The following is a 930,573-nucleotide window of genomic DNA, read 5'->3' on the forward strand; positions in this document are numbered from 1 at the left end:
AAAAAAATCTTACTAACAGCAAAAAAAAAAGGGGGGGGGGGAATAAAGTAAATATTTTGTAATATATGTAAATGGAGTATAACCTTTAAAAATTGTATAAAAAAAAAAAGAATCTGCCTGCCAATGTGGGGGACTGGTGTTCGATCCCTGGTCCAGGAAGTTCCCACGTGCCGTGGAGCAACTAAGCCCATGCGCCACAACTACTGAAGCCCACGCACCTAGAGCCCGTGCTCTGCAACAAGAGAAGCCACCACAATGAGAAGCCCGTGCACCGCAACGAAGAGTAGCCCCCACTTGAAGCAACTAGAGAAAGCTCATGCACAGCATCGAAGACCCAACACAACCAAAAATAAATAAATAATTGATTAATTTAAAAGACTCGGAGCACACCATTGTAAAGCAATTATATTCCAATAAAGATGTTAAAAAAAAAAGACTGGAAGACAAAACCAAAATTAGCTTAAGCAGCAATAGTTGGTTAAGATAAATGATGGAAATATCAGAAAGTACCTCAAATTTGGTTTCTTTAAATTATGATCTAAGGGAGTTCACACTGATTGTGCATCAAAAAAGACCCTTTTTTAAAAAAATCATAAAGTTTGTTTTAAAATATAGCTATCTGGGCCTCTACTTCAAAAGATTCTGAATTAGAATTGGCTGGGGGCTGGGCAAAGTTATTTTTAACAAGCTCCACTGGTGATTTTGATGTACTGCCAGGTTTAGGAACCTCTGCTATAGATCATATATTGATGTTTATATATAATAAAAAGGATATCCTATTGTATTAAAGTGACATTCATTTTGTTTTTTATCCCTAAATAAAAAACCTTTCTGAATTCTATCTTTATCTGAAAGATAGCCTAGCTTTTAAAAATCGTGTACTCATAATTACAGTATTAACAGCATAGTACCTATATTTCCTACTGGGAAATATGGCTTTTTCATAAGTACTATTTTTTAAAACCTAACTCTATATTAAAAGGATAGAAAATGCCACTGCTATACATAAAGCAAATAATGGATTCCTTGTTTCCATAATAAACGTTCAAGAGAGTTTGTTCCCAATGGAAACTCATTGTTACTGACTAAAAATCCTCTTGGGGAGGAAAAAGGTACCTTCATATATAGTCTACATTGAGCATGCAAATTGTTGAGAAACAGACACAAAAGGATTTGCATTTAATCAAATCTAAAGCAAGTCATTTCAGAAGCATCACTACTGTGTACAGAATCCTTTCCCATCAGGATCAGGCTGACCTTTCCAGGAGGATCAAGCAAAATACACCATTCACCAGAAGTCCTACATTGCCATTAAGAAGGAAATTCACCAGAACCATCCAGAATGGAAAGTGGTGAGTCAATATCAACTATTTAAAACTTTTTTAAAACTTTAATAATCCTAATGTTTATTTTTAACATCACAAATGCATAACATAAAGCAAAGGACAAGAATAAATATCCCTAACTCCAGCTAGAACATATAGAGTAAAAGTATAAAAACACAGACCAGAGACCAACAGCTTTGAACTCTTGGTAACATTTTCATAATTCTGTTGCATTTAATTACTAATTGTTGGATTTATTTTGCTGTTTCAAGTTCATGGAGGTACGTTTTCTGAAAGATCAATTCCATTGAACATTATTTTTATAAAATGAGAACTTGGATATTAAAGCATTCTTTTCCAGTGTAGCCAAATTTTATGTTAAAGGTAACAACTTCTAGTAAACCCTCAATTATAAAGAAAGTGCAGGAGAAGAATCCACATTTATATAGAAATTGAAATATCTTTTATTCATGCATCTTGCTTTTAAGATTAAGGATGAAGGACTTTCCACATACACACGGTAAGGAAGGGCTGTTATTTCATGAATTCAAACTATATATAGATCTTTCTCAGTGTGTTCACTGAGGATACAAATGTTAGTGTCAACATAGAGTAAACCCCTTTCAGGAACAAATTTTAGATTCAAAAGTTAGCATTTTTAATGTTAATAAGTGATGACAGAAGAAATATTCTTTAAACACTTTGTAAAGTAGCCTGAAAGAAAAGTAAATATTTTTTAAAACACCACAGCTCCTCAAAGATAAAAAGAGCCATAAGAGCATCTATCTTCTGCAGTATGGAACTAGTTATTGACAGAAGTGCTAACTTTTTGGATCCAGCTCTGAGGCTTAAAAAGTGAAAGAGGGGGCTGGCTATTGGGAGGGGCTTGTGGATGACTATGGTATGGGCAAACCAAACTGCGAGAAAATCCTCACGTGTTAACTAGTTTAGCCCCACTTCTTTAAAAGTTTCAGTCTTTATTTCCAGCATAAAATTTCCTAAGTAGTATATATTCATATATTGAACATTTCAAGATTAATTGCTGAACTCGTCTTTCCTTGTGTTCTCCTAGAGGCTTCGCATAATAAAACTAGTAATATCATCTCCCCAGATCAAAAGTGGAACCACAAATGCTGAGCATCTAGTGGGCATAGATCAAGCACTATACTCCTACGTGGGGATCTGCCTCCTCTTGGGGAGAGGGTTCTCAGCCTCAGCAAGACAGGCTGAGCTGGGTTGGTGGGGTAAGGAGAGGGGTACCTACAGCCTCAAGGCTGGCACCTGAGCCAGGCGGTGGGCCAAAGCACTGTATTGCCACTGGCCTGTCCAGGACCTCATTCTTGGCACTTCCCTGGTGGGCAGAGAAATGGAACAAACGTGGATGCTGTTCACCAATAATCCAGGATGTTTATTCTGCTCTTTCTTAAGTGAGAGTGTGCCTGTATTTCATACCATGAGGGACCGTAATTCAGAGAGACATCAGCTATTATCTTAATTTTACCATTGTCTAATGACGTAACTCAAAATATGAAATGTTTTCTAAAGTTATGGGATTTTTTTTTGTTTTACTCTTTTTTTGTTGTTTTGAACTGTCTCTTTATTCCCTTACCTTATGTAACAAGAACCTGCTCAGAGACTCTAAAGAATTTAAAAGCAAGAAAATGTACTACAGAGACTGTCATGAAAAGTAGTAAAATAAGGTACTTCAAATGTCATAAATATATCTGATATTCCATAACTAAAAACAGTTGAGGAATCGCCTACATTTTAAATAGCCAATTTCAGAATGTATGAGTTTGATTTGATGGAGAAAAGATGTAATTTTCAGAAATAACATTAAGGCAACAGCATCATTAAATCTACTGTGGGCCAAATTCTTCTTCAAAGTGAACAGGAATGTGGAGAGGGCATGACTGAGACAGTTTGCTGTGTGTACACAGGCATGATATGACAGCATGAATTTTTTTTCCCAAATTCGAAAGGATAAATGGACTCTTATTAATAAATTTGCTTGTGCTTTCTCTCTGGAAACACATGTCTTTGTTTTCTCAACAAGTGATCTGAATGCAAGTTTGTATCTAGGGTATTTGAATAAAAACTCTTAAGCATCTCCTCGTTTATGCAGGTGTGGATTCTTTAAGTAGACAGTGCACAAGGGGAAATACATTTGGAAGTAGGAATACTAGCAACATTTTTAAACTCTAAATATCACTCCTCTTTAAAAAAGGAGGATAGGGTCGGTTAAGGAACTTTCAGAATTCCCAAAAATAGGAAGAATAATCCAGGTAATAGTTTAAAGAATTTTTACTAGGTTCCATCTCTTAGTTAAAATGTATTTTAATCCACCTTATATGCTGTGTAAAATACATTTGCTTTTTTGTATCTACTTCAGAGCCTGGTTTATCTCCATTGTCCCTGTTTTCTTACCACCCATGCTGAAGCCCCAGAGAAAGGGTTTCTTCCCCACCTCTTATGAAACTGCTCTCTCCCACATTCTAAAGATCTCCGGTTTTCCAAACCCTATGGTATTTCTATGTCTTCATTTTCCTCAAATTTTCTAAGGCACTTTCTTTACCCCACAAGTATTTACTGAGCACCTACCAAGTGCCGGATACTTGACACCACCCCTTTCTCCCTGCCTAATGTCTACAAGGCCTTTCCCCCTCCACCATTATTCCTCTTTCTCTACACTCCCTCTTTCCTTCATTTCCCTGTTGCTACCACTCTGCTGTGTCACATACCTACATCTCTGCCCCCTCCTCCCCACTTCTGCCCTGACCTTCCCTGGCCCATTTCTTTCCCTCGGCATCAGAACTATAGCCTTTTCCCAAGGTTTCTACTCCTTTCTGCTACAAAATCTTCCTTGGAGAACTTTATTTCCATAGCTCTAGTTATCATAGTTTTATAGATGTTTCTTAGATGTACAGTTCTAACCCTGGTCAAAGTTCTCGTCTATCTATAGGATGATTTCACTTGATTAAGCCACCACAACCTCAAAGTCAGCATATTCAAAACTGAACTCTTCTTTCCACATGAAAACCAACCCTCTTCCTTGCCTCCTTGATTTCTCTTCTTAATCACGGTAGTCTTTTTTATTGTGTGTGTGTGTTTGTGTTCTTTTGAAAGAGACATTTAAAATTCCTTAAATCTGCCCTTCCCTTGTCATTTCCAATGTTTCTGGTTAGCTTCCCACTGTTTTATCATTTTCCATCCTCTCTACTTCCTCAACCTCAACCCATCCTAAGATGTGCCCTCAGATTAATCTTCCAAAAAAAATTCCAAATCTTCTTAAATAAGAAAAGTCATAATATAGCCCTGGTCAAAAATATTAGTGGTTTCCATCACCTACAACATAAAGTATAAATTTTTACAGCCTGGTTTTCAAGATCTTCAGCATTTCCATTATTCTCAACCAAAAAAATGGATACTTTCAGCAAATATTTACTGAAGGCCTACTAAGTGCCAGGCACTGCTCTAGACATTGGCACTTAAGATGTTTCAGTGAGTAAAAACAAGCAAAGATTCCTACCCTCATGGAACTTACATTCTAGCAAGGAAGAAACAGGCAATAAACAATAAACTTAATAAATAAGGAAATTATATAGGACATTATAACATGACAAGTACTACATAGAAAGAAAAAGTAGAATAGGGTAAAGAGGAATAGAGATGTTTTATGGGAAGGTGTAACTTTAAATATGTTCTCATTGAGAAAATTATTTTTGAGCCAAATTTTGAAGGAGACAAGGGCATTTAGTCATGTGGATAACTGGAGGAAGAATATTCCAGATAGAGTGGACAGCCAATGCAAAGTCCTAAGGCAGAAGTGGTGTGGTTGATGCATTTCAGAGACTGGCTGGAGTACAATAGAATGTTATGAGATGAGATCAGAGGTGTCGTGGAACAAGGTTATGTAAGACCATTGTAAGGACTTTGGCTTTTACCCTGAGTTAAATGGGGAGCCATTGTATGGGATTGAGAAGAGGAGTGAGGCAATTGGACTTTCTTTTCGAAAGAATCACCTTGACTGCTGTGTTGAGATACACTGGGGATGGGGGAAGAGTGGAAGCAAAGAGATCAGTTGGAAGGCTACGGCAGTATCTACATGAGAGATGACAGTCGATTTTACCTGGATATCAGCAGTGGAGCTGGAGAAAAGTCAGCAGATTCTGGCTCTATTTTACAGGTGGCACCATCAGCAACTCCTAGAGGATGGGTTGTGAAATATGAGAGAAAAGAGAGGAACTAAGAATGACTTTATAGCTTTGGGGCTGGGCAACCAGAAGGATGGAGTTGCCATCGACGAATAGGAAGGTTTCGGAAAAGCAAATATAGAGGGAAGGACAGAGTTCAGATTTGGACATGTGGAGTTTGAAATGTCTACTAGACATCGAAGTGAAGATGGACATCCAAGTCTAAAGTCCAGGGCAGGTCTGGTCTAGGGATATCCATCTGAACTTCATCTATATATTGATGACATTTAAATCCATTAACTCCAATTACCCTCATTCCTTTCCCTTCCTACACATGCCTTGCTCTTTCTGACCTCTGCTTTTGCTCATGCCATGCCTAATGTCTACAAGGCCTTTCTCCCTCCTTCTAACCTATCCACATCTGTCTGAATCCAGACTAAATCCCATCCCTTTCCACAAAATTTTCATCAACAAACCAAAGTATACTCTTCCCCCTCCCTTAATCCTTCACATGTGAATGTCTTATTTCTCTCACTAAAAGATGTTTTTAAGGTCACCTGTTATATGTTCTGTAACTTATTTTGCATCCCCTGTGGCATATAGCCCCACATTTTGCACTAGAGGCAGTGCCAACTGGTACATAAGACTGATTGTTTTATGGCAAAACTTCAGAAGTTTTGATCTGCTTATTTGCCATCTCATGAACTTTATCCATTAGTCACCATGTGGTTATTTGTGAAACTTATTTAGAATAGGTATATTTCCTCTAGGCTTTTTGGCACACACATAAAGCATAAATGAATAATTCAGATTGAAACCACCAATTAAAAAGCGCTTTGGAAAAAGTGAAACCAAGACTGTCTGCAAACACACAAAGGATCAACCTTTGGGACTGGGCAACTGGACCTCTTCAACGTCCACCCCAATCTCCTTCTCAGACCTAAGTCCACACCCACCATCAATCAGCCAGCTAGGAAGGCCTAGGTTAGAGTTGGCCCTCACTTCCACAGGAAACTTATAAAGTCCCTACTCTTATGTATATCTTTGGTTCTCAAACTTCAGAGAACATCAGAATCACCTAAAGGACTTGTTAAAACACAATTGCTGGGCCCACCCCTAAAGTTTCTGATTCAATACGTCTGGAGCAGGACCTGAAAATCTGCATTTTTAACACATTCCTGGCTGATGCTAGTGTTCTTGGCCCAAGATTCACCCTCTGAGGATCACTGGTGTCTATTCTCACTTGGACTTTTCTGTCTGGTTTTGACTCCTGCCTTGTTCTGAGCTTTAGTGCCTGAGTCTCTCTCCTACTCCAGGCTGCTGGAAAGGGCACTAGAGATGTCTTAGTCACTGACCATACCACCGGGCCACCACCCCTCCCCTGCCCTTCTTTATTCCGGGCTCAAAGGTTGAGAGCCAACTTGTGTCCTTGCCCCCAATTTCTCTCTCCCTCTTCAAGATCTCCTTTCATCATTTTCTCCCTCTTCCCTAAATCTTCAGTCCCTCCCTCTTCCTGTTCAAATATCCTCAAATATCTCCTATCCACGAATTCATTAAATATATATAAAAACATAAGCAAACCTCTCCTTGTCCCTATAATTGTCTCCAATGATCATCCAATCTCTTGCTTCCCTTCCTCATTCAAACTTCAAGAAGAAATAGTCTCCTTCCCTGTCTCCACCTCTGCCCTTGACATTATCACCTGGCTTCTAGATAATGCTTCCAAAATTGCTCTTGCTAAGACAACACCAACCACTGAATTGAAAGCAATGGATGCTTTGTTGTCCTTATCTTCCTGAACAATTCTGCTGTATCTCACTCTTTTTCCTTCTTTCTTGAAACCCCTTCCCTTGAATTCTGTGATGCCTCATTCCCCTGTTTTTCTCTGGTTCTTCTCCAACCATTTCTTCTTCATTAGGGTTTTCTCCTTCTCCTCAGACAACCCTTCAAATGTGGATGTTCCCCAGGCTTCTGTCTTTAACCATCTAGTCCAGAGCTTCCCAACCAGTGTGTCAGGAATCAACATTGTAGGAGTTCCCAGGATATTGATCTCAGCTGTTGAGAATAGCCTGGTCTATTTATCCCAATATGCCAGATGCATAAGTTTTCCATGAGTGCCATTGTTATGACTCTACCTTTCAAACATTCCAAGAGCGTTCATTCTTTTTCCTGGTTTCCTTACGATAAACATTATGATGGCTCTGAAACTTATATACCCAGGCCAATCCCATGGTGGAAGCCTGAGAATCAGCCTTGAATCTACCCTCTCCTTTCCCTCCTACGTCTAAATAATTTCCAAATCTGTCCTCTCCTTGCCTTCCTATCAACCACAACTCAGACCCCACTATCTCTTGCCTGAATTATCCTAGAATCCTCCTGACTGTTCTCCCTATGGCTTTGTGATTCTTAAATCTAAATCCACCCTCATACAGCTGCTAGAAAAGTCTGTCTAAAATGTAAATCTAACCACACTGCTACCATGCTTGGAAACCTCCAATGGGTCACTGCACACAGGATGAAGTCCAAACTCCTTCGCCTACAAAAAACTTCATGACTGCACCCTGATCATTTCCTTTCCCCAGGCTGTTTCTCCCTCCTTCTGTTCTTACCTTCAGGACTTTATCCATGCTGCTCTCTATACCTGGAATGTTCTTACCCATTTACCATCATACACACTGCTTACCTCTGCTATCACATTGCCTTCCCTAACTCCTTCCCCACCCTCAAGAGAAATTGACACGTTCTGTGTTTTTCTGAGTATTCTATTCAGGCATACTTTTTGTTGTACTTTGCACATTTGCATTATAATTATTTTTAAATATTTCTCTCCTTCCACTAGATGCCATGTTCTTTTGTATTCCCAGCTCTGAAACAATGCCTGACACATAAAAAATTCTCAATAAATTATCGATGAATAAATGTAGCCTCAGGCTTTTCCCAAAAACTAAGGCATCACACACAATTCTAAGAGCAACACTTAGATTCCTTTGGAACAAATATTAAGACCATTTAGCTTTAAATTTGAGGCTGATTTGAAAGAGATACTTAAGCCTCTTTAATTAAAAGATATATAGACAAAATCCTGTCAAAATAAGACCCAAAGGATCAGTCAATAATTTTGTTGTGCTGAAATCAGGTTGCATGTGGCTTTATTTGAATTGAATAATAAATTGTCTTGGAACCTAGTTTTTTTTTCCTCTCCTTCATTTTGTACAGGAATTTTGTATTTAACTTGGTACTTTTCACAACATTTTCATATGCATATCTTATATAACTCTGCAGTCAGTTTCAGAGAAATTATTATACCCATTTTACAGATGAAGAAAACAGGGTTGAGAAATTGTGATTTTTCCCAAGTCAGTGGCTAATACTTAAAAGATGGAATAGTGTTCCTTTCACTTAGCTTGGATCAGTTTCTGTCAAGGACCAGGAGATAGGACCAAATGACCTGTGTTGAAGCCACTTCAAATTCAAGTCTATCATTCTAATGAGAAAATAGCATCACAATATTAGCCCTGGACAAGTTAACCTACTTATAGTATCCACATTTGATTGTTACTATTCCATTTGCTTAAGTCCCAGGAGACTACAGCAAACGAGTATATCAAGGCGTGAGAGTGAAGCACACAGTCAAAGATCTGCTGGCAGAAAAACGATCTAAGCAGACAAGTAACTCAAGATTTAATGTAAGTCTCAGTTGAATACATTCTGAAGTCTTTGGGGGTTTAAGTACTATTAAGGTTAATGATCTCCCCTCTCCCTTTATCTTCTCACCAATCTCTCACCTCTTGAGTCTGATATTCTCCACAGAAAAGCCCCCCTTTAACTGGCACACACTATTTAATTAATCTATAAGCATGTATTCCAAGAGCTCTGTGAACTTATTGGCTGGCGACTTCAGCTAGTGGATATGAAATGATGATGAGTCCTGACTTTTTCATTTCTGCCAGTCATGAACTACCAAAGGCTCAGTTGGTGGGAATAATGCTGACTTTCATCCACATGTTATTCTAAATCTGATAGAGACAATTTCTAAACATCTTCTCTGTAACATGCAAAATCAGATTTAAAAATCTTAGTAGGAGTTGTCTTAAGTCTAAAATCTCTATCTGACATCCTTGTCTTTATAAATAGCTCTGCTCTATACCTAAAATGTTTAAGTAGTTACACCCAAATCTCCAATAATGATTCCTGAATGGAAATAGCAGTTGGCTATCAAGTTGTGTATATAATTACTCACCTGCATTGCTGGGGGCAAGACACGAGAGCAGATGACCAGGAAAAAAGGAGGTGACTACATACAGCACTGAGCACAGGGGCTGGTACACAGTGGGAACTGCTTCATCCAGTGTGTTCTGCCCAGAACGTCAGCACCATATTCAACACTGCTCCAAAGTCAAACTTCTGGGACTTGTTTCAAATGAACCAACTCCAGATTCAATTTCCTCCCATCCAAGAGCATCCTTTATTTGCACATTTTTTTGGCTTCCTTTCTTTCACACCACCCCCTCTCTTCTAGTTCAACAAATGGAGTTTAGTTGATAAAGAGAAATCTGAATAATTGGCTCCTTGTCTGCTCCTAGTGCCGTGTTTCACCTCATCCTTCTTCAGAATCATCTGGAATATGAGTTAAAAACATACATAAAAATCTAGTCTCTTGAGAGAAAGAGAGAGAGGAAAAAAGAAAGAGACAGAGAATTCAGTCTACTCTAAGTGAACCATAGCAGCATGGATGTAACGTGGATTGCTTGGCCACTACTATAGGTAGAATTGTGAAACTTGCAAAAGTTCCAGGCATACTGTCAGTTGGGAAGACAAGAGACGCAATGAGGATAACTCCACAGTCAAGGAACAGAGTCTATCTGCCCCATGTGAGGCTATAATTCCCTCCTCGGCAACATCATCCATACACACATACAGTGATAGGGTACTGTGCCAGATGGAATTATATAACAAGACAAAGAGGCACCTATCCAAATGGTGGATGGAAATATTTTTTTTATTTAAAAATTACCTAACATGATTTCTTACTTAAGCTCTGTGACTATTGAAGAGTGTCTTTTCTCTATTTTTTGATGCTTTTACTTTTTAAAAGATATAACACTATAAACATAATTAACAATAAGTCATATTATTTGATTTAATTTTAAAATGCAAATTCCTGGTCCCTGTTCCATGTCTACTAACATAGAGTTATTGGTCTGGGGCCAGGGAATGGTCATTCTTAACAAGCTCCTTGGGTGATTTCTTTGCACATCATAATATGAGAACTTTACCACACAGCAAAGAGCAACTGTCAAAACCCCACACATAACCAAGATTCTTATCTCTACCCAGATTAGAAATTGCTGAGCTATTGCTACTGGCCCAGTGACACTGCAAATGTTATACAAAAGTGGGTACAGGAAACATGTGATACATGGTCTGTGCCATTAAACAACACATAACCTAGTGGAAAGGAAAACACTTATACATTTAAAAAATACGAGACCATATAACCAAGCACTACACTGAATGCTGAAGATAAAAGACCAGGCAGCATAGCCATGTGTTATGAAGATTGGAATACTATTTACATAAGCACAGTTTAAAGTGCACTTCCTGTGTGTTATCTCATTCGATAGACATACTACTCCTATGAGATTGATGTTGACATCGTTCTCCAACTTACAGATGAAAAAGTTGAGAACAAAAGAAGGGAAGGGATTGTTTACAAGTTGCAGTTAGCAAGTGGCAGGTCTTCTGACTGCCAATTCCATATCGCTTCTAAAGGGAAAAATCAATGTGGACTGGAGTAGAATCATTTCTGATTCATGCTGTCTTCATCTGTTTGGGCTGTCATCACAAAATACCACAGACAGGGTGGTTTATAAACAGCATACATTTATTTCTCACAGTTCTGGGGGCTTGATATCCAAGTTCAGGTTGCCAACATGGTCAGGTTCTTGTGAAGGCCCTTTTCTGGGTTGCAGAATTCTCACTGTATCCTCACATGATGGGAGGGCATACGGAGCTCTCTAGAGCCCTTTTCTAAAGGCACCAATCCCATTCATGAGTGTTCCACCTTCATGACCCAATTGCCTCCCAAAGGCCCCACCTCCTAATACAATCACATGGGGCCTTAGGATTTCAACGTCATTTTGGGGAGGACACAAACATTCAGACCACAGCACATGCAAACAAAGGAAATGAAGGCATAAGAAAATATCATCATATAGAAAGGACTGGAAAGGTGCGAACCGGCCCTAACTATGGTTGTTCTTCTCAGGCATCAGGTACACAGGCAGTATGAACTCATCCCTAACTTCCTGTTCTCACATATTATTCAGTGTCTCACTGCTAGTATCTTACTCTCACCCTCATTTCAAAGACCTTTTAAATTTGGGTAATTAAATGCATATAGTCCCATTACATGGCTATTTGGACTTTGGGTATCTCTATGAATTGATTTTACTGTCTACTTCTTTCATCTCAACTACTATTCTAGAAAATCCCAGGAAAGACATCATATTAATTAATCACTGACTCTCAAGGACTTTTTCTGTCCCTGTGGCAAACACATCTCAATGAACAGGAATCAGGGAGAATCACATTACTGGCAGCACTTACAGGGCTCTAATGGCATGAGGGATACTGACACTCCCTACCCTTTTTCATCCCAGTTCACTAGGTGACAATGAGTCTGATATCTTGGGTAAGTTTAGATTGGAAAGCCATCCTTAGATGTGTTCAAAATTTGCTACTGATAACATGGGTAATAACCAGTCAAAGGATAACTTGAGGAGATTGAAGGCCCTACCACACTGTTTTACCATAGATATTGCCCTAAACCAAAAACTGGACCCCCAAAGATGCTACATCAAATCCTTGAAACATGTGAATGTCGACTTAAATGGCAAAATATGTGATTAAGTTAAGGATCTTAGATGGATCTTCCACTTACCCTGGAAGAGGTGATCCTTAAATGCAATCCCATGTACTCTTTTTTTTTTTAATGTGGAAGAATTGTGGGTTTTTTGTTTTTATGGGGTTTTTTTTAACATCCTTATTGGAGTATAATTGCTCTACCATGGTGTGTTAGTTTCTGCTTTATAACAAAGTGAATCAGCTATACATATACATATATCCCCATATCTCCTCCCTCTCGCGTCTCCCTCCCACCCTCCCTATCCCACCCCTCTAGATGGTCACGAAGCATCAAGCTGATCTCCCTGTGCTATGCGGCTGATTCTCACTAGCAATCTATTATATATTTGGTAGTGTATATATGTGTTAGCATACAGTATTTGTTTTTCTCTTTCTGACTCACTTCACTCTGTATGACAGACTCTAGATCCATCTACCTCACTACAAATAACTCAATTTTGTTTCTTTTTATGGCTGAGTAATATTCCATTGTATATATGTGCCACATTTATAAGAGGGAGTTTTGAGAGACACGCAAAACAGGAAGAGGCCACGTGACCAGGGAGGCAGATATCACCTATCAAGGAAGGCAGGCAGGCAGGCAGCCACCAAAGCTGGAAGAGGCAGAGTGGACTCTCCCCTCGAGGCCCCTGGGGAGAGAAAGAATAACTTTTGGTCTTTTTAAGCCACCCAGGTTGTGGTAGTTTTTTCCAGCAGCTGTGTATTTTCATACTAACTGTGTATTTCATAATACACAGTTATTATGAAAACTACATCTCCCAGATAAGTACTCTCTAGGAAGTGTCTATCTGATGTCCAGATGGCTGCTCTGTTCTTTATGACAGCACTTGAATAAGTTTACATGGGTTATGTTGACTCATCTTTACCACAATTTCTCTCATGAACATCTGTTTTCGATACCATGAAGTGTTTTTCACATTTTTGCAGTAGGAACCGAAGGGGAAAAAAATCCCTTGCATCAAAAGAAACTTTCACCAAATACTGGACTTAAAACCACTGTGTGCATTTTACCATAATCCTGTGGTTTCACAACTATTATCGTGGATATCTTTTAAAATAATCGTTTCCTCTTTCTTTTTCAAATTTTTCTGGGTTATTCTTTACTATACTATCGACCAGATCATTAAAAATACGAGCCACTCACCAACATCTGGTACCAAAAGATATGTATTTAGACTTTTGATGTAAGTTTATGTTACATTGTTTTCAGTTACATTATTTCAATGACATTCCATAAAAACCTATCATTGAAAATTTTAAATAATATCACAAAATTCAGTGAGCTCTCAGTTATCTATAGTAAAATTAAAAATAAGAATAGGCAGTAAGCCTAATAGCCACAATTTTTCATATTGTTTTGAAATTCAATGAACAATTTGCAGGCTATTGAACTTTCTAATCAAATTTTTCCCAAGCTATCATAAACATTCATTTAAAATCATTGAATATAAAACAACTGCATGAGGGAAAAAATTCTAAACTTGCTAAGTAGGAAATAGAGCTCAGTAACCCAAATTTGGAGTTAAAATTGAGTAGTGGAATGGGGGAGTTCATTGCAATATGGGGGGAATTAAGAATGGGCTTAGCAATCAGGGTCTGATATTTAATCGATTTTACTGGTTTATGGACACCCTCATAGCTATTCTGCTCTGCTCATTCATCAAAATGCTATAGTGAGGAACAATAAGGAAATAGATATGAAAGTGATTTTAAGTTAATATCCTACATAAATATGAGGAAAAACAAGTGACGATTTCTGGTTGTTCTTGGAAGATCTGAACTGATGGAAATGTTGAGGAGCAATATCCCAAGTGGGAAATATATTTGGATCATATGAGCCTTGAATTATACATAATATACATACACAGACCAAAATCTAACTATTTCCACTTGGCATGATTATTTTTATACTAACCTTAAAGCCATACTGTCAGCTAGGTGTCTTGGTTAATCTTTCCTTATTATTTTTGGAAGTAAAACATTGTAAGCACAGAAAGAAGCATGACAATAGTACATACTGATGGAAAAAACTGGAAGAACAGAAGGTGAATGGAAGCCATAGAGTGCGTTTATGGCATCCATTATATGAAAGTGTTTGATCTTCCTTGAGAGGTCGGTGAACTCTGACTGTAGAACAGATGCGCATTGTCCAGCTCCATCTGTAACAACTGTCTGTCTTTCCATCAGGACTGCTAGTTAGAGATTTGTTTTGTTCTATATCCAGCTGCTGTTTTGTGGCACCAATCACATGCGCATCTCAGTTACCACTGAGTGTAAACATGATGTCCTTATCTGTGATTTGCATTTGGAGTTCTCGTTAAGTATTAAAAAATGAAAATAGGCAATTGGAAACTGTATATTACAGCATCTCAAAGTTTCTTTGATTTCCCTGAAACTTTTTTTTTTTTTTTTTTTTTTTTTTGTGGTACGTGGCCCTCTCACTGTTGTGGCCTCTCCCATTGCGGAGCACAGGCTCCGGATGCACAGGCTCAGCGGCCATGGCTCACGGGCCCAGCCGCTCCGCGGTATGTGGGATCTTCCCGGACCGGGGCACGAACCCGTGTCCCCTGCATCAGCAGGCGGATTCTCAACCACTGCGCCACCAGGGAAGCCCTCCCTGAAACTTTGGTAAACACATCGGAGACTTCTCTTCTGCACCAAAAGGGAAATTGCTGCCTCCTCAGTCTGTATGAACCCCTCCTTCTGGTTATTAGTGGTCTCTGGCAATTCCTTTCTCCTCTCTGGGCCTCAGGGTCCTTGTCAATAAAAGTAGATTTTGATTCCTCTCTTTTCAGTATTCAATTTTAATACTCAAACCTTTAAAAGTTTATCCCATCCCCTTATCTTCTTTATTATTCATATTTCAAATGTTCACATCTCACTGTTTATGATTTGAAGTAGATCTGAATCTCTGAGAACTAGCTCATATTCAAGCTGCAGCTTCCTTGAGCTGAAGTTTCAGATCACTCTGTCATCTGGGAAGCTTCAGCACTTGGGCTCACAGAATTTTCTCATCTAAGGCACAGGCAGCATAGCATGATTAAGAGTATGGGCTCTGGATCAAGATGACCTGAATGCACTACCCAGCTCTGCCATTTGTCAACTGTATGATAATTGTAAAGGTACTTTAATCTTGGTGTCAGAGGAAGATAATAATACGTGCCTTGCAAGGTTAGATTTAATATGTCAAGAGCTTTGCACATGGTATGTGTTCAATCAAAGCTAGTGCTATTAAATACTGCAGTGAAGGAACATTAGAATTCAAGTGATGTAAGAAATTCACTGAGCTGAAGAAATGTACAGTCCAGCTGTGGGAGAAAGAACTATACATGAAATAAGTGATTAAAAATTGAAAGATGGCTTTGGTTTCCAAGTGCCAAACGCATAATAGTGACCATCAGTGAATAAGATGGAGGTTGAAAAGGGGGAGAGCAAGGCGTGGACAGGGTAGATGGAAGAAGACTTCTTGGAGGAGGGTGAGCCTTGAGCTAAGTTTGGAAGGAAGACGATAACTCAGATGAGCAATGAGGAGGCGTAGAGTCCAAACAGAACACGAGGAGGGGGTGACGGTCCAGAGGGAGAGGAGAGACTCTGTCTGTGATGTGCAGTAGGTAGACCCACTTGCTCTATAAGGTGGAGAAGTGAAGAGAAAGTCAGGAGGCCTAGCCTGGTACATGACCTTTCAAAAGTTAGTTCTAGTCTTGCCTGCTGAGGTCTCCCAGACACTCCCCTCCATGCCCAGAGCCTCCGGCATATTTATCTGCTAAAATACTTATTACATTGCACGATAATTGCTTGTTTTATTAAATCTCTCCCCCAACTGGCTAATGTCTTGCTATTCCCGTTTTTTTTCCTTTTGGAGCCTCCAGCCCGGAGAAACAGCAGTGGGGTAGAACTGTTAAGTGTTTGTGTTTTGGAGTCTGACAGACTGAGGACCTGACTCTATTGTGTGAAGGTGATCAAAGTTTTCTGGACTTCTGTTTCATTCTATGTAAATGGAGAAAGTGATCCCCACCACAGACATGTCATGAAAGTTAAATTAGATAAGGTATAAAAAGCCCCTGGTACGGCTGGTACATGGCACATTGTAAGTGCTCAGCAAATGGCAGTTTTTATGGTTTTGCTAGTACCTGGAGTGTGGTAGCATTTGATAAATGTTACTTATGGTGCAAGTGTGCTGCACAAAGGCAGACACCCACAGTTAGTGGTGAGCTCCGAACAGCAGCCTTGGAAATTAGATACTTTGTCTTCATTACTACAAATTCTAATAGAGTATAAATAAATCAACCCGGAGAAAGGCCACTGGGTAACTTTTGTAGGTTCGAAAAATTGATTCACTATGAGCCAATGAAACAACAAAATAGTGGAAGTGACAGTTAGCAACCTTGTTTTTATTCTGACTCAGCAAAATACCACCCTCCTCCATTCTGCGGGTTGAGATGGCTAGAGTTGAAGCTCCAACTTGGTGCATTTCATTAAGATAGATTCAACTGCTCCCATCCTGCAGTTCTAAATCTCCAAATATGTAACCAGTCTCGGATAACAAACCAAGTATTATAGTTACCCATTGTGGATGACTGTTTTATGAAAACACCAACTTCAAACAGCAGGAAGAAGGAAATAAAAGTCTTAACATTTTGATCAGGATTTGCTCTCAATTTACTGACCTAACAAGTTACTTTTTTAAGCCTACATTTCCTCAATTACAAAGGATCATATAATCGTATGAATGGTATGGGTGGGAGGGGACCAGTACTCACTGTGTTTTTGATGTGTCCCCCTTATCCCCACTGGGTACAGCTGCTTATCTTTCTGCTTTGCTAGATTTTCTCGACCCAAAAACATGTTCTACCCCACCCACGACCTGAGGGATCTACCCAAAGCTAAGCTGTATCCCTTATTTATTCTGAAAAAGATAAATCATCTTTCCTCTAGTTTGACAAGAGTTTGCAAGGGAAATAGGCAACGGAAAAATCACATAAAGCACAAGAACAATTATGTGGAGTGCAAATATTCTACACTAATATCTGGTCAAAGATTGGCATGGGTAGGACAGTTGCAGTGACTTCTGGGCCCAAATTCCCTTCCATCACCGCAATTTTCTCTGGGGTAAATAAGAATTCTTAATGATAATAGCTATCATTTACTGCTAGGCTCTGAAATAGAAACTTTACACATATTTTCATTTATCCATTTTAAAGTAAATTTCACTTATCAACAACGAGCACAATAGCCTTAATAGGGTGACATTCATATCCATTTTTCAGATGACAAAACTAAGAATCATGTAAAAATCAATGGAGCTTAGATTTGGACCCAGGTCTTTATTTTACCCAAAGTAGTATTGTCTTCTTAAGTTTACATTTATGGCCCAAGGAAGGGCTATCTTAGGAATATCCACTTTGCTTCGGGTTCTCTGCTCAGTGCTGAGCTCACCCTTCACACTCCATACCTTCTGTTGGCCCCATCATGCTCTTGCCCCCTCTCAACCCTATGTCCTCATCCCTGTCTGTCTCTGTAGCAGTTCCGTAGACTGCTCAGATGATGCCACACCCAGCCCAGACCAGAGCCAGGACCTTCCTCTCCTTGATACCCGGACATCTGAGAAGAAACTGGACATAGAAGTTCTCAATTTCCTTCTAGAATCTATCTCTAGCTCTGTCCCAGAACCTGCTTCCAGAGTGTAGTTTCTCTCTGCCATTCCACATCACTCTGGGACCCCTGTTCTCCTGAGCTTTGCATGGCACCTAGCCCTTCCTGTAAAAGAGGAAACGATTTCCAGAGCCAGAGTCCAAGCACACCACACTGACCTCGCAGAAACCTCTCTGCTGCTCTGTTTGAGCTCTCTAGGGTCTGCCTCGGCCAACCCATTATACTCTGACCTCTTCTTCTTGCCTGAATCTTAGAGCCCTGCTCTGCCTGTTGCTGAGGTGTGATTTCTTTTCTGAAAGTTGCCGAGTTGACCTGAGAGGCTGGGATTACATGGCTTGCTCCTGGGATAGAATATAATACGTCACTTCTCCCACTTGAGGAGGAGGAGACCATCTCAGCTCCCTTCTGAAGGCTGGAAAAGATCCCCGAGCCCAGGGAAAGGCAGAGCTGACCAGCTCAATTGACTCTCTGCCGATCCACCTCTTAGGTGCTCTCTCAACTTACGTGGTGTCCAGCACTCTCTCACAGTTGCACACACTAAAGAATCATATGCATACTCTGAATAAATATAATAACCACTAAGGAAAGCGGAGGGCAGTTTCATTCCGCTCTTACCTTCTTATAAACAAACGGAAAAAGATGGAGAGAGAAGGACCACCAATAGTCTCATTTCCTGGGCAGTTTTTAGAATTCCATGCTAAAGACAGATGGAAGCCTTTACTAATATCAAAATCTCATTTTAATCAAGATGGAACCCCCAAAGCCTCCTAAAACTTGGGACAGTTTATATACTGTGCTACTTCTCTTTGTTATTCTAATGGTGGTGCTACATAACAATGAAAAGCCTCAAAGAAAGAAAGAGGCAGAATGTAAATAAGCCCACGCACTGATTATCCATGCTTTAAATTTAGGCAGTGGGCCATATATAAATTCAAAGAAGAAATCACAGCCGTTGCAGCCCTCACTGTACTCGCCAAGTGTAAAAGCAGAGCACGCGTATGTTCTGTTGACTCCATCGTCAGAGGCATCCGCAAGCTTTGAAGGCACAGGAGTGCAAATTATGTGTACTACTGCTATTACAAGAAACCCTCATGCTCTTCTATTCTTTCTAAAACTTTACCATCAAAGTTATTTTTCATCTCTTCCACGTTCAGAAAAGAACCTTTCCTACAATGTGTTCTGGATTTGCTAAGAATTGCGTGCTGGCCTGGGCACAGCAAATGGTCATCAGATGGCCCAATGTGCATCTTTCTGCTTTGCTAATGTTCTAGTTTTTGTATATATTTTTTTTATATTTTAGAAGTACGTATGCTCTTTGTGTTTATCAAATTCTTAGGAAAACTCTAATTTTTCCTTAATGAGTACATCTCGCTTGCCTACTTTTTTCTGAATTGCCAGCAGGAGGATCCATTCATTTGTAATGTTTGCACAGTTATTGATAAATGGAATCAGTGTCTACCCTGGGAGTGTCCCCCCAAACCTTTCACTCACGCAGTGTTTTGCATATTGCTTGTTCACGTTGCCAACTAACCCCCTGCCTGAGCCCTGAAAGAATTAAAAAAGAAAAAAAAAAGCATTTTCTGAGCAGGCAATGCCTTGTAAACTCCAAATGCCAATGTTTTAATACATAAGTACATATAATATCCCTGGCATTCATTTGAATGAATGTTTTATCTAAAGCTTTCAAAATGACCCATTGTCTGACTTTAATTAGCCCACAGTGCCACCTGTTTGGAGAGCTGAACCTCATTTCCAGAGCTGTCCGTGTTCCCCACCCAACCACCTGCTCCTTCACAATTGCAGAAATTTAAAAATAATAATAATAATAATAAAGGCAAACCTTCTGCAAGCACCTTATTTTTTCAGCTGTCTTATTGATTCCGTAGGGTTATTTTTTAATATCTTGAAATCTAAAACATTTCCTGATGGTGAATCTTTTCACACAGCTTGCAAAAATAATCAGATTTTGCAGTGAAACAGCCATGGCGGGTCCATCTGGCAGAACTGAAGTTCTGCAGATTCTGCTCTGGCCAAAGTGTACAGGACCATTTATTAATGTGCATCCCAGTAGCTCCTGTTGTTCTAACTTAGCTACATAAATACAAATAGCATTCCAAAGACGCACCAAGACCCAGGGGTTAAAAAAAAAAAAAAAAGTGTTTCATTTTGTAACTCAAGCAACAGAAATCACTTTCCCACAAAAGGCAGCCTGGACATAATTTTGTGCCAAGCAGGAGAGTTTTAACAGTAAAATTTCAAGAAACTGTCAGAAATCTGGAATTCTGTAAACAGTGTTACTTTCCAAAGGGCATAAAATAGTTCATATACCAGAAATGCAAGACACTTGGAATCACAGGTTTCTTTTTTTAATTTGAGATTTACAATAAAGATATAAGGCTTAAATTCTATTTTTTAAATTCTATTTTTAAATTTTTATTAACTGGTTGTTTTACAAAAGTAACACATGGTAAAATTTCAAACATAATAAAACAATAAAAAATAGAAGTCTACTGACCTTCCCTGCCTACCAATCCCCTCGTTCTACTTCCCAAGGTCACCATACTGAGTTTTATGTGCATTCTTCCAGAATTTCTCTATGACATTTTATTAGAAAGAAATTAAGCTGTTGCACCAAGTTAATGAACATAAAATCTTAGATATTTACATGTACTATTACAAAAATGCATAAAATAATGTTCTCATGGTGAATTCCTGTCCTCCAAGAGAGAATTTAAACAGACCTTTCTTAGTCTTCATTTTACTTCTATACATTTGAAGGCACTAAGCAAAGCACTTCATCCTTTCATGTCTCCATCTATGTCAATTACATAGCCCCTACTGTCACCTGAAGTGATGATATTGCAAACAAGGTGCACAAATACAGCTCTTTCTTTGTGAGATAAATCACTTATAATCTAGGCTTTATAGATGCAAGGCAAATGTTTTTAAGGATATATGCTTCAATATTCCTTCCTCACAAATTCTTATAGGCTTTAGGATTGGACCTACACAATGCCCTATTAAATTACTTACGGATGTAGAGTTTTTTCCTCTGTAAACAGGGAAGTATGAGGGAGATATTCCAGGCCCCTCTTTACACTTGGGTATCAGTGGGGAGGATGGGGATAAAGAAGAAAAGAGAGAGAGAGCCCTGGGAATTGGTACAACTGGGACAGGTGGCCAGCAGCCCTTAGGACCCGCAGGAAGAGTTTCAACTCTCGCCAGGCTCTAACACAAAGCCAAAGAGAGGTGGATGTAAATGATCCCTGCTGGCCTCTCGAAACCCCGCCCTACTGAGAGCCCCTCAGACCTGTATCACTGGATCTGTTCAGCTTCAATAGCCCATACACTCACCCCACCAACCATTTCTGACCTATCATTTTCAGACCCAGATTAAATTTCCTAGAATGCCACTTTCAGCACATCTACACTGCTAAGAACCATCTAAAGGACCACTGCCTGCTACTGGACAAAGGCCAAGCTCCTCAGCCTGGCTCAAAAAAGCTTTCTATAACCTGGTTCCTGCTCCCTCCTCTAGCTTCTCCCCAGTTTCCCTGTCTGCACACTTCCTGCACACATTTCCTTGTCTCTGACATGCTGTCCACACTTTTGAGCCTTTGCTTTGCTCCCCAAAGACAAAGCCCCTTATCCTATCTGCTTACTGATTTCTTTTCATCCTTCAAAAGGGGATTCATATATCACCTACAGTACGATACATTCAGTCATCCCTCAAGATAGCAACTCGCCTCCACCCCTACCCTCATGCTAACCCCAACCCCCTCCCCCTACCTGCACTAAATCATGGTTAGAGTAGATCTAGTAGAATCCAGCCTATGCCACTCACTAGCTTTGTGACCTTGACAAGTCCTTATACTGTCTATTAGTTTCCAGTCTGTAATCTAGAGATAATAACTTACTACAATCTATTTCATTGGTTAATGACAAGGCTTTAATGAAATAATGCATGTGAATCTCTAGAATACTGCAGAGTATATAAAGCACACAAATGTTAGTTGTCACTAAAAATGATGAAACACATATGTAAAGTGCCTGATACAGAGTCTGGCATGAAGTAGGTATTCATAAAATGCTAGTCGTCTCAACCCTTTTTTTTATTACTGCACCAATTACATATATATTTCTGCAACTCTCTTCTTTTGGAAACTGTGAGCTCCCTTAGAATCCATGCCTTATTCCTCTTTGCATTTCTGGAAATTACCACAATCCTGATACATAGTAGGCACACAATACATATTTTTAAGGTTTTTTGATCTGAACCATTTTTAATTTGAATTGAATTTGTTACAATATTGCTTCTGTTTTATGTTTTGGTTTTTTGGCCCCGAGGCATGTGGGAATCTCAGCTCCCCGACCAGGGATCGAACCTGCACCCCCTGCATTGGAAGGCAAAGTCTTAACCACTGGACGGCCAGGGAAGTCCCCACAACATATTTTTATTTAATCAATTAAGTGAAACTTCTGCTCTGGGCAAACCAACTTGCTTGTTATTCCTTGAAGAAGAGCCATGTTTTTCCATGTCTGTGCTTGGTTCACAAAATTCCTTGCACCTGAGAGCTTCCTTTCTCCTCTGCATCCTCTCATCTTTCAGTGCCAAATTAAAATCCTTAGCACATTGATTTGCCCCTTTTCTCACTTCCAGAGTATATAGAGCATGGACCATGCACCTGGAAACTAGGTACATACTGTTTTGTACCATGAGCTACTTTCTGGGTATGTCTCTATCAGTTACTTATTGCTGCATAAGAGCCCACTGAACCTTAGTCATTTATAATAATGATTTATTATTTCTCACAATACTGTGGGTTGGCTGTGTACTTCTGTGCACTCATGCAGTTGCATTCAGCTGAAGGTCCAGCCTTGTCGGAAAGTCCAGGATGGCTCCTTCCAAGTCTGGCAGTTGGTGCTAGCTGTCAGCAGAGTGCCTGGATTCGCTTCCACACACTCACTCATCCTCCAGGAAGCTAGACTAACTTTTTTTTTTTTTTAATACATTGGGGTTTTTTTTTTAATTTTTTTAAAATTTATTTTTTGGCTTTGTTGGGTCTTCGTTGCTGCGCTCAGGCTTTCTCTGGTTGCGGCGTGCGGGGGTTACTCCTCCTTGCAGTGTGCGGGCTTATTGTGGTGGCTTCCCTTGTTGTGGAGCACAGGCTCTAGGCACACAGGCACGGTAGTTGCGGCACGTGGAACCTAGAGCACGTGGACTTCGGTAGTTGTGGCTTGCGGGCTCTAGAGCGCAGGCTCAGTAGTTGTGGCACATGGGCTTAGTTGCTCCACGGCATGTGGGATCTTCCCTGACCAGGGATCGAACCTGAGTCCCCTGCATTGGCAGGCAGATTCTTAACCACTGCGCCACAAGGGAAGTCCTAGAATGACTTTTTAAGAGGAAATTGTAAGGCAGAATTTCAAGCAAGCAAAGGTGAAAGCAGCAAATCCTCTTGAAGTCTAGACTCTGAAACTCACACAGCATCACTTCTGCCACATTCTATCAATCAAAGCAAGTCACAAAACCATCCCAGATTCAAGGGGTAGAGAGATAGACTAACTTATCGATGGGAAGAGTTGCAAAGTAATTCTGGCCATATTTAATCCACCACAAATGGCTTGTGTCCCTAAGTAGATACTTATCTAAGCCCTTGTTGCATTTTTTCTAGCACCTGAAACATTCAACATTGTGCCTAGCTTATCAGAGGTGCCCAGTAAGTATCTCTGGTTTGATGGAAGGGCTAGTGCACAGAACCTACTGGTTAAAGGAGAATAAATTTGAGAGTCAGAGAGTTTAGGTTTAAATCCTCATTCTGTAATTTACTAAATAGATAATTTGGGACACATTACTTAATTTCTCTGATGATTGGTTTCCTCTTTTGTAAACTTGAGATGATAATATCTACTTTATAATAAGATAACATCCTATAAAGCATCTGGCACATGGTAGATGCTTAAAACTGTAGTTCCTATTCATTATGGAGTGTTTTTCTTATTTATGATTAAATTGCTATGTATCAGTAACTCAGATAACTGGTCCATAAATCAAAACCTCTTTCAAACTTTGCAAAACTAGTAAGATTTATTAGAACAGGTATGGTATAGTTTAGTCACTGTATAAGATTTCACACCAATCACAATGCCCCAGTTCTACTACATACTTGTCACATTAACTAAGGCATCTAATTCTCTATGCCCATTTTCTTCTGTTGGAAGAAGGTATTCAATCCTAACACAGGTGTCCATTTAAAAGCTAACAGCATTATATCTGGCATTAACTTTACATTCATTTCAAAGTAGGAGGAAAATCATATGACTTATGGTGGGTCTCAAAACAGATATTAAAAGATGGTTTTAAAATGTTCAGTATTTCAGGCTTCCCTGGTGGCGCAGTGGTTGAGAATCCGCCTGCCGATGCAGGAGACACGGGTTCGTGCCCTGGTCCGGGAAGATCCCACATGCCGCGGAGCAACTAAGCCCGTGAGCCATGGCCGCTAGGCCTGTGCGTCCGGAGCCTGTGCTCTGCAACGGGAGAGGCCACAACAGTGAGAGGCCCGCATACCGCAAAAAAATTTTTTTTTAATTTAAAAAAAAAAAAAAGTTCAGTATTTCATCAGTTCCACCTCTCTCCCAACCATAGATATGATGACAATGAAAAATTAAATATACTGTGAATTCCTTGAAGAAGGATCACAGCTATTCACAAATGGCTATGATTTTTATTTAAGCATTAATAGCAATATATTTAAGTTTAAAGAGACACTTTCAAACTATGTAATCAGAATTTTTAAAATATACAGCAGTGTGAAAAAGCTTATGCTACTTGGAGCTCTCTTCCTTAGTACCTTTCAAAATAGTCCTTCAACTAGGTTGGCATCTAAAAATATTATAGGGTCATAAAAATGACAATAAATGTACTGAACCCCTAATCTTATCACTTTACTACCGTGGTGACCTGTTGGTTCAAATTAACTCATTTTCATGGAGGGGCTTTTGGGGCAGCTGTGAGGCTGCTGTGTTAGCTACAGGAAGTTGCAGACTGGCAAATTTCATTCAAATGTAAACCTCTAAATTTGGCTACCTGGCATTGCAGGATCCTGTTGTTTGCAGTATGCAAAATATAAATTATATACCATCTCACTTGGTCAAAATTTATGGGCTTTTCGATATTAATTTCAATATTACTTCTGGAGAATTAGTATGGTGAGATGCAACTGCGTGAATATAATATATTTTTTTAAAAATAAATTTATTTATTTATTTTTGGCTGCGTTGGGTCTTCGTTGCTGTGCATGGGCTTCCTCTATTTGTGGCGAGCCGAGGCTACTCTTTGCTGCGGTGCACAAGCTTCTCATTGCGGTGGCTTCTCTTTGTTGTGGAGCACGGGCTCCAGGCGCGCGGGCGTCAGTAGTTGTGGTGCATGAGCTCAGTCGCTCCGCAGAATGTGGGATCCTCCCAGACCAGGGCTCAAACCCTTGTCCCCTGCATTGGCAGGCGGACTCCCAACCACTGCACCGCCAGGGAAGTCCCAAATATAATATCTTGAACAAGGTGAAAAGGAATGTGTTTTCCCTTCTCATGAGCAATGCTAACTAGTGAGCATGCCCTAGGCTCATGTTTTAAGCTGTTCTTTCTCAACCTATAAATCTGGGATGCCAGCTCTAAAATCTATCCAGTGAAATCCTTCCCAGTCCCAACATAAGCCCTTTAGATCTCGTCTATGTTCTGTGAGACAAACTGAAGTTGTGTGTTATTATTGTTTTTATTTTTTTTTGGGGGGGGGGGTGGTACGCGGGCCTCTCACTGCTGTGGCCTCTCCCGTTGTGGAGCACAGGCTCCGGACGCACAGGCTCAGCGGCCATGGCTCATGGGCCCAGCCGCTCCGCGGCATGTGGGATCGTCCCGGACCGGGGCACGAACCCGTGTTCCCTGCATCCGCAGGCGGATTCTCAACCACTGCGCCACCAGGGAAGCCCGATCATTGCTTTTTATATTACTTATCCATCTAAATATTTCCTAGGCCACCATAGAGAGCACAGCACTAATTACAGCTATAAATAATTAAATGGAAATGTTTTATATCATGGTGGTGAGTCATAAGAGTTTGTTAAAGCGGTCAAAATTCATCAAATTGTACGCTTAAAATTTGTGAATTTTATTATATGTAAATTATACCTTAATAAAGCTGACTTCCCCCCCAAAAATAGAATGTCCACTGAAGGACTAAAGAGTGTGCATGTGTGTATATATATATATATATATATATATATATATATATATATATACACACACACATACGCATATATATATGCAGCGTAGGTTTGTTTTTTTGTTTGTTTGTTTGTTTTTGTCTGTGTTGGGTCTTTGCTGCTGTGCGTGAGCTTTCTCTAGTTGCAGTGAGCGGGTGCTGCTCTTCATTGCGGTGCGCTGGCTTCTCATCGCAGTGGCTTCTCTTGTTGCAGAGCACAGGCTCTAGGTGCGCGGGCTTCAGTAGTTGTGCCTCGCGGGCTCTAGAGCACAGGCTCAGTAGTTGTGGCGCATGGGCTTAGTTGCTCCGCGGCATGTGGGATCTTCCTGGACCAGGGACCGAACCCATATCCCCTGAATTGGCAGGCGGATTCTTAACCACTGTGCCACCAGGGAAGTGCCACCAGGGAAGCCCCCCCCCCCCCGGGTAGTATTTACACACAGGGAAATACAAATCCCACTAGTTCTTTGTGAGCTTTTATATAATTATATGATATCTCTGCATGTCCCTAAGTCTCCTTTATATTAAATTTTTTAACTATGATGTTTTCCGACTTTTATTTTCAAGTTATGAAAGCTCTTGGAAGGCAGTATGCTGTGGTAGTTAAGAAACAGGCTCTGAAATCAGAAAGGTCCTTGTTTGATCCCACCTACCACCACTAACAACAACCCTACCTGCAGGGGAACCCGAGTTATTCTCTCTGTTTCGATTTCCTCATCAAGATGAAAATAGCATTACTTATCTTCTGGGGTGGTTGCGATAATTAAATGAGTTAGTAGATATAACACATTTGGTCATGTGCCTAATGGTGTGCTTGTGAAATTACTACAAGTGCGTGCTTATGAATTTTATTTATAATCTAAATCTCTGCCAGAAAATGTTGGCAGTCATAGAAAAATAAAAAGTTAAATATAAAAGCTGCTGTGGTTAAAACAGGACAGTATCTACTTCTAGTTTTAATACTTAAGGATTTGACTCTGTTTCAGATAGTCAACAGTCTGGAGGTGGTGAGATTGTACCCAAAACAAAATAGAATCCTGCATAAAACAAACTTTGCTAATTTGTTGGGCTGGCTGGAAGTAAGGAAAATCACCAAAGCTAGGGGGGTTGGGGCAGGGGGTGTTGGGTTGAAGGTTAGCATGGAAGGTGGGGAAAATGTTTGAGCAGAAGTAAGGACACAGAATGATGAGAAGTTGATCACACCAAAAAGGCAGATTCCCCTAAGGAAGGGTGTTCAAATTAGCCTGATACATGAAGACTGGTTCTTGAACTATTTTCGCCAAATTGGGGAGCTGAACCTGGGACAGGGAACCAGGAAGGGAGCTGCCTCCCAAGAAATATAAACATAACTCTTCTGGAGAAGCACAACCTCAAGTTAGGAACCCAGATTATCACAGGTTAAGGTCAACCAGATATGAGTTTCAATCAAAGATCACCAAATGCACAAGGAAACAAGTCACTAAGAATGACAGTCAGCATAAATAATAAAGTTAAATTCTCAGGACTTTCAGATATTAGAACTACCAAATACAAAATAAATAATAACATAATACATAATGAACACACAACAAAAGACCAAGCAAATTTTTTTTTAAATCAATGGAACTTCTAGAAATGAAAAAATATCTAATCATTGATACAAAAAAAATCAATGTTTGTGTTAAACAGTTAATTAGCTACAGTTGAAGAAGGAATTAGTGAACTGGATGTAGAGCTGAAGAAATCTATCCCAAAATATAGAACATAGAATCATGGATATAGAGGAAGTAACAAAAAATTAAGAATATATAGGGGATAAAAGTAAAAGATTTAACATACATCGACCCAGAAGGAGAGAATACAGATAATATAGGCAAGGCAATATTTAAGGAGAGGATGGTTGAAACTTTTCTGAAAGGCATGTATCCCCAGCCACAAGAAGCACACCCTATACAAGCAGAATACATTTAAAAAATCTACCCCAAGGTAAAATGAGATGGACTTGAAAAACCATAAAGACAAAGGGAGTATATTTAAGAAGTAGTCAGAAAAGAAAGAAAGATTGTTACAAAGAATAAGTTTAAGGTTAATAGCAAACTTCTCAACAGCAATCATGGAAGCCACAAGACAGTGGAGTGCTATCTTTAAAGTGCTGACAAAAAAATAACTGTAAAGTTACAATTATGAACCCCAAAATAGTATCTTTTAAGTACAGGACAAAAGAAATTATATTTTCAGATAAATAAAAAACTGAAACAGTTTACCACCAACACCACCTACAGGGAAGGAATTTTCTAAAGGGTTATTTCAGAAGAAGGAAAATGGAATGTAGAAAAAATGTTTGGAGGACAGATAAGCAAAGAAAATGATGAACATGTAAGTAAAGCTAATACATATTTACTTGATAAAGTGATGATGAAAATAATTATGAAGTCTAATTTGTGGAGGTTTAATATAAAAAGAAACAAGCTAAAATACAAGAAAATACATACTCGTGTAAATTAGGAGAGGAGCAATAAGAGTTAATGTCCTAAGGATCTTGTCTGTCAGTGGGAGGTTTAAGATACTGTTTGTAGGGACTTCCCTGGTGGCTCAGTGGTTAAGAATTCACCTGCCAATGAGTGGGACACGGGTTTGATCTGGGAAAGTCCCACATACAGCGAGCAACTAAGCCTTTGCACCACAACTACTGAGGCTGCACTCCAGAGGCCGCGAGCCACAACTACTGAGCCCGCGTGCTGCAACTACTGAAGCCTGCACGCCTAGAGCCCGTGCTCCACAAAAAAAGGAGCCACCGCAATGAGAAGCTCGTGCACTGCAATGAAGAGTAGGCCCTGCTCTCCGCAACTAGAGGAAGCCTGCACACAGCAAGGGAAACCCAATGCAGCCAAAAATAAATAAAATAAAATAAATAAATTTTTTAAAAAGACACTTTGTTGTCTTTGTTAAATACACAGGTAAAATTTTATGACTAACCATAAATAATGGAAATAGAGTGTTTACTTTCCACAGCAGGTAAAGGGCAAAACTATGCAGGAGAAACAAACAAAAGAGGCTTCTTTTCATCAAGTAATAAATAAAATCAACTAGGCTAGTAATTATGAAAGCTTTGTAGAGTCTTCAGGTATTAAAATTGGGTTGGGGTGGGGGGTACAGTGCTGGCAATTTCACAGTAATAATTAAAACTGGGCAGAAGAAGAAGAAGGGATATAAGAAGACTGTTGGTGGCATTGGTTGTGGTAGAAGCTGCAGGGGCTGTGTTGTCAAAGCCTGAGTTCTGTTCATGCCTCAAGCAGAGGCCAGGGCAGAGCCACAGCAGCTGATGAACCAGTGCATGGCTGACAGATGCCGATACTTCTGTCCATCAGGTTGGGCATGTGCACTGCGTCTCACAGAAGCCTTCCTCCTGGCCCCAGCCTTGGCCAGAGCAGTTTAAGGGAGCAGGCAGGGAGGAAAAGAGGCAGGAGAGCAACAGGACATCTCCCCAGGCAGCACCCAGGACAGCTACCGCCCTGCCACACCCTGCTTACCCAGTGAAGGAGGCTGAGGCAGAAGCCAGAGGGAATGGGCCCTGGCACAGCCCTCAGAGGAAAGACCTAGACAGACAGAGCTGGAAATCAGAGGGAAACACTGGATAACACGAGCGCTGGCAACATGGGAAAATGTGCCCAAACACAAGTGCTTCTATAGTTAATCAGTAACCCCTTTCCTTCCCATATAAGAATCACAGTACCCTGAGCTACACCCATCTCTGACCCTGCATGCCCACGAGTTCCCTTCTGCCATTTGCCATTGTTAATTTATTAGGGAGTTTGAGATTAACAGAGGCAAACTATTATATATAGGATGGATAAACAACAAGGTCCTACTGTATAGCACAGGGAACTGTATTCAATATCCTGTGATAAACCATAATGGAAAAGAATATAAGAAAACATATATGCATAAATGAATCACTTTGCTGTACAGTACAAACTTACACAGCATTGTAAATCAACTATATGTCAATAAATTAAATTTAACAAAAAAAGAAAGTGTTAACTTATTAAATAGGAAAACATGATTAGAGGAATATACCATAGATTTGAAGAGACATAAAAATGCATCTGAGTGATAATAGCTAATACTTACATCCTCCTTACTCTAAGCCAGGAACTATTCTAAGTGCTTGACACATAAAATCACATTTAATCTTCATGTGCCCAAGATCACACAGCTAACAAGAGGCAGAGCTGAGATTCAAACACACACTCTGGTTCCAGAGTCTTCACTCTCAAATACTGTGCTACTTCTGAACGGTTGGAGGACATTTTGCCTGAAGAAGATACAATTCCAGTTTGGGGCTATGGATGGAATGTTTGTACCCTACCCCCATAATTCATATGTTAAAGCCCTCTTCACTGGAAGCAACCTAAGTGTCCATCGACAGATGAATGGATAAGGAAGATGTGGCACATATATAGAATGGAATATTACTCAGCCATAAAAGGAACAAAATTGAGTTATTTGTAGTGAGGTGGATGGACCTAGAGGCTGTCATACAGAGTGAAGTAAGTCAGAAAGAGAAAAACAAATACCATATGCTAACGCATATATATGGAATCTAAAAAAAAAAAAAAAAATGCTGATCCCCAGCGCGATGGTATTTGGAGATGGGACCTCCATCTCCAAATGACATTAGGTCATGAGGGCAAAGCCCTCATGAATGGGATTGATGCCCTTATAAGAAGAGACACATGGAAAAGATGATCTCTCTTTGTGCCCCATGAAGACACAGTGAGAAGACAACCATCTGCAAGCCAGGATGAGGACCCCCAGAGAACCCGACCATACTTGCGCCCTAATCTCTAACTTCCAGCCTCCAGAACTGGGAGAAATGTTTGTTGTTTAAGCCACCACGTCTATGGTATTTGTTATAGCAGCCCAGACTGATTAAGATAGTTGAGAAATGATGGGTTATCTTCAGATATTTGAAGAGCTATGTATGGAAGAAGGGTTTAACTTATTCTGTATGGACCAAGGAGATTAGAATTAAGAACATGACTCTTTTCAGCCTACTTTATCACAGCTGGAGGTCCCCAAAGAAGAAATAGGCTTTCTCAGATGGTGCTGAGTTCTCCACCACTAGAGGCTAAATGCACCCAGGGCTGATAACATGGAGAGGATTTCAGCCTTGAGTGGTATTTGAATGAGACTCTCTGTAAAATCTCTTCTAACTCTCGAGAGTCTGTAGGATTATTAGCGTCAAGACTAAGTGTTCAAATCCGAAGAACTAGATGTTGAACAGCAACATTGTTCCTGGGCATCCTGGAGCCAGAGCTTGCATTTGTATATCTTAAGACTCTACACACCAGGATACTCTTCCTTCAGCACTCAGCTTAAGCATCACCTCCTCCAGGATATGTCCCCCATCCCATCCCTAATACAGGCCTAGGTGTCCACCTCAGCCCACCTTACTTCTACAATGCCACTTCTCACACTATACTGAATTATCTGTTTCATCATCAATCACCCCCTGTATTAGTGTCCTAGGGCTACAGTAACAAATTACCACAAATGGGATGCCTTAAAACAATAAAACTTTACCATCTCACAAATCTGGAGACTAGAAGTCCAAAATCAAGTTGTCAGGGGGCCAGGTTCCCTCAAAAGGCTTTAGGAGAGCATCCTTCTTTGCCTCTTCCTAACTTCTGGTGGTTGCTGGCAAACCTTAGTGTTCCTTAGCTTGAAGTTGTAGCTCTCAGATTTCTGTCTCTTTCTTCAGACTGCCTTCTCCCCTCTCTGTGTGTGTCTCTGCGTGTCTCTCTCCTCTTCTTATAAGGACAACAATCATATTGGATTTAGGGCCCACAATCCTCCAGGACGAACTCATTTTAATTTAACTAGTTTCATCTTCAAACCTTCTATTTCCAAATAAGTTCACATTCACAGGTTCTGGTAATTAGGACTTCAATATATCTTTTCAGGGGACATAATTCAACCAACAACATCCCTCAACCTCCTATGCTCACTAAACTGCGGGATATTTGACGCCTATTTTTATTCCACATATTTTTATTGTGTCTATGATGAATCACGCTCTGTTCCAGACACTGAGAACAAGTCACAGTCAAGGTCTCTACCCTTAGTGAAGTTTCCATTCTACATGGAGGCAGACAGCTTAAAAAGTGGCCATTCAATGATAAAACCAAATACAAACATATTTGTGTGTGCATGCATGTATGTATTTATATAAATCTTTGATATATATTTGATGAAGGATATTAACATAAACAATAAAAAAAGGATAAATTATTTCATCTAGACTGCGCTTTTTGGCAAGCTTATCAGAATCTAAAACTTTGGTTTCTCTCTGTCCCTTGTTTGTTTTCTGGTATTGTGTTCTTAACTCTCATTTGACACCCCTCTAAGCTAACCTCTCCTAAAATGTTTCTTAGTAGCAGAAAATAAAGCTCATAAAATGTATTCCTAAACTTTTTTTAAATTCAAACTTGCAACTAAAGAAGAAAACCCGTGTGCCCCCTCTGTCTTCCAGGGCAGTGTCAGTTCGGCTCAGTCTCCCTTTGGTCCGATGCCAGGTAAGTATTGCAGTTCAAGGGTCAATTCCTTCCCTTTTGAGCTAAATCAGGCGTTTAGGCTTCCATACTTTCATAGCTGCCTTACAGCACTTTCAAAATTTTTCAGCTTTAAAACATTTATTTTTAAAATGTAAAATCAGGGAAGGCAGACCTCATTCAGTCATTCCTGAATTTGGAACGCATTCTGTCCGGCATAAGCTTACTGGGCAAAAGCAATAGCAATTAAGCCCTTGATACAGTTTTAAAATGTTTAAGATTCTGGCACTGTGGTCTGATAGTTTATGCACTTGCTTCAGAACAGAAAGAGAGACACCTGAGGGCAGGTGGAATAACAATTATTTATTGGTGTTTTCTATATGCCAGGCACTTAGTTAAGCATCTTACATTCATTTTAATACATATGTCTCATTAAGTACTCCTGTTGGGATGGAATAGGAGCATTCTTAATAATAATTTGGGGCACTCTCATATGTGTGTGTATACACACGTAGACACACACACACACACACACACACACACACATATTCCTTCCAGATCCCAAACTCAGAAGGGCATACAGGCATACGGTTTCTCACTAATTTTGGTAATCTTCAGAGCTGGAAAAGGGAAAGGGATAAGATCAGGAGACGATCCCACATATCTGAATGTCTCTATGCTGTGTTTCCCAATCATATTTATTGTCGCTGGAATCTGGTTGTATCTGCTCCATTCTACAGAAGAAAATTTCTGCAGCCTCTGTTATCATCTAGAATTATTCTTCCTCTTTTTAGGGGGAAAAATGCATGCTTAAAAAGCAAAGGGTTTTTTTCTCTGTGTTTTTTTATTTGGAAATTGGAAATACAGACACGAGATCCTGGAAGCCTTTTTTTAACTTATTCTTCATTCTGTTCTCAGCCTTAACCACTACTGTGGATATAAATTCCTGGCATGAAACAAAACCTTATTTATTGATAATAACTTTCACTTGCACAGATGTTTTTTCTAGAGAATTCTGCTTACGATGAAGCCTCTAACTGCAGCCTTCAAACTCATGAGCAGATTAGAAGTTTGGGGCTATAGAATTTAAGATGAAAGTGGAGTGAGTGGAACTGTGCTTTAAGTTTCTACAGGGAATTTTGATTTCCTCTGAATGAATAAATAACTTCACATATAATTGTTGAACACAGTATTATACGACTGGGTTTACAGAGAATGTGTAGGACATAAGCTCTGCCCCCATGGAGCTTGCAGGTCAATTGGAAAGAGGGCTGTAACTCAGGTGAGAGAGTATCGAGCATAATATGAAGTGCCACAACAGGTGGCAGGGGCCAACGTGCTGTGTCTGGAGAGTCATGTACGACTGAGTCAGGATAATAAGAAGGAGGCTCTTGATGAGTCTCTCTTCTCTCCGTGTGGAAGAGTGGGCAGGATGAGCAGGGACAAAGCTCAGAAGCGGTCCACTGTGGTTGGGGAAGGTGAGAAAGACAAGCACCCGCATTGTCCTCCCAGCTCAGCCTCTTTGTGACCTGAGGGAGTAGGTCTTAGGTAATTGGATCACACCCACCACCAGCTGGAAAAAAAAAAAAAAAAATCAGTTTTACAGCCCTTGAGTCTGTGCTCCTGAACATGTTCTAAGTGATGAAGGGTTTCCTGCTACAACTGAGCTACGAGATCAGAAAGTCTTTAGCAAACACATCTCTTCTCCTCTGGGACTATTTCTCTGGCCTTATCTTAAATGAGATTCTTCTCAGTTTCAGCCTCTCCAGGTTTCCACCAAGGGGAGCTTTCTGTGCCAGGCATTCCCTTCTCACGCTTGCAGTGCCCGGGTGAGCTGAGAGACTCAACGTGGCCACAAGAGGGCAGCAAATAACACCAGACTCATCAAAGCCAGAAAACATTTTTTGTGGTCCTCTAACTTTGCTTCACAGAAGCAAAGCAAGCAGCCGTTTCTGGTGCCTAATAGGTGCAAGTCATTGACAGTGTCCAAAAAAATTAGAAGACTAGTACAGCCTGCCTCTTATTTGGGGCGGGGTTATTGTCTCACCTTATCTAGAGATGCTGAGTTTCACATAACATGCCCCAGAAGCAGCCTCTTGTAAACGGTCCTGTATCTATGGGCACAGAGCTCAGAAGCTGTGAAAAAGATACTTCATTTGATGAAATGTAAATGCCAAGGGCTTCTTATTCTATCTCCTTAAGCCCAAAGAGATAGAATAAGCACAGCACCTAGCACAGCACCTGGCACATTGAAGGTGCACAAGAAGTGAGAGACACTGAGCAGTTATTTCTCCATCTAAAGTGAATGTATCCCCAAAGGCAGAGCGAACTTTAAATGTATGAATTATTTGGGCTGGACCAGTTAAAAGAGGTAATGATGCTATATTTAATGCCTTTCGAGGCATTTATCTATTTAAATGTTAGCCTTGGCGTCAGGCCTGCATTGGAAATACCATTTCACACGTGGAGAGACCTGGCTGCAACAGAGATGCCTTGACTTCCTCCGACGAAACTTTTGCCCGTTTGTTTTCCCCTTGGCAACAGGCTCACCACTGGTGATGTCAGGTTACTATAGTGTCAGGAGATCCCTCCTGTCCGACTCCGACATCCACTACAGTAAGCAGTTCGCAAATGATGCCTGCACCCGAACTGCGGCGAAGGACTTTGCCAGCGAGTCCTCGGCAGGGCAGGGCCACCCAGCCCACCTGGACTCCGACTTCCCGGAGCTCTACGGGGACCACCGCCCCACGGCCCTGGCCCCCAACAGCGGCTCCCTGTTCAGCTCCTCACCCCTGCCACAGCTCCTGCCGCCGCCCTTCCCCAGCGAGCCCGCACACTTCGTACTGGTGAGTATGCAGAGGCTTAGTTTAGGGGGTCACTAACGTCAGGGCCCTGGCCAGCCCATGTGCTTAGCAACCAGGTCTGCTCGCCCCGGAGACCCCCGGGAGGCTGCTCTGCGCCGCCCCGGGAGATGCCAGGATCCACGCCCAGGGAGCCCTCCTCAAAGATCCGTGCCAGCCACGCGGCAGGAAGCTCTATCCAGGGATTTGGGCGGGGACGACTGATAAAGCAGGATATATATCCTTTTGGTAATACTCTACCGATTGTGCCAGATGTTTCCCCGTTATTCCTCCCGTGCATAAGGAAGGAGCACTGAAGTTACCTCGCTGACAGCCAGGGCAGGTGCATCAGGACTTCTCTCGCCCTCCCCCTCCCTGCCTCCCCTCTCCCACGATATTTCTACCCTCTAGAACCTTGTTCTCTGGCAGTCCTTCCAGAGATGAGTTCATCAAGAAGAATACTAGTACCTTTCTTTTACTGTAAAGCCCTCAACCACAAAGGCATGAATCTCTGGAGATGGGATTTTAGACAAAACAGGCTGTGGGAGAGCAGGAATTAACATTATTGAGTATCTACTACAGCCAGGAACTTTTATGTGCACGTGTTCATTTAATACTTGCAACAACTCAGGGTATAGTTATTAAAGCTCCATCTTACAGATGCAGAAAGTGAAGTACTCAGAATCAGGAAGGTAGTAAGTGGCCCAGCCATGAATCGAAGCCAAATCTTTCCAGCTCCAAGCCTATGAGGCTCTACCCCCTTGCTCACTGAGGGCAGGTAGCCTTCCTAGCCCACTCAGAAGCCCACTGTGTAGCTTAGGGTCTACTTCTTCCAGGAGTAAATGATGAAACACTGTCAAATGTTCATTTTATTATCTTTCCCCCCCTGGGGAAAGGACTCTCTCTCTCTCTCTCTACACACACACACACACACACACACACACACACACACACACACACACACACACACACACAATCTAATTCTAGAGTAAGAAAGAAACTAAAACTCTCACTGCCAATGTCAAACACCAGAGGGGAGAGCTGCCTGCTAAGGAGGCTTTGGACAGCAGAGGAAGGACACCTAGTCTGCTTTGGAAGACATGGCCAGCAGCACGCTGTGTTGGGAAGGAAATCTGCCCACGTCAGATGATCACCTAATGACTAACCCCAGCGACCTTTCCATCCTCCTCAGAGGGACTCGTGGGAGCAGACGGTGCCCGAAGGCCTCAGCCAGCCAGACCCCGTGCCGGCCGATGCCCTGCAGAGCTTGGCGCCCAGCACAGGCTGCCTCTCCCAGCTAGAGTCGGGGAGCACTGCCCAGCACAGGAGCTCGAGTTGGGGGGCCCCCCTGGCGGGGGTTCAGTCCAACTCTCTGCACACACTGGAGGATCTGTACCACATGCAGGGGTACCCAACCCCAACCCCCTACCCCTTCACCTCTTTCACGACAATGTCCAATGACCCACCAACCAAGGTGGGGCCCTTCTCCCCGGGCGAGGAGGCAGACACCTCTGTCCTCCAGGACCCTTCTCCGTGGCCCAAAGAAGATGGGAGCCTGGCATGGGGGGCATATGAGTGCCGCCGAGCTTATTGAGCATGCCAGAGGACTTCTGTGTTTTTCTTTAAGTCAGTGTCTGTGTCTGTATTCACAGACTGTTTTGGTATGGCAGCTCTTTCAGAACTGGATTTGCATGATAAGCCATCGTGCCACCCTTCGTTAATGGACGATGATGGCATTTAATTGTGATCCTCCCACTATAACCCCACTGAAACACACCACAATGTGAATTCAGTGTGTCAGGGACCATATTATAGTTAGACAGCCCGACAGTGGGGTCTCTGGGAGAATTTAGTAACCCATTATGTTCTGAATCTTTTGTTATCCTTAAAGTATCATTTTTAGCACTGATAGTTCTTTCTTAAATTACATTAAAAACTTCATGCAGATCATAAAACATACTGATTTCCCTGTCCAGTTTTTCTTAGTTATGAACTATGTGTGTTCTTCAATAAAAGAGAATGCATAGGATATAGTATAGATTAGGGTGCATAAAACAAAACTTATTTTATATCATGTGACTTTATAAAGTGTAAAGCATTATATGCATTTATCCCCTTACGGTGACTTGCAAATAACAATAACTTTCAAGTAACAAATGTGACACCACATATAAATGCTTTATTGTCCTTAAAGTGAGGTCAGGACACTATGGCTTCATAAATAACATGGTTTTAACTCTGCACTAAAGCCCAGGATGTCCAAAAATCAGGCTAATCCAAAAAACAACAAAGACCAAAGACTTTCTTTGATCAATGGTAGCCTTAATTAAGCTAGACATTGTCTCTCTGATGGAATAAACCAACAGTTATCAGAATGCATTAGCAAAATGGACATTGTATGATCAAATAAGAATGCATGCATTGTAAGGAAAACACAGAGAGCAGTCCTGGGCTGTCAGCAAGAAACAACAGACTACAGAACACCAAGAAGCAAAGGATCTTTGGAGAAGGACATGTTGTCAGGCCCTTTGACAACATGACCTTTGAAGAAAGACCTTGCTGATGGCTCACCGGTCAGAAATATATAGCTCTTACTATGTATAAATGAAGAAACTGACATTTGAAGCATCAATCTGTCTCATGTAAGTCTGACTGGTGTGGACTCCTTTGGCAATGAAATTCCCATAGTAATTCCCACCAAGCAGTGTACCTGTCTGCAGGCCAAGCCCATCATAAACACCTTGCACAAACTTTAACTTTGCAAAGTGTGAGTCAAGGCTCACAGGTCACACCCACAATCTTCCTCTTGTCTTCCTACCACCTTCCTTTCTTTATTCCCTTCACCACATTTTTCTGACCCATCGGGTCTCTCCTGATGCAGTGCTTTTTCCCTCCATCTCCTGGGGGTCCAAAGCCCCCCGATACAGTCTCCATCGCATCCTCTGTGACAGGGTTCCATGCTCTAGGTAGGAGTCTAGAAAGTCAAGTACGGATATTAATTCACATTTAGAAGTGAATAATTGATATTCCTCCTTCTCTAGGCCTTCAAGGGTATATTCTGATTGAGCAAACACACACATAATCTGTGGAGTTCTCACAGAAATACTTGAATAGGAGCCTTCTTTTACCTCACAACCTTCATCCCCCTCCTGGGACAGCATCCCTGGAGGAACAAACAAAGGAGCATTCATGGTCCATAGCTGTTGGGCTGCACTCTCCCGGGTCCCCTGCCTACTACTTCCCTCCCACCACTCCTTTTCACAACCTGATCTTTATTTTGCTCAATATTTGCTCTTCAATGGAAGGGGGCAGCTTCTACCATGGGAGAGAGCTGCCCTTCTCCAGTCTGCTGAGACTGGAGACGTTAGTCCTGGTTGCCAGCATCTTCGGTAGAGCCATCTGTCATCCAGCCTCACTCATACCTGGACAGCAGGCCCCACATCACAAGGAAGAGATCTGGCCCTCCCTATAGATGCAGGGTCTTCACAAGGAAGGGTCTCAAAGTCACTTTTCTAGATTGATTGTATTACAGTCATCTACTGCTTACCATTTGTTACTAAGTAGCACATAAAACAATAATCATAACTTTATGTGTAAGTCATAAATATGTGTTCCTATAACTTTAATTTTGGTTTAATTATAACACTAAATGTTAGGCATGCTTATTTCTCTTAGTTTGCTATTGTCTATTCACCTATTATGTTCATCTTCTCACAACCTGAGGATGCACTGGCTATCAGATAAGTAGAGCTCAGTGACCAGTGGTGTCTACATTCTTCTTAGAGCATCCAAGCCCTTTCATAGTGTTTGGAAAATTTCATTTATAAAAAAGGAGACACACACAGGCCCATACTCTGTCTAGTATCCGTTTCAGTTCTCTAGTCTAAAGGATCAAGTGGAGTGGGGAATGGTGCTAATAATTCCAAATGGTAAATGACTTTTAAGAATTCTATTTAGTTTGACACTGTTGCTATATTGCATATATTTTAATTTGGTTCTGTTTTATTGTTCTGGGAATTTACAATACTTTGTCAAAAAGTGAAACCAAGATATAAACTTATGCTAGGAAAATAAATTATATTTCCCTACCCATTTCCCATTCAAGTGCTATTTCCTACCGCATGCCAGGGACTAACTGCACCTTTATGTAATAATGCAGAATGCCAACATAAAGATTATACATATTCTCCTCTCCCTCTCCTTCTTAAACCTGCTCTTCTCAGACTCACAGCTTTCCTGGGGAAGCCAGAGAAAATTTAAATGTTCAGGTTCAAAACACCAGCTCTTTTAGGTCCCTTAAGATTTAAAGTAAGCAGAGATGGTGATGTCAAATTCAAGCAAAGAAATCTCCCCAGCGGATAATGTCCAAAAAAAGTGGAAAGCAAAATTTTCCCATGAAATAGCTAAAATATAGGCAATCACCCCATACATCGCTGAAAACACATATTATAGTATGCAGTTGAAAGTGTTTGTACTTCTCTTACAATGTTATACAAACCCCAAAGAAAGAGAGAAGAAAACCAGAGCTTTACCTCATTTATTTAATAACTGCTTTTAAATCAGCGTTATGACTTGCTACAGATCAGTTACTAATACAATATGATGGCAAGGGGAAGACTTAAGTACTAGAGTACTGCACAGAAAATTCCACAAAGAGAAAAGAATTACTAATCCCAATAGTAAAATATACATTTGCATACATACACATATACATATATATGTATATACACGTACATGTAAATGTATATAAAGGAATTACTAGTACCCCTGTGATCCATTTTTAATATGTAAATCTAAATGATACATTCACAAGAAATAAAACATCAGGTATATTTAAAGAACTGAAATAACAATTGATGTCCAAGGTTTTTAAGTCACATTACGTTACAGTCATTCTACCAACCACACATCAAAATTATACTCTTTCTTTATGTTCTATCATTAGGTTCTGTCTAAGGTATCCTCACTGTTCAAAACAATATTACACTCTTCGTCTTACACACCATATTTGATAACTACTGACTCTCGAGAGGTTAAGTGCAAAATCGTACACTCTGGCTAAAGAGGATTCTCTAACTAGACTCATCAAGGGAAGGACAGTTCTGTGTCCTCAGCACCTGGCTTAGTGTCTAGCAGGTTGTAGGTGCTCAGTAAATCTCTGTTAAATTGAGGGAAAATTATACCACAAAGATGAGTAACAACTTAGACCCCAGCACTGTGGGTGACAATTCTGATATATACAAAAGTCCTCACCATGCTTAGTATTTAACTTAGTCATACTCTTTGCAAATTATGACAGTACTGGCCATTGAGTTGTAGTGGTAATATATTTAAGACGACTGATTTCATATTTTTAAATGTCTTTAAGAAGGAAAATTACTGAACCTTTGAAGTAGCAAAGAAAAATGTTTATATGTTCATTTAGGATCTATGTAGACTATAAATATTGCTAAGAATTCTTACAAAAAAAGTTATTCAGTGTTTGGTATTATCTCTGGTGTGATGAATACACATATGATAAATAGATCAGGGATTCGAATCCCTAAAGATTAGGTTAAATAAATAATAAGAAAATCTTCTATAATTATTTGTAAATGATGACACCATGTTATATTTGATCTTTGCTATAAAAGTGTCCCCTAAGCATAATCTCTGATAAACGTGTGGGTTTGCAATATGCAATGTCATTGTCAGTATATGACAAGCCAAAAGGAAAAGAGAGAGAAAAAAAATAATTTACAAGTTCCAAAAGGAAAACAATGTGGACAAAACAAATAATACCTAAGAATTAGCTTTTCAAATTGGGACAATTGATAGCCATCCCTGCTAACCTTCTCTCTTAACCAAATATCTTGAGTGGATAATCTAAAAGTTTAAGGCTTAATAAATTAATTTAATCATAAATGAAGTATCACTTATTTCTTAATGTTGATAATATATTCACAGGCTTTTATCACAGTAATCTTTATGTTTTTGTATGTCTCAAATGTTGCATAATAAAATTGTCTTGGGAGGGTGGGAGGGAGGGAGACGCAAGAGGGAAGAGATATGGGGACATATGTATATGTATAACTGATTCACTTTGTTATAAAGCAGAAACTAGCACACCATTGTAAAGCAATTATACTCCAATAAAGATGTTTTAAAAAAGTCTTAAGTAAAAGATGAACTTTTCAAGCAGAATCTGATGGTATCTTCCTAATTTAAATGATAAACTATCAAATGTTCATTCCCCATGGAAGTCTCTTAAAGTAAAAACTTTGGATATATTTTATGGGAAGAGACTGACTTACCACAAATCATTAAATAACCTTCATCTAATAGTCTTCCTGGTCATTTTCATATGGACCAAACATTCACATTGGACCCAGGAAGTGCTTGTGTCCTCCATGTTTTTGGAACTTGATATTTCCCACAAGGTTTGGTAACAGTGTCCCACAGTGAGAATGACAAAAGAACTTTGCATTAATAAAGAGAATTTAGAGCCACAGTCAAATCTGGAGGGTTTCAAATCTGAAAGCCTTTTCATATTCATGTGTCACGTGTGTCTAATTTAATAATATCTCCTAAATATAATGTTCTGCAGTGTCATTTGCATACAAAAGCCTGCCAAAAAGTTTCAGTTAAAATATTTTGTTTCAAACTTTTTAAAAAATGTATTCTATTCCCATTATTCTGGTGCTACAGGACTTTAAGAAGGCCAAGGACCAACTAAAGGGTTTCTGAGATCCGTGGCTCAGAGATTTGAAATACTATAACATATGAAGAACTTGAGAAATTACAGATGGTGAACCTTAAAAAGAAAAGGTTTGCAGTGGGGGGGTGGAAGGGGACATGATAACCTTCTTCAGGCTTAGCCCTCGGCCTGGTCAGAGCAGATCATCAGTACACGCTTGTTGAAAGAATGAATGAATGAACAAATGAATGAGCCAAACAGACCTGTAATGAAGGAGCAGTGGTGTGGACATGGGAGAACAGGTATTCCATGTTACTCACCAAGCAGCAGATGACAGAAAGCAGGACTATCAGTCTGTATTTCTGGTGCTTGGTACCAGGCCTGGTACACAGATGGTGCTCAGCTAATATAACGCATTGGATTTTGTCTCAGCCAACGATCATTATATTTAAAGCAGTGCAACAGCGGAAGAGGCGGCCTGACACACGGGGAGCTCCTACTTCCTCGATGGGCTGGCAGCTCAGCCAAGTGGCGAAGGGAGCCTGGGCCGGACAACGACCGGCAGGGATGTTGGAAAAACACTCCAAGTCTGTCTCAGTCCCTCAAAGATCCCTTCCCACATCCAAACGTCTGGATCCTATGTTATATTTTGAAGCAAGTGAGCCTGTTAAAGCCCACAACATTTTTTTCACTCTTTCATTAAAAACCCCAAAGAGATGATCAGGACCTCAGGGCAGACACCCTGAAGGTGACCATGAACCCCGCAAGAAAGAAGAGTTTCCAGACTGAGACACACAAACTGTCATAAGCCTAATGAGCTTCCCCTCCCCTCCAGTCAGCCTCTTCTCGGGGTTCCGGTGACCCCGATGTTTACAGACCACTCTCCAGTCAGTATCTGCACTGCCCCAGCCTCCCCACACACCCCGACAGTACAGCGGACAGGACACGCTGTCCACGAGCCTAACGCTGACAAGTGGGTTTGCATGTCTCACAGGCAATATGTTCCAAAGTCAGTCACAACGCACTGGTGGGTCATTAAATTATATTAGCGACTCCAAATCAACATAGATTTTTTTTTCACGAATAGAATGAGATGGAAAAGATGGACTAGAAATTTTCAGGATATCTCTTATGCATAGGTGTACACTGTTCCATGAAAAGTTTGTTTTGTAAACATATAAATATTGTCATAGATATAGTACGTGAACATGTAAAATGAATTTCCTAGTGTGGGTTGAAGTCCGAAAAGTTTGAAAGCCTCTGCTACAAAAGATCAGGAAGACAACAATGTTAATTAAGAGTAAGGGTTTAGCATCTGATTTATCAAAGTTTGATTCCCAACCCTGCCATGTGTGTGCTCAGTAATCTTGGTCATGCTGCCTATCCCTCTGAGCCCGTTTCCTCATCTGTGACATGGGGAGGCTATACCATACAGTGCCTGACACGCAATAAACACTCAATAAAGGACAAACTCTAAAAAGTCTATGAGGAACATCCAACTCCATGGGGCCTCAGAGCTGACCCAGTTGTTCCAGGCCTCATGACACACGTGGCCCCACAAAGAGGGTTCACAGGACCCAATTGAAGAAGAACCCTCCCTCACCCCCGCAGGTATGGCGTGTGGCTCTTAAATACCTGTGCTGCGGTTCTGCAATTATAGAAACAGTGGGAACAAAATTCCTTATTGTTGAGCTAAAAGCTGGGGGCTTCTTCCTCAAATCAGGGCTCAGGCCTAAGGAAACCCAGTTTTCTGAAGTTGCTGGCTAGTAACAGCACTGGAACATCCATCCCAGCAGCAGGGGCCAACGCAGAAGCCCCCAGAACTGCTGTCCTTCTTTGGGCAGAGGCTTCTGGAGGAAGGGACAAAGAGGTCTTTGCTATCTCTACAAAGCCCGTGACTTCCAAGGAGCTCGCCTCTCACTCAGCCCTGCCTGCCTTCTCCAAAGGGCAGCCAATCATCAGCATCAATTTCAATGATGTTGCCAAGGGCGCTCAATGGCCTCCCGCCATCCCTGTCCACTTCCACATGAAAGGAGAGGTCAGGAAGGAGACTAAGCCTGAAAAAAATGAGACAGCACCCCAGAACATGGGAAAACAGACACACACAGAAAGCCAGGGAGAAAAACAGCAATGTAGGTAAGAAATAGAAAGCAATGACAAGAGAGACAAAAAGAAACTCAGAGAAAAATAAAAACAAAGGGCATAGAGGATGATTTTTTTAAAGCAAACCAAAAACTAAGTATAAAACAAAAAGGAGGACAAAAGAGAAAAGAAGTTGTGGAAGAAGCTATGAGGACAAGATACGGTCCCTAATTCTACGCTGCTTTGCTCACTGTTCCTTCGGAAAGGGCAGTGCCCACACAGAGCAGAACAGGGAGAAAGAAACAGGGGCCCTCTGAACTCTCAGTGTCCTTTGCCTCCTCATGAGTCTGGTCCTGAGGTACATCAGGGAAACTCAGGACACAGGCTCAGTGCCTCTAGAGAAAGAGGCTCCAGAAGCTGACAGATTCCAGCTGGGCTGGGGACAAACACACCCCACACCTACTGCCAGGTGCCATCTCAAGTGTTCCCAGCCCTGATTCCCTCCCCCAGAGACACAACTTCAGTTGCCAAGCAACTCTGATCCATCACAGCCCCTGGTGTCTTGTCACTCTTCGAGCCCCTTTCTTCCATTTCTGTGTGCTCCTTCCTGCATCCAACACATTCCAGGGCATTCGGATATTTTTCTGGTGGCCTAAGGGGCTCAACTCCACTTCTTGCATTTCAGAGAATTCAGAGAACAAAGAACAGAGGCCTATAACCATTGCCTGTCCTGGCAACATGGAAATGTCTTGGCTTATCTGGAAAGGTAGCCCCACCCTGCCCTCACTTGGGGGCCAGGAGAGGATGTGGCCTGGCATCCACTCCCTCTCTGGACCACTCCTGTCTTCTCAGCTTCCAAATCACACAGAAGAGGTACAGCAAGTGGTTGGAGAACCTAACCCAGCACAATCCCTGGTCATTTGTGAGGGGCTTAGGTCTGGACCAATGACGCAATTGACTTCATTTCCCTCCCACCTCTTACCCAAAGTGCAAAGGCCTGACACAAATCCATATCCTTTCAGCTAGAATGAGCAGAATCCAAGCTTATCCTTTCTCTCAACACACGCTCCTGCAGCAAAAAGGCAGGGATGGCTCTAGAGGGATAAAGAGGAGAAAAAAGGGAACTTCATAGTGAAAAAAAACACCAGCCTCAGAAACTCTCCAGAGGGTGAAGCCCCACAGGCATCCCCAGCTCTGTGGGGAGAAGCAAAGGGTCTTAACAGGCAGGCATTCTGTACTGAAACCCCAATGTCTGGGGCACAGACAAAGAGCGGAAGAAAGGGGAGGGAAGCCAGCACGTGGCCAGGCGGGGCCAGAAGGAGATGAGGCACAGAGCTGAGGCCTCTCTGCAGGCCTCCAGCCTGCAACCTGGGCCCAGAGTGACTCCTTGCCAGGCCAGACCTACTGGCTGCCATGTTCACTCCCCCAAACCTGAGATTTTTCTCTTAAAACAGAGACTGAAGAGATGGAAATCAGTCAGCCCGGCCAGCCTGGCTCAGGTGGTCATGAAGGGCAGCCTAAGTCACTCAAGGCTCCCAGAGCTGCCTTTGAGGCAGAAATACAGAGCATCTTTGAGGACTCCTGCTCTGTCCGTGCGAAGGTGGGCAAAAATGCTCAAAATACAATAAAAGCAAGGGCCAGGCCCCAAAGCGGTCTCACTCCCTGTTTCTGTGGACTCTCTGTGGGGTGCCTGTGTGCAGGATTTCTGCAGAAGATAGTCCATTTTGTTAAGCCTTTGAATATTCAAATTGAAAGTATCGCGCAATCATTGATTGTCAAATCATGGGTTTCTAGAGGTTTTAAATACTTGGCATGAGGGGGAAAAAACTCAAACCTATACCCGAAGGTATAAAACATTAATTCTGTTTTCTCCTGCTCCAGGAACCTGGGTGCAGCTGGATGCTTTGTGAAACTTTAAAAATGTTGCATCTCTGCCTCTCCCCCTGCACAGGAGCCTTCCTAGGCGCTGAGTCCCTGCAGCTGCAGCATCCAGCCACCAATCCAGCTTCTGCTGACCACGATGTCGGGTAACTCGGCTGCTTGTCCTGGGGTAGGGTCACGAGGGCAAGGGGCGTTTTGATCGGGTGTATTTCCACGGCTTTTCCTGCATGGAACAGAGAGAGGCACAAAGTTAGGGCATGCAAGTAGGAGCCGGGGATCCGGAGAGGGCACGGGCCACGCTGTGGCCGCTCCCACTCCGCGCCTGGTCCCGAGGGCAGAGGCCCACAGGCCCAGTTGGCTGCTGTGGCGTCTGCGTACCCCGGTCCACCACCGGTCCTTTCACTTGGCCATAGTTGTGACCCTGGGACTTCCCGGAGCGGACTTTGTGCTCCCAGCAGCGGCGGCGGGAGCTAGAGGCTCACGGTGAGCCCGGGACTCAAGCCGGCTGAGCCGGCCGCACAGAGCTGAGCCGTGGCGGTCCCCGTGCGGACCCCGGGCAGCACCCGCTGTCCGCGGGGACGCGGACGCGGCGAGGAAGTCGCAGGGAGACGCTGGACCGCGGAGAAGGCGCGGCGCCCAGGCCCTGCGGGCCAGGCGCGGGATTCCTTGGGTCTGGGCGACGAACACCGCGACCTCCTTTCCCGGGGAGAACCCTAGCTCCCAGGACCCGGCCCGGGGGGCTCCCAGCCGTCCTGCTGCGGTCTCCGCAGTGACCAGGCGAGGCGCTGGCGACCCGGCCCTGTCGCCGGGCGCTCCAGCTGATCGCGCGGCCCGCCCCTCCCCGCGCGGCTCTCCCGCGCTCACTCCAGCCAGGGTCGACGTCAGGGCTGGAGTCGCTCCTGGGATCCCGAGGCCACCCCCGCCCACAGACGCCCGCCCGGCCCGACCTACTCACCGCGGCTCCGCGGGGCCCGCCCGGGGCCGCGGCTGCCCCCGCTCCCGGCGCGCAGGACGCCCTCCCCGCCGACCCCTAGGGCGCGCTCGGCCTCTCCCGCGAGCCGGGCACCCAGGCCCGGCCCCGCCAGCCCCAGGGGCGGCCCCTTCCGGAGGGCGGCCTCCCGGCCGAGTGCGCGGTCCTCGGCCGCCCCGCACGCCTTCCCCATCTCGCGCTGCGCGGACTCGACTCGGCGTCTTCAGGCGCCGCGGAGAAATGCCTGCCCCAGAAAGGGAGGGGGTGGGGAGAGACGGGAAGAGGAGCGAGCGGGAGCGGATACTAAGGAGGGAGGAGGAAAAGATGGAGAGCAGGAAAGGCGAGAAAGGGGGTGAGGGAGAGAAGGCAGAAGAAAAAGACGGGGGCGGGGAGGGAGTTCTCAGGCCTGGTCCCTTTACTGTGGTCAGTCTGGCGAGTCCCTCACCGACCCAAGGACAAGGCTGGCCAAACCCACCTGCCCGCTGCTTGCCCCAGGGCTGGCTTCCAGACCAAGGGCACGTAGAGGTCAGAGGCTCCCCAGAAGCCACGTCTGCCCTGGTGGAGAAGGAAGGGACTCAGAACTTCCACTGGCGTGGGAGTGGGGTGGGCTAGGTCAGCTGCGGCGACGCCCAGCCCCTCCCCAGGTTCCCCAAACTTAGCCAAGGGGTGAGCTCCCCTAGACTGGTCTCCACATTCCTGAGCAGAAAAACCTGTGCTGTTGGCCTAGGGATAGGGCTCAGCCTGGGGCAGGTACCCCACAGATTTCCATAGGTTCTGTTTCCACTGGGGCCCTGAAACCTGCCCACGGTATCTCTTCATCCTTTCGAGTTTAAGAAATTTGAGTTTCTTTCCCATCTGTCTTTTAGCGTTCTCTTTGCATTCTCCAGACCTAGAGATCTGGCCTCAGGTGCCATAGTTTATAAAGAAGAACCCCCCACACACACCCCAGCCTGACACCCAAACTTCACACTTGACCACTGACTCAGTTGCCTTTCCCCAGAAAAACCTAAGGTGTATCAAGGTGTCCGGGTGAAGATCACAGTGAAGGAGCTGCTGCAGCAGAGGAGGGCACACCAGGCAGCCTCGAGGGGAACCGTAAGCATAAACCCTTCACTTCTTCCCAACTCGTGTTCAGCTTCCTTCAGCCCTGTGTCTGGGAAGGTATAGGAGACCACGCTAGGCCCCAGTCACCATGCCCAGGCCTGGCCTTCCTTAGCTGTTCTTATAACGTCTGTGCCATCTTCATCCCAGTTCACCACGGAAAACCACAGAGAACAGCTGGGGCGTGTTGTGGAGCTCAAGATTTTGGGGGAGCCCATCCCTCACTGATCATAGTTGAGTATAAGAGCATGTTGGTCCAATACAGGGAGAGAAGCAGCCAGCAGGTAAGTAGGTTGTTATTTTGTAGGAAGACAGTGTATGTGCCCTCACATATGCAAAGAAAATCTCTCCCAGAAGCTTCCTTTTAGGGAGCCCTTCAAGGAGAGAACCTCCGTGGAGCATTCCCCGCCACCTCATTCTTCTGGAACCCAGCCTCTGAGGTCATTGATCTGTAAATCACCAGGCACTGAAATTTCTCAGCTGAAAGGGGCCCTGTAGCCTCAGAGGAGACAGCTTAAAATATAGAACCTCCTTAAGATGTAATGAAGCCTTGAGCAGTTCCAAGTTATCGTGCGATTGATCTGGGCAGTCGTAAGGGTACCCTGCCATTTTATGTACATCCTAAAGCAGAAAGTAGTACTAAGAGTGCTCAGGGCAGCAGCAGCATCAAGTAAACTAGGTGGGGTTATCCTCCAAGAGGGGGCAATTCGTTGCTGAGAGCCCTTGATCCCACAGTTGCCTTTGGGTTGGTTTGGGTGTGAATGTCAGATATGAAGGATAGAGCCCATATTGCCAGTGGTAAGACTGGTCCTGTCTCCAGCTTATTGGCATCTGTCGCACAACAGTTTTTGTGTCCAGTGCTGTTTGTGTGCAATGCCCGACTTCATGAAACTGGCCCTTTTCGGGAAGAGGCAGATGCCGTAGGGGTGATCAACACAGGTTTTAGAACCAATGGACTGGGTTCAGACCTCAGCTCCTCCATGGCGTGAAGCCTCGAGCAAGTTATTCAGTCTCAGTTTCCTCATCTTTAAACTGGAGATAATGGGATTTTGTGAGGATTAAATGAGTCACTGCACGTAAGCACTTAGAAGAGTGCTTTCCACTTAGAAAGTGCTCGATACATGTTAACTATCATTATTATTATTTGCAAAAAGCAGCTAAAAAGTACAGCCAGCTATTCAGTAATGTTCATTCATACCCTTTGCTCAGAGTTTAGAGTTCTGGTGTGAGCTTGCTGTGATATGGCATGTACAGCACAAATTTTACATTTGCTGGATGTAAAGTCAGTACCTCCGTGTGTAGAATTTCAGCTAACACCATAAAACTTCCTTCCATTTGTACAGGGTTTTCCAGTGGTTCTTTTAAAGCACTTCTGCACACTCACTATTTCTTTTAATTCTTATGACAACCAGGGGAGGTAAGTAGATCGGGGATCTGTATGCCTCTATTACGTCTAAAGGTCAAAGCCCTACAGTCACTAATGGTAGAGCAAAAAGTGGGACTAAGATCTTCATATTCTTAATATTTAAAGAAACTTCCCATCCACTGGCTCTTAAAATTCATCTTTCTGCAGATCCAGCTGTGCTGAGCAGGAGTCTGATAGCCTCAACCATCAACCCCTTCAGTTCAGAGGTTATTATAAAATTAATAAAACCAGGAACAAGGGAACTTGAGAAATACTGCTGGTGCCAAAAAAAAAAAAAAAAAAAAAAAATCATCAAGACGTTCCTAACAAAATGTAATCTTTTGTTAAGGAGCTTTGGTACCTGGTAGAATTCTGCTCCAGCTGCAACCTGCACTGCAATTGCCCACTTGCACATGGCAATTTTATTACTCTTGGCCTCTTACAGGTTGGTTTGGCCACTGTTCCCCTGTTAGCTAGCTGCTGGAAGGAAGGCAAGGATGAAACATTTCACTTGTGTATCTGACCAGTATCTGTTCCCTGGAGCAGTCTGACTTATCTGAATTTTCTGAATTCCTCCCTGAGAAATATTCAAGCAGTACTTCTGAGCCAGTGCCTTTCAGGAACATGCAGAGCAAAGCCAGCCTTACTTTGCTTCCTGGAAGATTTTATCCACCCAGGTCCTCATAGACATAGAGGAGTAACACAGAGATGATTTAATTACGATAGCCAAATGTAAAACCTCTCACTGGGAACCATTAGAAGGATCTAGGATTCTAGGAAAGCTGTGAGGTATACTTAGTAGGCAGGGATGGCAGGTGACAGGGCATGGTGTATGCCTGCTTCTGGTTCAACAGAGATCATCTCCAATTTGTTCAGTGGTTTAAGGATACCTCTGGGAAGCCAAGGAAAGAGTTAACTTTATCAAATATATAAAGCAGGAAGAAATTTACCGTAATTTGCTATAAAGTCAGAGTGGAATCTGCAATTTGAAATTTTAAGAAAGCAATCCTGAATGGAAGTTATAGATTGAGACAAATATTAGGGTCCCAGTGCCAGGAGAAACATGTGTGTGTCAGATTTGTCAGTTTGATTAAAAAACTACTTCGGCCAGATCAATTTACAAACAGCCTTACACACATACACGCATGCACACACAACTCTTTTACCTTTAGGATAAAGAGAAACTGGAGTTAGTACTTAGCAAAAGACATAATTTACCCTTTTCTTACCATTAATTTTTTTAAACAGCCTTGATGTATTTTTATAAATTGTAGATTGTGGATTTTTGTGCTGTTTGAAATCTAAGAGAGAGGAGACTTTGTATTCTTGCAGCGAAGTAGAAAGTGAACCCATGACTAGAAAGATAATATCAAGTAGGGTATTGTAAACATACCTGAGGTAGATAACCTGGGGAGGCCTACAAACGGACCATTCCAGGGGAGGAATGGGGTTAACCAGAGCTCCACATTGAAGCTGAGAGTTTTTAAAACCCATTCCTTGCAAGTGCTTGAGCTTAAGCTGCAGCCAAATATTTGCATAAAAAACTGGTGAGGGATTCCAACTTCCTGGTTCATGACATTACAGCATGGATCGTTTTCAGAATTAACACCACCTCCTGTTTCAGCAGCGGCTGACTGTGCAGGCTCCCAGCGGCTCAGTGTACAGGAGTGAGTATACCCTGTAAACCAGGAGAGAGGCATGCTGAGCTCTGCTTCCCAGCACAGATTCTCAGAGCAAGGCTGGTCCCTTTAAACTTTAAAGCCACCACCTGAAATCTAAAAAAAAAAGAAGTCCTAAATTACTCAGTTAGTACAATTATCAATTTAACTGGAAGACACAGGCTGCTTTCCTTTGAATAGTTAAAAGGAACAGTCTCTTAAACTTCAGGTATTTAACTATCGTAGTGAAAAAAAGCAACTTTTATAGAAAATAGTAAAAAACATACCGAGAGGTGAAATATTTCCCAGCCATTAACTAGAATGTAGATAGGCTCCAGTTCACTGACTACAACTCTAAGAAAATATTTTCTATTTTAATATTTCATAGCTAGGAAGAACATGTGACTGTTCTTAGCTACCCAGGATTAAGCTGCCAGATAGTATATGAAAATTTTGAGGAAAATGATTGACTAAGTTATGGATAGTTGGGATTAAATAAATGTTAATCCTTATTTATTTTAAATTAAATAGTTTAATAGAAAGTCTATTTACTGTGTTTTCTTGCACTGTTCATTTATGTCATATAAAAATCATTTAAATTAATTTTTATCAAAATTAACAACCTGTATAATTTAAGTGGGAGATATTAGAAAAAAATCCCCAAGCAAAAATAAAAGTTGAATCCGAAGAAGATATAACATTGGTTGTATTTCACAACAGTGAGTTTTTTTCAGAAGAAAGAATCTGGCTTATCTGGCTTACCTTAAAGCAGAAGGCAACACAGTTCACGTCAAAATGTCTTAGCTTTCCCTTTAAAGAACTTTTATTTCACTTTGCTCTGTGGTCATCTTCTTGCTTTGGCAGCTGTCCGGAGGCAACAGTGTCCACCTTTCAGACCCAGTCCCACCATCTTCTGCAGGTCAGTAAAGCCGGCCTTACAACTCCCTCAAAAACTCTTCCAAAAGTCCATCTCGAAAGGCTTTCAGTACTTGATTCAGGGGTTAAGATAGGCACCACCATTTAATTGGAATCCAACCAATCAGAAGGTGAAAAAAGGCATGGTGACTCCAAATACAAGCCCAGCAAGGAAACAAGTGCAACATTTTGTCCTCATTTCTGAACTGTCTGTTCCCTGCTACCTACTCTGCCCCAAGAGCTTGTTCTTCACACTAGTTCCTGGTCGTCATCTCCAAGTAACTAAACTCGATTAAAAGATCAGAATTGTTTTCAGAAACCTGTTATCTTTTTTAGTGTACTATTAGGTGGAATACAGAACATCCCGAGGTCCTAGAATAATGCCTTTGCTCTTGTTTCGCTTAGTTTCTAGCCAACAGGGGTTTCCCTCCCCTTCTTTTCTCTCTTCCCAGAAAGCAGTTCAAACAAGTATAAGTTTTCTCAGCCCATTACGAATAACTCTATTACATAAACACTCCTACCTATGCCACTCAACGGCTCAGAGTTTAAGGAGGTCATATATAAGGAAACCAGTGCTATGGGAGCTCCCCACTGAATGTGCCACTTAACCTTAAAGGAGCCTCGAGACTTCAAAAACTCCAGTGTTCTGTCGTTCCTCTGCTGGACACACTCTAACCCTCTCTTCTTTGAGCATTTAAGGGTAATAATCAGAAATGGGGCCTATTAATACTGAAATGGAAAAAGGAGGGGTTTCAGAACTATTCTTGTTTGGTATTTAACGTATTCCATGATCATGTGTAACATGTTCACTAAGGAAACATTTTGCTTTTTGTAATATAAAATAAGCAATACTAATTTGTACTTGACATTCCTGGTTTCTCTATTTATAATATGCATTGCCATTTGTAATACTCCTCAAAATTTATGTTACTGAGTAAGTGTGAAAACTTTTGGAAAGCAATTAACCCTAGATCAAGAGAATTATTTCCCATGGCATCAGAAGCTTTCTTAAAGTCTCGAACAACGCTACCAGTTACTTCTGAGAGATGAGGTTCACTTGGACTGCAGATAGGGGCAGGGTGTTGGTGCTTTATAGTCTAAGAAAGTGGACAGGGGAAGTTTGAGCTTGACTGTGACAGCTGGACAGAAATGGGATCACCATTGTTTTCTTTTGCCCAGGCCCCATTTACAGCCAGCTTCCACGTTATTAACCAGATTCATTTCAGTGGGCTTGAACTATCTAAGGCAATTCAAAAATCCAGATTGCCTGCCTGCTTACTTTTCTCGAACTTCTTAAGCCCCCTTTCCCCCTAGAGGTAGTAAATATTCAGAATATAGAAGAGAACTCCATTGAAATCTGTAAGTGCAATTTTTAAACAAAAATCTCTCCTTTTCCTTTTTCTTCTAGGACAGTATTTTGAGCCTGAACCAATTCCTTCCACGCCCAATTATTTCCAACCCCGAGAATTTTCCAGTTGTGTTTCTTGTGAAGAAAATCCAGGTTTCCTCGACCAGATATTTGATTCCTACCTTCAGACAGAGACACACCCGGACCCTTCGCCCAATTCCATGCAAAGTACTCCACACTATTTCCCAGACAGCTTCCAGGCTGCCCCTTTCTGCTTTAACCAGAGCCTGGTAATTTATCTCTGTTCTTTACAAAACCTATTATTGTTTACTATGGGGCAGACAGTTTGTATCATCTCGTGAGAAATCATAAAAACACTATCAACAAGAAAATCATTCAGGAAACAAGCAAAGAACCATTTAAAACTCAGTGGAGGTAGAAATAGCCACACACTGAAGGGCGAAAACCTTTGGATGCACACGTAATTATGATTTCCCAAATCGGCTACACCCAAGTACTTTGGTGTGTGGCCATAAAAAGAGGTTTCCTGGCAATACTCATTTAATGTTTTCAAACTGTAAAGTTCAGAAATCTACTCATTGGAAATTACTGATTTAAACAATGGCTCTTGGATTTTTGAGTTCTAGAAATTGGAATTAAGGGTGTTTCAACACAGTACAAGCTGTCATCTGATAAGGGATTTTTTGTTTTCTTCTGGCACTGAATTGGCTCTACTAACTGTTTGTTTCGGTCTGGTACAGGCACAAGAACTCATTGGGGTCTGAGATGGTAAAAAAAATGAAGCCCTAATAGTTGAAAATGTTTGGATTGTCCGTTCTTCATGGACCTCAAACGTTTGAAAATGTGTTACCACTTAAAATGGAAATAAGGTGTCCATTGGTAGATACCAGTTGTTGAAGATGTCTTTTAGATACTCATATCGTTATTTTTAAACCTTAGAAAGTAGTTTTTTAATGTAAATGCTTTCTTCTTTTGGTTTGTCAAAAGTCCGTGTAGGTATCTGACTAAATTTTAAGGGGATAAGAAATTAACTCCACAGGATATGCACACAGGGCCCCAGTCATTCACTTCTTTTCCAGCTTCCAAGTTAGGCTTTCTCAGTAACAATTATGGACCTGCTTAAGAGGAAGCAGAAAGTACCTTTCTCCACAGGGGTCAAGGCTTTAGCTCCTGTAACAGTAGTTTCAAGTCTTCAAGTCTCCCAGACACTGGCTCATTGAGGATCTCGGTTCTACCTGTGTATGTTCACCTTGTTCTCCACGGTCAAGGGTGTGGAGAAACATCCAGGGTGCCACCTGCAGCTTATATCGTGGCACACGGCAGGATTTGACGTGCAGGTGATGAAGCACAATGGGATTTTGTGGTTTAAGAGCAAAGCATACTCTAAAGTATGCTTATAACAAAGAAAGCCAGTGAAGCAAGGCAATTTATTGTTGGGAAAGAAATAGGTAAGTATAGAATGCGGTGTCATGAAATCACGCCAGCCAGCAAATAAAATTTCTTGTGCAGACTTTGGTTGGTTTGGGTGTTTGGTTGTGCTTTTCTTTTTTTTTATTCCCCCTAATGTTCTTACTCTAAGTTAATAAATCTACTCTATTCAGTTCTTTTAATTCTGTCTAATTTATCAAGCTTTTTGTTCCTTGGTTTTCATCTCTCTAGACCCCAGGATGGCCTTCGGATTCCTCCACTCTCTCTGGTTCCTTAGACTACAGCTACTCTCCTGCTCAGCTACCTTCATATGCTCCGGAGAATTACAACTCTCCCCCTTCCCTGGACACCAGAAACTGTGGCTACCCCTCGGAAGACTACTCCTACCCTCACCTGCCCTCACACACCCAGTACAACTGCTTCTCCTCTGCCACCGCCTCTGTCTGCTGCTGTGCGTCCTGCGAGGCAGAACACTTGGACACCTTCAGAGCTTCAGAGTGTTTTTCTTACCCCAGCACAGACTATGTGAACTTCAGTCCCTCAGCAGCAGCAAGCGGTGATTTCTGTAGGAGGGAAACAAAGTGGGACATCTGCTATAGTTAATAGAAATTACATTCGTTTGGAACATGGCATGCCTACATCTATTTTTTTACCACCTCTAGATGACAACTCAAAATATGCAACCTGCTAACAAAATATCACAGGCGTAGTTTACATGTCACCATTTTCGATTTTCTGACACTAATTTAGGCATTAATATGAAATTCAGACTCAGTCATACTGCCACTCCTACATTGTATGCTTCCAGTTAAAATTGTTGTAGGGAATATTCGTTTTAGTTTCTGTGTAACGAACAAATTATAATTTTTTAACTAATAAATAATTTTCTATTATTAAAAGTTGGCTTATTTTTTTTTAATTTTCCAATACTCATTCCCCAGTTGATTTGAGTAATATCAACTAATTCTGGAAATCACTAATTACTCTTCAGTATTTAATCTCACTTGTTCATGGATTGAAAATTATTTTAATATCGCGAGGTGCCTTGGCTCCCGTGGAGATGGAGGGTAGACACAGCTATGATGGCTGAAGAGGGACAGTCAGCCTCACCGCTAGATGAGAGTGTACATCTTGGGGCAACATCAGAGAAAGACATTTATGAATCATTAGTTTCTCATATCTATCAGTAGTCAGTAGAAGGTTAATATGACCAAAAAGCACATCTTAGCTACAGCACTGTTAGCCTGTAGATAATTCTTTTTCATTTCCAAAATCCTTTTTTGTAAACTTTCAGGACAAATACTTGATCTTTCTCTGGAGAGCTACCATGCAGTTGATGTACCAAAAAGGTTAGAATTCTTTGTTACCTTCTATTTCTGAATTTTTGCTTTAGGTCTTTAAATATGCATCACTCGTGTGTACGGATTGATTTGTAGGATTGACCATGTTGTTTACAACTGAACTTCCTCTGATCTATTTGAACAAGGCCAACTGTCTTTCAAGCTGCAGAGGAGTTACTTAAGCCATCTGTGCTAGACTATACTGTTAAATCCTGTTGGCAGGGGGCGTTAAGGCACAGGACTTCATCCCTGCTGTGAGGTCTGGGGGACATTTTCCTCATCTTGAGGTTCAGCACAATGGCAGCAATACTGGTACCATTGGTACTGGCCACAGCTACCATTTTCTGAGCCCTTCCTGTGTGCCAGAATTGACTAAGGGTTTTCTCACACATTTAATTCTCTCGTTTCATCTTCGTAACAACGTTGATAGCAAATGAGGAGTCTGAGGCTCACAGAAGTTGTCACCTGCCCAATGTCACCCAGCCAATAAGTGCCTGAACTTGGGTCTGAAAAACACCAAGTGGTGCTTCCTACTCTCCACTGGTGAAAAGTTTGTCACCATTTGTGAAAGACCGTTCAGGGACCTGTGGAATCATCCTCCATTAAACCCCTGTACACACAAAGCTGTGTTCCCAGCTGACTACCAATAGTCAGAGCTCCCCAGACGGGTCGAGCTGTCCACAGGATACAAAGGTGCCAAGCACAAGAGCTGCTGGAGTCCTCCACTCTGGGGTCTGAGGGGAAGAAGGTGACAAACTGCTACCTCAGTGGGTTTCTTTTGATCAGGAGGCAGATTTGCTTTCAAATTGACAGAGTCTGATTGTCCCCTCACAGGGGACTCTGCTAAGGCTTGGGCAAACAAGACAAGTTACAACCTGCCTCATGGAATAGATATGCCAGGGGAACAGAACAATTACTGCCTTTCTGAGACACCAATAAAACTAAATTTTTGATGGTTTCGAACTAAACTGAAACTGGCCTATTGTCAACAAACGTCTGTTCACACAGCCCAAAGCCCCTGCACACCCTGCACCCCACCCCCAGCAGCTGTCCCAAAGAGACAAAGGGCAGAGAACCCATAGATGTCCGGTGGTTGGCACCAAACTCTCTCTTTCCTGGATGCCATTCTTTTTTTTTTATTGTTATTCCCCACTTCTATCCTCTGCCTTCTGAATCGGTGATCTTGCAGCTCTAACAAACAGAGAGCACTTCCTACCTCCCTGTTTCTTGTTCTTTCTTCACTTGTCCCCGAGGTTTTCCCTAAATCTGGCACGGAAAAAGAATCATTTAAAAATGTGAGACAATGGGCTTCCCTGGTGGCGCAGTGGTTGAGAGTCCGCCTGCCGCTGCAGGGGACGCGGGTTCGTGCCCCGATCCTGGAGGATCCCACATGCAGCGGAGCGGCTGGGCCCGTGAGCCATGGCCGCTGAGCCTGCGCGTCCGGAGCCTGTGCTTCGCAACGGGAGAGGCCACAACAGTGAGAGGCCCGCATATCACAAAAAAATAATAATAATAAAAAAATAAAAATGTGAGACAATGGTCCCTGGTGGCGCAGTGGTTGAGAGTCCGCCTGCCGCTGCAGGGGACGCGGGTTCGTGCCCCGATCCTGGAAGATCCCACATGCCGCGGAGCGGCTGGGCCCGTGAGCCATGGCCGCTGGGCCTGCGCGTCCGGAGCCTGTGCTCCGCAGCGGGAGAGGCCGCGACAGTGAGAGGCACTCGTACCACAAAAAAAAAAAAAAAAAAAAAATGTGAGACAAGAGCTAATATCGCTAGTGTGCATTACGATGAATATCTCCAACCTTAAAATGGTCTTTAAGACCCTTGCAGAAATTTGGGGCAACAGATCACCTGGCACATTACAAAGTCTATCACAGCCCACCCAGTCTCTTACCCACTGCAGCTCACACAACAGATCGGGAGCCCCGCAGGAGCAGTGGGACAACCTAGAAGGCTTCTCATCAACAGATGCCTGGGAAGCTGGGCAAAATACAGGTGCCCACACCTCAGTGTGAGAAAGTATGATCAGTGAGCCGGTGGTGGGGCCCAGGCATCTGCATTTTTAAATGTACCTAAGTTGATTCTGGAAAACACTTGAAAAACACTGATGTATTCAATGTCTGGATTGTTCCCTTGTAGAACCTAGAAGCATAATAATAATAGCTTACATGGACTAAGCTCTTCCTATGGGCCAGTGACGTGAGCATTATCTCATTTAATCTTCAAACAAGCACACCCGATAGATACTATTATGGTTCTCATTTTTCTCAATGATAAAACTGCTGCTTCGAGAGATGAAATAACTTGCCCGAGGTCACACAACCTATAAATCGGGATCAGAGTTCTCCAATTCAGGTTATCTGATGCCACAGTCAGAACTTCCAAGAGTCTCAGTATACTTTCCATGCATTAGACCTGGAGCCATAATCTATTTAGAGCTTGATCTTTTGCCTTAAAAGTCATCTATGTATTTGTACATGTATATCTGTAGCCAGTTCCTCATACCTCAGAGGCCTTTAATAAGATTACAAATGGAAATTTAAATGAATGAATCATTTTGTTATTCAGAACCATTAGAGAGATCAATGAAACAAAATATCAAGTGCTTACTGTGTGCACGATGGATTACATGCCTTCAAAATGCAGTCAAAAGTTTAAAAGAGGGAGTGATGTTAAAAATCTAAAACGGGGAGGATGGGCGTGGACTGATTTTCAAATTCTTGGGAAGTTTACATTGGGGTCAAGCCTTGAAGCCTGAGAGAGATAAGACGAGACAAAGTTTAAAGCAGTAAACATTTGGAAACTATTACCTCAAGCAATGGGCCAGAGCGGTGACATTTGGCAGCTTGCCTAAGACTGCAGGTGGACATCAGAGAGCAAGGCACAGATGAGGATAACTGGGATGATGGGGCCAGGGCAGGAATGAGGAGGGAAGAGGGTGCAGTGCTACTTTTTGATAGAAATTGTTTTTTAAAATCATTATTCATTCCATTGTAGATGAAGGCTACAATGAGCTCAAATCAAAGCCAATGAAAACTGTGACTATAATAGACTAAAATAAACACAGACTTACAATCGTTTCTAAATCCTCAAACCCTCTGCGATGCCTGCACAATGGTGGCAGGGCTGCTCAGGAAAATTAACCCTCAAACTGCCTCCCTTCCTCTCACAGCTAAGGGGATGGGGATGCCCTGCCTAAGAAACAAGATTTGGTCCGAGGTGGGGGGGTATCACAAAGCCCGAGTGACTAGATTTTAGTGTGGCAACAGAGAGGGGATTCGGGACTAGATGGCTCCGTGCTTTAAACGGCAGGGAGGGCTTCCCTGGTGGCGCAGTGGTTGAGAGTCCGCCTGCCGACGCAGGGGACGCGGGTTCGTGCCCTGGTCCAGGAGGATCCCACGTGCCGCGGAGCGGCTGGGCCCGTGAGCCATGGCCGCTGAGCCTGCGCATCTGGAGCCTGTGCTCCGCAGCGGGAGAGGCCACAACAGTGAGAGGCCCGCGTACCGGAAAAAAAAAAAAAAAAAAAAAAAAAAAAAAGGCAGGGAAAGTAGACCCATTTCTTCTGCTCCAATAGGCCTCTTGGGCAGGATGTAGGAGCTGAAGATGAACAAATCTGAGTGGACGCAGCTCTGCACGATAATGAAGCTTCAAACTCATTGAGGGCAGGAATCTGCATCCATTTAGAAAACAGTGTGTCTTGCTTAATATAGATAAAGAACATGCAGTTGGGTCTTGGAAAATGTGTGTGTGTGTGTGAGAGAGAGAGAGAGAGAGAGGGAGAGAGAGAGAGACATTCATTCATTGCCACCTGGGTGATCAGCAGGAAAGAAGAGATATTCACTTTTAACCTGTCAAGGATAAACCTGTCAAAGCTCACACGGGGCTGCCCTATTGAGGCCCACTTCCCTCCCTCCGTGTAATTCATAGTTGAATAAGCCAGATTTTGAGAAGAGCTCTGCTGGGGGTTACTCAAGTCCTAGGATTGCTCTGATGACCAGAAGAGATCAATTTGTCGGTAGGTGACACTTTTCCTAAAGGTGGGTAGGGGTAACAATTTCACCGTGGTTGTGAAAAGAAGGGAGTGTTCTCTGCAAAGACAGTTTGTCAGAGGGCAGAGGATCTAGCATACGAACAGGGGCACATCCTTAAGGGGGCTCCCCGTGAGAGGTTTAAGTTTGACATGGTTTTCTTTCAGATGGTGAGCACAGTCCCATTCAGTATTATGTTTGAATCCTCCCCTTCCCACATTATAGGAAAGGGCATCAATTAGTAGCAGCAATTCCAAGATCCAGCTAGAGGATGACAGTGCTTGGAAATGAAAGAGGCTAACAGACAAGGGGTAACTTTAGGACAAATAAAAGAACGCCTTTACACAATGGGTAATAAACTTTAAAAAATTACCCCTACAAGTTGAACATTTAAATAGTTTCAGGAAGGGGTTGAGATTAATTTGGTTGATAATATTTCAGGGCTGGAAAGGGACCCAGACGTCATCTACTTCAGGGGTCCTCAACCCTGGCTGCAAATTGCAATCACCAAGGAGATTTTAAAAAAACATTGCCATCCAAGCCCCAGACTAATAAATCACAATCTCTGGGGTAGAATTGGGGGATTCGGATTTTTTTAACTCTGTATTTTAAAATTACAGGAAGTTGCAAAATTAGTACTTAAAGTCCTATGTACCCTTCACAGAGCTGTCCTCACTGGTGACTGACATCTTAAATAACTACAGTACAATAGCAAAATCAGGAAGGACATTGGTACAATGCTGTTAACTAGACTACAGATCTTATGCAGTTTTCACCCTTTTCACATGCATGCATTTATGTGTCATAGATGTGTGTGTGTGTGTGTGTCTATGAAATAAGCATTCGTATGTTTTAAGAACTTCCCCAGAAGATCCTAATGCAGAGTCAGGGTTGAGAACCAGTGGGTTTGTCCAACCAACCCTCATTCCACAAGTGAGGAAACTGAGTCCAGAGGGGAAGGTGACTTGTCCGAACACACAACTGTCTTTCAGGAGGGAAGTTCTTTTACTGCACATAAAGCTGTTACAGGTCAACAATGAGCTACTGAGAAAGAGCTGACGGAGAAGGGGAGCAAGAAGTAGAAGGGAAACGTGCCTAATTGCTTAGGTCCCCTTAAGGGACAAACAGAAAATCCAACCTCTGGTAGCCGTTCAAACCTCATAAGGTTATTGAAAAACATTTTTTTAAGTTTCATAAAAAGCATAGGCCCTGGCCAACAGAAAACCTGCCCCACCTTGATTATTATTATCAGAGAGTTCTGGCCTGGAGGGATCTCAGGCCTGGCATCATGTGGACATTCTCATATCCTTCAACCTTTTCTCCGTGTGGCTCCTTTTGCTTGCTTCATGTTGCAAAGGGACTTTCAGTGGCTGGGACACACAGTCAGCCTTGTTCAGATGACCTCCTGCCATGCTCTCTCTGGGGACCCGTCTTCCCATCTCCACTGAGGCATTGAGCCAGGTGGTGGAGGCGGTCACCTACTCTCTCTGGGGCTCTGTGTCTCCGTTTTATGTGCATTTTTGGCCTGAGGAAGCCACAGGAATGTTTCCTCCTTCTGTAGTAGCCTGCTCCTCCACAGAGATGGTCCACAGTTTGATGGAACTGCTCTGTCCACCAAACACGGCACAGCGGGGGGAGGGCATGGAAAGTGGCCCCTTGTTGGTGAGATGGGTCCAGCCTGAGCACCTCCCCTGCCTGAGTAAATCTCTCTACACGCCACCCTTTACCTGAGACAGAAAAAACACAGCCAGGACATCCATCTAAACTTTAACTGGAGTCTGGCCCCAGGGCAGCACAGTGGGTTAAGGGCTTGCAGAGATGGGTGTGGCAGATGAGAACCCTGGGGCTCCTATCCCCCCCCTCCACCCTCCTGTTCCGGCACACGCCAGCTGAAGCCAGTTTGAGCTGGGTCTGAGGGGCCAGGCTTGTCCAAGCAACTTGTTCTCTGCCACAGGCTCAGCAAGCAGAGGTAGACTCAGACTGCAGGACAGTCTCCCTGTGGCTTCTTTCAAGTTCTTCTTCAAGAGTTTTAAGCACTCACTCCCAGAGCTTTTTGAATAAGAAAATGAAAAGGCTGAAGTTTTCTCTGTGTTCCCAATGTTTTGCAGGAAGGATCAAAGCTACGATGGGCTTGACTGCCCTTTCCTGAGGCTTCCTCTCCCTGCGGTGGGAATGGCTGGAGGAGGGCCCCCACCCGACCCCCTACAGACCTGGCTGATCACCTGGAGGAGGTCACCTGGGGAGGACGAAATGAGCCTCCTGATCTGGGTAGCCAAGCAGAGCCTGAGCCTCTGTGTTCCTTCCCACCCCTGCAAAGGAAGAAAGGAGCATTGGCTTCTGTCTTCCTCCTTCCTGCAGCAGGACGAGGGGAGTGGGAATCCAGCTCCACAGGCACAAAGCAATACAGCCCAGACTTATAATCTTTCGAGCCAGACAGACCTGGGTTTGATTCCTGGTTCTACCACTTATTTCCTCTGTGATATTGGACAAGAGCCTTAACCTCTCTGGGCTACAATTTAGTGACCAAAGCACACAAATCAATGGAGTAAAACCTGCTCATTCAGAAAAACTCTTCAAAATTGGTTTTGTCCTGGGAACAACTTTTTTTTTTTTTTTTGCATTGATCAAAAAGAGCTCATACAGTCAAGGGGATGCAATGCACAACATGAGAAATATAGTCAGTAACATTGTAATAACTTTGTATGGTGACAGATGGTAACTAGACTTATTGTGGTGATCATCTGTAATGTAGAGAAACATAGAATCACTATTTGTACACCTGGGACTAACAACGTTCTAGGTCAATTATACTTCAATTTAAAAAAAAGAGCTCAGGAAGTTGGGTCACATTGCATGGCCAGAGCAACCAAGACCTTTCCAAATTCTCTAAGACATTGAGACGAGGTCATCATGTCTTGGAGAGAATGGGGATTGTGAGAGCATCATCAATGTTACAGGGGTCTGAGAAGAGTCACATTCCTTCCTTTGGAAAAGACTTCCCTAACTATCTGGTTTTTCTGCTCTCTCTGCACTTTAGGAGAAAATCATGGTTTTGCTGATTTCAGCTGGTCATCCCTGCAGGTAGAGATCCCCAGTTGCTTTGTTTCTGCTAGGTCACCTACCTGCCACTATCTCATTTGGTCCCCAAAACCAGCCAATAAGGTAGGTATTGTTATCCCATTTTATAGATGAGAAAACTAAAATTCAGAAATGTTGAGTCAAATGCCAAGCCAATAAGTTAAAGGAGCATGATTCAAACCTAAATCTGTCTAATTCCATAGCCTATGACCTCCTTTCCCTAGGAAAGGCCCTAGGTGCTTCTAGAACAGAATTCTCCTGGGGTTCACACTACTGACCCACTCTTCATCCATGGACAAGTCAGCGCTATCCATCCGCAGAATGAGGGCATCTTTGACTAACAACAAAATGCTGAAATGGAAAGCTGTGGGGTAAAACATGGTACGGAACAGAAAAGGAACTAAGAGAATTTGATCAGATATCATCATGGCCTCTGCAAAGAAACTGCTCCAGTACAACTGTGTTTCAAATGATGCCATGGAACTATTGTTTTTAATGTCCTAAAGAGAAATCAAAAGGCTCCTTTAAGAAGCATCCTTGGGAAGAGCTTGGAGTTTCTGGGCTGTTCCACCTTCAAAAGACATTTATTGTGCAATTACCCTATATAAAACACTGCACCAGGCACTCTGCAGGTGGAAAGGGGACTAAGATAGCCCCTGTCGACAAAAACTCACAATATTATATGAAATTCTCTTCTATAAAATAAATCAGAAGAGATGCAAATTGAAGTACCACACCAAAAAAATGATAGAAATACGAGTAACATGTATTGACCCCAAATAGAAGTACTTAACAAGTGGTGGCTATCTTTGTTCTTTTCGCTAATAAGTGCACACAGGTGGCTAAATGCTTTTGTTGAGTGAGTTTCAAGGATCTCATCCTGTGGAGTGACTCAGAAAATCTCTAGGTGTTAGAATGAGAACAGGTGATGTTCAGTGAATGAAGTACTTGAGGTGTGCCCAGGTATTTGGATTCAGGTAAACGTCACTGTTCCACAGAAATGTTTTTAAATGGTTAGTTCTTATGAGCTAGTCATGGTAATCAGTTACATCATGATTGGTTAAATATTTTTTAAATAATAAAAAGTTGTGTTCCTTTAGAAAAATGGGTGAACTGAATTATGAATCAATTAGCTCTGTCTTCTACTCTTGAGAAAAATCCAACTGCTTAGGTAACATAGCCATAGGCCAAGGCTGTGAGCCCAACTCTCTTCATGTGCACATGGGTCACTGGGGGCTCTCGTTAGAGTGGAGACTGAGCTTGGGCAGGTCGGGTGGGTCTGAGATCCTGCATTTCTAGCAGGCTCCCAGCTGAGGCTGACACTGCTGGTCGGCTAGGACAGAACCTATGTGTTTATGGAGTTAATAAACTCTTCTAGGTATTTTCAGTGCCTTGCTCAGCCACACTCTGAGTAGTAGCAAGGGGCCAAGATGCTTATTCACATGGTGGCAGCTACACAAATTGTAGTAATGGTGTCCAGAAGTAAAGAGTATACGTTTTAGGGCTCGTCTAATGGACCCAAACGTATAAAACAGAGGCAAGCATCATAATCCTCTTGCGATGACTTATTAATCTGAGAGTTCATTATCGATTGGATATTCTCACTTCAGGACCTGAAGGCTTTCCAAACTTGACACTATACTTCCTTTTGGAGGTAGTACAATATAGGAGCTAAGAACATAAGCACCAACCAGAGTTACCCAAGGTTTGAATCTCTAGGCACATAAGTTTGTCTAAACTACTTAACCCTTCCTAAGCGTCAGCTTTTTCGTGTGTAAAATAGGCGTAAAAATAACACTTGCTTGCCTCCTAGGATTGTTTGCAGACTCAGTGAGAATGTACATAAAGCAGCTAACCGGGTGCCTGGCAGTTAGCTATTTACCTTAAGGTTTCAATTAAACCTTCCACGGAGACTTCCTGGCCCCAACTCTCATGCACTTCTGCATTTTGGTCAGTCTCTAGCCATGAAAAGCCAAGATTTCACCCTTAAAGTTGGATAATGATATATGCTTGTCTGCAGTAGTATCTTACAAGTAGAGTTGAACAAATTCATTTTTTTATTTTGTGTTATTTTTTTCAGACAGATTGGGTGAGACACTTACAGCTCAGATATTTTTTGGTTTTTCCAGCCACTAAGGATTCCTGTTGCCAGCAGAGGAATAAAGAAATGCAGAGAACAGGGAACTTTAGACTCTCCTAGTTGCTGTCCAAGACCTTTTCTGCGGCTAAAAAAGAGTCTGTGCAGTGGAGACAAGCAGCTGAGGACTGACACTGGGCTGAGGACAGGACACGCCATCCAGGGCAGAGACAAGCCACCATCGGCTACTAAATCTGCCCCAACAGAGCCACAGCCCAGGAAAGTAGCCCAGGAGAGGTTGGGGAGGGAAGATGGCCCTCCTGCCTTGGTCCCTGCAGTGGAGTCACAGGCCAGGAAGGACACAGCCTCACTGAGAACCACACTGACAAATGTTTTGACACAATCCTTGCATATGCCCGATCGGGGTACAAGTTCAGTCCGTGGTCCCTGGCCTCAGGGAGCCCACGCTTCTCTTAAGGAGGCAACATTGTCAGGGGTAGGGACCAAATCAATGCATCCAAACAAGGAAGGGGAAAGGCTGGGGAAAGAGACAAAAGAAGAAGAGGAACAGGAAAGGTTAAAAGAAGAAGGGAGAGTGCAAGAGAGTGAGAGTGAGGGGAGGAGAGGGAGAGAAGGAGAAAGCAAGGACTCTATTCCCAGCACGTCTCAAGTGCTGATTAAGAAGAAAAAGAACAAGCATGAGGGTGCTAGCACATCCACTGTGGGATGCCTCCTGACTCCTCCCAGAAAAGGGAACGACCCAGTGCATAAGCCAGGAAGAAGAGGTAGACACTCAAAGAGAGACTGATGGGTTCGCCAGCTTGTGGTACAGAGACGGGCAGAACTGGGTTACCTTGGCTTCAAGGAAGACTTTGAGGCATACTCTTGGTCCTCTATTCCCTTCACTTACAGCCTATGAAGTAAGGGGTGGGGAGGATGGGGAATTATACTCACCTAGGAGCTGGAGGGCTGAAGTTAAGAAGTCAGCCAGTTCCTGAGCCCCAGTCGCCAAACCTGCCAATCAAACCACTGCGTCTCATATAAACACTACCAAATGTAAAATAGATAGCTAGTGAGTGGGAAGCAGCCGCATAGCACAGGGAGATCAGCTCGGTGCTTTGTGACCACCTAGAGGGGTGGGATAGGGAGGGTGGGAGGGAGACGCAAGAGGGAGGAGATATGGGGATATATGTATACATATAGCTGATTCACTTTGTTATAAGGCAGAAACTAACACACCATCGTAAAGCAATTATACTCCAACAAGGATGTGAAAAAAAAACCACCACTGCGTCTCCAGCTCTCGGCCTGACTCATGCAACCATTAGCTGCCTCTTTTCTGAGGCAGCTTTTTTTCTGAGCTGCCACCTCAGCTCTCCATGTGGAGTGGGGATTGTCTCTCACTCTCCAAGCTGGGAGCTGGGAAAGTTAAGATCTAGTAGAGGTCTCAGAATCAACCGCAGCCTGATTTGCAGAAATCTGCTCCTCCTGGCCGAGTGCCATCCATCGTTCGGTTCCTCTTCCTCCCTGCTCGCCGCTCGGCTGCCACGTGCTCTTGTGGAGCAAACAGTGCTAAGGTTGCATCCACAAAAGCCACAGCTTCTCCTCCAGCCACTGTGAATTGTTCGTTTGCTGGAGGAAAATAAAATTTTTGTTTGATCCACGGGTCTGCCTCCTCTAAGGGGTCATCCTACTTTTTGAAACTCAGAAAAGAACCCCGAATTTACCAGAACGACCTTCACCCTCTCACCAGCTCTGCATTGTGTTCACCTGACTGAGACTTCAGAGCTGTAGGCTGGTCGACCAGGTTTTTGAGAGTAAAGTTGATTTCAGACTGAATTGATCAAAATCAAAACCCCAGGCCAATCTGGACTATTCTTTAGTGACTCTCCATAAAGCCAGACCTCCCCTCCCCAAAAATGTCTTTGCAGAACCACCTTGTAGTCCATTTTAGAGCTTTTTTAGCAACAGCCATCCAGAGAATTTTTACAATCCCCTGAAACAGTCAATCTACCCTATCTTCTCCATGTTGCAGACCGATGGTGCCTCATATAATTAGCCAACTTCTCATAAAATGGCAGATTTGGGGCCTGAGATTGTTCTCAGAGATACACTATGCAAACATGCAGTCGGTATCACCAGAGGATAGGAATTTTGTTTGAAAAAGCACAGTGATTAAGAAGCCAAAGGAAGAACTCAAGGTCTCAAACTGGACCACTGGCCTAGAACTTTTTCGAGAGGGTCCCGGGGAATCTAGATGAAGTTTTCAACACATGAGGCTCAAGCCTGGTGTGATACCTTGTTCTCACTCTGGGTTTCTTACACAAGTGACCTCGGGCAAGTCACTTAAGTGATCCGAGCTTGTTTGCTCAATAATAATCATCATAATGCCAACCTCACAGGCTCTTGTAAATGCCAAGTGAAAGAAAGTGTAGAGGAATGCAGCCCTCCTGACATGAGAGGGGGCTGAGAGAAGTGGAAGAACTTGCCCCAGATCACCTGAAGTTTAAACCCAAGCTTCAGTTTAAACCCAGGTGCATCTGACACATACTGTGTTCTTTCTCCACTGAGCCCCGGATATGACGGATGAGAAACGTATACATGCATTTGCACGTTATGATCACTATAGCTCCCTACTGGGTGATGCATTTGAGCTAAACTCTCCTCAAACCCAGTTCCAGCCCAACAGAGACTTTGTAGGGGCAAAGTTTTATCACAATCACACAGCCTTTCTAAGCAACCTGGTGAAGCACAGGATTTCTGCAAGCTCAAATTCCCTCACACAGTTGAGGACTGGAAGCTGGGGCTTCCCCGAGTCTGCACAAGCGAGATACTGCGGCGGCCTCACACCACTCGCTTGTATTCAGCCCCGCGCACTCCCTTCTGAGCACAATTTTGGAGCTTAGAACTCTCAGTATTCCAGAAGCAGTGATTACCATTAAAAATAATGATTATTAACTCTATGCAGCACCTAGCAAGGTAGGTCAGGGTCTTTATAATATTTGATATTCAAACTGAAACTGAGCGAAGGTATTTTTTCCCATTTCCATTTTGGGTAAAGGAAGCTGAGGCCTAGAGAGGTTAGGTGACCTGCCCCAGATCATACAACCAAGAAAGGAGGGCAGGATTCAAAGCCAGGTCCTCTTCCACCAGAACCACGCTTCTCCCAGGAGGCAGTATGTCTCATTGCCACAAAGGACAGCAGCCAAGGCAGCGCACCCCGGCACCCGCCCCCACGTCGCCAGGCCAGACTCTCAAAAATGCAAAAGTCGCAGGACAGGCAGCAATGCAAATGCACACACGGCCCAGAGTGGATCTACCCTGACAGGCAACCCAGGTGGCCACTTGGCCATGGAATGTGCGCAGCCTGATAAGAAGGTAAATGCCTGGCACCTTGTGGAGCCAAGACACGGGTCGGGTTTCACTGCTGGACTGTGGCAAGGTAGGAGCTGTATGTGGTCTCCACCTGCCAGGACTGGCTGGCACTGATGCCCACTGCCTGTCTGGCGTGACAAGCCCAGCGGTGGGTCCCAGGCAGAACTTCTAATGTCTTCCTAGCAGGGCCCAGCTCCAAGGGCCAAAGGCAGCAAATCAAGGAATAGAGCTCCCCTTCAACCTCTCCACACCCCACCCCTCTTTCCAGGTCAGCTCAAGCCCACCCTCCGTCATCCAGACTCCAATGCCAACTCCAGCCAATTCTACCTGGATGACTTCGAACAGGCTATTTCATGTGTCTGAGACTCAGTGCCCTCTGGTGAGTAAAACACGCGTGAAAATGTCCACCTCCCTCCCGGGGCTATGGTAAGGACTGAGGGTCCAGTCCTATGAAGCCAGCACATAGTAAGTACTCAGTAAATGCTGGGCACCTCCTCACTTCTCATAGCAGCCTCCCTCCCTGAATCTCAATCCCTCTTATCACTGGTCTCATTCAACTTAGCATTTTATTAGACACTGGCTTGGTTGTTCACTGGCTCATCATTTTCTATTCATGTGTAAGTTCTGTCTCTCCCGGAGCTCCTCAGAGCCAAGAAACAAGGCTAATCTTTCTCTTGTCTCCCCATGGAGCACTCAGCAGTCTGGAACCACAGTATGACCCATCAGCTGCTAATGGGTTGGAGCTCCTTACTTTGTTAATAATACATTAAACAAAGAATGAAACATTCTTTGAGGGAGTTTTTAAGTATCATGTGCTGTACTGTGTGATTTACATAATTACGTATTTCACCCTGGCAAAATGAAGCAGGTGTAGTTTTGATTTCCATTTTACAGGTACTCAAGTCGTAGGGTGGTTATTGAAGTTCCCATAGTCACAAGGACAGGAAGTGGAAAAAGTCAGGACTTGAATCCACATCTGTCCATCTCTAAAGCTCAGGCTTTATCTTTATCTTAATCCCAATTACTCACACAGGGACTGTTCTGTAGGGCCAGAGTGTCCCACAAAAAAAAGTCCATGAGGAGTTAAAGAAAAAGGAAAACTTGACAAAAAAGGACCAAAACAAGTCCTGTCCTCTATGATCCAAGATTGACCCAACTGTCATCCAAACACAGCCCCCAACGCACTCCTGCTAAACCCACACAGAGAGCGATGTGTCATATCCAAAAGCAGGGAAAAAAATTCCCTTCTTCTTAGAATTTTCTCCTTAAATGTTTTCCTCTTCAACACCACAGCCTAGAAGGATCATGGGATGGAAGAGACCCAAACAATTTCTATAAATTGAAAGAATAATCTTGCTTTTCGGTGATCAGCTTTATGGCAGGAACCAAAAAAGTGCTGGCTTTCTAGTGTTAATTCCACCTGTCACACCTCAAATTAAAGCTATTTGCATATTGGCTAGAGGGCTTTGAAATTTAGAAATTCATATGCTATAACTTGAAAGCCAAAAAAAATCAATCAAAACCAGCCAGGACTTGTTCCTGGGAGATATAACTGAAATGCACAAGAATCCACCCCAGCAGTTTGGGGCGCTTTCCCTGCAGCGAGACTGTTGCCACTGTCTGGGTTTCAGCCAAGTTTGGCCCTCCTCTCAGGAGCCCAGCCTGCCTTTGTCAGTCACTGTAAACCTAGGCTCCAAGCATGGGGCTAGTCAAAGATGCTTTGAGCCCTTCCTGATGCTTCTAGACTCAAGGAAAACAGAGCATATGGTCTGAGAAGGTGGCCTCAGGATCAACGTCTTAAGCAGATGAGGAGTGATTCCAAGCAGAGAAGAGAAAGGAGCTCCTATTCTGGGCCAAGCCCTTTGACATGTGTGAGTCCCTGTAGCTGAACCAACCAGCTCAGAGGTCAACCGAGGCTTAGAGAGGTAAATTGACTTGATCAGTGTCACAGAGTTAGTAAGTGGAGTCAGGATTTGCGCCCAGGCCTGCTGGCGCCAGAGCTCACCTCTTTGCCTTTGGTGGCGTCTCCTCGAAAGCTGACAGAGTTCTGCACAACAGCTTGCAGACATGAGCGTGAATGTCACCTGCACATACCACAGCCAGCAGTTCAATAGCTTCATCATGGGTCTCAGGTCAGATGGACCGATAACTGGGGCAGAGAGTCAGTGAGGCGGCCTCAGGGATCACCGTCTGACTGGTAAGATGGGGGGCTGGGCACATGCCAAGGCCATGGCCTGGGACAAAGGGCAGGCTCACAAAGGCCCCTGAGGCCACCTGGCCCCTCTCTCCCTGCAGGCTTCAGGGCCCTGGGCTTTACAGGCCTGCCCCAGACCCTGTTATCTCTCACCAGGCTCCTGGCTTGGCCCTGCACTGGCTTAGAGACACACAGAGGAATGCAGGTGACTGGCCCAGCCTCCCCACTGCCCCCAGCCATGCAACATAATAAGCGTGCATAAGGCACATGCGTTCCTGGCTAAAAATCCATTCCTCATGGGTGCCAACCATCTGAGTCTAATAGTAATAGAAACCAGACTATCTGTGGCCACGTGGCTCATTGTTTACAACAGAAAAGATCAGGGAGAAGGGAAGTAGCAAGTATTGAGTGTCTCCTCACTGCCAGTCACCAAGCACATAAAGTATCTCTTTTTTTTTATACATCTTCACTGGAGTATAATTGCTTTACAGTGTTGTGTTAGTTTCCGCTGTACGACAAAGTGAATCCGCTATATGTATACATATATCCCCTCCCTCTTGCGTCTCCCTCCCACCCTCCCTATCCCACCCTTCTAGGTGGTCACAAAGCACCGAGCTGATCTCCCCGTGAGATGCAGCTGCTTCCCACTAGCTATCTATTTTACATTTGGTAGTGTATATATGTCCATGCTACTCTGTCACTTCATCCCAGGTTACCCTTCCCCCTCCCCATGTCCTCAAGGCTATTCTCTACATCTGGGTCTTTATTCCTGTCCTGCCCCTAGGTTCATCAGAACCATTTTTTTTTTTTAGATTCCATATATATGTGTTAGCATGTGATATTTGTTTTTCTCTTTCTGAATTATTTCACTCTGTATGACAGACTCTAGGTCCATCCACCTCACTACAAATAACTCAATTTCATTCCTCTTTATGGCTGAGTAATTCCATTGTACATATGTGCCACATCATCTTTATCCATTCGTCTGTCGATGGACATTTAGGTTGCTTCCATGTCCTGGTTATTGAAATAGTGCTGCAATGAACACTGAGGTACATGTGTCCTTTTGAATTATGGTTTTCTCAGGGTATATGCCCAGGAGTGGGATTGCTGGATCATAGTTCTATTTTTAGTTTTTTAAGGAACCTCCATACTGTTCTCCATAGTAGCTGTATCAATTTACATTCTCACCAACAGTGCAGGAGGGTTCCCTTTTCTCCACGCCCTCTCCAGCATTTATTGTTTCTAGGTTTTTTGATGACTGATGGCCATTCTGTCTGGTGTGAGGTGATACTTCATTGTGGTTTTGATTTGAATTTCTCTAATGATTAATGTATCTCTTTTTATCCTCCCAAGAACTCAGCAAGGTAATAGGTATAGTAATAACCCCATATTACAAAGGCTGTTTACCATGGTAGTTAGGGGCTTAGGCTCTGAAAAGAAGATTGCCCGTTTCAAATTTTGGCTCCTCTTCTTACTGCTGTGTGCCCTTGGGCAAGTTACTTTACCTCTCTGTGCCTCATGTTCCATGCTCATCAGTTCTTCCCTGGTCTGCAGCCTGCTGTTCCCCATCCCTACAGATTTTGGATTTCCCAGCCTCCTTAATCATGTGAGCTAATTCCTTAAAACAAATCTCTCCAGATAGATAGATAGATAGATAGATAGATAGGTAGCTGGATAGATAGATAGATAGACAGATAGATAGATAGATAGGTAGCTGGATAGATGGATGGATGCGCATCCTATTGGTTCTGTTTCTCTGGGGAGCTCTGACTAAAACAGATAATAATAATAATGCCTGATAATACAGATAATAATAATGCTTGTGAGATTGCTGTGAGGAATAATGAGTTAAGATATGGAAAGTTCTTAGCACTTTGTCTGGCACCTGATGAGAGCACAATATGTGTCATTTTATGCTGTACAGATGAGAACACCTGATCAAATAACTTCTCCAAGAGTCGAAATCCAGGACTGTCTGACTCAAGTGGGTGGGGGAGATGAGATTGACAAGGCGCAGAGGAGAGAAAGACACCAAGCTCATGGGCAAGAAAAGCAAGCAGCCCAGGTCCATTGCTAGACTCCAGTGGGTCAGAGCCAAGTGCATCTGGGTTTGGACTCAGCCCAAGACCAAGAGGCAGAAGGGCCTTGCCCTAGGCCTCCAGGAAGAGAGCTCGGGGAAGAGTTAGGATGACCAATTTAACCAGTTTGCCTCAAATTTCTCAGTTTTACCACTCAACATCCCCCACACCTTTCTGGGGATTCCCTTACTCCTGGGAACACTGGGACAGTTGGTCACCCTAGGAACGGTGACTGCCCCTGGCAAAACAGAGATCTGGAAGCTCAGAAGCTCTCCACACTGTGTGAGACCCACAGAATCACTACCTTTGCTTTAGGACCTCTGAAGCAGTCCGCTCCGTGCGGAGCTGGTATTTGTCAATTTCACCAAGGAAGAGACTAGCCTCCTTTGCTTAAAAGCTCAGCTGCCTGCAACCTTGCGTGCTGTGGGGTGACTGTTTCCCCACTCAGAGCCAGCCAGCCCCACACCCCGCTGAGAAGAAAACTGAAGCTCGGTGCCAAAGAGACCTGCCCAGTGTTACCCAACTACTTAACCCCGGTCTTCGGGCCCCCAATCCTGTTCTTGGTCAGCCATACCCTGGGCCAGAACACTGTCCCTGTTGAATTTGGAGGGGGCAGCTCAGGCCCAGGCACAACCACACTAGAAACAAGTTTCCTTTAAGGATGGTGATGAGCCAGGTGCTGCTAGGCATGACAGTCGAAGGGCCCTGGGATGTCCGGTTTCATACAGACAAAGAGCTTCTGATGCCCAGACAGACCCATGTTCCTATGACTGGCTTCCCCCATGTCCTACCTGCTCAGGGAACAGGAGTTTCCAAGAGGCACTTGAGAAGGCAGAGCTCCCATCTGAGCTCCCAGGCTACCCAGTGAGGACAGTATGACTGTTGTCACATCCCGAGAAGGGAGTTCACGGTCCCGGGGTTGATGAGGAGACAACTGAGTCACCAAGACGGGGATGGTCACAAGCATATAGATTTTCTTCAGAAGCCCCTTCCCTCTCTGTCTGTGTTTCTCTCTTTTGCTCCATGCTTAGGCCTGTCCTCCCAGGGCAAGTCTCCAAACTTCTCCACCACCAATTCTTACCTCTGTGGTGTCCCGTTCTCTCACTGCCCTGTTCTCAGCATTCCTATCTGACAGGAAATCAGCTCTGATGAGTTCCAAGGTGCCAAGATGCTAAGGTGCTGCTCCCCCTGTAGAATTTCCCCCTTGGGTTTCAGCAGTTTAGAAGCTGGAGAAAGAGAGACTGGGCTTTGGCACCCTCCCTTTGGCACACGGAGTTGGGCATAGGGAAGGATGGAGAAGGGAGATGGAGGTTTAAAAAGCTCAAGATGGTTTAAGAGCTCTGGTTTCAGCCCCAATCTGCCATGCAAGTCTCAGATCACCATGAAGGCTTCTGAGAAGCAGGTCAGCAACACATGACCCTCTTTGCTTCCTCTCAAGCCAAGAATTGCAAATACTGGTCTCATCTACCAGGCCCGAGAGAAGATCACTCCCCAGGAGAGCTGGGCCCAGCCTGGCACTTGGGGCCAGTTATTGCTAGTGGATTTAAGCCCAGATTTGCCACCTGGACCACCACCCACTTCTACTTATAGTGAGCATTAAATTAGTTAATAACCTAATAATACATGTAAAGTGATTAGTTAGCACAATGTCTGGTACATTTGTAGCGTTCCATAAACATTAGCTTTACTTATAGATATTATTATCATCCAATTTTTACAAAGGATTTGAGACCTAAAGCGGTCCCACATTTTTCTCAGGGCTATTCATACCAAGTGAAGGTCAGAGCCAAGATGACTATGCCATGCTAGTAGGAAAATAAAACCCACCAAATAAAGCATTACTACTCTAGCATTGCCTTGTGGGCCTGAAATCCTGAATATTTGCCACACAGAACGTTAAAGAAGTTGGGGGTAAAAAGTCAAGCTATTTCAAGGGCAAAAACATCAAGAGCATTTCTTATGACCTTGTAATTTTCATAAAACGGCAGTGAATGTCCATGCTGTATGGTCTTCTACCACTTCTAGGCTGGTCTGTCAAGCTCAAGGTCATGGCTAGTGGCATATAGCTCTGCTTTTAAATTGGCTGAGCATCAATGCCTTGTCATCCAACTTTCTGCCTCCTGGGGACAGCACCTGGGTCCAGCCCAGATGTGGGTTTGCTGCCCTTAAAGATTTCCATGGAAAGACAGCCCCAAACCTCCCCTAGAGCTAGTGATAACTGTCATCAGGGCTATATATACTGTGAGTTTTTCATGTATCGTCTCAATTAATCCTCACAATAGCCCTCTGAGTTAGTGAGACTGTTGTCTCCATTTTACAGATGTGAACACTGAGTTTCAGAGAGGTTGTCAGCTTCCCAACTAGAAGGCTGTGAAGCCACAGCTCAGTCACTTGCTGCCTGTTGCCTGCGTGTGTCCTATTGCTGTTTGAACCCATTTTCTTTTGTGCCGTCCTCACTGGAGAGTATAGTACTTTCCCCCCAACATGTGTGTAACAATTGTTAAAGTTATTTATTGGTGCAGCCACTTTGGAGGATCATTTGCTGGTATCTATTAAAATTAAAAATTTGCATACTCTATCACAGCAACCCCACTTCCTCTGGCCTAGAAAAATACTTACTTACAAAAGTGTACAAGGAGCTATGTTCAAGGATCTTGGTTGAAACATTGTGATAATGGAAAGTGGATAACAACTCAAATGTTCACCAATTGCGGAATGACCAATAAAACAGAAAACTATGGTATATACACATAACATGAAATTTTAGGCAGTGATAGGAATGTACGAATCTGCTATGCTTACATGGAAAGAGAATCAAGACCTATTGTGAAAGGAAAGCAGCTTCAGAATGATGCTTATAAGCATGATTCCACGTATTTATGCACAGCTAGTGATGCTGATGTTTTCTATGCATATATTTAGATGTATGTAAATATATAGGAAAAGGTCTGAAATTATATTAGCCAAACTGAAAATAATTACCCACTGAGTGAGGGAAAGTAACAATAGGAGATTTGATCAAAGGGGATTCCAGCTCTATCTGAGCAGTTTTAAGTTTTCACAAGAATAATGTATTCATGTGTTACTTGTGCAATTATATAAATTTAATATACAGTTGTTTTAATTACTTACATTAGAAAAATGATAGCATGTGGTGGTAAAGGATGCAGTGTAGACTCAGACAGATCTGGGCTTCTACCCTGACTTGACCACTCAGTAGCTCTGCGATCTTAAATAGGTTACTTAACCCTTCTATGTCTCTTTAGCCTCAGCTATAAAATGAAGTTGATAATCACACTTAGCTCAGAAGGTGTAGTGAAGGATTAAATGAGGTAATGGATAAAGCTCTTAACCCCGTGCGTACATAGTGATCAATCATTGTAGGCAACTTTTATTGCTCCTAAAGATCTGGAGGAGCTGTGATTTATGCCTTCGAGTTGGCAGAAATCTGTTGGGAAGTAACAATACGTCATCACAACTCCAGGATTTCTATCAGGGAAACAGCATGCCCCTCCCCCACCCGCCACACAGGCACACGCAGGTTCACGCACCCCAAGGGAGAAGAAATGGGAGGGCAAGTGACATCCAAGAGGAGAGTTGGGTGGAGAGCACGGGTGGAAGCATTTGTCTGTTGAGATCAAAGCATGTTTATGGAAGTAGGGCCGGGACCCAAGACTCGGCCTCAGAGCATCTGTGGTCCTAGCCCCGACTTGGCGGACCCCGTTAGCTCTGAGGACAGGAGCTCGCCACCAAGGAGACCAAATCCCTAGAGTAAGTCATCTGGAAAGAGAAAGGTCAAATATAAGAACTTAAAGAGAGCATTTCTTCCTTCCTGTGAGGCCACCACGCGGTTGACTGCTCTCAGTGCTGTCTGAGCAGAGAAGGTGAACAGAGCAGATCGGGGCAATAAGGCGGCCTGGGAAAGTCCACTTAGGAGGACAAGGCTCTGTTCCTCCTAGCCCGGCCCAGCACAGAACCACAATGTGGCTTTGAAGAGGTAGGGGTCTGGGGTTGCTATGCAGCTCAGTTATTCATCTGAATTCCTGTGACATACTTTGGGAGAAATTCTGTAATCTTGCCCTTAAAACGTAGGAGAGACTAATACTTTCTTGGCGCTTAGCCAGCATCTGCAAACACAAGTCCTGAGTGTTGCCTTTACAGAGCCGAATCCGTGTATCCGATTAAATATTGACAATAGTTCTACCTGTTTTATCTTGATTCGGTGGAAACGCGGTCCCCGAGGAGCATGCAGGGTGGAATTTACCTCCCACAGCAAGTGCCCTAGAGTCTTTTCTGAGCCATCTCAGCAAAGAAACTGCTCCACGATACACAGAATCCGAACCCACACTCCTCGGCAAAACAAGTTTTCCGGATTGTTAAATCCTAGAATGAAAGTCTGCTTCAGCCCTCTGGGTTTGGGGGCCCGAATAGCAGGAATATCACCTGTGGGACTTAGCGCCGCGATACCCTGCATGTGCAGACACCGAGGATGGGGAGGGGTGAAGAGTGGGAACCTGAGCCCTGCTTGAGGCTGGGAACCAAATCCAGGCCCTCCGACCTGGGGTCAGCAGGGTCTGCTGGTCTGAGGGTGTCCAAGAGTCCCAGACCTAAAGAAAAGACCAGGCCGGGTTGAAGTTTGGAAGGGGCAAAGGTGATCTTCAGTCCCAGGGTGCCTAGTTCTCCTGGCCCCACCAGGCCCTTCAGACTCTTCTGGGCCAACCAGGACCCCAGCCTCTTCACTGGATCTTCCCTGGGGACTTCCTAGGTCCCTGCTGAAGACTCCTGTCCTACCCCCCACACCCCCATTAATGGGGCAAGAATAGAAAACGATAATCTCCTTGGAGATGAGGAGGAGGAGGTGAGCCCACGTGCCAGGTCTCCTTGTTCACAGAGGCCAGCAGAGTCTTCCTCACCAGGAGGGCTTCTGATGGCAGGGATCCTACAGAGGGGTAGATATTCATAAGGGCAGAGAGCTTAGGCTCTTGTAACTCCTTGGGACCGGGGCCCTGCTGGCAGGTGTGATCCAGGAGTTTCGGCTCCTCCTGGCAGAGAAGTGAATCTGATCAGAGTGCAAGGCACAGGACTCAATTTTCTGTTTGCACAGTGTCCTAAGACTCTTCTCGTGGGATATCTGATTCGGTGTCATGCCTTTCTCCCTTTCATCCCTCAACAGGCAGCAGATCATCTGAACGGATGAGGGGTTCCCCATGCGGGAGGGACCCCTGGTCACCCCCGATGGAGCTGCAGAGTTCAGTGAGAGGGGGCTACATGTCTTTAGAACACTTCCGATGGTCTTCTATTCAGGGGAGAATATCAGATCTCACAGGTTTCAGAGAGGAATCTCTGAGAGCAGGTTTTCTTCCTTATAGTCACCACAGCCACAAATCACTCAAGTTATCAGGCCCTAGGCTAAGTACTTTGCATATATTATGTTATCTCATCTAATCCTCATGGCAATCCTTTGAGGACCCATTTTATAGATGGAGAAACAAGGGCAGAGGGTTACCAAGCAACTTGCCCTTGGTCACATGACTACCAGGATTTGAAACCAGGTCTGTATAACCTCATAGGCGAAGCTCTCCGGCAGTCTCCTGAGCCCTATTGCTGATGCGATGAAATGAGGGGAGAATCACCTTCAGCATAACTCCAACCCCAGACAAAGGAAGTTCTGTCTCTACTTTGCTGTCCCTGGGGCCGGATGGGGCAGGGTGATCTGCAAGGGCTCCCAGGAATGGTCCAATCTGTCCCCCAAGCCTTGGAGGTTAATACAGCTGCAGTTCGTTTGCATTGGGATTTCAGGGCACTGCACTGTCCAGGAGATAAGTCTGCCTTATGCAAATTACTTGTGCCAGGATTCCCCAGAAATTACCAAGCCACAGGGGAATTGTCTAACTGCTTAACCCTTTCTATCCAGCTATAGAGCAAAAACAGACACTGTTGATCAATGCAAAGAGGTTTCCCAGGACGTGACAACCTGATGAGCACAGGGTGACCACCCAGGGCTGGTGTGACAGGCACACAACTTATCCCTTAGTCTTGTCCCTACAGTGGGTTTGAAGCCCAATCCTTGCCTCTCCACACATCTTGAAGGGGAAAGTGTTTCCTTCAGAGGATCCTTGGAGTTCACAGGAGGTGGAAGGATTTCTTCAGTGGGCCTTAGGAGCTCAGAATCATTTACTCTGACCAGATGGTGAGGGTTTCTCAGAGAAGGCTGGGTTTGAACTGGACATTGGAGATGAATCAACAGCAGAGAAAGGGTATGTCAAGGACACAGAGGCAGGAAGGTCCACAGCTTATTTTAGGAGCAGCAAGTGATTGAAGTAAAGTTGGCTAGGTACTTTTTTTTTAAGAAAAATCACTGTAACAAAGCTAGGTATATTTTTAAAAATCACAAGTTCATGTCTATGAGATATAAAATTCATCACGAGCAAAAACCAAATAAACAACAAGCCAAAAAAAGAAAAAAAAAAAAAAAAACACTACTGTCCAAATTCCCTAGACAGATTCCTTCTGGTGGGCATTGGAGGTTTGAAAACAAAAGGTGAGGTCAACACAAATACAAACTCATAATTGGTATTTGCATAGCTGAGCTCCTGTGTCCAGCTGGAGCAGCTCAGCCCTATAAGGACCAATAAATTGGCCACCTGGGGCCTAGACTGCCAGGTGAGAATTAGGGAGGGGCTCCTTCAGGGAAGATCAGTTTCCCTAGTGAGTGGCAGCTTGAGACATCTGCTTCTCTTGTGGCTTACATAAGAAGGAGTCATGGAATCTTAGGGCAGGCAGCCAACCAGAGATCACCTTATCCAGCCCTCTGCCTCCAGGACAAACTCTACTACATACAACACAATGAAGACGAATAGCTGATGCTCATCAAATGTGTGTTGTGACAGTGATGTTCATAGCCCAGCCCCTCCTCTGATATTCAGAGATCTGCATGAATACCTCAGTGGATCAAAAAAATCCAAATTAAGCACCAGTGTGATTTTTTTAACTCTGCAATTAGGAATATAAGGGTATTTCCTCAATATGATAAAGGTTTTACATTTTAAAAAGACCTATAACTAATATCATATATAATGGTGAAATATTGAATTGTTTCTCTCTAAGATTGAGAATAAGGCAAACAGATTGTCTCTCACCATTTCTACTCAATATTTTACCCAAGGTTCTAACCAATACAATAAAACAAGGAAAAGAAATAATTCAGATTGGAAAGAAAGAAGTAAAACCTCTGCTCAGACATGAATGCTTACATGTGAAATCATTACAAATCTACAAAAAAACAGATACTGGAGCCAATAAATAAGTTTAGCAGGTGAAGGATACAAGGTCAATCCACAAATAATAATTGTGTTGTATATACTAGTAGCAATTAGAAAATAAAATTTAAAGATACAATTTATTTCATAATAACATCAAAAATGTAAAACACTTAATAATAAATTTTTAAAATGCATAGGACTTGTACACTGAAAAAATACAAAACCTTACTGAGAAAAACTTTAAAGGTCTAAATACATGGAGAGATGTACTATGTTCATGGATTAGAAGATGCAATGTTTTAAGATGTCAATCTTCTACAAGTTGATCTACAAATTTAATGCAACCCAATCATAATCTCACCTGGTTTTTTGTAGGAATTTGTAAGCTGATTCTAAAATTTACATGGAAATGAAAAGGACCTATAATATTCAAAGCAATCTTGAAAAAAGGAAAACAAGATTGGAGGGCTTACATATTTGATTTCAAGTTTTGCTATAAAGCTACATTAGTTAAAACAGTGTGGTAGTGGTATAAGAATAGATAAAAAGTATCAAAAGATCAGAAAATAAAGTTGAGAAATAGAATCACACTTATATAGTCACTTAATTTCAACAAAAACATCAGAGAAATCCAATGGAGAAAGGAAATGCTCTTCAACAAATGGTATTAGGAAAACTGAACGTTCATGTAGGAAAAATAAAGAAACTTGTCTCCTATAAACTGAATGTTCATGTAGGAAAAAAATCGAAACTTGACTCCTATATCATACCACAGACAAAAAATGGATCTTAGGTTTCAATGTAAAGCATAAAACTACCAAGCCTCTGTGAGAAAACAGGATAATATCTTCACAACTTGGGGTTGGGGAGGGAAAGATTTCTTAGATAAGACACAGAAATAAACACCCATAAAAGAAAATAATGATAAATTGTACTGCATCAAGTTTAAAAGCTTATCTTCATCAAAAGGCACTATTAGAAAAGTGATAGGCAAGCTGCACCCTGGAGGAAAATATTCACAAAATATATACCTAACAAAGGAATTGTATTCACAGTATATCAAGAACTCCTATAAATCAGTAAAAGGAAGACAAATTAACCTATTAAAAATGGACAAAAGATTTGAACAGACATTTCACAAAGGAAGATGAATGATCAATAAATAAATGTAGAACAAATTGTCCAACATCATTAGTCATCAAAGAAATGCAAATTTAAACCAAAATGAGATAGACCAAATGTTGGCAAGGCAGTGAAGTAACAGGAACACTCATACATTTCTGGTGAGAGTGTAAAATGGTATAACCACTCTGGAAAAAGATCTAACAGTTTTCTTATAAAACTAAACATATATCTACTGTATGCTCCAGTAATTTTGTTCTTAGGTATTTACCCAAGAGAAATAAAAATGTATGTACACACACACACACACAAAGTAAACCAATTTGTACAAGAATGTTCTTAGCAACTGTATCCATAATAACTTAAAACTGGAAACAGCCCAGGTGTCAATCAATAGGAAAATGGATAAACAAACTATAGTAGATATTCTTGCAATAGAATATTACTCAGCAATAAAAAAGAACAAACTATCTATATGTGCACAATACGGATGAATATAAAAAACATTATGCAGAGCAAAAGAAGATTTACACAAGAGAGTGCACACTGTGTTATTCCATTCATGTTAATTCTACAAGAGGCAACACTGATTAATCTATGGTGAAAAGAAAAATTGGTGGTTGCCTTTAAGAAGGTAGGCATGGAGATTAACTGAGAAGGTTCATGAGGAAATTTGGGGGTTGATGGTAGTATTCTGTGTCTTGATAGAGATTTGAGTTACACAGGTGAACTAATTTAATGGTACCCTTAAGATTTATCTGTTTCACTATACACAAATTTGACCTCACAATTTAAAAACAAACACTATTCTAATATCAGTTTCTTGTATGCATCACAAAGTATCTAGGGGTGAGTGTACTGGTATCAGCAACTCACTTTGAAATCTATCTTAATACTAGACAGATTAAAGGAGAAATAGAGGATGAGTAAATGAGCTAGACAGATTTGTGGTAAAATGTTAATTGTAGAATCTTAGGAGGTGAGTATATGGATGTTCACTTTACAATTCTTTAAATTTCTGTGCATGTTTGAACACTTGCATAATAAGATGATGAGTAGAAAAAAAGTAACACTGATGTGAAAAATCAAAACTCTCTCTGGTGACCTCAGGACATAACCCTGAGGAATTCAGTCCCTGAAGATGTGCTCTCCGTTCCACATACTAGCCCATCAGCCCATCTGCGCCATGCATGGATTATCCAACACCCAGACTTCTCATAAACCCAGCTCATTCATTGCACTGAACTTTCCCGGAAAAAGAATATACGGCAAGTCATTACTACTTCAGCAAGTCCGTGTGTACATTCTAATTTTTAAAACTATGACTACTAATATGATAAAGCTTATGACAACTACATTATTTATGTAAAAAGTACTCTTATATCAGACCTAAAATTGGTGAAAAATGACAACTGTAAACAGGAAGGCAAATTATTTCTCAGCCAGGAGATTCTATTTCAGCATCAGCTATATGAAAACTGATTTGCCTTTAAATTTTGTTTATATAAAGTATCTCTATCAAAACTGTGAGCTGTTTTTAAATTTTAAAAGCTTCAGATACAGGACCTTCTAACCTTCTACTAAAGAGGTACTAACATTTATGAAAGGCTTATGAAATGTCAGACATTACAGTGGTCTCTTAAATTATATTATCATGTATATTATCCCCATTCAAACCGACTTTTGTCTGCTCCAAACTGTTCTTCCTTCCACTATGCTCCACTGCCTCAGATGAGGTAACAATGGCTTTTGATATGTGAAAGAGACCGTTATTCCATGTCAAAAGTGCCCCTAATCAAGGCTTGGACATGAAACACAGCATCAAATGCACAGCAGTCTGGGCTAGTCTCTGTAAGTTGGTGCTGAGTCACTGTGGTGAGCAGACAGGTCGGCTAGAAAACCCCTTCAGCATCACGAGGATCTCCGGTCTGCCTCCTTGTCTTCAAGTACATAGACCAGAGTCACTGTTCCCAGGGGTGAACAGGGCCAAATGCTGCAACTCTGAAAACTCTTTATCCTGACTCACTTCCCTAGACATAAAGAAAGCTCACCTCTAGAAATCCAGGTCTGCCATGGCACTGAGGCATTTTTAGTGCATCTTAGCCCCAAAGCCCTTGGACTCTTTACTGGTTTGTGCAGAAAGAATTAGGCTATTTCTTTTTAATAGATGGCTTGCAGATTTCCATTTAAAAGGGGGAATGTGAATATGTAAATCTAAGTCTTTTGCAAAAACAAAAGAAAATCCTTTTCATAATCAAGTGAAATACATATTTTGAATTATCTCTGTAAAAACTTCATATTAATCATATCCTTCCTCTGAAAGTCATTTTAACCAAATCTACACATTAAGAGACTCTAACAAATACTTTAACAGAACTGACTATTGTGTTGAAATTGACCAAAATATGAATACATTTTATTTCAGCCCTTTAAATATTCTGATTTGTGTTAAGTATGCCAGGAACCAAGAAGGCAACAAATTCTTGATTTGTAAAGTGTCCCAGCACCAAGCCTGGACATATTAGTTGGTCACTATGATACTGTGATTTATAGTAAGAAATAGATATATTTGGTCTCCATCCCTACTCTCTGCCTCAAATGAGAAACCCTAGGATCATTCCCTGTTAGAATCCCTGGTGTTCCTAGACCTAGTACTGATTTAGAACCCATTATGACAGGACTCTTCAGGCCAGAGCCAAAGTTGGTGGCTGTATGACAAAATGATTAAAAGAATGAGCCTTGGACATGGTGGGTTTGAACACCTGCAGGGCCATTTACTGACTGTGTGAAATTGGACGTGTTACTTAGCCTCTTTAAATCTGTGTCTTCCTCCCATAAATGGGAATTAAAATTGTACAGTCTTTATTTGCTTTTTGTGAAGATTAAATGAGATGGTAATAACGTTTTCATTGGTAAAGGAGGGACAGGTAAATCAACTGTGTTTAGATCTACCACTCATTTCACTCTATTGCAACCTTCTACTTGCCCCACTAACTCTGAGCTTCTTGTGGTCAGGGCCTGGAATTCCACGACAAGTACCTGGCACATAAATGCTCTTGCACCTGGTAAACAAAACAAGGGTCTCCAATCTCCTTTACCAGCAGTTGGTGACAACCTTCCTTACACTCCGGGGCCCCAAATCCTCCAGTTCTCTCAGGCCCTCTAGACATCAAGATCTTTCTCCACTGAAATGCATAGAATCTAAGACAGCAAATAAGGACATTGGTCAAGGCTTAGTTATATTCCATCACTGGAAGAAGCAGATTTCTCGGTCCTATATGGCTCATCCTTTAAGGTTTGGTTTGGTTTGAAGGTCATAAAGCCCTCTGCCCAGGGAGGCCCTTGACTTGACCACAAGCATAGGCTTATATGGGGGATTCTACCATAGCTGTTGTCCCCGTTATCTTTTCATCTGGCCCAAGCAGCTGCATATTGAATACATCAATCCATTCCTGAAGTTTAAAAGCACACAGGTGAGGCAAGGGGAGAAGATGCTAACATCCTGCTCTTTCCTTTATGTTTCATTCTTACATTTGCTTGTGGGAACTACACATATTAAAAGGAAATCCATGTGCTATCAGATAATGGGCATCTGAAATGACTTTAGCTGCTATCTCTCCAGTGAATGTATCCACTCTAGAGCCCTCCTATAGTGATTGCTAAGACCACTGGGCTTTCACCCTCTAATGAAGAGATGGTGCAGGACTATACCCCTGCCTGGCTTGGTAGGAAAACAATGCTAATTAAATAGAACAGCATCAATTCTACATGTCATGCACAAGTCGCTGAGATTTCTTTTTCAGCTTTCAGATATGACAGCTATCCCAAAACCACTGGCAGGGGAGGGTAGATGAGCAGTGGTTCTGGGCTTGGGCTGTACACCGGAATCACCTGAGAGCTTTAAAATTCCTGATGCCCAGTTCGCACTCCCAGCAATTCTGTTTTAGTTGATCTAAGTCTTGGTCTGGACACAGGGATTTTTTTTTAATTCCCCAAGAAGTTCTAATATGCAGGCTAGGCAGAGACCGCTGTTAAAGTGTCCCACCTGATGGAATTAGGTAGAAGAAGCTATCACCTTGACCTTAGGAAAAATGTGCCTTATCTTAAGATTTTCCCGAATTAGTTGACATTGTCATATCCGTACAGGTGCTGCTTTAAGATCGGGTTACATAAAGAAAACCTTCTGTGAGAACTTGATTTTAGTTTTAAGACAGTATGTAATGTGTATTTCATGCTATTACTACTCAAATGAGAAACCCCAGGATCATTCCCTGGTAGAATCACTGGTGTTTCTAGACCTAGTATTGACTTAGAACCCATTAGGACAAGGTTCTTCAGGCCAGAGCCAGCTTCCCTCATGTGGTCCCCAGGGGAGCTTTTACTGAGAATTCTAGCCAGCAAGAATCTCAGTTACAAGCTCCGACGTGGGACACATGTATCCTAGTAATCACACGAGACAAACCATTGGCGTGCCGACCAAAAAACTAATTTATAAGAAAAAAACAGAGAAAAGAAGAAATTAATATCTAGTTGCACCTAATATGTGGACTGAGGTGATCAAACTTCCCAATTTGCTCCAGACTAAAGGATTTCCTGGAACACAGGACTAAATCCAGGAAGGTCCCAGGCAAAGCAGGACAAATTGGTCACCTAACATGAACTAATGCAGTCATCCCACTTGTTATGTGTGATCCACGGTTCTGAAAGTGTCTGCAGGGACAAGTGGAAGTTATGCACGAGAGGAGGGTGGTGGTGATGCCTTTGCTCGGCTTATTCATTTCCATATCATATGGCAACCTTTGAAGTTTACAGGGCAATTACAAATGTGATTAATTTTATAGGTGCAATAGCTTTAAATGATAAAATCTTTATAATGATATGAGATTCTTCTACCACAGAGAGAATCACTGATTATCTCATGGCAAAAAAACTCCAAAGAACTTTCAAACTTAAAAATAAATCATTAGCAATAATACTAAATTTTCTGACCTTTTTTTTTTTTTTTTTTTTTTGCAGTACGCGGGCCTCTCACTGCCGTGGCCTCTCCCGTTGCGGAGCACAGGCTCCGGACGCGCAGGCCCAGCGGCCATGGCTCACGGGCCTAGCCGCTCCGCGGCGTGTGGGATCTTCCCGGACCGGGGCACCAACCCGTGTCCCCTGCATCGGCAGGCGGACTCTCAACCACTGCGCCACCAGGGAAGCCCTCTGACCTTTTTCGGTTGATAAGTTGACTGTCCAAAATATGCTACCTGCAGATTTTTTTTAAGTAATAATCACAATTTGCATTTAATCCTGCCCATCAAGGTGTAGATGACATTTTAATAGTGCTTTTAGAAAGTAAATGAATGGGGAAAACTTTAGAAAGTGAAGTCTAGTGCATGTTTAGGAATGATTCCACCATTATGTGATATTATTTCTAACAACAATGTAGGTATGTGTCACCTGTAAAACCCCTTATCTTTACACTTTTTTAAAAAGTAGAAGCAGAATTTTTTAGTTTATTTTAAATTTTCCAAATAAAGAATTTGAGTGGTTTTTACTCACTGTGTTAAAAAATAAAAAGTCAACCCCCTAACGAGTTTGCAAGACTAGCTGACATAAACTAAGATGAAATTTACTAGCCAAATTTTAAAATAAAGCCTTTGCAAAACTGATGGAAGGAATTTCTAAATGAGTTTTGTAATTTACTTAGCACAGCCAATTATATACTATTTTATTTGGATTTAAATATCTTTGTATGGTATCTTTTTCAGCTATAACATCTATTCAAGCAGAGAACTGAAATCAATTGAACTTAGACTCAGATCTTCAAATTGGTATATTACAAAGATTTTTAAAAGCAAAGGCACATTCAATAACATTTCTCCCTCTAAATATTATTTATAGTAAATGAGGTCAAAAGTACTTTTATACCGTTAATAAATAAAATAATTATTAAAATATTATCTATTTTACACTTACTTCATCTTTTAAATTTCTATTATTGTGACTGTTTTATATTGGATGTTAGATTATAGAATAGTTCAGGGATATAATTAAAAACTACTAAATATACATATATAAGAAGCTGGCCACCCTCTTCACATCATAGAGCAAGTGGTTCACCCTTCTATCACATAAGGAGGTGAGGACTGCAAAGTGCATTTTTTTTTTTTTTTTTTTTTTTTTTTTTTTTGTGGTATGTGGGCCTCACTGTTGTGGCCTCTCCTGTTGTGGAGCACAGGCTCCGGACGCGCAGGCTCAGCGGCCATGGCTCACGGGCCCAGCCGCTCCGCGGCATGTGGGATCTTCCCAGACCGGGGCACGAACCCGTGTCCCCTGCATCGGCAGGCGGATTCTCAACCACTGCGCCACCAGGGAAGCCCCAAAGTGCATTTTTTAAATAAATTTATTTATTTTTATTTTTGGCTGCATTGGGTTTCCGTTGCCGCGCGTGGGCTTTTCTCTAGCTGTGGGGAGCCGGGGCTCGCGGTGCGTGGCTTCTCATTGCGGTGGCTTCTCTTGTTGCGCAGCACCGGCTGTAGGCTCACAGGCTTCAGTAGTTGTGGCTCCCGGGCTCCAGAGCACAGGCTCAGTAGTTGTGGCGCACGGGCTTGGTTGCTCCGCGGGATGTGGGATCTTCCCGGACCAGGGCTCGAACCCTTGTCACCTGCATTGGCAGGTGGATTCTTAACCACTGCGCCACCAGGGAAGCCCCTGCAAACTGCATTTTTAAAAGATCTTCCCCTACAGTTGTACCTTAGTAAAGCTGGAGAAAAAAAAAACCTCAAATCCCTTTCTTTCCATATCTATTTTCTGGATTGTGATCTATGTGGAGAATAAACAAAAAAGACAATGGTGATGATAATCTAAACTGAGGTAAATAACTGGATGTACTTTTGTCCCCCTAAACTAGAAATAAGACACACAGCAGAAAAAAGTGGATCATTAAAAATATCACCCCTGTAAATATTACCAGTGAAGGCAATGAGCTCAGAGGTTCTCAGCAACTCAGAAAATCGCCAGGAAAAGGAGATCCCTCCAAACTGTTACTCATTCCAAGGACTGGTGTTAGAGGAGGCTGGCTGGCATCTTGAGTTTCCATTTCAGTGTGACGTCTGGTCCTAAGAGACGGCTCCCTTTGCACATAGCACTCAGCACCATGTACACGGCCCTGGGTTCTGACTGGTGGACTCTAAGAACCTGCTGTGGAAATGCCAGTGGTTGCTTATCCCTGGACACCCAGCATCATGAGCAGGTATTCACGTACCATGAATAACAGGAAGAGTAAAAGGGTTACAAAGATTTTCTTCCTCTCCTCAGATCCCTACTCTCCTGAAGACCAAGCCCCCTGGCCTCATATGTCCTGCTTGGTATAACTGGGCTGCAAGCATAGTGGGTGGGGCTGGTTTTATCTTCCCTGGCAGCCAGTCACGTTGCAAAATCAACAAGACTAGCATAAGCTCCTTCCTAGCATGGCACTGCCTGACATGGGACTGCAAGCTAAGGGGATTAATCTGATAAGAAATAAAACACTTCAGCACAGAAAAGTCTGAGCAAATCTTTATTGAAAATGTTTCCATCTTAACAGAAAAACCCAGGAAGAAACCAAGATGGATGGCTGCAACCAAGATATCCGACCTCAAGATAAGAAGAAAAAAAACACCATGTAAATCTTAGCAAATATGTCAAGTACTTTATTTCTTTGCTTGTTTTGTCAGCTTAAACTCCCTTATGGAGATTGCTTCTGCATCTTCCCAAATCCTCAAACAGTAAGTGGAAAAATCTTGCATAGTGTTTTTTATAGGAAGCCAGGGCTTTTGATCAAACAGGCCTGCGACCCCCTTCTCCCTTTCCTACTCACATCACTGCCAACAAAGATAGAAATTTGTTATCTAAAATGATATCTTAACCTTTTAAATCTGAATATTGTCTAAATGAAAACAATTCAAGATATCTGTTTGGGGATTTTAGGCAGATACCAGAAATTTGGGTCAAAATAAACCCAAAGCAGAAAAATCCAAAAAAAAAGGCAATTTTTCTCCAAAGTCTTTATTTAAAATGGCAATATATATATCAAAGGAAGGGTCACTTCCCAGAAAAGTCCATTACTTCTATGCAGAGTCCTCCAACGAATGTATCTGCCTAACAGTGACAATGGTGTCCTTAGCAGGCAGATGTGCTAGTTCCCAAAGGACATAGCCACTGTCAGGAGCTGTGCACCCCTGGTGACAACTGTGCTGAGGCCCCTGCAAATCTGATGTTTCTCCAGCAAAAAAATAAAAATAAAAATTGAAATGAAACCTAATGGTCCTTCTGGCTGAGGCCCTAGAAACCCCAGGGAAGTATGGTGCTTGGGGAGGAGGTCTTGGCTCCACAGAAGCGTGGCCCACGGAGGCTTAAGACACTAAGGAAGCACATGTGGCCACACTCAACCAGGTCTCAGTCACCCCTGGGCCTCAGTGGGTCTTGGCCTGCACATAGCCCCCAAGAGGGTCTGGACATGGAAAGATACAGTCAGACACATCCCATCATCCTGTTTACCAAAGTTCGGCTCTCCTTGCAAGCATCCTCAAGGAGAGCAGCAAAACCACCTATTAAAGCCATATTTTTCTTAAATTTATTTCCCTTCTTAATAACCAAGTAATCTAAAGAAAACCATTCCTCAGCCCTCCTGCTCGCCCCTCCCCCCACGTACACACTCCATGCCCCCATCCCTCCTTTGTCCCTCTGACCCAGCCCCTACACACTCTGATGTTCCCTTTCCCCCCCACCCTCCACCCACCACCTCGCTGAGCCCCAGGCCTTGAGACCCTGCTGTTAAAACTGTAAATCTGGCCAAAGCTGAGAACAGGAAACAAAGGAGCAACTGTGGGAACTGACAGCTCAGGGCCTCTGGCATTGGTTCTGCCCTGGGAGATGCTGGCAGGGCCGGTCTTCTCACAGGGCACCCCATCAATCTCAAAGTGACAGAGCACAGGGCATCACTGCCTGAAGATGGCTCAGCAAGGCTGCCGCTCCCATGAAGCAGTGGGCATTGGAGAGAGGGGCCTTCTCCAGGAAGGAAACGTGGCAGAAATGAAAACACTGAGCCACCGATTAGGCAACCCTTGGCATCAAATATTCTCTTTAAAATCCCTATAATTCCCTCCCAAAAGGAAACAGAAATGGAAAAAGAAATAAGAAAGGGAGAGTAAGAAAGAGAGGAAGGGAGGAAGGGAGGGAGGGAGGGAGGGAGGGAGGGAGGAAGTCTGGTTTACAATTCTAGTTTGGGGTAGAAACTGTAGTTTGTAGTTATGAAACTCCAAACAGATATGAATCTGAGGCTCAATCCCAGGCTCATTTTCAAATCCCAGTTTCAGGGGACAGGATGCTCGGGTGGGAGCCAGCCCTAAAAGCCTTCCACGGAAAGCGTGTGGTTGAGCGCGTAGGTATCGCTATCCTCTTCCTCCAAAAGCAGCTTATCGATGGTCAGGGAACTGATGGCTCTCCTGGGGTCTTCCACGTCCTGAAGGACTGGCTCCGGGATAGAGATAGGGAGCTGGACAAACTGGGGCCCCGGCAGGGCTGGGGCTGGAGGCTGGTACTGCAGGGTGGAGGTGGGCAGCGTGGACAGGGGCTGAGGCCACGGGAAATAGGTGAGAGGTGCCTGGTGCTCTGGGCCCTCCAGCTGGGGTCCCACTGTGGGTGTGGCAGCACTTCTCGTCTGTGATGGGGGAGACACTGGTTGGTTAGCAGCCCTGGGGTGTATCCACTGCCCACCCTGGTCCTCATGGGGATCTCTGTTTCCCTCACCTCAGCCCTTTCCTGCCGTCTCACTCCAGAGGTCTCCGTCTCCCCCTGCTCAAAGGCTTCCCCAAGGGAGAAGCCAGACAAACTTCCGCACCCCTTACTCTGTCACTCACTAGCTATAAGTCCTTGCTCATGCTACTTCCCCATCTGAAGCATCTGTAAAATAGATTACACGAAGGACTGACATCATAGGGCCGAGCGAATTAGAGACGCTTTTCCAGATTTCACTGAATATAAAATGCATCCCGATTTCAGAGATATTAACATATGTGGGAGGAGGGGGGAGGTGTGCATCTTAAAATCAAGGAAAACACAGCATGTTAAACAATAAGCCCGTCACGCGGCATAGCAGCTATATGCCAAAGCGGCCCCTGCTGTGCCCAGACACAGAGACTGTCCAGGCTCCACACAGCAGCTTTGGCATTTTAAGGACCCCTTGGACTCAGCTCCACTAGCCCCCCACTACCTCACCCTCCGCTGCCTCTTAGCTGGGCCCCCTGTGGCCATCCCAGGGACCTCCAAAGGTCAGGTCCATTCTCCCAGGTCCTCTGTAAACAACATCTTTCACCTACACAGCAGCCACCCTACGAATCCCAGCTTAAGCCTGCAAAGCCAGGGCCTGGATTCTTACTATCTTCCACTGCTGAGGAAGCAGGTGGGGGAGGAAGGTCTTTGCATGGAAAGATGTGTGTGTGAGAGGCCAAAACCTCCCCCTACCACACTCCCTTCTCTGTCATAGCTCCTCCAGTTGCCACTGTTTCTTGGGAGCAAACTATTAGAGTCACTCAGGGAAGAGCTTATTATAATCTCCTGGGACCATGCTGCAATGCAGATTCTGGTACAGGAGGTCTGGTGAGGCCTGGATACTGCAAGTCTAATTGGATCCCAGGTGACGCCAGTGCAGCTAGTCAGGGACCACAGTTTGAGTAGCAAGGCTTTAGGATGTTTCTCTATAGAATGATAGAGCTGGAAAGGGTCTCAGAGGACTTCCAGCCTCCCAACAAAGCCTTGTTATTTCTAGTATTTCAAAAATCCAAACAGAAATCCTACAGTTTTGAGTCATAAACCTGCGCAGGTCAACTGCGACTGCAGGTTTCTTGGCTCAGGGATAGAATTACATCAACCTGTCATCATAACAGGTCTTATCTCCTGCTGATCTGGAGTGCTGATTGGCAGCTCTAACCAGCTTTGATGAGTTAATTTACAAAATGGCAAAACAAATAAATTATTTCTTAATAAATATAGTTTGTTTGTTACACAGAACCTTTCAAAGCAAGAGGTGAGACTGATGAAAGGATAAATAATGAAAGGAACGCTTGGTCCTGAAATGGTTGGGAAACCATTGGGTCTACCACTCCCCACCCCCACCCCAAGCCTCTGATATGGAAATGAGCTGCCTGGGAGAGGTGTCGAATTAACTCTTTCCCATCCACCATCATTCAGGCCCCACAACTGGTTTGCTGAGTAGCCAGGTGGGCATGGAGTAGGAGGGCTCCTGCAGCCTGTGCCTGGAGGGAGCTTGAGGGGCAGGAGCCTCAAGGTGACACTGGACCTTGAGGTAAACAAAGAGGATTTGGGGAACCAAAGCAAGTTCCATCATCAAGGGTGGTTCTGCGGTGACTCACGAGGCCCCCGTTCTACCTCCCACAGTTTTCCTTGGACTGGAGCTGGATGTAGCTGTAACCACAGGTCTTTTCTCCTCTGAACACTTGGAGGATTCCCATTCCTTTGGTCAAACAGGCATCATTCACATAAAACTGTTTCTCTTCCTTCCTGCATTCCTGGGGGAGCAAGCACTTCCTTTCCTATCTGGCACTTGAAGACGGCCCTTGGTTAGTATTGTTGGCCAACTTGCCGATGATCATAATAACTAGCATCTATCGGGTGTTTCCCGTATGCTAGGAACTATGCTGAGCCCAGGAAGTGTTCTAAGCCCTCTACGTGCATCATGTCATTGATCCTGACATCAACCCATTTTACAGATGAGGACACTGAGACTCAGAGCATTAAGTCACCAAGCTCAGGATCACATAGCTAATGAGTGAAGGGGCAGAGATTTGAACCCAGGCAATCTGACACTAGAGGTAGAACTCAAAAAATTACCCTGCAGGTGGGTCTGACTCCATCAAAAGTATAGTTTTCTGAAGAATTGTGTCACCTGTTGCTCAGCCTAAAAATATTCTAGTAAATCCCATTATTGAGTGAATGATCACCCCCTAAATAATCTGAGTAGGAAGGAGAGGCTGGCTCTGGAGAGAGACCCCATACAAGTATCATCATTCAATAAAAATTTAGACTCATCACCGAGACTCACTGCATATGGGGCAGCAGGGGAGACTTAGGACAGAGAGGCAGGAGGACGTGCCAACCCCGAGGACCACGAAACATGGCAAAGGAGGCCATAAGCCTTTTCTATGAAAGATATTTGAAGTCACTGGGAATGAAAATAGGCCTTCCTGGAGGATGGGTGGGCTTAGATGATGGGATTATCCTGGGAGTCAACAGCAAGGAAGGTCAGGGGCCTGGAAGTCAGCCCCAGTTCTAAAAGGGTGCCCTCAGCATGGGTGGGTATAGAAAGGCCTTTGTGTGACGTACCGTGACATTGGTGATGAGCGGCTGGGAGGCGTAGGTCAGCACCGAGGAGGGTCCCACGACCGTGTAGCTGGGGCACACGGGCTGCACATACATGTCAGCTGAGTAGGGGCAGCTGACAGCCTCATGGGACACATATTCCGTATAGGGTGCCCATGGGGCCAGGGGCTGGAGGGTGGCCGGGGCGGGCTGGGAGAGCCAGCCGGCACACAGGGCCCCCTCCTCCGTCACTGTGGAAGCAGAGACCTCCATGTCAAGGCAGGAAGGACCTGTGGGAAGGAGGAAGTTACAGAGCTTCAGGTGTCACCCAGATGAGGGGCCGGGAGGAGGCCAGGGCTGTGGGGAGCTCTTACCTACTGTGGTGTAGGTCGCCAGGGGCTGATGGGGCAGCACCACCTAGAGGGGAGAAGGAAGACCGGGATCAGGGTTCAGCCATCTCCCGCTGGCCCTCTGCAGGGAGCTCACCCAGAGGGCCCCAGGGCACGAGAGTATGAGCTGGGGTGCAAGAACCTCCCTTGTTAGAACTAAGCCCCATGTCCCAACCATCACCACCTATACTTTCGAGGGATCGGTGTTCCCATTTAGCAAGAAGGCTGTGCACTGAGGGCACTGGCTTCATCAACATCCCAGGGGGAGCCCTCAACTCACATCAGGACGTGTGAGACACCTGCTGTTCAGTGGACCAAGCCAGCCGGTCCATATTCCTCATCCCACTTCAAGGCACTTCTACCTGGGCCCATTCTCTGGCAGCCACACAAGGGCAATGTGCAGCCTCCGTGCCCTCGAGGAGTATCCCGTGGAGCGGGACATACACCACCACCTGACCACCCCCAGCCCCCTACACACACACACACACACACACACACACACACACACACACACACTGGCCACAGCGGCCCCCTCACCGCGGTCGGTGCCACTGGCGGCCCGCTGCTGGCATGGCCACGTTTCCTCCGCAGCAGCTCCTTCACTGGCTCCTTCACCCGCACGCCCTGGTACGGCCGGGGTGGGGCCGGGGCTTGCTCTGGAGCTGTGGCTGTGAAGAGAGCATCACAGGTACTCGTGTCCCTTTGCAGACAGGCCGAACCCCAATGTGCACCCTCTCCTCAAGCGACTGCCTGCTCACCAAAGTTGTGCCTGAACGTGCAGGACCACACGAGACTTCCTAGGGTATTTCTCCCAGTATTATCACTCCTCCTGCCCCAAACCTTCTACGGCTCCCCTGCACCCAGAGGATTAAGGCCCGAGCACCACCGGGTGATTTCAACCCATTTTCCCAACTTCTTTGTACACTAACCACTATGGAAAGCCTGACTCCAGCCAGAAGGTCTACCTAAGACTCCTCTCCACCTCCCTTGAATGCCTCCCCTCTTCCACCTCTCTTGAATGTCTCCCCTCCTCATCTCTACTTGCAGTTTCCCATGGTCAGGATTCCCTCTCACTTTTCTCGACGTCTGGATTCTTCCTGACCCAAGACTACTACTGCAAGCCTCCTAGCTGACCAGAGAGCCCACAGAATTTGCTTCATCCTACAACCTCTTCAACACTTCCAGACAGGTTAGTATTCATCACAGGGGGCAGCAGAGGACGGCTTCAGAGCAGGGACTCGAGTCAGTTGCCTCAAAACCTGCCCCTGCCACTTTCTAGCTGTGTGATCCTGGGCGAGTTACTAAACCTCTCTGTGCCTCTTAACCTGCAGTTTCTTATCAAAGGAGTGTCGTAAGGAGTCACTGACATAGTAAATGGGAAGCATAATACATGCTAAGTATAAAATCAGGTACAGAGTAAGCATTCAATAAATTTGTAGTCTGCTATGTAATAATTAGTAATCCTTTTTGTGGTAAATTTCTTATGCCCCTAGCTAGGTTATAAACTTCTCAAGGTGAAATATTACACCTTATTTCTCTATATCATCCCAAGTAGCATGTCCATAATAAGCTCAGTAAGTTATTTGTTGATTAATCGGTTGGATGATTATTCAAAATGTGCTGCCGTTCATCTTCCCTTCACCTCTCCTGGAACTTTAGAATGGGCTGCAGTGAATGCTTCCCAGGACAAATACCCAATGGTGATCCACTGGGGCCAGAGAGTATCCAGCCTTGCCTCTGAGAGAAGGTTCCATCTGCCTTTTGCCATCAATGCCAGGAAACCAAAGCACCATGAGCTGGAACACAGGGCCCTCCCTGGCAGAAGAAGAAGTCCAAGGCAGCCATGGCTGGGCAGTGACAATCTGCCCTCCCAGATGGCCCACAGCCGGAGGCCTTGAGCCCTTGGAGGCCAGGCCTGGGTCAGCCAAGAAAGGCAAGTAGCACTGGGCCTTACAACTCACATGGGAGTCCATTATCATCCACTGATAAGGGCCCAGGGACCTGGGCTCTGAATCAAAAGCCCGGAAGCCTGGGTATCTATTAAAGCCGGATCCGCAGTGCTGCCCTAACTAAACTTTGCTCAGTAAATACCCACCTGATAAGGCCCCAAGCCTGACCAGCACCAGACCTCCATGCATGCTCCAGGCACACACATGGCCTGGCCTGGAAGCCCAGGCAGAGAAGCAGGGGGAAGAGAGAAATGTTGCCCAAGAGCCCCAGGAACACGTGAGAGTCAGAGAACCCCGCCCTCAGATGCATTTATGGGGGCTTCCTAACCTGGCCAAGTAGCAGAAGTGACCAGGGAGTGATGCAAAATACAGATACCCAGGCCCTGCTCCTGGAGTGTCTGATTCCAGGGGTCTGATGTGGACTTACGAATCTATATTTATAAAAATCCCTCAGGTGATTCTGAAGCTCTGCTGGGATTAGAACCACTGCTAATGCATCCCTGATCTCCCTCTAACATCCCAAGAGGAGATTAAACATCCTCTTTCTAACTTCCCCTGTCATAACAAGGGATCTCTACTGGTATTCGTTCATTCTTTTAAATATCAACGGGCACTAGGAACACAGCACTGAGCAAGATAGATGTGGCCACTGCCCGCACGTATCTCGCAGTCTAGTGGGACAGGCAAGCAACAAAACAGTTACAACTTGTGAAATTCAGGCTGAAGCAGGAGTGTACAGCAGAGAGAGCCAGACTGGTACCTGCACCCTGGGACCACCTGTGCACCATCATCTTTGTTTAAACAGCAGTGACAATGGACTTAAGAGCTCAAGATACCTGGGCTGTCAGTTTCTGGTGGAAGGGTGTCAGTTGATTTATTTTACATCCCTAAGCCTCAGTCTCCTCATCTGTAAAATAGGGATAATAGTTCCTGTCTCACACGGTTCTTGTGAGGATTAACTGAAATAACACACGGGAAGCTCCCAAAGCCATGTCCAGCATGCGGTCGATGTTCAACACTCGTTATTTTCCTTCCCCTTCCTCCACCCATGTTTACCTTCCTCTGGAGAGTGCAAATGTCAGAAAGCTCTTCCTCCCCCTGGACCTGCCTCATGGTGAAAAGCACCATGTTTCCTGGCATTACCTTCTAATGAAACTCACAATTCATAATCCATTTACAGCTTTCTCATCTACACAATGAGGACCGTAATGGTATATATACCCGGTAAGATAATTTGGGAATTACATGTAAATGCTTAGAATAGAGCTTACACTGAGGAAGCACTGAAAAAATGTGAACTAATATAATCATTAGTATTAGTAGTAGTATCCCTTCCCAGCAACTGAAGACAGACCCCCAGGTCCCCTGTAGAGTCCGAATGAACATTCCATTCCTTCAGCTATTTCTTAACGACATGTTTTGAATCCCTCTAACCTTCCTTCTGGCTGCTTCACTCCTCTGCAAGTTCATTTGCCACTTCCCCTTATGATGGGTGATGCCCAGGGGTGACCAGAGACCCCTGGTATGGCCTGACATGGCAGAGAACAAGGGACCCTGCCCTCCTGCACTCTGTTCACTCATTCTCAAGGGTCACCCACAACTACACCAGCTTTTGTTCACACCCGTATCACTCAACCTACACTTGTCTCCGGTTGGGTTTCCAGCTATTCTTAGGCATAAAGTGCAGCCTGAGGCCTTGTGCATTTGGAAGAAACTCAAGGGACGGGGTTATTTGGGGGTCTGAGCACGGTGATCACACTCTTAATTCAGTTGCGGGACAAGAAAGGCTCCATCACACATGCACACATCTCAGACCAGATCAAAGACAGGTATACGGCTCATGCCCCTCTGATTTGCATGTACACTTCTGGGGAAGGGCCCAGAGGACTTCCAATCCCACTCCCCCTTGAGAAGTGGACACATGGACCACTTGGCTACAAAGGGGACAGCTGGGCACTTCCAGCTTCTTGGCAAGTGAGAGCTTCCTGCCTCCTGTTGTTTTTGAATCAATGAACAAAGAGGGCTTGGGGAGGTGCTGTGAGCAGAGGTCATCACCCTCTGATGTCGGGACTTCCTTGGAACCCACAGTGTCAACAGGTGTGCCCTGGAACAACCACCATATGGAGAACAGTTTCAAAGTCCCCACCTCTTCCTATTGCAGTCATGAAACTCTTATAGCTCCCAAGGACCTCCTGACTGCCCACCCAGCAGTCCCCAGCCAGCTGCCAAGGAATCCTGTGACTGCTGCCAGGTGAGTAGGCAAGAGTGAGGGCACTTCTGATAGTGTCTTTGCAAAGTGCCCATGAAATATCAAAATCTGAAGCCTCAAGACAATTTCCACAGGACCCCAATGGCCAAGTGTATTTGCAAGGTGAAAACTTGCAGTTGGTGACTTTCACACCAACCTTTGTGAAGCAGCGATAAACACTCCTAATTCCACAGTAAACACTGGACTCCCTACTGCTGCTAGCATGAGAAATGAGCCCACAAACACAAATTTGGAAGAGGAAAAGAAGCTTGTCTGCAGTCATGATTGCTTTGCCTTGGGTCCTCTGGATCCCTGAACAAAAAAAAACTAAACTAAAATATTTAAAAGAAAAATTTAAGATTATTAAAATAATTTCTTCAAATAATAATACTAAATAAAAGAAGAGCCAAGGAAAATAAAACAGGAGATCAAAATAGTAATACACAAGCAGAGAAAGATGAAAGTCCAATTTCCCAAAGTAGAGTTGACCAGAGATTTTCATAGCACCAGTCGAATTGTAGTCCATGCAGCACGCTTTCAAAGCCTGAAGCTTTCTCACAATTTATCCCGTGGTTTGAAGGCCCTTTAAGTCCCCTGTGGGCATCCAAGTATCCAGCACTGAGAAAAATCTTTCCACCTAAACAGAAGCCTCTTGACCCTCATTGGGAATCTCCTTTTTCAGTCTGAGAAGTTCAGCCATATTACCTTTCCACCACAGCAAGTCAGTCACCAATGTTGTTTGGGGAAAAAAACAACACTCATTTACAGAAAAACCTATGAATTTGGCGCCAGGGAGGGCTTCCCTTTTCCAAAATGAGCAATGAAAAAATCTGAAGGTATAAAAAGTCAGCAGAGGCTATTTCAGTTCCCCCTGCCGCATACCCGGACATGCTTCACATCACAAAAATAAGAGTCCTGCAGCTGCTGTTCCACTGGAAAGCACAGACCATGACAGATTCAAGCCAAAGGGTCACCTGAGACAGCACTCTGGCTGCATGTGGGCCCTGAGCTTGCTTTGCACCGAGCTTCGGGAACACAGAATTCTGCAGGTTTAAATAAACATGGCCCTCGGTCCTTTGATGAGGTATAATAAACATCACCAAGGAAATATGCAAAACTGCCAGCACTTGTTTATTTAATGACCCCATGCAAACCATGTTCACACCACAGTGAGAAAGCTAGGCTAAGGAGGTAGGTCCTAGTGGAGCCAACACCCAGGCATCTCCTCAGGGCAGCTTTAAGAGAGCCCTCTTCAGGCAGGCGGTACCTAGAACAGCCTCCAATATATTCTTGAAAGAATACTCTTCTCCCAGCCATTGTCCTGTTACAGATTTCCCATGAGCCACCAGGGCCAGGCAGTGAGTTGGACACCAGTCAGGTTTGCTGCTCTAAAGTTTAGAATCTAAGGTGGGATCCATGGTAAGCCTACATTTCCATCATCAGGGAACCAGGAAGAGGAACCCTTCCCACCCATCCTGACAATCTAGCTCGTTGAAAGCACTTCCCATTTACAACTGACTAGTTGAAACTTGAGGATGCAGCCACACGAGGCCATTTTGAAAGACAAAGCTTTCCTAGCCCAGAAGGACACATAACACATTATTGATCAGTCCAAATAACCACAGTACATATGATTCACTTTTGCTGCTGAACCTTCAGTAGTATTTTAAAAAATAAAAAAGACCCACTAAGGAGAAATACAATAATACTCTCATTACTTACAGCAAAACCAAAAACAAATAATTGAACAATAGGAATTCAAGCCTAGGGCTAACAAACTTGTCCTAGCTTCGAACTGAAAACAAAGTCACAAAAGTTGCTGACACTTTTCACTTTAATGTAAACAAGCTTGCTTGTGTTCTTGACCTAAGACAGATGAGGACTCCCAGGAAAGTTTAGCTCCTTTCAGCTGAAGGATTGTTCATATCCTTAATTGAAACACTACTGCAAGTGTTCTTGGTGAAGGTCTGTCAAAGTTTTAAAATTTGTTCTTTGCATTCATGGACAATGGCTGATTTTTTTCCAAACAGGAAGAAAGAACTTGGGCTTTGGCCAAAGATTGGACTTGACATGCTACAGAAAGGCTTTCCCACCCAATTTACACTAGATTGTAGTTTACTTTTTTTTTTAATGTAGGCCAACAATGAAATCCCATATACATGTAAATTTAGGTTTTCTATTCACTAATGTTTGAACTGAGGAGGACCTTGCAGCCCGGAAATATGAAAAGTATCACTCACATATTCTAGCAATCTGCATAACAGGGAAGAGGAGAAAAAGATAGACGGACAAAAAGGGTAGCTTTAAAGGTATACAGAAGATATGGGAAAGTGGAACCTCAACTGAATTAGGATTTCATGTTGCTTGAAGGCGACTGGTCAGCCAATCAAGAGTCAGTCTTGACAACTTCATGTGTAGAGTAGGATGTCTCCATCAGGAGATCTCAAAGATGGCGGCTGAGCCCATCCTCTCTGGTCTGGTCACAGAAAGGAAGGGAACAGTAGGCATTCCCCTCCCTGTGTCCCCATTCTAAGAGGCATATCCCCATCAGCCCCCACAGAGCTCACTGATCAACCATAGGCAGGTCGCTGGGAAAGCTAAACGAGGGCCACAGTCACTTAGGACTTCCCCAGACCTGGCCAGGCCAAAAGGACCTAAAGGGAACACTTTGATAAAGAGGAGGCAGGAGAAGTGCCTAAGGTACATCTGGGGGGACTTCAGAGGGTTGTTCAGTCTTAGAACCACAGAACTCCAAAGGGGTCTAGAGGCTGAGTAATCCCTACTTAAAGGAAGCCACAGCCGGCGTGGAATGAACACCCAAGGTGATAACACTCCACCCAAATTATGTTAGGCTTAAGTAGAGAGCCCGTTTACCCACCAGGCTCCTACCTGAGTGTCCCACTCTGCAGCTCAGTATTACCTGGATTGTCCCAAAAGTTTTGGATGTCCCACCCCATGACCTTGGGTAGACTCTGCCACAGGCCTCTAGTGCCAGAGCCTTCAGACTTTTCCCTCACAGGACACTGCTGCTAAGGTGTCCCTCCCCCAGAGCCCTCAGCACCCCTCACACCACACATCCATCCTCCCTCCAACCCTCCCACAGAACGAGAGGAGCACGGAAGGCTCTTGGATACTGCTCCCTACTCCCAGAGACAGTGTCAGTGTGAGACCTCTTTTCTGTGGAGATGCGGGTATGTTGAATGCATGGCCGCCAAAGGTCTGTGTGATTCCTGGTCATGATCTTAACTCCCAGGAGCTCAGAAATCACCACGCTCACCTTTGCATGATGTTCTGTGGCTCACAGAGAATTTGACACAAATGATTTCACATGAAGACTCACCACAACTTCTGAAATAGGCAGGGGAGGTCTTCTTCTTACCCTCCTTTTCACTGATGAGGGAAGTGCTGCTCAGAGGTTTTAAGTGATTTGCCTGAGGACTGTGCTTGTAAACAGCAGGGTCCTCAACTAAACCCAGGACCTCTGATTCCAAGTGCAGTCCGCTTCTGCGTCACATCCTGCTTCCTCTCTGCCCCAGCAAATCCCATTTATTTCTCTGGGGGACACTGGAGGTGGGCCACTGAATGGTCCCCTGCTCAGTTCTAACCCTCTTCCCTCCAGGCTGGGAGTCTGGGCTCACACCACCCTAATCCAGTCTCCCTTGACTGCCAATTCCCGCAAGAGAGGGCGTCTCCCTGCCGAGGAGGGAGAGAAAAGTCCATGAGAAGCTTACCAGCAGTCTGCTCACATGAGGAGTGGCGAGAACTGAGAGACCCACACAATTCCCCGCAAAGTTTTATTTTTGGTATTTTTCGACTGAAATGACAGCGGATAGGTCCACCTGAGAAACCAGCTGCATCTGCCCGCCTTTTACAGAAACTGGGGTCACCAGAGCAGAAAGAGCTCCCGTCTCAGATACCATGTCCCAGGGTGGGGTCAACAGTAGGAGACCCCTGGTAGTGCATTCTGTGAACAGAGCGGAGGAAACCATGCCCCTGCCATCATGGAGCTTACTGTCTAGTCTAGTAGGGAATATAGATTTAATCAAATAATTACACAAGCAAACCTAGAATTACAAACGGTAACAGAGCTGCATCTGCCTCATAATTGAATTATTATGATAATAATTATTATTTGATTGAATAATAACCTAATTAGGTTTTTAATAATAAAAACCTAAATTTACATGTATATGGGATTTTTTTGTTGGCCTACATTTAAAAAAAAGTAAACTACAGTCTAGTGTAAATTGGGTGGGAAAGCCTTTCTGTAGCATGTCAAGTCCAAGCCTCACTTTATTCAGTTGGGCTTGAATGAGCAGCAAGCCAGGGGCCCCAGCCTCCAAGGGCTGTATAAAGAGAAGAGTGCATGAGGCTCGACTGTTCTGTCTCCAGTGCAGGGAGATGGCTCTGGGGTCAGGTTCAGCCCACACTGTGAATGGAAGCCTTGCCCAAGATGTAACAAAGGAGCCCCAGATGTTCAGGATCCTTCCTCAGCCTAGGGACCCTGGATAAACCCCAAAGATGTTTCACTTATCCTATCTTGGCTGATTAGCCCACTAGGGGAAGACCATTCCTAGGAATTCAGATTCCAAGATAAAGCAGCTGGCTTCAGAAGTTCTAGGCTGAGTCTCAAATCTAACTTTCTGAGATTCATAATTGCAGGGGCTTTTGAGTCAGGCTACAATTACTCGCAGTGAAGTCAGAGACCACATCCTTCTAATGGTGCATTTATTTTAATTAGGAAGGGAAGAAGCATCTAATGCAACCCTAAAATCCTTGGCATTGAAAAGTGGTGTTGTGTTGTTTGGAACCGAAGCAGATCTAGTTTGGAAAGCCTACTACTTAGCTTATCACTATGTGATCCTTGGCAAATAATTTAACTTGTGTGTGCCTCAGTTTCTCCATTTGTTAAATGAGAATAATGATCTCCATCTCATGGGGTTATCATGAGGATTGTAAGAAATTAACCAAACACGGAGCATGTAATAGGTCTTCGAGAGATGGCTGTTTCTCCTTTGTTCCCAGCCAAAAATCTGTGGTCTATCACTCATCAGAGAAGTAGCCTTGGTACAATGACCCTAACTTGCCCTCATCCTGCTGCATCCTGACACTGAATGTCTCTATCCTCAATATACCCAGGGCCTTCTTCCTCCAGCAAAGCCTGTCTGCCTTCCTTGTATTCCTGGAAGTCATCCCTCAGGTACTTGGGCCTATGTCCCCAGCAGCAGGATGGCCCTCTTTAGGAGACAGGGAGGCCAGTGATGCTGCAGAGAGACTGGTCAAAGACCTCACATGCAAACAGAGCAAGCCTGGAGAGGAGACATCAAAATCCTGGCACTGACCTGTCGTAAAGATACCGTGAGCCAAGCAGGACTTCTTTCTTCCAAAGCCACCAGAGGATTGGGTTTGTGGCAGATTTGTCTTTTTAAAGGACACCTCCAGGAAGGAGTACCTTGGAGAGTTTTGAGTGGCAGACAGAGTAAGATGTAGCCCCTCAAGGAACCTGTGTGTATCTTCAAAAGGACAGGGACGCATCCATGACTGAGGCCATAGTCATGGATACATCTGCAAAGAGCTAGAAACCTAGGAGCACATATCACATACGGGATGCAAACATGGCAGTGTATGAGGGAGGGCTCTTCAGTGGTCAAAGAGGGAAGTTTCATCAGCTATAGAGCAAGACAGACTTCTGGCTGACATATTGGGTATTGCCTCAGCTTTATCTAGAGCAACAGGGATCAAAATGGGGGAAGAAGGGACCTACACTGAGAGCACGAGACCACATCAGGGAGTGAACCAACACAGCGTTCCCACCCAAATTCTACAGAAAGGCAGCACCAGAATGAGGAGATGAAGCACAGGAGACAGATACATCTTCCCTCTTTAGACTAAGTTACAAAGCCTAAATCTAATTGCCAGTATGATCTAGAACAGGAAAAACCTGTGGCTAGGAACTGAGGACATTCAGTTGTTTGTTCCTTGATTTAAGCAATATCTAGTTTAGGATTTCCAAGACCAAAGACTCATAAAATAAATAAAATTTTCCTGAGACCCTCAGGTAGGGAACACTTCCTTGGAGGAAGGACTCTTCAGACCCAGCATCAGCTATATATTTGGGGTCAGACCCAAGTGCCCAAGACTCAAGGCTCATGGTGGCCTGGGTACAGCCTATGTGAGTAAAGCCAGCCCTAATAATTGATTCATGATGCGAGATGTAGCTGCCAGTCAAAAGGAGCTCTTTTGTTAAGTCTCTGGTTTACTAACCAATGGCCTTATGATGTGGGGGAAATCCCTTGTGAAGGACACTGAAGAAGTTAGAACAGCAAGCCTGCGAAAGACGTCACTAGGTCAATCTTTGAGGAATGTACCCCCTTCCTTATTCACAAGATACCTATGTAGACTGAAAACACAACTTTCACAGTCTCAAAGCTTCATGGAAACCAATACAACATGCTTCACAGTGACTCACTTTTCTCTAGGTCCTTACCCTGGAAGTATTTAAACCAAGGATCTGTGACCAAGTATCAGAGTTCTTGCTAAGGAGTAGAGGACTGGTCCAGGTCAGGATTGTCAGGCTGTAATCAAAAACTCTGGAATAGAGTAAAGGTGCCTATAAAGGGAATTTTTTGCAAGAAAGGGAAGGAAGCAGGGGAGTCTGGGGGTGAATGAGCAATCAGAGCTCCAAGAGCTTCCCAAAAGTGCTCCATTTTTACTTTTGTACCAGAGGTCTGCAGTAGATTTGGTTTGAATAAAGGGGGTTGTGACAAAAGTGTTTTAGACACCAGCCTAGATAGATAGAGCTGGATTTTCTTCCCAATGATAATATTTTACATCTTAAGATGCTCTTCCTTCCCCTGAATCTAAGCAAGAAGGCCGATTACCATTTATTCTTGAGGATCCACATTTGAAGCCATATATATGCTCCATGACACCTTCCCTGATTCCATTTTCCTCTCCCTCCTGCTGAAGGGATTTACTTCATTGGTTGATTTCCCTAGCTGGAAATAATTCCATTATTGGACGGATGCATGCTTGCATGGGATGATAAATGGATGGTTGATTTTCCTTCTATACCCTTCTTTCCTAAGTTGGTGTTGCTTTCATCCAGCATTAAAACTTGTTTCTATCTTCAACTCTCTTGCCTCCCTTTTTCCTTTCTCTTCTGTCTTCCCAGCATTTCTCAGTCCTGGAAGCTTATGGCAATCTTTCTACTCCTCTTCCAATTAAATTTATGATTCTTTCTAGAGAATTAAAAAGTAATTCATCTTTCTTAAGTGTAGTCAAATTCTTTTTGGTCCCAACACCTGGTCTGAGTATGACTCTGGTTTGTAATTCTTTGGCTACCTGCTCTTCCCAGAAAGTGATACTAATGAAACCATTACTCATAAAAAGAGGCAGCACATTGCTGTTTCAGTTTTCAGTATCATTTGTTCTATTTCTTGCATACTTCAAGCTAGATTACAACACCTCAAGTCCAATCTTGTGAATTTAAAAAACAAACACAAGTTTGCCAGTCAATACAAGCCTTCCACCATCCCACCTTATGAGGCTGGTAGGAAATTGTGATCCAAGTTCCAAGTTTAGTCACAGGATGGCCAACTTAACCATCCGTGTAAGCCCTGATCACTAACACCACCATGAGTTACAAGACTGGAAATATGCATCCTGCTATTTCACAAGAAAGGCAGAACTCAGAGGCCATACAAACTGTAATCTAGGCTTAGCTGCATAAACTTTGTCCTCAGAGGTAGAGTGAGCGAGAACAGGAACATAATAATAGTAACTAATAGCTATTGAGTGTTGACTTAATGCCAAGCACAGTAGTAAACACTTACCACAACCCTATGAAGAACTGCATTCCCCTTGTACATACAAGGAAATGGCAGCAAAGTGAGGCAAAGGGATTTGCCGGCTTCATACAACCAGTGAGGCATAAATCTAGGATTCAAACTCAGATCTGCCTGCCCCAGAGGCTGAGCTTTAAACCGCTGAAGGGGGAGAAAGAACAGAGCTGTCACTCTCTAATTCAAAATAATCCCCTCTACCTTGCTTTCCACACCTCACTTACACACACACACACACACACACACACGTGAAGGGAGAGCCTGAGTCTTCCAAGACTCAGGCTGAGTGCTGAGTCTGAATTAGACAGTTCAGAATGAAGGAAGTGCCGAGAAGGCAAAAGCCTTGGCTCCCAGCACAGGATGCCACACAGGGCTCCCAAGAAAACAGACAGGCTATGTTATTTGGGGGCAATTCTAGGTCCTTCCCTCCCCTTTGAACCCTCCATTTCAGCTTAAGTATCTGCAAAGAGCCGAGTGAAGGAGGTATAGCAGGAAAGCAAAAACTTCATTTCCTTCAATAAGCAAGCTGAAACACATGCACCAAAAATGTTACCAAAGTATGAACAGACATCTGCCAGCTGGTGTACTTCACGTTGTCACTGGTCCTTTATCTAACATGGAAGGCCTGTGCTTCTACCAAGAGCATCCTCCTAAGCCCTGTGAGTGAGACGGGCACCATGGTAGAGAGACAGGACAGCTTAGCAAGACAGCACTCAGGGTGAGTTACTAACCTCATCCAAGCTTCAGTTTTCTCATCTATGAAATAGAGCTTAAAACAGAATCTACCTCATGGAATTTTTATGAGGATTAAATGAGATAATACATTCAAAGTGTGGCAAAGACTGGCGGTTGCCACACCCAACAGTTGCCCTCTCCTTCCTTACTGTCAACCCCGACACTTTGTAAGGTTGGCAAGGTGCCCAGCTAAACAATTACACTATTGTCCCTTGCAGGTAGGAGTGGCCATTAGATGTCAGCAGAAGTTGTGTGTTGGTGGGGAGATGCCATGATAGAGAAGCATGATTTTTTTGCCTTTCCCTTTTCTTCTTCTTCACTGTCTGAAACACAGATGTGATGGTTGGAGCTACAGTGCAACTATGAAGCACACTTGAGGACAAAGGCCACATGCCAAGGACCTCAGACCAGAAAGACAAAAGTAACCTCAGACACTGTTGGCACGTAGAGCCTCCATACAGCCCCTGCAGACTACTATGGACTTTTCTGTGTGAGAGAAACTATACCACTGTCTTATTTATTTAAATCCTTGTATTTTCTAGTCTCTTCAATAACCACCAAATGCAATCCAAACTGATCCAACAGAACATCTAGTATACTGCATGGCACCAGAGAAGCACTCAACACCCCGTAGCTGATATTTATCCCTATGAAAAGGATTGAACATGTTCTGCTCATAGTGGTGCAGTGTCCAAAAGTATATTATAAGCCATCAGTTTCAGCCTCCAGGTCAACAGTTCTCAGCTCTACTGCACATTAGAATCACCTGGGATGCATTTGAAAATACGTATTTATTTTTTATCAGCACTCATGAAGACTCAGCAACTCGAGGTGGGAAAGGATTTCAGTCAAGTCCAGTCTCCTTGTCCTCAGCCAGGAAAACAGAAGTCCCATTTCACAGCTGGAGCACTTGAGACCCACAATGGTTAGGTGGCTTGCCTAAGGCCACACACCTAATTACCCAGAGGTTGGAAAGTAGAATCCATGTTTCCTGCCTGCAAGAGTAACACTTTGTCTTAGCATCACACAACCAGGACAAGAGGGTTTCAGAGGAAGCCTCTCCATCCCAGGCAGGCCCACTCTATCAAGCAGTTTCTCTACAAAAATGAGAAAGCCACAATGTTACTAAGTATTTCATAAAGCTGAAAAATATGTTAATGATCATAATCAATTAGCCAACACTGGTTTCTTCGGCTCAAAGTGAGAAATTGGTGGACATCTTCATTTAGTGGGAAACAAGCCACTTTAGAAAGAAGTCAGAAGGACAAAAACCTAATATCTTTACTTTGTAATGAGAAAGTGAATTAAATGTCCAGATATTTAGCTAATAAGTGTGGACAACCCTGATCCTTTTTTGTTCCTCACAACAGAACAGATTTGCAGCTTTGAATCAGAAGAGAGCTTTCAAAACCTCTGACTCATAAACTTTTGGGCAGTAGAGGGGGACAAGGTTGGTTTTTCATTTAGTTAATATAGGGAGAAGAAGTAAAGTGTCCACCTTGAAAATCATCAGCTCTTTTACCGATTAATATGCGTGCTAAGTAGATGAGTGTCACTTATTGCACCTCCCCCTGTGCATGTGAATTCGTGAATATCTTTTAGATCCTAATTGTCCTCATCAACAAGAAACACTGCATCAATAGATAAACTTGGTAAGGAGTAAACATGTTTATTAGGCTTATAAAGTAAGCAAAGGTTATAACACAGACTAGAAATATTAGAAGCAGTCCACTGACCGAAATTACTTCTTGTTGTACGTTCATCTGAATTTATGCAGGAGATAGAGTTCCAAAAATTATATGTATATTACAAGTTTTTCTTATCTTTAACTGTCCTCAAAAAGTTGGCTATTTAGTAGAAGCTTGGAGAAAGTACAGAGTTCTATGTCAATGATACTTTTGAGACCTTAATTTATCTATTTGGTGAAACTCTGCTCGGTTCAAGTTGTCTGAAAGTAAACATTCATGCCATAATAATTTGATAATAAGTATTTCCTGTTCTTAAGATGACTCCTTGAGCACTACAGCAAAGAAACACCAAGACCAAGTCTATGAGGCATCAAGGCAAGCAGTCAATTCAAAGAAAATCAGTCAAGCAGGCCTTCTGTTATCATGTAGATCTTTCTCTAACATAAATAACAATAAAAAGCAGTTGTTCAATTCATTCATTTTCTAACAAGTGGTGTTGAGTTGATTATACACAGTTCCACTGCTTTTAAGGAAGAAGTCAACCAAGTCAAATTTCGGCATTGTGTAAATCATGTAATCAGTTGACTGCAAGCTTTGTCTCCCATTGGTGCTGGCATCCTGCAAGCCCATGATACCCAGTAACTTAGGGAAATAAACATCCTAAGTACTACCCGAATCATCTTAAGCCAGAGGTTGGCAAACTTTGTCTGTAAAGGGCCAGATAGTAATGTTGTTTGCAGGCCATATGGTCTCTGTGGCACCTACTCAACTCTTCCAATGTAGCAGAAGCAGCCCTAGACAATATGTAAATGAATAGACATGGCCATGTCCCAATCAATTTTTATTTATGAAAACAGGCGGTGGGACTGATTTGGCACTCAGGCCATAGTTGGCAGACCTCTGATTTAGACCCTTGGAACTGTATGTAAGGTCCTATCATTCAAAAATATTTTGATGTGCCTTTTTAACTATGCTAATCAAAGTGTGGGAGATGATTAGAAAGGATTTGACATAGCCCTAATCACTGGAGTTGGGCCCATAAAAGGTGTCCCAGGAGGGAAGGTGCTCTCTTACCACTGTCATTAATTCTCAGGAGACATGATGACACTTTCCCCATTCTCTACTTTAGTTCTGACAAAAACCCTGTAAGGCAGGCATTAGAACCCCTGTTTTCCAGAGTTGTAAGAATGAGAAAAGGTTAAATAATTAAGCTGCAGAGCCAACTTTCAAACCCAGGCCTGTCTCACTCCATCGTGCCTGCTATTTCTACGGCACTGTTACTAGTTGGCCTTAACAAGGGCTCCTTGCTGGGGTGGATGTCAGTTCTTCACATCTACGCGGCACCTGCTGGACCAAGCGCAGAACCTGGTTGAGGGGGGGCGGGGGTTTGTGGTGGCAGTGGGTGGATCTGCAGGGAGCATGACTTCTTTGTCCAACTGGCCGGTCAAGCAAATCTCAAATTCATGGTTGTGACCTGAAGATTTCTACCCCTGTGTGCCCACAGCTCTGAGCTGATCTGAACCAAAGCCCATGTTCACATTTAGTCCACAAACAGGGGTCATGGGCCAGGTAGGGAGGAGGCAACATCTACAAAGTGAATGTTTTCTTAACCCTTTCCAGAACCCCATAGTACAGTCATTTCAGCTCAGGCCTCAAGGGTGTTTTCTGAAAAAAGAAAGTGCCTTTTCAGCGCTCTTGGTGCCTGATTTCAAATTCTGACCTTCCATCAGGTGATTCTAAGTGGGCTGACAATGCTGCCCTGTTCTTACTGGTTTTCCCACGGGGTTTAGTCACCCATGTGCCCTCAGTGCCTTAGACAAGGGCCTCACTTAGGGTAAGGGGATGGGCCCAGTGCCCAGGGCCTTTCCTAATTTCCTTTAAGGTGCCAAAGAGCAATTAAGAAGAATTTTGATTATGTGCATCTGAACAGGTAGAATCGTTCACCCCAGTTTTTCCACTGACGAATTTACAACGTGGTCTCCCTGGGGATGGAGTTTTGCTGCACCTGACTGACCTCCAGGGAGTGAGCAGGAAACATGCCTCTAGCATCCCCTTTAAAAAAAATTGTTAATCTCTTAGGTGGAGCTAAAGAAGAAAAAATGTAGTGTGTAACAAAGAGGGGGAAATATGGCAGCTCATGAGTGCAAGGAAGCAACCCATATCTCAGGCACTGAAGCAGAACCAGAGCAATCAACATCATCTCAGTGGCATCTCATCTTACTAAGGGTATCTCTGTGGAATGGGTATCATTTTTACCCCATTTTACATATAAGAAATCTGAGGATTAAAAAAAGAAGAAAGTGACTTTCTCTGAGTAGGTAGGAATAAAGGCAGAAGTCCCTCCAGGGGCTCACATAAAATCCACAGATCGAGCTCTAAGTGTCGGGGTTGGGGCATATGGACGCTCAGCAGCTCCCAGTAGGGACGTTAATGCCCACCTACCACCATTAATGAACTCCCACAGGGCTGACTGCCTTTGCCCCCGCAGGGGAGGGTCTTGCTCTATCCTGCTCCTGGGAGCGGTGACCACCACCCATACTAGAATATCCCTAGTTACCTTGGAAGGATCCCATAACTCTCAAATGCAAATTAGAATTCACTTCTTTCATTGAAGAAAAAAATTGCATCTTGCCAACATCGAACAATGATGAGACTTCACAATATGAGAAATTTTGAAATCATTCCTTCACATTACACATTAACAAGCTCAGTTGCAGAGAATTTACACAAGAAATAAAGGAAACAATGAACTGCTGATAAGTGACTGTAAGTTATGACTTAATCAATGATGGTATATTTTCAGAACTGTAAGGTCTCCATTAGAATATCTTTTGTAAAATAAATAAACACTCCCTAATGTATCTTTCTCTGTAAATCTAGTTTCTCTTGTATTAAGTTTGCCTGAGGTAGGATGTACCTGAATTCATTAAAAAGCATTTTAAAGACCTAAGCACCTTTAAAAAGACAGAGAAATTTTTTGGTACTACTTCTTTCTTGAGGAAGTACAGAACTGAGCCCCAGGAAGATTCAACTCTCATGAGGCCATTGAGTTGACTTTGTTTTTCTGAGAAAGGAATGTTGTTGATAATCTCTGTGTGATTTCAATTATTAATAACACGAGTCTCTGTTCAGTCCCACATATGGAAAATAAAGTTCACAGATGTTCCATCCAACTCCAGGGATAAACATTAAGGTTAGAGGTAAACCCGCGCCTTGCCACAAGAGGGGAAGAAGAATGACAGGAGAAAGGCAGCAAAGCAGGTGAGGTCAGGCTTGACAAGCCAAGTTTCCACATCGTCCCGATGCAGTCACAGAGATACATCGTGCCTTTGGCAGACAGCTCAGTAACTCAGCGAGAAACAGGCCCACGGAACTGAACCACAGGCTAAAGAGTAGCTGTTTTATAAAAGTAAAGCCACTCTGGTAAAGAGCTCCACGCTTTCCCCTCCAAATTGTGTTTTGTGAATCATCAGCTGCCCTTTCTTCACCACAGTGATTCATGCGGGCAGCGGAGACAGGATGAGCTGTCCCACCTTGGAACACTAGTTCGTTCCCCTCCAGCCTGGAAAATCAGCATCACCTCTGACAGGTTGGTTTCTCCACGCCGCTCCATCTCACCCACCTCGCCCCTCCTGCTCCCCTGGCTGGGGACCGGGACCCCGCCAGCGGTCCCCCCACCCCGCCTCACACCTCCCCGGCTCCCGGATGCCTGGCGAAGCCCAGGCCCTCCCTCGCTGACTCGGCTCCTACAGCCACGGCCAAACCACTTACGTTTTTGCCAGAGCATGGCCTGCGACAGGATGTTGCCTTTTCTCTTTGAAGCAGACAGTTTGGCTTCTTTAATGTGAGACCCGGGTGTGCTTGCCTCCAGTGGAGCCACCGCCTGCTCAGGGCTGTTTCCTCGGCTTTTAAAGGCCTTGAGTTCCCGCGGCGGAGGTACAGCGTCATCACATCCTCCCACCCCGGGCGCCGCCGCCGCCCCTCTTCTCCAGCGGGGCGCCCGTCACCCCACTGCGCGCGCTCTCGGGCCCACCGGCGGCCCACCCCACAATGCTCGCGGCCAGCCGGCTGGATCTGCACAACCAGCCGGCCCAGGAGGCCGTGGGCCGCTGGACGCAACCCCACGGGGTGCCAGGGTGCGCGGGGCGTGGGCAAGTGTGCGTGAGTGTGAACTCCGTGCGCGTGTGTGTCCAGCCGTGCCCCCCTCCGCGCTGCGATGGGCCCTGAGACCCCCTGCAAAGCTCTGGGTTTTCTGTGGCGCCCATTCAGGCCTCTCCACCACCGGGGTGTCGGCAGCGCTCAGTCCGCCCTGGGCCCTGCTCGACGGGAAATGCGATTCCCAGGGGACACTGGTTCTCAACACAGGAGGAAACACCTGTAGACTCTTCAAGCCTCGCTAAACAACCTCCTCGTTCTTTTAATATTGCTTTTCTGTGTATTCCATTTTGAACCACGTTAGCGGCTTCCCCTTGTCCCCCAGCTACCACCGAAATGGCCAGGCCTAATCATGCTTAAATAGGGGGAACACCGGTTCTGACGGTCCACATGCCCACGGAGAAAGAGGCCAGCTCCCTCAGCGCAGACAGAAGACTCCCGGGCTCTTTAACTGGAGCTGGGTACTCGAAGAGAACTTGCAGATGTGATGTGAAGGAGCCTCCCTCCTAGCCGGCACCACCTGTCCATATGAAGTGACTCGGCAGAAAAGTAATGGGGTTCACCCTCTGATAGTGTTTGGGGTGTTAGGCCATGGACTGCTTCCCAGTTTGCTAGCCTTCTGCCACTGGGTACCTGAAGTCCACATGCTCAGGCCCTAATGACCCCATCAGTCTGGGGTCAAGACCACCTGACTTGGGTCTGGCCGGCCGGTCTGGGGCCTTGCTGCTCTGCCCTGCACACCGCCTCAGGGCCGTCTCACACAACCTAGATCGAATCATGCCATTCTCCAGCTTAAAAAGACTTCACCTGGTCCCTTCGGCCACAGAGCTGGAGGCATAGAAGGCCGCTGGCAATCTAATCCTCATCTACCCTCCCAGGCTCATGGCCCACTTGCGCCCACCCCTGCCACTGGTCCCCAGTGCCTTCTAAGCACCGCTGTGCCCCCGTGCAGCTCCTGCCTTTGACACTGCTGTCCTCTCTCTCTCAGTTCCTGTTCTCCAGTTCCTCACCCAAAAAGCATCTCCTCATTTTTCAGGATCCTTCCAGTGGAAAATGTTCTGACTCACCAAACCTCCTCATCCAGAAAATATCCATCCCTCTTTCCTCAGGTCCTGGAGCACTTTGTCTGTTTGTTATGTGGCAGTAAATTGTTGCTTGCCTCTGTAGGCTCTGCAAGGAGGTTTCATCTTTGTCTCTCCAGTGCCAACAAAGGACCTGGAGTATATATGTCTCTCAATAAAAGTTCATTCAAATGAAGTGATGAATTTAATGAATTACTGTCTCTAATAGGTTGTTGGTTTGAAAGCAGGTCTTGAGAAGAAATGTTGTCCACATAAACCAACCAAACTCACTCAAAAAACAAAGTCTATCTCCTAGCTGAGTTATGAACCCTCAACACAAAGCCTCTGGGCTTTAGGACATGGAGGCTCCAGTCAGTGGCCTGGCAGGTAGCAGTGCTACAAGGCCTTGGGCCACACTGAAGTGTATCCACGGAAACAGGGACACATCCATCAGGCCTGGCTCCATCATAGAAGACATGGGTTCCCAACAAAGCTCTGGCACTCACTAGCTATGTCCCCTTAACCAAGTCACATAACCCTTCTGAGTCTCAGTTTCCTTGTTTATAAAATGAAGAAGCAGTTCTCTGAATGTCTCACAGGCTTCTTAGGAGGATATGTGACCTCAGTGGTCCTCTCTCACATTGCTCTGTAGTTTGGGCATCTGTCTTATTCTCTCCAAGTTCCATGAAATTAAGAACTGTTTTCTTATTCATCTTTGTGTCTCCTCACAGGGCTAGCATAATGATTTCCCTGAAGTAATAATAACAACTTATGCACCAAGCTCCATGTGGAGGCTTAACTACATTATCTCATCACCGCAGCTCTATGAGAAAACTTCTACCCATATTGTTCAGAAGAACAAACAAATGCTTAGGAAATTTAATTTGCCCAGTATCACAGGGCTACTAGGTGATAAGCTGGGTGTAAGACACAAGTTCATCTGACTAGAGCTGGAATTTTAAATAATTAACACAAATATATATTCGTTAAGTTGAAATCAGTGAAAGCCAAACGTGAACTACGTTTATTAGCAGAAATATAGGATCACTAATATTAAAACCTGGAGCAGATCAATAGAAGTTTATATCCCCAGGGATAAATCCTCTGGAAAGAGGGGAGGACAAGGACAAACCCGGAGGTGCTGTAAGAAATCAAATCTTGCACGGTGGCAGAGAAAAAAATGTCAGCACATCCACCATCATGGCCAGCTTTAAACCCTGCCACTGCTGACAACCTCAAAGCTCAGGAAGCAGAGTCCATCTCAGGGCCTCCAGCAAAGAAAGTGGATATCAAAATAGAAATCAATGACCACATATAGACAGGTATTTGGGAACCAAGATTTGATCAAAAAGGCAAATATTTGCCGGGAAGACATTTTCCATAAGTCAGAATCAAAAGTCAAACTACATGGCGTAGTTTGAAAGAGGACAAGGTGTCCATGTTTGTGCAATACCTCAAGAAGTTGAAGAAAACAAATTCTGTTAATGCCATCCAGATGTCTTGAAATACTAGTGTGTTCACATTTTTTAAAAATTGATATGCCAAAATCAAAACTCCTCAAATAATTCAGTAAAGAACTCGTAGCTTTGCAAAAATGATTCACCACAGACTGCATTTCTTCATTCAACAAATATTTACTAAGTGCTCATTATGTGCCATTGTCTACATTAGGTTATTTTTCCCTTTTCATTTGGGCTTTAATCATTCTCTTCATCCATGGCACTTTATCATCATTGGTCCATGATGGACTCATTTATTTATTTGTTAATTTATTCACTAATTCACTTTCCTCCCTATCTACCATGCCTATTCTTTTTTTCTGACTCCCCTCACCTCCACCAGATACCCACCATTCCAATCAAAGCAACTATTTTCATCTGGTTGATGTCAATCCTTTTATCTGTAGACATTTGTATCTGTTCTTACACAATGTGTATTGTTTTGCTCACATAGATTTTTAATTCACATAAGTGGTGCTGTATTATAGAGCTCATACTGTTTCTTACTTTTTAACTCAGAACTATGTTGTAAGATCCATCCCCATTGCTATGTATACATTCCATCTGTCACTCCTAATGGCTTGAAAGGATTCAGTGGAATGCAGCACTGCATCATACTTAACCAGATTGTTTCCAACCTCTCCCTCCACAAACAATGCATCAACATTCTGATATGCATCCTTTTACAGAGGCATGTGAACATTTCCTTGGAATTATATGCCCAGAAGTAGAATTACTAGGTCAAAGGATATGCATGTATTTAAGTTGACTAAATACAACCAGGACTCCCACCAGCAGTTCCATGAGGTTTTATGTATTTCCATTTCACCACCAAACTTGGTACCAGCCAGCTTTCTAATTTTTGCCGAACTAATAGATGTAGTGATATTTCATTGTGGGTTTATTTTACATTACTAATGCTAATAAATTTGAGCATCTCTTCATATGCTTCCTAACCTCCTGGTTTTCCTCTTCTCTAAAATGTGTTTCCATTTCTTCGCCAATTTCTCTACTGGGGTTGCTGTCTTTTTCTTGTTGATTACCAGGAGTTATTCGTATATTTTATATGTATAATTCTAGATATAATGAGTTTTACTCAATACAAATTTCTTCTCCTAATCTGCCATTTAACTTTATTCTTGGTGATCTTCTGATAAGAAGATCATATTAACAGCTGAGGAACAGGAATCATACTGATAGTACAATTTTCAATAGCAAAACTGTATGCAAATAGACAATGAAAAAATATTTTTAAAGTATAGAAGAAAAGACCATTGAACCTATAGCTTTAAATCCAACCAAACTGTCATTCAAATATTGTAGCATAACAAAAGTATCCATGGGCTTCCCTGGTGGCGCAGTGGTTGAGAGTCTGCCTGCCGATGCAGGGGACACGGGTTCGTGCCCCGGTCCGGGAGGATCCCACATGCCGCGGAGCGGCTGGGCCCGTGAGCCATGGCCGCTGAGCCTGCGCGTCCGGAGTCTGTGCTCCGCGACAGGAGAGGCCACAACAATGAGAGGCCCGTGTACCGCAAAAAAAAAAAAAAAAGTATCCTTAAGCATACCTGACGTGACATTAAAATTGCTCTTGGAGGAAGCAATCAGATAAAAAGGGCAACCCAGGAGGATGACACAAAAAATACAGGAGTAAAAGGTGATCAAACACCTGGATAAAGTTTATTGTAGGAATTTTATTAAGGCCGGAAAAATAAAAAAAGAAAATACATCCAGAAGAACCCAGAACAGACTAGAGCATAGAAAATCTGATACCTGCGGGTTGAACAGCCCCTAGACCATAAAGATTGTCTGTGGCCCAGAAAGTCAAAGCAATTTGTAAAGTTACATATCTGGAGAAAGATTTCTTGACATTAGAGGTGTGGTGGAACAGGAGGGAAGGACCTGGGTGATTTTAAAGGAAGGGTCGTATGTGTATATATTTTCCTTGGGACACAATCCATAGAGTTTACAAGAATTCCAAGGTTAAGAACCACTGTTTATTTTAGATAAATATTATGAGATCAAAAATTTTAATATATGAATGATAAATTAACTAAGTTCAGCTAGAACAAGAATGAGACCCTAATCCCTGTGTATAATATCACGTTCCATAGCTGCCTATACTCAATCTCCTGTGTTTCCTTTACACACTGAGTCAACTAAATCCATTTCTCATTTCTCCTGCAAATGAATATCATTTCATTCTTCCACAGAATTTGCCTCTGGTCAAGGCATCCGGGCATCACAGAGAGATTATTTAAGAGAGCCTGGTTTGAAATATGGCTGCACTGCTAGCACTGTGGCCTTGGGTAATTGTTTGAACTCTCCTAGCTTTAGTTTCCTCCTCTTCCAAATCAAAATAATAAGAAGAACAGTTGCAACGATTAAATGTAACAGCCTAGTATAGAGTCCTCTCCGTACACTAATTTTCATTGTTTCACTTTGATCAAGAGACTACATAACTGAATTCCCTTTCATGTTTTTTTCTCAAATTCATGCACACTAGGGACCCCTTCAAGTTTTCGCCAATTTGTACTTTTCCAAGAGAAGAGCAGTTCCCACAACCCCTGCCAAAGAAGTAGTGGGATTCACAGCACATCTCAGCATCCCCAGTCCCCAGGCACCATCTACAAATATGGCCAACAACTACTTGGCAGGTCCTTATCAAAGAATGTCCTTAATGGTTGAGATTTCCAGCTTTATAGTGCTTTAAATAATTAGACGTTATGACTAGGAGCAATTATAAAAGGAAATCACTTTCATTCTGATCAAATAAAGATTGCAGAGACCTATGTCAGAGTGACTTGAATGGATGCCAATGTTCAGAAGCTAGTGCTTTATTGTATGTAACAGCCTGGCCTCCGAGGCAGGCTGCAGGATGCCCAACTCTTTATGGCTATACTTGAATGCCCTCTGACGCTAGACAGATGGCCTCTAGTCATACTGACAAACTCTCTCCAACACAGGCAGCTGGCAACTGTTCATGCCCCCTTTTTGCCAATGAGAAAACCAAGGGTCAGGTTGGTATAACTATGATCTATGTCCCAAGACTGTCATAAATAATCCTGGAAGATAGTCATAAAAACCTAGTGGTTATTACCTTTGATGCCCTTGTTACCATGAGCTTTGGAAAACAGCCCTTGCAAGAGAAAAAGTCTCCAGGTTATTCTTTCCACCATGTTGTCCTTCCAATACTTACTTGGCAGTACATGCCAAATAATAGGCTTAATTAATTTCACCTCCACGTCACAAACAATACTTCCCCCCCCCCCAGTCTTGCACAGTTGATGGCCACCTTCAAGAAATATCTTCCATGATACTTCTACAAAGGCTTACTGAGCACTAACTCTGTGCTAGGAATTACACTAGATGTCAGTGATATCGAGGTGAGGAAGACATAGGCCCTGTGCTCAAGCAATTATCGCTGGTGTGAAAAACCTGCTTTTTTTAATAATGGAAAGTCCCACAATAGTTCCTAGTAAGTAGTTCCAATTACACAGAATAATTATAAGAGACACTTCCGGGCCCCACCCTCTAAAAACCTGACTCAGTAGGTCTGGAGTGGTTGGTCCATATGACTTGGTTGGTTGGTTGGTTTTTGTGAAAAAAAAAAAAAAAATTCAGGTGACATTACTTTGGGATTTAGGAAACACTAACTTAGGCAGTCAAAAGCTGGTCCTTACTTTCTTCTCAAGATTTCTTTTTCTTTCTATCTTCTTTCAACTCTTATTCATTGGAATGCCACTAGAAAGCCCTAATTAAGAAGAAGAACAAAAAGCTCCAGCTTAAGTGTAGCATGGAAGATCTCTTGTCTACTTAAGCACACAACCATCATTTCCCACACACAGGAGGGAGCTTGGCACCATGAATGCTCTGCACCCAGAGACAATCCCTTTCCTGCAGTTCCCCCCCTACAGGGAATAGTGATCAGGTGACCCTGTGACCTGGCACCCACTCTGCATGCCCATGACTCAGACTGCCCAGTCTCACTGCTTCTCTGTGTAGCATTAAAAGATCCCCCAAGTGACCAGAGCCTCCAAAACAGCAGACATCAGGGATGCTGTTGGACCCTGTTCCCCTTGAGCTAAAGGCTCAAAGGAGTAAAGTGAAGAGAGTTTGTCCAATGATTGAGATGATGCTTGTCAACCACCCTTCCTTCTGAAAATGCAACCAAGAACCTCCTCCTCTTCCTCTTTCTGAAACACCAAGCCCTCCAGTGACTCAGTATTTTCACTAAGTGTAGTTCATGATTTGTGCCCAAACACTATCAAAATAAGAATTACAATAAAGCTAAAGTCCATTTCCTTGTGAATCAAAGGTTTAGTTTACTACAAAAAGGAAAAGGTGCCAGCACATCAGGACAAGTCTATTTGCATGTGTGCCATGCTCCTGGGCTACTTTTGGTCACAGGTGGAGCTGTGGGGCAGGCAGCTGTGCTGCTTTTTTTGAACTGCCACTTCTCTAATTTGGTAGGAGAGCAACTTGAATGAATGAATGAAGACATGGAGAAGATGAAAAGGAGCTAGAAATAGAAATGGAAATGGAAAAAAAGAAAAGGCAAGAAAGGGACAAAGACAACTCAGAATTTTAGACATCTCAAGGGTCCAAAGGAAAAAATGATCTGCCTCCAAAGACAAAGCAGTTAATTCAATCAAGAAGTAACTCTAAGTGAGGCATGTGTGGGCAAACTAACAGCAGAGGGAAACTAGTGAGCGAAGCGAAGCTTGGCCTCAGCAAACCCAGTGACAAAGTCAGATACAACAATCAGTCGGTACCTGGGTATCGACGACCCCTGATCCAGGTCTTGGATCAGATTACTTAGCCAGAAAAGTATACAATGCCCAGCACACAAACTCGATAAAAGGTAGCCATTATTGTTGTTATTATTACTTTTATCAACATTGAATACGGAAGTTTTTGACTTGAGCCCAGCATTTCTACCACAGTCTGTGGGAGCAAATACAAAACAAAAACAAAAACAGGGCAAGAAATGTAACAGGATCACAATAATATGAACTGAATGGCATGAGAACTTTAAAAAAACAAAACAAAATAAATTTCAGTTAGTTAGTGTGTTCAACAAATACAAAGTCACACCATGAAAAAAAAGTGTTGGCAGTGGGGAAGAAGACAGAGATCCAACAGCTCCAGGAACCCCACATGTACCTTCCTGTTCACAAAGCCAATGATAGCCAAGATTTCTGGACTTTTCTATATACCAGGAACTGTTCTAGATACTTGGCACATATTACTTCATTTAATCCTCATAGAAATGCTTGGAAGTATTAGCCTAATTTTACAGATGAAGAAACAGAATGAGGTTAAGAAACTTGGCTAAAACATACAACTCATCAAAAGAGCCAGGGTTCCAACCTGGGCACTCTGATTCCACACCTCTTAATCACCATATGACACTACCTCCCAAGAGAGTTAAGTCCCATGTAACCAATGATTCATCTCTCCATCCCTCAATCTATTTGTCCATCCATCCATTCATCTATCTATTCATTCAGCAAATATTTGTTGACTGTCACCCTCCTATCATCCGGTCTGTATTTGGCACTGAGGATACAGCAGTGAACAAGTAAAGTAAGGTCCCTGACTTCAAAGAGCTTCCATTTTCGTGGGAGTTGGGGGGAGGTGGAAGAGAGACAGCACACATTTCTTCTCACCAGAACAAGGAAAGCAGTAGATCAGAAAGAATCTCTTCAAAAAATATCTTGAGGCCTCCAGCCTTATATTTCCACAGGGCACATTTAGAAAAACATTTCTAAAAATTCAGCTAAGGGATACAGATGAAACCATCAATGGCATTAAAACCAGATATTCTACATTCAACAAATTCCACAAACACCAACTAAGCACCAGCCACTGCCCTCACAGTGGCGAAGTAGAAACTGAGCTCAGGGAGGCCCAAGCTCAGTCAGATAAGCAGGAAGCGGGGCCAAAGCTCTGGCGAGCTTCCCACTCCACCACACTTGCCTAGAAGGATTTTACCAGGGGATGCTGAGCCCAAAATCTAACAGTCTAATACAACCTGAACATCCTTGCCTTCCTTCTTTCTCCAAAGGTTTCCAGTCCCACATGCACAGCCAAAGATGCAACTCAGAACACGTGTCTTTCTGAAACAGTGGGACCATTTTGTACCAGTGAGGTGGCCTTCACAGGAAGATGCACAAACTCAGAGCAAACATCCAGACAGATTGCTAAGCAGTCCCAGACCCACCTCAGCTCAAGCATAGATTGCCCAGTGTGTAGATGCCACCAAGCTGTGGATTGCAGAAACCTTGGAAGTCTGCCTCTTCTGGTGCAAGAAGTGTTGAATTCCTTGGGGAATCATCTCAGGTTTCTTTTTTATCCAGAAAAATTGACACAATGCCAGTTGTAGAGTATGTGCTCACTAAACTCTCATGGATTCGTTGATCACCAGTTCTTCGTTCTTTTTCAGAGGGTGAGACAACCATGTAGACAGCAGTGGCTGCACCTGAACCTGGAGAGCAAATTGCCAGCCTATCGAGCTTAACTGCAGTCCTTAAGCCCCAGCGGCTTGATTCATGCTGCTGACTGATGACCACAACAGCTCCAGTTGCCACAGCAGACCAAGCACGCTGGTGAGAGTACTGAGCCAACAAATCCATTTTCTTCCGCTCTGAATATTTTGTAGGTTTTGAATTGCAGGCAGGAAATTGAACCAGGTTTACCTGGGAAAATGTCACGTGATCCCCAAGACAGAGCAAAGTTTTGCCAAATGTTGCATAAGATTCTTACCCTTTCCTTCTTTCATCCACGGGACGCATGTTCTGTAGAACCTAGGACCTTCGCTGGCCAGGAGTCCTTACTCCTAACCATCCTGCAGGCCTATGTGTCCTGAGCAGAGTTGTGTCTGAGGCCTCTGACATTTCCAAGTATCACAAGCAGCCTGGTCCTTCATTGTGATCCACTTGGAAAGCATAGACGATAGGAAGCTATTGGAGGTTTTTAACCAAGGAGAATTAGGGTCAGAGTTATGCTCCCTTTAAATGTGGTTTTGGCAACAGTGCGGAGATATATTGGAGTTAAGAGAAAGGAAACTCTAAAAACAATAAATGCTGGAGAGGGTGTGGAGAAAAGGGAACACTCTTGCACTGTTGGTGGGAATGTAAAATGATACAGCCACTATGGAGAATAGTATGGAGGTTCCTTAAAAAACTACAAATAGAACTACCATATGACCCTGCAATCCCACTACTGGGCATATACCCTGAGAAAACCATAATTCAAAAAGAGTCATGTACCAAAATGTTCATTGCAGCTCTATTTACGATAGCCAGGACATGGAAGCAACCTAAGTGTCCATCAACAGACGAATGGATAAGGAAGATGTGGCACATATATACACTGGAATATTACTCAGCCATAAAAAGAAATGAAACTGAGTTATTTGTAATGAGGTAGATAGACCTGGAGTCTGTCATACAGAGTGAAGTAAGTCAGAAAGAGAAAAACAAATACTGTATGCTAACAGATATATATGGAATCTAAAAAAAAAAAATGTCATGAAGAGATTAGTGGTAGGATGGGAATAAAACACAGACCTACTAGAGCATGGACTTGAGGATATGGGGAGGGGGAAGGGTGGGCTGTGACGAAGTGAGAGAGTGGCAGGGACATATACACACTACCAAATGTAAATTAGATAGCTAGTGGGAAGCTGCAGCATAGCACAGGGAGTTCACCTCTGTGCTTTGTGACCACCTAGAGGGGTGGGATAGGGAGGGTGGGAGGGAGGGTGACACAAGAGGGAAGAGTTATGGGAACATATGTATAACTGATTCACTTTGTTGTAAAGGAGAAACTAACACACTATTGTAAAACAGTTATACTCAAAGATGTTTAAAAAATAAATAAATAAATAAATAAAAGCTTAAAAAAAAGAGAGAGAAAGGAGAGGTACAGAGAGAGTGTTTCTAACAATTGTTCCAGCAAGAATCAGCTAGGGTTGAACCTAGAGTGGTGACCATAGCTGACCCCAAGCCACCTGGCTGTCATTTGCTTCCATTCTGAAGGCAGTGTTTTTTGCGGTCTCAGAATCTGTCACATGGTAGGTATTTGTTGGATTAATATAAAGTAAATGAATCTGGAGTGAGCCATTCATTTTAAAGATGAGGAAACCAGTATCAGAAATGACCTGCCCATTGTCATTTAGATAGGCAAGGGCAGAGATGGGTTAGTGATTTTCACACTTTGTCATGCGTCAAAATCATGATTCTCAGAGTTTGTGATTTGGTAGGTCTGAGATAGAGCCAGAGAATTTGCATTTCTACCACGCTCCAAAGGGTGATACTGCAGCTCCTGGTCCAGGGATCACATTTGAGAACCCCTTGCCTTACCCAGTTGCCCTCTACAATACCTAGCTGTCTTTTCTAAACAAAAAAGAGGTGGGGGGGGGCCGGGCCTGGCGCTGTCACCCCTCATTACTTGGCTCTGAGCTTTGGGGAGAATAGGCATTCCAGGCTATGCAATAGTATATATATAACTTGGTGGTTGAGAATCCAGACTCACAAGCCACATACCTAGGTTTGATCCTGCCTCCACCAACTTTGGGCAGGTTACTTATCGTCTCTGAGTACATATATTATAACATTTCTATGAGGGTTAGATTAGTTATATGTAAAACATACATATAAAACACCATCCGTGGTGAAGTTGAGCCAACAGTCCGACTTTGAGAACTTGCCATGACCAGCTCTTTCTGTTGGCTCACAGGCCCTGCCTTTTCCATATATGATGTTCAGATTCATGCCAGATCCATGTCCCACCTCTAACTGCCCCCTCATTTGTACTATTTATCTCCTCTTGGGTCCACTCCTACTCCTTCACAGACCCTTGTGCCCAGCCCGATACCTGGTCTGAGAGGCAGGCCTCCTCCCTGAGTCATCGACACCAGGAATGGTGTCATCCTGTCATACAGTCACTCCCACCCACCAAGATATGGTTAGACCTGTGTTGGCCCGAGAGTCTTCACAGAGTGGGAGAGCGCCAGCATGCTCAGAGAACCATCTATTCCGCGTGTGTCAAGGAGAGCCTACGCGGTGCCCTGTCCCCGTCGGACCCTTCCCCCTTGGCAGCTGTTTCATTAGATCTTAGTGTCCCACCTGGCTCGGTACATGTTCCCCAGATGGGGAGGCCATGAGGTGACTAAGGGAGAAGGCTGAGCAACCTGAATGCGGTGGAGAATCCTGCCTGGAGTGGGCACGGGGAGGAGCCCTCAAGCACAACCACGAAATCAGGAACAAATTGGTCCTGCCGGGTGGACTGGGACGGGCTTCCCAGCAACAGCTCCCGCCATCCTCAAGGTGCCCGGGGCTCCGCTGCAATTGAGGTCAGGAGGCGTGCCAAGGGAGGCTGGCTCGGGATCCCCTGTGGCTTCCTGCCTGGACAAACACGCCTCCGCAGTCCTGGTGGACCGTCATCTCCGCAGACCCCCGGGCACACTCACACTAGTCCATTGTTCTTCTTGCTGACAGCAGCTCTCTGCCTCTTCCTCCCCATCGCTGCCCCACGACCCCAGCAGAGCCTCACCACTCTGGACACGCTGAGCCGGCCTTGGGGCTCAGCACTGCCACCCGGTGTGCACCACAGAGTCGAAGTGCTCAACAAGCACTTTCCTATTTGGGGGAAATTCTTTCAAGCAGGAACCAAAGCAGCGTATTGTGGAAAAGTCATTTAATTGACAAAGATTTTTAACTGATTTCTGTCAACAGAATCCTTTTTTTTTTTTTTTCCCAAATGAGTTATTAAGCAGATCCCCAAAGTGTAAAACAGATAAAGGAGGACCAACTCCAGTGAAAACAGGGTGGGTCCGTAGGCTGTCTCTGGGTGTCCCCACATTTCAGCTTCCCTGGCCCTCAGTCCAGGCAGCCCCACAAGCACCTGCACAGAACACACACAGCTGGAAATGCTCTGCCTCAGAACATCCCCCTTGAGCTCACCTGACAGACTTTGAGACACACTCCCTGCATCACCCCTGTCACATGGCTCAGCCTCTCATCCTGGCCCACTGGCCATGACAGACGGCTCCCAGGAGGCACCTCAGAGACACGCCTGTCTTCTCCCAGCCTGGTCCAGACCTGACTCTGCTGTTACAGGGCCCCGTTTCCGCCCCTCTGCCCTTCCACCGCCTCCCTGCCCCCTGCCCAGGATGATGGCAGGTGGCCATCCAGTGGCATTTTGCACCTGAAACTTGAGGGCAATTCAGAGCCAAATCTACCCTTCAGAACAGTTGAGCTTCCTGCACAAGGCAGACTGCCTCAGTGCTAAGGGGCAAAGCATTAGGGCTTCTGGGGGAATGAGGGGTGGGGCTTCAGAAATGAGCCCTCCTGTTACATGTAACTTCTAAACTGCCTTGGTATTAGGTAATGCTCTAAAAACCAGAGCCCTCTGACTTCTGGGCTGACAGGTCAGCTAGTGAAGGTCCACTGCGCTCCTCTGCAGCAGAGCCTAGGCCCCTCACCCACCCTTGCCAGGCCTCCTCCAAATCAACCCCAAATCCCTTTCCAGCAAGTCTGCCCACAGGCCCCCGTTCTGCTGCAGTTCCAACAGGTACAGCAGAAAAATGACCACTAATTAAGATGGCAACATTCACCACTCCCTTCTTCTTTGCCAAAAGCTAGTGTGCTTTGCTGTCATGTCTGAGGTTTGGTTGACTTTCCCTGAAAACCAGGACAACCTGAAGCCACAAACGTGGATCCAACCACAAGGATCCAACAATCATCCTACTCCCTCACCTCGAATGTCCTCGCCATATGCTTGTCCGTCTACTCACTTCCCAGGATCCTCAAAGCCTTGCCCAAGCCCTCCATCTTCCATGAAACTACTTATGATTCCAACCTCAATTGTGATCATTAATCACATACTGCCTGAATTTTCAATGGACATCGAAGTGTTTTTGTTTGTTTCCATAACTCAGTTGTTGGTTTCTTGTAGGCAAGGACCAAGCCTTCCTGGAATCCCCCATGGTGTCCAGCACCATGTTTTATATTGTGATTTGAAAACAACTAGTATTTAACTAGTGTTGGTTGTGTTACCCATGCACTGTCTAGGTCTGCCACGTGTTAGATACTTACACACTCTTTGAAGATGGCTGCCATAAACCTGCTTCAGCCAAAGAAAAAAAGGCTGAGAAAAGAATGTAAGAGCAAACACAATTTTAATCTCATAATTTCTTAGTTCATTTCAGATTTTTCCTAAGCAAACATGCATAAGTTCGGGCTGTATAATACATGTCTCCTGTCTCCCAATACCCCCTCTACCCGCCTCCAATCCACTTTCCAAAATGCAGCCAAGAGATTTATTTATCATGCAAATCTATCATCTTCTTTCACTGCTTTAAACCTCTCAGAGGCTTCCAATCGCCCTTAGGCCCTAGCCCAAATCCTTCACCTAACTTCCTAGGCCCTGGGGGATCCAAACTTGCTGCCTTTCTTTTTTTTTTTGCGGTATGCGGGCCTCTCACTGTTGTGGCCTCTCCCGTTGCGGAGCACAGGCTCCGGACGCACAGGCTCAGCGGCCATAGCTCACGGGCTTAGTTGCTCCGCGGCATGTGGGATCTTCCCGGACCAGGGCACGAACCCGTGTCTCCTGCATCGGCAGGCGGATTCTCAACCACTGCGCCACCAGGGAAACCCCTTGCTGCCTTTCTAACCTCACCTTCTATGGGGTCCGCTGTGCTTTCTAGGATTTGCATATTCAGCTTGCAGTTCTTAAAACTTCCGTACTATGCCCTCTCTCGACTCCAGGCCTTCACATGAGCTCTTCCGCTGTCTATGAATGTTCTTCTCCTCACTCTTTCCTTCCCTCCCCTGCATGACTTCACCTGGTCGATTCCTGGTAAATCTTCAGTTTTCCGATTAAGCATCACTTACCCAGAGAGTACTTACCTGGACCCCAGAACTAAGATCAGAGAAACAGCCAGTTGCTCACACAGCATCCTTCCTGTGTCTCCTCTTCATTAGCAGTCTTCCCACGCGTTTGTTTTTCCTTCTAGTCCCTGAGGCTAGGGAACGTGTCCCTCTTACTCATCCACGTATACCCAGTACCAAGAACAGTGCTGGTTGAGTAAAACTGAAACATCCTCACATTTCAGCCTATGTTCAGGACACCTTTCCCACGTATGCTTCAGGCCATGAAGACATCCTTCAGATGAGCACTTTAGGATCACTGTTTTTGAGACAGTTTACAATTAAAGAAATACTTACTGTGCAGAAGAGTTCCACAGCCTCTAATTCAGTCCACTTTAGCTTGACAAATCAAATCATTTACTTCCCCTACCACAATCTTATTCTCTGCCTCTGCCCTGTCCACCAGCCTCACTTGTGGTCTGTGGCTTGTGGAACACAAGAGGAAGGAAGGGAGCCAGTCATGGCCACCAACATAACCACCACCAATCAATACTATTACCCAGCATGTTGTTGCCCCTTTAAATAAAGCTGTCTTTCCTACTGGAAGAAAAGGTTCTAACACAGCTGATGGTCTGCAAATCTCAATGCAGCTTCAGTTGATTGATCAACAAGTAACCACAGATGGCTTTATGTGTACACAGACTAGCCCACCATTTATGGAATGTGGTTTCAGAGGGCACCCCTGGCCTCCATCCACATTTCCCCCACTCCTGATCCAAGGTCTACCAGTTAGATCTTGGTTCTCTTGCAGGAATGCAGGCCTCATTCCTGATCTGCCAAAAGAATGGAAGGCCTTGTACTGTGGAAAGAGCTGGGATGGGTCAGGGGAAGAAGGTACAGATTCCCTCAGTTGCTGAGGAGGTCAGATAGAGGGTTTACAGGAAAAGATCCCTGAGAAACAGGATACCGAGGCTCCCTCTGACCAGGTGAACAACCTCAGAAAATCCATGCCTCTGTATATATTTACACCACATCTTCTTTATCCACTCATCTGTTGATGAGCACTTAAGTTGCGTCCATGTGTTGGCTATTGCAAATAGTGCTGCTATTAACATTAGGGTGCTTGTATCTTTTCAAATTAGTATTTTTTCTTCGATATATACCCAGCAGTGGAATTTCTGGGTCATATGGTAGTTCTATTTTTAGTTTTGCGAGGAACTTCCACACTATTTTCAGCAATTTTTGTTCCCATCAGCAGTGTACTAGGGTTCCCTTTTCTCCACATTTTCGCCAGCATTTGTTATTTGTGTTATTTTTGATAATAGCCATTCTGACAGGTGTGAGGTGATATCTCATTGTGGTTTTTGTTACTCAGCCATAAAAAAGAATGAAATTATGCCATTTGCAACAATGTGGATGACCTAGAGGGTATTATGCTTAGTGAAATAAGTAAAAGGAGAAAGACAAATACTCCATGTTATCACTTATATGTGGAATCTAAAAAAATAAAACAAACAGAAACAGACAAAGATATAGAGAACAAACTACTGTTTACCAGGGGGGAAAAGAAAGAGGGAAGGGTGAGATAGGGGTAGGGGATTAAGAGACACAAACTACTATGTATTAAATAGATAAGCAACTAGGATATATTGTACAGCACAGGAAAATACAGCCACTATTTTGTAATAAGTTTAAATGGAGTATAATCTATAAAAATATTGAATCACTATGTTGTACACCTAAACTAATATAATAGTGTAAATCAACTATACTTCAATTTTAAAAAAAGAAACAGAAAAGCCATGCCTCCTTGCGAGGCCTCAATTTCCTCATCTATAAATTGAGGAGGCTGAATGAAATGATTCTTATATCACACAGGCCCAATGTTCTATGATTCCACAATTGAACTGGTATTGAGCCACTTACCCTAAAATACAATAAGCAATTGCTAAAATTGCATTAAACTGAAGACAAAGTATTTCATCTGTAGTACTGGAGTGTATTTACAAATAACAAGAACTTCAGAACTTCCAGTGAAAACATTCACTCTCTCTCTCCCTGAAAGATTGTGTAAAATGATGGACTTTCTAAACAAGGTCCCATACAAAGAGGTTCGATTATGAACTTTAACATCACTTAAAGGGGAAATAATACTATGATCCCTAAAGCCCTTAATCCTAAAGACAGGACATGTAAGTGAGGAAAACTCAAGAAGAAAGGAAGCCTTTCTCCAGGAGGTAGATTGAATACCTCTCCCTTTGAGTACAGACTAACTAGCTTCTAACATGCAGAGTATATAAAGGAGGGGAGTAACTATGGTGGAGAAACCTGGCAGACACCACTTTAATCAAGTAACCAAGGTCAACACGACCAGTGATAAGTCGTGCACCCCTGATGCGACGAGAAAGGCACTACCCCTCTGTGACATTCTTCCCCCAAAATCCATAACTCTAGTCTAATCATGAGGAAATATCAGGCAACCCAAATTCAGGCACATTCTACAAAATGCCTGAATGGTGTGTTTCAAAACTGTCCAAGTCATAAAAACAAGGTAAGCCTGAGAAATTTTTACAGATCAGAGGAGATTAAGGGGACATGATAACTAAATGCCACAGGATATCCTGGATTGGATCCTGGTACAGAAAAAAAAGACATTAATGGAAAAACTGGCAAAATGCAAATAAAGTCTATAATCTAGTTAACAGTATTATACCAATGTTCATTTCTTAGTTTTGATAAATGTACCATAGTTATATAAGATCTTAACATTAGGGGAAGCTGGGTGAAGAGCATCCAGGAATTCTCTGTACTTTATTTTAGCAACTCTTCTGTAAAGCTAAAATTATCTCAAAATAAAAAACTAAGAAAAAGACTACAAGGGATAGACAAAGTTATTAATGCTGAAAATGTGTCAACTAACAATGAATATGACATTACTCTTTGGATGTAAGACATATCTTTTTAAACATAAGATTTTAAATTTGTACATCATTAAACCTGAATGAAATGTCAAAAAACCATGGCATCACTATCTTTGTCTCCATATTCACTAAGTTACACTATAATCTGTATAATAGATGTTCTGTCTTGTTCATCACTGTATCCCCATCACCTAAGTCAGAGTAGACATTCAGAAAGAATGTGTTGAGTGAATGAATGATGTGATTCTGGGCTTTGTACACAGATAATTAGATAAACTCAACTCCTGAATTCTTGGAACATACAATCTAAGAAGATATATTTTACATTATTTTATTTATATTTTTATGTGTTATTTGTATATAAATCTGAGAAGTCTAAGACTTATATGTAAAATCTAAGAATATACATATGTAAAAAATATATACATATGTGTGTATATGTATAATCAAAGAGAGCACTATAACAATATTAAGCCAATTTGAGAAAAAGTGAAATTATGCCAGGTGGGATTTTTGCCTTATTTTGCTCACAGATGTATCCTCAGCAGTTTTGGAATAGCTTTGGCACGAGCTGACACTCAATATATATTTGTTCAATGGATGAATGGATCAAACCTCATGTACCTGCCAAGGGGATGTTTTCCAGTTCCTTTCAGTTGAGTGTGTAGAAAGAGTGGGGTTGCTGCAGAGAAACCCTCAGTCTCCCAGCCTTGAGGCAAGTTGGCATATGCTGTGTTTGTGCTCAGTGTTCCCCTGGGATGCCTTAGAGGTTCTCCCACTCTGCCTTCTATGGCCTTTCAGAATCCTCATTGTACACAAAGGTCTGACTGTTTTTATCCAAAGGCAAGAAAAGAAATACCACATCAGAAATGTCTCTGCACTCATTTCCACATGGCAATTCATGTTGACTTGGTGAAGAAATTCAACGGAACTGAACAGCTCTTTGCAGAATGGAATTTTACATGAGAGCCTCCAAGCAAAAATTGCAGAATGAGTCCCTTTACCCTCCTGAATTACCAAATAAACATCTCTCCAGGGAAGAGCTTCTCTTGTGGGGTCCTTAAGTGGTATTTACGCCCATACTCATGTGAGCTCTTAACTCTGGATACAGCACAGATAATTTCTCTACTTCAGGAACTCTCAAACTACAGCCATGGTTCCAAACATGCAACACAACTGTGTACATAGAAATCTGCCTGGGAAGCCAAGGTAATTAACTCTGTGCTTTTTTTGCTTCAGAATCTCAACCTCGAACATTTTTGTTGTTCTCTTCCAGGCACTCCCACTATGAGGGACTAAAATTGAAATGAAGCGTCTTCTCTTCACCAGGACTCTATAATTAATGGAGAAAAGGGAAATGATTTTAGTGGGCTAAGGTCTCCTTTACCTGCATTGTTTCCACTGTTATTCATGGGAAAACAGAGAGAACTCCTTGAAAGAATTTATCTCGGGCACAGACTTAACAGTTGCAAATGAGGCGATTTGAGGAGCATCCAAAAGTCCATCCAACCAAAACTAACTTCCTTTCTCTCCCACCACAGGGACTAAAATTGTCAGTATTCATTTTCAGCAAGTCACTCCCTCATCTCTGAAAATTTGAATAAAGATATTATCTGAGTGGGGTGACAAATTAAGCCATTGTCATGCAAGGAGAGGTTGATATTTATCAGATTAGCCAGACAATCATTTTTAAAAGTTCTTAAGAAAAGGGACATGGGAATGTACTGGCTAAATGATGAAGGGGATGATGTTGCTGCTGTTGCTGCTGCTGATGATGATAGAAATGACGGTAATGGTGAGGAAGAGGAGGAGGAGGAGGAGGATAGCAATGATATGGCTAGTGATGGTAATGATGGTGGGGATGATGACGGTGGTGATAGTGATTGGGCTTATTGGTAGAAGAGCTGTTAACAAAAAAAATACCATTTTTGAAAAACGTGCTATGTACCACTCACTATAATAAGCACTCTGTATTAATTATTTTATTTCGTCCTCACATTCACTTTTTTTTAATTTTTTTTTATACAACAGGTTCTCATTAGTTATCTATTTTATACATATTAGTGTATATGTCAGTCCCAATCTCCCAGTTCATCTCACCACCACCACCACCCCCCACCCCGCTCTCCCCACTTGGTGTCCATACGTTTGTACTCTACATCTATGTCTCTATTTCTGCCTTGCAAACCAGTTCATCTGTACCATTTTTCTAGGTTCCACATATATGCATTAATAGACGATATTTGTTTTTCTCTTTCTGACTTACTTCACTCTGTATGACAGTCTCTACAAATGACTGAATTTCATTCCTTTTTATGGCTGAGTAATACGCCATTGTATGTATATATGTACCATATCTTCTGTATCCATTTGTCTCTCGATGGGCATTTACATTGCTTCCATGACCTGGCTATTGTAAATAGTGCTGAAATGAATATTGGGGTGCATGTGTCTTTTGGAATTATGGTTTTCTCTGGGTATATGCACAGTAATGGGATTGCTGGGTCATATGCTAATTCTATTTTTAGTTTTTTAAGGAACCTCCATACTGTTCTCCATAGTGGCTGTATCAATTTACATTCCCACCAACAGTGCAAGAGGGTTCCCTTTTCTCCACACCCTCAATAGCATTTGTTGTTTGTAGATTTTCTGATGTTGCCCATTCTAACCCGTGTGAGGTGATACCTCATTGTAGTTCTGGTTAGCATTTCTCTAATAATTAGTGATGTTGACCAGCTTTTCATGTGCATCTTGGCCACCTGTATGTCTTCTTTGGTGAAATGTCTATTTAAGTCTTCTGCCCATTTTTGGATTGGGTTGTTTGTTTTTTTAATATTGAGCTGCATGAGCTGTTTATATATTTTGGAGACTACTCCTTTGTCCGTTGATTCATTTGCAAATATATTCTCCCATTCTGAGGGTTGTCTTTTTGTCTTGTTTATAGTTTCCTTTGCTGTGCAAAAGCCTTTAAGTTTCATTAGGTCCCATTTGTTTATTTTTGTTTTTATTTCCATTACTTTAGGAGGTAGGTCAAAAAAGATCTTTCTTGATTTATGTCAAAGGATGTTCTTCTTATGCTGTCCTCTAAGAGCTTTATAGTGTCCAGTCTTAGGACAGTCTTAGGATTTAGATCTTTAATACATTTTGAGTTTATTTTTGTGATTGGTGTTAGAGAGTGCTAATTTCATATTTTACATGTAGCGCTCCAGTTTTCCCAGCACCACTTATTGAAGAGACTGTCTTTTCTCCATTGTATATCCTTGCCTCCTTCGTCATAGATTAGTTGATCATAGGTGTGTGGGTTTATCTCTGGGCTTTCTATCCTGTTCCATTGATCTATATTTCTGTTTTTGTGCCAGTACCATATTGTCTTGATTATTGTAGCTTTGTAGTGTAGTCTGAAGTCAGGGAGCCTGATTCCTCCAGCTCTATTTATCTTTCTTAAGATTGCTTTGGCTATTCGGGGTCTTTTGTGTTTCCATACAAATTGTAAAATTTCTTGTTCTAATTCTGTGAAAAGTGCCATTGGTAATTTGATAGGGATTGCATTAAACCTGTAGATTGCTTTGGGTAGTATACTCATTTTCACAACATTGATTCTTCCAATCCAGGAGCATGGTATATCTCTCCATCTGTTTAAGTTACCTTTGATTTCTTTCATCAGTGTTTTATAGTTTTCTGAGTAAAGGTCTTTTGCCTCCTTAGGTAGGTTTATTCCTAAGTATTTTATTCTTTTTGTTGAGATGGTAAATCGGATAATTTCCCTTTCTCATCTTTCATTTTAGTGTATAGGAATGCAAGATATTTCTGTGCATTAATTTTGTATCCTGCAACCTTACCAAATTCATTGTTTAGTTCTAGTATTTCTCTGGTAGCATCTGTAGGATTTTCTATGTATAGTATCATGTCACTGGTGAACAGTGACAGTTTTACTTCTTTTCCAATTTGGATTCCTTTTATTTCTTTTTCTTCTCTGATTGCTGTGGCTAGGACTTCCAATATTATGTTGAATAACAGTGGCGAGAGTGGACATCCTTGTCTTGTGCCTCATGTTAGAAGAAATATTTTCACTTTTTCTCCATTAAGAATGACGTTTGCTGTGGGTTTGTCATATATGGCTTTTATCATGTGGAGATACATTCCCTCTATGCCCACATTCTGGAGAGTTTTTATCATAAATTGCTGTTGATAAGGCCTTTATTGTGTTGAGGTAGGTTCCCTATATGACCACTTTGTGGAGAATTTTTATCATAAATGGGTGCTGAATTTTGTCAAAAGCTTTTTCTGCATCCATTGAGATGATCATATGGTTTTTATTTTTCAGTTTGTTAATATGGTGTATCACATTGATTGATTTGTGTATACTGAAGTATCCTTGCATCCCTGGGATAAATCTAACTTGATCATGGTGTATGACCCTTTTAATGTGTTGTTGGATTTTGTTTGCTAGTATTATGTTGAAGATTTTTGCATCTATATTCATCAGTGATATTGGTCTGTAATTTTCTTTTTTTGTAGTATCTTTGTCTGGTTTTGGTATCACAGTGATGGTAGCCTCGTAGAATGAGTTTGGGAGTATTCCTTCCTCTGCAATTTTTTGGAAGAGTTTGAGAAGGATGGGTGTTAGCTCTTCTCTAAATGTTTGATAAAATTCACCTGTGAAGCCTTCTGGTCCTTGACTTTTGTATGTTGGAAGATTTTTCATCACAGTTTCAATTTCATTACTTGTGACTGGTCTGTTCATATTTTCTATTTCTTCCTGGTTCAGTCTTGGAACATTATACTTTTCTAAGAATTTGTCCATTTTGTCCATTTCTTCCAGGTTGTCCATTTTATTGGCATAGACTTGCTTGTAATAGTCTCTTATGATGCTTTGTATTTCTACGGCATCTTTTGTAACTTCTCCTTTTTCGTTTTTAATTTTTTTTTTTTTTTTTTTTTTTTGTGGTACGCAGGCCTCTCACTGCTGTGGCCTCTCCCGTTGCAGAGCACAGGCTCCGGATGCACAGGCTCAGCAGCCATGGCTCACAGGCCCAGCCGCTCTGCGGCCTGTGAGATCCTCCTGGACCAAGGCACAAACCCGTGTCCCCTGTATCGGCAGGTGGACTCTCAACCACTGTGCCACCAGGGAAGCCCTTCATTTTTAATTTTATTGATTTGAGTCCTCTCCCTCTTTTTCGTGATGTGTCTGGCTAAAGGTTTATCAGTTTTGTTTATCTTCTCAAAGAACCAGCTTTTAGTTTTATTGATCTTTGCTACTGTTTTCTTTGTTTGTATTTCATTTATTTCTGCTCTGATCTTTGATTTCTTTCTTTCTACTAAAGTTGGGTTTTGTTTGTTCTTTTTTCTCTAGTTCCTTTAGTTGTAACGTTAGATTGTTTATTTGAGATTTTTCTTATTTCTTGAGGTAGGATTGTATTGCTATAGACTTCCCTCTTAGAACTGCTTTTGCTGCATCCCATAGGTTTTGGATTGTCGTGTTTTCATTGTCTTTTGTCTCTAGGTATTTTTTGTTTTCCTCTTTGATTTCTTCAGTGATCTCTTGGCTATTTAGTAATGTATTATTTAGCCTCCATGTGTTTGTGTTTTTTACAGGTTTTTTTGCCTGTAATTTATTTCAAATCTCATACCATTGTGGTCAGAAAAAAATGATTGATATAATTTCAATTTTCTAAAATTTATTGAGGCTGGATTTGTGACCCAAGATGTGATCTATCCTGGAGAATGTTCTGTGTGCACTTGAGAAGAAAGTGTAATCTGCTGTTTTCGGATGGAATGTCCTATAAATACCATTTAAGTCCATCTGATCTATTGTGTCATTTAAAGCTTGTGTTTCCTTATTAATTTTCTGTCTGGATGATCTGTCTATTGATGTAAGTGAGGTGTTAAAGTCCCCCACTATTATTGTGTTACTGTTGATTTCCTCTTTTATAGCTGTTAGCATTTGCCTTACGTTATTGAGGTGGTCCTATGTTGGGTGCATATATATTTATAATTGTTATATCTTCTTCTTGGATTGGTCCCTTGATCATTATGTAGTGTCCTTCTTTGTCTCTTGTAATACTCTTTATTTTAAAGTCTATTTTGTCTGATATGAGTATTGCTACTCCAGCTTTCTTTTGATTTTCATTTGCATGGAATATCTTTTTCCATCCCCTCCCTTTCAGTCTGTATGTGTCCTAGGTCTGAAGTGCGTCTCTTATACACAGCATACATATGGGTCTTGTTTTTGTATCCATTCAGTGAGCCTGTATCATTTGGTTAGAGCATTTAATCCATTCTAATTTAAGGTAATTATCAATATGTATATTTCTGTTACCATTTTCTTAATTGTTTTGAGTTTCTTTATATAGGTCCTTTTCTTCTCTTGTGTTTCCCACTTAGAAAATTTCCTTTAGCATTAGTGGTAGAGCTGGTTTTGTGGTGCTGAATTCTCTTAGCTTTTGCTTGTCTGTAAAGCTTTTGATTTCTCCATCAAATCTGAATGAGATCCTTGCTGGGTAGAGTAATCTTGTTTGTAGGTTCTTCCCTTTCATCATTTTAAATATATCATGCCACTCCCTTCTGACTTGTAGAATTTCTGCTGAGAAATCTGCTGTTAACCTTATGGGAGTTCCCTTGTATGTTATTTGTCATTTTTCCCTTTTTGCTTTTAATAATTTTTCTTTGTCTTTAATTTTTACCAATTTGATTACTATATGTCTCAGCATGTTTCTCCTTGGGTTTATCCTGCCTGGGACTCTCTGCACTTCCTGGACTTGGGTGGCTATTTCCTTTCCCATGTTAGGGAAGTTTTTGACTATAATCTCTTCAAATATTCTCTCAGGTCCTTTCTCTCTCTCTCTCTCTTCTCCTTCTGGGACCACTATAATGTAAATGTTCATGCATTTAATGTTGTTGCAGAGGTCTCTTAGGCTGTCTTCATTTCTCTTCATTCTTTTTTCTTTATTCTGTTCCATGGCAGTGAATTCCAACATTCTATCTTCCACTTCACTTATCCGTTCTTCTGCCTCAGTTATTCTGCTATTGATTCCTTCTAGTGCATTTTTCTTTTCAGTTATTATATTGTTCATCACCGTTTTTTTGTTTTTTAATTCTTCTAGGTGCTTTTCTTTAATTCTTCTAGGTCTTTGTTATAGGTTTCTTGCATCTTCTTCATCTTTGCCTACATTCTTTTTTCGAGGTCCTGGATCATCTTCACTATCATTATTCTGAATTCTTTTTCTGGAAGGTTGCCTATCTCCACTTCCTTTAGTTGTTTTTCTGAGATTTTTTTCTTGTTCTTTCATCTGGTACATAGTCCTCTGCCTATTCATTTTGTCCGTCTTTATGTGAATGTGGTTTTCGTTCCACATGCTGCAGGTCTGTACTTCTTCTTGCTTCTGCTGTCTGCCCTTTGGTGGATGAGGCTATCTAAGAGGCTTGTGCAAGCTCCTGATGGGTGGGACTGGTGGTGGGTAGAGCTGGCTGTTGCTCTGGTGAGCAGAGCTCAGTAAAACTTTAATCCGCTTGTCTGCTGATGGGTGGGGCTGAGTTCCCTCTCTGTTGTTGGTTTGGCCTGAGGCAACCCAGCACTGCAGGCTACAGGCTCTTTGGTGGCGCTAATGGCAGACTCCAGGAGGCTCATGCCATGGAGTTCGTCCCAGAACTTCTGCTGCTAGCATCCCTGTCCCTGAAGTGAGCCACAGCCACCCCTCACCTCTGCAGGAGACCCTCCAACACTAGCAGGTAGGTCTGGTTCTGTCTCCTATGGGGTCACCACTCCTTCCCCTGCATCCCGATACACACACTACTTTGCGTGTGTCCTCCAAGAGCAGAGTCTCTGTTTCCCCCAGTCCTGTAGAAGTCCTGCAGTCAAATCCCACTAGCCTTCAAAATCTGATTCTCTGGGAATTCCTCCTCCCATTGCTGGTCCCCCAGGTTGGGAAACCTGACGTGGGGCTCACAACCTTTGCTCCAGTGGGTGAAATTCTGTGGTATAATTGTTCTCCAGTTTGTGAGTCACCCACCCAGCAGTTATGGGACTTGATTTTATTGTGATTGCGCTCCTCATACCATCTCACTGCGGCTTCCCCTTTGCCTTTTGATGTGGGGTATCTTTTTTGGTGAATTCCAGTGTCTTCCTGTAGATGATTGTTCAGCAGTTAGTTGTGATTCCAGTGTCCTTGCAAGAGGGAGTGAGCACACGTCCTTTTACTCCACCATCTTGAACCAATCTGCACACTCACGTTTATATATCCATTGTACAGATGAGAAAAACTAAAGCTGAAAGAGATAAAGCAACTTGCCCAAAGTCACCGAGCTTGGAGAGAAAGGGCTGAAGCCCGCCAAAGATTTCAGATGGTGCCCTGGCTGAAGCACCCTACATTTCCAGGGTTAGGAAGGAGCTTCATGTTTCCTGGGGAAGTAAGAGCACACCTTGAAAGGAGGAGAGGGAAGGGCAACTCTGACTTACCCTTTGACCTCAAGTCCCCTCTACTGATGTCACTATGACCGTTATTACAGGGGTAACAGATCTCAAATCAACTTCTCTACCATCTCTGATGGAAAAATACATAGGAAAAGGCAAAGACACATCTTGGTGAATATGGCATGAGCTGCTGGGAAAAGAATGTTCTTCTACCTGGAATTTTGTTTTCTTCCCTGGGAAGGGAGGACGGGTGTACCCATGCTGCATACAGTGTCCTACACAAACTTTTGAGAAAAAGACCAAGAGATGAATGGGACACAGTTAGCAACATGTTCCATTCATCTCCCACAGCCTTTTTTTTCAGTACCAAACGATTTCATGTTATCCCATTATTACTTAATGGTATTACCTTGTTTATTAATTAACCTATTGTTTCATCTGTTTGATCTTTCCTACTAGACTGCTAACTCTTTGTAAATGGATACCATATCCTGCTTCTTTATACAGGATATATACATGCCTGTGCTGGGCATGGTGTAGGTGCCCAGTGAATATCTGATATCTGATCTCTTGAGGAACCTCCACTCAACCAGGGTCAGCTCCTGTCTGATGGACACTGAGATGCCAGAACAATGGGAATCCAGAGAGTCTGGACAGATTATCTGTCCTACCTATAAGAACAAAGATGATCCTCGGTATTTTTCTGCAAGCATCAGGCAAGCTTTCCCAAGGTTTGGGATCTGTAGCAGACTCAAGACCTTTATCCAAGAGGCAGATTCAGCTCAGTGCCAGGAATTGCCCAAGCTCCCCTGTGCCAATGAGTTGTCCTGTACGGGGAGCAGGGAGGATTACCTGAGATGATGGATAAAGACATACTTTATAAACACTCACATTCATCTTTACTTGGTGGTTAAGAGCATAGACTTGGAGCCAGATTGCCTGCCTTTGAATGCCAGCTGTGCTACTTACCTGCTATGTGACTTTGGACAATCGATTTAACCTCTCTGTGCCTCAGTTTTTCTTCTGTAAAATGGATATAATACTACTTATCTCATAAAATTGTTGTGAGGATTAAATATACAAAAGCACTTAGAAGAGTTCCTGGCATATAGCAAGTGCTGTATATAGGTTAGGTGTTATTATTGCTATTATTTTTATTATTATTAAAACATTTTGCAGACATGAGTTATCTTTACCGCTCTTCACAATGAAGATATTTCACTGTCTCCCAACAAACTCATGAGACAGATTTTATTATCATCTTCACTTCAGAGAAAAATAAAATAAAATCAGGACACTTAAATGACTTGTTAACACTACACTCAGGTTGCCACACCATTTTGTCTTTCGATGATGGTGCAGAGAGTGGTCTTCAGATGATGGTCAGATCCTGATGGGCCTAGAGAGGGGCAGGGGCAGATGGCTCAGCAGGGCCCCGCTGGCCTGAATAGGTTTTGCTCTTGAATAGAATCCTGGGATCATCTCTCTTTATTGGCTGACTGACCCCCACATAATCAAATCCATGCTTGTGCCCCACATCTCACCTCTGCTCACTCCTCAAATACGGTCCCTAGCTGCAAAATGAACCTTTATTTTTCTTGTTCTAATTAGCTTGGTGGTCATTTTGCCCCATTATTGAAAGCCTTGCATACTGTAAGTGCTTTTCCCTGGGGGAAAAAATCTGCTGTCTGCTGCCAGGGATGAGCAGGAGGACTTCGACACCTGGGCACTGGGTGGTGGGCACCTGAGCACCAGGAAGCCAGCATCCTCCCTCCCCGGGCAGTTAGCTACTGAAGAGCTGGTGTTTTTGCTGATGGCACCTCCTTTGTACAGGCATCCAAAAACAATGCAAACCTGGAGCAAAGCACTGGGGAAGTTACAAAGATGAATCAGAAACAGGTAATGCACCCGTGAGACTTACAGACCAGGAGTGAGTGCACAGCCCACATACAGCAAACTCTAATACTGGAGCCACCTGCCACATTTCAAATGCTGCCTTTCCTCTTACTAACTTTATATCCTTAGGCAAGTTGCTTGACTCGTCTGTGCCTCAGTTTCTCATTTATAAAATTTGGATAACGATTATACCTATCTTGAGAGGATTCAGTGAATTAATACATATAAAGCTCATAGAATAATGTCTGCACATAGTAAGCATTTAATAAAAGTTGCCTATTGTCATATATTATATATTTATATATTATTAAATATACTTAGTATATACTACATAGAGTATGTAGCATATGTACTATATATAGTTATACCATATAAGTATATACTCTACATATACTATAGCGCAGTGGTCCCCAACCTTTTTGGCACCAGGGACCAGTTTCGTGGAAGACAATTTTTTCCACAGAAAAATTGTGGGGGGTTGTGGAATGGTTCAGGTGGTAATGAGAGTGGTGGGGGGATGGTTCAGGCAATAATGTGAGTGATGGGGAGCGACAGGGAGCGATGGGGAGCGACGGGGAGTGACGGGGAGTGATGGGGAGCAGCAGATGAAGCTTCGCTCTCTTGCCCACTGCTCACCCCCTGCTGTGCGGCCAGGTTCCTAACAGGCAGTGGACTGCAGCCCAGGGGTTGGAGGCACCTACTATAGAGCATATAGCCTACATATAGCATATTATTACATACACTATTCTCAAAATAAATATGTATTATTGTTACAATGTTCTGTAGTAACAGCAAGGAAAGAGTGATCATTTCTGACAAGGTATATCTGAGACAGATATAGTTATAAAATAACATAATAATGACTATTTGTTAAGAGCTCAAAATATACTACGTCCTTTATGAGTATTATCTAATATAATCCTCAGAAAATTCCATGAGTGGATAATATTTGCCACATTTTGGATGAGAACACTAATCTTCAGAGCAGATAAGTAACTTGCATAGCAGTCCGTGGCGGGGCCAGGAGTCACACCAGGGTCAGACTGCCTCCAGAGTTCAAGTTGTTAACCTTACTAAGTTATTGGCTTATTCCTCAGGACACGTGACTTTTGATGCAGGTCAGAAGGCAGGAAAAGTGTAGTGTGTGGGAATTAGGATGGAAAGGGACATGGAGGCCTCTACAGCCAGAGAACAGTGCTGGGGCAAAGGGGCTCTTTCAGCGCAAGTGAAACTTTGCTAAAAGCTCCCCACACACAAACTGCAGGTCTCACTTTTATTGAAGCTGGGCTCACATAATACTCAACCCTCCCCATCCAAAGCCTCCAAGTTCATGTTGTACACCAGATGGATGTCCCGGAAGACACATGGAAATGGACGTGCAGAGTCACTGGACCTGGGACCACACTTGATTGACAGAGTGGTAGGAGGCAAGAAGCCACCCCCACCCCCTTCTCATCTGTCTCTCCTACATCCCCTGCTGTCTTTTGTCTCTTGGTTGCTTCAATACCAATCACTGATACCAATTACCATGACCTACTCAGAGCCTGACTCACTGGCCCTGGGAAGAGAGTCTTGGAGGACAGAGGCTGCTGCAGTTCCCCAGGGAAGGTTCCCAGCAGAAGAAAGAGGAGGAGCAGGCTTACGGCTGGGAGAACCAGGAGCTTCTTTTCCTCTTTTTCAACTTATAATCTTTTTTTTTTTTTTTTTTCCGGTACGCAGGCCTCTCACTGTTGTGAGAGGAGCACAGGATCCGGATGCTCAGGTTCCGTAGTAGTGGCTCACGGGCCCAGCTGCTCCGCGGCATGTGGGATCTTCCCAGACCGAGGCACAAACCCATGTCCCCTGCATCAGCAGGCAGACTCTCAACCACTGCGCCACCAGGGAAGCCCTATAATCTTTTTAAAAATTTTTATTTATTTATTTTTTATACAGCAGGTTCTTATTAGTTTTCAATTTTATATATATTAGTGTATATATGTCAATCCCTATCTCCCAATTCATCCCACCACCCCCCACTTTCCCCCCTTAGTGTCTGTACGTTTAGAACCAGGCGCTTCTAACTCCTGGCCAGGCCAGACCTGCCTCCTCCAGAAGCCATCCTCAACATCCTCACCTCCACCATCCAGAGAGGATTTCAGACACAGGGCACGGGTACACAGTGAGGCATAGTCAAAAGAGAGCACCTCTGCTTTCATTTATTTCTGCCTGAGTCTGGTGCAAACAGAGCCTGGGCAACCTGGAGACTCTTCTCTCACCAGGACATTCAAACCCACCAGGGATGATAAAATAGAAGCTGATGAAGTCATCTTCAGGGCAACCCAAATAAGCATTACCCATGCATTCATTTACCCAAAAACGCATTTATTGAGAACATATATGTGCCAGGCACTAGGTAGATAGAGAGGTAAATGGAATCCCTACATTCTAGTGAGGGAAGTTTTCAAGTAAACAAATATGTAAGACAATGGGACTCATGCTCAGAGAGGGTGCTCTTGGAGAACAGAAGAGGGGTACCAATTAGCCAAGGGAGGGTGGATAAGGATGGGTGTCATGACCTCTGAGTTGAGTTGTGAAGGATACGTGGAAATTGGAGTTAACCAAGGGAAGAAGCAGGATAATGCCATTTCAGAAACAGGAAAAGGTGGAAATGAAGGTTTATGCAGACGTTTGTTAGCTGTAGTTACAGGAGATTGAAGGAACTGTCATTCATCAGCCAATGTTTTCTCTGAGAGTGATGGAAGAGGTGATGGAAAACAGTACGTTTTAAAAATCATCCCTTTAGGAGATGAAGGGAGCTGAAAAAGGAGTTGACTAGATACGTTAGTGAGGTTCGTGCATCTCTCCTGTGTCAGTGTCCTCTTCCTAATGCCGATGCAGTTTGGATTATGATTATTTCCTCTCTTTTGGATGGTTTTGGCATAAGAAATGCTGTATGTTATGGTAGGAAAAAAGCAGTTTCATAAAACAATCTTATGTAAATCATTTCATTTGATCAATCCCCGCCTCCTTTTACAAATGAAGAACCTGAGGTCTATGGGGGAAGGTAAGGGACTTGGGTAATGGAAATGATGGGAGGCAAACATAGATCTTCCAACTCCAGATCTTCAACTTTGCACTGTGATTCAAGAGACTTAGCTCTGGGCTTGGGCCTGCTGCTAACCTGCAGTGGGATGTTGATTAGTCACTTAACTTCTCTAAGCCTCAATTTCCCTATTTGGATATGAATCTATGAATCTCTCTGAAACCCTTGGTTAATCTCAGTTTGCCCAGAGCCCTCTTTAAGTGTCTTAGAAAAGAACTTGCACCGTCACTGCCGTTCACCCCTAAGTGTTCCTTGTTTAGGACTGATGTGATTAGAGATTCAAGAATTGTCTCGTGGCAGTCAACCCATGAGCCTTCTGATTTAGAAATGAAGCTTTGACAGGAAATATCAGAGATGGCCTTTCTTATACTTCCACAACCCCACAAGGTTTGGGAATTCCCCTAAATAAACCAATTCATTGACCTAGACACCATGTGAGAAAAGATGGGGTGTCATGAGTAGAAAAGACCAAAAATAAGCTCTACAACCAACTAATTGTGTGCCCTTGGTCAAGGCCTGTTCACATCACACAACTCATCTCGTTCATCTGTGAAATGAGGTGGTTGGAAGAGATGATCATTACAGTCCAATAAAAGTCTCTCATAAATCTGAACTCATGAAAGCAACTGCCTCCTCAATATGTCTACTTGATTTTCTAGAGACTGTTTCCAACCTAACGTGGCCCATGGACTACACTTTGAGTAGCAAGGACATAGAGTACGCAGTATGCATTAATTTGTTCATTTTTTTCTCTCCCCCAACTAAAGCTCTATGGGAGCCAGAACTTTGTTTACTTCTACCTTCCGTAGTGACTTATATCAGTGATTGGCATAGAAGAGACATAAAATAAATTTCACTGAGTGAATGAATCAGGGAAGCATGAGGGTAAGGAGAAAGCATGGAAAGAACCCCAGATAACCATCTAATAAAATCCTAGGAGCTTGAGTGGAAGCCAACAGGTTGATTTCCAGAAGCAGACAGAAATGCCATAAGCCAGAGAAGGCAACAGGATCAAATCGGTTCCGCTGAATCCAGTCCTTAGGTTTAAGAGATGAGTTGGGCCAGGTGAGAAAGGTGAGCCCAAGAGTCAGGAGCTGGAATGGACTAGAATGCTAGAGCAAGGGCAAAAGAGAAGTGAACAGGTCCAAGAAAATTGCTCCAGACATGACTGCAATGCTCAAAGCCCACTCTGTGCTGCAGAGGTTCTATGGTACATGGATGGACTGCGCTTGTTTAAAGGCACACAGCTGGGGAGGACAAATTCCATTCCATTACAACCCATCTTGGAACTACCTGATTTTAGAATATAAGAGATAGTTACTATAAACAAGTTATTTAACTTGTTCTAAATTTATTTCTTTCTAGTTTAAAAGTTGTTCCGGGCTTCTCTGGTGGTGCAGTGGTTGAGAGTCCACCTACCGATGCAGGGTACACGGGTTCGTGCCCCAGTCCGGGAAGGTCCCACATGCCGTGGAGCGGTTGGGCCCGTGAGACATGGCCGCTGAGCCTGCGCGTCCAGAGCCTGTGCTCTGCAACGGGAGAGGCCACAACAATGAAAGGCCTGTGTACCGCAAAAAAAACCACAAAGTTGTCCCATAACTCAAGTACTCCAGGATAATATCATAATTTTGTGGTCTATTGTATAACACTTTAATGTCAGCATGGTTTTTCTGATGATGCTGATGATGAGGATGGTAATGATGATGGTGGTGACAATTGTACCCATCTTGCTTTCCAAAGGATTTGAAGTACTTTATAAAATAACAACAACAATAAATAACACTCATGTGGTGCTTAACATGTGCCAAGCACTCTTCTAAGGACTCTACAGATACTACCTCATTTAATCAACCCCCAAATTTTATGAGGTAGGTACTATTATTATCCCCACTTCATAGGGGAGAAAACTGAATCCCAGGGAGGTGAAGTGACTTATCCAAGATCACTCTGCTAGCAAATGGCAACATATACAACAAAACAAGAAATAAATTATTTAAGAAACAAATCATAAAAGAAGAGAAGGATGAAGCATGGCACGTGGGAAAAAAACTAACTTTATCAGGAAACTTGGGGAGAGGACTCTGCTAAAACTCACCTTAAACTTAACTGTGAGCTTCCTAACGGTCCAGGGGAAAAGGGAAATGGGATGGGTTTTAGCCAAAGGTGACCTCTGGCAAATTGTAAGAGACCTTTGTGAGATGAAGCCAGAAACATTAAAGAGGGGTGTCTGTGTGAGCAATGCCGCTCTAGGGGGCAAAGTCTAGCAGAGAGAAGTGTAGAGTCAGAGGCCAAAGGGGTCAAAGTGCCAAGAAGGTCAGGAACAGGGGTGGGGCAAAACAGAGACTAGAATGACGAGGCAGGACGTTCTAAATACAGAGAAGGCATGAGTCAGTGTTAAGCAGTGGACACACAAGGAAATCCTGGAAATGCAGGATTCTGACCATAAAGTCCTTTAGTACCTTTGCTACTCAGTGTGATCCCTGGACCAGCAGCATCTGCGTCAATGGGGAACTTACCAGAAATGTAGAATTTCAAGCCCCACTGACTTCTACTGAATCAGAATCTGCGTTTTTAACAAGATCCCCAGGTGATGAACGCACATGCCCGTTTGAGAAGCACTGCTTTAGCATAGACTGAGGTGAATTTCCCCACAGCAAGAAACTTCAAACACACACCAGGCATTTCACGTTCATGACCCCTTTTGATCCTCATAATAATAATATAATAAAGGTATCGTTTTTGTACCCACTTTACAGATGGGGAAATTGAGAGCCACAGTCACAGCCACATGCCTAATGAGTGCAGAGCTGGGATTTGTTCCCAAACCAATTTCCTTCAAATTCAATGCATTTCTATGAATAATTTGATGGAAATCCATCCTAAGGGTCTAAGAGTAGCCTAGCCAAGACATGAACAGAGAAGTGGCTGCTGGGAGGTGTTAAAGTGTGTTGCAGTGGACAGTGGAGAAAGGCCCCTGCAGCAGGGATGGAAAGAAAGAGGGCAGATGCGAGCGGGTATGACTGATGTCAGGAGACGCGGCCAGGGCCTCTGAGAGCACGGCAAACTTGGCCCCAAATCCATTTCGGAAAACAAGTCCTTCCGACAGTGCAACAGGGGACCGTGGAGGTAGCTCCAGCCATGACCTGCTGCCACACTTGGGAGCACCCCCTCCTCCCCTCCGCCAGCGCAGCTAGCTGCAGTACTGCACCCTCCTTCTCTTCCGTTCTTCAGCAAAATGTCAGTGTGGGAGCAAAGCGAGAATGAACATGTCTTTAATTTGCCAATTAGTCATGTACCACTTGCAACCGCTCTTGTGTGTGATTTCTCTGTGTGCGTGTGTGTGTTGTATGTTATTTAACTTTTCCTTTATTTGTGATTGGTCTCCCCACCGGCTTGTCACTAAGTTCCCCGTGGGCCAAGACTGTCTTGTATTTAATTGGATTCCCCAGACCACAAGGCAGATACACAGTGTGTATTTAATACGCGTGGAGCGATGGATTGCCCCTTCTAGAGAGCAAAAGCAGCCCAGCCTCTCCCAGGTCTCTCCAGGGAGAGCCGACAGGTGGAGGTGATGGGTCCTGATTGCTAAGTGAGTCGGTGTCCCCGGACCGGCCCCTCCTCATCCGGGGCTCAGGGAACCCCTGCCGTGCCACACTCTTCACTTTCATCTCCATGGGAAACGGCAACTTCACCACACGTGGGTGTGTGGTGTAAAGACGCTAGGTGGTGTTCTCGGCTGGCAGCTGTTTTGCTGTGCTGTTTTCCTGCCCCTTTCTGAGGAGATAAGATCTGGACAGGCTTGTGGTTCTCCCCCACCGACCCTCAAAGGCAACAAGCAAGACAAGTTCCCATTTCTCAGGTGCCTCCTGAGAATCACGCCCCATTTCAATATCTGTAATGAGATCCAGGTCGCTTGAAAGCAGCAGCGAAGAAAAACGCAGCTTCCCAGAACACAGGACAAGATCAATGTCTCTGAGCTTCCCTTTCTTCTCGGAAGATCTCCAGGAAAAAAAAACTGATTTGCATAGGCTGCCAACTGGGTACCTCACAGAGGGAGCCTCAAAGCTGACGCTGCGGAGGTGCCGCCACCTTCCTGGCTCTAAGGGGTCGGGGGAGATGAGTACTTAAAAGAGAACAAATAGTGGGGGTCTTCGGGGGGCCTGGGAAGAGGCGAGCAGACTGCTCTGGAAAGACTGAAGGAGAATACAAACTCATATATCCTTGGAGAGAGAGAAACAGCTAAAAAGAATAAATGGCTATGCCCACAAACCCTTGGCTCTGGGCTGGGATTTCAGTTGCAAGGTGCCCTAAGAGAGGGACTAAGTCCTCTGGAACACAGCTGGAAGCAGAGATGGTGACCGCTGGCCTCACCCTGTGCAGAGTGCAGAACTAGCCCTGCTCAGTACAAACCCTGGGACTGGTTTGCTGATTCTCAGCGTGCTCTGCCAGCGCCACAGCAGGGAAATGTAATTGTGATCGCTCCCTCCTCCTCCAGGGGTTCTCCTTCTCCTTCATTCCACTTTAGACCCCTTGTTTTATAAGCTGACAGCTAGTAATACCAGTCACTTTGAGGCTAATGTTTCCTGAGAAGTCAGAGAGAGAGAACATAGAAGATAGCACTGTGTAGAGGACTTGAAAGGATAGAGGGTAAAAGAATTATCAGAGATTCTCCCTTAGTTTAAAAAGAATCTTGCCCTCCTAACATAGTACAGATGAACCGGTTTGCAAGGCAGAAATAGAGACACAGACGTAGAGAACAAATGTATGGACACCAAGGGGGGAAAGGGAGGGGGGTGTGATGAACTGGGGGGTTGGGATTGACATATATACACTGATAGGTATAAAATAGGTAACTAATAAGAACCTGCTGTATAAAAATAAATAAATAAAATAAAATTCAATAACTAAATAAATAAAAAGAATCTTGCCCTCCTGACCTTACATCCCAGAGGTCAGTCTGAGAAGAGAGAGAGAGATTGAGATTTCTTATGTATCTCCCAGAGTGAAGAATAGGGGTTGAGGAGGGAATGTGGCTTGTGGCCCCGTATGGCCTGGGGATGTCCTCCACAAATGGGCAGCCCAACAGCTTCCCAGAACACAACCTCACTAAACAAGAAAGAGAAGCTGGCTTCCAGAAAGGAAGTCGATCAGGTCACAGAGCTGGAAGGGGAGGATGTGGCAGTCCTGAGGGCTGGGGTGGTGGTGGGGTGATGGGGGGGCGGGGGGGCAGGTAAAGGAGGGGAGGCCCAGAGGTTAGAAATACAATGGAATCTGGCAGCTCCTTTGTTAAGTTTCAGGACATTTTTGATTCCAGGCAACCTAGGACATCTAGCTGTTAAGCGAGAAGGGCTCGGAGGGTGTGCGGAAGGGAAAGCTCGGGTGGTCCTGACGGGGTAGCCTGGCTGTGGGAATGGGGTTGGAGAGACTAAGTCTATAGGGTCTTCTGGCCCTTGGATATAAACAACCGAGTCTCCCTCTCTCTCTGACCTCTTCTTGGTTATACTTGTTTATAATATTTATATTACATAAATATTAAATATATAAATATTAAATATATAATATATTAAATATTTATACATTTATTCCCAGGTAAGGTGTCCCCCTCACTTGGGGTCCCCAGACATACATACCCCAGACTTCAAGGGACTCTGGCTTCCTGAGGTCAGGTCAGAAGAACAGATTTGAGAAGTTGTCAGTCACGCCAATGGAAAGGAATAATTTGGTGTACTTCAGATAGATCCAGATTGATTCAGATTGATTCCAGGTTGATTCTCGTTCAATATCCATGCCTCCTCCCAGCATAGCCTGGAACCCCTAGAAGGAACAGAAGGTCTCTGCCCATTTACAACTCACACTGACTCACAGACTTTGGGGTTAGAGCCCCTGGATTTGCATTCTGGCTCCACCATGTACTGTGTGACCTTGAGAAAGTCATTTGACTTCTCTGAGCCTCGTTTTCTTAAATGTAGAAAGGGGATAATAATCGTCTTGACAGGACTAAATGAGATGCTGCGATGCCTAGCACGGCACCCGAGCAGATCAAACACTCAATAAATAATACTCATCCTTATTATTTTTATTACTATTATCATTGTTTTCCCCCAGATCGGTAGCCTCACTGGGCCTGCAGTGAATTCTCTTAAAGTAGATGTTTGAGGATGCGGGTCCCCCAGCACTTCCCAAGTCCCAGCGAACCCTTGAGGATGTGGGTGTGCACACGGTGCCATATGTTAGCTTAAACTTGAGGGGCTCAGGCCCCAGCGCAGCCTCAGGATGGGCCTATATTTTAGGCAGAATTTGGTGACTCCAACGCCTCTGTCTTATGCCCCTGGATCTGGACCAGCTTTTTTACAGATTGAGAGATTAACTACAAGGACTTGTCCATATCCGATTTTATCAACTCTGGTTGAAGGATTAAAAATGATGTTAACCAGCATCTGTGACTAGGTTTTTGCCAATCACTGCTTCACATGGCTGCCTCTGCTTCTCTTCCTCTTCCTCTTCCTGTCCTCTCTTTGCTGATCTGGACTCGGCCGGGTATTCTTGTCACAAGGTCATCGCCCAGGTGAGCTCAGCTCAGCGTGAAACAAAACAGCTCAGGGAGGGGGACAGCCCTCCTCAGTCTCCTGTCCTCCCTGCAGTGGGCTCTTTCTGTTCCATCTTGCAACAGCCAGGCAGAAAGGCTTTTCATCAAAACTCCTGGAGCCCTCAGACAGGGAACAGAAGCTGCCTCTAATTCTTTGGGTGCCGGGCGGTCTGCACCCACTCCCTCAGAGCACTGTCTGTGGGTCCACCACTCGGTTTTTAAAGACGTCTGCACTGCTGGTGGGAATGTAAAATGATACAGCCACTATGGAGAACAGTATGGAGGTTCCTTAAAAAACTACAAATAGAACTACCATATGACCCAGCAATCCCACTACTGGGCATATACCCTGAGAAAACCATAATTCAAAAAGAGTCATGTACCAAAATGTTTATTGCAGCTCTATTTACGATAGCCAGGACATGGAAGCAACCTAAGTGTCCATCAACAGATGAATGGATAAGGAAGATGTGGCACATATATACAATGGAATATTACTCAGCCATAAAAAGAAATGAAACTGAGTTATTTGTAATGAGGTGGATAGACCTGGAATCTGTCATACAGAGTGAAGTAAGTCAGAAGGACAAAAACAAATACCGTATGCTAACACATATATATGGAATCTAAAAAAAAAAAAAATGTCATGAAGAGATTAGTGGTAGGAGGGAATAAAACACAGACCTACTAGAGCATGGACTTGAGGATATGGGGAGGGGGAAGGGTAAGCTGTGACGATGTGAGAGAGTGGCAGGGACATATACACACTACCAAATGTAAATTAGATAGCTAGTGGGAAGCTACAGCATAGCACAGGGAGTTCACCTCTGTACTTAGAGACCACCTAGAGGGGTGGGATAGGGATGGTGGGAGGGAGGGTGATGCAAGAGGGAAGAGTTATGGGAACATATGTATATGTATAACTGATTCACTTTGTTGTAAAGGAGAAACTAACCCACTATTGTAAAACAGTTATACTCAAATAAAGATGTTAAAAAAAAAAAAAATAAATAAATAAAGACGTCTGGGCACAGTTTGGTTTCAAAGGGCTTGGATGTTTGTTATTTTTCGAGCTTCGGCTTTAGATCCGTTTGGGTGTCCCCCAGAAGAGAGCCACGCTGATTTGGCATTCAACCATCCTATCTCCCACACCCTCCTCCCCGCTCCCAAGCATCTTGAATCCCTGCTGCACCAGCTGCCAGTTTGTGTGTCTGAGGCGTTGTCATGTTCTTGGGCCCTGGGGCGTATTTTATAAACACACGCTCAGTTTACACTGCCTGGGAACTTAGGGGCTTTCCTCTCTGTGGGAAACAGCTGTGAGGGGCTTGACCAACCTTTGCTTTGTGGAGAGTGAGACATCGCTTCTGATCATGCACGTGGGGCAGGGTGCACTGGCTGGGTTCCTGCTGTTATGCCTGAGGACTCTCCCAGAGACACCGAGATGGGAAGGATGCCATTATGCTCTCCTCCCTCCTCCCAGTTTAACTGCTCATAAGTGACTTTGCATACTACAAACCCCCGTCTCTGTTTACTCCTCATGCTGTCTGCCAGTAGCACCCTCCACCATCTCACTGCTGTGGGCTTCTGAGATCACAGAATCATAGACTCATAAAGCTGGAAGGGACTTCAAGAGGGTCATTCACCCAACACACCAGATGAGCACTTACTATATGCAAAGAACTGTGTCAGATTCCACGGGTAAAGGCAGGTGAACAAGACCAAGTTCCTACCTTCACAGAAGTAACAGACTTCCAGCTCTGCCATCACCTCCAGGAAGCCTTCCAGGACTTCCCGAGGCAGGCTCGAATTGTCTTCCTCTTTGGTCCCCTCTGCTGACCACTAGCACACACCTACCATGCTGCAGTGAAATGAGCTCCATGACTTTCTCCCCCATAGAACGTGAGCTTCCAGTGGGCAGGACCAGCCACGCTGGGTGACAGTGAGATTCTGAAGCTCATATCATAAGGTTTTCATAAAAAGGAAAAAAAAAGTTGAAATGTTTTATTTATTAGCCACCAATAACAGTGGCTATTTGGCCAACCACCAAAACAAGATGAAATTGGTGGCTGCCTGAAGAAGAAAGAACTAGAAAAGCCAGAGGGATACCACCAATCTGGAGAGCCCGTGAAGAAGCTGGTCAAAATGGGGTCATCTAATCTACTGCTCTCTTGGCCCTTCTGTAAATCTTCTCTGCTATGTCTGGAGGAGGTTTCATTTGCTTGCTAGAGCTGCCATAACAAAGTACCACAGACTGGGTGGTTTAAACAACAGAAATTTATTTTCTCATACTTCTGGAGGCTAGAAGTTGAAGATCAAGGTATCAGTAGAGTTATTTTTTTTCTGAGGGCCTCTCTCCTTCGCTTGCATGCCTTCCCTTCTTTGTCTTCACATGGTCTTTTCTCTGATCTCCTCTTCATTTTTTTCCTTTGGCCGTGCCACAAGGCTTGTGGGATCTTATTCCCGGACTGGGGATCGAACCCAGGCCCCCTGCATTGGAAACATGGAGTCCTAACCACTGGACCACCAGGGAATTCCCTCTAATCTCCTCTTCTTATAAGAGCACCAGTCATACAGGATTAGGGGTCACCTATATGACCTGATTTTACCTTAATTACCTTTTATAAAGATTCTCTCTCCAAAGTTATTTTCTGAGGTACTAGGGTTAGGACTTCAACACACGAATTAGGGTGGGAAAGGACCAGATTCAGCCCATGACAGAGGTCAACCTGGTGTTCACAGAAGTGCCAGTGAATTCATGATAAAAGCCACAGCCAGGGCTTCCCTGGTGGCGCAGTGGTTGAGAGTCCGCCTGCCGATGCAGGGGACGCGGTCCGAGAAGATCCCACATGCCGCAGAGCGGCTGGGCCCGTGAGCCATGGCCGCTGAGCCTGCACGTCCGGAGCCTGTGCTCCACAACGGGAGAGGCCACAACAGTGAGAGGCCCGTGTAACACACACACACACACACACAAAAATAAAAATAAAAAAAGCCACAGCCAATCAATCCAGGAGACAAGAAGTAGGCCTGTGACTACCTCCTCTCTTGGCTGACTTACAACCCTGCGATTCAAAGCTTCACCCAGTACAGGTGACCAAACATAACCTGATTTGGCCATCTATACCTCCTACATGAGCCCCCTTATCACTTCCCCCCAGCATTGATACTACCTGAGGCATTTCTGTGTTTGAGCCAAGGGCAAGAGAAGGTGTCGATGTGGAAAAAAATAGAGACATGTCTCCCTCAGGACTAGGATGGGAAATGACATCAATGGAGGCTATTTCTAAGGAGGCCCACTGGCTTGCTTCCCAAACTGCTAAGCAGAACATAGAAAAAGGTCTAAATTCCCTGGCTAAATGGAGGAGAGCCAAGCCACCAGCAAGCACCAGCAGTGGGCTGCTGACTGCCAGCCAAAGCCACGTGCTGCTAGACAGGAACCAACATGGAGCAAAAAGAGAGGCCTGGCAGCAGGTCGGCCTTCCCCTCAACACGGCCCTGGCTTTTGGCTTGTGCAAGGTCATGAGTCCTAAGCAGCCTCAGTTCCCAGGGTTGTTCTTCACTGTTGGGTGCCAGTTGGCTAAATGTCATATTAGAAAAGACTACAGGATGTGAGGTGCCAGATGAACTGGCTCATTGTAACCAGATTTGGCTTGGCTTGGCTACACAATGCCAAGACGGCGGTGGGGTGATGTTGCTGACTCAGCACAGGGGAGCCCAAGGACATGCAGATAAGGGAGTGGTTGGGGGTGGGGCATGCCCACTGCAGACAACTGGAGTGGCCTAGAGACACTCCGAGCTCAACCAGCAAGCTGCAGCCCAGTTGTCTAGGGACAGGAAGCTCCTAGGCAGGCTTCTCAGCTGCCCCTGATCCAGGTCTCAAGGTACAGAGTCCTGGGGAACTGTCAGAAACCAGATGCTGACTGCTCCAGGAGATATTAAAGCTTCTTCCAAAATCATCCCAAGCAGATCAGACGACCTGCACCTCAATCTCATCCTGAAATTGCATCTGAGGCAGGGTAGACCAAGCTAAGCAGCCTAGCGCTGGAGCTAGAACTCAGGGGATAAGAGCCAACAACCTTTCCTGGACCAAGAAGCACCCTGGGCTTTGCCTAAAGAAAGGCACATTCTGCACACAATGATTATAAGCCTAAGAATAGAGAGAAGAAAAAAAGGCAGTGGGCATGGTAAGGAATGGACCTTACCTTAGCAAAGATTCTCTAGGAGAGATAAAAGAGGAGGAGATGACACTAGTGACCATCTCACAAGAGCTGAGCCTCGAAAATCACAGGAGCTACATGTAGAACCACTTATCTTAGTTGTGGCTCTCCCCTTCAATGGGTAAGAACATAAAGAAGCATCCACACGATCTAAGACAGGAGTCTGTCTGCTAGAAGGTGAGAGGGATTCCATAGGCAACCTGGTGACCCCCTTTCATTCACTCATTCAGCAGATATTTGCTGAGTATCTGCTTTTTGCCAGGCACTATGCTGCGTGGTGAACAAAATTCTCATAGGCCCCACCCTCATGGAGCATAAATTCTAGCAGAGGGAAAAGAAAATAATCAATCACACAATTTAAAGTATTTATAATTGTGGAAAATGCTACCAAGGGCTTTAAGAGCATATAACAGGACCTAATCTGGGAGGTCTGGGAAGGCTTCCTTGGAAGTGACACCTAGGCTTCACTCTGAAGGATGAATGGGAATTACCTAGATAAAAGTATGGGAGAGCATGCCGGGAAATAGGAGTAACATATGCAAAGGCCTTGAGGTTGGAAAGAGCATGACAGAGTCAAAAAACTAAGAGATCCCCAGTGGCTGGGGTCCAGAGAATGATGCAAAATGGGTCTGAAGAGCATCCTTCTCCAGAAGGTATACTATGTGGGGCCTTGTAGACTTTCCAAAGAGTTTTGATGTTTATCTACAAGAAGTGGGGAGCCATAGAAGGGCTCAGGGCAGGAAGAGATGACATAATTAGGTATGCCGACCTGAGCCCTCAGCCTTCCCCTATTAGCTAATGTTGCCTAGATGCAGATGGAGAGAGTTGACCTTGAGTATGCGTCCACGGTGATCTGAAAACTCTAACCTGGACAATTCAACAGTGTTACTCTGTTTCTAGTGAACAGAGCTGGCCAACTGATTTGTAAAGATAAAGTTTAGGTTTGCACTTATGTGTGCAGAAGATCAGGATGTCAACATTGGCTCCTACCTGGGCTACACATTAAGTGGTATCTGTACTGCAGAGGGTCTAGACCGCCCAGTTTGTAGGAAAGAGAAAGTGAGGCTGGCTTGGCCAGCAGTGCTACACACTGAGGCCTATAACTGGTGGAGATGTTGGCATGTTACGGTGATTTTCGTGGTACCACTGACACCAGGCTCACCGGACTTAGCACAGAAGCAGCTAAAGTCGGATGTCAGCCTCTCTTCCTCGCTGAAACTCTATGGTTCACTGCAAATTCCATCATAAATAGGAAGGCGTTTCCTTCTCCATTCACTCAAAGGGAATTTCTAATCCCTCAGTCTGGTAGGGTCCTCCTGAGATGCTCCAAGTCAGGCAGTCTTTTTGAGGTAGGAGATAGACGGGTGCCTGGGCTGGACAGCTGGTGTTTGTCAAGTGGAGTAAAACTGAAGCTTTGTTTCCCCACACACTCCAAGGACAAAGCTAGTGGCAGAAGCTGAGCTCTGCTGGAATAAGGAGATCAGATTCCTGAGGTCAAGGAAAACTTACCTGTCTGCACATGCGCAGGAGGGCTCACTGGGGGGTCAAAAAGGGAGAGGGTGGCACCCCATAATAAGTGTGGACATACCCCCCCCCACAGGCCTCTGTGGTGGAATCCATCTTAGCAAAATTTTGGGCACGCATGTTGGGGAGGGTCCTAGGGCAGGTCAGGTATGAAAAAAGAAACAAAATAATTGGCCAAAGGTAAACAAAGACCCAGAAGGACTGTCCTATATAAGGGATTTAAATCACCTCTTTACCGTGCTCCTCCTCATTAGAGAGGACACCCATACCCTTTCTCTCCGGGTGTGTATTTCTGCCTTGCTTCTGTCTTAAATAAACGAACTGCTTCTCTGTGTGCTCTCCCACATGTTATGCTGTGTCTCTAATAATAAACTTTGTACCTGCTCTTATAGTTTTTGCCTCCTTGAGAAATGCATTTTTCAGTGGGGGTAAGAGCTAGGGGAACTTTGCTTCTAGCCTCTAGCCCCTGGTGGACTAGCGGCTAGGATTCCTGGTTTTCATCCAGGCTACCCAGGTTCAATTCCTGGGCAGGGAACTAAGATCTCTCTTCAAAGCCACTCACTGCTGTCTCTCTCACTTCTGTCTCTCCAAGATCAGTTACTCTGACCCTAAGGAAGAAGGATGCAGGGAAAGGTCCTTCTGGTCCCAGAGACCATCAGTAAGGAATCTAGCAAATCCCTCCCGGACTCTGAGCCAACTGCCCTCCCTGACTCTCCAAATTGAATCTCAATCTCAGTTGTAAGGCTCAATTTGTCTCAGAAGTCGCCAAGAAGGGTAGGGAGGTTCTGAACAAAACCACAGGGCCACACTTCTGCTGGACTTCCTCCCCACCTGCCCAGGAGAAATGGCTCCGTGCTCGGCCTCTCACACCTTCTAGGCCCGTGCTGCTCCAAAGCCTGGACCCACACCACACAGCCAGCCACAACTCACATGTATGCAGGATTGGCAACAAACCTACTGTCCTGTCCTCAGCCCCCCAGGGCCTCATCTGGCATGAAATGGAAAAGAAGTGACCCTGAGGCCTCCTGAGAGAAGGAAAATGCAAGTCCCATCTGCGACTAAGACTTTCTGCAGGAGATGGGGGTCCGTGCTGTTCACCCCACCCTCCACCACGGGAGTCCCGAACACACATGCACACACACACACACACACACACACACGCACACGCGCGTGCACACACACACACACACACACACACACACATCTGTCCCCCGAAATGCTCACATGGCCACCGCAAGCCCTGGAATAGAAGGATGTCTCCCTTTATCTTTTCTTCACCTCTTCCCCATCTGAGTGCGTGTGAAGACACTCAGCTTGAGTCTAGGAGGACTTGCTACCACTTGGATATCCTCTCATTTAGAACCTTTCTGCCTTTGGGTGCAGCAGACCAGCGAGGACCAGGGCGGATACTTCCCCGAGGGCCGATCAGGGAGCATGGACTCGAGGTGCCCACACAGGACCCACTCAGGAGCTCGGTTCCACGTTGCCCCCTCCCCCGCTGCAGCCAGTCCCTGAGGATAGCCTTGCTCAAGGGAGGGAGGGCAATCTCAGCAGGTAGGAGCCGTGGCAGCTTCCATCTTAGTGAGGCCACACCCCTCCGTCCTTTCCCCCCTAACTAAGTCTCCCCAAGTCAGGACATTCGTGCATTTTCTTTGCGTGCTGAGCATCTTTCCAACCCCTGGGCCCCTGGCACAGTGCATTTCCACTTCTTTTCCAGCTATGGCTCCTGCAGCCCTGACTCTGGACATGGTTACTCTTCAGCACACGTCTACAGAAGAGAGCCCCCACTGGCCACTCCTCTAACTCCCCCTCAGGCCCCCAGACACACCCTCACACCAGCTGCCGCAAGAGTAGGCACCACGGTGACAGAGCTCCCCCTACTGACAGCTCACGGTAGTGGCAGGCCCAGGAAGGCTTGTGGGCTCGGTCACCAGTCTGTGAAATTAGGTTCCGCCCCCTCAATCCACCGTTCATAAATGAGGGCAGCATTATCCAGGAGATCTTGAGAAGCAGAGGCCGTTATATCAGTGCCAGGGCTCCCCAGACAGCACAGAACTTCAAGCAGAACTTGAAATGGCACCCAGGACAGGGCCTTAACCCAGCACTGGGCCAGCCTGATGGGACAAGTTCCAGGGTGCTCACTGCCCCAAGCTCAAAGAATCATGTGGGGCTTTCCTGGTGGCTCAGTGCTTGAGAGTCCACCTGCCGATGCAGGGGACACAGGTTCGTGCCCCGGTCCGGGAAGATCCCACATGCCGTGGAGCCTCTGGGCCCATGAGCCGTGGCCACTGAGCCGGCGCGTCCGGAGCCTGTGCTCCGCAATGGGAGAGGCCACAACAGTGAGAGGCCTGCGTACCACACACACAAAAAAATAATAAAGTGCACTTACAAAGAATCATGTGTGCCAGGTAATTCAATTGTGTCCATGCTGACAGCCACCCAGAGAGCTGGCTTACCCTCCCCAAGGGAATCCTTAGACACTTTGCCCATCTCTTATGCCACTGGCAGCTGAACACAAGCCTACAATGTCTAAGGGACATGTTGATGTCCATGAAATGAGTAATAACATAATACACTGGGTGCTCAAAGCACCATGACATTCATTACCTCATTTAATCCTCAACAACTCCACGTCAACCCCCCCATAAAGCAGATGTCACCAGCAGCTGAGGCATGGAAAGATGAGGTAACGTGCCAGGAGGAAAGCTCAGCTCCTCCTATATTTGTCACTTTCGTGAAGAGCTGAGAACCCTAAGGAGGAGGGACTTGGTACCAGGAAGCTTCTGAGGCCTGATCTCCTCTGAGGATCCTGACAGAAGAAAAGAGGGCCAGACCTCTCCCTCCCCAGACACCGAGTTCACCGTAAGGACCCTCCTTAGCTCTTCAGAGCCTTAGAACCACCAACACTAGGAGGTTAAAGGCTTAATGGAGAAGCGAACCAGGCAAGGGGAATTAACAAAGGTGCATAGACTTGATCAGCCTCTCCTGTCCTGTCCATGACCATGAAATGCATCTTTGGAAGGATCCAGGAGAGCAGTCAGCTGGGGGAATGCTGGGGGCCCTCCTGGATAAAACTTCAGGGCATCTCCCATCTGCAGCCCTAGTTTATACAATCCAGCACCTTCAGAACTTGGCATGGGATCCACCTTGATGTCATTTTTGCTGTAAGACAACAAATGCTAATTTGTTCACATTTATTGGAGTGGATTAATCAACCCAGCAGCAGCAGCATAAATGAATGCTAATTGGCCTCATAGTCATTTGTCATCATTAGAACTGTAAGACTGTGTGATTAGTAATCAACTAGGCTTGTAGATAAGAGTAAAAGATTTACCAGTCACCTAGGTATTCATTTATTGATTCAATAAAATTTACCTAATACCTTTCAGAGGAAGACACTGTATCAGGTACAGTAAGTCCCCTACATATGAATCTTCAAGTTGCAAACTTTCAAAGATGTGAAGGTGCATTTGCATGTCTAATCACATAAGTTAGTTCATGTGTCTGGCGTACATTGTCACATGCGTGCATCCTCTATAAGTAGTTGTGCTTTTATGTACTTTATACTGTATAGAGTACAATAGTACAGTACCTTTATCTGAAGCCCAGGATGTCCAGAAGGAAGAGGGTAGAGAGAGTTGAATCCAACAAGGAACCAGAACCTGTGCCATCAACGTCAGGCGTGAGTAAAATTGCAGCTTGCCCTCCGTCTCCTGTTGCTGAAGATCGTTCAGCTCTGCCATCTCCCCCCTCCTCTCCCTCCTACAGTCAGTAACTCTTCTTTCCTGTTCACTCGATGCCAGTCCCTGTATGCCAGCTGCTGTACTGTACTACTGTACTTTTCAAGGTACTGTGTTTGTTTTTTTATGTATTATTTGTGTAAAAAGTATTATAAACCTATTACAGTACAGTACTTTATAGCCAATTGTGTTAGTTGGGTACCTAGACTAACTTTGTTGGACTTACAAACATGCTCTCGGAACGGAACTTGTTCATACATAGGAGACTTACTGTACTTCAAAGGATGAATAAAAAAGATCCCTGCCCTCAAGTAGGTCAAACCTAAGTAGAGCAAGATGTGAGAAATCCTCGAATAAAGGTAAACTATGCCAAATGCCATGGGAGGGTACAAACTGCCACGACAGTTCAGAGAGGGGTGATCATATCTCTCTGGGGAATCACAGAGGGCTTCATGAAGGAGGCAAGGTTTGGGCTGCACCTTGGAAAGTGGGTAGGAGTAGAACAGACATGGCGGGACGTGCATTCCAGGGCAAACGTGTGCAGTGGCGGAGGTGGGGGAAATGAAGGGTGTTTTTTGGAAGCAGAGAGGCTCATGGTAGGCAGCAGCAGCACGTATGTGTAGGGAAGTAGTTCACAAGCATTGCTCAGGCCCTGTGGCAGAGGCCAGGCCCTGTGCGCTGTATTTAAGCCCCATGCCAGCCATGGGGATACACGAGGGAACAACACACGTAAAGTCCCTGACCTCACAGAGCTGACAGTCCCTCCAAGGATAAGACCAAAAAGGAAGATTGGAGAACCCCAAATTCTGCCCAAGTCGCTTGGGGATTTGTGGGTTGGTACTGAAGAGTTAGTGACAATTTTTAATGCTGAAAGGATGTGATTAGAGACTTTTGGAAGACTAATCTGGCCCCAGATTATAAGGCAAATTTAAGAAGAAAGAAAAAAATTGAAAGTCCAGTTAGGAAGCTATTGCAGTAACATAGATGAGAGATTATGACCCAAACCAGGGCAATAAGTAGGAAGAAAAATAAAGGTGTGAATGGAAGAGATATTACCCAGGTAGACTGTCCCAATTTGGGAACCACCTGGATGTAGAAGGCAGGCAAGGAAAGCATTAAACTGGTCTGGGCTCTTGAGCCTGGGTAACTTAGAGAATGTTGGTGTCATGATCCAAAACCAGGGAGTCGAGAGGAGTACATCAGGACAGGAAAGGAGAGGAGGGGTTAAAGCAGGGTGTGCTCGGTGCCTGACCCACCAAGGAGGCAAGGGCTGTTCCATCTGCAGAAAGATCAGAATAACCAAGAAACCATGGAGAGGGGGGCAGCAGGCATTTGCAGCAACATGGATGGACCTAGAAATTATCAGACTAAGTGAAGTAAGTCAGAAAGAGAAAGACAATTATCATATGATATCGCTTATATGTGGAATCTAAAATATGACACAAATGAAGTTACTTACAAAATAGAAACAGACTCACAGACATAGAAAACAAATTTATGGTTACCAAAGGGGAAAGGGGGAGAGGGAGGGATAAATCAGGAGTTTGGGATTAGCAGATACAAACTACTACATATAAAATAAACAACAATGTCCTACTGCATAGCACAGGGAAGTATATTTAATATCCTGTATTAAACCATAATGGAAAAGAATATGAAAAAGAATACGTATATATATGTATAACTGAATCTTTTTATTGTACACCTGAAACTAACACAACATTGTAAATCAACTATACTTCAATTTAAAAAGAGAGAGAGTGTCAGTGGGAAAGGAAAGTAGATGAAAAAAATGGTAAAGGAGGGCTTCCCTGGTGGCGCAGTGGTTGAGAATCCGCCTGCCGATGCAGGAGACACGGGTTCGTGCCCCGGCCCGGGAAGATCCCACATGCCGCGGAGCGGCTGGGCCCGTGAGCCATGGCTGCTGAGCCTGTGCGTCCGGAGCCTGTGCTCCACAACGGCAGAGGCCACAACAGTGAGAGGCCCGCGTACCACAAAAAAAAAAAAAAATAGGTAAAGGAGGGCTAGATAGTGAGCAGTTACATCTCCTCAAGACCCTAGCACCTACTGTTCTCTCTTGATGTTTCCAAAGCTCTTTAAGAAGACACTTTCTCTTCCAAAAACCATAGCTGCTCCCCCAGGAGACCACACAATAGTAGAAATATGTGTGACAAATGAAGTGGGGATATTGAGGCAAGATTTGGGGTCTTCACCTCCAATGTCCCTCGTAGCTCTAATACTTTTTCTTGGCTTTTCCACTGACAGTTATTCTCCCTCCACACTCTAGAAACCCCGACTCCTGGTCCAGAGATCCTGACTTGTCTGTTTCCCCATTATCCCCAGAGCCCAGGCAGGCCCGAATTCCAGACAATGACCACCACTGGCATCAGAAAGACCAGATCAGAAGTCACCCTCTTGGCCAGCAATCAGGCTTTCTTACCTACTCCCCACCTCCCCTCAGTATCATACTACATCAGACACAGACAGGCCCAGGCAGGTCTGGCAGGGCAGCTCCCAGGCTGGGGTGGGAAAGTTGACATCTCCTGAGAGTTTACTCAAAACGCATGTACCCTGACAGAGCGTGTCCTCTGGGGGCATGTCACAGGAACTCAGGAGGCATGATCAGGACATTTCTCAGCCTTGCAGCAGCCAAATGCAGACACCTCCAACTTGCAATCCCACCACCAAAGTCTCAAAAACAGAATGAAAATCAATTTCTCACAAAGGAGCTGGTTTCCTTGGAGATCTAGAATTCCCTCAGTGGCAGAGTCTCTTCATAAATGGGTAAGAAAAGTCACTGCTGCCTCCAATTTTTTTTTATTGGAGCAACTGTTTTCTCTCATAATGCCATTAAACAAACCCAGCAAAGTGGAGCTACCAAATTGAAAAATAATTAATAAATGATCAGTTCTCTACTCATCTCCAGCTCTGGAGATTAGGGGAGAAATGAAATCCATTCACAAAAGGATTCTCCTCTTTTGGAGAAAGCCAGACACATTATAGACATCTCTGGGCTGTGAAATTGAGCAGGATCCTCCAGTAATGACTGAGAGAGACAGTCCGTGGCTGGAAAGGAGAACCATCACCACTTGCTCAGCATTGCCAGTAACCCAGATATGGGACCTCTGCTCACAGCTCACAGAGGGCTGCTCTTGTCTCACCCAGACAATATATGGCGAACTCCACATAAAAGGGCAGAAGAATGAAAAATTTTTTCTAATAAATATTCTTTTGCTGCTAATCCACCCTTTGTAACAGTCAGGCTTCATGGAGCTGGCAGTGAGCCCATCAGATAAAAATGCAGCTGTGACCTGAGAAATGTGAGAAGAGGAGCAGATTAATAAAGATGAAAAACATGTTTGGTAACTGTGTCTGAGGGGAGGTCCAAGGGGAGTCCTCAGGTAGGTATCCTGGAAGCTCTGGGACTCCTAAACTAATGCTACCCAGAAGTTGAGGCTACCCCACAGACATAGGGGTCAGATGTGTGGGTCCTGAAAGAAGGCAGCTAGTTTCTCTAACTTTCTGCACAGGTATTTGCTCCCAGTGCCTTCCCAAGTCAGCTTAACGGAAAATGGAAACAGTGTGACAGAGGTGTCCCACCACAAGGCACATGCTTTTGGTGCCCCACCCCCGGCATTAGGCTGAGAACACACACAGGTCTCCAGGAAGGCAGCCCAAGGCAGTAGCATGCTCCCCTCCTGCTCTCTGACAAACCCCCAGCAAGCAGCCCCATCCAAAAATGAAGCTGTAGGGAGAGGGATTTGACTAATGGCTATGTTTTCCTAACCAAGAGTTAGGACAAGTGACTCAACCAGTCATGACCATGGGTAAGATGGAACAATCAGGACAGAACACTTCTGAGCTAGGGCTGTCCTGAAAACCCTGGGTTTTGTTCTTCTAGACCAAGTGATATGACAAGAATTATTCCATAGATGGAACAGGAAGAAGATAAAGGGATAGAGGTCCATGTTTACACCTCTACATCTTTCTCCAGTTTTCCCCCCTCCATCATCATCTATGATTACATCCTACAGAAAGGTCTGCCCCAGATCAGCCTCCAGGATTTCCCCAAACCCTACCACATTGTTCCTGCTGCTTTTCCCTTCATCTCTGTTCTGCGAGCTGACCCAGACCCCACTGACCACAGAGTTTTGCAGAGGCTCAAACCAGGCATCAGCTTCTCTTTTCAGGAGGAACTGGGGACTACAGGCGTGGTTCATAGTCACCACGCAGGGACAGCAGACTAGTGAGGAGGCCTGGGGAGAAGAGTCAGGCATCGTCAGTACTGTTCATTATCCAGTTAAACTTTGGCCCATAGGCCCAGAGTCCCCGGACACAAAGCCCAATACCAGACCCTTTGTTTTGACTTTCCTCTGCCACCCAGCCATTCTCACCTATGAGGGGTTACTCCCAGCCCCGGGCAACAGCTGTCTGGAGCAATTCTGGAGGAGTGGGAGTGTGGACATTCACTCCACACCCTGGGGAGCCAGCCGGAGAGACACCAGCAGGAGACACAGGAAGACTCCCAGCGGCTAGGCTGCGATAACCAGGAAGACAGCACAAGGGTCTCGGTAGCTCAGAGGAGAGCAATCCTGTTATAGCCCACCAAGTAATTCATCAAAATTACAGTCACTGTGATAGACCACTCACTTTGTTCCAAGCACTGTTCTCAACTTTTTCCATTCGGTAATTTGTCCCAGCATCACAACCTACTTATTTTTGTGGAGGTAAATATCATGTAATGTAAAGTTCACCATTTTAACCACACTAAATTGTACAATTATGTGATTTTCAGGACATTCACAGTATTACGCAACTATCACCCTATGGGATTCCAGAACATTTTTATCACCCCCCAAAAGAAACCAGTACCTTTTAAGTCATTATTCGCAAGAAGCTGTTTCTGAGGTAGCGCCCTCTATTGACAAAGCATCACATCACAGTCACGAGAGAGAGAAAGGCTTGGGGTCCAGCCAGAGCTGCAGAGCAGGTATGGAAGGAGAACCTGTTGCTGACAGGCAATAAATGGATTACTGGCACATTACTCAAATTTTGCACATGAGGAAATAGAACTGGGAGGTTAAATAACTTGCTCCAGGTCACGCAGTAAGTGGTAAAGCCAGGTTGTCTGACTCCAAAATGAGGTAGATACTTCTGTCTGGAAGATAAAGGCTGAGAAGAAGATGCTGCATATCATCTCATGAACAACACAGTTAAGGTTCCATGAATTTGCTGAACAAATCTGAAGCTGTTAGGAAAAAGGGACATTTATAGAGCTTTGAACCAGGAAATTGAATGGAAGCACTCAAGAAGGTAGGAAACCTGTGAAATTCCTTAGCTGTGAAAGCCACGATACATCTAATGAGGCCAAGAATTTCAGCAGCAGATAATAAGCACCGGCTGAGGGAAGTATCACACGAGGCACGTGGAGAAGACAAGGAGGCAGCTCCTCCAGCTGGTAGCACTGCATTTCTCATATCTTCCCAGCTTGTGTTCTCTGCTTTAGTCCTGATACATCCCATTGTCCTTTTTTAAACTTTTTATTTTATATGGGAGTATAGTTGATTCAAAATTTTGTGCTAGTTTCAGGTGTGCAGCAAAGTGATTCAGTTATACATCTACATGTATCTATTCTTTTTCAAATTCTTTGTCCTTAAACATTCCATTGTCCTTAAACATTCCGTAATCTTTCTTGGCTCTGTGCCATTGTTGTTTGTTTTGCTTTGCTTGTTTTCCATCTACAGAGCATTCTCCTCTTCTCTTAATTTATCTGAACCCCATTCCTCCCGAATAGCACAGACCTCAATGAGCTCTTTTATCTGAATGCAGAAAGCTCATAATAACAATCGGAGTTAACACTTAAGAGGCCCTTGCTACGTAGCATGCACTTTGCTGAACGCTTTCCAGTACATGACCTCCTTTAATCCTCACCAAGGAGCCCAGATGAGGCAACCAAGACCTAGAGAGGTTGAATGACTTCCACAGAGTCCCACAAGCACCAAGTGACAGAACCAAGATTAGAATCCTGGTCTTTGTGATCCCAGAACTAACCTCTTAACCACCATATTAAAGAGCCTTTCAGCTGTGTTCTGCCATCACAATGTAGCTCCATCATTTGGAACTAATATTGTTTCCTAATTATTCCCCACACACTGGCCTTTCCTTCCTACCAGACTACAAGCTCTCCAAGGGCAGGCACCATGATACAAAGGCAGCTCAACAAAGATCTTCATATTCTGATTCGTTTCCTTCTTCTCTTCTGTTCCCCCATAATGTCTACATCAGTGACAAAATATTTCCACATCCAGAAGCAGAAATTAATGGGCTTACCTGAAGGGAGAACTAACTGATCCTTGTACCTTGAGCCAAAGAATAAAGGAGGACTATGCTTTCAGTATTGTATTGAGAGGTGAACTGAGGACAGGAAAGCACTAGGCGCGAGCTACATCTTGCTTTGTGGCTGGCCTAGAACCCCAGGTTAAATATTAATGTCAGCCTAATAATAATAACAACTCCCATCTTTAGAGCTCCTGGCACATGTCAGGTCCTGTACTAAGCATTGAATTTACAATAGCTTAATAAGTCTACACACCAAGCTTATGAGATAGGTACTGCTATTATCACTGCTTTGTAGACGAGGGAATCAAGACTCAGAGAAGATACTTTCCTAAAGATTCATAGTTGCTAAATGGTAGAGTTGGAATTTAACCTGGGGTTTTCCAGTTCCAAACCTTGAGGGAAGGGGAGGACCCCCAAAACCTATTTAGGGAACAGCACCTCTCACCTAAGTTCAAATATTCAAACTTTTCATATCATAAATATTTACTATTTCTAAACAGAGGTTAATTGATCCACATAATACATGGCCACTGTGGTCGAGAGGCTTACAATTTAGACAAGAGGACAATTTAGACAAGAAGCAAGATGCAGGACAACCACTCAGCCTAGACAACAAGGAAATGGGTTGCCTTGTGAGGGAACTGATGGGAGTAGAGAAAAGCATGGGAAGTTTAGGACAGGGATCTAATTAGATGACTTCTAAGTTTCCTTCCAAAACTATTAATAATATTCTGTGATTCTGTTCATTGGCTGACAGTCAACGGGAGATGTAAGAACTTAACTCTAGCAAAGGTCAGGGCTAAGGACACACTTTATAGCCATCAGCATGGAAGAAGTAGATGCTGTCACTAGTAGTGGCTGGAGCTCCCAATGGAGGACATGAGAGGGGTGGAAGCAGAAGCCAGAGATAAACCCTGGGAGCTGGAGGCAAAAAGTCTGTGGGAGAGGGAAGAAAAAAAAGGAGGAGAAGGAGGGGGAGGGGGAGGAGGGGAAGAAGAGGAAGAAAAAGGAGGAGGGGGAAGGGGAGAGGGAGAGGGAAGGGAGGGAAGAAGAGAAAGAAGGAGACTAACACCAGTTAATCCAAGGGCGACAGCAAGGGAGAGAATGGCTCATTGCAAATCAGGAAGCACTTGTGAGTACTTACTCTTCATGCGTTTGACATTCTATCCATTCAACAAATAATCTCTGAGTATTACTGTGTGCCAGGCATCAGTCCTGGAGCTGGAAGGCCAGTGAACACACAGGTAAAGCCTGGCTCTCAGGCACTAACACTCTTGGACGATGCTTATGAGCAAGACGTTTCATTGTGGGTGACATGAAAGAATGGAGATCATGGTCCCTACGCCCAAATCACTCAAATCTGGGCTATGGATACTAAACAAACACAAGGCGAACTAAAAAGATGTAAAGAGAATAGCAGACAGGAAGGAAACCAGCAAGTCAAAGTTTTGTCCTGCCAGGTGGAAGAGACAGGAACATGTTTGGAGGCAGGGAAGTGTGCCAACCAAATTTAATTACACACTGCTTTACACTGTTTAAAAAATTAAACACTCATTTTCCTCAGAAACTGAATCTTATTACCGCTACTTATTAAGTAATATAGCTGTCTCTCCTAGGAGTAGTTCTAGAAGTCCTGTCATCTCAGCTCGACCAAGCCAGGCAGACTTCCCAGAAGGGGAGGCAGGAAAGAGATGGTGCCCATCCTTCATAAACCAGCATTTATTGTTTGCTATGGGCCAGGGATATAACATGGTCCTAAAATGTACATCGAAGATAGAAGGGACCTTACAGATCATCCAGCCAGACTTCCTTATTTTACAAATGAAGAAACCGAGCTGTGAGAACATGAAATGATTTGTCCATGGTGAATCCGTAGCACTGGCAGACTCATATCCCAGGTTCCTAGAGATCCCTCTTCCTCCAGATGGAAAAGGACCATGTATCCAGGAAGGGGCAGGGAGGCAGGACATCTCTGAGGATTTCCCCAGCCCAATCCCAGGACGAGAGCTTTTTTTTTTTTTTTTTTAACATCTTTATTGGAATATAATAGCTTTACATTGTTGTGTTAGTTTCTGTTGTATAACAAAGTGAATCAGCTATTCATATACATAGCTCCTCCCTCTTTCGTCTCCCTCCCACCCTCCCTATCCCACCCCTCTAGGTGGTCACAAAGCACCGAGCTGATCTCCCTGTGCTATGCGGCTGCTTCCCACTAGCTATCTATTTTACACTTGGTAGTGTATATATGTCCATACCACTCTCTCACTTCGTCCCAGCTTACCTTTCCCCCTCGCCATGTTCTCGAGTCCATTCTCTACGTCTGCATCTTTATACCTGTCCTGCCCCTAGGTTCTTCATAACCGTTTTTTATTTTTTAGCTTCCATATATATGTGTTAGCATACAGAATTTGTTTTTCTCTTTCTGACTTACTTCACTCTGTATGACAGACTCTAGGTCCATCCACCTCACTACAAATAACTCAATTTCATTCCTTTTTATGGCTGAGTAATTCCATTGTACATATGTGCCATGTCTTCTTTATCCATTCATCTGTTGCTGGACACTTAGGTTGCTTCCATGTCCTGGCTATCGTAAATAGAGCTGCAATAAACATTTTGGTACATGACTCTTTTTGAATTATGGTTTTCTCAGGGTATATGCCCAGTAGTGGGATTGCAGGGTCGTATGGTAGTTCTATTTGTAGTTTTTTAAGGAACCTCCATACTGTTCTCCATAGTGGCTGTATCAATTTACATTCCCACCAGCAGTGCAAGAGGGTTCCCTTTTCTCCACACCCTCTCCAGCATTTATTGTTTGTAGATTTTTTGATAATGGCCATTCTGACTGGTGTGAGGTGATACTTCATTGTAGTTTTGATTTGCATTTTTCTAATGATTAGTGATGTTGAGCATCCTTTCATGTGTTTGTTGGCAAACTGTATATCTTCTTTGGAGAAATGTCTATTTAGCTCTTCTGCCCATTTTTGGATTGGGTTGTGTTTTTTTGACATTGAGCTGCATGAACTTCTTGTAAATTTTGGAGATTAATCCTTTGTCAGTTGCTTCATTTGCAAATATTTTCTCCTGTTCTGAGGGTTGCCAGGACGATATCTTTATCCAACCCCTCCCCTCTTGCTCTCTCTGCGTCACTCCCATTCCATCCACCAGTCCAGCTCTGGGATCTCACCTGGCAGGCCTCTACTGTTCAGACCTCTGGTTCTGGGACTCTCCAGCAAGATGAAACTCAGAGAGGCTGGTGCAGGCTTCCCCAGGGCTGCCTAGTTCTAACCAGAACTCAAGTGTAGCAGTAAAAACCCTGAAAGATCCAAACCCTGTCTGAGGTTCTCAAAGCAAATAGAGGAAAGGGCACCAGGCCACGGACAAGGGCAAAAGACGTTTTTGGTAGTTCCCCTTGCTGGAATGCACCAGCACCAACACCACCCAGGGCTGGAATGGAAACCCCAAAAATCCAGCCCCAGTCTCCACTGGGCCAAGGGGAGCTCCACGCTCTACTCTGCCCTCAAGGGCCCAGACTTGGGGTGAGGAAAATATTCAAGGGTAGTGTTGGAGAATCCAGAGCCTCCTAGGGGTAGGGGGTGACTGGAGAAGACCACCACCAGCAGGGGAGAAGCAGAAGAAAGGCTCTTGTTTTCTTGGAGGCTGTGCCCTGCCCTGGGAGAGCAGCTCCCCAGAAATGATATTTGAGGACCTGGCTTGGGGCCACAAGAGCATATAGCTCTGGGTTTTATTTCCCCTTTATAAATGGAGGCAGGGGAGGAGAGGGATTCTTTGGCTGAGTAACACCATACGCCTGGGTCCGGCCCACAGGCTTGGCCCTGGGAAGAGCAAACAAGCCGCCTGCCCTGTCCCAGCAGGTTTGTGGACACCGGCCTCCAGAGGCCACTCACTGCCCTGGGGCGTGGATGTGGGGCAGCGGAAGGGAGAGGAGCCTCCCCTCTCTTCCCAACTCTTCCAGGGATGTTGGAGAAAAATCTGTAGTCCAGTCCTCAACCCCCAGAGTAAGGCCAGGCCCAGTGTTTAATGCCACCAAAAGCCGTCAGATGTAACTTGGTATCCCACACCCACCCCATGTCATCTCAGTTCCCATTGTCCTCACTGACCCAGGTCCCTGAGCCCAGCTGCAAGCCCATGGTTTCTTCCCCATAAGCCCCTGCCCAGGCTGTGTGCTTCCCCTACTGATGGATATGTGTTTGGCACATCACAAGCCAGGAGCGAGCACCTGGGATCCAAACGGTCAGCCACAGAAGTAAAATGTTAATAACAACCAGTGTTCGTGCAGAACTCTGTAATTTGCAAAGTACTTTTTACAGACATCAGTTCTATCCTCTTAAGAGCCTTCTAAGTTAGGCATTATCGTCTCCCTATTTTACAGATACGGAGGCAGTCACTGAAGTGGCCAGGTCAGGACTTGAACCCAAGCCACCTGACTCTCCGGTTCACAGTCCATCGCTGCAAAACCGGCAGCGTGATCACTGACGTTGGCGATCCGTAGAACGGGTTATAAGTAACGCTAGCTTTGCAACACCTGGCTTTTCAAACCCGGCAGCTGGATGAATGAGAGGCTCTGACCTGGCAACCTGAGGGCTCCAGACCTCGCCTGACCCCTGCGCTCCCAGACTCCCCCGCCCAGCAGGTGCCCCCTCACCTTTCCCGACTTGCCCTCTCTGCCACACTCCTGGCCTGGCCAGCGCCCTCCTCGCGCTGTTTGTTTTGCTGAGAGTTTCCGTTGACTCGCGTGTGGGTGTTTGTTGTAATTTCTCGTACAGATGGCAGGCAGCCTGCTCTCCCCACCATCACCCCACCCCAAGGGCTATGTGGAAAGCAGACGCTGCAGGGCAGAACCAAAGCCTAGCAACTGAACAGCCCGTCTGCCGGCATCGTTTATCCAATCCAAGTCCAGACAGTATCTTTACAAAATTCCTTTTAACTCCTCCATCACTGGGGACTCTTCCAGCCTGGCTCCCATCAGACTGGAGCCCCTGACTCTTCCCCCACCCTCATAGAAACATCTGGCAAAAGGAGAGGAGGGTGTTGAACTATAGAAGGTAGAAGATTATTCTTGTCCTCAGTGCTCAGAACTCCCCTCAGCAGAAGGTCCACAGTGACCCTCACTTTTCACTGCCTCTGAGAGGCCCCCTTGATGAGACAAGTGCTCCTGTGGGACTGGAGTGCGGGAGTGCTGGAAAAGGATGGAGTTTCTCTGTTTTTAAAGCAAATGTTTCCCATTCCCAAATCTCAATATTCCCATCTGGCCCCAAGAGCTGTGCTCAACCTGGGGACTAGCACCTCTCCCTCTAGAAATGCGCCGGGTCAAGGCCAGCATACAGGTAAGGGCCCGAGGGTCCTTGCTACCCAGGCCTGAGGCTACAGCTCCAGTGGGGCATGCCTGCCACCCTCCCCTGCACTCCCACCACTGTTCAGTGACTCTGGCTAGACTCCCCAGTTTACATCCCTCAGTCTCTTTCCTGCTTCTACCGGTCTGCCCAGCTTCTCAGATAGATGACTTGGCTACCCAGCCTCCCTGGGTTTTCTTTTCAGCCCTGGTCATGTCTTGAGTGATCTCCATCCTCTACAGCTTACTGGCCAAGGCCCGTCTCACTCTACCATCATGCTCAGACCCACAGGATCCCAGCCAGGCCCAGGAGGGAAACTGATGGCTATCACTCCTGAGCCCTGCTGGACAACATTTTATGTCCACCTGGAAGTGTGGACTTGGAGATGTCCAAGCTGACTCTGTCTACAAGGACCTAGAAGCAGCCGAAGATGCTGCTAAAGGAAAAGGCAAAGGAGCATACAGGACACCCACAGAGCCATCGGTAGGTGGGACACAGAAGTCTCCGTGGCCGCCCCCTGGCAGTTCTGTAGTTCTGCAGATGCTGACACAGGGTCCCAGACTCCCAAGATTCATTCCTGGGTTAGACGACTAACTCCAGTTTATGCAGGCCAAATTCTAGAACAAAGAGAGAACTTGGGCCCTGGTGTGCAGAAGCTGCTTTGCCCAGTCGCTAGAGGCAGTGTTACCCAGTGCACGCTGCCAGCCTGTGCTCTCCTATGCTTTCCAACCTGAACCCCTTGGCTCACGCAGGCCCCATCTTTTTCCTGGCCAGGCTCCCAGACCTTCAAGGCCTGGCTCTAAGAAGCCTTCCCTGACCCATCTTAACTGAAGCCAAGCACTGTCTTGGGGCATTTCTTCCAACTCTTACCAAATTCCACCAGGTACTTCACTTAACTGGGTATACATCTTATCTGTAAACTTCTGAACAACGGAGATATCCTTTTGACCTGTTCTCACTGACCACCCACTGCTCCCCACGCCTTGCACAGAGCAGACAGTAACCATTTTCCGGATCAATAAATCCAAGATAATTACTCCAAGTCCTTCTGACTGGCCACTAAGGGATCCCGGCAAATGGGAAAAGAAAACAAGACATGTCCCCATCTCCTTGGCAACCACACGTATTACTCTAAGTTTCAAAACAGAATGCTAGGGAGTGTCCTCAGTCAGAGGGTCCCTGGATATAAGACCCTCCCCCATCCTCTCTGGACATTACCTTAAATTTCCCCTTACACTTTTCTGGTGGCCCATCTGTCCCTACACTCCTAACCCATCCAACAAAAACCTTTGGTTGACATATTAAACACTTTTTCAAAACCCCAATGTCCTGAACTCGAGGAAAAACAGGTTTCCCCTGCCTGGGGTGCAGGGTGCTGCCTGGCCAGTGCGTGCGGCTGCCCCCTTTCCCGCACATCCATGCCTGGCGGGCAGCTAAGCCTGTGTGGTCAGGACCCCAGTGAGGCCTCCTGGTGATTTGCATATAATCACACACGATTCTGGGCACAACAAAGCCACTCCACAAAGCCGAGACTTCGGCTTAAGGTTTAAGGTTTAATCTCTTTTTTTTTTTTTTTTTTTTTTGGCAGTAGGCGGGACTCTCACTGTTGTGGCTTCTCCCGTTGCGGACGGAGCACAGGCTCCGGACGCGCAGGCTCAGCGGCCATGGCTCACGGGCCCAGCCGCTCCGCGGCACGTGGGATCTTCCCAGACCGGGCCACGAACCCGTGTCCCCTGCATCGGCAGGCGGACTCTCAACCGCTGCGCCACCAGGGAAGCCCTAAGGTTTGATCTCTTAATACAAAAGTTTCTGTTTTGCTTTCAGTGAGCTCTGGGACTATTGCTAATGATGCTAAACAAATAATCGTCCTTTATCGCCGTTTGGAGGCTTTGCCCTGTGCATTGTGGCCGCACAGGCCCCAGTTGTGGTTTACAGGCCAGGCCTGCACCTGCACTGTTTGTGTGAGATTACCGGATGCCCAGCAGAACTCTTTAAAGAGAGCCAAGCACAGTGGCAGCGGCGGATGGGGCTAGGGAGGAGGTGCCAGCCAGACACCAGTGCTAGGCTTCCCTGACTCCTAGAGCCCCCTGTCCTTTCCCTCGGGAAGCACTCACCCCCACGCCCCCTCCAAAATCCAGCCTTTTCTTTACTAGTCTTCCAAGTTGGTCGTCTTTCTCCTCCAGTGTTTGGCCCCCTCACGCTTCCCCTACCAGACTCACGCAGCCCCTCCAATAATGCACTCTTTGTCCAGCCGTCTGGGAGTCACTCTGAACATCCGTTCATTTACTTCAGCGCTTTGCCCCAGGTCTCAGAGTTTGCCCCAGCAGAGAGCCTCTAGGACACTGTTTCAAAGAGATGCTTCGTACCTTTTGTCTTGGCTCCAACCCTCTGCCAGGTCATTTTGAGAATGAGCCATGATCCCCTGTCTCTTATATTGATGCAGGATTTGGAAGTCAATAATCAGACAGGTGGCCTAGATAACGGTGCTCTGGCTGTCTTGGTTATCTACTTCTGTGTAACAAACAACCCCAAAACCTAGAAGCATAAAACAACAATCGTTTTATTCTATCTCACAATGTTGTAGTTCAGAAATTTGTTCAGGGCTCAGCCGGGCAATTTTTCTGTTCCATGTGTCATCAGCAGGGGTTACTCTGTGGTGTTCAGCTGGCAAATGGGCTGGTCTGGAGGTCTTATACCCTGGTAGGTGCAACTGGAAGGTTTGGCTCATCTAGGACTGTTGACCAAAGGGCCTACATGTGGCCTCTTAAGCACAGCAGTCTCAGGATAATGGTATTTCTTATATAGCAGATCAAGGCTCCCAGAAAGGATGTTTCTAAAGAACAGAGCAGAAGCTGCAAGGCTTCTTATGACCTAGGCTCAGAACTCCCAGAATCTGACTTCTTCCACATTCTATTGGTCAAGAAGGTTCAAGATGAGGGAATTTGCAGACATCTTTAATCTATCACACCAGCTAAAAAGGTCTTCTCAAGAGCCACCAGCCCCACAACTAGTATGAGAGCAATGTCCTGGGCCCAAAGGCCGAATAGCCTAGCCTTGCAAATAAAACAGCACAGTTACCAGCCTGCATACACTACGTGCTGGTATCACTTTCCCCCAAAGACTCAAGCAAACATCCTACCCCTGGCCTAGTGCAAAGTCCCCAGCTGACCCACTGCTTGGCCTGCTTATCACCTGCCCTGGCTGCTGTCAGGACCTTCGGTTTTTCTTGGCTGCTACCAGACCTGGAGCTGCCCTTTTCAAAAGGTTTTTGTTAACAGATGGCTTGGATGGGAGATTAGGAAGTTTGATTCCTTTTTTATGGAGGCAAAGATGCTGCCATAAGATAGGGGGTTAAGGGCTTCCCTGGCGGCACAGTGGTTGAGAGTCCGCCTGCCGATGCAGGGGACATGGGTTCGTGCCCCGGTCCGGGAAGATCCCACATGCCGCGGAGCAGCTAGGCCCGTGAGCCATGGCTGCTGAGCCTGTGCATCCGGAGCCTGTGCTCCGCAACGGGAGAGGCCACAACAGTGAGAGGCCCGCATATCACAAAAAAAAAAAAAAGATAGGGGGTTAAATTTCCAGACTTCAAGTCCCATCCCGGCCCTTGCAGGATGGCCCCGGCAGCAAGTCCCTACTGAGGGAAAGAGATGTCAGTATGTCACTGCTCTAAGTCTCCCTGGGAGTCAGAGGTGAGCCTTGAGGAGGAGGGAGGCAAGGTGAATGGGGGATGGGGGCTTGGGGTAGGGCTCTATCTGCCACACCACTGAGGCCTTGAGTCATGCCAATACCAAGTAACTCCTGGTCAGACAGGCTCTGGCAGACTCATCTGGCCCAGGCCAGCTGCACTTTCCGTGGCTCCAGGCTGGTAGTGGCAGGCATCTGTCAGGGCAGTCTTTGCCCCAGGAGCAAGGGTGCAAGGTCACATAGGCCAGGGTCACACACAGTCTTTTTTATTTTTTTCATTAATATGTTTCAAATTTTACTATGAAATATCCAAGCCATACAAAAAGGAATGACTAATACACAAACAAACACCCATGCACCCACCCCCTAACTTAAGAAATAAAATGTTACCAATAGTATTGACGTGCCCTGGTCCACATGTATTTTCAAGGCTCTGGAGAGTTGGGGAGAAAAGAGGGTCTGCTCATTTCTACACAAGAAGGGAAGAAGCATTGGTGAGGAAGAGGGAAGCTAACCTAGGTGTCAGCAATTGCTGCTCCAACTAGAAAGGGGCCTCTCGTTAATAATAAGATATTATAGTATCAAGGGTATTTTATAAGAGTCTGGGAATGGACTATAAAGAAATAGAACATTCCTTCCTTCACCTCCCAGCTCAGAGACTCCCTGCATTCCACAGTCTGAATTAGTCACTGGTTCCTAAGGGAATCTTTAGAGACTGAGTTTTATGTCTCTGTGTCCATCTGTATCCCACACTTGACTAAACTCTATGACTGTGCATTATTCATTTTTAATCTCTCACAAAGTTCTTCTGCAGAGCCAGGACTCTGTTACATTCTCTGACATGAATGTGTAATTAACTCTTGGGAAACCCCCATGGTCAATGGGCAGGGAAGAGGAAACTTAACAGAAAAGGAAAGAAAAAATAGGTTGAAAAATAAGAGACCAGAGCACATTTAGTACCCAGATCTTGGTGTCTAAGGCCATTCTCCCATAAAGGAACCAGGGCTCCTTGGAGAAATGGCTGATTCTAAGACTAGGAAAAGAAATATACAAGTTGAGAAGATGAGCCTTGGGCATCTTTCAGTACCACAAAGTAAGGAAATTGCTTTAAAATAATCTAAAACCCACAATGATGGGTCCTTATCAAAGGACCCAGGAGCCAACTGAACTAGCTCCCACTGATCACCACTGGATTTTGAGAAACACAAAACAAAACAAAACTTTCAACCCAAAGTATGAAATCAATATCCATGTGTCCATACTGAAGTAAATAATTGGAAGAATAAATAAATAAGAAAGAAACAACAAATCTCCCATGCAGAAGAATTCCATATATTTTACGTAGGTAATCGACCTTCCAGGAGGGGGAGCATAGGTCTCCCCTTCTTAAGTGTGGGCTGTACATAGGGACTTCCAAGGGGTACGGTATGGAAAGGAGAAAAATAAAAAAGTAACTTTACAATGGAGAAAATCTGACAAACAACCTCAGCCAGGTGACCAAGGTCACCATCAACAGGAACATATCATGGTGATAGTACGCACCCTTGATATAAAGTGATGTAAACAGCACTTTATCTCTGTGGTCTTCCTCCCAAAAAACCATAACTCCAGTCCAATCATGAGAAGAACATCAGACAAATCCCAATGGAGGGGCATCCTGCAATATACCTGATGAGTACTCCTCAAAACTGTCAGATCATCAAAAGCAAGGAAAGTCTGAGACACTGTCACGACCAAGAGGAACCATAGGGGACATGACAACTAAATGTAATGTGGTGTTCAGGATGGCATCCTGGAACAGAAAAGGACATTAAGGAAAAACTAAGGAAATCTGAAAAAACTGTGAATGTTAGTTAATAATAATATGTTCATTTGTTTGATTATAATAAATGTACTATATTACTGTAAGATGTTTATAAATAGGGGAAACTGAGCACGAGGTATTTGGGAACTCTCCATACTATCTTTGCAATTTTTCATAAATCTAGAACTCTTTTAAAAACTCAGCATGTTCCAGGAAAAACTTAAATAGAACTGTAAAAACAGAGGGAAAAAGTAATAGCCTGAGGGGACTTCAGAATCACTGAAGTTAAGAAGTCCCCACCCTGTCAGAACCAGTGAAGAGTCAAGTAAAATCAAATATGAAAGATCTAGACCAGCTGGGGGCACTGCCAGGGTCCTTGGAGAGGGCAGTGTTGGGAGGATGGTGACTACAGAAATCAGAGGGCTGGGGGAGACAGTATCAGGACCTGGGGACAACTAATGTGACCCTCTATCAGAGAGTGTCCCTAAAGGACAGACGAAAAGACTCTTCATCAGTGAGAAGCCTCAGACTTCTCACTGAACATCACAGGCGAGTCTTCAAAACAATGCTGACAGAAAAAGTGAAAAACAGGATGAGATGGCACAACAAACTTTACATTTTTAAAGTGCATGCACATAAACAATACTCATGTTGCAAGAACACTCACAAATACATGTTAAATTTATTAGAATGATTGTCTATGGGGAGATGGAAATGAGAATAAATGGGGGAAATTAAATGAATAAAATAGGAGCGTGTTCCTGCCCAGACATGCATTGAAAACATGCAGTAAACTGAGTATAATTAACTCAGATCTCTGCACCTCAGGGATGTGTGTGAGTGTGTGTGTGTGTGCATGTGAGAGGGGGGGAGAGAGACTGACGAGAGGGAAGAAAAAAAGAGAAGGAAAGCAGAAGAGGTAATGGAATCAGGTTTTCTCCCAAACTGGAGGAAAGGCAGAAGAGAAGGTGATCATGGGAAGTGGAAGGGTGGCCATGCCAGGGAAGGAAGGCAGGTAAGCACAGCATCTAATGTGGAGTGGGTGTTTCCCTGTGGGAGGGGGGCCATATCAAAGGCAACTGTCAGCCCAGGAAGTTTGTTTTTGAAAGCCACAACATTCCCTGTCAAGTAGGATGTTCGGCTATAAGCCTTAAGGAACAACAGAAAAAAGAAATAGTGATGAGAAGAAGCTGTGGTGAAGAGAAGAGACTGGGAACTCCAAAGAAAACCTAGGGTTCCAATCATGGTCTTGTGAAAAAGCACTGATGGGAGTTTGGACACCAGCCAGTTATGTGACTCTATGGAAATCTCTTAACCTCTCTGAGCCTAGGTTTCCTCATCTTTAAATTGAAGGATTGGAACCAGTGTCTAAACTCCCTTCTCGGACTCCACAGTGAATGCCATCTGTGCGTTAACACAGGAAGGAAGGTTAGTTGCGTTTCCTGACCACGACTGGTTTCCTACCATGGTCGGTCGAATATATGGCCTACGAGGGCAGAGTCCCTTCATGTCTTGTGTTTCTTTTGTATCCCCACAGGACTGGGCCTCGGAAAGGGATTCATTACATTGCCACGTTCTGGGCCCAAAATATCGCCAATGGCTAAAGATTCTAATGCCAGGCATCCCAAAGTAGTTCTCTACAATTAGGATCAGATTTTGTATTCAAATTTTTACCTGAGGAGAAATCTGAGCTTTTTTTCCCCCTCTTTTCCAGTTTGTTATTCCTAGAAATCCAATCCAGTACCCTGGCCTCATGGGAATTTTCCATCTTGTCCTGTCCCAAGATAAGCCACTTTCCTTCTCTGGGCCTCAGTTTCCTCATTTGCAAAATAAGAGGGTTAAAGGATGTAACTCCTAGGGTCCCTTCCAGTTCTAATACTCTTCACCCACCCAAGTAATCTGATGCTAATTAGGGCCCCAGGACCCTCTCACCAGCCAAGTACAACCTTACAGCTCTCTTCACCAGGTAGAAAGTCAAGGTTGTCAAGGTTGATTTCATAGCAGGAAGGGGAATGAGAAGGGCTACTGGCTGTGACTATTATAGACACAGGATGAAGAGAGTCCAGAAGGTGACCGAATTTCCTATAAGATCTCAGAGCAGGATGAAGCTCACCTATCTTCTCACAGAGAAAAGAATGTTGACAAGATGAACCCACATTCTGCCACCTGGGAAATATGTATAATTCATATAGAAAGAACATGCTTGGGAGCAAAAATACCTGGGTTCTACCCCTGACCACACCTCCTATTAACGGGATGATCTCAGGCAAGTGATGTAACCTCTCTGAGCCTCCATTTCTTACATGATAAGATGGGTTGATTGCCATGCCTATCTCACAAGGCTGTTGGAGTATCAAAAAGGATGGTGCATGTCAAAGTTCCTTATAAAACTTTGCTACTTACCTCACTTTATCTGAGAGTTTGTTTGAAATTCAGAATCATGGGCCCCACACCAGATCACCTATAGCACTGAATCAGAATCTCCCTTTTAGGATCTCAAACACTCAATAGCAAGAAAACAAACAACGCAATTTTAAAAACGGTCAAAGGACCTGAATAGACATTTTTCCAAAGAAGACATACAAATGACCAACAGACACATGAAAAGATGCTCAACATCACTAATCATCAGGGAAATGCAAATCAAAACCACAATGAGATATCACCTCAATATCACCTCACACCTGTTGGAATAGTTGTTATCAAAAAGACAAAAGATAACAAGTGTTGGCAAGGACTTGGAGAAAAGGGAACCCTTGTGCACTGTTGGTGGGAATGTAAATTGGTACAGGCATTATGGAAAACAGTATGAAGATTCCTCAAAGAACTAAAAATAAAACTGCCATAAGATCCAGTAATCCTGTTTCTGGATATGTATCCAAAGGAAATGAAATCAACATGTTGAAGAGATAGCTACACTCCCAGTTCATTGCAGCATTATTCACAATAGCTAAGATATGGAAACCACACAAATGTCCATCAACAGATGAATGGATAAAGAACATGTGATATATGCAGGTCTTCAAACTATTTTGAGTATATTTTTGTGTATGGTGTGAGGTAGTGTTCTTTCATTGATTTACATGCAGCTGTCCAGATTTCCCAATACCACTTGCTAAAGAGACTCTCTTTTCTCCATTGTATATTCTTTGTTGTAGATTAATTGACCACAGGTGTGTGGGTTTATTTCTGGGCTCTCTATTCTGCTCCATTGATGTATATGTCTGTTTTGTGCCAATACCATACTGTTTTGGTTACTGAAGCTTTGTGGTGTTGTCTGAAGTCTGGAAGGGTTATGCCTCCAAGCTTTGTTTTTTCTCCTCAGGATTGTAGGTCCTTTGTGATTCCATATAAACTTTAGGATTATTTGTTCTAGCTCTGTGAAAGATGTCATGGGTATTTTGATAGGGATCACATTAAATCTGTAGATTGCTTTGGGTAATATGGTCATTTTAATGATATTAAGTCTTCCAATTCAAGAGCTTAAGATATCTTTCCATTTCTTTGAATCATCTTCAATTTCCTTTATCAATGTTTTATAGTTTTCAGCATATAGGTCTTTTGTCTCCTTGGTTAAGTTTATTCCTAGGGTTTTGTGGGGTTTTTTATGTGAGTTTAAATGGGATTATTAATTTACTTTCTCTTTCTGATATTTCATTGTTAGTGTAAGGAAATGTAATGGATTTCTGTATATTAACCTCATATCCTGCTACCTTGCTGAATTCATTTATTAGTTCTAATAGTTTTTCTGTTGAGTCTTTGGCTTTCTCTATATACAGTATCATGTTATCTGCAAATAGTGACATTTTTATCTCTTCCTTTCCAATCTGGATAACTTTTATTTCTTTTTCTTGTCTGATTGTTGTGGCTAGGACTTCCAATACTATGATGAATACAAATGGTGAGACCATAAAACTCCTAGAAGAGAACATAAGCAAAACATTCTCAGTCATAAATCATAGCAATATTTTCTTAGATCAATCTCCCAAGGCAAAAGAAATAAAATCAAAAATAAACAAATGGGGCCCAATCAATCTTAAAACCTTTTGCACAGCAAAGGAAATCATCAGCAAAACAAAAAAACAACCAACAGAATGGGAGAAAATAACTGCAAACAATGCAACTGACAAGGGCTTAATGTACAAAATATACAAAGAGCTCATACAACTTATACAATCTAATCAAAAAATGGGCAGAAGACCTACATAGATATTTCTCCAAAGAAGACATACAGATGGCCAATAGGCACATGAAAAGATGCTCAACATTGTTAATTATTAGAGAAGTATAAATCAAAGCATAATGAGGTATCACTTCACACTGGTCAGAATGGCCATCATCAAAATGTCTACAAATAATAAATGCTGAAGAGGGTGTGGAGAAAAGGGAACCCTCCTACACTTTTGGTGGGAATGGAAATTGGGGCAGCCAGTATGGAAAACAATATGGAGGTTCCTTTAAAAACTAAAAATAGAGCTACCATATGATCCAGCAATCCCCACTCCTGGACATATATCCAGAAACAATGAAAACTCTAATTCAAAAAGATACATGCACTCTAATGTTCATAGCAGCACTATTTATAATAGCCAAGACATGTAAACAACCTGAGTGCCAATCAACAGACAATTGGCTTAAGAAGATGTGGTATACAAATACAGTGGAACATTAGCCATAAAAAAGAATGAAATAATGCCATCTGCAGCAACATGAATGGACCTAGAGAATATCATAGTAAGTGAAGTAAGTCAGATAGAGAAAGACAAATATTATATGATATTACTTATATGTGGAATCTAAAAAATAATACAAATGAATATTTATACAAACAGAAATAGACTCATAGACATAGAAAACAAAATTATGGTTACCAAAGGGGAAAGGGAGGGGGGAGAGGCAAATTGGGAGTATGGAATTAACAGATACAAGCTACTATACATGAAATAGATAAGCAACTTTTTGGCACCAGGGACCGGTTTCGTGGAAGACAATTTTTCCACAGACTGAGGTGGGGGGGTGGTTTCGGGATGATTCAAGCACATTGATTTTTTTATGGTCTCTGGGCAGTCAAATCTCTCTGCTAATGATAATCTCTATTTGCAGCCACTCCCCAGCACTAATATTACCGCCTCAGCTCCACCTCAGGTCATCAGGCATTAGATTCTCATAAGGAGCGCACAACCTAGATCCCTTGCATGCGCAGTTCACAGTAGGATTGGAACTTCTATGAGAATCTAATGCCACCGCTGCTCTGACAGGAGCTGGAGCTCAGGTGGTAATGCAAGCAATGGGGAGCAGCTGTAAATACAGATGAAGCTTCGCTTGCCACTCACCTCCTGCTGTGCAGCCCAGTTCCTAACAGGCCACAGACTGGTACCCGTCTGTGGCCCAGGGGTTGGGGACCCCTGTCTACAGAGCTAATTCACAGCATGATGACTATAGTTAACAACACTGTACTGAATACTGGAGGCAAGCTAAGAGAGTAGATTTCAAGTGTCCTTATCACACAGGCAAAAAAAAGGTAACTAGGTCAGGAAATGACATGTTAATTAGCTTAACTGTAGTAATCATTGCACTATATATATGTGTATCGAATCATGTTGTACACCTTAATTATATATAATTTTTAATTTTTAAATATATAAATAAAAGAGAAAAATAAAATTAAAATTTTAAGTAAAAAATGATCCCCAGATGATTGGTAGGAACAGTAAAGTTTTAGGAGAATCATAAAACATTACACAGATGTTAATCTTAATTTCCACCAAGATAATTAAGGTATTGATGCTAATTTATACACACACACGTGTGTGTGGGCACACACACAGCCTCCCTTACAACTACATTTCTTCCACTTTCACCATCCCCACCTCCCAACATGCACACACACACACACACACACACACACACACACACACACACACACACACACACACACACCATTTCCTGTGAGCTCACAGTGCCACCTTCTGGAAAGACAAAGGCAAAGGCAGGAGGACTGTGCCATTCAGTGAGAACAAAGCAGATGACAGAGGGATGTGCGGGCAGGGGGGCCCTCACAGGCCTAGGGGCCCCTGGAGAGAAGTGGCTTTGCTGGAAGATGTCAACCTGCTCTGTTCAGTATGGTAACCACTAGTCACGTGGATCTACTGATCACTTGAACTATGGCCAGTCGGAATTGAGGTGTGCTGTAAGCGTAAAATGGATTTCAAAGACAGTACAAAAAATATGTATATAACATATTATTAATTTTTATATTGATTACATGTTGAAGTAATAGTTTTGACACATTAGGTTAAATCAAATATATTATTAAGATTCATTTCACTTGTTATTTTTAACTCTTGTAATGTGGCTACCAGAAAACTATAGATTACATATGTGACTCTCATTGTATTTCTGTTGCACAGCACTGATGTAAGCTATGTTGTTTCATAATACATGTTCCTAGGAATCTTCATTTCTTCCCCCTTAAATGTGTCTGTAAAGGAGCCTTTGCTTCTGCACCCCAATAACTCTTCTTCCAGCCCCAGCTCCACAAGCAACATCCAACAATCCTTTGGAGTTTGCAGCACATTCTGTTAGGTACCAGCAGCCCCAGAAGAGAGCCTGATACACAGTAAGTGCACAATAAATATCTGTGGAATGAATAATAAATAAGAGAGCAAGTAAGGTGCTCTACAGCACAGGGACACCTTGTCCTGGAGAGTAAATCGTTTTTTAGAAGCAGCGAAGTCATAAGTCATTCAGTGGAAAATTTGATGAATTATATCAAATACATACATGATTTACTATTTTCAAAACCAAGACCTGATTACAAAGCCATGCAATAAGTTCTCTTAAGGCTCTCCCAACCCAGCACTATTCAAACTTGAGATCAGAGGTCTTATTTACAAATTAGTTATGAGGACAAGCTGGGTGGCCTCAAGGTCCCTGAGCTTCAGTTCCCTATCCCTCGAAGCCACATCTCATCTTAGCACTGACTTCCATTAGCAGTTTATGGCTTTCCAAGCGCTTCCTCACGTGTTAGCTTGCTTGATTTTCACAACTGCAATGAAGAAAGCCAAATAGTGTTATTTATTACCACTTTTTTTACAAGTGATAAGTCAACTGACTATCTGATTTCCAAAGGTAATTAACAAGGCCAGGACAGGCCCTGTCTCTCCACCACATGCTATGCTTTATCCCTTGCATGTCTTGGTTATTCCAAGGGGCTCACCTACTGTTTTATAGTTTTCAGGTATTTCATGTATGCATATTCTTTAAGAGCATTTGACTGGTTGTATGAATTTGTTCAAACTTTCCACCTTTCTGACCTCAGTTTTCTCATCTGTAAATTGGGAGGATAGAACTTAATGATCGGTAAGGTCCTTTGTAATGGTAAAATCGTGTGGGTCTCTGAAACTTGGCTGAATGTGCCCGAAAGGTAGAAGCCTTATGTTTCATTTCCTTGTCATGTCTCCTGCAGGATTTTGCACATGGGGATTGCTTAAATGAGGTTGACTAGCTTTGCCTTGCAAAAGGAGGGAGATGGAATATTCCTCCATCACAGATTCCAGTTCTACACACACACACACACACACACACACACACATGCTGCTTTAGGAAGGAAAAGTGCATGGAGAGAGGAAAGAGAAGGTGGCAATATTTAAGTTGTCTGGGCCAAAACCTCCCAGAGGACCTGTATCTCAGATTTCATTTCATGAAATATTCAGTGAGTGCTTCCACAGCTCCTGCGAGTGGCAGAGGCTGGCCTTCTGGGACATTTCTCTCTACGTACCGATCCTGGGCTCAGGTCTCTCTGTGCAGCCTCCATCCTGGTGTTGCTCTGCTACTGTGTCTTTGCCTTTTGCTCCCCTCTCTCTCCACCTGTGTCCCCAGAGTTCTTTCTCAGTGTCTGTCCTCCCCCACCTCCATGTCTTCCTCTCTCCCTGACACTGTCACCCCTGCCCAGAAGGTGAAGATTCTCCCCTTTAGGAACATCCCAGGGACATGGGCCTGTGTACGTCTCTTTTGCTTTGCCCTCCAGAGCGCCACGTGCCTGAGCAGGGAGAATACTCAAGACTGTGGGGACCAGACGCCTTGTGCAGAAGAGCCAGATGGACCAGGATGCCCAGAGGGTAGTGGCTGGGGCTGCATTGGGGGCAAAGCAGTTGAGGGTAAAGTTGAGGAGTGGGGAAAGAAAAACAGCTCTGAGGGATGCTGGCTTTGGGAGACACCTGGGCTGGGTCAGGGGTCAGAAGCCCCTTAGTGGGGGAAGAGAGCAGTTGGGGTCCACCTGGGGCTCCCGGGGGAATCACCAGGGGACCCACAGACCTGGAAGCTTAGTCTCGGCCTTAATTCTTTTTTTTTTTTTTTTTTTTTTTTTTTTTGCGGTACGTGGGCCTCTCACTGTTGTGGCCTCTCCCGTTGCGGAGCCACAGGCGCAGCGGCCGTGGCTCACGGGCCCAGCCGCTCCGCGGCGTGTGGGATCTTCCCGGACCGGGGCATGAACCCGCGTCCCCCGCATCGGCAGGCGGACTCTCAACCACTGCGCCACCAGAAGCCCCTCGGCCTTAATTCTTGTTTGCCTCTCACTCCATAGGTGGGCTCTGTCCTGACTCACCGCCTGCGCCCTGTCCCCCTGGAACCTTCTTCTCTGGAGTGAGACCCCACAATGCCTCCTCCTGCCACCTCTGCCCTCAGGGATTCTTCAACTCCTGGCCTGGCCAGGATGCCTGTTTCCCCTGTGGCTTGGAGGCCACCCAGCCGGAGGAGGGCAAGGACACATGCGTATGCCCGGGACCTGGCTGAGTGTTCCAGGTATGTCCTCTGGTGGGAGGGACCCAGGGACAGGCTGCATTTCCAGGACTGTTTTGTTCTTGAGTCAAGTTCGGCTCAGGTGTAACCTGACCAGGGTTAGTTCAGGTTTCCAAGTGACTTGGGGACAGGGTTGCCAGGTAAAAGACAGAGTGCCCAGTTAAACTTGAATTTTGCATAAATTATGGATATGTTTTTAATATGTCTCAAATATTTTATTTATTTATTTATTTATTTATTTATTTATTTATTTATTTATTTATTTATTTTTGGCTGCGTCGGGTCTTCGTTGCTGCGCGCGGGCTTTCTCTAGTTATGGTGAGCCGGGACTACTCTTCGTTGTGGTGCACGGGCTTCTCATTGTGGTGGCTTCTCTTGTTGCGGAGCACGGGCTCTATGTGCACGGGCTTCACTAGTTGTGGCACATGGGCTCAGTAGTTGTGGCTCACAGGCTCTAGAGCACAGGCTCTGTAGTTGTGACTCACAGGCTTAGTTGCTCCGCGGCATGTGGCATCTTCCCAGTCAAGGGATTGAACCCGTGTCCCCTGCATTGGCAGGCAGATTCTTAACCACTGTATCACCAGGAGAGTCCCTGTCTCAAATATTGAATGGGACATACTTACACTCAGAAAGTATTCACTGTTTATCTGAAATTCAAGTTTAACTGAGCGCTCCATATTTTTATTTGCTAAATCTGACAAGTCTGCTTGGAGGAGAGGGCAGACTTAATATTGCTCTCCACCATGACCACTCCCAAAATACACCCAAGTCCAAGCCCTTCCAACTCGAACTTGTCCTATAAGCCAGCAAATATGCATCTGAATTCTTCCTTTCCTGAACTTCCCATGTCTTTTTTTTTTTTTGCGGTATGCGGGCCTCTCACTGTTGTGGCCTCTCCCGTTGCGGAGCACAGGCTCCAGACGCGCAGGCCCAGCGGCCATGGCTCACGGGCTTAGTTGCTCCGCGGCATGTGGGATCTTCCCGGACCAGGGCACGAACCCGTGTCTCCTGCATCGGCAGGCGGATTCTCAACCACTGCGCCACCAGGGAAGCCCTCCCATGTCTTTTTGACAGAAAAGATAGCACCACCTGGACCCTAAGCAGGTCAGTAACTTCGCCTCTGAGCTGACTCTTCTCTGCCCTGGTGATCCCTTACTTCCCCTCCCCTGCTCTTATCCTCTGGTCCATCTCACGCAGGGTCACAGCCAAAGGGTCCTGTGTGGTTCGCAGCAACCAAGTACTACCAGCCAACCTGAAATTGCTTTCCCTCCCCACCTAACCCGCAGCCCAGTGACGGGCAGTGCCCCTGCCTCCAGGGCTACCAAGATGTTGGAGAGCCAAGGGGCTGTATCCAACGGGAATACAAAAGCTGCAAGGATGGGGCCACCTGGAACCAAGAGGGAGTCTGTTTGACCAAGGATCAGTGGAATGACCAATGTGCCCATGAGGTAGGAGGCGCCCATATAGTGTACCTCCTGCACTCCTGGCCCTCTGCTCACCTGTTCACCTGCCCAACCTCCTAGCCACTGGAAGCTCATTCCACTAGCCCCCTTTTGGAAACATGGCGACCTGCGCTCTACACTCTATAGCTGGGGAGAATTGGGGGCAACCTCCCCCAGGGAGGTGTCCCCAAGAAGTTTGAGTCTTCATGCAGGTGTGTGCCACACCAGAGGATGCACGTGGCTATGACCCAGGCCTGGGGCTCTGTCTGTGCTGGGGACAACACTCAAGTGAGATGTGTGGTCCCCTGTGCCCAAAGAGACAGAGACACGTCCTGCAGCTCAGCTGTCTCGAGGGCATCCCGCAGATTTCCATCACCGAAGACACCGGAAGCCAGGTACGATGCCCCAGGTGCAACCCGTGCCGAGCCGGGCCCACTGCAGAGCCATAGACCCAGCCCCTGCAGCTCCTGCCTCTTTTCTAAGAGGTCAGGTGTGTGACATGTTCATGCACGGGGGTCTGCAGCCCTGCGCACTGACCCACATCCCTGGCCCAACCTCCGGTGCCAGAGAAAAGATACTACTGTTGATTGAATCTCATCCTATAAAACTTCTTGAAAAAGTCATGGTATACGTTAAAGAGGGGAAAGTGTCATGGAAATCTTCCCACATGAGCAAGGGACAATATTCAAAGTCATGACTCCAGGTTGCCCCTGCCTCTTCCAGGGCTCTCAGACCTATTCCCATGACGGCTTCCCCTCCAACCTCATCAGGACACTCAGACAGGGCTTGAGAAAGCACCTGTGCTCTTCCCACCTCCCTGCCAGGGGAGGGTGTTACTCACTGTGTCTTAAGAGAAGAGCTGACACTGGACCTCCTTGTTCCCAGGAATTTTACCTTCTGGACAGGCCTTCCTCACCACGTGCTGTGGGCCATCCCTTCCACTTGGACCAAAGGCAGAATTCTGTCCCTCTGTATGTGGTCAGCATGGATGGTAAGAGAGCTAGACAGAAGGAGGCCCCAGGGAGGCCTGTGGCTCAGGTCCACACGTGGGCAAATCTTGTCCTTACCACGGCATAAACGTGGCCCCTGTACACGGAAGCTGGGGGAGGGGGTGATGGGCAACTCCCCTCCAGAAAGGGGTCCCCAAGAAATGCATGTAAATCCTGACATCCCTCCCACAGTTTTTTAGAAAGTTGAATCCTGCCAAGTGCCAGTCGGGAATGGACAGCTTCTGCTGTATCCACACACTAGGACCAACTCTCTCCCCGGCCCTGCAGGCTCAGGGAGATGCCCATCTTGTTCTAGGGACTGGCTTCCTGGGCCTGAGCAGACCAGGCCGTGACCTACTGCGCTCCCTCCGCCTGCCCGTCAGGGATCCCGGCCTCCCAGGCCGGGATGCAGGTGAGCATTGCGGTTGACACCTGTTGCCTCTCCTCCCACTCCTCCAACCTCCCCAGATCCTGGCACGAATCCACCTGAAGAGTGTATGCCTTTCCTTATGTTCTGAATCTTGCCCAGGAAAGTCCAGGGAGGTGTATCTGAGCTCTCCTTCAACACTGAGCCTCAACTCCACGCACCTTGGGAATCTGTCGCCCCCAGAGCCCAGCATCTGAAACCCCACAGTCTGCCTCCAAACCAATGATACACTGGCCTTCCTGGTGACCCGTGAGCATTACCCCGAGTATGACCTGTGAGTGTCAGAGGGCACGGCCCTGCCACCACCGGAAATGCTCCTTGTGCCTACAGCCAAGAGACAACACGCCCCTTCCTTCCTCCACCCCACGGGCCACTTCTACAACACACAGGGGGAATTTGACTGGGGGCGCCTCCGGGCCCTGGCTGAGGAGTCCCAGCTCCAAGGCCAAAGCCCTCGCCTCTTTCTGCAGCAGTTTCAGCAGCCTGGGGTCTATGTCTTTCGCCTGAACAGCAACTGGCATCGGAAGATGGTTTGTCTGGGATGGCTTGCCTTTTTAAAGACATTATCCCACCATTTCCCCTCTCTTTAAAAAATACTGCCTCATAATCACCCCAGACAGCTCTCCAGGGAAGGAGGTGCCCAGAATGACCCTATCAGAGTCTCAGGGTCCCACAGTCCTAACAGATAATTCTGGGGATGCCAAGGTTCACTCCAAAGCAGCCCAACCTGTCATGTGTAAGGAAGGGATGCTTGTGAGGATGAAAATACAATGCGTCTCGAAGGATATAGAATGTCCAGCCATCTCTCACAGCCCTCCACTTCATCCCCCCCGCCCACCCCTCTTTCATCCTGAAGGTACATATCCCGAGCCAATCTATGCAGGCTTTTATCTACATGACCTGTGCTCGACGTTACCACTGTTCCGGGTGCACTGTCTTGGTCACACACAGGATTTAGTATCTCAACCTGTCAGTCCAGCTTCCAAGAGATTGTGTTGACCTAGTCCCATAACGTGCAGACAGTTCTCCGGATAGCTATCTGATACAGATTCATTTCCCAGGGATCCAGGTATGCGCAAAGATCTAGACTATTTGGTTAGTGTCAACAGGCCTGGTTTCCCACTCTGTCCCCTGGCCAGGCTCTGGCAGACAGTGGGACCAAGGCTGAACAGGTTTCTTTCTACCCAGTAAGTCCGCACCCTCCCGCCAGGAGGCCAGTGCTTTGGGGAAGGGCCCTGTGTCCCCACAACTCCCAGGAATCTCATCCAAACTGGCATCGCCAAGATCCCCAGGCCCCTGAAGAGGTCCGACTGGCCAGCAGTCCTGGGGGAGATTGTCCTGCTCCTGGGGCTCTGCCTGCTTCTGTTGGTGAGTAAAGCTGGACAAGTGACATCTTAACCACTGTGCCAGACCACCTCCCCAATGCCGTGGAAATGGGTCTAACAGGGCCCGTCTGCACTAGGCATTATCCTAGTTGCTAAGATGCCAAAATGACAAAGGTGCAGCCTCAGGCCTCCAGCAGTCAAAGTTTAGCAGGGAGAATATAGACAAGGAGACAAATAAATGCCAGCGAGTATTGTGGAGCTCTGGTGAGAGTGTGCCAGGGGCCCTGGCTGCACAAAGGAGGGAGATGACTGTTCTCCCTGGGTGGTAAAGACAGACCTTCCTGAGGAGGTGATCCCTGAAAGAGGCTTGAAATATGACATGAACAAAAATTCAGTCCCTGTACTGACAAAGGGGTTAGTGAGTTGAGGGTGGGAGGATAATGCACTTAGGAGGAGAGGTGGGGAGCGTTATGAGCCAAGGCACAGAGGCATGAAACACTGTTCACCTGCTCGGGGAACCAAACCTGGCCCCTGTGACTGCAGCTTCAGGTGCAAAGACAGGGATGAGGCTGGAACCAGGGGAGAGAACAAAGTGTGCATGGTCTCGTGGACCCTGCTAAGAAGTTTGGACTTTATCCTCTAGGCAGTGGGGATCCATTAAGAATTTCGAGCAAGGGAGAAAACCTGGTAAGACTTTTATGTTTACTCTAGCAATAAGGTGAAAGACAGAGATGGATTAGAAAGGAGAAAGTTACAGAGAGAGAGGCTGTTAGAATGGTCCAAAGAAGCAAAGATGAGGTGCTCCCTAACCACGCTGAGCGGGGATCCTCCTCCTCCGAGTGTCCTCAGAAAGGATGCTTCTCCCTCAGTTTCCCTTTCCTTCACATCGCCCATGATGTACCCTGTAGATTCAGCGTCACAGACTGAGCTGGGCCCGGAAGGCTGCTCCCCAGCTCACCTTCAGGAAGCATCAGCAGGGCTACAACCTGGATGCCTACATTTCCCCAAGAACCAGGATAACGTCAGTGAGGAAAGGCCGACCACACCAAGACTCTGATGTCCCCAGGGTTGAGAGAGGTCATGGTGAGTGACAGGCTTGGGTTGGAATCCCAGAAGTGCCCCCAAATCCACTGGCCAGCTCCTGCTTCCTTTGTTCATTGTTTCATTCCTCTCCACTCATTCATTCATTGCTCAGTAAATGTTTATTAAGTAGCCACTGTATGCCGGACACTGCCAGCTTCTAGGAGTACAGAGTGTAGAAGGGGACAGAGACATCTAAATACAAACTTTCGTAAAGAAATGTACAATAACCACGTACAAAGTGGCCACATTAGGTAATGACCAGTACTTCTAAAGGAGGCATTACGTGTCATGCTCAGGTGTTTTCCCTTCTATTCTTGCTACTCCAAGTATGGGCCCCAGAGAGCAGCAGTTTGTTCTTCTCAAACTTCAAGGTGATTATGAATTACCTGGGGATCTCCTGCTGCAGTAAGTCTGGAATGGGGCCCGGAATTCTGCACGTCTAACAAGTTCTTCAGCAAAGCTAATGCCGCTCATCCAAAGAGCACACTTTCAGTAGCAAGAGTGTGCGGATCTGAGGAGGAAGGTACATTGAGAATCTGTAGGGCAGCTCGTATTTACATTTCAGGGGGAGAACACTGCTTCCCATCCCCCCACAGGTGGGAGCCGGCAAGCCGAGGAGCAGGTGGACCTGGAGGGCTTTGACACAGAAAACTTCTCCAGGATCCTGCTCAGTCAGTCTCTGTCAGTGACGACCAAACTCAGCCAGACCAAGGAGGAGGTGAGTAGAGAAGCTGGGCCAGCCAGCGCATTTGTCTCTGGCAGTGTTAGCGATGGGACAGAGGGCCTAAAGAAATCCTCAGTGTATCCATAATGAACCAGAAAAAAAAAAGAATCATTCGGGGGAAGGGAAATAGAAGATTTCCGCTTAAATTTAGGGCTGATTTTATGAGCCCTCAGGCTTCAGATCACTGGTAGGGAATCTATCCAGACCACCTCTGGAGTCTCTTAAGATCCCCACTCCTGATCTGGGTAGCCCATCTGGGTGAGAAAATGCAGCCCAGTGGGTGACAGATATTGGGAGCCAAAGGAGCACCCTAGAAGTCCAAGTTTCTAAGCTGGGCCAGGGGTTCCCTGGGAGAAGGTGTCTTGCCCCGATAGCTGGGCTGGTCTTCACCGGTTTCTTCCGGTGTAAGGTCACTTTGTCCTCTGGAGTCCCTCCACAAACTGGCAGCAGAGGGCGCTGCGACCACAGCCGTGAAAGCTGCTGGGGCCTCTTGGGGCCAACTCTGCCCTCTCGCAGCTCAAACTGCTCTGCCTCAAACTTGGGAGTGAAGCCCGGTCTCTCCAGCAGCTGTGAGGTGCTGAGCATGGCATCCCGGCTTCTAGTTGCCAGCTTCCAGGGAGCCCCCAGAGGGCGCAGCAACAGGTTGGGCTCTTTTCACGCTTCCCATCTGGTTCCTGTGCCACATGCAACTCTCCCCCTTCACTGAGGCCGGGCACCGCCTCAGCACCTGTTCCATCTCCCAGGCCCCAGGTGTCTTAGCCCCACACGCTCCGCCCCTTTGCCACTGCTGCCACGCCCCCCCTCAGTGCTCTGCAGTGCCCAGGGGGCGCGGGCTGTCCAGTCCCCGAGGCGTCAGTCTCTGGCGGCTATGGACCCTGCAGGTAAGCAGGCAGGGCGGTCTCTGACCCCAGGCTGCGGAGGCAGCTGCCAGGGCCGCGGAGGAGGAGGCCAGGAGGAGGGGCACCTGGCAGGCGAGTACGCAGCAAGCCTCAGTCACCAACTGACGCTCCTTCGCCAAGACCTCCGTGCGAGGCAGGAGCACTGGGGCTCTTTCTGATCAGCGCTGATGGCAGCTCAGAGGCTGCTGAAGGCGCATTCAGGCTCCAGGCCCACGAAGTCCTCCCGGACTGGGCAGAACCCAGAAAGGTGTGTAGCTGGTGAATCAGAGTCAGGCTGAGTGAGATCTGGGGAGGAGCCGTGTGGCTTCTTGGGGTCCCGGGACGGGCCACACCGAAGTGTCCTTCTTCTATCCCTAGTTTCCCCTCCCTCTGATGGGTCCTCCCTCATCCTCCTGCAGGGAAGTCCCCCAGCTGGACGCTGTGCTGGGCCGCCTGTCACAGGCCGTGCTGCAGGAGGGCCACCGCCTGAAGGCCTGGGGCGTCCTGGGCACTGGGGCGGAGCTGCTGCGGCCAGCTTCAGACAGGGCCCCCTCCGCCCGGAAACCTGGCCCTGTTTTCAGGCGGAAGGAAGGGAGGAGGAAGGCTAAACCAAGTGGAAACCCCCAAGGTTGGGAGGGGCTTCCTGTGCAGCGTCCTGGGCGAAGGTCTGTGTTACAGAAGAGGGAGCCTCCAAAATGGGAAGAGCAGAGGAGGAAACAAAAAAACCACCACAAAGTATAGCTTTACATATAAGGTGGCACTTCCTGAGAGCAAAAGCCTGACTGGTGAATGCAAAAGGCCGGGTGAGGAAAATGCTGGACTTACCTGGAAAGGCAGAGAGGGAGAAGGATCCTGCAATATGATGATGTCAGGGTCACATCCCGAATGCAGAGTCCTGACCTGGACTCGGCACAAAAACAAGATACCCTTTCCATGGGGAGCATCTGCTACACCCCCGTAGCAGGGTGTGGATTGGGTAGGGTTCTCACCAATTCCTTCCAGTCACCAGCCGAGGGAGCCCCTAACCTGCCAGATGATGGCCTCAGACCCAGGGCTGAGCAGGAGTTTGCTCTCCTGCAGCCTCAGCAAGCCCTTCAAGTGCACGCCGAAGACATCAGTGTGAATCCTGTCACCAAGTTAATGGTCCCTGGTCCCAACTGTGTGATGCTCCCAGCCAGTGGCCATACAGGGCCCATACCCGCTGGCTACTTCATCCACCCTGACACTGGACGGGTGCTGCCCGAGGCTGGAAATCTGGGTTATGATCTGCAGGAAGCTACCCCGGTGCCCGCCACTGACTCCAGTTCTGGTGAGACTCTGACCACTACCTAGCCCCAACCCAGCACACGGCCCACTGGGGCCCTCTGGAATGAATTCCCCAGGGGCACAGCATAGGAGGCAGGGCTCTCTCCTTGGACAGAGCAGCAGAGAGGTGAATGCCTTCTCCACCCTTCCTCACGTTAACATTCTTGCCGAGGAGGCGCCATGCTGGAGAGAGCTGCCAGGTGAAGCAAAGCGGTGCTCTCTGCCCCTGCCCTGCAGGGCATGCCGACAGGTGTCAACACCTCCCTCTCTCCCTGTCCAGGTGGCGTCCGAACCTCAGAAGCTGCCATCCTCCCCTATGTGCCCTACCCAACCTGTCCCACCACGTGCTCCCCTCCAGCCACCTGCCTGCCTGTCCTGCAGTCAAGAAGGACATCACAGCTGGGGGCTCTCATGACGGACCCCATAACTGGCATCGAAGTGCCCGTGCTGGCTGTGACTCTGCACCCACAAACGAGGCAGTGGCTCACTCTTGGGGGGACGTACTGCAATCCCCTCACCAAGACCTTGGTCCCTCTGGAGTTGGGGGGCCCCATGGAAGATCCAGTCACAGGAGGCATCTCGCCAATCCTGGGAGTCGTGTTGGATGAAAACACAGGTCACCTGGCAGCCCTCGGTGCCATCCTTCTAACCCTCCTCCCTACCTGGCCGGGCTTCCCAATCCTCTCCTCTCAGCCCCCCAGATCCTCCACGTTCTGGTCCAGTCTGCAAACTCCACCCCGAGCCCGTCTTTCCACCCTTCATCCTCCCTGTCTGCCTCTTACCCCCACCTCTCCTCTCCTTCCCAGTTTCCCTCACCCTTTGCCATCTTTGGTGTCCCCCAGCGGGGAGAGAACAGAGTTGCTTCTGCAGCAAAAACATAGGGATGTTTTTCAACCAAGAAGGCCATTCCTCCTCCTGCCCCCAGCGTGTACTACACGCCCCGCCCCACCCTCTCCCTCACCCCATCCCCTGCCCTGCCCCTGCAACCTCCGCGCGCACCCTGTCACTCACTCTGTCCTGGGTCCTGGTTCTCACGTGCCTCCTCTGCCTACATCCCTTCCCCCCTGCTTCCAGGTCAGGTGCTTGCACTGGGAGGACTGCGAGACACCTCGGGGAACCTCATGCTGCCTGGTGACAGCTTTGTGGAGCCACTGAGCAGGAAGCCAGTCTGGCTCCAGGGAGCTTCCCGACACGAGAGCCAGACTGTGCCCCATACCGGAGGGTCACAGGCCCTGCTGGATGCCAATGTGCTGGTGGCCCAGAGGCGAGTGATTGCAGTGCTCCGGAGGTCCCAGGAGAGGCCAGGGCGGAGCGTACAGGGGCTTCTGGAGACTGCCATCAAGGACATGAGACAGGCACTGGCTTTGAGTCTGCACCACGTCCTGCAGCAGGCCCGGAGACTGCAGAGACAGCGGGAGACAGCAGAGAGCATGGAGGCCGGCGGCGGCAGGATAGGTACGTGTTGCCCTGGGCCAGCACGTGATTTCCCAGAGCCTGAAATCCCAGGCCCAGAATGACCCGGTGCTTCAGTGCCCCTCAGCCAGTAAACCCAGGGACAAGACGACAGTCCCACTGGCCAGGCACACATGTGACCAAAGGAAGAGAGAAGGATTTCGATGACTTCATGCCCCGAGCTTGTGAAAGGCTTGGCTTTTAAGCTCTGTCTTTTAAGCTCTTGCCAATTCCACTGGGTCTTACACTTGATGGTTGTAAAGTGTATATTCTCATGTAACTTCATAGGATCCCCAAGCACCATAACATGTTATGACACCCATTTTACATCGCAGGATCTGAAGTCAAGGGAGCTAAGAGACTTGACCACCAGGGTCCCGTAGCTAGTTAACTGCACAGCCAGGCATAAAGCCTGAGTCTCCTGGGTCCTCAGCCCTCTTGTCACTTTCATTCCTGCAGCAGCCTTTGGCTTTCCATTAGTAAACTCAGGAGATGAGCCCACCTAACTCCTCTACCACTCCACAGCACTAACTAGCACAGGAACGGCAGGGAAAGGAAGTAGGAGTGGCATCTTCCTGGAGCTTAGCTCACTCACTCTTTCTAGAACCTTCTATCCAGGGTGTGCACAAAGAAGAACCAGGGTTTGGGCTCAGAACTGACTTGAGTTTCAAGACCTGCCCCACTGTTTATTACCTCTTTGACCTTGGGCAACTTACTAAGCCTCGCTCTGCCTCTGTTATAGCTTCCTTAAAATAAGGATTAAAATAGTATATACTTGGGCTTCCCTGGTGGCGCAGTGGTTGAGAGTCCGCCTGCCGATGCAGGGGACATGGGTTTGTGCCCCAGTCCGGGAAGATCCCACGTGCCGTGGAGCGGCTGGGCCCGTGAGCCGTGGCCGCTGAGCCTGCGCGTCCGGAGCCTGTGCTCCGCGACGGGAGAGGCCACAACGGTGAGAGGCCCGCGTAGCGCAAAAAAAAAAAAAAAAATAGTATATACTTCAGAGACTTCGTTGTAGGACCAAATAAAATATAATTTATATGAAGTTCTGAGCTCAGACTCTGGCACATGTAGGCGCTCAAGAATGTTTGTCCCCTTCTTTTCCACCTTTTCAGCCTAGAAATTGTTCTCAGCTTCCCAGAAGTCTCGATGCCACTCCGTCCTTCCTTTATGGATTCAAAACGCTAAGCTGGGTCCCAAAGGAAGCAAACGCAGTCCTTGCAGGGAAGCCTCTCTGGTCAGAGATGTAGCCCTTTGAGCCTGGAAAGCCCGTCAGTGTGGCACTCAGCCCTCACCTCCTTCTCCCTGTGGCCCCTCCCCCTTGTGTTAAGGATGATGTGCTATCCGGGGACAGCGCTGTGGGTCCCGGTCCTATATGGGATGGAGATTCCAGACCCTGAGGGCTCAGGGCTCATGGTACCCATGCTGGGCATGGAGATTGATGGGAATTCCAGTGATGCCACGCCCCTGGCAGGTTCAATGGAAGATGCCAACGGCAAAGGTAGGAGGGAATTCGGAGCCTCCTTAAGCCCTGGGGGATCAGGAATGTAACTGAAAACCCTGTAAAGCTCCAGGGGGGTGCCCCCAGTCCACTCACTCATGAGCCAAAGAGTGGGGTCATTCTGACACTACCACTGCTGAGACCCAAAATAGAGGTGTTCAGTGATTCCAGAACACTGGTGCCACAGATCGCTTATGCCCTACTGAGAAAACGGGGTCCTTTCAAAGATGAGCGCTTCAGAAACTCCCCACGCACCCTCACCCTCAGGGTCTGCGGCTCCCAGGAAACCCTCTAGTCCCGCTCAGAGTCACTCGAAGGGTGAGCGGATTTCTCAGGCTCCTTTAGCTCCGTCCCAGCCGTGTTTCCTTCTTCCCATGACTGCCCCTGCCTTCTTTCCCCATCACTGGCTCCTGAAGCCGGTGGTGGGCTTGGCATCCCACAGGTCTGGTCCCAATTGCAATTGGGGCTCAAGCCGTAGACCCCTTGACTGGGGAACCCGGTCCCGTCATTGGTGCTCAAATGGACCCTTCTGCCAGGGTGGTGGTGCCTGTTGTCCAGGTGCTGGAGGCCTTACCTCGGGGAGTGAGAGACCCTGATCTGGTATGTAGGAGGCGATGACTTTATTTCTTCATTCACTCAACAGCTACATATCAGAAACCTTCTGTGTCTCAGGCACTGTGTTTGGTGCTGAATGCAGAAAGCTAGACGGGGCCCCTCAGGGCACTGGGCAGCTGTAGGTGCCAGCCGTGATCCTGGTTTACAAGGGTGTTAAGGGAGCACAGAGGGGAGGCATCTAAATCACAGGGTGAGAGTTCAAGGAAGGCTTCCCTAAAGAGGCAACACTTGGGATGAAACCTGAGGAAGGAGTCAGAGAAAGGCCTCAGGGACCAGCAAGTGCAAAGGTGGCAGGTGTGAGACCACAAAGGTCCCAGGAGAATGAGAAAGGCAGAGGGGCAAAGGCAGCAGGTGAAGCCAATGAAGAAGGCAGGAAGCGAATCATGAACAGCCTGTGTGCCTGGCTGAGGCCAAGAAATGTAACTTATCATGAAAGCCATGGGGAGCCACTGAAGGATTCTAAGTAGACATGTGATACGATCAGATACAAATAGTTTCAAGACTGTTAAATCCAGAAAATTTAGAACAATACAAAAAGAAAGTAATTACTCAAAATCCTACTACCTTTTTTAGAGTATCTAAATAAAGATGCAAGAGCTCCTCCTGCCCATTCCTCTCTACTCCATCTGCTGTCAACAACTACCCCATTTTGCTCCTCTATCCAGACTCTACTCACCTCTCCTCCAGTCTCTCCCTCCAAATGCAGCCACTATTAACAGGTTGGCACACCTCCTCCCAGACATTTTTATGCTTGAGTATGTGTATATATAATCAGCATTCTAGAAAGTTCCCTCTGGTAGCAGTGCAGAGGATGGATGGGAGCAGGGCCAGACTAGAAGATGAAGCCCTGTCAAGAGGTCATGGCAGTAATTCAGCCTTTGGCAGGTTCTCCACTGAAATGAAAATGATTTAGGGTCCTCCCGTGCATTCTCAGCCTAGTTGCAATTTCAGAAACAAAGACAGATATGTTACAAAAGATTCTTGGTAAAAGCTAAGAAATATACATTCTAGCCCCCCCACGCACAGTTTCACAGATGAGTTTGAAGAAACAATACGAGGATCTGAGAACTATTTCCTGCTGCCATGTGCCCATCTCCCCTGGCCTCCCAGGAGAAAGGTGGGCGGGGGCAGTTGACCTGGAAAGAGGGAGGGAGGGCCTGGGAGCTTGCAGAAGGTGCGTGGTGATTATTTTTCCATCTGCCATCAAGTCAGCTGGCTCACCAAGCTTAGTCACAGATGCCCAGAGCGGGGGAGGCCCATGTCTCAAAAGGCTTTGGGGTTCTTCAGCCAGACCCCAGACTGTGAGAAGGAAAAAGGGTGTGGGCCCTAACAAGCCGGACATTGCAGCTGGACAGCCTGGAGACGAAGCTGAGAGCCCGGGAGCAGTACTGGCAGCTGCAGGGATGCGAGGAGGCCCGGCTGGTGGAAGCGCCTGAGGGCCCTGAGCCGGCAGCTACTCTCCGCTCCAGGCAAAGATGTGGGGCAGCAGGTGAGGCCCAGAGGCCCCACCTCACGGCCTCACCCACCCATATGCCCAGACTGCACAGGCTCCTCTTGGAAGTGGGGAGCCCTTTCCTCTCCCCAACCACAGGAATGGAGTCCATCTCGGGGCATAAAAATCCCAGGATGTCCCAGCTCCAAGCACAAACTAAGTGTCTCCGCAGGATGCAGCGGGAGGAGGAGCTGGCCCATCCCTGAACTCCTGCCTTCCCCTCCACGACACATCCCTCACTGCTCCCAATCCCGCCCCATAGCTGAGGGCTGCTGAGGAGGCCTGCGTGGCCCTGGAGTCCTGCTGCCTGCAGGAGACCGAGAGGAGAGCCAGAGCCCTGAGCAGCCAGAGCGGCCCAGAGCGGGGCCTACTCTCTCAAGGTGGGGAAGCAGCATCCCCGGGGCCCCGATTCCCAGAGCAGAAACCTCCTGGGAGTGGAGCCACCAATCCCAGGTGCCCGGCGGCGGTCCTCCTGCCCTCTCCACGTGCTCCTCTACCTCCCAGGTTTCCAGTCGGGCCCTGGCTCTGACCTGGCATGTTCCCCTGGCTCCAATAAACCATTGTGTCTTCCTTCTCCTCCCTAACCCCAGAGGTGGCACTGCCATGTGGTCCTTTCCTCTGCCCCTTGCAGCAGACAGGGAGGAGTGGGATACAGGAGGTGCAGGTGACTCTGGGCATGCAGAAAGTCCTGCAGAGTTTAGGACAGGCAGCAGGAAAGCTCAAGCAAGCAGTTGGCCGGCTGAGGGGCCAGGAGAAGGAGATGTGGCTACAGCAGAGTAGGAATCAGAGCCACAGGTCTGGAGCCATCCCAGGAAGGTGAGGCTCAGAGGCTGACAAGGGGACCCATGTGAGATAGCACATTTGCCCACGTCATCAGATGTGGCTCTTCAGGACGATTCAAGGATGGGTGGACTCAAGGAACAGCTGGTAGTCTGGGAGGGAAGCAGGAAGAAAGAGAAAGAATCTCCATTCTACTTGGGGCATTTCATTTTGTGTGTTCTAGGTGGTTCGGCATCTCTCCAATGAGTTTCAGGAGGTGGTGAGAGAGAGACAGATCTTCCTGGATAGGGCCCTCGGTCAGTTGCAGTACCAACGGGAGCTGAGCCGCCTCCAACTCTTGCACACCCAGGTACTGACCCCCGGCCTTGGCCAAGGGGATCTGTATGTCCAACTTTTGTTGGGGGCTTCAGAGAGAAGCTCCCAAAGCAGCCACGTGGGACATGTAGGAACCAAGCACAGGACTAGGTTCTGACTATTTCATCCTAGATTGTTGCCTCAGGAACCCCTGTGTGTTTGGAGAATTACCCTGGAGACGGATTTTATGGAAAAGTCATCACTTCTCCCAGGGACCAGGCTGCTGCCTGCCCACTGTTGATCCCCTTCCTGAAGAGCCTCACTGCAGCGCTAGTGGGAGCTCAAGGCCATGGCTTAGGATTGGAGGATGGGGGGCCAGGAACGGGTAAGGCTGGTCACGGGTCCAATGTTCCCTTCTGCTGCTAATGCTGATCATGTTTTGATAAGTTCTAATACTATAATCAGAGCTTCAAGCTCCATAAGAGTTTGGCCATGGTAGCTTCTTTAGGAAGAACATAAAGAAACTCAACGTTGTCAGTTATACACTGCCGTGTAACAAACTGCTCCAAAATTTTGTGGCTTAAAGCAACAAACATTTATTATCTCACAGTTTCTGTGGGTCAAGAATCTGGGTGCAGCTTAGCTGGGAGCCTCTGGCTCAGGGTGTCATACAGGCTACAACAAGGTATCATCAGGCCAGGGCTGCCGTCATCTCAAGGTTTGACTGCAGAGTCCAAGTTCACTCTTGTGGCTATTGGCAGACCTCAAGTCCTCACTGGCTTTTGTCCAGAGACATCAGGTTCTTGCCACATGGACTTCACAGGGCAGCTCACAACACAGCAACTGGCTTCCTTCAGAGCAAGTGAGAGAGGGCCAAAAAAAGGAAACTACAGGTTTTTTTGTATCCTCATCTCACCACTTTTGCCATATTCCATTCATTAGAAGCAAATCAGTAGATCCAACCCACGCTCAAGGGGAGGGGATTACACAAGGGCATGGATACACACGGGGGATCATGGAGGCCATTGTAGAAGCCACATACCACACCTGTTGCTACGCCTAGCTCTTTTTGTCTTTGGCCACAGTCCTGTGCCCTTACTGCCAACAACTACTTTCTTCTCCTCTGCTCAGATGCAGATAAAGTTGATGTCACGTGGACCTCTCCACTCTTCTCCACCCTGAGAAAAGTAGATATCAGGTCCCAACCTCACAAGGATGGAGCTGAACGGCAAGGACAGGTGCATCACAAACCAGGTAATCTCCTTCCCCTGGGAGCTCCTGTTTAGAATTATCATGGCACACTGAAGGTATTCAATGGTGTAACCCTTAGGTCTAGGAGTATCAGAACCCTGCCTTGCCAATCATCCCTTTCTCCCCACCCATATCCTAAGATTCCCAAGGGATTTTTCCATATGAGGAATAACAAATAGAAATCAAAGTCCCACTGTAATAATAACTTGGCCAGTTCCCCCAAAGGGAATTCCTAAAGGCCCTCTATCCCCCCCACTGAACACTGAATCTAAATCTTGGGATTTTACCCCATCCACATGTTACAAGGAATTAATGGAAAAGTGGGATACACAGGGAGATAGACAGAGGAGACAGAGGAAGACGACCTTGCCCCAGAAAGAGACTCCAAATCACTTTACCAAAACCACCTCCTTGAAATTGGAAAGAGAAAGTGGCTGGCTTGAACTGAAGACTCGGGTCTGTTTCAACTCACCTACCTCCCAAGTGGGAGAAGATTAACAGGAAATGAATGTTGGCCTTTCCAGTGACCATGATGCAGGCCACTAGTAAGCACAGTTCCAAAAACATCTTTGAATTTGACTAGGGGTCAGCCAACTATTGCCCACAGGCCAACTCCACTTGCTATCTATCTTTGTATGGCCCACAAGCTTAGAATGGTTTTACATTTTTAAATGATTAGGAAAAAATGTCAAAAGAAGAATAACATTTCTATGGAGTGCTTTACAATATATCACGTGCTATTCTAAATCTTTGGTTATGTTAGCTCATTAAATCTTTATGACAATGCAGCGAAGTAAGTAGTATTAGTCATTTTATAGATAAGGAAACTGAAGCTTCTGAATAGGTCAAGTAAGCAGTGAAATATTATATTGCTATTGAGAAGTTCAGCTGGAACTCCGTCCCAGAGAGTCTCACCCTAGAGCCTGTGCTCTTAACCTGCTTCCCCATATGAAAAATTATCCAATACCGTAAAGGCAGTGCCGAAAGGGAGATGCAGGCAACATATTCTGCTGAGTTCCCAGGAGGGCAGATCACTGTATCAGAGAAGCAAGGGAAGGCTTTGTAAGGGAATAAAGCCACACTTCTACCCTGATGATAGGGAACACTCAATCTGAACCCCAATTTTGTCTCTTGGCTGGAAAACCTAAAATATTTACTTTTTGACCCTTTACAGAAAAAGTTTGACCATTCTTAATATTAATTCTGTCTCCCCTTGGGGTAAATTAAGAAGAATATGGGCAGAGAGGTGGGCCGTCCTTTGACAGTTCCCACCACTACTTCAATTTTCATTGTCTTATAATTATATTTGACTTTATAATGTTGAAAGCAATTTTGTATATATTGTCTTGTTTACACCTGGTAAACCAAATTCTGATTCTGTAAGACAGTGGAATTTTCTTTATAGATGAGAGAACTGATATTCAAAGTCATTAAGTGACTTTCCCAGGGCCTTACAGAACCTGGACCAGAACTCAGGTCCTCTGACTGCTAGCTCAGCATTCTTTCCTGAGAATTTCCTGAGTGTTTTACTGTGTGCCAGTTACTGTTCTGAGTACATTACCTTTAATGCTCCAAACAACCCTATGAAATAGAAGAAAGTCTGTCGCCATCTTTTCTGGACCCTCATTCTGTTGTTCTGGAACCTCTGTTCCTAATGACTGGAACTCAGTTGCTTTTCCATGATGACTGGCAGGACAGCCTGAGCCCCAATGTATATACAGCACTGGAGGATGGATGGATGGATACAAATACACCTTTTCCTAAGCTGAATTGTGTTGTTGTTGTTGTTGTTATTATTTTCATTAATATATCATTACTGTATGCAAAAGTCAGTGAAATCTTACTGTTTTCTCTTGATCTCTGCAGCCCCCAAAACCTCTTTGCAGGATCTCCCAAGACTTCAGATAACGCAGAAGGAAGAGCTGACAACTGTGTAATCCACAGACCTCTCTGCCAGGGAGTTTGTGGTTTACCAGCATGGCCTCTCCATCCTGCACCTCCTCATCCCACAGTTTCATGTGAGTCTGGTTCTGGTCGCTCTGTGGAGCAGTCATCCCTGGAGCCAAGCAGGTCAGGGTCACCAGGAAGGAGGCTTTGAGGTGGTAGATGTTCCCTAGAATGAAGCACTCAGAACAGGGAACTTTCTAAGTCTCCCCTTTAAGGGGACTGATAGGAGTCATTTTACCAATCAAAAGTCTAATCTCTCGGGGCTTCCCTGGTGGCGCAGTGGTTGGGAGTCCGCCTGCCGATGCAGGGGACGCGGGTTCGTGCCCTGGTCCGGGAGGATCCCACGTGCCGCGGAGCGGCTGGGCCCGTGAGCCATGGCCGCTGAGCCTGTGCGTCCGGAGCCTGTGCTCCGCAGCGGGAGAGGCCACAACAGTGAGAGGCCCGCATAACGAAAAAAAAAAAAAAAAAAAAAAAAAAAAAAAAAAGTCTAATCTCTCAAATGATAGAATAATAAGTAGAATGAATTAGGTACTTTGCACATGACAGAAAATGTTCTATTAGTTTGCATGAATTAACTCATGTAATCTTCACAAAAACCCTATGGCACTGATGCTATTTTTTTTTCTCATTTTAAAACTGGGGGGATGGGGTAGATACAGAACGGTTGGGTAAACTTATCCAAGAACACGCAACCAAAAGGGGAGAGCCAGGTTAGAATCCAGGCACCATGGCCTGACAGCCTTCATGCCTGACTGCCACTTCACCTCTGTTTAGAAAAGTAGTAAATCAATGCTTGTAGTTAGCATAAATTTCAAACACTGAGTTAAATACTCCCTCCACTTTCCAGTAGTCTATACTGAATCCACTTAGCCTGTTACAATTTAAATTGATGTCTCAATGCATTTACTTCCCTTTCTTGGCTGGTGCTATATAACTGAGCTACATGAGAATTTTTTTAGCAAAAGGGTGGGTTTTGTTTTTGTTTGTTTTTTATTCTTTTCAGGCTCCAGAAGTCACCCTGCAGATTGCTTCTTGTCTTCCTGCCATGGAAACCTCAGACAATGCCTTCCAAGGTTCCTTCTTCTATCAGGTGCTTCAAATTCCCAGTCTCAGATGCGGGGTTTGTAGAATTCTAGGGTCTAGTAAAGAGACAGAAGCAAAAAGAACAGATGTAATAGAACATTTTTCTCTCTCAAGTCCTCACATATTTTATTCCCTCTAGGTAATAAGTCATTTAGCTAAGACATAATAAATGTCCCCATGTAAGAGCTTTCCCTAATTTGTGAAATGACTATGACCTGGCTTGTGCCCAGAGAATCATAATGGCTTTGTTCCCATTAATGAATCTCTGTCCTTATCAAAGTAGGTGGTTCCAGACTGGTGTTTCCCATAAGAGTCATGGTCCCAGCTCAGGAAATCCTGCACATTCAGCATCTTTCTACAGAGAGGGATCTAAATTGTTCCTGTCCTGGTAGTTCCTCAAATATGTAGACTGGTAGTGCCTTGGTGGAACTCTCAGCTGGTGTACATCGACCTTAAACACTATAACAGTAAACAATGATTGTGAGAGGAGAACTGCTATCCAACGTTAGAGGACTAGTAAATGGCTTATACTTGACTAGTAGGTTGTTAGGGGATTTAATAAAACAAAAATTACTCATATATGATATTCTCCAGGCATTAATTCACTTGATCCTCAGGGAAATCTATGAAGTAAGCAAGAACTTAATCCTTTCTTACTGATGGGGAAACAAACTCAGGATTCATTGAGTGCTATGTGCCAGGCACTTGGCCACATGCCTTACATGCATTATCTCATTGGTAACTTACAGCACCCTAACCCCAAAGTAGGGGGTGTCGTTTCCATTTTACGAATTAGGAAATTGAGACCCAGGGAGGCCAAGTAACTTGCCGGAGATCACAGTGTGGCAAGAGTTGAAACTCAAGTCTGGGTGTATATTTGACATCAAACTTTTTAAATCACTAGTCTGTGCTGCCACCCACAGCTAATTCCAGAAACTGACCTCAGACAGTCTGATTCCAAATCATCTAAGGCTTTTCCATGCCAACTTATTGCCTCTTAAGAGAATGAACAAGGAGTTATTTCAAATCAATTAGGCAAGATAGGAGATTTGAGAACTTGATTACAATAATGGCACAAAAGACAAAGAAAGCCTGAGAGCCCTGAGAAGGCGATGCTTCTCAAACTCTGGTCCTTGGATCTCCTGTATCAACCACCTGGGGAGTTTGGCAAAAATGGAAATGGTGAGCCCACAGAACCAGAAATTCTAGGATGGGCCCCCAAAATACAATCACTCCTGGGTGATTCTTATTCACACTAAAGTTTGAGAACCACTGAGTAAAGAAACAGTAATTGGAGGACATTGATAAAAAAAAAAAACAGAGATATATGAATAATTTTTCTCTGAATTTCCAAGTTTGTTTTCTGTAAGCTAGGGGTAGCAAAAAAATTGGGAGACAGATTTATTAGGAAAATGATTTATTCAGAGAGTTGGGCTAAAATGATAATTTTTCCCTGGACCTTTGAATCTTCCCTTCAGTAAATTTCCATTAAGCCCAGGGAGTCCGTGACTTTATGAAGCCCAGGGAGTCCATGACTTCATGATTCCCAAAGGTGTTTTAGATCATATAAAACTAAAAAAGAAAAGAGGCAGTGGAAATGTTCCCCGAGGTTGACCTCTCTGTGTTTGGGTATTTTCTCCACTCAGAGTGCTGCAAACACGCTGTCAGGAGAGAGTGTTTGGCATCAGTGGGAAGTTTTGTTCTGCTGTTGATCCACTGCCTGGCCCACATCGCTGTCGATGACCTCCACCAGGACTCCAAGCCCGCCTTCCTGAGGTCATTTTACAAGGTATTTATAACATGCACAGGCGTTTTGCTTCTCTTTCTCTGTGACTCACGCCCCATTCCCCAGGACAGTAAGTGCTATGAGATTTGCAACATTTCACATCTACTTAAGTCCCACTGGTGGCCTTTGGTTCCTACTGCCTGGCCAAGAAGATTTTCCCAATCAAATTTCCTGTGGCAGCATATGACAGAATGCATGCACCACTCTAAGAATTCTGGAGAGAAGTGCTCTTCCTATGAGAACAGCATCACAGCTTTCTGTGGATGTTTCTTTGTCAACACTTGAGCCTCAGCAGAATTACAAGTGATAATAGTAACCCGTGGTGGGGGCAAGTAAAGATGATAAATCTCAAGCCCCATTTTTCTTTCAACTATTACTTTAAAGCTTTAATAGCAGTTGCCTGGAAGCTGAACTGATCTGCCCACCTCACCTTTTCCTTGACCAGGGGTTGAAGGCCTATTTCAGGGAAGCATTCTCTATCACTCTGCGAATGTCAGCAGTTTCCCAGGACAGTAAGCTTGGCCAAAGCGTAAGTGCTATTCTGCTGGGAGAGCAGCCCATCTCTGAAAGAGGAAGAGATCTTCTCTCTAAACTCATTGAAAGGAAACATGAGTCTCACTTGGAGCCAGAGTCATCAGAGGAGGTAACTGGCTTTAACTTGTGTAGCACATGGTTTTAAAATTGACTCCTTCACAGAGTAAATGCCTCAGTGTATGACTTATTCAGATATTTCTGGCCTCCCTAGGTGGTACACTGCCTTGACACTCAGTCTGCTTCTCAAACCACGTATGACAATATTTTTTAAATCCTATATTCTGCAGGGCAGACCGTGGGGACCTGGTTCATGCGGATTGCAAACACGGCTCCGCGGTTTATTCATGTCCCACTAACATATTATCAATAAGAAGCAAAATTCCATCTATAAAACTCACTGTGACTTAGAGATTAAATTCAGATGCCCAAGTGGTAGCCTATTTACCCAGGCTTACAGTGTGCTGTTTTCTGTGCAAGCTTGACAATGGTATTCTTTTTTTTTTTTTTTCCTGCGGTACGCGGGCCTCTCACTGTTATGGCCTCTCCCCGCGTTGCGGAGCACAGGCTCCGGACGCGCAGGCTCAGCGGCCATGGCCCACAGGCCCAGTGGCTCCGCGGCATGTGGGATCTTCCCGGACCGGGGCACGAACCCGTGTCCCCTGCATCGGCAGGCGGACTCTCAAACCACTGCACCACCAGGGAAGCCCAACAATGGTATTCTTAATACTTATTAAGCACTTTTCTAAGGATGGTATCTCAGCTTTTTAAGTATTAAAATATAAAATTTAAATCTATGAACTTCCACTAAAAGACCGTCTTCCACTAAAGGTCAATTCATTCTTGAGTTATAAACAAGAACATATCCTTTTTTCATAATGTATATAAGACTTCATAAATTTCAAGCCATATATATATGTATATATATATATATATATATACATATAAAATGTATGTCTCATTTGAGCCATGCAGAAATACTTCAAAATAGGTACCATACATATTTTTACTCACATTTTTTATTTAAGGGGAAATTAAGCAATTTGCCCTAAACCATACAGCTATTTGTAGTGGTGGATCTGAGACTAGATTCTAGATCACCTGACGCCTAAGGAAATATTCCATATACATCTCCCTGTAATCAAACCTCCATTAGTTACTAAGGCAGATTTATTTGTGGTTGTTGGAGGTGATGGTGATGTTGGTCAATTCTCTATCCTCACCTAACAGCAGCATTTGACAATATGATTACTTTCTCCTCCTTCATCTACCTTCTTTACTTGGCTCCCAGGACACCGGCCTCCTCTGGTTTTCCTACTGCCTCAATGACTCTTCCTTGTCAGTCTCCTTTGCTGGTCGCTCCTCGTCTCCCTGGCCTCTTAATATTGGAGGGACAGGATTCAGTCCTGTCCTCATCCCTTCTATATTCACTCCCCTCGGGGATCTCCTCCAGTGTTCCAGCTTTAAATCCCACCTATATGTCAACACCTCTCAAATTTTTATCTCCAGCCCTGACCCAACTCTCTAACTCAACTCATATATCCAACTGCTTACTAACCATCTCCACTGGGATACCTAGTAAGTATCTCAAACTCAACGTGCCCCAAACCAATCTTCTTTCCAAACCTGCTCCACTCGAAACCCTCCCCATCTCTGTTGATGGCAACTGTGTTCTTTTGATTTTTCAGGCCAAAGTCTTCTCTTCAGGCCAAACCTGTCTCTCTGTTACATACACCCCCAACAAATCCATCAGGATATTTTTCAGAAACTCTTCCTTCACAAACTCCGCCTTCACGTTTATCCATAATCTGACCACTTCTCATCACCTGTGCTGCTACCAGCCTGGGGCTAGGCATCTCTTGCCTGGGCTGCCATCAGACTTACTAACCAATCTCCCTGAGTCCAAGCTTGCCTCTCTTCAGTCTATTCTCAGCATAGTCCTCATAGTCATCCTTTGAAAATGAGATTTGGGACTGCTCAAAGTCCTGCTGTGGTCCCCATTTCACTAGGGTAAAAGCCAAAGAAGCCGAGTCCCCCTTGTGTCTCACCCCCTCACCTACTACTCTTGCCCTTATTCATTCAACTCCAGCCACACTTCCCTCCTTGCAGTTCTTCAGACACACCAGGGACACCCCCTTCTTAAGGGTTCCCCCTGCCTGCAATGTTCCTTCCTCCAAGGCAGCAGCACCCAACCAGGAGCAATTTTATCCCTGGCTGGACATTTGGCAATGTCTGGAGACACTTTTGATTGTCTGACTCAGAGGAGGTGTGTGCTACTGTTAGCTAGTGGGTAGAGGCCAGGGATGCTTCTAAACATCCTACAGTTCATTGGACAGCCCCACAAAAAAAAAAAAAATCATCTATCCCCAAGTGTCACTAGTGCTGAGGTTGAGAGACCCTGGTCTGGGCCTGACTCCCTTGCCTCCTTCATGTCTTTGTTCAAGTGTCACCTTCTTAATGGCTACCGTGACAACCCTGTCTTAATCTGCAGCCCTCTTTACCCTGTTCATCAGCTTTTCCTTACTCTGCTCTACTTTTCTTTATCCTATATCATGTCCTAATGTACTACATAATATACTTACATTTGGTTATTGCTTTTCTTCCCGCGCTAGGATGTCAGCTCCGTGAGGGCAGAGTTGTTTGCTTTGCTTTTTCTGCTATAGCCCATGTGCCACTCTAAGAACAGGCTTTCAATACATTTACTATGCTACTGAATAGATTTATATGGACCCTGATGCTGCTATGCAGTAAAACATTTCAATCTACCAGAGCTAACTAGGAGGCAGATAATAGCAAACATCACACACTTGCCACACGTCAGATGTTCTGCTGGGAGTTTTACATGCATTATCTCATTTAATCTTCTCCATGCCCGTACAGGGTAGAAGTTACTTTTATTCCTAATTACAGATGAGAAATCTTCTGAGGCTTAGAAGTATTAAAAACAACTTTTCCAAGACAGAGATAGTTGTGAAGCTGCGATGTTAGTACTCTGCCAACCACCATCTATGAAGAGGTCTCATTTTATTTTAAGAGCAGAACTGTATATAGTACACTCAGGTACTGGTTAAGAAGATTCAAGAGTACTCAAAAGAAATGAGAGCCAAGATATTAAGTATATTATCATTTATCTTCCACACCCTCTACAGTATATTAGGAAAAACAAAGATCTTCTCCTTTTTACCAACATGGAACACTTCCTGAAAAGCATGCTCGCTGCAGAGCAACAAATCCCAAGAAAACCAAGAGATTAGCTTGGGGATGAAGATAAGGTAAGATGCCCATATGATCTACAGCATTGCGACTGTACTCTGCTATATACTTTGGAACTTTTTATTGTATGTTTAGGGCCATATTTATCATTGAGCATGTCAGCAGAACAAAAGATTGGAAATTAATGGTGGTATGAACAGGTAACATCATCAGTCACTTATTAAAAACTTTACCAACAGATGGTGGATCTTAGATCTCAGAGTTATCCCTGTGCCTTCAGGCAGGTCAGGTATTAATCTCAGAGAGCAGGAACTGAGACTCAGACTTGCCCCGGTTCACCCAGCTAGGAAAGGACAAACAGCAGCTAGGTCCACTGCCTTCTCATTCAGGGTTTCTCCCACTGTACAGTAATGATACCTACTGCTGTTTTATAAAAGGTTGTTTTCAATCTTAAGCACTTAAAATGTTGTTATACTCTTAAAAACCAACAAATCTTTTGGTTCCAAGTGATTGGAATTAATATTTTGTAACGTATAATTAGCAAAGAGGAAACCCCAAGCATCCTCATTTTTCTCATGCAGAGCAGTGATCTAAACATGTTGAGGTCAAGATCAGAAACAAGCACCCTAGAGACGTAACTGAGCACTGACTCCAGCCCTGGGCCACCGTCCACTTTAAAGATATCACCAGAGTCTGGGGTGAAAACTACTTTTACAACTTTATTAAAATATAATACAACTTTTTTAAAGTGCACATATCATAAATGTACGCCTCTTGAACTAGCCAAATGAACGTTCCCAGGTAAGCATCCAGACCAAGAAATAGAATGTTACCAACTCCCCAGAAGCACCCCATGTCTCCCCTCCCAGTCACCTGAGAGTGGCCACTATCCTGACACCAATCATCATAAATTGGTTTTGCTTATTCATGAATTTTATATCAATAGAATCATAAACTATGAGTTACTTCATTGCTCAAATTTGTGAGATTTATCCATATTGTTGCAGGTAGTTGTAGCTTGTTGATTCTCTTTGTTGTAAAGTATTCCATTGTACAGATATATCACAATTTATTCACTCTCTACTGATGCACAGGTGGGTATTTTCCAGCTTAGGGTTATTACAAATAGTTGCGCACCTTTTGATGACTATACCTAGTCAGGTATTTACTTAGGACTAGAACTTCCGGGTCTGAGGACATGGATATGCTCAATGTTAGCATCTGCTATCAACCAGAGTCCTGCCAGCCGTGGATCAGAGTTCTGTTTGTTCTCCATCTTTATCAGAACTAGCATTTTCCATCTTTTTTATTTTATCCATTCTTCTGGGTGTGTGGTTTTAATTTGCATTTTCCTAATGGCCAGTGGAACTGAACATCTTTCATACATTTATACAGCATTTGACTGTCCTCTCAAGAGAGATGCCTATTCAAGGCTTTTGTCAATTTGTCATTGGATTGCCTATTTTTAATTGATTTGCAGGAATTCTTTATTCTGCAACTATTTTTCCTCATTCTGTGGATTGTCTTTTTATAGAAATAACTGCATGTTTCTTTTTCTGTTTTATTTTTAGATCTAGAAAGAAAATGGTGGCCTCATCTCAAGTCTGCATTATTAAAAGGTGTTAAATATATCAGTATAACATCCAATGGAGCGGATAAGAGAACATTCATATATAAGTCACATAAATGTATATTATAATTTGGGGTAGATACATAGCATAAAGGGCTAATTCCTGACACAAAAGAAAAACATGCTGACATTTTCACTGTGACTAAAAGATTAGACCACATATATTAATATTCATTTAAAGATATTGGCTGAACCTCTTTATAAAAATGTAAAATTTGTATATATCATCATTTATCAGGCTAACTTATCTAAAATGGTTTGTTACCAAGTCACACAAAAGGAGATGGATATATTTACAAAATTTGGCAATCTGCAATGAGAATACATAAAATATAGGTCATGTGGCATATGCAAAATTCACTTTGGAGCCCCTGATTGGAAAATTTCAAAGGGATAAGCAGTTACCTAAAACTGAAGCTTCAGGGTGGATTTGAATATTAATTAGGAGAGATACAACCATCACATGAATTCAGTGTAAGCCAAAAAAAAATTTTTAATACAAACTCCAAACCTCAGATTACAATCCAAAGTCTGCAATTCAAGCCGTTTCTCACATGGATAAACTTCTTACTGTGTTTCAAGACAGCAGAAGGGTTTTTTTTAATATATAAACTGTTATTGAGCCTCCTAAGCAATGCAAGGAAAGCAGACAAGTTAAGAATTAAAACTCTATTTTTTTTTTTTTTTTTTTTTTTTGCGGTATGCGGGCCTCTCACTGTTGTGGCCTCTCCCATTGCGGAGCACAGGCTCCGGACGCGCAGGCCTAGCGGCCATGGCTTACGGGCTTAGTTGCTCCACGGCATGTGGGATCTTCCCGGACCAGGGCACGAACCCGTGTCTCCTGCATCTGCAGGTGGATTCTCAACCACAGCGCCACCAGGGAAGCCCTAAAACTCTATTTTAATCAAACATTATATGGATGGATAATGAATAATAGCTAATCATTTAATTCAGTGACCATCTCATAGTCAACATTTTTAGTCCTGAAGGTCTTTGTCCTAATTAAAACATGTTCAGATATAGCTGAGGATTTAGCTTTAAATCCAACCAATCAAAATACTAACAGTAAATTACTTTAGAGAAAAATTAAAACACCGAGACAACATGACAAGAAGATTTACAATTAAGGTCTAACAAAGAGTTTTAAATCAAGCCCTAAGGAAGATCTGCTCAGAATCAACTCACTACATCTAACCCCTCCATTTCTCCAATCTTACACTGACATTGGGTTTTCATGTCTTTGTTGCTAGAGATTGGTCACTTAGTCATTTTAAACATTCATTCAGTTTAAATCATTAGATTAGCCATCAGGCAAAGCAAGTACAAAATCTGTCAGCCTTAAAGCTGTTTCAGGGCGGGCTTCCCTGGTGGCGCAGTGGTTGAGAGTCCGCCTGCCAATGCAAGGGATGCAGGTTCGTGCCCCGGTCCAGGAAGATCCCACATGCCGCGGAGCAGCTGGGCCCGTGAGCCATGGCCGCTGAGCCTGTGCGTCCAGAGCCTGTGCTCCGCAACGACGGGAGAGGCCACATCAGTGAGAGGCCTGCGTACCAAAAAAAAAAAAAAAAAAAAAAAGCTGCTTCATTAGTGGGAATTCCCTGGCAGTCCAGTGGTTAGGACTCTGCACTTCCACTGCCAGGGGCCTGGGTTCAACCCCTGGTTGAGGAACTAAGATCCCACAAGCCATGTAGAGCAGCCAAAAATTTTTTTTTTAATTTTTAAAAAACTGTTTCATTAGTTACTATCTCAGTTAAAATTACCTGCTGCCTTCATAGAACAGATACCAATAAAATGATAGTTGCCCTTAATACTGGGCTATGTGGCAGCTGTTCTGTCTCTTCCATGAACTGGGAATTCTTAAATAAAGCATACCTCTGAAATCATTGCATAATAACTTCATAAGATTAAAGGCTTCTCCGATACTCTGAGAAGGTAAATCTTATTTTGATATGATAAATATTGAGTGTGTACCAAGAACCTTATTTAATTATTCACATAAATTATGAAATGTATTTCCTAGAAAGCATAGTGAACATTAACTAAGCCAGACACACAAGACTATTTAGAATAGTTAGACTAAAACTCCAGATCCTCAGAGAGGTGGCAAAGAAAAAGTCGTGCAAAAACTAAAGTTACTTTTTTATATTCCTCATTCTTTGCTGAATAAGGCACCTACCAAAACATGATTCTATTAACCTCTTGGCTGAATTCTTGGGCCCTCCATTTGATTCTACTAATACACTAACTAACAGCTGCAGGCTTTTACTAAATGCATGATTTTTAATGGAAATACCATAGATTATAAGGCAAAGATCATGTTCTTCTTCCTGCTGCATTATGCGTGTTTATTGCTGAATCAAATCAATAGTAAGTTTTTAAAGTTTTGAGACTCTAGTATCTTTAAGGAATTAACTTGTGTGCATACACATATGCACAACTCACTGATCAAAAAAAAAGAATAAGAAAATCTCAATAAATACAGAAGCCATATTTTACCAACTACCAGCAATAAGACCCCTTTCCCAAAAATACAATGCTTAAAATAATTCTTCTTAAAACAATTTTTATTTCAAAAGTGGTACACAGACTTCTGCTTCCAGAAGGATGAATCAGACGTACTTTTCCCTATTCCTCCCACTGAGGACAACTAAGCCTCTGGACATTACATACAAAAACAAACGAGAAGATTTTGAAATGCATAGAGAAGAAAGTAGACCAGCTAGGGACCTCAGAACCCAGAGTAGGATATGGTGGGGAACTCCACAGAGTCCCTTTTTCCCATAATATTCCAGGCTTGTATATAAAGAAGCCAGTAACCCATAAATACCAACAAGCACAGACCAAAAAAGCCCCCCAAAAGCCTGCCCTCTCTAGCCAAAGGACTAACAAAGGGGCAGCCTAGTGAGACAGACAACTTTGAGACAATAACTGCTTTACTCTAGTCAAATATCAGAAAAAAGCTGACTCCACCCATGCTGGCAAAGGTTGAGTGAGGAATCTAGACTTTCACCCTTGCCGGGCTGCAACAAGACACCACAACCTCCTTTGGGGGTGGTGTCAGAGAAGAGAACCAAGCAGAGAACTAGGAGTTTTTACCTTTCCCTCCTCTCAGGGCAGTAACAAACCCCTCTACACCCCTGGATACCACATGGGGAATCTACCAACATATGGCAGTAATGTGCTACCTTATTACCACCACCTCCCTGCTGGAGTAGCATCAGTGGAGGCCAAGTGGTGAGTCAGAACTTTTACCATTGCCCACTGGTAATGATACCACCCTCATTAAAGCATTCATGGGTACCACATGGGGAGGTGTAATTCCCATTCCTGCCCAGCAGGTATGAGAAACACCTTCCCTGTATGTCAGTGGAGGCCAAGTGGGGAACCTGCACTTTTATCTCCCATCAGGCAGTAACAAGGCAGCATCCTCTCCCCTCCCACCCAAAGTGGGTGGAACAGTGTCAAAGGAAATCAGCTAAAACAAAGTTTAAATAAGATCCCAAGCCTTATAATATCAAAAATATACAGGTTTCAGTTAGAGAACCAGAAAGATATAAAACTGAGTGGAAAAAAAGACAATAGATGCCAACACCAAAATGACAAATATATTAGAATTATATTTCAAAGAGTTTAAAAGAACCATCATAAAAATACTTCAACAAGCAGTTATGAACATGCTTGAAACAAATGAAAAAAAAATGGAAGTCTCAGCAAGGAACTATAAAGTCATAAAAAAGAAATAGAAGAAAAAGAAGAATCAAATGAAAAATTTAGAACTGAAAAATATAAAAACCAAAATAAAAAGCTCAATGGATGGGCTCAACAGTAAAATGGAAAGAATAGAGGGAGGAAAAAGGTGAATTTTTAGATAGAACAATAGAAATTACCCAATATGAACAACAGCGAGAAAAAAAGACTGAACAGATGAATGTAGCAGTGCCTCCGGGAACTATGGTACTATAACAACAAATGATCTGGCATTCAGGTCATCAAAGTTTCAGAAGGAGAAGAGAAAGATGGCAGGCTATAAAAGTACTCAAAGAAATAATGGCTGAAACTCCTCAAATTTGGAAAGAGACATAAACCTACAGATTCAAGGAGCTGAGTGAATATGAGACAAGATAAATCCAAATAAATCCACACCAAGATGCACCATAATTAGACTTCTGAAAACTAAAAGCAGAGAAAAATTTTGAAAGCAACCAGAGAAAAATGACACCCCACCTATAGAAGGAAAACATTTTTATGACAGCAGATTTCTCATTAGAAACCACAGAAGCCAGGAAGAAGTAGCACACTTTTCTAGTGCTGAAATAAAAGAATCATCAATCCAAAATTCTATATCTGGTGGACATATTCTTTAAAAATGAAGAGAAAAATCAATACATTCACAGATGAAGAAAAACTAACCCAGACGACCCTAAAAAAAGGCTGAAGGAAATTCTCTAAAAAGAAAGGAAACAAAAGAACACACCTTGGGACAAAAGGAAGGAAGAACACAGTAAGCAAAAATAAGGATAAAAACAATATCTTTCTTTCCTTCTCCTTTGAGTTTTCTAAATTATGTTTGAAAGTTAAAGTAAAAATTACAATGCTGTCAGATGTGGCTCTAAAATCTATGTAGAGGAAATATTTAATACAATTATAAATGGAGGAGTATAATGAGAAATGAAGGTTGTTCAGGTTTCTACACTTTATTTGAACTGATAAAATAACAATGGTAGATCATGACAAGTTATGTACTTATAATGCAATACCTAAAGCAACCACTAAACACACACACACAGAAAGGCAAGACAAATGAAAAGAAGACAGAACAAATGGAAAACAAAAATTAAATAGCAGACTTAAGAACTAACATATCTATAATTATAATAATGTAAATAGTCTAAATACACCAATTAAAAGAAATTGGCAGAAAATATGACTCAATTATATGGACATCATCAACTATAACCAGGTTCACAGCAGGTTGAAAGTAAAAAGATGGGAAAAGATACACCACGCATACATTAATCAAAAGAAAGCAGGAGTGGCTACATTAATATCAGATAAAGCAATATCAGGGCAAAATAAATTACTAGAGACAGAAAGGAACATTATATAACGATAAAAATGTCAGTCTATGAAGAAGACACAGCAGTTCTAAATGTATAAAACAACAGAGTTGTACCATATGTAAAACAAAAACTGATAGAACTGAAAGGAGACATAGACAAATTGCAATTATAATTGGAGACTTCAACATCCCCTCTCAACAATTTATAAGATATCTAGACAGAAAATCAGCAAGGATATAGAAGAACTCAACACTTAATCAATAGTACTACTTAACATTAGTGGAACATTCCCCCAAACAACAGTAGAATAAATTATTTTCAAGGGCCCAATGAAGATTTATCAAGATAAACCACATCCTGGAGTATAGAACAAATCTCAACTAATTTAAAAGAATTAAAAACATACAAAGCATATTCTCTAACCAGAATATAATCAAATTAGAAACCAATAACAGAAAAATAACAGGTAAATCTCCAAATACTTAGAAACTAAATAATCTCTAAATAATCCAAGGATCAAAGAAGTTGTCTCAAGGAAAAATTTTAAAATACATTGAACTGAATGACAATGAAAAGTCAACATATAAAAGCTTGTGAGGGGCTTCCCTGGTGGCGCAGTAGTTGAGAGTCTGCCTGCCGATGCAAGGGATATGGGTTCGTGACCTGGTCCGGGAAGATCTCTCATGCTGCGGAGCGGCTGGGCCTGTGAGCCATGGCTGCTGAGCCTCCGCGTCCCAAGCAAAAAGCTTGTGGGAACAGCTGAGCAGTGTTGAGAGGGAAATTTATAGCCCTGAGTACCTATATTAGAAAAGAGGAAAAGTTTCGAATAAAAATCTAAGGTTGGGGAAATCCTTCAAGATGGTGGAGGAGTAAGACGTGGAGATCACCTTCCTCCCCACAGATACATCAAAAATGTATCTACTGGGCTTCCCTGGTGGCGCAGTGGTTGAGAATCCGCCTGCCGATGCAGGGAACACGGGTTCGTGCCCCGGTCCGGGAAGATCCTACATGCCGCGGAGCGGCTGGGCCCGTGGGCCATGGCCGCTGAGCCTGCGCGTCCGGAGCCTGTGTTCCGCAATGGGAGAGGCCACAACAGTGAGAGGCCCGTTTACCGCAAAAAAAAAAAAAAAAAAAAAAAAAAAAAAAAAAAAATGTATCTACATGTGGAACAGCTTCTACAGAACACCTACTGAACACTGGCAGAAGGCCTCAGACTTCCAGAAAGGCAAGAAAATCTCCACATAACTGGGTAGGGCAAAAGAAAAAAGAGAGACAAAGGAATAGGGACGGGACATGTACCTCTGCGAGGGAGCTGTGAAGGAGGAAAAGTTTATGCACGCTAGGAAGCCCCCTCACTGGCGGGGGCGGGGGGGCAGGGGGAGCTTCGGAGCCTCAGAGAAGACCACAGCCACAGGGGTGCGGAGGGCAAAGCAGAGAGATTCCCGCACAGAGGATCGGTGCCGACCAGCACTCACCAGCCTGAGACGCTTGTCTGCTCACCTTCTGGGGCGGGCGGGGGCTGGGAGCTGAGGCTCGGGCTTCGGTGGTCAGACCCCAGGGAGAGGACTGGGGTTGGCTGTGCGAAGACAGCCTGAGGACGCCAGTGCACCACAGCTAACCGGGAGGGGGTCCGGGAAGAAGCCTGGGCCTGCCAGAGAGGCAAGAGACCATTGTTGCAGGGTGCGCGAGGAGAGAGGTGGGCCAGGAGAGAGGTGGGCCCAACATACGAGCTTCTTGCTCCGGGCGCTCACAAATGGCAGGGCACCGCCTACACAAGCTCCAGGGGCGGGCGTAAGCCACAGCTGTTATCTTGAACACCAGAGGCAGGCAAGATGGCTATCGCTGCCACCGAGGGTCCTGTGAGCAAGTGCAGGTCCCTGCCCACACCTTCCCGGGAGCCTGTGCAGCCCAGCACTGCTGAGGGTACAACGGCAGTCTGAAGCATGCCATGCGCTCTTCTGGGGCCAGCTTCACCAGGAGAGCGCACAGTGCACCTCAGGCTGTTGCAACTTCCTGCCGCCTTCTGCTGCTGCAGGCACACCCCGCACATCCCAATTGTGACAGCTTATCCCTCCCTCTCCCTGGCCTGAGTGAGCAAGTGAGCACTAATCAGCCACTGCATTCGCCCCTCTTGCCTGGGCGGGGAACAGATGCCTGAGGGTGACCCACATGCAGAGGCAGGGCCAAAACCAAAGCTGAACTCCAGGGGCAATGGGACCAAAGAAGAGGAAGGGATCTCTCCCTGCAGCCACAGAAGCAGCAGATTACGTCCCTGCAAACGGTTGGTGAACCCTGCATCTGTGGAATATCCGAATTAACGAGTGTTCCCACAATTGAGGCTATGGACTTTGGCAGCAGCTGTGGACTTTGGGAGCAAGTACACACAGGAGTTAGGTCAGATCAGACAGTCTGAGCTGCCCACAGAGTGCCCACAGCAGGTCCAGAGACCTACTAGAAGGATTGGAGGACTTCCTAGGAAGGCAGGGATTGGCTGCGACTCACTGTGGGGGCAAGGACACTGAGAGCTGAGGCCACAGGAAAATATTATTATTATTACTATTGTTTTTTTCATTTTGTTTTGTTGTTATTCTTTTTTATTATTCTTTTACTTTTATTTTTTTATTTACTTTCTCTTTTTTATGCTTTTATTCTTTTCTTTACTTATTTTTTTATTGGAGTATGATTGCTTTACAATGTTGTGTTAGTTTCTGCTGTACAATAAAGTGAATCAACTATACGTATACCTATATCCCCTCCCTCTTGGACCTCCCTCCCACCCCACCCATCCCACCCATCTATATTGTCACAGAGCACCAAGCTCAGCTTCCTGTACTTTATAGCATGTTCCCTCAAGCTATCTATTTTATGCATGGTACTGTATATATGTCAATCCTAATCTCCCAATTGGTCCCACCCTCCCATTGGCCCCCATGTGTCCACATGTCCATTCTCTACACCTATGTCTCTATTCCTGCCCTGAAAAAAGGTTCATCTGTACGATTTTTCTAGATACCACATATATGCATTAATATACAATATTTGTTTTTTTCTCTTTCTGGCTTATTTCACCCTGTATGACACACTCCACGTCAATCCACATGTCTACAAATGACCCAATTTTGTTTCTTTTTATCACTGAGTAATATTCCATTGTATATATGCACCACATCTTCTTTATCCATTCATCTATCATTGGACATTTACATTATTTCCATTTCCTGGATATTGTAAACAGTGCTGCAATGAATATTGGGGTACATATGTCCTTATGAATTATGGTTTTCTCAGGGTATATGCCCAGTAGTGGGATTGCTGTGTCATATGGTAGTTCTATTTTTTGTTTTGTTTTTTTTTTTTTTTTTTTTTTTTTTTTTTGTTTTTTGTTTTTTTTTGTTTTTTAAGGAACCTCCATACTGCTCTCCATAGTGGCTGTATCAATTTACATTCCCACCAAGAGTGCAAGAAGGTTCCATTTTCTCCACATGCTCTGCAGCATTAATTGTTTGTAGATTTTTTGATGATGGCCATTCTGACTGGTGTGAGGTGATAACTCATTGTAGTTTTGCTTTGCATTTCTCTGATAATTAGTGATGTTGAGCATCTTTCCATGTGCCACTTGGCCACCTGTATGTCTTCTTTGGTGAAATGTCTAGTTAGGTCTTCCAAGCATTTTTTAATTGGGTTGTTTGTTTTTTTGATATTGAGCTCCATGAGCTGTTTATATATTTTACTTTATTTTTTTAACATCTTTATTGGAGTATAACTGTTTTACAATAATGTGTTAGTTTCTCCTTTACAACAAAGTGAATCAGTTATACATATACATATGTTCCCATATCTCTTCCCTCTTGTGGCACCCTCCCTCCCACCCTCCCTATCCCACCCCTCTAGGTGGTCACAAAGCACAGAGGTGATTTCCCTGTGCTATGCGGCAGCTTCCCACTAGCTATCTAATTTACATTTGGTAGTGTATATATGTCCCTGCCACTCTCTCACTTCGTCACATCTTACCCTTCCCCCTCCCCATATCCTCAAGTCCATGCTCTAGTAGGTCTGTGTTTCATTCCCGTCCTATCACTAGTCTCTTCATGACATTTTTATTCTTAGATTCCATATATATGTGTTAGCATAACAGTATTTGTTTTTCTCCTTCTGACTTACTTCACTCTGTATGACAGACTCCAGGTCTATCTACCTCATTACAAATAACTCAGTTTCATTTCATTTTATCACTGAGTAATATTCCATTGTATATATGTGCCACACCTTCTTTATCCATTCATCTGTTGATGGACACGTAGGTTGCTTCCATGTCCTGGCTATCGTAAATAGAGCTGCAATGAACATTTTGGTACATGACTCTTTTTGAATTATGGTTTTCTCAGGGTATATGCCTAGTAGTGGGATTGCAGGGTCGTACAGTAGTTCTATTGGTAGTTTTTTAAGGAACCTCCATACTGTTCTGCATAGTGGCTGTATCAATTCACATTCCCACCAGCAGTGCAAGAGTGTTCCCTTTTCTCCACACCCTCTCCAGCATTTATTGTTTCTAGATTTTTTGATGATGGCCAATCTGACCTGTGTGAGATGATATCTCATTGTAGTTTTGATTTGCATTTCTCTAATGATTAATGATGTTGAACATTCTCTCATGTGTTTTTTGGCAATCTGTATATCTTCTTTGGAGAAATGTCTATTTAGTTCTTCTGCCCATTTTTGGATTGGGTTGTTTGTTTTTTTGTTATTGAGCTGCATAAGTTGCTTATAAATTTTGGATATTAATCCTTTGTCAGTTGCTTCATTTGCAAATATTTTCTCCCATTCTGAGAGTTGTCTTTTGGTCTTGTTTATGGTATCCTTTGCTGTGCAAAAGCTTTTAAGTTTCATTAGGTCCCATTTGTTTATTTTTGTTTTTATTTCCATTTCTCTAGGAGATGGGTCAAAAAGGATCTTGCTGTGATTTATATCATAGAGTGTACTGCCTATGTTTTCCTCTAAGAGTTTGATAGTGTCTGGCCTTACATTTAGGTCTTTAACCCATTTTGAGTTTATTTTTGTGTGTGGTGTTAGGGAGTGTTCTAATTTCATACTTTTACAGGTAGCTGTCCAGTTTTTCCAGCACCACTTATTGAAGAGGCTGTCTTTTCTCCACTGTATATCCTTCCCTCCTTTATCAAAGATAAGGTGACCATATGTGTGTGAGTTTATCTCTGGGCTTTCTATACTGTTCCATTGATCTATATTTCTGTTTCTGTGCCAGTACCATACTGTCTTGATTACTGTAGCCTTGTAGTATAGTCTGAAGTCAGGGAGCATGATTCCTCCAGCTCCATTTTTTGTTCTCAAGATTGCTTTGGCTATTCGGGGTCTTTTGTGTTTCCATACTAATTGTGAAATTTTTGTTCTAGTTCTGCAAAAAATGCCAGTGATAATTTGATAGGGATTGCATTGAATCTGTAGATTACTTTGGGTAGTAGAGTCATTTTCACAATGTTGATTCTTCCAATCCAAGAACATGGTATATTTCTCCACCTATTTGTATCATCTTTAATTTCTTTCATCAGTGTCTTATAGTTTTCTGCATACAAGTCTTTTGTCTCCTTAGGTAGGTTTATTCCTAGATACTTTATTCTTTTTGTTGCGATGGTAAATGGGAGTGTTTTCTTAATTTCACTCTCAGGTTTTTCATCATTAGTGTATAAGAATGCCAGAGATTTCTGTGCATTAATTTTGTATCCTGCTACTTTACCAAATTCATTGATTAGCTCTAGTAGTTTTCTGGTAGCATCCTTAGGATTCTCTATGTATAGTATCGTGTCATCTGCAAACAGTGACAGCTTTACTTCTTCTTTTCCTATTTGGATTCCTTTTATTTCTTTTTTTTCTCTGATTGCTGTGGCTAGAACTTCCAAAACTATGTTGAATAAGAGTGGTGAGAGTGGGCAACCTTGTCTTGTTCCTGATCTTAGTGGAAATGGTTTCCATTTTTCACCATTGAGAATGATGCTGGCTGTGGGTTTGTCATATATGGCCTTTATTATGTTGAGGAAATTTCCCTCTATGCCTACTTTCTGCAGGGTTTTTATCATAAATGGGTGTTGAATTTTGTCAAAAGCTTTCTCTGCATCTATTGAGATGATCATATGGTTTTTCTCCTTCAGTTTGTTGATATGGTGAATCACATTGATTGATTTGCATATATTGAAGAATCCTTGCATTCCTGGAATAAACCCCACTTGATCATGGTGTATGATCCTTTTAATGTGCTGTTGGATTCTGTTTGCTAGTATTTTGTTGAGGATTTTTGCATGTATGTTCATCAGTGATATTGGCCTGTAGTTTTCTTTCTTTATGACGTCTTTGTCTGGTTTTGGTATCAGGGTGATGTTGGCCTCGTAGAATGAGTTTCGGAGTGTTCATCCCTCTGCTATCTTTTGGAAGATTTTGAGAAGGATAAGTGTTAGCTCTTCTCTAAATGTTTGACAGAATTCACCTGTGAAGCCATCTGGTCCTGGGTTTTTGTTTGTTGGAAGATTTTTAATCACAGTTTCAATTTCAGTGCTTGTGATTGGTCTGTTCCTATTTTCTATTTCTTTCTGGTTCAGTCTCGGCAGCTTGTGCATTTCTAAGAATTTGTCTATTTCTTCCAGGTTGTCCATTTTATTGGCATACAGTTGCTTGTAGTAATCTCTAATAATCTTTTGTATTTCTGCAGTGTCAGTTGTTACATCTTCTTTTTCATTTCTAATTCTATTGATTTGAGTCTTCTCCCTTTTTTTCTTGATGAGTCTGGCTAATGGTTTATCAATTTTATTTATCTTCTCAAAGAACCAGATTTTACTTTTATTGATCTTTGCTATTGTTTCCTTCATTTCTTTTTCATTTATTTCTGATCTGATCTTTATGATTTCTTTCCTTCTGCTAACTTTGGGGTGAGCACCAAGAGCCTTTAATGCACATGGCTCAACAAAAAAGGGAGAAAAAATAGAAAGGAAAGAAAGGAAGGAAGGAAGGAAGGAAGGAGGGAGGGAGGGAAGGAAGGAAGAAAGAAAGGGAGGGAGGAAGGAGGGAAGGAAGAAATGAAGGAAGAAAGTAAGAAAGGAAGGAAGGAGGAGAGGAAGAAAGGGAGGAAGGAAGAGAGGAAGAAAGGAAGGGAGGATGGAAGGAAGGAAGGAGGGAAGAAAGGAAGAAAAAAGGGAGAAGACAAAATAAAGTAGAATAAAATATAGTTATTAAAATAAAAAATAATTATTAAGAAGAAAAATTTCTATTAAAAAAAATGGGTCGGTCTAACCCTAGGACAAATGGTGCAAGCAAAGCTATACAGGCAAAATCTCACACAGCAGCACACACATACACACTCACAAAAAGAAAAAAGGGGAAAATAATAGTATATCTTGCTCCCAAAGTCCACCTCCTCAACTTGGGATATTTCACTGTCTATTCAGGTTTTCGACAGATGCAGGGCACTTCCGTTGACTGTGGAGCTTTAATCCGCTGCTTCTGAGGCTGCTGGGAGAGACCTCCCCCTCTCCTCTTTGTTCACACAGCTCCTGGGGTTCAGCTTTGGACTTGGCCCCGCCTCTGCGTGTAGGTTGTCCGAGGGTGCCTGCCGTTCACTCAGACAGGACAGGGTTAAAGGAGCAGCTGATTTGGGGGCTCTGGCACAGGCCGGGGGGAGGGAGGGGCACAGATGTGGGGCGAGCCCACGGCGGCAGAGGCCAGCGTGACGCTGCACCGGCCCAAGGTGCACCGCGCGTTCTCCCGGGGAAGCTGTCCCTGGATCCTGGGACCCCGGCAGTGGCAGGCTGCACGGGCTCCCGGAAGGGGCGGTGTGGAGAGTGACCGGTGCTCGCACACAGGCCTCTTGGTGGTGGCAGCAGCAACCCTAACATCCCACACCCGTCTCTACTGTCCATGCAGACAGCTGCAGCTCATGCCCGTTTCTGGAGCTCCTTTAATTGGCGCGCTTATACCCCTCTCCTCGCGCACCAGGAAGCAAAGAGGGAAGAAAAGGTCTCTTGCCTCTTCGGCAACTCCGGACTTCAACCGGACTCCCTCCCGGCTAGCCGTGGTGCACTAACCCCTTCAGGCTGTTTCCACTCTGCCAACTCCAGACCTTTCCCTGGGATCCGACTGAAGCCCGAGCCTCAGCTCCCGGCCCCCGCCCACCCCGGCCGGTGAGCAGACGAGCCTCTTGGGCTGGTGAGTGCCAGTCGGCAGCGATCCTCTGCGGGAATTTCTCCACTTTGTCCTCCGTACCCTGTTGCTGCGCTCTCCTCCGCGGCTCCGAAGATTCCCCCTCTGCCACCCGCAGTCTCCACCCGCGAAGGGGCTTCTAGTGTGTGGGAGTCTTTCCTCCTTCACAGCTCCCTCCCACTGGTGCAGGTTCCGTCCCTATTCTTTTGTCTCTGTTTATTCTTTTTTCTTTTGCCCTACCCAGGTACGTGGGGAGTTTCGTGCCTTTGGGGAGGTCTGAGGTCTTCTGCCAGCGTTCGGTGGGTGTTCTATAGGAGAAGTTCCACGTGTAGATGTATTTCTGATGTCTCTGTGAGGAGGAAGGTGATCTTCGCATCTTACTCTTCCACCATCTTCCTATGATCCCTCTGTTTATATATTTTAGAGATTAATCCTTTGTCCATTGCTTCATTTACAAATTTTCTCCCATTCTGAGGGTTGTCTTTTTATCTTGTTTATAGTTTCCTTTGCTGTGCAAAAGCCTTTGCTTCATTAGATCCCATTTGTTTATTTTTGTTTTTATTTTCATTACTCTTGGAGGTGGGTCATAAAAGATCTTGCCATGCTTGATGGCAAGAGTGTTTTTCCTGTGTTTTCCTCTAAGAGTTTTATAGTGTCCAGTCTTACATTTAGGTCTTTAATCAATTTTGAGTTTATTTTTGTGTATGGTGTTAGGGAGTGTTCTAATATCATTCTTTAACATATAGCTGTCCAGTTTTAACAACACTACTTATTTCTCCATCAAATCTGAATGAGATCCTTGCTGAGTAGAGTAATCTTGGTTGTAGGTTTTTCTCCTTCATCACTTTAAATATGTCCTGCCACTCCCTTCTGGCTTGCAGAGTTTCTGCTGAAAGATCAGCTGTTAACCTTATGGGGATTCCCTTGTGTGTTATTTGTTGTTTTTCCCTTGCTGCTTTTAATATGTTTTCTTTGTATTTAATTTTTGACAGTTTGATTAATATGTGTCATAGCGTGTTCTTCCTTGGATTTATCCTGTATGGGACTCTGTGCTTCCTGGATTTGATTAACTATTTCCTTTCCCATATTAGGGAAGTTTTCAACTATAATCTCCTCAAATATTTTCTCAGTCCTTTTCTTTTCCTCTTCTTCTTCTGGGACCCCTATAATTCTAATGTTGGTGCATTTAATGTTGTCCCAGAGGTCTCTGAGACTGTCCTCAGTTCTTTTTGTTCTTTTCTCTTTATTCTGCTCTGCAGTAGTTATTTCCACTACTTTATCTTCCAGGTCACTTATCCATTCTTCTGTCTCAGTTATTCTGCTATTGATCCCTTCTAGAGTATTTTTAGTTTCATTTATTGTGTTGTTCATCGTTGCTTGTTTCCTCTTTATTTCTTCTAAGTCCTTGTTAAATGTTTCTTGCATTTTTTCTATTCTATTTCCAAGATTTTGGATCATCTTTACTGTCATTATTCTGAATTCTTTTTCAGGTAGACTGTCTATTTCCTCTTCATTTGTTAGGTCTGGTGTGTTTTTATCTTGCTCCTTCATCTGCTGTGTGTTTTTCTGTCTTCTCATTTTGCTTATCTTACTGTGTTTGGGGTCTCCTTTTTGCAGGCTGCAGGTTCATAGTTCCCGTTGTTTTTGGTGTCTGTCGCCAGTGGCTAAAGTTGGTTCAGAGGGTTGTGTAGCCTTCCTGGTGGAGGGGACTAGTGCCTCTGTTCTGGTAGATGAGGCTAGATCTTGTCTTTCTGGTGGGCAGGTCCACATCTGGTGGTGTGTTTTGAGGTGTCTGTGGCCTTATTATGATTTTAGGCAGCCTCTCTGCTAATGGGTGGGGTTGTGTTCCTGTATTGCTAATTGTTTGGCATAGGGTGTCCAGCACTGTAGCATGCTGATCGTTGAGTGAAGCTGGGTGTTGGTGTTGAGATGGAGATCTCTGGGAGATTTTCACCCTTTGATATTACGTGGAGCTGGGAGGTCTCTTGTGGGCCAGTGTCCTGAAGTTGGCTCTCCCACCTCAGAGGCACAGCACTGACTCCTGGCTGCAGTACCGAGAGCCTTTCATCCACCTGGCTCAGAATAAAAGAGAGAAAAAGTAGAAAGAAAGAAAGAGGATAAAATAAAATAAAGTCATTAAAATAAAAAATAATTATTAAGGAAAAAAATTTTAAGTAAAAAAAAAAACAAACAAAAGGATGGACAGAACCGTAGGACAAATGGTGAAAGCAAAGCTATACAGACAAACTCTCATGCAGAAGTATACACTAAACACACTCACAAAAAGAGGAAAAGGGGAAAAAATAATATATCTTTGCTCCCAAAGTCCACCTACTCAATTTGGGACGATTCGTTGTCTATTCAGGTATTCCACAGATGCAGGGTACATCAAGTTGATTGTGGAGCTTTAATCCGCTGCTTCTGAGGCTGCTGGGAGAGATTTCCCTTTCTCTTCTTTGTTCACACAGCTCCCGGGGTTCAGCTTTGCATTTGGCCCCGCCTCTGCATGTAGGTCGCTGGAGGGCGTCTGTTCTTCGCTCAGACAGGACGGGGTTAAAGGAGCAGCTGATTCGGGGGCTCTGGCTCACTCAGGCCAGGGGGAGGAAGGGGTATGGAGGGTGGGACGAGCCTGCGGCCGCAGAGACCACCATAACATTGCACCAGGCTGAGGCGCGCCATGCATTCTCCCAGGGAAGTTGTCCCTGGATCACGGGACCCTGGCAGTGGTGGGCTGCACAGGCTCCCGGGAGGGGAGGTGTAGGTAGTGACTTGTGCTCACACACAGGCTTCCTGGTGGCGGCAGCAGCAGCCTTAGCGTCTCATGCCCATCTCTAGGGTCCACGCTGATAGCCGTGGCTTGCGCCAATCTCTGGAGCTCCTTTAAGCAGTGCTCTTAATCCCCTCTCCTTGTGCACCAGGAAACAAAGAGGGAAGAAAAGGTCTCTTGCCTCTTCGCCAGGTCCATACTTTTTTACAGACTACCTCCCGGCTAACTATGGTGCACTAGCCCCCTTCAGGCTGTGTTCATGCCGCCAACCCCAGGACTCTCCCTGAGATCCGACCAAAGCCCAAGCCTCAGCTCCCAGCCCCCGCCCGCCCCGGCAGATGAGCAGACAAGTCTCTCAGGCTGGTGAGTGCTGGTCAGCACCGGTCCTCTGTGCGGGAGTCTCTCTTCTTTGCCCTCCACACCCGTTGCTGCGCTCTCCAATGCAGCTCCGAAACTTCCCCCATCCGCCACCCACTATCTCTGCTTCCTCGTGTGTGAAAACCTTTCCTCCTTCACAGCTCCCTCCCACTGGTGCAGGTCCTGTCCCTATTCATTTGTCTCTGTTTATTCTTTTTTCTTTTGCCTTACCCAGGTACATGGGGAGTTTCTTGCCTTTTTGGAGGTCTAAGGTCTTCTGCCAGCATTCAGTGGGTGTTCTGTAGGAGTTGTTCCACGTGTAGATGTATTTCTGATGTATCTGTGGGGAGGAGGGTGATCTCCGCATCTTACTCTTCTGCCATATTCCCCTTCTCTCCTCTAACAACACCACTTATTGAAGAGGCTGTCTTTTCTCCATTGTATGTTCTCGCCTGCTTGGTCATAAATTAGGTGGCCATATGTGTGTGGGTTTATCTCTGGGCTTTGTATCCTATTCCACTGATCTATGTTTCTGTTTTTGTGCCAGTACCATACTGTCTTTTTTTTTTTTTTTTTTTTTTTTTGGCTGCTTTGAGTCTTTGTTGCTGTGCACGGGCTTTCTCTAGTTGTGGCAAGCGGAGGCTACTCTTCACTGTGGTGCACAGGCTTCTCATTGTCGTGGCTTCTCTTGTTGTGGAGCATGGGCTCTAAGCACACGGGCTTCAGTAGTTGTGGCACACAGGCTCAGTAGTTGTGGCTCATGGGCTTAGTTGGTCTGTGGCATGTGGGATCTTCCCGGACCAGGGCTCGAACCTGTGTCGCCTGCATTGGCATGCAGATTCTTAACCATTGTGTCACCAGGGAAGCCCCCATACTGTCTTGATTACTGTAGCTTTGTATTATAGTCTGAAGACAGGGAGCCTGATTCTTCCAGCTCCGTTTTTCTTTGTCAAGATTGTTTTGGCTATTTGGTGTCTTTTGTGTTTCCATACAAAAGAAAAATTGTAAAATTTCTGGTTCTAATTCTGTGAAGAATGCCATTAGTAATTTGATAGGGATTGCATTGAATCTGTAGACTGCTTTGGGTAGTGTAGTCATTTTCACAATGTTGATTCTTTCAATTCAAGTATGTGGTATATTTCTCCATTTGTTGTTTATGTCATCTTTGATTTCTTTCATCAGTGTTTTATAGTTTTCTGAGTACGGGTCTTTTGCATCCTTAGATAGGTTTATTCCTAGATATTTTATTCTTTTGTTGCTATGGTAAATGGGATCGTGTCCTTAATTTCTCCTTCTGACTTAGCTTTTTCTTGTCTGTAAAGGTTTTAAATATGGCAGTGTGTACATGTCGATCCCAAAGCGCCTAACTATCCCTTCCCCCACCCTTCCCCCCAGTAACCATAAGTTCGTTCTCTAAGTCCATGAGTCTGTTTCTGTTTTGTAAATAAGTTCATTTGTATCATTTCTTTTTAGATTCTGCATATAAGGGATATCATATGATATTTCTCTTTCTCTGTCTGACTTACTTTACTCAGTATGACAATCTCTAGGTCCATCCATGTGGCTGCAAATGACATTATTTCATTCTCTTTAATGGCTGAGTAATATTCCATTGTATATACATACCACATCTTCTTTATCCATTCCTCTGTTGATGGACATTTAGATTGTTTCCATGTCTTTGCTATCATAAACAGTGCTGCAATGAACATTGGGGTGTGTGTATCCTTTCAGACCATGTTTTCCTCCAGATATATGCCCAGGAGTGGGATTGCAGGGTCATATTTTTAGTTTTTTAAGGAACCTCCATACTGTTCTCCATAGGGGCTGTACCAATTTACATTCCCACCAACAGTGTAGGAGGGGTCCCTTCTCTCCACACTCTTTCCAGAATTTATTGTTTGAGGATTTTTTGATGATTTTTTTTACTGATGTGGGGTGATAGCTCATTGTATTTTTCATTTGCATTTCTCTAATAGTCAGTAATGGTGAACATCTTTTCATGTGCCTCTTGGCCATCTGTCTGTCTTCTTTGGAGAAATGTCTATTCATGTCTTCTGCCTATTTTTTGATTGGGTTGTTTGTTTTGATGATATTAAGCCTCATGAGCTGTTTGTAAATTTTAGAGACTAATCCCTTGTCAGTGACATCATTTGCAAATATTTTCTCCTAATCTGTGGGTTATTTTTTTGTTTTGTTTATGGTTTCCTTTGCTGTGCCAAAGCTTTTGAGTTTAATTAGGTTTCATTTGTTTCTTTTTGTTTTTATTTCCATTATTCTGGAAGATGGATCAAAAAAGATACTGCTGCAATTTATGTCAGAGAGTGTTCTGCCTATGTTTTCCCCAAAGAGTTTTATAGTGTCCGGTCTCACATTTAGGTCTTTAAACCATTTGGAGATTATTTTTGTATATGGTGTTAAAGAATGATCTAATTTCCTTTTTTACATGTAGCTGTCCAGTTTTCTGAGCACAATATGTTGAAGAGACTGTCTTCTCACCATTGTGTAGTCTTGCCTCCTTTGTCATAGATTAATTGACCATAGGTGCCTGGATTTATTTCTTTTTTTTTTTTTTTTTTTTTTTTTTTTTTTTTTTGCGGTATGCGGGCCTCTCACTGTTGTGGCCTCTCCCATTGCGGAGCACAGGCTCCGGACGCGCAGGCCCAGCGGCCATGGCTCACGGGCTTAGTTGCTCCGCGGCATGTGGGATCTTCCCGGACCAGGGCACGAACCCGTGTCTCCTGCATCGGCAGGCGGATTCTCAACCACTGCGCCACCAGGGAAGCCCTGGATTTATTTCTGAGCTTTCTATCTTGTTCCATTGATCTATATTTCTATTTTTGTGCCAGTACCATAATGTTTTGATGACTATAGCTTTGTAGTATAGTCTGAAGTTAGGAAGCCTGATTCTTCCACCTCCATTATTTTTTCTCAAGATTGCTTTGGCTATTCAGAGCCTTTTGTGTCTCCACACAACTTTTAAGATTCTTTTGTTCTAGTTCTTTGAAAAATGCCATTGGTAATTTGATAGGGATTGCATTGAATCTGTAAATTGCTTTGGGTAATATAGTCATTTTCACAATATTGATTCTTCCAATCCACGAACATGGTATATCTTTCCATCTGTTTGTGTCTTCTTCGATTGCTTTCATCAGCATCTCACAGTTTCTGGAGTACAGGTTTTTGTCTCCTTAGATATGTTTATTCCTAGGTATTTTATTTATTTTTTGATGCGATGGTAAGTGGGATTGTTTCTTGAATTTCTCTTTCTGATCTTTCATTGTTATTGTATAGGAATGCAAGAGATTTCTGTGCATTAATTTTGTATCCTGCAACTTTACCAAATTCATTGATGACCTCTAGTAGTTTTCTGATAGCATCTTTAGGATTTTCTATGTATAGTATCATGTCATCTGCAAACAGTGACAGTTCAACTTCTTTTCCAACTTGGATTCCTTTTATCTCTTTTTCTTCTCTGATTGCTGTAGCTAGGACTTCCAAAACTATGTTGAATAAAAGTGGCGAGAGTGGACATCCTTGTCTTGTTCCTGATCTTAGAGGAAATGCTTTCAGCTTTTCACCATTGAGTATTTTAGCTATAGGTTTGTTGATAAGGCCTTTATTGTGTTGAGGTAGTTTCCCTGTGTGACCACTTTGTGGAGAATTTTTATCATAAATGGGTGCTGAATTTTGTCAAAAGCTTTTTCTGTATCTATTGAGATGATCACATGGTTTTTAGTCTTCATTTGTTGATGTGGTATATCACACTGACTCATTTGCAGATATTAAAGAATACTTGCATCCCTAGGATATATCCCACTCGATCATGGTGTATGATCCTTTCAATGTATGGTTGGATTCAGATTGCTAATATTTTTTGTGTCTATGTTCATCAGTGATATTGGCTTGTATTTTGTGTGTGTGTGTGTGTGTGTGTGTGTGTGTGTGGTATCTTTGTCTGGTTTTGGCATCAGGGTGTTGGTGGCCTCAGAGAATGAGTTTGGGAGTGTTCCTTCCTCTGCAATTTTTTGGAACAGTTTCAGAAGGGTAGGTGTTAGCTCTTCTCTAAATGTTTGATAGAATTCGCCTGTGAAGCCATCAGGTCCTGGACTTTTTGTTTGTTAGGAGTTTTTTAATCACAGTTTCAATTTCAGTGTTTGTGATAAGTCTGTTTATATTTTCTGTTTCTTCCTGGTTCAGTCTCGGGAGACTGTACTTTTCTAAGAATTTGTCCATGTCTTCCAGGTTGTCCATTTTATTGGCATACAGTTGCTTATAGTCATCTCTTATGATCCTTTCTATTTCTGCAATGTCACTTGTGATTTCTCCTTTTCATTTCTAATTTTATTGATTTCCATACTCTCCCTCTTTTTTCTTGATGAGTCTGACTAAATGTTTATCAATTTTGTTTAGCTTTTCAAGGAACCAGCTTTTAGTTTCATTGATCTTTGCTATTGTTTTCTTTGTTTCTATTTCACTTATTTCTGCTCTGATCTTTATGATTTCTGTCCTACTAACGTTGGGTTTTGTTTGTTCTTCTTTCTCTAGTTCCTTTAGGGGTAAGGTTAGATTGTTTATCTGAGATTTTTCTGGTTTCTTGAGGGAGGATTGAATTGTTATAAACTTCCCTCTTAGAACTGCTTTTGCTGCGTCCCATGGGTTTTGGGTCATCGTGTTTTTATTCTCATTTGTCTCTAGGTATTTTTTTGTTTCCTCTTTGGTTTCTTCAGAGTTCTTTTGGTTACATAGTAGTGCACTGTTTAGCCTCCATGTATTTGTGTTTTTTACAGTTTTTTTCCTGTTATTGATTTTTAATCTCATATGCAGGGATCAGAAAAGAAGTTTGATACAATTTCAATTTTCTTCCATTTGGCAAGGCTTGACTTGTGACCCAAGATGTGATCTATCCTGTAGAATGTTCATGTGTACTTAGGAAGAAAGCATATTCTGCCACTTTCAGGTGGAATGTCCTATAAATATCAATAAAATCTATCTGGTCTATTGTGTCATTTAAAGCTGTGTTTTCTTATTAATTTCTGTCTGATCTGTCCATTGGTGTAAGTGAGGTTTTAAAGTCCCCCACTCTTATTGTGTTACTGTCGATTTCCCCTTTTATAGCTGTTAGCATTTGCATCATGTATTGAATTGCTCCTCTGTTAGATGCACATATATTTATAATTGTTATATCTTCTTCTTGGATTGATCCCTTCATCATTATGTAGTGTCTTTCTTCATTTCTTATAACAATCTTTAATTTAAAGTCTATTTTGTCTGATATTGAGTATTTCTACTCCAGCTTTCTTTTGATTTCCATTTGCATGGAATATCTTTTTCCATCCCTTCACTTTCAGTCTGTATGTGTCCCTAGGTATGAGGTGGGTCTCTTGTAGACAGCATATATACAGGTATTGTTTTTGAATCTACTAAGTCAGTCTGTATCTTTTGTCTGGCACATTTAATCCATTTACATTTAAGGTAATTATTGATAAGTGTATGCCTATTGCCATTTTCTTAATTATTTTGGGTTTGTTTTTGTAGGGCTTTTGTTCTTCCCTTCCTCTTTTGTTCTCTTCTCTTGTGGTTTGATGACCATCTTTAATGTTGTGTTTGGATTGCTTTTTCTTTTCATGTGTGTATCTCTTGTACTTTGGGGGTTTCCTGTTCCCATGTGGTTTTGATATAGCAGTCTATATATGTGCAAGCGTTTTTTTCATTTTGTTTTTTAAGTTGTTAGTCTCTTTCCCACCAAGAGGGGCTCCTTTAACATTTGTTGCAAAGCTGGTCTGGTGGTGCTGAATTCTCTTAGCTTTTGCTTGTGTGTAACGCTTCTGATGTCTCTGTCAAATCTGAATGAGAGCCTTGCTATGTAGAGTATTCTTGGTTGTAGGTTCTTCCCTTTCATCACTTTAAATATATTGTGCCACTCCCTTCTGTCTTGCAGGGTTTCTGCTGAGACATCAGCTGATAATCTTATGGGAGTTACTTTGTATGTTGCTTGTCATTTTTCCCTTGTTGCTTTTAACACTTTTTCTTTGTCTTTAATTTTTTTCAATTTGATTACCATATTTCTCAGTGTTTTCCTCCTTGGGTTTACCCTGTCTGGGACTCTCTTCACTTCCTGGACTTGTATATTGACTGCATTTAATCACAGCAAAAAATACATAGTTCCTTATATTTTCCCCTATACATTTGCTTCAGGGCAACATGAGAAGCTCTAAAGAATTTTGCAGGTCTGTAAAGCTCATGGATGGCTCCATCTGTGCCAAGTTCTAGAACAGTGATGGAATTGATTTCTTCTTGAGTACAATTTGGAACAATTCATTTTAATGGCTGTCTCTAGTACTATGTTGCATAGAATTGTGAGACAATATCTGCACCCAAATAAGAACATTGTGATTTATTAGCACATCCATCAAAGGGTACAGGAGTAGTAATACATGTGCCACAGATTTACCATCTGTTTTCTGGAAGAAGTTCTTTCAAGCCAACCTCACAAATTTCAAGAAGCGCTTTGTTAATAAAACCCTCTGTGCAAAAGGTCTTAGAAACCCATTCTTCTGTCACAGTCAAGTATTACATTATATTTTAGATATAGTAACTTTTATACACTTCTGTTTTATTTTTCACTCCAACAAATTTGAGATGTGAATAAAACCTATAGAGAAAATCATTAATTGAAATCCAAAGTAACATCATTATGGAATATATAAGGTAAAAACAAAAAAGACTAGACACGACTGAGAATCAAACTGGCAGTAAGAAAGCTTAAAACAATCATGGAGTTGCGCTTTCCAGCTCTTGCCACAGGCTCCCGTGTTACCGCCATCTCCGCCGCCCTGCGCTGCTTGGATCTCCGCACCTGACCATGCCCAACATCGTGCTCTTCAGTGACAGCTCACATCAGGACCTGTCCGAATGCGTGGCCGACCGGCTGGGCCTGGAGCTGGGCAAGGTGGTCACCAGGAAGTTCAGCAACTAGGAGACCAGCGTCGAGATTGGTGAAAGTGTGAGGGGAGATGTGTACATAATCCAGAGTGGCTGCGGAGAAATCAACAACAACCTGATGGAATCCTCATCATGATCAATGCCTGCAAGATCGCGTCATCCTCCAGGGTGACCACTGTGATCCCGTGCTTCCCCTACACCCACCAAGACAAAAAGGACAAGAGTGGTGCTCCGATTTCAGCAAAACTCGTGGCCAATATGCTCTCAGTCGCTGGGGCGGATCACATCATCACCATGGACCTGCATGCCTCTCAAATCCAGGGGTTCTTTGATATTCCCGTGGATAACTTGTACGCGGAGCCCGTGGTCCTGCAGTGGATTCAGGAGAACATCACCGAGTGGAGAAACTGCATCATTGTTTCACCTGACACCAGGGGCACCACAAGGGTCACGTCAATCACAGACAGGTTGAATGTGGAATTTGCTTTGATTCACAAGAAGAGGAAGAAGGCAAATGAAGTGGACCAGATGGTACTGGTGGGCGACGTGAAGGACCGCGTGGCCATCCTTGTGGATGACATGGCTGACACATGTGGCACCATCTGCCATGCTGCAGACAAGCTACTCTTGGCTGGAGCCACCAAAGTTTATGCTACCTTTACCCATGGGATATTCTCTGGTCCAGCTATTTCCAGAATAAATAATTCCGCCTTTGAGGCTGTGGTTGTGACAAACACTATTCCCCAAGAGGACAAAATGAAACACTGCTCCAAGATTCAGGTTACTGACATTTCAATGATCTTGGCTGAGGCAATTTGAAGGACCCACAACAGTGAATCTGTGTCTTACCTGTTCAGCCACGTCCCACTGTAAATACAGGATGTGAGGTGTGGAAGCAAGCCTGCTCTGGCTTAACTTGCATGCATTTGTCTGATTTATTAGCTTTAGGACTAAGCAGTTATATTAATGCAAAAGCATCAGATCTTTGTATACTACGAGGTCCACTGGTTTTCCCCCTCTTAAAGCTCTCGACCATTTATTTTCAGTTTGGTGCAGAGGGAAATGGTTATTTGATCTTTAAGTGAACAGTCTTAAATGAGAAATGTTTTTGTTATCATGATTTGTTCCGATAGGTGACCTTTTTTTCCCTTTGTTCTGTCAGTGCTTTGAGGCCACAACTTTCAAGTTTATAATTCCATTGTGGAAGTTCATAGTTTATGTATTTCAGGGTAACCAAAGGTCAGCTCAGATTAAAGCCTCTGTGTAAATATAAAATGATAATGCCTATGGACATTTGGGTGAACCCTACAGTGAATTAGGCTTTTGCTTCTACGTGAACTATAGAGAATTTATAATACTCTGAATTTTGAGTATTTGTTTTAGTGATCAGGTTTCCAATAAACCATTTTGGTTATTATGATTAAAAAATCGTGGTTTAAAAAAGAAGAAAGATATGAAAGCATTCAAATAATAGTATGACAAAGAATATTTTCCAGCATAAAGAGACTTGGTATCCCCTAAATGGACAAAGAACACATTCAAATATAATATTACAGAAGATAGCTTTAGAAAAATTAAATCTGCAGATCAGAAAGAGGCACAATGTTTCAGGAAAAGAATGATACAGAATGACTGAGACATATACTTCAAGTATAAAGAAAGAAATTTTCAGACTGTCAGGCAAAGGGAGTCACCTAAAAAAGTAAACATACATGTTTGTGTGAGTGTTGGAAAGTTGGGGAAATCAAACTGGTCTCAGGTTTCTCTATAGCAATGTACAATGTCAGAAACATTAGAGTCATGGCTATGAAGCTATAAGTGAAAGAAAACATGACCTAAGATTTTAATCCTCAGACAAGTTGTTCTTTAAATATAAAAGAATAAAGAGCCTCAAGCACAAACGAACTCATAGGATAGAACACCTATGAGCTATTTGTGAAAAGGCTGCTTAACAATAAAATCCAGATAATCAAAGGTGAATCAAGGTGTGGGAGCTTGGCATTGAGGGGCCGGGCTAGCTGGGGCCCATGGCCCTGCGTCTTCTGGCTGCGACACCAGTCCTGCACAGGCTGCGGAGCTGCAGCCACTGGGCAGTGGGCACCCGAGAAGCTGGGAGGTGAGCTGTGGCCCCCAAGCAGGTGTGGGCATTGTGTCCACAGTGAATGTTCGCGAGGCTGTGCTTGGGCCATGATCACTCAGTGAAGCTGCACCGCAACAGCGTGGCCAACTTCTTCTTGCACTGTGAGGACCAGTGCGGGCTGCAGTACTTGGTGCCTCTGCCTACGTTGCGTGCTGCCCTGTGGGAGGGCCTGCTGGATTTCAAAGCTAACCACCTCCATGGGATGGACTGGGTGCTTATCCTGAGCACCCTCTGCCCCTGATCTGTATCCAGAGTTTCTTCCAGCCATGGCTTGGTGAGACAGGGCAGACAGCAGAAGCAAGAACTACAGTCCTGCAGCCTGTGGAACAAAAACCACATTCACAGAAAGATAGACAAGATGAAAAGCCAGAGGGCTATATACCAGACGAAGGAACAAGATAAAACCCCATAAAAACAACTAAATGAAGTGGAGATAGGCAACATTCCAGAAAAAGAATTCAGAATAATGATAGCACAGATGATCCAGGACCTCGGATAAAGAATGGAGGCAAAGATGGAGAAGATGCAAGAAATGTTTAACAAAGACCTAGAATAATTAAAGAACAAACAAGCAGAGATGAACAATACAATAACTGAAATGAAAAGTATACTAGAAGGAATCAATAGCAGAATAACTGAAGCAGAAGAACGGATGAGTGACCAGGAAGACAGAATGGTGGAATTCTGTCTAATGGGGAAGAGAATAAAGAAAAAAGAAAGAAAAGAAATGAAGACAGGCTAAGAGACCTCTGGGACAACATTAAACACAACAACTTTCACATTATAGGGATCCCAGAAGGAGAAGAGAGAGAGAAAAACCAGAGAAAATATTCAAAAACTTCCCTAACACAGGAAAGGAGATAGCCACCCAAATCCAGGAAGCACAGCAAGTTCCATACAGGATAAACCCAAGGAGAAACACACCAAGACACATAGTAATCAAATTGGCAAAAACTAAAGACAAAGAAAAATTATTGAAAGCAGCAAGGGAAAAGGACAAATAACATACAAGGGAACTCCCATAAGGTTAACAGCTGATTTCTCAACAGAAATTCTACAAGTCAGAAGGGAGTGGCATGATATACTTAAAGTGACAAAAGGGAAGAAACTACAACCAAGATTACTCTACCCAGCAAGGATCTCATTCAGATTCAATGGAGAAATCAAAAGCTTTACAGACAGGCAAAAGCTAAGAGAATTCAGCACCACCAAACCAGCTCTACAACAAATGCTAAAGGAACTTCTCTAAGTGGGAAACACAAGAGAAGAAAAGGACCTACAAAAACAAACCCAAAATAATTAAGAAAATGGTCATAGGAACATACATATTGAAAATTACCTTAAACATGAATGGATTAAATGCTCCAACCAAAAGACACAGGCTTGTTGAATGGGTACAAAAACAAGACCAATATATATGCTGTCTACAAGAGACCCACCTCAGACCTAGGGACACACAAAGCCTGAAAGTGAGAGGATAGAAAAAGATATTCCATGCAAATGGATATCAAAAGAAAGCTGGAGTTGCAATACTCATATCAGATAAAATAGACTTTAAAATAAAGAATGTTACAAGAGACAAGGAAGGACACTACATAATGATCAAGGGATCAATCCATGAAGAAGATATAACAATTATAAATGTATATGCACCCAACATAGGAGCACCTCAGTACATAAGGGAACTGCTAATATCTATAAAAGAGGAAATAGACAGTAACACAATAATAGTGGGGGACTTTAACACCTCACTTACACCAATGGCCAGATCATCCAAAATGAAAATAAATAAGGAAACAGAAACTTTAAATGATATAATAAACCACATAGATTTAATTGATATTTATAGGACATTCCATCCAAAAACAGCAGATTACACTTTCTTCTCAAGTGCACATGGAATATTCCCCAGGATAGATCATATCCTGGGTCACAAATCAAGCTTCAGTAAATTTAAGAAAATTGAAATCATATCAAGTATCTTTTCTGACCACAACACTATGAGTTGAAAAAATGAATTACAGGGAAAAAAACGTGAAAAACACCAACACATGGAGGCTAAACAATATGTTACTAAATGACCAAGAGATCACTGAAGAAATCAAAGAGGAAATCAAAAAATACATAGAGAAAAATGACAATGAAAACATGATGATCCAAAACCTATGGGATGCAGCAAAAGCAGTTCTAAGAGGGAAGTTTATAGTTATACAAGCTTACCTCAAGAAACAAGAAAAATCTCAAATAAACAATCTAACCTTACACCTAAAGGAACAAGAGAAAGAAGAACAAACAAAACGCAAAGAAATTGGCAAAGGATTAATCTCCAAAATTTACAAGCAGCTCATGAGGCTCAATAACAAAAAAATAAACAACCCAATCCAAAAATGGGCAGAAGACCTTAATAGACATTTCTCCAAAGAAGATATACAGATTGGCAACAAACACATGAAAGAATGCTCAACATCATTAATCATTAGAGAAATGCAAATCAAAACTACACTGAGATATTATCTCACACCGGTCAGAATGGCCATCATCAAAAAATCTAGAAACAATAAATGCTGGAGAGGGTGTGGAGAAAAGGGAACACTCTTGCACTGCTGGTGGGAATGTAAGTTGATACAGCCATTATGGAGAACAGTATGGAGGTTCCTTTAAAAACTACAAATAGGGCTTCCCTGGTGGCGCAGTGGTTGAGAGTCCGCCTGCCGATGCAGGAGACGCGGGTTCGTGCCCTGGTCCGGGAGGATCCCACATGCCGCGGAGCACCTGGGCCCGTGAGCCATGGCCGCTAGGCCTGCGCGTCCGGAGCCTGTGCTCCGCGGTGGGAGAGGCCACGGCAGTGAGAGGCCCGCATACCAAAAAAAAAAAAAAAAAAAAAAAAAAAAAAAAAAAAAAAAAAAAAAACTACAAATAGAACTACCATACGACCCTGCAATCCCACTACTGGGCATATACCCTGAGAAAACCATAATTCAAAAAGAGTCATGTACCAAAATTTTCATTGCAGCTCTATTTACAATAGCCAGGAGATGGAAGCAACCTAAGTGTCCATCGACAGATGAATGGATAAAGAAGATGTGGCACATATATACAATGGAATATTACTCAGCCATAAAAGAAACAAAATTGAGTTATTTGTAGCGAGGTAGATGGACCTAGAGTCTGTCATACAGAGTGAAGTAAGTCAGAAAGAGAAAGACTAATACCATATGCTAACACATATATATGGAATCTAAGGAAGAAAAAAAATGTCATGAAGAACCTAGGGATAAGATGGGAATAAAGACACAGACCTACTAGAGAGTGGACTTGAGGATATGGGGAGGGGGAAGGGTAAGCTGTGGCAAAGTGAGAGAGTGGCATGGACATATATACACTACCAAATGTAAAATACATAGCTAGTGGGAGGCAGCCACATAGCACAGGGAGATCAGCTTGGTGCTTTGTGACCACCTAGAGGGGTGGGATAGGGAGGGTGGGAGGGAGGGAGATGCAAGAGGGCAGAGATATAGGAACATATGTATATGTATAACTGATTCACTTTTTTATAAAGCAGAAACTAACACAGCATTTTAAAGCAATTATACTCCAATAAAGATGTTAAAATTAAAAAAACACAAAGTTAGCAGAAGGAAATAAATCATCAAGATCAGAGCAGAAATAAATGAAATAGAAACAAATAAAACAATAGCAAAGATCAATAAAATAAAAGCTGGTTCTTTGAGAAGATAAACAAGATTGATAAACCATTAGCCAGACTCATCAGGAACAAGAGGGAGAGGACTCAAATCAATAAAATTAGAAATGAAAAAGGAGAAGTTACAACAGGCACCACAGAAACACAGAGCATCCTAAGAGACTACTACAAGCAACTCTATGCCAATAAAATGGACAACCTGGAAGAAATGGACAAACTCTTAGAAAGGTATAACCTTCCAAGACTGAACCAGGAAGAAATAGGAAATATGAACAGACCAATCACAAGTAATGAAATTGAAACTGTGATTAAAAATCTTCCAACAAACGAAAGTCCAGGACCAAATGGCTTCACAGGTGAATTCTATCAAACATTTAGAGAAGAGCTAACACCCATCTTTCTCAAACTCTTCCAAAAAATTGCAGAGGAAGGAACACTCCCAAACTCATTCTCTGAGGCCACCATAACCCTGATACCAAAACCAGACAAAGATACTACAAAAAAAGAAAATTACAGACCAGTATCACTGATGAATATACATGTAAAAATCCTCAACAAAATACTAGCAAACAGAATCCAAAAAAAATATTAAAAGGATCATACACCGTGATCAAGTGGGATTTATCCCAGGGATGCAAGGATTCTTCAATATATGCAAATCAATCAGTGTGATACACCATATTAACAAATTTAAGAATAAAAACCATATGATCATCTCAACAGATGCAGAAAAAGCTTTTGACAAATTCAACACCCATTTATGATAAAAACTCTCCACAAAGTGGGCATAGAGGGAACTACCTCAACATAATAAAGGCCATATACAACAAACCCACGGCAAACATCATTCTCAATGGTGAAAAACTGAAAGCATTTTCTCTAAGATCAGGAACAAGACAAGGATGTCCACTCTCACCACTATTATTCAACATAGTTTTGGAAATCCTAGCTACAGCAATCAGAGAGAAAAAGAAATAAAATGAATACAAATTGGAAAAGAAGTAAAATTGTCACTGTTTGCAGATGACATGATACTATACATAGAGAATCCTAAAGATGTCACCAGAAAACTACTAGAGCTAATCAATGAATTTGGTGAAGCTGAAGGATACAAAATTAATGCACAGAATTCTCTGCATTCCTATACATTAATGATGAAAAATCTGAAAGTGAAATTAAGGAAACACCCCCATTTACCATTGCAACACACAGAATAAAATACCTAGAAATAAACCTACCTAGGGAGACGAAATACCTGTATGCAGAAAACTATGACACTGATGAAAGAAATTAAAGATGATACCAACAGATGGAGAGATATGCCATGTTCTTGGATTGGAAGAATCAATATTGTGAAAATGACTATACTACCCAAAGCAATCTACAGATTCATTGCAATCCCTATCAAATTACCAAAGGCATTTTTTATAGAAGTAGAACAAAAAACCTTAAAATTTGTATGGAGACACAAAAGACACCAAATAACAAAAACAGTCTTGAGGGAAAAAAACGGAGCTGGAGGAATCAGACTCCCTGACTTCAGACTATACTACAAAGCTACAGTAATCAAGATAATATGGTACTGGCACAAAAACAGGAACATAAATCAATGGAACAAGATAGAAAGCCCAGAGATAAACCCACGCACCTATGGTCAACTAATCTATTACAAAGGAGGTGACGACATACAATGGAGAAAAGACAGTCTCTTCAATAAGTGGTGCTGGGAAAACTGGACAGCTACATGTAAAAGAATGAAATTAGAACACTACCCTAACACCATATACAAAAATAAACTCAAATGGATTCGAGATGTAAGTGTAAGAACCAGACACAATAAAACTCCTAGAGGAAAACATAGGAAGAACACTCTTTGACATAAATCAGAGCAAGATCTTTTTTGATCCACCTCCTAGAGTAATGGAAATAAAAACAAAAATAAACAAATGGGACCTAATGAAACTTCAAAGCTTTTGCACAACAAAGGACACTACAAACAAGACAAAAAGACAACCCTCAGAATAGGAGAAAATATTTTCAAATGAATCAATGGACAAAGGATTAATCTCCAAAATATATAAACAGCTCACGCAGCTCAATATTAAAGAAACAAACAACCCAATCCAAAAATGGGCAGAAGAATTAAATAGACATTTCTCCAAAGACATATAGATGGCCAAGAAGCACATGAAAAGCTGCTCAACATCACTAATTATTAGAAAAATGCAAATCAAAACTACAATGAGGTATCACCTCACACCAGTTAGAATGAGCATCATCGGAAAATCTACAAACAATAAATGCTGGAGAGGGTGTGGAAAAAAGGGAACCCTGTTGCACTGTGGGTGGGAATGTAAATTGATACAGCCACTATGGAGAACAGTATGAAGGTTCCTTAAAAAAGTAAAAATAGAATGACCATATGACCCAGCAATCCCACTACTGTGCATATACCCTGAGAAAACCATAATTCAAAAACATTCATGTACCACAATGTTCATTGCAGCTCTATTTACAATAGCAAGGACATGAAAGCAACCTAAGTGTCCATCAACGGATGAATGGATAAAGAAGATGTGGCACATATATACAATGGAACATTACTCAGCCATACAAAGAAACGAAATTGAGTCATTTGTTGAGACGTGGATGGATCTAGAGACATCATACAGAGTGAAGTAAGTCAGAAAGAGAAAAACAAATATCATAAGTTAACACATGTATGTGGAACCTAGAAAAATGGTACAGATGAACCAGTTTGCAGGGCAGAAGTTATGACACAGATGTAGAGACTAAACATGGACACCAAGTGGGGAAAGCCGCAGGAGGGTGGGGATGGTGGTGTGCTGAATTGAGCAATTGGGAATGACATGTATACACTGATGTGTATAAAATTGATGACTAATAAGAACCTGCTGTATAAAAAAATGAATAAAATTAAATTAAAAATTTTAAAAAAGAAAGGTGAATCAAAATAGATTTCATGTATAGAAAACATTGATGAGCATTCATTGAATCAGTTGAAATATAGAACTAAGAAAAAACAACTATTAAGAATAATTATTTCAGGAGAGAACTTAAGTGTTAAACCTTGACATTAAAAACGTTGCATTGGGCTTCCCTGGTGGTGCAGTGGTTGAGAGTCTGCCTCCCGATGCAGGGGACACAGGTTCGTGCCCTAGTCTGGGAAGATGGCCGCTTAGCCTGCGCGTCCGGAGCCTGTGCTCCGCAACGGGAGAGGCCACAACAGTGAGAGGCCCGCGTTCCGCAAAAAAAAAAAAAAAAAAAAAAAAAAATCCAGGTTGCATATTTGAAAGTTACCAAGAGAGTAAAAACAGTTCTCATCCCCCCCCGAAAAAAAGTAACTATTTATGCTGACAGACGTTAACTAGAGTTATTGTGGTAATCATTTCACAATGTATACAAATATCAGATCATGTTGTGCACCTGAAACTAATGTTATATGTCAATTATACCTCAATTTGTAAAGTGACATGGAAGATAAGGGGCAAAGCAAAAAATGAAGAATGCTAATTTCTGCAGCTTTCATAGTAACAAATAAGCAATACTGTATTTTATTTAAGTGTTAAAGACTGTTCTGGCCTCCTGGTGTTCCTTTTTTTAAACCATAAAAGAAATATTTAAATAATAAAATACTCTGTGGTAGAAAATCTTATGACTATTTCAACAACTTTCAGTTTCACTTTAGGTTTCTTTTTTTTTCTAAGGTCAAGCAAAATTAAATCTAAATATCTATCAAGTAGCTCCCGTAGTATGGTTTTCTTATTAAATTGTCTATATGTCAATTCTTACATTTATATGTATATAAAGGATCACTGGAAAGATGGTCACCATTTAATGTTAATAATGGTAATTTCTGGTTGGATGGGAGGGATTTTTATTTCCTTGGTACTATGCTTTTTTCTGCTTCACTTGAATTCTTCATAGTGATATATATCATCCACAAAATGTCATAATTAAGGCTATTATGAGGTTTAGAAATAAGCTAAATTTTTTAAGGGAATGATGTCTTAAAAAGTAGTTTTCAAACAAGCTCTTACTGACCTTATAAAATAGAACAGTAATGGCAGGTAATAAAGTAGAACCTGAATACTATGAGGATCACTCTTCCCTAAATGAAGGTCTACATTTTTTTTAATGGCTAATGATAAACAAGAACTTTTAAAACTTTCTTGCAACAAACTCAACTAAGAAGGTATTAAAAACACAGCACGTTTATTTAAACTGTTACTCTTCATAATGCATTGAATCTTATCACCGGTTAATATCTTCATTCTATTACCTTATTGGGTACATTCATTAGTATTATATAAAGCTTCATATAAAATTAAAGAATTAAAAGTACAGCTAAGAACACAGTCATGATCTTCATGAGAGGATTCACCATCATGCACCCTAGTCCCTAATGCAGTTATTTTTTCTGTTTCCTGGGCCTCTCGAGCTTAGTTAGACTTGTTTTCATTTCAGAGAAAATAAAGTGGCTCTGCTGAGCTCTACCCCACGAGGGCGCAGCCACTGCACTATCGGTGTGTGTTGACCCAGTGGTACCTGTCCACCCGGTGCCCGGCAGCAGGCCTGTGACCCTTAGGGATATTATGCAATGCATGATAAGCATTTCCTAGGAGGCCCATTCGGCCATCCCCCATATTCTTTTTTGGGGGGATATGGAACCAAGATTGAAAGGGCTGTTTCAAGTTTTCAACCTGGGGAGAAAAAAGAAGAAAAAAGGAGCATGATGATTTTCTGTAAACTGATAAGCCGCTTCTAAGGATTAAATATAAACCCATAACTCACAGGTTCAACCTTTCAAAAGCATAGGAAATACAAATGAATAGAAATCAAAATAGATCATTATCTTTGGAAAATTAAGTTGCATTGGAGGGTATGAAGTAAGTCATTTCATATCTTTTAACAAAATTCTTTAGTCCAACCAAGAATTTTAAAAACAAAAAATTTAAAACTTTATTCAAATTAGTATATATTCCTGTGTTCTCTCCTACCTGATTCCCACCTCGCTCAACCCCAAACTATCTAATCACAATCTCTGGGGTTGAGGTCTAGAAACACCCATCTTAAACATCTCAGATGACCAGTATAAATGTTTTGCAGACCACACTTTAAAAGGACATTGTTCTAAAAGAATGTAGCTGACTACAGATCTGATCCTTAGATTAAGAAGATCTCTCTAAGCATAAAAATAGAAATAAGGGCAAACATTTTACTACATAATTTTAAACTTTACATATAGAACTAAATATAAACTACATATATAGTTTAGAAAACTAAACAAGCTAATGGAAAAAAGTTTGCCAGTAATATGACAAGGGGTTAAAATATTTCTAACCTTTGAAAAGCCTTTAATAACACATTAGGACCTCAAATGATAAATGGGTGAAGGAGAAAAAACTCATAAGACGGTAAGCACCTACAACATTTAGGTACATGGAGTTTTTGTTTTAATGTTTAATTTAATAAAAATGATATTTTTCAATGAGAATATCCAATTTTAGGGAAAATGATAAACACTTTCACATAGAGCTGGTAAGACTACAAACAAAGACATCTTTCTAGAAGGTACTTTGTCCTGCGTTAAGAACTCATAAAATATCCATAAACAATGACCCAGTAATTACATGTCTGAGAATCAAATCTCTAGAAATAACTTAGAATTCTGACATCTCTGTAAAAATTAGCTTTTTAAATATCACAACTATGTGAAAACAACCTAGATGTCTTCCAATAATACATTAGCTAAATAAATTATAAGGGAAGTAAATGATTTAAAATGTAAAATATTTAAATTGCTTTAACGTGTCAATACATAAGTGATTAAGAAAACAAATTTACATACATACAAAGGGTCAGAGATTCTCCCTAAATCAGTGAGCATTCAGCCAAGTAGAGGGTATAAAGAGAGAGAAGGAAGAAAAAAAGAGAAAAAGTTTTGCCAGAATATTATTGATTTTAATCTTTATAATCTTTCCATATTTTCCAATTATTTGTTTCTTTGCTTGTTTACAGTAAGCATACTCTTTTTAGAATTAGAGTAGAAAAAAAATGTACAGAGAAGAAATGGAGAACACTTTACCTGATAAATACTCTTTGGATTGCTGACTTTAGGAATTATCTGAGGTTCTTTGTTACAACTTTCTTCATCAGAGGAAGTGCCAGAGGAGTAGTCTAACGTGGCTCTATTAACAGCATCACTGATTTGTTGGGATAATTCCCATTCCTCCCATCTGTCTTTGAAAGAAGCAATTGTAAATGGATGATTTTTCTCACCATACCTAAGTAGGAAAGGAAAATAAAGCATTCATTAGGGATTCAAATTCTCACAGGTTTTATCTCTAATCTTTCCTAGAAACAACTCAGTAATTTACAAGAAGAGTTATTTTTAAAAAAAGAAAACAAATTCTGAAAGCTTGGCCAAGATAGTGGAGTAGGAAGACCCTGAGCCTACCTCCTCTCATGGGCACACCAAGATTACAACTATTTAGAAAGCAACTATTGATGAGAGACTGGAATCAAGCAGAAAAGAGTTCTACAACTAAAGTTATAGAGAAGGAACCACAATGAGACCAGTAAGAGGGGTAGAGTCACGGTATAGGTCAGACCCATACCCTTGGGCGAGCAACACACAAGTGGGGGGCTAATTACAGTTGTAGAGTTTCTCCCGAAAAAGCAATGGGTCTGAGCCCCACATGGAGCTTCCCAGACCAGGGATCCTGTACCAGGAAGATGAGCACCCAGAATGCTTGGCTTTGAAGGCCAGTGGGGCTTACTTTGGGAAAGTCAGAGAGCTGTGGGAAATAGAGATGCCACTCGTAAAAGGCCCACACAAAATCTCCAGGACCCAGGGCAGAAGCAGTAATTTGAAAGGAGCCTGGGTCAGACCCAGCAGCTGATCTTGGAGACCTTCCAGAAGAGGCAGGGGGCAACTTGAGCTCATCCTGGGGACACAGACACTGGCAGCAACCATTTGGGGGAACTTGTTCTACCACTTGGACATTCGTGCTGGCAAGCGCCATTTTGAAATCCTCCCTCTAGCTTATTAGCACCAGGACCCAGACCCACCCATCAGCCCATCAGCACCAGTGCTGAGATGCCTCAGGCCAAGCAACTAGCCAGATGGGAAAACAGCCCCACCTACTAGCAGGCACACAGCCTTAAGACCGCCTGAGCCCACAGCTGCCCCAGGATGCAGCACTGTCCAACAGAGGGCCCAGGGCCTGGCCCCACACACCAGTGCACCAGGACTAGCCCCAGGACCCACAGGGCCCTTCAAGCAGAGACCCTAGGCCCCAGCTCTGCCTACCAGTGGGAAGGAATTGGCCCTAGGACGTCCTGGACCCTGCCCCCAACCACTATCAATGAGCCAGCACCAGCCTAGGGAGGAACCTCACCCACCAGTGGACACCCTCAAGGCCCCTGGGCCCTGGCTTCCCAGCCCACCCACCAGCAGCCTAACATCAGTTCCAAGATCACCTGGGCCCAGGCCCCACCTACCAACAGGCCAACACTAGCTCTGAGACACCTTGGGTCCCTCAGCCAGCCATTCGGGGATCCAGCCCCACCTACCAGCAAGCCAAAACAAGCTTTGGGACACCTCAGACCCTGTAGTCAGCTATGTCAGGGAGCTGCCCCACCCCCCAGCAGGCCTATACCAGCTAACTCTAGGACCCACAGGCCCTGCAGCCAGAAATCTCAGGACTCAGCTCTAGTGAGCCAATGAGCCAACACTAGCCCCAGCACCCTCTCAACTACAGCCCAACCCACTGGCAGGCCAACACCAGCTCCAGGACACCGTGAACCCCCTCAGCCAGCCACCTTGGGATCTAGCCCCATTCACCAATGGGTCAGCACCAACTCTGAGACACTCCAGAATGCACAACCAGTTGTATCAGGAACTGACCCCACCCACCAGCAGGCTGACACTAGAACTGGCAACCTCAGCCCCACAACCACCAAGGCCAGAACCCAGCTCTGCCCATCAGTGAGCCAGCACTAGCCCCGGGACCCCTTACCCATGGATCTGCAGCCAGTTGCCTCATAACCTAACCCCACAAGCAGCAGCTAGCAGCCTCCATACAAGGCAGGGCCTGGCAACCAACCAGATCGGGGACCAGCCCCACCTACTAGACCACCCCCAGTAGTCAGTCCACCACAACATAAGGACCCACACAGCCCACATAGGGGACACCCCTAAAGCATATAGCTCTGGTGACCGGAAGAGAGTGCACTGCTGGGATGCACAGGATGTCTCCTACAAAAGGCTACTTCTCCAAAGCCAGGAAGTGTTATCAACCAACCAGATACATACAAATAAAAACAAATTAGGCAAAATGAGGAAACAGAGGAACATGTTCCAAATGAAGGAACAGGATAAAACCCCAGAAGAAGAATTAAGTGGAGAAAGGTAATCTACCCAATAAAGAGTTGAAGGTAATGATCATAAAGATGAACAAAGAACTTGGGAGAAGAACGTAGGGAAATAGTGAGAAGTTAAACAAAGAGTTAGAAGATACAGAGAAGAACAAAGCAGAACTGGAGAATTTCACTGAAGTGAAAATACACTAGAAGGAATCAACAGTAGATTAGATGATACAGAGGAACAGATCAGTGAGCTGGAAGATGGAGTAACAGAAATCACTGAAGCTGAAACAGAAAAAAAGAATAAAAAGAAATTAGAATATTTTAAGGTATCTCTGGAACACCACCAAGCATGCTAACATTCGCATTATAGAGATCCTAGAAGGAGAAGAGAAAAAGGGTCAGAGAATATACTTGAAGACATAATAACTGAAAACTTCCCTACCTGGCAGAGGAAATAGATATCCAGGTCCAGGAAACACAGAGATCCTCAAACAGGATCAACCCAAGGAGGACCACACCAAGATACATTGTAATTAAAATGGCAAAAATTAAAGATAAAGAGAGGATATTAAAAGCAAGGGAAAAGCAACAGGTTGCATATAAGGGGGCTCCTATAAAGCTATCAGCTGACTTTTCAGCAGAAACTCTGCAGGTCAGAAGGATGTGTTGCAGTATATTTAAAGTGATGAAATGAAAAACCTATGGCCAAGAATATTCTACTTGGCAAGGCTTACCCTCAGATTTGAAAGAGAGATCAAAAGTTTTACCAATAAGCAAAAGCTAAGAGTCCAGCATCACCAAAGCAGCTTTACAAGAAATGTTCAAAGGGGCTTTGCTAAGCAAAAAAGAAAAACCACAACTAGAAAGATGAAAATTATGAAAGGAAAAAGCTCACTGGTAAAGGCAAAATATACAATAAAGGCAGTAAGATCAACCACATACAAAGCTAATAGGAAGGTTAAAAGACAAAAGTAGTAAAATTGCCTAGATCTGCAATAAGTAGTTAAGGGATACACAAAACAATTAGATGGAAAATATGATGTAAAAAACCAGTAATCATGAAGGAGGAGGAGTAAAAATTCAGGGTTGTTAAAATGCATTTGAAATTAAGAGATCAGCAAGTTAAATAATGACATATATAGATGGCTATATATAAACCTCATGGTAACCAAAAATTAAAATCCATAATAGATACACAAAAAACAGAAAGAAATTTGAACATAACACTAAAGATAGTCATCAAATAGCAAGGGAAGAGAGAAAAGAAGAAAGGAACAAAATAACTACAAAAACAACACAAAAACAATTAATAAACTGGCTGTAAGTACATACCAATCAATAATTACGTTAAATGTAACTGGAATAAATGTTCTAATCAAAAGACTTAGAGTGACTGAAGATACAAAAACAATACTCATATATATGCTGTCTACAAGAAACTCACTTCATATCTAAAGACACACATACACTGAAAGTGAGAGGACAGGAAAAGGTATACCATGTAAATAGAAATGAAAAGAAAGCCAGGGTAGCAATACTTACACCAGACAAAATAGACTCTAAACAAAGTAGACTTTAAAACAAAAGCTGTAACAAGAGACAAAGAAGGACATTACATAATGATCAAGGGATCAATCCAAGAAGAAGGTATAACAATTGTAAATATATATGCACCCAACATAGGAGCACCTAAATATGTAAAGTTAATATTAACAGAGATAAAGGGACAACTTGACAGTAACACAATAATAGTAGCGGACTTTAACTCCCCACTTATATCAATGGACAGATCATCCAGACAGAAAATCAAGAAGGAAACACTAGCCTTAAATGACACAGTAGACCAAATGGACCTAACAGATATCTACAGGGCATTCCATCCAAAAGCAGCAGAATACACATTCTTTTCAAGTGTACATGGAACATTCTCCAGGACAAATCACATGCTAGGCCACAAATCAATGCTCAGTACATTTAAGAAGACTGAAATCATATTGAGCATCTTTTCTGACCACAATGCTACAAAACTAGAAATCACTATAAGAAAACTGCAAAAAAAACCCCACCCCACAAACATGTAAAGGCTAAACAATATAAACTAAACAACCAATGGATCATTGAAGAAATCAAAGAGGAAATCAAAAAATACCTGGAGACAAATGAAAACAAAAACACAGTGATCCAAAAATCTATGGGACGCAGCAAAAGTAGTACTAAGAGGGAAGTTTATAGTGATACAAGCCTACCTTGGGAAACAAAAGTCTCAAACAACCTAACCTTACACCTAAAAAAACTAGAAGAAGACAAATAAAGTCCAAAGTTGGTAGAAGGAAAGAAATTATAAATATCAGAGCAGAAATGAAATAGACAAAAAACAAACAAAAATATAGATCAATGAAACTAAGAGGTGGTTCTTTGAACAGATAAACAAAATTGATAAAACTTTAGCCAGACTCATCAAGAGAAAAAGAGAGGGCCCAAATCAAAAAAATCAGAAATAAAAAAGAAGTTACAAACGATAAAAAGATCACAAGAGATTACTATGAATAACCATATGCAAATAAAATTGACAACCTAGAAGAAATGGACAAATTCCTAGAACTGTACAATCTCCCAAGACTGAACCAGGCTGAAATAGAAAACATGAACAGACCAATTACCAGTAATGAAATTGAATTAAAAATGGGGAAAAAAAAGAAACTCACAACAAACAAAATTCCAGGACCAGACAGCTTTACAGGTGAGTTCTAGCAAACATTTAGAGAAGAGTGAACACTTATCCTTCTCAAACTCTTCCAAAAAATTGCAGAGGAAGGATCCCTTCCAAACTCATTCTCTGAGGCCACATCACCCTGATACCAAAACCAGACAAAGATATCACAGAAAAAAATTACAGGTCAGTATCAGTGATGAACATAGATGCAAAAATCCTCAACAAAATATTAGCAAATCAAATCCAACAGTACATTAAAAGGATCATACACCATATCAAGTGAGATTTATCCCAGGAATGCAAGCATGGTTCAAGAACTGCAAATCAATGCAATACATCACATTAACTAGTTGAATAAAAGATCCTATTATCATCTCAATAGATGCACAAAAACCTTTCAACACTACTCAACATTCATTTATAATAAAAACTCTCCATAAAGTGGGTATAGAGGGAACATCTCTCAACATAACAAAGGCCATATATGGTAAGTCCACAGCTATAATCAAACTCATCATAAAAAGCTGACAGCATTTCCTCTAAGATCAGAACAAGACAAAGATACCAACTCTCACCTCTTTGATTCAACATAGTATTCAAAACTCTAGACACAGCAATCCAACAAGAAAAAGAAAAGGAATCCAAATTGGAAAGGAAGAAGGAAAACTGTCACTGTTTGCAGATGACATGATGGTATACATAGAAAATCCTAAAGACACCACCAGAAAACAATTTGGTAAAATTGCAGAATACAAAATTAGTATACAGAAATTTGTTGCATTAATCTGTTACATTTCTACACACTAACAATGAACTATCAGAAAGAAATTAAGAAAACAATCTCATTTACCATCACATCAAAAAGAATAAAATACCTAAGAATAAATCTAACTAAGGAGGTAAAAAGATCTGTACTCAGAAATTTATAAAACACTGAAGACAAAAACAGATGGAAAGACATACCATGTTCATGGATTGGAAGAATTAATATTGTTAAAATAAACATACTACCCGAGGCAATCTACAGATTCAGTGCCATCCCTATCAAAATACTAATGGCATTTTTCACAGAACTATAGCAAATAAATCTAAGATTTGTATGAAAACACAAAAGACCCCAAATAGCCAAAGCAATCTTGAGAAAGAACAGAGCTGGAGGTATCAAGCTCCCACATTTCAGCCTATACTACAAAACTCTGTTAATCAAAACTCTGTGACAGTATGATACTGGCACAAAAACAGACACATAGATCAGTGGAAGAGAATAGACAGCCCAGAAATAAACCCATGCACCTATGGTTAATCTATGACAGAGAGGCAAGAATATACAATGGGGAAAAGACAGTCTCTTCAATAAGTGGTGCTGGGACAACAGGGCAGCTACAAGTAGACAATGAAATTACAACAGTTTCTCACACATATAAACAATAAACTCAAAATGGATTAAAGACCTATATGTAAGACTGCAAACCATATAAACTCCTAGAAGAAAACATAGGCAGAACCCTGATATAAATTGTAGTAATATTTTTTTTTGGATCTGTCTCCTAAGGGAAAGAAAACAAAAACAAATCGGACCCAATTAAACTTAAAAGCTTTTGTACAGCAAAGGAAACCATCAAAAGCAAAAAGATAACCTACTGAATGGAAGAAAATATTTGCAAAGGGATTAATATCCACAATATACAACTCAACATGAAAAACAACAACAAACAAACAACCCAGTCAAAAAGTGGATAGATAGGATTGATTCAAGATGGCAAAGTAGAAGGACGTGCTCTCACTCCCTCTTGTGAGAGCACCGGAATCACAAGTAAGTGCTGAACAATCATCGACAGGAAGACACTGGAACTCACCAAAAAAGATACCCCACATCCAAAGACAAAGGAGAAGCCACACTCACATGGTAGGAGGGGTGCAATCACAATAAAATTAAATCCCATAACTGCTGGGTGGGTGACTCACAAACTGAAGAACACTTACACCACAGAAATCCACCCACTGGAGTGAAGGTTGTGAGCCTCATGTCAGGCTTCCCAACCTGGGTGTCTGGCAACAGGAGGAGGAATTCCTAGAGAATCAGATTTTGAAGGCTAGAGGGATTTGATTGCAGGACTTCGACAGGACTGGGGGAAACAGAGACTCCACTCTTGAAGGGCACACAGAAAGTGGTGTGCGCATTGGGACCCAGGAGAAGGAGCAGTGACCCCATAGGAGACTGAACCAGACCTACCTGCTAGTGTTGGAGGTTCTCCTGCAGAGGCGGGGGTGGCTGTGTCTCACCATGAGGACAAGGACACTGGCAGCAGAAGTTCTAGGAAGTACTCTTGGTGTGAGCTCTCCAGAGTCTGCCATTAGCCTCACCAAAGAGCCCAGGTAGGCTCCAGTGCTGGGGCACCTCAGGCCAAACACCCAACAGGAAGGGAACCCAGCCCCACCCATCAGCAGACAAGCAGATTAAAGTTTTACTGAGCTATGCCCACCAGAGCAACACCCAGCTCTACCCACCACCAGCCCCTCCCATGAGGAAACTTGCACAAGTGTCTTAGATAGCCTCATCCACCAGAGGGCAGACAACAGAAGCAAGAAGAATTACAGTCCTGCAGCCTGTGGAACAAAAATCACATTCACAGAAAGATAGACAAGATGAAAAGGCAGAGGGCTATGTACCAGATGAAGGAACAAGATAAAACCCCAGAAAAACAACTAAATGAAGTAGAGATAGGCAACATTCCAAAAAAGAATTCAGAATAATGATAGTGAAGATGATCCAGGACCTTGGAAAAAGAATGGAGGCAAAGATTGAGAAGATGCAAGAAATGTTTAACAAAGACCTAGAATAATTAAAGAACCACAAACAGAGAGGACCAATACAATAACTGAAAAGAAAAATACACTAGAAGGAATCAATAGCAGAATAACTGAGGCAGAAGAACGGATAAGTGACCTGGGAGACAGATGATGAAATTCACTGCTGTGGAACAAAATAAAGAAAAAGAATGAAAAGAAATGAAGACAGCCTAAGAGACCTCTGGGACAACATTAAACACAAAAACATTCACATTATAGGGATCCCAGAAGGAGAAGAGAGAGAGAAAGAAACCTAGAAAATATCTGAAAAGATTATAGTCAAAAACTTCCCTAACATGGAAGGGAAATAGCCACCCAAGTCCAGGAAGCGTAGAGAGTGCCTGCCATACAGGATAAACCCAAGGAGAAACATGCCGAGACACATAGTAATCAAACTGGCAAAAATTAAAGACAAAGGAAAAATTATTGAAAGCAGCAAGGGAAAAAGGACAAATAACATACAAGGGAACTCCCATAAGGTTAACAGCTGATTTCTCAGCAGAAACTCTACAAGCCAGAAGGGAGTGGCATGACATATTTAAAGTGATGAAAGGGAAGAACCTACAACCAAAATTACTCTACCCTTGGGGCTTCCCTGGTGGCGCAGTGGTTGAGAATCTGCCTGCCAATGCAGCAGACACAGGTTCGAGCCCTGGTCTGTGAAGATCCCACATGCCGCGGAGCAACTGGGCCCGTGAGCCACAATTACTGAGCCTGCGCGTCTGAAGCCTGTGCTCTGCAACAAGAGAGGCCGCGATAGTGAGAGGCCTGCGCACCGCGATGAAGAGTGGCCCCCACTTGCCACAACTAGAGAAAGCCCTCGCACAGAAACAGACCCAATACAGCCATAAATAAATAAATTAATTTTAAAAAAAAATTACTCTACCCAGCAAGGATCTCATTCGGATTCAATGGAGAAATCAAAAGCTTTACAGACAAGCAAAAGGAGAAATCAAAAGCTTTACAGACAAGCAAAAGCTAAGAGAATTCAGCATCACCAAACTAGCTCTACAACAAATGCTGAAGGAACTTCTCTAAGTGGGAAACATAAGAGAAGGAAAGGACCTACAAAAACAAACCCAGAACAATTAAGAAAATGGTCATAAGGACATACATATAGATAATTACCTTAAACGTGAATGGATTAAATGCTCCAACCAAAAGACACAGGCTCGATGAATGGATACAAAAACAAGACCCATATATATGCTGTCTACAAGAGACCCACCTCAGACCTAGAGACACATACAGACTGAAAGTGAGGGGATGGAAAAAGATATTCCATGTGAATGGAAATCAAAAGAAAGCTGGAGTAGCAACACTCATATCAAATAAAATAGACTTTAAAATAAAGAATGCTACAAGAGACAAGGAAGACACTACATAATGATCAAGGGATCAATCCAAGAAGAAGATATAATAATTATAAATATATATTCACCCAACATAGGAACACCTCAATACATAAGGCAACTGCTAACATCTCTAAAAGAGGAAATCAACAGTAACACAATAACAGTGGGGGACTTTAACACCTCACTTACACCAATGGACAGATCATCCAAACAGAAAATTAATAAGGAAACACAAGCTTTAAATGACACAATAGACCAGATAGATTTAATTGATATTTATAGGGCATTCCATCCAAAAACTCCAGATTACACTTTCTTCTCAAGTGTGCATGGAAAATTCTCCAGGATAGATCACATCTTGGGTCACAAATCAAGCCTCAGTAAATTTAAGAAAATTGAAATCATATCAAGCATCTTTTCTGATCACAATGCTATGAGATTATAAATCAATTACAGGGAAAAAAAGCATAAAACACACACACACAGAGGCTAAACACTATGTTACTAAGCCAAGAGGTCACTGAAGAAATCAAAGAGGAAATTTAAAAATACCTAGAGACAAATGACAATGTAAACACAATGATCCAAAACCTATGGGATGCAGCATAAGCAATTCTAAGAGGGAATTTTACAGCAATAAAATTCTACCTCAAGAAACAACAAACATCTCAAATACAGAATCTAACGTTACACCTAAAGGAAGTACAGAAAGAAGAACAAAAAATCTAATGTTAGTAGAAGGAAAGAAATCATAAATATCAGAGCAGAAAAAAAACAAAAAAAAATAAAGAAAACAATAGCAAAGATCAATAAAATAAAAGCTGGTTCTTTGAGAGATAAACAAGATAGATAAACCATTAGCCAGACTCATCAAGAAAAAGAGGGAGAGGACTCAAATCAATAAAATTAGAAATGGAAAATAAGTGACAACAGACACCACAGAAATACAAAGCATACTAAGAGACTATTACAAGCAACTCTATGCCAATAAATTGGACAACCTGTAAGAAATGGACAAATTCTTAGAAAGGTATAACCTTCCAAGACTGAACCAGGAAGAAATAGAAAATATGAGCAGACCAATCACAAGTAATGAAATTGAAACTTGATTAAAAATCTCCCAACCAACAAAAGTACACGACCAGATGGCTTTACAGGTGAATTCTATTAAACATTTAGAGAAGAGCTAACACCCATACTTCTCAAACTCTTCCAAAAATTGCAGAGGAAGGAACGCTCCCAAACTCATTCTGTGAGGCCACCATCACCCTGATACCAAAACCAGACAAAGATACTACAAAAAAAAAGAAAATTACAGACCAATATCACTGATGAATATAGATGCAAAAATCCAAAACAAAATACTAGCAAACAGAATTGAACAACACATTAAAAGGATCATACACCACGATCAAGTGGGATTTATCCCAGGGATGCAAGGATTCTTCAATATATGCAAATCAATCAATGTTATACACCATATTAACAAACTGAAGAAGAAAAACAATATGATCATCTCAATAGATGCAGAAAAAGCTTTTGACAAAATTCAACACCCATTTATGATCAAATCTCTCCAGAAAGTGGGCAGAGAGGGAACCTACCTCAACATAATAAAAGCTATATATGACAAACCCACAAACATCATTCTCAAGGGTGAAAAACTGAAAGCATTTCCTCTAAAATCAGCAACAAGACAAGGAGGTCCACTATCACCACTGTTATTCAACATAAAGTCCTAGCCACGGCAATCAGAGAAGAAAAAGAAATAAAAAGAATACACATTGGAAAAGAAGAAGTAAAACTGTCACTGTTTGCAGATGACATGATACTATACTTAGAGAATCCTAAAGATGCCACCAGAAAACTACTAGAGCTAATCAATGAATTTGGTGAAGTTGAAGGATACAAAATTAATGCACAGAAATCTCTTGCATTCCTATACACTAATGATGAAAAATCTGAAAAAGAAATTAAGGAAACACTCCCATTTACCACTGCAACAAAAAGAATAAAACACCTAGGAATAAACCTACCTAAGGAGACAAAAGACCTGTATGCAGAAAACTATGACACTGATGAAAGAAATTAAAGATGATACCAACAGATGGAGAGATATACCATGTTCTTGGATTGGAAGAATCAATATTGTGAAAATGACTATACTACCCAAAGCAATCTACAGATTCAATGCAATCCCTATCAAATTACCAATGGCGTTTTTTATAGAAGTAGAACAAAAACCCTTAAAATTTGTATGGAGACACAAAAGACCCCAAATAGCCAAAGCAGTCTTGAGGGAAAAAAACGGAGCTGGAGGAATCAGACTCCCTGACTTCAGACTACACTACAAAGTTACAATAATCAAGACAAAATGGTACTGGCACAGAAACAGAAATATAGATCAATGGAACAGGATAGAAAGCCCAGAGATAAACCCACGCACTTATGGTCAACTAATCTATGACAAAGGAGGCAAGGATATACAATGCAGAAAAGACAGTCTCTTCAATAAGTGGTGCTGGGAAAACTGGACAGCTACATGTAAAAGAATGAAGTTAGAACAGTCCCTAACACCAAACACAAAAATAAACTCAAAATGGTTTAGGGACCTAAATTTAAGATGGGATACTATAAAACTCTTAGAGGAAATCACAGCAAGATCTTTTTTGATCCACCTCCTAGAGTAATGGAAATAAAAACAAAAATAAACAAATGGGACCTAATGAAGCTTCCAAGCTTTTGCACAGCAAAGGAAACTACAAACAAGACAAAAAGACAACCCTCAGAATGGGAGAAAATATTTGCAAATGAATAAACAGACAAAGGATTAATCTCCAAAATATATAAACAGCTCATGCAGCTCAATATTAAAAAACAAACAACCCAATCTAAAAATGGGCAGAAGACCTAAATAGACATTTCTCCAAAGAAGACATACAGATGGCCAAGAAGCACATGAAAAGCTGCTCAACATCACTAATTATTAGAAAAATGCAAATCAAGACTACAATGAGGTGTCACCTCACACCAGTCAGAATAGCCATCATCAAAAAATCTACAAACAATAAATGCTGGAGAGGGTGTGGAGAAAAGGGAACCCTGTTGCACTGTGGGTGGGAATGTAAATTGATACAGCCACTATGGAGAACAATATGGAGGTTCCTTAAAAATCTAAAAATAGAATTAACATATGACCCAGCAATCCCACTGCTGGACATATACCCAGAGAAAACCATAATTCAAAAAGACACATGCACCCCAATGTTCACTGCAGCACTATTTACAATAGCCAGGACATGGAAGTAACCTAAATGCCCATCAACACATGAATGGATAAAGAAAATGTGGTACATATATACAATGGAATATTACTCAGCCAGAAAAAGGAATGAAATTGAGTCATTTGCAGAGGCGTAGATGGATCCAGAGACTGTCATACAGAGTGAAGTAAGTCAGAAAGTGAAAAACAAATATCATATATTAACGCATATATGCGGAACCTAGAAAAATGGTACAGATGAACCAGTTTGCAGGGAGAAATTGAGACACAGATGTAGAGAACACACATATGGACACCAGGGGGGGACATTGGTGTGGGGGAGTGTTGTGATGAATTGGGAGATTGGGATTGACATATATACACTAATAAGTATAAAATAGATAACAAATAAGAACCTGCTGTATAAAAAATAAATAAAATAAAATTCAAAAAAAAATGTGCAGAAGACCTGAATAGACATTTTTCCAAAGAAATGGACATACAAATGGCTAACAGGCACGTAAAGAGATGCTCAACATCTTACATTATTAAAGAAATGCAAATCAAAACAATGAGACAGGGCTTCCCTGGTGGCGCAGTGGTTGAGAATCCACCTGCCCATGCAGGAGACATGGGTTCGTGCCCTGGTCCGGGAAGATCCCACATGCCGCAGAGCGGCTGGGCCCGTGAGCCATGGCCGCTGAGCCTGCGCGTCCGCAGACTGTGCTCCGCAATGGGAGAGGCCACAACAGTGAGAGGCCCGCATACCGCAAAAAAAAAAAAAAAAAAAAACAATGAGACATCATCTTACAACTGTCAGTACGGCTATCATCAAAATGTCTACAAATACCAAATGTTGGTGAGAACATGGAGAAAATGGAACCCTTGTACACTGTTGGTGGGAATGTAAATTGGTGCAGCCACTATGGAAAACAGTATGGAGGTTCCTCAGACTAAAAGTAGGATTACCATATGATCCAGCAATATATATCCTGGGTATATATCCAGAAAAAAAGACACTCCTGGGTACATATCCAGCAAAATTGAAAAGATGCATGCACCCCAATGTTCAGGGCAGCACGATTTACAATAGCCAAGACATGGAAGCAACCCAGTGTCCATCAACAGATGAATGGATAAAGAAGATGTGGCATATATATATATATATATATATATATATATATATACACACACACAACTGAGTACTACTCAGCCCTAAAAAATAATGAAATTCTGCCATTTGCAGCAACATGGATGGACCTACAGAATATAATGCTGACTAGTGAACTAAGTCAGACAGAGAAAGTCAAATACTCTATGATATCATTTATATGTGGGATCTAAAAAATAAAATGTATGTATATAGCAAAACAGGAACAGACTCAGAAGACAGAGAACAAACTAGTGGTTACCAGCAGGGCAAAGGGAAGTGGGGAGGGGTAAGATAGGGGTAGGTACAAACTACTATGTATAAAATAAATAAGCTACAAGGCTATAGTACAGCACAAGGAATATAGCCAATGCTTTATAACAAATTTAAATGGGGTATAATCTGTAAAAACATTGAATTACTATGTTGCATACCTGAAACTAATATAATTTTGTAAATCAACTATACTTCAATTTTAAAAAAACAAATTGAAATGGCTTGACAGCAAAGCACATTGAGAGACATGACCTTCAGCTACTAATACTGTCGTGATTGGCAGGAGTCAAGGATTCTATAAAAGCTTCCTAGGAATTAACTAAGATAAAGTCAGACTACTTTCTTTCAATGCAACTGATGGACTGGATTGCTGATGGTAAATAACTCCTCTTCCCCCTTGATACTGCCTATAATACTTGGACATTATAATCTACAGTTGGTAATATGATGCAGTGATTAAAGTCAAATTTCAAATACTATGCAAAAATCTTTGTGCATCCCACTCCATCCACCCTAATTGGGAATTCTGTGTTGTCTGATATAGTTTGCATCTAGTCTTAGCCACCCTGTGCCCTCCCTGCTAATCCAGGGCTTTGGAGCATCACCTTTCACAAAGGTGCATAGAGTTGACTAAATACCCTAAGGTCTCCAAGGGTCACAGAGCACACAAACTAACTCCAATGAGACTACTCACCTACAGCACACTTCAAAGGGATCTACCCATATGGTCATCTCCTTTGGAAGTCCCAGGTGAGAAAAATCCACATTACTTTCAGCACAAGCCCTTTCTAGAATAGGATCTTTATTCTGATTATTGTTTATCCTGATACACCTTTAAAAACAAGGAAAGGGAAACAAAGATGTGGTGACAGGTACTTTAGCTGGAGAATCATGTTGTAGGCAAGAAACGCCAATACACACAGCTCCCACCTCACTCCCATCTTTCCTCAACTCCTTGGCCACCCTCCAGTTTTACAGCAAGAGTAAACTACCGACTTTTTACACAGCAACTCAGAACATGGATTCCATTACTAAGTCACACCAAAGGTTCACTGTATAACCTTCAGGGTAAACACAAGTTAGAAATTGTTTAATCCACCTCACATAAAGAGGTTTGCTCTATAGTTTTTGACTTGTACTATCATCTACCACATCTCCTTTTTTCGAGTCCAAGTTCAAACAAATAAATTTGAGCCCATAGAATTTTCATTACTTAAAGGCTGCCAACAAAATCATTGCAAGTGGTTACTGCTGACTTATTACTTCCCTTTGCCATGAATATCAACTCTCACCTGAAGGCTTGCCCTTTAGAAGGGTGATCAGAGTGCCAGTGACTTCTGTATGTTTCAAACAAGATCATCATCAACTTTTCTGCAAAGTCTTCTATCTGTTGTTTACTCAATTTATCATGTTTTTTTGCTAATCTTGTGACAAAGAAGACTGTTGTTGCTATTTCATCTCTCATGATTCAAGAAGAGTCGACGAGTAGGTCTGCAGCCATTCAAAGGAGGCAAGAAGAAATTAAACAGAAACAAGGGTCTAACTTATTATCAACATGTAATTGCCGTTTGGAAACTTTATATACCTTAAATTTAAAACAGAAGTCACTTGTTAGTCTTTAATGAACTAAAAAAAAAGCACATCAATACTATCAATCAACAAAACAGCCAAGAACACCAATTCCTCAACTAACCTTTAATGATTTTCAAGTCATTTGAATGATTTTCAAAGAAGAAAAACATCTTTTAAATACTGTAATACACTTAAACAAATGAATCACTATGCAAATTAAATGCTTTTAAAAGTCTGGACATGGGACAGTAAATTACACCAAGTACCAGTGTTGAAAACCTATTTACAGAGAGCAAAAACACTTCAGGATACAGTAGTTCCTAAAATGCAACTCTCAGGTTGCACACTTTAAGTAAAAGTTAAGGTTAATCAAATATATATTAAACTTGCCAGCAAAAGCTCTTTAGCCCAACAGAAAGTGGGCCAGAGTTAGAAGACACTCTCACCACACTTGTTTTGTCACTTTTAGGCTGCAGTTTATATAAACCTGGGCCCCCAAACCTGATAGGTGTTAGCCTTACACAGGTGTTGTCCTTTAGGATAATTGACAGCTTTTACCAGGTCCTCATCAGATTGCTCCTTGGCATATGCAGAGTGGGTTCCTTACTTAAAGTGTTTAAAGATCTTCAAACTGGATTTCTATGTTCTACTTTGCTCTTAAAGTCTTATCTTTCATGACATTGATTAAGAATCAAGCCTTCTCCTTCCATATCCTAAGAGCCTACATTCCAATATTTTTGTCTCTCATAACCATCAACATATTAAAGAAGTTTGTCTTGGATCTATTCTGAAACTAAAGACAACTCTCTGAGTAGTCATTATATTGACTACACACATTTTTCACTAAAATGCTTATTTGTAAAATAAGTGGACGAAACCTCAAAGTTTATCTAGTCTCACTCCTCTCAAAGCATAAGTCGCTGATCACCTGATTTGGACCCACTGAGCTGCTTGTTAAAAATGCAGATTCCAGGACCTTATCCACTGAATCAATACTTCCGAAGGCAGACCTGGGAATCAGTATTTAACAAGTTCCCTCTGGTGATTCTTATACTCACTAAATTTAAGAACCACTACACCTGGCATATGTCTTTAACACCCATCATAAGTGGTCATTCAGGTTCTCTGTCACTGAAAAAGAAATCATTCTCTTACAAGGAAGCCCATTTCTCTTCTAAAGAGTTCCAGATGCCAGGAGGTCCTTCCTCTCCTTGAGAAACTACATCCAACTCTTCGATTCTCTATATTTGCAGCCTAATTTTTTCCCCTCTGCAACCATACAGATTGTATCTAATCCTCCACCACGTGAAGACACTTCAAATACTAGCTATTCAGCCTCCCTTGAGACTCCTCTTTGGGGGCGGTGGCTAACTATTCTTAGCTTTTCAACAGTTCTTCCCATAAACATGTTACTCAGACATTTTGCCATGCTCAGCACTCACATCTGGATGAGTTTCAGGTGCATCAGTAATCCTCTTTCAAAGTGTAAAGCCCAGAAGCCCAATGTTCCAGGTGTGCTCTGCCATGACAGAATGGAATGGGACTGTTAACGTCCCTTGCTCTGAATACTGTATTTCTAGAACACAGCCTCAGGTGGCATTCGCCTTGGTGGTAGTGGCATCATACCTCTACTTCACGCTGAACTAGCCCTTAATCCTTTTCGATAATGCTATTGTTTTGTCACATCTTTCCTTCCTGCACAGCATAATGCTTAAGAATATGGGCTTTGAGAAGACCTGAATAGACATTTTTCCAAAGAGGGAATGCAGATGGCCAGCAGGCACATGAAAAGATACTCAGCATCACTAATCATCAAGGAAATGCAAACCAAAACCACAATGAGATATCACCTCACACCTGTCAGACTGGCTACCCTCAAAAAGAACACAGGTAACAAATGTTGGTGAGGATGTAGAGAAAAGGGAATCCTTGTACATTGTTGGTGGGAATGTAAATTGGTGCAGCCACTGTGGAAAACTGTATGGACGTTCCTCAAAAAACTAAAAATAGAACTACCATATGGCCCAGCAATTCCACTCCTTCTGGGTATACACCAAAAAATACCAAAAACTTTAATTTGAAAACATGCACCCCAGTGTTCATAGCAGCATTATTTACAATTGCCAAGATATGGAAGCAACCTACATGTCCATCAACAGATGAATGGATAAAGAAGGTGCAGCACACACACACACACACACACACACACACACACACACACACACACTGGAATACTACTCAGCCATAAAAAAGAACAAAATTTTGCCATTTGCAGCAACATGGATAGACTTGGAGGGCATTATGCTAAGTGAAACAAATCAGAGAAAGCCAAATACTGTCTGATATTACTTATATGTGGAATCTAGAAAAATACAAAAACTAGTGGATATAACAAAAAAAAAGAAGCAGACTCACAGATATAGAGAACAAACTAGTGATTTTCAGTGAGGTGGGGGAAGGGGCAATATAGGGGTGGGGGAATGGGGGGCACAAACTATTGGGTGTAAAATACAGACAATATTTTGTAACAACTGTAAATGGAAAGTAACCTTTAAAAATGTATTAAAATTTTTTTAATTTTTTAAAAATAAATTAAAATTTTTTTAAATATATGGGCTTTGGAGTCAGACAGGACTAGGTATAAATGGCAACTTTACAACTCACTATCCATGTAACCTTGGGCAACTTGCTTAACCTCTTGAACTTTCATTTGCCTGTCTGTGAAATTGGGAGGGATGATAGTGACCTCATAGGATTGTTAGCGAGCTACAATCAATAATGTTTTGTATTAAAGCACCTGGTGGAGGGTATGTAGCAGTTGTTACAGGAAGGCAGTACAGCAGAGTAGTTAACAAATCAGCTATAAGATCAAGCGTCATGGGATTGACTCCCAGTCCTCTAGCTTACTAGAAACTTGGAGAGGTTTTTCAACTGTTTTAATCTTCAAAATATCATCTGTAAAAAGGTGGGTAAGACGTGTACTTAAGGTCTTGGAATCAGACTGCCAGATTTGGATCCTAAGTGAATTTACTGGATATACTGAGTACTCAAAAGTGCCCTTCTTATTAATAAATGTAAGTTTATATTTATCATTTTATTATGTCTTTTCTAATGCTTTTGTGGATTAAATAGAGTAAAAGATAACTACATATTCAGCTGTACTTGTCATATGTCATTGTGTTAAATTTAGACCATTAGGGAATCAAGATTATTTGTGACCCTGATTTTGTCATCCACTAAATTCTCTTATCTTTTTGGCTACATGTTATCTGTAAATTTCACAAGAATATGTCCTCCTACAAGTAATAAATAAACAAGCTGAATAGTATTAAGATCAAGAAGAGTGATTTGACAGAATCCTAGGAGATCCCGCTTCAAAATGGTGTTCCTTCACTAGTCATTTTCACTTCAACCAATTAATTCTATCGTAAAATGAATTTCACTCAAAACTTCAAAATGAATGGAAAGTCAAATTAATTTTAGGGTCTACTATGCTTATATTTTACTAGCAAGACAAAAATTATGTCTAGTGACAACTACACAAAGAAAAATTTCAAGTGATTCTAGAACACATTGGAATATATTCTAGAGAAAACTATGAAGATATGTTTTTAAAATGTCATTCTGTACCATGTTTACAGTAATATTAGTATTACAATTTGAAGCTATATATATATAATATATACATATATAGAGAGAGAATAGAATAGGGTAATATACATATTTACTTCCATGTTGTCATGTACTAAGATTTTCAATGTAAGGAAAAAAGAATAAAGTACAAACTCAAAGAAATTAAGTTAAAATCCTATAATGTTAAATTTGAAATGGCAATATTAATCTGAACTTGTGATTTTTTTAACATACTAAAATATGTATTTTAGTTCTGTCTACTAAAAAGGCCTAGACTCAATAAATAATGCTAACACTCATTTTGTGGTCTCTAATTACAATTTCCCACTTAAAAAAAAATTCTTGGAGAAATGGTTGATTCCAGTTCTCATTCAGGTAATATATTAGGTTAGCCTGCAATGTATTATACCAGAAAGCTATAAAAAACCAATGGGTCGGGCTTCCCTGGTGGCGCAGTGGTTGAGAATCCGCCTGCCGATGCAGGAGACATGGGTTCGTGCCCTGGTCCGGGAAGATCCCACATGCCGCGGAGCGACTGAGCCCGTGAGCCATGGCCGCTGGGCCTGCGCGTCCGGAGCCTGTGCTCCACAACGGGAGAGGCCACAACAGTGAGAGGCCCGCATACCGCAAAAAAAAAAAAAAAAAAACCAATGGGTCATGTCAAAAGATACAAAAGCCTACATGAAAAGCTCCCATTGGCCAACAATAAGTCATTCCCCTCTTCAACGTCAATACGATCATCCCCCAACGACTGGAACTATCAGATGATTATGGCTCAAAGCTCTACCTCTCATTGGGAATTACTCTCAGAAACTACCTCATGGTATAGTTATCCCTTGCCCAATGGGTGGCCTGCAACCATTGACTGGCTAGTGTAAGGGTACAAAAGCCTGGCCCCCGTGTTCAATTTGCAACAACTCTGAAGGGCCATCCCATCTCCAGACCTCCCCATAAGATAGGCAGAGGCCTCTACTACAACCAAATCACTGGTCCACCTCTCCCTCTGCCTGATCCTATCTTTCTCACTCCCTTATGTGTGTATTTCTCAAGAAAACTCCCCAATAAACTTTCTGCATGCAACTCCCCATCTCAGAGGCTGTTCCTAAGGAGCCTAGTCTAAGACAGTTTGTAACAGGAATGTGTAAGGAAGCAGAGTCTAAAATGGGATTTGGGAAGTGGATTACTCACCTGCTGGCTGGAATAAAAACCTCATGGCTGGTGGTACTAGAATATGGATATAGATGGCTCCTGGCATGCTGGAATGCTGTGATTGTTACAAACTTCATCAGTGATGAACTGAGATGGAACACATATGAGGAGGTGCACTGGCTAGTGTAATATCTTTGATGATTAAGATGTATGAGAGAAATGGTAATATAAGGCCCACAGAAACAGGTGGGTGAGCACCTTGATGTCTAGTAATGGCACGATTTAATAAGGCTAGTTCAATTCAATTCAGTAAGTATTTAAGTGTCTACTATAAGCGCAGAACACATAAGATAAAGGTGAGACCTTAATGTCCTTTAACTTCCACAGTATCTTACTTATTTCAGCTTCCTATGATATAGTTCTCATTCCCCTCACTCAGTGGCAGGAGTTCCCAAAGTGCTGTACTTGGAATCACCTGAATATCTTTTTTAAATGCCTGGCTCCTACCTCCTGGACATTCTGATTTAATTGGGATGGAGTGCAACCTGGTCATCAGGATTTTTAAAAGATCTCCAGGTGATTCTAATGAGCAGCAAGGGTGGAATATCGTTAAGATAGATATCTCCTAGCTATCAAGGAGATTTTAATTTTATTTTACACTGTTGATTGCTTAGTAATGCCTTAAACTTAACAAAAATTGTTATGACAAATTTGCCTCATTTATTCTCATCTTTTCTAGCCTTTGCTGAGATAACTTTTCCAAAGATTTTTTGTAACTTACGTTAGCAGTGACAAAATCGAAAATCAGGACAACTACTCATATATTGCTGAAATAAAATCTGCTTCAGAACCAAAGGCAACATATGTTATTAGCACATACTCAAATTTTTCCTTTTCAAATGGTTTGTGTTTGCATTTACAACATTAAAATGGTGTTTAGTAATACTTTCACTATTTCACCTTCCCGATGACATGCCATTCTATTGCACTCTGAGTTGGTGAAACACATTAGCTGATGAGGCTTTGAACCCTTTCCTAGCATTATTTTCTGCAACAGGTCCAGGCAGGCCTTGGAAATTGTGAATAGAACAGTAGAATAACAGTGTACTTAGACTTCAGGAAAGAACAATCAAACAGAAACTATACGTCATGCAAGACTTCCTTCAGTTACTTGTTTATGATGATCTTAAACACTTTACTAAAATCACCTCCTACACATTAATGACAATTATACCTTCTGTTGTAATTAACATTTACTCAGTGTATTCAGTGACTATCTACTACATATTAGACACTGCTATGTGCTGTGGGCTTAAAAAAAATTTCAGCTTTCCTTTCAAGAGGTTTATTATGATCTAGAGAAAGAGCTCAGATATGTACACAAGACCATTTGGATACGGAGCTTGAGAAATGGGATACTCCAAAATTACTTCAATTTCAAGCATTAGTAACCAAGACAATAATGTTATCATTGAAATAACTGAGTTCAGCAGAAGAACCCATATAAAAAAACAATGGTTGGTTCAGATTGAGGTCTACTGAGTTTTTTATGGCAATTTAATATCCATATAGTAATGTCCACTGAAAGGAAACTAGAATTTAGCAGACGGTTCAGCCTGGGTGAGCCTAATCCAACTTCATATTTAAGTAGAACAGAAAATGGGTGTTGAGTTTTGAAGACAAAATAATCAGCTCTCCCACTGTTTTTAAGTAATGTCCAGAATTCCCACTATCAGACATTTATTCCCTGATTGAGACATTGTCTCTCCAGGAGGTCCTTTTGGAAAATGTCAGATGGGTTATCCATAGTAGAACAAAAGAATTGTGTTCTGGCTGGAGAGGTTTGGAAGAGCAGAGAAAGCCTGGTGGAGGCACCACAGAAAATGGGGGATACATGAGATTTCTGGTCACTCAGAATGAGGATGAAGAACAGAAGGAAACAGAGCATCACAGACATACTTTACCTTCTCATTAAGCCTGAAACAGAGATTCAAATGGTTTAAAACATGAAAATCACCAAAATGACCTTGTAGAAGTAGCAGTTTCCAGAATCACATTTCTTCACTTTAACATGAGGGAATGCAACTTGATCACTAAGGTATCTTCAAGCCTCAAGGTTCTCCAATAAAGATTTACCTTGAAAATTTGACACTACATTTGTCTTCTTAGTTTTAGCTAACCTTCAGTTATAAAATGAAACTATTTATGATAGAAGTTTTCAAATAGGCAAGATAATTTTAAAATATCATCTAAATTGAACATTAAACTGACTGGACTTTTGATGTCATAGCTTTTTGATAACTTTTGATTTCATTAGCTTCCCTTCCTTAAATTGCAAATTACATCCACCCATTCGCAAATGCACATCATTGCTAGTGAGGGGAAAAAGATAGCTGTTTTAACAAAAATCCCACTTCTGACAGAAAGTATATATTTTTTGATAACAGCAACTAAGCAGCACCATTTTATAAAGCAATGAACGAATCTAAAACCCACACATGAACTCACTCCCATTATATTCAAGACACATACAAAGGAAGTCACATTAATTGTTGAAACAAAATTGCATATGCCAAAATGTTACCTAATAAAATTCTGTAGTCATGTAATATTAATTTGAACCCAAAAGAAATTAAGTTTAGAGCTGCCTAATCTACTAAATGAAACTCATTTACTGATAAACTAAATGAATCAAAATATGATGCTTCTTTTTGATAAGGTTACCTACAAGTGTTTTATTTACCACAAGCCTTTTTCCTACTTTATTTGTATTTTCCATGTGCATTATTGAGCACACTCAATGGTTAAGTGGCATTGTCCTAGAGGGCACAAAAATGTATGTATCATGCATCAAGTTGGAAACCAAGTTAGCCCACTAAAAATAATTCAGGGTGTAAGAAAATGTATATACAACATTCTGTGCTAATATAATAAATGCGTGTTATATATACCAGCATTCTCTAATATTATAATAAAATGCTGATTTCAAAATGCAATTTGGGTATTAAATAATATTATCATACTAATGGAAGACATAAATTGTAGGGTGAATATATTAAGTGCAAAGAGAAAAGAGAAATATCAAAATGAACTAAGGTCACCAAGGAAGATTTTACCCAGGAAGTAGGATTTTAAACAAGCAGTAGATGAGCTAAGAGGGAAGGACAATATGAACCTTACTAAATGTAAGCATGATGAAATCCTTGAGATATATTCTATGTTTGTACAGGAAATAAAGATAACACATGAGAGTTATGTAATTATTAAAAACTAAAGAATATAAATTCTGCCTAGAAAAAAGACTTAAGTACCAAATGGGGAGATTAGAAACAAAAACAAGAATGAGTAGTCATAGAGTGATGCTTAAGAGAATCACACTTTAAAGTATTTTCATTCCTGTAAATGAATTAACAAGATAGTCAATTTCCTCCTTTTGGTTTCATAGAGTTCTTAAGGAGAGTAGACTTTCTTCAACTGTGTACGCAAGTCTACTTGTTGGCCATACTGAATCCCTAGAGTTGTCAAATTATCTCTATAAACCTTGAAAATCTACCTGAGGTTTTTCAGAGAGGTGACAGAGGTTAATCAGTGGTGGGAAGCAGCCAGGAAAGTTTATCTGTTTAGTAATAGCCTAGAGAAGTTCATTTCCCCTCAACTGTCTCACTGAATCAAGCCCTGAAGCAAACCTTCAGAGGAGCCAATGCGGTCATCCTCTGCCCTCTGACTAATTCCACTGACCAAACCTTACGATGCGGTGGTGCGGAGGCAGCAGTTTCCCTTGAATTCATATGTGTCTATGACCCTGTTTAAAACAGCTTGGATTCTGTGAGTCCTCTCTTCTGCTTCTCCTTGTGGACTAACCCTTCTTAAAGTTTACTTCCATCTGCCAGCCCCTAAATAGGAAATGGATGCTCTCAAAGTTGGTCCTGAGCATTCCACTTTCCTTGTTCTATTCTCTATTCAAGAAAAATACATTGCTGATAATCACCTACTCTGTCCTGAGTGAATCACAGCATGTGCTAGAGGCTCAATGAAAAATAAGAAAATGTACCTCTCTTGGAGATCTCATTTATCTTTGTAACTTCAACTATTACAACTATGACAGCTTCAGAAAACTATTAAAACTCTCCTTTCAGTTCTGGTCTCTTCCCAGAGTTCCAGCTCCAAATATCTAACTCCACCACAATGTCCTTCCATTACCTAAACACCCCTAAACCTAAATACATCATAATTCTTCTCTGACTATATTTGCCTGCCAACATCTCTACTTGTCACTGAAACCTGGAGGTTAATCTTGTTCTCTTCTTCACTCTAACCAGTCACCAGGTCCTGTGAAGTTCACTTCACAAAGTCTCTTTCATTCAGACCATATTTTCTGCATGACTCCATACCTGGGCTATTAAAATAATCTCCTAAATGGACTCTAAGCCTCCTTTGTCTCTCCCTCTTCTAACCTATGCCACTCTATTAATCTCCATAAAACAACACGTCACATGAGTCACAGCCCCTCAGACAGAAGAATGAGGTTAAAATTCCCTGGCCTAACACCTAAAGTGCTCCAGGATCTATCTCCTACTTACCGACTCTCTAATCTTATTTCCCCAGTGGGGACATATTCATTGCTCTCCTATTAGCCATGCGTATTACAATCTCCATGAATCTGCTTGTGTTTTCTCTTCATAAGTTGCTCGTGCTACCAAGAGTATCCTCTCTATCTTTTCCCTTTATCTATGTCCTACTTTTCCTTCCAGACCTGGCTGTCTCAAGCCCATAGTTTCCACATAACCTTCTCTGTGTCCCAATCCTTGGTGTTTTTCTTTTTTCTTTTTCCTAAATGTTGGCAATAATGAAGCTCACATTAGTATTCAGGAGTCTTGAAGCACCTATTAATCTAACCATATTGGTACTTAAAATAATTATATATTATATAAGTATATAAATAATATACAACTTATTATATTGTATATAGTAATAAAATTAATATACTATAACTATCTTAATTATCTATGTATAGAAATTGTCTGTCTCTTTAACTAGACCATAGATCCCTAGACTATGTTCTCTAAAGACAACAAATATGCAATAACTTTGCTTCTGCTGCTAGGTCATAACTAAGTGCTCAAGCAACTCTAATTATAAAGCTTATTTTTCAGCTTGTTTCTGATTTACAAAAAGATAAATTAATTTAACATTTTCATATGGAAAGCAACAGTATTGATTAATCAATAATTAGAAATGAAGCTAATTAAGAATCTGGTGCACGCTTACTAATGAGAGTACAATGAAATGAAATCAGAAGTATAAAATTAGAAAAATTGCTGGCAGTTCATTTTAGCTTGAAAGAAAATCTCCTCTCATAATTAAACAGATTCGTTGATTTTTAGTTCTTCAAAGGCACCAAGTTGACCTCAATCCAGTCTTGCTTCAACACATAAATTAGTTCCTATTTATAGTATCATGAATGATAAGGTAATCTGACATTTATTGATCTACATAAAAATCAAAACATGGTTTTATATTTCCTAAGAAAAAATAAACACTTAAAAAACAGGTCTAAAAAGAAGCTTCTAAACTCCAATAATTTCTCCTCAGTCTGATTCTTCACTTCTTCCTCCCTGACAAAAGCTGTGGAAGTTAGAAAATGTTCAGGGGTTATGTTTGTGTGTATTGTAAGCAGAGAATAAGTTGTCTCCATCTTTTATAATTCCCAACTCCCATCACTCTAGTTTTTTTTAGGAGTGATAAATTTAGCCAATATAAATTTGCTAAAACTAAAGCAGAACGTATTTGTTTTCTACATTCTTCTTGGTTTCCTCCTAACAACCAATCTCACCTCCTTCCCTTAGTGTACCTTCCCCATCTTCCTAATCACCAAATGCCCAGAAATTAAATACAAAGGTAAACAAGTCCCCTGAAAGGTACCTTCCTGGTGCTGTCTAAAACAAATGCAATCTTCTGTTTGGGCATTTAAAACACCACAAGCATTCTTACTTAGATTAAATCATGGGTCTCCCTGGTCTCCAGGCATGTCTAGACATGAACCATAAAGGGAATGAGATCCTTGGAGTTTCTCTAGTAACTGCAGGCCAAATCAACAGCAACCCTAAGAACAAGCATTCTTTTTTTTTTTAAACAGAACTAGGCCACACACATTTTGTCTCATTATTTTAATTTTCTAGTTGTGCTACTTACAAAATAAACTGCATTTAAAAAATCTTATTTCAGTAGGCCTCGCATATTGATGACTTTTATATAAGTTTTCTTAATTTTTTATCACCTTTGAAGATAAGTTTTAAAAATCTAAATTTCAAGGCATCTACTGCAACCATTGCCTTGGATGGCAGCAATTCAGCTCAGGTAAGACATGTAAGACGCAGCTAATAATCATAAAACATCAATCAAAAAGAGGTAGTAAATACTGTACTGGGTAAAAATGACTAACAATTTGAAAGAACAGAATTGCTTTTGTAACTATGTCCTAACCAAGACTTGTAAGTCTGCATATTGTTAATGGAATGGAGGCTATTTTGCTCCTGATTTTATTTATATGTGTATATTTAACTAGAAAATACAAAATTGGCTCTCAGTTATCTCTAGAGAGCTCAGAGGTTAACTAGCTCTGATTACAGCATGTTGCCTGATATGGCTTGGTATATTATACATGTTAAAGGCGTATGAGGGATTTACGTAATGTATTCACAACATTGTGCCTCTCCCAAAGATACAATGAATACAAATTACAGTTAGTTGTATATGACCTGCCTTTTGCAATTTAACTTTACAAGTTAATTTTTACAATTCACGTTTTCTGTACTGTACATTTTATACTTCACTTTGGTTTCTTACTCTTCTCTTTGGTGTACACAGAAGAAATGATTCGTTTAACAAACAATGGGCTGTCTTTCATATTCAAAGATAATGCTATAACTTACTCAAATTCATCCTTGAGAAGTTCTTCTGGTGTTTTAACAGTGTGAGCTTAGAATGTGTGTTGAATGATCCAGATCACCTGGGCCTATCCACGCACGTTGAGTGGCATCTATGAGATGACCTGCTGGGTTTAGGGAATCAATCTATAACTGGGGAGTTTTACTTTGTGGGCAATAATTTAGAACTAGGCTTTTGGGGTCAACAACAAGTACCCCATCCTGGGTGCATGAAGACCAAAGGGCAGTCAGGGGGCTACTTCCAATTGAGTTCTACAAAGTTCTACAAAGAATATTCTTTATTCTCTCCTGATTCATGCACTGAAGGAAACAAGGGGAAGGAGTAACTAAAGGAAAGAATTATTAGTAGACATCTCCCAGAAATCCTGACTATCCTCTTTGCCCAATCTATTCCAAATGCACACATAAACACATCTACATCATCAAGTGTGGAACTGTGAGAATAAGAAAATGTAACCGGTCACAAGAATTGTTTCTGTCCTCCACAGCCCTCACCCTGAATGTCCAAATTTAGCCTTGCTTCAAGGACCTACTCTAGTGACACCACCTCCAAGAAACTTCCCTGACCAATTACAGTCCTCCTACATGCCCCACCATGCCCCCTTTATTTCCGCCCACCTTAGTAATTTACTATATACTGTCTTGAATGGCAAATAATGTACGTTCACCTTGCGTTACCATCCAGATTGTACATAGGGAGGGTGGAATGAATGACCTTATGTCCTAACATACAGCAGGTATTTAAATAATTATGTGCTGGAAGTAGGACTCATTTTTGCCTAAAGCTGACCTACAGAGTACAAAACTGTGGCCTTGATCTCATGAGGACCAAACTCTGATCTAACTAATCAGCTGGCTGTCTCACTCTTTTACTAGAAGATCCAGATCCCACCCTATTGCATGGCCCTCCGAGAGTGTAAGGGAGAACCCAAGGGGAACACAAGGGTACAGATGGGACCTCAAAGGTTGTCCTCCTGCACATTACAGGCTACCCAGGCCAACGGCCCATTAGAAAATTCTAGCCTACAATTTGATACTCAGCAAGGTGTTTTCCCTGACGCGGATGGGTTTGAAAACTGGGAGGGCCTGTGGTACTTCTTGGAGAGGGTGGAGGGGAGGAGCTCAGGGAACTTCTCAAGACCAGTGTCTGTCTCCGGGGCCTTTTCCCCACAGGGGCCCGCCCTCCGCCCTCCGCCCTCCGCCCATTCTCGCTGCTTCCTCCCCTCCCCCATCCAGCCCCTCCCCCATCCCACCCCGTCTCGCGCCCGCCCCGCCCCTTCCACCCGCGGGGTTCCAAGGGCGGTTAACCCGCCACTGCCACGGTTACTCGGCCACTCGGAGCGGCAGGGCGCACGGGGTTGAGAGAGCCGCCTCTAGAGTTGGGCCCAGAACTGAAGAGAAGTTTTCTGGGGCTGGCCGGACCCGGGTGAGGGAGGTGGGAGCCGGCCCGAGAAAACGAAGGGGAGGTGAAGGGAAGGGAACCTGAGCGGGAGGGCCCTGGGAGGTGCGGGAGACAGCGGCAGGGAAGGCGGGGCGCAGGGATTCGGTGGCCCCGGTGAAGCCAGCTGGCTGGGCGCTCCCGGGAGTCACCTGGGCCTGGGGGGTCCGAACCTGGGGGTGCAGGTCCCCGCTGGAGCGCCGCCTGCTGGCAGTGCCAAGGGTGCGCGGCGACTTCGGCGGGGGCCAGAGCAGCCAGCGAGCCAGGCGAGAGTGCCCGGGAGGGTTCGGAGGCGTCCACCGAGGACCCGCGTCCTGGGCCTCGCGCCTAGGCACTGTCGGGCGTCTCCCCCGGTGAAATGTGGGCTCGCGGCGGGCCCGATCCCGCGGCCCGCCCGCTCGGGGATACCGCGTCGGCGCTGCGAACCATCCGGGAGCTGCAGCCCGCGGGCGCCCGGTGCTCGGTTTGTAGGCAGTGTAATTAGCTGATTGTACTCTGATGCTTACAATCACTAATTCCACTGCCATCAAAACAAGACACAGCATCACCCGCCGCCCCGCCAGGAGGAAGACGCCACCCTCGGCGGCAAACCGCCGACCCCAAGCGTTTGAGAAGAGCCCGCTGAGCTTCGAGATTTGATGCGTCAGCGTTTAGCGCTGCTGACGGAGCACGTTGTCAACATGCTAGTAACCCCTGCAGACTCCTGCGAGCTGCTGCTTCTAGATATGGTTAAACTGTTAGCAACCTCTAGGAGTAAAAGTAAGATTGTACAATACCATGTAAGCAAAGCGAAATCCGTGGTGTTGAATGGCTTTAAGACATTTAAACTGCTGGGTGGAGCCCTCTAAGTAACGCTTAATGCTGTTTGTTGTGATTCATTGTGCCTATTTTTCATTATTTAGTAGGGTATTCACCAACCCGCCAAGTAAAGTGAGCTACAACTGAAACAATGATTTGCCTGTCACAACGTATGGGGCACCAACCTGAGACGCAGTTTATGATGAAAGCCTTTTCTTTTTTCTGTGAGTCTAGTTACTAGGCAGTGTAGTTAGCTGATTGCTAATAGTACCAATCACTAACCACACGGCCAGGTAAAAAGATTTGGGAATTCATCTAAATGAGCTGCCTGTGCATATCAATGTTCTGGGGGTGGTGGGGATTTGGGGGATTGGAATTTGCTAACATTACCCATTGCCTATTTTTCAATAGGTCAGCCAAGAGAGATATCCACATTTTGGCTGCTAAATATACAACATATGTATTATATGTATATCTTTATATACAATTTTTCAATATTGCTTCAGGCTCTGAACCAAAAAATTTTCGGATATGTTGGGGAATAGGATTTTTCTACTTAGCTGACTGTCATTGTATAGATTTGTAATTTATCAATTTTTGAGCTATCTTTCTGTGAGACTGTATTAATATCTTGAAAGCATAAAGTGCCATAAGGTCACTATGGAAACCATAAGGCCATAAGGAAACTAAATTGTGGTTATTACCAATGTGTCCATTTCCTTTCCTAAATTGGTTTTCTGATGTCCATTTCAATTCCTGCCACAGTAATTACAACTTCCCTATCGCTGAAATGGTTAAATTGTTCCTAGATTAACCAGATCTCCCGGGAAAGCTATGCACATACACTTATTAATATTTTTATAAGAATTCATTAACCAAAATTTTTATAGTGTTTTTCATGAAGGGACTGGGTCCACTCATCCGATGTACTTATAACTGTTGCAGTCTAAGCAGCTTTTAGTGGGACTGATGTTACAATCTAAATCGACTTTCTTTCCATAAGATTGGTCTTAAAGGATGCAGGGGGGAAAGTGTATAAAACATTAATACAGGGGTGCCTATCAGCCCAGTTCACACCTCTAGCTTCCATAGTCTAGGTTGTTAGCTGCCTTATTGAATTCACCAACCGCTGCAGGCCCAGAACTTCCCCATAGAGGGTGCTGAGCTACAGCAGTCTGGTGTGGAAAGAGGATTGGGACGGTGGAGCTAAGGGAAGCTTTATTTAGATATAGCTGGGGGGAAAGGACGCTGGTCGCGGGGGTGAGGGGAGGTGGAGGTGGTGGGTAGGAGGCTAACTCAGAATAAAAGAGAGATGAAGTCCTCCCCCACTGGCTCCAACAGGACAAGACGCCTCAAAGTTGATGTTTTGACTCTCCTATCTCGACTCCAAGGCTTGGACTGATCCCGAAGTCTGCGATCACCGCAGAAGTGGGATTCAGGTGGCGCACAAGCGCACGCGCTAGACCCCAGCTTCTATCGAGGAAACTAAGGGCTTCCGGCCGTGGTTGTGGCCAACTTAGCGGGTTTCCGGCGGAGGCGGGGGAGGGGGCAGGGGGGGCTGGGAGAAGGGCAAGGGAGCTTGGAGAAGTATCCTGAGTTGCCATGGAAACGAGGCCCAGCAACGGTTTTAGCAGCCGAAGGGAGTCGTGTGAAACTCACCCGCAGGGATTACTGGTATTCACCGGCTCTTCGGATCGCGATGCCAACTTGGCTAAGCAGTTCTGGATCGGGGCGTCAATGTATCCCCCTAAGGAATCTCAGTTGGTGCTGTCCAGAGGTAGCAGTCAGCGTCTGCGGGTGGCGCGGCCCTCGAGGAGCAGTGCGCTTGGTGAGTAGCTGCCTCCTGTCAGCGATTTCTGCCTCCTCCCTAACCACGGGGCAGACACCAGAGCCCCTCCCAGGAGAAACTGCCGAACCTAATTCTAAAATAAGAATCTTTCATTCAGATGTCTAAAACCCTGTACAAACAGTTCTAAAATCTTCCCAGCAATCCTTCCACCCCAAAATGATCGGTAGTATCTTTGTTATATCTAAAAGTCCATCTGAAAATATCCCTTGGTTATGACATCTATTTGTCTAAACGGTATAGAATAATCTGGGAAAATGTTATATGTTGGCTGAAAAGATATGAAGGATGGTTTTTTACATAATAGAGTTCAAAAGTGAAAGCCCTAGAGAAGGTTGGAGGCAGAGTCAACATTAGGAACCAAGTTCCCTGACCTTTAAGGCCTAAGATGGGAAACTGTTATGCAATTTTTACAGGTTTAGAAAAATTAAATACCTTTTATGCTGTGGCTTTTCCAATGACACTTCTCTTTTGTATTTTTTAGAGAAGAGTTACTTCCAGCCTTTTTTCCTTGAGAATAGCAGTAAGTACCAAGTTTTATGCCTTTCAATATCCTGATTCCTTAGACTCTTAAAAAAAAATAGGTAATAAGTGTAAAGATACAACTTCTTCCTTTGGCATAACTTTCTGAATTGCATACCAAGACCCTGCCTCAGAGACCACCCCATTTATCCAGAGGAAAATGCCTAAATTCCTATAACACATTGAATAGGAATGTAGAAATTGTAATCTATGATACTGCAAGTAAGTTCTATTTAGAGACCTTTTCTTGTCTCTGGACTCAGGCTTCCCCTCTTCTAAAGAGATTAGAGGTTCCCTGCAGCCAGAGCTAATTAATTCAGTCTCCAGTTATTTATGAGTCTGGTTCATAAAGTTTCAAGACAGTACGTATTTGTGTTTACCTTCCAACTTTATGTATTACCTTTTAAACTTTAATTTTTATCAACATTATTGTAAAATCATGATAAAATTATTTCAGATTGTATTTGATTCTATTTTCTTTAGAGAGAAGAGATGTCACTGCTGAAACCCTAAAGATTCAGGAATCTGAGGAGAAAAAAATGTATCTCCAAAAGGTAGGCCAGTATTTCAGAAAGTCATCTGATTTTCATTAAAATTTCAGTATTATTTTCCAAATCATCACAATTATTCTTTTTTTAATGTATGTATATAAAAATGTTTTGCTTCTAGTATATCAGCTTGAGCAATAGGAAAACCTTTATTAGAATTTTAATTTAAAATTAAGAAATTCTATTAAACTTTGGCTATTCTCAGTCTCTGCAAAAGCCCAAGGATGTGTAAGAACAATGAAATCAGAGGGAAGTGGAGAAAGATGGATTCACACACTTTCCACCCAATAAGGCCCCAAACCATATACAGTGTTGTAAGAACAGAAATATTGTAAGAACAGGAAAAACTGAAAAGAATTGACTATCTTAATAGGTCAAAATTAAATGATCAGAGGACTGAGTCCATCATCTAGAACCATTTTGCCTAAAGGCTGCAATTAAACACATTCGTGGTGTCAAATCAACTGAACATGTCTCTTCTTGGCAACATCCCTTGTTTGCTTTTCTTTTGCAGGCACAGCCTCTAACTCAACAATTAGTACAGTGATTTATAGAAACATTTTGTTTGGTTAATGGATAAATTCCATTCCTCTAACTGTTCCTGTACTATAAAAGCAGAGAGAAGATTCATCTGGCCTAATGTCTTTAATTAGCAGATGTATTGGCAAAGTCCAAAAGACTTATCGGGAATTCTACATAAATTACAGAACAATGCATTTGAGTTTGCTGATCACATTAGTTTCCTTTGTGGACTCTTGGTGATTCCTCCAAACAAATTAAGTGATTAGAAATAGTCAGCATTTTATTCTCTCTTGAGGATATTAGATAATATATATTTATACCAGGACTTAATAGTGGGAAGGGAACCTAATTTTCAGTGAAACAAAAATCATTAAAAGTTGACTTCTTCAGCACGTTTTAATTTCATTTTTGGAAGGGATTAGAAATAAAAGATTAAAGACAAACTATTATCAACTTCTTTCATCTTTTGTCAAACAGTTAAGACAATATGATGAGTTACAAGTAGATGTTCTGCTAATGGTAGTCTTAGAACTGATTTCCTTGCCTCAGGTTCTTCTATTATTAATTACTTAATTAATCTCCAGATATCTATTGAGATCCTGCCATGTGCCAAGTACTGTACTAGATGCTGGGAATACAAAGACAAGATGTGTTCCCTGATCTCAAGGAGTTTATAATCTGGTGGAGGAGAATACCAATCAAAGGCAGGAATTATGGTACATTTTTATGATAGATGTATGCAGTTAATACTATGGGAACACAATGAAGGACATCAAAGTCAAGCTTAAGGAATCAAGAAATCTTCCCAAAGGAACTGAGTTTCAAAGAATGTATAGAGTTAACCAAACAAAGAATATCCTCCATGCTGATCTTCCTAAAACCCAAATCCCATTATGCTGCTTTCTTACTGTATTAGTCTGCTAGGGCTGCCATAACAAAATACCACAGACCAGGTGTCTTAACTAACAGAATTTTATCCTCTCACAGTTCTGGAGGCTGGAAGTCTGAGATCAAGGTGCCTCCAGAGTTGGTTTCTGATGAAGCCTCCATTCTGGGCTTCTAGATGGCCACCTTCTCACTGCGTCCTCACATGGCAGAGGGAGAAAGCTCTAGTGTCTCTTCCCCATCTTGTAAGGACACCAGTCCGATTGTATTAGGGCCCCTAATGACCTCATTTAACTTTACCTCCCTAAAGGCCTGTTTCCAAATAGAGTTACACTGAGGGTTAGGGCTTCAACATAGGAATTGCAGGAGTGGGGGTGGAAATGACACAATTCAGTCCATACACCTACTTTTGTTCTTTTTCCCCTGGCTCTCCATTTCTGCAGGATGGAGACCAGACTCTCCAGCATGGTATTCAAGTTCTTTTCCAGTCTGACTATAATCTGACTGGCTTCTACCACTCTCCTTCCTCCTTCCCCTATACCCCACCCTACCCCCAATGCAGCCTACTCTGTACAGTTGGTTCTCACCACTAGGCTTGGGCACACTGTGTATCCCTCCCCATATGTGCTACCGAAGTGATAAATGGGTAAAATATATTTTTTCTGAACCTAAACATGCACATTATACTGTGATATCTGCCAAATTGTACATTAAGTCAAGTGGGTCCTGCAAAGCAGTATAAAGAAAATTATATTATATTGAGAGTACAAGATAAGAGGCCTAACAAAGCAGCAAGCCAGCAGGATAGAAAAAGAATATTACTGAAACTGTGCCTTGCGAGTATGTAGGAGAGCTGAATCATTTTGGTATGCTACAGTTCTAGTCAAACAATGCCATGGTGAAAAAAGCAAGAGAACTGTGTAACAACTGAAGGCTCGTACAGATATCCTCAGATACTGTTGTGATGTCGTACTCATAACACCCAATTTAGTGAGTGTATACCACGTGCTATATATGTTAAACTAAGCACTGTATATGCATCAACTCATATTCTCCTTAAAATAGCCTCATGATGATTATTCCCATTTAATCAAACAAGGCTTAAATGATTTTCCAAAGTTCCCACAACTGGTAAGTGGCCGAGCCTAGTTTCAAAGCCTGTCTCCTAACGCCAAAGCCTGTGAGACTCATTGTGTTGTAATGATTGCTGGCCATGGCATTGTTCAGCTATGCTGTCAAATATTCTAAAATTCAAAACTGTGGTATGAATACAAGTGTGAGAAACAGTGACTATATGCTGTTTCTTCAACCTACAATTTACTTTTGTGTCTCTACCTAAAATGCTCTCCCCCATTTACCTTCAAGGCCCAGCTCAAATGCAACTTCTCTGTGAAGCTTTCCCAGAGGTGACTTAGAGACAACAGAATGAATAGCTCCCTTCTCTGTGCTCTCAGAGCAAGTCACGATCTGTGTTATAGGTAATTGTGTTATAGGTATGTTTCTGTCCTTCCTGCTAAATTCCAGGCACCATAGGGTTTGGAAGTCTGACTCGACCACTTAGTATATGAGTGACCTTGAGCAGCCTATTTAACCCCTGTGAGGCTCAGCTTCCTCAGGTAGAGAAGGAGGAATGATAAAAGTATCCCCCTCATCAAGTTGGTATAAGATATGTAAAGCACCGGGCCATTGTTTTCTCTCAACAAATGTTAACTCTCTTTTCCTCCATGAGGGCAGAGGTCATTTCTTATTTACTGAACTCTCGTGCTTTTCCGGCTATTGAAACTCAGTAAATATCGATATTTGTTGATTGAATAAATAAACTCATAACTGAATTAATCAGTGAACATATGCTGTATACAGTGATAACACCATTTTGGTTAGCCTTTTGTACATATACACATCTGGCAAATTTTTCTAGGCTGACAATTTTTGCAAGAACATTCCCCAAAGCTAGTCTGTTTGCAAGTCTGCTTTAGGACCAATTTAGCATATCCCCTCGCATCTCGGTTTTGCTTTTACCTCGTGGGTCTATATATGACAGGAGGAAATGTGACTCCCTGTAATCACTAAAACATAGAATCTATTTTTGGATACTGCCGTTTTTCTAAGTCTGTAGTATTCTCTCTGCATTGCTGCCACCACCATTCTAGAATTCTTACCTTAATGGCAGAACATAAATGGGGAGGTGGGAGGTTCTAGGTAACTAATAAAACATTTACAATGATCTATTCAATTTGAGAATCTTCTACATATTTTGAACATATACATTTGTATAAGTAAATGTCTGGTATAATTTTCATTATAAAAAGGGGAAAATATTTCCCATCAAGTCTCTTAAAGGTTTTTTCTTCCACTTTCTCCTTAAAATTAATGAAAATCTAAAAATTTATTTTGTCTCTCCTAAAAGTAGTTTTATAGCTTTTTCTCCCCAACTGATACTGATTTTTCCGTTGCTAAACTTTTAAAACTTTAATGTTATCCTCCATTTTGGAATATTTTCCAGGTATACCTTATAAATGCTTTTGGTTAGTGGACAAAATGCTATTAATCACAAGTACTATTTCTGCGATGGATATCCATGGCAGAAAATCAAGAACAATTTGAGTCTGTCAAGATTAAATGGCTTACTCTGTCCATAAAGGAAACCTTATAGCACTCTACTGGACCATTATTCTTCCTTTGAGAGTTCTAAAGTAGTCTGAAAACATTATAAGAAATGAATAATCAGCTAATTCTTTGAAATCATAAAACTAATTTGCTTTTTAGTTTTGCCACCTTTAAGAAAGCTCTTTAGCTGATTATCTCTTTATGAAAAGAATTATAAATAATTCATTTGCTGGGAGGAGGAAGAAAAGATCAGAGCAGTACTTTAAGGCCTGTATATAGATGACGTATTTAGAAATGTCCATCTGGAATCAGAGTTTTAACATGAGTGAATATAAACTAAAGATTTTCACAAGGAAAATATGCAATCTGCAGAACGACAATAAATATATACTCTTTATTGGGAATGGGGTTTTAATCTGTTCAGTCACACAACCTGTACAACCAATACTGACCATAGTGTAAGTCTTCCTTAAAAGTCAATTTGCTATATGGTGCTTCAGTGAACCAGAAGCAAATCATGCTATGATGAGAACATTCTTAGAAAAAGAGTCTAGGAAGTTTCACAAAGGTGTATTTTTAGACACCGAATCATGAAAGTGGAAAACTTTAACATTATCCTCCATTATCTTATACTTTCAAAGGGATCCTCAGAATTATTATACGTCAGTTTTTTTTTTTGTTTTTTTTTTGTTTTTTTTGTTTTTTTTTTTTTGCGGTATGCGGGCCTCTCACTGCTGTGGCCTCTCCCGTTGCGGAGCACAGGCTCCGGACGCGCAGGCCTAGCGGCCATGGCTCACGGGCTTAGTTGCTCCGCGGCATGTGGGATCTTCCCGGACCAGGGCACGAACCCGTGTCCCCTGCATCGGCAGGCGGATTCTCAACCACTGCGCCACCAGGGAAGCCCATATAGGTCAGTTTTGTAGAGCCCAAACCAAAGATACAATAAACTCCCTCAGTGTCATTGTCCAGGATGCTCAGATAAAAGAAAATCCTCTTTGGTGTCAAATTGCCCAGGAATGGCGTCCCAGACAAACCAAATTTTTCTCAGTCACAGTGTTATCTGGCTTTGTTTTTTTTTTTTTTTTTTTTGGTGGTACGCGGGCCTCTCACTGTTGTGGCCTCTCCCGTTGCGCGGAGCACAGGCTCTGGACGCGCAGGCTCAGCGGCCGTGGCTCACGGGCCCAGCCGCTCCGCGGCATGTGGGATCTTCCCGGACCGGGGCACGAACCCGTGGCCCCTGCATCGGCAGGCAGATTCTCAACCACTGCGCCACCAGGGAAGCCCCTGGCTTTGTTTTAATTTTGCTTTCCTGCCCTCATGTAATAATAACAAAGTTCCTTTTCCTCCATAAAATGAATACCATTAGGAAGTGGTGGATTTCTCCTTCACCAACAAAAGATACTTACTTAAATTCTTGTTGTTCCTAATTTGTCAAAGAATTCAAGAGGAAGAATCATAAAAACAGACTGTGCATTCACAGTAACAAGCAAATATTTTGGTAGTAAATGATAATTAAAAGATTGCATAAATATGAATCACTCTTTTAAATCCTCTATTGTACCACTTTGTTTTCAAACGTTATTCAATCTTGGGAAACATTTTCAGTTGACAGATGAGGTTCCCCTCTTAATCTTCTTTAGCAACATCTACAAAAAGATACTCAGGGTAAGAAATGAGATTTGAGATCAAATAGCTGAATTCATTGCCCCAGGCAGACCCAGCCCCAGAGTTGGATAGGGTCATGTCCCAAATGCATCACACCCTCTTATTTCCAAAGATCTGTATACTTTCTCTTCTGTGTACATTCACCCTAAGAACAAAATAAAAGCATTTTAAGCCCTGCAGTACAGTACAATTAGGCAAGGACCCATACTATCTATCTCCTGGTAAAACATGATTAAATGAAACTACTGAACACAGAATGAAGCAAAAAAGGATGGTGTATTTTTAAAAATAAAGGCAGAGCTATCTATTTGATTCCAGCTACAGGAAGCCTTATTGTTCAAATTTGTAAACACCTTATAAGCAGTAGGGTGAATCAAATAGAATTTATTGAAGAACTGGGTAATTCTGTGGATCAGGTAACTCAGAAAATACAACATACCTGAAATCAAATCCATAATCTGCCTTTTCCCTTTGCCTCTATCAACGGCAAGATGAAAAGATATGTAGATAAGTTATATTGGAGCCAGATAAGAAAATTTAAAATTTTCTGTATCTATATTTACTTCACCACTTAAGCACTTTCTATGCTAAGGTATTTTAGTCACAATAGGTGTGGTCAAGCATACCCTCAGAGCCTGAGGTGATACAGCCATTTGTCTATTTGGCTCCTGAGATTTTACAATTCCCCAAGCGACTGTGTTGGTTATATAGTCAATCCTCATTATTCACAATTCCATATTTGCAAATTCACTTACTAGCAACAGTTTATTTGTAACCCCAAAATCAATACCTGTAGCACTTTCATGGTCATTGGAGGACATTCACAGAGCAGAGAAAAATTTGAGTTGCCCAACACACATGTTCCTAGCTGAGGTTGAACAAGGAAATGTTCTGCCTTCTTGTTTCAGCTCATACTGTGAACAGTATCCTTTTTGCAGTTTATTAAATGCCACGTTTTTTGCTTTTTTTTTTATGATTTCACTGTTTTAAATAGCCTCCAAGTGCTGAAGTACTGTCTAGTTTTCTTAATTGCAAGAAGGTTGTGATATGACTTATGGAGAAAATACATGCATTAGATAAGCAGATATTCAGATATGAGTTATAAGTGCTGTTGGCTATGAGTTCAACGTTGATGAATCAACAAGGTATTTAAAATAAGGTGTCTATAAAGAGAAATACACATAAAACGAGGCTATATATTGATCCATTGGTGAAATGTTGTGATCAAAGACAGGCAGGAACCTAGGAGACATGGTCACCTCGGTGACATTGAGTCTACAGTTTCTTCCGCTTGGAAATGCTTTTCTCCCGTTTCTCCCTTTAGCTAATGCCTACTTGTATTTAAAAACAATTCAAAAATAGTCACATTCAAGTCTTTCCTCATCCTTATATACTCCCCAGGCTGATAACAAATGCTCCTTCTTTTGTGCTTCCCTAGTACCCTGTGTATTCCCCAGTCATAATCACTGACGTATAGTACTGTGGTGTAGTTGAGGTATTTCTCCTGCTGGCTCTAAGTTTCTTAAGGAAAAGGATCATGACTTCTTCAACTTTATAATCACAGGACCTGACAAATATCAGATGATCTCCTAACCTACCAAATAAATGCTTATGAGTGAATAAATAGATGATTTAACTTGTCTGGACCAGAATCCTGCATGATAGTCCAGTTCCTTGAGCTGAATGGCATATGAGGTACTCATTAATAGGAGGACAGTCAAAAATAGGATTCACCAAGACTCAGAGGCCTCACAGACTCAGAGGTCTCACAGACTCAGAGGTAATGTACAGACATGTAGTCACTTGTGAGAAGGATGTGCAAGCAACAGACAAGAGTGGAAATACAGCCTGTAGGCCACAGAAGAAAGTCACAGTCAATGAGCATTATCAGTTCTCTGAAGGAGGCGATACCAGGAAAAGACAATGAATGGAAATTTCAGACCATGGTGCCAAGATTCAACAGCATATAAAAGAAATCTTGACGTGGGAATCAGAATTCAGCATCAGGAGTAGAAAATAAGTCAAGGCCACTGTCCCAGAGTGTCAGGGATACTAGACAAAGAAACAAGACAAGGACTTGAACACATGGGACAAGACAATATTCTATATAGTAGAACTTTGGTACAGAGATAGGCTTGGTTTTAAAATTTAAAAAAAAAAAAGCAAATTCCTAGAAGCATGTACCTTTCCCCCAAACTCCAATCACATTCCTAAACTTTTGTGTCATTCCCTACTGCCATACCCAGAAAACTACTTTAGAGCCATCAATATATGAGACAATTCACCTAACTATAGTAATTTTTTCTTTACCAAGCCAAAAGATACTGTTCAAAATCAATTTACCAATAATTGATTCTATTGTTGAGATAAACTCTGTTAAATGACTATTCAAGGAAGAAAAAGGCATATTTTCATTTAACACTATTCGGTAATTTATTTGAAAAAACTTAGAAGTTATTTAAGATATTTTATCTAAACTTTGAAACTTTTATTTTAAAGGATAAATTTTTAGAGCACTGAATAAGTAAAAACAGAAAGAAGAGAGTTCTTAATTGTGGTTATAAAGTTTTATATATTACCTTTGCATTCTCTGGGGTTTATGGCCATAAATGTTCCCAGTAGATATAATGTAGATGTTGGAGTAGGTATAGACATTAGTCTGTATGTGTGAAGTTGAATTGGACATTGTATGGGTTTCAATGCATACAGGTGAAGGCCGTGCATGGAAGTGTAGGGTCACAAGGCCAAACTGAACTTTACAGAATGTTTGCCCAAAGCAGTTGAAAAGTTTGTAGCCTTAAAAAAAGAAGAGACGTAGGCAAGGAAAGGGCCAAAGCTGAAGAGACAATGTCAAGCTCAGGCAAGAAGAGCCAAGCAAAGACATCAACAGTAGGATATCTTGGGGATAAGACCCCAAGACAAAAGTTAGGAGAATCTGATTTGGAAAAATTGTACAAGATTCACTCAACAAATATTTATTTGAGTGAACATTAAAATTCAAATCTCAGGGCTTCCCTGGTGGCGCAGTGGTTGAGAGTCCGCCTGCCGATGCAGGGGATGCAGGTTCGTGCCCCGGTCCGGGAAGATCCCACATGCCGCGGAGCGGCTGGGCCTGTGAGCCATGGCCACTGAGCCTGTGCCTCTGGAACCTGTGCTCCTCAACAGGAGATGCCACAGCAGTGAGAGGCCCGCGTACCGCAAGAAAAAAAAAAAAAAAAAAAAAAAAAATTCAAATCTCACTTACTGCTTTTTTAAAGAAGTGCCTTTTAAAGCAGCATTAAAGCAGTTTTTCACTTTGCTGTACACCTGGCATTGTGCTGAGTACTGGAGAACAATGATGAACAACAACAAAAAACAAGCTACAAACTGTCCTTATCTGAAACTTGCAATTTAATTAAGGAGAGAGATACTTATGAAGAATTTTACATGATATTTGAGGAACATTTAACAGGGCAGTATTGATCCAATCAAAAGAGTCAGGGAGAATTTCTGCAAAGATTAAGCTGAGATTCAAAGGAAGAGTGGGCATTAATTAGGCCAGAAGGAGGGGTGGAGGGAGCATCGCGAGAGCATTCCGGAAGGTAGAAACAGCACAGCGCGTGTCCAAAGCTGAATGGCCAGTGTGGAGATGGGAAGGTTAGGCCATAGTATATAAACAATAAGAAACCATTGAAGGGTTTTAAGTTGGGGGTTGATAATATCGGATTTGTTTGAAAAAATTCAAGAAAATGAATTAAAAGTGGCTGGAGCAGAAGTGGGGAAACCAGAGTGAAGGCCATTGCAATCATCCAGATGGGAGGTGATGGTAGCTTGGATTAGGAAAAAGCAGATAGATTTAAGAGATATTCCGGAATTAAAATAAGTAGGACTTCAGTTGTGTATTGGATACGGATGGTGAGGCATAGCAAGGTACCAAAGGTAACTCATAGTTTTCTGGCTTGCACAACAGGATGGATGGTGCCATTCTCTGAAACAAGGAACGTTAAATAAAAGTCAGGTGTTGGGGGTTTAGGGGGAAGGCGGAAGGGGTTAGAAGTTCAGTTTTAGACTCATGGAGTGTGCATTTGAGATAAGCAGTGATAAGCCTATTCGAGCTGTCAAATAGGCCTGTGGGCTAAATATATGGGCTACAGAAGTATGGGCCAGAGATGAGATAGATCATCTGGATGGAGAATCCCCCACCCTCTCCTTCTTACAACCTAATGGACAGGACAGGAGAGACATACCTGAAAGATGAGGTCAGTCCCATTCACCCATTCATCATATCTGTGTAACCATCAACATGATGAAAATATTAAAGACTCAGCAGTTACTTGTTTGCTAAGGACAAGTCTTGGTAATTATCGTAGACCGAATCATCAGTAGTATATAATTCAATCATATATAGAAGTATCTTTAATATATCTACACTTTATTGAATTTAAAGGTGTAATAATTCATTTTATGCTCATATTGTTCTCAACATTAAAATTCAAATCTCACTTATTGCTCTTTTTAAAAAATAAGTGCATTTAAAGCAACATTAAAGTAGTTTTTCACTTTGCTGTACACCTGAAACTAACACAACATTGTAAATCAGCTATACTCCAATAAAAATTTTAAAAATTTAAAAACAAGCTGGGGAAATTTTAAAAATAAATAAGTAAAACAGTTTTTAAAAATCCTTTATGCTTATACTTTCATGCATTTGTTTTGTGTGACTTAAAATAAGAGCTATGCGGGACTTCCCTGGTGGTCCAGTGGTTAAGAATACACCTTCCAATGAAGGGGACACAGGTTCCATCCCTGGTCAGGGAACTAAGATCCCACATGCCACGGGGCAACTAAGCCTGTGCGCCACAACTACAGAGCCCACGCGCTGTGGAGCCCATACGCCACAACTACAGAACTCATGCCCCGCAACTACTGAGGCTGCACACTCTGGAGCCTGTGCGCCACGACTGGAGACAAGCCAGCATGCCGCAATGAAGACCCGACGCAGCTAAACATAAATAAATAAATAAATAAATAAATAAATATTTTTTAAAAGAAGAGTATTAAGAAAAATAAGAGCTATGCTCTTCAGGTAATTACTATTGGTTTTCCATTAAAATATATGTAACAGAATTAAGAAAAAATATGTAACAGAACCAAGAAAATACACATTTTTTCTTCAAAACAGATAAATTCATATTTTATCAAAACCTACATTTAAGAAAAATTGTCGAGTCCCTTTTATGTAATGACTGATATGTTTCTCTCATTTTAGTAAGCCACTATTTTTCAAATGAAAATTCTCAAGCTGGGAATTGAGCCAGGATCAGGCAATTTTCAGGAGGTATGAAAATGTGCTTAGACATGCATTTTTTTCTGCAAGTCATCATTCTTCTTCCCTCTGATTAATAATCCTCTAACATCTTCCCTCCACTCCCATAGATGACTGCCTTTAGATCTGCCTCCTAAATATCAGATTAGAGCTGGAGAAAGCCTTTTCGCTGATTAGTCAGGCTATCTTTTAAAGTACATGGTAGATCATTTGCGGGCCAACAGTTCTGTATCTTATTATTATAGTAGATATAAATTTACTATATGGAAGTTGTAGAATCTACATAGCAGATTTCAATTAATAGACACAGGGAATGGTAGTAAATTCATAGAATAAATTCACAGTTGAAGCATTTTGCTGTCAAAATCAACAGGCCAAGAGGCACATACTGCCTTTGGGAATCAAGCCCAAATGTGAGACATAGTTTTACCTTAAGCCAATAGTAATGCTAACCTTCCTCAACTGCATTTTGTAACAGAACAGGAATAGAAGCTACTGAAGATTGACTGTGTAGAATAAGAACTAAGACTCCCTTGTGATTCCATCGGGCATTTAACTTGAAATTATTGGCATAGAGATAAAAATTAAATTCTGGAGCCTCAAGAAAAACATCAGATAATGTTCTCTAATCTCTGTAAAACCACGGAACTTTGGTTCTGCTTAGGTAATATTCTAAAATTGGAATGCACTGTAATTCTCATTTTATACTTATAATCAGAAGTCATCATAAATATTTAGCATACATTAAATAAGATCTTAGAAAGTTCATCAGTTTATAGGTACCACTATAGTTTAACTATTCTTTACCCTTTAACCACTTTTTGCAAAGTGCTACATGATCCCATAAAATAAATTAACTTTGTTCAAGCAGACTTCACTCTGGATTAGCTCCCCCTGCTGTGTATTCTCCTAAAGAGGTCCTTTAGGATTCTTCTAAAACTTTTACATGTTTTAAAATCTTAAACTTATATTAAGATTTTAGATTCAGCAATGAATTTATGTAAATATTATTTTCCTTTATGTGCTTTTTTTCACATGTTTTAATGGTTGTGTCATGAGCATGTATTGCATTGATAGTCAATGCAAAGAATAAATATTTTTTAAATTTCTATTTGAGTTAATATATTTCCCCCAGTGCTTCCTAGTCTATTTCCTTCAAGTGTTTTTCCGTTTCCAACCATCTGCTCCTCTCACTAGAGAATAGTAATATTTTTGAGAACTAACTACACAGCATATATACTCTAAGTCCTTTACTCATATTCTTATTTAATCATCAGAGCAGCTTTGTCTGAGAAGCTTTATAATTACCCCTATTACCGATGAGGAAGCTGAAGCAGAAACATGTAAGTGACTTTTTCAAGGTCACACAGCTAAAATATAGTAAAGACAGTTTGAACCTGGGTCCATCTGACAATGGAGCCAATGTGCTTAACTACTGTACCACACTGGTTTCAAGAGTTTCTAGATTCTCTAGGTATCGGGATGGTTGCCAGGTAACTAAGCAAAGAGCTTATTGAATTGGAACCAGTTCAATACTCTTCTAAGATATTCTTAAGATTAAATTCAGTAATTAGTCTCCTATACTGTGGTGGTCAAGAGAAAATTTCTTTTGGTAATATAGATAGGTAATCAGAGAAATAAACACTACCATATGCTATCTTTGATGAATGTTTCAGTCAAAAATTTTTAATTATAATACAAGGAAGAAATGCATTTTTCATATGAGAACCAGGTCTTGAGAAGAAAGGACCTTTCTTTTAGAGTCTAGTGCTTATTAAGAGCTTTTTTATAACTGAAATTTAACTGAGGAAAAAGTTTATAATACACTAGAGAATTTGTAGAGGAATTTCTCCTGCATAAAGGGCAAGTAATATCTTAGATATCCCTCCTTGTTTCTCCTTTCTTCCTTCCAACTCTATTCACTAACTCACCTGTAGGTAAGAGGTTGAATCATCAAAAATCCTCCATGACTGTACACAGAAGGTGGGTAATCCATCCTTTCCTCCTTTTTCCCACTCTTTCATATTTGAAAGCATTGAAAAAAATTTTTTCTATAATAATAATAGCTACCATTTATTGCATATTACCCATGCATTGTTAAGCAATGTTTGTATTATCTCCAATTTTCACAACCTTCCTTATAGATGAGAAATCAATACTCAGAGAAGTGGTTCTTTGATTGACCCAAGGTCACAAACCTCTAACCAATGGGATAGTGAGTACATTGGAAGGAGGAAAGGAGGAACCAGGAGGAATAGTTAAGATATAACTTGCCGGGCTTCCCTGGTGGCGCAGTGGTTGAGAGTCCGCCTGCCAATGCAGGGGACGCGAGTTCGTGCCCCGGTCCGGCAGGATCCCACATGCCGCGGAGCGGCTGGGCCCAGGAGCCATGGCTGCTGAGCCTGCACGTCCGGAGCCTGTGCTCCGAAACGGGAGAGGCCACAGCAAAATTACTTGCCATTAATCACACAGCAGAATTGGGGTTCAGACCCAAATGTATTTGACTCCACTAATCTATGTTGCCACCCAAATTGTTTGACTCTGAAAAGCCAAAAATAGAAAACTCAGCAGCTTAATCCTTGAAGTGGCACTAAAATTCATTAACCTTCTATGAGATATTAAATGTATTAATGATCATATCCTAACTTACTAAAATCACTATTTATTCTGTAATTTATTTTTTCGAGAGTAGGATATAACTATAAGTAATATAACTAAAATGTATAATATAAAAAAGTATCCACCATTAAAATATTATAAATATATTATAAATATATTATGATACATAAGTCTTGGGGATATAATATACAACATTATGACTATAACAAAAAATACTGTACTGGTATATTTGAAAGTTGCTAAGAGAGTAGATCCTAAAAGTTTTCATCAAAATTTAAAAAAATTTTGTAGTTATGTAAGATGATGGATGGTAACTAAACTCAAGTACTAATCATTTCACAATATATATGTATGTCAAGTCATTACGCTGTACGCCTTGAACTTACACAGTGTTGTATGTCAGTTATATCACAACAAAAACTGAAAAAAAATTATAAGTATAAATTCTGATCCCCTTATGCTATTATTTTAAGAATTAATAAATGATTTAAATGTCTTATAAATTCCATTAATGAACACAACCGAAACACCATGGCTAGAAATGAAAATTCTTTTGTCGTTATGAAATTAACAAGTAAATTATTTTTCCCTACTAATAAGGTAAATTGTAAGAATTTTCTCTTACCACTGAATGTATCTAGTTATCCTGGCAGAGATTTCTTAGAATAGTTGGCACTGTTTTTGTTCTGATGACACAGTTGCCTACAGTAGTTTTGTTATGCATTCCCAGGAAACATGTCCAGGAAGCAGAAATCAAATCATATTTGAAAACTTTGTTTCTGGCGCATTATATTATATTACAAAACTGATTAAGTTTTGTAATATAATATAATCCATTATAATAAAAAAGCACCTGAAATCAAAAATTAAATGAATGATTTTTTTACCCTACTATTATTTAGAGTCTTATAACTAAATATTTCTTCATTTATATTAGAAGCATTATGACAATATCACTTGCCTGTGACTACCCAATAGTTACACAGAAAATAATCATATAGTTTTGTTCATAGGGGATTTTAAGAACTAAACTTACCCACTGTTTAATTTCACTTTCTAAAACTATTTTTTTGCTTAGACTAATAATGATTGTGCATTAGACAATGTAATGGGTTCATTCATATATCATGACAAATCAATTCAACAAAAATTCATTGAGTATCATTTACAAGGCACTGTTAAGCTCTAAGGAAGGATAAAAGGATGAGTAACACTCTGAAAGAGACATGGTAGCAACTATGAGATAAAGCAGGGAAAGTAAGATCAATGCTGTAATAAGGGTATAAAGTGCTGTGTAATCACAGTATGGGAGCATTTAATTCCCACTGAGTACATGTGTAATGGGAAAGTTGGAAAAGAAACTAACTGAATATCTACACTGAAAATATCCCAGGTCTTTTTCTATAGACATTATTTTATTCAATCCATAGCAAATTGACAGGTATTTTTTAATTAGCTTAGTTTCTCAGAAACAGACTCACAGAAAACAAACTTATGGTTACCAAAAGGGGAAAGGTGCGAGGGAAGGATAAATTGGGAGTTTGGGAATGACATATACACACTACTATACTTTTAAAATAGATAACCAACAAGGACCTATTTTATAGCACAGGGAACTCTGCTCAATATTCTGTAATAACCTAAATGGGAAAAGAACTTGAAAAAGAATAGATACATGTATATGTATAACTGGAAAAAAATAAGCTTAGTTTTTAAAAGACCCTGAATATTTTTCTTTCAATATCCGTGATACCTGATACCTTAAATTCAAAAAAAAGAAGAAATCTTGTCCCAAAATAAATAAAATTAAAACTCTGTAGGCTCTTAAAAGGCAAGATTAATATGACTTGAACGGAATGAAGCAAAGCCAAAGCAGCAGTGTACTCTGCTGATTACTCGTGCACCAGCACGGCTCCTCCTCCCACGTCTTGGTGGAGCGTGCCTGAGCTTTGCAGCTTCTCTTGCAGCCATCAGGACTTAAGACTCCTCCTGAGAAATTACTTAGTAATATGCAGCCTCCAGGGCTTTGCACACCCTGTTTCCTCTGCCTCGAAAGCTTTCTTCTCCATCCCATCTGTACTGTTATCTGGTGACTACGCTTTCTGGCCTAATCTTGGACATCACCTCCACTGGGATATCTTCTCTGAGTTTCCCCCACAGATACACACACACACACACACACACACACACACACACACACACACACACACACACACCTTCATCTGAATTGAGAGTCCCTCCTCGGTTCTCTTATTTCATCCTATTCTAATCCCATTGTAGTATATGTGAGGTGAGACTATTGTCTTTTTCTCCACAAGTCTGCCATCACCTGGCAGGCAAGAATGGTATTTTGTTCAGCCCCTAGCACAGTAATGTTACATCATAGGCTCTCATTACAGATTGAAATGTATCCCACCAAAACAAGAGATATGTTGAAGTCCTAACCCCCAGACCATGAAAAGTGACCTCATTTGGAGATAGAATCATTGTGGATAAAATTAGTTAAGAAGTTAATACTAGGGGCTTCCCTGGTGGCGCAGTGGTTGAGAATCTGCCTGCCGATGCAGGGGACACGGGTTCGTGCCCCGGTCTGGGAAGATCCCACATGCCGCTGAGCGGCTGGGCCCGTGAGCCATGGCCGCTGAGCCTGCGTGTCCGGAGCCTGTGCTCCGCAATGGGAGAGGCCACAACAGTGAGGCCCGCATACCACAAAAAAAAAAAAAAAAAAGAAGTTAATACTAGAGTAGGGTGGGCCCCTAATTCAATGTGACTGGTGTCCCCATAGGACAGCCACATGAACACCGGGAGACAGCAACATGCCACCGAAAGCAGAGATTAGAGCTACACAGCTGCAAGCCAAAGAAAGCCCCAGATTGCCAGCAAATGACCAGAAGCTAGGAAGAGGCAAGGAAGGATGCCCCTACAGGTTTCAGAGGGAGCATGGCCCTGCTGACACCTTGTTTTGGACTTCTAGCCTCCAGAACCATGTGACAATAAATATCTGTTGTTTGAAGCCATCTAGATTATGATACTTTGTTACTGCAGCCCTCGGAAAATAATGCAGTGCTCAATAAATTTGAATGGATGGATAGATGACAGAATTTTTACCTAGATATGACAAATCTGTGTCCATTCTCAGTTCTATGTTCCTTCTAGCCTTGGTCTTAGCAGAGCTTCTTTCATTTTATTTGGCCATTTGAACCTACAAGTTTGATTTGTCAGATTCTCAGATTTCTTTCTCCTCTTGTCCTCAAACACTCCAGATGCGATTTTCTGCCTCGCCATCTCCAATACTGAACCTAACTGTATTCTATGAAAAAAATTTTGTACCCATATTTGCCTCTTTGTATACAGTCTATATCTTGATAAATCTTTGTGCCTGAACTAAATTAGTGGGGGAGTTTTGTTTTGTTTTGTTTTTTACTCTTAAGAAAGCTAACCTGAGGATGTGCATGTCTCAATATCTTACGACAGAGGAGCAATGGAGTGTGAGATTCTGTTCTGTATGTAAGCTACTTAGAAGAGCCCTTTTCCACGGATGTACGTGGTGGCATGCTCTTTGAGCTGGCTGATTTTGTGTCTTGCTACCATTTAGTGGCAATTTAGTGTGGTGGCCAATAGCTTGGGCTTTGTTTTCAAGTAGAGCTGGTATCAAATCCAGTTCTGCCACTTAAAACCTTAAGTAAGGTATTTAACCTTAGTATTCTTCACATTCCTCATATATAAAATGGGATGATAGTGATGTCAAAATTCTGAGTTATTATAAGAAAATAATGATATAACATATCAAGTTCTTAGTATGGTTGATGTAGTAAAGTCAATAAAAGTTATTATTATATGGGCAAGAAAACTTCTCTCCATTTAGAGTCAAAATCAAATTATTTTGTAAAGCAGCATCCTCTGGAATAAAAACTGAATTGTGTTATAAATGAAAAGTATAAATCTATCATGGAAAAAGTGTTTAATTCTGCCCCAAAATACAAGAAGGAAAATGGAAAAAATCCTACCCCCCCAATGGACACATAGCTTTATTATTGAGTCAAAAGACTCATCAGCTCTTTTTTTTTTTTCTTTAAACAGGCTAAAAAGAGAGATGAGATTATCCAACTCTTAAGAAAACAAAGAGAAGAAAGGATCTCGGTGAGACTGATAGTGAGGCATTCAGATAAACCTCGGGGTGGGTTGCGGGGGTGGGGGGGGTGATGTGAACTATGGCAAATTCTGAGAGGTTTTATAGCTTTACTCCTTAAATCAAGGTGCCCATGGTCCAGAGCCTTTTATATGCTGGAGGGGGCAGGTCATAGACATCAGATAATCTGACAGTCCTTGATAAACCAAAGACATCTCCACAGTGTGCAACTCTGCTGGCACAGAAATGGTGCTCTTGTCTCTGAGCTTATTGTCACATGTCGTAAAGCCATAGGATATTAACATGGGCTACTTCATTGCTAATATTTGTTTTACAATGATTGATCTTGCTTAGATACTACAAAAACAAATGCTAAATGAAGAGGAAAAAACAATAAAAGCAATAGCACCCCATACACTTCTGGATGTACAAACACACTCTCCTGAATGAACCCCAAATGCCCTAAATCTGGACCATTTCTAACCCCACAGTCTCCAGATTTAAGAAGCTGGTCATTATAAACTCTGTGATAATTTTACCTCAGATTGTTTTCAAGTAAGTAAATTTCAGTCAGTGCAAGAACTAAACATTTTCCTTTTTAATTTTTATTTTGTTTTGTTTTAGAAAGAACTGCTTTCCCTTCCTTATAAACCAAAAGCCAAAGTACACAAAGCAAAGTAAGTTTACTTCTGTCAAAGAAGTACTTCTTTTTTTTAAAAATCAGTTTGCTCCCTACCTTCAAATCTTCTAAAAACCCACCCACTGTTTTAGAGATTTCTTGCCTTGAGAAAACTTTCTTCCCCTCATCTACATTAAAGCCTGTGCCCACTTACACGTCTGTGCAACATGCAAGTATAAACTGGCGCAAACAGGAGAGTAGATCAACCTTGAGTCTGTACACATTCTCTTCCCCTCCTTTCTCATCCTGGGTGATTGTGTTCACCTGCCATCTCTCCCCTTCAGCACTCCTATCCCCTACCCACACCTAGCCCTTCCATCAGACCTGCAGATCAGCAGGTCTTCTAGATTATCAACTCTGATACCACCAAAAGGCATACCTAAGCTTGCTAAATCTAAGTTCATGTAGCAAGGGCTCTAGCTTCACAGTGACGGGTTAATAGCCTTATCCCCGGAATAATGTTAGAGCAGCACCAGGCACATGGTCCAGAAGAGTTTAAAGGAAACCAGCTATCACTGGTTAATCACAAAAGAATCCCTAATAAAAAACGTAAATGTCTTCATTTTTGTATTCTGATTGAAACCCAATGTGGCTAACTCGACATTAATTTGACAAATATTTATTTGCATACTACATTCAGGGAAAAACAAAATGTAATAGAATTTTTATTCTTACCTCATTGGTATTGAGGCCGACTTCCTTGAATGTTATCAGATGTTATTAATGAAAAATTAATATGTCTATGCTGATATTTAAAACTTCTGAAAAAATGGAAAGATCACTTAATCACCTGGCTATATTGTCTACACAATGTTCAACAACTTAACTTCTTGCTTTTCAGCTAGATGATTTGACTTAGCTTCTAAGGGTGAAGCAAAACTAGCCCAGTCAAAAGTTCACTTATCTCATTCAAATAATGAAGATTGCTACTTGAATTGTATCAACAGATCTGTCTGGGTACCTTAGATTTCTGTGCCTATTTTTATAGGAATGATCAGAACAGTCCTGTTACTATCCATGTAGATTCACCTAAGAGTAAAATATTATTTCACAACTTGAACAGATAATTCCCTTAATGATTTAAGTGCTTACCTAATTCCTTTTGTATACCAGGTTGGCCTCCCTCCTCTGTCCTGAAGCCTTGAATTCCATTCCATTTCACTGTGACATCTTCTTCCCCTGAGCTTCTTACACAGTTACTGTCTGCACCATTCTTTTGGCAGTTAGTCATGCACTACTTTGTGGCCATATTTTATAATTATTCAACTCTTATTATCTCTTAAGTTGTCGTCTAACTTTTCACATATTTTTTACTCGTCTATGACTATATTGTAAGTTCCGTGAGAAACTGGGTCACCCAAAGTGCGTAGCACACTGCCTCCATGTAGGAATTCAGAAAATATTTGTAACCCCCCCCCAAATTTTTTTTTTTGGCCATACCAAGTGGCTTCCAGGATCTTAGTTCCCCAACAGGGATTGAACCTGGGCCCGACGGCAAAGGCGCCAAGCAAGTCCTAACCACTGGACCACCAGGGAATTCCCTGTAACAAAAAATTTTAGCTAAAAAATGTCATGTAGTTCAGCATTAGCTAATTTAGAAAGTGGTGTTTCTATACTGTACAGTAATTTGTAAACATTTTAAAATTTGTGAAATAGCTTAAACACAATTTTATTTTAATTTTGCCCTCTTTTTCCTTCCTCCATCCTTTCCTGTCTACCCAAACCTTCCCCACGTATACAGATATGCCCTTACCATCACTCCTTCGTCAGATCTTAGGATACTCCAGGTCCCCTTCTGTCAGAAAGAAAGGACTAGAAAGTGTGTACATAGTAAAGTTTCAGTGGCACTATGTTTTTTTTATCCAATATTTGCTTGTAAAAGAGGGCTGACAAGAAAGAACAATGGGTTATCCAAAGAAATCAATCACCAATGATGAAATCTCAGAAGTTTGACTCAGGTGAGCACAATATATTTAAGTTTAGGAAGTCTGCTCCCGTTCGCTTCAAGTCACACTTCACAGTGGAATGACCACTCCTCCCACACAGAAGTTTACACTTGATTGCAAAATCTAATGCATAGTCAGAATGCAAGACAGTAAATCTTTATTGGAGAAACTTTCACAAGTTTTTTTCATGCCACGCTGTGTTCACAACTACAGAGTTCTGTGTATTGGAACTGATTCATGTTACTGCCAACAGGAAAGTGATTTCAGAGTCAGATAAAGAAGACCAAGAAGAAGTCAAAGCCTTGGACTAATTTGATTGACACATGGGAGAGGATGGCTCACTTAGATCTTCACTTTTGAAACAAGCTGCTCTTACATCAGGATCATTGGAATCAGTTAAATTAGACAAAGAAATAAAAGTTGAATATGCAACACTTCTAGGAATTTTACCAGTTATTGAATACTTGTGTCTATTTTACTTAGTGAATATCACTGTATTTGGTACCACCACACAGTAATCGTCTCTCTCATCTTATACATTCACAAACTCCTATTTATCTTGTTTTCATTTGAAGGGTATTTCTAAAATTTCTATATTTTATCTATGTTATGAATATCAGATAAACAAGAAACAGGGGCTTTATGTGCTTCAACTTGTAGACCACCAGTAAAAACAATTAATAAGGAAATAGAGGTGAAAGGTCAGTCCTGAAAACTTTAAAGTCTTCTTGCAGAAAAAAAAAAAAATCCATTTCCCAAAATTTGGTTTATTCAGTTTCTGGAACATGTCTAAAGTCAGTCAGAAGTGAATTGCTTCTAGTTCTGTGACTAGCTGGCTCAACATTCCTTTGTCTTATTATTATTATTTTTTTATACAGCAGGTTCTTATTAGTCATCAATTTTATACACATCAGTGTATACATGTCAATCCCAATCGCCCAATTCAGCACACCACCACCACCACCACCCCTCCACTTTCCCTGCTTGGTGTCCATATGTTTGTTCTCTACATCTGTGTCTCAGTTTCTGCCCTGCAAACCAGTTCATCTGTACCATTTTTCTAGGTTCCACATATATGTGTTAATATACGATATTTGTTTTTCTCTTTATGACTTACTTCACTCTGTATGACAGTCTCTAGATCCATCCATGTCTCAACAAATGACGCAATTTCGTTCCTTTTTATGGCTGAGTAATATTCCATTGTATATATGTACCACATCTTCTTTATCCATTCTTCTGTCAATGGATATTTAGGTTGCTTCCATGTCCTGGCTATTTTAAATAATGCTGCAATGAACATTGGGGTGCATGTGTCTTTTTGAATTATGGTTTTCTCTGGGTATATGCCCAGTAGTGGGATTGCTAGGTCATATGGTAATTCTATTTTTAGTTTTTTAAGGAACCTCCATACTGTTCTCCATAGTGAGTGTATCAATTTACATTCCCACCAACAGTGCAAGAGGGTTCCCTTTTCTCCACACCCTCTCCAACATTTGTTGTTTGTAGATTTTCTGATGATGCCCATTCTAACTGATGTGAGGTGATACCTCATTGTAGTTTGTTTGTTTGTTCTTAATATTTATTTATTTATTTACTTTTGGCTGTGTTGGGTCTTCGTTTCTGTGCGAGGGCTTTCTCTAGTTGCGGCAAGCGGGGGCCATTCTTCCTCGCGATGCGCGGGCCTCTCACTGTCGCGGTCTCTCTTTGTTGAGGAGCACAGGCTCCAGATGTGCAGGCTCAGTAGTTGTGGCTCACGGGCCTAGTTGCTCCACGGCACGTGGGATCCCCCCAGACCAGGGCTCGAACCCACGTCCCCTGCATTGGCAGGCAGATTCTCAACCACTGCGCCACGAGGGAAGCCCCTCATTGTAGTTTTGATTTGCGTTTCTCTAATAATTAGTGATGTTGAGCAGCTTTTCATGTGCTTCTTGGCCATCTGCATGTCTTCTTCAGAGAAATGTCTATTGAGGTCTTCTGCCCATTTTTGGATTGGGTTGTTTGTTTTTTTTAATATGGAGCTGCATGAGCTGTTTATGTAGTTTGGAGATTAATCCTTTGTCCGTTGATTGGTTTGCAAATATTTTCTCCCATTCTGAGGGCTGTCTTTTTGTCTTGTTTATGGTTTCCTTTGCTGTGCAAAAGCTTTGAAGTTTCATTAGATCCCATTTGTTTATTTTTGTTTTTATTTCCATTTCTCTAGGAGGTGGGTCAAAAAGGATCTTGAGGTTCAACAACCCTTTGTCTTATACACATGGACGTGCTCCCAGTGCCAGTCTCCCTCACTTTCAAAGATCATTCCCTTTGGTATATATTGGAAAAGAGAAGGTTAAGACTTTGTCCCTTCTGTCCAACTGGCAGACCTACTCAGGGTTGTACACGCAGCCCCAGGGCTCCAGCTCTATTTAGGACCACTGTGCACTTCACTCCTGGCCTCCACCTGCACGTCCTGGACGTAACCTCCGTACTATGCAGCTCCCATTCACAGTGCCAGCAGCAGAGCCAGTGATCCACTGGTCAGAACTTAATCATTAGGGACAAACCAAACTGCAAGGGAGGCTGGGAAATAGTCTTCAATGGGGGTGGATGCAGGGACATCTGCCTAGTTAGAATTCAAGGACTCTATCACTAAAAGAAATGTTTCTGCCAGCACACTATTTGGAGAAAAAAATGTTTTGAACAGAAGGAAGGTAATCAGGCTTAGAGAAGGGAAATTTAGAAAGTTACACATTAGTAATCTCATCTCAACATTATCAAGAATAAAAGTTACCCTGTCAGGGTGATGTTTTTCACTGCCAGACAGATAGCCCTCTCTTGTGAAGACGAACATAGCAGGCTATCAAAGCCTAAACTTTCAAACCATATAGCTAATTCCCTTTGTTCTGATTCCATGCTCACTGAGAAGTCTTCTTTCGCCCAGAGGGAGAGTATGTGCTCAACAGGCCAAGGCAAACATCGGTTTACCTGATGATTCTATTTCTCAACAGGTAAATATATTAGTCTCTTAGACTGGGTTTGAGCTTGTCAAACTAAGGGTTGGACCCTGGACCAAGACAATTTTACCAAGAAAAATTCTGCGTTATGAGCCTTCTCAGCAACCAGTGTTCCCCCAGTGACACCTCTCTGCATTACCAAGTGTAATGGTCAGGTATTGCTGCAACAGTACTGAATAACAAAGTGATCTAAAACATTTATTATTGCTCACATATCTGTAGGTCAACAGAGGATTTGGCTGATCTAAGTTTGGCCAGATAGCTCCACTTCAGGCTGCAGGGGCAGGTCTGCTTCTCGCTACATGTCTGTTGACTGACAGAGGCAGCTCTGCCCCACATATCTTCTTCGGGATATACCTGGACCAGTGGGATATCTGAGCTATGTTCCTCTCAGAGAGCGGCAGAGAAGCAAGAGAACAACAAAAACACATGAGGCCATTACCAGCCTAGGCTCAGAAACTTCTGGCTCATTCTGTTGGCCAAACAAGTCACACGGTCAAACACAAGGACAAAGGATGGGGAAATATACTCTGCCCCTTTAGTAAGAAGAACTTCAAAGTCACACAGTAAAGGGTGTGGTTACAGGGTGGGGTGAAGAATTGGGGTCACTGTTGTAATCTGCATTAGGTTAACTGCATACCTTAACCAAGTCTATCTGGACCAAGGGCCAGGGTATCAGAGGGAGAACTCAGGGCACAATTTAATTATTTGGGCCAAGGTAACAGCTTCTCTAAGTTATAGCAGATGTTATAATTTTGGAAATAAATCCTTTGCAATTTACATTAAGTGCTCAGCTATCTGCACACTTACATATCTAGTTGCCTTATCAAACCTTCACAAGTCAAGGTAACTTTTATTGTTGCCAAGAGTTAATTGATTTAGGCAAAGAAACTTGCTGAAATCCACACAGACATTATGTGAAGAAAAGCAGGACTGGAAACAGAATATCTGATGCCAACTCAGGTGCTTCTTCTATTCACCATATCAGCTCTCTCTTTGGTTGTTTTGATAATCAGGAATCTTTAAAAAGAATGTATTTTGGATGTGAAATGTTCTAATTCAGACATAAAGACGGGGCTCTAAATGAACTTGCCATAGACATCAGCCCTCTTCCTGCCAATGCTGCTGCTTTCTTCAGTAGCAGAGCTTCCCAGTATTACCAGCTGATACTGAAACAGATTCCCCCAGCCTGTGATCAGTCAGGCCTGTTTGTCTAAAATTGCAATGGCTCAATCTGAGACCAAAACTCAGAAGTCAGTGGCCCAGATAGGGCTTCTGCCATGCTTCACAAGAGCATGGTACAGGGGAAAAGGCAAATCAGACCCACCTTCCAGCACTTAGTACTTTAGTTTTTGGACAGGAGGCTCACTTTATTATTTGAATGTATTTGAAAACATTTTGTTTACAACAAGAAGTAAATGTAAAACACGACTATTGTGGGAGTTTAGAAAAAGGAGCACACATTGAGGGCTGGGTTGGTGAGGAAAGCTTTTCCAAAGGAAATGAGGTCACTCTTTCCTGGGGGAAAATTGAGGGGGTCATCTCCTTTCTACCACAAGGCTGAACAATCACCTACACCCATGTGCCCTGCAAAAAGTACTATTATTTCCTTGCTGGGCTCAAGAACACCCTTTGGCTTCTGGGAAGTCCACTCTCTTCTCGCCTAGAACTCCCACTTAGCCTCCTCTGGACGCTATCCACGCTGTCCCCAGATTTGCCTGGCCAGTGGTCACCCTGCCTACTTGAGCATCCGTTCTCTTCATCCGCCATTCCTTTCTCAGGTGTAGCCCTGAGTGCCTGGACAGCGGCCTACCGACCCCTGGCAGGTCTCAGAGTTTGCCTCTCCCAACTGCAGAGCCTAGGACGCTGGGAAATTGGCTGTGCCCCTGAGGAGTGGGGGCAAGATGAGGTCCTGTTTTTAGCCACAATTCGGTGTTCATCGGATTTCGGAGAAGCCAGTCTTGGATTTCCACGTCCCCGCGCCCTGGGCAAACGCAGGATTTCCCTGGGAAGCTCGAATTGGGGTGGGGAGCTGGCTCCCCTCTGCTCGCTCCCCTCGAGCGGGCGGGGTGTCTGGCGCCGAGCGCGCTGGAGGAGGCCCTGGCGGGGGCGGGCCAGCCGGAGGGGCTGCCCTCCCCGCAGTGACGTCCCAGAGGGCGGAGGAGCGACGGACTGGCTCCGCGCCCTCCCCGCCTCCTCCGGGCGCCGGGTCCGTCGGTCCTCTGGAGATGCTGCTGCCGCCCGCCGTTGAAGTTGCGGAGCACGCCGCTGCGGGTCTTCCCGCTCCACCGCCGTAGCGCCCCGGCGTCCGAAGGCGCACCCGAGCCGGGCCATGCAGCCGGGAGCGGCGCTGCAGGCCGTGCTGCTGGCCGTGCTGCTGGCGGGGCTCCGGGACGCGACGGGTCGCCTGCTAAGCGGTGAGTGCGCGCGCGCTGGGGCGGGGGCTGCTTCCTGGGCGCTGGGCTGCGGCACCCACTGCACCCCACCTACGGCTGACCGTCCTCAGGGCCACGGTGCCTCTTCTCTGGCCCTCCGTGGAGTGGGTGGAGGGGTGGCGCCCCCGCCCCACCAGTGGACTTAGCCCTGCGGCGCCCCCTACTTCTAGAGGAGCAATCGCCCGGCTGCTGAGCCTAGCGCCTGTTCCCTGCATGTCCTGGACCGCTCGAGGTCCGTTCCCCGCCCAGGGCTGCCAGAATACCGAGAGACGTAAGCTAGATGGGGCAGCAAACTGCCCCAGTAGGCGGCCCCTCGGTCCGCTCCACTGAGAGCGGCGCAGTAGTCCCCGGCACCCCCACGCAGGGCTTGTCCTGCCCACCCAGGAGGTCTCCTGTCCCGGGAGACGGTGCGTACAGTAGGGATTCTGGATCGGCTGTGCTGTAGGAACCCCAGCCCGTTACTCCTGGTCTCTTCTTGGGGGAGAGGATGGCAGGATCCAGCGCCTGGAATAAGAGCGCTTAGAGATCGGGAAAGAAGCCTAGTTCGCGCGGGGCAAGCCCCGCCTGACTCAGGGGAATGACTCTCTCTGCTTCCTTCCTCCTGTCGTCTCACTGCAGCCTCGGACTTGGACCTCAGAGGAGGTACAGTGCTCTGGCTCCTTGCCTCTTCCATTTGTTCTGCATGTCGAGGCGGGGGCGGTGCGGGGAGTGGGGGGCGGCGGCGGAGATGTCCGTTCCCCTTTCTCAGGTTTCCTTCGCAGGCAACAGATTGGCCAAGAGGGATGGAGGAGAATGAAAACCTCCGCTCCGTTATCGGTGCTTCCGAAGCTGATTGAAGGAATCTAAAGTTGGGTTCAGGATGGGGTGGGGTACAGGGTGGCAAAATGGGAGGGTAACCGAATTCAGCTGTTTGGGTGACGGCTGCACGGGCTCTGTCCTCGGTGGCCGCCCTTCCCCTTCCTGCAAATGAGAGGAAACACTTCCTGAAGGCAGGGGGACCAGATGCACCTGGGCCTTCTTCCAGCTCTGGCTCCCCTCTGGCACTCACTGGCTGACTTGGGATGTGTGGCCAGGCTGGGCCATACAGGAAACTCGTTTAAGGTGTATGTTTTCCCTTGATAATACAACGATGGAAAAGTGGGGACTGCCAGTAAATTCAACTCCACCTTGGGGGTGCCTGGGGCTCATTTGTTTTGCCTCTGCTGCCTCATTTGGAGCCGCCTGTAAGGACTCATAAAGCTGAACTGGCCCAGTCTTCTCCCCAGGGAGCATCCTAGCCACAGCCTCTCTGGCCAGTGGTCCCTAGTTTCTCTGGAACACCTCCTTAGCGAGAATGTCCCATTTTTTGAGGCCTCCTAATTTGCTGATGGAGCTTCTCTATTCAGCAATAGGAGAAAAGTGACAGAGAAAGAGAGAAGACGCAAAACTTTTACAACTTGTTTATTGAAAATTTCTTTACAAAAGCGATGAAAGAAGAAACTGAAAATAAGAATTCACAGGAGCTTTCCAGATTATCTGTATGTGTTCTGTTCCCATTTAAGCACTGAAAATGCAGTTAACTGCCTGTGGCCTTTTGCTCTGTATTCTGGAGAATTGGGGGAATAACTAATGCTATCTGGCTCTGTGCACAGTTGCAAAACAAATTAGGAAAATGAGAACATTCTATGAGAGCTGGGACGAGCTTCCCAAACCAAAATCCTTTATTCCTCGCTCTTTGGCAGTAATTCACACCCACAGCCCACAAACTGGCTCTGCATTGCAAGGGATTCCCCTTGTTGAAATCTGGTTTTCACTGTACATCTGGATCCAGAAACACGCTGTGTGTTCCTGTGGGTTAGGAAGCGGCAAGTGTTTCTGTATTCCCGGCACCTCGCACAGTGCCAGGCTTGAGCATACATGTGATACATACTGACTTAACGGAGGAGCGATGAGGCTAATGTTTTTGGTGCAGCATGGCTTTAAGCACCCAGACACAAGCCAGGGTGGTGGGTACCGCTGAATGATTTTTTTATCCGTCCTCAGTAGAATCCCATCCATTTGTCCTTGATCGTCTTCAGCCCTTCAGGTGTCAGTCAGATGAGACATATTACAGGGGCTCCCAGTGCAACCTGAGCCTGTGGTGGCGTGGGGAGCAGAGTTCAGTGGTTATGGCTGTGACTTTGTAATTAGATCTGGGTTCTGACTCAAGTCATGCTACTGATAGCTTATATGGCCTTAGCCAGACTAATTTCTCTGAGCCTCAGTTTTCTCATCTGTAAAATGGGGCATAAACAATATCTACAACAGTGGATTACTATGAGTGTTCAATGAGATAAGGTATGTATATAAATGCAAAAGCCCTTAGCATAGTACATTACACCTAGTAAGAGTTCACTGAACCTTAGCTGTTGACTTTAGGCAAGACCAGTAGCAGAAAACCCCATAGATCTGATGCTTTTATCTTCTGCTTGTATCATAGACTGGGTGAATATTCAGTCCTGCTGTTGATACATACACAGAGGGTTCCAGGGTAGAGGAGCCCACGCCTGACTTCGGAATGCCTCTCTTACCTGAAGGAACCCCCCAAACAGAGATAACTCACTTTAAGCCACACTGTCTCCTGCGACTCCCTAATGGCATGAAAGTGTTATTTGTTTGCCTTTAAGTGAAACCATAAATCTTCATCTACCTCTTCTTTTAAAGATTAATTTTAAACGTCTGCTTTTCAATAATCTGTAATGGAACAAACAAAACATGGAGTCTAAATCACTGTGACTCCACACTGGAAGGGGTATTAATTTGCTCTGAGAGCTTAATGACACTAAAACAAACCACTGATGAGTAATCAGAATTCCTGCTGAGGGACAGCTTCATTCAGATGCCTCCAAGCATCCCTGCTCTGGTATATGTTGGGGGCACTAAAATAGGCGGGCTTCTTTTTTTTCTCTAGGTCAACCAGTCTGCCGGGGAGGAACACAGAAGCCTTGTTATGAAGTCATTTACTTCCATGATGCTTCTCGAAGACTAAACTTTGAGGAAGCCAGAGCAGCCTGCAGGAGAGATGGGGGCCAGCTAGTCAGCATCGAGTCTGAAGATGAACAGAGACTGATAGAAAAGTTCATTGAAAACCTCCTGGCTTCTGATGGTGATTTCTGGATTGGGCTTAGGAGGCGTGAAGAAAAACAAAGCAATGGCACAGCCTGCCAGGACCTTTATGCCTGGATCGATGGCAGCACAGCAACATTTAGGTAAGTGTGTGGAACTCACAGCAGCTAACTCACTTGATGTAGCTCCAAAAAGAGGCAGCCTGGATCCACGGTGCCAGTCAGTGTGGAAGAGAAGACCCAGCCAGGCAGAGCCTTGAGGGGCTCTGCAGTACTGGCAGAGCCACTGACCAAAGCAGTGGGGCGAAGGTGGTAAATCAGCCTTAACCTAGGCCCAGAGAGCTCTGTCCAGGAGGGTGGCCCAGAAGCACATCTTCAGTGGCACACAGTGCTTGAAGTCAGTTGTTAAGGCTACCTGGCCTTTTGGACTAGAACCCCAGTGAGAGATTTTTTTAAAATTTTTATTGGAGTATAGTTGATTTACGATGTTGTGTTAGTTTCAGATGTACAGCAAAGTGAATCAGTTATACATACACATGTATCCACTCTTTTTAAGATTCTTTACCCATATAGGCCATTACAAAGTATTGAGTAGAGTTCCCTGTGCTATACAGTAGGTCTTTATCAGTTATTTATTTTATATATACTGTGTGTATATGTCAATCTCAACCTCCCAGTTTATCCCTCCCCCCGCCCCCGTATACCCTGGTAGCCATACGTTTGTTTTCTACATCTGTGACTCTATTTCTGTTTTGTAAATAAGTTCATTTGTGCCCTTTTTTTAGATTCCACGTATAAGCGATATCATATGATATTTGTCTTTCTCTGTCTGACTTACTTCACTCAGTATGACAATCTCTAGGTCCATCCATGTTGCTTCAAGTGGCATTATTTTGTTCTTTTTTATGGCTGAGTAATATTCCATTGTATATATGTACCACATCTTTTATCCCTTCCTCTGTTGATGGACATTTAGGTTGCTGCCATGTCTTGGCTATTGTAAATTGTACTGCAGTGAACATTGGGGTGCATGTGTCTTTTTGAATTATGGTTTTCTCTGGTTATATGCCCAGGAGTAGGATTGCTGACCCAGTGAGAGATTGAAGGCCTGTGGGGCTGAAGGGCTCCAGACTGCAGGAAATTATGATGACAGGCAAGAAATTAGAGCCAAGTTCTAATTCTCTGGATTGACCAAGAGGGGACTTAAGGAAGCCTGCAGTTTGTAGGGCCCTTCTAAATGCACAGCACTGGACTCACTTCACACACCTGCCCCCCAGCACCATGGCATTGCCATCGTCCCTCCCTAAGAAAAGCAGTGATGTGGAAGAACGTCAAAAAATATCAAAATTAAAAGGCAGGCATAAGACTGGAAAAATGTTGTAAGAAATTTAACAGGTATGATCTTTTCACAATAAAGAGTTTCTATAAGTCAAAAAGCACTAAAAGTTTATATAAGTCAGTAAAACCCCAGAAGATAAAAGGGCAAAAAACCTGAGCAAACAGTTCACAAAATAGAAAATCTAACTGGTAAACAGTCATATGGGGAAAACTAATTTAAACTCATTTTCAATCAAGAGAATGAAGATTAGAATATATCTTTATTACCTATTCCATTCAAGACAGCATGAAGTTCACCCATTATGCTGTTCAGATCCACATCTTCATCTAAGTTCCGGGAGTCATTCCTTCAAGATTCTCGTGGGCCTCCCTCCTGGGAGAAACTTTAGAAAGGAAGCTTAGGAGGAACTACACTCCCCACCACTGCAGCTGGTCCCAGCGCCACAACTGATATTTGTTGAACCCCCTCCTCCTCTGTGCAGTCTAGATTCCCCTCACCCTCTGTTCGGGGAGCCTCAATGGCTCTCTTACCTTGTAGCAGGACCCAGACCCACATCCCTGAAGAGTGTGAGACCTAGTCAACTTGCACTGCTTACGCTGGAGTGATTTCACTTTTCTATTTACCATCAAAATTGGGCACATGAGTACCAACAGGTACCCAAGTAGATAACCTGGCTGTCAAACACATCTCTCCCTGCCTGTAACAGCCGAGATACCTTCGCCTCATGATTAGGGTCCTGCAAAGAGAATGACTCCTCTTCTTGCCTGCTGGTTCCTGGACACAAGAATCCCCAGATGTCCAACTGGCAGCCATTTGTTCATAGTTCAGTAACACTCTTGCTGTATCTTCTGGTGGAAGGATTCCCCCAGAAGATACTAGGACCTCTAAACCCACAGAGCTCAGCATTACAGAGACAGGAAACACAAATTCCCCAAGTAAGTACTACCGGTGAAGGTAAGCAGGGATACTCCTCCTTTCATAAGCTTTATGAAATGTATTTCTTAAAGAATAAGAGCTGAAAGTCAAAATTACTTCTTTATCCATGGGCTGCAGAACGGATGTTGTGGTACCAGGCATGAAAACGACACTAATCTCCTTGTACGTCTCCATCAGAGCTCTTGGGTGACCAGGTGCATTGTCAAGGAGCAGTAATATTTGGAAAGGAATCTTTTCTTCTGACAGTAAGTCTCAACAGTGGGCTTAAAATGTTCAGTAAATCATATTGTAAACAGTTGTGCAGCCATCCAGGCGTTGTTGTTACCTTTACAGAGCAAACGCAGAGTAGATTTAGCATAATTCTTAAGGGTCCTAGGATTTTTGGAATGATCAATGAGAACTGGCTTCAACTTAAAGTCACCAGCTGCATTCGTTTCTAACCCAAGAGTCATCCTGCTCTTTGAAGCTTTGAAGCCAAGCATTGATTTCTCCTCTCTAGCTACAAAAGTCCTAGATGGTATCTTCCATTATAAGGCTGTTTCGTCTACACTGAAAATCTGCTGTTTAGTTTAGCCACCTTCATGAATTATCTTAGCTAGGTCTTCTGGATAACTTGCTTCAGCTTCCACATCAGCATTTACGGCTTCACCTTGCATTTTTCTGTTATAGAGAGGCCTTTTTTCCTTAACCTCATGAACCAACCTCTGTTAGCTTCAAACTTTTCTTCTACATCCCTTGGCTCCCAGACTCCAGAATACTCTTGGATGACACAGGATGATACAAAGGTCAATGATTCAAAATGTGCACTGCATCTTGGAGGATGATGCCTCATCCTCACAAAGTATTGCCTCTAAGCTAGTGCTTCAGCTGTGTTTTCAACAAGTTCATCCATCACTCTGTCAAACTGGCAGCTTCAGGATGGGTGAATATGTGATGTGACTAGTAAATCCCCTGCCTACTCCCACATCTCCTTTGCTATAAACTAGGTTTTTTGGTCTGATGAGATCTTATTCGGAATTCTGTGCTGGTAGATCAAAGACTGTGTAAGCATTTGGATAGTGGCGCTAAGGCCTTGAGGCTAGAAAGGCAAACCCATACCCAGATTGTATGTCTATTCCTATCAACATGAATCATTTCCCCTATCAGGATGGAAGGAGTCCAATGTAGTCAACTTGCTACCAAATTCTAGGCTGGTCTCTGTTCCCAGCAGACTGGATGTTGGGCAGTAGCTAGATTAGCCTTGGTGAGTGGGAACGGCTACTGTTGAGCCCATGCATGGCCTCCATCCCTGCCACCATGGCTACCCTAGTATGTATCTATTATACCAGCACTGGGGCAGCTGATAACAGGCTGGCTGACATCAACTGGCTAAGTCATTTTGTCTCCCTAGTTGTTTAGTGCCTCTTCCATGCTAGAGGCTTTTTGGTAGGATTTAACATATGATAGATTTTCTTACTTTACACCTACTCCCATAAGTCTATTCACATCACTCTATCCAAGAGCTCCTTGTCCTCAGTCTTCCACTCTTTATCCTTTTAGACTCCTAATCAACTGGCTAAGCCCTTTGCCTTTACCCCTGAGTTTTTATATAGTCTAATCTCTAATAACTTCTCTTTCTATACTAAGTGGTTAACTAGGTATATCAGCTAAGCTCTGGCCATTGGGAGGATGTTTCCTTACCACTTGATCTTTCAGAGCTCTGAGTGGGACTGTAGTACATCTGCTGCCTATTTGGAGTTGTACCCCCATGCTTGGCTGACCTATCCATGAACCAAGCTTAGGCTGCCTTTATCAGCTAGTCGTAAGGGATTCCTTTATGCAGCTATAGGTGTAAGCCGAGGGACAGGCTCTGGTACAACAGTGGTAGGTGTCATGGCAGTCTGCTCTACCTGTTCATACAGTGCCATCTGGTCCTAACTATACCTCTTCCATCTTGTAATGAGTTGATTCCAGGCCTGCCTAATCTTTTGACTAGGTATGTCTGACAGTGTCTCTCTTACATTGAGCAAGTTGGATTGCATGTTCTCTTGGTGCTCCTTGCCAGGTAGCAAGCCAGGAGTTGCTTTGCAAAAGGTGATTTTTTTCTCTTCTATAGATGATATGGCCTTGCTGTAGAATCTTAATGGTTTGCATTGTGATTCTCTCATTGGAGCTTGTACAGATTCTATATGGCATTATTTTTCTCACCACTGATACCTCTAATAATAGGGTCTGATGGATCATATGGCCCAAGTGGGAAGTCTGCTTCCATCACAGTCTAGAACTGCTTCAGAGTCTTTTTCTGCTCTGGACCCCACTCAGAGACACCTGTCTTTCATGTCAACTGGTATATAGGCCAGAGCAGTATTCCCAGGTGTGAAATATGCCACCTCTAGAACCCAAAGAGACCTACCCCATGCTATGCTTCCTTCTTAAAATTATTTCAAGATGCTTCAAATTATTGTGAGATGAAATAATTTGACCTTTAATTTGAAAGGGGTGTTCTGGCATTCTCTAGATCACTAGACACCTACACAGTTTCATGAAGTAGCAGGCCCCTGAATCTTCATAGCATTTACCTCCAACCCTTGGAGCACTTGAGTCTTACTAAGGCCTCCAGTCCTTGCTCATCTGGTTCAATTAGCGTGATGTCAGCAATATGGTGGGCCAGTGTGATTTTTTGCAAGATATCCAGCCAGTCTCTTTTCACATCATATTATGACAGAGGGTAGGAAAATTAGTATAGTCCTGAGGAAAGACCATAAATGTATACTGATGTCCATTCCAAATAAATGCAGACTGTTTTCTGATTCTCTTTCTGATACAGGTGAAAAAGAATGTACTCACCAAATCTGTGTATTAGGTACCCAAGGACATGTTAAGCAGCTCTAGCAAAGATACCACAAATGGCAATTTGTGCAGTGGTGCAATTGAGACTTCTAGTTGGTTGAATTTGTGCTACTCCAGTGTCATCCTGCAGGATCTGCCTGGTTTTTGCAGGATCCAGACTAGTGAATTATATAGAGATATGACAGGGAATACCATCCTTGCATTCTGTAGGTCTTTAGGAGTGACACTACTTTCTGTCATCTTCGTCTGGATAAGATATTGTTTTCTATTTACTCTCTTGGAGAGAATAGGGAAGAATGCAGTTTCAGAGGCTTCCACTTGACCTTCTCCACTATTATAGCTCTTTCCCCGTAAGTTTTCAATTCATATATTTTAGGACTGGGGAATGACCACTGGATGGGTCCACTGTGAGCTGGTCCTGATCTCAGAGAGAAAGCAGTGAGTGGTCCTGAAGAGAGATCTTAGTTGTCTGCCCAGGGATGGAACCTGGGTAGCCTGGATGAAAACCAGGAATCCTAGCTGCTAGTCAACCAGGGGCTAGAGGCTAGAAGCAAAGTTCCCCTAGCTCTTACCCCCACTGGAAAATGCATTTCTCAAGGAGGCAAAAACCATAAAAGCAGGTACAAAGTTTATTATTAGAGACACAGCATAACATGTGGCAGAGCACACAGAGAAGCAGTTTGTTTATTTAAGACAGAAGCAAGGCAGAAATACACACCCGGAGAGAAGGGGTTTGGGCATCCTCTCTAATGAGGAGGAGCACGGTAAAGAGGTGATTTAAATCACTAATATAGGATAGTCCTTCTGGGTCTTTGTTTACCTTTGGCCAATTCTCTTCTTCTTTCACACCTGACCAGTCCTAAGACCCTCCCTAATATGCATGCGCAACTTTTTGCTAAGATGGATTCCACCACAGAGGCCTGTGGGGATATGTCCACACTTATTATGGGGTGGCACCCCTCCCTTTTTGACCCTCAAGGAGCCTTTCTGTGTATGTGCAGACAAAGAAGTCTTCCTTGACCTCAGGAGTGATCATCTTATCTCTTTATTCCTGCAGAGCTCAGCTTCTGCCACTAGATTTGTCCTTGGAGTGTCTGGGTGAGAACAAAGCTTCAATTTTATTCCACTTGACAAACACCAGCTGTCCGGCCCAGGGACCCATCTATCTCCTACTTCAGTCCTGGGCCAGAACGCCATTTAATACTTGGCCTCAATATGCTCCCACTCAAAAGGGTAGTTTTAATGACACTTCAAGTCTTTGGGTATCAGTGTTAACTTGCACTCTGTGCCCAGCAGTCTTTGTAATATTTGGGTATTCCTCTTTCCCCAGTGTATGGTTACTTGAGTAAATGGCCATAGGTCCCTTTGGGAGAAGAGGGGAAATTACCATGTGCACCTACTGTGGTGTTGCAGGGTCCTTCCTCCTTCTAGCAGTGAGTTCCAAGCCTGAAAGCTGGCTCAAGTCCAGAAACTAGATGCCAGGTGTAATATTCCAACCATTCCATCATCTGTGAAATAAAATAACATAAAGCCATAGGGCCAGTGGGGAGGAGAACAGACAAGCAGGAGGTCTACCAACAGGGTTGGAAAATTGCCTGGAGGTGACTAATGAGGTGCAGAGCCCAGCCCCAGTCAGGATCTCCAGCTCTCCAGACAGTGTCCAAGCAGCCTCGCAAGCTCAGCTATCATCCAGGCAAATACAACCCAGTGGATTCAGCAGAGGATTTTCCTTTCAGTGAACCACAGCACAAGACTCAAGCAGAGCCATACGAGGGTGCTACACAGAGATCTGTCTCTTAGCTGTCTCCCAAGGGGGGGCTCTGACAAGAGCTAGGCAGAGCAGCAGGGCTCATCTAAATAGCCTGAGCATCAGGGCAGATCTGGGCCCCGGAAGGAAACTGCTTAGGTGAGTAACCAGGCGAACTACAAAGCCCAGCCCTGATTCAGCACATGGGGTGGGTGCTCGCAGCATTTAAACTATCTATGGAATCTAAGGCTTTAATCTGGCACCCACATATCCAACTGGGTGGCAGCATCATTTAATTTCAAGTACCATTGGGGCTGCTAGTGCACCCCGTCCAGGAGCTAGGGAGACAAAGACAAGAAATCAGGCAGCAGAGGCTGACAGAAGGGCTCATCAGCCTAATGAAGTAGAAACAACTTAAAACCTGAAGAAGACTACTTGGGCCTCCTGCTTTTGCCCCCACCCCATCTCTTGCTTTGAAACCTCTACATGTTGTAAAGTCTTGCTCAGATGCTTGAATTTTCTATCCACTCCTCAGAGCTAGGAAGGCAGCTATGGCTGTTGAAAAGCATGGGGAGATGGAAGCAGGGTAAGCTCTGGCTGAGATAAGCCATGCCTCTCTCAATGCATCTGATTTCTAAAAAAAAAGAGAAACAAAACCCAGTTAGCCAAAAGCAAAAAAGAAATAAGATCATCCAGACTTGCCCTGCTGGCTGCTTTTTCTCATAATTCCTTTGCAGACATTATATGGTAATATATTCCTCCCTGCAAAGGCAAATGTCAGATGATTGATTGTGATGTCCGTATTAGAAAGCGTGGCTCTACTTACTGGAAGCACTTCAGCTCCTCCCTGTCTCTTAAGTTCCTGGCTCAGTGGAACTTGATAGGAAAACAAAGGCTTTGAAGTCTTGTGGTATCCTTCTCCAGTTGCCTCCACTGTTGACCCCTTTCCTACAGGAACTGGTATGTGGATGAGCCTTCGTGCGGCAGCGAGGTCTGCGTGGTCATGTACCATCAGCCATCAGCACCCGCCGGAATCGGGGGCCCCTACATGTTCCAGTGGAACGACGACCGATGCACCATGAAGAACAATTTCATCTGCAAATATTCCGCTGGTAATGAATCCTCTCCCAAGTTACACGGCTGAATTCTCAACCTCCTCTCTCATTTCATAAGCAGCTGCTGGTTCCAAGAATTTGTCACGTGGTCTCTGAGAAAGCTTGTTGCAAATGCCAGCAGTGTTAAACATTGGGAGTTCTTGTGAAGGGAGATGTAATGACACTTCCTCACTGGGGAGTAATTCTAGCACAGGAGAGGGGTATTAGATGCTAAGAGAAGGGATAAAGCAATGAAAGGGTCTAATTTATGTATGATAAGGCAAGAATTATGAGAACTTCAAGAAACAAAACGCCCTCCAAGTGAGCAATTATAGTTCTTATTCTTTCCGGATATGAGGTTGTATGCTGTAGGAGCTTGGAATACAGTAAGTCCCTACATAAGAACCTTCAAGTTGCGAACTTTCAAAGATGCAAACCTACGTTTGCATGTCCAGTCCCGTAAGTTAGTTCACGTGTCTGGTGTACATTGTCACATGCGTGCATCCTTTACAAGTGGTTGTGCTTTTGTGTACTTTACTGTACAGTACTGTGTATAGAGTATAGTAGTACAGTATCTTTATTTCAAGCCCAGGATGTCCTGAAGCAAGTGTAAAAGCGGTGGTGATGTAGCTGGTACTGTACTGTACTGTAAGATTTAAAATGTTTTCTTTATGTTTTCTGTTTGTTTTTTATGTATTATTTGTCTGAAAAGTATTATAAGCCTATTACAGTACAGTACTATGTAGCCGATTGTGTTCGTTGGGTACCTAGGCTAACGTCATTGGACTTACAAACGGAACTCGTTCGTATGTAGTGGACTTACTGTAAAGAAGAAATATGAAAGGAAGCTGGTCATTGTTCCTGCAAGTCTTCTACCAGCCACGTGACATTATTTTCTGGGGCTTTAAGGAAACAGAATATTGACCAGAGGAGGCAGATGATAAAATACACCAATTTTACTGACACTGGGCAGATAGAAGTCACTTTGATGAGCAGGCTTAAACTCCTTAGGGCACCCTCTAAATACATGCCTTGCAAATTTAATTGGCGTTTGCTTCTAAATCTGTGAAGGGTTTTGAACTGGCTACAAGCCTGTAGTCTCACTGTGCTGAGGTTTCCCAAACTCCTCCATTATGTTGGACTTCGATCTAAACGTGAAGTGATTTCTGATCTGTTATGGAAGTTTCTCACCTCCCTGAAGCCAACTGCTTGACCCAGATTCTGCATCCTTTCCTGACAGAAGTAGAATGACTTGTTACTTACATCTATTGAGGGATTAAACAATCCTGTCACTTTTAAATTGTCTGAATTTGACTGTGCTTTTGCTGCTAAAGTTGTTTTTCCTCTCTCTTCACCCCTTCGGATGAATTCTCTCCAAAGACCTGGACTTCCCCACCATACAGAGTTGTCTCAGGCAGTGAGGTTGCAAGGACTGAGGCTGGCTTAGCAGGGCACATTTTAGAGCAATTAAAACAAGGCACTTGTTACAAACTGGCTGCCCATGACTTTTGTTCCTCATATCCTATTATCTCCATGATTTAAAATGTTGTACTTCTTAAATACTTTTTGAAATGTGAGATTTTGACATTTGTTTTCATAGACTTTTATTTTTGGACTTTGAACCTAGTTAGGTTTTTTTTTTAAATCATAATCTTTATTAATTTTGCTACTGCCTGATTTAGACTGAGTCCTGGCAGGAAAAAGATGGCACACTCAAAGTGTTTAATGAGGAGAGTATAATAAAATGATATTTGCCAAGGTGTGGGCACAGAGCATGAGATGGTGAAGTACCCAGGAATTAGCTACAATGGGAAGTTGTTACTACCCCTAGGTTTCAAGGAGCAAGGGGAGGGACTCCAGAGAAAGCTTGGAGTCATGGAAGAGGAGCCACCCAACAGGAGCTGTAACCAGAGAACGCAGCTACTGTCAAACCACAGTGATGTGGGAAGGGGGCCTGGAGAATAACTACCAGGGCCCCTCTCTTCTCCTACCCTCTAATCTCCTGCTTCTGCCTCCTACTGGTTAAGTCCAATCAAGAACCAAAGGACAGGACTTCCCTGGTGGCACAGTGGTTAAGAATCCACCTGCCAATGCAGGGGACATGGGTTTGAGAAGGTCCGGGAAGGTCTTTCCTGGTCCGGGAAGATCCCACATGCTGTGGAGCAACTAAGCCAGCACGCCGCAACTACTGAGCCGGCGTGCTGCAACTACTGAGCCTGCATACCTAGAGCCCATACTCCGCAACAAGAGAAGCCACCACAGCGAGAAGCCCACGCATCGCAGTGAAGAATAGCCCCCGCTCTCCCACTCTCTGCAACTAGAGAAAGCCTGCACGCAGCAAAGACCCAACGCAGAGCCAAAGGACAAGGGAGCCGCAAGACACAGTCCATAGAGTTCAGCCTCCCAGGACACAGAGAAGGACCAAGAATAGATCCAGCAGAGAGAAGTGGGCACACGGAGAAAGACTAACACATTGCCTTTACGTGGCTCCCCTCCTCAGGATAAGTTCACACACCTCAGCACGCCGTAAAAAATTGGCTTGATCAGACCCTTGCCTGTCTCCAGCCCCAGTTCTTACCACTCTTATTCCTCCCCCATCCCATTCCCCTCTGCCCTCTGTGAAGTTCCCCAAGAGCTCTTAACTGCTGTTTCCAGTGCTTGGAACACCCTTCCCTCTTTCCCAGTCAGCTCATTCTCAGGCTTCAGGTTCAGGTTAAACATCACCTTGTCTCATCACAACCAAGTGCAGTAGGTGATCCTTGATGATAATGATGATGACAATGATGATTTTTTATAAGGGGCGTTATTAGGACAATCTGCAGACTTTGAATAAGATCTGTAGATTGGTTAATACTATATATATCAATGTTGGTTTCTTGGTTTTGATAATTGTACTATGGTTATGTTAGAGTATTGCCCCCCTCCCATCTTAAATACACACTGAAGTATTTAGGGAGTAAAGGGTAACTATGGCTGCAACTTATTCTCAGGAAAAAAGTTATGGATGTGTCTGTATGTGAATATATATATGTGCATGTGTGTGTGTGTGTGTATAGATTTAGATACAGACTTGTAGATATAAATATATAGGATATATATAAAGAGAGAGACAGAGAGAATAATTATATAAATGAAACGTGATAAAATGGTAACATTTTGGTGAAGGATACATGGGAATTCTTTGTACTAGTCTAGCAAATTTCCATAATTCTGAAATTATTTCCAAATAAGAAGTTTTTAAAAATCACTTCCTCTGGGAAGCATCCAGGGCCCCTCAAAACTAGGTTAAGTGTTCCTCTTATGAGAGTCATAACACCTCACACACACAGTACTTTAACTGCCTGTTTACAAGTTTGTCCCCTTCACTATGTGGTTGACATGAGGTCTGGAAATATACATGTTTGACCAGTTAATCCCTGCACTTGATGGGCTAGGGGAAGGTCACCAGTATGGTTGCAGCAGGATGGCACAACATCCCATTATACCAGAGGGCAAGGGACAGGTTGAAAGATAGCATCTAAAACTAGATTTGACAACATGACCACATAGAGTAGGTGGCATGCTAGCCAGATCTGATCACTTGATTCCTCCTGGGGTGTTCTAAAGGCATAGATGCATTCAGTGAAAATCAGAGACAAATCATCTGAGGCTATGTGTCACAGACCATTGCAGCAATTGATGGAAGTGCTGCATTAATTTGCCATGTTCACTGCAGTTTTGCCCAGTGGATTGAACTATGGAGGGACAAGAAAATGACTACATTGTGTAATGTCTTTGAATATATGATGTATTGCAATATATCACAAAATTAATGTGTTAATATTCTCCTGTACTTCCATATTTTATTGCCATCCTGTAGAATATAAGTTCCTTAGAGGACTGGGACTACTTTTCACTTGCTATTGTATCTCTAATACCTAGCACAGAGTTTGTCTCCTTGTGATTTTAATTTTTCATTTGAATTTTTTAAATCAGAAATCCCACTTCAGCTACTTATTAGCTGTGAGATTTGAGCAAGGTGTTTCTTTTTTTTTTGTGGTACGCGGACCTCTCACTGTCGTGGCCCCTCCTGCTGCGGAGCACAGGCTCCGGACGCGCAGGCTCAGCGGCCATGGCTCACGGGCCCAGCCGCTCCGCGGCATGTGGGGTCTTCCCGGACCGGGGCACGAACCCGTGTGCCCTGCATCGGCAGGCGGACTCTCAACCACAGCGCCACCAGGGAAGCCAGAGCAAGGTGTTTAATCTCCCTGTACCTGAGTCTCCTTGTGTGCAAATTCAGAACAGTACTTACCTCATAAGGCTATTATCAGGATAAATTGTGTTTGTTTTTAATAAAGCGTTTAGAGCATGATGCTGTTTCTATCATATAGCAGACATTTTTAATAAATAAATGGATTTGCATCATCTCTACACACACACACACACACACACACACACACACACACACACACGATTAAACGTTTCTTTTCTGAATAAAACCTCAGAATAGCTTTGACATCCTGGCCTTAGGACTGTAAATTCTAAAATTTTGACCTTATGGACCCTGACGCTATGATCCCAGAGCATCTGATCAGTGTAGAGTCACCGCCAGTACAAAAGGCTGACACACTTTCAGCCAAAAGTAAAAACATTGATGTAGGTTGTCTGTGCAGCCCGACTATCCTGAGGCTCTTAGAAATATTTTAAATGACTCGTGTTCTAGATCACCAGGCTCTACCTTGGGGCTGGCCGTGGTCTACTTAGTCCCGGGCCACTTCCACTGCTTGGAGATCAGTGTTTGTTGCTCTAAAATATCCCCAATAGGAATTGATCAGATGTCTTGGATTGCTTTACAACAGTGCAGGCCTGGGTGTAGCCGGGGAGGAGTGGGGATTATTGTTGAAACCAGATTAGCCATATGTTCCTAAGAGTTAAAGCTGCGGGATAGTACATAGGGGTTCAGTATACCGATCTTTCCACTTTTGCGTATATTTGGAAATTCTCATATTTAAAACTCTTAGTTTTAAAACTGAAAAGTTTACTTTTTAAAAAAGAAAGAAAGTGCCCAAGTAAAGCTGGGGAAAGGCTAGTCTTTGTGCAGAAGAGATTCTTTGGATTTACTAACCTGGTTTCTAGTGTCTGATAATACTAAATGATATTTGTTGGACAACTAAATAAACAAATAAATGGATGCCATGCTCTGGCCAACTTCATTCAGATGGCATGGAAATTTACTTATTACTCTCATTCTTGTTTCTTTCTGCTATAGAGAAACCAACAGCTCCTTCTACAAGGCCTGGAGGTAAGACTGTCAATTGAGATTTGAGTTAAATTGGGCTGTTTCACAGGTTTAGAAGCTTTTCATAGGTTTAGAACCACATGTTCTTTAAACCAGATTATTCAGCAGAAAGACCACTGGTGTTAACCCTGACCCTTTGGACAGGTATATGCCACACCGGACATGACCAGTAGTTCATTAATCTTGCTAGCATTGTCTTTCTCTCAAATACATGAAAAGTAATAGCTGCAAATTCAGTTTGGCACGTTACTTGTCATTACTGACAATATGAAAGGAATAATCCAATCTAAAGATCCAAGAAGCAAGTCAAACTGATAATTTATGGTCCTAGAAGTGAGTCGTTGGCCCTTCCCCTTGGCACTTCAGTACTTTATGGGCCTTGATGTCAGCTGCCTGCTGGCTGTGTCCGTACATGATTCTTGGCAGCACGTCTCACCAGAAAGATAAAGACAAGTAAACCTCTAGGTCAGCAAATTCAATTCTTTACTTCCCTGGGTTTATAAACGGCACTGGTCACAATGCTGGTGCTTTTTGGCATCCCACCCTGAAGCTGGTAGGACCTCAGAGAATATCTGGATTTTGATGCCTTTCTCCAGGTTCTTAAGTCCATGTGTCTCTCTCCAGGTATAGGAACAGAGACAGCAATAACCATACTTCCAGAAGACACAGAGAAAGAAGATGCCACAGAAACACTGAAAGAAAGCAAAGGTATGTACAGAAGTCTCCCAGAGAAAAATAGATAATAGGACACTCTTGATCATGAATTCCCCATGATTACATACCCTACTTTGTTCTTTCCCACAGCAACTTAAAAATGGAACCAGACAGAGCACTTATGACTTTGTAAAAGCTGCATTATATGTTAGATTTTGTCAGTGAAATACACAAATGGAGCTATCCTAAGACAATTGGGGCGATTAGACAAGACAGGAGGTAAAAAAAAATCTGCATGAAGACAGAGGCTTGAGAACCTCCCAGAAGTTGTTTGGAGGGAGGGGAACTAGAGAATGGGTATAGAGAAATAAGAGCAGAAAGACCCAGAGGCCATGATTAATATTTCTTTACGAGACAAATAAAGGAAACGGACGTAAAAGATAAAAGAAAATGAGTGATAAATTGGAGTGCTAATGGACTTTCAACCTCAACTCTCACCTTGAGTTTCAAGAGGGAGATCAGGGCTGGTTACTAGAATTATCATGGTGATCATTTCATAATGTATGCAAATGTCAAATCAATATAGAATACATCTGAAACATAATATTATATGTCAACTATATTTCAATTAAGACAAAAAGAGAAAGATCTGAGTTTTTGTCGCTGGGCAATTTTTTTAAAAACACTTAATTTTTCAGTTTAGTTATTTGCATAATAGAAGTAATAACATTTTTCTCACCTACCTGAGAGCATTTCTGTGTCCATAAAATGAAACAGGATATTGCAGTACTGCAATTCAGTTGTGACACTAGCCACCCCATGTTAGCATAGACCCTACAGGTTAAGGGCTCAGTCCCCAGCCAGACTGCCCTCACTTCAGATATCAGCCACAAGTTCAGGAGTCCCCAGGCCACCCACACTTCTAATCAACTGACTACAATTCCAGGGAGTGCCCATGACCCCATCATGTTCAATAATTCACTAGAACAACTTACAGAACTCAGAAAAACACCATGCCTATGACTATGTTTTATTATAAAGGATACAAATCAGGAGCAGCCAAGTGAAACACATACAGGAAGGTCTGGGAGGGTCTCGAATGGGGACTCTCTGTGTCCTCTCCCCGTGGAATCAGGATGCCTAATCACCTTCCTGGCAAATCAACGTGTTCACCAGCCGGAAGGCTCCACTGCGCTTTGGTGTGCAGAGATTTTCTTAAGGTCTCATTACGTAGCACAGTTGATTTGATAATTGGCCGTGTAATTGAACTCACCCCCTAGGCCCCACCAGCCCCCATCCTGAGACATCTCTGTCAGTATAAACTCTGATCGGGTCTGAAGGGCTCATGAATAAGGAAGTTACTCCTATTTCTGAGAAATTCCAAAGATTTAGAGCCTCCTGCCCAGGTACCAGGGACAAAGCCCAGTCAAATTCTTTATTATACAACAGATGTAATGTGTGAAAATGCTTTTTAAAAAATCCAAAGTGCTGTGCAGTGGTGGGTGGCATTTTTCTTGCTCATTGTTACTGCGGTGGTATTTAAAGTAGGTTTTGTTTTGAGGTTGTTTTTGGTGGTTGTCAGGTTTGTAGCCTCACAGAAAAACAAAGCCACAGCCTCTGGATGGTTGGGAATCTTAACCACTAGGAGTAGGAAAGGGATCAGTCTCCAGTCATTGATTCCTCCCAAAGCCCCTTGAGGGAAAATTCTCTGGTTCTAAGACTTAAGTCTTAGGAAAGGTAAGGATGGTAGATCTCTAAGTGCCCTCCACAGTCACTGCTCATGGGCCCAACCGGATCCAGTTAGCAGTCAGAAACGTCGGTAAGGCTCTACAGTCTGATTCATGTGTTACAGGTGACCTTCTCATTCCTGGCAATAACACTGAGACTTCTGGCTTGTTTCGTTTTTCCTCCCTCTGCCTGATCCCACCTTGGAAACTACTGTTTCTGTCCTTAGAGTCAAAGACATCAGCACCCCCAAGCAGCCTCATCTTTGTTAACAAAGAGGAAGAATGAGAAAAGAGATCATCTCTTTTGTCTAAAAAAATTTTTTTAATTAACAAAACTGCCCATCTTATATTTTGCAAGAGACCCAAAAATGTAAACTTCTTTTCTCTCTATTCAGATAATAGGACAGGTAGAAAAGCCTCATTTATTGAAACTGGAAGACTTTGCTGTCTGAGTAACTATATCTATTTCCTTCCAGAATGCGCTCCTTGGAATGCTGTGTGTTGATTATGCTTTGTTAAGCCTGTTTTGAAGCACACAGAAACACCACTAATGCTGATAATGTGTGCTTTTCTTTTCAGAAGCTGCCTTGAATCTTGCCTACATCCTAATCCCCAGCACCCCCCTTCTCCTCTTCCTTGTGGTCACCACAGGTGTATGTTGGGTTTGGCTCTGTAGAAGGAGGCAAGTAAAACCTTCATCATGTAAACCTTTGTGTTTTCTGAACTCTTCAAGATTTGGACTTCATTTAAAAAAAAAAAAAAAAAAAAAGCCATGGCAGCTCCAAGAGAATCACCTCTACAGATTTGAGAGTAAATTTTCTGATGGGCTCAGGGCACTCAGAAGTACTGAGCATTGTGCTTAGCTGTGATTAAGAGAGTGATCTTACATTCTTCAATGTGTGTGTGTGTGGAAGATTTTGAACGACTTGAGGGGGGAGACTCTGTTATTCATCTGTGCCTCCTCACATCACTCAGCAAAGTGCCCTCATGTATGTATGCCCTCACTCTAGGAATGCTTGTTGGGTGAGTGAAGGAATGAATAGTGAGCCCTTTGAAAATTCCAAAGCCTGGCAAACCACTGAAACTAAACCACTTAATTCAAAATGAAATAGCCAAATCCTTTTAATTGACTTTTAATTGAATTCACAAGTGTAGGTAGATTGCTGCAAAATAGCTGCACTAAGTAGCCTAAAGCACCTGTTAGTGGATCATGTGCCACCATTTTTGGGGTAACCAGAGGTCTTCTCAGCTACCTTTTTGTTCCCCATCAGCATGGTCTACATAGAAGAAGGAGAGCAAAGGTACAGTTTAAGACTTGACTCCCTTTGATGACCAGTTTCAGATAAACTAGTAAGATTCCAATGTAGACCCTGCTTCATTTAATAATAACTTCCTTATAGGATTATTAGAAGAATTAAAGCAGTTAATATATGTAGAATGAGTATATAGTAAGCACTCACAAATGTTATCTCTTCCTATGATCATTTTCATTAGTTAACTCCTTTTAACCTAAAAATAGAATTCAGTTCAAAAATTTGCAAATACATTTTCTAACTGCTTACCCTGTGGTTGGGTCTTGATTTCCCTCCCTTACGTATCTATTTAGCACCTCACCACAATGTGGGATTGTGGCTTTGAAGCTGGAGTCTGTCTCGGGGTTTTAACCATTTTTGTGCCACAGACCCCTGTAGCGGTCTGTTGAAGCCTACGGATCCCTTCCCAGAACAATATTTTTAAATGCATAAAATAAACTACACTGGATTACAAGGGAAGGAATAATGCTGTTATACAGTTTAGCAAAATATTTCCAAAAATTAATGTGAAACAGTAATACACGTGCTCCTTTATTAATGCTTCTTTATTTAGTGGTGAGTATAAGTATCATAATACTGAAGTAGAGATGAGCATAAAATATTTTAAGACATGTCAAGTAATAACTGTGATGTGATATGAAAATACCTATGATTTCTGTTGGTGAGGTGAGCAAGTCAAGATATTACTAGTGGGAATTCCCTGGCGGTCCAGTGGTTAGGACTCCGTACTTTCACTGCCGAGGGCCGGGTTCGATCCCTGGTGGGGGGAACTAAGATCCCACAAGCCAAGTGGTGCAGCCGAAAAGAAAAAAACAGAAACAAAAACAAAAAAAGCTATTACTACTCAGGTTAACTGCTCACATTCAAAACTGAAGGACAAGCTCAATTTCACTTAGAGATGGATTTTTTTTTAATGTGGTATTTTCCCGCATGCAATTCCATCCATGGACCCTCTGGAGGGTCTGGGGATCCCAGAATCATCACCTCCGTTCTGTGCTCTGGCAGCAGTGAGTGATAGATATATAACAACACTTTCCTCTTTTATTCCCACCCCACCTGAAACCTTGACCTGTAGGTTGAGGCAGGTGAGAAGTGCAGCATAGTGACTGCCCAGAACGACCCCCTCCTGCCTGCACAGGGACACAGGGATGTTCTCAGTCCCCTTGTCCGCTGAGCCCTGGTTCTCTTTACTCCTAGGAAACGGGGGCAGCCAGGCCCCAGCACGAAGGAGCAGTGCCCCACCTGGCCCGCCCCTCAGCCGGGGAACAGCCCGGACCTGGAGGTTTACAATGTCATACGAAAGCAGAGCGAAGCTGATCTAGCCGAGACCCGGCCGGACCTGAAGAACATCTCATTCCGAGCGCGCTCGGGAGAGGCCACTCCCACCACCGTGTCTTGTGACTATGACAACGTGGCCATGAACCCATCCGAAAGCGGGTTCGTGACGCTGGTGAGCGTGGAGAGTGGCTTCGTGACCAACGACGTTTATGAGCTCTCCCCAGACAGAGTGGGAAGGAGCAAGGAGGCCGAGTGGGTGGAAAATGAAATATACGGTTATTAGGATGCACAAACGAACCCTGAACTGACAAGAATGAGAAAGAAGAGAGAAGCAAAAGTCTATTTTCTATAAGGAAAACACACAGAAAGTCTGTGAATGTGCTCAGATCAGGTCCTGGGGGTGAACATGAGAGCCCCTGTTGGACCCGCAGTTCAGGCTATATCCCTTATCCCAGTCCCTCACCTGGCTGGAACTTCTGAGAAAGCACCTTGTCCAGTGTCTGGCACATAACAGAAAATAAACAATTGATTGTTACAAATGACTTTCAACGGACAGTGCATTTACTGGCGGGGGCGGGGGGAGGGAGCTGCTGTGGAGCCTGGGAAACCAGCCTCTAGGTTCTTTCTCTTGCTCTGTATAGCAGCAAACATCATCACAAAGAGACAGAAAGTACAGAATCTTTTCAAAGCCCGCCTATGCCAGCCTCGAGCTGGGCCGCGCAACAGCAATTCTTATATCTATTTTTTTCAAAGAATCAAATCCAATAAAAAGCAGGAAACAGAATGTTAGTCAGTCTGTGTCTACAGCCCTTCCTCTGCATGTGGCCTCTGGGGACCTTTTTTTCTTTTTCCTGACATCCAGACTTGGAAATATCTAACTTGGAAACGCTTTAGAAACTGAAAATGAAGTTTGAATCTAGGCTTCTCGGCTTATTTGTGTTCCCAGCCCTGTTACTGCACGTTGTTCTGTTTGTGTGTTTGTTTTACTGCAGCATCAACGTAGCATTAGTAATAATGCTAATTATTTTACCTTTTTGTTTTCGGGATCTGACTATTTCAAAAACTTATGGACTCAAATGCAGAGAAAAGTCACCTAACATCAGTCATTTACCAGACGAAGTTCTGAAGGTCATTATTTAAATCACCAACAACATCCCTCTATCAGCTTAATAATCTTATTATTCTAACCATTCCTCATATGTCTTGTTTTTGAATAGTTTGTAACTTTGCCTGACACATGGAGGCCCAATCTAGACAGAGTAAGCTCGTCTGGGTCGGAGCAGTATCAAATGTAGTGGATTCTAATCAGTGCCAATTACCTGCCTTACCGAGGCAGGGAGCATTGTGGATAACAAAAACATCATTTATGCCTGCTTCAGGGAAGTGTGTTCTGTGGCGTTAACAATATTTCAAGCAAAAAGAATGACCATATAGTCTGAAGGACTGATTCGTTGTCCAAAACACTGAAGTTCCCATTTTGCGTCAGACTTCCTGGCTCTGTGATCTGTGCCTTTACCCACCCCTGTTCCCCTACACTCTGGCCGCTGCTAGGCTGCAAGCTCCATGAAGGTAGGGATCCAATCTGCCCTGCCAGCTGTGTACCTTCTGCACCCAAGACAGTGCCTTGCGTAGAGTAAACCATCAATACTCCTTGGATGGATGAACAGTTCCTCTTTCAGAGTGATGTAAAATCACCTGCATGTTTCAGCTTAAAAGTTTGTAGGACCCGATTTTCACACTCCACCTGGATAGGGGGAGGATATTGAGTTATTTTAGTTTGAAAAGCACTCCTACTGCCTGGGAAGAAGGAAGCATTAGTAACAAGTAAACAGAAGCTAGTTAACAACTTAATTATGTCACTAAAACTTAAAATGAGGACCCATTCTTAAGGCTATAATCAGAGCTAACCCTCTGCATCTTCCTTTTCTCATTAGTGTCTTGTCTCCGCTGGGACCCACAGATCTCTTGTTCTGTGTTTGCACACAGCCAGTCTTACCCTGTATTTAAGTTATTCAGTTTCTTTTTTCCTGCTCAGATTTCTTAGCTTGAATTTAGCCAACTCCATTTCTATCTCTGATAATTACACTTCACCAGTTTAACAAGCAGTTGTTAAATGTGAAGTATTATGTTCAAACTGAACATTGAGTTTACTTGTCCTGGTATCGTTTGAAAATTTAGTTAACCTCATTCATCATTTAAAACCATAGTTTCCAGCTTTTTTTTTTTTTTTCACTGTGACACACAATAGATGAAATGAATGTATCAGATAATTCCTTGGATCTATCCATTTAAAAATAATTTCTTAAACACCTACTATGTGCCTGCCACACACTGTGCCAGATGTGATACACAGCTGGATGCCAGGCTAAAGCTTAGACAAGTGGGATTGTAGGTTATGTACATTTCCCAACATGGTAGTTATAAAGCTCTCTTTTTTTCTCCTGTTATACATTCATTCATTCAAAAAGTTTTCACGTACATACTTTGTGTCAGGAAATACGCTAAGTGCTAGGCATATAATGGTAAATAAGACAGACACAGGCTCCATCCAAGGAGCTTACATTCAAGTAGGGAATGAAGCCACATCAGAACACAAGTGAGTGAAAGAGAATTTGCTGTAATCAGTTTTTGGTGTTTTTTTTTAAAATTGTGTGCAGCTCTTTCTAGTCTCCCTCCCCTTTCCCTTCCCTTCCCTTCTTTCCTGTTCTTTAACCCTTCTGTCCTGAAGCCATTAGGTAAGTCAGAGGAAGGTAGCATCCATGTCCAGGGACATGGGTGGGGGAACTTGGTGGCTTAGATCAGAGTGTCATGACGGAGCAGGATGAGGAAGATGTCCATGCAGAGCAGAAGTCTGGTTTGGGTGTGGCCCAAGTGAGTAAGGAGGCCATCCACACAGGCCTTGGGGCAGCAGCTACGATGGGAGATGGGCTGCACAGGGGCGTTGATGAAATAAGTAAGCATGCTAAGGATAAGAAGCGCCAGGCTTCTCGCCATCAGAGAAGGGAGTTGCAGATATGAAAAAAGAGAAAACTGGAGTGGGCTCTGTGGTATTAGATTGAAATTAGAAATATCGGTGTGATCTCATGGTTTTCAATATACCTTGTATATATATATATACATATATCCTCTAGCTGGCACTCAGATTTTGGCTTCTAAATAACATTCTCCAGTAAAATAAACCAGGGTTCCTTTTTTTTTAAATTCAATACTCCAGTTCCTTCATGGTTTTGTTTTTTTATTTTGTTTGGTTTTTGTTTTCTTTGTTTTTATTCAAGGGCTCCTTTTTTAATTGAAGTATAGCTGATTTACAAAAGGGCTCCTTGAAAAAATTGCTGATTCCATGTTCAGAGTAGGGAAAATACTAGATTAGCTTGGAAAATATTTTTGTGCAGGAAAGCAAGGAAGCATCCAAGAATGATGGGTATGTGTCAGTAGATCACAGGAGCCAGCTTACAGTGGGCAGCATTGGCCAAATGTGGGATAATGTCAGCATCAAAATAAATAATTATAGTGATAGATTATAAACCATTGGATAAACAGGAAACCTTACTGATATAAAATAATAAATTAATAACCTAATAGTGGATTGCAAACTGTAGAAAGAGTTATCAGATGAAGGCCTAGGAAATAGCATGCCCAGAGATGGAAAAACAACAAAGCCAATTCTGTACACCCCCTCTTTTTTTTTTCCTTTAAAGAATAGTAGGTGGTTAGTAATTGCTAACTAACCTCAAGTTATTTTTGAATCCTGAGTTTGAACAGCAGAATGAAATAATGTCTATACTGAGTCACTGGAGCAAGGGAATCAGGAGAAACCAGTTTTTCAGAATAGAATAAGACCAGGTAGGGCTTTCCTGGTGGTCCAGTGGTTAAGACTCCATGCTTCCACTGCAGCAGGTGCAGGTTCCATCCCTGGTCAGGGAACTATGATCCCACGGGCGGTACGGCCAAAAAAAAAAGACCAGGTATAGATTTCAAACATACAAAGCTATTAAATATGTATTATCACAGAATAGACACTAAAGAGTTTTCTATCGGTATAATGAGTTACATATTTTAACTAGCAAAATTTAGAGCCCATCAAGGGCTCAAAATTTGTGCTATTCCGTTCTTATTTTTTCTCTTATGGCTTGTGTTTGGTGCAAAACAATATCAAGCAGAGTCCATACTTGTTTGGCTGAACTGTTGTAATTAGAGGAAAATGCCAGTGAACGTTTCATGTAAGGCAACTTTTGCTAGGAAGTTAGAAGCTGCTTTAATTGTTTCCACCACCAGGTGGCAGTGTCAGGGTACCATAGAAATTTTACTTACTGTACTGATATTTATTGGTTTCTGACAAGTAACTTTCTGCAACTATAAGGGAAAGGGAAGTAAAAATGATATAAGGAGAAATAAGACAGTACAATGAAGTAGTTAAAATCCTGGGTTCTAGAAGCAGAGTGTCTAGGTTCTAAATCCTGCTTCTGCCACTTACTGGCCGTGCAATCTTGAACAAACTACTAAATTACTTAAGCCTCATTTTCCTCATCTTTAAAATGAGGGTAACATTACCTACCTAAAAGTGTTGTGAGAATAAAATCACGAATATATTCAAAGCACAGACACGTGTTAATGTGTTGAATTGCGTCCGCCAAAATTCATATGTTGAAGTCCTAATCTCCAGTACATCAAACTGGGACCCTCTCTGGAGTTAGGGTCAGTGCAGACATAATTAGTTCACATGAATGAAGTTATTCAGGTGGACTCTAATCCAATATGGTCAGCGTCCTCTTAAAAAGGGAAAACTTGGACACAGACACTCACAGAGGGAGAACATCATGTGAAGATGAAGGCAGACTTGGGCTGTTGATTCTACAAGCCAAGGACCACCAGAGATGGCCAGCAACCACCAGAAGCTAGGGGAGAGGCATGGAACAGATTCTGCCTCAGAACCCTTGGAAGAAACCAACCCTACCAAAACCTTGATCTCAGACTTCCAGGCTCCAGAACTGTGAGAGAATACTTTTCTGTTGTTTAAGCCTCCCAGTCTGTGGTACTTTCTTATAGCAGCCCTGGGAAACAAACAGCACGTGAAAAGTACTAATTCATATTAGCTGTTATTAGCCCTGAACACTTTTAATATAACTGTACCAAGGCAACAAAACCATTTCTACTGTAAATTAAAGTGCATTTTCCAGCTGTCATGGATTTATATCCTACACATACACACACACACACACACACACACACACACACACAGCACCCAAATCATGACATTCTATGGAGCAAGAGAGAGCAAAACTCCCAATACAGGGAGGGATCTAAAGCCAAATACCAGCATTTGTTTCCCAAACATTGATTAAAACAAATATTTTTCAGTTGCCATAGCTTTGGGATATATTTTTGACATGCACACTGAACACAGCAAATGATATGGAAACTCTGGCCCCTTTCATCTCTGTTTGACATTAAGGAACCCAACCTCACTAGTGAGGCCAGAAAACACCAGCTTCACAACTACGGAGATAACTTTCCTTGGGTCCAGGCTGCCAACCCCAGTACCATCATTGTGATCATTTGTCATTCCTACCAGCAGCATGTTCTGTAAAATTGTACACATCTTCCAAGTAGCCTTCAGGTTTGGAAACTAGCTAAAATTAGACTAAGCCCTGTGTCTCTTCATGAAAGCAGTAACAATATCTTTAATACTGTGTGTAGTCCTTCTATATGATTTTAATTTTTTATTATGGAAATTTAAGAGCACATACAAAATTAGAGAGAAGCTGTTCACCCAGCTTCAACAATTACCAATTGTGAAAGGAGAACTCAAGACACAGAACCATTAAGAAAAGACTTTTTACTTTCACTATTTTGCAAGGGAGACGATACTTCAGAAGAACTGTGTTCTCCAAACAAAGAACATAGCAGGTATTTAGAGAAAAAATGAGAAGTTGCCAGGATTACAGTCAGATATCAATATTGCAAAAATCAGGAATAAAGTTGTTTGTATTAGGTTGTTAGCAGTTTACAAGAAGGGTTCAGGTCTTCATTCAGAGGCTAGTGTTAGGATGTTTCTGCCTTTTTTTAGTTTAGTTAAAAATGCCAGATGTTCGAAGTTTCTTTCTTTCTTTGTTTGTTGCACGGGGGTGGGTTTTGACTGTAGTACATGATGAGCTAAGTCAAGAGGGCAGCAAAACAAGTATCACTCCTGCTTGCTTGGTGAGTTCCTGTCCCTGAAGCATAGGCATATAGGTTTGTTCAGCAACTTTCTGATTCATGTCATTAACTTGGTGTGTTTTTCCTATTTGGCCAGTTTAATTTATATAGCAATCACAAAAGGTATTGATTCATATGCAAAGATTTCCTTTTTGTATGGTTTAAAAGAACTAACGTCTTGTGATGAATTAACCTCTGTCTAGAGGCTTCATAAAGCTCCTAGTCATACTTTGATCCCATCAGCATTACAGAAGTACTGTGTTTGAATCGATGTTATCCACTTGTCCTTTCTATGTCTGGGAACAAAAGGCATCCAGTTGGCCTCTACCAAGCTTTACCTGCAGTAACTGTATAACCAGGGTGCTGTTCCTTCTCTGAGATCCCCAAGTCAGCCAATGTTCCTTGTTTGTCAGAAAGTAGCATTCTTTATTAACTGTAAGGCCAAGATTCTACTAGCCATAGAACACATACAGGTACGTTTTCTGGAAGGATTTTGTAGGCATCATTTCCAAATAGTCAAGTGCAGTCCTTGTTCCTTAATAGTGAGCTTATCATACCTAATTAAATGAGATTTGTTTTTGAATGTGACATTTCTGTTACAAATTTTTATCCAATCCCAATAGAAAAAAGACAGATTTGTTCTGAACCTATGTAAACAATGACATGGTCATGAAAAAGTAAAGGGAAGCAAAATATGGCACTCTGTGTAACAATACTTGTTCTGTGTAGTTTTACAGACAAAGCCAATCCGTATGTGTTACTATTTTCCTCAGAATCATTTTTCTTAGTGATCATCTTGCAATTTATACAAGTATGAAATCATTGTTGTACATCCGAAACTAACATAATGTTATATGTCAATTATATTTCAATTTTTAAAATAAGATGTTGTAAGTTTAAAAAAATCATTTTTCTTAGGTTTTCCTCTTGATTTATTACCTTATAATCATTTTCTAAGATATTTTGGAGATTTTTTTCCCTGAACTCTGGGAGACCAATTTCAATAAGACACCATGTAAAAGTGTTTTGTTCCACCTTGTACATAGTTAGCTTGTTAAATCAAAAATTAGTGCTAAATCAGGAAGAAAGGGGTGTTCTTATCTGCCTAATAGAATATATCAATAGAATATTAGTCACAAGCAAATATTTCATCTTAATTTCCTTCCATCCTAGATAATTAATTTCTTATCTTGTAATCTTGGTATATAATTGGCCATCTACTATCACAAAATCATCTGCTTTTGAACTAAAAAAAAAAAAAAAAGGTCCTGGAAATCCTCAGTCATCATTCAGCCATGTACTTGGTGACATCGGCTTAGAGTGGAAAGCCTGTACCTGTGAATCTATTCCATTTGGTATCAATAGTAAAGAATACAGGCTTCAGGCCTTTCCTGAGGTTATGATTCTTTTAACGTTTCTTCCGGAAGACTCCATTACTGGTCTATAGTATAATAACAGGTGTGTTTAGGCAAGTGTTAAGGAAAGAAGAAACCACCTCTTGATGACAGGACTGAATGGCTTGGGTAAATGTACTATAATAACTAACAGTATCTACAAGAAGACAAGTGAGACACAATGCATAAATATTTTATAAGGGTTTAATCAGTAATTACCCTGAGAGTAGTAATAATATGGACAATTAGGGCATTGACAGATCTCCAGGGTCTTTTAGTTTATTCCATTAAGTGTGTATTTTATTGTAACTAATTGACACAGGTGTTTTTTTAAGTTAATTTTTACTGGAGTATAGTTGCTTTACAATGTTGTGTTAGTTTCTACTATACAGCAAAATGAATCAGCTATACATATACATATAGCCCCTCTTTTTCAGATTTCCTTCCCCTTAACTCACCACAGTGCGTTAAACAGAGTTCCCTGTGCTATACATCAGCAGTCTCCAACCTTTGTGGCACCAGGTACTGGTTTCGTGGAAGACAATTTTTCCACGGACCTGGTTGTGGGATGGGGTCAGGTTTGTTCAGGTGGTAAAGCGAGCAATGGGGCGCGATGGGGCGCGATGGGGCGCGATGGGGAGCGATGGGGAGCGGCAGATGAAGCTTCACTCGCTCGCCCGCTGCTCACCTCCTGCTGTGCGGCCCAGTTCCTCACAGGCCATGGACTAGTACTGGTCTGCGGACTGGGGTTTGGGGACCCCTGCTATACAGTATGTTCTCATTAGTTATCTATTTTATACATAGTATCAATCGTGTATATATGTCAATCCCAATCTCCCAATTCCTCCTACCCCTCCTTCCCCCTTGGTATCCATACATTTGTTCTCTACATCTGTGTCTCTATTTCTGCTTTGCAAATAAGATCATCTATACCATTTTTCTAGATTCCACATATATGTGTTAATATACAATATTTGTTTTTCTCTTTCTGACTTACTTCACTCTGTATGACACTCTTTAGGTCCATCCACATCTCTACAAAGGACCTGATTTCTTTCCTTTTTATGGCTGAGTAATATTCCATTGTATACATGTACCACATCTTTATCTATTCTTCTATCGATGGACGATTTACGTTGCTTCCATGTCCTGACTATTGTAAATAGTGCTGCAATGACCATCGGTGTTCATGAGACACAGGAATTTTAAAATACAAAGCTGTGAATAAATTTTGTTGACAGTTATCATGTTGGCCTTTGCACATGAGCATGAGTATGTTCTATTCATCCTGAAGACACACAATTGCTGAAACATGTTCATGTTAATATAACATAACATTACAACATATGTAATATAACATACAACATGTAGTATAACATATAACATATTTAATATAAATTTAATAACATCTTACTTGTATGCTTTGTATACAATTGACTTATGGAGGTTGATTTGCCAGCTCTTCCCACACTATGGACTTGACAAGCAGCTCTCACAATGAGACAGGCTGGGACCTGGAACCCTTTGCTACAGTGCTGCAATGCTCGCACCTGGACACACCTCTCTTCAAGCAACAAAATACAAAGAAACTGACTAAAAATAACTGCCTGCATTTGGGGCAAATTCTGGACCCAAAAGATACAAAGATACCAAAAAGCCTAATTGCCACTTTTGAAGAGCCTGCAGCAAAAACAAGGTGTCAGGAACAAAAGCACGGTACTGAGCTGCCCCCTGCACACAACACCACCAGAGGGGCGGGTAGACCACCTAAGTCACCTCTCTGGCCGGACATCTGGACACACCCCTACCCTCACCCCATATAAGGAACAAGCTTGCCCCACCTTGGGGAGCGAGCAAACAAAAGAACTGTTGTTGGTTCTCTCTTCCCCCTGTTGCAGCAGGGGCAGCAGTAAAGCCTTGCCTGAATTTCTTGTCAGGCCTCTGAGCAATTTCTATTGATTGGGGAAGGCCAGGAACCCTGGTCGGTAATAACAATACAGAGAATACCAAGGGCTCCGGATGATTTCTAGTACCCCTCCTTTTACAAAATGAGAAAGTAAATCTTTGATGCTGTCCAGCAGCTCTCTGAGAAACCTCAAAGATAGTTTGATTCTCAAAGACGTCTGAGCAGTTTTCTTATTTGAAATTTGGGACCTGAATTTGTAGAAGTCAGTATAAAAAGTTGTCGAATAGACAAGATGGGCACATAAATCACATGTGCCTCACCAAGAAACTGTTATAGTCTTGGTTATGGTGAAAATACACACCAGCAAATAACAATAAGTACTAGGAACTGTAGCCTTTTCAGAAGTAGATTTTTGTTAAAAAGTTATTAAGTTGTATGACCAAAAAACTTCACAAAATATTAACAGGCTCTCCTGTAAGTATATTTTACTGATCCCTGGAATCTCTGCTAACTGGGCATAGAATAACTTTTTGTTGTTTCTTGTTCAAAGCAGAATGAATACAAGAAGCTCAATGTTCTTGTGAAATACCTAACTTTATCTTCACCATCTGTAAACTCCCTTCACTTAATAATTTTAATATTCCATCATGGGCATATAGTTAGACATATAAAAATAAATATACAGGGACTTCCCTGGTGGCGTAGTTGTTAAGAATCTGCCTGCCAGTGCAGGGGACACGGGTTCAATCCCTGGTCTGGGAAGATTCCACATGCTGCAGAGCAACTAAGCCCATGCACCACAACTACTGAGCCCATGAGCCACAACTACTGAAGCCTGCACACCTAGAGCCCCAGCTCCGCAACAAGAGAAGCCACTGCAATGAGAAGCCCGCACACCGCAACAAAGAGTAGCCCCCTCACAGCAACTAAAGAAAGCCCACATGCAGCAATGAAGACCCAATGCAGCCAAAAATAAATTTTTAAAAATTCTTTTAAAAATAAATAAATAAATATACAGTTAAATGGCAAATATGAAGCTTTTAATTTTAACTTTAAAATCTATTGATCTTAACAGAATAATATGACATAATGTTTATCCACATTAAATTTATCGTCTTAATAAAACTGTAACATTCTCCTTGAAGAATAGATGAAATATATCCATTATCTTGTACCCACATCTACATCTCTTTCAATGACTGTACAGCCACAACTGCTATGCATATTAACTCCAACTTCAACCAAAGTTACCAACTTCTGCTCTCTCAAAGGCCCGGGGGAAACTAGGTGATGGGTAACTAAGAAGAATCTATTATACACAAGCACCTTAGCAGAAAAGCAAGGCCCAGGGAAGGTGACTTGTGCCCCACAAGCCGTATTACATACCCATTTTGCATTTTTTAAAGTGGCAAAAATGAATACATGAACTAACACAGCCCAGATTTTTGCTCTCTTAGTCAGTCTTGTTCCATCCAAAACTCCACCCACTTCCACCTCACACCAGGTTATTTTGAAGCAAATCCCAGGCATATCATTTCACCTGTAAATATTTCAGTGTGGATCTTTAAAAAATAAAGACTCTTTTTAGGCTGTAAACATGACCATAACACAATTATCAAATGCAAAAATTACCAATAATTCCTAATATCATCAAATATCCAACATCCAAATATCCATCAAATATCCAATCAGCATCCACATGTCCCCAATTATCTTGTAAATATTTTCAGCTTCTTTATTTGACTTGGGATCCAAATAAGACACATTGCAACTGAGTGATATGTCTTTTATTTTTTTTTTTTTTTTTTTTTTTTTTTTTTTTTTTTTTTTTTTTTTGTGGTACGCGGGCCTCTCACTGTTGTGGCCTCTCCCATTGCGGAGCGCAGGCTCCGGACGCACAGGCTCAGCGGCCATGGCTCACGGGCCCAGCCGCTCTGCGGCATGTGGGATCTTCCCGGACCGGGGCACGAACCCGTGTCCCCTGCATCGGCAGGCGGATTCTCAACCACTGCGCCACCAGGGAAGCCCGAGTGATATGTCTTTTAAATCAACTTTAATCTATAGGTTTCTCTGCCATGCTTTTTTTCCCCTTGCAATTCTTTTTTAAAGATAGCAGGTTGATTGTCCATAGAATTTTCCATAAACTGTTTGCTGACTGCATCCCTATGCTGTCATTTAACTTGTTCTCTATCCCTTATGTTTCCTGTAAATTGTTAGTTGCATCTAAAGATTTAATCAGATTCCAGTTCAATGTAGGTGGTTTTGGGTTTTGGTTTTACAAGATGTGTAGTAAAGAACATAATCTTGTCCCAAAGGAATCCAGCTTTTGGTTCCTGAAAGGTAATCTCTAAGCTCTTGCAATATCATCCCTGATTAAAAAATGTTTTTGTTTGCCTGGGGACCTTGGGGCACACATAATTGGCTCAACTTTAGAGGGCCTGGAGACTGAGAAGTCACATGACCAGTCAAAACTCTGCAGAGGAAGGTTCAGGTGAGTTTCCCCGATGAGCAATATTCTGGGCATATTGTCACACATCGATTCTAGGAAAGTTACAGTGTCCACAGCTCTATGAGGAGAAGACAACTGGAACATTAATATTTGGAACTTTCCTGGCCTCTGTCCTATGCACTCTTTTCCTTGATTACTTTTAATCTGTATCCTTTTGATATAATAAACCATAATGGTTAGTATAACAGCTTGCAGTGAGTTCTGTGAGTCCTTGTAGAGAATTATCAAAACTAAGGGTGCTTTTGGAAATTCCCAACTTGCAATTGATGTGAGAGGTGAGAACTGTCTTAAGGACTGCCCCCTAAACTTCCCACAAGACCACTACAGAGTGGTCAGCCATTGATGACCATGGCTTAATGTCATTAAATCTTCAGGGACTGCCAAATGGTGATGTTTTATTTCTATCACCTCTGTATTCGTTTTTCCCTCATCATATATCTAAATCATATAAAGATAGATATAGATATCTATAGCTACCTATAGATATCTGATATATATTATATAGGAATAACAGGAAAATACTTAATTATTTTTTTCATCAGTTTTCAAATCAATGAGGTAGTTCCTTGCATCTTCCATCCAAAGTGTCAATGACTTGGGTTTTTCATGTCTTCATGTCATGAATGTAAGCATAAATTCATTGAGTGATTATCATTATTGATACTCATAATCTGACCATCTTTAACCAGTCTGGGTGCTTGGAGTGCTCATTGCTCTGAGCACTGGGCCTGTTTCTAGACCTTTTCAGTGGACAGAGCTAGGAAAAATTTTTTCATACATATCACTCATTCATACTGATACTTCCAATTCAAAATTAGAACTACACGTATAATCCTTCTATTTTTGTAGAAGTTTGGAAACTCGTGGGCCCTATCAGAGCTCCTGAAAGCTATCTGATTAAAATTTTTTTTAATTTCATTAAGTTTACACTTTGGGGGGGGTTACAAAAAATAAAGGGAAAACTTTGCAGGAAAGTGTTCAAAAATATCCAAAACATTCGAATGAGAAGGAAACTTAGGGATCATCTAGCAACCAAAAAACTCTCATTTATAAATGAGGAAGGGGGGGCCTAGCAAAGTTCAATAAACTTGCGCCAAGTTTCAGAACTACTTAGTGCCCAAGGCAGAACTAGGACCAGGCCACCTAACTCCTAATATTATTGTTTCTTTTTTTCTGACTCTTATCCCTAGGGTTACCACTCTCATATTGTGGAACTGAAAGATAAAGCAGAGCGGAACTGAAAGGAACATGGAGCTCAATTAGGATTTCATAGTGCCTTGGAGGAACCGAGAACTCAGAGCACAGACCTGCACGAAGGAAGCACTACTTACCCACCTTCGGTAGAAAATATTCGTTTGGTTGTTCTTCCAAAGCATTATTAGGTTGCGCTGTGTCCTATCTCCTTCCCTTTTGCCAATAGCCAAGCAGCCTCATACTAGGTTGGCCGAGGTAGGGCCATCTCAGCAGAGTAGAAGAGTTTTAGCCAGCCCACTCAGGAACAGAATTAATGGCATGGTCTCATTAGTGCCACACACAAAAAGAATCCATCAAGCTGGCGACTTGGTGTAACGCCTCACTCCTCTTCAAATGAAGGATTTTAAAGGATTTACCGGTTTGCAAGGCAGAAATAGAGACACAGATGTAGAGAACAAACAAAAGTATGGACACCAAGGAGGGAAAGTGGTGGGGGTGGGATGAACTGGGAGATTGGGACTGACATGTATACACTAATATGTATAAAATGGAGAACTAATAAGAACCTGCTGTATTCTTAAATGAAAATAAATAAAATAAAATAACAAAAAAAAAAAAAAGAAAAGGATTTTGTCAGTCTCTCCCCAGGCATACTAATCTTGTCCAACTGTCAACTGCTTGTTATCTCTTTTGGTGCTTCTTAAACCTTTCCACTGAAGAATTGAGAGAGAAGAGTGCCAGCTGCACACAGCACAACACACACACACACACATGCACGCACGCATGCACAAACACAGGGGCACTCGTATGTGTAAATGCACAGCCCTGGGAAAGTGACCCAACACAATCTTTGGGAAATAAACATTCTCCAAAGTGCTATGTCTATCTTATTTGTTTAAGTCTCACACCTACTCTGTTTTTCATATATAAATTAAAACTTTAAAAAATAAATAAAAACTTAAAAGGGAAAATTTATATTCCAGAGGATGCAATATATTTAAGAAAGGCTTTAAGAAATCCCTCCCCCTCCTCAATCATGGCACGTCTCTTACATTCCCATTTGAAAAACCCCTACTTGAGAAACTTATATAATAAATTTTTATTGTTCTGAGGTAGATTTCATACTCTTAAAGGTAATTTAATATTTTTTTAATTTGCAATTTTCTGCTCACTCAACCAATATTTATGGAGTATCTACTATTTTTCTTGCTCTTATTTTAGTAAAATTACTAATTAAGGTGTTATATGAAGACACTCACATGATTTGTGCTTTCTTGACAATAATCATATAAAAGGAAAATGTAAGTGTACTCAAACTGTACAAAATGTTACTATATTTTCATCATAAAGGTAAACTAAATGTAAAAAAATGTAAAATTATTTTTCATATAATGTCAAAGTTATGTCTCTTCTAAAATATTCGAAAGTATCTATTAAAATTAAAGAGGAAAGCATAAATTAAAATTAACAAATGTTAACATTTTAAATTAAATAATTTAAATTTAATTTTTGAAAATTTAATTAAATGTTACTAAAAGGTTTATAAAAATAAAATGATTCTTCATTCAGAATTAACTGTCCTTCTAGTTGCCAATGCAAAGAATTGGTACCATGCTTCATAGACATTTTAATTAAACTTCATGTATACAATTTAAGAGGGATATGAATTACTTAATGTTGCAAAATATTCTTCAGCCACCATGTGCAATAGTTGTGAAATCACCCTAAATTTGTGAACACAAAAGAAGTAAGATAAGTGTACACTCAACGGTATTGGAGACCAATAATTGGGATATGGGAAAATGTAGTCATTCTTATTGAAAGATAAGCTTGAAGAATTGATTAATTTGTCTTTCCTCTTATCCAAGCACTTCCATCACCCAACGCTCCCCAGACTTTCCAGCACTGTGGGACCCTGTCTTTGCAAACAGCACGACCCACAAACCTTCCCAGCATTCCGAGGCAGCCAGCAAGAGTCGTGGGAAAACGTTTTCCTGGGGGTTAAACAGTGTTGGTTATAAAAGTGGATATTTAGGTCTATGGCGTGCTATGTAAATGCTGAATGCCCAAGTGAGGGGAGGCCTGGGTGTTCTTTAATACTCTGTGATGGGGTGGGGGAGATCTGACATGCAAGGACCTCTAAAGCCAGGGCAGGCCTCACTCGCCCCAGTCTGAGAGCCCTCAGAAGCCTCCAGTACGTAAACATAATGGAGTAGAAAGAGTAGGTGTGACGTGACCGCCCTCTACTCTGCTCCAGAGAGAATACAGAGTGAGAAGAGGACCTAGAAACAAAGAATTTACAAAGTGCTTTTGTTACTGAGTCCAAGCTCTCTCTGCTCGCTGCACAACAGGCCAATAAAGCGGCGATGAGGTGCTGAGGCAAGGAATATGACTTTATTCCGGCAGATCGAGAAGATGGCAGACTAATATCTCAAATTAACCACTTTATAAGGGTTTGGATGCCAGTTTCTTTTATAGCACAGAGAGGGGGAGGAGGTGGGGAAGTAAAGTAAAAAGGCCATAAGTTTTGCAAATATCTGCTGGGATGGCCAGCTTCGGGGAGGGGATGTGTTCATTGCTGCTGTCTTGCAGCCATCCACAGGTGGACAGGGTCTGGATGTTTCCCTGAACAAAGGCACTTTGGTTTGACATTCGGGCAGAGGGGCGGGGTTCCCTGAGGCAGGCCAGTATGTATAGACAGTATCCTTTTGGTGAACAAAAGCAACAGGAAGCAAAGGTTAAAGTAAAAGAAACAGATCCAACATGTAGTCAGATTTGGCTCTTGCTTGTTACACTTTCTCATGCATTATCTACCTACCCAGTGAGGTTAGTATATAGAGCAGATACGATTATTACTATTTTACAAATAAGGAAACTGAGGCACAAACTAAATTGACAATCGTGATTCTCCAATGGTAACCTAGCTGAGACCAGACCCCAGGGCTCCTGGCTCCCTGCCCACAGAACCTGCTGCTCCTGTCTGCTTCTTGATGCTCAGAGTTGCTTCTATATTTCTGTCAGGGATTTGTTAGTTGAAAAGAATAAAACAACCATGGTGTTTTGCCCTCTTTAGTGTTTAAGGATTTGGAGGTTCAGGGGTGGAGGAAAAGGGAAGTTATTTTAATCGATGTTTTCTGAACTTATTGAACTTCAACATCTTGGAACTAACATATACTGAAATGTTTCCCGTCAAATAGTGATTACGTGCACAACAATAAAATTACTGTATTTAGTCTTCTGGGGAGTGGTCAGCATCTTCTTTCATCCTTTTGATTTGAATTTCCTTGGGCTCCTAGATGGGGATGTTTTCCATCCTTACATGGCAATTTGAGAAGGGTAGCTAAGTAGCATAATTGATATTTATCATGTGGTATGCACTATTTGGGAGTTGGGGGCTGAACCTGACCGAAAATTAAACGTGATGTCTGCCTCAGAGGTCCTCATTTTACTCTGATGAATAGATTTGGCATGTAAACACAGGAAGGAGAAGAGAATCCTAACTTCAAGGGAAATGGGGTAGAGATACACCCAAAAAGACATCTGTCTGTGGGATTACCTAATATATTTAATTTGGATGCTGAGTTAAAGAAAGTTAATAGACTTTTAAGCTATAAAGCAAAGGCTACAAACGCTGCCTCTAAAGCTGATCTCCACACCTCCAATCTTCTTCCCCCAAAGTTTCCATACAAGTCATTGTACGGCATCTGCCCACGAACCAGGTTCTTGGTGACATTCTGTCTTCTTCACAAAAAATACATACTCCTCTCTCTTTCTCACTGTCAGTTCTGCATTCCAAAAAAAATCAGGGCACTAGAAATAAGCATCAACTTATCTTCACTCACAGGGATGGATGGATGCCTATTTAGGAAGACACTTATGACAAAATGTGGCTCACCAGTAGAGGGGGCCTGGGCTTCACATTTGGTGTGCTTTAAAGACACAAGAAACCAGAAAGAAGGGTGTCTGGGTGAGGTCACAAAGCAGAATAAATCAGGTGTAGAGCACGTTTACAACCACTCAAAAGGTTTTGTGAACATTCTCTCTATATCTATACATTCCTGCGTGGGCATATGGAAAAGGAACATTATGCAGACTGGAGGAATGAATCACTCCTGATCCAACAGTGCATGACATTTCTTACTTGAGCTCTCTTGCATACAAATTCTTATTACTCAATGATTCTTCATTTTTACACAGTTTTTCCATTATGACACACATGTGCAAATTCCTCAACTTGCCATGGCATACTTGCTTTGGCAAAACGCTTAAATGAACTCTTTGGTGAACTCTTGCTTTGGTAAAACGCTTAAATGAACTCCTTGGTGAACTCTTACCCTCAGATATCTAGAGATTGTTATCCTCAGCACAACAATTACTCTAGGTTGGTATACTAGTGATTAAAACAATCTTAATGACCAGAAGCCTAACCCAGTTGTAAGGGCTAGGCCCTAGAGTCAAACAGATGAAACTTCAAATTCTGGAATCTACCACATGCCAGCTTTGCGGACTCAAGCAAGTTATGTTAACTCAATAAGATTTGAGTCATCTGTAAAAAGGAAATCATAATACATAAAATTTCCTTTTTTTTTAAGTTGGGGTATAGTTGTTTTACAATGTTGTGTTAGTTTCTACTGTACAGCTAAGTTAAACAGAGTTCCCTGTGCATTACAGCATGTTCTCATTATTTATCTATTTTATACATATTAGTGTATATATGTTAGTCCCAGTCTACCATTTCATCCCACCACCCCCTTTCCCCGCTTGGTGTCCATATGTTTGTTCTCTACATCTGTGTCTCTTTGAGCCAATCTCTCAGAAGAGTAGGTACTGAAAAGTCTTGACTGCAGAATATGAGATGGAGTAAAAGGAAGAAAGGAAGTTTAACAGCGAGTCAGGTGAAGGAGGGGAAGAATAACTGGATATGTATTTTATGAAAATTCAAATGATTAAAGAAATGGCCATCCAATATTTACTGATTGAGCCAGCAGTTAAAGGTAGACTAGGCACTGACATGCTAATATTACAGCACATTAACTTTTTAGTTTGTGGTTTGGCACAATGGTTATTGTAGTAAAAGGCATTTTTACATTAAGTTGTATGTAAATGTACATTGAAATGCTATACATACAGATGAGCAAACAGAACACTAATGGAAAACAAAAAAATGTGAAGGACTAGGTCTTGGAATGGAAAACTTTTTCTACAGGATATGGGAAGCAAGCATCAGACATCCTGGTCTCAGCTCTCCCAGCTCCCACCTTCCTGTCCTCTCAGGACACTTAAATAAATTCTTTTTGTGGTTTAGCTTCAAAAAAAAAATCATAGTAGTAACCAAAAATAGGATTGTTGGGTGGATTCATGATAACTAATAATAAAAGCAAAACATGTGAGAGAGTTGATATTGTTCTTGGTTTTCCACTCAAGTGCACAGAGTTGGATTATCTTTGATTTGTAACACACCCTCATCACTGGTCTAAACATGGTCCTCTTTTGTTTTTATTTATATAAACTATGTACTTATATATGAATTTGCTTATTATGATTAATAATTTAAATACATGTGAACCAACCACCCAATACAAGAATTAGAACATTAACAATCATTTACACCCACCTATGGACTTCTCCCCAGTCTATTCCTCTACTTCCCCTTCCTTGAATCTTGCAGTTATTATTATAACTTGGTTTTGAAATTATAGCTTTATCACATATTTGTATTCCTAATAATTCTATTGTTCAATTTTCTTTGTTTTCAACATTATAAAAGAGCTCCAGGCTCTATAAAATCTGGGGAATTTCCTTTTTAAAAAAATTTTATTGCTCAGTTTATTCATATTTTTGCTTCTAGCTATTTATTTTGCTATATAATATGCCATTGTGTGAAATTACCACAATTTATTTATCTGTTTTCTATTGATAAGTATTTGGGTCGTTTCAGGTATTTATCTTGCTAAGAGTGCAATAAGTGCTGCTGGGAACATTCTTGTTTATGTCTCCTATTGTACATAGAGTTTTTCTTGGATATATACCTAAAAGTAGGATTGCTGAGTTAATATGGAAATGTTCAACATCAGATAACAACAAACTGTGCTAAATGGTCATACCCATTTACACTCCCAACAGTTTGTATAAAACACTGTTAACTCACATTCTTTCCAATATGTGGCATTGTCCACTTCTTAATTTTTTTGTTTGTTTGTTTGTTTTTGTTTTTTAATTTATTTATTTATTTATGTATTTTTGGCTGCATTGGGTCATCATTGCTGTGCGTGGGTTTTCTTTAGTTGTGGTCAGCAGGGGCTACTCTTCATTGTGCTGCACGGGCTTTTCATTGTGCTGGCTTCTCTTGTTGCCAAGCACAGGCTCTAGGCGCTCAGGTTTCAGTAGTTGTGTCACGTGGGCTCAGTAATTGTGGCACAGAGGTTTAGTTGCTCCGCGGCATGTGGGATCTTCCTGGACCAGGGCTTGAACCCGTGTCCCCTGCAATGGCAGGAGGATTCTTAACCCCTGCGCCACCATGGAAGTCCTCACATAAATTTTAGAATAAACTATCACATTCCATTACAATCCTACTGAAGTTTTTATTGGAATTGCATTAAGTCTATGAGCCAATATGAGGAGAATTGAAATATTTATAATATTAAAGGTTTTTTCCATTTAAGAAATAAGAAATATGTATCATAGTATTTCTCTTTATTTATTTAGGACTTCTTTAATGAATCTCAACAGTTTTAAATTTTCTCCAAGGAGGTCCTGCACATCATTTTTAAAATTTTTATTCCTATATATCTGATTTTTTTAATATATCATAAGTGATATCTTCTTTTAAATTACATTTTATGGTTATTTGTTACTGGTATATAGAAATGAACTGACTTTGCTAAATTCTCCTATTATTTCTAATAATATAATACTTTGCCCCAGGTGTCTTTGATTTTCTGAGGCTATCATGTCGTCAGCAAATAATTGGCAATTCCATTTCTTCTTTTCCAATCCTTATGCCTCTACTTTCTTTTTCTTGCCTTATTGCACTAGCTAAAACTGTCAATACAAGGTTGAATAGAAATGATGATACTGGGCACCCTTAATCATTCCCGATGTTAAATGGAATGCTACTATTGCTTCCCCATTAAGTATAATGTTTGCCATAACATAATTGTCCTTCATTAGGTTAAGCAAATTCTTAATTTGCTAAGAATTCTTAACATGAATTTATGCTCAATTTCTATGAAATATTTCTCAAAACCTTTTAAGATAATCATGTTATTTTTGTCCTTGAAGCTGTTAATGTTGTGAACTACATTTATGGATTTTCTATAAATCTATTTGCATTCTTGGGAAAACACTACACAGTATATTTTACTTTTACACTCTGTTGGACTTAGTTTGCAAATATTTTATTTAGGATTTCTACACTTAAAACCCTCAGGAAATTATCTATAATTTTCTTTTCTCATATTATCCTTGTCTTGTTTGAAGATCAAGATTATATGGCCAAGTTGGACATACCCTGGCCTGGGTCAGACAGTGGAGGTGACAGACCTCTGCTGGCCCCAGTAATGATGGCAGTGTTTCACGACAAGGTGGAGATTGAGGACTTCCAACATGACGAGGACTCGGAGAAGTACTTCTACCCTTGCCCATGTGGGGATAACTTCTGCATCACCAAGGAAGATTTGGAGAATGGGGAAGATGTGGCAACGTGCCCTAGCTGCTCTCTCATTAGATTTATGACAAAAATCAGTTTACATGTGGAGAGACAGTCCCAGCCCCTTCCACCAATGAAGAACTAGTTAAATATTGAAGAAGACTTTAGGACCCCAAAGCCTGAACTTTTGGGAATGAGCCAAGCTGGAAATCTCAAATGCAAAGTCACTGGCTTCTTCATGGGGGCAGTCATTTTTTAGTTTGCTGATCCATAGAGTGTGGATTCTTTCCATTGGTTGCCAAGTTGAAGAAGCAAGTCCACCACATGACATACCTGGATTTTATGCCTAGAACTTTGAATTGGACGTGCTCTTAATTTTCCATCCAAACTTAAAAGAAGATAATTTCAAATCAGTGCTTTCTTGCTCTCAGTTGTTATTTTTATATCTTACATCTAATTACTTCATTATCTGATAACAGCTTCATCTACCTCAAAGTCATTAGGATTTTTTAATTTAAAAGGGGACTTTAGGGCTTCCCTGGTGGCACAGTGGTTGAGAGTCTGCCTGCTGATGCAGGGGACACAGGTTCATGCCCCGGTCCGGGAAGATCCCCCATGCTGCAGAGCGGCTAGGCCCGTGAGCCATGGCCACTGAGCCTGCGCTTCCGGAGCCTGTGCTCCGCAACGCGAGCGGCCACAACCGTGAGAGGCCCGTGTACCAGAAAAAAAAAAAAAAAAAGGGATTTTTATTTTTTAGTTGGTTAAAAAAAAAAGATTATATGGCCTCATAAATGAGTTGGGAGTATTCCCTCCTTTTCTAGTCTTTATTACAGTTTGTACTAAGTTTAATATGATATATTCCTTGAAAGTTTAGTAGAATTGCCTGCGAAACCACTTGGCCTAAAGTTTTATTTGTGAGATGATTTTTTAAATTGCTTTAATTTCTTAAAGTTATGGCACTATTAAGGCCTTCTATTTCTTCTTAATTCATTTGGTAGATTATATTTTTCCAGGAAGTTGTCCATTTCATTTTCTTCAAATGCATTTCTATAGTGTGGAGATATTACAAACAATAACACTGACATATTTTGCTCTCATCTCATTCATGCTCGAGACTCCTGAGGTTTTAAAGCTGAGATTAAAAGATGATAAGGAAATACTAGTTTTTAAATTACTTTTCCTTTTTTTCCCTTGATCACTCTTGCCACAGGCTTGCCTATTTTATTAGTTTTTTCAAAGAATCAACTTTTGATTCTGTTGATCTTCTGTATTGTTATTTTTGTTTCCATTTCATTAATTTTGCTATTATTTTTCTCATCTCCTTCCTTCTACTTTCTTTAAATTTATTCTGTTTTTTTTCCTATCTTAAAAAAATGTCTAACTTAAAGACACCACCTTTCGATATTGTGTAGAACTTAAGTCTAGGTTATGGTAGACATAATTTCTCATTTTCTTTTCTTTGGTCTTTGGTAGTTTTTGAAAGACAACACCAAACTTTATCCAAGTATTTAATTATCTTTACGTCATACACCTCTAGTAGCATCTCCTGGATTTGCTTCTTTTCTTATTTGAGGACCCTTTCCAATACTCTTTTCAATATGGGTCTTTGTGTGACAAACCTTTTGAGGCCTTATGTGCCTGAAAAAATTTTTATTATACCCTCACATTTAAATGACAATTTGGCTTGATATAAATTTAGGCTCAATGTTCTTTTGTCTTTTCAATATTTTAAAAATATTACCATTATCTTCTTTTTGCTCATGAAAAGTCTGAGATCCTGGTGAGTCTTATTCCTTGGTGATTGATCTGCTCTATCTCTCTAGAAAATTTTAGAATTTTATTTTTGCCTGTAAAACTTCCATTTCATTATAATATTACCAGGGTTAGTTTCTTCTTATTGCTCTTGTTTGGAACTGCATAAATACATCATCATTCAACTTTCTTTAATTCTAGGAAATTTATTTCCACTTCTTCAAGTATTTCCTCTTCTCCCTTTTTATTTTCCTCTTCTCCTGACACTCCTATTTTCTGTGAGTTGAAGTTCACATTCCAATTCAATCTTCTTTATCTCTTAGCTTTTATTTCATATATTCTTTTTCTTTATTCTTCCTTTCTTCCTTCCAGAAGAGCTCCTTAATCTGATCTTCCAGCTCACTAATTTGTTTTTCAGCTACGTCTATTCTATCATCCATCTCTGTTCTTTCTACTATTATGAACATATTTTTCATGCCTAGTATTTCCTCTTGACTTTTATGATTTCCTTATCAGTTATTTATTATGCTTATTTTATATTTGTTAACCATTGGATTTAACATATTTGCTTCTGGTGGCATCTGTAATCCGGGTTGTTGCTTTCTTTTCAAGTAGTTTTTCTCCTGAGATATCTCATTACTTTGGCCTTTGAGCATATATTTCTCTGATGTTATCAGCTGTTCTGTCTTAGCATTTGGTATAGGAAAAGACCAAAGGGCAGATCCCAGTCTGTGTCAACATCCAGTGAGATCAAGGAGAGGGGAAGGGATAATATTAAGGTAGAGAACTCCAAGCACCAGACTACATAATTAATTGCTCAGGCTGTGGACCATGCCATCAAATAACTCTTAAGATCAAGGCCCTACTTTTAGAACCCATCCCACCCTCCACCCCTCAAGGAGAAGCAGCCTTAAAAGGAAGTACACCTAGGTGCTAGAGGGAGTTGGGGGTAGAGGGAGGTGTGAGTAAACGTTCAATCAATCCCCACCAGTTTTCCACACTCTGGCTTCTGTTCTGCCCTGATTGTTATTCTTGAGGACACTTACACCAGCAGTCTGAGCCTCTATCACTAATTTCCACACAACTCTCCTGCCCTAGGCTTCAGATGTACACACACACACACACACACACACACACACACACACACCAGTTCAAAACAGGCTTCCTTGTCCCTGGGGATTTCTCTGGAGTTTTTCCCCATTATTTCCTACAGTTCCTCTGAGATTGATCTTGGGGTCAGCAGCTAGCCTGTGGTAATTCTCTACCTTGGAAAAATTGGAGGTTTTACATAGGTTTATATTAGACAAAATTGTGAAACAAGCATACCCTGGAACTTTAGGTGCAACAGGACAGCCCAATATTCAAAATGTCCATTACTACGCTTGCCTACCTGAGCCTCCCTTTCCCATCATCAGCCAAAGGTCTCTGCTATTCCTAATGGTCTTCGTATTCCATTAATGATGCTTATCTTTTCCCTATGCAAACACCGAATTAATACAATCATGAAGCTAATGGAAAAACATGAGAATAGCAGAGTAGAAGGAGGCCTAGAGACTTTCTCTCCAGGTAACCAAAGTGCATTTCAAAAGTGGTTTTTGGAAGGCTATTCATTTACTTTGTTTAATCCAAAGGAATAAGGTTGTGTAGAAGGAAGGAGTAGGCTGCTGGAGGAGACTTTTTAGACAAATATAATCCTTCAGTTTTCAAATTCCACTGCATATATCACACATCCATATAACATTATAATTCTTATTAATGCTTATAAGCTAACAACAACAATAGCATGTCAACTTTCCCCATTTTAAGTCTAATGGATCAAAATGTACTTCATGATTTATAGGACCTTATATAATATGGTCCTAACCTACCCTTTCAGCCCCATTCCTCTATCTCTATTCTTCTATTCAGTTGGAATGTTTTCAGCTTCTTCCCACCTCAAGATATTCAGAAATCTTTAACTTACACTGGTAAGTCTCTCCCCACCTGTCATCCCCTGGCATACTCCTACTGATTCTTCAGCTCTCACCTTAAATGTCACTTCCTTAGGAAAACTTCTTGACCCCAACCCCCCAGACTGAATCAGGACCCCATGTTACACAAACTCATAGCAAGCACTAGTTTTCCTTTAGAGAATTTATCATAATTATAGTTAACTAATGAAATATGTGAAGAAGAGGAGAATTGGTATAATATACTGCGAAGTAGAAAATAAAGAATTTTTATTCATTTTTTTGAACACATATGTACTGAAAACTTACTGTTTTCCAGGCATTGTGTTAAGTAACTGGAAATACAGTGGGGAAAGAGGTAGACCATTCCTCTTCACTTTAATCATCCATTCTTGAGGATATCCCCTGGATATTAGGATCACCTAAAATAATATCTCATTCAAATATACTAGCATAGACATAACTCCTTCTCAAGAAATTTCATGTCCTTACTCTCATCTCATTTATGCTCTAGACTCTTGAGCCCTCCATTTGCCCATCAGTCTCCCTGCCTTTTCTTATCTTCACTTTTTTCTCTGTCCAGACTACATGATACTTGTTTTCAGTGTTTTTTCTTGACAAATCCTCAACTCCCTTGACATTCTGTAGGATCCACTCAGCAAGCTTAAGCCCTGTATCAATCAAAACCCAGGTGACCAAACATGGTTATAAAAAGTCCCATGACCATGTGGATTGGTATTTCTACCAATTCATGTTTTTCTCGCTTCAGCTGGAGATTCTTATTGCTCAGGAAGTTTTCTATGTGTTCTAATCAATTTCCTCTCCCATTCTCATAGCAGCTTTTTCAAACTTTCACAACTCATCTATATGCTCCAATATCCCACTCTAACACTGCGGATAATCTGCTTCTTACTTCACAGAGGAAACCGATGCCAAGAGTAAACTTCCTGGACTGCAAACTACCTACTTACCTGCAGTCAAAATTGCCCTTGCTTCCTTCCCCCACCCACATCAGAGTAAAGGAGGCATCTCACCTCCTGACTCTTGCATTCAAGATTTCATTGCCTTCCATAGATGACCTCTAATCACCTTTATTTCAATCTTTCTCTCTTTTTACTCTTTCCAAAAATGCTCAACTTCTACCAATTAAAAATAAAACAAAACACCAAACTTCTCTTGACTCTGCATCCTCTTCTATCTTCGTTCCTCCACAGATAAATTTCTTGAAAGAACAGTCTACATTCACTCTTCTTCACCTCTTCCCACTCACACCAGTTTGGCTTCCGCCCTCAGTACTCTGAAATCCTCTGCAAAGATCAATTATCTCTTCATGACTAAATCCAATGAATTCATCTTTATCTTGCTTGACATCTTTTCAGAGATTGAAAGTACTCCCTTCTTCTTGAAATTCTCCTCCTTTAAACTCTCTTTTCCCTAGACTTTTAAAAAATATTTTCCCCTCTTGATCCATTCTCCTTTTATTTCTCTGGCCTCTCCTCCTTATCAGGGAGGCATACTTCTCCCTATTTGCCCACTCCTGTGAGTGCTAAACAAATGCTGTAGGATTCTGTCTTCTCCTTCACTCTTTTTGAGGGGGAGGTAGGGGGGGAGTTTTTAATTGGCTTGTTTTTGTATTTTATTATCTTTAGACCAGGAACTAAGCAAATGAATATATTCCTCAGTCTTGAAAACCAAAAATAAATGCAAATTTTAAAATAACGTTTGTAGTTACAAATATAAGAAATTTAAATTCAACAAACACTTAATCTAAAAGTATCTGCTAAGGTTAGGTTAAAATTAATAGTCACCAAAATTGGATATGATTATATTAAAAACTGAAACTTACATATTCACAGCTCCCAAAATATACCTGCGAAACCAAAAAGAACAGGTCCGGGGCTTCCCTTCCCTGGTGGCGCAGTGGTTGAGAGTCCACCTGCCGATGCAGAGGACACGGGTTCGTGCCCCGGTCCGGGAGGATCCCACATGCCGCGGAGCGGCTGGGCCTGTGAGCCATGGCCGCTGAGCCTGTGTGTCCGGAGCCTGTGCTCCGCAACGGGAGAGGCCACAACAGTGAGAGGCCCGCGTACAGAAAAAAAAAAAAAAAAAAAAACAGTTCCTAAAAGAACTAGTAAGTTAGAGGCTAATATATTGCCAGTTTTCATAACATGACACACTTTCCAAGACTGAAGATTAGAAAAGAATGGCTCTTTACTTACTTGTAAGGTTTATTCCCTTAAGAGATGAATCACAATGGCAAAAACTCAAAACCTGGCCCCCATGAATATGTGCGCTTATCTCCCTGAACTGTAAGTAATAGGCTCCTAGACAAGACTAGCAGAAGGCAATAAGTAGCTGCAACATCTTTTCCTTCAGTCTTGATATTCCCATTGCATGATACCATCCACATCCTTGACTTCAACTGTCAGTACTCTCAGTCTCTAAATTTTCAGCCTAGATCTCCTCGCCAAGCTCCAGAATTATGTATCCAGAACTTGTAAATGGCAGGACAGAATATCTGACTCCTAGCACACTCATTTTGCTCCAGTAGACAGACATAATATATATTGATTTCTACAATGATTTAACAGGCTTTCAGAGTTTTGTTTTTTTTTTTTTTTTTTTTTTTTTTTTTTGGTATGCGGGCCTCTCACTGTCGTGGCCTCTCCCGTTGCAGAGCACAGGCTCCGGACGCGCAGGCTCAGTGGCCATGGCTCACGGGCCCAGCCGCTCCGCGGCATGTGGGATCTTCCCGGACTGGGGCACGAACCCGTGTCCCCTGCATTGGCAGGCGGACTCGCAACCACTGCGCCACCAGGGAAGCCCTCAGAGTATCTTTATATGTATTAGAGAAATAAGGACTGAATGTCTGAATGAAATTGATTATATGCTCTTTGAGGGCTGGGTTCTTATTTCACCCACCTTAGTGCCCAGCAGAGTGAATGGCACATGGTAAGCTCTCAGTAACTGATTGCATCTCTTCACTCCTGTTAAAAACCTGGTAGCAATCTTCAGCATCCCTCTCCCAATCCTTACATCTCATCGCTGCCACAGTTGGAAATCCAGCACTCCAGCAGTTTCCTACCTAGCTGCAACTTCGCAGCAGTCTGGCTAGAAGGGGAAGAAGGAGCCCTCCATGACCTGGTCCCACACATCTTCCCGTTCTATCTGTGGACACTCTCATCATCGAGTCTCGACATTCACAACTGATGGTAGGTACCTGAGCACATCTTATCTCTTCATACCTTCCAGACCATTGCTCGTGCTGTTTTGTCTTCAAATGCTCATCTTATGTTTTTTCAGCTGGCTAACTCTTAGTAGGATTTACAACTCTACTCTAGTTTCATCTTTTAGAAGCATCTCCTGCAAGCCCTTAACTTAATTAATCAACTCTCCTCTGAGCTCCCTGTGCAAACCTCTTATCTTAACTCTCACCTCTTTAAGTATTTGTTTATGTATCCACCCTCCTCATAGTAATCCTTTGAGGCAAGTGTACTGTTTAACAGATGAGAAATTGAGGCAGAAAACGGTTAAGCAACTTTCCCAAGGTCACCAGCTAGTGAGTAGTAGACCTACAAGTCATACCTCAGCTATCAGATTTCAGAGCTGCCATTCTAAACCATAAATTCTCAAGGAGAGAGACTGCACCTTATTCATGTTTGCATCCCCAGTGTCTACCATCATGCATAGCATATAAATGCAATAAATGTCAAACTAAACGGCATTTGTTGAATTCTGCTGAAAAGTTAAGGAATTTAAAAAATGACTAAGATATGATCCTTACCCTCAAAGAAGTGCGCCACTTAGTGGGGTTAAGGAAGATTAGTAAAATACCGCAATAACAGAAAAGAATGAACTAAAGGGAAAGTAACTGAGAGACAGGTAGTTTATATATTGAGACACTGGTATTAGAATGTTGAGGACCCTCTTTAAAAGCTTACCCCAGCAGCACTAGACATAGGATCTTCCTGGAACTCATGGTTATATGAAAGTTCAAATCAAGTGAATGTTGACCCATACATTGTTGGAAGTCAAATTAGAAGATGTCTAGTGACAAGCTCTAAAAGTCCGGCCCAGGCTTTGCCCTATTCACTAGTTTACCAATCCAGTTATGAACCTACTATGAGCCACACACTTGTACTAGGAGCGGTGATACAAAGAATAATGACTGCAATAATGACATAGAAAATGATGGTAGAATTTGCAGATGACTCAGAGAACTAAGATTAGGTAACATGATAGATGGCAGAGTGAAGAATCAAAACAATTTTATTATCTGGAACAGTAAGCAAAATCAACAAGATGACATTTTAACTATCCGAATTTCCATTTCCATTTTTAAAAAAGCAATTGCCCAAGAAAATGGTAACAATAATTGTTATTTTAAAGGACCCAGAGGTTTAAGTTGGCTTTAACTGTAGGCTGTGGCTGCTAAAAAAGAAAACTAGCACAATCTTTGGCTGAACTCATACCAGCAGAGTGTCTGGATCAAAGGAGGGACTAGTCAATGGCCAGTATTCGATACTGCTTAGACTGCACCTGGGTTACCGCATTCAGTTTGGGCAATGATATTTTAAGAGAGACTTTGACAAACCAGAGTCCAGTGAAGCACAAGAAGAAAGAGTAGTGGGCTAGAAACATAGTCAGCTAGCTAGTGAATTTAGGAATGTTTTGCTTGGAAAACTGAAGAATATTTTCTACTGATAATGAACTGTCCCACATAGATTACATGTGAGACATGTAGTGAAGCATGAAGTATGAAACAGTAAACCAAGGCTTGATGCCATCTGTCAAGTGTCTAGGGATTTCTGTATCAGATGGGAAGATGAACTCATATGATTCTAAGATCCCTTTAAAATGTAAGATCCTAAGGAAATCTGTCATCTGGGAGGAGACACAAAATTTTTGAAATTATTTCAAAAGTTTAGAGAGAACCATACATTTTTTCATTTAGAGAAGATCCATCACAGCTAAAAGCACACTTAAGAAATTAAAACCAGGGCATGGTTACCCATCCCTTAAAAGAGCCAAAGAAAGCTTTCCTTAAATAATATCAGTCCTCTAGTTTATTTCCATAATGGTACCTTAAACATAGTGGCACTCACATGTTCATTAACCTGACAGATTTATGCATATTTCAGGAATACCTGTACTTTATAATAATAACAAGTACTTATAATTGGCACAGGTCAGTGATTTGGATTTTTCTGATGTACTTTCTGCCTTCTGTAATATAAAAAACAAAGTATTCATTCTAGCTTTGTAATCTATTTTTTTCTAAGCAAAGTCATTTAATAAAGCCTTCACCAATTTTCGATTTGAACTAACTCTAAATTCAGGCCTGAGCCTACCAGTGTATTGACTTTTCTTCAGTCCTGAAATGAAAAAACAGTAAAAATGCAGATGTTGTTCATGATCAAGGAAACATACAATACTTATTTTGTTTTTCAAGTTCATGGGATCTGCTTCAGCAAAATATGTACAACACTATGAGCCATGAAGTTTTCTTTCCTCATATTTCAAATTATTCTTTCATTACCTCTTTTCTAACTCCTCTCCCATTCCACATTTTTATTCTAAGTCCATTTTATTCTAAGTATGTTATAGAATTAATTATCTCAGACTTTCACCATTTTCTTAATTCTTTCTATGAGTACATACTTTTGCTTTTTAAAGTGTAATCTTAACATTTTTTTTAGCAACTCAATGGCAAATATAGTGGACTCACAGCCTTAGCTGGGAATGTTGCATTTTAAAGGCCAAGCAAATAGGAAATTTGATGACTAGAGCACTCTACCTCACTGATACAAACACTGGAGATGAAAAAGGTGGGAATTGTATGAAGCCTCTCTTATTTTCCCTTTTCTCCCTTTTTCCTTATTCTTTTTCCCGAGGGGCTGGGTGGTGGTGGTGTGTGTGCGTGGGGGGGGGGGAGTAGGGAGAGAGAAAAAAGAAAGAGAAAAAGGCAAGAGGAAAGGAAAACTTGGATAATATTAATAACTGCTAAACTGTATACAATTATCAATTAATGGAAGCAAAAGCACATGAGAGACATACAGAGTTGAAACTGGAGAGGGAGAAGATCTTTGGGACCTAGGAAACAGAGCTGAATCATGTATTCCAAGGTTTCAGTATTCTAACAGTCCACATGTACTTCTTCAGGGTTACATTGACAACCTACCAGTAATTTTCAGTGCCCCCCCCCCCACTGCATTTCCAGGTGATCAAGATTTATTTTTTGGCCCAGCCCCTCCTACCTCTCCCCCACCTCTGGCCTCTCTTTCTCTAACTTCTAGACACTCAGCACCCTTACACTGAACTCTAGTTTGCCAGAAACCTTTTGGTATTCCCTGCCAATCCTTTCTCTTCTTTCCGGCCCCAAATCAAGTCTTATTCCCAGATTCTACAAGGAGGTAGTTGGCCTGATTATCTGATTAAAATAATCAGATAGAAATGAATCTTAATTTCTGTCCAAAAGACATACTTAATTTCTGTCCAAAAGAAGGAGATTGTTAGCTCTAGTGGGTCTCTATGTGTATTTTTTGGTTCTTAAGTAAGTAGCTTTTCATCAGGTTCCTAAAGGAACCCATTCACAGAGCAATTAAAACACATTAATCTAATTGGATAAAGGCTATACAGGAACTATTTTTAACTGGGGTACATATGTGGGCTCCTGCTCTACTTAGATGAACCCTCATATACTACTGCCAGCCATCATCAGTCTTATAACCACCTCTCCTCAACCCCGGCCCCAATTTCCTTCTCACTTTTACAAACAACATAACTCACAGTAGAATAAGGTATTGCTTAGGAAGAGTGAAGGGCAGGGGCTTCCCTGGTGGCGCAGTGGTTGAGAATCTGCCTGCCAACGCAGGGGACATGGGTTCGAGCCCTGGTCTGGAGGGATCCCACATGCCACGGAGCAACTGGACCCGTGAGCCACAACTACTGAACCTGCACGTCTGGAGCCTGTGCTCCGCAACGAGAGGCCGCAATAGTGAGAGGCCCGCGCACTGTGATGAAGAGTGGCCCCCGCTTGCCACAACTAGAGAAAGCCCTCGCACAGAAACGAAGACCCAACACAGCTAAACATTTTTTAAAAAAGAGTGAAGTTCAGAAGCACAGTGAGCAGGTGGAGGTCCCAAGAGCCAGACGATCTTACACAAAGAATATAAAATAAATTAAAATAATAACAAAATTAATGAAAGAAAATGTATACATATACAAATATATATTAATTTTAATTTTAAAATTTTAAACTACAGAAGAGTTGCAATGAACTACCATAAACCCTTTACCTAGATTTATCAATTTAACATTTTGCCACATTTGCCTTATCTATCTTTCCTAAACCATTTGAGAACAGGTCCCATATATCAAAACTTTTATCCCTAAATACTTCAGTGTGTATCTCTTAATAAGGGTACTCTTTTTCATAACAACAGCACAAGCATAAAATTCAAAAAGCTTAACATTTAAATAACACTATTGGGACTTCCCTGGTGGCGCAGTGGTTAAGAATCCGCCTCCCAATTCAGGGGACATGAGTTTGAGCCTTGGTCCAGGAAGATCCCACATGTGGTGGAGCAACTAAGCCTGTGCCCCACAACTAGTGAGCCTGCGCTCTAGAGCCCGCGAGCCACAACTACTGAAGCCCGTGCGGCGAAGCCACCGCAATGAGAAGCCCGTGCACCACAAGGAAGAGTAGCCCCCCAACATCCCGCTCACCGCAACTAGAGAAAGCCCACGAGCAGCAATGAAGACTCAACGCAGCCAAAAATAAATAAATAAATATTATCCAATATGCAATCCATAGGTAAATTATCCAATATGCAATCCATAGGCAAATTTAATAGAAAATATTCCTTTCTAGCACTTTTCTCCCAATCCAGGGTCACATATTGCCTTTGGTGACATGTCTCTTTAATCTCTTAAATCTAGAACAGTTCCACAGTCTTTCAGGACACTGATCCAGACCAGTGGTTGGATAGAATGTTTCCCAAGGTACATTTTTTTCTGACTGTTTCTTTGTGGTTAGATTCAGAAGATGTATTTTTGACAGGAATACTACAAAAGAGATACTGTTTACTTCTCAGTACCTTACATCAGGAGGAGGTACATCATGTCTTTTTGTCCCATAATTGGTGACATTAATTTTGACCATTTAGTTATGGTGATGTCTCTCAGATTTCTCCACCGTGAAAGTACTGGTTTTATCCCTTTGTAATGAATAAGAAATTTGAGGATACTTTGAGATTGTGTAAACATCCTTTTACCCAGCAAAATTTCACCCAATGATTTTTAACATCTATTGATAATTCTGAGTCAATTACTACTATAATGGTTGCAAAATGGTGATTTCCTAATTTCATCATTTCTTCTATGTGTATTAGTTGACATTCCAGTATCAAGAATTGTCATTTCTCCCCCCCCCCATACTTATTTAACATTATAAGAACAAGTAAGCACCCGTGGATTCTTTCTAAAAAATTCATTGTTATAATCCATTTCCATCATTATTCATTCGTGATGCTCAAATTGTCCCAGATGGGTAAGTGGAGGTACCTTCAAACTGGCTCCTGTTTCCTTTTGACACGTCCTCATCATTCTTTGAAAATCTTGCTTTATAGGACAAGATTTTCAAGGGCATTTCATACTTTCCCTCCCTCTGTCTGGGAATCAGCCATTTCTCCAGAGTCTGGTTCCTTTTATGGGAGACTGGCATTTAGAAACCAAGGTCTAAGGACACATAGTATGTTTCAAAATATTAAAATAACGTTGTATCTGTTTCCTTGGGTCACCATATGGAAGATTGGTGTGGTGATATGCAATCCTGACTCTAGCATTACCTGTGTGACCTTGGCAATTCCCTGCATTCCCTAGGGGTTGATTCCTCATTTGAAAAGAAATTGGATTAAATAAGTATTTCTTAACCTTTTCGCGGTCACCAACACGTTTGAGAATCTGATAAAACTATAGTCCCATCTCCCCAGAGGCAAGCTCAAAGAGACAAAAAATTGCACACATTTTAGGGGGTTCGGTCTCCAAAGCCCATCTGAAGCTTCAAATCCCTGGATTAGGTGATCTCCAAGGTCTCTTCATCGCTGATATTCTGTAGGTCTACAAGCGCCCGCGATGCTGTCAGAATGATTCCTAAGAGACATCAAATTTGGAGGGATTTATATAGAAACAGATGAAAAAGGATACAAAGAAAGGAGCCTGTGAGCAATGCATTGCTCAGCCACAGTTCTTTGCCCTTTCCAAATTTAGGACGCACAGTAGTCATAGGTGAGACGTTTTGGCGGGAAGGTGCCCGGGTGGGCGGAGAACGCCGGGATGGGGGAAGGAGACCCAGCCAGACCCAGGTCTCTGCAGCCCTCCGCTCCGCCCACCAGGGCTCGCTCTTGCCCTTCGGCTGGGTGGCCGAGGATCTGGGCGGGCCGGGATGCTATCCCGCCCCTGGCAGCAGCGAGGCGGCGGGGATCAGGGAGGGCGCCGTAGCCCGGAAGAAACGCGCCGTCCAGGCCCCGCCCATCTGCCCTCCCTCACACCCGCCCGCCCGCGGACGTCCGCGGTGCTCCGGTCGCCATGGTGACCAATCGAGGCCCGGTCCCGCCCCCGCCCCTCTTCCCCGGCCCCCTGACGTCGGCGCACGTCAGCGGCAGCGCGCGCCTGGCTGGGCCCTGCGGAGCGGGAGGGACTGAGCGAAGGAGTGAGCGGAGCGGCCGTCGCCCGAGCGGAGCTCAGCAGCCAGCCCGCCTGCCCGCCGCCCTCCAGCCCGCGCTCCAGTCCGCAGTGTCTAGCAGCGGGGCCCAGCATGGTCATGGCGGATGGCCCGAGGCACTTGCAGCGCGGGCCGGTCCGGGTGGGGTTCTACGAAATCGAGGGCACGCTGGGCAAAGGCAACTTCGCCGTGGTGAAGCTGGGGCGACACCGGATCACCAGGACGGAGGTGCGGCCCGGGGCTCGGCGGGAGCGTCCGAGGCGAGGGTTCTGGAGAGGAGCTTGACCGAGAGGGGCGGCCGCAGCGGGGGCCTGGGGAGATCCGAGAGGCCGGGTCACTAGCTGAGGCGAGAGGGCCTGGGAGTATGAGGACCCAGGAGGTCCAGGGGTCGGTGAGCGCCGCAGCGACCGGGGCCGCGTCACCCGGACCCCAGTGTCGTCCGATTGGAAGCCCGACCAGCAGGGGCTTTGCCTTTCCTAGGCCACCACCGTGGCCACACGGAATTTCACCCAGAGCCTCCCACCCGAGCCGTGACCTGGTCTGTGGCCTCCGCTCTGGAGCCCAAGTTCCGCGTCTTCCCTGCCTTCAGCTGGGGGTGGGGTGGGAGGGGAAGTCTCCGTGCTCCTGTGCTGCGCGGTGAGAGACGTCGCCAGCCCCGAGGAGGGGACCGCCTGTGCTCAGACTCCCCGGACTGGGCTTCGCGCGGCTCCCGGGACCCAGGCGCCCCTCCCCCGCGCGAGGAAGGGGCCACTGGCCGGGCCGCCACTGTCCACCTTCTCTCTCTCTTTTTGCCAGACAGTATCTCTGACTTAGTGTCAGGCTAGTTTGATCTCGTGCGTGAGGCATTTCCACCTATTACTCCAGACAATAGAGCTGGTTAAAATGGTCATCTCTGCATTTGCACAGTTGGTGGGTTGGTCTTTTTTATCCTAGGTTATCCCTTTTACCAGGTGTGCATTCTGGCTGTGAATACGCGTTCCTTAAGCCGCAGCATATTCTGCCTCTCTACTCGTAAAGCCCTCGACTGCTTCCTGACGGTGAAGCTAGCATCCCCCTCTCCATTGCACATTCTAATGCACCGCACATATTTTCTCGCAAGTCTCTGTTCTTACCTAACCCGCCCCCCCCCTTCCTTGCACCGCTTCGAGCTTCTCTCCTCAGGGTCTCTATTTTAAGACGTGCAAATTAAATACTTGAGAAAAATGGTAGAAACAAAACCGTTCTTTAGAATAAAACCTTGTGTTTTTGACGTACTCTACTGTGCCTCATTGTAGTTGTTCTGGAGTTTCACCCTTTTTCAGTTTTTTTTCTTTCTTCCAGTTTTCATCCTATTCAGTGTTTCCCCTTATTAGTGCGAAATGTACCAGAGTTCGGATATGAAATAACATAGGATTCTTTTTCAGAATGGCTGTGTAAGGTAAAGGACATTTGAAAACTAGAGAGATTTTTGTAGCTGTTGTTCTTAGAAGTTTTGCTTAATGTGAAGAATTCTGTTTCCAAAAAGAAGGGGCATATATGTCATTGTGTCATCCTCACTTTTTGCCCTCCCCTGCTTATCCTGAGGCAGCCGAAATCCGACTTATTTTTTTAGCATCAGGACCAAGATCATAAATTTTCCTCTCACAAATTTACCAGAGTTAGAAATTTAGGTTAAGTTTATAATGATAAATAATGTGACTATAGTGAGATTACTTAATCTGATCCCAGCATTTTTAAAAACGAAGAAGTTAATTCCATTCCTCCAAAGAACCGTGGCCCAATGCCATGCTATTTGCCCTTTAATTACATGAAAAGAAGGCATTTGTAATGTGTATTTTTATATGGGTCCTTGCTTAATGACTCTAAAAATCAAACAGATTTCACAAAGGACTTCTACAGAACTTTTGAACTAGATTGTTAGGTGGTTGAATTCCAAACCCATCAGCACATAATATTTTTTTTCTCATCAGCTCTTATCAGTATTAATTGAAAGATTTAATTGTCAGCTGTTACTTATTAGGTCAAATTTAGGTAATATAGTATCTATTTAAGAACTGCTTAAGGGGAGCTGATAAGTGACTGACACTTTTTCTTGAGGTTGTCCTTTCAAACCGTAACTTTTAAACTGATATATTTTGTAGGGCTAGGGGGCAGTGTGGAGCAGTATCATGGTTTGGCTATCAGTGAGATCAACGCATTTGTAATTGGAGGCACAGGTCAGATCATGAAAGAGCACTCAGATCCTGAATTGTGTGCGTAGTATATTTGTGTAAAATGATTTAAGGTAAAAGCTTTTTACCTTTAAAAAGTTCTTTTTAAGGTAAAAAGAACTCATCTATCGTTGCTTTTCTAAGGAAAGTGTTCTTAACATTTAAAAAGAAATAGTTTGAATTTAAAATGGGTGAGTATGAGTGTTGTGGTAATTTAGTGTAACTGGAGTAATGGAGAAAAGTTCCTGTACATGTCAAGTTTTATAAAGTTGCTCTATGTACTTTTGTGGTAATTTTCATTAAGAATTGTTTAGCACAGATGCAGTTGTTTCTTACTGTAGTTTGCTATTTGTTAATGAGGATTTTTAAAGCAGTATTTGTTATCTTTATTCACTGGGAAATATTTGTATCTTTAATAAATACAACAACTACCTCAAATACTATAAGTAAGATGGATAGTGGAAACTTTAAAGTGTTGTTTAACATTATTTGAGGTTCTCATTGCTGAACATACAGTAATTATAGTGAGAACAATTAATATGGCATAAGGAACAATATCAATAAAATATCATGATTATACTTACTGCTTAGAAAAATTTCTTCAACATAGTATGCACTATATATTGAGTTCTCTTCCTCAAGAAATACCATAATCAGGGTGTAATATGCCCTTCTTTTGTTTCTACCTTTGCTCTAAAAATGCGATTTTGTACTTAACTATTTGGAAAGCTTTAAAAAGCTTTCAGTATTAGTTTGTGTGTTTTAAAATGTAAGGGTCTTTTTTCCCAAGTTTGAACTCCAGGCAAATTTTAGAGTTCAGTTTAAACAGGTAAGTGATGAACAGTTGGACCCTTTTATTTTTAATTGGTTCTCCATGTCTTGTTCTGTATCACTCAAAAATGATGTATTTTCACAGAGCTTGGGAGATCCAATACTGCCTTTTAGGTGGGAAAAAAAAATCAGTAGACAAAAGAGATCTTCATTTTGGTCTAATCTATCAAATAGCTTAACATTGTTTAAGAAATATAATTACATCATCATCTGAAGCAGTGTTCTCATGTTAGATCTCTGTAAATTTTACACACAAAAGGGAAGGCAGGTGATGGTAGAATCCAGCTTCTTAATATAATACTTCATAAAAGCTTTGTAGTATTGGTTTATGATTTATGAATTAAAGTAGGTAATTTTATAAAATTAACATAATGGAAAAGAATAATAGCATTTAGACTGTTAAACTATTTTAGGCAGTAGTGGTTGCTAGTTTGCTATGCTGTGAGTGTCCTTGAGAAGTGTATTTTATTAATACTGTACTAGTAAAGAACTTTTTCCCTCTAACTAAGCATATGACTAGTTTTTTGTTGTTGTTTTCTTGTCTGTTAAGTAAAATTTCAGAAAAGTCATTTGTGCCCTTAAACTTTTTTGTCTCTATAAAAGAAACATAGTCTTGCTGTAGAAAATATCAAGAAGAGTATAGTGCACAAAAAAGTACATGTGTAATTGCTCCCTCAGTGGAAATATATCATTCTTAACATTATGGCATATTTCCCTCCAGTCCTTCTTTTTATTTTAATGCTTTTTTGTCCCCATAGATGAGATCACATGGTAGATACACTTATATAAATTGTATCTTCTTTTTCCACTTATCATTATAGCCTAAACATTTTGCTTATTATATATAACTTTATTAAACATTTTTAATAGCTGCATAGTGTTCTACCTTGTAGATGAATCCTATTTTACTTAACAATTTTCTTATTTAACATTATGCAGTTTCAAGTTTTCACTTACAATAAATAATTTGCAGCGAATAATTTTTATGTATGTAACTCTGTATCTGCATTTTCAATTATTTTAGCGGGGAGAGATTGGAGGTAAATTCCTAGAAGGGAAATTACCAAGTAAGAAGGTATTGTTTTTACATTAAAGAAATAGTGTATTTTTATTATCAAATCTATCATGTTTATTATTGAACATTTTTAAAAGTGAAGATAAATGAAAAGAATTAACTATAATATCACCACCCAGAGATAACCATCATTAGTTATTTTCACACCTTTTCTGTGATAGATAATTGAGTTTTCCTCAATACCATACCTCTTGTGTTGCTTGGCTAAAGAGCATATAAATGTGTGGTCCATGGAATCTTAAAGGTATTTCACACAGGTTCTGAAAATTATTTTATTAAAATGGCATGTAGGTATTACTTATAATTAAGAAAATCTGGAATATAAAGCATAGCAAGGGACTTTCAAAAACTGCTTTTTTCACTGAAAATCATTCTGTGTGCATTTGGGAGCTTTTATATTTAGGCATAATTTGCAAACTAACTACTACCTTAAAATGTAAGCATTTTTAAAGCTTTCCAAATAGTTAAGTACAAAATTGCATTTTTAGAGCAAAGGTAGAAACAAAAGAAGGGCATGTTATACCCTGATTATGGTATTTATTGAAGAAGAGAACTCAATTTTTTAATACATTTGGATTTTATATTTTGCTTTAAAATTTTAAGACTCCTCTCTGTAGTCTTGGTGTTAATCTTGTTCTGTAAGATATTCCAGATGTCAAGAAGCAGCTGTACTATGTGCAACAGGATGAATTGTTATCAAATAAGTTAACCAGTAATGTTTGCATCTAGGCCTATGTATGATCTTTAACTGTGTGTTGAAATAAAAATTAGATTTTTCATGGAACATATATGCTTTACTAGAAATTGTTCTTTAGTTTCTTGGCACTCCAGACAAGTAAAATTTGACAAGTTTATTCTGCTACATATTGTTCAGAATGATCTGTTCTTTGGGAGGAGGGGGAGACAAACATGCAAAATAAGAGTTGTATAAATTTTTATATTCTGTAGAAATACTTAACAGAGTTTCATGCATTCTGCTTTTAATTCCACTGGGAAATTCTGTCCCAGTCATCAGGCAATTAAGAAACCATTTATTTGGAAATAACTGAAACTGGCCTCGATTCCTGGATTCACATGATATTTGATTTATGGCCCACTACTGATGGCAGATTCATTTCCTTGGAACCAAATGGATTCCAGAAATTCATTAAGATATTTTTCTTTCCTCTTTAGTGTACCTAATACCTCTCTACTTTCCACCTCCATATTTTAAAAATATGTTATTTATGTAAAAGTTCCTTTATACAGTACATTTGTGGAGAATGCCTTCCCACCCTTCAAAGAGAAGCAACCCATATATCCAGTTTGAGTTTATTGGAAGCGTGAAAGACAGTTACATTTGGGAATTTCATCAGAAACTTTTCTTTTTTTTTTAGAAACTTTTCATTTTAAAAAACATTTTTAAAATACTTTAAACAGATTAACATGTGAATCTTGGATGAATTAAACTGAAAATTTGTTTTTTCTTCTTTAAAGTAAACATAGTATTTATGTGTTTTTCCCCCAATTACAAAAGATATGCATGTTCTTTGTAGACATTGTTGAAAAACTTGAAGAAGAAAATAAACATTCTTATTTTAATAACACCATCCAGACCAAGAGACAACCACTGTTAATATTTGGTTCATATCCTCTTAGCTATTCACATATATTTAATATATATATAATAAAATTGATGTCATCTATACATATAATCTGTGTTTTTTACTAAATCTGTTATTAACATTTCCCCAAGTTTAAGAAAATAATGTCTAAAGCATGGTTAAATAGTATCCTTGCATATGACTCTCTATTTCATTTAATCGATTTCCTGTTATTGAACATTTAGATTATTTCTCTCTCTTGCTGTTTCTCTTTCTAAAATAATATTTCAGAGCACATTCCTGTATATATCTTTGTGCATCTATCTGATTATTTCCTCAGGATAATCCCATAGCAGTGGAATTCTTGGGTCAGGGAGTATGTCCTTACATCCATATCTGATGGCATGAGATGCCAGATTACCTCCAAAAAAGGAGTACCTAATAATTTTTGTCAGGAAGAATGCATATTTTAAAACTCTTTCCCAGTTTGATAGGGAAAAACAATATTTTTATTTGAATTTGCATTTCTTTGATTTACTTTGATTACACAGTTTTATAAGATGACTGTTTACATTTCCTTTGTGAATTGCTTTTTGTCTTTTGGCCAATTTTTTAAATTGAGTTGTCTTTTTGTTGATTTATTTAAGTACTTTTAAAGATAGATTATTTTTAATCACTTCTTTTATAGTCTTAAAAATTCTTTGTTCAATTTTTATGGATCTAAAAGTGTAGTGACATTTACCTTTCCAACAATCTCTTTTCCTTACCCACCATTATAAAAGTCAGATTAAATTTTAATGAGGATTTATTTTACTGTATAAATTCTTACATTTTAAAAGTCAAATTTTAAACTGGAAAAAAAGTTGAATTTATTTCTTAAAGGATAACTGGAGAACTCCATGTCAGTTTTATTACTGACTTCACTGCTTTCAGAAACCCTTTCATTGTAGACCACTCAATCACAATCACTATTCAAACAATAGGCTGGTATGTTCTGATTCTACTTGTGATTTGATGTATAAGCTTGAAAAGTGCATTCATTTTTTAAATTTCAGAGGTCTAGTTATATGGTAAGGATTTTGCTACTTGGTACTTCAGGACATTGTAGAATTAGTGTATTAGTATAGTAGTAAATAGCACTGAAACACATATTACCTGAGACAGCAAACATATGTTAATCCTTTCTGATTTTATACTAGAAGGATAGCTCTTATTGTGTAACTTCCTTATAAAGTCCCCCAAAGCCAGTTTTGTGTGTGGTTTCTTTAAGTGCATGAGATTAATATTTCTTTTATGAGAAGTAAAATAATTTTTTCAAAAAGTATCAAAGTGTACCATTACCATTAAATTACATTTTGAAAATTGAAAAAATCCCTTTTATCTATCAGCTTAACACTATTTCATTTCTGCTCTTACATTTAATTCTTTGTCTTCCTTGCAAATTTGTATTTTACATAGTTGTTACTTTTACATTTTTTTTTTTACTTAACGTTGTTGGAAACATTTCTATGTATATGGTCTTCATAATTAATATTTAAATCTTATTAAATAATATAACCATTTTATAGGGAACTTAGAAAAATGGTAAAATGAAAATGACTAATATTTCACAGATGGAGAAGTTAGCATATATAATAAATATAACTTCATTTCGCTTTTCTTTTTTTTTCTTATTAGAAAAGTAGTTTATGCTCATTGAAGAAAAATTGCACTGAAAAGTAAATCAGGAAAATAAAATAATTCATGATTTTTTTTCACCCACCAATAACATTTTTGTCATATTTATATCTAGTTTTTATTGGTCTTTTTCTATATATACCTTGTGTTGAGACTGCAATAATATCCTGATTTTTTAATTTAATATTTTAGTCTCATTTCTCCATATTATTAAAAGGAACTATTTTAATAGCTGTGTAACGGTCATAATATAAACCTACCATAAATCATGTACTTATTTCCCAATTATTATTTATGTTTTTTATATTATAAACAATATTCTTGAATATATTTACACACAAATCTTTATCATCATTTCAGATTATTTTCTACAAATAAATGCTCAGAAACAGAAGCCTTAGGCTAAATGGGATGGATGATTTTTAAGGTTCTTGCTAAAGATGCCAAATCACCTTCCAGAAAAATTATAACCTATTTTATATTCCTACTAACAATATATAAAAGTAACCATCTCATTGAATTTTAGCTCACAAGGGTGTTTTTCATCTTTATGAATATAATTTGAAAAAGTATCTTTGAGATATAATTGACATATAACATTATATTACATATAAATACATTTTTCTATTTATGAGGTTGAATATCCAGTGTTGCTACTTTACATGGGATTTAGTTTAATGGTTATTATCCTAGTTTATCCAATACACTCTCCAAAGTTGTGTAGGAAACCTTCCTTTTGAGTCCTAGGAGAAGAAATGCTAATTTTTTATCACCGTATAAATTCATTGAAGGTTTTTAAAAGATATTGTATGCATAATTGGGAATTAGAGAGTTGAATAATTTAGATGAGCAACAGCAAAAAATGATCCTTTGATTTGGAGTCCCTTGCTTGAGTTCATTGTAACCATGAGATTTTGTCCTTGGTACTACTATGTTTGGAACTAAGTAGAGAAGGGATGCAGAGAGGAAGTTCCCAGAAATCTAAGTTCATAGTTATCTTTAAAATGAACTAGTGGAGCACAACTCTTTTGTAAATTCAGAATTTCGTACAACATTGGGGAAATCCCCCGATGCAGATTTTTTGTTGTTGTTGTTGTTCATTAAATTTGTTTTCCAAAATGTGTTCTCACAGACCTATTAAGTTCCTTGAAGGTAGGAATCAGATATTGTTCATTTTTGTATCCTGGGCATAATTCCGGGCATACAACAGGTGCTCAGTAAATGTGTGAATAATATAGGCTCATTGAAGAGTGAAAAGATGGAACTTGAAGTTAGAAGGCCTGTAGTTTTTTTCCCATTAATTCACTTGAGCTTTAGAACCTTTGTAGATTATGTAACATCTTTTGAACCTCAGTTTCATCAGCTCATGAGTGTACTGCTTGTTCCATTTACTTCAAAAAATTGAGGTATAAATGAGATAAAATATGTGAAAGTATCTCGTTAAAAAGTGCTGTACAGTTGTGAAAGTCATCGTCATACTTCTGGGAAGTACTTGGTAAAGAGTCCTATTTTTAAGAAATTACCTGGAAGAGTATAGCAGAGATGATTAGCTGATCACCAAAAATCCACTCTTTCCTCCTCTTCCTGGACGTACAGCTCAAATGTTTTTTGGCCTCCCTTACATTTAGGTATGGTCATATGACTAAGTTTTAACTGTTGTGTGCCACTTCCAGGACTGGCCCATAAAAACCTCTCAGGAGGGCTCCTCCAAGCTTTTTTCTCCTTCTGTCTGACTGAAATGGGGACAACCTTCAGGGTTGTCTATCCTTTTTTTTCTTTGGCCATGCGCTGCGTGGCTTGTGGGATCTTAGTTCCTCAACCAGGGATTGAACCCCGGTCCCCCTGAAGTGAAAGCACAAGAGTCCTAGCCACTGGACCACCTGGGAATTCCCAGGACTGTCTATCCTTTACCCTTTACCACCTTTATTTAACCCTTTAAAGGTAATAAAGACTCCTTGTATACCTCGTATGCCTGCATGGAAGAGGGCTACCTGCTAACTTCTTTACCCGTCCAGTTTTGCTGCATGAAAAATAAACTTAACGTTGTGTTCAAATCAGTATACGTTTTGGGGGTCTACTTGTTATAGTGGTTAGACTAGCCCTAACTATTACAAGGAGCATGCTAACACACAATCTACTTTTTCATAATCCTCTGAAAGCAGCCCTACAAACAAAGGCTAACAGTGTGAAGATATAAATATATAGCCTTGTGGTCCACATACATACAGTCTGTGACCCAAGATAAAATTGAGAAGAGAATTATATTTTGTCATTAGAGAATTTTTTGGCTGAGAACAGTTAAATAATGAAGTTTATAACTTAATAAAATTTAATTAGATAACATATATTTTTCACTTTTTCATTATGTGAGTATACTCTTCCAAAAGAGTATCAAAGAAGAGAAATCTCTTGGTCATACCTCACTTTAATTGGTATTTAGTATTTAAACTTTTTCTTTAACATTAAATATGATGCTTAAGATATATATAATAAAAAATTTTCTTAACGACAGTAATCAGGCTGAGATTTTTTAAACCATGATTCCTTTTGATTTATTATTTGTTTTCTATTTATTAGATAATTGTGACCCATTTCATTATAAAAGTTTTTTGTTTGGGAGGGACTATTGGTATGTAGATGCACTCTAGAAATTGTAGGGCAAGAAATTTTCTTCAAAATATGCATGTCTATGAAACTCCATGTTACCTTCCTAAGGAATGTTGAGGAAATTAAAATATTCACTTATCTTTTTATCTGGCAGCTTTTACCCAAAGTTACCCAAAATAACTGATAATCCTGTATTCTATCATACTATAGTTGGGCAGGTCACTTTACATGTATTGGTTTGAGGTGGTTCAGTAATGTTCCTACTAGCAAGTGCAATATAAATCAGTCACTCCTCTAGCAGTCAAAGTTTAGAACTTTTTACTTTCTAGAATATTTTGATATGGGAATAAATAAAATACCACCAAACGTAATGAAAATAGCTATCACAAAACGTGCAAACTATACTGCCTAGAGAAGGAGCTACCCCCTTTCTTCTTAGGCAATCAATTTAATTTTACCTGTCATGTTTAGTAATCTTATTTCCCTTGGGAAGCTTGAGTTCTTCTATGAGTTACAATTAATTCAAATTAGGAAACAAGCTATGGACAGCAAAATAGAAATAGAGAAAGGTAAGAAGTAAACCTTACAGTAGAACTTTAAGAGATAATAGAAAAGGACAGGGCAACTGTAAGGAAAGAAGAAAAAAATGTATTAACAGGAGCCTAAGGGAATTAAGTGAGTTGACAGGTTGAGTCCTATTTTCTTGGTTGCCTTTTAGGAGTATTGAACTATTATACCACATACAATAATTGATATCAAAAAATTACCCTGAAACAACAACACTTAAGACCGAATTATGTTCAGAATGCTTTTGGGTAGAATGTGAAGTACATTTCAGAGTTTCTTCAGAACTTATTAAAGTTTGGGTGGTTCCCAATTATCTGAAAGTTTTATCTGAGTCAGAATGGCTTATTTCCTAACCAAATGCCAAATACTGATTTTTAAAAATTAGTTCTTTTTGGTTCCATGAAGAAAGTACACGATTGTTGATTTCTGACTACCTAGTTATTCACCTTCAGATGCATTTCCTTCAAATTGTTAACTTTAGAGTGGTTTGGGTTCCTATCTAGTTATGACAGGAAGAGGCCACATTTTTTTAAATCAAATTCCTTTAAGGAAGTAAAAATTTGTGTGATTACTAACATTTGAGTTTTTGCATTTGATTTTTAAAACAAAATTTAATCCAGTTGGTACCTTTTCATGTAGATGAGTTTTAATTATTTACACTTAAGTTTTTTTCCAGAAAGGTATATCTCTATGCTTTGGAACCTATCACTTGCTTTTCTAAAACAATTATATTTCAGTATAAAAGAAACTCTCTTTTACTTGGCTGATCATTTGTTTATAGGTACTTTGCAGTGGAATGATAACTAATTGAAACTGCTGAGATTTTATTTCTTCGGTTTTTAAATGGAATAAGGAGTTATAGTTCTACTGAAAGAGAAGTATGTTTTATTAACGTATCTTTGCAGGGTTATTCTTCATAGCACATTAAAGACACTCCCAGACAATCTGCCACAGTGACTTATACAGGGTAGATGTTTAAGAAATACTTGTTGAATGATGAATGAATGAGCATTGAATTTAAGCTAGTTGTCATCGTCACAGGCACCTACAGGCGAAGTCTTAGATGTCATTTTTTTAAAAGATTCTTAACTGGAAATGTTAACCATTGTACACTAATTGTATTTATTTGTGTCTGGGATGCAGGTGGCGATAAAAATAATAGATAAGTCTCAGCTGGATGCAGTGAACCTTGAGAAAATCTACCGAGAAGTACAAATAATGAAAATGTTAGACCACCCTCACATAATCAAACTTTATCAGGTATGACTTAGCTTTACACCTCTCCATGCTTTTCACATTCAGTACTCTTACATCATCATTTTTCTCTTTTATGTTAGTTTTTTCAGTCTATAAAAAGATAACTATATGCTTTTATTCACTTCCATTTTTCTATATTTAAATTAAAAATTAGGAAATAAAAAACTACTAGCAGCTTAATTTTAAGTTCTCTCTCAGATTGTAAGTTATTTGATTACAAAGTTTGTAGTTGTGCATTTATGATAACATGCTTAAACCTGCTGGGTTTTGGTGGTGGTACCATTAATGAGGATATGGCAGTTTTGCTTAAAAAATATATTATGTTTTATGAAATACAAAGGCTAAAATAGTATATTACTTAGTGGCATACTTATAATACCTAGAGCCAAATGTTTATTTTGGGGGGATCCTTTTATCAGGTAAAGTAAATAAGTTATTTTTTTTTAAATTAACTTTATTAAGATACAGTTTTTGTAAAATAATCTGCACCTCTTTCAACTGTAAAGCCATGGTTTTTTGTTGTTGTTTTTTAAAAATTTATTTATTTTATTTTTGGCTGCGTTGGGTCTTCACTGCTGCGTGTGGGCTTTCTCTAGCTGTGGTTAGCAGGGACAACTCTTCATTGCGGTTCACAGGCCTCTCATTGCGGTGGCTTCTCTTGTTGCGGAGCGTGGGCTCTAGGTGCACAGGCTTCAGTAGTTGTAGCACACGGGCTCAGTAGTTGTGGCTTGCAGGCTCTAGAGCGCTGTCTCAGTAGTTGTGGTGCACGGGCTTAGTTGCTCAACGGCATGTGGGATCTTCCCGGACCAGGGCTTGAACCCGTGTCCCCTGCATTGGCAGGTGGATTCTTAACCACTGCACCACCAGGGAAGCCCAAGCCATATTTTTGTAAAAGGAAGATTTTTCTCAGATTTTTGAAGAGTAATTTATGTTTAAGAATGATAATGTAATACAAAACCCTTTTTTATATTTCTATTCATTAATATTTAGAATTTTTATGTTGAAAACTGTTTTTAAGCTAAAATGTTACAGTATGCTAGTCAATGACTTTGATCTCCAAAATATGATGTGTGTACCTAGTGGTGTGCTGGGCTTAGCCTGTACTTGCTTGTGAGAGCTGATTGTTAAATTTTCAGAAGTTTTGTGAGCCAGTTAACACCATGTTAGTGTCAATAGCTCAAAATCAGCGATGGTAGGAGTATTTTTACACCACAGAAATTGGTTTACAAGTCAGGTTCTTTTTTTTTTTGCCTCAGAGAGCTAGTGCTAGCATACTACTCTGTGCACTCAAATTGTAGTTAGCACAGGTGTCCCTTGGGGTATAATAAGAAAATATTAGAACTTCTAATTCTGTTTATCTTTTATATTTATCTTCTTGTGTGCCTCTTATAATGTATATATTTATAAAATGGCACAAGTATGTAATTTGTGTCTCTGTGTGTATATATTCATAAATATATATACATTTACCTGTATACATACATACATGTATATATTTGGCTAAATGACTTTATCAGTAGAGATTTACAATGTAAACCATGTGGAGACCATTGGAGAGCATTACCGTGAGTTGAGAATGAGAGACTATGATGTGCCACTCAAAACAAGTCCTAAAACTGCAAAGGGCCTCTTAGAGCAAAGTTATATCAGAGTGTTTCTCCTTTTAGGCTTCTTTTTTTTTTCCCTAAAGAGGATACTTATAGGGCTTCCCTGGTGGCGCAGTGGTTGGGAGTCCGCCTGCCGATGCAGGGGACACGGGTTCGTGCCCCGGTCTGGGAAGATCCCACATGCCGCGGAGCGGCTGGGCCCGTGAGCCATGGCCGCTGAGCCTGCGCATCCGGAGCCTGTGCTCCTCAAAAAAAAAAAAAAGAGGATACTTATAAGAAACTAGTTACCTCCTTAGAAGTCTGATGACCCATAACTCAAACTGAGGTTAAAACTCCCATGATTCTTCAACTATACTTCAATTAAAAAACAAAACAAACAAACCAAAAAACTACCATGATTCACATGATAATTCTGTCTTTATATGAACTCCGATAATCAGTTAAATTAACTCACTGTTGGGCTTGTTTAGACCCAAATTGTAGGTAGCTCTTAGTTTTCAGACCTGTTTTAGGAATAGTCCTAAACTTAAATGTTAGGGCAAAATTAGTTTTTAGCCTTTCAGTAGATAGTAGTTAAATATTACATTGTTAGCATGTGCCAGTATGTATGTTCCTTTCTGAATTTGGAAAAACTAATTTAAATAAAAGTGTATAGCAGCGGAGCTATGAAGAAGCTTTTGAACAATGTTTTAAAATAACAATACTTTGTAAAAATATGAAAGTATAGTAGGAGGACTCTACCACATTGTGCCAGATCAGCTAGGTTACAGGCTGGCTTAACTGAGCTCTGTTTTATAAGCTCTACCATATAACACAGCTAGAAAAGTCAGTGAGGAGGTAAAAAGTTGATCTTCAAAATTCCTGTTACCTATATTAGTATTTTTCAAACTTGAATGTGCATTATAATCACCTGAAGATTTTGTTAAAATGAAAATGCTTTGTCAGTAGGTCTGGCATGGGATCTGAGATTTTGCGTTTCTCACAGAAGCCTGGGCAGGGCTGCTGCTTCCGCTGCTCGTCTGTGGACCACATTTGGAAGATGAAGGGGCTAGATTTTTCACAAAAATATTAGCATAAGGATATTGTCAGTCTTATAAACTTCACCAGCTTCTGAATTATTCATAACTTGATACTTTTTTTTTTTTTTTTTTTGTGGTCTCTCCCGTTGCGGAGCACAGGCTCTGGACGCGCAGGCTCAGCGGCCATGGCTCACGGGCCTAGCCGCTCCGCGGCATGTGGGATCTTCCCAGACCAGGGCACGAACCTGTGTCCCCTGCATCAGCAGGCGGACTCTCAACCACTGCGCCACCAAGGAAGCCCCATAACTTGATACTTTTATTAGTAGTTTTAATTTAGCTAAGTCCATAGAATGTTGCAATCTTTTCCTGTGAGACTAATGTGGAATTATTTATCAATAGGTAATGGAGACCAAAAGCATGTTGTACCTTGTGACAGAATATGCCAAAAATGGAGAAATTTTTGGTAAGCACATTTCTTTCCATTTTTTTTTAATTTGAAAATGTCAGTAAACTTTATGAATAGAGTATCTTCTATTAATTCTCCTGCTTGTTTAAAAGTTGCTAACATGAATTAGAAATTTTTAAGCATTAGAATATAATAAAATATCCAATAAGCTAAAAATACAGAATATAATTTAGTCTCTTGTATTTATGATATTAAAGCTATTGCTTAATTCTCTCATCTGTGTTAAAGAGATTGGAGAATCAAAGATAGGGGGAAACTTTCAGTCATATTTCAAAGGAGATTTTCTTTCATTTATCTTCCTTTTTACCTTTCTTTCCAGGGTAAAGGTAGTCAGATATTTATTGAGCTTGTACTATGTCTCAGGCATTGTACTAGGTGTAGGGGATACAGTGGTGACCTAAATAACACAGTCCCTGCTATTGTGGATCTTATAGTTTAGTAAGCTGTTAACTTTAGCTATAAGACCTCTGAGAAGTCACTAAACCTCTCTGGGACTCAGTTCCTTTGTCTCTAATAAAAAAATATTTGATTAATTGGTTTCTATGATCCATTCTAACCCTTAAAAAATTATAACTATTTTATTGGTTCTAGTTTTCATCTATTTTATTTTTACCTTATGGAGCTAGAACACTGTAGGTAGTCTAAATATTTTGTTTTTTAACCTAAATTTAGTCTGAAATTGTTTTTTAAACAGCTTTATTGAAGAATTCACATACAGTAAATTGCACACGTACAACGTGTACAGTTTAATAAGTTTTCACACACAAGATGTGTGAAACAAACCACCACCACAGAAGTTTCTTTGTGACCCTTTGTAATCTTTCTTGCCCCACCTCACCACCAGGCAAGCACTGATTTGTTTTCTGTCACTATAGACAGAAAGTTTATGTTAGTTTATGTCTTCTACAGTTTTATTATATAAAGGTGCTTATATAGTCTGTACCCTTTCTTTGTCTGGCTTCTTTCTCTCAGTATAATTATTTTATGATTCATCCATTTTGTTGCACGTAATAACATGTCGTTTCATTTTATTGTAAGTAGTATCCAATTTTGTAAATATACCCCAAGTTGCTTATCCATTCATGTATAGATAGACATTTGGGTTGGTTTCAGTTTTGGGCTGTTACACATGAATTGCTATGAACATTCATGTCCAAGTCTTTAACTTACAGTCTACCTTCAAGTAATATTCACCACTTCACATAGAGTGTAAGAACCTGGCAATAATATACTTCTGTTTAACCCTTCCTTGACTTTATTTCCTTGTCATACATTTTATTTATACCTATTTTATAAAACACAAAATACAGTGTCATTTTTGTTTAAAAAGTCAATTATGTTTTAAAGAGATTTCAATATTTTTAAAAATCTTATACATTTACTAGTGAAGTTACCATTGCCACATCTCTGTATGTAGATGCATGTTTTCATCTTCATTCCTTTATGTGGATACATATTTTTATCTGGCATCATTTTTCTTTTGCCTGAAGGACTTTATTTAGCATTTCTTGCAGTGCAGGTCTGTTGGCGATGAAATCTTTCAGCTCTTGTATGTCTAAAATAATCCTTATTTTGTCTATTTTTAAATGGTATTCATACTGGGTATGTAATTCTCGGTTGACTTTTTTCCTTTCAGTGCTTTAAAGATATTGCTCCACTGATATTGCTCCACTGTCTTCTCATTTGCATTATTTCTGACAAGAAATCTTCTGTCATCTTTTGTATATAATGTGCCTTTTTTTCCTCTGGCTGCTTTCAGGATTTTCTGTTTACCACTGGTTTTAACAATTTGATTATGATGTGCCTTTGTGTGGTTTTCTTCATGATTCTATGGTTGGTGTTCATTGAGCTCCTTGAATCTGTGAATGTTAAGTTTCCATCAAATTCAGAAATTTTTCAGTCATTATTTTTCTGGCCTCTTCGTCAAAGACTCCAATTGCACATATATTAGGCTGTTTGAAATCCTCCCACTGCTCACTGATTCTAATTTTGAAAATTCCTCTTTCTGTCTGTATTTCATTTTGGATAGTTGCTATTTCTGTGTCTTCAAGTTCTTTAAATTCTTTAGCTATTTGTTTCAACTAGAAGCTTCTTAACTGAAGTTTTAATAGAATGGTGTGGGCTTTGAAGCCAAAAAGATCTGGTTTGCAATGCTGGCTACACCATATTAATTGTCCTCAAGAAATCTTTATTGAAAGCTGACTATATGTCCCACAGTGTTCTGTGTGGGAAGAGTACCACAATGAAGAAAACAGACGAAAATTCCTTTTCTCAGGAACCTTTCCTTTCAGTGTGGGGAGAGAGACAATATGCAAAATAAGTAAACTGTATAGTACACTAGATGGTGGTACATGCTATAGAAATAAAGCAAGGAAAGGGGCATGTGGAGTGGGAGAGTTGATTGCAGTATGAGATAGAGTGGTCAGGGAAGGCCTCGCTGACATTTGAACAGAGACTAGAAAGCACAGCCACATAGATATGGGGAAGAGAGGGTGGCCCAAGGAGAGGGAAGAGTAAATGCAAAGCCCCTGAAGCAGCAGTGTGCTTGGTGTGTTCAAGGAATAGCAGGGAGTCCAGTGTAGGTGGAGAGAAGCAAGCAAGAGGGAAGAGCAAGAGCTAGCAAGGAGGAATAGTAGAAAGGTCAGACGAGGTCAGAAAAGTAAATGGGAGGCAGGAGTAGGGCAGATTTGGGGGCTTTGTAGACCATGTAAGGACTTTGGCTCTTACCTTGAATAACATTAGGGAACCATTAGAGAGGTGTTTGAGCAAAGAAGTGATTGAATCTAAACTAACATTTTAAAAGCATCACTGGCTGCTGTGTTGAGAATAGATTGTAGTGAGCAAGGATGGAAACAGGAGACCAGATAGGAGACCAGTAGTCCCAAGTGAGAGATGATTATGGCTCAGGCCAGGGTAGCAGTAGTGTACATGGTGCCAAGTGGTCACTCACGGTGTTTTGAATGAGTAGAATCAGTAGGATTTCTTGACAGATGGAGACCACCCAAGTAGAGAATATAATTAGGAAAGAGACCAGTGTCTGATCCCCGAGGCACTCAGACATTAAAACCTCAGAAAAATAGAAAGACCTAGCAAAGAAGACAGAGAAGAAAACCTAGAGAATGCAGTGTCTTGGAAACCAAGTGACGAAAGTGTTCTCAGGAGGATAGAGTGAACGTCTATGTGAGATGCTGCTGATAGTCAAGAAACAAAGAATGACAGTTGACCATTGTATCTGGCTCTTGGTAAGAGCAGTTTTGGTGGAGTGAGTGAGCCAAACCTACATTGAAGAGCAGATGAGAGAGGAAAATGGAGAGAACCAAACAGAAAACTCTTAAAAGGATTTCCACTTCAAAAATGGAGAAAAAAAATGGGAAGGTAGTTGAGGTCAAGGGAGGGATTTTTAAGTCTTTATTCATTGGAATATTTTTTAAAGTTTCAGGCTGTAGTTTTATGAGTAAACTAGATAGAAATGGCTATTATGTGTTAGATGTCATTTCTATGAAAATGGAATATTCTAAGTTGCTACTTCTTGCTAAGACCATTGATGATAAAGGTTTGGATTGCATTGTTTTATATAAATTGAAGCATAATTTGGGTATTTTTCATGTAAAATAGCTAGAGTAAATATGGAAGATAAGACAGTAAACTGTAGATTCAAGTAGTTACAGGCAAAGCCAGCAAGTTTCTAACGTGGAGCCCATGAAGACAGTAAAATAGAAGTGAGAAGATGCAGTCCATGGAACATTAATCAAGTAATGAAAAATATGTATAACGTTTTAAGTGAATTCTGAGCCAAAATGTTTTCACTCTGTTTTAGATGAAATAGAACCACAGAAATAATATTCAACTATGTATTAAGAACTATATAATAAGATTTAATGTTCATGTTTATAATGTCGGAATTACTCTTTACAAATATACCTTTAGTGCCTCCTCTGTGTGGGAGGGCATTGTGTTCCTTTTATTTTTCTTAGTTTTGTATTTAGGTGGCCAGCAAGTCATACTCTGTGTTCTTGAAAAATAACTTGTAATTAAACCCTTCTGTTTCCACAGTCATCACCCTTATCTAGGCTTTCATCCCCTCATGTCTCAATTATGAAGACCTCATGTTTTACCATGCCCTATTTCTTTTCCAGTCAGGTATATTTCTGATATATTTCCTGTTTAATCTTCCCCAACTATTATTTTTATTATATTACTACTATGTTCATTAACCTTTACTTACCTTCCTATTATTTATTGGATAAAATTCAGACTCTTCAATCTGCAAATAGGATAACTCCATTAAGTAAATGGATGTGCCCAACTATTCCTTACATAGGTCTACAGATTATCCTTAGGTAAAGTAAACCAAATTGCCTCAGTTAATAATCAGTCTCCCTCCCTTCCTTCCTTCCTTCCTCTCTCAGACCTCCCTTCTTCTCTCCCTCCATTTGTTTCTTTCTTTCTTTCCATTTTTCTTGGTCTGTATCTTTCTATCTTACAAGTTTTTATTTTTACAAAAGTTAAATATGTACTAAGGTAAGAAGTCAAATAATTCTGCAAGATCTGTTACCAAAAAATGCCTGTTCCCCACTCTCTTCCCCACTCCCATTTCCCTTTCTCAGAGGCAACCACTTGTACTTCTTTCAGCTGATTAATTTAGATTTACCTCCATTTTCCTAAGTAATAAGCTTATATTGCAGCTTCTGGCTTTTTCTGTTTAGGGCACAATCTTTTGATAGCTTTTGGATTCTTTCCCTACTGCTATAAGTAAGAAGCATATGTTAGAGAGGTGTGTAGGAGCAGTTGTGAAAGACCTTGAGTGTTTGGATAAAGGGTTAGGATTATTTGTCAGAGTGGGCATCTGTGAGCCAGAAGATGGTGAAGAGCCAAAAGGTGATGCTATGTGTAAGGACTTTTTTAGGAAGATAAGTCCAGCAGGGGTGTGTAGTCTGAATTAGAGGAGAGGAAGGAGGCTATTTAGGGGACTGTTTTTATTGTCTAGAGGTAAGAGGCTGAATGCCTAGATTAAGACGTTAGTTGTTAGAGTCATGAGAAAAGATTTTAGGCAAAAGGTATTTCCAAAATAACAAGAAGCCGTATTTATTGAGTACTCCCTTTTTGTTGGGTACTATTTAAAATACTTTACATAATTTATTTATTGAAACCTCACAAAAACCTTGTAAGATAGGCACTGAAAGATTCAGTAATTTGTCCAAAGTCACACAGCAAATAAGTGGGAGAGTTTGAATTTGAACCATGCAATTCCAGAGCCTGTACATTAATAATTACTATCTGCCATCTCTCAAGAGTTCTTACTGACTGTCAAGAGGAAAACATCGAGAGTTAGGATTTAAAGCAAATGTGATTGAAGAATATTTGTGATGTGGTTGACAGCAATAGAGAGGCCTCATTCCCAACTAAAAAATTACAAATTAGATTTTAGATGTGCTGTCGGAAATAACATCAGGACATTTAGTTTGATGTGAGCTGTTGGCAGTTGAAGATAGAAACAAATAACTTTCAAAAGAGAACTTAAATTCAACACTAAAAAGACAAACAGGGCTTCCCTGGTGGCGCAGTGGTTGAGAATCCGCCTGCCGATGCAGGGGATATGGGTTCGTGCCCCGGTCCGGGAAGATCCCACATGCCGCGGAGCGGCTGGGCCCGTGAGCCATGGCCGCTGAGCCTGCGCATCCGGAGCCTGTGCCCCGCAACGGGAGAGGCCACAACAGTGAGAGGCCCGCATACCACAAAAAAAAAAAAAAAGACAAACAACCCAATTTAACAATGTGCAAAAGACTGGAACCAAACACTTCACAAAAGAAGATATATAAATGGCCAATAAGCACATGAAAAATTACTAAATGTTATTAGTCATCAGAGAAATGCAAATTAAAAGCTACAATGGGGCTTCCCTGGTGGTGCAGTGGTTGAGAGTCCGCCTGCCGATGCAGGGGACACAGGTTCGTGCCCCGGTCCGGGAAGATCCCACATGCCGCAGAGCGGCTGGGCCCATGAGCCATGGCCGCTGAGCCCGCTCGTCCGGAGCCTGTGCTCCTCAACGGGAGAGGCCACAAGTGTGAGAGGCCCGCGAACCAAAAAAAAAAAAAAAAAAAGCTACAATGAGGTAACATTACATATCAACTATAATGGTTAAAATTTAAAAGATTATATGAAATGTTAGGAGGATATAAAGCAGCTAGTATTCTCATTCATTGCTGGTGGGAGTGTAATGTGGTGCAGCCACTTGGGAGAGCTATTTTTCAGGTTTTTACAAAGTTAAGCTTATATCTATCCTGTTACTGAGCAATTCAGTTCCTAGGTATTTACTCAGGAAAAATGAAAGCAAATATTCATAAAATGACTTGTACAAGAATATTCATAGCAACCGTTTTCACAAGCAGGAACAACCCAAATGTCCATCTGCAGGAAAATGTATCCAAAACAAATCATGGTATAGCACAAATCATGGTATAGCACAAGTCATGGTATAGCAATACAGGAAGATGACACAGAAATAAAAAGGAGTAAACTACATATACATGCAGCAACATAAACAAGTTGCTAAAACAGGCAACAATAATAATGTTACAAGGAGCTTTCCTGGTGGCTCAGTGGTTGAGAATCCACCTGCCAATGCAGGGGACAGGGGTTCAAGCCCTGGTCCGGGAAGATCCCACATGCCACGGAGCAACTAAGCCCGTGCGCCCCAACTGTTGAGCCTGCATGCCACACTGCTGAAGCCTGTGCACCTAGAGCCTGTGCTCCGCAACAAGAGAAGCCACCGCAATGAATAGCCCGCGCACCACAGTGAAGAGTAGCCCCCATTCGCCACAACTACAGAAAGCCCGCACACAGCAACGAAGACCCAACGCAGCCAAAATTAAAATTAATAAATAAGTTAAAATAATAATGTTACAAGAAGCTGAAAAGTGGTTGTCTCTTTTCACTCTTTCTGAGGAGAGGGGAAAATTGACTGCCAAGAGATAAGAGGGAACTATCTTGAGTGATGGAACTGTTTATTTTTGTTTTGAGTGGTGGTTATACAGAGTATGCCATTATCAGAACTCATCTAAGTAACCACCTAAGAATTTGCATTTTATTGTACGTAATTTATACCTCAGTAAATCCTTTTCTCTCAGAAAAGGGGAGTTTAGTAATAGAGGTATAGATTTGACAATTATCTGTGTAGAAGTATGAGTGAAGCTATAATTAATAATGAGACCTCAGAGAGAAGGCAGCTAAGAAGTGAGTTTTGTTTATGCCTTCATTTAGGAGGCAGGTGGGTAAAGTGGAATTGGTAAAGTAGAAGAATATCTTGGGAAGTAAGGATAGTTTCTGTCCTGATTAGACAAGCAAGGGTTTAGAACGAAGAGGGGTGTGTTTGGTCATTAAGAGATCATCATTGCTTTGAAGAGAGTACTTTTCAATAAAATGGGAGGTAAAGCCAAATTTCAAGAAGTTATTACATATGGATGGTGAGAAAAGGGAGAAAGGTATTATAAAATTATTTTGAGGTTTTTAAGGTAGAAAGAAGGAGAGAAGGGAAGAATTGAGGGATAATTGGTGTCTATAGAATTCAGTATTGTATCATGCTTTTTTTGCGGTGTTGGTCTTAGTGTTTGAAGAAGCTAGAAAAGAAAATATAGGCAGGAAAGAAGACACAGTTGGTGAAACAAGGGTAAACAAGAGACAGTGGGATCAAGAGTACAGAGGGAATGGTTAGCTTAGAGGAGAGGAATTCCTTCTTCTCTGAGAAAGTGTGCATGGGTGCAGTTACAGTGAGAATTAGAGCTTGTGCTAATGATATGGCTACAGAGGTACTTCGGGGGAAATAGAGGGAAGATGAATTTGTTAATATAAAATAGATTTAATTCATTCTGTAATGTAACAGATGAGACATCAGGGAAAGAGCAATACATTAGACACTGTAGTATGGGGAAAGGTTTAGAGCAGCTGTTGGTGTTCATATGACAGTCAAGGGATGACTAAAAGGGATGAATAAAAGTCAAGGGATGAATGATTAGCTTTGTGGGAGGGAGTTCATGGTAGACTCATAGTCAGCAGTGCTTTCCAACCCAGGAGGGGAAAGAGTAGACAGTATGAATGACCCAGGTTGGAGAATGGAATGGTATAGGACAAATGCATGTAGGACTTGAGCAGTGTCGAAGTGTCTGACCATGAGATCCAAGTTGAGGAGGGAGATAAGTGAAACAGCAAAGGGGTCTCATGAGCTGAGAACAGAACAGTGGAGCGACTGAAGGTTAAGAAGAGGGTGAAGTACTTTTGGAAAAAACATTCATATACAAAAAAATAAAAACTCTAACCTTGAGTCTGTACATAACTTCCCAGCAGCTTGCCACTTTCAAGTTCTCTTCTGCTCCTGGCACTGATTGCCCCAACTGCGCCCTGCTAATTCAGGAAAGGCCGTAGGTCTTTGCACTCTCCTCATCTGTTCTTTCTTTGCATAGAGAGAGGTTTCCTGTGCCATCTGGTTTTCTTGCTTCATCTGACTAGGTTTAGGCCAAAAAAGTGATTCTGGTGGCATGCTGAGAATGCATCTACAGTGCATGATTCATACATTATGAGGCTATGGTGTTTATGCCCTTTATTTTTGTTTGGTTAATTAGATTGCACCTCATTCCATAAATGGCTGAAGTAGCTTTAGGTGAAAATAATACAAAAACAATAATTGTAAAATATAAACAAGAATAAAGAACTGAATCAGAAAACACATGTAAGAGTAGAAAACAGCCACGGGAGGTGGGGGAAGTGAGCACGAATATGCAGGCAGTAAGGGCCTAAGCGCTTCAGGTTTGGCTCTAAGCTTTTTGGCTGTCAAAATGAAAAGAAGATATAGTCATTTACAGACTTTTATCTAAAAGAAATAAAGGTACCTATTCTTCAAAGAAAGGAAAACTTTTCTTGGTAGTAAATTCTAGAATAAACTTTTCCTTTGGGGTTACTTACTAGAGGTACTAAGTAAGCTGTATTTTTAAAATAAAAATCCAACTAAAACTATTAAAACTTTTCAGAGGCTTCATTGTTTTTGGAATAAAGTCCAGGAATCTTAACAGGTCAACAAGGATGATTACACTGTACACATCTGAGCCTTAAAAACAATAACAGTGGGGCTTCCCTGGTGGTGCAGTGGTTGAGAGTCCGCCTGCCGCTGTAGGGGACACGGGTTCGTGCCCCGGTCCCGGAAGATCCCACATGCTGCAGAGCGGCTGGGCCCTTGGGCCATGGCCGCTGAGCTTGCACGTCCGGAGCCTGTGCCCTGCGGCGGGAGAGGCCACAACAGTGGGAGGCCCGCATAACGCAAAAAAAAAAAAATTGTTAAAAAAAAAAAAAAAAACAATTAACAGTAAAGACTATCATTCCTTGAACATTTGTCAAGTGCTAGGCATTGTGCTAAGTCCTATACATTTACTGTGCCACTTTGTCCTCTCAAAAATCTTATAAGGTAGGGACTAGTAATATCTCCATATTACAATAGTGGAAACTGAGGAACAGGTTAAACCATTTGCCAGGTCGCAGAGCACGCAAGCAAATAAGCAACTTAACCAAGGCTTGAAGCCGTAGTCTGTCTTCAGAGCCTAAGTTGTGAATGACTCTACTAACTGCTTATATGCCTTCTTAAAGTTTTTTGAACTTAACAAGCTTCTTCTGTCAGTGACATCACACATTACTCTTTCTTCTGCCCTCCCCTATCCCCTTAAGCATGTCAATTAATTGAATCTTGAAGGACATAATTGATTTAACCATAATTAATTAAATTATCATTAAAACTAAAGACAGGCAAAGCATGTAACAGTTTTGTCCACGATGGTGTATATAACTGTTCTTTTTTTTTTTTTTTTTTTTTTTTTTTTTGCGGTACGCGGGCCTCTCACTGTTGTGGCCTCTCCCGTTGCGGAGCACAGGCTCCGGACGCGCAGGCTCAGCAGCCATGGCTCACGGGCCCAGCCACTCCGCCGGCACGTGGGATCTTCCCGGACCGGGGCATGAACCCGTGTCCCCTGCATCGGCAGGTGGACTCTCAACCACTGCGCCACCAGGGAAGCCCTAACTGTTCTTCTTGATAGAGCTTCTTGAGTTGCTTTGGTCCCATATTCCTTCCTTATCTTTAATGGAAGTAGGAAGCATTTAAGCCCCTGTCTTCAATACTGTGGAAACTGGCTAGTGGATTTACCAAATCTAATCTAATGACCACAAAACCCATAACTATTCAGATCTTCATTTTGATTCTCAAAATAGAATGCATGAATTTCTGATTCCAAATCTGTGCTCTTGTTGATCTGGAGCCCTAGAACGCTCATTGCGCTCTACATATTCAAGTCTTACCTTTTTTAAAGGCCTAGTTGAAGTTCCATCTCTTCACTAAAGTCTTTCTCAATGAATTCTATCCACATTGATTTCCTCTTCTGAAAGCATTTAATTCTCTTTCCTGCACAACTCACTTTAGAATTTGTTTATATACTGCCTTTCATTGTTATTTAAGGTCTTCTTGTGTATCTTTTTATCTCTACTAGATTGTAAGCTTCTGCTGAGGACTTAGCACAGCACACAGCATTTTATAAACACTTGTTGAATGAATGGTGTAATAGTCTACTTTGGCCTTATACACCTTGTTTACTCAGTGAAGACAACAGGAGAACACTGCCAGGGGAAGTAGTCTGAAGGTACTTCTTTGTTCAGATTTTTTTTTTTTTTTTTTTTTTTTTTGAGGTACGCGGGCCTCTCACTGTTGTGGCCTCTCCCGTTGTGGAGCACAGGCTCCAGACGCGCAGGCTCAGAGGCCGTGGCTCACGGGCCCAGCTTCTCCGCGGCATGTGGGATCTTCCCGGACCGGGGCACGAACCCGTGTCCCCTGCATCGGCAGGCGGATTCTCAACCACTGCGCTACCAGGGAAGCCCCTTTGTTCAGATTCTGAAAGGAGTTTTCTGTCGGACTACTCTTCAGGAGATAAACATGAATGAGGAAATACTAACTGAATCAAGGGAGAAAATTGGCTTCCTCTAGTGTACTGAGCAGTTTTTGAGTACTTACTGGTAGTTACCACCCTACAGTTATATTCTTTCTCCCAACTCCCACGCCTCCCTAACATAACCTTTTTGGAGTGCATATACGTTTAATCTGAGTAATTTTTGTTTTCCATTTCTTATATAGCAGTTGGTGCTCATCTCCGAAGGATATTATTTTCTTAATCTAGCAGCATGGAGTATGTAATGGCAGATGAATTTGCTAAAAGAGCCTAGAGTTAGTTATAAATATAAGGTTTTGACTCAAATTTTCCTTTGGAATCAAAGGTGTGATTAATGAAAGTTATTCAAGATTCCTACATTCTTTAGAGCTCTTTCTCATGTTTGTCCATGTGGTCACACACAGAAAATGGTGTAAAATCTTAGGGTGGTCACCTTGTCAGACCGTTTTGGCACTGTTCAAACAATTAAACCGGCAGTCAGCAGATTCCGGCCTGGTAATTAAATTACCCAAGGCCTTTGTTTTCAGATTTCTGCTCCTTGATATTCTGTGTCTTTCCAGGCCAAGCATGTGCCTGAGGTTTATTGATTCATTTCCTGTCTTTCCCTTTCGGGGGTAACGTATTGGGATTCTGGCTCTGGTGACTGAAAAAGGGCTTTGTTTTAACCAAATTACCATTAGATACTTGGTTACTCAGAGAAACTAAGTGACAATTTTTGCAGCCTTTAGTTACTACCTTAACAGCATAAAGGTAATGTTAGAAAAGTTGTTCATTTGCCTTTCATTTATAAGTTTAAATAAACTTTGAAGGTTTTACTCACTTTATAACACCAGTATGACTCTAACTTAAGTTTTAATTCTTTGGGTTTTAAAATTATTAACCAGGGGGCTTCCCTGGTGGCGCAGTGGTTGAGAATCTGTCTGCCGATGCAGGGGTCACGGGTTCATGCCCTGGTTCGGGAAGATCCCACGTGCCACAGAGTGGCTGGGCCCGTGAGCCATGGCCGCTGAGCCCGCACAGCGGGAGAGGCCACAGCAGTGAGAGGCCCACGTACCACAAAAAAAAAAATAAATAAATAAAATAAAATTATTAACCAGGGTTCCAGGTGCGGAAGTGCTGAAATCTGTCCTCACTTCTCCAATTTCTTCCATCAGTGCTTTACTTTTGACCTTCATCATTTGTCACTTTAATTACTTCAGCAGCCTAAGGTCTCTTTGGCTCCAGATCTGTCCCTCTTCTAATCCGTCTTCCATGTTGCTGTCAAAATGATCTTTCTAGGGCTTCCTTGGTGGTGCAGTGGTTGAGAGTCCACCTGCCGATGCAGGGGACAGGGGTTCATGATCTTCCCCGGTCCAGGAAGATCCCACATGCCACGGAGTGGCTGGGCCCGTGAGCCATGGCTGCTGAGCCTGCACGTCCAGAGCCTGTGCTCCGCAACGGGAGAGACCACAACAGTGAGAGGCCCATGTGCCACAAAAAAAAAAAAAAGATCTTTCTAAAATGCAGATCTGATCCTTGTCAGTTTTCTGCTTAAAATATTTCTATTGTTCCTCATTGCTTTTAGTGTATAAAATCAGGATTTCCTATAGAATTGATGTAATAATGTATCCCCTATCTACCTTCCCAGTGACATCCCCATCACATGTTTTATGAGCTTAGTTAACTGAACATAATCTATTGTGCAGATGTATCAGCAAATGTTGCTTTCACGTGCCTGAGGATAGTAGATGTCAATGTAGAAAGATATTAAATTGGTGTATACTTCAGAAGGGGTATGCAAATGTTGAGTTCACACAGATAAAATTAGCCTGTCCTTGGATGTAAAATTTAGGATATTTCCTTTTGAATTTTTATTAGACACTGTAACAGTTACTTTATCTAATTGGATTACTTGTAAATTTTTCTAGTTAACTTTTAGAGACTGCTAACTGCATGAAAGAGCCACCATGATTCATGATCCAAAAAGTTGCCTTTGATCTCCCCTCATCTTTTTAAAATTAGGTCAGACATTAAAAGAAAAATCCCAAGTGAGGTCTGTGTGCTAGTCCTAGATCTGACTTCTAACATAAACATCATGGGGTGGGCCATATAATATTTCTGAGCCTCAGTGTCTTCTAGGAATGAGGGAATTGTTCAAGTTTATTACATACTATGTGTTTGATACTATGCCTAGTGTGGGGGATTGAAAAGAAAAAAGGAAATAAGTGACTTAACTACTGTACTAGAAGAGTTCATGGTCAGTTTTCTAGGTCTAAAGAGCTGATGTCTACAAATCTTAGGAAACAGTTTTCTGAACATTTGATGAATGAAATGGATTTGTCAGAAATGATTAAATTGTTTTTAAGCTTCACATGTTTGGAAATATAAGCACAACAGACCTTAATTGAATAGACAAGTTTCTGAAAAGCAGTCCAGTTTTCTGTTAACTTCTGTATTAATTTCAGCTATCTCCTGCTGATTATTGGCAGCTTGCCTTTAGTTATGGTTCAAAGCTGACATTCTGTTCTGTGAGCAGTGAGCTTCTCCCATGTCTGGCAGCTATAGCTGTAGCTGCAGCTAGGCTACAGTGAAGGGAGAGGGAGGCATCAGCTATTCTGCTCTTGGCCATAACCATACCCAGCCGAATTCTGTTAACGTGAGGCTTTTGGCAGTCTGTGTTTTCTGTGTCTTTAAACATGAATTTCTATTAAGTGAATCATTGTATTTAGGAATTTCAGTAAGGTTGAATTAATTCAGAGAAAGCTATTTCTTTATGAAAGGGAAGAACCAGAGGTAGAATTGATCTGCTGATTAAGGTGGTAAGAGAGGTAGATTTCCTACTTAGGGTAAATGGGGAAACCATAGTCCACATAGGGAATGATCTTTTCTTCCCCTTTTGGAGAATATTCTTCTTTCAGAAAAAGGTCTCTGAAAGAGACCACTGAGACCTTATACATGCGAAAATGCCTGCATTGTATCCTCATACATGAATAGATAGTCTGAGTGTGCTATTGCTCCATGTCTCCTTTTGAAAGTTTGTTTTTTTATTTCTGTCACAGGAATACATTGGTTAGAGAGGGTCTGTTGTATATCAGGTACAGGCCTGGGTGCTCAGAACACATCAATAAACATATAGTCCCTTCCCTCTTAGACCTTATATTTTAGTGAGAGTATTTTAGGTTGGGCAGATTAAAAGAAAATGTACTATGTCACTGGTTCAGAGAAGGTAAAGGAAAACCAGGATGGGGATGAAGATGTGTTCCTTTATAAAAGGTGGTCAAGGAAAGCCTCTCTGATACATATTTGAGCAGAAACCTGAAGAAAGGGTGTATAGGAATAAATTTTTTGAAACCTTACATGCCTTGAGATCATGCATGTCATCCATAATATTTAATAGTTTGTCTTGGAATAGAATTTTAAATTGGAAACACTTTCCCTTCAGAGTAATGAGGACATTGTCCCATTATCTTGTAGTGTCCAGGATTGCTTTTGAAAAGCTTTGAGTGATCCAGTTCCTTATGCTTTGTTGAGAATTATTGGTTTTTGTCTGTGAGTTTGTACAGTCTTCTCTTTGTCCCCAGTCTTCTGAAATTCCACAATGATACACCTTAGTGTAGGTCTGTTTTGCTTCACAGTGTTGGGCTGTTGGTGGGCCCTTTTAATCTGGAAACTCATATACTTTGGTTCTAGGAAATTGCCTTGAATTACTTAGTTGATGGTTTCCTTCCCTAATTTTCTTTTTCTTCTCTCTCACGAATGCCTATTATTCAGATATTGACCCTGGACTGGCCCTTGAATTATCTTTTCTTTTTTATTCTCCTGTTATCCATGTTTTTGTCTTTCTGCTCTGCTTTCTGGGGGATTTTATAAAAGTTTCCTTCCAACTTTTCTTTGGCTATCATATTTTTAATATCTGTACGTTTCTTTCTTTCCCTGATTGTTCCTTTAAAAGGAACACCTGTTTCTTATTTGATGATTTTACAATTTCTTAGCTCTCTGAGAACAGCAATAATTTTGCTATATTTTCTTTTCCTTTTTTCCTCCAGTTTGATTTTTTTCTGTTGTTGTGTATGTTTTGGTTTATGTATTTTATGTTAGGAGGTTTTTTTAGATGATTACTAGACGTATTTGGTGGTCAATTCCTGGCAAGAACGAGCAACTAAGAAGCTGACTGGAAGCTAAGCCAGTGGATGGGATTTGTCAGCTATGAGTTTAACTATAGGAGTGATCTGACTGTGTTCTTTTATTAGAGATACCCAGTGTTTGTATATTCACTCTTGAGTTGACAAGAAGATTCTTCCAGTCTTCCACCAAGAGGGTAAAAGCTTGGTTACCTCATGGGTAAGGAAGACTGAGGCATGTCAGTATCCAGTATGCATATGTTTATGTAATCCTCTTGTTTTCAGTGGTATCCCTGTCCTCAGCTGTGCCTAGGATCCTTAGTTTAGGAACCCCCTGTTTTAGTTTCTCAAGAGACTAAGCCTCCAGATTTCTATTGGAGTAGAAGTCAGGGCACACACCCAATTACGTAGAATGAGGGATGAGATTTGGGGATTGAATTGCTTCTTAAAACGTCTTCAACTGATCACCCTTAGTTTAGCTTCACTCACACCAACTTTCAGAGTTCCTTGTGCCATCAGTTCCTGAGTTTTGGGGGAATTCTTCTGGGTCAATTATACTGATTCAAGGTATTTTCCATTGCTGAGGCTTCAGGTTTCTGAAGTCAATTGAGGTTTGTATTTCAACACTGAAGCTTTTTGTTTCGAAGTTCTACAATTAGTTCTTTTCCCCATTTCCTATTTCTTTTTCTTAGATGTGATTTATTCCCTTATGACTGGGAAGATAGTAAACATATATACTTATCTCTAGATGTTCCTTTTTTTCTCATCACTGTGTTTTCCTTTAAATACTTGAACATAATTAAAATAACCCTTTTGTTGTTATTTTTTGATAATTCCATCATTTATATCATATCTGGGTCTGTTTCTGTTGTCTGTTTTTCTCCTGGCTGTAGGTTACATTTTCCTGCTTTTTTTTTATGTCTAGTGCTTTTTTTAAATTGGATGCCAGATATTGTGAACTTTACGTTGTCAAGTCTTTGGATTTTGTCATCTTTTCTTGAGTTGGTAGGCAGTTAAGTTACTTATAGTTCTTTTTGATCCTTTCAGGTTTTGTTAGGGTGCGTGTTAAAGTATAACCTTTACACTAGAAACAATTTAGCCTCACTGCTAAGGTCTCTACTTGAGTGCCTTGAATGATCAGTGAGAACTCTCCATTTTGGCTGGTGGAAATTTGAATGATCTCAGCCCTATGTGAGCTCTGAGAACTATGTAACTCACAGCACCCCAGTCATTCCTTGCCCAACCTTGTAGAATTAGATCTTGTACACACATACCTTAGAATTTAGCAAAGACTTAATGGCAGCCCATGCAGATTTGTGAACTTTTTTTTTTCTGCGTCACTCCCTCCTCTCCAGAACTTAGCCCGACATCTTCCAGAAACCTGAGACTTCTTGAATTCTCATTTCTGTCTCCTCCACTCTGCAAGACACCAGTGCTCTGCTTGGGATCTCTGTCCCTGCTCTGAAGTTCAGAGTGTGCCTCCACACAGAAAGTCAGGAAATTGTAGGCCTCACCTTGTTTGTTTCCCCTCTCTTAGGAATCATAGGCCTGTGTTGCCTTTGGTCCTGTGTCTAAACACTGTTTTTTATTGGATGCCAGACACTGTGAACTTTACATTGTCAAGTCTTTGGATTTTGTCATCTTTTCTTAAAAGTTGTTTTATAGGGCTTCCCTGGTGGCACAGTGGTTGAGAATCCGCCTGCCGATGCAGGGGACGTGGGTTCGTGCCCCGGTCCGGGAAGATCCCACATGCCGCGGAGCGGCTGGGCCTGTGAGCCATGGCCACTCAGCCTGTGCGTCCGGAGCCTGTGCTCCGCAATGGGAGAGGCCACAGCAGTGAGAGGCCCGCGTACCACAAAAAAAAAAAAAAAAAAAAAAAAGTTGTTTTATATATTTTGGCCAGTTTTCTAGTTGTTTTAAATAAAGGGTACATCTGGTTCCTGTTACTATATTATGGCTAGAGTGGAAGTCAATGTACTTATTTTAAAATCCTATTCCGATTATATTTTTAACTCTTTCTTTAGGTTTGTTTGTTGATTGAGCTTGTTTTCTGTCTTAAATGGGATTTATATTCCTCATGCGTTTGCTCATCCTTTGAGTGCATATGTATTTTTATAATTGAAATTCCTTGCTAGACTCTTTTCTGCCTCTGTTTATGCAGCTTGCCTGGGAAGAGGGCTAAAACCTGCCATTGGAGTTTTCACTCAATTTTTAGTGAGAGTAAAGGAGCGAGTAGAAATAGTTCTGGGCTAGATATCCTGGTGGCTGATCTATTGGGAATGAATGTTTCCTTTTCTTTCTACGTATCACCAGTCTCCTAGGACACTGCCTTGTCTCTCTAAGATCTTATACACAGTACTCCCTCCTGGGGTCATATACCCTCTGTCACTGCCAGGAGTGTTATGCATGGGATGAATACAGGCTGATTTGAGTTGGCTGCACTCTCTGTGGTATTCCAACTTATAATGCTGTTGATTACCCCTTGGTCCTCTTCTGTTCCTATATTCCGCCTTTGGGCATGGAGCACTGATAGTTCTGTGGCCATTTTGTATCTGTATTACCTTTGAAGATCCATATTGATCTTACCCGTGATTTTTCTCTTTAGTTTGATTTAGTTGTAAATCACAGAATATCCCCAGCTTCTAGCTCTTCAATTCCTTTTGTTCTCCGGTGACGACTAGTTAATTTTCGGTCATTTCCAGGATTCGATGTAGGAAGGGAAAACTGGCTGGTTCTCAGTCTATCCTGAAGCATGCAAACTAATCTCTTTTGGTCCTGTGTTCAGTCATTTTTAATAGATTTGCTTTTCATTGAATATCAGGATTTTTAAAAAATAAATATCTAGCTTCACTACTGGCAAAGTAAACGTAAGTATTATAACATTTTCTCTTTGCTTCTTTATCCCATTGTGGGCCATATATTTGGCTCTTGATTCAAGAAATAATTATCAGGTTTCTTACCTAGGTATTTGAGAGGGAGGGTACTGTCTAAAGAGAGAATTAAAGATACACCTATGCAAGAATATGGTATGTGATAAACGCTATTAGAAAGTACAAGAAGAGTTCTGAAGAAAGTCAGGAAGAAACAATCATAACAAGCAGAGATAATTGGCAGGGTGAAGAGTTAACAAACTCAGTGACAATATAGCATCTGGGAAAGGTTTATCAGTGACCAACCGCATGGCCAAGTCTACTTGCTTCTTTTTAGTCCTCATTCTTTCTCTTCACTGCAGCAATTTGACATGCAGTCAGCACTCTCTTTTTCTTAGAAATTCTTTTCTGTGACAGAATTCTTTTCCTGCTTAAGACTTGTCTACCTGTCTCATTTTTCTGTCCCCTAAGAGAAGGAATTATGTACTGCGAGCTCCTCTATTCTGAAGGCTTCAGTGCCTCTAGGAAGATGATTCTCAAATTTTTGACCTCAGCCTTTGCATTAGCCTGACCTCCAGATCCTTACCGTCTACCTTGATATCTGGAGAATAAATTATAAAACTGAGCATATTCTCTTCTAAATAAGCTCTACCTACGTCCAAAAGTCTGTCACCAGTTTGACCATTCTTATCACCACTGAATGTCTTTGACTCAGTCTTCTTCTTAATGTTATTATCTCCTTAGTTGCCTAGTCTTACACATTTTTTCTTTAAAATATTTTTCATTTCTTTATATTTCTATTTATTATTATATATTATATATAATATATTATATTATATTTCTTTATATTTCTATTACCTTAACCCTCATTTCATCTCATTAATTCACCTCCAGCTCATGATTAGCATTCTAAGTGCTCTCTCACCTCTAGTATTCCCTTAGCAATCTATCCTATGCATAGTTGCCAGTTTAATCTAAAACTAATTCATTCACATTCTCATGGTTTTGTCTGTTGTAAAATACCATTATCAGTTTATGTATCTTCTTCTCCACTCTGAGTTTTTTGAGGGCAGGATCAATATCTATTCATTTTCTGTATCCTCAGCACCTAGTAAAGTGCCTTACTTTACTAGTCATAGGCACTCAGTAGTTGAATGAATGAGGTAGGGCTTGTTTCGATTTTAAGGTATATTATGTTTTAAAGTATAGAGTAGTCAGGCAATCATTACAAATGTATGAATAGATTTTATTTTTCAATAACAACCTTTTGATAATAGCAAAAAGTATTTGAATATTGATTTTACTAATTCATGAAAAGTAGGCAGTACCATGAGAGCCCAAAATAATAATAACCAACTGGCATTATAGTAAGACAATATATTTAACACCTACCAGTGTCAAAGAAATGTAGAAAATCCTATTTTTCCACAAGGAACTGAGAAAAAGGGAAGCATTTTTCCTAACATGTTAGCCACGTGGCATACATCTCACACTTTAGGTGACTGCTCTCAGGACTTCTGCTGTTGAGAGCAGTATTATTATCATTGATTTCAGAAAATTCAGATTTGCTTGGAATGAGAAAAGCTTTGCTACCTGTTAGTTTCACCTGTTAGTTTATTTCCAAAGTTATATTCTAAACGTACAATATGTCTCATGCTGCATAAAGTAAAGGAATCTGAAGAAAAGGAAAACTAAAAGACTCAGAAACTGTTGTGGGAAGGTTTTGCTTCTCCATGGTTTGAGGAATTTGATTTACAAATCTAATACTGTCAATACGTTCTTGACTAACATACTTAAAAGCTTTCTGGACCTCTATTATTTATTTTAATTGGAATATGTGGTTACAAAAAAATCAGAAAACCATAAAAGCCATTTCCATTTTTTGTTCCTATCCAGTCATTCTTCATTTACATGTTTTCCTTTTCTTTAAATTGAAGTATACTGGGAATTCCCTGGCAGTCCAGTGGTTAGGACTCGGTGCTTTCACTGCCGGGGCCTGGGTTTGATCACTGGTCAGGGAACTAAGATCCTGGGAGCTGCGGGGTGCAGCCAAAAAAAAAAAAAATAAAAATTGAATTATAATTTATGTACAATAAAGTACACATATCTTAAGTTTATAGCTTGATGAATTTTCTGCTTATGATTCCTCTTAGGTACACATCTCCTAGGACAGGATAGAGAACATTTCCATTACCCTAGAAAGCTCCCTCGTGTTCCCTCCCAGTCAGTATCCTCACAAAGTAACCATTAGCCTGATCTCTGTCACCATAGATTAGTTTTGCCTGTTTTTGAATTTCAGATAAATGGAATAATACTCTTTTATGTCTACTTCTTTGATTGAACCTATGTCTGTGAGATTCATCCATGTTATTATATGTATCAGTAGTTCATTCTTTTAAGTTTACCTTTTTCACAAGAATAATACATTTTTTGAAGAAATTTTGGAAAATATGTAAAAGGTAGGGGTAGAAGTGGGGAGAAGAGAGAAGAAGACCCAAGACAAGTATTACTAAGTTTTGGTTTATTTCCTTCAACTACTCTCTGTATATGCACATAGTTTTCAGTAGTTAGAATCATGTTATTTAAGTTATTATGTATCCATTTTTTATTATATAACATATAAATATTTTTATTGCATAACATATAAGTCTCTGAGCAAGGCCAGTTGTCCTTCTGTTTAGCCCAGGCTGAAATTACTAATAGGCTAGAATTTTTACTTATTCATTTAGTAATTAAACACATATTTGTTCAGGCTCTGTTTTGTTGAGTGCTGTTCCAGTCACTGTTCTAGGTACTAGGAGTAGAGCAGCGGACAAGACAGGCCAAGTCCCTGCTCTTCTGGAGGTTACACTCTACACTGGGGGAAGATGAATATTAAACAAGTAAAAGTAAACAAGAAATTTTCAGGTAGCAATAAGTGCTATGAAGATAACACATAGATATGAAGCTACAGGAACTCTCATATACTCTTGGTAGTATGTAAATTATTAAGTAAAGTAAAATATAAATATACCTTGTGACCCAGAAATTTACGGGGGGTTCTTTTTTTTTAATTGAAGTATAGTTGATTTACAAAATTGTGTTAGTTTCAGGTGTACAGCACTGTGATTCAGTATTTTCGCAGATTATATTTCATTATAGATTATTATAAGATAATGGGTGTAGTACTCTGTGCTGTACAATATATCCTTGTTGCTTATCTATTTTATATATGATAGTTTGTATCTGTTAATCCCATACCCCTAACTTGTCCCTCACCCCTGTCCTCTCCCCTTGGGTAGCCACAAGTTCATTTTCTATATCTGTGAGTCTGTTTCTATTTACATATACATTCATTTGTATTATTTTTTTTAGATTCCACATATAAGTGATATCATATGGTATTTATCTTTGTCTGACTTATTTCACTAAACGGAATATTCTCTTGGCCCATCCACATTGCTGCAGATGGCAGTATTTTGCTCTTTTTATGGCTGAGAAATATTCCATTTTGTGTGTGTGTGTGTGTGTGTGTGTGTGTGTGTGTGTGTGTGTGCACGCACGAATGCCACATCTTCTTAATCCAGTCGTCTGTTGATGGGTGCTTGGGTTGCTTTCATGTCTTGGCTGTTGTAAATAGTGCTGCTATGAACATTGGGGCAGAAATTTCATTCTGTTTCATGTACATATAGATAAGAATGCACCTAAAAGAATGTTCATAACAGTATTGTTTTAATAGTCCCAAACTGGAAGCACCAAAATGTCCACCAACAGTAGGATGGATAAATACATTGTAGTAAATTTATACAACAGAATACTACACAGCAATAAAAACCAAAGTACTACACTCTGTGAATGATTCTTAAAAACATGTTATTGTGGAAGAAAAGCAGACACAGAAGAACACATTCTCTTTATATAAAACCCCAAAATATGTAAAAACTAAGCTATATTGTTTGAGGATACATACTGAGATAGTAAAAGAACATTTTTTTTTAAAAAAAGAAGTGATCGCCATAAAAGTCAGAATAGGGTTAGCTCTGGGGAGAAGGAGGAAGCTGTGACTGGGAAAGGGAACGTGTGGGGGAGGTGCTTCTGGCATGCTGGAAATGTTCTGTTGCTTGACCTTAGTGGTGCTCATATAGGTATTTATAATAATTCATTAAACTACATGTTTATGTTTTAAGAGCTTTTCCATTTGTGTTTTAGATTTCAAGCAGATCAGTGGGATGATAGCATAAGTATAGTTTGTGTGTGTGTTTGTGTGATTTGACAGCTTTGTTAAGGTATAATTGACATACAGTAAATTGTACATTTAAACTATTCAACTGGAAAAATCTGGGCATATGTATTAACCCATGAAACCATCACCACAATCAAGATAATGAATGGGTCCCCCACCCCCTCAACGCTTCCTCATATCCCTTTGTAATCCTTCCCTCTCACCTGTTCCTCCTCCTAACCCCCTACCCCCAGGCAACCACTGATTTGCTTTCTGTCACTATAGATAAGCCTTCTAGAATTTGATATAAATGGAATCATGTATACACACACACACACACTCTCATTTTTGTCCGGCTTCTTTCACTCAGCATAATTATTTTGAGATTCATCCATATTGTTGCATGTATCAGTAGTTCATTCCTTTTAATGCTGAGTTGTATTTCCTTCTCTGGATATACCACAATTTGTTTATCCATTCACCTGTTGATGGATATTTGTGTTGTTTCCAATTTCTAGCTATTGAAAATAAAATTGTTATAAGTATCCATGTACAAATCTGTATATAGATATATACTTACTTTTCTCTTGGTTAAACACCAATGAATGGAAAGGCTAGATAATATGATAGGTAGGTATTTAACATTTTAAGAAATATAATTATACCTGTGTAGCCCCCTAATACCTTTTGAAATTATTTTCAGTTCAATAAATATATTCCTATAAAATTATTTTAAGTCACTTTGTAGTAGTCCATCAATTAAACATGATGTGCTTAACCAATTCTTTGTAGGTGGACATTTAGATTTTTTTCTTCTATCATAAAAAAATTACCATAAACGTCCTGCAAACTAAATCTTTGAATATATTCTTAATTATTTCTTTAAGATAAGTGCCTAGAAATGAAATTGCTTACCCAAACATTCGAGCTTTTGTTACAGATTGCCTTCTAGACATGACAAATTGAATCATCAGTCAGATTTTTTCATTTGAGTACTAAATTATGTCAGTTATAGTTAGTCAAAACTATATATTAGGGGCTTCCCTGGTGGCGCAGTGGTTGAGAGTCCGCCGGCCGATGCAGGGGACACGGGTTTGTGCCCCGGTCCGGGAAGATCCCGCATGCCACGGAGCGGCTGGGCCCGTGAGCCATGGCCGCTGAGCCTGTGCGTCCAGAGCCTGTGCTCCGCTACGGGAGGCCCGCGTACCCCCCCCCCACACACACACACACACAAACTGTATATTAGATACAGTTAGTCAAAATATTCCTTTTGTGTAATGAAACATTTTTCTTTTACTTTCTTTAGGATTTATAGGTAAAAATAAGTCTAGAATCGTAAAAATGGTTTATTCTGTTTGTATCATTTAGTGAATTTCTCTCTGAATCAACTGTGGCTATGAAAGAATTACCCTTGGAATTAGGTAATCTGTGAAGTTAAGGGATAAACTGTTAAGAGATTTAAAAAATAAATTGCAGAATAGTATGTATGGTATGCTTGCATTTAGGTTTTCAAATATTTTACTATTTAACACTATTTAAAGAGGTTTAATAATATGTTTCATATTGATATGAAATATTTATATAACAAATATATTTATATGTAATCATATAATTCATTATACATACATATTTTCAAGACATAGGGCAAAGTTTAGAAAATTTGAATTGAGCTGTAAAGTGTGGGATTATGGGGAGCTTTCATTTGTACTTTGTGTGTTTCTGTGTTTTAAGTCTTTTCACAATGAGTATGCACAGCTTTTACTGTCGGGGAAAAAAAGTATTTTTGTTTGGAAAAATATGGGACAGCTCTGCAATTAACCTCAGAAGACATTTTAGAGTGTAGATCTTTTGGAGAAGGTCCAAGTAGATGGAAAGCTGTGACAAGTATATCCTATTGCTGGAATATATGTCTTGTTTATCAGTTATGGTCTCCCAGTAAGTATTTGTATTCTTGAATTGTTACTCAGCAAAATATATACTTTTTACTCTTCCCTAAATTCTGTCAGGCTACACATATTTTATAATTGATATGTTATGTAGCTTGTCAGTTCCAGTGTTCGAGCGCCTATTATAATTCAGCATGCTGCAGCTGGTTAGGGGAGTGTCACATAGTTTCATTTTTTTTTCTGCGCATTTGTCTCTCCATCTGTGAGTACAGTATTTTGTTGATCCTTGCACATATTCCATGTATCTGTCTATACTCCGACTTTGAATCTGTTAATCATATAGTATACACTTTAGCTGGTGACCACTGTGTTCTAAAATAATATATTCTTATTGCAAGTACGTAGCAAATTTTCCCCCCAGCTCAGGTAACATCTTGTCTACCAAGATAACCACAGGTAACCAAGTGAAGGTATTTGAATACTTAAAGTTTATAATACTACAGTGGCAAAGTCACTTAACTAGATACCAGGAGACCCATATAATTATCCCAGCTCTACTATGTACTTAAGGAGCTATATCATCTACTTGAGGCTAGTAATACTTGCTTGTTGAGGTAACCTAACAAGGAAGAATCATTCATGAGGATTAAGCAATGTAATATAAGTGAGAGGGCTTCCCTGGTGGCGCAGTGGTTGAGAATCCGCCTGCCGATTCAGGGGACACGGGTTCGTGCCCTGGTCCGGGAAGATCCCACATGCCGCGGAGCAACTAAGCCCGTGAGCCATGGCCGCTAGGCCTGCGCGTCCGGAGCCTGTGCTCCGCAACGGGAGAGGCCACAACAGTGAGAGGCCCGCATACCGAAAAAAAATATATATAAGTGAGAGTATTTTATAAATGATAAGAACAATGCAGATGAAGTTCTGACACTTACATCTACTTTCACTGTTGTGTGGGAGTCCCTGTAACGTCACAGGGGGTGGTGATGCTGGGAGTGCAGAAGGTAGATATTGCTAGTACTTTTTCAACATCACTTTTTTGTGGCTGACAAGATCTTCTCTCCAGAATAGGTCTTTGATTTTTAAAACAATTTTTAACTGTTCTAGGAGCACTCGTAAGTCTTTGCACATCCAGAAGTGGATTAGGGAGTGAAAAGAGGCAGAAAAATATCATAGTCTTTAACTAATAAACACATATTCAAGGCATATACAAATGCAGTAGTACCTTCTCAACATTGACTATAAATAGTTCATTAGCCCTGAAAGCTTTATTACTTGACTGTGATTCTGTAGATTCTTCCCTCATAAAACATTGGATTAGTAGATGTATACACTTTATGTCAATATGCTAACCAGCTAAAATATTGCTTAATATCCTTAATTTACATATATTTTAAATCTTAGCTGTAGCAATTAATTATCCTTTTCTTTGGCTTTTCTGAGCGACTAAATTTCAACTCATGAATTAGTTCAACTATCTCTCTTCTGAACTTTCTGAACAAGTAGAAGAAAAATCTCTGACCTTTATAGAAACACATGACTTTAATTATCAGTAGTTATATATTCTACCTGCTATTCTTTAAGACTTTGAAATAAGAATTTTGACTTCTGTATTGAAAGTCAGTAAGAAAAAGCTCTTATGAAAATAGCATTCCCCTAAAAAGCAGAAATGCTTCTTGCTTATTATCTTTAAAATACTTATTTGCACCTGTTAGAGAAATTGTAATGATATAATGCTCTAGTAGAGATATAAAATCTTTGGCATAATTATCCGTTTGGGGAAAGTAAAGGCTAGGCATCAACATCTAAAAATATTATAAGCATTTTGTTGATCTTCTTAAATAATCATTCTCAACCTCTTCTATTTTTTTCTATTCAGACCTCCCGTAATTCAAATGGCAAAATATACATTCTTTGAATTGACCATGTTGCTTGTTTTTCCCTAAGTTATTTTATGTTTAAAATTGGAAAAGTACTTTTCATAAAATCATATAAAGTTAGTGAAAGTAAAAATAATAAGCTTAAAGAAAGGTTGTATTCAATAGAGCTAAAACCAAAGTGAGCTCTACTTTTATGTTTACCTAATAATATGGCTGGTCTCAGTAGGCATGCATTTTCTAGAAATAGTACTTGTTCATTATGAGTTTCAGCATAGAGGAGAAGTTGTGTTCTACCTTCAGTATTATATATAAAAATGAAATAGATTTTTACTGCTTTTATTGGACATCTTTTAAGTCTTTTGTTAAGAGCACTTCTGAGTTCTAGATTTATAATATTGTTAAGTTGCTTCAAGCTACATATTCTTTGCTGAAATGCTTAATATTTCACATATCATATGCAAGAAAGATTGGTTTTTAATTCACTAAAGTAAAATTAAATAAATGTAATTTAAACATGAGTTAATGTAGTGATCTGTAGGAATTAGATAGGCTTTAACTGAGATCTAATGGAAAACTTGCTTTTTTTTTTTTAAAGATAAAATAATGTACGTGCTTACTTCTTTTTGGTCCAGTAGATGTGTATAAAGGTAACATTGTACATTCATTCATTCATTCATTCAGCAGGTATACAGCAAACACCTACAGTATGGCAGACACTTCAGTTTGATTAATTTGCTTCAGTATAATAAGTTGTGATTTTGGCTTTGTCAATGGCAAATATATTACTCTGACCAGCATAACTTTGCAGGCCTGGTAGTGTTTGGTGGGCTGATAATTTTCATGAAAGTAATTTGCTACTCCAAAAGCATTACATAAATACTACATAAGAGTAATTATTAGCTGTACCAAGGAGCCAATATCAGCTCTTTATACAAATATGTATCCCATATAACTGTGATTAAAGATGATGCATGGGTGTTTGTAAGATCTCATCTAGACATACCATTTCTTCTGTCAGATTTATTGAGTATACATTGAAAAACATACAGTAATAAAACAGATAAATATTATTTATGTATATAAATGTATATAAGTGTATATAATAAAAATATGTATATGTATATATAAACAATATGTGTATAAACATATGACATTGTTTTATATATGTGAAAACAAGGCAGTCAAATCCTAAGTTCACACAGAACACACATGTAACTTTAAATCTTGCCATTGGCTACACTAACTCTATGGGAAATTGGTGGCTAGGGAACTATGAGTAAAATTCATCACTTCTGACTTTTAAACACCTTTATTTTTAAAAATATTTATTTATCTATCTATTTATTTTTTTGGCTGTGTCGGGTCTTTCGTTGCGGTGTGCAGGCTTCTCTCTAGTTGTGGCGCACAGGCTCCAGAGCACACGGGCTCAGTAGTTGCGGTGTGTGGGCTTAGTTGTCCTGTGGCATGTGGGATCTTAGTTCCCCGACCAGGGATCACATCTGGGTCCCCTGCATTGGAAGGTGAATCCTTAACCAGTGGACCACCAGAGAAGTCCCTTAAACACCTTTATAGTCAAATGGGTCACACATATGTGGGGTGGGGATGAGGACGGAAGGAGGGGAAAAATGACAGAAATTGATAGAACACCAAAATCAAATCACCTAGTTTGCAGTTTGGCCAAGAATCCTGTGATAGACAGTATGTCATTAATATCAAATTGGGACTGTGTGCTGCCTTTGGCTCACCACTTCAGTTTTAAACAAATTGTCATGAAAAACATGGACCACTTAGATATGAATGAGAGTAACTTGAATTCGCGTAAGAGGGCATCTAACTAACGTAAATGCTTGGAGAGACAGAACCAACCAGATTCAGATGGTCTTGATTAGAAAAGCTAATTTTTAAATTATTGTTAATAATGCTGATAACAATAATTGGCATTTATTGAGTCATTACCATGTGCCAGGCACTCTGCCAACTGCTTCGTACCTCTTGTCTCATTTAAACTTCACAAAGATGAATGTGTTATCATTATCCTCATATAGGTGAAGAAAGGGAGACTCAGTGGTAAAATAAAATTTGCCCATGGTAATATAATGAATAAGCGAAAAAGGTAGGATTCAAACCCAGATGTGTCTTGACTAAAAAAACTCATGTTTTGGGCTTCCCTGGTGGCGCAGTGGTTGAGAGTCCGCCTGCCGATGCAGGGGACCACGGGTCCGTGCCCCGGTCGGGGAAGATCCCACATGCCGCGGAGCGGCCGGGCCCGTGAGCCATGGCCGCTGAGCCTGCGCGTCCGGAGCCTGTGCTCTGCAACGGGAGAGGCCACAGCAGTGAGAGACTCGCATACTAAAAAAAAAAAAAAAAAAACTCATGTTTTTAACCATTATAACAGTGTTTCTCAAAGTATGTTTTGTAGACAAACAGGTATCAAAATTATATATAATTTTAATATTATGTATAATTTATATATAATATCTAAAACTTATACTGGCTAACTTTATAAAAAAGATTTCTAGGTCCCATACCAGACCTGCTGAATCAGATTTCTTGGATATAGGATCCAGGGCTCTGCATTTTTAACAAGCTTCCCAATGTGATTCTTAGGAACACTAAGTGTGAGAACACTACACTATACTATATTGCTATGTAGTTTGAGTACGCAGATAACAAGGACTGATGGGTAGGAGGATGAAGGATATTTCTGACATTAGGAATGATACATATGAAGTAATGGAAGGGTGAATAACTTCCATATGGACTGGCAATATTTGTAATATTGGAAAACGTAGGTTGTGATATAGAGGACTTGGAGGATGTTGAAGTCTAATTTGAAGATTAGGACAGTGCTTTAGAAAAGAAGGAAGTTCCCAGTAGATTGAACATAGTTGGATGCCAACTTCTTCTGCTCCATTAACACCTTGCTCACTCACACCTGTATGGTAATGCTGAAACATTCTATTTCCGCTCTTTCCTTCCTTAAACTGTTCTTGAGACTAGGTATTATGTTTTATTCGCTGTTGTGTCCCCATCTTTAGGCTAGTTCCTAGTATATACAGATCCCTAATAAATGTCAGATTGTCTCAGTTTTTTTCTTTTAGAACTTTTGGAAGGCCCAAACTGGGCCAGAGTCCTTTCTGGGTCAACTTTAAGAAATTTGAGAGCCTTGAGTGTCACCTCCCTGTCTAAACCCACAGATCCAAGGAAGAGCTTCAAGCTGTGACTTGGCTTTCATGAACCAACTATTGAAGTTTAACCCAACCTTGAATCCTGAGCCTTTCCAGATGCCCCAAGAAGAAAATTTCCAGGAAGACACAGTAGTCTGGCTTCCTGCTCAGCAGAACTGATAGAGGGCTTAGTAACTTGGCCCTCAGCCATGGGACCAGCTACCTTTCCCCTCTACCAGAAGGGTCACCCCAAGAGCAGGACAGACAGGCGATCATCCAACAGTAGAGGTAATAGGAAAAGACATTGATACTTCAATTCTGAAAAGACAATTTAGTTGGAGATCCTTCAGTCAGAGCATACATTATAAAAATAACTTTAGACTTGAATTTGAATGTTGTCATTTCTGGAATCATCCTGGGAACCACAGAATGAGGAAAGCAGCCTCTCGTTCTTCCTCCTTAGCTCAGAAATGCTCAGTAATGATCCTTAGCCCTTGTTCCATCCTTCTTCTGCACTAGAAGAATTCTTCCAACAGCAGGAGAGAGAAGAGACAATCCAAATAGAAAGGCAGTGGGAAAGGGACTTGACATGTTCAGAGAGAGGCTTCTAACACTGGTTTAATGAAGGCTTGTTTCCTCGCGGGTTGGATTTTAGACTACATACAGATAATGAATGTACATATTGCCTTGCACAGAAGCTTTCTAAGAACTTAAAACAATGAGGAATCATCAGTTGTAGGAACAGGATGCAGATTTATGCCAAAGACTGGTAGCAGAAAGTAGATTCGATCCAATTTCAGAGCCAGTACCAAAATGTTCCACCAGTAGTTTTAGGGTTTGTGTGGGGCAAGCTGGGAGGTTTCTGTAATGCGAGTTGTCTTTTTCTCTTCTCAGTTCTGTCTTTCTTCCCCTTCCTTGTTATTTGCAATTTATAGGTTATCTGTCTATGTAGATTGAACGCCTTTCTGATTTCAGTTTGCTTTATTCCATTTTATTGATTAGTCATTCTTTGGCACCTGCACGTGTATAGTTAGAATTCTACAGTTAATTATAAGATGTGATCTACTGTTAAGAATTTGAAACAAAAAACTGTGAGGAAAACAAAAATAGAAATTGTTTAGGTAAAACATGATTGTGATAAAGTATATGTTAATAAATATTTTTTGCTCTGTAACAATGATCTTATTATTTCCTCTTAAAGGAATTTCTGCTGTGTTACTTCAGCGTTTTTCAGTGCAAATTAAACACATTTAAAGGAGAGAAAAAAGTCTTAGAGAAGCTCCAATAATGGAGTGAATCCTCCTGGGAAAAAGAAACATAGATGTCAGGGTTAGAGTAGCTGATTTACTTTTCTCTGCTCAACATTTCATTTGCTTGTTGAAATCTCTGATTATTGTATGATCCCCTCTCTGCAGGTTTGTACTCTTTGCAATATAGAATGCTCCAAGATTTTAGTCATTATTATTCAAACAGTATTTGGCCATTGTCAGATTGTTTAGCCAAAATAGGTACTATTTTCTTACCTCTTTCTACTTATTTCTTGACTTAGTTGTATGATTTTGTTATTTGGTACTCTGTTTATAATTCTATCTGTATAAAAACCTAATTGAAATGAAACGTAAATTCTTTAATATTGTGCTGTGTTTAATCAGTATAACTTTTTATTGTGCTGTTTTACAAGTCTAAGACAGGCATCTCAAATAGCTTTTAAATTAGTTCCCCACACCTAAATGCAAGTGAGAATTGTACATTTTCCTGCTTGTCATCAACTGCTTCTTCTCCTCAGTCTTAACCATGTTTCACTAACCATGTCCATCTGTTATGTCTTATTAAGAATCTGTACACCCATCAGCTTCACTCTTTTAGAGGAGTATAGTATAAAAGCTTCATGGAGAATATGTCTTTATGTTTTATGTGAGGTGAAATTTCTCTTCCCAGGTAAGGATTGGTTTTATTTTTCACTGCAGATGCAGATCCTTTAGGACAGGGCTCCCCAACCCCTGGGCCGCGGGCCGGTAGTGGTCCTCAGCCTGTTAGGAACCAGGCCACACAGCAGGAGGTGAGCGGCAAGCAAGCAAAGCTTCATCGGCTGCTCCCTGTTGCTCCCCATCGCTGGCATTACCGCCTGAACCATCCCCCCTCCCCCACCCCCATCCGTAGAAAAATTGTTGTCCATGAAACCTGTCCCTGGTGCCAAAAAGGTTGGGGGCCGCTGCTTTCGAAGATAATTATGAGTATGAAACCTGATTTCAGAATACAAATTCCTAGGACTTCCCTGGTGGTCCAGTGGTTAAGACTCCACGCTCCCAATGCAGGGGGCCCAGGTTCGTTCCCTGGTCAGGGAACTAGATCCCGCATGCCACAACTAAAGATCTCGCATGCCGCAACTAAGACCTGGTGCAGCCAAATAAATAAATAAATATTTTTTTTAAAAAAGAATACAAATTCCTTTGAGAGAAAAGTTAATCAGAATATTTAAAACATTATTCTGCAGTGTAGCAAACAATTTATTAGATTTATCAGCATATCCTTCATATATAAACATATATACTTATCATATATAATAAATACTATATGAGGGATGGAGGATTTTTAAAGATTTTTTTGAATTAAATTTAAATATTTAAATTTAAATTTTTTCTTGTTCCTTTGGTCACCTTATCTACCAGTAAAATCTGACATCCTAAACTTAGGTCAATAGATATCAGTATTTTTTTTTCTATTTTTTATATTAACTATTGCTTAAAATCTGTGTGGGGAATCTACTGCTTACATTTTGGCTGTGTATACAGAATTTTTTTTTTTTTTTTTTTTTTGGCTGTGTTGGGTCTTCATTGCTGCGCGCAGGCTCTCTCTTGTTGCAGAGAGCAAGGGCTACTATTTGTTGCAGTGCACTGGCTTCTCATTGCTGTAGCTTCTCGTTGCAGAGCTCAGGTTCTGGGCGCATGGACTTCAGTAGTTGCAGCACGCAGGCTCAGTAGTTGTGGCTCGTGGGGCTCTAGAGTGCAGGCTCAGTAGTTATGGCACACGGGCTTAGTTGCTCTGCGGCATGTGGGATCTTCCCAGACCAAGGATCAAACCCATGTCCCCTGCATTGGCAGGCGGACTCTTAACTGCTGCGCCACCAGGGAAGTCCCTACAGGGACTTTTGATGATGATCATGACAGTGGTGATAGATGTTATTGAAAGAACAATGGCATGAAAAGCCTCTCCTGACTCCCTTATGCTAGGTAAGTTAGGCAGAGATCCCTTCTCTGTGGTCCCATAATGGCCTGTGCATAGCTCTCAGTGCTGTACTTGCCATTTTATAATTATATGCTTCTAGATATGTCTCCCCTACTAAACCGAACTCCTTGGGGGCACAAATGTTTCTTATTTATGTTTGTATTTTCAGTACCTGGCAGAGTGCTTAGCCCACAGCATATTGTAAAATTATGTAAATGTTTATTGAGGAGTTGAGAGTATTGACTCTCTAACGCTGACGGATTGCTTTTTTGAACTAAGATTGCACTTCTGTGGACCAAGATAGTCAGCCCAAAACATACTTATATTGCTTTTAACCATTTGTCTGTTATTAATAGTTAAGTTGTTTACTTAATAGAGAATGTGTTATTTTTCAATTTACCAAGAAAGTTTAACATCCTCAGTGTATTCTCATTACAGAGCCAAATTTGTTTTCCAAATTTGGTTCTGTATAATTTGGTTCAGTATAGTCAAATGCTAATAAGCCTTAACATAAGGATACTTTGTCCTGGTTATTATATGACTTCAAGCAAGTTTATTACCCATTCTCCATATGTATAACTCACCAATTTCTACTTTACCACTCTATGAGGTTAACTGACATACTAGTTATCACCACTTTTATCTCTTTTTAGAGAAACTCATTAATGGAAAGAAACAGGGACAAGTTATTCATAATGCAAAATAACCAATTCAGTTTGGTTCTGAAATGCATGTTAACATTTTTTAAGTGTCCAATCTGAAATTTTGTTTTGCATTGTTTCTTACAAGTAATATATGATCTTTACTGTTAATCATTGGCATTCCAAGTAAAATAATTATGCTATGAAACTCTGACCTGAGTTGCTTAGTAAGCTAGTTGCCCAATTCAATTCCCATTCAGTTTTTGTACTTAACTTTTCTTAAAAACTTCTATTCCTCCTTCATTATAATATCATCACACATGTTCATTGTTTTTATACTTTAAACAAGATGTTTAGCTAACTCAAATTCTCCTTGAGAGAGAAGTAGGAACCCTTTAAAAAGTCTTTCCTTTATTATTTTAACCTGAACATAGAAAAGGAAACCTCAATGTCCCTTTTGTTCTCCAGCAGCCTAAGACTAAATTTATGCAAATATTTACTGGACATCTATTATAAATCATTGTTCTTAGTGTTGTGGACTACAAAATGATTAAGATGTGGTTTTCTGCTTTCTAGTCAGTTGGAATAAATGAGACATATTCCTATAACAATGACAAAGCTTAAAGAGCAAGGCAGGATTTTTTAAAATAAGATGGCATTTGAGTTGGAACTTGAAGGACTATTCAGAGGATCTAGTTTCTCTGATTGATACCTTTGGATAACTCTTAGATTGCTGCTGCCCTTGCTGATAAACTCCCATTTTGGCTACAGTCTATCTTTCTATTTCAGTAAAGTATTACTGGGTTGGTAATCCTTAAATTGATTTTGCGTATATCTACTCTGATCCATTCATATGCTGATTTTATTAATTAAAATATGCTGCTATTCCTAAAAATCTGTTACTCCTTTATGCTGCCTTCAAGGGTGAAAGAGAATTTAGAGTGGGGGGAGGTGAGTTTCAGACGAAGGTAACAGTATGAACTAAGGTACAAAGTTTGAAAATTTTGAGGTTTATATGGAGAACAAAGCAGTTCAGGTTGACTGGAGCAAATGGGGGGGAAAAGGTGGATTGTAGGAGAATATAGTAATGGGAAGAGATAGTAAGAGTGTATCTTTTATGGAGTTCTGTATATTTAGTAGACTAAGAAGTAATATGGGCTTAATTAATGCTATAAACATGGAAGAGCTGTTGAGAATTTTTAAATAGAAGGATGACATGATAGTTCTGCTTTAGAAAGATTACTTTGAATTGGAATTGGGAGATCCCAGAGCTATGGTGATTTCCTTGACAAGTATTACAATAACCCAAGTGAAATGTAATCAGGACTAATATGGTGTAATGTCAGCGGAACTCAGTTGGTGGGGGCGTGGAAGAAAGAAGCACCAGATGGGAGAAAGGTGGCAGAGAGAAAATGTCAAGCCCTGGCATTCTTTTCCAAAAGCACAAGAATAAATGAAAGGTAAAAATGTGTCAGGAAAGGATTTGAAAATCTAATGCCGGACCTGGGATACCTTTTAGAACATCTTTGACACATGATCTGTTCTCTTTTGGTGGCCAATTTGTTTGATACTGATTGTGTGATCATTTTGTTCACTTTTTATTTTCTTTTAATGATAGTTTTTTTTTTTTTTTTTTTTTTTTTTTTGATACGCGGGCCTCTCACTGCCGTGGCCTCTCCCGTTGCGGAGCACAGGCTCCGGACGCGCAGGCTCAGCGGCCATGGCTCACGGGCCCAGCCGCTCCGCGGCACGCGGGATCCTCCCGGACCGGGGCACGAACCCGCACTCCCTGCATCAGCAGGCGGACTCCCAACCACTGCGCCACCAGGCAAGCCCTATTTTCTTTTATAATCTTATTTGTTAGGTTTTTACTGTCATTGCATCCATTTTTTTGTCCTTCATCCATTATTTTTGGCCCCTTTTATTTAGCAGCTTTAGTCTAATTTGACTTTCCGCTCTCCATCAACCCTCATGTGTCCTAAGCCAGGGCTTGTTAAGTAGCAGAGAACACACTCAACCTAACTGTCATGAAGGAGAATGCAGTGGCAGGTTACAGAGATGTCTTATGGTAATTCACAACTATGGAAAGATTCGCTGGGCATCATAGGAACTAGAAAGCTAAAAGAATGTCTTTTTCTCGAAGGAGCAGTCTCATTCTTCCTAATGGCTTCTCTGCTTCTTGCTACACAGCTCCGTATTCCTCTTCTCTCTCTCTCCTAGCTGACTTCCTCTGCCTTCTTATTCCTTTTATAATGGCTAGTATTTCCCAAGAGAGGGAATCTGATTTACACAACTCACTCAATCCAAGTCATAATATCCTTTCTGATCTAGCAGTCATTCAGCTACAGGTAGTAAAAACCTGACTCAAATTGGCTGGACAAAGAGGAAATGTATTATTATCTCCTATACCTGGAAGTTCAGAGGAAGGGCAGCCTTTAGAGTTGGTTGATTGGAGACTCAACAGTGTTATCAGGAACCCTGAGTTCTCTGCATCCCTTCACTGTGCCATCCTTGGGATTGGCTTTACCCTTATTAAAATAGCTACAGGGCTTCCCTGGTGGCGCAGTGGTTGAGAATCTGCCTGCCCATGCAGGGGACACGGGTTCGTGCCCCGGTCCGGGAAGATCCCACATGCCGCAGAGCGACTGGGCCCGTGAGCCATGGCCGCTGAGCCTGCGCGTCCGGAGCCTACGCTCCGCAAAGGGAGAGGCCACAACAGTGAGAGGCCCGCGTACCGCAAAAACAACAAACAAACAAAACAAACAAACAAATAAAATAGCTACAGCCATTCCAGGCATCACATCCAGATACAACGACATTCAGAAAAAGAAGTGGCCATTTCTTCCTATGGTCTTTCCTTAAGAGTGAGGAAATTTTTCCTAAAATCTGCCCTGGAAGTGAGCAGATTTTCCGTTGTGTCTCATTGACCAAATTTGCAGTTAAAGATTTGTTTGGGTTAATAAACTCTGTTGGTAAAAAAGAGAAGCCACCAGAATATATAATTCCTGTCCTATCACTGGCAAGGGGAACGTGAGTACCCAGAGATTAAATCAGAACCATCTCTGGAGTTGGAATGGAAGTCATTTCCCCCTGTGGTAAATGAAGCCTTATATTTGGAGAGTGAAAAGGAATGGTGGTCTATTGATGGGGACCCAGAAAAGTCCTTATGTTCAAAGGTATATGTCCATGTACACTGGTATATAAGCTCTTCTTTTAAAATGGAAATTATTGTGGGAATTTTACCTGAAGAAAATTGAAGTTCTATCAGGATGAAAGATAGTTTACTACAATTATCTTTGGGTGAGGTATGTGCCCCTTTCCCAGTTAGCTATGGCCTGGAGAGAGAGGTATAGTGTGTAGAATATACATAATATAAAACAAAACCACTTTATACTATAAGTGAGGGCTCTCCCAACAGGGCATGGCAGACAGGTACCATGAAATACGTATGGTCTATACCTCTCTGGAATCCATTTTCTGAATTTTTACAGACACAATCCTGCCTCAGAGATTTTCAGTAATGAATACATTCATTTCAGTGAAACCATGCTTCTTACTGTTGTCATGAAAAAACATTGAGTATTCAGTCACATAAAATTTTTGCAAAGTTTGGAACATAATTTAAAGAAGGTCACTTATTCACAATGAGCATTCCGTATAATAGTATAGTACCAGTAGAGATATTCTTGCCAAAACCTGAACCTAATAGATTTACTATCCAAGCTGTGTTATCTAATATGATTTTCAGAATTAATTTTTAGTAAGGAGTGTCACACTTTGCATGGCCTGCATCTTGCTGAATTTGTGCATACTAATGAATCTAAAAATACTGAGTATCTACTATGAGAATCTCTTCTTGATATACAGTATGCAAGCAAAAGATTCAAAATATAACATATGTTCATTGAAGAACAAGATTATTTATGGATCAAAACGAAAACTAAAGTAGGTCAGAAGCCCAGAAAGTCTCTTCTTTTCAAATATATATGCCAATACACATATCTGCAGTTTGAGATGGGTTTTTCTTTTTTCTTTTTTTTTTTTTTAATATTTATTTATTTATTTGTTTGTTTTGGCTGCTCCGGGTCTTAGTTGCGGCACATGAGATCTCCGTTGCAGCTTGTGGGATCTTTTAGGTGCGGGATCTTTCAGCTTCCAGAGGAGAAACATGATGGAGCCTCGGGAGCGAGCCAAGTTCAAGCCCAAGTACAAAGTGAAGCTGGTGGAGAAGCGGGTGTTCCGCGAGATCCGTTGGTAGCTGCCGCGGGATGTTGGAGCCCCCACCCTTCAATAAAGCACCTTCTGACCACCACCACCACCAACAAAAAGGACTCCTAAAAAGCGTAGCAGATCTGGACCCAGACGGGGCGGCTGTGGGGCACTCCCTCCATCAGGTTTTGAGGCAGCTTGAGCGCCGGGGTAGTGGGTGCTGAGGGGGTTGGACTGTCACCTGCTGGAGGTTTTGGCTGTGTCCTGGGTGCTGGGCTGGGTGGGTGTGCGGCCGCCGGAGGTGAACAGAGCAGTCAGGGCGTTCCAGGCGTTGATTCACACTGGCGGCTTCTTAGTTGCGGCATGCGGACTCATAGTTGCTGCATGCAGACTTCTTAGTTGCAGCATGCATGCGGGATCTGGTTCCCGACCAGGGATGGAACCCCTGCCCCCTGCATTGGGAGTGCGGAGTCTTACCCACTGGACCACTAGGGAAGTTCTGAGATGGTTTTTTTCTTAACAAGCTTTGTTAGTAAGAAAGAGAAACCATAGAATGTAGAATAGGGATGGGGAAAGGAAGCAGGAAGGGCACCAAAGACAGCTGTATTTTTTACTTTTTTACCTAGAGCCCTGATGGTCACTTCTGAAAATGGTCTTAGGTACTTACACAGGCCAGTATTTTTTACAGTATGTTTCACAAAAGCTGATCCTTGACCTGCTCCTTGAAAAGGATTCATTCTGCAGTCACAAATAGTGGGGAAATAACAGATTCTTCTCCAGGAGATTTATAATGCACATAGTAAATTAAAGACTCTGAGAAGTAACACAAATTTCTCTAATCCTGTATTTTCCACACTTTCTTAATTACCAAGTCTCTCTTGTCATTATAACATCTATTAACATCTTGCAGAGCATACTGAGAAACTGTTGAGGTCAGAGAGGAGTGTTCTTGAGCAGAGGAATAACATTTTGAAAGCAGAGTTTTAGTAAGAACGACCTAATGATATGTAAGATGAATTGGAGACAGAAGAGATCAAAAGCCTAAAGTTCTGTTTGGAAGCTGTTGGAATAATTTGGTATGAAGAAGATGTCACAGATGGGATAATAATAATGAATGTTTTCTATTCCTTAATTCAAATATTTATCAAGCCCAAACCGTATGCCAAATATTGTTCTCAATCCAGGGAGTACAGAAAAAATATTCAAAATCTGTGTCCTCGTGCAGCTTGTGTCCTAAGAGAAGAAAAAACAATAAACAGACAAATATGTAAAATGTCAAGCAGTGACGAATGCTAAAAAGAGAAATAAAGCAGAGTAAAGGTAGAGTCCCTGGGCAGTGGTTAGAGGGAGACCTTTCTGATGAGTGAACACGTAAGCAAAGACCTGAATTAGGTTAGAAAGGGAACAATGTGCATATCTAGGCAGAGGGAACAGCAATGCAAAAACTTTGAGATAGGAGCCCAGTGTGGCTAGAGCAGACTGAAATGGAGGATGGTAGGAGAAGGGGAAAAGGAGCATGGGAAGGGACAGGAAATGAGTAAGATCACGGAAGGCCTTAAACACCTAATAGACCATGGTAAGGACTTTGGATATTATACTGAGTGAGACCGGAAGCCATTGGAGAGATTTGAGCAGAGGAGTGACTTAGTGTGACTTCGTTTTTTAGGTGATCACTCTGGCTTCCGCTTGGAGAACAGACTGGAGTGGAATTGCCGTGAAGACAAGGAGACTGGTTAGGACTATTGTCAAGGTCTAGACAAGAGATGACAGTGGCTTGGTCTCAAGGGGTAGTGGTGCAGGTGGTAGTAAGCAATCTGCTTAAAGATGAATTTTAAAGCTAAGAGTTGACAAGAATTTCTGTCAGTGGTACCATGTGCCAGGTTTTATTTTAAGTGTTTAACACTGATTATTTAGTCTTCATAAAAAACTTGTGAGGTAGGTACAGTTGTTGTCTCTGTTTTACAATTGAGAGGACCAAGGCACAGAAAAGTAGCTTGCTCAGGGTCATACAGCTAATAAGTGGTGGCACTGGATTTTGCACCCAGGCATCACAACTCCAGAACCTGTGCTCTATTATGTCATTCTGTCTTCCTGGCCCCTACCCTCTCTAGGGAGGAGGAATTAGAGGAAAACCTTGGGCCAGTACCAAGCAAACACTATATAATGCCTTCTGCCTTCTTCCATCCATCCGATATATGCAAAATTCATAAGAAATAAAATCAAAGTTTTTCTTCTTTAATCTGCTTATAAAACATTTGAGCTACGTTCTACATAACCTTGTCCTTTTCCTTGTTTTTCTATTTTTGAAAGACTTTGAAAGCGTCTCAGGGGAAATCATGTTTTCTGACTTTACCACAGGAAAAGGTTGGGGCAGCATAAACTGGTGCTGGGCAGACTGGAGTGTGGGAGAGAGTGAGATAAGATTCCAGGTGTTCTTTGGGGGTTAATTCTGACAGTTCTTTTATTTTTTTTAACATCTATATTGGAGTATAATTGCTTTACAATGGTGTGTTAGTTTCTGCTTTACAACAAAGTGAATCAGTTATACATATACATATGTTCCCATATCTCTTCCCTCTTGCATCTCCCTCCCACCCTCCCTATCCCACCCCTCTAGGTGGTCACAAACCACCTAGCTGATCTCCCTGTGCCATGCGGCTGCTTCCCACTAGCTATCCACCCTACGTTTGGTAGTGTATATATGTCCATGCCATATGACAGTTCTTTGAAACATTCCCTCCCCACACACAGCTTCTGTGAGAGAGATGGGATAGCAGTCCAGATGTTATAAATTGCTTTTTGTTTCCCAACTCCTGGTGGCCGAACTACTTTGAGTTATTCTGATGGTTGAAGCAGGAGAATGCTTACTGTTGCTCATTTCCTTACTCTTATCTTTTCCTTTTTCTCCTTGGCTTGAGGGCTTCAGAGAAACTTCTGGGAGGGAGGAAGCAATCTTAGGAATTTACACATTTGAAATATTTTTTTCTGGTTTCTGATCTGGAATCTGAGGAGCTTGGAAGTCATCACTCCATCCTAACAAGTAAAAATCTGAACAAACTAAAAAATCAACACAGGGCAAACCACTGCCCACCGCCCCAAATTAAAGCAGACAGGCAAATGCAGAGATCCACATCTTACCAGAGTGGAAGTCCACAAGGAGAAACCTCTGAAGGAACCAGTACTGGGGTAAGAAAATCTGAATGATGAATTCTTGGAAGCTCAGTGTGGACAAGTCTGAGAGTTAAAAACTCCAGGGCTCAGGGTGGGTGGGTGTGGTCCACGCTTTTGTGAGTTTTAGAACTATAGAATGCTTCCCTTTCCCCCACATCCCACCACCATACCACTAAAGCCTACTTACTGGAGTTCCTTTTACCCAGTCATCATGTCCAGCTTTCAACAAAAAAATTATAAGACATATTAAAAGGCAAAAAACACAGTTTGAAGAAATAGAGCGAACATCAGACCAGACACAAATAAGACAGGGATGTTGGGATTATCAAACTGGGATTTTTTAACAACTATAGTTAATATGCTAAGGACTCTAGTGGAAAAGTAGACAACATGCAAAAACAGATGAATACTGTAAGCAGAGAGATGGAAATTCTAAGAATCAAAAATAAATGGTAGCAATCAAAAACACTGTAACAAAAATGAAGAATACCTTTTATGGACTTATTAGTAGACTGGACACAGTTGAGGAAAGACTCTCTGAGCTTAAGGATATATCAGTAGAAACTTCCGAAACCAAAAAGCAAAGAGAAAAAAAATATATTTTTAAATGGAACAGAATATCCAAAATCTGTGGGAAAACTACAAAAGGTATAACATGAGTAATGGGAAAGGAGGAGGAGAAGAGAGAAAGGAACAGAAGCAGTATTTGAAGCAATAATAACTGAGAATTTCCTCCAAATTAATGTCAGACACCAAACCACAGATCCAGGAAGCACAGAGGACACCAAGCAGCATAAATGCCAGAAAAAACTATAACTAGGCATGTTGTAATTCAAACTGCAGAAAATTAAAGATAAAGAACAAAATCTTGCAAGGAGGCTGGGGTGGACTTACCTATAAAGGAAAGAAGATGAGAACTACATCCAACTTCTCCAAGCAAGCAAGAAGTGAGTGGAGTAAAACATTTAAAGTGTTGAAAGAAATACTTTTCTCCAGTTGCATTGGCCGTAATATAAACAAACAAATCAAGGTTAAGTTAAATCTGACCCTTCTCCCACAATCCATTGAACGCTGTTCCTAAGATACTGGACTTGTGAGAATGTATGAAACAAGGAAGAAGGGAGTAGTCCAGATACTGTAGGAATTTCATAGGATTTGGTGATGTATCAAGCGTGCTGTGAGGCAGGTATAGACCAGGGATGGGATGAAATGATCAGGGGAAGGCCAAAGTAGGTGTGAAATATTAGAATCAAAATTTAGAAATGCAGAGGACCACTGAGCCTACAGTTTTGTTTTGCATGGACTTTGGTTTTCCAAGTGCTGCTTACTAGGTTACTGACCACCATTGAGGGTCAGAACCTTGGAGAGTTCCAAACTGAGCAGGGCAGGAGAAATACGCTCTATTGCACTGGCATGTAGTAGACAGGATAAAGACTCTTACAACTGATGCTGAAGCAACACTCTTGTTTGCTTTCTCTTGGTATCTCCAAGATTTAAAAGGCTGGTACCTCTGCCTCCCTACAGCCTCATGGAGGTCTTGGTGGAGCTAGAGATTTCAGTCCATCTTGTGGAACACACACAAAGCCATCACAGTTACAATAGGATTTTCATTAAATGCTGATGTTACAAGAGGGACATGGGGCTTTCAGATACCTGTGCTTTCTCCTAAGGACTGTCCTAAGGTATCATATTGCTTCTCTATGTTATTTACTGATCTATTTTGAAATTAAGCAAAATCCTTTTTGGGGCTAGGAGGGTAGATTTTCCTAAAAGTTGCTTTCTGGTAAACACTTATGTTTGGAACTGAAAGATAAAAAAGATATTCTGTGTATTAGAGGTGATTTATAAAAGCTGAAGTAATTCAGACTATTAGCAGCTACAACAGACTTTTGCAATATAAATTGCAGGCTGACTAGCTTCCTCTAATATCAGTAATCTGGTTTGTTTATTGTTCGTTTGTTTTTAGAGTACTAACATTATCCAAACGTTTCTATTTTCATTTGTTGTTTTTCTCCTCAGTTTTAGGGTATGTTCATGGTTTTCACATCAGATTGATAAATTTCTAACGCTTCAATTAAAGCTTTAAAATTTAAAAAAAAAGAATAAAAAGATTAAAAATCTTTTTTTAACCAGTCTACATTTATGATGCCATACTTAGCTAAAAATAGGAACTTGAATGTACATTTTAGGAAACAGCTAACTAGTAACTCCTGGTGGTAATAATAGTAAAGGGCAGAAAGTCTTATGAAAATAGAACTTACTGCAGAGAATAACTATGACATATTTATCCTCTGTTACAGTTCTAAGATGTATTCATTATCTTTTTTTTTTACTACTTAGGAGAGTTAGAGCAGATTCCTGAATAGCTAACCGATTTGCAGTGCCAGAAATAAGTACATCTCTAAAAGGTGTGTGATTGATTAAAAGAGTCTCCAGGATTGCATGAGCATTCTGATCAGATTTTGGAGATTAAAAAAAAGGTTAGATTTAGTTATGGATAACACTAATACGTATTAGGGAGAAAGATACAAGATTATACCAGAGATCTGTGTCTCTTTCAAGAGGCATCTTTAAAAATACTTATTAATGGCTATTACTGGTTATTTTAATTAAAGAGTATTATTTTGTTATATGATGCAGAAGACCCAGTTTGTGGTTGTGAACTGAATTTGGACTGAGACTTAATGTGTGGTTCACATCAAAACATCAAGAGGTTAACTGCAGGAAACTTTTCAGATGGGCTGAGTAGAGGAGGGGAATTGTGTCCAAATTGAGGATGAATTTGCAGCTGTGAAATTACAAGTGAAAACTACAGACTATGACAGAATGAAGGAGAGCCAGATGTCAAAGATGACTATGAGGGAAGTACTGGCGCCATTAATAGGAATGAGGAAGTTACAAAGAAAACCAGTAGGCAATGAGTTCCATTCGGAATATGTTAAATATGAAGGATTGGGATGATATATTTACTAGATAGTTGGAAATTTTATTCATTTAACAGATATTTATCGAGCCCTAGAAATATCTTTTTTTAAACATTTGATGAAATTGAGAGTAATACAGGTTTCTTTCCTACTCCTATAAGCCCAGTAATGTGGTCCCTAAGTAGATTGCCTTAAGGAAATATTTTAAGCCAATTATATAAAATATAATAATTGCTTTTTTTTTACCACCTCTGTGTTACACCTTATGATAATCACAAATTGATGGCTTCCAAATTCAGACTGTTTCTAGTGTTGTTAAAAAGAAATCTCCCTGTGAATGTACTAGGAAACATTGAATTGTGTGATCTGAATGATTAAATTACATGGTTGTGATACTTATATCTCAATAAAGCTGTTAAAAAAATTATTCCTCACTGCACACCTTTCTGAGTAGATGTGGTTTAAGATCACTAGGGAAAGACCATAGTTCCATATCAGTGGTAGAATTTGTGACATACAAATAAATTTCATTGTATTTGAGAGACAGAGAGTAGATACGACTTAGTTTTTAGAATGAAGTTTCAAGCTAGTTTTTAGAGTAGAGAAAATGTAGATATTTTTCCTGTAATCTTGTCAACAAACATTGAGCACCTGTCCTACACAACCAAGGGAGTCAGTAAATGCTTCCTTAAGGAGGTGATGCTCTGAGATGAGTCTTGAAGGATGTGTAGGAATTAGTACAGTGAGAAGGGTGGAGATATTCAGAGGCAGCAGCCTGTGCAAGGGCAAATAGATGTAGGGAACTGCACTCAGTTTGGAATTACTAAAGGGAGGGGTGTGTGTCAGAGAGAGGGAGAGAAATCCTGCCATGTAAATACATAAAGATTCATCACAGTTTTTAACAGCTTCTTAGTATTTCACGGTATTATTATATGCCATAAATTATTTAACCATTCCTCTATCAATGGATGTTTAAATCGTTGCTTGGTTTGGGCTATTTCAAATAATATGGCACTGAACATACTTGTACACGTGTCCTTGCAAACTTGTGAATGTAATTCTGTCAAAGGTTAGGCCTTGGTTTTGATAGCATTGACAGATTAGAGTCATGACCAGTCACACACTTCATTGTATTGTATAATTTTTGAGTCCGTTGTTTTGATTAAATCAAAGGTGTTTTCAATTTTAGGTCATTTAGGGCCTTTTTGGGCCATGGTGAGAACTTTGGCTTTTACTCTGAGTAAAAGCCATTTTATATGGGAAGCCATGGGTGGATTTTGGGCAGGGGACTGATGTGATATATAAAAATGTCTCTAAAGATCACTCTGGCTATTATGTCAATAATAGAAGACAGAGAGGCAAGGACAGAAGTAGGAAAACCAGTTAAGAAGCTACTGTAATAGTTCAGGCGGGAGATAATGGTGACTTGGACTAGAGGAGAAATGATAAAGAAAAATGGTAGGATTCCAGACATATGTCGAAGTTAGAGTTGACACGATTTGCTAATGGATTGTATGTGAAGAGAAATATTAACTCTCAGATGAAAGTTCTAGGCCTTTTCCTGAGTTGAGAAGATAGGGAGCGGTACAGGCTTAGGAGAAATGATCAAGTGTTCTATTTGGGGCATGTTAAGTATGAAATGCATATTAGCTATCCACGTGGAGTTGGTGAGTAGGCAGTTAATAGGTGAGGCTAGAGATCGGCATGGCCAGTATTTTGTTAATAAATGAAAGAAGCATTGATAGGTAAATCAGGAAGGAAATGTACTGCAAAGTTTGAAAGAGAACAAAAATTACAGTTAACTCCTTTATTATGACTCACATACATGGTCCTTTTTTCTCTGTTTCCAGATAGGTCTCATTTTGACTGGAATAGAATTAAACTGGTAAGAGTTTGGAGAGGTGGGAAGGGGAGAATGCATTCATATGTATATATTTATTTCTCTCAGAATCTACCTGTATCTAAGATATGACAGTCCTCAGAAAAATAGTTGCTGTTAATAATTTTGTATAGAGATATTCTATCTTTATGGAATTGCTGTGTTTCATCAAAATGATTATAAAGAAAATCTCTTCATTTTCACTTGCATATTAAATTAGAAATGTTTTCCCACAAAAATTCCTAATAAGCTGAGTTGGAAAACCTCTTAGCAATTTAGATATTAATCACGTTGTGGTATACTGGTTATGGTAATTTAGCCAGCCATAATGACTTTATGGTCATTAGACCTCAACTTTGGTTTGCCTTTTGAATGCATCATTTCCTTAACTTCCTACCATCCTCTTTGATCTTGGCTATCCCTTTCTTACTGACTATAGACTACATTTCCAAACCCTACTCTACATTCTCAGTTCCCAAAGTATCTTTTCTACCTTTTATCTTTATGTTATGGGGATACCCACATTTGATAAGGCCTCATTCTCTTCTTGGCACAAACTGCAACCTAATTATAGTAGTTCAAAAGGCTGCCAGTTAAGTCTGTCATTTATCTGCGTGATGAAATTTTCTTTAGTAAACTCACTACATCTGAATGATAAATCCATGCTGGCACTGATTGCTTAATCCTGTAGATTTCAAAGGATCGAATCCAAGGTCACTGACACATCTTACTGTTGTTTTCCAATTTGTTTGGTTAATAGACATCTTTATTTATACAAAACTTAATGGTTCACAAATATTTGAATAGTACATAAGGTATTCTATTTGAACTGTTGGTAATACTAGCACATGATGGACTTTAAAAATAGGACAAGCTCAGAATTTCCCCAAGGCTTTAGCTTCAGTTCCTCCTAGAGTTACACAGCTCTAAAAGTCCATAGTATTATGAGACATGTTAAACTGCAACAGAGTATTCTTTGACTATGCCTAGAATGTTTAGTTAACCTTAGAGCAGCAATTTTTTAAGTGCACAATCAGAATTATGAAGGAATCCATTTATTTTTTTATTGTTAACATTCTCGTAAAAATTGGCTAGTTGAATAGTGATTAGATTTAGCATGTCTTAACAAATTCCCAGAAAGTAAAATGGACTTACCATTAATCTTTTTTTCCTTTGTTCAAAGAGGAAGGAACAAGAGGATAGAAAAGATTGATTAGAAGCATAGGTCAGAGGCTGTTGAGAAACTGCTAACTAAACAACAGCAACAAGGTACTCAGAAAACTCTTGCTCTGAAATCTATATACAACACCACCTATGAGAGGATACAAGGACTTTTAATGCTTTTCCAGTCATGGAGCCATGTTCTAACTTGGAAATGGAGCTTTGAGAAGGGTGCATTTTCTAAACTCTGTAGATCTGGCCACTATTAGTTTTTTGTGTTTTTTTTTTTTCACTCTACCTAACCTTACTGGTTTATTATAAAGGATACAAATGAACATCCGAAGAAGAGGTACATAGGCTGAGATCTGGAAGAGTCCCAACCACAGGAGTTTCTGTCCTCATAGACTTGGGTGTGCCACCCTCCCAGCATGTGGATGTGTTTGCCAATTCTGAAGTTCATCAGATCTCCCTGGGTGTTTTTTTTAATTTAATTTTATTTTTTTATACAGCAGCTTTTTATTAGTCATACATTTTATACACATCATTGTATACGTGTCAATCCCAGTCTCCCAATTCATCCCACCCCCACCCACACTCACCGCTGCTTTCCCCCCTTGGTGTCCATACGTTTGTTTTCTACATCTGTGTCTCTATTTCTGCCCTGCAAACCTGTTCATCTGTACCATTTTTTTAGGTTCCACATATATGTGTTAATGTACGATATTTGTTTTTCTCTTTCTGACTTAACTTCACTCTGTATGACAGTCTCTAGATTCAACCACATCTCTACAAATGACCCAATTTTGTTACTTTTTATGTCTGAGTAATATTCCATTGTATATATGTACCACATATTCTTTATCCATTCATCTTTCATTGGGCATTTAGGTTGCTTCCATGACCTGGCTATTGTAAATAGCACAGCAATGAACATTGGGGTGCGTGTGTCTTTTTGAATTATGGTTTTCTCTGGGTATATGCCCGTAGTGGGATTGCTGGGTCATATGGTAATTCTATTTTTAGTTTTTTAAGGAACCTCCATACTGTTCTCCATAGTGGGTGTATCAATTTACATTCTCACCAACAGTGCAAGAGTGTTCCCTTTTCTCCACACCCTCTCCAGCATTTATTGTTTGTAGATTTTTTGATGATGCCCATTCTAACTGGTGTGAGGTAATACCTCATTGTCGTTTTGATTTGCATTTCTCTAATAATTAATGATGTTGAACAGCTTTTCATGTGCTTCTTGGCCATCTGTGTGTCCTCTCTGGAGAAATGTCTGTTTAGGTCTTCTGCCCATTTTTTGATTGGGTTGTTTGTTTTTTTAATATTGAGCTGCATGAGCAGTTTATATGTTTTGGAGATTAATCCTTTGTCCGTTGATTCATTTAGAAATATTTCTTCCCATTCTGAGGGTTGTCTCTTCATCTTGTTTGTAGTTTCCTTTGCTTTGCAAAAGCTTTTAAGTTTCATTAGGTCCCATTTGTTTATTTTTGTTTTTATTTCCATTACCCTAGGAGGTGGATCAAAAAAGATCTTGCTGTAATTTATGTCAAAGAGTGTTCTTCCTATGTTTTCCTCTAAGAATTTTATGGTGTCCAGTCTTACATTTAGGTCTCGATCCATTTTGAGTTTATTTTTGTGTATGGTGTTAGGGAGTGTTCTAATTTCATTCTTTTACATGTAGCTGTCCAGTTTTCCCAGCACCACTTATTGAAGAGACTGTCTTTTCTCCATTGTATATCCTTGCCTCCTCTGTCATAGATTAGTTGACCATAGGTGCGTGAGTTTATCTCTGGGCTTTCTATCCTGTTCCATTAATCTCTATTTCTGTTTTTGTGCCAGTACCATATTGTCTTGATTACTGTAGCTTTGTAGTATAGTCTGAAGTCAGGGAGTCTGATTTCTCCAGCACCGTTTTTTTCTCTCAAGACTGCTTTGGCTATTCGGTGTCATTTGTGTCTCCATACAGATTTTAAGATTTTTTATTCTAGTTCTGTAAAAAAATACCATTGGTAATTTGATAGGGATTGCATTGAATCTGTAGATTGCTTTGGGTAGTATAGTCATTTTCACAGTGTTGAGTCTTCCAATCCAAGAACATGGTATATCTCTCCATCTGTTGGTATCATCTTTAATTTCTTTCAACAGTGTCTTCTAGTTTTCTGCATACAGGTCTTTTGTCTCCCTAGGTAGGTTTATTCCTAGGTATTTTATTCTTTTTCTTGCAATGGTAAATGGGAGTGTTTCCTTAATTTCTCTTTTAGATTTTTCATCATTAATGTATAGGAATGCAAGAGATTTCTGTGCATTAATTTTGTATCCTGCTACTTTACCAAATTCATTGATTAGCTCTAGTAGTTTTCTGGTGGCATCTTTATGATTTTCTATGTATAATATCATGTCATCTGCAAACAGTGACAGTTTTACTTCTTCTTTTCCAATTTGTATTCCTTTAATTTCTTTTTCTTTTCTGATTGCCATGGCTCGGAGTTCCAAAACTATGTTGAATAATAGTGGTGAGAGTGGACATCCTTGTCTTGTTCCTGATCTTAGAAGAAATGCTTTCAGTTTTTCACCATTGAGAATGATGTTTGCTGTGGGTTTGTCATATATGGCCTTTATTATTTTGAGGTAGGTTCCCTCTATGCCCACTTTCTGGAGAGTTGTCATAAATGGGTGTTGAATTTTGTGAGAAGCTTTTTTTGCATCTACTGAGATGATCATTTGGTTTCTCCTCTTCAATTTGTTAATATGGTGTATCACATTGATTGATTTGCATATACTAAAGAACCCTTGTATCCCTGGGATAAATCCCACTTGGTCATGGTGTATGATCCTTTTAATGTGTTGTTGGATTCTGTTTGCTAGTATTTTGTTGAGGATGTTTGCATCTATATTCATCAGTGATATAGTCTGTAATTTTCTTTTTTTGTAATATCTTTTTCTGGTTTGGGTATTGAGGTGATGGTGGCCTCAGAATGAATTTGGGAGTTTTCCTTCCCCTGTAGTTTTTTGGAAGAGTTTGAGAAGGATGGGTGTTAGCTCTTCTGTAAATGTTTGATAGAATTCACCCGTGAAGCCATCTGGTCCTGGACTTCTTTTTGTTGGGAGACTTTTAATCACAGTTTCAATTTCATTACTTGTGATTGGTCTGTTTGTATTTTCTATTTCTTCCTGGTTCAGTCTTGGTATACCTTTAGAATTTGTACGTTTATTCCAGGTTGTCCATTTTATTGGCATATAGTTGTTTGTAGTAATCTCTCATAATCCTTTGTATTTCTGCAATGTCAGTTGTGATTTCTCCTTTTTCATTTCTAATTTTATTGATTTGATTCATCTCCCTCTTTTTCTTGATGAGTCTGGCTAATGGTTTATCAATTTTATTTATCTTCTCAAAGAACCAGCTTTTAGTTTTATTGATCTTTGCTATTGTTTTCTTTGTTTCTATTTCATTTATTTCTGCTCTGATCTTGATGATTTCTTTCCTTTGCTAACTTTGTGTTTTGTTTATTCTTCTTTCTCTAGTTCCTTTAAGTGTAACATTAGATTTTTTTTTTGAGATTTTTCTTGTTTCTTGAGGTAGGCTTTTATAGCTTTAAACTTCCCTCTTAGAACTGCTTTTGCTGCATCCCATAGGTTTTGGATTGTCGTGTTTTCATTGTCATTTGTCTCTAGGTATTTTTTGATTTCCTCTTTGATTTATTCAGTGATCTCTTGGTTATTTAGTAATGTATTGTTTAGCCTCCATGTATTTGTGCTTTTTACGTTTTTTTTCCCCTGTAATTCATTTCTAATCTCATAGCATTGTGGTCAGAAAATATGCTTGATATGATTTCAATTTTCCTAAATTTACTGAGGCTTGATTTGTGACCCAATGTGATTTATCCTGGAGAATATTCTGTGCGCACTTGAGAAGAAAGTGTAATCTGCAGTTTTTGGATGGAATGTCCTATAAATACCAATTAAATCTGTCTGGTCTGTTGTGTCATTTAAAGCTTGTGTTTCCTTATTAATTTTCTGTTTGGATGATCTGTCCATTGGTGTAAGTGAGGTGTTAAAGTCCCCCACTATTATTGTGTTCCTGTTGATTTCCTCTTTTAGAGATGTCAGCAGTTGCCTTATGTATTGAGGTGCTCCTATGTTAGGTGCATATATATTTATAATTGTTATATCTTCTTCTTGGATTGATCCCTTGATCATTGTGTGGTGTCCTTCCTTGTCTCTTGTAACATTCTTTATTTTAAAGTCTATTTTATCTGATATGAGTATTGCTACTCCAGCTTTCTTTTGATTTCCATTTGCATGGAATATCTTTTTCCATCCCCTCACTTTCAGTCTGAGTGTGTCCCTAGGTCTGAAGTGGGTCTCTTGTAGACAGCATATATATGGTCTTGTTTTTGTATCCATTCAGCAAGCCTGTGTCTTTTGGTTGGAGCATTTAATCCATTTATGTTTAAGGTAATTATTGATATGTATGTTTCTATGACCATTTTCTTAATTGTTTTGGGTTTGTTTTTGTAGGTCCTTTTCTTCTCTTGTGTTTCCCACTTAGAGAAGTTCCTTTAGCATTTGTTGTAGAGCTGGTTTGGTGGTGCTGAATTCTCTTAGCTTTTGCTTGTCTGTAAAGCTTTTGATTTCTCCATTGAATCTGAATGAGATGTTTGTGGGGTAGAGTAATCTTAGTTGTATGTTCTTCCCTTTCATCACTTTAAGTATATCAATCCACTCCCTTCTGGCTTGTAGAGTTTCTGCTGAGGAATCAGCTGTTAACCTTATGGGAGTTCCCTTATATGTTATTTATCCTTTTTCCCTTGCTGCTTTCAATAATTTTTTTTTTGTCTTTAAGTTTTGCCAATTTGATTACTATGTTTCTCAGCATGTTTCTCCTTGGGTTTATGCTGTATGGGACTCTACACTTCCTGGGCTTGGGTGGCTATTTCCTTTCCCACGTTAGGGAAGTTTTTGAGTATAATCTCTTCAAATATTTTCTCTGGTCCTTTCTCTCTCTCTTCTCATTCTGGGACCCCTATAATGGAAATGTTGTTGCATTTACTGTTGTCCCAGAGGTCTCTTAGGCTGTCTTCATTTCTTTTCTTTGTTTTTTCTTTATTCTGTTCCACAGCAGTGATTTCCACCATTCTGTCTTCCAGGTCACTTATCCATTCTTCTGCCTCGGCTACTCTGACACTGATTCCTTCTAGTGTATTTTTCATTTCAATTATTGTATTGTTCATCTCTGTTTGTTTGTTCTTTAATTCTTCTAGGTCTGTGTTAAACATTTCTTGGATCTTCTCAATCTTTGCCTCCATTCTTCTTCCAAGGTCCTGGATCATCCTCACTATCATTATTCTGAATTCTTTTTCTGGAAGGTTGCCTATCTCCACTTCATTTAATTGTTTTTCTGGGGTTTTATCTTGTTCCTTCATGTGGTACATAGCCCTCTGCCTTTTCATCTTGTCTATCTTTCTGTGAATGTGTTTTTTTTCCCACAGGCTGCAGGATTGTAGTTATTCTTTCTTCTGCTGTCTTCCCTCTGGTGGATGAGGCTATCTAAGAGGCTTGTGCAAGTTTCCTGATGGGAGGGACTGGTGGTGGGTAGAGCTGGCTGTTGATTTGGTGGGCAGAGCTCAGTAAAACTTTAATCCACTTGTCTGCTGATGGGTGGGGCTGGGTTTCCTTCTTGTTGGTTGTTTGGCCTGAGGCAACCCAACACTGGAGCCCACCCAAGCTGTTTGGTGGGGCTAATGGTGGACTCTGGGAGGCCTCATCCCAAGGAGTACTTCCCAGAACTTCTGCTGCCAGTGTCCTTGTCCTCACAGTGACATACAGCCACCCCCTGCCTCTGCAGGAGACCCTCCAACACTAGCAGATAGGTCTGGTTCAGTCTCCTATGGGGTCACTGCTCCTTCCCCTGGGTCCTGATGAGCACACTGCTTTGTCTGTGCCCTCCAAGAGTGGAGTCTCCGTTTCCCCCAGTGCTGTCGAAGTCCTGCAGTCAGATCCCGCTAGCCTTCAAAGTCTGATTCTCTAGGAATTCCTCCTCCTGTTGCTGGACCCCCAGATTGGGAAGCCTGACATGGGACTCAGAACCTTCACTCCAGTGGGTGGACTTCTGTGGTATAAGTGTTCTCCAGTCTGTGAGTCACCCATCCAGCAGTTATGGGATTTGATTTTATTGTGATTGCACCCCTCATACCATCTCACTGTGGCTTCTCCTTTGTCTTTGGATGTGGGATGTCTTTTTTGGTGAGTTCCAGTGTCTTCCTGTCAGTGATTGTTCAGCAGTTAGTTGTGATGGCCACTATTAGTTTTTTTTTTTTTTTTTCCCCGGTATGCGGGCCTCACACTGTTGGTGGCCTCTCCCGTTGCAGAGCTCAGGCTCCGGAAGCACAGGCTCAGTGGCCACGGCTCACGGGCCCAGCCGCTCCGCGGCATTTGGGACCTTCCCGGACTGGGGCACGAACCCGTGTCCCCTGCATTGGCAGGCGGATTCTCAACCACTGCGCCACCAGGGAAGCCCTGGCCACTATTAGTTTAAACTCTGGCTTTAATAAAATTTTCAGGTTAGTGAGAAAGGTATCAACCTGTGTCTTAGAGTGCTTTATTGAAAACTTTTGAGTGTCAGGAGTATGTGGTAATAGCATTTGGTTTTCCTGATAGTAATGATTAGAAACCCATGCTAATCTCTTTTCTGTTTAACCACACCTGTAACACAAGGCTAGCCACTTAAACCACCTGGAGACATCATTAAATGTAAGAGTTTAATCCGCAAACCCGACTCTATGAAGTCATGTCCTTTGTCGAATATTAATGTTTCAAGGACCACAGGAGAAAACTTTGCTCAAGACTATACCTGTTCCTTTGTTATTCAGGATCATCACCACTAAATTCTTAGAACCAGTAGGGTCATAAGCATTTACAGCTTTTCTCATGTTAAAAAGAAACATTTATTAATTAGCTATGTGATACAATTAAGAGGCCTTAATTGTATATCTGTCACCCTGAGAACTCTTGTTTTGGCACACTAATAGTAGCTTTATGAAATGTTAGCTTTTGTTATCTAAAACTATCAGAGGTAGTGATCCAGGCTTTCCTGCCTGTGTTAGACCCCTGAATACTGCCCAAACTAAAACCATTTACCTTTTATCTTTCCTGTGAGCTTCTTGGATTTGATCTGTTTTCTAGTAGTCATTTCCACCTAGGATTCTGTCCTTTCCGTGTCACTGTTGATTGAGTAGTAGCTTTAGAACTGCCACCCCAATACATGTAACTTCTCTCCAGCCCTAAACTAAGTGCCCTAGGGATTTTTGTACCATAAATTACAGAGAGAAGAGGTGCGATAAAAATAAACCAGGGGGGAACTGTACACTTAAAAATGGTTAAGATGATAAATTTTATTATGTGTATTTTACCACAATAAAAATATTTTAATAAATAAACCAAGGGATGGGCTTCCCTGGTGGTGCAGTGGTTGAGAGTCTGCCTGCTGATGCAGGGGACACGGGTTTGTGCCCCGGTCCGGGAGGATCCCACATGCCGCGGAGCGGCTGGGCCCGTGAGCCATGGCCACTGAGTCTGCACGTCCAGAGCCTGTGCTCTGCAACGGGGAGGCCACAACAGTGAGAGGCCTGCATACCACACACACAAAAAATAATAATAAATAAATAAACCAAGGGAAATTTGAAGTCACATTTTTAGGGAAATTTGAAGTCACATTTTTACACAAAGCTGATATCCATTGAAATATTAATATTGAATTTAAAAGCAGCCTTAGAAATTGTATTAAGTATATTTAGAAACTGAGACCTAGAAAGGTTAAGTGATTTGCGTTAAGAGCTGAGAATAGAGTGTTTTCAACATTAGTCCATGTTGTTTTGGAGCTATCTTCTTTAATTACTTCCTTGACTTAGGAGTAGCCATAACTAACCCCTCCGCCTATTTTATCTTTCTTTGGAATTGAATCACAGTTGGTTCTTCAGAACCATGTCTAATCAGCACTGAACCTGGAAATAGGAGGCAGTGGGTAAGTCTAGGTGCTAAGAGTGGGCAAACTGGCTTGAAAAAAGTGATCAATTGACCTCCTTCAGCGAGGAAACCAGACTAATCCTTTTTGCATCCTCTTACGTAACAGAGCCAATAATTAATGCAGTCTACATGAGCAGTTCCCAACCAGTTGTTCTTCAAGGCCAATCAAGTTGGTTTTGATATCTAAAAAAGTCATCCAGGTGTGTAAAAATAATAAAAGTGTACGTATAATAGGGAACACAAAATATTACATAAATTGTGTGACAAAAATTGTCAAAAGATTTCTTGGTACAATTGTAGTTCATTATATAGCTGACCAGTCCTCTGTTTTCTAATATTGAAAATTTTATCAGTCACATTTCTGCTGTGATAATGTTACATAACTCCACAATTCATTGATTTACATCAACACATTTTTTGTCTGTGGGTCAGCTGGGGTCGCTTTATTTCAGGCTATAGGTTGGGTTCAGATGTGCTCCACATGTTTCTCATTCTGAAGCATGCTTTTCTCACAGCACTTGGTAGAAACACAAGGGATCAAGTCAAACCACACATATGCCCCATGACCATGACCAAAGGCAATAGGGCAATGATATATACCATCTATTCTACTGGGAAGCATTGCAGAGTTACACAACAGAGAGTATAGATATGTGTAATCCTTTTACAGGAACGGAGTAAAGAAATGGAAACAAAATTCTACCACAGAAACATTTCAACCTTGTAATGTCAGTTTGTTACTGAATTAACTGTCATCTTTGATTTCTAAATAATTGAGCGAGTAGCTAGGGACTTCTTTTTTCCAGCTAGTCCTTTCCTTTCACTGTTCTCCTTTCTCTTCTCTGACAAGTGACTTCACAATGTCATTATTACTTACCTGTGTAGGACCCCAGGAAACATACATCATAGTCAAGCCACTGAATGATAAACTAAGGGGCTTGACTTTTCCTGAATTTGTTTACCCAAGAAATGTGATTTGCTCTTTAACTAATTTTGTTTCAAGAGCTTCACTGAAAAATTGTTCTTGCCCGGACCAGCTTAAGGTACAGTCTTGAGTTCTCTGTGCACATTTCTGAATGAAGCAATCCAGCCTGGCTTCATTGTTTTCCACTCTCAATTCACCTGAAGAACTTAATGAAAAAATAAAAGAAATATATTTGTCCTTTGAGTTATGAGTGAATGACAACAATGTCTTAGATCTCAAGTATTTGCTAACACTATCTTTAGAGTATATATATACAGAAGACAAAATATTAAAATTACAAGTTTTCTTCCTTCTTCATCAACATCTTATTCTGTAAGTTTGGCATTTGAATTCTAATTCCTAAACTGTATTTCTTTCATTCTTAAGAAATAATTGCATATCAAAATCTCTATCTGGATGTATTTATCTGTGTAAAGAATGTGTTAGAAGTGTGACCAGATTGCATTTATAAATATTATTATAACACTACCATAAGTTGAATAAATAGCACACAACATCAGTAGTTCAGTTTAGAGTGAGTCATTTATCAGTCCAGTCATATTCATTACTCAGAAATAATTCACAACAGACTTTGAGGTCCTATAGAGATGATAAAAATAGGTGAGATGAAAATACCTATTTAAGGAATTGTCTGGAATGTTTAATGCCATTGAGATGACATCATCATCTGGTAGTATTAAATATGACTGGGTACTTTCCTAGGCTATTCAGTTGACTTTTTTTTTTTAATTATTGCTTTAAAAGCAGTTCTGGTACAGTTAATGAAATGTTACTACATATATTGAAATCAGTAAGAGAACCCAGCTCTTGCTCTGGAATTATATTAAGAGAGTTTATGATGTTTCAGACAGTATCTCATCTTATGTCTATAAGCCTGACATCTCTTCTGTTGTCTTGAAAAGCTAAAGTTTTTATTATTTAGCCTTCTTTTCTCATATGTATTATAAATTTGTTTGCATTATTAGCGACTGAATTTTATTTCCTTCTGGGTCTCACATCAGCCATCAGGACTGTTCCCATGGGGGTGCTTAAATCTTCTGTTTAAATTTTTGCTTTATGGAACTGTATTGCTTATTAATGTAGAGTTCACAGTTTCAGATTATTTTTAAGTAATTTAAAAATGTAAGTTAGGTAAGGTCTCACACCTACTTAAAACCGTTAACTAGTTTCCCAATATTTTAAAATACAGACTCCCTCCTCAGGCTTCTAAATTCTTGCTGAGTTTGACCGTGCTTCTTCAGTTTCATCATATGCCTTCCCCTTTTCCTTGATCTTTATGCTTTAACCTCATTGGTTTCTTCTGGGTGTCATGAGTGTGCCACATCTGTTCCTTGAATGCTTTTCTCCCCAGTTGAAATAGTACCTTTTCATAAAGGCCTCTCATGATCACCCTATATAAAGTAGCCTCCCCCAGATACTTTCCAGAGGATCACCCTATTTCTCTGGCATTTATTACACTTTAAAATTATAATTTTTTATTTGTCTACTTATTTATTGTTGTTTCCTCCAACCAAATACAAGTTTCATGAGGCCAAAGTGCTGAGCATAGTGGCTGACACAAAGAGGTCACTAATGTATTTGTTTTTGTATTTTTTTTCTCTATTACTTTTTTTTAAACATTTTTATTGGAGTATAATTGCTTTACAATGGTGTGTTAGTTTCTGCTTTATTTATTTATTTATTTACATCTTTATTGGAGTATAATTGCTTTACAATGGTATGTTAGTTTCTGCTTTATAACAAAGTGAATCAGCTATACATATACATATATCCCCATATCTCCTCCCTCTTGCATCTCCCTCCCACCCTCCGTATCCCACCCCTCTAGGTATTTGTTGAATGAATGAATAAACAGATGACTCTTGTACTTTAAACTCACAATAGGGACTTCCCTGTTGGCACAGTGGTTAAGAATCCGCCTGCCAATGCAGGGGACACGGGTTCAAGCCCTGGTCCGGGAAGATCCCACATGCTGCAGAGCAACTAACCCTGTGCACCACAACTACTGAGCCTACATGCTGCAACTACTGAAGCCCGTGTGCCTAGAGCCCACACTCCACAACAAGAGAAGCCACTGCAATGAGAAACCCACACAGCACAACGAAGAGTAGCCCCCACTCGCCACAACCAGAGAAAGCCCTCACACAGCAACAAAGACCCAACACAGCCAAAAAATAAATTAATTTATAAAAAATAAACTCACAATAAAGTTTGACTTTTTCCTTAATTTGATTCCATGAGAGAGAAAGCATTGTGCTTCAAGATTGACCTGAAAAGAATCAGTACAATTGAGGGCCCAAGTCTTCATATGCTACTGTGCTCATTATTCTTTTGCAATTGAATTTATTCTGATTCATAACTGAGATGTGTCTGCATGTTTTTTTTAAGATCTGTACACATATATAGAAACTGGGTCAAAAATCGTGTTCTTTGTATGTGTTTATTTTTACAAGTCTTGCTTGATTTGCTGTATTTGAAATTGGAAATATAATTTTTTCTAATGCATATTTTGTGTTGTAACTACTAGACTCTTACTAGACACTGCAGACAGCATGATATTTTCATGCAGCAGGATAAAGAAATTGCTGTGTATAGAAGGAAGTCAATAGATATGAAAATAAAATACTCTAAAAATATCCTCTGCCATAAAGTTAGAATTCATGTGTGGAGCAGTTAAGGTAAGACCCTCCCACCAAGAACAAAATTTCGGGTTTTTTACTGAAAAATCCGGGCAGTCAGGGTCTAAATAACTTTTCCAAGGTCACTCAGCAATGAGAAGTAGAAACAGCACTTCATAATCAGGCTTGTCTGACTCCATAACTTTTTCTGCTATATTTTGATATCTTCCTAGGTACAAGGAAATCAGAGATTTATTTTACTTATGTGTTTTTTAAAGATACAACAATTTTGTGGTTTTTTGTTTGTTTTTTGTTTTTTGCGGTATGCGGGCCTCTCACTGCTGTGGCCTCTCCCGCTGCGGAGCACAGGCTCCGGACGCGCAGGTTCTGCGGCCATGGCTCATGGGCCCAGCCACTCCGCGGTATGTGGGATCTTCCCGGACCGGGTCACGAACCCGCGTCCCCTGCATCGGCAGGCGAGCTCTCAACCACTGCGCCACCAGGGAAGCCCAGATACAACAATTTTTTGAAGTCATCAGTTTGTTTGTATCCATTACTATCATCAGATATTGCAGTCTGTTGGCTTCTATGTGTGGTTTATATGTAATGTTAGAAAAGTTTGACCATATTTGCTTTTAATTGTTGCTGAAAACTTAAAAGTAGAGTCACAGGGCTTCCCTGGTGGCGCAGTGGTTGAGAATCCGCCTGCCGATGCAGGAGACACGGGTTCGTGCCCTGGTCCGGGAAGATCCCACATACTGCGGAGCAACTAAGCCCGTGAGCCATGGCCGCTGAGCCTGTGTGTCCGGAGCCTGTGCTCCGCAACGGGAGAGGCCACAACAGTGAGAGGCCCGCATACCGCAAAAAAAAAAAAAAAAGTAGAGTCACAGAAGTTGATTGTAAATGATCTTTAAAACTTTAAACTCTGTAACTAAAATCTCATCTTCTCAGAAGATTGTGGTTTGTTTCAGTAGTTCCACATAGCTTGAAGAACTGATTCAGAGTCTAACAGATGCGAACAGTCTAATGTAGGGAAATTGCTGAAAGCACAATTAAATTGCCAGAGTATATACCACAAGCAACAATTTCCTTTAATTTTTGACAAACACCCAATTTGAAATGATTATATACTTAAAAAAACAAACAGAAGAAAGCAAAATGTTTTAAAATCTATAGTTTCATATTCATAAATGTATCTCAAGGTTAAAAGTTTAATGTAATTTAAAAGTATAAGTAATATTATAATCTAATATTTAAAATTAGGATAACCCATGTTATCCTAATTCAATATGGATCATACACCTAATCCATTTTCTATTAGTGTTTACAGTGTAAGGTGGTACATATATTAATGTGCTAAAAACTGTTTTTCAGGTTTTTATTTAATGGACCTTCCTTTCTTAATTATATTTTTTCCAAGAGTAATTGGTTAGAACCAGCACAGGCTAAATTGACAAAGACCAGTCTTGCTCTACAGTGAAATAGAGTTTTATTTTATAGTAATATTTTTGTACTGATTAGAGGAAAGAAATGTTAGAGAAAAAGATGAATAGAGATTTGAATTTCGGGATGGAAAATTATGGATCTTCAAAGTATTTTGAAGAGAACAAATGAACCAATTTTGATTATCTAACTGGAGCTTCAGGATTCATGATGGTCACATTCCTAAAAACACGATCTCTCTTCAAATTTAATAATTAGAAATGTGAAGTCTTTGTAAATTTGCGGGTTAGGAACCTCTGACAGGGATTTAATTATCTGAGGTGGGGTGTTTTTTTAAGGCTATTTAAGCATAAAATATTAAATTGACATAAACCTTTTTACTTTACTCCCAGATTACAGATTGATGAAATTAAAAATTAAATCCTTTTAACATAACATTAAATATTTAATTGCATAAAGTATTAATCTTTTGTACTGTTACTCAGCTCCAGCTTGAAGGGATGCTAATAATTTCTGGCCAAAGAGCATTAAGCTTAAAGGTAGTCATTCAAAGATTCTGACATTCCTGAAATTTGAGAAGAGTCAGCTGGCTGGGTTTCTCCACTTTGATAAGAGGCTGGGAAAACTGCTCATTATCCCTGGGGAAAGATAAGGGATGCCACATGGTGGTGGTGGTGGTGGTGGTGGTGGTGATAATGATGATGTTGAGAGCAACTAAGATTTACTGAGCATTTATTATGTCACACACTGTGCTCTGAAATCTAGACTTACAATCTATAAAAGCATTATGAAAACATTGATTAATTATACCACTTAAATCTTGAAACCTACTTATTGGGGCTTCAGCTACACTTAATTCAGGGGTTGGTAGAAGATGACTCTTGAATTTTTGAGGTTGAGTGACTGTAAGATGATAGTTATAGTGACTTAGAAGGTGGTAATGAAGTTTATAAAAAGAAGGATGAGCTCAGTCTTGGTAACACTGCAGTAGCAGAAAGAAAAATCTGTTTAAATACACAATAGAGTAGCTGCTGAAAGGTCAAATGTGCTTGGCAGATCTGGAGGTTATTTTTATAAAAATTCGAATCAGGGAATGAAATCCTCCAAGTAAGGATTTCCTAACCTTGATTAAACTTAAGATTTTATATGCCCCCTTGAAATTGCACATAAAATTTTATGTGTGTGTTTGTATGTAAGTATAATTTTCATTAGATTCTCAATAGAGTCTGTGACCAGAAAGTTCCAGGCCAGATGTTAAGACATATTTTGACTGTAGTGACTGAAGAGGTATCCCTGAGATAGGCAATAAATGAGAAGAGTATGAAAGAAAACTAAAATCATCCAGCTAAGAATAAAGCAGATCAAAGATTATCCACAGGAAGGTGAGAGTTAATTCTAAGAGGGAAGGAGTATAGAAAAAGAAAAGCAAAAAGCCAGAACTATACTGTGATAGTTTTATGTGGTTAGAAGAGAAAGAAGAGCCAGTTAGTGAAAGAGATGGAGGAGAACCAGACAGACACGGAATCAACAGGGAGAGATGTTTATTTTGGAAACCAGTTAAGTATAAAATACAATTGAAAGGTCATAAAAGATGAGAACTGAGAAAAGGTAATTGGCTTTAGCCTAGGGAAGTTGCCAGGAACTTTAAAGCAATGTTGGTGGAGTGTGAAATAAATCATATCATAAGGGACTAAATGGGTAGATAGTAGTTAGAAAAGGAAGGGAGCCTGAATCAACTCCTGAAAATACAACAACAACAATAGTAATAATGAAGTTGAAATAATAGCAGCTAATGTTTTGAGCACTTATGTGTGTCAAGGCACCATGAAGAGGTTTTTTTCTTTTTTAATTGCTTTTTTTTTTCATTTAATCTTTATGTGAGGTGGATTCTATATTATTCCCATTTTTGGATTACCAAATGAAGGTTTTGGGAGGTTAAGTAATTTGCTTAAGTTCACAAAGTTAGCAAGTTTGTAAAGACAGAATTTGAACCCAGGCAGCCTGACTCCTGAGCCTTCATTCTTAGCACCGTACTATTAAATACTAAAAGTATCTGCAATGCTGTAAAAGGAATGTGGAAGATTTCTATATAATGCTACGAAGTGGAGAAAAGAAGGGATAAACGTTTTTGTGTGAGATATATATACATATTTTCACATATACAATGAAACACAGGAAGGGTAAACCAAACGCTAATAAAAAACAGTTACCTACAGGCAGAGGAAGGAAACAGGGATAGAAGCAAGTCTTCTCAGACTATATCTTATTACATTGTTTTTTATTTATTTTTGGCTGCATTGGGTCTTCGTTGCTGCGCACGGGCTTTCTCTAGTTGCAGTGAGTGGGGGGCTACTCTTCCTTGCACTGTGCAGGCTTCTCATTGCAGTGGCTTCTCTTGTTGCGGAGCATGAGCTCTAGGTGCACGGGCATCACTAGTTGTGGCACACAGGCTCAGTAATTGTGGCACACAGGCTCAGTAGTTGTGGTTCACGGGCTTAGTTGCTCCATGGCATGTGGGATCCTCCTGGACCAGGAGTTGAACCCGTGTCCCCTGCATTGGCAGGCTGATTCTTAACCACTGTGCAGGGAAGTTCCTTATTACATAGTTTTAACTTCAGCATCATATTAAACAACAGGTAAGTATTTTACATGATCAAAAAATAAGGTTAAATCAAACAGGAGGAAGAAAAATAACCCCTAAAATTTGTAAACAAACACATAAATATACTATCTTTATATCATGTTAGCAACACACCACACAGAACTAGCTTTTAAGTAACTTTAAAAGGTAGTATTTAGAAAAAACATAGTATATTCTTAGGAAAATATAATCTCAAGATAAAAAGAGCTGCAAAGAAATGTTAGCTTTTCAATTTCATCAGTAATTTTCTTGTTAGTAGTAGTATTAGTATAGCTATTTTGAAACTATTTCATGTGTATTGTAGGATAAAGCAAGTAATTTATGTTAATGTTAAGAACCAGGATCTTTTATGTAAGAGAAAAAGAAATACAAATATAAAAATCAAAGAAAAGTAATTCCTATAATGCCAAATTTGAAAGGGAATGAATTCATTTTTTTTTTTCTCACTTATTTCCTAGTCTGTCCCTGAAAAGGCTTAGAAACAGTACCAGCCCAATAGTAGAAAGTGCCTTGAGCACCCAGATACCATTCCCCAGTAAAAACAACCAAGGCTTCTTGAAAAAAATTACTGATTCCTGGCTGGGGACAGGAAGTATTCAAGATAAGCATCAGGCATTTTTATTATGCCAGAAGGCAACAAAAGCATTATTTCTGTGGTCATGTTAAAAAAAAAAAAAAAAGTATAAAAGGGGTTCCCACTGGTCAAAGATGGGAAAATTTGAGCATCAAAACGAGTAATGAATGTAGTTGATTGAAATAGTAGAACATATAAAAATCCATGCAGTCATTATGATACTTTAGAGAATCATAAAAGAGAGAGAGGAAAAAAAAGCAAGCTAAGAAATAAACACAAATCTTACTAGTTATCATCGGAAGTAGCTGGTGTGCCATCCCCTTACTCTGAAAATTGTTACTTAATGAGGAAGAATTAAGCATTCATACTTCTTAACCTGTTTTAGTTGTATTTCAGGATAACTAAATAGCCCTTACTGACGGCAGAAGAATTTCATCTAATAAATGTAACAGGAATAAAACAAAATTAGAAAATCACAATTTTGTAACCCCAATGAAATAATTGATTAAGGTACCAATAAATATTAATATTAGTGCTGTGGTCTCAAAGTGTGGCCCCTGTTCCAATATCTTAAGCTTCCCCTGGGTACCTCTTTAAAATATATGAATTTTGGGGTCCTTTCCAACACCTACTTTATCAGGAACTCTGAAGGTAGGTCCCAGTAATTTGTTGTAACAAACCCACTAAGGGTTCTGATGTACACTGGGCTTGAGAGCCATATTAGGAGGAAAAGTGATGAGAATCTTTAATTGAAGGATCACGGTATTACCACTCCCACACCCCCGAACTCACTGATCAATCTTAGCATTCCTAAAAGCAGGAGAACCACATTATATTTATCCAAGTAGATGCACCTATGACATATTCTCGCCACCCTCCAAAAAAAATTAAACCTGAATCTATTCTATACTTTATACTTGAATTCCAAATTATAGGAAATATGGAAGATAGAAGAATATGTTAAATAATATCATGAGGAAGCAAAGGACAAATCCAGAAATTCTGTAGGACAGCTGATCCAGTTTCTTTAAGAAGTAGCTGGGGAGAAAAAAAAAAAGAAGGTGGGGGTGGCGCTGGGGGGCTGTTCCAGAATAAAAGAATTGCAAAGACAAAATAAGCAAATACAAAATATACGTCTTATTTGGATCCTGACTCAAATAAACCAGCTGGGGAGATTTGAATGCAAACTGCATATTAGACGGTATTAAAAGAGTTGTTCATTTTGTTAGGTGTGATAATGGTACTGTGGTTGTGTAAGAAGATGCCATTTATTTTAGAGATACGTAGAAAGTATTTAGGGTGAAACAAAATGATTTGCCTTAGGTTACTACAACAAAAAAGAAGAAGGAAGGAAAGAAGAGAGGGAAGAAGGAAGGAAAGAAAGGAAAAAAAGGAAAAAAAGATAAATGAAGCAAGTATAGCAAAATGTTGATAACATTTAAATCTGGAGGATTCATTATATTATTGGGTTGTCCAAAAGGTTCATTCGTTTTTTTCCATAAGATGGCTCTGGAAGCACTTAGTTGTCTTTAACTTCATTCAAAACAATTTTGTTAGATTGTATGTGACAGTTGTCACATCAGCATGCATTTTTAAAAAGACATAAAAATTGGCAAATTTTTGGGTAGGCATTTTAATATTAAAGATGGAAGAAAAAAAGCAACATTTTCAGCATATGCTTTATTATTTCAAGAAAGGTAAAAACGCGACCAAAATGCAAAAAAAAAAGATTTGTGCAGTATATAGAGGAGGTGCTGTGACTGATCGAACATGTCAAAAGTGGTTTGCGAAGTTTCGTGCTAGAGATTTCTCACTGGATGATGCTCCACAGTCAGGTAGACCAGTTGAAGTTGATAGTGATCAAATTGAGACGTTAATTGGGAACAATCAATATTGTACCACGTGGGAGATAGCTGACATACTCAAGAGATCTAAATCAAGCTCTAAAACTCATTTGCACCAGCTTGGTTATGTTAATCACTTTGATATTTGGGTTCCACATAAGTTAAGCGAAAAAAACCTTCTGGACCGTATTTCCGCATGCAATTCTCTACTTAAAAGTAATGAAAACAAATTTAAACAAATTTAAAACAAATTGTGACGGGCTATGAAAAGTGGACACTACAATAATGTGAAATGGAAGAGATCATGGGACAAACGAAATGAACCACCACCAACCATACCAAAGGCCAGTCTTCATCCAAAGAAGGTGATGTGTATATGGTAGGATTGGAAGGGAGTCCTCTATTATGAGCTCCTTCCGGAAAACCAAATGATTAATTCCAACAAGTATTGCTCCCAATTTGACCAACCGAAGGCAGCACTCAACAAAAAGCGTCCGGAATTAGTCAACAGAAAATGCATAATCTTCCATCAGGATAATGGAAGACCACGTGTTTCTTTGATGACCAGGCAAAAACCTACAGCTTGGCTGGGAAGTTCGGATTCATCCGCCATATTCACCAGATGTTGGCACCTTGGATTTCCATTTATTTAAGCCTTTACAAAATTCTCTTAATGGAAAAAATTTCAATTCCCTGAAAGACTGTAAAAAGCACCTGGAACAGTTCTTTGCTCAAAGAGATAAAACGTTTTGGGAAGATGGAATTATGAACTTGCCTGAAAAACAGCAGAAGGTAGTAGAACAGAAGGGTGAATACATTGTTCAATAAACTTCTTGGTGAAAATGAAAAATGTGTCTTTTATTTTTACTTAAAAAGTAAAGGCACTTTTTGGCCAACCCAATATTTTCTCTACTTTCATGTATGTTTGAAACTTCTATAATAAAAAATTTTTAATTTAAAATGCAGAAATACTTATTAGGATATATTTATTCCTGTGCTAGCCTTTATCACAGTTTATTGTAATTGCCTGTTTACTTGTCTATCCCAGTATTTCTCAAATTATCAGTATTTCTCAAATTATCAGTATTGAAACACCAATTTTTTTGATTGGCCTGTCACAGATCATGATTTTTGTAAAAATACAATAAAAATCAGTTACCAGAAGAGCAAAATTGGGGGGTGGGGGAGGATATACAAAATATAGCCTTAAAGAGTTTTGTTATTAAAACCAACAAACATAAAATTACATTTCATTTAACAATCAGAACAAATGTAAACATAGGAAAGAAGATTTTTTTTTTTTTTTTTTTTGCTGTACATGGGCCTCTCACTGCTGTGGTCTCTCCTGTTGCAGAGCACAGGCTCCAGACGCGCAGGCTCAGCAGCCATGGCTCACAGGCCCAGCCACTCCGTGGCATGTGGGATCTTCCTGGACCGGGGCACAAACCCGTGTCCCCTGCATCAGCAGGCGGATTCTCAACCACTGTGCCACCAGGGAAGCCTAGGAAAGAAGAATTTTTTAAACTATATCCAGTCATCAAAAATACACACATAGGCAATTAGTATAGAGAATTGCTATTACACTCATAAGTTGTTTTTTTTTTAACATCTTTATTGGAGTATAATTGCTTTACAGTGGTGTGTTAGTTTCTGCTGTATAACAAAGTAAATCAGCTATACATATACATTTATCCCCATTTCTCCTCCCTCTTGCGTCTCCCTCCCACCCTCCCTATCCCACCCCTCTAGGTGGACACAAAGCACTGAGCTGATCTCCTTGTGCCATGCACGCAGCTGCTTCCCACTAGCTATCTGTTTTACATTTGGTAGTATGTATATGTCCATGCCACTCTCTCACTTCATCCCAGCTTATGTTTCCCCCTCCCCATGTCCTCAAGTCCATTCTCTACATCTGTGTCTTTATTCCTGTCCTGCCCTGAGGTTCTTCAGAACTTTTTTTTTTTTTTTAGATTCCATATATATGTGTTAGTGTACGGTATTTGTTTTTCTCTTTCTGACTTACTTCACGCTGTGTGACAGTCTCTAGGTCCATCCACCTCACTGCAAATAACTCAATTTCATTTCTTTTTTTGGCCGAGTAATATTCCATTGTATATATGTGCCACATCTTCTGTATCCATTCATCTGTCAGTAGACAAGTTAGGTTCCTTCCATGTCCTGGCTATTGTAAATAGTGCTGCAATGAACATTGTGGTACATGACTCTTTTTGAATTATTGTTTTCTCGGGGTGTATGCCCAGTAGTGGGATTGCTGAGTCATGTGGTAGTTCTATTTTTAGTTTTTAAAGGAACCTCCATACTGTTCTCCATAGTGGCTGTATCAATTTACATTCTCACCAACAGTGCAAGAGGGTTCCCTTTTCTCCACACCCTCTCCAGAATTTATTGTTTGTAGATTTTTTGATGATGGCCCTTCTGACCTATGTGAGGTGATATCTTGTAGTTTTTATTTGCATTTCTCTAATGACTAGTGATGTTGAACATCCTTTCATGTGTTTGTTGACAATCTGTATATCTTCTTTGGAGAAATGTCTGTTTAGGTCTTCTGCCCATTTTTGTATTGGGTTGTTTGGGTTTTTTTGATATTGAGCTGCATGAGCTGCTTATAAATTTTGGAGATTAATCCTTTGTCAGTTGCTTCATTTACAAATATTTTCTCCCATTCTGAAGGTTGTCTTTTCATCTTGTTTATGGTTTCCTTTGCTGTGCAAAAGCTTTTAAGTTTCATTAGTTCCCATTTGTTTATTTTTGTTTTTATTTCCATTTCTCTAGGAGGTGGGGCAAAAAGGATCTTGCTGTGATTTATGTCATAGAATGTTCTGCCTATGTTTTCCTCTAAGAGTTTTTATAGTGTCTGGCCTTACATTTAGGTCTTTAATCCATTTTGAGTTTATTTTCGTGTATGGTGTTAAGGAGTGTTCTAATTTCATTCTTTTACATGTAGCTGTCCAGTTTTCCCAGCACCACGTATTGAAGAGGCTGTCTTTTCTCCACTGTATATTCTTGCCTCCTTTATCAAAGATAAGGTGACCATAGGTGCATGGGTTTATCTCTGGGCATTCTATCCTGTTCCATTGATCTATATTTCTGTTTCTGTGCCAGTACCATACTGTCTTGATTACTGTAGCTTTGTAATATCATCTGAAGTCTGGGAGCCTGATTCCTCCAGCTCCATTTTTCTTTCTCAAGATTCTTTGGCTATTTGGGATATTTTGTGTTTACATACAAATTGTGAAATTTTTTGTTCTTGTTCTGTGAAAAATGCCATTGGTAGTTTGATAGGGATTGCACTGAATCTGTAGATTGCTTTGGGTAGTAGAGTCATTTTCACAATGTTGATTCTTCCAATCCAAGAACATGGTATATCTTTCCATCTGTTTGTATCATCTTTAATTTCTTTCATCAGTGTCTTATAGTTTTCTGCATACAGGTCTTTTGTCTCCTTAGGGAGGTTTATTCCTAGGTATTTTATTCTTTTTGTTGTAATGGTAAATGGAAGTGTTTCCTTAATTCCTCTTTCAGATTTTTCATCATTAGTGTATAGGAATGCAAGAGATTTCTGTGCATGAATTTTGTATCCTGCAACTTTACCAAATTCATTGATTAGCTCTAGCAGTTTTCTGGTAGCATCTTTAGGTTTCTCTATGTATAGTATATAAGTTTTTTCTGTTACCATAATTAAGTAGTTTTTTAATGTGAAATGTGTGCTTTTTGCATGTTCTCTTTAGACCTTGTGCATTAATTTGAGCTTGGATTGATAACAGTGCCCCTCATGGGGATGATATACTAAACCTAAACTGATGTAATTTACAGCCACAGGTTTTTGCCTCAGTTACTTTCTCATCTCTCAGCAAATAGTATAGTTTTGGAGGATGTTTACCATGCAGAAATTATAAAGAGTGGGGAATATCATAGATATGCTGAAATACTTGCTGAGATTTTCACTTAAGAAGTGAAAATACCATCTCTTTAAATAGTTGGTCTCAATCTCTGGAACATGGATGTTGTCATTTTTCTCACGGTGTGTTACAGGCTTATTGACATGTGATGACTACAGCTTCAAACGGTAATTTTAGGTTCAGATATACCACACCTTTGTTTTTCAGACAGTCCCCTTCCTGCCAGGCTTCAAAGCTTTTTCACCCCCTTGGCTGTAGCGGTTCCAGTTTGGACTGATGGCTTCAAAAAACAATTACTGTAGATTCTACTGTGCTTCCCAAGATTCATTTTGTAGGCAATAGTTCAGGTTATTTTTCCACATATATTAACTTGTACTTGTTCACATTGGATCTGTTAGGTTTCTTTGTGTTGTCAAAGTCTCAAAAATCTTTCCCATTGACCCAATGACGCAGAATTTTCAACAGGCAGAAATTTTGTCTATTTGGAGAAAATCATTTGTGAAAAAATTGTCTCATTTAGTGATAGATACAGTTTAAGTAGCATTTGTGTGGAATCTTAGGAAAGATATTACTAACTAGCCAAAAGATAATCCCTTACAGAAAACGTACTGCATTCCCCTTGGGAATTTCTGTTTGCCCAAGGATCCAATCCTTTATTAGATTTCCCAGCTCTTCCAGTATAGAAATGAGGCTCTGGTTTACTCTTATGAATAGAACGCACACTGTTCACTTGCCAGTTTACTTAGACATAGTCGCCCTGATACCAGTTTGGACATTTTGACTGAAAAGTCTACATATTTGTTCTTAAGTGATCCTTTTCTCCCCTTCACAAGTATGAATGGCTACTGTGTGTGCTCTGTAAAGGCGAAGGGGAGTTGTGATGAGCTGATCATCTTGGTTTGTGATACTAGCAGATATAGAAAAATATATAAAATGTTCACTTACATTTAAAGCCTATAACATGTAGAGTATAGCACTCCTACTCCACACTTCTATAATACTGTTTTTGGAACGTTTCATGATACCATCCATATTAAGACACTAGTCAGACAAGTATTTAGTAAGTACTTCACCTGTGCTGTTTCGTGCATAGTGCTAAGCAGTGTGAGGAGTGCAGAAGAGAATGACATGGCCCCTATCCTCAGGAAGCATAAATGAAGGTATCTTTTATTTTCTTATACACAGTTAGAATTAGGGCTGTATGTGTCTGCATGTGCACTCACATTGAGATATTATGATATATATACAGATAATTAAAGTGTGAGGCAGTGTGTTATAAGTGATAAGGAGTTCAGAGGAAAGAGATTATTACTACCTGAGTGATGAGGGACTGTTTTAGGGCAAGGTGGCATTTGAGCAGGGTTTTGGAAGGACAGTTAGGATTTCAGCAGGAGTCTAGTAAAGAAGCTTGTTAAAGTTTTTTTAAAGTTTTTTTCAAAGGTTCTAGTTCCAGATCAGCCATTCACTTACCAGTTGTCTGAATTCAGCCAGATTACTTAGTGACGCTGATCTTCAGTTTCCTCATCTACAAAATGGGAATTAGAGTAGTAGTTATCATAGAGGGCTTTTAGGAAGATTAAGTGAGATACTGTGACATGAACATGCTTTATAAACTGTAAAGTACTGTACAAATGTTAGTAAATTTTATAATAAATATTGAGGATGGCATGAGCCAAGGCATGGAATTTTAAAACTAGTAAAACCAAAGCCTAGAGCAGAAAATATGTGAAGGTGACTATAAATATTGATTCACTCATACAGTTCCTAACTTCATAAAATAATCTTAAATAGGAAAGCCTTTCAAGGTTCATGTTGACCCCCTTTCCCTCAAAAGACCATTTCAGAGGGCTTTTAGATCTTCAGGTAAAACTCGAATAAATTGTAAGGTTTAGTTTTACTGAATTCATACAGAATTAATTCATACAGAATTAATTTTCAAATAAACTGCTTTAGTAGATATTATAATATAGCACAAAAATAGCTAATGTATCTTGCACAGTATATTTGTTTAAATAAAGAACATGTTGTTGTTGTTTTCTGCGGTACGCGGGCCTCTCACTGCTGCGGCCTCTCCCGTTGCGGAGCACAGGCTCCGGACGCGCAGGCTCAGCGGCCACAGGGCTCACGGGCCCAGCCGCTCCGCGGCACGTGGGATCCTCCCGGACCGGGGCACGAACCCGTGTCCCCTGCATCGGCAGGCGGACTCTCAACCACTGCGCCACCAGGGAAGCCCAAGAACATGGTTTTGAGAACAAGTCTGCATGTTTTGGGGCATATCAGAATTGCTCCACTGATTAGGAGAACAGGGTGCAAATTATTTAAGTTACTTTCAGGGACCATCGTATCTCCTTTTACAGGTGGTTTGTACAATAACTTCCTGAATAGTTGTTTAAAGGAAAGAGATCCCTCATCTGATGAGATGTCAGAATTTATTCATGTTCTTTGTTTTAAATAAATTTTATTTTTTAAACGTGGTTAGGAAAAATATTCAATAATTTTTTCAACAAAGAACAGAGAGAGTGTTTGGGCTTTAAAATACATTTTTTTAATTAAAGTATAGTTGATTTATAATATGATTAGTTTCAGGTTTATAACATATTGATTCAGTATTTTTACAGATTATACCCCATTTAAAGTTATTACAAAATATTGACTATATTTCCCTGTGCTGTACAGTATATCCTGGTTGCTGGTTTATTTTATACATGGTAGTTTGTATCTCTTAACCTAAAAAAGCATTTTGAATTGTACTGTGAATATTATGCCAGTTGCTGTTGTCTGGTCTTGGGCTCTCTCCACGTATCTGGGCTCCAGTGAAAATATGATTGGAATTACTTTTCTCAGGACAAGCAACTTGGAAAACAGCGTTTTACTTGAACACAAGCTCTCATTATTAAAAGAACTTATTTTGTTGTTTGTTTACTGTATAATATCACTTATATGTGGAATCTAAAAAATATAAGAAACTAGTGAATATAACAAAAAAGAAGCAGACTCAGATATAGGGAACAAAGTAGTGATTACCAGTGGGGAGAGGGAAGGAGGGAGGGGCAATATCGGGGTAAGGGGATTAAGATATACAGACTATTAGGTATAAAACAATCTACCAAGATATATTGTACAACACGGGAAATATAGCCTATATTTTATAGTCTAACTATAAATGGAGTATAACCTTTAAAAATTGTGAATTACTATATTGTACACCTGTTACTTACATGACATTGTACATCTACTATACGTCAATTTTTAAAAAAGACCAACCCTCTCATTTTATGATTGAGGAAGTTGAGGCACAGAGAAGAAAAGGCACTTAGCCAAGGCCTTGAACTTGAGTCTCTGTGTGCCGTATTTCCCTTCATTCATTCTTTTATTGTTACTGTTATTAACTAATTTTGAGATTCTAAAAGAACTTTCTCAGGGAAAAAAAAAATCCTGAATACTAATAGTGGGGTTTTTTGGTGTGTGTGAATAATTCTCAATTCTTTCTTCTTTCACAGACTACCTTGCTAATCACGGCCGGTTAAATGAGTCTGAGGCGAGGCGCAAATTCTGGCAAATCCTGTCTGCTGTTGATTACTGTCACGGTCGGAAGATTGTGCACCGTGACCTCAAGGCTGAAAATCTCCTGCTGGATAACAACATGAATATCAAAATAGCAGGTAACTGGGACACAGCTGGCTCTAACGTGATCAGATATGAGCCATGGCACTCAGGGTGCAGAAACAGACCTGCAGGCAGAGATTCAGGAGCCTCCACCCATGGCATCAAGCTCTCTCAGAGTGTATTTTATTCATTTCCTTAGTCCTATGTATAATAATGAAAAGTAAGGGAAGTAAGTTCCTTATCAGCGCACACCGTGGCAGGACTACGACTAGGTCTGATTTGTACCCTCAGTCTGATTTGTGTTCAGGCCCCTTTGTGGCACTCCACTGAGTGTGTGAGGGATTGGAGGGGCTGGTGGGGCTGGAGGAGTAGCATAGGTTGCTGGTGCTCTACCCTGCTCTCTCAATTATGACTGGTGGCTGCAAAGAGGTTGTAGACAGAAGAATGACAAAGGAGGTAACGGCAGTAGAATGAGAAGTACTGGCGACACAAAAGCACCTTGCCTTCTTCTGATACAATAGGGTTTTGGTTTATAACATGGAGACTGAGGATTATTTTGCTAGTTTTCCTCCTGCCCTTTTCACAATTGGCAAAATCTTTTATAAATATTTTATATTCCAGGTTTCCTTTTTCACATGGTCAAAACTCTCATTCAGTCAATAAATATTTATGTGTCAGGTACTGTGCTATGCTAGGTACTCAGGATACAAATCAAAAAGTCATTTCCTGTGAGCTTAAAAGTCTGGTGGGGAAATAAGAATAATGAAAATACAATATAATAGTTGCCAAAAAATATATGTACAGAGTGCAATAGGAATATAGATGTAGGAACATCAGTCTACCTACCTGAGAAGTCAGGAAGCTGCACAAAGAAGGAACTCTTTGAATTTAGGCTTGAGAGATGAGTTAGAAGCTTGCCAGGGAGATAAACAGAAGTAGGACAGGCGAACTGTGTAAATAACCACAGGTACAAGAGAGAGAAAGAGATTGAAATTGTCATGGTGGGGAACCATTGCTCAATATTAGTTAAATGTAAAATCTGTAGTTATGGGGGATTGTTACAGGAAGAGCAGGTAGGCGAAGATCAGAAAAGGAAAGGTCTTGAAGGCCATGAAAAAGATTTTAGAGTTTATTCTGTAGGTAATAGGGATCATAGCCTATCGGAAATTTTAGGGCGGGGATGGAGATGAAGTGGGACTGGGACAAGATGATTAGATTTGCATGTTAGAAAGATGTCTCTCTGGCCACAGAGTGAAGATAGGTGGGAGATGGGGGTGAGACTGAAGACAGGAAGACTAATCAGGAACCTAATGCAGGAGTCCAATTAAGAGAATGTGGGTGTGTGCTGCAGTACAGCAGTAGAGGTTGTAGGTGTGGGAAGGAGAGAGAGAGATTTATTTTGGTTCGGGTTTGGAAGAAAATAAGGGGCACAAAGCAAAAGCTTAGCAAAGTTGCAAGCAGTGGTGTTTTGTCTTAGGGTATTAAGGAGGGACAGGGGCATCCACATGAGAGAAGCTGACGAAGAAGTGGTTGACTAGCTAGGTTGGATACTCACTGGACTCACTGAGTTTAGGGAGAAAACAGCTGCCTTAGTTTGCTGCACTGTGGTATAAAATATAAGTGAAAAGCCTCTGATTTGTACATTTGACTGGTTTATTTCTACGCCATTTATCATTCATTTTCAACTTGGGCATTTTAGGGAAGGCAAATAATTTTTACTTACTTTAACTTTTACTTACTTTAATTTTAATAATTAATTTTAAACGCCAGTGTCACATTTGTTTCAGGGAAGTAATGGATTTTTTCATTCTGTAGTCTGTGATTTTTTTTTTCCTAATGGAATTGCCTGAATAAGAGTGTTTTTTAAGTTAACTTGCTACATTCCCATTATATATGAAGATTTGTACTGATTTATCTTTTTTGTTTTAAAAATACAGTATTAGTGTTTCTGTAATTTATAACATATGTTCATTTCTCCCAGTTTTCCTTCTTTTGGCCCTTCCATTGGTCTCATTCATTTCACTCCTTTTTGCAAACTTTCTGTAGTGCACTTCACTGTAATTTTTTGTTTACTTCTCCTTGAAAGCATCAGCTGCCCTAAAATTGTCCTTCTCAGAGATGACTCTTGTTTTCTTGAAGTTCTTTACTCTGTAGAAAGAAGGGGAAACCTCTGCTTTTCCTTTACATTCCTTTATTGCCAAAACAAAACTTTCACAAAAACAATACCTTAAAGGAGTTCTGGGAGTCATTTCAGGCAGAGAAAGAAAGGTTAGAGGTGGGAGTCATATGCTATAGGAATTACAGTGTCAAAATAGAACATCAGAAAACCTTGCAAACAAAATATGCAGAATATTCAGTTAAGGTTATAACCAAGTTTCGCCTGGCTGTAATCATGTCTTCTATAATTCTGGCCTATAGTATAGGTAGATAAACCCAGTATTTCTGTCATTATGTGAAATCTAGTTATTTGTTTGTTTCTGCTATTTTTATTTTTGAATATCTGAAATTCAAGGCCTTCTCATTTTTATCTAGAAGACAGGTAAAATCTCAGAGACCTAAAGTTGTTCTCTCTGGTTAAGCTAGTATCACAGCTAACATTTATTGAGCCTTCATTATTTGCAGGTACTCTGTTTTCAGATGAAAAAAACTGAAACACAAAGAGATTAAATAACTTCCTAAGGCAATTCAGATAATAAGTAGTAGACCTGGAATTCAAGCCTAGATCTCTCTGACCACAGTAACTGTGCTTCCTCCACTACACCATGTTGTATTTTCTAAGCATTGTTTGTCAGTTATTCCTCAAGGAGTACTCACTGACTGAATTTTGGGTTCCATCATTCTATATTTGTACATTTAACGTCCTTAATTCCATATCTCACGAGTGGATACACACACACACACATACATGTACACGCAGTATAGCTAAGCGTTCAAATTTCTTATTGCCCACATTTTTTTCTCTGTCATCCTCACCACCATTTACCCCAAATTTTAGCAAATGTATATTAAGTATCTACTATGCTCCTGGGCCAAATCCTGGAGATTCACATATTTCAAGACAAAAACAACAGCAATACAAAAACACTCAGCTCTGCTCTTACCCCAAGGAGTTAATCCAGAACCAGACCTTTAAGTAAATATAACATAAAAAGATAACTGTCACACAGGCTATGAGGCTGGGAGGAAGACTGACTTGCCTGGAGGAATCAGGGAAATGATTAGCTGAGACCTGATTGAGAAGGAGGCGTTTGTGGTGGGACTGGGGGAGAGAAGGAGAAAGGAGGAGAGTTTGTTGAGGGGGTGAGGTAGGGATGGCAGCTCCAGGCAAACGGATCAGCACGTGCAAACGCAGGCAGGCCAGAGAACTCAAAGTGTGTAGGGAAACTACAGACCAGAGTGCCAGTGAGGAATGATAGGAAAAGCGCCTGGACAGGTAGGCAGAGCCAGATCATGGAGGATTCCACATGCCATCAGAAGTTTAGATGTGTTCCAATGCTGTAAAAGAACTTCTCCAGGGTATTTATTTTTATCCATAGATTTTTGTAACATTTTTATGGCCTTGCTTCCCTTTAAAAATATCATCTTCTGATCTCTGAGGATTCTTCTTGAGTTGTAGGAAAGATGGGGCTCCATGGAAAAATTACAAAACCTCAGAATAAAATACAAAATTTTTCTCTCAAATTATACTATCTCTGTTTATTCTGCACATGAAGATCTCTTTAATTGCTAAATGGGCTGAATAAATGAACTGTTTTAACCATCTTGTATGTTGAAGTTGAAGAGAAGTGCAAAACCAAAACTAGATTTAAATTAAAACATTTGTCTCTGTTTATAAGACAGAAAATGGAATAGAAGTATCAGACATGGTTCACTTTAATAAATACAGAAACTTGGCTTTGAAATCAGCTTCTCGTTTATGCTCCTCCAGCGGGTAAAAACTTCAGACACTGGTAAGCCATGAATTCACCCACACCTGTGTGTGCTCACCGCCTCAATTATGAGACCTACAGCCGTCGCAAAATACGAGTGTTAGGATATTCAGAGTAAGAGGCAGAATGCAAAGAAATGTTGGCTTTCATTAGCTTTTTCTTTTATATATATAAATGTATTTATTTATTTTTGGCTGCGTTGGGTCTTCGTTGCCGCGTGCGGGCTTTCTCTAGTTGCAGTGAAGAGGGGGCTACTGTTTGTTGCTGTGCGCGGGCTTCTCACTGTGGTAGCTTCTCTTGTTGCAGAACACGGGCCCTAGGCGAGCGGGCTTCGGTGGTTGTGGCACACAGGCTTAGTTGCTTGGCGTCATGTGGGATCTTCCCGGACCAAGGCTCGAACCCATGTCCCCTGCATTGGCAGGCGGATTCTTAACCACTGCACCACCAGGGAAGTCCCTTTCATTGGTTTTGATAATTGCAGTACTGTTTCCTCCACACTATTTTGGCTATGACGATTTAGGCATTAACTTGAGAGTAAATAGATGAAGGACGTTTAGTTTTATTCTTCAACTTTCCTAATCTGAAATGTTTATAATGAATACTTAGATAAGAATTAATACGTATGAATTACTCGGAGGAGGTTGTCAGAAAATATCACAATTCAAACAAGGCTTCTCATAAAGAATGTGGAGTTTGATATCAGTACTGGTACAAATTCTGGCTGTGTCATTAGTAGCTGTGTAACCTTGGGCTGATTAATTAACCTCACTGAGCCTAGGTTTCCAAATCTATTAAACAGAGATTAATCCATTTCTCAGGAACATTATAGGGATTAGTGATAATGTTAGACACAGAGAGGTCATAGGTAAGATTATGGGCTCTAGAGCCAGGCTACCTGGATTTGAACCCCGGCACTGCACTTACTAGCAGCATGACCTTGGACACACTACCTAACGTCTCTGTCCTCAGTTTCCTTATCAGTTAAGAAGGAATGACAGAAGTTCATATCTCATAGTGGTTATTAGTTAATATTTGCAAAGTTCTTAGAACAGTGCCTGGTACATAGTTAGTGCTAGTTAAGGTTTTGTTAAATAAATTGGGGGCTTTTTGTTTTGTTTTTTAATATATTTATTTATTTACTTATCTATTTTGGCTGCTCTGGGTCTTAGTTTCAGCATGCAGACTTCTCAGTTGCAGCATGCAGACTCTTAGTTGCGACACGAGGGCTCCTTAGTTGTGGCATACGTGTGGGATCTAGTGTCCCAACCAGGGATCGAACCCAGGCCCCCTGCATTGGGAACATGGAGTCTTACCCACTGGATCACCAGGGAAGTCCCAAATAATTGTCAATTAAGGTTCCTGGCACCATGTAAACACTCATAAAAGGTAGCTATTGTTTGTATTCAGTGTATAGTGGATTCCATGTGAAAACAAATTCTGAAAAGTTTGATAGCCATATAACCCCCCCACCATGTCTTTTTTTTTTAATTACCAAGGTTTAAAGCCTTATTAATACAAATCTCAGAGGTACAAGGAAAGTTTATCATTTATATTCTAAATTGTCTCTGCTTGATGTAAATTAATTTTTTTTTCCTTAGAGGGACCTTCAGTGTAATTAGTAATGTGAAATAAGCCTGATTAATCTGACCTGTGTATCACAAGTCACTTGTCTTTAGCCCAAGAGGAATGCTTCCTTTCTGAATTGACCTATGATCTCTGAGTAGCCCATCATCTCTCATGATTGCTTCTAACAACCTTCCTGCTTATTAGAAGACCTTGAGACAGGGTTTCCATATATATAATTCTAGTTTTGTGCCCTGGAACCGAAAAAGGGTGGGAGAGGCTGAAGCAGGTTTTGTTAGTAAAATATTTATTAAAAGTCTTCCATTTGTTATCCTCCTGCCACTAGTATTATGTAAAATGTGCAAAGAGCTTTTGCATCAGCAAACACAACGAGACCTTGTCTTTATCCTTCAAGCCTACTTAGCACCAGCCGCACATTAAGCCTGGAATATGGAAGACAGCTCAAAGGGTTTTGTTTCCTTTTGTTTTGTGTTTCCCCTCTTCATCTCCCTCCTCCTCCCCACTCTATTTTGGGCTGAGGAAGAGCGTTTATTTGCTTCTTAGCTCACTGAACTCTCTCATTGGACAAATAGATGTCTCACAGTGGTCAGCAGGATCACATTTCATCTCAACTGTGATGATTGTTCTTGTGTCCTCTTGTCAGGTAGGGAGGGAGTGACTGGTGTTTGGAAGTAAACTGCACAGCTGGCCTTTTGCTGATGGGCAACAAGGTATGCAGTGACGTCAGCGTTGGCTGATCGGTATTCAGTTTGTGCAGTGGGTCAGCTCCGTCTCCACACTCTACTACCTTTCATTTGTCAGCTTTCATTTCCTCATAATTGTCTTCTTCGTTCCTATTATAATAACTACAAAAGATGTGTAACTCTTCAGCAAGACTGGATATCTGAATTCTACTGGTAATTTTAGAAACAAGGATAAATTTAACCCTAAAACCATCTGCTTCTCTGTAGGAGGATTTTTAAAATTATAAATTAGACATTATAACACACTGCTGAAGATTAAAAATTGCCTTGGTTGTGTTGATTCCTAGAAATCATTTACTTTCTCTTAGCTTGAAGACTGGTTTTCAGTATTTTGTTTGCTTTTTTCCTTTTTAAAATAATGACTTAAATTGTTTACCTAACGACTTCTATTTAGTCTTTGTTATTTAAATATTAAATATTGAAAGTATTTAGTAATTATAATTATTTTGCAACGATAAACAGAGACAAACTGTTTAACATCTATATCTTTTTCACAACCTCTGTTTCATTCTTTATTTCCCGGCTACTGGAAGAGTGGCTGGGGACCAGCATGAACATGACTTTGGATGTCTGTTAGACATGCAGGCTCTCAAGCCCACCCCTAGGCCTACTGAGTCAGAATCTGCATTTTAACGGGTTCCCCAGCTGATTTGTATGCATGCTAATGTTTGATCTATTTCACTCTGACAGTATTCACTAATGTGCTTTGTTCCCATCAGACACTAATCAGCTTATTTACTCTGTGTAAGGCCCTGTTATTCCTAAAACGTTAACCCTTTGCTAATGACGTTTGGGCACTGATGATTTATGTAATTTAGTGACGACAATAATAGTAATTGATTTTTGTTATCAGGAAGATTCAGGTCAGTCACTTTCAAAATATAAAGCAAAAAACAATAATAGCAGTTCTAATACTGTTTTCAAATATATCCACGGTCCGTTACTAGTTAGATAAGAGGTAATTAGAAGACTCAGCTTTTAAGGCCAAGTTGATTTCCATGAGAATCAGTCAACACTAATTAATCTGTTCTGTGGTTAGAGACTCTACCCCAAACACTGTCTTCTATCAACATTTTAGGCCACACAGAAACCAGGTGAGAAAATATGGATATATCAGGGAAATCTCAAAACTAATGTGAAAGTAAAACCTTGGAGTATATGCCTTAGCGTAGTAGGGATAGGAACGTAAATCATCTTCACATGAAAAGGACAAGATGTGTCTATTTTAACACATTCTTAAAATCAATATAGATTTCTAAAATGAATGTAGGTGTGTATTTGACATTTACTTTGCAAACATCTTAATTATTCCCATTCACTTATTAAGGATGCTTTTAACATAGCATTCAATATTGTAGAGATGAGAAAGCCCTCACTTGTCAACTTCTGCTAGCAGAGGAATAAATTAGAAAATCTCTCATCTCTATATAATGTAAAGGATTTTTCCTGGGTTTATAACAGGCCTATCTCCAATTTTAAGTTGGATTAAACTCCTCTATGAGGCCTTACAACAAAAAAAATAAAAACAACTTCTCTGACTAGTGACATTCTTAGAACATCTGTGGTATAGTAAAAAAAAAAAAAAAAAGAAAAAAGAACACCCGGCTTGGAGTTCACAGGCCCTGTATTTGAATACTGGCTAAGCCACTTGCAGCTGTAGATCTATGGGCAATTCAGTTAACTACTTTCAGCTTCAGTTTCCCCCTTTGTAAGGTAAGGATATTCATACCTCACAGGGCTGTCATCGTGATTAAATGAGATAATATATACAAAAATACCAAGTGTGTAATGCCTAGTCCAAAGTAGGCAAGACATAAATGGTTTTTGGATTTGATTATAACTCATACACCATGTTGAAGGACTAGTTGTCTTTTTGTTTCAAAAACGTCTTATGATTTCATATCTTAAAATTGTGAAGCTAAGAGGTTCTTTGAGAAAGATTTGTCTTTTCCCTACTGTGCTCAAGAAATGTTGAAAATCTTGATTGATCTGACAAATTCAAGGTATATTATGAGTGAGAGTTCAAGCAATTACTCCCACCAATTACTCCCATACAAATGACAAATTACCACAGAGGAAAAAGACTTCTTTATACCTTCAAAATTTTGTCAGAGTTGTTTAGTCAATCATATATGAATAAAAATAGTATCAAAATAATGCTAGTCTGAACCCTGAATTGGAGTGAGAAGTATCAGTATGAATTCATGGGTTATTGTTTTTTCTTAATACATATACATATAGACAGGCACAAAAACAAATATAGGAGTGTGTGTGTGTGTGTGTGTGTGTGTGTGTGTGTGTGTGTGTGTACACTGATAAGCATTCATATGTATATTTCCTCTGTTTGATGAGAGGGCCTAGACTCAGTGACAGCCCAGCTGCAGTGAGTACATCTAGGTCTTAGTCTTGGTTTCTAAATACCATTCCTCTGTAAAAGGAATCAGGGCTCCTTGGAAAAGCGGTTGATTCCTGGGATGGGGCAGGAAAGTACAAGATGAGCCTGGAACATCTTCTGGTACCAAGAGGAAATACTTAAAATTAAATGAAATTTTAAAAGGATGGGGGTATGTTGAAAGGATACAGGAGCCAACCTGAATTAGCTCCTAGTGGCCAAAGCTGGAACTATTTAAGCATCAAAATAAATAACAATAGTATTGAATTATAACCCAAAGAATAAAATAAATACTTACGATGAATATAATATGACAGTATTGTAAAAAATAAACAAATAGTTTAATGAATAAATAAATAAGAGGGGAAGAAGGGACAGCTCTTGAAGAGTTGTAATTAATAACTGTAGAAGGAATGAGGGAAATGAAAGCTCACCGTTAGAACACCACAGTAATTGTTGCTGCAATCAAGATCTGCCAACCAATGCTAAATTAATGGGTGAAAGTTTAAGGAGAAACAGGGTATATATAGACTCAATGTATCTTTAAAATATTTATTAATCTCAAGGGGCAAAATAGTAACTTTATAATGGGGTAACCCAGAAGACACCACCTTAATCCATAGATCAAGGTTAACTCCACCAATAATTAAGCCATAATACCTGCACCCCCTCATATGATGCCCTGAGAGGAGCACTTCACCTCTGTGAAGTGCTTCCCAACAAGCAGTCATTTTAATCTAATCATGAGAAAACGTGCAGCAAACCCAAACTGAGAGACAGTCTACAAAATACCTGACCAGCACTGGTCATGGTCAAGAAAGACAAGGAAAGACTGAGGAACTGTTAGAAATTAGAGAAGACTAAGGAGTCATGACAACTAAGTGCACTGTGGAACCCTGCACTGAGAGAGGACATTAGAGACAACAGTGGCGAAATCTTAATGAAGTCCATGGTTTAATTAATAGTACTGAATCAGTGTTACTTTTTTTTAAATTAATTAATTTAATTTTTTTTTTTTTTACTGTGTTGGGTCTTCGTTGCTGCGCATGGCCTTTCTCTAGTTGCGGCGAGTCGGGGCTACTCTTCGTTGCGGTGCATGGGCTTCTCATTGTGGTGGCTTCTCTTGTTGCAGAGCACAGGCTCTAGGTGCGTGCAGGCTCAGTAGCTTGGCTTATGGGCTCTAGAGCGCGGGCTCAGTAGTTGTGGCGCATGGGCTTAGTTGCTCCAAGGCATGTGGGATCTTCCCGGACCAGGGCTCGAACCCGTGTCCCCTGCATTGGCAGGCGGATTCTTAACCACTGTGCCACCAGGGAAGCCCAGTGTTACTTTCTTAGTTTTGATAATTTTAGTAATAGAGTTATGTACAATGTTAACATTAGGGGAGGAAGTTGGGTGAAGGGCATAGGGAATTCTCCTCACTTTATCGTTGCAACTTGTCTGTAAAACTATTTGGAAATTAAAAGTTAAAAATATCAAAGTGAGTCCAACATAGCATGGCATACATTCTATGACAGAGAAACAGGAAGCAAAAAAGTGTCTGAGGGACATAGCAGCCATCATTTGAGATATTTACTTGTAGATCAGAACATTAGAGAAGACATTAAACCAGACATTAAACTTTCCTTTCCAGCAAAGCCAGGCTGGGTCTGGGTCTGGCATAGAGAGGAATGCCCATGTGACTGTTTTCATAATGCTTTTCAAAAGTCAGGTGATAATGTGGGGTCTTTGATTAATCTCTGTTGTTATGAGACTATCTTCTGTGTTTGCACAGTGGTTGACACATGTATGCACTCAAATATTTAATGAAGGAAGCAATGAATTTGGTTGGTGTGATGAAACATTAAATACCCATTCCACATGAATAAATAGTGATAAGAAAGAAATCCTGGGACTTCCCTGGTAGTCCAGTGGCTAAGACTCCACACTCCCAATGCAGGGGCCCCAGGTTTGATCTCTGGTCAGGGAACTAGATCCCACATGCTGCAACTAAGAGTTCGCATGCCACAACTAAAGATCTCGCACGTGGCAACTAAGACCTGGAGCAGCCAAATAAATAATAAATAATTTTTTAAAAAACATTAAAGAAAAAAATCCTGCATAGCTCTGCCATTTTCGTATTTCATCCCTCTTGCTCTCCCCTCATTTCACTCTATGCTTTTAGGCAGAAAGCTGCAGACTTTGAATGAAGCAAATTGTCCAGATTCCTGTGAAGAAATAAAAAGTCTTTTATTTTTAAGTGTTTTCCCATTGCCACTTCTTAAACCTGACAATTATTAACCTGCTCAAAAATAGCTACATATCACTGTACCAGAGAAAGACATAAAGGTGGTTAACAGTGAGAGCTCTGTAGTCAGACTTGCTAAGTCTGCAGTTTAGTGTAACCTCTAGCAAAGTACTTAACTTTCTACCCTCACTCTCTCCTAAAATAAGGATACCTCATGGGGTTACTAAGAAGAAATTATCTTAGGAGAGCTTAGATCAGCTTCTGACACTTTTAAAAGAGACGATGACAACGTATTCATTCAGCAAACTTTTATTGAACAGCTGCTGTGTGCTGATAGCGTACTAAGTTCTAGGGGTACAGACATATATCATTTCCCCCTTCTCTACTCTCAAGGAGTTTAGTCTGATAGAGAAGACAGGTAAGTAAAACAAGAAGAAGAATTGCTATTCTTCTCTTCTGTTGAGTAGTTTACTCAGTGGCTACTGTTTATTGAGCACCTGCTTTGTTTCAGTAGCATGCCTAAAGCATTATTACGTTACCTACATATACTCACTTATTGTGAGTACATGTTACTCATAATAACTTTGTGAAGTGTAGACATTGTCCCCATTTTGCAAATGAGGAAACCAAGGCTCTGAGAAGTTAAGTAGTTTGCCCGCGATCACACAGGTATGTAGAAAACCCAAGATTTGCCTGACTCCAAAGCTTTCCTTAACCCATACATCAGATGATTACAAATAAAATATTTAAGTGCTTTGACAGGGTTATAGAAGACATCTGCATAAATGCTATTATATTAATTTTAATGAACCTGATTTTCTTTCGGCGCTTCTTTTAATGTTCCTACAGACTCAAGTTCCTGTTTTCTTAAGTTACCTACAGAAAATAGAGGTAACATCTGTTTAGTACCCTTTTTCTTCTAAGTTAACAGGACACTTTCTTTGTCCCAGATGTGTATAGCCAAGGTTGAGACTAGGCTACTTCAGTCACCATGGTGCTTTCCTAGTTTTTGCTCTCTTCCTGCCTATGAAGTGTCCAGTGAGAGAGCCTAGAGGAGTCAAGAGACCAGGCCGCCTTCCCGACAGACCTCTGTCCCAGTCACTCTTTAAGTTCGTTCTACAAGAGTCGGGGGAGGTTCAGAATGAAGGAGTTCTGGAATGGCTCTCTGAGACATTAAAATGTTCCAGTGCTATTTAGAGAGTATTCTCAACTTACATGTGCTAAAACTCATCCTGTGATTACGATTTAAAGTACAGCAATTATTGGACCTATTTCATGATCTCCAAACACACTTCCCAGAGCTTCTTGGGCTTTTCTGTGTGAGTGAAAGTAACATTTTTCTCTTTAAATGTTATTTGAACATCTAGTCTTTGGGATCGTTTGAGAGTAAGTTTTTCTAGAAAATTAGAAACACCTATCAATATGAACACATGGGTTGTGATGTGATGTGAGTGGTTAGTCCTAGAGGTGGAATTGAGAACATAAGACCTCTCTGACAGTCATTTTGGAAAGCCGAGCGTAGGACTGAACTGCAGTTACGTTGTGGAGGGAGGTGTTCTCATAGCCTTGTACTCCCGGATGCCAAGGACAGGCCACAGCTGTGTTCCGCCAGGTTTAGATGCACCATCTCTTTCCCCACATGCACCATCTTTTCTCTTGTGAGCCCTTAAGCTTCTCCACACTGTCTTTACCCTTCCTGTGTATTTTCTCAGGACCCTTTTCTCTGAAAGGCAGTAATTGGTAATGATAGCTTTGGGAGCTGACACTTCACATCTGCTGTGCTCCAGGCATTTTACATTCTTAGTCTCACTTAATCCTCACAGAATCCTATGTGGGTAGGTGGATTATCCCAACACTTATAGACACAGAAAATAAGATTCAGGAAAATTTAAAAATTTATGTAGGGGCCTTGAGGCTAGAAAGTGGCAAAACTGGAAATCAGCTGTAGGTCTCCCTAACTTCATAGATCGTACTCTGCCATGAGGCTGTGGTGTTGGGGATTGTGACTGTTTCTGTTACTACTGCTTATGTCGGGGAGCTAAGAGAATGCCTCCCCTAAGGTACAGAAGTGCACCATAGTCTCAGGGTGTGAGTGGAGAGTGAGTTTCTGTTAACTCATTGGATCCCCATAACAACCTGCTGACTACGATGTTTCAGTGTTACAACTGGAGAGACTGAGGCTCACAAAGACTGAATGCATGTCACGCAGCCAGTCAGTCTGGCACCGGAGACTTGTTCCAGTCCCCTTGGGGCACCACCGAAAGCTCACTCTCCGTGCAATGCATACACCAGCCAGAGTAGAGCCAGTTCCTATCACTGAGGTGTATCCTTCAGCCAGGAGTCTGTTGCAGCATGAGACATTTTGGCTCTAACGTACAAAACAACAGGAATTTGTTCCTTCACTAAGACCATGCGACTATGTGAAGGCTTAGCAAAAGAGCACAAGCTTGCATTTATACCAAATCTCACTGCATTTGTCTTCCGCTGTAACTTTCATGCATATTGAAGGCATCTGAGTACAGTTCCAGAGGGCATGCTGTTTATCAAAGCTGCAGATTCAGTGTGACTAATATCATAAGGGGAAGACCATTAACTGTTTTGAAGTATAATGCCACTGCATTCCATAAATGAGTAAACAAGTGATATTGGTGATAGGTGGCCTGTGGCTGGGCCACATAGCCATTGCATGTTAATGAGCTATTCAGCTGAGTATCTGCCTAATTCAGGATGTGCAGGCCAACACAGAGAGTTGTTACTTAGGAAACACTGTCCTCAGTTGCCTTAAAAGGTTATTTATCTTGCTAGCCTGGGGCTGTGAGAGCAGCCAGTCCCTTGGTTGTGTTTAGGTAAATATCTTAGAGTTTTACTCATTTGTTTCTTTTTTTATAAACCATATAAGCTCAAGAGCTATTAATCATGTAGTAATTGAAATTCTAAGATTATCAAATTCAAGTTGATTGTCCATATCAGTGGATTTTTCTTTCAGCCTTAAAAATACAAGAGAGAGTCTTTTTCCAGCCTCTCGCTCATTCTCTTTGAGAAGAAAACTCAATTCATTAACACATTCATTCAACACATATTTACTGAATACTTAATATTTGCTATTCATTGTGCTAAGTGCTAAGGAAACATCATAAGTTACATGCCATCGCATTCTCACAGAGTGTATAGTCGTGATATTGTTAATATAGCATATTATAAAATTATTATGAGAAGTTCAGTATAGTTTGAGAGCACAGATGAAAGTAACATTTATTTCCATCCCAATAGATTTCGGTTTTGGAAATTTCTTTAAAAGTGGTGAACTGCTGGCAACATGGTGTGGCAGCCCCCCTTATGCAGCCCCAGAAGTCTTTGAAGGGCAGCAGTATGAAGGACCACAGCTGGATATTTGGGTATTTCTTTGCTTTGCTGTGTTAAATGCATCTATAATGATAATACTTGGTACTCTGGCCCATCTCAGAATCTCTCGGTACCTAACACATAGTCAATAGTTCATACTTTCCCTGTCCACTGGACTATAATTAGTCAGAGCATCTTGAATTAGATTCTAGGAAAGAATTTCTAGGGAAAGATGTTATCATCCTAATATCAGCAATGATTTAAAGTTTAGTAATCAAAATGATTTAATTTAATTCTTTTGGTATTTATTATAGGATGCTTTATTGCACTGGTCAGCATTTCAGATTTTTTTTTTTTAATTCTGAGAAAATAGTAAATTCAAACAGGAATTTTTCAGTCCATATGATTTTAAGAGCCCTGAGGATATTTAGGAAAACAAAGAGTGTTTGAAGTTCTCAGTAGAAAAGAGACTGCATTGTTTTCTTCCCTAGAGCATGGGAGTTGTTCTTTACGTCCTTGTCTGTGGAGCTCTACCTTTTGATGGACCGACTCTTCCAATTTTGAGGCAGAGAGTGTTAGAAGGAAGATTCCGGATTCCGTATTTCATGTCAGAAGGTAACAACCTGTTTATCTTAAAATTATGCTTTACAGAATTTGTTCTGCAAATGAGCGCCTAAACAAAGGCTTCTCTTTTTCTAAGTTTGGGTGCCAGATAAAGTGATCGAGTCACTTTAAAAGCCGTAGAAATAAGCAACCCCTTCCATGTAGGTGAGAGAAATTCTAGCCTTCCTACTCATAACGGGAAACAGAAAGTTTCCCAGATTAAGAACAGCAAGTCTTCCCATTTACCCTTGTCTATAAATGTCCCAAGTTTATTTATATTTTTTATATATTTATTGGAGTATAAATAAATGCTTTACGATGTTGTGTTATTTTCTGCTGTACAACAAAGTGAATCAGCTATATGCATATCCCCTCCTTTTTTTTTTTTTTTTTTTTTTTTTTTTTTGTGGTACGCGGGCCTCTCACTGTTGTGGCCTCTCCAGTTGCGGAGCACAGGTTCCGGACGCACAGGCTCAGAGGCCACGGCTCACGGGCCTAGCCGCTCCGCGGCATATGGGATCTTCCTGGACCGGGGCACAAACCCGTGTCCCCTGCATCGGCAGGCGGACTCCCAACCACTGCGCCACCAGGGAAGCCCTCCCCTCCTTCTTGATCCTCCCTCCCACCCTCCCTACCCCACCCGTCTAGGTCATCACAAAGCACCCAGATGATCTCCCTGTGCTATGCAGCAGCTTCCCACTAGCCATCCATTTTACATTTGGTAGTGTTGATGTGTCAGTGCTACTCTCTCACTTTGTCCCAGCTTACCCTTCCCCCCCGGTGTCCTCAGTTCCATTCTCTAGTAGGTCTGCATCTTTATTCCTGCCCTGCCACTAGGTTTATCAGTACCGTTTTTTTAGATTCCATATATGTGTATTAGCATACGGTATTTGTTTTTCTCTTTCTGACTTATTTAACTCTGTATGACAGACTCTAGGTCCATCCACCTCATTAGAAATGACTCAATTTCGTTTCTTTTTATGGCTGAGTAATATTCCATTGTATATATGTACCACATCTTCTTTATCGATTCATCTGTCAACGTACATTTAGGTTGCTTCCATGTCCTGGCTATTGTAAATAGTGCTGCAGTGAACATTGTGGTATATGTATCTTTTTGAATTACGGTTTTCTCAGGGTATATGCCTAGTAATGGAATTGCTGGGTCAAATATGGTAGTTCTATTTTTAGTTTTTTAAGGAACCTCCATACTGTTCTCCATAGTGGCTGTATCAATTTACATTCCCACCAACAGTGCAGGAGGGTTCCCTTTTCTCCACACCCTCTCTAGCATTTATTGTTTGTAGATATTTTGATGATGGACATTCTGACTGGTGTGAGGTGATACCTCATCTTTTCCGACCACAATGCTGAGTGACTAGATATCAGTCACAGGAAAAAAACTGTAAAAAATACAAACACATGGAGGCTAAACAATACGCTACTAAACAACCAGGTTTATTTTAGACTTAGAGAAGCATTTTGTAGATACAGATTCACAACCATTTCACTCTAAGTATGAAATGGATTTTCCCACATCTTTTGGTGGGAAGTTACAAAATTAAATTTTTTAATTAAATTTAAAACCAACTAGCAAAACTATTGAATTAAGATGAAGTGCCATAATCCCTTCCAGTCTTGTATTGGGTTGCTGCATGGGCAGCAGTTAAATTTACTCAGTTTAGATTTTGGTTTTTATCCTTAACTTGCTTGTTCCTGGTAGCAGAAGTAATGTTCTAGTAGTTAAGAGGATAGAGTTTGGAGCCAGACCACCTGGTTTTCATCCTGAGTCCACCACTCACTGGCAGTCTGGCCTTGGCAAGGTGTATCTCTGTGCTTCAGTTTCCTCAGTCTATAAAATGGAAATAACAGCAGTTTCTAACAGGGGTATTGTGGGGATTAATTAAATTAAGCTCTGTAAAGCTCTTAGCATGGTGCCTAGAACATAGCAAGTGATAAAAGGCTAGTTTACGTAGGGGTAGTAAAGAATATGATGTCAGCTCAGAGAATAAGCTAATGCCCAGGGTTGCAGCAGTGCAGCTTACTTAGTGTCATCAGAAGTGACTAGTGTTTCATGTACATTTTTCTCAGTTGCACTGATATGGAGAATAGCGCAGTCCCTTGGAGAGCTCTGGCCTCACTTAATAGCTTTAGTGTATCAGCCTCAGAAGTGACTGTAAGGAACCATTTATTATTTGCTTTTTCTAGGAAGAAGGCTTATTTTTTTCTTCAGTGGGAATCTAATTCTGTGTCTAGATATTGTAAGTTGAGAAATTCAGTAAAAAGGTTAATTAAGTACAGAATTGGATAGACCTACACCCTCCTGTTTTTTCTTAAGTATTCATTCAGTGATGGTTAATTTTATGTGCCAGCATTCATCATGTGAACTTGACAAATACAAGTGGCCTTCAGGTATTCATTTATTCATTTGACGGTCTGCTTTCCAGTGGGCACTGTGGAGGATGCAAAGATTAACACCATTGTACAAAGTCACATGAGTCAAGTAAATACCCCAAAGTGCAAGGTGATTTACGTGACTTTTGTAACATTGTGTTTTCTGTAGATTGTGAGCACCTTATTCGAAGGATGTTGGTCCTAGACCCGTCCAAACGGCTAACCATAGCTCAAATCAAGGAGCATAAGTGGATGCTCGTAGAAGTTCCTGTACAGAGACCTGTTCTCTATCCACAAGGGCAAGAAAATGAGCCATCCATTGGGGAGTTTAATGAACAGGTTCTGCGATTGATGCACGGCCTTGGAATAGATCAACAGAAAACCATTGAGGTAAAGTGGTCAGAGATTCGACTAAAGAAATTTTAGGACTCTGTTGTACTTAGTAACTTGAAATTTCATGCTCATACCTGTCATCCTGGTCTTTTATCCATCCCAGTTCCTAGGCCTACTGTTCAGTGTTCCCTGAAGAGTTCATCATACTATATTTATGTTTACTTTTAATCAATATAAAAATTCCTCCCTTTGCCCCAACTGCCAAAAAAATTCAAAAGGAAGTGTTTATATAGGATTGAGAAAAGACAAAGATGGAAGCTTAGCAAATACAAAGTAGAAAGTTTCTTCTAAGATGAAACATGAAGTTCTATACAGGTAATAAGCTAGTTTACATGGAACATAAATGTGCAGATATGGAACAAGGCTGAGGTCTGAGCAGGAAAGAAACAAGAAGGGTAGGCATCGGGTTTAGGTTGTGAACTGAAGAAACTCAGAAGGCAAAAACAGGTGGATTCCTGATTTGGAAGTTTTATGGGTCATAGAACTGAGAAGGTCATGAACCTGGGAAATTCCTTGGCAGCTTTGTTTCTGTCCTTTAACAGCTGGCATATGCATAGGATATACATATTTTTAATACCCCCGCAACAGGCAAAGAACAAGCAGTGCTTTTCAGGATGAAGCATGACGAGAAAGACTATAAAACGCCCCCCTGTGAAGATAAAGTGCTCCAAACTGTGCTGCCTTTTCCTTCATTGTAGCCATAAATGAAACCAGACTGCTTTCCTGCTTTGCTCATCACGTGCTTAGCGAGGTTTTTTTGTACTTGCCCTTGAAGGCAGCTGTGACTGCAGTTCCCCTGGCCTGTGATGTTTGCTGCCAGTGCTCTGCGTCTGAGCTGCACTGCACAGCACTCATGCAGCCTGTCATGTGGAATTAGACGCCAAAGGAGCCATTGTTTTTCTGTTCCGTTAGTATCCTGGGAGAGCTGGCCAGCTAGGGATGTGAAAAATTGGGAAGCAACTTTATTTTCAAAGTTTCAAGAGGGTTGGACTGCAAAAACAAGAGGAAAAAAATTACCTAAGAATGGAGAACCAGCGTCTCTCAACCTAGCAACCAGATGTCATTCTCCAGCCCAAAATAATCACCAGAAATTTCCCCAAAGACTTTAATCATTGACTTCAGGGTTTGCAATGGTTTGGACTTGTGTCAAGGCTGTGAATTAGAGCCTCTGGGCTCAGGTTACTAACCAGCCTTACAGCCTAGTTGCAGCTATGAGATGGGACCATATAACCATTGGGGAATGTCTGCATGAGACAATGATGGCCTTTTCTCTGAATGCAGAAAAATAAACGGATCCTATTAACGTAAAAGAGCCAGTCAAGTCATTCAGAGGTATCATCCTTTATACAATTAATGAAGTTATCTGTCATCTTTTCTAAATTCTGCAATAGCTTTCATTTTGAGGCATACTTTGCTTGTTTTTAAGAACACATGGTATCTTCCCTCCTTTTTAAATTTATTTTTCAAATTTTATTGAAGTATAGTTGATTTACAGTGTTGTGTTTTTCCCTCATTTTTTAGAAAGGTTTAAATCATTGAATTGGTTTTTATGGTTCTCTGCCTTTGGCACTTGTTTTCTCTTCCAGGCTTTGCAGAACAAGAGCTATAACCACTTTGCTGCCATCTATTACTTGTTGGTGGAGCGCCTGAAATCACATAGGAGCAGTTTTCCTGTGGAGCAGAGACTTGATGCCCGCCAGCGTCGGCCTAGCACCATCGCCGAACAAACAGTTGCCAAGGTAACACCCCATTAGCCAATAGTCTTATCTGTGCATGTGCCTGTTCACATGTTTGACACATTTTTCATCGTGTAGTACAAAGGGTTAGGATTTCATCCTCTACACCTTGTTTTTCTGTAAAGTTTTTTTCTGTCGTCGTTCACTAGATCCTCAAATGTTTTATCATCTTCCTGCTTTTAAGGATTAAGTTTATTTCAAACAGTTTTTTTCTTTAAGAGATTTCTCATTTTTTTTATCATTCACTTATGTTAAGAATTATTGTAACTAGCCTGTACATTCAGTTTCATTTAACAAATTTTTATTGTAGGTTTACTATGTAAGCTTCTTTTACTAGGCATGACAGGGAAAAGGATGTATAAAAGAGTCGTTGCCCTCAGAGTCATTACATTATAGAAGCAAAATAAGACAACATCATGAATAACCATCATTCAAAATAGAGAAAAGGCAAAATTTAGAAGATGCTGTGAATATCATTTTGATAGAGAAAACCTTTTTTAAAAAGAGGGCAAAGGGGAGAGAGATGCATCTGATTGGGAAGGCTTTTTGGGAGAGGCGGCGTTCAAACCAGGTAGAGCTTCACAGCTGTGTAGGACTTTGTTAGGGAGAGGCAGTGGTTAAAGGCATTATACGTAGGCAGAAGCAGTGTGAGCAGAAGTACTCAAGTGGGCAAGCGTAGGACTTGTTCAAATTAATTCACTTGAATTAAAGAATAGGGAAATGAGGGCTTCCCTGGTGGCACAGTGGTTGAGAGTCCGCCTGCTGATACAGGGGACACGGGTTCATGCCCCTGTCTGGGAAGATCCCACATGCCGTGGAGCGGCTGGGCCCGTGAGCCATGGACGCTGAGCCTGCACGTCCGGAGCCTGTGCTCCTCAATGGGAGAGGCCACAACAGTGAGAGGCCCGCATACCGCCAAAAAAAATATAATAGGGAAATGAAAGAGTGGAGTGCTAAGTTGAAGCCATGTTGTGAAGGGCTTTGAATGCGGAGATAAAGAGTTTACTAATAATTCAGGAAGAAATGAGGAACTACTGAAGACTGTTAAGCAAAAAAGCGATATAATTATATCCATGCTTCAAGCTAGCAATCTGGTAACATTGGGAAGGATAGATTAGCTGTGGAAGAGAAGAAATTTGGAGAGAGCTGTTAGGAGAAGATATAGTAGTTGAGATGAGAAACACTGAAGACTTGAGCTAATACTGTGCCGGTGGATGGAAACAGGAAGGGGGAAGTGTAAGGAACATTTCAGAGGTAGGCTCTGGATGAACTTAGCACTGATCTGGAGAGGCAACTCAATGTGATGGTTTAAAGTAGGGATTCAAGCACATCCCAGATTCTGCCATTTCCTGCTGTGGACCTTAAAAAAGTTACTTAAGGTCTTTCTCTGCCTCAGTTTCCCAAGCTTTAAAATGGGAATAATTATAGGATGTTAAGACGTTTAAGTTAGGTAATAATTGTTCAGCCCTTAAAACAGTGCTATATAAGTGTTAGTTATATAAAGTAAAAAATAAATGTTGCGGAGGAAGGGACGACAAATTAGACATGACTCCATTGTTGAGCCCAAGGCTGAGGGAGTCGTGGTGGCAGAGACTCAGCTGCTTACGAGGAACAATGGATCTGAGTCCCTGGAGAGAGGCTAGGGCTTAGGAGAACTGGGAGATCACCTGCACAGAGGTTGAGAAGAGGAGTGGTTCGTTCACATGATCTGTTAGGATTTCCATCTACTTACACATGAGCACTTACTTTATTTAAAGTGCAAGTAAGAATCATAGTAGGGGACTTTAACACCCCACTTTCACCAATGGACAGATCATCCAAAATGAAAATAAATAAGGAAACACAAGCTTGAAATGATACATTAAACAAGAAGGACTTAATTGATACTTATAGGACATTCCATCCAAAAACAACAGAATACATTTTCTTCTCAAGTGCTTATGGAACATTCTCCATGATAGATCATATCTTGGGTCACAAATCAAGCCTTGGTAAATTTAAGAAAATTGAAATCATATCAAGTATCTTTTCCGACCACAATGCTATGAGACTAGATATCAATTACAGGAAAAAGTCTGGAAAAAATACAAATACATGGAGGGTAAACAATACACTACTTAATAACCAAGAGATCACTGAATAAATCAAAGAGGAAGTAAAAAAATACCTAGAAACAAATGACAATGAAAACATGATGATGCAAAACCTATGGGATGCAGCAAAAGCAGTTCTAAGAGGGAAGTTTATAGCAATACAATCCTACCTCAAGAAACAAGAAATATCTCAAATAAAAAACCTCTAACCTTACACCTAAAGCAATTAGAGAAAGAAGAACAAAAAACCCCCCAAAGTTAGCAGAAGGAAGGAAATTGTAAAGATCAGATCAGAAATAAATGAAAAAGAAACGAAAGAAACTATAGCAAAGATCAATAAAACTAAAAGCTGGTTCTTTGAAAAGATACACAAAATTGATAAACCATTAGCCAGACTCATCAAGGAAAAAACAGAGAGGACTCAAATCTATAGAATTAGAAATGAAAAAGGAGAAGTAACAACTGACACTGCAGAAATACAAAGGATCATTAGAGATTACTACAAGCAACTATATGCCAATAAAATGGACAACCTGGAAGAAATGGACAAATTCTTAGAAATGCACAACCTGCCAAGACTGAACCAGGAAGAAATAGAAAATATGAACAGACCAGTCACAAGCACTGAAATTGAAATGGTGATTAAAAATCTTCCAACAGGGCTTCCCTGGTGGCACAGTGGTTGAGGGTCCGCCTGCCGATGCAGGGGACACGGGATCGTGCCCCGGTCCGGGAAGATCCCACATGCCACGGAGCGGCTGAGCCCGTGAGCTGTGGCCACTGAGCCTGCGCTTCCAGAGCCTGTGCTCCACAACGCGAGAGGCCACAACAGTGAGAGGGCCGCGTACCACACACACAAAAAAATCTTCCAACAAACAAAAGCCCAGGACCAGATGGCTTCACAGGCGAATTCTATCAAACATTTAGAGAAGAGCTAACACCTATCCTTCTCAAACTCTTCCAAAAGATAGCAGAGGAAGGAACACTCCCAAACTCTTTCTACGAGGCCACCATCACCCTGATAGCAAAACCAGACAAAGACGTCACAAAGAAAGAAAACTACAGGCCAATATCACTGATGAACATATATGCAAAAATCCTCAACAAAATACTAGCAAACAGAATCCAACAGCACATTAAAAGGATCATACACCATGATCAAGTGGGGTTTATTCCAGGAATGCAAGGATTCTTCAATATATGCAAATCAATCAACGTGATACATCATATCAACAAACTGAAGAAGAAAAACCATATGATCATCTCAATAGATGCAGATAAAGCTTTTGACAAAATTCAACACCCATTTATGATAAAAACCCTGCAGAAAGTAAGCATAGAGGGAACCTTCCTCAACATAATAAAGGCCATATATGACAAACCCACAGCCAGCATCGTTCTCAATGGTGAAAATCTAAAACCATTTCCACTAAGATCAGGAACAAGACAAGGTTGCCCACTCTCACCACTCTTATTCAACATAGATTTGGAAGTTTTAGCCACAGGAATCAGAGAAGAAAAAGAAATAAAAGGAATCCAAAGTGGAAAAGAAAAGTAAAACTGTCACTGTTTGCAGATGACATGAGGGAATCCTAAAGATGCTACCAGAAAACTACTAGAGCTAATCAATGAATTTGGTAAAGTAGCAGGATACAAAATTAATGCACAGAAATCTCTTGCATTCCTATATACTAATGATGAAAAATCTGAAAGAGAAATTAAGGAAACACTCCCATTTACCATTGCAACAAAAAGAATAAAATACCTAGGAATAAACCTACCTAAGGAGACAAAAGACCTGTATGCAGAAAACTATAAGATACTGATGAAAGAAATTAAAGATGATACAAACAAATGGAGAGATATACCATGTTCTTGGATTGGAAGAATCAACATTGTGAAAATGACTATACTACCTGAAGCAATCTACAGATTCAGTGCAATCCCTAATCAAACTACCAATGGCATTTTTCACAGAACTAGAACAAAAATTTCACAATTTGTATGGAAACACAAAATATCCCAAATAGCCAAAGCAATCTTGAGAAAGAAAAACGGAACTGGAGGAACCAGACTCCCAGACTTCAGACTATACTACAAAGCTATAGTAATCAAGACAGTATGGTACTGGCACAAAAACAGAAATATAGACCAATGGAAGAGGATAGAAAGCCCAGAGATAAACCCACACACATATGGTCACCTTATCTTTTAAAAAGGAGGCAAGAATATACAATGGAGAAAAGACAGCCTCTTCAATAAGTTCTGGGAAAACTGGACAGCTTCATTTAAAAGAATGAAATTAGAACACTCCCTAACACCATACACAAAAATAAACTCAAAATGGATTAGAGACCTAAATATAAGGCCAGACACTGTCAAACTCTTAGAGGAAAACATGGGCAGAACACTCTATGACATAAATCACAGCAAGATCCTTTTTGACCCACCTCCTAGAGAAATGGAAATAAAACCAAAAATAAACAACTGGGACCTAATGAAACTTAAAAGCTTTCGCACAGCAAAGGAAACCATAAACAAGACGAAAAGGCAACCCTCAGAATGGGAGAAAATATTTGCAAATGAAGCAAGTGACAGAGGATTAATATTCAAATTTTACAAGCAGCTTATGCAGCTCAATATCAGAAAAACAACAAGTCAATCCAAAAATGGGCAGAAGACCTAAATAGACATTTCTCCAGAGAAGATATACAGGTCACCAACAAACACATGAAACGATGCTCAACATCACTAATCATTAGAGAAATGCAAATCAAAACTACAATGAGGTGTCACCTCACACCAGCCAGAATGGCCATCATCAGAATATCTACAAACCATAAATGCTGGAGAGGGTGTGGAGAAAAGGGAACCCTCTTGCACTGTTGGTGGGAATGTAAATTGATACAGCCACTGTGGAGAACAGTATGGAGTTTCCTTAAAAAACAAAAACTAGGACTACCATATGACTCAGCAGTCCCACTACTGGGCATGTACCCTGATTAAACCATAATTCAAAAAGACTCATGTACCAAAATGTTGATTGCAACTCTTATTTACAGTAGCCAGGATATGGAAGCAACCTAAGAATCCATCGACAGGTGAATGGATAAAGATGATGTGGCACATACATACAATGGAATATTACTCAGCCATATAAAAAACAAAATTGAGTTATTTGTAGTGAGGTGGATGGACCTAGAGTCTGTCATACAGAGTGAAGTAAGTTAGAAAGAGAAGAACGAATACCATATGCTAACACATATATAATCTAAAAGAATGAAAAATGGTTCTGAAGAACCTAGGGGCAGGACAGGAATAAAGACACAGACGTAGAGAATGGACTTGAGCACATGGAGAGTGGGAAGGGTAAGCTGGGAGGAATTGAGAGAGTGGCATGGACATATATGCACTACCAAATGTAAAATCGATAGCTAGTGGGAAGCAGCTGCATGGCACAGGGAGATCAGCTCGGTGCTTTGTGTCCATCTAGAGGGGTGGGATAGGGAGGATGGGAGGGAGACGCAAGAGGGAGGAGATATGGGGATATAGGTATATGTATAGCTGATTCACTTTATTATAAAGCAGAAACCAACACACCATTGTAGAGCAATTATACTCCAATAAAAATGTTTTTTAAATAAATAAATAAAATTAGATAAATAAAAATAAAATAAAGTGCAAGTAAGAGCAAAAGACTTTTTACTTTGTATTTTTTGTTTGGCAGTTTTACAAAATTTATAGAATTATAGTAGAATTTTGCCTTGGCTTCTACAGAATATGTGAAAAAGAAACCCCAGGAAATGAAAATCGTCTTGATTTTAATAGGTAAATGGTGTACCTTGTTATACATATTTTAATATCTAAAATAATGTGAGTATTGATACTAATGTGAGTAAAATAATATATCAATAAAGTTCCAGATATTTGGGTTGAAGTATCTCTGAGCACTTGGAATCCTTCAAAGTCGAGTGGTATGGCTTTCAAGATAGAGAGGAGGGAGAAAAAATGAGAATTCCTAAGTTGGGGTAGTAATAGTGAGATGGAGGGTGCCCCTTGCCTCTGGAAAATGCTGCCAGGCAGAAGGATAGGAAGCAGGAAAGCCCCCATGCTGAGCAGCTTTCCTCCTGAGTCTCTTTATTCTTCTGAAACATTATACAAGTGAGGGTTACATAAACGACTGCTCCTGAGCACACGCATATGTTATTGTACATGATTTCCTTTCATATCTAAACTTGAAGCAAATTCCTTAGATCTCAAGTTATATTTCATTTGGCTTGGGTCTTCTTATGTTTGATCATTTTTTTTATTACCAAGCACCCCGTGAGTTCTTCTCATTTTATGCATTGATCCAAGTTATCATAGAAAACTATTTACTGTGACTTAAAATGTATCTAATTCAAATAGCAATCTTCAGTGCTCATTCAGAAACTTGTCTTGAGTGCCATCTGGATGCTAAGAAACAGGCACTGGGGTTGAAGAAGATCTCCCTTCCCTACGAGACTTCACATTCTAATGTTTAGTATTGAACTTGTTAAATAGATTTCTCTGTTTTTATGACTATAAATATGCTTAAAATTTTAGTAGAGCCTTCTCCCTTGAATTCTTTGATGTTCTACTATCTTTTTAAAGAAGTGGCAAATCGCTTGTTACTTGATAGACTGATAAGGAACTGGGGAAATCACAAGATCCTTTGCAGAGATCACATGACTTGTGCAATCAAGCAGACCTTGGGTTCCATACTGAGCTGAGTGACTTCAACAAGTCAGCATCTCTGAGCTCCAGGGTCCTTAACATAAAATGGAAATAGCAATACCTACTTCATAAGTTTGCTACAAAGATAAAATTGATTAATTGATAACAGCAATTCCATTCAGATAGAGCAATTATGTGCCAGGCACAATCCCAGCCATCGTGGTTTCATAGGTACCCAGGAAACAGTCCCTGCCCTTAAAGGAATTTATGGTATAGTGATGAACAACCCATGATTACTACTTAGAAAACATTGAGATTCCCATCTTAGATGGATTTATGGATTTGCCACATAATATATAGGAAATATTACATCTAATTGACTGCAGGTGACTATTTTTTTAAAATATGCCATTTTCTTGTGAATTCTAACTACTAGTTTTTAATAGTCCTTCACTCCAACTTTCTGTCAACTGTAAGTAGACTAGAATGAAACACTCATCCCAGTTCTTTAATTACTGATTAGAGGTTGCCCTCCACAACTGTAAGAAAAAGTCAACTAGGGCTGCTGTTAAGCACCCCAGACTGGGCAGCTTCAACAACAAAGTTTATGTTTTCTCAGTTTTAGAGGCTGGAAGTCCAAGATCAAGGGGCCATCAGGGTTCTGGTGAGGACTCTCTTCCTGGCTTGTAGATGGCCACCTTCTCACTATGTCCTCGCATATCCTCTTCTCTGCACATGCAGGAAGAGACATCTCTGGTATCTCATCCTCTTCTGAGAGGGACACCAGTCCTTTTGCATTAGGTCCCCACCCTCATGACCTCATTTAACCTAAATTACCTCCTTAAAGGCCCTGTCTACAGATATAGTCACATTGGGTGTTAGGGCTTCAACATATAGATGGGGGCGGGGGCAGGGGGCACAATTTTGTCCATAATAAGCATATTCCTATGGGACCAGTAAAGATTTTTCCCATAGGAGAAAATGTTATTTTCATTTTAATGGTGCTGGAAAGCATAAAATCAGAAGAAGAGATTCAAGACAATAAACATATGATCTAAAAAGTCATTACAGTTAGTGGACATGATCATTGTTTATGGCCACTCTTTTTTTTTAATTTATTTTTTTATTGAAGTATAGTTGATTTACAATGTTGTGTTAATTTCTGCTGTACAGAAAAGTGACTCAGTTATACACATATATACACCCTTTTTAATATTCTTTTTCATTATGATTTATCCCAGGATACTGAATATAGTTCCCTTGCTGTTTATCCATTCTATACATAATAGTTCGCATCTACTATCCCCAGACTCCCAGTCCATCCCTCCCCTACCTTCCCTCCACTTTGGTAACCACAAGTCTGTGCTCTATGCCTGTGAGTCCCTTTCTGTTTTGTAGATAGGTTCATTTGTGCCATATTTTAGATTCTACATGTAAGTGATATCATATGGTATTTTTCTTTCTCTTTCTGACTTTCTTCATTTGGTATGATAATCTCTAGTTGCATCCATGTTGCTGCAAATGGCGTTATTTCGTTCTTTTTTATGGCTGAGTAGTATTCCATTGTATATATGTATCACATCTTCTTTATCCATTCCTCTGTTGATTTACATTTAGGTTGTTTCCATGTCTTGGCGATTGTAAATAGTGCTGCTATGAACATAGGGGTGCATGTATCTTTTTGAATTATAGTTTTGTCTGGATATATACCCAGAAGTGGGATTGCTGGATCATATGGTAATTCTATTTTTAGCTTTCTGAGGAACCTCCATACTGTTCTCCATAGTGGCTGCACCAACTTACATTCCCACCAGTGTAAGAGGGTTCCCTTTTCTCCACACGCTCTCCAGAATCTGTTATTTGTAGACTTTTAATGATGGCCATTCTGACCAGTGTGTGGTGATATCTCAGTGTAGTTTTGATTTGTATTTCTCTAATAATTAGCGATGTTGACCATCTTTCCATGTGCCTATTGTGTTTATGGCCACTCTTGGAGAAACTGGTAATATCTGCTTGCTTGGGATATTAATCAACCATGTATTTATTATAATAACATATTCTTTAATCAGATCTTTAGTGTTGGGCATGCTATTTGAATATTTATACTCTAACTTGTGCCAAAAAGACTTCTTTAATCCCATCAGTGATTGCAAGAATCCTAAAAAGCAGACCCCCAAATCTATCATGGTATTTCCTGTGAAGCGGCTGTCACAATAAAATGTGCTGTTTCTCTGTCCTTACGAAGTTCACAGTAAGTTGTTGTAGTCCAGGTTGGATGTGAAAGGAAAATGTGTTATGCTTGGTCTGGCCCAGCACAATCCTGCCATTTAAAAAGTCACAGCTGGGCTTCCCTGGTGGCGCAGTGGTTGAGAGTCCGCCTGCCGATGCAGGGGACACAGGTTCGTGCCCCGGTCCGGGAAGATCCCACATGCCGCGGAGCGGCTGGGCCCGTGAGCCATGGCCGCTGAGCCTGCGCGTCCGGAGCCTGTGCTCCGCAACGTGAGAGGCCACGACAGTGAGAGGCCCGCGTACCACAAAAAAAAATTAATTAATTAATTAATTAATTAAAAAAATAAAAAGTCACAGCTAACAAGAGGCAGGGAGTGAGAAGAACAACATATCATAGTTATCATGTTGGTATCTCATTTGCAGGGCAGTGTCTACAGGTAGTGCTTTGCCCTAATAAGGAGCAGTCTAATAAATTTGGGAAACAGAAATCAAAGTTCACCTTTATCCTTTGATTGAAAAGCCAATGATAAGGGTAAGGAGACTGTATAACATATGCTTGATTTGGAAGTTTAAATTTTACATTGTGGCTAAAAAATTAATTTAAATGACTAAAATGCTTGAAAGGAAAAAAACACGTTTCGTCTCAAAAGTGGCTGAGGATATAGGCCTGAGGAATGATGATATAAGGAAAGCTATTTCTTTGTCATGCTCAGAATAATATACAGTGTATTTTCTGTCTCTTTTTACCATCCATATAATACCAACACTTTGCTATTGCTATTTTGTTCTTTATCTCATGCAGTATATCTAATGATGTTAATGTTGGAATATAAAGTATATTCTAAATATAGTCATATTCAAGTATAAAATGTATTTATAACATATTCCCCCATTATTGAAAACCATCAACCTGAAATTTTAACTGGGAACCATTAGCTAGTATCTGAGAACAAAACTGTGTATTCATTTTACTAATTCCTGTATTAAATTATTATCATCATTTTAAGACTTCAGAAAGAAGGAGAAAGGAGGAATTAACATTACTGAGCGAAGGACTTTACATGTTGCCTTTTACATTCCTAACTTCACTGTGAAGTAGATATTATGACGTTTTTCAGAGGCGAAGAAAATAAGATGCAAAGAGTTTAGGTAACTGATTAAGTTCACACAATTAGTAAGTGATGGAGCCAGGAATCAAAACCAGGTCTTGGGAAGGGTAAAGCTAGAATCATACCGTTTTGTTCCTTTTCACTTGTTTGAATTTAAAGCTCACCATCCTATATCCCTTAAAGTGACAGTGGCAGAAAAAATACAGGCCATTCCTCTGCCTTTTAGGAACTGGTATGATGATTGTTCCCTCAGATGTTTTGCAATGTCTGTTATGTTCAAAAGGCATCTAATAAATTATTCTGCTAGTTTTGAAGAAATGGGGAGGAAAGGATTATCCAACGGTTTCATCTTCAAAATCAATTCTTGCCAATTGTCATAATGGAAAATTCTCTTTTAAATGAGGAAGACTTTGTAATACTTGTTTACTTAGAATTTTTAACAGAGGAGACATGGAGAATGGACTTTCTAGAGTAGGTTGACTTCAGGAACATAACTTGCTCAGCAATAAGCATCTCTGTTTCCACTGGGCAAGCAGGCTGTGTGTGTTCAGTCTGTGTGTCTCTTTCAAAGAAGGACATTCCGGGCTTCCCTGGTGGCGCAGTGGTTGGGAGTCCGCCTGCCGATGCAGGGGACGCAGGTTCGTGCCCTGGTCCGGGAGGATCCCATGTGCCGTGGAGCGGCTGGGCCTGTGAGCCATGGCCGCTGAGCCTGCGCATCCGGAGCCTGTGCTCCGCAACGGGAGAGGCCACAGCAGTGAGAGGCCCGCGTACCGCAAAAAAAAAAAAAAGAAAGACATTCCTGTCCCCTCCAAGTAGCTGCTGCTTCTCTCTTCTTCCTCTTCACTCACACCCTTGCCAAGAAATATATACCATCTCACCCCATACCCCACCAAGAAAAAAGAGAGAGATGCAGGTAGATAGCCCTTATTGCAGTGTACGTTGTATTACAATTAGTTGTGTGTGTATCTTATCTCTGGTTCAGTTTTGATCTCCTACTCCTAGAGACTGGGACTTCTCTATTCTTCTTTGTATCTTTCCAAGGTAATATATTTAAGGATATAGACAATATATGTTCATTGAGTTGAAAAAGAGCATCTTAGATTCCTTACAAAGGCTAGCTTTCCTGTCATCTGTGAAAGTTATGCACCTCATCATGGAACAGGAATGAAATTCTGTACAACCTATCTCAGAATAATTGATTGCTAGACTGCTTCAGATCAATACCTGTACCATGTACGTACTTCATCACATCTTTTCTGGAGTTTCCAACATATCACTATTTATCCTTTAATTACATCAGGAAGAATTGTTTTATTTCAAGAATTTTGTATATTTATATAGGAAGTATTAATGTTCCCAAACTTTCCATTCTTGCCATATTTACAGACACAAACTGTGGGACTCCCAGTGACGGTGCATTCACCAAACGTGCGAGTGATGCGATCTGCCCTCCTCCCACAGGCATCCAACGTGGACGCCTTCACGTTTCCAGCATCCGGCTGTCAGGCGGAAGCAGCATTCATGGAGGAAGAGTGTGTCGACACTCCAAAGGTACAGATGTGTTTGAGAGACTCCAAGCTTGTTGGCTGGCTGGAGATTTCAACTCTGTCCCCACAGATGTTGTACTTCGGCTTAGCTGAACTTTGTCATTTCCTCAAGTCACTTGGGAGGAGTTGTTTTTGTGCAGAAGACGTGAGAAAAGTATCCAGGCCTAACCTCACTCTCTCACCTTCTTTTCATTATGACGGTTATGTCACATGTCAGATCTCATGTGTACTTTTCAGAATCTTTCTTCATTCTCTTTCCTTAACCAATTCCTTCTCTCAAGTTCTAGATTCCCTCATAGGTTTTGGATTTTTTTTAAAACCAATTGTAATTCTGAAAACAAAAGTATAACTGTTGTGCTAAGTTGGGCTTTGCCTTTGTTATTATGGCCTCTCTTCTGCTGCCTGTGCTGCAGCTACAAAATGATGAGCCATCTTTTTTGGTCAGTTAAACATCTTTTTTTGTCCAGTTTGAACATACTTAAAGGAGATAAGTTTATTCTGGTGTGCTGCATAAAGTTGGCTTTTAGTATATGGAACATGACAGCTTCCCTCATTTAATGAATATTTATTTAACTTCTAATTTGTGTTTTATATACTTAGCATCCAGTGATATACAGAGGATCATATTAATGAGCAGGTCTTAGAGTATGTTTAAAATAAACTCTGTTCTTCGCTAGCTGTGTGAACTTGGACAAAGTGACTAACTTCTTTGAACCTCCATTTCTCTTGTGTAAAACAAGGATACCAACTTTATGAGACTGTTGTGAGGATTAATTGAAAGTATGTGTGTGAGGTTTTGGGCAAATTGTAGATACTCAGCAAATATTGGTTTCCTGTCTCTTTAGCCTCATTAGGTAATAAAAAGATGACTCAGACATTACTTCTGCCTCAAAGTTTGTAGTCTAGCAGAAGAGACATGAAGCTTAACTAAAGGTAATGTGCCAGGTACTGAATAAATTGATAAAACATAATTGGTCCCTTAAAGAGATAAAAAAAAAATCAAAGTGCTGCAAGACTAGAAGGAGACGGGGGAGTTGCTTTTAGTTCATTTGATCGGGAATTGCCTTTGGTTTAACTGTCAGAGCTGGGAATCGAGAGGAGGGCGGGATCAGTGTGGATGGAAACTAGGGTGTGATGTCTCGGTGGAGGGAAAGGCCTGAGCAAGAGCAAATGTCAGGAAAGCCTGGGTCCCTCTAAGTCAGAGCAGGAGCTCAATGTGGCTGAGGGAAAGGACACGTGAAGGGAAGTTGTACAAAATAAAGACAAATAGCCTTGCTTTGAATGTCAAGCCAAGGGATAGACTCTTTCTCTAGGTTGGGGCTCTCAACACAGGAACGTGTCTCAGTATTACCAAGAGAGTTTTTTCTGTGACTTGCCTGGTGGTCCAGCAGTTAAGACTCCGTGCTCTCAATGGAGGGGGCCCAGGTTCGATCCCTGGTCACGGAACTAGATCCCACATGCCACAACTAAGACCCAGTGCAGCCAAATAAATACATAAATATTTTTTTAATAAAGAGAGAGTTTTCGGGATTGCCCTGATGGCACAGTGGTTGGGACTCCCTGCCTCCAATGCAGGGGTCCTGGGTTCAACCCCTGGTCAGGAAACTAGATCCCACATGCATGCTGCAACTAAGATAGTTCACATGCTGCAACTAAGGAGCTGGCGAGCCACAACTAAGGAGCCCTCGAGCCACGACTAAGGAATCCACGTGCCACAACCAAGGAGCCGATGAGCCGCAACTAAGGAGCCCACCTGCCACAACTAAGACCTGGCACGACCAAATAAATAAAATTAAATTGTAAAAAAAAAAAGAGTTTTCTCCACATGGACCTTCTTCAAGGTAGTAGGAAACAATCGGAGATTTTTTGATAAGGACACACCATGATCCATATTGTGCTTCAGAAATGAACCTGGAAAGGTCCGTAGCCTGCATTGGTTAGGAGAGAGACTGGTGACAAGCACAGTAGAAGGTCAGAGTGTGTGTCAGGGGAGGTGACGAGGGCTTGAGCTAGGACGGTGCCCGTGAAACTGGAGAGGAGGGGATGGTATAAATGAGATTGCACAGATTAAACTGATAGACTGTTAGGGTCCAGAGAAAAGAAGTCCAGACCGATAACAGTATTTTGAGTCTTGATGATCAGGAAGGTGAATAGCATTTTCAGAAATAGGGAGCTCTGGAGGTAGAGCTGATTCAGAAGTTAAGTAGTGAGTAACGACTAGAGCATCGTCAAGGTACCTTGATTCTGGGCTGCCATAAGCAGGTGTTAAGCCAGGTTCCTGACCCTGAGGAGTTAGTGTCCCTGTCCCTGAGGACGAGGCCACTTCTTGTGGACAGTCTGTTCCTCTGCCTGTGGTTGCCTGGCATGTTCAAATCCTCATAAACTGCTCTTACATTCTCACCCAGAAATTTAGACATAAATTGAGGCAACATCACTCATTTATTTTTAAAATCTAATTCCCTTGAAAAAATTAAAATGCAGTCTGCCTAAAGCTTGGCTATGAGGGCCTCAGGCCCGAAACACAGATTGGGCACTGTCTGCCGTATTATATAGGGCACGCTATTTTTAAAGCTTGTGATTGTTACCGTAACTAGGAAACAGACAGGAAATGAATGATTTTGTAAAAGATATAGACAGAAGCTAGATGGCATATTTGCATTTGTAGGAAGAGCAATGCCATGCTGGAACTGGCCACCCACACTGGCAGGGCCACCCTGGCACTCGGCCAGGCTGTAGACATCCGCTGGTCTTATTTGCGTACCATTTCATTTATGTCAGCAGTACTCTTTGTGCCTCTTCCCTCCCTAGCACCTCTTTCTCTGGGGCCCATAAATAAACGCACACACACAAAACCGTCAGACAGAGATACTAGCCCTTTGTTGTTGGTCTTGCTTCATATGCATTTCCTCTAACACCTATTTGTTGTCGACTGAAGGATGCCGTGGAACTGCATGTGTGGCTCAGTCACTTCTGCTCGCGATTGGTGGCAGATGTTGTGCGCCTTGGAGGTTTCGCTTCTCCTTCTCTCCCAGAAGTCTTCAACTTAAACTTAACACTATCAAACTTAAAACTATGAGTAAAAGCCCTCAAGAAGTCTGCCTTGAAACATGGTTTGGGATGGCTCCCAAAATAGCACCTTTCTGAGACAGTCACCTAACTCTGAGCAGTAACTGAGCCCCCCCAGGTGGTGCAGAGCCCATACAGGAGCAGGTGCAAGCCCTGGAGGGTCAGTGTCTCACTTTTGAGAGTTTCTTTGGGAATAATGGACTTTATACATACACACACATACGGACACTTCAGTCACTTTTAACATCTTATTGAAGTTCTATGAGAAAAGGATTTTCCAAGTGACCGTTTTCATGTCCGGATAGTGGAAGGAAACTGTGAAACTATGAAAGTGCAAGTGTAGTAGAGCTGTTCATGTCTATTGATGTTTTTAATACCTTTTTAAAATTATAAAGGTAGTACACATAACAAAAGATCTAAGAAGGATATTCATCAAAAACTCTTAAGAGTGCTAACTGCTAAGACTTTGTAAAGGGGAGAAATTGCACTTTTACTTCTGAATTTGGATTTTTAAATTTATAATTAAACGACATCAAACCAGTCAGAATCACACGTGGAAAATTCAAAGAGGGATAAAGGAAACAATTAATTTATCCATAGTCCCCCTACCCAAAGGTAGGCCCATTTTGACACGTTTCCTTAGAGTAGGTTATAGATGCATGGATAGATGGGTGGGTGGGTGGATGAGTATAGGGTGACTCAGTACGTAGGTAGACTTGTTAAGACAAAATTTTATTCTATTATATGTAATTTTGTACCTTGCTTTTACGTAATATAACATCATGAGCATTTTTCCCATACCGTGAAATCTCCTTTGAAACCATGAGTTATATTTAACAACTGCCTAATATATTGTATTAGATGCCCCCTTATTTAACTACTCTTCTATTTTTGGACATCAGGCACTTTAATATTTTTTGCTTCCTTACATATGCTTCAGGTGAATATCCCTGTGTCTAAATTTTTGACTATACCTTTTATTATTTCCCTAGGATAAATTTCTGGAACTGGGGTTATCTAGTGCTTTCCTTCCTCACCTGGTTATTTGTTTAATTTGCCTCAAGATGGTAAAAATGCTTTAAAAGAAAATGTTGTTGTTTTATTCTCATGCTTTAAAAATTTTTTATTGTTATAAAATAGCATTCTCTTTGGTCTAGAAATAATGTTAATATACACAGTGTTTTAGTTAATCCTCCCAAACAACTTTACTCCCATTTTACAAGTGAAAAAAAAAAAAAAAAGAGCTTTATAGAAGTTAAGCAACTTGCCTAATAAGTGATGGAGCTGAGATTTGAGCCTCTTCAATATATGCCAAATTTGCCAGGCACTTAAGATACAAATTAAATAAGGCACATTCCCAGCCTCCAGGCTCACTGGCTAGTACTATACATTAATCTACCATGTTAGTCAGCTCTTTAGAGCCTCCATCTCCAACATAGCCACACTGATGTTAAGGCTTCAATATATGAATCTAAGGGGAGATACAAACATTCAGTCCATAAAAGTCTAGCAGTCTCCTGTGCTAGAATCTTGTGTATGTGGTAAGCTCAGGGGTGTTACCAATTAGTGGTGGAGTTTCTGAGAGGCTGACTCCTACATGTATGCTATCTACTGCATCTGAGATCTCTTATCAGAAGGGAAGTGATCTACTGAACTTTAAGGAAAGGCAAAAACACTGTGTTGGAAAATGTACCTTTTACCCACCCATATTGTATTTTGCAGTCTTAGAGTTTACAGTTAGCCTGGATCGTTTCCTAGAGCAAAAGATCTCATTTCTAGCGGCTTACGTCACTAAGATAGATCAGCCCATGTTACAATCACAAAATCCTAGAGTTTAATTTGTTATATCAAGTCCCTGGGTAAACTGGCAGGCAAAGGTGGCATGATTATCACCTGTTTCAGGAACTTATCTTAGAGATGAAAGTGTTCACACCTGTAAACTGAATGAGCTCTAGGGCAGCTTTCTGTTCATACCTCTTAACTATGAAAGGGTCACCACAGCATTTTCTGATTCAGTCACCACCAAGCATCATCTGAAAAACCAGATCATTGTCATCTACCTGTCCCAGCGTGAAACTGAATTCAGTAAACATTGTTAAATGAACGATAAAAATTCTTCTTGTAGTCTAGATGAGGAAATAAGTTTATAAGCAGACAATTTAAGAAAAATCGTAAATTTGGGGGGACTGCAAGGTTTTTGGAGTACTCAGAAAAAAAGTGGCCTTTCTCTACTAAGGAAAGAAAGGCATAGTTGGAAGGCGGTACTTGCAAAATATTTCTCGCAAGAAATATCTGACAAAATTTTGACATATGCTATAAAATGTAAAGATGCTCAGTAGATATTTACTTGATAACAGTCTGTTGTTTTTTATTCGTTTCCAAATCATCCTTGGCTAGTCTTAGAAAATTATTACCTAGTAGACAGTTAAGGAACATAGCGTAGAGTTATGAATGTTAAGTCCCCAAACCACCATTCTTTCCTACAAGAAAACTTTTAAGTTTAGTCAAAAAGGGCACACTTATCTGGGGATGGTTGACGGGGAGCATAATTGTTGCTGGCCAGATTTCAGAGTTTTTGTTTTCTAGTGCCATGGAGAAGATTGGTCTTAGTCTAGGAAGAAAGCATTTTCTACCCTACCCTTCCTTTTAAATGGCCACTTGTCACTTTAAAACCCTGTCGTGCATTAGCTGCCTTATCCAAGTAATGGCTACAGCCCCAGAAGAGATTTTATGGAATAACCATCCCCTCCCCCAAGCCAACAATGATCTGAGTCACCCAAGTCTCCCTCTCCAAATAAAGGGCCTCTCAGAGCCTTCAGATTGGTTGCCATAAGAGGAAAGTTTCCTGTGTCTGGCATAGCGACGTCCCACGTCACCTCTCACATACATGAGCCTCTCCTGCTTCCAAAGGAAACAATAGCGCTACCCGGTGTATTCCAGGTGAAAGTACTGCTGGGAGCTCAGTCTTATGCCTGGCTGCTCCTGAGCAGCTCTTCATAGGAGAAAACTGGATTGATTTCCACGAGGGGATGATAGTTAAGGTATTGAAGTAAATAATTGCCTCCTCATTGGGGCTTTTACCAGCCAGAAGAACTCACAACCACAGCTCCCCTCTGTGGGCTGTCTGCCCCCCCCAAGGTGGTTTGCTTGGCAACTGCAGAGGAAGGCGACACTCGCTCAGGAGCTGTGTTGAGCTCATCCCGTGGGATAGGAAGCGTAGATACTGTGTGTGTTGCTGGAGCGGAGAGAATTCAGAGCGTTGCTGCTCGTTAACCTCTGCTGGAATTTGGGGCCTGTGAGTCATTTGTTATTCTATAATGGAAGGCTTTGGCTGTTTGCCATTTGAATTTTGTTTTCACTCCTTTTCGTGGTATGTCCGTCTTTAAAGAATTCTTTTTTCCATTCCTTAGGCACATAGAACCAATTAAAGACTAAATCCAATGTGCAGGTACTTAAATTATGAATATAGAAGTATGTGTAGAGCCTTCCAGTATGTTTTGTGGTTGAACATTAGAAGAACGCTGGTGACTAGTCTTTTCTTAGCTATGAGCTGTGCAGTTGGCTTTGTTTTCTTTTTTCTAAATCTCATCTTCCCCCCCTTCATTTCCCTTATTAAAAAAAAATAATAACTGGTAGGCCTCAAGCTAATAGACCCTATTCATCTGGAACCCACTAAAAAAAATTGTTCATTGTAATCACGATGCCTCAGAGAAACCTGGGAGGCAGTGCCAGTTTGGGTCATAATGGGCTTCTGTCTCTTTAAGTGCTGCCGTTGACTTGCCTTAACTTCTAATCTACATGGTTGTCATCCACCAATATGTACGTTTTTTAATATTTTACTTAATTTCTAATTGGCCTGTCATCCACCAATATGTACGTTTTTTAATATTTTACTTAATTTCTAATTGGCCAGAGGTCTTAACATTTTCACCTTTGTGGATTCTTCAAGTGTCTCAGCAGAGCAGCGACTGACAGCTCCTCCCACATCCCTCTCCCGCTGACATTTAGGTAAATGGCTGTCTCCTGGACCCTGTGCCCCCGGTGCTGGCGAGGAAGGGGTGCCAGTCCCTGCCCAGCGACGTGATGGAGACCTCCATTGATGAAGGGCTGGAGACAGAAGGAGAGGCCGAGGAAGACCCCGGGCGGGCCCTGGGCGCCTTCCGGTCCACACGCGGCGGGCAGCGGCGGCACACTCTGTCGGAAGTGACCAACCAGCTGGCCGTGATGCCCGGATCAGGTACGCTTTCCAGTAAGTGCCGGCCTGGGCCTTCGCGGCATCTTGAGTCTCCTCCAAGAAACAGGAATGATGCCAACCAGCCCCAGGAATGCCGTCCTTGTCTTGTGTCTCTGTGGACCGCATGCAGCAGGAGTTACGATTAGGCCTGCTCAGCAGCTCTCAGGGATTAAAATGAAACGTCTCTGAGGGGCCTCCCCTGATGCCCAGGATTCATCTGAGTGCAATGTGACTCATCAAGGACTCTGGCTCTTTTGGGGTGGCCGAGATCTTACGGGTACAGGTTCTGGAGTGTTTTCACCACAAAATTCGAAGCTGATTAAATTGACACGTAAAAAAGTTCTGAAAAGATGTTTTGGTTGGAAGTTAAGGGCACTGTCACTGTGGAAACTCAGGCTGGTTACGCTTTGTATCCCATGTTCCAAGAAGTTGCGATTTATTGGTGGTCATATTGGTGTTGTGTTTTGTTTTGTCTTTTCTCTTGAAGGGAAAATTTTCTCCATGAGTGACAACCCCTCCCTTGACAGTGTGGACTCTGAGTATGATATGGGGTCTGTTCAGAGGGACCTGCACTTTCTTGAGGACAACCCTTCCCTTAAGGACATCATGTTAGCCAATCAGCCCTCACCCCGCATGACGTCTCCCTTCGTGAGCCTGAGACCTGCCAACCCTACCATGCAGGCGCTGAGCTCCCAGAAGCGAGAGGCCCACAACAGGTCTCCAGTGAGCTTCAGAGAGGGCCGCCGGGCGTCAGACACTTCCCTCACCCAAGGTGACTGCCTGCCTTCTCTTCCGGCTCCTACAGCTCTTGTGTTGTAGGACTGGATGGGGTTTGTTGCCATGTTGGTTTCATACCTCTGGTCACTGAAAGGCCTTGTGTTTTATTTAAACTGTTTGGTCGTGTGTTTCTTTCTTTCAGGAATTGTAGCATTTAGACAGCATCTTCAGAATCTGGCTAGAACCAAAGGAATCCTAGAGTTGAACAAAGTGCAGTTGCTCTATGAGCAGCTAGGATCAGAGGCAGACCCTAACCTGGCATCACCGGCTCCTCAGCTACAAGACCTGGGTAGCAGTTGCCCTCAGGTGCGTGCTCTGGGCCCTGCCCACAGTGGCCGGGTGAGAATAAGGCATCAGTTTGCCCTGATGGTGTGTCATTCCATTTAGAGCATTTACTCCAGTCCTGGAGCAAACAGGGTTCTTTTGGAAAGACCACACAGCCTGAAGGCCTTCCTTGTTGCTGCCATCTGCCCAACAGGTTGGGTTAGACCCTTGCACGCTGGCCAGGTGATCAGTACCACATGGAGGCTTGGACACTGTCAAGCGACGCTCGGTTCATAGGGCAGATTTTATATGAATTATACCTCTTAAGAGTCTCCCTTGAACTCCCCTCCCTTCATGCTCACACACACAGAAATTACAAATAATAGTACAAATGAGAAGCTTGTTGCCACTATTTTTGATGTGATATCACGTCACTAAATATTGTAAGTGAATTATTTATGCTAAAAATACAAAAAATATTGCTGTTTATTTAATACATTTTATTTGAGCCCATTTTCAGTACATCAGGGATATTATAGCATTTGATGCCCACATGAAGGTAGTAACCTTCTGTTGACATCAGGGGCCTTTGCTCCAGTACTGACTAGGTAATCGTTTACTACAGGTAATGCATGTATACACTTTCTGCAAAGTGATTAACCCTCAGCCTACTAGTTACTGTAAAAGCATTGAGAATCATGTCTTAACAGAGTTGGAGTTCCCCTTGGACATTTGCCAAGGTGCTTAAACTGAGATTTGAAACTTTCTCCCACGTGGGAAATTGAAAGCGTTTCCACCCCTTGCTCCTCAGGAGGAAGCTCCTCCTCAGCAGAAGAGCGTGTCTGCGCTCCCCGGCAGCACGCACCCTCAGCTCTCCCAGCGGCACAGCCTGGAAGCCCAGTACCTGCAGCACAGACTCCAGGTGGGATCCTCCCCCTTGTTGCTCCAGCTCACTTTGTGTATCCCGAACCTGCCTTTCTGCAAAGCAGGAACCTGTTTTGCTTGGTATTTTTTTCGGGCAGCTGCTTAATTCCTTTATAGGCAGGTGGGTGTGACTCTGCACTTGTAGTTTCTAGAAACATGTTCAGACTTAGCCTTATGCTCTGTCTTGGCAGCAGAGAAGCTCTGTCCTCAGACCCGAGGAAAGGGTACTGCCACTGAGCAGCAGGAAAGGGAACCCTGGCTTCTTTACTTCTATGTTATGCCTCTTAGGGAATAATAAATAAAATGGAAATCTCAGGTCAGCAAAAAATGTACTGTCAGCTCTCTATTGGTGCCCAAAACTCTTTAAAAATGATGCAACATAGATCCCATAAAGAATGAATCATTTGTTCATTCAGCAGGTGCTGTGGCCTTTGCTATAGATCTAACTCCACTTTTCTCATTGTTTTTAGTCTCCATGAACCTCCCGGTCCTAGAGGACTTTTAGAGGCAGAAAAGTGAAGCAGGTTAGAGCTGAGACAGCCCAGGCCTGCTGACCCAATGCTGCTGGGCCACAGGTTCTCCCAGGGTCTCAACGAGCAAGTGTCAGTCCCTGCATCCTGCGCAGATTCTGGAGGACTCACTTGGCTTCGTCCTCCAGGCAGAAGTACAGTCTAATGACTGCGTCCTAGATGACAACATGTCACGCTTGTATTTTTCTGCTCTTCCAGAAGCCCAGCCTTCTGTCAAAAGCCCAGAACACCTGTCAGCTTTATTGTAAAGAACCACCACGGAGCCTTGAACAGCAGCTGCAAGAACACAGGTGAGAGATGGTGGTTGGCCAAAGAAATCACTTTCTTTGTGGCAGACAAGCTGGGTATGTTGTCCTTTCCCCTAGTATTTGCCTCTACCAGGAAAACAGGTTTCAATACGCTAACATGGATATTCCACTGTCCATGGACTATGGGCCTGTCAGGGAATAGCAGCCCTAAGCGTGCTTTGTTTTCTTTTTCTCCTAGTGTTTCCCCTTTGGGCTATGAATAGACCTAAGCTTTCAGGATCCGTGAGCTACTGCAGTTTTAAGTGGGTTATACTGGAGAGAAGGCCTCCATCCTCCCCTGTAGTAATCCCGTGCCCCCAGGCCTCACTAGTAGAAACATCTTGGCCAAGGTAGAACTACCCTAATCCATCAATCTACAGACACCCACAGAGACCAAGGTGTCAGCCCCGCTTCAAAACACTCCAGATGGGAAATCAGCCTCTTGTTTCATAGGGAGGAGAAAAGAGTCTTAGAGAAAAGGAATTCGTGTTCACTTGAGCACTGAGGGATCAGCCAGAACTGGGGGACAAAAAATAAGACTGGGTTTAAGAAACCAAACAAGACTGGTTCCTACCCCCACTTTTTTTTTTTTTTTCCCTGCCGTGGGAAAGAGAGAAGTGGGAGGACGGACACTAATGACTGATACTGGATTTACATTAAAATTGCCGTCACTGAAGAAGATTTAAAATTCTTTCTTTTGGTATTGCCAACTTAGACTCCAACAGAAGCGGCTCCTCCTCCAGAAACAGTCTCAGCTGCAGGCATATTTTAATCAGATGCAGATAGCAGAGAGCTCGTACCCACAGCCCCTTCCCCACCAGGAGACACCGCCGCCATCCCAGCAGCCGCCGCCCTTCAGCCTGACCCAGCCCCTGAGCCCCGTCCTGGAGCCTGCCTCGGAGCAAATGCAGTACAGCCCTTTCCTCAGCCAGTACCGGGAGATGGGGCTGCAGCCGCTGTCCGCCTCACCAGGTCCCCGGGCTGCTCCCCCGCCACCGCCACCGCAGCACTCAGGGGCCGCCCGGGCACCCTTACAGTTCTCCTATCAGACTTGCGAGCTGCCAGGCGCGGCCTCCCCCGAGCCACACCGCCCCGGTCCCTGTCAGTACTCTCTGGATGGAACCCAGCAGAGCGGCATGGCGGCGCCGGGCTGTCCCAGGAGCTCAGGACTGCAGGAGGCCCCCTCCAGCTACGACCCTCTAGCGCTCTCGGAGTTCCCTGGACTCTTTGATTGTGAAATGCTGGAAGCCGTGGACCCACAGCACAGTGGCTACGTCCTGGTAAATTAACCTCAGCGCAGGAAGTGAGGCGGTTCAGGTGAAGAGAGTGTGTATTTCTATTTTTATTCCAGCCTTTTCAATTTAAAACTTATTTTCCCCCCCTCTCCCTGATGGGGAAAAAGTCAAGTCACCCAACTGGAATCAGAGGGCCTGGCCAGGTGGGTGTTGCTTCCTCCTGGCTCCGTCCCACCACGGTTTTCTGTGGCAAGTGCTGGAACATAGCTGTAGGCTGCAGCTCATGCCCTTAGGTCAAGCGGAGAAAGCTCTCATCAGAGGCACCAACAAAAGTTTTACAAGAAGGAGACATCCAGACCTAGGTTTTACACAGAACTACATCATTTCATTATCGAGGGAAACCTTGGTGAAAGCAGGAAAAAAATGCGTGCGGTTACATATAAGCAAAAAAAAAAAAAAAAAAAGGCAATACATTTTTCACTGAAACCAAGCAACAGCATGTTCCTTAAAGGCAAATCAAGAATACATAATGAAATTTGATGCACAGGAAATAAAAGAAAGTTGTACTTTGTCAGTGAATCATAAGTTCCAAGCTGCTGATGCAAGTTGTCCCCAAGATCACTGCCAAGCGGTAAGAGCGTGAGCTTTGTTTCAGGGTCCACTGAGTAACAGCGGGTACTGACCCCTGAGACTGGCGGTCACCTCTATCTGAGAATAGGTGACACACCTCTTCAGAAGGTGCCCTGGGTCACAGAGTGTCACAGTGTCCTCAGAGTTCCAAAGATGTCGACTGTGGAACCAAGAGAAGTACCGCAGTGGAGACCAGGGGCAGGAAACTCAAGAAACCGTCAAGAGCAGCAGCCCTGGGCCGGGGAAGACGGGCTTTTCCTGCACAGTCTTCTGTGGAGACTTCTGGTTTGGGGCAGTTGGTCTTTAGAGGACCTAGCGTCTCTTTTAAAATGTAATAACTACTTTGACTTTACACTAGATGTTGCTAGTCGTTTATTGAGCTTTGTATATTTGGACAGTTTCATATAGGGCTTAGAAATTTTAAGGACGAGAAAAATGAACTTTTATCTCCCATGTGAAGTGGTAGTGCTGTGCCTTTCCCCCCCCACCCCAGATCATGCTTTAATGATTTCTTTTCTGTAGAAACCAACAGTTTTCCATTTATGTCGATGCTAAATCCAAAGTCACTTCAGAGTTTGTTTTCCACCATGTGGGAATCACATCCTTAATTTCCTTAGAGTTTTGACTTGCAATGAAATGTTCAAGTATTACAGCAATATTCAAAAGACCACAGAGGTGTTAACCATTTAAGCAGATCATCTGCCAATCACAGTGTATATTATTAACCCTTACGATCCAATCATCAGAATAAGTAAAAAAGATGCTACGGCTAGTTGACTGTATACTTAGAAGTAAGGAGTAATCTGTCATTTGGACAGTAACATCCAAGTGTTACAAATTCAGTGTTATTTACAAAGACTATCGTTTCTGTCCTTTAGAATGGCTTGTCCTATCAGCAGATGAATGCGTTAAGCACAAAGCATCTTCCTTAAAGCACAAAGAAGAGAGATACTACACTGATGCTGCATCTAGAAAACACCTTTAAGTTGCCTTTCCTCTTTGTAGTACGTGTCCAGGCAGGTGGGGAGAAACATGGAAGGTCTAGGAGTTCTGTCCTGGCTCCTCTTGGTGCCAGGACGCTCCACAGAGGCCCTCTGCTTGGGGTTGGACTCTGGGTGTGAGCAAGGAAGGGTGGCGTGGAGGACTCGTTTTTGTGATTTGACAACACGCAGTGAAAACCCAGGAGGAAAGAATTAGTTTCCTTCCACGGATTGTTTATTCCTCCTCATGCTTAAGATTGATGATTTCGTGAAATAGACAACATCATTTCATTTAAGAGATCCTTTCATTAAGATCTCTAATCTGTTTTAAGTCTTTGCAAAATAAGGCAGTTATCAAACAGGGCTTGATTTGTTTAGACAGAAGGATGCTTTCCCAAAATGTTCTACAGAAGCGCTATAAATTAAAATGCCTTCCAGATTGAAAACGGGGGCCACTCCATTCAGAGTCCCCAGAATGGCGGAGTCACAGATCGGCACAGATGCCTGCTGCCCACGGGGCCATGAGCCACTGAGCCCAGGAAAGCCGGGAGCTACGGCAGGACGACTGGGCTGACAGATGAGGCGGGAGAGGCCCTGGGAGGGTCGAGGCCCCGGAGGTAGACACTAGGGAGCATCCAGCCTTGGCGGGTCTGTTCAGACCGACAGCGGGGTGAATAGCATGACCCAGCCTGCTGGACTATGTCGTAAGCTCCCCGTTTGCTCTTCTCATTCATTTCAAGCAGAAATCAATAAATTCCATAACAGTCTGTATTTGCTGAAACGTAAGCTGGCGAGAGGAGACTGGTGTCGTCTGTCAGTCAGGTGTTTCCCCAGCCCCGTCTGACCTTCGCCGTTGCTCTGTCCCCGGACTAGTGAGCGACCTGTGTGAGCCTCCAAGCAGTTTTCTCCTCACAGATACTAAAGTAACACTACGAAGGCTTAGTACTAGAGGTACTTTGAAATAATGAAATAATGACTTTCTTTCCAGTCTGTTTCACCTTAGCAGTGTGTACACTACTGTATAATAACCATTAGCTTTATTTTCTTGTAAACCAGGCTCCTCTGAAGAGACTTTGGTGAGACGAACGTGAGGTAAAAATTTCATTCAGCAAAAAGTGCAATATGTGTGGTACTCTTATTTTTCGTTTATCCTTTCTTTTTAAAGTCCAGGGGTGGTAGTCTGTGCTTCGGGGAAAATGCACTAGCTCTGCAATTTCCAGTTGGGCCAGTGTGTCTCTAGTATTTACACGCAGCTGATACGCTGGTCCCTGTAAGGCAAACAGCACGTTAGCGCAGCAGAGAGGGTAGATGTTCCACTTGAAACTGGTGAGCTGCGCCGACTGTCCCCTGCCGCCTCTGCCCCGCCCAGGCCTGCCCCGCCCTCTTGCTGCCCTGGGAACACAGAGGAGGACCCCCCTCCAGTCTCCACGTAAGGGGAAACATCTGGGGCCCACCAAGGAGGAGTAGGAGGTGGCATTAAAGGACTCCTGCCTTTCTGCATCAAACTTTGCCTCCAAGGAAAGAGAAAGGGTCCCTTTCTTCCTCAGAGTGTTGAAGCTGTGTCCTGAGTCAGTCAGGGGGGGACTGCAGGAGCCCGCGATCGGGACTAAAGGCAGCCCTCACCTCAGAGTAATGGGGGGGCCTGTGCCCTTACGGGGAGGGAGGGGACCGCCTCGTGTGAGTGTCGCCCCCAGCCGACGAAAGGCCTCTGAAGAAGGGACTCGCGGTGGCCCTGGCCTCTTCCTCTCTGCCTGAAAGGGGGGTTCTCAGAGAAATGAGTTCTACCTAATTGTTAAGAGTTGGAAAGAAGGGTGTGTTCACAGCCCAAGAGTGACTGGCTGGCCAGCCAGAAACTAAGGAAAGGTGAGAAGAAGCAGCAGCCTCCACTCTGGCTGGTCGGGGGTCCAGGTGCCCGGTGGTCAGAGCAGCCCCTGCTCAGGTGCGGGCAGTTCACACACGTGGACCTGAGGAAATGAATGGTTTCCTTTGCAGGGTCCTTCCAGCTGCGGTCAGGCCCCAGGGAAATACTGGCTGCTGTGTTGGGGTCAGAATTTCTAGCCCTGGATTACATTTAAAAGCCTGTATCAGCAGTTACACTTAAGCTCCCTGTTGGCTTAAGGAAAATCTCACTCTAGATGATTTTTCACATTCGTCCTCCTTTGAGACAATTCGTAGGGTCATTGGACGACACTGGTCCCCGTGGACAGTTGCAGAACCCCTGTGCCGGGGCTCACCTTGGCTGCGTGCGTGCCCCTAAGCTGGACTGCCTCAACTGCCCTCTCGGAAGCCACCGAGCCGCTCAGTCTCTTTGTGCCTAGACATCAAAGGTAAAAACTGGAGAACAGGTAGTAAGTTGGAGTCATTGTATAGGCAGGGGTCTTTGATCGTTTTGTTGCTTCTGGAAATCTTTCCAGAACTTATCTTCAGAGTGATGTGTGGAAGACAAGAGCAGTATCATCTGCCTCTCTTTCTAAAACTGGACAAAACACATGATAACAGATTTATGCATCCCTTCTGACAGGTTCGCTGGGTTGGTCCTCCCTGGCGTGCGGTCCCAGGGAAGAGACTAATTACAGAGCTCTTTGTGTCTGTCAGCCTGCAGCCCCTGGAAGGCACGAGATGACCTCAGGCTGGCCTTCCACAGCCCCTCTTGGACCCCGAGCCCCTGGTCTCACCGTGTCCCTCACATCTTTGTTTCACCGTTTTTCCCCCGTGAAGGTAGCCTGGCTGATCCCAGAAGACTCGCAGCCGCCCTAGTCACACCACCGCCTTGTCCACATCTGGGCAGACTTCAACACATTTGGCGGAATGGGGCACCTGCTGTTGTAGAGACTGAGAAACAGGCAGCAGCACAGCCCACAGCCAGTGACAGGTTTGATGGTTCCTGCCCAAGCACCCAGCTTGTCTGTCCGAAAGGAGCAGTAGCTTCTGTCCGTACCAAGCACTTTCACGAGTAATCTTTTCTAATGCTCACAACAATACTATGAAATTAGTTGAGCAGCTAGCTAGTCCTCATTTTCTACGGCTGAGGAAACCAAAGCTCTGGGAAGGCTACGTGACTTGTCCAAGCCACAGAGCTCGTGAGTGGAGGCGGCGGACGGGCCTTTGGGTGCTCTGGCTTCTCACTCCACGCTCTTCCCTCCTGGGTAGCAGCTGACTCTTCTCAAGAGCAAACAGCTGTATAAACAAAGCCCCCACCTTGGTTAAGCGCTGGGTGAATGTGACATTGTCCCCGAAACCTTACTCCCACTTGACAGCCACCTGGCTTTGGGGGAAGTGTTGCCCTCCAGGTAACAACGGTAGTTGTCCGGGTGGCCCTGCATGAACAAGGCCAAGGGAGACACAGACCCCGCAGCTCACCATCTTCCCAGCGTCCAAAGGTTCACATCACAGATGTCTCATTTCTCCACCTCACACAATATAGTAACTTCCTGCAAAAGTATATGACGGGACACACCGTTTCTTAATTGCCAAGGGGCCAAATTGCACTGCTTTGGCGCCCCATCGCAGACCAACAGACTCAACCCCAAGAAAGGGTGCTGCTCAGAAAAGAATCAGGAACTCAGCCCAGTCCTTAGGAGGGGGATAAAGTATCTTCACGGTTGAGGCCCACCAAGTAGACGTGCTGATCAAGTGCTTTCAGGGTTAAAAAAAATAACATACTTTGAATACTTTTGTCTTCAGAGGCAAAGTGGGTGGGTTAGGGAGGACCTTTAAAAATAGAAGTACAAAATAACATCCTGGAAAAATATGACCCCAGGTTGGAATAATGTTATATTAGCAAATACAGATAACAGGGACTTGCCACTGGCTGTGTGATGACTATCTGTTCAAGATTTGCTCAATCAAGGAAATACACGTGGTGATACTGTCCCACTACTGAACGGCGAAAGAAATCTGCCCCCACCAAAATCTCTGAAGGAAAAAGAACCAGAGAGAAAAGGAGGTTTGCTTCTCTTTGAGGATTGCAATTTAGGAAGTAAAATTGATACAGAGATATTTGCACTTTGTAGAAAGGGCAAGATTATTTGCTTATTTCTGAAGGGAGGAGGGTGGTCTTTGCTGGATGTTTGGTTTGTGAAAGTTACTTTTGATTAAATTAATCTAATTGTAGTTATTTTTTTCTGTGTGCTTTTCTTTTTAATTACTAAGGAAATGGAGAGTTCAATAGCTTTGGTATGTTGAGTGCAAATCATAATAGCTCCAATGTGAAAAAAATCAAAATGTAACCTGTCACTCAATGTTAGAAAATTGCTTAAAATGCAGTTTAATAAATGATCTTTGTATCAAACGTAATTTAAATGGGGTACTTTTCTGCAAGGAAAATGTACTGTTTTTATGTTTCCAACCCTCTTGAATTAAAATAAAAACAACTTGTTTTCTAAGAGCCTGGGTGATGTGAATGTCAGGTGGATGAGATAGGGCCTTTTCCCTCATCAGGCCTCGGGTGGAATTTTGAAAAGTATGGAAGGTGGCTGTGTTCCCTGAGCTCTGGTACTCGTTTCAGGCTGCAAAAAAGGACAGTGGATAATATGTTCTCATTGACGTCAGCAGGGTAAATAATACCTTCCTCTGAAATCGCCGGAGTACACGGGTAGCTGCTGAGAACGCTGACGGAAGCACTGCTAACCGCACTCTGCACACGGACAAGGCCCGGGCTGCCTGGGGCTCCTGGACTTTCAGAGACGGAGACGGCCAAGGGCCTCTGAAGCAGCAGGAGGGGAAGCGGGCGCCTCGGGCTCACCTATGACAAGCTGCAGGGCAAAGGGAGGGAATGGGGGCCCAGCCAGACACTGGCACTTACGATGGCACATCTTCCGTGCAAAAGGTTTCAACGCAAAAAAAAGAAGAAAAAACCGTTTCAGTGCTGCACGTGCACACACACACATGCACAAACTGCGGTCCCCCTCCGAGAGACAGGAACCAGCACAGTGCCCTCGGGTGCTGGAGAATCCGTTTGCTGAGGCGTTTGGGGCACTCTCATACATTGGAGACTTGTTTTAGTGCCAGACCCTGAGTGAAAGGGCACTATTAAGTCCTACTTTCTGGGGACTTCCCTGGAGGTCCAGTGCTTAAGACTCCATGCCTCCACTGCAGGGGGCACAGGTTCCATCCTTGGTCGGGGAACTAAGATCCTGCAGGCCGAGTGGTGCGGCCAAAAAAAAATCCTACTTTCTGGCAGCAAGTTTAGGCTTTGGTTTCACTCAGACCATTCCAGTTGAGCCCGTGCTGTAGAACTGAGACAGCGTCCAAACTGAGGGAACAGCCACTGGCCCTGGTGGGAGTGGAAGGCCTGGGGGAGACGGCTAAGGGCGGGAAGAGAGCAGAGCCCTCCCCCACCGACTTGCCCTGCTGCCTCGGAGCCGCTTGCCTCAGGCGCTCTGTCCTGCCCCAAATGGCTGTCGTCTCTGGAACCGAGACTTCAGTAACACTGCGTTTCAATTGCTTTTTCCTTTATTGAAAGGAAAACACTACAGTAACGATGTTTTACAAACTTTCCCCTTTCCCACCAAGTTTCTCCATCATTTGGATTTTGTGTTGCCAAAAACAACCCCCTGTGTCCAGGGTACAGGCAAAAATAACAGACCTGCCTGCAGAGACTGGCCAGAACTTTAGCAGCCAGTCAAGCAAGCCCTTGACCTTCACGTTGTGCAGAACGCGGACAACGTTCTGCACAACGTTCGGTCTGTGGCCTTCGTGAGCCAAAGGCTCGGTGCAAGGGGCAAGGGCGACCTGAGCTCCAGATCCAGGGCCTCTGCCCAGCTGGGCTGAGGTCTAGAGCTTGTCGGCTGTGCCCACACCTCCAGGGTGATGCCGCGTCTGCAGTCACCAGAGCCCACCTCCATCGCCGCCAGTCGAGGCCCCACCCAAGGTTCTGTTGTTGGCCGTCTGCTCCTTTCCACCCCACTAGTTCCTAAGTTGAGGTTTCACAGATCCCTTCGACATGCTGATGAAAGCTTTGGATCCTCTTCCTAGGAAACATACATACACAGACATACAACTTTAGACAGATAATTTCAGGGGAGGAGTTGGTTCCTGGACCCCCTAAGGCCCATTCACGGGGTTAGAGGGGCTTCTAACCCGACTCAGAGCATTAGCAACTCGGTCTGCAACCGCTCGCGCTCTTCAGAGTTACCGTTCTGGTAGGGCCCTCCCTGCTGAGCATTCCCATCCCTCCCTGGGTGGATCCAGGTAGGGAAAGAGCGCCCTGCTCTGCCTGCAGCCCCAGGGCACCATGGGAGGAAGTTCTGGGCTTTGTGCACTAAATCCTGGGCTGGGATTTAGCTACAAAATAAATGTCACCTGCAAAGGGTACAGCCGCTCTGCCCTCCTCATTTTGGCCCCAGTGATGTCACTTCAAATGTACAATGTTGTGTTAGTTGTGAAACTAATACAACATTGTAAATCAACAATACTCCAATAATTTTTTTTTTTTTTTTTTTTTGCGGTACGCGGGCCTCTCACTGCTGTGGCCTCTCCCGTTGCGGAGCACAGGCTCCGGACGCGAAGGCTCAGCGGCCATGGCTCACGGGCCCAGCCACTCCGCGGCATGTGGGATCTTCCCGGACCAGGGCACGAAACCGTGTCTCCTGCATCGGCAGGCGGACTCTCAACCACTGCGCCACCAGGGAAGCCCAATAACTTAAAATTTTAAAAAAGAAATGACAAAGCTGAGGAGCTCTGGAGGGATGGAATATTGCCCCATGGCTCATACTTTACAGTGTCCCCTGTAAAGGGAGACAGATGTGGGTCTTGACTGAAGCAAAGGGGTTGGACCCTCACCTCAGACACTAGCCATCACTGGCAAATCACTGAGGACAAACCCAAAAGCCAGGTCAGGCAGAGTGCGGGGCTTGCTCTGTGCCTCCAGCCGTTCAACTAAGGAGCCTTCCTGCTATAGATGACCCAATCCGCTGGTGCAGCTGAATTCCTCTGGACCCATGGTTGCAAATACCCCTAGGGAGCATTGATAGCTGCCTTTGTATAAATTTCTAAGGGACTTTCCCAAGCGCAGTGACTCAGAGCTGGTCTGAAGCCCAGGTGAAACAGGTGCAGTGCTGAGCCCCCAGGTGAGGAACCGGGATGCGGGGAGAGAGGACACTGCCCATGGGAAGCGGACTCCCCCTGCAGCTGAGCCCCCAAGAGCTGGCTGGGCAGAGAGCTCAGAAAATCTGGGCCCAGAAGAAAGAGGTATTGGGGATCTGGCCTCTCAGAGGGCGAAGTCGTCACTCTCCCTGTCAGGCAGGCTTTGAGAGCTTCTGACTCCATCTCTCTCTTCACTCCCTGAATGGGACCTGAGATACCAAAAGGGGGCCTGACTGGGAACCCCGACCCTCAGGACTGAGTGCATCACCACCACGCCAGGGCCACCCACAGAGCTGCGGGGTGGAACACAGCTGAACTGAGGGAAAGCCCCCAGGGCCTCTCCTAGGAGCGCGCCACGCTGCGGGACCCCGAGTTCACAGCCGAAACGACTCCAGTCTGGGGCCCACTAGAACTGCACTCTGGTCACTAGAGAAGCCCAAATGTTTAGCAGCGTCCCTGTGCCAGCCAAGAGAGGGCCAAAGGGCAGCCAGGCAGTTGAAGCAGGCCCTGGGGACGAAAGGGCTGGGCAAGGAGGGCCTGGCCAGGAGCAAGTTTGGGAGAACAGAGCCTAGCTTCCCCGGCCCACCCCCTGGAGCAGCCACTCTGGCCAGAAAGACCCTCCAGGTAGGGTGGAGCCTACCCATTCTCTTCCAGGGACAGCCCGGGAGGCAGCAGAGAACCTCTGGTTGAGTCCTCGGCCCCTGGCACCACTCCCAGCCCTGCTGCTAACCTGGGCACATCATTGCAAAGGCCCGTTATCCCAGCGGTAACTTGGGAACATAGACTAGCTGAGTTAACCCACAGCTCTACTGCAAGGTTCGGACGCAGCCTGGCCTAGCACGGCCTCCAACAAGAAAGCACTCAGAAGACGCCCAGCTCCCTTTAATGGCTTGTCACAGTATTGCACCTCTCCCTGTCTTGTTCTCATTTAACTCGAGCATCCCAACACTGGACACAGAAAATGGTTGCTTGGTGCCTACAAAATCCCGTCACAGACTTAAGGGTGGCTGCCCTATTCTGAGCACCTGCTCCAGGTCAAGAGCCAAGAACTTTGCCCAGGATCTCTTCGTTTTCAGTGATGAGTTCTGGGCAGCACCAGCCATGGGTACCACAGATGAAGGAACATCCATGAGAATCCATGTCCCACCTAGGAGGCCTTTTTCACCCATCTCCCAGCTTTTAAGGCCAAGCTCCTGGAGAGAGAAGGGCTGGAGGGCCTGGGGGTTTTTCTCTGCAGAGAGAGCTCCTTGGTCCCCAGCCCCCAAAGAGGAGAAGGTGCCAAGAGAAGGCAGAGCCTGAGGACACTTCTCCACTGGCCCTGGGAGCGGTCCGCTGCCGACCTCCCTGGCACTGATCTCTGTGATCAGTCCTCAGCTGGATTGGACGCAGGCCTCTTGTAGTCTTTCTGGGCTTAAGAGAACTAATTCTTTAACCCTGAGGTTGGCCCTTCCTTAAGGAGCTCTTAGCCTTTAGGCACCCACAGCCAAGCTCTTTAGAACTGCCCTGGAGACCCTCAGGCAGCCCTAGGCTCCCCTAACCTGCCCTCAGGAGAGAAAGAACAGGACAGCAGCCCCTCAGCCCCCAGGAAGCTGGCTCCTCCAAAGGGAGCCGAGACTCCTGTGCTGCAGGACGGTCCCCCCACCTCGGGCTAGCAGGACTGCTGGTTCACCAGTAGGTGCTGGTTTAGAACACAGAGGAGAGCCAGGTACCAGAAGTCAGAGGCCAGAGATCCTAGGGGCCCATATGACTGAGTTTGGGGAAAATAAGGAAAACTGGAAAAACCAGAAGTAGAAACAAGGGTAGAAGGAGCAGGGAGTGCAGAAGGTGCAATCTCAGTGGGGACTGGGGCACGGGGGCCGGGCTCCGGCCAGTGTCTGTGCGGGACAGGCTGTCAGGACAGAGAGAGGAGGAAGAGGAGAGCAGATCTGGCACATCGGTGCCTGCAAGCGTTATTCATGATGCTTCCCTCGATTTGAGTCTCCGAACCCGGGCTCGGCGTGGGGCCTGACTGTCCCTCGCAGCTGCTCCTTCCTGCAATAACAAGACTGACATCACTGTTGTCAGGGAAATGGTGTTTTGATTAAAATCATGTGACAGCTACTTCGTGATTCAATAAACAAATCCTCTGTTAACCCTCGCCTGACAGAGGCCCGTCAGCAGCTCTGTCATCAGAGAGCAGGCCCCGCACCGTCCACGAGGGCAGCCCCGCCCGGCTAGGAGGGAAGACCACCATCCGCCGCCAGGAAGGAGCTGCCTAGCTGACCCCGGGGTGGGGGGGCCGGGAGCGCGAGGCAGCCGCGCTGCCCCCCTGCACGAGGCGGGGGCCACAGGCGACATCCAGAGCACAGACTGCTCCGCAGACACCAAGGGCCAGTCTGGGAGGAACCAAGGAGACACACTTCGCCGAAGAAACTGGCTCTCACCCCTTGGGGTCATTCCCTCTCGGACCAAGGGGCAGGCCAAGCCCTGGGATGTCGAATGGCTCCCGCAGGGCCCAGAGGCCAGTGGACATTGGAGGCAGTTCCCAGGGCTCTGGGGACCCTCTGACCCCGTCGGGGCAGATGGGCGAATTTGCTATGGGCCACAGACAGTGAGTGAGTGAGGAGTTAAGAACAATTTCTGGTTTGCAGTTGGATGACTTCCTGGATCACTCACTTGGCTGCTGGCCCCTGACACGCAGGGCTCTGCCTGGCAACAGTCAACCCCCTTTCAAACGCGGGGAAGACTCCCTGCGTCATGAGGCAGGGGACTTTTCTGGGTTAAGTGATTTGCAGCCTCAGAGGCCTAGCAGTGCCTTGCCTCCGTTGCCGGAAAAGATGCCCAAGTAGACAGGACAGGGGTGGGGGGAGTTTCTCGACCAGCTGAGAAACAGAGCTGCCAGCACCTATCACACTGCTGCAAGGATTCAGTGAGATTTTGCCAGGTGCCTGACGAGATGCCTGCACAGTTTCCGAGGCTCGAGGTGCAGCAGCTAATACCGTTTCCCCAGCTTGTGGCCATGAGGGGCCGCCTACAGACCTGGCAAGTGTGCCACAGAGGGATCGCCTCAACTATTCCACTTGCAGGTCAGAGGCAAACCGTGCATTTAATGGCGTGGCCAGTTGGCCCTGAGTGTGTAGGGAAAACATAACTCGTTTCTTCCCAAGGAAGTCTGTGGCTTAGGTCTAAAAATTTGTGACTCTTATGCCTACTCTTCCGGCCGCGGTATCTTCTCTGAGGCCAAGTTCAGTGAAACAGAAGTAAGGACGAAAGGGCTGCTGAGGCCATGAGCAGCCCTGTGACCTCGGCACTTCCTCCCGCGGGGCCGCCACCGCAGGAACAGCCTGGAGCTGCCGGCCCTGGGAGAACAGCGCACAACGCCGCAGGAAGGGGAGAACGTTCTAAGATGAAAGACTGCAGTTCAGGGCCTGGACAATAGCACAAGGTTCGCATGGCCCCAGTTCACAGAAAATGAAGGAAAAGCCATAAAGATTTATAAGACAAACTTTTTTTTTTTTTTTTTTTTGGTACGCGGGCCTCTCACTGTTGTGGCCTCTCCCGTTGCGAAGCACATGCTCCGGACGCACAGGCTCAGCGGCCATGGCTCACGGGCCCAGCCGCTCCGCGGCATGTGGGATCTTCCCGGACCGGGGCACGAACCCACGTCCCCTGCATCGGCAGGCGGACTCGGACTCGCAACCACTGCGCCACCAGGGAAGCCCTAAGACAAACTTTTTGATGTTAGAAGCTTCACCTAGCAAAACCACTGGAGTGGGTGCGAAAATACCATTATCTTCCAAATAAGCTAAATGCAGCCTGACATCAGCACTCGGCAGCCAGACCCTCTGTGCTGCTCTTCCGAACGTTATCTGTAGGTCATAAATCACCCTCCTAACAAACAGCCCCAGGGCAGTGGCCGGCACCAACTTTGCCGAACTTGAACTTTGGCATACCTCCTCCAGAGGGGCGTCAAGTGGGGCTTGTAAAACATTCGGACTCTTACCCAGTAAAACTGACAGAAGTGTTTTTTTCCTTGAATGGAAGTGACCACCTGAGAGGAACTGTAGCAAAGGAGAACTGTCTGTTCTGTGAGATGAGTGGGAACAGCAACTCTTGAGCCAACCACCTCTGTCCTCCGCGTGGGGGCGGAGCCACACAAGTGGCAGAGCGCTGGCAAGCCCACCCCGCCCCTCGGAAAGCATTCCCAGAAGGAAGGACAAGAAGCAGGGCAACAGGCTTTAAAAACACACTCCCGTGGCCCTCAAAACGTGACCGTCCCCTCAGGGAGCGAGGTAAAGATCTGGCTTCGCTGCTGCCTCACTGGCTGCCCTCCGCCCACACCTCAGCCCAGGCAAGCGGAGGACTCAGGCCAGGAGTGTCCGCAGCACTTACCTTCCCAGTGTCCTCTCCCGGCCCTCTGGGTCTCAGGAAGTGGTTCTTGTCAGCCCCAGGGGCGCTGGGCTCTTCACTGTCCTTCACAGGAAAACCTAGCTTCCTCAGCCTTTGGGCCACTACTAGAGACACAGACAGCGGACCGTAACTGTCCCAACCAGGCCACATTCCCCCTAAGCCCACCTGCAATGCCTCAGGTGTTCCAGCCCTGCAGTGGGGAAGCACCTGGGTCTCTGTGCAGAGAGCGCTGGTTCACCCCAGGCCCTGAGTGAGGGTGCCTTTTCCTCGAGAGCCATGGAAAGTGCTACCCCACGGGGCCGCTGGTACCAGCTGGGTGTTCCCCCAGGTCTGGGTCACTGACAGCCTACAGAGCCCCAGCCAGACGGAAAAGACCTGACTCCTTTCAGAACCCACAACATCAGTTTTGAGGCAACAACTCTGAAACGACTTGGCTCCTCTGCCCGATGAGTAATTAAACTCTCCTCATCCTCCAGAAGATTTCCATCGCAACTGAACATTATATAATTTCCTGGAAGCAGCAGGCTCGTGGAGGCAAACGGGGAATAGTGAGACTATTCTAGGTACAAAAAAAAAAGACTGGAGACATGTGAGTGAACAGGAAAGAGGAGCAAGGAACTGGATGGAAACAGGAATATGAGAGAATCAGAGAGAAACAATTACATAACATCAGACCACAATCGCTTCATTGTTAAACCAAGGAGAACAAGGTGACAGCTCCTTCTCCCTCCAGTTTATGGCAGTGCAGAAAGGAGGCTTTAAGACAAGAATGCCGGGAGGAAAAAAAAAAAAAAAGGGTCAGAGGAATTTAAGTGAAAGGCAAGAAACGAGCACCCAACTTGTTTGGCCACCCTGCCCTGCCATCCCCAGGGGGATGGGACCAATGTGATTTCTACAGGAAAGATTTTTAACTCCATAACAACACAGCAATTAATAAAATTGCAACAAGCCAGCATTACCACAGCCTAACCACTGGGTCAGGAATGACACATTTGATTCCCCTGGAGGTCATGCAAGTATCTTGTATGCTTGGATAAGACAGCTCAAAGGTCAGGCTGCTGTCTCTGTTGAGTCAAGACAAGCTGTCCAGCAAAGACCCCCCAGGGCCTAAGATCACAGTGGCCAAGCTGTGATATTTCTGTGAGCTGAGGACTAGGATTTCAACAAAGTCTCGTTAGAAACCATATATTAACCTGTTTCTTCTTATGAAACAGAATGCACTTCGGGTTCCTATCTTCATGGCAGCATAGGCAGACAAACAAGATCTGGTCTCTTAAGCCTGTGAGGGCTAAACCCCATAAATATTGTGGAAAGAAACACTAAGGTGAATTCCACTACTGATGAGACTTTCATTGACATATGTTGTATATATCTCTGCTTCACTTTCCTAGTCAATCAAAGAACTGCTGTAAACTGCCTAGGATGGCTAAGAATGGCAGTGCTTAGTCCAGGTATTGTACAATCCAAGTGGAACGGGGACTGGAGAAGGGCCACAAAAAGCTCGTTTCTTAAAAGCAGTGAAATTCCTTCATTGTGTCAACAGGGTAATGAGAAGCAGTCTGGTACCGTGGATGACTTGTTCCACACACAAAACACACCAGAGCACAGGTTTCAGAAATTAACTGAACATATTTTTATTGAGCACCTACTATGTACACCAGACACTGATCTAGGTGCTGGTGCTACAGATACAGCAGAAGACAAAACAGACAAAAATCCCAGCCCTTACAGAGCTCCTGGAGCTTATAGTCCAGTGAAATCAAGACAAGAAAACTAATCCAAGGAGAAAATGACAAAGTTATGAGCCAAAGAACAATTCTTCTGAGGAGTAACAAAAGGGATTCCCTATTGTTTAAGTCAGAAAGAAACAATGAAGTCCCTTTGGGGTCACCCAAAAAGATAGGGCCCTGCTGAGCTCCCTGACACAGCCTGAGAAAGCAAGGGCTTGCTGTCTACCCTTTACCACGGTTTTAGGGTAGAGGTTGATGCACAGATCTCCCCAGGGGGTCTACTAGGCCATTTAAAAGTCTATCCCCAAACCAATGGCATTTCCAACCAGAGGAAAGCAATGGTTGTGCAAATTTGTTTCAATCGAGAGAACAGTCTCTCAAATATGAAATTCAACGAAGACAAACAAAGCCTGCAGATAACAAGAAAACAGAAAGAACCATGAAACTAAAATTGTTTACAGCATAATAGTTTAAGATATTAAAATGAGAATGTAGAAAAGATTATTGCCTAGGAAAGTATTAAATCCTTAGCCCAAAAGTAATAAAATAGAAACATACTATATAAAATAGCTTGGCAGTTTGAAATGCAGGCAGGTAATTCTGATTTTAAATGTTCTGTTTTTCTAAGGTAAGACAAACTTGAAAGTATTTGGTCAAACTTGGTTTTATGAAATGGTTTAATGTACAAAGTTTTCTAGGAGTCTTTGGACCTTCACAAAACAGAACAGGGCTCGCTGGGTTTTAACACTATGAATGAAAGAAACAGTCTGAAAACCAAAATGGAAACAAGCAAACTACATAGCGAGATGCACTGAGAGAAAAATAAGCTACAATAAAACCTCATTAATTAAAAATGCATTAGGGGGGCTTCCCTGGTGGCGCAGTGGTTGAGAGTCCGCCTGCCGATGCAGGAGACGTGGGTTCGTGCCCCGGTCCGGGAAGATCCCACATGCCGCGGAGCGGCTGGGCCTGTGAGCCATGGATGTTGAGCCAGCGCATCCGGAGCCTGTGCTCCGCAACGGGAGAGGCCACAACAGTGGAGTCCCGCGTACCACCAAAAAAAAAAGCATTAGGGACAAGTTGAGTTTGATCAGGTGAAAAATGTTCATAAATTTTAAAGAAAAAATATTTAAATTATCCATTAAATACATATGTATATATATCAGAGATAAAGAGTAAATTGAATGCATCTAAATAAAGGTGTGGCCTCACAAAGATCCTCACGGAAGGTATTTTAATATAATTGAAAAGAGTGATTAGTAACTAGCATATCAAGTGGTAAAAGGGTGCTTTTTAAGGAGCGTTAAAATTGTTTAAGTAGTTCAGACCCAACAGGCTTCCTCACGTACCATTAATTTCCTTCAGCAAACCCTTCAGCTTAACTCATTATCTTCAATTCCAGGAGGAACTAATGAGGTTTTACTGGAAAAGCAGAAAAACAAACATTTCAAATGATAAGATTCCAGCATCACCTATACCAAAAAATTAGTAATGAAACTTCAGTTTGGAAAGCTACTACTGTGCAATGTAGCAAGGCCCAAATGTTCACACAGCCAGAAGGAGAACCAGGTAAAGATAATCCTCACAGTGGATTATACCAGTGGTTCCTTTACTCATTAGAAATACAACTGCAATCTTACAACCAAACAGTAGAACCCCTGCTTATTAGGAGGCACTAAATTTTAAGTTTCTCAGCGGGGAGAAAGAAGAGTATTTTTGAATGCAGTCACAGTGGGGAGCTGTGGAAAATGAGTTAGGTTTCAACATGACACATTAGCAGCAAGATGCATCTGCACTTCAGGTTTCTGAATGACATGACTGCAGTCAAAATCGAGCAAAGAAAAACCAAAACAACCAATACATGAACCCTGAGCTTCCACATTCCCCTTTCAGGTGAGACACTGAGGCAAGACCACCATTAGCCAGGAAAATATGGCTCTCACTACAGTTAAATCTCAATGTGTCTCCCAAGTGGAGTGCTTATCAAATAAGTTATTCGAAACCATGTATCTTTAACTTTGGAATGATGGAGACACACAGATACATACAAACATCAAAAGAATCACTCTGCTGTTCCACATCTGGGTCCAAACCTGTCCAGGCTTGGTGGAATATTAAGCGGCCGGGGCCTGATTAAACAATGAGGATGCGGGAGATCAGATGGTTCGAAATAAATCATTAGGAGACAACCAAGAAATGACTGCAAGTGTCAGGAATTGGTCACAAACAATAAGAACAGTTAAAATATAATTATCCCAACAAGGAAGACAAGTAAAAAAACAATCTTTAGAAAGAATAGAGTCACTGAAATTTGATTTCTTGTTAGTTGTTGCCATTTGCTCAGATGAGGTCTTGAAGGTTTTCCATTTTTTCTCTCCACCCAGTTCAAGAACACATGGACTAGAAATCTGTGGTAGGAATTTAGTAAAGTCTTTCCCCTCCTGTTCCTCGTTATGTCAATGCAAGCACTAGAAAATTCCAAACAAAATCAAGTTAGTGGTACAGAAAGTTCATGAACTATCTATGCGAACATTAAGTACAACAAAAATGATCCAAAAGCATAAGACTATGTATGAGCTTCTCACTGTGGTCAGTTTCTTTACTCTGTCAGGCTAATCAAAAGTTAAACTTTAAAAACTAATTAAAATCCAAACAAAAAACTGTTCTTACCAGTAAGAATCATATCCCTACCCAGCCCTAGACGTAGAATTGGGAAAATGGCCAGCTCAGTGGTGGGCCAAGAAGGTTCTACCCAAAGAGAAGACGAGCATTCCAGGAGCTCGTATCGCACCTCCCAGGTCCAGATGCTCATCGCCTGGCCCACTTAACACCACTCATACCCCACTAGCCGAAGCAAAAGCTGGAAGGCAGAAAACAGACATACCACTTATAGCTTCCTGTGCAAAGTACTTGACGTCCATGTCTTCATCTTGGCCTAGCTTCTGTAGTACCGGCTTAACTTCCTCCTGCAAAGCACTAAAATGCAACGGTATCATCTGTGAGAGGCAGTCTTCTGAGCCAGAGGAATGCTTTATGGTGTGTGTGTATATAGATATTTGCTCTATGGTAATTTTTAAAGTTTAAAATAAAAAAAAAAATCTTAAAACACCTATAATATAAACTTGACAAGTATTAAATAATTTCTCAGGTTCTCTGTAGAATTAGCTTCGAACAATGATCTACATAGGTACACAGCTTAAATACTGAAGTCAGGGTAGACACACTCAAAACTGGTTGTTAAATTACTTTATTATTTTCTTTAACCAATCCCACATCTTAGGTGAAGTGAAAATCACCGAATTTAATTTTAGCTATTTCTGCCTATATGGGGTGAAATTTTAAAAGTATTTTAAAAAAAGAATAATACTAAAATCTTACTCGGTATCTAGAATTGGTCCAATTTTCTGTAGCGATTTGGCCACATTGAATCGGACGTTTGCTACTTGGTCTCTTGCCATTTTCAATACAACAGGCAGCATCTGCTTAGTGGTTATTTCCTGACCACAGGCTTCAGATAGCGCCTAGAAAAAGAAATAAGACAGCACATTAAAAACACTTTTATCTTTCTAAATATCCCCAAATCTAAAGAGACAATATTTAATAAGAAAGGAACTGGCCAACAGGAAAATGTTTCTAGTGTGAGCATGTGAATGAAGGATACAAGGTAGCACAGAATCCCAGAAGAATGAGACCAGAATTCACAACTGACTTGACTGCAGATTTTTAACACAAATTGAAAAATTGACATTTTTCTCTCATCTCCTAACTGTCCAAATTTATCAGTATAAGAAATATAGTCCAAAAAGAAGGCAACATATGCAGAATTCATACTACAGTACTGAACTACTGGTTTAACAACTGAGCTTAGCAGTAACAGCCATGTAATACTTACATTGATGCAGAATAGAGTGGTCATTCTGTGCAGGTAGTTAGGATCATTTGCCATTACTAACACTTTGGGAACGATGGTATTTTGGGCCCACTCTTTACCAAACTTCTGAACTAGTTTCATGAGGTTGTGGGTGGCCGCCTCACGGATGGCATGCACTGCAGAGAGGCGAAAAACATGCTGTGGCGCTGCTCACATCATGAGCATAACCTAGTTTACTTCTGCTTACATCATCATCAAAGGTGGACCAAAAATAAAACTCTGTAAACACGCCACTTTAGTCAGACTGCAATGGCAAGCATGCTCAGCCATGACTCCTAGTAAGTATGCTGATTTGGTCTTATTACAGTTGCAAAATGTATAGAATGTCCAAGGAAAAGGGAGGCAAGGAGCTCATTATACACATCATTAATCAATTAGCAAATATGAGTGCCAACTATGTGCTATGTGTTACAGAAAGAATGCATAAGATACTGCCCTCAAAGATCACACACTTTAGCAGAAAAATGAAAGCTAATGCATTCCAAGAAGTCATGTGATCTAAGACTGACTATAACGAAGCATGAAATTGTATACTAGAGACCCTGAGAGCTGTAGGAGTTTAGAGGACAGAGAACAGGGAGATCTGGGAAGGCTTCAGGAAAGAGAGGCCTTGCACTGGGCCTTAAAGATTGGGGAGGATTTGTGTAAGTGGAGAGAAGAGGGGAGGAATTCCTGGAAAGGCCAAAAAAATTTACCCAGGGCAAGAAGGAAAAAACTGAAGTCTGGGAGACTGTAAGGTTGAACAGTTAGGGTGGAGCCAGAACACAGAGCATCATGAAAGCTAAATTTAGACTTTGTAAGAAAACCAGTGATGGGTTTTTAAAGCAAAGTTGTGACCCTATGACCAATGTTATTTTAGCAAGGTTATTCCAGCAGCAGCAAGAACAGCTGAGAGAATGACAGAGAGGAGGTTATTTAGAGGCCTCTGTTGTCATCTATACAACAGCAAATAAAAACTTAAGACTGACCTGCCTCTTTTTCCCTTAAAAATGTTTGTTGAGACAACATGTCAAATGTCTTCTATGAATATATGTGCCTGCTTTAACCTCATAATTCCCTACGAGGTCATTTAGCAAAGACGTCATAAATCTAGATAATAAAGGCCTGAGCTACGATCTTCTCAACAACTACTTGCTACATACAGCACTCAACAGAGACCTGTGTGGCAATGCTTCACTTTACGTGTCCGATACGACTCAAAATTTGGGCTTGGATAACAAATCTAGAGTGGTGGGTACTGACTCCTTATTCTACTTCTCTCTCCAGATGGGCCCAACCCTCCTGGGTGATAGCTGTGGCTTGATAGCTATCCAAGCCACAGCTCTGATCCTGGACAATTTCTACAAGGCTTTCGGACAGGAAATACCCAGCTCTTCCCAGTCCATAGATCCTTTTAGGCAATGCCACTGATGAGAACAGGCAAGACAGCTTAGCCAAGGAACTATATAATTTATTACCAACATGCAACCTGACCAAAGCCTGTGGGAGCAGCAACCTGCCAGGAATATCTAGAAGCACTCGCTAAGGAGCAGCTCAAGTGAACTGTTTTACCCCTAACGCAAATTCCCTCCCTTCACACTCACACTCTCTGTCTTGGGCACACCGTCCCCCACCCCACCAACCTCTTCCCACCTGTGTCTTCTCCTCTCATTGTTTTTTTTATTTGCTTGAGATTTTTCTCATCCTAATGCCATTACCACAGGGAAGGGATCTCACTGCCAGGGTAACCAGAGACAGAGCGCTCAGCCTTGACCCAGACCTTAACTGCACTCAACTCTATTTGGCCAGATGCCTACTATGTTCTTGGCTTCTCTCAATTTTGCTGTGAAAAGAATGCAAACCATTCCACGGTTCTGCCTCTCCTCTCTGCTTGTTTTGTCTCTCTCCCTCCTTCTTCTTCCCTCTCCCCTCAAGGTCTGGCTGACTTGCAACGTTCCTCTGAATTTCTAACACACTCTATATGCTCACTAGCTTTGGTACTTTTCGCTTCCTCCTATAAAAAGTAAATTCCCCTTCTAAATTCCTCCCTCTCGTCAATACTATCCACTCAACCGTGGGAAGAGAAGTAAGTGATGCTTTCTTCCTTATAGTTCTCTGGATTTTTCACAATATCCTTTTAGTAGTTTAATAAGCAGAAAAAAGTTTCCAAAAATTTAATTGATCATTGATCACTACACAGCAGTTATCTAAAATGTGAAAACAAAACCCCATGTGATTAAGTATAGAACAATTTCAGAGCTGACATTTCATTGGTTCAAAGAATTTCATTGGTTCAAAGTTGCAATGCCACTTAAGTATGCTGCTGCAGAAAAAGACACAAGGGTCTCTGTTGCTCCCAAATTGGAAAAAAAAAATCAGAAAAAAGAGGAAGTATTAATTAACCTGCATTGACAGAACAATCCTACATGGAAAAGGTGTCAGGAATTCAATTCTTCGTGGAACAGGTGGATTTTTAAAGTTCCTCAAAATAAACCTAGAATACTAATTTTCAAAGAAAGTATGGACTGATCTTCTGGGACTCACTAACATTAAATATTTATCAGAAATAATATAAATACTTTATTTCTAAAAAGAGAAGACTGCCTTTCCTATGATTTGCCAAACCTCAGTTTCATTTAAGAAGAAAAAAAATTAAGCCATAAAAAGGTAACTTTGGGGGCTTCCCTGGTGGCACAGTGGTTGAGAGTCCGCCTGCCGATGCAGGGGACACGGGTTCGTGCCCCGGTCCAGGAAGATCCCACATGCCGCGGAGCGGCTGGGCCCATGAGCCATGGCTACTGAGCCTGTGCGTCCGGAGCCTGTGCTCCGCAAACGGGAGAGGCCACAACAATGAGAGGCCTGCGTACCGTAAAAAAAAAAAAAAAAAAAAAAAAGGTAACTTTGGAGAACAAGAAAAATAGAAATAAAATCTTCACAATCTAGTTTGAAAACAATGAAATTATCTACATATATATGCCTTTATGAGGTTTGCACATTTTTTTCACACCCCTCCTCTTCACTTCCTTAACCATATGATCTCCCATATGATCCAACTATGCCCTCAGCAAAACCACCTACATGTACAAGCAGACACAACATCCCCACTCCTCCCAAAGAGACACCCATAAGCACCCACAGAGATACGTTCAGTACATAAAGTATATATAAGAAGCTGTGGAACTGAAGCAGGATACTCATCCACCAAAATATGGAACCAAAGCTCATAGGACATTGTAAGTCCTCAGGACCCATATCTGAACAGATCTCAGACCACACCAAATCTGCCAGGTCTAGACACGGGCCTGGCACTGGACCTCAGTGGTACAGAGGGAACCCGTCCTACCCATTTCTGCCCAGCAGACAAGAGGAGATACCCAGACCTGAGATCTTGTCAAAAAGTCAACTGCTAACAAGTTAACATGAAGTGGCTTTATATAAAACATGAATTGTCTTGTATATTTTGATAAGCAGCAGTTCCAGCTTTTATTTGTAACACAGTATGTGGCACTAGAGGAAAAAGATTCTGTGACTGTTGAAATGAATTAGGCTATAAATGCAAAGAAAAGGTAAAATACTAAAAAAATCTATTTTCTAAATGCTGTCCTATCTGACCCTGCCCTGAGTTCTCAGCTCTCCCTCTCTTAGTATCATGGCAGCAGCAGCCAGGGTACAGGAAGTAAGCATGCCTTTCACGCAACCAGAAATCTGGGACCTCTCTATCCTAGGTCACAGCTGACGTCTTCCACTCCTAGACACCTCTGTTACACCATTGTATACTCCTTCTCTATGTCACCTCAAAGAAGACAAGTAGCCATTTCTTCCCCCTAGGCCTTTCTTCTGATTCCAATCCCTGTCCAACCCAGTCTACAGTGGCTGAAGACACAAAGATGGCATGGTCGAGTAGAAGACCTTGAGATAAGAAAGGAATGAATATACGTATAAAAGAGACAGTCTGGGGCTTCTCTGGTGGCGCAGTGGTTGAGAGTCCGCCTGCCGATGCAGGGGACACGGGTTCGTACCCCGGTCCGGGAAGATCCTACATGCCGCGGAGCGGCTGGGCCCGTGAGCCATGACCGCTGAGCCAGCGTGTCCGGAGCCTGTGCTCCACAACGGGAGGGGCCACAACGGTGAGAGGCCCACGTACCACAAAAAAAAAAAAAAAAAAAAAAGAGAGACAGTCTGAAAATAATGTAATAGAATGAGTGAGAAATAGGGCAAACAGATTTTTCAATGAAGAAAATAAAATTTAAGATAGAAAAAAACTGGTAGAAAATAGAAATGTCAAACTTGTGCTCAGAAAAAGCTAACTGGATTTTAATGAAAGCCTGTCTTCATCCCTATACTGGTAAAACAAATATGGTCAGATTAGGATTCCTTTCTAAAAAGGAAATATATGAACAAAATGGGATATATGCAAAAACATGGGCCTTCCATTAACTTATTTACTTACCATGGTCCACAAGCCAGGCCATACATAAAGAATTCAGCTTCTCATCAAAGAATTCCACACCCTATGGATACAGAAGATTCCATTAATAAATGTCTCCAAAGTTTAGAAATCAAGATGTACTATTTATATTACACCAATGTGACCTGAAAGCTAAAAAAAACGACTTATTTCCAAATAAGCAGAATTCATGGACCAGCCAGAAAAAGAATACCATGAGATTTGAGTTACAAACTGTAAACCTATTTTTATTGGATAGAAGTCATAAAGAAGAGCAGAAGTGCGATGGCCCCGGCACTGCTGAGTTGGAGAGCACGGAGTGGCCTGGAGCCAGATACAACACTGCAGATGAGTAGGAAGAGTGCAGCATGCAGTCTGCCAAACAATCTCTAGAATATCTGTAAAAATGAATTACCAGGAAAATACCAGTCAGTAATAGGAATAATTCTCAAATTTTCCCCCTTTTGGTTAATATCATAATAAATCCTTAAGGATAAAGAACCTGACACCAAGAGACAGACTTATCTCCAGCTAAAGAGAGTACTCTGGGATCCATGGGAGAAAGCAGAGAGAGAATAAAGCAGGCACAAGAGTACAGTGAAGAGGTCCCAGCACAGTCACAGTGGAACCATCCTACTTCTCTCCACCACTGCTCTCCCCCTCAACGGTGGCCACACCAGCACAGGCTGCAGACAAGCTCCTCGAGCTGATTCGCAGACCCAGCACCGTGGGACTTCACATCACGTGGGCGATCGCTGTGAACTGTGCTTTCCCAGCACCTTCCTCTTGAGGTCTACGTGTTCACAGTCTTTAGCTTCTTTGGATCCTAAGAAGTTTCTGACCAGTGATTATGTATTTTCAATAAAGAAATGTAATTTTTAAAAAGTGCTTTGAATATATGATAAAATGGCTTCATAATAATCGATTATGAACAGGCTTTATTTTAGCACACCCTTACATTATTACCATGTCCACTCTCAAAGACTTATTTTTCGTTTCAGATCATGGATTTTTCTTGAGTCTTAATTAACTTTTATTTCCTGATTCTTGTGGTTTAGCCTTACATTCACTCACCATGGTCCATAAGCCAGGCCATACATAAAGTCTTGAAAGAATTTTATAAACTGACTACCTGAAATAAAAGTCTTTATGGATTTTTTTTAAAGGACAAAATATATAATAATAACAAGAAGCTGAAGTTGTATAACAAAATGTTTCTGACTGATGCATGTCACCTCTGCTAGACAAGCATGAGGTAGCCAAAGTCACCAGGTGCCTGTTTTCCATACTCCTCTGGAGAGCTACCAACCTTTGCAGGCTTCCCAGGTCTGGGAGGGACAGAGGTTAAAGAAATGGTCCTAAAATTCACCCTCCCTTCCAGACAGTTATTTCAATCTTTAGCAAACCAGTTAAGCACTGCTGCTTTCGACTCTGGAGAGGTGATTCATGACCGTCACCAGTGAAGAACAGAAGATGAGTCTCAGTGCTTGGGAATGGCAGAGGAAAACAACTGACAGGATGACTCTGCCTGACCCCATTAGCTATACAGGTATCCTCCACTTTTCGGAAGTTCACTTTACATCACTTCACTTTTACAAAAGAGCTGTAAACCAATACGTGTCTTCACTAACCAAAAGAAATCTGAAGGGGATTTTTTTTAACAAAAAAAGGTGAAAACAGCATTCAGCATTTGTTTTGCAGTGAGTCAACAAGCCCTTCGACAGGCAGCGTGCACCACAGCAGCAAGAGTGGCCCCGGCAAGCTCCTTCCCCTAGAACTACACTCAGCATCTCAGCATCAGGCCGCTATTGCTTTGAACTGTGCCTGTGAGCATCTGTGCTTAATCTTGATTTACTTCCTGTATCTGTTAGCAAGATGTGTCCTAAGGTAATTGCTTCTTCGCTTTACGCCATTTCAGCTTACAAAAGCTATCTTAGGAATGCTCTACTTTCAAACAGTGGGGGAAACCTGTACACTGATAATCTTTGGCATCCATTTTGAAGAATGGGACACTTCAAATTTTATAAAACATATGATGTCACACACACACACACAAGACACAAGACACATTTCATAAACTAAGTATATACCAAAATAACAATACAAATTCAGTGATCCAAGAAAAGAAAAAATAAGTCCCGTATGCTATGATATGAAAGGAACAGAAGTGGGGTTGAAAGAGGGGAAACAAACTGTAGTAACGTTGGCTATAAACTGACATATTACGAGCTTTCTCAAAAATTTTTCAGGTATTAATTTTCTCAACAATCAACAAATGTTAAGTGCCTGATTAATGCCAGGCACTATGGTAAGCACTGGAAGTAAAACACTGAACACAGTCCCTGCTCTAAAAGAGATCAGTTGTCTACCTCCTCAACTAGATTTTAACAGACAGTTATAGTATACTATTATAGTAAGTGCAACCAACATGGTGAGGGCACATCAAATTTAGAAGTGACGAGTCTACCTACTAAAAAAAGAAAGGAAAGGATGTGGCTATAAAACCCACTGAAATTTTAATTAATTTGAGATCAGGACAACTATCCATGAATCTCAAACAGTAATGTGATAATGTGGACTTTGGCCAAAACACTAGCATTACAAACTTCAACACTCCTTTTTTATATGGAGAGTCCTCAACTCCCTTTAACCAGAATGTAGGAGAAGTGGTAACCAGAGACATTTTGCACAGAATATAGGCAAACAGGGAAGCCTCCCTGAGCAAAAGTCAAAACTGATTTATCTCAAAACCATACTTCCCTTTCTTCTGAGATAAATATTCCTTAAATCACAGAGACATTTAGTAGCACAAAATCTGTGACATATACCAAGAAATTATATTCTTCTATGGCTTTGCTTTGGGATAGTGGGGAGGTGAAATGTGTTTTTGCTGTACGCAGGCCTCTCACTGCTGTGGCCTCTCTCGTTGAGGAGCACAGGCTCTGGACGCGCAGGCTCAGTGGCCATGGCTCACGGGCCCAGCTGCTCCGCGGCATGTGGGATCTTCCCGGACCGGGGCACGAACCTGCGTCCCCTACATCGGCAGGCGGACCCACAACCACTGCGCCACCAGGGAAGCCCTATAATACCTTTTTGTTAGAAGTTAATGCAGGGCTTCCCTGGTGGCGCAGTGGTTGGGAATCGACCTGCCAATGCAGGGGACATGGGTTCCAGCCCTGGTTGGGGAAGATCCCACATGCCACAGAGCAGCTAAGCTCATGCGCCACAACTACTGAGCCTGCACTCTAGGGCCCGCAAGCAACAACTACTGAGCCCACATGCCACAACTACTGAAGCCCACGCGCCTAGAGCCTGTGCTCCACAACAAGAGAAGCCACTGCCATGAGAAGCCCGCGCACTGCAACGAAGAGTATCCCTCGCTCGCCGCAACTAGAGAAAGCCCGCGCGCAGCAACAAAGACCCAATGCAGCCAAAAATAATAAATAAATAAAATTAAATTTTTTTAAAAAGAAAGGATAATAAAGTTTAAAAAAAAAAAAGAAGTTAATGTACTGATGAAAATGCAAACCACTCTACAGGCAACTAAGAGAGACCATACTTTCATGAGTCTGAATGAACATAACCATAGGATCTATTTGGGCCTCCTACTTGCCATGGTAAACCTGCTCCACTATCTGATGCTGTCCTTCAGTTCACAGAGCACCCATACTCACCAGCTGGCCTGCCAGCAGTGGCATAGACTCAACGATGGCCAGCCGGACCCTCCATTTGGCATCTTCAGCCAGCTCCACTATGGCAGGAAGGAGTGATTGAGAGAGCTGCTGGATTCCAATCACTTCATTTACACAATCCAAATTGGAGATGATGTTCAAACGAACTTCAGGACACTGCAAGTACACAAGCCCCAAAAGATCACATGTAAAGATCAAGTTCTCTGCCCAATATTCTCCTACCAACACAATGAGTAAATAAATTTTAAAATAAGAAAGTATTGACTCAGGTGAAAAAAGTAGTGTCCAGGAAGAAATACTTAACACTGAGTACACAAATAATTCAAAGCACATAATTTAACTGATCAAACAGAACTTTCAATGAAAAATCTATAGAAAGGTAAAGGGCATAGGCTATGAAATCAAATTACATGCATTCAAATCCCAGATCTACCACTGCTGAGACCCTGGGTAAGTTATTTTACCTCTGTGCTTCACCTTCTTCATCTGTAAAATGGGAATAATAATAAGACCCACCCTCATAAGACTGTTGTGAGAATTACATGTAATAGTAATACATGCAAAGCATTTATGATCATGCCCGGCACATGGTGTTAATAAATATTAGCTAATGTTATAATTTTGATATATTATATTTATATTTAAATGAAAGAAACTTATCAAACAAAGATCCATTAAGTTTAAAGAGAAAAAAAAGCAGCGAATATAAGCAGGAATTAGGCAGAGAAGATGGAAAGACATTTTTAAGTCTGTATCAAATGGCCCATTTTCTGGGGAACTTATAACCCCATGTCCAAACATTGTCAATGGTTTAAAATAAGTTACTTTTTTGGGTTCTATCTCAGTGAGACCCCAAACAAAAACCAAACCAAATCACTGACTATCAAAGGACAACAAAATTTATAGCCAGACTTACCTCATCCTTTAACTGAGCTAAAAAAAGAGGTAGAAGATGTTCAATGGTATTCCCTTTGCCCAAAATCGTAGACAATCCCATAATTACAGAAGCTAGAGCCGATTTGACATGTTGATTTGTATCAGATACTAATTCCTAAAACAAAATCAAAATTAAAAGCCTTTCCTTTTTTTGCAAGACAACAGAAACTTCCATACCATTCCACAAGGAATTTTAAAAGACAGCACTATTTCAGTATTGATTAGTTGATAAAGTTTCCTCAGACCATCTGTCAAATAATTTAAACCTATGCACCAAAGAGCACTTTACACTTATAAAGCACTAATAAGTAATAAATAACAATGTCACATGTTAACATATCTGTCCCATTCATCCCTGGTCCACGTTTAAACTCAAAGAACTTTAAGGTAATATCGATATAAACAAAAACTGAGGTAAGGTTTACCTTCATATAGGGCAAAGTGAAACAAAAAATAAAGTTAGGTTTACCTTTATATAGGGCAGAATTTGATTCATAATTATGGTCTCTCTACCTTCCATGGGCAAGTTCTCACAAAGTTCTAAAAGAGATAAATAGAAAAAAAAAAAATGCTTACAGAGAGCCATTACATGGAGCCAAATGAAGAAATTTAACTGGGTTTATCAACAGTTTCAAGTTAAATCAAATCATATGTTTAAGCAAGTAAGCTCCAAGGAGGAAATCTGGCTTATTTTAAATGCAGTTTTTGGTCAATCTATATGCCACTGTGTACCACACCAATCCAACCTAGAAATGCCTTTTTTTTTTTTTTTTTCCTAAAAACAGAAACAGGGTAACACAGCTGTTTGGTTTTAAATATAAAGGGAGTAGCTTTATGTGACAAGGTTAACATTTCAACACATTAAAATCAACTCTATTTATTTGAAAACATAATCTAGAACAAAAAAAATACAAAATTCACTGACATAAAAAATGCACCAAAGTGAATGACATAAACTACAACATAAACTGATGCCTTAACCTTTTACTTTGTGGGCAGCAGCTGCTCGGACTTCAGCTTCACAGTCTTTGAGTAGGTTCTGAAAGGCGGGGATGAGGTCATTTTGGGTGATTTTGGGACCCACAGCTTTCTGGAGCTATAAAAGAATTTGTACAGGTTTTACTGTATTCTAAACAAAATAAGTAACATGAACACACAAAACAGCACAATCTTCAAGTATAGACAGTCCCCAACTTATGACCGTTTGACTTAAGATTTTTCAACTTTAGGATGGTGTGAAAGCAATACATGTTCAATAGAAACCAAACCTCAGATTTTGAATCTTGATCTTTTCCCAGGCTAGCGGTATGCAGTACAATTCTCCCGTGATGCTGGGCAAAGGGAGGAAGCCCCAGCTCCTGGTCAGCCACGCAATCACGAGGGGAGACAACCGATACATGTAAAACCATTCTGTTTTTCACTTTTAGTACAGCATTGAATAAATTACATGAGATATTCAATACTTTATTATAAAATAGGTTTTGTGTTAGATGATTCTGCCTAACTGTAGGCTAATGTAAGTGTTCTGAGCACATTTAAAGTAGGCGAGGCTAAGCTATGATGTCCAGCAGGTATTAAATGCACTTTCAACTTGCAATGGGTTTATCGGGACACAACCCCATCCTGAGTCCAGGAAGATCTATATATGTTTTTGCCATGAGCACTTCCAATTCAGAAATTTTGGGTACAACAGCAAATCTGTGGGTTTCTGGTTTGTTTCTTTAGTACTCAAACAATGTCAGTGCAACAATTTTACCTCTGAAAATTTGTCAGCTACCATATAGCGAACTCGCCAAGATTTATCTTCTGCTGCTTGTCGAAGTGTAGGCATCACCAAAGCCTCAAGGTCATCCGCAGAAAGTAACTGAGCAATACTGACACAAGCTTCCACAGCTAGGAGGCGCACTGAATCCTAACAAACAAAATTCCTTTCCGTGAGTCAGATAATATTTACTGAGAGCCACGCGGCAGTGTGTGGTGTGTGGTAGTGCCGTGGGTATCATTTAATTTTAAAAAAACAACCACACTATATGCAGCTCATGTCTTTGTGTCCTGAAATAGCTGCTCCCCTTGCCTGGAATGGCAGGCATGTCAAAGCCATAAAGGCAGAAATGACTGTTCTCTGAGCGAACAGCAAAGTAATGACGTTTGTTAGAGTGCAGGATTTTTATTAAGGAAAATGAAAATAAAATGTGAAGATTAAGTGAAAAAAGAAAACATTTTAATGATGTCTCTAAATCCTCACTATAAGAAGTTGAGGGATAAAAATGAAAACAATGCTTGTACAAGTTGTTTACAACAGATCAGAACAGAGAAAGAGAATAGGGGATAAGGGTAAAGGAATGACTTAGGAAGCTCAGTTTTCAAAATACTCATTGTAGGATGGCAGTAATAGGAGTTCAGGCATGAGATAATGACTTGGGGAAAAAAATACATAGAAAAACAAATTTTAAAAGTAATTTAAAAACACCATTCAATTTAAATGTTGATGATCTAGGACAGAATAACTGAGGAAGCCTAGCCTAGAAAACCCAGCAGAAAAAACTAGGTTTGGGATTAATGAACTCAGCTTCCCAAATGTAAACCACCAAGTATCCACGTAGTACCTATATGTCCTTTGCACAAGTGGAAGTATATAATTAGACAAATCAATGAAAAATAGGGAATTCAGACTACAGATTTGGGAATCATAAATATGTTAGTAGGAAATGAAAATACATACACATCTGAGCACCCAGAAGAAACGAGAAAAAAATTTTAAGAGTATGTGTGTGTATATATACATATATAAATATTTTATATATGTAACATTCCTATACGTGTATATCTAGGCATGTGCAAACACACAAGGGATAACAGTGACTCCAACTTTCCGAAACACTACACGTTTACAGATCAACAATAATTTACCCTACGCCCAAGATACTCACTACTGTATGTAAAGGAACAGGCTGAAAAAGGCAGAACTAGGTTCTTGGTGGTGGCTATACAGCTATTTTCAGATTCCAAAAATTATGATGAATCAAGGGATTACCATCATCCATGGAAATATATACCCATCAATATTTGTTCAATTAATCAACTGCTTCTCTTCCAGAACTCCTGATTTTCTTCCCTATACCTGCTACTCCTCCCAGAATCTTCTCCATCTCAGCAGTGACACCAGCATCCACCCAGTTGCTCAAGCCAAAAATCAAAGAGATCTGGATTCCTCTTCCCTTCATCCAATTCAATCATAGTTCTACTGACTACCTCCAAAACTATCTCCAGTTTGTCTCCATCTTCACTATACCACCTTAGTTCACCACTGTCTCCTGCCTGGATTATCACAAAAGTGTCCTAACTTGTCTTGCTGTTCCTACTCTCAACCCCGCCTTACAATTTAGTTTCCACCGGGAAGCCAGAATGATCTTTTAAAAATGTAGATTACATCAAATCACACTGCTGCTTAAAATCTCAGTGTATTCTCATTCCACCTAGAAAAGAAAATCCAAACTCTACACCCTGGTTTAAAGGTCCCCCACAATCTGGTCCCTGCTTATCTTCTCCAAACTCATCTCTGATCAGAGTCCCTTTCGCCCACTATGTTCTAACCTCAGGGCCTTTACACTAAGGGTCCTCTCTTCATGGAATTCTCTTTTCCTGGAGCTCTGACACCCTAGGAAAGGGCATGGCTGGCATTTTTCTTTCATGTCTCAGTTTATGCCACCTCTTCACAATCCTTCTCTGACTAACCAGTCTAGAGGATGCCCTACAATCACTCCCCACCACTGTCACCCGACTCTTATTTTCTTCATAGTATTTATCCCCAATGTTTTGTTTATTATCTGTTTTCCTTCATTAAATTGTAAACTCCATGACGGCATGGTCCCTGTATACCCTGTTTAACACTGTAAACCAGCACTAGAATAGTGCCTGATATGTAGAAGGTGCTTGATAAATACTTTCTCAATGAATGACTAAGGCAGGAGCAGCAATTCTATCAGTAGTCAGAGTGAATATACACACACGTATTTTACAACTAAGCACAATATTTTCTTGAGCATCCACTGCTGCTAATACCACAACTAGACATATCTCTTGATGAAAAGTAACCTCCACCTACAAAGTGATCTTACTGCCCCCAAAATATCAAACCTAACTCTCCTTAAGCCTTTAGATCAGAGCTGGGGCAAGTGCTGGTCAAATCTGAAAAGCAGCAAGTTTCTGTAAATAAAATCTTACTGGAACGGCACCATGCCCATTAGTTTACATATTACAGTGTGCTACATACAACAGCAGAGCTTTGTAGTTACAACAGCGACTGTCTGGTCCACAAAGCCTAAAATATTTACTATCTGGCCCTTTCACAAATCTCCACTCTAGATTCAACTACCAATTTTGCAGGACAAAAGAAAATGTTAAATTATACCACTGGAAATGTAATCAACGAAATCTCAAATGAGGATTCTAAACCTGTACTGTCCAATGCAACAACCACTACCCACTCACTACCTACTTCTGAGTGCCTGAAATGTAACTAGTGCCACATGTCTAAAGGATAGTTATTTTGGATATATTGGGTTAAATAAAATATATTATTAAAATCAATTTCACCTGCTTTTTACTTTTTAAAACGTGGCTACTACAAAACTTAAAAGTAACAGCAGCTTACATTGTATTTCTGTTGGATAGTGCTGTTTTAAACTATACTGTATGAGTAATAAAAATGCAAAGAGAAGTAAGGAGGTGGTTACCACGAAAGTCAAGATGAAGTGTTAGTCTTAAGGGGGTGGAGAGTGAGGAGTGGGAACTGGGGAGCGGGGCTGTGTTTGGGAGGGAGCCCATGCTGGGCTTCCGGGGTAGTGGCTGTCGAAGTTCTATCTCCTTTCATGGATGAAAGTTACAAGATGACAGTAACTTGTAATGATTCATTAAGATGCATATTCACTTTGTGCTGTTTTCTATATATTATTTTAATAAATTTAAAAAATTATTTCGAAAGATTTATCATCTTTAGATCTAGAAGCGGAAAATAAGACTCATGGGTATGTATCTGCTGCTCTTGATCCTGTACACATAAAGTGATTCTAGGGCAGGAACTAGGCAAAACCTGAAGGGCTCTTCTTCTGGAGTCCAGGAACTCTGGGGGCTGATCCTCCAAAGCACCATACAGAGAGGCAGCGCAGCTTAGCAGTGAAGGCCATGAACTCTGGAGCTAAACTGCCTAAACTCAGATCCCCACTCCAACACTGCTAACTATGCAACCTTGAGCAAGTCACTTCAATTTCCTGTACCGTTTCCAATTATGTAAAATGGGGTATCTACCTAATGGGGCTGTTGTGAGGACTGAATTACTTCCCATATGTAGACCACTTAAAACAGGCTGAGAAAGATTTATTTAGGTGCTTGCTAGTGTATTATTATTGCTATTTCTACACCAGTGAGATCCAGATCCTTGGATTTATAACTGCTATCAAGTGAAGTCATCCTATACACTCACATAGAGGATGCAGAGGGTCAAACAGCTTTCCCAATACATGCTATGCTTGTTTATCTGAGAGCCAAAAATTCCAGGAAACATTACTCTCCCATGACAATCCAGCCTGCAGTGCCCAAAGGTATGTCACCCTCTAATGCAGCTTTGGTCTTCCTTTCTAATTATGGCTCCCATTTCCTCTTTGGCACCCCCTTCCTTTTAACAGCTGCTAATGTAAAAGAAAACTGTGGTCTGGTTAAGAAAGAATTATAAGGACACTGAGATGGGTCATATTAAACTTTATCCAGGCCAGAATTAAGTATTAATTCTGCAAAAAGGATCCTACCATGAGAACCAAAACACCCAAAGAAATTCTTAAAATTTTAAAAGGAGCATATCTGTGTACTTTAATAACTAAGAGTTAACCTACCTGTTCATCAGAAGCTAGATTAGTGAACAATGGAACAATTTCACTTTTCACACTGTCTAATTCCAAAACTTTTGCAAATTCACCCAGTTTGGAAGCAGCAGCACGTCGTACCATTGGTGTGTCATCTGAGCACAAGGAACGGAAGTGCCTGCAGCAAATAAAATAATGACGGTGTTTCCTGTCTAATGCCATTGATTAAGCATCCCCCAACGCACACAGAAATTTTAGGTTTTCTTTTACAAACATCAGGGATTAGACTTCTACTCATAGAAGTAACAAAGGAAAACCCACGGGTATATTCAACTGGACAATAAAAAGTGGTGTCATCAATCCGACTACCCTGATACCAGTCACTCACTGGTAACGGGGTACTGTGTAACGTCAGCTGTGAACTCCCAATAACCCCAAATAACTAAAAAATACCGTATCTTACTGTCTAATTTCTGCTTTGACCACATGTGAAGCCCTGGGATAGCAAACGCTGAACAAACCACATGCAGATGTGCGAGAGGTAAACCAATCCCCACTCGCTAGGCGTTTCACCAGAGGGACAAAGTGAGCCTCCAGAGCCACTGGAGTGTGCTCCTGGGAGATCTGCCTCAGGGACTCCACAGCCTTGTCTCGAACCACAGTCTCTTCCACGGTCGCCAGACTTTCCAGAGGCGGCTAAATAGACCAAAACGGAAAACCAGAGAGAAAACTTACTGAATCAGGTTAGATACAGATTATCACCTTTTAAAGTGACTAAAGGGAGGTGGTACATGTAACCAGAATGTTAGCTACATCACACCAAATGGTTACTTTCAGTTCACATGGTGATAACATATGGTGTGTCCAACCTGAAGACACGACTTCTGTAGGACAGCCAAGATCACACGTCCCAGATGGCAATTCCCAGATGGTGTCTACAAATGACACAGTGGAAGAGACTTGACACAATATTAATATTATTGTGAGCTGAATCACTAGATTTAAAAGCTAGGTAGCAGGACTTCCCTGGCGGTCCAGTGGTTAAAACTCCATGCTTCTACTGCAGGGGGCGTGGGTTTGATCCCTGGTCAGGGAACTCAGATCCCACAAGCTGCATGGTGCGGCCCAAAAAATAAATAAATAAAAGCTTTGTAGCCAAATTCAGACAGGATCATGTACACTTCCTCAAGAGTAAGTGCAAAAACATGACCAACGCTGGGCACCGCAATTACATGAGGACATCTCATCAGGACACTGAGTCCACGGCCTTTGGATTATTATTCTACCATTTCTGGAGGTGGACGCTACCTGTGTCCACTGTCTCCATACCAACCTATAAAAGGCTGAGAACAAAATCCTTTTTTCAGAATACATCCAGAATCTTCCCAGGAGCCACACACAGAGTGGGGGGTTTCCAAAAGAACAATTAAGTGAAGAGTGCAGAGATGGTAGGAAACCTTGCCTGCAGCTTTAGAAATAGAAGAGACCAAAGGGGTTGGTCTGGACTAGCATCAGTGAGTGAATATAACACAGCCCAGTAAAAAGTGACAGAGGGCAGGTTCTCTGAACCTCTGCCTTTCTGGGTTTACATGCAGTCCAGGCAAATGCAGCATATACCATGAGGTGCAAATGTTAAAGACAAAACCCACATGTAGAACTGACCAGGAGAGTGAAACACAATTATGAGTCAAAGGAGAGACGTGTGTCTATCCAATAATACATTTCAAAAATTATTTGATACACAGAGGTAGAAAGTACTCAGCTTTTCTAAGAGGCATTTCAGAAGCCCTTTGGAAAGATACTGCTTTCTGACTTGTAAAGGCCTTTCATGATCTGTCCATTGCCATCTCTGACCTTCTCTCATGCAGTATCACTGGATAATCTCTATTACTACTACAGGGTAAGGCAAGCTCCTGTCTCTTGATGTGAACTCTGCCTATCTCTCCATGCTCTTTTCCTATGCCCCCGGACCACCACTTTTTCCAACTCTAGCACCAACACGGTATACTCCTGCAGTCCAACCGGTTCCATGCTTCCAAGGCTCTTAAACTCTTTCTTTTAAAATGATAATTATTGGGGGCTTCCCTGGTGGCGCAGTGGTTGAGAATCCGCCTGCCGATGCAGGGGACACGGGTTCGTGCCCCGGTCCGGGAAGATCCCACATGCCGCGGAGCGGCTGGGCCCGTGAGCCATGGCCGCTGAGCCTGCGCGTCCGGAGCCTGTGCTCCGCAACGGGAGAGGCCACAACAGTGAGAGGCCCGCGTACCACAAAAAAAAAAAATAATAAAAAAATAAAAAAAATAAAAAAATAAAATAAAATAAAATGATAATTATTGTTATATTCTAGCACTGAGGATACAGAAGAAACAAGGCCACAATTTCCTTGCTCTAGTGGAGTTCACACTTTTTTTTTTTCTTTTTTGGGTCTTTTGATTTTATTTTTTTAATTTATTTTATTCAAGTATAGTTGATGTACAATGTTGTGTTGATTTCAGCAAAGTGATTCAGTTATACATATACATACGTTCTTTTCCATTATGGCTTATCACAGGATATTGAATACAGTTTACATTCTACTGGAGGAAGATAACAACTAGTCACGAAAACAACTAGATGGTGTTGAGTGTTCTGTAAAGAACTAGAATAAGGGGAATTCCCTGGCGGCCCAATGGTTAGGACTCCGCACTTTCACTGCCAAGGGCCCGGGTTCAATCCCTGGTCGGGGAACTAAGATCCCACAAGCCAAGTGGTGCGGCCAAAAAAAAAAGAATAGGATGATGTAATAAGGGGTGACAGGGGAAGCAATTTCAGGTTGAGTGCTCAGCGAAGGGCTCTCTAGATGCGTTAAAGTTGATATGTGAATGACAAAGAGACAGTCCCAGGAAGCTCAAAAAGAAATATTTTATTATAGGGAATACCTAGGGCAAAAATCTTAAGGCAATAAACTTGGTTTATTCAAAGAACAGAAAGAAGACCACTGTGAATGGAATGAGGTTATTATGAGGGAACACATGAGATAAGCTAATAGGGGCAAGTTTTGTAAACTAAGGTACAAGCTAAGGTAGAAATTTGGGATTTCCTAAGAGCCGTGGCAGGTAGTGAGTGATCCACCCGCTGGGTGAAGGGTGAACTGTAGTGGTGGGGCGGGAGGCATGAGTGGAAGGCAACTAGTTAGAAAGTTACTGCAGTAATCTAGAGGAAAGATCATGTCCTCTAGAAAGACTAGAGGAATGAAGAGCTAAGTGGTAGTAGGGATGGAGGAGAGTGAACTGATTTGGAATATATATATATATATATAATCTATAGGAGTTACTAATGGATTAGACATGGGAAAGGAGGGAAAGCAAATTCAAGAATGTCTTCTAGGTTTTGGTTTGGGCAACTGGGTAGATGGTGATGCCATTTACTACAATGGGGCAACTAATTAGGAGGCATATTTGGGGGAGAAAATTGAGTTGTTTTAGATGTTAAATTTGAAATGCCTGTTTGACATCCAAGTAGAAAAATCATAGGCAGATATATAGAGAAAGACAAACATAGATATTTATATCTATCTTTCTACGTATATCTATAACTGGAGTTCCATGGAAAGGTAAGAGGTAAAGACAGAAGTCACAAGAGTCAGCAATATAATACAGACAATATTTAAGCCCTGAAGCATTCAGCCCTATCTTGTCTAACTGGCAAATTCCTAGTCATCCTTCAAAACCTAGTTCAGACATTCTCTCCCAACAGATCTTCCCTGATCACCCTGGGTTAATCCCCTTCCCTTCTCTATTATGTGAATGCCTTTTATGTGCTTCAAATTCTTCCATCTAACACCCCACAGTAATTACTTGTTGACACATAAGGACAGAGGCCTCATTCCATTCATAATGTTCTTCTTTAACGTTAATATTGTAACTTCAGTGCCTGATATAATAGGTTCTCAATAAATGTCAACTAAATTAAACTGAATTCATCAAATTCGCAAAGTAAGTCAGAAGCAAAAGTTACAATTAAAGACAAAGCTAATAAACATTCCCAAAGCCATAACATTGCTAGATGAACATTAAGATTTCCACTGTAAGGGGGAAAAAGCCATGAACAAAAACCATCAAATCCTTTTTCTCCCGACCTCTAAAGTCACAAATCCACAGAGGCAAAAAAAGTGGAAGAAGTTCTTTAATTCATAGAAAAAATAAGAAAGGGTTAATTGAGTCCAAAGGGCCTCGTTATTTTTCCTCTCAGTAGCTAACACTGTGACTATCCATAAAAAATGCTGCAGTGTGCCTATCACCAAACAAAGTATCACTTATACTGCGAAAGTTCTAGAAGGAGAGTAGGCAGAATATACTCACCAACAAACAGTGGGCAAAGTCAGGACCTCCCACCAGGCCAGTGAAATTTCCCAGCTGCTCAGCAAGAGCTAACAGTACCTCATCTTCATCATAAATTGTATCTGGAAATGACAACAACCCAGTACTCATCAACAAGGATAGCTGGCCCAGAGCTGGACACTCACACAAAACTAGGAATAGACTCTATGTAACTAGATGGTCTGTCACAGTCCTAACAGCCTTTTCCTCCTCAATCAAGAGTCTTTGTGGATCTGTTTTACAGAATGATTAGAAATCCATAATCCCAATATCAATTACTTTCCTATTAGCTAAATAGTTAAAGTCTGAATATGTCTGGCCACAAAATTACAGTATATGCTGTCCCGTTTCTTCATGGGAAACAGCAGGCTCAGTTTAGTACTTACTATTGTGGGTAACAAATTCAAAAAAAATAGTCAAAGTTTTGAAAGCCACTGGAAAACAGAAATGCCCATGCCTTTCCTCCAAGAGTCACATACCTGTAAGGAAAGGCAGCAGTTCAGTTCGTGTCCTTTCTACTCCAAGTGCTAGAGCAATTGTTGATAATTTCTTAATACTATTGAGACGGAGCTTTAAAAAAGTAGAAAGAAGAACGAAGTCAAGAAACAGTTGTGATTTAGACCAAAAGACAGTAGTTGCATGCTTCCCTGGTGGCGAAGTGGTTAAGAATCTGCCTTCCAATGCAGGGGACACAGGTTCGAGCCCTCATCAGGGAAGATCCCACATGCCGTGGAACGACTAAGCCCGCGCGCCACAACTACTGAGCCTGCATTCTATCTAGAGCCCTCGAGCCACAACTACTGAAGCGCCCATGCTCCGCAACAAAAGAAGCCCGCAACGAAGCCCGTGGGCAGCAATAAAGACCCAACGCAGCCAAAAATAAATAAAATAAATTTTTTAAAAATGTGAATCATTTAAAAAAATTAATAAAAAAAGACAGCAGTTGCAAACAGGTGAGATAATAACATACAGGTAAGAATGTATAAAACCTTTAATTTAGATTTTATTCTATGAGGATTTTATTCTATGAGGAACCTCAAGAACAGTGGAACACGCCTTCATTAGCTAAAGGAAGATTTCTTAGGAGAAACACATTGACGGGCCCATTAAAGAAATGAAAGAAAATACAATATTCAGAAAAGTGAGACAATTTTAAAAAGAGAACTTTGGCGGTGGTGAAGCAGGTGAAACGGTTGAGTACAACTCCTACCGTTTCAAAGAAAAGTTCCATCAGAGGTGATACACCGCCTCCTCTAGGTTAGTTAGCCATCCAACCTAATTTCTACCCCACAAGCCCCACCTGCACTTCACTGGGCGCCTTGGCATCCTTGCAGCCCCTCGCGATTCCGCTCCGCCCTTCTCCCGCTCGCTAAGCTTCAGGGACGGCCGGCCCAAGGCTGGACGCGGCGTTCCCACTGCCCGGCCCGGAAGGAGGCCCCAGGAGGGAAGCCGGTTCCCCCACAACCGCCCCGGACTCGGTGCGACGCCTGGCCAAAGCCTCAGGGGGCCGGGACAAGGGGTTCTGGAGAGGTTCCGGGCCCGTCGGGTCAAGCCACCAGAATCCCTCTCTCCTCCTCCCTGTCAAGTTTCTGCTCCAAGTCCCAGCTTTCAATCCCCGGGCCTCCCCTGCCCCGGGGCGCGCCTTCCCCCTTCCCTACCACGAGCCCGGCCGAGCCCACCTCCGCTCCCCGGCCCGACTCCAGTACCTGCACGTCCTCATTGCGGAGCTCGTCGATTAATACCGCGATAGGGTAGAGCGAATCGTCTCCATCTCCGCCCGCTGCCCCTTGGCCCGTGCCGGGTCCCGCCACGCCCGCCATGTTCTTTCTCCTCCGCTTGGTCGCCGCCGCCCGCTTCGCGCCCAGGCCCCGCCCCGCGCCCGGAGAGGCGGGGCTAATACCCAGGCTCGGCTGGTGCTGAGGTCGGGGAACCAAAGTTCCTGGCCGGCCGGTGGAGGACCCATCCCGGACCCCGCTGCCGGAGGTGCAGGTCTGAACTCCAAAAGACAGGTGGGCTGAGAAAGAGAAAGGAGCCCGCGTGTCCTTTCCCCAGGCAAAAGAAACAGGGGCAGGGATTCATCCTGTTCATGATGATCTGAAGGCGTCGGGGACTTACCTGAGTGAACCATGCTGTGCCCTTTCAGGACTCAGGCGGACCAAAGAGGATGCCCAAGGACAGGAGGAAAAAAGATTTAGCGCCTCTCCTGACTTCATCCTGGCCCTGAGCCATTTGGGTCGCCAGTCCTAATTTCCCCGCTATCCTCAAGCTTCCACAAAACCCCTCCACCTCTTCCTCTGGCCTGTGCGCCAGAATTGTATCTGGCTTCTGCTCCGTAAGACAAATAACGCGGGCGGTGAGAGAAAATGAACAGTGCTATCCAAACTCCCCAGTCAATATTTTTTCCGCTTTCTCCATGCAAGCTGTTAAAAACATGTTGCTCTCTTGTTTTTGTGTTTCTTTTCAGTTTGGTACTGGAATGATGCCTTCTGTTGTATTTTCTTCCTCCCATTTTTTAGGTCTTTAGCATGCTAGAAGTACAACAATCAAGCAAAACTAGGGCAAGCTTTAATCCTTCCAAATTGGGTAGCGTGGCTACTCTGCTTGTACAAGAAAGGCTAAACTGACCTCTGTAGAACTCCAAGAGTCCTCAAAGGCAGCAGTGGCAGGAGGTGAGGGTATGGGAGTACTTTCTTACAAAATTTAGTGGTAAGTTTCCGTTTACCCTTGTTAGGGCAGCACGGAATAACTAGAATGTCCCTGTTTGTTTGTTTGTTTTGAACTATAATTTAGGCAGCTTAGATTGATAGCTACCTATGGTGATCACAAGCTCTGAAATGGTAATTCTATGTGTTTAATAAAAAAAGTAAAATTATTAATCTAATTTAAGAGACTTTTTTTAAAAAAACATGGGGTTCTTGGAAGTAAACACAGTAGATAAGGCTTTTGATCATAGTGAAAGTTTGGGAACCAATGGATCTGAACAGTAATTCTCAATTTAGGTTTGTGCATGTGTTCTCTAGGGTTTTAATTTTGTCTTTTTAAAAAATATATTTATTTATTTATTTGGCTGCATCCGGGTCTTAGTTGTGGCACACGGGATCTTCCTTGCAGCATGCGGGAACTTTCTTTGAGGCGCCTGGGCTTCTCTCTAGTTGTTGTGCATGGGCTCAGTAGTTGCAGCACGTGGGCTTAGTGGTTCTGCAGCATGTGGGATCTTAGTTCCCTGACCAGGGATCAAACCCACGTCCCCTGCATTGGAAGGCGGATTCTTAACCACTGGACCACCAGGGAAGTCCCTAATTTTGTTTTCATTTTGATAATTATTTTTTAGATTTGCATAAGCATATTCTGGATTATTTGGATGACTACTTTATAACCTGGTATTGCCATGTGATCTGAATATCTACATTTGCACGTGTGTTCATTGCTGCTTTTATTGTTCTGGGATCATGAGAAAAGAACAGAGGCGAATTTAAAATGAAAATGGTGTTTTCAAGCACAAAATGAAAGCCAAATCACATCATAGGACTGCACTGTCACAGTAGTTCTAACAGAAAAGTGGTGAGAAAATTGAGATAATATAGGTCACTTGGTGGCATAAGCATGTTGAACTCAAAAGAAGCTGAGCTTTTCTCAGGCAATAACAGTCACAATACAAGGGATAATTTAGTTTCAGCAAAATACATCCTTTGCCGTGTTAAATTGCTATAATATTAATATGAGTAGTATTAGTTTTGTGGTCTCATTTGTATTTAACTTGTAAATCTATTTTGGTGTTTTTAGTTGTATAAGAACTATAAAAAAAGAACATTATATTCCTACTTTATATTTGTAAATTTAAGTAACATGGTAATAAAAATAATTTAAGTAAACTTAGGGTTTTCAAGATTTTTTTCCTTAGAAATGGATCCAAATACTACTTGTTTGAGAAGCGGAAAGTTAATAGTTTTTTTGATTTAGTACTTTACCAGTTAGGAGATCAGAAGGGGTTCCTATTGGCATGGGGAGGAGAAATCTGTTCCCTTATGGTTTATGTGAAAAGGCTTCAGAAATGATAAAGGAAGCAAGCACAGAAAGAAGCACATTAACTCAGTTCCACACATATCATCTCTAGATATTAGCTCAGGCTTAGACGAGCTAAGCCTTCGGTATGCTAAACAAAAACTAGCACACTGATGGATGCTAAGCTATTTTGTTTAAAACTCAAATATGCTTTGCTTACCTAAGCACAATGAATTGGACACCTATGGAATAACACAAGCTGAGAAAATAGGCCCCAGAAAATTGCCCGGTTTGAGAGTCATCAATTCTGGACTTCAGTTCCCACCTCTGTCTCTGACTTATCGTGACTTACCTCTCCCTCTACCTCAGTTCCACCTCTCACCCCCTCACCCCCAATAAAATGGAGCTAACCACCTCTGATTCCCTCTCTAGTTACTGCGATGATGTGAGGATGAAACAGGTAGTAAACATGGAGATGCTAGTAAATCCTTCAATAAAGTGATTAAAACAAACAGACTGCAGCAGAAAGAGGCCATTTCAAACACTGGGCTGAATGGAAACTGGAACTAAATCTAAGACTGTCTTTTGGGGAATGTAGTCCACTGACTATCTGAATCACCTAAAATGCTTGTTAAAAATGCAGGTTCCTGGCCTCCACCCCGGATCTACTGAATCAGAATCCCTGAGAATGGGGCACATTTTTGCCGTGCACCCCTGGTGATTTTAATGTTCACTGAAGTTTGAAAGTCATTGATTTTAAAAATTCATCTGGAAAAATAATTTCCATGTCAACAAAGAAGCATCTGCTCATGGAGAGTCTGAAAGCTCTGCTCAGGTAGCCTTTGGAGGCCACCTCTGTCCAGAAAAAGCAAATGACAGCTACAGTTGCTTATCACTAAACAATTCTGTCCCTTTTGGTTGTGGTTTTTGCCAGATTATAACGATCCCTCGTTCGCGTGATTCCTGGAAGCTAGCAAAGCGCTGCAAATCCAGTCCTGTGGCACTGAGCTGTTTCTATATCCTCCTCCCCCTCTGTTGCTCCCCTCTGGTTCTCCTTTCCACATCCCACACATACCACAAGAAACTAGTGACCAGGGAGCACCAGAGGCAGCCGCTGAGATTAGGCTGAGGATTTAAGGCAACCCTTGGGAAACAACGTGACATGCTCAGCACAAAAGCACTGAGTTCTGACACCCACATACAGTTCACTCATCAAATGAATCAAAGGAGGGCAAGGTTAGACTTGCCAGTTCCTGTCAGATGAAGCATGGAGAATACAGAGAAGCACAGGCAGATGGGATCCACAGCTCTCAGTGCCACAACAGAAAAGGGTCAGTCCTGAGGAAGCTTGGATGACATTGGCGTGTCCTCCTACCTCTTGCCTCACATTTATTAAGGTTGCCTCTTCCTCACAGAGCTTTGCAAATAAGCACTCAATCAAGGGCTGATCTGCTCCACAGTCACCCTACTGGGAGAAGGCTGAGCACAGGAGAGAGAGATTTATGTGTAGGTGGTTCTCTCAGGTGTCATCCCATTGAGAAGGCTGTCAAGGGAGTGGTGGGTGGCCCAGTTCATGCACAGAAAACCTGAGGCACATACAGGCATTTTCCAACTCTCTCCACTTAGCAAGATGACCCTGGGAAACTGATTCCCTGGTCTGTACTTAATTCACTGCAGAGTAGTAATTATCACCATAGCATTAACGATATTTCCAATTTATATTTGTACGAAGAATGTCTGCATTCTGTGGGACTCAAATATTTTCCCCTCAACTTCACCTCAATATTTTCTCCTTTTTTCTCTTTTCCACTTTGTGGCAAAATTTTAATCCCAATATTATGGCTGGGAATACTTGACAAAGAGAAAGAGACTTTACCTGGACCCACACAGTGACTCAGAAGAAGCTATACAACTCATAATCAGGGATTCTCATTGTCCCTTGCTTTATCCCCTCCCTCCGTGCCACAGCTTATCACCGTAAGTAAAATTGGATTTCCAGAGCAAAATTTTGTTTGAATTATTGGGAAGAACAAATCAAAGAAATCAGACAGTTCTGATTCAGGGCAGTCTATACAGTGGTTATGAGAGTATACAGTGAAATCAGGAAGACCTAGATGCACATCCCAGCTCTACCAGTTACTAATGTGTGACTTTGGGCAAATAACTTATCCTCTCTGAATCTTGGTTTCTTCATCTGTAGAGTGGGGCTGTAAAGCTTACCGCATGTGGTTAAGATTAAATAATTCACATAGAGTGCTTAGACTAGTACCTGACAAGAGTAAGCCCTCAGATATTAGCCATTAACAGTTATCATCTACTGAGGAAACAGAAGCAGGAAAGAAAACATTCCAATCAACTAAGCTTTGGCAACAAACAGGACCAATGTGAAAGGATGATGAAATCTACATGATTTAGAGTCAGAAGACCTGACTCAAGGCCTTCCAGAAGGCTTTCTCATTGGGAAGATAGGGACAAATCTTACCTTACTTCTCTCTTGGGGTTGTTGCGAGGAATAAGATCCATACTGTAAAGTATCTTGTAAATGGTAGGCAGGACACAACTGTTAGCAGTTATGTTTTTGATTTCCAGGGGCTCACTGAATCACTGAATCTGGTGCCCACACCAAACATATAAAGAGAACACCTGGAGACCTAAGTTCAAGGTCTGTTGGCCCCCAATTCCCGAAGAACAGCAGTCAGTACTTCCCCTGACCACAAGGGTAGATTTAAGATACAACAGATCTGGAGGTCAAGCAGACATGGTGACCTTTCTCAAAAGTCTTAGGCCCCTGAGTCCTATTATGGGCCCTAACATTCTTAGGACAGACCCCTGGTTATTTTGCCAGATGCTATACACAGCCCAACAAAAAACCTTTGTTACAGTGTTAAGTGAAAAAGCAAGGTACACAGTGTTATTGAAATTGTGGTACACAGTGTAATTTAAACTGAAAATGTTCAGAATTAATAGATTACTCCTAAATAGTTAATATCAAAATATCTTAAGATTTAAAAAAAAGCAAGTGCCAGAACAATGTATATAGTATTTTACTATTTGTATAAAACAATGCACATACATGTGCTTGTATAAGCATTAAAAAAATCTCTAGATGAACACACATGACTAATCACATTGGTTGATTATGGCCATCTGGGAAACAGAAATGGGAGATTTTTTAATTTTTCCATTTATCCTTTTGTTTGTTTGGTTTTTACTATTTACTAAACTCCAGATTTTACTCAAATTTCATCCATTTTCCACTAATGTCTTTTTTTCTGTTTCAGGACCCAATCCGGAATATCACATTGCATTTAAGCTTTTTGAATATTGAACCATAAAAACGATCACATATTCAAACAAACACAACTTCTGGCTCTTGGTTACCACACTGTAGACTGCACTCTGCCTCCCCCTGGTTGGTTTCCCCTGTGACATCCATAGACGTATTAATAGTCCCCTCCTGCCAGCTATTCCCTATCTAGCCCTGCTCTGTCCATGGGGTAGAGTCCAGATTCCCTTCTCCCTTATTTTTGTAAGCCTTCATCACCATGTATTGTACTACACCCAGCCAATGTAAGTAGCTTCCAGCATCAGGGCATACTGTCCCCAGACCCTAATTAGACAGAGGTTTGATTTAGCAAAAGCAGGGATTACTTAAATATTCCAGGTCCCCTAAAAGCTTTTCCCTGTGGTGTCCCCTAAAGACGGTATTCTTTCCCATTTAAAATAAAATATTTTTTTATTTATTTGGCTGCGTCGGGTCTTAGTTGCGGTATGCGGGATCTTTGTTGTGGCACACGGGCTTCTCTCTAGTTGTGGCACACAGGCTCTAGAGCGTGCAGGCTCAGTAGCAGTGGCGCACAGGCTTAGTTGCCCTGCAGCATGTGGGATCTTAGTTCCTTGACCAGGGATCAAACCTGCATCCCCTGCACTGGAAGGCAGATTCTTAACCACTGGACCACCAAGGAAGCCCCCCCCCCTTTTATATCTGATCTGCCCAACAGAACGGTTAGGAAAAAGGTCACAGGAGTAAGAAAGAAGCAGTGCCAAGACCCCTGGACACACCATTCACATCGCAGCAGAGATTCAGCTGGAACTGTAATCAGAAACCAGAATTTCCACTGACTTCTAGGACTTCAGGAAGTCAGCTCCCTTTCTGATCTAACTGTGTTGAAATTAAAATTAGCTGAGGGCTCACAGTGTTCTAGAAAATGCCCTACAGATGAGAGTGGGCATATTCAGGATGGTATGGCAATAGACATACAACACAGAAACAGACTCACAGACTTCAGAAACAAACTTATGGTTACCAAAGTGGAAAGGTGGGGGGAGGGATAGATTAGGAATTTGGAATTAACAGATACACACTACTCTATATAAAATAGATAATCAACAAGGACCTACTGTATAGCACAGGGAATTCTACTCAATACTCTGTAATAACCGCTATTGGAAAAGAATCTGAAAAAGAATGGATGTATATGTATAACTGATTCACTTTGCTGTACACCTGAAACTAACACAGCATTGTGAATCAACTATACGCCAATATAAAATTTAAAATATTTTTAAAAAAGAAAGAAAAGAAAAGCCCCTACAAAGACTGAACGCTCTGTCTTACTAGGACAAGCTCTGAGCTCTGATTATGGAAGGTAGAATAAGAAGGTCGTTGAAAAAGTGACATGACTGTGACTAAACCCTGTTCTTATCTCTGCCCATCTAGCCATTCCAGACACCCGAGCACAATACCCAAACAGGAGGTCATGAAATAGGAGGTGTACCATCATGGTTACGAGAGAGGGTCTGGAGCCAGACAGACTGTTTGGGTTTAAATCCCAGGTCTGCAACTTTCTACCCAGGTGATCTTGGGCAAGACATTTAATATCTCTGGGTATCAGTTTCCCCATCTTTAAAAAGAGGATAATAGTTACCGAGCTCACAAGGTTGTTGTGAGGATAATGTGAGGAAAAAAAGCAACTTGAAACCTTCTTGACATATAGTAAATGCTTAATAAGTGTTAGCTATTACTCGTATTATTTCTGCACAGAGCAAATCTGATGATCTAGAGGGTGAAAAAAAAACATAAAAGGAAAACAAGAAACCCCCCCAAATGACAAAAACCCCAAACCTCAATCTATTCCCCAGATAGTTCTAAGATTGAGTTCAGAAATGGGATAAAGAAAGGAAATCTTCCTTCTTTATCAAAGAGCTGAACTTGTCTCTAAAGGCCTAAATCTGCCTAAGTGGATACCCTATACGTTTAAATGCAAATTCTGCTTCCTTCTGCAAATGTTTGCTTTTCACCCCATGACCTACACATGAGGAGAAATCGAAGAATACGTATTCTCAGACCATTTACTTTACAGGGGCTCAGCCCCTTCTACCTTAAATTGAGCTACTGTAGATATTTGAGCTGTAGATAATGTGTTGGCATCTGATGGAGGGGAGAACCCTGAACAATCATATAGCCTTTGAGTTGCCTTTGATATCAATAAGTTAGCAGAGGAAAAGTTAAGACTGCTTTGCTCATGTCTGGAAACTTGAAAATGAGTAAATGGCTGGCAATTACCCCTAAAAGTTGCTGCTTCCCCCTCTCAACCAAACACATATCTTTTACTACCTATGAATACCATGAAGGTCATGTCAACAGAGGTAAAATTAACTGGGAAGAATTGACCTGTGGATCATTTACCAACCAAGGAATCACTGTTAGCTGTCACAAATTATGGTCACGGTTTTTTCTCCTGGAAAATTCTGTAATTATAGAAATATAGGAGTGTAATTCTAAAGTATACAGATTCTAAAGAAATGCAACTCAGATATTTCAATTTGCACTGGAATTTTGACACCAAGGATACAGCAAATAGTGGAACTAATTAGATTCCTGGAGGAAAAGGAGAGCTGAAATTTTTAGTGAGAACAGGCTGCCCTCTGCTGGACACTGGGGCACTGCAGACAAGGCTGCCTCGAGTTTTCAGAAACTGATACTCGGGAGTAAAACAAAAACAAAACCCCAAAAGCATGGCAACAAATTTAAACTCTGAGTTCTATTTTTTAGAATATCACAGACTCTGGGAACACAATTATAGAAAAAAGCCCAAGGAAAGGGGAAGGGGCTGAGTTTTTTTTTTAATTCACAAGATTCTTTTATAAATGTAGCACTGTAATGCCAGCCTCCTTTTCTACGTAACTTCACAAATATTTCACAGGCAAGAAAAAATGGGAACATATTATATATAGGAAATACCAGGGAGGCTTACAGACATATTGTTAATAGGGAGACAAGGAGCGAGACCAATTCCTGAATGATACATGGTGTTTTCTTGCTGGTTGAGTGAACACATATCAGGTCGTTTCTCTCAAAATGAGATTAACCTTTGCTCCTCTCATGTCTGCGGTGGGGGGTAGGGGGGGTGGGGGGGTGGCGGGGGGGGGTAGCAGCAGTTCCAGAGAAGCTCCGAAGACCAGTGTCTGAATAACAAAGGGGAAGTCTTCACCGTACTTGTCTCAAACAAACAGATAAGTATGTAAGATCGACAAAGCAGCCTCCCTCAGTGTGCCCTGAGCAGGAGGGCTTAATACCCACACACATTGTTTTTTCATTGTCCGATTCAAGACAGCCACAGGTCCTTAATCTGAGGAGGCCAATAGGGTTTGAAAAAGGCCAGGCAGTCTTGGGGCAGGTTGGATCTGCCAGCTCAAACTCTCTCCTCCCATATAATAAATAAATTAAATGGCACTTGAATGGGTCTGAAATTGCCAAAAATAGTCATTCCTTTTTTCCAAATTGTTATCATTCAAATGTACTGAGATGAGAGGATCAATGAGAAAGGAACTAGAGTAAATTATTAACATCCATTAGTGTACTTCAGTACCACATTAGTTAATTGTTTCCCACAAAGCGGGGCCCAGAAAGAATGAGAGATGGGACAGGTAAGGTTTGATAGGGCAGAAAAAGCAGAGAAAAGGGTCTGGGGAGGGTAAGAGGCCTGGGTTAGCAGGGGTTGTAACTGGAAAAGACACCAAACATTTTGCTGACTGAATCATCTTTGATCTTTCCTGTGATTGTTTGTTTTCCAGTCTCTAATATCAATAGCAGTGGGTAATTAGAAAAATCACCTAAGGAGTTTAAAAAAAACAAAAAAAAGTAACGATCACTAGGCCCATCTTGGGCCACTAACTCAGAATTCCCTGGGAGGAAGGGGGTGGGTCCAAGCAGACAGGGGCAATTTTCAAAGGGTCCCCAGGTGATACTTTCGTGGAGCTCCAGTTGAGAATCACTGCTCTGTGGGTCACATCTTCTCCAGCATTGAGTATGATGATGCTGAAGCAGCCTAGCAAACAGACCAGAAACCATACCCTTCTCATTTGGCAACTTGGAATTCGAGGGTTAAAATGGCAAATTACAGGCCAATGGTACCAGTTGCCAAATACTGATTCTGCAGGCAAATAAAAGTCAAAGATAATCCTCCTAAGGCAGTAAATGGCTGGAATCCATGGTTGTGGTCGGCAAAAAACCCTTGTCAGAAGAAGTTACTTTTATCTCACACAATCTTTTGGCTGATAGGGCCATCAAGAGTCACCCTTTACACTCTTATCTCTAGCCATGTCAAGGCAGAAGATGCAGCTCAGAAACTAGAAGCAAAAACAAACCAAAAACCCCTACTACCTTGAAGTATTTTATAAAGATACCTCAAGATTTCCTTAAATATTTTAAAGAAATGCTCATACTTAGGTATGCTATTTAACCCAATTGTTAATTTAATCACGAGCTGTTTATTCTCAGGAGCTACAACAGGAGTTCCCAGTCTACCTGTCGTCTCACTACAATTCTGTATTCTCACATCCCTTATCTGAATGTCTCTCATGTATCAAACCTGTTGGTTATAATTTGTTTCAGTGCCAGGTCTGTGGTGAACTCCAGGGCTGAAGAGAGCCAAAACAGCTTTCAGCCGCAAAAAACCACTTACTACTTGATATTATTGAATTTGAACGTATCACTACGAAGTCATCTTGCAGTTAGACTTCCTTTTCCTAGCAGGGCATCTCACACCTGAAGGAGAGGCTTTCTGCTCCAAATTCATTCAGAAGGTGTTGTGGGCTGTCTGACCCTCCAAAACCAAGTAATAATAAAAATATTCAGTAAAGGTACACAATCTTTTTCGAAGGTATTCTGAGGAATCCTCTTTTGTGTGAAAGCATGTGTCCTTCAGAATTCCTAAAAGATACATAGCATTTAGCCTCATTCACATCTTCCAAATTGCCCTTTGAGTTACTATAGGGCTCATGACTTGCTCTATTTTCTGTGGCCTAAAATCGACCAAATTGAAAGCAACAGCTGTGTGTGTGTGTGTGTGTGTGTGTGTGTGTGTGTGGTACACGGGCCTCTCACTGCTGTGGCCTCTCCCGTTGCAGAGCACAGGCTCCCGACGCGCAGGCTCAGCGGCCATGGCTCACGGGCCCAGCCGCTCCGCGGCATGTGGGATCCTTCCGGACCGGGGCACGAACCCGTGTCCCCTGCATCGGCAGGTGGATTCTCAACCACTGAGCCACCAGGGAAGCCCCAACAGCTGTATTTTTGTTGCAGGTTCTTGAAGTGTGACATGGTCTTTGCCCCCAGACGTGCCAACAATGTTCTTGAGAGACAGGTTTGCAAGGGTTGCGTGTTAAGGTTCTATGTCATTAGTAAAGACACTAGGTACTCAAGAGGGTTCAGGAAGTAATCACAGGGGTCTGAAGTCTAGAAACACTTCATAAAAGAGAGGGAGACTCAAGCTGGCCCTAAAAGTAAGAGAAATAAACAGGGAGAAGGATGACCTTCTAGGAGGGGAAAAGAAATTCATTAGGGCTGTGGACTTCTCTCCCTTCTGGGATTATATTAATAAAATATCCTTCTCTAAAACAACTTGGAAGAAATAATCAAACCAAGTTTCCCAGGCATTTTGGGTCCTATGGAAAGAAAACTGGTAACCGGTGGTACTAAACCAGATGGCTACTAGAAGTTATTGGCTATAAGGTGCAAGATACAGGAATGATGGTAGAAATTCATTCACAAAAAAAGTTTTATTGCTACTGACAACCCCTGACAAAGTGGAAAATTACTTAAATGTTAGATATTACTAGATCACATTTCTATGACTATTAAGACTCTCAAAGCCCAGAGATTCTTAATCCAAAAACGTAACATGGACCCAGAAACTCTCTTTTAGGCACAATGTTGACACACTGAGTACTTCCCACTGTGCTTGGTTTTTCCACAAAATTAAACTAACCCTCACAGGGTTTTCCAATGGCTTAGACCCAGAGTTTTCAGAATAAACATTCTGGGCTATTTGGTCTACAGAGGGCAGGTCTATACACTGAAGGATGGAAGTGGGGGTGATGGAAGGAGTTGAGCTCCTTCAGGTTCCAATCTCCACCAAAGATTTAAAAGCTAAAAGCAAAAGAGAAAATATCAACTTAATAAAAGGAAAAACAAACTGCCAAGATTTATTTAACTTTTTCTTTCACAGAAAATACAAGTATGTAATGTAAACACTGACATGTGAAATAAAGTACAAGGATCAGGAAGACAAATGAATTGAACAATACTCTTGTTTCAACACTGCGGTGCTTCCTGATTTCACTTGCAGCATGAATCTCACGGTAAATAGATTATATACTGGAAAAATTAAAGGCAACATTCGTTTAGATTTATCAAAACACCAGAGAGCCTCTGAAATCCAACAATGCCATATGGAAGTCGGATCTTTCTGTTGCAGAAAAATTACAGCTGAGCACATGTCCATTTATCTGTGTACCCAAGGCATTTAATGTAGGAGCCTAAGAATGAATTAATACATGAGCTTATTATGCCTATGGAGGCAAAGATTAAACTGTGCCTCTTTTTGCTCTTCAGAGAAAATAAAATTCACCAAATTTAAAGCAGAGCTGCCCAACACTGGCCAGAAGACAGCACAATCACGGTGAATTCTTATTTTAATAAATTCCACAAAATGCAAAACACAATAAAGGATTTCCATTGGTGCTTTGCCCAAATGGTCAATCTGGATCTAATGCTGCAGAACTACATGGGGTTTTGAAGGTTCTTTCCCAGAACTCCAAACTAGAAAAAATGACCCAAAGAAATGGTTGGGATCAAGAACCGCCTTGATTTAAAACAGAGAATCAGTTTCTAAACTTGAATTCAGTAATAAAGAGTGTAGCTTCACTCTTCTGTTATAATCTCGAGAGATTAAAATGAGTGGTCTTTCTTATCAGATGACACCGACGAGTTGACAGGTATACTTTGATAGCAGATGCTACTACACAGGCTGGTTCAGTAATAGGACTCAGTGTCGTGAGATCTGGGGTTCAGACAAGGCTGCTTAAGATCTAGAGATCAGAGCGCCCTGGAATTGCCAATACACCCGACTCCCTCGCTCAGCTCCATAATCAAAGGTTATTACCAATAAGCTGTGGACCTTCATTCATTCCTTGATAGTCGACAATCTGTGGAGAAAAACGTACCTGAGATACTTTATCCTTACAGTGAGCACAGCGGTCAGCTCGTGCTGAACGCTGATGCTCTGGAGGAGAAATGCTACTCTCACCAAGTGTTTTGAAACCCTCTTCCCAGGCAAAGCTAACCTCCCTGTCTTGCTGAGGTGGAGATGTTTTAACACGTTTATGTGTCATGTGAAAAACACCTTCACAACAAAAAACATTCATTTTTATATCCCTTACCTGACGAATCTGGCAGAGTGTTCTGCAATTTACTGTGGTCTCACTAAAGATATTCATAGAACAGAGCAAACTGAAATCAGGCTTTAAAAGGGATAGCAACTGATATTCTCAAGGAATACCTAGATTAATCATGACCTTTTGTGTGCTATATTACAGTAAGTTCTTGCTTAGAAGGCTTTTTCTTTTTTAACATGCAACATGATAAAATGGATCAGTACTGTACCACTTTGATTAGAGAAAAGCCACTCACCATGGACCTCCATTACTGTACCCTCTTCATTCGCCTTGGCAAAAAAAAAAAAAAAAGAAAAAAGAGAGAGAGCTCTAGCCACTGTGAAGGACAGTGTACTATTACTGCAGGTATGGCAAGATATTTCACTAAAAATTCTCTATCCTATAGTCAGACCACATGTGCCAATATTTGCCTTGGGAAACAGTAATCGAGTATTGAAGATTAAATACAGAAATCTTTAAAGCAGCGAGTGGGACCCCAGTTTATCTTCACTCTCCAGTTATCATTGTTCTATGCTATCTAGACCTACTGACTCACAATTCTTCAACCCCTCCCCAGATATTCCTTTAGAGGGGATCCGAACGAGGACTCTTCCTATGGTAACTAGCCATTTCTTCCCTTGTCCCTTCTCCTCTCTTGGGATCAGTTCCTACTGAAAATCCCTTCTCTTTGAAAAATGAAAGATGGAAACTCTGAAAAATGAATGCACCCTATTTGCAGATACTAGACACAATCACCCTTAGGTAAATAAGGCACTATAATGTGACCCCAGATTGACTATAGGAATGGACCTGGTATTGGATCCTGCGTGGCTTCAAAGGAGCTTGACTTCCAAACATGAGCACTACTTTCCTGCCACAGGCCAGGCTGCATCCCGGAGCACCGCTACGATGGCCTAACCAACAGGCAGACTGGACGCTCCAAAGAACTCACAGAAACACAGATAAAATTCTTCCTTAAAATAGAAAGTTACGTTATCAATTAGGTCTCTGGCCAACCTCATCGTTCTTTCAAGTAATGTTTTCACAGTCAAGTCAGGAGTAGGGACGAGCACGGGATGAGAAGTCAGGCAACCCAGGTTCTGGTCCTAGCGCTACTACTTATTGGCTGTGTGGCCTTGGGCAAGTCACCTTACCTCCCCCTACCCCCTGCCCCACAGTCTCAGTTTCTTCATCTGTAAACTGGGGATAAAACCATTTGCTTTGTCTACCTCACATCATGACTGTGAGGATCAAACGAGATAATGTGAGAGTGCTTTGTAAACTATGAAATACTGTGTGTAAAAGCAAAGTAAAGTATATACTTATGTTTTAATTAAGTCCTTAGCATTGCCTATTTGACTAGAGGTGCCCCATGCAGGATGCGCTTTGCAACAGACATACTCAAAAACAGGTGCCATGAATATACACTGGTCTTTTTCACTAGGGTTGTTTAAAAAAGGGAGATTCTTAATTTCCTCAGAAATGGCCTCAGAATAAATTACTTTCAAATGTGATGTCATCCAAATCTACCAACTGAGAGAGTTAATTTTCTCCACGTATGTCCTGTGCAGTTATAGTCTGGTCTGTTGATACCTTTATACAGGGAAGTCTTGAATTCAAGAAACAGCATGCTAAAACTTAAAAAACAAACAAACAAACAAAAACCCAAACCCATAGAGTTTTACAGTTTGTTGTAAAGGAAATAAGATGAAAGCAAGAGGCATCTTATGTAATGAAATTAAGCCACAGTTCCTCAACTGGTTGCCTTTTTCCTGAGATACCTCCAGGGTAGGGTCCTGGTCCTGTGACGTGCTTTAGAAAAGCTTAGTCTTGCTGGAGGTGAAAAGGACATGTAGGTTGGCAACTAGGCTGTGCTCATTTTCAGCACTAGGATTGGAACGAGAAGGTCTGCTACGAGCTGCCAAAGAGCTTTGGTGGAGAAGCTCATACGGCTCATGGGAGGCTAGTTCTTGGATGCCAAGCCAGAGTGTGCAGAACAGCTCAACACAGCCATCCAGTCCCGGGATTTTCAATTCTTCCTGAAAGTTGGTTCTACTCTTCTCCGGTCTAGTAAATAATTGAACAGAAGAAAAACAATGAGATGTGGAGCAATGTCTCTACCCGGACTTTAGGGCCTTTCTCCACCTAGCTGCACAAAGTGTACATGCAGAACAGAGACGCACATTAAGAAGTGAATGTGATTGACTCTGACCAGCCCAAAGAGCCCAGATTCCAGTATTCTTGTCAGACGGCTTTTATTACAAATGTTACAAACGATGACTTGGAGGGAGTCCTGTCAGTGGAATTACCAGTTAACAGGATGGTTGTCCTTTGGGGCCACAGGCATGGTGCTAACCTCCACTTTTCTTCCTGATTTGCTTCCCTTTCCGGGGTTTGAGGATGGTGTAGTTTGCGTACACTGTATACTGATCTGACAGGAAGGGAACATAGAATGCCCGCAACAACTTTGAAGATCTGAAAAACGAGAGAAAAAAAGAAAAGACAGAATTTTATCATTTGAGAGAATTTACTAATGTATTGAAAATGATTAAAGGAAATAAACAAAGTGCTATGGTGAGGATTATATTTTATACAAGCAGCACAGAAACGTCTGTTATTTAGCTACTACCTCTTGATAAAAGACTTAATCAAGACCAGGTACCTTCTTACCTGCACCCAAATGATAGCCTTCTCTATTAAGCCACAGGATATCCTTCAGAACAGCTCTAGGTCTGCACTTTGCATTAGAATTTGCCATAGAAAAATTCCAATTCAATCAAAGGACTGCTATTACAGAAATAAATTCTTAACACCTCAAAGGTTTCTGTACCTAAGAAACTGTAGAGATGTCAAAATGCTCAAATGATCCTGACTTTGGCTCTAAGTTTTCCTAGAGAGCTGGAGAAAACTGTGTTCTGGGCTTCCTGTGTTCTGGCAATTCTTAAGTCAAAGAGAGAATCTTTTTACTTTTTACTAAAATATAGATAGGAACAGCTAAAAACCTGAATTTCTCACAAGTTTCTGAAGAATGTGAAAAATACCTCACATTTATTGAATACCTAGTATTGAACAGGCACTGGGAAAAGTGCTTACACTTTGAAGGATATTATTTAATCCATCTGATAACCCTACGAGGAAAGTGATATTATCCCTATTTTATAGATAGGAAAATGAGACTTACGTAGATTAAGTAACTTGATAAGGGTTACACAGTAGGTGATAAAGCCCTCATTCAAATCCAGATTTGATTCCAGGTTCTGCACTCTTACCACTCTGGTTTATCCTGCAGCCCAGGAACAGGCTAACAGGATTCATCACTTACTAGAAAAAGAGGCAGTGATAGTTTTGAATTCTATACGAAGTATTACTTCTTGACTATGGTTTCTGAGTCTAAAAACCAAAAGCTGGCCCTGAAGCTGCCAACCTAAATGAGGCAGCTGAAGGGTGTTCCGCGGCCGGTCCTCTTCCAGACTCTCAGCTTGTAAATGTCATGTCAACGTGGCATTTGTGCTGGCAGCCTACCCCTGAGTTTGGCAGACTCCTGCAATGCCTGCACACAATGATATCGTGCTTGGCATACACACCTCTCAGAGACTCTCCCCAACTGGGATGCTGGCAGTGCTCTGTGCTCTACAGAGATGCTCTTCACTTCAACAGCTAACAGCTCAAGGGCTTTGATAGAGAAAAGAGGCTTAGGAGAGAGACACACGAGATAAAGCAGGGCTCCTGCAAACAAAATGAACAGGAGGAGGAAGCAGCTACCTCAGTCAAAAAGAAGTTAATTTATTCTTTCTGTCCGTGCGGCACAGATAAGGGGAAGGTCAGAACAGAAAGTTGTAAGCTGGAGCAAACTCCTGCACGCTCCAGTGTAGTAAAGAAAGGCTAAACCGAATTAAACGTTATTTCCATCCCAGGTGACTCCACACTGAAAGCTTCACTAATACAGTCAGTATGTATTTCCGGTCACCTCCGTCCTTGGTATAACATTAGGTCCATTGGGCCCAATTTTACTTTCTTTTTGGAACTATTCCTTACTACTTGGGAGGACTGTTATTTCATAATTTTATTCTTCTTAGAATCTTCCAAACAACAAAGGGAAATTATATACTTATTATCAAAAATAGAGTAAAACTCACTCTATCTTGTAACTACCATATGGGTCCAGCACAAGCTTTTATAAATTTAAGCTACATTATTGAATCTTAGGGGTCTTTTTTTCCCCCTACATCTTGGATTATTTACAACTATGCTTTAAAAAAAAGACAAATGATAAGAGAAAGGAAGAGTGATGAAATCCCCAAAAAGGATGATGCAAAAGTGATTCAATTATATTATCCTTCAATTTTCTCACTGTACTGTGCAAAGTATGCATCATCTTTCAATAAGGTACAAAAGACTGGAGACACTATCTTTGTAGTCTGCACTTAGCTTTAATTGAGCACAGCTGAGAGTTCAGAATTTTACAATTTTCTGTCCATAATGCCAATGAGAAGGAAATCGACAGAGGAAGACATTTCACAATCAGAAGATGAATGCAAAGAGACAAATAGCAGCACTTAAGACTCTAATGATGATGGTAACATTTACCATAAAGGCAAAATTTCAGACTATGAGTCTTTAGATGACCACATACTAGACGAATTTTCTAACTCAAGAAATGATGAGTGAACAGTATATTTCTAAGAACAAAAAGGAAATAGGTGTTCTCATTCAGTTAGTCATCCAACAGGAAGGACTTTGGAGGGATTCAGAATGAGCCTCCCCAAAGCATACAGCTTTTAGCATGCAGATTATTTTGAGCTGAAGATAAGGCCCAAGAGACACAGGAAGAACTTCCTACCTCCCCCTTAACTACCTAAAAGAATCTAGATAGGGAAGCTGGCTCAGAGAGAGAGGTATTACCAGAGATAATTTTTTATCTGAATGACCTATCTGTGTGGCAGGGAAAAAACATCTGCCCTTCTTACTGTCCTGTGAATGACCCTCCTCCCCTCCAAAGTCCCAGGCCTCTATCCCGTTGCTTAGCTCAGGATGGCATATAAGCCTCAACTGCCTGAGGCTTGTCTTTGGGTCTCTTATTTATATGGGGCTCCTGTACATATGAAATTAAATTGGTTTTTCTCTTGTAAATCTATCTTACGTCAATTTGATTATTAGGCCAACCACAAGAACCTCGAGGGTAGAAGGAAAAGTTTTGCTCCCCTATGACTTCATCATGCAATATTTTGCAGCAAGAACTTGGACTATCCTGTTATGCTAAAAGGGCATATGACTATATTCTTTTATTTTTTATGGGGTCTGTGTGCCAAATTCTATTTGATACAGTTCATGAGTGGACAAATGCTGAGGGCAGGTCAATATATAAAAGTGACTAGAAGGATACAGATAATAAAGAAATAAAAAAATCAAAAAATTGATCATTTTGATTGATGTTTATAAATCTAAAGATGAAAGTGTTTAAATTATGGAGCAAAGAAGATAGTTGTCTTCTCTTCAACAAAATTACGAGCCATTTAAGGTTTCAAAAAATTCTTCAAGTTTTGCATTTTGATAATACAAATGCAGGAAGAACCAGAAGTAACAAGCTAGAACCTATTAGAGATGTATCTGAAGTCTGGAACCAGTATTTTCAAGATGTATATATTCCAGGTTCACGTATTACAGTTGATGAGTAGTTAGTTGAGTTCAGAGGTGCCCATTTCAGGTATGTATATTCAAAACCAGGAGAATATGGAATAAAGATTGGGGTTGCTACATTTATATTATTATTAAAATTTCAAATGAAGTTTTTTAAACTATGCTTTTATTATTCTTATAAGTTATTTTAAAAATAACTAAAATATATGACAACAAAAGGGGTCTATTGGGCCAAGACAGCAAATGGTGATGACTATTTTTAGGCTGATAGGTCATGCCAAGGAGTTCATTCTAAAAGATCATTTCAGAAAACTATCTTGGGCTATACATGGGACATAATCATCGTGCAAAATACTGACCTCCCTAAAATGGAAGAAGGGCCGCTATGCTTTACTGTTGAATGCAAAAGGCAAGCTGAAACAAAGGTAAAAAAATAAAAGAGATTGGGACAAAATAAATACCATACAATTAACAGATGAAGAGTACCTAGAATATATAAAGTATTACTGCATTCACTAAGACAAACAACTCAAAAGGAAAAAATGACAAAGGACATAAACAGAGAAAAGAAATGTAAATGGCCAATAACCATATGAAATAATGTCCAATTTTACTAGTAATTGGGGAATGTAAATCTAGATACAATTTTTCAATAATCAGGTTTGCAAAGGTTGAAAAGTCTGACAGTATCAAACACTGGCAAGAAATTAGGAAACTGATATTGCCAGTAAAAGTGGAAACCTGCAAGAGCCATTTGGAAAGGCAATTTTAACAATACCAATTAAAACAAAAATTATGCAGTCCCTGATACAGCAGATGATTTTTATTTTGTACTTTGCACCATATTGCTTTTTTAAAACAACGTACTTTGTTTTCCATTTGTTACAATAGAAAATTTCAAACATATACAAAAGTACATGAAATATATTACTTGTAATAATTTTTAAAAACCAGTAGACAAAGTTTTAAATAAAGGAAACCTCAAATCCTTAAAATGAACAAACAGAAAAACGCTATGTGCTCACTATGTGTAGAGCTTTGTGTGCTAGCCCTGAAGCCTCTGTTCTCAAAGAGCTAATAATCTATAGTTGGAAGAAACAGAGTATGAATGATGTAACCATAATGTAGCATACACTAAATATTAAATAGCTGATACATAAGTTCAAAGTGATAATACACATATTCAGAAGAGAGAGCAAACACTGAGGGTTGCATACGTGTAGAAGAAGCATTTACTGTACATTACTCCATTTTGTCCATCCAACATTCCAAGGTACACTGGGCAAAAAAAAGCAACTTGCTCATCCATAACCAAATCTATAGGCAACTCAGGTTAAATGCTCTGTCCACTCAGCAACAACTGGAGAATGGCTTGAATAAAATCCAACCTCTAATGATCTACAAAGCCGTAGGAGATCTAGCCCTCACTTACCTGTCTCACCTCACCTTGTGCCATTTTCTTCCTTGCCCACTACACTCTCACCACACCAGCCTCCTTTCAAGTTCTTCAAAATTACAAGTTCTTTCCTATTCTCAATGAGGATTTCAAAGCCCCACTGAATGTGTGGTTTGCAATAACCATCTTGCTAAGGACAAGCATGTGTTTATCCCAAGAGACCCAAGAAGCACTGGGATTCTCCCATGCTTCCTCAGTGTACAGGCATAAAAAAATTAGGCATCAAATTCTAGATAATGTGTTCAGGAAGCAAGCAGGCATTTCTAGTTAAGCCTGAACACAAAACTATATAAGAGGTGGGAACTAAATGAAAGGAGAAGTTAAGTAAAATTTATCATCAGTGCTTGGTACTGGAAAAATCCTTACTAGAAGATGAACCTTCTTTTCTCCTGCACATTTTGCTTATGACTTTTAATAGCATTATCTGTCTTTAACACCTAAAGCCACTAATTTCTTCCAGGGGATGAAGTGAGTAAACAATCAACACATACACTTCTGAGCTGGGAAGGGAAGATTCTGTGATTTTTTTTTTTAAACCAAAAGACGAAGTTGACGTGAATCCTGCATTTCTAATACTATAGCTGCTGTTCTAGATTAATTTCTTTCCCATCAGTAGCTTGAATATGTTAAGCATGACTAGGGCCTTTCAAATTGTTATATTGGATGATTGCTGGAAGAAGGGAAATCAAATTGGTTATTTGCCTTTGTGAAAGAAAAGAGCATTGGAATAACATGCATGTGCACACATTCAGACACATGGAAACAAAGGTCAGACTGAATCACAAATTAGAACAAAACTAATGCTGAGGGCTTCCCTGGTGGCGCAGTGGTTGAGAATCCGCCTGCCGATGCAGGGGACATGGGTTTGTGCCCCGGTCTGGGACGATCCCACATGCCGCGGAGCGGCTGGGCCCGTGAGCCATGGCCGCTGAGCCTGCGCGTCCGGAGCCTGTGCTCCGCAACGGGAGAGGCCACAACTGTGAAAGGCCCGCGTATCGCAAAAAAAAAAAAAAAAAAAAAAAACTAATGCCGATCAAAACTCATACAATGTCCGTAATAATGTGAAATGCCAAAGTATTGCCCTAGGGGAGCACAGGTAGCATAATTGACACTGGACACTGAAGTACTTCCCCTCCCAGTGAGAAAGTCACTCAGGCAATTCAAGGATGAAAAAGACGTGAACAGAGCAATTGCCTGAATAGCATAATTAGCTGGTAGCTCAGAATGTTTTCTAATTCAATTACCAGCCCTACTTATCAGGGCTGGGGAGCACTCCGCTGTGGAGATTTCAATCTGCTCTTGCTGACGTCAGTGGAAGACTGGCTGCCAGTCCCTGATGTCACCAGCTCAACAGACACAATGGAAATGCTCGGTCAGTTTTTCATTTTAAAAAGAAAACGTCCTAGTACTCAGGTTTTTCTCTTTTATTTTTATCTATCTCTCTATCTCTCCATCCATCCATCCATCCATCCATCCATCCATCCACCTATCCATCCATCCAAACATTACTATCCGTGTAAACCTGCAGTCTGAGCTCACTGCCAGTTCTCTTTCTTTTTAAAGCTAGTTCCCTCTCTTTTTGTCTTTGTCTCTTGTTCTCTCTTGCACTTAGTTCACATTTCAGTGACAGACTTCCACAACCCTCAGAACAGAACTGGCCTTTCAGAGAAATCATCAGTTCAGAAGAGAATCTCAGAATTCCCTCAAGACTTAATCTTAGTCACAGTCAGTCTTTAGTCTCATATCAAGCCGTTTAAGAACTGCTCAAAATGCTGATATGCAGCAAAAATGTGGCTGGTCTTTAATATTCTCTAATAGGAAATGGGGTGAGAGACATTACTCTCATGGTAAGTAAGACAGTGGTGACATTTATCACTTCTCCAAAATAAAGAAATGGACACAGGAGTTACATGCTATATGTTAATTCTCCCCTAGAATATCGGTCCCTTGAAGACAGAACTTTACCTGTCTAACTGCTGTACTCCAGCTTTTAGAACAGTGCCACAGAAAGTGCTCAATAAATATCCTGTGAATGAATGAATGACTACACCCTGACTCTTAAATCAGAGCATCTAGTTTATCTCCCTCGCTTCTGGCAATATTCATCTTCTACAAGGAGAAGGAAATATCAAAAATAATATGAAGCTCTTCTTTCTCGTCTCTTCTCGACCAATTCAGTCCTAAAGTCATCAGATGGGGCAGAGCAAAGTAGGAGTCTTCAGTGTGCACGTGGGGAGGGGGAAGGTGCAGTGGCCATTGGGATCTCACAGCACAAGTGAGATGCGGAGGGCATCCATATCACAGCAAACAGAATATATTTTTTTCCCAAAAAAGTTTTAATCTTTTTTTGGTGGGGAGGGAGGCTTCACACATCAAGGGTTTAAAAATCAAAATTTGGTAAAAGTAGATGAGAAACACCTGTAGGACACACCTGTACAACACAAATGACCTAAATGTCAGTAAAATAGTAGCCAGGGGAACCAACAGTGACTGAAGGAACAGGAAGAGGAGAGACAAGAGACAAAACCACAGAGAATGCTGAAGACTCTGACAAAGTGGAAAAAAGCATTCAAATCCATTTTAAAGCATCGTGCTGGCCGTACAAAGCATTTCTGCAGACCTGCATTTCTCAGTCCTTGCTAGAGCTTCACGGAGCTGTGATCAGATTACTCTCACACTCCATGTTTCATATCATCTTCTGGTTCCTACTTCCTTTATTGCCTCGTTTTCCTCCCCTCCAGCCTCTCACTTTATGCCCCAGCAACACAGAACTACTTGCACCCTCCCATTTCTTACCTAGCAAAGAGAATATTAATGCAAAAGGTCAAGAAACCTCTCCAGGGACTTCCCTGGTGGCACAGTGGTTGAGAATCCACCTCCCAATGCAGGGGACATGGGTTCAAGCCCTGGTCTGGGAAGATCCCACATGCTGCGGAGCAACTAAGCCCATGCACCACAACTACTGAGCCTGTGCTCTAGAGCCCACGTGCTACAACTACTGAGCCTGTGCGCCACAACTACTGAAGCCCCTGTGCCCTAGAGCCCATCTGCCACAATTAAGCCCACACGCTGCAACTACTGAAGCCTGCGCATTCTAGGGCCCACGTGCCGCAACTACTGAAGCAACTACAGGTGCCTAGAGCCTGTGCTCCACAACAAGAGGAGCCACCGCAATGAGAAGCCCACACACAGCAATGAAGACCCAACGCAGCAAAAAAGAAAGAAAAGACGTACGGACGGATGGAAGGAAGGAAGGAAGGAAGAAACCTCTCCAGGTAGGTAGGTAGGTGGAAGGAAGGAAGGAAGAAAGAAAGAAAGCTCTCCAGGTTTCAGTTTCCACTAAATCATCATTACCCATGTGACCAGAATGACGTTGTTTTCAGTGGGCATGTCCACAGACCCTGAGCATTCAATGAATACATTCAGTTTTGACTCTTTGATCCACAACTCCAAAGATCCACACTGCGTCATGACTTGGAAGTTTGCTGAGGAACAAACGAATCACATCACTGCAAGACTGGTGTACGGAGTGAATCATTTCACTGCTTTGTGGCCTTGGCCAATCATCTGACATAACAGCATAAGCTCTTGACCAGTCACCTTTCTCCAATATTCAGAATGGGGAAATTGAGAAAGAACTGGTATTAAGCAAGTGGTCATTTTCTGACCTTCAGTCCCACCAAGGTTGATGGAGAAATGCTCTTGACCAGCCTTTTTCCATCTGATAGCTACTTAGATGTGAAGGTATTACATGCTCCATCCACCATTCCTGTGGAGAAGACACTAAACAGTGTTCAAGAAGATTTCTGTCCCTACTCTATGGACCCTCATTTGAGCTACTTCTCTGTGACAGACAGTAAGTAGCACTGGAGGTCACAACACGTAGATGATTCTGGCAAGTTTTAGAGAGAGGAAATAATGAGTATACTTTAAAATAACTCAACAATCTTTTCTCTTCTTTTTTAGCTTAAAAATCCAATTTATTATTTCTTCCAAATCTGCGGCTGACTGATGGGTTTTCTGTTTCACTGGGCTTTGGCTGGAATGTTCATGGCCAGACATGGGCTGCAAGTTCAGCTAGATCTACAGGCCTTCAGTCCTCCTTTATGTGGGCTCCTCTCTCCACCCAGCCTTTGGATTTCCTTAAGGGGTGGTACCTCGGTCCAAAGAAGGAGCATTCCAGGAGACAGGAAGTAGAAGCCAATCAGCTACTCGACAATCTTTATTTTACCAAATAAGAGCATGAGAAGCTTCTGAAGAAATTCTTATTTCACCTTTTTCTCCCTTCTTGCTTCAGCATAAATCCAGTTTTAGGAGCATGAAATACATCAAATAATTGATAAATATTTTCTGAGACCCTAATATGTGCTAAGAGTTGTGAGATTCAACAAGAGATGTTGTTCTAACTCACGAGAAACCTCGAACACCTCTGATGATGCCAGCTGCTTGGTCTAAGCTGGCTAAAGGTGGTGGCAGTGGTAAGACACTGTATGTATACACTCTTCAAGCCTGAGAGGCGCTATAGCATGGACTTGGAGAAAAGACAGTCTCTTTCTGGAGAACTAACTTGACAACAATGGAAAGCAGAGTGTCTGAGCTTCAGAAAAACAAAATGATAATGATTAAGCAGTTGAAGAATACGATGAGCAAAACACCAGCGTGTTCTGAAGCCAAATCTAGCCTGAGGTAGCAGTCCTGCCAGACAAAGGGTCTCAGGAGAGCATCTGGGGAGAAGAAAAAAAGGACAGCCCCCAAACTGGTAAAGAAACAGAAAGTATAAGAGAATAATAAAGTGATGAAGAATTACAAAAGTACAGAAACTCCGATCGCTTCTTCCTTACAGTTTCTCAGTACTCTTGGCAGAGATGAAGGAGCTGAGGGCACCACTGTGGTCGACGTGCAGGGAGAAGACAAGAGCACTTCAATCGCTGCTTGGGAGGGAGAACTAATTCCACCCAGAAGGATCTGCATGCCATCTGAAGCATGTCACACTGTTGGCCTAAAGCCAAATTCTGCCAGGGAGTGTAGTCTCCCTGTCTACCTGGGTAGCAAGAAGCTGCATATGGAAACAGCCTGCTGGACTATTTGGGGGCGTCACAGGTCTCTTCTGCAAGAAATCTCCTTCAAAAACATTTTTTTTCCAAAAATTATCTCATTTGGATGAAGAACAGCATCAAGAGCTGTGATGTTTCTAAAGCATGTCCATAAATTCTTTGACACCCCTCCCATCGATATGGGAAGTCTAATTCCTTTCCCCCTTGAACATGGGCTAGTGGAATGCCTTGCTTTCCATGAATAGAATGATGTGGGAATGATACTGTGTGAATTCCAAGGCTAGCTCATAAAAAACTATATAGCTCTTGAGATCCCAGCTACTGAGAGCCAGCCACCATTCTGAGAGGAAGCACAGGCCACATGGAGAAGCCAGTGGTAGGTGTTTTGGCCAACAGCCCCAGCTGAGAGCTAACCAATAGCCAGCATCAACAGCTAGACATGTGGGAAAGCCTTTGAGACGCCTCCAGTCCCCACCACCATCTGATGGCCAATGTTTAAGAATCCGGAGTAGCTGAAGAACTGCCTAGTTGAGCCCAGTCAATCCACAGACCCAGGAGAGAAAACAATAATAAATAACTGTTGTCCTTTTATACCATTAAGTTTGGGATGATTTGTTACACAGCAATAACTGGAACAAGAGTTCCCAATTAATTTTCACTTTACAGTGGTTTTCCAGTGGTCTTCTTATCTTCCAGAAATAAACTGTTCTGCTTATGCTGGGGTTAGGGCTGGGGACACCATGGCTGCCATGAACTAGACTATGACACAGAACCAAAATGGATACAGGTGCCATGTACTCTTTAGGTCTCACAGCTGCTGGATTCACTTCTTCTTGGATGTTAGAAGGAGAGTAATAGTCTCAGTAAAAAAAAACCTCCATGAGAATCCTGTGCTGGGCATTGAAAGAGCACAAGCTGCAGATGCTATCACCACAATCCCCACCTTGCTCTATAGAAATCCTCTGACTAGAAACGGCCCCTCTCCTACCATACTAGCTGAAGATGTGAAGTTCTAACTCTTTGCTTGCATCTACCTGTAATCATAAATTTGGCAGGGCTTTGAAATCCTGTCCTATTTAAGTCTCCCCAAATTATCTCACATCCTTAGTCAAGCAAAGCCTAAAATTCAACTGGATGAGGCTAATATGCTCCAAAATGAGGAAGAAGAAAATATCACAATCCAAAAACCAAAACCAAAGGTGAAAGCAAAGCAAGCAAAACATAAGGGACCTATAATGAAGGAGGAAAGAGTGGGTGGAAAGTGGCAAAGCACTGGCAGGGCCTCCCAATTTGTTTCTAAAGCTACAAACAGGCTCTGTTGCTCAGGAGGCCAACTCCAACACCGTGGAGAGGCATTTCCCACCAGACTCCCTCAGCCAAATATTCTCACCACACTTAGAAAGGAACCCACCATCGAGCTGGCAAGTTATTGCAACAGTCTCCCTTCACTCCTCTCTGGGGAATCTCAAAGTAAGCATTACATCCACCCACTTGTCCAGCTATTTCACACAAGTAGCCATTATACCATGCTTCAAAGAAAGAAAAAAAAATCCTCTCATTTTAGAAACTTTGTTGTATGAGATGTCCACAAGAGTAATGGATGTCTCTGGTTTAAAAAGTGGTATTTCAACTAGTTTAGCCCCCATATCTTAGAAGTTTGATAAACCTTTATAATATTAGCCAGACACAGACATAGCAAACTTGGGGAGAGGAAGCTGCAGCTCTGGTACCAGCTATATGCAAGGGGAGACAAGAAGATGGTTATCAAGATCTTATGCCCAGATCTTCTCTCCGACTAATGGGATCTGGGGTCTCCAGTCCTTTGATAAAGCAGAGAAGAAGCCTAACAGGAAAAGAATGGATGGGCATCTGGGCTGCTATTCTCCCAGACGGGCTAACAACATTCAGCCCTATTTGTGAGTCCTTCTCCAAGAGTCCAACAGTAAGGGCCTTGCTTAACTTCCAACAAGTTCAACAGAAAACACGCCTCTTCAAATATTCATAGGTATATAGAATTCCTAAATTTGCACCAGTCACAATATTGTCCTAATAAGTTTAGGTTGCTTCCCCCTGGGTTGGGTCTCCATCGGCATACACTCAGAGTACAATTTTTTAATGTGCTGGTACTGTCTTCAAACTAGACTCATCGCTTCCCTTTCAGACAGCTAAGACCCAATCCACGCTACAGCACCAAGAAAGGTTCACAGATTATCAAATAAGTAAACTATGGGCAAATCCACATGGTAAATATGGACTGTGGGGCAAAGGAACTACATCTGTGTGCTCCATTCTCCCATTCTGTTTTTTTGGGATAAGCTCTTGTATCCTGGCCACATTACAACAGGATGACCGCCTATCTCAATTCGCCCAGGGCAGGGCCCCTTTCACTTTTAAAAGTGTTCTGATTTGTATGATATATTATGGATCACTTTAACTAAAAGCAAATTTAAATCAAAGAGGTAAATTAAACTTTTCTTTTTCTTTCTTTCTTTCTTTTTTTTTTTTTTGGCTGTGCCTCATGGCTTGCGAGATCTTAGTTCCCCAACTGGGATCGAACCTGGGCCATGGCAGTGAAAGCGCCGAGTTCTAACCACTGGACCGCCAGGGAATTCCCTAAACTTTTCTTTATGGATCCTCAGGCCCCTCATCCAACAGGCTTCTTTTTATTTTTACACCTGTGCTCATGCTTTCTTCTCCTTGAATTACAGTCGTGATTCTACCCTCTCTATCACTGGTACAAATCCTCTTTTTCCTTTAAGCCTCAGCTCAAGCACCACCTCCTTCAGGAAGGCTTCACAGGCTACAGGAGGTTAGTACACTCTAACCTCCACAGTTCTAGAACACAACCTGGCACCATCTATGGTCTTTCAAGCTATTTTTGTATATGTAACTACAAAAGCTGTAAATTATTTAAGGGTAAAAATCTGTGTCTAATTGTGTCTCTTAGACCCCTTAAATAATCTAGCTCTGTGACAAGGACGTAATAGCTATTCAATAAATATTTTCTGATTTCCAAACCTGCTTAACCATCTGGCTTCAGGACATAAAAGAAGACTCCAGGGACGTCCTGCTGCTGACTTCTTCTCTCCCAGCACCCTGTACTCTTCTCTTAAAGTATTTAACATGGGTTGTAATTCCAGATTGATCTGTATGGTTATTTGTTTAATGCCAGCCTCCCCATTATATTGTAGGGTTCAAGAGGACAGGGAATTTGTGTGTTCTGTTCACCACCATATACTTAAGCTCCATCACAGTTCCTGGCAGTGTTCAAAAAATATCTGCTGATTAGATGGATGTCATTTAGATAGACAGACAGATAGATGGATAAAGGAAGAAAGAAAAAATGATCTCAAACTGAACTCTAAAGAAAGCAGATTTAAATTTTAGGGACTTACACAGATGTAGAAAACAAACTTATGGTTACCAAGGGAGAAAGGAGGTAGTGGAGAGATGGACTGGGAGATTCAGGACTGACATATATACACTATTATATATAAAATAGATAACTAATAAGGACCTACTTTACATTTGGTACTGTATATATGTCAATACTACTCTCACTTCATCCCAGCTTACCCTTACCCTAACCCATGTCCTCAAGTCCATTCTCTATGTCTGCGTCTTTATTCCTGTCCGGGCCCTAGGTTCATCAGAACCATTTTTTTGATTCCATATATATGTGTTAGCATATGGTATTTGTTTTTCTCTTTCTGACTTACTTCACTCTGTATGACAGACTCAAGGTCCATCCACCTCACTACAAATAACTCAGTTTCATTTCTTTTTATGGCTGAGTAATATTCCATTGTATATATGCGCCACATCTTCTTTATCCATTCATCTGTTGATGGACACTTAGGGTTGCTCCCATGTCCTGCCTACTGTAAATAGTGCTGCAATGAACACTGTGGTATATATCTGTTTTTGGATTATGGTTTCCTCAGGGTGCTAGCTGCATAGCACAGGGAGATCAGCTCGGTGCTTTGTGACCACCTAGAGGGGTGGGATAGGGAGGGTGGGAGGGAGACGCAAGAGGGAGGGGATATGGGGATACATGTATATGTAGAGCTGATTCACTTTGTTATACAGTAGAAACTAACACCATTGTAAAGCAATTATACTCCAATAAAGATGTTAAAAAAAAAAAAGAACCTACTGTATAGCACAGGTAACTCTACTCAATACTCTCTGTAATGACCTGTATGGGAATAGAATCTAAAAAAGAGTGGATATAACTGATTCACTTTGCTGTACAGCAGAAAGTAACACAACATTGTAAATCAACTACACTCCAATAAAAATTAATTTAATTAACACCATAAAGTGAAAAAAAACCTGGAAAAAAATTTTAGGGGCTTCAACATTTGAGAAACTAACCTGCTTACATTTCTAAAAAGATCATGTGATGGTATGTCACAGGCTTATGAAAACCTCCTTTCCTCAGGAAGAGCTAGATAATAAATAGGTAGGCCTGCAGCCCCACCTGATCTAGGGTCTAAGACGTGACTGACTATTACACGTGGGTAGTACCATTCTTTCTCCTTGTTATATAAATAGCTAAAGAACAAAAACCATTGTTTCAAGAAGACAGAGGAAACATTAACAGCCCCATTCAATAGGCTCAAAGGCATTCCAGGGTCAAAGCTCCCAAGAGCCTTTCATATGCACCACCTCAGAGTGGTATCTCTGAGGCACACAGCCTCTGACAGTACAATCCAACTTGACTGGCCCGAAGTCAGCAACAGGAGATGTCACAGTGCTGACAGTTACAAATTGCTGTGGCAGATGGGGCTGTAGGATCCTGCTGTTTTTGCAGTTAGGTCAGTATATACTAGGAAATGCTGAGGAAGAGAAATGTAAAGAAAATCAGGATAACTTTGGAACTTCAGGCAGCCTGCTAATTAACTGGAAGGCCTGACATTTATATAATACTTTAGAATTTTAAAAGACTTTCATATTTCAGCTCTCATTTAATCCTTACAACATTCCCATAAAGTATGTAAAATATTACTATCTGTTTTCCCATAAAGTATGTAAAATATTATCTCTGTTCTACTGATATGGAAATTTGGGAATAGAGAAGAACCACCAGCAAGTAACCAGGATTAAATGCACATGTCTTCTGACCCCATGCTCTTTTCACTATACTTTGCATACCTTCAAGTAACTGTACCTTTTCAGTTCTTAAATCAACTGATTTCTTTTTTTTCTCAGCATTTGGTCATGAAAAGAATGCCAGTTTAGGGGAAATTAGTATAACTTATGGGAAATTAAAAACCTGTGAAGGCATTCCCCAATAACCTTCTCCTTCCCTCCCTCCACCTACACTAGAGGTGTGCTCAGTGGGCAAATGGGAAATGAAGCTGCACCAGGGACCCACAGGAGAACAGGACGTACAAGAGAACAGGACGTACAATGAGATAAGCTTAGGGTCCCATCTCTCTGGCAAGTGCTGCTCAACTGGTGAAAGCTTCTGGTTAGGGATCAACCCAGACAGAGAAAGCAAACAATAAAATGATTAGTACTGCACTGCTAAAACAGCAAAGGAAAAAATTTAAAAGCTTGATACAGGTCACTGGGGAAAGTTGCAGGCTTCTGGGATCTAAACTTTGGCCTGATCTTTCTCTGCAAAAATGTGCCTCCTGAGTCCATCCATCCTTTGCAGCTGAGTTCACTCCCTCGTCACCTCTCATCTAGTCAAGCAGAATAGCCTCTCAACTTGTCTGTAGGCCTTCAACGTTCCCTCCTTTCATCCACCTCCCATACGAGCAGCAGTGTGACCTTCAGATGTCATCTCCTCTTGGAGTCTTCCTTAGTCTCTCTCACCATAGCCTCCTGGAACTAACCCCTCCCTGTGATGGCCCAACAGCACCTCTCTGAACTACGGTGTACCTCCCCAGGTAAACTATAAACTCCCAGTGCAGCCACCCCGCCTGCACAGTCTACATAGTCTTACACGTAGAAGATGGTCAACAAACGTTTATCATACTGAGCCAGTTATGCTCTATTTCTGCCCTTAAAATCTAGCTTGTTAGGGAAGCAGGATGTTCAGTGAGGAGCAGTGAGTAGCATCCCTGGGAAAGGCCCTCGTATTTCATGGTCTCCCACTGTGTCCGCGGCTCCCTCTGGCTGAGGAGAGTGCTGAACACAGAGGGCCCTGGAGGAGTGAAGCTCAAGCACATCACTGTGTGACTGTGTGGTCACCTCTGGTCACTCTCTGCTCGCCACAAGGCAGATGGGAAGGTGACCAACACCTTCTGCTCTTCCCTCAAAACATTCCCAGTTCTCCAGTGAGAAGCATACAAGCATCAGCCTTCTTTGCCTTGAATGGGCTCTCAGTTCATGTCTACCAGCTGCTGTGCCTGTGTGCTACCAAAAGGGGAAATGGGAAGATGAGGAACCCTTCTCACTTCAATCCTTCAAAACCAAAAGGAAAAAAAATTCGTCTCAAAAATACTCCCTTGGGGCTTCCCTGGTGGCGCACTGGTTGAGAATCTGCCTGCTAATGCAGGGGACACGGGTTCGAGCCCTGGTCTGGGAGGATCCCACATGATGCGGAGCAACTGGGCCCGTGAGCCACAGCTACTGAGCCTGCGCGTCTGGAGCCTGTGCTCCGCAACAAGTGAGGCCGCGATAGTGAGAGGCCCGCGCACCGCGATGAAGAGTGGCCCCCGCTTGCCGTAGCTAGAGAGGGCTCTCGTGCAGAAACGAAGACCTAACACAGCAAAAATAAATAAAAAATAAATTAATAAACTCCTATCCCCAACATCTTCTTTATTTTTTTTTATTTTTTTATTTTTTTGCGGTATGCGGGCCTCTCACTGTTGTGGCCTCTCCCGTTGCGGAGCATAGGCTCCAGACGTGCAGGCCTAGCGGCCATGGCTCACGGGCTTAGTTGCTCCGCAGCATGTGGGATCTTCCCAGACCAGGGCACGAACCCGTGTGTCCTGCATCGGCAGGCGGATTCTCAACCACTGCGCCACCAGGGAAGCCCCCCAACATCTTCTTTAAAACAAAAAAATACTCCCTTGCCCCATTTGCTATAAACAGAGTTTATCCTGTGACCAAGGTACTGCTGGTCAGTATTTGTCAACCACTAAGTTTCCCTTTGTTAACAGGAAGGTTGTTTGGGATCTACTGACCCTCCAAGGCTGGAGATATTTTCAGGCCCAGATCTCACATTATTATGGTTTTCTTAACTCAAAAATGAAGGCAAAATAGCGGCCTGCCCCCCAAATACTATATCAAACTACAAGTCAGGCACCAAAGAATATGTGTGATGCAGAGAACTTCATACCTTCACTGCTGCTTGAAAGAGAATTTCAAGCCCTCTCCTACTACCGCCCTGATTCTGACAATTTTTTGAATATCAGGCCATGATGCTACCACCTGTCATGGTCTTCCACTCCCTCAGGGCCCTCCCCCCCCCTCCATACCCACTTAAGGCCATGATCAATCACTGACCTTTTCTATTGTTTTCTTTGTCTCTATTTCATTTATTTCTGCTCTTACCTTTATGATTTCTTTCCTTCTACTAACTTTGGGTTTTATTTGCTCTTCTTTCTCTAGTTGCTTTAGGTTGTAAGGCTTCGTTGTTTGAGATTTTTCTTGTTTCCTGAGGTAAAACTGTACTGCTATAAACTTCCCTCTTAGAACTGCTTTTGCTATGTGCTATAGGTTTTTGGATCATCGTGCTTTCGTTTTCATTTGTATCTAGGTATTTTCTGATTTCCTCTTTGATTTCTTCAGTGATCCATTGGCTGTTGGACTGGCTGTATACTGTAAAGCTTCCAAGTGTTCGTGTTTTCTTACAGTTTTTTTCCTGTCATTGATTTCTAATCTCATAGCGTTTGGTCAGAAAAGATGCTTGATATGATTTTAATTTTCTTAAATTTACCAAGGCTTGCTTTGTGGCCCAGCATGTGATCAATCCTGGAGAATGTTCCATGTGCACTTGAAAAGAATGTGTAATCTGCTGCTTTTGGATGGATGCTCTATAAATATCAATTAAATCCATCTGGTCCATTGATGAAAGTAGGGTGTTAAAGTCCCCCACTATTATTGTGTTACTGTCGATTTCTCCCTTTAATGTTGTTAGCCATTTGCCTTATATATTGAGGTACTCCTATGTTGGGAGCATATATAGTTACAATTGTTATATCTTCTTTTTGGACTGATCCCTTAATCATTATGTAGTGTTCTTTGTCTGATATGAATATTGTTACTCCAGCTTTCCTTTGATTTCCGTTTGCATGGAATACATTTTTCCATCCTCTCACTTTCAGTATGTGTCCCTTGATTTGAAGTAGGTCTCCTGTAGACAGCATATATACAGGTCTTATTTTTGTATCCATTCAGCCAGTCTGTGTCTTTTGGTTGGAGCATTTAATCCATTCACATTTAAGGTAATTATTGATATGTATGTTCTTATTGCCATTTTGTTAATTGTTTGGATTTGTTTTTGTAGGTCTTTTTTTCTTCCCTTCCTCTTCTGTTCTCTTCTCTTCTGACTTGATGACTAACTTTATTGTTGTGTTTGGATTTCTTTTTCTTTTTTGTATCTGTATCCATTGTACATTTTTGGTTTGTGGTTACCATGAGGTTTTGATATAGCAGTGTATTGTTTTAAGCTGTTGGTCTTTTAACATCAAATGTATTTCCAATATCTTGCATTTGTGCTCTCCTCACAACTGCTGGGTTTGATATATCTGTGTGCAGATGATTTCTTAACTTTACTGTATGTTTGCCTTTACCGGTAAGCTTTTCCATTTGTAATTTTCTTGTCTCTAGTTGAGGCCTTTGTTTTCCGCCTAGAGAAGTTCCTCTAGCATTTGCTGTAAAGCTGGTCTGGTGGTGCTAAATTCTCTTAGCTTTTGCTTGTCTATAAAGCTTTTGATTTCTCCACTGAATCTGAGTGAAAGCCTTGCTGGGAAGAGTATTCTTGATTGTAGGTTCTTCCCTTTCATCACTTTAAACATATCGTGCCACTCCCATCTGGCCTGCAGAGTTTCTGCTGAGAAATCAGCTGATAACCTTATGGGAGTTCCCCTGTGCATTATTTGTTGCTTTTCCCTTGTTGCTTTTAATATTTTTTCTTTGTCTTTAATTTTTGTCAGTTTGATTAATATGTGTCTCAGTGTGTTCCTCCTTGGGTTTATCCTGCCTGGGACTCTATGCACTTCCTGGACTTGGATGATTGTTTCCTTTCCCATCTTAGGAAAGTTTTCAGCTATTATCTCTTGAAATATTTTCTCAGACCCTTTCTTTTTCTCTTCTCCTTCTGGGACCCCTATAATGCGAATGCTGGTGCATTTAATGTTGTCCCAGAGGTCTCTTAGGCTGTCTTCATTTCTTTTCAGTCTTTTTTCTTTATTCTGTTCCACGGCAGTGATTTCCACCATTCTGTCTTCCAGGTCACTTATCAATTCTTCTGCCTCAGCTACTCTGCCACTGATTCCTTCTAGTGTATTTTTCATTTCAATTATTGTATTGTTCATCTCTGTTTGTTTGTTCTTTAGTTCTTCTAGGTCTTTGTTAAACATTTCTTGTATCTTCTCAATCTGTGCCTCCATTCTTTTTCCAAGATCTTGGATCATCTTTACTATCATTACTCTGAATCCTTTTTCAGGCAGATTGCCTATCTCCACTTTACTTAGTTGTTCTTCTAGGGTTTTATCTTGTTCCTTCATCTGGGATATATTCCTCTGCCATCTCATTTTGTCTAACTTTCTGTGATTGTGGTTTCTGTTCCGCAGGCTGCAGCACTGTATTTCTTCTTGCTTCCGCTGTCTGCCCCCTGGTGGATGAGGCTGTCTAAGAGGCTTGTGCAGTCGTCCTGGTGGGAGGGACTGGGTGCGTAGTGCTGGGTCTTGTCCCTCTGGTGGGCAGGGCCATGTCTGGGAGGTGTGTTTATTTTCGGGCAGCTGTTTATTCAGGAAGACTTTAAGGGACTTCCCTGGAGGTTCAGTGGTTAAGACTTAGCTTTCCAATGCAGGGGGTGCAGGTTCAATCCCTGGCCAGGGAGCTAAGATCCCACTTGCCTCAGGGCCAAAAATCAAAAAACATAAAGCAGAAGCAATATTATAACAAATTCAATAAAGACTTTATAAATGGTCCACATCAAAAAAAAAGTCTTTATTAAAAAAAAAGACTTTAAGCAGCCTGTCTGCTAATGGGTGAAGCTGTGTTCCCACCTTGTTGGTTGTTTGGCCTGAGGCATCCTAGCACTCAGGAGCCTACAGGCTGTTGGGTGGGGTCAGGTCTTGGTGAGAAAATGGCAGCCTCCTAGAAGGCCCATGCTAATGAGCACTTGTCAGAGCCGCTGCCGCCACTGTCCCTGTCCCCACAGTGAGCCACAGCCACCCCCTGACTCTGCAGGGGACCCTCCAACCCCAGCAGGTAAGTCCGGCCCAGTCTCTTATGAAGTCACCACTTTTTTCCCTGGGTCCTGGTGTACACAACACCCTGTGTGTGCCCTCCAAGACTGAAGTTTCTGTTTCCACCAGTCCTGTGGAATTCCTGTGGTCAAACACCAGTGGCCTTCAAAGTCAGACCTGGGGGCTCCTCCTCCTGTTGCCAGACCCTGAGACTGGGGAGCCCAGTGTGGGGCTCAGAACTTTCACTCCTGTGGGAGGACTTCTGTGGTGTAATTATTTTCCAGTTTGTGGGTCACCCACCCGGCGTGTATGGGATTTGATTTTATTGCTACTGCACCCCTCCTACCATCTCGCTGTGGCTTCTTCTGTGTCTTTGGATGTAGGCTATCTTTTTTGGTAGGTTCCAGTGTTTTTTTGTCAGTGGTTATTCAGCAGTTAGTTGTGATTTTGGTGTTCCCATAAGAAGGCATAAGCTCATGTCCTTCTACTCCGTTGTCTTGCCTCCTTCCTCCCTGCTAGTTTTGCTTTGACCCCTCTAATCTCTCAAGTCCCTATGCCCCCACCATTCCACTAAACTTGCTTTTATCAGCTGCCAAATCCAATGAACAGTGTTATATTAATCAAACTGACTTGATTTATCTGTAGGTTCTAATCATTCCCTCTTCCTGAAAATATTTTCTTCCCTGTTTTTGAATCCCAAACCTGCCTCTCAAGACCTGGTCCTCTACGTTTTTGTTTCTGCCTGATCTCTTGGATCCTGGACTCTGCCCACCAGGCCTCCCTGGACCTCCTTAACTTCAACTGTCTGTCTACCTGGACCTCTGCCCACAGACAACCTACACCTTTCTAACTCTCCCCCACTCCTTCACCTGGATATCCTGACTCAACCTCTTATCATGAATTCTGAGGCCTTTCTGAAGAGCCAGCCAAGCCCTGGTCTATTTGGTCTCACTACTTAAGATCTAGTAAGGCCTGGACCCATCTCTGACTGAGACTTGAGCCCAAAAATAATGGATATGAACTTCTAGATCCTTAAAGAACACAGTCAATCTTCCTAACAGTATTAGAAAACTCTTGGTTAAGAAAGCTGAAGTTGACTACCAAAAATAATCAATGTCAAACACTTATTTGTGTTTTCTTCAATGGATCTATCTGTTTAGATTCTGTTATTTGAATGATACCAGAATATACTTTGCACTCTGATACCTAGAAAAGAAGAGCACTTTTAGATTTCTCAGGGAACTGGACACAAGAATAGAAGATGTTTGGGCCCAAATAAAAATAAAATTAAATGGCTACTCGAGTTAGCCCAGGACTGGAAGTTATTCAATCCCAGATTCCAATTTTTGCCCTTACTAATCTTAGTACATTTCTTAGGACTAAAGCCACATACCTAGATGCATCAAGGAATGGTCTGTAGGCCAAGTTGATCCATTCTTCTCCACTGGATGAATATTTTGGCTCCCGGGGTGTTTCTCTCATGGTGTCCAAATCCACTAAATAATGGCATTTATTGATGTCAATCTGCAACAGAGAAAGGCCAACTCTTCATCAGTAATTGCAAGGGTCCTTTCAGGGTAAGAAACATCAATTGTAATCCTAAGAATTCCCACAGGGTTTTAGAAGCACAAACATCTAAGTTCTTGGAAAATGTTACCAGTGCTCTCTTCACTCAGCTAAGAGTGCTGCTGCGTGTTGGGGTGTTAGTTAGGCTCCTGAGGGCAGGGGCGAGACATGCACTCACCCAGCCAAAGTTCACTTTGCTGTGCACCTGAAACTAGCACAATATTTTAAATCAATGATAGTCCCCCAAAAATACAGTACACAAGTTTCTATGAGATTAAATAAAAACCCAAAGATGGAAATCATTACTATGCTATTGTGATTTATAATACAATTTTTTTTTGGTCTTCTTCCAAGGTTTCTGGTTCAGAGCACCCCAAACCCTTGTAATTTCCTAAGCGATAAGAGCAATGGGAGCATCTTTTGTTATAATATTCAGTCTCTTGTCCTCAGTTCCTGAAATCCTTTCAAAGCCATAATGGTGAAAGGGGTGTCTTGTTATTCATAACAAGCCCCTTTCAACCGCAACTGAGCTTATGTTAATGAGGTGACTTTCCGAAATCCTGTAAAGATGGGAGCCGGTGCTGGTCACCAGTTGAACTAACCATGTGAAAAGAAGGTTGGACCTTTCAGTCACTGGGGGAGGGAGGAGGGGCTGGAGATTGGCCAATGATTTAATCAATCATGCCTGCGTAATGAAGCCTCCATAAAACCCTAAAAGGACAAGTTCGGAAAGCTTCCAGGTTGGTGAACATATGGAGATTTGGGAAGAGTCCTGCTCCTGGAAAGGGCCTGAAGATCCCCACTCTTCCCCCATACCTTGCCCTATTCATCTCTTCCATCTGGCTGTTCCTGAATTATACCCTTTTATAATAAACTAATAATCTAATAAGTAAAACATTTCTCTGTGTTTGCCACTCTAGAAAATTAATCAAACACAAGGAGAGGGTCATGGGAACCTCTGCTTTATATCCAGTCACAAGTATAGGGAACAACCTGGACTTACAAGCAGCACCTAAAGTTCAAGGAGGGGGTCATGGCTCCAATCTGTAGCCAGGCAGTCAGAAACAGGTAACAACCTGGGCTTGAGATTGGCGTCTGAAGTAGGCAGGAGAAGGGGGCAGCCTTGTAGGACTCTGAGCCCTCAACCTGTGGAATCTGATGGTATCTCTGAGTAGACAGTGTAAGAATTGTGTTGAGTTGTAAGACAGCCAGATGGTGTCTGAGAATTGCTGTTACTGTGGAGAACCCCCCAACACTCAATATTAGAAATTGGGTCCCAGAACCCTCTTAATTACTAATGTAGTCAGCTAAAGAAAAGTAAATCTCAAAGGAAAGTTGCATTTTTTACATGCAACTATGTTACACATATTATTATTTTAAATCATTATATAAAGGCCTATAGGGGATTATTAATTCCTATTTTATAAATGAGGAAGCCAAGACTCAGAGACAAATTATATAACTTCATTTTTTTCAAGATCTATATTAAGCCCCTACAATGTACTAGGCATTAGTAAGTTAAAGCTAATGATACAGAATTAAATAAATAGCATGCAGTTCTTGCCCTAAAAGGATTTATAATCTTAACCAAAATCACATGGGTTTATAGTAGAGCCATATTCGGACTCAGGTCAGTGTGACTTCCAAAGTCATACATCAAGACTGCCAAAAATGAGCGAATCAGAGGGGAAGTACTCTCAGGAGCTCATTTAAATGTTTCTTAAAAATTAAAAACAAAAATGATTTGTCCTAGAATGCCAGGTTTCAGCTAAGATAAAAACCATTTGGAATATGAATAGAAATATAGCAAATCTCGTATTTAACAGTGAAGGGTTGAAAGCTTTTCCTTTGGAATCAGGAATAAGTCAAAGCTGCTTATTATCATTACTCAATTCAACACTGTACTAGAGGTTCTAGTCAGCAGGGTAAGATACGAGGAAGAAACAAATGCCAGAAGTAATGAAAAGAAACAAACAGAAGTCCTTCATTCATCACAATGATATGACTGATATATATAAAATCCAAAAGAATCAACAAAAATTTTTGGGATTAAGAGAGTTTATCAAACTTTAAACTATTTATAGAATGTAAAATTAACATCATATGTTCCTATATAACAGCGATAAACAACATATTAAATTACATTTTTAAAAATTATGTATTTTCAAATTACATTATAAAAATATCATTTAAAAGGATTTGAAAACCTGTGTTTTGGAATAAATCTAATGAAATATGGGCAAGTCCTCTATAAAGATTTATAGAATTTTATTGACTAGTGTCTATCAACTGATGAATTTATAATGTGGTATATTCATATAATCAAAATGTGGTATATACATGCAATGGAATATTATTCAATCTTAAAAAGGGTAAACACTACAACAAAGATGAGCCTTGAAAATATTATGCTGAGTGAAAGAAATGAGACACAAAAGACCATATTTTGTGTGACTCCACTTACATGAAATGTCCAGTAGAGGCAAATCCATGAAGACAGAAAGCAGATTAGTGGTTGCTAAGCACTGGAGGAGTGACAACTTAATGCATATGGGTTTTTCTGGGGGGGGTGTGGGGGATGATGAAATGCTCTGAAATTAGATAGTGCTGGTGGTTGTGTAACATTATGAATGTACTGAAAGCCACTGAAAAAGTTCTGGAGATAGAGAGAGGTGACGGGTGCACAACAGTGTGACTGTTCTTAACACAACTGAAGTGTATACCTAAAAATATTAAAATGGTAAATTTGATGATAAAATATTGTTGAAATGAAGAATTTTACCTCAAAAAAATTTTTGATAAACAATAAAGTAGACCTTATTAAATGGAGAGATAAACCTTATTTCTAGATTTAAGACTCACTATTATAAAGATGTAAATTCTAAATAAATTGATTAAATGCAATCTCAATAAAAATGCCAACAGACTTTTTTGATGAAACTTGACAAGCTGAGTCTAAAATGTATATGGAAATGCAAAAGGACAAGCATAGCCAAGGCACTCTTAGAAAAGAACAAGGTGGGGACTTACTTACTAGTAATTAAGACAATGAGGTATTAGTGCAGAAATAGAACAGACCACTGAATAGCACAGAGCCTGGAAGAGATACAGGCACATATGGACCCTGATCTATGACAGAAGCGACACCTCAGAGCAGTGGTGAGAGTATCTCTCTTCACTAATTGATGCTGGGACAACTGGATATCCATTGGGGTAAAAAGGAAATTGGACCTCTGTACACAATGAACAAACAAGGTCCTACTGTATAGCACAAAGAACTATATTCAATATCCCATGGTAAACCATAGTGGAAAAGAATATAAAGAAGAATATGTGTGTATATATCTATATATATATATATATAAAACTGAGTCACTTTGCTGTATAGCAGAAATTAATACAACGTTGTAAATCAACTATACTTCAATAAAAAAATTGATAACGTAAAAAAAATCAACTTCAGATGGATTACAGAACTAAATGTGAAAAACAAAGCTCTTGGAAGATAATATGGCAGACTATCATCAAAATCTTATATATGGCAAAAGTTATTTTAGACAAACACAAAAAGTATTAACTATAAAAGAAATGATGAATAAATTTGACTACATTAAAATTGGGAATATCTGTTCATCAAAGACACCAATAAGAGAGTAAAGAGATGATCCACAGAATGGAAGAAGATACATGCGACACATTAACAATCAAGTATTCATATCTAGAATATATAAAGAACACCTGCTGATCAGTAAGACAAAAATGCACCATTCAACAGAAAAATAGGCAAATGACTTGAATAGGTACTTCATAAGAAGAAATCTAAACAGCCAAAAACAAATGAAACAGTACTCAACCTCATGAGTAACCAAGGAAATGCAAATCAAAATTACAATGAAAAATTACAATACCAAATGTAGGCCAGAATGTGGAACAATTCTTATACATTGCTGGTGGGAGATTAAGCTGGTACAAGATTTTTAGAAAACTATTTGGCAGAATCTACTAAAATTGAACATACGCAATTCTTATGATCCAACAATTCTACTCCTAGGTATTACACTGAACCATATGGAATCATTAATATGTGACTGATCCACAAAAATGGTACTTTCAGGGACTTCCCTGGCAGTCCAGTGGTTAGGACTCTGTGCTTCCACTGCAGGGGGGCACAGGTTCTATCCCTGGTCAGGGAACTAAGAATTCACAAGTTGCACAGCGCAGGAGAAAAAAAAGGTAATTTCACATGGTTCAGGGTAATGTATATCCAACGGGAATACATGCACCAAAAGACAAGTTCAAGAATGTTCAAAGTGGGGACTTCCCTGGTGTCACAGTGGTTAACAATCCTCATGCCAATGCAGGGGACACGGGTTTGATCCCTGGTCTGGGAAGATCCCACATGCCGCAAAGCAGCTAAGCCTGCGAGCCACAACTACTAAGCTTACACTCTAGAGCCCGCAAGCCACAACTGCTGAGCCCGCGTGCCACAGCTACTGAAGTCTGCGCACCTAGAGCCCATGCTCCTCAACAAGAGAAGCCACCGCAATGAGAAGCCTGCGCACCACAACGAAGAGTAGCCCCTGCTCGCTTCAAGTACAGAAAGCCCATGTGCAGCAACGACGACCAAATGCAGCCAAAAATAAATAAATAAATAAATTTATTTTTAAAAAAAGAATGTTCAAAGTGGCATTATTTACAGCTGGCCCAGACTGGAAAGAACCAAACAACTATCAAAAGTAAAATAATATAGTCATACAATGAAATACTCTACTGTAATAAAAGAGAATGAACTACAGCTATATTCAACAATGTGTAATTACAAACAAAACATTAAGTAAAAGGATCAAGACACATAAAAATGCAATATGATTCCATGTATATGAAGTTCAAAAATAGGCAAAACTAATTTATGTTGTTTAGGAATGCATATAAAAGGGGTAAATCTAAAGAGAAAAGCAAGGAGATTATTACCATAAAAGTCAGGAGACTCCTGAAGGGGGAACTGAGTAGTGATCAAAAGGAATTGTTGGGGGAGCTTCTGGGTGCTGGTAATGTCCTAGTATTTGACCTGGGATGATTACACAGGTAATTGTTCTATTATTATTAATTATTATTAATTTACTGTACATTTATGTTTTGTGCCCATTTAGGTTTATGGGTTTTACAAAATTGAATGTTTGAAAAAGTGCATATAAAAAACAACTTGGTTGTCTCTGGCTTACAGTAAACTCTGCTCTTCCCCAACCTCTAACTCACAGTAATGTTCTCATTCTCTCCCGGCATTATTTATATGTAAAAGAGACTTCAGTCTCACATCTGTCTCTACATATGGGCTATTCCTCCGGGGAGAGAAAGCACACTGAGAATTGACGTCAGACCCAATTCCATTCCTCATAACTCTCTAAAAATGACCCTTTGCATAAACACTCCAGGAAGCAGCCTTTTTGGTCTGAACACCCACTCTGTAGCTCCCAAGGATTTTAAAAACATGAAACAAGTTTTTAAAAGCTTTGCCAGCTCCATGCCTCTGTAATCAAATAGAACCAGCAAGGGGTAAAGATTCATGGTCTCATGCCTAGACCTCCTTTGGTGAGGGAGCTCTGAGTATGACATTTCAATACTTGACCTCAGCCTGGTCTTCTCTGGCTAGGCATACTACAGGTCAGATGATCTAGTTCTGGTGCTGGATACATGGTCTACAAGAGATGTGGGTAGTAACTAATTAATACCCAACTACACCAGTTAGCTTTAGGCTTCACTCATCACACCATCCATATGCAAATTTCCTTTAAAGGTTTTAGAAAGATACTAAGGCAAAATCATATTAATTGAAACACTAATCCATTTAAAAAAATGTAACCTCTTTTCATGCTTCCTGAGAAGCAGCTGCTGAACATTCTTTTTTTCTAGGAATCAGTTACTGAACAACTAAAATACACAAGGACAAAGGTCTCCAGCAGAAAATGGTTACGTGTGATCAAGGGCAGATTCTCTAATAGAGAAGAAATACAGTGGTTAAAAAAGGAGCCCAAAATAAAAAGGCAACCTATGGAAAGAGAAAAAGTATTTGGAAACCATATATCTGATAAGGGGTTAATACCCAAAATTTATAAGGCACTCATACAACTCAACAGCAAAAAGCCAAATAATATGATTTTAAATGGGCAAAGGACCTGAATAGACCCCTTTCCAAAGAAGACATACAAATGGCCAACAGGTACACAAAAAGATGCTCAATATCACCAATCACCAAGGAAATGCAAAACAAAACCACAATGAGATTATCACCTCATAGACAGAATGGCTATCATCAAAAAGACAAGAGATAACAAGCAATGGCGAATATGTGGAGAAAAGAGAACCCTTGTACTGTTGGTAGGAACGGGAACTTACATAGCCATTATAGAAAACAGTATGGAGGTTCCTCAAAAAAATCAAAAATAGAACTACCATATCATCCAGCAATCCCACTTTTGGTATGTATCTGAAAGAAATGAAATCACTACCATGAAGCAATATCTGCACCCCTGATGTTGAACTCATAGAAACAAAGTAGAATGGTGGTTGCGAGGGACTGGGGGAAATGGAGAGATATTGGTGAAATTTCAGTTACAGATGACTAAGTTTTAGGGATCTAAGGTACAGCATGGTGGCTACAGTTAACAATACAGTGTTGCATACTTGAAATCACCTAAGAGAGTAGACCTTAAATGTTCCCACCACAAAAAAATGGTAACTACATTAGGTGATGGATGCGTTAACTAACTTTCTGTGGTAATCATTTCACAATATATACATATATCAAATCATCATACTGTATACCTTAAACTTACACAATGTTATTTGTCAAGTATACCTCAATAAAGCTGAAAAAAAATTTTATTAAAAAAATTAGAGGCTTCTAATCAAGATGGCAGTGGGGGAGGACGTGGAGTTCACGTCTCCCCACAGCTAGGGCACCTGCCAGATGCTAGTGGGGGACCTGAACGCCTAAGGAGACAGGAAGAATCCCTCAGCCACCAGGTAGGACGTAGGGGGAGTGAGAGCAGAGGAACAGTGGAGGCTGGACAGGACTGGCGCCCCTGAAGGGTGGCTGGGAGTGGGGAGGGGTTCTCACACCTGGAAGGGTCCTGATCCTCCAAGACATTTCCCTGCCCAATTGGGCCCAGGAAGCCTGTGGGGCTCCCAGGCCGGGTCCTTCACCCTCCGAGCCCCCCTCCAGGCCACGTTGGTCCTAGGGGTGTAGGAGGGAGGTTGAGGAGAAGAGGAGAAGCTGGCAGGAGGGGCCCTCGAGAACTGGAGGATCCAGGGAGGTGCAGAGGGCATTTCCCCCGCTCACCCAGGCCTGAGAAGACTGCTGGGCTCCCAGGCCGGGCCCTCCATTCTCCGGGGTCCCTTCCAGCCTCATGGTTCCTAGGGGCATGGGCGGGGGGATGAGGAGGGGAGGCAGATGATGGGGGGAACCCTCCAGGACCAGAGGACCAGGGGAGGCCCAGCAGTCGTTTCCCCTGCCCACTTGGCCTCAGAAAGCCTGCTGGGCCCCCAGGCTGGGTAACCTGCCCTCTGAGGCCCCCTCTGGGAGTGCTGATCCTAGGGGCACAGGAGGGAGGCAGGGGGTGGGGTGGCAATGGAGAGGCTGACAGGGAGGGGTCCTCCAAGATAGGAGGAGCAGGGGAGGTGCGATGGGCATTTCCCCCACCCACTTGGCCCCCAGAAGCCTACTGGGATTCCAGGTCTGCTCCCCTGCTTTCTGGGGCTCCCTCCGCCATGTGGATCCTAGGGGTACAGGAGGGAGGGATGGGGAGAAGAAGAGAGGCCAACAGGGAGGGGCCCTCTGAGATGGGAGGATCAGGGGGAAATGTGGCTGGCTGGCGTTTCCCCCACCCACTTGGGCCCAGTGAGCCTACTGGGGTCCTGGACCGGACCCTCTGCCCTCAAAAGCCAGCCGGAGGCACTCCTGGGTCCCTCCTGCTGAGATGAGCCTAAGCCCCAGCCCCAGCCCCCCAGGGCCTTTTCCACCCTGTGGTCCTAAGCAAAGGCCCTGCCCACTGCCTAAACCCCGCCCCTGCCTAAGCCCCACCCTCCACAGCCAAGACTCTTTTTCCTTTTCTCCTCTTTTTTACTATTACGGTTCTGTTTTACCTTCCAGTTCTTGTTTCATCTATATATTTTTTTCTTTGTAACATATTTGTTAGTTTTCTAATCTTATTTTAATTTTTACTCTGTTATTGTTCTGCTCCTATTTTTCTTTTTTCTTTTTTTTTGCCACCCTGCATGGCTCGTGGGATCTTGGTGCATGAGACAGGGGTTGGGCCTGAGCTCCTGCAGTGGGAGCTCTGAGTCCAAACCACTGGATTAACAGAGAATCTCAGACACCAGGGAATATTCATAGGAATGAGGTCTCCCAGAGGTCCTCATTCTTGGCACCAGACCCACCTCTACCAAACTACAAACTCCAGTGATGGAAGCCTCAGGCCAAACAACCAGTAAGACAGGAACACAATCTCACCCATCAAAACAAACAAACAAACAAAAAGAGACAACAAAAAAATATATCACAGATGAAGGAGCAAGGTAAAAACCTACAAGACCAAATAAAGAGGAAATAGGCAACCTACCTGAAAAATTCAGAGTAATGATAGTAAAGATGATCCAGAATATCAGAAATAGAATGGAGGCATGGATTGAGAAAATACAAGAAATGTTTACAAAGATCTAGAAGAAATAAAGAACAAAAAAGCAGAGATGAACAACACAATAACTCAAATGAAAAATACACTAGAAGGAATCAAGAACAGAACAACTGAGGTAGAAGAACGAATAAGTGAGCTGCAAGACAGAATGGTGGAAATAACTGCCAAGGAGCAACATAAAGAAAAAAGAATGAAAGGAATTGAAGACAATTTAAGAGACCTCTGGGATAACGCTAAATGAACCAACATTTAAATTATAGGGGTCCCAGGGCTTCCCTGGTGGCGCAGTGGTTGAGAGTCCGCCTGCCGATGCAGGAGACACGGGTTCGTGCCCTGGTCCGGGAAGATCCCACATGTCGTGGAGCGACTAAGCCCGTGAGCCATGACCACTGGGCCTGCGCGTCCGGAGCCTGTGCTCCGCAATGGGAGAGGCCACAACAGTGAGAGGCCCGCATACCGCAAAAAAAAAAAAAAAAATTATAGGGGTCCCAGAAGAAGAAGAGAAAAAGAAAGGGTCTGAGAAAATATCTGAAGAGATTATAGTAGAAAACTTCCCTCACATAGGAAAGGAAATAGTCACCCAAGCCTAGGAAGTGCAGAGTCCCATACAGGATAAACCGTAAGAGAAACACACCAAGACATATATTAATCAAACTAACAAAAATTAAATCCAAAGAAAAAATATTAAAAGCACCAAGGGAAAAGCAGAAATTAGCATACAAAGGAATCCCCATAAGGTTATCAGCTGATTTCTCAGCAGAAACTCTGCAGGCCAGAAGGGAGTGGCAGGATATACTTAAAGTGATGAAAGAGAAAAACCTACAAGCAAGATTACTCTACCCAGCAAAGATCTCATTCAGATTTGACTGAGAAATCAAAAGCTTTATAGACAATCAAAAGTTAAGAGAATTCAGCACCACCAAACCAGCTTTACAACAAATGCTAAAGGAACTTCTCTAGGTGGGAAACACAAGAGAAGAAAAAGATCCACAAAAACAAACCCAAAACAATTAAGAAAATGGTAATAGGAAAATACAAATCAATAATTACCTTAAATGTAAATGGATTAAATGCTCCAACCAAAAGACACAGGCTGGCTGAATGGATACAAAAACAAGACCCATATATATGCTGTCTACAAGAGACCCACATCAGACCTAGGGACACATACAGACTGAAAGGGAAGGGATAGAAAAAGATATTCCATGCAAATGGAAATCAAAAGAAAGCTGGAGGGCTTCCCTGGTGGCACAGTGGTTGAGAGTCCGCCTGCCAATGCAGGGGACACAGGTTCGTGCCCCGGTCTGGGAAGATCCCAGATGCCGCGGAGCAACTAGGCCCGTGAGCCATGGCCGCCGAGCCTGCATGTCCGGAGCCTGTGCTCCACAATGGGAGAGGTCACAACAGTGAGAGGCCCACATACCGCAAAAAAAAAAAAAAAAAAAAAAAGAAAGCTGGAGTAGCAATACTCATATCAGATAAAATAGACTTTAAAATAAAGACTGTTACAAGAGGTAAGGAAGGACACTATGTAATGATCAAGGAATCGACCCAAGAAGAAGCTATAACAATTATAAATATATATGCACCCAACAAAGGAGTACTTCAATACATAAGGCAAATGCTAACAACCATAAAAGGGGAAATCAACAGTAACACAATAATAGTAGGGGACTTTTAACACCCCACTTACACCAATGGACAGATCATCCAAACAGAAAATAAACAGGAAAACACAAGCTTTTAATGGCACAGTAAACCAGATAGATTTAATTGATATTTATAGGACATTCCACCAAAAGTGGCAGAATACATTTTCTTCTCAAGTGCACACGGAACATTCCCCAGGATCTATCACATCTTGGGTCAAAAATCAAGCCTTGGAAAATTTAAGAAAACTGAAATCATATCAAGCATCTTTTCTGACCACAACGCTATGAGATTCAAAATCAATTACAGGAAAAAAAAAAAACTGTAAAAAACACAAATATATTGAGACTAAACAGTGTGCTACTAAATAACCAAGAGATCACTGAAAAAGTCAAAGAAGAAATAAAAATATACATAGAAACAAATGACAACAAAAACACAACGACCCAAAACCTATAGGACTCAGCAAAAGCAGTTCTAAGAGGGAATTTTATAGCAATTCAATCTCACCTCAAGAAACAAGAAAAATCTCAAATAAACAATCTAACCTTACAACTAAAGCAACCAAAGAAAGAACAAAGAAAAGTCAAAGTCAGTAGAAGGAAAGAAATCATAAAGATCATAGCAGAAATAAATGAAATAGATGAAGAAAACAATAGCAAAGATCAATAAAACTAAAAGTTGGTTCTCTGAGAAGATAAACAAAATTGATAAACCTTTAGCCAGACACATCAAGAAAAAAAGGGACAGGATGCAAATCAATAAAATTAGAAATGAAAAAGGAGAAATCACAACTGACACCGCAGAAATACGAAGGATTATAAGAGACTACTACAAACAACTATATGGCCATAAAATGGACAACCACGAAGAAATGGACAAATCCTTGGAAAGGTACACTTTCCAAGACTGAACCACGAAGATTTAGAAAATATGAACAAAACTATCACAAGTAATGAAATTGAAACTGTAATTAAAACTCTTCCAACAAACCAAAAACCAGGACCAGATGGTTTCACAGGCAAATTCTATCAAACATTTAGAGAAGAGCTAAGACCAATCCTTCTCAAACTATTCCAAAAATTGCAGAGGGAGGAACATGCCCAAATTTGTTCTATGAAGCCACCATCACCCTGATACCAAAACCAGACAAAGAAATCACAAAAAAAGAAAATTACAGGCCAGTATCACTGATGAACACAGAGGCAAAAATCCCAAACAAAATACTAGCAAACAGAATCCAACAACACATTAAAAGGATCATACACCATGATCAAGTGGGATTTATCCAAGAAATGAAAGGATTCTTCAATATACGCAAATCAACCAATGTGATACACCATATTAACAAATTAAGGAATAAAAATCATATGATCATCTCAATAGATGCAGAAAAAGCTTTTGACAAAACTCAACACCCATTTATGATAAAAACTCTCCAGAAAGTGGGCACAGAGGGAACCTACCTCAAGATAATAAAGCCCATATATGACAAACCCACAGCAAACATCATACTCAATAGTGAAAAACTGAAAGCACTTCCACTAAGTTCAGGAACAAGACAAGGATGTCCACTCTCGCCACTCTTATTCAACATAGTTTTGGAAGTCCTAGCCACAACAATCAGAGAAGAAAAAGAAACAAAAGGAATACAAATTGGAAAAGACGTAAAACTGTCATTGTTTGCAGATGACATGATAGTATACATAGAAAATCCTAAAGATGTCACCAGAAAACTACTAGAACTAATCAACGAATTTGGTAAGGTTTCAGAATACAAAATTAAGAAATCTCTGGCATTCCTATACACTAACAACAAAAAGTCAGAAAGAGAAATTAAGGAAACAATCCCATTTACCATCGCAACAAAGAGAATATAATACCTAGGAATAAAACTACCTAAATAGGCAAAAGACTTGTACTCAGAAAACTATAAAACTCTGATGAAAGAAATGAAAGATGACATAAACAGTTGGAGAAATACACCATGTTCTTGGATTGGAATCAATATTGTGAAAATGACTATACTACCCAAAGCAATCTACAGATTCAGTACAATCCCTATCAAACTACCAATGGCATTCTTCACAAAATTAGAACAAAACATTTTACAAGTCGTACGGAAAACAAAAGACCCCGAACAGCCAAAGCAATCTTGAGAAAGAAAAACAGAGCTGGAGGAATCAGGCTCTGTGACTTCAAACTATACTACAAAGCTACAGTAATCAAGACAGTATGGTACTGGCACAAAAACAGAAATACAGACCAATGGTAGAGGACAGAAAGACCAGAGACAGACCCACACACATATGGTCACCTAATTTATGACAAAAGAGACAAGAACATACAATGGAGAAAAGACAGCCTGTTCAATAAGTGGTGCTGGGAAAACCGGACAGCTACATGTAAAAGAATGAAATTAGAATACTACCTAACACCATACACAAAAGTAAACTCCAAATGGATTAAAGACCTAAATGTAAGGCCAGACCCTATAAAACTCATAGAGGAAAACATAGGAAAAACACTCCTTGACATAACCACAGCAAGATCTTTTTTGACCTGCCTCCTAGGGTAATGAAAATTTAAAAATAAACAGATAGGACCTAATTAAACTTAAAAGCGTTTGCACAGCAAAGGAAACCATAAACAAGACAAAAAGACAACCTTAAGAATGGGAGAAAATATTTGCAAATGAAGAATGGACAAAGGATTAATCTCCAAAATATACAAACAGCTCATGCAGCTCAATATCAAAAAAAAAAACAACCCAGTTTAAAAATGGGTGGAAGACCTAAATAGACATTTCACCAAAGAAGACATATAGATGGTCAAGAGGCACATGAAAAGATGCTCAAGATCACTAATTATTAGAGAAATGCAAATCAAAACTACAATGAGGTATCACCTCACACTAGTCAGAATGGCCATCATCAAAAAATCTACAGACAATAAATACTGGAAAGGGTGTGGAGAAAAGGGAACCCTCTTGCACTGCTGGTGGGAATGTAAATTTATACAGCCACTATGGAGAACAGTATGGAGGTTCCTTAAAAAACTAAAAACAGAACTACCATATGACCCAGAAATCCCACTGGGTTTGCTGAGAAAAACCATAATTCAAAAGAACACACGTTACCCAAATGTTCACTGCAACGCTATTTACAATACCCAGGACATGGAAGCAACCTAAATGTCCAACGACAGATGAATGGATAAAGATGTGGTACATATATACAATGGAATATTACTCAGCCATAAAAACGAACGAAATTGGGTCATTTGTATAGATGTGGATGGACCTAGAGTCTGTCATACAGAGTGAAGTAAGCCAGAAAGAGAAAAACAAATACTGTATATTAATGCATATATGTGGAATCTAGAAAAATGGTATAGATGAACCTATTTGTAGGGCAGGAATAGAGATGTAGATGTAGAGAACAGACATGTGGACACACATTTGGAAGGGGAGGGTGGGATGAATTGGGAGATTAGGTTTGATGTAAGTACACTACCATGTGTAAAATAGATAGCTAGTGGGAACCTGCTGTATAGCACAGGGAGCTCAGCTTGGTGCTCTGTGATGACCTAGATGCGTCAGATGGGGTGGGGGGTGGAAGGGAGGTCCAAGAGGGAGGAGATATGGGGATATATGTATACGTATAGCTGACTCACTTCATTGTACAGCAGAAACTAACACAACATTGTAAAGCAATTTTACTCCAATTAAAAAAGGTACATAAAAATAAATAAATAAATACATACATACTTTTTTTTTTTTTTTTTTTTTTGCAGTACGCGGGCCTCTCACTGTTGTGGCCCCTCCCATTGTGGAACACAGGCTCCGGACGTGCAGGCTCAGCGGCCATGGCCCACGGGCCTAGCCGCTCCACGGCGTGTGGGATCCTCCCGACCAGGACACGAACCCATATCCCCTGCATCGGCAGGTGGACTCTCTACCACTGCGCCACCAGGGAAGCCCCCCAAATTTGTTTTTTAATTAGAAGAGGAACTCTAAGTCAGAGGCCTAGATTCTGGTCTGGGCTCCATAATAAACTAGCTGGGTGACTCACACTGATTTCAGTTTGGTTTTTTTTGTTTTGTTTTTTTTTGCGGTACGAGGGCCTCTCACTGTTGTGGCCTCTCCCTTTGCGGAGCACAGGCTCCGGACGTGCGGGCTCAGCAGCCACGGCTCACGGGCCTAGCCGCTCCGTCGCATGTGGGATCTTCCCAGACCGGGGCACGAACCCATGTCCCCTGCATCGGCAGGTGGACCCTCAACCACTGTGCCACCAGGGAAGCCCATGATTTAAGTTTTTTATACCTCAACTTCTCCTTCAGTGAAAAAATAAGGATAATACCATTTACCTCAAAGAGTTGTACTGAGGATTAAATAAGATGATTCATTTAAATAAAACTTGCAAACTATAAAGGAGTAGCATGCAAATAGCTGTAATATTAGAAGGAATCCTAATTAATTCTGTGAAATGTGAGAACTTGACTAATATAAAAGAACCTTGGGGCATTAGAGCCCGTTACAATGAATTATTCCTGTTTTCAACCTAGATGGGTGTTTACTGTCAATTCAAGTTATGCCCAATGTGTAGGACACAACAGTTACAATATTAACGACTTATAATACTTGATTAGCAACCTCCACTAAATAATATCGAAATGAATCTTCTGGACTCAAAGAAATAGAAAAGAAACTTATGATTACCAAAGGGAAGAGGGAAAGGGGAGGGACAAATTAGGAGATAGAAACTACTACACATAAAATAGATAAGCAGCAAAGCTTTACTGTATAGCACAGGGAATTATACCCATTATTTTGCAATAACTTATAATGGAATATAATCTGCAGAAACCCTGAATCACTATGCTGCACACCTGAAACTGATGCAATATTATAAATCAACTATACTTCAATTTTAAAAAACTGGAAAAGTCAATCTTCTGGGCATCATCAAAGCCTTTATTAAGTACCTATACTCAGGTGAATCCTAAAGCAGGGTATATAAAATTCCTGTAAGACATGTCTCTGTTTTTAAACTTATAATTTAGGTCAGTAAATAATATTAGCACATATGAAATACAGAAAGTATTATAAGTAGAGTTCAGAAATCACTGGAGGCTACAGTAGTTGAAAAGCTTTCCTGGAGACAGTGGCAAATGTTAGAACAGAGAACAAAAGGCAGAAAGGAGCACGGTTTACAGGGGAAAGAGGTGGAATACCTGCTTGTCCCAGGAGGTGTGTGTTGAGAAACAGAACTAGAGAGAGGCAGTCTGAACACTGATAACCGAGGACCCAAATTAGGGGAATCTGGATTTTGTGCATCAGGAATCTACTCTAGGTTTTTTAACCAAGAAGTAATATAATTAAAAATGGGTCTCAGTATGAGAGGTCCGTATTGGGTATGCTGGGGAGGGTGGGGCAAGGAAGTGCTAGAGGAGAAGGCTGGAAGGACTCTAGTCACTATCACAGTATCCAGCTGTGAAGTGACCACACCTTGAAGCCCTATGGCAGGCAGAGCAAATGAAGGAAGCAGAAAGGGTAGATCTCGGGTCTATTTCAAAGGAAATCAATGACACCAAGACTTTTAATGCAGTGAACTGGGGAGAAGAAGGAATTGAAGTGAAGAATCAGTTTAGGTAAGATTGAGAAAAGATGATAACTTGTGTTTCATCACCCGAGGTGGGAAGAAACATGGTGTATTCAAGGAACTGAAAGAAGGCCCGTGTGACTAGAATACTGAGTTAAGAATTTTATTTTTTTAAAAAGTATTTATTTATTTATCTACCTGTCGAGATATCTATCTATCTGGCTGCACCAGGTCTTAGTAGCGGCACACGGGATCTTTTAGTTGCAGCACACGAGATCTTTAGTTGTGGCACGAGGGACCTTTCAGTTGCAGCATGCAGGATCTTTAGTTGTGGCATGAGGGATCTTTTAGTTGCAGCATGCAGGATCTCTAGTTGCAGCAGAGAGATCTTTTAGTTGCAGCATGCAGGACCTAGTTCCCTGACCAGGGATCGAACCTGGGCCCCCTGCATTGGGAGCACGGAGTCTTAACTGCTGAACCACCAGGAAAATCCAGAGTTAGAGTCTTCTGTTGCAACTGCCTGGAACACTCCCTGCTTCTACCTCAGAAATTCCTACTCACCCTTCAGATTTTAGCTAAAAATGATTTCCTAGGGAAGACTTCACTGTCCACTTAAACTAGGACAGGATCCTAAATTACATGCTCTCATATATCAACCAATACTTCTCCATTAAAACACTGTACAATTATAATTTATGCATCAATTGGGAAAATAGTAAATTCTATGGAAGCTGGAGCTGTATCTATCTCATTCATGCATGCATTCCAAAAACCTAGTACCTAGCATAGTACAAAGCACACAGTAGGTGCTAAGTAAATATATATTTAACAAATGTACCCAAGAGTGCATGAATAAAAAAGAGAAAGATGAGGGAGGAAAAGGTGAAAAGGTAGGAAAAGAGAAGAAAGAACAGCGAGGAGCAGAAGACCCCAGATAAAGTTTGGGGAGATCCCTAAAGTACCGGGCAGAAGAAAGAGGCAGAAGTAGGGTATGAAAAGACCCCTTAGAGAGGTCGTAGGAGAAGGATCAAAGAAGTACACTGTTTTGAAACTCGGGGAGAGTGGACTTCAAAAGCCACAGAAAGGCTGTGGAGGAGTCTGAAGACAGAAAAAATAACAACAGGAATGGGTTTAACAGTTGTACCAAACAATAAGTTTATTACAGCTTAGAATGTCGTGTGGGGACAAAGAAGGAACTTATAGTCTAACCTCCTTTTCTCAGTGACCTTTCCTGCTGTCTATCCAGCCGCCTGAGCCAAGCCCGCACAAGTCCTAAGACAGGAAGGATGTGAACTTGCATTCATGCATCTATCAGTTGGAAAAAACAATGACGCACATAGCTGTAAAAATAGAGATCTCTGGCAAGGGCCAACGTGAAGTTCAGGGAACATCACAGAGAAACCATCTCCATGTAGAAAACATCTTATTTCTCAAATGTCACTGAAAATTCTCTGGTAAACAAATGCAATAAAGAATCCTCTAAGAGTTTAAGGTGATGATGTGAAAGAAAGATCAATCAAAATCAATTGTCCTGTAACCTCCAAGGCAAGTGGGAGGACTGAAGCTGAAAAAACTGTTTAGACGCTTTGCCCAGAGCTAAGTAAAATATGGTTCTAACTGAGGCTACCAAACAGCAACAATGGCTGACATACACTATGAATTTAATACTTAACTTTTAAGCAGTACTCAGGATGTCCTCTTTCTTTCCAAAACATGTAATACATTTTGATTCATTACATGTCTTCATGTCCCTCTGTAAGCAACTGTAGTGAGGCCCAGGACTCCTTATAGCTGAGCATTCTAAGCTCTGTGAAGGCAGGGACCGAGTCCCTCTTGATCAACACTGTCTCCCTGGTGCCTGATACAGTACCTGGCACACAGCAGGCAGTCACGAAGTATTTACTGAAGGAAAGAATGGTCACCAGCTGCATCAGGATGCTGGATAACTTCAAACACCCAAACTGAGACCAACTATCTGAAAGTGCCAAGAATTTCTTCCCTTAGCTTCTAAGCCCCAGAAGGACAATCTATTTCCTCCAAAATATACAATAAAGATCAAATCACACTGTGCTAAATCTACTAAAAAGTCTCTAGGTATCAAAACGAGTTCAAGTTCTAGTAAACTGGCTACTAATTTTGAGTAAGGCTAGATAATTCATCATAACAAGATTTGATTTACTTAGATATTTTATAGAATAAAAAAAATTAAAGTATGGGAGTTGCCTAGAAAAATCAATTTAAACAATTATCCTGGTATCCCACTACTGTGAATAGAATATGTTAACTCCCTTCAGATCTATGAGTGCATTCTTGCTCTTGGGAAGGGGATTAGAGAACACAGAAAATGAACAGAAGAATCACATTTGAGAGTAAACCAGGGACTTACCTGGTGGTCCAGTGGTACAGAATCCACCTTACCATGCTGGGGACACGGGTTCAATCCCTGGTCAGGGAACTAAGATCCCACATGCCGCAGGGCAACTAAGCCCGTGTGCCACAACTACTGAGCTCGCACGCCCTGGAGCCTGCGTGCCACAACTAGAGAAGAGAAAACCCGTATGCCACAACTAGAGAGAAGCCCGTGCACCGCAATAAAAGATCCCCCATGTCTCAACCAAGATCCCGTGTGCCACAACTAAGACCCAACGCAGCCAAAAAAAAAAAAAAAAAGAGTAAAAGCAAAACTCCACATGGATATTCCTTGCTTATTTTCTATTCACAGACAAGATGTTAGAGACAACTAAGTCCAGTTCTACAAGCTTACAGAACTTTCTGCATGTAAAGAATTTCTCTGAGAAGATACCTTTTGACTCCATTTTAGCCACAACGTTTCATTATAAAAAAATATAAATGTATAAAGAAATACTATTGTATATAATCCTACTATAATTAGATGTGGATTATGCCAGCAAGGAATCATAAAACAAACAAGTATTTGAAACAGCTAACTCTCTGAAATGACACCAACAGAAAAGCAGAATAATGCTCTGAACCCCTTGCCCCCAACTAAGAGCTCTTCTTATTTAAACCTGTCTAATATTACCATGCATGTCAAGAAATGGGACCTCTAAATACTCTACCTCTAGCTCTAGCTCTATGATTTAGGGAAGTTCTTAACCTAGCCTCAGAGGTTTTACCATCTCTTCAAAGGGTTTAGACTACAAACCACTAAAATCCCTCTCAACTCTAAGGATCACTGTAGAGAAAATAATTTCATTATAATTGTAAATATACTCCACATTGCTGATTCTACTCTTCTCAAACTACTGCTGTTCATCATTAGATGTATTTGCATATTGAAAGACATCCCTATATTAGAGGTAACAAATACACAGGGTCTGCTTCTCATACTGCCAAGACATGGGCAATTAGAAGGTGTATGTTACTACTAGCACTGAACATAGTTGAAGATACATATTTGTCAGGAATGGCAAAGGCAAGATGAGATCATTCGGTTCTCTGAACTCCTTAAATAGTCAAGGAGCTATTTAAAGCGAAGATATTATCATTGTTATTCTGACATTGTTAAATATGTAAAGGGTCAGGGAAAATTTGTGGGCTTGTGTCCTTGAAAAAATGTTAAATTTTTACAGAGCTTCTTCACTTCCAAGGGCTTTATCAATGTACAGGTGGGTGAATACCCAGGATAATGGTAGTGTCACTCAATGAAGCCCAATCTACGTATCTCTTAGTTCTCAAGAACACATCTCAATATAAACAAACCTACTATTTTGTACAAGATGCATTTTCAGAAAACTGAGAAATCATGGGAGACTTTAATTTCTTTTGTTTTACAACAGCAAATTCAGGGTTTCTTCTGTAAATTTGATTTTTTTTTTCTTTTGCCCGCCATGTGGCTTGTGGGATCTTAGTTCACCTACCAGGGATCGATTGATCGCAGGCCCTCCACAGTGAAAGTGCCAAGTCCTAACCACTGAACCAAATTTACAGGGAATTCCCTGTAAATTTGATTTTTTTTTTTTTTTTTTTTTTGTGGTACGCGGGCCTCTCACTGTTGTGGCCTCTCCCGTTGCGGAGCACAGGCTCCCGACGCGCAGGCTCAGAGGCCATGGCTCACGGGCCCAGCCGCTCCGCGGCACGTGGGATCTTCCCGGACCCGGGCACGAACCCGTGTCTCCTGCATCGGCAGGCGGATTCTCAACCACTGCGCCACCAGGGAAGCCCTAAATTTGATTTTTTTAAATATCAGTTTATATAAAATATTTTAAGACTACATCTATAATATAGAATGAAATTCATCAGCTTTTATGACTGAAGTCACTATCACTACCGTCTTTAAGAAAAGTCTATTAAGTGCCAAATTAGGGAAAAAAAGAAAAATAAATCACACAACTTTCAGAAAACTTCTACTTAAGTTGAGTCATATATACAAAAAGCTATACACCATTTTTGTCAAAATTTTCCATTTTTTCTTTAAGGTTTTTGTATTGTCACTGTAATTTAAAAGAACACCGGAGGAAGACAAACATATAGATAGATACCTACCCTTTAGAAGCTCACTACCTAAGATGGACAATACCAGATGAATAAACTTTAAATGACATTCAGCCAAGAGAATGAAGCAATTATGCCAAAGTAGAAATAAAAAGTAACAGAAAGTTAATTTTTAATCAACCAGAGTTGGCAAAACATGCTCACAAATTTTTCTATTGTAATTTTCTCTGCTTCATCAGTTGACTGACATTATTATCAGTTCCTGGTATATATTTTGCGTTCCAAAAAGAAAAGAAGGTTTTTAAATTCAAACCTTTCATGGTTGTTTTCATCACCCATTCAAAAGGATATAAATTCAATAAATGAAGCTCTGCCTAGGTTAATTTTGCATCAACCTATGAAATTACATAACTTGTTCTGTACGTGAATGTTGGGAAAAGAGAGGTAGGGGAAAAAGACTGGGAAAGGTGATAATTTTCTGGTAATTCTTATGATGGGTTTCAATGGGTAACTTTGTTAGTTTATTTGAAATTCTGTGAATTCTCAAAATATTAATAGCAAAATATATTCAGGAGTAGTGGTTATTTATGTACTGTTGTTTCTACTAACATAGATAATTGAAGGGTGGCTATAAATGGATTTTTTGAACGATTAAGATTTTAAGATTTTTTTTAAGGGAAATGGATGGTGCATAATTAATAGGGGATTGGAGAGGGTAAAGAGCCATGGGAAAACCATGTCACAATAATAAAATAAAAAGAAATATAAGACACTCTCCTTTGCTCAATCTGCAAGACTCCTGTAGAAAACAAGATCTGTAGTTTGAAAAGTGGTTTGGCAGACTATCTGGAGGAAAGACAGCAGAAAAGAGTGGCATTACAGGAATAGCAAACTACCTTTGTAAAGATTCACAGGTGTCAGAGAGCCAGACAGGCCAGGTGGAAGAGACCAACTTATGTGAAGCAGCTGTGGCTCCCAGGCTTTGAATTAGAGTTTCTGTACACGACCCTGACTGGGGAGTTCAGAAGCATCCATGTGAAAACAGACCTAACATAGCTAAAAGAAAAGTAGAAAAGTATTCTATCTTCCTGCAATACATCAAACTTGATAGGGAATCAGCTAGGACACAAATCTGCCAAACAGCTCTGCCAACTCACATCAGAAACAAACAACAGAAGAAAGTGACACTGTATCTTAAGTGACTCTGAGGTCACAGATAGTATACTGAAGGTCTTTGTAACCAAGAGATGATATTTTCAATTTCTGTCCAAGCTAAAGGTTGGGATTTTGGAAGAGAAAGATAAGGGAAGTGAACAGCAGGATATAAACAATGGAGTCAAATCACAGGACTGTATTTCTGAATTATGGCTTATAGACTAGTGAGTTCTTGGCAAGGGTCAGGATACATCTCACCAAGACCAGAGTGAAAGTGCTTAGAAAAACTTCCAACTAAATAAAGAAAATTTTAAACTAAAATCTGAAGGAGGAAAAAAACACCCAGAGAAAAACATAAAATCAGACACTCTAGTCCAAAAGATGTGATATTAAAACAAACACACACACACACACACACAGAAGAACTTATGTTTCAGGAGAAAATAGAGATGAGAATTAGAAATAAAAACCTATGGCCTCAAACATCAATGAAGCATTTAATCTAATATGTTAAAAGAAGGTGACAAATAAAAAACCAGAGTAGATACTTTTCCATATTCCTTCAGCTGAGTCCAGCTGAAAACCCTGGATATTATACATGAAACAAATATAAGACAACTAGAAAGAGTAGACGAAAGAAGGCAGACTGACTAGGAACCTCAGGACCCCAGGAACAATATTTTTAGACAATAACCACTCTACTCCAACAGTGATAATTAATTTTATGTGTCAACTTAGCTAGGCCACCATACCTAGATATCTGGCCAAACATCATTCTAGATGTTGCTATGAAGGTATTTTAAAGATTAGATTAACATTTAAATCAGTAGACTTTGAATAAAGCAGATTACCCTTCATAATGCGGGTGGGCCTCATCCAATCAGCTGAAGACCTTAAGAGAAAAAGAAGTATTCTCTCACCCCTCTAGGAAGAGAAAATTCTGTCTCCAGACTGCCTTCCGACTGGAGCAGCAACATCTATTCTTCCCTGGGTCTTCACCAACCAACCCTGCAGATTTCAGACTTACCAGCTCCCACAACTGTGAGTCAATTCCTTGAATCAATCTCTCTCTAATACACACACACACACACACACACACACACACACACACACACACACGTACATTCATGCATACATATACACACATTCTATTGATCTCTCTTTCTCTTCAGAAACCTAACATACTGGCCAACATGCCATCAAAAACATGTCATTCCACCCATACCTGACAGTAAATGTCCAGTGGAGAGCCCAGCTTTCCACCTTCATCAGGCTGTAAGAGGGACCCCTCCTCCCAGCATGGATGGTGTCAGAAAAGACCAAATAGGGAGGTGGGTAGTAACAAGCTTCCCCTCTCCCTCATCACCCTGTGGCAACAGTGGAAAGCATGCAGGGAGCCTGGACTCCCAGCATGAGGCACCCCTCCTCTTACATGCTGAGGTGGTGTCAGAGAGGGCCTAGTAGAGAGTCAGGACTTTCACTACTGTCCAACAGTAATGAGGCCACACCCCTCCAATGACATCAGTCGAGGCTATGTGGAGAGCAGTGACAAGGCACCCCTGCCCCTCTCAGCAAGGTGATATCGGCATAAGCCTAGTAGAGAGCATGAACTCTTGCTGCCATCCAGCAGTAACAAACACTCCCGTCCAGCTCCAGGTGTCAATGGAGGCCAAGTGGGGAGCCTGTACTTCCATTCCCTATCTGGCAGTAACAAGGCAACACACACTTTCTCCCATCACTGTAGGGTCAGAGGAAGTTGGCTAAAACAGAAGCTTTCAATAAGATCCAGAGTTTCACAATACTCAAAATGTCCAGGTTTCAATGAAAGGAAGATCTCAAGACAAAACAAATGATAACAAACAAACTCCAACATAGAAATGACAGAGATGTAAAAATTATCTAACAAAGATTTTAAAGCCACCATGATAAAAATGTTTCAATGAGCAATCACAAACATGCTCGAAACAAAAGAAAAGAAAGTCACAGCAGTGCACCTGAAACTATCACAATGTTGTTAGTTGGCTATATTCCAATATAAAATAAAAAGTTTAAAAAAAAGTCACAGCAAAGAAATAGAAAGTCTTAGCAAAGAAACAGAGGAAGTAAAGAAGAAACAAATGGAAATTTTAGAAATAAAAAGGACAATAACTGAAATTAAAAGCTCAGTACATGTGTTAAACAGCAGAACAGACAAATCAGAGGAAAGATCAGTGAAGTAGAAAACAGAATAATAAAATTATATAATCTGAATAACAGAAAGAAAAATTACTAGAGAAAAAACAAGGAGAAGAGAGCTTCAGGAGCCTGTGGAACTGTAACAAAAGATCTAACACTAATGTCATTGAGTCCCAGAAGGAGAGAAGAAAGAGAGCAGGGCTGAAAAAGTACTAAAATAAAGCCGGAAGCTTCCCAAATTTGGCAAGAGACTTAAACTTATGGAATCAACAAGTTGAGTGAACCTCAAACAGACTAAACTCAAAGAAATACACTCTAAGACATATCATAATTCAACTTCTAAAAACTAAAAACAAAGAAAAACTCTTGAAAGCAGCCAGAGAAAAATGACACCTCACCTACAGGGGGGAAACAAGTAGGGTGACAACACATTGCTCATCAGAAACCATGGAAGTCAGAGGAAGGGGCATAATATTTTCCAAGTGTTAAATGAAAAAAAATTGTCAACCAGAATTCCATATCGAAGGGAAAGCAAAACATTTCCAGATGCACACTGGTCAGAATGGTCATCATCAAAAAGTCTACAAATAATAAATGCTGGAGAGGGTGTGAAGAAAAGAGAACCCTCCTGCACTGTTGGTGGAAATGTAAATTGGTGCAGCCACTATGGAGAACAGTATGGAGGTTCCTTAAAAAACTAAAAATAGAATACCATAGGATCCAGCAATTCCACTCCTGGGCATATATCTGGAAAAGATGAAAACTCTAATTCAAAAAGATACATGCACCCCAGTGTTCACAGCAGCACCATCTACATAGCCAAGACATGGAAACAACCTAAATGCCTGTTGACAGCTGAATGGATAAAGAAGATGTGGTATATATATATATATATATTTATTCAATGGAATATTACTCAGCCATAAAAAAGAATGAAGTAATGCCATTTGTAGCAACATGGTTGGACCTAAAGATTATCATACTACCTGCAGCAAGTCAGACAGACAAAGACAAATATCATATCACTTACATGTGTAATCTAAAAAAATGATACAAATGAACGTATTTACAAAACAAAAATAGACTCACAGACATTGAAAACAAACTTACAGTTACCAAAGGGGAAAAGGGTGGAGAGGGATAAATTAGGAATTTGGGATTAACAGATACACATACTATATATAAAACAGATAAACCATCAGGACCTATTGTGTAGCACAGGGAACTATATTCAACATCTTGTAATAATCAATAATGGAAAAGAATCTGAAATATATATATGTATAACTGAATCATTTTGCTGTACACCTGAAACAAAACATTGTAAATTAATTATACTCCAATTAAAAAAAAAAGACATTCCCAGATGAAGGAAAACCAAGAAAATATGTTGTTAGCAAACCTACCCTGGAAGAATGGCTACAGGAATTCATGAAACAAAGTGGAGATGATAAACGAAGAAATCACATAAGAAAAGGAAGGAAGAAAGAACAGAAAGAGTAAGGACATGGATGAAAATAATAGATTTTCCTTCTCTTGAGTTTTCTAAATTATGTTTAGAGGTTGAAGCAAATATTATAACATGTTCCAAAGTGGTTCTCAATATACATAGAGGAAATATTTAAGACAATTATATTATAAACAGGGGAGGGTAAAGGAATGCAAAAGGAGGTAAGATCTCTGCACATCACTTGAACTGGTACAGCCAATCTGGAAAACAGCTTGGCAGTTCCTGAAAAAACTAAACATATACCTACCATATGAGCCAGCAATCACATTCTGGGGCATCTATCCCAGAGAAATTAAAATGTATATCCACACAAAAACCTGTACACAGAGATTTATAACAGCTTTATTTGTAGGAGCCAAAAACTGCAAACAACAAAAATGTCTTTCAATAGGTAAATGGTGAAACAAACTCTAATATATTGATACCACCAAATACCACTCAGAAATACAGAAGAACAAACTACTGATACAGTATGGATGGATTTCAAAAGCATTATGCTGAGGGGGAAAAGGTAATTTCAAGGTAAGGTAACTACATAATTCCATTTATATAAAATTCTCAAAATAACAAAATTACAGAGATGGAGAACAAATTAGCAGTTGCTAGGGGTTAGGGATGGTGAAGGTGCGCTGTAACTAGGAAGAAGTAGTACAAAGATGATCTTTGTGGTGCTGGAAGAGTTCTGTACCTTGATTTCAGTGGTGGTTCCATGAATCTATACATGTGATAAAAGGCACAGAACTGTACTAATGCCAATTTCCTGGTTTTGGAATTATACTAGAGGTACACTGGGGGAAACTGCACGAAGGGTACATGTACCCTTCTCTGTACTGTCTTTATAACTTCCTATAAATCTGTAATTATTTCAAAATAAAGTTTTTTAAAATGAAAATAAAGCAGCAAGGAGCCGCAAGATCTGGGGGGGATGGTATATGTCACTGAACTATTTAACTTCTATCTATGAGAAACAAACTCAAATAATATAAACTGAATGGCCAAAACTCATGAAAATCCTTCAACATGAGAGTAGAAATGGAGAGGACTAAACATGTTGATGAGACTTGAAAGAGAAATAATAGAAACAATATTAATTAAAAGAAAATATCAACCTTGTTTTCTAAAAAATAAACTAAACAGTCTTATAGTAAATGCTACGATATTAAGGCAATAAATATGAATCTTTTTAGTGGTTTGGCATCTTGGTAGGTAACATAAACCTATTTAGTTCTATTCCTTACTAAAGGCAGGCAGAGATAGCTATATAAATCCGGGTTTTTGGTAATTTAAGGATCTCACTATTAAAACAAGAGGAAGCAGAAGCATTATTTCTTTCAGTCTGGCATCTGTTAATGAATACTGAAAAGGTTCATTCAATTAGTATCTGTCAGTGCTGGGCCATGTGGGTGATGCAACGATGGAAAGGACATGATCTCTGCCCTCCAGGGGCTTGTAACCTAGTACACTAACTGGACTATATACCCAGACCTTGAAGAATGACAGTGCTCGAATCCTAGTTAGTCTAAATTTCTACTATTATCAGGGTCTGGGGAGGCCTCTCTTCAGTTCAAGAAGACTAAATGAAGGGCTATTTGAGTATTTTATCATTTAAATTTTTTAAATGAACTGCTGTGTATAAGCCCTATGTGAGTGAGGTACTGTTGAGGTACGTGAACTCTTGTCCTTAAATAAATGTATAATTTATCAGAGAACACAGTCACACACATAATGAGAATAAATGAAACAGGGAAGTAAGAAATTAAAAATGCTCTGCACAATTACTTAAAATCTAGAAACTTCAAACAATTTCTTTTCCCCTTAACACTCGATGTTCTTTCATATTTCAAGGATTTGCATGTGCTGTTCCCTTTGACAGAAATGCACACTTTCCTTCCTCTGCCAGAGAACTCTCGATCTTCCTCTAAGACCCAGCTCCCCTGCCACCTCTTATGTGACGTTGCCCCCAAACAGAGAAAGTAGGAAGAGTGCTTCCTACTTTCTCTGTGCTCCCACAGCATACTATGGTACTCATTATACTATTAAATAATATTTTAGAACTGTCTCTCCTACTAAACTCTGAGGGGAAGATTTATGTTTTTTTCTAAATTCATCTTTAGGTCTATCAAAATAATGTATGTGCATAGTTCAAAATTTAAGTAGTACAAGAAGCTTATTATGAAAAACAGCAGTACACTCGTATTCCCTGGTCCTACTTCCCAGAGGCAACAACTCACAACTCTTCCAATGTTTTCTCTGGTAGTTCTTGATGTTTCAATTATCAAATAATAATACATGCTGACTTCTTTTGGTACTTAGTACATCTTGGTATGAATCATTTCTCATTCATCATTTTAGGTATACTTTGTGGGGTCTTTCAATCTGAAAAGCAATGTCCTTCAGTTCTTGGAGAATTTTCTCACATTATTTCTTGGGCAATTTTCTTTTCTCCATTTCACTTGGTCTCTCTTTCTGGAACTCCTATTAGCTAGATGCTGGATTCTCTGATCTTTTTTCCTTTTCCTATTTTCTATCTCTTTGTTTTTTTGTTCTGTTTTTATATTGTTACTGTATGGAAGATTTCTTCAAATTTGCCCTCTAATCATGCTATTGATTTTTAAAATCTATATTATCTTGTTTTTCATTTCTAGGAACTCTTATTTTCTGATTGTTCCCTTCTCAAAACATATGTTTTTGTTTTATGGTCCCCAAACTTTTCTTTTAACCTATCAGGGAATACTAATTATAGAAGGTTGTTTTTTTTTTTTTTTTTTCTTCTGGGGCTTCCCTGGTGGCACAGTGGTTGAAAGTCCGCCTGCCAATGCAGGGGACAAGGGTTCTTGCCCCGGTCCAGGAAGATCCCACATGCCACGGAGCAGCTAGGCCCCTGAGCCATGGCCTCTGAGCCTGCACATCTGGAGCCTGTGCTCTGAAACGGGAGAGGCCACAACAGTGAGAGACCCACGCACCACAAAAAAAAAAAAAAAAAAAAAAAAAAAAAAAAGATTTGATATCTATAGTAATCTATAGATATCTATGGTAATTTTTTTAACTTATGAAAGTAAAATATGATTTATTATAAAATATTTTTAAATGCATTTAAAAAATCACCTATAATCCTACCACCCAAAGAAAATCAACATCAACCTTTTAGTTTATGTTCCAGGCTTTTTTCTTTGGAGATAAAGATTTTTCTTCATAGAATCTGGATCATGCTATATATTCTATTTTACTGTGACTATTTATAGTTTGAGATTTCTCAGTTTGAATCCCTGGTAAAACCAAGTGACTACTGCCCCTTAGTTCTAAGAGAATCAGAAAGAATAGTTTCTTCTCTCAATTTTATCAATGTCTCAGTGCAAAATCTGAGACCACACTCCATAACCACAGCATATACAATTCAAAAATCAAAAGGCTGGATTTAAATTTAACTTAAATTATAACCAAATAGCTCATTTTTTTGTTTCTTCAGATTTAATCATTCTTTCTTGCATCAAAAATAACAAAATTGTAGGGTGACATTAACACATGATTGTGAAACAAAAATGTGTTTCATTTCATTAGTCACAGGCTACATATCAACCAGCTGTCGAAGCTAAAAATATGTCTTAGTATAAAATTTTGTAAAATACAAGCATTTAAGACTCACTTTGAAAGAAATGTGACTTCTTTCAGTTTCTAACAATCCACTAGAAGCTTTCAAGAAGAAGAACTCAGCACCTCTAAACCAAAAGAAAAAGAAAGGTAGTGGGAGGGGAATTCAAACGAATTTACTGATAATCAATATCACATTGTTTACATCTTATCAGGAAGATGTAAGGATGTTACATATTAAGGATGACAATTTAATGCCACCTCAGATGTAAACAAAAATACAGAATCTAAAAAGAAAATAAAAGGCCTGAGACAGAGATCAAGACATCAATAATAAAAGGTGTGCGTTTTGTTGGGGAAGGAGTGGGCCAAGGGGATTGGGCAATAATAAATATTCTCACAGCTTTTCCTCATCAGCTGTTGCAGAGATTCTGCCAGGGATAGAGTCTGCAGCCATGTCTTCTCAACTCTCAAACATCACACTCAGGTAGCATGACACAGACACTCATCTTCTCTGGGACAGAAACAGCAGACAGACTTCCATCTCTGGTCATGAGGTCACATGGCCCAGAAATAATGTTTCAAGATAAGATTTGCCACCATGAAATATTTGATTACAAAACAGGACCAGCTGAAATCTAAACACTGCAACTGGATTTCAGATGTAGTTACAGCAAATGAGAGAGATGCAAACCTATTTCAAGGGTCTTAGAGAGTCATAAAATCATATAAGAATAAAATATACTTCACTGAATTCCAGAAAAGACTCATAGGCTCTCCTAACTCCCAGCCCAGTGCTCCTGCCACTACATCATTGTTTCAGGCATCAATATTATCCTATGATAGTCCCTTTTTTTGGAAATAGGAACACTGGGGCCTAGGAGGAAACATCTGATAGGGAAAGATTTCAAGTATTTTTCAGGATTTTCATTTCTTTGATACATACTAAAATTAAATGTTAAAAAGTAGTTGTCACCCAGAGGCACAGGCTGTCGTAAAGTTTTATTGTCTCCCATAAAGCCTTGCTAAATACATATTTATTGAATGAATCTTAAAATTCACAAGTAAAAATTTACTGCACTATAAAAATGTAAACTCACAGGTAAAAATGTGGGGTCATTCAATCACTAAAGATCATGAAAACATCACTTCATTTCTAAATGCCAACACAATGATACTAGTGAATTAATCTGAAAGAAGCATTTTGAACAGTCTTCACTTAAATTCAGAGTGGATTCCAATCTTATTCTACTGCACATATTACAGCAATTTTAATCTGCTTGCTCTGCTACTCATGGCTAATAACAATTAGTAAGGCTATCTATAAGCTAATTAATTTTCTCCTCGAATAAGGACTTCCAGTAAGGGTAGGAGAAATGATTAAAAGAGAGAAAATGAAGAAAGAGAGAAAAAAGAAAAGGGAGTAGACCCCAATCATTTCTTTTGATTACTACATAAAGTAGCTGGCATACATGTAATAGAGCTCTAGAAATGGAAAGTAACTTCTTTTTTTTTTTGGCAGTACGTGGGCCTCTCACTGTTGTGGCCTTTCCCGTTGCGAAGCACAGGCTCCAGACGCGCAGGCTCAGAGACCATGGCTCACGGGCCAGCCGCTCCGCGGCATGTGGGATCTTCCCGTACCAGGGCACGAACCCGTGTCTCCTGCATCGGCAGGCGAACTCTCAACCACTGCGCCACCAGGGAAGCCCAAGGTAAGTAACTTCTTAAAAAAGTAATGCTCAGACTTCTCCGGTGGTGTAGTGGTTAAGAATCCACGTGCCAATGCAGGGACACAGGTTCGAGCCTGGTCCGGGAAGATCCCACGTGCTACGGAGCAACTAAGCCCGTGCACCACAACTACTGAGCCTACGCTCTAGAGCCCGCGATCCACAACTACTGAAGCCTGTGTGCCTACAGCCCGTGCTCCACAACAAGAGAAGCCACCGCAATGAGAAGCCTGTGCACCGCAACGAAGAGTAGCCCCTGCTCACCACAACTAGAGAAAGCCCGCGTGCAGCAATGAAGACCCAACGCAGCCAAAGAAAAAAGTAATGCTCAACCACTTGATGTCTATTCAGCCCTGTTACATGAAAGAACAATTAACCATTGCATGAAAACATGTATTCAAGTGATACACCATATGGTATAAACTTGGAAGTAAGAGGAGACGTGAAAAGAATATTGGAGAATCCTGAAACCAAGTTTCTTATCCTAGGACTAACCTTTGTCAGGTTACCACCTCTCTGAGCCTCAATTTTTTCACCCATAAAAAGAAGAGATCATAAACTTTATGAAACCTTAAGTTCCCTTCCAAAACCATAATTCTTCCCATTGGTTAAATGGTAAAGGCAGGGATAAAGAAGAAAAAGAATATACAGTCAGTTCTATTGTAACACTTGTTTTGAAAATGCAGATTTGTTCCAACGCAACTGATATATTAGGGAACAATGTGAGCATAATTCAATTTCTGTGTGTGCTTATATGTCATTTAATCCACCAGAAAAACTAGATGAATCCAGAAAATTACACCCAGTTGAACCAATCAGCCCAGAAATAAACAAAGTGCATACAAGCCCACACTCAAATATCTCCCAGCTTCTTCCATTCACTGCCTGTTATGAGCCACACCCATTCATATCATCCATATTTGGTAGTACAGCTTTCTGTCATGTTTCAAATAACCCTTATTTCACAAGCTGCAGCCCTCCCAATACCACTTCAAGAAGCAACCTGGGGGCTTCCCTGGTGGCGCAGTGGTTGAGAATCTGCCTGCCAATGCAGGGGACACGGGTTTGATCCCTGGTCTGGGAAGATCCCACATGCCACAAAGCAACTGGGCCCGTGAGCCACAACTACGGAGCCTGCGCGTCTGGAGCCTGTGCTCCGCAACAAGAGAGGCTGCGATAGTGAGAGGCCCGCGCACCGCAATGAAGAGTGGCCCCCGCTTGCCGCAACTAGAGAAAGCCCTCGCACAGAAACGAAGACCCAACACAGCCATAAATAAATAAACAAATAAAATTTAAAAAGAAAAAAAAGAAGCAACCTGAGGTCTTCTTCAAGGTAAACTGCCATATTATTGTAGCATTTATGTACTTTTCGCCATTTAACATATAAAAAACTATCCTATCCTTTTTATGGGTCACTGACAAAGTTCATGAGTATTGTGTCCCTAACTCCATTTTTCCCACAAGCCTTGTGGTTTTCCACACAATTATCTTTAGCAATTGTATATCACGTTATAGCAGAACTGACTATATTACTATTTGGGAAAAAAATTAATCAATGACCAGTTTTATTTTTTCAAAGCTAACATATGGACAAGCTTCCTGAAAATCTGCTTAAGCATTAAGTCAAAGTCAGGGAAAAGTCTTTATCTGTAAGATCCCTCCTGAATGCGTGTTTTTTACCCCAAACTCCATCCACTGACTAAGTAGCTCCCACATCAGACACCAGATTTGGAAACAGAAGGTTATCATTCACCTTGAAACAGTGAACAAAAATTTGGATTTGTCAAGAAGCAAAGAGGAGACACTGAATGTATCTTCTAAATTCAGACTTTGATTCTGGCACAAAATCTTGGCAGGTACCGTTGAATAATATCACCTGTTCAACAGCTACTCAGTATCTATCATGAAAGAATATGCAGCAAAAAAATATTATTGCTGCAGTATAGTTATAACAATACAGTAGAAACCAAGAGCCTTTAAAAACAGTCACTCCTAATTCTTGATAAACTCAGAGGTAAAAGAGCATAGGGAAATACAGGAGGTCATGCATGTTTCTTAGTTTCCACTCAGACTAGAAATAGGAGACAGACCGTATCATTTAGCATTGAAGCCAAGATTTGGCTAAAACCTGTCACTCAGAACCAAAGGGCAAATAAAAATAATACTGCTATTTAGCATGCTCAGGAAAGACAGAGAACATAATTATTTTGCCTTTTTGAAAGAACCCATACTTAAAACCAGGACTGATACCAGAAGTGACACACATAAATGTACTACAACGTGTGCTCTCACATTTCGGGCAAAATTATTTGGTCACTACAGTCTTGATCCTGGCACCGTTTCTTAAAGAACGACGTTATTTTTCAAAATAATTGAGATTTTAATTTACATACATATGCACATATGAATGCAAGAGAAAAAAGTGAAAGAAAAAACCATCAAAATGGAAACAGTGGTTTAATATCTGGGTAATTTGATTATAGCTGATTTTCTTTATTGATAGCTTTCATTATTTTACACAAGTGTTTATTACTTTTATCATCAAAGAAAAAATACCTTTTTAAACAGTTAACTGAAAGAAATTAATCACTGATCACAGTTTGTGTGGAGTTCACAGTAAGCCATCAAGGGACCCTTTCCAAAGTGTCAAAGGTGAGTGGACTGGATTTGAAAGGCACTTCCCCCACCATGCAGGAAAATCCAAAGAGAGAAAGGTGTATGAGCACAGTGGCAGACACTACACACTCAGAGTACATATAGGACCTGTTTCTCCCTGCTTTTATCAGCCATCCTATAGGTATTCTAGAAAATCTTCTCCTTTTGGGTAAAGCTAATATACTCACTTAAATTTAACAGTATCTGGTAGTGGAGAACACGGAAATATAATCTAAGCAGAGACAACCTGTGACCAAAGCTTCAGAAATGTACAACAGGCCACAATAGGTTTTTTTTAATTGAAGTACAGGTGATTTACAATATTTTATTAGTTTCAGGTGTACAGCACAGTGATTCCGTTTTTTCTTTGTAGATTATATTCCATTATAGTTTATTACAAGGTATTGGATATAATTCCCTGTGCTACACAGTAAATCCTTGTTGCTTATTTATATATAGTAGTTTGTAGCTGTTAATCCCATACTCCTAATTTGTCCATCCCCATCCCCACTTTCCTCTTTGGTAACTATAAGTTTGTTTTCTATGTCTCTGAGTCTATTTCTGTATTCATTTGTATTATTTTTAAGATTCTACATATAAGTGATATCATATAGTATTTGTCTTTCTCTGTCTGATTTACTTCACTAAGCATAATATTCTCTAGGTCCATCCACGTTGCTGCAAATGGCAATATTTGTGTGTGGGGTGTGTGTGTGGGTGTGTGTGTGTGTGTGTGTGTGTGTGTGTGTGTGTGTGTGTGTGTGTGTATATACCACATTTCCTTAAGCCAACTGTCTATTGATGGGCAACTGGGTTGTTTCCGTATCTTGGCTATTTGTAAATAGTGCTGCTATGAACACTGGGGTGCATGTATCTTTTCAAATTAGCGTTTTTGTGTTTTCCGGATATATACCCAGGAATGGGATTGCTGGATCATATGGTAAGTCTATTTTTAATTTTTTAAGGAAGCTTCATACTGTTTTCCATAGTGGCTGCACCAATTTACATTCCCACTAACAGTGTAGGAGGATTCCCTTTTCTCCATACTCTCTCCAGCATTTATTATTTGTAGACTTTTTTTTTTCGGACTGCATTAGGTCTTTGTTGCTGCACGCGGGCTTTCTCTAGTTGCGGCGAGTGGCGGCTACTCTTCCTTGCGGTGCGCAGGCTTCTCACTGCAGTAGCTTCTCTTGTTGCAGAGCACGGGCGCTGGGCGTGCAGGCTTCAGTAGTTGTGTCATGCAGGCTCAGTAGTTGTGGTTCGCGGGCTCTAGAGCACAGGCTCAGTAGTTGCGGTGCACGGGCTTAGTTGCTCTGCAGCATGTGGGATCTTCCCGGGCCAGCGCTCGAACCCGTGCCCCCTGCACTGGCAGGCAGATTCTTAACTACTGTGCCACCAGGGAAGTCCCATCTGTAGACTTTTTGATGATGGCCATTCTGACTGGTGTGAGGTGATACCTCACTGTGGTTTTGATTTGCATTTCTCTAATAATTAGTGATGCTGAGCATCTTTTCATGTGCCTGTAAGCCACTGGAGATTTTATAGCCAGCTTTCTCTCAATATCACTATCTCAACAATGATAAATATTCATCTCTCAAGTCAGAAAGCATGTATAGGCTAACTACTACATATACAGCACTATCCTAGCCACTACAGTGAATACAAAAGAAATAAGGTGCAGTCATCCTCTCCATAGCATTCACAATCTGATAGTGAAAAATATGACATACACATCAGAAATATTTCAATAGCATAAGACAACAAAATTAAATGGCTAAATGAGCTATACAGATAAATATTTAAGGCATTTAAAGAAGGACACTGCCCACCGTGGACTTTAATAGTTGGGAAAGGCTTCAGAGAGAAAAGAGTTTTAATAGTATAAGAAGGTAGACAAGGGAAGTCCAGGCACTGTCACCAAGATAAGCAAAGTCACTGGGATTGAAAAAATAACACTGAGTCTGGACAGACTGTAATAAAAATCAAGTTGGGGAGCAAGCAATAAAATTAATCCATCAAATACACCATTATCAAATTAAGAACATACGTGGGAAAAACTATGTACCAGACACTATGCTATATATGACAGAGAGATATGATATCCTATCTCCTATTATTTCTTCCAAAAGTAGGTATGGTTATTCCCACTGCATAGACAGAAACTGAAATTAGTTAAACACAGATGTTAACTAATTTGCCCAATGTCATCAAGGTAGGCAATAGAGTTGGGACTAGAATTCAGGCCTACTTGACTCCAAAGTCCATGCTCTTTTTTTTTTACTACCCTATACTATCTCTTCCCAAAATACAGCTGTGACAACAACACTCTGAATTTATTATATCTTCCCCCTATCACAGTGTATTTTCTCCTACCCTTTTGACTATCCAGTGTCCCCATGGTGATCCCCTGTACATCAAAGCCTGCTCTCAGGAGAGTATCTGCAGCTAAAATAAAAAATGACTAACAACAGAACATACTGCCCAGGGGTATTGTCACTGTTACAGGAGTCAGAGGCTTAAGTTACAAGGAAGCTCCAAGATGCGTCACTTAGTGGAATACATGTGTCACCTTCTCGGGGAGCCAAGCCAAGTTTGTATTTTATCATGTCCATTTTCATAGCTTATAAGCGAAAGCTCACACAGTAAGAATCTCACTCATAAACCCCGAGGGCCTCCGTGGAAGTCTAACCTGCCCCAATCTGGGAGACAAAAAGCCAGCAGTGGCTGCAGGTTTGCTTTGGAAGAAAACTGGAAGTCCTGATATTTCACTTGAAGTATATGACATAAGAAAATCTAAATGAAATGTATTTGACATTTAAATTGTTAAATGTTTCTTAACAGATAGGTTGCCAAAAAAATGTGTTTTCTAATAATTCTACAAAATAGTCCTTTACTGTCTCTGGGAACCAGGAACATTATCTTTATTGCTCTCACCTTTTCCACAATCAAAGATTTTATAGGTATCAAATGACAAAAGTGTCATCTTTTGAAGGAACTGAAATAAAATCCACATGGGATCTCCAAGTGCGTAAAGATGAGTGGGTAGAAGAGCACGGCCCTGACAGATATTGCTTCATGGACTCAGTGTGAGGACAGCCTTCACTGACTGTCCACTTGCTAAAACCGGAGTATACTAACAGTTAGGTCAAAGGTCCACCTATAACTTGAAAGTTCCCCATGAAGCATTTTAGTGGACCAAAGAGTGATAAGAGCTGCAGAATGTGTTTCAAAATGATGATTTGAATTCAACATAAGAAATTTTCCAGCCCAGTTTAGAAAATATATTGAATTATATATTTTACATAGAAAATAAAGGAGGTCATTTGAAAATAAAAATGATACTGTTCATCGTTTCTCAACAAAAGTCGTTATATCCCTCACCCTAAAGAAATCACTTTCTAAAAAAGTCCCATTTCATCAATGCTCTATTATGTATGCCAACAGATTTTAAGGGTAGAACTCTTTTCAAAGTAGTAAAAGGAGAATAATGCCCTTACATATCTCGATGGCTCCTCTAGGTTCTGGTCATTCATGTCAGTAGGAACAATCCGGGTGGCCAGTGGTCCCTCTGCAAATGGTTTTGGTAACTGGCCTCTGAACTCTGATGGAATGAACTGAAGCTGCCAACTGTCAGAAACACAAATAAGGAGAATAAGAAAAACACAGGGGGCTCACATTGCCAAATATACTTGAAATACACAAGCAAAAAAAAAAAAAAAAAATTCATGTGAAAAACATTTCACTTGGAGACAAAATGTTTCTGCTAAAACCTCAACCAGAGAGAATAGAGACAGAGGTCACAATTCAGTCCAAAATCGTTGAGAAATTTTCAACTAGAGGTCTCTCAACCCATTTCACCAACTCTTAGCAGTGAAATCTGCAATAGTGATCATACCATCAAAAGAGAAACATCAAAGTTTATTGCCAATTACCTGTGATCAGAGGGACTTATCAAAATTAAAGCAAATTCATCAGGTGTGTAGAGAAAAGAGTGAAATGTGAGAACTCACTGTGGGAAAAGTACTCTGTTCCTGAGTAATCCTCACAAGTATCTTTAGTTGTGAAACTATTTCAAATGTAAAAGGCAAAGGCTAAAGTTAACACTTAAAAAACAAGTTTTAATTAATCATTAATGACTGATGCAGGATCTTTATCAATCAAAAGATACTACCACCAGCTAAGCTGCTGAAGCCAGTCCCCAAATGGAGCAACATGACTCATCTTAACCTGACTTCCCTTTTCCCTGAACAGGACTCCTCTCTGTCCACATGAAGCAAATACAAGGGAACTCAGAGCCTCTGCTATCACATCCAACAACAGACAGCATCAAGGGAAGTGGTACAGAGGTCTTAGCCACAGTCTATACATTGGTAGAGAATGTTCACTGCCGTTGGACGACAAACATGTCTTCTCTAAAAACATTCTAGAAACCTAGAGTCTCTAAACCCCTTTTAAAAGTGGATTAATATCAGTTAATTATAAAAATTTAAATATGAATCCTCAGGAAGAGCCACCAGCAGGAGCCCAGAGCCCAAAATGTCTTCAGACATCCCCAGACCACTGTGGTTAAGGGCAGTGCAGGGCGCATTACCAGACGCAGCACCCATTCTACCAAACACAGGCCATGGGTGCTCAGCACAGTTCCCACAGCTCTCTGAGACGGAAAATCATTCAAAAACTGGTGAAAAATCTAAAATGAAGGAAAAATTAAGAAGACATTGCCACAGAATTGCTATTTTTACACTTTGATTTAAAACTCTGAGAATTAAAGGGCAACTTACTTATCGGGCAGAAGGAAGCTGCTGGGAAATCGATACCACTCTTTTCCTACACAGACGTTAACAGGCCGGCCTTCTGGGACAGTGTGGACGGTTGGGTCTGTGGCAATTCGGTGAAATTCTGGATACAAATCAAGGGGCCCGTGATACCCTGGAAGGGAGAAAGGTCTGTGAAAGCCAAAGATGAGGGAGATGAGATTCTGACATTTAATTATAATGCATGTTAATGTTCCACTGTGATCCATGTGAAAGGCACACCGCAACCCCAGCAGGAAGCCCACTCTATGGTGTAAAACGCCCCTACAGTTAGGAAGATGATTAAAGCAGATGCCCTATTTTTGCCAGAAATAATTTGCTTTCTTGCCCTTCTCTATACCCTTCCACCTTTTTAATTTCACGTTCTTTGAGCACATTTCAATATCCTGGATCCAAATAATGACTATAAGAAAATATAATCATGGGACTTGAGCCCCAGATTTGCATCCTAAGTTTAAGGCTTCCTTAATTCATCCTTTAAAAGGAAAAAAATTAGTAAGAATAGAGAAGCCGTTTATAGTTAATCACACTAAAAGGAATTCTCAATCTTCTCTTCAATGCTAAGGCATAGAAGTCATATCCCAATCTTAACATGCAGTCCACAGGTTCTCCCGGTAGAAAAGTCCTCCCCCCGCAGCTTAAGCTGAATTGTATTAAACAATCATGGGTCAAGCAAAACCCAAGGTATAGTGCCTTGTGAGTAAGGGTTAAGATATTCTCAGTACATCTACCTCTGAACAGTGCCACAGAGCGAGAAAAAGATAAGAGCCCAAACAGGAAGAGTGTTCCCAACGCCAGCCAATTCGATGTCACAGTATAATGCTCCAGGCGGTATCGCTGAAACACGAAGTGGTAACATTTCTAGAAGGAAAGAAAACTTTATTGAAAAAAGAAGATACACCTTGCAAAATATACACAATCACAAGACATCATCATAACTGAGAGGAAGAAAGCAGAAAAAGAGGTTCTACCGAGGGTCTAAGCAGTAGCAAACAGTGAAGTACCCACTCCAAATTCTCAGATTAAAGCAAATTCTGCTAAATTGTCTGTAGATCAGCCTAGCCAGAGGGCTTGCCAAGGATGAAATCTCACTAGCTTCATAGGAAAATTATTTGGATACTTCTCTAATGCTTAAAGTCCTAATAATTTATTTTTTAGAAATATTTAAACAAAAATGCTTTTCCGGGCTTCCCTGGTGGCGCAGTGGTTGGGAGTCCGCCTGCCGATGCAGGGGACACGGGTTCGTGCACCGGTCCGGGAGGATCCCACATGCCGCGGAGCGGCTGGGCCCGTGAGCCGTGGCCGCTGGGCCTGCGCGACCAGAGCCTGTGCTCCACAATGGGAGAGGCCACAACACTGAGAGGCCCGCGTACCATTAAAAAAAAAAAAAAAAAAAAAAGCTTTTCCTAGTTTTTTTTGATATATGAAGTATCTCAATCCATTCTGATATAACTAGTTATTAACCTTCACTTTCCTTACTAACAAGTTTTCATCTAAGTTTTTAGTAACAACAAAATGTCTCATGACCAAACAAAAAGAGAAAAGAATTCCTCTCATAGAATATTAGGAAAATTCTGTTAATTATTTGCTAAACTACTTCACAAACTAGATGAATATCATTAACAATATACACACATGCATGAGTTCTGCAGCCTTTGAACACCTTCCCATGAGATTTCTGTCCTTCCTTCTTTCCCTCCTAGACTAGAAACTACTTTTGGAAAGCAATTTTGCAATACATAACAAGTGTCTTAAATATGTTTGAACCCCTTTCATATTTTCTGGAATCTCTCCTAAGCAAACAATCCAAATACCTAAACAAAGATATTTACCCTAGATATTATTTATAATACTGAAATAAGTGAGCAATCTAAACTTTAACATAAATATATCTAATCATTATATATAACCAATTCAATATATTATATATTACATAATAATGTTGTATATTATATCCACCTTAGAATATTATATTGCTATTAAAATGATGGGCATAGATATGGCAAAATAGAGAATGTTATAATTATATTAAGAGGGATGTAAAGTTACATGAACCTTAGATTACAATCATAATAGATTGTTATATGATCCGCAAAAATGATAGGAGATTTTGTTAGGGTAGTAGGACTGATTTAGAAAGTGGTAAAAGAAAAATCATCTGCAATAAAGTTCAGTTACTTTTATAATTAAAATTATTTTTTAAAACTATCATCCTAACATGGATGAGCTTTAAAAACATTATGCTAGGACTTCCTGGTGGCACAGTGGTTAAGAATCCGCCTGCCAATGTAGGGGACACGGCTTCGAGCCCTGGTCCAGGAAGATCCCACATGCCACAGAGCAACTAAGCCAGTGCACCACAACTACTGAGCCTGCACTCTAGAGCTCGCCTGCCGCAACTACTGAGCCCACGTGCCACAACTACTGAAGCCCGTGCACCTAGAGCTGGTCCTCTGCAACAAGAGAAGCCACCGCAATGAGAAGCCCACGCACCGCAACGAAGAGTAGCCCGTAGCTCGCCACAGCTAGAGAAAGCCCACGCACAGCAACGAAGACCCAACACAGCCAAAAATAAATAAATTTATTTAAAAAATAAAAATAAAAACATTATGCTAAATGAAAGAAGTCAGTCACAAAAGACCACATATTTTATGATTTCATTTATATGAAATGTCCAGAATAGGCAAATCTATAGAGATACAAAGTAGATTAGCTGTTGCTTATGGCTGAGGATATAGGGGAAGGGGGTTAAGACAGCTAAAGGGTACAGGGTTTTTGAGGTGATTAAAATGTTCTAAAATTGATTGCAGTGATGCTTACATAGATCTGTGAATAGCCTAAAAAACACTGTATCATATACTTTAAATGGGTAAATTCTATGGTTTGTGAATTATATCTTATCATAAATCTGTTAAGAAAAAAACCTATCACCCTAATTATTCTTCTTCTGCTAACTGCAAATGGTAGCAGAGGTTAAAAAAAAAAAAAAACAGAGTCTGGCGCTTCTGAAGCCATAAATACAGAGATATTCAAGATTAGTTCTGACAGGGAATTGACCTGGACAGGTTTTAAGCCAGGATTACAAAGTGTCCCACATTGCTAACTGTCTGATGTAATCCCAAACACTTGAGCCAGTTTCATTCAGGTCATGTAGTGGAAGAGTAGACATTCCATTAGCTCTGCTGTGGTTCCACCGTTCTGTGCTAGGCCCATTCAGTGACTTAAAAAAATTCCTTTCAAAAAAAAAAATTCCTTTCATAGAAATTGGATTCTTATTGGCAACAGAGACAAATTAACACACAAGTTAATACTGCAAATATGTAATCAGCAAATAGGAGTCAAAGCAACATTTAAGCAATCAATACATAAAGCTTTATAATATGATCTGTATCGGGTTTAATGTACAGATAAAATATCTTAGGTGGAAGCATTCTGTAATTTGCCTATAAGCTTTATGAACGATTTAAAGTGAAACAGAATGAAGCAGATATACGTTTCCCTGAAACTCACCTGAAGTGCAGAAAGGGCCACAGCACCACAGAGACATACAAGTGGATATACAGGGAAAAGAAATCTCTCCTCTTTGTGAGGCTGGATGAAGAAAATTATAAACCAAATATACATTGGAGCCAAGGTAAGCCAATATGGGTGGCCTAAATTCTGAACTGTAAGACAGAAAAATATCCACCTTTCACCATATTAGAACAAAACAGCATGTTTAGTTTCAATGTTCTCTTGATCTCAAACTGGGATGTATACCCTAGGGCACCCAATAAAATGTTTCAATTCTTATATTCATACTTTCTCTGATATAATAAAGGAGTCAAGTAGAAAGAGGTATATACTCTTTAGCTCTCCCAAGAGGTCCAACATTTAAAGGGAGGCACAATACTGGATTTAGCTAGAACAGGTGAATGGGTAATAGAGCTTAATAATTTCTACACTGGATGAAGAAAAAACAGATTTCTCTTTCTAATGAGTCCTGCCACTAAGACTAAAAGTTCCTGAGATTAACCAAAAGCATAACATAAATTCATTTCTTGGATTTTAATTCCTATGTTCTGCATTAATCTTACTTATACACCAAATAGCTATAGATCAAAGAAAAGGAAAAAAGTAGGATCCTTAAACCCATCACTGGTTTTCCTCAAGCTACAAATGACAGTTTGTTTCAAAGCAAATATAAAAACACTCTTAAAGGAAGTTTACTGATCAAGTTTTCTCTCCTGTTCTGCAGTACCCATCCACTCTGTATCGCATAATTAAAGCCAAGGTGTACTTAAAAGCATGTGAAAGAATGAAAGGAATTTAATGGAAACTAAGACCTAAGCACCTACTGGAAGGTTCCTGTGGTTAGGTACAAGAACACTGAGTAATAAACCTGAAACCCACAGCGAAGGCATCCCCTACTGTGCTTATACTAGTGACAACAAGCAGTGCGTAGGAATCACGGGCCAAGGCTAGATAGACAGCGCCCCCTGGTGTCCATTATGTCTATACTGAGCAAATTTAGATAAAAAGATCAGGGTTGTCATCAAAGCACAACTTAGCAAAGTTTAACTGTGCTCCGTAGTTACCCATGCTTTTGCAGAAACTCTTTAGGAATAAAAATTCTTGAACTGCAATAACAAGCTTATCTTTTAATCTTTTCACTCTAAGATTTTATCATGAGACTTTAGGCTATAATTTAGGACTTACACTTTTCCAGGATGTATTTTAGGTTGGAATTTTCTTCATCATAAGAAAAAATTTATCTTCTACAAGTAAACAATCTCTTCCTCTTCTGTATCTTAAAGGCTAATGAATACATTTTAAAAATATGGCCTAAAATTTTGAAATGTCCTCTGTAAAATGTACAAAATTATAACCACAGTTGTACTACATGATGAGATAAATGGGTAATTTCTTTCCTGCCTCTTTATATTTTTCTACGTTCTTTCTTTTATTATTTTTATTTCTTAATGTTTCTCCTTTTGAAAAAGTATTGTTTCCATTATAAAATACACAAAAAATATAAAGATAAAAACAGAAGGAAAGTACTAAAAAAGTATTTTAAAAAGTATAAAGGAAAGCCCCTAGGTAACCTAAGGATGCGGACTAGTACTAGGTGGACATGTGGATACATTACACACTTTTAAAGCAAAATTGGATTCATACTTTAGAGAACAGCTTAATATACTATTTTTATTTTATTTTTACTGTTTTTATACTTACATCACAAGTATTTCCCAATTTTCCACAAGCATAAATTATTTTTATAGTCAGGGAAAAAGTGACTTTTCAAAAAAAAAAAAAAAGAAAAAATCCTTAAGAAATACAAGGAATGGAGAAATACATTAATACCTCGAGGGGACAAACAGCTGAATCCAAATGTGCGACACTATGCAAGATGAATGACCTGGTTTCTTTAGAAATCTTCAGGAGGAAAAAGGTGAGGGGGGAACCTCTAAAAAAGCTTATGAAACATAACACCAAATTCACTATATGACTCTTGTTTAGATCCTGCTTTAAACAAACTACAAAGAACTATAAAAACTATAAAAAGCTATTTTTCAGACAATGTAGGAATCTAAATATTACCTGGGTATTAGATGATATTAAGAAATTACTGTTAATTTTGTTAGGACAATGGCATCACGGTTATGTTACAACGAAAGTCCTAAAACAAAACAAAAGTGACTCTGAAGGCTGCTTTCATATTCTATGAACACAGTGAAGTCTTTACAAAGCATGAATAGTAGAAAAGCAGAATGGGGAATGGTACTGAGGGATCATATGGCATCCAAATCAGACGAAAAAGTCTGCAGTTAAATCTCCTTCCAAAGCTCAGATGCATTTCTGCTCAGATCTGTCTTCCATAAAAGAAACTATGGGCACTACATATCCAGAGCCATGACAACCTGAGAAAACACTGGCTGTGCAATACAGAATCAGAACAAGCATCAAATTGGGGGGAACCTCTATATGGTTTAGTTTTCAAAATTTTGGTTGCATTTCCCAGAGAATGTTTGCCTCTAGCATTGATTATCTTAAGCAACGTTGCATGGCAACACACAGTTCTTTAAAAAACAGAAGACTCATATAGGCTTATCTCCCAAGATTTTATGAATGGTTCTGCCTCCCCAGGTGGTTCTGTAAATCATACAGACTCCTCACTTGCAATTATTAACCAAACTTTCACATAGGTTAACAACATAAGTTAAATAATCTACGAACACAAATGGAAAATGCAATAAACCAACCATTTCCATAGGAAGAAAATGGAGAATAAGGTAAGTAGATTCTTTTTCACTTCTTGGTACCCGTTGTTACTTCTCTTCCCCCCCGCCCCCCACCAAGTCTATCATCTGTTATGCCACTCACCATGAAATCTCTGCAGTAGGTATTCCATAAGAGAAGTCAGTGGTAAGACCAAGAGAGCCAAAGCAAAGACTACATTAAAATTCAGAAATCCATTAATTAAATAGAAATACCAGGGCTCTATACCTGAGGGAGATAACGAGATAAGAAATCATTAGTGGATGCCTCCAATACCTATTACAGCGCTTGACTCATACTATTCTTTGTTCAAGTAATGTTGACGATCCAGTGAGCCGCCCCCTCTTAGAATTCAGGTTTCAAATATTTAGCTGTATTTTCTATCATGACCACTATATCTAGCCCAAATGGAACTAATACTTTTCAGAACGACCAAATAACATAAATAGCTTAGTGGTGACACTATGATTTATAATAAGAAGTATTTATTTGGTCTTCACCCCCCATTCCTAGTACAAAGCTCCTAAAATTACTCTTGTAATTTCCAAAGTGGTGAGAGTAATTAAGGTGTCTTTTTTTCTGTTAATGAGGGAACTTCAGGAAAGCCCCCAGGTAAGCTAAGGATGAGGGCTAGTTGCTAGGGGAACCAATGGAGGGATTGGAGGGTTGGAACTTTCCGTTCTGTCCTTCCCTTCCCGGGGGGAGGGGAGAGGGGCTGGCAATAGGGTTTCATCAATAATGGCCAATGATTCAAGCAATGGTACTTATGTAATGAGGCCTCCATATAAACCCCAAAGGACAGTCAGTGTTCAGAGAGTTTCTGGGTTGGTGAACAGGCAGAGGAGCCCCCGGGGCTGTGGCACACCCAGAGAGCATGGCAGTGCCACATTATCTTCCCACACACCCTGCCCTACGCATCTCTTCCACCTGGCTTGTATCCTTTATAATAAACTGGTAAACACAAGTAAATGTTTCTCTGAGTTCTGGGAGCCACTCTGGCAAATTGATTGAACCTGAGAAGGGGGTTGCTGGGACTACTGATCTACAGCTGGTCAGTCAGAAGCCCAGGTGACAACCTGGACTTTGAATTGGCACGTGAAGTAGGGGCACAGGGGTTGGGGGAGGGTGGGCGTGGTGGGTTGCAGTCTTGCAGGGCTGAGTTATTAGGGCCTTTCCCATTTCCTTCCCACCTGTTTCTCCTAGTTACAGTCTAGCATCCTTCCCCTTGATACACTCAACCACTACTTGATAATGTGTATATAGGGGACCTGTGTTCTGTAAAAAGCAACAACTTGTTTTCCTTAGGAAAACCATGTTCAGAGACCCAGACCCTGCTCGGAAGTTTTGGGGATTCAGAATGAAACAAAATGACTGAAAACACAAGCCTTACTCACACAAGTTTTGATTCTTTAACTCAAAATTCTTAAACCCAAATGATGAGAAAAAGCCCCCCTATGCACATTTAGCAGGTTTTTCATCTGCTCTTCCCCTCCATGTGATTACTTCAATCAGGCAGTGAATGACACACGCGGGTTTTAATCACTGTGTGTTGTGACACCCGCGTTGCACCACAGCAATTTCCTGCAATCAGCATTGCTTAAAAGGGTAATCAGAAGGCAGAGAAATAGGCAGAAAAGCCTGACATTTTTGCAGCTTGCACAGCAAAATAAGATTAGAAACCAAACCCTTAATGCTAGAAACATCTAAGGGAGGAGGAAGAGGAAGAGGAAGAGGGGGACCCTAAGGAAGGACTCAAATTCAATCGTGGGTCACCTTTTGGGAAAGCTCTCTCCTTCCTGTCTAAATACAATGATAGGGACTGTTCAGGAACAGAGACTTTGTCCCAGGCCAAGCTCATTAGAGACATTTATATCTTGTATTCTCTACAAATAACCTTTGGGGTTATAGAAAACTAATGGATGGTTTTATTTTCAAAACAGAAATACAAGTCTTCTCTGGATTGTAATAACTATTTAACAACACATTTCCTACATTGAGTTCTTTAGACATCCAGTTTCCAGAGAAGTAAGTTTTTGCACAATCCTCTCCTGACTGCCAGTGTGGTGGCAATGCTATCAACCTTGACCCACCTTTTTCTTTACAAAAATCTGGAAATCTGACCCTGAGAAGAAAAACCAGAGTGACTAGAGGAAAGGAGATCACCTTCCACATCATCTATTACAGATGCTAAACATTAAAAGAAAAAAGCCTCTTTCTCTTTGATCTTTGCAAATATATGTTTTTTCAGGAAAGCTCTTTAGTCTTTTTGTCTTTACCACAACTTACTATGCCCTCCTGTTAGGGGTATCTTTTTACCAAGGTACACTGTACTCTGAGTTGTGGAACCAAAAGCATTACATTGGTAAACTCAATTATTTCTACGTGTTAGGAGCTCATAGATCAAGTTCACAGCTAGGCTGTGAACATTTCGTAAGACTGTTACTTCCCTGAAGGATGGGGTAAAAATCGGGGGATAAGTCAAGATTTGGGAAGGTTCAAGTTGACAACAGTCTTAGAAACAAGAGCAAAAGGGGACAAAAATAGTGAATTCTGTTAGCCAGTGTCCTCCCCTACTTGATGAGGCATCTGCCTCCAAAGAGTAAAAACTTTTATCTCTTTCCAGGGAGATATTCAGCGCTGCCCTCAGAAAATATCAAAGCTGAACTATGTAGAAAAAAAATGTGTCAGAGTGACAAGTTAAGCATTTAACTGGTGCAAAATGAAAGGTGAAAGGAAGCTGGAAGCAGGGTCTTTGCAGGGAGTGACTCACCTATCTCCCTCTTTATGGAAAGTGCCTCAATTCCTTTCATTCAAAGGAGCTAAAGGGAGCTTTGCAAGAGGCTAAAAGAAGAGGGGATAATGTTTATTGTTCCACAGATTGAATGAAAGGGAACCATTTTATAGGCCTACAATTTTATAGAACTCTAGGAACTAAATTATAGTAAATCATCCTTACAAATGTCAAATTTGCACCACCAAGAAGAAAAAGCCACCAAGGTTCAACAGACATGACTAACAAAAAAGGGAAGGCTCTGGAACAGCTGTGGCTGGCAGGTGACCCTGAGCACTCCCCAAAAGACTCCTCTGGGGCTTCTTCCTCTGCCACTGCAGGAATGGAAAACTGTGGGCCTTTTGATAGAGGATACCAGCCCCTACCTCCTGAAATCTCCTGTCCTGTGATCTGACAGATTTGATAAAACATACAAACAGGCAGGGATCACATCCTAGGCTACCAAGTGGCATCCTTGAGCAGACCCACTGTTATTTTTGAGGGGAGAGCATTTCTTACACCTGTCCTCCCACACCTTCCCCGGGCCTGTGTCCTCCTCATCAGACAGCAGCACTGCTCTTCACTCACACACAAAAATACTTAACCTCAACATCTGAGAACTTGAAATGTTACAAGGGAAAGAGGCAAAATCAGTGCCAAGCCCAGTCACTTTCCTTTTTGCAACACTAAATTTCACCTCTTGATGTCTGACCCTATAGAGATGTTTCCCCTACAATTTTGCGACTTTATGTCTACACTACTCTAAATTTCCTAAATGCCAAGTATTCTTTACCTCGTCCAAGTAATAGTTGTGAAAACTATTTCTTTGCCCTGGCTTCAAAAGTCAAGAGTCAGCCCAGGTCTGGAATGTGTCATTAATATATGTTATCTGGCCAAGAAAGTATAGAAAGTTCCTTTGAAAACCAGAAACAACAGAGAAAATAAATATTTACAGATCGTCCTCGACTTATGATGGAGTTAAGTCCTGATAAACCCATCATAAACTGAAAATATCGTAAGTCAAAAATGCATTTAATACACCTAACCTACTGAACATCATAGCTTAGCCTAGCCTACCTCAAACATGCTCAGAACACTTACATTAGCCTACAGTTGGGCAAAATCACCTAACACCAAGCCTATTTAATAACACAGTGTTGACTGCCTCATGTAATTTATGGACTACTGTACTGAAAGTGAAAACAGAATGGCTGCCGGTAAAGAACGGCTGTAAGAGCTTCCATTGTTCACCCTCATGATGGAGTGGCTGACTGGAAGGTATGGCTTGCTGCCACTGTCCAGCATCACGAGAGATATCATACCGCCTACTGGAAAAAGATCCAAGTTCAAAATTCGAAGCATGGTTTCTACTGAACGTGTATTGCTTTCGCACCATCATAAAGTCAAAAAAAATTCTAAGTTGAACCGTCGTAAGTTGGGGACCATTATTACAATCACAATGGAGAGACTGAAATTATCTTGCTCATGCCTGTGTAGTTCCTACCTAAAATTCAGCAAATGCTGTAAAACTACTTTAAGTTTTTAAAAAAGAACTCAATATTCAATCGTTTTATCTCAGCAGTCCCTACACTTGAAATTCTATTTTTCTACAATGTACCCGCATGGTGCCTACCTGGCAAACTCCTTCTCTTCCTTCCAGGCTCAGCTCAAAGAACACTACCTCTAAGAAGTCTTTCCTCATACTACCAGATGAACTTGCTCCTTTGATTCCCTATCTTTCCACTGTAGCACATAATAGATTGGACTGTAATTATCTATTCATGTGTCTGCAGCCTTATTAGACAGTAAATTCTATGAGGGCACATGATAAATGCTGAAAAGCAAGTGATTCAATGTTTCTTTAGCTGAAGTCATTTATCCATTCATTCAAGAAGTATTTATAGGCTTATTATGTTCTTATATGTAAGAAATAACACTAGATGTATGCAAAAACTATCAGCACAATGCATTTTACATTTTCAGATAAAAAACTATGTGCCTACCATAGCTAACAAAGCACTTTAAGTAGGAGACTCTTAGAAAATAGTCAAAATAATGCCAAAAAGTGTCAAACAAGTGAAAGAGTTTCCATGACAAAAAACAGGCTGACAACTGTACAGCACATAAGTCTTTGATATTTACTGAATGGACTCAACAATTACAATAAAATTAGCTGACAATGGTAAGGTACTACTTTTACCTCTATTGTTCTTCATTTGTATCAAAGATAATCCTAACCTAGCACACCACAACAGGTCTAGACAAAATAGTTCTAGGACATAATAGTAATCAGGGCATTTATGTCATCTGATGGGTACTCCAGAATTTGTTCATTCATTCATTCATAAGAAATCTTTATTGAAGACCTAGAATACACAAAGACTACCTACTCCTAAAATGGAAGAAACATTCTCGGTAAGTCTGCTAAAGCAAAATGGAGTTATCATGGAAATCAGACACCCCTAAAAATTTGTCAAAGATGAGGGAAAAGCACAAAAATTCTACCATCAAGGAACAAGCCCCTAAAGTCTGGCTGACTACAGCCCTGCAATCAGTCCTGTTGATACCCAGTACAATTCACTCTGTCCCAACAAAGCTTTTTCTATCACTAGGAAAGTGATCAGTTCCTGCACATCCAAAATAGCAAAACCTGAACTGAAGCTAACCCAGGTTCACTAAAGCTGGCAGAACAGAGACCCAAGGGCTCTTCCCCATAAAACCTGGCTGAAATGAACAGCAGATGCCAACATCCAGGGAAAGACTGGCCACTGCTCCGCTGGATCCCAAAACCCACCCGCTGTTAAACTAGAAACATAAACTTAGGTCAGAATTTACTCTTTCTTTCCTATTCTCCCTACCAACCTGCTTATCTCTAGATGTAAAATCCTCATCAATCTAGAGGACAGTAAAAATTATGAAACTTTCATATACTCTCACACAAAGTTTTATATATAAATAAGCAGTCAGAATATCAATATGTAATAACCCATTTAAAAGGTGGAGAAGCCAACTTTTCAAAATTAAACTCAAATTAACACAATTTATTCACCTATATATAATATATATTATGTTTCCAATAGGTTCCATGTAAATCAATTTCTAATATGCAATCTGGATCTAGGAGGACAGTCCCCCTTCTATTGTCCTGTAGAATCAACTGAAGTTTTACAAGTAAACTAAAACAATGGGCAATTAAAAACATGTCAACTCTCCCTAGATAAAGGGAGACATCTAGAGGCAAAAGCTTAAAATTGGGGCTTTTTCTCATAGTCTCGGAGATCTTGGAGCCACATAAAAGAGCCTTTTAAAATTCCTTCACTTAGCAATTATTCTCTAACTATGCAGTTTGTGGATTCAATTCACTGAACAAAACACTGTTTATTTTTAACCTATTACTTGCCATCTAAAATGACAACATTCCCCAAATCCCAGGAGGCCCAATTAAATCTCATTCATATGCTTACTTTAATTCTCTTCAATCTGTTGGTTCTATTGGCAAAGTGGCACAGAAAAATGATGTGCGTGGGTTAAACTGATAAGAGACACAGAAATAATATTCACCTGCTTCATAGCAAAGCCCAAGACAGAGTCACATACACAGAATGCTCTAAGACCTTCAAAAGATTAAGGCAGAAGAAACTATACTTATTTAATGAGAAACTGTCTCATAAAATGTTTACTGACTTGGCTGATCTGATTAGAAAGATCTCTAGCTTATCCCTCTGCAGTGGTCACTAACTCAAATGCCCTCAGGGGACAAAACAAACAAACAAACAAACAAAAATCCAAAACAGGCTCAAGGGCTGGCTGGGATTAAAAAAAAAAAAAAAAAAACCATCAGGGGAGTGGTGGGGATGGATGGAAAGTGGAGAACCAACCCCAGACTAAAGGCATCCCCTTTTTTCCCCTCTTAATCCTAAACTGGCCAAACTATCCACCTTCTCATGCTGACCTCACCCCCATTTGCTATACTTTGTCTACAGATTTTCTAAACTTTCTCCCCTAATGCATAATACTAAAGTAAAACAAATTAAACAAAGAAAAAGTAATTCCAAATGTTATACCAAATGTATAGAAAATGTCTGGAGGAATATTTTCCAAGGTGTTAACAACAGCTGTCTGGAGATGATGGGATTATGAATGTTTTAATTTTCTTATTTTTGTTATCATATTGATTTTCTAATGAGAAGAGAAAAAAGTAACTTAATTTTAAACAAGTAGCATCAAAACCCAAGGCATACCCAACAGAGTCCTCACTACTCTGAAACTGAGAATAAGAGGCAGCAGGACTGACAGAAAGCCAGATCTGAACATAACAGTAATCAAGAAAAAATATTTAGTGGCTACATATCATCACTGTGCTATGTTCAAATGTCATTTATTTTTAAATAAGAAAACATTACCAGCAAAGAAAGGCTACATTTGATAAAATGTGGCAGCTGAATTAAAATTTCAAAGCTGAGGCAAATTAAGCTATCCCCTAACTCTTCCCTAATTTCATAAGGCCTTACCATAAAGATCAGGTCCATGAGGAGTAAAGACATTATACAAAACAATGTTGAGTGGTGCTATCACCAGCTTCCCGTAATAGTAGCTGTCAATGACCACCACAGGCACCTAAAATAGAGCAGAAAATATATAGCAATTGTAGAGTTTTGCTCTGGAAACATTCTCACAATGCTAATAGGATAAACTTCAGAATGAAAAACAGGATCAATTCCTAATGTTCTCTTTTCCATCCACATCAGAAGTTGCTTTCATAACAACTTTAGAACAAAACAAGATAAAAAGAAAACTCACCAGAAAGATCATTAGGGCGACCAGCGACCAATGAAAGAAACTCTTCCACCTGTGCTTCATGACCAGCAAATCAAAGGCAATAGGTAAACTATTTAACAGAGAAATAGAAAGTGGGGAGTTAAATACTTAGAACAGAAACTGACACAGGTCAGATTTACACATACCTCATGCTGAACTGAGAATAAAATGTCTCTAGCAATTACAGTGAGGGAAGAAAGCTGGTACATGAAGGGATGTCTTCTCAAAACTAAAAAATGTGATCTCTTCACAGGACTCATCAGAGTGAGATGCATCCCACAATGCACAAGAAATATAAATATTCGTATTCGGAATGAGCTCCATTTTACATGTATTTATTTATTTATTTATTTATTTTTAATTTTTAATTTTTTTTTTTGCGGTACGCGGGCCTCTCACTGTTGTGGCCTCTCCCGTTGCGGAGCATAGGCTCCGGACGTGCAGGCTCAGCGGCCATGGCTCACGGGCCCAGCCACTCTGCGGCGTGTGGGATCTTCCCGGACCGGGGCACGAACCCGTGGTCCCCGGCATCGGCAGGCAGATTCTCAACCACTGCACCACCAGGGAAGCCCTTTACATGTATTTATGTGTAATGGACATTTAAAATATATTAATTGTAAGCAAATGTACCCTATTGCCCTACTCCCACCCTGCCAAATAAATAAATACTGATTTCTCCCTTCCACGTTTTATTAAGATTTTAGTAATAAAACCATATTACAAACTTTCACTTCAATTCTGATATATTCCTTTCCAATATGTAATATTGCTCCGAAATGTAATATGTAATATTTGTTCTTCTTCCTTTCACTTAAATTCCTCAAGCAATTATCAACAGCATATGTCTGTTGCCTTCACTATTTCTTCCTTAAGGCCTAACATCAAGCTATTAAGACTGATCTAAGGTACCAGGAATCTCCTGTCCGCCAAACCCAGTATCTTTCCCCAAGCTTCATCTCCCTTTGTCTTTCTGTTGCACTTGACACAAAGCATCTGCTCCTTCCTCTTTAGATTCCCTGGCTCAGATGTTCTTTGCTGTGGGCTTCCCTAGTGCTCCTTTTTAGGCTTCGTTTTCCCTACCTCATGGTGTGCCCTACCATGGTCCTAGTTCCCAAAAGCAAGGTTCTACTTTTCTCTCTCTATACTCATTTTCTCGGGTACTTCAACTCCTCTTGCATGAACAGACACCTTCATATCCATGACTTCCTAATGTGGGACACTAGTCAGAGCCCTTACCTGTGCTCCAGTCACAAAGAATTCCATTCCACACCAATCTATTTACTTACGCAGAATCTACCCAATGTCAATTACAGGCTCTGCTCCTGCCTCCTCCATAAAGTCTTTACGTTTATATGGCACTATCATCTCTATCATCTCTTTGGCAATGTCATGTGAACAGCTCTTCTAAGATTTGAAATTCCACATTGTATTACCTAAATATTGCATTAACATTCTGTGTTTTTATTTTTTTCTCCCCAACTAGTTACATTTCCATAGCACCTGCATTTCTCCTTTGATAAGTCAATAAACAATAGTACATTGCTAACTGACTGATTAACTGTGATCCTGAAATCATTTATCTAAAGGCAGACTAATCAAAATGCACCAACTCAGAGGTATTTGGGGGACTCATGAAGTTCAATGTAAATCCAGTAGAGAGTAAAAGGAATGGAGAAACTGACAAAAGGAGGATGGAGAAGTAAAAAGGAGGGAAGAACAAGGCTTTGTGAATCACATTAAAGTTTGGACCCCATAGAGCAGGGGTTGTCAAACTTTTTATTTAAAGGATCCAACAGCAAACATTTCAGGCTTTGCAGTCCCCATATGGTCTCTGTTGCATATTCGTGTGTGTGTGTGTGTGTGTGTGTGTGTGTGTGTGTGTGTGTGTGTGTGTGTGTGTGTTTTAACAGCCCTTTAAAAATGTAAAAATGTCTTAGTTCTTGGGCTGTACAAAACAGGCCAGCTGGATGTGTGACCCACAGGCCACAGAATGCCAAACTCTGTGACACAGAGCAATGGGGAAGCTATTACAAAGACAAAACAGAGTTATAAAATCATATTTGCATTTTAGGAAGATAACTCTAGTTTGAGTGTGGAGAGCAGATTTATAAGGATAAAGACTAGAGATGGGAAGATCGTTGATGAGCCCACATAAAAGAACAGAGAGAGGTGAAGAAAAGTAGATTCAAAAGATATTCAAGAAGTACAAGAAATTAAGAAGACGTGAGAAAGAGAAAACAGTCACAGATAATTTTCAGGTCCTGGCTCAGCACAGACGGTGGTACCATTTACTGGGCTAGAAACATAGGTAAAGGACAGATATGGAGGGAATATAATGAGTTCAGTTTTGTAAATGTTTAGCTATATAAATGGAGATATCCCATAGGCAGCTAAGTATATATGAATGAAGCTTAAGAGATGACTGGACTATATAAAGATATGGGACTCATCAAGATGACGGAGAGAGCAGAAAGTACAGAAGAGGCTCTCACAAAATCTTGAGAAATATAATTTGAGAATGATATGAAGAATAGAACAGAAGATAAGATTGGAGGTGGGGAAACCAGCCTTTAAAATCCACTTAAGAAAATTTTAAATGCTTATTCTGATTTAGTAACTCCCTTCTAAAGATTTATCCCATAGATAAATTTCCACAAGTATATAGACATATGTACAAAAATGTTCACTGAAGCATTGGGTATAACAGCAAAAAAACTGAAAACCAAATGCCTACCAATAAAGCAATGGTTAAATAAATTATGGACAGATATATAATAATGGAATGTTACACAACTGATACAAAGAATGATATAAATCTATGTACAGAAGATATACATACGTATAGGATAATTATGTTTGTTTTAAGAATTTAAGTATGTATGTATAAATGTGTATGTGTGCATTTATTCATGTAAGGATAATTTCTGGAAAGATATGTACAAAACTACAGCAGTGACTAACTGTGAAGACTGGGTTAGGGGAGAAAAGAACTAAGAATTCTTTTTACCTCATACAATCTGGTACATTTTTTAAATAATAAAGATATACTACTATGATAATAACCTTAACACAAACTAACATATTTTTCTAAATAACTAGTGGTACAGGCAAGAAATTAAGGCAACACAAACTAGAGAAGTTGTGAAAACAAAAAGTACAAAAGGAATGAGAGATACTATGGAACGTGGGGAAAAAAAGATGCTGCAGGCAGGAAAGAAGAAGGACTAAAAGGAAACTCAGATAACAAGCCTGGGTGACTGGGAAAATGCACAGCACAGGGTAGTACAGCGTGGAAAAAACATCAGCTGTTAGAGTCAGAAGGCCTGGATCCAAAAGCAAACATAACCTTAAAGGCAAATTACTCAAAACCTCTCGAAGTCCACTTTCTCATTTATAAAGCACTAATAATTGGAGACTTCTCTGGTGGCACAGTGGTTAAGAATCTGCCTGCCAATGCAGGGGACACGGGTTCGACTCCTGGTCCAGGAAGACCTCATATGCCACGGAGCAACTAAGGCTGTGTGCCACAACTACTGAGCCTGCACTATAGAGCCCGTGAGCCACAACTACTGAACCCACGCACCACAACTATTGAAGCCCATGAGCCCTAGAGCCCACACGCTGCAACTACTGAGCCCATGCACCGCAACTACTGAAGCTCGCGTGCCCTAGAGCCCACGCACCGCAACTACTGAGCCCGCGTGCTACAACTACTGCAGCCCACCCGCCTAGAGCCCATGCTCTGCAACGTGAAAGCCACCGCAATGAGAAGCCTGTGCACCACAACAAAGAGTAGCCCCCACTTGCCGCAACTAGAGAAAGCCCACACGCAGCAATGAAGACCCACCAAAAAAAAAAAGCACTAATAATTGTATTTGTCTTGCAGAGTAGGTTTAGAAATAAAGTTCATAAAGGGTTTAGCTGTGCCCAGGATACAGCAGATGCTTAACAGTCACTTTTTTATTAGAATTAATTGTAACAATAAGTACTAAGAGAAATATTCTTCCACTTCCCAGAATCTCTGAATAATTAATTCCTATAATTTTAGGTCCTACCCAAAGAATATGGAGATAACCTAACATTAGGATTGACTATATACCCAGCGATACACGGAAGATGAATCATGTTAGTTTCTTACCCAAGAGCTGCACTGAATGGCCAGCCTAAGATAGCCCCAGCTGCTACTCCAAGCACAGCAAATGAAGTTTTGTCCATATACCAGCCAGTCATGGCTATCAATGTAGTGTACATACAGAAGCTGCTAGGAAGGAATGCTGCAAGACAAAAGAAATGGAAAAAAAAAGGGGGAAAGGGTCAAGAGATTGAGATTTATGAGTTATCAATTATTAAAAATATAGCTGCATTGCAATATGTCAATAACCAGGAAGATACTTTGAGCAATGCTATATTAGAAACGAGGAGTAAAGTGATACTCGTTTAAAAAAAAAAAACCCAAAGTTCAATGATTTTCTTATTTTCTCTCTCCTGTTTTTTATGTACCAACACATCACCCAATTATACAATGCCAACCATGCCATTTATCTCCTGGCCTGTACCCCAAGTCCAAAGCTTACAGGATTCCAGGCTCCCCAGAAGTACCTCCAGGTTATATTTCCAAACAGGGAGTATGCTTCAAGAAATTTAGAGCCATTGCTAACAATCTGTTTCTGAAGAAGTTTATCCTCTGATAGTCTTCTGAGACTGTCCTGTTAGCAACCTGTACCCCACAGGACTTCTCAGAAGCCTTCTCAAGGAACAAATATGTTCGATGGCAGCACTGCTTTGTATCCGTCATCCACTGACATAGATAGTTTGGCCGTTAGATGTTCCCCTAATTATTTCCATCAAGCGTCGTAACCTTCTTGTTGCATACAGAAGAGGACTGACCACCTTCAGGGTCTCTGCAACAGTAACATTTCATCAAAATGTTTCTAACAACTCTACAAAAAAATGCAGATCTGACTCTCCCTGCTGTTTAAGTGCATCATCTAGCACTAGAAAAATCAATACCACCTCCAACAGGAACAACAATGAACAGGCAGTATGATTTGAGAAACTCAGCAAAGGGTTCAGAGGCTCATATCAAAGGATGCCTTTAACTTATCTGTGCCTTAACATCCTCAGCTGAAATTATAAAACTAAAAATACTCTCAAGGTATCTCCCTCACATAAGAATCAATTTTAGGAGTAGCAAAGTAACTAAAAAAATATGTGAAGTACAACCTTCCCAGATAAACGCTAAATAATATTGATGCCATCCAAAGCTGTTGATTCTAGCTCCAAGGGGAGCAGAGGAATCTGAGGTCTCTGCCAGCTCAGAGGGCAAAGCATAGTCTCACTTAGGACAGTGCCTCTCAAAGTTATTCAGGTGTGAGGCCCTGAGATCTCTGCAGAACATGGATTTTGATACAGTCAGTGAAAAAGTAAATATATGCTTTTGCACTAGATACTCTTTTTTGTGTATATTTAGTGTGTATACTAGATTCTGGTACACACAAGCAAAAATTAAAATTAAAATTGAGATGATTATATCTAGTAACTTAATTTTTCTGAAAAATTAGAAACAGGCTACCGTTTGGCAACAGGCCACTTTGGCTCAGCTCATAGAACACAAATGTTGAATGGCAGCACAGTTTGAAAGCCACCACTCTACATTAACAATTTTATTCTAAATTTCCAGAAGCTTACTTTATTCTATAAAATACAGTACTTTATAGAATACTGTATTTTATAGTATACGTTTATACTTTTATAGAATACATTGCAAATAATTGGCATAAAATAGAACCACCAAGATCAGGGTTTTTAGACATAAAGTGCTTCCTTGAGCAAAATAACAAAATTATTGTCCTTCCCCTAACAGCAAAGAAAGGCAGTGAATGCCTCTGTTTCTCAGCCCTGCTGTGATAAAAAATATAATAATGTAATAGAAAGCAACCTGATGAAAATAACAGCTCTACCATTTATGAATTCTTTGACTTTCGGTAAGTCACTTCACCTTTCTAAGTTTCAGCGTCCTTACCTGCAAAAATGAGAAAATATTTATCTGACTTATAAATATTTATCTGACCTTACAACCACAGGATGGCTGTAAAGGTCAATCAAGATCATGTAGATAATAGGACTGTAAATTACTGACACGTTATACCAATATAACCAACATCTGGACAAGTTCTTCTGCTTGATGCAACTGTGAAATATCAGTGAACCTTTTATGCCCTCACCTGCTCTTTTACTTACCTGATGATGAGCAAAACATGCCAGTGCTGAGAACCAAGAAGGCTAGCATCATTCGACTCACATGCAGCCCAAACTTCTTGCACACAGCCCTAGAGGAAAGGCAAAGACTCTCAGCACAGCAAGCCTTCGGGATGGAAATTTCAAATTAAAGGACAAAAACATGTCTGCATCACAGAGAACACTGAAGATCTAAAGTCAAATACAAAACTGTCTCAACAGGTCTGTTAGCAATTCCATGTGCATAAGAAACCCAAACATTCTCATTCCTTAAGCAGGAGAGAAGTTCTCTACCTAAGAGGAAATGTATACTTTCTGTGCTAGATTATGTCTAGTATCAGTAGGAAAACAGTCTGAGTTAGTGGAAAAATAACAGGCCTCAGATGGGCACAGGTTAAAATCCTGGCCCTTCCACTCACTAGCAGTGGTACCCTCATCTAGTTACATCATCTGTCAGATTCCTCATCTGTTAAATGAAGATAATGATAATACTTACTGCATAAGGTTTCTGTGAGGGCAATGCATGGTGAAGTGCGCAGAGGACTGCCAGGCACAGAGTTGCTCAATAGATGGCAGTTATCAGAAAAAAAAGACTAAGAGATACACCAAAGTTTTAATAAATGGTTATCTAAGTCAACGTTTCTAAAGCAATTATATACCTCCTTTTACTTCTTACAGGCCTTTTCAACCCTATAAATAAAACATTATTAGAGGTGATCATTGCTTCATTTAGTCAATATCTGTTCAGACATAACTATGTGTTACCTAATTTCTTGCTCAGGTTCCTTATTGCATCTCAGGGCTTCTTTCTGAAATAATTTTGTTCCTTCCTAAATATATCCTTTAGAAGGTTCTTTAGTGAGGATCTCTTAATGGTAAATTCTGGCTTTTGTTTGATCTTTCTTTATATTTTGTCTGAAAAGTCTTTAACTCTTGGTCTTAAAAGGTGGTTTAGCTGAGTACATAATTTTAGGATGACAGTCATTTTCTCACAGAACTTTGAACATATTTTTTGTCTTCTGGCTTTTGAGAATGCTTTTGTGGGTCTAACTGCCTGACATTCCTTTGTAGGTTTTATATTAGTCCTCCGTCAACCTGTAAGATCTTCTTTGTCCTTTGTTTTACACAGTCTTACCAATTCCTTTTTATTTATCCAGCTCAGGATGTTAGGCTTCCTGAATCTGTGGATTAGCATATTTTCTCCTTTGATTCTGGAAAAATCTTATTAGCTATTACTTCGCTGAATCCTGCCTCTCCCTATTCTATCTCTCCGAGATCTGATTAGATATATATCAGATCTTTCAACTCTACCACACACATTTCTTAACCTCTCATATTTCCTTTTTTTGTCACTCTGTACTACTTTCTTAGTAATTGCTTCACATCAATCTTCTAGTTTACTTATTAGAAGTGTCTAATCAGTTATTTGACCTACTGAATTTTCAATATCAATTATTATATTTTCATTTCTAGAAGTTCTCTTTGGTTCTTTTTCAAATCTGCCCAGTCCTTTTTGTAGTCTCATTTGTTTTTTTTTCTGTTTAATCCTTTCTATTTTATTGTGGTAAGAACACAATATAAGATCTACCTTCTCTACAGATTTTTAAATGTAAAATACAGTACTGTTACCTATAGGCATAATGTTCAGCAGATCTCCACAGCTAATTCATGTCACATAAGTAAAACTTTATACCCATTGATTAGCAGCTTTCCGTTTCCACCTGCCCCCAAACTGGGCAGCCACAATTCTACCCCTTGCTTCCATGAGTTCAACTATTTTGGATAACTCATGAAAGTGGAATCATGCAGTATTTGCTCTTCTGTGACCAGTTATTTCCCTTTAGCACAAGTTCCTCAAGGTTCATCCACGTTGTCACATTTGCAGAATTTCCTTCTTTTTAAAGACTGAATAATACTCCATTATATACCACGTCCCCCACCCCATTCATCTCTCACTGGGTATTTAGGTTGTTTCCAATCTTGGCTATTGTGACCAATGCTGCAACGAATACTGGAGTGCAAATACTGCTTTGAGATCCTGATTTCAATTCTTCTATATAAATTCCCAGAAGTGGGTTTGCTGGATCATATGGTGGCTCTATTTTTAATTTTCTGAGGAACCTCATACTGTTTTCCACAGCGGCAGTACCATTTTGCATTTCCACCAACAGTGTGCAAGGGTTCCAATTTCTCTACATCCTCACCAATACCTGTCTTTGTTTTTAAAAAAGAGCCATTCTTTTTTCTTTTTTTTAATTGAAGTATACTTGATTTACAATGTTCTGTTAGTTTCTGGTGTATAGCAAAGTGATTCAAAGTATATACACATATATATATTCTTTTTCATAATCTTTTCTATTACAGTTTATTATAGGATATTGAATATATAGTTACCTGTGCTATACAGTAGGACCTTGTTGTTTATTTTATATATTAGTTTGTATCCGCTAATCCCAAACTCCTAATTTATCCCTCCCCCACCCCCTTTCCACTTTAGTAACCATAACTTTGTTTTCTATGTAAGTCTGTTTTCTATGTGAGTCTGTTTTCTATGTTTCTGTTTTGTAAATACATTCATTTGTATCATATTTTAGATTCCACATATAAGTGATTATCATATGGTATTTATCTTTCTCTTTCTGACCTACTTCACTTAGTATGATAATCTCTAGATCTGCCCATGTTGCAAATGGTATTATTTCATTCTTTTTTATGGCTGAATAGTATTGTATTGTGTGTGTGTGTGTGTATATATATATATATGTGTATATATATATATATATACACACACATGCGTGTGTATATATATGTATATATATATAAATGTATATATATATATATATACACACACACACCACATTTTCTTTATCCATTGATTTATCAATGGACATTTAGGTTGCTTCCATGTCTCAGCCATTGTAAATAGTGCTGCAGTAAACACTGGGGTGCATGTATCTTTTCAAATTAGTTTTCTGTGGATATATGCCCAGGAGTGGGATTTCTGATCATATGACAATTCTATTTTTAGTTTTTTAAGGACCCTCCATACTGTTCTCCATAGTGGCTGCAGCAATTAACATTCCCACCAACAGTGTAGGAGAGTTTCCTTTTCTCCACACACTCTCAGCATTTATTTTTTGTAGACTTTTTGATGACAGCCATTTTGACCAGTGTGAGGTGATACCTCATTGTAGTTCTGATTTGCATTTCTCTAATAATTAGCAATGTTGAGCATCTTCTCATGTGCTTACTGGCCATCTGTATGTCTTTTTTTTTTTTTTTTTTTTTTTTTTTTTTTTTTTTTGCGGTATGCGGGCCTCTAACTGCTGTGGCCTCTCCCGTTGCGGAGCACAGGCTCCGGACGCGCAGGCCTAGCGGCCATGGCTCACGGGCTTAGTTGCTCCGCGGCATGTGGGATCTTCCCGGACCAGGGCACGAACCCGTGACCCCTGCATCGGCAGGCGGATTCTCAACCACTGCGCCACCAGGGAAGCCCTGTATGTCTTCTTTAGAGAAATGTCTGTTTAGGTCTTCTGCCCATTTTTTGATTGGGTTCTTTGTTTTTTTTGTTATTGAGTTGTAGGAGCTGTTTGTGTATTTTGGAAATTAAGCCCTTGCTGGTCACATCATTTGCAAATATTTTCCCCCAGTCTGTAGGTTGTTTTTTTGTTTTGTTTATGGTTTCCTCTGCTGTTCAAAAGCTTGTAAGTTTGATTAGGTTCCATTTGTTTATCTTTGCTTTTATTTCTACTGCCCTGGGAAACCGACCTAAGAAAACATTGGTACAATTTATGTCAGAGAATGTTTTGCCTCTATTCTCTTCTAGGAGTTTTATGGTGTCATGTTTTATATTTAAGTCTTTAAGCCATTTTGAGTTTATTTTTGTGTATGGTGTGAGGGAGGGTTCTAAATTTATTGATTTACATGCAGCTGCCCAGGTTTTCCAACACCACTTGCTGAAGAGATTGTCTTTTCTCCATTGCATATTCTTGCCTCCTTAGGCAAGGGCCATTCTAACAAATATGAAGTGATCTCACTGTGGTTTTGATTTGCATTTCCCTGATGATTAGTGAATACTGTCATCTTTTCATATATGTTGGCCAGATTATTAGTTTTTTTTACTATGGAGTTACAGGAGTTCCTTATACATTTTGGAAATGAACCTCTTATCAGATATATAGTTTGCAAATATTTTCTCCCATTCTGCAAGTTCCTTTTCACTCCATTGATTGTTTAGTCTCTTGTTTCTTCTTTATGTTTTCAATTCCTTCTTTTATTTCTTTAAAAATATTAAATGTAATTATTTTATATTCTTATTTTAGTAATTCCTAATAAATGAAGTTTTGCAGGTCAGCTTTCTATTGATTTGTTATCTCTGCTGGCTCTCACTCGTAATGTTTTGTTCCCTTCTGTAATTTGTCATTTATTTTTACTATAAATTCTTGTTCACTAGAATTTTATCTATGGTAATGCTTTGACACCTATTAAGGATCCACTTCTCTAGAGAAATTTTATATTTTTTTTGGCAAGATGCCTGGGAACACTAACAACCCAGAACAATTTAAAATAAATTCTCAACTCGGGGTTTAGGGGACCATGTGGGTGATTTGAATTCAGTCCTGAACTCTATAAAGACCAACTTAAGATTATAATCCTCAAAGGCAACACTGGATTTCTTTTTTTTTTTTCCTCTATTCTACCCAGAGACAAGGCCAAAGAACTTTTTTACCTGATATTTTTGGCTGTTTTGCAGTGGGAAGACTTTAAATAATGATTACTAAGTCCAGATACCTTTTAAAACATTATTAAGATACGATGTTTGTTAGGTTTCATGTTAAAAAAGACAGTAATTTTTATTACTGGAACACTTAAATGCTTAATACTTTCACTAATATCCATTCAACCAATAGGTTCTTGGTGAAAGACAATGTACTGGGTGCAAATAGGAGCAGTGAGTCCCACACTGGGAATAATTTCCTATCAGCTAAGTTCAAAGGGAGAAGAAAGAAATCATGATCCTATCTCTTAGGACCAAGAAAGAAGAAAAAAAAAAAGGGCCCTACTAAATCCTACCAAATAAAATACCAGTTAGATATGTATTAACATAATTAAAGTTAATAATATGAAGATATGCCATTTATCACCTCAGCAAAGAAAGTAATAATTAGAAGTATTCCCTTCCAATGGTTCGTTTCAAACAAGAAATTGCACTTTAGATATAATATTAGAAGCTTGAAGGAAAATGTTTTCTGTTTCTAAACACTGCTTCTACTAACAGAGTAAAATCTATGCTATATTGGGCTTCCTCATAGCACTTTTAGAAGCAAAGCTTTTATACTCACTTGTAAAAGTAAAGTTCACATATACAGCTCACAAAAGCCAGCAGACATCGTAAAAAGTAAAAGACAAGAATCTGAAAGAAACCCAGAACAAGAAAACAGAAGTTATAGATACAAGTTAGAAAAACTCTTAAAGATGAAACCCCTCTCATTTGTCACTAATAACTATATATTGGTATAATCCTTTTGAAAAGCAATATGTATCAAGAACCATGCAAATTTTCATATCCCTAAATTCAAGTATAGAAGTATATCTACTTCTCTGATTCCGGCCCACAGAAGTAACTCAAAATGTGGGAGGGGAGGAGTTCTATTCATAAAAATGTTAATTGCAGCTCTACTAATTTAGTAAAAACTATAAAATGTTCAATTACAGGGAAATGGTTAAATTATATCTATTCATGGATTATTATACACATATCAAAGTTTATGGTTACAAAGACAGTGGAAAAATTCTATGATATAAAACTCATTTATTCAACAAGCATTTCTTAAACAATTATAATAACTGATTACAATTATTATAAAATTATATTACAAAATATTAAATGAAAATATATGATATAACATTATTTATATATCAGAGTTACAGCTATGGCAATCAGAAGTACTGTATATGAAAAAACCAGAAAGAAATATAATAAGATGGTAAAAGTGGCTATATCAGGCTAGTGAGACTTAGGTACATATTTTTCCTCCTATTTTTCAAATGTCTGTAATGTGGTTTTATTAATTTTAGGAATTGACATGAATTTTACAAATAAAAATAACAAAATAATAAGAATTGTACCGAATAGCTTTTATACTACAGTATACTGGTATGTTTAAGAGCAATGAATACCTCTGAAAATAAGCACTATTTAAACATATTCTATGATTAATATTACTACATATAACTTAAAAGTACTTTCAGCTTTCATCATTATGTTCAATCAAGTGATCAGCAAATGCCCAAGTTCATTCATTAATTCAATAAAACCATACTGAAAACCTACTATACACTGAGCACTCTCTAGATGCTACTAGGAATACAGATAATTTTAGTACAAGGTATCCACACTTAAGGACCCTTCATCTGGTTGAGGAGAGTACAAAAACACATTTAGAAAGTTAAAAATTAACACAAGTTAATATAAGAATTGTATTTGGGAACAGGACAGTGATGCTCCCATAGCAACTAATATTCAACATAGTAACTGGATGCCGGGTTAGTGCAAAAAGACACAAAAAAGAAATGAGATATAAGGAATGGAATAGAAGAAACTAAACTCTACATGCACAGATGAAAGAGAAACCAGAGATTCACCTGACAAAGCATTGACACTAATAAGGAAATTCAGTGAGATTTCAATTAAGATCAAAAAGCAAAAATCAACTGTGTTCCTCACAATTGTGTTCCTCATCTGTAATGACCTCCTACAAAAATTACAGAAAACAAGATACTCTTCATAACAGTAACAAAAAGTATAAAGAATCTAGGCATTATCCTAGTCATGGATCCTAGAATGGATAAGCCTAAAATGGATTCATTGTCTAAATTTTATTAAAAGACACAGAAAACCTAACTAAATGGATAAATACATCATTTTAGGGATGCAATGACCCAACACTCTAAAAATATTGATTCTCATATTAATACATAAATTCAATGCAACTCCAATCAATACCTACCAGAATTTGGGAGAGGGGCAAATTGATTCTAAAATGATCTTTAACATACAATTTTAAGGACTTCCCTGGCAGTCCAGCAATTAAAACACTCCACGTTCCCAATGCAGGGGGACTGGGTTCAATCCTTGGTCAGGGAACTATATCCCACATGCTGCAACTAAGAGTTCACGTGCTGCAACTAAAGATCCCGCAGCCAGCAACTAAGACCCAGTGCAGCCAAATAAATAAATAAATACATAAATATTAAAAAATTAAAAATAAAACGCAATTTAAAAATGGATAGAGTGAGAAATTCATCAGCCAAATATTAACACATACTACAAAGCCATAATAATAGAAGCAGTATGGTACTCTCTGACAAACTGATCAATGATACAGAATTAAAAAGGCCAGAAACATACATGGGAATGAGAGGTATGATAGAGATGGTATTACAAACCAGGAGGAAAAGGATGAATTATTTAGCAGATGGTGCTGGAAAAGCCAGTTCACCACATAGGAAAAAATAAAGCTGGATCTTTCCACAATTTATAAAAAATAAAATTCAAATGGACTTAAAGCCTTGTATGTGAAAGATAAAATAATAAAGTTTCTAGGGAAAAATACATAAGAATATCTTTGTGACCTGTGGTGAAGGATTTCTTTTAGAAAGACCCCAAATCCACCAACCATAAGTGAAAAACTAATTGGTTTGACTCTATCAAAATTAAAGATTTCTGTTCAACAAAGGACCACAGACAAAGTTAGTAGACAGGTGACAGCCTAAGAGAAAGGATTTCCAGTATCTAAAACCTACAAGGTGGTACTATTGAGAACTTCTACAAATCATAAGAGAAAACCAGAAAACCTAACTGAAAAACAGATAAAGGATGTAAATAGGTAATTCACAGAAAAGGAAATATGAGTGACCAATAAATATACGAAGAAATTCTCCACCTTACTAGTTGTCAGAGAAATGTAATTAAAATGAGAAGTATCTCATATACGTGAGAAAGGCAAAAATTAGAAAGTCAGAAATATCAAGTGCTCAGATGTCAGGAAGCTGAAACCCCAAACACTGTTGCAGGGAGTATAAAGTTGAATAGCCATTCTGGAGAGCAATCTGGCAGTGCTCCATGAAATTAAGTAGCCCATGGATCTATGTACAGGATCCCACTCCTGAGTGTATAATTCAGAGAATTTCACACCTCAAACCATAGGGAGACAAAACAAAGCTGTTCTTGTTTAGGGTAGCAAGTTGTAAAGGTAACCATCACTAGGGGTGCCAATTATTACCATACTGTCTCTCAGCAACAATCCACCCTTTTCTACTCTAATTATGATGATGGGGCTGGGACGCTATAAGCTACAACTCCCCCTTGCCCTGTGGCTCTCACTGGCAGAACCTAAAAAGGAGGAAATTAGAAGAAAGAACAAGAGAACAGATATCTTCATTCCTGTTTTGCTTGCTGTTTCTATCACTGATGTAAGAGGTAGGATTTTGGGTCAAATATGCCAAATTTGAAGTGACAGTGGATATCCAAATGGAGATGAAAACCTTAAGCACTGCATATTGTTATTTCTCTACTAAGTCCCCCATCCTATATATCTTTCCTCTGAGACCACTTGGAGAGCCTGGACTTCCACCTCCCCCAAACCTAGCAGTAATGAGGTACCTCTACCCTGACCACTAGGGTGGTATCAGTGGAGGCCTAGTTGGGAACCTGGACTTCTAGCCCCCAATTGGCAGTAACAAGGTGGAGAACTCTCTCCTTTTTCCAGCTGCAGTGGTATCAAAAGAAGCCAGCTAAAAGAGAAGCAGAATAGTGCAGAGGAAGCAGGCTGGGCCCATGAATAAGATCCAGAGTCTCATGCTATAATACCCGAAATGTCCTAGTTTCAACTAAAAATTACTTGTCAACCAGGAAGATCTCAAACTGAAGGAAAAAACTCAATTAACAGATACCAAAACTGAGATGAGATATAAGAATTACCTGACAAAGTTTTAAAGGAGCCATTGTAAAAAATGCTTCAATAAGCAATTAAGAACACACTTGAAACAAATGAAAAAACAGAAAGTCTCAGTAATGAAATAGAAGATAAAAAGAAAAACCAAACGGAAATTTTAGAACTGAAAAAATACAATAACCAAAATAAAAGCTCAATGGGTAGGCTCAACAGCAGAATGAAGGAGACAGAGGAAAGCATCAGTGAACTGGAAAAAAAGACGACAGAAATCATTCAGTCTGAACACAGAGAAAACAGACTGGAAAAAAGTGAAGAGAGCTTCAGGGATCCATGGGACTGTAATAAAATATCTAACATTCACATCATTGGAGGCTCAGGAGAGGAGAAACAGGGCGGAACTGAAAAAGCACTAAAAAAAATAACAGTTAAAATCTTCCCAAATTTGGGAAAAGACATAAGTCTAAAGATTCAAGAAGCTGAGTAAACTCCAAACAGGATAAACCCAAAGAAATCCATGCTAAGACACATCATAGTCAAGTTTCTGAAATGTAATCAGGTTAGGTCTCAGTTAACTCCTAATTATCCTTCAGTATTCTGTTTAAATTAAGCTCTCCCTAATATGCTAACCCACTGCACACTGTACTTTTCCTCCATGACCCACTGCATTTATAATTACTTGTTCAATGTTCATCTTCTCCACTAAGCTATAAATTCCATGAGGGCAGGCATTTGGTCATTGTTACACCCAGAGCACTTAACAAAGTGTCTACCAAATAAAAGTTGCTCCATTAATATTTGTTGAATAATGAATAAATAAATGATTCTTCTTAAAAAAAATCCCCTCCTAACTACGAATATATTTGATCCTTTTCACAAAACCGTTCCAGAGACTCACCCACCTCTTGATCAGCAGTGATCTGCCCTTACCTTATTAGTTTGTAAAATTCTTGCATGAAATGCAGCTGGCCAGGCGTGAAGCAACAGGTAAGCATAGGAGCGAATGGCATAAGCTGGGGAATATTCCCAAGTCTGAAACCCCTTCCCATAGATGAGGTAGTGTGTCTGAAAGTACAAAATGGATGGATTCAGGGTTACATTGGCCAAAAATCCTTGCTAAGAGGATGCAGGCGAAATTTCTAAGCCAAAGTATTAATGAGACAAAGGTACACAAAACTGCTGAAATTCTTAATAAGATTTGAAACTAATGGATAAGAATCAAAATGACCCAATACTGAAAAATATTAAGACATTATAAATCCTACAAGATTAATGTTTGGCCAACATTGAAAGCTTGAATTTTACCCTCTATTTATTGTTTTAAAAGTACTCATTAACTAAAACAGGAAAACTCTAAATCTTGTATTTTCCTTAAACTACCTACCCTAAGCATTCCTTATTTTTTTATGCAAAATGTGATTAGAAAATTTCACCTCTGCATTTCCTAAAACAGGGAGTCCAACAGACTTAAAAGTATAAATCAAGAAACAGCAATATAAGCATAGAATGTAGCAACATTGTTTATTTTAGTAAACATCAGAAGAAAAAAAACCAAAAAAGTTTAAAGCAAGTGGTTGCCTCTGGGGACAAGGATTTGGCCATAAGAAGTGGAACAGGGAGTTTCTGCTTTTCTTTTACATTTAATATTTTTAAATTACCTCAAAGTATTATTTTGACTTAAAAAAATTTTTAAGAAAATTACAAATTACACCTTTTTTGTATAACAGCAAATTCCTATATCCTTCAATAAGTAGGTAAATCATCAGCTTAGAATACAGAAATGAAAATAAGGTTATTTTACTAATAGTCACACTTGTTTATTATTTGTATCTTGATTAATAACAAGGTTCCAAGCAGTGAAATCAAGAACAAAAAGAGAAAACTAAAGAAATCACTGGGCTTCCCTGGTGGCGCAGTGGTTGCGAGTCCGCCTGCCGATGCAGGGGACACAGGTTCATGCCCCGGTTTGGGAAGATCCCACATGCCGTGGAGCGGCTGGGCCCGTGAGCCATGGCTGCTGAGCCTGCGCGTCCGGAGCCTGTGCTCCGCAACGGGAGAGGCCACAACAGTGAGGGGCCCGCGTACCACAAAAAAAAAAAAAAAAAAAAAAAAAAAGAAATCACCTACTGGTTCCCAGTAGTTGAATGTTTCATCACAGTCAGAGATGTTGCTCAGGAGAGCAGCACATAACCTTGCTGAGAGCAGACACTTGAACGCGGTAGATCCTTCAGGTGCCCAGACTTGTCCTGCTTTGTTCCCAGATAACCTGCTCAGAAGCAAAATAAAAGTATGTGTCAGAAAGGACCTGCTAACTAGAAGGGCTTAAACTAGACAGAAAGGACAACAGGTCAAGAGACACCAAAGCACATGAGTTAGTCACCTAAAAGGGTGAACCGTTTATTGTCCTGAGTGGAATAAATAAGGAACGAATTAAGACCTTAATCAACGTTAGTCATTACTTCCTGCTTTTAAGGTGTAAGCTAATTCACGCACTTTATAGTTCTTTGCATCTATGACACTCCGCTTACCCCAAACCAACAAATCGCTCACTTACAGGCCACAAGCTCTTATTCGCCTTTTCTTTATTCTCCTAACAAGGTCATTACTTTCCATGGCTTTATTCATTTCCCCATATGTTCAAATGCCCAGAAGCTAACTTGTGCAGTGGACGTCACCTTTTCCAATTCCATATGCTGACAGCTCCCCAGCGCAGGCTTAACCTGCAGCCCTCCGGCTTGAAGAGAGAGGTGTTTGCTGGTGTGCAAGGTGGTGGGGCCCACACAGAAGAGTAAAGGGTCGGGACTCTGAGGGGACTGAAGGAAGCTGGTTGAAACAGCCGGAAAAGGTACTCTCTGCTCTCGCCTACATCCCCCACGGCGGCTCGGCCACAGAGACACCGCGACGCCAGCCCACCCTGGGCCTGGGCCAGAAGCCGCACGGACATGCAAGGTTTCTTCACTAGCAACACGAGACCCGAGCTGGGGGATCTAATCTAAGGCGGGTGAAGACCCAGCGTCCACCCGCCCTGGAAGAGCAGAATGAGCAGAGTGAAGAGGCTGCGGGCCCTCCCGATGGGAGGGCCGGGCCGGGCGCAGCACCGCACCGCGCGAGCGAGACCCTCCCCCGGCAGCCCCGCACCGCCCGCCGCCCGGCCACGCCCCCGCCGCGCCCGCAAACCTACTCGGGCCGGGGTTCTGCGCTGCCCGCCTCCCGGTTGCACAGCAGTTCCCGCAGCTTGTCGGCGGCTGAGGCCGTGTCCCCGCCGCTGCCCCCACTTCCCTTCAGGCGCTGCCGGGCTCCTCGGCTCGCCATGGCAAGAGTGGGAAAAAAGGTAGAACTCGGCGCCCTACGAAGGCGACGAGCGCGGAGACATAGCCTTTGGCTAACAACGGTGTCCGCCGAGGGACAAAAGACCTCGACATGCGCAGACACGACTAAATTATAGTGTTCTGGGCTAACTGGGGCAAATCCCTGGGTAGAAAAGAAATGCGACCTGAGACTTTACTTTGGCCGTTATAGCTATCCCTTCCACATACTTGTAACTCTAGGCATGCCCCCATCCCTCTAACTCTCTCTGCCTTCACTTCTCACCATTCTCCACTCTCCTACAAATACTGTCCTTCAGCATCCCTGTTTAAAAGAAAGCGCAAATAGAGAGTAATTAATTCCACCGAGTACGCAGATATTCAGTTAAAAATCATAGCACAGGGCTTCCCTGGTGGCGCAGTGGTTGAGAGTCCGCCTGCCGTTGCAGGGGATACGGGTTCGTGCCCCGGTCCGGGAAGATGCCACATGCCACGGAGCAGCTGGGCCCGTGAGCCATGGCCGCTGAGCCTGCGCGTCCGGAGCCTGTGCTCCACAACCAGAGAGGCCACAACAGTGAGAGGCCCACGTACAGAAAACAAACAAAATACAAAAAAAAAAAAAAAAAAATCATAGCACAGCCACCTACAAAAGAGGAAGTTCTTTAAAGATCACTGGCACCTTGTCGTTTATATTTTGGCAAGTGATAGGGACAGCCTGTAGCTAATTAACTGCTTCAGAGAGATGAAGCCATAATGGCAGAATACAGAATGAGGAGAAAAGTGAAAGACTGAAGAAACTATGTGCAGCAAATTCAACCAGACACCAGTCACTGCCATTGCTACTACAGCATTATGGTAAGCATTTAATTTACTTTATCCTTTTAAAATATAATACAACAACCTTGTTTTATCCAAAAGGAGACTGAGGTCCAAGGTTGCATAGCTAGGAAGTGATGGAGCCATGTTCCAACCCAGGTCTTATTACAAAATCCAAGCTCTTCCAACCAGGAAGGTTGGGCACTTTGATGATATCATGCCTGTGACCCTCAGAGGTCATTCATCTGTTCCTGACACTCTGCCTACTCCCCCAACCACAGAGCTCTATCCCACCCTGTGAAGCTCTGTACCAGTAAGTAAAACAAGGTTATAGAGGGAGTGCTAAACTTGACAGGGTCCCAAGTTATGACTTCATACTACAAATTCCTGAGTATTAACAACGGAGATTGATCCTATTGCTCAATTCCCACATGAAATTACTAGTTGACAAATTCAGACATCTCAATGTAACTATATCTCATACAACCACCTCCTTTTCATTTCACTCTAGTGGAGGCCCCTCCCTGACTCTACCCCAGTCTACTACAGTGCATCCTTACAGGGATTTCCCATCTCAGATTGATCCTGTGCAATACTGTCCAATTAATTTTCAAAAGTACTACAGCCCCAACCTACTTTTCTAATCTTATCTCCCACTACTTTGCTATACACATTCTATGTTCCAACTAGCCTGTAAAGTACCCCAAATGCTCCCATATCTCTACCTCTGCTCATGTATACCCTCTGCCTGCAATGCACGCCCTCCTTGCCTAACAATCCTTCCATCACAACCCTGCCATTGTTTTAAGATGCAGCTCAAATGATACCTCATCCAAGTGATGCCAAACGAAAATTGGGTCTGCTCGCCTACACACAGAAAAGCCAATGTACTGACACCAGGTTGTGTTGAAGCAAAATACAGTGTCGATTGCAAGGAGAAGAGGCAGCTTATGCTCAAAAGACCAAAACTCCCTGAAGCTTTCGGGGAAGGTTTTTTAAAGGCAAGGTGAGGGAAAGAGTTGAGGTGTGCATGATCAGCTCATGGACATCCTTGATTGGCTGGTGATGAGGTAACAGGTTGATATTTCAGGGGTCAACAGCATCAACCTCCTGGGGTCTTTGTGCTGCTGATCAGCATGCAATTAACTTCTTCCACCTGGTAGGGGTTTAGTATCAATAAAAAATACAAGGATATGGCTCAAAATATTATCTATGGCTCTTGAGGAGGAACTAAAGATACTTGACTTTTTTTATGGCTAAACTATCATTATTTTGTCTTACATGACTGTTTTCCTTTGTTTCTGCAGTTTCTCATTTCTCAGATTAAATCTGCTCTTTGGTGGACTTCCCTAGTGGTACAGTTGTTAAGACTCCGCGCTTCCATTGCAGGGGACGCAGGTTTGATCCCTGGTCAGGGAATTAAGATCCCGCATGCCGCGCGGCCAAAACAAAAAAACAGAACAAAAAAACTACTCATGAGGTGGATGGACCTGGAGTCTGTCATACAGAGTGAAGTAAGTCAGAAGGAGAAAAACAAATACTGTATGCTAACATATATATATGGAATCTAAGAAAAAAAAATGTCATGAAGAGCCTAGGGGTAGGACGGGAATAAAACACAGACCTACTAGAGCATGGACTTGAGGATATGGGGAGGGGGAAGGGTAAGCTGTGACGAAGTGAGAGAGTGGCATGGACATATATACACTACCAAACGTAGGGTGGATAGCTAGTGGGAAGCAGCCGCATAGCACAGGGAGATCAGCTCAGTGGTTTGTGACCACCTGGAGGGGTGGGATAGGGAGGGTGGGAGGGAGGGAGACGCAAGAGGGAAGAGATATGGGAACATATGTATAACTGATTCACTTTGTTGTAAAGCAGAAACTAACACACCATTGTAAAGCAATTATACTCCAATAAAGATGTTAAAAAAAAAAAAACCAAACTACTCTTTAGAGTTCAGGGAAGGCCCGGGAGGCTAAAGCTTTTCTGCAAACAAGAGGCAGGAGACTCGGAGAGGGTGGGGGAATCTGTCCCCAGGAAGGCTCTGCAGGGTCTGCTTGGTTTCACATGTACCAGGCACTACTGGGGATGGAAAAAAGCTATAAATCACATTACCTGTCCTCGAGTAGCTTTAAGTCTATGTGGAGAGCTAAGCAATACATATGTGTCCATAAGACATCCCTTGATTCTTCACTCCCCAAACTTACTCTCATGCCAGTTTTCCTATTCTGATTAAAAACACTTGTATTCTCCCAGTTGCTTGGGTCAAAAACCTAGGGATTCTGTTTGATTCCTCTATTTCTCTAACTCCAAAACATTCATGCATGCACATATATTTAAATCATCAGTAAGTCCTTCTAATTATTACCCAGTCCAAACACTTTTTACCACCCTGGTCCAGGTCACCATCATATCTTGGTTGCATTATTATAATAACCTCCTAATTTGTTTCTTTGCTTCAATTCTTGCCTTTCCACATGCTCTTCTCCAAATGCAAGAATAAATAGACAACATATTAAATCAACTATACTTCAATTAAAAAAATTTTTTAAACGAATTAATATGACAGTTATTTCCTTCACAGAGTTTACAATATAGCTCCAATCAGTGGAGCCTATTAATTAACAGGAACATACATTAATGCACATTATAGCACCCCATTCTGCAGAGTCCTGGGCTGAGCCAATCTCCCAATGTCCCTTAGAGATGCTTACAACAGGAAATCCCAAAATCTAGGGGGGGAAAGTGTAGAGTTAATCACAGTTCGGAGATTACTGTTGAAGAAACTATAGAAGGAAAAGTAAAGTAACAGAAAGTGGCAGAAAGAACAGGGGCTTTAAGAGTCAGACAGACCCAGGTGTGAACTCTAAGTGTGACACTTACTTAGTTCCATGACTTTAACAGCAGTCAACCACAGAATAAACATGATGATGATACCAATAATACGGAGCACTTGCAACTTACCCAAGGTAGTAAATGCTGGTCTGTCTGACTCTAAAAACTATTCTCAACTGATTTAGAGAGATGATATGATAGGGTTAAGGAAAGAGGAATCGACAATTCGGAAAATATATTTATAAATATATTTGATGAGACACTCAAATTCTACTGCTTCAGCATTACAGCATCTAGTGTATAAGATGCTGTTTTGTTTGTTTTCCTAGTCATTACTCATGAACAAAATATTGCACAACTCCAAAGGTCACCACTCACATTATAGTCTGTGAACTTTAAGTGATCGAGTCACAGGTATCTTTAAAGTCAACCATCAGTAACTATAGTCACAAAGTAAAAGATTAAAAAAAAAAAAAAAAGTCTGGAAAGAACTACCGGTTACAAATTGCTCTTTTTCATCCACACCCATGAGGATCACTATGTAGAGATGAATTTACTAAACTACCGAGGTGTCACATGTAGTCGTTGTTGAATCTCCTTCCTTAGCTGGGACTGCATTGATGCTACCTGCTGCTGGGTGAGGGCCTTGTCACAGGTCTGGTAGGTCAATCTATAGCAGAGGCTGACCTGTTCCGTCTTTGGATGCTGAAAACGACTAAGGAATTGTATGGATATGACAGTGTCCTGTGACACTGCTCGGGCCACAGTGTGAAACTCTACTTCATCAAATCTTTTCTTTGTATCTAACCAAAAACTAATATCATGCACATAGTATGGAGGATATAGGGAATAGCTTTTAAAGGGTTCTATTTTCCCAGCAGCAAAATTCTTCAGGAAACGCTTATCAAAGGTCCACAACATCCTCCAATCAGAGATACCCCAGACAAGCATGGCTAATAGGTCCAAGTTCATAGACACACACGCAAAACACTGGTCTTTGTGTATGATGCTTGTAGCAGACGTGGTAACAGACCCAATAATCAAATCCTTAACACAATCTGGGCCAAAATTTTGAGACTTCACAGTAATCATATAATCTTCCCCAGGTGGCTGAAAGACAAATTCCACTGAACTGCCCAGCTTAGAGCCCTCGAGCAATGTCTGGGTCAGAAGGCTATCTAGAATGCCCTTCAGATGATCCAGTAGTGACTGAAGACAGCCATCCTTCAGATTTTTATTAAATCCAAGGATAAACAAAGTCTCATGAAATGCTGGCATCGTGGAAGGTGAGATGCGGCACTTCTGAAAGACAGGTCCACTGAGGATGTACAGAGAACCTGGGAGGAAGTCTGGTGCTTGGATTAGAGCCTGAACATGAACTAGAAGAGAAGGTCTAAGGCAGACCTTGGCCTGGCCATACATTCCTTCCTGAGCTTCTTCCTTACTGTCTCTTCTAGGGTTCCTGGGAAGGCTGAGTTCTGAAGATGACACTAGAAAGTCCTCCATGTCTTGTGTTGTCCCACCAGTCAGGGACTCAAAATTTGAGTTATCTTCACGGAGACTAATCCAAAAGGCAGATGATAGGATGTCACAGTGGCAGGAAGTGAGATCACTGGTGTCTGCCTGTGGCAGCAAAGGGGAAGAACACTTCAGCCTTTTTAGAGGGAAAACTTTCCCCAATTCAGCAATGAGTTTCTCATTTATGGTTTTGATAGGATGATATGAAGGTGCTTCTAGGAAACCCCTGGTTAAACACACAAAAATAAACTTTTTTAACTTAAAATTATTAATAATTATAACATAGCTAGAGTTAAATGCACAAATAGCTGTATAGAAAACAATTATCCTTAAGTTGATCTGGAAAGGAAACAAATCATCTACCATAAAGAGAGCTATCATGTGTCTCAGAACTCTGACAGCCTACAATATACCAGAAAATATGACAATTTAAAAAAAATTTTATTAGAGTATAGTTGATTTAAAATATTGTATTAGTTTCAGGTGTACAGCAAAGTGTATCAGTTATACATATATCCACTCTTTTTTAGATTCCTTTCCCATATAGGCCATTCAAGAGTATTGAGTAGAGTTCCTTGTGCTATATAGTAGGTCCTTATTAGTTATCTATTTTATATATAGTAGTGTGGATATGTCAATCCCAATCTCCCAATTTATCACCCCACCTTATCCCCTGGTAACCATAAGTTTGTGTTCTACATCTGTAACTCTATTTCTGTTTTGTAGATAAGTTCATTTGCACCCTTTTTTTAAGATTCCACATATAAGTGATATCATATGATATTTGCAGAAAATATGACAATTTTTAATTCTAAAGAGGCTTGTGCAGGCCAGACTGACAAGTATTCACAGCATGACATCATTAACAATTAATGTGGCATCCATTCAATGTATGGTTGCCTGACTATCAAGCCAATCAGGATACAACTAGAGACAGAAGTGATTTCTGGTAAAAATCAGGTTACCTGTTCAGCTTTCCTACAAGTACTTCTGGTTCTAGAAAAGAAAACCACTGGTCACCCAGTTTGATCCTGGAAATTCTTGGTTGCAAACCTTCATAGGGTAAGCTCCGGGTAAAGATATGGTTCAAAGCACCTTCTACATGAAAGGACTTATCTTGACTCCTGGCCAAATAGACAGCAATTATTAAGTCTGTCATTATTAAAGAAAGCAAGTATTTCTAGAGACTGAATCAAGAAATAGACAAGTAAAAAGTAGGTCTCTGAGATTTTTTTTATCATTAATGAGAGAGATGGAAAAGGCTTAGAACTCTGTTATTACTTACCTATATCCAGTGCACTTGTACCCTGGCATAGCCTCATAGCTGAAGGGATGCACATCACTTAAAATGAATCCCCCCAGAGCTGCCATAGCAACCACTTGCCAACTGTTGTGCCATTCTCTCATGGGCTTATCGGCAGGAGTCCCACCTTGTCCTCTACACAATGCCACATGGACTTCTCCTTCCTCTGCAAGAACATCTGCACAGCTAACAGGGGTAGGGAAACACCAGCCGTTTATCAGAAACAAGTAGAAGTTACCATAGGAGTTAGCTGCATATATATGGTTTGGCTGGGAAATAGTTAAAATCCAATCATATCTATTTGCAAAGGTCTATTAGACTTCAAACATGCAAAAAAAGTAGCTGGAAGTAAACAAGAATTTAAATTCAATGTTCAACTCATAACTGATACTAGTGGCTGACCACAGAGTTCTCCAACATTGTTTTTGTATTGTTCATCTATATCTCATTGAAAAGTCAATGTCTGTAAAGCTCCTATATGTGATTCAGCGATCAGGCTGTTCTTCCCCACTTAGAAAGTTGTTCTTTTCACTCCCCTCCTGCCTGTTAACTTAAAATACCGCCTCTGTGAAAAGTTTCATGACACCTATGAGCCAAAGAGACCTCCATTAGTATCATGTGTTACTGTATAATAGTATAAAGCACTGTTTTGCGTTCACAATAATTTTATGAGGTAGTTACTGTTAATATCTTCAGTTTATGGACGAAGAAGCAAAAGCAAGTAAGAATCAAGTAAACTTAATCACAAAAATCACAAAACTATTAAGTGGTGGGTGGGGATTTGAATGCAGGCAGTCTGGCTCCTAAATTAGACTATACTACCATCATTTTGCATTATCAAAAATAGATGATCCTCCCTTTGCCGGCCCAACAGTACATTATTAGTACTTTTATTTAGCATTTAGGGTTAAATGTCTGCCTTTCCAACTAGATTGTGGGTTCCTTTGGAGCAGTATATTCTCTTGTACGCCATATTTGCCAGACTAACATGTTTGAATGCAGTAACTATGTAATGTACATCTTAAACATTTCACTTGTGAGTGCTCACCTCTGGAAAAACTTGGCAAGCAGTTCCCTGTTCTTAGCTACTCCAGCTTTGCGTCCACAGTGCGGAAAGTTAAAATAAATTCGATCAAACTCTCTGTCTTGCAGTTCAAAGGCATCTACCAGCTGGGTGCAGTCCACACCAAAGCGTACCTCGGTACCTGGAACGAAATATAGACAGAAGGATGTCTTAAGACCTGGAACGAGAGAAAAACCCCTCCCTAACCTGAACCGTGCAAAACAACCCAGGTCTAGGCACACGGCAGGCTCTACGTAAATGTCCACGTAAAGTCCAAGAGCAACCCCCAGATTCCTTGAATCCCCACGCCCACCCTTTCCACTTTGGGCGGTGCCACCGCTGGGCGGGGCTTCACGGAGGGGTGGGCCTCGCTACCTCGCTCGCGCAGGCGCTGCAGATTCTCCCGGGCCAGCGGATCCCGGGCCAAATCGGCCGGGTGCTGGAGGCAGGTGGCAGTTAGACTGGTTCTCGGATCCAGGGTCTCGCTCAGAGCGGCGGCGAAGGAGAAATTCCCCTCCCCAACCAACAGGAGGCGCCGAGGGGCCATGGCCTCAACATGCTCCCAGCTCGCGTTCTCGGAGGCGCTCCTTTTATACGTCACTTCCTTCGCCGGTTTCTTGCGGCACCTCTTCACCCGTCTCTGGTTGATGACGCTCCAGAGCGCCCTGTTGTCTTGACAGTCTGGTGCAGCGACATCCGAGGAGGAAAATAGCCATGAGTGCAAAAGCGATAATACACCAACCACCGCGTCCCCTCACTCCCTCACCCTATCGGAAGTGTTAAAATAGATGCCTCTGAGCCCTGAGCGACTTCGTCACACCTACATGAGGTCACAAGCAGTCACTAGTGCCGAGGGACAGGTCGAAGGTGAGGCGAGTTCTGAGTGAAGGAAGCAGGGCCAGGCTGAGGCCAAGAAGAGGTTGGGCTGTGTCCTGCATCCTGACACAGAGGATTTTCTAACAGCCTTCATCTCATCCGAAATGACTGCAACCCACTGTTACTGCTGTTCGGAATTTCTCCAGGTGCTTCTATTTCCTACCTTTTTTTCATTCAAGAAATGTTGAGTGTCTGTTATGTGCCAGGACTGTGAGAGCGGTTAGGTATATGGAGGAACAAGATGTGGCCTGTGATTTCACCAAGCTTGTAGTCTGGTGGAGGATGCACAGCAAAAGAGGCAATTCTGATTTGGTGGGATGCAGTGCTATGAATGGAGTAATCCAGGGTGCTGTGGGAGCACACAGAGGGGAACCTTAACCAAGTTTGGGGGTGGAGTGGAAAGATCCCCTGGATGAAGTGCACCTGGGTTGAAAGCTAAAGGGAGGAAAGTACAGCTTAACTGAGTCAAGAGGAGTGAAGAGGCAGAAGAAACAATATATGCAAAAGCATGGTGGAAAAATACAACAGCTGACTTTGGCTGAAATGTACTTTGAGGGAGAGTGGGTAACAGATGAGACGGATAAATTAAGCAGGGACCAGGTCATATAGACATTTTAACAACCTTGAACCTTGCTCTGAAAACAGTGGCCAGCCAGTGAAAGATGTTAAATAGGAAGATGACACAATTAGATTTTAATTTTCAAAACTTCTGCTTTCCTATGGAGAAATGATAGGAGGAGAAAAAGGCTGATGGCAAGGAGGTCAGAGAGAAGGCTACTGCAGTAATGGAAACTAAGGCTGATAGTGATCTGAATTGGAACTTGGCAGTGGAGATGGAGGGTGGTGGGCTGATTGAAAAATCAACAAGACCTAGTGATTGAGAATGGATGTAGGGAGTTGAAAGAGAAATCAGAGTCTAAGATAAGCCCCAGGTTTCAGGCTTGGACAACTGAGTGGGTGGTGATGTCTGTCCTTACAGCCCCAGGGACGGTGTCATCTTGGTTTGCAGTCTGAGTACTTGGTCTGTTGGACTTTGTAGGACCAGCTACTGTTTAGTCATCATGCTGTTTGTTGACATCAGTGTGTGCATCTGTCTTCACAAAGGCACATGGTGTGAGAGCAGTTACCGTTAAACCTACAATGTTGGCTTTGTCTCTACCTGTGGAAAGGTGGGTGGGTGGTGACTCCCAAATCATGGCCATCTGGTGATCTGGGTGATCTATATTCTTTCTTTGCTAGGAGAACTGGGAGGACCAGGTTTGGTAACATCTCTTCCTTTAAAGAACATGGAACGGCAGAGTAAGGTTTTCTGTCACTCTACTATAAAATCTTCAAACAACACAAGCTCCTCAACTTCAAATTACTCAGCTTCAGGGAAGGTATTGTCTTGCTCCTAAGCCAAGGGACCAGACTCATCTTTTAACCAAATGTAAACATAGTTAGGCTTCTAGTTACTTACAAAAAATTGAAATTCAGACATTGGTCATCTGGTATGTGCAAAATACTATTGATTAGGAGGGTAGACAGAAGGAGAGGATACGATAATGAAAAAGACACAGATCCTGTCCTCAAGGGATCAGTGTAGGAGATCCCACACTTCCTTGAAGAACTCTAGCATATGATATAAAGTTATAAATATATAAAGATGTGAACATTAAGTTCTGTGTGAGACAAGTGAAAGAGAAGTTAACTTGAGGGAAGGCATCATGAAAAGGGAATGCCACATCCTGAGAAGTGACATTTGATCTGGGCCCAGAAGGAAAGAAACTATCATTTATTGATCATTTATTGTATTATCTAGTTATCCAACTCTCATTTCTCCCTGTTTCTTTTGACGATAGCAATACTCTTAGTCCTTAAATTCCTACATCTCAAACTTACCAGACCATTTTCTAGTTCTCCATATAGTATTGGGGGTACTGAAGTTCTCCTGTCTTCTGCGGGGGGGACATTTAATCTATATAGTCACCTACTACTGCTGATTGAGAGGGCAGGTCAAAGGATTCATGAACTTGGAGAGAAAGAAACAGAAACACAAGCATTAAACTGGGAGGAAAGCCTAGATTCTTAGAAGGTGTTATGTTATGCTTGGTGAAGGAAGAGAAAGGGATGCCTTTTCTGCTCTCTGGTTTGTGCAATAAGCTTTTCTATTCCTGCCTTTTCCCAGAGAGCATTCCTCACCTCTTTCCTTACAAACCCGCACTGTGGCAGCCTCATTAATGCAGATGGCCATGCTGAAGTGTGGACAGATTGGAATGATATGTCCAAGTTTTTCCAGTATGGATGGAGATGCACCACTAATGAAGATGCCTATTCAAACCGTACCCTCATGGGCAACTGGAACCAGGAAAGATATGATGTAAAGAGTATCGTGCAGCCCAAACCCTTCCCTTCCCAGGTAATGGAACTATCTCTTCTTTGTTTCCTTCTGTTAGAAAAGGAAATACCAATGGCCATTTGAGAGGCAGGAATCTGATAACTTCCAATGCTGAGATCTCTCAGACATCTGTTCATTGAGTGGTTGGGAAAGGGCAACAGTCCTCAGTGTAAGGTAATGAAAGGATGGGTAGCATGCTTTTTCTCTTGCTTCTCTTTGGACTTCATCAATCTACAGGAATATATATATATATATATATATATATATATATATATATATATAAAATGTCTTTTGACTTAGGGTAGCTTCTTCCCTGGTCCCTGCCTACCTAGACTTGTTGTTTATCTGCATCTTGCACTTAAATCTCCTAAACAAACAAACCAACAAAGGATATGAACATTAGTAGGATATAGGCTAGTGACATATAGACTTATAGTCAATCTAAAATATGACAGAGACTGTTAGAATTCATGTCATTGTGTCCTGTATTTCCCAGTATTGGTTATAGACTCCTGTATTTTTAATCTACTACTTTTTCTTTGCAGTTTGGACACTGTTTTGAAACGACATATGATACAAGCTACAACAACAAAATACCACTTTCAACCCATAGTAGGTGGACTATTCTTTTTAATTCTTATATTCTCAGGACCTAACTCAGTGCTTGGAACACAGAAGGAACACAAATAAAAGTAAAGTGAATGAGTGAATAAGTGAATGAATGAGTGAATGATTTCTCTGTTTTCTTAATTTTGACAGGATTCACTGTCTATTCCCTCACTGTCTATTCCCTCAGAAATAAGAACGAGATTGGTTACTAAGAGTCCTTCTCTTTTCTCTTCCCTCAGGGTTTAAGCGAGAGCCTCACTGGTTTCCAGGACATCAACCTGAGCTGGTTCCTCCTCCATACAAATGCACAGAAAAGTCAACTTACATGAGTAGCTATTCAGAGCCTCAAATTGAGCATCACACTGTGTGTGTGTGGAATCCGAATAACTGCCAATTTCAGAGGCCATGATTCTAAGAAAGAATACGAAGTTTCATTTTTCCAGTGTAGAAGGTAGGGAAGAGCACATTCGAAGAACAACTAAGAATTTAGCTGACTGTAGCACAATTTTACTCTCTGAATAAATAAAGCACAAAAACATATTCTCTATTCCTTTTTTTTTAAACCAAGATTTAAATGTCAAATTTAAGTTAATTATTTCTACTCTTAGGTCTACATTACAGGTGTTGTAGGAAGGCCTTAAAAAGAATTATTTCTCTCAAAGCTACAGTCACTCTGCTTTTCCCTGCCTTCCATTAGGGGCAGAACTGCAAAATCCATCATGACTTAGGATACATTTGGCTAGGTGCTTTCTGGATGTGAGCCTGGTAGTCATGGTCAGATAGTTTACATTTACTGTGACCTTAAGGAATATATCCCCTCTTAAGGACTAGAAAAAGAAAAATAACTGTTTTTATTATTATAGAAGATTTAAGACATGCAAAAGTAGACAGAATCGTATAATGAACTCCCGTGTACCATTACCCACCTTCAACAATGGTTATAACCAATCTTATCTATCCCTATCTACTTTCTATATTTTTAAATTTTTCTCAAATTATATCATTTCATCTATAAATATTTCAGTTTATATCTAAAAACGATAAGGACTGTCCATTTTTTACTCCCCCACAAAAGTCACCGAAGAAAACTTGATCAAACAAAACTGAGTTATTTATTAAGCCTTTGGCAAGGAAGAACCTCAACTTGACACAGTCTTGATAATGATTGAAAAGCATGATGTTAGGGTAGGGTATTTTTAGGAATTTGGGATGACTCAGCTGGTTTAAGATGGGCCTTTCATTGTGGGGAACTGGCAGCAATTGAGAAAAGGTTGTGAATAGTTTAGGGTTGGTGAATACTGGGAGACAATAGTCTTAACATGGCTAAACATCAGTGTTTTCCAATCTTTTTGGTCTCCTGTTTAAGATAACAATATAATATTTGGGATATATCTCCCATATATTACCTCCCAAACCTTCATTATTTTATGTTACGGGTATAAATATGGAATTTATGTTATATATGATGTTAGATACTGACAAAGTTTTATTTTTTTTATGGCTATCTCCAGTTGTCCCCATATTAGTTATTAAAAAGACCATACTTTCTTCAAAGCCATTTTTATTATAAATCGAGTATCTGTGTATGCTTGGAACTGGAACTGTTTCTTTTCTGGCCTCTCTTACATTCCATTGGCCTATTTGTCTTTTTTTTTTTTTTTTTTTGTGGTACGTGGGTCTCTCACTGTTGTGACCTCTCCCATTGCGGAGCGCAGGCTCCAGACGCGCAGGCTCAACGGCCATGGCTCACAGGCCCAGCCGCTCCGCGGCATGTGGGATCTTCCCAGACCGGGGCACGAACCCGTGCCTCCTGCATTGGCAGGCGGACTCTCAACCACTGCGCCACCAGGGAAGCTCTATTTGTCATTTTTTAAAATCCCATCTTAGCTACAATGGCTTAATTACCTAACTATCTCAATTATGATAATTGTATAAGTCTTAATATCCAGTAGATCAAATCATTTTACCTTGTTTTTATTCGAGAGGCTCTTAGGTATTTTTGACCCTTTGCATTTCAATATAAATTTTAGGATCAACTTGTCAAGTTGCACAAAAAGATACTGTTAGGATATTGATGGAAATTGCACTGTATTATCAGATCAACTTTAGAATTTGAGTTGTCTCTTATTAATACTAATAATTCATTGGTGTGTGTTCTTGCAGTATGAGTATTTTATAGGCACATGTTTTAAGTTTATATGTTATATACCTGTCCTATACCCTAGGTATCCAGCATATTTTTTTAATATCTTTATTTTGGAGTATAATTGCTTTATAATGGTGTGTTAGTTTCTACTTTATATCAAAGTGAATCAGCTATACATATACATATATCCCCATGTCTCCTCCCTCTTGCTTCTCCCTCCCACCCTCCCTATTCCACCCCTCTAGGTGGTCACAAAGCACCGAGCTGATCTCCCTGTGCTATGCTGCTGCTTTCCACTAGCTATCCTATTTTACATTTGGTAGTGTATATATGTCCATGCCACTCTCTCACTTCAGCCCAGCTTACCTTTCCCACTCCCTGTGTCCTCAAGTCCATTCTCTACATCTGCATCTTTATTCCTGTCCTGCCCCTAGGTTCTTATGAACGTTTTTTTTTTTAGATTCCGTATATATATGTTAGCATACAGTATTTGTTTTTCTCTTTCTGACTTACTTCACTCTGTATGACACACTGTGTCTGTCCACCTCCCTACAAGTAACTCAATTTCGTTTCTTTTTATGGCTGAGTAATATTCCATTGTATATATGGGCCACATCTTCTTTATCCATTCATCTGTCAATGGACACTTAGGTTGCTTCCATGTCCTGGCTATTGTAAATAGAGCTGCAATGAACATTGTGGTATATGACTCTTTTTTTTTTTTTTTTTTTTTTTTTTTTTTTTTTTTTTTTTTTTTTTTTTTTTTTGCGGTATGCGGGCCTCTCACTGTTGTGGCCTCTCCCATTGCGGAGCACAGGCTCCGGACGCACAGGCTCAGCGGCCATGGCTCACGGGCTTAGTTGCTCCGCGGCATGTGGGATCTTCCCGGACCAGGGCACGAACCCGTGTCTCCTGCATCGGCAGGCGGATTCTCAACCACTGCGCCACCAGGGAAGCCCTATGACTCTTTTTGAATTATGGTTTTCTCAGGGTATATGCCCAATAGTGGGATTGCCGGGTCGTATGGTAGTTCTATTTTTAGTTTTTTAAGGAATCGCCATACTGTTCTCCATAGTGGCTGTATCAGTTTACATTCCCACCAACAGTGCAAGAGGGTTCCCTTTTCTCCACACCCTCTCCAGCATATCTTGTTCGTAGATTTTTTGATGATGGCCATTCTGACTGGTGTGAGGTGATACCTCATTGTAGTTTTGATTTGCATTTCTCTAATGAGTTGTGATGTCAAGCATCCTTTCATGTGTTTGTTGGCAATCTGTATATCTTCTTTGGAGAAATGTCTATTTAGGTCTTCTGCCCATTTTCGGATTGGGTTGTTTGTATTTTTTCTGATATTGAGCTGCATGAGCTGCTTGTAAATTTTGGAGATTAATCCTTTGTCAGTTGCTTCATTTGCAAATATTTTCTCCCATTCTGAGTGTTTTCTTTTCGTGTTGTTCATGGTTTCCTTTGCTGTGCAAAAGCTTTTAAGTTTCATTAGGTCCCATTTGTTTATTTTTTTTAATTTCCATTTCTCTAGGAGGTGGGTCAAAAAGGATCTTGCTGGGGCTTCCCTGGTGGCACAATGGTTGAGCGTCTGCCTGCCGATGCAGGGGACACGGGTTCGTGCCCCGGTCTGGGAAGATACCACATGCCGCAGAGTGGCTGGGCCCGTGAGCCATGGCCACTGAGCCTGCGCGTCCGGAGCCTGTGCTCCGCAACGGGAGAGGCCACAGCAGTGAGAGGCCTGTGTACCGCAAAAAGAAAAAAAAGGATCTTGCTGTGATGTATGTCATAGAGTATTCTGCCTATGTTTTCCTCTAAGAGTTTTATAGTGCCTGGCCTTCCATTTAGGTCTTTAATCCATTTTGAGTTTATTTTTGTGTATGGTGTTAGGTAGTGTTCTAATTTCATTCTTTTACATGTAGCTGTCCAGTTTTCCCAGCGTCACTTATTGAAGAGGCTGTCTTTTCTCCACTGTATATTCTTGCCTCCTTTATCAAATATAAGGTGACAATGTGTGCGTGGGTTTATCTCTGGGCTTTCTATCCTGTTCCATTGATCTATATTTCTGTTTTTGTGCCAGTACCATACTGTCTTGATTACTGTAGCTTTGTAGTATAGTCTGAAGTCCAGGAGCCTGATTCAGCCTATCTTTTATAGTGATAAAATATACATAACATAAAATGTACCATTTTGGGACTCCCCTGGAGGTGCAGTGGTTAGGAATCCACCTGCCAATGCAGGGGACATGGGTTCAAGCTCTGGCCCAGGAAGATCCCACATGCCATGGAGCAACTAAGCCCACGAGTCACAACTGCTGAGCCTGTGTGCCACAACTGCTGAAGCCCATGCACCTAGAGCCCGTGCTCCGCAACAAGAGAAGCCACCACAATGAGAGGCCCACACACTGTTAATGAAGAGTAGCCCCAGATCGCTGCAACTAGAGAAAGCCCACCTGCAGCAATGAAGACCCAATGCAGCCAAAAATAAATAAATAAATAAATAAATTTTAAAAAATGTTTTTATTGTTTTTAAGTATACAATTCAGTGGCATTAAATACATTCACAATGTTGTACAACAATCACCACTATCCGTTTCCAGAACTTTTTCATCATCACAAACTGATACTTGTACCAATTCAGCAACCTCTTCTCTTGTCCCTGGTAACCTCTGTTTTCTGTCTCTATGAATTTACCTATTATAAGTACCTCATATAAGTGGAATAATGCAATATTTTTCTTTTTGTCTCTAGCTTATTTCGCTCAGCATGTTTTCAAGGTTCATCCATGTTACAGCATGTATCCTTTTTAAGACTAAGTCATACTCCATTGTATGTATAATACCACAGTTTGCTTCTCTGTTCATTTGTTAATAGACATTTGGGTTGTTCTCACCTTTTGGCTAGTGTGAATAATGCTGCTATGAACATTGGTGCACAAATATTTGTTTGAATCCCTGCTTTCAATTCTTTTGGGTATATACCCAGAAGTGGAATTGCCAGATCATATGGTAATTCTGTTTAACAGTTTGGAAACTCCAGTTTTCCACAGCGGCTGCACTTTTTTACATTCCTATCAGTAATGCACAAGGGTTCCAATTTCTCCACATCTTTACCAACACTTATTTTCTGGTGTTTTGTTTGTTTGTTTTCATTTTATAATAGCCATCCTAGTGGGTGTAAAATGGTATCCTGCTGTGGTTTTGATTTGTATTTTCCTAATGGCTAGTGATCTTGTGCATCTTTCCATGTGCTTATCAGTTATTTGTATGTGTCTTTGGAGAAATGTTTATTCAAGTCCTTTGCTCATTTTTGAATTGCGTTGTTTGCTTTTTTGTTGTTGAGTTGTACGTGTTCTTTATATATCTTTATATATTCTGGATACTAATCCCTAATCAGATACTATATAATTTGCAAATATTTTCTCTCATTCTGTAGGTTGTCCTTTCACTCTCTTGATAGTGTCCTTTGATGCACAAAAGTTTTCAGTTTTTTTGTTTGTTTGTTTGTTTTTGTGGTACGCGGGCCTCTCACTGCTGTGCCTCTCCCGTTGCGGAGCACAGGCTCTAGATGCACAGGCCCAGCGGCCATGGCTCATGGGCCCAGCCGCTCCGCGGCATGCAGGATCTTCCTGGACCGGGGCATGAACCCGTGTCCCCTGCATCGGCTGGCGGATTCTCAACCACTGTGCCACTAGGGAAGCCCATGTTTTCAGTTCTGATGAAGTACAATTTATCTATTTTTTCTTTTATTGCCTAAAATTTTGGTGTCATATCCAATAAATCATTGCTAAAATCAATGTCATGAAGCTTTGTCTCTGTGTTTTTTTTCTTTTAGCTCTTATGATTAGGTGTTTGATCCTTTCTGAGTTAATTTTTGTATATTATATAAGGTAAGGGTCTAATTTCATTCTTTTGCATGTGGATATCCAGTTTTCCCAGCACCTTGTGTTGAAAAGACTGTCCTTTCCCCATTGAAAGGTCTTGGTGCCTTTGTCAATAATCATTTGACTTTATATGCAAGAGATTATTTCTGGGCTCCCTATTCTATTCCTTGGTCTATGCCTGCCTTTATGCCAGTACCACACTTTTTTTTATTATTGTACTTTTGTAATAAGTTCTGAAATCAGGAAGTGTGAATCTTCCAAATTTTTTCCTCTTTTTCAAGATGGTTTTGGCTAATTCAGGGTCCTTTGAGATTCCATGTGAATTTTAGGGTGGAATTTTCTATCTCTGCAAAAAACATTATTGGAATTTTGATAAGAGTTGCTTTGAATCTGTAGATCACTTTAGCCAGTATTGATATCTTAACAATATTAAGTTTTCTAATCCGTGAACATAGATGTCTTTCCATTTATGTCTTCTTTAATTTATTTTAGCAATGTCTTATAGTTTTTAGTGTACAAGTTTTTTGCCTCCTTAGTCGAGGTTATTTCTCGACTCTTCCTCGAATATTTTATTCTTCCTGATGCTATTGTAAATGGAATTGTTTTCTTAATTTCCTTTTTGGATTATTCATTGTAAGTGTATAGAAATGCAACTGATTTTTGTGTGTTTGTTGCTTTTATACCCTGCAATGTTGCTGAACTTGTTTATTAGTTCTAATTTATATTTTTGGTGAAATCTTTAGGGTTTTCTATATGTAAGATCATGTCTTTTGTAAATAGAAATAGTTTTACTAGTTTCTTTCCAACTTGGATGCTTTTCTTTTTCTTGCCTAATTGCTCTGGCTAGAACTTGCAATAATATATTGAATAGAAGTGGTAAAAGTGGACATCCCTGTCTTGATCTTAGTCTTAGAGGAAAGGCTTTCAATCTTCACCATTGAGTATGATGTTAGCTGTGGGTTTTTCATATATGGTTGAGGTAATTTCCTGATACCTACAACTGAGTTCATAATCTTCAGTCTCAAATTTGTCCATCTTGTATATTTCATATGTTGGTGAATTCCATAGTTTTCTTTTATGTGTCTTAACCACTCTTTCTTATTTTTAATATTATGTATTGCCTAATAAATTCACACAGTTGTCAAAAACAGAATGCAAGGAATTATTTTGAATCCCCCTTTCTCATCCTTCCCATTAAAACAGATACCAAGCCCTATAAATTCTATCTCCACATTATGTCTTGATTATGTCCCTCTTTGTTACATCTCTGTTGCCTTTGCTATATTCCACTTTCCCATTATTTCTTTCTCACTCTTACCCTTTTGGTTGATGTCTCTATTTTCCATTTTGGTATCTATTTATTAATCACTATATTGCTCCCAGATTAAGTCTAAAAATGCAGAGTGGATCATGCTACTCACTTGGTTAAAATCTTTCACTGGCTTTTATAGCCTTCAAAATAATTTTCAAACTCCTTAGCAGAGTTTTCTCTACTTTCTGACTCTTATTCCTCATCTCCCACATTCCCTCTCATATATCTAGTGCTCCAACCAAACATAAATATCAATACCTGCCTGGGCACTTCATGCTGTTCCCCCTTCTAGATGCATTTTCTTCCCTCTTAACCTTGCTAAGTCCTATAAACCATTAAGAATTCAGTGAGACACCCACTAGGATGGCTATAACCAAAAAGATAATTATAACTGTTGGTGAAGATATTGAGAGGTTGGAACCCTCATACACTGCTGGTGGGAATTTTAAATGGGCAGATGGGCTTCCCTGGTGGTGCAGTGGTTAAGAATCTGCCTGCCAATGCAAGGGACATGGGTTTGAGCCCTGGTCTGGGAAGATCCCACATGCTGCGGAGCAGCTGAGCGCATGCGCCACAGCTACTGAGCTTGCACTCTAGAGCCCGCGAGCCACATTACTGAAGCCCGCACGCCTAGAGCCCGTGCTCCTCAACAAGAGAAGCCACTGCAGTGAAGCCTGGGCACCGCAACGAAGAATGGCCCCCGCTGGCCACCACTAGAGCAGGCCCGTGCACAGAAACAAAGACCTAACACAGCCAAAAATAAATAAAAATAAAATAAATTAATTTTTAAAAAATGGGCAGCTGCCTTGGAAAATAGTCTGACAGTACCTCAAAAGGCTAGATGGAAAGTTACCATATAATCCAGCAATTCCACTCCTAGATATATACTCAAGAGAAATGAAAACATATGTCCACACAAAAACTAGTACATGAATGTTCATAGCAGCATTATTCATAATAGACAAAAAGTGGAAGTAACTCAAATGTCCATCAATTGATGAATGGGTAAATAAAATGCAGTCAATCCATGTAAAGAAATATTATTTGGCAATAGAAACGAGTGAAGTACTGATACATGCAACCATATGGTGGATACTTTAAAACATTCTGCTAAGTGAAAGAAGCTAGTCACATAGGGCCATGTATTGTATGATTCCACTTATATGAAATGTCCAAAACAGGCAAATACATAGAGAGAGAATGTAGACTAGAGGTTGCCTAGGGCTGAGGGGTGGGCATTGGAGGGGGATAACTAATGGGTATAAGTTAGCATCTTGGCTAATGAAATGTCCTAAAATTGACTTTGGTGATGGATGTACAGCTCTGTGAATTTAAATAAAACCATTAAATTGTACACTTTCAATGGGTAAATAGTATAGTAATGAATGATATCTCAATAAAGCTGTTAAAAAAATTTGGTCAGGGGTAACCATCTCCAGGATTCCTTCTATGTCCAGAGTAGGTAATCCTCTTTAGGGCCCCCATAACAGACATTTTGAGTGGACATCGTAGAAACTTGAAATCTACGTCTTTTTACTTGCCTATTCTTCCGCTCAATTTTTAATTGTGTTAGGGCAAAAAAGCATGTCTTATTTTTGTAGCTAGCACATGGTAGGCACTCAAATAATTGTTGAATGAATAGTCATTGTAAGGGACTTCCCTGGTGGCGCAGTGGTTAAGAATCCACCTACCAATGCAGGGGACACAGGTTTGAGCCCTGTTCCGGGAAGGTCCCACATGCAGCAGAGCAGCTAAGCCCATGCGCCACAGCTACTGAGCCCGTGCTCTAGAGCCCACGAGCCACAACTGCTGCTAAGCCCACGCGCCTAGAGCCCGTGCTCTGCAACAAGAAAAGCCACTGCAATGAGAAGCCCGTGCACCGCAACGTAGAGTAGCCCCCGTTCGCCACAACTAGAGAAAGCCCATGCACGGCAACCAAGACCCAACACAGTCAAGAAAATAAAAAGAAATAAATTAATTAAAATATATATACCTTTAAAAAATAGTCATTGTAAATCTTCAGAGCAAAGGTCAAATCCAGTGCAATATTCAAATAAAATGTGAAGTATTAAATAGAATAGGATTTTTCTAAGCATGAAAATATGTATCATTCCCAAACCATTAGGCAAAACATCCCTTTGGTTTCTGTGTTACATCTTATTGAAACTATATGTATGTACTCTACACACATTTCCCAGATTTATTTTAAAAAAAAATGATAGTTCAAAAACAGGTAAAGCACTTCTTAGCACAGTGCATACCTAATAGTAAGTGCTTAATAAATGTTAGCTAATATTAAAAAACATAATAACTGCTAATTAAAATTGCCTCAACAAACTTCTGGCATAATTCAGACATAGGGAATGAAGTAGAATTATGGAAGAGCTAGCTATAAAGCTAAAGAAAAATCCCCCAAATATGCTAGACTAGAAAAGTCCTGGGTTTCCCTGGTGGTGCAGTGGTTGAGAATCCGCCTGCCGATGCAGGGGACACGGGTTCGTGCCCCAGACCGGGAAGATCCCACATGCCGCGGAGGCCACAACAGTGAGAGGCCCCCGCATACCGCAAAAAAAAGTAAGAAGAAAGAAAGAAAGAAAAGTTCTATACTAATAGCAGTGAACAAATAGCTATAGCAAAGCATGTGATCTGGAAAAGAATAACAACAAAAAACTAGTCTGACTTGGGGATGATAATAATAAACACAAAAGACCCTGCACATTCTGAACAGATTTGTCAAAAACATAAATATCATACTCTAATAGACAAAGTGTGATTCATTTAAGATCAAATCATTAAGTTTATGTCTGCTTGAGAAATCTGGTAATTCACTAAAATGATTAAAGCTGACACATGGTTTCCAGGGCATTCTTCAGTTTTTTACACTACTTAATTCAGCCTCAATCAGTTAAGGTGTTTTTGCATACCAGTAACATAAAACCCTCATCAAAAAAGATTAAACAAAAATGAGATGTAATAAGACATTGTGAAGTAAGGAAGCTCTAAAGTTGACCAGTTAAACAGTTCAATGACCCATCAAGGTCTCGGAGTTTTACCATCTTCTTGCTCAGCCATCATCAGTATATCATGGGTGCTCCCTCATGGTTTCAAGATGCCTACAGCAATCTGAGTATCACATTCTCATGCTCCAACATGCAGAGCAAGAAAAAAATCAATCTCTCTCTCTCTCTCTCTTTCTCTCTGTCTCTCTCCCTCTCCCTCTTCCATCCCGCCCTCTCTCTTTTTTGGCAAGTCTTTTTAAAGGTAAAAAGCTTTTCTAGAAGCATCTATAGCGAATTTCCCTCCTGTCTCATTGATCATAATTGGGTTGTAGCCCTTTCAAGATTAATCCCTACAGAAGGAAGGGAATTTCCATGATTGATTTAGACCAACTCTGACTGGAGCTTGGGGGAACCCTTCACTTTCCTGAGGCACATGGCTAGGAAGAATATGGTGGATACCTAAACCAATCTGGGGTGCTGTTGGCAAGACTGAAGGTGGTAAATGGGTTACTTAGGCAGCCAACAATGTCTGCTACCCAGCCATAAAAATTGGCTCTAAGTTTAGAGAAATCTGACTTCTGGCTAGATCACAGCATTTCAGACTATTAGGAAGTTGTTTTTTAAGAGAAAACATTTTGAACCTGTATAGATTTGCAATGTATATTGTCCTAGCTCCACACCCCTACAACATAAAAACTTTTGACAATTGTTTCACGTGTCATATTTTAAAAGCATGGCCAATCCCCAAACTGTAAGTTTTGTGAAGGAAAGAGTCCTTGTGAGAAATCAGAAATCAGCTAGAAGAGGGTGCAGAAAAAATAAGAGTTGTCTCTAAACATTTATACCAGGGCTATTTTTCATTAATTGAATGAGAAGTTTGTCTAGACTCACAAAAGTGAAATAGAGGTGTTTTTGTAGAGCAATATGTCTTTGTTTAAGCTAAATAATATAATCACTTATTGATCTGTTGTTATTCACTGTAATTCTTAAACCTTTTAAAGACAAATACCATATGATATCATTTATATGTGGAATCTAAAATATGACACACCAATAAATAAATAAATAAATAATAAAAAGGGACTTTCCTGGTGGTCCAGTGGTTAAGACTCCATGCTTCCAATGCAGGGGGTGCAGGTTTGATCCCTGGTTGGGGAACTAAGATCCTACATACCGCGTGGTGTGGCCAAAAAAAAAAAAAAAAACTAAACTAAACTAAAATATGACACAAATGAACATACCTACGAAACAGAAACACACTCACAGACATAGAGAACAGACTTGTGGTTGCCTGTGGTGGGGGATGGGGGAGGAAAGGATTGGGAGTTTGGGATTAGCAGATACAAACTATTATATATAGGATGGATAAACAAGGTTCTACAATATAGCACAGGGAACTATATTCAATATCCCGTGATGAACCATAATGGAAAAGAATATGAAAATATATATATGAATGTGGATAACTGAGTCACTTTGCTGAAGAGCAGAAATTAACACAACATTGTATAATAAGTCAACTATACTTCAATAAAATTTAAAAAATAAAAAAAATAAGGAACTTCTCTGGTGGCCCAGTGGGTAAAAATCCACACTCCCAATGCAAGGGGCCCAGGTTCCGATCCTGGTTGGGGAACTAGATCCCACATGCATGCCACAACTAAGAGCCCACATGCTGCAACTAAAGATCCCACATGCCACAACTAAGACCCAGAGTGGCTTAAACAAATAAATATTTAAAAATAAACAAAAAGTTAACCTTTTTAAATTGTTGGGTCAATGGATTGTATATTTCCCAGTCTTAGTTTTAATAGGTGTTTACTGGATAATTAAGGGACTACACCTGAGAGGCTTGTTTGGAGATAATCACCTGTCCTATGTGATAATCACCTGTCCACCTAGTGAATCAGCTGAAGGCAATACTTATCAGTAGCAAAATGTCAAAGTTGAGGATACCATCTGCTCCCTGGTGACATGATTAATTTCAGAGACGCACTAAGGCCTTTTATGCATTGTCATCCAGACCTCATTCAGATTTGTTATTGGAACTGAGGGCCAAAATCAAAGAGGGAGGAGAGGAACTAATATTCCTTGAACTCTGCTAAGGGCTTTACCTCCTTTTTCTCCTTAATTTACTCCTTACAACTAGTGTACAAATCAGTACCCCATGTTATAAATGGAAGACCTAAAGACCATAAAGCTTAAGTGACTTGCTAAATTTATCCCATGAGTAAATGCTGGAAACAGTCATTCTGACCCTAATATCCCTGGAGTCCCCTAAATCATATGTGATAATTATTACAGAACATTCAAACACAAGACAGTTATCTGTTGCTGAATGATATTTATTAGCTTAATAATTTGGGCCTGCCCTTAGCATTAATAAGCTTCAGCACTAGTCACAAGATTTTCATTCACTGGTGGGGAAATTTTCTTGTTTTAAAAAATGCAGTTAGAGAAAGGGCATCTACTTCTTGGGGGCTGCAGTGACAGCAGGTTTCTCTTCACGGGTGATGGGAATGGTGCGCTCAGGGCCGGAGACCTGTTTCCTTGGTCCATTCACAGTGAGGACGCCATCAGATGACAGGGATGAAGTAATGGTGAGAGGGTCCACATCAGCTGGGATCCGGTATTTCCGGTGGAACTCCCGGGAGATGAAGCCATGTTCATCCTAATCCAAGAGAATAAGGAAAGAGGTAGAGAGATAAGAAGAGGAAATAGCATCACTTGCCTAGAACTCAGACATCCTCCTTCCCCTTAGGTGTGGCCAAATGCATGGCAACTTTAGAGAAAGCTAAATAGCTGTTCTGTTTGGGGCTAAGATGAAATTGCCTAGGTGGTCACTCCTACCAATGAGAGTCTGAGAAGTCTGAACAGCCAAAACTTCATAGCTCTCTAAACCCTCAGGCATGGACATGTTCAGGGGTATTTCCCAGAGGTTTAGATCAATGTTTTTTGGGCCTACAGGATTTGCAGTATCATCTGGCTTTGAAGATTTGAGTCCCTGAGGAAACCCAGAAATTGTCCTGACTCTTCAGGAATGTTCCAGAAGGTTCCAGACCAAGAGACCTAATAATAACAACAACAACAATAAAGACTCCCTCCAGGGAGGTTCTGATCTAAAGTTGAATCATACAAGCAAAACTGAAATAGCTTGAGGACCTCACACTATACTGTTTGATGCACAAGTTTCTGAGTTGGGAATTCCCTGGTGGTCCAGTGGTAAGGACTCCGCGCTTTCACTGCCTTCCGGTAGGAAGCAAACTCATTGAAAAACTCTCCCAGAGTTTTGAAAAGCTATCCAATTCTTTAGAATTTGGCTAAAGAATTCTTTTTTTTTTTTTTTTTTTTTTTTCCGGTATGCGGGCCTCTCACTGTTGTGGCCTCTCCCGTTGCGGAGCACAGGCTCCGGACGCACAGGCTCAGCGGCCATGGCTCACGGGCTTAGTTGCTCCGCGGCATGTGGGATCTTCCCGGACCAGGGCACGAACCCGTGTCTCCTGCATTGGCAGGCGGATTCTCAACCACTGCGCCACCAGGGAAGCCCTTGGCTAAAGAATTCTGACCCTAACCTTTACACCTGCTGAATCTCAAGCATTTATCCAGACAGGCTCTCAACTGATTTCCACATGGGTCTAGGGTATTAGGAGCTGAGTAGAGCTCTGAAGCTTAGGCAAAGCAAGTAGTTCAGCATTAAGATGGGCTAAAGAGAAGTGAATTCCAAAACATCTGAAAGAAAAGTCTCAAATTCAAGGGCCTTCCGAGTGCATGCAGTTAATGTAATTACATAAAGCAATCAGATGTCTGACAGCCACTACTCCTAAATCAGTGGTCTTCAGCCTTGACTAACTGTACATTAGAATCCCCTAGGGAGCTTTGAAAAAAATCCTGATTTAACTGCCCTGGGATATGCCTGAGCATTGGGATTTTTAAAAAAATTCCTCTGGCAATTCTAATATGGTCAAGGTTGAGAACCACCAGCTTAAACAGGAAGTTAACATCCCATCTATCCCATCTGAGGCAATCAAATCAAAACAAACAACAAAGATCACTTCTCTGGCCAGAACAACAGCAACAATAACAACAACAGGTTTAATCCCTGTTCTTGACTCTTATGGTTTAGGACTGGAATGCTGCCAGCCTCAGGGGCTGATGGCTGTCTCCGGCGTATAGTACGCGCTGGATGAATGAGCAGAAGAGAAAGTCAGCTACGTACCTGGCGCTCTTCATGTTTGCCATGCACCTCAATCACATCTCCCACCACCTTGACCTTGAGTTCCTCTGGGGAGAAGTGCTTCACATCCAGGTTGACGGAGAATCTGTCCTTCTCCAGCCGCATCTGGAAACAGCAAGGTGGGGGAGGGGAAGACAAAAGATAGTAGGAATATGAACACTAGTACAGTCTCATTCTGCAGACTTGTTGTCTTTCCAGGTAGTTTATCCTCCTCTTTTTATTTTATTATTTTTATTATTTTTTTTTTGCAGTACGCGGGCCTCTCACTTGTTGTGGCCTCTCCCGTTGCGGAGCACAGGCTCCGGACGCGCAGGCTCAGCGGCCATGGCTCACGGGCCCAGCTGCTCCGCGGCACGTGGGATCCTCCCGGACCAGGGCACCAACCCGTGTCCCCTGCATCGGCAGGCGGACTCTCAACCACTGCGCCACCAAGGAAGCCCTATCCTCCTCTTTTTAGCTAAAAATCCCTTTTTGAATAAACATGACTCTCTAGTTCAGGGGTGCCACCACAGTGGTACCCAAGGCACACCATTTGGTCATCAGGCCAAACTTTATTTACGGGGACAGGGAAGAAGACAGGCCACCCAGGGGACAAATCACAAGGATGGGTCTGGGCATGGTTTCTGCGGCTTCTCTGACCCAATGCCTGGCCTTGTCATTTGTCTGTGAGACAAAGGCCCCTTCTTCTTACTCAAGTCTCTGCCAAGTTTCCCACCCACTCAATCTGGAATGTTCTGCTAGCTCTGATTGTCCTTCCAAAGCCCTTGCCCACTCGGCTCCTATTAACTCACTCTTGAATATTTTTAAACCAGAGAGTTATCTGTGACAGCTTCTGTCAATCTTATCTGTTCGCCCCATTCTCCTACCCTCTCAGGACAAGTGGAGGGGGATCCCTAAACTTGACCTACCTTCTATCCTCATTAGGCTTGGACCCAGGCTAGTGCCCTGTCACAGCCCTGAGAAACCCAGAAAATCATAGAAGAGGGAATAGAAAGGAAGAAAATAGTGACTGCTGTCTCCAGCTCCATGCAGCCTGGATGAAAAGCTCAGGGTGAGGTAGGACTGTCTCTTGGCTCTGGAACTTGAGATGATAGTATTTGTCAGGAGTGTGAGGTATTAGAAGAGGTGAGCCAAAGGAGTCTGAAGGCAGCTCTTTCCCTGCAGATCATTATGAACCAGACCAGAAAGGGACATCCTACTTAGAAGATGGGACAGAGAATGATCTTCATAACACATGGAAAAACTGTAATAAATAGGATACAGAGGTGCATCGAATACAAACAGGTGACTGGGGAAGAGAGGAACTAGGGACCTGATCTTTCTTCACTGCAGGACACACAAGAGCCTAAGACACTTGGGACCCTTAGACCTAGTCAGATTTAGGCCAGGAGGAAAAGGACAGTGGATGGAGACACTTCCAGGAGGCTCCAGAATGAACTCACCTGTCCTGGCAGAGGGGAGACTTACCTCTGAGAGCCCAGTGTCAATCCAGCTGGGTGCCCGCAGAAAGGAAGGCAGCCGAAGGTAGAAGGGGCTCAGGGAAGTAGAAGCTGGGAAGAGGTCAGACTCCAACAGGTGTTCGCCAAAGAACTGGTCGAAGAGGCGGCTGGGAGAGTGAAAAGGAAAGAAGGGGCGGCGGATCCAGGGGTGGTGGATGGCGATGTCCATGGTGGCTAGGTGAGTGTGGGGACTCAGCTGGCTGGTCAGCTCCTTCAGCCGCAGCTACAGCCAGCCCCTTATATACGCAGTCTTCTGAAGCTTCTGGAATGGTGATGTCAGGGGTTTTATTATCCCAGCTCACTGCCCGTTCATGGAGACTTGTGATTGGGGATTTGGCAGTGTGACACATACCCAGTACTCACTGAGCTAAGAAAAGAGAAATACAAACACGTCTGAGCTGGCCAGTGACTTGTCCTGGTCTTGATTTACTCGCTTTCTGTCCGCACCCCATGGCACCCACCCCCACCCCCTTCTCTGGAGTTGGGACTGAGGCAGGAATCCCAGGCAGGAGGGCAGTGGGCCCCTCCTCCTCCTCCTCTGCAGCCTAGCATGCCAAGGGAATGCGGCCAGACACTATCTTGGGCCTGGGCAGGAACTGGAATCTAACTAGGCTGGGTCCCAGGATATTAACTCTTTGTGGGTCCCTGAAGGAGAATAGTGATCACCAACATGTCAACGGCAGGTTTCCACGTGGTGCCCTGGGTCTCCCTGGGTTCAGAGAGGACCCTGACCTTAATCTGGGCAGTAAGGCCCCTCACCCCACCGCAGAGAAAGGGGAGAAAGTTGTTTGCGTCGTTCACTTTTACAGGCCTCGCAGAACAGTAAATCCAGGGGAGCTTGATGAAGCAGAGCGCCGGCTGCCTGCCACTGACAAGGAGAAGAGGGGCGTGGAAAACGTGCAAACTCTTTGGGAGGGTCTCAGGGCGGTCTCTCCGGGGCCTCCGCCACCAGCCTCCCCTCCCCAGCTCGCTCCGCAGCCAGGACCCCCAGCTGTCCTCCCCGGGGGGGGGGGGCCTCCCCGTGACAGCTGAAGGGTGTGCAGCGGAGGGGACGGGGGTCCAGGCGGTGCGGGCCACACTCGACGCGGGTGCTGCCCGCCCCTCCCCCACCGGGCTCGGCACTATTTTGGGTGGTGTAGACCCCGCCCCCACCTCCGAGTGCGCCCGGGCTCTGCGGCAGCTGGAGGGGTGCTGCTGCGCCTGCTGGGGCCGCACCTCGAGCCGGGTCCGCCGGCGGCTCTGCAGCCATGTCGGGCCGCTCGGTGCCACATGCCCACCCGGCCACCGCCGAGTACGAGTTTGCCAACCCGAGCCGCCTGGGCGAGCAGCGCTTCGGGGAAGGTATGGCACGGACGCCACCCCCTTGCCTCCCACCCCCACCTGCTGAAATTCTGGGCTGACCTCCCAATGATACTGGCCTCCACCCCACTCCGGGCTTAACTGAACTCCTGGGGCGAGCCGTCTCCCACCCCAGACTCCCCCCCTCACCCGCTCCGGGCAGGGCTCGCTCCCCTTCCTCCTGACCTCGGTGCGGACTGCTGCCCGCTGTGCTCTGATACCTGCCCCTGCTCCCCTCGGGATGCCTCCCCTGCGAACCACCCAGACCCGGTTTGGCTTGCTCTTCTTCATCCCAACTCATTCCCTTTCTCAATCTCCTCTCCCCAGCCGCCTCATTCCAGCCACTGGGACCCCTCCTTCCCCTTCCCTGCTTCTCCTGACTCCCCTCCAGTCCTCCCTAGGCCTCACCTCCTGATCTACTCTCAGTTCGCCCTCCTTCCCACCCCATCCTCCCTCATCCTGCCTCTTGCCTTCTCTCTCTCTCTGCCCCTCAGGCCTCCTGCCAGAAGAGATCCTGACCCCCACCCTCTACCATGGCTACTATGTCCGGCCCCGGGCCGCCCAAGCTGGGGAGGGCAGCAGGGCAGGGGCCTCTGAGCTTCGGCTCAGTGAGGGCAAGTTCCAGGCGTTTCTGGATGTGAGCCACTTTACCCCTGATGAGGTAACCGTGAGGACTGTGGACAACCTACTGGAGGTGTCTGCCCGGCACCCCCAGCGCCTGGACCGCCATGGCTTCGTGTCCAGAGAGTTCTGCCGAACCTACGTACTGCCTGCTGATGTTGACCCCTGGCGGGTCCGCGCTGCTCTCTCCCATGATGGCATCCTCAACCTGGAGGCACCTCGGGGCGGCCGACATTTGGACACAGAGGTCAATGAGGTCTACATCTCCCTGCTCCCTGCACCTCCTGATCCAGAGGAAGAGGAGGCAGCCAGTGTTGAGCCCTGAGTGCCACAGACCCAGCACCCTTTCTAGCTCCCACAGTGATAGGACTAGCTGCTCACCACCCCAGAGGTAGCAGCATCCTTGGGGGAAGGGAAAAGTGCATGGTCACCATGTATGGTTTGGTCCCTTGGGACGTGTCATAGTGTTTTCATTTAGTTTTGGGTGGAGCTGAATAAACCCAAATCTCGGGGCCTTGTTTGTGCTGCTCCCTATTCTGTGGCCTGGAGGATGGGATGGGCAGGGAGGGAGACAAAAAGAACAGCTAGACAAAAAGGTCCTCAGTTAGATGTACCCAATGTCATGGCACCCTGAGCTCACACTTGTATGCTGAGATCACACCTGGAAGCTGACACTGGCTCCAGATCAAATTCCTGGCCATAATTTTCTCACAATGCAACAAAAGAGAGAGTGATCCTGGGAGGGAAAAGGGATATGCCATCCAAACAGCCCAGAGGGCACTGTCTGAGCTGGTGATTAGAGACACAAAAACAAGGGTCTCCAGACTGTCTGGCCTGTTTTGGGTAGGGGTTGGGAAAACAGCTTTTGGCTGCAGAGTTGCCTAAAGCCCTGGTTTCCCATACTAAGGTCTGTCCACTGTAAATGGTCTCTGATTCTGAGGGATCGAGTATGCAGACACAGGGGCGCAGACACAGAAACCTCTGCCATTGTCTGTCCAGAAGACCTCCCTGCCCCCCAATATATCTTTTACTAGGTTGTGATGGACATCTGAAATTCTTCCATTAAAGTGGTTGATTCTTAACATTTTTTATGGACCCTCTTGAAAAATCTGGCAAAAGCAATAGATCCTCTTACCAGAAAAACACACATGCTCTGAAATTTGGCATACAGTTTGGGTAGGTTCACACAACTCTTGAGATCCATTCATATGCCCCTCTTAGGGAATCTGTGGACCCCCAGGATAAGAACCCTCACTTGAAGAATACAATTCTTGGTTAAAGGATTGCCATCTATTAAAAATTAAAACATACCTTAAAGAAATAACTGTTGATGTATTCTTTTGTTCACTCACTCAACAAATATTTATTAAACCCCAAGTAATATACTATGGAGGTTATACATTGTAATTATAAATTTAAAACTATGCTCCTTTGTTGTCTACTCTCAGGAATCTTAACGTCTAGCTGAGAAGAAAAAGAATTGTAAAAGGATCCTATTCAGACTTCAACCAGAACAGCTTCACTTTGATCTGTTTCGTAGTTGGAATTTTTACCTGAGCTTCATTTAAAAGAAAGTGTTCCTTAGCTAGAAAAAAATTTGAAACCTCTGATTTTGTCCAAATCCCCATCCCATTCAAATACTTTGAAGATTATTAGCCAACTTCTGGGACATTTTCAGTGACCGAGAGCTTAGAACTTCATAAGGTAGCCCATTTCATTTTCTTTTTGGACACATCTGTTATAAATTCTTCCTTCCATTGATCCAAAATCTGCATTTCAGCAGCTTCTGCCCATTGGTTCAGGTTATGTCCAGAAAATAAATGCAATCCTTCTTTCACTTGAGACTCCCTTCAAATATTTAAAAGTAACCATCCTGTCCTCCAAAAGCTTCCCTTTCCCAGCTAAACATGCCTAATTCTTTTAACCATATTTTATAGGACTTTCCATACCACTTATAACTCAGACAACTTTCTCTTCAATACACTGCCTCTTGACACTGTAACTTGAAATTCAACACGTAAACCTAAAATTATTATTCCAATCATGGAATGACTGGTACAGACTCCAGTGGAATAATCGATACTGTTGTTTATCACTCTAGACTTCTATGAATGGTGCTTTGGGTATATCAGATTTTCTGACTACCACAGCACAGTGTTGGTTCCTTTGGAATTTCTGGTCATATAAAAATCTCACATGTTTTCCTTTCATTTTTTTCTTTAAATTAGAGAAAGTAGCTAGAAAGGGACCGAGATTGTGGAAGACTTTGTGGAAGTGCCAAGCTAAGAAGTTTGGGTAGCAGGATGAAAAGAATACAGTTAATGGTAGAGTACAGAATGGATTGCCAGGGAGAAGCACGGCCATGAAATAAGAGGCTAGTGCAATGATCCATCACCAGACAATAAAGTAAGATGCTTTACCATCTAACAATGAGCTGAGAACAAGAAGTAATAATAATAACAATAGCTAGGACTTACTGAGAGGGTCCCGTGTGGCAGGCCCTGGACTAGAGTTTTATATACATTATGTCATTTAATCTTCACCACAATCCTACAAGGCTGTGACTCTTATTATTTCCATTTTTCGTAAGGGAAGAAGATGGGGAGGAATGAAGCGTCCAGGGTACTCTTTGTGGAGTATGGGGCTGAGTGCTGGGTCCTGAACATCCATAAGGGACACACAAATAACTGGGCATCTGAACAAGACACTAAAGAGGGGTTGGGGGCTTCCCTGGTGGCGCAGTAGTTGAGAGTCCGCCTGCCGATGCAGGGGACACGGGTTCGTGCCCCGGTCCGGGAAGATCCCACGTGCCGCGGAGCGGCTGGGCCCGTGAGCCATGGCCGCTGAGCCTGCGCGTCCAGAGCCTGCGCTCCACAGCGGGAGAGGCCACAACAGTGAGAGGCCCGCATACCGCAAAAAAAAAAAAAAAAAAAAAAAAAGAGGGGTTGGGAACACTGAAGACAGGCCATACACGTTCCACAAATTCTCCTAGAGCCCCTATTTTCTACAGAGGAATTTGCTCAACTGCATCCAAGTTGCCAGTGAGTGTGGAATGAGTACAGCTTCACGTCATTGGAGGAGAAGCTGAGTTGAGATTAAATGGAGATTCCGTAGTTCTCTACTGGGGATGGGGAAGTGAGTGGTTAAGAAGTGCTGAGACCATTCCAATCATAGAATCATATGATTTTTGACCAGAAAGGGGATTAAGTAATGAGTTTAGCCCTCCATTTTTACAGTCCTAGAAAAAAGTGACTTGCCCACATTAATTCCAATAGCAAGGGAGAATACAAAAGGAATGCATTTCCCTAAATTTTAGTTTCCAAAAGAGTCCAGTATTCAAACCCAGATTCTGGACAAGGATAGTAAGAGACTGACACGGATTACCTTGAAAGTGAAACTCAATTAGACCTGCGTAGTGCTGGGGAAACATAGGTAAGACTCTTTATTATAGACGATACATTTCAATGACAGTGTGAAGTAGTAGAGAAACATTTCCTAAGGAAACCCAGAGCCCTTTTCTGTCTCGGGTTTCTGCTCACTGAAGCTTGAAGCTCAAAAGTTAATGCTTCATCAAAGTAGCTCCAAATCCCGAAGGTGAGATTGCTGTCACCTGGAGCCCGTGTGTGTTCCTCTACCCTTTGGCTGGGAGCAGTCACCTGGGAATCTTTCCAGCAGGTGGCTTCCAAAGTCCAGCCTGTTAGGTTGAAATCTGACCCTGACGGAGGCTCCCTGGGAGCTGCTACTGAAAGCTGAACCCGGAACCAGGAAATGCACAAGCCCCTATCTGTAGCAAAACAGCTGGGCTCCCTGGGAGACAGAGCACCATGGGAAACCGGCTCTGCTGCGGGGAAAGCTGGTGAGTAGGGGGAAAGGTCGGAGGGTAAGGTCTCCGGTGGTGGACATGAAGGCCCCAAGAATAAGAGAGAGCCTGCAGCTAGCGCTCTGCCAACTTCTCACTGTCACCTTCTCCACATGGCACCTCCTCCATGTGGCACCTCCAGGGGCCAACACCACAGCAGCACCCTTGCTGTGCTCCCTCCTTTCAGGAAACCTCAAAAAACAGCCAAGCCAGCTGTCTGTGCAACGGCCAGGACAGGGCTGGAATAGTAAATTAGTAAATTGACATTTTTTTCTCTTTGTCTTCCTCTGCCTCCTCTTTCCCTTTATTCTCTTCCTTTCTCCTCCAGATAATGGTAATAATTGTAGCATTTGGAACTTTATAATCTCATTTAATTTTCCCAACAGTTCTGAGGGAGGTGGTCTTACTCCTCCCATTTTACAGCTAAGAAGCTGAGAGTCAGAGAAGTTAACTAATTTGTCTGGGGTCACATGGCTGGTAAGCAAACAAAGCAAGATTCCAACCCAAGTTTATGTGTCTTGAAAGCCCATACTTTTAATCATGCCATAATACTGCCTCCTGAATCAAGCAAGTCAACTTTGGAGAAATGTTTACTTAAAAGGGTAGAAGTAATAATAATAATAACATAAAAATAAAAAATAAAAGGGCAGAAATGAGGAGAATATCCATGCAATATTTGAATATACCTTTCACACTTGTTTGCTGTGTGACCTTAGGCAAATTCTGTAACTTCTCTTTTTCCTCATAGGTAATATGTAGATAACACAACCTGGGTTGTTTAGATTACAGACTTGAAGAGCAGATTATATGTGAAAGCCTCACAATAAATGAATCATATTGTCTTTATTATTCTTTCCTAGGATTGTCATCACTGTTGTTAAATAACAAAAATTCAACCAAGTAAATTTACAAAATTTAGTTGGCTTTATTGAACAGTTCATGAATGGGGCAGCATCTCATCTAGCAAGTAGAAAGGAGCTCCGAGGAGCTGTACAAAATGAAAGACTTGTATAGGCAGAAGGAGGAAGGGACCAAGGGAAGAGCAGATGACCTCATCTTCCTTTGGGCAATGGAAGAGGTCTGTGTGGCAGATTATCTCCTTGATGCTGACCAGAAAATTCCAAACTGACGTTTAAGAAAGACTACATTCCTGGAGAAGTGTGAAACTCCAGTTAGGCTAGGTATTAAGCCATGGTTTGGTGGTATGAGCTTAGCACAAGCAACACCATTTGAGGCCTGTTGTTTCTTTTCTTTTCTTTTTAAAGTTTTTGGCCACACTGCACTTGGCATGTGGGATCTTAGTTCCCCAACCGGGGATCGAACCCATGCCTTGTGCAGTAGAAGTACAGAGTCCTAACCACTGGACCACTGGGGAAGTCCCGGCTTGTTGTTTCTTTTTAACGCTATAAACCCCTGGGCCTAGTTTTATCCTGTCCACTGCCTTCTTAGCTCTACCACTCCATGCCTGCATCTGTCTTGAGGGTGTCCTGTTTATGAATAAAGTATCATTATGTTTAGAGAGATAGGTGAGGTACATTGAAAAGCACATATAATTTGGAGTCAGTACATTGGATTCAAGTCCTGTTCCTACTACTCATTCACTTATTAAACAGATATTTTATTGAACACCTATGTGTATCAGGCATAGTGATAGAGGCAGAAGGCATAGCAATCATAGGAAATTTGGTTCTTGCCTTCTTGAGTAAGGTACCAAAGTTCTAGGGCCTTAGTTGGCCCATCTATGAAATGAGAACAGCACTTTTAAAACTCTGAGATGTCCTATAGACATGGGACATCTAGAAACATAAAAACTTCCAGAGAAGGGGGTGTAAAGCATCTTTCACTCCCTTTCTTCCCAAGTCTTCATAGTTTTCATTTTTGGTTATTTCTTCCTCAGATGGTGGTAGTCATAGTAGTCAGCTTTGATTGACACTCATTATATGCCAGACACCTAGCTGAGTATTTTACATTTATTATTTTATTTAAATTTTACAATGATCCCATGAGTTTTAAGTTCTATTATTATCTTCATTTTATTAATAAGAAAATGGAGGGAATTCCTTGGCGGTCCAGTGGTTAGGACTCAACGCTTTCACTGCTGAGGGCCTGGGATCGATCCCTGGTCAGGGAACTAAGATCCTGCATGCCATGTGGCATGGCCAAAAATTTTTAACTAAGTAAAATGAAAATGGAAGCCTAATGAAGTAAAAAACTTGCTAAAGGTCATAGAGCTATTCTGACACCACCAGTCAGACTCTAGAGCCTGGCTAGAAACACTGCACCAGATATTCTAACCAAAATATATTTTTTCTTCTTAAAATATGAGTAGGACTGGATAAATATTGTTCTTCTCTATTTCTCATTATCTCAATAAACTTCAGAAACTTAAAGACACTGTGACAATTGAGATTTTTATTAAAAAATTATTTTTTCTGATTACAAAAGTAATACACATTCACGGTAGAAAATTTGGAAAGCACCAAAGAGGAGAAAATAAGAAACAACCATAAATATAAGCACCCAGAGATGACAGGAACATTTTAGTGTATTTCCATGTAATCCTTTTTAGATGCCTATATGCATAGTTTTTATCCCAAAACATATTACCTTTTTATTATTGTAATAAAGAGGAAAATTTTCCATGCTATTAGGTGTTCTTCCAACATAGCATCTTTCTTAAATTGATATATAATGTTCCATTGATTGGAGATGCCATTTATTTAGTTAGTTCCCAGTGTTGGACGTGTAGTATATTTCCTATTTTTTGCAATTATAAATAATGCTACAATGAGCATCCATATTTGCACCTGTCTGATTATTGCTTAGAACTGCTACATCAGAGGGTACACACATTTATGTTTAAGCCTTCTTATACTTATTGCCAATTGCATTCTAGAAAGACTGCACCAATTTTTATTCTTACTACCAATATGGGAGAGTGCCCATTTGGTTTCCTTAATTCTGGGCTAAAAATAAAATCCTGTCACCTGAGAGTCTAACCGAATATTCCATTTGGGTCGTGTCCAGGCATTGTGCAACAGCCAACGTGGGAACAGGCTCTGTTCACTAAAATTGAGTCACTCAAGTCTACATTATTTTAGAATTAATATTCTCTTTATCTGTTTAAGTAGAAGTAAGTAGGAAGACAGTAGTGACCAGGGGCAAGGAATTAGAGGCTAGGATTAGGCTATGACTAGGCAGTGGTAAAGGAAAGGAAGAGCTAAAGAGGAAGAAGAGGAAGTAGAAAGACCCAGAAATAGTTTCAAAGCTTTTCTTCTGAACCACCTCTAGAGTTCAAATGGAGACTCAAACTACTCTCAGCTCAGCAAGATGCATTAAAACCAAAAATCAAACCAAAACACAAACCTCTGTCAGATATGTGTGGAAAAATCCTGATTTTCCTACATTAGTAAAATGAACATGATTTGGAAATCCTCCCCCTCTTTCTTTTTCATTAGCAAAAGAAGGAAACTTCCTTGGGGAGACAGAAGTCAGACAAATAGGGTTGGCTCTGTTACAGTTGGAAATGTACTAGCAAGAAAAAGCATCCGGAGTAAGCCACAAACTATTCAGCCTATTTCCTCAGACAAGTGTTGTTTCTCTGGCCATCAAACAGTTGACAATCACCTAGACACACTGGCTCCATCGGGGACCCCAAGGGCTCAGAAATTAGTATAAGAGGTCTGTCCTGCAGGGAGGGCAATGTCGCTGAGTCACTCACCAAATTCAGAGCTTCCTGTGCTATGGATGTTAAAGCTCAAAAATCTCTCACTTTCTCTGTTAATTAAAAACAAGGACAAAAAAGCAGGGCGGGAGGTCACCTGTTAGGAAAGGGCTGTGCAGGGCTCTAATTAGTCAGCCCTGGTTGTGGCAGTTTCTGTGACTCCCAGAATGAGAACCCCAGGTTGGCAGAGACCCTGAAGGAGAGACACCAGAGAAGAAGCAAGAGGGTCTCTGAATCCAGGAATATCCCATTATTTGGCCAGTTTCCCTTACCCTCTGCTGGGATTAGCCTGTTAGACAATCCCAGAATAGCCCTCAACCCAGCTACATCCCTGGCATGTAGCGCCTGGTTGCCTGAGGCTGTATTTTGGGTTTGGTTATGTCAGTTGTACCACTCCACCTTCCAGAACCGTCCTTTTGGAAGAGGTATGGTACCCTTGATAAATGCTTTGGGGCTGGCTCAGGGTGAATCTTTGTTAGAGGGAGGTGAGGGAAGGTCATCCTACCAGAATGCTAAGGATACCACAGAGCAAATGATAAAGGAGGGAAGATAGAGGCCAAGCTCTTACACATGAGTGATCTGTTTTTCCTTTCACAGGAGCTGCCCATCAACTTTCCAGAGGAAAAAGAAAATGGGTAATGGGCATTGGGGGTGGGGGGTGGGGGGTGGGGGATGCTAGGGGGAGTGCAAATTTGAGAAAAGAAGATAAGAGAACCAGTGTCTTTAGAAGGGGCATAAGGTGGGGGACGGCTAAAGGGAGACAGTACACCAAAGAGAATCGTTAGGTTACTGTGTTCAAGACCAGCTCTGAAATTCTGAGTCTCATCCTTTCCATTACCTCAGAGTGGCAAGGTTGGTTGCTCATTCCTTCATTCATCCAGCAAAAATTTATTCAACCCTTATATTGTATGTGAAGCACTAGGCAGGATTCCAAGGAGGCAGAGAGGCACAAGAGGAAGGGCACATGGTCTCGGCCCTAGAGGAACTGAAAATCAAGTTTGAGAAAGAGATACACGTTAACAAGTAACTGTAATACCACGTATTATACATGTTAACAAGTAACTGTAATACCACGTATTATACACGTTAACAAGTAACCATAATACCACGTATTATACACGTTAACAAGTAACCGTAATACCATGTATTGATACTAGTGCTCCCAGCAGCCCCATATTCATGCTGTGAGAGAAAGGGAGAAAACACTGATGTTGAAGGAATAATAGCAAGTCCACAAGTTGGAAGAGGAGCAGGGAGGAGAGGGTATTTTAGGCTGGGGAATTATCTCATGCAGAGAAAAGAAAGACAAGAGAAGAGAGTGACTTTATGGAAAGTGACCAAATGTTTGGTGTAGCTGAGCTCTTACCATATTGCCCTGTACTAGTCTGTTTACTTGTCTCCCCTAGTAGACTGCAAGCTCCCCTGCACAGGAGAAAACAGCCTACTCATCCTTCTATCCCCAGAATGTGGCACAGAGCCTGGCATACAATGGGCTCTCAACATATGCCTGTTGAACTATGTTAGGGGCCAGTGGAAAATTAGGATGGAAGATATTACAGGCAGACTGTGAAAGGGCCAGATTGTATACTCTGCTAAGGAGTTTGAATGTGGGAATGGTAGAAGTAAGAGATGAGAGCAGAGGCAGGGAGATTAGTTAGAAGCCCACCATAATAATTTCACAGAGATTTGAAGAAGGCAATCTCAGTAGAGACAGGAAGAGAAAATGGATTTAAGTCGGATTTCTTCCTCTCAGGGAGCCAAGCAAGATGGACATTAAAGCAGCAGCAGCAGCAACAGAATGGCACAAAGGTAATGACAAACTCTGTCCCTTCCGGGAGGCTGCTGGGACATGGGATCCCAGGACTCAGCATTTCCATCCTGGGGCAGAAACGTCTCAGACATCTGTAGAAGTTTCTGGTTCTGCCCATCTTCCTCCATCCCCCAAAGCAGCAAAGCAAAGTGTCATTTAACAGACCCTGCATTGGAGGTGAGGGGCAAAACCAAGTCAAGAATCTCCCTTAATGCTGTCCATTCCTCTCAGGGCCATGACCCAACAGGACGTACGTATGAGCAGGTGTTAAAGCAGCCTGTGTCTCAGGAGAGGAGTCAAGGCCTCAGGTCGGAGGAGAGCAGCTTACACTATGCAGACATTCAAGTGTGCAGCCTAACCCAGACACGCTCTGCCCAGGAGGTGAAGCACCTACAGCTAGAAAATGCTACAGAGTATGCGACCCTTTACTTCCCCCAGTCCACACCCCGCTATGACAGCAAGAACGGGACCCTAGTATGAGCGCTGGGGAGGAGGGACCTGTTTGCATCATTTCACCACCATGGCTGTGGGGAGAATCTACTGCTTTGGGGGACTGGCTAGCAGCCTAGGGATGGCGGACACGTTTTAGGCTTAAAGAGCTACAGAGCCCCTGGAATTGAGGGTCCCAGTCTTGCGCTCTCCCTAAGCCTATCTCTTATTTGCCACCATTAGCTTGGGGTTGTATTTGGGTTACCTGGGGGTGGATGGAGTTCTACACAATGAGGAGGCTAGGCTGAGTGTGCAGGAAGGTAGGGTTTTGCCCCCTACCTTTGCTCCTGCTCTCTAGAAAACTGCAGAGAGAACAGGTTACCCTTGAAGCATCTGCACTTGAGCTGATTTTGTTGGAGTTAATTTTTTTTTTTTTTTTTTTGCGGTACGCGGGCCTCTCACTGTCGTGGCCTCTCCCGTTGCGGAGCACAGGCTCCGGACGCGCAGGCTCAGCGGCCATGGCTCACGGGCCCAGCCGCTCCGCGGCATGTGGGATCTTCCCGGACCGGGGCACGAACCCGCGTCCCCTGCATCGGCAGGTGGACTCTCAACCACTGCGCCACCACGGAAGGCCCTGTTGGAGTTAATTTGATTGCATCCCTTCTACACACCTTAAACGCCAAAGCTGAAGAAGAAGAGGTGCTCTGGAAAGCATTCAGAGCTCTTGTACACAGCTTCTAGGGCTGGCTTGGGCAATTTCCTCAGTGGCTGGGTCAAGGGTCCCGGACCTACACAAACAAATGAGGGCAGGGGCTGAGGCATGGAGCAAGCGTTTTCTGACCATCGATTACAAGGACGTCAAATCACAGATGTTGACAGCACTGCGAGGCCCAGAAACTCCCTTTAGCTGGACTGTTTTCTCTCGCGGGTGCAGAGCCGTTAGGATCAATAAATCGCATAAGGAACATGCCTGGTGTGTTTTCTTGGGTGGAGGTCTGCGGGCTCTTCGAAACACAGCGGGTCTCACTCAGCCTCAGGGTAGTAGGGAAGGCTAGCCACTTTCTGCCACACTACCAGCTGCGACCGGAACAGAGCCCCGGAGGCAGTCGTTTGCACGGACTGGAGGCAGGTTCCCATCTACAAAAGGCAGAGCTCCCAGGGCGGGGTTGGGGCCGGCAGGAGACGGGGTCCGGGCCGAGGGACAAGGTTCTGGCTATCAGGAGGCAGGGTCCGAGCCAGCGAGAGGCAGGTCTAGACGGGCAGGGGGCGCGGTTCTGGCAATCGGGAGGCGGGGTCCGGGCCGGCAAGAGACGGGGTGAAGGCCCGCAGAGGTTGTGCTCTGGGCCATTAAGAGGCGGGGCTGGACAAGCAGGGGGCGCGGTCTGAGCAGGCAGGGGGCGGAGCCCGGGTGGACTAGGGATGGCTCCGGCTGGCTGGAGGCGGGACCGGTCCGGGCCGGCCTCCGCCGTCACCATGGCAGCGGGCACGCAGAGGCGACGCTATAGCAGGAGGAGGCCGTGCTCAGAAGGGCTGGGGACCGAAAGGCGGAACCACACATCGACGATTTAAGAGGTAGGTGCTGAGAGGTGGCGGGTACCTACCTGGAAAGTATTATTACCACCGGTTGAGCTTCCAGACCAGAACTGGGGACAAACGGAGGGGCGAGAGTGTGGTGGGAAGGAGGTGGAAGTTTCAGGTTCCGAACCCTCTCCAAGCTTTGCAGGTTCTTAGTGTGCAGTTCTTGATTCAGACTTTCGGAGCTTGAAGACTTCCCGTTCTCAAGCTGCACACCATCCTCCCCCAATACGGTGGCCCCTGGGTTTGTTCCTGAGAGGGAAGATTCCTTAAGATGGATAAAGTACTGAAAAATGGAATCACAGCGCAAAAAAATAGTTGGAAATAATAGTATCAACTACTTATAGTATTTGTGAGAATTTAAAGCACTTGGAAGAGTTCATAGTATGTGGGCAAATGATGCCTGTCTCCATGATCATCACCACCACCGCTAGGCACCATTCTAGGCCTGTTCTCTGGCACAGATTTAGTGCAAGTGGATTCAGAAGAGGTGGCTAGAACACTGTCTGCACTACTAATTGGCAGAACAACGCACTAGCCTGTTTCCTGTCAGCTGGGAGTAATAAAATGAACTTGCTTTCCAAGGGTTGTTTACTATGCTGGTCAAATAAGTTGATATAGGTGATAGCACTTTATAAACTTCAAGTTTATAAAAATTTCTGCCTTGGAATGTAAGTGCTGCCTTTCTAGGTTAAAACTGAATTACTGAGGAGGAAGGGAAGAGTGAGCCAGAAGCAGAGCTCCCGGTTATTTCTCCTCATTGTCTTCAGAATCCTTCCTATGGTCAGTGACTTAATGGAAGAAATTTTCACATATTGAGGTATGGGAAAGTCATTCTGGCTTATACATGGTTTAACTTGAATTTTGTGCTAACTAAAACAGCCTGTTTGTGGCTTATCAAACATACATTGTACATCTGCTTTAATCATTATAGAAAAGTGTGCATTGACTAGAAGTAAAGAATAGCCATGTTAAAAGTAAAGATTAAATGCCTCCCTTCCTGGGACACCAATGCTGCTACTCCTTCGATGATAAGACTCCCTTCCCAGGTGCCAAGCCCGTACTGACTTGCTGTGTACATGCTGATCTGTTTGTTTGAAAGATTGAAGGAATGAATCTCTGGTTTGTTTGATGTTCTTTGTTCTGACAAGATTTAAAACTGTGCTGAAAACCATGCTTCTCCGGAGCAGTTCCTTAGAGTTATTTGAGAGGCTATCTCTGGGCTGTAGTCCTCAGGTTGGCTCAAATAAAACTCTTTTCTATTTCTATTATAGATTATTTATTGATTATTTTTGTCAACAGACTGATACATTTAGGGAGGAAGGAAATGCATTCTTGCTTGACTGATAGGGAAGCACTTGTCTGTACTTATTACTATTAAAACCTAAGTCATTAGTACTAAAAATGCCACTGGGATAGCCCTGTTGTAATTATACTATCTTGGGCTGGATTTCCTGCTCACTGGGGTCCTATTTTTTTCATACTTCCAGATGAGTTAAATGGGTAGACTTGGGGCAGGAACCTGACCCCTCTAAATTGGTTTAACTTTTGGAATTTTTTCCTGACCTGTATTTTTGCATGGATCTTTCTCTTCCTATTTTAAGGTGGCCCTGATCCAGCTCTTCTAGGGACTCTGAAGATGGGTACCCAAGTGGTTAAGAGACTCTGTAACCCCCTGCTACCAGCAGAGCCCTCTGTAAGTTTCTGGTGTACCATTGAGAGGAGTGTGATGACATTAATGGAATTTCAGTACAGCTTGACAGCTGGGGGATTTCTCCATCAGGACTCAGATCCTGGAACAAAATTGTAATATATTTGCTTTCTTTTCTAGCTTCCCCTTCTTGTGGAATTCCTGGCTCACTTGATTTATTATCTTTTTCTGGAATTAATAAAATCAGGCAGAGGTTGAAAATTTCTAGCAATTAACAAGAACATATGGATTGTTTAAAAGATTTCAATAACATTTGTTATAGAAATAATGTATGTGGGAATTCCCTGGTGGTCCACCAGTTAGGACTGCATGCTTCCACTGCAGGAGGCATGGGTTTGATCCCTGGTTGGGGAACTGAGATGCTGTGTGCTGCATGGTGCAGCCAAAAAAAAAAAAACAGGAAATAATGTATGTGAATTACAGAGCATTTGGGAAATAGTGCAAACCATGATTTTTTAAAAGACATAATCTTCCCAACTAGAAGCAATCCTGTTAATATTTTAGAATATTTTCTTCTAGTCTTTTTTCTATGTATATTATTTACATATTTTAGATCATATTATACACATACTTATGCCTTTTGCTTTTTCTGGCTTAATGTTTGTTAATATGAAATTGTTAAAATATTTGTTTTCATATGAATACAAATGTTTGGTAGACATTATAATGGCTGTAATTTTCTTTTTTTGTTGTTTTATTTTTTCTTTTGAATTTTATTTATTTTTTTATACAGCAGACTCTTATTGGTCATCCATTTTATACACATCAGTGTATACATGTCAATCCCAACCTCCCAATTCATCACACCACCAACCCCACCCACCGCTGCTTTCCCCCCTTGGTGTCCATACGTTTGTTCTCTATATCTGTGTCTCAATTTCTACCCTGCAAACCAGTTCATCTGTACCATTTTTCTAGGTTCCACATATATGTGTTAATATGCAATATTTGTTTTTCTCTTTCTGACTTACTTCACTCTGTATGACAGTCTCTAGATTCATCAACGTCTCTACAAATGACCCAATTTCATTCCTTTTTATGGCTGAGTAATATTCCATTGTATATATGTACCACACTTCTTTATCCATTCATCTGTTAATGGGCATTTGGGTTGCTTCCATGACCTGGCTATTGTAAATAGTGCTGCAATGAACGTTGGGGTCCATGTGTCTTTTTGAATTGTGGTTTTCTCTGGGTATATACCCAGTAGTGGGATTGCTGTGTCATATGGTAGTTCTATTTTTTGTTTTTTAAGGAACCTCCATACTGTTCTCCATAGTGGCTGTATCAATTTACATTCCCACCAACAGTGCAAGAGGGTTCTCTTTTCTCCACACTCTCTCCAGCATTTGTTGTATGTAGATTTTCTGATGATGCCCATTCTACCTGGTGTGAGGTGATACCTCATTGTAGTTTTGATTTGCATTTCTCTAATAATTAGTGATGTTGAGCAGCTTTTCATGTGCTTGTCGGCCATCTGTATGTCGTCTTTGGAGAAATGTCTATATAGGCCTTCTGCCCGTTTTTTGATTGGGTTGTTGTTTTTTTTTTTTAATATTGAGCTGCATGAGCTGTTTATATATTTTGGAGATTAGTCCTTTGTCCATTGATTCGTTTGCAAATATTTTTTCCCTCTCTGAGGGTTGTCTTTTTGTCTTATTTATAGTTTCCTTTGGTTTGCAAAAGCTTTTAAGTTTCATTAGGTCCCATTTGTTTATTTTTGTTTTTATTTCCATTACTCTAGGATGTGGATCAAAAAAGATTTTGCTGTGATTTATGTCAAAGAGTGTTCTTCCTATGTTTCCCTCTAAGAGTTTTATGGTGTCCAGTCTTACATTTAGATCTCTAATCCATTTTGAGTTTATTTTTGTGTATGGTGTTAGGGAGTGTTCTGATTTCATTCTTTTACATGTAGCTGTCCAGTTTTCCCAGCACCACTTATTGAAGAGACTGTCTTTTCTCTATTTTATATCCTTGCCTCCTTTGTCATAGATTAGTTGACCATAGGTACGTGGGTTTATCTCTGGACTTTCCTGTTCCATTGATCTATATTTCTGTGCTTTTGCCAGTACCATATTGTCTTGATTAGTGTAGCTTTGTAGTATAGTCTGAAGTCAGGGAGTCTGATTCCTCCAGCTCCGTTTTTTCCCTCAAGACTGCTTTGGCTATTAGGGATCTTTTGTGTCTCCATACAAATTTTAAGATTTTTTGTTCTAGTTCTGTAAAAATGCCATTGGTAATTTGATAGGAATTGCATTGAATCTGTAGATTGCTTTGGGTAGTATAGTCATTTTCACCATATTGATTCTTCCAATCCAAGAACATGGTATATCTCTCCATCTGTTGGTATCATCTTTAATTTCTTTCAACAGTGTCTTCTAGTTTTCTGCATACAGGTCTTTTGTCTCCCTAGGTAGGTTTATTCCTAGGTATTTTATTCTTTTTGTTATGGCTGTTATTTTCTTGACCATTCCTTTGTTGTTGGACTTTTAGTTTCCCCTCCCTGCCTTGTAAATAACTAATTGATTTTCTCATTTAACACTTTTTTTCCCTCAGGATAGAGTTCCAGAAGTAGAATGCTAAGTCAAAGGATGTGAACATTTTAAGTGAATTGCTGTGTCAGATTTTGTATACATCCTTCAGAAGGCAGAGGGACATCAGTTGGGAGATAGGAAGGTCCTTGGTAGAAATCTGGCTACCTCTTGCAACGAGACCCAGGGTCCTGCAGAAAGATTATTTCACGGTAGTATAATTAGTCATGTGGAACTGTAACACATTATGAATGGAAGTCCAGAGACATGGGGGCATTTACAGGTGTTTTTATTGAGAAACTCAGGGTCACTTCCAAAACATCCACCAGATGGCGCTAGTCCTAATCTAATTTTTACCCACCGGATAGTTGGCAGATAACGTTTGAAATGTGAATTTTAAAAAAATCATGTAGAATATATTTGCATATCCGCTTTGGTACAGTTTATATTAAGCACTAGCATCTGGTGACTACTTTGGCAGCATCCTACTCTAGTCTCACACTATTCCGTCTCTTTTTTCCTTTTTCTCCCCACTCAGTCTGTCACAATCACCCTGTACACTCTGTCCCCACATACTAATATTGGATTCTCTGTTTTGCTAGTCTTCCTTTTACTATTCTTTCTTTTAGTCTTGTTTCTTGCCCTTCTCTGCGTGTGTGTATTTATGTGTAACTGTGACTTCTTGAAGTTTTTGCTAAAAGAATAGGACCTGCTGTATATAATAGGTGCTCAGTATACATTTAATATATGTTTAATGAAAGACTGCATTGGCGAAGGAGAGGAAAGTATAGAAGAATACCAGAAGTTGTTTATATTTGTCTTGGAAATGCAGTAAAAGAGATTAAAAAATCACATTCCTAAATTAACTATAAAGTGTTAAATGATGTAGTATATAGCATGCTATCACTTTTGAATTTTAAGGAGAAGAAGCCAATATTTATTGAGCATCTACTATATGCCATGAAATATTCTTGATTCTAGAGATAAATCACTAACAAAACATACAAAACTCCCTGCCCTTATGCAGCTTACATTCTGGGCAGAAGGGAGGCTGACAATAAACAAGTAAACAAGTAAATATAAAGTATGTAAGATGGTGATGAATGTTAGGAAGGAAAATAAAAATAAACCAGGCAAAGAAGTTTGGAAGTGCTGAGGTGAGGAGGTGGTATCATTTTAAGCAGAGTGGTCAGAGAAGGCCAAACAGAATAAACACATTTGGGCGGAGACCTGAAAGAAGAGCAGGGATGCACCATGGGTTATCTGAGAGGTGGGTGTTCCAGACAGATTATGATCAGATCTGTCTTGATTTTAACAAAGTCAGGAGTGGTCAGAGGAGTTCCATGAGGAAGTGGAACTTAAACTAGGCATAGTGAAGATTTGAGTAGCAGAAGTGCGGGGCATTCTAGGCAGAGGGATAGTCATGAAGGTATAGAGGTGAAAATGAGCCCCGTGAATCTATGAAATGGTGAAGAGCCTGTGAACTGAGCATAGGCAGTGAAGGGGGAGGCCTTAAGAGCTGGGCATGAGGAACTTATATCTGACATGCTAGGAAAAGGGAGCGTTTGAAGACATTTGAGCAGTTGAACAGCAAGATGAATGTGTTGCCTAAGGAAGATTAAGGGATGCAGACTGGCAGAAAAGCCTGGAGACAAAAGAGAGCAGTTTAGGAGCCAGGACACGTTTGGGGCCTTTGCCGGTAGACGTGAACCCTTTTGTGTATACGTATTAATGGTGATGTCTCTGAAGTTAAATGCAATAGGAATTGTAAACATATGTTACTGCCAAGGAAGTTGCTAATGTGGGAAAACAGAAAAAGACTAAGAAATTATTTCAGAGAGTCATTTAAAATATTTCCATTGACAATTTTAATTATTTGTTTATTCAAACTGCCTTTCTGCTTCCTTAGAGTCATTAATGATTGCCCATAATAGATGTGTTAAATTTTACATAGGTGTGAATTTCACACTTCTTAGTTCTCTGCAGGGAGAAGTCACAGGCAATATTTTCACCAAATGACAGTTTTGTTTGAGGTTCAAATTCTTACTTAGGCTAACATGTTATTATCTGTATTAATAGAAGTGATGAATGAGTTTGCCAGTGTTTCCTCCATTGGCTCATTCTTTCATTCAACTAAAAACATATGCTGAGTTCCTTCTATGCTGTAACATCATATAAAAATATTGCATAATGATGAAGAGCCTGGACTTTGGCTTCACCGCTTAGTAGCTATGGGGTTGGGGCTAATTATCCTCCAGATCTCTCTTTCTGCATACGTAAAGTGGGGACAATAAAAATAACCTACTGATTGTGGAAACTGTGACCATCACATGAGCTAATGTATGTAAGTGCTGAGTACAGGGCTTGGCACATAGTAAGAGCTCAATTTTGCTATTATTACTTTTGTAGATAGATATTTGGGTAGCTTTTAGTTGGTGAGGAAAGTATCTGCCTTTATTGGTTTTTTAAAATTTTATTTTATGGAAGTATAGTTGATTTACAATGTTGTGCTAATTTCTGCTGTACAGCAGTGATTCAGTTATACGTGTATATACATTCTTTTTCATATTCTTTTCTGTTATGGTTCACCACAGGATATTGAATATAGTTCCCTGTGCCATACAGTAGGATCTTGTTTATTCATTGCCTTTATTGTTAAAGTAATGCAGAACTGAGGAAGCTTGGTATAATTTCAGATACCAGGCAGCATGACAGAGATATGCAGAGAGCAGCTTGCTTGGACTCTTTGCCTCTCCTCCAGGCAGAGAATAACAGGCCTGTAGCGGTGGGAGTGGTTCCAGCTACCGGGACTGGCTTGCCGTTTTCCCTGGCTCGGGCACGACAGGATGCAGATCATTGTGCTAGTTATTCCTAGGTCATTTAGCTAACCCACTGATTCTCCCAGCTCTTGTGTTGATATCACAACAGGGTGAGATGGAGAGGATAGAAGGAATAGTAAGTGTTAGTGCTGCTTAGAGCTAAAGCTTGATTCTTTACCTGGGTCACTTTCTAAGTCAGACCATGATAAGTATGGTGAACATATGTTTTGAGAAAAAAAAAATTGGGATTATCTGGTCCAACAAGAATGTTTTGCTTTTTCCAAGTCTGAGAGGCAGACTCTATGTGAACATATTATAATTTTTGGAACATTCCAGTAGTTGTGTGGGGACAATGGAACAGAATATTTTGGAATTGTACTACCTAAATTTAAATGAATTTATATTAAATGCCATGTCAATTTTAGTTCCAACCTTGCATTTGCCACATTTCAAGTTTTCATTAGCCACGTGTGGTTCGTGGCCACTGGATTGGACAGCACAGATATGGAACATTTCCACCATCACAGAAAGTTCTATTGGATACTCTTGCTGTAGAATATGTGGTTGATATTATTATAGACTTCCAAGGAATAGTAGTCTTGGATCATATGCCCTATAATAGATCTTGTATCTGTTTACCACAATTCTCTCTAATTCCTCCAGCATAGGGCAAACAGCATAGTACTGGGCCTCAGAGGCCTTTGGTTCAGATCTTAGCTCCTGTACTGACTTGCTAAGTGACTGTGAGCGCCTCTGCTAGTCTTGGTTCCTTCATCTGTCAGATGGGAGAGTTGGGCCAGACGAGATCTTTTTTTGGAGCTTTAAAATTCAGTGATTTAATGTCTTTTCCCAGGAATATTGAGTTCACAGGTCCTACTTTGATAAATAGCTTGTTCTTTGAGAAACAGTGACCTCTTGGCATAGATAACTGTCAGCAGGACCTCCCTCTGATGTCTCAATATTTTATGCTGTGTCCAAAACATGATGGGCTGTCAGCCAATCAGAATCCTCCATCCGGGGATCCACCAACTGGGTGTTCTGGACTTGCATCACTAAGTATGTAGATGTGTTGCATACAACTTTATACTCTTGGAAGTTTCACAATTCTCTTTAAAAGGGGCCTTGTTGGGCTTCCCTGGTGGCGCAGTGGTTGAGAATCCGCCTGCCCATGCAGGGGACGCGGGTTCGTGCCCCGGTCTGGGAAGATCCCACATGCCGCGGAGCGGCTGAGCCCGTGAGCCATGGCCGCTGAGCCTGCGCATCCGGAGCCTGTGCTCCGCAAAGGGAGAGGCCACAACAGTGAGAGGCCCACATACCGCAAAATAAATAAATAAATAAATAAAAGGGGCCTTGTTGCATTAACATGGGTTAGTGACTCAGCTGAGGGTGTTACACCATGAACTGTGGTGGCCGCGAGGGGAGTTCTTGGCAACCAGATTCCCTATCTAGAGGATGAAGGACAGTGGTCTTCTGACTTGTGGGCTGTTCGGGTTCAGTCTGAGTTGGTGTCATGGCTTTTCCCCAGCCTTAGCCAGAATTGAACCCACAGCATTCAACCAGCAGCAGCCACTTAACACCTCGGCTGACTTCTGCTTCCTCTTTGCTGTGGTCAGAGGGAGGTGTGTCTTTTCTCTTTGTGTTTAGCAGCTTTAGACGTTCAGGCAGATGTGGCTAGTTCTAGCTGCTTCGGATAAGGATTTTCTTCTTTTCTAGTGACCTGAGGAGGTCAATTAGGTTGAACAAGAGCCACGATTGACTTTTCTTGCTAAGGTACTAATGGGATTTGGGGAGGGAATCTGGGCCTTTTGCAAAATCACCAGTGTAGAGTCCTACCTCCTCAAATCGCCTGTCACTGTCCAGCTGTGTCCTTGGGCGAGGCCTGACCTTCTGCTGTGTAAACACTTCTGGGATCACGAGGTGTAACATAATATGGGTGTTCTTTCAGCTTCCAGTTTTCCTATAGAGACAAGAGTGTGCGCTGAGAGAAAAGATGATTAGTATTTTTAAAAATAAATATGACTGTGACTGGAATAACTAAAGGGGAATAACTCTCTGTGTCACTTGAGGAAGCTTTTACCTAACCCTTTCAACAGTACCAGGACATTTTGCAGTTAAACCCATTTGCATTAAAACCCATTTAATTAATTTAAAACTCATTTAAAATATGGGTTTTACATTTCAGCAGTCATTTGAAAAAGAAAGACAGGTTTTTTGGTAAAACCTTGTTCATCCTTGGTTCACCCTTGATGTTTCTGTTGTGATCCTGTGATTGGTTTAGTACTATTTTATTAAATGTACCCTAATACCATCAATAACTAAAGCTCTCTCTATCCTCTTTTTGTGTCTTTCCCTTCTGTTTCCCCTTCTTTAGCCTAACTTCACTGTGCAGGTCCCATGTGGAAAAAGGTTGCTATTTTCAGCTAGTCTGGGGGAAAAAAAAAATGTTATGATTCACTCCCCTTCCTACCCACCTTGTGGTGGGGCACTTGAGGCCTTAAGTCATCAGAACTTGTGTGTCTGTATGTGTGCGTGTACGTGTGTGCGCGCGCGCGCACAGCACATGCACATCCACACGCCGGCAGCCAGCCTGGTGTGTGTGTGTGTGTGTGTGTGTGTGCAGCGTACACACACACGTGTGTGTGTGTGTGTGTGTGTGCAGCGTACGCACACACGCCCATCCCCCGCCCCGGTGTGCGAGAGTGTGCGTGTGTGTGCGCGCCGCGGGGCTCTCCTTGACGCACGCCGGGCAGGGGGCCCCCAGCCAGCGCCCCTCCGCTGGGTGCGCGCCCAGCAGTTTCTATAGGAACCGCGACAGCGCCCGGGCCCCTCCTGCGGAGCCCGGGTGCGAGCATGCTCAGTGGAAGCCGCTAGTTTGGCCCGGGTCTAGGTTTCCAGTAAGTGGCATGCGGGACTCCGGAGACGTCCCAATGAGCTGAGCCGAGAGTCTTTGTGTGAACAGGGAGAAGGAGGCGGTGGCCGCCGGGCCCGGAGACCCCGCCCCGGGGGCCCGGCAGGAACAATGCTAGCCTGCCTAACCCGGGGGAACTTACTGGACGTCCTGCAGGAGGGCTTCAATGAGGTAACTGTCTGCCCCTTCCACTCCCCAGCTCCCCTGCCCTAGCGCCTCCCGCTTAACCTCTGGGAGGGGTCCTCTTCTCCCCCCATCCTCACCGGGACCCCAGAACAATCCCCCCACAGAGCCCTACGGAGGCTAAGGTGGTGGGTGCGGTACGGAGGAGCCTGGGGAAATCAAAAGGGCCGACCTCTTCCAGCTGAGCTGGGCGATGCCCTTCCCTGGTAGCTTGCCTGAGCCCAGAAGACAGGACCACAAATTCAGAGGTCATCTCCTTCCAAAAGAAGTGGTCTCCTTTCTCCCCAGGCTTTGCCCTAAGGAAATCCCCAGGAAGCCTGTGAATATATGGCAAGGGTGCTCATTCTGTTTCAGGAGCTAAGTGGGTGAGCCAAGGGAGGGTGGGGTGTCATTGCATTGGTAGAAAGTTTGAGAGGCGGTAGAGTGAGTAGGTGGTCCACAGGAAGTGCCCACTTCGTGTTCACATCTCTTTCTAAATCTAGGGTGGTACATTTCTCCACAACCCCGGGTGTGATTGGCAGACAGCAAGCACCTAGGAGGAGAGAGAGGTTTCTGGGCCCGATTCAGGGGAGCGGTGTTTGTTCCTTTCTGTGTGAGACTGGGAAACTGGGGCCTCAATCTGACAGGCAGTATGGGCTAGGGCTGGCGGGGAGTCTTTTTCTCTTCACTGTTTTCTCTCAGAATTTTGTTATTTATTCCATTTTCCTCTCTTGTGACCCCGGACATTCTGGTTTAGGACCTTTGCCCCTTGCGATTTGCTCCGTATGTCTTCCATTGCTTCTTCACCCCACCCCTTGGGTTGCCTTATCCCAGCATCCAGGGAGACCCCTACGAGGAGAGCTGGACTGTTCGTTGTCTCTTTCTTCCTTTCTCCCTCTCTCCTTTTCTTTCTGCCTCTCCCTCTCTTCCCTTCGTGTCGCTCTTTCTTAAGTTTAAGGTTTTTTCAAGTCTGTTTTTTGTTAAGCAATTAACATATGAATACATTCTCTTCTTAAATATGAACATTGCAGGCAAGACCAAGTGCCTTAGCCACCCCTGCCATCCTGGCCTTTTCCCCGGAGGTAACCATTCCCATGAATTTGTGTATAAGATTTTCTTTGTACATCTGCACTACAGACTCTTCCCTTAATTCCTGTTTTTAATTAAGAAGCTCTGCATCCTGACCTGCCTCAGATCCTTCCCCAGTCCTGGCCCCTGTGCCCCAGACTTTCTCCTGACACAGAGAGGAAAACTGCACAAATGCTGTCCCAACCTAACCAACTGAGACAGAATTTTCCTTTGGCTGAGGGGGTGTCACAGCCTTCGCTGAAGGGTAGAGCTTGTGTCCCATCTGCACTGCATGAGTCTTCGTCTTTGCATCATTCCCCTTTGAACACATGGAAGGGGATTGTTAACAAAGAGCTACAGTCTGAGAGTTGAAACACAGACGAGCCAGGAAGCCACCTTTCTGAGTGCTTCCGGTATTCTTTTTTCACTCTCTGCCTTTGGGCCTCCCCTGGTCTTGAGCCTCAGAGAAGCTCCTTAGGCCATCTTATGGTCTCCCAGTTTTGTCAGTCAGTCCCCAGGGACCAGGTTCCACTATCTTATTAGGAAGAGGAAACCCGCACAGAGTGAGTCCTAGTCTTTGCCCTCTGCTCGTTTCACCTCCAAACCTTTCAGCTGAAGAGCCAGGTAAACCAAGAGGCTAGACTGTCTTTTTCTTTTTCACGCTTTGGTGCTTCCATAAGTGTCTCCTGACAACCCAATTCTTATAAAATATAAGGGTAAAGGAGAGTGGGAGAGTTTTCTTTTTGTGGTGTTAATAGAGTCTTCATAAAAACCACAGACAACTTTATAATTAATTCATCTTTAGAATAATGCAGTAATGCCTCTCTTTCCTCTCTGACATTTGATTTTTCTACCCATCTTGTAAACTTCCCTCCACGCCCTCCACAGGCTAATGAACAGTCCACTCCCTTCTCTTAGTAGATTTGAGCTCTGATAGCCAATAGGTACTTTTGGTTTCTCTGAGAAATTGACATCATCTAAATAATAGTAATATGTTTAATCTCAATGATTCCTTACAGTTTAAATAATTCTTTCATATACATAATAAATTATATTAAATGATGCTTTTCTCATATGGGATCACACATAGTGCTACTGAATAATGGTACAGTTGATCATTTCAGAGTCAGTGGGGCCCTGTTTGGCCTATTCCAGCCTCTAGGGTTGCTTAATAGATCCAGTAATGTGCAGTCTCTTTTGTTAGAGTCATGTGATAAGGGTGTAAAGAGGGACTTAAAAAGCTAATGTCAGAATACACTTCAATTTCTCTGAGAAACTCTTCCTACTGGGGCTAAGAATACCACACACGTACCCAGTCATCTCCTGGGAATGAGCCAAGCATATCTGAAGCTGTTCTTTATCACCCAGATGCTTTACAGGTCTATGTGGTTAGGGCTGTGACCTCATTCTCTATGGCAGAGAAAACTGCCACAGGAAATGAAGCTATGGCCCTAATTGGTTAATTAGAAGGGAACCCTGCAGCAGTGAAACTCTGCCCTCTGAATCAAGGCTTCCCTCTACCTAGTGTTGGCCTCTGTTCTCAGTCCAGTTGCCACTCTGGATCACTATGCACATCAGAATTTTCTTCTACCACCTTCCTTTCTTCTACCACCTTCCTGGCCCCCACACACCTAACAAATTACTCACAGGATTGATCCATGTCAGTGCTGTCCGTGCAATTGCTTTTATTGATATGGCAAATCTGCATTGTGAATTATCCACAAGTTTTGGCTACTGCCTCATTCTGTAGCTCACCCTGGCTGTCATCCCGTGTCTCCTATGTTCTGGGCCTGGCCAGGCTTTCTAGCGGTCAGAATTTCCCCATTCCGCCTCTGCCTCAAAGCTATTTATTTGTTTTCTCTGCCTCTTGGTATTGGTGTTGTTATGTGAATGTTGTCTTTGATTCACATGCCAGTGTTTTTTCTGGGGGCTGAACTTTCTTTTAAAAAAGACTTTGGTGCTTGTGCTGAAAGGTTTTGACAGACCTGAGACTACAATATGGTTTGGCCAGTAAGCATTCATTCATTTAGTTATCTAGTTCATTATTGGGCGAGGGGATAGATAAAAATAATTGAAAAACACCTGGTCCCTGCTTCCGATGAATTTATAGGGAGAGAGCTTTATAGTTGTACTGAAAAAACCATACAGGATACTTAATGTGCTAAGTGTCATAAAAGAGGTAGTGTTTTGGGGAGACCAAAGAGATATCTTCCAGTTAATGATATCATGAAAAGCACCAAATATTTACCAACCTACCTGATCACTGAGGCCAGACTTTTTTTCCTGCTCATTTGGTAAACATGCATGCAAACACTCAATTGATAGACAGTCACTGAATTACTGTGCTTACCAGGCACCGTGCCAAGCTCTGGAAAAAGGAGGCAAATAACATAGAATCTGTGCCCAAGTGGCGCTCACAGGCCAGTGAAAATAGAGCAAATGTTCAGAGTGGAAACTTGGGAAAATTCTGACAATACAGAAATCTTGCTTGTCAGGCAGAGCCAGCTTGTGCCTGGCTGTAGTGTAATGGCCTGAGGGACTGGAAGTTGTGGGAATGATTTATTAAAATGTTGGATGACAGGAAATCAGTTCTCTGAGCCTTAACCTTTTAAACAGATGACTTGGAAGACTTTCCGTACAATTTTCCCTCCAACTAGAAAAATAGACATGTAAATCCCACATTGAGAGTCATCTGCCTGGCAGGCCCTGAGAAATACAGGAAGGGCCTTTTTTGTGGTGTCATGCCCATAAGGGGGGGGACACAGGATGAGTGAGGAAGGGGATTGGCAGGTGGAAATGCTGCAGGGCACATCTCTCCTAAGTGCCCCGTGCCTTCCATGGAGGAGGATTTGCAGCATGGGCCAATCGGAGGCTCTCAGTCATTCCCACAATGAATTCCTCTGTGATTTGCTATAGAAATTAAAGGCCTGTTAAATCTTCAGTGTAGCAGAGCACCACACCCCCTAGCCTTCTTTTTTCTATCCTGACTGATTTCTGCTCTCCTCACCCAGGCTCCTTGGCTTTGTTCCCACAGGAGTCAATGCCAGCTCAACAGATGCTCCCTGGCAGCAAGCTGTCAGGCAGTTTTATGTTCCTCGTGGTGAGTGATGGCCTGGCCAGGCATGTGGATCAGTGATAGGGTGCTGTTTGCCAGGTGACACTCCCCCAGGCAGTTCAGAGAGGTCGGGGAGCACTGGAAGTGCTTCCGCCGCCTTGACTGGCCTTGTTGTCCAGGCTGTGTGAACCAAAGATTCCAACTAACGTTTTCCTAAGTGTATTTCCGTATTTGTTATCTCCAAACCAGGCCCCCTTTGAGTGGTCATGGACATAACCTTCAGTGGTGAGGTATGGTAAGGGGGTAGGGAACCAATCTGAAAGGCCCTAACGGTGGGCTCCATGCTCTGTTTCTATAAGGGACACTCGTAGACCATACAGTGATACTTCATTCATTCATTCACATGCATTTATTGAGCACTTACCTTGTAACATGTGCTCATGAAGGAACAGAGTGTGTGTTGAACTCATAGTTAATGGAAATTTTAAAATAAGGTTAGGAGATGGTATCTTTTCAGATATCATCATATCATTATTCTTTGACCACTGGGCTGAACAGGAATACAAAGAGCTCTGCCCATACAGGGAAGAAGACATTTAATGATATTTTTACTTACTAACTTTATTTTTTGCGGTATGTGGGCCTCTCACTGTTGTGGCCTCTCCCGTTGCGGAGCACAGGCTCCGGACGCGCAGGCCTAGCGGCCATGGCTCACGGGCTTAGTTGCTCCGCGGCATGTGGGATCTTCCTGGACCAGGGCACGAACCCGTGTCTCCTGCATCGGCAGGCAGATTCTCAACCACTGCGCCACCAGGGAAGCCCCAACTAACTTTATTTTTAAGTGATTACCCATCAGGTTCAATGAATAGCTTTTCCTGAAAGAGTTAATAGAAAAGAAATACAATATTGCATTCTTTTACTGGGAGAATTTAGGCCAGTAATAACTCAAGGTTTCCAAACCTCCTGCCTTCCTCTCAGTTTCTCAGCAATGTCTCCACCCCCATCTCATCTTCTGCAGCTGGGGGGGTCTCAGAGTTCTAAACAGGTATCTGGTTTCACTGTAGAACTGATTTCCTTCCTGAGCCATTCAGGTCTCCTCCTGAGCTCTCTCTCCAGCGCACCACAAGAGCCCGCTGCTTTTCGTGTTTGCCTTTCTTGCTTGCCAGCAGGGAGCCATAAAGCCAACTCCTTGGATGTGTCTCCACTGGGAACACTAGGTATCACAGACTTCCCCGGTGAAGCCCAGTCAGTGCTTTTGCAATTCTAATGGCATCAGTCCCCTGCAGGAATTCTCTTTGACCCTAGAGGCTTAGAGTAGATAGAGAGCAGAGGCTGGGTTTACAGACTTGTTTGGAAGGAAGTTCAGGTCCCAAAGAAAAACAGAAAGAAAGTTACATTTGGTGACAAGAAAGCTTCCTTGCACAAAGGAAGAATGTGGACAGAATTGTCTATTCTGGAAGAGTTTTATCTCATATTCTTGTACGATTTGGGAGTGACCTGGAGGAAGCTGATGGAGATACCTCCAGCCGCTCCCTGGTATTATCACTGCCCTCACAACTTTAGCGGTCCAGTCTCATCAACCCAAAATCCTGCTCACACAGTTTTTTGACTGTTGCTGTGTCTACTTTTCCTCCCCCTGAGGCCTGACTCAGATTGTCATAAAAACTCTTGTCTTTCTTGACTTCTGGATTACCCAGGCATCCTTCTAGCTTCCCCAGAACAAATTAGAGATGTTAATCCTGGACTGAGATTAGTTCTGTGCTGCCACTGACATTGTCTGTTTGATTGTCTTGTTTCCTTTATTAGTTTGGTTGTAAAGTGCCAAGAACCCATCTTGAAATCCCATCTTGGAATTTACTGACTCATGGAATCCAAGGAAAGGCTGAAAAACTAAACCACGGAAAGGGCAAGGATTGGGCAGTGTCCCAGAAACAATGAAAATCAAGAACCCAAAACACTGGCAGGATCTCTCCCTCTGATCTCTGTCTCTTATCTCTGGTTCTTTCTGTGGGTAGCTCTGTCCCTTCTCACTACAAATGACTTTTCTCTCAGGTGGGCAACATGGCTTATGGCAACATCCAACTTTTCTATCTTACAACTTTGTCAGAGACAGAGAGAGAAGACTGATTCTATTCCTAAATGCCAGATCAAAATATTCCAGGGATTGGCTGGATTTGACCAATCAGCTTAGACCAGTCACCTGTGGCCAGTAGATGGGGTTACATGATACCAGCTGGTCCTGGGGCCCACCACTGTTTTTGCAGAGGGGGCATGTTTCTAGAGAAGGGAATTATTGTGAGCTGGGCAGCTACCCCAAGAGCTGTGAGCTACAGCACCCCTGGGGGCCTGATTTGAACCTGACTGTGGTCCTACTGTGCTTCTCCAGCTGCTGTTGGAAACAGATCAAGAACTGGGGGCATGTTCAAGATATATTTCTTAATAACCAAGATACTTTCATATTTTGGAACTTGTTGCATCTTGTCTTCACTGAATAATAGACTTACAAAATGACAGTGCTAGAAGGAAACAAAATGCAGTGCTTTTTTCCCAGCTGCTGAAAGAAGCCCTAAGGAGTTATTTCAGATGTCTGGGGGTCTGGGTGGGGGGTGGGTGGAGGTAGAGAAAAAGAAAGTAAGTGAACTGACCTGTGAATTCCCACCCCAGCCCTAACAGTGAAGCTCTGCTTTTCCCTATTCTACATATCTGGATTTCATAGAAGTTATAATTTGAAAAAAGATTATGAAGCAAAAAGGAGGAGGAGGAAAATAAAAATAAAACTACTAGTCCAACACCCCAGAGGGTAACAGCCTCTTACAAAAAGCACATGTTGGGCTTCCCTGGTGGCGCAGTGGTTGAGAGTCCGCCTGCCGATGCAGGGGACGCGGGTTCGTGCCCCAGTCCGGGAAGATCCCACATGCCGCGGAGCGGCTGGGCTTGTGAGCCATGGCCTCTGAGCCTGCGCGTCTGGAGCCTGTGCTCCGCAACGGGAAAGGCCACAACAGTGAGAGGCCCGCATACCGCAAAAAAAAAAAAAAAAAAAAAAAAAAAAAAAAGAGCACATGTTATTTCATCTGCTGCAAGAGCAGCGGTAGTCAATTGTAAAACCTAGCAGCAGAGCAACTCAGGGCCTGGGCTTGCACCCCAGGCCTCTTTTAAGATAAATATCTTTGTGGGGAAGGAAAGTGGGTGGTGTGGTTGGTCCTCATAAGTGTCTACTTTGTCCTTCAAATCATTTTTTTTCAGAGCCAGCAGCAGGCATTTATAGCAAGAACTAGGTCTTGCCTGCCCCCTGGGTGAGAAGTACAGGAATCTTCAAGTCAAAGAGGAGACAAACTGAGGCTTGGTTTAGTGGTTGGCTCCCAAGTTCGATTTAAAGCGAGAGCCCGAGAGGCCGAGACCTGAAGTCAATGTGACCCTTAAACCTGTGGACAAGAATAGTCCCACTCAGGTGTGAATCTCTGATCTCTTTCTTAGATGCCACTTAACAGATCAAATGCAGACATTGTAGTGACATGACAAAGGCCTTTCTTCAACTAAAACTTTTTATCAATGATTGCATTGAAGGCATGTTTATCAGTTTTTAAAATCATATGAATCTGGGCAGAATAGTAAATATCCTCAGCATTTTACTATTTACCACTCTTCTGGAATGACTTCAGGATCCATGATGAAGACAGTCCAGCCTTGCGATTCCTTGACCGTCCCCACTGCAATGATTTTTCCCCCTCTGTGCCACTTCACTAAGCCCACGTACTGAGGCCACATCCTGCATCTTATTCCACAGAACTGCCCTAACCCCTGAAATCGTGAACTCTGAAACTCCACTCGGTGCTCAAAGCCCCAATTTCCACACTCCTTCATTCCCATGAAACTTATTTGCAATCGCATCAACTTCTCTTCTCCTTACTCTTCTCCATCTTCTCAGTTTATCAGCTTTCATTTAGTTTCTTCTCCCAGGTGCAGATTCCACGATCGGTCCCTTCAAGTACACTCTCATCGCCATCCTCACTTCCTTTGCCTTGGTGGTCTCTGCCTCTCCTCTGACCATTTCTGGTCCTATATTAGCCTATTTCTGCTTTCCTCCACTCAGGGCCCAGGCCTGCTGAGCACTTCTAGAGGAAACACAGAACCTTGCGGATGGATTCAATTACAAAATTATGATTTCCAGCCCCAGCTGAGTCCTTGGTGCTGCCAGGAAATCTTTAGCTCTTTCCAGCTTCCCACAGGGTCCCTTTCCTGAAGCCTCTGTCACTCTCACTCTCAACAGGCATTCCTGCCTACTTTATAATGGATAGAGGGGCAGTTGGATTTGAGCTCCGTCAGCTGCCGTCCTCCCCACCTCCCCGTCTCCCCACAGAGGTACCTACTCCTGCCTCTCATCATCGTCAGAGGAAGCGGCCCTCTTCCCTCCCCATTCATGCTCCTCCCCTTGTATCTGCTTCTCCTTCACTAACCCCTCATCTCAGCCTGCAAATGTCCTCTCATCCTAAAAATCCCTCATTCCTTCCCACCTTCCTTTCCAGCAAATACCCTCTCTCCTTCTCTCACCGTTTCTGTTTTCCTGCTTACTGAGGTCTTCTCAGTTCACTACCATCTGACTTTTCACCCCACTGTGCTATGCTATCAGTTCTCAAAAAGGTCACCAAAGCCTCTTAAATGTAAATGAAATGGGTTTTCCAGTCCTCAGCCTAACTTTTCTACAGCATTTGACCTTCTTGACCACCCGTCTTAACATTCTCTGGTCCTGGATTCCCACATAACACTTTCTCTTGATTCTTCACCTGTCCCTCTGATTGCATGTTCTAAAATAAATTTTTTTGGGGGGCCACATGGCAAGGCTTGCAGGATCTCAGTTCCCCAATCAGGGATTGAACCTGATCCCCTGCAGTGAAAGCCCAGAATCGTAACCACTAGGCCACCAGGGGACTCTGTAAAAGAATTTGTTTAGCTGCTGACTTCACTGCCCCTTTGATGTTGATATACCCCAGCCTCTGACCTGAGCATTCCCTCCTTTTCTCTCATTGTATGCTTTCTTTGCTATAGTAGAAATAATACATTCTTTAGAGTAAGATGGGGTGGGTTCAGATTCCATTTTCACCACTTATCAGCACTACGATCTTGAGCAAGGTTTCCCACATGAAAAATGGGGCTAATAAAATCGATTTTAATGACTGGCTATGATGTTAAAGGAGATAATGCACACAAAGAGCTTCGTTCGGTGGCTGACAGGGATGGGCACGCAGTGCGTTTTCATTCTCTTCTTCCCCTCAGTGCCCCCTCTCCCCACTCCCTTTCCTGCCAAACAACTCCTTATGGCTCACCTTACTTTTGGGGGTGTTGTAGACCCCAGGATTTGGAGTCAGCACTGGGTTGAGATCCTTGTTCTGCCACTTACCAGCCCTGTGACCCTGGGCTTTTTTGTTGCTCTGAACCGTGGTTTCCACATCTGTAATATGGTAATAGTTGTTCCACATCTCTAATCAATGTGAAGGGGGGGCGGATAAATATTTACACATTTGACCCTTGAACAACACGGGGGTTAGGGGCGCCAGCCCTCCGCATAGTGGAAAACTGCATATAACATAGTCAGCCCTTTGGAGGCCCACAGTCCCTCCACATCTGCATTAACTAACCGCAGACATTCTAGTACTGTCGTATTTAGTCTTGAAAAAAGTGTAGAGATGGGCTTCCCTGGTGGCGCAGTGGTTGAGAGTCCGCCTGCCGATGCAGGGGACGCGGGTTCATGCCCCGGTTCGGGAAGATCCCACATGCCGCGGAGCGGCTGGGCCCGTGAGCCATGGCCGCTGAGCCTGCGCGTCCGGAGCCTGTGCTTCGCAACGGGAGAGGCCACAGCAGTGAGAGGCCCGCATATCACAAAAAAAAAAAAAAAAAAAAAAGTGTAGACAATTCCCTGGCAGTCCAGTGGCTAAGACTGCACTTTTGCTGCTGAGGACTCAACTTCGATCCCAGGTTGGGGAACTGGGATCCCACAAGCCGCGCAGCGCAGCCAAAAAATTAAAAAAATTGTAAATCAATTTTACTGCAATAAAAAATAAATAAATAAAAAGCTTTTTAAAAAAAGAAAAAAGTCTGTTCATGATTGGACGCACACTGTTCAAACCCATGTTGTTCAAGGGTCAACTGTATAAATATATATGCACACACATATATACACACACACACATATATTTATATGAAAAGATGTTGGTTTAGTACCTCGCACAGTACCTGGCATGTAGTAAGTGTTCAGTAGATGGTGTTGTTATCCCATTTGCACCTATGGCTATGTCTGTCGCCCACAGATGCTCTCAAATATCTCTCTCCCACCCCACACCCATCTCTTGTGCTCTAGACCTGTATTTTGCCAGCTGGCTGTGGAACATCTCTACCCTGATGTTTTGCAAATGGCTCAGACTCTTGTTCAAAACTGAACTGTTTACTTTTCCCCAATACTTGCTCTTCATGTATTCTCTGTCTCAATTAAAGCATCACCATCCATTCAGGTGTGACTTTTTGGACTCTCTCTTTGCGTCACTGCCTACCTCCTGTCAGTCATCTCTGATTTAATTCTGTGATTCGTCCTTTTCTAACTGTACTGCTTCAGTTTAGGCCTTCATCTTCTCTCACTTGAATTATTGCCTGGATGCTGCTCTTTCTGTCCCATGTTCTACTGTGCCCAGAGTGACCTTTCTAAAATACACGTCTCACCATTTCACTCTCCTGTTCCAAAACTCCATGCTTTCCTTTTGAAGCTCTTTAGGCTTTAAGTCTTAAGTTCTGGTAGGTCTTGTGCTGACCTGTTTCTCCAGAATCATTGCCTGCCACTTATAGCTCTGCCCACACACTGATTTGTTAACTGTCTATTCCTCCAAGATACCATATGCCTTCAGGCTCTTCCTTTCTTTTTCTTTTCTTTCCTTTTTTTTTTTTTTATTACTGCTCACTAGGATACCCTGCTACTCTTCTGCAATTGACAAATATCCTTAAAGAACCAGGCAAATGTCTTCTTTCCTCTTGATCTTTCCCTGATAGTCTCATCCTTCCAACCTGTTGCTCCTTCTGTGCATAGATAGCGTTTTTTAACACTTCTCCATTGTTGCAGTAATCACTTTGTATTAGTGTTATTTATATGCCTGTAATCAGTGGGCCTGGCGCAATGCCTGGCAATGTTGGTTGATTTGAATAAATGAATAAATGAAATGACAGGGTCTGGAAGGATCTTGTGAGATGGGATTTAACCAGTTGAAATTTGTTAAAGGTAAATATGCATCAAGAAGACCAGTTATACAAGAATGGAAATAGAGGAGACTGGCTTCACAGCAGAATGTGTTCAAAATTTTTAGGGGTTTGGTTGATAGCACTGAGTCAACTCTGTGAGGTGGTAACAAAAAAAAAAAAAAAAGAAGGAGAAGAAGAGGAGGAGGAAGAAGGGGAAGAGGAGGAGAAAAGAATGTGAAATATCTTGTCTGAGTTTATAGCCAGAGTATAGTGTTTGGTTCTAGATGTTATGGTTTTAGAGAGATTTAGGCCAGAATAGCAATAATTCTTGAAATCATTTGTAAAAATAGACAAAATAAGATGATAAAGAAGAAAATAAGATGATGAAGAAGAAAAAAGGAGAGAGCACAAATATACAAAATAAGAAATGAGAGTGGAGAAGTAATCTTTGAAACAGAAAAAACTGTAACAGTCTTTGCAGGTCTGTACAAATAAATTTTAAAACTTTGGTGAAATTGATAATTTCTGAGGGAAATTCTGATTACTAAAATTGATAGAAATGGAATATTTAAACAGACCAATTTCTATAGATGAAATAGAGAACCTTAATAAGGAACTATTCCTCAAGAAAAGTACCAGGCAGAGATTATTTCACAGGGGAATTCTACCAAACCTCCACTCGTCAGACAGTCCCAGTGCTCTACAGACGATGTCAGAGGATTGAAAATAAGGAGAAACTTTCTGCTTCATTTTATGAATATATCTACATGGTAGTGCAAAAAAGAAAACTACGGACTAATATTACTTGTGAATACCCATGATAAAGTACAACAAATATAGTACTAATATAGCACTAGTAAATATTTTATTAGTGAACAAAATTCAACACCACACTAAAAATGTAATTATTATGATCAAGTAGGATTAACTCCAGGAATGCAAGGTAGGTTCATTATTAGGAAATCCACATATACCATATTAGATCTCAGGAAAAATAATCATAGAATTATTTCCATAAATGCTGACAAAACTTTCATCAAAATTTAACATCCGTTCCTTATAAAACCACTCAAGAAAATAAGACTTGCTTGATAATGGCATCGAGATGTGGTTCGAGATTCACTGTGGGATCGCCATCATGGCCATGTGCTTGTTCATCCTGTGAAAGGCCACTGCGCGCATCCACAGATTCACCAACGGGCAAGGAAAAAATGGTTGCCCATTATTTGTATCAGTGGAACTTGATGGAAAGAGATAGGCGCATCTCTGGAGTTAATCGTTACTATGTGTTAAAGGGTTGGGAGAACATTGATTAAGGAAGCATTTTCCTGATGTATGAAAAATAACTCAGTTATGCTCGTCTACCCCTGCTAGAAGGTTATGCAGTGTATTGTGTAGCATGCCTTGTATTTTATAGTGTGTGATAAAAATAAAACAAAAAAGTAGGGACTTCCCTGCTGGCACAATGGTTAAGAATCTGCCTGCCAATGCAGGGGACGTGAGTTCCAGCCCTGGTCTGGGAAGATTCCACATGCTGCAGATCAACTAAGCCCGTGTGCCACGACTACTGAGCCTGTGCTTTAGAGCCTGCTAGCCACAACTACTGAGCCCATATGCCACAACTACTGAAGCCCATGCACCTAGAGCCTGTGCTCTGCAACAAGAAGCTAGAAGCTTGTGCACCACAATGAGAAGCTTGTGTACCACATTGGGAAACACTACAAGTATTTTCTCTAAGTCCAGAAACAGGGAAGGATGCCCACTATCTCCACTACTGGTCAACATTGTACCAGGGGTATTTAGAAATTGATTAGAGGCACAGGCTTAGTAAAGAAGTAAAACTGTTTCTTTTTGTAGATGATATGACAGTAATCCTGGAAATCATTGAGAATTATTGATAAAACTCAAACAATAGAAGATAAGGTAACAGGATATAAAATTAACCTACAGCTTTCACATACACAAAGAGTAACCAATTACAGAAAGTAATGGTAGAGAAAACCACATTTATAATCACAATAAAGAAGAATTGAATACTTAGAAGTGAACTTAACAGGAAATGTATAAAACCTACAAGAGGAAAACTTTAAGACACTCCTGAAAGACACATTTGAACAAATGGAAAGACACCCCCTATTCTTGAATAGGGTGATTCAACATCATAAATGTAATAGTTCTGCCTATGTCAATTTATAAATTTAGTATAATTAATCCCAATAAAAATTCTGACAGGCTTTACGGAAGTTCGTATGGGGAAATAAATTTGCAAGAATAGGCAAGAAAACATTAAAAAGAAAAATTTCAAGGGGGAGGGACTAGTTGTACCAGATAGTAAAATATACTATAAAGCCTCTACAAATAAAACACTTTGGTACTGGTGCATGAATAAACAAATATACAAGTGATATAGAATACAAAGTCCAGAAATAGAACCAAACTATGGAAATGTAGTAGATGATAAAGGTGGCATCTCAAATCTCTGGGGTAAAGAGTGACTTTTTAGTAAATGGTGCTGGAACAACTGGGTAGCCATTTGAAAAAAGATAAATTGTATCTATATCTCATATCATACACAAGAATAAATTCCAAATGGATCAGGGATCTAAATGTAAACAATTTTGAAACCATATGAGAACTAGAAAAAAGCAGAGGTGAATTCTTCTTTCACCTCAGTGTAGGGAAAGGCTTTCTGACCATGGCTCAAAATTCAGAGGCAGTAAAATAAAATATCCGTAAATTTGATTATATAAAAATGAAAACCTTTTCATGGCCATAAAACTACCATAAACCAAGTCAAAAGATGACTGACAAGCTGGGAAATCTCTGCAACATATGTCACAGACAAAAGGGTAACATTCCTAATATATAAAGAACTCTTAAAAATGGAGGCACAAAGGACCAAAAACTTTGATAGAAAAATGGAAAAGAGATGTGAACAGACAATTCATGTAGATATAAAAAAGATATAAAAGATAAGAATATAAAATGAATTCTTAAACCTACCAAAGGAGGTTCAAACTCATAACTAAAGAAATGAAGATTAAAACAGCATTGAGATACAATTTCTCACCTATCTATCACATGGGCAAAAATTTTAAAGTATGACATGTTCTGTTGGTGAGGCTGTGGGAAAATGCACTCTCATGCATTGCCGTTGGGAATGCAAATGGATACAACGCTTTTGGCAGGGATTTTGGCAGTATATAATAAAGCTATCTACTTAATGTGCCTTTTTACCTAGCAATCTTCTTTGAATCCACCCTGAAGGTAGACCTCCATCAACATGAAAATACGCATGCATAAGGTTACTCATTGCTGCAGCGTTTCTAATTGCAAAACATTGGAAAAAATGTGAATGCCCATATGTAGAAGAGTGGTTGAATAAATTATGGTATAGCCACATAATGGAGTACTATGTAGCTGTAAAATAAGGAAGACCTCTAGACCATTATGGGGTGATTTCCAGAATATATTAAGTGAATATTAATTGAAGTGAAGTGAAAAGTGCAGGTATAAAAAGAATATCAATACAATGCTGTTTTTCACATAAGAAGGAAAGGGAAATAAGAAAATATATGTCTCTTTTTTTTTTCCAGATAACATAGGACGAATCCGATTGGTTACCTACCGGGGAGGATAGGAATGGGGTGGAAAGAATGGAGAAAAGGGAATGGAGTAGAAAGAATGATGGAGGAGTAATACTTCTGAACATATGTTTTTATATAGCTCTGACTTTTAGAATCATGGTAATCTTTCTCCTACTCCAAAAATAAATAATTAAAATCCACCAAAACGTGAGGAGAACCCAAAATGGACTGTAAATTTTAAGAAATATACCTAATCATATTGCAGTTAGTAACATAACCACACTGAAGGTGGTGGAAAGAAAAGAACTAACCTAAGTCACTTTGGAATCAGTATTTTGAGTGTACACTGTAAGGCCAAAGACAAAAAGAACTATATACAAATATTACATTCTGGTTAGTAAATTTGTTTTTCACAAGGTATGGATTAGCAAGTCAAACTATTTGATGTGTTTTCTAGGACTGCGGAAATGTTGGTAAATAAATTGCGAATAGAGTCAGATTTCTCACTGTGGGAGAAAGGAGTTACATATAAGGAAAAGGGAAAAGAGAGATGAACCCTGTGGTGTTGGGCTGGAGGCGGGATCAGGATAATTCATGGTCTGCCTCTCCATCTGTCTGTCAAGATAAGTAGATACAGATATGTGTGTATGTGTGTATACATACACATATTTCCTACTCTACTACCGAGGGGGCCCAGAATGTCACCCAAGTAGAATGAGTACACCTCACGCCCAAAGTTTGGATTCTAAAAACTGCTCTCCAGTAAAAGGAGCCAGAATTGTTTTCTTTTGAGAAATAGCCGATTGCAGAGCTGGGGCAGAGAAAATACAAGATGAGGGGACTCTTAAAAATACAGGTTCTATTGATGACTTGAAAAAAAGACTGGAGAGAATAAAGAGCAGTCACAAATGAAGCTGCCCCACTCCCCTGGCACCCTGCAGCTTTAGTTTACTAAACTAGGAGTCCTCATAGTTAAAGTGGCCTTGGCAGGCCTAGTGTACACAAACTGGTGGTATGTATCATACCGTGGACCTGCGGGAGGAGTCGTGGTGGCACAAGTCTTTGCACATCCTCCGCTTCTCTCCGCTAGCATCCTATCTCTCTAGAAGACTGTCTGTGTCTTAGTTTAATGTACAGACCTGTAAACAGCTGCCCTTCTCTCAGCTCAGACTAGTTTCCATACCGTTTTTCTTTTATTTTTAATTGCTCATTTGTAAAGTTGTCCTAATCTTTCCTAGCTTTTAACTATTAGAAATGCTTTACTAGTTTTCCTCTGAGTTTGTGAGCTCTTCTCCTTGTAGCCCTGAAGGGTCACTGTATTCTGTATGAATGCATGGCATGATACAACTAATTTAAGAGTCTTTTGTAAATAAAGTTTGCATTAACTATAAAAAAAATACAGGTTCTAATTCATTAGGGCTGGGGCACTGTTTTGAGAGTCTGCATTTCCATTTTATTTATTTATTTATTTATTAGAAATTGGGGACCCAATTCAAGGGTCCCCAGTTCAAGGGTCCTTTTTAAAATTAATTAACTTATTTATTTATTAATTTATTTATTGGCTGCGTTGGGTCTTCTTTGCTGCACGCAGTCTTTAGTTGTGGCGAGCGGGGGCTACTCTTCATTGCAGTGCGTGGGTTTCTCATTGTCGTGGCTTCTCTTGTGGTGGAGCACGGGCTCTAGGCACGCAGGCTTCAGAAGCTGTGGCATGTGGGCTTTAGAGCACAGGCTCAGTAGTTGTGGCACATGGGCTTGGTTGCTCCGCCTGTGGGATCTTCCCGGACAAGGGATCGAACCCGTGTCCCCTGCATTGGCAGGCGGATTCTTAACCACTGTGCCACCAGGGAAGCCCTCCATTTTATTTATTTATTTTTTTATATTTTAATTTATTTTTGGCAGTATTGGGACTTCGTTGCCGCGCGTGGGCTTTCTCTACTTGCAGTGAACAGGGGCTGCTCTTCATTGCGGTGCACAGGCTTCTCATTGTGGTGGCTTCTCTTGCTGAGGAGCACGGACTCTGGGCATGCGGGCTTCAGTAGTTGTGGCACGTGGGCTCAGTAGTTGTGGCTCACTGGCTTAGTTGCTCCACGGCATGTGGGAATCTTTCTGGACCAGGGCTCGAACCCGTGTCCCCTGCATTGGCAGGCGGATTCTTAACCACTGTGCCACCAGGGAAGCCCTTATTTTATTTTAGTTTATTCTGTTCTATTTGAAGTATAGTTGTTTTGAAGTATAGTTGATTTACAATGTTTTATGGGAGTGCATTTCTAACAGGCTCCTGGGTGATACTGATGCTGCTGCTCTGGGGAACACACTTTGATTAGTAGACAGCTACTTACTGTAGATTATTACACAAGAGACTCAAACATTGGATGTGGTGGAAGAAGTGACTTCCATTCTAAGAGTTTTGGTGAGGTCATTTAAACCTCCGGGACACGTTAATTTAGGTGGCAGTGTGGTAGAGTGTAGAGTGGAAGGAGCACTGGCTTGGGAGTCAGGGTGAATTTCATATGGTTTACAGTCTGGGTGGCCTTGAACAATTTATTTCACCTTTTTTGAGCCTCAGTTTCCCGTTAGCAAAATAGATACAGTAAAATATCTCTGGCAGATTAGCATTAGAGAAAATGTGTTTAAGGACCTAGCATAGCTCTTGACACAGTGTGGGTGTTCAGAAAAGTGGTGACAATTATTATGCTGTAGAATCCTCTTTATCAGAAGACCAGAGCTGTGATTAATGGGCATGAACATTACTGTGTGGAAACTCAAAGTAGTTTTTCATCAGAGACAACTTACTTTTATTCATTGGCCTAAAGAAGGCTATGGTTACTCAAGTAAAATCATCTTGGCCTGATGAAAAATACTTGTTCTTGTCTGCCCTTGCCTAATTAACCTTTACAATCATTTTAAGCCTTGGCCTGATGAAATGTGACAAATGATTCACTGATTCAAACAGGTATTTGTTGAGCACCTGTTACTCCGAGTCCAACAATCTTGAACTCTTACAACTTCCTGCATAGAGCGTAGTTCAGACCTGAGCTGCTTTTGAGCTCACTGTCCTCTCTGCCTCCTCTCCTCCTTCAGGAACCCCTCCACCGCTGAGCACGGGCTTCAGGTTGGGCTAATACTCTCTTAGCACCTTGTCTACCCCTGTCATAGTGCTTGTCTCTACCAGCCTGCAAGCTTCTCTTCCTCTCCCTCTCTTCTTGTTTTTTTCCTGCAAACTTCTTGAAGGTATAATGCTCTTTGTAGCCCCATAGCAGAACAGTGCCTGCACTCAACTTGTTGAACTGATTGCTTGACACAGGACGTCCTCAAGGAGATCGGAGTCTGAGGTGTGTGGGAGGGTCAGGGAAGGCTTCCTGGAAAAGGTGATGCTTGAGCTGAGATTTAAGAGGAGATGGCAAGCAGGGGGAGGTAGTGTGGCTGGAAAACATGGCGCATTGGGGGCACTGCACATGGTTTGGATGAACTGAAACATGGGGGGCAAAAGTGGGGGAAGGGAGTGAGTGAAGCTGGAGAAGAGGTAAAGGCCAGCACATGACAAACTTAAATGCAGCTGAGGAGATTGGGTTTTATCTTGAGGATAATGAGAAGCCAGTGAACGATCTTAAGCAAGAATGTGTGGAGGGTGGGTCAGGGGTGAGATTTGATACAGAGTGTTGTACATAAGCCTGGTAATCGGACCCAGCTGTTACCCATAATGCCTTTCTGGCCCGGAGCAGAGCGGTTTGCTATGGAAGTGCCCTTTGCCTGGCCTGCCTCACACAGTGTTTTGGCTGTACAGTGGGAGCAGACCTGGACAGGAGTCTGGCCCATGTTAAGGCAGAAGGTGCAGCCACCTCTATTCTGCAGAGTGAGTTGAATAGCAAGAGGCCCTTGGTAAATGCTTGGACCACCTTTACTGGGTTTCCTTACCAGGTCTGCCAGGTCCTAGCTATGGGGACATTAGAGAAGTTGCATAATTTCTCTGAACCTCATCCATAGAATGGAGATGATACCGACCCTTCAGTGCTTTTGTGAGAACTGCATTAGATAACGATAATGAAAATAATATTGACCATTTAGTAAGCATCAACTGTGTGGCAGGCTGTGTTCCAGGTACATTATTAACTCATTAAAACATATATAGGGGCTTCCCTGGTGGCGCAGTGGTTAAGAATCCACTTGCCAATGCAGGGGACACGGGTTCAAGCCCTGGTCTGGGAAGATCCCACATGCCACGGAACAGCTAAGCCCGTGCGCCACAACTACTGAGCCTGTGCTCTAGAGCCCGCGAGCCATGACTCCTGAGCCCGCGTGCTGCAACTACTGAAGCCCGAGCGCCTAGAGCCCGTGCTCTGCAACAGGAGAGCACCGCAACTAGAGAAAGCCCACGTGCAGCAACGCAGACTGAACGCAGTCAAAAATAGAATAAATAAATAGGTAAATTTATTTTAAAAAACATATATAAAACATCAAAAATAGTGTTTAGTTCATGGAAGGTACTCAGTAAATAGCAGATTCCTCCCCCTACCTCCTGCTGATCATTGCACTTCCTACAGTTTGTCCGTAGCTGATAGATTATTGCCTTAGCACTACCTTCCAAAGGACTTTATTTATTCCCACAAACCGACATAGAGAAAGAAAATAGTGAAGATTTCACTTAAGCCCAGGAGGCAGCCAGTGGGTAATTTCCAACATCATTTCATTAAGGAAGTACTTGGGGCTTAGAAATCAACTGTACTTTAACCAAATTATAGTTTAATACTGTTAGCCTTTGAACTTAATTTTTAGGTTCAGGGTCTTGGGCTTCTACAGAAATCAGACGGAACTGTTGCCTGTACTAAGACATTGTCCATGTGCTATTTTGATATTTAGTGCCCATCTTCAGACCAGATAATCAGAATAAACACCTGAATGCAAGCTGTGTTTAAAATGGAATATGTAAGGTTGTCTAAGTGTTGGGATGAGTTATGTGTCCAATCTGAGTCTGACGGGTTTCTGATGATACTGGGCCATAGCGTTGTCTGAAAATAAATGAAAGCTCCCTCCATCCACAACCCCAGTCTTCAGGAACACTGCTCGTCATAGCCTTTCTTTTTCTTTCTTTGTGCAGGTTTCAGGTAACTAGATCCTCTTTGACAATATAAAGCATGGATTAAAACGAACTCCGTAGCAATCCCAGGATTATAGGCTTAGGAGAATAAACCTTGAACTGGGTTCAGTGAAGTCTCATTGTAAAGAAAGCAGCTATGGGAGAGGCATTTCTGAGCTTGGTTTCTGTTGATTCCTGGTTCCCCAAGATCAATTCTTAGGAGTGTCACAGTTCATTGTGCATACAGGACATGAGTGATTGTTCCTGAGAAGCATAATGGGTTGCTGGCAGCAGTGGTTACACTTGAAAACTGGCTGTGGTTCTGGCCCAGCCTTTATCCCTGGTCAACAGAGCAAAACTCAAGGAAAGCAGGAGTCATAGTCACTGAAACACTCATCTGCGTACCTGTGTCCCCACTGCCACCCAAGCCAGAGGTTAGCTTATCCCTGGAGACTAGCATAAAACTAGAGTATTTTAGAACATACTCCGTGTCTGACCATCTTTCTTTCTTTCCTTAAAAACCTTCTCCTCCTCACTCTGGATATAGATTGCCCAATCGCAAATGCTGCCTTAGAGGGTTCAGGGTAGAGGATAAGAGTAATATGCAACTTTTCCCTTATTTCCACCTTTCATTTTCCAGCAACAGCTGCAGGCATATGTGGCCTGGGTGAACGCACAGCTGAAGAAGAGGCCAACAGTGAAGCCTGTGCAGGACCTGCGACAGGATCTCCGGGATGGGGTGATCCTGGCGTATCTCATCGAGATTGTAGGTCAGTTGGCCCTGGACTCCCAAGGCTAGCGTAAACCAGAACATGGCCTCTTTTATCCTCCATATGCTCTTCAGAGCAGATTGCTTCTTCTTTAAAATAAATGGAAATGGGACTTCCCTGGTGGTCCAGTGGTTAAGAGTCTGCACTTCCATTGCACGAGGCACAGGTTCGATCCCTGGTCGGGGAACTAAGATCCTGCATACTGTGACCAAAAAATTTTTTTTAAATAAATGAATAAAATAAATGGAAATGGAAGTAGAGAAGACTTAAGATACTCGCCCAAGGTTACTTTATTTATTTATTGTCAATAAACACTGTGTTCCAGGTGCCGTGTTAAGCTTTGGGAATATGATGTTGAGTACAGTCTAGGCTCTCAAGAGCCTCCCAATCTATTTGGAAAGACTGGAAGGTGAAGTCACTTCCATTAATGTACTTAGTATTCTGATGGGGCAAGTACAGATAGGAGCACATGGGGGACACCCAACCCAGTCTTAGGGGTTGAGGGATGGCTTGCCAGAAGACATGATGTCTAGACTGAGGCTGGAAAAGGAAGTGGTAGCCAGGCAAAAAGAAGGTATGTTAGCAGCAAAAGAACCCCTCTGCAGTATTCACTACTGTGACGCTTCCCAAGAGACCTTGTTTTCTTGAAGCCCCGGAGTTGTTGCTGGTCATTCTTATTAGATGGTATCATAACCTTATTTCCATAGCATTTGTCTGTAGCTCTGTTATTATTTCTCTCACCAAAAGGTAATTATTTACTATCTATTTCTCCTGTATAGACTGAGCTCTTTAAGAGCAGGTACAGTCTAATTTTTTTTTTCTGTTTCTACAACCCCTAACCAAGTGCCAGACACATAGTAGGTACTCAAACGTTCATTGTCATGTAAGTCAGCTTACCTTGTCCATGAATACCTCATTCAGACAGCTCATGGATTCATTAGAGCATTCACCTATAGTGATAACAACCATGGTAATAGTAATAGCAGCTGCTATTTATTAAACACTATCTCATTTAATTTCATTTGATCATCAACCTTTGAGAAACATAATAGCCCCATTTTCAGGAAACAAACTTAAAGAGAATTTATAAAAATAAGTAAATTCATTGAGGACTTTATATATATATATCTCAAGCATCGTGCTAAGCATGCTACTTTGATGGATTTATGATACGGATATGATGTAAGTACTAGTTCACCCATTTTATAGGATTTAGAAAGGTTAAGCAACTTTACAACGTCACATAACTGTAAGTGGCAAAGCAGAGATACAAACCTAGATCTGCTTTAATTCCAAACCTCATTTTAAACACTTAAGTTTTCATTCATTTGAATAGATTATACTGGAAATATAATCAGTCAGAAAATTCAGACAACACAAGAGGATATAAAGTCGAAAGTCATTTTTCCACCTCTGTCCCCCTGCCAGCTACCTGCTCCTTCTGGAGGCAACCAGTGTTAGCAGTTTCTTGCTTTTTTTTCCCAGAGATATTCTATGCAAATACAAGCAATATGAATATGTATTCTTGTTTTCCCCAAACCCAGATTCTTAAATGCTGCGTTCTGTTGTGACTTGGCTATATAGAAAAATTCACAGAATTCACTGCCTTATTTCCCATTCTTTCTTTAGCCAGCCTTCACTGGGCTTTTTGTGTGTGTGTGTGGTACGTGGGCCTCTCACTGTTGTGGCCTCTCCCGTTGCAGAGCACAGGCTCCGGACGCGCAGGCTCAGCGGCCATGGCTCACGGGCCCAGCCGCTCCGCGGCATGTGGGATCCTCCCGGACTGGGGCACGAACTCGTGTCCCCTGCATCGGCAGGTGGACTCTCAACCACTGCGCCACCAGGGAAACCCCCTCACTGGGCTTTCGATCCCACTACTCCCCCGAAACTGCTCTCCTCAAGGTCACAACCTCTGCCTTGTCAAATCCAGTGGCCAGGCCTCAGTCCTCGGTGTATTCAACTTAGCAGAACCTGACACAGTGGATCACTCCCTCCTCCTCCAAACACCTTCTCCCCTTGGTCTCCAGGACTCTGTGGTTTCGAGTTTTCCTCCTTCCTCACTGGCCTCTCCTGTTTGCTTTGCTGGCTTTCTCCTCCTTCCTGACCTCTAAATGTTGAAGTTCTCCTTAGAGGCTTAGACCTTAGTCCTTGTATATTCTCTATCCCTAAGTGAGCTCTTCTCAAATTTGTATCTTTAGCCCTAAGCTTTTCATTGAGTTCTAGACATGAATATCAACTTCCTGTTCAACATCTCTGCTTGGATGTCTAAAATGCAGCTCTCGGGAATTCCCTGGCGGTCCAGTGGTTAGGACTCGGTGCTTTCACTGATGAGGGCCTGGTTTCAATCTCTGGTTGCCCCCCCCCCAAAAAAAAATTGCAGCTCTCTTCATGTGTCATAATCAGAGCTTTTCCATCTCCCCACTGATCCCTCTATCCTCCGAGATTCTTCATCTAATACATCACAGTACCATTCACCCAGCTGTTAAAGCAGAACATTTAGAAGTTGTCTTTTATTATTCTCTTTTCCTCATATATCATATCCAGTCCTTCACGTGTGCTGTGTGCTTTATATTAAAAATGTACCCAGGAGCTTTGCTCAGGTGTGGGTCTGGACCCTTGTGTAGTCCCGATGTGCAACCGATCCTGGGTTAAGATGGAGCAGAGAGCCAAGGGCCTGAGCCGGTGACATGTGGCTCCACACTAGTTCACAGTGGAGACTGAGAAGTCAATGTCCATCTTGGACGTGTCTTCATCTCCTGGAAGCAGTGGAGTGCACACCTCTTGGAAGCATGGCCCATCAGATTTTCAACACGTCCCTCAGTGCACAGAGCTGGAGAGGATCCCCTTGGTCTCTGCTGAGGCACCCAGGCAGAATGCCAGTGATATGGGACCACAGTTCAGTATGTTGCTGCCTGACCACGGTGTGAGCCCCCAAGTGACTTTCACTCCTTCCCAGATGATTTACTCAGAGAATGTCTCCTTCCCAGCCAGGAATGTTGATTTTCCAGGGGCCCCAAGCAATGCCCTTAGGAGAGCCCAGTATTCCAGGGGCCACGACCTTTGGTGGGAATCTAAGGATGCCTCCCAATGGGCCGCCAGTCTCACCTGCCAGTGGAATCCCAATGATGTCCCACATCAGAATGCGAATAATGCCTTATTCTGGCCTCCCAACCGTAACTTCTAACAGAGACCCTTTAACACCTAAAACATTATTGTATCCAACCGTGCCTTCCACTGAGGCCCAGGCAACGCTCGCCTCTTTGGCTCAGATGTTGCAGTCTAGAAACCCCACAACTTAGGGATGCCCCCAGCTGGATCCCATTATTGCTGGCTTTGGAATCCCAGGACTCTTTTGTGAGCCAGCCAGTCTCCCAGGAAGACGACCCCTTCCTACCTAAGTAGTCTTTGCCTGCTCCACGGAGAGCAGAGCAGTATTCCAGGGCCCAGGAAAGCGCTCCCAGGAGGAGATCCCCAGCTTCAAGGCCTTACCGCTGCAACTGTGAGAACTGTGAAAATGTTTATCCTAAGGGCTCCCACCTTGTGAGTCACCAACGCAGACACACAGGTGAAAGGCCCTGTAAATGCACGTGGGAAGCCTGTACTTGGCCCTTCTTCCGATCTAATGAACTTGGAAGACATACTCGGATACACACCAATTACCGACCACATAAATGTGACCAGTGCGGCTGACAGTTCATGAGATCTGACCATCTCAGGCAACACCAAAGGACTCATATGTGAGTGCCAACATCCCCAGACCCACCGGCTGACAATGGACAAATGGCTGGTCCTCCTCCTGCTCCTGGTCTTTAGGTCAATCTGCTCTTCCCCTCATTTTGACCTTTCCGCCCAGATCCTGCCTGCCTCTGACCAGCTAGTCTCATTGGTAGGGGTAGGCTTTGATGAAGACAGAAAGATTATGAGACAGTGTTGAAGCCCATGTGAGCTCTGGATGTAGTCAGAGCTCAAAAACTGTCTTGGATGTCCACACATCTCTGGGGCCACCTACTTTTGTGCCAAGTTCAGTCACATGGGAAGATGGAGCAAAGTAGAGATTGGGAGCTTTATAAAAAGCTCTTTATCTTACGTCATTCCCAGCTTGAATCCCCTTAGCGACTCTCCTTTGCCTGCTGCATAAAATCCAACTTCCTTATCTTGGTCTTTAACAGTTTCCAGAGCCAAGACTATGTTCGAATCCTGAATTTACCACTTACTAGCTGTGTGACCTTGGGAAAGGTCTTTGATCATTATGCCAGGTTCCCTCTTCTGGTAATAGAAAAACAGTGTTGGACTGTCATGAACACATCTTATGTACAAAACCAGATTCTCTCTGGCACTCACCAGCAGCATACCCAGAGTTTGTCTCCTCCCATCATTTCCAGACTTGCATGGAATGACCCCACAGGACATGGGATCTGGTATCTCAAGTAGCCACTAGCAACCCAGGAATGTGGAAGAGTTAGTGCCCCTGGGGTAACATTTGACTAATGGGAGATGGGAGAAATCCAGGTGATAAATTCCCTCTTCTTCCCTCCCTTCCCTGAACTGGTGCAAGATACCATTTCTTCCACTGGGGAGACCTCCCAAGTAGCCAGTGGACACAGCTTTTGTGCCTCTTCGAGGTTTGTCATGAAGCAGACTCAACCTGCTATCACTTGGCATTACCTCCTGTTCTTCCTTGTGTTGAGTCCCTTTTCTTACTCTCAATGCCCTGTAATCACCCATATAAACATTGGTTCTTTATTTTATTTTATTTTATTATTATTATTTTTTTGCAGTACGCGGGCCTCTCACTGCCGTGGCCTCTCCCGTTGCGGAGCACAGGCTCCGGACACGCAGGCTCAGCGGCCACGGCTCACGGGCCCAGCCGCTCCGCGGCATGTGGGATCTTCCCGGACCGGGGCACGAACCCGTGTCCCCTGCATTGGCAGGTGGACTCTCAACCACTGCGCCACCAGGGAAGCCCAACGTTGGTACTTAAAAAAATTAATTAATAAATTAATTAAAAATTAAAAAAAAATGTACCCAGTATCTGACTTCACACCTCTCAGCTTCTTCCCAAACCATCGTTATCTCTTGCTTGATTGTTTTCACTTCCTTTCTAACTAATCTCCCTATTTCCTCTTAACATAATCTATGTCCACACAGAGTCAACTTTTAAAAGCGTAAATCAGATCATGTAACTCCCTTACCTCAAACCCTCTGTTGGCTGTCCATTTCACATAGAATAAAATTCAAGGTCTTTGCTCTTTTCCTCTGGTCCCTAGAGCTCCACATGGCCTGGCCTTGCTTACCTCTCCACCTTACCCTAGGGCTCCACTCCTCGCTGTCTCCACTCCAGCCCTATGGTCTTGTTGCTGTTCCTCAGATAAGCTGAGCTCATTCCCACCTTGGGGTTGGGATCTGTGGATTCTCAGCCTGGAACGCTTCCTCCGCAAATCTTAACCTCTCTTACTTTATTCAAGCCTCTGCCCAAATGTGTTATCAGAGAGTCCGTGATCACTCTTCTTTGTCTTTCCTCATAGTACTTACCACTACCTGAAATTATATTGAAGATTTATTTGTTATATTGGTCATCTGTCATCCCTACAGATATAAACTCTATGATGGAAGGAAAGACGAAGTCTTGGTCATTGCTGTTTCTCTGGTGCTTAGAACAGGGCCTGGCACACAGTGGGTGCTCGATGAATATTTGTTGAATGAAAAAATGTACGCACAGCAACTTCACAGGCCCCTGGGAATAAATCTGAAAATGTGAAAGGCCTGCAAAAGGCTTTCACTTTCCTATTCCCCATCCAAATTACAAACACCAAGGCCTAACTTACTTGCATATTTATAGATAGTCATAGTGTTTACATCAAATATTCTCTTTCTCTGTGTCTGGCTACTATGAAACTGTGATAGTACTGCTCCCCATAACTTCATATATTTTCTTTATTCTAACAGCAGGAGAAAAGCTGAGTGGTGTACAGCTGAGTCCCAGTAACCAACAGGAGATGAAGAATAATGTGGAGAAAGTGTTACAGTTTGTAGCCTCCAAAAAGATTCGTATGCACCAGACTTCAGCTAAAGGTCAGTGCTTCATCCTGTCCATGGTAGGTGAGTACAGTCATCTTTACCTGGTGATTGTCACCCTCAGAAGAACTACCTGTTATGTGGCTGAGGGTCCGAGTAGACTCGAGGAGGATTAGGCCCACGACCTCATATCATTTTTCCATAAAGAAAGTTATCCTCTTGGGACAGAGTGATTATCAAAATCCAAGTGCTTTGGAAACCCGGGTGAAGATAGAAGTTCTCTATTCATTTTAACTGAGTAAAGTTTTGCTTGAGTGTGTGTGGGAAGATTAACAGAAAAGAAATTATAAAATTGTGATATTAATTTTAGAGTGTCTTGTTTAAGTTATCAAAAATGAAGATTAGATTATGTTTGTTGAGCTTTTTGAGCCACATGGCCGGAAGAGGACACCTCTCAATCCAGTTTGAGCCCAGGCTGCAGGGAAGAAATGGTGTAGGTGCCCTCAGAAGGCACAGGCTCCCAGGTCCTCTCTGTTTCTGTAGAACTGATTTTAATCTGGTTCTGTTTCAGCTTCAGTTTCTGGACCTGATTGCCTGTGGCTCTAATGAGAATGGGGGCAGGAGGGAGCCCTCCTTTCGTGTGTTACTAGTGTTCTCTGTGTCGGGCTCATTCAGGCGGGGCAGATACTGACCATTGAGAGTGCCTGTAGAAGGTATCAATCAATCCTTTTGGAAGCCTTGCATATTTAAAAGGCTGTGAAACTAAAGAATAGAATTTTACCTATTTCCTTATATTAACCAGACCTATTATATTTTTTTTCTGCCTGCATTTCTCTCTTTTTCTAGGACAAAATTTAGAATGCCTTAATATCTCAGATCTGGTCCCCATGAAGAGTGGGCTTGGGGATCTGGCCCATTAAAGTCGGCTATTTTGAGGGAACACTGCCGTTCAGGACATCATTGTCTTTTACCTGGAGAAGTGTAACAGCTTCCTAATTAGTCCCACTGCATCCATTTATGTCCCCCTCCCCTCTGCCCTCCACACCGCAGCCAGAATGATCTTTCTAAGAGTATATATGCTCACGCCATTCCTGTGCATCTGAGGGCCTTAGGAGAAAATCCAGAGTCCTTCCTCTGGCTGACCTGACCTCCAGTTCATCCTCCTCCATCTTTCACCCTCTCCCCCTGAACTCTGAGCTCTGGCTATGCTGAACTGCTTTCTGTTCCTCTTCCACAGCGTGTGCCGTAGAAATATAATGTGAGTCTCATACATGACTTGAATGTGTCTAATAGCCCCGGTTTTAAAAAAAAAAAAAAGAAAACGAAATGGTTGAAAATAATTTTAATAATATGTTTTACTTAACCCAACATATCCAAAATATCATCAGCTCAATATATAATCAATGTAAAAAAACTATTAATGAGACATTTTACATTCTATTTTTTTGTACTAAGTCTCATGAGATTTTTCATTCTATTTGTGTGTGTGTGCTAGGTTAGTACTAGCACATTTCAGTTCAGCCTACAGCTACCTTTCAAGTGCTCAATAGCCACATGTGACTAGTGGCTCCCATACTGGATGGCGCAGTTCGGGTGTGTCGTGCTGTCTCACCTCTAGACCTCCATGCCTGCTGTTCCTTCTTCTTGGAATACTCCTTTCCTTCCCTTCCCTCATCTGATAAACCATTATTGGTCAGTCACGTCTCAGTTTCGAACTCACTTCCTCCGGGAATCCTTCCCAGAGCCCTCTAGACTAGACAAGATGCTTCTACTCTGAGCTCCCAAAGAATCCTGTACTTCTCCTCTCATATGTTATTGTACTCTATTGTAATTGCTTTCAAATACTCTGTCTCCCTGTTGAACACAGAGAGCTTGATTGCCTCGCTTACCAGCTCACTAGCAAATACGTAGTAACTGAATGAGTCCTCAGCTCTCTGCCTCTGTCTTAGGACCTCTCGATCTGTTCCGATCCTCAGATATCGTGGAAGGCAACCTGAAGTCTATCATGAGGCTGGTCCTGGCCTTGGCAGCTCATTTCAAACCGGGCTCCAGCAAGACAGTGAGCCAAGGACAGGACGCCAGAGCCCCTCTGCAGAGTCACCAGCCACACTGTGCCACTGCTGTGGCCCAGGGAGCAGCTGCTGCCCTAGCTGATGTGTGTCACGACATGTCACGGTCAGGGCGGGATGTCTTTCGATACAGACAGAGGTAAGGATGGAAATCTGGGATGGGAACTCAACCCACTCTGATATTTCTTCCCTTAAATGATAATAGTGCAGTAAATGGAAATATCACCTAAACAGCCCACATTGCAGAAAAGAGCATGGAGTGGAGGTTGGAGAGGGCGCTCCAAAAGAGAAAAAAGGCCCTTTCATTTAGAGATGTTTATTTTGCCTTTAGTAAAAAGTAAAGGAATCGTATATGTAATTTTTTTGCTTTGGTGTGCAGAGTTTTGTTTTATTTTATTTTTTAAAATATTCATTTATTTATTTATTTGGCTGCATCTGGTCTTAGTTGCGGCATGCAGGATCTTTTAGTTGCGGTGCGTGGACTTTTGGTCACAGCCCGCAGGCTTCTCTCTAGTTGTGGCATGCAGGCTCTAGAGCGCATGGACTTAGTTGCCTCGCGGCGTGTGTGATGTGATCTTAGTTCCCTGACCGGGGATCGAACCCATGTCCCCTGAATTGGAAGGCGGATTCTTCTTTTTTTGGTATGTGGGCCTCTCACTGCCGTGGCCTCTCCTGTTGCGGAGCACAGGCTCCGGACGCGCAGGCTCAGCGGCCATGGCTCACGGGCCCAGCCGCTCTGCGGCATGTGGGATCTTCCCGGACTGGGGCACGAACCCGTGTCCCCTGAATGGGCAGGCGGACTCTCAACCACTGCGCCACCAGGGAAGCCCCGGAAGGCGGATTCTTAACCACTGGACCAATCAGGGAAGTCCCCAGAGTTTTAAATATATGCCTTTGGCACAGCGTGTTTTCTGCACTGGGAGATATACGTGGCAGCAACACCCCGATTCATCCCTGAGTCTCCCTCTGGAGTGTATCCTAAAGGGCGGGCTGTCCTAGAGAGTCATGGCAGGAAACGCTTTGTGGGTTGTGGGTCTGCTGAGAGGGAACATGACTCTGAGGTGTTGCAGAGATTGGTGAAATTACTGGTTTTTTGTATCTACCTTTCTTACTAGGTTTCAAGTGTCCTTAAGGCAGGGGCTTTGCCTTATTCATCTTTTTTTTTTTTTTTTGGTACGCGGGCCTCTCACTGTTGTGGCCTCTCCCGTTGCGGAGCACAGGCTCCGGACGCGCAGGCTCAGCGGCCATGGCTCACGGGCCCAGCCGCTCCGCGGCACGTGGGATCCTCCCAGACCGGGGCACGAACCCGCGTCCCCTGCATCGGCAGGCGGACTCTCAACCATTGCGCCACCAGGGAAGCCCCTGCCTTATTCATCTTTTATCCCATAGTGCTCCCAAAGTGGTGTCTGTCCGTACTTGTTGGGTTGACCCGAAGGACTGACACCTTCTCCTCTGCTGGTGCCCTCTGCCTTTAGGAACAGCAGCGTGGATGAGGAGATTGAGAATCCGTGCTGGAGCGTGCGAGCCCTGGTGCAGCAGTATGAAGGGCAGCAAAGGTCCCCGTCTGAATCCAGCTGCTCCAGGTAACTATGGCCTCAGATTCTTCACCACTACGGTCCTCCCTAAGAGCTGAATTGTGGGGATTCTCGGGGCTGTCAGCTTCAGGCAGTAGTGCAACAGGCAATAAGGCACTGGAGCCCTTTCTCTTTCCCTCAGTTTATGTTTGGCTTTGAAGGGGTAGCCCTCAGCATGGTCTGTGGTTTTGTGCTGACAGGAGGGTAGGCTGGGATGCTTGTGAATTTCCTACGTATCAGTGCCAGTGCTTCGCTGTGTCCACGTGGGGGCATGACTGGGACCTGCTAGGGCCCAGCCCGATGGTTCTGATATTTGCATATCAGCTGCCAGTGTTTGTGAGAGCCAGTTCCATTGCACTGTCTTTGTGCCTGAGTCTGACTCTTAAGTTATGGCCTGAGAAGGCTGTATAAAGCTTATAGCAAGAGAAAATGAGCAGAGTTGTTGTAGAGCCTTTAGAATGTCCCCAGCTTTCATTTACAGGGCTGGGAATTGTGGCCGATTAGTACACATTTGAGTGGGCTGACTCTAGCTGAAAAATGTTGTCTATATCCCTTAGAGCCAAATGCAGAGACCAAAACAGGACACAGTGCTCTAATAAAAGCCTGATCAATGCCAAATATAGTGGCAGAAAAAAATTACTTTCCTGGCTCATGTAAATCATGCTCCTATAAACACATCCCCAGATCATGTTAGCTTATTTACTAATTTTATTTCATCGCTGAATCATATTTAATTTATGCTCTTATAACCTTTTCTCTCTTACCTCAACCCAGGGTTAGTCTGTTCTAGTTAAGCGTAATTGTTCTTTGTCTAATATGTATGTATTTTATGTGTTTGTTTTCTTCCTCCTATTTCTTTTCCTAATAAAATTCCATCTTAGTTTGATGGACCATTTGCTAATTTGCTGAGGTCACATGGAATTCTTTCCATCATTTTAATATACTGGTAACCTTGCTCGACTTTAATTTTCACATTTAATAGTTGTGGTTTTTTATTTTTAAAATTCACATGTCATTAAATTAACCATTAATCATTTTAAAGTATACAGTTGAGTGGTATGTAGTACCTTCATTAATATTGTGCAACCATCACTTCTATCCAGTCCAAAGAGATTTTCATCACCCCAAAAGGAAACCTTGTACCCATTAAGCCATAGATGTGCTTTTACTGAGAATCTAAACCATTTCTTCCTTGCTTGCTGCTTGGACTACCACTTGGTACAGAATCAAAGGATATTTCATTGTATTATGAGATCTGTTGCTTCCTGCATGGCTTCAGGCCTTTTACTTTTCTCTGCCTGATAGTGCTTGCCAGAGTTAGAGAGAGAAAAAAAAAAGAGTCTGTATTTTTTCCTGAGAGCACCTGCTTTCCTCCTGTCTGGCAGAATTCAGACTGGGAGCAGGGGTATGAGACCGTGTGAATTAGGGGCCATTGGAAATCAGGCTTCAGTGGGCCGACAGTGACAGTTTTCTAGGCGAGGGGTCAGAGAATAGTGTGCTTTCCTCTTTCTCTCCTTTCTGATTTGGTCGTTTTCTTCTAAGCCAACCTCTCATTCACCTCTTTGGGATGCTCAGGCAGCACGCTGGGACCCAGAAGGCTCTGGCACATTCTGCCCCACTCCCCCCCCCCCCCACTCAGGGGGAGTCCACCTAATGTCTAAGTGATCCATGAAGGCCAGGAGATCCCTGGTATGTGATTCAGAACGGAGAGTGGTTCAGAAGGTAGGAAAGATAGGCTCTTATGTCCAATCCCCTCCCCCTGCTCCTTGAGAGACATCCTGGCAAAGCCCTGCCCGACTGCCCGCCTGTTGCTTCGTAGACCTGTAGACCTCGGGCCAGCCTCTCACCATACCCAAGCAAAACGATCCTTAGTGAGGAAAAAAGAACACATGAAACGCCCGAGGGGACGGTGCGGGGAGACAGGCGTTCGGCGGGTTTCCGGGGGAGCCCCCTCCCACGAGGAGCTGGGTTAGACCCACCCCGACCTCCGTGCCCACGAAGGCAGGGTTCAGAGAGGAGAAGGCACCGCTATCCGTTCTGGGCTTCTCCAGACCGGGACCACAGACCCCTCCCTCTGCGGACCCGCTGCCTCTCCGGTGCCTCGCCAGGGGCTCCCGCTGGGCCCCGCAGCCCCGCCCCGCTCTGCCCCGAGTTCAGTCGGCCGGCCGAGCGCCAGCCTGGGTCCGAGCCCGGCGCTGCCTGGCCGCAAGTGACAGCCTGGGAAGCGGGGGAGGGCGTCGGGAGGGTGGGACCGGGGAGGCGGTGCGGAGCTGGGATCGCCGCCCGCTCGCCGCCCGCCGCCCACCGACTCGACCGCGCGCCGGAGCTGCGGGCAGCCTTTCTCCGGGGGGTCGGAGATGGGTTGCAGATGGGTGCCTGCGCCCGGGGGCACGCCCGGAGCCGCGAGGCCGCGGAGACCACGATGCCGCTGCCGGGGACCCACAGCCTGCGAGGGGAGGCGGCTTCCGCCGAGGCCAGGCTGCTGCAGTGTCTGAGCTGCCGGGACAGCGCGCCTCAGAGCCGGGCGCATCCCTGTCCCTGGGGCCGAGACGCCTGCTTCTCTGTCCTCCCTCCTCCCTCTCGGGACCGGGGCGAGCGGCTCTGGTAGTTGGCCTGCCCGTGGAGTCGTTCTTCGGGCCCCAGCGCGGGGAGACATGCCAGAATTGGGGAGCGCTGTGACTTTCAGCCTCCCACTTCACCCCGGGAAGCCGACTTGCTGAAGCCGGAGCCACGAGGGGGACCATGGGAGGGACGCAAGTCAAATGGTGAGGTGAAGCCGCTTTGGCTTTGGAGGTGGGGGGCATGGGTGGCAGCAGGGCCAGGACTGGAGGATGCTGTTGGCCAGAGACAGGCGGGGATCGGTGGGGGCGCTATACTGGGGAGAACAGGCTGCTGGCCTGGGATTATCGCTGTAAAATACAGTGGGTTTAGGAAGCTGCAACCAGCATAGGGGAAGGAGTGGACCTTGACCCTGTCTGGTCTCTACTGAAGGAGGCACTTCAGGATGGAACAGAACTCATATTGCCCAGTACCCGTTTTTTTAAAAAAAATTGATTTGACTCTAATTTGAAGGTAGCTTTTCTGGGAGATTGTTTGTCTGATAAGACTGGAGAGATGTTAGACCTGTGGGAATTAATAATGTATCAGTCAGACCCAGTTTGTAATCACTTGTTCCTTGACTTGACAGGATTATGATGGCAAGTAGGAAAATACTTGTTTATAAAATAGGGTTTTAAAGCGAATCAGGGAGAGCCTAAATCATATAATTAATTAGCATTAAAATACTTTTGTCTGACTTGAGGCAGAGGATTTAGTGTACCATCCTCATCCGTGAGGTTCTTCCTGGGGAGGCGGCAAGATGGCATGTGCCTCTGACATGTGCCTCTGACAGATTTTTCTTCCTCAGATCCTTTACCTTTTGACTTGGCCAGTTAGTTTCACGGTTTTACCTCTCCGTGGCCTCACACACTGGCAGCCCCAATTCAAGAAAGAGAAATGTTGTTTTCCTTTGGCTGCTGTGCCACTCCCCCAGTGGGGTTGGATATGCAGACATCCGCCTCTTTCTGCCCTTATATGGGAGACAGCTCACTTAGGAGGGAGCCCGTGGAGCTGAGCATGTGTCTCTGCTTTTAGGAAAGCATTTTTCTGCCTGCATCCTAGGTTCACACCACCCCTCCCCCCCCGACCCCCTTCGTCTCACACATACCCACATTTAGCGGTCCAGCTAAATGCAGGCAAGGGAACATGTCAGCCGTAACACCTTGTCAGCTGAGAAAGTGTTGTCTTATCATTTCTCAAAGAGGAGCAGCTGGTGCAGACCTCTTTCTGCACTTGGATCCCCATTTCTATAAGAAGGTGGATGCTGAGGCCTGAAGAGTCATAAATCTGTTCTTCTTCTGAATGACATAGTACCCTTAGACTAATGCTAATGCATGTTGGCCTGGAAGTCAGATTGCCTAAGTGGTGAAAGATGGATAAGAGAGTTCTGTAAAGCAATTACCTTTTCTAAATACCACTTCTTGCCTCTCTCCACCCATCTTGCCTGTTTGGGTTGTAGATCTGTAGATATGATTAAGCGACTTTTTTTTTAATTTGAAGAAGCAAAAAACTAAAAATTTTTCTGTGGTTCTAATAAAGATGAGGGTGTGTTACTGGTTGAGGTTATTCCCACCAAAGCCCAAAACTCTGGACGACGAGGAGGTTGAGACACTAGTCCTCAGGCTGCTTCATAGATGTTTGAAATCTCTTGCTAACTCCACTGTGCTTGGCTCTTGTTTTTAGTGGTTTCTAGGAAGATGAAATGTTAACTCCTGATCGTGTCTGGGAGGATTAGCCTGGGAGACTTCAGGGGCACATTAAGTGGGTCAATGAATCCAAGACACTTTCACTGTTGTCTGGGTGATGGATTTGGAAAGAATTCCTGAGAGGGGGCTGGGTCTGCAGACCCCACAACCCCTGAGATTGTTTCAGTGCTGATGTTCTCAAGGTGTGGTGTAAAGAAAGATGGCTCTTCAGATGGAAGCATCAGCCACATTCCCATCGTGTCCTGTAGATTTGCTTCTGGAGATTTAAAATTCTGCTTCCCTAAAAATGCAAACAGTTCCTTCCAAGGCTAGTAGTTATACTAGAATTTAAGAATTGTTGCAAGGTTTCTGATGACAATTTGAAAATAGTGTGGCAGAGATATGAATAACTCCTTGATGGCAGTAAATCAAGTAAACCTTTACCATCCCCTAGCAGGTCTTTTCCCCTTTTAACATATTATCCTTTTCTGTATCATGTCCTAGCTTTGTTGATATGTCACTGCTCCTTTGCCCAGCCTGGCACTGTCCACACTCCAGCATTTTCTCCCCTCTGAGGCACCCTCCACACCATCCCCTAATTTGGGATCAGCCTAGAGCTGATCTGCCATGATTACTCTGCTGGTATTGCATGTGTCAGTGAAAGATCAACGTATTGGAAATAGATTTTCCTTCCAGCTCCCAAAGCTACTAAAACACATACTACATCAGCCCCTGAACTTGGGCCCAGGGATGATGGAGGAGGAGGTGGTGGTTAAGTAAAAAACAAAAAGCCAAACCAAACAAAACTTAGAGTTCTTTAAAATGCTAGATTATCCATCCTTCTGGTAAATCTCTTCTCAGTGAGCTAGGCTTAAAGGCAGCCTTGTTGTGGAAAGGACTTCCTGGGGCTGGGTCATTCATTCATTCAATATTCACTTCATTCATTTAACAAGCTCATCATTCATTCAACAAACATTTGTTTCTTGCTGTGGGCCAGGCACCATGTCAGGCAGTAGGAGTTAGATGAATAAGAACACGTTTCTGGGATAAATTAGGAAAGCTGGCTTCTAAACAACGATTCGCAATAATTGTTTCTCTTTCTTTTCCTTCGGTCACAGCCTGACTTCCCCCAGTCCTATCCACAGTGCAAAGAGCGACTCCATTATAACCCAGTCGGAGGAGAAGGCAGATTTCGTGATTATTCCCTCTGAAGGAATAGAGAACAAAACAGGTACTATTTCTCAGCCTGCCTGGGTTGGCTCAAGGAACAGCTTCAAGAGTCTGGGGGTCCTGACTGTCTCCTTGGCCTTCTCCCTCCATATTCTGTGCATGCAGGGTCCACTCTAGAGAGCTCTAATGCTTTGTAGCCAGTGAATGTTGTATCCTCTCATAGATTGTCACTTCTGATATCCTAGCTGTCAAATATCCTGCAGCAGTGTAGACAGGCTGTTCATTAGCTGGCTGCCTGTGACTTAGGAGATGACTTTGAAACAGGCAGAAGCCTACTCAAGTTAACAGTTTTTATTATATCTGTGTTATGCAAATAGTTTCAGTGCTTCTCTAACTTAAATTGGGGCCAGGAATATATAGTAGGAGGTGAGGCGACGGTGAGAACATACAGCACAGAGCAGGTCTGCATCATGTTTGGTATAAAGGCTACAGAAAGAACCACAGAGTTCCCTTTGTGTAGACTTCTTCCTCTGTCTTGGTCGATCTCTTTCTTACATTAAACACACAGAGGAAAGCATGGAAGAAGCAAAGCACAAGACTTCGAGTTTTATTTGCCTGTAAGGGATATAACGAAACTGAAGCCCTCTGAAGGAAAACTGGAATTAAATTCTTCCTTATTCATTTCCCATCTAGCCCTGGCGTTAGTACTAAAAAGTCAGTCTTATTCCTGAGTCAGAAATTCCTGGCACCTCGGGGAGGGAGAGGGAGGCCTTTACAGAGTGCTTGCTCTAAACCAGCTACCACGGGCCCTGCACATATGTTACCTCATTTAGTTGCACGACAACCCAGAGGGATTATACTTATCATATTCATTCTTATGAATGAAATCAGAGCAAAGAGACTGTAAAGATAGGGAAATAAAACCAGAGAGAGAGAGAGAGAGAGAGAGAGAGAGAGAGAGAGATGAAACACTTTGTACAAGTATGGTTTGTTTCCTTTGTGACTCACACAATGTTATATGTGAAAGGGGTTCAGTCATAGCTGAACCGGTCAAAGGAATTTGAGTTGAGGTCTTCCCTCTGAAGCTCCAGAGCGACCAACAGGAATTTTGTTTTCATTGCCTCTGACAGCTTCCCCCTTTGTAGCTGGCAGGATCAAGCTCTAGGAATGCCAATTCTACAGAATTAAGAGTAAAATCTGTCCCATACCAAGATTCCCAGGGAGTCTTATTGCTTCCTTAAGGTTCGAAAGAGGATGGATCTCCCCAGCAGAGAAAGCGTCACTCCCGTGAGCCTGGAGTCAGTCAATGGCCAGTTCTTTCTGTCTCACAACCCCACCTGGTGGAGAGTCCAATCTGTGCAGTGAGAGCGGGTTCAGCAGGCAGGTGACCTGGCCCTGTGAACACGCAGGACTGTGACTGCTTTCTGCCTGCAACTCAGTTTTCCTCAACATGAACTGTACTCCCTCCTTTCCTCTTGTAGAGGAGACAGACTCTCCATTATCCCGGGACTGGAGACCAGGCAGCCCCCGGCCCTATCTGGAGACTTCATGGGAGGAACAGCTGTTGGAACAACAAGAACATTTGGAAAAAGAAATGGAGGAAGCCAAGAAAATGATATCAGGACTACAGGTAGCTCTTTCCCTCGTAGTTTGTCTTTGGTACACCAATTTTTTTTTTTTTTTTTTTTTTTTTTTCTTGGCTGCGCTGCACGGCTTGTGGGATCTTAGTTCCCCGACCAGGAATTGAACCCTGGCCATGGCAGTGAAAGCGCCAAATCCTAACCTCTGGACCACCAGGGAATTCCCGCATCCATTGTTTATTATTTTGAAGTCACTAGGATCAGTTGAAAGTAAACTGACTCAGTTGTGTATGAGGTCAGAATTGGGGAGTTTACATAGAGGGAGTAGTGCATGAAAAGCAGAAAATCCCTTACAAGTGAGTATGTTTAAATGGGCCTCAGGGACTCTTGTTGACAGCATAGCTGTTAGGAGTTCTGCAAGCATGGGAGCCGTATCCACCGTTACCAAACATCTACTCTGGCTCTCTGCTTTGTGGGTGGGTTTCTCCCCTGCTGCAGCCACAGACCTGCAATGGCAGCTTTCACCACAGAATGGCATTGTGAAGAGTCAGGATTCTCTCCTAGGAATTCACCTTCAGGAAGGCTGTAAATGCCAGTAATGCTGCAGGTCTCTGCCTGGTCTAGCTAAGGGATTTAGCTCACTCTTAGTGCATTTGTAAGTGGACGCCAAGGCATAATGATCAGGTAGAAGAGCAACAAAGCCCTTCAGTTTTTCCTATACCTTCTGTGCCAGCAAATCTCCCCCAGAGGCCAACTGACCCACTTGACTTAGTTCCTACCCTGAATGACCCCCCTCAATCCTCCATCTTTGTGTGTCTGTCCCTGTTTTGGGGGGGGCCCTTATAGTGTTCTGATGACCCTGAAATTGCCTAGGAATATTCCTTTCTGTTTGTGCTGGGAACTGCACTGCTTCTGAATTGTCAAATATTTATGGACACGTAAACAAAGCCCACATTATGTGAGTGGCTCTGGCAGCCCGCAGGCGGTGGAGGACGTACTCCCAGCCAGCCAGCAACAGGGTGGGGACACAAAAGTGTTCCTAAAGAAAAGCGAGATTCGTGCAGTGGTAAGATAATTTGCATAATGTATGCCCCAGGCACCGAGAGGGGTTGGAGGAGTGTTTACTGCCTAAACATTCACAAGGAGGTGGTTGCTCTTCCCTCATTTGCTCTGTATTTTTAAATGTCTGCCTTTTAGTTCCCTTCTGTGTCCCTCCAATAAGGAATGGTTTAGTTAACGGAATGGTTTTTTTGTGCTGTCCTTTAATAGGAAGGATTAAAGCATGGAGAGTTTGGGGATTGTACCCAACCAGGTTTTTCCCAGGATAATTTCGTTGTATGAACATAGATATCCATCAATTTGGTTTTCAGTTTGGTTTGCATTTTTCAGTCTGGGAGAAATCCCATAGCGGATTAGACAGAAAAAGAAGAGAATCAACAGGCAGAAAGTCAGCATCCTAATATTCCCTGCAAACAGGAGTTTTAATTCACAGCCACAGGATCACAATGAGAATTCAGTTCCATTACAGAATACAATGGGGCTCACAGCATCCGCTGGGCTTCTTAACTCTTTCAGTGATGAACAAGTTGCATGCTGAGCCACGTCCAGGATTTCTGACTTGTTAGTGTACGTTATTAGGGCTGGGTGAACACTCTGCCCTTAGAGTCCGTATTTCTGTAGTGTCGTTCTCCCCAGGTCCCTGCCACAACTCCATAGGATAACCCAATTCATTCGCTTGGCTAAAATTGTATTATTAATTAGTACTTGGTAGACTTGGTAGTGGCTGGATCTTAAAATGATTTTATATACCAACATTTATGATGTAATTTATGTTATATTTATTGAAACAAGGTTTAACCTCTGTATCTCTTTTCTTTGGATTGGATTGAGAAAAAAATCGTGACACAAAGTGGTGCTAGATTTTTAAATCTTTCACTACCTGCAGGGGTAGATCCAAGTTTTGTGGGTCCTAAAGTATACCATTTGGGGGGCCTTCTTTACAGATTATGACTACAAAGTTAGCTATAGGACCCTGGGAGGGGCAGGACTGGGAAGGCGCCCTGAGGTTTGAGCTTCCTTAGCCTCAGGGTAAATCTGCATCACCTGCCACCTCACCGCCAATATTCTAATGAAAACAAAGCCTGGTGTGAGGCCTTGAAATAAATACGGACACCTTTCTGCAAATCCGTTTTCCTTCTTATTCTATCCAGGTTGCCCTAGGGAGCAAAAATGAAGAATTATTAAATCAAACAAGAATCAGACAAACCCAAGTCCAAGCTCTAAATGTATTCCAAATAATTCCTTATAATAAACTTTTCTATGCCAGGATAATTCTACACTGTTTTTAGTTTACTTTCCAGCTGGTAAAATTCAGTTTGAACTGCTCTGGTTTGAAATGTGACTTCTGAAAGGAAAGTTTATTTTTAGAATTTTTTTCTGGGGCCAAGGAGCCTTGGAGCAGAGGATTCGGGTGTATCCAGAGAGGTGAAAGAGGCCTGGACCACTGGCCGGACAAAAGCACTCCAGACAGACTCAAGATGAGCAGTTGGAGGTATCTAAGGGCCCACAGTTACCAGGGAGATTTCTAGAGGAAGCCCAGTTGTAGTTTCATTTTGGGATGAGCTTACCAAGGCCAACTCTAGACTCCATCATCTGATGGGAGTTAAGTTTCTTTCTGCCTTTGTGGTTGTCCAGGCCTTACTGCTCAATGGATCCTTACCCGAAGATGAACAGGAGAGGCCCTTGGCCCTCTGTGAACCAGGAGTCAATCCCGAGGAACAATTGGTGAGCTCCTTCTTTTGTGACTGGACACTGAATAATCTGGTTTGAGTGTTTGATTTATTTTTAGCATTGGACACTCATCTGTGCCCTCTTAAAATGCTCTCTTCCCTGACTTCAACTCTTCTGGTTTTCCTCATATATGTTTGACTACTCTTCCTTTCTCCCACAAATATTTATTGTGTGCTGACTATGTCCCAGACAATGTTTCAAAGAGCCAGAGACACCTGAAGGACAGATCAGACCTCACACCCTCTCCTCGTGAAGTCTACATTCAGGTCCCTGTTGACTGATAAAAAAAAAAAAAAAGCACAACCTGAAAGTCAAGGTTTATGTTTCATTCGGTGAGGACTTAAGGACAAAACTGAGGACTTAAGCCCAGGACACAGCATCTCAGATAACTCTGAGAGACTGCTCCGAAAAGGAAGGGGGGAAGCCAGGATATATAGGAGTTTTTGCAACAAAAACAGGTAGTCAGAACATCAAAAGATTACTCTTTTTTTTTTTAACATCTTTATTGGAGTATAATTGCTTTACAATGGTGTGTTAGTTTCTGCTTTACAACAAAGTGAATCAGTTATACATATACATATGTTCCCATATCTCTTCCCTCTTTTTTTTTTTTTTTGCGGTATGCGGGCCTCTCACTGTTGTGGCCTCTCCCGTTGCGGAGCACAGGCTCCGGACGCGCAGGCCCAGCGGCCATGGCTCACGGGCTTAGTTGCTTCGCGGCATGTGGGATCTTCCCGGACCAGGGCACGAACCCGTGTCTCCTGCATCGGCAGGCGGATTCTCAACCACTGCGCCACCAGGGAAGCCCTCTCTTCCCTCTTAATAAAAGAAAACCAGGTATTTCAAGGAACGTAGCGCTTTTCTCTGTATGGGAAGATGCCAGAGTCTGGGCTCACTGAGGTCGTTCCTTTGATGTGCTCACTGGGACAAGGATGCTGTGCTTTCGCGTCCTGAGTCTCCTCAGAGGTGGTTGCAGCAGTTGACTGCTAGATGCGGGCATTCTTTGTTTCCACCCTGAGTTCCCTCAGGGCTGACGCCCGGGCCGTGGCTTGATGGCTGTCTTTATTTGTTGATTTGGCAGGTGGCATTCTTAGTTCACATCCCCTTTGAAGCTTCTCTTTTTCTGCCTGTGCCTTAAAAGTTGCTGCTGCTCAGGGTTCCACTCTGGGCTCTCTTCTGTCTTGTCCATTCACCTGGGTAATACCTGCTGCCATGGCTTCACTTGCTTCCCACCTGTCTCATATGTTGCCTCTCAAATATTTATTTCTAGCCTAGCTCTCTCCATGGAGTTCTACATTTATAAATGTGACACGCACCTGCCTATCGATTATCTCCACTCTATGCCCCATAAGCATCTCAATTTCAATGAGTCCTAAATTAAATACCTTTCTCTTCCTTCTCTCCCCACCCCCCAAACGACTTGTCTTTTAAGTTTCTGTTCTTTATCACTATCCATCTACCCAAATACCCAAAACAAATCTGAATCTCGTCCTGGAATCCTTTGCGGCCCTTCCCTCTATATCCAGTTAGTCACCAAGTTTTTCAGTATACTTTTCTTTTTTTTTTTTGGCGGTACGCGGGCCTCTCACTGTTGTGGCCTCTCCAGTTGCGGAGCACAGGCTCCGGACGCGCAGGCCCAGCGGCCATGGCTCACGGGCCCAGCTGCTCTGCGGCATGCGGGATCCTCCCGGACGGGGGCACGAACCCGTGTCCCCTGCATCGGCAGGCAGACTCTCAACCACTGCGCCACCAGGGAAGCCCCTCAGTATACTTTTTAAATATCTTCATCCAGTTTTCTCCAACTTCACAGGTACTACTTTAATTTCAGGCCTCCATCCAGTATTCTGGTGACCTTCTAACTGGTTTTCCTGATTCCTGTTCTGTCCTCCTCTAATTCATTTTCCATAAAACTGCAAGAATAATTTAACTTCAAAGCAGATTTTATTTTGTCATCCCTTGGCCTAAAACTTTTCATCAGTTCCCCATTGCCCTTACTGGCCTTCATGATCCTGCTCCGTTTTCCTCTCGAGCCTCATCTCTTGTCATTTCTCTTTCCACTTGCCCAGCCCCTGCACACAACACACAAATATTCATTCTAAACTTTATCCACATTCATCTATTCGCACCACCCCGGCCATGTGCATCACTGGAGGGCAGGGACTGTTTCCTGTTCTTTGCAGCCACTGTACAGGGCTAGCATCTAGTAACTGCTCAATAAATAGTTGTTGAATGAATGCCCTCTGAATTTTACAGCGTAGGTACATAACCACCTCTTTTTGCCTTACATTCAGATTATAATCCAAAGTCGTCTGGATCAGAGTATGGAGGAGAATCAGGACCTAAAGGTATGTCAGGAAATGTACATTTTGCCCTTTGAAAAAAATTTACAGGACTATTCCACACCAAGTTCAGGACAGTTATGGGGAGCAGGGAAGGATGCAGACTCAAGACTTTGGCTGTATCTGTATTATGTCTTTAATTGAAAGAGAGAGATACATCCTAAATATGGCAAAAAGGTAATACCTTTTTAATCTCAGTGATTAGTAATAGGTATCTATGTCATTATTGCTTATACCTTTCTGTATATTTGAAATGTTTCATATTGTTTATCTTTTTAATTAAAATAAACAGTGGATCTAATATCAATACGGTAGTTTTTTAAATAATTGACATAACATTATATTAGTTTCAGGTGTACAGCATATGTATATATTCTGAAATAATAGCAATAAGCCTAGTTAACATCTGTCACCATTACATAGTTACAGATTATTTTCTTGCAATGAGAACTTTTAAAAAATTTATTTATTTATTTATTATTTTTAAATTTTTGGCTGCGTTGTTTCTTCATTGCTGCACGTGGGCTTTCTCTAGTTGTGGCGAGCGAGGTCTACTCTTCATTGCGGTGTGTGGGCTTCTCATTGCGGGGGCTTCTCATTGCGGTGGCTTCTCTTGTTGAGGAGCACGGGCTCTAGGCGCATGGGCTTCAGTAGTTGTGGCGTGTGGACTCAGTAGTTGTGGCTCGCGGGCTCTAGAGCTCAGGCTCAATAGTTGAGGCACACGGGCTTAGTTGCTCCACGGAATGTGGGACCTTCCCGGACCACGGCTCGAACCCATTTCCCCTGCACTGGCAGGCGGATTCTTAACCACTGCACCACTAGGGAAGACCCCTAGTATGGTCTTTTTTAATGAACACTTTCCAAAATTCTTTTAGTTCAGTGAGTCTTAGCTTTTTTGAGGACATAAGTATATGACTACAGCCATTAACCTTCTCCCCAGAAATTTGCATGAAAGCACGCACACCCACTCACTGACTTGAATTTTGATTGGAGTAACTTTAGAGCCCATCTGTGGAGTCCAGGTCAAGAATCCCCATTTTAGATATGTTAATTCCAAACTCTTGATGGGGTGCAATAGGAAAAGAAGAGAGTACAGTCTGAGTTGTGGGTGTTCCTCTTCTATAAATCTCTTTCCTAGTAACAATCATAATCTGTTGTAAGGGAGGGTTAACTAAGTATTTTATTATTGGGCTAAATGTGTTGGTTTTTTTTTTTGCGATACGCGGGTCTCTCACTATTGTGGCCTCTCCCGTTTGTGGAGCACAGGCTCCGGACGCGCAGGCTCAGCGGCCATGGCTCACAGGCCCAGCCGCTCCGCGGCACGCGGGATCCTCCCGGACCAGGGCACGAACCCACTTCCCCTGCATTGGCAGGCGGACTCCCAACCACTGCGCCACCGGGGAAGCCCTAAATGTGTTTTCGTTTGGTCCATAAAGAACAATACGCTCTTCGAGGACAGAAGTACTCTAATCCTTTCTGAACATTAAAAATGAAGATAATTATTTCATGAAATTGGGGGTGGCCATATTAAGATATGATCATATATTTCAGTGAGAGGGATTTAGATTGTTATGATTTATGATTAAGTTTCCCTGTTGGCGAGGATTGCTAAATGTAGGAATGAGAACCTCTGGGAATGTATGGTATCTTATTTCTTGGCAAGAAAGAGCATGGGCAGTTGAGCCTGGACAGCTGGACAGCTGAGCCTGGGTGCCACAGGGCAGAATGGAATGGGTCCTGTTTGTTTCTGTGGGTCAGCCTTTACTGTTTACTAGAAGGCAGACGTGCCTTCTGCCTCGGTGGAAGGTTGATTTTTCTTGGAATGGTTATCTGAGTTTTGTGTTCTTGCTGACGGAATGAGGTAATGCTTCTGAAGCCACCCAGATGCTACCATCTGATCTAACTATATTTGGTTTGCAGAAGGAGCTGCTGAAGAATAAACAAGAGGCCAGAAACTTACAGGGGATAAAGGTAAAAAGAAAGACATATAACTCTTCAAATAAACTCTACAAAGTAAAGCAGTCTGTGGATAAGAGTGGGTACTGGGGGGGCTAGCTGGGTCCTCTAGTCTTTCCTTGTGTACATCTGATGGGGCCTTTCACAGGCTCTGTGCTACTAGTAAAGAGTGGGCTTTGTGGATGGGAAGTGAGGCAGGTGGAGGAATATACCTCTGTTTTGCTGAGGCTTATTTCTGGTGGTTATGACTCTTGGTGCTGTCACTTCCCTCGGCCACCGTGATTGTTTCTGTGTGTGAAAACAATCAGTTATTACAGTTTCCTTCAGTTTCAGTTTTTTGTCAGTTTTCTTCAGTTCTAGGAAGAATATACTCTTAAAAATTGTAATTTACTTAGGTTTTAAATAGTTAATAACATTCAAATGGTTTGAAGTTAAAAGGGTACAAAAGGCTAATCCTTGAGAGGTCTGCCTTCCGGCCCTGTCCTCCCAGTTACCTAGTTCTCTTTCCTGGAGGCAACTTACCAGTTAGTACCAAGTATGTATGCATGTAGTTTTTCCCCAAATAATTACATACTATAAATACAGTTGGACACGTTGCTTTTTTCACTTAGCAATGTATCTTAGAGATCATTCTGTTTCAGTACATAAAGACCCTAGTATTCCAGTATGTGTATATCGGATAATTCATTTAATCAGTTCCTACTGATAGTCTGGGTTATTTCCAGTCTTTTGCTAATACAAACAGTGATCTAGCTAATAATCTTGCTTATATGTTATTTCACCCAAGTAGGAGTATATGTGCTGAATGAATACCTGGAAGTGGAAAAAGATGTTCTCAAGCTGCTGCTTTGCCCTCTCCTCTTCCCGATACTCCCATTCACGGGCTAGACTAGGGTATAACTCAGCAGCGTTTTCCAGAGTATATTCTGTAGCCTTAGTCCTTTGAGATCCTCCAGAAAACAGCATGTTTCATGCTCAAATAAAAAGCAGTGCTCTACAGGCTTGAAGAGTCACAATGATTAACAGCATATTAAAGGACCAGAGAAGGTCTGTCCTAAAGAGGTTGGCCTAAAAAAAGTTGGACTATTAACCACAGAAGTGCTTCCCCCCCCCCCATGTAACACTTATTAACATCCCATGGAGCACACTTTGGGAAACATTCCTCTGCACCACTGGTGCCAAGGGCATCTTAGACCACCTTGCCATGTACTGTCATGGCAAGACAGCATATTTAAGAATGGCCTCCCACATTTTCCAGAGCCTACACCATTTCTCTGAAGTTTGTAAAGAGAGAAAAACCCCTGTGATGCTGCTCCAGTCCATTAGTTCCATTTGAAGTCACCATGGTTGGAGGATTGTGTCATAGCTGATCCTTTTATTTTTTTTTTTTAGGTATAATTAGCATTTATTGAGCCTTTATATACATGAAATATCATGTTAAGTATTTTATTTTCTTGTTTAATTGTAAAACAACACAACAACATGAAAGTACTGTATACCAGTGTTCCCAGCAGCATTATTCACAATAACCCAAGTGTTCATTAACTGATGAATGGATAAAAGAATGTGACACACACACAAAATGGAGTATGATTCAGCCCTAAAAAGGAATGAAGTTATGATACACGCTACAACATGGATGATCCTTGAAAACATTATGCTAAGTGAAATAAGCCAGAAATAAGCCACATGTTGTATGGTTCCACTTATATGAGGTAGCTAGAACAGGCAAGTCAGAGAGAAATAAAGTAGATCATAGAGTTTACCAGGGACTGGGGCAAAGGGGGAATGGGGAACAATTGCTTAATAGTTGCAGAGTTTCTGTTTGGGATGATGAAAAAGTTTTGGAAATAGAAAGCAGTGATGGTTTTACAACATTGTGAATGTAATTAATGCCAGTGATGTACCCTCAAAATAGCTGATCCTTTTAAATGAGTATGTACAACCCACCTTGTCTGAGGCCTGGTGGAAACCAAGATGGTCCAAGCTAAGAGAAAGATAGCCTAAAGCTTGTAGGATCCTATGACACTGGGAAGAGGAACCATCAGTCTAAGAACATTTCTGAACATGGAAATAGAATCCCAATCCTGGTCCAGACTAGGCACTGGAAGGCAGTGGAAGCAGGGCAACAGCAGGGCTCTAGAAGGCAGGGTGGCAGTGATTCCAGGGTTCCTATATGAACAGGGTGTCAGACAGTGATAGGGCCCAGCCCTCTAGGACCAAAGAGCTCATCCAGATTGAGTATTTATAGGCCCAAGATACAGAGAAGAAAGCCAGGGAGGAAGGAGGGAGAGTGCATTGTTCAAGGTCACTGTCACGTAAGCAAGTGGTAGACGTGTAATTTGAGACTAGGTCTGTCTGATCCCAGAGGCCACTTATTCTTCCTCTAGGCCATCATGCTGTCAGCAATGCAGTGGAAAGTAGGGGCAAGTAATGGATGGAGGAAAAAATCAGGTTTCCATCAGCTTGGTAGGACAATGGATACGATTTTCCTTTAGATTCTAGTGCCCTGGAAGGGAACAGAAAAATTTCTGCCCATCTCCTTGTGGCAAGACCCTGTACTCTTTTTGTCTCCCAGTTTAGTGATAACCGGCTGGTTGATGAGTTGGGACCACAATAGTGAGTGTGCTTTCTCCCCAGGATGCCTTGCAGCAGAGGCTGACTCAGCAGGACACGTCTGTCCTTCAGCTCAAACAAGAACTACTGAGGGCAAATATGGACAAAGATGAGCTGCACAACCAGAACGTGAGTTGAAAGAGTGAACTTGGACTTCATTGAGCCCCAGGTAGCAAAGTAGGATACGGTATAAAGTCCGTTTAGATCTATTCCCCATCAGACTCCTCTCTGTTCCTAGGTGAAAGCCCATGCCACACTGGCCTCGAGCCCGTCAACTCTGAGGGCATGGAGACACTGAGGCTGCATTGTGGTTCTATAGTCTGATTATCTCACTGAAGATGTGGAGAGCGGCTGTGTGTTTTTACCATAGTCATGCCCTCTCTGTGCTGTATGCTGTAACTGCCAGCATCAACTCCAGTTACTAAGTAGCTGGTTTCCTACTGGATTGGCAGACAATCCTTCCACGCCAATGAATTCTTTCTTATTCTTCTTGCAGGTGGATCTGCAGAGGAAGCTAGACGAGAGGAATCGACTCTTGGGAGAATATAAAGTAAGAACGTATATAAGTTTGGAGATTATTTCCATCTGACCTTTGGTGAACAGCCTCCTGTTGCTGTTGTTCAAACAGCACAGAAGTACTCTGTTCTCATTCTTGCTTTCTGCAAGGAAATCCTTTTCTGAGTTCCCTTGATCCACTAGCCCTGAAGGGAGATAGCATGGCTAGGAGCAAGAACACAGCACTAGGAGTCTGGAAACTTCACTTCAGTCTTAACCTTTACCTCTAGCCAGCATGGACGGCATGCAGTGGTCCTCCTGCTAATGCTAGTTCCCGTTCTCCTTCCGTTTCCCAGAATCCTTTGCTCCGTGTGAGGCTCCCATGGTAGATAATGTCTTCCCGTGCAGCTTGAGGAAAGGGCTGTTCCCTCTGAGGCTCTGCTTTCCTCAGGTGGAAACTGCATCACAGCAGGTGAAGCGTTGGCTGTCCTTGGCTTTGCCGTGCATCTGAAGGCCGTGTCTCTGTTGCAGAAAGAACTGGGACAGAAGGACCGCCTCCTGAAGCAGTACCAGGCCAAGTTGGAGGAAGCACTTCGGAAGCTCTCTGAAGCCAGTTACCAGCAGGTGGGGACACGTTCCGCCACTGACTTTCCTGCCCCTCTGACCTGAACAAGTCCTTTTCTGATGGAGTGTCTGATTTGCAGGTGGATCTGGAGCGGGAACTGGAACACAAAGACGTCCTGTTGGCTCACTGTATGAAAAGAGAGGCAGAGGAGGTAACCTACCACTCGGGGTCTCCCTCCCATGTTTACAAGGGCAGAGAGGGAGATTCTGTTATCGACTCAGGGCTGAACCAACACCACGGGTCAGTTTGTCAGGAGGCGATTTGGTGAGGCACTTACAAGTGCGGGTTCTGGGATAAGAAAGTCTGGTTTCAAATCCCAGCTTTATACTTTCTTACCATTGTGTACCTTCATTTGCTTCACTTTTGAACCTTAGAAATAACGTTCATCTGGAAAATGACAGTGGCCTTCTCTGCCATTATGAAGAGTATATAAGATAACCCATCTAAGTTATTAAACACAGTCCTGGTAGATCCACCTGGCACAGAGTTAGGCTCAAAAAATACTAGTCATTGTTCTTTTTTTTTTTCTATTACTGAAACAAAGGCAGGAGATGCTGGAACAGTATTCTCAGGCCCTCCAGGGGCCAGGCAGAGGCTAGGTTGGGGCCTCCAGGCGAGGTTTTCATTTTGTTCACTCTGCATTCAGCAGTGCCTTCTGAGTGTCAAGTATTGGTGATGTAACAGTGAACAAAAGGGTACAAAATCTCTGCACTGTGTCAGGAAGTGACCAGTGTAAAGAGGAAAAATAAGGTGGGACATCTTACTTTGGAATTCTCCATCATACAAGCATCATTTCTTCTTGCCGCTCTAGGTGACCCACTGCAGCAGTCACAACCCTCAAAGCAATGGTTTTCTCCTTCCAGTGGCAGGAAAAGGAGCTGCTTCAGTCATTCACAGAGGGGTAGGTGCTTAGGATTTGAGTACAGACTTGCCACTTCCAGCCACAACCACAAGAGTACCCTAGCCATCGCCAGTGGAGCAGGCCTTTCATATCCCCATTCCCCAATTCTTGCATCTGTTGGGTGCGTAAAGTCGTGAGGCACTTGCTATCCAAAATTAAGAATTAGTGGGCAAACAGTGGGCTTGCATCTGTGGAGGAAAATGTTCTACAGTTTACACCTCCTCCCTCAAAAATTAAAGATCTCTTCTAGAAACCTCTCTCCCGTATCTTCTTAAGCCCAGCGGTTGGGATGTGGTTAATAACGTGGGAGCGTGCCGTGCCAGCAGCACCACGTTTTTGCCCACAGAGCAGTGACCTGCAGCTCGTTCGGGATGCCCTCCGCAGCCTGCGCAACAGCTTCAGTGGCCACCACCCTCAGCACCACACCATCGACAGCTTGGAGCAGGGCATCTCCAGCCTCATGGAGCGCCTGCACGCCGTGGAGACCCAGAGGAAACAGGACAGAAGGGTAACCCTCTTTCGGTGGTGTTTCACCTATTCCCCCAAAGAAGCTTGGTCTTATCAATTTTAATGTAGATGAAGGCAGTGCTAAGATAATAAGACCCCGCTGAAGGTTACAGTTGCTTCTCTCTTTGGTTTTCCTCTCTGGGGAGCTGACTGTTGTTCATCATGGTATGACGGTCCAGGGAGGGAATTCATGGGTAACTCTTGCTCTTGGCAACTGTGTAACTGTCTAAGGAATTGTGGTTCTTGACCCACAGGTGTCCCTTTACTGCTTGTTCTCTGTCTTCTTCCCCCCGAATGAACTTGGCATTATATATGGGAAATATATGGGGAAAACACTGGAAACTAAAAAGCTTTTTATAAAGGTACATTTTTATCGTTAGGATAACCATGTCCAATTTTATATACTGCAGAAAAAGATGTGGTAGAAAAGTATATATTTTAGGTACACTTTTAGGATTTAAATTTCTTGGCTGAATTCTCCCACTGATTGTAACCTTTGTGATTTTTGTGTGGCTCCCCAGGTTCGGGGCAAGTCACCCAGAACTCAAGCAGGTAGTGAATACCGGGAGTCCTGGCCCCCTAATTCAAGTAAGTACTCATTATTGCTCAGTAAGGACTCCTAGCATATTAGATCAGAGACTTAGTATTTTTTATGCTACTGATATTTGGGGGATAGAGTTTTTCTTGTAGTACTTCACTCTTGTAATATGTTGTTTCTGTAGCAATACTAGAATTGAGGTATTTCTAGGACTGTGAAGACCCATAACATCATCATCACCACCGCCATTACCCCGAGTACCACTTGGCCAAGTGCAAGGTGCTGCTGATTCAGAGAGGCTAAAATATCTTAAATAAAATATCTGTGGAAATATACAAGCTCAAAATAGTTACACCAAGCAAAGCAAAATATAAAAAAACAAACACACATACAAATCACCCTAAAGTTCCAAATAGCACAGAAAATTTCCAGTTCTTCCTAGAGGCAGGAAGTTTAATTTCTTTGTGGACTTTCATTAAAACTTTGAGTGCATAGGTCACTCAGTTTGTTTTAACCTGCCCTGTGCCCACTCATTACATCTTTTTGCCTTGTTAATTCTGACAGGTTGGAAATCTACCCTGCCTAGTAATTTCAATTTTACTTTGTATCTTACCTTTTGGTCTGATAGCATTCACATTTTCTTACCTTTTATAGTTTACCCAGGCCTGATCTAAAAGTATCTAAATAATAATTTATAAAAACCAAATAGTTAAAGGCTGACCATACCAGATTTATATGTTAAATATATAATTTTTAAAACCACATTAATAAACAAAATCTAAAGTAAAACATTTAAAGCATTTGCACAAATATGAAAGGTAAAATATTTTTTTGTAGAGTAGATAAGACAGCATTCTCAAGCCTCCAGATATCTTTTCCTCTTGAATGAGATCTTTACACTGGGAATGAAACAGATTATGTTAGTACCAAAATTAGTTTCAGTTTCTTTTTCTAGCATTGTTTTGACCCAGTCATTTCTGTTTTCTTGATAGGGTTTTGTTTGTTTGTTTGTTTGTTTGTTTTGCGGTACGCGGGTACGCGGGCCTCTCACTGCTGTGGCCTCTCCTGTTGCGGAGCACAGGCTCAGGCTCCGGACGCGCAGGCTCAGCGGCCATGGCTCACGGGCCCAGCCGCTCCGCGGCATGTGGGATCTTCCAAAACCGGGGCACGAACCCGTGTTCCTTGCATCGGCAGGCGGACTCTCAACCACCGCACCAGCAGGGAAGCCCTTGATAGGGTTTTTATTTTATTGTTAGCCTCTTCAGTACTTCCTTTAGGTTAGTATAAACTGCCAATGTATGTAGGCTAAATATTTGGAAATTCTTTTTCAGAAGTCTAATAAATTTCTCCCTCCCTGAAATAATTATCTTGTATATATGAATTACTTATTTAAAATACTACAAATAAATTCAGAGCTTCTTATAAACTAGGGTGTTAATCTAATATCTATATTTACAAATAAGCTGAAATGTCTCTCATCTAGAAATACAAACACTTGTGTAACTTGCTAGTCCTCTAGCTACTGGCTTACTTCTCTTATTGCCCTATGTCAAACTTCTTGAAAGAATAGTCTGCAATTGCTCTTTTTTCATCCTTACCTCCCATTCAGTTCTTAATCCACTAGTTGGACTTTTACTCAGTTACTCCACTTAGTGTTCTTTTTGTTGGATCACTGTTGACTTTCTCGTTGCCTAATCAAAGTGCTTACTTTTCATACCTTATCTTCCATAGACTTTTCAAAAGCATTTACTATTCTTGAATAGTCTTCTTCTGGAAACATTTTTCTCCTTTAACTTCACTACCAGTTATTCATTCAGCAGATATTGACCGAGCATCCATTATGTAGCACCCTTGTTAGGCATTGGAGGTAGAGAGATGAACAAGATGGACTTGGTACTTGCCCTCACTGGATTGTAGTCTCATGAACTAGATACAACCTCCTCTTCTTCTCCTTCTCTGTCTAATGCTTGAATGTGCCCTGAGATTCCACTAAGGTCTAGACTTAGGTCTCATATTCTTTATAGGTGATCCCTTCTACTTCCATGGCTTCAGCTACTCTTGTGTGCCAATTATTCTTTTTTTTTTTTGCATTACGCGGGCCTCTCACTGTTGTGGCCTCTCCCTTTGTGGAGCACAGGCTCTGGACGCGCAGGCTCAGCGGCCATGGCTCACGGGCCCAGCCACTCCACGGCATGTGGGATCTTCCCAGACCGGGGCACGAACCCATGTCTGCTGCATCGGCAGGCGGACTCTCAACCACTGCGCCACCAGGGAAGCCCTGCCAATTATTCTTAAACTTTTGTCTCTAACTCCAGACCTTTTCTGAGCTTCAGGGCTATATTTTTGAATGCCAACTGGATATCTCTGTAGGTTGAAGGCACTTGAAACTCATGTGCAAAACTGGACACAAAACAATAGAGTGGGAAAAAGATGGAGCATAGAATCAAACAGATCTGGGATGCACTTGTAGCTATCAGCAGAGTATATCATGGGCAAGAGTATTATTAATGTTGTATTTTAGTTTTCACATTTATGTAATGGAGATAATCGTGAAGGATTATGAGCATTAAGTACAATATTATATGCAAATAATCTGGTGTTGCATGTGGCATGTGAGATATGCAAGGCTATGCTCTTTCTCCTTTTCACTACAGTCAAATCTCCTAAAAGAGTAATCTTCTCTCTGAACCCACTTCCTGTCTTGCCATTTACTGTTAAGGAAAAACAACAACAATAATTATTTAAAAAGTAATACAGTAGACTAGTGGAATAGAATTGAGAGTTCAGGTAAAACCCATACATCTATGATCATTTGACCAGCAAATAGTATCTTCAGTAAATAGTGTTGGGACAACTGATATCCACATGCAAAAGAATAGAGTTGGACCCCTACCTCACACCATGTACAAAAATTAACTCAAAGTGCATTATTGACCTAAATATAAGAGTTAAAACTATGAAATTCTCAGAAGAAAACACAGGGGGGAATATTCATGACCTTGAATTCTTAGACACCAAAAACATGAAAAAAATAGAAAAATTGGACTTCATCAAAACTGAAAACTATTTTGCATCAAAGGACATTAACAAGAAAGTGAAAAGACAACCAGAATAGGAGAAAATATTTGAAAATCATATATCTGATAAGGGCCTGGGATGAACAATATATAAAGAACTCTTACAGCTTAATAACAAAAGACAGAAAAATCTGATAACAAATGGGCAAAGGACTTGAATAGACATTTCCCTAAAGAAGATAAATAATTGACCAATAAGCACATGAAAATATGCTTAAAATCATTATGGAAATTATTAGGAAAATTATTAGGGAAATGCAAACCAAAACTAGTGAGATACCATTTCATGCCTAGTAGGTGGTTCCAAAAAAAATGGAAAATAACAATTGTTGGTAAGGATGTGGAGAAATTGGAACCCTTATACATTGCTGGTGGGGATGTAAAATGGTACAGCCACTGTACAAAACACTTTGGTGGCTCTTCAAAGAGTTAAACATAGAATTACTATATGACCTAGCAGTTCCATTCCTAGGTATATACCCAAAAGAATTAAAAGCAAGTGTTCAAAAAAGAAAACTTGTACACATATGTTCATAGCTGAATTATTCACAATAGCTAAAAGGTGGAAGCAAGCCAAATGTCCATCAGTTGATGAGTGGATAAACAATTTCTTATATACGCATACAATGGAATATTATTCAGCCATAAAAAGGAATGAAGTACTGATACCTGGTACAACATGGATGAACCTTGAAAATGTTAAGTGAAAGATGCCAGACACAAAAGGGCACGATTTGGATGGAACTTTTTATATGAAATGTCCAGAATAGGCAAATCCATAGAGACAGAAAGTAGAGTAGATTAGACAGATGTCAGGATTAGGAAGGGAGTGACTGTTTAATGGGTACAGGATTTCTTTTAAGGATAATGAAAATGTTCTGGAACTAGATAGTGATGATTACACCACACTGTGAATGTACTAAATGCCACTGAATTGTACACTTTAAATGGTTAAAGTGGTGAGTTTTGTGTTATGTGAATTTTACCTCAATTTTTAAAAAGTGAATTTTAAAAAAGACCTGGAAGGAGCCTTGTTCCTATGCTAACAGAAAGAAAAAGTTGAATAGTCCAAAATACCATAACTTTCTTGAATCCATCAGAGAGATGATATCAGAAGGAGGCTAATTAGCCAGAAATGTAAACAGGTCCCTCAATGGACAGATAGGATACAGCACTTGCTCACTTGTGGCAGAGCATGGGAGGAAGATGGGACCACCATACAAACAGCTAAGATTTTAATGAATTGTGAAAGGCTGAGCAGAGAGTATAGGAACCCTGGGGGCTATGAATGCAAGAACAGTTTGCACCTACTTGCTGACTCTTCCATCGACTTCCATTTGGGTGCTTATGACAAGGATTTGTTGTGGGAACGGTCTAGAGAAAACCTGTTTTGGTGGTGGAGGCACAGAGGAGGGGAGCATCTGTCACTGCTGAAAAAATGTGAAGCCCCATCTGGACCTTTACCCCTTAAAGAACAAAAGTCTTAAGCCACTAAGAAAGGGCAGCAAATTCTGTTGCCCCTCCCTCCCTTTCCTAGGCAAAGGTGAAGACCTATTTCAGCTAGGGGGAAGAAAAAAAGGATGAAAGCACTCTCTCTACCCCGGGGGGGGGGGGGGTGGCAGGAAACTGTATTGGGCTCAGATCACTAGCGGTGGCCTACCACTGGGGAAACAGTAGGATCACTGATAAAGCCCCACCCTCAAGACTGAGGTTGGATCATGACAACAGAGAAGCCCCCTTCATCCCTTACCACCAGATGAGCAAGTACGGTGTAAGAAGCAATAGCAGTCTGCCTCTGTGGGAGGGGCACACATGGGAAGGGACTGATTCTGAGGCACAGGCAAAGAAGTAAAGTCTAAAGTTGAGGGTGGAGCAGGAACGTTGAGGAAAAACCCTCCCGCAAACCAGCTGCCTTCCTAAACATAACCCTAGAGAAATTTGAAGGTGATGGCACACTGAAAGAAACCTTAACAAAAATCCCAATCCCAGCTCAATTCCTGACTAGATTGGCTCAGCTGTCCCCACCAATGGCCGGGAAGTACAAGCCGTGTGCCCATTTCTAGACATAAACCTTTTTTACCTTAGTCTCTGCTGTCTTACACATGATGTCTGATAGTCAATAAAAAATTATGAGGCATCCACAGAAGCAAGAAAAATATAAGCCACTGTCAAGAGTCAATAAGTGTCTATTCAAGAGTAGACTCAGGGCTGGGCTTCCCTGGTGGCGCAGTGGTTGAGAGTCCGCCTGCCGATGCAGGGGACACAGGTTCGTGCCCCGGTCTGGGAGGATCCCACATGCCGCGGAGTGGCTGGGCCCGTGAGCCATGGCCGCTGAGCCTGCACGTCCGGAGCCTGTGCTCCACAACGGGAGAGGCCACAGCAGTGAGAGGCCTGCGTACTGCAAAAAAAAAAAAAAAAAAAAAAAAAGCCAGTGTGTGCCAAGCCCTGTTCTAGGTGCTGGAGTCAAAGGAACATCGTGGCATGTAGGTTTCAATAATTGACATTCTTTGAAAAAAATTCTGAAAACTGATTGATTGCTGTGCAAAGAATGTTCCCTTGTCTTTCTCTCCTGTACTTTTCATCCCTCCTACTTCCTTATTTTAAACCCCTTCCTAGGGAGTTCCCTGGTGGTCCAGTGGTTAAGACTCCACGCTTTCAGTGCCAAGGGCCCTGTTTTGATCCCTGTTTGGGGAACTAAGATCCCACAAGCTGCGCTGTGTGGCCAAAAAATCAAAAACAAAAACCAAAAAACCCCTTCCTAGAACTGCTCTCTGGTGGCTGCCTGTTTGATTGGGATCAATGCCTAGAATAAATGAAGAAAACGTGTAGCTGGAATTGCAGGAGATATTTTAATAAAAGTTTAATTATTGCTTTTAGTCCTTGTGATAAAAGTTTTTAATTGGTCTTTTCTTCTGTTCTCTTAAAGTCATAATCACAAATAACTCATTGATTAAATTTTTCCTTAAGTACCTATACAAAGAATAGAGACAAGATATGGATTAAGAAATCTGAGTTAAAAACCCCAGGGACCGGGCTTCCCTGGTGGTGCCGTGGTGAAGAATCCGCCTGCCGGTGCAGGGGACACAGGTTTGAGTCCTGGTTGGGGAAGATCCCAGATGCCGCGGAGCAACTAAGCCCGGGCGCCACAACTACTAAGCCTGTGCTCTGGAGCCCGCGAGCCACAACTACTGAGCCTGCAAGCCTAGAGCCCATGCTCCACAACAAAAGAAGCCATTCCAATGAGAAGTCCACATATGACAACTAAGAGTAGCCCCCGTTCACCGCAACTAGAGAAAGCCTGTACGCAGCAATGAAGACCCAACGCAGCCAAAAATAAATGAATTTATTTTAAAAAAAACAACAAACCACAGGGACCAACACATATAGATCCTATGTAGCTAAGGGATAAAAGTAGACTTTTTGCCTTTTAGACTGGAAATATAAGGCCTCTTGGAATCTGAGTTTCTACGGTTACTTTGCTTCTACGTTTCTTGTTCCTAATCATTTGTCTTTTCGTGAAGTGCATGTGCATTCTCTACCACTGACCTCCGCAGTCTAAATGCTGGCAGTGTCTGCAGATCCTGCTGTGTGTCCATTCTGCCCTAGCTGAAATCTTGCCTGGCTTCTCTGACCTCTTTTGACTTATGGCAACAGTGCCTGTCAGAACAGTTGCTGTTCCCCTGCTAGAATCACCTGGGATGGATGAGAAATGATGGTCCTTGTGATAGCATCCATGTGCAAAGCACCTCTTGTCTTAGTGGCCCCAGTGGTGACTTCCTGTGGGTCACACACCCTGTGGACAAGGTGTTTGGCAAGAGTGTGAAAACTGTGCTATGACCTCAGGCAGCTTCATTCTCCTGGGACATTTTGAATAACTAGAAATGATGGGTTGTTGGAAGCAAATTGAATGTTCTGACCACAAAGTCTCTCTCTGATTGCAGAGTTGCCTCACTCACAGAGCTCTCCAGCTGTCAGCAGCACCTGCACGAAGGTGCTCTATTTCACTGACCGATCACTTACGCCCTTCATGGTCAATATACCAAAGAGGTGAGATTCTGGGATCATTATTTCTCCTTTAAAAAGGACAGGAAGGCAGAATCAGTAGTTACTGCCCATCTAACCAGCTGTAAGGTGTTTGAGAAGCAGTGTAGTGAGAAGGGCACAGGAGATAGAGATTCAAGTTCTAGTTTCACCACTAACCAGTGGCATTACAAGGTATAGACACAATAATAGTGCTTCCAATCCTGATATGCAAAGATGCTCCAAGTTAGGAATAACAGTTTTTTAAGTGTTCAAAATAGCTTCTGCTGATAGCTTTGGATTACAGCCTGGCATTCCAGGGCTACTTATTACTCATTGATCTTTGTTACTATTTGATGACTGCAGCTAACCTATAGAGAATTCATGTTAAAAACCTTCAAACACTCAGTTAATATACTCCCTTCTAAGGTAAATGGCTTTGAAATAAAGATTTTTAAACTCTGGAACCAACTGCTGAGAGAGGTGGTAAGATTTCCCTTTCCTAAAGAGTCTTGCTTGGTTTGTGTTAGAGGGGAGCTTTCTGAAGTAAAGATGGTGATACTTGATTTAATTCTACCAGCCTATAGAAGTGGAATTGTTGCAAAGAAGGAAATCAGGAGAACTTAGACATATTGATAGTTTAACAAATTAGATTTCAGAGACTTTGTGTCTTATTTTCAGAGTAAAACAGAAAAAAAAGTAATTTGGCTGCTGCCAAAGCAATAAATCTATTTTAAATTCTCAGATCAACCCATTTGTAATGCCATTTTCATTCCCTAATAGTGACTGGTTCCCTAACTTCTGCTGTTTCAGAATCGTCTGGGTTATCAAGAGTGGTGACCTAACAAGGCCATGCTGTTTCTGCCTCCAGAGACTTTGGCAGGGGCCTGGATTTAAAGCTAACATCTTATCTTTCCAACCTACTGATAAACAGTCTATTTTAGTGTTCTCTCTTTTTGTTGCAGGTTGGGGGAGGTGACACTGAAGGATTTTAAAGCAGCTATTGACCGGGAGGGAAATCATCGGTATCACTTCAAAGCACTGGATCCTGAGTTTGGCACTGTCAAGGAGGAGGTACCGAATCCACAAGGAGTCTGGGTGGTATTGTTGGTTGTTCTTGAACCCCAAAGACTTCTACTCAAGGACTAGTACCCAGAAGTACCTCAGTTCCCTAACCAGGTCAGAGGAGTTTCCCAGTGCCGCCGACCAGTTGATTACTCTAGACTGAGAAGGTTCAGGGAATGGCCCAAGAAGTTGCTATCTTCTTTAGTTCAAGGTCTTAATCACTCTGGTCAAACTTGGATAGAATTTTTATTTTAAAAAGGAAAAAGTTTTGTTAGGGAAAATAAAGAACTTACATTGAACAAATGCTTGGCTTTGGAGTCTCTTTCCTATCTGTAACCAAACCTTAGAAAACTTTCTGCTTCCTGTGTAGAGCAAAGTAAACAAACTGGCATGAATATATGAAACTGTATGTTGTGGTGGTAGTTTCTCATATAATGAAAATGAGGAAATTCTGAAAAGTCATCTATGCTTATTCTCAACTCCTTGACTATTTTTTTTTCTATTTTCTTAGCTTACACTTCTCTTTATAATATATCTGCCAAAACCAGACTTTTTTTGAAAGAGAGTTTTGAGTCATGATGTATTACAAGTGCTCTCATAGTGGTTACAGAATGAAAAAGGTTGGAAAAGCCAATACTTTATTTTGTAAAGATTTCCTGGACTTCCGTGGCAGCCCAGTTGTTAAGACTCCTCACTTCCACTGCAGGGGCCACAGGTTCAATCCCTGGTCGGGGAACTAAGATCCTGCACGCTGCGTGGTGCAACCAAAAAAAAAAAAAAAAAGATTTTCTCACTGAAATGTTTTAATAACCCTTTCTATTTATTAGTGGCTTAGGAAATGAATTGAACGAATGAATGAAAAGAACTGCATGCACACGTGTTAAGATTGGTCTTCGTTCTAACCCTTTCTTTACAATGCTTCCGGCCAAAATTTTCTCCTTTCTCATTTTTTAAATGCTTATAGTACTGCTTTCTTTTGAGAAGCCCAGAGTGCTCTATTAGTAATTTATTAATTCTTATAAATCTCTATGAGCAAAGCAGTACTAGAGGGATGCTTTTACCATTTCATAGATGTGGAACTAAGGATATATAAGGCATATATATATATATATATATATATATATACACATATATACACACATACAGTGTTGACCTTTGAACAGTATGAGTTTGAACTGCATGGATCCACTTATATACAGACGCTTTTCAATAAATACCTACTACAGTATTACACAGTCAGCAGCTGGTTGAATCTGAGGATGCAGAACCGTGGATATGGAAGGCCGACCGTGAAGTTATATGTGGATTTCTGATGGCACAGGGCCAGGGCAGGTAGGGGGGTGGGCAGTGTCTCTAACTGCTGTGTTATTCAAAGGTCAACTATATGTATATTTTTTACCAGTTATAACTTTAGGGACAAATCCAAAGGGACATAGGCTCTAACTCAAGGCTTTCCTCTATACTTTTTTATCCTTTATGTCTGAGATCTTTTTATTAACCACCGATGTTTAGTGAGACTCCCTATCTTATAATTTTTTCATGGTGGCTTTTTTTCTTTCTCTAGGTTTTCCACGATGATGATGCCATCCCTGGATGGGAAGGGAAAATTGTAGCCTGGGTGGAAGAAGACCATGGAGAGAATTAATGCTGAGTATTAGATTGAGGGCTTGTGGAACTTGGCAGTCCCTGGCTGCTTCACTCAGGAGAGAGGACGAAAACCAGAATACACTAAGAAGTTTTTAGTTTGTGCTGCCAAAACAGAAGCTTCTCCAAGTGTGACAGCCATAGGCCAGTCCTGTTTCTGTGCCTGGCACGTGTGGTACTTAAAGTCCCTGTCCAAAAGTAGACCATGGGTTCTTGTGGAGTTCCTTGTCCGTGGGAACACAGTGTTTTATTCTACTCTGAGGACAACAAACCGAAGGCCTTAACCAATGGGGATGGATGATCCCACTCCTATATGGGCATGGCTGCTATTATCTGGAACCTGGGAACTGGATGTATCACTCCTGTGTGTTACAGTTTTATTTTAATTGGCCTCAGTGGTTGCAGCAATCAGAGTACCAGCATTTGTACTCACAGACAAGGTGAAGGTACCAGCTATTTTGCTTCTTTGCAGCTAGTGCAAACCAAGAATAACTCTTAAGGTGGTACCAAAGATGAAAGCCCACTCTTCAGGAATTTTTTGGACTGGACATGGATGGTGCTGAATTGTTGAATGGATTGAAAAAGGGCTGCCCATATTGTGCTATATACTACGCTAAAACCATAGTTAAGTAAGACCTTGGGCTGCCTCTTGTGTCTTAACTGGTTTTGCAACTTGTTCTTTAGCCCACAGAGGGCATATTTCATGTACTGCTCATCATTTTCTCTGGGGACTCTTTAACGTTAGAGCCATTTTTTCCCCTTCCAACTGATGAACTTTGTGTTTGAAAGGAATAAGGAGTGAAAGTCTCCTTTCAAATCCAGGCGGGTATGGAAAGGTGCTGCTACCCATGTCTTCTTGACTTTCTTTCTCTCGTGACTTTCTTTAGCTCATGGCATCTCCTTTGCAGTCAAAAGGAAACAGACCATTAGTTTCAGTATTTGTGATTTATAAGTACTGAGCATGAGTTACTGGTCTACCCATCTTCATTTCAAGGCCAGAGTTATTTTCTATTATATATTTAGTCTAGGCTGATCCGTTGGCCACAAAAGAAACCATAGGGGCATGAAGCATGAGTTGTGAATGGCAGGGTTGATTCTGGGTGATAACACCTAGAATCCTTTCTCATGTGCAACACTGTCAAGTGTAGAAGCTAAAAGATTTAAAGGGAGATTTAAATCAGAGATTACTTTATATCTTGAGTTTTCTCATTCATTCACCAAGCACCATCAACCAATCAGATATATACATATATATCAGTCTCTCTGCCTGTGATCACCAGTGTACACTGCCAACCAGAAGAGTCAGACAGATCAGCTGTGGGTTCTTGACCTGTCTGTCTCTAGTTCCTCTCCCCTTTTCAGCCATTTCAACAGACGACTGATCGGAGCTCTGAGATGACATTTTGTTGTTTTATATAGATGTGTCTTTAAGTTCATGTTTGGAGAATTCTTTTCTACTCATTTGCTTTTTGTCCAAGAACCATGTCTATTTTTATAACTTGAGCGAGAGTTCTGTATATTCTCACATTCTGTATACTATATCCATTTTCTAGAGAACCCAGTTGCTTTTATACAGGCTCTTCTCTTCTTACCAGCCCTTGTGGTTTCAGAACAAGCTTTATTTTATTACAAGTATACTAATGACAGATTACTCCTGTTCCAATTCTACCAGCCATTTTAGTTATGGAGTTAGTTTTATGGAACCTATTTGATGGCTCCTCTAGCTGACAGAAGGAACTCAAAAGACACCTGATGTCGTTCGTGTAAGTTTACCTGGTCTCCTCCTACTGAAGAGTGATTTCTCATCAGAAATGACTGGGGGGCTTCCCTGGTGGCGCAGTGGTTGGGAGTCCGCCTGCCGATGCGGGAGACGCGGGTTCGTGCCCCGGTCCGGGAGGATCCCACGTGCCGCGGAGCGGCTGAGCTCGTGAGCCGTGGCCGCTGCGCCTGCGCGTCCGGAGCCTGTGCTCCGCAATGGGGGAGGCCACGACAGTGAGGGGCCCGAATACCGCAAAAAAAAAAAAAAAAAAAAAAAAAAAAAAAAAAAAAAAGAAATGACTGGGAAAATTTGGGAAAGTCATTTACCAGCAAGAATAATTCATTATGAAAGCAAACAGAAGAAAACAGTATATTCTCCATTCCCCGCCCAGGAAGTCTGGAGAAGTCCTCATGTCACCAGTTTCTCTGTTGCATGAATTTTAGTGTTTTGCTATAAGACAGCATGATGGTTATCAGGCCAAAATTTGTTATTGTATTTTCAGTACAATTTATCCTGAACGTCTGTCGCTTAAATCAGTTTTACTTGTCAGTTTTCTTTCAGCAAACATTCTTACTATTATGTAGAATTTAACTTTTCAGAGAAAATTAATTCAGAGAAAATTTTCAGAGTCCTCTACCTTCTTTGTCTTTTGGGAAAGGAGCTGCATGGCCTTAGTGCCTCCATAGAAAGCTTAAGTTGAATTAATAGCTCATTAATCTCATATGCCACGGGTGATACCTAAGCACCCCCATTACAGGATGGCACACCAGAGTGTTTGTATAAAATGTGTTGGTAATCCTCATTCCAGTTTCTAAACAGAGGAGCCTTCTAGGGGGAGTGCATTGATTCATTCCAGTTTGAATTGTCTCCTATTTGATACACTAAGAGGCCTTTTGACTTATTCAGAGTATTACCCCCTACTGGCATTTGTGTGGGATAGTCCATCCTGCTACTGCTGAAGTTCCCTTTCTTTGAGAAAACTAAGGAACTAGAATGTTTAGAGTTCATTAAATAATCTCTAAACCTGATTTAAAAAATGACCCTCTCATAAAAACTAAGTAAAAAGCTCAATTCCTTAAACAGTCTTCATTTAAAAACTGAAGACTGTTCTCACTCAGTTAACTAAAGTAGCTGGAATTGGAACACTTTACAATTTCTACCTAAAGAATTTAGGTTAAACTTACTTGGTAATATCAATGCTGCTTACTGACCAACTTTCCAGCTCTTTTTGACCAGGATGGTTGTAAATTAAGGAAAATATCTTTATACTGTGTATTCAATCCAAGAGGACTCTAATTACTTAAAATCATTTAGGTCATCATAATAACAATTTTCATTTTTTCCATAAAATAAGCATTATGATTGCACACTCCTATTGTCTGAATTTATGTAAGAGGTATAGCTTGCTTAAAATATATATGTAAAGTTATATTTTCTTAGAAACATGGATGTTTGCAACCATTGCTTTCAAAGAGATTATTACCATGTATTCTCTCTGTTTTACGTTTTCATGAAGATTATGTTATACCAGAGGCTTCTGATTATCAAAGTGATAACCAGTTTTAACTGTCTGTATGTACCAGATTTGTGACCTAATTTTTAAAAAACCCAGAAACAAACTATGAATAAAATGGAGTTTACAAACTAAATACCATTAATAATTTTCACTTGTGTTTACTGACTGAAATTAATCAAGACAGCCATTTACATTTAGTGAAAGTAAATTTCCTCAAGTGATCTCCCTGGCAGCATGTTTACTCATTACTCGGGGAGTAATAGGATTACCTGGAGAGATAAGGATTACTTTATTGCTACAGATATTACTATTGGTATTTCTAATGTAAGTGCAAAATATCAATGTTATATTATCAAAGAAAATTCATTTATGTAGCACTTCTTTTGACATTATATATAAATGTGCAAACAAGTAAGAACCCAAGACTCTAAACTGTATGACAAAACAGTCTCTAATGCAAAAGCAAGAAACATTAACAAGAGGCTTTCAGGAATGTGTATTTAAAAGAACCAGAACTTCCAAATTAATTTGGAAGATGCCTTCCTAAAACTTAGCCTTCATTTATCACTTTAAATGTTTTATATAGCTAAATCTTTAGCCCTGGGTGCTTTCACTTGCCTTCCAATTACATATTTTCAGCTATTAATTACAAGCCATTTTAATTGGGTTATTCCATCATTATGTTAAAATTAAACATGTAAAGAACTTTCACTACCAACTAATTCCTCTTTACATCTAACGCATTCTGTATCAGTTGTATCATTCTACAAGTCTCAGGACTGATTTGACAAACCTAATTATTCCTAGCTTACCTCTGGGGTAAACTTACCACTCCTAGACTGTTTGACCTGTGCCCTCTCATGATTTAGCTACACCTGTAAAAAGTATATTCGAAATGCAAACTTGCTATGCACTGAAAGATGCAAAACAAGGTTTAAGCAAGGCTACCTAAGTAACTGAACAGCAAACTGAAGATCATCTCATACAAAGACTAATTTAAAGTAATTTAGATCCAGTTATTCAAATGCAGTGGAAGTACTGTAGTAAGATATCTTAGCCAATTCAAAATCGTTAACATTTTTATAATAATTTACAGTTACAGTATAAGCCCTTTCACTAATCGCAGTTATTCTTACGTTGCTTCTTCCAGTTGTTACTCATAAGTAGTTTTACATTATGGTAACAATGTAATTGCTCTACTCCTATTTTTATTTTATTTTATTAATGTTTTGGCCATGCCGTGGGGCATGCAGGATCTTAGTTCCCCAACCAGGATTGAATCTGCGCCGCCTGCAGTGGAAGTGCAGAGTCTTAACCACTGGACCGCCAGGGAAGTCTTTCTACTCTTAGTATTTCAAATATGCCTTTCCATTTAATCTGGGAATTTTGTTTCGCAGTTGTACTCCCTGCATATTATTCTGCTAGACAGCCGTGCCTGCTTAATCTTTTCCTCATTGTTGGATAGTTAACGTTTTTCCAATTCTTTTTCTGTCATGAAGACATTAAAACTTTTTTTTTTTTTTTAACCTTGTTTTAGATGCCTTAAGGATACTAGAATAGGATTCGGGGGAAATGTGCAAACATCTTTTCCCTGGTTCTTTTTCCCTACTATCCTACCATCTCTAAAATCAAACCTCCCGACGAATGCATCTCCTTCTCTTCAATCTCATTAACACTGAGATGTTAGACTTTTTTTTTTTTTTTTTGTGGTATGTGGGCCTCTCACTGTTGTGGCCTTTCCTGTTGCGGAGCACAGGCTCCGGACGCGCAGGCTCAGCGGCCATGGCTCACGGGCCCAGCCGCTCCGCGGCATGTGGGATCTTCCCGGACCGGGGCACGAACCCGTGTCCCCTGCATCAGCAGGCGGATTCTCAACCACTGCGCCACCAGGGAAGCCCTGAGATGTTAGACTTTTTAAAGATTCCAATTTAAGTAGGTATGATATAGTGCCTTCTGGCTGCGTTAGTTTTCCAAATGTTTAATTACCAGCAAAGTTGAACATGTTTTCAGATGTTGGTTTTCCTTATTTCTTGTGTTCTTGATGTACACTGGGGATTTAGGGATATAAATATAGCACGTGCTTCCTTCTAGGTTAACGCCACTCTCAGCTGAGAAATGAGACGCTTTCTAATTATAAGATAACCCTACACAGAAGGGTACCTAACAAATGTAGGTAGAAGGGATTACATGGCAAATTAGAAACAGAAATCTGTTTTGTAAACTTGTAGTTTCACACAGAGAACATGCTTAATCCTGCTACAGTACTCTAGAATGTGGGAAATATATCTTCCATTCGGCTGCCCTTCACATCTTGGCTGGAAAACCTGTTCACCCCGGTTTCCTGTTGGGCTACAAACCTGAAATTAAATCCTTGTAACCCAGTACAGCCTGCGCGGAGCGAAGCCCCAAACCTGGCGGCGGTTGGGTCCGCTGAGGCTGCGGGCGCATCCGGCGAGCACAGTGATGACCCCGCCGAAGCGCCTAGACCCGCCCTTCGGCCGCAGGCTCTCCGCGCCCAGCTGGTCCTCGAGAACCTTCCCATTCTTTCCTCAAAACGGGGCCACGCCCCTCAGCCCACCTCAGACCACTCTGCCTCTATCAGCCCCGCTCTCGCCACCCTTTTAAGCCCCTCCCTTTCGGCCGTGCCCTACACAGAGCTTAGGTGAAGTCCTCCCCTGAGATGCGGTCACCACTGCGAGCCCACCACCTGCCACTCCTCTCCACGTCTAATTCTCCCAGACTCGGCCTGCGGAAGCTCTGCTGGAACGCCCCTGCCACTCGTGGCTCCACAGTAGCCTCCCTGGACCACCCTTTTCCCCGACTCCCGGGAGGAAGACCGTACGTCCTACACGTTTCTGGTCCACGGAGGGTGTGAGGCGAATCTTTGGAGCCCGTTTTACGACAACTTGCGGCCGCGCGGTGCGGCTGACGGCAACGCCGCGCTGCTCTTGGAGAGGTCACTTCGGAGACGGCGCTTGTTTTGGGCTGTGGGGGTTAGCGGCAGTATGTGGCGCGTCTGTGCGCGACAGGCCCAGAATGCAACCCCGAGGGCAGGATTTGGGGCTCGGTGGACGGCCTTGCGGGAGGAGCCGGGAGCTCGGTGCGTGACCCCGCAGGCTGGCTCGGTTCCGGCTCGTTGCAGCAGCAGGACCACAGGGTATGGCAGGGTCCGGGCACTCTGCGGCTGGAGCCCCAGCTCCTGGGCCACACCGCGGAATCGCGTCTTGCTGCAGCTTTGGGGATCTCCTAGGCGCCGCTGGTATAGCCTCCCCCCGCATCAGAAGGTGAGGCCCAGACCTGTCCTTCGCGGGACCCCGTTGTCCTTCATGGGATCCTTTCTCAGAGGCCTCAGTCAGTGATCCTCCATCCCCCTCCAAGTATACTGCGTGTCAGTGTCCCTTTTCCATTACCCAGCTTTGCTGTAGCTCTTGAGCTTTCTTCTTCCATTGAAGAGCGCCAAGCCTGGGGCGGTATGTGGAACGTCTGCTGAGTACACGCTTTGAGACCCACGCAGGCCTGTGGAGCAGGAAGCCTGTCTTTCCGGTGGGGAGCTTCTGGTGGCAGGAACCCCCTTTATATCCCCAGTGCCCGACTCAAACTCTTTGCGTTAAATTGTAGTGAATTGAGTGAAGCGTTAAACCAGAATGAGAGTTAGGTAGCTCTTTGTAAATGTCGTATTTCTCCTTTGTCTTCTCCAGGTTCCATTGCCCTCTCTTTCCCCAACAATGCAGGCAGGCACCATAGCCCGCTGGGAGAAAAAGGAAGGGGAAAAAATCAATGAGGGTGAATTAATTGCAGAGGTAAGTTGTTTTAAAATATGGAAATGAGTTAGAAGGGACCGGCTTAGCTAAACTGAGCATTAACTTTCTGAGTGGGTAGTTATCCCTTTTGCTTAAGAAACTTAGATGTTTTTTACAACTTGATATTAGAGAAGATTGGTTAGCTAAGTTAGCAGCAGCTAGCCAAACTGACTTTTAGCTAAGATATTTTTAATAGTAGTTCTTTCAAACCTGTGGTAGAGGCTTTATTTTCACGTGACTGTTGAACTGTATGAGTTTTTAAAAAATTGAAGTGTAGTTGATTTACAATGTTGTGTTAATTTCTGCTGTACAGCAAAATGATTCAGTTATACATATATATACATTTTAAAAATATATTCTCTTCCATTATGGTTTATCACGGGATACTGAATAAAGTTCCCTTGTTGGACCTTGTTGTTATCCATTCTGTGTAATAGTTTGCATCTGCTAACCCCGAACTCCCACTCCATTCTGCTCCCGCCCCACAACCACAAGTCTGTTCTCTATGTCTGTGAGTCCGTTTCTGTTCTGTAGATAAGTTCATGTGTGTCATATTTTAGATTCCACATATAAGTGATATCATGTGGTATTTTTCTTTTTCTTTCTGATTTACTGCACTTTGAACTGTATGATTTTAGACACAAGCTACTAAACTTCATACTGGTAGCAGAAGTCTAAGCTCCTGCTTTTGTGTTAAAAGGTTGAAACTGATAAAGCTACTGTTGGATTTGAGAGCCTGGAGGAGTGTTACATGGCAAAGATACTTGTTGCTGAAGGTACCAGAGATGTTCCAATTGGAGCAATCATCTGTATCACAGTTGAAAAGTGAGTAGTACCATGGCAATCTGTGGAACTTAGGTGCTCAAGTGGCGTATTTTAACCCAGAATTGAGAAGTTAGTTAAAGGCTTCTAAGACTACTGAATCTGCTTTATAACCCCCTTATACTTAGGCATTCTTTCTCTTCCTTAGGCCTGAAGATATCGAGGCCTTTAAAAATTATACACTGGACTCTTCAGCAGCACCTACCCCACAAGCAGCCCCAGCACCAACCCCTGCTGCTGCTCCTCCATCACCTGCACCTCCCGCTCAGGCTCCTGGTAGCTCATATCCTCCTCACATGCAGGTGAGGCTCAGCCTCTGGGTGTTTGCTCTAGAAAATGTATTATTCATTCATTATTTTTCATAGGTGGCTCTCACATCCTGGGAACTGGCATTAAATATGGCTAGTTTTTGTAATTTGAAAGTAAATAGAGGTTTAAACATGAAAATTGACAACTTTTATTCCTGGTGGTTATTTCCAGGTGTGTGAACTCGGCTAGTTCTTTTAACCTTTCACAGCCTCAGTGTAGCAGATAGGATAATGTTTGGTACTTCTCATTCAAGAACATTTTGTTAGATTTTGAGGATGATTTATTTGTACTTACACTACTCCCTGTATAAATAAGAGTTTTTAGTAGGCCCCAAACAAGTACTGCCTGTTGAATGAAAGTTCCCAGTTGGTGTTTTTCCTTGACATGTCGTATTCTATTTTCTAAGAGTAAGTGAAGTAGTCCAGTAGTATTAGTAAAACACTGAACTAAAATAAAGAATAAGTGTCAAATAGACATATATAATAACATTGCAACAAAGCTGAAGGTGGTAAATATAGTCACTGTTGATTCGATTAACTAAATCAGTTTATAAGAAACTATTTAGTTTATTAGATATTAAGATTATCCCATCTATATTTGTGTTTCAGATACTGGAAATGGATAAAAGCCAGCTGCACTTTTTCTAAAGGATTAAGACTAGAACTTTCCTTCACTTAGTTTATTTGTAGAGATTTTTGTATAGGAATAATTTTCTCCTTTGGACATCATGTTCTATTCCATGGTCTTTTTTTTTTTTTTTTTCCTATAAATTTATTTATTTTTGGCTGCATTGGGTCTTTGTTGGTGCGCACAGGCTTTCTCTAGTTGCGGCGAGGTGGGGCTACTCTTCATTGAGGTGTGCAGGTTTCTCATTGTGGTGGCTTCTCTTGTTGCGGGCCCTAGAGTGCGCGGGCTTCAGTAGTTGTGGCACATGGACTCAGTAGTTGTGGCTTGCGGGGATCTAGAGCACAGACTCAGTAGTTGTGGTGCATGGGCTTAGTTGCTCTGCGGCATGTGGGATCTTCCCAGACCAGGGCTCGAACCCATGTCTCCTGCATTGGCAGGTGGCTTCTTAACCACTGCGCCACCAGGGAAGTCCTCCATGGTCTTTTATTAACATTCACTCATTATAAAGTTTTGCCTGGTGGTCAGTTCACGCATTTATCTCATCCTGTTCAGCAAATTCTGTCTCACTACACAAGATAGTACATTTCTCTATAATTTGTCTTTGGCTTTTTGTGAAAGTGTTAGGGTTCTGTCTTAATTATCCTTTAAGATACAGTATAGAGATTATTGGATCCACTAATTTTTAAGAAGTAGATGAAGATGAGGAACTTCCCTAGTGGTCCAGTGGTTAAGACTCCACGCTCCCAATTCAGGGGGACGGGGTTCTTCGATCAGGTCAGGGAACTAAAAAAAAATTCTGCATGCTGTAATGAAGATCCCGCACGCGGCTATGAAGGTCCCGAGTGCCGCAACTAAGAGCCGGTGTAGGTAGGTAGGTAGATAGATAGGATAGATAATTCTGACCAAGAAAAACATTTTTAAAATTTTCTAATTAGAGTTCTAAGTTTTGTTTTACTCCCCCCCTCACCTTCCTGAGACATCATCAATTGAAATGATTTTTCTCTCAGCATAATCCTGTTGTTAATTAGATTAAAAAAACTAAAAGGTAGCAAACAAAACCCATAATGAGTAAGCATCCAAATTCAGTGGACATACAAGCCATATAAATAAGAAAGCAATTTTAAATTTAGATCAGCCAATCTGATGTTTAGATTTTACTGGGGTGGAAGTGACTATTGTAAGAGCAGTTTGTTCATTCATTCATTCATTTTTTTGCTGCACCGTGTGGCATGTGGGATCTTAGTTCTCCTACCAGGGGATCGAACCCGTGCCCCCTGCATCGGGAGTGCAGAATCTTAACCACTGGACCGCCAGGGAAGTCCCAAATAGTTCTTTTTCTTTTTTTTTTTTTTTTGTGGTACGCGGGCCTCTCACTGTTGTGGCCTAGCCGCTCCGCGGCATGTGGGATCTTCCCAGACCGGGGCACGAACCCGTGTCCCCTGCATCGGCAGGCGGACTCTCAACCACTGCGCCACCAAGGAAGCCCCCAAACAGTTCTTTTTTTTTTTTTGCGGTATGCGGGCCTCTCACTGTTGTGGCCTCTCCCGTTGCGGAGCACAGGCTCCGGACGCGCAGGCCTAGCGGCCATGGCTCACGGGCTTAGTTGCTCCGCGGCATGTGGGATCTTCCCGGACCAGGGCACGAACCCGTGTGTCCTGCATCGGCAGGCGGATTCTCAACCACTGCGCCACCAGGGAAGCCCCAAACAGTTCTTAATATGAGTTTTTTTTTTATCTTGAAAAAGTATCTGGGAAGTTTGGGAGAAATTCAGTTTCCCCTGAGTAAAGAGATAGATGCCAATACAGCGCACAGTAAAATTTTAGTGGAAAGTCTGGACTAAGGTCATTCTGTGAAAATGAAAAACTGTAGCTTAATCTAAGTGTTAAGAAAGACGAAAAGATGTTCTGTGCTTAGATATTTATTGAGGAATTAATTTTAACTGTCTAGAAAGAACTCTTTCCCATCTGCCCTTGTTTTTACGTTTGGAGGGTGGAAAAGTATTTCGAAGGTGGGTCAGAGTATCGCTGGTACTAAAAAGCTTGAGATTTGAAAGATTCACGTGTAGGGACACTTGAGGCCATGGGCTTTTGCTGCTGTGGGGACATGGGAATTTGGATGGTCACAGTCACTATCATTCCATAAAACTGTTTGCTGGCCTGAGCTCCACTGTGTCCACAGTTTCCTAGTATTACACAGTAATAAAATGTGTTTGTTTCTACAGGTGGTTCTTCCTGCCCTCTCTCCCACCATGACCATGGGCACAGTTCAGAGATGGGAAAAAAAAGTGGGTGAGAAGCTAAGTGAAGGAGATTTATTGGCAGAGATAGAGACTGACAAGGCCACTATAGGTGAGATTTCTTCAGCTCTTAATGGTTGAGGCACTGAGTTTTCCAATGAGGGAAGAGGATTGCCATCCTATCCTATAATGAGTGAGTGATAACATGAAAAATTTTAATTCTTGGGATTCATTTCCTGGAACAGAATATTTCATAACAAAAGTGTGCATAGTTGGATTTGTCAGTACCATACTGTAGTCTGATTGAATCAAGGATATGTCAGCTTAGGGATTATTTTTAGGCCAGAGTTTGCTTATTTATTAGCCTTATCAGTGTCTAAACTGGGCAAGGGGGAAAAAAGAAGAAACAGGAGAAAATAAAATCAAAGACAGGAAAATACCAAAGAATTTCAGATGACTTTGAGGGAAGACTTGAAAGCAGGGCTTAGATTGTTTTCATAGTTTGAGAATGAGTGATGGAATGTATATATTACCTGTTCAGATATCATATCACATTTCATTTTATTCCCTCTCTGATTTATTTTTATGCTTAGAACAAAACCCATATAGATAATCATATTTGTCATACCATGTAGATATTTGTAGATAAATGTATTTCCTGTCCAGTTCTCAGAGATGCAGTAGGAGATTCCGGGCATCCTCTGCAGTGGTTGTTTTCAGATTTTGTTATTCAAACCCTGTGATTCCTTGATGGCACGCTGGGGCAAAGGAGAACTTAGGAGCAGCACTCTACTGTTCCGTGCCCACTTCCACCAGGACAACTCCTTTTTATCTTTCTGCATATTGTGCTTCCTCCCATAAGATTTTATTAGAAGAAAGGATTCTGTTTGTTAAAAAGAGAGAAACAAACAAAAAAACCCTGGCACAAATAGATCTGCTTTGCATTTTAACTTGAATACCAATGTTGCTGTAGAGACTAGTATTCTAAAGACTCTGGTCACTAGAGAAGTATTACCTTGGTCAAACTCTTTAAACTCTATTGTGCCCTTGGAGTCTTTTCTTTTTATACATGTCTTGTATTGGATATTAATTCTCAACTGGGATATGGAAGGATTCATCAAAGCTGTGCTTGTCAGGGAGAGGCACAACACCACAGAAAGCCAGGATCTGGAAGGCAAAAGTTGTCCTTTCCAATGGGTTCTTTTAGTTTTACTTTTGGAACTCTTCATATTTGAGTTCCTTGTAAGAAAAGCACTAGCTGGGAATTCCCTGGCGGTCCAGTGGTTAGGACTCCATGCTTTCACTCCTGAGGGCCTGAGTTCAATCCCTGGTGGGGGAACTAAGATCCTGCAAGCCGTGTGGCCAGAAAAAGAAAAGAAAAGCAGTAGCTGAATAAAGTTGTCAACACCACAGAATCTCTAGTTATGCTGTATTTCTTCATAATGAAATAGTTGGTGTAATACCAAGTATGACGTTTTCAGAAAGTTCCAAAGATGCTTTTAGGGGTGTAATCCCATGTCACTATCAACCATAGTAGGTCTTTTAATTTAACCATGTGGTTCTGATCTTTAGCAGTACAACTGATGCCATCTTGGAGTCTTGTGGGTCTGCAAGGGGCTGCCCCTGGGGATGTTTTAAAGAAAACATTCAGAACTAACCACTGTGTAATCTCTTGTAGTTTTATTTAACAGATATTTATTTAGTATTTACTTTGTGCCAGGTACTGTTTCTAAGGACTTGGAAAATATTCACTTAATTTTTATAATATCCCCATGAGGTAGGTACTATTGTCATTCCCATCTTGTAGGTGAAGAAGCTGAGACACAGAGAGGTTAAATAGCTTGCAAAAGGTTATATAGCTACTTTGAAGAAGAACCTTTACTTAAAACGGTGCTTTGAGTTTGGTAGGGTAGTGGAGTCCTTTAAGTTCCATAATGGTTTTTTCTTTCTATTTAAGGTTTTGAAGCACAGGAAGAAGGTTACCTAGCAAAAATCCTGATCCCTGAAGGTACAAGAGATGTCCCTCTAGGAACCCCACTCTGTATCATTGTAGAAAAAGAGGCAGATATACCAGCATTTGCTGACTATCGGCCAACTGAAGTAACTGATTTAAAACCACCAGCACCACCGCCTACCCCATCCCCGGTAGGTATGCTTCTAGAATTGAGGGAACACTTAAACCTTATTCATCTCTAAATTAAGGGATTAAAGTAGATGATATTCTAGGTTCCTTCCAGCTCTAAGATTCTATGGATAAGGAAGGAGATAGTTAACATTTGTGGAGACCTACACAGTGTGTGGCACTGCACCATTCACATAATGGTCAATAGTTTGATTCGTATAGCTTTTTTTTTTTCCCCTGGTGTCTTGAGTCCTGCCGAGAACAAAGCTGAGGTGTGAGGTGACATGTTCTTTTTCTGCTTTAGGTGTAGATATATATATGGAAGGTAATGCTTTGTCACCCATTTACTGTAGAATTGGTAGTTTTTGTCATTGTCAGTCCTCTTGGTATTAACATATAGTAGGGTCATCTAATATTTGTAATACATTGGAGCCTTCACGTAAACGGCTTATTTTGCATAGAATTTAGTCTGTCTGTATGCACTGTATACTATAGACCTATAACATGAGCTTGTATGAATTCCAGGCATCAGTAACACTATAAGGAAGCTTCTACAGGTGTAGAATCATGTGAGTTTAGACTAGGTACACAGTTCTGTCAGAGAAAACTTGATTTCTGACTGCCATACATTTATGGGGAGCTGGCAAGTAGTTGTAGTGGTTTTATTTTTTAATGTGTTTCAACATGGAACCTTCCAGAATAATTTATTATTTTGGAATTAGGTTAAGTAAAAACAAAAGCCATGTAGGTGGTATAAGAGAATGAGAATAAGGAAGGAACAAGAGATTAAAGTGAAGAAAGGCTATAGGATGTTATATACTGGTTACCAAAATTAAATTCCATGCCTCTCTTTGTTAATCATGGAGTTAGAGAATTTGACTTTGTTCTGTCTTTGACATAAAATAATGTTATTCTATTCATATTGCTGTATTATGTTGGTTAAGCAGGAAAAATGTGCATTTGATATTTGGAAAAAAGATGAAGGTTATTTAATTAAAATAGGTTTGACTTAATAAACTATAAACTCTTAAATCTTTCAGACCAATCTTTGCAGTGGTGAATTAACAATCTGTAACTTTTTTCAAAAGGCAGCCCCTGTTCCTCCAACTCCCCAACCTGTAGCCCCTACACCTTCAGCCACCCGCCCAGCTACTCCTGCTGGACCAAAGGGAAGGTTGTTTGTTAGCCCTCTTGCAAAGAAGTTGGCAACAGAGAAAGGGATTGACCTTACACAAGTAAAAGGTAAGTCTGTTTCTATGGAGTGGGGTTTTACTAAAATTTAGTAGAGTTTCTTCCTTAGGACCAGAGAGTACAACTATATATAGTCGTCTTATCTGCGATAGTTGGGGGAAGGATGAGGGAGGGAAATATCTCCTTTGGTGCCACCACAGAGTAGGAAAATTTACTGTGCTTTGTTTAGTCTGTCTAAGATCTACCTATATAATTTAGATAGCTTTTTTTCCTTCTCTCTTAACAGGAACTGCTTAATTGTTGGTGAAAGTATAATGTGTTTGTTCAGCAGAGTTGGGTTATGGTACTTGATTGTATAGTAAGAAATCTGTATCAGTGCTAGGCTAATTGAACGTAGCAATACACAAAACATGAAGTTGGGGTGATTTGAAGTGACTTAAAATAATAAAATTCATATGAAACTGAACTAACACCCCTTGAGGGCAAAGGAAAATGTCTTACCTATCTTTTCCTCCCCAGAGAGACAGTGTAGCTTAGTGATAAGAGCATGGGGTCTTGAATCAGACCATCTAGGGTTTAATCCTGGCTTTATCATTTTCTATGTAATATGTCTTTCGATGAATTACTTTAATCCATCTGTTTTTCCATCTGTAAAACTAGGTGATAGTTTACATTAAAACAGGTGAAGTGCTTAGAACAGTATCTAGAATGTAATAAGTACTCAATACATATTAGTTTTGTTCACATTATTACTATTATTGGCTGGCATAAGCTAAAATTTAATGTAAGGTAATTAATATACTTTGGAAAAGGGGGGAAATTACTATTCCTGGAACATGGTTTGATGGCTAATACTATGTGCTAGTCTTTTAATTACCAGATTTAATCTGCATAACATTTATTGAAGTATGAATTATCATTTCCCATTTTTTAATTGTCCAGCTATGGGCACTCATCAGTGGTTATCATCTGTCTGCAATCTATTGTTTTTATGGTTAGAAAGCAAGCCAATCCCCAAAGACACAAGAATAGAATGTTATCGCTGTTTTACTTCAGAGGATTCTTGTAATATTGGAAGACCCTTTTTTCACCTTAATATTATTTCACTAGTGTATTGCCATTATTTATGTACCTGTGATTAGAATCAGGGACAGCAATTTAAATTGGAATGCATTTTAAGGGGAGGAGAGACTAGGTTAATAATTATACCTGAAGAATTTAAACAAGTAAACAAGACCATTTATTAGATATTTAGCAATACTGACTGCCTTAGGAGAGATTTAAGTGGAAAAATCTCAATATTCTTATCACGCAATTAGAGTTAAGTGATTCATTTATTTAGACAAATATTCATTGACTGTTGTCTATGTATCCAACACTTGTTCATAAGACAGACAGGATTTCAGTTTCAGATGCTCATATTACCAACAATAAAGAATTAAATGGACAGGGAGCTTAGCTATAGCATAGTAGTTAAGAGTATTGGCTTTGGAGCTGGAATGCTTGGATTTAAAACCCAGCTCTGTTGAACACTAGGTGTGTTACCTTTTGTGTCTCAGTTTCTTCATTTGTATATAAAAGTAATATCTTATAGCTTGTTGGGATTAAATAAGTTAATAAACAGTGCCTGTACATAGAAAGCATATGTAGGTATTAGCTATGATGATAATAACTTATTAAATAAGATGATTTGAATGCTAAGAAAGAAATAAACCAAGTGATATACTAGTGAGTAACAGGGTGAATATATGTGTAGTCATTACTGCTTTTGGATAGGGTGGTTGGAGAAGGTCTTTTTGATGAGGTGGCATTTGATCTGACCTGAAAGATGAGTCAGCTATGAGCCAACCATGTGAAGAACTGGAGAAAAAGCATTTTGGGCAAAGATCAGCTTGAAGTGGAAAGAGCTTGGCATGTTTGAGGAACAGAAAGGAGGCCAGTGTTAATGGAGCATAGTGAGCGAAGGATCTAGTGGTAGGAGATGAGGTCAGAAAGAAACTCAGGGGTGAGAACATAAAGGATTTTACAGGTTATGGTAGAATTTGAATTTTATTTAAAGTACAGTAGGAAGCCATTGAAAGATTAAAATGAGGAAGTGGCATAAAATGATTTATATTTTTAAAAGACCATTTTGGCTGCTCTGTGCAAATGGATTAAAGAAAGCCAAGGCACCTGTTAAGATACTGTTGCTGGAGCTGATGATGGTGGCTTACACAAGGGTGGTGAGAGTAGAAATGAAAAGAAATGGGCCGCTTCAACATATACTTCTGCCATAGAATCAACAGAACTTAGGCAGGGATTGGATATGGGGACTCAACAACAGCAACTTCAAAAGAAATGTGCAGTGGACGCTGGTCTGGACAGGTTGAAAAATGAAAAGTGGATGAAGAAGTGGAGATAACATTGTGGACAACTTATTCAAGAACATTTGCTGTGAAGGAAAGGCATAGAAATAGAAATGTAGCTTTCGGGAGCGTATGGGCTCAAGAGAGAGCTTTTGAAAATGAATGATAGTAGAACAGGTCTAGTGTAGAGTTTCTCAGCTGTGGCACTGTTGATATTTTTGACCAGGTAATTCTTTGTTGGCAGGGTGGCAGCTGGTGTCCTGTGCATTGTAGCATGTTTAGCAACATATTTGGCTTTTACCTGCTACATGGTAGTAGCATACCCCACTTGGGACAACCAAAAATATTTTCAAACATTGCCAGATGCTCCCTTGGGGGCCAAATTGCCCTGGTTGAGAACCAGTGGTCTAATAGAAAGGGATAAATTGATGATGTAGAAAAGGAGAAAGAGCAGAATAATTTGGCAAGGTACAAAGTTTTTGAGAATGTAAGAGGGGTTGGGATTGGTTTTGGGTAGGAATTAGGACAGCTTGTCTACTTTTATAGGAGAGAAGAGAATATGGGGTAGGTTTATAGATTTGGTGGTAGCAGATGAGGAGAGTACCTCTCTGGTTGCTGCTATTATAAAGGGAGGGGGTAGTTCCCTGGTGGTCTGGAGGTTAGGATTTGGAGCTTTCACTGCTGTGGCCCGGGTTCAATTCCGATTGGAGAACTGAGGTCCCGCACGCCGCCAAAAAAAATTAAAAGTATAAGGTGAGGGGATCTGCTGGAGAGTTAGTGTGGGAAGGTCTGGGATTACCGAGATTGTAAAATAGTGTTCTCAGAGACAGGGAAAGTGAATTCAAGGGAAACAATTTAATTTCTGGGTAGTTTTCTGTGTCTGTTTTAGTTTTGTGCCTCTGAATTTATAGTATAGTCATTCAGCTAGGTGTGTACTTTTTTTCCCCCAGCAATATTAAGCTACTTCTGGTGCTGGCACTGAGAAGGCATATGTTTTAGAGTTTGACCAGGGAGTGATTATAACAGTGATCCATAGAGTGTAGGCTGGGTAAGGAGAAAGTGAAGACAGGAGGCTGACATGATGAGAGCAGAGGAAATAGTGGAGTGGAAGAAATTTTGTATTAGGGGGAGTGAGTGGTCTGAAATAAGTGAGCTGAGAGGATCAGTGTTTGGTGTTTTATGATACCACCTCTGACACTAAATGTAATTTTTTTTCCACACCAGCAATCAGTTCTCTACACCATGTGGGTATCCAACAATTCAATCCTATTCTGACACTAACTCTCCAGAGTTAGCATCAGACTCCACAGGTTTTTGTTTTTGTTTTTGTTTTAAATTATTTATTTTTGGCTGTGCTGGGTCTTCGCTGCTGCGCACGGGCTTTCTCTAGTTGTGGCGAGCGGGGGTTACTCTTCGTTGCGGTGCGCGGGCTTCTCATTGCGGTGGATTCTCTCGTTGCAGAGCACAGGCTCTAGGCACGTGGGCTTCAGTAGTTGTGGCTCGCGGGCTCTAGAGTGCAGGCTCAGTAGTTGTGGCGCACGGGCTTAGTTGCTCCGCGGCATGTGGGATCTTCCTAGACCAGGGCTCGAACCCGTGTCCCCTGCATTGGCAGGCGGATTCTTAACCACTGCGCCACCAGGGAAGTTCCGAGATGCCACAGGTTTAAAGGCTCAGTCCCACAAGTCTGCCCCCAGTTGAGATGCCAGTCCTGAGGATCACCCATTCTTCTGACGCACTGGCTGTAAACTGGGAATTCCCAAGACCCCCTCCTCGGGTTTGATAATTCACTAGAATGACTCACAGAACTCAGGAAAGCACATTATTTACTATTGCCTGTTTATTATAAAGAATACAACTCAGAACGGTCAAATAGAAGAGATGCATGAGACAAAGTATGGGGAGTGGGGGTTGGTGCTGAGCTTCGGTGCCTCTCTGGGAGCACCCCCCCCCCCCGGCATATTAATGTGCTCACCAACCCGGAAGCTCTCCAGGTCTTGTTGTTCAAGAGTTTTATTTTTATAGAGGTCAATTATTATAGGCATCGTTGATTGTATCATTGGCCATTGGTTATTGAACTCAATCTCCAGTCCCACTCCTACCCCTTTCCCCCAGGGACAGATTGCTTACCAAATCTGACCAAAATGTAATCATTTGGGGAGAAACTATTCTGAATGCCTAAACCCTGATGTTCAGTTTGATTTGTCTCAGAGCTACCCATATCATGGTTTATATTTCTTTGATGCAGAGCATTTTCGCATCCCTGTCCCATTTTATCCTCACAGCATTCCCATGAGTAGGGGCTGGTATGTTAATCTGTCCTGCAGATAGGACTAAAGACCAGATGAGATTAAGTGACTGCAGTCATCTGTCTAGTTTATGTTTGACAACAGCCCTACGTTTTTCACTCCTAGTCTAGTGTTCTTCCCTTTATAATACCGTATTGCTTTATGATGGTCTGTTGTGCCTTCTTAGGGAGAGAGACAAAAGAATTTCAAAGATTTCAGCTAACTCCTCATAGTCAGGAAATTCTTACAGGTGGATGAAGCTTAGTATAAGGCAGGTGGTAGTGTAGTTTCCTCATCTTGAGGGGCTGCAGTGTCCAGATCAGCCTTGACTGTAAGGGGAGGTTATGGTTTCTGTCATTTATAAGGAAGGGAATCTAATAGGAGTACTGCTGCCTCTGTTCTAGAGCTCCTGGTGAGGATAAACACAATCCTAGCCAACTCAGTTTTCATAATGAAGGAAAGGAGTTGGGACGAACTGCACACAACGAGAATCCTTTTAAAAGTCTGCCTTGGGGGAAGATGAATCAATTTGACCAAATATTTTCTAGAAGTGGGCCAGTGTAAAAGGTATTTTAATAACTAAATTCTGAATCTCCTTAGAATTAAGGTTCAGGATTATCTACTTAGGTGTAATGTTTTAAACCTAAGAGGTTGTGGAGGGGAGGAGGAAAGAAATTGAATGAAAGTAAAATTAAGCCTGTTGAGGGAACTTTGAAGATCTTTCTTCGTGTATAACATGGCACCTTTTTCCTTCATAATCTCTAACACAAGCCAGTATAGCACCTTGGCTACTGTGAGAAAGCTGTGAATAATGGAGACCACATGTAGAATGAATGATTCTAAATATGAGATCATTGCATTTGAGAGTTATTCATGCTATTTCAGGGTAAAAACAATTGACTTGCCTGATTTGTCCAAAATAATTGTTATCATATCTGTCGACTCTGTAGCAAGGGAATTCTTTATGAGCAAATGAACGTAGAACTCAAATGAGATCTATTCCAGGGTTTCAGAAAGGGTGTTTTGGAGCTAATGGAGAGGAGGGCAACAAAAGGTGGTATTTTTAGGGAAAAGTTTAAGGGGCATGATTAAGGCAGTGGTCCCTTTAGAGGGTCTTTGGTAGAGAACCTTTAGGAACTTGCACTTCAGGATCACAGTGCTGATCTCCTTGAGGAATTAGCGGTACGCTCTCATGTGTGTGGTATTTCTGTGTCTCTTGCAGGGACGGGACCAGACGGCAGAATCATCAAGAAGGACGTCGACTCCTTTGTGCCTACGAAAGCTGCTCCTGTGAGTTATATTTCGCTTCCTAAATTTTGGTTGCAGTTTGTCCCTGAAGAGTGCTTTGTCCAGCCTGTTAGACCCTTGCATACATTATTTATGAGTGAAATAGCTTAATCAGAACTGTTTTCTTTTGTCTAATTTCACTGGCTAGCAATATGTACGTATGAATGTGCTGTTATTCATACACAAAAGCAAAGATGATATACCACACTGAAATCCACTCCAAGTTGTTTTTGGTTTTTTTTGAGTAGTGATACTAAATTTTTCCTAACTTATCATCTTATTCAGGCCCTATTTTTTAAAGCATGCTTGCAAGTTGGTTGGCTAGCGTTTGAGTTTTATGTGGTTACTTAGTTCACAGGGGGATTAAATCCACATAGCCAACTCCGTTTGATCAGTAAAGGCGCTAAAATAATCAACTATAAGTAAGGAAAATGGTTTAGTTATTTAGATGTTTGCTTTAAAATAAAATATTTGTCATTTTAAAAAAATTTAATTTACTTATTTATTTTTGGTTGCGTTGGGTTTTTGCTGCTGCCCACGGCCTTTCTCTAGTTGTTGTGAGCAGGGGCTACTCTTTGTTGTGGTGCACGGGCTTCTCTTGTTGTGGAGCACGGGCTCTAGGCATGCGGGCTTCAGTAGTTGTGGCTCGTGGGCTCAGTAGTTGTGGCTTGTGGGCTGTAGAGTGCAGGCTCAGTAGTTGTGGTGCACGGGCTTAGTTGCTCCGCGGCATGTGGGATCTTCCTAGACCAGGGCTCGAACCCGTGTCCCCTGCATTGACAGGCGGATTCTTAATCACTGCCACCAGGGAAGCCCCTGTCATTGTTTTTTCTTAACACTATTCAGGAAAATACATTACTTTCTATGTATTTACCTCTTAATCTTTTCAATTTAGGAATGCTTTGATTGCTTTTCTTGAAGAAAGTTTTGTGAAAACAAAATTATTTTGATATAAACTAGTCATAGAAAAATGACATTTAAAACATGATTACCCAATTCTAAGTATGAAAATTAGAAACAAAACTCTTAAACAAGCACAGTCCAAATCGGAGTCCTTTTTGCTCCCTTGGGTTGGAAATAGCTGTTTTTCTATAAACCATTTAATTTTCACTTTGCCATCTGTAAAAGAGTCCCTAACAGTTGTTCACAGTTGCTTATGCTGAGACTAAGAACATTTTTACCTCCTTCTAGACTCCAGCAGCTGCTGTGTCTCCCCCGAGTCCTGGAGTGGCGCCGGTTCCTACAGGTGTCTTCACAGATATCCCAATCAGCAACATTCGCCGAGTAAGAGTATTACCATAACTTTTCGACCCAAAGCTGTTGGGGGCATCTTTACTCTGATTGCGCAGTTGCATCCACGGTTTGAAACACTAAGAAGAGACTTTTTGAAAATTGGGAACCTTAGATGATTCATTTAATAGGTGTTTGGTTTGGCCAATAGAATTCTTGGGATACACAAACACTGTGTTCTGATTAAATACTATTGGAAGGGGCTAAGTTGTGGTGCAGTCCTCCATCTTCCAGTTCTAATAATGCTTGAGGTAAGCATTACCAGGGAGCAGGGTAAAGGGGCAAACAGAGCCCTGAATGAGATGAGGTCTCATTTCAACTCAAGATAATTGATTTTTGAATCTCTTTGATTTCAGGTTATTGCACAGCGGTTAATGCAATCTAAGCAAACCATACCTCATTATTACCTTTCTGTTGATGTAAATATGGGAGAAGTTTTGTTGGTACGGAAAGAACTTAATAAGGTAAAAGGTCTGGAAATTCCACCTTCATAAATTCTAAAAATCTTGTTTTCCCCTCACTGAATATTTACATTTTTGCCCATATATTGTAGTTTGTTACAAATGCCAATTGATAATGGAAGAATGGATGTCATCTTAATTTTAACTTACAGAGAGTATCTTGGAGAATTTTCGTTTTCTAACCCTTGATTAAAGCTTATGATTAAAGTCGACTTTGCCATAGATCCATTTTAGCCTAACATAGTCACTATGATCCTATGAGACTACTTGAGTCTCTTCTGGTAGGTAAGAAACAGTGTGTTTACTTTGTGTTTATAGTTAAGTACCAAGCACCTACTTAGTGTTTAGTTACTTAGTAACTTATGGGATGCAGCTAAAGCAGTGCTTAGCTGGAAACGTACAGGTGTAGTGGTCTACATTAAAATAGATGAAGAGAACCAACTTTTGGTTTCTTTTCATCCCTTCCACCTCAGGACATATGTATATCCACCCCCTCCCACCTTCTCAAGATTATATAGTTTCAGTCTTTGAGAAGAGAATTTAAGAAACTACAATGGTTTCTTGTCTTTGCAGATGTTAGAAGGCAGAAGCAAAATTTCTGTCAATGACTTCATTATAAAAGCTTCAGCTTTGGCATGTTTAAAAGTTCCTGAAGCTAATTCTTCTTGGCTGGACACAGTTATAAGACAGTAAGTATAACACTTCTGGGGAAGGTGTATAGAAGCAGAATATGGAGGGGGAGATGACTTCCACAGGCAAGACAATTTGAAAACAACATAAAGCTATTTCTGAGATAATGCTAAATTTAGTTAGTAAAGATTGCAGATTCTTTGTATGAGTTCAGGAAAGGGAGATAAGTGTACAGATATGTATAATTAAGTTGATAATGACTCTCACAAGGCAGGATTGCGATGGTTTTGTTCACCAGTGAGTTCTGCTAAACTTTAGTGGGGGCAAAATTGCAAACAAAACCAAAAAAACAGTATTTGTTAATATTATGGTAGCATGTGACTGGCATGGTGCTCTTGGTGTCTTTCACATGTTGTCTCATTTAAGCCTTATGACCATGTTATGAGTTAGGTGGTTTTACACACATTTTCTAGATGAAGAAACTGAGGCTCAGTAAGTTGAGTTACTCCCTGAGTTAATAAGTTAGTAAGTAGCAGAACTGTGATTGGAAACAGGATTCTGACTCAGGCTAGGTTTTTTCTACTATGTAGATGCTTTTATATTATTAATTTAATTTTTTACAATAATAGTATGTACATTAGAATATTAATTCATGGCTTACGGTGACCTGCTCAACCTTTAATCTGAGGTCCACGCCCAAGAGGCAAACACAGCCTTTAAACTGTTATTTCTTTTGGTATTTACTTTCCTATTTCTAAACAACATTTTTCTGTTGCCTTTCATAAATTTTTCATTTCATTTACTTTATCAACTGACTTCCTATTAAAGAAGGTTAAGATTTAGCTTTGTTCTACCCTCTCTACAAACACACACACACACACACACACACAACCCATCATCCTACCAAATTGATTGTAGCACAAATTTTGGACAAATCAGTATTCAGTGTTAGTATCTTTATGACTATGAAAAATTGTTTATGACTAAGGAAGTATAGTATACCATGAATACCAACCTGATTTTAGTGATTGCCTAAGAGGGGCTAATTTTTAAATTACTCATCATGAAATCTTTCTGAAACTCCCCCAGAGAACTCTAAACATGTGTCACGAGACTGAAAATTGTTTACTGATTCTAATTTTTTCCTTGGTCACCCCACTCTTAGACAACATCTGAGGGTCTTAATACTTTTTTTAGAGACTATATTAGCTTTCTAGGGCTGCTGTGACAAATTACCACAAAATTTGTGGCTTAACAAAAATTTATTCTCTCCTAGTTCTAGAACTAGGAGAGAACTAGAAAACTAGTTCTCCTAGTTTTCACATTTCAGAAATGTGAAATCATGGTGTCGGCAGGACTGTGCTCCCTCCACAGGCTCTCGGGTGGACTCTTGCTTGCTTTCTCCAGTTCTGGCGGCTCCAGGCATACCTTGGCTTGTGGCTGCACAGCTCCAACTTCACATGGCCTTCGTGTGTCCATGTCTTCTCTTCTGTCTCTTACAAGGACACTTGGCATTGTATTTAGGGCCCACCCAGATAATCTAGGGTGATCTCATTTTAAGAGCCTAATTACATCTGCAAAGACCTTTTTACTAAATAAGGTCACATTAATAGATTCTGGGATAAAGACATAGACATATCTTTTAGAGCATGGTTATGTATATTTGAGGACAATTCTTTGTGTTGACATATGTTTTCATTTCTCTTGGGTAGACTCCTTGGAGTGGAATTGCTGGGCCATAGGGTAAATATGTTTAATCTTTTAGGAATATCTGAAGGAAACACTACTTAGATGAAAGGATGGACGTTGCAGGGCAAGTTCTATGAATTATTTATTAATCCTTACCAAATGCCCTTCAATTTGTTCATACAGCTATTCAACAAATATTTATTGAACATATACTGTTTGCTGGATTTAGTGGTGAACAAGATAGGAAACACCATCCTTACTCTCTTAGGAGGAAGATTATTGAACAAATAATATTGTAATAACAGGATAATTTAATTAAGAAAGCAGTGTTTGCTGTTTGATACCTTGGCCAGAGCCCAGCTACTGTAGTTGCTAAGTGTCACACACTGTATTATTAGAGTGGGTCCCTGTGTTTGCAAGTGACAAAAGCCTGCTGCCTCTGGCCAGCTTGGGCACACTGGGGTGTATGGTCCCCATAATCTCCAAAGAGCTGGAGTTCTTCCTTCATGTGAAGTTTTAACTTTTTCTTTTTTTTTTAATTGAAGTATAGTTGATTTACAATATTATATTAGTTTTAGGTGTATGACATAGTGATTCAGTATTTTTGCAGATTATACTCCATTATAAGTTATTACAGGATAATGGCTATAATTCCCTATATTATACAATATATCTTTGTTGATTATCTATTTTATACATGGTAGTTTGTATCTGTAATGCCATACCCCTAATTTGTCACTCTCCCCTTCCCTCTATCCTTTGGTAACCACTAGTTTGTTTTCTGTATCTGTGAGTTTGTTTCTGTTTTGCCTGTGCATCCATTTGTATTATTTTTTACATTCCGCATATAAGATACACAGTATTTGTCTTTGATTTATTTCACTAAGCATAATATTCTCTAGGTCTGTCCACATGGCTGCAGATAGCAGAATTTGTTTCTTTTTTATGGCTGAGTAATATTCATGTGTGGGGTGGGGCACTTGGGTTGCTTCCATGTCTTCTTTGTTTTTTTTTGGCCACGCATGCAGGATCTTCCCCAACCAGGGATCCACCCTGAGCCCCCTGCAGTGGAAGCTCAGAGTCTTAACCACTGGACTGCTAGGGAAGTCCCTTCTTCCATGTCTTTAATTAGTATGTTCATTTTTTCTAGATATATTCCCAGGATTGGAATTGCTGGATCATATAGTAGTTCTATTTTTACTTTTCTAAGGAACTTCCATACTCTTTTTCCACAGTGGTTGCACCAATTTGTTGATACATTCTCACCAACAGTATATAAGGGTTCCCTTTTCTCCATATCCTCACCAGCATTTGTTAACTTTTTCTTTATTGCAGATCACTTTAGCAGGGGCCTTTACACAGACGACCCCTAAGGAGACTCTGATATAATTCTGGAGTTTGGGAACTTGGTTGTGGGGGGAAAGTCATTCTTTTCTACTAACCTTTAACTGAAATTTAGCATTTCCTCCCATTATAAATATAAAGAACAAATCAAAGAGGTATTAATAGTACTTGTGCTGATGACCAAATAAAAATCAAGTTTTCGTATCACATTGTAGTTATTGTGGATATCTTAAAATATATTTTTTTCTTATCACTATTTCAAAAGTATAGCCATTATTAGACCTGCTGAAGATTATTGAGTTAAGATTATTATTGAGTTAAGATTATTGAGAAGCACATATATCACAATTTTGTTTTTTGAATAGTTCGATAACTGAATTTCAATATAGTTTGTTTGGGAGGAAGTTTTTCTGATAATTTTGAGTATTTTGTTTTCTGTGTTTAAAAAATATATTCTGAGAAGGGACCCAAATGCAAATGTGCCCCATGGCGTAGAAGGGATTAGTAATCCTACTTTTATGTTTTGAGACAACACCACCACCCTACCACGTGAGTACTTCTGGTTTCACCCACCATGCAGTCCTTTCCCTTCACTCTTCTGTTCGTCTACTCAAGCTCTGCTTGTAGACTCAGCTCCAGCCAGTCCATTTCGTTTCAAAATCTAAGGAGTTCTTTTTGATTCTCACTGGATGCTGAACCATTTTTTCCCCACCTGTACCCGTGGTGTTAGTCAAGGCAGAAGAGGGGTAGTTAGCGAGTACGTGTGAAACCAACCTACTGACACATCTCTCATTCATTTTTTAAAAGTGCAGGTCTAAGAGAGGCCACAGCAAAATTTAAAAACCAAGCAAGAGCTCTCCCTGGCTGAAAAGTAGCACAAACTGAAGTAAATACCACTATTCTTGGGTAACCTAAAACAAACTCTTAATTAAACATTGTTGATGATTATTGAGGTTTACTTTTCTTTTTCTTTTTAAATAGAAATCACGTTGTTGATGTTAGTGTTGCAGTCAGTACCCCTGCAGGACTGATCACACCTATTGTATTTAATGCACACATAAAAGGACTGGAAACCATTGCTAATGATGTTGTTTCTTTAGCAACCAAAGCACGAGAGGGTAAACTACAACCACATGAGTTCCAGGTAAGGCCAAGGTATTAATTATTATCTTCTGAATGTTATTATGTTATTCTAATGAATTATGTTATTTTAAAGTTTGGCATTATGTTTCTATTGCATTTTCCACCTTTTGATTCTGCCTTGTGTTCTCACTGACACAAGGTCTTGAAAATAAAGAAAAATTGAGTAACCTATCAAAAGCTGAAAATGACACATTTTCAAGTAGTGTGCAAAAGCCACACAACTGACTTTTGTTCATATTGCTATAGTTGTATGTTTTCAGTAAAGTGTATTCCATTCATTCCTTTTTCCCTTTCAGCTTTATTTATGTATAATTAGCAAATAGGAATTGTAATATTTAAGGTGTACAACTTGATGTTTTGATATATGTATACACTGTGAAGTGATCATGACAAGCTAATTATCCATCACCTCATATATTTGCCATTTTCCTTTTTTTTAATGGTAGTTGAATCCTTTTTAAAAATTCATTTTATTGAAGTATAGTTGATTTACAGTGTTGTGTTAATTTCTGCTGTACAGCAGAGTGATTCATTTATTCATGTATATACATTCTTTTTCATATTCTTTTCCATTATGGTTTATCACAGGATATTGAATATAGTTCCCTGTGCTATACAGTAGGACCTTGTTGTTTATCCACTCTATATATAATACTTTGCATCTACTAATCCCAGACTCCCACTCCATCCCTTCCCCACCTTCTCTCCCCACTTGACAACCACAGGTCTGTTCTCCCTGTCTGTGAGTCTTGTTTATGTTTCATAGAGAAGTTCATTTGTGTCATATTTTAGATTCCGCATATAAGTGATATCACATGGTATTCGTCTTTCTCTAACTTACTCCACTTGGTATGATAATCTCTAGGTCCAATCCATGTTGCTGAGAGTCCTTCAAGTAAAATATTATCTTAAGGTCTTTTCACAAAACATTTGTCATTTTTTTCTAATTTATGTTGACAAGCAGTTACCATGATCTGTTTCTAATCTTTTTTTCTTTAGGGTGGCACTTTTACGATCTCAAATTTAGGAATGTTTGGAATTAAGAACTTTTCTGCTATTATTAACCCACCTCAAGCATGTATTTTGGCAATTGGTGCTTCAGAGGATAGACTGGTTCCAGCAGATAATGAAAAAGGGTAAGTGCCAAAATGGAGAGGGAGTTGTGAACTCACTTTCATTACAACATACCTGTTTTTGAGTCTCAGTTTTTATAATTATTGCCGTGGCATATTGGAGCTTCAGGCAACAACTCTTCTTATTTTACTGTTTGAGATGGGAAGTCTTGTTTACTCTAGGTCAGGGGTCAGCATACTTTTTTCTTAAAGAGCCCGTTAGTAAATTATTTTATGCTTTCTGGGTCATACGGTGGCTATTGCAGATACTCTGCCATTATGGTGTAAAAGCAGGCATAGGCAATACATAAATGTATTCCAATAAACCTGTGGGATTTGGTCTGAGGGCTGTTGTTTGTGGACCTGTATCCTGTAGATGGCTGTTTGGTCTGTTTCTTCAAAGTATTAATTTGAGCTAGAGGAGTACAGCCCATGAAGAATAGGTGGAAAATAATGTTACCTGGTTGGGATTATAAGTTAGGTGTTGGCATTTGGGCTGGTTACTAGCTAAAATCTAGTGATTGCTTTCATAATTCCTAATAATGTTTTTATCTTTTTCTAGATTTGATGTGGCTAGCATGATGTCTGTTACACTCAGTTGTGATCATCGGGTTGTGGATGGAGCAGTTGGAGCCCAGTGGCTTGCTGAGTTTAGAAAGTACCTTGAAAAACCTATCACCATGTTGTTATAATTAACCCAAGAATTTCTAGACTTTCCCAGGTCACACTGGTTCATTCTTACCAAGATACAAATATATTATTAAACGGTGGTTCTCTTTTTATTTTAAGGTTAACCAGTTACTTTTGAGTCTGTCCAGATAAGTTATTTGTAATGGGCATTACTGAAGTTTTTAAAATGCCAATTACATCCAAATATTGTGCACATTTAATCAATACCAAATTTTAAGCTGTATACTCCCTAGTCAAGGGGCATGTGGCTTAGCCCTTTGGTGATAAGGACTTCCACTGGGAAATGTAGAGGTAGAATTGTCATTACCTATTGAGACAGGCACATAAAAGTAACCTTGATGAGATCTTGAGGTTTTGAAATTTAATTACCTCAAATGTTTTGTTTAGATGTGAGAAAAAGAGAAGAAGTCAGGAAAATTAGTTCTCTTGGAGAAAGGGTTTGAATTGAAGCTTGATTTTGGAACCTAAACCTAATTTAAAATTTTCTGTTACATAATCTCGGTTTATCATGGATGGGAAGCATAGAGAACTTCAAGGAAAATAAGTGAAATTTTAAAAGTCAACATTTTCTTAGAACTGTTCAACCAGCTGTTCTTTGTTTATCTTTCTATGAATTCAGAAATGGTTGTTTTCCCCCTCTTGAGATGAAGATATAAATATGAGCCAGCTACTTGGTATAAGTGAGAATTTCTGTGGGTATCTATTTAAACAATTGAAATGTGTCATTCTCAGAGCAGAATTCTATAATTACCTCCAAATAAAAGAATATGCTTATAGAATTTAACAGAGTGAAGTTGTGAAAGTAGAATTTTTCCTCCAAAATTAACTGGTGGTTACTTGCAAATGAACTTAATTACCAGGATTTATTACTTAAATAACTTGGAAAAACAATTATCAAGTAACTATGGAATTAAGTGTGCATATGTAAACTATGTTTCCTAGTGAGATATATGCCAAAGTCCATTTATCACCACATTCTGTCTGAAAAGAAGATGGGAGAGAGACGCTGGTGATACAGTTTGGAGCGATAAAAGATGATGACCAAAATGAAGTGGTTAGTTCTACTTGGATAAAGTGAAAAATGTTAAATGTGTACAAAAAAAGCGTTCTGTGTTTTTCCACCCCAGTGTTGTCTCGTGTAAAATAAGAAAGCCCTAAAATCCTATTGGAGAGAAAAAAATTATTTAGGTTATTTGCTACCTTATCAGCCTAAATATTTTTTTTTCCATTTTGTTACGATTTGCCTTTCTTTGGGGGGGGGGTGGATGGTGGTGATATTCAGGATAATAAAAACGAAACATCACAATTCTAGACTTTCTATTGAATTGATGTGTTTTAATAAATATTTGGAATTGTAATATGTGGAGCTGTTCCCTGAAATTTAGGTCTTTCAACGTTGAATCTATTTCTAAATGTTCATTATTTCATGGTGCACAAGTGACACTCCGTATATTCCAGAAATATTTTCCTTGCTGTATTATTATGAAAACAATCTAATACATTAATCTGATTTTTCAGTAATTAGTAATTTTAGCTTGAACTGAAGATTATGCAGAAGGAACAAACTTATGACAAGGGACCATCACCAATATGAGCCATATCAGGTTCAAATACATGAAACTTCAAAGATAACTCATTCTTTGCTAATGTTTATGGCTCTATTGATCCCTTGAGAAAAATAAAAAGTTGCATTCTAATAAAAATTGTTCTGAGTTAAAAATTAATCTGAGCTATAACCTAAATCTGGATTCAGTCTATTTTTCTTACCAGAACTGAATGAACAAAAGTTAGAAATAGTGCCTTGGTTCAAATTAGATTGTTTAAAAATTAAACTATATGATTTCAATGTGTCTGGTCTAATATTTTTGATCTGTGGGTAATTATTTTTCACATTAGATTATTTAAGACCAGAAACAGCTGTGTACACGGTAAGCTCTTAATACAGATACATTTTGAGTTTATAGAATTGGTAAAATAAGGACTGAGTTTAGGAGCATATAATCTAACGCTTTAGGCGTTGGGGGGTGGCACATAGCAAGATGGAAGTGTGGTCTGGCTCTGTTAGGTACTTTACTCCATTCCTGAGGTTTGTGATTGAAGTTAAAATATCCCAAGGTATGGTCTACAAGAGGAGTTGACCAGTGCGAGAGATAATAGGAATGTGCTGTAACGAATAGTCATCACCCAGTAATGCGTAAACTCTAGAATACATGGGAAAATAATCACTGCTGACTACTGATCTCTAACACCAAGTTTATAGGAAAATCTGGTATCTAAATCAAGGCTAATTCATGTTCACCTCAAAGTTTTCACTTCTGAAGAAGAAAAATCTTGGTAAGATTCAAATTTAAACTACCCCACAGTTCATTATTAGTTAATGCTCTTCCTGGACAAAGTTTTGCTCTTTGTAGGGAGGGGGAGGTAGAGATGTTAGAATATAAGTGAAAGTATTTTGGAAAATAACTAGGATGTAAATTTAGCATTTTAACATTAAGCATGTTAGATCTTGTACTCATTTTATTAGTAGTAAGTACCCAGTTACATAGCTGCTGACATAAGTAACGCCTAAGTGCGGGAGTGCAAGAGTACAGTCAGCCAGTTCTATATAGTTAGGTCTGGGAGTTTATAGGAAATAAGTTTCCACAGTGATTTTGTAGAAGCAAAGATAAGGTCAAAGCATTCCAAGTTCTTTTGAGGGATAAGGAGAATATAATATGTTTGTTAATTTTAGGACATCATATAGTTCTAGAAAACTTTCAGACAATAAATTATCCTATTGCTAGAAAAATTCAAGTCCAGGCCAGGTTTAAGAAAATTATATTTGTTTTTAATTGTCACATTTCAATTATTTCTATTACACATACATTAGTTTCTAAAGTTAAAAAGTTTTAAAGTTAATGAGAACTTTATTTAAAGACCTTATGTTGAATTAGAAACTAATAATTACAAGGAAGTTGTTTTATATCTAGAAAAGACATGAGATGTTTAAGGTTTGATGTGAATGTTCCTTACTTAGGATATAAATTGGAAAGTTGATACTTTTGTATTGAACAATGAACTGACAGATGAATGGGAGTTTAAAATGTACATCACTTCTGTATTTTAAAAATTATTTTCTTAGGAGAAAGGCACTTGTCCCAAAGTCAGCTCCTTTTTCTTATATTAGAGTTGAATGTATCTTGTGTCTTACGTGTAACAACATCCAATTACTGTTACTGCATCGTATCTAATCCACAGACAAGTCCATATCTGATATTAAAAGGTAGGTAGGCTTGGGTGGCTTGGACTCCTGCCAGAGCTGTTTCATAGATAGAAGTACAGAGGTTAATAGAAGCAAAGGTTTGCATACTATTACATTGGCCCTACATCTTTATTGCTGGAGGAAACTGTCACTGCTAAGGCATATCTTGGTAATAAAAAACTTCTTTCACAGTGAGGGATTTATTCCTCATGCAAAAATTTACTAGAGACAAAAGGTTTTTTTCAACTGGTAAAGCAAGAATTCTCACATATTATTGAATACTTGGAGACGAATAGATTTTTCCCAAATGATATTTAAGTTAAGATCATTACAAATATCTTTGAAACAAGTATATCATGGCAGTACTGTTTTCAGTAGTTTCTGCTTGATGCTAAGTTTACTTGAGAAGGAGAAAGAATTAAAACAAAGCAAAACAAAACAAAACAAAACGGCTGATGAGAAAATCTCATTCCATCAAAAGGAACTCTTAGAAAATGAAGCTAGTGTTTAAGATAAACCTCTTCACCCAAAATGAAGGCCCTCTAGTTCACATGACTTTATCACTGAAAACTCCCAAAACTCCAAATACACGATGCTCTTAACTTACACCAATGGCATTGTGACAATTAATGTAGCTTTCTCTTTGATAAATTTTGCTGTAGTCATTTCAGTATCCACAGATTCTGGAAGATTCAGATGTAATCTGTACTCAGAAACCTCGATCACTAAGTCATCCTAAGAATAATAAACCAAGAGAAATTTTTAAAGATGAAAATAGAAAAATATTTCCTGGTTAAAATTTGTGTTATTTGCTTATTGTTCCCAGTTATTCACTCCTTTCGCATAAGAGGATCCCACTTACAAGCAATAAAGTTGCTGTTGTAAATCCCTGAGATTTTGAGGTGGTTATTGCTGCTCAGTACATCAAAAGTTAACTGACACAGTACCAGAAGATGGGTGTTACCATCCTAAATTATGTGGCATTGACTTTGGGGCTGACCAGCAAACAGCAAGGAAACTTATTGGAGACTGGAAAGATGGTGATCTATGTTTTATGGTGACAAAGCCCTTTTCACAATAATTTCGAAGACATAATGTACCTGGTTAATTTGTGGCTTTAGGTACAGAAGTGGGAAAATAGAATGTTATTTGCATGCATTGGTTCTATTGGCCACATTTAACAAGGTACTACAAAAAGATGAGCTTAGAAAAGAATTTCTCAGTTTGCAAGGGAAAAATACAGAATCGAAAGGGAATATACAGAGCCCAGAAATTCTAAGACTTGAGGAATGAAAAATGGAACTAATTTTTATTTTCAACCAGTAAACAATAAAGTTGAGAACTTATTTCTTTATCAACAAAGGTGTAGAGCTGCCTAGAGGCAAATACTAAATCATGTCTTTATACCCTTTGCTAAAACCTCTAACTGGATTAAGATGGACCTCCTTAAATTCTTACATTTGGCCCAGATGACAGCAATTAAGTCAAAAGAGGCTATTGAGAAATGGACATGTCTAAAAAAGAATTGAGAGGTGTAGCACTGACTGGAATCAAAGAAAGAAAGTGCTACCAGTCTGGACTCAAATAATCTTTCGACCCCAACATTTCATGGGCAGCAAACAGGCTGAGTAAGCTGCTCAGCACCTAATGACAGCATATTCTTCAACGCTCTTTTCAGATGTGGCTAAGGTAGATTATGAAAAAGGAAAAACGTCCCAAAGAATGGAGCTGAAAGTCATGGAGAACAATGGAACTAGGAGGCTAGGTAATCAAGGAATCTTGTCAAGGGACCTAAGCAAGAACATCCTCTACCTCCAGGGAAGGGACCCTCGCAATATCTGCCAACCAGGATTTCAGAATTGCCATGCATCAGCAACTAGTGTGTGCCTCATATTTTTTTCCAATTTCTGAATTGAGACTGTTAAGTGTGGTAATCCTCTCCCTATTCCACATTGTATGGTGCATGGGGTTACAGGAATAGATAACTTGTCTTTGCAGTTTATGTAAACTTTGTCTAACGCAGATTATGATGGCAAAATCCTGTATTTTGGAGCCTGATACTGGGATTGGATGTGTCATTCTGGGGAAAGAAGCAAATATTCGTGACCAAGAGGGTGGACTGTGGTAGACTGTAGGATTGTTACTCTTCTTTCATAAGAGGATTATACATCCTTGCCATGTAACTTCCAGTGACTACCTGTGAGAAGAATGTACTTCCCAGCCCTGTTGATGTAGGACTTGGCCTTGTGACTTACTTTGATCAGTACAGTGTGAGTAAAAGTAATATATTCCATACCTGAGAGGAAGTTTTAGGATCTATTGCATGGTTTGGCCATTTGTATTTTTCCCTCTTCCATGAGAATGACTTACCTAAATTAGGAATTGTTTTCTTCACCTGTATCTTAAAATGTGCAACACTCATGGAGCAAAGCAGGATGAGCTGACATGTAACCTGAGCAAATTATTATAAGCCACTGAGATTATGGAGTTTGTTACTAGAGCATAATATAGTGAATATTGACTGATACAAATTTACAGTATTATCTATTCAACTTACCTCAGAAACACTAAGGTCACAGAGAGATACTGAATTAATACCAGGCAGTTCAACTTTTAATTCAATTTTCAGAGGTTTCTCATTCTGATCTGCCACAATTTTTAATTCATAGGCTGGTCTCTTCATCTCCACTTCAATCTCTGTACTAGAAATCTCTTCTATCAGACACCTTGTTTTACTTGAAACTTCATCTTTTGGCAGTAAAAGTTGAGGAAACTGATCTGAATTGCTCACAGTACTGCTTCTTATCTGTTCAAGGGTTAGTTCTTTATGAAAAAAAAAGGAGAAGATGAAATCACAAAATAAATCAACAACATGAAGTACTATCAGGCGATGAGCTGTAATAGATGTAGTGTTAGCCAAGATGGCAGATAAAGCTGCAGCTAAATAGGTTTGGGAAATCTTAAAAGACTCTTAAACCAGAGTCTGGTTTAAAAGTTTGCAGGATTTAAACATCTTTAAGGACATGCTAATTTTTAAAAAAAATTTTATTGAAGTACAGTTGATTTACAATGTCGTGTTTAATTTCTGCTGTACAGCAGTGACTCAGTTATACATATATATTATTTTTCATATTCTTTTCCATTATGGTTTATTACAGGATATTGAATATAGTTCACTGTGCCATACAGTAGGACCTTGTTGTTTATCCGTCCTATATATAATAGTTTGCATCTGCTAATCCCAAACTCCCAATCCATCCTCTCCCTGTCGCCCCTCCCCCTTGGCAACCACAAGTCTGTTCTTTATATCTGAGTCTGTTTGTGTTTCATAGATATGTTCATTTGTGGTATATTTTAGATTACATATATAAGTGATACCATATGGTATTTGTCTTTCTCCTTCTGACTTACTTCGCCTTGTATGATAATCTCTAGGTCCATCCATGTTAGGACATGTTAATATTTCTAATGTCTAACATTTATATTTTTCTATCTTAAATTTCTCATCTTTTGCAGTTGAGACTTCTAACCTGCAAAATGTACACCAGAGGCAAAAAACCATTTTAAATCAGTTTAATTTTCCATTACATTCATTAACTTACCCTTTCTCATTTTCTCTCTTAAATCTGTGGAATCAGTTTGGATTCCCATCAGATTTTGTTTCATTCTGTGAACACTTCCTTTTATTCTAAATTTGGTAACATGGTAAGAGTTTGAGAGAGAGAATTGGAGTTTTTCCTCAATGCATTTCATGGCCATCCGTATTAGTTGATCTTTTTTCACTTGGTCTTTTTCTGCTGCCTGGAGAACATCAGGATGGTAGGCAACATCAATGACTGTGTAAATATCTGTGTGTGTAATTCAGAGGGTGTGAAATGAAAACGATTTGCTTCACTAATGATATCGTCAAGTAGTATACTAAGCCATACCCTGATAATGCTGGAAAAGTATAAATTCTATTCCTATATTTTCAGAGACACTCACAATGGTGCTATATACACAAAATTCCAATTAGAGCATTTCTTGACATTTTATATGGGTTAAAATAGCTCATATTATTAGTAAAGTAAACAGTATTCAATTTTCATAAAAGTATATTAGTCATTAAGTATATTATGACCAAATAAAATATATAATGCTTTTTACCAAGGAAAATCTGGTTCTTGCTTATTTCTCCCCAAATTTTTAAAATGTGCTTTCTCTCCCATAATTCTATGTACCTGATGTCTCAGACATATCTTCTGGTCTGCCAACACTTAGAGGTACTGGATGAGTGGCTGACTGGGGAGCTGGGATCCTTTTCCACTGACATAGGTTGATAAAAAGTATTTTTTCTTTCGGTTTCTAGAAAGCAAATAGTTTTGCATATCTCAAAACCTAGTTTTTAAATTTTTTTTTTTTTTTTTTTTTGTGGTACGTGGGCCTCTCACTGTTGTGGCCTCTCCCGTTGCGAAGCACAGGCTCCGGACGCACAGCCCAGCAGCCATGGCTCACGGGCCCAGCCGCTCCGCGGCATGTGGGATCTTCCCGGACCGGGGCACGAACCCGCGTCCCCTGCATCGGCAGGCGGACTCTCAACCACTGCGCCACCAGGGAAGCCCTAAATTTTTAAATAATATCCTAAAGGTAACTCATCACAGAATTTGAAGAGTGAGAACTTTAGGCTCCAAATAAGTCATTCCATGGACTTAAATTAAATTGCATTTGAAAAACTGTAAGAAATTACTGTTACTTGATTTCCCTAAAGCTGCTGGCTTTTCATTAAGCATCCAGTTGCTGCTCCCACAGGAAGTGGGAGGAGGGTGGGGGAATTGATCTAAGCTATTCCAGGTGCATTTGACCCTATTTCACCACTTTCTTACCTCCCCAATCAAATAAGTTTTCTTTATTTGGAAAATCTCCAACTCTATTATTCTCCTTTAAATAATTACGTGACTTTTAATTTTCATCCTAGCAGAAAAATGGCTCATTTTGAGATCTCCAAAATGTATCAAATATGAAATTCCCATTCTTACTCCTTCAACACAATCTTCCACACTATGTTTAATTTTCCATTCAGAGTGTTAGTTTCCCTCAAGTGTTCTTGTGTTAAAGTAGTAATAGCTAAGGGAAAGCCATTCTCTGGTTATTCCAGGACCATTTCATTCAGGACTTCCCTTTCCCTGGGCACCAACTCTACATACCAGGATCCTGGTTTGTAGACAGAGCTGTGGTTCTGGAGCAGCACAGAGCTGTTTCCCCTCTTTCAGCTGCTGTTGAATGAACTTCTCATAGCTCTCAGGGTTACTTTCAGCCAGATCATCTAGGAGGTTCCAGAATTGAGTAACTTGGGTGAGCAGACCCTTCGAGGATGACTCCATGATTGAGATGAATAGGCGTCTAAGTCTGTGGAAAGACATGACTTGAGGAAGAAAAAAAGTGTATTGATTCATTTCTTCTTTTGGGGGAGGAGGAACAGTTCAGGAACTGTTTTGTTGAAGTTAGCAGCTATCCTTAACCCCTGTGTGTAAAAGTTTGTGAATCAGCACCACTTTATCTTTTCCTTATTCTCTAATTGTCTAATACCTTTTCCTACATTCTCAAGATGTCCTCTCAGATAATAAGGCCTTACCTCTGCCTAGACCCCCACAAGCCCTGAGAGGACAGAACAGTCATTTAAAGTCTGTATTTCCTGGGATTTTCTTGTTCCAACACCCGGGTATTGGCTGACTGGGGCCTATCCAGTTCCTGATTTTGTGTGGGTCGAGGGCCACATGAGACTTCCTCAATCCTCAGCATAGTTTAGGAGTTAAAAGCATGGACTCTGCAGCCAGAATGCCTAGATTCCAGTCTTAGCTCTATCACTTACTAGCTGTGTGATCTTGAGAAATTAATTTACATATGTGCCTCAGTTTATTCTCCTCGAAATGAAGATAATACCTATATCGTAGGGTTATCGTGAGGATTAAGTAAGGTAATACAGAGAGCCTGAAACACTTGGTAAGCATTATATGAGAATAATCATATTCTACCACTTGAATAACCTCCCTCCCTCAATGAAGAAGTGTCCCACAGCATCCACAGAGTGAGGAAAAGAGAAGGTTTGGGTTCTCCAAATACTACATTAGGGTTAGACTAAATGGGAAATTTAATCATCTTTCCAGAGGCCGGCGAACCCACCTCTTCTCTCGGTTTCTTGACAAACCGCGACGCCTGTTACCAGGGTAACCAGACTGGTACAACATCTAATTGAGTCCGGAAAGCTCCAGGAAGAAAGGTCTTTTTACATCCAGTTCCGGAAGATTCTTCTGGTGCTGGGCTTGCTTTTCGGCTGAGCCCGACCCACTTCTTTTCCAGGAAGGCGCCCGCCTCCCTTTCCACACCCGTCGACTTCTAGAGTGTCCTGGAAACCCTCCTGTGGGAGTCTCTGGGACTCCTGTTGGTGGGAAGAATTTCTCAAGAGCACGACTTCCGGCCTGGAAGGGAAGTCGGCCCCCTCTTCTCCCAGACCGCTTTCTCCCCCACCCCCGCCACGCGAGGCTGCGGCGCACGGTATGGGTGTGTTTGTGTGTGTTTGTGTGGGGATGGCGTTTGGAGGGAAGGTTACCGGGAGCTCCGTGGCCGCGGGGGGGCAGGGGTCCCGGTGACGAAGATGGGGGTGTTTTCTCTGTCTTCCACTTGGAAGCCTCAACCCCCCCTTCAGCCACTCTAGATACATCTTGGGGCCCAGTCGAGGGTCGTACCCGTCCGAAGTGTCCCCATCCTTTTTGGGGAGCGAAACCCAACCCCCGGGTCCATCCCAGAGGAGCGTGAGCGGGGAATGCCCCAGCCAACCAGGCCGTCCAGATTCCGCGCCGGAGCAGCCTCCGGCCTCAGTCCGGAGAGATATTTGCATGTCGGCCTGGGCTGAGGGAAAGGCGGCCGTGGCCTGGGCCACGGGTGAGGGCGGAATAACCGGTGGGAAGGCTGCATTTTCACGAAGGACTCTGGTGAAGCTGCAGAGCTGCCTTTGCTTGGCTTCTGGGTCGGAGGAGATCTTGTAATGGAGTGGTTCTTCGTCTCACACTAACAAGATGCCTGATTTCCTCAGGATCGAGGGGTGAGTGAGAGTTGGGGTGGTGCACAAAGCCCCTGCTGGCTACACACGTGAATATCCCTGTCATCTATTTTTTTGGAGGCTTCTGTAGAAAATAGAATATAAAATTCTCTTGAATGAAGAAATTTAGGGCATCTCTGCATTTAATGTTTTTAGGCGTCAGTTTTTGTTACTGTTGACATTTGTGGTCCTGACACTCTCAAATCTAGGTGTTTAACTGCAAACTAATTTGGGGGTTCGGGAGTTGATTTCTAGTCTGAACCTTGTTTGCCTTGGACTATGTGCCCTGGGGCAAGTTATGGCTTTAATGGAATTTCATCTGCAAAATAGGAATGAAGATATTTGCCTCATAAAACATAGTTATTTTGAGGATGAAATAAAATGGGTCTCTTGAAAGCACTTAATCTGGTGCAGTTTCAAAGAACTCTAATGAACATTATCTCCTTTTATCCTCACAGTAGTGTGTGGTCAGGTGTTTTCCCCTTTTAGTGGTGAGGAAAAACTATTCCTCAGGACCTCTGACTTTTGGTTCAGTGATCTTTCCTTTATCTCATGCTTCATTATAACATAGTAGTAAAAGATAAGGTAATAAAATAAATTATTATTAAATGTTACTTATTGATTCATTTCAGATTGAAGAATGTCCCGAGTTCCCTTGGGGAAAGTCCTCCTGAGGAACGTCATCCGGCACACAGATGCTCACAATAAGGTGAGAGGTACAACTTGGTTATTCCACATGCTTCATGAGGGCAAATCGTGTGCCAGGAATTATTTTGATACAGTTAGGAGAGACAAAGATAAATAAAATAATTAAAATATAGTTTGATAAGTATTGTAATGGAGACATACACAGAGTCCTTTTATGCACTGAGGAAGGAATCATGAAATCTGCCTTGGGTAATTAGGAAAGGCTTCACATAATGGGTGTTATTTGAACTACTGAGATTTGCACTAGTTCTTGATGAACAGGATCACGTTTACCAGGTGGAAAAGATCATTCAGGACAGAGGGAACATCATGTACTAGTGTATGGCAAGGAACATGAAGCATTTGGGGCAAGAAATTGTATGCATCCAGAAAGTAGAGAATGTGGGAGGTAGTGGCAGAGGATGAGGCCCAAGTGGTAAATTGAGTTGGATTGTGATGCTTGGAGATTAGACTTTTTCCTGTAGGCAATAAAGAAACCATCACAGCTTTTTAAGCAGGGTTTGACATGATTGTATTTGTATTTTTTAGAAAGATGACTTGTTAGCTGGGTAGGGGATAGATCAGATGGGTTGAAACAGCAGAGGGACCAGTTAGGAGGCAATTGCAGTGTTCCAGGTGAGAGATGATGAGTGGTTCACGTGAAAACAGTGACAGTAGGGATGAAGATGAGGAAATTAGGCAATAGAGTTCAAAGAACTTGATGATTGATTGGGTAATAGTGATAATTATGGAATCAAATATAACCACCTTGTGTGACTGGGTGAATGATGATGATGCCATTAATTGAGTTAGGGAACTAAAGAAAAGAGACAAGTGTGATGGGAAGGGTACTTAGTTTGGTTTTGAACATCTTGATGGTGAAATGCTTATAGGATGTCCAAATAGTTCACAATTTAGACTTGGAGAAGAGTTGAGGCTGGATATAAAGATTTGGGGATTACTGATATGGGAAATGATAGAGGTCACGAGAGTAGATGAGGTCACCTATGAGAGCACATATAATGAAACAGGGGTCAAGCACCCTTGTTTGGTTTTCTTTGGTGAACTGTACAACTAGTTTGACCACAAATGTCATTACTGTCATATCAGTATGTCATATCATATCATATTATATCATATGTCATATGTCATATCAGATATTCTCACTGTGAGTGAGGCTATAACTGTTACCTAAGCAGTCTCTGCAGTTGCGTAAACCACCCCAGTTGGATGGTGAGCTTAGATTTGAAAGCAGTGGCTGAAAAAGATAAATCTAGGACAAATTTAACAAAATATTACAGGAGGACTTAGAAATAAAATTTATTATTGTACTTTGTGCAGCTACACTCTGCCTTTCGGGAAATTCTCTAACAGTTCCCATGCTGTTTTGTTTTGCTTTGTTTTTAACAAAAATTATTATGTTGTGAAAAGAGACTTAGCCTAGAAAGTTTCAAGACCTGTCCTTACTAGCTTTTTGACTTTGGTAAAAATCTCTGAGCTTTTGTTTCTTCTCAGTAAAATATAGTAATGGTACCTGCTTTGTTTTCCTCATAAGATTGCTTAAAGTTCAATAGAGAGATGATATAGTTAAAATCATAAAGCATTTTAGAAACATAAGGGATTATCATTTGCTAATTGCAGCATAATTGTTTAGTTAATAAGGTGATAAGTGTGTCTATGCAGGGGTGAAAAAGCTCTTTTGTTGCTGCAGAATTCTACATATTTGAGATTTACTAGGTTGGATTGTTTAATCACTCTAGAGAAACCAGAATTTGTTTCCCAGGTTCCTGATCAAAACTCAGTTTGTAATCCGATAATTAGTGCAGACCGTATTTTCAGTTACTTTTCGGTGATGTAATGTGTTATTTTTAGTAACTTATTTTTATTTCTTTCCTTTAAAAAAAAAAAAACCAGATTCAAGAGGAATCAGATATGTGGAAAATAAGAGAGCTGGAGAAACAGATGGAAGATGCGTACCGGGGGACGAAGAGGAAAATGTTACCCAGCAGTTCAAGGTGAAGTTGCAACTCTGAGAACCAAAATAATTCTCATCTTATTCAGAATCATCAGCTTTTGTTTAAAAACATTATAGTATGCTAAAGATAGATGAATTCAGTTCTGTGAGTCCTTAAGCCTTTCCTCTTCAATAAATCTAGACCCAATCATAAAGGTAATAGCTATGATGCATATGGCCCCACTCTTTGCACTTATTTGCAATGGAGAACGTAAAAATTCTGCCTTGAACAATTGTAAACATTAAGGATTCTGTGGATTCTGACCTTACCTGATGGCTTTTAACTTAAGATTTTCTATAGGTATCTTATGGTCACTTAGCTGATCATTCACACCTTTCCCCTATTAGTCTTTCGTTCTCTCTCAGCCTTTTCTTTGCCCCATCTACTCACTATCTTAATCACACAACCTTTCACATTACCTTCTTAATAATTTGAGTGTGGATATGAAGGATTATGCAGGCTTAGTTGTCTTACCTGTGGAGGTATAGGAATGTCTGAGTATTGGGAACATCTCCTGGGTCTCATATGCCTGGTAGTATAGATCTGTGTGTATGAAAAATGATTATAAAGTAATAATGCTGATTTCTAAAGCCACATAGGGAAATAGTTAATAGTGAGATATTTAAGTAGAGTGTGTCTGCGCAGTGTGTGGACTTTGGAGTGTGACTGGCTGTGTGTAATGGCTTTTGACAAGAAAGTATTCAGGGTATCCATGGTAAAGAAGGCAGAGTCTCAACATAAAAATAAATACCTTGTCAGTCTGTTTTCTCTCTGAAGACGGTTCTTTGAGAATTTGGAAGTACTTAGTGCAGAAGATGATTTGTTTTGTATTGCTTATTCAGTTACAAGCAGCATTTCCAGGAACAAAATATTGTTCTTTTGGAGGGGACTATTAATGCCTGTCATAATGAATAAGTCTTTAAAACATAATCTCTTTAGGGGCAGGTTTCTGATTGTCTCATTTGCCATTATAGTCCCAGCAGCTAAAACAGTGCCTGGCAGGCACATAGGAGGTCCTCAGATATTTTTGATAACCAGTTAACTGGCTTAGTGACTGGTTAGTGGATATTGTAAGTACAGGCTAAGTCAGTGGTTCTCAACTGTTTATCACCCCAACTTACTCACGGGTTACACCTTGCTCCCACTGTTACTCTGACTTAACTACAGCAGGTTGCTGGTATTCAGGGAAGGGAGTGTATTTCAGAATCTCCAGGGCAGTTTGAAATGTCCCCAGCTGTGATTATGCTCTGCTTCCTTCTTTGAGGATCAGTGAGTGAGGTACAGCATGCCACAGTCGAAAAGTCATTTCGTCTATACTTTGCAATAGGACGGGTAGTGATGATCATATTTTCGTTGAACACCTAACTGTACAAATTAATAGAGAGGAACAGATCATGTTAAAAAAAATTTTTTTTAACATCAAGTATCAGGTTGTTTTGGTCTCCTCTTAGCTTGTTCAGTGGGTTTTGTGCATGATATTCCATAAAGTAACCTTACAGATTGCTTCTCTATCTGAAAGTTCTTCTGTTTTCTCTTATAGCCGGATGCGTAGTGATGGTTTTGATGAAGAAAGTCAAAGAGACTATTGGAGGCCAAAGAATGAAATTTCTGGGGCACTGGATGATGATTTTCTTAAGGCTAAATCCTGGAACAAGAAGTTACATGATTATGAAGCTAACATGCCAGACAGGTTTGTGACTAAATTCCTGTGACCATTAATGGTATTTGGCCTGAGAATGTGTACTTTTAAAAATTAATTCTCTCTGCAAAAGCTTATACAGAAACGTTCATAGCATATTTATTCATAACGGCCAAAAAAGTGGAAACCCAAACGTCTATCAGCTGATGAACAGATTAAAAAAATGTGGTATATGGGATGGTGTTATTTGGCAGTAAAAATAAAGTACTGATACATGCTACAACATGTATGAACCTTGAAAACATTATGCTAGGTGAGAAAAGCAGACACAAGAGGCCACTCATGATGTGATTCTATAGAGATAGAAAGTAGATTAGTGGTTGCCATGGGCTACGGGAGATGGAGGAATGGAGCGACTGCTAATGGATTGTTTCTTTTTTGGGGGGAATGAAAATATTCTGAAATTAGTGGTGATGGTGGCACAACTCTGAAAATACTAAAAGCCACTGAATTGTACACTTTTTTTTTTTTGCTGTACGCGGGCCTCTCACTGTTGTGTCCTCTCCTGTTGCGGAGCACAGGCTCCGGACGCGCAGGCTCAGCGGCCATGGCTCATGGGCCCAGCCGCTCCATGGCATGTGGGATCTTCCCGGACCAGGGCACGAACCCGTGTCCCCTGCATCGGCAGGCGGACTCTCAACCACTGCGCCACCAGGGAAGCCCTGTACACTTTAAAAGGGTGAATTTTATGGTATATGAATTATATCTCAATAAAGTTGTTACTTAAAAAAAGTTGTCCCAGGGTAGACAGCATTATGTTATGAAGTGTTTTTGGAGAAGTACTTCACAGCTGAAGAGCAGATTATAAAAGTCCCTTAGTATTTCTTAAGGAAGAAAATGGCAAGTTTTCTTACAAATGGACTAAGGAATCCTTTGTGTCTGAAACAAGTGTTCAGTACAGAAAATGTAACCAAGTTACCGAGCTATAAATGTGGTGTTGGCTCTACCATATCTCTTCTTTGTTCTGTGTCTCTGTGTACACTCCTAAGTCTAATTTGTCTTTAATTTTTAAGAAATGTATGCATTGCTTTAACAATACATGTAATAAAATATTATTTTACAGATGGGGTCACAGTGGATATAAAGAGTTATACCCTGAAGAATTTGAAACAGACAGGTAAGGCAAGTACACTTACTGAAAAAAAGTTAGTAAAATTAGTACAGTCTGAATTATAAATTGAGTTCTTAATTTTTTTAAAAGAGTGTATATATATATATAAATGATTTACAAACTCACTTTTTATTTATTTAGGCTGCACTGGGTCTTAGTTGAGGCAGGTGGGATCTTTGTTGCGGCATGTTTAGTTGCAGCAAGCAGACTCTTAGTGGTGGCATGCATGTGGGATCCAGTTCCCCGACCAGGGATTGAATCCGGGCCCTCTGCATTGGGAGCTTGGAGTCTTACCCACTGGACTACCAGGGAAGTCCCGAGTTAGTAATTTTTATAAAGTATACAATGTTCGCCATTAAAAATGTAACCAGAGAAAAAATAGATTTAGTTGGGAGATGATTGGTATTTTGCCTTTCCCTGATATTTGGCATATCTATAGCACGTAGGTTTTTTATATATATATATAGTGTTCCATACAGTAAGTCAGTATAGCAGATTAGAATTTTTATCTTCATTTTAAAGATGAGGAAACAAAAACTCAGTGACGTCTCATAGTAACATATCAGTTTCGACTTAAAATTCAGATGTTAACCCCAACTTTCCATCTAGAAAGCAGAATGTAAAAATTATATAAATATACTTATTTTCTATAGTAAAGCAATTTTTCTTTTTTATTAGTAGTGATCAGCAAGATATTACCAATGGGAAGAAAACATCTCCCCAGGTAAAATCATCTACCCATGAATCTCACAAACACAAGAAGTCAAAGAAATCCCACAAAAAAAAGCAGAAAAAAAAGTCACACAAAAAACAGAAGAAAAGCAAAAAGGAAACCACAGATATAACGGCAGATTCCTCAAGTGAGTTCTCAGAAGAAACTGGGGCTTCTAGTACCAGGAAAAGGAAACAACCACATAAGCGCAAGAAAAAATCCAGGAAAAAATCTCTCAAGAAATCTGCTTTATTCTTAGAGGTAGGATGTGACACTTCCCAGTCAGATGATTCTGCATCTAGCAGTTCTGAGGAAAGTGAGGAGAGAGACACTAAGAAAACCAAAAGGAAAAAGAGAGATAAAAAAGCCCACATCCCTGTAGTTAACAATGAAATACAGGAGAGGACAAACAAACGCACAAATTGGAAAGTGGCTACAGATGAAAGGTCTGCCGAGAGCTCAGAGGATGACTAAATGACAAAGAAACACGTTTCCTGCATGACTCTGGATATTTACAGCTCTTACACCTTGGGGATTTGCCAGTGACTCTATTGCTCAGCACAGGGGGCCTGAGGTCAGAGCTGTCCTGTGCCATCTATATAAATTCTGACAGACTTCTTGTCTCCTATTTTGGCCTGTTAAACTTGATCCTCTTATTGTTAATAGGGAATCTGTTATTTTGTTATGAAGGTTTCTTGAAGAGATTATTTTTTGTGATTAATCACATTTAGCGTAGAGTGCATATGCAGCAAATTAAAGGACCCGGAAAGCTGAACCCAATGATGACCTGGGTATACCAATTGGAATGTTGAATTTGGGGAAAGCAAGGGCTGGGGTCAAGAGATGGATTGGAACTAGCGCTGTATACAATGGTATGATAAGGGAACATCGTGTTGCTCTTGTCTGTTTACATAGTAGGTGCCACAACTTGACTTTTTTTGTCTTTAGCCTTGGTGCTTTGATCTTTCTGTATTTTGACCCCACAGGTGTGGTCCAGTTTACTTGATGAGGAAATGAGCTTAAGAACAAACATTTTCCATTCATGATAACATCCACAGACAGCTGTTATTGGAAGAGAGTAGGAGTTTTTGACCAATTTCCCTGTTGGACAGGGTCTGTGGCTACACTCAGTATAACCCTAAACATGGTAATTGGATAGTAAAAGGTTTTCTAGTTCCATTGTTTATTGCCTAAATGCACTTGTGTTCAGAATTATTTCTTCAGTTCTCTTAGGTAAGTCCTCAACCAAATGAGGAAGAATTAGGCATTAGTTGTGCTAATGGTGCTCTGAACAGGATTCAGGGCAGCAACAGCTATTTAAGTGTTGTCTTCCTTGTTCATTTCTTAATCTGTTAATGAACTTTAGATTTTTCCTGAAACTAGGTTGAATCAGTTCCAAAATGAAATAGGCTTCTCAGGGAAATATCCATTTCTTCCTAGTCTGCCTTTGGATTAAAGCACCAAGCAGGGACCTTGTTATTTCCCTTTGCTATATACTGTGATCCCTACTATGTTAATACTTAAGAAACCAAAATATCACTGGAAGAAGGCTGGCAGAACACATGAATTATTTTCATTAAGGCAGATCAAGTGACATTGGTTTTTCTTGGTCGTCACTTCATGGGTGAAGTACAGCTTGAAGGCGCAGACTTTGGGTCTTGGTCTGCCATTCATTGGTTATGAGGTCCAGAGCAGGTAAGTCAACCTCCCTGGCCTTACTTTCCCTATGTGTAATACAGAAATACTTCATGGTAGCATGACTGTACGACACCAGCAATAGACTATGACAACATTCCATGAGGTGGTAATATTTTGTAGTTCTTAACTATTAAATTTGTTCTCTTTACAGAAACTATTAAATTTGTTCTCTTTACAGAACAGATTTCTAATAAAATGCTTAGTCATAAAATACATGGTTAGCCAGAGGTTCCCTATCCCTTGATTATAAGCAGGTGCTACTTTTTGGGATATTTATTTGAAATATTAATACTTTGGTACTCACTTGTTGATGTCCCATGGTGTATATTTTTACCTTTGGGATTATTAGTGGCCCAAGCAGGGAGGAATAGTCTATATAATTACTACCTCTTAACCTAAAGCAATTGTTTTGTTCTTGGAGCAAGTGAAATCTTCGTGGAAAGGAGTTTTCTACATGGATTTTTTAAGGCATTGTTTCTGTGCTTTAAAAGTACTGATTCTAAGCACAGACTCAGGAAGACGGGCCACTGGAACAAGGCTTCTCCAGGAAGTTGGTTCTGTTTGGGTCTTGACCTTCCCTTCCTCTCATACTAGCAGGCCTCTTCCCAATGAATACACATTTTGCCTGTTCTGTTTTTTGCCATGTTTACCTTTTCTTGGTCCTGTATAAGCAATAAAGCTGTTTTCTGTTCTTCACCTTTCTCAACCCCAAATTCTCTTCTATGCCTTAGGGTAAGGCTTTGATGGTTCTTCCAGCCCCTTAAATATGGCTTAGGGTGGCTCTTCAAAACCTAAGATCTCTTATTTGCACTGTCGGCCTTGGAACATATTTGCTTCTGATGTTCCTGCCAATCAGAGATCTAGATATTAAACCCTAAAATGGGATTTAAAAAAAAAAGAGTTGGAGAATTCACATTTATTGAATAATTGTTGTGATACAAGATGGATTTTCTGAACTCCCAATAAATAAATTCCACTTTTTGAACATTTGATCTCTTACTTTTTAGCACCAACAGGCTTGGTAACAGCCTGAAGTTAACCTGACAATGGGCTGACAACCTTTCTCTGCTGGCCCTTCAACCTGCTTAATAATAAGTCCTTTGCTTCTTTAGTCATTCTCCCACAGGATGGCCTACTGCCCTCCTTTCTGTACAATCTGGGCAAACCGACTGGTGATAGCAAGAGTAGTGTCAATGAAGCGGTCCACACAGCTAGAGAGACAATTTTCAGTGCGAGAGTCTAGGCGATTCCCTGGCTTCTCCACACATTTATCCCAACATAACTCCATGAAGTGATGCACCTAAGAAGAAAGAAAAATAGTAACCATTTGGGGTCTGCAGACAGGTCTAACTATGAATTTTCTTATTTCCTTACAATTTTTCTCATTTTCTGTCACCTGACTAAACTATCTTTGACTCTCTTTCCTCACTTCTAATTTGTCACCAATATGGCCCAACTCCTCATCCCTACATTGAAACAATCCTTTTATTCTCTCCTTTTCTATTTTTCTTGGTAATTAAAAAATACTTTCCATTAAGTCACCCTAATGCATCAGTTTCTCTGTTAGCCACTGAGGGCACTCCCTTATTTAACACCCAATCCATCTGTTTCAATGAGGTCCACACACAGCATACTCGACTCTCAATACTCCTCCCTAAAGATTTTTCCACAGTTTAAATTATTACCTCCTTGAGAGCACTGCCTATTATTTTCTAATTGTGTCACTTCCTTAATCAGATAGAAAATCTCAGGCGGGATTAATACCTTCTTTTATATTTCCAAACTAGCACCAGTGTAAGCTGGGACGCTATGGTACCAATTAATTCCCCCAAACCACTGCATTCAACCCATTCTAAACCTATTCTTAAGTAGTTCTTAACCTTTTTGGGGTCATGGACGTATCTGAGAATCCGATGAAGGTTACGGGCCCAATCTACAGAAAATTGCACGCACAGGCACAGAAAATGTGTGCACTTTCATAATGTTCAGCACTCAAAGATTTCCAACCAGGGTTCTTGCTATTTATATTCAGCGAACTCTTCCCTTCCCACCACCCCTCCCTCCTCCCCACACGGGGGAATAACCATTTACCAAGGGCTTAACTATTTGGGGAGGCTGGGTACTAAGCAGTCAATCCTTTCTGCGGTCCTAAAAGATGACTATCACCTCCGTTTAAGAGGCACGGTTAAGTAATTAGGTTTAGGGTTAGTCATGCAGCTAGTAAGGGGCAACGCCGCGGTTCGAATCATGCTCCAAAACTCTTGTTCTAAACTAACAGTCTAGACCGACTACTTCAGAGCCCACCTTTATCCAATAATGCTCTACTGCTCTACCGTTTTCCAATACATTATTGCATATGATCCTCGATATCCAGTGAGGCAGCGGGCGACTTTGAAACCAAGACAGTGGACGGGCGTTTTGTCTAAGGGCACGTGACCTGTAAGGGGCAGAGGCAAGCTTAGATAACCGGAATCTTCCGAATGCCAGCCCAGAGAGCTCACCGCCAAACTAGGCTCCCGTGCCTTTGTGTCGCCCGAGCCTTTCTTCGCTTTACACCTTCTCTCTCCCCAACTATAGGCTTGCTTAGAGGGTACCTGAGCACTACGGGTCACCAGCGGCAGGAGTGACTCGTTTCTTTTGTGAGCAGAACCGGGCGCAGCAGGCACGGAGCATAGGGCGGCCGCACCGCGCCGCCACCGTTCAGAGCTCCGCGGGGGCCCGGGACCTGTACTTCACCCTCTTTTCTCTTCACACTGGTCCCTCTCCCCGCACCTGTGCAGTGAACTGCGCCTTCTGCTGTTCGGCCGCCACCAGGCGCTGCAACTCCGCTTCATCCGCCTCACCCAGCTCCGCCATTGCCTGAGTCGAGCTCGGGACCTTCCGACGAGCTGTGTGCGCAGGTGCGGCGGGACCAAGCCAACGCCGACTTCCGGTTCACCCGGCGTTTTCCTTTTCCTCGTCTTCTTTCGTTGTTACGGGGTGGATGTTGTCATATGACTGCTTCCGGGTTGCTGGATGACCTTGAGCCTTCCCGAGCGACATGGCGACTCTCTGGAGGCTGAGTGTCCTGTGCGGTGCCGGAGGTGGGCGAGGTGAGGATCCTGGCAGCCGGAGGTGCTTAGCACAACCTCCAGCCGGGGAAGGGAATGCGGTGAGGATTCGTCTGCTGGGCTGTGAGACCTTTTGAGCGGGGGTGGGGCTGGGGGGCGGGGGTGTCCCTCCTTCCCTTTGGCAGCTCTGGCTCCTGCCGAAACCACAGCATCACCAGCGTTGCCTGTGGGCCCAGATGTTTACCCGAGGGCATATCTCCCCTGCTCTGGGCTGACGTGGTGATGGGGTAACTTGAAAGTTATAGTCTTGCAGAGGCTATTCACATGAGTTCTCTTTTTCTCCCCATTCGCTGTTTTTAGAGTGCTCCCTCCCTGAATCGCAAAAGAGTGTCAGGGTCTAAGTTCCAATCTACGTCTTGCCTATTTCCGTTGGAGTTCAGTTCTATAATTATTGAAGTGGGCATTTGTGTTATACCAGGCACTGTAGTATGGTTGGGTTACAAATATGAAAAAACATAGTTCCAGCTCTCAAAGAATTTTCGTTTTTGTAGAGAAAACACATATACGCATAATGTAACATAAAGTAAAAACTATGCAGTAAGTAAATTGTATGCCAGTCCAGAGGAAGAATATATTAGCTGTGTGTTTTGCAAGGATCATCCCGTCTGGGTTCCTGAAGGAGGTGTGCCTGATTTGAGTGTTGAGGGTAAGGAAGGCCACAGGACGAAGGGCATTACAGTTAGGGCTACTGGGGTGAGCAAAAGAATGATGAATGTGTAGAAACTGCTTGTTATGAGAGAAAACAAAACAAGTCAGATATTAGAGTGTGAAGCTCAAGGTGAGGAATGAGATGGTTCTGGAAAGGTGAACTGAAATCAAATCACAGAAGAACTTGTCTTGATATGGAGTATGCATTTTACTTCGTGTGAAGGGGAGCCCTTGAAAGGTTTGACATAGATTTGCAGTTTACATTGACCACTTTGGTAACAATGTGGTAGATGGCCATCATGGGAAATGGGGCAGGCTAAGACATAAGTCAGGGAGACGAGTTGACATACTGTTATAGCAGTCTTGGCAAGGATGGTGAGGTCCTGAACGTGGATAGTTGTACATAAGAGAAGGTTGTCTCAGGAAATGTTAGGAGATACATCAATATGATTTGGCATTTGACTGAATTTAGAGGGAATGTCCTACATGACTTCCAGATTTCTGGGTAAGGTGAAAGAGTGGCTGCTATGTCATTAAATAAAGTGGTAAGCATGTAGATGGGAGGCAAATTTAAATGAGAAAGTGAGTTGAAGGGTGGTTTTAGTTTTTGCCATGGTAAGTTTGAGGACCATGTGGGGTATCTCAGGGGAGAGGCCTTGCGGGCACTTAAACTTCTGAAACTCTGGAGAGATATCAGGCCTGGTGATACAGAGTTGCGTGTCATCAGCTTAAAGGCACTAGAAATTGAGTGGACAAAATGTCTAGGGGTGGGCATAGGAAGCAAGGAGAGCAATGGGCAGATGATGGAATCCTGGGCAAATATTTAAGAGAGACTGCAGAGGAGAGAATCCAAAGGGGAAGCAGAAGAGAGTTCTTTCAGAGAAAAGAAGGGAGGAGAGGCCACCAGTGCTACGTGATGCAGAAAGCCCAGTAAGATGAAGACTAAACAGTGCCTGTTGGATGTGGCCACAGGAGACCATTGGTGACTTACTAAAGCAGCTTTGGTGGGGATAAAGACGAGTTTCAGAGTTGAAGGATGATAAGGAAGTGAGGAAGTTGAGGTGATTTAGACAACACTTTCAAGAAGCATGTTTGGAAAGTGAAGAAAGGGAGCGGGGGAAGAGTGCATGGGCATTAGAGGATATAGGATCAAGGGAAGGGTTAATTATATTACATTAGTTGAGGGAAAATGGTCAGTAGGAAAGAAGGAGAGGTTAAAGATACAGGAGAGAAATTACATTTTATTGAGAGCTTATAACATTCTGGGAATTATGCTGAACATTTTACATATTTTTAAATTTTCAATGGAGTATTATGAAGTAAGTACCAGTATTTTCATTTTACAAAAGAGAGGACATTGACTCTTGGAGAGCCTATTTAACTTAATTGCTCATCATCTCACAGCAGTATTGGTAGGGTTGGGTGTACCTAGGTCTGCCTATTTTTAAACCAAGAGACAAGATCTAAAAGAGGACAGAAAGGGATGGGTTCAAGGGTGCAAGCAGATAAATTGATCTTGAAAAGGAAGATGGTATTTCCCAAACTAGACTGAATTCCTTTAAGACAAAGACACTGTGTCTTTTATCTCTCTTGCTTTAGTGCAGAGCATAATCTTGCATGTATTAAATGTTTGTTGGATGAATAAATGGGAGAAGAAAGGAGCTGTAAGTTATTTTTTAAAATTAGTCAAAGTGAAGCCCTTTTATGTAAGTGTTCATTGATTTTTCAATATTTCCATGGCTACTTAGTCTAATCTCATAGCAACCCAGTGAAATAGATGCTATCCTCATTTTACAGATGAGCTGGCTATTCCCTGTTTGGGGTTAAATAGCTTGCCTATGGTCATTTAGAAAGTCTGTCAATCCTGTTAAAGGAGAGGTGCTTATGATCCCCCTAACATCTCTTTCCTTAGCTCTCTTCCTCCGAACCCCCGTGGTCAGACCGGCTCATGTCTCAGCATTTCTCCAGGACCGATCAACCCCAGGATGGTGTGGAATACAGCACATTCACCTGTCACCCAGCCACCATTGTATGTCCATCTTCATCAGGGCTGATTATCATGCCTTTGGCAGGACTTGCTGTCTCTGAGAGGAACTCTTGTGTCCAACTCTGTCGAATGAAGACCTAGCCTACACCTGGGCACACGATGCTAGCATGGTTGAATCATGCCATTTACACTCATACAGAAACTTCTGGTCTAAGTCTTTTTAAATTTTTTAATTTTTTAAAAAGAAAATAGTTCTGTAGGAAGAGTCTGTTCAATATAGTTTAGTTACTTTTATTTATGTAGCTAATGGAGAGGAGCCAGATCCAAATAATTTGGAATAGTAGACAGTTAAAAAAGTCATGCATATTTATAGCTGTAATTGACATGCTTATTTTTATTTAGGTTGCTATTAAAATCATGGCATTTCTTGGATGAATACTGTTTAGGTATTATTAAATCTTAGAAAATCTGTAGGTGAATAGCAAGTGAACTATATTTTCATTTTTAAAGTCTAGAAAGATCAGTATTTTACAGAGAAGACTTCTTTTGATTCTTAAGTCTACCAGTTATAATTGTATCAGTTATGAGTAATTAGGCAAGTATAGTTTTCCTGCTTTTTAGAATTATGTTATCTTTGAAAAGTTTTTGTTTCTGAACTTTGTTCAGTTAGATTTAGCAGAGTGGTTTTAACTTGGGGTGCATGGGACTAAAGGAAGGTTCCCCAAAGTTGTATACACAGTCTTTATTTTATTTTAAAAATTTATTATTTATTTATTTATTTCTGCATTGGGTCTTCGTTGCTGCACACCGGCTTTCACTAGTTGCGGCGAGCAGGGGCTACTCTTCATTGTGGTGTGCAGTCTTCTCGTTGAGGTGGCTTCTCTTGTTGCGGAGCATGGGCTCTAGGCACGTGGGCTCAGTAGTTGTGGCTCATGGGCTCTAGAGCGCATTCTCAGTAGCTGTGGCACCCTGGCTTAGTTGCTCTGCGGCATGTGGGATCTTCCCGGACCAGGGCTCAAACCCGTGTCCCCTGCATTGGTAGGCAGATTCTTAACCACTGTGCCACCAGGGAAGTCCCTACACAGTTGTTTTTTTTTTTTTTTTTTTTTTTTTTTTTTTTTTTTTTTTTTTTTTTTTTTTTTTTTTGTGGTACGCGGGCCTCTCACCGCTGTGGCCTCTCCCGTTGCGGAGCACAGGCTCCGGACGCGCAGGCTCAGCGGCCATGGCTCACGGGCCCAGCCGCTCCGCGGCATGTGGGATCCTCCCGGACCGGGGCACGAACCCGCGTCCCCTGCATCGGCAGGCGGATTCTCAACCACTGCGCCACCAGGGAAGCCCTGTTTGTTTGTTTTTTTAAAAAATTTTTTGGCCACGCTGCGTGGCATGTGGGATCTTAGTTCTCTGACCAGGGATTGAACCTACACCCCCTGCATTGGGAGCGCAGAGTCTTAAGCACTGGACTGCCAGGGAAGTCCCCCTAAACAGTTTTTAATGTGTATATCTATGTGCACTTTTCCAGGAAATAATTCCATCCTTTTATTAGATTCCCAATGGGGTATATAACCAAAAAAAGGTAGAGGCTCTCAAAGAGATGTTTAAAGCCCATTTTATTTATTTATTTACTTACTTATTTTTTGCGGTACGCGGGCCTCTCACTGTTGTGGCCTCTCCCGTTCCAGAGCACAGGCTCCGGACGCGCAGGCTCAGCGGCCATGGCTCATGGGCCCAGCCGCTCCGCGGCACGTGGGATCTTCCCGGACCGGGGCACGAACCCGTGTCCCCTGCATCGGCAGGCGGACTCTCAACCACTGTGCCACCAGGGAAGCCCAAAGCCCATTTTATTTTCACTTGTTTAAAAGAAATTTTCAGGGACTTCCCTGGTGGTCCAGTGGTTAGGAATCTGCCTGCCAGTGCAGGGGACATGGGTTTGAGCCCTGTTCCGGGAAGATCCCACATGCCGCGGAACAGCTGAGCCTGTGAGCCACAGCTGCTGAAGGCTGTGCACCTAGAGCCCGTGCTCTGCAACAAGAGAAGCCACCGCAGTGTGAAGCCTATGCACCACAACGAAGAGTGGTCCCCACTCACCGCAACTTGGATGAGAGGGCCTGTGCACAGCAATGAAAACCCAATGTAGCCAGAAATAAATAAATTTATTAAAAAAATAAATAAAAGAAGTTTTCATGTTCCATATCTGTTTTTGGCTATTTGTAAGTAACGGAACAAAAGAAGAACCATGATCCTAAAAGTTGACATTAGAACTTTGCTTCTATCTATCTATCTGTTTATTTATTTTTGTCTATGTTGGGTCTTCATTGCTGCGGGTGGGCTTTCTCTAGTTGCGGCAAGCTGGGGCTACTCTTCGTTGCAGTGCATGGGCTTCTCATTGCGGTGGCTTCTTTTGTTGCAGAGGATGGGCTCTAGGCACACGGGCTTCAGTAGTTGTGGCTCACGGGCTCTAGAGTGAAGGCTCAGTAGTTGTGGCACACGGGCTTAGTTGCTCCTCAGCATGTGGGATCTTCCCAGACCGGGGCTTGAACCCGTGTCTCCTGCATTGGCAGGCAGATTTTTAACCACTGCACCACCAGGGAAGCCCGAGAACTTTGCTTCTCTTTGAGTTGGCTGGTTTAATTTTCTTTTGGGAGGATTTTTTAATACTACTTTACTTACAAAGATTAGGTGTAAACAAGAGTGATGTTTTAAAGGAATTCCATAGGTGTCACCAACTTATATTCATAAGGCGTCTATTACACTGAAGTCCAAGATTGGTAATTCTGCAAAGATATTTTGTCCATCTTCTTGCCTATAAGCAAAGTGGATCTGTCTTCTAATTAATATATGTAGGCGTTGAGACACCCTGTGCTGAAAAGACTTCAAAGAAAGGAGATTGCATCTCTCACTTACCTTTATCTTACCCTGTTTATGCTCAGAGTTAAGTCTTCCATGCATTGTTTGCCATTATGTCAGTTTGGGTTATTTTGTGGCAAATATTGAGATGTGTGTTTCCCCCTGCAACTCTTATGAATCTCGTCCTTCCTTTCTACAGCTGGTTCCAAGGCTGCATCTCTCCACTGGACTGGTGAGAGGGTTGTCAGTATTTTGCTCCTGGGCCTAATTCCAGCTGCTTATTTGAATCCTTGCTCTGCGGTGGACTACTCTCTGGCTGCAGCCCTCACTCTTCATAGTCACTGGCAAGTACAGCAGTCCTTTCAGTATTACCTTGTCTGCTCAGTTTGTTTGCTGTGAGCTTGTCTCACTATTGCATATGAGGGAGAAGTTGGTTGAGATACTGAAGATCTGAAGAGAATCTTAAAACATATGTAAACTATTTATATGCCCAGATTTATGTATCCACATGCCTATTTGATGTCTTCGCTTTCATATCTCTACACATTTTGAACACAGCATGTCATAAAACTGAGTTCCTGATCTTCCCCAGATCTCTTCCTCCAGTGTTCTTGCCCATCTGAATTAATGACATTTCCATTCTTCTGTTTGTTCAAGCCCCAAACCTGGTCATCATGCTTGATTCCAGAAGTAGTCTCCTAACTGGTCTCCTGTCTGTTCTCAACACAGCAGCCCCTGTGATCCTGTTAAAACATTAAGACAGGTCCAGACACTCCTCAAAACCCTTCATTGTCTCCTAGTCTTACTTAAACTAAAAGGCAGAGTTCTTACAGAGATCTACAGACTCTATATGGTCTTTCCCCCTCTTTCTTTCCTCATTTTCAGTGATTTTATGCCACATTCACACTGGCTTCCTTGCTAATTCTTTTTTTTTTTTTTTTTTTTTTTTGCGGTACGCGGGCCTCTCACTGTTGTGGCCTCTCCCGTTGCAGAGCACAGGCTCCGGACGCACAGGCCCAGTGGCCATGGCTCACGGGCTTAGCCGCTCCGCGGCACGTGGGATCTTCCCGGACCAGGGCACGAACCCGAGTCTCCTGCATCGGCAGGCGGATTCTCAACCACTGCGCCACCAGGGAAGCCCCCTTGCTAATTCTTGAACACACCTGGGTCACTCCAGGCCTCAGGGCTTTACTCTTACTGTTCCTTCTACTTGAAACTTTTCCTAGTTATGTACTTGGCTTGTTGCCTCATTTCCTTCACATCTTAAATGTTACCTTCTCAATGAAGCCGTGTCTAACGACTTACTCAAAATTGCAGCGTCTCTCCCAGCATTCTTTGTCCCTCTCCCCTGTCTTTATTGTCTCAGGAGCACTTATTTCATTCTAATATACTTTATCATCTGTTTATTACCTGGTATGTTTCTTGTCTCCCCTCATGCAAATGAAAGCACAGATACAGAAAATCATAAGAATCAAATCTAAGGCTTAGTGAATTATTATAAAAGTAGTACCCCCCAGGTCAAGAAATAGACCTTTGCCACCTACTGCAGGAGCCTCTTCCTTGTGTTCTATCTCAGTCATAATGGTTCAACACCCCCCCCACCAGAAACAATTTTATCCTGATGTTTATAGCAGTCATTTTCTTACATTTCATCATAGTTTTATCACCCAAATGTGCGTGACTAGACACTATAGTTCAGTTTTGCCCTTTTTAAAAAAAGAAATGTAAGAGGAGTTTTGACTGTTTTTATTTGTTGTTGTATCTTTAGTGCCTAGGGCAGTATCTCACACATATCACTAAGTAAATATTTGTCAAATGGATGAATTTCCAGTTTGTATTTATTTTACCCAGTGTAGTTTGTTAGACTTTCTAAGTTAATGAACCTTCTAGAAAGTTTGTTAATAACAATTGGGTTTCTTAAGTTGTCCATTTTATGTTGTTTTGCAAGGACAGCAGTATGCTGTCATGGGTGGGGGAGGTTTTTTTGGATTGTTAGAACTGAAAGCACTTGGGGGAGTATCTTAACCAACCCTCTTGTTTTACAGTTGTAGAAACTAAACCCCAGGGAAGTTAAGTAACTTGTCAGAATCATTTCCTAGCTAGTATTAAAGGGGATTTTGCTTACCTAGTTTTCTAGGGTTGGTTAGAATTACCCTTTAATCAGATAGACCTCTCACAATAAAAGATTCTAGTTGCATATGAAATACTAGCTCACAGCTACAGTAGGATTTCTCTGATGTGTGTTTCTTGAAAGGAGATCCATCTAAATCGGTGAAAAATCAGAATAAGAGATAAATCTAAAGTCATACTTTTTTTTTTTTTTTGGCCGTGCTGTGTGGCATATGGGATCTTAGTTCCCCAACCAGGGATTGAACCCGTGCCCCCTGCAGTGGAAGTGTGGAGTCTTAACCACTGGACCACCAGGGAAGTCCTAAAGTCATACATTCTAAAAATTACGATTGACTTCTCCAATTACCTTACTGATTCTCCCTTCCTTTTTCACACATACACAGAAAAGACTTGAAAGGATTGTCTATAATTGTGCACTAGTTCCTTAGCACCCAATCTTTTTTAACCCACATTAATTGGGCTTTTTATCCCAACTGTGTAACTGAAGTCATTCTTATCAGAATCACTAAAAGACCTTCATGTTTTCCAAATCCAGTTGTCCATTCTCTGTCCTCCACTTGAAAGTCAGCAGCATTCAACTGAATCGGCCATTCTCCCCTTAAGTAAATTTTCTTTGGCTTCCTAGATGCCATACTCACCTTGTTTTCTTCTGCCTCACCAGCTGTACTTTCTCAGTTTCCTCTGTCAGCTCCTTTTCCTCTTGTTTGACCTCTGAATAATAAAGGTCTGACCTCCAGGCTCATTCTAGGCTTTCTTAAATTTCTCTGTCTACACACTTTTCCAAGGTGAGCTCAGATCAGACTTCTCTTCCTGAGCTGCAGACTTGTATTTCCAGTTGTCTGACCGACATATCCACTTGGATGTCTAATAGTCATCACAAATTTAATATTGCCCAAAATCACTCCCCACCCCCGAAATCTCTCTTGACTTCCCCTCAAAACCTCCTCTGGGCTTCCCTGGTGGCGCAGTGGTTGAGAGTCCGCCTGCCGATGCAGGGGACAGGGGTTCGTGCCCCGGTCCGGGAAGATCCCACATGCCGCGGAGCGGCTGGGCCCGTGAGCCATGGCCGCTGAGCCTGCGCGTCCGGAGCCTGTGCTCTGTAACGGGAGGGGCCACAGCAGTGAGAGGCCCGCGTACTGCAAAAAAAAAAAAAAAAAAAAAACCTCCTCCTCTCCCATTCTTCCCTAATTCAATTAAATCTTGTTGTTCAAGCCAAACATCCTGGGAGTCATTCTAGGTATTACTTTTTATCTTAACCCCACAACCAGTCCATCAGCATGTGTTCTCTCCTCAGAACATAGTCTGAGCCAAGTTAAGCCAGTAGCCTTGCCTAGGCTACTCCAGCTGCTTCCTAACTAGTTTTCTATTTCTGTTCTTGCCACCCTTCTGCTGCACTGTCCTTTCACCACATATAGCCAAAGTGACCTTTTTAAAAGGTAAAATTACATTTATCCAAAGAAGATATGCAAATGGCAAATAAGCACATGAAAAAATGCTCAACATTGTTTGTTATTGGAGAAACGCAAATCAAAACCTCATTGAGATACCACTTTACACCTTAACACTTTATACCACTTTACACCGACTTTACACCTCATGGAGATACCACTTTACAGTTTACACCACTTTACACTTGAACAGGATGGCTGTAATCAAAAAGATGGACAATGATGAGTGTGGAGAAGTTGAAGTCCTCATACATCTCTGCTGGGAATGTAAAACATTGCAGCTACCTTGGAAAACAGTTTGGCAGGTCTAACAAAAGTTATTATAACAAAGAGTTATAATATGAGTTAACAGAGAGTTGCTCTATGACTCGACAATTTCACTTTTAGGTGTATACCTACCAAAATTGAAAACATATGTCCCCACGCACACAAAAACTTGCACAATAATGTTCATAGCAGTGTTATGATTATATAATAGCCAAAAAGGCGAAACAGTCCAGATGTCTCTCATTTGATGACTAGCTAAACAAAATGTGATATGTTTTTACACAGGAATATTATTTGGCCATACAAAGATTAAAGTGCTGATCCATGGTACAACATGGCTGAACCTTGAAAACATTATGCTGAGTGAAAGAAACTCAACACGAAAGGCCGCATATTGTATGATTTCATTTATGAAAAATGTGCCGAATTAGCACATATGTAGAGACAGAAAACAAATTAGTGATTGGGTAATGGGCTAAAGGGTACAGGGTTTGTTTTTGATGAAAATGTTCTGGGATTAAACAGTGATGGTGTTGCACAACTCTGTGTGAGTACACTAAAAGCTACAGAATTGTTAATTTTATGGTACGTGAATTATATATCAATAGAACTGTTATTTAAAAAGTAAAATTAGGTCACTCCTTACTTAGGTCACTCCCTACTTAAAGCACAGCTGTGGTTTCCCGTTGTATTTCGAGTAAAATTCACACTCCTTGTTATGACCTTCAAGGCCCTATGCGATCTGCCCCTGCCTCTGGTCTCCCTATTCTCCAGCCACATAACCTTTTTACGATTCCTCAGAGATGCCAAGGTCATTGTTACTTTTGTTTGGGATGTTCTTTTCATTCAGCATCCTTTCTAAAATATTTCTTCATAGCACGTATGTACTTTTTCTTTCTCTTCACTAAAATGTTTGTTCCATAAGGGCAGGAATGCTGTCTCATTTGCTCTACTCTCCAAATCCGTAACAGATTCTGGCACATAATATCTGCTTAATAAATTCTTTTTCAATTAATGAAACACTCTGTAGGCCATTTGTTTGGGTTTAAAAATAAAAAACAAAATTTTGTAAATAGAGTAGGAATTAGTTACTGTCTTTGATATAAACGACTCAAAAATTGAATCTGAAGGATAGGAAGGTGTCTTTATTATATTGTTAGGGTACACTTGATTCCTTCATTTTGGTTTATGATTTTTGTTACCATGAGTTGCATTTTGACCTTGACTGATTATTTTTTTTGCAGCCAAGTTAACTGAATAGCCTTCTAATGTCACTTGTGGTTTTTCATTTGTACTGTGATTTTTTTTTTTTTCTTTAGGGGCATTGGACAAGTTGTTACTGACTATGTTCGAGGGGCTGCGTTGCAGAAAGCTGCCAAGGCAGGCTTTTTGGTGCTCTCGGCGTTCACCTTTGCTGGGCTTTGTTATTTCAACTATCATGATGTGGGCATCTGCAAAGCTGTGGCTATGCTGTGGAAGCTCTGACCCTTTAGACTTAACACCTTGAGAATTGATTGTACACCTCCTTGCCTCTGCTCTGTCATGCCATTTCAATTCACAATAAGAAGGAAGTAACAGATTAGTCCGCTGGTAAACCTCTTCTCCTAATCAGCTGGTTATTTTTAGAGTTTAAACTTTGAAGAAAGATTTGAGAGAAATTGTATCCAAGAAATTGTGAGACTGAGTTTTGTGTTCTGGAGAGTTAATGGGGTGTCTCACAGCTTTCTCAGAAGACTCACAGTATAACTGAACATTATATATGAGCCTTTGCCTGTTCATTTATCAGGCTCTTAAAGGGAATTCAGCTTTATTACTCTCAATATTTGATCAAACTTCTATATTTGTCCTAGGATGATGGAGAAAGGGAACGACTGTTAATTCATAGGTAAAGACTGCAGAAAATTAGGCAGTGTTTCGTTTTTGTAAACATCCCCCCCTCTGTTCAGTCGATACCAGTTACTGATGGTTACGTGTCCTAGAGAGATTTGAAAATTAGAAATGCTGATATTTCACATTACTGATTTCTAAATCCTAGGAAGAAGAGCCTGGAGAGTTTCTGAATATAGAGAAGTTTCATGTAGGGGAGAGGTCCCTTTATAGATGTTTCCAATTGTTACAGGTTCTAAATGGAGACGTAACCCTCAAGTGTGTTTATTTTACTTGTCCTAAAATAATCTGTTCACAAATATAAAATTATAAGTAATAAGTTGTTGTTTTCCCACTGTGGGAATCTCTAATGTGAAAATGTATTCTATGAAGGTAAAGTTTTTTAAAAAATAAAAATGCTGTATAATAAAAATTTATTCTACTCTTTTATGTCTTAATTGTCCATAGTTTTATTCAATAGAACTGAGTGTCTATTGCATCTATAGCACGGAAACAGGACTGAGTGTTTACATTTCCTTCAGAGTTTAGCAGTTAGGTAAATCAGACACAAAGTGCTGTAATACAGAAAAGACTTACATGTAATAGGCAGAAATATACTGAGTATAAGTAGTTTGGTATGAGGAAAGTAATAAGATTAAGTAGTAGGAATTAGAATTAGGTCCAGATTATGGTGTTCTGTGGATGCCAGCCTTTATATTCAAATTTTATACTGTATGCAGTTAGTCTGGTCTTAAGGGATGAGTGTAACGCATGATGGTTTCATCTGGCAATGTAGATGAAATGGGAGTTGGTGCATTTCACTCACTGAGGACCTTACTGGATAGCTGAGGCAAACTATCGAAGGGGAGCTGGCTAGAAGGGTAAGTGTTCATGCTGGAGGTTTAAAGATAAGGTCCCCTTAATGTGCTTACGACCTTGTAGGATATGTATTAAGGGTTTTAGGAAGAGGTGGTTAATTCTGTTTGGGGGCAGGTTAAAGGTTTCAGAAGAGGGTGATTCCTGAGTAGCAGTGGTTCACCAAGGAGTCATGGTGGTGGGCCAGTCCGCCTTGGCAGGGAGGAGTATTTTATTACTGACTTGGTTTAGAATTGGTGGTTCATTACGATGATAAAAAGCGGACTGACCTTTAGTCAGTTTCGTTATTGTTTTAAAATTCTCTATAGGGCTTCCCTGGTGGCGCAGTGGTTGGGAGTCCGCCTGCCGGTGCAGGAGACGCGGGTTCGTGCCCCGGTCCGGGAGGATCCCACGTGCCGCGGAGCGGCTGGGCCCGTGAGCCGTGGCCGCTGAGCCTGCGCGTCTGCAGCCTGTGCTCCGCGATGGGAGAGGCCACGGCAGTGAGAGGCCCGCATACCGCAAAAAAAAAAAAAAAAAAAAAAATTCTCTATAGACAGTGATCCCCCTTAGAGTCATTCCTACCCCCCCCCCCACTGCCCCCCCAGCTCCCCAGCCCCCAGTACACCACTGCTGTAAAATGGAGTGGGGAAATGGATTTTTCCATAGAGTAGCTATCACCGATACTATCAGATTGTAGTTTGGCTTTGGAAGAGTGTCTAATGCTAGTAAGCTTCATTAGATCGTGATTGAATATCAGAATGGAGGCTGGTTAGAGTGGACCTGCCCCACGTCCTGGTCAGTTTTGTAATTAGGTTGGAGCTGAGCTGTCACTTGGGAAAACCAATGGGTTGCTGTGAGTTCCTGGAGCAGCAGTGAAGGTGAGGCAGGGGCTAACAGCAATAAGAGGTTTCTGAGGTTAGGCAGGACATGATCAGAAATGTGCTTCAGAAGGAATGTAGGCAGCATTAGGAAGGTTGATGAACTAGAGGCAGAAGGATGTATAAGAAGATAGATGTAGAAGACAGTGACAGTGCAAAGTAGGAGTCAATTTCAAAAGGTATTGTAGAAGTCAACATTCATTTGGTAGGTATTAAGTACCTTGTGTAATTGGCACTGTGCCAGGTACCGTGGCTAAAGAGGTAGGAATTTTTCTCCCCTTAGAAAGAATTCATAAGCTAATTGGGGCAACAGATAAATGATTGCAGTACAGTGTAATAAGTGCAAGAATAGTTAAGCACATTGAGCAGTGATGTAACAAAGGGTACAGGAAGAATTTGCTTGCAAGTTTCATGGGAGACAAGAGTCTTGATCTGGATTTTGAAAGATAAGGAGCGGGGCTTTCCTGCTGGCGCAGTGGTTGAGAATCCGCCTGCCGATGCAGGGGACGCGGGTTCGTGCCCCGGTCCGGGAAGATCCCACATGCCACGGAGCGGCCCGGCCCGTGGGCCACGGCCGCTGAGCCTGCGCATCCGGAGCCTGTGCTCCGCGAGGGGAGAGGCCACAACAGTGAGAGGCCCGCGTACCGCAAATTAAAAAAAAAAAAAAAAAAAAAAAAGATGAGCTGATACGAGGCCAAGGAAGCTGGGGTGAGGTGTGAGGAGGCTAGAGGATGGTAGACAGATCAAGCAGAAGTTTGCACGTGATTTGGTACGATTGCAACGTAGAGAGGGACTGATTGTAGAGGACCTTCTATGCCATGGTAAGTCATTGAGAGAATTGAGTCACTGAAGATTGTTAATTATGCAAATGACATGGTCAGATGTTTATTTTATTTTTAAAATAAATTTATTTATTTATTTTTGGCTGCATTGGGTCTTCGCTGCTGCACACGGGCTTTTCTCTAGTTGTGGCGAGCGAGGGCTACTCTACGTTGCGGTGCACGGGCTTCTCATTGCGGTGGCTTCTCTCGTTGCGGAGCACGGGCTCTAGGCGCGCGGGCGTCAGTAGTTGTGGCTCGTGGGCTCTTAGAGCACAGGCTCAGTAGTTGTAGGGCACGGGCTTAGTTGCTCCGTGGCATATGGGATCTTCCCGGACGAGGGCTCGAACCCGTGTCCCCTGCATTGGCAGGCGGATTCTCAACCACTGCGTCACCAGGGAAGCCCCAGATGTCTATTTTAAATAGATTATGCTGGCAGCTGTGCACAGTGTGGATTTGAAGGAGGAAACAGGTTATTTCAGTGATCCAGAAAAGCAATTATGAATTCTGAAGGCAGTAGTAGTGAGGATGAAAATAAATTCATGAGATATCTAGAACTTAGAATCAATAAGTTATACTGGGGTATGAAAGAGCGAGAGAGGGGGGAGTCTAGCTCAATTTTTTTGTTGTGAAAAATGGGAAGTAGTGCATTAATTTTCGAAGGAAAATTAGATATGGTAGTGGAGGGATAGGTCACTACAAAAGTTTTGGATTTGTGAGATATCCAGGAAGAGAGAGAATTTGTAGACTTGCATTTTTGGTCAGTATGACAGACTAAATTTTAGGAAATTACTTTGCTATGACGCACGTAAGAATGTTAAACGACAAGAATAACGTTTAAAACGTGGCTGAGCTTGCTTAGAGTTTAACAGCTGTTGAACAAGACTGAAATTACTCTTTATCATGAAGGGAAGTGTGGCAACTAGATTTAGATTGGAGTAGCACTCAATAGTTATAAAGGAAGCAGACAATGAAATAATATTGTAAAAGGTAGCTTATGTGGTTCCTACTTTGGAGTAAGCATCACTAAAACACAAGTCTGTCTTTCATGTCAACAAGAATGGTTTAGCATAGTTAGGAATGTCCAAAGTTAAGAGGTTAATGTAAGATAGGTTATTAAAGAAAGAAAAGTCCCGTTGAACATCTGTATCCCATAGCAGAGCTCTTGGATATTTTAAAGTCAGTTCATGGAACTTCCCTGGTGGCTCAGTGGTTAAGAATCTGCCTGCCAGTGCAGGGTACATGGGTTCAATCCCTGGTCTGGGAAGATCCCATATGCCGAGGAGCAACTAAGCCCATGCACCACAACTATGCTCTAGAGCCCGCGAGCCACAACTACTGAGCCCGAGTGCCACAACTACTGAAGCCCACGCGCCTAGAGCCCTTGCTCCACAACAAGAGAAGCCACCGCAATGAGAAGCCCGTGCACCACAACGAAGAGTACTCCTGCTTGCCACAACTAGAGAAAGCCCGTGCACGGCAATGAAGACACAGTGCAGGCAAAAATAAATAAATTAATTAAAAAAAATAAAGTCAGCTCATATAGTGTTTTAGCTAATCAAAGTATGAAGAATACAAAACATAACTGATATTTTTAGTATCTCTGCTTTCATGAGGTAAGAAAATACTATAGTCATCTAGGACACCCCAAAGAAAGTTTGGATGTAAAAGTCATCTTAACAATTCTATTATTCTGAATTTAAGCCTTGAGTTTAGGAAATGAACAACAATAACAACAACAGCAAAACCTGTCGGAGAATATTGGTTATTAAATATAGGCTTAAGTCAAAGATACCAAAATACAAGAAAACATCTTGCTTTAGAGTAACAATATGCACAACAGGAAACTTTCAGAAGTGAGGAATTTTTGCTAAGACTGATTCAAGAGAATGATAAAGGTACAAAAACTATATTTAAAGATCAATCTTATTCTGTACTACCAATTTTCTCTTTAAAAATGATTTATAAGCCTTTTTGGCCTACTAATCTTAGTATTTCTTCATGTTATGCTTATACATATACAAATATACGAGTAGATGATAGATTTAAAGCTTTCACCTTTAGCTTTAAAATGTAATTAATCTTAGCATGTTAGGCAAACATATTTTGTTAAATTTTCTACCTTCATGAACTAAAAATTTCCTTGATAAATAGACAAATATCAATTTTTTTCAAATTTATATTTTTATTGCAACTAATATGTCTAGTATAGTCTTAATTATCCATCTAGTTATAACCTTTAATCACAGCAATAAATTTCTGTTCTCTTACAGACAGAAAAGCAGAAGGCAGATGACTAAGAGCTGATGTACAAAGTACCTCAGTAACACTAATGTCACCAAGGGCACAGGAACATTGTATTAAACCTGTTAATTGATGGTAAGTTTATAATGTATAAAAATATTTACTTAAAAGTATTTTTGATTGGTGACCAATGTTTTGTATTCTCTGTCTTACTTAGAAATTGTCCAGGTGTCCAAGGATGATGTACTAATTAACTTAAAGAATAGGAGGGGGAGAAAGAAGAAATGCATGGCAAATTGCAGAAAATAAAGGTAGAAATTAAATCCAGATATAGCACTGATTTCTGGAAGGGTAAGTGGGTTAAACTTGCTGTTTAAAATATAGAGATCCACAGATGAGATAAAACAAAATCCAGCTATATACCATATAAGAGATATACCTAAAATATAAGAACATAGAAAGGTTGAAAGGAAAGGGATAGAAAAATGTAGTGCAATACAAACCAAAAGAAAGCTGGCATATCTATATTTATATCATTCAAAGTACACTTCAAGGCAAAAAGCATTGTTAAAGGTAGAGGGCCATTACATGATAAAATAAAAAATTCACCAATATTTTATAAATTCACCTGATAATTACAGCCTCAAAGTTTCCAAAACAAAATTCACAGAATTCTAAGAGAAAGTGTGGAAAATTCCAAGGATTTTTCAGAGATGGATGGATCAGTTAGACAACAATTAATAATGACATAGATGATTTAAACAATAAAATCAACAAGTTTGATTTAGTAAACATATATACAATTTTGAACCCAGCAATTAGAGAATACACATTCTTTTCAAGAGCACATCTGACCATATATGTAGACTACAAAGAAGCCTCAGCAAGTACCAAAACAGTATCCAGTGTTATACATTTGTAAAGTAAGAAAGATACCTCAAAATAATTTATAGGTCAAAGAATGACTTATGGTAGAAATTATATGATAATAACAAATTCATAGGTCAATTAAAAATGGTACACGGGGGCTTCCCTGGTGGCGCAGTGGTTGAGAATCCGCCTGCCGATGCAGGAGACACGGGTTCGTGCCCTGGTCCGGGAAGATCCCACATGCCGCGGAGCAACTAAGCCTGTGAGCCATGGCCGCTGAGCCTGTGCGTCCGGAGCCTGTGCTCCGCAACGGGAGAGGCCACAACAGTGAGAGGCCCGCATACCGCAAAAAAAAAAAAAAAAAAAAAAAAAAAAAAAATGGTACACGGCAAAACTCATTTCCTGCAGTCAAAACATCTTTAAATGCTATATTTATAGCCTTATAAATATAGACTAGAAAGGAAGGGAGATTGAAAATCAATGAGCTAGGTGTCCAACTTAAGAAACAATAGCAAGTACGATGAAAGGAAGGATTTGACTATAGGCAAAGGTTCACATTTCACTTCATTGCAGATTTTAGTCTCAACAGTTTATTTCATTGCAGCAAATGTGATCCATTTAACACATTCAAAGAAATGGCAACACACTGAGATCTTCTACCATGCCTTAATGGTTCAGATTGTTTTTTGGGCTACCATAGCTTATTAAAGAAGTGTCCATTGCTTGATGAACATGATATAGTCAGGTTCTGTTTTGATATAATCTAACATTCCAAGCAATGTGACTTAAAGGAATAATTTTAGTAGAAGGTTCCTCATAGTTTGTCTTCCTCCCCAAATGCACACATCATAAAAACATTTAACCTTTAAAATTAAGATGTGTAAGTTATGTTCCTACATTTTAATTAAAAACAGTGTGGCAGTTATTATAATTTGATTCCAATTTTGTTTTGAAAATTTGTGTGTGTATATATAGTTCGTATATATATATATATATATATATATATATATATATATATATATACTATTAACAATGGTTAATTATATCTTTTTGTAATGTTTATTTTTTGGCAATGAATATATATTCCAATTAGAAAAAAAAATAGATTAACAAAATAAAACAGTGGGGCTTCCCTGGTGACTCAGTGGTTAAGAATCCTCCTGCCAATGCAGGGGAAACGGGTTCGAGCCCTGTTCCGGGAAGATCCCACGTGCCGCAGAACAACTAAGCCCGTGCGCCGCAACTACTGAGCCCGCGAGCCACAACTACTGAGCCCGTGTACCATGACTACTGAGCCCGCGAGCCACAACTACTGAGCCCGTGTACCATGACTACTGAGCCTGAGCTCTAGAGCCCGCGAGCCACAACGACTGAGCCTGCGTGCCACAACTACTGAAGCCTGTGCGCCTAGAGCCCGTGCTCTGAAACAAAGAGAAGCCACCGCAACGAGAAGCCTGCGCACCGCAACGAAGAGTAGCCCTTGCTAGCCGCAACTAGAGAAAGCCCGCGCGCAGCAACGAAGACCCAACGCAGCCAAAAATAAATAAATAAAATAAATAAATTTATTAAAAAACATAAATTAAAAAAATAAAACAGTGCATAAACAGGTAGTGTGTATTTTATCATCCTGCTAGGGTTGGCCTCTTCCTGCTCTGTATTCTTTGATGAAATTTGCTGGGTGGGTTTCAGTAGTGAGCGGACGTAGGCTGGTTATCTTAATCTTTGTTTTTAGACTAAAGCATGTTGGTATCTGGAGCCTCCTTCAGCCTTACTCTCCAGAAAGTGTGTTCACTTATTGTTAGCATTTGAGCACTGGGGACAGACATGGAGACAAATATGTTGCTACTCTATGAAATTTTAAGTGATGATGTAATGGAGGGAAAAAATGTATTGTATGATCATAATTGAGAGAATGGGGCCAACACACACAAAAGTCTTCTAAAAACATTAGGTACATGAAAATCCCTTCTGTTCTGCTGAACGTGTAATGATTGGGAAAGGCAGATGTAAGCCCAAGTTTTAGAGCAAAGATTGAGGGGAATGAAAAATTGTTCTGCAAAATAGAATAAGGAGAATTTGAAGTTCCTAGAACTAATCCAGGAAGGAACTTGGGAAAGAGGAGAGATCGGAGGGACAGATGAGGAAAGAGGGGGCGAGAGGGAGTGAAGCTGGGGTCTGGGGGACAATATGGGGAAACAGTAGCCAGAGAAAAATGTTCCTGGTCGTGGAGCGACGAAAAGACGGACAAGATTGTCTGTGTGCAATTTGAATTCTTTTTTCTGTTTTGACAACATGATTCATTCTTTTGTCCCTCACATATTTTTGGTAATATCTACTATGTCTTGAAAGAGTATGAGTGTTTTTGTTTTATTTTACTTTGAATATTTTATATCAGGAGTGAATTTCTATCAGGGTCAAAGCAATATCCTTATTACAGAGCACATGTTAGATGCCAAGATGATCCACAAACTCTATCAATTCACTGGAAGGAGTTTGGAGCCAGAAATGATTATGAGAATGTAAGCCTCCTAGGAATTTGCAGAAATCTTGGGGGTTGGGGTGGGGATCTAATATCCCATGCAATGTGGAAAACTTCAGGTGACATCTAGGTTACACTATGCGAACCCCCTGTCCAGTGTTTCTTTATATTTGTCGAACTCAGGATCAGCCTTGTGCATTGCGTTTTCTTATTACGTACAAGGTGTGATTTGAATTAGCTCCTAGACCTAGCTTACCTGGACTTTGTCTTCTCTCCTCTCTGACCTAAAAACCTTACCTGCAACTCTCTTCACTCTTTGAGCCTGGAGAGCACAAGTGAGGTATTATTTCAGCAAAGTCCTACCTACTTTACAGGATTGCTCTAAAGATTTAAAAAGATGTTAAAATACTTAGAACATTTAAAAATGCTATACCACTATAAACATTCATTACTGTTAGTGTTTTTATTTCTAATAATAACAATGATAGTAAACATTAAATGGTACCTATAATTATACAGCAGGTACACTGTGAATTTTCTCATTTAGTACTCATGACATTTCTATGAGTGTCTCTATGAGACAGGAGGTATTATCTTCATTCCCATTTTAGGAATGAAAATATATACCCAGAGACAAGGATTGAACACAGATTTATCTGACTCCGAAACTATCCTTTTAATGGGTTAAATATCATTTTAATGGATTGCCTTACAGATTAATTAACTGGTGTTTTAGAAAAGGAATCAGTGAGAAAGACAAACAACTCTACAGAAAAATGAGCAATGGTTAAAGGTAGACAAGTGGCTTTTAAATACACGAAAGGAGCAATAACTTTACTTAATAACTAAAACCATAATTAGATACCAAAGCACTTATGTGATTACCAAAGATGAGAAGGCTTAATAACACAATTGGGGAAGTTATATATTATAGTATAACAGGCAGAAAAGCAGAAAAGGTGAACAACAAATCAGCTTGATGGATCTTGTGAGAAAGAGGGAGGTAGAGTCATTCGTTGTCCTGTCAGGTTCTGTTCAACATATATGTTAATATTCACAGAAAAAAAAGAGAGTTTCTGTACCCCAGGAGCTCATAGTCTAGTGGGGGACACAGAGAAGTAAGTGGAAGTTTATGATACATACTGTAAAGGGCTATAATGTGAATAAGTTCACAAGGTAAGTCCTAGGAGAAAGAATAGAGAATGAGATTCCCACAGCACTTAATTTCCCCACATAACATTTTAAAGTTACAGTGTGGGCAAGGATTGAGCAATAGTAAAGCTCCCAGACCAGCCCATTGAAAGGTGCCCCTAATAGTTTTAGTGAAAGTGAAGAGAGGCTTCTGGTGGGTACCATAAAAAATCTGCTATAATGAACTGAAGTTAAGGTGCTGCCTAAGAAGAAAACTGAGCAAGGGTGCATGGTTACAGGTGTGGAAGCAATCAGAAGCTGAAGTAAAAATGTTATCATACTTTTGCTCCTGTACCCTCTGCCTGGAATGACCCTCCCCATCTTCTGTGCCACCTCTTCCTCATTTTTTATTCATGTCTCTCATCCTCCGGAACTGTGTGTGTGTACATGGTTGCCATCAGTGTCTCTTCATCTTTTTTTTTTTGGCTTTTTCTATCCCCAACGTATTTGTTTAATTGACTAGAGAGTTTTAGATTCCCTTTTGAATTAATTTGGTTACATATTATTCTCAGGACGTTAACCCAGCTATAAAATTAAAGTTGCTATAGGAATTAATTGTATTTATATACTTCCTTGATGGGCAAAAGTTTTGCTGCTGTCATGTAATCTGACGATTTCCTGTGTGTGTGTGTGTGTGTGTGTGTGTGTGTGTGTGTGTTGTATTTTCCCTCTGGTTTTCCAGCCATACTTCCCAGTTTAAAAAGAAAAAAAAATGCAACTATTCTTAGAAGCCAAGTGAAACGCAGCAGAACCATATTTCCCCTTCAACAGTAGCAAAACAGAACAATCTCCACAAGTCTTGAGATTTGACTCTGAATCTTGTATAGTTTTCTTTCATTCACTCTCAGAAAGTACCTACTAACCACTTTCCTTCCTCTGGAAAAATAAGTAAGCACTTTTATAAATTGGACTTTAGTATCAGCATTATGTCTGTGAAACAGTTCTCTGGGAGAACCTTAAAAAGGATGTGAAAGCAAAAGAGCTGTCTCTAAGTTAAATTTACATTTTATTATAATTTAGAAATTTTCTGTTCATGTTTTTCTTACCCAGCTGGATTTTGATACTTTAAGGGCTGGGATCATGTCTCAGATACTTTTGTATTCCCATTCCTGCACTCAGCACCCTGTCCAGAACATGCTAAGTAGTCAGGAAAAAGTTGTAGAATGAATGAACTAGCTGTGGCTTCTGTAGCCTCTTCTTTTTCAATCAGCAAATGATTAGTGCACGCCTGTGTGGAAGGAGGTTATAAACAGAACTCATGCATTGTGCAGTTAGTGAATGACCAACAGATGCTCAACAATACCATAACATTGTAAATAAATATTTTTTGCAGTAGCAGCTGCTTCTGAAAAAAGAACTAGACATTAAAAAAAGCTAGGCATGATGGCCAAAGAATGCAGAAAAGTAAGATCATTTGTGCCCAGCTCTTAATTTATGAAAATGACTGAGTAAAAACATGGAGAGGTCAATGCCATTGTCAGAAAAGTTGCCCTAGAAATGAAAGGCATGTCATGCCATTCAGGGCCACAAGGGATGCACCAGTGTTGGAGGCAGAGAGGAGGGAAGGAAAAGCACAGACCACAGCCTTTGTTACGTTTTCTGTGGGAAAGACAAGGCAGGGAAAGGAAAATATTTTAGGATTGGTTGAGCAATTCCAGTGGGCTTTGGGGGATAGGGCTGTCTCTGTTGTCTAGTATCTGGCCCTGGGTTGATTTAGGGCAGGGGAAATATTGGCCATGTGTGTGAGCTCTAGATAAAGGAGGTGGTTGGAGGTATGGGCTTGGAATTGGTTGGTTTGTATAGGGAAAGTGGGCTCATCAGCCAACATATTGTTTACTGTCTCAGGAATTAACTAGCCTTGAAGGGCAGTCCCTTCCCCAGCCAGGAAGGCCCCCAAAGATGTCAAAACATCATAAAACATAGACAATAAAAAATATGGTTAATACATAAGACCCTAGAGCTTAAAAGAAATGTTATGACAAATAAGTATATGAATAAGAAATTTTAACATATACCCAGTAATGTGATATTGCTTTAGGTATTGTATTAAGTCTGTATATTAACTTGAAAAGCATTGCCATCTTCACTACAGTTAGTCTTCTTGTACTTGAGTATTTCTCTATCTGTTTTAGGGTTCCTTTATTTCTTTTAATAAGTTTTATCATTTTTCTCTAAGTAGCTTTTATTACCTAAATTACATTATTCCCAATATGCTCTCTCTTACTATTATAAATGGGATTTTAAAAATCGTGTTTTCTTACTCATATCACTCATATATTGAAATGAAATTATTTTTCGTGGCTTTATGTATTGAAATATCTTGCAATTTTGCAGATTTAATTTATTATCTCTAGTAGATCTTTAGTTTTTAGTTTTATAGACAATTTTTCTATAAAAATTTGAAAACTTACGTAAGTACCCATCACCCAGGTTCAATAATTATTGAAATTTTGCTTATCTTATTTCTTCTTTTTCTCCATTCCCATACATTCATGTCTTTCTTTTTCAGTTCCACTTAAGATGCTCAATAATTTCCTATAATTTTTCCTGGCTCCAGCAAAAAGTTATTCAGATGTATGGAAAGCTTCTGAATCTCTGGAATACTTTTTTCCTTTCTCATGTTTTACTGTTTTTTTTAAAAAAAAGTTTTATTGGAGTATAGTTGTTTTACAATGTTGTGTTAGTTTCTGGAACAGCCAAGAACATCAGTTATACATACACATTTGTTTTGTTTTTTAATAGCTTCCATGCTGATTTCTTTTCTCTGTTCTCAACTTTGAACATATTGATAGCTATTTAAATTCAGTGTTTGTTACAAGACAGTGTGAGTGAGGGTTTCCTTTTGTTCTGATTTCTGTCCAGTGGCATGGTAATTGATTCTTTCTTTAAAATCTGTATCTGGAGGGCAGACCGATATGCATGAGTCCCAGCCTCTTTCCCAGTTTCTACCAACTTTTCACTTAGTATATACTTTGGCTCTGTTGAAGTTGCATCTCTCCCTTAATCCTATTGCCTGCTTCTCTATTAGTCCCAGCTAATCTAGTATATGAGGAATTGTGATTTTTAAAAAATGCTGCCCTAGTAACATTTTCCCTGCTTCCTACTCTAACTCTAAATCACACACAACACAACAAAACAAAAAAAATCCTAGCTACAGGTATGATTTTTTTTTCTTTTCTTGAAGTGGGGGCACGGGTGGAGAGTGGTGACTTTTGAGAGAGAGAAACTGGACAAGAAGCAAGAAAACTGCTCCTTCTAGTGGAAAGAAAGGGATATTTTTGCGAAAGGACTTAAGATTAGCTTATCCAAATCTTTCTTGGGCTATCTCAATATTTTACTAAGATTAACAAAAAGAAAAAACAACCCTACACTTAAAATAAAAAGAAACTAAGATATTAATAAAGAAGGAAATGGCACTTTCTATTGTCCACCAACTCTCCTGCTTCTGGTCTAAATATTCTTCCCCTAAGCAGATGGACGTGACTGATGGCTGATACTGAATTAATGGCGCTTCCTGAACCATGACAAGCATGCAGTGGCTCTGCCAAGTTTATGGCCAGGGCGCCTCCTCCTCATTCTCAAACTATGACCATAACTCATTCTTCTCTCTCAAGGCTGTTGCAGCATATTAGGGGTTTATTTGTCATTGATTGATTTCTTCCTGTGACTTAGAGGCTTGGGGAATTCAATAACTTTTTATTTAGCTTTTCTGTCTTACCTACTACATTTAAAAATTCAAAATATTCTTTTGGCCAGATCAGGGTCTAACGACTGGAGACTATCTCTGACTAGGTGTACCTTTTAACCCAACTATACTCAACATCTCACGTAAACACAATTGGTATGACCTCTATCTTTTTCTAAGGTAAGGTGATCCTGACAATATTCTCTGAAAATTTTACACTCACTGACTGACCCATATTTTTATTTTTCCTCATTCCCAGTTTTCAAGGTAAAAGAAATGCAAACAGAAAATTGTAAACAATCTCCTTTGGAGACATTGCCCAGTTTCCTATTAGGCAGAGAACCAAGTTTTCTGAGTTGGTAGACATGTGATGCAGAGGTTTGAAGTTTTAGTTTTGGGATTCCCCTTCTCTCTCTTCACATCAATTCATTCTTATATTTTTGTCATCTAAAATGCTTTTAAAACCTCATTTTCTGTACTTTATATCTCTTACAATGTTATCTAAAAACATTGATATTATGACATTAATTCAGCTTTTATACATGTGCATCTTCACATGTATAAAAAGCAGTGTTTGCTTTCACACTTCATTGCTCCTACTGTGAAGATAGGTACATTAGTCTGTTGTAGCTTAATGATATGTCTTCATTCATAGTCGTAGTTCTTTGTTTATATAGTGCCTTATAATTTGCAAAGAGATTTCACACAAATCATTATTATTCATTTACTCATATATTAAAAAATATTTTAATGTCTACTATATACCAGGCACTGTGCCCTGCAGGGAGGCACATAAGGCAATAGACAGGATACTACACTCAAAAGTAAACTTCTGATAATGGTTTGGATTTTAAATAGATCTCTTTAAAACTGGGAAGTGAATATATTGACTAATGGACACTGGCATTTTTTTTTTTCGGTACACGGGCCTCTCACTGTTGTGGCCTCTCCCTTTGCGGAGCGCAGGCTCCGGACGCACAGGCTCAGCGGCCATGGCTCACGGGCCCATCCGCTCCGCGGCATGCGGGATCTTCCCAGACCGGGGCACGAACCCACGTCCCCTGCATCGGCAGGCGGACTCCCAACCACTGCGCCACCAGGGAAGCCCGGACACTGGCATTTTTTCCATTTGACACTTTTATTGTGTGTATGTGTGTGTGCGTGTGCTTGTGTGTGCATAAAAACTGAATAAATTAGCATTTTGGCTTATAGATTAGTCTCTTAAGAGCACAGCCAAAACTTAACCTCTACTAGGTAACAGGACAAATGTAAGGACCTGATCCTTGAACTTGAACCTATAATCCATGACCCTTGGTGATCCCACCAAGGCTCACACAGACAGGGGAGCCCAGTCTGGTCAGTCCCCGGTTCCTGCTTTACTTCTCAACATTGGCCAACAATGTCAAATATACAAAGGATTCCTGTAAAAGGTAAAACTTTTTTTCTCCTTTGCTGGCATCTGTGTTGTAACTCACACATAGGATTTAAGCCTTTTCCCATGCTGCTTTGTAACTCTGGCATCATTCAAAGTGGAAATGGATTCTGATGGCGTAAATGGTATTTCCTGGGCAATAAACAGCTTAAATAGAGAAGTGAGTCAGCAGAGCACATGAAACTGATGAACCAAGATTAGTCACACGGGTAGTAGAGCTGCTTAATTGAATATAACTTTCTCTTCAGATCATTTCCCTTGAAATTGGGTGGAAATCCCCAAAACTCTTGCTCAATTTGGCAGCTGCAAGGGTGAGCTAAGGCAGTAGTACTCTGGCAATACTTCAGTGGTAGCTGTAGCTATTTGAATAATCACAGTAGTTAATCCATCTTAATTTGACCTTTCCTTTATGGGCTTTAAAATGTATGAATTATTAGGAATATTGTAATATCCAACTATAAGGAAAGATGATTAAGAAAAGGACTCAGAACCGTAGCAAAAACTAAATGCTGTTTCATTCTAATTTGGGGGTGCTTCAGAATGAAGTGGTCCTGTGTTCTCAGAAAAAAAAAAAGGAGGGCATGGTGGGATGCAGTGTGACCGTTTTTGAATGTCAGTAGGACTAGTTAGTAATCTGATTACCTATCTCAAGGTCTCAAAATCTATATCTGAAAGTTACCTCATTTCTTTTCCTCATTGCAATGAAAAGTAACCTTTAATTTCAAACCTGAATTTTTGCATTGGGGACACAGAAATCTTATTTCTCAAGTTCTAAGCTAATTGATTCTAAGTGTAGTTTGATGCCCGGTGGGACAGAACTTAAAGATTATGCTGACTCTTGACTTGAAGTGGAGGCAGTCAACCACTTACAGCAGAAATTACCCAAAGAAATCACTTGACTGTCTTTTCCTTACTGTGGAATTGTGACTCCTTTCTCCATTGCCCAAGGGCGAGCGTATATCTTCCCTCCCCTCTTCCAATTTCCTTAGTGTGTATGGCTCTGAGTGAGAGGTGGAAAACTTATATGAAGAACTCAGGGAACCTCTTGAAAGGATACAGCTCTAAGAGTCCAATCTTTGCCCCAATGTTCAAGGTTAGGGAATGTAGTGGGAGGGAAACTCCACGGCTGACTTGAAGACTTCGTGACAGGTAATGCCAGGAGTTCCAGTTCCCTGCAATAAAATAACCAGGATGGCTGGAGATGGAACGAGTGAGCTGGCCTTGGTACTGGTGGCGTGAGGAGGTGAAGGGCACAGTGCTGGAAACTGACCTCATCCAGCTTTCATGGGGCAGACTTGCCTCATGGGAAGTAGCTGCATCAAAAAAGCTGTCATCTTGAGAACCTTTAACTGAACTTCACACTGAGGCATGAGCTTGACTTTTCTCGAGGAACTCCATTCTAGACTGTAGCAGCAAATGGAAAGTCCCTAAGACTTTTCTCAGGACATCTGTGCAACTAGCTCCCAGAGTGACTCTTTCAGAAACAGCTGATCTGGCGGCGACAGAGGCATCCTTCAGCTACCAATGTCGAGAGAGCTTGGGACTTCTCTCTTTTCCTCTCTTTGTGCACTATCCTTGCACAGAGTTCCTGAACCCTTAAGGGGAAGCAGAAGGCCTTGAGGAGACTGAACTAGACTTGCACTTGGACTTGCACTAGACTTGAACTGGACTTTGCACTGAGAATTGCATTTTAGGGGGAGGGCATTGTTCACTCCAGCTGTGCAGTTGGATACCACAGTTAAAGAAGTAATGGTTTACACTTATAAGTACAAATAAACATTTTAAATAAGGCTTAATTAGGCTTAATTCTCCGTGTGAAAAATAAGGGAAGATGTCCCCCTCCTCCCTTTTCTTAGAGCATTTACTTTAGAAAACTTGTAAGTTCTTTCTCTGTCTCTCTGAAATATATGTAAATACTTTTGGGGCCTCTCACTGCTGTGGTCTCTCCCGCTGCGGAGCACAGGCTCCAGACGTGCAGGCCCAGCAGCCATGGCCCACGGGCCCAGCCGACCGGGGCACGAGCCCATGTCCCCTGCATTGGCAGGCGGACTCCCAACCACTGCGCCACCAGGGAAGCCCCAGTAAATACTTTTAAAAGTTAAATAAGGCTTTTGTTAGATTTATGACCCAGGAGTGTCTCTCTCAAGGGCTTGGGGGCCATCCTTTGAAACATCCAAGGAAGATGTTTCCCTATCTCAGTCTCTGTGGGCTGTAAGAGCCAAGCTTCTGTGGGCACCTGAACTAAATACCTCCTGTCATAGAAATAGAATTTAATTAATACAGATGATCACCCCAATTACCAGGTGAATTGAAGATGAACTATGTGTAATAAATGGTGTTATCATGTCTTCTTACTCAAAAACTTGTTATTGTTTATCTTGAGAACATGTACTTATGTTGTATAAGTGGGTGAGATTTCTTTTTGTCTTTGTAATCTTTTAACAAATTGCCTGCGATGTGCATTACATTCTTGCTTAATGCTTATTCAATAATAAAAATGTTTTCTTTCTCTTCCTTTGTGGAGAGATTTTCTGGGTTGGGAGAAGATTTTGTTTTTAATTATAATTTGCCAACACACACTAATGCCACAACCCAAAAGAACAACAGATGTGAAGAAAGAAAAATTTACATGTGATTGACTCCCTACTTCAGAAGACCTGACTTCTAATTTATTCATCTCTGACTTTAGAAGAGAGCTGTTGCCTTATCTTTTTTCCCTTTTTCTCTTACTCTTCCCCTCAGTTTTTCCCACTTTCTTATATTGCCTTTCTCTCTTTTAACCTGTTAAAAGATAGCTGTCAAAATAAGGTAAAGTCACGACTCATACAAATATAAAATTGAACACATGTTAAAGATTTAATTCTATTCATTAATCAGTGAGGGAACCAGGAAGAGGTAGCAACAGGTTCAAATGAGAATCCAAAGAACAGGCCATTTTTAGATCAAGACTATTGAAATAAATGTGCAAATAGTAGCAAAACTGGTTTTCCTGAAGGGAGAAGGGAAGTCAATTGTCCTTCCACTAGGTAGAACAGAACTTGCATGTTCAAAGACAAGAATTATTTAGTGTTGCTATCGGTTATGTACAACTTACAGAGTGGTAAAATAGCTCCCATAGAATTGGAACCAGATAACTGGAGGTGTCTCCTTAAGACAATGCAATTTGATATGAAAACAACCATCATCCATCAATGGATGAATGGATAAAGAAGATGTGGTGTATATATTACAGTGGAATATTATTTGGCCATAAAAAGAATGAATATCTTGCCATTTGAGACAATATGGATGTCCCTTGATGGCATTATGCTAAGTGAAATAAGGCTGACAGGGGAAGACAAATACTGTATGATCTTGTTTATATGTGGAATCTAAACGAAAAACAAAAAGAAAATCCAATCTCACAGATACAGAGAACAGATCGGTGACTGCCAGAGATGGGGATGGGGTGGGCAAAATGGGTGAAGGGAGTCAAAAAGTACAAACTTCCAGTTATAAACTAAATAAGTCAGGGAGTTGTAATGAGAGCACAGCAACTATAGTTAATAATACTGTATTGCATATTTGAAAGTTGCAAGAGAGATCTTAAAAGTTCTCACCACAAGAAAAAAATTCTGTAACTATGTGTGGTGACAGATGTTAACTAGCTCTACTGTGGTGATCACTTCGCAATATATACAAGTATTGAATCATTGTGTTGTACATCTGAAACTAATATAATGTTGTCTATCAATTAAGCCTCAGTAAAAAAAGACAATGCAGTTTTCCACTGAACACAAATTTTTCTCTATGGTCTTATTCTTCTTACTGTAAGAAAATAAAACAAAACACACATGATGACACTTCTGAGAAGTTGACAGTATGTAGTAATTGTTTCCTCTTTTTCTCTACCAAAACAAGTCTTTTACTTTAAGTCTGATTAAAAATCATCTATCCTAGGAAGAGTTCACTGATTAATCTTACCTAACGTGGCTTCCCTGTGATTGCCATCATCATTAGTAAACATTTATATGTGTGTGTGTTTAATGTACTGTTTCTGTATCTGACACTTATTGTCAGAATAAATAATTGTAGCTCTGCAAGGCCATGAATAACTGCAATACTTATTAAGATTACTGGTAAAGGTAAAAAAAAAGTAAAACAATTGTTTTTCTTCAATTTCAAGATGGCAAATAACCTGCCTGACTAATTAAAACAAACAAAAATACAAGTTTTAAAAGCTAAATGTACTAAATTGATGAATGATTTTGGCTTATATAGACCCAGTCTACAGTGTCTTATTTCTTTGCTTTTCACATTTTTCAAATATATATATTTCTCTTAGAGATAGGTTTTTTAAAAGCAGGTTCTGAGTCTAGTTCATCTTTGTATGCCAAGCACCTATAACGCCTGGCACATTGTTGGTTCTTATTAATATTCGCCAAATGACTAACTCCTGGACTAAATTTCTTGAGGGCAGAGATCTCGCCTGCTGTCTCTCTGGCACACTCAGTGGATGTTGGCTAGCATTCCTCTACTAATCTCAATTAATCTCTTTATTTCTCTTCTCTCCTTGGGGCCCTGGGATGTCCAATAAATAGTAGAGTGGTTTATGGGAAAACCTTGTGGCATTGTGAAAAGAGCATGGGATTGACTATGGGGCTGGGAAGTCCGACACTATGAGGGACTAGTGTGTGATCTTGGGGCAAAATAGTTTACTTCCTGAGCTTTCATCTTTTATTTTCTCTGCACCTCAGTTTACTCTTCCATTCAATGGAACAGCTTCTATCTTTTTTTTAAAATTGGGGTATTGTGATTATAAGTAAGACCTATTCTGTTGAATTCTATGGAAGCAGTTAAAGGACCTGGAAAAATATGGGCTTCAATTTAATTTTGGTCACCTGGTGCGGGTTTTAGTATCTGCAAAACAACTCAAGGATATGGCTCAAGGTATCATCTATAGCCCTTGAGGAGGAACTAAAGCCTTTGACTTTGTTTTATTGCTAAACTATTATTATTTTTCTTTCTTGGTTGCCATTTTTGTTTCTGCATTTTCTCACTTCTCTGATTAAATTTCCTTTTTTGTAACTCAGTGAAGTCCTGATCTTAACCTTTTGTTAACAGTTTTATAAAACCATCAGGGTTTCCTTTAGGATTCTTTAATTTCTTACCTAGTTCAGTACTATGATTTGAAAGTTATCAGAACCCTATACTTGTCAAAAAGTCCTTTCTATGAATCTTGAAATGAAGCATGTTTTTGCAAAAGCATCAGAGTGAAGCAATAACTGGCTGTGAATGACAAAAGACTTAAAAGGTGTGGTTAAAGATTTAATTACAGTTCAATTGACAAAGAAGTTTAACGACATTGCTGTGACATGCAACATTTTGAGATAACTAGAATTATGACTGATAACATTATACCAGGACATAACCAACTTTTAGAAATTTCATATAATTTCTAGAACTTTTATATTGATGACATTTACCCATATACTATAACCTAATAAATTTTATTTTTCCTTTTTTTTTTTTTTTTTTTGCGGTACGCTGGCCTCTCACTGTTGTGGGATCTTCCCAGACCGGGGCACGAACCCGCGTCCCCTGCATCGGCAAGCAGACACTCAACCACTGTGCCACCAGGGAAGCCCATTAACCTAATAAATTTTATTACCACTCATTTGACAATGCTTCCCATGTAATTTAACATACTAAATAATCCCAATTAGCTTAATATTTTTCTCTCTCTCTGAGATACTTCAGGGGCCCTCTGAAGTATCCCAGAGTTAGCTAGAGGTCAAAAGAACTTAAGAATTTGATTTGAGGAAGTTTGTAAAACATATCAAAAAATTTCAAAACACCTGGTCAAATAGGATCACAGAGGTCACTGTGAAACAATACTTAATCACTTAACCAAAGTGACCGTAAAAGATTTTAAAGGTAAATACAGAAAGTTACAATAGATTACTATAGATCACTTAAAAAGTAAAGAAACTTACAGTCTCTTATCAAAAAGCATCTTGACATTTGAGGTTGTTCCAACCTCAAGACCTTTGCACTAGCTGTTTTCTTTGCCTAGAATGTACTTCCTCATAATCTTGGCTTGAGAACTTCTGTCTTGGCCTTCAGATCTTAGTTTAACTGTCACTTCTTCATAGACGTTCTTAACTGTCCACAATGCATTTTTCACTACCTAATATTTTTGATCTTTAAAAAAATTGTCTAGTCTCATTTCCCCTCTACTAGAATGTAAGCTCCTTGGGAACAGGGATCTGTGTCTCCTATTTGCTGAATCATTAATACCTATAGATGAGCTTGGCTTATAGTGGGTGCTCAATAAATATTTGTTGGATGCATGAAAGTTACTCAAATAATTTTTAAGCTGGTCTTCCTTAATATGCGGGTGAAACTAACATGTGAGCTTTGGGGATGCAAAACATAGCTTCCAACCTTGATGAGCTGGCTGGAGAGCAATGAGGTGAGGAGGTAAGGTGGCAGATCAAAGACCATCTGGTCAGAAGATGGGAAGGCAACAGGAAACCAGGCTCATTTATTTATGGAACCACCAACTGATGAAGTTTGTGACTTTGGCAGGCAGCCCATGCTTAATCACTACATAAAGGAGTAGAGCGACTCCGCCCTATTCTCTAACACTTCAGGTTGTTATTGCTTCCTTAAACAATTTGTGAGCACCTGTCATAGACTACATTAGCCTTTGGAGCCCCTGGATTAGGAACTTAGTCTTGCTTGACTGCTTTCCTTTGTTTCTGCATTTTCTTACTTCTCAGATTAAATTTGCTCATACATATCCGTGTAGTTAAGTGAAACAATGTCCAGCACATAATAGGCATTCAATGAGGGGGGATTTCATTACCCCATCGCCCAGTTATAACAATCCCTCTCAGGGTACCAGGAGAAAAGGGTGGAGCCTTTCTGGATACTGGAAGGTAAGAGTGTGAGGTGTCGACAAGGTGGAGAAGGAATACTGACCAGCCAGGGCCACTGTGTTAGTTTTGTATGTCATGCACGACCTGTACTGTTTTCCTCAGTGGGCCTTGGCCCACCAGGTGTTGGTGGGTGTTGGTTCTCTCTTCTCTAGTACATGCTTAACCATGCAAGATCCTGAGGCTACAAGCCACTGCTAAGTGAAGGGCAAAATAAAAAGCCACAGATGTTGCCCTCTGTTTCTCAGCTCAGAGAGCTGAGTCTATTGACGGGAGTCCTCAAGACTTAAGAGAACTTGGAAGTTTGTGCATTTTATTGACTGACTTGCTCTGTCTGAAAGAAACTATTAAGCCACAGAATTTATATTTTCCCTTCTTAATTCACTCATATATTGAGTGCTTCCTGTGTTCCAGGTTCTGCACTAGGTGCTTGGGATACATCAGTGAATAAAATAGACAGAAGTCCCTGCCCTCATGGAGCCAGAATTCTATTGGGGAATCTCACAGTAAACAGTAGCATAGTGTATAAGTTAATTACATAGTATATTAGAAGGTAATGGGCCTATGATGAAAACTAATGCATTTTAAGAGGAATCAGTAGTGCCTGGAGGTGGGATAGGGAAGCTTATGGTATTAAATAGAGAAGTCAGGGTTAGCCTCATTGAAAAAGGGAGATTTCCTCAAGGTCTTAAAGAAGGTGGGTAATTAGACAGTGGACATTTGGGGGCATGAAGAGAATTCCAGGTAGAGAAAACAGGTAGACTCTATGGTGGAATCATTCTTGGTGTGTGTGAGGAGCAGAATGCCAGTGTGGCTGGAGCAGAATGAACGAGGAGGAGAGAAGTAGGAGACAGAGTTGAGAGGTAAGAGGGGACCAGATTGTGTAGGGCTTTTGTAAGCCATTAGATGGACTTTGGCTTTCACTCTGATGGAATGGGGAGCCTGTGAAGAATTTTGAGCAGAAACATCTCATGATTTGACTTATGTTTTCAAAAGGACCACTGCAGCTGCTATATTGAGCATAGATAGTAGGGAAGCCAAGGGAAGGAGTCCAGGGACCAGGTTGGAAGTTGTTGTAGTATCCCAGGTGAGAGATGATGTGTGTCTGATCAGGGTGGTAGCAACGGAGGTGCTGAGAAGTGATTGGATTCTCAATATACTTTAAAGGGAATTCCCTGACGGTCCAGTGGTTAGGACTCAGCGTTTTCACCGCTAGGGCAGGCATTCATTCCCTTGTAGGGGAACTAAGATCCTGCAAGCTGCACGATGTAGCAAAATAATAAAAATAAATAAGTAAAAAATAAAGGTAAAGCTAACCTGATTGCCTTTCTTTCTTTTTTTTTTTTTAATTTAAATTTTCTTTCTTTGTTTCTTTCTTTGGCCTCACCACGCAGCATGTGTGATCTTAATTCCCCGACCAGGGATCGAACCCTTGTACTCTCTAGTGGAAGCATGAATTCTTAATCACTGGCCCACCAGGGAAGTCCCTAACCTGATTTCCTAATGGATTGGATGTGGGGTTGAAAGAAAAGGAGGAATCAAGTTTTTGGCTTGAACAACTAGAAGGATAAAGCTGCCATCAACAATGATGGGAAAAGCAGGCTTTTGCGGGGGCAGGGATTCAACAGGAAATAGGACTGAACTATATATACATGCAATAACTTGGATGAATCACAAAGGCATTTTGTTGAATGGAAAAAGCTAGTCCAAAAAATCTCCATAGTGTATGATTTTTATGACACTCTGGAAAAGATAAAACTATGTGAAAGACAAACAAATCAGTACCTTCCAGTGGTTCGGGTTGAAGGCTGGGTTTGACTACAAAGAGGCAGTATGAGGGAATTTGGTTGTGATTAACTGTTCTATATCTTAATTGTGTTAGTTGTTTCATGAATTAATATCTGTTAAAGTTCATAAACTGCACGTCAAAGCAAAGTTAATTTTATAGTATGTCAACTTAAAGACAAACAAATATTAAAACTTTATAAGTATTATGTAGGTGTTCCAGAAATTTATGTTAGTTATCTGAATGTAGTAATATTTGTGGAATTTTTCAGCTTTTAAAAATTATAATTTGATTTCTTATTTGAAGTATTCATTTTGGCACCTGATTTTTGTTCATAATATTTGTATTGTTTTTCTTAAAGTGGTTGTTTAATTAGGTAGGCCTCAGGCCCCCCCAAACCATCATCTATCCCTGTGGTGATGAAACAGCCATCAGACTGGAGACCCTGTGCAGTAAGAGGTTCGTTATTGGCTTGTATTTCTCTGCTAGGGGCTGTACTTTTTTTTTTTTTTTTTTGTGGTACGTGAGCCTCTCACTGTTGTGGCCTCTCCCGTTGCGGAGCACAGGCTCCGGATGCGCAGGCTCAGCGGCCATGGCTCACAGGCCCGGCCGCTCCGTGGCATGTGGGATCTTCCCGACACAAACCCGTGTCCCCTGCATCGGCAGGCGGATTCTCAACCACTGCGCCACCAGGGAAGCCCCAGGGGCTGTACTTTTATCAGTTAAGTTCACTGTCAATGACTGTGGGTGCAGAAGGTGGATTTAGGGGATACTCTTAGGCACTAGGACGCAACAGGCAGAGCTCTGCTGGGCCACATGCAATGAGAGCTTAGGCAAAAGGACAGGGTTTAGTGGTGACAGAACAGCGGAGATGCCTGTTGTTTGATGCCATACAACCTCTATGTCTAGGAGGAGTGTTCCTTGGACATGCCACAGAAGGTGCCTCTCAAGGGCTTTAACCACAAAGCATGGTCTGGGGGACATTCAGGGCTATGGCAGCACATATGGATGGAGGAAGCTGCTAGGATGATTTCCATTTTAGGCAGGTGAAGTGTGAGATGTCTGTTAGGCATCAGAGTAGAAACGTTGAGTCGAGGGTTGAATATATTGTCTAGTTCAGAGGAAAGATAGGGCTTCAAATATAAATTTTGGAGTCAACCTTTATATGGTATTTATTTCTGATCCAGACCTTGCTCTGAACAGTGAGCACTGCCCTGTGATGATTCTCCCTTTCCTTTCTGTTTTTTACTGTTGTATCTTATGCTTTGGCCTTTACTTCCCCATGCCTCCAACAATTCAGCCAAGGAAAGGAAAAGTACCTAAAGGAGAGACAAATGATTTGGAGGTACAGGATAAGCAGGCTACGCACTACTACACACTCTCCCTCCCCAGGTAGGAAAGGAAGCCTCAGGGCAGGGAAAGAGGTAAAGATGGGAGTGGAACCAATGAGAGCTTTCTTGTTAAGTAGGTCATGGAGACCTGATTTCCCACCAGACTGAGTTCTAGGGATGAGGTATAAGTTGACTCCCCACCTCCCCAATAAATAGCTTTGTGAGATATAAGAAAAGGGGAGAACTATGCCCCCTCTTCTGGGTATAGCTGTCGGAGGCAGCATGACAGTATAAAAGAAATGGTTATGTGGTATACTTAATAGATAAGATTTGGACAGCCTCTCAGAGTTCTCCGAGCCCCAGTGACTCCAGAAAAAACAGAATGTTTTCAATGCGTCCAGGAGTGCCCCTGAAGTAGACTGGAGTATTTCGAATGCTTCTGTATGGACGTAATAAAAAATCCAAGTCAAACTGATTTAGAGAATAAATGGGTATTATTAGCTCAGTAATAAAGCTCAGAAACAGGGTGATTTGATCAGGCACTGGCTCCATTTCTGTTCTCTTATGGGTATTGGCTTTGTCCTCAGGCTGGCTTCCCTCCTAACAGCAAAATGTCTGTATCAGTTCCAGGCCTTACATATCTACCTGTTCAGAAAGATAACTTTTTTCCCAACCATGGAAAAATACTCCTGGACCAACCTCAGTGACATACTCATCCCTAAAAAACCACTATGGGTTTTATAAAACACAGACCTACTAGAGCATGGACTCGAGGATATGGGGAGGGGGAAGGGTAAGCGGTGACGATGTGAGAGAGTGGCAGGGACATATACACACTACCAAATGTAAATTAGATAGCTAGTGGGAAGCTGCCGCATAGCACAGGGAGTTCACCTCTGTGCTTTGTGACCACCTAGAGGGGTGGGATAGGGAGGGTGATGCAAGAGGGAGGAGATATGGGGATATATGTATATGTATAACTGATTCACTTTGTTGTAAAGGAGAAACTAACACACTGTTGTAAAACAGTTATACTCCAATAAAGATGTTTAAAAATAAAAAAACCACTATGGGGAATTCCCTGGTGGTCCAGTGGTTAGGACTCCGTGCTTTCACTGCCGAGCGCCCGGGTTTAATCTGGTTGGGGAATGAAGATCTACAAGCTGTCGGGCGCTGCCAAAAAAAAAAAAAAAAAGGAAAGGAAGCAAGAAAAAAAGAAGCACTGTGGCTATCGAATTTCCATCAAGGCAAGAAGGATGGGATTATGCCTGAGCCAGTCAAGATCTGCCAGTGGAACTTGTTGGGAGGGGTGGTGGCTTATGTCAACCCCACCCCACTCAGCTGGCTACTACATAATGGGGAGGGATCATATGGATCCTGGAGCAGCAGCCAGAAATGTACACCATGTAGATGGAGAGAGCCTTACTCCTAAAAGGGCTTTGTGGGTAGGAGTAAGGACCTGCTCAGTAGCAACTTTGTGGACAGTTGGTTGGGGACAAAAAGGGGATGATGGACATCTCAGCAGATGTCAGAATCTGTTGATAATGACTGAGGACTAGATTCCCTACCTATCCTATCCCCAACGCCTTGGTATTAATATATTTACTTTATGGAACTTAGATACAACTATGGAAAAAGAGGGGCTCTCAGCAGTTACTAAAATTAAGTCTCTACTACCTCAGCATAGTGAGAACTTGGAGTAGAAATTCAAATATAGAAAGTAAGGTTCCAGGAATTCCCTGGCGGTCCAGTGGTTAGGACCTGGTGCTTTTGCTGCCAGGGCCTGGGGTTCAATCCCTGGTCAGAGAACTAAGATCCTGCAAGCCATTAGGCGTGGCCAAAAAAAAAAAAAAAAAAAAAAGTAGAAAATAAGGTTCCATTTCTTACCCATCAGAGTTTAAGGACTAAGACTCATACCTGCTATGTCAATTAGCACTCTGACCTGCAGAGACAGCTTCTAACAAATCCAGGTTCACATGTTGGGCATGAAAGAGTCCTTCCTCATATTGTCTATTGAGACTCTTCTTGTCCTTCAAGGCTTAGCTTAAATGAGACCTTTTCTGTGAAGGCTTCCCCACCCAGCCAACCAGAAGTCGTCCTCTGCACTTTATTCTTTATTTATTTTATTTTATTTTTCCGGTATGCGGGCCTCTCACTGTTGTGGCCTCTCCCGTTAAGGAGCGCAGGCTCCAGACGTGCAGGCTCAGCGGCCATGGCTCACGGGCCCAGCCGCTGCGTGGCATTTGGGATCTTCCCGGACCGGGGCACAAAGCCGTGTCCCCTGCATCGGCAGGCGGATTCTCAACCACTGCGCCACCAGGGAAGCCCTGCACTTTATTTTTATCCCTCTTGTTGAAGGACATCTTTGGAAGCCCCAAAGTCTCTTCCTGATATGTGCCTCTGATCTTAAAAGGCATCGTGTTCAGAATATAGTATCTGAGAGCTTTCTGGAAATATTTCCACTTGTTATTTTTGTTTTTATCAAATGGCTGCAAAAATGTGAGTTAATGACTCTAAAAATATCTTATAGACCATCTTGTAGTCTAAGAGCCAGAAAGAGAAAATGCTTCCTTTGTAGGTCAATTGAGGATCTCTTCTGGGGCAGGTAGAGTTTCATGTCATCTTGCCCCGAATTTTATGATTTTCAATGCCTATACCTTTGACTGTTTTAACTTTCTCATTTCCTCAACTGAGCTCTGTGAGATATAATAACTCTGTGAAACAAAAGATGTGGACCACTCATGGGGGCCATTCATGAGCAAACCCATTACCATTTTAGGAAAAATCAAAGGCAAAATTTTGAGCATGCCTTCAGATGTGAATATAAAATTTAGTTCCGCTATATGGGTTTTGTGTGTCCAGAGACAATCATAAGTAGAGTTAGCAAAATTCCAAACTGTGAATTGCGAATTTCTGTATTCTAGTTTAGATCGGATTTCTTTTGTGCAACGAAATCAAGGGTTTAAAATTTGGAAGACAAACAAGCAAAAAACAGTCTGCTTATGTCCTGGCATTTTCTCTTTCAATTATAAAGTACATGTGTTGAAAGAAGATAGGGAAAATGCAACATATGTCTAAGAGCCAGAAAGAATGGTAAGAAAAGCAGTGATGTTTTTATTCCTTCAGAGTGAGCAAAGAGTTTATACACTGTAGGAAAAGAAGTGACCTAAAGCAGGATGGGTTTATTTCTTATAGGAAGGAAAGGTTCTGTTTCTCTCTGACAGGTGATTGTGTGTGTGTGTGCGTGTGAGCTCAGGTGGAAGTGGGTGGTTAGTACATGGAGAAATGTAAGAAGGGAAATAAAATTTATTAGCCATTATGTTCCAGTGCCAGATACTACTGAGAGCTTTATATTATCTCATTTAATCTGTAAGCTACCCTTTGAAGTAGGTGTTTTTTTTCATTCTCATTTTATATGTGAGGAAACTGAGCCTCAGAAGCTATACCAAAGGAGCTTAGAAAACTAAAGGACATATTTGAAAGTTGCTAAGAGACTAGATCTTAAAAGTTAACATCACAAGAAAAAAATTTTTGTAACTATGTGTGGTATTAGATGTTAACTAGACTTATTGTGGTGATCATTTCACAATATAAATAAATGTCGAATCATTATGTTGCACACTTTATTAAAAAGAAACAACAGGCCCCAAATAGAGTCACTGCGTTAAGGCCCTATGTCAGCAAAACAAAGTTAATACCTAAACTAATTGAAGTTACAGCCTCTCCCAGGAAATTAACCTTTAACCAGTCAATCTGGAATTACCTAGTCAGCACTAATCAGATAGTCCACCCAACAGGCCCCTTCCTTTTCCCCTTAGGAGGGTGACCTTGCCTAAAACAACGCATTCTTTGCTAATAATTTCCTTTCTTTTCTGCTCCCTCTCTGCCTTTAAAGCCTTTAGTTTTCTGCAGCTTGACGGAGCTTCTTTCTACTTGCTAGGTGAGATGCTGCCCAATTCATGAGTCATTTAATAAAGTCAATTAGATCTTCAAATTTACCTGGTTGAATTTTTATTTAACAGATTTGGTGGCAGTGGTGGGATCTGAAGCGAACTTGACAGCATTTGGGGACAATGGGAAACACAGGCATGGTACCCCTCAAACCCTTTGAGTTCACTTTCTTGCCATTTTTGAGGGCTGTGTGTAAGTCCCTCTCAGTTATGAGTTCTGCTCTCTTTGCATTGAGCTCCTGATCTAATTGGCTTTTCTTTACCGTTCAGGTCAGCTTGAGCTGGCAGACGGTTCTGCAAGGTGCCCCACCGAGCTGGTAGTTCTGTCAAAAGCCTAGTCCCTAGCCTTTTAGACTGCAATTCCCAGTGCTTGATTCTGCCTAAAGATCCATGTAGGAATAGTTAGTGTCAGTGAGCAGTTCCCCACCAGTGTGGAGGCCCCAGTTTGCAGTTCTCATTTGTTGAGGTCTGCTGGTTCAATCCTTTTCCTCAGTCCGAGTTCCATGGGAATTGGTGGTGGTTACCAGCTGGAGTTGGACTGGATTCTACTTAAAAACCAGACTTTGTTGGTTTGATTTGAGTGGACTGGGTCTAGTGCACGATGTCTTAGGTGAATAAAATTTTGTTTTAAGTAAAATATGGGATTCTTAAAATCCAAAGAGTTAAGCATACCATATTCCTGCACATCTGCTAATTTTATGTCTAAGATCTGTGGTCCTGAAGGTTACGAATATCTACAAAAATGACAAAAATCTGCCCTGAGTGCTTGGCTTGGTAACCTCCAGGTCAGAGACCCTAAGATATGGCTGGACAGAAATGTGGGTTATACCCCATTTGTGGCTAAACATAACTGGGCATAATGTGGATTGTGAAATAAAATTCATATTTTATAGCAAGGCAAGAAAAATTTAAACAAAAACTCTCTTTCCCCTTTGATGTCCTCTCTCCCCTCACTGTGCGCTGTGTACCTGCGTTATGCATCCACCAAACCTCCCCCACTGGCAGAAATACCTGCTCATCCATGAAAAGAAACATTCTCCTAACATCAACAAGACAACTCCTTAAAGATAACATTCCGTCTTGATCTTGTAAGGAGTCATATGGTACTTAGATCTGGATTGTGTAAACTGTCAATAATACATCATTTGAGGTACAGTCCCCTGTCTCAAAAAACTTATATAACTGTGACTTGACTTCTTGTTTTTTGTTTGTTTGCTTATTTATTTGGCTATGCCGGGTCTTTAGTTGCGGCACACGGGATCTCTGTTGCTGCGTGCCGGATCTTTGTTGCGGCATGCGGGATATTTAGATGTGGCATGCGAACTCTTAGTTGCAGCATATGGGATATAGTTCTCTCACCAGGGATCAAACCCGGGCCTCCTGCATTGGGAGCGCAGAGTCTTAGCCACTGGACCACCAGGGAAGTCCCTGTGCCTTGACTTCTTTTTAAAAATTTATTTATTTTTTAATTTATTGGGGTATAGTTGTTTTACAATGTTGTGTTAGTTTCTACCGTACAGCGAAGTGGAGTTCCCTGTGCTATACAGCAGGTTCTTATTAGTTATCTATTTTGTACATATTAGTGTATATATATCAATCCCAGTCTCCCAATTCATCTTTCCCCCACCCCATCCCCCATCCCTCCACCTAACAGGTGGAACAGTTCTCAGAGCTTTCCGAGATGCTCTTCCTGGCATATAATCCTCAAGTTTGGCTTGAATAAAAATTTCTATTTCCTTCTTAGATTGATTAATTTTTTGTTGACAGGATTAAACTCCATTTACAACTAGGATCCTACCAAACTGCTGCCAGCACTTGAAAATTACAAACTAGAATTACAATGGCCATTATGAGGAACACTCTAATTAGATAGCATCATTTAAGAAGTGCACTTAAAAGAAGAGATACCTTTTTTTTTTTTTTTTGTGGTACGCCGGTCTCTCACTGTTGTGGCCTCTCCCGTTCCAGAGCACAGGCTCCGGACGCGCAGGCGCAGCGGCCATGGCTCACGGCCCCAGCCGCTCTGCGGCATGTGGAATCTTCCCGGACCGGGGCACGAACCCGTGTCCCCTGAATCGGCAGGCGGATTCTCAACCCCTGCGCCACCAGGGAAGCCCGAGATACCTATTTTAATTGACATGCAGAAGCTGCCACAAGGCTTCAAAATTCCAAAATAATTTCTTTGAAAATTTTGCTGCAAAAGGCTAATGAAAAATTATAGATATAAAAGGTACCCAAAACTAAAGACTGTAGGACTGATGTAATTCCTACATCAGGAAGCACTAGCTTCCTGTATTTGAGTATTCATTTTAGTAATCCTCTGTGTAAATTGCCTTTCCACTTTGAAGAGGCTATTGAACAGTTACTTTTTTAAAAAATAAAAGCTTGGCTTGGCTTTCTGCCTGCTCAGGACATGCAGGCTGTCAGTTCTTTCTTTTGGTTATCTTTGGGGGTGACTCTGGATCTTGGGAATGTAGGAACTTTGCACCCACTTTGAGAATGCCTTTTGGGCCCATCTAATTATTTAATACTGCCAGGAATATTTACTGTTCGTCCTGCCTGAAACCTGATAAGATATTGGAAGCTGATATTGGAGCCTAATAAGAATTTTTTCTTTTTAAGCCCTCTTCTTCTAAGACGAGTATCTGTGCTTTTGTGATGTAAATATTCTACAAACTACAGAAAGGTAATTCTTATCAGAAGGAGAACAAAAAGGGGAAAAGTTATTTGAAATTTAGGTGAATGAAAAATCATGTCTTCTCCACAAATAGTAGTAGAAAAAGTTTTAGCCATCTGAGCATATAAACTTAACTTATTCCAACTGTTCTTTTGTAACTAGTGGATTTTACATTATCATACCTGTCTTATGGCTAAAATTTAAAAACTAAACTATCAGTTTGTGCCTGTCTGTATATTCATGTGTGTCTATATGTGTGTGTGTGTGTGTGTGTGTTGTAGCTGTATGGTATTTTCTACCTCCAGATGATATTACCAAAATTAACCTGTAAAAGAGCTCTATGTAATTGGCTTAAACAAACAAGCACTTATATAAATTTATTATTCATAAAAATTATCAGAAATATAGTGAAAACTAACCCAAGTGCTTTTCAGGTTCATGTGATCTGGAAAAATATTTGGTACTGAACCTAGTTTAGTTTGTTGGTTTAATTAAAATAGGCATGTCTTCAAAGTTATCAACACTCAATATAATAAAGATAAACAACTTTTATTCTACCTGAGTTTATTAAAATTTTTAAAAAATAAGTATTATTTTTTTCTTTCTTTTTTTAGAATTTATTTATTTTTGGCTGCGTTGGGTCTTCGTTGCTGCATGTGGGCTTTCTGTAGTTGCAGAGAGCGAGGGCTACTCTTCGTTGTGGTGCGCATACTTCTCATTGTGGTGGCTTCTCTTGTTGTGGAGCACGGGCTCTAGGTGCGCAGGCTCCAGTAGTTGTGGTACGTGGGCTCTGTAGTTGTGGCTCATGGACTCTAGAGCACAGACTCAGTAGTTGGGGCACATGGGCTTAGTTGCTCTGTGGCATGTGGAATCTTCCCAGACTAGGGATTGAACCCGTGTCCCCTGCATTGACAGGCGGATTCTTAACCACTGTGCCACCAGGGAAGTCCTCTACCTGAGTTTATTAGTTAGATGAGTTCATGTTATCCCTTACAAAATTTGTCAGCAAAAAAGTTAGCTTGGGTTGATGGCTGACTTTGTCTAATGTTTCATGAAGTTTTTGTGGGTAATCTAAATATGTGTTAAGAGCAAGTGAATTAAATAGATGTTACGTAAGAGTTTTTAGATGAAATTTTAGCAATGATTGTTTTATGATATTTCTACTCAAATAGTTTCCCAAATCTCTGTGGTAACTCATACCCTTAAAATTTTGCTAAGTGAAATGATGGGAATTTATTGAGTGGCTAGATCATTTCCAAATAAGGTAAAACACTAAAACATTAATTACTGAACATAAGGTTATCCACTTTTGGCTTCCTCTTACAGAGAAACTAAAGATATTTGAGAGAGATATTAATAAACTCAGTTATGACCAGACAGCTTTAAGCAACTGCCTGGAAAAATCGGCCTGTTACCTTGCTTACAAGGTTCCAGCAAAACAGTGTTTAAAAAGAACTTATATGGTCATTCACAATTTTTGCTGCACTTATGTAAATAATCAGGCCAAGTTTAATGTAAACAAATTAGGTTCACTGTGATTACTCTTGGAAAAAAGAAATGGGAATAATTGTAGAGAGAAAAGTTATGTCTGCACCATTGTCTATATTAGATTCTAATCCTGTTAATTGTCTTTGAGGTTTTTTTATATACATGTAAATTGGACTGGATCCTGAATTTTTCTAATTTCCTCAAATATTTGGCTGTGACTCTCCAAACTAACGTTTCCAGTTTTCTCTCACCCTCCTGATTTGGAATCAGTAAGAATAAAGACTATCCTTAAATGTCTTTGGAAGGGGACTTCCCTGGCAGTTCAGTGGTTAAGACTCCGCCTTTCCAATGCAGGAGGCACGGGCTCAATCCCTGGTCAGGGAACTAAGATCCCACATGCCGTGTGGTGTGGCCAAAAACAAAAGCCTTTGAAAGGAACTGTAGCAGGTCCTCCTCACTACTCAGATGGCAGCCAAACCTCAAGGATTTGAGCCTTGGGTACACATCTTACAGCTAAAAAGGCTCCACCTTACATCTGGTCTTGTACAAATTCTGGAGACCTCCAAATCAAATTGACTAGGAAGAAAAGTAGTTGACATCGAGGTAGACTGCTTCTTCCCAAGACACTGGGTCAAGACTTCATATTTTAAATATTATAAACCCTTTCTTAGTCCCCTTACTTTCTTTACTCTGGCATTGGCCTGGAAAGATAACACCATCATCCATACCTCCCAGTCCATTACTAATGAGGGTAACCTCTGGAATTTAGAACAGCTTTTTCATTTCAGGCTAGGATAAAACCTGACTGACCCTTGGCTTGAAGACACAAATGTAACAATGCCTGTGAATGTGTACCACCTTAGTGGAAGTTGTGCCTGAAAGGATTTATCTTCGTCTGTGGTGGTTATCATTCTCCTTGGGCCTGTAAATGACTAGGTAGGTAGCACACAGGTGAACCTTGTCCCTTACTGTGCCTCTAAATGTTTGCAAATGAACTGGAACACCTCACTAGTCAACTCCCCTGGATTTACAGGGTCAAGTTGTAAAGAACCTCCCAGGAGGTTGTACATGACTCAGGATTCACTTCCTTTTGCAGGTCATACTTTCCCGGTCAGGATTAATGTAAATAAGAATATGATCAGAAATCTCTCCTTAATTCTTAACGATATTACAGAATCTGTTGCTAAGACAGTAGCTGCCCAACATGAATCTTTAGTGTCTGGCCAAAGTTGTTCTTTTTTTTTTGTTAGGGTAGATTAATAAAAATTGAGGTATAGCTGATGTACAATATTATATAAGTTACAGGTATACAATATAGTGATTCACAATTTTTAAAGGTTATACTCCATGTATAATTATTATAAAATATTGGCTATATTCCCTGTGTTGTACAATAGATCCTCGTAGCTTATTTATTTTATACATAATAGTTTGGACCTCTTAATGCCTTACCCCTATCCTGCCCCTCCCCTCTTCCCTCTCCCCAGTGTTAACCACTAGTTTTATCTTTACATCCATGAGTCTGCTTCTTTTTTGTTATATTCACTAGTGTTGTTTTACTTTTTAGATTTCATATATTAGTGGTATCAAATAGTATTTGTCTTTCTCTGTCTGACTTATTTCACTTAGGATAATACCCTCCAAGTCCATTTATGTTGTTGCAAATGGCAAAATTTCATTTTGTTTTATGGCTGAGTAGTATTCCATTGTGTTTATGTTTATGTGTGTGTGTGTATATATATATATATACCACATCTTCTTTATCCATTCTTCTGTTGATGGACATTTAGGTTGCTTCTATATCTTGGCTATCGTGAATAGTGCTGCTATGAATATTGGGGTACATGTATCTTTTAGAATTTATGGTTTCATTTTCTGGGGATATATACCCAGGAGCGGAAATGCTGGGTCTTATGATAGTTCTATTTCAGTTTTTTGAGAAACCTCCATACTTTTTTCCACAGTGGTTGCTCCAATTTACATTCTCACCAACAGTGTACAAGGGTTCTCTTTTCTCCACATCCTTACCAACATTTCTTGGTGTTCTTTTTGATGATAGCCATTCTGACAGGAGTGAGTTTATATATCATTGTGGTTTTAATTTGCATTTAACTGATGATTAACAATGTTGAGCATCTTTTCATACACCTGTTGGCCATCTGTATGTCTTCTTTGGAAAAATGTCTATTTGGCTCTTCTGCCCATTTTTAAATTGGCTTGTTTGTTTTTTTGGTGTTGAGTTGTATGAGCTGTTTATATATTTTGCATATTAACCCCTTATTGGTCATATCATTTGCAAATATTTTCTCCCATTCAGTAGTTTCTCTTTTTGATTTGTTGATGGCTTCCTTTGCTGTGCGAAAGCTTTTAAGTTCAATTAGGTTCCATTTATTTATTTTTGCTTTTATTTCCTTTGCTTTAGGAGACAGATCCAAAAAAATATTGCTACAATTTATGTCAAAGAGTGTTCTGCCAATGTTTTCCTCCAGGAATTTTATGGTTCTTTGCCTTATATTTATGTCTTTAATCCATTTGTTTTTTTAAAGCCCCCTGGTTCTTTTTTTTTTTCTTTTCCTTTAAGCTTTTTTTTAAAAAAATAGATCTTTATTGGAGTATAATTGCTTCACAACACTGTGTTAGTTACTGTTGTACACCAGAGTGAATCAGCCATATGCATACACATGTCCCCACATCCCCTCCCTCTAGAGCCTCCCTCCCAGCCTCCCTATCCCACCCCTCTAGGTCATTGCAAAGCACCGAGCTGATCTGCCTGTGCTATTCTGCTGCTTCCCACTAGCTAACTATTTTACATTCGGTAGTGTATATACGTCAATGCTACTCTCACTTTGCCCCAGCTTCCCCCTCCCACCCCGTGTCCGCAAGTCCATTCTCTATGTCTACATCTTTATTCCTGTCCTGCAACTAGATTCATCAGTACCATCTTTTTTTTTTTTTTAGATTCCATATATATGCGTTAGCATACGGTATTTGTTTTTCTCTTTCTGACTTACTTCACTCTGCATGACAGATACTAGGTCCATCTACCTAATTATAAATAACTCAATTTTGTTTCTTTTTATGGCTGAGTAATACTCCATTATATATATGTGCCACATCTTCTTTTATATTTTTTTAACATCTTTAATGGAGTATAATTGCTTTACAATAGTGTGTTAGTTTCTGCTTTACAACAAAGTGAATCAGTTATATATATACATATGTTCCCATATCTCTTCCCTCTTGAGTCTCCCTCCCTCCCACCATCCCTATCCCACCCCTCTAGGTGGTCACGAACCACCTAGCTGATCTCCCTGTGCCATGCGGCTGCTTCCCACTAGCTATCCACCCTATGTTTGGTAGTGTATATATGTCCATGCCACTCTCTCACTTCGTCACAGCTTACCCTTCCCCCTCCCCATATCCTCAAGTCCATGCTCTAGTAGGTCTGTGTTTTATTCCTGTCCTACCCCTAGGCTCTTCATGACATTTTTTTGTTCTTAGATTCCATATATATGTGTTAGCATACAGTATTTGTTTTTCTCCTTCTGACTTACTTCACTCTGTATGACAGACTCTAGGTCCATCCACCTCACTACAAACAACTCAGTTTTGTTTCCTTTTATGGCTGAGTAATATTCCATTGTATATATGTGCCACACCTTCTTTATGCATCCATCTGTCGATGGACATTTAGATTGGTTTCATGACCTGGCTATTGTAAATAGATATTGTGGTACATGACTCTTTTTGAATTATGGTTTTCTCAGGGTATATGCACAGTAGTGGGATTGCTGGGTCATATGGTAGTTCTATTTGTAGTTTTTTAGGGAACCTCCATACTGTTTTCCATAGTGGCTGTATCAATTTACATTTCTACCAACAGTGCATGAGGGTTCCCTTTTCACCACACCCTTTCCAGCACTTATTGTTTCTAGATTTTTTGATAATGGCCATTCTGACCAGTGTGAGGTGATACCTCACTGTAGTTGTGATTTGCATTTCTCTAATAATTAGTGATGTTGAGCATCTTTTCATGTGCCTCTTGGCCATCTGTATGTTTTCTTTGGAGAAATGTCTATTTAGGTCTTCCTTGCATTTTTTTAATTGGATTGTTTGTTTTTTTGATATTGAGCTCCATGAGCTGTTTGTATATTTTGGAGACTAATTCTTTTTTTTTTTTTTCCGGTATGCGGGCCTCTCACTGTTGTGGCCTCTCCTGCTGTGGAGCACAGGCTCCGGATGCGCAGGCTTAGTAGCCATGGCTCATGGGCCCAGCTGCTCTGCGGCATGTGAGATCTTCCCGGACTGGGGCACAAACCCGCGTCCCCTGCAACGGCAGGTGGACTCTCAACCACTGCGCCACCAGGGAAGCTCGAGACTAATTTTTTGTCTCTTGTTTCATTTGCAAATATTTTCTCCCATTCTGAGGTTTGTCTTTATGTCTTGTTTATGGTTTTCTTTGCTGTGCAAAAGCTTTTAAGTTTAATTAAGTCACATCTGTTTATTTTTGTTTTTATTTCCATTACTCTAGGAGGTGGGTTAAAAAAGATCTTGCTGTGGTTTATGTCAAAGAGTGTTTTTCCTATGATTTCTTCCAAGAGTTTTATAGTGTCTTGTCTTACATTTAGGCCTTTAATCCATTTGGAGTTTATTTTTGTGTATGGTGTTAGGGAGTGTTCTAATTTCATTCTTTTACATGTAGCTGTGCAGTTTTCCCAGCACCACTTACTGAATAGGCTGTCTTTTCTCCATTGTATGTTCTTGCCTCCTTTGTCATAAATTAGGTAACCATATGTGCATGGGTTTATCTCTGGGTATTCTATCCTGTACCATTGATCTATATTTCTGTTTTTGTGCCGGTACCATACTGTCTTGGTTACTGTAGCTTTGTGGTATAGTTTGAAGTCAGGGAGCCTGATTCCTGCAGCTCCGTTTTACTTTCTCAGGATTGCTTTGATTATGTGGGGTCTTTGGTGTTTCTATACGGATTGTAAAATTTTTTGTTCTAATTCTGTGAAGAATGCCATTGGTAGTTTGATAGGGATTGAGCTGAATCTGTAGACTGCTTTGGGTAGTATAGTCATTTTCGCAATATTGATTCTTCCAATCCAAGAACATGGTATATTTCTCCATCTGTTTATGTCATGTTTGATTTCTTTCATCAGTGTTTTATAGTTTTCTGAGTACAAGTCTTTCGCCTCCTTAGACAGGTTTATTCCTAGGTATTTTATTCTTTTTGTTGCAATCGTAAATGGGAGTTTTTCCTTAATTTCTCTTTCCGATTTTTCATTTTGGGTGTATAGGAATGCCAGAGATTTCTGTGCATTAATTTTGTATCCTGAAACTTTACCAAATTCACCGATTAGTTCTAGTAGTTTTCTGGTGGCATGTTTAGGATTTTCTATGCATAGTATCATGTCATCTGCAAACAGTGACAGTTTTGCTTCTTCTTTTCCAATTCATATTCCTTTTATTTCTTTTTCTTCTCTGATTGCTGTGGCTAGGACTTCCAAAACCATATTGAATAAGAGAGGTGAGAGGACGTCCTTTTCTTGTTCCTGATCTTAGTGGAAATGCTTTCAATGTTTCACCATTGAGTATGATGCTTGCTGTGGGTTTGTCATATATGGCCTTTATTATGTTGAGGTAGGTTCCCTCTATGCCCATTTTCTGGAGAGTTTTTATCATAAATGGATGTTGAATTTTTCAAAAGCTTTTTCTGCATCTATTGAAATGATCATATGGTTTTTATTCTTCAGTTTGTTGATGTGGAGTATCATATTGACTGATTTGCGTATACTGAAGAATCCTTGCATTCCTGGGAAAAATCCCATTTGATCATGGTGTATGATTCTTTTAATGTGTTGTTGGATGCTGTTTGCTAGTATTTTCCTCAGGATTTTTGCACCTATGTTCATCAGTGATATTGGTCTATAATTTTCTCTTTTTTGTGATATCTTTTTCTGGTTTTGGTATCAGGGTGATGGTGGCTTTGTAGAATGAATTTGGGAGTGTTTCTCCCTCTGCAATTTTTTGGAAGAGTTTGAGAATGATGTGTGTTAGCTCTTCTCTAAATGTTTGGTAGAATTCACCTGTGAAGCCATCTGGTCCTGGACTTTTGTTTTTTGAAAGATTTTTAATTATGGTTTCAATTTCATTACTTGTGATAGGTCTGTTTATATTTTCTAACTCTTCCTGGTTCAGTCTTGGAAAATTGTACCTTTCCAAGAATTTGTCCATTTCTTCATGGCTGTCCATTTTATTGGCGTGTAGTTGTTTCTGGTAGTCCTTTGTATTTCTGTGGTGTCTGTTGTTATTTCTCCTTTTAAATTTCTAATTTTATTGATTTGCATCCTCTCCCTTTTTTTCTTGATGAGTCTGGCTAAGGGTTATCAATTTTGTTTATCTTCTCAAAGAAAAAGCTTTTAGTTTTATTGATCTTTGCTATTGTTTTCTTCATTTCTATTTCATTTATTTCTGCTCTGATATGTAGGATTTCTTTCCTTCTACTGACTTCGGGTTTTCTTTGTTCTTTTTCTCTGGTTGTTTTAAGTGTAGAGTTATATGGTTTATTTGAGATTTTTCCTGTTTCTTGAGGTGAGATTGAATTGCTATAAACTTCCCTCTTAGAACTGCTTTTGCTGCATCCCATAGGTTTTGTGTTGTCGTGTTTTCATTGTCATTTGTTTCTATGTATTTTCAAATTTCTTCTTTGATTTCTTCAGTAATCTCTTGGTTATGTAGTCGCACATTGTTTAGCCTCTATGTATTTGTGTTTTTTACAGTTTTTTTTCCTGTAATTGATTCCCAATGTCATAGCGTTGTGGTCAGAAAAGATGCTTGATATGATTTCAATTTTCTTAAATTATCCAAGGCCTGATTTGTGACCCAGGATGTGACCTGTCCTGGAGAATGTTTCATGTGCACTTGAGAAGAAAGTGTATTCTGCCACATTTGAGTGGAATGTTCTATAAATATCAATTAAATCTATCCTGTCTACTGTGTAATTTAAAGCTCATGTTTCTTTATTTATTTTCTGTTTGGATGATCTGTCCATTGGTGTAAGTAGGGTGTTAAAGTCCCCTACTATTATTGTGTTACTGTCAATTTCTCCTTTCATGGTTGCTTATGTTACAGGGTTTATCCTGTGTGGGATTCTCTGTGCTTCCTGGACTTGGGTGACTATTTCCTTCCCCATGTCACGGAAGTTTTCAACTGTAATTTCTTCAAATATTTTTTTAGACTCTTTCTTTTTTCTTTTCTTCTTCTGGGACCCCTATAATTTGAATGTTGGTGCATTTAGTGTTCTCCCAGAGGTCTCTGAGGTTGTCTTCAATTCTTTTCATTCTTTTTTCTTTATTCTGCTCCTTAGCAGTTATTTCCACCATTTTGTCTTCCAGCTCACATATTCATTCTTCTGCCTCAGTTATTCTGCTATTGATTCCTTCTAGTGTATTTTTCATTTCAGTTATTGTGTTGTTCATCTCTGTGTGTTCTTTAGTTCTTCTAGATCTTTGTTAAACATTTCTTGTATTTTCTCAATCTGTGCCTCCATTCTATTTCCGAGATTCTGCATCATTTTTACTTCGTTACTCTGAATTCTTTTTCAGGTAGGTTGCCTGTTTCCTCTTCATTTTTTTTGGTCTTGTATCTTTTTACCTTGCTCCTTCATCTGTGACAAATTGTTTTTTGCTGTCTCTCTCTCTCTCTCTCTCTCTCTCTTTTTTTACAAAAAAAAAAGTGGGATTGTGAGTGGGATTGTGTTCCTGCCTTACTGGTTGTTTGGCCTGAGGTTTCCAACACTGGAGTTAGTAGGCTATTGGGTAGAGCTGGGTCTTGGTGCGGAGATGAGGGCCTCTGTGAAACCTCACTCTGATGAATATTCCCTGGGGTCTGAGTTTCTCTGTTAGTCCAGTGGTTTGGACTTGGAGGTCCCACTATAGGAGCTTCAGCTTGACCCCTGGCTCATGAACCAAGATCCTGCAAGCTGTGTAGGGTGGCAAAAAGAAAAAAGAGAGAACAATAACAAAGTAAAAAATAAAATTAGACTAGGAAACTAACAGATATGTTAGAAAGAATATAAAAATAAAAATATAGATGAATCAACAACTAGAAGGTACAACCATATTACAATATTTAAAAAAAGGAGGAGGGGAAAAAAGTGGGTGGGGAAAGGGCTTGGCTGTGGAGGGCAGGGCTTAAGCAAGGGTGAGGTTTGGGTGGTGGGTGGGGCCTATTCTTAGGATCCACATGGCTGGAAAAGGCTGTGGGGGTGGGGCTAAGGCTTAACAGAACAGAAGGGGCCCAGGTATTCCCCCCACCCCTGGTCTCAGAGAATGCGGGACCTCACCTGGGAGCCCAGCAGGATTCCTGGGCTCGAGTTGGCAGGGAAAATGCCCTCCTCTCCTCTCCTGCTTCTCCAGTCCTGGAGGGTGTCTTCCACCTGCCTCTCTTATTCTCCCCTTGACCTCCTTCCTATGCCCCCAGGATCAATGCGTCTGGAGGTAGGGGGGTGGAACTTGGAGGGCAGGGGACCGGCCTGGGAGCTTAGTAAGCTCGTTGGGCCCAAGTGAGCAGGGAAAACACCCTCCACTCCTCTCTCACTCCTCCTTGATGGCCCCTCCCACCTGCCTCTCCTGATCTCCCTGACCTCCCACCTATGCCCCCAAGGACCCATGCAGCCTGGAGGGGGCTTTGGAGGGCAGGGGACCGGCCTTTGAGCTCAGCAGGCTCCTTGGGCCCCAGTGGGCTGGGTGATCACCCTCTGCTTCTCTCCCACTCCTCCCAGAGTATCCCTCCCACCTACCTCTCCTGATCTCCCTGGCCTCAGGGACACTGATCCTGTCTGGCTTCCACTTCTCCTCACCCCTCAGTCCCCCCAGTTGGGGCTTTCTCCCGTCTCCTTGGGCATCAGGGTCTTCCACCAGTGGCCAACAGGAGCTGGCCTGTGTGTGTTCTAGTTCTGTAAAAAATGCCCTTGGTATTTTGATAGGGATTGTACTGAGTCTATAAATTGACTTGGGTAGTACAGTCATTTTAACAATATTCATTCTTCCAATCCATGAACATGCTGTATATTTCCATTTATTTGTGTCATCTTCAATTTATTTCATCTGTGTCTTATAGTTTTCCAAGTACAGGTCTTTTACCTCCTTAGGTAGATTTATTCCTAGGTGTTTTATTCTTTTTGATGTGATGGTAAATAGGATTTTTTCCTTAATTTCTCCTTCTGAAAGTTGTTCTTGACAATTGGATAGACCTTGATTATCTTTTGGCCTAGTAGGGAAATGTCTATGCTGTAGCCAACACCACTTGCTGCACCTGGATTAACAATTCTGGGGAAGCTGAAACTCAGTTACATAAGATCACTGAAGAACCCACTTGGCTTAAAATGGTGACTCCTTCAGTGAGGTCTTTCTTTGACTTATTTGATTTTCATTGGCTTGGGTCTTGGGGACCATGGTTCCGAAGTGTACTCCAAATATTAGGAATTATCCCATTTATTATAATCATAATAATCTCCCTTGTGCATTGTATTCTCTCAAAAACTTTCAGTACAAGCTTACAGCGACTAACCACCAAGCAAATGATCTCCCTAAGACCAGAACATCAGAAAAAGAACAAAGAGAAAGACAACTTAAAGATTATGAACCTGAAGCCGTGACCTGTGTATACCATACAGAGGATCAACAAAATCTGCAAGAACTACAGAGTAGTGAGAGTGGCACTAATGCCTTAAATTTTGATCACATCTCTCAGTTAAGCTGAGAGTCTGCTCAAAAAGGGGAATTGTTAAAAAGAAATAGGCCATAAGTGGAGTCACTTGTGTTAAGGCCCTATGTTAGCAAACCAAGGCGTAACACCGAATTGTTAGTTACAACCTCCTCCAGCAACGTAGCCTTTCACCAGTCAACCTGGAATTACCTGTTCAGCGCTAATGAGATATTCCACCCAACAGGCCCCTTTCATTCTCCTTAGGAGGGCAAACTTGCCTAAAACAATGCATTCCCTGCTAATAATTTCCTTTTTTCTGCTCCTAGACCCAGGCCTGTGGCAAAGACTGATTTCCAATTTTAGCCAATTTAAAAAGTGATCCAACTATGTAATTAAGAAGAAAAGAACACAAAATAGTCTGTTTAATATGATCCTATATTTGTATTTTTAAAAAAGTTCTCTCTCTATCTATTAAGGTCTTATTAAGGTTGGCCCAAGCTCCCATGCTATGAATTGAAGAAAGTCCAATGCTGTTCTCAAAGTTTCTTCAGATTCCCGAGACTCAGGGCCACCTTTGGTTCTCAGCACCTGCTTTCTCCAACAGTGATTATCCTGATATCCAAAGCATGTCACTCTTTCCCTGTTCATACTGATTCAATGTGAAATTCAGCTATTCTACCTAATTTCCACAAAAAATGAGTTGCACTTAGTGTTATGTGTTTAGCAGACTTTATTAAATGTTTACGGAGATGGGGCATTTACATTAGAGTGACACAAATAGTTTTAGATTGTATCTGTATTTCATCAATTCTAAGACATGCAACTTTTCACATTTTAATATGTCTGAAATAAGAATACACCTGACAATTGAAGGCATGTCATAGTTTAGTTGGCATCATCTTTTCTTTCTTAGTGGTACATGAAATAATGGTGCATTTTATGATCAATGACATCTTAGATTCAATAATCAAAGGAATTCTGCTTCTCTGTTCTTAAAAAAGACCTTTGGTGATTTCTTTCTACTTGAGCTCAATCTTCTTGCTGTGGTGCTTGATCCAGTCTGGTGCCCTATGTCACATTGCTTTAGCCCACTACTGATTTCCATAGTAACTGCAGTGAACAGTTTTATGCTAGCTCATACTAACAATATTGACTTGAGTGTGCTGTGTGTCTTTTCACTTTCTGCCACAGGGAAATCTGCCTGGCCAAACAGTGCTCAGAAATGTGAGGTTAACATCCCCAGGGGCAACCTTCAATTAATGGGTGTCTGGAGCTGGTGGGTAAATGTCCCCGCCTCCCTTCCTCCAGGGGGATAATTTTGGGAGGCCATTTGTATGCTTCTCAGGTGCTTCTGGACAAATTAGGCCCATAGTGAGAACCTTGATAGCACACCTTATACTAGCTTTTGCACCTTCCATTCTCACTGTCCTAGCTTTCTCATTCTTGCTCCCTGGGATCACCTCTCAAATAAATTACTTGCACACAAGTCCTTGTAGTAGACTCTGTATTTGGTGGGGGAGGAGGCAGAGAACTCAAGTTAGAAACTTCATTGTACTCTCCCTCTCAGAACCCCCTCTTTCCTTAGGTAGAACCATTCCTTATGTCAAGACTCAGCTCAGGCTACCCCTTTGTATTCCAAGATTTCAACTGTACCTTTGACAGATTATTGTAAAGGTATACCAGATTCTGTCTAGGTCAAGGGGTAGGGAGTTTTTTAGTTTTTCAGCTCACATTTTTATAGAAAGGAAAACTAAGGACCTATGTCAAAATGTGAAAAATGGTTGTCTGAAGATGGAAGGATGGGTGCTTTGAATTTTCTTCTTTCTGTTATATTGTATTTTCTAAAATTTCTGTAACAAACATGTCTTAATTTTATAGTGAGGAAAAAACAATAAAAGTTAATGTAAAAATTCAATCAAATTGACTTTTTTAAAGTAACTTTATTGAGGTATAATTTACATACCATAAATTCACCAACTTTAAGTATACAATTCAAGGATTTTTAGAAAGTTTACCAAGTTGTACAACCACTACCACATCCAGTTGTAGAACATTTTCTTCTCCCTAATATGATTTTTCATATTTGTTTACCAGTTAATCCCCATTCCCACCCACAACTCTAGGCAAACATGAATTTATTTTTCTGTCATTATAGATTTGTCATTTCTGGACATTTCATATAAATAGAATATCATATAATATATAATCTTTTGTGTTTGGCTTCTTTCATTTAGCATAATGTTTTTAAAGTTCATTCATATTGTAGTATTTAACTATATTTTACTTTTTTATTAGTATTGATATTCCATTATGGCTATACCAAATTTTGTTTATCTCTTCACCAATTGATGGAATTAGGGCTCTTTCCACTTTTTGACTATTATGAATAATGTTGCTATGAACTTTAATGTATGAATCTTTGTGTGAACATGTTTTATTTCTCTTTAGTAGACATGTAGGAATGGAATTGATGGGTCATATGAAAAAATTATATTTAACCTTGTAAGAAGTTGCAAAATTATTTTCCAAAGTGACTACTACTTCACATTCCTTCCAGCAAAATTTGAGAATTCCTGTTGCTTCACATTTTTGTCAACACTTGTTATGTTTTTTTTTTAATTGAAGTATACCTGATTTAAATATTATATTAGTTTCAGGTGTACAGCATAGTAAATCAGTATTTTTACAGATTATGCTCTATTAAAAGTTATTACAAGATAATGGCTATACTTCCTTGTGCTATATAATATATCCTTGTTTCTTATCTATTTTATATATAGTACTTTGTATCTCTTAATCCCATACCCCTAATTTGCCCCCTCCTTGTCTTTCTTTTTGATCATAGCCATCCTGGTGGATGTGAAGTGTTATCTTATTGTGGTCTTAATTTGCATTTCCTTAATAACTAATGATGTTAAGCATCATTTCATGTGCTTATTAGCCATTTGTACATCTTCTTTGGAGAAATGTCTATTCAAATCTTGTGCCCATTTAAAAATTGGACTGTCTTCTTATTGAGTTGAAGAGTCCTTTTTATTTTATGGATACAAGTTTTTTGCCATACATGTGATTTACAAATATTTTCTCTATGGCTTGCCTTTTTACTTTCTTAATGACATCTTTTGAGTAACAAAGTACTTTTTAAATTTTAAAATTGGAAATAATACTCTCAGAAAGTTACAAAGATATTATCAAGAGGTCCCTGTACTGTTCATCCAGTTTAACTCCCAAATTTTGAGTTTTAAGTCCAATTTATTAAATTTTTTCTTTTATGGATCATGCTTCTTGGGTTGTGTCTAAAAAAATCTTTGCCTAACCGAAGGTCTTGACATTTTCTTCTGTTGTATTCTAAAAGTTGTATAACTTCTGCTCTTACATTAATGTCTCTGATTGAGTTTGAATTAATTCTGTATATAGTGTGAAGTAAGGATCTAGTTCATCTGTTTTTGTTTTGCAAGTGGATATTCAGTTGTAGCAGCACCATTTGTTGAAAACTCTCCTTTTCTATCAAATTGCCTTTGTCAAAAGTTAATTGGTCATAAATATAAGGGTTTATTTCTGGACTTTCAAATTTGTTCTTTTGATCTATATGTTTATCCTTGTGTCAGTACCAAACTGTTCTGATTACTGAAGCTTATATTAAGTTTTAAGATTAGGAAATGAAAGTTATCCAACTTTGTTCTTTTTCAAAAAATTTTGGCTATTCTGTGTCTTTTGGATTTCCATATACTGTTCAGGTACAGTTTGTCAACTTCTGCATAATAGCCTGCTGGAATTTTGATGGAGATTGAGTTGAATCTATAGATCAGTTTGGGAAGAACTGCCATCTTAACAATATTGGGTCTTCCAAACTGTGAATGTGAAATGTCTCTCCATTTATTTAGATCATATTTAATTTTCCTCAGCAATGTTTTGAAATTTTGTGTTCAAGACTTGCACTTCTTTTGCTAAATTTATTCATAAGCATTTTATTCTTTTAAATACTATTATGAATGGAATTGTTTTCTTATTTTTATTTTCAGATTGTTCATTCTTGTATATAAAAATACATTTATTTTTGTATATTAATCTTCTGTGACCTCGCTGAACTTATTAATTTTAATAGGGGTTTGTGTGCACACATATGTGTATATTCCTTAGGATCTTCTACATTTAGAATCATGTTGTCCACAAATAAAGACAGTTTTACTTTTTCCTTTCTAATCTGGATGCCTTTTATTTCTTTTTCTTGTGATTATACTGGCTAGAACCTCCAGCATGACGCTGAACAGAAGTTGCAAGGGCTGAAATTCTTGCATTTTTTTTTTTTTTACCATTAAAGTATGATATTAGCGTTTGCTTTTCATAGATGCTGTTTACCACATTGAGGAAATTCTCTTTCAAGTTTGTTGAGATTTTTATTTATTTATTTTTTTTGTGGTACGCGGGCCTCTCACTGCTGCGGCCTCTCCTGCTGCAGAGCAGAGGCTCCGGACGCGCAGGTTCGGCGGCCATGGCTCACGGGCCCAGCCGCTCCGCGGCATGTGGGATCTTCCCGGACCGGGGCACGAACCCGTGTCCCCTGCATCGGCAGGCGGACTCTCAACCACTGCGCCACCAGGGAAGCCCTGTTGAGAATTTTTATTATGAACTAGGTTTTGTTAAATGCTTTTTCTGCATTTATTGAGATGATTGTGGGTTTTTATCCTTTATTCTATTAATATGGTATATTACATTAATTGATTTTAGAATATTAAACCATCTTTGCATTCCTGGATTGAATGGTACTTGATCAGAGTGTATAATCCTTTTTATATGTTGCCGGATTCAGAAGCAATCTGACTTTTAAAGATATCCTGACTTTGGAAGAAATGCAAAAGTTAGTCAAGTGAAGTGGTCTCTTTATAAAATCTTTAAGGGTTTTAAAAAAAATTTCCAGTAACTATGATACCTTTTATTCATAACCTGAGTCAAAGCATTAATTCTTGAACTGAAATACTCTTCCTTGTTTATTCCCTCACACAAATGCTTACGTAATTTTGCTTTACACATAATCTTTCTCTGCAACTTTATAGTAACTGAAAGCAATTTCCAGAAAGTCATGATTTCTCACAACATCTCTGTGAAGTATATTTGGAGAGACGTTGGAAGAGTTTTTCAAACAAAAAGTAAAGGCAAAGGATGAGGTAATAGATTAAGACTACATGGTGAATCACTGTTTATAGCTTGAAATCTTTAAGGTTTTAATCATTTTCTTAAAAACTAGAAAATTCAAATATCAGTTTTATTCATTATTAGGACCAATAACCCAAAATATTCAAAACACTTCTATTGAATATTATCTATTTTCCCATTAACACTGTAGAATGTGTTATCAAACTATGCATTCTTTTTACATTATACAAATATTTTATTCATCTGGAAAAGAGGAAGTCCATTCAATTTATGAAAGCTTATTATTCATTTCTCAGTATTTTTTGAGAACATTATTCATTTTATTTCATCATTATAATTGTAGGTTTGAACTCTTATAACCCTTTTGAAACACAAAAACTCAAAGTTCAAACTATGCAATTTTAATATCTAGTTCTTGTTTTGAACAGTGAACATTACAGATTTATCTCCATTTTCATCCTTTTCTTTCAAAATGAGTTTGAAAATGTCGTTCTCTTTTTTACACGCTAGAAAGTATCCTTTGTACAATGAAGACTCAAATTGTATCTTATCATCATGTCCTGGAACACTTCTCTGAAAGAATATGATGTCATTTCCTTCATCATCAATATTATCAGGAGGACTCATTTCCTATAGAGAAAAAAAATTACTTAATTTTTTTAGGACATGACCAATATGAATATGTGCAGGTTATTTTGAAATATATTACTACACAGAACTAAAGAGGTTTATATTCTCAAGAGTTAAGAAAAAAAATCTCTGATTATGGGAATACTGATCTTCTTTCCCTCTTAATTTCTAACCTCCCATTCTTCTTGTCCACTTTGGCTTTTCACACTATGGAATGCACATTCAGGTCCAGGCCTCTAGTTTTTCCCAATATACCCATCAGATGATTTCCTTCTCTCCTCTCCCATTAAATGGAGTCCATATTTGCTTAAGATGAAGTAGAGTTCCAGCAAAGATCACAACCTTTTTAGGTTAATATCAGTTCCTGTCTTCTCCAGCCATTCACAGCTAAAGACATTGATGACCTCCACCCATAGGCCTAGGGTAGCTCCAGTTTGTGAACCAACAGTGAGAGAGGCAGGAAGTGGCAGTAATCTCAGCTGCTTCCTTCAGTGGAGCCTAGAACTGCAACTGGCTATAAAAAGACCCATTACTTGTTCTAAGGCTTAGTCAGCAGTTTTTGGTGCTTCTCTGACAAGCATTCCATTCCATAGCAGTCCTGAGTTTCTATCCTGAAAGTAGGCTGTCTCTTGGCTGGACCTTGCCCTGGGAGGCCAGATGGTGATTCCTATATCTCAGCTGCAGAGTAGGGATTTCCTAAAAATGGCTAGATCACTTGAAACTGTAATCCTGCTGGTCACCCAACTGACAGTACTGCCTGCACTTTTCCTATTTTTGCATCATGCCTACTTTAAGGATGGACTAGAAAATGTGAGGACCACCTCAGGTTCTTTCCATGTTAATCCCAGAACCAGCAGAAAATTTGAACTTAATTTTGACCTTCTGGTAGCAAAGATCTTCATGATACTAAGGACTGACAGAAAGACCTTCAGACCCAAAATAGCATCCCTGCATCCTCCTTAGATGCCTGAAAGAACCTATTTTTTTCCCCAAACTTCTCAATCAATTATGGAATTTATAGCCATAACTCTTGACCTTTGTCCTTTATCAACAAGTGTTGAGTCTTGAATTAATGAGAGGATAAATTAGTTCTCCCATTCTATTATTTGCCAAGCATTTTTTCCATCTTCTTGACACTCTCCCCAGTCTCTCAATAAGAATCTACTTATATATAGATCAGGCTTTTCCCAGTTTCTGACTCTGTCTCTGCAGCTGAATTAGTTTTCCTCTATCCCACATGGCTTGAGCTTGGCCATCTCCCTCTTTCCCTTCTGATTTTGTTGCTAAGTAACAACATGCTTAATCTTCTCCACCCTGCCTGTCCACCTCCAGGCTTCTAATGCCAGTACAATAACTGAGCTTCCTACCTGTCAGGTCAGGGAGCAGGGACTCCAAATTGTCACCTGAAGAGGGGGTACTCTGCTTGGAAGGGGATGGCTAAGGGATTTGTTTGGAGGCTCTATTTGTTACAGATAAACTGATCTTATCTGCATTATATTGTAGAGTGGCTTTTTCCTCCCTCCCAAGTTGCCCCTTGGCATGTCTAAGAAAGTCATACACTAACTTTCAGTGGGAACTGGGTGATCTTTATTGCGGTTCTTTATTGGCAAATCTCCACTCAGAAAGTCTTCAAGACATGGGATTCACCTTTGGAACACTGCCAGTTTGTGAGCATACCCTGCCTGCTCTCATTGGGAGGAAAGTTTTCTGGGTCAACCCATATCTATAGTTAATGGTTGTTTATCTAATAATAATGGAAAAAAATAGAAAAAAATAATGATGGAGGATAGAGAAAAAAGCAGTGGTCAGAAATAATTTATACCTGGCTTTGAGATACATTACATCATTGCTTTTACAACAGATCCTATTCATTTTGTTCACTTAGGTTAACATTAAAAATAACATACATCAACTGAAAGCTGAAGGTTGTAGCTAAGACTTAGGCTAAGAAGTAGGAACAAAACAATTAGGGATTAAAATATTATCATCATTATTTACAAAGCAGAGGGTTTACAGAAGAACGATTAACTTCATTCTGTGTAGCAGGACTTATTCTGGAAAGTCACATGCAGTTCTTAAACATGATAATTTATATATATAGATTCTGTATTATTATTTATCTATAGACTGATTATTCAGAAGACCTAGGTTATGAAACAAGTGTTGATCCCCTTTCTCCCTACGGCAGGCTCAGAAAAACCATGATGTTACTACAGTAGGTTAAAGAGCTTGACAGTTTTTAGTAACTGTCTATTTTAATGGTTCTCTACTTCTTGCTATTCTTATTCTAGACAAAAGGTTGGACTGGGGATATTTTGGTTTTCTAATTTTCTACATCAATATAACTAAAACAAATTAAGGCTCAGTCTTACCTTAAAGGAAAGAATTTTGTTCTTACAGGAGAGAGTAGAAATTTTCTTAAAGTGCACAGAGATGGTTACTGCCAGACCTCTAGTGAGGCTGTCTTTATACATACATATGATAAATATGGTCTGGGGTGCATTATCTAAAATAAACATTCACAAATGAGAACACTAGTTAGAAGAATTTTTCCAAATAAGCATTTAGGGAAATTAGCCAAAGGATAATCCTTAATAGGCCCATTACCAATCCCACACTCTGAGATTCGGCCATGTAGCAGAAGGAGACTATATACAGTGACACACATATTCTTTAAAACACATTTAAATATGTATTATAATACAAATGCAGCAACTTTTAAAGTGTTTTAGAGATATTCTGAATTCTAAAAGATTGTCTTTAGCTTTTAAACGCTAAATAGAATATTAAAGCTCTATCTGTTAAGGTAAAACTTTCAGCATTTTTCAAGAGTGCATCATTCACTTTTTCAACTCTGCCTAAACTCTGATATTTGAAATTCATTCCTTGAAAGTCACAGTAAAGTTATTCATTTTCTAAGGCACTCTAAATTTCTGGTGGAAGACAGACTTATTTGAAGTGCATTTATATTTATATTTAATTTTGACTTCTGAAAATGTTATCAGCAATTTCAGCTATAACCAGCAGGTATTAAGGATCCAACTCAATGGAGAGCATATACAGTTAATGCAGTTACAGGGAAGGGATGGTGATCCAAATGTAGGCTCAAAGATCATGACCCCAGCACTATCTTTACTGTATCAATTTTTCAGCCCAACTAAAAATTATGGATACCCTATAAAGTTTCTTGTAAGTGAAATTACTACTACCATGACTTTTCATGTAAGCATTAGGTCTATCACAGAAAATGTAGGCAGTTAAATGGAATGGGAAGAAGTAGCTTGTCATTTCCATGTTTACAAATGTATATAAAAAAATACCTGAACAGTCAGAATCAGGCATATCCTCAAAGACGGGTTGACTTCCCTGGTTAATGAAGAGAACTTGGTCGTTCAAATTTCGTATGACTGATAACTTAGGTTCAAGCTTGCCAAAGTAATCTGGTTGCAGGTCTTCTACAACACACATGAAATCTCATTTAAAAAATAATCTTTTTTTTTCTAAATTTACAAATAGGCACATTATAGATTCCAGTTTTCAATAACAATCACAATCTTCTGTTATAGAAGCTAAGATAAAGTTGCACAGTGCTTTTTAACCCACTTCAAGGGGGATACCTTGATTCTTGTTATCACTCAGAACCACTCTACTTTTGAAATCTTAAATTCAAATATCCTACTTTTGACCACAATCTCCTATCCTTTTAGTTTTCTTATACTTTTCTTCCTCTTTACTGAGACTTCCTGATTCTTACATTTTCTTCCTATCTAACCTCTTCCTGTCTTCCCTTTCTTCTCTATGCAGCCTGGACCTCATGGTTCATCACTTTATCTACCCTTTTGCCAGTATCTTAAATCCCAAACTCATTTGTCTTTTACAACAAAACTCTAAACCTGGCTGCTGAGTGCGCTGCTGGTAAACCATCATACAAATGTACAAATTGGTGCCATAACAAACACATCAATTGTCAATACTTCTTTTCCAGTTCAGCATTCTCTTCCATAGTCCATAGTTTCAATTTCAAGCCGTCTTCATTCTCCTCAGGATCTCTGAATCATCACCTCTGCTTTCACTTTCAGCAAATGATTTCCTGCTACTCCACTTATAAACTTAACTATGGCATCACCTATTATTTCCTCTACCCTCTTGTCCCAAGGGAAATGTGAAAAAGGTGTCTCTTCTGCTACCTAAGGTTAACCCCATTTGTGCTCTGCATGTACTTTCAATTAAACCTTGATTTATCAATTATTCCCTCTCTTCCATCAACTCAGCAATTCTACTCCCTGGATTTTATCCTAAGGAAACATTAGAGTAATGTGTAAATATTTCTCTACAAGAATGCTTATGGGAATACTTTAATAATAAAAACAAACTGGAAACAAATGCCCATCAATTGGGAATTGATCAAATAAATTTTGATATGCCCTCACTATGAATTATCATGAATTTAATATAATTGTAATTATTCATTGCCATGGAAAGATGTCCATGTGTATTAAGCTAGAAAAAGAAGCTTAGGTATAGTATTTTATATATATATATATAAAACATCAAAATGATAGCAATGAATTTTTTTTTTCATATTTTAGTTTCTCATTTTTTTATCTTCATTGCCTGAATTATTTATAAAAACAAATTATTTTTATAATCACAAAACCATAAGGCTTTTCATTTTGAGATTTAAAACACCTCCATCAACAGAATCCCACTTTGCAGCTAGTATTGTTTCTCTCCTCCTTTTAATAGCCAAGCTTCTGGCAAGAATTGTATGTATCATTTCCTTACTTTCCATTCACCCTTCTACTCATTGCAAGCTTCTCCTCACTGGCTCCATTTCTCCATCAAATTGCTTTCACCAAGATCACCAAACTCCCTGTTGCTAAATGTAATAGATACTTTCTGGCTCTTGGTTTTCAAGGCTACAAAATTCAACACAGTGCCTATTATCTCCGTCTTGAAATGCTCTCCTGGGATTCTGTGGCATTCTCTGTTTTTCTTCTTCCTCTTAGGTCACTCTGTTCTTTGTTAGCTTCTCTTTCTACTGAATCCTTTAAATGTAGGTATTCCTCAGAGTTTAGTCCTTGGCTTTTACTTCCTCACGCTACACATTTCCTCTGATTTGTCATGTTATTCTTATAGCTTCAGATGTAATTTCTATTGTATATATATCTCCCACATCCGTATATCCAGCCCCAAATTTTCTCCTGAGTTTAGAACCACATGTCCAAGAATCTACTAGACATCTCCATTAGGATGTCCCACAGATATCATCATTTATCATCAATAAATTCATCATCTATCTTCCTCTTTGCCCTGCAAACCTCTCTACCCTGCTCTTCCTCTTGCGTTTCTTATTTCACTGAATGGTACAACTTGCCTACATGAAAAAACATAGGCATCATCTTTTCTGTCTTTCTTTCCATCCCCTTCCAAACCCATGTCCTGTTGATTCTTCCAAGTTTTTCTAAAATCCATTCACAGCTCTTCAATGGCACCCCACTGTGCCTACCTTAATTAATGTCGCCATAACTTCTCACAGGGACTACAATAATAGCTTCTTAATTGGCATTCCCCTCCCCTCTTTTTTTGCCCCCACAGCAATTCTTTATACTGAAGCCAGAAGGAATTAGCATTCAATTTTAATTAAAGTTAACATTCAGAGATAAGATCATGTTATCTTTGAATTTTAATGAATGACACTGCCACCCAGAATAAAGATTATATTTTCCATATTTTCCTTGCAGTTGGTGCCATATGACTAAATTCTAGTCAATGGAGTATGAGTGGATTTGATGTTTACAACTTCTAAATAGAGCTTTTAAAAGGAGTGGGCCTGTCTTCCTCTTATTTTGAACACCTTCTTGCTAGCTGGGATATGGACCCGGGAAGTGTAATGATGATTTTCAAGTATGTAAATGAGTTCAACAACTAGGGATGATGGAATAGAAGAAGACAGAAGAAACTTTAGATTCCAACATCATCAGGCTGCATCCAGCCATACTAATACTGAACTGCCTACTTGGATTCGTATTTGAGAGAAATATTTTCTATCTTATCCAGTTACTGTATTTTTGGATCTCTTTGTTACAGCAAACTAATCTGTATCCTAGATCATACATATTGTGCTTAATCAATCCCCATTACCCCAAAGATAAGGTCCAAATTCCATATCTTGGAATAACAGAAACTTCTTGATCTGCACCCTATTTATCATTCTTCTCTCATCATTTTCCTACGCTTACTGTACTCCCATTCTGAATTACTCTTAATTCCTCATACATACCATGCTTTTGATCTTTGCATGTGTTCTTCTCTCTGCATAGAATACCTTCTCTTGGCTAACCCCTATTTACTCTTCAATTCTGTTCCTCTTTCAAAATGCCCTCCCAGAATCTACTGGACTAAGTTAGGTGCTCTTCTATGTGCTCCCATAGCATCTGTGCCTTCATAACACTTAACATCCCACATTCCACTTGCCTCCCTAATGTGCCTGCTTCTCCCTATAGGAACTGTGTTTTGCTCACAGTTGTATTGTAGGGCCTAACATAATGCCAGAGACACAGATGCCAATATTTATTGAATCAAATAAATGGGAGTAGGGCAATCTTTAAGAAACATGAGGAGCTATATGACAATAACATTTCAATAAATCTGGAAAAGAAACTGGAAGGAATAGTACTTTTCAAAAGTTCTTGTTGTATATTTCCAGTCTAGTAAGGATCACCTTAAGAATGGAGAAAGTGCTTTTTAAGGAAAAGGATGAGAAACTAATGACCTTTAATAACCTGGGGGTCTGTGAGAGCAGTGGTCCCCAACCTTTTTGGCACCAGGGACTGGTTTCTGGAAGACAGTTTTTCCATGGACCGGGGCCGTGGTTTGGGTGGCGGGGTGGTTCAGGCTGTAATGCGAGTGATGGAGAGCAGCAGGTGATGCTTCGCTCCCTCACCCTCTGCTCAGCTCCTGCTGTGCGGCTGGGTTCCTAACAGGCCATGGACCGGTACTGGTACCGGTCTTTATATGCGTATGATCCTCCCTGAATGCCAACAGGACAAGGAATGGGTACATCTACTTAGGAAGACAATGACTCAACCTAATAGGTCTGTTTGCTCTACTTTCCCCCATCTCCTCTACTTCCAGAATTCTCTGAATCCTGGGAGCCTCCCAGGCTTCTTTTCAGAGCACTTCTGAGAGGGAAGGTTGAAGAAGGAAGATGTTCCTGATTTTGGACAACAATTCTCATGCTTCAACCTCTTTTCCTATGTACTCCAGAGAATCCATGACTTTCTGCTAATCTCAGGATCTATGTAACAGGCAAGGTCTATTTTGTAGATTCTAATAGCTGAGAATTTCCTAAGATGTAGAGAAGCGTATTTTATTAGAAATTCCCTTATAGTCATCTTTATTCCAAGGCAGTGCTGAGTCCACATTCCTTTGAGGGAACATTAGCTTCTCAAATACATTGGTACCAGTTTTTCAGCTGAGAATGGTGATATGGATGTGCTGGTGGGATGTTTACTCAAGTAGCTATATAGTTTTACAAAGAAAGAGAAATAAATTTATACTTTACCATCATTTTCAGCTAAAGGGGAAAAAAGAGAAACAAAATATGTTAAATTCTATATTTCTACTCAATTTCCTCTCATCCTTCTCTTTTATTACTCTTTTCTGCCCCTCTGCATTCTTTAACCCCTGTCTTACTGGTGATGGCTTTTGTTGGCCCCATAAAAATATAATATAATAATCCAAAAGGTCCCATAAAATGAAGCTAATTAGACTTAGTGTGATCTCAGGTATGTTAGATATAAAACCTAAATCTAGGGTTTATAAATTGAAGTTTGTAGCCAAAAAGAGATTTTATAAAATGATAGATTTTACTCTTAAATTTATTGCTTCAGTGGAAAGTCACCTAAGAACTTTCTATGAAGCTTTCAAATGAAACCAAACAGCCCAAGGAAGTTTAATCATAAGAATCTGTTTTTATTTGTCAAATGTATACATAAAATGGTATAACTCACAGAACTCTAGATTTCAGATATGTATCTCTTACATAATTTGCCAGGTTGCTTTGGGAGATTGTATATCCAATTTTCTGGGATTTTCATGACGTGCACCTGCAGCCACCTTGTGAGTGGGCTACTACTAACTAAGTGCCAGGACATGTGGCAGGACAAGGTGCTGGGACCTTGGACATGTTATGGTTAATTTCTAGAGACCCAATTTTTTTTTTTTCAAGAGAAGTGTGTCATTAGTGTTACAATGGAATTTGGTGACAAAAACCAAGTCACTTAATAGTTCACCTTACAACATCTTTTCTAGTTGAATACATTTATCTAAACCCTGTATTTGGTCTACGGTTTTGAACTTACCTACAAAGTAAAGTGTATTGTTAATAAATTTCATTTCCACAAAGCTGATGCAATCGTCTTCTACTGGTTCAGCAGCCATCTTTATTCCTAATGAAAGCAGAGAGTCATCTTTTAAAAGGTAGTGACTGTTCCTTTTACACAAAAGGAATCTTTTACCACTTATTGCCTTGTTCTACCTCCAATTTCAGAAATGGCAGCATGCTGACGAACACTCTGGACATTTAATAAATGCCAGGAGTCTTCACTTTATTTTTTTATTTTTAATTTTTTTTGCAGTACGTGGGCCTCTCACTGCTGTGGTCTCTCCCGTTGCGGAGCACAGGCTCCGGACGCGCAGGCTCAGCGGCCATGGCTCACGGGCCCAGCCGCTCAGCGGCATGTGGGATCTTCCCGGACCGGGGCACGAACCCGTGTCCCCTGCATTGGCCGGCGGATTCTCAACCACTGCGCCACCAGGGAAGCCCAGGAGTCTTCACTTTATGAATGTACAAGTTCAAATGTTCTTTTGCAAACCATTAGATATTTGGAATCTAGAAAGCATTTTCTCATTAAACAATGTTATAAAGGGTGGATATGTGGTCCAATATTGAACTGAATTATTGTTCCAGTATTTTGGTGGAAATATACATATATTATCAGAATAAGTATAGGATGCCAGAAACACACTTAATCCTGTCCTTTAACTAGGGGCTGGTTCTATCTCTGTCTTACAACCAATGGGATCCTGTGAGTGAGAGACTGAAGATTGTGACCTCATTGTCAAAGTGCTAAAGGTGACGCAATGATAAAAAATGGTGTTTCTGGGCTTCCCTGGTGTCGCAGTGGTTGAGAGTCCGCCTGCCGATGCAGGGGACACTGGTTCGTGCCCCGGTCCGGGAAGATTCCACATGCCGCGGAGCGGCTGGGCCCGTGAGCCATGGCCGCTGAGCCTGCGCGTCTGGAGCCTGTGCTCCGCAACGGGAGAGACCACAACAGTGAGAGGCCTGCATAATGCAAAAAAAAAAAAAAAAAAAAAAAAAAAAAATTCTCCTCTAGAGTTCAGAAGTCCCTTGGTTTCCTGACGACAGTTTTATGGTTGGTGCTCCAAGGAAGGTGGTTGGGTCACAGTTGTCAATTGGTATATATGGGGGTATTCATACGTCTATACTTAGAGGCTGAGAAATGACTCAAATTTTTTCTAGCATAGTTTGCTGAGGCCAAACATATACAGAGGAAGCAGGAAATTAAAGCCCAGTAGAAAACACTTAATCCAAATTAAGCTAACACAAAATAAGTGTTAGTTGATGGCTATTTTTTGTTTTGTTTTGTTTTACTTTTTATTATGGAAAATTTGTATACATTGTGAAATGATCACCACAGTAAATCTAGTTACCCATCTGTCACTGTACAGTTACAAAAATCTTTTTTTTATTGTGATGAGAACTTCTAAGACAACTTATTAGTAACTTTCAAATTTGTAATACAATATTATTGACTATAGTCTACTAGCTGTACTTTACATCCCATAACTTATTTATTTTATAACTTGAAGTTTGTACCTCTTGATCCCCTTTACTCATTTGCCTGCCCCATCCCCCTTCCCTCTGTTGACCACTAATCTATTTTCTATGAGCTTTATTTTATTTTGTTTTTTCATTTGTTTTGTTGTTTTAGATTCCACATATAAGTGAAATCATGTAGTATTTATCTCTCTGTCTGATTTGTTTCACTTAGCATAACGCTCTCAAGGTGTATTCATGTTGTTGCAAGATTTCATTATTTTTATGAATGGTAGTCCATTATATATACCATATCTTCTTTATCCATTCATCCATTGATGGACACTTATGTTGTTTCCATATTTTGGCTATTGTGAATAATCCTGCAATGAACACAGGGGTGAATATATCTTTTTGAATTAGTGTTTTTTGTTTTCTTCAGATAAATATGCAGAAGTAGAATTGCTAGATCATATGGTAGTTCTATTTTTAACTTTTTGTGGAGATTCCATACATAGTGTCTGCACAAATTTACATTTCCATCAACAGTGCACAAGAGTTCCCTTTTTTCCACATCTTCGCCAACACTTGTTATTTCTTGTTCTTTTGATAATAGCCATTCTGACAGATGTGAGATGATAAGTCATTGTGGTTTTGATTTGCATTTCTCTGATGGTTAGTGATGCTGAGCATGTTTTTTATGTACATGTTGGTTATCTGTATGTCTTCTTTGGAAGAATGTCTATTCAGATCTTCTGACCATTTTAAAAAATATTTTTTAAAAATGTATTTATTTTTGGCTATGTTGGGTCTTCGTTGCTGCATGTGGGGTTTCTCTAGCTGCGGTGAGTGGGGGCTACGGGCTTCTCATAGCAGTGGCTTCTCTTGTTGCAGAGCATGGGCTCTAGGTGCGTGGGCTTCAGTAGTCATGGCATGTGGGCTCAGTAGTTGTGGCTTACAGGCTCTAGAGTGCAGGCTCAGTAGTTGTGGTGCATGGGCTCCGTGGCATGTGGGATCTTCCCAGACCAGGGCTCGAACCTGTGTCCCCTGCATTGGCAGGTGTATTCTTAACCACTGTGCCACCAGGGAAACCCCTTCTGACCATTTTTTTTTTTTTTTTTTTGCGGTATGCGGCCCTCTCACTGTTGTGGCCTCTCCCGTTGCGGAGCACAGGCTCCGGACACGCAGGCCTAGCGGCCATGGCTCACGGGCTTAGTTGCTCCGCGGCATGTGGGATCTTCCCGGACCAGGGCACGAACCCGTGTCTCCTGCATCGGCAGGCGGATTCTCAACCACTGCGCCACCGGGGAAGCCCTTGTTTTTTTTTTTTTTTTTTTTTCTTTTTTTTTTTTCCTTCTGACCATTTTTAAGGTCAGGTTTTTTGTGGTTGTTGTTGTTATTGAGTTGTGTGAGTTCTTCATATATTTTGAATATTAATCCCTTATTGGATATGATTTGCAAATATCTTCTCCCATTCAGTAGGCTGCCTTTTTATTTTGTTGATGGTTTTGTCAATGTGCAGAAGCTTTTTTGTTTGGTATAGTCTCATTTGTTTAGTTTTGCTTTGGTTGCCATTGCCTTTGGAGTCACAGCCAAAAAAATATATATATATTGCTAGACTGATGTCAAGGAGATGTCTGCCTACGTTTTCTTCTAGGAGTTTTATGGTTTCTGGTCTTACATTCAAGTCTTTAATCCACTTTGAGTTAATTTTTCTGTATGGTGTAAAATAGTTGGCCAGTTTCATTCTTCTACATGTGGTTGTCCAGTTTTCCCAATACAATTTATTGAAGAGACTGTCCTTTCCCATTGTATATTCTTGCCTCCTTTTTCATAGATTAATTGGTCATATATGTGTGGGTTTATTTCTGGGCTCTCTGTTTTGTTCCATTGATCTGTGTTTGTTCTTGTGCTAATACCATACTGTTTTGATTAATATAGCTTTGTAATATAGTTTGAAATCAGGGAGTGTAATGTCTCCAACTTTGTTCTTCTTTCTAAAGATTGCTTTGGTTATTTGGAAACTCTTGTGGTTCCATACAAATTTTAGGATTTATTGTTCTATGTCTGTGAAAAATGCCATTGAAGTTTTGCTAGGGATTGCATTGAATATATATATTGCTTTGGGTAATACAGACATTTTAATCATATTAATTCTTCCAATTCGTGAGCATGGAATATCTTTCTATTTATTTGTGTCTTCTTCAGTTTCTTTCATCAATGTCTTATAGTTTTCAGCATACAGATCTTTCACCTCCTTGGTTAAATTTATTCCTAGATATTTTATTCTTTTTGATGCAATTGTAAATGGGATTGTTTTCTTAATTTCTCTTTCTTATACTTTGTTGTTAGTGTATAAAAATGCAACAGATGTTTGTATATTGATATTGTACTGTGCAGTTTTACTGTATTCACTTATTCTAACAGTTTTTTTTTTTTGAGTCTTAGGGTTTTCTATATATAAAATCGTGTTTTCTGCAAATAGTGACAGTTCTACTTCTTCCTTTCCAATTTGGTTGTCTTTTATTTATTTTTCCTAATGAATTACCTTAGCTAGGAATTCCCATACTGTGTTGAATAAAACTGGCAATAGGCGGTATTCTTGTCATATTCCTGATCTTAAACAGAAAGCTTTCAGCTTTTTGCTGTTGAGTATGATGTTAGTTGTGGGCTTGTCATATATGGCCTTTATTATGTTGAGGTACACTCTCTCTATACCCACTTTGTTGAGGGTTTTTATTATGAATGGGTGTTGAATTTTGTCAGACTTTTTTGCATTTATTGAGATGATCATATGATTTTTATCCTTTATTTTGTTAATTTAGTGTATCACATTGACTTGTGGATGTTGAACCATCTTTGCATTCCTGGAATAAATCCCACTTGATCATGGTGTATGATCCTGCTAACGTATTGTTGAATTCAGTTTACTAATATTTTGTTGAGGACTTTTCATCTATATTCATGAGGGATGTCAGTCCGTAATTTTCTTTTTTGGTGGTTTCCTTCTATGATTTTGGTATCAAGGTAATGTTAGCCTTGTAAAATGGGTTTGGGAGCATTCACTTCTCTTCAGTTTTTTGGAAGAGTTTGAAAAGGATTGGTATTAATTTCTTTGAATGTTTGGTAGAATTCATTAGTGAAGACTTCTGTCCTGGACTTCTTTTGTTGGAAGTTTTTTGATAACTGATTCAATTCAGTCTTGGAAGACTGTGTGTTTCCAGAAATTATCCATTTCTTTTAGGTTGTCTGATTAGTTGCTGTATAATTGTTTATAGTAGTTTTTTATGATACTTTGCACTTCTTTGTATCCCTTGTGATTTCTCCTCCTTCATTTCTGATCTCTTTTGTTTGAGCTCTTTGTCTTTTCCTCTTGTTTACTTAAAGGTTTGTCAATTTTGTTTATCTTTTCAAAGAACCAGATCCTAGTTTCCTTGATCTTTTCTACTGTCATTTTAGTTTGTATTTCATTTGTTTCTGCTCTGATTTTTATTATTTCCTTCCTTCTACTGACTTTGGGCTTAATTTGTTCTTTTAAAATTTCCTTTAGATATAAAGTTAGATTGTTTACTTGAGATTTTTCTTGTTCCTTGAGGTAGGCCTGTATCACTATAAACTTCCATTTTAGAACTGCTTTTGTGCATCCCATAAGTTTTGGCATGTTAATTTTCCATTTTCATTTGTCTCAAGATAATTTTTTAATTTCTCTTTTGATTTGTTCATTGACCCATTGGTTGTTCAGTAGAATGTTGTTTAATCTCCACAATAAGTTGTTATGTCTCAAGACTTCTGAGATATTTAAAGAATAGCTGAGCTTACATTATACTGACATGAGAGCAGATATTTCTACCAGGTATACAAGACACTTCCATGTGGCAACAGTGTCAACAGTTCACAACTCACTTGGCCTACCAGCTTTGAAATTGTCATTCTAGATAAACTATTTCATTTGGAGCTCACATATTTCATTTTGCCTATAAAGTGAGACTATTATTTTTATATTAAATTAGTTTGATTCTGCCTAGTTCAATTCAGATAAAATGTAACTTGCAGTGTAGTTGTTTGCCAAAAGCTTGTAAAGGAGAGTCAGATTATAAAGTCCTTGTTTAAGTAGGCTAAAGAGTTTGAACTTTTATTCTGAAAGTACTGACTTACTTTCAGTAGGAGAAAGACATGGTCAAATTTATGTTTCAAAAACCTCACTCTGGCAGCAGTGTTGAGAACGGATTTGATGGGATAAAGTTGGACAGAGGCCAGAAAACAACTGCAGAAGCAATTTTAACAGTTAAGAGTTGATGAGGCTACAAACTAAGGCAGTGGCGGTGGGGATGATTGAAGAGAGCTTAAACAGCAGGATTTTTTAGCTGATTGGTTGTGGGTCAAATGGAAGAAGGAGGAACTGAGGATGACTTCAAAGTTTCTGGCTTGGGCAATTTGTTGAGTGGTTACCTCATTAAGAAAACAGAGAATGAAAGACAGGCTTGAGTGGAAAATAATTCAGTTTTGCAAATCTAAGAGATATCACAGAAGTCAAAAAAACAAAGGCACTTCAAGAAGGAGCTGCTTGGAGTCTGAAGCTGCAGTCCATAATTTAGATACAAGCTTAAACTTGTTCATTGAATTTGGCGATTAGGAAGTTTTGGTATCAGTAGAACAGTTTAGGGAAAGTGGAGGAACAGAAGGCAGGTGGACAAAGATCTAGGACAGAATGGGATGAAAAAGAAAAGTAAAGACAGTGAATATAAACTATTCTTTCAGGAAGTTTAGCTATAAAGAGAGAGGGTGGTGGTTACTGAGGGATATATAACTTGCAAATTTCAACTTCTGGCTCCAGATCCACAGTTCCAACTGTAAGATATACTAATGAATTACTTTCTAAAGTATGTCCAAATAACCTGTCCCAAACTGAAACCTGGGAGTCCTTCTCAACTCTTTTGTCTAACCTTCTCCTGTCTCAAAAATACTGTAGATTATAACTCAGAAATGTGTCTAGAATTTGGTATCTCCTCTCCATCTCCACCAGCACTATTTTAAATCTAGCCCTTGTCACTTCTGGTATTTTCTATTTAATATTCCTCTACTTGGTTTTCTTGCTTTCAGATTCTCACTCACTCCATGCTGTACCCATTTATTCCCCCTGCCAGGCCAGAACTTCCCCTCCCTTTTTTGCCTGCCAAACCCTTCTTCACCCTTTATCCTTTAAGTCATAGCTCAAACATCTCCTCTAGGAAAACTTCCCTGACTCCTCCATTCCTAGCCAATCATTCTCTCCTCAGTGCCCACATCGCCCTCCCCATGTTCATGCTTCTAAAATACCTCTTATTACCCTTAATTCAGATTACAGATAGGTGTGCTTGACTTCCATCTGAGTTTCTCTAAGAGGAGTTCTTGTTTTTTCAATCTTTAACACCTGGAAAGAGCTTACACAGAGTAGGAGCTCAATAAATGTTAAGTAAATGTTTGCTATATAAGCCTTGTCGCCATGACAACAGTGTGTAAAGGGAATGGCAGAAATTTTTTTCTGTTTTAAAACTTAAACTCCATCTGAGAGCCAGTGAGAAAGGGAAAGAATATGAGGGAAGTCTGAAAACAGATTTTTTTTTTTTTTTTTTTTTTTTTTTTTTGCGGTATGCGGGCCTCTCACTGCTGTGGTCTCTCCCGTTGCGGAGCACAGGCTCCGGACGCACAGGCTCAGCAGCCATGGCTCACGGGCTTAGTTGCTCCGCGGCATGTGGGATCTTCCCGGACCAGGGCACGAACCCGTGTCTCCTGCATCGGCAGGCGGATTCTCAACCACTGCGCCACCAGGGAAGCCCTGAAAACAGATTTTTAAAAATAGAATAATTTCTCTAATATTCTTCCTCTTCCTTCTTTTCCTAGTAGTTTCTTTACTTTCTCTTTTATTTCATGTGAGTGTTTATTTTGAATTCTTTATTTTCTTAGCACTCTTTTTGTTAGATCTCAATACATCTATGATTACAAGTATTGTGTTCCTCTTCCTCTTCTCCCCCCTAGTTTTCCTCTTTTCCTTTCTCATCCATGTTCCTTTGCTTTCTTAACTCTAATCTGTGAAAATTATATTTCCCATTGGATAAAAATGTTTTGAATATTTCATCTAAGATTTTGAGATCATTGACTTGAAAAAAAAAAGTTATAAACCAACCCAGATAGATCCTCTCAGGAGTAAGCAGCGATAATTTATTCTTTGCAACAACAAAAAGTTTCAGTTATACAGCCTTGGAAACTAGCCAGAGGCTAGTGAACAGTAGAAAATCATGATGGAGATTAAACCACATGTGTTCCAATCTTTTCTGGGGCAAGTCATTTAATTCTGAGGGTCTCAGTTTCCTCATTTAGACAAGAGAGAGTTGCATGGTCAATATTTAAGTTTTTTTCCATCTCCAGCATTCTGTAATTCTAGATTCTAGTTAAGGCTGCAAAGAGAGAACTATTTATATGTGGCAAATGCCCTAGTAACAACTAAGTGTCCTCATAATTCTAAAACAACACATATTGATGGAATATTTATTATATAACCAGCTTTGCTAAGCCACTGGGAGTTTAAAAGCATACTATTAGATTAAAAGTAAAAATGTCTTGAACATGAAAAGCAATAATGATTATGTTTATCTTTGCTGTGGAATTCTCATTCTGTGGAATAGGTATGGGATGAAATGAGGAAGCATGTTACCTAATTAATTCACTAAAATCAGGCAGGTAATCATCTCTACAGCAACAAGATCAAAATCTAAATTTTCAGTCCTATAAGTCATTTCGTCCTTCAAAATTTTGCCATCTTACGAAGGTAAGTATGTGGGTGTGGTAGAGGTGGGGGTGGAAGAAGACTCAGGTAAAAATTTAGGTAAATAGTTAAAGATAAAAGGTGTATATAATCAACTGCTAAATACAGACTCAAAGCAAGAAGCCAAAATAGAACTGCTGGAATGGCCTTGTGGGAAAAGGAGAATTGAATTTAATCCTGATTGCTTGACTGAATAAATGGAGAACATGGAAGAGCATTTATGTGATAATTAACACAAAATTATGGTGGGGGGTGGACTGAAAGGACCTATTTTTTTTACCGTAGTGGAACAATTCTGCTGTCTTGCAGTAAACACAAGGTAGGGTGGGGTTAGATTATGGAGGGCTTGGGAACTCACATAGAAGTGTTTCTATTTAATCTTACAGGCAGTAGGAAAGCAGATTACTGAGCTGGCAATGGTATTATGAAAAAGATTAGAGACAGGCTATGAAACTATAAGAATTCATGTAAGGACTTCCCTGGTGGCGCGGTGGTTGGGAGTCCGCCTGCCGATGCAGGGGACACGGGTTCGTGCCCCGGTCTGGGAGGATCCCGCATGCCGCGGAGCGGCTGGACCCGTGAGCCATGGCCGCTGAGCCTGCGCGTCCGGAGCCTGTGCTCCGCAACGGGAGAGGCCACAACAGTGAGAGGCCTGCATACCACCAAAAAAAAAAAAAAGTAAGAATTCATAATATTCATGTACGGGTATTATGGACAAGCCAGATTTAAAAAGATATTTTGAAGAAAGATTTAATAGAACTTGAAATAGCTAGATATAGGCAAAAAGAAGAGTTTAAGAGTGTCCTAATTTTTGTTATTTATACTTTCAAATGGAGATATTTACTCAGCCCTTCCTTCATGTGAAATAAAATTCTCCTGGGGAATGCTATAATATTGTCCAACGTAGGCCAGCCTAAGGGTGCTGATGCAAATTCCATCAAGATTATCAACCTTTTGCAATTTTTTTCTTTGCTTTTAAAATAGTTGATTCAGAGTTGAGACTCCCCTTAAATAGAAGCTTATTTATTTTAACACTCTAAAGCAGTGATTCTCAGGGGTTTACGAGGTCAAAGCGATTTTCATAATAATTCTAAGATGTAATTTGTCATTTTCACTCTCATATTCTCATGAGTGTACAATAAAGTTTACCAGGGGCTACATTTTGAGTGATATTGCATAAACTGAATGCAGAAGCAGATGAGAATGCAGCTGTCTTCTACTAAGCCAGATATTACAGAGATTTGTGAAAATAAAAACAATGTCACTCTTCATAGTATTTTTTTTGGAATATATAGTTATCTGTAATTTAAAATGTTATTTATGCTAACATGTTATGTGCTTATTGTTATCTTAAAATAAATTAATAGGTCACTATTTTTTACATTTCTCAGCTTTAATTTCTAATACAGCAAATGACAGTACTACAGTAAAAACCTAGAGAAACAAAAATTCTTCAGGATCCTCAATAATTTTTAGGAGTCTAAAGAGGTCACGAGACCAAGAAGTTTGAGAACATTTCCTCTGAAGTGATACTCTCCAAGGCTGGCTACAAGAGAGAAAAAGATTTTCCTCTGACTATGCTATGTTCCTTATGTGGTTACTGACTAGTCGCCCATCATAGTGATGTCAGAGAAGTTACCTCTCAATCGCTTTTCTAGCTGATTTATTTACCTCGAATTGCCATGCCTGGGTTTCTAAATAACGAGTAATGATATTTCTTACCTGTGCTCAACAATTTCCTAGGAGAGGACGTTATCTGAAAGGTTTGAAGTCCCTTTCTTTTCCCAATAGAAGGCAGCCCTTCAGCAGCCGAAGCAGCCAGCCAGGAATGTGGAAAGCTTTGGGTAGCAGGACTCCCCGCTGCTTGTCCGGATCCAACAGCCGTCTGGGGGAGGAGGGTGCCTAGCCCTTGGGACAAAGGAGGAAGAACGTGGAGGGAGGAGACTGTTCTGGCACGCCTCAGACCCGCCTTAAACGTGGGCTCTTTCCTAGGGCAATGGAATCTGAAACACAGTGTCAGGAGAATATGGGAATTTCTTTTAATATAAAATCACGGTTTTAATGAAATCATTTCTTCTGTTGCAGTTCTGGCCCAAAGCTTGTACCTCTTTCCAAAATACATCCAAGCACTTAAAAAAAAAAAAAAAAAAAAAAGCGCCTGCTTGGTCAATTAGAAGCATCTTTTCTCGAATTAATCTTTCTCTTTTGAGACTGTCTACTCAGACGTCAGCACATTTTTTTCCCCTCATCTAACACTGCTGAATAATCAGCCCTACAAGATAATTCCTATAGTGTAATCACACCACCTAAAATGAAACTCTTAAAGAACAGAGTGTTACTATCACAGCTTTGAAAGTAATTAGCAGAAACAAAGTTTCTTAGACAATTTTCTCTTGAACATGTGCTAAATTGTATTACCTTGCTAGCAAGGGAATTAACAAGGTGATTTTTGTTTTTGCTTTTTTGCCAGTACAGAGACTGTATGGAAACAGAGGGGTTCTAGAGTTAGGAAAAAAAATGCTTATATAAGCAGCTAGTTGAGGTGTTTTTGTTGTTTATTTGCTTGTTTTTGTTTTTAACAAGATAGAGTTTTCATTTCATAAGGTCATAAAACATCATGTCCACAGCAGTGATTACAAAGGAAGTCTAAGATAGGATGGCTGAAGGTGCTTGGTGCAGTGACTATCAGAAGAAAAAAAAAGCACATTTAAGAAGCGCAGCAACTAGAAAAAGCCCGTGCGCGGCAGTGAAGACCCAACGCAGCCAAAGATAGAGAAATAAATAAATAAATAAATAAATAAATTTATATACATATATAAAGTGTATGATAAGACTGTACACGTGATTGAAACGGAAATGATAAGTTTTTATCCTCTGTGTTGTCCAATAGGGCCAATTAACACAAAAGCATTAAGTAGAGTAAACTGTGATTTAAATAAGCAGAACACTAAGCAAGTTAATTTTAAATGGTCCATTGCCAATTATTTCTCTCCAGCTATATATTCCCACTAGCTATTTTACATTTGGTAGTGTATATATGTCCATGCCACTCTCTCACTTTGTCCCAGGTTACCCTTCCGCCTCCCTGTGTCCTCATTCTTTGAATAGTCTAAAGCACCAGACAACTATAACCCTCTGTGCCCTCTTACTTATTCTCACTCATGTAGCTTACACAATGGGGAAAAGATTTAAAAAATAAAATGTCTACGCTGTTCTCTTAATCTGATGTAAACATTTATGTATTAGGTGGAATCATTTTTTCCTGGAAATATTTTAACAACTAGATAACTACCTGTTTAGATATCATACAATGTGAAGGCTGGGAGAGGAATTAGGTCAGTATTTCTCAGACTTTTGGATTTAATGGACCATTAAGAATAATAACAACAATAATGACAATAATGAAGAAGAGATAAACACTGACTGCATAACTTTACATGTTACCAAGTAAGGGCATTAAAAATCTAAAAAATTTTATATTTTTTGTTTCTTGAGAGGACACTTTAATATTAAAAAATTTATGACATAGTAACAGAATAAAAGAATCTTTTAAAGTGAGTACATTAACTTTAGGAAAAACTCATTACTTTTCCCTTCATTTTATTACAAATAGGGAACATTTCAATACAGAATGCTATCAGTCCTCAGTGATTAGAATCCTTTAAAGACTATCAATAACTGCACCATAATCACTAGTCTAGCTTTATTAAATGACTTACATTTCACAATAATGCCAACTCAAGTTAAACCGAGTACTTTTTTCCTAGGAGCTTACTTGAAACAATTGGCTTTTCCAACCAATAAATAAACATATACACACAATACTTACGTCTTGACAACTAACATTTAAATAAGCCAAAGGGAAAAAAACAATAATATGTATGTGTTAAACATAACTTGCTAAGGTGTAAGATTGTGGACCTGGAATTTATGGGAAGTGTTATTGACCTTCGTTTTATGAGGTGATATGCTTTTTATTTTCTTCCACAACTAATGGAGCATTAAGTGTGGAACGTCTATCTTTCAAGTTGCAGGTCAAAGTCACCACATTAAAGCTCCCCATAAGGCTAAACTTCAAATACGTGAGCCACATGTGTTACACATTTTTTTTTCAAAGCTGCCAATGAAGTTGATTAGTTATTGACACATCAAGAAGGGAATTTTCTCAACCGGTGTGATTCCGAAAGTTTGGTTGCACCAAAGAGAAAGAGGTGAAGGAATGGAGGTTCTGGATACAAAGTCTCGGCTTGAGGGCCAGGGGAACTCAGGTTTAAACCGTTGCTGCAGACCCAGCATCCGGGACAGGATGTAACTTTTACTTGGAAAGTGGTGGTGGTGTGCTACTATTTCGTGTTCCTTTTCTGAGGTTCCAAAAGGCTGGGACACACCCGGCCTTCCTCCGGCAGTTCTTCCTTGGTCTTTCTTGAAAAACCAGTCTCAGATCTCTCCCTTCATCCCCAGACACTCACTCAGAAGTGGCAAGTTCTGTTTTCACTGAGACTCCAAAGTGCGAGGCAAGGCGGGAAACCCCCCCTCCCCTTGGCAGCGCGGAGGGCGGTGCAGGCGCCTCACGTAACCTGCGTGCTGCACCCTGGGAAAGCCGCCTCCCCGAGCCTGCGCACTCGCGTGCACGCCGGGCTTTCTCGTTCCAGTGCTTTGGCTGACAAGAGGACTACCGACGCCGCCGAGCCACAGACTGCTCTTGGGGTGGGGCTGCGGGGATGAGCGCCCATGCGAGTGTGACAGGGTGTGAAGCAAGGCAGCGAGAGAGGGTGGACGCTTACCCGCAGGGTCTCTAGTGGGGCTGAAACGCTAGTGGGGAGGAAAGGAGGGGCGCGGTGGGAAGTGAGAAGCAAGATAGGTGGGATGGCCTGGGAGGCCGAGATGGCGGTGGGAGGAAAGAGAAGGTGAGGAGAAAACGGTTGCCCAAGGCCTGGGGATGGTGCTTGGTAATGACGAAGGCACGAACGCCTCAGATTGCACAGCCGGGGTCAGTGACTGTGAATGGTATTTGTCACAGGTGGAGGCCCAGCCTCTAGACCAGGCCTTGATTCAGCTGAGGGCCTAAACTATGACAGAAAAATTAATCTGTTTTTACAGAAGCAGAATAACCTAATTAGAAGAGTTGCGGAGCACAGGCTCCGGACGTGCAGACTCAGCGGCCATGGCTCACGGGCCCAGCCGCTCTGCGGCATGTGGGATCTTCCTGGACCAGGGCACGAACCCATGTCCTCTGCATTGGCAGGTGGACTCGCAACCACTGCGCCACCAGGGAAGCCCTAGAAAAGTTTTGATTTGACATACGTGCATGTTCTTTTACTTTGAGAGAGGCGAGAAAAGGTGTAAAAGGAAAAGGGAAGAGAAAAAGAGGAAGGGAGGCGAGAACCACTCTCGTGTTTGCTTCTCAGAAACATTCTCAAACTTCCCAAGGCAGAGTGAGCACTACTGTGCATGTGTAGTTATTTTCTACGTCTTACCGTTATAGCGCTTAAATTTATATCCTAGAAAGGTACTGACAGGAATGTAGAAGTACTATATGGAATTTACTAAACAGACATCTGTATTATTTGTTGTTGCTGTCTTTCTGTCATATATATGAATATTATACATGACTAAGCAAACAGAGGCATTACAATTGTCCAGGTCAGCATAGTTTCTCAAAAAGCAAGCAAAGTAAATGATAACTTGGAAGTGTAGACAGAGATCCTTATCTGTTAGGGTGTAGAGACTATACCCTTCTAGGTTTCAACATTTTTCAAGTGTAAACTTAATCTTTCAGACTTCCAGGGAAATTATCTTCAGAATTTATGGGAAGGTAATTTAAAAGTAAAATTTGATGCTATATGAAGGTAAGATAGGACAGTGGAAACAGAAGTCTCTTTTAGACTAGAAGAGATCTTGGTTCTAGTCTGGCCCAGTTTTACATGTTTGAATTTGGTCCACTATCTCTGCCTCTGTTTTCACATCTGTAAAACTGAGATTGAATTAGATGAACTGTAAGATTTGTTTCAACGTTAAGATTTTGTGAAGGCAGAAAAAGTCTTGAATGAATCCTGAGACAAGGCAGAAAGTGCCAAAGAGACAGGCTTGGCTGACTGTATATAGAGGGAGTAGAAGAAAATCATGGGGATGGTAGGCTGGCCCAGGTGATGTAGGACTCTGGATGCTCTACTGTAGAATTTGAACTTATTCTGAAGCAATGAATGGTCAAGGGAAGGTTTTTTGAGTTAAGGGAATGCAGTAATCAGTTTTGAAAGACTGCCCAAACAGTAGTTGGTAGAATGAAACAGAGAAGGGAGAATTTGAGTAGGTTAGGTAAGTGACAAATAATGAGAGCCCAAACTAACAGTGGCAGGAGGAGTGGAAAGAAAGGGAAGGATTCAAGAGAGCTGCAGCATGAGTTTGTATCTAAAATTGACACTGCTCTAAACTTTGCAGCTCTTGCCTCCAGAATATGATGGCCAGTCCCCTTGTAAAAACTGATACTAGAGATGGCAAGAGACCAAGAGAGTTGGAGGTAATCTTTGTGCTTGTGGAGCCTTACTCTTTTATTTTATATACTTCTCAAATTTTTTCCATTTAAGATAATTCTGCTGATAAATGGCATTTAATGTCTTCATATTCCCAGAGCTGGGATTGTCCCAGCAGGAACTATGTTGATTCCAGCTGCCTTTTCACTAAGTATAGGCCTTCAGGAAACTATTGGGAGGTTTCTTTGTGGTAATTTGTGACCTAGAGACAGAAGTGGGTTCATGCTTTTATGATACGTAGGACTTTACATAATTATCTTGATATCGAAGTAGGATACCTAGGTACTATACTTGCTGATATTTTTGGAAAAGAGCACTGTATCCTGCCCTTCTTCACTACTACCCCACCAATTGATCTGTTTACATTTGGAACATTATTTGTTCCCTTAAAGATTATGTTATCTTGCAAAAATTTGCAAGCGTATGGCTGTTATCCAAATGAAAGTTTTGCTCTTTTGCTATGGAAAACATATGCTGGCTCAAGATACAGGAAACTTTTTCATCAGGGGATTAATACTATTTTCAAAGTCTAAACACATAATAAAATTATTATGCTGAACAAAGTTGGGCCTTAAAGTTTCTTGGTTAATAAAATTACAAATAACAAATCAGGACACAAGAGTATATACTTTCCAGCCTGTTTTTTTGCTTTTTTCTGAAAGATGTTTTATTTGCTTTTTTTTTTTAACAGAATGTATATATTTTAAGCATCTTGCTAGCAATTTACCTATTTTCTCTGCTTTCTTCTATTAGCCTCAAATGCCAGATAGTCCACAACTGTCCTCTCTTGGAAAATCAGATTCTTCTTTATCTGAAAGCTCTGGACTGTTTTATAAAGATGAAGCCCTGGAGAAAGATTTGAATGGTGATCTATAAAGTGCTTGTATTTCTATACATTGATATTATAATATGGAAAGATTATTATAGTTAACTTAGTGATTTATTTTTGAACAGATATGAGCAAGGAAATTAATCTAATGTTGTCTACATATGCAAAGATCTTAAGGCAAGTACTTATAGTATATTCTCTCGAGTCTTTATTTTACACATAGTTTTCTTCTGGAAACTCTGTAATGGGAAGTTTAGTTCAGGGGCTACAAAACCTATCTAGTAATTATAATTTTGAAATTTTTTATTCTACCTCAGTTTCTTATAATAGATTAGTTGTTTATTTTCAAAGACTACCATTTCCACTAAACATCTTTTGTTTTGATACTCTCAAGAGCTGAAACGAGGCTGGATATATTTTGTTCTCTAATTATCAATAGATGGTAAAACACTTAAAATTTTATGAAAAAACTTTCAGAAAAATACCATTTGGTGAAGTTAACCATAATAATAGAGTTATATTAAAGATAAATATATTTATGAAATATTTAAGTATTATCAATATATATTTGAAGGCTGAATTTAAATATTCTATTGGCCTGAGACTATCATGTTTTATAAGGTGTTTTAAAACTACTGGACAGTCACTGTATTTGAGTAATGGTTTGTGTGGCTGTTACGATAATGTATATAGTTAAATATTAGAATTATAATGTGTAAGATACACATTCTGCTGTGTCAAGGGACTTTGAGTAGTCAAAAATATTTGTGGAACTAATTTAACTTTTACTGAGCAGTGTTTGTAAATTAATGAAGCTTTTTGATGTACAAAGCCATTTAAATGAAATAGCTAACAAATATAGCATAATAGAACATGTTACTATGATAGTGTGTTTAGATGTTCTGAGTATTTAGTTTAATGTAAAACTTTTTTTCCCCATTAGTGAGAGAGCAGCAGTAGATGCATCTTATATTGACGAGATAGATGGACTCTTCAAAGAAGCCAATACTATTGAAAACTTTCTAATACAGAAAAGAGAGCTCCTGAGACAGAGGTTTACAGTGATTGCAAACACACTACACAGATAAAATTGTGTACTTAAAATAAGCTGAGAATTTAAGCCCATTATTGCTGTAATGAAAGAATGACATTTGTGCTCTGAATGCTCTCCAGTTGTTAAGAAAATGTATACCTTAAATATAGAAGGGGAAACGCCTTAAATTTCTTTTCTCGATTTAAAAGGGGCATTAAGCTGGACATTAATATGATACATAGCTTTTCTTTTGAGAGTCAAATATTTGGCATATTTTATAAAAGTGTAAACTATTTAAATTGCTTTTTTTCTTAAACCTCCTAACTTTTCTTAAATTTCTGAAAGAAGACTCAGTTAATTTGATAGTATTTAACAATATTGCACTTTTTCTTTTAGAATATTTTGTTTAAATAGCAGACAGATAGCTTTGGAGATAGTTTTAAGATGTTTTTCATGGTCAGCATTGAAAAAAAATTAAAACCCAAAAGTAATTTGTCCAGTTTCTCAATATGTAGTTAAACCGTGCTATTGCTATTTAATATTACCATTTGATTATTTTCACTATTATTATTATACATTGCTAATAAAAATTTGGTTTAAAATTATTGTCTTGTGGCAAAATAAAAACCAGAAATTACTAACCAGAACTTTATATGAATTGACTTTTTTACACATCAGCCATATGAAGTATATTTAGAAGCCTTAGCAGCTAGCTGTGTGGTATAGGATAAAGACTAGTGGTCCGCAAGTAAATAGATTGTTTAAACAAGTCAATCTCAGTGAGTCATTTCAATCCTATTATAATTCAGAAATTGAATTTGGACTAGGAAATCTCTAATATTTATCTAGCTGAAAAAATCCTTTTGTTGGAAAGTACTGCTATGATTTTATTGAAAACTTTTAATGTTATATAATTATATATGACATCTATATTAATCAGATTTTTAAAAATCACAGCACCAATTGTTCAATTATATAGATAATTCAATCTATTATTTGTATATTTTGCCTATATAAGCAATCACAAATTTGGACATATTTACAGGCAGTACTACAGGGAATTTGGTATTCCTCATGTGGACAGCATGTTTGCCTTGCTGCTTTCTAAATGTTAAAATCTCATTTCATCACATTACTATTTTAAGGCATGTATACCACATATAATAAATACATATATAAATACATATACACATATAATAAGAAAGCACTGAAAACAGTGAAATAAAAGAATATTTACTTAAAGTATTGGTTATTAAGTGGAAAAAATTATTTGGTTTGTAGAGGGATATATTATCGTCACAGGATAGGTTGGAGGTCAATGAAGATTAGAAATGGGATTTAAAAAATTTTTTATTAAAAAAACTTTTTTAAACATCTTTATTGGAGTATAATTGCTTTACATTGTTGTGTTAATTTCTGTTGTATAACAAAGTGAATCATCTATACATATACATCTATCCCCATATCCCCTCCCTCTTGCGTCTCCCTCCCACTCTCTCTATCCCACCCCTCTAGGTGGTCACAGAGCACCGAGCTGATCTCCCTGTGCTATGCGGCTGCTTCCCACTAGCTATCTGTTTTACGTTTGGTAGTGTATATGCCACTCTCTTACTTTGTCCCAGCTTACCCTTCCCCCTCCCCATGTCCTCAAGTCCGTTCTCTACATCTGTGTCTTTATTCCTGTCCTGCCTCTAGGTTCTTCAGAACCTTTTTTTTTTTTAGATTCCATGTATATATGTTAGCATACAGAATTTGTTTTTCTCTTTCTGACTTACTTCACTCTGTATGACAGAGTCTAGGTCCATCCATAGAAATGGGATTTAAAAATACTGAGTGCAGCAGGAAGACTGTCTCTGAGTTGATATGACAAATCAGCTAGATTTTGAGTTATTCTGTTACCTTAGAGTTATTTAATGTTTAAATACGAAGATGACTCTGCTGGCCCATCATCATTAAGAAATGTTCTTGAGTTATTTTTTTTCTAAGCATTTGTTATTAATGTGAAAGATAAGGCTAACATTATTTCAGAGTGGATTTCATATTATATTTGTTATATCTTGATAGTGTCACCATTGTTCAGCATCTGGTTCTTCCCTATGCAGGTTAAATTTGATCATTTCGTTGGGTGTGTATAAGACTAGGGAACTGATTTTTAGTCACAGTGTGTTTACTGGCCAGAACAGCTACCTTCTGGGGAAGAAGTTCCTGAAAGCCTAATTAAGACTTATTTTTTAATCAAATTGGATGTCTTTGGTACCATCCACATGAGAATAATTATCTCACAACTGGAAATATGCTATTGCAGGAATATATTTGCCCTTTAATTTATACTTATCACTCATTTCAATAAGATTTCTTAAGTTTATAAATTATTTTTCATTAATTACAAATCAAAATATATATTGAGTCTCTTTGTACATCATGATCTGCTAGACACTGTGGGGAGTACAGAATAGTTTAAGATACTCTGTTCTCCCTTCTGACAAGTTTAACCACTCCTTTTTTTTTTTTTAACATCTGTATTGGAGCATAATTGCTTTACAATGGTGTGTTAGTTTCTGCTTTATAACAAAGTGAATCAGCCATACATATACATATATCGCCATATCTCCTCCCTCCTGCATCTCCCTCCCACCCTCCTTATCCCACCCCTCTAGGTGGTCACAAGGCAACTAGCTGATCTCCCTGTGTAACCACTCTTTTCTTGAAATACACTTAACGTGTCTTTGCTAGGAAGACATGATATGTCAATGTTAAAAGATTTCTGTGGGGGCTTCCCTGGTGGCGCAGTGGTTGAGAGTCCGCCCGCCGATGCAGGGGACACGGGTTCGTGCCCCGGTCCGGGAAGATCCCACGTGCCGCGGAGCGGCTGGGCCCGTGAGCCGTGGCCGCTGAGCCTGCGCGTCCGGAGCCTGTGCTTCGCAACGGGAGAGGCCGCAACAGTGAGAGGCCCGGGTATCACCAAAAAAAAAAAAAAAGGATTTCTGTGGCACTGCTATTAACTCCTTCTAGTGGGAGTTACTAGAAGGCTTTGGCAAGGGGGTCAGATAGGTAGATTTTGAAATGGGCTTTTGAAAAGGAAAGAGGGAGGATATTTCAGGCAGGGAAAAATTTGTTCAAAGGCATAGAAGAACAGAAACGTGGCAAGTCATTTTACTGGGCTGAGAATTCACAAAGGGGAATAGTGTATCATCTAAACTGCTAGAGAGCAGGACAGAATCTGTTCTCAATTTGTAGCACAGTATTTAATACATTGGAGCTCAGAAATGTTTGTTAAATTAATAAAATTATATATGGTTATTAGTTTTTTAAGGGTATACCTTCACAGGGCTTTAGTCATACTAGGTTGTTAGAGAATGTTTTGCAAATTAAATGAATAGAAAAGGAAAGGTGAAATGCTAGAAAGGCAGAGAGACAAAGGATGAAAGGTAGGTTGTGGCCAGATTGTAAAGTCCTTTGTTGACAGATTAAATTTGGACTTTATTCTTTAAAGGAAGAGGAGATCTGAATCATTCAGAGGAGAGGAGTGGCGTAATGAAATTGATCCCCTGGATCAACTGACTTAATTGTAGTGTGAGGACAGATTTGAAAGAGGAAAGCTTAGGGAGGGAGACCACTATTGGTGTTCCAATTTCAGTATTTCTAACAGCAACTTACTACAGATAGGTTGTTGGGATACTTGTTCTGGAAATGAGACTAAGAGCGGTTGCAGGCATTTTGAAGTCCTGCCCTTTAATCCCCACCCCCTTCTATTCTGTCAGTGAGCCAGGGACAGCCCAGGAAGTGAGTGTTTCACTGCCAGTCAGTGTGAGGACTTGGGAATCACAGGATCTGCTGCTTCTGAACTCAATACAAAGATGTTTTTTCAAATCTTTCTACGTTTTGTCAGCAATCTTTCTACCTTTGTAAGTGGTTTCCTCTCTGTGATAGTACACTGGATTCCAGGTAGGGGATTTGCCCCTTCCTCTTCCTCTTTCTCCTTTTTCTACCAGCCTGAACTTAGATCTCTGTTCCTCTTTCCTGAAGAATACTAGGGGCTTCTGAAGTTTTCCAATCTGTGTGGAGCAGATACAGGCGGCAGCACGGCAGAGCTGGGAGTTAAAGATTGAGTCAGGATTTGTTTACTTGTCAGGCAAACAGCCTTTCTGTTTGTATATTTTATAAAACAAAGGGGCGGGATTCAGGGTTTAGGAATTCTCTTGGATCTGCAATAGGAAGAGTAGTCACTATTTAGAATTTTCTCATTTGAAAATCACTGCTACATGTTCTAATGTAAATGTTTGGTTCTTCTGTTTGCATTCTGGGGGACTGCCTTAAAACCTCTGTTTATTGTTTTGTAGCTTTCTATTGTATCTACCAACTGTTACATGATTTTATTCTTGAAATTGGCTGATATAGAGCTATTAGACATCATACTGATATGCACTATAAACTTTAAAATTATTTAATTCAGGAGTGGTGGTGATGGTGTGATGAATTGGGAGATTGGGATTGACATATATACACTAATGTATAAAATGGATAACTAATAAGAACCTGCTCTATAAAAAATAAATAAAATTCAAAAATTCAAAACCAAAACAAAACAAAAAAAGAAAAAACCTCATTGTCCTTCAACCACACATTCCCATTGTTCTTGAAACCTGCTTTATGGGAGGATGGTACCTGAAGAGGGAAAATAACAACCACCCAGGCTGTTATATCTTTCTGATAAATATCAGGCTGCAGTCTCTTGTGAACTTTCCCTCATTAGGTTTGGATAATTAATTGCTGAGTCTTGCTGCTTTCTTCTGAGAAAGGGGCAGTATATAAAATATATTTTATAAATAAAAATATGCTGCATCTGATTTAAGAATAGCTCAATTTCAGGGCTGCAAAAAAATAAATTCAATAATATAGTGCTTGCTCTGTGTAACGCAATGTGTTAGGTAATGGGGTGGAGACAAAAACAAGACCCTGTACTCAGGAGTACTGGTAGTAGAAGTCATAAAGTATATTCATCTTTATCACACTAGGTGGAGTAAGACAAATGCCGTAAGAGAGCTAAAACAGATGCTGTGTGATTTCAGACTAAGGAGAATCAGTTCTTACTATATGAAATGGGAATATTTTGTTTATGAAGCTGGTGACATGGGCACTGCATCTTGAAGGACGCACCACCTTAAGTAGATGAGAAATATCCTAGGTGAAGACAGGTATATAGTTATGATGAGAAGAGACTGGAGAGTGGTCCAGTTTGGCTGGAGGACAAGGTATTAGTGAGAGGCATTACTGGACAGGTAGGTTGGTGTGAGACTGTACAGTGCCTTCATCAATGCCTGGCCAAGTAGTTTAGACCTTATTTGGTAGACAGTGAGGAGTCATTAATAAAGGTTTTATGGAGGAATATATAACACAATCAGATCTGTGCTTAGAAGATGAATTTACTAGCAGTGTTCCCTAATGCTTTTACGTTATAGCTCACATAGAAAATGATAATACTTTTACTGCATACTGGAGTAAATTGGATGGAATCTGGAACCCCATGAGCTGCTTAGAGCTGGAGGTGATTGACATGGGGCCTCTGGCCATCCTAAGGGCTAAGAGGATCAAGAGGCCCACCAATTAGGAAGCTCTGGCATAGATGATAGCTTCCCTGTCTAGTTTCAATTAAGAGGCTGTGATACTATCCATCTAAGAGGTTGTGAGGACCTAAATTATGACAGTAGAAAGGAAGTTACTGCTAGGCAAGAGAATATGAAGCATCAGTGCTTATGAGAACAGGTTCAGGCTGGAAGAAAAATTGGGGGAGCTGCTCAGGAGAGGTGGACTAGTAAAAATCTTTACAAAGGATTTGTCCCAGGCACACTTGCAAACTTCTGAGCCCTAGTAATTTATAATGCCTACCCTATATCATCCCCTTGTCCTCTTCCTGGCATTGTGTGGGTATAATCAGCAGAATTTAACCACTTATTGAATGTCAGGGGGACAGTGAAGGAAGACAAATTCAAGGCCCACAGAGATTTTGAAGCTAGGTTATTTAGCAGGTGGGAAAATTGATTTGGAAGGGGGAAAATGAAAAATACTCTTTTGACATGTTGAGAGTCACCTGCAAGAAGTAATTGGTGAAAATCAGGGACTAAGGGACTTTTACCAAGGGAAAGTGCTGAGGTTAAAGAGTACAGGTCCAAGGTCAGACTTTAGGAACACATTCATGAGGTGATAAGAAGAGGAACCAATAAAAGGAATTAACTTTTGGAAATTATCTATTATTGTATTTAATTATGATGATGGACTTGAACAGGAAGTTTTATCTGCCTTTTATTCTCATTATCCACATTTTATCAATGAAAAATCTGAGGCTCAGAGTGATTACTAACTTGCCCAAGGTTGTTACCTAGTAAGTAGGAAGCTGATATAAAGCAAACAAAGAGGAAGCAGGAAAGTTAGAAATGTACAATGTCTCAGAAGCTAAGAATAGAAAGGGGTTTAAGGAGCTGTAGCCTACAATGTCAAGCACTATGGCAAATGTGAAGAATATATAATAAACTGCCACCAGCATGCTATGGAGTACAGAACATATAAACATGTAAATGTTTTCTAAAATGTAAAATATTTTAAGTTCATGAATCTCTATTCAGACAAATACCCAATCAGGGTATTCAGTTTACTTCTACTTAAGTAAGAGGAGTAAAAGATCTGACCTCAGGGAACTGATTTTAATCTAAGAGTGAATATAAGATAAATATGCATAATAATAATAAAAGTAGTAAGATAAATACCAGAGGGTTTCCTTTTCTAAGTTTTCAAAGCATCCTCTTTATACCTCTAATCTTGTGGCTTTCAAATTTTATTGTAGTATGCCTAAGAATACCTGCTTGCCCTACCTCAGAGATTCTGATTTATTAGGTCCAGAGTGGGGTCCATGAATCTGCACATTAGCAATAACACCAGGTATTTCTGTTACAAGTAGACCCCAGGCCAGATCTTGAGAAATAATGCTCAGACAAAATGCTGACTATAGTATAAATGATCTACTTGTATGTCTGTTTCCTAGGCAGTGAAACATCTGAGTTCTAACACTTTTTGTCCCTCAGCAGTGCCTATCACTTTGTTGAATGAATAAATAATTCAAAGAAAGAAGATACTACATCTTGTTGATTGGTCATTGAAAGCTACATAAATAATAATAGGTAACATTGTTTGAGGGACTTTTCTGGTGGCGAAGTGGTTGAGAATCTGCCTGCCATTGCAGGGGACACAGGTTCGATCCCTGGTCTGGGAAGACCCCACATGCTGTGGAGCAACTAAGCCTGTGCATCGCAACTACTGAGCTTGTGCTTTAGAGCCCGCAAGCCACAACTACTGAGCCCCTGTGCCACGAGTACTGAAACACGTGCCAAGAGCCTGTGCTCCTCAACAGGAGAAGCCACTGCAATGAGAAGCCCACGCACTGCAACAAAGAGTAGTCCCTGCTCACCACAACTAGAGAAAGCCCGCGCGCAGCAACGACGACCCAATGCAGCCAAAAATAAATAAAATAAAATTAAAAATAGCAGAAATTAAACTGCAGATCCTATTAAATTCTCATAAATCACTATGGAATCTTTGGGATCACATTCTGGTGTACCTAAAGTACTGAGGTCAATGTAATTATGATAATATTGAATGGTGGGTATTTTTTATTATAACAATGATGTGTAGCTATTAGTACATCTGTGATTAGCATGTAGATTCAGTGTTGTGAAAAGACCAGCATTGTTCAACTATGAGAAATGACAATAGTGGTAACTAAAGTCCTGAGTTAATTCTTAGGCAGATTTGTACTGCAAGAACACAAAAAGGATTATTGTGGTTCAAAAATGGAGAACCAAAGAGTTGGTGGTCTGAGAATGAGGAAGGAGAGGAATTTGGGGACGATATTTGGTGTTAGGTTTATACTTCTCTTACCAGTAGGTGAGATTATTGTCTATGGAGAAACAGGAATGTTCATAGAAGATTGGTAAAATTTTTGTGCTTTTGATTTCCTCTTCACAGTGTTGAAGAAGTACATGGAAAATACTCATCAGAAAAAAGTGATTTTCAGTAAGCGGAAGAGCCTTCCGTGTATTGCACCACTTCTAACCACGGTGGAGGAGACTCCGCAGATCATCTCTGCTCGAGTCCGGGGACATTTTCCTAAGTGGCTCAATGGCTGTCTGCTTCGAATTGGACCTGGGAAGTTCGAGTATGGGAAGGATAAGTAAGCCTTGATTTTGGAGAACAATTTGGATTTCTTAGCATGGACTGGTTCTATGGAATATGCATTAATATCTGCTTCCTCTCTGAGGCTAACATTGCCATACAATCCCTTTGATTACAGATGAGGAAACTATAGTCTACAGAAAAAAAATGGAGATTTTATTCTTTTTTAAAAGTTTTGACTTTTCTGTTTTGCAGAATATTGTAAATTTTAAGTCATCTGAAAGTTTACGCTAGAAGAGAAGTGTCAGGAACTATCTATAGGACTAGCAAGCTCTATTTCATCACAAGTTCCTGAAGGAAGGGACAATGTCTTCATCTCATGCCACTCCCTTACCCAGTACTCCCCAGACACAATGGCTCTTTCAGTTCCTCAAACCAGGCATGTTTATTTTTGCTCAGGGTCTTGGCATTGGCTTGCTCATCTCTCTTCCCAAGTCTGATTCTTGTCATTCATATATGAGCTGAAATTTCACATCCTTTGAGCCTTCCCTGATCTCCCAATCTAAAAATGCTACTATTTTTTATATTACCTATTTTAATTCTCTGCATTATCAATATCCAGTATATTTTTGTTTGTTTATTTATTTGTTAGCTGTGTTTCCTCACTAGATAGCAGTTCCATGATGGTGGGGATGTTTTCTTGTTCAACCCATATCCCCAATATCTAGGATAGTGCCCTGTAGTTAAATAGCACTCAATAAATATATGTAAATAATTGAAAAAAACCCAATAACTCTTTAGTGAATTTTTTCTCTGTGTGTCTACTAGGGACATGAAGTGATGTTAAGAAACCACTATGGTCAGGAAGAAATCTACTTTGCTTTAAACATTTAAGAATATTTGAAACTTTTTTTCATTGTGTAAGTTTTTACCTCTATAAAACTTTTTGACATATAGAACAGAGTGTGGAAAAAATGTGTACCACATCCTCTGTTAGCACTTTGGTGTATTTCCTGCTAATCTCTATAGATTTGCTTTAAATAATCACAATCATATGTAGAATTTTTTTTAGTGAAGCTATTATTGACATATAACATTATACTAGTTTCAGGTGTACAACATAATGATTCAATATTTGTGTGTATTGTGAAATGATCATCACAATAATTCTAGTTAACATTCATCACCATACATAGTTACAAAATTGTTTTTCTTATGATGAGGACTTTTAAGATTTACTTTCAGCAACTTTCAAATATGCAATAAGTATTATTAGCTATAGTCACCATGCTGTACATTACATCCTTTATTTATTTTATAACTGGAAGTTTGTACCTTTTCATCCCCTTCACCTCTTGCAATCACCAATCTATTCTCTGTATCTATGAGCTTGTTTTTCTTTTTCTTTTCTTTTTTAAAAATATTCTACATATAAGTGAGATCATATGGTATTTGTCTTTCTCTGTCTGGCTTATTTCACTTAGCATAATGCCCTCAAGCTCTACTCATGTTGCAAATGGCAACATTTCTTTCTTTTTTATGGCTGAGTAGTATTCCATTGTGTATAGAGATGCCACAACTTTTTTATCCATTCATCTGTCCATGGGCACTTAGGTTGTTTCCATATCTCAGCTACTGTAAATAATGCTGCAATAAACATGAGGGTGTATATATCTTTTTGAGTTAGTGTTTTTGATTTCTTTGGATAAATATCCAGAAGTGGAATTGCTGGATCATATGGTAGTTCTATTTTTAATTTTTTTTTTTTTGTGGTACACGGGCCTCTCACTATTGTTGCCTCTCCTGTAGCAGAGCACAGGCTCTGGATGTGCAGGCTCAGTGGCCATGACTCATAGGCTCAGCTGCTCCGCGGCATGTGGGATCTTCCCGGACTGGGGCACTAACCCATGTCCCCTGCATCGGGAGGTGGACTCTCAACCACTGCACCACCAGGGAAGCCCTTTAATTTTTTGAAGATCCTCCATACAAGTTTCCGTAGTGGCTGTACTAATTTACTTTTTCACCAACAGTGCGTGAGTGTTCTCTTTTCTGCACATCCTCCCCACCACTTGTCTTTTCAATAATAGCCATTCTAACAGGTGTAGGGTGGTATGTCATTGTGGTTTTGATTTGCATATGCCTGATGACTAGTGATGTTGAGCATCTGTTCATGTACCTGTTGACCACCTGTATGTCGTTTCTTGGAAAATGTCTATACAGATCTTCAGCCCATTTTAAAACCAGGTTTATGTTTTTTTTGCTATTGAGTGTATGAGTTCTTTATATATTTTAGATATTAACTGAATTTTTTTGCCCTCATTTTAAAAAATTTCATACTGTCATAAGCCATTTTATCTGTGTTGCTACAAAATCTGAATGACTATTACTTTTAATGGCTGGATGATATTCCAGAAATCACTGCTTTTTAAAAAAATATGATAAAATACACATTACATAAAATTTGCCATCTAAAATTTGCCAACTATTTTTGAGCATACATTCATTAGCATTAAGTACATTCACACTGATGTGCTATCATCACCACCATCCATCTACTTTTCATCTTGCAAAACTGAAACTCTGTACCCATTAAACAGTAACTCTCCATTCTCCCCTTCCCCAAGCTCCTGGCAACCACCTAATTGTACGTTCTATTAGTTATATCATTCCTATGGGCCTGGTGGGGATCTGATTACGGTCCTACTGTGCTTCTCCAGCTGTTGTTAGAAACAGATCAAAAATTAGGGGCATGTTTAAGATATATTTCTTAATAACCCAGATATTTTAATTTGCTGAACCTGTTGCATCTTGTCTTTACTGAATATTAGACTTTTGAAATGCCACTGCTAGAAGGAAAAAAATGCAATGGTCTTCCACCACCTTATCCCTCCCCAAAGGCAAGAAGCCCTTAAGAAGTTACTTTAAATGCTTAGGGTAATAGCTGGAGGGCTGGGAAGGTAGGGGACTGATTTGGAGGTAGAAAAAAGGAAAATGACTGAACTGACCTATGGACACCCCTCCTTAGCTCTAACAGAGAAGCTCTACTTTTCCCTATTTTAATCTGGATTTCATGAAAATTATAATTTGAAAAAAGGCTATGAAGCAAAAAGGAAGAGGAGGAGGAAAAGAAAAATAAAACTACTAGTCCACTTCCCAGAGTGTAACAGCCTCTTACAAAAAGCACATGGTATTTCATCTGCTACAGGAGCAGCTTTAGTCAATTGTAAAACCAAGTAGCAGAGCTACTCAGGGCCTGGGATTGCACCACAGGCCTCTTTTAAGATAAAGATCTTTGTGGGGGAAGGAAAATGTGTGGTGTGGTTGGTCCTCATAAGTGTCTACTTTGTCCTTCAAATCAATTTTTTTTTCAGAGCCAGCAGTAGGCATTTATAGCAAGAACAAGGTCTTGCCTGCCTCTTAGGTTAGAAGTACAGGTATCTTCAAGTTGAAGAGAAGACAAATTGAGGCTTAGTTTAGTGGTTTGGCTCCCAACTTAGGTTTACTTATTTATTTTCATGGGAGACTTTTCTTTTTTATTTCTAAAAGGCATCATCAGTTATTTTTGTTATCATAATATACAACTTTCTCTTTTGTGGACCCCTAAGTCTCATTCATATCTTTCATGTCTTTTCAATAGAATTCACTTGCAAACATATGGGGGGCATTTCTTTTTTTTTTTAAACTTTTTATTTTATATTGGAATGTAGTTTTAACAACGTTGCGATAGTGATAGTTTCAGGTGTACAGCAAAGTGATTCAGTTATACATATACATATATCTATTCTTTTTCAAATTCTTTTCCCATTTAGGTTGTTGCATAATACTGAGGAGAGTTCCCTGTGCTATACAGTAGGTCCTAGTTGGTTATCCATTTTAAATATAGCAGTATGTACATGTCAATCCCAAACTCCCTAACTGCCCCTCTTGCCCACCCTTCCCCTCTGGTAACCATAAGTTTGTTCTCTAAGTCTGTGAGTCTCTTTCTGTTTTCTCAATAAGTTCATTTGGTTTTAGATTCCGCATATAAGTGATATCATACGATGTTTCTCTTTCTCTGTCTGAATTACTTCACTCAGTATGACAACCTCTAGGTCTGTCCACGTTGCTGCAAATGGCATTATTTCATTCTTTTTCATGGCTGAATAATATTCCATTGTATATATGTACCACATCTTCTCTATCCATTCCTCTGTTGATGGACATTTAGGTTGCCTCCATATCTTGGCTATTGTAAACAGTGCTACAATGAACATTGGAGTGCATGTATCCTTTTGGACCATGTTTTTCTCCAGATATATGCCCAGGAGTGGTACTGCAAGATCATATGGTAGCTCTATTTTTAGTTTTTTAAGGAACCTCCATACTGTTCTCCATAGTGTCTGAATCAATTTATATTCCCACCAGCAGTGTAGGAGGTTTCCCTTTTCTCTATATCCTCTCCAGCATTTACTGTTTGTAGACTTTTTGATGATAGCCATTTTGACTGGTGTGAGGTGATATCTCAGTGTAGTTTTTTTTTTTTTTTTCAGTGTAGTTTTTATATGCATTTCTCTAATAATTAGCGATGTTGAACATCTTTTAATGTGCCTTTTGGCCATCTATATGTCTTCTTTGGAAAAAAGTCTATTTAGGTCTTCTGCACATTTTTTGATTGGGTTATTTGTTTTGATGATATAAGCTGCATGAGCTATATGTAAATTTTGGAGACTAATCCCTTGTCAAGCACATCATTTGCAAATATTTTCTCCCGATCTGTGGGTTGTCCTTTTGTTTTGTTTATGGTTTCCTTTGCTGTGCAAAAACTTTTGAGTTTAATTAGGTCCTATTTGTTTATTTTTGTTTTTATTTCCATTACTCTGGGAGATGGATCAAAAAAAATATTGCTGTGATTCATGTCAGAGAATGTTTTGCCTGTGTTTTCCTCTAAGAGTTTTATAATGTCTGGTCTCGCATTTGGTTCTTTAATCCACTTTGAGCTTATTTTTGTGTATGGTGTTAAAGAATGTTCTAATTTCATTTTTTTACATATAGCTGTCCAGTTTTCCCAGCACCATTTGTTGAAGAGACTGTTTTTCCAGCATTGTATAGTCTTGCCTCCTTTGTTGTAGATTAATTGCCCATAGGTGAGTGGATTTACTTCTGGGCTTTCTATCCTGTTCCATTGATCTATATTTCTATTTTTGTGCCAGTACCATACTGTTTTGATGACTATAGCTTTGCAGTATAGTCTGAAGCCAGGAAGCCTGATTTCTCCAGCTCCATTTTTCTTTCTCAAGATTGTTTTGGCTATTCATGGTCTTTTGTGTCTCCATACAAATTTTAAGATTTTTTGTTCTAGTTCTGTGAAAAATGCTATTGGTAATTTGATAGGGATTGCATTTAATCTGTAGATTGCCTTGAGCAGTATAGTCATTTTCACAGTATTGACTCTTCTAATCCAAGAACATGGTATATCTTTCCATCTGTTTGTGTCAGCTTTGATTTCTTTCATCAGCGTCTTATAGTTTTCAGAGTACAGGTCTTTTGTCTTTTTAGGTAGATTTATATCTAGGTATTTTGTTCTTTTTGATGCAATGGTAAATGGGATTATTTCCTTAATTTCTCTTTCTGGTCTTTTGTTGTTAGTGTATAGAAATGCAAGAGATTTCTATGTATTAATTTTATAACCTACAACTTTACCAAATTCATTGATGAGCTCTAATATTTTTCTGGTGACATCTTTAAGATTTTCTATGTATAGTATGTCATCTGCAAACAGTGACAGTTTAACTTGTTCTTTTGCAATTTGGATTCCTTTTATTTCTTTTTCTTCTCTGATTGCTGTGGCTAGGACTTCCAAAACTATGTTGAATAAAAGTGGCGAGAGTGGACATCCTTGTCTTATTCCTGATCTTAGAGGAAATGCCTTCAGCTTTTCACCATTGAGTATGATGTTAGCTGTAGGTTTGTCGTATATGGCCATTATTATGTTGAGGTATGTTCCTTCTATGCCCACTTTGTGAAGAGTTTTTATCATAAATGGGTGCTGAATTTTGTCAAAAGCTTTTCCTGCATCTATTGAAATGATCATATGGTTTTTATTCTTCAGTTTGTTGATGTGGAGTATCATATTGACTGATTTGTGTATACTGAAGAATCCTTGCATCCTTGGGATAAATCCCACTTGATCATGGTGTATGATCCTTTTAATGTGTTGTTGGATTCTGTTTGCTAGTATTTTGTTGAGAATTTTTGCATCTTATGTTCATCAGTGATATTGGCGTGTAATTTTCTTGTTTTGTAGTATCTTTGTCTGGTTTTGGTATTAGGGTGATGGTAGACTCATAGAATGAGTTTGGGAGCTCTCCTTCCTCTGCAATTTTTTGGAAGAGTTTCAGAAAGATAGGTGTTAGCTCTTCTCTAAATGTTTGGTAGAACTTCTGAAGCCACCAGGCCTCAACTTTTGTTTGTTGGGAGTTTTAAAATCACAATTTCAACTTCAGTGCTTGTGATTGGCCTGTTCATATTTTCTATTTCTTCCTGGTTCAGTCTTGGGATAATGTACCTTTCTAAGAATTTGTCCATTTCTTCCAGGTTGTCCATTTATTGGTATACAGTTGTTTGTAGTAGTTTCTTATGATCCTTTGTATTTCTGTGGTGTCAGTTGTAACTTTTCCTTTTCCATTTCTAATTTTATTGATTTGAATCCCCTTGCTTTTTTCTTGATGAGTCTGGCTAAAGGTTTATCAATTTTGTTCATCTTTTCAAAGTACCAGCTTTTAGTTTCATTGATCTTTGCTATTGTTTTCTTCATTTTTATTTCATTTATTTCTGTTCTGATCTTTATGATTTCTTTCCTTCTATGAACTTAGGTTTTGTTTGTTCTTCTTTCTCTAGTTCCTTTAGATGTAAGGTTAGGTTGTTTATCTGGGATTTTTCTTGTTTCTTGAGGTACGATTGTATTGCTATAAACTTCCCTCTTAGTACTGCAGGATTGGTTGGAGCATTTAAATCATTTACATTTTAAAAAAATTAATTTATTTTTGGCTGTGTTGGGTCTTTGTTGCTGTGTGTGTAGGCTTTCTCTATTTGCGGCCAGTGGGGGTTACTCTTTGTTGTGGTGCGTGGGCTTCTCGTTGCAGTGGCTTCTCTTGTTGCGGAGCATGGGCTGTAGGCTTGTGGGCTTCAGTAGTTGCAGCACATGGACTCAGTAGTTGTGGCACACAGGCCCTAGAGCACACGGGCTTCGGTAGTTGTGGTGCACAGACTCAGTAGTTGTGGCTCATGGGCTGTAGAGCGCAGGCTCAGTAGTTGTGGGGCATGGGATTAGTTGCTCTGTGGCATGTGGGATCTTCCCAGACCAGGGCTTGAACCCACATCCCTGCATTGGCAGGTGGATTCTTAACCACTGCACCACCAGGGAAGTCCCTTAATTCATTTACATTTAAGGTAATTATTGATATGTATGTTCCTATTGCCATTTTCTTAATTGTTTTAGGTTTGTTTTGTAAATCTTTTCTTCTCTTCCTCTTTTGTTCTCTTCTTTTTTTTTTTATGGTATGCAGGCCTCTCACTGTTGTGGCCTCTCCCGTAGTGGAGCACAGCCTCTGGATGCACAGGCCCAGCGGCCATGGCTCACAGGCCCAGCTGCTCCGTGGCATGTGGGATCTTCCCGGATCAGGGCATGAACCTGTGTCCCCTGCATCGGCAGGTGGATTCTCAACCACTGCCCACCAGGGAAGCCCCTTTTTTGTGGTTTGATGACCATCTTTAGTGTTATGTTTGTGTTGCTTTTTCTTTTGTGTGTGTCTATCTATTGTAGTTTTGGGGCTTGCTGTTCCCATGAGGTTTGATATAGCAGTCTATATGTGTACAAGGTTATTTTAAGTTTCTGGTCTCTGCCCTGCCTAGAGGAGTTCCTTTAGCATTTGTTGCAAAGCTGGTTTAGTGGTGCTGAATTCTCTTGGCTAATGGTGGCCTTCAGGAGGGCTCACACCAATGAGTACTTCCCAGAACTGCTGCTGCCAGTGTCTTTGTCCCCACAGTGAGCCACAGCTGTCCCCTGCCTCTGCAAGAGACCCTCCAATACTAGTAGGTAGTCTGGCCCAGTCTTTTATGGGGTCACTGCTTGTTCCCCTGGGTCCTGGTGAGCAGAAGACTTTGTGTGTGCCCTCCAAGAGTGGAGTTTCTATTTCCCTCATTCCTGTGGAAGTCCTGCAATCAAATCCTGCTGGCCTTCAAAGCTGGACTTTCTGGGGACTCCTCCTCCTATTGCTGGACCCCCAGGCTGGGAAGCCCAATGCAGGGCTCAGAACCTTCACTCAGTGGGAGAACTTCTGTGGTATAATTGCTTTCCAGTCTGTGGGTTGCCCACCCAGCGGGTATGGGATTTGATTCTATTGCAATTGCACCCCTCCTATCATCTCACTGTGGCCTCTACTTTGTCTTTGGATGTAGAGTATCCTTTTTGTAGGTTCCAGTATTTTTCCATCGATGGTTGCTCAGCAGTTAGTTGTGATTCCAGTGCTCTTGCAAGAAGGGGTACATCCATGTCCTTCTACTCCACCATCTTCGAGATCCCAAATTAGATTTAAAGGGAGAGGTAGAGACCTGAAGTCAATGTGACTCTTAACCTGTGGACAAGAATAGCCCCACTTGGTTGTGAATCTCTGATCTCTTTGTTAGATGCCACTCAAAAGATCAACATACAGACATAGTAGTGACATGACAAAGGTCTTTCTTTAATTAAAACCTTTTTATCAATGATTGCATTGAAGGCATGCTTATCAGTTTTTAAAATCATATGAATCTGGGCAGAATAGTAAATATCCTCAGCATTTTACTATTTACCACGCTTCTGGAATGACTTCAGGATCCATGATGAAGACACTCCAGCCTTGTAATTCCTTGACTGTCCCCACTGCAATGATTTTTCCCCCTCTGTGCCACTTCACTAAGCCCACGTACTGAGGCCACATCCTGCATCTTATTCCACAGAACTGCCCTAACCCCTGAAATCGTGAACTCTGAAACTCCACTTGGTGCTCAAAGCCCCAATTTCCACACTCCTTCATTCCCATGAAACTCATTTTCAATCACATCAACTTCTCTTCTCCTTACTCTTCTCCATCTTCTCAGTTTATCAGCTTTCATTTAGTTTCTTCTCCCAGGTGCAGATTCCACGATCAGTCCCTTCAAGTACACTCTCATCGCCATCCTCACTTCCTTTGCCTTGGTGATCTCTGCCTCTCCTCTGACCATTTCTGGTCCTATATTAGCCTATTTCTGCTTTCCTCCACTCAGGGCCCAGACCTGCTGAGCACTTCTAGAGGAAACACAGAACCTTGCGGATGGATTCAATTACAAAATTATGATTTCCAGCCCCAGCTGAGTCCTTGGTGCTGCCAAGAAATCTTTAGCTCTTTCCAGCTTCCCACAGGGTCCCTTTCCTGAAGCCTCTGTCACTCTCACTCTCAACAGGCATTCCTGCCTACTTTATAATGGATAGAAGGGCAGTTGGATTTGAGCTCCGTCAGCTGCCGTCCTCCCCACCTCCCCGTCTCCCCACAGAGGTACCTACTCCTGCCTCTCATCATCGTCAGAGGAAGCGGCCCTCTTCCCTCCCCATTCATGCTCCTCCCCTTGTATCTGCTTCTCCTTCACTAACCCCTCATCTCAGCCTGCAAATGTCCTCTCATCCTAAAAAATCCCTCATTCCTTCCCACCTTCCTCTCCAGCAAATACCGTCTCTCCTCCTCTCAGCATTTCTGTTTTCCTGCTTACTGAGGTCTTCTCAGTTCACTGCCATCTGACTTTTCACCCCACCGTGCTATGCTATCAGTTCTCAAAAAGGTCACCAAAGCCTGTTAAATGTTAAATGAAATGGGTTTTCCAGTCCTCAGCCTGACTTTTCTATAGCATTTGACCTTTTTGACCACCCGTCTTAACATTGTCTGGTCCTGGATTCCCACATAACACTTTCTCTTGATTCTTCTTCTGTCTCTCTGATTGCATGTTCTAAAATAATTTTTTTTGCTGCTGACTTCACTACCCCTTTGATGTTGATATACCCCAGCCTCTGACCTGAGCATTCCCTCCTTTTCTCTCATTGTATATTTTCTTTGCTATAGTAGAAATAATACATTCTTTAGAGTAAGATGGGGTGGGTTCAGATTCCATTTTCACCACTTATCAGCACTATGATCTTGAGCAAGGTTTCCCATATGAAAAATGGGGCTAATAAAATCGATTTTAATGACTGGCTATGATGTTAAAGGAGATAATGCATACAAAGAGCTTCATTCGGTGGCTGACAGGGATGGGCACGCAGTGCGTTTTCATTCTCTTCTTCCCCTCAGTGCCCCCTCTCCCCACTCCCTTTCCTGCCAAACAACTCCTTATGGCTCACCTTACTTTTGGGGGTGTTGTAGACCCCAGGATTTGGAGTCAGCACTGGGTTGAGATCCTTGTTCTGCCACTTACCAGCCCTGTGACCCTGGGCTTGTTGTTGCTCTGAACCGTGGTTTCCACATCTGTAATATGGTGATATTTGTTCCACATCTCTAATCAATGTGAAGGGGGGGATAAGTATTTACACATTTGACCCTTGAACAACATGGGGGTTAGGGGCGCCAGCCCTCCGCATAGTGGGAAAACTGCATATAACTTATAGTCAGCTCGTTATACCCATGGTTGCTTCACATATGTGGTTCTGCATCAACCAACTGCAGATCATGTAGTACCACAGTATTTACTACTGAAAAAATCTGTATAAGTGGACCCATGCAGTTCAAACTCATGTTGTTCAAGGGTCAACTTTATACACACACCATATATATATATGAAAAGATGTGGTGAAGTGCCTAGCACAGTACCTGGCATGTAGTAAGTGCTCAGTAGGTGGTGTTGTTATCCCATTTGCACCTATGGCTATGTCTGTCACATAGAGATGCTCTCAAATATCTCTCTCCCACCCCACACCCATCTCTTGTGCTCTAGACCTGTATTTTCCCAACTGGCTGTGGAACATCTCTACCCTGATGTTTTGCAAACGGCTCAGACTCTTGTTCAAAACTGAACTGTTTGCTTTTCCCCAATACTTGCTCTTCATGTATTCTCTGTCTCAGTTAAAGCATCACCATCCATTCAGGTGTGACTTTTTGGACTCTCTTTTTGTCACTGCCTACCTCCTGTCAGTCATCTCTGACTTATTTCTGCTATTTGTTCCTTTCTAACTGTACTGCTTCAGTTTAGTCTCTTATGTTTTCCCACTTGTATTATTGCCTGAATGCTCCTCTTTCTTTCCCATATTCTACTCTGTGTCCAGAGTGATCTTCTTAAGATATGAGTCTCACAGTTTCACTTTCCTGTTCTAAAACTTTATGCTTTCCTGTTGAAGTTCTTTAAGCCTTAAATTTAAGTGCTGGTAGGTCTTGTGCTGACCTGTTTCTCCATCATCATCGCCTGCCACTGACGGCTCTGTCTACACACTAATTTGTTTACTGGCTATTCCTCCAAGATACCATATGCCTTCAGGCTCTTCCTTTTTTTTTTTTTTTTTTTTTTTTTTTTTTTTTTAAATTACCTCTCACTAGGATACCCTTCTACTCTTCTCCAGTTGGCAAACATCCTTAAAGAACCAGCCAGATGTCTTCTTTCCTCTTGATCTTTCCCTGATAACCTCATCCTTCCATCCTGTTGCTCCTGTGCAGAGATAACGTTTTTTAACACTTCTCCATTGTTGCAGTGATCATTTTGTATTATAGTTATTTACATTCCTGTAATTGCTGGGCTTGGACAATGCCTGTCAGATAGTAGGGACTCAAAAAATGTTGGTTGATTTGAATAAATGAATGCATAGAATGACAGGGTCTAGAAGGATCTTGTGAGATGGAATCTAATAAGTTAAAATTTATTAAAGGTAAATATGGATCAAGAAAACCAGTTATTACAAGAATGAAGATGGAAGAGATTGGTTTAACAGCAGAATGTGTTAAAAATTAGGGGTTTTGCGGGCGTCCCTGGTGGCGCAGTGGTTGAGAGTCTGCCTGCCGATGCAGGGGACATGGGTTCGTGCCCTGGTCTGGGAAGATCCCACATGCCGCAGAGCGGCTAGGCCCGTGAGCCATGGCCGCTGAGCCTGTGCGTCCGGAGCCTGTGCTCCGCAACAAGAGAGGCCGCGACAGTGAGAGGCCTGCGTACCGCAAAAACAAAACAAAAAACAAACAAACAAAGAAAAAAACCAAAAACAACAACAACAAAAAATTAGGGGTTTTGCTTGACAGCTCAGTGCAAGTCAGCAATTTGAGGTGGCAACAAATAAAAACAGGAAAGAAAGAAAAGAATATGAAATATCTTAAATGAGGAAGCTGAGTGTCTGAGTTTATACATAAAGTATTGTGTTTGGCTCTGCATATCATGATTTTATCGGGATTTAGACCAGAATAACAATAATTTTTTTTTTTTTTTTTTTTTTTTTTTTGGTGGTACGCGGGCCTCTCACTGCTGTGGCCTCTCCTGTTGCGGAGCACAGGCTCCGGACGCACAGGCCCCGGACGCACAGGCCCAGCGGCCATGGCTCACGGGCCCAGCCGCTCCGCGGCATGTGGGAATCTTCCCCGACCGGGGCACGAATCCGTGTCCCCTGCATCTGCAGGCGGATTCTCAACCACTGCGCCACCAGGGAAGCCCAACAATAATTATTGAAACTATTTTGTTTTTAATGTTTTTTGATAAAAAATTACCAAAATAGAGTGAGAAACCACTAGCTAACGTTATCAAGGAAAAAGGGAGAAAGCAATGACAATGAAGGAATTCCCTGGTGTCCAGTGGTTAGGATTCTGCACTTCCATTGCAGGGGACATGGGTTCGATCCCTGGTCAGGGAACTAAGATCCCACAAGCCGCATGGTGTGGCCAAAAAAAAAAAAAAAGAAAGAAAAAAAAGAAAAATAGATAGAATAGAAAAAAAAAAGAAAAGAAAAGAATAAAAGAAAGAAATGACAATGAAAAAGAAGTCATTGAAACAGATAAAAAATTATAGAAGATTTTGTGGGCCTCTATGCAAATACATTTGAAAACCTCAAGGAAATGGATAATTCCTTGAGGAAATACAGATTACCAAAATTGATAGAGGTAGAAAGTTTAAACAGACCAATTTCTGTGGAAGAAAACAAGAAAGTTATTGTGAAACTGCTTCTTAAAAAAAGCACTAAGCCCAGATTATTTCACAGGGAAATTCTACCAAACCTTCAAATATCAGATAATTTCAGTGCTCTATAGATTATTTTAAAGGATTGAAAATGAAGGGAAGTTTCCCACTTCTTTTTATGAAGCAAGTATAATATTGATATCTACACATGATAAAGTAGTTACAAAAAAGAAGACAATTATTCATATATTTATGAATATCCATTAAAAAGTACAAAATATATAGTACTAATATAATACTAATAAATATTTTCTTAGCAAACAGAATCCAACACTACATTAAACATATAATTCACTATGATCAAGTAGGATTAATTCCAAGAATGCAAGATAGGTTCATTATTTGGAAATCCATTACTGTCATATACCGTATTAATAGATCTCAAGAAAAATAATCATAGTCATAATCATAATCTTCTCCATAAATGCTAATAAAATGTTTGTCAAAATTCAACATCCATTCCTCATAAAAATACTCAAGATAGTAGGACTTGATGGATACTTTCTTAACACAATTTTGTACATGTATATATAAACACACATACATACATAATTATATATGTATTTTATATATACATATATTTATGTATGTGAGTATATATGTGTATATATACATGTATAAGTATATATACACATATATATCTACACACAGATATAAATTAATATATTTTCATTTCAGTCCTAAAACCAGTAATAGTAATTGGGAAACATTACAAGTTTTTTTCTAAAGCAGAAACAAGGAAAGGATGGCTACTTCTATTTAACCAGATGTAGCCAATACAATTAGACTAAAGAAATTAATTAGAGGCACACGGATTAGTAAAGTAAACCTGGAAAGCTGCCGAGAATTAATGACAAAGTAACACAAACAAATAAAAGGTGAGGTAACAGGATGTAAAATTAACATACTGAAATCACTAGCTTTCATATACACAAATAATAACCAGTTAGGGGGCATAATGGTAGGAACAAACCTCATTTAAAATAGCAACGGAGAAGAGTAAATGCTTAGAAATGAGTTTAACAAGAAATGTGCAAACTTTCAAACACTCCTAAAAGACACAATTAAATAGAAAGATCCTCTGTTCTTGAATAGGATGGATGATTCAACATCACAAACATGTCAATTCTAAGTTAATTTTTAAATTTAATACAATCTTAATAAAAATTCCAGTTTTTAAAGGAAGTTAGACAACTGAATGCTAAAGTTCATGTGGAAAAATAAATATGCAAGAATAGTCACGAAAACACTAAAAAAGAGAATTCTCAGAGGGGGTGGGGACTAGCCCTGTCAGATGTTAAAATATACTATAAAGACTCTATAATTAAAACATTGTGATATTGATGCATGAATGGACAAATAGACAAGTGATACAGAATAAAAAGCCCAGAAATGGACCCAAGAACTTACGGAAATTGAGTTTATAAACTCAATAAAATTGAGGGAGAAAGCAGTTTAAACATCCTCTCATATCAAAAATGATAAAATTATAAAGATGTCATCTCAAATCACTGCATAAAGAGGGCCTTAAAAAATAACCTTTACTTCCTGCAGTTTAAAAAAAATTGTGGTTAAAAAACACATAAAATTTGCCAACTCAACCATATTTAAATGTACAGGTTAGTGTTGTGAAACAGATCTCCAGAACTTTTTCATCTTGAGAAACTGAAACTCTATACTTATTAAACAACAGATGTCTATTTCCCCCTCCCCTGAGCCCCTGGTAACCACCATTCTACTTCCTGTTTCTGTGAATTTGACTACTTTAGATATCTCATGTAAGTGCTATCATATAGTATTTGTCTTTTGTGACTGGCTTATTTCATTTAGATGGCGTCCTTAAGGTTTATCCATGTTATAGCATGTGACAGAATTTCTTTCCTTTTTAAGGCTGTATAATATTCCATTGTATGTTAAATTTTTTTTATCCCATTCTTCAGCTGATGGATGCTTGTGTTGTTTCCACCTGTTGGTTACTGTAAATAATGCTGCTGTAAGATGGGTGTACAAATATCTCTTTGAATCCTTGCTTTCAAGACCGTAGCCTTTGAAGACAAGCCTTTAAGAGAAGACCAAGCCTTTTAGCTTGTTATTCATGCTGAATACATTAAGCATTCAATCTGTCAAGCATACGAGAGAAAAGACTAAATAATGTTAAACCCTTTTAAACGCAAAGCACAAACTTTACCTTACAGTGTTTTGATGTTCCATCATTTCTATAGTGTAATTATGTGGACAAAAGTGATTATCCAGTAAGGACAGTCATCCTACTTGCTTACTTTAGCATAGTTTTGATAAATTTGAAAAAATTTTAAATAAATAGAAAATGTAATATGTATAAGATATGAAGATAACTATCTCTAAAAGTTTTGGAATCCATTTTAATTTGAGAGATGTCAAGCATTCCATATGCTGATATCTTGGCTATAGGTTAAAGACAGAATTATCTTAGGCATCACCAGCTTAAGGTTTTTCTTTAGCCCTCTGATGTGTGAGCTTTTTGATAAAGGGTAAAGGTCAAGAGAATGTAAGTTGCTCTTTCATTGTTGTACTCCAGGATATACTCAAAAGCTATCAACCCTTAATTTCAAGTTCGTTGAGCAGGTTCTGCTGGGAACCCATTTCCTTATTTCTGTATTTGAAATCTCTCATTTTGACCCCATGTTTATCTTCCTAATATTTATTTTTCTATTTTTGCTCCTGTTTAAAGGTACAATCACTGGTTTGATGGAATGGCTTTACTTCACCAGTTCAAGGTGGAGAAGGGCACAGTGACATACAGGAGCAAGTTTCTACAGAGTGATACATATAAGGCCAACAGTGTTCATGATCGAATTGTGATCTCAGAATTTGGCACATTGGCTCTCCCTGATCCATGCAAGAATGTTTTTGAACGTTTCATGTCAAAATTTGAACCGCCTGGTAAGCAGCCTTTAATATGCTCAGAATCTGCAGGGGATAGTGATGATTCTTTAAATTATTATGATATATGTCAAGCTATATAAATATGAATATTGAAATATATATATTTTTGATATGAGAGGATGTTTAAACTGCTTTCTCCCTTGAGAAAGTTGTGGTGTTTAAATAACTCTGGGGTTTGATTTCAGCAATTACTGACAACACCAATGTCAACTATGTGCAGTACAAGGGAGATTACTACATTAGTACGGAAAACAACTTCATGAATAAAGTGGACATTGAAACCCTGGAAAAAACAGAAAAGGTAAAATATAGGTGAAAAATGAATATAATAAACCCTAAAATATCTCTCATTCAAAATACTTTTTAGAGTAGCTAAAGAAAGAAGGAAAAATTGGATCCTTAAACAAAATCAAAGTTACCCACTGATTCACGTCATTGTGTACCCTCTGTCCTGGTTAGAATGGCCTGTGGGGTTGGGGTTTCCCTTAAAGATAGTTCTAGACTTCTTCTTCCTTAGTCCTAATGTCTGAAGGCTAGGGTGAAGGAGAAATAGAGTAGTACAGACTTATTTTCTTTAATCTTTTTCTTAAACAGCTTTATTGGAGTATAATTGTTTTACAATGTTGTTTTAGTTTCTGCTGTATAACACAGTGAATCAGCTATATGCATACATATATCCCCATATCCCCTCCCTCTTGCGTCTCCCTCCCACCCCTCTAGGTGGTTGCAAAGCACCAAGCTGATCTCCCTGTGCTATGCAGCTGCTTCCCACTAGCTATCTATTTTACATTTGGTAGTGTATATATGTCCATGCCACTCTCTCACTTCATCCCAGCTTGCCGCCCCCCTCCCTGTGTCCTCAAGTCCATTCTCTACATCTGTGTCTTTATTCCTGTCTTGCCTCTAGTTCATCAGAACCATTTTTTTTTAGATTCCTTATATATGTGTTAGCATACGGTATTTGTTTTTCTCCTTCTGACTTACTTCACTCTGTATGACAGACTCTATGTTCATCTACCTCGCCAGAAATAACTCAGTTTTGTTTCTTTATGGCTGAGTAATATTCCATGGTAAATATGTGCCACATCTTCTTTATCTATTCATCTCTTGATCCATTAAGTTGCTACCATATGACCCAGCAATCCCACTACTGGACATATACCCTGAGAAAACCACAATTCAAAGAGTCAGGTACCACAATGTTCATTGCAGCACTATTTACAATAGCCAGACTTATTTTTGCCAATTCATTTTCTGCCTAGCTACAGGTAGAACTGGACTGGAGATTATCTAGACCCATACTGCCTTCACATTACATATTAATTAAAGATAAAATAAAACTTTGGGCCAGAACTTTAATTTTAATTCTTATTCTTTTGAACTTTCCTGTGATCTTGTGATCTTGGGCAAAAAAAAAAAATTCGTACTGGATAATCATTTTTGTCCATTTTTTGTTGGTGGTGGTGGTAGAGTTTTTGTTTGATTTTTTCGTTCTTTGGTCTTAGTTTCTTTTTCTTTAGTAGGAAAAATAATTTTTATTTCTCAGAGGTGAGACATTAGGGCTTAAACTGTAGTTTTTATATCTTATTTTAAAAATATTTGACACATCCCTACTGTCTATGTGTCTAAATAGACACCTGTCCATGTAATAAGTCTCTGTATGGTCTTAAATTTGCAGGTAGACTGGAGCAAATTTATTGCTGTGAATGGAGCAACTGCACATCCTCATTATGACAAAGATGGAACAGCATACAACATGGGGAACTCCTATGGGCAACATGGTAAAGTTGGGATGGGGGTCTTTTAAAAAATAATTGGGAGTTAACTATCTTCCCAGTTCCATTATGGCCAAGATGTTAACATATATGAAGCTTCATTTGAAAGGTTCAGAAAGAAAACTCCGAAGTAACATTACTGAACTTAAAATATATAATTTATAATTAAGTTCTGTGGTCTTTTTGCACATATGCTTGGAAGCTGATTTTCTATTTGATCTTTTCAGCATGACTCACATTTTTATGTTCCATTATGCTTTTTGGCTCACAAGCATTGTAGGGATGAGTAATGTACTTCTCAAACTTGAATTTTTAGGAAGTACCATATTGTAAGTATAAGAAATTTAGAATGCTACAGCAAAGAGATATAGAGAAGGTATACTGTATATTACATAAGAAGGAATTTATTATTACCATGGGAATAATACACTACAAAGTAAGTTAAGGTTAAAGTTTGGTTGCATTCACAACCACTTATACCACATCTCTTTCCTGGTCATCCATATACTTCCCCAGCTGCCTATTAATCTGTTCCAGAAGGTTCTAATGGCTAATAATGATAACCAGCATTTATTGAGTGCCTAGTATGTGATGGTGTTAACCATTTTTTCCATATATTTTCTCATTTAATCTTTATGAAAGTCTCTGAGAAAGGTACTATTATTTTTATTTTTTAAAAATTGAAGTATAGTTGATTTACAATGTTGTGTTAGTTTCTGGTATACAGCAAAGTGATTCAGTTACATATATATGTATATATATATTCTTTTCCATTATGGTTTATTACAAGATATTGAACATAGTTCCCAGTGTTATACAGTACAACCTTGTTTTTTATTTTATATATAGTAGTTTGTATCTGCTAATCCCAAACTCCTAATTTAGTCCTCACCCCTTTCCCCTTTGGCAACCATAAGTTTGTTTTCTATGTCTGTCAGTCTATTTCTGTTTCGTAAAGAAGTTCACTTGTATCATGTTTTAGATTCCACATGTAAGTGATATCGTATGATATTTGTCTGTCTGTCTTACTTCACTTAGTATGATAATCTGTAGGTCTATCCATGGCATTAAGAAAGGCTGTTATTACCCCCATTTTACAGACAAGGGCAGTGGACCTTGAGAAGATTTAAGATGCTTGCTTAGGCAAGCTTCAAGTGTCTAGTCTGAGTAACACACAAAAACTTGCTGCTAGTCACTCCATTCGATCATCTTAATTATTTATCACTGACTACAGAGGATTCTCTCAGGGCATGCACATTCATTATTCTGTACCCGAGTACACATCTCTCTCTGTTTGAAAAGGAATGTGTAAGTATAAGCATTCGAAGTTTCTGACTATCTTAGCTGTCAATCTGTCATCTATAACCTACGAATCTTTTGTATGGGTTAACTTTTGAATAGGTTAATATATACCTTTGGTAAGTAAATGACTTTGTGGTTTGTTCATCTCTACCTCTCCATATTTACACATATGAGTGTATATGAAAATGAATACTGCAGCTTTGCTTTTAACCAGCTCAAGAAGAGATAGGGTACCCTGGAAACTTCATCACTCAGCCCTCTCTTCTTTGTTACCTGACCTCGGGTTGGGATGTAGTCTTCAAAGTTGTTATAGGAGACAGCAAACATCTTTTTAGGTAAAATCTTTCAGCAAAAGGGTAAACTGACTCAGTAGTATTTTGTCCATGCATCTTTTTTGATCATAAAAAAATCATTTCTTAATAAATTAACTCTAATACCCAAGTAGATAACTTGGTAACTAGTTCATAATATGAGAACTACTGTTTAACCATTCTTAATTATTTTTCTAAAATAAATAATCATTAGATCAGTGATTCTCAGTCTTTAGAGCACCTAAAAACCATCTGGAATGCTTCCTAGAAATGTAGATCACTGGGCTTCATCTTCAGAGATTCTGGTTCACTAGACCTGAAAAAGGGTTAAGAATCTGCATTGTAACTACACTTTTACTCCTTATCTTGGTACATTTTAACAGGCTCACCAGGTGATTTTGGTGCAAGTGGCCCATGAATCTTTGAGAAACCTTGCCACCAATCATCAGAGGCTGTGCTTGTTATTTTGCCTCAATTTGATGTTTATACAAAGTCCTGAAGAGTCTCCCAGAGTTAGGCTTACAGTATTGGGCAGGTCATTCCTCTAGGCATTCAGTTCTCTGCTGGGTGTTTCCTAGGTGTCTGTCTGCTTTGCTCATGCCTTCAAAACTTGAAGTTAGGACAGTTCATTAACTAGCAGTGTTCAAATTTAATGAATTGAGTAATTGTCACTTAATCCAATTACTGAGAAATTTTTCTCGTGATCTTCTAATCTCAACTAAAACTGGATTTACTTCTTTTTTTCTTACTTGATTATTTGGTTCAGTGAGGAATTGTTAAACTGGAATGCAAATGTACATGTAGCTGCAGGGAGCTCTGCTAGATAGTATGCATTTGGTGGAAATTTAGTGATTTTCTTTGTAAATAAAGTGCTTGCTAATAATTTCTACCTTTCCAGGTATTTAAAAAAATCTTTTTAAAATTAAAAATAATCCTCTAAATATTAATTCAGCTAGTTTTAAGTACTAATTTAAAATACATAAACAGTTAGACAGTAGTATGGTACTCTTGGAACTCTAGAGTTTGTCTTTCATTTCTTTTATAACACATCACTGTATAAAGCATGGTGTTTTATTTATAATTGGTTCTCAAAACATATAATGTCCTAACCTAGACCTCCCCATCAGTTGCTTATTCAGTGTTTTTACTAAGACGTCTGATAGATGTTACAAAATTAATTTGTTTAAAACCAAACTCTTGATCTTTCCCCCTAAACTTTCTCTGCTTAAAATGTTCCCTATCTCAGTTGATGGTAACTCTGTCCTTCCACTTGCTTAAGATGATAACTTTGGAATCATTTTTTATACCTCTCTCACATGCACATCTAATAGGTCAAAAAGTAATTTCAGTAATGCCTTCAAAATATATCAAAAACCCGACTACCTCATATCACCTCCATTGCCACCACTTTGGTTTAGGCCACCATTCTTTCTCATTTGAATTATTGTAGTAGCTTCTTAACTAGTCTCCTTACTTCTCCCCTTGCCCCACTTCAGTTTATTCTTAGCATATCAGCCAGTTATCCCTTTAACCCACCCCACCTCATCTAGAATTTTCTCTTTGTTTACTATGGATAGGGCCACACTGGCCTCATTGCTCTTATGTGAACACTCCAAACTTATTCTTGGCTGAGAATCTTTGCACCTGATCTTCTCTCCACCTGAAATGCATTTCTCCCAGATATACTCAAGGCTCTCTTCCTCACTTCCTTCAGGTCTTTACTCAGATGGCACCTTCTTAGTGAAACCTTCCCAGACCACCATAATTAAAATTGCAAACAGTAGCCCCCATTCTTATACACTCACTTCTAATCCCCATTCCCTGGTTTATTTCTCAATATAGTTCTTCTCATCATCTGATGCATTATATTTTTACTTATTGTATGAATTTTTTTAGAATTTGAGCTTTATAAATGAAGAGCCTTTTGTCTATTTTGTACACTGCTGTATATAAGTGTCTAGGACATGGTTACTTAGGACTCTTACAAGAGTGCCTAGAACACAGTTGACACTCAGTAAGTAGTTGCTGATAATGAGTAGGGAACTGTACGGTTATCTTGTTCCAAAGGAAGCTTAGTGATTGTGAAGTTCTATAAGTTATCTAAGTTCTTCAGGACCTACATTGGCACTTCTAACACCAGGAAGATAATTCAATATGACCTCAATATTTGTTCATTCATTGAGTGATTTAACAAACATATGTTGTTAATTAATCTGTCAGTAGTTATTTATAGTGTACCTACCAAATGCCAAGTCATTGTTTGGTACTGAAGATGCAAAGATGTATCAGACACAATTCCTGCTCCAGAAGAGCTCAGTCTACTAGGAAACAGATAAATAATCAGAAAATTATGTACAATGAGATAAGTACTATGACAGTATAGGATATAATTAAAGCATAAAGGAGGGACACCAAATGCCTTTGGGTGGGAAAGAGTCAGGAAAGGCTACTTGAGGAGTGGGTACCTGAGTTGATTCTTGAGGAAGTAGTAATAGTCAGATGAATGATTGCATGAATGAATGTTGATGAGACAGGATGAGATGGGACCCAAAGTGATCCCAGGGATCTAGAACACTGAAAGGAAGGAGTTGGACATGGGTACAAATGGAGATTGTAGTTTTTGGAGCTGGGGAGTGGGAAGAAAGACAAATAGAATTTGAGGATATTCCTGGCTGCTACCTTATCTTTTCCTATGAAGATGGGATTGAGTTCATCTTCAGAGAGCTAGAGGGGAACCATTTGTGGACATTAAAATACAATAGCTGGAGGCAAGAATATACAGTGGAGAAAAGACAGCCTCTTCAATAAGTGGTGCTGGGAAAACTGGACACATACATATAAAAGTATGAAATTAGAACACTCCCTAACACCATACACAAAAATAAACTCAAAACGGATTAAAAGCCTGAATGTAAGGCCAGACATGATCAAACTCTTAGAAGAAAACATAGGCAGAATGTTCTATGACATAAATCACAGCAAGATCCTTTTTGACCCACCTCCTAGAGAAATGGAAATAAAAACAAAAACAAACAAATGGGACCTAATGAAACTTAAAAGCTTTTGCACAGCAAAGGAAACCATAAGCAAGACCAAAAGACAACCCTCAGAATAGGAGAAAATATTTTCAAATGAAGCAACTGACAAAGGATTAATCTCCAAAATTTACAAGCAGCTCATGCAGCTCAATAACAAAAAAACAAACAACCCAATCCCAAAATGGGCAGAAGACCTAAATAGACATTTCTCCAAAGAAGATATACAGATTGCCAACAAACACATGAAAGAATGCTCAACATCATTAATCGTTAGAGAAATGCAAATCAAAACTACAATGAGATATCATCTCACATCAGTCAGAATGGCCATCATCAAAAAATCTAGAAACAATAAAAGCTGGAGAGGGTGTGGTGAAAAGGAACCCTCTTGCACTGTTGGTGGGAATGTAAATTGATACAGATACTATGGAGAACAGTATGGAGGTTCCTTAAAATCTACAAATAGAACTACCATATGACCCAGCAATCCCACTACTGGGCATATACCCTGAGAAAACCATAATTCAAAAAGAGTCATGTACCAAAATGTTCATTGCAGCTCTATTTACAATAGCCAGGACATGGAAGCAACCTAAGTGTCCATCAACAGATGTATGGATAAAGAAGATGTGGCACATATATACAATGGAATATTACTCAGCCATAAAAAGAAAGGAAATTGAGTTATTTGTAGTGAGGTGGATGGACCTGGAGTCTGTCATACAGAGTGAAGAAAGAGAAAACCAAATACCGTATGCTAACACATATATATGGAATCTCAGAAAAAAAAAAAGGTCATGAAGTACCTAGGGGTAAGATGGGAATAAAGACACAGACCTACTAGAGCATGGACTTGAGGATATGGGGAGGGGGAAGGGTAAGCTGGGACAAAGTGAGAGAGTGGCATGGACATATATATACTACCAAAAGTAAAATAGATAGCTAGTGGGAAGCAGCCACATAGCACAGGGAGATCAGCTAGGTAGTTTGTGACCACCTAGAGGGGTGGGATAGGGAGGGAGGGAGGGAGGGAGAGGGAAGAGATAAGGGAACATATGTATATGTATAACTGATTCGCTTTGTTATAAAACAGAAACTAGCACACCATTGTAAAGCAATTATACTCCAATAAAGATGTTAAAAAAATACAATAGCTGTTGGATGATTACTTTGTGTATGATGTTTCAAAACTTTAGATAATACCTTTTATAAAGTTAATATATTTTTTGTATACAAGTCTTTGAAATAACCCTTTATGAAATATGGGTGTCATGCATATTGTATAAATCTCTTAACTGCTTTTGCCTAGTTCACAAGTGCAAGGCTTATCTTTTTTCTTAAAGTGAATGTAAAACAGCTAAGACAGGACTTTCCATTTTCCAGGTTCTTGCTATAATGTTATTCGGGTTCCTCCGGAGAAAGTAGACCTTGGGGAGACAATCCATGGAGCCCAGGTGATATGTTCTATTGCTTCTGCAGAGAGGATGAAACCTTCTTACTACCACAGCTTTGGTGAGCCCAAAGATAAGGCAAATTTTAATGGGGGCTGCCTTAAAGTTACTGTTGCAGAGGGACTAATTTTGGCAAGTACTGTGTTAATACAGTTTATCAGAGTATGGTGATAAGAGACGAAGGTTGCATTTTATTACCAATTAAGTTTATTCTGTTTAGTCACGTACTTCTTACCCTAGCCAACAGACTGATTGAAAAGATATTTTAATACAAGCAATTACTAAAAAATTAATTGGAGGGCTTCCCTGGTGGCGCAGTGGTTGAGAGTCCGCCTGCTGATGCAGGGGACATGGGTTCGTGGCCCGGTCTGGGAAGATCCCACATGCCGCGGAGCAGCTGGGCCCGTGAGCCACTACTACGGAGCCTGCGTGTCCGGAGCCTGTGCTCCGCAATGGGAGAGGCCACAAGAGTGAGAGGCCCGCGTACCGCAAAAAAGAAAAAAAAAAAAAAAATTGGAAACACCAATTAATTTTTAAGTTTTTAATTAATTGACTGCTCTAGGAGATAGTTGTCAGTTTAAGAAATCATTGGTCCCTTCCCAGCACATTGAGTCAGGCTGAGATTTAGTCACCCAGCACTAACTCCATTTCAGTTCTCTATGGAGAACAGCCTCTCCCTTCAGCCCCCTGCTCCAGGATGACACAATGAGTAACCCCTAGTCATAGAAATCAGTCTCTTTGGTTTGTTTTGTATTACGTTGTATGTCATTGAATATCTAAATACAAAGGAAAAAAATACATTTATGCATGTTTCCACAACAGAGACTATGGACTTTGGGTGATTGTGATGTGTCAATGTAGGTTCATCAGTTGTAACAAATGGACCACTCTGGTGGAGGAAATTGATAGTGTGGAGGCTGTGCGTGTTTGGGGACAGGTGGTATATGGGGAATCTCTGTACCTTCCTCTCGATTTTGTTGTGAGCCTAAAACTGCTCCAAAATAAAAGTCTTAATTTAAAAAAATTTTGACCATAAAAAATGGACAGAATTCAATATTTTAGGTAACTTTAAAGACCACAAATAATAATCATACAGGAAAGATCTTGATTATATTTTGGGGGAGGCAATTCATATTCCATGTAGATTGCTTCAGCTTTTTCTCAGAATATTTATCTTCTGCATCCTAAACCTTTATAGCCAGTCTGCTCCTGGATTGTTACCTCCAGTATAAATAGCAAAAGGATTAAGGAATACAGGTCCAGATGATAAATTATACTTTAATATAATGCTTCTTTGTTCCTAAACCAAAACAATTTGAAAAGAAAGAAAGAAAAAAAAAGGCAAAAAGCAAGTTGAGGGCATTCAACCCACGCTATTCTAAGCAGTTCCTGTTTTTATGTAGGAACAGAAAAAATATATAGCAAAGCTGGGAAATGATGAAGAATTATTTCTGACTGGCATTCGTTTAGGTCAGCAATAATGTGTCCAAGCCTTCAGACAAGTCCCCAAACTGTCACATTTCAGACAACTCTAGTTTGCCAAATAACATTTTATTGTTTGCTTGAACCTTTTAGGAATGACAAAGAACTACATTGTCTTCATTGAACAGCCTCTAAAGATGAATCTGTGGAAAATCATCACTTCTAAAATTCGGGGAAAGGCCTTTTCAGATGGAATAAGCTGGGAACCCCAGTATAATACACGGTTTCATGTGGTGGATAAGCACACTGGTCAGGTGGAGAATTTTGAGTGTATTTATTGTGAAAATGATTGGACATGAAGGCAAATTTCCATGTGATTGACTTTTGCCTTCACTGGGCATTACTTGCATAAGACACTCTTAATCAAGGCTATTACCTTCTTCCATAAGTAGGGCTAGTTATTTATTAATTAGTACAGTGGATTTTGCATATTAGAAAATTATAGGAAATGGTTTTATCTTTTAAATTATCTGATTCAGTTAAAATGACATCCAGGAAATCCTTTTAGCATTTTAGCATGGATTTTTCCATATAATATTTGCTAAAGAGGATATTGTTCATGCAGAGGTCTTCTGTAACTTTTGCAGTGATATTTTTATTAGCTGCTTCTATGATTTCTTGATATGTAAATATAATAATCCTACCAAAGTCTAAAGCATATTGGTTAAATATCTTTCTATATACTCCTGATTTTAGCACTATTGTATTTGTCTACTTTTTAACCTCTCTAAAGAAATAGTATCCTAAATTTACTGTATCCTAATTTCATTACCAAAAAAATCCCATTTTAGTAATCGGTGCATTTTTCAAAGGATTAGTCACTTAATTTATCATAAATTCTTAATAGAAGTATTTTCTATTTGACCATGTAGTTAAGATTCTAGGATTTATTTATGCTTCAAAATATTGGGCCATATTTCGTGAGAACTTTAAAGTTAGTTGAAACAGTTGATTGGTCTATATCAAATAGCCCCAGTTCATTGATTAATATGAGATGAGATGATTTTAAATCAAAGCATATTTTCTTCTACATTCCGAATTCTGGTTTTTATACCTACCAGGCCTGCCACTTAAAGAGGGGGAAATCTTCTTAATTTGAGCTTTGTGGATCTGTACCCTAAAGGAAATAAAATAAAATATCTATTTTTCACTGTTTGTGTTTTCCCCTGCAGCTTCTTCCAGGGATGTACTACAGTAAACCTTTTGTTACTTTTCACCAAATCAATGCCTTTGAGGACCAGGGATGTGTTGTAATTGATTTGTGCTGTCAGGATGATGGAAGAAGCCTAGAAGTTTACCAACTACAGAATCTTAGGAAAACTGGGAAAGAGCTTGATCAGGTAAAATTCTCTGATTTGTCAGGAGTTGTCAAAAATATTTTTGATCTAGCCAAGTTCTGGCTTTGGGTTTGGAATTAGCTGTTTCTCTTGCCTCTTTTGTAAATAAGGAGGGAGAATGGTTTTAAAGTATTGAAAATACAACTTTGTAATTTATTTACTATTTCAAAATAATTTGAAGTATGTATTTACATAATACCTAATAAATAAAAAATATGTTAAAGAAAGCCAAGAAATATGTTTTGAAGCACTTGTGATTAGTTCCTATTACACTTGGGCACTAAACATACTTACATTTCCTGGAAGGAGTAGTAAAATGGACTATAGTATTAATTCTTTGATTAAAAAAAAGTGTATCAGTTCATCTAGCTTGAAGGGATTTACTTTTTCCTGATAATCAGTTCAAGGCAGAATTTTTCCTTGGATTATGTAATGTAAATTATTTTCTGCTATAGTTTTATTTTAATTAATTAATTTTTGGCTGTGTTGGGGCTTCATTGCTGCGTGCTGGCTTTCTCTAGTTGCGGCGAGCGGGGCCTACTCTTCGTTGCGGTGCGCGGGCTTCTCATTGCGGTGGCTTCTCTTGTTGCGGAGCACGGGCTCTAGGCGCGCAGACTTCAATAGTTGTGGCTCGTGGGCTTAGTTGCTCCGTGGCATGTGGGCTCTTCCCAGACGAGGGATCGAACCCACGTCCCCTGTTTTGGCAGACATATTCTTAATCACTGCGCCACCAGAGAAGTCCAGAGTTGCAATTTTCTGATTCTATTTATGACCTTACTCAAAGTTTTGTGTTCTTCCACCTCTTTGTTTCAGGTAGAAGAGCTCCTTTCAACCTTTCTTGAAAGGCAGGTTTAGTGGTGCTGAACTCTCTTAGCTTTTGTTTGTCTGGGAATGCCTTTGCTTCTCCTTCATATCTGAAGGATAACTTTGCTGGATAGAATATTCTTGGGTGACAGTTTTTATCTTTCAATATCTTGAGTAAGTCATTCTACTCTCTTTTGACCTGTAGAGTTTCTGCTGAGAAATCTACCAGTAACCTAATGAGGGTTCCTTTGTAGGTTATCTTTTTTTCCCCTGGCTGTCTTTAAAATTTTTTCTTTGTCATTGACTTTTGACAGTTTTAACATAATGTATCTTGGAGAAGGTCTTTTTGCATTCAGATAATTAGGTGTTATCTTTGCTTGGGAGACTTGGATATCCAGTTGTCCAGGTTTGGGAAGTTCTCAGCTATTATTTCTTTAAATAAACTCTGCTCCTTTCTCCCGTTCTTCTCCTTCTGGGATACCCATTATCCTTATGTTACCCTTCCTAATGGAGTTGGATAGTTCTTGTAGAAATCTTTCATTTGTTTAGATCTTAGTTCCCTTTGCTCTTCTGTCTAATTTCTAGCTTTCTATCTTCAAGCTTGTTAGTTCTCTCTTCCATATGGTCTGCTCTATTTCCAGTGCTTTCTAACGTGTTCTTCATCTCATTTACTGAATTCTTCAGCTCCAGAATTTCTGGTTGGTTATTTTTCATAGTTTCAATCTCTTTGGTAAGGTATTTCTTCTGTTCATTTGTTTTATTTCTGAGCTCATTGAACTGTCTTTCTGAGTTTTCTTGTAGCTCATCAAGTTTCTTCAGGACAGCTATTTTGAATTCTCTATAGGTTAGATTGCAATATTCCATGACTTTAGGTTTGATTTCTGGAGATTTGTCTTTTTCTTTTTGTGATACTGTGTTACCATGTTTTTTTAATGGTGCTTAATGAGTTGATGTAGCCAGCACATTTGAAGTAGCAAACACCTTTCTTCTTTAGGTAAAGCTTTTTTTTTTTTTTTTTTTTACTAGATGCTAGCAATTCAACAGGTTAGTTATTAGAGGCCTTTCTTTTGTTCATAAGGAGGTGACACAAGTTTTTGGTTTCTCTTACTTGAGCTGCCTCTGGCTATATTTGAAAATCAGCACTTTCCACCCTCTACCACCTCTGTGAGAGGTGTTGCCTGGTGCCCTCCCTCTCATACCTTATGCCTCCAGGATCACTGGTGCTTTGCTGCTGCCGGTGTCACTGCTGCTGCTGGTGTTGCTGCCTCGGGCATCGGGTCTGTCACGTTGGGGTTGCCTGTGTTGCAGGCACTGCTGCTGGTGGGGGAGGGTGGTAGTGGGGGTAGCCAGGGTGGCTGGGGCCTCTGCTGTGTTTGGAGTTGTTGGGTTCCCAGGCACCACAGCTGTGGATAGGGGGCTGGGTCGTGGCCACCTCCATGGCTGGAGGGGTCACAGGCCCCGCTGCCACTGTTGCTTGATTCCCTGCAGCTGTGGGTGCTGCTGCAGCCAGGAGACTGGAGTCATGTGTGCTGCCTCCCCTGCTGTTACTGGGTTCTCTGGAGCTACAGGCTCAGCTACTGTAGCTGCGAGTCGGGATTATAAACACCACCTCTGCTTTCCTCTCAGTTCTGCCTCTTCAGGGTGCTCCAGTCCACCTACCTTTAGATGTACAAATGTGTGGAACTCTCCAGCCTTCCAGTGTGTTAGGCAGATGAACCTTTCTTGAGTTAACATTATGTTATTGGTTGTAGGCTGAAGGGGAGAGACAACGGGAACATATCATGCACTATGATGCTGATGTACACCTGCTTGTTTACTAATAATTTTTCTCATGAATGGATGTTGGATTTTATCAAATTTTTTTTTGCACTGTTGAGATAATGACATGACTTATCCTTTCTTCTACAAATGTGGTGAGATACACTGATTGATTTTAAAATGTTTATGATAGCCATTGATTGATTTTTGAATGTTAAACTAACCTTCTATTCCTGAAGTAAATCCCAGTTGGTTGCACTGTATTTTTAATATATTTCTGGATTTGCTTTGCTAATATCTTATTTAACATTTTTTTGCATCAATTTCATGATTAAGATTGGCCTGTAATTTTTCTTTCTTATAATGTCCTTGTTAGTTTTTAAAAATAGATTTATTTAATTAATTAATTAATTAATTTTAATTTTTGGCTGCGTTGGGTCTTCGTTGCTGCACATGGGCTTTCTCCATTTGCAGCTAGTGGGGACTACTCTTCGTTGCAGTGTGCGGGCTTCTCATTGCAGGGGCTTCTCTTGTTGCGCAGCACAGGCTCCAGGTGTGCGGGCTTCAGTACTTGTCGCACATGGGCTTCATTAGTTGTGGTTCGCAGGCTCTAGAGCGCAGGCTCAGTAGTTGTGGTGCACAGGCTTAGTTGCTCTGCGGCATGTGGGATCCTCTTGGACCAGGGCTCAAACCCATGTCCCCTGCATTGGCAGGCGGGTTCTTAACCACTGCACCCCAGGGAAACCCCCTTGTTAGGTTTTGTTATTAAGGTTTTGCTGATCTCATACAGTAAGTAGGAAATTGTTCTCTTTTCTACTCTCTGCATGAAAAGTATAAGATTGGCATTATTTCTTAAATGTTTGGAATAATTCAACAGTAAGGTCATCTGGGCCTGTAAGTTTCTTTATAGGTAGATCTCAAATTATAAATTACATTTCTTTAATAGTATAGGGTTATTCGGATTCTCTATTTCTTATTGTGTCAGGTTTGGTAGATAGTCTTTTTTTTTTTTTTTTTTTTTTTTTGTGGTACATGGGCCTCTCACTGTTGTGGCCTCTCCCCTTGCGGAGCACAGGCTATGGACGCGCAGGCTCAGTGGCCATGGCTCATGGGCCCAGCTGCTCCGCGGCATGTGGGATCTTCCCGGACCGGGGCACGAACCCGTGTCCCCTGCATCGGCAGGCGGACTCTCAACCACTGCGCCACGAGGGAAGCCCGGTAGTCTTTTTCTAAGAACTTTATTAATGCCATCTAAAATTTCAAATTTGTTGACCTAATGTTATTCATGATATTCTATGTTTTAAAAATGTATGTAGGGTTAATTGATAGCTCCTGTTTTTATCCCTTGTATGGTTATTTTTGCTGTCTTTTTTGTTCCTTTAGGCTTGCTAGGTTCTCATCAATTTAATGAGGCTTTTCAAAAGACCAACTTTTTGGCTTAGTTGATCTTTAATGTGTGTTTGCTTTCAGTTTCATCAATTTATGCTATTATTTTCATTTCCTTTTCTACTTTCTTTGTGTTTAATGTGTTCCTTTTCTAACTAAGGATATAAAACCTTAGTTTGTTATTTTTCTACCTTTCCCTCCTCAACATATATACCTTTGGGATGATAAATTTCTGTCTAGCAGAGCATCCCGCAAGTTTTGATATGTTTTATTACTTTTCAGTTAAAGTACTTTCTAACTTTCACTGAGATTTCTTCTTTGAAAATTTTTTTAAACTTTCAGACAAATGGAAATCTTTCTAGTTATTTTTCCCATTGATTTCTAGCTTAATTTTACTGTATGATTTGAAGTTTATGAAATTTATTGAGATTTGCTTTATGGGCCAGCAAAAGATTATTTTAAAAAATGTTTTATGTGCATTTAAAATAATGAATTTTGGATGTAGTGTTTTATATATGTTGATTAGGTCATATTTTAAAATAATATTATTCAAATCTTCTTTATTTTTATTGATGTCTATCAGTTATCATATAGCATGAAATGTATATTAAAATCTTTTGCTTGGAGTATAGATTTTTCTGTTTCTCCTCATAGTTATGCTAATTTTGAATTTACATATGTTGGTGCTCTGTGTGCATACAAATTTAGAATTGTTTTACCTTCCTGGTTTATTGAATATTTATCTCAGAGTAATGCTTTTTGCCATGATGTTTGTGTGCTATAACTTTCCCATCCTTTTACTTTTAATCTTTCTAAATATGTACCATGTAAGCAACATATATTTAGAAAATCCATTGTGCTAATTCTTGACTTTTGATTGGGGCATTTAATTAAACCAGTCATTAATATTTTGAGGTTTAAATATGCCATCTGACTATTTGCTTCCTATTCATCACCCTTTGTGGTGATGGAACTGTTCTCTACCTTGACTATGATGGTGATCATATGAATTTACATGTGATAAAATTGCCTAAAACTAAACACACACACACACACACACACACACATACAAACACAAATGAATGCGTGTTAAATTGGTGAAATCTGAATAATGTTGGTGGATTATGTCCATGTAAGTTTCCCCATTGTAGTGTAGTTGTATAGGAGGTCATCATTGGTGAGACTGGATGAAGGATACATGGGTTATCTCTGCATTGTTTTTTTAATGTGGTAAAATATACATAACACAAAAGTTACTATTTTAACTATTTTTAGGTGTATAATTCAGTGACATTAAATACATTAATGATGTACAACCAACATCACTATTCATTTCCAGAACTTTTTCATCATCCCAGACAGAAACTCTGTACCCATTAAATAACAGCTCCCTATCTCCTCCCTCTCCCCAGCTCTTGGTAGCCCTTATTCTACTTTCTCTTTCTATGAGTTTGCCTATTCTAGGTACCTCATATAAGTGGAATCATATAAGATTTTTTCTTTTGTGTCTGGCTTATTTCATTTAGCATAATCTTTTCATGGGTTATCCATGTTGTAACATGTATCAGAATCTCATTCCTTTTAAAGGTTTAATAATATTCCTTGTATGTATATACTACCTTGTGTTATTCATCTGTTGGGGGACATTTGGGTTGTTTTCAGCTTTTGGCTATTATGAATAATGCTGTTATGAACACTGGTGTACAAGTATCTGTTTGAGTCCTTGTTTTCAATTCTTTTTTGACATATACCTAGAAGTGGAATTGCTGGATCATATGATAATTCTATTATATCTAACTGTTTGAGGAACTGCCAAACTGTTTTTAACAGCAGATGCACCATTTTACATTCCCACCAGCAATGCACAAGGGTTCCACTTTCTTCACATTCTCACAAACACTTGTTGTTTTCTGTTTTTTTGTTGTTGTTGTTTAGTTTTGTTTTTTGTTTTATAATAGCCATCCTAATGAGTGTGAAGTATTATCATATTGTCGTTTTGATTTGCATTTCCCTAATGACTAATAATGTTGAGCATCTTTTCATGTACTTATTGGCTATTTGTATATCTTGGTGAAATGTCTAGTCTAGTCCTTTGCACATTTTAAAATCAATCGTTTGTTTTTCTGTATTATTTCTTACAGCTGCTTGTGGGTCTGCAATATATATCTCAAAATTAAAAAGTTTAACAAAAAATTCTTTTCAAAAATGGGCAGAAGACCTAAATAGACATTTCTCCAAAGAAGATATACAGATGGCCAACAAACACATGAAAGGATGCTCAACATCATTAATCATTAGAGAAATGCAAATCAAAACTACAATGAGATATCACCTCACACAGGTCAGAATGGCCATCATCAAAAAATCTAGAAACAATAAATGCTGGAGAGGATGTGGAGAAAAGGGAACCCTCTTGCACTGCTGGTGGGAATGTAAATTGATATAGCCACTATGGAGAACAGTATGGAGGTTCCTTAAAAAACTACAACTAGAACTACCATACGACCCAGCAATCCCACTACTGGGCATATACCCTGAGAAAGCCATAATTCAAAAAGAGTCATGTACCAAAATGTTCATTGCAGCTCTATTTACAATAGCCAGGGCATGGAAGCAACCTAAGTGTCCATCAACAGATGAATGGATAAAGAAGGTGTGGCACATATATACAATGGAATATTACTCAGCCATAAAAAGAAAGGAAATTGAGTTATTTGTAGTGAGGTGGATGGACCTAGAGTCTGTCATACAGAGTGAAGTAAGTCAGAAGGAGAAAAACAAATACAGTATGCTAACACATATATATGGAATATAAGAACAAAAAATGTCATGAAGAGCCTAGGGGTAGGATGGGAATAAAACACAGAACTACTAGAGCATGGACATGAGGATATAGGGAGTGGGAAGGGTAAGCTGGGACAAAGTGAGAGAGTGGCATGGACATATATACACTACCAAACGTAGGGTGGATAGCTAGTGGGAAGCAGCCTCATGGCACAGGGAGAGCAGCTAGGTGGTTTGTGACCACCTAGAAGGGGTGGGATAGGGAGGGTGGGAGGGAGGGAGATGCAAGAGGGGAGAGATATGAGAACATATGTATAACTGATTCACTTTGTTGTAAAGCAGAAACTAACACACTATTGTAAAGCAATTATACTCCAATAAAGATGTTTAAAAAATTTTATATTTTCTCAGCCTTTCAACTGCCTGTTCTTAAAAGCAGCTGATGTAATATGGGCTAGGTATATGGGGGAAAATGGCATAGTTTGTTCCCCATCTTACAATACTTCAAGAGAGGAAGATGTGCTTAAACTGTTCTTACTGTCATAAAAAATACACTTATTTTATTAGGATCTCCTGCTTAAGCATCATCTCTGCAGAGATGCTGTGTTGGGGGTTCCCCCAAACCACTCTTTGTTTTGATGATTCACTAGGAGGGCTCATGGGTCCCAGAATAATCAGAAAAAAAAGAAAGGTCCATGGGATGAAGTCTGGAGGAAACTGGGTGCGTGCTTTCAAGAGCCCTCTCCCAGAATATGCTTGATTTCTCCAGCAACTCATTGTGACAACATGTGTGAAATGTTGCCTGCCAGGGAAGCCCACCCAAGCTGGTGGTCCAGGGTGTTTGTTGGGGATCAACACATAATATATATAGCCCCTACATGAGTAACCTCAATTACTGAAGTTCTAGAGCCCCATAGAGAAGGCAGGTGTTCATTATAAATCAAGTTGTTAGCATAACCTATAAGAACAAATTAGTACAGTACGCCTCAAGGCCTCAGGCATGCGAACATACTCTTATCAGATTGAACATTCAAAGAGCTCCGTTCCCAGGTGCTGGCCAAGGACCAGTCATGAAAATAGGCCTTTCCTGAGAACATGCAGGGTTTGAGCAACGCAGGCCTGCTAAGTTAGCCCATTTCCACACAGAGTTCTTCCCGGACCAAACCTGAGGAAGGAAGCACCCATTTTACTCTCTAGTCACTCACCCTTCAGTGTGTTTCTTATTGGCACTTATCACTATCTGACTTTGAGCTATATAATCATTTATTTATTTGACACTACTTAAGTAACATATATTTCTTATCTATTATCATTCTTTCTCCACTAGAATATAAGGCCAGAGACTGTTTTGTTCACTGTTGTATTCTCAGTGTCTAAAACAGAGCTCGGCCTATTGTAGGTACTCAACTGATATTTGCTGAGTAAATGAATGAATGAAAATGATCATTTATGCAATTACTTAGAAATGCCAATTATATTGACTGGATCTCAGTTATTGGGACATGCTGTTATACTATGAAGGACAATTTTCTCAACTGTTTATTTCTCTCTCCTGAACAGGTCTATAATTCAGTAGCCAGATCTTTCCCTCGAAGGTTTATTTTGCCCTTACATGTCAGTTTGAATGCCCCTGAGGCAGAGAACCTCAGCCCATTGTCCTATTCTTCAGCCAGTGCTGTGAAACAGGCTGATGGAAAGGTATGCTATGAATGGACATGAGACTAAGACTTTGATTCTCAGTAGTGTTTCTTCATTCACTAGTAAAGTAGTGTGGCTATGTAGTGTGGCTGTTCTCCACAATGTTTGGTGCCCAGTAAGTTTTATAACATTCAGCTGAGCAGGGTAAGGTCGTGGAGCATGGCTTGCAAAAGAGCCAAAGAGTTTTGGGTGGGAGTGAGCAGTGTATTTACCTATCCCTTTTGTGTTTTGAAACAAATATATGAAACTTTCTAATGGTTGTGGAATGTCTAAGTATTTGAGATAGGAATTGACCATCCCCACCTTTTAGATAATTTGCACTTACATATCATTGTGTAGCTAACAATGTCTCAGCTTTAGTAGAATAAAAGCCCACTTCTACCTCCTATGCCATTTGACAGCTTAGTCACAAAACCAGATAATCTTTTTTATACGTTCATACACATGATGAAAAGAGGAACAATATTAAAAAATGACATAGAACCTCAGTTTTCAAGTCCTGTCACAAACTATTATAGGGTGTTAGCCCCATGCTGACCTACACTGAAGAAAGTAAGAATTAAGCAATCACTACAAATCCTTTTGTGCCCTCATTTAGATTTGGTGCTCTTATGAAAATCTGTATCCTGAGGACCTAGAAGAGGAAGGAGGTGTTGAATTTCCCCAGATCAACTATGGCCAATTCAGTGGCAAAAAGTATCAGTTCTTCTATGGCTGTGGCTTTCGGCATTTGGTGGGCGATTCTCTGATCAAGGTTGACGTGGTGAAAAAGACACTGACGGTAATGAAATTCTCTTTCATTTTCTGAACTCTTAAAAAACCTATTCTGCCCTTTGAATAAATTTCTATTTTTTTTAAGGTAGGTCTTGAGATGTTTTAATATTTAAGCAGCTCAGCCACTTACCTTTATTAAATCTGAGAACCAAGGAATCACATAGATTAGGGGTATGTTCCCTCTAGGAATGAACCACAAGCCCAGAGAAAGAATTCTATGCTTGATAGTATTTTGAGAGAAAGCATGGGACAGCTCTATTCCAGTTTGATGGGAAACTGTAATTACACCAGTTGTGTTTGATGATGATGGAATCTGCAGCTGCAAAAGCTCTCTCTCCTATATTTAACTCAGTAAGCCTGATTCTTCTACTGTTGGACGCATTGCATTGACAGCCAAATTCATGCTGGGACTGACAATCGCTATAGAACGCTTCCAGCTCATAACCAATCTTTCATCAAATACTTTTTTGGGGGACTTACAGGTTTGGAGAGAAGATGGCTTTTATCCCTCAGAACCTGTTTTTGTTCCAGTACCAGGAACCAGTGAAGAAGATGGTGGGGTTATTCTTTCTGTGGTGATCACTCCCAACCAGGTAAATGTATTTCCGTCACTCGTCAGAAAGAGAAATAGCACTGGGCCTTTTGAGGGTTATATTTAGTGATGCTGTTGATGGTTTATTTTGATTCCAACTTGGCACTTTCTCCCTTTTCTTCCTCTCCTTATTATTTGGGTACCCTTTTATCATAATCAGTACTTTATTACAGTTTTAAAGTTCTATTTTAGAACCATAATAATTTACATTTGCATAGGAATTTATTTACAAACCTCTTTCATACATATTATCTTATTTAGTCATCAAAACAACTTTGTGGGGTACCATTTTACACGTAGAATTTGTAACTTAAGGAAGCTGAAAGAGACTTGCATCAGATCTCATAGTGGTAAAGCCAGTATTTAAATCCCAAACTTCTGAATTCTAGTCTAATATTTCATACCACCATCTGTGCTGCCAATTTAAATTGAGTGACCCAAGGGACTTCCCTTGTGGTCCAGTGGGTAAGACTCCGTGCTCCCAATGCAGGGGACCCGGGTTCCATCCCTGGTCAGGGAACTAGATCCCGCATGCATGCCGCAACTAAAGAGTCTGCATGCCGCAGCGAAGACCCGGTGCAGCCAAAATAAATAAATAAATAAATATTTTTTAAAAAAGCTAAAAAATAAAATAAAATAAATTGAGCGACCCAAAAATCTAATGTGATAGGCCCTGATCTAGTGTCTCAAAAATGTTGATATCTTTTTTAAAAAAAATATGTATTCATTTATTTATTTGGCTGCACTGGGTCTTAGTTGCAGCACAAGGGATCTTTAGTTGAGGCATGTGGGCTCTCAGTTGCCTGACCAGGGACCGAACCTGGGCCCCCTGCACTGGGAGCACGGAGTCTTAACCACTGGCCCACCAGGGAAGTCCCAATAATGTTGATCTATAACTTTTTGTCTAGGGCAGTCTTGTGGCAGTAGGTTTACTTTGAGTACCGGCTTTGATCAATTATTACTGGCTACCTGGGGTGTTGGATTCTGAGGTTTTTTAAGGTTTAGGTGAGGAAAGTGCTGTGATCAATTAGTAATGCCTGCCATGGGCTTAGGAGGACTTGGTCCTCATGCCAGGTACTTGCCACTCCTGTAATTAGACCAGGGCAAATCTCAGTCTGCCTTGCAATGCTACCTTTTGATCAGCTCCAAAGTAACACAAAATGGAGGCATTTCATTTTAGAAGAATTTTTATGTCTCTTAGGAGATTGAAAAGGGGCAGGTAAAAAGATCCTTAAACCCCAAGAGATCCTATGAAGGTGACTGATATAAAGAACTTATTTTTTGCTCTAGATATGAACTTCTTCAGCTGTAATTTTCTTTTCTGTTCAGTTCAGCATTCTGCAAACATTTAGTGAATGAATAGGCAAGGCACTGTTCTAGATGCTGGGGGTGGACATGAAGATGAGTAATATGTAGTCTCTCTCTTAGGAATTTTACAGCCCACTGGAGAAAAAAGACAGATTTTTTTTGTAGAAAAAAAAAGAGAGAATTTTCAGTATTGGCTTTCCTTTTCTAGAATGAAAGAAATTTTCTCCTAGTCTTGGATGCCAAGAACTTTGAAGAACTGGGCCGAGCAGAGGTGCCTGTGCAAATGCCTTACGGGTTTCATGGCACCTTCGTGACCATCTGATGGAACATCCACAAGGTCTGGGAACTAGGTTTTAATTGAACGTGCTGTGTACAAAAGAGAGAGCAAAGGTGCACCTTACCTTCCAAACCATAGACATCTGGTTTTAAAATTTATATTAAAGATGGAATTCATGAGATAATTATGGTTTTATATTTTCTTAGGGATCTTCCTTGAAAACATTAAGCAAGTGTTGATACAACCTTTTGAAGAGAGTTTTAAATTTATATTTACTGGATATATCTTATAGGTAATAAGAATACATGAAAGAAAAACTAGACCTGATTATCACCACCAGATAAGTGGGTGACAGAGGTTCCCACACTTGGGAGAAGAAATACAGATAACCATAGCTAGTAGAATATGAATATAGGTCTGAAAAGCCCTTTGTTTTTTCCATTACAGCCTGCCTGTTGCTACTGGTCCTAAGGTACTCACAGAGGATGTCATGCTTGGAGGCTGCTTCTAAACTGGCTGTTTCTCTGCTGTCCAGAGCAGAGCAGTTGAACCACGCAGTACCACTTCCTACCCTGCCCCCAGCTCAGCCTTGGGAGGCTGTTGTTTTGAGGGATGTTGTTAAAATCAGGCATTTTTTCCTTATCTCCAGGTATCTAGTTCTTCAGAGAACGATGAAAAGTTGGTAGTTCTTACCATACGACCCAGCAATCCTGCTACTGGGCATATACCCTGAGAAAACCATAATTCAAAAAGAGTCATATACCAAAATGTTCATTGCAGATCTATTTACAATAGCCAGGACATGGAAGCAACCTAAGTGTCCATCAACAGATGAATGGATAAAGAAGGTGTGGCACATATATACAATGGAATATTACTCTGCCATAAAAAGGAACGAAACTGAGTTATTTGTAGTGAGGGGGATGGACATGGAGTCTGTCATACAGAGTGAAGTAAGTCAGAAGGAGAAAAACAAATACCGTATGCTAACACATATATATGGAATTTAAGGAAAAAAAAATGTCATGAAGAACCTAGGGGCAAGATGGCAATAAAGACACAGACCTGCTAGAGAATGGACTTGAGGATATGGGGAGGGGGAAGGGTAAGCTGGGACAAAGTGAGAGAGTGGCATGGACATATATACACTACCAAACGTAAAACCTATAGCTAGTGGGAAGCAGCTGCATAGCACAGGGAGATCAGCTCGGTGCTTTGTGACCACCTAGAGGGGTGGGATAGGGAGGGTTGGAGGGAGGAAGACGCAAGAGGAAAGAGATATGGGAACATATGTATATGTATAACTGATTCACTTTGTTACATAACACACCATTATAAAGCAATTATACTCCAATAAAGATGTTAAAAAAAAAAGTTGGTAGTTCTTCATTTAGTTGGGCAACAGGTGGCACTAGAGACCATATAACCTTTGCATGTCTAAACCCAGTTAGTTTTTACCAACAGCCCAAATCAGCCTAGATCTGTCACTTAAACCACGTGTCAAAATACCGTGTTCCCTTTTCCTTCAGTTATACTCCAAGCCCAGGCCAGTTAAACTGTGCATGCTCCATGTGCATGTTGAATGGTGCTGGAGAAGCCCCCCAGACATGTAGTTTGGGGCAGTGTGAACTCATCAGGCTCACTGCACAGTCCTGGACCAACATAGTTTCTTCTCAGTTTTCCTTGAGAGTTATTGTAAACATCACAAACCCTATTCACCTTAGCAAAGGGTTCCATACATACAAATGCCACATGTCGGGGTTTGCATCATGGCAGTAAAAGTTCTAAGTTTTGTGTCTGGGTTGGTGAGATACAGAGCAATAGCAATAGGTACAGAATAGAAGATGCCTAAACAGAACTAATATAGCAGATGTGGGAGCTTAAAGGCTGAGATAACCATAAGAACATAAATCCCTTGGTATTTCACAGAAGTCTTCAAAAAGGCAT

At 41.3% G+C, this 930,573-nt stretch overlaps 23 protein-coding genes, 2 non-coding genes and 3 pseudogenes across 69 annotated transcripts; 17 read left to right on the plus strand and 11 right to left on the minus strand.

Annotated features, from left to right (window-relative positions):
- The first annotated feature begins 1,342 nt into the window (after positions 1-1,342).
- POU2AF2 (POU class 2 homeobox associating factor 2) lies at positions 1,343-37,315 on the plus strand. Its single transcript, XM_059069494.1, has 5 exons — positions 1,343-1,352; positions 9,095-9,204; positions 32,863-32,905; positions 35,426-35,727; positions 36,914-37,315. Exons 1-5 carry the CDS (start codon positions 1,343-1,345, stop codon positions 37,313-37,315), a joined length of 867 nt encoding a protein of 288 aa, XP_058925477.1.
- A 10,255-nt stretch (positions 37,316-47,570) lies between these two features.
- Positions 47,571-56,101, plus strand: POU2AF3 (POU class 2 homeobox associating factor 3). The gene is made up of 5 exons (XM_067039531.1): positions 47,571-47,922; positions 48,331-48,425; positions 52,359-52,413; positions 53,818-54,047; positions 55,438-56,101. Exons 1-5 carry the CDS (start codon positions 47,571-47,573, stop codon positions 55,807-55,809), a joined length of 1,104 nt encoding a protein of 367 aa, XP_066895632.1. The 3' UTR covers positions 55,810-56,101.
- A 33,192-nt stretch (positions 56,102-89,293) lies between these two features.
- Positions 89,294-113,240, minus strand: POU2AF1 (POU class 2 homeobox associating factor 1). Its single transcript, XM_059069495.2, has 5 exons — positions 112,729-113,240; positions 95,031-95,161; positions 94,479-94,521; positions 94,129-94,394; positions 89,294-91,447 (listed from the first exon to the last, which is right to left on the minus strand). The coding sequence occupies exons 1-5, from the start codon at positions 112,742-112,744 to the stop codon at positions 91,133-91,135; spliced, it is 771 nt and encodes a 256-aa protein (XP_058925478.1). The 5' UTR covers positions 112,745-113,240; the 3' UTR covers positions 89,294-91,132.
- A 39,660-nt stretch (positions 113,241-152,900) lies between these two features.
- On the minus strand, positions 152,901-152,973 carry TRNAW-CCA (transfer RNA tryptophan (anticodon CCA)). The gene has a single exon. It is a non-coding gene; the product is annotated as a tRNA-Trp (tRNA).
- Positions 152,974-234,891: 81,918 nt separating this feature from the next.
- Positions 234,892-235,878, plus strand: LOC131759925 (ribose-phosphate pyrophosphokinase 2 pseudogene; annotated as a pseudogene).
- Positions 235,879-245,036: 9,158 nt separating this feature from the next.
- Positions 245,037-278,181, minus strand: BTG4 (BTG anti-proliferation factor 4). Its single transcript, XM_059069496.2, has 5 exons — positions 278,011-278,181; positions 262,107-262,305; positions 261,509-261,646; positions 246,924-247,122; positions 245,037-245,538 (listed from the first exon to the last, which is right to left on the minus strand). The coding sequence occupies exons 2-5, from the start codon at positions 262,277-262,279 to the stop codon at positions 245,356-245,358; spliced, it is 693 nt and encodes a 230-aa protein (XP_058925479.1). The 5' UTR covers positions 262,280-262,305; positions 278,011-278,181; the 3' UTR covers positions 245,037-245,355.
- HOATZ (HOATZ cilia and flagella associated protein) lies at positions 277,698-300,058 on the plus strand. 5 transcript variants are annotated; one of them, XM_059069503.2, is made up of 6 exons: positions 277,874-278,179; positions 278,682-278,720; positions 279,203-279,273; positions 296,951-297,010; positions 297,624-297,676; positions 299,878-300,058. In XM_059069503.2, the coding sequence occupies exons 1-6, from the start codon at positions 277,954-277,956 to the stop codon at positions 299,933-299,935; spliced, it is 507 nt and encodes a 168-aa protein (XP_058925486.1). In that variant the 5' UTR covers positions 277,874-277,953; the 3' UTR covers positions 299,936-300,058. The 5 variants fall into 5 exon arrangements, with proteins under 5 accessions (XP_066895585.1, XP_058925486.1, XP_066895583.1 ...); XM_067039482.1 differs by having other exon boundaries at positions 277,925-278,179; positions 296,948-297,010; XM_067039484.1 differs by lacking the exon at positions 297,624-297,676 and having other exon boundaries at positions 277,698-278,179.
- Positions 300,059-304,759: 4,701 nt separating this feature from the next.
- LAYN (layilin) lies at positions 304,760-326,873 on the plus strand. Of its 2 annotated transcripts, XM_067038912.1 has the most exons (8): positions 304,769-305,034; positions 305,671-305,694; positions 307,982-308,279; positions 315,941-316,098; positions 321,329-321,361; positions 321,983-322,066; positions 324,319-324,421; positions 326,250-326,873. In XM_067038912.1, exons 1-8 carry the CDS (start codon positions 304,950-304,952, stop codon positions 326,611-326,613), a joined length of 1,149 nt encoding a protein of 382 aa, XP_066895013.1. In that variant the 5' UTR covers positions 304,769-304,949; the 3' UTR covers positions 326,614-326,873. The 2 variants fall into 2 exon arrangements, with proteins under 2 accessions (XP_058925488.1, XP_066895013.1); XM_059069505.2 differs by lacking the exon at positions 305,671-305,694 and having other exon boundaries at positions 304,760-305,034.
- A 20,217-nt stretch (positions 326,874-347,090) lies between these two features.
- Positions 347,091-347,332, plus strand: LOC131760358 (diphthamide biosynthesis protein 3-like). Its single transcript, XM_067039532.1, has 2 exons — positions 347,091-347,199; positions 347,268-347,332. The coding sequence occupies exons 1-2, from the start codon at positions 347,091-347,093 to the stop codon at positions 347,330-347,332; spliced, it is 174 nt and encodes a 57-aa protein (XP_066895633.1).
- A 13,193-nt stretch (positions 347,333-360,525) lies between these two features.
- On the plus strand, positions 360,526-492,477 carry SIK2 (salt inducible kinase 2). Of its 12 annotated transcripts, none has more exons than XM_059069466.2 (15): positions 360,526-360,829; positions 372,274-372,390; positions 375,413-375,476; positions 447,317-447,478; positions 461,565-461,689; positions 462,128-462,251; positions 464,803-465,023; positions 466,613-466,765; positions 478,275-478,439; positions 485,510-485,750; positions 486,223-486,507; positions 486,655-486,818; positions 487,588-487,698; positions 488,429-488,520; positions 492,419-492,477. In XM_059069466.2, the coding sequence occupies exons 1-15, from the start codon at positions 360,695-360,697 to the stop codon at positions 492,426-492,428; spliced, it is 2,169 nt and encodes a 722-aa protein (XP_058925449.1). In that variant the 5' UTR covers positions 360,526-360,694; the 3' UTR covers positions 492,429-492,477. The 12 variants fall into 12 exon arrangements, with proteins under 12 accessions (XP_058925449.1, XP_066895018.1, XP_066895019.1 ...); XM_067038917.1 differs by having other exon boundaries at positions 485,510-485,738; XM_067038918.1 differs by having other exon boundaries at positions 478,350-478,439.
- Positions 492,317-529,719, minus strand: PPP2R1B (protein phosphatase 2 scaffold subunit Abeta). 4 transcript variants are annotated; one of them, XM_059069487.2, is made up of 16 exons: positions 529,475-529,636; positions 528,248-528,338; positions 527,751-527,851; positions 523,874-524,106; positions 523,441-523,588; positions 519,309-519,464; positions 518,534-518,648; positions 518,022-518,092; positions 517,533-517,667; positions 516,599-516,772; positions 512,928-512,988; positions 508,460-508,614; positions 507,946-508,088; positions 507,452-507,543; positions 502,820-502,941; positions 492,317-492,630 (listed from the first exon to the last, which is right to left on the minus strand). In XM_059069487.2, exons 1-16 carry the CDS (start codon positions 529,586-529,588, stop codon positions 492,400-492,402), a joined length of 2,142 nt encoding a protein of 713 aa, XP_058925470.1. In that variant the 5' UTR covers positions 529,589-529,636; the 3' UTR covers positions 492,317-492,399. The 4 variants fall into 4 exon arrangements, with proteins under 4 accessions (XP_058925470.1, XP_058925469.1, XP_066895022.1 ...); XM_059069486.2 differs by lacking the exons at positions 492,317-492,630; positions 502,820-502,941 and adding an exon at positions 504,447-507,035 and having other exon boundaries at positions 529,475-529,719; XM_067038921.1 differs by lacking the exons at positions 492,317-492,630; positions 502,820-502,941; positions 523,874-524,106 and adding an exon at positions 504,447-507,035 and having other exon boundaries at positions 529,475-529,631.
- Positions 529,720-541,230: 11,511 nt separating this feature from the next.
- Positions 541,231-637,465, minus strand: ALG9 (ALG9 alpha-1,2-mannosyltransferase). 4 transcript variants are annotated; one of them, XM_059069479.2, is made up of 16 exons: positions 636,819-637,465; positions 635,765-635,903; positions 634,568-634,702; positions 630,026-630,096; positions 624,687-624,775; positions 622,585-622,720; positions 618,429-618,516; positions 618,140-618,245; positions 610,964-611,086; positions 608,111-608,265; positions 605,332-605,461; positions 604,568-604,715; positions 603,284-603,413; positions 566,403-566,533; positions 544,843-544,961; positions 541,231-544,553 (listed from the first exon to the last, which is right to left on the minus strand). In XM_059069479.2, exons 1-16 carry the CDS (start codon positions 636,947-636,949, stop codon positions 544,516-544,518), a joined length of 1,869 nt encoding a protein of 622 aa, XP_058925462.1. In that variant the 5' UTR covers positions 636,950-637,465; the 3' UTR covers positions 541,231-544,515. The 4 variants fall into 4 exon arrangements, with proteins under 4 accessions (XP_058925462.1, XP_066895023.1, XP_058925456.1 ...); XM_067038922.1 differs by having other exon boundaries at positions 544,796-544,961; XM_059069473.2 differs by lacking the exon at positions 636,819-637,465 and adding an exon at positions 636,313-636,765.
- A 2,813-nt stretch (positions 637,466-640,278) lies between these two features.
- Positions 640,279-645,070, minus strand: FDXACB1 (ferredoxin-fold anticodon binding domain containing 1). 3 transcript variants are annotated; one of them, XM_059069485.2, is made up of 5 exons: positions 644,856-645,070; positions 644,466-644,622; positions 643,400-643,603; positions 643,080-643,238; positions 640,279-642,340 (listed from the first exon to the last, which is right to left on the minus strand). In XM_059069485.2, the coding sequence occupies exons 1-5, from the start codon at positions 645,025-645,027 to the stop codon at positions 641,158-641,160; spliced, it is 1,875 nt and encodes a 624-aa protein (XP_058925468.1). In that variant the 5' UTR covers positions 645,028-645,070; the 3' UTR covers positions 640,279-641,157. The 3 variants fall into 3 exon arrangements, with proteins under 3 accessions (XP_058925468.1, XP_066895024.1, XP_066895025.1); XM_067038923.1 differs by lacking the exon at positions 643,080-643,238 and having other exon boundaries at positions 644,856-645,065; XM_067038924.1 differs by lacking the exons at positions 643,080-643,238; positions 643,400-643,603 and having other exon boundaries at positions 640,285-642,340.
- Positions 644,813-648,882, plus strand: CFAP68 (cilia and flagella associated protein 68). Its single transcript, XM_067038925.1, has 5 exons — positions 644,813-645,502; positions 646,596-646,735; positions 647,524-647,754; positions 648,279-648,345; positions 648,582-648,882. Exons 2-5 carry the CDS (start codon positions 646,643-646,645, stop codon positions 648,749-648,751), a joined length of 561 nt encoding a protein of 186 aa, XP_066895026.1. The 5' UTR covers positions 644,813-645,502; positions 646,596-646,642; the 3' UTR covers positions 648,752-648,882.
- Positions 648,883-661,008: 12,126 nt separating this feature from the next.
- CRYAB (crystallin alpha B) lies at positions 661,009-665,993 on the minus strand. 2 transcript variants are annotated; one of them, XM_067038926.1, is made up of 4 exons: positions 665,906-665,993; positions 664,386-664,784; positions 662,901-663,023; positions 661,009-661,355 (listed from the first exon to the last, which is right to left on the minus strand). In XM_067038926.1, the coding sequence occupies exons 2-4, from the start codon at positions 664,584-664,586 to the stop codon at positions 661,152-661,154; spliced, it is 528 nt and encodes a 175-aa protein (XP_066895027.1). In that variant the 5' UTR covers positions 664,587-664,784; positions 665,906-665,993; the 3' UTR covers positions 661,009-661,151. The 2 variants fall into 2 exon arrangements, with proteins under 2 accessions (XP_066895027.1, XP_058925482.1); XM_059069499.2 differs by lacking the exon at positions 665,906-665,993 and adding an exon at positions 665,150-665,232.
- On the plus strand, positions 664,817-667,458 carry HSPB2 (heat shock protein family B (small) member 2). The gene is made up of 2 exons (XM_059069498.2): positions 664,817-665,758; positions 666,250-667,458. Exons 1-2 carry the CDS (start codon positions 665,665-665,667, stop codon positions 666,699-666,701), a joined length of 546 nt encoding a protein of 181 aa, XP_058925481.1. The 5' UTR covers positions 664,817-665,664; the 3' UTR covers positions 666,702-667,458.
- A 2,681-nt stretch (positions 667,459-670,139) lies between these two features.
- Positions 670,140-677,165, plus strand: C7H11orf52 (chromosome 7 C11orf52 homolog). 2 transcript variants are annotated; one of them, XM_067038927.1, is made up of 5 exons: positions 670,140-670,232; positions 674,557-674,594; positions 675,713-675,768; positions 676,001-676,150; positions 676,691-677,165. In XM_067038927.1, the coding sequence occupies exons 1-5, from the start codon at positions 670,201-670,203 to the stop codon at positions 676,937-676,939; spliced, it is 525 nt and encodes a 174-aa protein (XP_066895028.1). In that variant the 5' UTR covers positions 670,140-670,200; the 3' UTR covers positions 676,940-677,165. The 2 variants fall into 2 exon arrangements, with proteins under 2 accessions (XP_066895028.1, XP_058925487.1); XM_059069504.2 differs by lacking the exon at positions 676,691-677,165 and having other exon boundaries at positions 676,001-676,502.
- Positions 671,538-671,610, minus strand: TRNAR-UCU (transfer RNA arginine (anticodon UCU)). The gene has a single exon. It is a non-coding gene; the product is annotated as a tRNA-Arg (tRNA).
- A 522-nt stretch (positions 677,166-677,687) lies between the features above and the next one.
- On the plus strand, positions 677,688-748,891 carry DIXDC1 (DIX domain containing 1). Of its 7 annotated transcripts, XM_067038929.1 has the most exons (22): positions 677,701-677,770; positions 678,464-678,593; positions 679,378-679,469; positions 708,547-708,676; positions 714,623-714,748; positions 716,668-716,899; positions 718,236-718,343; positions 723,736-723,848; positions 725,269-725,417; positions 728,062-728,151; positions 730,449-730,502; positions 732,417-732,467; positions 735,093-735,197; positions 735,565-735,618; positions 736,095-736,187; positions 736,268-736,339; positions 737,000-737,089; positions 737,436-737,597; positions 738,118-738,184; positions 745,153-745,258; positions 746,197-746,305; positions 747,861-748,571. In XM_067038929.1, exons 3-22 carry the CDS (start codon positions 679,413-679,415, stop codon positions 747,939-747,941), a joined length of 2,049 nt encoding a protein of 682 aa, XP_066895030.1. In that variant the 5' UTR covers positions 677,701-677,770; positions 678,464-678,593; positions 679,378-679,412; the 3' UTR covers positions 747,942-748,571. The 7 variants fall into 7 exon arrangements, with proteins under 7 accessions (XP_066895033.1, XP_066895030.1, XP_066895031.1 ...); XM_067038930.1 differs by lacking the exon at positions 678,464-678,593 and having other exon boundaries at positions 677,713-677,770; XM_067038932.1 differs by lacking the exons at positions 678,464-678,593; positions 679,378-679,469 and having other exon boundaries at positions 677,688-677,770.
- On the plus strand, positions 700,351-700,637 carry LOC131759927 (NADH dehydrogenase [ubiquinone] 1 alpha subcomplex subunit 1 pseudogene; annotated as a pseudogene).
- Positions 711,405-712,366, plus strand: LOC131759914 (Krueppel-like factor 17; annotated as a pseudogene).
- A 4,947-nt stretch (positions 748,892-753,838) lies between the features above and the next one.
- DLAT (dihydrolipoamide S-acetyltransferase) lies at positions 753,839-777,953 on the plus strand. Its single transcript, XM_059069484.2, has 14 exons — positions 753,839-754,499; positions 754,914-755,015; positions 755,716-755,840; positions 755,986-756,139; positions 758,995-759,121; positions 760,967-761,154; positions 762,220-762,373; positions 768,175-768,242; positions 769,428-769,520; positions 769,883-769,990; positions 770,561-770,676; positions 774,632-774,794; positions 775,793-775,929; positions 776,468-777,953. Exons 1-14 carry the CDS (start codon positions 754,221-754,223, stop codon positions 776,595-776,597), a joined length of 1,944 nt encoding a protein of 647 aa, XP_058925467.1. The 5' UTR covers positions 753,839-754,220; the 3' UTR covers positions 776,598-777,953.
- A 1,450-nt stretch (positions 777,954-779,403) lies between these two features.
- On the minus strand, positions 779,404-786,227 carry PIH1D2 (PIH1 domain containing 2). The gene is made up of 6 exons (XM_059069493.2): positions 785,996-786,227; positions 785,020-785,221; positions 784,057-784,180; positions 783,439-783,684; positions 782,394-782,659; positions 779,404-780,571 (listed from the first exon to the last, which is right to left on the minus strand). Exons 1-6 carry the CDS (start codon positions 786,058-786,060, stop codon positions 780,440-780,442), a joined length of 1,035 nt encoding a protein of 344 aa, XP_058925476.2. The 5' UTR covers positions 786,061-786,227; the 3' UTR covers positions 779,404-780,439.
- A 46-nt stretch (positions 786,228-786,273) lies between these two features.
- Positions 786,274-795,529, plus strand: NKAPD1 (NKAP domain containing 1). Of its 3 annotated transcripts, none has more exons than XM_067038934.1 (6): positions 786,274-786,367; positions 787,544-787,620; positions 789,513-789,613; positions 791,154-791,303; positions 792,376-792,429; positions 793,105-795,529. In XM_067038934.1, exons 2-6 carry the CDS (start codon positions 787,552-787,554, stop codon positions 793,607-793,609), a joined length of 879 nt encoding a protein of 292 aa, XP_066895035.1. In that variant the 5' UTR covers positions 786,274-786,367; positions 787,544-787,551; the 3' UTR covers positions 793,610-795,529. The 3 variants fall into 3 exon arrangements, with proteins under 3 accessions (XP_066895035.1, XP_058925098.1, XP_058925096.1); XM_059069115.2 differs by having other exon boundaries at positions 786,283-786,367; positions 793,102-795,529; XM_059069113.2 differs by lacking the exon at positions 786,274-786,367 and adding an exon at positions 786,833-786,914 and having other exon boundaries at positions 793,102-795,529.
- A 205-nt stretch (positions 795,530-795,734) lies between these two features.
- Positions 795,735-797,750, minus strand: TIMM8B (translocase of inner mitochondrial membrane 8 homolog B). 2 transcript variants are annotated; one of them, XM_067038937.1, is made up of 3 exons: positions 797,606-797,750; positions 797,138-797,270; positions 795,735-796,133 (listed from the first exon to the last, which is right to left on the minus strand). In XM_067038937.1, exons 1-3 carry the CDS (start codon positions 797,665-797,667, stop codon positions 795,966-795,968), a joined length of 363 nt encoding a protein of 120 aa, XP_066895038.1. In that variant the 5' UTR covers positions 797,668-797,750; the 3' UTR covers positions 795,735-795,965. The 2 variants fall into 2 exon arrangements, with proteins under 2 accessions (XP_066895038.1, XP_058924778.1); XM_059068795.2 differs by lacking the exon at positions 797,138-797,270 and having other exon boundaries at positions 797,606-797,748.
- On the plus strand, positions 797,302-809,583 carry SDHD (succinate dehydrogenase complex subunit D). 3 transcript variants are annotated; one of them, XM_059068794.2, is made up of 4 exons: positions 797,302-797,925; positions 800,504-800,620; positions 803,622-803,766; positions 808,587-809,583. In XM_059068794.2, the coding sequence occupies exons 1-4, from the start codon at positions 797,874-797,876 to the stop codon at positions 808,750-808,752; spliced, it is 480 nt and encodes a 159-aa protein (XP_058924777.1). In that variant the 5' UTR covers positions 797,302-797,873; the 3' UTR covers positions 808,753-809,583. The 3 variants fall into 3 exon arrangements, with proteins under 3 accessions (XP_058924777.1, XP_066895036.1, XP_066895037.1); XM_067038935.1 differs by lacking the exon at positions 800,504-800,620 and having other exon boundaries at positions 797,303-797,925; XM_067038936.1 differs by lacking the exon at positions 803,622-803,766 and having other exon boundaries at positions 797,819-797,925; positions 808,587-808,857.
- Positions 809,584-856,824: 47,241 nt separating this feature from the next.
- IL18 (interleukin 18) lies at positions 856,825-875,762 on the minus strand. 2 transcript variants are annotated; one of them, XM_059068358.2, is made up of 6 exons: positions 875,604-875,762; positions 865,602-865,688; positions 864,803-864,814; positions 860,556-860,690; positions 859,608-859,741; positions 856,993-857,235 (listed from the first exon to the last, which is right to left on the minus strand). In XM_059068358.2, exons 2-6 carry the CDS (start codon positions 865,678-865,680, stop codon positions 857,014-857,016), a joined length of 582 nt encoding a protein of 193 aa, XP_058924341.1. In that variant the 5' UTR covers positions 865,681-865,688; positions 875,604-875,762; the 3' UTR covers positions 856,993-857,013. The 2 variants fall into 2 exon arrangements, with proteins under 2 accessions (XP_066895587.1, XP_058924341.1); XM_067039486.1 differs by lacking the exon at positions 864,803-864,814 and having other exon boundaries at positions 856,825-857,235.
- A 2,761-nt stretch (positions 875,763-878,523) lies between these two features.
- Positions 878,524-929,991, plus strand: BCO2 (beta-carotene oxygenase 2). 7 transcript variants are annotated; one of them, XM_067039487.1, is made up of 15 exons: positions 878,525-878,588; positions 880,320-880,398; positions 881,165-881,276; positions 890,290-890,494; positions 906,335-906,546; positions 906,735-906,850; positions 908,228-908,330; positions 914,359-914,487; positions 916,002-916,162; positions 917,081-917,248; positions 925,538-925,675; positions 926,274-926,456; positions 926,932-927,042; positions 928,558-928,686; positions 929,074-929,989. In XM_067039487.1, the coding sequence occupies exons 2-14, from the start codon at positions 880,336-880,338 to the stop codon at positions 928,669-928,671; spliced, it is 1,815 nt and encodes a 604-aa protein (XP_066895588.1). In that variant the 5' UTR covers positions 878,525-878,588; positions 880,320-880,335; the 3' UTR covers positions 928,672-928,686; positions 929,074-929,989. The 7 variants fall into 7 exon arrangements, with proteins under 7 accessions (XP_058924344.1, XP_066895588.1, XP_058924345.2 ...); XM_059068362.2 differs by lacking the exon at positions 878,525-878,588 and adding an exon at positions 879,674-879,696 and having other exon boundaries at positions 929,074-929,638; XM_067039490.1 differs by lacking the exons at positions 878,525-878,588; positions 880,320-880,398 and having other exon boundaries at positions 881,267-881,288; positions 929,074-929,638.
- The last annotated feature ends 582 nt before the right edge of the window (positions 929,992-930,573 follow it).

This window comes from Kogia breviceps, chromosome 7 (assembly GCF_026419965.1).
Source record: "Kogia breviceps isolate mKogBre1 chromosome 7, mKogBre1 haplotype 1, whole genome shotgun sequence".
NCBI classification, from domain to species: Eukaryota; Metazoa; Chordata; class Mammalia; order Artiodactyla; family Physeteridae; genus Kogia; species Kogia breviceps.

Excerpts from the sequence above, each read along its gene's own strand:
- POU2AF2 (XM_059069494.1), top strand. Across the intron at positions 32,906-35,425 it reads TCCCTTTGGTCCGATGCCAG|GCTCACCACTGGTGATGTCA; the intron begins GTAAGTATTGCA and ends CCTTGGCAACAG. Across the intron at positions 35,728-36,913 it reads AGCCCGCACACTTCGTACTG|AGGGACTCGTGGGAGCAGAC; the intron begins GTGAGTATGCAG and ends CATCCTCCTCAG.
- POU2AF3 (XM_067039531.1), top strand. The coding sequence starts at position 47,571 with ATGCCTGCCCCAGAAAGGGAGGGGGTGGGGAGAGACGGGAAGAGGAGC. Across the intron at positions 48,426-52,358 it reads AGGCAGCCTCGAGGGGAACC|CTGTCCGGAGGCAACAGTGT; the intron begins GTAAGCATAAAC and ends TTGCTTTGGCAG. Across the intron at positions 54,048-55,437 it reads TCTGCTTTAACCAGAGCCTG|ACCCCAGGATGGCCTTCGGA; the intron begins GTAATTTATCTC and ends TCATCTCTCTAG.
- POU2AF1 (XM_059069495.2), bottom strand. Across the intron at positions 94,522-95,030 it reads CGCCAGTGGCACCGACCGCG|GTGGTGCTGCCCCATCAGCC; the intron begins GTGAGGGGGCCG and ends TCTCCCCTCTAG. Across the intron at positions 91,448-94,128 it reads CGCTCATCACCAATGTCACG|ACGAGAAGTGCTGCCACACC; the intron begins GTACGTCACACA and ends CCCCCATCACAG.
- BTG4 (XM_059069496.2), bottom strand. The coding sequence starts at position 262,279 with ATGAGAGATGAAATAGCAACAACAGTCTTCTTTGTCACAAGATTAGCA. Across the intron at positions 247,123-261,508 it reads CCCTTTGAAGTGTGCTGTAG|GTATGGTGAGAAAAATCATC; the intron begins GTGAGTAGTCTC and ends TTTCCTACTTAG. Across the intron at positions 245,539-246,923 it reads ATCCAAAGAGTATTTATCAG|GTTGAAAACTTGAAACAGCC; the intron begins GTAAAGTGTTCT and ends TTTTCTCCCCAG.
- HOATZ (XM_067039482.1), top strand. The coding sequence starts at position 277,954 with ATGGAAACGAGGCCCAGCAACGGTTTTAGCAGCCGAAGGGAGTCGTGT. Across the intron at positions 278,180-278,681 it reads CTCGAGGAGCAGTGCGCTTG|AGAAGAGTTACTTCCAGCCT; the intron begins GTGAGTAGCTGC and ends TGTATTTTTTAG. Across the intron at positions 297,011-297,623 it reads AAAGAGAAGAAAGGATCTCG|AAAGAACTGCTTTCCCTTCC; the intron begins GTGAGACTGATA and ends GTTTTGTTTTAG.
- LAYN (XM_067038912.1), top strand. The coding sequence starts at position 304,950 with ATGCAGCCGGGAGCGGCGCTGCAGGCCGTGCTGCTGGCCGTGCTGCTG. Across the intron at positions 308,280-315,940 it reads GGCAGCACAGCAACATTTAG|GAACTGGTATGTGGATGAGC; the intron begins GTAAGTGTGTGG and ends CCTTTCCTACAG. Across the intron at positions 321,362-321,982 it reads TCCTTCTACAAGGCCTGGAG|GTATAGGAACAGAGACAGCA; the intron begins GTAAGACTGTCA and ends GTCTCTCTCCAG.
- LOC131760358 (XM_067039532.1), top strand. The coding sequence starts at position 347,091 with ATGGCAGTGTTTCACGACAAGGTGGAGATTGAGGACTTCCAACATGAC. Across the intron at positions 347,200-347,267 it reads TAACTTCTGCATCACCAAGG|ATCAGTTTACATGTGGAGAG; the intron begins AAGATTTGGAGA and ends TTTATGACAAAA.
- SIK2 (XM_059069459.2), top strand. The coding sequence starts at position 360,695 with ATGGTCATGGCGGATGGCCCGAGGCACTTGCAGCGCGGGCCGGTCCGG. Across the intron at positions 360,830-372,273 it reads ACCGGATCACCAGGACGGAG|GTGGCGATAAAAATAATAGA; the intron begins GTGCGGCCCGGG and ends TCTGGGATGCAG. Across the intron at positions 487,699-488,428 it reads ACCTGCAGCACAGACTCCAG|AAGCCCAGCCTTCTGTCAAA; the intron begins GTGGGATCCTCC and ends CTGCTCTTCCAG.
- PPP2R1B (XM_059069487.2), bottom strand. The coding sequence starts at position 529,588 with ATGGCGGGCGTGGCGGGACCCGGCACGGGCCAAGGGGCAGCGGGCGGA. Across the intron at positions 528,339-529,474 it reads TCCGCAATGAGGACGTGCAG|CTCCGTCTCAATAGTATTAA; the intron begins GTACTGGAGTCG and ends ACTTTTTTAAAG. Across the intron at positions 507,544-507,945 it reads GGACCAATTCTAGATACCGA|TGCTTTGCAGGAGGAAGTTA; the intron begins GTAAGATTTTAG and ends GTTGCATTTTAG.
- ALG9 (XM_059069473.2), bottom strand. The coding sequence starts at position 636,581 with ATGTCCGTGCGGCTTCTGGCCCAGGCCCAGGGTGGGCTGGCGTCGCGG. Across the intron at positions 618,517-622,584 it reads CCATTCAGTGCAGCTCTTGG|TTTACCTATTGCCTTTGATT; the intron begins GTAAGAAACTAA and ends TCTGTTAAATAG. Across the intron at positions 603,414-604,567 it reads AGCTTCCTTCTGCCCGATAA|TTGGCAGCTTCAGTTCATTC; the intron begins GTAAGTTGCCCT and ends TGTTTCTGACAG.
- FDXACB1 (XM_059069485.2), bottom strand. The coding sequence starts at position 645,027 with ATGGCCCCTCGGCGCCTCCTGTTGGTTGGGGAGGGGAATTTCTCCTTC. Across the intron at positions 643,604-644,465 it reads CTTGCCAAGTTTTTCCAGAG|CTGTGCAGATGTTCTTGCAG; the intron begins GTGAGCACTCAC and ends TACCCCTGTTAG. Across the intron at positions 642,341-643,079 it reads CTTGTAGGAAAGCTGAACAG|GGGTTTCCTAGAAGCACCTT; the intron begins GTAACCTGATTT and ends GTGTTTAACCAG.
- CFAP68 (XM_067038925.1), top strand. The coding sequence starts at position 646,643 with ATGGAACGGCAGAGTAAGGTTTTCTGTCACTCTACTATAAAATCTTCA. Across the intron at positions 647,755-648,278 it reads CCAAACCCTTCCCTTCCCAG|TTTGGACACTGTTTTGAAAC; the intron begins GTAATGGAACTA and ends TTTTCTTTGCAG. Across the intron at positions 648,346-648,581 it reads AATACCACTTTCAACCCATA|GGTTTAAGCGAGAGCCTCAC; the intron begins GTAGGTGGACTA and ends CTCTTCCCTCAG.
- CRYAB (XM_067038926.1), bottom strand. The coding sequence starts at position 664,586 with ATGGACATCGCCATCCACCACCCCTGGATCCGCCGCCCCTTCTTTCCT. Across the intron at positions 663,024-664,385 it reads TTGACACTGGGCTCTCAGAG|ATGCGGCTGGAGAAGGACAG; the intron begins GTAAGTCTCCCC and ends TGCTGTTTCCAG. Across the intron at positions 661,356-662,900 it reads GCAAACATGAAGAGCGCCAG|GATGAACATGGCTTCATCTC; the intron begins GTACGTAGCTGA and ends CTCTTGGATTAG.
- HSPB2 (XM_059069498.2), top strand. The coding sequence starts at position 665,665 with ATGTCGGGCCGCTCGGTGCCACATGCCCACCCGGCCACCGCCGAGTAC. Across the intron at positions 665,759-666,249 it reads CGAGCAGCGCTTCGGGGAAG|GCCTCCTGCCAGAAGAGATC; the intron begins GTATGGCACGGA and ends TCTGCCCCTCAG.
- C7H11orf52 (XM_067038927.1), top strand. The coding sequence starts at position 670,201 with ATGGGAAACCGGCTCTGCTGCGGGGAAAGCTG. Across the intron at positions 670,233-674,556 it reads CTCTGCTGCGGGGAAAGCTG|GAGCTGCCCATCAACTTTCC; the intron begins GTGAGTAGGGGG and ends TTCCTTTCACAG. Across the intron at positions 674,595-675,712 it reads CCAGAGGAAAAAGAAAATGG|GGAGCCAAGCAAGATGGACA; the intron begins GTAATGGGCATT and ends TCTTCCTCTCAG.
- DIXDC1 (XM_059069469.2), top strand. The coding sequence starts at position 687,854 with ATGCTAGCCTGCCTAACCCGGGGGAACTTACTGGACGTCCTGCAGGAG. Across the intron at positions 716,900-718,235 it reads GTCTTTCGATACAGACAGAG|GAACAGCAGCGTGGATGAGG; the intron begins GTAAGGATGGAA and ends CTCTGCCTTTAG. Across the intron at positions 725,418-728,061 it reads AAATGATATCAGGACTACAG|GCCTTACTGCTCAATGGATC; the intron begins GTAGCTCTTTCC and ends GTGGTTGTCCAG.
- DLAT (XM_059069484.2), top strand. The coding sequence starts at position 754,221 with ATGTGGCGCGTCTGTGCGCGACAGGCCCAGAATGCAACCCCGAGGGCA. Across the intron at positions 761,155-762,219 it reads CACCGCCTACCCCATCCCCG|GCAGCCCCTGTTCCTCCAAC; the intron begins GTAGGTATGCTT and ends TTTTTTCAAAAG. Across the intron at positions 770,677-774,631 it reads CTGGACACAGTTATAAGACA|AAATCACGTTGTTGATGTTA; the intron begins GTAAGTATAACA and ends CTTTTTAAATAG.
- PIH1D2 (XM_059069493.2), bottom strand. The coding sequence starts at position 786,060 with ATGTTGTACCAGTCTGGTTACCCTGGTAACAGGCGTCGCGGTTTGTCA. Across the intron at positions 785,222-785,995 it reads TCAAGAAACCGAGAGAAGAG|ACTTAGACGCCTATTCATCT; the intron begins GTGGGTTCGCCG and ends GTCTTTCCACAG. Across the intron at positions 784,181-785,019 it reads GTCTACAAACCAGGATCCTG|AAACCGAAAGAAAAAATACT; the intron begins GTATGTAGAGTT and ends TTTGCTTTCTAG.
- NKAPD1 (XM_059069115.2), top strand. The coding sequence starts at position 787,552 with ATGTCCCGAGTTCCCTTGGGGAAAGTCCTCCTGAGGAACGTCATCCGG. Across the intron at positions 787,621-789,512 it reads ACACAGATGCTCACAATAAG|ATTCAAGAGGAATCAGATAT; the intron begins GTGAGAGGTACA and ends AAAAAAAACCAG. Across the intron at positions 791,304-792,375 it reads GAAGCTAACATGCCAGACAG|ATGGGGTCACAGTGGATATA; the intron begins GTTTGTGACTAA and ends ATTATTTTACAG.
- TIMM8B (XM_067038937.1), bottom strand. The coding sequence starts at position 797,667 with ATGAAGCGGAGTTGCAGCGCCTGGTGGCGGCCGAACAGCAGAAGGCGC. Across the intron at positions 797,271-797,605 it reads AGGCGCAGTTCACTGCACAG|GTCACGTGCCCTTAGACAAA; the intron begins GTGCGGGGAGAG and ends TGCCCCTTACAG. Across the intron at positions 796,134-797,137 it reads TAGAGCATTATTGGATAAAG|GTGCATCACTTCATGGAGTT; the intron begins GTGGGCTCTGAA and ends CTTTCTTCTTAG.
- SDHD (XM_059068794.2), top strand. The coding sequence starts at position 797,874 with ATGGCGACTCTCTGGAGGCTGAGTGTCCTGTGCGGTGCCGGAGGTGGG. Across the intron at positions 797,926-800,503 it reads CGGTGCCGGAGGTGGGCGAG|CTCTCTTCCTCCGAACCCCC; the intron begins GTGAGGATCCTG and ends CTCTTTCCTTAG. Across the intron at positions 800,621-803,621 it reads CCTGTCACCCAGCCACCATT|CTGGTTCCAAGGCTGCATCT; the intron begins GTATGTCCATCT and ends TCCTTTCTACAG.
- IL18 (XM_059068358.2), bottom strand. The coding sequence starts at position 865,680 with ATGGCTGCTGAACCAGTAGAAGACGATTGCATCAGCTTTGTGGAAATG. Across the intron at positions 859,742-860,555 it reads GCCTGATTCTGACTGTTCAG|ATAATGCACCCCAGACCATA; the intron begins GTATTTTTTTAT and ends TGTTTATTTTAG. Across the intron at positions 857,236-859,607 it reads ACAAAATTCTTTCCTTTAAG|GAAATGAGTCCTCCTGATAA; the intron begins GTAAGACTGAGC and ends TTTTCTCTATAG.
- BCO2 (XM_059068362.2), top strand. Across the intron at positions 914,488-916,001 it reads TTCTTACTACCACAGCTTTG|GAATGACAAAGAACTACATT; the intron begins GTGAGCCCAAAG and ends TGAACCTTTTAG. Across the intron at positions 917,249-925,537 it reads CTGGGAAAGAGCTTGATCAG|GTCTATAATTCAGTAGCCAG; the intron begins GTAAAATTCTCT and ends TCTCCTGAACAG.